Here is a 1,153,433-nt window from a genome sequence, read left to right on the forward strand (position 1 = left end):
GAGAACAAACAATGTATTTACCTTACTAGTCATTATATATATAGCAGTTCATGACATCCAGTCTTACAAATTTCAAAACTCCGCCATCTCTCTCCCCACGTCCACCACTGCTAGCTGCTCACCTCCAACTGCGCAACGCTACGCGCTGTTAGCATCCAGCTGCCGCTGCCCAACACTACAATGGCGAGTATTACAACAATGACAACCAGCCACTGACTGCACACAGCACAGCCAGTGATTTTTCATACAGAGCGCTATGTGGCGTTACCAGTAAAAAAACCTAAACAGCCTACTTACAAACTCTTTCTCGCCTCCTATCGTTCGCAGCCACGAGATGGGCCATCGCCGGCGGAATCGCTTCACAGCCGCTGCCGTCGGGCACTGCTCCATGTGCTCCACCTTTGTCAGAAGTGATCGCTTGGCGCCGCTTGGTGTTGTCCTTTACAGGGATTTTAGCGGCAGCATACTGTGGACGAGAGGCTAGATCGTCCGTCGACTTGGCTCTTGCATGTACCTTTTTTCAGGTCCAGGTGGCTTGCAGCGCCATCATCAAAATCAGCTTCACCTCTGTCATGTGCACGATCATCTTTCTTCCCCCATATTCACGGATCCAGAGGACAGCGCGGCCACAGAAGCGAGACGACCCCATGAAGGCGGAGCCTGCCCATGGAGCTGGACCCGCCCAAACCGCAGCAGCCGACGCCTTCTACATCATGGAATCACTCTCAGGAGGTGAATGCGTACCCTTCTCGGCGCTTTCCGCCGGCGTTTCCACCAGAGCGAAGGCCGGATAATGGGATACGACTGGAAGTCTGACGTCCCCTGCAGTCACAGCTCCCTGTCCATCAGAGAGTCCAAGCGCTGACGGATTTGCTCCCGTGATCGTTTAGATAGTGGTATTCGTCAAAACTCCGCAAATGAAGATGACTTTCTTGACCTTCGGAAGAAACCGATTGTGATATCAGTACCCAGAAGACAGGCATAATTTACATTTGGATAAAGTATTCAGGAAGTTAAATTCAGTTCATGACCTTAACAGTATGTCTCACTGTGTTAACCTAAAGAGCCGGGAATTATTTAGTATACGTTCACTGCCTCTTGTCTTGCGAAATTATCTTCCTGGACAGTGCACATAAAGGAAATACATTGATCTGAAAAAAGTCATGGGATGGCGAAATGAACATATAGAGATGGAGGCAGAATCGCGTACACATGGTATAAGAGGTCTGTACATTGTCAGAGCCATCATCTGTGGTCAGGTGATTCATGTGTCAAGGTTTCCGACGTGATTGTGACCGCGTGACGAGAGTTAACAGGCTGTGAATGCGAAATGGTACTTGGAACTAGACGTGTGAGACACTCCATTTCGAATATCGTTAGGGAACTCGATATTCCGAGTCCACAGTGTGGAGAGCGTGCCTAGAATATCAGACTTCAGGCGTTACTTCTCACTGGCCTTCACTTAACGACCCAGATCAGTAGCTTTTGCATAGAGCTATCAGTAATAAAAGACAAGCAATAATCGCAGAAATGAATGTGGGACGTACGACGAACGTATCCGTTAAGACACTGCAGAGAAATTTACCGTTAATGGGCTATGGAAGCAGATGACCGATGCGAGTGCCTTTTCTAACAGCACGACAGCACCTGCAGCCCATCTCATGGGTTCGTGACCATGTCGTTTGGAACCTAAATGACTGTAAAACTGTGGCCTAGTCAGATGGGTTTTGATTCGAGTTGGTAAAGATTGATGGTAGGGTACGAGAGTGGCGCAGACGCCTCGAAGCTAGGGACCCAAGTTGTCAACAAGGCATTGTGCAAGCTGGTGGTGCCTCCACAATGGCGTGGGCAGTGTTAACATGGAACACACTGGGTCCTTTTACCCGAAAGCAACGATCATTGACTGCATGTGGCTATGTTCGGCTACTTGGAGATCATTTGCAGCCATTCATGGACTTAATGTTCCCAAACAACGATATAATTCAGGAATGAGATTTTCACTCTGCAGCGGAGTGTGCGCTGATATGAAACTTCCTGGCAGATTAAAACTGTGTGCCGGACCGAGACTCGACCTCAGGAACTTTTGGCTTTCGCGGGGAAGTGCTCTACCAACTGAACTACCCAAGCACCACTCACGCCCCGTCCTCACAGCTTTACTTCTGCCAGTACCTCGTCTCCTACCTTCCAAACTTTACAGAAGACCTCCTGCCAACCCTGCAGAACTAGCACTCCTGGAAGAAAGGATATTGTAGAGACATGGCTTTGCCATAGCCTCGGGGATGTTTCCAGAATGAGATTTTCACTCTGCGGCGGAGTGTGCGCTGATATGAAACTTCCGGTCCGGCACACAGTTTTAATCTGCCAGGAAGTTTCATATCAGGGCACACTCCCCTGAAGAGTGAAAATCTCATTCTGGAAACATCCCCCTGGCTGTGGCAAAGCCATGTCTCTGCAATATCCTTTCTTTCAGGAGTGCTAGTTCCGCAAGGTTCGCAGAGGAGCTTCTGCAAAGTTTGGAAGGTAGGAGACGAGGTACTGGCAGAAGTAAAGCTGTGAGGACGGGGCGTGAGTCGTGCTTGGGTAGCTCAGTTGGTAGAGCACTTGGCCATGAAAGGCAAAGGTCCGGAGTTCGAGTCTCGGTCGTGCACACAGTTTTAATATGCCAGGAAGTTTCAACGATATAGTTTTTATGGCTGACAGTGCGCCATCTCACAACATTTTAGACAGTTTGAGTGAATGATCCGACAACCCGCATCGCCCGACATGAATCCCAACGAAAATTTATGGAACATAATCGACATGTGCACGAACAAAATCCTGCACCAGCAACACCTTCGAAATTATGGACGGCTATACACGCAGCAGGGCTCAGTATTTCTGTAGGTGACTTCCAGAGACTTGGTGAATCCATGCCACGTCGAGTTGCTGCACTATACCGGACAAAAGGAGGTCCACTATGACATTAAGAGACATCCCAAGACTTTTGTCACCTCAGTGTAAAGTGTTTATTTAGCAGAAGCAATAAGTGGAACGATAACTGTACATGTTGCAGAAGCATTTTTGGGGTCTTGGAATTCTGAAACCAACTTCCCACTACATTTACTCCTTTAAGGATTATGTTGACGCTAGTATGTATCAGTTGGACTGTGATACGCACAGTCACAATACAAGACACAAAAATCATCTTCATGTTGACTTTGTCTACATGTCTGTGGTTCGGAGTGGAATTATGAATTCTGGTGCGAACATAAGGCAAGAAATTGTGAGCCCTCATTAGCAATTCTTTTCATAAGTAATCTGAATATCTGAATTTAAAGATTGGAAAGTCATGTTAGTTACATGAGAAGCAGCAGTGTTTGTTATGAAGCATTATGAGGAGCAGTAGTCTACTGTGAACAGGACTCAGTATTTACAGACGTAAGAAAATGTGTTATTTGAAAAAAAAAAATAAGACGGGCGATCAGTAAGTAATATAACGAGCTTGTACGAAACGATTTCTGATCAAAAGGGCGGAATTTGTTGTGGGACATCGTGGGATGTTCCCACTTCAGCGTCTACAATTCCATGAAGTTCTGACAGATGGCAATGCCTTACATTATAAGGTGGCGTGGTCTCCTGACCTTCATTTCATACATATTCCGACATAACCATCGTATTCTGCGTATCAAGACGTTTCATTCGAGCCCAAACTCGACAGGGTAGAGTCAATTTTACATATTTCCATGAAATTGATATGCAAATGTAATAAATAAATCGCAAGTGCACACTGAGATTAAAAAGTCAAAGTTGGCGTACACAAACATTCAAGATACGACGGCCACAGGAGGTTTAGTTCGGCGGAGGTAACCACCACGCTCGAAAGTCCGTAGTAGGGTGAGTTAGCACATAGCTGTACTGGCTGGCCGACCTCCCAGGGACCATACCGGTTTTTGCCGGAGAAAAAGGATAATGGCCTGCGTGTTCACCTTAAAAGCAAAACCAATTGTATTGTTTGGGAGAGCCCCAGCATACGATTTTTTACGGACCTAGTGGGCAGTTTCAGAGTTCTCACAGATGGACATTTACACCTAATGCAGATGCTATATATTTCTGGATTGGTCAGCTTAAACGGAGCGCCATTCTCCCTTTTGTATCAGTAACGCTGATTGGCGGACTATGTCTGATGCAATGAGCTGGAGGAATGAGGGAAAGACAGCGGATGACAATACCTTTTCGCTTTTTGCGTGGAGAGGGGTTCGTTCTGGTGATGCTCTTGGAGTGGGAACACGTAGTGGGAGCGAGTGCGCTCGTGCGTGTACGCAGCGAACGAGGAACCAAGTCTCTACTCAGTACTTCACTGAGAGAGCACTTCTGTCTCTAGCGAATCAGAGTGATACTCCATACGGAGTCACTCGAGGTTAAGCATTTGTTCACTGTGTTGGCCACAGACAGAGTGGTAGTTAGCACCTGTGAGCGAACATTGAGTGGCATCACGGTGGACTGGTTATCTGACCAGTGTACCACGCCAGTAGTTAGGCTAGTGGCAGATAGGAGTCCTTGACTTCATCAAGGAATAGTGAGAGTTCGATTGACGAAAGTCAATCCAGATAGAAAGAGATAGTTTTGTCATTTTTCAGTGGCGAATGATGCAGGCAGCACTCGTCGCAGCTCACGGTATTGTGCGCTACAGCGTAGGCGAATCCCATCATTCCTCCATTAGAAATAACATACTTTATTCACGTCACTCCATTACATTTCTCACGCGACAGCCTCAATTGTACTTAGAAAAATTTAATTGTATAATTATTCAAGTTGAGTAGGCGCATCTCTCAGCCGTTCTGCCGAGTAAATAACATTCTTAAAGAAAAGGGATAAAAGAGCTTTCCCACATTTTGTATATAAATTTCATTAACAGGATTCCTATCCATAACAGGTAATCTCTTATTTTGAAAAGAAACCGGAAATTTGTGTATCAGTTTATAAATAAAAGTCTCATTTGATTTTCTCAGATTTTGAAATAAATAATATTTTCCGTTCGTTTAATGTTTTTCCCACACTAACTAGCAATGCTCTGGTATCCATGTATCCCACTAGTTACGTAAGAAAATAGAATATTTTTGTGTCTTTTCCTTACAGTGGACGACTCCACAAGATATTTATTGCTGAAAGTTTTTCAGGCATTTTTTGGTACGTTAGGAGCGTCTGCCTGACTTCTGTAGTAGTGTGGGGTGGAAATTGCTTCTTGCAGGAACCAAAGGGTACTTGTCAGATCAATCCATTGCGCAACTCGTCAACATAAGACACACATACTGACAACGTATCCTTTAAAATAGCGTCTGTAATGGAGCTGCCTTCTAGGCAGAGAGCTGTCACTGATATTCTCTTCGTGGCAAAATATAGTAGCGCAAATATTCACAGGTGCTTGCAGAATATATATGTAGACTTGGCATTGAACAGAAGCATCGTGAGTTGTTGGACAAGGTATTTATTATCATTGCAACAAGTTCACGCAAACCTGTTCCATATCCTGCCTGCCGGCCGGCTGCTCAGTCCTGTGGCTCTGTGGCTGCTGCAGTGTTGGAACGTGCGGACGCTCGGGGTGATCGACTGACGCCTCTCTGCACAACTGAAACTCTCGTTCATCAGTTGTAGGAGTAAATCGTGTGTGCCCACTGGGTTCTTCACCATGCAGCACAAGACCATAGAGAGCAATTCCGTGTGGAATTCCTTTTTTCTGACTTGGATGACCGTGAGAACTTTTTGTCGAACACCGTCACAGGCGATGACCCATGCGTTCATCACTTGGAACTAGAAACAAAACGGCAATCCGTGGAGTGTCGCCACGCCACCTCTCTTCCGAAGAAGAAACAGTTCACAGTGGCACCCTAAGCCGGTAAAGCCATGGCGGCGGTGTTGTGTTTTCCTCATGGCACAACGATCAAGTCTTAAGTGTGTCGTGCTACCCTCACAAAATTGAAGAAACGGCTTCAGCATGTGCGTCGCCACAAAAAGGAAAACGACATCTTTCTCCATAGCAACGCCTCACAGTGCCTGCGCAACCGAGAGAAGCTCGCAAAGCTTCATTGGACCGTTCTTCCTCATCCACCCTGCGGCCCTGATCTCGCACTTTTCGAGATCTGTTTGACCCAATTAATGATACACTCTGCGGGAAGCAGTGCGTATATGATGGGGAGGTTATTGATGCAGCAGTGCGTTGGCTCTGGTGTTCATCTGTGGACTGGTACAATGTGAGCGCACAGTCCCTGTCAGTAAGGTGGCAAGACCGCGGCATTGAACGGAGAGTATCTTAAAATAGGGTTTGGCAGCCAAAGGAAAGTGGAATAATATGGTGTATTGGATTCCTAAACATACAGTAAGGCCGCAGCTTTCAACGGAGATTGTGTTGAAAAATAGGGTTTTGTAGCCAAAAGAGAGGGGAATCGGATTCCCGAATAAAACTAACCTGACTTCAGAAATAATGTGGTTCAGTACTTATTGAACGCCACTCATGCAGTTACAATCAAATAAATTTGAAACTACTGCTAGATAAACGCAGTTCTACGGTAAAACTGAGGAGGAGGCAGATTTCTTGAAACTAGGGGCTTCGTTAGTACTTTACTTGCTTAAATTTAGATTGAAAAGCGTTTGTGCCAGAAGCTTTCATGAGATTTCGTTTTATTCTAACTTAGCATCCTATATTACCGATAACCTTGGCTCGCACTGTGGTACATAAATATGTTGTGCTGTTGTAAGTTGGCACCAGCACACCATGTGCACAGAGGTTGTGTGAAGATCGACAGAAGCCAAATGGAAATGAGCATATGGCATTGTTGGCTGGGAGGTCCCATCTGAAGAAGTTCGGGTGCCAAATGCAAGTCTTATTTCAGTCGACGCCACATTGGGCAACTTGCGCGTCGGTGAAGAGGATGAAACGATGATGAGGACGACTCAACACCCAGTACTCGAGCAGAGAAAATCTCCAACCTGGCTGGGAACCGAACCCAGGGCCACTTGCATAGCAGGCGATCACGTTACCACCCAGCTAAGAAGGTGGAGGACAGAGGCCAAAAACAGACCCGAAGGAAATGCACCGTCTACCCCCTCTCGGCCGCCAATGTTTAGGATCGCCGCTGCGGACAGGCTCAAATGGTTCAAATGGCTCTGAGCAATATGGGACTTAACATCTGAGGTCATCATTGACCTAGAACTTTGAACTACTTAAAACTAACCTAAGGACATAACACACTTCCATGCCCGAGACAGGATTCGAACCTGCGACAGTAGCAGTCGATCGGTTCCGGACTGAAGCGCCTAGAGCCGCTCGGCCACAGCGGCCGGCGCTGAAGACAGGAAGGTGAGTCTGATGCAGTCTATTGCACCGAGTGATGATACTATCAGTCGCAGCTTTGGCTTAGTGGCAATCGCAGAAGCTGTTACCTCCGCCGCTAACTCAGGCACCACATGGAAACCATAATATTGTACTAAGGGTGTTCAAAAAGTTTTGCATAGTCGTGTTTAATTTTTTTTTTAATTTTTTGCAGAAGGAGAATGAAATTTTCTGTGAACACACTTGGAACACTTAGATGTACATTGAGCCTACTCAATGTGGCCTCCATCAGCTCTGATGCATCTGGCCCAACGTTCTTTCCATGATGTAAATGCACTTTGTTAGAATTCTGGGGTTTGACTTTTATACCATCGCTTGACACAGGAAAAGATCTTTCTCACCATCAAATGTTTTACTGCACAGGTGGGCCTTCAGACAGAGCCAAGCCCGTACTTTAGGGAGGATGAGGAACAATTTTCCAAACAATTTTCCTGATATTTTCTTGCGTCATGAGGGCTGTATGGGGTTTGGTATTGTCATGGTGTAGTCTGATTAGCTGACCCTCAAGCTGTGGTCTGTGGGTCTTGATGGCACATCACAGCTTGTCTGATGATAAACAGTAATGATCCCAGTTAATTGTGAAACAAGGTTCGAAAAAGTCGATGAAATTGACACCAACTGATCCCAGAAGAAGGAGGCATCACCTTTGGGCCTGCTACTCGTGAAAGTCTTGGTTTCTTCTTCCGAGGGGAACCCGGATGACTCCAGTCCATGGATTGGGTTTCACCCTCAGGTTCTTTTTTTTTTTTAAAAAAAGAAAACCGTTTCCTCCTGGATACTGACTCTGTCAAAACACTCCTCAGTAAAGGTCTTCATGAGACCCTCGCACTCATTCTTCCTCATCGTTTTCATTTCTGTTGTCAATAATCTAAGCACCCCACTTGCACAGACTTTTCTGTACCCTAGTGACTGTACCAGTGATGCCACACTACCCAATCACAAACGAGTCATTTCAGCAAGCTATCGTCACACATGGGTCATTTTGGATGATTTGATCAATAGTCTTGTTATTCACATCACTCACTGCCGTCGATGGTCTACCGGATTCTCGATTGCCCATTAGAGAGAATCACTTTCTTTAAACATCTGCAACCACCGCCTGATATTGCTGCGATTCACTGTGTCCTCCCCATAAACAGGGAGCAGCTTCCTGTGAATCGATGTGGCAGAGCCATCGCCGGTGTTGAGGGGGAACTCCATCACTGACCGTTGTCGCTACCTGACATCTATTTCATGGTATATTATGGCTCACCTGTAAATAAAAGAAAATACTTTTATACACCAACTTATAGCTAAATATTCCAAGTATGTTCACAAAATATTTCATTCTCCTCCTGCAAAAAAAAAAAGAAAAAAAAATAGAGACGACTGTGCAAAACGTTTTGAACACCCTTAGTGGACTTTCTACTTCACCAGCAGTGAGGCAACGTGGACTATTACAGAGAGCTTGTACGACAACGACCAGCTTGAGCTAAGTAACTTTCTGTTCTTATTAATAAAGAACCCAGTTAATATATGCGTGCAGTGTGTGTTATAGAAAGAGGATACTGGCCACCTAACAACATCCTCTCCTTGCTTCGAATTGTACAGCTCTGCAAAGACAGTGAGACTACATAAAAGATGGCAACGAGGAAACTTCCGTGAAGAAGCTTGCTTCTATTGTGTTTAACATTTCAGGGGTGATCGTATAGAAGTGCTTGATACTTTTTTTTGTGTGTGTGTTCTTGCATGTATTCGAGGAGGGGACCGCATAAATAATCAACTTTCTGTTTTCAGAGACCTTGCTTGCTTTTTAGCTTCACCGTTTTTATGTAAACCATGGTTACCCCATCCCCTCCTCCCCTTGCTCCCACGCCGCGTCCGCAGGCGGCCGTTGTAATGGATCTAACGCAAGCGTTTCAGTTTCAGAACCAACAAACTGCTACCTTGCTGACGACGGTACAATACTGATTGGTGACTCCACAGAGTGCTGTGTGCACAACGAGCATTTACGTGAAATTAGAAGGAAGGTCAGCGTTGTCCGTAATTTTGATGATTTATTGACAGCAAAATCGATTTTCAATCACATAGTGATCATCTTCAGTGCTGTACTGTACAAATTAAACTCATAGGCAGTGGTGTCAAGTTATTATCAGTAACCAAAGCTGTGAATCGATCACAATACCTTCTGGCTGCACAAGCAACGGCTCCGCACAACAGAAGTCAGCTGACCGCCACACCCAAAAAGTGCCTCCGACCAACGTACCACCCTTCTGGCCATTTAACGACAGAGAAGAGGAACGTCACGAATACCTGACACAGTTCCAAGCTCATTGTGCAGTTCATCGAGTTCAAGGTATTATAAAGTTACAATACTTCCTTTCGATTGCGGCGTCTCCAGTCTTCAGGTTAATACAAAAAGTATTCCCAACTACGTCTCCCAAAGAACTTCTCTATGACGAAGTAATCGCTGAATTAGTTCTATGATCTACAAGTTCAAATAGCTGCAGCTAGGTATCAGTTTTTTCGTTTGCAGGAAAAGCCGGAACAAGTGTACCCCCAGTGGTACACAGAATTAACGTGCTTGACTAGGAAATGCACATTTAAGTGTAGTTGTGGCAACTTTAACAGTGATTTAATTATTAGGGAGGCAATAACATTCAATGTCCCAGATGAATATCGGAACAGATCCTAAAGTACTCAGATCCATCACTTGCTCAAGTGTTGCAAATCATAGAGCTATATGATTCGGGGCCGGCCGGTGTGACCCAGCGGTTCTAGGCCCTTCAGTCTGGAACCGAGCAACCGCTACGGTCGCAGGTTCGAATCCTGCCTCGGGCACGGATGTGTGTGATGTCCTTGGGTTAGTTAGGTTTAAGTAGTTGTAAGTTCTAGGAGACTCATGACCTTAGAAGTTAAGTCCCATAGTGCTCAGGGCAATTTTATTTGTCGGCTGAAGGCCAGAAGGAATAGGAATAATGTAAACAAAATATTATTTTTAAACAATCGCCTCAATCAGACCAAATAAAGAAGGGAATGATCCAAAGACAGTGCTCCAAGCATCGACCTGAGGAAAGTCCCTACAGCTGCGTAAGCGGTGAGACAGGCAGTCAAGAGTTATGCTCACCTAACTAGGGACAGTTTAAACGCCGATCAATGCTCTTGTCAAATTCTCCTAACGTGTGATAACCAGTGCAACAACGGAATAATTCAAGCGAGGACGAAGTGGCAGCACTACGTTTTCACAATCCAGCGTTAAAACTCCGAAAGGCAGAAGGAGCCGCTACAACCAGGGCAGACCAAAGAAAGCGCTGTCCACACAGCAATTAAGGAGGCTGTCCAACTACACGTCATGCTGGACAGCATCGGGAAGACGAGGAAAAGTACACTGCCGCAAAAATACGCTGACCTGTAGGGCAGGTAACTGGGGCGTCGGTGAGCACTAGGCAGTAAAATACCGCTGGTTGCACTTCACCAATAATAACACAAAATTCAAACACTAATAACAGGCAATAGAAGACAGCTAATAGATTCTGCCTGCTCGACACGCTCCACTTGTTGCTGCTCGTCTCACGGCGACCCTGCGAGCAGCAACACACAAACAAATGGTGTGATCACAGAATAGTGGAGGTTTCACTACTGGATTAATGTACACTCAGCTGAACGTGCTGGGTCTGGTGGAAAAAGAGGTTATGGCCCTCTGAACTACAGCTCCTCGACCCGGCAGTGCCTGCGTGCCGCCAGCGGTCCCGGCATGTACGCGTGCTGCCGGACCTCCCTGCTGCTCCGTCCCAACCGAATTCTCTACACACCCGACCCGGAAAACACTTCACTTCCCTCCAAAGATAGCAGAGGTACTGGATATCGATAAAGGCTGCTTCTGCCACTCGCTGACAAACAACGCTAGCCAACGTACTGGCACCAGTAAACAGAAGAAGAAAACGAGACGCCACTATCCCTATTACACGATGCCAACCTACCAACGGCAGCAACGCGAGTTGCACAAGGCTCAAAAACCTAAAACAGATTCTGACAAAAGTAAGATTAAGGTTGTGCCTCCTTCTCGCCCTAGCGCTGTGCAACGACGTTTTAACAAACTATTTATCTGGTTATGAAGCTGGCTGTCATGTGAACTTTCAGTTAGACACAGGTACCAAATACAGGTGGCAAATACAAACAGGCTCACCACGCCTTTCCGAATCTGACAAGCACCTCATCTCACTCCTTACAACAGACAGGAAATTCCAGTGCTGAGACAGTGTAGTTTGCCTGCTACTTACAAATTTCACACTAGGGCAGTGAATGTTGAAGTCAAGAGAAAGTGAGAACATTTTTGGTTTAGATGCGTTTGTTTTGTTTGGCCTTAGCATCCACGACAATGTACTGTCGGTCTCTACATTTATAGCACAAGACAACGTAGATAGCTTGCTTAAACAATTTCCTGAACTATTTTCAGAAGGAATGGGAAATCTTACAACTTTGTAGAGCATGTTACATTGAAAGACAATGCACTGCCTAAGTTTTTCTGGGCCCGCCCAGTTCCAATTGCTTTAAGAGTCGAAGCAGGCAGTGAAGTGAAAGAATTGCAGGATAATGGTGTAATTGATAGTCAGTGGGCAAGTCTAATAGTTTTGTTGCTAAGCCTTCTGGTCGCATTCGCATTTGTGTTGACTTCAAGTCTACAGTCCACAGACAGTAGTTGACACTTATGCATTAACTCGCCCTGAGGAACTTATGGACAGGCTTGGTGAAGGACTTTTCTTAGACTTGCGCGAAGCATATTTGCAGATTCCATTGGATGAAGAATGACAGAAAGTGTTTGTTGTACATACGTACTTACGACTGTTCAAATATTTCGTTTGCCCTTCGGCAGTAACATTTTTCAACATTACTTGGAACAGCTGACTCCAAAAGTGCCACTTTGTCGTGTCAGGTCGACAAACACTAGAGGAACACGTTGCAAATTTGCGTACTGTTTTTCGGGTATTGTCAGAAGTGGGACTCAAGTGTCGTCACGAAAAGTGTGACTTTTTTCAAACTGAACTACGGTACTTAGCACATACCGAATGCCGTATAGATCGCTGCTCCAGTGCATCGCTTGCGTCGCAAAAATGTACCTTTGGTGTGAACCAAAGATTGTGAAGAGACGTATTTCATAAATTCAAAAATGCCTTGCTTAGTGACAGATGTTTAGAGCATTTTGACCCTGCCAAGCCAGTAGTTACTTAAGTCGACGCCTCTTCCTACGGAATCTGCGTTGAGCTTTCGCACAGAATTGGTGAACAAGACAGACCTGTTGCTTTTGCTTCAAAGTTGTTCACTCAAACTCAGCGCAATTATTCTCAAATAGAAAAAGAGGCTCTTGCTACTGTGGATTGGCAAAATTGCTTCATTATTTGTATGGTTGTAAGTTCTGTTTACTGAAGGACCACTAGCCTTCGCAGTTATTGTTTCACCCGTCAGAGCCGGAGCTTACACGCATTGCTTAAAAATTGCAGCACTGGGCTTTGTTGCTTGCGCAGTATCGTATGAAATTGTGTACCGAACTACGGCAAAACACGGCAATGTAGACGCCCTATCTCGCCATCCGACTGGCCCATACTCTGATTTTCATGCATCGGCGGCATCTTACCAAGTCGATGAGCAGGACCATGAATTGGTGCAAACTTTTCCCATGAATTACAGAAAAATAGCACAGGCCACGGAAGCAGAGCCAGATCTCAGGATTTTGTAGCGTTATATTTGCACGTCTTCGTCTCGTTCATTGAACAGTGTATGGAACTCAGTTATACGCCTTCATTTTGCACGTCGACATAGCCTTCCAGTTCAGCAGGAAGTTATTCTAGTTCAGAATGATATGTTGCGATTGCTGTATCAAGGACATTGGGGAATTGTTCGCGCTAAACCGTTCGCGCTATGGCACTGTACTTGGCAGAGCATGGACGCCCACATTGAACAGATGACGTCACAGTACAGTGCAAGCACCGAAAACGAATCCGCTGCGCCACAGACATTCTCAGCTTGGCCTAAGACTCAATCGCCATGGCAACGAGGGCACATGGACTTTGCAGGACGATTTTGGAACACTCGTTGCCTCATAGTAGTAACTCTTTTAGCAAGTTTCCATTTGCGGTGCCTGTCACATAGAAGCACTAATGTCGGACAACTTCACTTGATTCTGAACAGTTTTGCAAACGCAATGACATTGATCATCTAACAGTGCTCCGTTTTATCCAGAGCCCAACTGAGAAGCAGAATTCTTCGTACGCAGATTCAAGCAACCGATGGCCAAGATTCGCACCACCCACAAACGGGAACAGTTGCTGCAAGTCTTTCTCGCCTCCTGTCGGTGGTACCCACGAAACCGAGTATCACCGGCGGAACGTCTGCACGGCCGCCACCACCGGACGCTGCCACATTTGCTGCACCAAACGCACCATCCAGCGCCGCCAGTGGTCCGCAAGTGTCGCCAGGCGATCTTTTTTTTTTCAGGGATTTTAACAACTGTGGACACTGGGAAGGAGGTGTAATACAGGAACGCATTGGCTCTTACATGTATTTAGCTGCAGATCTCGAAGGTTTGCAGCCCCGCCACCAAAATCAATTTCGCGTATGTCATTTGCCGCCCGACTCTACTGCTTTTGTTGGCCCAGGTGGACAGCCTCTGCAGCCGCCCACCGGTGCCACCGTGGCGCCCCGGGAGGAGCAGCCTCACCCACTGCCGTCCTCACTCGCCGACCCCAAGGACCTGGACCCACCATCGCCGTCACCGTACGCGTCACTGTCCCAGTACACGCCTGTAGCCATTGACGTGTGCCACGGCAGCAGTTTTCCGAAGGGTGTTCCTGTTATCTCACAAGCCAGATGGCGGAGTAAGCTGTCCTCCACATTCGCGGATCCCGGCCAATCTCTACATCCAGTGCCGTGCCTGTCCCCATTGTCGTTCACAGCGTCACTACACGACAACGGTTACGCATTTCTGGATTTCTGAGGGGGAGGGGGGAGCGGGGGAGAATGAGCTGGTTAAGCTGGCGCCGGCACACCATCTGACGAAGAAGTTGAGAGAAGGTATACAGGGGCCAAAAACAGACCCGTAGGAAATGCGCCGCCAACTCAGGCAGCACATAGAAGTAGTAGTACTGTACACAGTGGACTTTCTACGTGACCAGCAGTGAGGCCACGTGGACTATTACAGAGAGCCTGCACCACAACACAACCTTGAAATGAGTAACTTTCTATTCTTATGAATAAGGGACCATATTAATACACTACTGACCATTAAAATTGCTACACCACGAGGATGACGTGCTACAGACGTGAAATTTAACCGACGGGAAGAAGATGCTGTGATATGCAAATCATTAGCTTTTCAGAGCATTTATACAGGGATGGCGCCGGTGGCGACACCTACAACGTGCTGACATGAGGAAAGTTTCGAGCCGATTTCTCATACACAAACAGCAGTTGACCGGCGTTGCCTGGTGAAACGTTGTTGCGATGCCTCGTGTAAGGAGGAGAAATGCGTACCATCACGTTTCCGACTTTCATAAAGGTCGGATTATAGCTTATCGCGATTGCGGTTTATCGCATCGCGACATTGCTGCTCGCGTTGGTCGAGATCCAATGACTGTTAGCAGAGTATGGAATCGCTGGATTCAAGAGGGTAATACGGAACGCCGTGCTGGATTCCAACGGCCTCGTATCACTATCAGTCGAGGTGACAGACATCTTATCCGCATGGCTGTAATGGATCGTGCAGCCACGTCTCGAGATCTGAGCTAACAGGTGGGGACGTTTGCAAGACAACAACCATCTGCACGAACAGTTGGACGACGTTCGCAGCAGCATGGACTATCAGCTCGGAGACCATGGCTGCGGTTACCCCTGACGCTGCATCACAGACAGGAGCGCTTGCGTTGGTGTACTCAACGACAAACCTGGGTGCACGAATGGTGAAACGTCATTTATCGGAAGAATCCAGGTTCTGTTTACAGTATCGTGATGGTCACATCCGTGTTTGGCGACATCGCGGTGAATGCACATTGGAAGCGTGTATTCCACATCGTCATACTGGCGTATCACCTGGCGTGATGGTATGGGGTGCAATTGGTTACACGTCTGTGTCACCTATTGTTCGCATTGACGGCACTTTGAACAGTGGACGTTACATTTCAGATCCGTTACGACCCGTTGCTCTACCCTTCATTCGATCCTTGCGAAACCCTACATTTCAGAAGGATAATGCACGACCGCATGTTGCAGGTCCTGTACGGGCCCTTCTGGATACAGAAACTGTTCTACTGCTGCCCTGGCCTGCACATTCTCCAGATCTCTCATCAATTGCAAACATCTGGTCAATGGTGGCCGAACAACTGGCTCATCACAATACCCCAGTCACTACTCCTGATGAACTATGGTATCGTGTTGAAGCTGCATGGGCAGCTGTACCTGTACACGGCGTCCAAGCTCTGTTTCACTCAATACCCAGGCGTATCAAGGCCGTTATTACGGCCGGAGGTGGTGTTCTGAGTACTGATTTCTCACGATCTATGTACCGAAACTGTGTGAAAATGTAATCACATGTCAGTGCTAGTATAATATATTTGTCCAATGAATACCCGTTTATCATCTGCATTTCTTCTTGGTGTAGCAATTTTAATGGCCAGTAGTGTATATACATCTACATCTACATCTACATCTACATCCATACTCCGCAAGCCACCTGACGATGTGTGGCGGAGGGTACCCTGAGTACCTCTATCGGTTCTCCCTTCTATTCCAGTCTCGTATTGTACGTGGAAAGAAGGATTGTCGGTATGCTTCTGTGTGGGCTCTAATCTCTCTGATTTTATCCTCATGGTCTCTTCGCGAGATATAAGTAGGAGGGAGCAATATACGCGCAGTTTGTGTTATAGAAAGAGGATATCAGCCACCAAACAACATTCTCTCCTTGCTTCCCATGGTACAGCTCTACAAACATAACGAGATGACATAAAATGTGTGGCTAATTGGGAGTGCATCTGCGATCCCAGACCAGTACACCTTTCTTGCTTTTTCTTGTAGACGTGTGGAACGTGCACTGCATTTTTAATTGTAGAAGCTGGTTTGTGGTGTGTCCGGGCCGCAGACAACCGTTTGTTTTACTCTTTTCGAAAGTACGTCTTGCAAGTTGTCAGGCAGGCCGATGCATAAGCAGTGGAAAATTCCTGGGAACGTTTGTTCGAATTTTATACGGTAAGCCGTTGAAAGAACTAGAGCAATGGCCACTGGCAGTGTTAACAGCCTGTGGACAGAATAGGGCGCCTGGCACAGCGGCGTCGTTTCTCTACGGTTGGCTGGCCTCCACCCCTCCCCCTTCCAACCCACTCAAGGACGAGGCACTGGGTCACCGCGACTGAGAAGCTTTAGGGAGAATCGACGTTGGTTAGTTGTGGCCGACGCTGCGGTGAGCGACACGTACTATTTTCGAGTATGCTTAGGGTAAAACATTTTCGTTTGGTTTGATAACGTAGGCAACTCGTGCAGAGATGGAATTGAGCTAAGAATGGAATTACGTCGCTGAATTTTGGTTGCGTAAACTTTATCCGTTTTCACTTTAGTTTTTGAAAGTACGATTTAGTTTCACATATGCACCCATGTTAGGATGGCTTCCCTGTGCTCTACGTAATGAATGGTCACAAGCTAGGTTTGACGACAACCAATCACGGATCGATTTGTGAACTTACTTTGTGGTGACTTTCTTTTCCCACATTCAGTGAATGTTTGAGTTCTAATATGTTCACCAGAGCAATCATGTCCCGGCATTTCCGTTGATGTGTTGTTATTGTGACCCAGTTTGTTAAAAAAAATCAATACTCTCTATTATGAACCATTACGATAAGATGATTATGATTTGTTAAATGATAACCGAACCGCGGGGAGAGTTTACGTTTCTTTTGACTACCGTCCACTTTAATGCGGAACAGTTCGTTAGTCTTTTAGCTTATCTGAATTCCGCAACTCGTTTTCATCTCCTGTGGTGACTGACACTAGCTGTCCTGCTCGAGAGATGGATTTTAAGTGAATAATGGAATCCGCTCCCTGAGCAGTCGTATTGAAGCGCTATAATCAGGTTCCGTTGCGCATCAGAGGAATCCAATGGTGAGCACAGCATGAGGCAACGTAGCGTAGCCGCACTGCTTAGCTGCTTAGTAGACGAGTAACTAACAACAGTGCTACAGTGCTAGTGGCGTTGATACAAAGCAGAGCAATGGCAACGGTAAACAAAGCAAACATCGCATTATATCCACAACAACAGGTGCCGAAGCTGACATTTCGTCAGAAAGGAACCCAACGAATTTCGAAGAGTGGGAAAGATGTGGCAGATGAAATATTGGCGTTTCCGTAAGATCACTTAGCGGAACGTGGGGTGTCGTATACGCTTGACTGCGTGGGCACGTACACGAGGAGTGCGGTGGCGACGATGCGTGATTAACAAGTGGAAGTGATACTGACACACATGTCGAGGGGCGTAGTTCAGCACGCTTGTCGGACACAGAGCCACAAATCCTGTCTCCAGTCAAACGTACTGAAGGACAGTCGCTGTCCTAGGAGCGGGTACAAAAGACAATTATGTAGCTTGGACATCATCCGCAGCATAGTAGAAACAATTATGAACAGATTTCTAATATGTTCGCTGCAGTACTATCGTACAGTGCATAAGAAGAACTACGGATATTTGAGAGAGGACAAGATGCACCTGTTAGAAAATCTGGCCTTTGCGCATTTCAAAGATGCTCGATACAGTTTACAGGATGTGAATGATAAGTGATCTGCTACGTGACGCACGTCAGCCTGCGAGCGACATAGATTGCAATGATTTCAAGGAAAAGCACTAGTCTTGAATGAACTGTGACAGGAGCCCGAGCAACAGGTGATTGACGTTCTAAGTCATTTATTAAAACTCTGAAATACTGCATTGACAATGGCTAATAACTAGCCGAAATCTAGATTTGCTTTAATAAAGCCTAAAAGAAAAGGACGGTTGATGGCTATGGTCCATCATTTTGAAAGTCAAATTACAGTCGTTGAGTGCATTCCGCATTCCTATTGGACGGTACCGTGATGAAGCAATGAATGGTGGCGTAACTTCAAACAGAGCTACAGGACTGGAAGACGTAAGATAACGAAATTTCAAAGCGCCAACTCGACGATGGACAGCACATCGCGGAGTCGCCCCAAAAACGCGTAGATGATATAAACAAACTTACCCAGCATTCAGTAAACAATTTGTTTTCTACTTAGACCAATCGAGGAAACGCATATGAAGTGAACCCTGGAAATCAGAAGTACCAAGAGAGTTGTATCAGGATCAACTAACATCAATGTCTTTTTGGCATTCGTATACAATCATGCTGGCTGCTAATCTTGACGGTAAATTGGCTGCGAGAAGGTGAAGGTGCTCTGCCCCCTAAGATTCTTTCTCGTGTGCGTGGTCCTGCAATGGCAGCAGGGAATATCCACGTCACAGCAAGGAAGAGGGGGAAAATGGGCTTAAGACAACTATGGTATGAGCACTGCTTTTGGCCAATAGCTGGTCAAAATAACTTGCTTTTCCTGGACTCCTGGTTTGCATATAAAAATCATACTCCTTTAGCGCATACTCTCTCTCCTGAAAAGTGTGTGATATTGCAGTTCATACCACCTGGAGCCATTGGACAAATTCAGCGTCTGGGTGTTTGTTCTTCCTACCTATGAAACACGTTGTCGCACTCTCTGCAGCTACGCCATAAAGGATAGACAGTCTCACGATAAGCTCCACTATAGTCAGTTTCGCATTCGGTTGCGTGCCATCACATTCCATCAGTTCTCATCGCCAATATTAAGCTGTATGCAGTCTTCAAAAGTGGATACCGAGCCGAACGTCATGTACGGCTTGTAACTCTCAAGGAGTTCGCCTTCGACCTCGGTGTCTCGATGTAAGGCAGAAAGCCTTATCTTAAAACATTTCTCTAAATTAGGCTGAAGGCATAAACAATACCGCGCCTTTAAGGCAAAACAATTTTATTTTGAAATCGACTAGAAGACATACATAAACAAGCAACAAGGACAAAAAAGAAAAGGCAGCATATCAAACGGCGCTTACAAGTTTGCAAGGGTCAGACTGGAGTTCAAACACTAACGCTCGCCTAGGTGAGACAGTCGGCCCAACAATTGGCAATCCGACGGCAACCCCACCGACAGACAGTGAACGGACCAAGCGACAGGATAACTTCTGCTCCACCCGAGCAGCACACAACGGGGAGTTTAATGGAACTACGCAGTAGGTATTGGCGCCCATAACTAATTATTCAACTGGCAAACTACGCCGTGCTGCGCAGCCACAACACGGCGGGGAAAACACACTGCCTGAATTTACGTCAACGCCCAGGGAAGGTAACCGGAACGTTAACGTCAACAAGACAAAAGATTCCGCTGGTGCACTTCAATTAAAAAATAATCTAGTTATGTTGAACTCCACAAGAGGGCGGCTAGAACGTCGCCAACTTGCAAACACACGTTGTTGTTCGCGGGAATGTCCCAACAGCCCACAACGAAATTCAAATGACACAGTGTGAACATTTGGGGCTGGCTGGTAGATTAAGTAAAGACTCAACTTTCGTGACCGGGATCGGTGAGCCACGGAGCTCGCAGCAATGGCAGCAGCCCCTCACACTCCGAAGACGCGTGGACGCTGCCAGCGACCCCGGCCAGACACTCGCCACGGAGATTTCCTCGCTGCTCCACGCCAACCGACCAACTTCCCGCACACGGCACAGCCGGAAACTATAAGCGCGAGGCCAAAGATGGCCAAGGTTGCGAATATCGATACACGCTGTTGCTGTCACTCGTGGCGAGAGAGGATAACACCATAATCACGATAACCGCGGGAGACTAATCACAGAACAGCAACCAAAGATTAATGCAAAGCACAACACGAACCAGTCACGGCTCAACTTTCCCCCCTTAAACTCAACACAGGAAAGGGGTCATTCATAACCTTAGTTACTGTACTTAACTTGGCTAAGGTGAACCCCATACTGCTTATCGGAACAGTTATCCTTGACCAAAAGATTTACCGGGCCTAAAATACATACGATGGTGCAAGGCCCCAGAAAACGGAAAGTAAATTTACTAAGATTCCCGCCACGCACTTGGCTCTCTGGGAAATTGCTTAAATGTCTGAATTTCTCAACGAAAACTCTTACTCAATAGATGAATTTTTAAATATACAGTAGTATTTGTAATCCAAAAAATATATCGTGTGAAGAAACCTGACGTTAAACTGACACGTTTTACGTCAGTGCGAAATGTATTCATTATCTATGCAACAAAATTAATGGATCTCTTCACACTGTGGGCCATACTGGTCACATTCCGTGCAGCCACAGGGCGGGTGCATGCTACGCCAGAGAACAAAAACTTGAAAAGGAAGCTGTTGCCCTTGTGGTGGCCCACTAGATGTGATGACCGATAACAGCCATGGAAATGCGACACATCAGCGAACATCGCGAACAAGCTGGGAGCTCCACAGAACGCCACCTCCACTCTCGCTGTCTCAACGTCCAATGGGTTATTCGATGTGTTGTTGGCCTCCAGAACAGTATTACCACCTGCAGTACATGAACTATCGCTCAGGCACGTCGTAGGATGTTGCACATTATAAAATATTGCCGCCGTGTGTTGCAGGGCCATATTTAGTATCCACTTGTCTCCTGGCTCGACCTGCGGTGTGGCTCTTCCCAGGGGCACTTTGCAAGACTTCCTCCCAAAAATAAGGGATGTGAAACAAATTGCAAACTTGAAACCTACAAAGCAGCTTTTAACGTTTATTGTTTGGTACTACAAAATTCTCTACACAACTTATGATTTAATTAATTGATTATATAAAAAATGAAAAGAATTGTGGTTTGCCATTTCGACTTTTAAATTCTTCTAACTTTTTAAGGCAAGTACTTACTACTACTTATCAGTCCACAAATAAGATTATACTGAAAACATATAAAAGTCTTATCATTGCTCTATCCTGTCCTTATTCGCCTACATTGAAGGACAAAGGCCGTCGTAAAGCTGTAACAGCAAGGTCGACAAATTTTTGAAGCTGTTTTCGATTGATGGTAGTTTTATTAGTAATATTTCTGACTTTACAGCTATCACTTTCAGCTACTAGAAACTCTTTTTAGAGCAGCTGTGACGGCAGCAGTGGCAAGATGGCCTAATGTGGTGTGAGGTACCTTTGGAATATGGTTTATTCGTTATGGCTCCGGGAAAAAAAACGGCCTACATTGCGATCCTTCTCGGCGATTGGCTACTTTATTCGTAAGCTGCGTGCCAAAATGATAACCGTCTGTTATTAATATTAGGCAAACTAAATAACGTATTTACTTACAATACAAATTAAAGCATCTCTCAATAGCGTGCTAACATTCCATTATTTCACAAGTATTAATAACTAGCAGAATATAAAAAATTGCCATAAACGAAAAGGCAGACGAGGCACTTGTGAGATCCTCGGATGGCGCTTAAGTTGGATGGCGGACGAAGTGGTTCGGATGTAAGATCGGGGCTGGTACGACAGTGTCGGAGGACAGAAATGATGTCTGCAGCGGTAGCAGATAAGACTTAATTTAGTAATGTCACGTTTGTAAATGTGAGAGTTGTAATTAGAGAAATGCACAGTTCATTATTTTGTTGAAGAATGCAAATTGTTTGTGTCTCTAAATTGGAATATAATTAAGGAGTTTCTCATGTTCTGCAATAAAAAGCTAGTGGCATCCCATATAAACAAATGGTTAATTTGTTTATTCACTTACTGTCAGTTTCTCGCTAAGTGTTTATAACAAAATAATAGATTCACGACCTACGTGCTTTTTTCTGCGCTGGGGACAACTGTAGAGAATTGCAAGCTGCTGAACACTAATTAGAACTTATGAATTCCACGCAGGACGGTGGAAGCAAATAAGCACCTAGTGTGTACTGCAATTTTAGTTTAAATTGGATCAGTGACACGTCATCTGTGCTAGCACAGAGGAGGTATGAAGGAGAGAAATTTTAGAGGAAAGGTGTCTTTAATACGCTCTTATATATCTCATTCACTCTCTCACTCTATCTCGTTTTCAAGTTTTAACTTGCCGTACACCCCACCCCACCCCTCCCCTCAAAAAAGGCATTAGTAATTCATTCGTATTGAAAAATGAAGAACGCATTCGTTTAGGTGTTTACAATATGCTCGTATAAACATCCAGCTGTTTTTTTCAATTTGCTGTCCACGCCATCCCTGGTGGGGAAGACCGTTGAAGTCTAAGTGCTTTGGAATATGAGGCTAGATTTTATTAGGGAGAAAGGGAAACTGTAACCGACCAGCGAACTGTGTAAGCACTGTGTTACCTGTGAACTGAATGACCAGAGAACAACACGAGAACTGATAAGTAGGCTGTGAACTGTGTTTGAACTGTTATTGAACTTTAATTGAGTGCCGAAAAGTCAAATTCTCCGTTACAATGAAAGTAGTATCGGTAACTCAGTAGCAGGGAGCGCTGAAGTGATGCGAGAATAAAAGTTAACGTTGTGCGCGCCGTCCACCGGATTGCGTTATTAACCATAACTTCGGAACTCTTCATGCTACGAGATGGTGGAGCGTGCAGGCAGCCACAGATAAGAGGTGCGGTGCGGCAGTCAGCCGCCGGCGCTGTTCATACTATAAGGCGCTCTGGAAGTGGCAGTTTCATTACATCACGACGGCGGAGCTGCAGCCAGCGGTGCAGTCCGCAGCTACGAGGATCAGCAGCAGCACGCAAGCAAGAAAAGTAGTGGATGTGTTGTGCTTGCGTATAACAGTGTAAGATTTTTAATTGGAACGTTACTGTGATGTCCGGGAAAAAGGCATTAAGTCATGGCTCAGCATCAGTTGACTCTTTTCCAACTCAGCGTTATGATCAGGGTCTATGTTATTCTTGAGTTTTAGGGAAAGCTTACAACAGTTCGACTGGGATGAGGTGTACACGGAATCTTACGCAACTTAAAATTTAACTTATTTTGTCATACCTTTGCGAGTATACTTGAAAACAGTTTTCCTAAGAAAACAGTGAAACAGAATTATAAAAAATATCCACGGGTGTACTGCCGGTCTACAGTGTCCAACGGGCACAATATTTCGGCGATCATACATGTCGCCATCATCAGGTGAACTGACGGACTGAGCTGTGAACGTGCCGGTACGGAGATCCGTACGCTATGGCTGCTCAGGGGGAACTGGGTTCGGTGGCGGCGGCCGAAATATTGTGCCCGTTCGACACTGTAGACCGGCAGTAAACCCGCGGATATTTTGATTAGGGTCTATGTTAATGTGTTCGAACATAATGAATTACCTCGAAGAAAACGGTTTATTGACACACAGTCAACATGGGTTTAGAAAACAACCTTCCTGTGAAACACAACTAGCTCTTGTTCACATGAAGTGCTGAGTGCTACTGACGAGGGATTTCAGATTGATTCCGTATTTCTAGATTTCCGGAAGGCTTCTGACACTGTACCACACAAGCTGCATGTAGTGAAATTGCATGCTTATGGAATATCGTCTCAGTTATGTGACTGGATCTGTAATTTCCTGTCAGAGAGGTTACTGTTCGTAGTAATTGACGGAAACTCCGAGTAAAACAGAATTGATTTCTGGCGATCCCCAAGGCAGTGTCATAGGCCCTTTGCTATTCCTTATCCACATAAACAACTTGGGAGACAATCTGAGTAGCCGTTGTTTGCAGATGACGCTGTCGTTAATAAAGTCATCAGAAGATCAAAAGAAACTGCAAAATGATTTAGAAGAAATATCGGTATGGTGCGAAAAGTGGGAGTTGACCTTAAATAACGAAAAGTGTGAGGTCATCCACATGCTGCTAAAAGGAACTCAAACTTCGGTTACACGATAAATCAGCCTAATCTAAAAGCTGTAAATTTATCTAAATACCTAGGTACTACAATTATGAACAACTTAAATTGGAAGCAACACATAGAAAATGTTGTGGGAAAGACTAACTAAAGACTGCGTTGTACTGGCAGGAAACTTAGAAAATGTAACAGACCTACTAAGGAGACTGCCTACACTACGCTTGTCAGTCCTCTTCTAGAATACTGCTGCGCGGTGTGGGATCCTTGCCAGATAGGACTGACGGAATACGTCGAAAAAGTTCAAAGAAAGGCAGCACTTTTGTATTACTTCAAAATATGGGAGAGAGAGTCACAGAAATGATACAGAATTTGGGATGGACATCATTAAAAGAAAGGCGTTTTTCGTTGCGACGGAATCTTCTCACGAAATTCCAATCACTAACTTTCTGCTCCGAATGCGAAAATATTTTGTTGACACCGACATTCATAGGGAGGAACGATCACCAAAGTAAAATAAGGGAAATCAGAACTCGTACGGAAAGATATAGGTGTTAATTCTTTCCGCGCGCAATACGAGATTGGATTAATTGAAAATGTGATTTGCAGAGTGTCCATGTAGATGTAGATGTAAAATTAATTTTTGGAAGAAGAAGTAAGGAAAGCACTAAAGCCGGCCGCCTGTGGCCGAGCGGTTATAGGCGCTTCAGTCGGGAACCGCGCTGTTGCTACGGTCGCAGGTTCGAATCCCGCCTCGGGCATGGATGTGTGTGATGTCCTTACGTTAGTTACGTTTAAGTAGTTCTAAGTTTAGTGGACTTATGACCCCAGATGTTAAGTCCCATAGTGCTTAGAGCCATATGAACCATTTTTTGAAAGCACTAAAAGAATATAGCGAGAAACGAAGTTATAAAATAGATGATGCATTAAAAGAAAATAAGGAGGGATTAAGAAAAGCAAGAAAAGATAAGGAGATAAGGAGGAGTTTAAAGAAGTTAAGGTAGGAATAGTTTAAACTCTCGCTAACTTCGATGCTTTCGAACGAAAAGATACAGATCTTACAGCTAAAACTGAGGCACGTGTGAAGAAAATCGATTATGAAACAAAAAGAATAGGGGAAAAAAGAAGAAGTCTGTAAGTTAGAAACACTCAAAAGATTGACCATGAAATACAAAAATTAAATAAAGATTTGCCGAATACAAACACAAACAACAAATAATGACATGTCAGACAAGAAAAAAGTAAAGTTATCACGAATAATTTGTGGACTATGATTCTGCATGTGAAATATTAGAACTAAGTATTTCCTGGTCATATTTCAGAGAGATTCTAGTAAATTGAGAAAAATAGAGTAAAAATTAGTTCCGGAGGTGCAAGGCAAAATAGAAAATGAAGTTAAACAAAAAGCGAAGTCTGGTGTGAACAAGAAAGAAAGTTATTGCTCATGTAAGTGACGTAAAAATCTCGCTAATGCGGATAAATTCCATAATTTCTCTAGCAGTGGAACTACACACCCAGCAGCCTGTACTGAGCAGTCAGAGTATCATTCCGGAAAACATGATTGAACAACAAAAACGAATTCGTGGCCAGTATGTTAGAAGGAGAAGCAAAATCATGGGGAACAAGGGTCAGTGACACATGTAAAACATTTAAAGAATTTGTTCAAGCACTCTTGAATGAAGGCCGGTCTTGGAACACAGGAAACAGACCTGAGGTGAAGTATTTGTCGACAGTAGGCTTTATAGTGAAAATGTCGTTATACCACAAATGCGTAGGACTAAGGTACAACAGGGTCCTGTACCGAAGTTCAGTGGCGTCAAGACATCAAGAAACAGAGTTGACAGCCAGCTTCTGTAACAGGGCGGCTAGCAAAAAATGGTCAAACGTATACTGCATTCGTCTATGGGAGACAAAGTTATCATTTTAATTCTAAGGAGCGTCTTGTGGGGGCAGGTTACTTGGTTGAACTTCAGAAAGTTTTGAGTGAAGTGCCTCGTTCTACCACGGAAATACCACCATACCAATTATTACATGAAATGTCTATGAGTGAAGTGGAAAAACGTTATGAATACTACCCTGAGGCTCCGCAGCTCGTGGTCTCGCTTCAAGAGCACGTGCTCCTGGAGGTCAGGGATTTTCACCTGCCCCGAGATGACTGTTGCGTCGTCTTCTTCATCATCATCATCATTCATCCCCATTATGGTCGGAGGTAGGCAATGGCAAACCACCTTCATTACGACCTTGCCTACTACGGCGGTGCGAGTTTCCAGCATCATATCCCAACGCTCTGTCAAGTAACATGGGACTTCATTTCCATTCGAACCTCAGGGGGAAAATGATCTTTGTATCATCAGGTTACTGACGATTACCAGGTGCCCGAGTCAACTGAGAGCTGTTAATTTTTCCCCTTCTTCCATTCAGAACTATATGTGTCTTCTTTAACATTCTTCACTATTAAGCTTAAGATGAGAAAATTTCCTTACACTGAATGCTACAACCAAGAAACAAGCAACAATACAAGCAAAGTAACCCAGCAGCGTAAACATCTGAATATCAGGGTTACAAACAGGCATTTACTGAAATTATGTCGACAGTCTCGTGTACATGAAGTATAGGATTACAGACACACCAGCAAGAGAACACAGTACATACATTCAAGAGAAAAAACTAGTACACCTGCCTAATATCGTGCAGGGCCCCGTGAGCACGCACAACGTGACGTGACATGGACTCCACCAATGTCTGAAGTAGTGCTGGAGGGAACTGACACCATGAATCATACAGGGCTGTCCATAAATCCGTAAATTACGAGGTGATGGAGAGGTGTTTAAACTCAAAGGAGTGTTTCTGGAGACACTGTAGCAATTCTAGAGGTGTTGGGTGTCGGTCGGGCTGGAACTGTCCGTCGGAATGCACAATGGACATGAATGGATGCAGGTGATCATACAAGATGCTTACGTACGTGTCACCTGTCACCTGTCTAGCCGATCAGGGGTCCAATACCACTCCAACTGCACACGCCCGACACCATTACAGAGTCCCACCAGCTTTAACAGTCCCCTACTGACATGCAGGGTGCATGGGTTCATAAGGTCGTCTCGATACTCGTCCATTCGCACGATGCAATTTGAAACGAGACTGTCACGATGAACTATTCTCTTTAGTCGCCGTTTGTCCCGTCCTTGCAGGATCTTTTTCCGACCGAAACGATGTCGTAGACTTGATGTTTTACCGCCTTCCTGATATTGACCATACATTCATGAAATGATGGTACGGGAAAATCCCCATTTCATCGCTACCTCGAGATGCTGTGTCCCATCCCTCGTGGGCCAACTATAACACGAGGTTCAAACTCACTTAAATTTTGATAACCTGCCATTGTACCAGCAGTAACAGATGTAACAACTGCGCCAGACACTTGTTCCCTTATATAGACGTGGCGACCGCAGCGTCGTATTCTGCCTGTTTACATATCTCTGTATTTGAATACGCATGCCTATACAAGTTCCTTTAGCGATACAGTGTAGTTACAATAAGACATCAGTGCCTTTTATTTCACATAACAGAAACGTGTCATAGAGGATGTAATGGGACAATTTATAAATATGTATAAAAACGATACATAAACATTTACGTCTGAAAATATTTTAAGGATAGGGGAGTTGACTAGGGTTATTACACATATAACACAGATGAAATAAACGCATGAAAATAAGTTCAAGGTTCCAAAAGAAGTGGACCATGCTAAACAAAGTAAGTGAATGCGGCAATGTCTGGTGACAAAATTAATATAAATCACGAAAATGTTGTCTTGAGATTATGTACAGTTTGGGTCAACATAGTAATATTGTTACTCTTTAGTGTGAATTGAAACGGCGAAGTCATTTCCGCTGTAGTGAGTTGTGATACACTCATAGGCTAGCAATAGTCGTGCCAAAATCGCTTATTGTAAACGGAGATTTAAGATTATTAGGTGACAAAAAGTATATCAGTTAATTACGACGAGAAAAAAGAAGTAAATTAAGAATTGCATATTAGGTGACAGCAAAGTCGACTAATTGTTTAAAAAAGATAGGAAGGTGGAGTCGTTCGATAATTAATAAAGAGTGAGGGAGGAAAGGCAAAAGAAGAAGTTAGTAAGAAGTCAGTAGGAAATATGCAGTCATATGAATAGAGTTTCACCAGTACTTTTTGTAGCAACACCAACATTCGTATACAGATGGAATGATGCCTCATACTGTGGAATGAAGCAACGATTAGGTAAATGAGTGTTTGTGCATTATGTTTGAAGCAAGATTCTGAAATGTTCTCTTGGTGTGTCTGTGAATCGCATTTGTAAGCCTCCGTAGGTAATATTTAAAGAGCATAGCACATGACGCCGGCTAGCGGAGTGAGTGCAAAGCAGATGGTGCAACGACAAAGCTCTTAAACAGTGCGAAGGGCAATGTCTGGCTGTATGTAGCTACAGCTGATACCAAAACAAAACATTGATGAACCACAATAGCAGTACGACGAAAACTTTTTCTTTGTTTGTAAACACGCTAAATCGAATCAAAACATAACGTATTTCGTATTTACAATAAACTAGTGTATGAAAACATGATTACAGAAAATTTGCTTAAAATTAGAAATCTGATTTAAAACATTTTTTATTGTTACACGGAATTGTAGTCGAACTGTACTATGAAAGCTGGAGATATGAGAATGGACTGACACTTGTAGAACGAAACATCAATTTGGGAAGTCTGGAGTTCCACCACGCAAGACCACATCATGAAAAACAGAATCATCAGCACGGATTGTTGTTCTGTTAGAACGTGAGAGTGTAAAGTTCTCCCGCCTCCCTATATTTGTGTAATGTATGGGTGTTTGTTTAATGTGTAACCATGTCAATTGGACGTCTTTATGACGCATTCAATTACAAATAAGCGCAGTACGGTATGATGCGGACGTAATAGCGAGAAAAGCGTAAAGAATATTCCGTCGAATTGAAAGGATGGAAATGCGCTGATACTAGTAGTATAGCAATGTGATTTATGAAAATAATTGGTCAATTTAAAAGAATGGCAATGTCACAAAAGTGAATAACAATGTAAATTCCTGTTCAAAAAGATTTCGGGCTTGCAGCTGGTCGTCGTAAACTTCATTGGACGATATTTCGGCTGGACAACTGCCAGCAATCTTCAGGTGAGCCGAACGAGGACTGGAGAGGACGTTTCTTTTTTCTCTTTATTGTTATTTTAAACCTTTACAATAGGAAGGCTGGCAGCGGCCTATCCACGCCGCCCTTCGGCCACAGAAAAAACGTACAAGAAACATGAAGACATAAAAACAGAAGTACATGTCGGACATAAACAAGAGACAGACAAATAAAAAAGAATGAAGTCGTTCACGGAAGGCACTCGTCACGCAGGAAGTTCAGCTCAGAGCACAAACGTATACACTTCTCACCCTTCCCACTCCTGCGCCCTTCATCACCCCATCCACTGCTCCTTCCCTCCAAGCCCCCGCAACTGATTCCTTCCCTGCCCTCCCCCACACTGTTAAGACCACCCCAGCAGCCCTTGCCAGGGTGGTCGCTCAGAGGGCCACAGCCCATGCCACAATAGCACAATGCCAGGACCTGCCACCTCCTGCCATCTCCCAGTCACTCCCATCCCCAAAGCCTCCTCCCACCCTTCTGTTGCAGTTAAGCGCCCTAGTAGCACCTCCACCTCCTCAACTAAAAAATCTCAGCCTCTCCCTCCTCCCTCCCTCCACAATATGATGGAAGTGGGGGGATGGACTGGGTGTCGGCTGTGCACACCACGTAATGGTGGTGGCGGCAGAAATGGAACAAAAAGGATGAAGACAGTGGCAAATCACACATGATGAAGAGAAAGATGAAGATGGGGACGCTGCCTGGGGTGAAAGCCCCACTCCACTGCCGCCAAAGGGAGGGCGACTGCATCAGTACGATCCACTGCCAGAGGCAGTGATGGGCTGGACCGCATCTCCTGCTGCTCGGCTGAAGCCCTAATGCTGTTGTCGCCTCCGCCGCTGCTGTTGCTGCTGCTGCTTGGCAGCTGGGCTGTTGGACCCTGCGAGGGCTGCTGGAACCTGCTTGTGTGGCTAGAACTGGCTAGGAGATAATGGACTTCTATCGACTATTATAGCAGAAATGATAATATGTAAATTAACAAAAGATGACTAACAACATAATGTGCAGAATAATATGACTGAAAATCTTTAGAAAGTGTAACCAAAGATTAATGATTTTTGGATGTGAGGTTATACGCAGATTTATTGAGGATAATTTTTTTTAATCACATAATACTTAAGTCTACGATTAGATTAGTAAATTAATAACCTCAGAATGAAAACAATATGAAGGAGATTCTATTTTTAGGAAATAATAACAAATAACAAATCTAGGGCTCTAGTGGGATGACAACTGAAAACTTTTTAAACAAATTGTAATGATTAGAATACTTCCAAATTTGATTGTTGTCTGCGAAAATGTCCCAACTTTTTGAAATCTCAGGAGGAGGATGTGTATTATTTCTGACCTTACAACCACCATATTCAGCAACTAGGAGGATTTTTTAAGGCAGCTGAGAAGGCAATAGTGGGAAGATGAGGTAAAGTGGTATGAGGTACTGATTACATGGTTTATTCAGTACGGTTATTGTGAGAAAGACCGCCAAAATTGTTTTCCTTCTCCACAATTGGCTGCTGCATTCAGAAGTTTCGCACCAAAATAATAATCTTCTGTTACTAATGTTAGACAAACTGAGCAGCGTATTTAGTTACATTTCAAATTATTTTGGAAATTTGTGGTAAGGTCTTATGGAATTTGTGGGAAAAGGATTCGGCCTGTGATGGATGTAAGTCTTAATTTTGCATGCAGTCTTTATTTAAACAATTAGGGGCAGTACCACCAAGTGTGTTCACCACAAGGTCCAGAGTCCAGCTGACCTAGTACACAGTACTGCCACCAGAGGGTGATGCTGTCTGTTCATTCTGTGCCATAATCCAAGATGGCGGTCTGGGGTGGGGGAAAACAGTAACGCGTTTGTGCCAACGGGAAACGAGCCCAAATTTTTAGGACCTTTCTGAGAGTGACTTTGGTCTGCTGAGGGCACACTGTCACTCGTTGGGAGTGGATGTCTAGTGACCGTCAGCTGCAGGAAAAATCTAGTGCTGCGAGGAGTATATGCAGTGCTGTCTGTCTTTGCAGTATATATACAAGTTTCTAGTGGCCGATAACTATATGAATGATGTAAAAAGGGTGATTTTTGTATGGCGCACGATACGAATTGTATGTAAGCGGTGATATATTGCTGGGTTGGAGATCTGTTTCACATCCTTATATTCAAGCTCCTGTCCTCTGCGACAGAGAAATGTAATTAAGAGTCTTTCCATATTTGACGATCTGTAGGCCAGTTTGCAAGGTTTAATTGTTCGTGCAATATGGTGATCTGTGCAAAATAGGTTTTTGCCACTGAAAGTCTCGTCAGCAGAAAGGAAAAAGGAAAGGTGGATGGTTCTGCCACACTTGTGGCATCAGTAATTCAGCAGGTAAAGGCAATAAGAACGAATCGTAATGCTCAATTCATTTCACAAGACATCATTTTTGCCAGGACATAGGAGCCTCTACATAGTGGTCAGAACGATTGCGTTTTGGAGATGTTTGTTGAAAGCAGTACTTAAAGATTTTCACGAAGGGTGCATACGATGGACTGTGTGCCACGTAAGGACCATCAGGAGGAATGCCTTTGGCGTTATTCTGCACTATTTTTGTAAACTGGTTCTGTTAGGACAAGATCTTCCACGAAGACAAGCTGAGAGATCATAAAATCTTCTACAAAAGCGACTGTAAACTATTTCTGGGAAATTAAACAATTTCCGAAAGGTCGACTTGGCTCTTATTTTACATAGCCATATGATATCAGTATAACATTAAGAACCATTTAGATAGTGAGTCACCATGCAGACATTTTGCGGTGATGCATCAGTCATGCTGGGGGTGGGGTGGGGGGGGGGGGGAGGAGGAGCACGCATGCATGGCTCGATACAACTCGTGTGTCCCATTAGGATCGCTAGGAGAGAGCAGCCTGTGCTATTCTGGAACAGATTTCTATAGCGCAATCTGTGACGTCAGTAGCCACAGGTATCACGCCAGGAACGGTAAACACAAGTGCCCAGAGGCGTTTCACACACAGGGCTGGCGTGAGCGCGCCTTGGAATTCTGTGACATCAGTGTAACATTCGAAGAACTCTAACTGTATACCTGAGAATACACGCGACTTTCACCTACTTGCTGTAGGTGGCAGCAGTGTGAGATGTCTCACGCTGGCTTGCGTCTGGCGGTGTACACACGCCGTTTGAGCCTCTGACACGTTAAAAAAAGTTTGAAAGTGTTTTTATGTGCAACAAGTGTTTGTGCGCTACACTATTTTCGACTGTTTAAGTGCTGTGAGAGTGTAGGCAGAGTGTTATATATGCATTATTTCAGTGATTTACGAGTAGTTTGCAGTTCTGCACATCAGTGTACCGCATTATTTCGGTGATTTACCTTGTCGTTTGCAGGACTTTATGCTGTGTACTGCATTATTTTGACAATTTGCGAGTTGATTTCGTGTCTGCACATCAATGTACTGCATTATTTACGAGCAGTTTGCATTTATGTGTGCTGTGTAGTGCATTGTTTCGGTAATTTATTAGTTGTTTGCTTGCCTGCAGAGCGTTTAACATGCGCTATTTCGGTAATTTACGAGTAGTTCGCAGGTCTGTAGGCTGTGTGTCGTAACCCAAAGCTTGTCAGTGTGTGTTTTGTATCAGTGTAATAAATGATCTATGTGAAATCCGTCCCGAAATAAATTGCTCGAAAATAAATAAAGTATACTCCTTCCTTTCTCCAGCAACCCAGCACAGGCTGAGTCATTCTCCCAACCATTTTCCCCCAAGACCGCCATCTAGGATTATGTCACGGGACGGAGGACAGTGCCTTGTGGTGGCAGCACTGTGAACTAGGTCAGTTGGACTCTGGACCTCATGATGGACACACTGCCTCAAATTGTTTAAATAAAGACTGCATGCAAAATAAGGACTTATGTCCAGAACAGGCCCTTTTCCTACCAATACCTAGGAAGAACTGGCGGTTGGATGACTTAGGTTACAGGAGCTAGCCAAAGTGACCTATTTTCCCGCCATTTTCTTATGTTAGTAGGGGTAGCTGAAGTGTGTTTCATTGTGCTCATGGCATTTGAACATCTCTCGTAAGGGGCATGGCAGGGGGCGTGGCACTTTCCCGCCAAAAGCCGCCATATTGGGTAAAGGTACTTGCGTCATCATCTGACGTTACTGCCGCCATCTCGGATGACGTCATGTGGTGTTGCCAAGTCTACAGGCCGCCATCTTGAATAACGGTACTTTGGGGCAGGACATACTCTGTCACCCTGCTTCCTTCGTATAGCCAATTTGTGCTATGTACTACCTCTTTCCCCGCCTTTATTCAGTATCTCTGCATTAATTACTCGATCTACCTATTGAACGTGTAGCATTCTCCTGTAGCATGACATATTAAAAGCTTCTATTCTCTTCTTGTCTGAACTACTTATCGTTCATTTTTCATTTTCGTACAAGACTACATTCTATTCTAACAGCTTCTGGAAAGACCGTGTATCACATCATTTTTTATTAGATTTTAATGGAGTCCTCTACTTCAAAAACGTTTTTCGTGTTAGGACCAGTCTGTACACTTTAAAATGAGGAAAAACGGAGAAAGACAAGCACGATCAAGGGATTCTCTGAACGGAATGGAAATCGAATTATGTGATGTGCATGTACAAACTAACAAATGACTACAATTTCAGAAAAATTGTATTATTTACAAATTGAAAAGTCATTAACACTTGGTCCTCCTCTGGCCCTAATTCAAGTTTTTACTCGTCTTGCCATTAATAGAGCTGGTGGACGGCCTCCTTCGGGATATCGAACCAATTTCTATCCAACTGTGGTACTAGATCGTGAAAATCCCGAGGTAGTTGGAGGACCCTGACCAAAATGCTCATCCATTGGGGACAGATCTGGCGACCTCGCTAGCCAACGTAGGGTTTGGCAAGCACGGGGACAAGCCGCATAGACTCAATGTTTGGGAGGGGGCGTTATGTTGCTGAAATGAAAGCTTGGGATGGCTTACCATGAAGGGCAATACAAAGGGGCCTTGAGTACAGTTGACGAACCGCTGTGCTGTAAGTGTGCCGCATATGACAACCAGAGGGATCTTGGCCTGTAATCTCACTGAAACAAGTAAAATTGTTTTAAGTGATGAGTCCCGTTATTACTGAGGCCCGAAGGTCGGCGAAAAAATATCTAGGACTGCCCAGGGAGCAGTGGATTACCAATCTGACTGCCGTTTCTTTTGTTTTAGGGCCAAAAAAGAACTATGGTCATATGCGCCCATGTCAAAACTGTAGAATACAAAGACAAAGGGAGGAGTTAAAAACGACCATACGTCAATCCCAGTCGACGAGAAGACAATTAAAAACAGAGCTGTAAAATACGCTGTAGAGATACGGATTACATTGCCTTCACCATATTGCTACGACGGATAAAGAGTGAAAGGCTGTCTGGGGTGACACTTATTTTCATAACGGCACCCCTTTGGTTGTCGCCCAAGGCACCCTTACAACACGGCGGTACGCCGAATATATTCTGCCGGGCGGATTGGCCGAGCGGTCCAAGGCGCTGCAGTCATGGATTGTGGCTGGTCCCGGGTGAGGTTCGAGTCCTCCCTCGGGATGGGTGTGCGTGTTTGTCTTTAGGATGGTTTAAGTTAAGTATTGTGTACGTTTAGGGACTGATGACCTTAGCAGTTAAGTCCCATAAGATTTCCTACACATTTGAACATTTGGAAGATTCTACGCGCCGCTTTATTGTCCTCCATGGGAAGCCATCCTGGGCTTATATTTCAGCACACGGCGAGAGTTTCTGCTGCTTCTTCGTACTTGCCAAACCATTCCTTGGCTAGCGAGGTCGCCAGATGTCTCCGCAAATGATAACATTGGGAGCATCATGGGCAGGAAACACCAACCATTTCCTGTTTCTTACAATCTAAGGCACCAGTTGGACACAGTTTGTCACGATATGCCTCAGGAGAACATAGGGCAACTCTCTCAGTCAATACCAAAGGCAAATAACTGCCTGCATAAGTGCCAGATGTGCTCAATTCATTGCTGTTTCTCTTGAATAAATCATCAAATATTTATGAAATTGTAATCATATGTTTTTCTGTACATATACAGAGGATACGCAAAACAATGTGAACAGTGATAACAATGGGATAGTTTTGTTTGACGGTCAACAACGTAGGTAAGGCGCGTGTCTTGCTGGACTGTGCGTATTCAGTACGGACTAGGCATCAGTGCAGGTTGATTACGAGTAGTGCACACTTCGTGTTTGCATTCAGAGGCCGAGGGTGACCTGCAATGAAAGACGTAACGAAGTTCCAAAGAGGGAAGATTGTGAGGACCCGATTACCTGGAGAATCAGTATCACAGACAGCCAACTTATCGACTGCTTTGAAAGCAACTATTTCAACAGTTATCACAGCCTTCACAAAACATGGAAGGGCATCATAGTGTAAACGTAATAGTGGGCGCAAATCAAAACTAAATGACAGAGATTGCCGCACTGTTAACACGAATTGTGTCAAAACAACACAAAACTACGAGGTGCATTCAAGTTCTAAGGCCTCCGATTTTTTTTCTAATTAACTACTCACCCGAAATCAATGAAACTAGCGTAACTTCTCGACGCAATCGCCCTGCAGACGTACACATTTTTCTCAACGCTGACGCCATGATTCCATGGCAGGGGTGAAGGCTTCTTTAGGAGTCTGTTTTGACCACTTGAAAATCGCTGAGGCAATAGCAGCACGGCTGGTGAATGTGCGGGCACGGAGAGTGTCTTTCATTGTTGGAAAAAGCCAAAAGTCACTAGGAGCCAGGTCAGGTGAGTAGGGAGCATGAGGAATGACTTCAAAGTCGTTATCACGAAGAAACTGTTGCGTAACATTAGCTCGATGTGCTGGTGCTTTGTCTTGGTGAAACAGCACACGCGCAGCCCTTCCGAGACGTTTTTGTTGCAGTGCAGGAAGGAATTTGTTCTTCAAAACATTTTCGTAGGATGCACCTGTTACCGTAGTGCCCTTTGGAATGCAATGGGTAAGGATTACGCCCTCGCTCTCCCAGAACAAGGACACCATTTTTTCAGCACTGGCGGTTACCCGAAATTTTTTTGGTGGCGGTGAATCTGTGTGCTTCCATTGAGCTGACTGGCGCTTTGTTTCTGGATTGAAAAATGGCATCCACGTCTCATCCATTGTCACAACCGACGAAAAGAAAGTCCCATTCACGCTGTCGTTGCGCATCAACACTGCTTGGCAACATGCCACACGGGCAGCCATGTGGTCGTCCGTCAGCATTTGTGGCACCCACCTGGATGACACTTTTCGCATTTTCGGGTCGTCATGCAGGATTGTGTGAACAGAACCCACAGAAATGCCAACTGTGGAGGCGATCAGTTCAACAGTCATTCGGCGATCTCACAAAACAATTCTCTCCACTTTCTCGATCATGTCGTCAGACCGGCTTGTGCGAGCCCGAAGTTGTTTCGGTTTGTTGTCACACGATGTTCTGCCTTCATTAAACTGTCACACCCACGAACGCACTTTCGACACATCCATAACTCCATCACCACATGCCTCCTTCAACTGTCGATGAATTTCAGTTGGTTTCACACCACGCAAATACAGAAAACGAATGATTGCACGCTGTTCAAGTAAGGAAAACGTCGCCATTTTAAGTATTTAAAACAGTTCTCATTCTCGCCACTTTCGGTAAAATTTAATCTGCCGTACGGTGCTGCCATCTCTGGGACGTATTGACAATGAAAGCGGCCTCATTTTAAAACAATGCGCATGTTTCTATCTCTTTCTAGTCCGGAGAAAAAAATCGGAGGCCTTAGAACTTGAATCCTCCACGTAAAGTGACTGCAGAGCTCAATGTCTTCGATACTCCGTATCTATCGACACTGTCCCGTGAATGCCATAAAGCGAATATTCGTGGACGAACTGCTACACCGAAACTATTAATGACGACAATCAACCCAAAGAAGCGTAAAACATGGTGTCAGCAGCATAAATCCTGGACGGCTGATCAGTGGAAACACGTCGTATGGTCTGACAAATCAACATTTTCGATATTTCCAACATCGGGTTTACGTCTGGAGAACGCAGAAAGAAGTCTACAATCATGATTGCTTGATTCCATCGGTTAAGCATGGAGGTGGAAGTGTGATGGTGTGAGCAGCCATATCATGGTAGTCTGCTGGTCCCATCATTGTTCTCAGAGGCCATGATAAAGCCAACGATTATGTGGACATTTTAGGTGATCAGGTGCACCCCATGATTCAGGTGTTCCCCAACAGTGATGCCATATTTCAGGACGATAATGCACCCACTCACAGGACAATACGATCTTGGTATAAGGCACATGACCAGTAGCGTCTTCCCTGGTCAGCACAGTCCCCTGGCATGAACATTATCGAACCCTTTTGGGCGTTATTGGAGTGCAGGTGGTCTGATCGAAGAGTGGCATAATGATCCACTGGAGACTATATAATCATATGCCAGTAGTCCAAGAAGAAGCACAGCGGTATCTACATCTACATCCATACCCCGCAAGCCACCTGACGGTGTGTGGCCGAGGGTACCTTGAGTACCTCTATCTTTTCTCGCTTCTAGTCCAGTCTCGTATTCTTCGTGGAAAGAATGATTGTCGGTACGCCTCTGTGTGGGCGCTAATCTCTCTGATTTTATCCTCATGGTCTCTTGCCGAGATATACGTCGGAGGGAGCAATATACTGCTTGACTCTTCGGTGAAGGTATATTCTCGGAACTTTAACAAAAGCCCGTACCGAGCTACTGAGCGTCTCTCCTGCAGAGTCTTCCACTGGAGTTTATCTATCATCTCCGTAACGCTTTCGCGATTACTAAATGATCCTGTAACGAAGCGCGCTGCTCTCCTTTGTATCTTCTCTATCTCTTCTATCAACCCTATCTGATACGGATCCGACACCCATGAGTAGTATTCAAGCAGTGGGCGAACAAGTGTACTGTAACCTACTTCCTTTTTTTCGGACTGTATTTCCTTAGGATTCTTCCATTGAATCTCAGTCCGGCATCTGCTTTACCGACGATTTTTATATGGTCATTTCACTTTAAATCACTCCTAATGCCTACTCCCAGATAATTTATGGAATTAAATGCTTCCAGTTGCTGACCTGCTATATAGTAGCTAAATGATAAACTTTCTTTCTATGCATTCGCAGCACATTACACTTGTCTACATTGAGACTTAATTGCCATTCCTGCACCGTGAGTCAATTTGTTGCAGATTCTCCTGTATTTCAGTATAATTTTCCCTTTCTACAACCTCTCGATATACTACACCATTCGCAAAAAGCCTCAGTGAGCTTCCGATGTTATCCACAAGGTTCATATATATATATATATAGTGAATAGTAACGCTACTACGACAGTCCCCTGCGGCACACCTGAAATCACTCTTCCGTCGGAAGACTCCTCTCCATTGAGAATGACATACTGCATTCTGATATCTAGGAACTCTTCAATCCAATCACACAAGTGGTCTGATAGTCCATTAAATGACTCTGGGGAACTGTATCAAACACCTTGCGGAAGTCAAGAAACACAGCATCTACCTGGGAACCCGTGTTTATGGCTCTCTGAGTCTCGTGGATGAATAGCTCGAGTTGGGTTTCACACAATCGTCTTTTTCGAAACCCATTCTAATACCCACAGAGGAGATTTATAGTCTTCAGAAAAGTCATTATAATCGAACATAATAAGTGTTCCAAAATTCTAAAACTGATCGACGTTACAGATATACACTCCTGGAAATTGAAATAAGAACACCGTGAATTCATTGTCCCAGGAAGGGGAAACTTTATTGACACATTCCTGGGGTCAGATACATCACATGATCACACTGACAGAACCACAGGCACATAGACACAGGCAACAGAGCATGCACAATGTCGGCACTAGTACAGTGTATATCCACCTTTCGCAGCAATGCAGGCTGCTATTCTCGCATGGAGACGATCGTAGAGATGCTGGATGTAGTCCTGTGGAACGGCTTGCCATGCCATTTCCACCTGGCGCCTCAGTTGGACCAGCGTTCGTGCTGGACGTGCAGACCACGTGAGACGACGCTTCATCCAGTCCCAAACATGCTCAATGGGGGACAGATCCGGAGATCTTGCTGGCCAGGGTAGTTGACTTACACCTTCTAGAGCACGTTGGATGGCACGGGATACATGCGGACGTGCATTGCCCTGTTGGAACAGCAAGTTCCCTTGCCGGTCTAGGAATGGTAGAACGATGGGTTCGATGACGGTTTGGATGTACCGTGCACTATTCAGTGTCCCCTCGACGATCACCAGAGGTGTACGGCCAGTGTAGGAGATCGTTCCCCACACCATGATGCCGGGTGTTGGCCCTGTGTGCCTCGGTCGTATGCAGTCCTGATTGTGGCGCTCACCAGCACGGCGCCAAACACGCATACGACCATCATTGGCACCACGGCAGAAGAGACTCTCATCGCTGAAGACGACACGTCTCCATTCGTCCCTCCATTCACGCCAGTCGCGACACCACTGGAGGTGGGCTGCACGATGTTGGGGCGTGAGCGGAAGACGGCCTAACGGTGTGCAGAACCGTAGCCCAGCTGCATGGAGACGGTTGCGAATGGTCCTCGCCGATACCCCACGAGCAACAGTGTCCCTAATTTGCTGGGAAGTGGCGGTGTGGTCCCCTACGGCACTGCGTAGGATTCTACGGTCTTGGCGTGCATCTGTGCGTCGCTGCGGTCCGGTCCCAGGTCGACGGGCACGTGCACCTTCCGCCGACCACTGGCGACAACATCGATGTACTGTGGAGACCTCACGCCCCACGTGTTGAGAAATTCGGCGGTACGTCCACCCGGCCTCCCGCATGCCCACTATACGCCCTCGCACAAAGTCCGTCAACTGCACATACGGTTCACGTCCACGCTGTCGCGGCATGCTACCAGTGTTAAAGACTGCGATGGAGCTCCGTATGCCACGGCAAACTGGCTGACACTGACGGCGGCGGTGCACAAATGCTGCGCAGCTAGCGCCATTCGACGGCCAACACCGCGGTTCCTGGTGTGTCCTCTGTGCCGTGCGTGTGATCATTGCTTGTACAGCCCTCTCGCAGTGTCCGGAGAAAGTATGGTGGGTCTGACACACCGGTGTCAATGTGTTCTTTTTTCCATTTCCAGGAGTGTAGATATATAGCTCTGTACATCAGTTCGACGCCCCTTCTTGAAAACGGGGATGACCTGTGCTTGTCTCCAATCTTTTGTAACTCTAAGCTCTTCTAGAGACCGCTGAAAGGAGGGGGCTTAGTTCCTTCGAGTACTCTGTGTAAAATCGAATTGATATCCCATCAGGTCCAGCGGAAAAATGGGGTCCAACCCCTTATTAATAAATAATTCACAAGTAAGTACAGGTTTTCACATTATTTTGTCTATACCCTGTACATGACCTCCTCGGATTTCCGTCCCATTCGTTTAATTCCTTTTTGGTGCGTAGTTCTTTATGTTAGAGTATGTGTGAAAGCAGAAAAGTACTTACATTTTCAAAGGAAGAGCCTAAATATGCATAAATAAGAGTGGATACAGAGAAACGTGGTTTGACCAACAATATTTGAACAGTGCCAAAGTCAGTATTATTTAAAGAGAAACAATTTTCGATGTCATTTGGCATTTAGCATGAAAACAAGATACAAAGGACGCAGGAAAATGGCTCTACTTATTACGTTCTAGATGCTCTTTGATGTGTTCACAAGGATAAAACGTTTATATTCTGAAATGTGGGGATGGGGATGACACTTTTCCTAGTCTTTCAGTTCCTACTAGTGCAACGAATTTATTACACGGCATTTTGTAAGAACTTCCACTTTATATTCTTCTTTGATCATTAATAATATCTATTATCGGAGCTTGTTCCATCTCATTTTGTAAGTATATTTCTATTTTTTCATAAGAAGAATAGTCGGTCATAATCTCACTTTCACTGTTCAGTTGCGCAGTATAAAACACACGAAATTTAGCGCTGACGTATGAACGAAAATGACTACTCAAAACGCACGAGATTCGGGCCAGGAATAAATCGCCAGGGGTGCTGCAGTAGACTCACTTATTTCGAGAAGTCAATTGCGACAAGAGAGTCGATCGTATGAAAGTGGCTTATCACGTTGTAGCACGTTAAGCACCCTCTGCCACGCCACCGGTCGCCGTGCTATTTTTTCACTCCATTCAGGGAACCGCGGCCCGCCTCGGCAGTGACGACGCGGCAGCCAACGCGCCCCCGAGCGCCGCTATTTCTGTCGCTGCCGTGGAGCCGCCGCCACATTTCCGCCCGCCCTCCCCCTGTGTCAGCGCCGCCACAAAGCGCCCCTGCTAATCCGTGTTCGAGAACCTGCGCGGTGCGTCCTGCTGACGTCACACGCAGCCGCACTGTCGCCATGGCGACGGGCAGTGGGCGTGACGTCACGCGGAGCACGTGGTGGTGGTGGTGTCGGGCGGCGTGGCCCGGCAGGACTGGAAACAAAGCCGCTAGCGAGCGGCATTAGGGGAGGAAAGGTGGGGGCTGGAGAGAGCAGCCAAGCGCGCAACAGCTGCCGGGTGGGGAGTGGTATAAAAAGAGCTTCGGGCTTCGGTACCGAACGGGGGGCGGGCGTAGCTCAGATGGTAGAGCGCTCGCTTGGTATGCGAGAGGTACTGGGATCAATACCCGGTGCCTCCAGAACACGCACGCGACGCACGCACGCATTCAGTCTGCGCTGAGATGTCGGAGCGAGAGGATGTCCGTACAGCGAAGGGTGTGGCGGATCGTCGTCCGGCAGAGCTTGCTTTGCCGGCGGCCCCATCCGGCCCCCCACCTAAGACGACCCAGGCATCGTCATTGGACACGACTATGGATTTCGAGTCGGCTGCACTGCAAGTACCGCTGCCCGAATCTGACGACGAGACGGCGGCACGACAAGAAGCGTCCACCTCCACCAGGACGAAGAAAAGGAGGGCGACCACCGCCACAGGAACTACTCGAGCCCCTCCTAAGGGAAAGAAGGCAAAACCGGCGGACGTCGTCGTCGATGAGGATGGTTTTCAACTCGTCAAACGGCCGGCGAGGAAGGCTCAACTGTCATCTGCACCGCCGGTTCCGACGACAAACAGTTATGATGAGCTCGCTGAGGGTGTGGAGTTACCTACTCAGAAGAGTGAACCAAGGCCGCCGCCTATTGTGGTCCAACATACTGAAGACTACGACGGCCTCTACAGGATGCTGCTTCGTCTTGTTGGCCAAGACAACGTTGTCATCAAGCCTGCTGGCACCAACCTGTACAAGGTCACGCTGAAAACAGCTGATGACTACAGAAAGGTTACGGCTGCGTTCGGAGAACAGGAAAAGCCGTTCTACACTTATCCGTCGGCAACGGACAAGACGCTAAAGATCGTCTTTCGAGGGCTCCCTCGAAACTACAGCCTGGATCACATCCGGCAGCAACTGGAGGATATGGGCTATGGATTTGGACTCAGATCGATAACCCGCCTACCGTCTCGCCGAACCAGAAAGGAGACGCCGCTGGTCCTAGTGGTCACTTGTGATATCCCACACAACCGTGGGCTGTGGCAGGTCACGAAGATAGCGGCGACACCAGTCACTACGGAAAAACTCCGCTCGAAGAGGGGAGAACCTCAGTGCTACAACTGCCAAATGGTTGGGCATGTAGCACGGTTCTGCACGCTACCCCCACGCTGTGTTAAGTGTGCAGGGGAGCACGCTAGTCGCGACTGCACACGGCAGCGGACAGATGGACCGCCCAAATGCGCTGGATGTGGGGGAGAACATGTTGCCTCTTACCGCGGCTGTTCCAGCTTCCAACGGGCTGCGGCACGGAGCCGTGGCCAACGCCCTGGCTCAATAAAGCGGCCTGCACCAGTCAGACCTGGAGTCAGTTTTGCTGCTGCTGTTTCCCCTGGCTCCTCTCCGCAGGCCCCCATACCTGCGACGGCGCCAGCCACTGTTGCAACAGCTGCAGACAACAAGAAGGCCCGCCGTCCACGAGGCACAGCGCGACCACCAGCACTGCGTCCTGATCACCAACAGAGTGAAGACCAGGGACAACACGACCGCTCCCAACAGGGACGCCAGGCTGTCGTCGTGGAAACCCCAGCTCAACACCCACACGCTGCATCTGCACCCTCCCAGGCGGCCGATTCCAGCATGGAAGAAATGAAGCTCCTCCTGCAAGAACTTCGGGAGCTTCTCAGGGATATCCCGCGGCAACTCATCGCCGCTGTTAGTGCAGCCGTTCAGGCAATCACCACCGGACCACTGAAGACCCAGCATGGCCCGTAGTCAACGAGGAGTCACTGTATGCGTGTGGAATGCCCAGGGCATCCGCACCCAAGATGGCGAATTTCGTCAGCTGCTGCGAGATGAAGCCGTTGACATTTGCCTCGTCTCGGAGACTTTTCTCAAGCCTGGAGTTCACGTCCGAGCAGCGAACTACGTGTGCTATCGGACTGACAGACCAACTCATGGCGGTGGTACTGCGGTCTACGTCCGGACTTCACTGGCGCACCATCAGATTCAGCTTCCGCCACTACAAGCGATGGAGGCAACTGCTGTAGCTGTTGACACCTCACATGGGCGCATCACGTTTGTGGCTGTCTACCGTCCACCTGGCAGGCAGTTACTCCAACAGGACGCTGAAGCGCTGCTGACATTACCTGGAAAGGTCTTTGCCGGCGGTGATTTTAATGCAAAACATACTGAATGGCATTCTCGTCTTACCAACAACCACGGACGAAAACTTCTCCGAGTCGCACAGCAGTGGAACGCCATCATCCTCGGACCTCATGATCCCACCCACTTTCCTAACAATGGTGGACCTCCAGACGTGCTTGACATTGCGGTGGCCAAGGGGGTGCCCTATGTTATATCTGCCAGCACTCGCAACGCCTTATCCTCGGACCATGTTCCAGTTATCTTTGACATCGATGTCGATGCTCAGCCAGTGTCGCGGAGAGGAATCCAGACCAGGAACACCAACTGGATCCGATACCAGGAGCTGATCGCTGAGGGCCTCCGAGATGCACCAGATGCTGCTGAGGTTGGAGTTGATGGCTATGCCCGATTCCTTCAAGACTGTGCTATTCAGGCGGTGCACCGGGCCACACCGCGGCCGCGATCCGAACCACCTGACCGATCACGGCAACTGCCACCACATCTAATGGAGGCGATAACCACCAAAAATCGCCTATTCCATGAATGGCAGCTGACACGAAACGCAGCAACGAAGAGGGCACTAAACCGGATGAGGAGAGAGATAAAGGTTGCCGTTGCAAATCACCGCCATCAGGAATGGTCCAACCGCCTGGCCACTCTTCGGGTTGATGATGGTACTGCTTGGAAAGCCACGCAGTTCTTCCTCCGCCGACGACAGAGGATACCGCCGCTACAAGTCGGTCAAAACATCGCCAGCAGCCCAGCGGACAAAGCCAACGCCATCGCTGATGTTTTTGAACGAAATTTCCAGCCCATCATGGACCCCATGGATCCGGATCACATTCGACTGGTTGCACAACGTCTTCCGGTATTCCTCAATGCACCTGTGGGCGACGATCACATCGAAGAGGTGGATGCTGATGAAGTCTCCGTAGAACTTCGGCGACTCAACAAGCGCAAGGCGGGAGGCCCTGACCAGCTCACAAATGAAATGCTGCGACAGATGCCACCAGCAGCCATAGAACACCTGGCTCGACTTTTCAACAACATTCTCCGCAGTGGACACTATCCTCAAGCATGGAAACATGCGGAGGTAGTTCCCATCCAGAAGCCTGGGAAGGACCCTCGTTTACCAAGTAGCTACAGGCCTATCAGCGTACTACCAGCAGTCAGCAAGGTCTTTGAAAGACTTTATCTCCGACGCTTACAACGTCACATCCAGGAAGAACGTCTACTGCCGGACGAACAATGTGGTTTTCGCCCTGGTCATGCAACAATGCACCAACTGCTTCGACTAGTCGAAGAGGCCCTTGATGCCATCGAACGACGGGAGTTTTTCGGGGCCATCTTCCTGGATGTCTCACGGGCGTTCGATTCTGTATGGCATGAGGGGCTCCTTTTCAAGCTTCTGGACCTCGGTGTGCCCCTGCCGCATGTCCGCCTTCTACAATCTTACCTCGCCAACAGAAGCTTCCATGTCCGCACGGAGGACTTGTCGACGCGCCGTCTGGTCAGGGCTGGAGTTCCCCAAGGCTCCGTCCTCGGCCCCATACTCTACATCCTGTATACTGCAGACATGCCGCGGATGGACAGGGTCCATCTTGCCCTCTACGCAGATGATACAGCGATGTACGCAAGGAGCATGAATGCAGCTCTACTCCAACGACGCATGCAAGCAGCAGCTGACACACTTAGTCAGTGGGCCAGGAGGTGGCGCCTCAGCTTCAATGGGGCTAAGACGCAAGCCCTCCTCATCACGAAGAAACATATTCCAGCTGCTCTACCGCAGATCACCATTAGGGGAACCGCCGTACCTTGGGGCACTACAGCAAAGTACCTGGGTGTAACGCTGGATAGAGGGCTCACTTGGAGACATCACATCGATGATGTAGTCAAAAAGGTCAGGGGTAGAATGACACAGCTCTACCCCTTCCTCAATCCATCAACTGCACTCCCACCTGACCTGGGTGTTGCGATGTATCTGACTCTAATCCGTCCACTCATCGACTACGCCGCTGTGGTTTGGGGCAATGCCGCAGCGAGCCATGTCGGAAGACTACAACGACTCCAAAACCGGATCCTACGGCTGGCGTTGCACCTCCCTCGGGACTTCCCGTCGGACGACCTTCACCGAGTCTCGAACATTCCAACTGTTAGAGAGAGGTTTCGCCAGGCTGCACGACTTTTCTACGAGAAGACCACGCAGTCAACAAATCCGCTCCTCCGAGCACTAGGCCACCGTGTGCAACGTCTCAACGCCACCAGATGGCCACATCTGCTTCGCGACCAATAAGTTGCAAGCACGCCAGGAACGCCGTCCCAGCAGACTGAAAGGACATAAACACAACGAAAGGACAACCCACACACACCGCCAGCTTGGAGGAATAGCCAACCAGCTTAGACTCCACCGAACAACAGAGACCAATCTGTCTCTGTCAGGCTGAAGCAGCAGGTACCGAACAAACTGCCACGTATCGTATGCAGTGCTTCCCGCACCGCAGACGGTCCTGAGGCTCTCGTGGAGCTATTCAAAAACTCGCCACGCGACTGTGCAGGAACACGAGACACTCGAAAATCCGTTCATCCTGGGGAAATACGACCATCAACAGGGGTGGAAACATAACCGGCCAAAAATAATGCTAGCGAGGGACAGTTAACCACCTATGGGCAGCAGAAGCTGACAGACAAAGCAAATACTGGTGAACCTCTGCATTACAGCAAAACTGGCACTGCCAGCTGGAAATACCTAGCAGACCAAGTAGCAACGCAGGAAAGCTGTATTGCACACTAAACGCAAACCGTACGGTCGATTTATGGCCCATTGACCACTAATATACCAACCTTGTAGCAGATAGCGAGCACTACTCTTCTTACTATCGCGGAGGGTTTTTTCGCTTGGCGCTTTCCCTAACCACGTCCCCTTTGCCCTCAAACCTGCTGTCATTTGTTCGCTTTTCGACCACTTCTACCTCCTCATTGGGTAATCCTACTCAGACGTACACCATCACGGGCCCACATGCCCCATTTTGCAAGCGCAGAGACGCGGGCAAAAGGAATAAATGCTAGTTTCATCGGTGAACCGCCCGCTAAATCACACAGGACTAACAGATAATTAGGGTTGTGGAAAGGGTCAAGGGAGTTGCTGTCGGATTCATTTCACAATTGTAATTTATCATTTACTTCACAAATACACTTTTGAAAGAATTACATTTGCTTCGCGGCTGAAGGTCTCTAAACAGCTGCTTTAGAATAAGTTCAATCTTGAAGAGACATGACACAGTTACATTTACGAATAAGATAAATCGTACACGTATATCAGTGGAGCATGCAGAGCGGCTGAAGGCCGCCGGATTAAATTTTCAAAATTCGAAATATACTGTGATGACTGAAGGCAGAAGGCCACAATATTATAAGATTCTAACAGGGCTGATGGCTCACAAGGTGCACAGAAAGAGGTACACAAATGCAATGAGATGGCTCAAGGCTGCAAGGTTAAATTCTGCAAATTAAGGACATATATACTGCAAATGGTTCAAATGGCTCTGAGCACTATGGGACTCAACTAATGAGGTCATAAGTCACCTAGAACTTAGAACTACTTAAACCTAACTAACCTAGCTACATCACACACATTCATGCCCGAGGCAGCATTCGAACCTGCTACTGTAGCGGTCGCGCGGTTCCAGACTGTAGCGCCTAGAATGCTCGGCCACTCCGGCCGGCCATATATATTGCAACAATCGGAAAAACAATACATTAAGTTAAAAAATTTACTTTTTGCGACACCAGCGGCGGAAGGCCCACAATAACTTGTAAAATCTTAGAGGAAATTACAATAACCTTTCAAGAGCAGAACTCGATAATGTTTGGACTTGAAGGAAACTGAGAACATGTTTCCAGGGCTGAAGGCTCAGAACTAACCTTGTCAAATTAAAAATATAAAATACAGTTAAATTACAACAACATTAACACTGTCAAAAGGGTAATTAAGAGAACGGCACTCAATAGTCTCCAGTGGATCGGTCTGCCCTCATTCACTTAGGCGAGACAGGTGGTGAGTTCAACTACACTTAATTCGTGCGAACCCAACCAAGGGACAGTCACCGACCGACCGACCGACCAGACGCTTGCTTCCCACGATGTAGTATATGAGAACTCAAACACACAAGTTTACGAACGTGATAATCCACAGTGATGTATGTATTAGTTGTCAAAGTTACACACCATGTCGGACAGCGTCAACAGGTGAGGAAAGGACGCTGCCTGAAATTACGTTAGTGGCCAGGGCAGGTAACCGGAACACTAACGGCCACGAGACAGAAAATTCCGTTGGTGCACTCTAACTGTTGTCAACCAATATAGTTAAGTGCACCTCATGGCGGCTAAATTTCACTAATAGAAACACTCGATGTTGCTCACAGGAACCGCCGAAACGAACCACCACGACATGAATGGACGTGGCTTGGACAGCTGAAACCAATACTCAACTTGAACGACCTGGGTCGGTGAACCACGAAACTCGTAGCGATCGGACAGCTTCACACACGCTCCGACACTGCGCAGGGACCGGCAGCGGACCCAGCAGATGGCATCACGCGGAAATGACTTCCGTGGTCCGCAGCAACCGACGGACCACCTCAGAGTGCCGACAACATCTAAAGTAGTCGTCGCTGGAAATAACACCAACTACACATACTACCTGACAAACACTGCACGAAGTCCTGAACGCTCAACAGTAACTAAGCACACACAAACACATCGGGAGTCGACACACACACACACACACACACACACACACACACACACACATACACACACACAGCCGACTCACGAACGATCGGCGAGCCAAAATGCGACGTCCGGTAGGAGCGACCGACGATCCACCAAGACAGTGGCTCGGCGTGGCGGTAATGGTCGGGCGAGCCATGTCGACGCTGACTTCACTGGCGCTCCAACCTACCGACACCAGAGACCACCGTATAGCGCGCCGCCACGTGTGGGGAGTATGGGAGTTGTGCCGATTGATGGTGGGGCTTATCAACCAGACTGCACCTGCCAGTGTGATACCAATGTGGATTCTCCTTCCTGACTTTAAACTGCACCCAAAAACGAAGTGCAACGCCGTCGCCTGGCTACTGGGACACACTATCTACGCCGTTTTTGAGTTAAACTCAGTGACGCCGTGCAGTACATGGCCTATCTGTGGGAATGTCATCAACGATTGCAAAGTTCACCGAACATTTTGCCAACACTTTATCGGTTGCGTTATTGTACGGATATCAGAAGACGCTTCACTTACAGTGAAGTATCCCCTTTCTTTCTCTTTCCTCAGAGTTTTCCATTTTCTCTTAGTTTATTACCTGATGCACTTATTTCAATTTTTGTTTAAATTTCACAACTCATACTGGTTTTTTTTTAGAATTCTTGCTAAAACCTCTCTGTGAATAACTTGTCACATATTTCAGTTGTATTTATTTCTGTTTTTAAAGGATTTCGACTATGTGAAAAATTGACCAGCTATTCACAAGTCCATTTTTCTGTTCATGTAAAAAAAAAAAAAAAAAAAAAGCCAACCGCACTAGTGCCGCACTGCAACTCCCCAACTGGCAGGTCGGGACTGCTCTCCAGACGCGTTCCCACTGACTGGCAATCGGAAGTCGCGACCCGAACTCTGTCACGACAGGCGACAACCGGGAAGTAACGGCAGTCGAGCAAAGATACTACCAGAGGGGATATACCGATACGCGCTGCTAACGCCGCTCACGGTCAGGCAAACCAGCAACTCAGTGACAGTGGTAATTTACATTAACTTAGTGAGATGGGAGTACGCTAAGAACAGGGTGTAAAATACATGATGGTGGGAACACGAGCCACACGGATCAATCGGTTTACGTGGAAGATGTAGGGCAGTTCTTCAGTCGAGGGTACGACCTAGTAGCCGGCCGAAGTGGCCCAGCGGTTCTAGGCGCTATAGTCCGGAACCGCTCGACCGCGATTCGCAGGTTCGAATCCTGCCTGGGCCATGGATGTGTGTGATGTCCTTAGGTTTAAGTAGTTCTATGTTCTAGGGGGACTGATGACCTCAGAGGTTAAGTCGCATAGTGCTCAGAGCCATTTGAACTATTTTTGGTACGACCTAGTAACATCGTTACCATCAGACAAGATGCGAAACAATCATCTCATCGTATTAGGCGAAAATATAGGGGGACTATAATAAATCCCACCTATTCTGGAGAAATATTTTTACAAGAAAATAATTTACTAATGAATGGTAGTGGCAAGGTTTTGCTTACAGATGATGATAGGCGACCGAATTACAGAGTAGTGATGTTTGGCAGCGGAAAGGCAAAAGCGTATTTATTAAACTGCGAATGGTTGTCTGTGGACGCAATGTTCAAGAGCTGGAGCAAACTGTTTGGACAGTTGTTCATACTTCATGGCAGCACCTTACTGCCTCTAGTTGTGCACTACTCTTTGGAGGGTGAGTGGAGGGGATGAGGCGTTAGTTCACATCTTAGGCCTGCTATAGGCTTTACATGACGTATAGGTGCCTCTTCCAAAGACTTCCCCATCTATCACTTTCTTACCGTCGCTCCTTGTATGCAATTATATAACTTGTTTTTAAAGCTTGCAGCCTACTTGCTATGCGCGACCTGCCCCCTTACCTGTTGCATTGCACCTGTTCCATGATGAGTTTAGGAGCCACTGAAATTTTATGTGAACTGCCCCCAAGGACTGGCTGTCGGCGAGTCTCGGCGACCAGTGTCTCTTGTCTGGTAACTGTTACTTTCTGACCTCACCAGACTGGACCAGGCGAAGTGTCGTCCTAACCACCGTCTGCTTCACGTCTGCTGTGCAGCCAGCTACATTAACTTAAGTATTAACTGTTTACTTTGTGGGGCACTCAACTGCGCCCATAGAAAGTCCCAATTTTTTATGCCGTCCAATCTTTACACAGTCCAGTCTAGCCACTGTCATGAATCATGGTTGTGAGGTTGAAATGATGAGTACAACAGGAACACCCAGTCCTCGGACACAGAAAATCCCCAACCCAGCCAGGAATGGATCCAGGAGGCAGCGACCCTATTCTCCAGACCACGAGTTGCGGACAGTGTGGTGGTGAGCGTCCTTACCGACGTGTCATATTAGGGACTGGCGGAGGTGAAGGGGAAAAACGAATAAGACTCGGAAGCAGGACGCTGTGAGAGGTCTGTTCCACTCAGAGTAGGAAGCTGGCAGTTGTATCAGCACGCCAGCGAACAGAATAGCCAGGTAGGGCTAAGCAGAGCTAACTGCAGTAGTTGAGTGCAGGAGATGGAACCTGAGTCGTTTACCTATGGACTTCTGGCTGTCGGTCCCGGATGCGGTTTGGGTTAATATTGACAACTCCATTTTAATTAGATGGAACGGTTAAACATGAACATGATCGGTCACAAACTGCAACTTTTCTTATGAGGCCACCGGTTTTTGGTCTGCTGTAGACCATCTCGAGACCTCACACCGTGATTATCTGCTCTAGACCAGCTTCAGGTATGAAGATGTTCTGAAACAGGCTGGTAAGGTCATAAAAAAGAAGTTTCATCCGGTTCTAACTGTCGTGTTCATTTTTCAATCATTTAAAACCCCCTATTCTCCAAGAGAAATATTCTCAAAAGAGACTGATTTAAACGCTGCTAGTCAGTCACCGTCTCTCTGTGAAGACTTGGTATTTTTGTGGGTAGAATTCACTTGGAGTAAATAGGAGCTGAACTATTTTCTGAATAGAGTTATAAGTTGTAAAAACTCATAGTGTTTGTCATTTCCAGGTATCACATTTTATAATAAGGGAATTTTAGCGACGTAGTCAGGTCAAGACTCCCTCCCACTTAGGCCATCCGACCATTTCTCTGGTTCCTGAACCCTGTCGCCCATTCCGAAGCAACACTCACGTTTTGGACGTGACAGCGTGCTCTGCAGCTCAGATGGTAAGTCGTTCTGGTGGGACTGTGAGACTCGGTGTTGTTTTCCAGATTACCTGGTTATGGTCGACATGATATGTTATTTCATATTCTTGTGTCGACAGTCGTTAGGCTTTCAGTCTAAGGCTCACCTCTTCTTTGCACGTGGTCTGCCACAAGGGATAGCACAGATACATTCACAAGTTAAAAATCTTTAGAGTTAATCATGATGTTGAATTTGTTCAAATATTCACTCATGCCCCGTTTCTACTGTTGCGACGTGAAAATATCACCTTCTCGTCAATATTTACTTTTGAATACATCGTGGGAGCAGACAGTAATCAAAGTTAATACTAATAGTTACTATTAAAATCAGTCTTGATCACAAATTTATTTATTCTGGTTTGTGAACGGGACTGGTTTTAATAGTAACTATTCTCGTCAATAAAACAGTGGTCGCATTTCGTCGACAATTACTGCGTTAAAAAAATGGCTCTGAGCACTATGGGACTTCACTACTGTGGCCATCAGTCCCCTAGAACTTAGAACTACTTAAACCCAACTAACCTAAGGACATCACACACACCCATGCCCGAGGCAGGATTCGAACCTGCGACCGTAGCAGTCGCGCGGTTCCGGACTGCGCGCCTAGAACCGCTGGACCACTGAGGCCGGCTATTGCATTAAAGTTTTGTATAAAAGATGGATATATTTTCAGCTCATTTTGCGGCACTCATACATTTTCAAACAAAAAACGAGAATAGCATGCACCAGTTATGAGAGAAGTTGGAAATCCTTGGAGGAAGTCGACGGATATGGATTACTTATTGGCTCAGATTAATTTTACGGAAGTCTCCCAGATGGGCGTTGTGAGCAGCACAGCAGACCTCAACGACACAGAAAGCCACGTGCCTGCCTAAAGGGCGCACGTGCGGTGCCAGCTTCCTACACGTGCAGGGCAGCACGTGGTCACGCGTCCTACACGTGATGGACAAACGTGCTTATTCTCCACCACCCCAGCCAACTACCGCAATGCCCAACAGGAAGAGGCGCGTTTACATGGGAAAGCAAGTGCGTTACAAGAGCTAGGAGAAGCTAGCGGATTTGTTAAAAAGGAGTGTCAGTTGTGTAAAGAGGCTGTGAAGCATACATGCCTAATGTGAAAAAGACTCAGGTACCACAAAAAACTTGAAAATTTCTTCAGTATGCCGGCACAGATTTTAGCTGAAAGCTGATAACGTAATAGAATTGGTCAATGCTGAGAAGAATAGAACTTGTATGTCCATACTATGTGTACATGTTATACCTGATGAAATTTTGTGTTTTTGTGACTTTCATTCCTTTTCGTGGAGTACACCTTTTCTCAACACTTACATTTACACTACTGGCCATTCAAATTGCTACACCAAGAAGAAATGCAGATGATAAACGGGTATTAATTGCACAAATATATTATACTAGAACTGACATGTGATTACATTTTCACGCAGTTTGGGTGCATAGATCCTGAGAAATCAGTATCCAGAACAACCACCTCTGGCAGTAATAACGGCCTTGATACGCCTGGTCATTGAGTCAAACAGAGCTTGGATGGCGTGTACAGGTACAACTGCCCATGCAGCTTCAACACGATACCACAGTTCATCAAGAGTAGTGACCGCCCTATTGTGACGAGCCAGTTGCTCGGCCACCATTGACCAGACGTTTTCAATTGGTGAGAGATCTGAGAATGTGCTGGCCAGGGCAGCAGTCGAACATTTGCTGTATCCAGAAAGGCCCGTACACTACCTGCAACATGCTGTCGTGCATTATCCTGCTGAAATGTAGGGTTTCGCAGGGATCGAAGGAAGGGTAGAAAAAAATGGCTCTGAGCACTATGGAACTTAACATCTGTGGTCCTCAGTCCCCTAGAACTTAGAACTACTTAAACCTAAGGACGTCACGCACATCCATGCCCGAGATAGGATTCGTACCTGCGACAGTAGTGGTCACGCGGTTCCAGACGGGAGCGCCTAGAAACGCACGGCCATAACGGCCGGCTGAAGGGTAACACATCTGAAATGTAACGTCCACTGTTCAAAGTGTCGTCAATGCGAACAAGAGGTGACCGAGACGTGTAACCAATGGCACCCCATACCATCACGCCGGGTGATACGCCAGTATGTCGATGACGAATACACGCTTCCAATGTGCGTTCACCGCGATATCGACAAGTACGGATGCGACCATCATGATGCTGTAAACAGAGGCTGGAGTCGTCCGAAAAAATGACGTTTTGTCATTCGTGCACCCAGGTTCGTCATTGATTACACCATCGCAGGCGCTCCTGTCTGTGATGCAGCGTCAAGGGTTGCCGCAGCCATGGTCTCCGAGCTGATAGTCCATGCTGCTGCAAACATCGTCGAACTGTTCGTGCAGATGGTTGTTGTCTTGCAAACGTCTCCATCTGTTGATTCAGGGATCGAGACGTGGCTGCACGATCCGTTACAGCCATGCGGATAAGATGCCTGTCATCTCGACTGCTAATGATACGAGGCCGCTGGGATCCAGGACGGCGTTCCGTATTACCCTCCTGAACCCACCGATTTCATATTCTGCTAACAGTCATTGGATCTCGCCAAAGCGAGCAGCAATGTCATGATACGATAAATCGCAATCGCGATAGGCAACAATCCGAGCTTTATCAAATTCGGAATTGTGATGGTAGGCATTTCTCCTCCTTACACGAGGCATCACAACAACGTTTTACCAGGCACGCCGGTCAACTGCTGTTTGTGTATGTGAAATCGATTGGAAACTTTACTCATGTGAGCATGTTGTAGGTGCCGCCACCGGCGCCAACCTCCTGTGAATGCTCTGAAGAGCTAATAATTTGCATATCACAGCATCTTCTTCCTGTCGGTTAAATTTCGCGTCCGTAGCACGTCATCTTCGTGGTTTAAGTTCCCTATTGACGTCAGTAGGCCACAAATGTTGCAAGTATCTCAGTGAGGACGAAGAAACTAAAGTTCCTTAAAGAAGATTCTGAACATCTATCAGTAGAACTTTTGAGCATAGCTTTTTGTGGATACCTCTATTTCAACATGGCGATGAGAGTGAAGTCTCATTCATCAGAGATTTTGATGAATGATAAACCTCACTCAACTTCATCAAGAGAGATCCACAGTATTTTCAAATGATTGACCTTGTACTAGAGGGTGATCAAGAGTCGTTAGTACAGCGCCTGCACTCTGAAAGTTTGTGATTCTTGATCTCCATGTGGCTGCCTCCTTTCCATTGACAGGACGTATATTAGCTGAAAGGACAAGTGACCTTGATTTTCTGATATTTGTTTTTTAGTCTCACTGTACAGTTTACAGCACCCCAGGTCTTTTGCATTACTGCATTAACAGTAACAATAATTTAATGAGTGTCAATTAAAGTTGGTTTAACAAAAGCCTAGAAAAAATGATGAAGTTTTCTCGAGGAGCATAGCCATCAAGACATGGTTACCCTACACAACAGCAAGATGTGTTCACTTACCAACTGGAGAAGGAAATCAATTCCTTCGACACCAAGACCTAAAAATTATGCTGCTGAGAGCGTGGAAACAATGCCAAGTGCAACCACGGTGTTGTCCTGTGTCGCGATATTACTGCTTCTTCCGTAGCATGTCCTTCATACTTGCCACTAACGTTACCTCTAAACAACTACACAAACTAAATTATTCCCTTTAGCATTCGGCTCACATGAGATCTTAGTAATTTTTTGACCAAAAAGATGATTTTAGATTTTTTATGACTTACTTGGTTTCCCATGTCAACGCCTCAGTTAATGACCTCCATAGAATTTAATTGTACTCAATGGTGTTTCTGTCTCTGACACCCGCGTAAGTAAAGAAACCGCTGAAACGTGAGCAAAGAGAGAGATGCACAAGGGTCTTGAGTTCAGTGAAAGAAGATTCAACTGCTGGTGACATCTGATGAAACGTTTTAAGATTCCGTTACAGCAGAATTTATGTAACTAGCTGAATGACTTGGTTGTTGAAATATCGTCTGAAAACGCAGGTAAAAGACGCATAACGTTCAAGAAGGTCGCATTGATTTCAGGCACTTTGATCAGAGATTACTTGCAATGAGAAAGCTCTGTATTGCTCTTAAGTCCAACAGAAAGCTCATTAGACTAATTTAGCACCATTTTTTCCAACCTTTTAGGACTTGAATTTTTTTCGGAGGAAGGAAAATTGTTCTTTGTGTGGTAATTCTCTTAAGTGATTTTTAAAATAATTGTAGATGCAAGATTTATACAAAGCTTTCTACTCATTTTCGCAGCATACTGCATATTGTGGACTAAAGTAATTAAGTATGGAAAATTCTGTACTGAAATAAATAGTAAAGTCACCAATATTTACCACGCAAACTAGCAATATCCATATATGTAGTCAAATACAGCGAGCCAACCACATCGGCGTATTTTGAATTCTTCTGCCGGTCACGAGCTGCTGCGCACTACTACACTGACTTGCTGGTATTTTCATACTGATGCCCAACAGTTGGCAGCCCTTGTGCATGATCAAAAGGTTGAACACTCACAAATGGGCACCTACGGTTTCAGTTGGGGAAAAAATACTTACGTTGCAGCTAGAACACAGTGACATTTAATGTACACAATTTGAGCCAGAGGACCTGAAAGATTTAAATGTGTGGCGTAAACTACCGAACTGTATGCAGGATGACTTAGCTAAATTGTTCGCCTCAGATATTTGTGTAACGCAAGGTCGCTGTACAGAGAAGCGAGATAAGAGGTAGTTCATCATTGTAGGACTATATAGGAAGAAGTTCACACCAAATGGAACAGACATATCACAGCGAAACGTGGCCACAGTGCACCACTACTTGCGGCAAAGCAGGCACGTCTTCTCAAATGGAGACGATCACGAAGGTGCCAAGTGGCATGCTGCGATAGATTGTCCCAAGCCTTCGTTGCAAGCCGACAATGGTCCTTGGAGAACGAGTAAGTTCTGTTTCATTTTGTCGTACACACGTTCAATTGGTGAGACATCTGCTGATCGCGCCGGCCTCGGCAGTTGTACGATAGTGAGTCAAAATCGAAATTTCGCGCCGTTATCCTGTAAGTTCGTAAGCGAGTTACAAAAAGCGTGCAGAATGGGCTGTAGGTGGCAGCATGATGTAGATGCACACATACCGTCGCAGTATCAGTAGAAAGATGGCCGCCGCACTTGCGACTTGAACCAGGGAAGAACAGCGTTCTGTTACTAGGTTTTTGCGTAGTAAAGGTGTGAAACCTATTGAAATTCTCCGACGAATGAAGGTTCAGTACGGTTATGCATGTTTGTCACAGCAGCAAGTCTACGAATGGAGTAGGAAGTTCGCAAATGGTGTGACTTCAGTGGAAGATACTCCTCGTCCAGGTCAGGCACAACGAGCTGTGACGCCGCAGAACATTGCAGCAGTTGAAGCCGCCGAGTGACACTGAATGACACTGCAGCACGTTTACAGATTAGTCACGGGTCAGCACACCACATTGTGCATGATGAACTCTAGTTCACAAAGTGTCTGCAAGATGGGTGCCATGGCAGCTGACTCCTGAAATGAGAGAACGACGTGTTGATGCTTGTGAAGAACTTCTTCGGCGCTTTGAACGAAAGATGATGGCTTCCTTGCAAGAATCGTTACTGGGGACAAAACCTGGGTTCACTTCCAGTAACCCGAAACGAAGAGAGCGAGTAAGCAATGGCGCCATACCTCATCACCAAAACCAAAGAAGTTTCGAAGAGAACCATCAGCAGGGAAGGCTATGCTGACTCTTTTATGGGACGAAAAAGGCGTCATTTGGGAGCATTACATGCCTAGAGGGACCAGTGTCACCAGTGCGTCATACACAGATCTCCTACACAGAGCTCGGACTGCGGCTGAACAGTATAATGTAATAAAAAAATAATAAAAAATGATAGGATGTATAGAATTAACAAGATTATTTTTTTGGCACTCGGACAAGCCCAATAAGCTGTGCTAGACCTGTAAATGGATTGATATTAGTTCATATTAGTTCTACATCGACGAAATATTCCTTTTCTTGCTGCAGATTTGTACTTACCAATTAATAATACTACGTCCGATAGCCGTATCCACCTACAAAATCTTGACTGTGACCATGGTACATTAATCAGATCTTCGTGAGTACTCCGAAGCACACAGGTGGGCTTCAGTTCTTTATATTACAGTACTACTTGGAATAACGACTCATACAATCTTTCAGTTAATAAAATGTTACCATATTCTCTTCTTCAATGCACATGAAGGATACTGTCTTTTCACTTATCCATATAAGTAAAATGTCTACCTCTGGTTACGCTCTAAAATAACGTGCGTCTCCCTTCTTTCAATAGCAGAGAACGAGACCTTCTTCTTACCGAGGAACAGGAAAACCATCTTATGTTTAAAACATTTGAAGATCAAAAACACATGACGGTAGACGCAGGCTCTACGATGGGCTTCCGCTTCACCTTTTCTTTTTGCCTTTAAAGAAAACGAAAACATAAAAGCAAGAAATACAAAAGGCACATCACACCAATGAATCCTGTTCCAGTGCGAGGTCGCTTTGTGTCGTGACAGACGGCGAAAGTCTTCCCAGAGGGCCCACGTAAGGCCTCCCAATTTAGTCTGGCAAACAGGCCCCAGACCCAGGTGCTTTCTGTGGCTGACATTGTTCCTCAGTCAGATGCTGCGAAACAATGTGCTCCTGTTTCAGAGGGAACCCCTCAGCCTGCAAAATCCGGCCAGCAATGGTGGCATTATTACTATTTGGAAACTCTTAATGTTAGGCGCGTTATGGCGCTCCTTAGGGACATGGCTGCAAAGGTGAGGAAGAAATACAATGTGCACTCCATGTGCATACCGGGTGCAGTCATTCAAAACGTGCAAAGCATCCTTCTGGATGCCATGAAGGGGACAGGGTGCAGCCAGCTGCAGGTGGTGGTTCACGTCGATATCGAAGATGTATGTTCGCTTTGTATCATCGAGCGGCTAACAGAAGTGGTACAGGTTGCCAGTCTTGCTATCGAGATGAAAGCAGGGTTTACCATTTGCAGCATAGTAGACAGGAACGATTATTGCGGACCTGTGGTACAGAGCCGTGTGGAGGATCGGTATCAGAGGCTCGGGCGGTTCTGTGACCGTTTAGGCTGCAGATTCTTCGACTTGCGCCATGGGGTGGTTGTACTTCGGGTTCTGCTGAATAGGTCAGGAGTCCACTACACGCAATAAGCAGCTACAAGCATAGCAGGGGCTGTGTGACGTAGATTTGGTGACTTTTTAGGTTAGAGTGTCCCGGAGAGATACAGAAGGGCCTCATTCTCAAAGGATACAGCTCGAACATAGCAAGAACGTAGATACAGGAACCATTGATACAACAGCAGTAAATTGTCGTAGCTGTGTTGGTAAAGTGCAACAGCTCCAAGTGCTAATAGAAAGCAATGACGCTCAAATCGTTATAGGCAGTAAAAGCTGGCTAAAGCCAGACATAAGTTCAGCCAAAATTTTTGCGAAGAAGCTATTGCTGTTCTGAAAGGATAGGCTAAACGTAGTTGGCGGTGGTGTATTTGTTGCTGTAAGAAGTAGTTTATCTTGTAGGGAAGCTGAGGCAGAAAGTTCCTGTGAGTTACTACGGGTAGACGTCATTCTTGGCAACCGGAATAAAATAATAATTGGATCCTTTTACCGACCTCCCAACTCAGATGACCAATTGCTGAAGGGTTCAAAGAAAGCTTGAGCATAATGTCAAACACGTATCCGACTCATACAGTTATAGTTGGTGATGACTTCCAATTGCTGGTCGAGGTGGCCGAGCGTTCTAGGCGCTACAGTCTGGAACCTCGCGACCGCTACGGTCGCAGGTTCGAATCCTGCCTCGGGCATGGATGTGTGTCATGTCCTTAGATTAGTTAGATTTAAGTAGTTCTAAGTTCTAGGGGACTGATGCAGGCTCAGAGCCATTTGAACCATTTTTTTTTACTTCCAATTATCCTCGAAATGTTGGCAAAAATACATGTTTAAATCCGGAGTTACACATAAAACAATACCCGAAATTGTCCTACCCGCATTCTCTGAAATTATTTCTCTCAGTTGTTCATGCGCCCATGAAAATAGTAAATGGTTGTGAAAACACACTTGACCTCTTAGCAACAAAAAAATCCTGAGCTAATAACGAGCACCGAGATCGATATAGGGATCTGTAAATATAGTGTTGTCGTAGTGAGACTGAACATTCTAACCCCAAATCCTCCAAGAAGTAAAAAAAAAAAAAATTCTATTACATAAAAACATACGTATTCACTTAACACCTTTCTGAGAGAGAATCTCCTCTTATTCAAATTAACAATGTGACTTGATTTCAAAGAAATAGTATTGACAGCAATTTGAGGAAATTTACCAAATAAATTAACAAACTACAGAGCTGATCCTCCTTGATACACAAAAGGTTCAGAATCCGGTTGCAGAAACATCTAAAAAGGCATACCAAATTTAAAAGAAGGCAAAATCTCCAAGATAGGCTGTCCTTCACAGAAGCTCGAAATTTAGGGCGGACGTGTTTATAACAGTTCCCACAACGAAACTTTCTCGCTAAACATAGCAGAAAATCCAAAGAGGTCCAGGTCGTATGTAATGTATGGTAGCGGCACGACACATCAGTGCCATATCCTGAGCGACAGCAATGAAAATACTATCGACGACAGTGCTGTGAAAGCAGGGATACTAAACACAGCCTCTGAAAATTCTTTCACCAAAAAAGACGAAGTATACTTTCCAGAATTCGAACCAAGGACAGCTGCCAATATGAGTAACTTAGAAGCAAATATCCTCGAAGTTGGGAGGCAACTTAAGTACAGACTGTATACCAATTAGGTTATATTCGGAGTATGCTGATGCATTAGCTCCATACTTAACAATCATGTACAGCCGTTCGCTCGCCAAAATATCCGTACCGAAAGACTGGAAAACTTCACAGTTCACACTGATATTCAAGAAAGGTAGTAGGAGTAATCCAGTAAATTACAGACCCATATCATTAATGTCAGTATGCAGCAGGATTTTGCAACATATATTGTGTTCGAACATTATGAATTACCCCTAAGAGAACGGTCTATTGATACATAGTCAACACGCATTCAGAAAACATCGTTCTTGTGAAACACAACTAGCTCTTTACATACACGAAGTATTGAGTGCTATTCAGAAGGGATTTCAAATTGTTTCCGTGCTTCTAGATTTTCAGAAGGTTTTTGGCACTGTACCACACAAGCAGCTTGTAATCAAATTGGGTGCTTATTCGTGATTTCCTGTCACAGAGGTCACAGTTCGTGGTAGCTGACGGAAAGTCATCGGGTAGAACAGAAGTGATTTCTGGCGTTCCCCAAGGTAGTGATATAGGGTTTGTGCTGTTCTTCATCTCTATAAGGGAATTAGGAGACAACCTGAGCAGCCGTTTTGGGTTGTTAGCAGATGATGCTGTCGTTTATTGCCTAGAAAGATAAAAACTGTAAAATTATTTTGAAAAGTGATCCGAGTGGTTCGAAAATTGGCAGTTGACCTTAAATAATGGAAAATGTGAAGTGATCTGCATGACTGCTAAAAGGAATCCGTTAAACGTCGGTTACACGGTAAACCAGTCAAGTCTGAAGGCCATAAATTCAACTAAATACCTAGAAATTACAATTACGAAGAATGTAAACTGGAAAGAAGAAATGTTGTGGGGAAGGCAAACCAATGACTGCGTTTTTGGCAGAATACTTAGAAAGTGTAAGACTTCCTACAGTACTATTGTCCGTTGTCTTTTGGAGTACTGTTGCGTGGACTGAGATCCTTACCAGATATGATTAACGGAGTACATCGAGAAAGTTCAAAGAAGAGCAGCACGTTTTCTATTATCGCGAAATAGGGGAGCGAGTGCCACGGGCATGAGGCAGGATTTGGGATGGACATCACGAGAGGGCGTTTTTTGTTGCGACGGAATCTTCTTACGATATTTGAATCACCAGCTTTCTCCTCCGATAGTGAAAATATTTCGTTGACACCGTGCTACATAGGGAGAAACGAAAATAAGCCCACAAGGAAAGATGTAGATGCTGGTTTCTTCCGCGTGCTGTTCGGAATTTAAATAACAGAGAATTATTGTGAAGGTGATTTTGATGAACACTCTGTCAGGCATTTAAGTGTGATTTGCAGCATGGTCGGCCACAGCTGCCCGCACAATGCGTCTGTACTGCACGCGCTTCCAGAATCTGGTCTACAGTTGTGGGAGCAGTGCACAGACCACTATTGAAAGCAACGACACACCACCGGTACATCGTCCCAGCAGGTGCAGTAATTCGTCCATACGTCCATCCAACTTCCTGCAGGCCCACAATGGAGCCCCTTCCAAATGGCTGAAGCTGTTGAGCAGGAATACGTACTCTTCGGCGGGACATTGTTGTACCGTAGAATGTTGTTACAAACATTGTCCTCCTCTAAACTCAGCACAGTTACTGCCTACGGGGCCAAACATAGAGGACACAAGTAGGATACCTGGGCGCCAACTCTTTTTTTTTCGTCAGTGCGGATAAAATATCCTTTTTCCAAAAAACTATCGTAATTTCCGTTGCTAGTATTATACAGGTAGATCATAAGAGAGACAAACTGAATGGCGTTTCATTCGTCATCCTCTGATTAGTGTATCTGGCGGGCTTAAGATATTTAGAATTTATCCCTTTAGAACTTAAAAGTAATTGTTGTTTTAAGCGAAAGGTCGAGTCGTTATACGGAACGGTCAAGAAAGGCTAAAAGGTGTAAGCTATGTGGATCCTTTTACTCAAGAAGAATACTCTTTAAATGGTTAATCTTAAAGTGATATATAGCTGGACCGGCACGCCAACTGGAAAGCAAAGGTTGGCATGTGAAAGTATTCAGCACTTAACTGTGATAACATTTCTGCTCTTGCTTCTGCCAGAGCCTTGAAAAAATGGTGGATGTCCAAAATTGAATTGATTTCTGTACCGAAATATAACTATTGTTAAATAATGGCTTCACGTCATGAATTTATCTGCAAGGAACACACATACATTACAAAATTACAACAGTAACAGCAACAGAGAAGATATCACCAAAGGATGCGGTCATAAATACCTCTTTAAAACTCCAATTACGTCATTACGTGTTCTACTGCAAAGGCTTCTGGTCAGACTCGAGAGATTTCTTCGATATCCTTGCACACACTGCAAAAATGCGAAGTCGTAAACCCTCTTGGATCGTTTTAAAGTGTGCTTAAATTTCATCCTTCTGTTCATGCCGGAGAAGAAATGTCAGCGGCATCAAATTAGTTGATCCTGCAGGCCAGATGATATCACCTTTACGTCCTGTTCAACGACCAGGAAAGACCTTGATGAGTGCTTTGCTAGCCACATCCGGCAATGTGCCTAGGACTCGTCTTGCTGGCAACACAAACATCTAGGAGCTCAGATAGTGCTTCACTAAGAAATAGTGTGTGTCTAATACAGTTACAACGAAGAACTAAGAAGCAGTCACGTAAACTGCTATATTTCCTCATCAAACGTTCACACTTCGCTGCCTCTGACGTTCAACATGGCTCAGCCAGGGCGGACTCTCAGTGGTGCAAAATGCCATATCTCTACCTTCACCTGTCCATGATTTGTGTAGGTTAGCTTTATCAGTAAATAAAATTCTATGATGTCGCATCGGAGCTGAATAACAGAGGTCCATCTGTATTCTGCAGTCCCGCTGGTTAATCTACTCCATAGTGTCGAGGGCTCAAACCATGGCCTGATGATGAAGTTTAGGCTCTTATTCACGCTGCTCAGAATTTAGTCCACGCAGTGGCTCAGCAGCTTTCACCCAGGCGCTTGGCAACAGCCGGCATTACGATACGTTTCGGCGGCGTTGGTGGCGGCGCACGTGACCGCAGCTATAGTAAACAGGCCTCATCGTGTATAAAAGCTTACCAACCGCTCGCTCTGGACTCGCTAGAATTTTCGATGACCGTCCGATGCCGGTAGAATCAGTCGGCCTCCATCAAACCGCTTCATGGTCTGACATACGACCGTCAGCGATACATTGGAACCCCCATTTACAGCTCCAAATTCCGGCGGTCAGGGTAGTGATGATCGCGAGGAGAGGATTATTTGACGCACTGGTCACCACCTGCAAGCTCCGATTATGACTGTCTTCGCGCCGGTTACAGCTAAGGCAGTGTGCTGATATATCTGGCATCTTCACTCCGGGCGGCAGATGCGGTTCTCCATCACATCTACCGCCATAGTGGCACTCCGTTGTTGTTGTGGTCTTCAGTCCTGAGACTGGTTTGATGCAGCTCTCCATGCTACTCTATCCTGTGCAAGCTTCTTCATCTCCCAGTACCTAGTGCAGACTACATCCTTCTGAATCTGCTTAGTGTATCCATCTCTTGGTCTCCCTCTACCATTTTTACCCTCCACGGTGCCCTCCAGTACTAAATTGGTGATCCCTTGATGCCTCAGAACATGTCCTACCAACCGATCCCTTCTTCTAGCCAAGTTGTGCCACAAACTCCTCTCCTCCCCAGTTCTGTTCAATACCTCCTCATTAGTTACGTGATCTATCCATCTAACCTTCAGCATTCTTCTCCAGCACCAAAGCTTCTAGTCTCTTCCTGTCCAAACTATATATCGTCCATGTTTCACTTCCATACATGGCTACATTCCATACAAATACTTTCAGAAACGACTTCCTGACACTTAAATCTATACTCGATGTTAACAAATTTCTCTTTTTCAGAAACCCTTTCCTTCCCATTGCCAATCTACATTTTATATCCTCTCTACTTCGACCATCGTCAGTTATTTTACTTCCCAAATAGCAAAACTCCGTTACAACTTTAAGTGTCTCATTTCCTAATCTAATTCCCTCAACATCACCCGACTTAACTCGACTACATTCCATTATCCTCGTTTTGCTTTTGTTGATGTTCATCTTATATCCTCCTTTCAAGACACTGTCCTTTCCGTTCAACTGCTCTTCCAGGTCCTTTGCTGTCTCTGACAGAATTACAATGTCATCGGCGAACCTCAAAGTTTTTATTTCTTCTCCTTGGATTTTAATACCTACTCTGTCAAACTCTTCACGCAGTATCGTATCTCCCATTTCATCTTCATCTACATCCTCTTCCACATCGATAATATTGTCCTCAAGTACATCGCCCTTGTATAGACCCTCTATATACTCCTTCCACCTTTCTGCTTTCCCTTCTTTCCTTAGAACTGGGCTTCCATCTGAGTTTTTGTTATTCATACAAGTGGTTCTCTTTTCTCCGAAGGTCTCTTTAATTTTTCTGTAGGCAGTATCTATCTTACCCCTAGTGATATAAGCCTCTACATCCTTACATTTGTCCTCTAGCCATCCCTGCTTAGCTATTTTGCACTTCCTGTCGATCTCATTTTTGAGACGTTTGTATCCTTTTCTGCCTGCTTCATTTACTGCATTTTTATATTTTCTCCTTTCATCAATTAAATTCAATATCTCGTTACCCACGGATGTCTACTAGCCCTCGTCTTTTTACCTAATTGATCCTATGCTGCCTTCACTACTTCATCCCTCAAAGCTACCCATTCTTCTTCTACTGTATTTCTTTCCCCCATTCTACATCTACATCTACTTTTACACAGCAAGCCACCCAACAGTGTGTGGCGGAGGGCACTTTACCTGCCACTGTCATTACCTCCCTTTCCTGTTCCAGTCGCGTATGGTTCGCGGGAAGAACGACTGCCGGAAAGCCTCCGTGGGCGCTCGAATCTCTCTAATTTTACATTCGTGATCTCCTCGGGAGTTATAAGTAGAGGGAAGCAATATATTCGATACCTCATCCAGAAACGCACCCTCCCGAAACCTGGCGAGCAAGCTACACCGCGATGCAGAGCGCCTCTCCTGCAGAGTCTGCCATTTGAGCTTCTTAAACATCTCCGAAACGCTATCACGGTTACTAAATAACCCTGTGACGAAACTCGCCGCTCTTCTTTGGATCTTCTCTATCTCCTCCGTCAACCCGATCTGGTACGGATCCCACAGTGATGAGCAATACTCTAGTATAGGTCGAATGAGTGTTTTATAAGCCACCTCCTTTGTTGATGGACTACATTTTCTAAGGACTCTCCCAATGAATCTCAACCTGATACCCGCCTTACCACCAATTAATTTTATATGATCATTCCACTTCAAATAGTTCCGCACGCATATTCCCAGATATTTTACAGAAGTAACTGCTACCAGTGTTTGTTCCGCTGTCGCATAATCATACAATAAAGGATCCTTCTTTCTATGTATTCGCAATACATAGCATTTGTCTATGTTAAGGGTCAGTTGCCACTCCCTGCACCAAGTGTCTATCCGCTGCAGATCTTCCTGCATATCGCTACAATTTTCTTGCTGGAACTTCTTTGTATACTACATCATCATCCACGAAAAGCCGCATGGAACTTCCGACACTATATACTAGGTCATTTATATATATTGTGAAAAGCAATGGTCCCATAACACTCCCCTGTGGCACGCCAGATGTTACTTTAACGTTGTAGACGTCTCTCCATTGATAACAACATGCTGTGTTCTGTTTGCTAAAAACTCTTCAATCCAGCCACACAGCTGGTCTAATATTCCGTAGGCTCTTACTTTGTTTATCAGGCGACAGTGCGGAACTGTATCGAACGCCTTCCGGAAGTCAAGAAAAATAACATCTACCTGGGAGCCTGTATCTAATATTTTCTGGGTCTCATGAACAAATAAAGCTAGTTGGGTCACACACGATCGCTGTTTCCGGAATCCATGTTGATTCCTACAGAGTAGATTCTGGGCTTCCAAAAACGACATGATACTCGAGCAAAAATCATGTTCGAAAATTCTATAACAGATCGACGTCAGAGATATAGGTCTATAGTTTTGCGCATCTGCTCGACGACCCTTCTTGAAGACTGGGACTACCTGTGCTCTTTTCCAATCATTTGGAATCTTCCGTTCCTCTAGAGACTTGGGGTACACGGCTGTTAGAAGGGGGGCAAGTTCTTTCGCGTACTCTGTGTAGAATCGAATTGGTATCCCGTCAGGTCCAGTGGTCTTTCCTCTGTTGAGTGATTCCAGTTGCTTTTCTATTCCTTGTACACTTATTTCGATGTCAGCCATTTTTTCGTTTGTGCGAGGATTTAGAGAAGGAACTGCAGTGCGGGCTTTCTCTGTGAAGCAGCTTTGGAAAAAGATGTTTAGTATTTCAGCTTTACGAGTGTCATCCTCTGTTTCAGTGCCATCATCCGGAATGCCTGGATATGCTGTTTCGAGCCACTTACTGATTTAACGTAAGACCAGAACTTCCTAGGGTTTTCTGTCAAGTCGGTACATAGAATTTTACTTTCGAATTCACTGAACGCTTCATGCGTAGCCCTCCATAAGCTAACTTTGACATCGTTTAGCTTCTGTTTGTCTGAGAAGTTTTGGCTGCGTTTAAACTTGGAGTGAAGCTCTCTTTGCTTTCGCAGTAGTTTCCTAACTTTGTTGTTGTACCACGGTGGGTTTTTCCCGTCCCTCACAGTTTTACTCGGCACGTAACTGTCTAAAACGCATTTTAAAATTGCCTTGAACTTTTTCCATAAACACTGAACATTGTCAGTGTCGGAACAGAAATTTTCGTTTTGATCTGTTAGGTAGTATGAAATCTGCCTTCTATTACTCTTGCTAAACAGATAAACCTTCCTCCCTTTTTTATATTCCTATCAGCTTCCATATTCAGGGATGCTGCAACAGCCTTATGATCCATGATTCCCTGTTCTGCACATACAGAGTCGAAAAGTTCGGGTCTGTTTGTTATCAGTAGTTTCAAGATGTTATCTCCACGAGTCGGTTCTCTGCTTAATTGCTCGAGATAATTTTCGGATAGTGCACTCAGTATAATGTCAATCGATGCTCTGTCCCTACCACCCATCCTAAACATCTGAGTGTCCCAGTCTATATCTGGTAAATTGAAATCTCCACCTAAGACTATAACATGCTGAGAAAATTTATGTGAAATGTATTCCAAATTATCTCTCAGTTGTTCTGCCACTAATGTTGCTGAGTCGGGAGGCCGGTAAAAGAAGCCAATTACTAACCTAGCTCGGTTGTTGAGTATAACCTCCACCCATAATAATTCACAGGAACTATCCACTTCTACTTCACTACAGGATAAACTACTACTAACAGCGACGAACAACCCACCACCGGTTGCACGCAATCTATCCTTTCTAAACACCGTCTGTACCTTTGTAAAAATTTCGGCAGAATATATCTCTGGCCTCAGCCAGGTTTCTGTACCTACAACGATTTCAGAAGTGGTGCTTTCTATTAGCGCTTGAAGTTCCGGTACTTTACCAACGCAGCTTCGACAGTTTACAATTACAATACCGATTGCTGCTTGGTCCCCTCGTGTCCTGACTTTGCCCCGCACCCGTTGAGGCTGTTGCCCTTTCTGTACTTGCCCGAGGCCATCTAACCTAAAAAAACCGCCAAGCCCACGCCACACAAAACCTGCTAACCGTGTAGCCGCTTGTTGCGTGTAGTGGACTCCTGACGTATCCAGCGGAACCCGAAACCCCACCACCCTATGGCGCAAGTCGAGGAATCTGCAGCCCTGTCAATTGTTCCCTTATGCTGTCCCTGAAACTCTGTACAACCTCTGGTTTAGTCAGTTTATCCAGGTCCCATCTCCTTAAATTCCCCCCTACCGGAATTTATAACTCTTATCTTGCTCAGCTGTATTACCTCAAACTTTCGAAGTTGGCTAATGTCATCGGCACACGAAACCCTGGGAAGAATCTCCTGTTTTCTCAAAACTGTCGACGGATTTCGCCACCTCAGTGGAGCGTGTACCAGCTTCCTGGAGTAATGACGGAATTTACATACACTCCGTCCGTCAGCCTCCAACAGCCCTTGCAAGCCACAGAACCTACAACGGCCAGGTTGCGAGATCCCCTGCCATCTTGACAACTAGAGCAACGGCTTTCCACACTCCCTATCCCCGGCCCACCCTACCCCGACAGCGGTGACTGCACTCCCGACCAGCTACAATATGCACAGTTTCCGCAGACCTGACATGTGGGTTGTAAGTAATAGTTCCAGTCGTTCAGGGCTTCAGGTGAATATTGTTCCAATTCTCTTGCAAAACGGATTTTTGCTTATTCACATTCTCATTCTTGTTGGACACCATCATTCTGGATATATTTCTACGAGGCGCATTGAATAAGTAACGAAACAATTATTTTCTTTGAAGGTAGGTTGGTTTTATTGAGGATGTCAATACACCACGTTATTCCCTCTCGTTTCAGTCCGACGGCCTTATGCCATATTACTAGGAGGGCCAGTATGCCCTCATGGTACCATTCTAGTGGTCGACTTCAGAACCAATATCTTTGTGCAGCAGTAACCTCCCTATCATCTACATACTGCTTCTCCGGGAAGCTGCAAGATCTGGGCTCTAGTGTAGATGAGGAAGAGTAGCGCAATCAAGTTATGTGAGCTCCTCGAGGGTGCGGAGACTTGAGACATTCGTCGTCGTGGAGAGGGAGAAGAGTAGCACAATACAGAGCTAATCGTTGCACCCTGAGAGACGACATTAAACAGAAAAACTCCTTTTGAGTCCCAGAAGACCATCGTCATGACTACTGGATGAGGGCGAGGCTTTTGCTTCGGAGGAGAGGCGGTGTGGCTGCACTCAGTGGGTCGCCGTTACGTTTCCTGTTCCAAATAATGAAGCCATGTTCCATCGCCAGTGGCGACGTTCGACAAAAAACAGTCACGATGAGCTTCTTAACGTTCAAGTAGCTCCGCAAAGGTGATTATTTCTGGTCTCCTGTTAGGTTACGATGAACCCAGTGAGTACACAACTTCGACTACCCCATCTGGTGGATGAGTGTGTCAGCAGTCCCAACAGAGACGTCCAGTTGAGTATCTAAACATTCATGGTGGTGTCTTTTTGTTCTATATCGTGTCTCCCTACCACTTTCGCGCAACGACGCTCTGAGCGTGTTTTTTAGGGAATTGACTAGTTTGAACGTGGGACTTGTTGCTGGCCAGGAGACGCCAGACCACACATGACATGTAGAATTCAGAAGAGTTCAGTGAGACTAGCGATGATATAACCAAATACTAAATGATATCAGCATCAGCTCCACTGCACTCCCTGTAAAAGAATCTTAATACTAACTAAATTTAGTGGAAGGGGTTAAAGGCTTTCCTATTTTTAGTTAGCTGGTAAAATAACGCCCAAAAATCAGTTAAGTTTACCATTGGAAATTTTATTCTACTCACAAAACATTGTTTATAAATTGCTCTATTGATAAAAGGAAGTGTTTTAATACAGGATGGTAAAAACCAACTGCGTTCAACAAGAATGTAAACGAATATATCCTGAATGGATTTCCAAGTTCTGCAATGGATAGAAGGTGACCTATGCCATATCGCATCTATAATCTAGGCTTAAATTAAGTTTCACAAATGAGAAAAACTATCAAAATGGTCTACAATGACCATCAATTATCTTTAATTACTTATCTAAGTTGTCGTAAATTAAAGTAGCTGATGTGGCTTCTCAATAACTATATAACAGAAAAATCATCGCCACTGGGCCATCTTACCAATACATCTGAGGGTGGCCTGGGCCGGGGTGGGGGGGAGGGGGGTTACTTGCGTTGGGGAGTCTTCCTTTAAGGTGATCAATACAACAAAGGACAGGAAGCACATGTGACGCTTCCAGCAACTCAGCACGGATTTAGAAGACTCAGACATTTTAGTTGTATTACTTGTGGATACACTGTTCGTCCTTACTGCCACGGTAGCTGAAAGCGCTAACGCGCTGCTTCCTGGACTCGGGTAGACGCGCCGGCTCCGGATCGAATCCGCCCGGCGGATTGACGACGAGGGCCGGTGTGCCGGCCAGCTTGGAAGTGGTTTTTATGCGGTTTTCCACATCATGCTAGGTGAATACCGGGCGGTCCCTACGTTCCGCCTCAGTTACACAGCTCGCCAACATCTGAACACATTCACACTATTTCATGGAGTCCACTAGACATAGACAGTTGGGGAACACTAATTCCATCCTGGGGGGTACGGCGTGGCGGCAGGAAGGGCGTCCGGCCATCCCTTTCACATTAACATGCCAAATCCGATTAACCATGGCCGACCTGCGCAGCCGCGGGACAAGGCGCAAGTGATAGACACCAGCCGTCCTTACAGAGGCCTACGATCAAGTTAACGCACTAAGAACAGAGAGGTTATGACGACTTTCCACTACGAGGTTAAACACCACCTGGCGACGTTGCAGGGCCGTGACGGGGTAAGGGAAGTATACAAACAGAGCAGATTCCGGCTACGACTGGAGACGCAAATGGTGAAAACCATTGATCGACTTTTGTGAAGGGCAGACTGACATGACCCTGCGCCAGAGAAGAAGCGTCTCGGAAACGGCGGAGCTGGTCGGCTGTTCCATGCTGTTGTCGGGAGAATGTATGGAAAGTGGTCGAGGAATGGTAAAAATGCGAATAGGCGGCAAAGTGCTCGATGTTAGTGCCTCGTGACAGAATGTGGAGCCCAAGGCTTGCTGATCTTGTAAAGCAGATTAAGCGGCGATCTGAGGCCAGTGTGTGGTGGCGGCTAAGACGACCGCTTTCCGGTTACGCCTGTTCGCTTCTTCTTCATTTTAACCCGAATGCCAAAACCGCTCAAAATAACAAGTTTATGAAGTAACTCGTTTTCGATTTTTATTGCTCTTACTTCCAGCGAAAAACGTAGATTTCAAACGAAGACTGAAAAATTTTAATGTAGCTGAAGGAGTAAGTGATTACGATCGATATGGGATTGAGGCTGCTGGAGAAATCGGTCTCATTGTCTCCAGAAAACACTGCGAAAGTGAATGAGATGGTCGCAGTTGCAGTGAGTGCGAAGGGTGACATGTCAGTGAGTTCCCTGCATCGGCACTTTTGGACGCCATCAGTTTTTCACTCTGAAGTCACCACAAAACTAAGGGTTTAGTTACTATCCCGAGTTTAATGTTTCAAATGGCTCTGAGCACTATGGGACTCAACATCTGAAGTCATCAGTCCCCTAGAACTTAGAACTACTTGAACCTAACTCACCTAAGGATATAACGCACAACCATGTCCGAGGCAGGATTCGAACCTGCGACCGTAGCAGTCGCGCTGTTCTGGACTGAATATCCCGAGTTTACCGCACTTCAATACAATTGTAGGTACGTCAATCAAATTTACGTTCTCTTTCAAGGAACAATGTGATATGCTCGCTAAACCCGCTGGGCAGACAGGTAATAGGATTGTGCAACGGGCCAAGGGTTGAACTCAGTTCCTGCTTCTAAATGTCATTTATTGTAATTTAATAACCTCTACAACCATAGCGGCACATAGCCGAATCTTTACCGAATGCAACTCTTTGACGGCTGAAAGCCTCCAACAAGAAATCTTAACAAGACGAAAATCCAGTTAAGATCGCAATAAAATAATAAAAAAAACAACATACGCAAAGTACAATACAAATGGCTGAGTGACACAATTCAATTCCAAAATTTTAGAATATATTACCATAGACCTTTAAAGGCAGAAGGCCAACAAGAAACCTTAAAAAAATCAAAAATTCAATTAAGATAGCGATAAAATAATTTAAAACCCAAAAGGCAACAGATGCAAGGTGCAAAACCAATGACTGAGGGCCACAATTAAACTTCAAATTTTAAAATATATTACCATAATCTTTAAAGGCAGAAGCCTGCAGTTTTAAGCTTGAAAGATAAATTTAAAAATTAATTTTACAAAATTTTAAAATTTTGAGAAACGAAACAAATAACCATAAGCCTAAAATTTAAAATAACTGGCAACAGATAATAAAACACTGGTGGTACTCAGAAGGCCTCCAGGGAGGTCGGTCTGCCCTCCTTCACTTAGGTGAGACAGGTGCTGAGCCCAGCTATACTTGATCCGTCAGAACCAAACCAGGGGACAGCCACGGAGCGACCGACACAGCGACTTGCTTCCCATCAATCAGTACATGAGAACTCAACCCGGCAATGTTACAAACGTGATAATCCACAATTGAGTACGTATTAGCTGTCAAAATTACACACCATGTTGGACAGCGACAACAGGTGAGGAAAGAACGCTGCCTGAAATTACGATAGTGGCCATGGCAGGTAACCGGACTGCACTCCAGACACTTTCCAAGCGACTGGCAGACCCGGACTCCCAAGCCGAACTGCCTGCTGGCACCTTCCAACTGACTCTACGACTGACGACAACCGGGAAGTAATAGCAGTCGAGCAAAGATACTACCAGAGGGGATATACCGATACGCTTTGCTAGCGCCGGTCATGGTCAGGCAAACCAGCAACTCAGTGACTGTGGCAATTTACATTAACTTAGTGAGATGGGAGTACGCTAAAAACAGGGTGTAAAATACATGATGGCGGGAACACGAGGCACGCACGGCTCACAATGTGTATGGTTTCTGGTCGTATTACGTGAGTTTGTTATACCTCCTCCAGCGTTTAAACTTTTAAAGGAAGTGCAGCACTGTACTTCATTGCTACCACACTTCCTAACTAGGGATGGTTCCATTCTGCAGTACAACTGATGTCCGAGAACGACGGCGTGAAACTAGCGTGCAGGACAGGTAGGGGCAAGTCTCCCGCGTATCGTCTAACAATTGGCCACGCCACGCGGTAACAGGCACATTATTGTGTCAGTAACGATGTACCGATTCTTACGTCATCTGTTTGTTGCTACTTGTAAATTTGGGAGTTGTTGCTAAAATAGTGCTGATCCCATTCCTCAGTTTCTATAATAATCCTATATTTCAAAGTAATGTAAGTTTTACGAATAAACGTTGGGCGCTTTTTAAAAGAAGTTTTATTTAAAAGTAAACAATCTTACCACTGCTGCTATGGGAAATCGATATACCGTTTTTTACCCGGTTGTTAATAAAAAATGGAAAAAAACGGTTGTAACGGAGAAAAAAAATCTGTTGTAACTCAGACCACACAAATATCGAAAAATATCGGTTATTCAGAACTAAAATACCTGTATCGGTTTTAACAGATCTATTTTCCCCATCTCTGCACTGTTGTAAATGGGTCTTCGCAGCAGACGAACCCTAAATGGTCCTATATTGAGCTAACGACATCGTGAATTATGATTGAAGTGGGCATGAGATCATCGAGATTCGACCGCAGGTCAACAAACGGAAACGTGTCCCCTAGTAGGACCAATGGCGTTTCCCTTTATAATGTCACAAATTTCCATCGAACCGGTTGCAAATAAAATTTAAAATTCTTTAACTAGTTTTGAACGCCAACCAGGGGCGCCTTCTTCAGAAGTCAATGTTTGTGTACAGATGTGCAGCACACCGCCACTGCGGGTACTGTTGTGCTTTGGGGAACATTCACCAGGGCCTTCCAAGCGCTACGGTAGTAAACGAAGACACCGCCACCTGTCGAATACGTAAACATTATTGCTGACCAGCCGCATTCCAGCTCAACATATGTTGATGGCGATGGCATCTTGCAGCACGGTAATTGTGAATATCGTAAGGCCAGAATTGTGTTGCAGCGGTGTGAGGAGTACTGTACTGTTAGCGCCTTGTATGAGCCTGACGGAACACTCGTGGGACCCCACCAAGTTCTAACTTTGTATCCGCAAGCCACCTTCTCGTAACTTACAAGAAATGCATTACTCGATCGTAGGCATCTGGCGCCACATACCTACCAACAGCTACCAACGACGTTCCCAACGGCGCAGCAGCATGTATTAAGCAGCTGATCATAACGTTTAAGCTCATTATATTAGCAATCTGTAACTAAGACCTTTGAATTCCTCAACAACTGATGTGTGATATACAGACATTGCTGACAGGGTGTGGCATCACCCGGAAATCGAGGTGTCATACTAAAGTCGGCAAAGCAAATCGATACCACAGGCATTAGCCAGGTCTCGTTGCAATCCACAACGACGTGTGGTAGGCGTCCCTGGGGACCGCGCCTCAGCTCTCAGCACATCAGCGCCCTCACACTTGAGGTCAGTACAGTGTCGTGCGTGGAACAGCTCTGCCAGTCTCTGACCTCAGCTTCGGCAGCCAACTTCATGTAGTAGGATTGTGTTAGTTCAAGTCTCAGTGGAACATGTAGTTGTGTTAATGTTAGAGGCTGTACTTGAAATCTGTGACTCTAAGCATCAACTGATGCCTTCGTTGATAGTAACCTTTGATCTGACTGTCAAATAATTAAAGGGTTAATAATTAAGTTTCTTCGTCTATCACATAGCTTGCATGCATGGGGCAACACGGATTGGCTGGGGTGAGTAATTTTCACAGCACTTAATTAAAAAAATGGTTCAAATGGCTCTGAGCACTATGGGACTCAACTGCTGTGGTCATCAGTCCCCTAGAACTTAGAACTACGAGGGTCGGTCAAAAAGTAATGCCTCCCATTTTTTTTCTACTTAAAAAAATTAAGTTAAGTGAAAAATTTGAATTTGGCGCCATTCCTCAAACCTTCTTCTACAATCCACTGCAGTAGTAACTTTCTGTGTCAACAGGTGGCAGCACAGCAGAAGTTTGTAAGATGGCTGACATCGATGTTCGTTTGAGACAGCGTTGTGTGATTGAATTCTTGAATGCAGAAGGTGAAACGCCCATACGCATTCATGAAAGACTGAAGAAGGTGTATGGTGTTGTAACAGTGGACGTCAGCACTGTTAGACGATGGGTTCGTCGTTGTAAGGAAGCTGAAGGGCAAACACCGTTGCCTGACGAAAAGCGGAGCGGCAGGCCGGTGAGTGCAGTGACTCCACACAACATTCAGCAAGTTGATGACATCATTCGTGGTGACCGTCGGGTGACTGCAGATGAAGTGTGTCGCATTATTTCTCTTAGTAAAGGCAGTGTGATCACGATTATTAAACAATTGGGGTACTCAAAAGTTTGTGCACGGTGGGTTCCAAGAATGTTAACCGATCAGAATAAAGAGGCAAGGAAAACAATAGCCTCCCAACACTTGCAGCGCTTCCGTTTGGAGGGAGATGAGTTTCTGAAAAAAATTGTGACCGGGGACGAAACATGGGTGAATTTTTTTGAACCCGAATCAAAGAGGCAGTCAATGGAGTGGCGTCACACAAGCTCGCCGAGGAAGAAAAAATTCAAAACTGTGCGATCGGCAGGGAAAGTTATGGCAACAGTTTTCTGGGATACAGAGGGTGTGATTCTGGTTGATTTTTTGGAGCAGGGATGCACAATAAATTCTGTTCAATACGTCACAACCCTCAAAAAACTTAAAGCACGTCTTCAGCGAGTTCGCCCAACAAAATCAATGGCAGATGTTCTTCTTTTGCATGACAATGCAAGACCACACACCAGTCGTCACACCTCTGACGAGATTGTCAAAATTGGATGGGAAGTTTTGCCTCATCCCCCATACAGCCCTGACCTGGCACCATCAGACTTCCATCTGTTCGGGCCACTAAAAGAAGCTCATCGTGGGATTCATTTTGAAGATGAGGAGGCCGTCAAAACATCCGTGCGTCAATGGCTTAGGAAGCAGAGCTGTGATTTTTACCATGCTGGGATACATGCCCTTGTTCAAAGATGGACCAAAACTGTAGAGATGGGCGGAGATTACATTGAAAAATGACAAAATGATCCTCAATGTTGTGGTTTTCAACCTATGTAATTGCATTTAAATTTCCTGACAATTAAACGTAGAAAAAAAAATAGGAGGCATTACTTTTTGACTGACCCTCGTACTTAAACCTAACTAACCTAAGGACATCACACATCCAAGCCCGAGGCAGGATTCGAACCTGCGACCATAGCAGTCGCACGGTTCCGGACTGCGCGCCTAGAACTGCGAGACCACCGCGGCCGGCAATTACTTAACTTAGGGAGTATGCAAGATGGGGAAAATCAGCAAAGTTCGCGACCATCACGTTCGAATTAAAGTCCGAGCCAAGCCGACGCTGAGGAGCACTAACTCTGTTCTTAAACTTTTACTACAACGACAGAAGGACGAGCGTCTCGGCCACTTTGTGTACGGGAAGCCGACGCATACCGGTTTATACCTTAATGCACAGTTTGCGTCATCCTGTTCAGAAGAGAGCCGTTTTGAACACGTTGGGAAATAGAGCAAAAACTGTTTCTGACGAGTACCACTTGAAGTCGAAATTAATCATCTGAAGTACGTGTTCCGCCATAAAAGGCAGTGTTCTCCAAGAAAAGGAAACCATAAAATGCTGCACAGTCGAACCACTGGTCGCGGTTCTTCCTTTTTGTGGCGCCCTATCCAGTAAACTAGGAAGAGGCCTGGGCAGACGAGGTGTAAGAAAACTAAGGAGATGATGTGCCCTGTTAAGGACAGTCCCCGGAATTTATAACTGCCCCTGTGAGTGTGGAACCAATTAAATAAGTCAAACCATTCGGACCGTTCCGTACCGCTGTGCAGAACACCAACGGCATATTAAAGATACAGAACCGGAGAATTCGCCGATTGCAGGGCACAGCCTCACGAGCACACATACACTACTGGCCATTAAAATTGCCACACCAAGAATAAATGCAGATGATGAACGGGTATTCATTGGACAAATATATTATACTAGGACTGACATTTCACGCAATTTGAGTGCATAGATCCTGAGAAATCAGTGCCGAGGACAAGCACCTCTGGCCGTAATAACGGCCTTGATACACCTGATTGAGTCACAAAGAGCTTGGATGGGGTGTACAGGTACAGCTGCCCATGCAGCTTCAACACAATACCACAGTTCATCAAGAGTAGTTACAGGCGTATTGTGACGAGCCAGTTGCTCGGTCACCATTGACCAGACGTTTTCAAGTTCAAGGGGACTGATGACCTCAGCAGTTAAGTCCCATAGTGCTCAGAGCCATTTTATCGTGGGGTTTGGCATGAATTTCAGAACGCAGTGAAATTGTAGGAATCGTAGCATCAAATGTACTCGAGCATCATGTTGTAATTGTAAGTATTAGTCACTGCTTTATTTTTATATTACTTGCATTTTTTATTTCTATTTTTTAACAGTTTCTTTCTGTCCAAGACTTCACCTGATGATGTTACTACCGTTACGAAACTGGTCGTGCTTTATAAATAATATAACCATAAGGCTTCGACGGTGTTTCTACTCAATATTTCCATAAGCGGTTATGACACTGCAATCCTGTTTCCGCCCAAACAAACTGTGAAAAAAGACCGCACTAAATAACGCGTATTCTCTTTTCATAGCTATATTAATCACAGTGGTATACATTGACAAATATAAGTGCGACATTTTCTAGGACCACGTGCTTTTGTTGAGAAGTGAGGTGAAAAGTGTTGTACCGGGCTGAAATCGCGGTGCCACACCAAAGTTGGCGACACCTCACACATTATGGAAGTCTCGCTGCAATTCGCAGCAGCGAATGGGAGGGGCTGGAGAAGACACGCCCTCATCTCAGCAGCGCCCTCGCATGAACAGGGCCGTACTGCGTATCGAAACACTCTGCGCCACTTCGTCACCTCAGCTGTAGCACTCAACATCATCGACTAGGACTGGCATCGTTGTTGTGGAACACAGTTAGCTCTTTACTCACACGAAGTGCCGAGTGCTATCGACAGAGGATTTAGAATTGATTCGGTATTTATACATTTGCAGAAGGCTTTTGACGTCGTACCTCAAAAGGAGCTTGTAATCAAACTATGTTCTTGTGGAATATCTTCTCAGTTATGCGACTGAAGTCGTGATGACTCCCCGTTCGGCGTTCATTGGCAGCACACCGCGCCTGGGACCACAGCACCCGACGACACCTGAAGATAGGCTTATAATAGTCCGAAACCGCTCGTGTAAACATAAATAAATTTACAACTGAAGCGGTATTTTCAACCTCTGCTAAAAGGCCTTTCTCGTTGAGGCGGGATCTTCTCACGAAATTCAATCACCAACTTTCTCCTCCGAATGAGGAAACATTTTGTTGATGCCGACCTACATGATGGTAATGACATAAGGGAAATCGTAGCTCGCACGAAATGATATAGGAAGACGTATTTTCTGCGCTGAGAGAATTATTGTGAAGGTGGTTAGGTGAACCCTCTGCCAGGCAATTAAGAGTGATTTGCAGAAAATCAGTGTAGACGTAGAAAGAGATATTGAAGCCTGAGATGGTAATGAACTTGTGTACATGTTGAACATTGTACTCCAAGAGAATAGTTTGTTAATTAGTGCATCAATTTTATGCTTTGAAAATCAATGACAGTTGTAAATTATGTAGCACTCCTGTGGAAAAGGACTGTATCAAGTTAAATAAATCTTTTATTATTCGTGTAACAACGTGAACTAATATTTCATATATTGTAGTTCAGATGAGCCATCTCCCAGAGCAGTCAAGGAATCCACAGTTACGTCCAGACGACTGTAGTTTCGTCTGCCCATAAACAACTTGCATTTAATAATTGTAAGAGTATTTGATAACAAGTTTAGACAAATTGCAAGACACGTGTCACAGTAAACAATGTCAAAGTGGTCTCGTCAACACACACCGTACTCCTATCTGGCGGCAACGCACGCGCATATTCTCAAAACCAAACGTTCCCACGTGGTAATAATTCTGCTGCAGGGAGACGCTTCTCAGTGCTCCCTGACGAAACAGCGGGTGCAACGTGTGCCCAGATTTCGTCCCTGAATCATGTTTGGTCGGTCAACTCTGTTCGCACACGTCGTCGAAACTGACGTGCGTCTGTACCACGTGGGCTTTGATAACCTGGTCTACAGGTGTGGGAACGTTCCGCAGACCACTGCCACAACCACCGATTCAGTACGCCCACAACGCGACCTCGGTCAAAATGCTAAAGCTCTTTAGTAGGAGTGTGTACTCTTTGGTGGGGTATGGTCGTACCCTAGAATGATGTTACAAACATTGTTAACCTCTGACCTAGTTGCTACCTGTACACTTTAAATAGTGTTTCCCGATGACGGTGATAAATCAGTCGCTAACGCTATAGCTCCTCAGTATCGACGTATCACACGCTGGTGCAAGTGAACGGAGTCCTTGAGGATGTTGCCTTTTTTCGTGAGTTCATAGAAACTAGACCAGTTTCGGCTGCTATTGTTGTAGCTCTAAAAGAGTCGAAAATCGTTTCATTCATCACAACATGCTTAGTATTTAGAACGTATGATCTATGTCTTTTGGACGTAAAACAGATTACTGAGTTAAGAGAAATTTGTTACACGGGACATATCAGCATAAAGCCACTAAGTTGTGTGAGTATACTTAGAAAAGAGGAATACTCTAGAAATTTTTTTTATCTAAAAGTGATACTAATGACACTCGGCTACATATGGTTGGACCTGCACACCAAATGGAACGTAAAGGTTGGCACCTAAGGAAGATTCACCATTTAACTACGGTAACCGACCCCTCCTTTGCATTATTGTATTTGCTTGTATTTGCTGTGGATTCACAGTCTCGTAAAATTCTGTGAAAGACTTTATTGTCGCGATTGACTGTGCGTTTCTTTAAAGCCGCCATTGTTGTTTCGACTTTGTGGTCATTTTAGAGTGGGTAACAGGTGCTGCACGCACACCAGTAGCAGTCAGTGATTGCAATAGCAGTCGTTAGCCTCTTTTCCTCGTGTCAGTCGTTGCCACATGCTTCATCGATATGTGACAGACAGGATGAGAATACACGAAATAATGAGTTTCATTCCGTCTTGCGGCGGTAGTCTCTTCCGTCTTAGCGTGTTGACGCAGTGGCCGGATTGTAAATAAGATGTACCGAATGAGTGTTCGATATTATCATTAAATTTTGCTAATATGTGTCCTTTGGAACAATATGTTTTAGTGTACTAATGCTTATGAGTGGCTGAAATTCACCGCTAGTTAATTCTTATAAATGGGTAACCTGGTGAATATTTGACTTGAGAAGAGAGATCTGACTGTTTGGTAGTGAGGAGCAGGTTAAATATTTTTTGGAAGAGAGAGTTATATGACGCCGCCTGTACGGAGACAAGACTCTGTTAATGAGTCGTGATTGTAATTGGAGATCGTATGATGATCTGAATGGTTATCTAAGGTCTTATTAGTGTCTCAGTCTATAAACTCACTTAATGTTCAATGCCGCAGTAATTTTTTGGTGTGAGAATTTGGAACCCGGTGTAAGAATCGACTGTTCGATGTGGAGAGTTGTAGGATTATGCAAACACTAAGAGAATAGTGTGTGCCGTTATTGTTGTGAAGAGCTGATTGACCTTGAAATGGCTCTGAGCAGCATGGGACTTAATATGAGGTCATGAGTCCCCTATAACTTAGAACTACTTCAACCTAACTAAAATAAGGACATCACACACATCCATGCCCGAGGCAGAATTCGAACCTGCGACCGTAGCAGCCGCGTGGTTTCGGACTGAAGCGCCTAGAACCGCTCGGCCACAGCGGCCAGCCGATTGACCTTCGCTAAGAGCAATAGGAACTCATCTAATGACGACCGATAGTTCGCAGGCACTACAGAATTTTCGAACGTAATAATTGATTGGTCGTAGCATGCTAATTTCGTCCACTCCTTGTCAACTTTTTGCTTTAAAAGTTGATTAATGATTACTTGGAATCAGTTACGTGTGCACGTCAAGGCTTTACCATTATTTACATTTTTTGTGACTAGTGACTTTTAAATTAGGAAAAGATAGTGGCTCGCAATCAGCAGCCACCTGAAGGGGTTTAATTTAATGGTACGCAATAAAGTGGAGGTGACACGCAGATTTTTTGTTTACATTTTTTAATACCGAATCGATTTACTGTGGTTAGAATTTTCTGTCATTCATACCCCACCAAGGACTTTCTCTTTATACAGAAGTCATATAAAGCAAACTGAAAAAAAAGAAGTTCCCACTTTTAATTTCGAAGAAAGCTGAAATTACCCCGTGAATGAAGGCATAGACAAAAGCAGGAAAGCGTGGTAAGCAAAAGGTGATTGCTAGTCTTATGATCTGTTAAAATGTATGCTGAGTCTACGTCAGCTAACTGAAGAAAACGATGATACAAGTAGATGAACAGCGCACATAGACGGATTTTGGAAGATTTATTTATTAAAAAGATATCGAAAGATACGAAAATTTGTTGAAATTCATGACATTTATTAGATCATTACAAATGCCCACTGTGATGTTTTAATTGCGTTAATAATGATGGCGCAGTGCCTGTAGCCTTATTCATTATATGCGTAAAATTCATTTTAATTGATGTATATTGTTAAGGTATACGTTACATATATACACTCGTAAAAAGTACAGTGTACGTTGATACGCTGATTTTATCTGCAATTTTCGGATCTGTTTCGAACTTCAGGTTTTCGCTTACCAAGTATGCAAGAACTGGTATCGCTGTTCACTATGTCACATGATAAGAGATGGCATATAGTCTACTACTTAAATTATACGTGGAATTTGTTGTAAGAAGCTTATACTGATATCAGGCTTGTGTAACTAACTACTGTTTAAAGTTAACTACTGACTGAATTCCTCATCCCATCATTCTGTACAGGTAGTGCTACCGACAAGGATCGGCTCGTAGCTACTGTAAAAGAGATATTGGGCTGTTAACAGTACATTTACTTCCAGTGGACCGTAACGAGTGACATTGTCTATAAGATTGTCTCCTCTCCGTACTTACACATGAAGTATCAACCGTTTACTGCACAACTGCGTTAGTGATGTTCTGTCAAAGTGTATAGAGTTCGAAAACCTTCACTTGAAATATTTTTTATCATTTAAGTGAGTATATTACGTCACAGAAATACTAAAAGCTCGTGACATTGCTGACAAAATTTTTAATATACCAGAACGATCTTTCCACTGCGAAGAAAATGTTTCTGCTGTTAATTTCCTATTTTCTCTGTTCCAGATATTGCTGAGACTACATCAACGCGATTACAGAAATGTACTACAAGATACTTTGTGAAGTGTAATAACTGATGATGTATTGGCAAGAGTTAGTGTGTTAATTTTTGGAAGTATACACAATAACATTTTCTTGTTCAATTTGTGTTACTTTTTATAGTTTTTCTGCATAGCGTGAGCTGATTGTAAGCTCCAGATACGTGTGACGTTGTTGTTTCATTCATAAATTAAAACTGATGGAAGTAGCGCTCCATTCACATTCTGATGGTACGAGATTTTATCACTTTTATCACCTGTCCAGCCATCACAAACTCGCTTTCCCATAGTCTTCACAAGTTGCTAAGGTGAATGGCTCTATTCAAAACGCCATAGTAAAGTTCATATTCATTGTATAAATGTGTAAATACGTCTATAATGTAACTGACATCTCCTATTTCATTTGCTAAGAAATCAATGAAGAAATCAATATATAAAATGTGACAAATATGTAAAAATAAATGTTGAACTTACATATGTCTCATTACTGAACATGCATGGTTGAATATGATACACCGCAAAGGCGATACCGTCCATAGAGCTTGGGAAAAGAAAAGAAAAACGAAAAAATTTGTCATACAGTATGTTGTCTTTCAATGTGTGTCCCTAACAAAATTTTATAGGTACGCTTGTCTCAGTTTATTCTGAAATCTATAAAAATGATATTACTGTATGAATATCGTGTGTTTAATTTGCTTGAAAGTAATTGTACGAAAGGATAATTTCAGGTAGATGAAAATGCATAAAAAGTAATGAACATAAGTTAACGTCAATCGATTTCAGGTGACATTATAACATGCAGTTATTTCGCAGTTTAAAAAGTTTCTCTTAGTTTCTGAATGAGTTTTTTCGAATATATTGCTATAATTTTGTGCGGCCCACTAGGCTGTTGCAAGTCTTTCAGTTGCACACTGTTTCGGTGATTTATGATCCATAACCAATCAAAGAAGGAAAGAAGACCTACACTTTAATGTGGGGTCCGAAACACCTTTGTTCATGGTAAATGTTCGCATCGTTGAGAGATGAAGGCTACTATAAAGACAAACTGAAATCTTTCATAGAATGACTATGGGGTTTGATCCCAAGCCATTTTGATTGCCAGGCCGTCTTTTACCAGTGCACCACCAGCCCCACCCTCGAGTACATATGACGAAAACATTGTCATCTTGTATGCGCATTTCTAAAACAAACAATACATTTGTTTACGCCATGTTTTACTGTTCTGCAGTTCACAGCTAGGCTAGTTTGGAAGTTGCTTTTGCTCTGTGCTTCCATATCGTAACATGGCTGTATATTCTTTAATTTTTGGCGCAACGCGTGAATGATCATTCTTTGCCAACACGTACAAATCTGACTAATATGAAGTAAGATGATGTACGCCAAAATATCTCTGCTGTATTTAGTATTTTGTTATACTTCGAAACGGGTGGCCAGATCGTTTTCAGTGTATTTAGGCCATTAAGAAAAAAAAGTGTAAACCATGTAGGATATATTTGTTAATTTCCACCGATGTTAGTATACGAACTGTTTCAAATTTCCTTGGCAACACTCATTATTTATAGCTGAAAGCAGTACAGTAGTAGAAGCACATTACTTATACATGCATTAACATTTGTTACATTGTTGGGATCTATAATCTGCGCAATTGATGTGGAAAACATCTTGTTAATAATTATCTTCATATTGAAAATTCTATAAACCAGTATCTGACTATGTCATGCTACACGTAAATATTCGTACGTAACTTACATAGATTGGATCAGTAATCATTAATACATGTAGCAGCTGCCTCACGCCATGATAATATAAGCTTATCAGCAGCTTACAGCCCTTCAGTTACATATGGTGATTCTTCACCACCAACTTAAATACAATACACACGTGGATACCTTTGCTCAATTGGACAACAGAATTAGAATCGAGCCAAGATTGCAAAATTGCAATACATACCAGACATAACATCCTCTGAAGGCCAGGAAAATTACTTTGATTTTTTTACTGTCATGGTGAAAATACATTAATTATTAGTGAAACGACAATACATACTAGAGTGTATAACGTACACAGACACAGTAGTCAGTAAGTTGAAAATGATATCTTTCGATAAAAGACCCTTAGCGTGGACAGCACAATTTATATTTCAAAATTCTCTTCAGAACATCTAATATACAGTCACACTAAAAACAACTCAATCCTTCCTTAAAACGAAAGCTTGGAAAGGGGTCTATTAAAGTTCGGTACCATTGCCAGCGAATAATGCGATTACCTAAGGTTAACAAAGCTGGTAGCAGGCATAACGCATATTCAGTATAAAACAACCACTTACAAGTAGCCACTGTATAACCACCACACGGAATATACTGACCACTATTTGCGCTGCACAACTGAAGCCAAATACACAAGCCAGCTGTGGTAAAATCTGGTCCACACAGCACCAACCAACGGACGCACAACGCGAAGTACACAGATTCCCCTATGGTACCCTGGAGAAAAAATGTGATCCTTTGTGGTTCGTACTAAGGTTATCCTCATCAAGGTGGAAGGAGAATTATTGTTGCGCCTCACCAAATAACTGAACTGCGACACAACTCACCATGCTTTTTGATTACGTCATCACCCCAAATACATATTTGTAAGTTGAAATTCCTGAACACTGACCACCACATCCTCAATGTGCCCACGTTTCTTCGTCATACACTATGTGATCAAAAGTATCCAGACACCTGGCTGAAAATGACTTACAAGCTCGTGGTGCCGTCCAACGGTAATGCTGGAATTCAGTATGGTATTGGCTCACCCTTAGCCTTGATGACAGCTTCCACTCTCGCAGGCATACGTTCAATGAGGTGCTAGAAGGTTTCTTGCGGAATGGCAGCCCATTCTTCACGGAGTGCTGCACTGAGGAGAGGTATCGATGTCGGCCAGGACGCCTGACACGAAGTCGGCATTATAAAAGATCCCAAAGATGTTGTATAGGATTCAGGTCAGGACTCTGTGCAGACCAGTCCATTATAGGGGTGTTATTGTCGTGTAACCACTCCACCACAGGCCGTGTATTAAGAAAAGGCGCTCGATCTTGTGGAAAGATGCAATCGCCATCCCGGAATTGCTCTTCAACAATGGAAAGCAAGGTGCCTAAAACATCAATGTGCTGTGATAGTGCCACGCAAAACAACATGGGGTGCAAGCCCCCTCCATGAAAGAAACGACCACACCATAACACTGCCGCCTTAGAATTTTACTGTTGGCTCTACACACGCTGGCAGATGACGTTCACTGGGCATTCGCCATACCTGCTACCCTGCCATCGGATCGCCACATTGCCTACCGTGATTCGTCAATCCATACAATGTTTTTCCACTGTTCGATCGTCCAATGTTTACGCTCCTTACACCAAGCGAGGCGTCGTTTGGTATTCACCGGAGTGATATGCGGCTTATGAGCAGCCCCTCGTGCATGAAATCCAAGTTTTCTCACCTCCCGCCTAACATTCACGGTACTTGAAGTGGGCCCTTATTAAGTTTGGAATTTCTGTGTGAAGGTCTGGATAAATGTCTGCCTATTGTACATTACGACCCTCTTCAACTTTTGGCGGTCTTCTCAGTCAACAGACAAGGTCGGCCTGTACGCTTTTGTGCTGTTCTTGTCCCTTCACGTTTCAACTTCACTATGACATCGGAAACAGTGGACCTATGGATGTTTAGGTCTGTGGAAATCTCGCATACAGACGTATGACACAAGTGACACTCAGTCACGTTCGAAGTTCTTGAGTTCCGCAGAGCGCCACATTTTCCTTTCTCACGATGTCTAATGACTACTGAGGTCGCTGATATGGAGTATCTGGCAGTATGTGGGAGCACAATGTACCAAATATGAATAACGTTTGTTTTTCGGGGTGTCCGGATACTTTTGCTCACATAGTGTATAAGGTTACATTCCACATGAAACACTCCACCAGCCTTACTCTTAGATACATATCGACGGCAACACCAACAATTATTAATTAGTTTTGCTGGTTAGATGGTAGCATCAATCGATATGTAGCAAATACATCATGTAACGACAATATCAGGTAGTGAATCACTAAAATTCTACTAACAGCATAACGAGAGTGACGAAAATTCTTTGCGATAATGGGAACTTGTTGCAAGCTAAACACCACTCAGAACTAGCATCAGTTCAAAGTTCTGAAAGCTGGATCTATAGAATTTTTTTTATGCGGTGCAGTTGATATATACCAGAATTTCCACACATCGGCTGAGGCACACTTTTGATAGGTGAAAATAATGAAAATCAGTATGTATGTATCAAAGGGTTTGTAGCTGAAGCTGAGGCCCCAATCAGTGGTTGTTACGTCTGAAACTACCCTCCGTTCACCTGTTGTGGCTATATGGTGAAAGCTGTCATCGTTACGGAGATATGAGACTGGTTTTTGATGTTCTCAAGATTCTGCGATTACTCTCGAATGTTAAGGAACGTTTCCGAACCAGTGAGTTGTGCAGAGGACCAACACATCCGAAAAGTGTGTTAGCTTACAGATAGAAATGATGTAAATAATGAATGGTCGTGTAGGAAACAATCATAGCAACAAGAAAAAGTTGTAACTCAGCAAACATAACAGCGAATACGGAATATCAGACCACGGGAAGAAAAAGTGCTTACTTACATTATGTGATAAATTAATGCAAAAGAGTAAACTTCACTCAGTGGTCCAGATATGTCTCCAAAAAAAGCTATTATAGATCGTTATAGAAACAGAAATACTAACAGGGAAATAAAAGAAAAGTCATTATTTCTGCCACGAATTCCAAACATTTCAATTATGGTGTCTTACTAGCCAACTTTAAGAGGTTCCAATTACTTGTGATATTAGTGCACAGTACGAGTGTTAATAAAACTCAAGGACAAACACTCGCACAGCATAGCATGTTCGCGTGTTGGACAGCCAGAAAACTCATGTAGCATCCGAAAATAAAACACGAAATGTATTTAATAACAATATATTTCGAATAATGTAGGAGCTATACATAATGATTACTCAGTTTTCGAATTCGGAAAATAAATGGAAAAAAACAGTGTTTAGCGGGTCTTTTGGAACTGGTAAATCAAATAATACACGGCCTGTGGTCTTGTTCTCAGAATCAATTCTAATGGTCTCTGTGCCCCCTGCATTTGCTATGATAGACAATAAAGTTTATCCTCTGAGTACGTGGTATTCCAATAGCCGCTGTAGTTCCTATTTCATCTTCGCATCACGTGCCGCCGCTTATTTTGCAGCCTACGTGCGCGCTCGTGTCACGTCCTTACAGCCGCGAAACCCAGAGGGCGGAAGGCAGCGGATGCCAGGGAGGGAAAGCCGGTGATCGGCCACGGCGGCTGCGCGACCGGCCAGCGTATCGACCCGGCACGCCAGTACCAGCCGCCCCCTCAGGGGGGAGGGCAGTCGGCGCCGGGAAGTGAAGGTGGGCGGTCAGTGAGAGATGAGCGGCAGAAAGGTGCCAGCAGGGGCAGGGTAGGCCGCGCCGCCACACACCGCAGCACCCGGTAAGTAAGCAACACGCAGGGTAGGCTGCACAGGCACTGCCCAGGCAGCACGGCACAGACGGCTCGTTCCGGCAGGCGCAGCATAGGCTGCCCGGCACACCAGCTTCCCCAATCATTGCTGACGTTTCCTTTCCCGTCTGTTGTTATTCCGCCAAAACGAGTCGTAGGCATTATAACTGATCGACGATACGATTCTGGAGCTGTAGCTGCACTATGCACACGCCACGTGCTGGTCACACGAGTAACTTCAAAATCACTTCTGAGACTCACACCTCTATAATTGCTGTTGCTGTCTTAAATAAAGGGAACTCCACAGGAAAGAGAATTTTATATTTCTTTCTTTTATAATAAGACTGTTGTGTATTTATTCCGTGCAAACAACGTTGGTTGTGCAGACTTCAAATTCAAGTCAGTGGGCACCCTACCTTTCAGTCACTATGACATTCACAACTACAAGCCCAGACTAGTTCTTTTAGTCCTATACAGACCTTCACCTTTTTCTATAACTGTCTCGCACAAGTGTTTAAAGCACCATATGTGAGGTATTCTTAATTAATTTGACATATGTGTATCCTATGTGTTTTTGTGTCAAGGGAGAAATATCCTGTTGCTTCCACAGCATTAGAAACGGGGGCGTTAGCAGGCAAATATTTTGTTGTTTAAACCAAACGCTATTCATATATTGCTTTTCTTCGTATTTTGAAATATTTGAAGCTGATTTTAAAACAACAATGTCTTCGTCAACAGGCACATAACCTTTACTGTAATTTTATTCCCTTGCTCATGAAGACGAGTGTGAACTGACAGTGGTATATAATAACTCTTCACCAGAGAGCATTTACAAAATACATGAAAACAGTTTGTATAAAATTATAAATGTAAAATAAGTTTTCGTTTTTAGATCTGTTAAAGCACCCACTAGTAAACTGCAAATTATAAGTAAAATAAAATCATATTTATTTACGTACTGACAACTGCAAAAATGGAGCATTTCATTTTACTGAAATTAGAGTAAATAAACAGTAGGTTGGAGAGGGTGGGGGGTTGGAAGGCGAGTGCTTCGAAAGTGATGTGGATGGGGGAGTGGGAGGGGAGTAGCCTGAACCAAATGTTTGTAAAAGAGGTAGGAAGTAGTGAGTGGTGTGTGTGGTGAAGTGGAGACCTGACATGGGACATGGAGGGACACAGGAGTGTACTATTAAATCAGGAAGGCTGGGTAAATCTATGAGTAAATTACGTACTCTGGTAGGGAATGGGGTTTTTAATTTACTTTTACAAAAGATAAATCGGTAGGTTTCAACAGAATGCTGGGCGGAATGAATTGACAGATGTGGAAGGCAAGGTGCTAATCAGATATGGAAGGCGCGATGGAGTGCTTGCTGTTGAGCATTTTGAGGGAGTAGTAAAACTTTTTCTGGAGGAAAGTCCAGGTAACATTGGCATAAGACAGGATGTGTCACATTAAGAATCCATCTGTGTGAAATATTGGGGTGGGATGCAACACCATGTTCGGCTTCTTGATGGAATAATTTACCAACAGCCATATATATTGTATAAATTTCTTTTATTTTATGAAATTCTGTGCTACCAGTTTCGGCATTATACTGATGCCGTCTTCAGGCTCCACTCAGTATAATGCCGAAACTGGTAACACATAGAAGTTCATAAAATAAAATAAATTTCTGCAATATATTCGGCTGTTGGTAAATTATTACATCAAGAAGTTGATGCCAGCCGTCGTCCTGCGATCCATAATGGATCAACGATGATTCCATGTTCGACTTCTTATTAGTTTTGCTGTAGTAGGGCCTTTTTGCTAGATGGTTCGGAGGTTCGCTTTCAATGCTAATTTACAATCGAGGGTTGGTCTGAGGTGCCTATGTGTTAATGAGAAGGGTTAAAACTGTTGAGTAGATGGAAGATGCTGATAATTCGTCCTTTATTAATTGACTGCGTCTTGGATGGCTTGGCTTTAGTGAGTCACTGTTTACACTAGGAGGTAAATTGGACCAGAAGGAGTTGGAGGGACATTTGAAATTTCAGATGGTTGCAGTTTAGGGCCAGGAGTGCAGTGTACTGGAGAAGGAAGGGGGCAGCTGGTAATTTAGGCATACCTGAAATGTAGAGAACATATAAGAGTGGAGAAAGAGCCATGGGGCACGCCTGTATTGAGATGGAAGATTTTGAAGTTAGTTTTATTTATGGTTGCATAGGGAGGGTAATTGATTAGAAAGAATGACGTTAAGTTTCGAAAGGAGACTGAAATGGCATATGGGGTCATATGCGTTCCTTGGGTCAAGGGACACAAAATATGGTGATTTACGGCTATTTTCTTAGTGACGCTGTAGGTGGGTAAGGTTAAGTTGGTCATCAGAGGAGAAGTTAGGATAGAAGCCATCATGCTTCTTATGAAGGGTCAAGTGTTTGCTTAGGAGTTTTCGTTTGAGTTGGGGAGGGGAATGGATTCGAACACCTTGCTGATGGTGGATGTGTGGTTGCTGGGTCAGTAGGAGGACGTGTCAGTGGTGGGTTTGTTGCGTTTAAAGAAAAGTTTTCTACAGTAGCCTGTATGAAAGTTCAAATTGTAGAGGTGAGAAAGCTGTGTGGGTGTTCTTCCAGGTGCTAGTGCGTAATACAGTTGTGACCAGGAGCAGTGTTTCGTTTTCTTTGCTTTAATGGAGTTTTATGTTGGCTTGTGCTGTGATTGGGGTATTATGTTCTATGTAAGTCTGCAAGCTTTCGTGGCCATTTTCTGTGAAAGTATAACCTTCTGGGTTGTTAGGCTGCGTCATATTTCTTCTGCATGATCGATTTTTCGACCCATCTGATGGCATATTTTTCAGGATCTTGTGGTATCCATGGTTGACAGCATAGTCAGTGTTCAGTCAACCGTGGAAACCGTAATATCCTGAAGAAGATCCCAACAGAGGCGTCGAAATGACGATGGTATTGAAGAAATATGACGCAGCCTGAAAATAAAGATTTTGTCTATTGCGCTCTGTTTGTGGCATTTCGTATATACTGCAAAGTAGTAGTAAATGGTGAGTTAGTGATGTTTCATTCATGTACTAGGGAGCGCTTCAGAATGTGGAACTGTAAAATATTTGAAATGTAGGATGGAAAATAATTTACATCACTTAGGTTATCACTAAACTGTCGACTGTTGTGCAGCATTAGGTCGTTGGTAGTAGGGTTGTTAGCAGTGAGACGATAGGGTATTTTACAGTTTCTAGATGAGTTAATGGATAGCGTAGTGTTGAAGTTGGTGCACGTTTCGAGACATTCCCAAAATCTATGTTTGTTGTTCTTCTCGCCCTAACGCCCATGGAAAGTCACACCACTAACACCCGGTCTTGACACTCAGTGCTGTGAAATTTTTGATTTAACGTCATATGTGCCATACGATTAATGTTCATCTTTAATTATTTTCTACTTATTTTACGAAATAGTTATTACTGTCCAAAGCGTTACTAAAATATCAAGAGAACTGACTGATAGGAAGATAAATACAAATAATGGAAAAACTCATGAATGAAGTTACGTAAGCTACAGTGATTCATGAAGAAACGTTCTCGAAACAGTACAGTGTTACAGTTTATCCAGCTGAAAGCAAGAGAATGTAAACAAAAGATTCAATCATATGAAACACAATTTCCTGGTGCTGATATTATTTTGATGAGCACTTTCTTTCACACAAGAAAACTTTATACGAATTCTGGAGATTTACTCATTGTTGTACTTCCCTTGACTTCCCAGTTCATGAATACTTGTTTACTAGAGTAAATTCTGCTTTGAAAGACGGTTGTGTTGAAAAATTCTGACTTTTGTGGCTCTCAATTAATAACAGTTGGGAAAATGGTTTCTTTGCAATCGGGAATCAGTTTTATTGTTTTTGTCGTTTTGTTATGATACCAGTGAGGTAGCTTTCTTTTTAGCTGCAGTTACAGTGGCTTTTCTGGTACGTCAAATAATTTAGGTACTGCATCATATACCAGTTTCCCGTATTTCACTCTCATGGGCTCATTAGTTTGAAAGTGAAGTGAACAAAACTTCGCGTCATTGTACAAATACTCGATGTCTTTCTCCAATTCATTATGTCCTCTGCAGCATACTATTTCTTATTCTCTAAAAGAAACATTACTCTCCTATAAAACGTCAGTAGCTTATAAGAAAATCGTAAGTAAAGACTCCTGTAATGTGCTGTTTCATTCTGCTTATGTTCCTTAGGAAACCTGTAGAGTTACAAATTTGGCGTATTCTTCTTGATATTGCTTCAATTTATTTCACTACGTACTCTCGTTTTGTACAAATTAATGTAAACAATACTATTCACAGTCACTGGCTATCGCACGCGACAGAGTAGTTCATTGTCCACTTGGCACGCTTCCGTAACAAAAATGAGGAGAAATGTCACGACTGTCTGTATTACCCTGAGGTCATACCATGTTTTCGGCCATATGCTGAATAAAGCTGTATTCCTTCCGCGTGGTTACCGTATTTTCCGGCGTTCCTTTCTGCAGACTTGAGTTGCAAATGCTACTGGAAATTACAAACAGACATAATACTTTTACTAAACGAAAATTTATTTCAATAAATATATTTGCATTTCGTCAAATTTTCAAGTGTCTTTGTAATTTAAATGGCATTTGAATGTGTCATAGTCTCGTGTCTGCAGAAAGGAATGCACAGGAGGAATGTACAGAAGGAATACAGCTTGTGGACCGAGTGCAAGTCGATAAGGATAGATGGATTCCGTTTGTATGTTGTCAGATATGACTCCTGACAAGATATTTTTCCAGAAGGGAGAGTTATGAGTGATATCATGAGAGTTATTTCTGGTTTGAGTATCTACATATTCCGAGCAGGAATTGCAGTTGACATGGTAGCATTATTGGATAGCCTTTGGATTGTTGGTGGATGATGAGCGTGTAAGTGTGTCTTATAGGAGATAGTAGGATCAAGGATTTCTGCAGTGATGTGTCCTTGAAGGTTAGGAGATGTTAGGATAACATGAGGGATGCAATTGTTCTTAGACTGAGTCGGTACACCACCACCCGGAGAGGCATCAGTGAACTGAAGCCACCACTGGAGCACTACTGGAGATTATTTTGGCTACTTAGAAGTAGGGCAATACAACAGGTGGAAAAAGTTCAGAGTGTACGGGACAATAAATCATTGGGCGTGGAATGATGAGGCCAGTTGTACGCGATGGGGCAAATAATGATTGAAGTATGGTGGTGTTGAATTGCTCAGTGGGAGTACTGTGCAGGGCTATGGCTGAACAGTAATGTCCTTGTGGTGGCCGATAGCAATTCCACCGTGCTTCATGAGAAGTTGATTATTGGTGCAATTTAGTATATAAGGTTAACAGAAGTGAGGTAGGAGGCGGATTCATTGAGTATGAAGATATAGGGTATGTGTTGGAAAAGGTGATGCATTAATAAAAACCTGTTTGTTGATGGCGTGGATCTCGTGGATGAGAACATTGTACTGCTGTCGTACCATACTACAGTGTTGTGGGAGAGATTGGTGAGTGGGGTGCTGGAGGAGTTTCAATCAAAATATGAAGATGACTGATTACGAAATAAATTATTTAGTGAATGTAAGTAGCAGAATGAGATTCGTGTGTAACGTCCTGTCGATAACGACATCATCAGAGACGGAGCACAGCCTCGGATTAGGGAAGGATATCAGCTGTTTCAAAGGAACCCACCGGCATTTGCCTGTAGCGATTTAGGAAAACCTAAATCAGGATAGCCGGAGACGGATTTGAACCGTCGTCCCCCCGAATGCGAATCCAGTGTCATCGCGCTAGGTAATACAAGTAGGTCGGATGCTTACGAGAAATAAAGAACAGGCAACGAGGGTATTTGTTGGAGGGGATGTAGCCTTCGGCGTGGATGACAAGTTGAAGGAAAATATGGTGGAATCTCAACTCGTCTTCAGAAGAAAACGGGTGACCAATGAACCGTAGTTTGTTTGAGAGAAATAGTATGTCAATTGAAGTGATACGAGCTTCTGAACTCTGGTTTGGTTGGTGGAGTTTAGCCTTATGTTACGAAGAGTTATATGGTCAGTCTGGTGATAGATGTAGAAGAGATTTGGTTAATGTTTAAGGAAAAGGTTGGATGGGCAGGTAGGGGCTCTTCGTATTCTGTGACCAAGTGGTCGGTATATACGCCGCATTTTGTCGCCTGTGGGTCTGGGAATGGAGTTTTGAAGGATTATGGGTGAATAAATGATCTATTGACAATAGTGACAGTGACAGTGAAGAGTTGTACGAAGTAGGTGGGGCGTAGTTCACTGTTAATTTGGAGTGACTTTCTTCTTTCAATTACATAATGGAAACTGAATTCGGACTTTGCCCCTACGGAGGCTGGTACTGCTTAGTGCAGGTGTTTGGGGGAAAGGATGTGAAGTTGGCAAGTGATCAAAATGTAATTCGATTAGCTTTACGCACGAGTATTGGGTGAAAATCGAGTAAGATGATTTAATTATGATGGAGTATTCCCATGGTATCACTTGACTGATGGGCAAGGAAAGTATGTATTTGCAAATTCCATTTAAGAATATTTTTGAATTTAGGAATATCGAGTCAAAATTCCTGGCAGTACTGGGGATCGAACCTGGGCCCACGCATGAGAGTCTGCCGCACATAACACTCAGCTAAGGGGTCGGACTTGTGACAACCTTGCATATGATAAATCCTTTTGGGTATTGCATTAAATTTTTAAGAAATGTTGGGCTCCAGATTATACGCTGTACTATGCGACATATATATGCTAGAAAGATACGTACACAGTCTGACCAAAAGCATGTGGACGCCCGTTAGCGGCCACTAATGTGGGATGCGTTCACCCTTTGACGTTATGATGGGTGTACTCTGCTGGTGGCACTTTCAATTAGATGTCTACTAATGACAGCCCATTCGTTCTCAACAACTAGAACCAGAGAAGGTAGTGATATTGTGATATTGGTCGCTGGGGTCTGGAACGAGGTTATAACACCTACCAGAGATGTTCCATGTCCTCTGCGCATGACAGTCCATTTCAGGAATGTTGGACCACTGCCTCGCAGATGCTGCAGTCACGCTGATACAAGAAATCTCGTCTCCGAGCATTTCCGTTACAGTACACACTGCACAGTGCCATAAAATGTGTTCACATTCTTATGCACTGTAGCCACGGAAAACACCCCCCACATCGCAACACCAGCTCTTCTGTCTTCACTGTTGGTGCTTCACATTATGACTAGCAACCTTCTCCAGGCATTGGCCGAGCCCAAACGCTGCCACGTATTGCTGCAGGGGATACGGCGATCCTTCACTCCGAGTCACTCGTTCCCAGCTGGCCGCTGCCCAGTGGCGTCACCCTTTACACACCCTCAAGCACAGTGTGAAGCACTGACTACCAAAATGTGTCGCTTATGAGGACCATTCGACCACATTCTTTTTAACTCCCCGTGCACAGTCACGTGCTAGCTGGACTGATGGCAGTATTTTGGAACCCTTCCACTGATTTCGTGAGATTTGTTGCAGTGACCTTTCACCGTGCTCAACGGTCACCGTCCGTCACTACATGAGGTACGCCTGTTCTCGATGTAACTGTAATTTTTTTCCGTGCTTCCACTTCACAGTTATATCACCAACAGACGACTTGGACAGCTTTGGAACAGCTTAAATATCTCTGATGTGTTTGCTGATCGATCCATTCTGTCGCTACTTTTTCTCTTCCGTCGTCACAACACTCCTTGACACCTTTTCGCAGACAAGATCAGCTCTTGTATCGTCTAGTGGCCAGTTCAGCATTACACAGGTATGTTCAAATGCTTCTGAACAGTCTGTGATTCAGGCAAAATATGAAAATTTACTCTGAGAAATATAGACGTCAGTGTTTAAAAAATAGTTTTCATTCGATTATAAATGTTCGTAAACATACAATGGAAAAAGTACATTAGTGCCATTGGGTGAAAATGAATTATTGGGTGGCATCTCAGATAAGAACGACCAGGCAATATGCCTTATTACATAGAACAGTGTGTGGCAATTTTAGTAATAATCAGAAAATACGTATTAGTTTGTATTTAAATATTAAAATACTCTATAAACGCAACTGCAAAGATTCAGAGTCTATCAAGAACGACTCAAAGAGATCTGATACTGAATCATACAACAAACATCGAAAGTAAAATGTGGGATTGTAGGTAACCGTACACGCTAAGTGTTCTATGAACTGTCACTCTCCGAAAGACAGACACTGATTATTTGCATGGTATGATGCCATGGAATATGTTGAAAAGTGTTCTCCTCTTACGTCTGGCCTTTTCAATTATCAACTTTGTTGTATCTTTAAGCAACTGGATGAAAATGTCTATGTCTTTCAGTGCATTTATTCTCCCACATTTGTCGCCTAATATGAAATATTTGCAGGTTATTATTTATATGTGTCGCACTATGTTTGTCATTTTATAAGTGTTTTTTAAAAGGCGAGTGCTTATGATTCGTAAATTCTCCCGTTCGTCCTGTCACTTTTTTTATCACAGTCAGCACATTACAACATGTAGATTGCTGAGTTTGATATGTGTAAGGGCCCTACGTCTGAGATCTGAAGTCTAGTATAGTGCATCGACAACTGGTGCCTCTCGGCATGTACAGGGTGGATAAAAACAGTCTCTAAAGCTTGTAAGGCTGTAGATTGTGCAAATAAATAATTGTTAAGCGAAATATTCAATACCTTGCGTCTTTTTCGAGTTAATTAGCATTGAATTTAAGCAACCAGGTGGCTGATGCAAAGATTCTAGCTGTCCACCAGACACGATGTCGCCAGTTGTCTTATTTGTTTGGTTTCCTAAAATCGAACATTAGAGTAATGTAAAAATTGGACATGGAACGTTGTTAAGGATCGAACCAGAGCCAAATGTTGAGCGGTCTTGTGCGCTGTCATCACGCCCTGAGAATAACTCTATATGTCAGGCTGGTTGAATTTGGGCGCATAACGGCCTGGTTGGCTAACTTCAGTGCCAATTAACTTGGAAACGGCGCAACGTATCGAATGTTTTCCTTAACAATTATTTCCCAGTACAACCTACCCCGCAATAGCATTACAAGCTTTCGAGGGTTTTTTCCGTAACAGCTCTGCTCATCGTCTCACCATCTTATCACCAACACTGGTCTGAAAATGGACTATTAAGACTGAAACTGGTCACCAGCAACAAAATAAACCATCAATTCCGACAAGGAACGATTATTTTCATTAGAATTGTTAACTGTCAGCTAAAACGTGCTATACATATCGATTTGCATTCCAAGATGGCTGAAAGCATTCGTTCAACAAGACAGTGCGATGTACTCCAACAGGCTCTGAATTCAAAAATTGCATTTAAAAAATACTCGGTCTGTCCATGGTAGTTCCAGTACTGCTTAAATAGTGTAGGAGAAATGGTATTGAACGGTTAGAGAAAACGTTGGGCAATATATTTCGAAGAAAGCGTAATATCGTATTTTAAAAAAAAGCACATATACATCTACGTCTACATGATTACTGTGCAGTTCAAAATTAAGTGCCTGATAGTGAGTTCATCGAACCACCTTGAAGCTGCTTTTCTATCTTTCCACTTTCAACAGCTCGCAGGAAAAACGAACACTTCATTCTTTCTGTACGAGCTCTGATTTCTCTTATTTTATTATGATGATAATTTATTCCTATGTAGGTGGGCGACAACAAAATATTTTCGCCTCTGAGGAGAAATTTGGTGATTTCAATTACATGAGACGATTCTGCCGCTACGAAACATGCGTTTTTTTTATGATTGGCACCCCAATCCGCATATCATATCCGTGATTCCCTCCCGTATTTCGCTATAATAATTAACTAGCTGTAGTTCTCTGAACTTTTTCATGTTCTCCGAAAATCCTGTGTGAGGCGGGTAGCACACCGCATAGGGAAACTCCAGAAGAGGGAGGACAAGCGTTGTGAAAGCAGTCATTTTAGCAGACCTGTCGCATTTTCTCAGTGTTCTGCTAATAAAGCGTAGTCTGTCGGTTGCTTTACCCAAACCGTTATCTATGTAACTGTTCCAACTTAAGTTATTCGTAATTGTAATCACAAAGTATACAGTTGAATTTACAGCCTTTAGACTTCAGTGATTTATCGTGTGACCGAAATTTAGTCGATGTCTTTTGCTACTCATGTGGAGGACTTCACATTTCCGTTATTTCGAATCAATTACTACTTTTCGCATCGCACAGATATATTCTCTAAATGACTGATCGTTTCATGACTATAAGACGGTAAATTATAGCATTATCTGCAAATATTTTCAAGAGTACTACACAGATTGTCTCCTGAATCGTTTATGAAGATCAGGAACAGCCGAGGGGCTAAAACTTTCCTTTAGAAACGACAAATATTTTCTCTGTTTTACTCGATCACTTTCATCAATTACTACAAACTGTGAACTTTCCAACAGGAAATCATGAAGTCTGTAGCACAACTGAGAGGATAGTTCATAGGCAACCAATTTGATTAGGAGTCACGTGTGAAGTACGGTGTCAAAATCTTTTCGGAAATTTAAAAATATGGAGTTGGCATCCCTTGTCAATAGCATTTATTACTTCGTGACAATATATAGCTGGTTGTGTTTCAAAAGACCGATATTTTCCGAAACCGTGTTGGCTCTATGTCGTTGAATCCCCTTCTCCGATGTAACTCATAGTCTTCGAACATATTATATCTTCCAAAACCCTGCTGCAGGTATATGAGTCTGTAATTCGGTGGATTACTCCTTTTTACTTTCTTCGGTATTGGTGTGACTTGTGGAGCTTTCCAGTCTTTAGGTACGGATCTTTCAACGGGCGTACGTTGCATATTATTGTTAAATGCGGAGCTATTGCATCGGCTTACTCTGTGAGGAAACTGACTGTTATACAATATGGACCGTAGGCCTTGCCTTTATTAAGTGACTTAAGTTGCTTTGCTACACCGAAGATATCTGTTTTTAAGTTACTCATGTTAGCAGTTGTTCTTGTTTCGAAATGAGGAATATTTACTTCTTCTTCTTTGGTAACCGTATTTAATAAATGTGCTTTAAAGGCACTGTCACCAGTAACGTCACCATTGTTATCCCGCAGTGAAGGTATTGGTTGTGTCTTTCCGCTGGCGTACTTTGCATACGACCAGACTCTCCTTGGATTTTCTGTCAAATTTCGAGACAGAGTTTCACTGTGGAAAGAATTAAAAGCACCTCGTACGGACGTTCACGCTTCTGTAAAACTTGTCCAATCTGAAGGGTTTTGCGTTCTTTTAAATTTAACACGCTGTTGTTCGTTGCTTTCGCAACAGTGTTCTGATCTGTTTTGTGTTCCATTGGCCATCAATAGCATCTCTTATTAATTTATTTGGTATATGCCTCTCCACAGCCGTAACTAACTTTTGTGTCTTCGCTACTTCTCCATTTTGAGGGAAAAGATCCCAGTACATTTTAACCTTCCTAGGGGTCATCTCGCGACGTTGCCCCACAGTGCGTTACGCAGGTATCGCATTCACACGTACACTGCCTGACGAAAGGTTATGCACCCAGAAGACATGGGCGGATGACAATGGCACTTCCTACAAGTGTACACCATAGGTGGTTTGAAAATGGTCAGAGTTAGATTTCTCTGTGACGTGTACAACGACCACCAGAGTGTTAGCTTTGGTGTTATTACCCCGCCTGGGTGGGTATGGAAGGGATGCAAACAGCGTCACTTGTTAAGTGATAATATCAGTACCTGATACAGTTTGAAAGCGGCTTCATTGGGGGCTCCATGTGGTTGGCTGGTGGAATCGTGTAAGATCCAGACTTGTAGGGCATTCGGACGTCCCAGTGGCTCGATGTTGAACTGTATGGGAACGTCCTGGCAAGTATGTTCGTTGTCAAGGTTCACATCGTAACCTCCTCACATCTGCGCCGCCGTCCGAGTAAAAGGAAGAGGTCCCCGGCAACACTCAAAGTAGCTGGTTGCCGTCTCATGCGCAGGCTGCAGTTACCACCACGATACAAAGGGCTGTTTCTGGAGAAGCGCCGTGACCGGGAAACGTGTCCGAGATCAGCTCGAACATCATCTCCGTTCCAGCGCCAGTATCCAGGATAGAAAGGACCTGTTAAAACAGTTGTGGACGAGTTTGCCTTTGCCTCAGGAGAGGATACATCGGATTAACGTCACTGTTCCCAGCCGAAGGAGTGCAAGGCAGAGGGTGAACGACGTCTTACCACCACGTACTTCCACGTTCTTTGTAAATCTATTTTACAATAACTGAAACAGCATCACATAATCTCTCAACGTGTGAAGTTCTATTTCGTTTCCGCCTCCACTTACGCGTGTTTCTTTTTGTCAGGCAGTGTATATAACGTTTTTGTATTCTTTTGTTTTATTCGCAGCGAATCACTCCCGCATACTGTCTCGACGTGCATACAGCAGCGATTTAGCGCGTTCTCTTGCAGAATATCTTACACCACATTCTCCAGTTTACGACTAAGAAGGGGAGGCCACAACGTTTGTAACGCGGATTTACTGTAAACTTCGTACACTCGTAATAGGACAACAAAATATGTAAGCAGTAGCGCGTACTTCTCAAGTGTAACTGAGAAAATCGCAAGATTTTTCTGGTCGTCAAATATATATCTGTGAGCGGTCATTTTAACCATAAAGCAGCTGCAGCTGAGTGATGCCGGCACGGTAGCTCAGCGTGTTTGGTCACAGCGTTAGCTTCCCTTTCTAATAAAAAAACTGTGCGAACGGATTACTTGTATTTTCCCCATTATATCAATTGTAATGTAAATAATAAAGAAAATGAACGTGTTGAAAATAAAAAATAACTGAAGAACGGAACTCGATCCAGCTACCCAGCGGCTTGAACGCCAACACTAAAAAAAAAAATTTTCTTCTACATTTTTCTTTGAATTTGTTCAGGGTGGACGTCTGATGACACCCGTCAAGTTTGGATCCGTTCGCTCAGTTTTTTTTATTATAAAGGGTAGCTAATGCTCTCACCGAACACGCTGAGCTACCGTATCGGCACCGCTCGGCTGCAGCCGCTTTATGGTAAAAACGCTTGAGAAGTACGTGCTACTGCTTACATATTTTGTTGTCCTCGTGGAGACTACGAGTGTACGAAGTTTGCAGTAAATCCGCGTTCCAAACGTTGTGGCCTCCCCTTGTAAGTTTATGTTCTGTGCGTTTATTAGCGACACTTGCTTACCGAGAACAACAGTAGTAGTCTCATCTTCAATTCTTCTGTACGTTAGCAATTCGAGGATGGCGTCTCATACCAAACTCATTGCAGAAATTGTTGTGAATATGAATTTCCGGAATTTACGTTATATCGATCGGAACTATTCCGTCGCTTATGAAATCTGAACGTCTTACGTTAAAACCCCCTATCATTTCTAACCCATAAAATACGGAAGTGATATTTGTGAGTGATAAACTTAGCGGTTTCGGGTAGCATTGTCTTCACATAAGTGACAGTTCAAATTACAATGTACATCGCAGAATGTGTTACCCTCTAGTCCCTTCAGCAGGTTCGTACATTGCGGGTAAACATGTCTCTTTGATTTGTGATGCTCTGAAAATAAATTCTTGGGTACATGGATTTTTCAAGAGCGACAACACAAAACATAATTCGTTTAAATTCAAAAAGATTGTTCACTCTTCGCTCAACTTCGATGACTACACGTATTTAATCATCCCTGTGAAATCGTAGGCCTTAAATTAATGTATTGTATTATAAAATGTTTTTTCCTTGAAGTGATTTCTCTACTATCCGCTACTACGTCAGGAGGATTTTGAATTTTGTTCATGAAAATTTTAACCTGCCTGCAAAAATAAACACACGCCGTTGCCTGATCCTCGCCGCTAGCGTGGCAGTCACGAAGCTTAGCCACTGCGCTAGGTTTCATGCGGCTAAAAATGACTGACACTGCTGGTACAGGAGATACCAGTACAATTTTCGATTGTTGCGTCAACAGCTGCTAGTCATGTACTGACGACAAGTCTCTTCAAAATCCGTTACGAACAGGTCTAATGGTCTCCTCGTTAACCCGTTCGTTTCATCACGGCCGAGCCATGCTGCTAATGTGTCATCAGCGAAGTCTCGGCATAAACGTAGCCTAACTGGACCAGCAGGAAACTGCAAAGAGACTGTAATTGGATCGTCTCACGCCTGAGAGACTTCAACTGTCCGCCGCCAGCCGACCGGGCTGCACATCCCTTGCGGCGTGCCGTACCACAGTCGGCTCGTCGCCGCGGCGCGGCGCTGCCATCGCTCGACTGGCACCCGCACATTAGTGCTCTCTGGTACGCACTTCTGATCTACTACCTGCTGCCACGCAGCGTGTACGAGTGTACGACTGTATCTGTAGATAAGTACACTGCCGGGGAAAACGTTAGTACACATCGGAAGACAGCGTCTACTTATATCCGATGACGGCACACAAAACCTGAGCCAGTGGTTCCCAATCTGTTCCCAACGTGGGGCGCCGGCTGGGATGGCCGTGCGGTTCTAGGCGCTACAGTCTGGAACCCAGCGACGCTAAGGTCGCAGGTTCGAATCCTGCCACGGGCATGGATATATGTAATGTCCTTAAGTTAGCTAGGTTTAATTAGTTCTGAGTTCTAGTCGACTGATGACCTCAGAAGTTAAGTCGCATAGTGATCAGAGCCATTTGAACCCAAACCGGGGCAACAACCCCCTGAGGGATAAAATAAAAATTTCGGAAGAATAAAATTTAAAAGAATGAGTTCTGTTTCAGTCACGAAATTAAATTATTTTCAAAAGATCATCACTATTATACAATGTTGTAAAACTAATAATGATTATATAAGTTATCAATTGTTATATAAAGTCATCAATTGTTACTTTTCCTCAATTAGCAGCATAAAGATAGTGGAGGTTACAGGTTCCTTACGTAATAGACCCAATACATACATATGTTGTGCTTTGTTCAGTACATCGTTGATGATAAAAGTGAGGCATAGACCTAACAAACGCTAAATATTTTAAGAAAATATTTCTACGAGTTGTGTATAGTACCTACAGTAGTCCAGGAACTGCTCCATTACTTGCTTTGAAACAGATAACTGAATGAATTGACAGCAAGATGCAGCAGTAACTACATAAAGGGTACTATAGTACTATACACAATATTACTATTATCATATTATTACTCCTATTACGATTGCCAGCTGTTGTGGATACGCCATTCTAGGCACTTCAGTCCGAAACCACGCTACTACGGTCACAGGTTCGCATCCTGCCTTCGGCACGCATGTGTGGGATATCCTTAGATTATTTAGGTTTAAGTAGTTCCAAGTCTAGGAGACTGATGACCTCAGATGTTAAGCCCAATACTGTGTTCAGACACAAAGCATTAAAAGCCCAAAGCCTTGCAATTACTGCCAGGTCAGAAGTAAGGAGTGCAGCAATCAAGTGATTTAGGAACCGTAAATATAGTGCACACGTTTTAAATTGGATGATTTTAAATGGGGTTGCAGTGTGCAGGTCAAGCAAATGCCACAATAGACAGGAGCAACGCAGGATTGCGATGTTTTGTGCCTCACTATGGACAGTTAGCTCCTTTTCCAGAAAAGGAGTTGTAAGTAGAACTTGCGATACACACAAGAGAGGAGTAATGAAGGGATAAGAAGTTTTACATCTACCCTCACTGTGTACAGGTAGCTTCTTTTTCTGACAAGGATTTGTGGACAGCCATTGCGATGCACACTAGATACGAGTAATGTAGGAATGGGTGTTTAGTGTGTAACTTCATTTTGTATGGTTACCTTCCTTTCGTCACAAAGAGTTGTGGATAGCATTTGTGATGCACACTAAAGAGGAGTAAAGCCAGGACGAGTTGTTTTGTGTCTACTGTCTCTGTGGAAAGTCTCCTTCCTTTTATGGGAAGGAGTTGTGGGTAGCACATTTGAAGCACACTAGAGTGGAGTAAGGCAGGGATGAGTTGTTTTGTGTCTACCCTCTCTGTGGATAGTTAGAATTCTTTTGTGAGGAGTAGCACTTGCGTTGCAGACTATAGAAGAGTGATGCAGGGATCAGATGTTTTGTGTCTACCCTCCCTGTGGAGGGTTAACCTCCTTTTATAAGAAGTAGTTGTTGGTAGCATTTGTGATGCACACTAGAGAGAAGTAATGCACGGATGGGATGTTTTGTGTCTAGCCTCCCTGTGGATAGGTAGCTCTCTTTTCACAAAAGGAGTTGTGGGTAGCATATGCGATGAACACTAGAGAGGAGTAATGCATGGATGGGATGTTTTGTGTCTATCCTCCCTGTGGATAGGTAACTTTCTTTTCTGAGAAGGAGTTGTGGGTAGCATTTGCGATGCACACTAGAGAGGAGTAATGCATGGATGGAATAATTTGTGTCTAGACTCCCTGTGGATAGGTAGGTTTCTTTTCTGAGAAGGAGTTATGGGTAGCATTTGCGATGTGCACTAGAGAGGAGTAATGCACAGATGGGATGTTTTGTGTCTAGCCTCCCTGTGGATAGGTAGCTCTCTTTTCTGAAAAGGAGTTCTGGTTAGCATTTGCGATGAACACTAGAGAGGAGTAATGCATGATTGGGATGTTTTGTGTCTAGCTTCCCTATGGATAGGTAGCTTTCTTTTCTGAGATGGAGTTGTGGGCAGCATTTGCGATGTGTACTAGAGAGGAGTAATGCACATATGGGATGTTTTGTGTCTAGCCTCCCTGTGGTTAGGTGGCTTTCTTTTCTGAGAAGGAGTTGTGGGTAGCATTTGCGATGCACACTAGAGAGGAGTAATGCACTGATGGGATGTTTTGTGTCTAGCCTCCCTGTGGATAGGTAGCTTTCTTTTCCGAGAAGGAGTTGTGGGTAGCATTTGCGATGCACACTAGAGAGGAGTAATGCACGGATGGGATGGTTTGTGTCTAGTTACCCTGTGGATACATAGTTATCTTTTCTAAGAAGGAGTTGTGGGTAGCATTTCCGATGCACACTAGAGAGGAGTCATGCACAGATGGGATATTTTGAGTCTAGCCTCACTGTAGATAGGTAGCTTCCTTTTCTGAGAAGGAGTTGTGGGTAGCATTTGCGATGCACACTAGAGAGGAGTAATGCACGGATGGGATGTTTTGTGTCTAACCTCCGTGTGGATAGATAGCTTTCTTTTCTGAGAAGGAGTTGTGGGTACCATTTGCGATGTGCACTAGAGAGGAGTAATGCACGGATTAGATGTTTAGTGTCTAGCCTCCCTGTGGATAGGTAGCTTTCTTTTCTGAGCAGGAGTTGTAGGTAGAATTTGCGATGCACACTAGAGAGGAGAAATGCACGGATGAGAAGTGTTGTGTCTAGCCTAGCTGTGGATAAGTAGCCTTCTTTTCTGAGAAACGGTTGAGGGTAGCATTTGCGAAGCAAACTATAAAGGAGTAATGCACAGATGGAATGTTTTGTGTCTAGCTTCCCTGTGGATAGGTAGCTATCTTTTTTGAGAAGGAGTTGTGGGTAGAATTTGCGATGCACACTAGAGAGGAGTAATGCACGGATGGGACGTTTTGGGTCTAGCCTCCGCGTGGGTAGATGGCCTTCTTTTATGAGGAAGAGTTGAGGGTAGCATTTGCGATGCCCACTAGAGAGGAGTATTGCGCTGATGGCATGTTTTGTGTCTAGCCTCCCTGTGGATAGGTAGCTCTCTTTTCTGAAAAGGAGTTGTGGGTAGCATTTGCGATGCACACTAGAGAGGAGTAATGCATGGATGGAATAATTTGTGTCTAGACTCCCTGTGGATAGGTGGGTTTCTTTTCTGAGAAGGAGTTATAGGTAGCATTTGCGATGTGCACTAGAGAGGAGTAATGCACAGATGGGATGTTTTGTGTCTAGCCTCCCTGTGGATAGGTAGCTCTCTTTTCTGAAAAGGAGTTGTGGTTAGCATTTGCGATGAACACTAGAGGGGAGTAATGCATGATTGGGATGTTTTGTGTCTAGCTTCCCTATGGATAGGTAGCTTTCTTTTCTGAGATGGAGTTGTGGGCAGCATTTGCGATGTGTACTAGAGAGGAGTAATGCACATATGGGATGTTTTGTGTCTAGCCTCCCTGTGGTTAGGTGGCTTTCTTTTCTGAGAAGGAGTTGTGGGTAGCATTTGCGATGCTCACTAGAGAAGAGTAATGCACGGATAAGATGTTTTGTGTCTAGCCTAGCTGTGGGTAGGTAGCTTTCTTTTCTGAGACGGAGTTGTGGGTAGCATTTGCGATGCACACTAGAGAGGACTAATGCACTGATGGGATGTTTAGTGTCTAGCCTCCCTGTGGATAGGTAGCTCTCTTTTCTGAAAAGGAGTTGTGGGTAGCATTTGCGATGGACACTAGAGAGGAGTAATGCATGGATGGAATAATTTGTGTCTAGACTCCCTGTGGATAAGTGGGATTCTTTTCTGAGAAGGAGTTATGGGTAGCATTTGCGATGTGCACTAGAGAGGAGTAATGCACAGATGGGATGTTTTGTGTCTAGCCTCCCTGTGGATAGGTAGCTCTCTTTTCTGAAAAGGAGTTGTGGTTAGCATTTGCGATGAACACTAGAGAGGAGTAATGCATGATTGGGATGTTTTGTGTCTAGCTTCCCTATGGATAGGTAGCTTTCTTTTCTGAGATGGAGTTGTGGGCAGCATTTGCGATGTGTACTAGAGAGGAGTAATGCACATATGGGATGTTTTGTGTCTAGCCTCCCTGTGGTTAGGTGGCTTTCTTTTCTGAGAAGGAGTTGTGGGTAGCATTTGCGATGCACACTAGAGAGGAGTAATGCACTGATGGGATGTTTTGTGTCTAGCCTCCCTGTGGATAGGTAGCTTTCTTTTCCGAGAAAGAATTGTGGGTAGCATTTGCGATGCACACTAGAGAGGAGTAATGCACGGATGGGTTGGTTTGTGTCTACTTACCCTGTGGATACATAGTTATCTTTTCTAAGAAGGAGTTGTGGGTAGCATTTGCGATGCACACTAGAGAGGAGTAATGCACGGATGGGATGTTTTGTGTCTAGCCTCCGTGTGGATAGATAGCTTTCTTTTCTGAGAAGGAGTTGTGGGTACCATTTGTGATGTGCACTAGAGAGGAGTAATGCACGGATTAGATGTTTAGTGTCTAGCCTCCCTGTGGATAGGTAGCTTTCTTTTCTGAGAAGGAGTTGTAGGTAGAATTTGCGATGCACACTAGAGAGGAGTAATGCACGGATGAGAAGTGTTGTGTCTAGCCTAGCTGTGGATAAGTAGCCTTCTTTTCTGAGAAACGGTTGAGGGTAGCATTTGCGAAGCAAACTAGAAAGGAGTAATGCACAGATGGAATGTTTTGTGTCTAGCTTCCCTGTGGATAGGTAGCTATCTTGTTTGAGAAGGAGTTGTGGGTAGAATTTGCGATGCACACTAGAGAGGAGTAATGCACGGATGGGACGTTTTGTGTCTAGCCTCCACGTGGATAGATGGCCTTCTTTTATGAGAAAGAGTTGAGGGTAGCATTTGCGATGCCCACTAGAGAGGAGTATTGCGCTGATGGCATGTTTTGTGTCTAGCCTCCCTGCGGATAGGTAGCTATCTTTTCTGAGAAGGTGTTGTGGGTAGCATTTGTGATGCACACTAGAGAGGAGTAATGCACAGATGGGATGTTTTGTGTCTAGCCACCCTGTGGATATGTAGTTTTCTTTTCTGAGAAGGAGTTGTGGGTAGCATTTGCGATGCTCACTAGAGAGGAGTAATGCACGAATAGGATGTTTTGTGTCTAGCCTAGCTGTGGATAGGTAGCTTTCTTTTCTGAGAAAGAGTTGTGGGTTTCATTTGCGATGCACACTAGGGAGTAGAAATGCACGGATGGGATGTTTTGTGTCTAGCCTCAATGTGGATAGGTAGCCTTCTTTTCTGAGAAAGGGTTGAGGGTAGCATTTGCGATGCATACTAGAGAGGAGAAATGCACGGATGGGATGTTTTGTGTCTAGCTTCCCTGTGGATAGGTAGCTATCTTTTCTGAGAAGGAGTTGTGGGTAACATTTCCGATGCTTACTAGAGAGGAGTAATGCACTGATGGGACGTCTTGAATCTAGCCTTCCTATGAATAGGTAGCTATCTTTTCTGAGAAGGAGTTGTGGGTAGCATTTGCGATGCACATTAACGAGGAGTAATGCACGGATGGGGTGTTATTTGTCTAGCTTGCCTGTGGATAAGTAGCTATCTTTTCTGAGACGGAGTTGTGGGAAGCATTTGCGATGTGTACTAGAGAGGAGTAATGCACATATGGGATGTTTTGTGTCTAGCCTCCCTGTGGTTAGGTGGCTTTCTTTTCTGAGAAGGAGTTGTGGGTAGCATTTGCGATGCACACTAGAGAGGAGTAATGCACTGATGGGATGTTTTGTGTCTAGCCTCCCTGTGTAGATAGGTAGCTTTCTTTTCTGAGAAGGAGTTGTGGGTAGCATTTGCGATGCACACTAGAGAGGAGTAATGCACGGATGGGATGGTTTGTGTGTAGTTACCCTGTGGATACATAGTTATCTTTTCTAAGAAGGAGTTGTGGGTAGCATTTCCGATGCACACTAGAGAGGAGTCATGCACAGATGGCATATTTTGAGTCTAGCCTCCCTGTGGATAGGTAGCTTCCTTTTCTGAGAAGGAATTATGGGTAGCATTTTCGTAGCACGATAGAGAGGAGTAATGCACAGCTGCGATATTTTGTCTCCAGCCCCCTGTGGATAGTTAGCTTTCTTTTCTGAGAGGAAGTTGTGGGTAGCATTTTCGATGCACACTAGAGAGGAGTAATGCACGGGTGGTACGTTTTGTGTCTAGCCTCCATGTGGATAGTTAGCTTTCTTTTCTGAGAAGGGGTTGTGGGTAGAATTTGCGATGCACACTAGAGAGGAGTAATGCACGGATGGGATATTTTGAGTCTAGCCTCCCTGTGGATAGGTCGCTTCCTTTTCTGAGAAGGAATTATGGGTAGCATTTGCGTTGCACACTAGAGAGGAGTAATGCACGGATGGGATGTTTTGTGTCTACATGTGGATAGATAGCTTTCTTCTCTGAGAAGGAGTTGTGGGTAGCATTTGCGATGTGCACTAGAGAGGAGTAATGCACGGATGGGATGTTTTGTGTCTAGCCTCCCTGTGGATAGGTAGCTTCCTTTTCTGAGAAGGAGATGTAGGTAGAATTTGCGATGCACACTAGAGAGGAGTAATGCACGGATGGGATGTGTTGTGTCTAGCCTAGCTGTGGATAAGTAGCTTTCTTTTCTGAGATAAAGTTGTGGGTATCACTTAAGATGCACGATAGAGAGGAGTAATGCACGGCTGCGATATTTTGTGTCAAGCCCAGTGTGGATAGGTAGCTTTCTTTTCTGAGAAGAAGTTGTGGGTAGCATTTTCGATGCACACAAGAGAGGAGTAATGCACGGATGGGACGTTTTGTGTCTAGCCTCCATGTGGATAGGTGGCCTTCTTTTATGAGAAAGAGTTGAGGGTAGCATTTGCGATGCTCACTAGAGAGGAGTAATGCACGGATAAGATGTTTTGTGTCTATCCTCCCTGTGGATAGGTAGCTTTCCTTTCTTAGAAGGAGTTGTGGGTAACATTTGCTTTGCACAGTAGGGAGTAGTATGCACGGATGGGATGTTTTGTGTCTAGCTTCACTGTGGATAGGTAGCTATCTTTTTTGAGAAGGAGTTTTGGGTAGCATTTGCAATGCACACTAGAGAGGAGTAATGCACGTATGGTATGTTTTGTGTCTAGCCTTCCTGAGGATAAATAGCTTTCTTTTATGAGAAGGAATTGTGAGTAACATTTGCGATGCTCACTAGAGAGGAGTATTGCACGGATGGGACGTCTTGTATCTAGCTTTCCTGTGAATAGGTAGCTATCTTTTCTGAGAAGGAGTTGTGGGTAGCGTTTGCGATGCCCACTAGAGAGGAGTATTCTGCTGATGGCATGTTTTGTGTCTAGCCTCCCTGTGGATAGGTAGCTATCTTTTCTGAGAAGGAGTTGTGTGTAGCATTTGTGATCCACACTAGAGAGGAGTAATGCACAGATGGGATGTTTTGTGTCTAGCCTCCCTGTGGATATGTAGTTTTCTTTTCTGAGAAGGAGTTGTGGGTAGCATTTGCGATGCTCACTAGAGAGGAGTAATGCACGGATAAGATGTTTTGTGTCTAGCCTAGCTGTGGATAGGTAGCTTTCTTTTCTGAGAAGAAGTTGTGGGTAGCATTTGCGATGCACACTAGGGAGTAGAAATGCACGGACGGGATGTTTTGTGTCTAGCCTCAATGTGGATAGGTAGCCTTCTTTTCTGAGAAAGGGTTGAGGGTAGCATTTGCGATGCACACTAGAGAGGAGTATTGCGCTGATGGCATGTTTTGTGTCTAGCCTCCCTGCGGATAGGTAGCTATCTTTTCTGAGAAGGTGTTGTGGGTAGCATTTGTGATGCACACTAGAGAGGAGTAATGCACAGATGGGATGTTTTGTGTCTAGCCACCCTGTGGATATGTAGTTTTCTTTTCTGAGAAGGAGTTGTGGGTAGCATTTGCGATGCTCACTAGAGAGGAGTAATGCACGGATAAGATGTTTTGTGTCTAGCCTAGCTGTGGATAGGTAGCTTTCTTTTCTGAGAAGGAGTTGTGGGTAGCATTTGCGATGCACACTAGGGAGTAGAAATGCACGGACGGGATGTTTTGTGTCTAGCCTCAATGTGGATAGGTAGCCTTCTTTTCTGAGAAAGGGTTGAGGGTAGCATTTGCGATGCACACTAGAGAGGAGTATTGCGCTGATGGCATGTTTTGTGTCTAGCCTCCCTGCGGATAGGTAGCTATCTTTTCTGAGAAGGAGTTGTGGGTAGCATTTGCGATGCTCACTAGAGAGGAGTAATGCACGGATAAGATGTTTTGTGTCTAGCCTAGCTGTGGATAGGTAGCTTTCTTTTCTGAGAAGGAGTTGTGGGTTTCATTTGCGATGCACACTAGGGAGTAGAAATGCACGGATGGGATGTTTTGTGTCTAGCCTCAATGTGGATAGGTAGCCTTCTTTTCTGAGAAAGGGTTGAGGGTAGCATTTGCGATGCATACTAGAGAGGAGAAATGCACGGATGGGATGTTTTGTGTCTAGCTTCCCTGTGGATAGGTAGCTATCTTTTCTGAGAAGGAGTTGTGGGTAACATTTCCGATGCTTACTAGAGAGGAGTAATGCACTGATGGGACGTCTTGAATCTAGCCTTCCTATGAATAGGTAGCTATCTTTTCTGAGAAGGAGTTGTGGGTAGCATTTGCGATGCACATTAACGAGGAGTAATGCATGGATGGGGTGTTATTTGTCTAGCTTGCCTGTGGATAAGTAGCTATCTTTTCTGAGATAAAGTTGTGGGTATCACTTAAGATGCACGATAGGGAGGAGTAATGCACGGCTGCGATATTTTGTGTCCAGCCCCCTGTGGATAGGTAGCATTCTTTTCTGAGAAGAAGTTGTGGGTAGCATTTTCGATGCACACTAGAAAGGAGTAATGCACCGGTGGTACGTTTTGTATCTAGCCTCCATTTGGATAGGTAGCTTTCTTTTCTGAGAAGCAGTTGTGGGTAGCATTTGCGATTCACACTAGAGAGGAGTAATGCACGGATGGGATGGTTTGTGTCTAGTTTCCCTGTGGATACATAGTTATCTTTTCTAAGAAGGAGTTGTGGGTAGTATTTGCGATGCACACTAGAGAGGAGTAATGCACAGAGGGAATGTTTTGCGTCTAGCTTCCCTGTGGATAGGTAGCTCTCTTTTCTGAAAAGGAGTTGTGGGTAGCATTTGCGATGAACACTAGAGAGGAGTAATGCATGATTGGGATGTTTTGTGTCTAGCCTCCCTATGGATAGGTAGCTTTCTTTTCTGAGATGGAGTTGTGGGCAGCATTTGCGATGTGTACTAGGGAGGAGTAATGCACATATGGGATGTTTTGTGTCTAGCCTCCCTGTGGTTAGGTGGCTTTCTTTTCTAAAAAGGAGTTGTGGGTAGCATTTGCGATGCACACTAGAGAGGAGTAATGCACTGATGGGATGTTTTGTGTCTAGCCTCCCTGTGTAGATAGGTAGCTTTCTTTTCTGAGAAGGAGTTGTGGGTAGCATTTGCGATGCACACTAGAGAGGAGTAATGCACGGATGGGATGGTTTGTGTCTAGTTACCCTGTGGATACATAGTTATCTTTTCTAAGAAGGAGTTGTGGGTAGCATTTCCGATGCACACTAGAGAGGAGTCATGCACAGATGGCATATTTTGAGTCTAGCCTCCCTGTGGATAGGTAGCTTCCTTTTCTGAGAAGGAATTATGGGTAGCATTTTCGTAGCACGATAGAGAAGACTAATGCACAGCTGCGATATTTTGTCTCCAGCCCCCTGTGGATAGTTAGCTTTCTTTTCTGAGAAGAAGTTGTGGGTAGCATTTTAGATGCACACTAGAGAGGAGTAATGCACGGGTGGTACGTTTTGTGTCTAGCCTCCATGTGGATAGTTAGCTTTCTTTTCTGAGAAGGAGTTGTGGGTAGAATTTGCGATGCACACTAGAGAGGAGTAATGCACGGATGGGATATTTTGAGTCTAGCCTCCCTGTGGATAGGTCGCTTCATTTTCTGAGAAGGAATTATGGGTAGCATTTGCGTTGCACACTAGAGAGGAGTAATGCACGGATGGGATGTTTTGTGTCTACGTGTACATAGATAGCTTTCTTCTCTGAGAAGGAGTTGTGGGTAGCATTTGCGATGTGCACTAGAGAGGAGTAATGCACGGATGGGATGTTTTGTGTCTAGCCTCCCTGTGGATAGGTAGCTTCCTTTTCTGAGAAGGAGATGTAGGTAGAATTTGCGATGCACACTAGAGAGGAGTAATGTACGGATGGGATGTGTTGTGTCTAGCCTAGCTGTGGATAAGTAGCTTTCTTTTCTGAGATAAAGTTGTGGGTATCACTTAAGATGCACGATAGAGAGGAGTAATGCACGGCTGCGATATTTTGTGTCAAGCCCAGTGTGGATAGGTAGCTTTCTTTTCTGAGAAGAAGTTGTGGGTAGCATTTTCGATGCACACAAGAGAGGAGTAATGCACGGATGGGACGTTTTGTGTCTAGCCTCCATGTGGATAGGTGGCCTTCTTTTATGAGAAAGAGTTGAGGGTAGCATTTGCGATGCTCACTAGAGAGGAGTAATGCACGGATAAGATGTTTTGTGTCTATCCTCCCTGTGGATAGGTAGCTTTCCTTTCTTAGAAGGAGTTGTGGGTAACATTTGCGATGCACAGTAGGGAGTAGTATGCACGGATGGGATGTTTTGTGTCTAGCTTCCCTGTGGATAGGTTGCTTTCTTATCTGAGAAGAAGTTGTGGGTAGCATTTTCGATGCACACTAGAGAGGAGTATTGCACTGATGGGATGTTTTGTGTCTAGCCTCCCTGTGGATAGGTAGCTTTCTTTTCTGAGAAGGAGTTGTAGGTAGCATTTGCGATGCACACTAGAAAGGAGAATAGCACGGATGGGATGTTTTGTGTCTAGTTTCCCTGTGGATAGGTAGTTATCTTTTCTGAGAAGGTGTTGTGGGTTGCATTTGCGATGCACACTAGAGAGGAGTAATGCATGGATGGGATGTTTTGTGTCTAGCCTCCCTGTGGTTAGGTGGGTTTCTTTTCAGAGAAGGAGTTGTGGGTAGCATTTGCGATGCACACTAGAGAGGAGTAATGCATTGTTGGGATGTTTTGTGTCTAGCCTCCCTGGTGATATGTAACCTTCTTTTCTGAGGAAGGGTTGTGGGTAGCTTTTGCGATGCACACTAGAGAGGTGTAATGCACGGATGGGATGTTTTGTGTATAGCCTCCCTGTGGATAGGTAGTTTTCCTTTCTGAAAAAGAGTTGTGGGTAGCATTTGCGATGTACACTAGAGAGGTGTAATGCACGGATTGGATGTCTTGTATCTAGCCTTCCTGTGGATAGGTAGCTTTTCTTTCGGAGAAGGAGTTGTCGGTAGCATTTACAATGCGCACTATAGAACAGTTTTGTGTGTAGCCTCCTTGTGGATAGGTAGCTTTCTTTTCTGATAAGGAGTTGTTGGTAGTGTTTGCAATGCACACTAGAGAGGAGTAAAGCACAGATGGGATGTTTTGTGTGTAGCCTCCCTGTGGATATGTAGCTTTCTTTTCTGAGAAGCAGTTGTGGGAAGGATTTGCTATACACACTAGAGAGGAGTAATGCACGGATGGGATGTTTTGTGTCTAGCCTCCCTGTGAGTAGGTAGCTTTCTATTCTGAGAAGGAGTTGCGGGTAGCATTTGTGATGCGTACTAGGGATGAGTAATGCACGGATAGGATGTTAGTGTCTAGCTTCCCTGTGGATAGGTAGCTCTCTATTCTGAAAAGGTGTTGTGGGTAGCATTTGCGATGAACACTAGAGAGGAGTAATGCATGATTGGGATGTTTTGTGTCTAGCCTCCGTATGGATAGGTAGCTTTCTTTTCTGAGATGGAGTTGTGGGCAGCATTTGCGATGTGTACTAGAGAGGAGTAATGCACATATGGGATGTTTTGTGTCTAGCCTCCCTGTGGTTAGGTGGCTTTCTTTTCTGAGAAGGAGTTGTGGGTAGCATTTGCGATGCACACTAGAGAGGAGTAATGCACTGATGGGATGTTTTGTGTCTAGCCTCCCTGTGTAGATAGGTAGCTTTCTTTTCTGAGAAGGAGTTGTGGGTAGCATTTGCGATGCACAGTAGGGAGTAGTATGCACGGATGGGTTGTTTTGTGTCTAGCTTCCCTGTGGATAGGTAGCTATCTTTTTTGAGAAGGAGTTTTGGGTAGCATTTGCAATGCACACTAGAGAGGAGTAATGCACGTATGGTATGTTTTGTGTCTAGCCTTCCTGAGGATAAATAGCTTTCTTTTATGAAAAGGAATTGTGAGTAACATTTGCGATGCTCACTAGAGAGGAGTATTGCACGGATGGGACGTCTTGTATCTAGCTTTCCTGTGAATAGGTAGCTATCTTTTCTGAGAAGGAGTTGTGGGTAGCGTTTGCGATGCCCACTAGAGAGGAGTATTCTGCTGATGGCATGTTTTGTGTCTAGCCTCCCTGTGGATAGGTAGCTATCTTTTCTGAGAAGGAGTTGTGTGTAGCATTTGTGATCCACACTAGAGAGGAGTAATGCACAGATGGGATGTTTTGTGTCTAGCCTCCCTGTGGATATGTAGTTTTCTTTTCTGAGAAGGAGTTGTGGGTAGCATTTGCGATGCTCACTAGAGAGGAGTAATGCACGGATAAGATGTTTTGTGTCTAGCCTAGCTGTGGATAGGTAGCTTTCTTTACTGAGAAGGAGTTGTGGGTAGCATTTGCGATGCACACTAGGGAGTAGAAATGCACGGACGGGATGTTTTGTGTCTAGCCTCAATGTGGATAGGTAGCCTTCTTTTCTGAGAAAGGGTTGAGGGTAGCATTTGCGATGCACACTAGAGAGGAGTAATGCACTGATGGGATGTTTTGTGTCTAGCTTCCCTGTGGATAGGTAGCTATCTTTTCTGAGAAGGAGTTGTGGGTAGTTTTTGGGATGCACACTAGAGAGAAGTAATGCATGGATGGGATATTTTGTGCATAGCCTCCCTGTAGATGGGTCGTTTTCTTTTCTGAGATGGAGTTGTGGGTAGCATTTGCGATGCACACTAGAGAGGACTATTGCATCTATGGGATTAAGGTATCTAGCCTCCCTGTGGATAGGTAGCTTTCTCTTCTGAGTAGGAGTTGTGGGTAACATTTGCGATGCTTACTAGAGAGGAGTAATGCACTGATGGGACGTCTTGAATCTAGCCTTCCTGTGAATAGGTAGCTATCTTTTCTGAGAAGGAGTTGTGGGTAGCATTTGCGATGCACATTAACGAGGAGTAATGCATGGAGGGGGTGTTATTTGTCTAGCTTGCCTGTGGATAAGTAGCTATCTTTTCTGAGATAAAGTTGTGGGTATCACTTAAGATGCACGACAGAGAGGAGTAATGCACAGCTGATATATTTTGTGTCCAGCCCCCTGTGGATAGGTAGCTTTCTTATCTGAGAAGAAGTTGTGGGTAGCATTTTCGATGCACACTAAAGAGGAGTATTGCACTGATGGGATGTTTTGTGTCTAGCCTCCCTGTGGATAGGTAGCTTTCTTTTCTGAGAAGGAGTTGTAGGTAGCATTTGCGATGCACACTGGAGAGGAGAATAGCACGGATGGGATGTTTTGTGTCTAGTTTCCCTGTGGATAGGTAGTTATCTTTTCTGAGAAGGTGTTGTGGGTTGCATTTGCGATGCACACTAGAGAGGAGTAATGCATGGATGGGATGCTTTGTGTCTAGCCTCCCTGTGGTTAGGTGGCTTTCTTTTCTGAGAAGGAGTTGTGGGTAGCATTTGCGATGCACACTAGAGAGGAGTAATGCATTGTTGGGATGTTTTGTGTCTAGCCTCCCTGGTGATATGTAACCTTCTTTTCTGAGAAAGGGTTGTGGGTAGCATTTGCGATGCACACTAGAGAGGAGTAATGCACGGATGGAATGTTTTGTGTCTAGCCTCCCTGTGGATAGGTAGTTTTCCTTTCTGAAAAAGAGTTGTGGGTAGCATTTGCGATGTACACTAGAGAGGAGTAATGCACGGATGGGATGTCTTGTATCTAGCCTTCCTGTGGATAGGTAGCTTTTCTTTCGGAGAAGGAGTTGTCGGTAGCATTTACAATGCGCACTATAGAACAGTATTGTGTGTAGCCTCCTTGTGGATAGGTAGCTTTCTTTTCTGATAAGGAGTTTTTGGTAGTGTTTGCAATGCAAACTAGAGAGGAGTAAAGCACAGATGGGATGTTTTGTGTATAGCCTCCCTGTGGATATGTAGCTTTCTTTTCTGAGAAGGAGTTGTGGGAAGGATTTGCGATTCACACTAGAGAGGAGTAATGCACGGATGGGATGTCTTGTGTCTAGCCTCAATGTGAGTAGGTAGCTTTCTATTCTGAGAAGGAGTTGCGGGTAGCATTTTTGATGCGTACTAGGGATGAGTAATGCACGGATAGGATGTTAGTGTCTAGCTTCCCTGTGGATAGGTAGCTCTTTTCTGAAGAGGAGTTGTGGGTAGCATTTGCGATGAACACTAGAGAGGAGTAATGCATGATTGGGATGTTTTGTGACTAGCCTCCCTATGGATAGGTAGCTTTCTTTTCTGAGATGGAGTTGTGGGCAGCATTTGCGATGTGTACTAGAGAGGAGTAATGCACATATGGGATGTTTTGTGTCTAGCCTCCCTGTGGTTAGGTGGCTTTCTTTTCTGAGAAGGAGTTGTGAGTAGCATTTGCGATGCACACTAGAGAGGAGTAATGCACTGATGGGATGTTTTGTGTCTAGCCTCCCTGTGTAGATAGGTAGCTTTCTTTTCTGAGAAGGAGTTGTGGGTAGCATTTGCGATGCCTACTAGAGAGGAGTAATGCACGGATGGGATGGTTTGTGTCTAGTTACAGTGTGGATACATAGTTATCTTTTCTAAGAAGGAGTTGTGGGTAGCATTTCCGATGCACACTAGAGAGGAGTCATGCACAGATGGCATATTTTGAGTCTAGCCTCCCTGTGGATAGGTAGCTTCCTTTTCTGAGAAGGAATTATGGGTAGCATTTGCGATGCACAATAGAGAGGAGTAATGCACGGCTGCGATATTTTGTGTCCAGCCCCCTGTGGATAGTTAGCTTTCATTTCTGAGAAGAAGTTGTGGGTAGCATTTTCGATGCACACTAGAGAGGAGTAATGCACGGGTGGTACGTTTTGTGTCTAGCCTCCATGTGGATAGTTAGCTTTCTTTTCTGAGAAGGAGTTGTGGGTAGAAATTGCGATGCACACTACAGAGGAGTAATGCACGGATGGGATATTTTGAGTCTAGCCTCCCTGTGGATAGGTCGCTTCCTTTTCTGAGAAGGAATTATGGGTAGCATTTGCGATGCACACTAGAGAGGAGTAATGCACGGATGGGATGTTTTGTGTCTACGTGTGGATAGATAGCTTTCTTTTCTGAGAAGGAGTTGTGGGTAGCATTCGCGATGTGCACTAGAGAGGAGTAATGCACGGATGGGATGTTTTGTGTCTAGCCTCCCTGTGGATAGGTAGCTTCCTTTTCTGAGAAGGAGATGTAGGTAGAATTTGCGATGCACACTAGAGAGGAGTAATGCACGGATGGGATGTGTTGTGTCTAGCCTAGCTGTGGATAAGTAACTTTCTTTTCTGAGATAAAGTTGTGGGTATCACTTAAGATACACGATAGAGAGGAGTAATGCACGGCTGCGATATTTTGTGTCAAGCCCAGTGTGGATAGGTAGCTTTCTTTTCTGAGAAGAAGATGTGGGTAGCATTTTCGATGCACACAAGAGAGGAGTAATGCACGGATGGGACGTTTTGTGTCTAGCCTCCACGTGGATAGGTGGCCTTCTTTTATGAGAAAGAGTTGAGGGTAGCATTTGCGATGCTCACTAGAGAGGAGTAATGCACGTATGGTATGTTTTGTGTCTAGCCTTCCTGAGGATAAATAGCTTTTTTTTATGAGAAGTAATTGTCAGTAACATTTGCGATGCACACTAGAGAGGAGTATTGCACGGATGGGACGTCTTGTATCTAGCTTTCCTGTGAGTAGGTAGCTATCTTTTCTGAGAAGGAGTTGTGGGTAGCATTTGCGATGCACATTAACGAGGATTAATGCATGGATGGGGTGTTATTTGTCTAGCTTGCCTGTGGATAAGAAGCTATCTTTTCTGAGATAAAGTTGTGGGTATCACTTAAGATGCACGATAGAGAGGAGTAATGCACAGCTGCGATATTTTGTGTCCAGCCCCCTGTGGATAGGTAGCTTTCTTATCTGAGAAGAAGTTGTGGGTAGCATTTTCGATGCACACTAGAGAGGAGTATTGCACTGATCTGATATTTTGTGTCTAGCCTCCCTGTGGATAGGAAGCTTTTTTTTCTGAGAAGGAGTTGTAGGTAGCATTTGCGATGCACACTAGAGAGGAGAATAGCACGGATGGGATGTTTTGTGTCTAGTTTCCCTGTGGATAGGTAGTTATCTTTTCTGAGAAGGTGTTGTGGGTTGCATTTGCGATGCACACTAGAGAGGAGTAATGCATGGATGGGATGTTTTGTGTCTAGCCTCCCTGTGGTTAGGTGGCTTTCTTTTCTGAGAAGGAGTTGTGGGTAGCATTTGCGATGCACACTAGAGAGGAGTAATGCATTGTTGGGATGTTTTGTGTCTAGCCTCCCTGGTGATATGTAACCTTCTTTTCTGAGAAAGGGTTGTGGGTAGCATTTGCGATGCACACTAGAGAGGAGTAATGCACGGATGGGATGTTTTGTGTCTAGTTTCCCTGTGGATAGGTAGCTTTCATTCCTGAGAAGGAGTTGTAGGTAGAAATTGCGATGCACACTAGAGAGGACTAATGCACTGATGGGATGTTTTGTGTCTAGCCTCCCTGTGGATAGGTAGCTCTCTTTTCTGAAAAGGAGTTGTGGGTAGCATTTGCGATGCACACTAGAGAGGAGTAATGCACGGATGGGATGTCTTGTATCTAGCCTTCCTGTGGATAGGTAGCTATCTTTTCTGAGAAGGAGTTGTGGGTAGCATTTGCGATGCGCACTAGAGAGGAGTATTGCACGATGGGATGTTTTGTGTCTAGCTTCCCTGTGGGTACGTAGTTTTCTTTTCTGAGAAGGAGTTGTGGGTAGCATTTGCGATGCACACTAGAGAGGAGTAATGCACGGATAGGATGTTTTGTGTCTAGTCTCCCTGTGGATAGGTAGCTTCCTTTTCTGATAAGTAGTTATTAGTAGCGTTTGAGATGCGCACTAGAGAATAGTAATGCACTGATGGGATGTTTTGTGTCTAGCCTTCCTGTTCATAGGTATTTTTCTTTTCTGAGAAGGAGTTGTGGGTAGCATTTGCGATTCACTTTAGAGAGGAGTATTGCTCGTATAAGATGTTCTGTGTCTAGCCACAAAGTGGATAGGTAGCCTTCTTTTCTGAGAACAGGTTGTGCATAGCATTTGCGACGCACACTAGAGAGAAGTAATGCACGGATGGGATGTCTCATATCTAGAATTCCTCCATATGGGTAGCTTTCTTTTCTGAGAAGGAGTTGTGGGTAGCATTGGCGATGCACACCTTAGAGGAGTTATGCACGGGTGGGACGTTTTGTGTCTAGCCTCCCTGTGGATAGGTAGCTATCTTTTCTGAGAAGGAGTTGTTGGAAGAGTTTGCGATGCTCACTAGAGCGGAGTAATTTACAGATGGGATGTTTCGTGTCTAGCCTCTCTGTGGATAGGTAGCTTTCTTTTATGAGAAGGAGTGGTGGGTAGCATTAGCGATGCTCACTAGAGTGGAGTAATGCATGGATAAGATGTTTTGTGTCTAGATTCCCTGTGGATAGGTAGTCTTCTGTTCTGAGAGGGAGTTGTGTGGAGCCTTTGCGATGCACATTAGAGAGAAGTAATGCACGGGACGGATGTTTTATGTCTAGCCTCCCTGTAGATAGGTAATTCTTTTCTGAGAAGGAGTTGTGGGTAGCATTTGCGATTCACATTAGAGAGGAGTAATGCACGGATGGGATGTTTCTTGTCTAGCCTACCTGTGGATAGGTAGCTTTTTTTTCTGAGAAGGAGTTGTGGGTAGCATTTACGATGCACACTAGAGAGGAGTATTGCGCTGATGCCATGTTTTGTGTCTAGCCTCCCTGTGGATAGGTAGCTTCCTTTTCGGAGAAGGAGTTGTGTGTAGCATTTGCGATGCACACTAGAGAGGAGAAATACACGGATGGGATATTTTGTGTCTAGCCTCCGTGTGGATAGGTGGCCTTCTTTTATGAGAAAGAGTTGAGGGTAGCATTTGCGATGCTCACTAGAGAGGAGTATTGCACGGATAAGATGTTTTGTGTCAATCCTCCCTGTGGATAGGTACCTTTCTTTTCTTAGAAGGAGTTGTGGGTAACATTTGCGATGCACAGTAGGGAGTAGTATGCACGGATAGGATGTTTTGTGTCTAGCCTCTCTGTGGATAAGTAGCCTTCTTTTCTGAGAAAGAGTTGAGGGTTGCATTTGCGAAGCACACTAGAGAGGAGTACTGTACAGATTGGATGTTTTGTGTCTAGCCTCCCTGTGGATAGGTTGCTTTCTTTCATGAGAAGGAGTTGTGGGTAGCATTTGCGATGCACACTAGGGAGGAGTATTACGCTGATGGGATGTTTTGTGTCTAGCCTCCCTGTGAATAGGTAGCTATCTTTTCTGAGAAGGAGTTTTGGTAGCATTTGTGATGCACACTAGAGAGGAGTAATGGACAGATGGGATGTTTTGCGTCTAGCCTCCCTGTGGAGATGTAATTTTCTTTTCTGAGAAGGAGTTGTGGGTAGCATTTGCGATGCTCACTAGAGAGGAGTAATGCACGGATAAGATGTTTTGTGTCCAGCCCACCTGTGCATAGGTAGCTTTCATTTCTGAGAAGGAGTTGTGGGTAACATTTGCGTTGCTCACTAGAGGGAAGTAATGCGCGGATGGGAAGATTTGTTCTAGCTTCCCTGTGGATAGGTAGCTATCTTTTCTTAGAAGGAGTTGTAGATAGCATTTGCGATGTACACTAGAGAGGAGTAATGCACAAATGGGATGTTTTGTGTCTAGCCTCTCTGTGGATAGGTTGCTTTCTTTTCTGAGAAGGAGTTGTTGGTAGCATTTACAATGCACACAAGGGAGGAGTAATGCACGGATGGGATGTCTTGTATCAAGCCTCCCTGTGAATAGGTAGCTATCTTTTCTGAGAAGGACTTGTGGGTAGCATTTGCGATGCGCACTAGATAGGAGTATTGCACGGATGGGATGTTTTGTGTCTAGCCTCCCTGTTCATAGGTATTTTTCTTTTCTGAGAAGGAATTGTGGGTATCATTTGCGATTCACACTAGAGAGGAGTAATGCACGTATAAGATGTTTTGTGTCTAGCCTCAATGTGGATAGGTAGCCTTCTTTTCAGGGAACGGATTGTGCGTAGCATTTGCGATGCATACTAGAGAGGAGTAATGCACGGATGGTATGTTTTGTGTCTAGCTTCCCCGTGGATAGGTAGCTATCTTTTCTGAGAAGGAGGTGTGGGTTGCATTTGCGATGCACACTGGGGAGGAGTAATTCACGGATGGGATGTTTAGTTTCTAGCCTCCCTGTCGATATGTAACCCTCTTTTCTGAGAAAAAGTTTTGGGTAGCATTTGCTATGCACACTAGAGAGGAGTTATGCACGGATGGGATGTCTTGTATCTAGAATTCCTGTGGATAGGTAGCTTTCTTTTCTGAGTAGTGGGTAGCATTGGCGATGCACACTAGAGAGGAATTATGCACGGGTGGGACGTTTTGTTTCTAGCCCCCCTGTGGATATGTAGCTATCTTTTCTGGGAAGGAGTTGTTGGTAGAGTTTGCGATGCCCACTAGAGAGGAGTAATGTACAGATGGAATGTTTTGTGTCTAGCCTCTCTGTGGATAGGTAGCTTTCTTTTATGAGAAGGAGCAGTGGGTAGCAATAGCGATGCTCACTAGAGTGGAGTAATGCACGGATAAGATGTTTTGTGTCCAGATTCCCTGTGGATAGGTAGTCTTCTTTTCTGAGAGGGAGTTGTGGGCAGCCTTTGCGATGCATACTAGAGAGAAGTAATGCACGGATGGTATGTTTTATGTCTAGCCTCACAGTAGATAGGTAATTTTCTTTTCTGAGAAGGAGTTGTGGGTAGCATTTGGGATTCACACTAGAGAGGGGTAATTCATGGATATGATTAAGGTGTCTAGCCTCCCTGTGGATAGGTAGCTTTCTTTTCTGAGAAAGAGTTGTGGGTAGCATTTGCGATGCTCATTAGAGAGGAGTAATGCACGGATAAGATGTTTTGTGTCTAGATTCAATGCGGATATGTATTCTTCTTTTCTGAGAGGGAGTTGTGGGGAGCCGTCGCGATGCACACTAGAGAGAAGTAAAGCGCGGATATGATGTTTTATGTCTCGCATGCCTGTAGATAGGTGATTTTCTTATCTGAGAAGGATTTGTGGGTAGCATTTGCGATTCACACACTAGAGGAGTAATGCACGGATGGGAAATTTTGTGTCTAGGCTCCCTGGGGATAGGTAGCTTTCTTTTCTGAGAAAGAGTTGTGGGTAGCATCTGCGATGCACACTAGACAGGAGTAATGCACGGATGGGATGTTTAGTGTCTAGCCTCCCTGTTGATATGTGACCTTCTTTTCTGAGAAAGTGTTGTGGGTAGCATTTGGTATGCACACTAGAGAGGAGTAATGCTCGGATGGGATGTCTTGTATCTAGAATTCCTGTGTATAGGTGGCTTTGTTTTCTGAGAAGTTGTTGTGGGTAGCATGTGCGATGCACACTAGAGAGGAGTAATGGACGGATGGTATATCTTGTATCTTCTCTCCCTGTGGATAGGTAACCTTCTTTTCTGAGAAATAGTTGTGGGAAGCATTTGCGATGCACGCTAGAGAGGAGTAAAGCACGGATGGGATGTTTTGTGTCTAGCTTCCCTGTGGATAGGTAGCTATCTTTTCTGAGAAGGAGTTGTGGGTTGCATTTGCGAGGCACACTTGAGAGGAGTAATGCACGGATGGGATGTTTTTTGTCTAGCCTAACAGTGGATAGGTAGTATTCTTTTCTGAGAAGGAGTTGTGGGTAGCATTTGCGATGCACACTAGAGAGGAGTAATGCGCGGATGGGATGTTTAGTGTCTAGCCTCCCTGTGGATATGTAACTTTCTTTTCTGAGAAAGGGTTGTGGGTAGCATTTGCGATGCACACTAGAGAGGAGTAATGCACAGATGGGATGTTTTGTGTCTAGCTTCCCTGTGGATAGGTAGCTATCTTTTCTGAGAAGGAGTTGTGGATAGGATTTGCGATCTACACTAGAGAGGAGTAATGCACAGATGGGATGTTTTCTGTCTAGTCTCCCTGTGGATAGGTAGCTTTCTTTTCTGAGAAGGAGTTGTGGGTACCATTTGTGATGCACACCAGAGTGGAGTAATGCACGGAATGGATGTTATGAGTCTAGCCTCTCTGTGGATAGGTACCTTTCTTTTCTGATAAGGAGTTGTTGGTAGCGTTTTCGATGCACACTACTAAGGAGTAATGCACAGATGGGATGTTTTGTGTCTAGCCTCCATGTGTATAGGTAGCTTACTTTTCTGAGAAGGAGTTGTGGGTAGCATTTTCGATGCACACTAGAGAGGAGTAATGCACGGATAGGATGTTTTCTGTCCAGTTTCCCTGTGGATAGGTAGCTTTCTTTTCTGATAAGGAGTTGTTGGTAGCGTTTGCGATGCACACTCGAGAGGAGTAATGCACAGATGGGATGTTTTGTGTCTAGCCTCACTATACATAGGTAGCTTTCTTTTCTGCGAAGGAGTTGTAGGTAGCATTTGCGATGCACACTAGAGAGGAGTAATGCACGGTTGGGATAATTTGTGTCTAGCTTCCCTGTGGATAGATAGCTTTCTTTTCTGAGAAGGAGTTGTGGGTAGAATTTGCGATGCACACTAGACAGGAGTAATGCACGGATGGGATGTTTAGTGTCTAGTCTCCCTGTGGATATGTGACCTTCTGTTCTGAGAAAGGGATGTGGGTAGCATTTGCGATGCACACTAGAGAGGTGTAATGCACAGATGGGATGTTTTGTGTCTAGCTTCCCTGTGTATAGGTAGCTATCTTTTCTGAGAAGGAGTTGTGGGTTCCATTTGCGATGCACACTAGAGAGGAGTAATGCACGGATGGGATGTTTTTTGTCTAGCCTCCCTGTGGACAGGTAGCTTTCTTTTCTGAGAAGGAGTTGTGGGTAGCATTTGCGATGCACACTAGAGAGGAGTAATGCGCAGATGCGATGTTTAGTGTCTAGCCTCCCTGTGGATATGTAACTTTCTTTTCTGAGAGAGGGTTGTGGGTAGCATTTGCGATGCACACTAGAGAGGAGTAATGCACAGATGGGATGTTTTGTGTCTAGCCTCCCTGTGTATAGTTAGCTTTCTTTTCTGAGAAGGAGTTGTGGGTAGCATTTGCGTTGCACACTAGAGAGGAGTAATGCATTGGATGGGATGTCTTGTATCTAGCCCTCCTGTGGATAGGTAGCTATCTCTTCTGAAAAGGAGTTGTGAGTAGAATTTGCGATGCACACTAGACAGGAGTAATGCACGGATGGGATGTTTTGTGTCTAGTCTCCCTGTGGATATGTGACCTTCTGTTCTGAGAAAGGGATGTGGGTAGCATTTACGATGCACACTAGAGAGGTGTAACGCACAGATGGGATGATTTGTGTCTAGCTTCCCTGTGTATAGGTAGCTTTCTTTTCTGAGAAGGAGCTGTGGGTAGCATCTGTGATGCACACTAGACAGGAGTAATGCACGCATAGGATGTTTAGTGTCTAGCCTCCCTGTGGATACGTGACCTTCTTTTCTGAGAAAGTGTTGTGGGTAATGCTCGGATGGGATGCCTTGTATCTAGAATTCCTGTGGATAGGTTGCTTTGTTTTCTGAGAAAGAGTTGTGGGTAGCATTTGCGATTCACACTAGAGAGGAGTAATGGACGGATGGTATATCTTGTATCTTCTCTCCCTTTGGATAGGTAGCCTCCTTTTCTGAGAAGGTGTTGTGGGAAGCATTTGCGATGCACACCAGAGAGGAGTAATGCACGGAATGGATGTCATGTGTCTAGCCTCCCTGTGGATAGGTAGCTTTCTTTTCTGATAAGGAGTTGTTGGTAGCGTTTGCGATGCACACTACTGAGGAGTAATGCACAGATGGGATGTTTTGTGTCTAGCCTCCCTGTGGATAGATAGCTTTCTTTTCTGAGAAGGAGTTGTGGGTAGCATTTGCGATGGACACTAGAGAGGAGTAATGCACGGATGGGGTGTCTTGTATCTAGCCCTCCTGTGGGTAGCCAGCTTTCGGTTCTGAGAAGGAGTTGTGGGTTGCATTTGCGATGCACACTAGAGAGGAGTAATGCACGGATAGGAAGTTTTGTGTCTAGCTTCCCTGTGGGTAGGTAGCTTTCTTTCCTGAGGAGGAGTTTGGGTAGCATTTGCGATGCACACTAGAGAGGAGTAGTGCACGGATAGGATGTTTTCTGTCTAGTCTCCCTGTGGATAGGTAGCTTTCTTTTCTGATAAGGAGTTGTTGGTAGCGTTTGCGATGCACACTCGAGAGGAGTAATGTACAGATGGGATGTTTTGTGTCTAGCCTCGCTATTCATAGGGAGCTTTCTTTTCTGAGAAGGAGTTGTAGGTAGCATTTTCGATGCACACTAGAGAGGAGTAATGCACGGTTTGGATGATTTGTGTCTATCTTACCTGTTGAAATGTAGCTATCTTTTCTGAGAAGGATTTGTGGATAGCATTTGCGATGCTCACTAGAGAGGAGTAATGCACGGATAAGATGTTTTGTGTCTAGATTCCCTGTGGATAGGTAACTTTCTTTTCTGAGAAGGAGTTGTGCGTAGCATTTGCGATGCGCATTACAGGGAGTAATGCACGGATGGAATGTTTTGTGTCTATCCTCCCTGAGGATAGGTAGCCTTCTTTTCTGAGAAAGGGTTAGTGATAGCATTTGCGATGCACACTACAGAGTAGTAATGCACGAATGGGATGTTTTTTGTCTAGCCTCCCTGTGGATATGTGATCTTCTTTTCTGAGAAAGGGTTGTGGGTAGCATTTGCTATGCACACTAGAGAGGAGTAATGCACGGATGGGATGTCTTTTATCTAGCATTCCTGTGGATAGGTAGCTTTGTTTTCTGTGAAGGATTTGTGGGTAGCATTTGCGATGCACACTAGAGAGGAGTAATGGACGGATGGTATGTCTTGTATCTTCTCTCCCTGTGGATTGGTAGCCTTCTTTTCTGAGAAGGAATTGTGGTGAGCATTTGCGATGCACACTAGAGAGGAGTAATGCACGGATGGGATGATTTGTGTCTAGCCTCCCTGTGGATAGGTAGCTTTCTTTTCTGAGAAATAGTTGTGGGTAGCGTTTTCGATGCACATTAGAGAGGAGTAATGCACAGATGGGATGTTTTGTGTCTAGCCTCCCTGTGGGTAGGTAGCTATCTTTTCTGAGAAGGACTTGTGGGTAGCATTTGCAATGCACATTAGAGAGGAGTAATGCACGGATAGGATGCTTTGTGTCTAGCCTCCCTGTGGGTAGGTAGCTATCTTTTCTGAGAAGGACTTGTGGGTAGCATTTGCGATGCACACTAGAGAGGAGTAATGCACGGATTGGATGCTTTGTGTCTAGCCTCCCTGTGGATAAGTAGCTTTCTTTTCTGAGAATGAGTTGTGGGTAGGGTTTGCGATGCACACTAGAGAGGAGTAATGCACTGATGGGATGTTTTGTGTCTAGCCTCCCTTTTCGTAGGTATTTTTCTTTTCTGAGCAGGAGTTGTGGGTAGCATTTGCGATTCACACGGCGCTGACTTCGGTCGCGCAGCTTGAGGCTGTTGCCAATGGGCACCACTTTGGGGAGCCGGACTCGGGTATCACGAGGATGTCAACCTCGTCCCGTCTGTCCCCAGATCGGTCTGCCGCTGTGGTTGCCCCGGTTGTGCCCCGGTTGTGTCTAGATTCCCTGTGGATAGGTAACTTTCTTTTCTGAGAAGGAGTTGTGCGTAGCATTTGCGATGCGCATTACAGGGAGTAATGCACGGATGGGATGTTTTGTGTCTATCCTCCCTGAGGATAGGTAGCCTTCTTTTCTGAGAAAGGGTTAGTGATAGCATTTGCGATGCACACTACAGAGTAGTAATGCACGAATGGGATGTTTTTTGTCTAGCCTCCCTGTGGATATGTGATCTTCTTTTCTGAGAAAGGGTTGTGGGTAGCATTTGCTATGCACACTAGAGAGGAGTAATGCACGGATGGGATGTCTTTTATCTAGCATTCCTGTGGATAGGTAGCTTTGTTTTCTGTGAAGGATTTGTGGGTAGCATTTGCGATGCACACTAGAGAGGAGTAATGGACGGATGGTATGTCTTGTATCTTCTCTCCCTGTGGATTGGTAGCCTTCTTTTCTGAGAAGGAATTGTGGTGAGCATTTGCGATGCACACTAGAGAGGAGTAATGCACGGATGGGATGATTTGTGTCTAGCCTCCCTGTGGATAGGTAGCTTTCTTTTCTGAGAAATAGTTGTGGGTAGCGTTTGCGATGCACATTAGAGAGGAGTAATGCACAGATGGGATGTTTTGTGTCTAGCCTCCCTGTGGGTAGGTAGCTATCTTTTCTGAGAAGGACTTGTGGGTAGCATTTGCAATGCACATTAGAGAGGAGTAATGCACGGATAGGATGCTTTGTGTCTAGCCTCCCTGTGGGTAGGTAGCTATCTTTTCTGAGAAGGACTTGTGGGTAGCATTTGCGATGCACACTAGAGAGGAGTAATGCACGGATTGGATGCTTTGTGTCTAGCCTCCCTGTGGATAAGTAGCTTTCTTTTCTGAGAATGAGTTGTGGGTAGGGTTTGCGATGCACACTAGAGAGGAGTAATGCACTGATGGGATGTTTTGTGTCTAGCCTCCCTTTTCGTAGGTATTTTTCTTTTCTGAGCAGGAGTTGTGGGTAGCATTTGCGATTCACACGGCGCTGACTTCGGTCGCGCAGCTTGAGGCTGTTGCCAATGGGCACCACTTTGGGGAGCCGGACTCGGGTGTCACGAGGATGTCAACCTCGTCCCGTCTGTCCCCAGATCGGTCTGCCGCTGTGGTTGCCCCGGTTGCTGCCCGCAGTGGGGCTGAGCCTTCGCCTGTGGCTGATTGGGAGGTCGTTCTAAGGCGTGGCAGGCAGCGAAAGGCGTCCCCGAAGGCTGATCAGAAAGCCTCCCCGGTGCGTCTGACAAACAGGTTTCAGGCACTGTCTCTGGCTGAGCCAGATGCAGCTGCCTGCCCTGTTTCAGAGGATCATTCTCAGCCTTCAAGGTCCGGGCAATCGCAGAGGGTGGGCTTACTGGTAGTTGTGAGCTCCAATGTTTGGCGCGTAGTGGGGCCCCTTATGGATACGGCGGCTAAGGAGGGGAAGAAATCCAGTGTGCACTCCGTGTGCATTCCGGGAGGAGTCATTCCTGATGTGGAAAGGGTCCTTCCGGCTGCCATGAAGAGCACAGCGTGCAGCCAGCTGCTGGTGGTGGCACATGTCGGCACTAATGACGTGTGTCGCTTTGGATCTGAGGAAATTCTCTCTGGATTCCAGCGGCTATCTGATTTGGTGAAGGCTGCCGGTCTTGCTTACGAGATGAAGGCAGAGCTCACAGCTCTGCAGCATCGTTGACAGAACCGACTGCGGACCTTTGGTGCAGAGCCGGGTGGAGGGTCTGAATCAGAGGCTCAGACGGTTTTGCGACCGTATTGGCTGCAGATTCCTGGACTTGCGCCATAGGGTGGTGGGGTTTCGGGTTCCGCTGAATAGGTCAGGAGTTCACTACACTCAGCTGGCGGCTACACGGGTAGTGGAGGCTGTGTGTCGTGGACTGGGCGGTTTTTTAGGTTAGAAGGCCTCGGGAAAGTGCGGGATGGGCTGCAATGTCAAAGGGTGCTTGGCAATTACAGGACGTGCTTGGATCAAGGAACAGTCGGAATTATAGTTGTAAATTGTTGTAGTTGCGCTGGAAAAGTCCCTGAGCTTCAAGCGCTAATAGAAAGCACAGAAGCTGATATCGTTATATGTACAGAAAGCTGGCTAAAGCCTGAAATAAGTTCTGCAGAAATTTTTACGAAGTCTCAGACGGTGTTCAGGAAAGATAGATTAGACAGAATTGATGGTGGAGTGTTTGTGTCCGTCAGTAGTGGTTTATCTTGTAGTGAAGTCGAAGTAGATACTCCGTGCGAATTGGTGTGGGTGGAGGTTATACTTAACAGCCGAATTAAGTTAATAATTGGCTCCTTCTACCGACCCCCAGACTCCGATGATACAGTTGCGGAACAGTTCAGAGAAAGTTTGAGTCTCGTAACAAATAAATACCCCACTCATACGGTTATAGTTGGTGGGGAGTTCAACCTACCCTCGGTATGTTGGCAAAAATACTTGTTCAAAACCGGTGGTAGACAGAAAACGTCTTCCGAGATTGTCCTAAATGCATTCTCCGAAAATTATTTCGAGCAGTTAGTCCATGAACCCACGCGAATTGTAAATGGTTGCGAAAACACACTTGACCTCTTGGCCACAAACAATCCAGAGCTGATAGAGAGCATCATGACTGATACAGGGATTAGTGATCACAAGGTCATTGTAGCTAGGCTCAATACCATTTCTTCCAAACCCATCAGAAACAAACGCAAAATAATTTTATTTAAAAAAGCGGATAAAGTGCCACTAGAAGCCTTCCTAAAAGACAATTTCCATTCCTTCCGAACTGACTATGCGAATGAAGACGAGATGTAGCTCAAATTCAAAGATATACTAGCAACAGCAATTGAGAGATTCATACCTCATAAATTGGTAAGAGATGGAACGGATCCCCCGTGGTACACAAAAAAGGTCCGAACGCTGTTGCAGAGGCAACGGAAAAAGCATGCGAAGTTCAGAAGAACGCGAAATCCCGAAGATGGGCTAAAATTTACAGACGCGCGAAATTTGGCACGTACTTCGATGCGAGATGCCTTTAATAGGTTCCACAACGAAACATTGTCTCGATATTTGGTAGAAAATCCGAAGAAATTCTGGTCGTATGTAAAGTACACAAGCGGCAAGACGCAGTCAATACCTTCACTGCACAGTGCCGATGGTACTGTTATCGACGACTGTGCCGCTAAAGCGGAGTTACTGAACGCAGTTTTCCGAAATTCCTTCACCAGGGAAGACGAATGGAATATTCCAGAATTTTAAACACGAACATCTGCTAGCATGAGTTTCTTAGAAGTAGATACCTTAGGGGTTGCGAAGCAACTCAAATCGCTTGATACGGGCAAGTCTTCAGGTCCAGATTGTATACCGATTAGGTTCCTTTCAGATTACGCTGATACTATAGCTCCCTACTTAGCACTCATATACAACCGCTCGCTCACCGATAGATCTGTACCTACAGATTGGAAAATTGCGCAGGTCGCACCAGTGTTCAAGAAGGGTAGTAGGAGTAATCCATTTAACTACAGACCTATATCATTGACGTCGGTTTGCAGTAGGGTTTTGGAGCATATACTGTATTCAAACATTATGAACCACCTCGAAGGGAACGATCTATTGACACGTAATCAGCATGGCTTCAGAAAACATCGCTCTTGTGCAACGCAGCTAGCTCTTTATTCGCACGAAGTAATGGCCGCTATCGACAAGGGATCTCAAGTTGATTCCGTATTTCTAGATTTCCGGAAAGCTTTTGACACCGTTCCTCACAAGCGACTTCTAATCAAGTTGCGCAGCTATGCGGTATCGTCTCAGTTGTGCGACTGGATTCGTGATTTCCTGTCAGGAAGGTCGCAGTTCGTAGTAATAGACGGCAAATCATCGAGTAAAACTGAAGTGATATCAGGTGTTCCCCAGGGAAGCGTCCTGGGACCTCTACTGTTCCTGATCTATATAAATGACCTGGGTGACAATCTGAGCAGTTCTCTTAGACTGTTCGCAGATGATGCTGTAATTTACCGTCTAGTAAGGTCATCCGAAGACCAGTATCAGTTGCAAAGCGATTTAGAAAAGATTACTGTATGGTGTGTCAGGTGGCAGTTGACGCTAAATAACGAAAAGTGTGAGATGATCCACATGAATTCCAAAAGAACTCCATTGGAATTCGATTACTCGATAAATAGTACAATTCTCAAGGTTGTCAATTCAACTAAGTACCTGGGTGTTAAAATTACGAACAACTTCAGTTGGAAGGACCACATAGATAATATTGTCGGGAAGGCGAGCCAAAGGTTGCGTTTCATTGGCAGGACACTTAGCACATGCAACAAGTCCACTAAAGAGACAGCTTACACTACACTCGTTCGTCCTCTGTTAGAATATTGCTGCGCGGTGTGGGATCCTTACCAGGTGGGATTGACGGAGAACATCGAAAGGGTGCAAAAAAGGGCAGCTCGTTTTGTATTATCGCGTTATAGGGGAGAGAGTGTGGCAGATATGATACACGAGTTGGGATGAAAGTCATTACAGCATAGACTTTTTCGTCGCGGCGAGACCTTTTTACGAAATTTCAGTCACCAACTTTCTCTTCCGAATGCGAAAATATTTTGTTGAGCCCAACCTACATAGGTAGGAATGATCATCAAAATAAAGTAAGAGAAATCAGAGCTCGAACAGAAAGGTTTAGGGGTTCGTTTTTCCCGCTCGCTGTTCGGGAGTAGAATAGTAGAGAGATAGTATGATTGTGGTTCGATGAACCCTCTGCCAAGCACTTAAATGTGAATTGCAGAGTAGTCATATAGATGTAGATGTAGAGGAGTAATGCACGGATGGGATGTTTCGTGTCTAGCCTCGCTGTGGATAGGTAGCCTTCTTTTCTGAGAACGGGTTGTGGATAGCATTTGCGATGCACACTAGAGAGGAGTAATGCACGGATGGGATGTTTTGTATCTAGCTTCCCTGTGGATAGGTAGCTCTCTTTTCTGAGAAGGAGTTGTTGGTAGCATTTGCGATGCACACTAGAGGGAGTAATGCACGTATAAGACGTTTTGTGTCTAGCCTCCCTGTGGATAGGTAGCCTTCTTTTCTGAGAACGGGTTGTGGGTAGCATTTGCGACGCACACTAGAGAGGAGTAATGCACGGATGGGAAGTTTTGTGTGTAGCCTCCCTGTGGATAGGTAACTTTCTTTTCTGAGAAGGAGTTGTGGGTAGGGTTTGCGATGCACACTAGAGAGGAGTAATGGACGGTTGGGATGGTTTGTGTCTAGCTTCCCTGTTGATAGGTAGCTATCTTTTCTGAGAAGGAGTTGTGGGTAGCATTTGCGATGGTCACTAAAGAGGAGTAATGCACGGATGGGATGTTCTGTGTCTAGCTTCCCTGTGGATAGGTAGCTTTCTTTTCTGAGAAGGAGTTGTGGATAGCATTTGCGATGTACACTAGAGGGAGTAATGCACGTATAAGATGTTTTGTGTCTAGCCTCCCTGTGGATAGGTAGCCTTCTTTTCTGAGAACAGGTTTTGGGTGACATTTGCGATGCACACTAGAGAGGAGTATTGCATGGATGGGATGTTTTGTGTCTAGCCTCCCTGTGGATAGGTAGCTTTCTTTTCCGAGAAGGAGTTGTGGGTAGCATTTGCGATGCAAACTAGAGAGGAGTAATGCATGGATGAGATGTTTTGTGTCTAGCCTCCCTGTAGATAGGTAGCTATCTTTTCTGAGAAGGAGTTGTGGGTAGCATTTGCGGTGCCCACTAGAGATGAGTAATGCACGGATGGGAAGTTTTGTATCTAGCTTCCCTGTGGATAGGTAGCTCTCTTTTCTGAGAAGGAGTTGTTGGTAGCATTTGCGATGCACACTAGAGGGAGTAATGCACGTATAAGATGTTTTGTGTCTAGCCTCCCTGTGGATAGGTAGCCTTCTTTTCTGAGAACGGGTTGTGGGTAGCATTTGCGATGCACACTAGAGAGGAGTAATGCACGGATGGGAATTCTGTGTGTAGCCTCCCTGTGGATAGGTAACTTTCTTTTCTGAGAAGGAGTTGTGGGTAGGGTTTGCGATGCACACTAGAGAGGAGTAATGGACGGTTGGGATGGTTTGTGTCTAGCTTCCCTGTTGATAGGTAGCTATCTTTTCTGAGAAGGAGTTGTGGGTAGCATTTGCGATGGTCACTAAAGAGGAGTAATGCACGGATGGGATGTTCTTTGTCTAGCTTCCCTGTGGATAGGTAGCTTTCTTCTCTGAGAAGGAGTTGTGGATAGCATTTGCGATGTACACTAGAGGGAGTAATGCACGTATAAGATGTTTTGTGTCTAGCCTCCCTGTGGATAGGTAGCCTTCTTTTCTGAGAACAGGTTTTGGGTGACATTTGCGATGCACACTAGAGAGGAGTATTGCATGGATGGGATGTTTTGTGTCTAGCCTCCCTGTGGATAGGTAGCCTTCTTTTCTGAGAACAGGTTTTGGGTGACATTTGCGATGCACACTAGAGAGGAGTATTGCATGGATGGGATGTTTTGTGTCTAGCCTCCCTGTGGATAGGTAGCTTTCTTTTCTGAGAAATAGTTGTGGGTAGCGTTTGCGATGCACATTAGAGAGGAGTAATGCACAGATGGGATGTTTTGTGTCTAGCCTCCCTGTTCATAGGTAGCTTTCTTTTCTGAGAAGGAGTTGTGGGTAGCATTTGCGATTCTCACTAGAGAGGAGTAATGCACGGATGGGATGTTTTGTGTCTAGCCTCCCTGTGGATAGGTAGCTTTCTTTTCTGAGAAATAGTTGTGGGTAGCGTTTGCGATGCACATTAGAGAGGAGTAATGCACAGATGGGATGTTTTGTGTCTAGCCTCCCTGTTCATAGGTAGCTTTCTTTTCTGAGAAGGAGTTGTGGGTAGCATTTGCGATTCTCACTAGAGAGGAGTAATGCACAGATGGGATGTTTTGTGTCTAGCTTCCCTGCTCATAGGTAGCTTCCTTTTCTGAGAAGTAGTTGTGGGTAGCACTTGCGATGTACCACGAATTCCTTGGCCATTCGTGCTAAAGCCTTCCCTCCCCCCAAATACACCCAATTACAAACTAAATATTATCATTTTAAACGTAATTGTGTCCCACGTAATGTCTTTAATTCTACAGTTTAATTAAGTGCTTAAGTTGGTGATATCGTGGGGGAGGCGGCAACAGACGGCAGTGGTTGTAGAGCGGGGGTACGGTCTAATTGCTATTTGCACTCAGGGGAAAGGGTCTAAGGAAGGGTGGAAGCCGCTGACCTACAACGTAGTGGATTTAATAGTAATGGTCGTCCGTCAACAGATTGGGTAGTGGCATAGTTGCCAGAGCGCCATCTGTGACTACCGTTTAATAGGGAATGCTTGTAGCCAGACGATCAGTGTGTTGCCAATCAGACAACGATGCCATGGAGACGCACTTGCGCTTTCTACAGCCAACGGAGTGTCTTTTTAAGGAGTCAAGTTGTAGCCATCCGTGTGGTGGGATGGTCCCCTTTGGAGAATTACCGTGTGGCCGAGCGGTTCTTGGCTGCTTCTGTCTGGAACCGCGTGACCGCTATGGTCGCAGGTTCGAATCCTGCCTCATGCATTGATGTGTGTGATGTCCTTAGGTTAGTTATGTTTATGTAGTTCTAAGTTCTAGGGGACTGAGGACCACAGATGTTAAGTGTTATAGTCCTCAGAGCCATTTGAACCATTTTTTTTTTTTTTTTTAGAATTACCACACAAGTTGGACGTACTGCGTTAGTTGTACAATAATGGTCATTTGAAAATTCCCAAACCCGTATGTTAGATTGTGGACGCTCATTCAGTACAGACGCCCACAGGATCGTCATATTGCTAGGACAAGAGTGGCGGATGGTACATTTACCGCAGCTGTGGTAAGAGGGTTCTGAGCCCAGAAGTTTAAATAGGAACTTCTGTGAACTGGTGCAGTGCCTAGCTTGTTAATTCTTGTACAACAGTTACAGCAGGTCTTAGTACTAAACAGCTGGCCGGTTTTTGTGTAACACAGAGATTATATTTTTTTCATTATTCAGATTTTTAAGACGTATTTTGCCTCTACACGTTTACTCTTTGTCTTTCATGCACTATCCCACTCCACGTTTTGCAGTATATTGTCGGCATTGCTTCCCTTTTCTTCTTGTTAGCCCCACCCATTCCATCCCTCCGTTTCCTCGTTTCATCAATTTTTCTTCATTCTAGAGCTATGCATATCAAATGGTCAGATCACCAAAGTGTATTGGTTCGATGTACTTTATCAGTAACTAACTAAGTACCTGGCTTTGCCAGAGTGAGTGTTTATTCATTTAGCGTATCTCCACCTTCCCACTCCCCTTGTCCACCTCCACCGCCCTCCTCTCTGTCCATCCCCTTCTGTCCTCTCTCACTGTCCACCTCTCCCATCCCTCACTCCCTGCCTGTCTCCTTCTATCCATCTATTTTTGCTACTCCCCCCTGTCTGCTCCTCTCCACTCTCGCTGTCCATCTGCTTCTTTGGTCCATATCCTACTCCACTCTCTCTGTCCATCCACTCTTCACTTTCTTTGTTTATTTCCTCCTCCCTGTCCATCTGCCATTCTCCTCCTCCACCCTCTCTCTTTGCATCTCTTTCTCTTTCCTTCCTCCTTCCCCACTCTCTGTCCATCTCCTCCTCCACCTTTCCATCTCCATCTGCTCCTCACAGTATCTACTCCTTCTCCCTCATATCTCTGTCTAAGTCCTCCTTCCCCCTCTCTGTCTGTCCATCGGTAACTTCTTACTTCCTAATCGGGCTACTGGAATGCGATATAACTGACCATGATCGCGTATGCCTAATGAAATTTTACAATGAGTTAGACTATTGTTACCAAAGGGAAATGACACCGGTTAGTTGGAGGAAAGTGTACAACATTCTCTTCTGAAGGAAGACTCTATTCTAAACTTAAGCTTATACTGATGGAAATTTTGAAATTGGTGGAATATAGTGCAATCGCTCACGATCCACCCAGAGAGGGAAAAGAGTACGACGTAATATTTACTACAAATATCACTGATAATACAAATGATTAACTATAAAAGGGGATACTTAAATGGTCGCCAGCCCGCTAGGGCAATGAATCTCCAGAATCTTAAAAAAGGTAATTGCAAAGCAGTTTTGAAAGAAAAGTTAAATGGAGTTACTGGTCAAATAAATGACTGGCTTACCTTTAACTTTGTGATGAAAGAAAAAGACTTTCAGTAACCTCTGTGAAACGTAATGCAAAATTTAGAAAAAGGCAAGCAATTGAGGCGGAAAATTTGGACTGTAATTGGTCACTAGCAAACACACAAAGCTGGCAGCAAGTAGTTAATCAAGTTTCATATTCTTACAACACTGGGTGATTGCATGGAAAGGAAGAGGGCACTGCCTGGTAATAATGTCTGAAGACAATGACAACACAGGAGCCCTACAAGTTTTTATTGGAAATTGTTATTCATTAGTCATATGTAACTGGGTGAATCCTCTACGTTCGTATATCTGTCAGCTTACGATGCTGTAGCTGTGCAGACGACGGAGAATGTAGCCGCCGCTGCTGCTGCTGCTGGTTGAGAACACCGGGTCCCCTCCAGAGCTACAGGTAACGAAGGGGCAGGCAACAGCTAGTATTGCAGCTTCTTCCGCCAGTGCACTAATACCGTGCTCTCAATACTAGCGTGTTAACGAATCAGGCGCGCATCTGCGGGAGCGCCCAGCAAACACTTCCGCACGCTTCCACGACTCGAGCTGCTCTGCTTCCTCTCTGCTCGCAACGCGACAGACTCTCCATTCGCAAAGAACAACAACGGCACAGCTACCACCATTTCGTCGTTGCTATCGATACATTAAATAAAGTTCCGTTGACTATTACCCAGCAATTTATAACATTTTCATTCTAATTATAATCAGTTATATAAAATCAGAAATAAATACACTATTACATCAATTACTTATTAAATATAATTTCTGTAATACAGCTTACAGCTTCAGAATCAGAAATACAGTCAAAGTTATCATCGGATATTAAACGGCGAAAATCTTTGGATGGTGCAGAAAGTACTTTATCTGTATTTTCGGTGTTGCAGATCTTCTCGTCCCCCATTTTTCTGTCCGCATTATCACCCCATACCAGTAGCAGGCTGGTGGCTGTTACCCCCCCCCCCCCCTCCCTCCGTCCCACTATCTTTCCAGATGATATCTAGTATGTGTATCAAGGTTGATTGAAATCCTTCCATGCTTTTGAGGTGCGACTTTTACTTGCGGCTTTGTTCATGTACGAACATAAAATATATTTCAGATATATTTCACACATTTCATACATTCAGCGACATATGTCGATACTGTCGGCAAAATGTGTTGCTAACAGAGCTAGTAGTAAAGAAGTGATAGATGAATACGTTATGTACGATGCGGTAATTTTCCACCTGTTAGTATTTGACATCATATCTCCTGAACTGTGTGTCGCACAATTACATATTTTTATAGCTACATATGCGAATAGTGTCTGCGAAATTTGTTACAAATGGAGTTAGTACCAGGAAAGTAATAAATTTAAGCGGCATGCAACGTGCGGCAGTTTCTCATACATTATTAGTGTGTATCGCGTCATATCTACTCAGTTACGTGTTGTTAAAAAAAAAATGCTTCAAATGGCTCAGAGCACTATGGGGCTTAACATCTGAGGTCATCAGTACCCTAGACCTAGAACTACTTAAACCTAACTAACCTAAGAACATCACACACATCCATGTCTGCAGCGTGATGACTGCGTGTTGTATGATGTCCTTAGGTTAGTTAGGGTTAAGTAGTTCTAAGTTCTAGGGGACTGATGACCATAGATGTTAAGCCCCATAGTGCTCAGAGCCATTTAAACCATTTTGCCACACATCCATGCATGAAAAAGGATTCGAACCTGTCACCAAATGCTACGTGTTGTGCAATGAAATAATTTTGAAGATACATTCAGTGGTGTAAGTGAATAGAGGCTGAAAAATGTGGCGTGAATATAGTTAGTACAGTCAAGAAGTAATGTCGTGCCTCATGCGGCAGTTATACTGTATGAAAAGCGAAAATGCAGTAAGCATTAATAATTGTGGTTTTTTCAACGACATCAAGTTTCATAACAGTTTGAAATTATGTATAACATCTGTTGTCACTAAGTGCGCTCATTCTCAAATACTGGCTACATCAATGGATATATGAAAAAATCTGGACAGTGAAATGATATAATTCGAAATTTAACACTTTTCACGAGTGGCAGTGCTGGTTTCAATGAACAGACGACCAAAGCTGTGAATCACCCATATGGCAGATTATTTGTTGCCTGCACGATGCAACATGATATGCTATGCGACCCCTTTTGCAGTTAATTATTCACCATCATTTTGTTTCACAAGAAGCAATAACAAAGTGTTGAGAAAGCTACTATATTGTTGCGTGGATCAAATTTAGGGAAGAGAAACAAAATAGATGTACACCCAGAATAGAACTAGCGAACTCGAGTATTCCAAAGCAAAACTCTAGTCACTTCACAGTTACATGATATTGGATGTGGATTTCAAAAATCTCAAATTGTCTTCGTTTTATCTCCATTTTTAGTGAAAATATACATGGAAAAACTTTGTTGGAGCATTTTTGTATTCGTAGTTTGTAAGAATCATAGTTTAGCATCCTAGTCCGTGAATTTCGGATCACACGGCATAATGCACTGGGCAATACGTCTCCTTGCTAAATAGGCTTCCGCTTTCATTTTCCTCTCTCCCACATGTTTCCTTCATTCCTGCATCTCCTCACTCACACTGAACACCTCAACACAACCTGTATAATTCGCAGTCTCGATTCCAACACTCCTTTCACTTTTCTAATTTCTAATCCTGCTGTGCTGTAGCTACTCATTCAACCAGCGTCACATCACTCACATCACGTCCTCTCCCAACGAAATTCCAAACGTCTCCCTCTGCTAGGCAATGAAATATGCCATGACATTTAAAATCCTTGCAAATATGACTTCTCGCCACCCATCCCATCACATTACGGCCACACCATTTCCATTTCCCTCCCCATATTTACTTACCCCTTTTCCCTTTCACATTCAGATCCTACCCACAACCCAAATTACTCCTCCCTTCCTGTCTTCCCAACATACACTACAGGTACTCATTCTTAGATTCTTCCCTTTAGACCCCTACACTTACATCCATGTCCTCCTTCCCTATTAAGCACCTAACGTTTTTACCCTTAAATTACGGGAACATTTATTCTCAGTGCAAATATTTCAACTCTAGGTGAAAGTGCAGTCTTCCAGTTTCAGATTTACGCTTCTACAACGTGTTTCAAACATATTCTTAATTTATTTTTTTATTTTTACCGTTTATGTCTGTCCTGTTTCAAGTTAAGGAAAGTAGAAAATCGTGCATCGTTTACATGAAAACATTGATAAAATTTATGTTCTTATGAATTTAAACAATACACTCTAAGACAAAAAACGACGCATAACGAAAGAGTTATCCGAATGGGACGGAAATCGGTATATTTGATGTACATTTTCAGACAAACAAACGATTGCAATTTCAGAGAAGTTGAATGATTTCTCATAGCGAAAGAGCTCCACAAATGAAGTAACGCGTTGGTTCGCCTCTGTCCCTTATGCAAGCAGTTACTGGACTTGGCATTAATTGAAAGAGTTGTTGAATGTCCTGTTGAGGGATATCGTGCCAAATTGACCCCACTGGCACGTTAGATCGTCAACATCCGAAGCTGTTTGAATGGCCCCACCCACAGTGCTCCAAGTGTTCTGCATGGGGAAGAGATACGGTGTGTTTGCTGGCCAAAACAAGGTATGGAAAGCACGAAGACAAGCAGCAGAACCTGTTGCCGTATACGGACGGGCAGTATCTTGCTGAAGGGTAATCTCAGAATGGCTTGCCACGAAGGGCAAGAAATCTGGATGCAGAATATCGTCTAAGTACCTCTGTGCTCTAATGGTGCTGTGGATGACAAGATTTACATAAACCAAAATGTAACAGCGTGACACTGTTTGCTGTATAATGAGGATACACTTATTTTTTTGTTACCAGAGTACCTCTGACTCATTTTCCTAAGTATCGTTAATTTACATATGCTTAAGATCGCATTGTGGACATTTGGTGGTAATGTCAAAGTTTTATTTCAATTTATTTTTATATTATTCCACTCAGGTCCTTTAATATTTTCAATGTTTTAATCATAACTGTAAATTCTTGGGATAATTAATGCTTCACATCTAATGTTTTACATAATATTAAAAATAGCAACGTATCGACCTTTGAACGATTACCATGATTAGGTAATGTTTTCTCGTCATCTGTACCCTATAGAAGGGCAATAATATTTTACATCTTAATATCGTTCGATTGTAGCTTCTTTTAGTAGTTAACGGCCACGTTAACTATGAATATAATACTGACAGAAATAATTTTCAATGGATAATAACAATTTTGTTTTCTGATCGGTAGTAGTAGAATATCCATCTCGATGATGGCATCTAGATTACTGGAGCGCCAAAAATTATAACCCGGTACTGACGTATCTTTGATGTGCAGTCGTGATACATCGATTTCAGATCGTTACCATGATTACAGTTGGCGTCCCCGCTAAACATCTTTGCTTCATGGTTGTTACACACGGGGCATATTCTTACACGTTAATTGCTTATTTGCTTTCTTTTTCTCAATTCTACGTTTTATATTATGGTTTGATAAAGATTCTTTGTCTTTTAGAAATGACTATGGTCTGGACATATGCATTGTTCACAGACAATTGTACTTAGACTTTATTTAACGTGCTTTGCGGTCATTGACTGACAATGATGTAGTGCTGCAGACTATGGGTGGAGCTTCCACTATCTAAACGATGTGAACTGCACGTCGTGCAGCAGTGGTCATATGCCTCCTAGCCGGGCGCCAGCTCTTCGTCAGCCTCAGCAGATTCCCACGGGTGTAGCTGCCTTCCTTTTACGTTATGTTCATTTTTGCGCCTGTAGTTTACGTTCCTATGAGTACACTCATGTTACTCTCTTCACAGAGAAATCGGTGTGATGATGAGCAGAATAGTGCTCGAAATCGGTCATCAGTAAATAAATAAACATCTTTATGCGGTTGGGACTGTTTTAGCATAGAAAAGAAGTCTCGCTCTGAAAAGAAATGGCACCGGACAGTATCACTCCTGGTTGGCGAAAGCCAGACGCATTTTCGCTGTTCACTGGGGCTCAGTTCGAAGTGGGAACCATCAGCGAAGACAATTCTACTCGAGTCAATGAGATTCCAGGGCGAATGTGCCCGACACCATTACAAACGAACTTGTTAGTGTACAGAAGTCAACGGTAAAGAGCTCAGACTTCTTTTCGTGAGTCGCCTATTACTGGCCCTTGTGGTCGCTGAAGCGCGAATTGCACGTTGGATCCATGATAAGGATGGATCCGAGACTCTGAGTGCCTCTCTGACCATTCCACGGTTGTCCTGTTCTGTCGCCTCTCTACGTCGACGGCCTCCTTGTAAACATCTAACTCTAACAGAGTACATCGAATGATATTTGAAGAGACTTCATGTCCTAGTATTCACATGTCTCCTTTCTACCATGTTTGACCGCTGAGTGTTGAAATTGCGCTGCACCGTCACACATTCATCCACTGCCTGCCAAAGTCACGTCGATACCTGTGTGAATATCAGTTTATGACCAATTTGCATAACTCCTTCGTGGTGCGTGGTTTATTTTGTTCTTCTTAGAGTCTATTCCTAAATATTCCTCCATTTTAGTTTATTATTTTTGACCTGTGTATGTATGAACTCTCTGGGCGTTGATTGTACTGCTGACAGCCGACTGAACTACTGAACTACAATAACGCTGGTCAGCCCTGCTGTTTCCGTGCCAGCACCCACACTTACGTCTTATCACACATTTTCGTATCCTCCTTACCGCTACCAATGCTGTTTCCTCAGCTAGCACCCACCAAACTTTTAGTCGCACCCCGACATAATCGTTCCTGTCAGATCCTAACGATTCTACTCTATCAGTTCCCGTTAAAGTTGCTATCCTTCCTTTCCAATTGCATAACTTTGTGTGACCAACATCATGAATACCCCTGCCCGAAGTCACATGACTGTTGCCGTTCACAACCACACAATACACATCCTCAGCTACGGATGACATCTAGAGATACTTCTGTAGTGTGCTCCTGCAGAGAAGAAGATCTGTCTCGGTTTTTACAGCACACACAATTCACAGTGGAAATGGAGAAAGACGACTGTCAACAGTTTCTGGATGTCCTACTCACCTGGAAAGGGAATGTCGTCAACGGGTCCATTCCGTTTCCCGCAAGCCCAACTGTTGTGACCAATCGAAACTACACTCCTGGAAATTGAAATAAGAACACCGTGAATTCATTGTCCCAGGAGGGGAAACTTTATTGACACATTCCTGGGGTCAGATACATCACATGATCATACTGACAGAACCACAGCCACATAGACACAGGCAGCAGAGCATGCACAATGTCGCCACTAGTACAGCGTATATCCACCTTTCGCAGCAATGCAGGCTGCTATTCTCCCATGGAGACTATCGTAGAGATGCTGGATGTAGTCCTGTGGAGCGGCTTGCCATGCCATTTCCACATGGCGCCTCAGGTGGACCAGCGTTCGTGCTGGACGTGCAGACCATGTGAGACGATGCTTCATCCTGTCCCAAACATGCTCAATGGGGGACAGATCCGGAGATCTTGCTGGCCAGGGTAGTTGACTTACACCTTCTACAGCACGTTGGGTGGCACGGGATACATGCGGACGTGCATTGTCCTGTTGGAACAGCAAGTTCCCTTGCCGGTCTAGGAATGGTAGACTGATGGGTTCGATGACGGTTTGGATGTACTGTACACTATTCAGTGTCCCCTTGACGATCACCAGAGGTGTACGGCCAGTGTAGGAGATCGCTCCCCACACCATGATGCCGGGTGTTGGCCCTGTGTGCCTCGGTCGTATGCAGTCCTGATTGCAGCGCTCACCTGCACGGCGCCAAACACGCATACGACCATCATTGGCACCAAGGCAGAAGCGACTCTCATCGCTGAAGACGACACGTCTCCATTCGTCCCTCCATTCACGCCTGTCGCGACACCACTGGAGGCGGGCTGCACGATGTTGGGGCGTGAGCGGAAGACGGCCTAACGGTGTGCGGGACCGTAGCCCAACTTCATGGAGACGGTTGCGAATGGTGCTCGCCGATACCCCAGGAGCAACAGTGTCCCTAATTTGCTGGGAAGTGGCGGTGCGGTCCCCTACGGCACTGCGTAGGATCCTACGGTCTTGGCGTGCATCCGTGCGTCGCTGCGGTCCGGTCCCAGGTCGACGGGCATGTGCACCTTCCGCCGACCACTGGCGACAACATCGATGTACTGTGGAGACCTCAAGCCCCACGTGTTGAGCAATTCGGCGTTACGTCCACCCGGCCTCCCGCATGCCCACTATACGCCCTCACTCAAAGTCCATCAACTGCACATACGGTTCACGTCCACGCTGTCGTGGCATGCTACCAGTGTTAAAGACTGCGATGGAACTCCGTATGCCACGGCAAACTGGCTGACACTGACGGCGGCGGTGCACAAATGCTGCGCAGCTAGCGCCATTCGACGGCCAACACCGTGGTTCCTGGTGTGTCCGCTGTGCCATGCGTGTGATCATTGCTTGTACAGCCCTCTCGCAGTGTCCGGAGCAAGTATGGTGGGTCTGACACACCGGTGTCAATGTGTTCTTTTTTCCATTTCCAGGAGTGTATAATCGTGCAGCCATAACTGTTCCTCATTCCTCTTTGATTGCTGAGTGAGGTGGCCCATAGGGACAGTAGCTCTTTGAATATTGCTTGTGTGTTGTGTATTAAACTGGGGACCTAGAAACGATGGAGAGACTTCGTCCCACCCTACACATCAGTGGTTCATAACCCCACAACAGGCCACAGCAGTCCACCCACTCCACCGCCACCCCACATGGAACCTAGGGTTATTGTACGGTTCGGCTCCCAGTGGACTCCCCCCCCCCCTCCCCTCCCCCCCCCCCCCCCCGGTAGCGTCTCACACTAGACGAGGTAACTCCAAATGTTTGCATGGTAGAGTAACTATGGTGTACGCATACGTGGGGACAGTATCTGCACAGCAATCAAAAATGGTTCAAATGGCTCTGGGCACTATGGTACTTAACTTCTGACGTCATCAGTACCCCAGAACTTAGAACTAACCTGAGGACATCACACACATCCGGGCCGAGACAGGATTCGAACCTGTGACCATAGCGGTCTCGCGGTTCCAGACTGAAGGGCCTAGAACCGGTCGGCCACTCCGGCCGGCGCACAGCAATCTCCGACACAGTGTAACTGAGGTGGAATAAGGGGAACCGGCACGTAGTCACAGAGGTAGGTGGAAAACCATCCACAGGTTGGTCGGCACACCGGACCACGACACTAACCAGCCGGGCAGATTCGTGCCAGGGATCAGCATGCCTTCGCACTTGGGAAGCAGCGCGTTAGACTGCGTGGCTAGCCAGGAGGGCTTCATGGAATATTAGTTCACTTTATTACATTAATGAATACAAAATTCACTTAACTTTGACACACTATTTTGACACTGTATTACTGGATAATTTACAGCTGTTGCCGACTGGTTTGACTTGATGCACTAATTAACAAACTGTTCACTTCAGGCACAATGTTCAACATTTCCTAAAGTGTAAGTTCATCAGAAATTTTAACAAGTCATTGGTCCTAAACTATGATGTCGACTCCTTGGGATGCGGTCACGAACTGGGGCAGAGAACTTCCATGCTCAGCTCTCTGTTGACCTCCAGTGTGAAGGCGCTACTGTTCTGAGAAGAGAGGTATGGTTCCCAGGAGCACGGCCCACATGTCGTTGGGGATTGCAGTGAGGTCTCGCTAACGTCCGTGGTACCGAAAAGGGTTGCCGACTCTGGTGTGGCACCTCTAGCTCTGGACGATAAGACACCTACACAACACAAAAAGACTTGCGCCCTCCTCTATTTGGAAACGGATGACGTGGTTTCCCGGAAGGTTGGAACATATAGAACGCCTTACCGGTGTGACAAGATCAGAACACACCCACAGCACGTGAAAGGTGCGTGGAACGTGATCGCCACACTCGGCTTTTACAGTCCACATAACTTTCTATGGATTATTCTGCCACGCAAATATTGGCCATGACAATATTCTTCTGGGATTCGAATTTCAAAAAATCCGTTTAGATACATTTAGTCGACTATTATTAATCGTGTTTGATGAGTTCAACCCAGGTGGCAGAATTCGCAATTTCGTCTGTATCTTCAAACAAAATGTAAACAAAAGTAAAAATAAAATAAAAAATTAATCCTATTGTGTTGACATAGTTCTACAGAGGAGTACATGGAGTATCACCGCTACACATGTGCGTGCCTACCTGAGATGGAGTAATATTTACATGTAGTTCGAAGAATCTTCATTTAGCTGCAATCCCGATGCCTAATGGAATACTCATTACCCCAGGTAAACATGTATAATGACATGAGACGACGATGTTTACGAAGAAGACGTATATCCTAAACCCTAAAAAGGATGTTGGAATGTGGAATGCCGGTAACTGGGAGTGGAGACTGCGATGGTGGAGGTTTTAAAGAGGATGTTGAGTGGAAAAGGATGAGGGACGTATTTCCAGTAATTAGCGGGTGGTTAAGGGGCAGGTGTTGGACAGGGATGCCAACTTGGCAAAATAGCGGTAGAGTGGAGATTTTATTTGGAGTGGGATAAATAGGGTTGATTATGGTTGGAAGAAGGTGCAGCCATCGGGCACTAGTGACTGGTCTGTGGGGCGAAGAACTTACACAATATTGTGCTTTTCACTTATAATTACACTGTTCAGAAGAGTTAGGGGAACACTTGAATCTACGTTCAGTATGTTAAATCTATTTTAATACAGGCAGTACCCGTGGTCTTATTACATGCCTCGACATCTTCGCTTTTGAATGTAGGCAATGACTAAAGTCACCTATTGGCTGTGTTATGCAGTATAGTGTTAGACGACTCCTCTGAAGGAAGTGAATACCAGTATCCTAGTGTTTTCTAGTAATGTACGTAGATGGTAGGTGTCATGTGTAGACTCCGTATTCAACAGAGCACATGCACTGCGACATCTTAATGTAGTGCAGGTTGCAAGGGCGATCCGTCCAATTCAAAACGGATGGGTGTTGCTGCAGATGCCAATGCCTCTCCATGTGTCATCCACAGGTTGTGGAGACACTACAGGGAGAGAGGTCAGTATAGAAGGCGAGTTGGACAAGGTCACCGACGCATTACAGCCCCACGTGAAGACGGATATTTGGCCATCTCGGCGCTAAGGCGACGTGTGGATATGGCCAAAGCACCACAAAACGATCTCATAAGGGTCACTGGAGCCGCTGAATCTGATCATATTGTAATGAACAGGCTACGGGAAAGGACCTTACGATTCAAACATTCTGTTCGAGTACCCCATTTCACATGACAACATCCTGCAGCTCGCCATCAGTTCTACCGTTCCTGTATCAAATGGTTCAAATGGCTCTGAGCACTATGGGACTTAACATCTGAGGTCATCAGTCCCCTGGAACGTAGAACTACTGAAACCTAACTAACCTAACGACATCACACACATCCATGCCCGATGCAGGATTCGAACCTGCTACCGTGGCGGTCGCGCGGTTCCAGACTGCAGTGCCTAGAACCGCTCGGTCATCGCGGCCGGCCGTTCCCGTATCAACTGGCAACTTCGTCACTGGTGAAACGTGTTATCCACTGTCGAGTCAAGATGTTCTGTGACGCAAGGTGATGACGGTGTTCGTGTGCAGAGACCCGAGGTGAATGGTACCTGCCAAATTTTGCCCAGGAAATCGATAGGCTTGGCTAAGACATTGTGATATTGTGGGCAGGCTTCGGTGCTCACAGCCATACCGCTCCTGTCGTTGTTCGTGGTCGCCTTACCGTCAGGCAGTACATCCAACAGTTGTACCACGTGCTGGACGCTGCGTACAGTGGTGGCAGTTGATTCCTTCTGATGCCAGGACTCACATGGCGGGCGTCAGCAGCACGTCATGCGACGCCGAGACACTGGAGTACTGGAATGGCCGGCTGTGAGTCTTAGCTCAAGCCCCGTGGTGAGCGCGTGGAACATGCTTGACAGAAATGTTCAAGGTCATCCTCATCCTCCACAGACTCTCGAAGAACTGTTTGCGCTTTCATTTGAAGACCAGGAGCGGATGGCAGAGGATGCCCTTCGTGGACTTATACGGAGCAAAAAATTTCAAATGACTCTGAGCACTATGGGACTTAACATCTGAGGTCATCAGTCCCCTAGAACTTAGGACTACTTAAACCTAACTAACCTAAGGACATCACACACATCCATGCCCGAGGCAGGATTCGAACCTGCGACGTAGCGGTCGCGTGGTTCCAGGCTGAAGCGCCTAGAACCGCTCGGCCACACCGGCCGGCCTATACTGAGCATGCCACCAAGGTGTCAGGCAGTGATAAACGCTCACGGACGGCGTACAGATTATTAAAGCCCTCAGAGTCCAATGAAAAGCACCGAGGTTGACAAGATGAATGATCGTTCCCATTTTGTTTCAGACACCTGTCGGACATTTCATTTCTTTTTATGTACAGGATCCAGGATACAATGAAGTTTCTTGGGTAATTAATTTGTGAAATATAAAGATATTATTTGATTACACATTCAGTCCTCACGTTTTGCTCAGTGGAGTAAGGCTGAAGCATAAAGTCATGCTCCCCTAGTTGTTTTGAGCAGTTCATGTTTTTCTACCTAGAAGCGACGTAATAATCAGTTGACATCATTGAAATTCCTTTTGCAAATGACGCTGAAAGCACGGGAGCGAGGCAAGGTGGGTCCTGTTACTGGTAGTGGTACGCCAGCAGGCCTACGCTCTCAAGGAGGGCGTCGGGAATCGAATTTACGAACGGTGCAGGAGAGGCGAACGTGTCTCAACGTTGCAGGAGGCACGGAAATTTAATTAACTGTTCAGGGAGGAGGGTTTAAAACACGTCCAGAAATTAATAACCACTGTGGAAAATTATAGAATATAGCAGCGATCGTCAAACTTTTCTGCTCGGGAGCCAATACTGACTCTGCCATGCGGCAAATCGGGCCATATTTGTAACGATGTTCTTATTAAGTGATAACCTACAGAAATTGATGTGTTGTGTGCCCCAAATACACTAGCCATAGTAGATAGTCAGACGCCAGCCCTCAAGTAATGGTCCTTAAACCTCGGCTCCATTCGGAACACTTCGCTTCACCTATTCTACCAAGAAGCGACGAAATAATGAGGGCTCTGAAGTTATGACTCTGTAATTGCCAGATGAAATTTCGTTCTGTTGTCTGCGTCGGAGGATGATTAACTGATTAGTAAAAGTAACTATACTTATATTTAAATGCGTCATGCAGTATGAGACACGATCAATAATGTTTATCAAATACTTAATATGTCACTTTTGTTGTACTACCTGCTGCGTTGTTTTACGACAGCCTCAATTTAATTTCGTATTTCTTCCTACAAAATGATATTTTAAGATCACCGTCTCTATAAAGCGCACTCACCGTCTATGCTTCTTCCGTTTGAAATTTATGCCATAGAAGCTGATTGGTACTAGGCACACAAGCTTGTAAGTTGTCAGCACTGGAAGGCAAACAAGAAAATATTCCTCCTATCACGTCCCCTCACTCTGGAAAGCAAATCTATATGCCCCTGCGACCAGCTTCTCACCTCACGTGACGTCAAACTTCCGCGCACTGCATTTAATTCCTTCACTATATTTTTGATTCTTCGAATGTGTCAGATACTGTCCTGCAAGTGGTAAGTATTTATTATTTACTGGTTTTGGAGATAAATTATCTTTCATCAGAAACTCTTAAACTTTTACACCTGTTACAAAGGTAAATCTATGTATGTGAAACTGATAAACAATAAATATTTACAGAATGAGATTTTCACTCTGCAGCGGAGTGCGCGCTGATATGAAACTTCCTGGCAGATTAAAACTGTGTGCCGGACCGAGACTCGAACTCGGGGCCTTTGCGTTTCGCGGGCAAGTGCTCTGCCAACTGAGCTACCCAAGCACGACTCACGCCCCGACCTCACAGCCTTACGTCTGCCAGTACCTCGTCTCCTACCTTCCAAACTTTGCAAGAGCTCTCTTGCGAACCTTGGAGAACTAGCACTCTTGAAAGAAAGGATATGCGGAGACATGGCTTAGCCACAGCCTAGGGGATGTTTCGAGAATGATATTTTCACTCTTCAGCGGAGTGTGTGCTGATATGAAACTTCCTGGCAGATTAAAACTGTGTGCCGGACCGAGACTCGAACTCGGGGCCTTTGCGTTTCGCGGGCAAGTGCTCTGCCAACTGAGCTACCCAAGCACGACTCACGCCCCGACCTCACAGCCTTACGTCTGCCAGTACCTCGTCTCCTACCTTCCAAACTTTGCAAGAGCTCTCTTGCGAACCTTGGAGAACTAGCACTCTTGAAAGAAAGGATATGCGGAGACATGGCTTAGCCACAGCCTAGGGGATGTTTCGAGAATGATATTTTCACTCTGCAGCGGAGTGTGTGCTGATATGAAACTTCCTGGCAGATTAAATCTGTGTGCCGGACCGAGACTCGAACTCGGGGCCTTTGCGTTTCGCGGGCAAGTGCTCTGCCAACTGAGCTACCCAAGCACGACTCACGCCCCGACCTCACAGCCTTACTTCTGCCAGTACCTCGTCTCCTACCTTCCAAACTTTGCAAGAGCTCTCTTGCGAACCTTGGAGAACTAGCACTCTTGAAAGAAAGGATATGCGGAGACATGGCTTAGCCACAGCCTAGGGGATGTTTCGAGAATGATATTTTCACTCTGCAGCGGAGTGTGTGCTGATATGAAACTTCCTGGCAGATTAAAACTGTGTGCCGGACCGAGACTCGAACTCGGGGCCTTTGCGTTTCGCGGGCAGGTGCTCTGCCAACTGAGCTACCCAAGCACGACTCACGCCCCGACCTCACAGCCTTACGTCTGCCAGTACCTCGTCTCCTACCTTCCAAACAAACGGGGCGTGAGTCGTGCTTGAGTAGCTCAGTTGGTAGAGCACTTGCCCGCGAAAGGCAAACGTCCCCAGTTCGAGTCTCGGTCCGGCACACAGTTTTATTCTGCCAAGAAGTTTCAATAAATATTTAACTTCTGTTAACCGTATTATTCGACCATAACGTTACTGCACTTGGGGGCGAGGGCGCTTCGGTCGGCTTATCCTGACTTTTTATCGTAATTCTTCACCGGGACACGCTGAAGCACTTGACAGTAGATAATGAGGTGGCAAAAGTCATGGCATACCTCCTACTGTCGTGTCGGACCCACTTTTGTCCGAAATTGTGCAGCAACTCGACGTGGCATGGACTCGGCAAGTCGTTGAAAGTTCCCTGAAATACTGAGCACTGAAAAAGTGTTGCCGGTTCAGGATTTTGTGCACCAACTGACATCTCGATTATGTCCCATAAATGCTCGATGCGATTTATGTCGGGCGATCTTGGTGCGCAAATCATTTGGTGGAACTGTCCAGAATGTTCTTCAGACCAACCATGAACAGTTCTGGCCCGGTGACATTGCGCGTCGTTGTTTGGGCATACGAGATCCACGAATGGCTGCAAATCGTCTACAAGTAGCCGAACATAACCATTTCCAGTGAATCATCGGTTCACTTACATCAGAGGACGCAGTCCATTGCACGTAAACACAACCCACACCATTATGGAGCCACAGTCAGCTTGCACAGTGGTCCACGGCTTCGTGACGTGTGCGCCACACTTTGAACCTACCGTCAGCTCTTTCCAACTAAACTCGGATGATCCAGTCATCTAGAGTACAAAAAGTATGTCGGTTACTGCGTGGTGTGCGGTAATGCCTGAAATTCGGCATTCTCGGAATACTCTTGACACTGTGGATCTCGGAATACTGAATTCCCTAACTGTTTCCGAAATGACATGTCCCGTGCTTCTAGCTGTTACCACCATTCCGGGCTCAGAGTCTTCTAATTCCCGTTTTTCGGCCACAATCACACCGGAAACCTTTATCAATGGATCATTGGCGTACAAATGGTGGCTCTAACAATCCTTCTACATCTGAATCTGCCGCCATATATATCGGGTGATCAAAAAGTCAGTATAAATTTGAAAACTTAGTAAACCACGGAATAATGTAGATAGAAAGGTAAAAATTGACACACATGCTTGGAATGACATGGGGTTTTATTAGAACCAAAGAAAGTATTGCTAGACTCGTGAAAGATCTCTTGCGCGCGTCGTTTGGTGATGATCGTGAGCTCAGCCGCCACTTTCGTCATGGTTGGCCTCCTAGGTCCCCAGACCTCAGTCCGTGCGATTATTGGCTTTGGGGTAACCTGAAGTCACAAGTGCATCGTGATCGACCGACATTTCTAGGAATGCTGAAAGACAACATCCGACACCAATGCCTCACCATAACTCCGGACATGCTTTACAGTGCTGTTCACAACATTATTCCTCGGCTACAGCTATTCTTGAGGAGTGATGGTGGACATTTGAGCGTTTCCTGTAAAGAACATCATCTTTGCTTTGTCTTACTTTGTTATGCTAATTATTGCTATGCTTATGAGATGAAGCGCCATCTGTCCGACATATTTTGAACGTTTATATTTTTTTGGTTGTAATAAAACCCCATGTCATTCCAAGCATGTGCGTCAATTTGTACCTCTCTACCTACATTATTCTGTGATTTATTCAGTTTTCAAATTCATACTGACTTTTTAATCACCCGGTATATCTCTATCCCACGAGTATTATCGCCTCAGTGAGTACACAACTGTCGTGAAAGTGCTCACAAAGCTCTTCGCTTTCCTGAGTCAGTACGGTGCTTGTTTACCGTAACTTTGCCGCGTTCTTCGGACAACAGCTGCGGGGAGCTTAATGTAGTGACGTCCAGATCAAATAGTAAATGACTCCTTCGTCGCATAAGATTGTTGTGCCCTTGCTGACAATGCTAAGCCATATTTATCAGACTTGTATCCTCCAGTATACAGAATAAGAGTTTGGAATTGTCGTGCGCCGATTTGACAGCAGTTAGACTCCCGGGAATCGAGTGTTGTTCCTGACAGGAATGATCGCCACGGTAACATCGGCCAATAACCATTCTGGGCACTGACAGAATGTATAAAAGGACAGAAAGTACTTCTGGTCCATGTTCAATGAAACAGAGGAAGAAAAGAGTGCTCTGCTCCCGTCTGAGACCAGACCAGCTTACCCCAGAGAAAACAAAGTTCATTTCTCGTGCGTAGTTTTATGAAGTTTATTTTACGTGGCACCTGAGTGTGCACAGGAAAAGAAGAGGCTCCTTAGTAATTTGATTATTTTCAGTCACTGTCAAAATTAGTGTATTTAGTTCTTGAAGTTGATTTCAAAGTACTTTTTTGCAATATTAGCCAGATGTATCACTGAAAAACTATGTTACGTTACTGAAATGGCTTCTTACATTTTATTGTAGTACTATTGACGTTAATATTTCACAAAGGCAAACGACCGATGAGCCGCTTCATTACCGGTACCCCGAGTACCGATCACATGCAAAAAAAAAAAAAAAAAAAAAAAAAAAAAAAAAAAAAAAAAAAAAGAGCAACTGCTTTGTTCTTGAACTTGGATTTTATTCATTCTTATTGCAGAGGATAAAAATTTTAATTAATCTGACTTGTGATCTGGTAGGATTAATCCACTAAATTACAGGCTCATATCATTAACGTCGATATGCCGCAGGATTTTTGAAGTTACACTGTGTGGGAGCATTGTGAATTACCTCGGAGACAACGGTCCATTGACACATAGTCGGATTTAGAAAACATCGTTCTTGTGAAATTCAACTACCTCTTTACTCACACGAAGTGATGAGTGCTATTAGCTAGGGATTTCAAAATGATTCCGTATTTCTAAATTCCCGCAAGGTTTTTGATATTATACGACACAAGCGGCTTATAGTGAAATTAAGTACTTATGGATTATCGTCTCAATTATGCGACTGGACTCGTGATTTCCTGTCATAGAGGTCACAGTTCGTAGTAACTGACGGAAAGTCATCGAGTTAAATAGAATTTCTGGCGTTCCCCAAGGTAGTGTTGTAGGCTCTCTGCTGTCGCTTATCTATATCAACGATTTAGAAACACTCTGAGCCAGCGTCTTAGGTTGTTTGCAGATGGTTCTGTCGTTTATCGTCCAGTAAAGTCATTAGAAGATCAAAACAAATTGCAAAACGATTTAGATGAGATATCTGTAGAGTGCAACAATTGACAATAGACACTAAATAATGAAAAATGTGATGTCATCCATGCTAAAAGGAATACTAAAGGAAATCCGTTAAACTTAGGTTACACGATAAATCACTCAAATCTAAAGTCCGTAAGTCCAATTGAATACCTACGAATTACATTTACCAACAACTTAAATCGGAAACGACACAAAGAAAAAAAGTTGTGGAGAAGGCAAACCAAAGACTGCGTTTTATTGGCAGGACGCTTAGAAAATGTAACAGATCTACTAAAGGGACTGCCAACTCTACGCTTGCCGCCAGCTGTGACCGAGCTGTTCTAGGCGCTTCAGTCCGGAACCGTGCTGCTGCTGCGGTCGCAGGTTCGGATCCTGCCTCGGGTACGGATGTGTGTGATGTCTTTAGGTTAGCTAGGTTTAAGTAGTTCTAAGTTCTAGGGGACTGATGACCTCAGATGTTACGTCCCATAGTGCTCAGAGCGATTTGACCCATTTCAGCACTACGCTCATCCATCCTCTTTTAGAGTAGTGTTGAGCGGTGTGTCATCCTTACCAGACAGTATTGACGGACTACATCGAGAAAGTTCAAAGAACGGCGGCATCTTCTGTATTATCGTGAAATAGGGGAGAGGGTGTCACTGACATGATACAGCATTTAGGATGGACATAATGAAAACAAAGGCCTTTTTCGTTGCGGCAGTATCTTCACACGAAATTTCAGTCACCAACGTTCTCCTCCGAATTCGAAAATATTTTGTTGACACGGACCTACATAGGGAAAAAAAGTTCATCATAATAAAATAAGGGAAATCAGAGCTCGCACGGAAAGATGTAGCCGTTCGTTTTTTTCCGCGCTGTTCGAAATTGGAATAACGGAGAATTATTGTGTAGGTGGTTCGATGAACCCTCTGCAGGCACTTAAATGTGATTTGCAGAGTGACAATGTAGATGTAAATATACTTTCATACCCATCTCACCTAAATTTTGTCGTTTGGACTGCATGTAAATCTCACTCCGTCTTCTCAATGACTGGACAACAGATCATGACATTTATTTTTCAGGTATTTCGTTTTTGAAAACGAAACTTCACAAACTTAAATTGAAGAAAATAGTGTACAGCAGATGATAATTTTTTTAATTATTAGGTACGTATCTTCAAAACTGAACGTATACCTGCTTTTCACGATGTTCCTTAAATTGAGATTTAAGCTTTGCTCCGTGTTGAAGTTCGATTATTTCGTTTACCAAGTGAGCTTTATCAAAGCCGAAACCGGCAGAACAATTGGAGGTCACCATGTTCGACATGCCAAGGTTTCTCTGTGAGAATGAAACAGCCTTAAATATTTCTGATGTCTGTAAATGTGTTTTTTGTTTTTTTGAAATGGGGTGCTAGTCTTGGTAAATACTTTCGGAATCGGTAAGTGTAATCGGTAAATAGCAACAACTGGACAATTAGATAAATATTTTTCCTCATGTTCATTTATGTACAATGCCAGTTTGGCTTCAAATGGACGTGTTCCGCCCATTTCTCTTGTTTAGTCCTTCCAGTTTCAAATTACATTCGTTGAATTTTTGTGTATTATCGGAATGAAGGCCGTAAGCTGCCACAATTCTGGATGCACATTATTATAAAACACGTGATTCGGGCAGCAGGCGGCCATCGCTCCGCAGTTTGACGGCTTCTGCAGTACGGGCTTCCACAGCCGGTGATTACTTCGGTGGAAATTTCCTGGCTGGGATGCCGTGGTTGATTTATGAAACCATTCCCTGAAGTTTCATATCCGACTGCGGGAGACATTTCCACTGGTAAAATGCCAACAACATCAAGGGCTCTAAAGGCCCGCGGATTCATAGAGCTGTATAGAGGGCACCACCATCGTTCATGTTATGTAGAGTTGGTGATTATCTCTGGCTGACGTCATAGTACTCATTTAGAAGCAGTAGACAGTCTATTTTTGGCCGCGAAGCCTGTATCTATATTTTATTTAACTCAACTCTCTGTTTCTTTCTTTACAGTTATTATGGTATTTGTAACTTTTTATGGCCTCTCCACACATATATGAATGTTAATGAGTTGTCTTCGCTAAAACAATAATCTCAGAACATTTTATTTCGTGGTTTCCATCCCGAAAAATACGTTCCAAAATAAGTTAAACGTTACAGAAGATGCCTGTAACCTATTTCGGGGAACAGTTGTGAAGAATAGAGGGCTTGTGATGCAACAAAAGATTTCGTTTTTGATTTGATAGTCTGGGATCTATGGCTCAAATCTTACAGTTCTGCTGTATGCCTGCTGAAAACAGTGCCAGCAAAATGGTATAAATGTTTCTCCAGAATGGTTAATGATGTGTTAGGCAGATGGAGGTCGTTTTTCAATCAAGTGCCGACGAGACATGTGTTTCAGTTCCTTTTGAATGAAGTCAAAAATTAAAAGCAAACGAAACGACAAAGACAATATGTAGATACTCGGATGGCAAAATCACGATTCCGAGAAGCTCTTTAAAAGTGTCGACCAGGGCTTAAGGTGGGACCCTCATAAAGCTGACCCAAAACATCAATTTTAATTTATTTTTTATTCCTTAGAAGAACTCATAGGCAATAAGTTCCCAAAGTTTCAGTAGTGAAACTGCTACAGAAGTGCCTGTAAATAAAATACATATGTGATGCGACCTTTCGATTGAGCCCACTTTTTGAACCACCACTTCAATACTGCTTCCGAGACCAACGATTTCGTGGATTACTTTCAAACGAAGTTGCACGGTCTACGTCTAGAAAACTGCTACAAAGCAGTAGGCGTTTACCAGAAATATTGACCGTTAGACAATGCGTCTAATAGTGTATTTTTAAATACGTCAGTATGCCATCTTAAGCACTGTGTAACATTAAACCACTTGCTTGAAGGTCTCTCGCGCATGCAGCCGGGTTGACAGGTCGTTGTTGAACGAATTTTCGACGACATAACGTGCCATCATCATCAGGTTGCTCCTGTTGACTGACGTCCTAGGCCGCTGTCGCTGTCGCTGTCGCTGCACAGGTGAGGGTGGACCCTCGGCTTGAGTAGGAAGTTCTAGCGCTGATGCGCTTCGCCTTCCTCATGGCGGTGTGGCGATTGGAGTCTTGGCGGTAGTGAAAGGCTTGGCGTTGTGCATAATATTTTTTTTTATATATAAAGAAGACAGAAGAGTGAGAGAGAGACAGTAGAAGAGGAGGAAAACGAAAGGCCTCAAGTGACTGGCCTGGTGAAGTTTTATATATATATATATATATATATATATATATATATATATATATATATATATATATATATTAGAGAATAGGATAGTAGAAGGGACAGTAAGAGAAGCAGGAAGACGAAAGGCTCAATTGACAAGCCAGGCTATAACAAGATTGAAGAGAAGAAGTGGAAGGGAGAATGAGAGAAGAAGATCAGAAAAACGATGACCACCGATTCGTATGCCGACACGGACGGTGAGGCTGACACTCGTAGAATGATGGTTTGGGGAACCAATAAGTGAGATGGGAGAGGTCCCAGGAGAAGAAAGCATAGGGAGTGTTTGGATTACTAGAGCAAGGAGGGAAAAGGACGGGAGAACATAGAGGAGGCGTTGAGAAGCTGGCGTCGACAGGTGGAAAAAGAAAAGATGGAAAGGTGTGGAGCGGGAAGGGAAGGGAGAAGGGGGGACCAGGTATCAGTGGGCAAGGAGGTCAGGCCATCGGGTGGTGGCCAGGCGATGGAGGCGGGTGCCAAGGGAAAGGATGAGAGGATTGGCTGATTGGCTGGAGTGGTGATAAAAGGAAATGGCGGAGGAGCAGACGCGATCTTGAAGGAGGGGGACACCAGCAAGCAAATGAAGTCGCGGGTGGGGAAACGGTATGGGAGTCGGAGGGCAAGCTGGAGAGCACGGTTCTGCACCGTCTGGAGACGGTGGAGATGCGTAGGTGCGGCGTTGCCCCACACAACGGAAGCATATTGAAGGATGGGACGGATCAGGGATGTGTAGAGGAGGATGCCGAGATGCTGGGGAAGAGAGGAAGATGGATTTATGAAGGGATAGAGCTGACCCAGGCGCCCCAAGGCCTTGCGCCGGATGTCTTTAATGTGGGGACGCCAGGTGACTGCCCTGTCCAGGGTGACCCCCAGATATTTGGCAGTCATTGCCCATGGGGCAGGTGTGCCAAGGACAGTGACGGGGGGGGGGGGGGGGGGTAGTTGATGGGCCACCGGCGCCGACACATGATGAGAGCCTGGGTTTTCGCAGGGTTGAATGCGAGGCGCCACTTTTTCGCATACTCCATGAGAGTGTCGATGGCGGATTGGAGATGTCGTCGGAGGAGGGCCTTGCTCCGGGAGCGAGCGTAAACTGCCGTATCGTCGGCATACAGGGCGAGATGAACACGCGGAATGGTGGGTGTGTCGGCCGTGTAAAGGCTGTAGAGGACTGGGACACCCTGAGGGACACCCGCCCTGATGCGCCTCCTAGTGGAGGTACCTCCCGGGATTCGGACATGGAAAGTGCGGCCCTCAAGGTACGTGGCGATGAGACGGACGTGGCAGGTGGAGAAGCCATGGTCAAAGAGCTTATACAGCAGACCCTCATGCCAGACTGAGTCAAAGGCCCGGGAGACGTCGAGGAAGATGGCCCCGAAGTACTCCCTACGCTCGATGGCGTCCAGCGCCTCCTCGATGAGGCGGAGGAGTTGGTGCGTGGTGGCATGGCCACGGCGGAAGACGTCCTAGGCCGGCGGTTAGTGTGGTATATATACCTGTCGCGTCTCCCCTCCACTGACTCCGCGTGTGGATCGAGGGATGTGCAGGCCGCGGTGGTGGGCGTTGCTCGCGCTGACGAGATGACTGATGGGCGCCAGTACGCATACTGGGGTCAATGCGATCCCATAAGAACATCGCGTTTTTGTGCTCAAATTTTTGTTGTCAAAATGTATGACTTTTCCCCTCTGTGTCTATAGTGTGGGGAATGATGTGTCATTTTTATTCTTACAGCACGTTAGAATTAGATCGTGGTTTTTGTGTTGAGTACCAATGTTGAAAATATGACACCAATCTAAATTACAATTTATTCTGCTACTCGCCGTTGGATATTACATTTATCAAAACAGAATTATGGCTGTTACGTTGAACAGATGTAATGTATGTTTCTATGGTATGCTAGTTCATTAATATACTGCCAATATATCACGTGTAAATTACTTCGGGTCTCTATGACGCCACTGTATTCAGGGAAACAAAAATTCGTGATGGTGTTACGTGTTGCTTCAATTATCAGCCATAATGTCTGGATCGTCTCTCTCGTCCTGTTACCTTTCCGAAAGACATACTGATGGCCATGTGAACGATACTCAAATTTCTTTTCCATTCCCTATAATATTATTCTTGTGCACGGGCTGTTGCAATGGTTGTCGATATTCCTCGTTCTTACCGATCCTCATAGTCATTTTCCTACATTTATCAACATTCGTTACATCAGAAAAAAATTTAGTCAAACCTTTCTGTGTTTTCTTTGATTGTAGAAGCCGATAATTTTCTGCAGGCAAAGCGATATTGTTAGTGAACTGTGATGGCTGGTGTTCATTTGCGTTGTTGGGGCCCACATCAAAAATTTTATATTGGAATTTTTTCGAACTGTTGTTAAGTATGTTTCATGTTATTTATGTCAGAGGGAAGCATTCTTTCAACAAGTTTCTTTCGCTCAATATACCGCAGTAAAATGACAAACTGACTTGTACGTAATATGTGTTGTGTCATCTGCCTGCACAGAAACAAGAGTGGCAACATTAAGGTCTTTAAAAAGTTCTTCAATGTGAACTCGATTTAAACAGTCCAAAAATTCATTTTGTATAATGTGTGACGTATATTTACAGATGGAAATATTATAACCGTTTAACTGGTCATCTAATACAGTGCTTTATTTTCTTGAAGAGGTAATAAATATAAGTAATCGCCAGGTAGTAAAGGTTTATATTTTCTGAATGTGGTCCGCTTTCCTCATGTGTCTTAATCAGTTTACTAAACTGTTTTAGATTCTTACAGTCGACTGTTGTCTTCAAATGGTTCAAATGGCTCTGAGCATTATGAGACTTAACATCTGAGGCCATCAGTCCCCTAGAACTTAGAACTACTTAAACCTAATTAACCTAAGGACATCACACACATCCATGCCTGAGGCAGGATTCGAACCTGCGACAGCAGCAGTCGCGCGATTCCGTACTGAAGCGCCTAGAACCGCTCGCCCACCGTGGCCTGCAACTGTTGTCTACAGTCCTTCACGACCATATGACACGCAATAGAAACAAAATACCTTTTATTTATCTTCATTCACTGGTAACTGCGTCTTTTTGGAGAACTGTGTGTTGCAGAAAGTTCTGTTCTTCTTTCTATCGAGTTGAGAGATTGAGAAATCTTTTGGTTGAAGGGCACCTGACCACTTGATTTTTAGCTTCTCCGCCATATTTAATAAATTAGTCATTTTAACAAATAATCTATTAATTGCAAAATCACTGTAAGAATACTTACGTTTGAGCCACAAAGCTCTAAAACACGAACACTACTGAGAGATTACAAATTGTGTTGTTTGCGACATTTCCCATTGGCTTACCGTCTACAGGAAAGCGCGCAAAGTGATCTAGGTGAAAATTCGAGTTACGGGCCCAAGCCGGTTGTCCCCAGACACTGTGCACAGGTGTGGACCGTTGGGAGCGTGGTGACGTACTAGTGACAGGTGAGGTCGCTGAGGTGCGGCAGGTGGGTGAACACGGCCATCAGCTGGGCCCGACAGAGTCGGCTCCAAGCTGAGCTGTGGGCAGAGGAAGGGAAACGGCACGAACACGTCAGTCCCAGCCGGGGGTCTGGAGGGAGTACGAGCCCGGCCCTCTGACGGCTGAATGAGATGGGAAGAAAATAGGTCGTCACAGTGGAATAACGGGCTGAGGAGAGGGGGTGGGAGGTGTAGCGACTGACAGCTTGCGTGTCTCTAAGGAGCACTGCAAACTGTGACTGATTGTCTCTTGTCCCTGTTATCTTTGTTGTTCTTATCGTCTTCAGTCCGAAGACTGATTATGCAGCTCTCCGTGCTACCTTATCCTGTGAAAGCATTTTTATCTTCGAATTTCTGCAACCTACCTCCTTCTAAATTTGTTCGCTGTATTCCTCGCTCAGTCTTCCTATACGAATTTTACCCCTTACCCCCTACTTCCCTCCAATACTAAACAGGTAATCCCTTGATGTCTCAGAATGTGTACCATCAACCGATCCCTTCTTTAAGCCAAGGTGTGCCCCCAATTTCCTTGCTCTACCCAATTCCATTCATCACTTCCTCGTTAGATACTTGATCCACCCATCTAATCTTCAGAATTCTTCTGTAGAACCACATTTCAGAAGGTGCTATTCTTTTCTCGTCTAAACTGTTTATCATCCATATTTTACTTTCATACATGGCTACATCCCAGACGAATTTTCTAACACTCAAGTCTAATTAGACTTTAACAAATTTTTCTCCTTCAGAAATAATTTTCTTAGGATTTCCTGTCCTATCTACTTCGGTAATCGTCAATTATTTTGCTGCCCAAATAGAAAAACTCATCTACTACTTTCAGTGTCTCGTTTCCTAATGTAATCACCTGATTTAATTCGATTACATTCCGAAATCCTAGTTTTGCTTTTGTTGATGTTCATCTTATATTCACGTTTCAATACACTGTCCATTCCGTTCAACTGCTCTTCCAAGTCCTTTGCTGTCACTCCCTGAATTTTAATTCTTACTACAAAAGTTTCTTTGATTTCATTTACTGCTTGCTCATTGTACAGGTTAAATAACATCGGGGATGGACAACAACCCTACCTCACGTCTTTCTCAACCACTGCTTTCCTTTCATATCATCGACTGTTATAACTGCCGTTTGGTATCTGTACAAGCTGTAAATAGCCTTTCGCTCCCTGTATTTTAATCCTAGTACCTTCAGAATAGTGAAGAGCATATTCCAGTCAACATTTTCAAAAGCTTTGTCTAATTCTACAAATACTACAACCGTAGTTTTGCCTTCCCTTAATCTTTCTTATAAGTTGTACGGTCAATAATGTTTCGCGTGCTCCTAAATTTCTCAGAAATCCGAACTGATCTTCCCTGATATTGGCTTCTATTAGATTTTCCATTGCTAAGTACAGAATTGTTTTACTGTGTTGTTACTGTAACTTATTAAACTAACAGTTCAGTAATTTTCACTCCTGTCAGCAACTACTTCCTTTGGAATTGAAATTTCTACATTCTTCTTTAGGTCTGAGGGTATTTCGGTCTCATACTTTTTGCGCAGCAGATGGAAGAGTTTTGTCATAGTTGGCTCTTCAAAGGCTTTCAGTAGTTTTGACATAATGTCATTTACTCCCAGGGTCTTGTTTAGACTTATGTCTAAGTACTACAATTCTTCTCATAGTATTATATCTTCCATCCCATCTTCAATTATGACTTCTTTCACTTCTGTAACATTGGCCTCAGGTTCATCTTCCTTGTTTCGACTTATGTCTTTCAGTACTCTAAAACGCACAGGAGAAGCTAGATAGGATGAGGGAAGAGAAGGGGGTTGGGCAATGGGAGCTGGCTGTTGGCAAGAGTTCTGCTAGGAGAAGGAGATTTTCAGATAGTTTTACTATTGGTGTTTGTAATAGATATGACCAACTGTCAGAGTCTAGTGGAGAGGAATCTCTAGTAGCTGTAGACGTAGGAAGTATGCAGCAGGCTTCAGCAGTTACGGTGGCTAGGACAGTTGCAAAGTCTAAGAGAAAGAAGAAGGTTCTGCTGTTAGGTAGTTCTCATGGTAGAGGTGTAGGCCAGCAGTTGCAGGAAGTTTTGGGGAGTGAGTACCAGGTCACCAGCATTGTAAAGCCTAATGGAGGATTGGCTCAGGTGACTGTAAACATAGGGGGGTTATGTAGGGAGTTTACTAAAGAGGATCAGGTAGTGATTGTGGGTGGGGCTGGTAATAGTATTGATAGGGATGGGGAGTATGACATAGATGGTGACCTGGAAAAGATAGTCACTCAGACTGGCAACACGAATGTGCATTTCGTGGAACTGTTTCAGCGTCACGATCGGCCTCATCTTAATACAGCCGTCAAGCGTAATAACATGAGACTTGGGGTGCGCTGATGACAGAAGGCATGAGTCATATTTCAATGGTGTCGGTGGAGTCTATCAGCAGGACGGGTTTCACTAAACATGGCCTGCACCTCAACAGCTATGGAGAGGTTGGCAAAGCTTATAGGTGACAGCATAGGTGGGGGTGGTGGGATCACTCATGGGAAGATTCCGGTAGTTGTGGGTGTTAGAGCTGTACCTTTTTTAGATTGAAGTCAGATGATAGGTATTCCTGATTAAGGGAAGTCTCTCTAACAAAGAAACCACTTTCGACAAAGCTTAGGTATCTGATTAATGAGGGAATTAGTATATTTCATCAAAATATACAGGGTATTAGAGATAAAGTCAGTGAACTGCTTATAGATGTTGACTCTGGAATTATTGGTATATCTGAACACTTCTTAAATGAGGAGATAATTCAGAGGCTTCCTTTACCAGGATATAGGTTGGCTGGCAGCTTTTCTAGGAGCTCTTTGCGGTGTGGGGGAGTAGCCATGTATGTGAAAAATGGTGTCCCATTTGAGTCAATTGATGTTTCAAAGTACTATACTGAAAAGATGTTTGAATGTTGTGCAGGTGCGGTTAAATTTAGTGGAGCTAAACTTCTTACTGTTGTTATTTACAGATCCCCAGACTCTGAGTTCACAACATTTTTGCTAAAGATAGAGGAGCTTCTTGGTTCACTTTATAGGATATACAAAAAGTTAGTTATATGTGGTGACTTCAATATTAATTGTATAAGTAATTGTGCAAGAAAAACGATGCTGGTGGAACTCCTTAATTCATATAATGTTATGCAAACCGTATTCTTTCCGACGAGAGTGGAAGGGAACAGTAGAACAACCATAGACAATATTTTTGTTCATTCCTCATTACTAGAAGGGCATTCTGTTAGCAAAAAGGTGAATGGCCTTTCAGGTCATGATGCACAAATTTTAACTCTAAAATTTTTGTGCTGCATCACGTGTTAAATATAGTCATCAGCTGTTTAGGAAAGCAGATTCAGTTGCTGTAGAGACATTTGTAAACCTCATCAAGGAACAAGAGTGGCAAGATGTTTATAGCGCTGATACAGTAGACGATAAATATAAGGCTTTTCTCAAGACTTTTCTCATGCTCTTTGAAAGTTGCTTTTCGTTAGAACGTTCAAAACAGGGTACTAGCACAAACAGGCAGCCTAGGTGACTGACTAGAGGGATAAGAATATCTTGTAGAACAAAGTGGCAATTATATCAAAACGTTAGAAACAGTCACAATCTAAATGCAGCAGCTCATTACAGACAGTATTGTAAGGTGCTGAAAAAAGTTATTAGGAAGGCAAAAAGTATGTGGTATGCAGATAGAATAGCTAAGTCTCGGGTAAAATTAAAACCGTATGGTCAGTCGTAAAGGAAGTGGCTGGTCTGCAGAGACAGGTCGAGGATATAGAATCAGCGCGTAGTGGGAATGTCCGTGTTACTGATAAGTCGCATATATGTACAGTATTTAATAATCACTTTCTGAATACAGCAGGTGAACTAAATAGAAACCTAGTCCCAACAGGGAATCATATAGCGATCGTAGAAAAAAGTGTTCCGGGACTGTTACCTGAAATGCTCCTCCATGATACTGACAAGAGGGAGATTGAGTTCATAATTAAATCACTAAAGACCAAGAACTCTCATGGATATTATGGGGTATCTTGCAGAATATTGAAGTATTGTTCCATGTATGTTAGCCCAGTACTTAGCCACATCTGTAACTTTTCCTTTAGGAATGGATGGTTTCCTGACCGATTAAAGTACTAGGTAGTGAAGCCACATTATAAAAAGGGAGACAGGGATAATATTGACAATTATAGACCTATTTCTATGCCATCGGTGTTTGCTAAAGTTATCGAGAATGTTGTATATACAAGTTTACTAGAGCATTTAAATTCACATAATTTGCTGTCAAATGTAAAGTTTGGTTTTAGAAATGGCTTAACAACTGAAAATGCTATATTATCTTTTCTCTGTGAGGTTTTGGACGGATTAAATAAAAGTTTGCGAACTTTAGGTGTTTTCTTTGATATAACGAAGGCTTTTGACTGTGTTGACAACAAAATATTACTGCAGAAGTTGGACCATTATGGAGTAAGGGGAGCAGCTTACAATTGGTTCGCCTCTTACTTTAAAAACAGAAAGCAGAAGGTAATTCTCCGCAATACTAAGAGTGGTAGTGATGTTCAGTCCCAATGGGGCACTGTTAAGTGGGGCGTTCCCCAAGGGTCGGTGCTGGGGCACTGCTGTTTCTTATTTATATAAATGATATGCCTTCCAGTATTACAGTTGATTCAAAAATATTTCTGTTTGCTGATGACACAAGCTTGGTAGTGAAGGATCTTGTGTGTAATATTGAAACATTATCAAATAATGTAGTTCACGAAATAAGTTCATGGCTTGTGGAAAATAATTTGATGCTAAATCACAGTAAGACTCAGTTTTTACAGTTTCTAACTCACAATTCAAGAAGAACTGATATTTTGGTCAGACAGAATGGGCATATTATAAGCGAGATGGAACTGTTAAAGTTCCCAGGCGTTCGGATAGATAGTAAGCTGTTGTGTAAAGCCCATGTCCAGGATCTTGTTCAGAAATTAAATGCCGCTTTATTTACCATTAGAACAGCATCTGAAATAAGTGACATTTCAACACGAAAAGTAGTCTACTTCGCATATTTTCATACGCTTATGTCATATGGTATTATGTTTTGGGGTAATTCTTCTGATTCAAAAAGGGTATTTTTGCCTCAAAAACGGGGTGTTCGAGCTATATGTGGTGTACGTTCGAAAACCTCTTGTCGTCCCCTATTCAATAGTCTGGGAATTTTGTCATTGCCCTCACAGTATATATTTTCTTTAATGTGTTTGTTGTTAGCAATATTAGGTTATTCCCAAGAGTTAGCAGCTTTCACTCAGTTAATACTAGGCAGAAATCAAATCTGCATGTGGAATTCACTTCCTTGACTCTTGTGCAGAAAGGAGTGCACTATTCTGCTGCATCCATTTTCAATAAGCTACCACAAGAATTCAAAAATATTAGCAGTAGCCCAAACACTTTTAAGTCTAAACTAAAGAGTTTCCTCATGGCTCACTCCTTCTATTCTGTCGAGGAGCTCCTGGAAGAGCTAAAAAATTAAGCAAATTCCAGTATTACATTCTTGATTTTCTTTATTTAAACTAACGACTTGTTGCCTGAATATGTCTCTCATATTTCATTTTATCTGTTTGTACAATCTACAACTGAATATGTTTCTTATATTTCATTTTATCTGTTTCTACAATCGTGTTATAATTTCATGTATTGACTCGTTCCATGACCATGGAGACTTCTCCTTAATGTGGTCCCACAGAAGAATAAATAAAAAAATAAAAAAATAAAAAAATTCTTCTCGTGGTATTGTATCTTCCATCCCATCTTCAATTATGACTTCTTTCACTTCTGTAACATTGGCTTCAGGTTCATCTTCCTTGAATCGATCCACTATATACTCCTTCCATCTTTGAGCTTTCCCTACTTTCCTTGGGTATGGTTTTCTGTCTGATCTACTAATATTCGTGTGCAGCTGTTTCTCTTTTCTCGAAAACCTTCAACTATCCCGTAGGCGGAATCTATCTTCCCCTAGGGACACATGCATCTAAATCCATACATTTGTCCTGTAGCCATTCCTGTTTACTCATTCCACACTTGCTGCAAATGTCATTTTTAGACGTTTTTATTTCCTTTCGCATACTTCATTTGTTGCAATATTATATTTTCTCTATTCATCACTTAAATTCAGTAATTCTTGTGTTATCCAAGGATTTTATTTTAACATATTTGATTTTCTGCTGCCTTCACTTTTCCGTCTCTCAGAACCACCCGTTCTTCTTCTGCTGTATACCTACACTATGTGATCAAAGGTATCCATACACCCCCAAAACTATAAGTTTTTCATATTAGGTGCATTGTGCTTCCATCTACTGACAGGTACTGCATATCAGCGACCTCAGCAGTCATTAGATATCGTGAGAGAGCAGAATGGGGCGCTCTGTGGAACTCACGGACTTCGAACGAGGTCAGGTGATTAGGTGTCACTTGTGTCATACGTCTGTACCCGAGATTTCCACACTCCTAAACATCCCTAGGTCCACCGTTTCCGATGAGATAGTGAAATGGAAACTTGAAGGGACACGTACAGTACAAAAGCGTACAGGCCGACCTCGTCTGCTGACTAACAGAGACCGCCGACAGTTGAAAAGTGTCGTAATGTGTAATAGGCACACATCTATACATACCATCACACAGGAATTCCAAATTGCATCAGGATCCACTGCAAGTACTGTGACAGTCAGGCAGGAGGTGAGAAAACTTGGATTTCATGGTAGAGCGGCTGCTCATAAGCCACACATAACGGTGGTAAATGCCAGTCGAAGCCTCGCTTGGTGTAAGGAGCGTAAACATTGGACGATTGGAAAAAAGTTGTGTGGATTGACAAATCAAGGTACACAATGTGGCGATCCGATGGAAGGGTGTGGGTATGGTGAATGCCCGGTGAACGTCATCTGCCAGCGTGTGTAGTGCCAACAGTAAAATTTGAAGGCACTGGTATTACGGTGTGGTCGTGTTTTTCTTGGAAGGGTCTTGCACCCCTTGTTGCTTTGCGTGGCACTATCAGAGCACAGGCCTACATTGATTTAAGCTCTTTCTTGCTTCCCAAAGTTGAAGAGGAATTTGGGGATGAGGATTGAACCTTTCAACACGATCCAATACCTGTTCATAATGCACGGCCTGTGGCTGAGTGGTTACATGACAGTAATATCCCTGTACTTGACTGGCCTGCACAGAATCCTGACCTGAATCCTATAGAACACCTTTGGGATGTTTTGGAAAGTCCATGCCAGGCATCACCGACCGGCATCAATACCTCTTCTCAGTGCAGCACTCCGTGAAGAATGGGCTGCCATTCTCCAAGAAACCTTTCAGCACGTGATTGAACGTATGCCTGCGAGAGAGGAATCTGTCATCAACGCCAAGGATGGGCCAACATCATATTGAATTTCAGCATTAGCGACAGAGGGCGCCACGGACTGGTAAGTCATTTTCAGCCAGGTGTCCGGATACTTTTGATCAGATAGTGTATCACCTGTTCTAGTTAACTTTTGTCTAATGCTCTCCCTGAATCCCTCAACAACGTCTGGTTCTTTCAGTTTATCCAGATCTCATATCGTTAATTTCCTACGTTCTTGTAACTTCAATTTTAATCTACAGTTCATAACTAATTGAGTGTGGTCAGAGTCCACAACTGACCCTGGAAATGTCTTACAATTTAAAATCTGGTTCTGCCTGGTCATTATAGAATGACTCAGAAACCTTCCAGTGTCTCCAGGTCTCTTCCACGTATACAACCATGTTTCATTATTACTAAACCAAATGTTAGCGACGATTACATTATGCTCTGTGCCGCCTCGGCGCCTTATCTGTCATGCCTTTTCCCCCCAGCCCATATTTACCTGCTGGTTCTCCTTATCTTCCTTTTCCTACTATCGAATTCCAACATCACAAATATTCGTTTTTTTAACTACCTGAATAATTTCTTTTGTCTCATCATACATTTCTTCAATCTCTTCATCACTTGAATTACTGTGGTTGGTGTGGACTTTGTCCTCTCCATATGCCGTTAATGTCGAATCTGTTCCTCAAAAGTAGTCCTACTAATGGAATGGGTGAAATCCAGAGCTAGATGTGGATTGGCTATAATTTTGTCGTATTCCCTAACTAATCTTTTCTGTCAGGGCATATGAGAAGGGTCCATATGGCTCAAAAGAGGTATTCAAGGAAGGGGAGTGCTTTTCAGATAGCCACTATTTATTCTTATGGTCTCACTCAGTTTGGCGTCAGACTTCTTCACATGGTTTCTCTTTAACCAGACTGGTGTACAGTATTCAGCAGCCGAGTATACAAGACTAAGTGCTGAAGTTCTGAGGGAGGTTGCGTTCACCCCCTCCCCCCCTCCGCCACTCTTCAACGTCCCACCGTGTTTCTGCACAGTATCTGTATTATATTGTTCCTGGTGCTGAGTTTTGCTGCTGTGTTTTCTAGATGATATTTAAAAGATGGTATTCTGTCCATTGTTATCCTTAAATGTTTGACAAAGGATTATAGCAAACCGAGTTTGACGGAAAGTCATCGAGTAAAACAGAATTCATTACTGGAGTTCGTCAAGGTGGTGTTGTAGGCCCTTTGCTGTTCCTTATCTGTATAAACGATTTGGTAGACAATCTGAGCATCCCTCTTAGGTTGTTTGCAGATGACCCTGTCCTTTATCGACTAATAAAGTCCCCTGAATGTCAAAAAAAATTGCAGAACGATTTAGAAAAGGTATTTGAATGGTTCGAAAATTGACAGTTGACCCTAAATAACGAAAACTGTGAGGTCACGCACATGAGTGCTAAAAGAAATCAGTGAAGCTTCGGTTGCACGTTAAATCAGTGGAATCTAAGGGGCGTAAATTCAACTAAATGCCTAGGAATTACAATTACGAACAACTTAAATTGGAAAGAACACACAGAAAATGTTGTGGTGAAGGCTAACCAAAGACTGCGTTTTATTGGCTGGACATTTAGAAAATGTAAGAGAGCTACTACGGAGGCTGCCTACACTACACTTGTCCGTCCTCTTTTAGAGGACTGGTGCTCGGTGTGGGGTCCTTACCAGATAGGATTGACGGAGTACATCGAAAAGAAGGGCATCACGTTTTGTGCTATCGCGAAATATGGGAGAGAGTGTCACTGAAATGATACAGGATTTAGGCTGGACATCATGAAAACAAAGGCGTTTTTCATTGAGACAGAATGTTGTCGCGAAATTGCAATCACCGTCTTTCAGCTCCGAATGCGAAAATATTTTGTTGACACAGAACTACCGAGGGAGAAACGATCATCACGATAAAATAAGGTAAATCATAGCTCGTACGGAAAGATTTAGATGTTCGTTCTTTCTGTCCGCTGTACGAGATTGGAATAATAGAGAACTGTGAAGGTGGTTCAATGAACCCTCTGCCAGCCACTTAAATGTGATTTGTTGAGTATCCATGTAGATGTAGATTTTTAAAGTATACTTAAGGTTCTAGGCGTGCTTGCTTTCTTGTTTATTAAAGACGTGAAAGCACGACACTTTTGTTTTGGTCGTGTTTGGAATTGATGTAGATTGATTCGCGTCTTCTGTAGAACCAAAAAATTCATCCCGGGTAACCGTAAATGAGTCCGAGCGACCTTCGGCAGCCAGATAATATTTTCAGATTTCATGGCTTTGGTACAAACATGAATTCTCGCATTAGCCATTGTCAGGGAATAATGACAATATTAGAGATATTTTTTGTAGCCTAAAAATAAATGTTGAAGACGTCAGCAGGGCTAAGAGTTACTATATTCAGTGCTCAAGAATAAAGCATATCGCGGATTATCACACCAATATTTCCTTTTGCATTCAGATAAGATCATACAAAAGTATAACTGTTGTACAGATAAAAAGTAAGAAAATTGACTTCTACAGGGGTTAAGCCTTAATAGACAGTTCTTATACCACAGAGTGAACATTCAGAAGTGCTGCAGTTATTTATGCATACAAGATTTCCTATCGTAGCAGTGAGATCATGGTAAGTATTTCCAGCCTTATTAACGTCGAGAAAGTGCCGTTAGGATGAAGGAGAAGTGATAACAGTCCGGTGTAGCAGGATGGAGAAGGGTGTTAGACAAAACGTTCACCACGGGACCGTGGTGAGGAGTGGGTGGGGTCAGATTGGGTGTAACTAGAAGGGAACGCCAAGGCGCAGCCTGTGGCGGCTCACACACAGGCCGAGCAACTGCGCGACCCTCCTGCCGCGGACGTCGCCTCCAAACCGGCGCGCCGAGCACAATGGGCCGCTCCTTAATCTGCACCCCGCCGCGCCGGGACTTCCCCCCCTCCCCGCCCTGCCGCTGCTTAGCCCGGCCCGGTGCTCTAACGAAGCAGCCGCGGGCGCAGCAGCGCAGCCCCCTCCACTCCTCGCACTACTCAGGGCGCTCCTGCGTAATGGGCCTCCGCTCCCCCTCCCGCCGACGCCTCAGACACTCGCGCGAGGTTGGCAGCACTGCCACAGGGGGCCAACGTGGACCAGGTGGAGCCACGCGGCCTGCCGGGGCTCACCCCTGCGAGAGTAGCCCCCTTGCATTATTACATTTTTAAATTTTGGCATTCACTTTTTTATGTGATGCACCCTTTTTGTATAACTTTGGAAATTACTCTGCAAAATTAAAGCTTTCCAAAAAGTGAAAGCTTGTTCTAAGATAACATAGTAACATACTAAGAAACAATAGTCTATTGAAATTTAATTCTTCCAATACCGAAGGAGAAGTACTTTGAGCTCACATTTTGCTAAAAATTTAATCTAGGCAGTTGCTGTTATATTTTTAAAAACATTATTTAGGGTTTGAATTAAGTATACTACCAATTTCCATGTTGTTGTTGTCCTGAGAGTGGTTTGATGCAGCTCTCCATGCTACTCTATCCTATGCAAGCTTTTTCATCTCCCAGTACCTACTGCAACCTACATCCTTTTGAATCTGCTTAGTGTACTCATCTCTTGGTCTCCCTCTACAATTTTTACCCTCCACACTGTCCTCCAATACTAAATTGGTGATCCCTTGATGCCTCAGAACATGTCCTACCAACCGGTCCCTTCTTATTGTCAAGTTGTGCCACAAACTTCTCTTCTCTCCAATCTTATTCAGTACCTCCTCATTAGTTATGTGATCTACCCACCTAATCTTCAACATTCTTCTGTAGCACCACATTTCAAAAGCTTCTATTCTCTTCTTGTGCAAACTATTTATTGTCCATGTTTCACTTCCATACATGGCTACACCCCATACAAATACTTTCAGAAACGACTTCCTGACACATCTATACTCAATGTTAACAAATTTCTCTTCTTCAGAAATGCTTTCCTTGCCATTGCCAGTCTTATATCCTCTCTACTTCGACCATCATCAGTTATTTTGCATCGCAAATAGCAAAACTCCTTTACTACTTTAAGTGTCTCATTTCCTAATCTAATTCCCTCAGAATCACTCAGCTTCATTCGACTACATTCCCTTATCCTCGTATTGCTTTTGTTGATGTTCATCTTATATCCTCCTTTCAAGACACTATCCATTCCATTCAACTGCTCTTCCAAGTCCTTTGCTCTCTATGACAGAATTACAATGTCATCGGCGAACCTCAAAGTTTTTATTTGTTCTTCATGGATTTTAATACCTACTCCAAATTTTTCTTTTGTTTCCTTTACTGCTTGCCCAATATACAGATTGAATTACATCAGGGTTAGGCTACAAACCTGTCTCACTACCTTCCCAACCACTGCTTCCCTTTCATGTCCCCCAACTCTTAAAACTGCCATCTGGTTTCTGTACATACTATAAATAGCCTTTCACTCCCTGTCGTTTACCCCTGCCACGTTTAGAATTTGAAAGAGAGTATTCCAGTCATCATTGTAAAAAGCTTTCTCTAGGTTTACAAATGCTAGAAACGTAGGTTTTCCTTTCCTTAATCTAGCTTCTAAGATGTCGTAGGTTAAAATTTTCTCTTTCCCTTGACCCAAAAATTTACATTTCCAATGAATTTCATATTAAGGACTTTACACCTTATCATCTGTTTAAAAAGTATGGTTTCAGTAAAAATAAACATCAAGTAATGAGCTTCTCATTTTTTAATTTCTTTTAGGGAAGGTATAAAGTACCCCTCCCCCCTTAGTAGTACACATCACGGGATGTATATTGATGCTGCTAACGATATGTCAGAAGATATTTTCATTTTCTGAACTCTACTAACACATTAGTACCTCTTTAAAATGTATTCCTTGTTCCTGTAGCATTGGTAGACTACGCAACCATATTCAAATTGAAGCAGCGAAGGTGTAAGCCATAGAGACGAGATACAGACCAAATGTAGCTAAATGTGTAGATGCCGGATACACATTAATACATCTAGTCAAACAGCTCATAGATTAAGGAGTTCTAGGACAATTGACTGAAGACTTGCTTACAGTATGCAGAGCAATATGTTTTCAACTATGGCCACAGATACTAACACATATCCTTCTCTAGCACTTTCTGTCTTTGAACATAATCCTTCAGCAATCATGTACAACTTCAATTAATATAATTGCATCATTCTGATATGTACATGTTTAAATTAATCATATCACAGACCCCTTTGTCAAGGTTTTCTAAAGCATTAGTTTATCATTGTCAATGTTTATCAAACCACTTATGATGCAATTTAATGTAATAAACTAAATTAAGTGTAATCCAGTTGGATTTTGTAGATAACGAATTTCTTGATCATAGTTTTGGAGGGCAAAGATTTAATCAAGTCAGATAAACAGAGCTACTTTGCATACAACTAATTAATATAACAACTATCCTTCCCATTCCCCCCCACAATCGCTTTCACAGGAAATAAAGACGTCATAACATGGGATACACCATATTACCTCCCCATACACACCTTGCTCAGCAGACAACATGGACCTTCAATACCTACCATATTCTGTTAGTTGGACAAACGTGGAAGTCTAGGATCCAAAGAAAGAGTAGTTAATCAGCTGTGACTATTCCAAAACGCTTTTCAGGTTAGTGGAGTAGAATAGAAGTTTACTATATGATAGGACAATCACTAAAGCTGGGAGAAAACAAAGATCTAGTTGGACTAAATTCAACTTCTGTGTTTCACTGCAAATGAAGAGAGCAACAGGCAACTGTGATGCTGTACTCTCCACAGGTGCCGAATTACTGTAGCCACATCTTTACAGCCTAAGCAGCGTTAGAGCCCATCAAGAGATATAAATGTAAAGTATTTTGTGTGTGTTGAGAAAACTGACGAGATATACCAACCAGAAACTGGTGAAACCACAATATAGGATTATTGTCCAGTAATTTGCATGTCATGATTGCTAATAATTCAAGAGTTCCTAAATTTTGCCTTTTGGCATTTTCGTAGCATGCAGCCCCACCTTGCCTAGTTTGAAGGTCCTTTATGCATTGATACAAGAGGGTGCCTGAGACACAGTTGAGCACATTAGAGCTAGGCAGTACTAGGCAATCTAACTTCTGTTGTTACATGAGCAACATGTACCATCATAAATGCCATCTCGAGACATACTATCCAATAAAAACTGCCTACCTCTATTCAATGATCCATGAGTTACTTAATTGCTATTAGGCAAGGGGCGATAAAAACGAGTTTATGATTTTCAAACAGGTTTCTATCTCCAATAGTTACAAGAAAACATTTGTTACAAAATATTTTCAACAATGTACACAAACAAAAAATCTCCTAAAATAACTAACAGTGGCCCATGACAAGATAATCATAACCCATCTAAAAACTATATTGTCATTCCTTATAGACGAATAATTTGTGATAAAATTGAGCAGCAGTTCAAAACATCCATTGTTACATTAGGTTTGAAAGCTGAAAGAACTGCGCAGTCACAATTACGACACTGTATACGGCCAGAAATGAATAAATATAAAAGGCGGGTTGTATATGCTTCATTGTGAGAACTGCAAACAGATATATGTTGGATAGACAGACCACAGCATTAACATAAGGTATCAGGAGCACACAATTTTCTATAATAAAACAGCCATTGGAAAGCACCTGAAGTCAGCATGTCAGTCACTTTGGTACAAACTATTATATGAAAATTTTACAGTATTTGCCTAAAGGCAGGAAAATTTATCTACTGAAACAATGAGAAGTACATATCCATAATAAACATATGACTGACTGTTCCTTAAGTGATGAAGTAGACTTCAACCAAAATATTTTTTCAGGATATCTCATCAATTTCTGTAATTTGTTGCAGTCTACCACATCAATTTATTATTTTTTTCCTTCTTGTCCTGACTACAGTTGGATCAAACTGTGGTCATATACACTAAGTTCAATATATCTTTCTGTTTATGAAAATCTTAAACACTTTGGACATAATCTCACACGGTCACTCTCTTATATAGTTGAGCATCATTTAGAGATTGTTTTAATCATACACTGATGTCTACCACTTACATATTGAATATCAGTACAGTGATGGTCTGACACCTAGACCTTGGGCTACAACTAACACACAGAGTATGGGTTACAAGTAGGACCTAGACAAGGCTTACAATTAGCACCTATACTTTGGACTACCAACTGCACCTAGATATTGTGCTATGTATCAATATACAAATGGGGACATAATACCTAAACCTTAGATTACAACAGCACCTATCTTTGGGCTGCATTATAAGGTTGCTATGTGTATAGATATATAAGCTAGCAGATAACTCTCATCATCTATTGTGCATATTATCATAATATTGTGCTAAATTTTGTACATAGTATGTATACATAATACTACTATACCATACCAATTAACTTTATGAATATTAATTATTTCTTATTTAATTTTCGTTTGAACATAACATGTAATCTCAACTACTGACATTTGCTTTCATGCAAAACTTTAGATCAGCCTTTACATTGACATGTTCTCAAATAATAGATTCCTGAAGGTTATATATACACTCCTGGAAATTGCAATAAGAACACCGTGAATTCATTGTCCCAGGAAGGCGAAACTTTATTGACATATTCCTGGGGTCAGATACATCACATGATCACACTGACAGAACCACAGGCACATAGCCATGGCAACAGAGCATGCACAATGTCGGCACTAGTACAGTGTATATCCACCTTTCGCAGCAATGCAGGCTGCTATTCTCCCATGGAGGCGATCGTAGAGATGCTGGATGTAGTCCTGTGGAACGGATTGCCATGCCATTTCCACCTGGCGCCTCAGTTGGACCAACGTTCGTGCTGGACGTGCAGACCGCGTGAGACGACGCTTCATCCAGTCCCAAACATGCTCAATGGGGGACAGATCCGGAGGTCTTGCTGGCCAGGGTAGTTGACTTACACCTTCTAGAGCACGTTGGGTGGCACGGGATACATGCGGACGTGCATTGTCCTGTTGGAACAGCAAGTTCCCTTGCCGGTCTAGGAATGGTAGAACGATGGGTTCGATGACGGTTTGGATGTACCGTGCACTATTCAGTGTCCCCTCGACGATCACCAGAGGTGTACGGCCAGTGTAGGAGATCGCTCCCCACACCATGATGCCGGGTGTTGGCCCTGTGTGCCTCGGTCGTATGCAGTCCTGGTTGTGGCGCTCACCTGCACGCCGCCAAACACGCATACGACCATCATTGGCACCAAGGCAGAAGCGACTCTCATCGCTGAAGACGACACGTCTTCATTCATCCCTCCATTCACGCCTGTCGCGACACCACTGGAGGCGGGCTGCACGATGTTGGGGCGTGAGCGGAAGACGGCCTAACGGTGTGCGGGACAGAAGCCCAGCTTCATGGAGACGGTTGCGAATGGTCCTCGCCGATACCCCAGGAGCAACAGTGACCCTAATTTGCTGGGAAGTGGCGGTGCGGTCCCCTACGGCACTGCGTAGGATCCTACGGTGTTGGCGTGCATCCGTGCGTCGCTGCGGTCCGGTCCCAGGTCGACGGGCACGTGCACCTTCCGCTGACCACTGGCGACAACATCGATGTACTGTGGAGACCTTACGCCCCACGTGTTGAGCAATTCGGCGGTACGTCCACCCGTCCTCCCGCATGCCCACTATACGCCCTCGCTCAAAGTCTGTCAAATGCACATGCGGTTCACGTGCACGCTGTCGCGGCATGCTACCAGTGTTAAAGACTGCGATGGAGCTCCGTTTGCCACAGCAAACTGGCTGACACTGACGGCGGCGGTGCACAAATGCTGCGCAGCTAGCGCCATTCGACGGCCACCACCACGGTTCCTGGTGTGCCCGCTGTGCCGTGCGTGTGATCATTGCTTGTACAGCCCTCTCGCAGTGTCCGGAGAAAGTATGGTGGGTCTGACACACCGGTGTCAATGTGGTCTTTTTTCCATTTCCAGGAGTGTATATGTATATGAATACATGTGATGTGAGAAACTTGTAATAGTAATTTATATTATTACACATAGGAGCAGTTGTTGTTTTATTCTGTTTCAAACACAGAGGCAAGTGACTACTTATAATTTAATATTTTCTGTGTGCCACTATATTGGTTTTAGTAGTGGCCACACATTAAGGTGCTTTTATATGGTATCTAGACTGTAGGTCACAGCATTATGGAACTTTCTGCTGTAAGGAAACGCTGTGAGCAGTGCTGGGTTGGCTATGAAAAGTGGAACCTCTCACGCAGTCGGCTAGTTCCTCCGAAACCCGAAATGTTAAACAGCGCCCACAGCAAGAGGCCTCGAGCGTTCGGGCGCGAGTTCTTGTGCAGTGGAGCCCCGTTTCCGTGGCTGGTGCAGCCTGTCCGAAGCACGCGGCCCTACGGATTAGCTATCACGTGGAGATAGTCACACGAGTGCGGCAGGCCCCAGGAGCTCGACTTAGGCTACCGGTTAGTCAGAGGATCAGTACACGATCATCTCTCCCGGTACCAACGGTATTCTCACCATCTGAGACTGCGACTGATATCGCAACTGGAGCTCCGACACTGAGGGAAAATTACTTCGTTGTCCTGCCGTGTGCCATCATATGACCCCATCCAACTCACTCGCCCTCAGGTTTATTTTTCATCTCTTCCTTGCGTAAGTTGCGTTTGATACACTACTGGTCATTAAAATTGCTACACCACGAAGATGACGTGCTATAGACGCGAAATTTAACCGACAGGAAGAAGATGCTGCGAAATGCAAATGATTAGCTTTGCAGAGCATTCACACAAGGTTGGCGCCGGTGGCGTCACCTATAATGTGCTGACATGGGGAAAATTTCCAACCGATTTCTCATACACAAACAGCAGTTGACCGGCGTTGCCTGGTCAAACGTTGATGTGATGCCTCGTGTAAGCAGAAATGCGTACCATCACTTTTCCGACTTTGATACAGGTTTAATCATGGCGGCTTGCAAGCAGTTGAAATCCCCAAGCGTTTCGCAATTGCTTCCATCCTTGACCTCAAAGTCAATCTCCCCGCTTCCGCATTAGTACGTAGATTGCACTGTTTTCTGCGTCCACTCGACGCTCTTTATATAAAACCCCCCTCCCCCCCCCCCCACTCCTATTGCGTCCATGGGTCGTTATTGCACGCTGATGGCCAACATAGGCGCTGGTCACATTAATACGACTGGACCGTCTATGAGTCTGTAGGTGGCCATTATTCTGTTCTTAATCTAGCATCACTTCGGCTCTGTTCCGTGTAATCATGCAGACACAATCGAATTACTGTAACAGTAGGAGACGAATTCGACTATTCGGGCGTTCTGGTGGGAGAAAGCAGGACTCGGTTTCAATCCGTACAACTGGGAACGTGATTCTATCTTTTCACAGAACTTGAGATGAACGCTTTACAGTAAACAACAGAATTACCAACAATACCAAAGATATAGAAAGAATTCTAGCAAGAATTGTTTTAAAAATAAACTATGTAAAATTCATGGAAATTATTCCTGTCTGTGCAGCACTGAACTCCCGTTGTGATGAGGAGGTAACAGACCTCTGCGAAGAGCTACCGAAACTGAAAAATGGCGGGATTCCCGGGTCAAGATGATCATGAGGATATTAATGTGAAAGTGTAGCATAAAATTGGCTATTAGTTGTCAATAAGATGTTTATGATATGATACCATAAATATCCTGAGTTAGAACGATTCGCCAAGAATAATAGCAAATTTATGCTTGATACCTACTTCGACAAAGAAAAAGAAACGGGAAATAAACTTACATAGGATTGAACAGCACCGAAGCAGAAATAGTACAGGATGGGAAGTTCCCAAAACACGTTCCAACTGCAGGTGATCGTTGACTCTAAACATACACAGTGAAAAATGGTTAACAACTGAGAAAGAAACAGACTCATCACGCAGGAAGTCGGAAATTTCAGTTTTGAGAGTGGGGAGCTGTTCCAGATTACATTAAGCAGCGAGATCTGTAACTTAGCAGATTATGATTATACACACTCAGGTGAAAGGGTTGAAATTTAACAATGGAACTTGCACAAACAGCAAAATATGTTGACGTACAAAGAAAACATAGGCACAGGTAATATCGAATGCCGGGAAGCAAGTATAAAAGGCAATTCTTAAATTTAAACCAATTTTGATAGGATACATCCAACCGAACTAGAGGAAAAAATCGCAAATATTTCGGAAAGGACACGAGAACATTCCATTAAAATTTGTTAATAAAATATTGAAATCATTAAATTATGAAGAAAACAAATCAAAACTGAACATTTTATTAGAGAGAAGCTACAGTCGACAGTTTAGATCCCACAATAAATGAGAATAGAGAAAGATTTGTAGAAACAGTCGATGACTTCATTAAATGTCTGTTCAGTTTGAGTTATGAATGGGGAGGACAAACAGGTAACGAAGAAAATTATAACATTCCGGATGTAAAACAGAGAAAGTTTGTTTTCATAAACCGTATTGTCCGGCACTTTGAGCATTAGTCGTTCTCCTCTTGTGGTGCCCATCTCTCCTTTGGTCTCCCCAGACATCTTCAATCTACGACATTACAATTTCTGACTTTAACCAGTATCCTGTCACTGTCCATTCCACTCCGTTTGGACTTCTGTCATTAGCTTACTTTCTTACGTTAAATATGTGTAATTCTTTCCTAATGTCGCTGCTTTCGTAAATAACTTAAGAAATGGACTGCTTAAGTACTTTATATCACGAGAATCGGTATTCTTTGTTCCATCACTGACTCTTCCTAGTCTTCAGTACCACAGAGTCCGCCTCTTGTAGCTGAGTGGTCAGCGCGACGGAATGCCATACCTAACGGCCCGAGTTCGATTCCTGGTTGGGTCGGAGATTTATCCGCTCAGGGACTCGGTGTTATGTTGCCCTTATCACCATCCTTTCATTCCCATCGACACGCAAGTCGCCTAAGTGGCGTTAACTCGAAATACTTGCACGGGCGAACGGTCTACCGGACGGGAGGCCCTGGACACACGTCATTTCCAGTGGCATAGAGGCTGGCGTCCACAGGATGAGCCAAAACTGCGTCCCCCCACCACACAGCCCGTGGAATCTTCAGGACGTGGAACCTGCATTTCTCAAACACATCCAAAAGTCAGGCAATAACCATCAATTCTCTGAAGTTTTTTGTGTGATCGATTACATTTTGTTCTTGTAGCACGACACGTTTCAAAATTTCTCATTTGCACAAAAAACAGTAATTTTACAGCTTTCCCCTATCCTACCATAGCTAAACCCCTGACAAGTATCTGCAAAAGAGCGTTGTCATCCAGTACACACAACATTTAGCTAAGAGCCCACAATACACCCTCCATTATCGGTTCTCTGCAAACTGACCGAGTGGCCATCTCGTCGCAAATGCCATATACCATTCACAGATACTGATATACCAAAATGCTTAGTTTATTTACTGGTGTTTGGAGTTATCACGCACTGGAATCATAATTTTACTTATTTAAGGATTCAATAATTAAAATAAATGAATAGGAAATTGTTGAAACCAAATAAGCCTAATTCTCAATTTTCGTTTTTTCGCTGACCAATAAATTTAAGAGTATAGCCTATCGTTTGGTGTTGAAATGAAACACGTCATGCTCCTACAAATGGTAGAAAAGGTGGTACACTTTACGCTGTTTGTTGTTGAAACCAAATAAGTCACTGACTTACTTCGTTTCAACGGATGCTGCTCGTCCGCGCGCAGAATCTGTTTTCCACCATTGCTAGATATTGTTTATAAAATTATCTACTTCCTTTGTTGTGCCACTAAGAGTTACTCTTAATGTTCATTGAGCGGCAGTTGGTTGTATTACTAAAAGGAAGAATAGTAGTGCAGGTCATGACAGGAATGAGGTAAAGACCGCTCGTACCAAAGGACTGCCTTATCGAAATTACAAAGGAGACTGTGTTCCAGGGAAAGCAGTTAGAGAATCTTGCAGGTAAATATCAACTTAAAGTGTATAGATGTAAACAGTATCAGTATTACCAGCAATATACCGAGCGAGGTGGCGCAGTGGTTAGCACACTGGACTCGCATTCGGGAGGACGATGGTTCAATCCCGTCTCCAGCCATCCTGATTTAGGTTTTCCGTGTTTTCCCTAAATCGTTTCAGGCAAATGCCGGGATGGTTCCTTTGAAAGGGCACGGCCGATTTCCTTCCCAATCCTTCCCTAACCCGAGCTTGCGCTCCGTCTCTAATGACCTCGTTAAACACTAACAACCACCACCACAACCACTACCAGCAATACCAATCTTATTAATGTCCTTTTTCCCGGGTTTGATTCCCGGCGGGGTCAGGGATTTTCTCTGCTTCGTGATGACTGGGTGTTGTCTGATGTCCTTAGGTTAGTTAGGTTTATGTAGTTCTAAGTTCTAGGGGACTGATGATAATAGATGTTAAGTCCCATAGTGCTCAGAGCCATTGATGTGAGGTTTTCATAGAATGGACTAGTAGTCAGGGGCTCGTATTGTTACCCAATAAACAGATTTTAATAATGCTTAGAAGGTGTATTTTTGTACACGTTTTTAAACTGAACAATACCTACTGGAATGAACAGACTAAAATTAGGGCCAATTAGAATGTTAGTGCTGTTTGTTGCAGGATTCTAGTTCGAGTCGTTTACGAGACATAGTGTTTTGAGAAGTTACGACACTTGTAAAATACATGTGGTAGCAGACACTAAAGAACAACACCATCATCATCATTTAAGACTGATTATACTTTTCAGGCTTTCAGCATAGCCCCCTTCACAAAATTTCTCCATGATACCCTATTCAGTGCTAACATTGGTAGCTCTTCTGATGTAAAACCTATTGCTTCAAAATCATTCTTAACCGAATCCCGGTACCTTCTCCTTGGTCTGCCCCGACTCCTCCTACCCTCTACTGCTGAACCCATGAGTCTCTTGGGTAAACTTGCTTCTCCCATGCGTGTAACATGACCCCACCATCTAAGCCTGTTCGCCCTGACTGCTACGTCTATAGAGTTGATTCCCAATTTTTCTTTGATTTCCTCATTGTGGACACCCTCCTGCCATTGTTCCCATCTACTAGTACCTGCAATCATCCTAGCTACTTTCATATCCGTAACCTCAACCTTGTTGATAAGGTAACCTGAATCCACCCAGCTTTCGCTCCCATACAACAAAGTAAGTCGAAAGATTGAACGGTGCACAGATAACTTAGTCTTGGTACTGACTTCCTTCTTGCAGAAGAGAGTAAATCGTAGCTGATCGCTCACTGCATTAGCTTTGCTACACCTCACTTCCAGTTCTTTCTCTATGTTGCCATTCTGTGAGAATATGCATCCTAAGTACTTGACACTCTCCACCTGTTCTAACTTTGTTCCTCCTATTTGGCACTCAATCCGTTTATATTTCTTTCCCACTGACATTACTTTCGTTTTGGAGATGCTAATCTTTATACTATAGTCCTTACATTTCTGATCTAGCTCTGAAATATTACTTTGCAAACTTTCAATCGAATCTGCCATCACAACTAAGTCATCCGCATATGCAAGACTGCTTATTTCGTGTTCACATATCTTAATCTCACCCAGCCAGTCTATTGTTTTCTACATATGATCCATAAATGATATGAACAACAGTGGAGACAGGTTGCAGACTTTCCTTACCCCTGAAACTGCTCTTAACCATGAACCCCATTTAGCGTCAACTCTAACTGCTGCCTCACTATCCATGGAAGGACCTTTAATTGCTTGCAAAAGTTTGCCACCTATTCCATAATCTCGTAGAACAGACAATAACTTCCTCCAACGAACCCGGTCATATGCCTTTTCTAGATCTATAAAGCATAGATACAATTCCCTGTTCCTCTCATAACACTTCTCCATTATTTGCCATAAGCTAAAGATCTGGTCCTGACAACCTCTAAGAGGCCTAAACCCACACTGATTTTCATCCAGTTTGTCCTCAACTAATACTCGCACTTTCCTTTCAACAATACGTGAGAAGATTTTACCCACAACGATGATTAAAGAGATACTTCTGTAGTTGTTACAATCTTTTCTGTTTCCATTTTTAAAGATTGGTGTGATTACTGCTTTTTTTCCAGTCTGATGGGACATGTCCCGACTCCTAGGCCAATTCAGTTATCCTGTGTAGCCATTTAAGACCTGACATTCCACTGTATTTGATGAGTTACGACAATATCAACCACCCCAGCTGCTTTATTGCACTGCAATCTATTGACCATTTTCTCCACTTCCTCAAATGTGATCCTATTTCCATCATCATTCCTACCCCATTCTACCTCGAAATCTGAAACATTACTGATCGTATTTTCACCTACATTGAACAACTCTTGAAAATATTCCCAGGATTCACCAGCAGTTTTCCTGACCTGTCCAAAATACTTGTCATTTCCTTCTTACCTTCCTTTAGAACACTGCTAATTACGCTCCAGAATGGTTTTCCACCAGCTTGACCTATAGTCTCCAACCTGTTTCCAAAGTCTTCCCAAGATTTCTTCTTGGATGCTGCAATTATCTGTTTGGCTTTGTTTCTTTCTTCAACTTAACTTTCTCTGTCTACCTGAGTTCTAGTATGCAGCCAGTTTTTGATACGCCTTCTTTTTCCTTTTACAGGCTGCCTTGACTGTGTCATTCCACCAAGCTGTTTGCTTCATCGTACTTATACACACTACTGTTCCAAGATATTCTTTAGCCACTTCTAGTACTGCGTCCCTGTACCTTGTCCATTCCTTTTCCAATGACTGTAATTGACTACATTCAAGTAACTGGCACCTTTCTGAGATCGCTGCTATGTACTTGTGTCTGATTTCCTTATCCTGAAGTTTCTCCACTCTTATCCTCCTACATATGGACCTGACCTCCTGCACTTTCGGCCTCACAATCCCAATTTCACTGCAGATTAAATAATGATCAGTGTCATCAAAGAATCCCCTGAATACACGTGTGTCCCTCACAGCCTTCCTGAATTCCTGATCTGTTATTATATAGTCAATTAGTCAATGACAGACCTGGTTGCCCTGCCTTCCCAAGTATACCGGTAAATGTTCTTATGTTTAAGAAAGGAGTTTGTGATTACTAAGCCCATACTGGCACAGAAATCCAAGAGTTGTTTCCCGTTCCTGTTGGCCTCTATACCCTCTCCAAATTTACCCATAACCTTATCATACCCTTCTGTTTGATTTCCAATCCTGGCGTTAAAATCACCCATTAGCAGAACACTGTCCTTGGCCTTTACTCTAACAACTACATCACTGAGTACCTCATAAAAACTATCCATCTTATCTTGATCTGTTCCTTCACAACGCGTTATACTGACACAGTCCTAATTTTCTTGCTAGACACTGTCAAATCTACCCACATCAGTCGTTCGTTTACATACCTTTTTGAAACTACACTGGGTTCCATTTTTTCCTGACGTAAAGCCCTACACCCAATTGTGCTATTCCTGCTTTGATTCCTGACAGGTAGACCTTGTATTCTCCCACTTCCTCTTCTTTCTCACCCCTTACCCGAATGTCCCATCTTACTTGCAGCCTCTGCCAACTCTACATTCTTCCCATTGATATTAATAGCTCCCCATCTCAATAGCCCCCCCCCCCCCCCACTCCCCATGAACCATGGACCTTGCCGTTGGTGGGGAGGCTTGCGTGCCTCAACGATACAGATAGCCTTACCGTAGGTGCAACCACAACAGAGGGGTATCTGTTGAGAGGCCAGACAAACGTGTGGTTCCTGAAGAGGGCCAGCAGCTTTTTCAGTAGTTGCAGGGGCAACAGTCTGGATGATTGACTGATCTGGCCTTGTAACATTTACGAAAACGGCCTTGCTGTGCTGGTACTGCGAACGGCTGAAAGCAAGGGGAAACTGCAGCCGTAATTTTTCCCTAGGACATGCAGCTTTACGGATAAATGATGATGGCGTCCTCTTGGGTAAAATAGTCCGGAGTTAAAGTAGTCCTCCATTCGGATCTCCGGGCGGGAGATACTCAGGAGGACGTCGTTATCAGGAGAAAGAAAACTGGCATTCTACGGATCGGAGCGTGGAATGTCAGATCCCTTAATCGGGTAGGTAGGTTAGAAAATTTAAAAAGGGAAATGGATAGGTTAAAGTTAGATAGAGTGGGAATTAGTGAAGTTCGGTGGCAGGAGGAACAAGACTTCTGATCAGGTGAATACAGGGTTATAAATACAAAATCAAATACGGGTAATGCAGGAGTAGGTTTAAAAATGAAAAAAAATAGGAATGCGGGTAAGCTACTACAAACAGCATAGTGAACAAGTATAGTGGCCAAGATAGACACGAAGCCCATGCTTACTACAGTAGTGCAAGTTTATATGACAACTACCTCAGCAGATGACGAAGAAATTGAAGAAATGTATGATGAGATAAAGGAAATTATTCAGGTAGTAAAGGGAGACGAAAATTTAATAGTCATGGGTGACTGGAATTCAACAGTAGTAAAAGGGAGAGAAGGAAACATAGTAGGTGAATATGGATTGGGGCTAAGAAATGAAAGAGGAAGCTGTCTGGTAGAATTCTGCACAGAGCATAACTTAATCATAGCTAACACTTGGTTCAAGAATCATAAAAGAACATTGTATACATGGAAGAATCATGGAGATACTAAAAGGTATCAGATAGATTATATAATGGTAAGACAGAAATTAAGGAACCAGGCTTTAAATTGTAAGACATTTCCAGGGGCAGGTGTGGACTCTGACCACAATCTATTGGTTATGACATGTAGATTAAAACTGAAAAAACTGCAAAGAGGTGGCAATTTAAGGGGATGGGAGCTCGATAAACTGAAAGAACCACAGGTTGTACAGAGTTTCAAGGAGAGCATAAGGGAACAATTGACAGGAATGGCGGAAAGAAATACAGTAGAAGACGAATGGGTAGCTCTGAGGGATGAAGGAGTGAAGGCAGCAGAGGATAAAGTAGGTAAAAAGACGAGGGCTAGTAGAAATCCTTGGGTAACAGAAGAAATATTGAATTTAATTGATGAAAGGAGAAAATATAAAAATGCAGTAAATGAAGCAGGCAAAAAGGAGTACAAACGTCTCAAAAATGAGATCGACAGGAAGTGCAAAATGGCTAAGCAGGCATGGCTAGAGGACAAATGTAAGGATGTAAAGGCTTATCTCACTAAGGGTAAAATATATACTGCCTACAGGAAAATTAAAGAGACCTTTGGAGAAAAGAGAGCCACTTGTATGAATATCAAGAACTCAGATGGAAACCCAGTTCTAAGCAAAGAGGGGAAAACAGAAAGGTGGAAGGAGTATATCGAGGGTCTATACAAGAGCGATGTACATGACGACAATATTATGGAAATGGAAGAGGATGTAAATGAAGATGAAATAGGAGATACGATACTGCGTGAAGACTTTGACAGAGCACTGAAAGACCTGTGTCGAAACAAGGCCCCGGGAGTAGACAACATTCCATTAGAACTACTGACGGCCTTGGGAGCGCCAGTCCTGACAAAACTCTACCATCTCGTGAGCAAGATGTACGAGACAGGCGAAATACCCTCCGACTTCAAGAAGTATATAATAATTCTAATCCCAAAGAAAGCAGTTGTTGACAGATGTGAAAATTACCGAACTATCAGTTTAATAAGTCACAGCTGCAAAATACTAACGCGAATTGTTTACAGACGAATGGAAAACCTGGTAGAAGCCGACCTCGGGGAAGATCAGTTTGGATTCCGTAGAAATGTTGGAACACGTGAGACAATACTGACCTTACGACTTATCTTAGAAGGAAGATTAAGGAAATGCAAACCTACGTTTCTAGCATTTGTAGACTTAGAGAAAGCTTTTGACAATGTTGACTGGAATATTCTCTTTAAAATTCTAAAGGTGACAAGGGTAAAATACAGGGAGCGAAAGGCTATTTACAATTTGTACAGAAACCAGATGGCAGTCATAAGAGTCGAGGGACATGAAAGGGATCAGTGGATGGGAAGGGAGTGAGATAGGGTTGTAGCCTTTCCCTGATGTTATTCAATCTGTATATTGAGCAAGCAGTAAAGGAAACAAAAGAAAAATTCGGAGTAGGTATTAAAATTCATAGAGAAGAAGTAAAAACTCTGAGGTTCGCCGATGACATTGTAATTCTGTCAGAGACAGCAAAGGACTTGGAAGAGCAGTTGAACGGAATGGACAGTGTCTTGAAAGAAGGATATAAGATGAATATCAACAAAAGCAAAACGAGGATAATGGAATGTAGTCAAATTAAATCTGGTGATGCTGAGGGAATTAGATTAGGAAATGAGACACTTAAAGTAGTAAAGGAGTTTTGCTATTTAGGAAGTAAAATAACTGATGATGGTCGAAGTAGAGAGGATATAAAATGTAGACTGGCAATGGCAAGGAAAGCGTTTCTGAAGAAGAGAAATTTGTTAACATCGAATATAGATTTATGTATCAGGAAGTCGTTTCAGGAAGTATTTGTTTGGAGTGTAGCCATGTATGGAAGTGAAACATGGACAATAACTAGTTTGGACAAGGAGAGAATAGAAGCTTTCGAAATGTGGTGCTACAGAAAAATACTGAAGATAAGGTGGATAGATTACGTAACTAATGAAGAGGTATTGAATAGGATTGGAGAGAAGAGAAGTTTGTGGCCCAACTTGACTAGAAGAAGGGATCGGTTGGTAGGACATGTCCTGAGGCATCAAGGGATCACAAATTTAGTATTGGAGGGCAGCGTGGAGGGTAAAAATCGTAGAGGGAGACCAAGAGATGAATACACTAAGCAGATTCAGAAGGATGTAGGTTGCAGTAGGTCCTGGGAGATGAAGAAGCTTTCACAGGATAGAGTAGCATGGAGAGCTGCATCAAACCAGTCTCAGGACTGAAGACCACAGCAAATACATCTCAATACCATTTGTTTGCTAAGTCGTATCTTAGGAGTCTCTGGTTTGTCAGTTAGAGGTGGGTCTCCGTCACCTCCAAAGGTCCGAGGAATTTTGCTCTGATTGTTGCATCATATTTAAAGTACCAGGGAAGAAGGTTGCCCGGGGTCCCATTGGGTTTTACCCCTAACGGCTGAGGGACTAACCGGTGGATTTGGTAGTCTTTGCCGTAAGAGCACAAAGGTGACCACGACTCACAATATGTCGAGATGCCCCCCAGCCTTATTCCAAAGTAACTGGTATCCCGACTGTCGGGACCACTTACTTGGCCACTCATACGTTGCCCGTGGTTCATGAACTAGGACATGACTACAGCAACCCACACCAAGAACCACTAAAGAACAACACATGCGTATAAAATAGTTATGTGAATTCCGACCAGTTGCAAGACGTCTATCACAAGTTGGATTCAAGATGACTGTCGATAGTGGAAATACACGCTTCCAGTCTGGCGTGAATGACTGCTGTACAACTGATAGCATTTCAGTGGATATGTCCGAGCAGACTGCAATAATATGTCTCTGAATATCATTGTTTGTAATTGGCATGTCCTTGTAGACAGCAGCTTTCAGCTTTCCCCACAGATAAGACTACAGGCGTCAAATCTGGGAAACAGGGTGACCAAGGTATAGGTCATGTGCATTCAGTGAAACGATATGGAAACAATTCGTAAAGACATGCTGTAGCACTTCGTGTATTATGGGGTGGTACCATAGGCTCTTTCTTGTCTGCAGCGGAACGTCTTATATCATGGTCTGTTAAATGGTTACGATACTTGTGCGTTCGGTGTTCCGTCTATGTAAAATGGGCATATGAGCTGTTGCTTTACTATCCCACACTACTCGTTTACACTCCATGGTCTCTGACGTTGCACATGACAAAGCCAAAGAAAATTGTCAGCAGACCAATAGTACATGCTTCGGGAGTTTAAATGGCCGTGATTGGTTAATGTGGCTTCATTACTAAACAAGATGCATGGTAGATCGGAGGTATTCTCTCTTAATGTCCACGCTGAGAAGTTACTGCGGTTCTCATAATCGTTTCCTTGTAGCTCTTGACGGAGAGAGATGTGACAGGGGTGGACGCTATGTCAAATGGGGAAAGTGCTGGTCACCTGCCTGACTAATGTGACTGGGCGGGAACTGACGAAACAAAGACATTGACTAGCTGTCCCACTACCACTTCGACCTAGGCATAAACTGAAGTCCCCTGCTGACTTCTTTTTGTATGTCGAGGCTAGTGTGAGGAGAAATGATAGAGATTTTGATACGGTCCCGGAATTTGCAGAACCAATATCTTCAGGTATCGATATCGATAACATGCAAAAATCGGTCAAATATTCGATTCCCAGGATAAACCAGCTATATATATCATAGTTCAGTTTGTGCGGAACGCACAGTGTGAAAGTCTTACTAGCACTTGCCAATTTTCTACTGAGTATATGAGGGCTGTGCTAAGGTTATGATTAAGAAAAGAGTTCCGGACTGCCAGTCCTTGTGACGGCATACGTGAAATACAGTGCATTGTTGGACGTCTACCAAGGCTCTGTTCCATGCCTCTTTGTGCGTCGACGCCAGCATTGTCTCTGTAATCACTGTATCATTGCCCTCCTCTAGGTCGATCTCATTTGTGCCTTCCTAGACGTCGAAGTATAGCAGTTGCAAAGATCTCTGTGGCGCACTACTTGGTCATACTACGGGATCGAGGGCACGATCTGTGGCGTTATATTTGTTTCACCTTCAAATCTGATATCCTCTTAGTTTCATCACTTATAATTGGCTTTCATTAAACTACGTTGAAAGATGATATTTGTTAATGGAGTAAAGATCCACGCAGTGGACACCAAATGAAAAGGCTACTAAAAAAAAGCACTATGGAACATCGGAGGTCATCAGTCCCCTAGACTTAGAACTACTTAAAGCTAATTGACCTAAGGACATCACACACATCAATGCCCGAGGCAGGATTCGAACCTGCGACCGTAGCAGCAGCGCTGTTCTTGACTGAAGCGCCTAGAACCGCACGTCCACAACGGCCGGCTAGGCTACTCCTTATGTTTCAGATCTAGACTGCCATACAAAAATGGGAAGGAACGGGTAAGTAGAACTCAGGGGGAAGTTGTAGTCTAATTGACAATCGATTTATTGATCTTAAACATGACAAGACACCAAAATTATTAAATAAACATCACATAAACATTTTTATTTAACAAACGTCTTACCAACATGGGATCTATTTTGGACAAAGTCATTTTCTGGGTATCGACACATGACTAACTAGAACACTACTCGCTCTATCTAACTTCATACACGACAATCCTGGTTATGGAATCAAACTACGCCACCACCAAGCATCTATATTCCACCATACAAAAAAAAAAAGAAAAATATGGTTTGAAAGAACAGGGTGCTGAGAAATACATATTATAGCCCCACGTCGCAGCAGTGAATACTCTACCGTCCTAGTGGTCAAGGCGGCACACCACGATGCGTTCAGCGACTGAAGTCAGGAACGCCGCCAATTTGTTATCAAATGCGCGTTTCCGAAAAATGCAAGTACTCGGTCTCTCGTTCGGTTAATTCAGAGCGCAGGTGGTCCCCTAAGAGCGTCTGAAACCCCGATGGATTCCAGTGTGCAGGTGGACTTGTTTGCTGGTCTGCCAAACCAATTAGACTCCGTGCCACGAAATACGTCAAATGTTTAGACGGCCGACTCAGGACAAAGAAGTACATGCACGCGTCACTCGTTGTGACTGTCATGGTAGAAGCAGCACCTCCGATGGCTCAGAAGGTGCCTGGCGCAGGCTCTAAGTCGCACCCAGCAAAGGACACAAGTCTCACGTTTCGGTAGAGACTTGCAGTTCTTTACTAGCGAAGCGCCAGTACTAGAGACTTGTACAAGAGTGCCTTTCGTCCTTACTTACCTTTTCCTCATCAGCTTGGTCCGAAAAGCACATTTCTCTTATTTGACTTCCCCCACTTAAGCACTAGCCAATACCGAGCTGGTGGCTGGCATTCTAAGCTTGGGGAATGGTCTTTGCATTGCAAACCGATTTGACCAATCAGAGACTTTAAAGTTAATTTGCAGAAAACGGAAAAAAAACTCAGCTTCGCGTCCTCTTTCCCACACGTTTGCAATGTATTTGGACTAACACAATACAGAGTGAAAGCACAGCCCTCCATAAACAGCTTGTTATCTCCCCTGTTGCGTCCATTTCAAAGTTTGCAAAGAACGGCCATAAACGCGCATTGACAAAAACATGTTTTCAAACAGAGTCTGGACATCTGGACGCCAGTTTCCCTGTCCCGAAGACATTTCCAGAACGTTTACACTCCTTTGCCCGCTTGCTCGCTAACAAGGCCTACAATGTGCTGTCGGCAACTTTTCGGCGCTAGGCCATATACCTGGACGTCTGCCCACTGTCTGGCTGTGTTTTCCGCAATGCGGCCGCTGTATGCGGCCGTCTGGAAATGTCTCTTCATCATCCCCAGAAAAAAAAAAACGCGCTTTGTCGGCCCAACAACAATGTGCGTTTACTGCAGTCGTTTAAGTCGGCACCATGTTCCTTTGAACTCAGGTAAAGCTTACCGTACTTCTTTCCCTAGAGCACGCAAACAAGACCATAAACTGCTACCCGCCATTTCATCACAATGTATGAAGTCAAATACCGTAGATCGTATTCCCTACACCGAATCAGAAGTGAGAGTGCCCAGAAATCTCTCAATGTAATTAATAATTGCATAAATAAACAAAGTCAGAAAGATTAGGGTTTAACATCCTGAGACAACGAAGCGAAGGGAAGGCGAAGGAAATTGGCTATACTCTTTTCCTAGGAACCATCCCGGCATTTGACTGGAGTGATGTAGGGAATTTACGGAAAACCTAAATCAGGATGGTTGGACGCGGATTTGAACTCAGAGGGCCATAGACATGGGTTCCCAAGGTAGATGCCCTGTTTCGTGACTTCAGCTAGGCGTTTGATACAGTTCCCCACAGTCGCTTAATGAACAAAGTACGAACATATGGGCCATCACACCAATTGTGTGATTGAATTGTAGAGTTCCTAGATAACAGAAGGCAGCATGTCATTCTCAAGGAGATAAGTCTTCCAAAGTAATAGTGATTTCAGGTGTGCCGCAGGGGAGAGTCGAAGGACCGTGCTATTCACAATATATATAAATGACCTTCTGGATAACATCTGCAGTTAACTGAGGCTTTTTGCGGATGATGCTGTAGTATATCGAGAGGTTGTAACAATGGAAAATTGTCCTGAAATGCAGGAGGACCTGCGACGAACTGACGCATGGTGCAGGGAATGGCAATTGAATCTCAATGTAGACAAGTGTAATGTGCTGCGAATACATACAAAGAAAGATCCTTTATCATTTAGCTACAATACAGCAGGTCAGCAACTGAAAGCAGTTAATTCCATAAATTATCTGGGAGTAGGCATTAGGAGTGATTAAAAATGGAATGACCATATAAAATTAGTCGTCGGTAAAGCAGGTGCCATACTGAGATTCACTGGAAGAATCCTAAGGAAATGCAGTCCGAAAACAAAGGAAGTAGGTTACAGTACACTTGATCGCCAACTGCTTGGATACTGCTCACCGGTGTGGGATCCGTACCAGATAGGGTTGATAGAAGAGAGAGAGAAGATCCAACGGAGAGCAGCGCACTTCATTACAGGATCATTTAGTAATCGCGAAAGCGTTACGGAAATGAAGTTTCGAGAACATACCTTCACCGATGAATCGAACGGTACATTGCTCCCTCCTACATATATATCGCGAAGAAACCATGAGGAGAAAATCAGAGAGATTAGAGCCCACGCAGTGGCATACCGGCAATCTTTCTTTCCACGAACAATACGAGACTGGAATAGAAGGGAGAATCGATAGAGGTACTCAAAGTACCCTCCACCACACACCGTCCGGTGGCTCGGGGAGTATGGATGTAGATGTAGTTGTAGATGAACCATCGTTCTCTGGAATGTGACTAACGTGGTAAAATCGACAATAAATCAAAGTCGGTAAGGTTTATAACAGTGGCTCCTAAATAATAAATGAGCTTGGAAGTTCATCATAATGTGTTGCGTAAGGTAACATGTACCTCATAGTGTACTTCTGCTGCAAGAAAGGAGAACTGTTAAGTGGGGACACAGCTTAGAAATCGTAATACGACCATGTCAGTAATATCAGTGAAATCGAGCTCATACAGAGGTAAACCACGGCAGTGAGAGAAGTGCGTTCCGCTGCGCACCGCCTTTCTCCTGTACGTGAACACTTGGGAAACTGCATGTTGCTCCACGTACGCACCGGCGCACACTTCAGCAAATTAGCAGACAGCCCCCCACTGTGCTTGAACTTTGTGTTACCACGGCAACGCCCAAAATCGATAGCCAGGCCGACCGTTTTCAAACGCTGTGGCGGAACAGCGGAAGGGAAGGGAAACCTTTGCTCACAAAAGCGCATTAACTTTCTCGCTGGCAATCCAACAACAGCAGCCGACAGCGAATTTCTGAAAGCCTGTTGTGCCTCTGTGTGTCCTGTTAGAGCAGCGAACGAGAAAGTTGGTGCGAGTGGTGAAAGAACTCCCTGTGGGAACACACGGAAACGGGTCGTGGCGGGTCCCGGCAGGCCGCCTCTTCGCTTTGACGTGCGGACTGCGTCCACCGGAGACGAGTAGGACTCGCATAATGAGCGCTCCGCACAACTACAGCTAAGTGTGCAGAGAGTTCACCCATTTTGCTTCTTATCGACACTGATACAGGCGACGTATCTATTCTAGGGATCCCGATACTTTTGGGAACGTTTTAATATCAAGTTTGACGTTTTATAACAAGCGACAAAAGACATATTTTTTCGTATGTTGTAATTAAAAATTAATAATTTTCTGAACTTTTCCGTTACTTGTACCTTGAAACCGTGATTCTTGCCAATTTTCATGATTCTACTTCAACGAGGAGTACCTTCTAGGTTTTAATGAGTAAGTTTGGGAGTATTAAACTACATGACATGAATCGCCGTTCTTTTGATTGCGTTTCCTTAACAGCTTACATTTATTACACCGCCAAGGGAACTATGTGACGTAAGCGTCAACTCGATACGTCTACCAGTTCCTGAGGAAAGGGCGTCTTAACAGGCAGACGAACGGTCAGACAGTGTGATACTAAATGGAAGAAAATTCGTATGATTTAATTACAAATTAACGATTTTCAGACTTTTTGCTTTGGTTTTACAGTGAACTCTTAGTTCTTGCTAAATTACATGGTACTACACCAATGGGATCAGAGATGAGTCAACTTTTGAGTGTCAAAGTACCACACACAAATGGCAGTATCAAAATATCTTACATAATTGACCATATCTTTTAGATGCGTTGGCTTACAAGTTTACATCTATTAGATTGCCAAGAGGATATTGACCTTAGTGTCTGACATAAATTTCATTTTGATTCGTCAACCCGTTCCTGACAAAAAGAATATTTAACTATCGGGAGAGAGACAGAGACATGGACAAGAAAATGATTGTATAAGGGTTCCGTTTTTATCACATGAGGAACGGAATATTATCAGCAGCATTTACGACACGGGTCGGTTCAGGCACAATCCGTTTTATGTTAGCACTGTTTACAGGCAACTGGTGGATCAGCAGAAACTGTACAGCATAATAATCCGAGGGTCGTGGGGTCGAGTCGCTAATCGGAAACATATTTTCCTTTTGTTCGTCACTCACATTGCAAATAAACCGAAACAGCAACCAATATGTTGTATGTATTAATATTTTCATAAAAAGCATAAAAAGGAAGCCAATGGAAAAATTGGGGCTGCATATAAATTTCAATGGCATGTTTATGCCTACAGCATCCAAGAGGACTGCAAGTAAGTTTCCAAGAATGGATAGTAATTAGTGTGATTAAAAATGCAAGTCGAATATTCTCATTCGTTGACGTGAATCGAAATACTTCTTTAACGTCACGGGTAGTAAAATATTTAGTGTCTGTGACTTACGAAGTGGGGTACACTTGGCATGGAAGGTCAACCCCCCTAATATGTCAATCCTTAACACAACAACAAGCAAATCAATAATTAAACATTTATTGAAAGCAAGCTTTTATAAAACAGATAGGAGGCAACCCGTGGCTGTGTTTAAGACAATATCAAAATATTCAATCACAAAAACTGACTTAAAAGATGATCCACGGAGATTTCAATACTTAAGAAACATAAATTACAATCTGAAGGCAATTTTAAAAGGTAGCACAGATAGTTTTTTTTTAGGCAATAATCTGCAATATGAAAGTGATTTACAAGCACACCAGTTCGCAACGAACCCAAATAACACAAGAAGCACAACAAGTTAATTAATACAATTGATTCACAAGCAAATTAAAAACCCTCTTTTTTTACCTACACATGACACTGGTTAAATGTCTACCAAACGGGCAGTGACGCCAGGCTGCCCTGGGCAAAAGGTAACTTAACTTAAAACGCCAGAAGCGGCAGACCAGCCGTCCAACACCTAAACGCCGGGGCCCAACCCGGATTCGCTTCCCATTAGGCGGCCCGTCGCAGCTTCTGTGCACCGAAGCGGAACGTGGTGCCGCTCCCACACAAGCCAACTCGCGGAAAACTGGAACAGGCCGCAAAAAACACGGCAAACACCAAGAAAACATCAATTAATATAGGTTAAGAGATCAATAAACAACAATATGAATGAAGAACCATTAAATGCTTTCAATAGAGGTGACTCAAGTTTTACAACAATATCAATGCTGTAAAACATTTAAACTAAGGACTGTACACAAATCCAATGCTGAAAATATAGTATCAGACTTTTACACTCTCACAGTTTGCCAAACAATATTTCCACATATGATTAAGGCCGACAGTGCATACAAAGACGAAATGGAAAAAATTTCAAGATAATATGACGTTATTCAAATGCACAACTTCACAACGATACTAGGTTTTGTGCACTTCAATTTCGTTGGATACGTCTGCATTGTAGCTGCCAACTGTGTAAGCTCGGTATGCAGAAAATGACAACTAGACTATGACCTAATTCTTCCCTTTGGGAACACTGATTTTTTAAAGGGAGTAGTGACTGCTGTTCTCCATGCCGTCACACATCTCGCCGGCAGCTCTCACTTCGGCACACGTATACTACGGCTACCAACCAACAAGTACACTCGCCGCAACGCAAATCGTTCAACGAAACGAAGGCACCAAAGTAACTTACACCTTCGATGGAGCGCGTTGTTCGAGATGGTCTCAAGGGATGGGTCCCTCCGAGGTAAGAGGCACCAAAGCAATGCGACGAACAGCGCCCGGAGTTGACATCAGGTCGACCCAAAACTCTCGACCTGGATATGTCAGTTACAGTTCTTTAGTAAAGTAGCAGCAAAGAACTCCGTAGTGCGGCAGGTTGCAGCGATGTGGACCCAGCACGCTGTTGCCACAGAAACCATGTTACATGGACGAAGTGCCACTATGGAAACGACACCATGACCACAGCGAGCAACTAGTCTCAAGCCGAGGGAGAGTTCTCGGAGGCAGAGGGCAGAAATAGCCCATCTATCGATCCTGGTTAATCTTTAAAACTGTTTCTTTCCTGTTTTTTCCCAGATCCGTTTTGAATCGCCCTGTACTCAACCCATGTTGGGCTGTCTCATTAACTCCCCCACACCCCCCCCCCCCCCCCTTCTCCCTGCTGGTATGGGCTGACAGGCTCAGCAAAATTCAAGGTCTTACGTGCTCAAACCACGACAGACGTTGCTCAGTGATGTGTATACATAGTAACACAAAGTGCCTCACAACAAAACTTGCAAAGACATTTCATAAAATACAAATTGTTTTTGTGCTATTCAAATGAAACTATCTCTTAGACACGTATCTTTGTCACACAACACGTATATAAACTAGAAAATTTCGTAATAGAATCTTGGAGAACCTGTCTGCATCAATAACGGCTTGTAGTAAATACCACTCACTAACACAAAATCTATACAATATCTGAACCAACGAGTTCTGACTTATTGTGCTTACATGTAGTAACATTTATAATGGTCTGAAAAGTAAATAAGTTGCATGTCCAAACAAAATTTAAATGGGTAGAGCGTACCAGATCATGACTGTTTTTTTACTCGCAAGAAAATTGCACAGAACTATGAAACATAGTTTCCAGGCATTTTAATTTCCTTTGGGCAAAGGAAGATGGTGTTGCAGGTGTCTCACCCACCCTGGTTGCTTAGTACTGAATGGCTGCCATTTTTGATAGGAAGTGACATAAACCTCACTGCCGTCTTGTTACATCGTGTCATGACGCAGAATGTGACAAAATAACGAAATGGTTTGAAAACTGCATTCGCCAAAACTCTTCCTGAGAGTCAGGCCCGAACAGTGTGCTGGAAGTTATATTGCTCTCCTATCAATTTCACTGTGTGCTTGCATCACTGATGTTCAGCACTAATACAGTCACAACCACAAAATATCTAGAGGTATGCCCCTGGGTAAGGGGCGCCTGCGAAATCAGATGTCGAACTGTGATTTGGAGGAAGAATTCTAAGCGAATTTTATTCATCCGAAAGTCGGCAGCTTACCATGTGCTCGACATCAATTTTAGTCTTTTGGGACACTGACCACGTTTACACTTTATAAGAACGACCGAGTTTCTGAATAAATTTGTTCTACACTTACTGCAAGACGGTCGTTCTGCATCCCAGGGAGATACTACACTGAAGCGCCGAAGAAACTGGTATAGGCATGAGTATTCAAATACAGAGACATGTAAACAGGCAGAATATGGCGCTGCGGTTCGCAACGCCTATATATGACAAGAGTCCAACAGTTGTTAGATCGGTTACTGTTGCTACAATGGCAGGTCTTCAAGACGTAAGTGAGTTTGAACGTGGTGTTGTAGGCGGTGCACGACTGATGGGACACAGCATCACCGAGGTAGCGATCAAGCGGGGATTTTCCCGTACGAATATTTAACGAGTGTACAATGAATATCAGGAATCCGCTAAAATATCAAATCTTAGCTGGCGGAAAAAGATCGTGTAAGGACGAGACTATCGACGACTAAAGAGAATCATTCTACGTGACAGAAGTGAAACACTTCCGCAAATTTCAGTGCTGGGCCAGGAACAAGTGTCAGCATGCGCAGCATTAAACGAAACATCATCGATATGGGCTTTCGGAGCCCATGACTGCACCAGGCAAAGCTTTCCCACTTACGTGTTGACTGTTGATGACAGCAAATATGTCGCCCTGTCGGACGAGTTTCGTTTCAAATTGTATCGAGCGGACAGACGTGTACGGGTATGGAGATAGCCTCACGGATCCATGGACACTGCATGTCAGCAGGGGAACGTTGAAGCTAGTAGAGGCTCTGTAACGGAGCGACATGGGACCCCTGACCCGTCTAGATGCAACTGTGACAGGTGACACGTAACCCTCCTGTCTGATCACGTGCATCCATTCATGTCAATTGTGCATTCCGACGGACTTGGGCAATTCCTGCAGGACAATGTGACACCCCACACGTCTAGATTTACTACAGAGTGGCTCCAGAAACAGTCTTCTGAGGTTAGACACTTTCGCTGGCCTGTGAACTCCCCAGACAGGAACATTATAGAGTATATCTTGGATGCCTTGCAACGTGCTGTTCAGAAGAGATCTCCACCCCCTCGTACTCTTACGGATTTATGGACAGCCTTGCAGGATTCATGGTGACAGTTCGCTGCACCACTACTTCTTTTTTAACAGAGGTGGAGCCTCTCCACGCCCACACTGGCACGATGGCCAACTCAAAAGGTCTACGGCCATCTCTGCATAAGGGTTAGTTTTCAGTAAAGCGAGGTGTCGCAGGATGTGGACACTGCGATGTTTGGGTACGTCTGGTTAAGGTTAATCATTAATACGCGCTCATCTGGAGACAGATTGGGTCGAAATCAAACGAAGGGTAGCGGTTTGAAGGGGAGAGGAAAAAAAGTGCCAAGGCAAGAGCAACGGAAAAAAAATCTCTGCGATAGGTTGGGTGGTAAGAGCAGTAGCGGATGTCTTGCTGCCTGCGATAAATCGTGTTAAGGGTAGGCTTTGTTAGTAGTGGGTATCATGCATGTCGATACCTTGACGTTGTGCGGTGGTGATGCTCGGCGGCTGCCGCTGGGTGCCGGTGTAGAGCTCTCGTTCAGCTTCAGCAACCTGCAACAGTTAGGTTTATTATCGTTTTTGCGTCCGATAGGTCATTTATTTGACGCAGAGTGTAGGGTGATGTTGGTGAATTGCTTGTGCGTCAGTGGGCGAGCTCGTCTGTGTCCCTGCTGTGGCCTGTTGGTCGGCCCTAATAGCAAGTGTTGCTGATATGCAGGGGCTTGCCGACGTTTGTCGCTTGTTAGTTTACCATAGGTGCCTATGCCCTGGCTAGTAGTGTCTTTGGCCACTTCTACTTCCACCTATGGTTTTGATCCTAGTTTCCCAGAGTGAGGATGAAAGGATTCTTCGAGTGTCTCAAGTTCCTGTATAGTTCTACTTCAGAAGTTAATCGAGTCCATGGCACGTGATGTTGCGGCACTTCTGTGTGCTCGCGGTGGCCGTACCGGATATTACGCAGGTGTACCAGTTTCTTTGGTTCTTCAATGTATTAAAACTGTGAGAATGTATTATAACATGACAGTAAAATAAGAGAAAATTAGGGTCTCAGTGGCAATTATTGTCAGGGGAGGTGGTGGGTGAAAGCCTCTACGAGACACTTAAACATAAGAAACGTCTGGAATGCAAGGCGACACGCCAGTACGCACAGCATTACGGTGCCGAGTTTTGACTTTGCTCCGCCACTTCGAATCGTCCCTTATCAGAATTATGGCTAATATTACGGACTAAGCTTAAGAGAAAGCGGCGCAAAAAAGCTGTAACTGGGTAAGACTTTCTCAGTCATTATACAGACATATGCCAATCGTTCTGTAGCATGCTGTTCTTATGGGGCAGATGCAACTGTACAAGTGCACGTAGTTGATTATGACATCATCCAGGCAGATTAAGGTGTCCATGTAACGTAACACTGAGCCTTGCGTGGGTGTTTTCTTTATGTACAGGTCCTCTTCCTTGTTACTGTTGTCAGTTCAAACAATTCACAAATGGTTCAAATGGCTCTGAGCACTATGGGACTTAACATCTGAGGTCATCAGTCCCATAGACTTAGAACTGCTTAAACGTAACTAACACAAGGATATCACACACTTCCATGCCAGAGACAGGATTCGAACCTGCGACCGTAGCAGCAGCACACTGAAGCGCCTAGAACTGCTCGGTCACTAGGGTCGGCAAGCAATTCACAGTCTTACGTCTGTTTCGCACCGCCCCTGCGCTTGGATCGTGTGCGGCCTCAGTACTGACGGCTGGTATTTTACACAGTGTTCCTGGTCGCGCAACAGGGGAGAACGCTTGTTGCGCAATTTTTGTAAGTAATTCCACTCAATACGCGATTTGTCCCCCCCCCCCCCCTCTCCCAGTTTTATTGCATTTTACATTATTCATTATTTTGGTAACATACGGTGTCCTGTTATGCTGTCGGTTTTTTTTTTGGGTCCCTTTAGGCATTTTGACTTGAAACCTTTGATCAATTATTCAAAATGAACGTCACAATCGCATTATTTATTTTGCCGCCAACCAGTTTCAACCCGCGATGGGGTCATCTTCAGGTCAATTTACACTGTAAAGTTATAATATTAGTAAGCAATTTCTCGAGATTTAATTAGTTATAATTATTATTTATTATGTTTTATATTACAACTAGAACAAACTTTAAAATTTACGATTTCTTCCGTAAGCATGTAACTACCATTGGTCGCCGTGGAGGGCGTTACTGTCTGCCCATGTTGGCCGTTATTTAAGCTAATGCAGAGAGCCAATCAAGCATAGTTACCAACCGTGCTCAGACAGTGTGACGACTCCAGCGACCTACCAGATTGGAATAAAAATCTCTTTATTCATGTAACTTTGACTACTTTGCTTGCGGATAACGTACATGATTAGTTACTAATATTATAACTTTACAGTGTAAATTGCCCTGAAGATGACCCCATCGCAGGCTGAAACAGTTTGGCGGCAAAATAAATAATGCGATTGTGACTGTCATTTTGAATAATTTATTATAAGTAAATTAATCGCTGTTATCTCCACACAACCATGTTGTCTAAAAGTTGGAACCTTTGGCTGCATGACAACATTGTGTGTGAGGACGTTCTCAAATACTTAAGTGATTCTACATGTAAGTAACGTCCTACGCCCTCTTTTAAATTGTTTTAAATCAGAAATTTTAGCCGCATAGCTTCTTATCGGAACGGGCTGGCTACTCCATTTACCGAATATGCTCTCGTTCCAAGAGGTCCTACAACTGCGCTGTTGACCACGGCCGCCCATAGTCATCCATAATAATGAAGTCGCGGTCGCCTGCGCCCCCGAAAAGCAGCGCAAGCGTCGCAGCGCCACAGTGACGTTGGACGGTGAGCGTACCGCGGTCACAGATTTCGTGGTCAGCCAATGTTGGGAGTATCGACATACAGCGAGGGGTGACGCACCCAGGAACAATGTCGAATATGAACCAGGTGTTACGGTATGGGAGGCGTAATCAAGGGCGTACTGAGCTCGAACTCTTACACTAATGGCCATTAAAATTGCTACACCAAGAAGAAATGCAGATGTTAAACGGGTATTGATTCTACAAATATATTATACTAGAACTAACATGTGATTACATTTTCACGAAATTTGGGTGCATAAAATCTGAGAAATCAGTACCCAGAACAACCACTTCTGGCCGTAATAACGGCCTCGATACACCTGGGCACTGAGTCAAACAGAGCTTGAATGGAGCGTACAGTTGCACCTGCCCATGCAGCTTCAACACGATACCACAGTTCATCAAGAGCAGTGACTGGCGTATTGTGACGAGCCAGTTGCTGGCAACCATTGACCAGACGTTTTCGATAGGTGAGAGATCTGCAGAATGTGCTGGCCAGGACAGCAGTCGAACATTTTCTGTATCCAGAAAGGCCTCTACAGGATCTGCAACATGCGGTCGTATATTATCCTGCTGAAATGTAGGGTTTCGCAGGGATGGAACGAAGCGTAGCCCCACGGGTCGTAACACATCTGAAGTGTAACGTCCATTGTTCAAAGTGCCGTCAATGCGAACAAAAGGTGACTGAGACGTGTAACCAGTGGCACCCCATACCATCACGCCGGGTGATACGCCAGTATGGCGATGACGAATACACACTTCCAATGTGCGTTCACCGCGATGTCACCAAACACGGACGCGACATCACGATACTGTACACAGAACCTGGATTCATCCGAAAAAAAAAACGACGTTTTGCCATTCGTGCACCCAAGTTCGTCGTTGTGTACACCATCCCCGGCGCTCCTGCTTGTGATGCAGCGTCAACGTAACCGCAGCCATTGTCTCCGAGCTGATTGTCCGTGCTGCTGCAAACGTCGTCGAACTTCTCGTGCAAAAAAAAAAAAAAAAAAAAGTTGGCTCTGAGCACTATGGGACTCAACTGCTGTGGTCATCAGTCCCCTAGAACTTAGAACTACTTAAACCTAACTAACCTACGGACATCACACACATCCATGCCTGAGGCAGGATTCGAACCTGCGACCGTAGCAGTCGCACGGTTCCGGACTGCGCGCCTAGAACCGCGAGACCACCGCGGCCGGCCTGCTCCTGCAGATAGTTCTTTATTGCAAACGTCCCCATCTGTTGACTCAGGGATCGAGACGTTTCTGCACGATCCGTTACAGCCATGCGGATAAGATGCCTGTCATCTCGACTGCTAGTGATACGAGGCCGCTGCGATCCAGCACGGCCTTTCGTATTACCCTCCTGAACTCACCGATTCCATATTCTGCTAACAGTCATTTGATCTCGACTAATGCGAGCAGCAATGTCGCGATACGATAAACCGCAATCGCGATAGGCTACAATCCGACCTTTATCAGTCGGAAACGTGATGGTACGTATTTCTCCTCCATTACACGAGGCATCACATCAACGTTTCACCAGGCAACGCCGGTCTACTTCTGTTTGTGTATAAGAAATCGGTTGGAAACTTTCCTCATGTCAGCACGTTGTAGGTGTCGCCACCGGCGCTAACCTTGTGTGAATGCTCTGAAAACCTAATCATTTGGATATCACAGCATCTTCTTCCTGTCAGTTATATTTCGCGACTGTAGCGCGTCATCTTCGTCGTGTAGTAATTTTAATGGACAGTAGTGTAGAACACCGTACATTGTCTGATCATCGTTATTTCGCCTTCTCGGGGGTGCAACCGACGCTGGCTTCACGTTTATGAATGAGCTGCGCAGGCAGGGGGCTCTTTGAACGGGAGAATGTTCGATGAATGGATCGTCCAGCCCGTTCCTTCGAGTTGACTCCCACGGAGCACGAGTGACACGCGCTGGCGACACACGTCGCAGCTCTCCCCCCATCCAGCCCAGCCGACCGCGCGGGTCGAGGGATACAACGCACTACCACAGGAACTCGTTACCAGCATTGCGGCGAGCGTCAGAGGAGGTAGTACAGATGGCACCGCGGTCCGCGATGCTCACACACCGTACAAAAATCCGTATTCCGCCTTTTGTAATGCCCAGGGGATCCCTTAATTGCAGTCACTTAGTGAACTTATTGTCCTCGAATAAAAGCGTAATATCTGTTCATCTCATTGTGTCCTTTATCAGTTACCTTCTGTACTATACTTTACCAGATCTTTCTACGTGTGGTCCAATTTTCAGCGACGTCCATTAACTGGCAGTGACACGCCATTCGAAAGTTACTATCATCCTAAAGTTTTCCACGCCAGTGTAACCTGACGAGCAATTCTTTGTTCTCAGCGAGATTTCTCTGAAACTACTGCCATGGTGTGAAGCATCCACGACATTTTTTCCGAGTTTTAGGGATGGCATAATGTTTAAAGTGCTATTCATTGCGTAGATCTGTCATACTGCTTCAAAACAGACGCCTACCATGGATCCGTCGTTTCGTCACCACAAAAGTTCTCCAGGTTCCTACTGAACCAACTTTTGCTGATTGCTTTATTATTTGTTGGACCATATGTTCCTTCAGTGATCTAATTGCTCTTCCAATTGCATTTTAGTTCTCAGGCTTCGCTGTTCGCCTGGTCCCGTCGTTCAGTCGTAAGCCACACATCAGACTGAGTATTATCGACTTAGTTATGTGTTGTTATTTTAGTGACTGCAATATCGAGTCAACTTTACAGAGAACTGATCAGTCTGTGTTCACTGATCAGTACGAAATTCCACCCAGTCTGGCCCGGCATAATCCACTGACTCATACGGGAAAGGCTCCATCAAGCCATTGTATCCTGTCCTGAGGTAAGGTGATCACCAGCTGTTGCAACAGGATACTGGTCCTGTGATGGAGCTGACGTCCGAGCTGGTGCCATACGTGTTCTGTCGGGTACACACCGTGGGGATCATGCAATTAACAGACGAGTATTGTTCTCTTAAGAGGCACCACGGTACTGTCGCATTACATGTATCAAGAGAGGAAGAAACATGTTCGAATCGTTCTATTGCGCCATAAGACTCCCCTCAATCACTAAGACTTCCCACTAATCACTAACTGCCATACCACACGGCCTCCATATCACGACGACAGGACTAACGACTGTTCGTTATTTGTTGTTGTTGTTGTTGTCTTCAGTCCTGAGACTGGTTTGATGCAGCTCTGCATGCTACTCTATCCTGTGCAAGCTTCTTCATCTCCCAGGACCTACTGCAACCTACATCCTTCTGAATCTGCTTAGTGTATTCATCTCTTGGTCTCCCTCTACGGCTTTTACCTTCCACGCTGCCCTCCAATACTAAATTTGTGATCCCTTGATGCCTCAAAACATGTCCTACCAACCGATCTCTTCTTGTGGTCAAGTTGTGCCACAAACTTCTCTTCTCCCCAAATCCTGTTCAATACCTCCTCATTAGTTACGTGATCTATCCACCTTATCTTCAGTATTCTTCTGAAGCACCACATTTCGAAAGCTTCTATTCTCTTCTTGTCCAAACTAGTTGTCGTCCATGTTTCACCTCCATACATGGCTACACTCCAAACAAATACTTTCAGAAACGACTTCCTGATACATAAATCTATATTCGATGTTAACAAATTTCTCTTCTTCAGAAACGCTTTCCTTGCCATTGCCAGTCTACACTTTATATCCTCTCTACTTCGACCATCATCAGTTATTTTACTTCCTAAATAGCAAACTCCTTTACTACTTTAAGTGTCTCATTTCCTAATCTAATTCCCTCAACATCACCCGATTTAATTTGACTACATTCCATTATCCTCGTTTTGCTTTTGTTGATATTCATCTTATACCCTCCTTTCAAGACACTGTCCATTCCGTTCAACTGCTCTTCCAAGTCCTTTGCCGTCTCTGACAGAATTACAATGTCATCGGCGAACCACAAAGTTTTTACTTCTTCTGCATGAATTTTAATACCTACTCCAAATTTTTCTTTTGTTTCCTTTACTGCTTGCTCAATATACAGATTGAAAACATCGGGGAGAGGCTACAGCCCTGTCTCACTCCTTTCCCAACCACTGCTTCCCTTTCATGCCCCTCGACTCTTATGACTGCCATCTGGTTTCTGTACAAATTGTAAATAGCCTTTTGCTCCCTGTATTTTACCCCTGTCACCTTTACAATTTGAAAGAGAGTACTCCAGTCAACATTGTAAAAAGATTTCTCTAAGTCTACAAATGCTAGAAACGTAGGTTTGTCTTTCCCTAATCTTCCTTCTAAGATAAGTCTTAAGGTCAGTATTGTCTCACGTGTTCCAACATTTCTACGGAATCCAAACTGATCTTCCCCGAGGTCGGCTTCTACCAGTTTTTCCATTCGTCTGTAAACAATTCGCGTTAGTATTTTGCAGCTGTGACTTATTAAACTGATAGTTCCGTAATTTTCACATCTGTCAACACCTGCTTTCTTTGGGATTACAATTATTATATACTTCTTGAAGTCGGAGGGTATTTCGCCTGTCTCGTACATCTTGCTCACCAGATGGTAGAGTTTTGTCAGGACTGGCGCTCCCATGGCCGTCAGTAGTTCTAATGGAATGTTGTCTACTCCCGGGGCCTTGTTTCGACTCAGGTCTTTCAGTGCTCTGTCAAAGTCTTCACGCAGTATCGTATCTCCCATTTCATCTTCATTTACATCCTCTTCCATTTCCATAATATTGTCGTCATGTACATCGCCCTTGTATAGACCCTCTATATACTCCTTCCACTTTTCTGTTTTCCCCTCTTTGCTTAGAACTGGGTTTCCATCTGAGTTCTTGATATTCATACAAGTGGCTCTCTTTTCTCCAAAGGTCTCTTTAATTTTCCTGTAGGCAGTATCTATCTTACCACTAGTGAGATAAGCCTCTACATCCTTACATTTGTCCTCTAGCCATGCCTGCTTAGCCATTTTGCACTTCCTGTCGATCTCATTTTTGAGACGTTTGTACTCCTTTTTGCCTGCCTCATTTACTGTATTTTTATATTTTCTCCTTTCATCAATTAAATTCAATATTTCTTCTGTTACCCAAGGATTTCTACTAGCCCTCGTCTTTTTACCTACTTTATCCTCTGCTGCCTTCACTACTTCAACCCTCAGAGCTACCCATTCGTCTTCTACTGTATTTCTTTCCCCTATTCCTGTCAATTGTTCCCTTATGCTCTCCCTGAAACTCTGTACAACCCCTGGTTCTTTCAGTTTATCCAGGTCCCACCTCCTTAAATTCCCACCTTTTTGCAGTTTCTTAAGTTTTAATCTACAGGTCATACCCAATAGATTGTGGTCAGAGTCCACATCTGCACCTGGAAATGTCTTACAACTTAAAAACCTGGTTCCTAAATCTCTGTCTTACCATTATATAATCTATCTGATACCTTTTAGTATCGCCACGGTTCTTCCATGTATACAACCTTCTTTCATGATTCATAAACCAAGTGTTATCTATGATTAAGTTGTGCTCTGTGCAAAATTCTACTACGCGGCTTCCTCTTTCATTTCTTAGCCCCAATCCATATTCACCTACTATGTTTCCTTCTCTCCCTTTTCCTACACTGGAATTCCAGTCACCCATAACTATTAAATTTTCGGGTCTCCCTTCACTATCTGAATAATTTCTTTTATTTCATCATACATTTCTTCAATTTCTTCGTCATCCGCAGAGCTAGTTGGCATATAACTTGTACTACTGTAGTAGACGTGGGCTTCGTATCTATCTTGGCCACAATAATGCTTTCACTATGCTGTTTGTAGTAGCTGACCCACGTTCCTATTTTCCTATTCATTTTTAAACCTACTCCTGCATTACCCCTATTTGATTTTGTATTTATAACCCTGTAGTCACCTGACCAGAAGTCTTGTTCCTCCTGACACCGGACTTCACTAATTCCCACTATATCTAACTTTAACCTGTCCACTTTCCTTTTTAAATTTTGTAACCTACCTGCCCGATTAAGGGATCTGACATTCCACGCTCCGATCCGTAGAACGCCAGTTTTCTTTCTCCTGATAACAACGTCCTCTTGAGTAGTCCCCGCCCGGAGATCCGAATGGAGGACTATTTTACCTCCGGAATACTTTACCCAAGAGGACGCCATCATCATTTAATCATACAGTAAAGCTGCATGTCCTCAGGAAAAATTACGGCTGTAGTTTCCCCTTGCTTTCAGCCGTTCGCAGTACCAGCACAGCAAGGCCGTTTTGGTTAATGTTGCAAGGCCAGATCAGTCAATCATCCAGACTGATGCCCCTGCAACTACAGAAAATGCTGCTGCCCCTCTTCAGGAACCACACGTTTGTCTGGGGGTTGGGGGGTTCGTTATTTATCACTGCTTAAATAACTAGTTTCATTGTAGTAACAATCTCTTAATTACTTATCCATTTATGCACAATAATTCTAAAACCACGGGACCTGTGAGAAAATTATAGTGTTTGTAATAAGAGTAGTCGTTGGGGGTAAGGGTGGTTAGCGAGGGGGGGATGACAAATATGTTTGTCGTTTCGGATTATTAAGTACTTTAAACAGATAAAATGCTATTTGTTATAAGATACTATGTAAAGGGCACTCCTTATTCATTATTAATAGATAGGTTAGCTTCGTAAATTTCAGGTATTAAGTCGAACATCCATGATGCCCTTTTGCTTGTGACTGTCAAAAGTTTCTTTTATGTTAAAATTTTCCACAAATGGTTAGGTTTGGCTCAAAATTCATATGCAACGTCAGAAGCTAGTTAAAAAACATTTAGAACGATACCTCATTCATCCCTGTACGATTAATATGTGTCGAGAAATAGTGATATTGACTTGATCTCCACGTCAAATATGCGCACCAGTTATTAAGGGACCTTCCATAGTGGAACTCGGAAAAGCTCTGGTAGAGGTGAAAGTAACTAAAAGTTTGAAATAAAATCGTATGACTAACATAGAACCGAAGCTATAATCTTACCAATTGTACTATGACGCATGTCCACTTTGCTACCAGACCGCACAAGATGCAGCCACTATTATGCATTATAAAACCGTGTCTAAAATGCAAATAAAGGAAGCGATGTGCTTCAAATATTTATTCTAATGTATGTATTAACACCTCAAAACAAAGATGTCCAAAATCCTTCAGAACGTATTCCATAATAATGTTGTTATGATGTATATTCTTTGTACTTTGTGATAACGTTTCACTTTTACTATTTGATCCTTGCACCTAATAGTTTCAAGACGCCACCTTTCTTTACAAAATATGACAGTATACATGTGGTGTGTTATGACCGTGAAAGGAACCCGTGACCAAGGGAGATATTCTATTTTAGTTATTTTATTTTTACAGCTGCATTTGCTTATAGTTTTTGTCAAAAAACCCAAAACCATGTTCTGAAGCAGTGTTTTGTTTCCCCACTAGATAGTGCCACAAGTTCCTCCAAAAATCGTAATACAACACATACATATGTCATATGAACAAATGTATATCCATGTGATGATGAAGTTTTAAACCTTTGAAAAGCGACGTGGAGATAAATAAATAGTGATTGGTAACAGTAAACTTGTTGTTTCATTCGATGTCAATAACAGTCACCTAAAATGTTCGCATTAAAAAAAATTCTGTTTTCTGTGATACCTTTGAGGTTATAAAACAACACACAGTCGATGGTTGTATTTTCAGCAACATTTGTGCTACTCCTTTTCCGTTGATTCATTGCTGATCGGTGTAAAACCATAACAAAAAAAGAAACAGAAACAAATTACTCTCTTTATACAAAGTTCATTTCAAAGGTCCTGCACATTGAGCGTGGGCGACCTTTCCGGTGCCGTGATCAGGTTGAAATTCGAATCATCTGTAATGGAGATTTTAAGCGTGGTGGTGGTGTTTGTTTTTGGTAGTTTGTGTGGCTGTTTTAAAACTGATGTCATATCGGATTGTGCGTAGTGACCTGCGTTCCTACGTCAAAATCGAACCGCTACGAGGAAAGAACCAAACAGAAATTTACAACGCTCTGAGAGAGGTGTGTGCGAGTAGTGTAGCAGATGATAGGAACACAGTATTGCGGTGGTCTGCTAGTTTTGGTGACGCACTGACGACAACTTAGTTTGTGGAGGGCCGTCAACTGCAACATGGCTTTTCTCAGGTTATTGTTAGTGACGTTTTGATAGAGCATTGACGAAAAATATGTGAGGTAATTGCATACGAGGCCAGAACGTCTGTCACTGCAGTTTACAGAATCAGTACTTAAAATTTTAAAATGGAAAAAGTTGTTGCCAGATGGGTTCCACATGGTCTGAATGAAAAGCAGAAATGAGGTCGCAAAAAATCTCAGCGAAATTGCTTCAGTGTTATTGAACAGAAGGAATATAGCTGTAAATAAAGATTCTTACGCTTTATGAACCCTGGGTACGGAGTTCTTGAGGCAGGACTGAAGACTCAATCGCCACAAGGAAATGTTCCGACTCATCATGTCCGAAAAATTCTGCCGCCAACAGTCAAAGGTGAACCTATCATGATTTTTGCGTGTGAGATAATGGAGTCATAGTTACAAATAGAGTCCCCCAGGGAACGCCAGTAACACGAGAGTACTACAAAGTAAAACAAGCTGTTTCTGCAAAATATTTTGCGCCCGAAAATTCGTCAAAGAAGGCGTGACATGCCTGCAGCTGGTGTCGTCATTTTGTACGATAATGCAAGAACGCATATTGCCCTACCAATGAGAGAAACGCTCTACGAATATGGATCGGAAATACTTCCCCACGACACCGTCCCGATATGAGCTCACCCGACTTTGATTTGTCCCCCAAATCGAAGGAACAGCTTCGTGGAAAACACTGAATTGCAACTGATGAAGCTCCCAGTGAACTGACCCGAGTAATCAGGCAGCTCAGCAACAGAGTTGCACTTTCTGGAATACAGAATTTGCCAAAACATTGGAAAGTGTCATAAGCAAGAAGTGAGATTATGTTGAAGACCTATAAAGGTATTTTGTAAAATAAATCATTTTCTTCAATTCTGTCTTATAGTGTGCAGAGTTTTTGAAAAGACTCTCCTACTTTCAGTGCGTTGGCTATTTTCAAGACTAGATTCATCTGGCAGCACCTGTATACTTAGGAAAGGTAGGTCGCAAGGAACTGATCCACGTAGTCCAATCCAAATCACCCAATAGTTTTCTTTTGTACGCTTGCACCACTTCCTTTTCCTTCTTCCTCCTGTTTCTCCCGTTCTTTTGCCCTCTTTTCTGAGAGATACTGCTGACACAGAAAGCTATGTCCTCGACCTCGCAGAGACGGAGCACCCACCTTGACTGAAAAATGGATACTCACTTTTTTGAAGTCATTGTTACAGATTATGAGAAAAAGTAATAACGAGCTAAACTAATAGAAAAACCTTTCAAATGTCATTAGATCTTTTCTGCACAAAGGAAACTGTGGTCTATGTTTTTCTTCAGCTTGTAGTTCAGAACCATGTTTCACCCTGCAATGGAGCACATGCCCATTTGAAACTTTGTGGCAGGTTAAAACTCCGTGCCAGACTGGGATTCAAACGTGGTGTCTTTGCTTTTCACTTGCAAGTTGCTCTAACGACTGAGCTATCCAAGTGCTAGTCACGAGGGAGGGTTGTTAGTGCCACTCGGATAGCTCAGTCGGTGACAAAAGTATTAATCCTGTCACGTAAGAGTGCTGGCATCTCATACTACAAGTCTCCATTGGTACTTTGTAACTACATACAGTGCACGTTGAAAGAGCCGCTGCACTGTTCCGGGAGCTGTAATTGTGTGCTTGTGGAGGAGAGGTCTCCAGAAGGGAGGGTGGCGAGTGGCGAGAGCCGGGTGAGTCGAGTGGCTCACAAGGATGAGCAGGCTTGGGGGTGGTGTGGAGGTGGACGCACCTGTTGGAACTACAGGGACAAAACAGATGGCGCCTTATCACTGGGAACCGCAAGCTGTCTGTTCCACATGGCAAAGGACATTACACATGAAATGGGACATAGGACTTGTCACATGCCACCGACCACACAATATGTACCACATGTAAGATGGCATACAGCATCTCATACGTCATTAATCACATGGCACACACTACACACCATCCATCGTATGGAGCACACAACACTTCACACGTGACTCAGCACACAGAATGCATTACATGTCACATATCAGGTTAAAAAAGCAACATGCCACATGTAATACAGTTCACACCACATGGCACATATCGCACTCTATGTGTTACATACCAAACTTCAGATGTCGCCTGCAAAAACATGTCCACAGCACATGTCACTCTTCATGTATCACACAGTATATGTTGCATATCACGTGTCACTTGGCTCACAGAATTTCATGTGTCACATTTCATAGAGCACACATTATGTGTCACACATCACACAGTATGTGTCAAACATCACACATCATACATTACATGTCACAGCATACATTACATGTCAAATGACACATGTTTCATATCACACAATATGATTAGAAAATATTACTCTCTACATAAAATGTCACACATCATATACAACAGGTCACACAGCACTTGTTAAATACCAGAGGTCAGTGCCTGATGCATTGCACATGTCCTATGTCACGCATTACACATCACATATTAATTGCTGTGAGGTATATGGCACATGTCAAACTATACACATTACATGCCACACATTATATGGTGCATAATGCGAGTCATAGGGTGTAGGGAGTACTTCAGATGTACCAAATGGCACACTGTAAAATAAATGCATGGCACACTACTTGGCACATCATGTCAGTTTGACGAAGACCCATCAGTCAGTCCTTCAGATACTCACGTATGGCACATATCTTCTGCTAGGGACGTACTTTAGTGTCCTAATCCTGCTTTTCCAGCCGTTTGTAGCAATTTTTGAATGCATGTCTGAATGAACAGACACTATTCATGATTCACAGCTGCACAGAATATTATGAAATTTATTTGCTGACTGCAAATTCTTTGACATCTGCTATCTAATAGTGACATAATAAAATTTGTTCCAGATTGTGGACTCGAACCCAGATTTTCCACATAATGCAGGTGGTCATCTTAACCACTTCAGCTATCCATGAGTGCTTCCTAGACTCTTCCAAACTTTCAAGTACCACACAGTCTACCTCCATATAGTCCTTTAAATTCATCACCTAAGGTGAGGATTAGGTGATGAATTTGCTGAAATACGATATAAGGATGTGACATATGGAAGTTTTAATCAATCAGAAAAGCATGTACAGATGATAAGTGGAAAGTCTGGATTCAAGTCGCAATCTGGTACAAATTTTCATATATCACTATTAGGCACAGATAGCTACAGTTGTACAGGCTACCATTTGAGATAAGTGAGAGCTCGCTTCCCGAGCGCGGAGTCCCGGGTTCCCGGCGGGGCCACGGATTTTCACCTGCCTCGAGATGACTTTGTGTTGTCTTCATCATTTCATCATCATTCATGAAACTGGCGAGATTGGACTGAGCAAAGGTTGGGAATTTGTACGAGCGCTGATAACTAAGCAGTTGAGCGCCCCAAAAACCAAACATCATCATCATCATAAGTGAGAAGTCTGGGTTCGAGTCCTGGTCAAGCACAAATTTTCATATGTCAATGTTAGGTAGAAGATTTGCATAGGTGATGTCCCTGGAAGGGTTTCGCAGACCATAATGCTGCGTCTACCAACTTTTGTATTTGCAGCAATGGTTGCCTACTGGTTGTTCACCAAAGTTTTTCTCATTTACCGACAGCTTGATCAGAGAATGCTGCGAAGCAAGAAGCAGTGCAGATCCTGAGGCAATGATACCAACAGACGCTGTCACTTATAGTTTGTGTTTTGCTTATGGCTTAGTTCATACAAAACCACTACCGAATATTGTCCTTAACTCTTGTACTTTTTTGCATGTTTGAAAGAACTGGTCTAAAACCGGATATGACAGGGGATTTCTGCCATTGCGCGATCGTCATGAAAGAGATGGGTGCCATTTGCAAACAACTGAAGGCTGCGTTAGCAACTTTATTTACTTACTTATTTGTACCCTCTTATCCATAATTTAAACATGACTTCCATTTATTCATATTCAAATTATGATTATCAATAGTGAATTTTCCTATACCTTGACATCTAATAATACAAAATGCACTGTATAAGCAAACATAGTTCTACTTCTCACAGCTTACTACTGTCCACAACTTGTTTCCTCCCTGCCTCTCAATGGTAGGCACTGTAACGATTATAAATAGATAACCAATGTGGACATACATTGTGTAGCACCGTGTACTGTACTGAAGCAGAAGATTACGTAATGATGTATGTATTGGATATAATTATGTCTGAAGTTATGCTAGTTGTTGTGTACTACAGTTTTCGGTCCCATCTTTCTCAGATGTGAAGATGGCAACAGAGAACGCCGAAATTCATCATCAATACGAATAAATGACCTTAGCGACCTCTGCTGTTGACAATTCATTCAGTGTTCACAATACCACAAAGTGCTACCACGATGACGATCTCAGAGGCGTACATCTTTGTATGGCCAGTACGACTTGTGCTAGTGATGATGTGTCAAGCAGGCTCCTGGTTGCCAGTTACTACTGTTACTCATGAGCATCCCAGTCTGATACCAAACAGTAATCCGGTGGTCACTGGCGGATGTTGATATACAGTGTTTTTTGTGGCGAAATCTATTTGCAGGTAACGACAGAAGGGTTAGCACCATATTTAAACGAATAGGTCTGATTCGTTGCCTCCCTCTCATAATGAGATGTAATCGGTGGGTCTTGCCTCTCCTGCTGAAGAGGCGGTCCCTCCTTTGTTCAGGTCCAAACACCCATAGCGAGGGAAGAATGGGCTTTAAGCTGTAAGTGGTTAAAATGGCTCTGAGCAGTATGGGACTTAACTGATGAGGTCATCAGCCCCATAGAACTTAGAACTACTTAAACCTAACTAAACTAAGGACATCACTCACATCCATGCCCGAGGCAGGATTCGAACCTGCGACCGTAGCGGTCGCGCGGTTCCAGACTGTAGTGCCTAGAACCGCACGACCACCCCGGCCGGCGATCTTAAGTGGAATGACCACAATGAATAAATAATAGACTAATCGGATGCCAGGCTGAGACTCATCGGAAGAATCTTATAGGAAATACAAGTCATCCATTGGAGAAGTGGCTTACAACGCACTTGTTTGATCTTTTCTTGAGTATTTTTCATCGGCCAGGGAGCCTTTCCCGAGTAGCACTGATAGGAGAGATAGAAAATGCAATGAAGAGCTGCATTTTTCCCTCACCGGATAGTTTAGTCTGTGCAAGAATGTTATAGAGATCATCAAAAAACTACAGTGCCATAATCAACAATAATTTTTGGGAAAAAGTGTGGTAAGCTCTTATGGTATCAAACTGGTGAGGTTATCGGTCCCTAAGCTTACACACTACTTAATCTAACTTAAACTAACTTACGCTAAGGACAACACTCAAACCCATGCCCACAGCACGTCTCGTGTTGCCTGCGTCCAACTGCATCGTATGCTGTAATCACATGGGTTGACAGCTACAAAACATGCGCCTTTCACGTGATCGTCAGAGGCGTCTAATACTACTGTCGACAATTTCTTCCTTGTTTGTACTTTTACACCAAAAGAACACTAAGTTCAGGGGCGAATTTAAATATTCATTGACATATTATAAAGAATTTAAATGATCCGTACGTTAAAAAATATGATGTAACGTTGAGGTCTCTGTGGGTATGGCCACCTTACACAGTATCTAGGGAGACATCGTCTGCTAGGTGGAATGGGCTTCTTCGGTGATACTGAGAGGGGTTGCAGTCAGCTGTAGATCGTCACAAACGATGGTTTTTTTTTCGTACACGCAAGCCCTTTCCTGTTTGGTTATAAATATGAACCTATACCGCGAGCAATGTCCTCCACTACCATATTACGTTTTTTAGCCGCCTATTGTTTCTTCTTTGCGTGTTCTGTACTTTTCACTGCTTGCATTATGGCAGCAGCTCCCCTGGCTAAAGAACCAATGGCCGAGAGCCCAGCAAATGCAGGGATTACAAACGGAATTATTCCACCAGATATTTTAGGTATTGACAGAACCCTAGGCAGTTTAACTCGTCGATTTCTACCTCCTTTACCCCTCAAGGCAGCCCTTTGCTTCTGCCACTGCTGACTGGATGCTATTTTTTAAACATGTAAGTATTGTCTTCTTCTTTACTGTAAGACGGCCTGTAGTTCATTATTTGTCTGGAAGCACCCAGTTTCAGTCTGGCATTCTTTGTCTTATCGATCGCAAATTCAGCAGTATATTATCATATGCCAATTTCCTTTCCTTGATATGTCTAGTTTTGTTGTTGTTGCTGTTGTGGTATTCAGTACATAGACTTGTTTGATGCAGCTGTCCATGCTGCTCTATCCTGTGCAAAACTTATTCATCTCCGAGTAACAACTGCAACCTACGTACTTCTAAATCTGCTTGGTGTATTCATCTCATGGTCTCCCTCTAAGATTTTTACCCTCCACACTTCCCTCCAATGCTAAATTGATGATCCTTTGAAGCCTCAGAACATGTCCTGTCAACCGATCCCTTCTTCTAGTCATGTTGTGCCACAAATTCCTCCTCTCCCCAATTCTGTTCAGTACCTCCTAATCAGTTACGTGATCTACCCATCTAATCTTCAGCAATCTTCTGTAGCACCACATTTCGAAAGCTTCTATTGTCTTCTTGTCTAAAGTAGTTATCGTCTGTGTTTCACTTGCGTATATGGATACTCCCCATATAAATACTTTCGGAAAAGACTTCCTAACGCTTAACTGTATTCTCGATGTTAACAAATTTCTCTTCTCCAGAAATGCTTTCGTTGCCATTGTCAGTCTACATTTTATATCATCTCTACTTCGACCATCATCAGTTATTTTGCTCCCAAAATAGCAAAACTCCTTTACTACTTTTAGTGTCTCATTTCCTAATCTAATGCCCTCAGCATCACCGGGCTTAATTCGACTACATTCCATTATCCTAGTTTTGCTTTTGTTGATGTTCATGTTATATCCTCCTTTCAAGACACTGTCCATTCCGTTCAACTGGTCTTCCATGTGTCCTTTGCTGTCTCTGACAGAATTACAATGTCATCGGCAAACCTCAGAGTTTTTATGTTTTTTCTGTGGATTTTAATTCCTACTCCAAATGTTTCTTTAGTTTCCTTCACTGCTTGCTCAAAATACAGATTGAATAACATCGGGGAGAGGCTACAACCCTGTCTCACTCCCTTCTCAACCACTGCTTCTCTTTCGTGTTCCTCGATGTTTAAAACTGCCATCTGGTTTCTGTTCAAATTGTAAATAGCCTTTCGCTCCCTGTATTTTACCCCTGTCACCTTTAGAACTTGAAGGAGAGTATTCCAGTCAACATTTTCAAAAGCTTTCTCTAGGTCTACAAATGTCAGAAACGTAGGTTAACATTTCCTTAATCTTCCTTCTAAGATAAGTCGTAAAGTCAGTATTGCCTCACGTGTTCCAACATTTCTACGGAATCCAAAGTGATCTTCTCTGAGGTCGGTTTCTACCAGTGTAGCTTTATCAGTTAATATTCGGTCTGTACTGTAAGTAACCCCTTACATACCCGCCCGGTTAGCAGTGCGGTCTAACGCACTGCTTTCCGGGCGGGAAGGCGTTCCGGTCCCCGGCACGAATCCGGCCGGCGGATTAGTGTCGAGGTCCGGTGTGCCGGCCAGCCTGTGGGTGCTTTTTAAGGCGGTCTACCATCTTCCTCGGCGAATGCGGACTGGTTCCTCTTATTCCGCCTCAGTTACACTGTGTCACCGATTTCTGCTCAAACACTATCTCCACGTACGTGTACACCATAATTACTCTACCACGCAAACATTTGGCATTACGCTCACCTGGTGTGAGACGTTCCCGTGGGGGTCCACTGGGGGCCGAACCGCACAGTAACCGTGGATTCGATATGTGGTGGCGGTATAGGGGTGAGTTGACTAATGTAGCCTGTTGTGGGCTTGTGTACCACTGCGGGCTACGCCGCGGACGAATACGATACGACCCCTTACGTGTATCGTTTACTGCATTAATTGCTTCACTGCCGTGAGCTAGGCACATTTTCAATCTTTATCTAGGTCTAAAAACAACTGTGTTCAGGGATATGAATTCAAATGGTAGATTCTTGGCAATGTCGCTCCAGATTTGTTGATGTACTTTCCAGCACTTATTTCACACTACTTGTTGATTTGACGTTAAGGGACCTATTAGGCTGCAAATTGTCATCATTCGCTCAGTTGTTGTGCTTTGAAGAGAAACCGGACCTTTTTCGTAACGCCTTATTCCCTTGACACTTTATGACCCACTGTATGAGGAACATATATGGTCCGGAAGTTTTCTGTAATTCCAGTGTTAAAATTCTCCGCAATATCTTCAACACCACTTTCGTTTAGCATGTAAGTTCCTAGGTTCCAGTGCTGTACTTTGGAAACTGTAAATATCATTTCTGACTAGTCCGAGCCGCGCGGGTTTAGCCGAGTGGTCTCAGGCGCTACAGTCATGGAGTGTGCGGTGGTCCCGGCGGAGGTTCGAGTCCTCCATCGGGCATGGGTGTATGTGTTTGTCCTTAGGATAATTTAGGTTAAGTAGTGTGTAAGCTTAGGGACTGATGACCTTAGCAGTTAAGCCCCATTAGATTTCACACACATTTAACATTTTGACAAGTTCGATTGGTAAGAGACATCAAACGCAGTTTTGTATTTCGAAATACGTACCAAATCATCAACACTGTCTTCTGCTTGTATGGTTTTACCATCTAAATACGATTGTATACTATATTTAGAAGCCCATTATCGCAGAAATCAATAGGTCTGTTCTTAATTGATTCGTGGATAACGTTATTATACTCGTCTGTGTTTTGTAGTATGATGTTTCGGTATTTTTTCCACGTATGCTTTTAATCATTCTGTTCAACCACTCCACAATACTAGCTTTCATATAGGAAAATGTTGAGTTGTGGCTTATTCCATAATATTTGGTTACCACTTTGAAATGCCGTTTGTAAAATGCATCCTCATTGTCGGTTTGACTGTTGCCAGGGAAAGTGATTCGTTCCAGTCCGAAGCAATTGTTCAGCATCCTCTGCAACTTTCTTCTCCCTCTTTACCTTCACAGGTAGAGTACAAGTGAACTTTTAGTATGACATTATAACGTGCCTGCTATAAAGCGTGTAGTCCTTGTATCATCACATGCCTGGGCAGAAAACTTTTGCATGATAGCCTCTGAAATTCCTGAAAACTGTCTCCATAATGACTGAATGATGCGTTTTCCTCAGAATTGTGATATGAGTAATATGATTTCATTTGTGTGACCTGTATTTTCCATGGCAGCTGATACTCTAACTCGTTGCAAGCAGTTCATGATTCCCTTCGTGTCATTATCACGTATATACTTCAAGGTAGATTGCTCAGTCTCTTACGCTGAACTTCAGCACCCTGTGCCTGTGCTATATACAGCTGCAAACACTAGTTTAATTAGCTATATTCTTGTATTTGTCACTCTTTGAAGCTGTCATTCGTACGCGCATTAGTCATATGCAATATTTCACTACAGACAAACCGTAGGTAATAAAAGAAATACTGCAATTGACCAATGAAAGAAGGAAGTAGAAAAATGTTCAGGAAATACAATATTACAATTCACTTAGAAATGAAATAAACCAATGTCACATAGAAACGAAGTAAACGGAAGACACTGAGAAATGAAATAAACGTGAAGTGCAGGGAGGCTAAGGCAAAATTGCTGCAAGAAAAATATGAAAAAATCGAAAACTAAATGATTGTTAGGTGAACTGACTCAGCAAACATAAAATCCAAAAGAACCCGATAGTGAAATTAAAGGCAAAAGTGATAATGCTAAAAGTGCAATGGGAATAGATAGATGGAACAAGTACACTGAAGACCTCTGCGAAGGATGTCATCGAAGAAGTAACAGGAGTCGATATACAGTGAAGCGCCAATTGGTATAGGCCTGCTTATTCAAATACAGAGATATGTAAACAGGCAGAATACGGCGCTGCGGTCGGCAACGCCTATGTAAGACAACAAGTGTCTGGCATAGTTGTTAGATCTGATACAGCTGCTACAATGGAAGGTTATTAAGATTTAAGTGAGTTTGAATGTGGTTTTATTGTCGGCTCATGAGCGATAGGACATAGCATCTCCGAGGCAGAGATGAAGTGCGGATTTTCCCGTACGACCATTTCTCGAGTGTAGCATGAATATCAGGAACACTGACATTGTACTTTTGATGACTGGAAACATGTTGCCTGGTCGTACAAGTATCGTCTGAAATTGTATGGAGTGGATGGGTATGGAGACAACCTCATGAATCCATGGACCCTACATGTCAGCAGGGGACTGCTCAAGCTGGTGGAGATTCTGTAATGGTGTGGGGCATGTGCGATTCGAGTGATATGGAAGCCCTGATACGTCTAGATATGACTCTGACGGGTGACAAGTTCATAAGCATCCTGTCTGATCACTTGCATCAATTCGTGTCCATCGTACATTCCTACTGACTTGGGCAATTCTAGCAGTACCGCGCGAAGCCTTACACTTCCAGAATTTCTACAGAGTGGCTCCAGGAACACCCACTGCCTAGTCGTCAATGATGGAGGCTCTAGGAAACGTGCTTCTCTGGCCGATAGACACCAGTTCAAGCCAATTGTATTCATCAGTTTGAAACGTTCCCTTAGAAAAATTATGAATGACTGTGCTTAAACTGACACACAATATTTTTTGCGCAACGCAATCTGACTTTAAAAAATCCCTGCGAAAGAATGGCCCTGACTAACATTAACCTATACGTTTCACAAATCACTTACCTCACAAACATCTTCGTTACTCGAACTACTGCAATACAGCGAGCGCCACTACTGCAAGCCAAATAAAAGATTCAAACTACTGAAGGCACTAACTACTGATAGGCATAGTTAGCAAATGAAAGATTTTGATAGAGAACAATCAATGTATGTACTTAAATAGTGTTCGAAAGCCATTATATACACTCCTGGAAATGGAAAAAAGAACACATTGACACCGGTGTGTCAGACCCACCATACTTGCTCCGGACACTGCGAGAGGGCTGTACAAGCAATGATCACACGCACGGCACAGCGGACACACCAGGAACCGCGGTGTTGGGCGTCGAATGGCGCTAGCTGCGCAGCATTTGTGCACCGCCGCCGTCAGTGTCAGCCAGTTTGCCGTGGCATACGGAGCTCCATCGCAGTCTTTAACACTGGTAGCATGCCGCGACAGCGTGGACGTGAACCGTATGTGCAGTTGACGGACTTTGAGCGAGGGCGTATACTGGGCATGCGGGAGGCCGGGTGGACGTACCACCAAATTGCTCAACACGTGGGGCGTGAGGTCTCCACAGTACATCGATGTTGTCGCCAGTGGTCGGCGGAAGGTGCACGTGCCCGTCGACCTGGGACCGGACCGCAGCAACGCACGGATGCACGCCAAGACCGTAGGATCCTACGCAGTGCCGTACGGGACGGCACCGCCACTTCCCAGCAAATTAGGGACACTGTTGCTCCTGGGGTATCGGCGAGGACCATTCGCAACCGTCTCCATGAAGCTGGGCTACGGTCCCGCACACCGTTAGCCCGTCTTCCGCTCACGCCCCAACATCTTGCAGCCCGCCTCCAGTGGTGTCGCGACAAGCGTGAATGGAGGGACGAATGGAGACGTGTCGTCTTCAGCGATGAGAGTCACTTCTGCCTTGGTGCCAATGACGGTCGTATGCGTGTTTGGCGCCGTGCAGGTGAGCGCCACAATCAGGACTGCGTACGACCGAGGCACACAGGGCCAACACCCGGCATCATGGTGTGGGGAGCGATCTCCTACACTGGCCGTACACCTCTGGTGATCGTCGAGGGGACTGAATAGTGCACGGTACATCCAAACCGTCATCGAACCCATAGTTCTCCCATTCCTAGACCGGCAAGGGAACTTGCTGTTCCAACAGGACAATGCCCGTCCGCATGTATCCCGTGCCACCCAACGTGCTCTAGAAGGTGTAAGTCAACTACCCTGGCCAGCAAGGTCTCCGGATCTGTCCCCCATTGAGCATTTTTGGGACTGGATGAAGCGTCGTCTCACGCGGTCTGCACGTCCAGCACGAACGCTGGTCCAACTGAGGCGCCAGGTGGAAATTGCATGGCAAGCCGTTCCACAGGACTACATCCAGCGTCTCTACGATCGTCTCCATGGGAGAATAGCAGCCTGCATTGTTGCGAAAGATGGTTATACACTGTACTCGTTCCGACATTGTGCATGCTCTGTTGCCTGTGTCTATGTGCCTGTGGTTCTGTCAGTGTGATCATGTGATGTATCTGACCCCAGGAATGTGTCAATAAAGTTTCCCCTTCCTTGGACAATGAATTCACGGTGTTCTTATTTCAATTTCCAGGAGTGTATATATATCTCCGGATGTAGTTAACATTTTACAATGCAACAAACGACACTGATTACATATTTGTTTATATGTTCAGATGTGGTAACAAAAGTAACGTGGTTCCATTTTTTAAAAAAAAACGTAGGTTTGTGTTAAAAAACATACTTCCGTGCATTTTTGTATTGTTTGTATTAAACAATTACACTAGCCCCTCTCCTCACGTTCGGTCTGTGGAATCGGTTCGTCAGTATTTGATGTGGTTTACGAAATATATCCAGCGGTAACGTTAGGTGACTCACCCTGTATATATATCAGTTTATGATATCCAGTATTACAAATTTACTCTCTCTGATGGACTCACGTCCAGATCGTCCGCTCTCAAAACTCCACCATCTCTGTCCCCACATCCACCACTGCTGGCAGCTCACCTCCAACTGTGCAACGCTACACGCTGTTAACAGCCAACTGCCCAACACTACAATAACGAATATTCCAACAATGAGTCCAACCACACACAGAATGCACACCGCACAGTCAGCGATTTTCATATAGAGCGCTACATGGCGTTACCAACATAAAAACCTAAACAGCCTACTTACAAGTTTTATTATAAAAAGTACACAACAACACTTACTTTTCTGTTGAACAGATGAGTCTCAAGGAAATGGTGACAGACAGAAATAAGCAATGTTCTTGATGAAGCTCCAGAACTGGACCACGGCCAGTCGGCGGGTCGCTCATGTCCTCTTCACATAGAGGCCACTGCCATCGTTTTGTCATCCTGGAGAGGGGTCGGTCAGTGTGCGATTGGCTGACGTCTTCTTCACAGCCCTCTATACTCTATCGTTTCCCACCGGCGTGCCGGCGCTTGACTTTACGCCATGACAATTGTAATGTGTCCAAAAATCAAGTGCGCTGTCTACCCTCTGTTGTTTGTGTTGCTCACTAAGAAGTGTAGACACCAACGTGCGCAAAGTTTATGAAAACCCAGTTTTTCAGTAACAATGTAGTAAACTACTGTCCGTGAAATTTGTGGAAGTTGATGAGACTAGCACTGATTGCAAACATACAGCTTTCCTCAATCATTTCTTCGACTGCACCAGCCGGTTCATCAGAAGCCACAGATAGACGTCCACTTCGTTCTTCGTCACGCACTTGATCAAACCCTTACTTAACTTGTCCGACCTATCTTCTCACCGTTGAAGGACTCACTTCATTTTGTCCGTATACCTCGCCGATTTTTCTATGAATTTCACTTTGTTTAATGTTCTTACCATTCAGAAAAAGAATTACAGATCTCAGTTCACACACGGCAGGATATTCGATGAACAATGCCAATATAAACAACAACTATGAAAGACATGCAACACAGAGCGAGCTCGAAATGGCGTCGTTTCGATCTGCTTGAACCTGAGACACTACTGCGCATGAGTGGATCTGCGATCGCAGCAGTGCCACGCGCAAAAATCAAAACGGAAATTACTTACTGTATTATCCTGGCGATAAACCGTATAACTTTTAGAAAAATATCACCTACACAATTCCGAAGACTGCAAGAGCCGACAAGTTCGAGAATCAGCTTGACATCTCATGCATCCAAGTTGCTGAGCAGAAAGAAAAATTGAAAAAAAATTAGGATCTTTAAGAACGGTAAAGGCACCAGAGAGGCAAATGTAAAATGGCAGATGTTAGAAATTTTGAAAAAAAGTAAGGGTAAGCTGTAGGGAAAGACGAACAATATGTACAGGAAGCAACGGTTAATGACTTCTCTTTTTTTTTTTGCCTCCATGCATTACATGTGACAGCCTTTTCAAACTGTTGTACTCTATTTTATTGCACTGTATTAAAACGATGATCTAGAAACGACGGAAAGGCTTCGTACCGCCGTAGCCCTCAGTGGTTCACAACCCCGCAACAGGCCACAGCAGTCCACCCACCCCACCGCCGCTCCATACCGAACCCAGGGTTATTGTGCAGTTTGGCCCTCAGTGGACTTCCCCCTCCTCTCCACCCCCCACCCCCCCTCCCGGAGACACCCCGGGACTCCCGGGAACATCTCATACCAGACGAGTGTAACTCCAAGTGTTTGCGTGGTGTGGTCGCCAACACAGTGTAACTTAGGTGGAATAAGGGGAACAAGCCCGCATTCGCCGAGGTAGATGGGAAACCGCCTTAAAAACCATCCACAGGCTAGCCAGCACAGCGGACCTCAACATTAAACCACCGGACGGATTCGTGCCAGGGACAGGCACGCCTTCCCAATCGGAGCGTTCGACGGCGCAGTTAGCCGGGAGCGTTTCAAACGGTTGGTTAGTGGTCTAAGCATTTCCGATAGTTATAGATCTCATTGCAGTTGTTCTAACTTCAACAATCGTAACTTCTGACGAATAGTCTTTCACCCCTCAGTAACGTACACTTTTTTGACTGCGTGCTTTCGTATACTAAGATGGTGTACAAGTTAAAGATACTCTGACTCTACTGGTGACGATGGGAGAGAAGTGCCACAGTTATTACTTTGATATATCCACGCATATGTTTCTATTGATGTATTCGATTTTGTCATTCACATATAGCTAAAACTGATGTATTCTAGTATTATTTACATCGACATTTCGAGCCATTGTCTTAATAAGGTTTTCCAGGTGCCTTAATTTAGCGCTGATTGCCTCTATTTTTCACATCAACAAACAGACACATGCGATTTGCGTCCTCCAAAGTAATGTGCAACACACGTGCAAATTTCTCTGCAGTCTACAGCAGACATGACAACATTTAGTGCCGTTGGACCTGATTTACCTACTTAAGCTCGCAGACCACCTTGTCAGGGTGTGACAACTACGATTCTAGCACATGAACACAAAACTGTTGCTTTCTTGTCTTTATTGTTTATGGGGTAACGCAGTGACATGAATGGCACCCCTTACTCAAAATGCCACGCCAACATTTTATGCCTGAAAACATATGTTTCTGAGAGTACATTAAATTTAAATCCACACGAAATTTCCTCTGCCCGCCAGATTGAAGCAAATCGCTGGCCAGAAATGACCTATGGTCCATTAGTTTCCCACCTGTGGTCTACAGTATACTGATACAGTTATGTTTTGGAGAACTGCCTTTCATGTAGAATTTGACTGAAGTTACATCTGCATGGGCCCTCATTCCATTTCCTAATTTTATCTATATCCAAAAAGCTTACTTCGAGCTATGGAAACAGTCCTTGCATGTGGTACCGAATTCACTGAATGACATGTCAGTTCCCACAAGTACTTGGTAAACATTCAAATTCTGACTGTCGGACTTGAAAGTAGAAACAAGGTTTGTATTGTGCCAAAATAAATACTTTGGGATCCTTGAGAATATCTGGTTAAAATAAGACATATTGACTTGCATATGGCGGCCGAAACAGAAATATATTCACATCTGATCCTGATTTTTCACTGCAATGTAGTCAAATATGAATATGCTTTTTAGCTTTACTTTTCCGGGCGCTAGAATATCGCTCCTTTTCCTCAACGTCTGGTATGTTACCACTTCAATACAATGCAAAATCTCCACGAAATGTTGGAATTTTGGCTAAAACGGAGTTTTTGAAAAATATATACATGTCAGAAGTTGACTCCCTCACGATATATTGACAGTGTTAGAAAAAGATTAGTCTTCCCACAACCTGAGGAGCCAACAATTAAAGCATGTGTGTTAACTCTAGCAGATTACTGCACACTTTCACTTAGAATCGATGGATGTGTAACTGCCACATTAGACAACAAAAAGTAGGCATAAATTAAACCCTGAAACGTCTGTGATGTTGATGTATGCACCCTCTATCGTTAAATACTTTGACCGCTCCAGAGAAGTCCATACAGAGTTTTTATGATCATCTAGTATCACGAGGGGAGAGAGAACATTTGCATGGAAGAAGGCTGAAATCTACATCTGCACATCGCATAGTCAATACCATTCTTCCATGGGTAATATTACTCTGACGCCACTAAATTGAAGGTTTCAAATACTACCACAAGGTAAAACTCCTGGTTCAGTATCATACCGACGCTGATACGATTACAGCGACTGGTGTTCAGACTGTATTACCTCCACGTGACACGGCTGTCGCTACATTGATTTGGTCTTATCTATAACTGAAACGAGCTATTAGTTAAGCATCTTTATTTATTTTTCGTATTCATTACTATTACTGTTATTACACTTATGATCATGAAAAACAGAACACCTTGAACGGTTACAGGTAGACGTTCATATTCAGAGGCCATGTATGATATGAAAACATTTAATTTTCATAGGATTTATAATATTCCCCCTACAACTACTTCTTTGAGGACCAATATCTTCCATCAGGAACAGGAAATTATATACACATTTCTTCAAGCAATAATTATTTATTACATAACTGCTGATAAGCACCTGCTCGGAAGTATTGCTGCGTTGGTGAACGTAATGCATCTTCTTAGCACTCCCATAGCCCTTGTTTGTTGTACAATATTCGTCCTGTCTACAGTCTTGCAATCTGCTGTCTTGCCCTTCCATTCTTGATACAGAAAGCTGAGAGTGCACTTCTCTAATAGCTGTTTGTGACAAATAGACTTGTAAAACGCTTCTTTGCACGATGCAAGTATCTCATCAGCTGGAGACATAGAGATGTGCATACAGATGTTGATGGATAACGTTCTTGTTCAAATAACTTACGGGTTTCCAGCTGGGTGACGCCGTCGACCACCGTCGATATTTCGACAGGAGCACACCCTGCCATGCTCAAGGCACTAATGCAAAGCGGAAGATGTATGCAAGGGAATTTAATACCTCGGTTCACAGAGGAGAAACAAGGAAGATACCACACATAGAACGAGTATCAACTCAAACAAAGATAACCAACATCAGAAATATCGATAGTGACAGGTGAGGTAGCACTAATTCTGTCCCTCTGTTTTTTGATGAGAGACAGAGCCGGATTCCAAGCAGCATTTAAACAAAATCCACCATCTCTGTTTATAAGGTTGCTTGATAGTTTGAGTACAACAGCTTCCTTAATAACACTATCCCAATAGCTAGACGTGCAAGCCAGAATCTCCGTGTTGTTGTATTCCATAGGATGACCGGTGTCAAGGCAATGTTCTGCAAAAGCAAATTTGCTCGGCTGTTGTAAAAGTGTGTGACTCCTACGTTCAATACACCGGTCTTCCACAGTCCTGACTGTGTGACCAATATATGATATGCCTCAACTGCAAGGAATAAGGTAGACAACAGCCTTACGCAAACCAAGATCACCTGTTACAGTCACCAACAGGACCTTAATCATAGAAGGTGGTCGAAAAACACATTTCACATCAAATTTCCGCAAAATACGGCCAGTACTGTTGGAAATACTTCCTGCGTAAGGCAAAAAGGCCGTAGACTTAGGTGCCACTTCTTGCTATTGTCACTCATCCATTTCACAGAAGGCTGATAGCGTAGCGCACGTTTGATCTGCCTCCCACTATAACCATTCTGACGAAAGGTGACTTCGAGATGTGGTAGCTCAACTGCCAAACTTTCAGGATCTGAGATAACCTGGGTCATGTGAACCAAGGTACGAAGTACTCCTTCACCCTGAGCTGGGTGGTGACAACTATCAGCTCGCACATACAAGTCAGTGTGAGTAGGCTTCCTACAAACAGAATGTCCCAACGAACCATTAGTCTTCCTTCTGACCAACACATCAAGGAAGGGAAGACATACATTCTTTTCTACCTCCATAGTGATCTGAATATTCGGGTGGATTGAATTCAGGTGTTCAAAAAACCTGCTGAAATACTCACTACCATGAGGCCAAACAACAAAATTAACGTTAACATATCTGTAAAAACACCCAGGTTTCTATGTCGCTGACTCCAATGCACAATCAGAACTGTGGAAGACTGTTGTATTGAGCAGAAGCGTCACACACGCTTACAACAGCCCAGCAAATCCGTTGTTGCAGAACATTGCCTTGACACCGGTCATCCTATGGTTCAAATGGCTCTGAGCACTATGGGACTTAACATCTATGGTCATCAGTCGCCTAGAACTTAGTACTTAAACCTAACTAACCTAAGGACTTCACTCATCACCCAGTCATCACGTGGTGTCATCCTATGAAATACTACAAACACGGAGATTCTGGCTTATACGTCCAGCTATCAAGTAACCTGAAATCAAACTATCAAGTAACCTTATAAACACGGATGGTGGATTTTGTTTAATGCTACTTGGAATCCGGCTTTGTCTCTCATCAAAAACAGAGGGACAGAATTAGTGCTACCTCACCTGTTCGTTAATAGTCATTATCGATATTTCTGATGTTGGTTATCTTTTTTGTGTTGATACTTGTTCTGTGTATGGTATCTTCCTTGTTTCTCCTCTGTTCAAATGGTTCAAATGGCTCTTAGAATTATGGGACTTAACATCTGAGGTCATCAGTCCCCTAGAACTCAGAATTACTTAAACCTAACTTACCTAAGAACATCACACACGTCCATGCCCGAGGCAGGATTCGAACCTGCGACCGTAGCAGTCCCGCGGTTCCTGACTGAAGCGCCTAGAACCGCTCGGCCACCACGGCCGGCTCTCCTCTGTTAACCGAGGTATTAAATTCCCTTCACTTTGCTTCCTCCTTGCAATTGTGCCTTGAGAATGGCAGGGTGTTCACCTGTCGAAATATCGGCGGTGGTCGACAACGCCACCCGGCTGCAACCCCGTAAGTTATTTGAACATTCAATCAAGTTAAGGTCTCACATTGTTTACCTCTACGGGGAGGAAATGTATCGTTGCTTGTGGAGGTTGGATAAACTTCGCAGCAGTAGAGGAAGGTTGGAATGTGCATTATCGTTTTTATTGAAGTGCCGAAATCATAGTGTGGTTCCAACGTTTGCTAAGGTTGTGCATCATATTAATTCTCCTGCTGGCAATCCCATCAAGCAACGTGCTGGTTTAGCTCTTGTTCGTAAAAGGATCCACTACACTCCCAGTCAATAAAAATTTTTTTCTAAGGAATTATTTCAGCTTCATTTCATGATGGCGTCTAATGTTTCTGAATTTTCTTGGGATTGTGTGGACGGGGCCTCGTGGACGCAGTCTGACTGGGAATTTCAGTCTGTAACTGCTCGTCATTCGGCGAGGTTTAAAATTTTCATTGGCTCAGTGTCTAATTTTAATTTTAATTCTCGACGTTCTGTGGTCCATCTCACGGAGAAAACGTTTGACGGCGGAGCTTTGTCTGTTCTGGGGAAAGGTTTTAATTTCGCACCGACGCCTAAGAGTTTGCCAGTAGTTGATTTTATTAGTTCTATTGAACAGGCTGATTATAAACTACCTTCAGAGGCTGCGGAATAGGTTAGGAGGGAAGCTTGTCGTGTGTTGACTGGGGTTCGTCCACCCAAGTGTACCATTACAGCAGCTCAGGCGGCTGCTTTACGTTCACTCATAATGGATCCTGATATTGTGTTTTGACCTGCGGACAAGGGAATTGCCACGGTTTTGTTCAACAAGCAAAAGATGCAGTCTCTACTTTCTGATTCGGCGTATCGCAAAATCGGTGCTGACCCTACTAAGAGAGTTGAGAGACAGAGTAATAACCTCCTGAAGAAAAGTTCTTTGTCACTGGAGACTCTCAAGAGTCTTAATTCTTACTGTGCTGTACCACCCAGATTATATGGCCTCCCTAAGGTCCATCAAAAGGCTGTCCCGTTGAGGCCTATTGTTTCTAATATTGGTGCTCCGTCATATCGTGTACCTAAACATTTTGCTGGTTTGTTGAGCCCACTAGTAGGTAGGTGTGAACACCACATAAATAACTCAGCACATTTCTTAGATCGATTGCAGATATTGCGTTTGAATTACTGTGATATTTTAGTCAGGTTTGATGTGGTTTCACTTTTCAATCGCGTGTCACTCTCTGATTCGTTGCAGCTAATTGAGGTTACGTTTGGTGTCGAGTAAACCAATTTGTTTCGGCATGTGATGACTTCCACTTACTTTTTCTTTAGTGGTCAGTAATACGAACAGACTGAAGGAGTGTGAATGGGAAGCCCGTTGTCACCTATTGTGGCCAATTTGTTTATGGAGGACTTTGAGGAACGTGCATTAGAGTCAGCGACCTTGAAACCTGCGTGTTTTTACAGATATGTACACGATAATTTTGTTGTTTGGCGTCATGGTAGTGACAATTTAAACTGGTTTTTGGAACACTTGAATTCAATCAACCCGAATATTCAGTTCACTATGGAGGTAGAAAAGAATGTATGTCTTCCCTTCGTTGATGTGTTGGTCAGAAGGAAGACTGATGGTTCGTTGGGACATTCTGTTTATAGGAAGCCTACTCACACTGACTTGTATGTGCGAGCTGATAGTTGTCACCACCCAGCTCAGGGTGAAGGAGTACTTCGTACCTTGGTTCACATGACCCACGTTATCTCAGACCCTGAAAGTTTGGCAGTTGAGCTATCACATCTCAAAGTCACCTTTCGTCAGAATGGTTATAGTGGGAGGCAGAGCAAACGTGCGCTACGCTATCAGCCTTCTGTGAAATAGATGAGTGACAATAGCAAGAAGTGGCACCTAAGTCTACGGCCTTTTTGCTTATGGAGGAAGCATTTCCAATAGGACTGACCGTATTTTGCAGAAATTTGATGTGAAATGTGTTTTTCGACCACCTTCTATGATTAAGGCCCCGTTGGTGTCCGTAAAAGGTGATCTTAGTTTGCGTAAGGCTGTTGTCTACCGTATTCCTTGCAGTTGTGGTTGTTGCAAAACATTGCCTTGACGCCGGTCATCCCATGGAATACAACAACACGGAGATTCTGGCTTGCACGTCCAGCTATTGGAATAGTGTTATTAAGGAAGCTGTTGTACTCAAACTATCAAGGAACCTTATAAACAGAGATGGTGGATTTTGTTTAATTGGTGCTTGGTATCCGGCTCTGTCTCTCATCAGAAAACAGAGGGAGAGAATTAGTGCTACCTCACCTGTTCATTAATACTCATTATCGATATTTCTGTTGTTGGTTATCTCTGTTTGTGTTGACACTTGTTCTATGCGTGGTATCTTCCTTGTTTCTCTTCCGTGAACCGAGGTATTAAATTCCCTTGCACATTTCTTTCTCCTTGCGTTACTGCATTCTGAATGGCATGGCGTGGTCCTGTCGAAATATCGGCGCTGGTCGACCGCGTCACCCAGCTGGAAACCCGTAAGTTATTTGAACATTCAATTCGCCGAGGAAAGTTAAGGTCTCACGGTAATGTTGTATGTTCTACATGAGTGGTTATGGATGCTGATGAGACACATGTGTGTGACATCGTAGATGAGTCAAAAAAATTAATTCTTTCATAAATATAATATCAGACTGTTTGACAGGCTTGCTGCATGGCCAGATGGCTGATGTGAAGAAAGTGCTCATGCTACGAGAGTGAAATATGGCAGTTGCATTTGTCTCAGCTGCAGTAAGACATCACAGATTAAAAAAGTGCTGACGTACGCTGAGTCATAGTTTCTGGCCAGAAACTGCCATGATCCACTACTTACAGTTCGTCACGTTTTACGCATGCAAGTGTGGTAACAAGTAACAGGGTGTGGACCGAGTGTAATGTGTCATTACAAAGTTACAATATGATATTTGGCAACATACTCTGTAAAATATTGATAGAAATTTATTCATCATAGTTTACTAAAACTGCTTCTAAGTTGCAGTGCACCGCGGCATTTCACTCTCGCGTAAGGACTGATATATTGATAAATGGATGAGATAAAATATGTTGCTACGAAAAGAGCTCTGAAATACTTTTTAGAGATGCTGTGCTGTGAGTTTCTTTGGATCATTAACTTTCAACAAAACAAAATCTATTATGTTCTTATTATTGTGGAACTGGCTTCCTATAAAGGGAACATTGTTTCGTTACTGTAACTCGCTATAAAGTTCAACATATCTTTCTTCCTTTACAGTTATTGAAAAGGTTACTGAAAATTATTTCATTACCAATACTGATATTACAGTACGCAATGTTTGTTCAACATCAAAATTTTGCAGTGGATTTTTGTTCACATTAAAACACCAATAAGTACGACAACTAACACGAGAACATGAGACTATTATCAGAGAAAAAAATTTTTTTACTATAATGTTTGCCAGACCAGAACTACACACAGCAAGATTTCTTTTATGTCATGAAGGCAAAGTATCTTTTTGCACTGTTAATAATATAACATGATCTGCAGCCGGCGTCCACCTGTAAAACGCATCACAAATATTGCTTCTCTGCCCTGCAATCCCGAAAGCTGAAAGAAATAATTTTAGTTCACTATTACCTAACCGCTTCTTTGCGGTATGATTGGTTTCATTTAATGCAGTTTGATTGCACCTCGGCAGCGGCTCGTTCGTTCGTAGCGCAGCTCTGCACCACGAATAATATTTAAATAGCTGAAAATGTCTTAAACGATGGGATTAAATACCAGACAATATTATTACAAATCATATTCTAAGTTTTCACTAAGTAACTCTATTTAAACATTTAGACAGAATCAATTGTTACATACCTTTACAAATCAATGGCGTCCTTCTCTCAACCTTGACAATAGAATGCTACACAAGTATACAATACAGCGTCACAGGCTCTTCCTACTCACGTAACTTCGAAAAGACGAGAAATTAATGTACGGTCACTACTATTTATATTCGGTTTGATATGCCAGGTGATCCAAAAGTCAGTATAAATTTGAAAACTGAATAAATAACGGAATAATGTAGATAGAGAGGTACAATTTGACACACATGCTTGGGATGACATGGAGTTGTATTACAACCAAAAAAATACAAACGTTCAAAAAATGTCCGACAGATAGCGCTTCATCTGATCAGAATAGCAATAATTCGCAAAACAAAGTAAGACAAAGCAAAGATGATGTTCTTTACAGGAAATGCTCAATATGTCCACCATCATTCCTCAACAATATCTGTAGTTGAGGAATAATGCTGCGAACAGCACTGTAAAGCATATCCGGAGTTATGGTGAAGCATTGGCGTCGGATGCTGTCCATAGATATGTCGGTCGATCACGATACACTTGCGACCTCAGGTAACCCCAGAGCCAATAATCGCACGGACTGAGGTCTGGGGGCCTGGGAGGCCAAGCATGACGAAAGTGGCGGCTGAGCACACGATCATCACCAAACGACGCACGCAAAAGGTCTTTCACGCATCTAGTAATACTTTTTTTTAATAGCTTCTAATAAAACCTCATGTCATTCCAAACATGTGTGTCAAGTTTTACCTCACTATCTACATTATTCCGTGGTCTATTAAGTTTTCAAATTTATAGTGCCTTTTTGATCAGCAGGTATTTACATCTTTGTTTGATATTTGATAAGTGTCGTCTGTGGCGGTTTCAGTACGTGCCGACGCAGGTATTATCTTTAAAAAAAATCGATACATAATTCTATACAAGTACAAAGCATGACACATAATTGTTTCTCTTTATTACATAAAGTTCACACAATCATTGTCCATGCAGAAATAAAATTATAGTCATCCAGTTCAATTATTTTTCCTTTTTTTTTAAACTCATATATTATGCGTTTTGCCAGGAGACGTTACAAGCATTTGAAGTGTGTGCAGTTAAAATGTAGCATCTGCGGTTGTAACGGACGGAAAATCACGGGACATACACAAGAAAAAGTGAAGATGTAACCTTTTGCGGGGACACACGATTCACTGCTAGCAGCTGGGCACACGACAAACATTGATTTGAGCTTGTTCGGTCTCCCTTTAATTTAGGCGAGAAAATTACAGGCTGTTTCCTTAATTAGCCGCTGGTCGATACTTCGAACCTCGACCGCGCATAAATGAATCCCGGCCTCGTTAATTATGTCGGTATCGACAAAGCCGAGGTCATAAATTACTGCTGCTAATATTGGAGCCGACGCGCCTCCCAGAACCGTTTATGCGCTCCGCCTGCACAAATCGCCTGTGCCTGGTTTCTGCCGCAGCAGCATCAGCGGGGACAGAGAGAAGTAGGCGGTATGTTGGTCCCGTCTCACGCATGCTGCTGCATTCTGAAGCACACTTTCCTTTCGCTCACTCCTCGTAACTTCCGTGGCGCGGCCAGAGACGAAAAACTACTCGGGAACAGCCGTATACAGACTGTTGACAATGAGCTGACAAATCTGGAGAGCCTCCTCCTGATATGGTGTCAGACCCCCTTTTGCTCGGTGTAGCGCAGAAACTCGACGTGGCACGGATGAACAAGTCGTTGGAAGTCCTCTGCACAAATATCGAGCCATGCTGCCTCTGCAGCCGCCGTTAATTGCGCGCGCGAACTGCACTCTCGATTACGTCCCATAAATATTCGCTGTGATTAATATCGGACGACTGTGTGCCCAGATCATCCGCTCGCATTGTCAAGAATGTTCTTCAAACCATTCACCAACTATTGGGGCCCAGTGAGATGGCTCATTCCATCGTTGTTTGGAAACATGAAGCCCATATATGGCTGAAAATTATCTCCACATAACCGAACGAAACCATTTTCAGTCACTGACCGATTCCGGTGGACCAGAAGACTCAGCCCATTCCATGTAAACACAGCCCGTGCCATTATGCAACCGCCACCAGCTTGCACAGTGACTTGCTTGCGACTTGGGCCTATGGCTTCATGCGGTCTGAGCCACACCCCTACCTAAAATCAATTGTTAACAACTAAACTCGGGACAGGCCACGGTGTTTCAGTCGTCTAGGCTCCAACCGATACCCGGAGACATGCTGCAGGCGACGTCGTGCTGTTAGCAAAGGCACTCGCGTCAGTCTTGCCAAGGCCTCATTAACGACAAATTCTGCTGCACTCTTCTAACGGATACTTTCGTCGTATACCCCTCATTGACTTCTTTGACTATTTCGCGCAGTGTTGCTTGTCTGTCAGCACTGACAACACTACGTAAACGCCACTGCTCTCGGTCGTCAAGTGAACGCCGTCGGCCAATGCGTTCTCCATGGTTAGAGGTAATGCCAGAAAAGTGGTATTCTCTGTACAGTCTTTGAACGGTGATTTACTTTCAAAACATATTCTTAAGAATTTGTTTTATTTACTAGCGATGCATCAAGAACATTAACACATTTAATCACACTATGTAAGCATGGAAGTAGTTGCCGGGGAGTAACTGATGAAATCATAACCAAATTCCTTTTAACAAATGGGAATTTTATTCACATTAATAGTCCTTAAAAGCATTTTTTTTAAAGAAATAGATTTAAAATTATAATCAGAAAGCACTCTCTAAATATCAAAGCTACAATTTATTCAGAGGCAGAAAGAATTAAGTTTTGGCTGTATGAGCTTTCGGGCAGAGAAACGTGCTGCTCCCTTTTGACACGGCGGTAGTTACGACCGTCACAACAGCCTCTGGAAGACTACACTGGCGCAAATCTGAAACACACCAGATAACTTTAAACTAAGAGTTTTAACAATTTACACAAGCACACAAACTATACGCCGCCCATAGGAGGGATGGAAATGGTACAAAACACAATTAAGATATTAACCTTGCCACCGAAGCTGCAAGAGGATTTTAACTTCTAAGAAAAGTCTTAAGGTCAAAGGGTGGCGAGTTTATATACTAAAATGATCATTTAAATAAAAACCCATGAAATTCAATCTTATTCTACAAGGTTGGCAAAACAATAGTTAAAATGCTCTACAGGACACAGATACCGCCTCTCAAGATAACAGGCAATAATATCAAAGTTTCCAAAGATCAAAACATATTTCAGGTATTAGGCCGTTACACTCCAAGCAATAAATTCGTTAACACACCAAATCTGCCAAACTTGACAGAGGCAACTACTAACGTAGATTACCGAAAAACCCGAACCGCAGGTTGTTCTAACCTGCCTCTACTCCACAAGGGAAAAACGGACCACCCAATTTATAAACAACCAAGCGTCTGTGAGAAGAATGGTGGGACGACCCCACAGCAAGAGGGCTGGTGACCTCACAAAAAAACAAGTAGAATTTAACAAGAGTAAATCAAGCAACATATCACCAATCACTTAACTTCTAATAAACTATGATTTCTCGAAAAGACCTGGAGCAGCTCCCCCAAATCGCTCTCCAGAACCGTCCGCTGCCAGCTGCTTCAACGGAAGCAGGAAGGCGCGCCGATCTCCCGTCTCACGGCGTCGCAGCTCGCACCGGCCAGACCGATGTCGTGGGTTGACTCCTGTTGCTCTCGTGTCGACCACGAAGTCACCACCTCTCGCTATATGCCGCAGCCCATTGGGCTCACGTGGCGACCTCACATGCGCCGACGCTCAAGACGGACAAGTCATATTGTGTCTCAGTGCGCGACCGACCAACCGATCGATCCAACCGTCAATGACCATTGCCTGAGGAACTCGAGCAGACTGGCGGCCTAACGCGCAGACTCAGATGCAGGATCTAACCCCGAGCGGGCGACCACTCGCTGAGTTCTCTCACTGGCGGAGTGGAAAGCCTCTCATTTTGTTGGCTTTAAAGGTTGATCCGAACGACAGACATGCTAGCACTCGGAACGACAGGCAGACACTAACTGCCTAACAAATGCGGACGAGAGACGGACTAGGAAGCTAGGGACAAGAGACTGACCCTTTACTGAATCACTGGCGAGCCCCTTAAACGCACGTGAGCAGGCAACCTTTCCCCTTTCCTACCAGAGCGAGACACCAAAGCTGCGATTGCCACAGCGGCGCCACCGCCAGAAACGGAGTGCGACTGCTTCGCATTACACTCTGCGGCGCGCTCTTCGAAACAGCAATTTTTACCACGGCTCACTTCACACTGTGGATCTCGGTATATTGACATCCCTAACGATTTCCGAAATGGAATGTCCCATGCTTATAGCTGCAACTACCAATCCGCGTTCAAAGTCTGTTAATTCCCGTCGTGGGCCCATAATCATTGTCATGCAACCATGTAAACATTTTCACAAATGATAGCTCCGTCAGTGCCCTGCCCTTTCATGACTGGCGTACGCTATCCCATGATTTTTGTTACCTTTTTGTACGTGAGGCCGACAGCCTTGGAAAACATCACTGTGGAACGTGTCCCAACCAACGAAAGGTGTTTGTTACGCTGTGTCACAACCTCGAATTACTACAAATCCACGGTTTACGAGGACCCATTTGGACCGATCAATGATATCCATCATCATGCGACTTCGCTTGAATCACACCTGATTTCCTCTCCACCTACACAGCATAGAAATTTGGGAATTTATGGTAAGGTCATATGGGACCAAACTGCTGAGGTCATCGGTTCCTAAGCTTACGCACTACTTAATCTAACTTAAACTAACTTAATCTAAGGACAACACACACACATGCCCGAGGGAGGACTCGAACCTCCGACGGGGGCATCGCCCGGGCCGTGCCAAGAAACCCTAGACCGCGAGGCTACACCGCTCGGCTCATAGAGTAGAAATTTACGGTCCTCCTGCATGTGAGTGCCTTTCTGAATCGGAAGCTGATGTGAACCACACTTCGTTTTCCTTTCAGGAAATTCATGACGTTTGGCTGTGTTAGAACAGTTTATTAATTTACTGCCGGTTTCCGTCACTGAAAATCAACTAGCACGAACTTTCATACCAGGTCGTGTCCTGTGATGGTCAGTGACAGAAACCGGTACCAAATTAATAAACTGTTCGAATGCAGCCAAGGGTAGTAAATTTCCTAAAACATATATCCGCTGTCGACAGCTGCCTGAAGAAAACGTTTGTCTTGTTTTCGTGTTACAATATGACTGTGAAAGGTTGAACTTTTTGAGGATATTACTGAGTATGGGATACCACCTTTCTCAATCTGCTTGTCTTTTTTTTTTTTTACCTACGATATTCACCTTCATAGTGATGGTTATTTTCCTTAAGAAAATTCCGAAAAACATGTAAGTTTTGATGCTATGCCTTTTCAGTTTTTGTCTCTTGGTTATTATGCAATCTCCGTAATCGTGTGTAAATTGATAAATCACGTCTGTCTAAATCGCTTCTGAATCAACTTTTTCTCAATTTATAGCGGACTTAAATATCACCGGTTGACTTTTTGTAGCTATAAATATGCATTTATGTATTATTTTCGTACACTTCTGAGTGCTTTGTAACTCTGTGTTTTAGATGGATAAGCAAAGTACACGTTCTGGAGCCAATAAAGAAATAAAAAATCCTGTTTCACGGATTTAATCCGAAACGTTTATTGTCTGATGCGTATTAATTCTATGCAATGCTACGCTGTCAGTCGTGCTGAATATGGGTTTACAGCCTCGCTCTGATTCGCGAACAAACTTCTCAGCTCTCCTACGTCAATAATTAAAACCCTGTAGCGATCCGACTACTTTGTGAAAAAGTCTGAGTTTCGACCGACGGACCCCGCTTACAGTTTCCAAACCGCCTGTAACCAACTCCTAGTAACTCCCGCCAGTAGTCTCCGTACAACAGAATAGTAGTACAATGCAAAGTCAATAAAAGCAAAAGTCTCACCAAAAATACGACAACCATTTTTCCACAGAAACAAATGGCATGCATCTACTTCAGTTAAAAACTTATCAAGTTCGTCTCCTTTACTAAACTCAACCTTAGCTAATTGGCTCCATAAGCTAGTTGGAGGTCTCTGCCTGTTGTGCGTGTGGATACTCGTTAAACGGAAACACTTGCCTAGAAAACCGCTGTGAGTCAGATCGAAACCTTTTCAGAATCCACCTATTTTCTGTAACTTAAAGAAAAGCAGTAACATAAACAGAAATTTAAATTAGAGTAATATGGGAGGCGCGGGAAAACTGATCAGGCTATTGAATGTAATTATTCCGCTAATGGTGCTTAATGTACTTCTTGCGACTGCCATTCGGACATTCTGTCGTTTCCAAATACGGTGAAAGCCGACATTGCCACAATCGCAATAAATACACTCCTGGAAATGGAAAAATGAACACATTGACACCGGTGTGTCAGACCCACCATACTTGCTCCGGACACTGCGAGAGGGCTGTACAAGCAATGATCACACACACGCACGGCACAGCGGACACACCACGAACCGCGGTGTTGGCCGTCGAATGGCGCTAGCTGCGCAGCGTTTGTGCACCGCCGCCGTCAGTGTCAGCCAGTTTGCCGTGGCATACGGAGCTCCATCGCAGTCTTTAACACTGGTAGCATGCCGCGACAGCGTGGACGTGAACCGTATGTGCAGTTGACGGACTTTGAGCGAGGGCGTATAGTGGGCATGCGGGAGGCCGGGTGGACGTACCGCCGAATTGCTCAACACGTGGGGCGTGAGGTCTCCACAGTACATCGATGTTGTCGCCATTGGTCGGCGGAAGGTGCACGTGCCCGTCGACCTGGGACCGGACCGCAGCGACGCACGGATGCACGCCAAGACCGTAGGATCCTACGCAGTGCCGTAGGGGACGTCACCGCCACTTCCCAGCAAATTAGGGACACTGTTGCTCCTGGGGTATCGGCGAGGACCATTCGCAACCGTCTCCATGAAGCTGGGCTACGGTCCCGCACACCGTTAGGCCGTCTTCCGCTCACGCCCCAACATCGTGCAGCCCGCCTCCAGTGGTGTCGTGACAGGCGTGAATGGAGGGACGAATGGAGACGTGTCGTCTTCAGCGATGAGAGTTGCTTCTGCCTTGTTGCCAATGATGGTCGTATGCGTGTTTGGCGCCGTGCAGGTGAGCGCCACAATCAGGACTGCATACGACCGAGGCACACAGGGCCAACACCCGGCATCATGGTGTGGGGAGCGATCTCCTACACTGGCCGTACACCTCTGGTGATCGTCGAGGGGACACTGAATAGTGTACGGTACATCCAAACCGTCATCGAACCCATCGTTCTACCATTCCTAGACCGGCAAGGGAACTTGCTGTTCCAACAGGACAATGCACGCCCGCATGTATCCCGTGCCACCCAACGTGCTCTAGAAGGTGTAAGTCAACTACCCTGGCCAGCAAGATCTCCGGATGAAGCGCCGTCTCACGCGGTCTGCACGTCCAGCACGAACGCTGGTGCAACTGAGGCGCCAGGTGGAAATGGCATGGCAATCCGTTCCACAGGACTAAATCCAGCATCTCTACGATCATCTCCATGGGAGAATAGCAGCCTGCATTGCTGCGAAAGGTGGATATACACTGTACTAGTGCCGACATTGTGCATGCTCTGTTGCCTGTGTCTATGTGCCTGTGGTTCTGTCAGTGTGATCATGTGATGTATCTGACCCCAGGAATGTGTCAATAAAGTTTCCCCTTCCTGGGACAATGAATTCACGGTGTTCTTATTTCAATTTCCAGGAGTGTATTTTCACAGCCAATAATTTATGTGGGGTTTTAATAAGAAATGCAGCACAATTTCTTCTTAAAATAGGTTGTTTTATTCAGGATTCCAATACTCCATATCGTGCCCCACTCTTATGACTACAAAACACTATTTTTGAACATAATCTCCGTTCAGTTCGACCCCCTTACGCCACCTTACTGGGTGGAGCTTTGTGCTTGCACGATACCACTCTAATGGTTGACGTCGGGGCGAACGCTATGCCGCTTCAATAACTTTCCAAACATCTGTGTACTATGTCCCACAGAGTGCATCCTTCACTGGATCAAAGAGATGGAAGTCGGAAGGTCCGAGATTCGATCTGTAGGTTAGATGAGGAGGAATAGTCCAGTGAAGTTTTGTCAGCTCCTCTCGGGTGCAACACTTGTGTGAGGTCTTACGTTGTCATGGAGGTGCTCGTTTGTGATTCGCCGATCACCTCGAATGAGTGCGTCTGCGTGTTGCAACATCGCAGGAGGCACAGCTGTGTGCGGCCAGGCGGCACAAGGGTGATCGGACAGGTCTGCGCAACCTTGTTGCGATGATGACAGGCGCATCCCCCAGCGACTCACCGTGCTTTTGTTCACTGTCAGATCTCCGTAGACATTCAGTTGGCGCCTATGAATATCTGCGATGCTCTCGTTTTCCGCCAAAATAAACCCAGTGACAGCTCTGTGCTTGGACCGCACCTGTGTTGCAGACGTCACTCTGAAGGCTTCGTATAGCGTCCACCTGCCGAAACTTCATTAAATTATGGGTGCTGAAGCGGGAGTATTCGACGATATCGCACAACACATTTCGTATTTTTTCAACCGAAACTGTCCGAGAAAAAAATATGTGTTGCATTATTTAGTGAACGCCCCTCCTACATAAAGGCAGTAGGCCCAGACCTCGTCATAATTGTGAAATTATGTTACCAACACGGCAGCGATGTTGGAAGATGCCAACTTGGTTTTAACTGGCAATTTTCAGACGGTTGGTCATACAGCTTATCAGACAGATGGGGAAATCATGCAAGAAACAGATTGATGTCTTTCATTCTAGAGTTACGACTGACGTTCCTTCCTTAGATATGACGTGATAAATGATGAAAGACAAGACGAACGTTTTGAGATCGCCCTCACATCAGGAGAGTGGAGAAACGGCGCTCATCGTAGAGGATTTCAAAAAATGCCAGCCACACACTCACTGCTCACAATGCGGTGGTGAAACTTCACACGAAATTACGCGAAACTCTTTCTGTGTAGACGAACCAGAAGGCTGGACGATCGAAATCAGTTGCGGGTAAAGCGGTATGAGCTTCTGTTCCAGCACCGTCCACTAGGGGTCAAGAGCTCAAAAAACTTGGGGTCATCCGTAGGACGTGCAGGTATAGTGCAGTGGCCACAAGCTTGCCCTGATTTAAGTCCATTATATTTTTATCCGTGAGGACAACTGAAGCCAACTAAGTATACAGTGAAGATCAGGAACAACGCATATTTGAACAAGCGGGCTGTTGATGCTTGTGCTCGCATTCCGCTACTTGTCTTGGTCAACAGCTCGAACACACCCTGTAACGTTCTTGCGTAGTAACTCGTGAATGAATAAAGCTCTGCTCAAATTAAAGCCATCATTGTTTTTCTCGTGCAATAATCTTATGACGTCCGCGAAAACAGTTTTTATATTTCACACAAAATATTAGTGTTATTCATTTCAATAATTTTTTGAATATGGATTCTTTTATGGAATGTATCAAAACAATTTTAATTATTCAGCAATAACTTTTGAAAAAGCTACCGCTTCTCTGTCACATGGACACATTTTGGTGCGTGGAGGCGAATAACATTTAAATACTTTTTTCACCTTCCACTTAAATCAATGTTTGTGGACGTCCAGCCTGTTATTTTTCCAAACATAGGAATTTCATCTCAGGCACACACAGGTGTAAGAGTAATAATGGAATGGAATCAGGTTGCAAAGTACAAAGAAGAACTCCAAGAAAAAAAATGTTTTATCTTTCCCATATGCTTCTTCTCTGTTTGCACTATCTGTAGAATAGAACAGTGCATGTGCTCCTGTCCTAGCATATATATATATATATATATACGTAGGCTGCATACATTGACGGAAATCGTGAATCGTGCTCTACGGTTCCTTGCTTTAAAATAGACCCACTTCAGAGGAAAACGGAAATAGTAGACAGCAAAGATCGCACAGGGACATAGCATCAGCGGAATTCTATCAGCGATAATTCAATTTAATTCTAGGGTGGTGTGACCATCGAAAATATCTCTTCTTTAGTTTAGGTTACTACACAAACTGTAAGGTTTGGTACTGATATTATAACCTATGTGTTTAATACGTCAGATGACAGCCTCTCTAACTCAAAATTACAAGTTTCTTCCAAAACTGCGGATTCCAAAATGGCCGCCATGTTGGTAACGTAGCCTCACAGGCTATACTGTCTCATACTATTTGACTTTAAATTTCTGTTTATGCACATGTTTGCATCTGAGGAGGACGGTTCGACCCTTGCGGACTATCCTGTGACCTGAAACAGTGAAGCACTGTGATGTAAAAACTGATGCAAACAACTGAAGATGAGTCAAAATATCCACGTATGTACTGCCGGTCTACAGTGTCCAACGGGCACAATATTTCGGCCATCATACATGTCGCCATCATCAGGCGAACTGACGGACTGAGCTCCTGTGAACGTGCCGGCACTGAGATCCGTACGCTATGGCTGCTCAGAGGGAATTGGGTTCGGTCGCGGCGGCCGCCATAGCGTACGGATCTCCGTGCCGGCGCGTTCACAGGAGCTCAGTCCGTCAGTTCGCCTGACGATGGCGACATGTATGATCGCCGAAATATTGTGCCCGTTGGACACTGTAGACGGGAAGTACACCCGTGGATATTTTGATTGTCAAATACGCCGGGAGAAACTCAAGAATCACAACTGAAGATGAGGTGTCAGCGACCGAAAACCAATTTACAACTGGTGTCTGAAGGCACGTTTTGTTTCTTTTCATGTTGATGACGTCCAGACTCGCCCGCACCTCGGTCGCCTCTGGGGTACTCCGGGCGCCGCTACCGTTTTCTCGCGGCGGACATCTGCATCGGTCACGCGATCAAGTCCCGGAATAGCGCGAGCCGGGGCATTAGTCAGCGTCTGGGTGAGAGCTCCGCAGATAAGCGCCCGGGCCTGACACCGGCTCTCCTGGCGGGAGCTTCTCCTCTCGTGACGACTGCTGTTCTGCATACGGCGCTGCACACTCTGGGCCGTCGTCTGATAAGCTGTCACAATCGATGCCCTTCTCGTTATTACTGGTAGCCGCCAGGTCGCCGATGTGCCAGAAAAGGTTGTGGACGTCACACTTCTCGTGTCTACGGTCGGCAATTCCCGAGACTTGGCGCGTGCTTTCAGTACATTGCAATTATAACGGTCATCAAGATATTAGAAGGACCAAGTTAATGTCGCTTACTAATAATAATTTCGAACAATAATATAAATTTAACAAAAAAACTGTGCAGTTAAAAAAGAAAACGATCTTGCCACTCGTTACAGAAGAATAATACGTTAAACCTATGGCTACAAGAAATTTAAAAAGACTGTATTTTTTTATATTGCACTCTTTTGTAAATCCCAGAAGCACCAATATATTTGGACTGAAAAACTAAAAATGAAATGTCGTAATAGAGGTGAAACTGTTTTACCACAGCAACGAAGAATGTCGTCGCTGATGACTTTGTGTTCTGGTGGAGTTCGCTCAAACTTTCAGCGAGAAATTTGGTAGGAAACCCGTATATTTGATTTTGATAACAATGGCAGTCATAAGAGTCGAGGGGCATGAAAGGGAAGCAGTGGTTGGGAAAGGAGTGAGACAGGGTTGTAGCCTCTCCCCGATGTTATTCAATCTGTATATTGAGCAAGCAGTAAAGGAAACAAAAGAAAAATTTGGAGTAGGTATTAAAATTCATGGAGACGAAGTAAAAACTTTGAGGTTCGCCGATGACATTGTAATTCTGTCAGAGACGGCAAAGGACTTGGAAGAGCAGTTGAACGGAATGGACAGTGTCTTGAAAGGAGGATATAAGATGAATATCAATAAAAGCAAAACGAGGATAATGGAATGTAGTCATATTAAATCTGGTGATGCTGAGGGAATTAGATTAGGAAATGAGACACTTAAAGTAGTAAAGGAGTTTTGCTATTTAGGAAGTAAAATAACTGATGATGGTCGAAATAGAGAGGATATAAAATGTAGACTGGCAATGGCAAGGAAAGCGTTTCTGAAGAAGAGAAATTTGTAAACATCGAATATAGATTTATGTATCAGGAAGTCGTTTCTGAAAGTATTTGTTTGGAGTGTAGCCATGTATGGAAGTGAAACATGGACAATAACTAGTTTGGACAAGAAGAGAATAGAAGCTTTCGAAATGTGGTGCTACAGAAGAATACTGAAGATAAGGTGGATAGATTACGTAACTAATGAAGAGGTATTGAATAGGATTGGGGAGAAGAGAAGTTTGTGGCACAACTTGACTAGAAGAAGGGATCGGTTGGTAGGACATGTTTTGAGGCATGAAGGGATCACAAATTTAGCATTGGAGGGCAGCGTGGAGGGTAAAAATCGTAGAGGGAGACCGAGAGATGAGTACATTAAGCAGATTCAGAAGGATGTAGGTTGCAGTAGGTACTGGGAGATGAAGAAGCTTGCACAGGATAGAGTAGCATGGAGAGCTGCATCAAACCAGTCTCAGGACTGAAGACAACAACAACAACATTTAACACATCATTATGTACTGGCAGATAAAAAATCGCAACAGGAAAAAATAACTAATGTACAGCAATGAAATTTCGTCAACAGATTTATGTAGGTAACATATTTAAGTGGTTAACATTGCAAGATAACAGGTACGAGACGAGCCATTGCGAAGGTGAAAAATGGTGCAAGTGCCTCTGAGCACTATGGGGCTTAACATCTGAGGTCATCAGTCCCCTGGAACGTAGAACTACGTAAACCTAACTAACCTAAGAACATCACACACATCCATGCGCGAGGCAGGATTCGAACCTGCGACCGTAGCGGTCGCGAAGGTGAAATGCTGGTACATTAGTAACCGGCGTAACCGCCAGACTGTTGAGCCCAACCATGTAACCCTGCATGCATTGTGTTGTACAGTTGCCGAATGTCAGTTTGTGAGACGGAGTTCCATACGTGTTGCGTCAATACAGCTGTTTTTGGATAACGCCAGAGTTGTCGTTCGATGATGTCTCGTTTGTTCTCGATTAGAGACATGTCTGGTGATCGAGAAGGCCAAGGCAACATGTCGACACTTTGTAGAGCACGTCTGGTTACAACAGCGACATGCGCGAGACCATTATCCTGTTGGAAAACACCAGTTGAATACTATTCGCCGGCTGCTGTGGCCAAGCGGTTCTAGGTCCTTCATCCTACGGTCGCAGGTTCGAAACCTGCCTCGGGGATGGATGTGTGTGATGTCCTTAGGTTAGTTAGGTTTAAGTAGTTCTAAGCTCTAGGGTATTGATGACCTCAGATGTTAAGTCCCATAGTGCTCAGAGCCATTTGAACCATTTGAATACTCAAGAATGAAATTTTCACTCTGCAGCTGAGTGTGCGCTGATATGAATTGTTTTAATCTGCCAGGAAGTTTCATATCAGCGCACACTCCGCTGCAGAGTGAATATTTCATTCTGTAAACATCCTCCAGGCTGTCGCTAAGCCATGTCCCCGCAATATCCTTTCTTCCAGGAGTGCTAGTTCTGCAAGGTTCGCAGGAGAGCTCTGTAAAGTTTGGAAGGTTGGAGACGAGGTATTGGCACAAATAAAGCTGTGCTTGGGTAGCTCAGTTGGTAGAGCACTTGCCCGCGAAAGGCAAAGGTCCCTAGTTCGAGCTCGGTCCGGCACACAGTTTTAATCTGCCAGGAAGTTTCATTTGAATACTATTTTTTCTCAAACTGACATGGTGAGGCCGTGGCTGTGTACAATTAATGTAGGTTAATTCTTACAAAGAATAAGACAGCAACCTGCCACTATTAATACTGCTATTTACTTAGGTAAATAGCGCCGTCATTGATTTCTAACTGGCGAATTCATCATCAGACGGCTGTTCACATGATTTGAAATATCGCCAGTTTTCGATTTTTATTCTTCCAGGGTGGCGAAATATTTTTGGTGCCCTACAGTAGAAAACAGTGTTAGGAGCGCCCTATGTGAAAATAACTAACCTCCAAACGATGAGATACAGAGTAAATAAATAAGTGAGGTTACGTGGTTATGGTACTTAAGTCGAATATTATGAGCGATTTTGTTGCGAAGTTGCAGGATTGTATTATTCGAATATTCCAAAATATATCCAGCACTTATGTAATTTGTATATCATATATATTTTGAAATATTCTAAAAATAGAATGCTGCAACTTCACAACAAAATAGCGCGGTATTTTGGACGTAGTACCATTACCACATAACCTCACATATTTATTTACTCTGTATTTCAGCGTTTCGAGGTTAGTTATTATGACATAGGGCGCTTCTAGCACTGTTTTGTACCATAGAGTACCAACACACCAAAAACATTTCTGCACACTGGTAGAATAAAAATCGAAAACTGACGATAATGTAAAGTGTCTCTTGCAAATTATGTGAACAGCCCTCTGATGATGAACTTGCCAGTTCGAAACCGGTAACGGCGCTATTTACCTAAATGAATAGCAGTATTAATAGTGGCTCGTCGCTGTCTTCTTCTTTCTAAGAATTAACCTACATTCATTTGAATACTGTTCATGAATGGCAGCGCGACAGGTCGAATCACCAGACTGACGCACAAATTTAGTCAGGGTGTGTGGAATAAGCACGAGAGTGTTCCTGCTGTCACAATATTTCGCACCCCAGACCGTAACTCCAGGTATGTGTCCAGTGTGTGTCGCACGCAAGCAGGTTGGTTGCCTCATTCTAACCAACACACGGCCATCACTGGCAGCCTCGCTAGGCAGAACCAGCTTTCATCAGAAAACACAACAGACCTGCACCCTGTCCTACGAGTTCACGCTTCACACCACTGAAGACGCAGTCGATGGTCTGGGGTCGATGGAATGCACGCTACAGAGCGTCTGCCTCGGACTGTAGTTCAAATATGCTACTTCTAACTGTTGGTAGTGTCAGTGTGGTGCCAACTGCTGCTCAGATTGCTGTGCAGATGTACCAGAATGCGCCAGATCCACACGCCGAACACGATGATCTTCTCCATCTGTAGTGCCACGTGGCCGTCCGCAGCCCGGTCTCCCTGCGACTATAAGTTTTCACGCCAACAATGAAGTACAGTGGCTACATTCCTGTAAAATATTTCTGCAGTACCGGCGAACGAACATCTAACTTTTCGTAGTCCTATTACACGACGTCGTTCAAACTCAGTGATGTGTTGATAACTGCGTCCTTGTCGCCTTAAAGGCATTCTTGACTAACACCAACACACCACGTCCAATCCCAAAGGTAATTAACAATCACTACCGTCACAGTGTGTATTCGGAGTGAGCCTGATTTGCATCCTCATAGTGTCGCTTCTAGTGCCGCTCTTACGTGACTGGTGCGGAAGTTGAAACGACGTCATCACTCAGATGTAGAAACACTCCTGCCAGCTTTCGTTTGTCACGCAACGCCTTCTCAGTGTTACGATTTTTTCCCGTCACTCTAGTATCGCGTCACCTGCGAACGGGATTATTTACGACGGACTCCGCTCTCGACAACTTGCATGTCGCCGCCAGCATGCTTGTTCCGACATATCTCCTTAATACAACCGAGAATACTCCATACTCCCCGAAACGGATACACTTGCTGCTCTTAAAGACCATTTATCAAAGCACCCATCACCCAAAACACCGATGTACACAGTTCAAAAGTACATGATGTACTATCAAGACTCCATTTCCATTGGAGCTAGGCCAAATATTTTCACGGTAAATGATGATAGCCAAAACAGTTGCAGGATAAAGATTTATTAAAATTCTCGACCACCGATTCGGTATATCTAAATATACCTTCATCAGAAGTAAAATAAACTAAAATTATTTCCTGCATTGGAGATTAATAAAACAATTGTGCCTTTGACCTTTGCGACAATTGTTTTATTAATCTCCATTGCAGGACGTAATTTTAGTTTATTTTACTTCTGATGAAGGTATATTTAGATATACCGAAACCGTGGTCAAGAATTTTAATAAATCTTTATCCTGCAACTGTTTTCGCTGACACATTTAACGTGAAGAATCTCGACAGGTGCTGTTTCAGCCATGTTTAAAATCACCAAATATTTTCGTTCATATGATACTGCGGAACATAAGTTTCGTCGACAGTCCTACAGATCTCCATAAGTAATAAATGGGTAGTGCAAATAAATGTAGCTTTCGTGGTGACAATGTCCCCTCATTCTATATGTAATTTGCGTCCATCGTCGCATTTTCCGAAGATAAAACAGTTATGTCTTAGAAGGTGCAGAATGCGCAAACACCAAGAAAGTGTGGGCTAGTAACTAAGCTGCCCACAGAACGTTACCCTGTAGAATCACTTACGATAATTATGTGTAACATAGAACGAGTTAACTGAACAAAGCGGAATCAATGATGGGGAAGTGAGGAGAAGGAACTGCGACCCGGCCTTGCATGACACGGCAACAATGCGTGTCTGCGGCTGACACGTGCGGCCTTCAGCTGTCTGTTTCGTGAGGGCGACTGTCGTCAGACGGCGGTCAGTAGTCATGGCTGATGGTAGAAAAGTGAGGGAAAATATTACATTTGAAGGAGAAATGTCTGAAGGTCGTGTGAAGAAATATTTCCAGTGTGATGCTAACCTAATATTGATGGAAAATAATTTTGTGAAACTAAAAATGAAGAATTGTGAATTATAAGTATTTTCAAGAAGGAAGAATGATATCTGTACAGCAGCACTTCCTACAACGTGATAGACTAAATTCCTTATAGGTGACTGAATGCAAATAACGGATATTGCAAGAAGTCTTAATAAGTGCAGTAACTAAATAACTGAAGTATTCTTAAACAAAACTACATGAAAGAAGCTGACTTACATGGCTAAGCAAGATGAGTTACGTTGGAATGAGAGAGTGATTAACTTGAATGTTATATGATTATTCATTTTTTTCTCTTTTCTTTCTCCTTCTCTTTCCAAGATCTCTTCATTTTTTGGCTGTGTTACCGCTTCCTTTATCCACATTTACCTGTTTTCTTCCCTTCTTTCACTATAAATTTCGTGTTCATAATTTTGTTTCAGAATTTGCCCTTTCATTTATTGTTTCAATACTGATCCCTGCTTGTTTTAGGTCTTCTTCTATTTCTTGAAACCAATTGTTTTTTATTTTTTCATTGAACAATTTAGTACATCAAAAATTTTATTTGAGAATCTGTTGTTGTTCATTCTATGTATGTGTCCATATAATGTTAATTGGCACTTTCTGATCATGGCTGTGAGTCTGCTGTGCATTCAAATAATTCTGTCTCGAAATATTTATTTTATTGTAGTGCGTCCATGTCAGTTTGTACGCTTTCTGAAGTTTTTCTGTTCTTTCTGTGTTGCATGCCTTGTTTGTTTCCCCTATTTGTATGCATTCCGCAACATATTTGAATTTTTCCACTCTGTTAACCTTTCTGTATTTTGTGTACGTTGATTGGTTTCCTTGTTCGTTCTTTGCATATACTGCGTTTTCTCACATGATATCTGTAGACCTTTTTTGCCAGAGACTTCGTGTAAGTATTTCAGTGCTTCTTTTGCCTCTTGTCTATTGTTGCTGAGTATTACCATGTTATCTGCAAACACAAGGCATTTTATGATCGTCTTGTTTGCTCACGTTCTTCACAACTGAATTTCTTTTACATTTCCTCCCATTGTTTGATAAATATGTCCAAGAACCTTTTGATAAAGGTGGTGGGAGGCTATCTCCTTGTCAGATCCCAGTATGTATGGATCTGCCATTTCCCGCATACGTATTATTTTGGATGTGGTGTCCGTAATTGTGTGTTGCATGAGGGTCCTAGTTTTTCTGCCTGTTTCATATTTTCTAGTGCGTCAAAGAGAATCCGCCCGCCTACGGAGTTGTAAGTCTTCTTATAGTCCACGAAAGTAACTACAGTGTTGTCTGTGAGTCTAACCTTCAAGAGCGTTCGGAGGTTCGAAATATGTTCAATACACGCCTTCCTTTTCTGAAGTCTACTTGTCATTCACGTATCTTTCTGTCAGCTTGTAGTCCTAGTGTACTGAGTGATGCCTTGGATGGAATTTTGTAGGTGACCGGTGACAATGAGGTACCTGTAGCGTTATTAAGGTCTGTCCGGTTGCCGTATTTCTGGAGCGGGTGAATCAATGCACATTTCAATTCTTGTGAAATTTTCTCTGTATTCCATATTTCTGTGAGAGTTTTATGGATTTTCTGGGCGGCCGTTTAGTCTTTGAGTTTCCAGATCTCGGAGACAATGCCGTCTTCTCCTGGAGCTCTGTTGTTTTGTAGTTGTTTAACAATCTCATCTACTTCTGTTGTTAACAGCGGCTTTGAATCTAGATTTGGTATTGTTTTCGTGAAGTGTAAGTTTATGCCTCTCGCAGCTGAGGAGTTTATCAAAATAGTTGTTAAGAATTTTGTGCTTTTCTTTAGTATTTGTTTCGAATTATCCGGTCAGATAAACCACCAAAACATTCATTATCGTTCTTCGTCAGGTGGAACGTCAGCATCCATGGAGCGTAAACCAGCTCATAGGACCGTTTTTCATAGACGGTAGACTGAATGGACACAGGTGTCGCAGCCTCCTAACAGACCGTCTTCCACGGCTGCATCACGATGTTCCCTTGCAGACCAGGAGTGACCTGTAGTACGAAGATGATGGCTGTCCAGCCTATAGCGTACGAAGTATTACAGTAAGTCCCAAATCGTTGGATTGGATGCAGAGGACCTGTACGTTGGCTGCACTGTTCCCTGTAGACATTTTCTGTGGGTAAATTGGAAAGACACTGTCTTCAAGGACACATCAATCGCAGGTGATGATACGGTATGACGGTTACTGTAGCCTACCCGGAGAATCTTGCAGCAAGCGCTAGCGACATTCCAAATTACTTTTAGTGTGTTAATGTCAATAGGTGTTGTTCCATTAAAAAAAGTGTATGTTTGCACAAAAAAATATACTTTGTGACAAGGGAACCTCCCCATTGCACCCTCCTCAGATTTAGTTATAAGTTGGCATAGTGGATAGGTATTGAAAAACTGGACACAGATCAATGAGAAAACAGGAAGAAGTGTGGAACTATGAAAAAATAGGCAAAATATACAAACTGAGTAGACCATGCGCAAGATAGGCGACATCATGGGTAAAGTGAGATGAGGATGGTCTCGTGGTTAGCGTGAGCAACTGGTTCAAGTCTTCCCTCGAGTGACGCCGGCATGGTAACTCAGCGTGTTCGGTCAGAGGGTTAGCTGCCCTTTGTAACAAAAAGAACTGAGTTAATCTATCAATAACGAACATAAACGGATGTCTCGTGACGTCCACACTGAGCAGATGAAACGAACGAAAACGAGCAAAATAAGATTACAAAAAGAAAAAAAGTGAAAAGTGTAACTTTTTATTTTCAGACATTTATCAAAGTTCAGACACACACACATAATCAACTTGGCTCTCCAAAAGTCCAGGACATGTTCAGATTTGCTTGAACATATGCAGGCTTTGACGGTCTACATACGCAAAAATTTGAATACGTTAGAAACATATGTTTTGACAGAGCACAGGGAAAACTATGCCACTGTGAAACTGTTGCATTCATTTGTCGCAGTTTATGTGACAAACTCTTATGGTTTCATCACTTTTTTGGGAGTGATTATGACATGCACAAGAAAACCTAAATCGGGCAAGGTAGAAGAATCTTTTTACCCATTCGCCAAGTATACAAGTTAGGTGGGTCGACAACATATTCCTGTCATGTGACGCACATGCCGTCACCAGTGTCGTATAGAATATATCAGACGTGTTTTCCTGTGGAGGAATCGGTTGACCTATGACCTAGCGATCAAATGTTTTCGGTTTCCATTGGAGAGGCACGTCCTTTCGTCTACTAATCGCACGGTTTCGCGGTGCGGTCGCAAAACACAGACACTAAACTTGTTACAGTGAACAGAGACGTCAATGAACGAACGGACAGATCATAACTTTGCCAATATAAACAAAGGAAACACTTCAGTCGAGGGAAGACTTGAACTACGGACCTCACGTTCCGCAGCTGCTCACGCTAACCACGAGACCACGGCGCTCCTAAGCTCATATTATACTTGATGTTGCCTATCTTGCGCATGGACTACTCAGTTTGTATATTTTTCTTATTTTTTTCATTGTTCCACACAACTTCTTCTTGTTTTCTCGATTGAGCTGTGTTCAGTTTTTCAAGGCCTATCTACTGTGCCCACTTATAACTAACTCTGAGAGGGGTGCGATGGGGAGGTTCCCTTGTGAGTATTATTACAATCTGTTGATTTCGCAATAACACGAGCTCCTGCGTACCAGTCCGCACATCTATAACACTTCCATTTCATTAATATTTGCAGTGTACGTTTTAGGTGATTCGCCGTGTATACTCCACAAGCCACTCTACAGGTGGAGGACATTTGGTACCAGTACTGTAGCAGCCATCGCGAAATCAGTCGGCTCAAGGTCTCCTGTTACCTCTCACCCCGCTTCACCCCTGGCCCTGCAGTTTTGCCGTGTCAGGCACCAGCTGTTCACCTGTCACAGTTGGCTTGTTCGGTATGGTTGGTTTCACTTTTCTCAGAGAACTTGTTCTGCAGTGCAACGTTCAGCGCGTAACGTACTGGCTAGCCAACATCTTTCTGCTGCATGCCGGGACCACTGTAATATCTAATGATTTAAAAGTTTACAAGAAACATGCTCGTGATGAGAGAGCTAGATTACATAGCTGAAGCGCATACATTGACGGCAGAACCACGTGGGCTCACATAAAAAACAGTGCAAGATGTAAGGAGCATCGTAACTTCTTCAGGGGCCGTGGATATAAGTGCTGTCTTCCGTCCGCCCCGTCACGAAAGTGATATAAACAGGAAAACAGATCTACCGAGGCGGACGATTTTAATAAAGAAGCAGTCTACAGGACTGTGTTAGAATACTACAGTAAAGGATAGTATTTTATGGCCAGTTAACTTCGTGCCTAGCTACAATGCAAAATTGACTATGAGGGCTTCGATATGTCTGTTCTTACCCTTTTAAATGACGTCTGTTTTAAGTGTCGAAAAGTAGCAATGGATGCAACTTGCTTATGGGGCAAGGGGATATTGCTACATTTTTCGGACTATGCATTTATTTCCAACGTAGGACAATAAGTCCGTGATTTACAGTGTATGAAAAAAATTGATTTTTGTAATACCATGTAAACATATATGTTTACCGAGCTTCGAGGTAAGTGATGGCCCGGAAATATCAGACATTTTTTTGTACGGCGAGTATCAGAGTCGATGATCACTGTTGAGATGAAGACTCAGCAAGAGCTCTGAATATTACCTCTCCGGACGGTAGGCGATGTCCTCGGCCGTATTGAGACACGCCACGCCGCCGGATCGAGCCTCGCGCCATGCAGTGCTCGGACTGTCTGCGAAACATGCCTCGTACGATACAGTAATGGTGTCTCAGATGCTTCCAAAATTAATGTTACAATTTTCTTTACAACCTACAAGATCCAGCAGAACGCAAATTCATCAGCGATGATATTTTTCGGTGCAGACGTGAAATAATTTTACACCTATTACGGTATTTTTTTATCTCGGAGTTTTTCTGTTTTTTTTTTTTTTTTTTTTTTTTTTTTTTTGTAAGGTCTGAGAAAAGTTTTCTTTTGCAAATTGATGCATCATATTTTAGAATAAAAATAGAAATATTTGACTATTCTGGAATTTTTTACGCAAATATTTGAATTTATCACTGACTGACAATACAATAAGACTAGGAGATGGTCTTGACTTACCTGTTTTTGCGACGGTCACTGTAGAGAAGTTCTGTTATATTCTATTCACATACTGAGCCAGGGAAACATAATTGTCTATATGCCCTGTACATAACATAATCTCTCTTAATCTTCTTCTCATGATCCCCACGCGGGATATATGTTGGTGGCAGAATAGTGGGCGCTCATTCATCTTCAAATAACGCCTCTCTAAATATTTTCGTCTTTATACCAAGGAATCCCTTTAAATTCCCTGCGAATTTATGTTACATTTTCGTGTGTGCAGTAGTGATCTGCCACCATCCTGGAGTCACATCTTGCCTTCCAGCAAGTGCAAGTCTTCCATTTGCTTTCCCTAACGCTGATTTTAAGTGATCATTGCATTTATAATAATTTCTTAACGTTACCCATAAACTGCTGTACGATGAGGAGTGCCCAACTGTTCCAGCACTAATATCGTAATCGGCTACTAGGATGTTCTCTCTCCTTCTTTTAGGCACAAAATTATATTTGACCACTCATTTGCCATTCATTACGCCAAGAGGAAATTTAGTCCAAGTATATCTGCAGAGCTTTACGAGCGTTTAATGACGAGACAACGGCATCGTTAGTGAGAAACATTAAGCGTACTATAGACAAACATTACTTTTACACACACACACACACACACACACACACACACACACACACACAAACACACACACCTAGTTCCCAGGAGAGCTTCTGTAAAGTTTGGAAGGTGGGAGACGAGGCACTGGCAGAAGTAAAGACTTCCCCACGAAAGGCAAAGGTCCCGAGTTCGAGTCTCGGCCCGGCAGTCAGTTGTAATCTGCTAGGAAGTTTCATATCAACGCACACTCCGCTGCAGAGTGAAAATCTTACTATGGAATTCTTCAGATATATACGTGGTCATTTCGTTGAGACGTCTGTTGGGGAAAGTAACACATTGTCCGAATCCTCTTCGTTCGTAGGCTCGCAGAATTTCAACAGCAGTTCTTGTAGTGATACACAACGCCAGTGGTTGTTGGAGACACTGAAGTGTTTTGTGCCTCTTCTATTAAGCTTACTTGGTAAGTGTCCCAGGCAAATGAACAGAACAACCGATCGAACCAGTATTTTGTAAGCTACTTCTTCCATGAGCTTTTCCACCGACAAATGGAAGCCTATAAGGGAAGCATTGAAGTACTCCATGTCTGAACAACGCCTACTGTGTGGCGTTCCGCCAGGTACCCAGAAGATAAAATCAAGAAACAACAGGAGTTGCGATCAACATCAGGAAACCACCTCTAGAGGGAACTAGCCCTTGGCATTCGCGAAAACTGGGAACGATGAAACCTCTGTAAGAAGCAGCGGGCACGAACAAATAGCTCGTAAGTAAATCTGCTGGAGAGTGTGTCTCGCGCACTTGTGGTGACGTCGAGACAACACAAACAAGTATTCCTGCCCTGATTACCTCACCTACGGCAGGACTCATGTCAGAATGTTCTAATACAACTGAAGTCGCCCTCGTCTGGGATAAATTACTCGCACATGCAGAATGAAATTTTCACTCTGCAGCGATGTGCGCTGATACGAAACTTCCTATGTGCCGGACCCAGGCCGTCACTCGACCTCTGGAGGTTTTCCTTTCACGGGCAAGCGACACCCAAGCATGACTCACAACACGGCCTCACGTGCTTTGTTTTCTACTACGTAATACGTGGTATATGTGACACATGTATAGGTTAATTCCATTCCCACAACTTTCACCCTTTTCTTCCTTTTTAGTTTGCAAACAGGTGCTTCTGACACGAATTAAATGACTGATATCGTCGTCTTCCTAATGCAACGAAATATTACCGTTATATCGTCATTAGTGCTTGCCTAATAGCTCAATACCCGTTACCGTAAATTATTGTTCTTAATCAGCGTCGGGGTTGATTGCCTTTGAGCATACTTTTTGTGTTCGAATATGATAAAAATATGTCTTTTTCTATGATTCTGTGTCTGTTGCTTTCAGATAGGCAGTGAAATTAGAAGCATGAACTGTAAAAATAAAAATGTAAGTGATGGTTTGTTAAATATCGTATATCTCCGAAAGTTCTTCACCTATTGTTTTGAAATTTTGACACAACGCTACATTTGAATATCCGCATGTTTTATATGTCTGTGTTTAGTACACAGGATATAGGCAAAATAATGTGAACACCTGTACTTTGCTGGGAATGGATTACTAATAAAGAGTTGGACCCCGATTTGCCGTAATACAGCTGCGATTCTTCTGGAAATACTGGCATATAATGATTTATAGTCTGCAGTGGAATGTTATGCCATTCTTTGATCAGAACCTCTTCTAACTCCTGCAGTGACGAGGGAGGCGGGAATCTGCTCCGGAGTCTCCGCGTAAATACCGCCCACAGGGCTCCGACAATGTTCAAGCCCTGGGACTGTGCTGACCAGGGAAGACGCTGCAGTTCAGTTGCATGCTCCACATACACGATTGTATTGTAGTGGCTGTGTGAATGGGTGCATTATCGTCTTGCAATATGGAGTCATTGTTGGGGAACGACATTTCAATAGTAGGGTGCACCGGTTCACCTAAAATGCTCACACAGTCGTTGACTGTAACACAGTGTTTGAGGGTAAAGATGGGACCAGCAGAATACAATGATATGGCTGCTAACGCCATCACACTCCCACCACCGTATTTGAACGTTGGACTCAATCAATCAGGATTGTAGGCTTCTTTTGGCGTTCCCCAGACGTAAACCCGGTCCGCTGAGTCGTCGGACCACAGGGCGTGTTTCCACTGATCAGCCGTCCACGATTTACGCTCCTGACGCCATGTTTTACTCTTCTTTGCGTTCGTTGTCGTCACTAATGGTATGAATATTCTCTTTATGGAGTTTTCGGCGAATAGTGTCAATAGATACAGGGTCTCGAATATGGCTATTGAGCACTGTAGTTACTTTAGCCGCCGCTATTTTGCGTTGTTTCGACACAATTCGTCCTAGCGTACTACGAGCACTGTCGTTTAGTTTTGATTTGCTGACACTATTACGTTTAAACAGCGATGTCCTTACTTGTTTTGCATAGTATGTCATGACTATTGAACCAGTTGCTCATGAAACATTCAATAAGTTGGCTGCCTTGTTTACAGATACTCCAGCTAATCGGGAACCGACAGTCTACCCCCTTTGGGACTCTGTTAGGTCTTCCATTGCATGCCGACCTCGACCTCTGAATGCAAAACACGAAGTTTGCACTACTCGTAAAAAACCTGCACTGATGCTAGTCCGTATTGAACACACACAGTCCAGCGCGACACCTGCCTTACCTGCGTTGTTCACCGTCAAACACAAGCACATCATTGCTACCACTGTTCACATTATTTTGCCTGTGCCCTGTGGGTAGTATATGTGGCAAAGCGGAAATATTGCTACCAGAAATCATAGAAAGTACCTGATCGAATTAGGCCTACTTCAAATTTTTACACGTTAGTGTAATAAACATTTGGACACTTAAAAGCTATATATGTACACTATGTGATCAAAAGTGTCCGGACACCTGGCTGAAAATGGCTTGCAAGTTCGTGGCGCCCTCCATCCGTAATGCTGGAATTCAGTATGAAATTGGCCCACCCTTAGAGTTGATGACAGCTTCCACTCTCGCAGGCATACGTACAATCAGGTGCTGGAAGGTTTCTTGCGGAATGGCAGCCCATTCTTAAAGGAGTGCTGCATTGAGGAGTATCGATGTCGGTCGGTGAGGCCTGGCACGAAGTCGCCGTTCTAAAACAACCCAAAGATGTTCTGTAGGATTCAGGTCGCGACTCTGTGCAGCTCACTCCATTAAAGGGATGTTATTGTCGTGTAACCACTCCGCCACAGGCCGTATATTATGAACATGTGCTCCATCGTGTTGAAAGATACAATCGCAATCTCCAAATTTTCTGCAACAGTGGGAAGCAAAAAAAAAATGCTTAAAACATCAATGTAGGCCTGTGCTGTGATACTGCCACGCGAAACAAGAAGGGGTGCAAGCCCCCTCCATGAAAAACACGACCACACCATAACACCACCGCCTCCAAATTTTATTGTTGGCACTATACCGGCTGGCAGATGACATTCACCGGGCATTCGCCATATCTACACCCTGCCATCTGATCGTCACATTGCGTATCTTGATTCGTCACTCCACATAACGTATTTGCCCTGTTCAATCATCCAACGTCTATGCTCCTGACACCAAGCGAGGCGTCGTTTGGCATTTACCGGCGTGATGTGTGGCCTATGAGTAGCCGCTCGACCATGAAAGCCAAGTTTACTCACCTCCCGCCTAACTGTCGTAGTTCTTGCAGTGCATCCTGATGCAGTTCGGAATTTCTGTGTCATGGTCTGGATAGATGTCTGCCTGTTACACATTACGATCCTCTTCAACTGTCGGTGTTCTCTGTCAATCAATAGACGAGGTCGGCCTATATGTGTTTGTGCTGTACGTGTCGCTTCACGTTTCCACATCATTACCACATCGAAAAAGTGCCTGTTACACATTACGATCCTCTTCAACTGTCGGCGTTCTCTGTCAATCAATAGACGAGGTCGGCCTATATGTGTTTGTGCTGTACGTATCGCTTCTCGTTTCCACATCATTACCACATCGAAAAAGTGGACCTAAGGATGTCTAGGAGTGTGAAAATCTCGCGTACAGACATATGACACAGGTGACACCCAATCACACAACCACGTTCGAAGTCCGTGAGTTCCGCGGAGCTTCCCATTCTGCTCCCTGGCGACCTCTAATGACTACTGAGGCCGCTGATATGGAGTACCTGGCAGTAGGAGGCAGCACAATGCACCTAATATGAAAAACGTATGTTTTTGGGTCGTGTCCGGAAACTTTTGATGACATATATATATATATATATATATATATATATATATATCGATGACCTTCTTTGTGGAGACGACCATGTACCTAGCGTAGAAAAAGCCTAACAAGGCTCTTCGAGTTTGTGCTCACCTCAACATACTTCCTGTTCGACGTTAATTATTGTGAACAGACAGATGGCGTCGCTATGGGATGCCCGCTTTCACCGGTTGTAGCCAACTTTTTTATGGAGAATTTCGAGGAGAAGGCACTAGAACAAGCCAAACAAAAACCAAATTGTTTCTTCCGCTACGTGGATGACACGTTCGTTGTTTGCCCACATGGACGGGATAGCTTAAATGAAATTCTCGAACACCTCAGCTCGCTGCGCCCCAACATACAGTTCACGATGGAGCAAGGGCACTCGCGTCTGCTGCCACAGCCCATTAACGACAAATTTCGCAGTACTTTTCTAACGGGCTTCTTCGTCGTACGTCCCACATTCATTTCTGCGGTTATTTCACGAAATGCTGCTTGTCTGTTAGCACTGACAACTTTACGCTAACGCCGCTGCTCACGGTCGTTAAGTGGAGTCGTACAGCCCTATCTCGACAATTTTAAATTGGCTTTATAAATGCCCCGTTTTCACAGGAACTGTTGAGTATATAAATGTGGTGTTTTTATCACATGTTCTCCAGTGTTATGTGAGTGTATTGCCCTACAATAACTTTGAAATAACAAATGGAAAAAAAGTTATGATTTTTTCCCTAAACATATAATTTTTTTGGTGTAAAATTTCACAATTTTAATTTCTTGAATTTTAACTATTACAGTAAATACTACTAAAGCAGAGCTACAACATCATTGTACTATCTATGTTATGTGGTAAATAATTCATTGATGTACATTAAGAAGTTTCTGAGAAAAACGGGCTTTTATGCTGAAAAATGTCATGTTCAGAAAATTGTGTTTAAAGGAAAAAAAAGTAATATACAGCCAACATAAAAAAGATGTTAGAATCCTCCTGAATGGTAGTCCTCATTTCCTCCTTCATCTTCCTCACCCAGTGCCGCCATCCTTCTCTTGGATCTGGCTTCTTTTGACATATTGTTTGTTGCAATCTCTTCTTTCATGATTCGCAGTTGGTCCAAGTCCATTACACTTTTAGTGGTGTTGTAACCTTTATCAACGCCAAGATATTCCAAAACCTATAGTCTTCCAGAATAAAAATGTTCAAATGTGTGTGAAATCTAATGGGACTTAACTGCTAAGGTCATCAGTACCTAAGCTTACACACTACTTAACCTAAATTATTCTAAGGTCAAAAACACACACCCATGCCCGAGGGAGGACTCGAACCTCCGCCGGGACCAGCCGCACAGTCCATGACTGCAGCTCCTAGACTGCTCGGCTAATCCCGCGGGGCCTTCCAGAACAGCCATCATTAAAAGTAAGAACAGCATCCAAAACACCAAGTTCAAAGACTGACCTTCCAACAAACACATTTTTTGGTATCCTTGACCATACAACATTGTTAAATGATTCATTGCATTTTCTGTTTTAGCCTTGTGACATTTCTTCAACAGCTCTTGTTGGGCAAGATCCTGAAACACAGGTTTCATGGCAAGCATAACAGGATTTGGTATAGTAATTTTGTGCCAGAAAGTGTCTACTTTACCCTCCTCTTTTGCCTTCAAGTATTTACACCATTCAGTGGAACACAGGTTATATATTGGTTCAGCATCTGTAGACAGCTCTTTTCATACCATCTAAATTACTTTTCTTACTTCTAATAGCCATACCATAATACTGTGTAATCTGATCGATTTGTTTATCAGTCAGTCGACGTCTTAGACCATCAGATAACTTCGTACTTCCCTACTTGTTTGAGTCTACGTAGTCTCGTGCCCATCCTCTTTGCACATAATTAACGCACTCTAGTTTTGTAATTGACAAATCACCATAGGGTTTACTCTCCACCACTGCCTTATACGATAGTGAGTCTTCATCCCTGAGAAAACTCTTGTAGCGAACAGCGCGGTTATGCTGGGAACGTTGGAACATTTTCACTGCAGAAGCAACCTCCACCCCTCCACTAGTTCCTTCATAGTTTCACGGACAACTCATTTCATGCTTAGTTTGCTTTTCAGCAATCCTACCTGCTTTCCTACAACCCTGACAGTACATGGTCAACACATCAACATGCAACACTTTCCCATTGTTGATGCTGATTATAGATGCACATGAATTCTTTGACTGGAAACCTCCTTTTTGCCAGGATCCGTCGAATGATATTGCTATGTCAGAACTAACATTTTCTGATACAGCCTGCTCTGGTGCTGTATTCATTGACTCCATAGCACACGTCTTGACGCTACTTCTTACTGTGGAGTTGTAAATTTGATAGATTTTGTAGGGAGACTAAGGAGGTTCAGCAAGCCACAAAGAACCTTACCAGCGTAATGGCCTTTTCCTATGCATCTATGTCCATAGAAGTATCTTAGATTAGTGTCAAAAAGTCCATTCTTTACACTTACTTATGAAGTTTGGAAAGTTTTTTCGCTTTTACAGTTCAAACACATTATTTGTAAAGTGCACATCAGACCACTGCGTTGAGATAGCTTTTCGGAAATGTCAATTTCCCCTCCACATATTCGACAACACACTGTTTCACAAAAGGCTGAAATAAGTATATGGAGATTAATAATTATGTTGCAGTTTGTTTCACTGTCAGAAGCTGCGTTGTATTTTACATCATCACCCAGCAGTTTTTTCTTGGAAGCACTAGGAGGAGTAGAAGGACTGTCACTATTAACAACCAAACTATCACGCCCTTCGACGCTAAGCACTCTTTTTACTGCTGCTATATTTGTTCTGTAGTATCTGTTTCACTTGTTTCGTATTTGTTTAAACACTCCTTTTGGTTTTGTCGTGACGAAAACTATCACAGGAAACGGAAACTAAAACGCGGCTAGTGGATAACTGTTGTTGTCAAACACAAACAAATATAGAGTTCAAAGAGTTTACCACCAGTGTAGGCAACTTACGAAACGGACAGTTCTCTACAAAACAAAAGAAACCACAGCCTTCTGGATTATACCTGTATAGTACCAGAGAAAAATGCGAAATGATGGAAAACACAATTCTCGGAAATTTCATTCCATGATTATTTTCAAATATTTATTTAAAATTGTAAATAATCGAATATTTCAATAAAAACAACACGAAATTAAGCATAAACATCCATATTTTTATAATCAGCATAAAAGTAAAAATGTCAAATTTTGTCATTTTGGGCGGTATGACTCCCCTTAACTGGAGAGAGGTATACCTAAAATTTGGCACCCTAGGCACGCTGTTTACACAGTGCGTCTTGGAATATTGATTTTCCTGACGATTTCTCAAGTGGAATGTCCCATGCGTCTAGCTCCAACTACCATCCCGCATTCAAAGTCAGTTAATTTCCGTCGTGCGTCGATAATCACGTCGGAAACCTTTTCACGTGAATCACCTAACTGCAATTGACATCTCCGTCAATGCGCTGTCCTTTTATACCTTCTGTACGCGATAATGCCGCCATCTGTATATGTACGTACTGCTACCACATGACCTTTGCTGCCTCAGTGTGTTTAACAGTTATGGCAATTACTTTTCAAACAATAAACACTTTACTTACTTTTTTCCATCTTTCTTGATTTCCTTTGGCTGCCCCTATACACTTCGGAAACTTGGCTAAAACTTTGGTCGACCCGCCTGAGGAAGGCGCCACGGTTGGAAATTACCACGAGGCGATGCAGGAGTCGCCGAGTCGGCTCCGCGTCGCTATTGATCGGCCAGTTGCAACCGCCTTCGCCGTCGGATTTCTCAGCTGCCTCCCCCCCCCCCCACCCACCAACCCGCATCACCACCACCTCAGATGACGCGGAGTCGTCCCAGAGATGAAGGCCCCGCCGGCCTTCCGAAGATTAAAACCTGCCCGACGCATGGACTGTAGAGGAAGGCTTCCACCGTAATCAGAACATCGGGAGGCACAAAGGCACGAGCTTCGATTTCCAACAAGCTCAGTTTTCTCGAGATGGAAGTGCCTGATTGCGGCTTCAAATGTTACTCGCAGAGTGCCGAAGGGCACTCGCAATCGTTTCGAAAGTGATATCTACGGCAGCGGGAGCGGATGACGTTGTAAACTGCTAATAACTTGGTCTCTGCAGGATCTTAATGAGTACGTAGGGTGAGTAACAGCATCACGGGAGTCTCGTCCCGACTTAATCTAGAGTAGAGAGCACACAGACACTAAGCGTAATTTCATCCCTTGACGTCACATGGTATAATATTTTAGTCTACTCGGTCGTGCTTCAACAATAAACTATCTTGCAAGAGATTGAAGTACCCGGGAGGACGAAACGAATAGAAATTTCGATCATTTCAGTACGACATGACCATTATATTTATCCGGGCTGTTATGACGTGTCGTTTGATGAATTCTGTGTCAATTCCCAACGTTTCGTCCCCGTCTGCGGAGGACATCTTCAAGGGGGTCTGTAGTTCGATGGAAGGTCCAACACACCCACTGGCTCGCTACTGACTGCCGCTAAATTCCGTGTCCGCGCGCTCCCGCGCCGCGGTGTGACGTCACGTGTTTTGAAAACGTCAGTGCAATTGGCAGCTGTCCAGCGCCACCTATCGCCGTTGCCATCACCCAGTAGTGGACGGCTAGTACACATCTTCTTCAACACCGGCATCCATATAACGTTTAATTTCACGCCCTCCTCCTTTCGATTGAAATCATTAGGGTGTTTAGCGATTTAGATTGCCTCCCTGTAGAGCCTTTCGTAATATCCGCTTGTGGCCGCTAGTACTTGCATCTTCTCGAAACGAATACTGTGGTTCCCTGGCTGGAAAGCATGCTCCGCAACAGGTGATCGTTCCGTTTCTCCTCTTCTACAATTGCCGTTGTGCTCTTCCAAACGTTTTGAACAGTTCTTTTAGTGGTACCCACATAAACATCTCCACAGCTGCATGGGATCCTATACACTTCAGCTTTTTCCAATGGTTTGCGAGCGTCCTTGGCAAGCTTAAGGTATTCCTGTATTTTACCGGTGGGCTTTCTAAATTACGGTAATAATCCGTTTCGTCAAGATCCTCCCTATTATTTCCGTTACATTTTTAACAAACGCCACGAAAACCTTAGATTTTGCAGTAGCCTGCACGTCACTATAATTTCTACGTGGCTGTCTAAACACACATTTTATTTCGGCAGACGAATATCCGCTCTTCATCGGTGCATTGTGGAGATGTTCCATCTCATCGTCGAGCAACTCTGGTTCACAAATATTTCTCGCTCTGTCCGCCAACGTCTTGATAACACCCCACTTCTGTTGTCGGTGGTGGTTCGAATCCCGGTGCAAATAACGATCCGTGTGCGTGGGTTTGCGGTATACTGATTGGCCCAAACTACCATTTTCGTTTCTGAGAACAAGCACATCGAGGATATGTAATTTGCCGTCTACCTCCTCCTCCACTGTAAACTGAATTCTCGAGTTTATACTATTCAGATGTTGATGGAACCGGCTTAGTTCCTCCCTGCCATACATTTGGTGTTTCGCTGGCAGTAACTAAGGCCTGTTCTTCGAATTTCTCAATAAAGAAGTTTGCAATTACGGGATTTATGTGGCTTACCACAGCCACTCCATCCGTTTGTTCATAAAACTGTTCATTTCACTTGAAGTATGTGGTCGTCAAACAAGTTCAGTATGAGCCCATTTGTCACTGTGACGCCTCAGCTGGACGAGTGAACTGTTTCCGTTAGGAAGCGTATCGTAGAGGCCTTGTATCCTCTTGTGAGGCACGCTCGGCCATAACTGTTGTAACTCTCCCTCGGTATCGTGACACGTGAGACGGTCCCACGCACGTTGTATTGGGGACGCATCTGGGGATCTTGTTGCCCCCACTAGTACCCGAAACAGTTCCTAGGGTCACGTGCCGTGTCTGGACGAGCATTTCTGCTGAAAAATGCCACAAAAATACTATCACATTAGAGATAAGACTAAAGGGCGCAGGGAGTGCGTGGTATAGAGTTGTGCCGTCAGGGTTCACTCAATCGCTTGTAGCCGTGACCTAAAGTCCTCGTCTATTGCAAGGGTATCGTAAATAGTGCCCCACGGAAGTGTGATACGACCGATGTTGTTTTCTATATACGTAAACATTTGGCGGACGGGATGGACAGCAATCCTCTGTTGTTTACGGTGTAAGGTAAAGTGGCGATGTTTAGTGACTGTAGGAGGATATAAGATGACTTCTTGTAGTGAATGGTGGCTGTCTGTAACCGTAGAAAAATGAAAATTAATGTGGGTAAGGAGTAGAAACAAACCTATAATGTTCGGATTCAGCATTAGTGGTGTCCTGCTTGACAGAGTCAACTCGTTTATATATCTGGACGCAACGCTGCAAAGCCATATGGAACGGAACAAGCATGTGGAGATTGTGGTAGGGAAGGCGAATGATCGACTTTACTTAATTGGGAGAATTTTTGGAAAGTGTGGTTCAGCAAATGTGTACAAGTGGTACAGGAGACCGCTTATAGCACGCCAATGCAACCTACCTTTTAGTACTACCCGAGTGTTTGGGAAACGTATCAGGTCAGACTAAAGGAAAATATCGAAGCCTTTCAGAGGAAGGCTGCTAGATTTGTTACCGGTAGGCTCGAACAACACGTAAGTGTTACGGAGATGCTTACGGAACTCAAATGGGAATCCCTGAATGGAAGGTGACGTTCTTTTCGAGAAAGAATATTGAGAAAATTTAGAGAACCAGGTATCTGAAGCTGACCGTCGCCAGTATATCGGGCGCGTAAGGACCATGAAGATACGAGAAATTAGGGGGCATACGGAGGCATATAGACAGTCCGTTTGCGAGTGGAACAGGAAACGAAATAACTAGTGGTGGTACAGCGTACCCTCCGCCACGCGCCACGCGGCGAGTTTGCAGAGTATCTATATAGATGTAGAAGTACGTACACGTGATTGCTCCTCACACCACTGTTTCCACGGCTCCAGGAATAACATGGCTATGTCCTTTCTAAACGTTCGACTAATGCGACCTCTGCCCCTGTCACCGCCATAGTCGGCGACGGCCGCCTAGCGTAGAGCAGAGCCGCGATTCATCGCTGAACACAGTGCGACGCCGTTCACAGGCATTCCATGCTTCCCAGTCACGGCACAAATCCAAATGCCGTCGTCTGTGTTGAGGTAATGACGGCAGACTATGCACGGTAATTCCCACTTCTAATTGCTGCTAGCCTCGAACCAATGCTGTAGAACGACACAGAATGTTGATGGTAGTCCATTAGTGAAGTGAGGGGGTTACGATGTGTTTCGTGCAATATATGGCGATCGTCCCTCAATTCCAAGGTGTCCACCGGTAACTTGACAATGAGTATGCGTGCCATCGACTTCCCATGGTGTCTAACACTGGGCCAATGTCACCATCGAATGCTCCATAAATCTGGATATTGGACGATCCGGCTAACTGGCCATATGGACAGCCGCACTGAGGCCCCTTCCAACCTCTGTCACGTGGCGATAACGCTGCCTCACACACGTACGTAGCACCACCATCACTACGATCACTCGTAGCGCCGTTAGCACCCCTTACACACTGCGTTTCCGTTAGAGTGTTAAAAAAAGTAACAGGAGATGGAGACTGCTCTACTGAACAATCTGAGGCAGGAAACCTGGGGTCAGAGAAGCCCGCTTACGGATACATGGAAGTAAACATCTCTACTGCTTTTTCTAGCATTACTGTTTTCCATCTTATTTACAACTAACATGCACATACTGTGCTGTTTATTTAAATATACATTCTTTACTTCATGCCAGGAAATTACGATGACCATCCTGATTACTAGAAAGCTGGAACGTTTTTACTTAACACTTGCTTTGTTTAACCTTTAAATCTGAAGGGAGTGGAAGGGCTAACCACATAAAATGTACATTTCAATTCCAATGCCTTTATTAACTACCGAAAACAATCTCACATAAAAATTGACAGACGACACTCAGGCAAGATTATTTACGAAACGCTCGTTACATGAAATCATAAGCAAGTTAATAAATCGTTAGCCAACGATCTCGCATAAACATTGAGAAAAGCAACTCAGGGAAAATATTTAAGAAACTCTCTTGAAACGCCTGGTTAAATCCGCAGGACAGAATAGGCAGTTGGAATTGTGGAAAGGGGCCAAAAAATGAGCGGCTGTCAGTACACTCGTACACATATAACTTTATTTAGTTACCCAAACATCACAGCGCAGATAACCGACCTTAACTAACGACTGAATGTGTCACACAATGTTATGGCTTAAGGGCACAACCTCTTTAATTTTTAAAATGGCTGAAGGCCCATAATTTAAAACACAGCAAAGGCACAAAGCGCACTGTTTTGTCCTGAAATAATATTTCAAATCAGGCTGAAGGCCCAAACAATAATTTCAAGACGGCTTAAGGCCCATGAATGAAAAACACAATTAAAGTAAATTTTCAAAAGGCAGAAGGCCCAAGGCTTTATCCAAAATATTTTAAATGAGTCTGAAGGCGCAAACAATCTAAGACTTAACAGGTAATGAATTTTAATTTTAAAACAGCTGAAAGCCCATGATTAAAAACCACAACTACAATGTATTTTGAAAAGGCAGAAGGCCCAAAGCCTTATCCAAATACTGTTTTAAATGAGGCTGAAGGCCCAAACAATGAAAGACTTGACAAGTAAGGAACTTTCAGTTTTAAAACAGCTGAAGGCCCATTATTTAAAACCCAACTAAAAACATACAAATTCAAACCATCAGCTATGAGCCACTAAAATACAGAATCAAACATCAATAAGAAAAGGCAGTACAGCCAGCGGAGCTCAGAAGTTTCCGGGGGTCGGTCTGCACTTGAAATATTAACGTTCGCTTAGGAGAGACAGGTAGTCAGCCCAACCATATCCGATACGCCAGCAACCCAACCAAGAGACAGTCAACGGATCCACCGACAAGATAACTTGCCTTCCACGAGACCAGTACACAAGGAACTCCAATGCCACGACGTAAAAGGTGTAGCCGCCCACAACCAGGTATGCATAAGCTGTCAAAACTATACACACGTGTTGGACAGCGACAACACGGTGAGGAAAGGACACTGCCTGAATTTTACGTCAGTGGCCAGGGAAGATAACCGGAATGCCAACGGCACAAGGCAGAAAATTCCGCTGGTGCACTTGGACTTCAAATAACCAAAATACAGTTAAACTCCACCAGATGGTGGTCAAATTTTCGTCAACTCGAACACTCGCTGCTGCTCACGGGAATACCCCCAACAGCCAACCATGAAAACAAGCGGCACAATGTGAACAGACTGGCTTTGGTAATTAAATCACCGCTCAACTTTAATGTCCTGGGTCGGTGAGCCACGAAACTCGTACCACTCAGGATAGCTCCCACACACTCTGCGTAGAGACCGCCAGCGGGCCCGGCCCACTGCACCGAGTGGAGATTTCCTGGATGATCCTCACCAACCGACCGACTGCTACACATTGGCTAGCTGGAAATTATCAGCACCAGACCAAAGATACTACAAGGTGCGAATATCGATATACACCGCTGCTGCCACACGTAGAAATAGGAAGAACCACGGCATAACCGCAGGAAACCAAACACAGAGTAAGAGTCAAGGTTTAAATCAACGCATCAGCCAGGGTGAGCACGGCTCATCTCTCATTGCATAAAATCATTAATAAACTAATAAACCATTAGCAACGGTCTCATATAAAAATTGACAGAAGCCATTAAGGCAGAGGGCCGGCCGGTGCGTCCGAGCGGTTCTAGGCGCTACAGTCTTGAACCGCATGACCGCTATGGTCACAGGTTCGAATCCTGCCTTTGGACATGTATATGTGTGATGTCCTTGGGTTAGTTAAGTTCAAGTAGTTCTAAGTTCTAGGGGACTGATGTCCTCAGAAGTTAACTCCGATAGCGCTCAGAGCCGTTTGAACCATTTGAACTAAGGAAAATCTGATCACAACTTCAACGAAACAACTCTAGTTAAGACACTTTATTTAATACCCTTTCAATTCCCATACTTTAACAGTACATGTAATGTAACAGTGAACACACAGCCACAATTTTAACACGAATACTTAGAACATATTTATTAAAACTTAACTTGAGTAATCTTGCAAATTACTGAACTAGAAAACATTGCAGAGCGAACCACGAAATTATTCAGATGCCCATTGGTTTGTAAGATGGTTTTTAAGGGAATATAAAGTTACAACTTTGGACAATCATGAATGTGTAACAACAGAAGTAAGGCCCAAGCTTATAAGGCCGAAGTTTAACCACGAACGGTGGAGCCGAATGAGGGAAGTAATATTTAAATTCGAACCAAGACGTGGCTCCGTTTGCAACCCCACGTTGAGTAGGCTACCGAAGAGGAGCACACGAGCTCAGGCGAAGTCCAACGCCCGTAAGCCAAACTTGTAATCTAAAGGGAAGCTCTGTGCTTCGGTTACCCGCTGCCTCAGCTTAACTTTAACATTCAAGATTGACCAGTAAATTAAAACTATAAAATCAAGGCTACACAACAACTAATTTCACTGACAAGACCTCTTTTTTCAGTGAATCAATACCTGTAAACAAACGCTAAGAGTGGGAAATGAAATGGCTAAAAAGAACCGACACGCAGTAGAACTTAATGACACACGTATTGGCCACATTAAGTGGTCCTGGAAAGCTCAACACGGTAACCTTTAGAAATAAAAACTCAGATTGCCAGCAGAGGCCGTATTGACAAGGATTAACCGATATCGTAAGCAAATTAAACACTTGCTAATAATAGCTAATGAACTAAAATCCTGCAAATACATCAATATTATGCGGAAGCAGAGCAGAGGCATCGAAAGAAATCTAACACACGTAACATCACTCGTCCGGCAACGTCTTACTATGCGAAGAGCGATCACAATGACAGTTAACTAAGTAATTAACTTAAGTGGGTGTTTGAAGCTGGGGCGATTTTGCAAAGATATCAGGTCATCACTTTGCAAGACCTTAACAGCGTTTCCCTCCAAGGAAGCGGGCACATCCACTACTCGCGAGGTTGCCGGAGAATGCACAGCGCCGGCCAACTCCCGCCGCCTCCAGTATAACCACGTGACAACCGCCGTCCGGCCTCAGGCACGCAGTCTTCGCTTATGCCCGCCAGCCAATCGCCGACTCGCTCACCACCGCCTTCCGTTCTCAAAGCGTTGTCCCCCTTGCTCGCGGTCGGCACTCGTTTATATCCCGAGCCGGCCCAAGCCCCAAGACAAACCTAGGAAATCGATCGCACTGATGTCAGAGATACTACTGGCCCCGGTCGCGCCACGGCTCAGTATTATTTCCTGGTCGATTGTAAGGTGAGATCCTATTCCACTGTGTTCAATGTCACCTGACCTAATTCCCCTTGATTAATTCTTACAGGGACATGTAAAGCCACTCGGGTATGACACCCCAGTGGATACGGAGATGGAATTAGTTGCCAGAACTGTAGCTACTTACAAAACACACCAGGGATGTCAGGATGCGTCAGAATCTTGTTGGTCAATGTCATGCTTGCTTTGATATTGATGGCCGTCAGTTTCAGCATATTTTGTAAATTACAGTACAAATGATACGTTCATTGTGTCAACGTTGGTATCTGCAATTAATTGTAACTAATGTAAGTAAAAAAGTGCACAGTAATGTGATTTTATTCCTATTAGCTCCTTAAGCTGGCTTCTCTGACCCCGGGTTCCTACCTCAAATTGTTCAGTGGAGCATTCTCTATGCCATGTTACATTTTTAAACTCTCTTACGGAGACACCCTGTATATCTTACCAGCCGTGGTAAGAGCACACGGGAGGCCAGTCTACCTGTCAAAGAGAATTGCAAGTTCAGTCACATACATACTTTACCCACTGACGGTGTGTGTGTGTGTGTGTGTGTGTGTGTGTGCGCACATGTACGAAGTTACATTGACACCCGACCGTGTCTTTTAGACGCTTCACTTTATTTTTTGTCAGGCCTTGTCTTCTGGAACTACTCGGACCTTTCCCCAGCGACAATTCATGCAGCTCATTCTTGGCGTTATTCGCGTCCCCACGTTGGCTCTCATTTCACGAGACGAGCTGCCTACCGTAGCAGTCACGTCTCAGGCTAGACTCGGACCAGCGTAAGAGAACTGTCGTCTCCGACGTGAGCGCAGTCATCCAGTGCACATCTACATCTACATGACTACTCTGCAATTCACATTTAAGTGTTTGGCAGAGGGTTCATCGAACCACAATCATATTATCTCTCTACCATTCCACTCCCGAACAGCGCGCGGGAAAAACGAACACCTAAATCGTTCTGTTCGAGCGCTGGTTTCTCTTATTTTATTTTGATGATCATTCCTACCTATGTAGGTTCGGCTCAACAAAATATTTTCGAATTCGGAAGAGAAAGCTGGTGACTGAAATTTCGTAAATAGATCTCGCCGTGACGAAAAACGTCTTTGCTTTAATGACTTCCATCCCAACTCGCGTATCATATCTGCCACACTCTCTCCCCTATTACGTAATAATGCAAAACGAGCTGCCCTTTTTTGCACCCTTTCGATGTCCTCCGTCAATCCCACCTGGTAAGGATCCCACACCGCGCAGCAATATTCTAACAGAGGACGAACGAATGTAGTGTAAGCTGTCTCTTTAGTGGACTTGTTGCATCTCATGTGGTCTTTTCATAGAAGCAAGACACAGGCCACACCACTGTGTGTTATTTTATTTATTTCTTTGTCTGGCGTTCAGTGCTGCTACACTGCGTAGCCATCACATAGAGCATTTACAAAAAAAAAAAAAAAAAAAAAAAAAAAAAGTTGCGGAAGATATTAATACCAGTCATGGTCGAGTATATTCATCTGATTTTCATAATTAATTTCTAAGATTACCAGTCAGGTTCCTCTCAGAGTATGCTGATACAATAGCTCCATATTTAGCAATTATATACAACCGCCCGCTCACAGAAAGATCCGTACCCATAAAGGGAAGTAGGAGAAATCCGCTGAATTACAGTCCCGTATCACTAACGTCAATTTGCAGTAGGGTTTTGGAACATATACTGTACTCGAACATTATGAAGTACCTCGAGAAAAACGATTTATTGACACATAGTCAGCAGGGATTCAGAAAATATCGTTCTTGTGAAACGCAACTAGCTCTTTATACGCTTGAAGTAATGAATGCAATCGACAGGGGGTGTCAAATTGATTCCATATTTTTAGGCTTCCAGAAGGTTTTCGACGCCGTTCCTCACCAGCGTCTTCTAACCAAACTGCGTGCCTATGGGATATCGCCTCAATTACGCGACTGGATTCGTGATATCCTGTCGGAAAGGTCACAGTTCGCAGTAATAGACGAAAATTCATCGAGTAAACCAGAAGTAATATCCGGTGTTCCCGAAGGTAGTGTTATAGGCCCTCTATTGTTCCTGATCTATATTAACGACACAGGAGACAATCTGAGTAACCGTCTTAGATTGTTTGCAGATGAAGCTGTCATATACTGTCTTGTAAAGTCATCAGACGACCAAAACGAATTGCAAAATGATTTAAATAACATATCGGTATGGTACAAAAACTGGCAGTTGAGCCTGAATAAAGAAAAGTGTGATGTTATTCACGTGAGTACTAAAAGAATTCAGCTAAAATTCGGTTACGATATGTCACACAAATCTGTTGTTTTTGCGGTCTTCAGTCCTGAGACTGGTTTGATGCCGCTCTCCATGCTACTCTATCATGTGCAAGCTTCTTCATCTACCAGTACCTACTGCAACCTACATCCTTCTGAATCTGCTTAGTGTATTCATCTATTGGTCTCCCTATACGATTTTTACCCTCCACGCTGCCCTCCAATACCAAATTGGTGATCCCTTGATGCCTCAGAACATGTCCACTCTTATAACTGCCATCTGGTTTCTGTACAAATTGAAAATAGCCTTTCGCTCCCTGTATTTTACCCGAGCCACCTTTAGAATGTGAAAGAGAGTATTCCAGTGAACATTGTCAAAAGTTTTCTCTAAGTCCACAAATCCTAGAAATGTAGGTTTGCCTTTCCTTAGTCTTTCTTCTAAGGTAAGTCGTAGGGTCAGTATTGCCTCACGTGTTCCAGTGTTTCTACGGAATCCAAACTGATCTTCCTCGAGGTCGGCTTCTACTATTTTTTCCATTCGTCTGTAAAGAATTCGTGCTAGTATTTTGGAGCTGTGGCTTATTAAACCGATTGTTCGGTAATTTTCACATCTGTCAACACCTGCTTTCCTTGGGATTGGAATTATTACATTCTTCTTGAAGTCTGAGGGTATTTCGCCTTCTCACCAGATGGTAGAGGTTTGTCAGGACTGGCTCTCCCAAGGCCGTCAGTAGTTCCAATGGAATGTTGTCTACTCCGTGGGCCTTGTTTCGACTCAGGTCTTCCAGTGCTCTGTCAAACTCTTCACGCAATATCAAATCTCCCACTTCATCTTCATTTACATCCTCTTCCATTTCCATAATATTGTCCTCAAGTGCATCGCCCTTGTATAGACCCTCTATATACTCCTTCCACCTTTCTGCTTTCCCTTCTTTACTTAGAACTGGGTTTCCATCTGAGCTCTTGATGTTCATACAAGTGGTTCTCTTATCTCCAAAGGTTTCTTTAATTTTCCTGTAGGCAGTATCTATCTGAACCCTAGTGAGATAAGCCTCTACATCCTTACATTTGTCCTCTAGCCATCCCTGCTAAGCCATTTTGCACTTCCTGTCGATCTCATGTTTGAGACGTTTGTATTTCTTTTTGCCTGCTTCATTTACTGTATTTTTATATTTTCTCCTTTCATCAATTAAATTCATTATTTCTTCTGTTACTCAAGGATTTCTACTAGCCCTCGTCTTTTTACCTACTTTATCCTCTGCTGCCTTCACTACTTCATCCCTCAAAACTACTCATTCTTCTTCTACTGTAGTTCTATCCCCCATTCCTGTCAATTGTTCTCTTGTGCTCTGCCTGAAACTCTGTACAACCTCTGGTTCTTTCAGTTTATCCAGGTCCCATCTACTTAATTTCCTACATTTTTGCAGTTTCTTCAGTTTTAATTTACAGGTCATAACCAATAGATTATTGGTCAGAGTCAAATCTGAAGTCCGTAAATTCGACTAAATGCTTAGTAATTACAATTACAAATAACCTAAACTGAAATGATCACACAGATAATGTTGTGGGTAGAGCAAACCAAAGACTGTGATTCATTGGCAGAACACTTAGAAGATGCAACAGGTCTACTGAAGAGACTGCTTACACCAAACTTGTCCCCCCTATTCTGGAGTATTTTCGTACCGGGTGGGATCAGCATCAGGTGGGACTGACGGATGGCATCGAAAAAGTACAAAGAAGGGCAGCTCGTTTTGTATAATCGCGAAATAGAGGAGATAGTACCTTAGACATTACACGTGAACTGGAGTGGGAATCATTAAAACGTAGTCGTTTCTCGTTGCGACGGGACTTATGAAATTTCAGTCACCAGTTTTTTTTCTTCGATTGCGAAACATTCTGTTGGCATCCAGCTACATAGGGAGAAATGATCATCACGGTAAAATAAGAGAAATGAGGGCTTGCACCAAAATAAATAAATAAATAAATAAATAAATTCAGGTGCTCGTTTTTCCCGCGATCCGTTCGAGTGGAACGGTAGAGAGACAGCTTGAAGGTGGTTCATTGATTGCTCTGCCAGGCACTTTATTGTGAACAGCACAGTAATCACGTAGATGTAAATGTAGATGTATAATGTAGTCAGATGCGAATTGCGCAAGACAGCGAAAATAATCACAATACAAATATTTAGGAGAAGTGTTGCCGCCGAGACTGAGACAATCAAAAGGAAAGTACTCTAATGCTTCAACAGTAGAAATTCTGAATTCAAGTACTTAGACTACTTTCAAAATGAACAGAACGAGTAGGTACAACAATGCAGACGAGCTCCTATTTAAGTGACTGACGGAAGAGTGGAGAACTGGCTGACTCAACCCTCATTCCACATTGTTCACCCGAAGTTTGGCATGTGGACATATTAGCGCCCTTTTAACAAAGACCACTCTTAATGCTTTTACTCTCTCTTTGTAGTGAAGTTTTCACGCTCAATACATCCCTCCCACTGCCACTCTCTGTAGATGTCTCTCTCCCTCTGTCTCTTTCATTGTCATTGTCGTAATCCCTTTCCCTCACTTTTCTGTATCACTGCGTCCTTGTCTGCCAGTTTCACCATTATCATTTTCTTGTGCCATTCTTTTTCTCTCCCTTTGCAAACTATCTCTTTCCCGTTCACAGTCTGCTGTCTTTTTCTTCAGACGAAATTGTCTCCTCTCCAAACACGTTCCACATTTGTCCTTGTGCATGGTTTCCTCGGGATTTTGACCCCTAGACTAGGAACCCTTATGTATGGTCTCCAATCACCACCTGTTTCCATTTCCACTGTGGCCTCTCCCTTTTGCTCCCAGTGCTACTATCTCCATCCACCGCTCTTTATCTTTTAATGCAAATATCTCTCACTCAACATCACTCTCTTCTCTCTCTTTCGTTCCCACTGCTGTTGTCTCCATACATCTCTCTTCCTCTCTCACTGCCACCTTCTCCCTCCCAGTACTCTTGCCTCTCACTTCTGCCGTCACTGTCTTTCAGCTAATCTCCTTCTGCTTAAAAAACGCTGATACGGTCGCATGCGTAAATTTTTAGCGAGGAGGGTGAAATTAGAACTGAGGCAACTTGTTCCACACTTTTCTGTCAGAATCTTATAAAGAGAATCACATTCGTCTCTTTTGTGCTCCAGCATGAGCATTTTGTAGCAGGTTCCCTGTTACTACAAGGTGTGGTGCTTATATAGAATGAATTCTGTAGGTCAGTTAAAGTTTTGATAGTTTATTTATATACTTGGGCAGATTTGTATACTACGACACATGTAAACAAAAAATAAAGAAGCATGGTTCAATGTTACATTACTTTACATAAAAATATAGGCTACACTTTCACCACATCAAAATTCGCGGTGTTTGATTTGCAAGTCCAAAGAATGTTGATGACAAAACAATTTTTTGTACGGTGCTTAATCCGCTAGGTGGCACCATCGAATAATGTCCAGATAGAGACAACGTATATAGATGTTAAGCGTCCGTCATACAGAAGCAGTACATTATAAAATATTATTGGTGATACAACAGCGAATACAAACATAGCTTGCTGATGGTCTCAGAACCATTGCCATGTGTTCACTACGTCAGCTGAAATTACATTTACGCCTCATACCAGATATTACTGCTAATGTGCTTTACATGTTGAAGTATGGTATCTTTGGACCTCTGGAGATCTGTAATGGACAATGATACCGAAAAATGTTTCTAGGTTCCCTGGAACATTTGATAAACGCTTCGACGATTAGCCATGAATAGAAATTACAGAATTGTCCATCCCCACAATGTGGACTATTGGCACCCAAAAATAATAATTTTTCGGAGTTTCCTCTTGAGCTGCACATTAACAAATGGTGTTTTTGTAAGCTGTCTAAGACCCACCACAGACCACGGCTAAAGCAAAAGAAGCAACCAGTTTGCTCAGTTAGGATGTCTGTAATGTGAGGAGAGCAGTGGGTGGCAGGATTTTGGAACCTATATTGTGTTCGAACGTTATGAATTACGCCGAAGAGAACAGTTTGTTGACACATTATCAAGATGGGTTTAGAAAACATTGTTCTTGTGATACACAACTACCTCTTCACTCACGCGAAGTGCTGAGTGCTATCGACAAAGTATTTCGAATTGATGGCATATTTCTAGTTTTCCACAATATCACAAGCGGTTTGTAATTAAATTGCGTACGTATGGAATATGGTCTCAGTTATGCGACTGGATTCGTGATTTCCCGTCAGAGAGGTCACAGCTCATCGTAACTGACGGAAGCTCATCGAGAAAAACAGAAATATTTTCTGGCGTTGTCCAAGGTACTGTTATAGGCCCTCTGCTGTTTCTTATCTATATAAACAATTTAAAAGACAACCTGGGCAGCCGTCTTAGGTTGTTTGCAGATGATGGCTTCTTTTATCTTCTAGAAAAGTCATTAATAGCTGCGAAACGATTTAGGTGAGATATCTGTATAGTGCGAAAATTGACGATTGACCCTAAATGATGAAAACTGTAGGCTCCTCCACGTGAATGCTGAAAAGAACCCGTTAAACTTTGGTTACACGATAAATGACACAAATCTAAAGGCCGTAAATTCAACGAAATGATTAGGAATTATACTTAGAAACAACATAAATTGGAAAGAGCACTTAGAAAACGTTGTGGGGAAGACGAACGAAAGACCTTTTTTGTGGAGAAGACGTGGAAAAGAGTCTGCCTACAGTACACTTGTCCGTCCTTTTTAGGAGTACCGCCGAGCGGTGTGGTATCCTTACCATATGGGAGCAGAACGTTTTGTATCATCGAGAAATAGGAGAGAGAGTGTCAGGTACAGGACACAAGTTTTGGGGTGGATATAATTAAAATAAAAGCGTTTCCGATTGCGGTCTCACGAAACTGCAATCACTAACTTTCTCCTACAAATGCGAAAATATTTCGTTGACGCCGACATACATAGTGAGAAACGATCACCGTGATAAAATAAGGGAATTCAGAGTTGGCACGGAAAGTTATAGGTGTTGGTGTTTTCGGCGCGCTGTTCGAGAATGGAGTGACAGACAATTATTGTAAAAGGTGGTTCGGCCAATCCTCTGCCAGACACTTAAATGCGGCTTGCAGAGTACCCGCGTGTATGTAGAAGTAGATGCTGCGAACGCGCCCTGCAGTGCTCATGTCAGGCCCTGGCTGGTGTCTGGTGGCCTCTGCAGCCCGTGAGGTCAACAGCAGACGCCAGCGATGGCTCCTGGCCAAGCACGCAGACACTGTGGCGCGCGTGAGGCTGCTGAGTACTGCAGCCGACCTGCTGAGGTCTGAATCCTGTGGGGCCCTCGGGGCAGGCAGGAAGCAGCTGGTGCTGGCGGCAGGATGGCGCTATTGTGGTGGGAGCCGCGTCGCACTAGGGATGCAGCGCTGCAGGCGGCAAACGCAGCCTGGATCCAGACCGCGGGGCTGCTCCTGGCGATGTTCAGTCCTCTCACTGCCCAGCGTGGCCGTGGCGTTGAGGTGGTGGTGGTGCTGCTGCTGGACTCCAGCGAAAAGAAGTGCCTCTGCCTCAAAATTCAGATATATTTACAGGCGTTGGATAAAAAGTAGTGGCAACACTCAGAGATGTCACTAAACCAAAACAAAGATGTAAACAACCATGCATGAACAGCGCCTATTAGATGGAGAGGTCCAACGCCCCATCAGTTACAGTCATTCCATCAGGAAGGAGGTACACGGCTCGTGTTGACTATAATTTAACCATGCCTAGACAGTCAATACCGCGGTTCGATCGCGTCCGCATTGTTACTTGTGACAGGAAGGGCTCTCAACAAGGGATGTGTCCAGATGTCGCGGGGTGAACCACAGCGATGTTGTTAGGGCATGGCGGAGATACGTAGAGACAGAACTGTCAATGAAAAACCTCTCTCAGGCCGTCCAAGGGCTACTACTGCAATAGATTACCGCTACCTACGGATTATGGATCGGAGGAACCCTGACAAGAATGCCACCATGTTGAATAATGCTTTTCGTGCAGCCACAGGACGTTGTGTTATGACTCAAACTGTGCGCAATAGGCTGCATGGTGCGCAACAACTTCACTTCCGACATCCATGGCGAGGTCCATCTTTGCAATCACGACACCATGCAGTGCCGTACAGATGGGCCCAACAACATGCTGAAAGGACCGATGAGTGTCGCATATGCCTTCACCCATAGAATTGTCGAAGACCTGTTTGGAGGCAGTCCGGTCAGAATAAACGGCTTTGTCACACTGTCCAGAGAGTGCAGCAAGGTGGAGATTTCCTGCTGTTTTGGGGTGGCGTTATGTCGGGCCGACGTACTCCGCTGGTGGTCATGGAATGGGCGGTAATGGCTGTACGAAACGTGAATTACATCCTCCGTCAGATAGTGGAACCATATCGGCTGCATATTGGCGAGGCATTCGTCTTTATGGAAGACGATTTGCTCTCCCATCCTGCACATCTGAATGACTTCCTTCACGATAGCGACATCGCTCAACTGGAATGGCCATCATGTTCTCCAGACATGAACGCTATCGAATATGCCTGGGACAGATTGAAAAGAGCCGTTAAATACCCACCAATGTTTGTGTATGCACGTGGGATATTCCATCATTGCAATTTATGCCATACGAGAAGCGTTCAATAGGTAATTGAACACATTTTTCGTTAAGGCTGGTTGGTTTTTTTTCCAGATCCCAATCACTCCCCTTTGGCTGCGGAACCGTGTTTTTCAACATAATCTCCGTTCAATTCGACAGCCTTGCGCAACCTCACTGCGAACGTTACTCTACTGGTCGACGGTGCAACTAAGGTCTTGCTGCAGCAGTAACCTCCGCACCGCCGCCGTACTGATTTCCGCGAAGTGCGTCCCTCATTAGGACAAACAGATGGAAGTCAGATGGTGCGAGATTCGGGCTGTAGGGCTGTACCCAGCTGGCACACGCATTTGAGTACCCAAGGTGGTGGACGCGTGTGTCAGCACTACCAACAGAGACATGCAGTTGAGCAGCGAGATCTTTAATTGCCGTCCGTCGATTGCTTGGGGTTGAGAGTGTCCGCCAGTTCCAGCGTTGTAAGACTTTAGGAGTCAGAGCGTTGTGAGGCTGGCCAGCACTTGAGAGATCGACGTTGTTGCGATGATGCCAGACGGCTCTTCGAAAGACTTGCTGTGCTTTTTTTCACTGCAAGGTTGGTGTAGACATTCTGTAAGCACCTACGAATGTCTGCGATTCTATGGTTTTCCGCCAAAGGAAAGCCAGTGACAACTCTCTGCTTCGCTCGCATCTCTGTCATTGAAGCCATTTCGAAGACTACATAAAACGCCGCCATCTGTGTGAACTTCATGGGAATGTAGGGGCTGAAAGGGAATATTTCACGATGACTCAAAACAAATTCAGCGTTTTTTGTCTGTATTGACCGAGAAAAAAGTGCAGCTTTACTTACCGAAGGCCCGTCGTACTAAAGGAAATGCATTTAATGTGAAATAAATGACGGAAGGAGAATAGCAACAACAAGAAGGAGTTATGCGACACGAACTAAAGTTTTTGTACGTGTTTCTAATGTGAAAGATAATGCCTATTCAGATTTCGCAGCACTCGTGGCGCCACATGAGATTGCAAAGCAGGTTTGCTTTAAATACAGGCTGCAACTGTTGTGACTTAGTTAGCTTTGAGATTGGACGTGCTGAGTTGAACAATTGAAGCAGTAATTCGGACACAATGACTCAACGAACTCTTAAAAACTGGTCAGTTCAAGGACAGCTCCGGTGCCAGTCGCCCTGTAGCGTGCATTCGGCTGATCGCCCGCACCACCGCCGACTCCAGTGGCGTCAAGCGAGAGCTCATTTGAGTGCGGGGTGGAGATCTTTGATGCTTTCCGGTGAAAGCTATTTCTGTCTCGGCAGTAGTGATGGCCGTGTGCTGGTTTAAAAGAGGCCAGGTGGGCGCTTGCAACCGTACGTCTGCGTGCTGGTGACACTGGATCTACACCTGGTGACGGCGTCAGGGCTGCAGTTTCGTATGACAGCAAGGGCCCTTTAGTGATTATCCCACGCGACCTGACTGCACAGTTCTACAGCAATTTGGTCATTCGATGTGTTGGGCTGCTATTTATGAACAGCGTTCCAGCGGGTGTGTTACAACAGGATAACACTCGCCCGCATAGCACAGTTGTAACCCAACATGCGCTACAGAGCGTCCACATATTACCTTGGCCTGCTTGATCACCAGATGTGTCTCCAATTGAGCACATATGGGACATCATCGGACGACAGCTCCAGCATCATCCACGGCCAGCATTAACCGTCCGTGAATTAGGCAACCAAGTGGAACAGGTATAGAACTCCATCACACAAACCGACACCCGGCACCTATAAAACATGATGCATGCAGGTTTGGACGACTGCATTCAACATTCTGGCGGTCACATCGGTTATTGATGTACCAACATTTCACGTTTGCAATGACTTATCAGATAGGAGTAATGCAGGAGTGGGATTAATAATGAATAGGAAAATAGGAATGCGGGTAAGCTACTACAAACAGCATAGTGAATGCATTATTGTGACCAAGATAGATACTAAGCCCACGCCTACCACAGTAGTACAAGTTTATATGCCAACTAGCTCCGCAGATGACGAAGAGATTGATGAAATTGATGATGAGATGAAAGAAATTATTTAGAAAGTAAACGGAGACCAAAATTTAATAATCATGGGTGACTGGAACTCAATAGTAGGAAAAGGAAGAGAAGGAAACGTAGTAGGTGAATATGGAATGGGGGTAAGGAATGAAAGAGGAAACCGCCTGGTAGAATTTTGCACAGAGCATAACTTAATCATGGCTAACACTTGGTTAAAGAATCATAAAAGAAGATTGTAAACATGGAAGAAGCCTGGAGATACTGACAGGTTTCAGATAGATTATACAGGGTGTTACAAAAAGGTACGGCCAAACTTTCAGGAAACATTCGTCACACACAAATAAAGAAAAGATGTTATGTGGACATGTGTCCGGAAACGCTTAATTTCCATGTTAGAGCTCATTTTAGTTTCGTCCACCGACTCTCAATCGAGCACGTTATCGTGATTTCATACGCGATACTCTACCTGTGCTGCTGGAACATGTGCCTTTACAAGTACGACACAACATGTGGTTCATGCACGATGGAGCTCCTGCACATTTCAGTCGAAGTGTTCGTGTGCTTCTCAACAACAGATTCGGTGACGGATGGATTGGTAGAGGCGGACCAATTCCATGGCCTCCACGCTCTCCTGACCTCATCCCTCTTGACTTTCATTTACGGGGCATTTGAAAGCTCTTGTCTAAGCAACCCCGGTACCAAACGTAGAGACTCTTCGTGCTCGTATTGTGGACGGCTGTCATACAATACCCCATTCTCCAGGGCTGCATCAGCGCATCAGGGATTCCATGCGACGGAGGGTGGATGCATGTACCCTCGCTAACGGAGGACATTTTGAACATTTCCTGTAACAAAATGTTTGAAGTCACGCTGGTACGTTCTGTTGCTGTGTGTTTCCATTCCATGATTAATGTGATTTGAAGAGAAGTAATAAAATGAGCTCTAACATGAAAAGTAAGCGTTTCCGAACACATGTCTACATAACATATTTTCTTTCTTTGTGTGTGAGGAATGTTTCCTGAAAGTTTGGCCGTACCTTTTTGTTACACATTGTATAATGGTCAGACAGAGATTTAGGAACCAGGTTTTAAAATGTAAGAGATTTCCACGAGCAGATGTGGACTCTGACCACAATCTATTGGTTATGAACTGTTGATTAAAACTAAAGAAGCTGCAAAAAGGTGGTAATTTATGAAGATGGAACCTGGATTAACTGACTAAACCAGAGGTTGTACAGAATTTGAGAGAGAGCATAAGGGAACAATTGACAGCGATGGGGAAAAGAAACACAGTAGAAGAACAATGGGTAGCTTTGAGGGATGAAGTAGTGAAGGCAGCGGAGGATCAAGTAGGTGAAAAGACAAGGGCTAGTAGAAATCCTTGGGTAATAGAAGAATTGTTGAATTTAATTGATGACAGGAAAAAATACAAAAATGCAGTAAATGAAGCTGTCAAAAAGGAATACAAGCGTCTCAAACATGAGATCGACAGGAAGTGCAAAACGGCTATGCAAGGATGGCTAGAGTACAAATGTAAGGATGTAGAGGCTTATCTCACTAGGGGTAAGATAGATAATGCGTACAGGAAAACTAAAGAGACCTTTGGAGAAAAGAGAACCGCTTGCATGAATATCAAGAGCTCAGATGGAAACCCAGTTCTAAGTAAAGAAGGAAAAGCAGAAAGGTGGAAGGTGTATATAGAGGGTCTATACAAGGGCGATGTTCTTGAGGAGAATATTATGGAAATGGAAGAGGTTGTAGATGAAGATGAAATAGGAGATATGATACTGCGAGAGCACTGAAAGACCTAAGTCGAAAGAAGGCTCCCGGAGTAGACAACATTCCATTGGAACTACTGACGGCCTTGGGAGAGCCAGTCCTGACAAAACTCTACCATCTGGTGAGAAAGATGTATGAGACAGGCGAAATACCCTCCGACTTCATGAAGAATAAAATAATTCTAATCTCAAAGAAAGCAGGTGTTGACACATACGAAAATTACCGAACTATCAGTTTAATAAGCCACGGCTGCAAAATACTAACACGAATTCTTTACAGACGAATGAAAAACTGGTTGAGGCCGACCGCGAGGAAGAACAGTTTGGATCCGTGTTGGAAGACGTGAGGCAATACAGACCCTACGACTTATCTTAGAAGATAGATTAAGGAAAGACAAACCTACGTTTCTAGCATTTGTAGACTTAGAGAAAGCTTTTGACAAAGTTGACTGGAATACCCTCTTTCAAATTCTGAAGGTGGCAGGTGTAAAATACAGGGAGCGAAAGGCTATTTACAATTTGTACAGAAACCAAAGCGAAGTTATAAGAGTCGATGTGCATGAAAGGGAAGCAGTGGTTGGGAAGGGAGTGAGAGAGAGTTGTAGCCTATCCCCGTTGTTATTCAATCTGTATTTTGAGCAAGCAGTAAAGGAAGCAAAAGAAAAATTCCGAGTAGGAATTAAAATCCATGAAGAAGAAATAAAAACTTTGAGGTTCGCCGATGACATTGTAATTCTGTCAGAGACAGCAATGGACTTGGAGGAGCATTTGGACGGAATGGACAGTGTCTTGAAAGGAGGATATACGATGATCATCAACAAAAGCAAAACGAGGAAAATGGAATGTAGTCGTATTAAGTCAGGTGATGCTGAGGGAATTAAATTAGGAAATGAGACATTTAAAGTAGTAAAGGAGTTTTGTTATTTGGGGAGCAAAATAACTGATGATGGTCGAAGTAGAGAGGATATAAAATGTAGACTGGCAATGGCAAGGAAAGCGTTTCTGCAGAAGAGAAATTTGTTAACTTCGAGTTTAGATTTAAGTGTCAGGAAGTCGTTTCTGAAAGTATTTGTATGGAGTGTAGCCATGTATGGAAGTGAAACGTGGACTATAAATAGTTTAGACAAGAACAGAAGCTTTCGAGGTGTGGTGCTACAGAAGAATGCTGAAGATTAGATGGGTAGAGCACATAACTAATGAGGAAGGATTGAATAGGATTGGGGAGAAGAGAAGTTTGTGGCACAACTTGACTAGAAGAAGGGATCGGCTAGTAGGACATGTTCTGAGGCATCAAGGGATCACCAGTTTAGTATTGGAGGGCAGCGTGGAGGGTAAAAATCGTAGAGGGACACCAAGAGATGAATACACTATATATATTCAGAAGGATGTAGGTTTCAGTAGAGTAGCATGGAGAGCTGCATCAAACCAGTCTCTGGACTGAAGACCCACCAGCAATATGACTTATCTTACGCTTTCATTAACTTATGATCTTGCAATGTTAACAATTTAAATATGTTGGCTGACAAATGTATTCCCGAAATTTCACTACTGTAAATTAATTATTTTTTTGGTCCTGCGATTTCTTCCGTGACTGTATGTAGAGTGCGTGGTTGGGTGTAAACGGGTCCTGATGGCACTGGTGTCGGCAGATTAGCTAGATAAATAAATGAAAGATGGTTCGCGCTGGTAGGTCAACAGGCGGGCGGCCCCGCCTCCTGGAAATTCCGGGAGGCGGGCTCTCTGGGGGCAGCGTCTGCCGCGCAGCGCTCCGTAACATTTGCACCGGCAGCCGCGCTCGCCCCTGCCTTCTCATTACCCCGCTGTGTCCTACCCTGCTCTGCTTATCCCCTCTGTCCACCGCGCCAGGCGTGTCCGTCGCGCACGCTTCGCAGTCACAGCGACCTGCTCTTAGCGCATTTAAAAATACGCGCGCCCCCAATTATGCTGCCTCCAACGATTACTCCGCAGCCAATGAGATGCGAGCCTTCCCTTTCCGCAGCTCGAGCAGCGGACGTACTTAGTTCAAAGTTCATCCACTGTGCCAATTTTGTGTATTTGCCGGTTCAATAACAGTTACAGACTTTCATACTGATCAGTGCTCCACATCTTCTGAATAGATACAGTCTTATAAATCTTTTGTATCTGTGTATATTTCTACAGTCAGACATACTGCTGGCAGCTGACATTGGAACAACAGCAACAGAGTTCTGTATTATTTTTATTCTTTGGTATTAGATGTCAACTGAATTATTATCTGAATTTTCGGTTCACGAACAGCATGTGTTCCTCGCTGCTGTATTCACTAATCAACCACACAGTGTGCAGGGCAACACATAACACTTTACTGTACCAGACGCTTTTCAATTCTATTAAAGAACTACTTGAGAAACCTAGCCTCTCTTCGGGTATTTATGAGTGCAATTTATTTTTGAGTTACAATGCTTCTTTATTTACAGCGTTTGAAGTAGTATGACTGTGGGCATGAATGAAGAGCTCGTTTGCACACAGAGCTGTGGAGCTGTGAGGGAAACAACTGACGATAAGGTCCTTATCCGCAACATGAAGCGTCATGGCATAAGATAAGCCCACCAGGAGCTGTACACATTTCAAGCAAAACGGTAAACTGTTACGAATAAGCACCGTTCAGGGTTATAAAAACTCCCTCAATTGAGCTACTTCCCATTAAAATTACTGCTATGATATTACATTGCAAAGAAATAATTTTAAGCCTCTGTTAAGGGTGCTGGGGAGCGATACAACGCATGACAGTCTCGATCAGTTCTACATCGCTCCTCGCTTTTGGAAGGTGTTTCGTGAGAGCAAGTTAAGGCTTGATGTTCTCGAGATGCAGAAAGTTTCTCCTCACAGTCTTCGTTGGGTTCTTGAGGCCGCATAGTCACCAGTCTTTCTGGAGTATTCAGATAGACTTAGCCGTTTCCTAGCCATCTTGATTCATAAACTAAACGATATAAAATCTAACAGTTTGGTACCCAGATCATAACGCAAACTTAGTACCTTCCTTTTTCCTATTAAAGAATATAAATAAAGCTTAACGAAAACAGCAGGGAAATGTCGTTAACTTTTTAATACAGAGATCGAAATCACTAATTCTGTGTATATCAGCTAACTAAAATCACTGTTAAAAAATGGCTGTGAGCACTATGGGATTTAACATATGTGGTCATCAGTCCCCTAGAACTTAGAACTACTTACACCTAACTAACCTAATGACATCACACACATCCATGCCCAAGGCAGGATTCGAACCTGCGACCGTTGCGGTCACGAGGTTCCAGACTCAAGCGCCTGGAACCGCACGACCACATCGGCCGGCAAAATCACTATTAGTTTCTGTTCACAAAGACAAGGCTGTGGCGCTTCATTCTGTCAGTCTGTCACTGAGTTAAGAAATTTAAGAGTTGCATCTAGTGGTACTTTGGTGTACTACGAAACTAACAGCGCCGTCTATTGTTTCTTCGGTGTCCTACGCCATGGTTATTAAGCATCCCAATTATTAAGGTGAGCAGGCGACATGTGGATAAGACACAAATTACGTTACCTTTCTTTTAAGTGTTTTGATTTTTGATGAAATAAACCGTGTGGGATGCGCATAGCTACGATCAACTTACCCGTGAAAACACCATGACAATTCATCTGGCAGTTTTGGAGATCAGTGTGTTCAAACAGACACGAGAGGTTTAGATAAGATTTTAAATTAGGATGTCTTTCTTTTACGTAATGCGATTTGGGTGAAATGAAGCCTATACGATGCCCCAAGTTACGCTCGAGTAACCTGTTAAAGCCTCGTCGAAATTCATGTAGCAGTTTAAATGTTGTGAGCTCTACTGCCCTACTGGCGTTCCACAGTTGGTAATGGACTGATAACTTTCTGCCAGACGCTCGTGTCTTGGCAGGGCCAGTGGCGCGCTTCCGCTGAGCCACGCTCGCGCCCTCCTCCTCCGCCAGGATACGGGCTGGCTGGCGGCAGCCTCTCGGCCCCTCTCACTCTACGTGATGCTACGCAGGTGCCACACAGTCGTGGCATCAGCTCCATCGTTCGTGCTTACTTCAGAGACCCTCATCATTGTTGACATTACGATAACTGAACTCTGTTTCTTGCTGCATTATTTAGAACGAGTCTTCGTACCCTCGGAGAATTACAAGTAAATCCTGTTCGTTGTGCTAACTTGCTCGCTAACAATTTCTGTCGCACTGCTGTGTAGCCCACCTCTCCCTACAGTTGTGTACGATGTCATACACACCATCAGTCATGTAGATTATCGTATTCAAACGGAACGGACAGACGCGACGGTTTTACAGTTTTATTATTGGTTCAGAAGTATGGTCAGTGTCTATTCTGAAGTGTTACGCAGCTATCACAGTACAAAACATTACTTATGAATTAAAGTGATTGATGTACTATTTTACTTTTATATAACGAAAACAGTACTTAATTAAGTGTTATCTTACGTTAAGTGACGTCATTCTCCTTCTTTTTATTTTCCTTGTTCCCAAAAACGACTATTACTCTGACCATTGATGAACAAGAATTTTCCCATTGTAAGTATTCACATGCTACTGTTCGCTTACAAAGTATTTTTATCTCTCGTTTGTTGAAGATGTGGCTGTGATGCTCTAGCACATAGGATGGGCATAGAGGTTTCAGGTTCAATTTGTAACACCTCGGTTCAGTTCACAGTGATAAAAGCTATAGAAAGAATAATTTAAAATTAACAATAGAATTTTTAGAGGGGAAAATAGTGTAGTATCAGGGTTCGGTAACTGCAGATCAAAATTATAGTATATCAGCAAGTAGTTTAACGTCTAAGTATAGGAAAGCCACGTAAGCTCCGTCATGGAGAAGGCAGTGACGTTAAACTCTTGTGATGAAAAACCTACGAAAACGCCTGATCGTCATTATTGCCGCCTTTTTTTCCTTGATTGTTTCGTTAAAGGGCGGGGAACCCGTGTCAGTCAGCGAGACGATAGTTAGATTGGACTTTATCGTGTTAAGATTCACGATAAACTGATAGAATATTACGGAGATTAAAAGTGATGTAGTGATGATCTCTGATTGTTAGTAGCAACGGAGTATTAAGGGGATTTTAGGACTTTAGTGCTAGATTGGTACTTTACGGACATATAGACGACAGAAACTCAAATTATCTGCTGATACGAGTGAATTCAGAGGTACCGGTATTCAGATATTAACGTGTGGACTTTTTAACGTGTCGTGTGCCGTTAGTTGCGAATCTGCACGTAGAGCGCGTGCATATCGGCATTTGCGGACTATTTAGATTCCTCCAGACTAGGAACCTTTTAAATAGACCATCATCCATCACCATCGTAATCCTTGAATATAGAGTGAAAGTGAAATACAAGAGTGTTGTACTTATTTCATTTACCTAGTACTAATCAGTGAAGGTTTTACGGAACCAAAGCTATTCAGCAGTAAGTCAGCACCATCTAGCGGAAAGCGTAGGCATTAACTAACACGCTAACTGAAGTGAACGTTTACGTGTTTTACGGACTGCTTAATGCGAACTTTTGTGACTCTTTGACGTCCCCACTCCCTCCGAAAGGTGGCGCAGACTGTCTTAGTCATAAAAGGAGGGAGTTTTAGCCGGGCAAATTACTAAATAAAAGTGATATTTACAAGACTTACATTAATAGCAAAACACAAGGCTCGCACCTCATCGGAGACTTATCGTGTCACGTAGGGAAGTAAAGCCGGAAAACCTACCGACGGTACGTATCTACGAGCAGACGTCGACGTGGAGTACCTAAAAAGGGAACCATAAGAGAGTAGGGGATGATTCAAATTCGAGATAGGAGCGCACGTTTTGCCTTGCTCCAGCCCCTTGAGGGCGGACCCAAGTCCACTCAGACTGCTGTCATCTGAGCATTAGGGTCCTCTCTTGGGTATAGAAGGTGGCCTGTTGCTTGGTTTCTCCCCCGCCCCCTCCAAATGCTGGAGTGAAGGAAGGCCAATAGCCCAGTCATTGGCTTGTGTCCCAGACCTCTTTTTGTTGAAAATACTGTGTATCGCAAAGCGTAAATCAGCCAGCTGGTTGTTAAGAGAAAGATCTGTGAATACATGTAGATCACTGTAGTGAATGACAACACACTGTGCTGCCAGGCAAGTAATACAGAGTGAGTCAGTTGTCCCAACCTATGGGTTTCATGCAATCCACAATGTCTTCAAGTACTCTGTGGAAATTTTTACATACTCCGGCTCTCTACAGACAAACTATTAGTCTTACATGAAAAATGAATGGGACTTCTTTTAGAAAATTTAATGCTATTTACTTGGATACGTTTTTCCTAGAGGCCATAGTCTTCGAATTATTCAAGGAAAACGTACAAAAATTACTTCCAACGCGTTTTTCGTAAATTACTCGAAAACCATGGCCGCCAGTGAAAACGTAGACCAGTACAAAATTTAACTAGAACACATTTCCTACAAAAATGTCCTGTTCATTTCTTCCATAAGATTAACAGGATGGTGTAGCGAGCAAGAGAAATGAAAATCTTGCATGTAGTTTTTGAAGGTGGTGCGGGTTGCATAAAGCCCATAGGTAGTGGCAGCTGAATCAGCCAGTATAATTCTATCATATTACTTTTCACTAGTGACATTAGACATTTGCCTCTGGTTATAGGATGCCTTTCTCTACTCAGCAGTATTTTTACCCTTTCATTTCCACCTGGAGTCATTACTTCTGTTTTCACTGTGTTGCGTTTCATTCTATAACACTTTGCTCTAGCTTCAACGGCATCCACTTCATTTTGTAATTTTTTCTCATCTGTTGCTAGAAGGACATTATCGTGCCACTAACCTCAAGGACCACATTCTTCTTCGCCCAGTTCTTACCCCATCGTTATCCAGTGAGCAGTGGACACACCTATCTTGTCGGTAAGACTGAAAATGATAGGAGAAAGACAGCAGCGTTTTCTCACGCATTTTCCTAGATCTATCCATTTGATACTTACACTTTCACTGACACTTCTCAATTACAACATAACGAGTTTATAAGTGGTCTGGTTTTCCAGTCCACTCTCGTTTCTTTTATTACAGTTGCATATTTATCACAGGAGATTTTATCAGATGTCTTTTCCAGATCCATAAAACGCATACATTGATGAGAAAACATTACGACAACCTATTTAGTACCCTGTCTGTCCATTTTTGGAACGAAATACATAACTGATTCTGCATATCGCGGATCCGGCAATCTGTTAGACATCTACTTGCAGGTCATGTAATTTGGGTAAATAACTGGACGCTGATTTGCGTACTCTGTACTGACGCCCGATAGCAAACCAGATGGGTTGCATAGGTTTTAAATCAAGTGAATTTGATCACCAAGATATCAACGTGAGTTCAAGATATTGCTTATCAAACCAATATACCTCCGGGACACGGACGATTACACTGCTGACAGATAACACCACCGTGGTGGAAGACATCGAGCACGGAGGGATACAGGTGGTTCACAGCTATCACAGCAGCCCAGGAGAATGTCTCCCGTAGTATAGTACTGCTCCCATCAGTCTGCGTCCAAGGCGCGCTGCACGTTTCGAGCCGCCGTTAACCTTGGTGACAGCGTTTGTGGAAACGACGATCGACTTAGTGTAGCAAAAATATGATTCACCCGAACAGCTGACAGGTTTCTATTGATCGACTGTTGGGATCCCGATGGTCCCGTGACCACTGAAATCGTAACTTTCGATGTCATTGAGTCAACATGTGAACAGGGGTGGTCTGGCACGGAGCTCCACGTTCGACAGTGTACAATCAACGATGAACGGTGTTCTCCAAAATACTTGTGCGTGAACTAGCATTGTGTTATTTCGGTAGAATTGCCACAGATCACCATCTGTCCTCCTTTACAGAGCAGATGAAACTCTGAATTCCACGTGATGTCTGGAGTCCAACCATTTAGCGTCTAGCGGTAATTTCACTGTCCTTCTACCTCTTTCCATAGATGCTCACGACAGTATCACGTGAACATTCGACCAGCTTCGCCGTTTTCGAGATACTCGTTCACAGGCTCTGAATAATAGAAATGTGCCCTTTGTCAAAATCGCTTATCTCAATGTATTTCGCCATTTGCAGGCGATAGGGTGATGCCCCGCACGTGTCTTCTCCGCTTACATACTTTTTGTTACCGCGTCACATGCCTGCAAGGCTACCAGGCGGCATGCAACGTGGCGGTGGGCAGTGGTCGTAATGTTTTGCTGGTCTGTGTATATCTGTGTCCTCCATTTTCTATCAACCCCACTCGTAAATCTAGCACGAGTCCTATTCCATCTTTTGTGCCTGCATGCCGTCGAAAATTAAATTGCTCTTCAGCCTATTTCTCAAAAATGACTCTGAGCACTATGGGACTAAACATTTGTGTTCATCAGCCCCCTAGAACTTAGAACTACTTAAACCTAACTACCCTAAGGACATCACACACATCCTTGCCCGAGGCAGGATTGGAACCTGCGACCGTAGCGGTCACGCGATTCCAGACTGAAGCGCCTATAACCGCTCGGCCACACCGGCCGGCGCCTATTTCTCCTTCATTATCTATTCCTATCTTTTATTAATGATTCCTTGCATAACTTTCGCTGCATATGAAATGAGGTTATTTTTTCGGAACTTGCAGCATTGGTTGGTTCGAAGTCATCTTGGAATTGGATTCATTACTGTTGACAGAAGTCCTCTGTTCAGCTTACAGTACATTAAATAAAATCCGTCACAATTATGTAAGTAGTGTTTTCTGATACAATGGCTGTGGTGCTACCAGCGTGAAAGTAATGATATAATTTGCTTATTGTATAAGGTGGTAAGATTTTGCCACCATAAATTCAATATTCTGGCAAATTTCTATTTATACTAGATTAGTGTTCACGATGCAGAATCAGATTATTAAACATTTCATTAGCTGCTGCTGATTAGGATCACATACTAACAATTTCTGCGATACTGCAGTCTGGGAGTTAAATGGGACTAAGCGCTGACAGAAAAGGCGAAGCGAGCCACGAGTTCCTCAGGAGCCATTACTGGCTAACATGGGGCTGGGGCTGAGAGAGAGCAGAATGTAGAGGACGCGCTTTAGAATGCTGGAGGCCACAGAACCCCACAGAGCGGACGGTGAGTGTGGGAGGTTGCGCTCCAGTAGGGTGGGAAAAAATTCAGAAGAAGACGACAGGATATTCTTTGATTGCGAAGAAACGAGCGGGGTCACGTATGATGTTTGCGAGCTGACCTCTGAGGAATATTCTATGGGAAGCACCAGGGCACAGATACCGCAGAAAAAGCAGAAACGGCTTTTTATTGGCGGAGTGCTACAGACGTAGGAGGGCAAATGGAACCTTCCAGAAAATCTTCTGAGAGGAGTGATTGGCTGGCAGATTGATGACCCATGTCGTGGGAGGGTGGTAATGTTTTTGTAAGGGCTGCTGGGATTCGTCACCTCAACGCAAATGTGTCCTGGAGGGAACAGAGTATTACATGATCGAAGACTTCCCTCCGAGGATAGTCTGAGATCGCATCGCTACTGGGAACGATCGAAGAGATTTCCCACTGGGGAGTGAGGTCGAGAATCTGCTGACTAGATCCCCAGTGTAGAATCTGATGGTTAGATCCAGAAAAGTGTTGCTTTCAACACAAGGTTATGTGAAGTCGTTTGTCTGCGACAGAGCTGTTATGCTGTTTAGCTCTCTGTGAAGTCTGACACATACTGAAGTGCTTCTTTGCGGGAGGATGCTTGTGTCGAATACCTGTTCCTGGCTAGTGAGCAGAGAGATATCTGGACTCCTGTTTTGTCTTGTGCTGAGGTAATTTCAGCCATAGGAGTTTGCGGACGGAATACTTCCATCTACTGTGTAGGCAGAGAACACAGGTATGCCGTGCACATAGTCTGCACGGCGGCCAACGTGCCAACGAGCTGACCATCGGTCCAGTGTAACTGCGGGCTGTACTTCAATAGGCGTTATGTGGCTGCCAGTTCGGCGGGTAGGGAAGTTCCATTTGCTTGTCTACTTAGCGTCTTCTGACAGTGCCAGTTAGGATGAAATCCTGCTCATGGTTAAACAGCATCAGCCAACATTGTGTCTGTATAACAACAGGCGGCGCTCTGTAAAGAAAGTAAAACATGTTCTGCCAATCTCAAAATTATATGACTGGTAGAATTCGGTGTTGTATACTTCATATTTATATAAATTTTACATTCTACACGTTTTTTGATAATACATAAATTACGGCATCCAAGTCGTGATCCGTTCTAGTAGCATCCCCATAGTAATGATTGGTTTGACGTGCTAAAATGAAGTAAAACCGCAGCAATTCATTTTACGGAAATCGCTAGCTGTCGGTTGTCACTCTACTTAAGCATTAATCATTTTAGGCATAAGAATTCCATTGGAGATGGAACATTAGGCAACAATATATACACACGCTGTATGTTACAAACATTACGGAGGTTTACAATTGTGTTGTACATTGTGGCCTTATGATCGAGATACCACAGACGCGGAAGGGATGTGTGGCTCAAGTCAGTTTCTGATGCCAACGCTCTAAGTGGAAGGAGACGAATCCGTGATACATGCGGTTCCTTATAAAGAAGTTCAGGCGTCATAAGAAGCGTATAGAATCAGTAAGTCACAATCATCTCTGAGGAATAATTTTCAGGTCTATAATACTGGCTGCCTCTTTAGCCATGCAGAGTTTAGCTGATCAACGTGGTGTTGTTGCGGTTAGGGCGTGCGACAGAGGTGGCGAACGAAATGTACATAACTTGGCGGGAGTTGTCGAAGACAACGACCCTACTGTGCCCAATGACACGAGAAGCGAGCGGTGCGCATACACTGAGGTTACGGAAGTCATTGTACAGCCGTACGTATGTATTATATAGATGGCTGTAGTATCGCGTACAGAGATATAAAAGGGCGGTCCACCGACGGACCTGTCATGTGTACTCAGGAGATTCATGTGAAAAGGTTTCCGAACTGGTGGTCTTTGAACCCTAAATGGTAGTTGGAGATAGACCCATGGGACACTGAATTTCCGAAATCGTTAGGGAATTCAATGTACCGCTATTCACAGTGCCAAGGTAGTGCCGAAAATACCAAAATTCAGCCATTATATCTCACCATAGGTAACGCAGTGGCCGATGGCCTTAATGACCGAGCGCGGCGGTGTTTGTGTGGAGTTGTCAATGCTAACAGACAAGCTACACCGAGTGAAATGACGGCCAAAATCAATGTGGGACGTACGACGAACGTATCACCTATGACAGTGCGGTGAAATCTGGTGTTGATAGGCTATGTCAGCAGCCTTTGCCAACAGCACGATATCGCCTGCAGCGTCTCACTTGGAGTCGTGTCTTTATCGGTTTGAGCCTAGACGACTGGTACACCGTGTTCTGGTCAGAAGAGTCCCGATTCAGTTGATAAGAGCCGATGGTGGGGTTCGAGTGTGGCTCAGACACCACGAAGCCGTGGACCCAAGTTGTCGACAAGGCACTGTGCAGGCTTGTGGTGGCTCCATAATGGTATGGTGTCTATTAACATGACATGGACTGGATCCTCTTGTTCAGCCGAACCGATTATTAACTGAAAACGCTTATGGTCGACAATTTGGACTTCATGTTTCGAAATAACAACGGAATTGCTTTTGATGACAATGTACTATGTCACCGGACCACAACTGCTCGCTATTGGTTTGGGAAACATTCTGGACAATTCGAGCGAATGGTTAGTCCATACATTGAAAAGTCAGTTCGTGTACGAAACCCTGCTCCGGCAACACTTCCACAGTTATGGACCTCTATAGAGGCAGCATCGCTCAGTATTTCTGCATGGGACTTCCAACAACTTCTTGAGTCCATAGCACGTCGAGTTGCTGCAACTCCTTAGGCAAAAGGAGATCCGCCATCATATTAGGGTGTATCCCATGGCTTTCGTCTCCTCAGTCTATTTGCTACCTCAAAAATTTTTTTATCTCCGCACTTCAGACAGAGGCACCGGGAATACTCAATGACCGTGGCCCGAGCCACCTACCTGCAGATCTCTTGCGGGCTGCTTCTGTCTCCGTGGCAACACTGGTGCTAGAAATGCTGCAATTTTGGAGTACAAGGCAACATTCCAAGATGGAGAGAAAGTTTGCTACTCTGCTATCCAGTGTAACCAGTCACTAACAATGGCTGGGAAAGTGGTATGCTGATCTCATGCCCCTCCATATCTGCATCCGGTGACGCCTAAGGGCTGAGAATGACACGGCGGCCAGGTGGTGTTGTTGGGCTTCAGGGCGTCTTATCACGACGTTTGTTTGTTTTTTATTCCATGTGACACTGTCCTGGTAGAATCTGATTTCTGATAACGGATGATATATGAGAGATTCAGAAGATGTATATTTTTTTTGAATATTTATTATAACTGTCTGAGTTGCAAATTGTCACAAATTATAACTGGTTTTCGTCACTTAATAATCATCTTCAAATCTGATATTGAAAAGTGAAAAATGTTTGTAGCAGAAGTGTTGCAACCTGTAGAAGGAGACGAGCAGCTCTGGGGTCTTATCAAGCGTTCCTCCACTGTCCCTGTTCAGCCATCGAGGGCCAGCTGTGGAACGCTGAGGAAGATCCCAGCAGACGGTTCGAAACGCCCAGCACTCAAGAAGTCTGAAGAGGAAGATGATGCGGCCCAGCGACTCTCAAGATTCTGTCACACCTGGTAAACGCTGGGCAGGATCCCAGCAGATTGTTCGAAACGTCCAGTACTGAAGAACTCTTGGCCCGGCCCGGCGACTCACGAGATTCTACCATCAATTACATACTTCTTACCGCACAGTGGAACATTTGTCTCTTCACACCCGGTTAACTGTTGATAGCAGTGTATGACTGTGCACAGCCCACAGCCTCTACTGTACTTTGTGATCTCTCAAGTCTTCTCGGCGTGACTTAATAATTGCGTGCTTCTGGGCGTTTTGCCGAATTGTTTCCAATTTGTTGCTTTTAGACGACTAACCCATCCATCTTCCTCAGTCGTTGAGAGTTTTGCTGTTACGTGTACTAGCTGCTAGACATCTCAAACATTCTCTCAGCGTTTCCGTGCAGTATTGGTAGTGGAGATTGAAAGATGACAGTCGGTCCACCACTGATATAAGTTTGTGGTTCTATAATTGCGAGGGGCTTTCAGACACAGGCGCTGGAAGTACGTAATCACCGTGGCCCGAGCCATCTACTGGCGGATCTGTCGTGGGTTCCTTCTATCTCCATGGCACCACTGATATAATTTTGTGGTATTATAATTAGGAGGGACATTCAATAAGTAATAAAACACGTTTTTTTTCTGAAATCAGTTTGGTTTTACTCAGAATTGAACTACACCGTATTACTCCCCACTCTTATGGCTACAAAACCCTATTTTTGAACATAATCTCCCTCCTATGTGACTGCGTTACGCCACCTTTCTGCGAGGGCCTATGTGTCCGCATGGCACCACTCTGCTGGTCGACTGCAGAGCCAACGCCTTGCTGCATCAATAACCTCCCCATCACCAATGTACCACTTCCCGCGGAATGCATCCTTCATTGGGCTAAATAGATGGAAGTCGAAAGGTGACAGATCCGGTCTGTTGAGTAGATTCCAGCGGGCACGCACTCGTGGACGAGTGTATCGGTACTACCGACAGAGCCGACCAGTCGAGCAGCGAGGTGTTTGACCGTGATACGTCGATCATCTCGCACGAGATGTCTGCACGTTCCAACTTTGGAGGAGTCAGCTGTGTATGGCCGGCGGGAACTCTGGAGATGATCTTGCTGCGACGATGACAGACGTCTCGCCCAACGACTCACCGCGCTATTGTTCGCTCATAGGTCGCTGCAGACATTCTGTGAGCGCCCACAAATATTTGTGATACTCTGGTTTTCTTCCAAAAGAAGCTCAGTTACAGACGCCATTTAGAAGGCTACGTATAGTGCCTATCGCAGTTTCGTGGAACCATATCGGCTGAAGGGAGAATACATCACGATGCCCAACAACAAATTCTACATTTTCATTTCTCAATCGAAATTGGCCCAGAAAAAAGTGAAGCATTGCTTATTGAACGTCCCTCGTAGATGAGCATAACAAGTTAGGTAGACTGTCAATTTAAAAAACCTACCTGTTACCAACTGTTCGTCTAAAATTGTGAGCCATATGATTATTACAGTGCCATCTATCACAAAGCGAAAAAAACATTCGTATTTCTTTACGTACTACACGAATATGTAATAAAAAGTGGAGGTTCCTATTTTTAAAAAATGCAGTTGATATCCGTTTGACCTATGGCAGCGCCATCTAGCGGGCAAACCGTAGCGCCATCTGGTTTCCCCCTTCAAGCTAGACAAGTATCGTTGTTTGTAGTTTTTTCGTTTGAGGCTTATTTTGTGAGATATTTGGTCCAGTCAGGATCAATGGACCACCCTGTGTATGCACAGAGAAGGGACGAATGAAGATTTGTAACAAGGCAGTGAGTGAGTCGCACACAAGTGTTCCGCTCCCTGGGTAGGCGCGCTAGCCACTACGCCACCCTGGCACGGCAGCTTTGCACAACTGCACGTACTCCCTTGCACACGTCCCTCCTCAGTTCAAATTCCGATTCACACCTCAGCTCACTTATACTCGAACAGCATTGCAGAGGCTCTCCAACTGTACTGGAGTATCACCTCTGCATCGAAAGAAACGGGGGATCCTGCCTGAAACCCAAGCATAGGTGCTTTAATCGATGGAAACTATGTGGTTCCACAGACTTTTTCTAGTTTCAGATATCTATGGTGTGTATCTACATGCAGACTGAAGTGACGAATGAATGTTTGTACCGAGGCCAGCAGTTGTGCAAATACACTGTGCCCGGGAGGGGTTGCAGTCAGCGCATCTGCCTAGGGAGCAGGACGTCTGTGTTCGAGCCACTGCCTTCTTACGAATTTTCATTCGTCGCTTCACTGTACATAAATACATCACAAATACACAGGGTGATTATAAATAACGTTGAACTTTCAGAAATCTGTAGAAATAACACCATTGGTCAGAATGAAGTGAAATTGCAATGGAATATTGTCGGAAAAGGGGGATAACGTATGGCCGAAGAAAAAAAATAGTTACAGAATGTAGCAATAGCGCTGTAAGCATCGTAATTTAATAGTGGTCGCCTACAAATGACAAATGAATTCTACAAAAATGCCTAAGGTGTACTTCTGACGCTAAACAAACTGTACTACTCTGTGTGCATGGGCGTACATGTGTGACACTGCTCTGTTACGTAAGGCCATCCACCATGCCGAAGTCACATCACATCGGATGGGAAAAATCGGTTTTTAATTGTTGTGAGGCCAAAACCAGCACAAAAAGCATCACTCACATCGGTTTTTAATTGTCCTGAGGCTAAAAACCGCATAAAAAGCATAAATCAAAATAGAATCAGATTATTAATTTCCGTGTGACTGGCGCAAAACATGTTCAATATGCTGTCCACCGTTTTCTGGATGATTACAGAATAGGTAATTTCCTCTGCATTTTCAGCAGAACCACGTTTCCGACGATTTTCCTTATTCACGACATCATATCTCCTGAACTATTTTCTGTACATTGATATAACGTTATATGTGCACTCACTGATGTATTAAGGTAGTGTATTCAAAATGTGTTGCGAATAGCGTAAGTAATAAAGAAGTAATAAATTGAAACCTCACGGCAAGTGGTGAAGTTATTCTGCACGCCATTGTAAGCAGAAGCCAGTTTCTGATGCGTCGAAGTGCCTGTCACGTCATACCCTCTGAACTACATTGCATGTAATGATATAATTTGCATGTGCATTCAGCGGTATGTGTAGATACTATATGCACAATATGTTACGATTAGCATTAGTAACAAAGAACTAATAAATGTAATCCCAACGGCAGATGCGGAAGTGTGACAGCAAGAACAACCAAAATCCAGTAAGCGATAAAGTTTTTTCCTTCCATCAAGTTTTGGGGAGTGTCAGCGATAAAACGTTTTGTGAAAATTTGAAATTATATGTGAATTTTGCTGGAAATCGCTAAATGTTATCATTTTTAAGCAAAGGATGAACGGAGTTGGATTATTTGAGTGACATGAGCTTCACACAAACAAACGATTTCTGACTGCATTACTTGTCGTGTTAAACTTAACATAAGATTTTAGCTTTTAATGTGTAGCTTATAATAGGATTTTAGATTATTAAATTCAGTCAATAATTACAAGAAATATTGCCTCTGGAATCCGCTAGATAATCCACGCGTGTCAACAAATTTTCATGAGAGACGTTCATGAAAGACACCGAAAAATGGATTTTATATTTTAGATACAGTATATAGAGTATTGAGTAGAGCATGAAGATATAAAGTTTAATTTTTTTAGATGGCTGAAAATGATTAGCAAAAGAAAATTTCTGGTGCACAGAGTGGAAAAAGAATTCTGGAGAAAGAAGAAAATTTAAAGAATGTCACTAGTTCCACAGAAAGATTTCTTTATCCCAGTGGCTTGCCCCATAATTTAATCGATTACATTCTGCTTAGTGTCTACGTATCATCATTCCGGCTGTTGAGTAATACTGAGATGGTGTTGAGCTATGCTTTTTATTTATTTAATAATTTAACTAGGCACCAGTTTGGTAACAGTAATAACCTGTATAGTATCTTACCGAATCTATTTGATTTTATTTCTGTATCTAGTCCGTCTTCTGCTTCCGAAGGTGTGGTTAAAGAAGACAAACAAAAAGTTTTTGCAGTTACTTCTTCACTGTCGCCGGTAATTGTTGTAATTCATTCATGTGAAAATGGCGCTGTGTTTTCTGGAGAGATGATCAGTGAAGATGCTATGACTGAGCCTGCGTGATGATCTCAAGTGATAGTAAATAACTTCAGGACTTGTTTAACAGATCGTGAACCAGTACAGATAAATAAATTTGTCTATGGAGCGAAGAGTAGATCATTTTCGGGAGCATACTGTACAAAGAAGCTGTGAAATAACGAAACCGTTAAAACAGTCTGGCTCGGATATTCAAATTCAAATGGTTCCATTTGTTGAATGTGATTCTGATTTCGATGACGTGTCACACGACCACGTCGCTCGCATCCCGCCTGCCATTATCTCGGCCATAAATTGCAAAATGAAATTATTCATTTATTATGGGAAAGAATTAAAAAACACTATTTTTAGCTGAAAACAATCAACATATTTTTCTGTTATTTTAGATTGCGCACCCGACTTAGCACACGAAGAACATATTTCAGTAGTGGTTGGATTCGTTTTTCTTAATTTGTCTACAAACAAAGCTGAAGCAAAGGAACATTTTTTGGGATTATTGGCAATCACAGATTTCAGGGGGTTAACTACATTAATTCTGTTAGTTTTCTTGTCAACATGTAATGCTAATTAGCAAGACATGCGCTGTCAAGGCTATGATAATGGCGAGAATACGAAGTAAAAATGTAGGTCTTCGGAAAAAAATACTAGACCTTAACTCAGGTGCATTTTACATCCGTTGCTCTAAACACAACCACAGTTCAGTACTGAAAGACGCTGCTGGACGTTCGCCAGAAATAGCAGATTTTTTTCTACAGTTCAAGAAACCTATAAATTTTTAGCCGCCTCTACAGCACGTTGGCAAATACTTGTTAGCGAAGCGTCCACTTTGACTTTAAAGCCGTTGTCCACTATCAGAGTCGAAGCGTTGAGAGTACTTCGTTTCAGCTGAGGAAAGATCTATGATGCTTGATGTAACATTTACTCTGAAGGGGCCGGCCGGTGTGGTCGTGCGGTTCTAGGCGCTTCAGTCTGGAACAGCGTGACCGCTACGGTCGCAGGTTCGAATCCTGCCTCGGGCAAGGATGTGTGTGATGTCCTTAGGTTAGTTAGGTTTAAGTAGTTCTAACTTCTAGGGGACTGATGACCTCAGAAGTTAAGTCCCATAATTCTCAGAGCCATTTGAACCATTTTTGAACTAAATAACAGCATTTCCTCCATTGTCAGCACTAAAGATGCTGGTCGTCAAAAGCTGCTCGTTTACTCAACCACATCCTCAGGAACATATCTTGCATCTTTTCTTCACTAACTCCACAGATTACATCTCTGGACTGCCCTTTCTTGACAACAGTCCCATAGTGCTCAGAGCCATTTGACCATTTTTTACTCTGATGGTAACATATATACTGAAAGTAGAAGCATGGACAATGTTTCAATAGCATAGTTAAAGTTGTTTAAATTAATATGCTCCGTTGGTATCTGTTACGACATACTATCCAAAGTTAACGTTGTCAGCAAAGCTTCAGAGAAATCAACAGTTGTTCTTTCAATAGGTGGGTAAAGTGGTATCTCCAGCTGAAAACGAATTACTCGCATTTCGGACTAAATCCGCGCCCAGGGAAATGATCGGTAATGCAAGAGACGTAAGTGGAAAGAGGCTGATGCCGAAGCAGAATTCCCCGCACAGACCTGTCCCCGACCCTGGAGTAAACATTTCATCTAAGAGGGTATAGATGATAGACGCAGAAACGTATTTCAAAATACGGTTCCACTATTACTTGCTGGACATCGCTATAACAAAATCTGACGAACGTTTAGACATTTTAAATGAAAACCACGCACCTGCCCCCTTTCTACAGAACTGATTTGTAATTGGAGAAAATTGGATTCAGAAGAAAGAAAGAGGCTCTGTTCAAGTTAAAAAAAAAATGAGCAGCGGATCAAATTCTCATATTGATAAAAATGATGTTTTTAATGAAATGGAACATTATTTGTTTATGATAGCATAACCTAATTGGACACATTAAATTACTTATTTTCAAATAGCTTAATTCCAATATTTCCGAATTTATCTGCCGCACTTCAAATTAGCTAACATTATCAGTCACAATAGCTCATAGTGAGACATCTTTTTCTGAATTGAAAATAATAAAAAATTAGATCATTTCGATGTTGTCGCAGGGTAGAATAAGCTATTTAACTTTGATTACTATTTAACACGATATTAATGTTGAAATCAGTGACACTGTCAAGGATTTTACGAATACAAAAGCTCGGATAGTGGATTTTCTGTAGATATTTTCTTGACATATTCATTTCAAACTGAACGAATAATTATTTTTTGTATGATCGATAGTAAATGGAGATCCAATAATACATGTTTTTCCCCAAATTTAAAGCAATTATGTCAATAAATTTTTGAATAGTGGTAGTGAATTACCAAGTCTGCTAGTTAACTTCACCATTTGGAACGGGGGCGGGGGAGGGCGCCAGTATAATGCTCGAGCCCCCGCGGCGGATAGTAAAATGTGAAGGATAGACAGCAGCTCAGCAGGGACTTAATAACGGCAGCAGTCAGCGCGCGCCATGGCGATGCCGTCACCGCCGTAGTGCCCACTGATTATTCTCAGAGTTTTTCTGTCCTTGTTAATTAACACACTTCGATAAAACGACTATCGGACTAGACTAATATGCGGCCGCTCTATCGAACGAGCAGTAAAATTCCGCTTTTAAAAATAATTTTGTTTGTAATGGGACACAAACCGACGCTCTCCGTCGACACTGGACGTCACGTGAAGGAAGTGAAGAGCGCTATTTGCTTGGGCTAACTCCAGCTACTCAATGCAGAAACGAAATTGCAAACATCTGCTGAAACACACACACTCCGTCTTCAGGTCACGAGTGGCCTACCGGGACCATCCGATCGCCGTGTCATCCTCAGTGGAGGATGCGGATAGGAGGGGCGTGGGGTCAGCACACCGCTATCCCGGTCGTTATGATGGTATTCTTGACCGAAGCGGCTACTATTCGGTCGAATAGCTCCTAGTTGGGAAGGAAAACATAGGTACAAAGAAGGTAGCTGCGAAGAAACCATGGGTAACAGAAGTAATACTTCAGTTGATTGATGAAAGGAGGAAGTAAAAACATGTTCCGGGAAAATCAGGAATACAGAAATACAAGTGCAGGGAAGATAAGACGAAATGGCTGCAGGAAAAATGTGAAGACATCGAAAAAGATATGATTGTCGGAAGGACAGACTCAGCATACAGGAAAGTCAAAACTACCTTTGGTGACATTAAAAGCAACGGTGGTAACATTAAGAGTGCAAAGGGGATTCCACTGTTAAATGCAGAGGAGAGAGCAGATAGGTGGAAAGAATACATTGAAAGCCTCTATGAGGGTGAAGATTTGTCTCATATGATAGAAGAAGAAACAGTATTCGATTTAGAAGAGATATGGGATCCAGCATTAGAATCGGAATTTAAAAGAGCTTTGGAGGACTTATGGTCAAATAAGGCAGAAGGGATAAATAACATTTCATCAGAATTTCTAAAATCATTGATAGAAGTGTCAACAAAACGACTATTCGCGTTGGTGTGTAGAATATATGAGTCTGGCGACATACCATCTGACGTTCGGAAAAGCATCATCCACACAATTCCGAAGAGCTGACAAGTGCGAAAATTATCGCACAGTCAGCTTAACAGCTCATGCATCGAAGCTGCTTACAAGAATAATATACAGAAGAATTGAAAAGAAAATTGATAATGCGCTAGGTGACGATCAGTTTGGCTTTGATGATGATGATGATGAGTCCCATACTCCGTTTACCGAGCGTAGGGGAGCGACGCGGGAGACCCGCGCCGCCATACTAGGCAAGGTCCTAGTGGAGGTGGTTTGCCATTGCCTTCCTCCGACCGTAATGGGGATGATTGATGATGATGATGAAGACGACACAAACACCCAGTCATCACGAGGCAGGTGAAAAATCCCTGACCCCGCCGGGAATCGAACCCGGGACCCCGTGCTCTGGAAGCGAGAACGCTACCGCGAGACCACGAGCTGCGGACAGTTTGGCTTTAGGAAAAGTAAAGGAACGAGAGAGGCAATTCTGACGTTACGCCTAATAATGGAAGCAAGGCTCAAGAAAAATCAAGACACGTTCATAGGGTTTGTCGACCTGGAAAAAGCGTTCGACGTTATAAAATGGTGCAAGCTGTTCGAGATTCTGAAAAAAGTAGGTGTAAGCTATAGGGAGAGACGGGTCAATGAAGTTAAGGAATTCTGCTACGTAGGCAGTAAAATAACCAATGGCGGACGGAGCAAGGAGAACATGAAAAGCAGACTCCCTATGGCAAAAAAGGCATTTCTGGCCAAGAGAAGTCTACTAATATCAAATACCGGCCTTAATTTGAGGGAGAAATTTCTGAGAATGTATGTCTGGAGTATAGAATCGTATGGTAGTGAAACATGGACTGTGGGAAAACCGGAACAGAAGAGGATAGAAGTATTTGAGATGTGGTGCTATAGACGAATGTTGAAAATTAGGTGGAGTGATAAGATAAGGAATGAGGAGGTTCTACGCAGAATCGGAGAGGAAAGGAATATGTGGAAAACACTGATAAGGAGAAGGGACAGGATGATAGGACATCTGCTAAGACATGAGGGAATGACTTTCATGGTACTAGAGGGAACTGTAGAGGGCAAAAACTGTAGAGTAAGACAGAGATTGGAATACGTCAAGCAAATAATTGAGGACGTAGGTTGCAAGTGCTACTCTGAGATGAAGAGGTTAGCACAGGAAAGGAATTCGTGGCGGGCTGCATCAAACCAGTCAGTAGACTGATGACCAAAGAAAAGAAAAAAAAGCTCCTCAATTGGCATCACGAGGGTGAGTGCAACCAAAAAAAGGGCAACAGCGCATGGCGGCCTGGATGGTCACCCATCCACGTGCCGACCACGCCCAACAGCGCTTAACTACGGTGATCTGACGGGAACTGGTGCATCCACTGCGGCAAGGCCGTTGCCAAACGTCTGCTGAAAAACCAGAGATAATTCTCCTGACTATTGTTAGGAAAGACTTTCTGTGTAATAGTACAGATGCAGATGAGGTACAGCAAGAAAAGTATTTCTGGAAGAGAAATTTTCGAAATCTAATCTAAAGAATATGGAGTGTGACGCCGTGTGGAAGTAAAAACATTAATGATACACAGGTCGGACAAAAAGAGAATACAAGCTTTTTAAGGGTGTATGTGTTGGAGAACGGAGAAGATTATATGTGAAAATCGAGTAGCTAATTAGGAGCTACTGAATCGGATTGGATGAATACGAAAATTTGTGGCAGAAACGGTATATAGGACAGTTGGTGAGGCGTCAACGAGTTTAGTAGTGGAGCGATGTGTTAGAGGAGGGGGACATGAACTCGAATACAGCTAGCAACTTCTACTGGATTAAATTGCAGTAGTTCTGCAAAGGCCTGAACGGGATAGACTAGTGTCGAGAGCTGCAGGAAAGTCGTCTTCGGACTGTCGACTACAGTAACGACAACAGAAATTAATATGACATTTTTGGTGCGCACCTGTGGATACCGTGGTGAGACTCGCAGACAGCGTTCGTCAGCTGCTGAGAGGCTGCAAGAGACGGGCGCGCCTGGAGAGCGGGCAGGCGCGTGCTGGGGTCCGCCCCCACCCCGCGGCGGCTGCAATTAAAGGGCAGAGGCTGCCTCCGGAGGCCGCTCCCGCGAGTGGCTTCAGCGCTGCTTCCACGGGAGGCTGTCATTCGCGAGAGCAGACACGGTACAGGCGCTGAGAGGGGGCACCACAACCAAAGTCTCTCAGCTGACAGGAGCATTCAGAGGCGCTGTGTGTATGTGTGTGTGTGTGTCAGGGAGAGAGAGGGAGACAGGGAGAGACAGACAGGCAGCACTCCTGTCTCACGAACTACGACGGGCGTTTCATAAGTAATGCAACACATTTCGTTTCCTCGGCGAATTTCAGTTGAAAAAAAATGCAGAATTTGTTCTGGGACATAGTGCAATATTCCTCGTTCGGCCCCTATAGTTTCGTAAAGGTCCGACAGGTGGCGGCACTATACCTCGAAATTGCGTCCGTAACGAACAGAGTGCCTCATTAAGCTCGTTTTCGCGAAAAACCAGACCATCGCAGATATTCGTAGGCGCTTGCAGAATGTGTGGTGTCACCGCCAGCCACCACACTTGCTAGTGGTAGCCTTTAAATCGGCCGCGGTTTGTTAATATACGTCGGACCCATGTGTCGCCACTATCAGTGATTGCAAACCGAGCGCCGCCACACGGCACGTCTAGTCTAGAGAGACTCCCTAGCACTCGCCCCAGTTGGACAGCCGACTTTGCTAGCGATGGGTCACTGTCTACATACGCTCTCATTTGCAGAGACGACAGTTTAGCATAGCCTTCAGCTACGTCATTTGCTACGACCTAGCAACGCGCCATAGTCAGTTACTATAATTACTTCAAGAATTTATCCTGAACAGATAATATTATGAATCATGTACCGTCAAGAGGGACGTTCATCATTAATGGATTAAAGTTAATTATCAAACTAATTACGTCCGCTTTCTGAATTCTCATTCCTTGTTATGTTCCAGACCTCACGTCAGTACAGTTCTTCCCTCCTCACGCTAGCCTGCTTGAGCTAAAACGTGTGCATTTCGGCCTCCACTCTTAAGACGGTGTTGGCTCTTCTGCTAACACAAAAGAATGTCTACGGAGTCTTAGCTGAGAGCAAAAGCACGGTGAGTCGTTTGGCGAGGCGTTTGTCATCATCGCAAGATCTCGCTAACCTGTCCGGTCTCGCCCATGCCGGCCACCGCACACAGCCGTGACTCCTGCAGCGTCAGAATGTGTGGACGCTCTCATCCGAGGTGATCGGCGGATGGCAGTCAAACACCTCGCTGCGCAAGTGGACGTCTATGTCGGTACGGCGTCAGAATGTGTGGACGCTCTCATCCGAGGTGATCGGCGGATGGCAGTCAAACACCTCGCTGCACAGGTGGACGTCTCTGTCGGTACGGCGTCAGAATGTGTGGACGCTCTCATCCGAGGTGATCGGCGGATGGCAGTCAAACACCTCGCTGCGCAAGTGGACGTCTATGTCGGTACGGCGTCAGAATGTGTGGACGCTCTCATCCGAGGTGATCGGCGGATGGCAGTCAAACACCTCGCTGCACAGGTGGACGTCTCTGTCGGTACGGCGTCAGAATGTGTGGACGCTCTCATCCGAGGTGATCGGCGGATGGCAGTCAAACACCTCGCTGCACAGGTGGACGTCTCTGTCGGTACGGCGTCAGAATGTGTGGACGCTCTCATCCGAGGTGATCGGCGGATGGCAGTCAAACACCTCGCTGCGCAAGTGGACGTCTATGTCGGTACGGCGTCAGAATGTGTGGACGCTCTCATCCGAGGTGATCGGCGGATGGCAGTCAAACACCTCGCTGCACAGGTGGACGTCTCTGTCGGTACGGCGTCAGAATGTGTGGACGCTCTCATCCGAGGTGATCGGCGGATGGCAGTCAAACACCTCGCTGCACAGGTGGACGTCTCTGTCGGTACGGCGTCAGAATGTGTGGACGCTCTCATCCGAGGTGATCGGCGGATGGCAGTCAAACACCTCGCTGCACAGGTGGACGTCTCTGTCGGTACGGCGTCAGAATGTGTGGACGCTCTCATCCGAGGTGATCGGCGGATGGCAGTCAAACACCTCGCTGCACAGGTGGACGTCTCTGTCGGTACGGCGTCAGAATGTGTGGACGCTCTCATCCGAGGTGATCGGCGGATGGCAGTCAAACACCTCGCTGCGCAAGTGGACGTCTATGTCGGTACGGCGTCAGAATGTGTGGCCGCTCTCATCCGAGGTGATCGGCGGATGGCAGTCAAACACCTCGCTGCACAGGTGGACGTCTCTGTCGGTACGGCGTCAGAATGTGTGGACGCTCTCATCCGAGGTGATCGGCGGATGGCAGTCAAACACCTCGCTGCACAGGTGGACGTCTCTGTCGGTACGGCGTCAGAATGTGTGGACGCTCTCATCCGAGGTGATCGGCGGATGGCAGTCAAACACCTCGCTGCGCAGGTGGACGTCTCTGTCGGTACGGCGTCAGAATGTGTGGACGCTCTCATCCGAGGTGATCGGCGGATGGCAGTCAAACACCTCGCTGCACAGGTGGACGTCTCTGTCGGTACGGCGTCAGAATGTGTGGACGCTCTCATCCGAGGTGATCGGCGGATGGCAGTCAAACACCTCGCTGCACAGGTGGACGTCTCTGTCGGTACGGCGTCAGAATGTGTGGACGCTCTCATCCGAGGTGATCGGCGGATGGCAGTCAAACACCTCGCTGCACAGGTGGACGTCTCTGTCGGTACGGCGTCAGAATGTGTGGACGCTCTCATCCGAGGTGATCGGCGGATGGCAGTCAAACACCTCGCTGCGCAAGTGGACGTCTATGTCGGTACGGCGTCAGAATGTGTGGCCGCTCTCATCCGAGGTGATCGGCGGATGGCAGTCAAACACCTCGCTGCACAGGTGGACGTCTCTGTCGGTACGGCGTCAGAATGTGTGGACGCTCTCATCCGAGGTGATCGGCGGATGGCAGTCAAACACCTCGCTGCACAGGTGGACGTCTCTGTCGGTACGGCGTCAGAATGTGTGGACGCTCTCATCCGAGGTGATCGGCGGATGGCAGTCAAACACCTCGCTGCGCAAGTGGACGTCTATGTCGGTACGGCGTCAGAATGTGTGGACGCTCTCATCCGAGGTGATCGGCGGATGGCAGTCAAACACCTCGCTGCGCAAGTGGACGTCTCTGTCGGTACGGCGTCAGAATGTGTGGACGCTCTCATCCGAGGTGATCGGCGGATGGCAGTCAAACACCTCGCTGCGCAGGTGGACGTCTCTGTCGGTACGGCGTCAGAATGTGTGGACGCTCTCATCCGAGGTGATCGGCGGATGGCAGTCAAACACCTCGCTGCGCAGGTGGACGTCTCTGTCGGTACGGCGTCAGAATGTGTGGACGCTCTCATCCGAGGTGATCGGCGGATGGCAGTCAAACACCTCGCTGCGCAAGTGGACGTCTCTGTCGGTACGGCGTCAGAATGTGTGGACGCTCTCATCCGAGGTGATCGGCGGATGGCAGTCAAACACCTCGCTGCGCAGGTGGACGTCTCTGTCGGTACGGCGTCAGAATGTGTGGACGCTCTCATCCGAGGTGATCGGCGGATGGCAGTCAAACACCTCGCTGCGCAAGTGGACGTCTCTGTCGGTACGGCGTCAGAATGTGTGGACGCTCTCATCCGAGGTGATCGGCGGATGGCAGTCAAACACCTCGCTGCGCAGGTGGACGTCTCTGTCGGTACGGCGTCAGAATGTGTGGACGCTCTCATCCGAGGTGATCGGCGGATGGCAGTCAAACACCTCGCTGCACAGGTGGACGTCTCTGTCGGTACGGCGTCAGAATGTGTGGCCGCTCTCATCCGAGGTGATCGGCGGATGGCAGTCAAACACCTCGCTGCACAGGTGGACGTCTCTGTCGGTACGGCGTCAGAATGTGTGGACGCTCTCATCCGAGGTGATCGGCGGATGGCAGTCAAACACCTCGCTGCGCAGGTGGACGTCTCTGTCGGTACGGCGTCAGAATGTGTGGACGCTCTCATCCGAGGTGATCGGCGGATGGCAGTCAAACACCTCGCTGCACAGGTGGACGTCTCTGTCGGTACGGCGTCAGAATGTGTGGACGCTCTCATCCGAGGTGATCGGCGGATGGCAGTCAAACACCTCGCTGCACAGGTGGACGTCTCTGTCGGTACGGCGTCAGAATGTGTGGACGCTCTCATCCGAGGTGATCGGCGGATGGCAGTCAAACACCTCGCTGCACAGGTGGACGTCTCTGTCGGTACGGCGTCAGAATGTGTGGACGCTCTCATCCGAGGTGATCGGCGGATGGCAGTCAAACACCTCGCTGCACAGGTGGACGTCTCTGTCGGTACGGCGTCAGAATGTGTGGACGCTCTCATCCGAGGTGATCGGCGGATGGCAGTCAAACACCTCGCTGCGCAAGTGGACGTCTATGTCGGTACGGCGTCAGAATGTGTGGCCGCTCTCATCCGAGGTGATCGGCGGATGGCAGTCAAACACCTCGCTGCACAGGTGGACGTCTCTGTCGGTACGGCGTCAGAATGTGTGGACGCTCTCATCCGAGGTGATCGGCGGATGGCAGTCAAACACCTCGCTGCACAGGTGGACGTCTCTGTCGGTACGGCGTCAGAATGTGTGGACGCTCTCATCCGAGGTGATCGGCGGATGGCAGTCAAACACCTCGCTGCGCAAGTGGACGTCTATGTCGGTACGGCGTCAGAATGTGTGGCCGCTCTCATCCGAGGTGATCGGCGGATGGCAGTCAAACACCTCGCTGCACAGGTGGACGTCTCTGTCGGTACGGCGTCAGAATGTGTGGACGCTCTCATCCGAGGTGATCGGCGGATGGCAGTCAAACACCTCGCTGCACAGGTGGACGTCTCTGTCGGTACGGCGTCAGAATGTGTGGACGCTCTCATCCGAGGTGATCGGCGGATGGCAGTCAAACACCTCGCTGCGCAAGTGGACGTCTATGTCGGTACGGCGTCAGAATGTGTGGACGCTCTCATCCGAGGTGATCGGCGGATGGCAGTCAAACACCTCGCTGCGCAAGTGGACGTCTCTGTCGGTACGGCGTCAGAATGTGTGGACGCTCTCATCCGAGGTGATCGGCGGATGGCAGTCAAACACCTCGCTGCGCAGGTGGACGTCTCTGTCGGTACGGCGTCAGAATGTGTGGACGCTCTCATCCGAGGTGATCGGCGGATGGCAGTCAAACACCTCGCTGCGCAGGTGGACGTCTCTGTCGGTACGGCGTCAGAATGTGTGGACGCTCTCATCCGAGGTGATCGGCGGATGGCAGTCAAACACCTCGCTGCACAGGTGGACGTCTCTGTCGGTACGGCGTCAGAATGTGTGGACGCTCTCATCCGAGGTGATCGGCGGATGGCAGTCAAACACCTCGCTGCGCAAGTGGACGTCTATGTCGGTACGGCGTCAGAATGTGTGGCCGCTCTCATCCGAGGTGATCGGCGGATGGCAGTCAAACACCTCGCTGCACAGGTGGACGTCTCTGTCGGTACGGCGTCAGAATGTGTGGACGCTCTCATCCGAGGTGATCGGCGGATGGCAGTCAAACACCTCGCTGCGCAGGTGGACGTCTCTGTCGGTACGGCGTCAGAATGTGTGGACGCTCTCATCCGAGGTGATCGGCGGATGGCAGTCAAACACCTCGCTGCACAGGTGGACGTCTCTGTCGGTACGGCGTCAGAATGTGTGGACGCTCTCATCCGAGGTGATCGGCGGATGGCAGTCAAACACCTCGCTGCGCAGGTGGACGTCTCTGTCGGTACGGCGTCAGAATGTGTGGACGCTCTCATCCGAGGTGATCGGCGGATGGCAGTCAAACACCTCGCTGCACAGGTGGACGTCTCTGTCGGTACGGCGTCAGAATGTGTGGACGCTCTCATCCGAGGTGATCGGCGGATGGCAGTCAAACACCTCGCTGCACAGGTGGACGTCTCTGTCGGTACGGCGTCAGAATGTGTGGACGCTCTCATCCGAGGTGATCGGCGGATGGCAGTCAAACACCTCGCTGCGCAGGTGGACGTCTATGTCGGTACGGCGTCAGAATGTGTGGACGCTCTCATCCGAGGTGATCGGCGGATGGCAGTCAAACACCTCGCTGCACAGGTGGACGTCTCTGTCGGTACGGCGTCAGAATGTGTGGACGCTCTCATCCGAGGTGATCGGCGGATGGCAGTCAAACACCTCGCTGCGCAGGTGGACGTCTATGTCGGTACGGCGTCAGAATGTGTGGACGCTCTCATCCGAGGTGATCGGCGGATGGCAGTCAAACACCTCGCTGCACAGGTGGACGTCTCTGTCGGTACGGCGTCAGAATGTGTGGACGCTCTCATCCGAGGTGATCGGCGGATGGCAGTCAAACACCTCGCTGCGCAGGTGGACGTCTCTGTCGGTACGGCGTCAGAATGTGTGGACGCTCTCATCCGAGGTGATCGGCGGATGGCAGTCAAACACCTCGCTGCACAGGTGGACGTCTCTGTCGGTACGGCTTCAGAATGTGTGGACGCTCTCATCCGAGGTGATCGGCGGATGGCAGTCAAACACCTCGCTGCGCAGGTGGACGTCTCTGTCGGTACGGCGTCAGAATGTGTGGACGCTCTCATCCGAGGTGATCGGCGGATGGCAGTCAAACACCTCGCTGCACAGGTGGACGTCTCTGTCGGTACGGCGTCAGAATGTGTGGACGCTCTCATCCGAGGTGATCGGCGGATGGCAGTCAAACACCTCGCTGCGCAGGTGGACGTCTCTGTCGGTACGGCGTCAGAATGTGTGGACGCTCTCATCCGAGGTGATCGGCGGATGGCAGTCAAACACCTCGCTGCACAGGTGGACGTCTCTGTCGGTACGGCGTCAGAATGTGTGGACGCTCTCATCCGAGGTGATCGGCGGATGGCAGTCAAACACCTCGCTGCGCAGGTGGACGTCTCTGTCGGTACGGCGTCAGAATGTGTGGACGCTCTCATCCGAGGTGATCGGCGGATGGCAGTCAAACACCTCGCTGCACAGGTGGACGTCTCTGTCGGTACGGCGTCAGAATGTGTGGACGCTCTCATCCGAGGTGATCGGCGGATGGCAGTCAAACACCTCGCTGCACAGGTGGACGTCTCTGTCGGTACGGCGTCAGAATGTGTGGACGCTCTCATCCGAGGTGATCGGCGGATGGCAGTCAAACACCTCGCTGCACAGGTGGACGTCTCTGTCGGTACGGCGTCAGAATGTGTGGACGCTCTCATCCGAGGTGATCGGCGGATGGCAGTCAAACACCTCGCTGCACAGGTGGACGTCTCTGTCGGTACGGCGTCAGAATGTGTGGACGCTCTCATCCGAGGTGATCGGCGGATGGCAGTCAAACACCTCGCTGCACAGGTGGACGTCTCTGTCGGTACGGCGTCAGAATGTGTGGACGCTCTCATCCGAGGTGATCGGCGGATGGCAGTCAAACACCTCGCTGCGCAGGTGGACGTCTCTGTCGGTACGGCGTCAGAATGTGTGGACGCTCTCATCCGAGGTGATCGGCGGATGGCAGTCAAACACCTCGCTGCACAGGTGGACGTCTCTGTCGGTACGGCGTCAGAATGTGTGGACGCTCTCATCCGAGGTGATCGGCGGATGGCAGTCAAACACCTCGCTGCGCAGGTGGACGTCTCTGTCGGTACGGCGTCAGAATGTGTGGACGCTCTCATCCGAGGTGATCGGCGGATGGCAGTCAAACACCTCGCTGCACAGGTGGACGTCTCTGTCGGTACGGCGTCAGAATGTGTGGACGCTCTCATCCGAGGTGATCGGCGGATGGCAGTCAAACACCTCGCTGCGCAGGTGGACGTCTCTGTCGGTACGGCGTCAGAATGTGTGGACGCTCTCATCCGAGGTGATCGGCGGATGGCAGTCAAACACCTCGCTGCACAGGTGGACGTCTCTGTCGGTACGGCGTCAGAATGTGTGGACGCTCTCATCCGAGGTGATCGGCGGATGGCAGTCAAACACCTCGCTGCGCAGGTGGACGTCTCTGTCGGTACGGCCGCTACAGGCGCTCACGAGTTGAGTACTCAAAGGCGTGTGCCCGCTGGTTGTTCGGCGCTTAACACAAGACCGTAAATGGCGAAGGACGACCATCTGTGCGGAACTGCTTACGCGTTATGAGGCTGATCGTCACAATTTTTGTCGAACATCGTCACTGGCGACGTAACATGGGCTCATCACTTGGGCCTCAAACGAGCGTGAGCACCTGAGAGGAGCTCACGAAACTTCATTGGATTGTTCTTCCTCGTCCACCTTATAGCCCAGACCTCGTACTTTCTGATTTCCATTTCTTTGGCCCACTGAAGAATGCAGTACGTGGACGACGGGGAGGTTACTGAAGACCGACGTCGACCAGTACATCATCATCATCATCATCAGGCTGTCCGGTCTTCTGCCGTCCTCTTCAGGTCTGCATAATTTCCTCTTCCCTTTATGTCATCTATCACCTTGTATCTTCTTCTTCCTCTTTGTCTTCTCCCACAAACCAATCCTTCCAAAGCATCTTCTAGCAAGCACTCCTTTCTCAAGGAATGTCCCAACCAGTTCTTTTTCCTTTCTCTTACAACCTTCAGCAGACATCTTCTCTCACCAAACCTTTTCAATACTCTTACATTACTCACTCTTTCCAGCAAGCTTATTCTCTCCACTCTCCACCACATCCACATCTCAAACGCTTCTAACCTTTTTCCATCCTCTCGTCTCATCGTCCATGTTTCTGCCCCATATAGTGCCACACTCTTGACAAAACATTTGCCAAGCCTTTTCCTTAGTCCTTTATCTAATTTGCCACTTAAGAGTTTCCTCTTTCTGTTGAATGCCTCCCTCGCTATGGAAATTCGCATCTTCACTCCTGGTGACATCTCAAGTCTTATTGTGCCTCCAAGATATTTAAATGCACTTACTTCGCTAATGGTAGATTGTCCTATTTTAATATTGGACAGTCTGTGTCTTGTACTGATGACCACACTCTTTGTTTTTGCTGTGTTTATTTGCATCCCATATTCCATACAAGCTTCATTCAGATCTTTCAGCATCTTATTCACTGTCCGCTCACTTTCTGCCACTAATACCATGTCGTCAGCGTTTCTTATACATTCTATTCTCTTTCCACCAATACATATTCGTCTTTTCCCATCAAGCCTTTCGTAATAATCTATTCATGGTATACTCCAAACAGCAGTGGGGAAAGGCAACAACCTTGTCTAACACCTCGTCCAATGCTACTTGCTTCTGACATTTCATTTCCTATCCTTATCCTTACCTTCTGATGCAAATATAGATTCTATATCAGTCATCTCTCTTTCCATTCTACTCCTTTCCTCTTAGACCAGTACAGAGAGGGCATACAACCTTTCTGTGTAAGGTGGCGTAAGGCCATCGCATCGAACGAAGATCGTGCTCAATAATAGCATTTTGTACTCACAAGAGTGCGGAATAAGATGATGTACTAGAATCCCGAGTAAAAGCAACCTGCTTTCATACAATGATTGAGTTACATAACTTATTGAACGCCGCTCGTGTCTATCGTCACATCATTTGCTGCCGTAAACCAGCATGTATATTTATCTATTTTAATTATTATCGTTTACAATTTACGCATGTCCACCTCCGTAGCCAACGGTTAGCGTCGTTGCATTTGATACGGAAGGAACGGGGATCGATTCCCGATACCTCCCAGATTTCTTGTGAGGTAGGGAGGTCCGGCACGGGATGCAGTCAGCCGTTGTGAGGCCAAATGAGCAGCTGCTCGAATGAAGAACCAGCGGCATAATAATTTGTATTCATTTGCTGCCAATAACGTGTGTAGGGATAGGCGAGACGCCGATCACACGGCCCGCCGTCATAGACCGTCCCAGGTACTGCCTTGTATTCAGCAGTCGGCCAGGCGGAAGAGGTGTACTCTGTCAGTGGTGTTTCCGATAAGTACCACCTGGAATCCAATACGGGCTGCATTTGAAACACAGCTGCACAAACTTATATGCAGCCGTAATTAGTCAGTTTCACGATTTGTAAAATAGATTAAGTATTTTCAATAACTGTTGAAATGTAATGTAATATAAAAAAATGAAAAGGATCCAAAACCCTTAAACCGTGTTACTATACTTGGTCATCATCTACACTAGCTTCACAACAAGTGGCTTACCACTGTAACAGCTCTGGGTTAAGAAAGATGAGTTCTTCTTCTTAGTGACGTATGCTCGAATGAGTGCCCAAATGCTCCGGACAATATACTAAAACTCTACAATCGGAAATCTATGAACCACATACTACCCTCAAACAATCCTGAAACCACCGCGTGAAACATAATGTAGAGCAAATTATTTAAGAAACCTTCCACATAGAATTAATTAATTTCAGGCATAACAGTTCCCAAATTGTAATTTTTGCTTAAATAATTTTCGTACATTAAGTTGTATATGGTTGCATATGACGAAATGTGAAAGAAAACAGTCACTGTAAAAACATAATACACCAGGAAAACCATACGGTGTGGTAAAAAGATACGAATTCATAATGTTATGCGTTTCTTCAAAGCTCTGTAATTACATTTATGTGTGTACAAACAATAAACAACATTCTTTCTGTTTGACAGCCATAAAATAAAAGCCCGCTGATGATGTTGCAACTGCAGTGAAGCATGTTTGGGATAAAAAACAAAATTGTGCTTTGCTAAAGGCGGACCACATTCAGAAACATATGTACTGAAGAAGAACATATTATTGGTTACTGAAGTCTCTATTATGTTTATCTGTCTCGTTTATAAACTTAGGCAAGATCACTCCGAACTTATGCGCCACTCTAATATTAGAGACGCATTTGAGGGTCGCAAATAATATACAGCACAGTCTATCATTTCAACCACATTGTTAACAGATAAACAGCCACGCTCAGTTTGGAGGCTACTTAGCTACAAGTCTCTTTCAATTGTATAACGGAAGAGTCAAATCTGATACATCGTAACATCACTCGCTATGCACCGAAATGACTAGTCATTATTCCCTTTCACGATCGTATCTTCTTCTATATGATACTCCGCAAGGCATGTAACGGTGTGTGGTGGAGGCTACTTCTGGTACCACTAACTGATCCCCCGTTCCCTGTTCCACTCGCGAATGGCGCGTGGGAAGCATGATTGCCGTTAAGCCTCGGTATTTGCTTTAATTTTTCGAGTTTTATAGCTGTCATAATTTCACGAGATGTATGTTTGAGGAAGCAACAGGTTGTGCGGAAATTAATTTATCGTGATGACAGCATTAAACCTCCGGTAGCGACTGCCGCTGGAGTTTGTTGAGCGTCTCCGTAACGCTCTCGCTCCGATTAAACGATCCCAGGCCGGAACTCGCCTCGTTGGATCTCTACCTCTCCTGTCAATCCCACCTGCTAAGGGTTCCATATTCCTGAACAACACTCAACAACAGGTCGAACAAGCCTCTGCTTTTTCCTTCTAAGTGTTTCATTTGGTTTTTCCACTTAAAGTCTCTGTTGGTAGTAAATCCTAGATATTTTACGACAGATACCTTTTCCAGCAGTTTGTCGCCAGTAGTGTAGTTGTACGAAGATGAGTCAAATGAAAACCTTAAATTTGCAATAACAAATCGAAAGTTCGCTCCGTTATCCTGTAAGTTGGTAATCGTGGTAATCGTGCTACATGAAGCGTGCAGAATGGCCTGTAGGTGGCACCACGGTGCAGATGCACACATACCGTCACAGTATCAGTAGAAAGATGGCCGCCGCACTTAGCGACTTGCACCAGGGAAGAACATCGTTCTGTCATTCGGTTTTTGCGTCGTGAAGGTGTGAAACTTATTGAATTTCATCGACGAATGAAGGTTCAGTACGGTGATGCATGATTGTCACAGCAGCAAGTCTACGAATGGAGTAGGAAGTTCGCAAATGGTGTGACTTCAGTGGAAGATGCTCCTCGGCCAGGTCAGGCACAACGAGTTGTGACTCCACAGAACATTGCAGCCTTTGAAGCCATAGTGAAGGAAAACCGCCGAGTGACACTGAATGACACTGCAGCATGTTTACAGATTAGTGATGGGTCAGCACACCACACTGTGCACGGTGTGCTCCAGTTTCACAAAGTGTGTGCAAGATGGGTGCCAAGGCAGCTGACTCCTGAAATGAGAGAACGACGTGTTGATGCTTGCGAGGAACTTCTTCGGCTCTTTGAACGAGAAGGTGGTGGCTTCCTTGCAAGAATCGTTACTGGGGACGAAACCTGGGTTCACTTCTATCAACCGGAAACGAAGAGAGCGAGAAAGGAATGGCGCCATTCCTCATCACCAAAGTCAAAGAAGTTTCGAACAGAACCATCAGCAGGGAAGGTTATGCTGACTCTCTTTTGGGACGAAAAAGGCGTCATTTTGAACCACTACATGCCTAGAGGGACCACTGTCACCAGTGCATCACACAGCTCTCCTAAAAAATCATCTGTGGCCTGCAATCAAATCAAGCGACGTGGATTGCTGTCAGCAGGTGTCGTTTTGTGACATGAAAATGCAAGGCCTCACACTGACAGTACAACAGTTGCAACAATCACAGATCTGCATTGTGAGTGTCTTCCTCATCCACCATACTCACCAGTCCTTCCCCAAGTCCTTCAATATGTTTGGACCACTCAAAGACGCAATGGGAGGAAAGAAGTTCCGTTCTGATGAAGAGCTACACAACGTAGTGCATGAGTGGTTGAGCAGCCTAACAAAAGAATTTTTTTCTAAAGGAATTTATGCACTTTATAAGCGCTGGAGGCCTTGCATTGAGCTTGGGGGAGATTATGTTGAAAGGTCATACAGCTTTGTACCACATCTGCACAATAAATAATATTTAAAAATATTTAAGGTTTTCATTTGACTCACCCTCTTACAACAGCGGATTTCTTTTCCTATGTATGGGGAGTATACTATATTTATTTACGTTCAGGGTACACTGTCAGAGCCTGCACCATTCACCAATCACGCCATGCTGCAAATCCATACTCTCTTACTGCGTTGCAAATTTTTTTTATAGACAACTGCATCATCTCCGATCTGTATTACAGCGCTTTCAACGTATTCTACTAGATCATTTGTATACATTGTGAACTGCATCTGCCCTATCGTACTTCTTTGGGGTACTCCTGAAATTACCTCTCTATCCTACGATTTTGTTCCATTAAGAAAGACGTATTGTGTTCTATCTGCAAGGAATTCTAGAATCCAGTCGCGAACTTGGTCCGGTACTCGATAAACTCGTTTTTTTTCCACCAAACGGCACAGCGAGTAGTTGTCAAATGCCCTCCTGAATTCACGGAACACGACGTTAGCCTGAGCGCCGTTGTCTATACCGCTGTGGATGTCATGGAGGAATTGAATCCCGCAAGATCTCCGTGTGCGAAATCCATGTTGATTTTTACAGAGAAAATTTTCGTGGTCCAAGAACGTTGTAATTCTTGTGCACAAAAATAATTCCACAACAGATTGGCTTCAACAATATGGGCTGTATTTAAGTGCATCTGTCCTAGTACCTGTCTTGGAAACGGAAATGATTTCTGCATTTTCCAGTCACTAGGTTCTCTTCGCTGTTCCCGAGACTGCTGCAAGAAGATAGGTCCTTCGCATGATCTTTGTACAATTTTACAGGTATCCCATCTGTCCCTGATGCCTTTCCAATACTAAACGATTGCTGTTGTTTTTCTATTCAGCGATCGGTTATTTCAATATCTGTCATTTCGATTTTCGTATGACGATTGAAAGAAGCGACAGTGCTACGATCTACCGCAGTAAAAAGTTTCGGAAGACCGAACTCAGTATTTTGGCCTCCCGTCTATCTTTAGTTTCGGTACCAGTCTGGTCACTGAGTGAATGAGTAGAGGATTTCGAATCGCTCGCTGGTTTTCCTTACAGGCAAAACTTATACGGCTTTTACTCAGTTGCGTTCACAAAATTTTGCTCTCATTGTTACTGAACGCCTCTCTCATTGCTCTTCTTATGCTCATTTTCTCTTCGTTCGGCTTTTATTTGTCAGCTATGGTTGGACATCTCTTGAATGTATGATGAAGCTCTCTATGTTTCAGTAGCAGTTGTCTAAGATGGGTATTAAACCTCGAGGGAACTATCCCAAACCTTAAGAACTTCCTCGGAACATACTTCTCTAAGGTATGCTGAACTATGCTTTTAAAAGTTTTCCATTTGTGCTCCATATTTTCGACCTCACCACTGAATGTTTGCTGCTGACTACTTACATTCCCTGCAATTTGTGTTCTCCCAGTCTTACTAGTTAGCCGATGTGACCGAGCGGTTCTAGGCCCTTCAGTCCGGAAACTTGCTGCTGCTACGGTCGCACGTTCGAATCCTGCCTCGGGTATGGAAATGTGTGAGGTCCTTAGGTTAGTTAGGTTTAAGTAGTTCCAAGTCTACGGGACTGATGACCTCAGATGTTAAGTCCCATAATGCTTAGAGCCATTTGTTGAACCACTGTTGGTAAGTAAATATATCTTCCTACTTTCCTTAATATTCCTTGTAAATGCCGTAGGCATAATTGCTATCAGAGCCTTATGATTACTGATACCACCCCTTACATTAGCTGCTTCGATGTGTTGAGGTATGTTTGTTGCTAGTAGTTCTTAAGACGTTACCCACACGAGTCGGCTCTCTATCTGTTTCGGATCATAAATTCGGAAAAACGTTTCACGAATCTCTGTCTCTTGCACCACTTTTGAAAGTATCACTCAAAATCTGTAACAGGCAAGCTGAAGTTACCTCGCATTACAAGAGAATGATCAGGAAAAATATTAACGATGTTCTGCAAGTTCTCTCTGACGTGCTCTACCAGTACGGCTCCTTTTCCAGGCGTTATATAAACCCATCCAATTACCAATCTGTGAAACATTGTAGCTGATGTTACTTCAATTCCGACAGGCAATTCGTCTTTGATCACAAGGGTGGAGTTGGAGGGGAGGGGGGGGGGGGGGGAGCGGACCGTCTCACTCCTCTACCCCAGCAGCGGCTTCCTGCGTGCATTGCACTGCGTGCGGCGTTTGAAAGGTCCGTGGAAAAATAAAAACTACTGACTTGTTTGGGGTAAACCATTTTTAATTTTTCGATATAGTCTCCTTTTATACTTCGTCCAGTGCTGTTCTAATTTGATGATCCTTTCCCAATAATAGGATTTGTCCAAGTCTGCAAAATAGCTATTAGTGGCTGCAATCACCTCCTCGTTTGAATAAAATCTTTGTCCCGCCATCCATTTTTTCCAAATTGGGGCACAAATAGTAAACCGAGGGAACCAAGTCTGGAGAATAGGGGGGATGTGAAATGAGTTGGAATCCTATGTCCATTAATTTTGCAACCACCACTGCTGAGGTGTGTGCTGGTGCATTGTCGTGATGGAAAATGACTTTTTTGCGGTCCAATCGCCAGCGTTTTTCTTGCAACTCGGTTTTCAAACGGTCCAATAATGATGGATAATATGCACCTGTAATAGTTTTACAATTTTCCAGAGAGTCGATGAGGATTATCTCTTGTGAATCCCAAAAGACAGTCGCCATAACCTTTCCGGCCGTAGGACTGGTCTTCGCATATTTTGGTGCAGATTCTCCTTTGGTAAACCTTTTTTTAGATTGTTTTTTGGTCTCAGGAGTATATTAATGTATCCATGTTTCATCGACAGTGACGAAATGACGCTTAAAGTCCTGTGGATTCTTCCTAAACAGCTGCAAACCATCCTTGCAACACTTCACACAATTCCGTTTTTGGTCAAGCGTGAGCAATCGCGGAACCCATCTTGCAGATAGCTTTCTCATGTCCAAATGTTTATGCAAAATATTATGTACCCGTTCATTTGAGATACCCACAGCACTAGCAATCTCACGCACTGTAAATCTTCTGTCAACCATCACCATATCATGGATTTTATCAATGATTTCTGGAGTCGTAATCTCCACAGGGCGTCCAGGACGTTCAGCATCACTTGTACCCATATGGCTACTCCAAAAATTTTAAAACGACTTATAAACTGTTCTAATCGAAGGTGCAGAGACACCGTAATGTTATTTGAGTTTCTCTTTAGTCTCCTGAGGCGCTTTGCGTGCATAAAGTTATGTTTAATCACCACATGAAATTCGTTTTCGTCCATTTTTTGACAATCACTCGACTTCCTTGATTCACACGAATGCCAAAAACAAAGAAATAGACCAATATCGCTGAAACATTTGGTCCGTTGTTTCCAAAGATGCCACTAACTAAACATGACCTCGATACGCGCTGGTGGCGCCATCTCTCGGACTTTGCACGGACTTTTCAAACGCCCCTCGTACTAAAGGGAACCCTGAAATTCTGCACCCGACAGCAGGGGTCGAGAAATTCTCATCCAGTACCTTCGTAGAGCGGCTTTAGCCTCTGATGTAGACCCTCCACTGTGCTGCAGATCAGAGGACCGCGACCGATCCTGGCAGAACGTTACAAATAGACAGCTTTGCCTGCACCCATCGTGCGATGCTAGGTGCGGAACTGATTTATACCTGAAAAAAAAACTTCCAAATTTGGCCACTAGTTGCAAATCTAACGCTGTGAAAGCGAGAAAGACGTTAGAAATATTTCCTTATGTTGGGAACGGGACGTGGGTGGAAAATTTGAAACAAGTGAGAAAGGTGTAATGGTAATTTAATTATTAACTTCCACTTACACAATTTTTTCGGTGTTATTACAAAATGCTGCATTCGCGAAATGATGTGATCAACAGTTGCTCTCAGCAGTTAGTTGGAATCTGAGCAACGAGTTCCTGTATACTGGCATTCAGATCAGGGAGAGAGCGAAATTATTCTGCTAGACACATTCTTTTAGATATCCCCAGAACCGAAAATGACACGGATTCAGATCTGGCGATCTTACAGATCATGCATCTGAAAAACCTCTGATGATAACAAGTTCGTGGAAGGTTGGATTATGCACGTCTCTCAATGGGTGAGCGGCAAGAGGTGTTGTCCCATATTGCATCAGAATAATGGTTTCCACGCAGATGAGTTCTTCCGAAGCAGGAAGTACGTGCTGTACTAGGAGATGTCGATAATGTGCAGACGTCACGGTGTGCCTGACAGACAATCTCCTCAAAGAAGAACGGAGCAAAGGTGCTTGTGAATACACACCACACAAAACGGTTCAAATGTCTCTGAACACTATGGGACTTAACATCTGAGGTCATCAGTCCCCTAGAACTACGTAAACCTAAGTAACCTAAGGACATCACACACAGCCATGCAAGAGGCAGGATTTGAACCTGGGTCTGTAGCGGTCGCGTGGTTTCAGACTGAAGTGCCACATCGGCCAGCCACACCACAGAGTCACAAATGGAGAGTGGATAGGATCTTCACGCACAACACAAATTTGGTATTTCTGTGTATTCACAGCATCGTGTAGATTAAAATGTGCCTTGTCACTCCATAGAATTTTGTTCAGCTGGAAGTCACCAACTTTGATTCGTGCTATAAAACAAAGAGCAAATTCAGAAAGTTGCTGTTGGTTAGGTGTATCGTGTTGCTACAGCATCTGGATCTTGTACGGGTGCCAGTGTAAAATAGACCGCAACACTTTCCTTACTGTTGACCGTGGGATGGTCAACGATCCTTGTGACACAGCGCGCGCACTTGGATTACCGGAGGCACGCCCTGCGTGCTCAATTACAGCAACAGCAACCTCGTCAATTACTTGCAACGGGGTAGGACGCCATCCTCTTGCCGGTGCCACACCAAACTCAACTGTGCTTCAGAATTTCATTATCGTCTTCTTTACACCGCTTAATGGCATCAGGCCTCTCCTCAAACCTTTCAGTGGGTGATACTCTTTGAATGCGGCGTTGTAACTTCTTTCGTTCACATAAAACAGTTTCATTAATAGTGCACGGTGTGTCTTCTCGATAGCCATACTGTTCACTGGCGTTATGACTTGTCAAGTAACAGCGTGGCCGTCATACCGTCATACAAACGGTATACAGCGCTAGATGAGCACCTCGTCGTCATAGTTGGTATTAATTATTTTTCCAACCTTAATTGATTCCACATGAAGGCATCAGGATATCTAACAAGTTTCCCTGTCATACATGCAGTCCGGACTGGACCATCGTAACTAGCCAAAGAGTACTAACTAGGACAGTATTTCATACATAAGTCCAGGCAGTTCGCAACCATACGGTGGGAGTTTGTTGCGCCATGTTTCCTGGGAGGTTTCTGCTTTTATTATCGTATGCTTTCAACCGTGCGAGTTTCCGCTACTCATTATGATTTTGCGCTTGCCCTCCTCGGGAAGCCGTCAGCAGCTCGTGGTCTAGTGGCTATCGTTGCTGCCTCTGGATCACGGCGTCCCGGGTTCGATTCCCGGCCGGGTTGGGGATTTTCTCTGTCCGGGGACTGGGTGTTTGTGTTGTCCTCGTCATCTCATCATCATCGTCATCATCCGTGACAGTGGCTAGATCGGACTGTGAAAAAAATTGGACTGTGAAAAAATTGGGAGTTTGTACGGGCGCTGATGGCTGCGCAGTTGAGCGCCCCACGAACCAAAGCATCAGCAGCATCAATCCTCGGGCATCGCTCTAAGCTTGACGCCGAAGTGACCGCTTGTGCCGCGTCGATCTTAAGCCGGGGCTGCACATCGCACCTGGGTTGTGTCTGAGCGTCCGTCTCTGGCGGGAGCACTGCGAACAGTCAGCAGTACAGCTCTAAGAGGCGCCGTGCTTCGCCCTGTTGCGTGATGGCCGCCCGAGTTTGCGTGTCTTTGTCTAGTGCTCTAGCTGCGCCACAGTGCGATGTGTCTTTCCGAGAAGCGTGACTCGCGCCCACTGCGAGCGTGCACGTGTTTCCACGCTTTCCTAGTAATTACTTCACATTACCCACGCGACGTGCTCGCAGATGGTCGCTATGCATGCGTGACTATTTTCTTCTGAGCTGATATCTCCCTATGCAGGAAAGGAATTTGAAGACAATACTGTCCCCGTGGAAGAGGAAGTAGATCAAGATAACGTAAGAGATGCGATACTGCGTGAATAATTAGACACACAATAGAAAGACCCAGTTTGGAACAAATTATCTGGAGTGGCTAACATTTTTCGAGGTTACAGATGAGCTCACAACATATCGTTCTGCATGTCAGAATGACTGGACTATCCGATGGACTGCTCCCAGTAGGCTCGTACCCATTTAATAAAACCTGTTGTGCAACAGGTAACTCGTAGGGCAGGGGTGTCCTGGCAATCATAAAAGAGGACACACAGTGTGTCCGTCTAACTACTAAATGCAACAAAAGTTCATATGAATTCCTGTGTACTATAAAGTTCTAACGCAGATATAAATAAAAAATTATTAGAAGTTAGATTCGATTTTAAGAAATGTGGATAATACCGAACTAGACAATCGTTGACATTACACAGTATTAATCTAACACCTTAATGTCAGGACAGTGGCTTTACGGTTCAAGTGAATGGGAGAAAACCTTATCTATGAACGAGTTAGAGAAAAACAAATCTGTGAGGGACTCGCAGTGATTGCCTCCATCTATCAGAGAAATGAAAAAGTAGAAAACCACCACATCCATGTAACATCAGTGATCGAGTCACGAATGAGCTTTGAGTCACTCGGGAGAAGCACAAGATTCACAGTATATACCCGAACCTTACAACGCGCCTATAAACGCTAGGTACCTGTCGTATACTCTCAACTAAGCTGCACTTTCTCACTGTATTCGAGACTCAGTATCTTAGAGAGGTAAAAGTGCCGCGATCAGCGGTAGGCTGCCGATTGCTAGGACACGAAGAGATGCTGCCCTCTCTCCCACGTCCCCACACAGAATGTCTCGTACCACGTCTCTAGCTCCTTCCAGGCTGGCCCACACGATCATGCCGGTTTCGTTTTGAATTTGCAGCGCCTCTGCTACAATAGTTTTCTGCGTCACTCTGGATTGCAACGATTGTGCGAGTTGCCAGCTTCTATTTGGCAGGTGTTTTGTTTCATTATCTGGCCACCAGAGGGCAGCACATCACTTCAACGAGACGACAGGGGCATGGGTCCCCGAGATAAGTACAATATGTTTTCCCTCATTTCGTTAGTTCATGGCAATTCGTAGTTAATTTTAAAGTGGGAATATTTCATTTAACATATTTAAGGCGTCTAAAAAATTCGTGAACGGCCAGTTGAATGTTATACGTGTTTGTGTTTTGAGTAGCACGATCATGATAGAGACATTTTGGACAAACTACCATCATGACAATTTTTCACTATTTTTCTTTTATTCCACGGATGAGAATGGATGGAAACTGGTGCATTACAGATAGAGGTTGAAAAAAATTTATCTCAGTGTGGAAACGGCTGCCGGCCGGAGTTGCCATGCGGTTGTAGGCGCTACAGCCTGGAACCGAGCGACGTTCGAATCCTGCATCGGGCAATTGTGTGTGTGATGTCCTTAGGTTAGTTAGGTTTAATTAGTTCTAAGTTCTAGGGACTGATGACCTCAGAAGTTAAGTCGCATAGTGCTCAGAGCCATTTGGAAACGGCTAGCCGAAGTGCACTGAGTGAAGCCTCCAGACGAAGTGTTCCGTCCCAGCACACAGTCCTTTCTTCCTCTGCACAAGTCCAAGTAATTTCCCTCACCAATGAAAAAAGGCTGTGCAAAATTTTGGCCAATGATCGCTTTGTTAACAAGACAACGAGGTCCCGTTTTAGCAGCCTTAACCATTCCTTCATTTTCGTGTGCATAATTAATAAACAACTCTGAATTACACCCCAACTCTTCAGCTAAGTTCTCTACTTAAGCCAACACATTTGTCCCCATATCCAAATTTCTCGGAAACTGGGGTCCTAACGTTGTCTTCTCTGGCATTTTCTAAGATGAACCAATGAGGAACCCTCATACAACTTTTTAGACAAGAGGTGCGAGAAAATCGATCCATCGATTCCCTAAGTTAAAAAAATTCCTGTCTGTCGCTTCACACAGAGTGCCAAGACCATAGTTTGTTACTAAATTCCCTTGCACAGCGTTCTCAGAAGGCGACTCGTGGTGCGATCGAGATTTCCTTTGACATGTGTTTTTGCATGAATGGCGCTGTTTGTAAAAGCTGAGATTCTGCACGCGCACATATGTTCGTCGTGCTACGCTATTCGCCTTCTGTGAATGAAGGACCTAATACGAGGTGTGTTTTTTAAGGAACTACCGTTTTGAAATTAAAAACAGACGTGCTTAGATACCTCAATATTTTTTTTACATGAAAGCCTGTACCTTAATCTACTTTTCTACAGAATTTCAGTCAATATTGAGGCACTTGTCATAACGTTGTACCAGTTTCTGAATACCCTCCTCACAGAAGTCTGCCGCCTGACTTGTTAACCGCTGCATCAACACTGTTTTGACTTCGTCATCGTCTTGAAGACGCTGACCGCCCAGGTGCTTCTTCAAGCGTAGGAACAGATGGTAGTCACTGGGCGCAAAATCGGGATGATAATCTAGAGTTTCCAATTGAAAAGCTGTGATAAGATTTTTGGTCTGATTCGCCACATGCGGGCAGGCATTGTCTTGCAGCAAAATGATGCCCTTGCTCAACTTGCAGGGACTGTTGCTTTGATTCTGGTGTGACGCAGGCCACCCATGTTTCATCGCTCCCAACAGTTTGGCTTAAGAAATCATTATCATCGTTGTGGTACAGCTCAAGGAAAATCAATGCAATGTCTAAACGTTTTGTTTTGTGCACATCCGTCAACATTTTTGGTACCCAACGTGCGCACAATTTTCGGTAATCCAAGTGCTCGGTCACAATGCCATACAAAACACTACGAGAAACATTAGGAAAGTCATCCCGCAAGGAGGAAATCGTGAAGCGTCTGTTTCCTCTCACGTTGTTGTCCACTTCCTGCACCAAACTTTCATTAACGACCGAAGGTCGCCCACTCACATCTGTGCGACCATCTTTAAATGCTCTCACCCACTTTCTTACCATTACATCACTCATAATGTTTTGTCCGGAAACTGCACAGATCTCACGATGAATATCGATCGCTTTCAGGCCTTTAGCTCTAAGAAATCTTATAACAGCACGTACTTCACACTCGGCGGGACTCAGGATTATCGGAGGCAATTTAAACACTCAGTACACAACGTAAACAAGGAAGAATCAGACTCTAATGGCGTCAGTGCGTAGATTAAGATACAGGCTTTCATGCAAAAATAAAATTATTGAGATGTGATTGCGTAGGCATTCCCGGCGTAATGAGCCTTGAAAGTCTCCTCGGGTTTGCGGCCGGATCCTAGAATCAACTTGACTCGTACCCGCTGAGAACGGGACTCATCAGCAGAAGCAGCATTTCCTGAAGATGGCGACCAGTTGGGTCGCCGAAATATCGAGTTGATTTTAGGATCCGACAGCAAACCCGGAGAGACTTTCAAAAATTATTGAGATATCTTAGCACGTCTTTTTTAATTTCAAAACGACTCGTGTTGTGCGGGGTGCATTGTGCAGAAAAGTTCAGGAACGCGACTCCCAGGCATCTGTGCTAAACAGCTCCCGGGCCGCCATGCGGTGTCTCCCACGAGTGGTCACCTCACCACATCTCCTTGCAGTCTGCTCTGAAAGGCAAAGCCCAGCCAGACATGAAGTCACTGGCCCGGACCTCTGTGTCCAACCTGGCTGAACCAGCTGAAGTACGGAGAATATTGCATGCAAAACAGCCTCCAGGAAGATGAGGAATTTGATAAAAAATTAGACCACTTCACCCTAGCAATCACTGATGTTACATAGTACAGGCGTTAAGTGTTTCATTAATCGACGGAAACTGAATTATTATAGTAATGATTTGAAATCAATCAGATTAAATTATATCTTCCGGGACATACTGCGCTTCAACTCTATCTATGAAGGCGCATAAAGCCTGAAGCAATGAACTAAAATTTGTACCGAGTCCTGGATTCGAAGCTGCTCTCCTGCTCGCTAAGATGATGTGCTACCCATTCCGCATCCCGGTACTGTGGCTGAGAAATCTTCATGGATTACCCTGGAATGTCTTCCTGCCTGATACAAACTTCAGTTCATGCCTCAGATAGCTTGATGTTCAGTACTGATACAATTAAAAAGAGAAACAGCAAGGGGTGTGAATTGGAGTTGGAATTAGGGAGGGAGACGAACCACAGCAATCCGAGCAGCTTTCCTACTCGTAGTACCTGGGTGGCGCAGTGGTTAGTGAGCACAAGACGTAGAGTCGAATCTCAGACTTAGTACAAACTTTAATTCGTTGCTTTGGCCTGTATTCATTATTGTAGGCGTTAAATCAGTTTTGAACAACGTATGACATAGACCAATCAGACAGTGGATTGACATATATAACTTTCCTGAGAATTCCTGAGATATTTGGAAAACATACCATGACAAAACTTTTCTATCTAGTATCGAAAGTATTTTAGATGGGCAAGATAACCTAGGATTTTATTAAGAACGCAGTAATACCAGTATCAAATAAGGCAGCTCCTGATAGGTATGAATATCACCGAACATAAGGAATAATAATTATTGTTATGTATGAGGCGGAACTATGGGCCTCATGGAAAGAGGGTGACCCGTCTGAGTCATGCAATTTGACTCTTAGTCTGATCACGAGGGGTGGCTATTAAATGGACGCGTAGATCGAGTAGGCTGACGTGAGGATCAATGAACTATACTTGACGGGACATCTTAGGTGATTACAAAGTTAGTAGACAGGAATACAATTAACTACTTAGCTTTAATCCAACATCAGCGGTAAACTATACTTGACGGGACATCTTAGGTGATTACAAAGTTAGTAGACAGGAATACAATTAACTACTTAGCTTTAATCCAACATCAGCGGTAAACGCCGGTCTCGACTTTGTAAAATAATGTTTACCACTGCAGTTACAGACTGAACTGCGAATACTGCTTTACAATTCTGATTGCTTCACTCATGTAGATCAACTGAGAATGCATAAACTGTATGTGGCGCCTGCCTCGGTCGTAGCAACTGACTTAGCTGAAGGCTATGCTAGCTAGAGTCTCTGCAAATGAGATCTCTGAAGCTATAACAAGTGAGCCATTCCTATTAACGTCGGCTGTAAAACTGGCCAGTGCGCTAGCTTGTCTCGTAAGACCAGCCGAGTGGCGGCGCTCGGTCTGCTGGCGACTCGCGGGTCCGATGAGTACTGACGGACCGCGGCCGATTTGAAGCCTACAACCTAGCAAGTGTGGTGCCTTGCGGTGACACCGCAGATCGGTGGACGGCCGTGGAATACGGCTTACGGCCACCTGCAGGAGGACCCCACGCTGACGTATGCGCGGAGATGGGGAGCCGAACTGCAGGCGTGGCTGTGCCACTCGCACCCCACTATTCGGCCAGCGAGGTGAGAGGAAACGGCTGCAAACCTCCCCCAGGGTGCAGGCCAACATGAGGTGTCGGCGCCCTTATAGCTACGAGGGGGGCCGAAGTGTCGACCTCCGTCGGCTCGGGGCACCCGACGGGCGAAGACGACATCATTTCTGGAGCGTGTAAGCGTTCCACTCTGAGGAGCGGTCTCCTTCTCTTGAGCCAGAGGGGCGCCCGGCTGCCGCAGCGACGCCTCCACTGCGGGCGCATGCGTCTGCGCAGGCGTGTCGTCGTGCGACAACGTGGCAGCACCAGGGGGGAGGCGAGCCAGTAGATGGCTCCCAGGGGCGCTGAAAGCAGGGGGCGAGCGGCAGATTCCTTGCAGCTACTGAGGTGCCTGCGCACCTCACCAGAGGCACCCAAAACCACGTACATAGCGCGGCCGAGGCAGCGAAGCCAACACTTAGATCCACGATATTGGGAATAATACACAACGTTGCCAGGAGCAAAAGTAGGAGTCCGCCGTGGCAAAGTAACTCGATGCGGTGTGTGTGACAACGTCATTAAATTCCGATGGGGACGGCCACGGAGCAATTCATCCGGCGAGCGGCCATCTCGGGGCTGAGAGCGATATGAGGATAACAAGATCGAAGCAGCAGAAGGAAGATGAATGCACAAGGGGATAGTATGAAGGATAATTGATTCATTTTAGCTTGTAAGTTGGGAATACACAGTTAGAAGCTGTGTAACAAGCTACAGGCAGGCAAATCAAAATACAGCTCACACAATCGCAAAGCAGAGCCAGGCGCGTGCAGTATAGCAATAGCGCAAATTCACATAGCGTGCAGCCATAATGTTTCATGTTGTGCATCATAGCTCATCAGTGACACACATCAAAATATATCACTTATACAGGGTGTTACAAAAAGGTACGGCCAAACTTTCAGGAAACATTCCTTACACACAAAGAAAGAAAATATGTTATGTGGACATGTGTCCGGAAACGCTAACTTTCTATGTTAGAGCTCATTTTATTACTTCTCTTCAAATCACATTATTCATGGAATGGAAACACACAGCAACAGAACGTACCAGTGTGACCTCAAACACTTTGTTACAGGAAATGTTCCAAATCTCCTCAGTTAGCGAGGGTACATGCATCTACCCTCCGTCGCATGGAATCCCTGATGCGCTGATGCAGTCCTGGAGAATGGCGTATTGTATCACAGCCGTCCAGAATACGAGCACGAAGAGTCTCTACATTTGGTAGCGGGGTTGCGCAGACAAGAGCTTTCAAATGCCCCCGTAAACGAAAGTCAAGAGGGTTGAGGTCAGGAGAGCGTCGAATTGGTCTGCCTCTACCAATCCATCTGTCACCGAATCTGTTGTTGAGAAGCGTACGAACACTTCGACTGAAATGTGCAGGAGCTCCATCGTGCATGAACCACATATTGTGTCGTAATTAAAAGGCACGTGTTCTAGCAGCACAGGTAGAGTATCGCGTATGAAATCACGATAACGTGCTCCATTGAGCGTAGGTGGACGAAACTAAAATGAGCTCTAACATGGAAATTAAGCGTTTCCGGACACATGTCCACATAACATCTTTTCTTTATTTGTGTGTGAGGAATGTTTCCTGAAAGTTTTTTCGTACCTTTTTGTAACACACTGTATACTCGCAATTGGAAACAGGTATCACTTTCTTTTTCTCGTTAAAAACAATTTCGATATATTAGCTATATTTCATAGCAACCTTTGTCCTCAAACACACCGAATGTAAACTGGGCAATCACTATATTCTTCACAGCAAACTTTTCAAATTATGCCTGGTGGTTTACTTGTTTCGAAAGTATCACAGTAATTACGGAAAATAATGAACATAAAACCAGTTCACTATCATGCTGTGATGTCAGACTTAAGGTGCAGAATTTTTTTTTTTTTTCCGAATAGTTTCCACAATATTGAAAGAGAAAAACTGTGTAGTGGACAAAAAGTGCGAATCCAGAAATAGTGGTTTCAAATTTTTTAGGCGAAAAGTACGAGTTTAACTGAGAAACTATCTTTGTAGACGAATGTAGCTTTGCTTCATCTACGTAAAACAGTTTCTAGGCATGTCAGATGACTTGACATTAATGAAAATAGTATCTCTCCACTTGGCTGCCTTTGCCACGTGTCGCTTGTTGCCACAAATGACGACATGCCGTTCACGAAGCGACCTGTCCTCACTGCGCTCTATTTGAGTTAGCTTCATTGTTGACATGGGAGTGACTTAAAACACAGCCACGTCCCCACCAGCCATCTGGGTCACGCCATTTCCATGTGAACTGGGATTTAGAAAGAGACCGCCTTTTTCGTCGGTCGCCTGTCAGCTGATACGCCAACAAACGACCGGCTGACGCTGGAAGAGGCTGAAGCGAAGCCACTTTGTCAATCAAATCACGTTGCAGGGTCACCTGACTTGCTCTCGGAGCTGCAGACAAAAACGTGTATGTCTTCTGTTCCTAGTTGCCGCTTATGGCAGGCGCCAAATGGCTTGGTTCCTTTAGTCTTGAATTTTCCCTTCTCCTTCTTGAACTATCTTCTGTCCTCTCCCTGGTAATCCTCGCCATATGATTACATCCCCCCCCGCCTCCCCTCTCTGTTTGTCTGTTCACCCCTAGCTGGCCTCTTACAGCCTGCTGCATAGCCTCCTTCTGTTGCTTTCCCTCGTGCTTCCCAAACACTATCTTCTTCGGACTGCAACCATTTTGTCATCACTACTTCCTTGTCTACGACTACTACTCGAGCTTGTACTTGCCTGATATTTTGATTAACTGCCTCTTCTGTAGCTCTGGCATACCGCATTACTTCCCCAGTCAGTTCTCACGGTAGTCGTGTGTTATTCAATGTGTCCTTCGTCGTTCACGCTTCGAATGTCTTTCTCATCAGTAATGTCAAATATTGTTTTCATAAGCCGACCTCCGACATCGATTCAACCACTTATCCTTCCTGTATGTGGAATGACCACCAGTACTTGTGACATCTCACTCCTTAATTTCTCTTTCACTCCATGTATTCTTCAGCATATGCCGGCACTTCCTTTGAGTACCCGAGCCTTTCCGTTCCCCGACGGAATTTGTCGAATGCTCCTTCCAATGTTCTCACGTCGTTATGCATCTCCCATGCGTTGAAAACCGCCTGCATTACCCAGCGATGTCTGGTGATCACTACGTCTTCTTTCTTGCCAAACAGCACTCACCCTTCCACGTGCTGGTTCAGTGACGCTGCCACTCCGATGAGGATCGCTAGTACCGCTATGAAACGCATCATCTCGCCTTCTATGCATTTCACCTACGGGCAGAAATACTTTCCTTCCCCTTAAATCCATTTCTGTTCCGCAGTTGCTTGTACTATTTACATAACATCTACACTTAACCTAAAATATTATTAAGTGAATACTCCTAGGCCTTAATCTACATGGGTTCCTCGTTACCGCTTCATTCACAATCTCTTGTTTCTCATTCGATACCTTTTCTTCATTCCCACTTTCCAGCCCACATCTCCAATCCTTAGAATAACTTCCGGACTCCATTGAAAGTTGCCCGACATGCACAATTGTTCTTGTCGGCAACTGAATCTTGACATTTACTGGCGTCGTAGTCTCTAGCACGTGATATGGCCCCTGATACTTCACAAAAAACTTCTTTGTCTTTCCTTTCGTCGTATACGAAGTTGACAGATAATTTACAGACCAATCTTATACTGTGGCATTCTCGCCGTACGGCTCACTGCTTCTTCCTGTGTTTCTGGTACTGGTGTATTTGTCCTCCATTCTCTATTCCAGATGTCCCTAATCACTCTAACCAATTCTTTAACTGATCCTCAAGTCTTCCGTTTCTTCATTTTCAACATGTCGAACGGTGATGGCATTTTTCTACAATATGGTGATATGGTAATAATCCTGTATTCGTAGTGCTGTTTTGAGCTGTAGGAGGAGACTACATACTTCAAATAAACATCCCAGTTGGTATTATGTAAGTCAACGTTGTATCCAAGCATTTTTCCGATTGTCCTATGCACTCTTTCAGTTCTTCAGTTGGCCTGTGAATGGAGAGAACTCGTCCTTAACTTCACATCCAATAACTTACAAAATTCCTTGAATGATCGTATATTACGTCCATTTCCTGATCTGTTTTGGGCACTGAAAACTTCAGAATCCACTTATTCACAAGTGTCTGTACCACAGTCGCTGCCTGCTGGTTTGACATTGCGACAATTTTATTATGTTGAAAATCGATCTATGATTGTAAGTATGTACTTATTACCTGAAGGTGTTTTACTGAATGGACATAAAACATCAATCCCTAGAAATTCGAATGATGCTAATGCTTGAGCTAACATCTGCAATGGTACACTTGTTCGACACAACTCCGGTCTCTGTGCGCACTGTATACAACTCTGCACATTCTGCTTTACGTCCGTCTACCTAATTCTCCACGAATAACTTTCAGCTATTCTGTTGGTAGATCTGCTGTCTCTATGATCTGCTAATGAGCGATCATGAGCTCCTTGTAGCACTCTATTCTTCAGCTTCGCTGGTACCACTACTCACGGTCCCAACGCCGTTTTTCTGCATAGCAAGCCATTCTGCGTACAAAACTATGACTTCTTAACGTACTGCTTACATTCGTGATTCGTTATCCGTGCAGTTTTCCATTCCTGATACTCATTACCCCCAATATGTAAGTGATTTCCCAGTACCCTCAAGTACTCAATCGTGCGAATCAAGTCTTAGTGTGGTCGTTCGCGGTTTAATAGTTCCGTCAGGTTCCATCCTATATTTCCGACGATCGATTAAGGCACAGTGCTGATATAAGAAATTTAGTTCTAGAATGATGTAGCCATCACTCACGTGTGGTACAATCTCTACACATTGCTTAAATTGACCTGTATCCAGCTAAAAGTCTGTGTCCACCGATCCTAATGGTGCGACATCTTTATCTCCTACTCCACGCAGTCTGTACCGTGGTTGGTCCCGTTACTTACGTTTCACCAGATCACTGCTGCCGACCGACACAAGAGCCCCGGTGTGTAACAATATCCTGCAATCCTTATTCCCTACTGTTCCTCTTATCGCGCATTGCACCTTTGCGTGCGATTTCGTAGCATGCAGCCGTAGTAGGAGTGACAGTAGGTGGGCCTGGGTTTCCCACTGCCGTTTAACTCCTTATTCTTCCCCCGTTCTCTCCTTCTAAAACTGTTACTTCCTTCTTTATTCACGTCACACTGCCCCGTTACATGCCCCATTCGTCCACGTCTGAAACACTTGTAGCACTCTATTCCTAAGAAGGCGACATCAGTGATCTGACACCAGTGTTAAATGATCCACGGATTGTCACTCACGGAAACTGAAATGAGATGTCAAGACGACAGTGGATTTGTTTAATTAACTTTTTTATTCCAGCCCTCAGCCATAGTACATCATTAACGGCCTGCTGAAGGCAACCAGTTGCCTCTCATGCGAAACAATAGACGTCGCATTGCTGCCAGCGCAAAGAGTGGGACCAAGTACGGCGTCACTCGAATACCTCTGTCATCGACGTCTCTAGCTGCGGCCGTGATGGCAATGCGGCAGCAGAGCTGACTATACCACGGAGGCGGCCGTGACCTCCCTCCAGAGAGCGGGTCGCTCTCTGCTCTGGAGGTTGCTGCTCTCATGACTCAGGGCAGGCTGCACATCCCATGATCGAACACTAAACCCTGTACTGCGTTCCAGCATGCCGCAATGGCTGTCACACGCTCATGGTGGAGGTTGTGACACAAGAGACGAGAATATTTTAGTACACAAATGGCTGAGTATTTACACGCACCAGACTACATTCATTTAGGGCTTAAGGCATGCACTCTAAATACTCCCATGGTTGCAAGTGAGAAAAGGCTTCCGTCCTTCTGATAGCGAGTGCAGCACCAGCTGTTGCTATGTCTCCCCCAGGTGGCTCTGCTTTACAATGCCTGTCGACCGTGTTCTGCTTCGCAATGCGTAACATTCTTGCCTGCCTGTGGCTGGCTCTGTTGCAACTCACTTCCACTCTGGCATGAATGCTGTTGCTACGCTACAACATACTGTCGAATAAATAATGTGTGCTCCAGCGAGCAATGGACGAGAAATGGTATTTTGATAGTGATATAACTAAAATATTCTATGTTTGAATATTTTATACTTACCTATTTGCTTACCTACTTGATGTTTACATATTTGGACTTTCTTGATGCAGACAGTGTACATGAGGTAAAATGTCCTTGTGATTCTTTTTGTAACAGTTGTTACACAATTAGTTATCTTTGAAAAAATAGCCCTATCATATTTCCTTTACTCGACCAACAAGCCTGAATGAGCGGAAATGGAACATTCTTCTTGGTACTTTCTACTAGCAGAATTTCATTATACAAGATAGGGAAAACTGTAATCTTATCTGGCGGCAAATTTCATTTCCCTGTACCTCTCGGCTTCTTTGTAATGATTTGACAAATGCACTGTTGCTCGAGGTTATGAATTTTCCTCCCTCTTACTGTAGCAGGGTTATCAGATGAAGTGCATAGCCATAGCTATTCTGAACGAGCCCCTGTGCAACCAATGGTCTAGTGCGCTAATAGCTCTGAAATCTTCTTTCTCTTTGGGGTTGGCAATGACGAGATCCAGATTTCTAGATGAAAAGATGTTTAGTTCCTCTCTATAAGAGCAAAATCTTGTGACACGGCGTGAATCTACGCCCTGTAACGAGAACTTTCCAGTCTACACCAGTGACATACACTGCCAGAAAAAACACTACATACGGAGAGACGACATCGATTTTGATCTGATTGTGGCAGACGCCATCGCTTGTGCTAATAGTGGTCTCAGCGTCGTGCGCCAACAGATAACGCAATGGCATAGCTACGAGAACGCCATCTGCGTCTACCTTTTAATAGTGATTGCTCACAGCCAGAAAGCTCAGTGCGGTGCAACTGTGTGAATCAAGCTGGCAACCGTGCCACGGCGACGCATTCGTGCTAGCTGCAGCCAAGTAACACACGTTGGACGTGCTGCATGAGCTGTGCAACGATGCTGATCCTAGTGTTCACGCGAACATTCTCACAAAGCACGGACGCCCGCCAGGATCGTCGTGTTTTAAGGGCTGCAGTGACAGCTACCACGGCACAGTAACGAGGGCTTGTGAGCCCACACGTGTCAACACGAATTGTTGCCAACCGGTTATCAGCAGTGTTACTGCGGACACACACATCTCTAGCCTGCCTTCCAGTCACTCCACGGCATCGACTGGTGCCGTCAGAGGGTCACTTGGTGTATGATGAAATGGTGCACCGGGGTCCTCAGCGATGAAAGCAGACCCTGTCTGCTCGCAAGTGATTGTCGTTTGTACGTACGACGTAGACCTGGTGGACGCTGCCTCACAGAGTGCATTCGTCCAAGACAACTCACCCCTCTCCAAACCTCACAGTGTAGTGTGCGATATGTTACGACTCTACTGCACCTTTGCTGCTTCTGGAGGGGATGTGCAGAACGTTGTTGGACCCTACAATTACGTTGGAAGCTGTAGAAGTGAATTAAGGTTTGTGCTGCGGCCGGGATGCGCAACAACACCCGGGTATTCTTGCTTACTAGGCAGATATGCTGACCAGTACACCACCACAGAATTATGCTCAACAACCCGGCTTCGACTCGCGGTCGCAGCACAAATTTTAATTCGCTTCTTCAGCTTCCAACGTTATCGTAGATAGAGACATATATGTCTCAGGGAAAATTTAGTTGTTAGACCCGTTCTTTTCCCGTTCTGTCTAAAGGAAGGTGATGTGCTGTTCAACAGGATAATGCTCGCCCGCACTTTGCCCGCGAAACTGACCGTGCTCAACACGATCTCCGGACTTGTCTCGAATCGAACATGTGTAGAATATAGTTGATCGAGAAGCGAATCGCGCGACTCGTGAACCAACAACTCTTACCAATCTATGTGAACAGGTCGAGGTGGCGTGGAATAACGTGTTCCAAGATACGAGTTGTATTCGCCGTCTGTACGATAAACTGGGTGCCAGAGTGAGAGGCGCATTGCCGCCCGTGGAAGCTACACCGTGCACTAATACAGGTGTTTCAGCGTAGGTAGATTCCTGATACCTCAGAACTGCTTGTGCTATTGATCCGTAAATACAATCATTTGATGTATACTCTTGCAACAATAAATCTAATGAACTGGAAGACTCTAAATGGGTGTACTGAATTTTTTCCGGCAGCGTATTTACGAGTGATCACGTTTTGGAAAAGCGCCCTAGTTTCTCGAACATCTCACAAAATGAGCAATATTTAGGCTTACGCTCAAATTAAAATCATACGATAAATAGGAATCACGATAAAAAAGAAACAATTTCCTTGCTATCACTTCCGGGCTGAGATGCCGTGCTCCATACATAAAACTCTCCCCTGACATTTCGCCTTCGACTGCGGAAGGCGAAACGTCAGGGGAGAGTTTTATGTATGCACCACGGCATCTCAGCCCGGAAGTGTTAAGTGATGACAACAACTGCCGTGAAAGCCTTCATTCTATAATTTCCTGCTTTCCTCTGAATGCTGCCCTTCATTCTGGCTAACGCAGTATAGAACCACTTTTGAGAAATTCTGTAAAGGTGCCGGGAACGTTCTGGATACGTATTCACTTCTTCCATTACGCGACTGTATCATATTGCTTCCCTTTTTTCTACCATATCGGATGTACCCAATATCTTCTTAACTGCGAGTTCAAAAGATCCAGTGCATCAGTAGCTGCGTCTGATGAAGACGACGTACTCCAGTCATAGCACTGCTGTCCCGCGCCTCTCTGCCAGCGCCACGTTCAGTGTGAACTGCTCACGCCCCGTCCACGCCACGCCCACGACTTGGCCAGGGGTCTGCGCCGCGGCATTTCCGAGTGAATTGGGCCCAAGACTTAAATAACAAGTATTACTCGCGTTCCGTACCTGGGGGCACCTAGAAAATCTTTGTGGCCTAAAATAAATGTTAATTGCTAATGCAAAGTGCCAGTTACAATGCGGCATGATTTCCATTAACATTTCTGAGGCATCGAACAATCAGGCCAATTTGTAATATTTGACTTCTTTGATGAGAACACGCTTTTAGGTACAGATTTCAGGCAGCGATAAAATAACTCACACGGAACCTCATTCGCCAAGTCGTCGTGGGCGTTCTCGAGAACTGGTACGCACCTCGTTTACTTGAAAACGCCATTAATGAGAGCCCAACACATAATTTACATGTCTACACACATTCAAGGCTATTGCAGAACCTCTCTCTACTCCATTAACTCTAAAATATGACACTGCCTGACTGACCACTCGTCATGTGTTGTTTGTAGATTTTTTATACGCAGGTTTTACAGATTGTTTCCACATTCCCATGATAAGCAAAATGTATTAACACATAAAGCAAATAACATTTAAATGGTTCAGCTTACAATAGAAGAATTTTGTCGACTTTCCATAGTTACCGGAGTGAGTCCAGATGGCACTGCAGAGTTGCCAGATATCGACTTTGGACAGTTCCTCAAGACTAAAATTGCACTCTACCAAAAATACGGCTCGGTAGTTTTGGTGCGCTATATAAATGACGTAGTAAATGGTTGTATTACTCGTAGTACTGGTAGCATTTGTAGGGAAAGGAGCATAAATGAATGTATAGGAGACAAACTGCAATACCACCATTTCTGTTTGGTTTTTTGTTTGTTTGGTTATTTGTTTTGCACATAATTAGAACTGCACATCATTCAGTGTTAATACATTGTGTATTTTATATCCTTAAAGAATATTACTTATATTCTATAAGTAATAATTATTAGTTTCTCACATCTAAGCTTTTATGTAACCAAAGCAATTACTTTTTTTCCAAGTACAGCTTACATCCATTAACATAATAAATGAATAAATAATTATTGTCATCACGGCCATAGGCAATAGTTCCCCGTTGTTTTTGATAAATGCGAAAGTTGTTTATCAATAACAGAAACAACTATATAAATAAAGAGGTACATGTTCGTTTTTTGAGAATCGTGTATCTCCGAAATTTCTTCACCAACTGTTTTGAAATTTTGACACAACGTTTAATTCTAATACTGGTGTGTTCTTAGCTACCTAATCCTGTAGTAGTTGATTTGTAATATATGTATATGTAACTATTGGGGATATTTTGTAACACCATTTCCCTGCTTTAAATTTATATAACTTTATGTATTACATATATTTAAAAATAGGTGAATAAAAACAAGTGTATACCATTGGAACATTGTATCAGAAGTTCAAAGCAATCGGCCAAAAAATTTTGCAGATTTGACATCTGGAACATTTAGAGTTTTTATATAGGTATTTCTTTTTTCAAACTCTCAGATCTCCGAAAGTTCTTCATGGATAGCTTTGAAATTTTGGCTCAATGTTGTTTTCGAATATATATAACCACTGGAACGCTTTCTCCTATATATGTAGTATATATGTAACAAAAGGGGACTCAATAAAAAAGTATAATTGTTGGTTTGTTCAATCGTTAATCTCCGAAGGTCTTGACCGATTGCTTTGAAATTTAGACAAAACATTGAATTATAATATGGATGTGTTTTAAGTACCTAATTCTTACATATAAACAGGAAAGACGTGTTTATGGCTTATTGGCCTATGCTTAGAATACTACCACAGAATCTGAATTTGCGGTATCAGTAAACAAGACTAAAGGCTAGAGATAGTGAGGAAGAAGAGATAGACAGAGGGGTGGAAGTAAATGGACCAGAAAGTTGGAAACATGAGATGGACAAAGAAAGGATGCAGGACGAGATGGAGAGAGAGGGGGGGAGGGGAAGTTGGACAACGAATGGGGAGGAGGTGATGTACAGAGAGGAGGGGAAGGAGGAGGAGATGGACAGAAAAAGGGGATTTAGGAGTTGGACGGGGCAGAGAAGAAGACTGGGACATGCATCCAATTACAATACGTTTTAGAAATATTTGCTTTTTCTTTTGTTTCTTTTACATTTAAGCAGAGTAAGCCACAGCAAAGGGAAGTTCGGGACAGATAGTGTTTTTATAAGTTGATCAAAGTATTGAGGTGATGTTTGATATATTTTTGTTTTGCGTTTTTTTTTAATTTTGCCTTTTGTCGATGAATTTCCTTTTTCTAGCGCTATGTGATAAATTTCGTTCAGTTTTACTGCAACATCCCTCTGTTTCACGTTAGAAATCAACGATTTTCGAATAAAACCTCAAGTAAGCGTTAACAATTTCAATTTTGGTAGAAGTATTGTAACTAACAAGAGAAGAACTACGTAGAACGAAAATGTTCTGAAGGTTACCTGGCCCTTTACGTATCCTCTCAGTTTCTAGACGGTTCACCACTTTCGATTTTTACGGGAATCTGGTAAGACACTGATCGCATACGTAAACAAAGCGATCGTTGTGAGGTAGCGCCTGATAGGAATGCAACATACCTACCGTACACGTAATGTGGGTGCGACGTTAAATGACCACAGCTTCTAGGAAAACTATAGTTGCCTGCACTTAGTTGCGATAGTCTACACTAGCCGTCGGTGGTTTTACAACTCTACTGAAGGCGAATGAAGAAGTTATTGTTTTTCATGGCGTAGTATTAGAAAGGGTGATCCAAATGCATTTATCAATAATTTCTGGTATAACTCACAAAACAAAAATTAAAGTATCGGAGCGAAATTATAGCCAAGAAGACGAAATCAGCAAGCAAACACAGAAATAAGTGCAATACTGTAAAGAACTTGCAAACTCTACAGCAACCGGAATGTCTTCCTCTAGAGACAAGCGTTGCTGTAGAGTACACAAAATGACTGACATCTTCAGCACAACATTTTTAAAGGTACTCAGATGATAAAATGTACCTGGTTTTAACCATTAGACTGCACCAGAGGTGGAGTCGTGTGCAGCGGTAGCGGCACAGGGGGTCGGGTAGGAGAGCGAGCTCACCTCGAACGTAGACTGCGCATTGGTCGTTACCTGAGGAACAAATCTGTCACTGTCGCTTCAACCGTGGTGAAAGTGCCGTGTGCACTGTTGGTGATGTGACTGTGAAGTGGAAATACGAAGGAACAACCAGAGCTGAATCAAAACGAGGGAGACGTCACATAGCGACGGGCAGTGACCGTCTAGCAAGGCGGACAATTGTTGTAGAAAATCGCAGGAAATCAGCGGGGAGGCCGAGAGTGGTACCAGGTAGCAGCCCGGCTAATAGCCACTCATCGAGCCGTCGGCAGGCGCACGGGACGAGTTAGCTACATCACACTGAGGAACCCTTCAGTCAACTGAAACACCGAATGAGTTCTGCGATATTTCGTGACGTCTCTCGCGAAATAAAATCAACAGGAAGCGAGGAAGCTCCCTACATCACAAGCAGAATGCTTCAGGACCACAGAAGGCAAGACGCCTTGTTGTATTTGTGTCCAGAAAAAGCCCATATTTGGCGGGTGTTATACCTTACACCGTATGAATATATGCTGTTTCTAAGACCAAGGGTGCTAACATTAAGAGTGTAACGGGAATTCCACTGTTAAATGCAGAGGAGAGAGCGAATAGGTGTAGTGTGTACATTGAAGACTGTTCGAGGGGAAGGTTTGTCTCCTGTGATACACGAACAAACAGCGGTCGATTTAGAAGTAGATAGGGGTTCCAGTATCAGAATCAGAATTTAAGAGAGCTTTGGAGGACACAAGATCAAACATGGCAGAAGAGATAGATAAAATTCTATCAGAATTTCTAAAGTCACTGTCGAAAGTGGCAAAAAAATTACTGTTCACGTTTGTATGTAGAATGCATGACTCTGGCGACATACCAACCGACTCTCAGATAGATACCATAAACCCAATTCCGAAGACTGCAAGAGCTGAGAAGTGCGAGAATTATCACACAATGAACAGCTCATGCATCCAAGTTGCTGACAAGAATAAATACAGAAGAATGGAAAAGAAAATTTATAGTGTGTTAAATGACGATCAGTTTCGCTTTAGGAAAGGCAAAGGCAACAGAGAAGCAATTCTAACCTTGAGGTTTCTAAAGCAAGCAAGGCTAAAGAAAAATCGAGACACTTTTATACAATTTGTCGACCAGGAAAAAGCGTTCGACAATGCAAAATGGTGCAAGATGTTCGAAATTCTGAGAAAAATATGGGTAACCTATAGGGGTAACGGGTATTATACAATATATACAGAATCCAAGAAGGAATAATAAGAGTGGGCGAGCAAGAACGAAGTGCTCGGAATAAAGATGGTGTCAGACAAGGATGTAGTTTTCGCTCCTAATGTTCAAACTGTACTTAGAAGAACCAATGACCGAAATAAAAGAAAAGTTCAGGAGTGGAATCAAAATTCAAGGTGAAAGGATATCTAGTGCGTGAACATCTGAATTAAACTTTACCGAACCATTGGACTGGTCGTAAAGGAGCTGGCGACTTAGCACGTATCAGCTGGGCTCCACAGTCACCAGATTTGACACTCTCGACTTCTTCCTGTAGGATTTCGTTAAACACAAAGTTTATGTACCACCACTCCCACAGAACCTGGAAGAGTTGAATAACCGGATCCGTACTGCCATAACATCAATGACGAAGGACGTGCTTGCCCGAGCAATCAAAAGATACAGCCATTTCTGTCGTGTATTGTAATACCCTCCACTTCACTCATCAAAACCTGTTGGGTACTTCCCGTTAGCCCACGATCATAAAATTTATCGAAAAGAAAGATCTCACAGTACAAATAAAGAAAAAATCCGAAAATTATTAATTTGTAGTTATATCACACGAAAAATTATTTCTTTTGTCATTTGTTGTCTGGTGTCGAACTTGAAATTAAAACAATCAGTAGTTGCGAGTTCTGGCTGACTGGATCGCATTGGCAAACGTCAAACATCAGGCAAGCAATGGTTTTATTTCTGGAAAGACGCGTTTCGCAGAATGTTTATTTCACATAAAATATGAAACGCCGTATGTACGCGAAGGTAATCGCTTCTGGATATTCGCGCCATATGAGCATTGAAGTCATTCCTTGCCTGATGTTCAGCTTTTACCGCTGCGACCCACTCAGGCTAAATGCAGAACTGCTGATAATTGTAATAATGGCCGCCTGCGTCCTGCATGTTTTTACGTCACATTTGTGACGTTAAAACAGTCTCGAAAATCTTGGAACTTCATTGACGGATGTCTTGCCAGTGTCAATGACGATAGAGATGAGAACAGGAAAAAATGGTTGAGACTCGCCATTTCCGGAGTGTGTGATTTGGCCACACATATATAATGAAGCTTCCGCAGGACCCTCAGAGTACGAGTCTTACTCGCATCTGGTTGTCGTTACTACGATAAATGGGAATTATTTTACACAGATAACCATTGATATATTACCATTTCTTGCCCTCTGTAAAAACTTTGGAATGCTAGGGAACGGCAGATGGCTCAGGGCAGTCTCTCGGAGCCGTACACATGTTTGCGAATCAGCAGTGCACCGAGAGGCAGCTGATGTGATCGGCATTCATCGCAGTGTGGGAGGAAAGCTTTGGTATATCTGTCGTAACATGGATAAGCGGGGCAGGGGATACGATGCGGCCATTTTTAAAATAAGACGAAACCTTCATATTCAAATAATTCTATATGTTTTTACACGAATATTTGCACCTTGAGCGGACGGCCTTGCCGCAGTGGTAATGGGTTCCCGTCAGATCACCGAAGTCAAGCGGTGTCGGGCTGGGCTGGCACTTGGATGGGTGACCATCCAATCTGCAGGGAGCTGTTGGCGAGCGGGGTGTACTCAGCCCTTGTGAGGCAAACTGAGGAGCTGCTTGATTGAGAAGTAGAGGCTCCGGTCTCCTAAACTGACACACGGCCGGGGGAGCGATGTGCGGACCACATGCCCCTCTATTTCGGCATCCTGCGGACTGAGGATGACACGGCGACCGGTCGGTACCGTCGAGCCTTCACGGCCTGTCCGGGCAAAGTTTAATTTCCGATTCATTTCCACCATGAGCGCTTTTGAAGGGCGTTTTACACTGATGTGACAAAAGTTACGGGATACCTCCTAATATCGTCTCGGACCTCCTCTTGTGCGGCATGGTGGAGCAACTCGACGTGACATGGACCCAAAAACGCGTTGGAAGTTCCCTGCACAAATATTGAGCCATATTAGATGCATGAGCCTCCATAATTGCGAAAGTGTTGTAGGTGCAGGCGTTTCTACTCATGTCCCGTAAACGTTCGATGGGAGTCATGTCGGGGGATCTGCGTGGTCTAATCACTCTCTCTAATTGTCCATAATGTCCTACAAGGCAAAGGCGACCAACTATGGTCTGGTGACATGGCGCCTTGTCATCCATAAAAACTGCTTCGTTGTTTGGTAATATGAAGTCCTTCAAAGGCTGCAAATGATCTACAAGTAGCCGAGCACAAGCACCGGCCAGTGATCGCTTCATCTGGACCAGAGGACCCAGGTCATTCCATGTTAACACCGCCCACTCAACTATGGAGCCACCACCGGCTTGCACAGTGGCCTTGTTGACAACTTGGGTATACAGTTTCGTAGGGTGTGCACCACACTCGGACCCTACTTCCAGCTGTTACCAACTGGGATCGGGACTCACCTGACCAGGCCACGATCATGCTGTCATCGAAGCACTCTCGTCGATCGCCTGCAGCCACAGCCTCCTAACTCGTACGTTCGTCGTACGTCCCACAGTAATTTCTGCGTTTATTTCACGTATTGTTGTTTGTCTGTTAGCACTGACAAACTCTACGCAAACTCCAGTGGTCTCGCTCGTTAAGTGAATTTTGTATACTTGGAACACTCATGGCATTTTGGATATCAGTACATTCTACATCTACATCTACATGCATACTCTGCAATTCACATTCAAGTGCCTGCCAGAGGGTTCATCGAACCACCTTCACAATTCTCTATTACTCCAATCTCGTATAGCGCGTGGAAAGAATGAACACCTATATCTTTCTGTACGAGCTCTGATTTCCGTTATTTTATCGTGGTGATCGTTCCTCCCTATGTAGGTCGGTGTCAACAAAATATTTTCTCATTCGGAGGAGAAGGTTGGTGATTGGAATTTCGTGAGAAGGTTCCGTCCCAACGAAAAACGCCTTTCTTTTAATGATTTCCAGCCCAAATCCTGTATCATTTCTATGACTCTCTCTCCAATATTTCGCGATAATACAAAACGTGCAGCCTCTCTTTGGACTTTTTCGATGTACTCCGTCAGTCCTACCTGGTAAGGATCCCATACCGCGCACCAGTGTTCTAAAAGGGGACTGACAAGCGTAGTGTAGGCAGTCTCCTTAGTAGGTCAGTTACGTTTTCTAAGTATCCAGCCAATAAAACGCAGTCTTTGGTTAGTTTTCCCCACAACATTTTCTATGTGTTCCTTCCAATTTAAGTTGTTCGTAATTGCAATACCTAGGTATTTAGTTGAATTTACGGCTTTTAGATTAGACTGATTTATCGTGTAACCGAAGTTTAACGAATTCCTTTTAGCGCTCACGTGGATGACCTCACACTTTTCGTTAGTAAGGGTCAGTTGCCAGTTTTCACACCATTGAGATATCTTCTCTGAATCGTTTTGTAGTTTGTTTTGATTTTCTGTGATTTAATTAGTCGATAAACGACAGCGTCATCTGCTAACAACCGAAGGCGGCTTCTCAGATTATCTCCAAAATCGTTTATATAGGTAAGGTACAGCAAAGGACATATAACATTACCTTGGGGAACGCCAGAAATAGCTTCTGTTTTACTCGATGACTCTCCGTCGATCACTACGAACCGTGACACCTCTCTGACAGGAAATCACAAATCCAGTCACATAACTGAGATGGTATTCCATAAGCACGCAATTTCACTACAAGCCGTTTGTGTGGTACAGTGTCAAAAGCCTTTCGGAAATCCATAAATACGGAATGGATCTGAAATACCTTATCAATAGCACTCAAACACTTCATGTGCGGCCATAGCCTATTCCAAGGAATAGAAAAGCAACTGAAATCACTCAACAGAGGAAAGTCCACAGGACCTGACGGGATACCAATTCGATTCTACACTGAGTAGCCGAAAGAACTTGCTCCCCTTCTAACAGCCCTGTACCGCAAGTCTCTAGAGGAACGGAAGGTTCCAAATGATTGGAAAAGAGCACAGGTAGTCCCAGGCTTCAAGAAGGGTCATCGAGCAAATGCGCAAAACTATAGACCTATATCTCTGACGTCGATCTGTTGTAGAATTTTAGAACATGCTTTTTGCTCGCGTACCATGTCATTTCTGGAAACCGAGAATCTGCTCTGTAGGAATCAACATGGATTCCAGAAACAGCGATCGTGTGAGACCCAACTCTATTTGTTCATGAGACCCAGAAAATATTAGATACAGGCTCCCAGGTAGATGCCATTTTCCTTGACTTCCGGAAGGCGTTCGATACAGTTCCGCACTCTCACCTGATAAACAAAGTAAGAGCCTACGGAATATCAGACGAGCTGTGTGGCTGCATTGAAGAGTTTATAGCAAACATAACACAGCATGTTGTCAATGGAGAGACGTCTACAGACGTTAAAGTAACCTCTGGCGTTCTACAGGGGAGTATTATGGGACCATTTATTTTCACAATATAGATAAATGCCCTAGTAGATAGTGTCAAAAGTTCCATGCGGCTTTTCGTGGATGATGCTGTTGTATACAGAGACGTTGTAGCATTAGAAATTTGCAGCGAAATGCAGGAAGATCAGCAGCGGAGACGCAACTGACCCTTAACATAGACAAATGTAATGTATTGCGAGTACATAGGAAGAAGGATCCTTTATTGTATGATTATATGATAGAGGAAGAAACTTGGTAGCAGTTACTTCTGTAAAATATCTGGGAATATGCGAGCGGAACGATTTGAAGTGGAATGATCATATAAAATTAATTGTTGGTAAGGCGGGTGTCAGGTTTAAATTCATTGGGAGAGTCCTTAGAAAATGTATTTCATCAACAAAGGAGGTGGCTCGTTCGACCTATACTGGAGTATTGCTCATCAGTGTGGGATCCGTACCTGGTCGGGTTGACAGAGGAGATAGAAAAGATCCAAAGAAGAGCGGCGCGTTTCGTCACACGGTTATTTGGTAAGCGTGATAGTGTTACCGAGATGTTTCGCAAACTCAAGTGACAGACTCTGAAAGAGAGGTGCTCTGCATCGCGGTGTAGCTTGCCGTCCAGGTTTCGAGAGGGTGCGTTTCTGGATGAGGTATCGAATATATTGCTTCCCCCTACTTATACCTCCCGAGGAGATCACGAATGTAAAATTAGAGAGATTCGAGCGCGCACGGAGGCTTTCCGGCAGTCGTTCTTCCCTCGAACCATACGCAACTGGAACAGGAAACGGAGGTAATGACAGTGGAACGTAAAGTTCCCTCCGCCGTACACCGTTGGGTGGCTTGCGGAGTATAAATGTATATGTATATGTAGGTGTAGAAACATTTTTACATGAATCACCTGAGTAGAAATGACAGCTTCACTAATGCATTGCCCTTTTATATCTTGTGTACGCGGTACTACGGCCATCTGTAATGGTATTCCGCGAATTGTGTCACCTCAGTGTAGCTTGACCCGTGCTATTCGTTCTATGCTAAAATATTTATAGCAACTACGTTACAACAACCACCTCCTGCCCTTGAGATGGAAAATATGAGGTCAGGAAACATGCAAATAACAAAGTAACTAAATTTTGATAAGTGTGACGAAATGCAGACGACGGAAAGTGGAGGGGTATGGGCCGGCTGTGCTGGGCCATAAGCGGCAAGCCGCACCCTCTCTGCCCGTCATAACCCGCGGCTAAGGAAAGAGGAGAGGTGACGAGGCGGTGGGCGGGCTCGCGAAGGCAATGAAGCGCGCCCGGCGAGCTGCCCGGCATGTAGCCGCTAACCGTAAATTCAGCCCTCGAGAGCGGGGATGTGTAAATTAAGATCGTTAATGCCCGGCCTAACCCACGCGGCAGAGGCGAACCCCGGCGGGGCAGTCCCGGAAGACGCTGGGTTTACGAGCGGCGCGGGCGAGGTTACTGCGAGTCGTAAACAGGCGAGCCACCTGCCTGCTTATTCTTCTCCCAAAGGAAAATAAAATCGTGCTTTATGATGGCGAGTCTCTGGGGTACCCGCACATATTCCTGTATACCGTCATACAGAATTCAGAACGTGGTTCATTGCGAACGATTATGACTTACGACTTTTGCTTCCTTAATTCCACTCTACGATCTGAGAAAATGTCGTCACGGCATCGGTTTCCGTCCATAGTGACCACCTTCAGATGTCAGAAAAAAGAAAATTAAGACGAAATGACATTGTACTAGTTTGTGATCAAAAATATCCGGACACCTGGCTGAAAATGACTTACAAGTTCGTGGCGCCCTCCATCGTTAATGCTGGAATTCGGTATGGTGTTGGCCCACCCTTACCCTTGATGACAGCTTCCACTCTCGCAGGCGTGCGTTCAATCGGGTGCTGGAAGGTTTCTTGGGGAATGGCAGCCGATTCTTCACGGATTGCTGCACTGAGGAGAGGTACCGATGTCTGTCGGCGATGCTTGGCACGGCGTTCGAAAACATCCCACAGGTGTTTTACAGGATTCAGAACTATGTGCAAGCCAGTCTATTACAGGGATGTTATTGGCATGTAACCACTCCACCACAGACCGTGCATTACGAACAGGTGCTCGATCGTGTTGAAAGACCGCTCGACCATGAAATCCAAGTTTTCTCATCTTCCGCCTAACTGTCATAGTACTTGCAGTGGAACCTGATTCAGTTTGGAATTCCTGTGTGACGGTGTGGATAGATGTCTGCCTGTTACACATTACGACCCTCTTCAACTGTCGCCGGTCTCCGTCAGTCAACAGATGAGGTTGGCCTGTACGCGTTTGTGCTGTACGTGGCCCTTTACGTTTCCACTTCGCTATCACATCGGAAACAGTGGACCTAGGATTGTTTAGACGTATGACACAAGTGGCACCCAATCACCTGACCTCGTTCGAAGTCCGTGAGTTCCACGGAGGACCCCATTCTGCTCTCACATGGTATCTAATGACTACTGAGGTCGCTGATATGGAGTACCTGGCAGTAGTTGGCGACACAATGAACCTAATATGAGAAACGTATGTTCTTGCGGGTGTCCGGATACTTTTGATCACATAATGAATAAGGTGGTGCACATTAACATTTAAAACGCCCGAAGCGACGTAGACGACGATGAGAGAAGTAATTTAATATAAGACACATGGGCCGTAACAGTCGGGAAATACCCGGAAAAGTGCATGACATTTGTTGAACATCTGACTTCACCAGGCGACGTACCTCGCTGAGCCTATCGGTCTGTCACACTTTGTCGTTCCAACCCAAGTCAAGTAGTCAAAGTGGTGAGGTTCCGGGCCGGCGTGCGCGGCTCTGGCGCGGGGGCTCGCGGTTCGAGTCCTGCGTCTGGCAGGCAGTGTCTTTTTGCATTGTGTTACACAATTATTTTTTTGTATTGAGGCAAGATTATTTATTTTATTTACCTATGTCGCTGTCTCCGCTGGTTAATTTCTAACTACAGTTCAACAAAAACCTACCGAATTGCATCGCAAGTAAATAAATGTTGACTTCCGACCTGCACGGTTACCAGATTTGATCTATGTGTCATTTCCTAATTAAATTCTGTAAACAAAATACGGGACAAAAAGAAAGAAACACAAAGTAATAACAGCTTTTGCTTGGTTACAGCGAGGATGGTAATTTTATAACTTGTACGTTGACAACAGATCACATTTACGAAAGGTGTTTAGAAAAAAAAAGTAGGCATTAGAGTGATGTGTAGCACCGCCCCCTACCGGCGATGGCAGGTTCGACAGGCCGAACTACTGCACGTGCGGCGAGGTACGTCATCTGGTGACGTCACATGTTCAACACTTTTCATCCACTTTTGGGGTATTCCTCGATGTTTTCAGTCCCAGGTGTCTTATATTAAACTACTTCTCTCATCGTCATCTACGTCGCTTCGGTGGTTTTTAAACGTTGATAAGAGTCACCCTATACAGAATACACGACCTTACAAGATATGCCACATATCTGTTTAAAACATATCGTAATATGCTAAAGCAAAACTGTGTGAGTTGGCTTCCATCTCCGCTCACTAAATAACTGTGTGTTGAGAGCAGCGCTACTAAAGATGTGGACCGATGGAATTTTTGGAATGACTGCAGGTTCAGACTGTACGATCAGAGAAAAAAAATGCGTTTCTCCTACAAACAGCAGAAAAATGAAACAAGCAGCACAATATTATCGTAATATTAATACCTAAATACGAAAACTGAACAACAGATTTTTAATATCAATCATGCAAAAAGGTGAATGGAACTTATATAACTCGAAAGGTACTTCGCCATATATCCGCACAAAGAAAAAGTCATGGCTGTGAAAAGCTAAGAGTGATAAAAGGAAATAGTGGTTTTCATATACATAATTCTGATGTTACCTTCTGTACCACACATGAAAATCTCCAATACGTGAGCATCGAAAATTAAAGTATATGAAGATCGTAACTGATCTTTCGGAGATGTCCGAAAGAACAGATACCAATGGTGATCTTGAAGCTCTCGAAGTATGAAATTACAATGAAATCCAGATCATTAGCTGCTTACAGGAGTTGATGAATACCAACGAAGACAGTTGGAAATGTGTGCACCGACCAGGATTCAAACTTTTTTTTGTACTCATATATATTTATTTACGTTATTATCAACTATACATTTTTAAACATTTCTGTCTATAAAGCTATTATATTCCTACAGTTGGTGAACATTACTGTCTGTTTTATAGTTTTTCGTTTGTACATTCTTTTCGTTTTTGGTTTTTCATTATTGTTTTTCCTGGAACCAATTTCCACGGCCATTTGTCGTCTTCTTTGTGGATGAACCATTGCAGGACAGGCATAATAATTTATGTCTAGCGTCAAAACATCATTGATTATGAGTTCAGATTCGTGTATGCACTTTATCGTGCCACAGGCACTCTGTGCGGGCTGGTTTGATATCTTTCTTTAGTCAGCACTGTTAGGTGCCTTTCGCTATTATTTTATATTCAGTGTTGAGGAACGTAATCGGGAAACTTTCTTCTTAGGCATGAGGGTTTTTGTCCCTTCGGTAAGCCCCAATGAGTATCTCGTTCACCATCTCCGTGAACTGCACTCCTAGCACGTCCCAGCACGCGATGTAGAACTCGACCGGGATGCCGTCGGCGGCCGGTGCTCTTCCCCTGGCGCTACTCATCATCGTTTCTTTAACGTCGTCCTCGTCGACATTTTCTGTCAGCAACTCCCTGTCCGCTTCTGTCAGTACGCTCCTCGTCTGCTGCAGAATTTCACCAGTTGCAGCGTCGTCTGACTGTTCTCGACGGAACATGTCTCGGAAACAGTCTTCGATGTATCTTGTTAATTCCGTTTTAGTCATAAGCGTTTTCCCCTGCTTGTCCTGTAATTCACTTACGCACTTTCCTGCGGCCCACTCTCTTTTCCTGTTGAGGTGGTGCACGGTGAGTGGCCACCTCGCCATATGTTTTGCTTCTGGTGAGGACGCCTTTGAGGGGGTACGAAAGACTACACAAGCCATTCTGGGAAGAGCAAAGAGGAAATACATGAGGAATATCACCACTAAAGCAGAAACAGACTTCAGAGTTCAGAGGACAAAAGACTAGAGAAATGTTTCTGAGGGTGAAGTACCTCTGCAGAGGTCACCAGGCCAGCAGAAATTTGTCAAAAATTCCCGTGATAAGATCCTGACGAACGATAGGGACATAGCTGAGAGATGGAAAAAGTACTTTAGACAGCTGATAAATTGTGATGAACCTGAACTGCAGTTTGATTTCCAGTACCCAATTACACCTGATGCAGACTATCCCCCCCCCCCCTTCCCTGGATGAGATAAAAACCAGAATCATACACATTAAACAGAATAAGAGTCCAGGTGAAGATGGGATACAGGCTGAATTGATCCTGGCAGGAGGAGAGAAACTTGCAGAAAAAATACACCGACTGATACAGGCAATATGGACCAAAGAAGAACTACCCGGAGAATTGAAAACATCTCTGATTTGTCCAATAAATTAGAAAGGCGACAAACTGAAATGTGACAACTATCCAGGTATCGCCCTGCTTAACGTCTGCTATATCATCCTGTCCAATTGCCTCATACATCGAATTCAGCCAGTGGCAGAATCGGTGATTGGGGAGTACCAGCGAGGTTTCCGGCCAGGACGGTCAACAGTAGATCACATCTTCAGTCTCCGACATAACTGAGAAACGGTGAATATGGCGAAGATTTGCATATTTTATTCGTTGATTTTAATACTTCGCATTTTAATACATTGCAGGAGTCTGTTCAACTGTTTAAGGGAGTTTGGCATAGCAGAGAAATTCATCAATCCGATAAAGATCTGTCTGAAAGAAACATGTGTAAAGGTGAAGATGGGAAACCGCCTAACTGAGGAGTTTGAAATTGTGACAGGAGAGGCAAGGAGATGGGTTGTCCCCTATCCTGTTTAACTTTGCCCTCGAGAAGATCGTGCGCGAGACCTTCCAAGAGAACGGAGGGATTGAAATCGAAGGAAGGAGACTGGCATGCTTAGCCTATGCAGACAACATCTGTTTACTCTCTAAGTCGAAGGAGGAGTTGGGGAAAATGACCAAAGCGCTAAAGGATGCTGTCAGCAAATTTGGGCAAAACGTAAACGAAGCGAAGACAGAGTACCTCGTTATGACGCGTGGTCATTGTCAGACTGCTGATCATCTAAAATCACTGCAAGTTGGGGACCATTCCTACAAGAGAGTACAAGAATTCAAATACCTAGGGGCACTTTTCACTGAGAACTCGTCATGTGAAGCAGAGATCAATGCCAGAATACAAGCAAGAAACCGATCTTACCACACTGCTTCGTTCCAAATATCTCTCCAGACAGTTCATGATTCGACTGTACAAAATCCCTGATCCAGCCTGTTGTTCTATATGGCTGTGAGACATGGAGTATCCGGAAACAGGACTTCCATAAGCTTCTTGTTTTTGAGAGAAAAGTGCTTCTGAAGATCTTCTGTCCGGTTCTGGCTGCAGATACAGGGGAATGGAGGATCAGATACAACCAAGAGCTTCAGGAACTATACCAGCAGCCCATCATAGCAGGAATTGTCGAAGCCAAACGAATGCAGTGGGCCGGCCATGTGGCCCGGATGGAGGATCACAGATGGCCTCGGAAGCTCCTGGATTTCACACATACAGGAAAGAGACCGCCAGGGAGACCCAAGAACCGTTGAAGGTATGGACTCCATGAAAATTTAAACCGAGTGTGAATAGATGTGAACGAATGGCGGATAGCAGCAATGGACAGAATACAGTGGAGGAGGAAACTTGTAGATGCGGGCGGTCCACTGGGCCTGCTCACGTGGTAGTAGTAGCAGCAGCAGAGGACACCTCTCATTTGATGTTTGTTTCTTTGCAGGAGTTTGGCCTCGACCCTCCGTACTCGCGGCAGGTACAGCTGCTCGTGTGCGTCTTCAGGCACTGCTGGTGGAGCTCGGCCGTGGTTCTCCTCCAGAGTGACTTCCCCGTGCTGTGTTCCATCAACGGGCTGCGCGCTGCCGGCTGGGCTAGCGCCAGACACCACTCGGTCGTGCTGCTGTAGGGTGCGTCCTGCAGCTGTTCTGTGTTTGGCTTCCACGTGCTTCTTGTGCCCGCTGCATACGTAGCTGCAGTGGTCCGAAAAGATGACAGCACAGGCACAGACTTCAATGTGCGCTACATTTTCAGTTGCTGCTCTGCTGACATATAGACAGTCCAGTCTGCTTTTACCATATTTGTGGGGGGTATGTATATTCGGTGTCCGTTGGATTAGTTCCTGCAGCTCTGGGCATAAGTTTGGTACGGGCGTTTGGTATTCAGCTGCGGCGACACAGTTAAAACCTCTTCCAGTGTTATTGTTCTGCATCAGCAGTTTAGCTATTTCTTCTTTATAGAAGGTGCTTCTTGCTAGGTTGTTGTCTGTGCCAAACGGTGCGTATATGTTGATAAAGAGCGTCTCTTCTATGTTTATCGCTATTCCTCGACCGCTTACCAACATTTTAGTCCCGCCAAGGTCGAGCCGGTTCCGTACCATTATTGCTGTGCTGCGTTGGGATTCTGGGTCTATGTTTGTCGCGTTTCCGGGTATCTGGTTTATTTTAGTCGTAACCACTTCTTGCAATAGTGCAACGTCCGTTCTCCTCTGGCATAAAATATCCGCGAGGGCTCGAATTTTTACTGGTGTGCTCATTTTGCTTATATTAGCCGTGACAACTTTATAGATTGTATTTGCCTGCTTGCTCATTTACACTCCTGGAAATGGAAAAAAGAACACATTGACACCGGTGTGTCAGACCCACCATACTTGCTCCGGACACTGCGAGAGGGCTGTACAAGCAATGATCACACGCACGGCACAGTGGACACACCAGGAACCGCGGTGCAGCATTTGTGCACCGCCGCCGTCAGTGTCAGCCAATTTGTCGTGGCATACGGAGCTCCATCGCAGTCATCAACACTGGTAGCATGCCGCGACAGCGTGGACGTGAACCGTATGCGCAGTTGACGGACTTTGAGCGAGGGCGTATAGTTGGCATGCGAGAGGCCGGGTGGACGTACCGCCGAATTGCTCAACACGTGGGGCGTGAGGTCTCCACAGTACATCGATGTTGTCGCCAGTGGTCAGCGCAAGGTGCACGTGCCCGTCGACCTGGGACCGGAACGCAGCGACGCACGGATGCACGCCAAGAACGTAGGATCCTACGCTGTGCCGTAGGGAAGAACGTAGGATCCTACGCTGTGCCGTAGGGGACCGCACCGCCACTTCCCAGCAAATTAGGGACACTGTTACTCCTGGGGTATCGGCGAGGACCATTCGCAACCGTCTCCATGAAGCTGGGCTACGGTCCCGCACACCGTTAGGCCGTCTTCCGCTCACGCCCCAACATCGTGCAGCCCGCCTCCAGTGGTGTCGCGACAGGCGTGAATGGAGGGACGAATGGAGACGTGTCGTCTTCAGCGATGAGAGTCGCTTCTGCGTTGGTGCCAATGATGGTCGTATGCGTGTTTGGCACCGTGCAGGTGAGCGCAACAATCAGGACTGCATACGACCGAGGCACACAGGGCCAACATCCGGCATCATGGTGTGGGGAGCGATCTCCTACACTGGCCGTACACCTCTGGTGATCGTCGAGGAGACACTGAATAGTGCACGGTACATCCAAACCGTCATCGAACCCATCGTTCTACCATTCCTAGACCGGCAAGGGAACTTGCTGTTCCAACAGGACAATGCACGTCCGCATGTATCCCGTGCCACCCAACATGCTCTACAAGGTGTAAGTCAACTACCCTGGCCAGCAAGATCTCCGGATCTGTCCCCCATTGAGCATGTTTGGAACTGGATGAAGCGTCGTCTTACGCGGTCTGCACGTCCAGCACGAACGCTGGTCCAACTGAGGCGCCAGGTGGCAAGCCGTTCCACAGGACTACATCCAGCATCTCTACGATCGTCTTCATGGGAGAATAGCAGCCTGCATTGCTGCGAAAGGTGGATATACACTGTACTAGTGCCGACATTGTGCATGCTCTGTTGCCTGTGTCTATGTGCCTGTGGTTCTGTCAGTGTGATCATGTGATGTATCTGACCCCAGGAATGTGTCAATAAAGTTTCCCCTTCCTGGGACAATGAATTCACGGTGTTCTTATTTCAATTTCCAGGGGTATAGTTTATCAGTCGGTGCTGCAGTCTGTGTCCATGTGGACATCTTTATGGATGTTTTCTCTTCGGTGCTGTGACGAGTTGGAACCCGGGATCTCCTTCTTACATGGCAGACGCTCTATCCGACTCAGCCAGAGGATAGTGTGACTGCAGGGACTTATCTCTAGCATGCTCCCCGTGAGACCCACATTTACAGCTTACTGTCCACACACTACATTTGTAGTGCCCCTGTCCACTATACTCATTACTCGCGGCAGTCAATCTACCGATTCCCGTAAGAGTTTGAGCAATGTGAGTGCACACGCACTGAAGAACATAATTGGTCGGTAAGCATTATCAATATGAAGATGGTATCTGATTTTTCGGACACGTCCGGGAGAACAGATACCATTGGTAGTCTTGCATCTTAAACTACTGCCAGCTTCTGCCTTGCGTATCGATCAGTTGCATTGGTGGAAATGACACACGAAAGTAACGATGTTTCCTTACATCACATTCTAGGCATGTTCATGTTTTAATGTTGGAGAGAGTTTACTTGCAGTAACAGACGCATACAGTCCAACTACAGTGCCAAAACTGCTATGACGTAGATATTGTCAGCAGTGGAATATGAAACGTAGTAACAAACCCGTCCGGGGCAACAAATGTTGTTCATCAAGGTCGTTTTTGCACTTACTTCTAAAATTAAACGTACCTAACTTTGTGTTCGTTTGCCGCCACACCACAAGATTTTTAGAGTTCCTGATTTAGAGTTTTTTTTATATTTTGAATAGCTACGACATTCCTTGTCACACGGAAAATATATTTGGCTTAGTGTATGCCTCGAAGAAGAACACTAACGGGTTGGAGTGATACACAAACCTCTAGAGAAAGAGTTTCTGGGCAGAAAAAGTAATGTGGAATAATGTGGGCATTAATGATGATACTTCTATTGATGTTTGGAAAGATACACTTAAATGTTCAAAGAACATAATTCCAAATAATACTTTGTGCAGTAATTGAAGTTTGATGAGCTTACACTGTGACACTAGTCAACATAAATATATGTGGACTGGTAATGTAACAAAGTATTTAAACACATTTTGAGGGTAAGTTATTCATAGCTACCGAGAATGTTTACATGACAAAATAAAGACGGTAAAAGATAAAAGCGAACAGCCAGGCACTCCTACTCGTCTTAGAAAAAATTGAAGGCCGCACCCTCGTTTATTTGTACAGATTGCATAAATATTGGCATATAGACTCTTTGGTTCTCAATCTAAATATTCATTACATGTCCTTTTGCACAATCATAAGCAAAATTTTTCAAGCAGAAATTAATTATTGGTTTGGGAGTCTTATAATTTGCGTCGTCAGGAGATAAAGAGAATCATCTAGGAATTGTTGATGAGAACTAATAATTTGTGCGAATTAAGCCACAAAGACGCTAGGGTCGTATTTTTTCTTCACAACAAACTGGGGCGCAGTTGAGACATAAAACAACATTTTGGTGACATTAACCTGTCAGGTTCCGCTACTGCACTGTACTTATATTTGACAGATATACAGACCCCTAAAAAAGCTCAATTGTGTAAAACTAAAATTATTCTGGAATTACAATGTATTGTAAATTGTTACAGCAATAAAATTAAATATGTAAAAAAACGCCGGCACTTGCTTGTCTATGCCGCATTCCTGTGGTTACGTCAAGAGAGGTCGTTGATTTCTTATTCTGGTCTTAAGTTTTGTTCGCGGGGTTTCTTTTTATTATTTCTTCAATCATTGTTGCTTAGTGTTATTAGCTGCTCAAAGTTGACGCAGGGTATATTATTATTGTTATCGAAAATTACCATCATAGCTTTTTGGCATCGCATATTGTCACGTACCCATTCTATATTTACTGATTTAAAAGTAAATTAATGTCATTTACGTTTTTAACGTATTCAATTTTGTTACTGTAACAACTTATAACATGCTGCAATTCGAGAATAGTGGTTTCACCTGATTGTACTTTTTTACTTAACTCAATATTTGCATATTTGTCAAACATATGTACAGTAGTGTCACAAACAAGTTATTCTTCGGTCAAAACTGCACGCATTTAGCTGCGAACAATTGCCCCCTTCACAATGGCTCTGTAGGCAGTGTGGCCTAATTCGCTGTATATTATTTGTTCTGTTTGAAGAAACCCAGATAATTTTGTTTATATCGCTTGACGATGCCTCCTTTACATTATTATAGTAGTAAATGTTTCAAGCAGGTATGTGACGTTATATTTTCTAAGCTCATGTATTGTGTATGTTAAAATTGACTGTTTACAAGATGTAGATAGTGCTTTAGTTCTGTACATTCGCCTTTTCCTGACTGATCTGAATATGATCTCTGAAGAATGAATGTATAGACTGACGACAGTTTTCTGTTGATTGATATTAAAGCAGCAAGTTGAATTTTTCGTGGATGACTGTTCCCATTCGTGATTACATCGCAGGTTAGTCATTGTTCCGACGATTCATTTACCAGTGGATTCTGTGTTGGTTATGGCGCTGCGCTAATAATTAGTAACTCTCACCAGGTGTAGCTTTTCAGACGTACACCGACGATCCACTACATTACGACCATCTGGTTAACAGCCAGTTGCTCCTCCTTGTATCACAATAAAGAAGCAGTTCTCAGCACCAGTGACAGGTCTCCTGAGGTACGTTGGACCAGATGTGTCCTCACTGGTTACACAATTGTCAGAAATCACTGGCCACTAATTAGTCGGTGCGGAGTAGTCGTCCGATTGCGTCCATGGTGTGTTGCATCGGGTTTAGATGAGGTGAACTTGGTAGCCAAGACATGAAAACGAGTTCATTATCATTTTACTCAAACCACTGTAGTACGACTCAAGAGATGTTGCCGTCTGGAAGAAGCCATTGCCGCTGGACAAAACATCAAGCTTAAATTAATGCAGGTGGTCCTCAATAACGCGGTACCTTCTGTTACTACCGCTGGGCTCCGGTGCCTGATAACAATCTTATCTCATCAGGTGTCCTGTTACACATCTGGACACAGGTTACCAGCTTGGGCGCCTTGGCGTCGACACTCCCTCTCCTCTGGGGAACCACCGGCAATTGGTAACTCTGTCACGTGACAAAAAGCTGTCCGGAACCCCCTGTGAGAAAGTGGAGTTAAGAACCCTCTCCTCATCCCTCCCCCATCAGGCCTTTCCCTTCATGCCCCTCCCCTCATTCCACTCACCCACCCCCACTTCTCACCTCCTGGACCAATGAGGACCGTGAACCCCCTCCTTTCTCTTCCCCTCCCCACCAGCATCTTTTATAACTGGGACACTAGGGTGGATGCACTTCACTCACGAGCTTGGCAGCATAGGAAGGTGCCTATTTGTCTATAACATTTTAAGTTACTCTAAATCTGTTTGTTAATACTAAGTCAATATATTTTCATTCGAAGCACCAGCATAGAAACACCCAGGCAGATAAGTAAGTACACTCATTTTTACATAATTTTCAATATTTTCTCAGTTTTACGTATTTTTGTAGTTTTCCCAAAGTTTTATTAGAGGACACACACTAGAGCAGTGTAGCATATTGGAAGGTAGTGTCTGTTTATACAAATTAAGTCACTTTAGGTCTATTTTTAATAGCAATTTCGTATTATGTACCATGGACACAGACTTCACCTAGTCAGATTTATAAACACTCTCAGTTCTACATGTTTTTCCTAATTTCCTCAATTTTATGTATTTTCCACTTATAATCGTACTTTCCACAATTTTCCCTATTTTATTCCAACTATGCAAGACTGTTCCCTATGTAACATTGACGTCATGATGCTCTCTTATAGGAACAAAACGAGGGCTACTCTGTTTTGAATTATTTTTAAATGTCATCCAACCACCCATCCCTGTACATGAAGATTATCGTAAATAGGAGTGTTTTTTAGATTTATGGCATGGTGTGGAGAATGCAAAATCATTATTGGTTTCTACACATAGAAAAGAACTCTTTCTTTATTTCTTTATTTTTGTTAATTTTTACCTTATAATTTAAATCTACAATGAACTGTTCCAATTCTTTCTCCAGCCAGTAATCTGATAGGTGCAATGAAAGTATGTCCTCGAATTCCAATACATATCAAATTCTTTCCCCTAAACTATCTTCTTTGTGGATTTGACAGTTAGCTCTGTTCTTCTAGACTAGAGTATTTGGTGATTTTAATGTAACCTCTTATTCCTTGCAGAATGCTACTCCTAACACTCCACATCTTCCTTGTTGTATAGTACCAGCTCTTTTACTACACATTCTTGTGGGATTTCCATATAGTATTTGTTTATAGCTTTTGCAAAGGAATTACCATTAAATGTCGTTGTTCAGTTCGTTTTAAGTTCCAGACACTTTATAAACAAGTTGTTCACGTACGCTTTAACTTAGTAAACGTGCTCCAACCCATCATAAAAACAAGTGTTTTATATTCCCCAGTAGCAGCCAGATTTCGCCATGCAATGTGTTTAAATCATTATTGGAGCCTTGCCTGCACATTTGCAGTAGCTTCTTTTTCCAACAGTCATTTACGTTATTCCTTTGTGGCAGTTGTCTTCGTGATGTACTCCAGTTTTGTTTTTTTGGCGTAGAACTCTTTCATGTACAGTTTTATTTTTATTTCGCACAACACAGTAACTGCACTTAAAGGTGTAATTTCTTTTACGGGGAATGGCTTAAGCCTGTGTGAGATATTTACTCTTCTTGTTAGAACTTGTGATACAACATTGTTTATGTCAACCAGTACTAATCCTGGAATATCTATAGCAGATGGTTTTGTGGGGGACAATGTCCTGTACTGAGAAAAATAGACTTTTACTTTAACAAACACACCCGTGTAACAGTTACATCGTTGTTGTTGTTAAGAATCTCCACCTCGAGTATGGGTACATAGTTAAAACAGTATACAGACACAACGTAGCTGATAAGCTTTTCTCGATCTTGAGTATCTGGAAGGGGGAGGTTACCATGAGAAAAAGATTGAATAATCAACGAAAGGATAATGTTCTACGAATCAGGGCGTGGAATGTCAGAAGCTTGGACGTGGTAGGGAAACTAGAAAATCTGAAAAGGGAAATGCAAAGGCTCAATCTAGATATAGTAGGGGTCAGTGAAGTGAAGTGGAAGGAAGACAAGGATTTCTGGTCAGATGAGTATCGGGTAATATCAACAGCAGCAGAAAATGGTATAACAGGTTTAGGATTCGTTATGAATAGGAAGGTAGGGCTGAGGGTGTGTTACTGTGAACAGTTCAGTGACCGGGTTGTTCTAATCAGAATCGTAGCAGACCAACACCGACAACGATAGTTCAGGTATACAGGCCGACGTCGCAAGCTGAAGATGAACAGATAGAGAAAGTGTATGAGGATATTGAAAGGGTAATGCAGTATGTAAAGGGGGACGAAAATCTAATAGTCATGGGCGACTGGAATGCAGTTGTAGGGGAAGAAGTAGAAGAAAAGGTTACAGGAGAGTATGGGGTTGGGACAAGGAATGAAAGAGGAGAAAGACTAATTGAGTTCTGTAACAAGTTTCAGCTAGTAATAGCGAATACCCTGCTCAAGAATCACAAGAGGAGGAGGTATACTTGGAAAAGGCCGGGAAATATGGGAAGATTTCAATTAGATTACGTCATGGTCAGACAGAGATTCCGAAATCCGATACTGGATTGTAAGGCGTTCCCAGGAGCAGATATAGACTCAGATCGCAATATAGTAGTGATGAAGAGTAGGCTGAAGTTCAAGACATTAGTCAGGAAGACTCAATACGCAAAGAAGTGGGATACGAAAGTTCTAAGGAATGACGAGATACGTTTGAAGTTCTCTAACACTATAGATATAGCAATAATAAATAGCGCAGAAGGCAACACAGTTGAAGAGGAATGGACGTATCTAAAAAGGGCCATCACAGAAGTTGGGAAGGAAAACATAGGCACAAAGAAGGTAGCTGCGAAGAAACCATGAGTAACAGAAGAAATACTTCAGTTCATTGATGAAAGAAGGAAGTAAAAACATGTTCCGGGAAAATCAGGAATACAGAAACAAGTCGCTAAGGAATGAAATAAATAGGAAGTGCAGGGAAGCTAAGAAGAAATGGCTGCAGGAAAAATGTGAAGACATCCAAAAAGATATGATTGTCGGAAGGACAGACTCAGCATACAGGAAAGTCAAAACAACCTTTGGTGACATTAAAAGCAACGGTGGTAACATTAAGAGTGCAACGGGAATTCCACTGTTAAATGCAGAGGAGAGAGCAGACAGGTGGAAAGAATACATTGAAAGCCTCTATGAGGGTGAAGATTTGTCTGATTTGATAGAAGAAAGAACAGGAGTCGATTTAGAAGAGAGAGGGGATGCATCATTAGAATCGGAATTTAAAAGAGCTTTGGAGGACTTACGGTCAAATAAGGCAGAAGGGATAGATAACATTCCATCAGAATTTCCAAAATCATTAGGGGAAGTGGCAACAAAACGACTATTCACGTTGGTGTGTAGAATATATGAGTCTGGCGACATACCATCTGACTTTCGGAAAAGCGTCATCCACACAATTCCGAAGATGGCAAGAGCTGACAAGTGCGAGAATTATCGCACAATCAGCTTAACAGCTCATGCATCGAAGCTGCTTACAAGAATAATATACAGAAGAATGGAAAAGAAAATTGATAATGCGCTAGGTGACGATCAGTTTGGCTTTAGGAAAAGTAAAGGCACGAGAGAGGCAATTCTGACGTTAGGGCTAATAATGGAAGCAAGGCTGAAGAAAAATCAAGACACGTTCATAGGATTTGTCGATCTGGAAAAAGCGTTCGACAATATAAAATGGTGCAAGCTGTTCGAGATTCTGAAAAAAGTAGGGGTAAGTTATAGGGAGAGACGGGTCATATACAATACGTACAACAACCAAGAGGGAATAATAAGAGTGGACGATCAAGAACGAAGTGCTCCTATTAAGAAGGGTGTAAGACAAGGATGTAGCCTTTCACCCCTACTCTTCAATCTGTACATCGAGGAAGCAATGATGGAAATAAAAGAAAGGTTCAGGAGTGGAATTAAAATACAAGGTGAAAGGATATCAATGATACGATTCGCTGATGACATTGCTATCCTGAGTGAAAGTAAAGAAGAATTAAATGATCTGCTGCACGGAATGAACAGTCTAATGAGTACACAGTATGGTTTGAGAGTAAATCGGAGAAAGACGAAGGTAATGAGAAGTAGTAGAAATGAGAACAGCCAGAAACTTAACATCAGGATTGATGGTCACGAAGTCAAAGAAGTTAAGGAACTCTGCTACCTAGGCAGTAAAATAACCAATGACGGACGGAGCAAGGAGGACATCAAAAGCAGACTCGCTATGGCAAAAAAGGCATTTCTGGCCAAGAGAAGTCTACTAATGTCAAATACCGGTCTTAATTTGAGGAAGAAATTTCTGAGGATGTACGTCTGTAGTGCAGCATTCTATGGTAGTGAAACATGGACTGTGGGAAAACCGGAACAGAAGAGAATCGAAGCATTTGAGATGTGGTGCTATAGACGAATGTTGAAAATTAGGTGGTCTGATAAGGTAAGGAATGAGGAGGTTCTACGCAGAATCGGAGAGGAAAGAAATATGTGGAAAACACTGATAAGGAGAAGGGACAGGATGATAGGACATCTGCTAAGACATGAGGGAATGACTTCCATGGTACTAGAGGGAGCTGTAGAGGGCAAAAACTGTAGAGGAAGACAGAGATTGGAATACGTCAAGCAAATAATTGAGGACGTAGGTTGCAAATGCTACTCTGAGATGAAGAGGTTAGCACAGGGGAGGAATTCGTGGCGGGCCGCATCAAACCAGTCAGTAGACTGATGAACCAAAAAAAAAGTTGAAAGTGTCAACACGGATCCATTAAAAGTGCTAAACATCCCCCTGCTATTAGGGAGGAAGACAAGAGCAACAGATGAACGCTTTGGTTTGTGGTTTGAGAACCTGGGCAATCATCCTACTGCCATTGGCAGCATAAATTATACCGAAATGGCTATACTCCTTAGCGAGAAGAATGTACATGTACTTGGATCCATTACAGAATCATCATGCGACGTTATGGTAGTTAAACACAGTGATCAAACGGAACGTCAAGAACAATTAGAAAAAGGACTGTCTGTAATATTAAATAAGGAGATGTGTTGATCAGTTAAACTATTATCTAATTAGTAAATTCCCCAAGTTCGTCTTTGCTAGATATGATGTCAAGATGAAGCTGCCATTTCTCCTACACAGGAACGACAGTGTGACAGCGAGAAGAAATATAAAAATCATGTGGCTATACTATATAATATAGAACTAGCCAACGTTAAAATAAATGTTCTGGAAGAACTGCCTGAAATAATACAACAGCTTCATGTGGACGAATATTAGATTTTGGGTTTGAACATAACGCATGACACTGCTGGAATATTTAACGAAATGGAGATTTACAGCTACCTAGTATCAAACTGCAGCTTCTGCGTGGGAAGGAAACAATAGAATGGCTGTGGACAACAATATGGAAGGTGGGATTGACCGTTTAACATGATGAAGCTCCAGCTGTAGAGTAAAGATATATAACAAATTTATGTGTCAAATCACAAGGCTCTGAGTGAACAAAATTATCGGTAACCATCTTACAGGTTTAATAATGTATCCAATCATGCGATTACTATACAGTTTTAGGTCTTCCTTGGCGAAATAACATGGAATTGCCACGTTGGAGGCTACAATATACAACTACAGAATGCATCGTGTGCTTGACCATGTGCAAAAGTTTTTAAGTGTTTTAGACACCAACATATAGTATGTACAATGTGCTCCATTGTACTCTGTGCAAATTGCTTCCATGTGGCATCAACTAACAGATAACCCAGAGAACAGTTGCTGTGTTGTGTTTAAAAGCCGTTGTGCAGTTTGTAGTGGGGTAATAAGAATACCAGAAAATTGGCTGGAGTACAGATAATTCTTCTAGATACTCTATGTTGTGTCTACATACAGTTTTAATTATCTGCCTATACACTATGTGGAGATTCTTATTACTCACTCAAAAAAAATGATATAAATGCTGCACAGATGTGTTAGGTTAAAACAGGTGAAATTTATTTTTCTCAGTCTAGGACATTGTTCTCCACAACACAATCTGATTTAGGTATTGCATTATTGAAACTAGTAGATACAATAATGTTTTACCACAATTCTTAGGAAAGATAGTACATATTTCGCACAGGCTAGATCCATTCTCCATTAAAGAAATTACTCCTTAAAGTGCAGTTACAGTGTTGTATGTACAAAAAATGAAACTGGAAATGGAAGAGATCGAAGACAAAAAACGATGACTGTAGTATATGATGATCGCAACTGCCATAAAGGAAGAAAATAAACTCTAGCTGGAAAAAATTAAGAAGCTATTGCAAATATACAGCTAAACACATTATGTGGCGAAATGTGACTACCGCTGGGAATATAAAATATCTGCATTTACTGTTAATAAAACTGGTAAGTGCCCATACGTTGGAGTTCTCGCCAAAAATGAGCACATTTACTACGTTAACGGGCATACGAAAAACCTATTTATAAGGCTGCATTCCCACCTGCATCTATTTAAAAAGGATGGTTACATTGTATCTAAGTGTGCTGGACTTGATGCTGTGCACCTAGCAACAGAACAGGAGTTTACAGAACCTAAAACCAACGGAATAACAACGTATATATTTTTTTCACACTACTTAACCTAAGTTATCCTAAGGACGAACACACACACCCATGCCCGAGGGAGGACTCGAACCTCCACCGGGACCAGCCGCACAGTCCATGACTGCAGCGCCCCAGACCGCTCGGCTAATCCGGCGTGGCCAACATGTAATCGTAATTCGTTTGCAAAAGTAGTAAACTTAAAATGCCACGCGGAAATTGCACAAGTGCGAACAGAAGAAAGGTGGTAACTTACACCCAGGAAGATACGGAGTGTTATAACATTAGTATTATGCAGGAAATAAGAGGTAAGATTAAAATCGCCAAATGGTCTGTTCTTGAAGTACTACAAGAAGGAATGGAACTAATCGTTAACGTCAAAAGAGAGACAGTTTAATAGTTTACAAAATGGTTCAAATGGCTCTGAGCACTATTGGATTTAACTGCTGAGGTCAGCAGTCCCCTAGAACTTAGAACTACTTAAACCTAACTAAGCTAAGAACATCACACATCCATGCCCGAGGCAGGATTCGAACCGCGACTGTAGTGGTAGCGCGGTTCCAGACGGTTCTGCCTAGAACCGCTCGGCCTCTCCGGCCGGCGATAGTTTATAGGAAGATAAACTGGATTCCTATTAGGATTGGAGAATATATCTTCCTTATACCTGTCAAATTACTGCAGGGAAAAAGATTTAGAAGAGACCAATGTATGTATACTTCATAAGACTATTGAGGTGGATGTTATTAAAACCATAGCAAACGAAAATAAACAGTTGTTTTCTGTGTCTATAAACTAATAAAGATTTTGTACGAGAATATTTCTTTCCAGATTCTCTTTGCCCTACCAAAAATCGAAAAAAAGACTCCTATTTACGATGATCCGCGTTAGCTGCGATGGGTAATTAGATGACCCTGGAAAGTAGTTGAAGCTAGGTAGCTGAAAGTATAATAGTTGTTTTGTACTTGTTTCAACTTGCCGATGATTCCCTGAGAGACATAAGATGATCTTATCAGCATTGCCCTCTATATTTGGAAATGGTACTGGATAATTCCTTACTATATCCTCCTGAGCACAGCTCCTCCACTGGACCGTGTTCAAGGCGCGGTGCAAGTTTCAAGCAGCCATTGCTACGGAAAGCACGCGTGTGGCAAGAAACGTTATTCTCACGGTAAGGTGACGCGTTTCCATTGACTGACAGTCCAGTATCGATGATTCTGTGACCACCGCAGACTTCAGTGGCAGTGTTGTTGGGTGAACATGAGAGAATGTGGACGTCATTTGTCGCGGACTCCAAGTTCAGTGGTAAGCAATGTGCCTGCAGCCAATCCAACTTTACAGATCCTGCAAACCATCCACCTGGATGCACGGAGGTGCGAATGTCCAACACCTTGTTGCTTATTCGTGGTTTATCCGTCCTGTAGCCTCTTTCCATGGATACTCAGGACAGTTGTATTGGAATTAGGGTCCACCATCTTCGGTGTTACTGAGACACTCGTTCCTGGGCACAGGGACGTAACAACCTGTCATTGTCGAAGTCACTTAGGTCAGTGAATTTTCACTTACGACTCATATTGTCGCTAAAATGATTCCCCGTTCCTCTCTGCTTCGCTTAAATACTTTCCTTACTGCGTTACTTTCCAGCAGTGCCACCAGGTGTCATTCAGTCTCGTGGTGGGTCGTGGTGTTAATATCGTGTATATTAATAGACCTCCCCATCAGCTTTCACATGCCGCTCACAAAAATGAGACATCTTAAGTTTCAATGTTTGGAAGCCGCTTGAGAAACAGACTGCAGTGTGACGTATGTGGGAATGAAAAGTCGTTCAGGGAGGTGCTTCTCTCAGGAAGAGGGCTCAGTCTTTGCTCCACTGTAGGCCTCCTTGTAACACAATAACATCTGAAACTTCCTGGCAAATTAAAACTGTGTGCCGGACCGAGACTCGAACTCGGGACCTTTGCCTTTCACGGGCAAGTGCTCTGCCATCTGAGCTACCCAAGCACGACTCACGACCCTCCTCATAACTCTACTTCCGCCAGTACCTCGTCTCCTACCTTCCAAACTTAACAGAAGCTCTCCTGCGAACCTAGAAGAACTAGCACTCCTGGAAGAAAGGATATTGCGGAGACATGGCTTAGCCACGCCTGGGGGATTTTTCCAGAATGAGATTTACACTCTGCAGCGGAGTGTGTACCGATATGAAACTCCTGGCAGATTAAAGCTGTGTGCCGGACCGAGACTCGAACTCAGGGCCTTTGCCATACGTGGGCAAGTGCTTTATCGTCTGAACTACCCAAGCACACTCCGCTGCAAAATGAAACTCTCATTCTGGCAACATCCCCCAGGCTGTGGCTAAGCCATGTCTCCGCAATATCCTTTCTTCCAGGAGTGCTAGTTCTGCTAGGTTGGCAGGAGAGCTTCTGTTAAGTTCAGAAGGTAGGACGCGAGGTACTGGCAGGAGTCAAGCCGTCTCGGTCTGTCACACAGTTTTAATCTCCCAAGAAGTTTCATATCAGCGGACACTCCGCTGCAGAGTGAAAATCTCATTCTGGCAATAACATCTTCTTGGTGAATCCTCCTGCAAAAACCATTTTTGTAAGAATGACCTCAAGTTGTATGTAAGTGGCAGACCTGAAGATAGCAGTCTTACCAACATGCACACATGTCTTCACTGAGCAGATTGTCACGAAACCTGAGACTTAAACTAAAAGCAAGTAAGGCCCAAGTTATTTTAGTATTGTGTTATATCATCAGTCTATAACTCCAAGAACAGTTATTCACAACAGTTTGCCAGTTCAGCATGAGGATATGGTGATTCACTTGGATGTAAGTCTGGATGGTGTCCCCGTACAGAAAATACTATCGCCGGCCAGAGGAAAACTTCCGTTTGCGTCTGCGCCCCCAAAAGTCCCTGAAAAGATGTCTACAGGATGTGAAACACGAACTTGCGCAATCAGATGTTCTATGAACCTTCATTTTGGCGATGTAATCGAGCACTGCATTAGTCGCGAAAACTGCAGACAGTTATACTGACCACGAATGTTAGTGTGCGTTACATCTTGAACGTTCGGTCGCGTGACCTAGTCCGTGCTTTGCACACCGTCAGAGTGGTTGCGGCCAGACAAGCTTCGCGTCTACCACACATTGTGTCAGCTTCATCGGTTCCCCCGTGTGCATCACCCATCGTCAGAAGTGAAGTGCCTTCCACCTCATCGTAATGGCTGTAAAGGGCCTCATTTATCTGGCATACTGGCTGCACTCATCTATAAAACGAAAACAATGCCTACTTCTGCATACCACTATCTGCCTCTGGAACAAGCTACCACGTACACACAATTCACTATCCTCTTGGCTTTATTAAAATGATAAAACATTTACTTTCTCCCGCCTCATGACTTATGCCTCACTAATTAACAATTAAGCCCATTTTCTCGTGTCAAACAATGAAATTAGTCGTCTTTGCTCCTTCTTGTCACGCTTCTTTCTCTTTCCGCCTCTCAATCATGACATGTTTCCTACTCGTTCGATCAGTTGTGTTCTGTTGCATTACCTTTTGTCTCCTATCTGTTGTCTCAGCTCCAAAGTTGCCACGGGCCACACACTACATCTATCTGCCTTTTAGAAAGTCACTGCACGATATTATGCGATGGTTGGCACACAGGAATCTGATTCAAGAGGATGACGGCCCGATCCCGACTCCGGCCATTCAGATTTAGGTTTCTCGTGATTTACCAAAATCACTCGAGGCGTATGTCGAGGTGGTCCCTTTGAAAAGGTCACAGCCGATTTCCTCTCCGGTTCTTCCTACATTCAGAGATTGTGCTCTGTCTCTGATTACTTCGATATCGAAGGGACTTTAAATCCCAATCTTCCTTCCTTTTTCTTCGCCAACAAATATAAACTGTGAGTTCTTGCAGCTGCAGTTGTTACTGTTTTTAGAATTTTTCAAGTGTCTGATTACGGCCTAGGGGCAATAGGTTTTATAACATGTTTGTGATAATGAATGTGATGTCAAGTACGAATAGCACGTGCATAGAAGTAAGATAGGGCGTAATGGATCTATTCTTAAGACGTTAAATAAAGGGCCGCCAGTTATAGTTGGAGACACGAACGAAAGCGCTCTCGAGTTCTGCGCACCTACGTCACGCATCCTTCGACAACCAATGAGCGTTCAGTAGTATCCTGAGTGCTCTGTTCTAATGCGAGAATTAAATATGATCGTAGTGAGTTGTTTAGTGGATTTATATTTAATTTGTTGCGGGTTGTCATTGCTGATGGTGGTGGTAAGCGATAAATTCTGCATAAGCAAGCGAGATATATGATTTGCAGGATAAAGGCTTGCTTCAAGCTGGAAGCACGCGCATGCGCGTTCCGCAACTGCCACTTGGAATCGTCAAATGTCCAGTCAGTGCCTCAAAATGCGCGGATCGCCATTTGTGGATTGGGCTATAGTAGGCGCGAATTTTAGAAGGAACTCCACCTGCGAGTCTATGCAGAACGTAGCCGATGTACACCAGTAGCCGGGCTCCCTTGCTGTGACCATCTGCGGCAGCTATTGGATAACTAACGGCTCCTCCTGGAATTTCATGTATAAGTCACGGAGACATAGTAGAAGTATCATCATCATCTTCACATCATCATCATCATTTATCGCTTTAAAGGGCATTCAACGTCCGCAGCAAAGGAACAAAATAAATAACCACACCACTTAAGGAGAAAAACTCACTCTATTATAAAATTATGAAGGAACACATTGCAGAAAGCACGATAAGAAAAACTTAGTCAATAAAAACAGAGGAGATATCTACTGCACTTGGTAGTCCATCGTTGTTGGTCTGTAACTTGCTCTTCCACCGCCGTCCGCTCCACTTCTCTTAGGATTGTTAATACTAGATCCTTCCATCGCATCCTTTGACGTGCCCTTGTATGTCTACAAGCAGGCTCAGAATGGACGACACGGTATGGGAGGGATCTATCAGCTTTAAGGATGTCGCTAACCAACTGTAGTCTCCTGTGCCCTAAAATTTGTGGCTTTCCTAACGGCTGGTACACGTCTTCTTTCGTTATACACTCCCATTTACCTTTCATGGTACTGTTTCCATAAATATTTTGAAGTATCTTCATCTCCAAGGCACAGACCGTTCCTCAGTTGTTGCTAATCCCGCACTGATTTCGCAGACATATAAGAGAACCTGACCACACTCGTTTCATTTACAGCTGGATTCTCATCTAAATACTTTTTTCAGACTAACGAACACGAGATTGGCGTATATTATTTGTTGACGCACTTCTTTGGCCATTTCATTTTTATTAGGCGGTACAGGACGAAGGTACTTGAATTTTTTAACTCCATCGCGTGTTTGTCCGTCAAAACCAATAGAAGGACACAGAGCCTGACGATGTGGTACAACGACATATTTGTTTTTACAGTCATTCAGAGCCAGTAAAATTTTCTTCGCATTGTAGATAAATCGGGAAGTATTAGCGTATACTTGCTCCAGTGTGTCACCAAAATCAGAGCATTGTCATCAAATTCCAGGATTCTGACTGCTGCCGCCATCTACACTCCTTTCATTCGATCACTGTTACGGTTTATTTTTTCAAGGACAAGTTTAATAGTGTTATCGCCAATGGGTCTCCTTGTCGCCATCCATTTTAAATATAAATGGTTGTAATAGTTCGTCGCGTCTCATACTTGACAAGTTGACTGAGAATAGCAAGAGGTAGTTAGTCTATTGTCTTTCGATGGGATATGAAATTCCTCTAATGTTTTCCGTAACAGGAAATGGTCAATGCTGTCATAAGCTTATCGAAAATGAAGACAGCTAAGATGTAATTCCCGATAGAGTCGCCCCAAGGTAAATACACGGAAGAGAGTCAACCATCCCGGAACGAAGCCACATTGATAGTGGGCTACACTTCCTTCAGTAAATTATTTCATGCGGTTTAGCAACAGTAAGAGTGATTTAAGGTGTGCCGCAGGGTAGTGTCATGGGACCGTTGCTGTTCGCAATATACATAAATGACCTGGTGGATGACATCGGAAGTTCACCAGGCTTTTTTCGGATGATGCTGTGGTGTATCGAGAGGTTGTAACTATGGAAAATTGTACTGAAATGCAGGAGGATCTGCAGCGAATTGACGCATGGTTCAGGGAATGGCAATTGAATCTCAATGTAGCCAAGTGTAATGTGCTGCGAAAACATAAAAAATAGATCCCTTATCATTAGGTACAAAATAGCAGGTCAGCAACTGGAAGCAGTTAATTCCGTAAATTATCTGGGAGTACGCATTAGGAATGATTTAAAATGGAATGATCATATAAAGTTGATCGTCGGTAAAGCAGATGCCAGACTGAGATTCATTGGAAGAATCCTAAGGAAATGCAATCCGAAAACAAAGGAAGTAGGTTACAGTACGCTTGTTCGCCCACTGCTTGAATACTGCTCAGAGTGTGGGATCCGTTCCAGATAGGGTTGATAGAAGAGACAGAGAAGATCCAACGGAGAGCAGCGCGCTTCGTTACAGGATTATTTAGTAATCGAGAAGCGTTACAGGGATGATAGATAAACTCCAGTGGAAGACTCTGCAGGAGAGACGCTCAGTAGCTCGGTACGGGCTTTTGTTAAAGTTTCGAGAACATACCTTCCCCGAAGAGTCAAGCAGTATATTGCTCCATCCCACGTATATCTCGCGAAGAGACCATTAGGATAAAATCAGAGAGATTAAAGCCCACACAGAAGCATACCGACAATCCTTCTTTCCACGAACAATACGAGACTGAAACAGAAGGGAGAACCGATAGAGGTACTCAAGGTACCCTCCGCCACACACCGTCAGGTGTCTTGCGGAGTATGGATGTAGATGTAGATGTAGCAAAGATCTAACATCGAACTTAAAGTAATCAACATCCTTAGCAGTCGGATGTTTGTGTAGCATCACTTTTCTCCTCTCCAGATGGTAGACATTAACAACTTCAAAGTCCCCAATTTGAGTATCTCAGCTGTGATACTTCTTTTCTTTCTTTATTTTTATTTTTGAGTCGTCAGTTTTCTGACTGGTTTCTGCGCAGCCCACCACGAATTCCTCTCCTCTGACAACCTCTTCATTTCAGATTAGCACTTGCAACTTACATCCCCAGTTATTTATTGAATGTATTCCAGTTTCTGTGCTCTAAAGTTTTCGCCCTCTGGTACCATGGAAGCCATTCCTGATGTCTTAACAGATGTCCTATCACCCTGTCCCTTCTCCGGATCAGTGTTTTCCACATATTTCTTTCCTCTGCGACTCTGCACAGAATCTCATTCCTTACCTTACCAATCTGCCAAATTTTCGACATTCTTCTGTAGCATCACATCCCAAGTGCTTCTCTTCTGTTCCGGTTTCCCCACAATCGATGTTTCACAACGAAATGCGCCAAATGTATATTCTCAGAAATTTCTTCCTCAACAAATGGCCTATTTTTGGTACTAGTGGACTTTTCTTGACTAGGAATGCCCTTTTAGCTAGTCTGTATTTGATGTGCACTTTGCTCCGTCAGTCATCGGTTATTTTCCTGCCTGGATAGTAGAATCCTTTGACTTCATCAGCATCGTGACCATCAATCCTGATGTTCAGTTTCTCACTGTTCTCAGTCTGCTCGTTGTCATTACTTTCGTCTTCGTTCAGTTTACTCTCAGTCCATGTTCTGCACTCATTAAAGTGATCACTCCATCCGGCAGATCATGTAATTGTTCTTCACTTTTACTCCTGTATTTCTGTATTCATGAATTTCCCTGTATATTTTTGTACTTTTGTGTATTCATCGATCAACTGAAGTATTTCTTGTGTTACGCATAGTTTCTTTGTAGTTACCTTCATTGTACCAATGTTTTTCTTTCCAACTTCTGTGATTGTCCTTTTTAGAGGTGTCTATTCGTCTTACTACTTCCACATCCCACTTCTTTGCGTATTGATTCTTCCTGACTAATCTCTTAAAATTCAGTTTACTCTTCATCACTACTATGTTCTGATATGAGTCTATATCTTCTCATGGGTATACCTTACAATCCAGTAGCTCATTTCGGAATCTCTGTCTGACCATGATGTAATCTAAATGAAACCTTCCCATAAGAGCTGGCCTTTTCCAAGTATACCTTCTCCTCTTACGATTCTTGAATAGAGTATTCGCTGTTGCTACCTGAAATTTGGTACAGAACTCAATTAGTCTCTCCTGTGTTATTCCTTGTCCCTAGCCGATAGTCTCCTGTAACCTTTCCTTCTACTTCTTTCCCTACAAGTGCATTCCAGTCCCCCACGACTATTAGATTTTCATCTTCCTTTACATACTGTATTACCCTTCAGTATCCTCATATACCTTCTCTATCTCTTCATCTCCAGCTTGCGATGTCGGCATGTATACCTCAAGTATCGTTATCGATGTTGGTTTTCTGTCGATTCTGATAAGAACAACTGTATCCCTGAACTGTTCACAGCAATACAATGTCTGCCCTATCTTCCTATTGATAACGGACCCTATTTCCGTTGTACCATTTTCTGCTGCTGTTGGTATTACCCTACACTCAGCTGATCAGGAATCCTTGTCTTCTTTCCACTTCATTTCACTAACCTCTACGATACCTAGTCTGAGCCTTTGCATTTCCCTTTTCAGATGTTCTAGCTTTCCTACCACTTTCAAGTTTCTGACTTTCCACGCCCCGAGTAGCAGAACATTAATACTCCGTTTGTTTTTCAATCTTCTTCTTATGGTCACCTCCCGCTTGACGGTCCCGTCTCGGAGATCCTAATGGGTGACTATTCAGGAACATTTTACCAATGGAGAGAGCATCCTGACACTTTTTCTCCAGTTATAGTCCATGTGATCTGTTACATGTCTTTAATTCATGGTTTTCATTGCCTTGTGCACCCTCATGCCGTCGATCACTGCTGATTCTTCAACTTTTAGGGGCAGTTTCTCACCCCAAAGACAAGAGAGACCTTTGTCCGCTCCTCCGCCCTCTTTGACAAGGCCACTGGCAGAATGGTGGTGACTTCTTATACAGGAATTCTTCGGCTCGGAATGCTGATTATTAATCGAAATTTAAGCAGGGACTGAAGACGTTTTGATTATTAATCAAACACGCTACCCCTAGACCAGGGGGCATCATGCTGTGATACTAATATCTCCTGTAGCCTTGTTGATGCCGGTGTCTGTAGCACAGTATAAGAAAGCTAAAATATCACTGAAGAAGTGTGAGTCCATTCAACCACAAAAAAATTGTTTTTCATAAATTAATTTGGATTGAAGAAGCAGTAATGGCGCTTTCTATTTTTATTTTTTATTTTTTAGAAAGAAAGCTCTATAGATTCGGTGTTTTACTTTACTTCCTTGGATAAACTTTATTTGTTTTACCAAACGACCCGCTATGGCTTGGGAATTTTCATTAAGATGTGTCAGGTGTTTGAATCGTGTCAGCTGAGAACAGCAGGCAGCGCCTTCTGGGCCGTACCTTCGTGACACACGGCTGTTTGCGGTGACCCCACAAACAGCGTTCGCTGTCTCGACTCGTGGCGCGTTATCTCACTCCAGTTGCGTCGTAGCATTGTTTTCGGATGTTATCTTTGTAACCACACAAACAACACCGTTCGTTTCGTCGATTAACAATGTCCTTTTTTAACGACGGGAAAGGGGGACAATACAAAAGGTTAAAATGGTTTCTCCTCCGAATACTGCTTCACTGACGTCAAACACGATACTGGTGAAGAGAGGTCTGCTATTTGCAGACAAATTCTACTGTCATTAGTAAACATAAATTAACTAATTACTCCATATGTCTGCTGCAAATAGCTAAAGTTTGTGTTGCAGTAAATGCTGGAGGTTGTAAGGTACACCTTCTGTTCAGGCCACCGTATCGTTCCTTATTTTCTAATTTCATTTCGCATCTGCAGATATCATGTAGCATTCAGTGCGTAAAGCGGTTCTGCGGGACACACACAGTCGGGAATAAGATTTCAGTTCCCACGCTGGCTGAAGGAGATAGTGAACAATATGGCGTTGCCAGCGGACGGTGGTGTGAGACGCTGTCGCCATACATGAGAACGCCCGTTAGGTCAGCAGCGAGGACGTGGGGAAAGCACAGTTATTCTGGAGCGAAAAAAGTAATATTTCTTAATAAATATTTGCTAATTAAAGTCTTTCTTTCCAACACAGATATTAGGGGAAACCTCAGGTCCTAACTGCTTCCGCACCAAAATATTACAAAGCCAGAATCCATTATCTTAGTAAATAAGGGAATATGTTTAAGCTAACGAAAATGTACGAACGTCTACGAAGTATCAGTACTCTAAGAATGTGGTCCAGGCTGTGCGCCACCAGTGCCACCAGCTTACCTATTTTATGGCTAGATGTAGTCTTTTTCAAGTGGCAACTAGCCGCTGTTTCTGGTAAACACTATTGCTGGCATCCTAGTCATTTTTGTGATATTATCTAGCTATTTATAGCCATTTTCTTTAATTGGTAATTTTCACCATACAAATACGAAACTAATAAAACTTTGTATTTTATTATGAAAGTACATTTTTAATGCTCCATTTCCTGTGGGATGCAATAGTTATCACACAAGCTTAATGCGTTAACATTGAACATTCATGCATGTGCACTGCCATGCAGTGAAGTAGTAAGGGGGCACATTGAACGGACTTGGTATGTTTCTAATGCACAACCTTTCTTGCAAATTAATTATATTATATTATATAGTTAATTTGTGAAAAATAATGTGAATTAAAAACATGTCAAGTTTGCTCAAGGTACTCACTTACTACTCTATACAGGGTGAGTCACTAACTATTGTTATCAAGAATAAAGTATGATAGGAGCTGAAAAGTTTGTGGAAAAAAAGTTGCATGGTACAACGAGGGGCCATAATATGAGGTTGGTTTTTTGTTGCTAGGTGGGGTCGTTTCAAATATATGAAGGTCATCCTTGTTTTCTTTTTCTTTTTTTAAGTGGGGTGCTATAGTTTGGTACTTATTTTCTGATAGCGGATTTCGAGACGAATCCAGTGATGTCCAACACTAACATCTTTGAAGTTTACCGAAGGTCGGAAAGGCGCCATGAACGTCCATTTACAGAAGGTGTCCAAAGTGATGACCATTGGTATCAATAGAGTGCTGCAATCTTCTAATCATGGATTGAATGGCACTCATCACATCGGCACATATCGAAGCACATGGACTCATAGTTCTCTCTCGCATGTTCTCTGGTGTAGTTGGAACGTCTTTACAAGCAAAGTTTTTTACGAATCAACACAAGGAAAAAACCCAGAGGCGTCAAGTCTGGCGAACGAGCCGGCCACGAAACAATCCAACGATTTGGGAATTGTCTCTGGAACTCATTTCTAGCCATCAGCGAAAAATGTGCCGGACAGCCATCCTTTTGATACCACATTCTGTTCGTTGATCCTAAAGGTATTTCTTCCAATAACTGACCTAACGTTTCTTGCAGGAATGTGCTGTACTTCCTACCATTAATGTTTCCTCCGATGAAATAGGGACCTATAATGCTATCCTCCAGAATCCCACACTATACATTCACCGACCACGGTTTTTGTTGTGCAACTTGCCGCAGCCAGCATGGATTTTCAGTTGCCCAATAATGCATGTTATACAAATTAACATTTCATGGTTCGTGAATGTAGCCTCATCAGTAAATGAAATCAAATTAATAAATGTGTCATCCATCTGAATCTGCAGTTGAGCCCATCGGCAGAATTCAATGCGACACATACAATCCGTACGAGTCAACTCTTGTTGGAGACCGATATGGTATGGATGATATTTATGTCGACGCAGAACGTGAACAACACTTCTCTGGCTCATGCCAGATTCCCTTGCCATATGGCTCGAACTAACACAAGGGACATGAGTACCAGTTTCCGTTTCCTCGTTAGTAACTTTCCTTCGCTGGATACTTTTCCGATGCGTGAAAGATTCAGTTGTTCTCAATTTATCATATACATATTTAAATGTACGACGTGTAAGGTGAGTACGTTGAGGATGTATTTCAGCGTATAACACTCAAGCTCTCACTGAATTTTGTTGGCATTCTCCGTAAATGAGAAGCATATCGACTAGTTCTTCGAAGAAGTACAACATTCACATTCGCTGTTAGTGTTGTATTGAAAGCCGTCGAATGGTATTTACATGTCAGATGGACATGTTAGATGGACGATATACAAGAGAGAACTGCATATTCTAGTTTAGGAGACCAGATTGTGATTGTATCAATCAAGTGATGATTTCACAAATGGCAGTCGTAAATATCTACATTCTCAGAACACTCAGAGCACTAAAACAACACACAATTGTGATCACTTGATTGTAGTTTCGTCACAACAAGTAGTACCTCTAAATGTACAGAACTGAATATGTTGCGTCTTTCTAGAATTCCAAGTATGATCAGTGGCAATGTTAAGAACAACCTTCACCATCCCTTCTCTTGCTGTACGTATGCTTGCACTGATTGCAATACCAATATCATTCCCAAAAAGAACTAAATCTGATTTTCGTATAAGAGTTGGAAGATCGTTTATACAGGGTGAGTCACCTAACGTTACCGCTGGATATATTTCGTAAACCACATCAAATACTGATGAACCGATTCCACAGACCGAACGTGAGGAGAGGGGCTAGTGTAATTGTTTAATACGAAACATACAAAAATGCACGGAAGTATGTTTTTTAACACAAAGCAACTTTTTTTTAAAAATGGAACCACGTTAGTTTTGTTAGCACATCTGAACATATAAACAAATACGTAATCAGTGCCATTTGTTGCATTGTAAAATGTTAATTACATCCGGAGATATCGTAACAAAGTTGAAACCTCCGTCGTTCAGTTGCGTGTTGTAACAAACACGGGCCACGGTCGGCGAGCAGCATCTGCAGGGATATGTTTACGATGACGACCGTGTTTACGAGTGTGGCTGTAGTGTACTGTTGTGGTTTGGTCTAGTTGTCGCAGTGTCCGCATGTAGCGCTTGCTGCTATTGTTATTCTGCATTCGTCTCCGCACGCAGACCAACTCTAGTACACCGTGTTACCAGACGTCTGTGATAGTGTAGTGTTGTAGGAACTGTGACCATGGTGTATTGGAACTCTGAAAAGGCGGAGATGATACTCATCTATGGCGAGTGTCGACGAAATACAGCTGAAGCCTGCAGGGTGTATGCAGAACGGTACCCGGACAGAGAGCATCCACCGTGCCGCACATTGCAAAACATCTACCGCCAACTGTATGCAACAGGTATGGTCGTAGCACCCAAACAGGTTCGTAACAGGCCCGTCACAGGAGAACGAACCGGGTGCAGTTGGTGTGTTAGCTGCTGTTGCCATGAAACCACACATGAGTACACGGGACATTGCGAGAGCCGGTGGACTGAGTCAAAATAGTGTCATGCCCATACTGCATCGTCATCGCTTTCACCCGTTTCATGTGTCACTACATCAGCAATTACATGCTGATGACTTTAATGATCCAGTGCAATTCTGTCAATGGTCATTAACAGAGAATGCGTTGCAGTTCTACCTGTTTACCGATGAAGCGGGTTTCACAAACCACGGGGCAGTGAATCTAGGGAACATGCATTACCGGTCCGTGGACAATCCTCGCTGGCTCAGACAGGTAGAGCGACAGCGACCGTGGACTGTAAATGTATGGTGTGGAATCATTGGCGACCACCTCATTGGTCCTCACTTCATTGCAGGGGCCCAAACAGCTGCAACATACATCGCATTTCTACAGAATGATCTGCCAACGTTGCTCGAAAATGTCCCACTGGTGTGTGGTATCAGGATGATGGTGCACCTGCACATTCCGCAATTAACACTAGGCTGACCCTTGACAGGATATTCGACGGGCGTTTCATATGACGTGGAGGACGCAAGAATTGGCCAGCCCGTTCTCCTGATCTTACACCTCTAGACTTCTTTCCGTGGGGTACTTTAAAGGAAAACGTGTACCGTGATTTGCCTACAACCCCAGAGAATATGAAACAACGTATTGTGACAGCCTGCGGCAACATTACACCAGATGTACTGCGGCGTGTTCGACATTCATTACGCCAGAGATTGCAATTGTGTGCAGCAAATGATGGCCACCACATTGAACATCTATTGGCCTGACATGTCGGGACACATTCTATTCCACTCCGTAATTGAAAACGGAAACCACGTGTGTACGTGTACCTCACCCCTCATGGTAATGTACCTGTGCGTCAGTGAAAAAGACCAATAAAAAGGTGTTAGTATGTGGATGTAATGTGCTGTTCCAGTCTCTTCTGTACCTAAGGTCCATCACCGTTCCCTTTGGATCCCTACGTAATTCGGTGCTCTCCGATACACACCATTGAACAGCGGAGGAGTGGTACTCAAGCGTCAACTTAAGGTTACAATATCTCCGAATGTAATTAACATTTTTCAATGCAACAAACGGCACTGATTGCGTATTTGTTTATATGTTCAGATGTGCTAACAAAACTAACGTGGTTCCATTTAAAAAAAACTTAGGTTTGTGTTAAAAAACATACTTCCGTGTATTTTTGTATTGTTTGTATTAATCAATTATACTAGCCCCTCGCCTCACGTTCGGTCTGTGGAATCGATACGTGAGTATTTGATGTGATTTACGAAATATATCCAGCGGTAATGTAAGGTGACTCACCCTGTATATGCAGACCTAAGATTGAGCAGCGTGAACATGCCATAGCCTAGCTGGCTTTTTTAGACAACTTTGAGGCCGTTCCCTGGCTTAATACACAAAAAGTGTCCTGTATGCAATTGTTAACATCGACTCCACATGCTCCACTGTGGTACACTGCAAACAGTGACCATTTACACCTTCCGCAAGTCTTAAACTTCTGGAAAAAGTCTACACTATTCATAAATAAGAACATTAGCAGAGAAACATTTTTAATGAAAATTGTTTCAGTAGTAAAAAGATCAGATCTATTTATGGAGAAAAGTCTTATATGGAAGTTAGAAACAAAACAAGATACAAAGGATAAAGGAAAAAAGGACTGATTACTACCTGCTCTTGTGGGCCTAAATAGTAAGGGGTAAGAAATCGTAAATTTTTAGTAGAGCTCTTTAACATTGCCACAGGGAAAAGCAAACAATGTCCGAGACAGAGGCAGAAGCAGGAAGCCGGACAATGTGTCTCAAGTGGTTCAGGCCATACCACATACAACATCGTCTGCCAAGTGAAAATACACTTTCAGCAGATAGAAGACTGACAGAAATCGAAAGGAAGTGAGCAAAGCATGTTTGTTAGTTGATGAAAGAAATTCAAAAATGTTCAAATGTGTGTGAAATCTTATGGGACTTAACGGCTAAGGTCATCAGTCCCTTAGCTTACACACGGCTTAACCTAAATTATCCTAAGGACAAACACACATCCCGAGGGAGGACTCGAACCTCCGCCGGGACCAGCCGCACAGTCCATGACTGCAGCGCCCCAGATCGCCCGGCTAATCCCGTGAGGCTGAAAGAAATTCTCTCTCTTACATAAGATGATGCAGCAAGGACTGACACAGTAGTTAACAGGCTGTTAAGTGAATATAGGAGAATAAGGAGGACGTATGTGGTCATTATGAACTGAAGGGTCACGTTAGCTCCCTTCAAATACTTCAGAATTTCAACCGTCGTCATGAGCTGGACACAGGCATCGATGGCATTTACAGTAATAACATTCGATTACATGATTACGATACTGTAGACAATCTATGTCCCGGGCATGTTTCGCAGTAACACACAGTTTAACACCTGCCAGCTTCCGTTTTCCTGTCTGTAAACATTGCACAATGCTTATTTTCGTTCCGAGAAAGCTTGTGCATAACGTACAACTTTACATTCAAGCGCTCCTCGTCATCAGAAGTTGATAAACTTCCTCTCTTCTGCTTTGGATTTCTTTCTTCACCAGCTTTTCTGAAATACTTTGCTGTACAGTTTCTTCAAGTTGTTTTCCTTGCAGTGATTTTGTATAGCAAATAGCTGCTTACTAGTCCTGACTCCAACAACAGAAGTACAGTTTTCGCCACCACTTCATGTTTTCATTAGCAAACCATTGGAAATAAGATGGTCAGATCAATCAGTTCCTTCCATCTTCAAAGTATAATATATAATCTCATTGGATTTCATTATTTCTTCCCTTTCCTTCCTGTTTCACTTTTCTATAAATGATTCTAACTTATTTGCTTTTGTAGAGAGTATGAGGACTGTTTATTTACCTTGTCTTATTATCATCATGATTTTGTTATTGTTGAGGCAATTTGTTTCATGTTTCTTCAGACGCAGAACACTTTTGTTGATTGCAGCTGGAAGGTTTTTGCACATTTTGTTTCAACAGTTTGTCAGCTACTGCAACATCAGGATAAAACCGTCAGCCTACAAATGGTACCCTGATTGCCCTGCAAAGTTTCTCATATTAGACAGAAATTGAAGAACTACTCACTCGGAAAAACTGTAGTCTGTTTGAATCAATGACTGTGTTGTTACAACACCAAAATAGGGAATCAAACTTCAAATGTAACCATTTGATGAATCTGAAATCATATAAAGTCTGATTCCCGATTTTGTTGGTTTTTGAGGATTGTACAGTTTGAATAACAATCGAGCCCTGGATGTTACTGTAGATTCATAAGCAGCTAAATACGGATATGATCGATAAAGTTTGAGAAACTTAAAAGACAAGGAATCCAACACATCCGTCACTTTACTCAGGCCTTACCGAACCCAAGTGTTAACGTGTGTAGCGCTCTCTTGATTAGAAACAAAAAGCGCCCAGAAAATTTGCATAAATCGTCGGTGTGTAAAACAATCTGAAGATCTGTCAGATGATTGTAACCATTCCCTTCTAAAATGACCTGTAATGCCATATTCAATAGCACACCATCGAAGCATTCCATTTCACCATATAAAATGTTGTGAACATGGTGTCACTTTACGTATTTTTCCCGTAGCATATGTGTTTGTTTGGTCTGAAAATTAACTGAAAGAAACCAACTTGTGATTATGGAACATTCCGAGTTCCAGTGATAAAATGACACTTTGAATTGACAAAACGGGAATCTGTAAAGTCAGTGTCATTTTCTATCCACATTCGTCATGAATCGTCGGCTGAATCACTAAATAAAATGCACATTGTCACGGTTTTCTTCGTCATCTTTACATGATTTTTTTTAGAAATGAACCACTAGCATATTAAAAGTCATTCTCATTATCTAGAAGTTGTGAAATCTCTCCCTCAGAAAGAACTGAATGTGAAGAATTAACTATTGCACATGCGCCAACTTGAACATAATTCCAAAATTCCTTTCAACACAACTGCAGTAGTTCCACACCAAGCTACCACAAGTTCCCTAGATGGCAGCACTAAGTGCCATTGAGGCCTAGTGCCGTCGGAATCGAGAATTGAGCGTGTGAGAGCAGCAAATCATTGTATCGAACGAGGCTCAACTACAGAGCAGAGAACAAGATTGACAATGTCGAGCGCCACTCCACATGGGAGTGGAAAGTGCTGAAATAAAATATTGCACATCTCTTAGGCCATGATACTGGTATTTTCTTGAACATGTAAATGAATTTAAAGAAATTCTTCATTCCAAAATGAGATTTTCACTCTGCAGTGGTGTGTGTGCTGATATGAAACTTCCTGGCAGATTTAAACTGTGTGCCCTACTGAGACACAAACTCGGGACCTTTGCCTTTCGCAGGCAAGTGCTCTACCATCTGAGCTACTGAAGCACGACCAGGCATGAGTCGTGCTTCGGTAACTCAGATGGTAGAGCACTTGCCTGCGAAAGGCAAAGGTCCCAAGTTCGAGTCTCGGTCAGGAACACAGTTTTAATCTTCAAGGAAGTTTCAAGCTCTTCTTTATTTAAAAATATGAAAAATTAGAAGTAGTTGAATGTAAGTATTCCCAACATTATACAAATTGTCCACAGTCTTGTGATGAAGTTACCTGTGGGCCAGATACTTGTGATTGCTATTTTTTTTAGAAATGTAGAACCAGAATTCCTTACCTTATTAATTTATAATATACATAAAACACAAGCTTCATTAATATTTTATCCTTAGTAAACATTTTCGAAATATGATCTAAGTGTTGTTAAAAGCTAAACGAAATATAAAGAAACTGAAGAATTGAAAGAAGGATTCTAGTTTTGGAAGGAAACAAGCGAGAAAGAAATGTAAAAGAGATCAACTTGTTTTTGATGCACTCTAAAAAGCTAAAGAAAGAATTGAAGGACTAGGGAATAAGATGCAGACTTTAACTTGACTGGTATGGTGTCACATGTGCTGAAAGCTACTGAAGAAGAAAGCGAGGTTGAAAAACAAATTGTTCCTTATGCTCATCATCATCAAGAATAATTTGGAGATATACCACAAATTAAACGATTTGATAGTTCGTAACATGACTATACAGTAAGTGAATCAGAAATACAAGATTTATTGACAAAATATGACGAATTCGTTAAAGATAGAAAAAGGTAGCTCAAGTTGCTGTTAAAAAAATAAAAGAGGGTGATGTTAAGAAAATAAATATAAGTGAAAGAATGTTAAACTACATCAATTGTAGTGAAGACACAGTTTTATGGTTTAGACCTGTAACTGCCTTTAAATATATTGATATGTAACCAGTAAAATTTGATGCAGATAAATTAACAGTTGGTGATAAGATATATGATGGTACAGAATGACTATTGAAAGTGTTAAGTGAAAATCACATTACCATGCATGATATAGCTAAAAATTTGATGGAGTTCGTTTATAAAATTATACAGATATTTTGTATCAATTGGAGCATAATAATCTGAAAAGAATCCAATAAAATAAAATTAAGAAAAGGTATTAAATATAAAGAATTTATAAAAGAATTAAGATGATTACAATTAAATACAGATTCATAAGTGTAGACTTATCAAAAAAATAAACAGGAAAATCAACATAGAATGTTTGCACGAATGATATTTAATTGATAGATTATCAGTTATCCATGGAGAAGAATTAATTGGAAATAAAAATTATCATAGTGATAAAGTGGGACTAACACAAATATTAACAAATAAATTTACTGATTTTTATTATCAATACTCCAAATAGAGTTCCATATTAGATTAGATTTTTGAATAATTTGCTGCACACATTTTGGACAAATGAAAAATATGTCAAAGGATTAGTTAATAATTTAATTAATAAATGTCATTCAAAATGCATCTCCCTGGTTATATTTCTTATGGTCTAGGAACAAAATCTGAAGAAATATTAGCTAGAGGCAGTCAAGGAATAAATTCAGTACATGAAGCTTGCAAAAAACATGATATTGCATATAGAGATAATAAAGATTTAGAAAAAAGACAGGTAGCAAATAAAGAACTTCAACTTGCTGCAAAAGAAAGAAAGTATGATTCTGATGCTTCAATTGGACAAAAATGAGAAGCAATGGGAATAGGTGGAAACATCTATGGAAAGAGAAAATTAGATATGGATTTAGATGCTGATGATAGTGACTGGAGGCTATAAAAAGTATTAATTCTTATAAAAATTATCATACATTAAATGAATAACTCAAGTATTAATTATACTTTACTACATAGTGGCAAAACTAAACAAAAATCAAGTAAAATAAAGCTGAATAATGATCAGTTACATGGTATTAAATTTTTTTAACTGGTGCACGAAAAGAAAGATAGAGAAATAACTGGTGGTGATGTACTCATAGCTTTAGGTATACCCGTTATGAAATAAAATATCGTAAACCTAACAAGAAAGGAAGAAGGTTCTGGATTTTAAAACAGAAGGAGGATTTCTTCCACTAATTTTGCTGGTCAGTAGAGTACCACACAAATAAAAATCAAAAAGGGAAATAATTAGAAGAATACATAATTCAGCAATGTAGAAAACGGCAGGTGCTGGAGTAAAAAAATTTCAAAAAATAATCCATATACTTTCTAATGTATTAGTAATTTTTATATTGAAAAAAATTGCAAAATAGTTAAAAATCATTCTAGAAAATATGAATCTGGAATAATTAATTAGATACATCTCATCATGCTGGCTCACATTGGATATGCTGTTATAAGAATAAAGATAAAAAGTTTTGTTTGAATAATTTTGAGGAAGTATTTCTAAAGAAGTGATCAGATATATTGGCTCAAGTGAGTTGTACATTAATAAACAACGAATATAAAATTTTTGTGAAGTAATTTGTGGCTATCTGTTTCTATTTGTTTTAAGACTGTTAGTAGACAATTAAATGTTTAATCATATTTTGAATCTTGTAAATGAGCATTTCTGGAACTGAGGCATGACCTAGACACAACTTAAATATCTATTTACAAATAAACCTAATAATAATTTTAAAAAATCTGGACTGACTACAAAATTTTCAATCAAATATCAGAAAAGAAATAAATATTATATTTATCATATTTGTGGAGGACTGAACTAATTAGTAGATGCAAAAATAGAGATTGCAATTAAAAAAAGTGAATTAAGTGGCATTAGAGAAACAAATATGTCAAGACTCGCACAGATTTTAAGCAAAGAAATGGACTTTATGATGGCATCATAGTACATTATAATATAGAAACAATAATAATAAAATTATAAGCCAGCTGTCATTGTATCTAATGATAAACCTAAATATAAGGTTCGCAATGAAATTAGAATTAGCAAAGTCAATCGAATTTTTGAAAGAGGCTATATAGCTAATTGATCAACTGAAATTTATGAAATTGAAGATGTAATTTACCTAATCCAGTGCATTATATGAGACAGATTTGCTATCGAATTAACATAAGTCATTACATTTCTTAATTAACAAGAATTTGGGCACGAGAGTTGGTAAAAGTCTAGAAATATCGACATCTTCAAATCAGACAATTAAAATTTTAAATTAAAGAAATTATTATTTAATAAATAATAACCTTTCAGACAATCATATTGATATCTAAAATGGCTATGAATAAAAGGAATTTCTGCAATATATAAAACCAAAGAGAGAAAATTCGTTAAAAATTTTTTGTAGGTGTTGGGATGCAGTCCTGAGAATGCTTCAGCAGTCTATGCCTCAATATTACCTAGGTATATATGACTTTTGGCAAGCTGATCTATTAGAAATGGATTCTGCTAATTGGAAGAAATTTCATAAACAAATCAAACATATAACTATTTATGAAGTGTAATCAATGCTTTTTCAAAATTTGCTTCAGCTGTTCGGGTTGAAGACGAAATTAGCAAATAAGTAATTGATGCTCGTGAAAAAATAGTTACATAGAGAACTCCAAGAAATTTGAATAATAAGCATCTGTTGTAGAAAGACTTATTAGACTGCTCAAAGGAAAGATGGGGAAAAATTCACTGTTCAAGAAAATTATAAAGGGAATGGATGTAGTTTGAAGTTTATTTAAGCTGGCACTGAACTAGCTTCAAAACTGGTTGATGAATACAATAATACAAAGCATTCAACAAAAAAATTAAGGCATCTCAAAAATTATAAGCCATCTGTGATTGTATCTAATGATGAATGTAATTGTGAAGTTGGTGATAATGTTAGAATTTATAAACTTAAACGAATTTTTGGAAAAGATTATATAGCTAATCATCAGCTGAAGTTTTTCATACTGAACATGTAATTTATCTTAATGCAGTCACATATAAACTACATTTATCAGATGGAGAAATAATGAATGCAATTTATTATCAACTACAGATAATAAAATATTGGACCATATATCTTGTAGCAATAGTTTAAAGAAGGAAAGACAATCAAGTATATGTTAAATGGATGGGGTTTAATAATTCATGTAACTGTTGAACTAGGTTATTTTTAGAAGATTTCTTACATCCTGTAAAAGTAGTTCTTCAGTATATTCATTATCTAACAAAAAGTAATTTCTGTAAAAATTAATACATTGATTCAGTTCCTCTTTTATTTTGTGTTACAAGTTAATCTAGTTTCGGTTATACTCTATTCTTATTATTCCTTCATAATTTGGGTGTCTGTCTTCAAGTACATGTAGCAACATTTGTAGATTTCTTCTTTTGCATATACTTAAATTCATACTAGTGATCCTTATCTTTTTAAATATTGAAATTCATCTTTTCTTCAGCTCTCACATAGCCATTTGCCTATCAATTTTTAAATCTTCGATTTGTTGTTGCAAATTTTCAATAGTTCCTTGTAATTTTTACTGACCATGTTTTGCAACTGACAATAACAATTCTTTTGTTACCCAGTCGTTCAATTTCTCAGCTTGTTCCATTTTTGATTTCACAATTAACGAATATAATTCTGATTCATTAATAAAAACAATATGAGGATGCAAATTTTGTAAGATGAATGAAAGAGTTACCTTTAAATTTTCATAAAAATGTTATTCTCTAGAATGGTCAAATCACTTTTCGCAGATTTCCATATTCCAATATAAAAAATAACGAAATCTGGCTGACCATATTTTAAAGTGTTAATAAACATTTTTTTTATTAAGTAAGTAACTAAAATGCAGCAGTTCATGACAGCTCAACTTCATGATTATGTAGAAGAAATAACATAGGTAATTACAATAAAAGGATTTAATTAATTCAATTATATTGCATAATTTATCTGTTCCTACAAGGGCTCTCAATTATATGAGACCAGATGAACTCAAAACTAGAGCTAAAAATCTTAGTTTAGAGGCTAGAATTAATCACAATTAGTTCAATTATTTAACAATTTTTTCACTTTCATTATGAATTATTCCAAAAGACTAAAACTGGACAAAAACATATACCTAATGTAAACTAGTTTTACAGATTTGTTGATAATGTTTTCGAAAAAACGTGAGCACCAAGACAGGAAGAAATAGTGAGACTAGATCAAATTTATCCATTCAGTAGTAAACTATCTGAGCAACGAAAAGATAATGAACTGTCTAAAAATGATTTATTTGAGGTTAAAGAAAAAATATAAATTGAACAAAGATTTTAAAGCTTAACCTGTTGATTATAAAATTGTCATTTCCACTGCTAATATTAGTAAACTTGATTGTGAGAAAACAGACAGTATAACGAAAGCACTTAATACTATAGCAGAAGTAGCTAAAAACAGAACTAAATTTAGAATATGATATTAATTGAGTATAACAACAATAAAGCCAATAATGTTTTATCCAATTTTTACAGGGTATAAAATGTCAAATAACAATAGACAATCTGTTCAATCAGATAAATACACATCTACTGAGTCTATTGATGTAGCAAATATTACATGTAATATTCCAATGTTAGCGAATCCCAGAGGTGGCAAATGTAATAACATAATAAATGTAGCTTACGATAAAAAGATTAAAAGATGCATTATTAGAATTAATATTAATGATAACCTCTGTTCTCCTAGAGCAATAACTGTTTCACAGTTAGGCAGAGAACTAACTACTGGTGAAATTAAGAAAATTAGAGAAGGAGATAAATACAAATTGCAAAAGGAGTTAACTAGGATATTACATAACCTATTAGGAGAATACAATGCAGAAGAATTTACTCTAGGTGATATTAAAAATCATGAGCAAATACTGTGCTGAAAATTCTAATTATTTATTTTAGGTGTTTATAATGGTACTAACAAAGCAATAGAAAAATATGTGTCAAATAGAAGTAACAATTTTCATATGATGAACAGTGTGTGAAGATTATTAGGATCATATTTCTATGATAACTGTAACAAAACATATAACAAGAGCAAACATAAATGTAAGATAGAAATAAAAAAATGTGTATTATGCAATGTTTCAGTGCACAATACTGAAGCAAACATGATATATTGTGAAAAATGACAAGATACTCTTATAATTAAGAATGCTTAAACAGTCACAAAGAAGTTTGTTATATAGCTTGTAAATGTGAAGGATGTAGAAGAATTCGTTTGAGATACAAACTACAATTATGTAACTTCAAAAATATATATAAACTGTATTCTAGACCTAGAAATTAAAAATCACAAATGTTGTATGCAATATAAAATGCAGATATGTGGTGTATGTGGAAAAAAGTTAGTGAAGAACATATATGCAAAGGTTATAAAACATGTAGTAATAATGGTTGTTATATTTTTGATAATTAAATGAGCACTAATACAGGTAAAGGAAAACAGTGTACATCCTGTAAAAAAGTATCTCTGAAGAAAATTCCTTCTACCTATACAGAAAAATACATGTGGTTTGATTATGGAACTCTACGAGAAACAGGAATACATATTCGAATTCTCATAATAGTACACAATTTTAAGGTTAATGATGTTTATAAATGTAAAACAAATGATGAATTATGTTAGCTAATAAACATAATGATTATACAATTTATAGTTCTTTACGGTAAAGACTGTTATTCACAATTCATTCTAAAATACTGTGTTGAAAAAACAACAAAGTCACATACTAAGTGCACAGAAACTAAATTCATGTTATGGTATATAATACAATTAGACCTGAAAATTATAAACAGCAGCAATTTTATAGAAACCATCTTGGTAAATTGATCAGAAAAAGTAAAGGAAGGTTACTTTCAACATTTATTCAATCCCCTGGGCAATGAAAATTACATAGGACCAATTCTTTATATCAAATATTGCTGTGCTGAAACTAGAAAACGTTACAATAAGGAAATATTTCTCAAATGGCATAGTAAAAAATTTATAGATAATTATGTGTTCAATATGAAAAAAGGAATTTACAAGAACTATGCTTCTGATGCACATATGTTAAGAAGAGGTTGTTTAGAACGAAAAAGAAAGAATTCTAGAAGTAGCTAATATAAATTGCTAGAGAATGATGGCTATATATGCCTCTAAATATTTACCTAATAAAAGAACTGCTGAATTGAATAAAGTACAAACTAAAATTTATTGTAAAGAATCTATAGCTTGGTTAAATAGTTTAAACAATAATAACATGCTGCTCATAGTGGTGAAGCAACAGTAGCTGGAGCTAAAGCTGATGGCTTTGATAAAGAAAACAACACTGTTTATCAATAACCATGACGGTTTTTGCTTTGGCTCTAAAAAAGATTCTAAAACTGAAACGATTGTCAGTTAAAGTAGATATTCAGTAGAATATTGATATCAAAAGATGTTAGCCACGAGTACAGAAATACAAATTCTGAATGTAATTTATTAGAGATTTGAGAATGTAATTGGAATAACTCAACAGTGTATGTAAAACTGAAGAAATTAAAACATTTGCCTGTAATTATCAAACCACTGAATCCAGAGATGTTTTTAATGGAGAATTGCACAAATACAATAAAATTAACACAAAAATAAGGTATATTGATATTTGTAGTTTCTATCCAACTGTACATTACTATGATTATTATGCTGTAAGTCATACAAAGCAAGATGTTATTCTAAAACATGGTATGGGGTTATGAAATGTAGAGTAGTGGTACCTAGAGGAGTGTATCAGGTTGTTTGATGATGATTGATGGAGATCGATAAAAAAGCTCATGTTTCCTTTATGCATGAAATGTACAGAAGAAAGAATAAATACATGTAATCACAATGATGATGAAAGACTTTTATTGGAACATGAATAACTGATGAAGTAAATAACGCTATAGAAAAAGGATACAAAATTTTAAATTTCTACAAAGTGTGGAATTTTGGAAATAACAACAACCTGTTGTTTAAGAATTACATGAAAGTATTTATGAAAATTAAATCAGAAACCAGTAAATGTACGTTTAAAACTAAGAAGATTTATGCAAAATGTCTAAAAATTGTTATTGACTTAACTCTTGATGAGATAAAAGAAAATCCAAGAAAACGAGCTGGTGCTGAAATATGTCTACATTCACTATGGGGAAAATTTAAACAATGAGAAAATAGGCATATATAATAGATTTACAACAATTTTATGAGATACTATTTTACAGTGTACACAGGAAAATCAGCAGCACTAGCAAAGAAAATGAGGCAGAGGGGGATGATATTTATTTTGGTAGTTGTACATTTTCTTTTTAATTTTTTAATTTATTTGACGTGAACATTAAAATTTAACCATATCTGCTCTTTTTATGAGACAATTTTGATATTTTCAGTGAATGATAGTTGACAACACTGTGCACCATAATTGTCAGTCGTGAATAGGAGCTATTGACCTAGTTCTGTCTATGCACTTAGGTAATTGTTAGTTCCCAGTTACCATTTTTAATTGTGTTGGTATTATCAGTATGTGGTTTTTAGGAAATAAATACATCATAATGAAGTTTTGAATGTTGGGCTCCATAAGGTTCCTTTTATGTGCAGCGACTGTGGAATATAAAATTATAAAGAATGTAGCTACCAGTCATGGAAACATAATTTATTTATCTTGTTGCAAATCCATTTCGACTGTTATCAGTCATCGTTGGTGCATTTTTCTAACCGATACATGCCATAAGTAGAAGTAGTGGTTAGAAAAATGCACTGGTGATGACTGATATCAGTCGAAATCGATTTGCAACAATATAAATAAGTCATGTTTCTGCGACTGGTTGGTACATTCTTTAAAATTACATAATGAAGTCCCTTTTGAGCATTATTCTGAATAATAAAGCTTCCTGTTTCATAACTTAGAATCACGGGAAATAAAATTGTACTTGACAAAGAAAACGATGACCAGGTAGAAAGTATTCTGCACGACAACTAAGATAGTCCAAGGACGGTTTGTTTTAATCTCTGCTAAACGTGGATTGAAAAGCATAACCATACATAATTTACATATCTTCTACCGCCCTCTGTGAACGCACTGTCTAAACTGGAACACTTTTGGGGTTTTAGTACAAGTGGAACTGTCTTGCAAGATTCAGTCAGTAGGCTTCAATGTTATCAACTGTACCAACAACTCATAATTACCACTAGTAGTACACGACCATATCTTCACTCTCCTCCAATGGTGGACAGTCTCTGTAGGCGCAGTTAGCTGTTTATACTGTGTCCTAACATGCCTTTAACACGAGCGACTTTCTTATCTCAATCAATTACTTGTGACAAGACGGTCTCGTGCAATGTCACTATTGCTCTACTCCTGTACTGTATCTCGCCTGCCAAGAGTGGTCGTTTTCACTCACACTTCGTACCCTAAATTAGATGTGTCTTTGTGAGATGTGTGATATAGTTTGACACGTGAATGGTGAAAGTGGGGCTGTGAATACTATTATTGACACAAGTGATATGGTAAATTCTCACTAGTCATGGGAGCTGAAAGAATGGGAAAGAGATCGCCTAAATATTTGAAAACATCTAAAATTATTCCATTGACAAGGTATGCACCTGCAAACACATCAAACAGTGTTCAGAAATACAGAAGGGCGGAGTGGAGACACCTCTGCCCGAACTCAGAACCTGTGAAGAGTATTTGACGCTATAAAACATAATTAGAGTTCAATCATTAATTTGCAGTGTTTAGAAGTCGTCGATCTTCCTCACTAGCTTTGGCTGTTGTTCATTCAAAGGCGTGCTGAATTCTAGCCGACTTCTGTCCATTCAGATTAGGGGTTGCACACCCAGAAGAAGATGTTAGAGGCCCTGGCGCTGTGGCGAGTTGTTGGTGAGCAAAGGCAGCCACTGCCCACCACGAACGACTCTCGCGCTGGCTGCAGGAGTATTCCACTCCCAATTCGACGATGGCCACTGATGAGCCATCCATGCTGTACCTGTGTTGGTAGCTGTGGGGTCGATTGATCTCCTCGCTACTGCCTGTTATATTTCAGCACCCGGAGGCACCTTTGTGTGAAACAGAATTACGAGCCTCAAAGACCCCATTGCTGGTTTCTCCATTGAAGGCCAATGCTGTCAGCACCCTACCGTGTGGTGTTTCCGGAAGATAGTTTCTCTATCAGTAGATGCAGTAGATGGTAGTGGCGAACAGCGCATAAGTCAGAAGGTAAAGACCGCCATATCGATTACATTTTCAGCAAGTCGTAAACTGTGTTGGAGCCTCTAGGACATAGATTCACTACAGTATCGTAATCATGTAATCGGATGCTATGACTCTAAATTCCATCGATCGCTTGGCCATCTCATGACGAAAGTTGGAATGCTGGAATATTTGAGAGAGCTAACATGAGTCTACGATGTGAGGTTCAGTTCATGATGACCACATACGTCCTCCTTATTTTGCTATATTCACTTAACATTCTGTTACCTACTGTGACAGTCCTTGCTGCATCATCTTCTATAGGAGACAGAATTTCTTTCATCACGTCTTCAAACAAACAAACATGCTTTTCTCTCTTCCTTTCGTTTTCTGTCAGTCTTCTATCTGCTGAAAGTGTATTTTCACTTGGCAGACGACGCTGTATGTGGTATGGCCTGAACCACTTGAGACACATTGTCCGGCTTCCTGCTTCTGCCTCTGTCTCGGACATTGTTTGCTTTTCCCTGTGGCAATGTTGAAGAGTTCTACTAAAAATTTATGGTTTCTTACCCCTTACTGTCAACACAGATCGCAGTGAGCCCATGTTAATGTCTGCGGTATTAACTCGCGTTGCCGACTTTGGTGTGGAACTGCGATCTGTGGACGATGCCACACTACTAACTATAACAATGATAAGTGTACCACATGGTGAGGAAATAATAAATAGGAAGAAAACTCCAAACATTTTAGGTGACCAACCGGAAAAAGTACATTTTGAAACTCCTAAAAACACTATGTGGAGTGACTTTTGCACATAGAATCATTGCAAATCTTTGGAAGATACAAATTAGTAAGTTCATATATTGATAATGTCACATGGAATAACGTTCCGAGGTAACTTACCTTTAAGAATGTAAGTCTTCTTTGCTGGAATGTATGCTGACCTTCTCTTTAATGGAGAATACTATGAACAAACAGAAGGAGTCGCAATGGGGAGCCCACTCTCGCCTGTGGTCGTGAATTTCTATATGAAGTTTTTCGAGGAGGAACTTTTGGCATCATTCAAATGGACACCTACTTGTTTTCTACGTTATGTGGATGACACGTTCGTGATCTGGCCCCATGGAAGAGACAAGCTCCTAGACATCCTTACACACCTGAATTCCATACACCCGAAGATCAAATTCACTATGGAGACCAAAGCACAGGGAAGTTGGTCGAAAGAAGAGCGGATGGCATCCTGGGCCACAGGGTACACATGAAGAAAACGCACACCGACCTGTATTTGCAAGCGGATAGCTGCCACCACCTGGCGCAGAGGAATGGGGTGCTAAAAACACTGGTGCACAGGGCGCGCACCATCTCTGATGCAGAGATTGTGCTCCATAAACTGGAACACCTCAAAACTGTATTTCGGAAAAAAAGAGTACTCGGAATGGCAGATCAGACGTGCTCTCCACCCCACCTCTACAGTGCAGCGTGTGGAGACGGAAGAAGTCACGGAGAAAGAGATAGCCACTGCCTATATACCGTACACTGGCGCACTATCGGCGAAAATAGGAAGAATATTGAGGAAACACTGAGTAGGAACTGTCTTTTGCCCACCAAATAAAACGCGAGCATTATTGGGAAGAGTCAAAGACAATCCCGGTTTGCGGAAGGCCAGCATATACCAGGTTCCGTGTGAATGTGGACAGACAGTGCGCACCATTGAAGATCGTTGCCGAGAACATCAGAGGCATACTTTACTTGGGCACCCCAAGAAGTCGGCGGTCGCAGAGCACTGTCTGTCCGAAAATCACGAAATGGACTACCAACATACCATGGTCCTGGCACATCCACATAAATTATGGGACAGAATCGTTAGACAGTTTATCGAAATTCGTATCGGGGACGGACACATCAACCGAGTTTGCGGCTACAACTACAGCAGGGCATGGGAACCAGCATTGAGTCTAATTAAAAAGACGCTCAGCAAAGGAAAGCACGGGCGACTAGGGCGGACGAGGCAATTAACACCGACGCTACCACAGACGCCGACGCCAGCGGCTCAGCGACCTATCATTCGTGGGCGCGGTCCGCGGAGAGAACGCCTCGCGAGGGGACGGGGTTTAAGACAACCGTCCGCCCTCAGGAGCTCAGTTGCACCGCACCGCACCGAGTCTGCGCTGAGATGTCGGAGCGAGAGGATGTCCGTACAGCAAAGGGTGTGGCGGATCGCCGTCCGGCAGAGCTTGCTTTGCCGGCGGCCCCATCCGGCCCCCCACCTAAGACGACCCAGGCATCGTCAATGGACACAACTGTGGATTTCGAGTCGGCTGCACTGCAAGTACCGCTGCCCGAATCAGACGACGAGACGGCGGCACGACATGAAGCGTCCACCTCCACCAGGACGACGAAAAGAAGGGCAACCACCACCACAGGAACTACTCGAGCCCCTCCTAAGGGAAAGAAGGCAAAACCGGCGGATGTTGTCGTCGATGAGGAACGTTTTCAACTCGTCAAACGGCCGGCCAGGAAGGCTCAACTGTCATCTGCACCGCCGGTTCCGACGACAAACAGTTATGATGAGCTCGCTGAGGGTGTGGAGTTACCTACACAGAAGAGTGAACCAAGGCCGCCGCCTATTGTGGTCCAACATACTGAAGACTACGACGGCCTCTACAGGATGCTGCTTCGTCTTGTTGGCCAAGACAACGTTGTCATCAAGCCCTCTGGCACCAACCTGTACAAGGTCACACTGAAAACAGCTGATGACTACAGAAAGGTTACGGCTGCGTTCGGAGAACAGGAAAAGCCGTTCTACACTTATCCGTCGGCAACGGACAAAACGCTAAAGATCGTCTTTCGAGGGCTCTCTCGAAACTACAGCCTGGATCACATCCGGCAGCAACTGGAGGATATGGGCTATGGATTTGGACTCAGGTCGATACCCGCCTACCGTCTCGCCGAACCAGAAAGGAGACGCCGCTGGTCCTAGTGGTCACTTGTGATATCCCACATAACCGTGGGCTGTGGCAGGTCACGAAGATAGCGGCGACACCAGTCACTACAGAAAAACTCCGCTCGAAGAGGGGAGAACCTCAGTGCTACAACTGCCAAATGGTTGGGCATGTAGCACGGTTCTGCACGCTACCCCCACGCTGTGTTAAGTGTGCAGGGGAGCACGCTAGTCGCGACTGCACACGGCAGCGGACAGATGGACCGCTCAAATGCGCTGGATGTAGGGGAGAACATGTTGCCTCTTACCGCGGCTGTTCCAGCTTCCAACGGGCTGCGGCACGGAGCCGTGGCCAGCGCCCTGGCTCAATAAAGCGGCCTGCGCCAGTCACACCTGGAGTCAGTTTTGCTGCTGCTGTTTCCCCTGGCTCCTCTCCGCAGGCCCCCGTACCTGCGACGGCGCCAGCCACTGTTGCAACAGCTGCAGACAACAAGAAGGCGGGCCGTCCACGAGGCACAGCGCGACCACCAGCACTGCGTCCTGATCAGCAACAGAGTGAACACCAGGGACAACACGACCGCTCCCAACAGGGACGCCAGGCTGTCGTCGTGGAAACCCCAGCTCAACACCCACAAGCTGCATCTGCAACCTCCCAGGCGGCCGATTCCAGCATGGAAGAAATGAAGCTCTTCCTGCAAGAACTTCGGGAGCTTCTCAGGGATATCCCGCGGCAACTCATCGCCGCTGTTAGTGCAGCCGTTCAGGCAATCACCACCGGACCACTGAAGAACCAGCATGGCCCGTAGTCAACGAGGAGTCACTGTATGCGTGTGGAATGCCCAGAGCATCCGCACCCAAGATGGCGAATTTCGTCAGCTGCTGCGAGATGAAGCTGTTGATATTTTCCTCGTCTCGGAGACTTTTCTCAAGCCTGGAGTTCACGTCCGACCAGCAAACTACGTGTGCTATCGGACTGACAGACCAACTCATGGCGGTGGTACTGCGGTCTACGTCCGGACTTCACTGGCGCACCATCAGATTCAGCTTCCGCCACTACAAGCGATGGAGGCAACTGCTGTAGCTGTTGACACCTCACATGGGCGCATCACGTTTGTGGCTGTCTACCGTCCACCTGGCAGGCAGTTACTCCAACAGGACGTTGAAGCGCTGCTGACATTACCTGGAAGGGTCTTTGCTGGCGGTGATTTTAATGCAAAACATACTGAATGGCATTCTCGTCTTACCAACAACTACGGAAGAAAACTTATCCGAGTCGCACAGCGGTGGAACGCCATCATCCTCGGACCTCATGACCCCACCCACTTTCCTAACAATGGTGGACTTCCAGACGTGCTCGACATTGCGGTGGCCAAGGGGGTGCCCTATGTTATATCTGCCAGCACTCGCAACGCCTTATCCTCGGACCATGTTCCAGTTATCTTTGACATCGATGTCGATGCTCAGCCAGTGTCGCAGAGAGGAATCCAGACCAGGAACACCAACTGGATCCGATACCAGGAGCTGATCGCTGAGGGCCTCCGAGATGCACCAGATACTGCTGAGGTTGGAGTTGATGGCTATGCCCGATTCTTTCAAGACTGTGCTATACAGGCGGTGCACTGGGCCACACCGCGGCCGCGATCTGAACCACCTGACCGATCTCGGCAACTGCCACCACATCTAATGGAGGCGATAACCACCAAAAATCGCCTATTCCGTGAATGGCAGCTGACACTAAACGCATCAACGAAGAGGGCACTAAACCGGATGAGGAGAGAGATAAAGGTTGCCATTGCAAATCACCGCCATCAGGAATGGTCCAACCGCCTGGCCACTCTTCGGGTTGATGATGGTACTGCTTGGAAAGCCACGCAGTTCTTCCTCCGCCGGTGACAGAGGATACCGCCGCTACAAGTCGGTCAAAACATCGCCAGCAGCCCAGCGGACAAAGCCAACGCCATCGCTGATGTTTTTGAACGAAATTTCCAGCCCATCATGGACCCCATGGATCCGGATCACATTCGACTGGTTACACAATGTCTTCCGGTATTCCTCAATGCACCTGTGGGCGACGATCACATCGAAGAGGTGGATGCTGATGAAGTCTCCGTAGAACTTCGGCGACTCAACAAGCGCAAGGCGGGAGGCCCTGACCAGCTCACAAATGAAATGCTGCGACAGATGCCACCAGCAGCCACAGAACACCTGGCTCGACTTTTCAACAACATTCTCCGCACTGGACACTATCCTCAAGCATGGAAACATGCGGAGGTAGTGCCCATCCAGAAGCCTGGGAAGGACCCTCGTTTACCAAGTAGCTACAGGCCCATCAGCTTACTACCAGCGGTCAGCAAGGTCTTTGAAAGACTTTGTCTCAGACGCTTACAACGTCACATTCAGGAAGAACGTCTACTGCCGGACGAACAATGTGGTTTTCGCCCTGGTCATGCAACAACGCACCAACTGCTTCGACTAGTCGAAGAGGCCCTTGATGCCATCGAACGACGGGAGTTTTTCGGGGCCATCTTCCTGGATGTCTCACGGGCGTTCGATTCTGTATGGCATGAGGGGCTCCTTTTCAAGCTTCTGTACCTCGGTGTGCCCCTGCCGCATGTCCGCCTCCTACAGTCTTACCTCGCCGACAGAAGCTTCCATGTCCGCACGGAGGACTTGCCGACGCGCCGTCTGGTCAGGGCTGGAGTTCCCCAAGGCTCTGTCCTCGGCCCCATACTCTACATCCTGTATACTGCAGACATGCCGCGGATGGACAGGGTCCACCTTGCCCTCTACGCAGATGATACGGCGATGTACGCAAGGAGCATGAATGCAGCTCTACTCCAAAGACGCATGCAAGCAGCAGCTGACACACTTAGTCAGTGGGCCAGGAGGTGGCGCCTCAGCTTCAATGGGGCTACGATTGCGTCTTAGCCCTCCTCATCACGAAGAAGCATATTCCAGCTGCCCTACCGCAGATCACCATTAGGGGAACCGCCGTACCTTGGGGCACTACAGCAAAGTACCTGGGTGTGACGCTGGATAGAGGGCTCACTTGGAGACAACACATCGATGATATAGTCAAAAAGGTCAGGGGTAGAATGACACAGCTCTACCCCTTCCTCAATCCATCAACTACACTCCCACCTGACCTGGGTGTTGCGATGTATCTGACTCTAATCCGTCCACTCATCGACTGCGCCGCTGTGGTTTGGGGCAACGCCGCAGCGAGCCACGTCGGAAGACTACAACGACTCCAAAACCGGATCCTACGGCTGGCGTTGCACCTCCCTCGGGACTTCCCGTCGGACGACCTTAACCGAGTCTCCAACATTCCAACTGTTAGAGAGAGGTTTCGCCAGGCTGCACGACTCTTCTACGAGAAGACCATGCAGTCAACAAATCCGCTCCTCCGAGCACTAGGCCACCGTGTGCAGCGTCTCAACGCCACCAGATGGCCACACCTGCTTCGCGACCAATAAGTTGCAAGCACGCCAGGAACGCCGTCCCAGCAGACTGAAAGGACAAAAACACAACGAAAGGACAACCCACACACACCGCCAGCTTGGAGGAATAGCCAACCAGCTTAGACTCCACCGAACAACAGAGACCAATCTGTCTCTGTCAGGCTGAAGCTGCTGGAGGAGCTCAGTTCGTCAGCGCACCTGACGATGGCAACATGTCTGATCGCCGAAATATTGTGCCCGTTGAACACTATGGACCGGCACTACATCCGTGGACTGTTCGAGCAAGAAATACGCGGGAGAAACTGAAGAATCACATTGTTGAGCATATCTGCGATGCCTTGCAACGTGCTGTTCAGAAGAGATCTCCTTCCCTCGTACTGCTACGGATTTGTGGACTACCTGCAGGCTTCATGGTGTTAATTCTTTCCAGAACTTCTTTAGCATTTAGTCGAGTCCATGCCATGTCGTGTTGCAGCACTTCTGCGAGCTCGCGGGGCACCTAGTGTACCAGTTTCTTTGGCTCTTCATTGCGCGTTCCACCTGACGATGCGACTTTATGCCAAGACTGTACATCAATAAATCAAAAATTTTAGCGGCTGTCAGTGGAATTTTTCTTATCATCGTGCGTAAACGACGGTTGTAGGTGAACAGAAATGACTGTTCCTCACTTATAACGATGGAGGATCCCAAATTTGACTCAGTAACTCAAATACATTCGGTATTTAGGAGTTACAAACATATAGGAAACGAGCACTACGGAGTGAAGTCGGGGAAAAAGGAGCACTAGCATCCAGTAGTAGGTTCCGTATGTGATCAAGCATCAGCTGAAAATAAAAATTACAGAATAACATCGAGGAAACGAGCCTAGCGTCTTGAAGAGCAAGAGAGAGATATACTCGCAATGAAGAGCAACAGTTGACCGTAATGGCATATTACGTAACCTGTAGCCTGTAGCATCTCGTTATAGTGTGAATGACGTCTCGCTAGCAGTAAACGTGATTTCCAAACCCTCACAGCCAGACTTTTTCCAACATGGTCCTGTGTGATGGACACTGACTAAGCTGATGATAGTAAGTAATGACTGCTGCAGGAAGCTGAGGAAAGTGAGGCTGGGCGACTCTGCTACGTCCTCATCAAAAATTCGCTCCCAGCAACAGAACATTAGACTGTCAAGACTGGCTCTACTTTCTGTTGCCATGCTGGACTGCCGTTCCCACAAAAATCGGCTCAGAAGCGAGTTCTGAGCGAACTCTCCAGGTCTGTTAAGATGGCATTGCCTGGTCGGTCGTATCCGCCAATCAACCCCCCCCCCCTCTCACCCCCAAGAGTCTATCCCTTTTCTCCTGGTATCCTACAAACCTAGGAGCGTCTGTAACGGTTGACGCCATTTTGGTGACTTTTAATAATTACGGTTTGGAAGGCGTGGTATTAAAATTCACCGAACTGTTGCATAGAGAAAAGTATGGTCTTAATTTCGTTCTCTTGAGTCGCGGAAACAAAGAAAATAGCGAGACATTTTTTTTTTACTATAGTACTTAATTCTACTTAATTCTCTAACGAAAGAAATGCTTAGAGTAACTAATGCAACACTTTTTATTATTGGACAGTTTCTGCTGAAAAACGGAGAATTTTTTGTGGCACATCGTGGAATATTCCCGGTTCAGCCCCTATAGTTCCATCACGTTCCGATAGTTGTCTGCGCTATACGTAGCCTTCAAAACGGCGTCTGCAACGGAGGTGCGTTCCAGGCAGAGAGATCTCACCGAGTTTCTCGTCGCGGCGAAAGAGAGCACCGCAGATATCCACAAACGCTTGCAGAACGTCTACAGAGACCTGGCAGTGAACGAAAGCACGGTGAGCCGTTGGCCGAGACGTCTGTCGCCATCTCAACAATGTCATGCAAACCTCTCCGGTCTCCTGTATGGTGCCCGCCCGCACACAACTGCAATGTTAAAACGCGCCGACTCATTCGAGGTCATCGGCAGATCACAGACACTTCGCTGCTCAGCTAGACATCACTGTTGGTAGACACACTGGTCTACCTTTTAGAGTACTCAAAACTGTGTGCCCTTCTGCGTTCCTCGCTGGCTATGGAAGACAATAAAGACCAACGAAGGACCATCTGTGTGGAATTGCTTGCACGTTACGCGGCTGATAATGGCCGAACATTGTCACAGGCGATGAAACATGGGATCTTCACTTCGAACCGGAAGCAAAACGGCAACCCATGGATCAGCGCCACAACGACCCTCTCCTCTGAAGAAAAAAGGCCGAAGTGGCACTCTCAGCTGATAATGTCATGGGGACGGTCTTCTGGGTCTTTGAAGGGGTTATTCTGTTTGTTGTCCTTCATTATGATGCAACGATGAACTTGGACGTTGTAACGGAACTTGAATTATGTAACCATTACGGCACCTCACCTCAGCCTCTCGATACCAGCAATATTCTACTGTGTTTCTGTAAAATAGTTCACATATTTCTGTGACAGCATTCACATTTGATTTCATTACTGTAGAGGTACTTCGATACATCGATATGTATACCTGTATATTGCAATGATATTATTCTAATGGGTATTCTTTCTTTTGTCACTATGATCTTTGACGTACTTGTAACTCTGATTTTTGGGCGAGTAAGCGGTTATTAGAGAGTCAAGCTTTGGTCGTCATGTTAAAAAGACGCAAATTGTAGTCAGTTTATGAAATGTGAACTTTAACAGTGAGGAAGATATTTTCAAGTATGTTTTATATTGTGAAGTGATGTTTTGGAACGAGTTACGTGATATTGCAACAAAAATAATAAAAAAGAAGTGTAACTTAAATTCGGAGTGCTGATTACTTTCTTACATCACCATAGTCATAACTTGCAAAAGTTTAATCTTCAAGAATGGTTTATGAAACACATCTAGAAACCTTTTGAATATCGCAGAATAACACCTAGGCCTTTTAGCATTCGAGCTTGGAATCATCACTTCCTAGATTCTCGACGATTGAGCCTTGAGTTCACAATGAGACCAGCGTGGGAAACACGAAAAGATGAGTGCCTAGTTTACCCATTATTTCAAGAAATGACTTTATTAACTGTGCTCTAATGACACCGGCCACGTAGTATAACTTTGTTGTTGCCCAAAAATGCAATATTTAGCAGCGTGAGCAACACTACAATCATAATTAATTTTTGACCTTTGTTGTGGTAGGATTGTTAGAACGCGTATTGTGCTACCTCAGAAAACTGAAGAAACGACTTCATCGTCTTGGTCGCTACAGCAATGCAAACAAACTCCTCCTCCTCCGTGGCGAAGCAAGGCCTCAGACAAGTCTGCGCACGTAACTTCAGACGGCTCTTCTTCCATGTCTACCCTACATCCCTGACTTCGCAACCTCCGACTGCCATCTGCTCGGCCCAATGAAGGATAGACTCCAGGGGATGCAGTGCGTGTATGGTGGGGTGGTTACTGATGCACCAAGGCATGGGCTCCGATGTCGACCTGTACCATGCGGACGGACACACAGGCTATCCCTCGCAATAAGGCAGTGTAAAGCAGTCGCACTGGGCGGTGATTATGTTTAAAAAAGAGTGGAGAATAATATGGCGTATTGTAATCCTGAATAAAACCAACCAGCTTTTAGAAAAAAAAAGGGTTGCGCTGCTAACTGGACGCCCCTCGTAGTACCAAAACGTTAATCTAAGAATGCGTCTGTGGTGATGAGTGTTTATCAGTCTTTTGGCTGTTAAAATACCCTGCCAGTGAAGTCGCCTGCAAACATGTCAGCCGCTCTGCAGGCTCAGCGTCAGCGCAGGCGGCTCTGTGGGGGCCGGAAGGCGGTAAGGCGACCAGCAGAAGCGGCGCGCTACTTATAGCTGCCCGAGACACGGCCGGGCTAATGGGTCGGGCGGCCACAGGCCACGCCCTGTTGTCGTAGCCGAGTGTCTCGCTCTGTTTATTCTGCCTTGCGTCACACATCGCTGTGTTTGATCCTCTAAGGGAAACTTTCCACAGCTGTTGTCTGTTTAGCTTAGGGCGAATCTGCCTTTGGCAGGCCAACAGAGCGGACGCGTCCGTGTTTTCTGTGCGCGGAGCGCGAGCTCGCCTTGTTTACATTCTGACGGCCGTTCTTAAGTGCCGGATTAGCGTATACGATGCACGGCGAACCGTTACCGTAAGTCTACTTTCTGCAACGATAATGCCCGACCCGAAGCACTCGAGGTGGAGCGTTTTCTCCGAAAGGTCCCGCCGACCGATATTATTGGAATACATTTGTAGATCGTGAGCAGCACGGTCTATGTTAAAGCCATTAACGACACGGCGTGCGAACGCGTCCTACGTGAGACCAAACAGGGGCTCCGCTTGTGTCATGCTGATGGCAATCTGGGGGCTGTAACCACTGACCACGCCGTGTAAGACATGTGTACGATACGCATTTTCGAACTGCCATTCGCACTTCCTGCAGAGGAATTCATCGCGGCCCTCTGACCTCACGGCACAGTCCACGGCCACACTGCGGAGAAGTGTACACACTGTCGGACAGTTCTTGCTCTGTCCGCCCCCGGTAGTTGAGTGCTGAGCCAGCACGGTAGTGCAGTGTGTTCGGTCAGAGGGTTAGTTGCAATCTGTAACAAAAAACTGAGTTGATCGATCAACAACGAACTTAAACGGATGTCTTACGACGTCCACACCGAGCAGATGCGACGAACAAAAGCGAACAAAATGAGATTAAAAAAAAAAGTGGTCAGCGCGACAGACTGTCAATCCTAAGGGCCCGGGCGCGGTAGCGTTCTCGCTTCCCGCGCGCGGGTTCCCGGGTTCGATTCCCAGCGGGGTCAGGGATTTTCTCTGCCTCGTGATGACTGGGTGTTGTGTGATGTCCTTAGGTTAGTTAGGTTTAAGTGGTTCTAAGTTCTAGGGGACTGATGACCATAGATGTTAAGTCCCAGAGTGCTCAAAGTCATTTGAACCATTTGAACCTAAGGGCCCGGGTTCGATTCCCGGCTGGGTCGGAGATTTTCTTCGCTCAAGGCCTGGGTGTTGTGTTGTCCTCATCGTCTTCATTTCATCCCCATCGACCCGCAGGTCGCCGAAGTGACGTCAAATCGAAAGACTTGCACCATTTACTGGCGTCACTAACTTCCTGCCTTACTTGTCCGTCAGCAGCAACAGCGCGTATCGATAAGTGCGCTGTCGTACCATCGCTGGAGCGACCGATAGTATTTCCGGGTCGTCGTGTGTCTGGCAGTCAATTGGAAACGGACCAGCAGTGCAGTCGGGACGCAGCAGCAGTGAAGCTGGGAATGGAGCGCCGGTGGCGACATAATTGAACTGTCCGACGGAGGGACATTGGACTGAAAGACCGTTGGTTGGTCGTCCGGTTGGTCGTCTCATCGGCCGACGTATATATGGTCTTTTCACCGTTTCCGAGCCTGGGAAGTTGGTCGGTTGGTGTGGAGCAGTGAGGAAGTCTCCATGGCGCGTGTCTGGCCGGTGCCGCTGGCTACGAGGTCCGTGGCTCACCGATCCCGGACACGAAAGTTGAGTCATCTGCCAGCCAGCCTCAACTGTTCCCATTGTGCCGTTTGAATTTCATTGCGACATTCCCCCGAGGAACAACGTGTGTTTTCAAGTTGGCGAAGTTCTAGGCGCCCTCCTGTGGAGTTTAGCTTAACTTGATTATTTTTGAATTCAAGTGCACCAGCGGAATCATCTGCATTGTGGCCTTTAACGTTCCGATTACCTGCACTGGCCGTCGACGTAAATTCAGGCACTGTATTTTCCTCGTCCTATTGTGGCTGCCCAGGACGGCGTGTACTTTGACAGCTGAATGTGTAATTCATTGTGGGCGCCGACACCTTCTGCGTTGCTCCATTGAACTCTTTGTTGTGTGCTGGTCGGGTGGAGCGGAAGTCATCCTGTCGCTTGGTCCGTTGACTGTCTGTCGGTGGGGTTGCCGTCGGATTAACAATTGTTGGGCCGACTGCCTGTCTCACCCAAGCGAGCGTTAGTGTTTGAATTTCAGGCCGACCCTTGGAAACTTCTGAGCGCCGTTTCACGTGCTGCCTCTTTTATTTGTCCTTGTTGTTTGTTTATTTATGGCTTCTAGCCGATTTTATATTAAGTTTTCTTGCCCTTAAGACGTGAGATTGTTTGCGCATTCAGCCTCATTTAAAGAAATTTTAGGATAACACCTCTGCCTTTTAAAATTCAAATTCCTGTTCTGAGCCTTAAGTTATTGGCCTTCAACCAATTTTAAATTACAGTTGTTTTGCCCTTAAGGCATGAGATTGTTTGGGCCTTCAGCCTAATTTAGAGAAATGTTTTACGATGTGGCCTTCTGCCTTTTAAAATTCAAATACTTGTGTGATTGGCCTGCAGCCGGTTTTAAATTAAAGTTTTTTTTTGCCCTTGAGACGTGAGTTTGAATGTCGAATTTATCCGGGAATTAAGTTCTAAACTTAATGTTTGGCTTGCTCTGTTTTGGACGTTTCTTTTACTTTTGTAATGTTTGTCAAATGAATGAAATAGTATGTTCGAGCGCAACTGACAGCCACTCATTTTGGCCCCTTTCCTCAAATTAAACTATCTGTCCAGTCCTGCGAGTATAGCAGGAGATCTCACTGTTGCCTTCTACTGTACGATTCTCCGGGATCTGGCCACTCAGACAACCAGTTAGAGCGGCAAAGATCTAAGACGAGGACAATTGCGCTGGCGCCTCGGAAACGGCATGGAGTCGTGATACGGACGCGGCGCCCCCATGGAGTATTCGTCGAGGCATCATATAGTGTCCGACGAACGACAGCGTCGTCGACATATCATCATCACACTAACCACGCCTCATGGCCCGCAGATGTCCAATCAGAATGACATCGTTCACGCATTCGTCGGACACTACCGTCGTACTTATCTGGAAGAAGATGCTGATACTGAAGTAGACGACTCCATTTTGGATTACGTCACGCGCATTTTCCACCACAGGGAGGCGTATACTTTGACAGTGGCGGTCACTCGAGACGAAGTCGACAACGCAATCGACAAGGATGCAGTCAACAGATCGCCCCGCATTGACGGCTTACCGACTGACACGCCTTCAGGGACCTCATGGCACCGCAGTGGAAGACTATGTATCAAGAACTGATGAAATCTGACCAAGCAGTCACACCCGCCTTGGTTGAGGCCATCTCTCCGGTCCACAAACCAGCCCCTGGTTCGACGGTCATGAGTTACAGACCGCTCACTCTGCTGAATGCCGATTATAATATTTTTGCTCGCTTACTCGCAATGCGTCTACGTCCTCTCCCCAGAGCAAACGACGTCTGGAGGACGATACAGGGGAGTGCCGCGACCTAACTGCGATGGCGGCGGCCTGCAGACTCCATGCAGCTGTCGTCGCTATGGACTTCGATAGTGCCTTCGATTAGGTTCCTGTTTTCGGTGGCAGCTAAAATGGGAGTTCCCCCCATCCCACCCCCTCCCTCTTTCCTCGACGTCCTCCGTCCTTACAGCACTGCCAGTTCACGTGTCCATGTCAATGGACGTTTAGCAGGGCCGGTACCCTTTTGCCATTCGATACGGAAAGGGTGACCCCTCTCTAGCCTCATGCATGCCATTGCCCTTGAGCCCCTTATTGGGGGCTTGACAACATAGACCTCTGGCGTCACCTTTCGCCAACACACCTTTCACTGTCTGGCATATGCTGATGATATCCTCCTCATTCGCTCCCGCTCTGAGATTCGAGCAGTCCTCGAACTGATCCCACGTCACAGCCTGCCGCTGGCCATGTAAATTGGAAGAGGCCTCCCGGAAGATGAAGGTGAGGAGGCCGCTTGGGTGGATGTTCCAGTTCTTGGGCATTACCTTTAACCTCATGTCTTCGTTCACATCAGCAACGAATTTCTGTCGACTGTTACACGTCATCCACAATGACGTCCGCCAGAACCTCGTGTGCCGCCAGGACACACTTAGCGCGTTGAGTATCTTAAACGTTATGTGGCATCAAAATTGGTCCTCATCGCGCAAGTTATCCGTCTGCCACCGGCGATTGGGTGCAACTTGCAGGCGGCCTTCGGCTATTATCCCACGGCTGGTTCCATATTTAAAGTCCGTTATGAGACCCCGTGGGGTGGTAGCCTCGGGTTCGCCAATGTCCGTTTGCGCGTTGCCGCCTTGTATAGGAGCACCATGAGAAGACAGTGGATCAGATGGGGCACATCTCTAACACGCAGCTTGCTTGAAGTCATCCTGCCTGCTTCCACCTCACCACTGGTGTCTGTCGGCCGCATCGTGCAGCATGTCTTTCTCAATGGAGAGAAGTCTTCCGAAGTAAGAATGATTTCAGGTGTATCGCAGGGGAGTGTCGTAGGACTGTTGCTATTCACAATATACATAAATGACCTTGTGGATGATATCAGAAGTTCACCAGGCTTTTTGCGGATGATGCTGTGGTGTATCGAGAGTTTGTAACTATGGAAAATTGTACTGAAATGCAGGAGGATCTGCAGCGAATTGACGCATGGTGCAGGGAATGGCAATTGAATCTCAATGTAGCCAAGAGTAATGTGCTGCGAATACATAGAAAGAAAGATCCCTTATCATTCAGCTACAGTACAGCAGGTCAGCAACTGGAAGCAGTTTATTCCATAAATTATCTGGGAGTACGCATTAGGAGTGATTTCAATGGAATGATCATATAAAGTTGATCGTCGGTAAAGCAGATGCCAGACTGAGATTCATTGGAAGAATGCAATCCGAAAACAAAGGAAGTAGGTTACAGTACGCTTGTTCGCCCACTGCTTAAATACTGCTCAGCAGTGTCGGATCTGTACCAGATCGGGTTGATAGAGAAGATTCAACGGGGAGCAGCGCGCTTCGTTACAGGATCATTTAGTAATCGAGAAAGTGTTACGGAGATGATAGATAAACTCCAGTGGAAGACTCTGCACGAGAGATGCTCAGTAGCTCGGTACGGGCTTTTGTTGAAGTTTCGAGAACATACCTTCACCGAAGAGTCAAGCAGTATATTGCTCCCTCCTATGTATATCTCGTGAAGAGACCACGAGGATAAAATCAGAGAGATTAGAGCCCACACAGAGGCATACCGACAATCCTTCTTTCCACGAACAATACGAGACTGGAACAGAAGGGAGAACCGATAGAGGTACTCAAGGTACCCTCCGCCACACACCGTCCGGTGGCTTGCGGAGTATGGATGTAGATTTGTCTCACATTTCGACATTTTTCGTCGACCACAGTTACACACATACCAGTCTCCCAGATACACGCCTGCTCAGGACTAATGATTTTTACAGCCTACTATTGCGCTGTGTTCCCTGGGATGTGATGGAGACCAACCATTCCTCCATCCAGTGGGCCATAGTGTGGACTACCATTTACAAGCCCTTCCTCCCTACGGATGTCCAGGCAGTGTGGTATCACATAGTCAACAGGAAATTTGCCACGAAACAGCGACTGCACAACATTGGTTTGTCAGATTCCCCTCTTTGTCTTCTTTGCCAGCAACTGCACACTGATGACCACCGTCTCACATGCGCTCCTTCAGAAGATGTCCACGTTCTCGTAAAATCCATACTCTTACATCAACAAAGAATTAATGCCAAAACCATATATAGTGCTTCATGATCATGAGGATGTCGCAGTAATTGGTGGTAATTACGTCAGGAGGAGAAGGATACATAAGTCTTATGCTAGTCATCATTCAGAATTACACTAGTGTATCATCCGATCTGAATAATTATTGTCACTCGTTGGCTATTTACAAAGCATTTATGTAGTATGTATAGAGTATTACATAACATCATTCGTAAGTTATCTCATTTCTATAATCATTGGCACAGCATTTATAGAGTATATCAAAACATTATTAAGAAGTTACGTCATTGAAGAAATTATTGGCACTCATTGGTCAATTACAAACCACTATGTAGTATGTTGGAGTTTTACAAAACGTCATTCATAAGTCATCTCATTGCAGTAATCATTGGCATTCATAAGCCATCTCATTACAGTAATTATTGCCATCATAAGTCATCTCGTTACAGAAATTATTGGCATCATTAGTCATCTCATTACAGTAATTATTGGCAATCTTTGGGCCAGTTACAAAACATTTATTATGCATTATTCAGAAGTCATAATTCAAAACAGGCGTTATTTCGTGTAGCATCAAGCTGCTAGAGATTATATTTGATATTATGCAAGTGACATAAGACATATTTAAAATGTAAGACATTGGAACTAGTACTTAAGGTGTTTAGTCCAATAATACATAGACATAATGGAATCAATACATCAGAAAAATCTGCATTATATTTAGGACTAGAAATATATCGTAAACTGGCAGTATTTAGTCGTATACTGGTAATAATTGACAGGTAATAGTAATTTTTTGTGTTAGCAATGCATTGGGTTGGGATCGATAGTCAATTGCTGGGGCATGTAAATATCTGTTTTTGACTTATTTCTGGAAATAAGGATTAATATCGTCATTCATCATGAGTCAGCTGTAGCAAGGTTATGAAACACGTACAGTATAAGTGATTACATTCATGAATGACACACACAGCTCGGTAAAAAAATGTAGGTATTAGAACAGGTTTAATAACTAAGTGTTTGTAGCATATTAATATCATGAAAAGCTCTTCCTGGAAAAAATACAAAATGGATTATTGAGCTCAAAGAAAAAATGCATATTATGCTGAAAAGTAGTAAACTTCGAATTAGCACAAAATGAAACGTGTACTTAATATGTATGTACTCTAACTGTCTTTCCCAAAACATTCAGTCATTATACTATGCGACATATGACATACAGTCAAAAAGAACTGCAATAAATACTTAAATAACTACATAGTATCTCTTAACTAATAGGAAATTTATAAGCCTCATCATTGTCATCATCGGCAAAGAAAAACTTCATTACTCATATTCTTCATACAACCATTCATCATCATCTATTACCATCTGCAAAAAATAGACACTTCATTATTCATTATTCATATTCATATCACCATTTTCCTCGTACCACTATTCATTTTCATTTATTATTTCATATATTATAGAGTTTCTTACTTCTAGCATATTTCATCACTAAAATTAACATGTTTAGTTCTGTCTGACAGCCTGCAATAATCGTATTCTGAAAGAAAAATAATTAGTTAAGACTGCTATCATATGGTGTGTATAGTATATTCTTGTTAATGCTTGTTAATTCTGATCCATTTACTCTTCATGACAAGGTATTGCATTTTCTTTCGTTCATTCCGATGTTGAAATTCCCATTTCATAGTAAACCACTGTGGTTTGATTAATTTATTTCTTTTACACGATATGAAAATGATGAATATGGATTAATATCTTGCATTTAATCCATATACCCGTTAAATGAAAGCTTGCTTCTAGTGATATGGCTAAACATATATCATAGCAAGACAGAAACCGTATTAGGTCAAAACCATAGATAGTTTTCAAGTGCAAAAGTGTACACACAATATCATAGTGTAGTAGCAAAAAAATCTACAATAGTCGATATATTGAGATATCATACGGCAAAATGTCGAAGTGTTTGTTATATATTAAAGATTTCATAGTGCATACAGACAAAAATTCTATTTCGATACGAAAACAATCATACATACACAAAAAAATGGAAAATGTGCACAATCTGATATATAACGACAAGAAAGACGACCTGCTAACCTTACCTTGCTGGGCACTTGCCAAGAAAAAATACGATCATTATCAGTAAGTGTTCATACAAATATCTGCAAATGGCAGTACAATGTGATAAATCATAAACTATGTTTATGTTAATTTTGAAAATATGGTGATTGTCCTTGGTTTTTCTGGTTCTCAAAGTTTCGACACGTACTACATTAGGGTGAGGAATGCTGCTAATACTATATGGACCTGCGTATAGAAGCTCAAATTTACTGCATCTGCTCTTTCCTCTGTTGGATAAATAGTGTGTGCATACTAATATCTTCTGTCCTATGTGAAATTGACGGCGTGTACAGACCTGTTTTTGCTGTCTTCTCCGGCGCTCTGCATCGCGTTAGACGCTAATTCTTTAACTTTGTTGGATGGTTCAGAATTTTTCAATCTAACAGTCAGAGATAGCATAGTAGATTGATTTGGTATGGAGTTAATTACATCCTGGAATGAGAGTATGTGTGTATCCCAATCAATATGTATTTATGGCAGTATATTCTACATAGTTTACCAATTTCTTTCGTCAATCGTTCAGAAGGGTTCGAAGAAGCATGATACCTGGATATATAGATCAGAGAAATGTTTGTAGCTCGTAACATATGTGTCCATATCGCAGATCGAAATTGTGGTCCATTGTCGTAAATTACTTTCAATACATGCCCTACATGGAATAAAAATGCTTTACAAATTCATTCGAAATATATTTATCAGTAGCTTTGCGTAACAGAGTGAAGGTAACAAATTTCGAAGTGAGTTCAACAGCGACAAAGATGTAACAAAAACAGTTATTAAATCTGGGAATCGGTCCAAAAATGTCTACAACGGCCATATGTCTCAATTTAACGGGTACAATGGGATGTAACGGATAAATATGTGATGTCGTGTCTGATTTAGCTTTCTGGGAGATTTTACATGACGCTAAAACTCGTCAAATACCTGTCTCCATGTTGGCAAAATAACAGTTTTGTCTCAGTATAAGAAAACATTTTCTGGCTTCATAATGTTCATAACTTAAATGAGTGTACCAAATTAATTTGTTAACAAGCTCGTCAGGAATGCATATTAACCAGTTGTCGCTGTCAGGGTGACAGAGGCAAAATAGAACGTTATTGCGTACAGTATAATGGTTTCTAATGGTAACGTTATTCCTATCTTGCCAAAGGTGTTTATTACTTTCGATTCGTTGTCTTTGCTCTACTCTTGTGCTGTGTCTCGTAATGACGACGAAATAAAATTTTCAAATGCAACTTGTTGACTATACCTGAGGCTAAAATTTGCTTGGCAGAAGTTGGTTGCGCTGTCTTGCTGATTGTTGCTTTTGTGTACCGTAAATGTGAACAATTGTAACATTAAATTCCTGTAGATAAATCTTCCATCAGCTTAACCTGTCATGTGTAAATTTAGCGGAAAGTAAAAACTGTATAGCTCTATGATCTGTATAAACGGTAGTATGTCTTCCATAAACAAATTGCCAAAATCTGGTAAACGCCCGTACAGCTCATAGTGTTTCAAGTTCTGTAACAATAATTGCGTTCAGCAGGTGACGGAATACGATTTGCAAAGGCGATGTTTTTAATTACTGTAGAACCGTCTTCTACAATTTTCTGAAAAATATGCACGCCTAGAGCTGTGGTAGAACTGTCAGTAGCAACGGAAAAATTTCTGGTAGTATCTGGGTGCGTTCAACAAGGCATGTTTCAGATTAACGACCTCAGACTGTGCTTGGCTATCTCAGGACCAAATGCCGTTTTTACCCGTGAACTGGCATAGAGGTGTCTAAAGCAGAGTAATGAATAAATTTACGGGAAAAGTGAATTAATCCCAGAAAGCTGCGTAATTGTTTCTTGATCGTTGGAAAAGTAAATGTTACGTAAAGCAGTTTTTCCGGGTCAGGCGCAAAGCCTTCTGCTGAAATTATATGTCCAAGAAATTTTATGGAAATTTTGCCAAAGAGCGATTTGGTAAGATTAACTGTGAGTCCTTGTGCATGGATAGTTTGCAACAGTGGTTCCAGAACAAAATTGTATTCAGACCAGTTAGCTTCTACGATAAGGATGTCGTCTACATATGTTATGATTCTGTCTTTCAGTTCTGTCGGAAGTATACTTTTCAAACCGCGAATAAATGCTGCTGAAGAAATTGTTAAACCGAAAGGTAATTTGCAAAATTGATAACAATCACCACAATAAGGAAATGCTGTGTACTTTCTGCAGTTCGGATTGAGCTGAATTTGCCAAAATCCCGATTTTAAATCTAACGTGGAATAAATAGCAGTACCATGAAATTTCTGCAAAAGTTCTTCTAGTGTCTGTGGGCGATCTGTTTCATTAATAATAATGTCGTTGACATGACGTAAATCAAGTAAGAGGCGAAGTGAGCCATCCTTTTTCTTAACAATGTGGAGCAGGCTTGTGATAAAACTATGAACAAGAATTTGTAATTATGAAACAAATTCGATGTCTACATCTTCTTCCTGTTTCGTTTTATAAAGAGTGTCCGACGTCATTTTCTCGTACATTTAGTGTGTTGGCTCACACGTTACACATGTTCCGTTGTTTGCTGGTCGTTCTTTAATGCATTCAGAGGCAAGAAATGCTCCATTCAGTGTACTGGTTTGGAGTCTCTTCCTAATTTTGGTTTTCATGAGGTTTACCTGAAGTTGAACACGAAACTTCAATAACCTGACAAGTGTGAAATCATATTATGAACTAATTATTAGCTTCATCGATTTACATACCTTAGAAAAAACTCTTTCGCAGTCTGTATTTGAATGAGGTTAACTCAGAATTTAGAGAGCGAAAACGTTCAATTCCTTAAATTTTTCAGATGCGTTATTTAATATATTCCAGATTTTATCCGGTGATTGTTCCTTTTGTAGTCAGTCTGGTAGACAAGCCAAAACCAGAGGGAGACGCCTCCACTGGTCATCTGTAGTTTGTGCTAAATCGAGATCTGTGGGAAGAATTATACGTGGCAACAGTTCCATTAAAGGCATGTGTGAAGGTGTTCTATCTCGGAAACTTTGTGACAGGGCATTTGTAGGTTTGAGTGCCGCTAGTTTGGACAGTACCTTACCTTCCATTTCATACCGTAATTTGATCTGGCACGAAGCTGTCTGTAATATTTGAGAATTAATAGCTCACATTAGGTATGCCACACATAAACATACAAATGTCTAGAAAACAATAAAACACAAATTATATATGATTTCAGGAAAACGAGGTGTACTCACCACAAGAAAGTTCCTGCATCGATAATAAAAAACCTTGATAAGATGTGGGTGATTCTTTATCTCTGGTGTACCAACGTTCTTCAAAATTTTCACACTCAAATACAGTTGTGAATCTTCCAGATGATGAGCTGCATTTTTTGGGTCAACATCACTGAGATTTTTTCCCATGACATAAGTGCGTTTCATGAAATACAGCAGTATTTCTGTATAGAGAGCTCTAATCTTGTCATGAAGGTCAACAATTACTACTGCTCTAGACTGGAAATACTCGTTGCAAGTAGTAAATTATGGAAGAATCCACTCTACGAATATATAATACTTTTTTGCAAAGAAGTCTTGTAAACAGTTAAAAACTTGTTCAACACTTAAAACTCGCTCAGAAAGCCATTTTTGGTTAAGAAACAGCATTAGAGCATCCCAGTTTTCCAGCACTGTCCTAACAACCGGTATCATTGACTGCCAACGTGTCTGTGAAGCATGTAGTAATTTTTGTGGTTCCAAGTTTAAAAATACCTGGAATAAAACATAATGTTTAGCCTATTTCAACACGATCGGTCGTAAAATAAAGTCTATGAGATATAAAATGCTACAATACCTGAAGTTCTTTGAACAATGCGTGCCTCTTCGCACTGAGTTTGAAAAAAACATAAATATTCCTCGCGAGGTCCTCACAAGCTCTTGGAAGGTTCTTGCACTCATCGCTTACGCATATATGCACCGAATGATAAACACACTTCATTAGAAAAATTCCCGGGCAGCTATCTCGGAATCTGCTAACTACAGAATTACGAACTCCCATCATAGTATTGCAACCATCTGCTCCAAAGCCAATAATATTGGCAAATGGAATGTTATGCTGTTGAAACGTTTTTACTACACCATTGTAGAGATTTTCTGCAATAGAAGCTTTCTCAACATTTAAGTCTCCATCTTCATAAACTTTATATATTTTCCAAAACTTATTTTCAATACAACCTGTCAAAGGAGAAGTGATACAAAGTGGTAACTTAACAGGAAAATTTATTTTAGAATTAATTTGGTTATTATTTCAAAACTACCTCTTATTATTACTCACCTGAATCTTTGTCATAAAAGCGGATCGCCACACAGGAATTTTTCACAGTTCCGATATCGGTGGACTCGTCCGTCATTATGCTACATTTGGCGTGTTGTAGTTTTTTCGCCAACACTTCTTTGTGTGACGTCCCAATAACATTAGAAACAATGGCACGTGCTTTGTGCCGTTTAAGAGTCATTGCCCTTGCAATATCCGAGTCTGGAAAAATATCTTTTAACAAACCGAATACATGGTCAGCAGCTAAAAATTCCACATTATGTTCTGGTAAGAATGGTGATAATTTGATATTAGCTTTAGCAACCTTCCTCTTAACTGGTTGTGCGTTTGTGAGAAATTGAGCAACTGAAGACTGTCGCACGGTAGCAGACTGCGCCATGTTTAGGTGCTTCTTACTTCTGGAATGGTTTTTAATATTCTGGATTCCGGAAACCATGCTGGCGTTGCAATATCTGCATAGCACCCTGAGCGGATCACTATCGCGCACCAGCCAATTACGTGAACCTGGCATACGTAGCAAGTCATCACGAAATTTTTGTTGTCGATGGACAGGCCATTCTGTCTTCGAGATTTCACCTCTTTTTAGATGTTTTTTTTCCGGCGTGCACGAAAGTTTCGCGCTTGTGTTTTCATATTCACTGTCACTTCCCACTTCTCCACTCACAGTAACACACAGTGACCCGAAACACTTACAAAAAGGAACTACACAGCAAATGAATTCAGCTAAACATACTCGTAATGACTATACGCGAAATACGCACTGTTAAGAGTATCGTTTGTTGAAGACGAAACAATACCGTCTGATGAAATGTCTTTCGTTTGCAATTAACAATTCCACAGTTTTGTAGGGTAATTAGGGCTACTGTTAATTGACTTCCAACAATATTCGATAAGTTCCATTTAGTGCTTTGAGATTCATTGGCCGCTCTATTTCTGAAACTTAACAATTCGAGCAGAGTGAAATATGTCATGCAAAGCAAGGTGATTCGATACTGTTAGCTTATTTAATTCATTTTTCAGTGCCAAGCTTTGACCTAAGCCTCATTCCCGACTTTAATCGTTTTGTCATGTCGGTAGTTGGGTGCGCTCTCTCCTGCCTGAAATTTGTTGATAGACAGATACTGCATGGATTTGTAACAGTTTCTAATAATTTTTAAAATATAACAGATGAATTGATTATATTCCAAAGAAATGTGTATAATGTACACTCCTGGAAATGGAAAAAAGAACACATTGACACCGGTGTGTCAGACCCACCATACTTGCTCCGGACACTGCGAGAGGGCTGTACAAGCAATGATCACACGCACGGCACAGCGGACACACCAGGAACCGCGGTGTTGGCCGTCGAATGGCGTTAGCTGCGCAGCATTTTTGCACCGCCGCCGTCAGTGTCAGCCAGTTTGCCGTGGCACACGGAGCTCCATCGCAGTCTTTAACACTGGTAGCATGCCGCGACAGCGTGGACGTGAACCGTATGTGCAGTTGACGGACTTTGAGTGAGGGCGTATAGTGGGCATGCGGGAGGCCGGGTGGACGTACCGCCGAATTGCTCAACACGTGGGGCGTGAGGTCTCCACAGTACATCGATGTTGTCGCCAGTGGTCGGCGGAAGGTGCACGTGCCCGTCGACCTGGGACCGGACCGCAGCGACGCACGGATGCACGCCAAGACCGTAGGATCCTACGCAGTGCCGTAGGGGACCGCACCGCCACTTCCCAGCAAATTAGGGACACTGTTGCTCCTGGGGTATCGGCGAGGACCATTCGCAACCGTCTCCATGAAGCTGGGCTACGGTCCCGCACACCGTTAGGCCGTCTTCCGCTCACGCCCCAACATCGTGCAGTCCGCCTCCAGTGGTGTCGTGACAGGCGTGAATGGAGGGACGAATGGAGACGTGTCGTCTTCAGCGATGAGAGTCGCTTCTGCCTTGGTGCCAATGATAGTCGTATGCGTGTTTGGCGCCGTGCAGGTGAGCGCCACAATCAGGACTGCATACGACCGAGGCACACAGGGCCAACACCCGGCATCATGGTGTGGGGAGCGATCTCCTACACTGGCCGTACACCTCTGGTGATCGTCGAGGGGACACTGAATAGTGCACAGTACATCCCAACCGTCATCGAACCCATCGTTCTACCATTCCTAGACCGGCAAGGGAACATGCTGTTCCAACAGGACAATGCACGTCCGCATGTATCCCGTGCCACCCAACGTGCTCTAGAAGGTGTAAGTCAACTACCCTGGCCAGCAAGATCTCCGGATCTGTCCCCCATTGAGCATGTTTGGGACTGGATGAAGCGTGGTCTCACGCGGTCTGCACGTCCAGCACGAACGCTGGTCCAACTGAGGCGCCAGGTGGAAATGGCATGGCAAGCCGTTCCACAGGACTACATCCAGCATCTGTACGATCGTCTCCATGGGAGAATAGCAGCCTGCATTGCTGCGAAAGGTGGATATACACTGTACTAGTGCCGACATTGTGCATGCTCTGTTGCCTGTGTCTATGTGCCTGTGGTTGTGTCAGTGTGATCATGTGATGTATCTGACCTCAGGAATGTGTCAATAAAGTTTCCCCTTCCTGGGACAATGAATTCACGGTGTTCTTATTTCAATTTCCAGGAGTGTATATTTGATAAAAAATTTGGACCCGCCTCCATATCCACACGACTTGGTGTGGTGTCACGAGCCACGAGCCCGCAACTACTAAAGTTCGAGTTCCCACGTGGGCATGTATGTATCTGTGATGTCTGTAGACTTAGGATAGGATAGGGTAGAGTAAGTCGCCTGTAACGACTCCAGTTATCGATCGGATTAAGCGCTAAAAAAAGAAGTTTTAGGCAAAATTCTCGTATGTTCGTGTACGATATTCACTTTCGCCTCGTACATCGTACAAATGACGAAATTCTCGTATGCATACGAGAATTCTCGTACATATCACAACCCTGGTACGGACTAACTACCGGTTCAATAATACGTTGTTCATGCTTAGCTTGCAATTTTCTCTTAACTTGTTCTCTGTGAATATATGCAATGGGATAATGATTGGTTATAAATGTGTATTGTTGTTTAACTTGAAATTCGTACATAAAACCAGACATAGTACCAGGAATGTTGTCAAAAACTGGAGCTCGCTGTAAAAGAATTTTGCGGGGCTCTGTACGTTCGTCGTATGTATTTACGTAGCTCTGCTTAACTTTATCAGAAATCATTTGCATAACGTCATAGCCAGCTTCATGTAGTGTACTGTAGTTTTGTACACACATATCTGTGAACAATGTGGAAAGACAGTCTATGTTACGTGATGTACAAATGACCTCTGTTCGATTAATTGCTTGTTCTTCTGCAGATAAAGCGTGCTTCAATTCTAATGCCATTGTACCTTTTCATCTTTTAATATTAAATAGGAATTCTGAAAGTCAATAATTGCGTCATGTTTTACCAAAAAATTCGTACCTAAAATAACGTCTGTTGTCAATAAGGGAACAATCCCGAAATTTGAGTGGAACGTGTGATCTGCAATACAAAATGATAAGTGTGTATGTAATTTTACATCTACTACTTTACCAGATACTACCCCTTTTACTTTAGTTTTGCTTAATGGTAACGTAGGATAGCTGCTCTCTTTGTTACATTCGTTGAAAGTTTCTTCATTTATAACTGACACAAATGATCCAGAATCGATTACTGCTGAAATATGTATGATCCAATCTTTATTTAAATAACAGGGTGGGAAATGGTATTTTGAATGTAAAAGTGTGTCTCGGATGTCGTCAAAAGTAATAACATTTTCGTGAACAAGATTCTGTGTATCAAAATTATTGCTTACGTTGCTGGAAGATGCAACCTGTACTGTATCTAGTCGAATTCTTTCTGATGTACTGTTATTTGCAGGAGGATGCTGTGGCATTTCGACTATTTGTACTGTTCTGTTATTTCGTCCTGACGTATTTGGCTGAGGATGATACCGACTCTCTGGTTCATTCATGATAGTCTGTGGTTGTGGATGATTCTGCTGCTGATAAAACCTACTGTTATTATACGGTCGCTGAAAACTGTGCTCATTACTTTTACGTCTGTCATGATAGCCATTACTATGCGGCGCCTTGCGATAGATGTTGAAATGATGTCTTCTGTACCCAGTGATTTCCTTGTTGCTGTGCGTTACTATTTGTCGGAGCCGACGCTATACGTGTAGGCGGCGAAACATTAAAGCTTAGTTGACTTTGCACGTTATATTGTTGGTTAGGTGTGCTAACCGGCTGGTTTTGTTGCTGTTGTGGGGAAAAACCTTTATTGTTGCCAGAATGTGTTTGCTGTTGCTGATAACTTTGACAGTACTGATAATAAAAATTTTGTCTGGTATTAAAGTTGCGGTAGTTGTCATTTCTGGAACGTCTAATGAAAACTGTCACTTTCAGGTAAAACGTGTCATATCAGGATTTCGTTCCTCATTCCTAATCCTAGATAGATTGTTTTGATAGATATAAAGGATAGTAAAAGAGTAGGCAGCAGTGCAGAAAACTAAAGAAGGAATAGCACTACTACGGCTCGGGGCCCTGTGCACGCTACAGTACATATTCATAGAAGTTTAATGAATCCCCTGAGGTCAAAAGCTGCAAAAAAATTTTAGTTTCTGCGTTACAGGCCAAGCCGGTGGAAAAGCCAAGCAAATTGTTGTATCCAATCCAAAGTGTGCGTCTGTGTTCTGTCATTTCTAAATTCCTTAAATTTCCTAACGGATAGAAAATGCCTGTAATCAAAATTATCGTCTCTGAGTGTCTGAGGAGGTTCAGGATTGCATGAGAATCTATTTGTCTTTGTCGGTTTGGAATGTAAATCACGTACTCTCTGCAAATTACTTATGTTATACTGGCTCTGTGAGTGTAACAAATGTTCGGAATGTGGCGTATGCTGTAACGTGTTAGAGGCTGAAACATTTTTCATTTCTGTCACTTCTTCCTGTGAAGACGACAATTTTCTACGTAATATATTATTGGACGAACCTGTCTCGCTGATTGTCTGCTGTATGGTTTGGAATTCGGGTGTTTGAGTGAACGAAACTAGTGGCGTATCGTCTGATTTGGTGCCATTGTTATTTTCGATAAGGTCAATACGACTGGCTAATCTATCATATTTTTCAGTCAGTGCTTTTACCTGATCATCATTTTTCGTGCCGCAAGCATTAATTTGTTTTTCTATTTTACATGTGGTTTTGTTTCATTTCTTAACGTCTGCTTTAGTGGCATCGGGATCCTGTATTAATTCCAATTGTTCAAGTTTGCTGGTCACTGTCTGAAAGTCTATTATGTGTGTGTCTGTTTTCGTTTAAAGATCAGAGATTTCATCATGCAATTCGGTGTTTAACTATTTGATAGTATTGATTTCGTCTGATACTGTAGCAATGTTGTTGTCTACGTATGTTTTTGCTTTCGTAAACAACTTACGCTTATCTTCCTGTCTCTGTGTAGTAATTGTGTTCCATGACTTGTTTCTTTACTTTCTTCTGTTCTTGTATGAATTTGCGGTAACGTATTTCACTGTTTTGTAGGTGGTGATTAAAACGTTCGTCAATTTGGCTGTTCTGTTGTTCAAATATCTTGTCGGCTTTCGCATCCGGAGTGCGTGAAAGTTCTGCTGACATTGATTTAAACTCGTCGAGTCACTGTGTTGCGTTTTCTGAACATTGTTTAGCAACTGCACTAATTTCAACTCTAAGTAGTTTTGTTGTGGGTGCATGAGTATTACGTAATTCTTGTGCAAGGATCTAATTTCTTCACTACTATTCCTAGCACAAGCCTTAATTTCCTCACGTAACTGTTCTTTGGTATCATGACTTTGCACGGCAACGGCTGTAATCTGTTCAATAAGTTGTTTGTAATTGTTGTCTTGTTTTTCACTAAGTTGTCTGTAGTTGTTGTCTTGTTTTTGATTCGACTGTTTGAGATTTTCATTAAGTTGTTTGAAATTGTAGTCGTGTTTTTCATAGACTTGTAGCAATAATGCCACAACTTGATCCATGCCAAAATTAGCGACTCCATTCTCTGTATTGTGTGATGATGTATCTACATTTGTCACGTTTTGTGTAACCATTTGGACATTGTCTGATTCATGAAAAGGCTCACTAATTAAATGAGCACTGTTGGTCACTACATCGGAATAAAATAAATGTGACATATTTTGAGTAGTTTGTTCCACTTCGTTAGAAATATTTAACTGTTCACCGTGAAAATTTTGCAAATCAGGTGTGAAAAGCGTTCATTGTACCGGAACACGCAGCGTCATCAACTGTCGTTAAACTTACAGTGGACATAACTGAATTTGTTTGTTCATCATTTGGATTAAAATCATAATTGGAAGTCGGCACACACTATCTGTAATTGGAAGATTATCATTATGAAACTGATTGCCGCTACTATTATCAGTCAAATTATTCAAGTCGGCTTTTTCACTCATTGTGCATTTTCAGAAATCATAGGTAATCACAAAATCAAAGAAAGACAAAGTAAACATGGAACAAATACAACAACAACAAAGAGCAATACATTGCCAATGATCTGTGAAAGAAGGAGTGACAAATTAGTAAAGGCGTTGCGCCAGATGCAAATTACATCTAACATTTGGTAAATAAGAGCAGATATATAACTGAATACTTCTCAGAAATTCACAAAAAATACGATCCTGACCGGTTTTCGACAAGTGTAACCTCGCAACAGAAAAAATATGTATAGCATTCACATTCAGTGTAACCTCGCAATAATGACGTGACTAATCTGTGCACTGTGACAAATTAGTAAAGGCGTTGCGCCAGACGCAAACCACATTTAACATCTGGTAAATAAGAGCAGATATATAACTGACTACTTCTCAGAAATTCACAAAAAACACGATCCTGGCCGGTTGTCGACAAGTATAACCTCCCAACAGAAAAAATATGTGTAGTGTTCAAATTCAGTGTAACCTTGCAATAATGACGTGACTAACCTCCTAATAAAAAAAATGTGACTCATATATAACCTTTCAATAATTAACTTGGTGAATTTGGACATCAGCAGCTCTGCGTCATGGCCCTGAAAGATCGTTCTGAATAAATTGAAAATTCTTACTTCAATGAAGTCGCCGGATAACGCGTATGTATCTGCTCGTATAAGAATTTTTTCTGGCACAGCCCAGTGCAATGATGGCCGTTAGATTTGTCATGTATAGAAAGAAACAACTGATTTTTCTTTGCAATAATCGGGATGGCCATGGATTGCAGAATTTAGTAAATTCTTTAAAATCAGATCAATGATTGTCAAAAAGTTAATTACATAAAAAGATTATTATTATTTAAAGATTTTTGTTTGAAAGATTTACGTGGGATGTGATATAACAACAGTACAATTTTTTTTGTAACAAACTACAAATGCGCGCGCCTGCTTTCACCTTATACTACATCGCTGAGGCACCGCCATCGGTCCCCACGACCGGCCCCGCTGCCTCCATACACCCGACTGCTACCTGCTACTTACTCCTACTGACACTGCTCTTACTGCAGCCAAGACTGCTCTCTGGTCTGAGATTCTCTTATGGCTTACAAATCGCAGGCAGCGCGTGAGCAATCTATCGAAATTACATCTGCTCGAGTGCGCTAACAATAAATTCCTTAGTCATGGACCTCTTACAGCGTGTTAGAAACCCTTACACGGACGAACAGTGAAAACTAGGCGGACTTGTCTGATTACAAACGTGTGTCTGCCGCGTGGCAAGAAATGTCTCTGTTTGTTAAAAGAACCCGTACTGAACAAATACAGCTCCAAATTCAGAACGAGAGTCTGTTTGAGGAAGGATGCTTATGTGGTCCTAGGACCGCTGGTTAACTCTAAGTTTCGAAACAGTATTTTTATTATTACTCAAAAATTTTAAGGCGTTTTCCTCGAACCAACATCTTTCAGCTGCGAAGCGTATATTAAAGCCCTCGACACGGTAACCGAGTCATTTTATTTCCTAAATGAAAGATAACTAAATTTAGCGAGAACATTTTTAGTCGAATTTTAAATATTTTTTAAACATTTGAACTCAGTACATGTCAATAAATTGACATATTTTCAAATAGCTGCCATTTTTCCTAGTTATTTTTAAAAGCTCTATCGAGATGCTCCAAAGATTCATTCTAATTTAAGAATTTTCCATTTTTATGGGTTTAAGAAACAGCCACGAGTTCGTACAAACCAGGACACGCCGCAAGGCGCATTATTTGACAAGGGCTACAGCCGCCGCCATGGTTAGTTTGTTACAAGATACACGAATGTATGAGTATGAAAGTGGTAAAACCCCCATTTTAATACAAACAATCCTTGTACGGAAAGATATTCCAAACAACTGCCCTGTTTCCCGCCTCTCGTGCATAACCTACGCTAAATTGACAAATATTAAAGCTGGAACATATGTATATGCCTTAGCCATTTTCAACAGACTTTGTACATAATTGAAAGACTCTTCGAGAGATTTTATAGCTGATAACATCCCCCCCCCCTCCCCAAAAAAAAAGACAACGAAAGGAAAAAAGTTCATTGCTTATTACATTTTCGCTGTTCATGAAGTAAAATTTCACCATCAGGCATGTTTTAATTTATTCCTCCTTTACTAGTATCTGTATCCAAAACAAATTCCGCAGACTGTATGCACGTATAGCATTGGATGTACATTCAAAGATATGACGTCATGAACACTGAGACGCGTAAAAACCTAGCTGTCGCTTTGGAACTCTTATTGGTTCTTCGTTGCTGGTGCTGCCGTACACCATTCTCTAAACCAGTGCTCCGCAATCTTTTATTACCTGCGGCGAAAGTAGACGGCTGTGGGGAGGTGAGAAATAGAAGAGAGTTGATAATTCTGGGAGAGGGAGAGACCAAATGAAACTTAGCGTCTACTTGCTTCCCTACACCTAGCGTGTATGATCACTCGTATTTGTCCCTTCTTTATTGTTATTCAAACTGTTCTTTCGGACGCTCCCCTTTCCTGTTGGAACAGCCTTCAAACATGCGTATAATTGCTTTACATCCGATCTACAACCGGCGGAGAAAGGCCGAAAATGAGAGGCAGGTTACTGCAATAGTTACTTGAATTAATATTGCCTGATAATATAAGCGCGCAACGGATAACTGGGGAGTGAGTTAGGGAGGTGCAAACAGAAAGCTGACGTGTCTTTACTGTTTCGCATTTACTGGTTACAAAGGAACTGGAATCGCACATGCTAATATGTGACCCAGTGATTAATATGTATTTGTCTAGTCGTATTGTGCTCATGGCGTCCGGCTTATTCTGCTGATTTACAGGGGATATTTGCCTGCATGTTAAAGATTCTTCCCTTCATCATTTAATTATTTACTAACTGAATAACATAACATCGTAAGACATCGGTAAGACAAACATTAACATCACTACGATTTAGACAAAACTTTTCCTACAATTTAGACAAAACTTCCATTGACACACAATACAATTAAGATAGAGACTTATTATCACTATGAGCGCACACTGCGTGAACACGTGACGGAATGGTTGTGACTGCGTTTCGTCAACTTGCCACTACCAGTAATTCGTTAGTCTACTGTGCATGCGTTCAACTACACGAAACGAGAAACCAAGTTCAATAACACAGGAATGTAATAAATAGATAGTGCTGGAGAGAGAGCAGAGATGCACTACTCGCAGTCAGTTCTTCAACGGACACGAGGTTTCCTTTTGCGTACGAGGTTACCTTTTGCGTACGAGAAACTTTCTAAACTTCTTCCGTCTGTGCTCGCCTGTTGTGCCGATGACCACGTGGTCCTGGTCAAACACATCACCCGGTAGCCTGTGTGCGAAATCGACCTAACGCGTGCGTTAAAAGGGCCGTGAAGCGGCAAGGAGTACTGAATCGATTCCGTTCGGCACCTGATTTTATCCGCCCTGGCGACAGTCGTTTTCAGAGCGGCACTGTGCGCGTGAGCCACAAAGACCAAAGCGATACGAAACCAGGACGGAGATCTTATCCTTCGTTAATCTAGTCATCCACGTGGTGAGAAATAAGGAACAGAGCCCTCTCTTACACATTTTAAGGCAAATCTTAACAAATTTCACGGAAAGTAGACATGAAGTCTTTCCCTATGCAACGACGTGCCAGAAACAGATCGGATTAGTACATTTATCAAATATTCATATACCTTTTTCCTGAATTTGGAGACAGACGTACTGAACGTACGGCTGCTCCCTTACCTGTCTTCTTACACTGCCCCCCATCTGCAGTACTGGCGGCCACCAACGTTTTTACTGGGTTTCGGTGGAGGGGACGAATGCGCCAAAAAACTACCGTGACCAACCTCTCTACCTCCAAGCATTTTTCAATCAACCGACTACCTCGGGTCACTACCTGTTTGCGTCCTCTCAGCTCTCACCCCAGAGTGGAAGAAACTAAGTTGATATTAAGCTGTTGAGCTTCTCTGCCACGAAAAGTCGTCTCCTTCCCGACTAACGTCGACTACGCTCTGGGATAGGAGGGGGAAGGACATTGTATGTATACACACAAATAGCGCTTCAGTATTAACCTAATAATAGCAACTGAATCTGTACAACATATTTACAGTGTTTTTGAGTACTGTCATCCGTCGACATGGAGCTGCGCGGCGGCCACGGCAGGGCTGCGTCCTATAAAAGATTTCGAAGCAGCTGCCTGAGTCACCGCTTTCGTGTCGTCGCGACTTTAATACTATGACACACAATCTTATATTGTTGTTAATGTAATGGAACGGCACAGGTGGTGTCATTCCAACGGTAGTGCCAGAGGAGCCTACGCTCAACACGGCACACCAACATATCTGCCCCTCAAAATAGTGTGAACCTTAATGTGATTGCATTTAATGTTTATGGATATGGGGTAAACCTTGGTAATTTCGTGAGGATTTCTGTATTAAGTTAATTTAAAGTAGGTAACAAATATTTTGAAGGCCTGCTGAGTTACATATGTAAGTCTGTCCTTAAATGCTTTACTCAATATGCGCGATGTTATGATTATCTGATTCTCCATTCTCTCCGTTATGATTTCATCAACTAAGATTTTAGTAGATTATTTCGTGATACCCCTTGGTAAGTTCGCGACATTACTTCAGTAATTTCGTGATAAAGCATTAATTAAATAATGAAAGCATTGTATTTCTATAAAAGATTTTATTTTGACATTTTACGACATTGGGGCTTATTTATTACAATAATGGTAATGTGCTAAGTAATGAGCAAAAACACTGAATTGAATTTACTGCTTAAATGAAAGTCTCATTTTAGTTTTGATACTTGTTGCATATAAAAACGTCCTCACTCCCTTCAAAAGTATGTCGACACTTCGAATGGTACCACATTAAACAAAAATTACACTGAATCCATCGTACACCTGATTTTTTCCTCACGAATTCTAAATAACTGTGGCCACAGGATCCACATTTATTGTAATCCTTCGTCCTCTTCTTTATCATTTCAGAGGTGCACGGTTGTGGAGTTAATGAATCTTCCTTTCGCGGCCTACCCGTAAATCAATAAATTTCTTCAAAATAAATAAACATCAACTCAAAGGAACAACTGTCAACTGTGTTAATGAAGTATGTAAGATAATATTTTAGAAAATGCATAGGTCTACCTCCGGTTCCTTTGGGAGCTGCTTCTTGAATTGGAGTCAGACATTTTGCCTTGCTAACTGTCTTTCTCCTCCACTTGCATTTGTTCCCGTCATATGTTAAGATACGCAAAGCAAGTAGTTCATTCACATCTGAATGACTTTCGGAATCATCTAATGCTGGTTCCAGATTGTCTTCTGCAGGTTTGTCTGTCAGCTTTGATGTTGCTATTGCCTCATCTGTCACAGCGACAGAATTAAATGGATACATCCCAGTCATCCTAAAAGTTGATGTGATGGTCTCAGGACTGAGAGCACTGTATTAAGCAGGTTTCAACAATTTGTGGAAATTAGATTTGTTGGGTCTGAGAGCTGGATTCTTGATCATGTAGCTATTTAAAGATTTTCGCCATGACCTTTTAAGTTGCCTATATACCTCTACATCCAATGGTTGCAGAATGTGAGTGGTGTGAGGAGGAAATGTCAGAAGTAAGATATGGATCTTCTTGGTCAGATCAATGACCTCCTCTGAAATATGGGATCCATGGCAATCCATTACTAAATTTATAGGTCTTCCGGGAGGTATATATTGTATGAAACGATTGAACCATTCCAGAAAAAGTTCTCAATTTATCAACCTTTTTGGTGATACTTTCACAATGGTGCCAGGAATTGCGTCTTTCAGAAGATCTTCTGACATTCGGACACCCTTAAATATCACAATAGGTCGTGTCCACTGACCACTAGCATTGACACAGGGAAGCAATGTATGATTTTTACCTCGACCAGCAAACGTTCTGCTATTTACATACTTTTTACCAATTACTGTAACGATATTGGATGCTTTCACCACGTATGGGAGCCCTGTATCATCGCAGTTCCATACTACATCTGGAAATTTTGAACTCCTAGATCTGTAACTAATGCTTCTAATTTTTGATAAAAGTCAGTAATTATTGACCTATTTCACAGTGAAGACCTAGGCCAGAATATTCAGGCCCTCTTAAGGTAACCCCATAACGTGCTTTAAAATCTTTCCACCACCAGTCCCCTGCCACTTGTTCTTCTTCATTGAAGGGATGTTTCCTACCAGGTGCTGTACCTAGCTTATATGCCAGTTTTAGAATCTGAATTACAGCCAATACGAATCCTAATTCCTGCATGAAAAGTATGTGATTGAATGTTCTTTGTTCCATTTGTACAGGTAAAGCAAACGGTTTCCCTATTTTAGGTAGGCTTACACATTCACCTTCAGTCCTGCTAAGAAAGTCTTTCAGGGTAGACCATGGCACTTCACATTGCTTTGATGCCTTGTAAATTGAGTACTTCTCCTCTTTTACCAACCTAGCTGCTGTAATGATATTTTGGTTGGCATATTTGCGATATTTTGGATGCATCTAACATGCAGAAGAAGAAAAAATTGGTTAAGTTAGTGATAGCTTGGTTAATTCGTGATATGTAAATTTAATATATTATCTGGTTTAAAATGAAGCACTCCATCTATACCACGGGCTTGTTACTACAAATAAATAAATAACCCCTTTTAAATACGTTTATTAGCCAGTATTTGAGAAGACTGTCTAAGGTGGCGCAAGATGGCAGTTAAAATGCTAAAAATTTTAATAGCGCAGCTAAGGGTATTACGTCTAAACTAACGAACGCAAAAACACAAACCTTAATCCGAAAAAATTTATTTATACCACATAAACAACAGTGCAAAATCAAAAAAAGAAAATTTTACCTTGTTAATATGAGGAGTAATCATCACTTTGAAAATACATGAGATTCTGCAGCGCGAAAGCGAAAGACAACAACCCCCACCGGAAGAAAAAAACTTACCGTGCTGCCGAGACCGTTGGTAGTAGTAGCAGCGCACGGCAGCGAGGTCTCCAGCGCCCGTTGAGTAACACAGTGAGGCGGGTGTCGAGAAAAATCCCACAACAGGAATATAAAACGGAACAGGAAACATGGGTAACAATCGTTGAAAAACAAGTGCTCACCCACTCTAAAGCGTGAGATGAAGCAGAGCGTCAGCAGTAAAACATGGACAACACAGGAAGAAAATGATAGAGGGAGCTAAAACAATGTAACAGATGGAAGTGGCTGGCTGACCGCAAGGAAAGAAGGGGAAGAGTCAGCCACTTTGCAATACACTAAAACCTCCAACCTAAAATATTAGGCAAGAGTCCAGACACATCACAAAACTTAAAAACCCTAGACACACACGTCTCACCATTAGCTAAAACAGAAGGCAGGTCCCCATCAACTTGCGCTTCTGCCCGTGCATCACGGTATAAAATGCAGTCTGTTAAAATGTGCCGGACAGAGATGTGCACACCACAAGCATCACAAAACGGAGGATCCTCCCGCCGTAATAAAAAGCTATGTGTGAGAGGACAGTGCCCGATCCGAAGACGTGTGAGGGCCACCTCCTCCCATCTGAGCAACCGGCAGGAGGAACGCCACGGCCGAGTGGTTGATTTTATCAACCGCAGTTTATTGGCCGTCACCGCCAGCCATTCGTCCTTCCACAACTCCATCCACTTCCTGTGGAGTGCAGCGACGACTGACTGCAAAGGAATAGGACACTGGACCACATCCTGCTCTCTGCAGGCCTCCTTGGCAGCCCGATCGGCCTGTTCATTGCCCCATATGCCGACATGACCAGGCACCCAGCAGAAGGATACTTCTGTACCCCGTCGTTGGAGCAAGTAAAGTTGGACATGTATCAGCTGGATCATCTCCTCAGACGGGTACAGGTTCTGCAGCGATTGTAAGGCACTCAGAGAATCGGAGCAGAGAAGAAATCGATCGCCCCGAACACGATTCATCTGCTCCAGCGCCTTCAGGATCGCGTGGAGCTCCGCTGCAAAAACTGTATATTCAGCAGGGAGGCGAATCCGGGTAACTTGATCAGGGAACACTACAGAACAGCCAAGGAAATTCTCCTGTTTAAGCCATCAGTGTAAACGACAGTGAAACGGTGATGCACATCTAAAATGTTAAAAAATAGAGATTGGAATGTAAAATTTGGTGTGCGATCTTTCTTAAAATTAGTCAAATCCGGAGGAGCCAAGGTGGAGATCTGCTCCAACCGCGACGCAAAACACGAAGACCAGCCATAGACATCGCAGCGAGGCAATCCTGTGCGCGAATCCCATTGGGCTGCGTCGCACGTTGACGCTTATGAAATAACTGTGCCAGAGGAGGCTGAGCAACGGCATGGTATGCAGGGGTGTATGGTATGGACAAAGTTTTACACGCCTGGCGCACTGTAAGTAGCCGTCGCCACATAGGAAGTGGCGGTTCACCAGCCTCTGCACAGAGGCTTGGTATGGGGCTAGTTCGAAATGCCCCAGTGGTTAACCGAAACCCTTCATGATGCACAACGTCCAACATCTTTAAGTAAGAAGGCCTCGCAGACCCATACACCGTGCACCCATAATCGAGCCAAGATCGCACAAACGCCCTGTAAAACTGGAGCAGACAAGTCTTGTCAGCTCCCCATGTACTGTGGCTAAGACAAGCCTTAAGTGACCGCCGTTTCAGGTCCTTAAGATAAGGTAACCACGTGAGATTCGAGTCAAAAATGAGCCCCAGAAACCTCACCGTGTCTTTAAAAGTAAGAATAGAGTCCCTCATCCGCAACTCAGGAAAGGTTAAAATCGAACGAGAACGGTTAAAAAGAACACATACAGACTTCTCGGTGGAAACCTTGACACCACTCTTCGCGCCCAGTTATCCAAACGCCTAATCGTAAGTTGCAACTGACGAGTTGTCGTTGCAAGGTTTGAAGAAGAGCAAAACAAAGAGAAATTATCCAGAAACAAAGAACACTGGACAGCACTTTTCACTATGGACGTAATGCTATTAATAGCGATGGCAAAGAGAGTGACACTTAAAACGCTACCCTGAGGGACACCGTTCTCCTGCTCAAAGCGATCAGACAGGACGTCATCAATTCGGTATCGAAAATATGGTGGCGAGAGGAAAGACTGAATAAAAAGAGGAAGACAACCACGAAAACCCCATTCGTGGACCTGCTCCAGGATGAGACGCCTCCCAGTGGTATCGTAGGCCTTCTCGACGTCGAAAAATACACCTAGAAGGTGATGACGGCGTAGGAAAGCTTGTTGTATAGCCGCCTCCAGGAGGGCAAGGTTATCGAAGGTGGAACGAAACCTCCTGAACCCACACTGAAAGCGACTAAGGAGTTGCCGGGATTCAAACATCCAGACAAGGCGGCGGTTGACCATCCGCTCCAAGGTCTTCCCTATGCAACTAGTGAGAGCAACACTACGGTAGCTACTTGGGCTCGTGCGGTCTTTCCCAGGTTTTAAAAAAGGGATTAAAACTGCCTCACGCCACGCGTCAGGAAAGTGACCCGACGCCCAAATGGCTTTAAAAAGTGCGAGGAGGATTTCTTTGTTGCGCATTGTGAGATGCCACAGCATACTGTAATGGATCCTTTCGTGACCAGGGGATGTGTCACGAGCTCCAGACAATGCAGAATTCAGCTCCCACATAGAAAATGGGGAGTTGTAAACTTCATGACAGGTGGACTGGAAGTCCAGACTACATCTCTCAGCAACGGCTCTATGGCGCTGGAAACCTGGATCCTGATTGGTTGTTGCAGTAACTGTGGCAAAATACGCTGCCATAGTCTGGGCAATGTCTCGCGGATCCGTGTGGAGAGTGCCGTTATTGATTACAGCAGCTATGGGGCACCTCCCTCCTCTGCCAGAAAGTCTCCTGATGGTCTCCCACCCGATGGAACTTTTGGTGGAACGGTTAATGGTGTTCAGGAACTTTTGCCACGACCTTTTCTTGCTCTCACGAATAATGCGGCGACATCTTGCCCTCGACACCCGAAAGGCAGCAAGATTCTCAGCAGTTGGCCGACATTTGAACCGACGCAGAGCCGCACGCCTGGTCCTGGTTGCAGAGCGGCATTCGGCATTCCACCAAGGCACAGGTGGCCTCTTCCGGTGGCCTGTGGACTGTGGAACGGATGCTGCAGCGGCGCGGTGGACCGTTTTGGTAATATGACCCACCCACACCTCAACGTTCGCACAGTGTTCGAATTGGGCCAACTGGCTATAAAGTGTCCAGTCAGGTCCACTGAGCATCCATCGTGGTGGTCTCCTTTGGGGGCTACGCCATCTGGCAGGTCAATCCAGATTGGGAAATGATCACTACCGTGCAAGTCAGCGACCACATCCCAGTGAGCACTGGCAGCAAGAGCAGGAGAGCAAAGTGAGAGATCAATGGCAGAGAACGACCCAGTCGCTGTGCAGAAATGAGTACTCTGTACTCCATTGAGCAAGCAGGCACAGGATGACAGGAGAAGCCTCTCAATTGCTCTACCCCTGGGGCAGGTAATTGCAGAGCCCCTAAGCACATTGTGGGCATTAAAATCACCACAAATAATGAATGGCTGGGGGAGCTGTGTCAGAAGGTCGGTGAGGCCGCTTATCAAGTGCATCATGTGGGGGCAAGTAAAGCGAACATACAGTCAATGGATGACGCACGTGCACGGCCACAGTGACGGCCTGTAAAGTGGTCGTAAGTGAGAGAGGCGAGGAGTGGTAGTCCGTCCTGAAGAAAATACCTACGCCTCCTCTAGCTCTCTCTCCATACAGGTCCTCCTTTTCGTGGAATGTATAGCCTCGTATCTCAGGGGAGTATGATGGTTGGAAATACGCCCCTGGAGATATAGACACAGTGGTCTACCCTGAGAGAGTAGACGAGGTTCCTCCACATGCGTCCTGAACCCTTGCAAGTTCCACTGAAGTATGGGAGCCATCTTTGTTGGGTGTAGCACCTTCATCCTGTCTCTCCGACGGGGCAGGGAGACCGCAGGCGTGGGATGAGATGATTGCCCCACACATACATCGAATTCCATCAACTCAGGAGAAGAGTCAGATGAAGCCTCACATAAAACAACATCCGCATGGTCAGATGGTTTACCACGGGATCTGACCCGCTGTTGCTGCTGTACAGGAGCTGTCTGTGGTTTGGTGGGCTTTGGGGGAGCTGATGTGAGAGTGGTAATTGGCGGACTGGGCTTGGGAACAGCCTCAGCTGTTGGAGACGCCAGGGGTTGGCCCAAGTTCGCCACTGTTCCTATGTCTGCCATTCGAGTACGGGCTACTGTCTCTGAAACACTGGCTGCGTTGCAAGTGCACTGACAGCTGCAGGTGTTAGTGCCAGCACTCACCACCTCGGTCTGCGCTGAGGCATCGACTTTTGGAGTAGGCTTCCGAACCAGCGATGCAAAAGATGTAGCAAATGTGGGAGGTTGCATCGGCTTATAGATCATCTTGGCCTCACCATAGTGGATACGCTTGGTTGTTTTTATTTCCTGGACTTTGCGTTCCTCTAAAAATAGTCGGCAGTCCCTACTCCAAACAGGGTGGTTCCCAGAGCAATTAATACATTTAGCCGGAGACGAGCAACCAACTCCTTCATGAGCAGCCCTACCACAGTTTCCACAAGTCTCTTCGACTTTACATCCGAAGATGGTATGTCCAAAACGCTGGCATTTAAAACAGCGCATTGGGGCGGGAAATAAAGCCTCACACTAAGGCGAAGGAAGCCAACTTTAACATGTTCAGGAGGTTTTGTGCTACTGAAGGTCAGAATAAAGGAGTCGGATTTGACGAGATTGCCTTCAACCCTCTTCATGATGTGTTGGACATCAACGATACCTTCTGGAGCCCACTCACGTTGCATTTCGTCCTTGGGAATGTCAAGTAGATCCCGGCATGTCACAACAACTTTGCTGTAGTCCAAGGTGCTGTGCAGTTCAGTGTCTATGGCATACTCTCCAAGGCATTTAGCAGCTTGCAGGTTAGTTGCTTGCTGGGAAGAGGAAGTTTCCACTAGCAAGGTCCCATTACGTAAGCGCTTCACCGATTTTAAGGAGCCACAGATACCCTCCAATCCATTTTGTGTATAGAAGAGCGAAACCTTCTCGAAACTACCCTCCTTCCGTTTCACCATGAGAAACACATTCGGATTACCAGAATGCATTTTGTTACCTAAGACTGGACTTGTCAAAGAAGTGCCGGAGTCAGGGGACTGGCTGCACGAGCCCTCTTGAGAGACTGTGTGTTAGAACCTTCCAGCGGTCCACCCTTTCCGCTGGGAGGAAGAAAAGAGGATTTCGAAGGATCAATCTCGGTCCCACGAGCAGCTAGGGCACTAGAAGTCCACCTAGACAGAGCCCCGCGTGCCTAGGTAAGCCTTATACAACTGAGGTGCGACAGGTTCACAGAGGTAGCCCGCTAACGACTGTTCCACCTCAACAGCCATGCATCTCATCAGCGCGCAGAACACCTTGAGATTGAGGGGTTGTTTTTAGAGATTTATTCCATCCTCGCGATCCGGGCGGCCAAGCCAAGATCCCCACTCCCTGAGACACACAACATTCCACCGCCGCACCGCACGGTGGTCGTTGAAGCACGCCCAGAGCTTACGGTGACAGGGGACTGGCGGCGCTTACCAGTCCCCAGCTCTGGAACCCCGGGGTAGCCAAGCCCGTACCCAGCAAATGAATGCTGAGCCCCTGGGGGCGAGACAGTTGGTAGCGCGGTGTGAAATGCCACTGCAGGTAGGGGACATGTGCTGCTATTTTTGGGTCAGCGACTGCACTTCTAGCGTGGTTGATAAATCCGTGAAGAGGAATCAAAGAAGTATCACGGAATAAGCAATTCCACGAACTTACCAAGGTTTACCCTATAACCGTTACCAGAATATATTAGTTAATTAAGGAATAAACAAGCCCCTACGAATTATAGACAGGAAATTACATTTAATTTCTTTAAAAACATAAAAAATCGCGGTATGTGTTCAATCGAAATTCCTTAATTTCTTACTGCAATATGTAAATGTTCGCGTCACAGCATTCGCTATGTGGCATCACATGTTGCGGAACACTGCTCTAAACAGTGCAAAGACTTTGAATACTTCGTAAACCGCTGCTACAGTTACAGCCACCAAGAGAACGGTTTTGTTCGTAACTACTCTAGGAATTATGTTACAGTTGTGGAATGGAAAGGATAGGTGTGCTTAACGTTTTCCAGAGGCCTGAGGTATACTAAATTTCAGATACATGAATCACTTTACGATGGAGATTCAGAAGGTTGTATGTAAGTGAAACCCTTTTAAGTACATGGAATACTGTTGACTGTACAGAAGATGCTGGATGCACGGCTGTGTAAACTGTAGAACGACGTTAAAGTATAGAAACCGTCCGATAGTAAAGCATTATGTCGGGCCACATGGTCTGGGTGTGAAACGCGACCTTGCTAAACTAGAGGTGGAAGAGTCGAATCACTGTCGGTCCTCGGATTTTCCAGTCCTGGTTTTAACCACTCCTTCATCTCTCAATGATGTGAAGAATGGCCAGAAACCACTTCTGGTTCGGATTCCACGTCAAGCTGTAGGTCCGGTGGAATACCTGGGGCGGGCTGGGGACACGCAAGCCACCGAAGTGGGCTCAAGTAGACACTCCATTCAGTGACACGAAATTATTCCTGTTAATAATAATAATAGTAATAACAATAATAACAAAGTGAGACATTCACAGGTCGTAGGCGTGAGATAAGTTTACTGCAGTGCTAATACAGTCTGACAATCAAGAGCAAATGAGACGAAAAGTTTGGACTGTTGTTGTTGTAGTCTTCAGTCCTGAGACTGGTTTGATGCAGCTCTCCATGCTACTCTATCCTGTGCAAGCTTCTTCATGTCCCAGTACATACTACAACCTACAACCTTCTGAATCTGTTTAGTGTATTCATCTCTTGGTCTCCCTCTACGATTTTTACCCTCCACCCTGCCCTCCAATACTAAACTGGTGATCCCTTGATGCCTCAGAATATGTCCTACCAACCGATCCCTTCTTCTTGTCAAGTTGCTACAAACTTCTCTTCTCCCCAACCCTGTGCAATACTTCCTCATCAGTTATGTGATCTACCCTTCAGCATTCTTCTGTAGCACCACATTTCAAAGGCTTTCTATTCTCTTCTTGTCCAAACTATTTATCGTCCATGTTTCACTTCCATACATGGCTACACTCCATACAAATACCTTCAGAAACGACTTCCTGACATTTAAATCTATTCTCGATGTTAACAAATTTCTCTTCTTCAAAAACGCTTTCTTTGCCATTGCCAGTCTATATATGTTTTCGAAATAAACTCTATACATACAATATTGCATACCATGCCGTTTGTGGGAAATGCCCCGATTCGTGCTGTGCGTTTTAAGCAGCTACTATTGATACATACATAAACAGTTACAATACTCGACACCCGAAGCTGTGAATACAACTACGAAATCTTTTTGGGACTTGAATGATAAGAGTATTTTACGAGCGTTTAGCATCCTACAGGGGAAAAGTATGTCCGCAACTTTCTTATGATTGAAATAAATGGTTGTAGCTCCGTCGTAAGTTGCATTAAGACGTACGTTTTTATTTCTTGATGGTGACTAGTTTCGGACACATACGTCCATTTTCGCGTAACAAAGAGACTTACAGTTGACACAATAGTCTTATGCAAACGGGGCATACATATTTGCAATATAATTTTATTGCACTAATATACATGTAAAGTACACCAATTTGTCATGGTCATTTACTTTTATGAGTCACACTTACAGAAGGATGCAAGTTGCAGTAAATACTGGGAGATGAAGAAGCTTGCACAGGATAGAGTAGCATGGGGAGCTGCATCAAACCAGTTTCAGGACTGAAGACAACAACAACAACAAATTACGATGCAATGCGTAACTAGTAATGCTATTCATAATACTAAATGACCATGATAAATTTGTTTGCGTTACATGTATATTAACGTAATACAGTTGTAGCGCAAATATGTATCCCTCGTTTGTATAAAATTATCACTCCAACTGAAATTTTCTGTGTAATTAAAAGCGTTTCAGAAAACTGACTCCATGTCCGCACGCAAAATCTAAACGAAAGTTTCAACCGCGTAACCTAGAAAAGGGCACCAAGGGTCTATTTTTCGCATAAGTACCTTGAGATATGATGTCCAGGATTGCATAATGTGTTTCAGCGATTGTACAGAATTAATGTTTTGGAGGAGACGGAAACAACCGTTGGTCAGAACATGGTTGTTGCTCTCACCGCTATTGAAAAGAAATATATTGCCAGTGTAGAAAGATAAATTCTTCAGTCAACGAAGTAAACCAGAATCCAAAAGCGGCCAGGCAAAAGACAAAAAGAAGTCCACGAATTCCAGAACGAAGATAACTCTGCTGCAAAACTTTTCTAGAATTACCCGCAAGTTGTACTATCACAGCAAATTTCTCTGAAACTGTTTGTAATGGAATGTAAAAAACTTTACGTGATGTTATATCTACTGACATACTTCCAAATTAGCGGAATAACATTCATTAATTTTTTTGAAAAGTGAATAAGTTTTGAAAAGTCTATTTATTCATCTTTTGTTTATTGTGTTTTCGTAAGTTTCTGATAATACTTCTGTTCTAAAACTGTATACCTAAAATGTACCGATGAAATTTACTGCACCAGAAAAATTTTTTTTTTTCTCCTGGAAGTTACCCTCATGTTGCTATACAACAAATTGTGCTAAGTCAATTGTCAATAATACTGCACCATTTTAAGAGTCTGTTTAACATAATGTCTCAATTAGTTGTCGCTATGTTAAACAGAAATGGAGGGAAACATCTTCAAACGGCCCTCTTCTCTGCATGCTCCTTTTACTGTAGTAACGCTGGGTGTGCGTAACTGTATCCGGAAAGGTTCCCTACGAACGTTATACGCATTAGTTATCAGCGGAAGCCGTAGCTATCATGGAGCTCGTCAAGCGCTCCTCAACCCTGAATGATGAAAATATTTTAATAATTCCTCGTTCAAAAAGCATCCTGAGTACCATCGAGAGCAGCAGCAAACTTGTCATCTTCATAACGCACAAAGTAATGCAATCCTATAGATAAAGTAAATATGCTTCGGGTAAAAGCTGTACGACGAAACTGTAGACTAGATGACAAGGAAAGCTGCTGTTTCCGAAGTTTACATTCATATACAATTAACGATCAACGATTTCTTACGTCAAGCACGAACGGAGGTCATGTTCCAGTGGGAGAAACAACAGCAAACATCAAACGTACATAAAGGAAAATATTATGGCTGTGTTCAATCCAACATACCTGAGTTGCTTCATCATCATCATCATCATCATCATCATCATCATTTAAGACTATACCTTTCAGCGTTCAGTCTGGAGCATAGTACCCCTTATAGAATTCCTCCATGATCCTCTATTCAGTGCTAATATTGGTGCCTCTTCTGATGTTAAGCCCCTTACTTCAAAATCATTCTTAACCGAATCCAGGTACCTTCTTCTTGGTCTACCCCGACTCCTCCTACCCTCTACTGCTGAACCCATGAGTCTCTTGGGTAACCTTGCTTCTCCCATGCGTGTAACATAACCCCACCAGCTAAGCCTGTTCGCCCTGCAATATCTATAGAGTTCATTACCAGTTTTTCTTTGATTTCCTCATTGTGGACACCCTCCTGCCATGTTCCCATCTACTAGTACCTGCAATCATCCTAGCTACTTTCATATCTGTAACCTCAACCTTATTGATAAGGTAACCTGAATCCACTCAGCATTCGCTCCCATACAACAAAGTTGGTCGAAAGATTGAACGGTGCACCGATAACTTAGTCCTGTACTGACTTCCTTCTTACAGAAGAGAGTAGATCGTAGTGAGCGCTCACTGCATTAGGTTTGTTACACCTCGCTCCCAGTTCCTTCACTATGTTGCCATCCTGTGAGTATATGCATCCCAAGTACTTGAAACCGTCCACCTGCTGTAACTTTGTTCCTCCTATTTGGCATTCAATCCATTTATATTTCTTTCCCACTGACATTACTTTCGTTTTGGAGATGCTAATCTTCATACCATAGTCTTCACATTTCTGATCTAGCTCTGAAATATTACTTTGCACACTTTCAATCGAATCTGCCATCACAACTAAGTCATCCCCATATGCGAGACTGCTTATTTTGTGTTCACATATCTTAATCTCACCCAGACAGTCTATTGTTTTCAACATATGATCCATAAATAATAAGAACAACAGGGGAGACAGGTTGCAGCCTTGTCTTACCCCTGAAACTACTCTGAACCATGAACTCAATTTACCGTCAACTCTAACTGCTGCCTGACTATCCATGTAAAGACCTTTAATTGCTTGCAAAAGTTTGCCACCTATCCCATAATCTCGTAGAGCAGACAATAACTTCCTCCTAGGAACCCGGTCATATGCCTTTTCTAGATCTATAAAGCATAGATACAATTCACTGTTCCACTCGTAACACTTCTAGATTATTTGCCGTAAGCTAAAGATCTGGTTCTGACAACCTCTAAGAGGCCTAAACCCACACTGATTTTCATCCAGTTTGTCCTCAACTCGCACATTCCTTTCAACAATACCTGAGAAGATTTTACCCACAACGCTGATTAAAGAGATACCTCTGTAGTTGTTACAATCTTTTCTGTTTCCATGTTTAAAGATTGGTGTGATTACTGCTTTCGTTGAGTTGCTTAAGTTTTATAAAACCTAGGTACACCTCTACAGTCAGTCCTATTAAATTTAAACTACATCTGCATCTAAAACTGCATACATACTCCGCAAGCCACCGTACAGTGGCGGTTGAAGGCTCCCTTTACCACTGCTAGTCATTTTCTTTTGGTTCCATTCGCAAACAGAGCGAGGGAAATACGACTGCCTATATGCCTCCGTAGGAGCTCTAAACAGTGGTCCTTACGCGAAATGTATATTGGCGGCGGTAGAAACGTTCTTCGGTCACCTTCAGATATCGGTTCTCTAAATTTCTTCAACAGTGTTTCTCGAAAAAAACATCGTCTTCCCTCCAGTTCTCAATTGCGTTCCTGAAGAATGTCCATAACACCTGTGTGTCTTTTGAACCAACCAGTAACAGATTTAGCATCCCGTCTCTGACTTGCTTCGACGTCTTCCTTTAATCCGACCTGATACGGATCCAAATCACTGGAGAGTACTCAAGAACAGGCCGCCCTAATGTCCTAAATGCCGTCTCCTTTACTGATGAACCACACTTTCCCAAAATTTTCCCCATAAACCGAAATCGACCATTTGCGTTTCCTGCCACAACCCTCACATGGTCGTTCCATTTCATATCGCTTTGCAACTTTAGGCTCAGATATTTAATCGACGTGACTGTCAAGCATCACACTAATGATGTTGTATCCGATCATTACGGATTTCGTTTTCCTGCTTATCAGCATTAACTTACAGTCTTCTAAATTCAAAGATAGTTTCCATTCACCACACCAATTAGAAATGTTGTGTTTGTCATCTTCTGTAGTCCTACAGACACTTAGCTCCGACACCTTGCCTTACACCACAACATCATCAGCAATCAACCGCAGATTGGTCCCCACCCTGGCCACCAGATCATTTAATGTATGTAGAGCATAACAGCTGTCGTGTCACACCTGTCTGGGTCACTCCTTACGATGTCCTTGTTTTTAATGAACCTACCGGGTTTTATTACTGAAGAAAACTTGAATTCACTCACATACCTGGAAATTTATTCCGTAAGATCCAACCTTCGTTAACAATATGCAGTGAGGCATTGGGTCGAATGCTTTGCGGAAATCTAGAAATACGGAATCTGCCTCTTGCACTTTATCCATAGCTCGCAGTATTTCATGTGAGAAAAGGCCAAACTGAGTTAATAACGGCAATTTTCGCTCATTTGTATCGCTTGAATCCAAGAAATTCAGACATTTGTGGCTGCAATAATTCAGAAATTCGAGATATTGATCATTTAAGCGTTACTTCTTCAGAGTTCCAGCAACGTGGATAACATATCCCCTGAGAATTACTGGTCTTCTAATAAAGAATTGTAAGACCCTAGAGTGAGATGTCTCAAGACGGCGAAGCGTGGAGTAAAGTGATGCTGGTCAGTTGCAGCTCTGACCCCTAATGAAACAGCGCTATCAGGTCATGTACGAAGGTTGGAACGTTATTAGTGGCAACTATTTATTTACAGCTCGTGCAAAATAGATACGTGTTTCAAAGTTTTACTGACCTTCAAAGTAGTCACCAGCATTGTGTATAACCCACTGCCAGCGATGTGGAAGTCGTAAGATACTCTTAGCAGTGCCAGTTGTGTTGACAGTTCGAGCGCTCCCGACGAATTTGCAGCAGTTCTGAAGCGAATGCCGTCAATTGTTTCCTTCAATTTAGAAATAGAATTGAACTCACGAGGGCTTAAGTCAGGAGAGTGCAGCAGGTAGTATAGCACTTAGCAGGCCCGTCAGTCAAATAAATCACTAACAACTTGTACTTTACGTGCTTGAGCATTGCCCTGCAAAATGATGGTCAGGTCCTGCAGAAAGTGTCATCACTCCTGTCTCTAAGCTGGTCGTAAGTTGGGTTCCAAAAATGAACAACATGGAGCAGAAGTGATGACACTTTCGACAGGACCTGCCCATCATTTTACATTTTTGACTGACGGGGCTGCTAAGTGCTATACCACCTGCTGTACTCCCCTGACTGAAGCCCTCGTGAGTTCGATTTCTTAACTGAAGGAAACACTTAACGGCATTCGCTTCAGAAGTGCTACAAATTCGTCGGGCAAAAGACCGCGGCGCTCAAACTGTCAACACAAGTGGCACTGCTAAGAGTCTCCTACGACTTCCACATCGCTGGAAATAGGTTGTACACAATGATGGTGACTACTTTGAACGTCAGTAAAACTTCGAAACACGTCCGAGCTGTAAATAAATAGTTACCACTATTAAAGTACCGACCCTCGTATTTATTTGAATTACGTGTCACCGTGAACCATCTGCTCCGCGGCCGTGGACTCAGCACCCAGCTTTGGGAAGCACTGACTCGACCAACCGTTGTCACGGCTGCTTATGTAACACCGTAACGCCGTGCAGAGCACTGGGTGGCAGGGTTAGCTCGTGCACTGACGACGACCTCCAGGTCAGTGACTGCTTCTTACTAGCGCACTCTCGTGGGCGTGTAAGGTGTGCGCAGCCGGCCGCTGTGGCCCAATGGCTCTAGGCACTCCAGTTTTGAACCGCGCTGCTGCTACGGCAGCAGGTTCGAATCCTGCCTCGGGCATGGATGTGTGTGATTTCCTTAGGTTTAAGTAGTTCTAAGTCTAGGGGACTGATGACCTCAGATGTTGAGTCCCATAGTGGTTAAAGCCGTTTGAACCATTTATGGGTACGCCCGAGCAAATTCCAGGACCTCTGCACAGAATGCAGGTGACAGTGCAGAGTTACGGCCAGCCTCTCCACTAGAACTAGGCTCTGGTCGCCGGTGTCTGCTCACAGATGCAAGTCAGGGGGAGCAGCCTTTAAGGCACCTCCCGGATGTAACGCCAGATTGACAGTGCTCCGAACACCATCAGTTCGGCTCTCCGCGACGTTGCCATATGCAACGGCAACTGGTTCGTCCTGCAGACCCCCTCCCGCAGGTCGGCAGCACCTGGGTGGCATCCAACAACATTTACTAAGAATTTTTAAAATTTTCCTTTACAGCAAAACTGTACGAAGTAGTCCTTGGTGGCTGCAGGCAGCCAACTGACAATAGAGGGGTGTCAACTGGTGGCCTACCTGCAGGTGCTAGGGCAGCTCCGCATGTTTCCCTTATAAAGGCACTTTCTTAAAACTCTCCGTAAATGTGGGCTAGTGACACCGAAGGCGCCCAAACTGGAGCGTCATAAAGGGGTCCCTTGTGGTTTATTCGTGCTTGTGTGAAAGCTAAACCACAAGAGGCTGTAGAACAGGAGGACTGTACGAGCATGAGCACCCTTCACCACTGTGAATCATGTTCAAATTTCGTCCTATGATTTTCAGCGGGCCATAGTGGTATCGACCTGAACATGAGAGCAAAACCGGCGGTTTCACTTCCCTCCAAAGGGTGTGATGAGTGATGACGTTCAGTGGGGATGCAGCCACACAATGTCTGCAGAGAAGAGATGAAGCGTCCAGCAATGTTAAAGGTTGTGAACAACTTCGATGTCCCAAAGAATGGGGCGTTTTCTCTGATACACTATATGTTACCCCCTAACACATTTTCGTGTCTATTCTGAGTGACGATGTGTCTACCACCTTTTTACCAAACTGTCCGCAAGTAAACCGCTTGATGTCAACGGTGGACGTCGCGGTTCTGACGTCCATCCCAGAGGTGTGATGACCTCCATTCACATCATGTAACAGGTACACGGAGCCGCTGGGCAGAATTGAGGTGAAATTTGTTGGCAACGTAACATCATTAACCCAAGTTATCCGCCACATGAATTTCTGAGCCGTGACCTTCTCTTTGCGTATGTCGATAAATTGCTGAAGTGTCATCGAGTTTGGGGCGGGGCAACGTCGAAGGTTCCTCCGCTTGTCCACCATCACAGAGGAACTTGGAAGGCACCTTTGAAGGAAATTTCAAATTTATACACCGCAATGGGAAATGATTATGGATTTTGACAAAAATGATACTTTAATTGTGTCGCACAGATTATTTGGAGCATCTGCTGCATGCCCGTTTGTCATTTCGATTCCTACAAGCTGCGCTAGCTTGGTCTGACTTCGCTTAGCGGTGGTTGAAAACAACTTTAAGGGGGTAGGACGTCAAACAGGCCGACTTAGAGCAGGAGAGGCACCACAGTGGATTTTAATTTCCAATGTTTATTAATTCTTAAAACATTGTTAGCATAACCAGGAAGCAGTCATTCACACTCGTAACAGTGGAAGTTCAAAAACATAACAAAATAATTTTTAATGTGAAATTTCATCATTTTTTCAGTTACTATTTGATGCATTTGCTACACTTTTCTTCATAAGTAAGAGAGATACCTCGATAAATTTCGCATTTCTAACTAAACACAAATTCCTTAATGCAGAACTGTATTATTCTCCAAATCTATTAAAAACTGTGATAAAAATTGAGATAATTAACTATAAAATCTGAGCTGTTTCTATTCTTGAAGTTAAAAATGTAACATCTCTTTTATTTTTTCATAAATTAAATAAATTTTAGAATATTGTACATCTGTAAGTATGGTTTGCATGTTGTGCGAAATACATCGAAGAATCTCTCTTACTTATGAACAAAAGTGTACATATACCAACAAATGCAGCCAATAGCAACTGTAAAAGTGATGAAATTTCACAAGTAAAAAAAAAAAATATTTTGTTATGTTTTGGCCGGCCGATGTGGCCGTGGGGGTCTAGGCGCTTCAGTCTGGAACCGCGTGACCGCTACAGTCGCAGGTTCGAATCCTGCCTCGGGCATGGATGTGTTGATGTCCTTAGGTTAGTTAAGTTTAAGTAGTTCTGAGTTCTAGGGGACTGATGACCACCGGTGTTAAGTCCCATAGTGCTCAGAGGCATTTCAACCATTTTGTTATGTTTTTGAGCTTCCACTGGTATGAGTGTGCATCTTGAATCCCTCCTGGTCATGCTGATAAACTTTTATGAATTCATAGACTGTAGAAATTAAAATGTCCCTTTGTGCCTCACCTGCTCCAAGTCGGCCCATTTGACGTCCGTACCCCATAAGAAAATGTTGCATTTGTCCAGGATGTCTTTTCGACATGCAACAGAACGATATGGCAGTTCTAAAGTGTATTATCATTTAGTTTAGTTACTTATTTTAAAATCTGATCAAGGAGCTCAAATGATGAGCAATCACTATTTTTTGTTGTTGGTTATAAAATTTGTTTCATATATAAAAGATTAGTAACTTCGTAAGCCGTTTCGTAAACATTTTTGGAGAGATAAATTGAATAATTAATTTGCTATTAGAAATTAAGAAACTTTTCCTTTTTTGGTAATAGTGAAAAATATTGTGTAGTTCCTTTAAAGTATTCGACTTTTTTTAATTGTTGATGGTTAAAAATGTTATTGTTAAACTCTAAGTAGTGTAACTGTTGATGGCAAAAACAGTGTACTTCACAGAGAAATTAAAAAAAAAACTAATTTTATCTATAGTGCATTTTCTCTGACATTGCTGGTCATAATTCCATCATACTTATCTATTGTTATTCTTGCAACAACGAGTTAATGTATTAGTATATTATTCACCCTGAACTTTAATTAGGATCGTCGGTTTACACTCGTGAGCATAACAAAGCACTTAGGCAGTAGTATGACATATTGTCTGTAACGACACGCCTGTCCGTTTTGTGGGAGATGACATTCGAGGTGTTTACCACACCTCCTTGCTGGCAAATGTTAGCTGCCGACACAGTTATTTGCTACACCGATCAGAGTTGTCTGTCAGTATCGACAGAGTAACTAGGGTAAGATGGGCGTGGAATCGAACTTTATAAGAAGATAAACAATAGTATCTATCTGTGCTGTGAGGAACCACCGTCGAGAAGGAATGTGTACTTAACAGAAGAGGAAGCAGCACGAACAGAACTGTCCATTTCCGTAGCAGAAACGTATCACTCTGTAACCAGTGCTGTAAGGCTAAATAGCGTATGACCGTTGGAAGCTGTTGCAGCCTTTGAATTCGAAAGAATTTCTCCAGAGGGGATATTCCGATGTGCTGCCCGATGAGATAGTATTGTGACATGTAGTGTGAAATTTCAGCGCCACCATACGACACAACAATCAAGAGCTGCAGCGACATTCATTATGTTAGAAAAGTCTTGAACAGTCAACATAATAACTACTACCGAAGTTCGTTAATATGAATGCTATGAATGCTATATAACACTACAACTCAACGGACGGACAAGATAACGTGCCAAAACAACTAAATGCCGACCTCATTTTGTAATGGACTACAGGCTGCAATGAATAACAAAACTCTGCTTGCTACTGTCAGTACATCCAGTCTACATTTACAACAAGACTATACAGTGCACCTCACGGCATAACGCAAAGGATACTTTCGGTAACATTATCGACTTTTTCCTTTTATTGAACTATTAGTAAAAGATGCTTCTGAAGAGTGATGTACTTGCTCAACAGAATATCCATCCTAACTCTCCACTGAACGTTTTGTCTCGCAATTCGCTACGACTCTCCTGCAGCCTCTGTCACAGGAGTTTGGCATACGTCTAGAACTGCATAATTACTCTGCAGTTCACACTTAAGTGTTTGCCATTGGTTTCTAGAACAATTTTCAGACTAACTCTGTTTCGCTGTCGATTAGCACATGGGAAAAATGAGTACCCTAACTATTTCCATACGAGCTCCAATATCTCTTACTTTATTATGACTACAGCCCGCATTTCCCAGCAGCTATTAGGATGATGCATAAGTTCGTAGCGTTTTTGTTACCTATGTTGGTATTCCGGAGGCTCTGGGTTTATATATCGATTGTCATATTTTATTTGTAGTTCAGTGTTAGTATTTGGGTTTGCATATTGTCATTTGGAGATAGTGAGTGCAGATGTGATCACTAGAAAAAGGATGCCAAATGGATAAATCGGAACATTTCCAACACATTCTTCTGTTTGAGTTCAGTAGAGGGGTGACCTCAGTGGAGGCAGCCGAAAACATTTACGCCACGCATGAGGACAATGTCACTGGACAGAGCACTACCGGAAAATAGCTTTTTAGTTTTAAAGAGGATCGTTTTGACATAAGTGACTGTCCAGGGAAACCTTCGGAGTTTGATGAAGATCGTTTGAACGCATTAATCCGCATTGATGCACTCCAGAACTGGTAGTTGTAGCGAACTGAGATCATTCCACCGTCGTACGACATTTCCTTGCAATGGGGCAGGTTCAATAATCGTCTGTATGGGTGCTGCATGCTCCAAGCCAAAATCCCAAAGATTTGCATGTGGCATAACTGCATTCCTGCTTGCTCGTCATCAGTTGGTTCCTGAATAAGACCGTATCCGTATCGTTACTCCTAACGATTATGCAAACATAAAGGGAAAAAAAAGTAACGGATGAACCCCCCCCCCCAAAAAAAAAAAAAACACAGAGACCTGCGCGCATCCACAACGGGTAATGTAATACATGTGGAGGTATAACAACGATGTGGCGTACTATGGACTACTTCTCCGAGGTGCAACCGTCACTGTTGACATTTATTGGCAACAACTACGATGCCTTGTAGGCGCCGTCCAGTAACAGCGACCAGCAAGCCTGAATGAACTGATGCTACTTCATGATAACGCCCGTCCACATTCCGCTGCACTGGCAATAAACACTGTACAGGAGCTGAGTTGACAAGTTATTCCACATCCACTTTCTTCACCAAATTTTGAACCCTCAGGTTTTCAAATTCCTCTCTCAATACCTTCACGAAACTTCCTTACCTGATTAAAATGCTTCGCTTCAAAACAATGTGATTTGTCCAGTCCCAAAATCGAAACGTTATCGCAGCACTGACAGACTGTTGTTAATAGAGTAGCAGAATATGTTATTGACTACTTTAGTCTCTGTTATGTGTATCTGTTGTGTTTATTAGTCCTATGTAAAACCGCTACGGACTTATGCACCAAACCAATACATGTTGCATTCATGTTTGCATGCGTTGGCCTTTCCAGGAGCAAATGCATATTTCAAATATTTTTTTCGGATATAACAGCAGAATTTCGGCATTTATAATGCATATTACATTATTTTTCAGATTTCAGTGCATATATTACAGTGAGTTGCATGATAGCAAATGTTACTGTTTTTTTCATATGAAATATGCCAAAACTGCCGAATCTGAGAAATTTTGAGAAGTTCTGTTTATCTCAAGCTCCTTTGTTTGGCTTGGTATTAGTCATATACTATGTGCCTTCTGTCCCTGCTGCCAATCTTTGCTATCTACAGTAGATGGTAGAAACTGTTGTGTGTGAAGTATGAAATGATTGTAAATGAGCTATACAGCACAGAACTACATTACCACCGCTGCAGGAGGATCCTCACTAAACTCCTTACCCACTCATCGAAATCGTCTCAATATGAAATCTGCAGACTTTATACCATCTGTTATTCTGTAAGTGAAAAATGTAAACAACTGTGAATAGGATGTTGCTTCATGTGATGTGTGTAAAATATAGCTACCACACATCACTTAACCATTTCCTTCTCATGTTTTTATTAGAAAGTCGATCAACGCTAACAAAGAAAAAAGGAAGAATTCTGTACTCCCCAGGTACTAATGAACACAGATATCTCATAGATTTGTGTTAAACTATAGAGTTTGTTAATGACTTCTGACATTTTCCTACATATCTTCACAAACATATGCATTCGTTACTTCTTTTAAAATAGAAAGGTCATTATCTGTGATCAAAATTGTTCTCTCCAGTAAATTCATGAGCTTAACTAATGAAAATCTGGGGAATGTGTAGTGCACTGCTTTATAAGAAAATTAAAGTATATAAATGAATTTTGATACTTCAACATTATATTGTTTACCTGCATTATTTTGCATCTTTAGTGATATGATATTTCATAGATGCACACATTTTTTACGATTTTGTAGTACATGAAAATCTGGTTTCTAATTATCATGGCCACTTATACTTAGGTAGGTGGGAATCAAAAAAATGTTTTGGAATTCACAGGAGAAAGTTGCTGATTCAAATTTCAGGAAAACATTTCGCCACACCGAGAAACACCTATTTTTTAAAAGTTGCTGCCAGAAATCTACTATAATATCTGCAACACTTTTACCCCCATTATCTGACAATAAAACATGAGCTGCTGTTCACAGAGTTTTTTCGATGTCCTCCATCAACCCTATCTGCTAAGATCATATACCATGCAGAAGTGCCCAAGAAGAGAATGGAAAGTGTAATGTAGGCAGTCTCTGTAGTAGATTTGTTGCATCTTCTAAGTGTACTGCCAATAAAATTGAGTCCCTGGTTTGCCTTCTCCATGACATTTTCGATTTGCACATTTCCTTTTAAGTTGCTTGTAACAGCTATGCCATGTTATTTAGTTGAATTAGAAGCCTTTATACTTGTGTGGTTTATCATACAACCTAACTTTATTGAAATTTTTTAGTGCTTATGTGAAGGACATCACACCTTTTATTACTGAAGGTGAAGTAACACATTTTCAGAATGTGGATATGATGTTTACATCATGATGTTTTTATCTTGTGATGAGGTAAGGAGATGGTAACATACAGCATCTTCTGCAGCCATCCAAAGGGGGCTGCACATATTGGCCCAGAAATCGTTAATATGGATTAATAAGCACACAGTGCCTATAACACTCGTTTGGGTATTCCAAATATAAGTTCCATTTTTCTAGATGACTTCCCTATGATCTGTGATCCAGTTTTAGGACACTAACAAAATAAAGTAATTTTAATTTTTTCTCATATGAAACCCATAATTTTTAGATTTACAGTTTTTCAATCTATAGAGCTTTCCTTAAATCCAATAAAACACCAACACTTTAGCATACAAACATAGACCTCCACCCCTGGACCCAGAAAACATGCACCAAAAGATGTAAAAAGATAAAAAAAATACAATAGTTAATTTTATACTTCTTTATTCACAATTTTCTAATTTTTTAATTCCTTAATTTTTTACATTATGATTTAGCTTTATTTTACATTTTTATATCAATAATTTTTAAACTTCTTCACAGTAATTTTTTTAAAAATCTAACACAATTATTTCTAAATAAATAAATACAAACAAATTGCCCAACACATAAGATTTTTACAATTGTAAAGAAAATAAACTGGAAATATATTTAAAAATAAATAAAAGGGAAATATGGGCATTTACTTTTATTTTTAATCAGAATGACATGAAGAATAAAACTATAAAAGGAAATTTGAAAACCAAACAATTAAAAAAGCCCAAATTAATAAACAACATTAATTTATCTTAGCAATATTTATGATAAGAATAGCTTCAAGAATAAACTGATAAAAGAACTTCAAATAATTTGTAATACAAAAATTATAAAATATGTTCTACAATTGATAAATAAAATTTATCAATCTTATTCAAAATAGTAAAGATAATATTAACAACAGGTATAATAGATCAGAAAATAAAATTATAAAAGAACTTCAGGATATTTATAAAAAAATTAAAAATTATTCCAAACTTAGTAAACATCAATTAATTAACTCATTCAAAATATTGACGATAATGTTATTAACAAGGATAATGGATTGGGAAATAAAACTTTAAAAGTACTTAAAAAAAACTGTGAAGCAAAAAATGGCAAAAGATATTCTAAACTTAATAAATAACAGTTAATAAATCTTATTGGAAATGTTAATATTGATCAAATAACGAAACGATTGGTACTAATTTTCATAAGCTTCAAGTAGATAAATTTCAAGAAATTAAACAAAAAAACCACCAGAAAAATTATTCATGTTATAATTTTCTAAATCTCGATTTTAATGAATTGAAAACTAAAAAAACTTAACAGAAAAGCTTCCACTTTCAAATGTACGATAAGAACTTCTGAATTTAATAATATTGTTAGCGTTTTAGAACCAGCAAAATCTTTAAAAGAAATTAAAGAAAAAAATACTAAATTTAAAAATATTTTGTTACAGAGGAAAAAAATTAAATTTAATATGGTAACTTACTATAGATTGAAGAAATGCAAGGATTTAGTTTTGCAACAAAAAACAATTTTTTTTAGAACAACAGAATTAGACAGCAATCTCCAGCTATTAACAAATACATAATTAACTGAAATGGGATAAATGAATGAAAACAATTGTGCTTGGCCTTATATTAACATAAAATTATGTTTTAATAGGAAGTCCAATTGTTGGTTCTTCATATAGTGAGTTTCCAAAAGTAGCTAAAGATAAAAACCTAAAATTAATATTAAAAGTAACGCCCAAAATGTTCTTTATATTCTATAAAATAAGCTTCATACCGACTGAAAGATAAGACAGAAAGTTCGTAAATTTAAAAATTTTTGTCTAGAAGTAGATGAAAAAAATACTTGACATGTTTAACATTTTTTAATTCTCAAGAATTGTTAAACAACTATGAAATTGATTGTGAGGAATGAAAAGAAATAAAAATAAATATGCCTGTAGAAGGAGAAAAAATTACGTTTAAAAACTAATAATTCATTAACTGTACCTTTTGTAATTTATTCTGATTTCGAAAGTTCATTACAAAATTTTAGTACTTGCCAACCAAATCATGATAAAACTTACAGTGATACACATCAGAAACATTCACCAAATTCTTTCAGTTATTATGTAAAATGGAGATTATGTAATGGAAATTATAGCTGCCTGTAACTCCCCTGTGGAATATATTGGTAACGATACCACACAAAAAATTGTAGAAAGTTAAAAATATAATATATCGAAATTAATGCATTACATAAAATATTCCATTAATAATGACAAAAGAAGATAAATTAAATTTTAAAACTGGAAATTTTGTCTTACCCATTAAGTAAAATATAGTGTTGGAGAAAAGAATGTATAGGACCATTGTTATTCAATGGGAAAATTTCCAAAGGTGTCCCAAAAAGGATGTAATATTAATTTGTTCTAGTTTATCTATGTAATTTAACAAATTATGATGTCAAATTTTTCATAAAAGAATTTTGAGTGAATGATAAAGATGCCAATGCCATACAAAATAATGAACAGAAATTTACATGTTTTAGTGAAATAGTTGAAAGTGCTTTAACTTTAATATCTTTCTATAAGTTCAGATTTTTTTTTACAGGCTGGTATGGGCGATATATCTTGTAATCATAAAAAAAGAACAATTTAAAGAAACATCAAAAAATACTGAAGGTAAAAAATTAGATTAAATGATTAGAAAAAGTGTTTATCCATATGTTTATATACATTGTGAAGAAAACAAAAAGAAACGAAATTAACCTAAAGAGCAGGTTTTTATTCAACATGTAGATCTCCTATAAAAAATAAAGACCATCTCCTTATGATAATGTTTTAGAAAAATTTAACATAAAAATGTGGAACAATATGCAAAATTATAAAGTAAATCCGAAATTTCAACATTAGTAGGTATTTTTGAAAATTTTAGATATAGTTCTATTAATACCTATAAAACGGATTCTTCTCAGTATCTTCTGCATCATATTTATGTTGGTAAAAATGACTAAAATGGAAATAGATTTATTAGATGATTAAAATTATTTAAATGTTAGAAAAAGAAATCAAGGAAGATATTTCCCAAAGCATTAAATGATACACTCAAGCTTGTAATAACTATATAACAACTTTTGATCCAGAAAAAGAATCAAATTATTTATCGTATTTTGATATGAATAATCAATATTGCTGGACAATGACTCAATTTTTACCATATAGGAATTTCGAATTGCTGATTACAAATGATTTTAGCTCTAAAGACATAAACCAAATCCCAGTGATAGTAAAAATGGTTACATTTTTGATATCTATTTAGAATACATAAAAGAACTACATGATTTACACAAAGATACACCTTTAGTGCCAGAAGGAGGAAATACATTATTAAGAACAATTAATAATAGAAAAATATGTTTTGCATTACAGACACCTTAAAATGCACAGACAATGATTGTAGTGGAACATGAGAACAATATCTGGAGAAATCAGACTCAAAAGGACAAGGTTTACTGGACATGTAGTTAGGATGAGTATGGACAGAATGACAAAGAGAGTGTGGGAAACAACAGGGAGGACAAGGGAAAGACTGGAAGCAAGTGGGAAGTTGAACTTCGGAAAGACTGGTTGGAATTGGGGATCAAGGTCGAAGGAAAGGAAAATATATATACACCATCCAATATGTCAGAGATCAATGATAGATAGGAATACAGGAAAAGATTAGAATGTCACCAGCGGAGCCAACAGGAAAAATGAACACTGAAGATCCTGGTAGAAGAGGAGGAGAGAAGAAGAGAAACAATGAAGAGGTTCTGGGAGAAGAAGAGGAGAATGCAGTCCACGAAGGGGCTACCTGTGGTCCTACAGAAGCTGTAATGCAAGAAGAAGAAGAAGAAGAAGAAGAAGAAGACAGACACCTTAAACAGTACCTAAATTTTCAAATAAAATTAACAACAATCTACAGAATAGTAAAGCAGGATGAGTTAGTTTCATTAAAACGTATTTATTTTAATATAAAAATGAAAAAAATTACTATTTGGAAAAGGATTTTTTAAAGTTAATGTATATTTCCGTTTTGGGAAAACGATGGAAAACATTAGAAGTAGTCAAAATATTAAAATAATAACAGAACCTGAAATATATATATATATTTCTGAGCCGGTTTATGGAAAAGAACAACATTTCCACAAGACTTAGTGGCAGTTCATATGAGAAAAAAAAGATTTTGATATATCAATTTATATTGGAATGGGTATGTTTTACTATTTCAGAAATTAAAATGAATGATATTTCTTACAATATTATGAAAAAATATATAGAAAATAATGAGCAATATTATACAGCTGCTATTTATAATATTCTTCTAGTTAGTAAAAAAGTATTAGGAAAAATTAAATATGAAAATTATGCAAAAGTTATGTTCAAAGGCATTATCATAAAATGTGAAATGTATGCTTATAGAGTATAGGATAAGGAATCAAAAAAAGCTAAGGGTTTAAAAAATCTGGAGTAAAAATCGATATTACTTTTGACACCAGTAAAAAAGTCTAGAAACAGTAAAATTAAAAAATATAAGGAAATGGACCAACCAGATTTTATAAACATTAATTAATTACCAGGACTGACCGGCCACTCTGTTATACCACACATCCAGAAATAGAAGAACCACCATTAGAGGATTTCTAGTTACAGCAGTGGCCATTTTACAATTGTTTATTAACTTCTGGTTTCATTTTTATTGTCATACGTTTTGTATTATTATATTCATCAACTAGAGTACACACAGTCTCATCATTCACATTCTTAAATGAAGATCTGAAGATATGTCTATAGCCTAGAACTTTTTCTAGTATACTACACTTATAATTAAGAATGAACTTCATATTATTAATCTCTTTATTGTGATCTTCCATGATCCCATATTACATTCCATTTCTTTTCTTAAAATCTGTGATAATGTTCTATTCAGCCCTTGTGACAAGATTTTTTACTTGTCTCTCTAGACCTGGTCTGTTGACATAATTACTGAATTGTTTAAAAATATTTGTATAACAACTTTTATGACTAGATCATTCAGTTTCTCTTCCAGATATTGCCTAGTAACCTCATCACAACAACCTGTTTTTTCGCTTAGTCCTACTTGTTAACCCTTTTAAATCTCTAATCTTCTACCATCCCCTTTAAAATCAATATAGCTTTCAGTTACACTAAAAATCTTTCGTATTTTTTAATATTTTTTCTGATTATTTATGGAAATTTCATTCTAATATTAGTACAATTTTCCTAATTTTGGTACAAATTATTGTAAATTTTCTAATTCTTAATTAATATTTCATTCTCAAGTTCATATTTTATTATCAAAAATGTTCATTTATTAGACTGAAAAATTCATTACACTCTTAATTATCTGATAATACTTTGAAAACAATCAAACATAAGTGACCACAAATAAATTCATAAACATGTATTTTCTCAGCATTAAAATAGAGATAACTTTTCCTCAAATAATTTACTAATTTCATTCGCATATTTTCATCAAATGAATGAAAATTTTTTACAATAATATATCCAATGAGTACCAACATTATCAGATATATCTAAATTTACTATTCTAGATTCAAATTTTTCCAGTTCACTAGGTAATTTGTCAGTTATAAAACATCCCTAAAATATTTAATTTTTAAATCGTTTTTTTTCTATATCTGTTGTTTCACTGACGGAATATTCTTGAATTCTTAGTAATAATGGCTAATTTAAGGAACCAGATTTTTTGGCTACTGTCTTTTCTATATCAAAATTTAATAAGAGTTTATTATACTTCTAATTCTGTTTGAACCATTCTTATTCCAATTTCCTTCTTCTCTATTACTAAATTATGTGTTTTTTGTTCTTCTGATTCCTTACCACCTTTTTCATATATGTTATTGCATTTGATACAGCAGCAGCTCATCCTGCTAATGTGCCAAATAACAAAGGAAAGTCCTCCTTCACGTTCAGTTAATCCAAAGCCCTCTTTTTTTATAGATACTCCGCATTCTTTTTCATAACAGATATTTCTAATGTTACAGGTAAATTACAACCAGTCTTTTCTTATCTGTCATTCTTCTTTAGGCATCAGTTTAAAAAATTATCGAAGCTATGCAGTTGTTCATTACTGGCGTTTATTTTAATTGTTTTTGGTTTAATATTGGTAGCAAAACAACATAGGATACTATATTTTATCATTTTTGTTGATAAAAAATGTAATAAAGGATTTTATAAACTACAATCAATTTCATCTAAGCCTATACCAAATTTTTCTTTCAAACATTATTCCTATAATACATTGCAGCTAATCTTTTTGCTAATGGGGGATTTTTGATTTACATTCTGTTTTTGCAGTTTACTGAAGTTCTTTATCTGCTTTATGTCTGTTTTCTAATTCTGTATTATCTCTACCCTATTGTTTCATTGACGGAATATCGTTAAATTCTTCATAAAAATGGCGAATTTAAGGAACCAGTTGGTTTTTAGTTACTCTGTTTTTTTCAACAGCTTCTTCATAACTTAAACCTTTGATTCCTTGTTTTACTTGTTCTATACCATCAATAACTGGTAGATCCTTTTCACGTTTTTCATATTCTGTTTTGGATGCTTCTTCCATTTTTAAAACTCTTCTTTTAATTGTTCCTCTTTCTTTCTGTTTTATCCAGCTTTTTAGCAACCTGTGGCTCAAATTTGTAAACGTATATTAAATGCAAGAAACATTAAACATTTATATTTTATATTCTTGTTTAACACGTTCTACATTCTCGTTTAATGATTACGGTTTATGTTCTTGTTTAACTTTTATGTTCTCAGGAAATTTCTTATTCTGCTCCCATACTTACCTTCATTAGAAACAAAATGTCACTATAGGATAGGCTGTCCAAATTGGGGGTTTTAGATTTTTGTTCACCATTTGTGTTCTTAGGAAGATTCCAAGTCATGTCTACCATAAAAAAGACTGCTCATTCTAACAATTACTACACATTTCCTGAAAATCATCAGATTTTAAATCACCAACAACAGACTAATGGTAAATATGACTTACATTTATGTTATTTTGTCAAAAAATATTTTATAAATTAAAGTTACCTCTCTCTAGTTGCTTTGTTATTTTTTATTATTCTGAGCTAAATAAAACACTCTATTCCCTTATGTTTACCTCTCACTACACACTGATTTTTGAGAGTAAAATCATTTAATAATGATAATAATGATGATAATAATGATAATAATAATGATAATAATCTTCACATTTATCTAATGGTATAATTTTATCATTATTAATAAAATTAGCAGTCTCCTTATTGTTTCTGTCTTAGACTACTTTATCCATTTTTACAAATCCTGAGTGTTTTAATAATCTAAACTTTTAGAATAAATATATAAATGATAAGTTTTATCTTGGGTTAACCAACCTGGAGCCAAAACACAATTATTAATTACTTATCTCGTTTTCCCACTTCCACTTGATTATGTTATTGCACATCAAATACAATACTGAAATACCTTACACTGTTTCTTTTTCGGTTTCTTCTCTGAATTTCTTATTTTTGGTTCCTAATCAGTTTTCATTCAATTATATAATTTTTATTAGCATTAAATGAGTCATCTGACACTCTCTAAAGGTACCTTTTGCTGTCACTCATTTCAGCTTGGTGGTGCGTTATCTGTTCTCAAAAACAATTGACTGCTACCGATATAAGACAGCAATAATAGTGTTTCACCAGATGGTTTTTATACAACTTTTTTAACCACAAAAATTAGTTAAAAAATAATGAACTATATTGTGATGAACAACAGAAATTCCTATTGGTCCATATAGTTTTAAATGTTTAGAACAATTTATTTATTCTAAGAAACCGAATAAATATTTATGTTTTAAATAAGATGAAATTTTTAATGATGTTACTGTCAAGAATGATATACAATTAAATATGAATATAAAAAATAGGATTGATCAAATTTTAGAATTTAATAATAAAACTGGTGAAGCAATGAAAAATCTTTTACTAAAAATGTTCCTAAAATTATTCCATTCGAATTATTCAAAAAATATTCTAATCTGGCTGATGAAATGTTTGTGAAATACGCTAATCACTTTCATCAGGAAACCAATATTGTTGCTTAATTCAAGCCTTAAGCTGAATAACTTACAGACAAAATTATCCATACTTATTCCAATTTTTTATATTACACAGAATTTAGAAATAACTGTAACTGATGAAAATGATCACTTGATTCACTTAAATGGTTCCTCTGTAACTGTTATTTACAAATGTCTAATTAAATTTTATCTTTATGAAATGAAAATGATTGTCAGCGATTAGTTTCACCCATCCCCTGTGAATAGAAAAACTAAAAATAACATAAATCTTCACAACAAGCATACAGAGATTAATACAAATATTGTAGATGGTTTGATATATCATAAGAACGCTCAGCTTTGAATTAGTTTCATTATTATGAGATCTGCTGGCACAGATGATCGAACATAGAAAATACAACAAAAAATAAATGAAAAATTATGTGGTGAAGCTGTTCGAGCTTATCTCTATAAAGAATGGAAACAAAATTTTTTTGTAGAATAGAACATCCATTTATTCCTTCATCTGCTCTGATTTGATTGACTTCATCTCTAGCCAATAATTAACTTTGGAGGGTCATACCTCGTAATGGGAAGCAAAAGGTAAAAACAAAAATGAAATACTTTTTCCCTTAGATGTGGTAGGAGAGTTTGTCAAAAATTATAAAGGAGTTATATGGGAAGGAGGTTTAACTGTAATTTTTACTTGGTGCTCTAGTGCAAATGATGCCATTTTTCGATGGCTTTATCATAATCATGTGGGTGTTGAAGCTGTGATTGCACTTCCTTAGGAAGTTAAAATGGCTGTAAAATCAATGGAAATACATGTTCCTGTGGTTAGATATGAACCACAATATTCACGCAAACTACAGCAAGAAAGACTAAGAAGTCCTAAGATGCCCATGTCTGTCAATCATAAACCATAGAGACTGCAGGAAAATTAGAAAGAGAAATTTTGAGTTAGATATCTACAGTTATTATAATTCTATATAATTCGATACTCCTTACTTTATCTTTTTTGTTTTCTAAGCAAATCGAAAAAATAATCAGTAAATTGACTTTTCCCTGTTCGCCCACATCTAACTATAGAATATCTGCATAAAGAATGGAAGAAATGAAGTTTTTCCTTAAGAATTATGGAACTTGGATTCTACAAAAAGTTACCTGAACACACTTTGAACACATAACAGTAGTTAGAACTAGGCGCATGGACCATTTCGTTTGTTAGGAAATTCAGACTTCCGAGATCCATTGTGTCAAAAGTGTGTGGAGGATATCATTACCTATAACCATGGACAAGTCATTTGCAGATGGCCTTCACTTAACGATCGAGAGCAGTGGCGTTTGCATAGAATTGACGGTATTAACAGAAGAGCAACACTGCATGAAATAACCGCAGAAATTAATGTGGGGTGTACGACGAATGTATCCGCTAGGACAGTGCACCGAAATTTGGCGTTAATGGGCTATGGCAGCAGCGACCGACACGAGTGCATCTGCAAACTGCACTTCATCGTGTGCGGCGATTCTCCTGGACTCCTGACCTTATTCTTAGACTCTAGACGACTGGAAAACCGTGGTCTGATCAGAAGAGAGCCGAGTCACGCTGTGCCAGCTGGTGGTGCTCCAGAGTGCTGTGCGCTATGTTTTCATGGAATGGACTGGGTCCTCTGGTTCAGCTCAACCGATCATAGACTGAAGATATGTTTGGCTATCTGGAGACCATTTGCAGCCATTCATGGACTTCATGCTCTCAAACAAGGATGTAATTGTTATTGTTGGCAAGCCACCATGTTACCGGGTCAAAATTGTTCGCAACTGCTTTGAAGAACATTCTGGACGATTCCAGCGAATGATTTGTCTCTCAGATCGCCTTACATGAATACCATCGAACATTTAAGGGGGCTAATCAATAGATCAGTTCTTGCAGAAAATCCTGCATCGGCAAAACCCTTGCAATTATGGACAGATATAGAAGCAGCGTGGCCTAATATTTCTGCAGGCGACTTCCAACGGCTTGTTGATTCCATGCCTCTATTGAGGTCTGCACTAAACCGGGATAAAGGAGGCCTGGCACGACGTTGGGTGGTACCTCGTGCCTTTCACCACGTCTGTGTAATTCGATATGGGGGCGGTGATCCACCTGTATGTGAGAGATGCCTCTTCCCTACTGCAAACGCGCCATGGCATGTATTGCAATTATAAACATGCAGAGATACGCTATCCACTGCTACGTGTCACTGTTACGGTTCTGTGTCTCAGTCTCCAAATCGGAACCTTTGTAGGACCGCTTTGTTGTCTGTTTGTTCGATTGTTATGAACCTTTTTTTCTCAGGAACGGGTAGACGCATCTCCGCAGTGTAAACATTTTAAGCGTTTACGTCATTGCAATATAAGGATACGGTCATTTATGTCACATATTTTGATATTTTGGTACTTAAAATTTCCACTCGTCAAAAGCCGTAGGGTGCTTCCAGTTGACATATAACCATGAAATTTGGCAATAAGCAAAATTCCACAGTAGAATAAGCAAAATTCCACAGTACAAGTAAAGGACAAAGTCAGAATATTCTTAATTACCTATTATGTCATACTAAAATTAATACGTGTCCGTTTTTTATCTGTCTGTCTCTTTAACACCCCATTTTCTCTGGAACAGGGTGGCACACAAAGTTCAAATTTATGTCAGATACTTAAGTCTCTGGAGGTTTGGTGGCGCCAAAAATTTAAGATTCGGCCACTTACGTCACACATATTGTAACCTGCAAACTCGTGTGTGTGTGTGTGTGTGTGTGTGTGTTTAAGGGCGCTCAAAGACGAGGTTATCAACGGTCTTACTCCTATTAAAAGTAACCTGCAAACCCACTCATCAAAACCAGTAGGGTATTTCCTATTGACATACAATCATGATATTGGGCAGGAAGTAAGGTTTAGCAGTACAAATAAGAAATGTGAAAAATTTTTAATGGTACAAAATTTTCGTATGAAAAATGACTTTTTGCCATTTCAATATAGAAGAGCTCTTCGGAAAGTAAGGTCTGATAGATCTCAAGATAGAAACGACAGTAAAAAACGGATGAAGCTTTGCTCAGATGTGTTGGACAGTGTCTCCAGTATATCTCTTGATCACGTCACATCGCTCTTTCCAGTTCTGACACAGAGTGAGCATATAAATGTGCCCAGAACAACAGTGTCTCCCGCCAAGCATGAGTTCCTGCATAACGTAGCTGTCACACGTGCCCACCTTCTTGGACGATTCTCGGCCGCACTCTGCAGGGACAATTAAAACGCTCCGGCAGTGCTTTCTATGGAAAGTGTTTGATAGCCCACCATACAGCCCGCAACTGGCACTCTCTGATGTTCATCTCTGCTCACGCGAGTCGCTGGCTACGAAGAGATCTTGGTACAGACAGCAAACTGCAGACCAGCACAGAGAAGTGATGGAAAGCACAGGGTATTGGAAAGTTGGTACTACGCTACGACAGATGTCTAGTCGGAGCGGTGTCCAAGTCAACAAGCAGCTGGAAGGGGAAGCTAAGAGTTGCAAATAAAACGTTTTTGATTTTCATTGTGATTCCCATTTCCAAACATATCTGCCCTTACTTTCAGAATAGGTCTCTCACATTGCATCCAGCATACGTAAAAAGCACAGTAGACGATAATTACTGTATGCAAGTATAAAACGTAAGTTGTAGTCATGTTTTAGTATGTAAATAAGAAATCTTTTATTAAATCATCTCTCTCAAGAAATATCAACTGAAGTCCCCTGTTCGCTTGTTTTGGTACATGCATGGTAGTCTGAGGATCTACAGTAGAGGTTATAATATGGCTTTGGAATTCCGGGATCAGTATCTTGCAATGTCGATATCAATAACAGCCATAAATCGTTGAGAGTCTCGATTTCAAGGATGAATCGACTATATAAATACATTTTTGAGTTTGTACAGAACCCTCAGTGTGGAGTTTATAGATCTTTCATATACGATAATGTCATAAGCCTCTTGGGAGGGGGGAGGGGGTAGGGGGAGAGGGGGGCAGGGAGAGGGGGACGATGAAGAGGAGGTGTAGAGCATCGACGAGGAGCGCGGAGGTATTAAACTCTGTCGGGTTATGTAGTTAAGGTAGTGATCGACAATATGTGCTTAAAGTGGAGGGTAATAGCGAACTAGAAGCGGGGCGGTCGCTAACCCTCTGCTAACAAAATCCAATAATAGCTGCGTGTTTACTTCGCGGAAAGCCACTGGCGTCAGCAACGACATTTCTGCCGATAAAAGTCGGTCAATAGAGGCGTATTTACAACCGGGGGAAACCTCTGACGTCAGAAATTTGCATGCACTCAGTCCCCCCCCCCCCCCCCCCCAATTGGAAAGGCTATTGTTCGCCGCAGCCTGTTTTTCGCGACGTACCGGCGCCATCCACTCTTCTAGGAGAACCCGTGATGTCAGCAGGGGTGCAGAAGTCTTTCTCAGCTTGCCACTCCCAGCAGCTCAGTTTCTGTGTGCAGACCTCGTCTGAGTCAACATACAACACGAGAGGCGATCACTGCGGTAATCTTATCCAGCGTGATTCTTATTAACGTTTAAAAACATCCAAAGCGACTAGACGCCGCCGCGGTAGGTATATTTTTTGTTCACAGACTACATTTACTAAAGAACACACAGGTCATTTACTGGTAGCGATGCAATACGGAAGCTTTTACTATCTACTTTTGATACAATACGTCATGTTTTTGTTGTACTGAACTTTGCAGTTTTCCAGTGGTGACCGCGACACTAGTAAATAAAATAAAAAATCTCGCCTCAATGTAAACACATAATTGTCTAACGCAATGGAATAAAAATACTGCCTGGCAGAGACAGTAGACGAAAACTGAACCCCGTACACTGAAGTCGCTCGAGTATGCCTGGAGTCTCACAGTCGCGAATGCTTGACTTGGGTTGAAGCTATACCGCTGCATATGTAGCCTGGCACGTCATCTGCTGGCATTTGTAGTCCACTTTTGGGATATTCCCCAAACTTTTCGATGCCATTCGTCTCGTGTTAAACTACCTGTTTCAGTGTCATATACGTCGCTTCGGGGGCCTTTAAACGTTAATAAAAGTCGTCCTGTATATTATTTCTCAAGTCAGCACCTCTTTCTCTCAACACACAGTAAACGTACAGTGATGATGTTGTATCATGTTTGTGATAAAACTATTTGTGGAAAAGCTTAACACAAAACAGACTTTTAACGAACATAGGCATCGAGGATCGTGGATGACCAGTTTCATACCTATGTTTTACCAAGCTAATTTTTTAATCACGAATAAGAGATCCCTTTCTCATATTATCGTATTACATATACCATTTTATTTGTCTTAAAGTGCTTATTACCTAGATAATTTGTATACAGCATTACCGTAGACAATAAATGTGACCACTGCAGTAGTCTATCATCAGTGCCCGTCGTACATTCTGACTTTTCTAAACTAATATACTTCCAGAGCGACAAACATATTTATCGTTGCCGCCTTGAATTGTAGTTTAACTATTGCTGCTGCAGCCTAATGTGCTTACTCCAATTGAATTTTGTTCAAAATCATGTCCATGGAAATGTAGATATAAGAGGGTATCATTAATTCATGATTAATACTTCATATCCTTCGGTTCATATTTAAAGATGTTTTCACTTCATTGCCACAATTACTCGTTTCCAAAAGACTACACTTGCTCCAAATACTGTCATTATGTGAAACGATAAAACTGCGAGAGCTCCACATGCATCCCCTGTTTACAATTTATGATCAGCCGATTGACACCAGGAAAAGTATTGTAATCCCACGGACAAACTTATCACCTTCTCATAAAACCACACCTTTCCATTTGACGAGAAGACAGTTGCCTATTAAAGCTGCATTTGTGATCGCTGCAAAAAAATCGCAGGGACATACGCTTCAAAGAGCAGGATTGTTTTTACAGAATCCCGTCTCTCTCACTGACAAATGTCTATAGGTTTTTAAAGGCTATCTAAATCTACTAACATTTTTGTATCCATTAAAAAAATGAAAAACAAAAAGTAGACGAAGGTTCCATTCTTACACCAAATATTGTTTATGCTGAAGTGTGTTGTAAAATCCTGTAAGAAATTTTATTCGAAATTCTATCTATGGAAATGTGCCGTATCTATAAGGATATATCATAAATTCATGATTTTTACCTCATGGCATTAGGTTCATTTTTAATGTTGTTTTCTCGCCATTCCCACAACTACGCTTATCCCAACTACAGTTATTCCAGATACTGTCATTATTTAAAATACAAAAGTTCCCTGGGCAACCGTATTTGAAGAAAAGCGAACACGTTGTGGTACGCGTTTTCTCCGAACGATAGTTTGCACCTGGTGTGAGTACTGATGTCATGTACACGGTTGCTGGCGGGTGACCTTGGTTGCAACTGCCCGACAGCTCATTGCGAACTGGTGGAGCCCGGCCACCACATTGACTACCGGATGACCTCACGACGTCCAGCGCACTCTCCCAGTGAGAGAGGGTCCCTTCACAACGTTGTGTGGAGGGGCATGTATGTGTGTGTCCGTGTGATGCAGGTCAACTTACGTTAGTCTAACGAGCACACCGGCAGTCTTATGTGCAGCAGTGTTCTAAAAGCGTTTCATTTAAGCTCTTGGAGGCAGATAGCCAGGTCCATTCTTCTTCTTCTTCTTCTTCTTCTTGTTCTTCTCTGCCAACAATGAGATCATAGCTCAAGAGTGTTGTGTGAATTGTCGAGTGCCGTTAATCACTCTGTACCATCCACAAAGTTTACCAGATGCAGCCCACTCAATAAGAGCATACATAAACTTGCACATAATCTAGTTCTACTGAATCATCATAAATGTAATAACGTTCCAGATAAGTACACAGAATCTAATTCTACTAAACGATGCAATGATATAGCGAATTTACCAGTCAACTCGTGACAGCATACTTTTTCCACAAATTGATGTATTTGTCAGTGGTCACTGAAATTTGCGAATACCATACTTTTTCTCCTGAACCGTTGATCAAAAAATGCAGGGTGTGCAACATAAAAAATTTAAATGAACATTAAAACTTCTATCATATATTTTTGTTTAAATTCATTTTCCTACAGAGAGATTTAATGTATTTATACAACCACTTACATTATGAAGCGGATGAAACGACCACGGTATCAGTCATTTGTGGTATGTGAATGGGAATGTGGTCTGACAATGTTACAAAACAAAATAAATAAAAACGGAATGCAGTGTTTCTATGTTAATGCCAGATTCTATAACACCTGTTGTAGTCTGTTTATGGAGGAACAAATTCAATTTATTCAATGAACTATGGATGAAGCCCGACTAACAGTCATTACATGCATTGATCAAAGTGATAGTGCATTGAGATTGGCTAGTTTCTAGGCAATAAAATTTCAAAAGGCCGACTGATAGCTGAAATCTATTATTTACAAGTCAATACAACAGCCGCTGCGTGCAACAGCCTTCTGAATGGAAGGTAACCTGACAAATGTCATCAATGCCTTCTTCAGACACAGTGGTACTCAGCGTTTCCGACATGTGTAACTATTCTCACAAACATTATTGCAAGCAAATTAGCAAGTGCTGCGAAATATTTGATCAGACATCGATGATTTAACATGCAAAGCATTTATCATCAGTGTGTTTGTGCCACCTATAGACAAAGAACAGACAAACTAAGTTTTTTTGTTTGCATCGCACTGCAGAAGAAAACAAGAAATAATTTCTGACTCCGCCGAGAATAGCCTCTGTCTCTCAAACATATTCCACAGTGCTAGAACGTTTCCATCTACATCTATCCACATACTCCGCAAGCCACCATTGGGTTCGAGGAGGAGGGTATGTTGTACTACCACCACTACTGCTCGTTTCCTTTTCTGCTCCACTTGCGAGTGGAGCGAGGGTACAACTACAGTCCATACCCCTCCAACTAGCCCTAATTTCTCTTATCTTCGTGGTCCTTACACGAAATATACATTGGTGGCAGCAGAACCGTTCTGCAGTCGGCTTCAAATGCCAGTTCTCTAAATTTTATCAACAGCGCTCCTCGAAACGAACGTCTACTTCCCTCCAGTGATCCCCAACTGAGTTATGAAGAATCTCCATACTACTATAGTTGCGTGTTGATGGACACAAATCTAGCAGCGAGCCTCTGAAGTGGTTCGACGTCTTCCTTTAATCTGACCTGATGGAGGTACCAAAACGCCGGCAGCTATCAAAAATCGGCCCCACTAATGTTCTATGTGCAGTCTCTTTACAGATAAACCACACTTTCCTAAATCCTCGCAATAAACAGAAGTCGACCATTCCGCCGCCGATAGTACAATCCTTACACGCTGTTGTATTTCCACTTCATATTGCTTTGCAACGTTACGCCTAGTTGTGACTGTGTCAGGCAGCACACTTCTAATGTTTTAATCAAACGCTGTGGGATTGCTTTTCTTACTCATGTACTTCAACATTTTCCCATTTACCGAGCACATAACTACCCTCTGTTTGTGCTATTTATCACAAAAACTAGAAATTTTGTCTCAGTTATCTTGTATCTTCCAACAGTCACTCAGCGAAAATAAGTATCCGTACACCGCAGCATCATCAGCAAATAGCAGCAGATTGATTCTCACCCTATGTCAGACCATTTATATATCTAGGGACTAAGAGCGGTCCCTTTACCGTTGTCTCAGGTGAACACTCGCCGTCGTTCTACAACTTAAAAAGCCATTCACATATCTGGAAACCTATCCCGTATGGTCGTACCTTAGTTAACTGTCTGCAGTGGGGCACCCTGCTAAATGCTTTTCAGAAATGAAGGATTATGGGATCTAACTATCGTGCTTCGTACATGGTACTCAACACACCATGCGAGAAAAGGGCAATCTGAGTTTCGCACAAGTGCCGCTTCCCAAAACCGTGCTATTTGTGGACAGCAGGTTTTACATCTGAAGGAAATTTATGATATTCGAAATGAGATTACAGGGTGAGTCAGGAGGAAAGGTACGAGCTTTAACGGGTGATACTACTGGTGATTCTGAACAAACAACTTCTAATAAACATATCCCTTTTCTTAACCCTTTCCGGGTAAACCAAAGAAAACGACTAGGAACGGGAAAAGTGCAGGTGACGTTAAATTAAGATACTTTTATTTTATGGTTTGTTTAATTGTGTACTTTTCCTCAAAGAATATCTTCAGACAGTCCACCGTTAACTTTAATGCATGTTGCTCCTCTTGTCGACAGGTGTTGTGTTGCCGATAGGAGCTATGTTTTGCATTCCTTTACAAGCATGTAAAATACGAGCGAGAAGTTCCTCTCTTGTGGCCACTCTGCGCATGTAGACCTCGTTCTTCAGCCACTCCCACAAACAGTAATCCAATGAGATGAGATCGGGTGAGCTCGGTGGCCAAGCTATGACTCCACGGCGACCGATCCAACGACCAGGATACTTTGTGTTGAGGTACTGTGTCACTGGCCGTAAGGAATGTGTAGGTGCTCCGCCATGCTGAGAGTACATACTAGCTCGTGTTGCTAAAGGGATACCCTCCACGTATTCTTATAAGACATTTTGAAAAAACTCAAGATAACGTGTTCCAGTAGGACAGTTATGTAAAACAACTGGACCGACGAGTCGGTCCTCAATAATACCGCACCACAGGTTGACTGAGAAACGTCGCTGAAAATTAGTTTCCACAGTAGCGTGCACATTTTGATTTGCCCATGCATGGGAGCTGCGCATGTTGTTGATTCCGTTGCGGAATGTTGACTCATTCGCGAAAAGAATACGTGGAATTATGATCCATCGACAGAATTCGTGCCGGGCGGCAGCATCTCTTTCATGCAGATGTTTTACACCCTGAAGATGAAAGGGATACTGACCGTGCTCGTGTACTGTGCGTATCACTCGTGTTTGTGGAATACCAAGTTGGGCAGCAGTTCTTCTAGAGCTAGTAGCAGGATTACGTTCCACTACTTGAAGAATATTCTCAACTTCATTAAAAGTTTGTTTTACGGGACCTTCAAAGACAACATTTACGCTGGGAAGCATACCACGCTCACGCAATCCGTGAAACATCGTGCTATCTGACACTCTGTGATTCGGAAATCGTTGTTGGTATTCTCGCACAGCAGCTCTGTAATTCCCATTGGACAAACCATGCCACCATGCTCTGCATGTGTGAAGATCCGTTGTATTTTCACTACACAAAACTGTATTCGTTGTTCACGTAACAACACTGTAGTACAGTGCGATACGACAAGCTCTGTCGAATTGAGACTTGAGGTAAACAACTGCACCGTGCGCAAGCGAACTGCGTACTAACACGGTTAGTAAGGACGACGCTACACGTTTACCGTTCATACTTGTTTTCATTCGTTTACCCTGAAACGCTTAAGAAAAGGGCAAATGTTTGTTAGGAGTGTTTTGTCCAGAATCACCACTAGCATCACCCCTCAGATCGGACCTTTCCTCCTGACCCACCCTGTATGTTCAAGGACTTTGCAGCAAACCGACGTTAAGGATATTTGTCTTTAATTTTGCTGGTCTGTTCATTTACCCTTCTTACATTGAAGCGCCAAAGAAACTAGTATATTCATGTGTATTCAAATACAGGGATGTGTAAACAAGCAGAATGCGGCGCTGCGCTCGGCAACGTCTATACAAGACAAGTGTCTGGCGCAGTTGTTAGATCGGTTGCTGCTGCTACAACGACAGATTATCAAGATTTGAGTGAGCTTGAACGTGGTGTTATAGTCTGTGCACGAGCGATGGAGCACAGCATCTCCGATGTAGCGATGAAGTGGGGAATTTCCCGTACGACCATTTCATGGGTGCACCGTGAATATCAGGAATCCGGCTGCGGCCGGAAAAGGATCTTGCGAGGACGGAACCGACGACAACTGAAGAAAACTTTTCAGCGCCATAGGAGGGCAGTCCTTCCACAAATTGCTGTAGATTTCAATTCTGGGCAATCAACAAATGTCTGTGTGCGAACCATTCAACGACACATCATCGATATGGCCTTTCGGAGCCTAAGGTCCACTCGTGTACCCTTGATGACTTCACGACACAAAGCTTTACTCTTCGCCTGGGACTGTCAACACTGACATTGGACTGTTGATGACTGGAAACGTGTTTCCTGATCGGACGAGTCTCGAGTGTCGAGGGGATGGACGTGTACGCGTATGGAAACAACCTCATGAATCCATGGGCCCTGTACGTCGGAAGGGGCACTTCAAGCTGGTAGAAGCTCTGTAGTGGTGTAGGGCGTGCGTAGTTGGAGTGATATGGGACCTCTTACATGTCTAGATACGACTATGACCGGTGAAATGTACATAAGCATCCTGTCTGATCACCTACCTTCATTCATGTCCATTATGCATTCCAACGGACTTCGGCAATTCCGGCAGGACAATGCGACACCCCACACATCCATAATTGCTGCAGAGTGGCTCCAGGAACAATCTTCAGAGTTTAAACACTTCCGCTAGCCACCAAACTTACCAGACGTAAACATTATTGAGTATACCTAGAATGCCTTACCTCATGCTGTTCAGACGAGCTCTAGATCTCCTCGTACTCTTACAGCTTTATGGGAAGCCCTGCAGAATTCATGGTGTCAGTTCCTTCCAGTACTATTTCAGACATTAGTGGAGTCCATGCCATGTCGTACTGTGGCATTTCCTCGTGCTCGTAGGGGTCCTACACGATATTAGGCGGATGTACCAGTTTCTTTGGTGTATATACAGTGTCACTTGCGCTTTCTTCCAGTCACGTCAGACTTGGTCCTGGACGAGGGGTTTATAGTAAATGCTCACTAAGTAAGTGCTGCCCCTGCCTGATTACCTGTGCAATTTATATCCATCGGATCTGAGGGTTTGGCGAGATCTAGATCCTTGGGGGACTACAGAATCTGCATCTCGTCCTCATTCACACAGCTTGTAGGTAGTGGTGGTGTGGGGGCCACAACAGTTTATTTTTTATTCGGGGTCTTTTTCTTTTCGGATGTCTCTCACTGTTCCTTGGGTTTCTCTGGCTGGGAGAGCTTCATTTATTCAGTCTCAGTGGCTGAGGATGGTGTTTAAGCCCTATGACCAGCTGCCTCTTGGTTCCTCAGCCACTGGTGGGCGTCCTGTTTCCCACTGGCAGGAATATTGAAAGATTGTGACCCAAGGGACCATTTCCTAGCGAGAGGAGCCAAAGGAGACTGATGCTTCACCGGCTGAGAAGTGGGGACTGATGTCCCCAATGGTTGGAGGTATATTGGCCCCAAAGAAGATGCTGTGGGAGTCAAGGGGTCAGATGTAGTCTTGCGGCCCTGTGGGCGATGTATAAATGTCAGAACTGATGGGGCTATAACCGTTGTTGTAGCTGCAGCATAAGACGATTCACGCACACACGGTTTAGCCTTTCAAGTTTCCTCTTGGCCACTGTGTTGGTCAGTCTGTCCAGGGTCTTGTATTCCATGATTTTAATTTCTTTCTGGAGAATCCTGCAGTCCAGCAAGCAAGGGCAATGGTGCTCTTGGCAGTTGACACAGATGAAAAGTGGGGCACAATCTCGACTTATGACACTGGAAATACAAAGTGGAGACATATGTCCAAACTTCCAACACTTAAATTACCACATTGTGGGAGGGATACATGGCTTTGCATCTGATCGGTATACTGTCACCTTGACCTTCTAATGTGACACATCACCCTCAAGGGCCAAGATGAAGCCATTGGTGAAAGCCTGATTATCCTTTAGACCCCAGTGAACATGCCAGTTGAAATGACCTCTTCATCAGTCTAAGTTGGAGTGCAACTCATCATTGGACTGCAAAAGAATATAATACCCTGGACCATATTTAAGTTCTTATGGGGCGTGATGGAAACAGGAACAACCCCCAGCTTGTCACAGGCGAGTAATGTCTGCGACTCAGCAGAGGATGCTGTTTTTATCATGACTAACCTAGATCATATTTTGTACAATTCCTTCACCTCCCCAATCTTGTCCTATAAAATCTCCACAAAAACAGGCTTCGAAACAGGAAAGATTCCCCATCAGATCTTGTACATACGAGGTACTGGGTTGAATAAGGTCCGCTTCTGTCTCTAGCCTGGCATATCTCCCATGGTATGGCCTGAGAGGGGCATGAATTTGGGGTCATTCTTCCTTACACTGAATTGTGACCTTGAACCGTTAGAGACTGATGATGATTGAACATCAGCAAGAGATGACGTAGTCAGCATCATTGCTGGTCATGGAACCTGATGCCACCCACACTGGCCAGGGGCCTCCCCACCTCCCCACGAGCACTTGGCAGGATGTCCATTGCTGGGAGTTCTGATACACCAGGTAGACAGGCATCTACTCCTTGGCATACACGAGGAATTAATGCCACAGGCACCAACAGAGCGATCCCTGTGTAGTAAGGGGACTACAGCCTAAAGGGTACATGGTGACCCCACCACAATGGACTGGCTAATGTGCTGGATATCAGGTGCAGCAAGTCCATTATCATCGTTGGCGTAGAAAAGACACCGCACAGTGAAAGGAGCAAACACAGCTGGGAAGGTGTCCTCGCCAAACAGGTGGAGAATGAGTGGAATTGCAGATCCACAACGATAAAAGACGCTAAATGCCGCAGTGCACGAGGGGCACAATGCACCACGTAAGGAGCCCTACCCCAATTGGCTCGCTCTTCGGGAAATTGTTAAGAATGGAGGTCAAACTCTATAGAGGACCATCACAGAAAAACCGAATCGTTTGGGACTCCTTTTAGTCACCTCTTACAATTGGCAGGAATACCTTGGGCCTATCCTAACTCCCAGACCTGCAGAGGGAGGGGGCGGGGACAAAAAGAAGGACCACCACAGAAGAAACGAAAAATTGCATATCATAAGTAAGTTTTCTGGGGTAACTCATAACCTAGAAATAAAAAATTGATTGCATAAAAGCCAGCAAGAATATTTCCGATAGTGAAATTCCTGACAAATAATCCATGAAAATCTGAGAAGCCTAGAACACTAGAGGAAAACATTACCTTTTGTTGTGTACATAGTTCCGCATAGTCAGCGCGTACATAACTTTCCCACTAGAGCGCGCCCCGCTAAGCACAACAGCGCAGGCGCAGCGCTCGTCCGTCTCCGCTCTACGAGATGGCGCTGCCATAAAGACGGACCAAATTCTGCTTCCGCCGATCCGCGTATTAATATGTAACGCAGCCAATGAAATTGCTGCTAACGTAGAACCTTTTCTCCTTGCGGATCACACTCGCGCAGTGATACCTGAACGCGCGAGGTATTATAACGAGTGTACAGACCTCCGATCAGTCACTCTAGATTGTATTAGATTAGATTAATACTTGTTCCATAGTTCATGAATAGACACTTCGTAATGATGTGGAACGTGTCAGGTTAATGAAAGATGTCTGTACAAGATATTACATTACACAAAATATTACATGACACTAATACTTAAGTTAGTTTTTTCCCTCCCTTAATTTATATCTAAAAATTCAGCCAATGAGTAGAAGGAGTTGTCATCTAGAAATTGTTTTAATTTATTTTTAAATGTTGGTTGACTATCTGTCAGGCTTTTGGTTTCTTTTACTTTTGAACTGGGCTGGATTACTAAGTGAAGTGAATATATATATTGTGAGGTTACTGTGAGGATCCTTAAATAGATGTCTACAAGATGACCGTGGGTGGGCTCCAGCAATTATTCTGATTACACGTTTTTGAGCAATGAATACTTTTCTACTCAACGATGAATTACCCCAGAATATAATACCATACGAAAGCAGTCAATGAAAGTAGGCATAGTAAGCTAATTTACTGAGATTCTTATCACCAAAATTTGCAATAACCCTAATAGCATACGTAGCCGAACTCAGACGTTTCAGCAGACCATCAATGTGTTGCTTCCAGTTTAACCTCTCATCAATGGACACACCTAAAAATTTTGAAAATTCTAGCTTAGCTACAGACTTCTATTCAAAGTCTATATTTATTACTGGAATTGTGCCATTTACTGTACGGAACTGTATATACTGTGTGTTATCAAAATTTAAAGAGAGTCCGTTTGCTGAGAACCACTTAATAATTTTGTAAAAAACATCATTTACAATTACATCACTTAGTTCTTGGTCTTTGGATGTTATTACTATACTTGTATCATCAGCAAACAGAGCTAACTTTGCATCCTCATCAATATGGAATGGTAAGTCATTAATGTATATGAAGAACAGTAAAGGACCTAAGACCAAACCCTGTGGGACCCCGTGCTTGATAGCCCCCCAGTTTGAGGAATCAGCTGTTGTATTAACATTACATGAACCACTTATTTCAACTTTCTGCATTCTTCCAGTTAAGTATGAATTAAACCATTTGTGCACTGCCCACCTCAAACCATAATGATTTAGCTTATCTAAAAGAATTCCTTGATTTACACAGTCAAAGGCCTTTGAGAGGTCACAAAAAATACTAATGGGTGATGTCCGGTTATTCAGAGCATTTAATATTTGATCAGTGAAAGTGTATATAGCATTTTCTGTTGAAAAGCCTTTCTGAAAACCAAACTGACATTTTGTTAGAACTTTATTTTTACATATATGGGAGGCTACTCTTGAATACGTTACTTTCTCAAAAATTTTTGATAGAACTGTCAGAAGAGAGATTGGGCGATAGTTGTTGACATCCGACGTATCCCCCTTTTTATGCAATGGTTTTACAATGGCATATTTCAGTCTATCGGGGAAAACACTCTGCTCCAAAGAGGTATTACATACGTGGCTGAGAATCCTACTTATCTGTGGGGAACAAGCTTTAAGTAGCTTGCTGGAAATGCCATCAATTGCGTAAGAGCTTTTACTTTTCAGTGAGTTTATTATTTTACTGATTTCAGAGGGAGAGGTTCGTGAAAATACAGTTGTTTCAAACTGCACAGGTATGGCCTCTTCTATTAGAAGCCTTGCCTCTTCTAGTGAAGATCTAGATCCTACTTTCTCCACAACATTTAAAAAATGATTATTGAAAATATTTCCAATTCCAGATTGTTTGTTAGTACACTTGCCATTCAGTTTTATGATACTAAAGTCTTCCTCTGCTCTTGGTAGCCCTTTTTCCCTTTCTATAATATTCCACATTGCTTTAATTTTGTTATCAGAGTTACTGATCTCAGACATGATACACATGCTTCTGGACTTTTTAATAATTTTTCTTAGTGCCACACAATGTTTTTATAATATTGAACAATTTCAGGGTCAGTACTCCCTCTTGCTGTTAGATACAGTTCTCTTTCACGGTTGCAAGATATTCTTATTCCTTTAGTTAGCCAAGGTTTTTTATATGTTTTCTTGGAATTATGTTTCACTGTTTTCTTGGGAAAACAATTTTCAAATACACTTAAAAATGTATAGTGAAATAAGTTATATTTCAAGTTTGCATCGGGTTCCATATACACTTCATCCCAGTCTAGCTTCTTTAGTCTTTCCCTAAAGTTTGCAGTATTTATATTGTTAATTGAACGCACTGCTTTGAAATTCTGATTTGATATACTGCATGGAGCTATGCCATGTACTGTAACCAGCTGTGCACCATGATCTGAAAGACCATTCTCAACAGGATAAGCATTTATGTCCTTAAACTTATCTTGGTCTATAAAAAAGTTATCTATCAATGTCCTGCTGTTCTCTGTTATCCGAGAAGGAAAATCAATGACGGAGCTCAAATTGAAAGAACTGAGTATTACTACAAGGTCATTCTTCCTATCACACTCTTTCACGGAATCAACATTAAAATCCCCACAAATGATAATTTGCTTCCCCCTGTCTGACAGATAGCACAACAAAGCATCCAAGTTTTCTAGAAATAGCTGGAAATTCCCTGACGGGGACCTATATACTGTTACAATTATGAAAGTGCCATCATTTAGTTTTAGTTCAGTGGCACATGCTTCCATATGTTGCTCTACACAATTTTTTTTTGTTTCTAAATGTTTTGTGCTGTGGAAGCTTTTGACATATCTCTACTTACATGTGCAGCTAATTTATACCCATTGATGCTAACCTTTTGCATATCAGTGACAATGTGATGCTCAGACAGGCATAGTACATCTATTACATTCTCAGTTTGTATATCTTCTAAACAAAGCAGATGCTCATCAATTTTATTCTTCAATCCCCCAATATTTTGATGAAATATAATAACATTTTTCATTTTACTTTTGTAAGTATCTTGAACTTTTTTAACATCTTTAGTACTTGCCTGGCTGAGTTTCCCATTGGAAACTGATCTTACACTAAAAAAGAGTTACCACCAGGAGATGTAGTTCCTGCCCCCTTTAAATTTCCTGCTATCAGCCCAGCCAGTTTACCCTTCCCTTTCTTGTTGAGGTGTAGGCCATGTCTAGTATAGTCCCACCTACAGAGTGAATCAACAGGAACCACACCAATGTGTGACCCCGCATCAGATCCAAGTAGCTGTTCCAACTCCAAATTAACTCTCCTCACAGAAGAGCTCAAATGAAGCTGGTCGTGGCGCTCCAGAACCGACACAAACCCAACACTGGTATGACTCGATGCCGACGCAATATTTGCCAAGTCACACTCTATGCTGTACCCCGGATCTCTGTCAATACTGTTGCCTGGCCCACCTACAATAACAACGGTATCTTCCTTAGTAAAGCCCCTACATAGTGAACCTAAATCCTCTGTAACCTGCCCCAGTCCAGCAATAGGTTGGAAAAAACTTGTGACCTGGTATTCTGACCCTAATTCATCCTGCAGAAGTTGGCCCACACCCCTAGCATGGGAACTACCTAGCAACAAGACTTTCTTTCTCTTTGCACACTTCCCTACCTTCTTATTCATTTTGCTGCTGAAAGCTTGTTGAGCCCTGTCTACATCTACTTCTGTGAGAGGCTCATCAGTTTCCGACTGAGGCAACAGATCAAACCTATTTTGTACATTAATAACAAAGCTGTCAGAAGAATTTCTTGGCCTTTTCCTTATGGCTGTTGCCACTTCCCACCCCTGTTTACCCTTCTCCCCCTTTAACCTGCACAGTTCTTGTCTAGCCTCTTCCAACTCAGCCTGAAGGGCAGCAATTTTCCCCTCCTGTTCCACAATCTTTCTATCTCTACAGCATAGCCTACAGAACCACTGATGAGTCTCGCTCATTTTCCCAATTCCCACGCCACTACAATCTGCCCAATGAAAAAAGTTACTACATCCATCACACCAGACCCCGGAGCTAACGATTCTACGGCACGTCAGGCACTTTACACTCATGGTACAAATCGATTTTAGTGACAGGAAGACAATTAAGTTACCGGAAAACAATGAAAATACGTGTACTGCATTTGTCTGCCTTAGTCTGTACCATTCTGCATTTGTCTGCACCAGTCTATAGTCAAGTTTCAGTCTGCGCCTAATAAGATTATCATATTCCTGCACATAGCCATGAAGATAAATCTATAGACGCTTTTGTCAAGTATCAGAGATATGTGAGAATACGATTAACGTACCAATACCAAGGGAATTTCAGATTGTCATTTGTAAATAGCATCCGTAACCAAGTTAAGTAGTTTTATGCTTTTTATTATTTTACTAAATGTGTGTGAAAATTAATCAAGTTCTGTTTAAAGTTGGTCACCGTCAATCTGCTACTCTAAGCGCGCAAGTGGCATTTGTATCGTCTGACCTAACGGCAGAAGATACACACCACAATAAGACCACGAGACATATTTCTGACACTCGCCTACGTGGTTAGAGCGACAAGTCAAATAATCTGATGGTGTGTGTACCGAAGGTCTTACAGTACGCACACCACACATTTACTACCCATTGTTAAAGGTATCTGTGACTCAGAAAGCAGTTCAGTAAGCAGGACACATTATTTCTGGTCATTTGGCTAATAACATAAAAATCTGGCTAATACCAGATCAAGTTTTAAATCTAAGCTAAAATAATTTCTCCTTGGGAGCTCCTTCTACTCCATTTACAAATTTCTGTGTAAAAATTGTTAGCCTCTAAAAATAAGAAAAAATGAAAGCGATCTAAAGTGGTCCAGAACATGTCCCATGACAAAAATATGCTGAAGGAGATCTTTCTCTAGTACATGGTAGAATGCCAGTCTTGGTTGATTGGCTCGTTGCTGTGGACTATAATGGGATCAAACTACAGGGTCAAACAAGTCATAAGGTAAAATAATTTCGAAAAATAGTTGGCGAAAGTAAAAGGCCGTAAAACTAACGGAGAACCACACAAACAGAAAACGAACGAACCGAACCAAAAGACGGAATCGTACAGTAATAGGAAAAGCAGAGGAAGCTATTAAAATCATAGCTCCGAGGGCCTGGACTGGCTGATCACAAGAATAAAAAAGAATGAGCCACTCTGCAACACTTTAAAATCTCCGGCCTAAAAGACTAGGCGAGATAAACACACATAGAAGAAAGACGAGAAGCAAGAGAAATAAAATGCAAAGATAGAGTGACGAAGAGGTAAAGTGGGGGGCCTGGGAACATCAGACAATATGGTAAAAGAGACCCTCACTAATGAAACGTAAAACTAAATCAGCCGATGAGGTATTGCCGCCCAACTCCGAAAGTAGGGTACTAGGAAGGCTAAAAGTCCGCTCAGAACTGCTAAAAATGGGCAGTCCAGCAAGCTACGGGAACCACAGCGACACCGAGGTGGGTCCTGGCGAGGGAGGAGGTGACTATGTGTTAGCCACGTATGGCCGATGCGGAGTCAGCAAAGGACAACTGAATCTTTGCGAGTGGCTCACATGGATGAATGCCACACATTCGTTGTTTCCTTGATAACACAGAGTTTATTTTGTGTACTGAGGATGCGCCATTCAGTATCCCAGATCACTGAAACATTATGGTGGAAGACCGATTGGAGAAGACTCTCCGGCAGGTCGATCTCTCCAGAGTTGGTTTACCACTAGACTGTCTGACCAGGTTGTCAGCAAGTTCATTGCCTGGTATCCTGATATATCCTAGGGTCCAAATGAAGGTCATTTACCGTCCACTGTTGCCAAGGGCATAGATAGACTCCTGGATTGTGATTACTAAAGGATGTCGAGGGAAGCACAGGTGGTCGAGAGCTTGTAGGATTCTTAAGGAGTCACTGCAGATGACGAAGGGCTCACCAGCACACGACTGGATGTGCACAAGAGCTCGATAGATGGCTAACAACTCTGCAGTGATAACACTGAGGCCATCCAGCAAGGAGCGCTGTTCAATATGTACAGTGTGAACATCAGCGAAACCAACAAGACCATCTACCATTGATACATCAGTTTAGCCTATTTCTGAGTCCTCTAACTCGCCGAGAAGAGAGAAAAATTGCCAGTGGAGGGCCTCAGGTGGAACTGAGACTTTTGGGCCTAGAAATATGTCCAGAGGAAACTATGGCCAACGCATGGACCATGAAGGTGTACGTAAGTGGACCCACAGGAAAGGTGGTACAGGGGAAGCGTCGAGTTCAGTAATGACGGACGGCGAAGGGATTCCCAGTTCTGGGCTGCCGTTAAGGGATATGGAGTTCAGTAGCATCGCTGTTTTTTGAACCAGTCGCAAATAACTGTCATAATACATACGTCTTAATACAAGCGAAGGGGAAAGATAGATACCACCTACAGGAAAATTAAAGAGATCTTTCGAGAAAAGATAACCAGCTGTATGATATCAAGAGCTCAGATGGAAAACCAGTCCTGAGCAGAGAAGGGAAAGCGTAGTAAACGAAGCATAGAGGGCATATATAGAAAGTTTATACATAGGAAATAAAATCGAAGTCAATATTACAGTAACGTAAGAGGACGTAGATGAAAATGAGATAGGAGATGTGATGCTGAGAGGAGAATCTGCTAGATCAGTGAAAGACCTATGTCGACACCAGTCCCTTGGAGTAGACGAAATTCCGTCAGAACTACAGAAGCCTTGGGAGAGCCAGCGATGAGAAAGATCTTCCACCTGGTGTGCAAGAAGTATGAATCAGGCGAAATACCCTCAGACATCAAGGCGGGTGTAATAATTGCAAATCCAAAGAAAGCAGTTGCTAACTTATCTATTAGCGAACTATCAGTTTAATAAGTCATAGCTGCAAAATACTGACACGAATTCTTCACAGAAGAATGAAAAAACTGGTAGAAGCCATCCTCAGGGAAGATATGTTGGGATTCCAGAGAAACTTAGGTACAGGCGATGCAATATTTACTCTACAACTTCTCTTGGAACACAGGTTAAGAAAACGTTAATTTACGTTTATAGCATTTGTATGCTTAGAGAAAGCTTTTCACAACGTTAACTGGAATACTCTTCGAAATTGTGAAAGGAGCAGGGGTAAAAGACAAGGAACGAACAGCTATTTACAACGTGAATAGAAACCGGACCGCAGTTACAAGAGTCGAAGAGCATGAAAGGGAAGCAATGGTTCAGAAGGAATTGATACGCGATTGTAGCCTATTCCAAATGTTATTCAATCTGTAGGTTGAGCAAGCAGTAAGGGAAAACAAAGAAACATTTGGCGTAGGAATACAAGTTCAGGGAGAGAAAATAAAAACTTAAACGTCTACCGATGTAATTGCAATTCTGTTAGAGAAAGCAAAAAATTTAGGACAACAAATGAACAGGATTGGCAGTATTTTGAAAGGAGGAGATGAAAGTCAACAAACGCCAAACAATGATAATGGAACGTAGTCGAATTAAATGAGGCGATATTGAGAGAATTAGATTAGAAAACGAGACACTTAAGATAGCAGATGAGATTTTTTTTTATTTGGGCAGCAAAACAACTGATGATGGTCAAATTAGAAAGAATATAAAGTGCAGAATGGCACCGGCAATAAAAGCGTTTCTTGAAGAAGAGAAATCTGTTAATATCTAATATAGATTTAAGTGTTTAGCAAAGTCTTTTTAGAAAGCATATATATGGACTGTAGCCACGCATGGAAGTGAAACGTGCAAAATAAATAGTTTACAGAAGACGACAATAGAAGCTTTTGAGATGTGGTGCAACAGAATGCTGGAAATTAGTTGGGTATATCATGTGACACATAGAATTGAAGAGAAAAGAAATTTGTGGCATGACCTGAAGTGAATGAGGTATCGGTTGGTAGTGCATTTGGCGATCACCAACTTAGTGTTGAAGGCAAGTGGGGGGGGGGGGGGCAGCGGGAGGAATAAAAATCGTAGGAAGAGCCAAAGATTCTGGAGGACGCTTTAGTATTTATTCGGAGATGAAGAGGCTTGCAATGGAAAGAGCAGCATGAAGAGCTCCTTCAAGCGAGCCTTCGGACTGAAGACAAAAACAGCAACAACAACACATGTATATGAATTTGTCATTTGTCTTAGATCAGAGTTAGAGAAAAGATAAAATATTCAGAGGTGTGTGCCCAACTATCGCCACGAAACTAACTAACAGAATCAAAGAAGTGTCTGAATAGTCTCAGATGTTCGCCACTTGGCTGCAGCATTTTCCGAAAGAATAGAACGTGGTGGTCACTCCCCCTAGCCGGGGCATTACTGCCACCCTTACCCCACATTTAGCTTCAGGTCGACAACCTTGGCAGCCTTGGGCGGAAATTGTCCTGCAACAGAGTAACTCCGTCCATCAACAGTACTGGGCTTCGGTTTTTGAAAAGTGTCCACGTCCACGCAGTGCGCCAATTGTGGCGCCGTGTTTCAGGAAGCCAGTCAACAGCGGGCCACTGCGGTCAAAGAAAAAAGCCACCATAAGTTTCCCGGAGATGGCGTGCCTGGTGTTTCGACTACGCTGCATAAGTTTCTCTGGGAAACCCTTACACATCCTTCATACAGTTCCGATCTCTTCCCATGGGATTTCCATATTTTTGAAGCCCTGAAGAAGACGTTCGTTGCTGTCTATTTGCTTCATATTAAGAGATCCGTGTACAGGCCTGTGTACAATCAAGGTTCCGCACGCAATAGTAAACATATTTTCATAAATCCACTGACCCTCTTGACTCAATGTGATAACTATACAAATAACAAAACGTTTACTTACTTTTTCCATCTATCTCGTTTTCGTTTGATTGGCTGTCGTAGTTGTATAGTGGTAGAAAGGAGCGTTAGAACTTACTAGCGTTTTTATAAAACTAACAATTTTTTCTTTCAAGATGTTTATAACTACCTGGAATAAATAATTAATACACACATGTGTCCTATCCACAAAGAAGTATTGTACTATCTGTGTTAACTTGCTAGACAATAGGCTGTAATTGTAAGAAATAAATAAATAAAAAATAAACTTCCTATACATTTAACAGATTGACATATTGGGTCAATATTTTAGGTTGGATATGGCAAGATTCAATTATACTGGAAATAATGACAGAAAATTATGGCTTATTATTATTATTACATTTTGTCAGGACGGATTACTGTGTAGGTTGTGTGAGTAATTTACGAATTTTCCTTAGAAATATGCTATTGGGTAGCTCTGATCGTTTGGGATATCATTCAGGGAAGTATGCCTGTGGGCATAATTTTCTATGTCTTTAAAAGGATCCCTTCTTTTTCCTTTATTGACAACGTGCAGCATTTGTAAGTTGTGTTTGCACATGATTTATATCACATGATGTCCATACTCTGCAACAGGGTACATTCCCGTGGATTTTTAAACTAAATTCATATTTCGTATGTTCACAAATTTCTTCTTCTTGGCCTATGTACATCTTCAGATCTGAATAGGAGTTAAGCTTCTGTATCCCTGTTGAAATGTATGGCTAACAGTTCCTTTTATTACTTTGTATGGCCCTGTCATTTATTTCGTTCTTTATTTAAAAGCCTGTGCTGGTATTTTTTCCTTGGAAAAGGTTTGCTATTTTATGTCATTAATTTTCAATGTAACCATTATTGTGGACAATATTGTTTAAATGTTGTGTAGTACCACAATTTATTTAACTGCCCTTAAAGGAATTTTGTGCTTTCTCTTTAGCATTGCTCTGCAGTAAGCTCATTCTTGGTGATGTGGGAGACATGAATTTCACTGATTGTAACATCCGTGTATGTTGGTTCATTGTATACTTGAAATATGTGTACAGATATTTCTAATAAGAATGACACTTGTTGTCACTTTTTCTGCAGAGCACAGATTGGCTGTCGTTCTTTTGATGGAAAGAAACACCAACGAATCATGGATTTTCCTCGTGTCTTACACAACAGTAATGTGTAGTTAGAGGGTTAGATAATCGTAGACCAGTTGTATGATTATTTTATCGAAATAGTGTGGAACAGAACAGTTTACAGTACATATTACTGATGCTATCATTAATAAACACATTTTCTTAATCGTACTCACGCAACTATAATACCAGTTTTTAAATAGAAATTTGTGAGTGGGATAAAACACGTTGTCCAGGATAAATAATTTTATGTTAGATTTCAAGTTTTCTTTGCTACTTATCAGAAATTTTATGTTATTGGGCAAATAATCAAAAATTTTGTTTCGGCATTTTGTACTTATTTCTGACCTATTCACAGCTTTAATAATAGGTAAGAAACGCCATTTCTTCTTCGAGTGTTTTATGTATGGACCTCACTGTTCTCAAATTGTAATGGATTTTTATGTGGAGTTTCCTTAGCAAATATATGTATTGTGGCCAGCCAGTTAAAGAGTATCTCCTCGAAGAATTCCCTACATGACGTCCGTTGGTGAACACCACATACTGTTCTTAGCGTTTAGTTTTGCACAAGCGATATTGTCTTTGTAAATGATGAGTTACACCAGAAAATTGTTTCAGGAGACATTATTGACAGGAAATAGTCTTTGTTTCCAAGACAATCTGTTGTTTGTGAAGCTAAGCAATATACTTCTGTTAGTTCATTTATGAACATCCAAAAATACCTTATTTACTGACTCCTGCTCATGTGCTATGTAAATTGTTCCTATAAACCTGTATAGTATCGAACTAAGTATAAATCCTACTTAATAATTGTTTGGGTGACATAATTTACAATCTGTTTTGTTCCTTCCTCTCTATGTATTTTATTGTAACACTAGTATTGTCTACAAGAAGCACAAATTATGCTTGTTGAATATTATATGAAGAATACGAGTGGCCCCGAAATTGAAGCCTGTGGGGCTCTTTATTCCTTCCTCCCTAGTCAACAAAGTTTTCTACATTTCCAAATTATCTGAACTATTCAGAGCAACTTTTTTGCGTTCTGTCTATGAAGTAAGATAGAAACCAGCTGTCTGCAGAGCTATCAGTTATTTAAATTTGCGTTTTTCTATGTGAGTAACATGATGTACACATTTAAGAATGTTGTAAAGAATTGGCGGTATTTTATTATTTAAGTTTTGCATTATTTGGTGTGTGAATGTATAAATAACATTAGCTGCAACGAAAGTTCCTCTGGTAAGTTAAACTTCTCAAAGGTTCTAGATTGAAAGTTTTACGAGCCTACTGAATACCATACGAGGTCGCTAATGTCGGAGCAGGGGCGTTAGGGCCACCAGGTACAGTAGGAGTCTACAGGCGTCGCCACACTATGATGCAGTCTCGCCACTTGATTTTCCTAATCAGATACTTCTGAAAAATCACATTCCTTCAGAAAGAAACAATATAGAGATAATTTCACTAGAAGGTACATGGCGAGGTATAATGCAACTATAAAATGGAATGCTGGCGAAATGAAAATTATGTACAAAATTCTTGAGACTTACGTTATGACTTAATCGTTTCATGAGCACCGTGAGATGTGTGTCCCACATACAAATTTATTTCGCTGAGTTCACAGGGCTAAGAGAGTCCCACATCTGTGTGGTGCTGCGATGTGGTGTTGAATGTAACAACTGTTTAGAGCCATCAGGCTCACTGTTTGGCTCCTAATGACAGAGATGTCCCTCAGTTGTTTGAGTTGTGTACTTTGGTAGTTCTTTGTCTTTTTTTCTGTCCTCAATAGTTAACCTCAGTCAAAGTTTTTCTGCCTTTTTACATTGCTTGCTGGAAATACACAGATTTGTGCACTTATCTAATGTAAAACTTTTTAAAATTAGTTTACTGGTTTTGCCTTGTGGACAGTGTGTTTAGAGAATTGATATTTGTGCCTTTTGTTCATATTTTTGTCTAAATCTTTATATGTATATATTTTATTCGGTGCTGTAATCTTACTGTATTTCATTGGATTTCGGAAATTCCACAAACTTCTCGTTTATTTTACGGGATCAATGCTTGCCTTCTACCTTTCTATATATTTCTCCCAGTTGAAATCTGCCTTACAAAGAGCATAGTAAGAAGAAAGTTGGTCACACTTTCCTCCATTATTGCAGTTCCAAAAGAATGTAAAGAAAATATCACAATTTGAGTGACCTACAGCGAACAGTGTAACTCCCTCTCCGCCAGTCGAACCTCTCTACAGCTCCCACTGGAGCTGTGTACTGCGCCATGGATGCAGGGCAGGATGTAGCTGAGGTTGGCCCATCTCTGTTTTTCGTTGTGACGTGTCTTATATCTTTTGGATGGTAAGCAATTGACAAAACTGTAACTGCATAGTTATTGTCTTGTCATTTTACAGCAGATAAATAGCCTTTGTACAGATGACAGTGTACACTTACATACTGTTGGAACATTATCCAGCAAGGAGTGCAAGGAAACGATGTAGACCATGCAGTAGACCGAAACAAAATATAACGATTAATTTAGTATGTAGCACCTGCAAAGTATTCAACTTTGTTTTTAAACATGAATATGTCAAGTTGTCAATAAATAAATTTGTTTCATACTTTCTTCTTGAAACCTGGTTCGTTGGAGTATTGGGACGACACCTATATCAGGTCACTCTGCATTGTTGCCAGATGTATCCAAGATGGCGGCGATGACGTTATCCAAGATGGCGTCGTGTAGACTTGAAAATAGCACATGACGTCGTCCATGATGGTGGCAATGGCTTCAGTCAAGATGGCGGAAAGTTAGAATTTTGGCGGGAAAGTGCCACATTCCCCTCTCCAAGAAAAATGGTGCGAACTTCAAATTCCAACGGGGATAATGCACCACACTTCTGTTAAATCTACTAAGCAAAGAAAATGGCGGGAAGATATCTCACTTAGGCTATGTCCACTAACCTAAGTCACCCACCGCCACTTCCTCCTATGAACTGGCACCAAGTTTGAATTCTAACAGGATAATGCACCACACCCCTCTTATCTCTACTAAAGAAATAAAATCGCTTGAGGATATCTCACTTGGGCTACCTCCACTCACCTAAGTCAACCGACCGCCAACTCCTCCTACGAACTGGCCCCAAGTTTGAATTTTGGTGGGAAGACGGGTCACTTGGGGTTTCGCTACCAACCTAAGGCAATTGCGGTAAGATAGTTCCCTTGAACTAACCTAAGCCATCCGACTACCACCTGTTCCTGCGAAGTGGCGCCAACTTTTAATTTTGTCGAGTAACAAAAAGAGTTCAAATAACGCATAGCACAGCCTACAGACCAGCTCGCAAAATAATTCAACAGACATGCAACCAACGTACACAGACACCGCCCCTGTCCACTGCAGCACATAGGAGACTAGCGTCAGCCCCGCCAAGTGCCCTGGCCGTCAGCTGTCAAACCACACACAGCTGCCCACAGGCATGACGCGGACACACGCCTTTGCAAACTTGACACTAGAGAAATTCCTATCACAATATGTCTTCGACTAGACGCCGGTGATGACGCGATCAGACGGGAGCTAACGAAGACTTACATAAAGAGTGCACACACTCCAAGCCGGGAAGCGCTTTCTTGCGGTCGACATAGGTAAAAGTTGCGTCTATACAGTTTCCATTATACCGACAGCACAGAATTCCCCCAAACGCGAGACACCTCTGGACATCACATTTCTTTACTGAGGATGGCAGAACAGCACAGGCTGCTACCGTCTAATGGAAATTACAAGTTCTGCAAGGTTCGCAGGCGAGCGTCTGCAAAGTTTGGAAAGTAGGAGACGAGATACTGGCAGAAGTAAAGCTGTGAGAAGCGGGAGTGAGTCGTGCTTCGGTAGCTCAGATGGTAGAGCACTTGCCCGCGAAAGGTAAAGGTCGCGAGTTGGAGTCTCGGTCGGGCCCACAGTTTTAATCTGCCAGGAAGTTTCATAGGTTAGAAATTCTTTGAATTTAACAGCTGCGCCTCTTACCAGGGGACTTTCTTTTTGGCATCCTATATACTGATGTGTCTTCAGCCATAATCGGGTCTTGAAATCAGTCTTTGCTCCAACATCCTGTAGGTTGGGCAATTTCTCCCAGTGGCGTTGCATGTCTTTTGCCTCTTTTGACGCAAGGAACGCAAATTCCAGACCTTGTGCAGTTTTTGTTTACATGGTCCTCTGATCCACATCTGGAGCAAGCCAGCTTTTGATCACATTATTTGTGTATATGATCTAAGTCTCCACAGATGATAACGAGGCACTACCAAGTAGCCCCGCACGTTAATGGCATGGAACCCCAACATATATCCTGTCCATAAATGTGAGCATTTTCTACGTAGATCCCGATACATCTGCTACATGATGTACTACACATTTGTCTCTCGGTCCTGTCCTAAATCTTAGTCTGAATTCGTTTTTAAATTTCTCATCAGTCATGTCATCAAAATTTTGGCTTTTGCTGTTTCGCAGAGTTCGTTGCTATCCATTGTCTACATGTACATCTACATTTATACTCCGCAAGCCACCCAACGGTGTGTGGCGGAGGGCACTTAACGTGCCACTGTCATTACCTCCCATTCCTGTTCCAGTCTCGTATGGTTCGCGAGAAGAACGACTGCCTGAAAGCCTCCGTGCGCGCTCTAATCTCTCTAATTTTACATTCGTGATCCCCTATGGAGGTATAAGTAGGGGGAAGCAATCTATTCGATACCTCATCCAGAAACGCACCCTCTCGAAACCTGGCGAGCAAGCTACACCGCGATGCAGAGCGCCTCTTTTGCAGAGTCTGCCACTTGAGTTTGTTAAACATCTCCGTAATGCTATCACGGTTACCAAATAACAGTGTGACGAAACGCGTCGCTCTTCTTTGGATCTTCTCTATCCCCTCCGTCAACCCGATCTGGTACGGATCCCACACTGATGAGCAATACTCAAGTATAGGTCGAACGAGTGTTTTGTAAGCCACCTTGTTTGTTGATGAACTACATTTTCTAAGGACTCTCCCAATGAATCTCAACCTGGTACCCGCCTTACCGACATTTAATTTTATATGATCATTCCACTTCAAATCGTTCTGCACGCATACTCCCAGATATTTTACAGAAGTAACTGCTACCAGTGTTTGTTCCGCTATCATATAATTTATTTATTTATTTATTTATTTATTTATTTATTTAACCTGGCAAGATTAGGGCCATCAGGCCCTCTCTTACATCTAACCAGGCATTCTACTTATTTTACAGTCATATGTTTCAGTAGGCATGTTAAACTACATCTAATACAAAAAGTGAGATAAACAATTAGAAAGGTACACCTCGAAAAATACATTATTGAAGAGAAAGATTTAAGATAGGAGTGCTGGCAGCAGGGAGTATGAGGGAGACTCATGGTGAAGCGAGGAGAAGAATAGAGAGACATGATGAAACATAATTAAGGAAAATATAAAGGAAAAGGAGACTGCGTGTCTAATAGAGATAGATGAAGAGGAAGGCATCTCAGGAGCAAGATAGGAGACACTAGCTTTGCTATTTGACAGATGAGAGGATTTGCCTTGCACATTAATTTTGTGGAGAATTTTATGCGGATGATAGTAGGAAATGCTTCAACTTCTTCTTAAAAGCAACAGGAGATTGAATTTTCCTCAAGGTAAGGGGCAGTTTGTTCCAGAGGCGGACAGCGGCAACTGAGAAGGAGTTTGCAAAAGTTTTTGTTTTGTGAGTGGGCACAGTTAGGATACCAGATAAGAGTGACCTCGTGTTTCGATTATGATGGCATGACAGGATTTTAATCTCTGAAGCTAGGTACTGGGGTGCTTGCGCGATGAGGAGTCGGTGAAGTAGACATAGAGTGTGGTAGTCACGCAGTTTGTCAGGCCGCAGCCACCCTAGCTCGGAGTATGAAGCACTAACATGATCATATCGGCGAATGTTGCAGGTGTAACGCACACAGGCATTCATGGTTAGCTCTAGCCGTCTTTTGTTTTCACTACTCATGCCTTGTTGAATCACATCACAATAGTGGAGGTTCGGTAGAACGAGTGCTTGCACGAGCTGGCGTTTCAAGTCCTGTGGGAATATGTTCCGAAACTTTTTGAGAGCATAGAGACAAGCAGACGTTTTTCGGCACACTGCGACTGTATTCTCCGCCCAGTTGAGATGCTCGTCCAAAGTTACACCCAAGTTCTTCACTGTTTTCTGATATGGTATTGGAGTACCTTCGAGCAGAATAGGAGGTAGCCGTTCGCGGAAATCTGAACTTATTAATTTCTGATGGGCTATTAAGATTACTTGCGTCTTTTTTGCATTTAATTTAAGCCCCAGGTTTTTCGCCCATGTCACTACTGAAGACAGATCATCATTCATCAGAGCGATTGCAGTGTTTACGTCTTCAGGTCTGACGCTGAGATAGAGCTGGAGGTCGTCGGCATAGAAATGATGTTTACAGGAGGACAAAACCGACGAAATATCGTTGACATATAAAGAAAACAAAAGTGGTCCTAAGACTGATCCTTGTGGCACTCCCGAAGAAACATGTTTCCAGGAAGATTTTTCATTTGCGCAGACAACACATTGCTGTCTGTCTTTTAAGTAGCTTTCAAACCATCTCATTGCACTATCAGAGAAATTAAGCTGTTGCATTTTTCTGAGTAATATGTCAAGGTTAACAGTGTCAAAAGCTTTGCTGAAGTCCAGTAGCGTCAATATTGTTGCCTTTCGATTGTCGATGGCATATTTCAGGTCATCAGTTACTTTAATTAGAGCAGTGTTTGTGCTGTGATGTTTACGGAAACCGGATTGAAATTTGTCATATAGACTGAATTCATGCAAGTGTTCAGTGATTTGGTCATGAACAATATATTCCAGTGCTTTGGAAACAGCAGGCAGTATGCTAATTGGTCGGTAATCACTAGGCAGTTGCGGGTTTTCGACCTTAGGGATGGGTCGAATTATGCTTCTTTTCCATGCAGTGGGGTATATTCCGTTCACGAGGGAAAAATTAAATATGTCAGTTAAGACAGGTACTAAGATATCGGCAACATTCTTAATCATGGTTATACCGATACTGTCGTTGCCTATTGCATCAGAAGAGATTCTCATTATTGCTTTTCTTGCCGTATTTGTTGTTACATGTTTTAGATGAAAGGTATCGTTGTTAGTTATCCTGTTTGGGGATTCTTGTGGACGGAAATCATCAGCTGTGCTGGTATTCAGAGGTGCAGAGAAGAATTCATTTAATTCGTTAGCTGACACATGAAAAGTAGTTTCCGATTTTGCCTTTCCGACCCCCAAGCTACGGAGATTCTTCCATAGAGTCGTGGGTGTCAGATCGCTGCATACGAGGGAGCGAGCGTGCCTGATTTTGGCATTGCGAATGCATTGTTTCACTCTGTTCCGTAGCTTTCTATATTCTTCAAAACGTTCGGGTTTCGGATCTGCCTTGAAACGCCTGTGGGCAGCATCCCTATTAGTCATCATTTGACGTAATTCAGCTGTCAGCCATGGAGCAGGAGATTTTCTTACACGGACTGTGCGCACAGGTGCATGTTTGTCATAGAGGGCAGTGAGTTTATCACCAAGTTCATTAATTTTGCCGTCGATTGTAGGTTCTCTGATTATTTGATGCCATGAGATTTCTGAGCAATCGGCTGTTAGAGCGTCAAGGTCAATACGTTTCATGTTCCTACAAGTTATGTAACGCGATTTGATCCTTGGGGGCTGCACAGAGTAGGCCAGGAATATTACATCATGTGCTGAGAGGCCAGGGGCCGATGATTGACCAACATCTCTTACTTTGTCAGTCTGTTTCGTTGCGATCACGTCTATAAGAGTATGACTGTGCGCCGTATGGTGTGTAGGTTGTAATGGAAGAATGTTCATGCTATTGCAACTAAACAGTCTTCTTAGGTTTATTGCGGAGGGAGTGTCTCTTAGCAGGTCTATGTTCAAGTCACCCATTACGATGACATGTTCGTATTGACACTGAAGTGAATGTAATTCCGACTGGAAGGAACTCATTGAGATTATTTTTGGCGGCTTGTACACGACGCCAGTCAAGAATTTCCGACTTTGTATATTTATTTCAATGAACATGAATTCAGCCTCTTTTTCTTCAGCAGGATTTGATGTACATAAGACTTTCGCTTTGAGATCTGTTCGTATATATGCGCCGACCCCGCCACCTCGCTTTTTTGATCTGTCTGCCCTAAGAAATGTGTACCCTGGGAGATGAATAGATGCAGAGGATATGTGTGGTTTCAACCACGTTTCGGATAAGAGGATTACGTGGTAGTTTAGTTGGTGGAAGAGGAGGCTAAGTTCTTCGTAATGCGCAGGTAAAGACTGAATGTTGCAGTGAGCTGCTAAAAGCTCGGACGCGTTCCGCTGAGCAGCCTGGAGTAGGGTGGCAGACTGGTTTGTCCCTTTGTTAGGCACTACCTGCCGCGAGGGGCACTGACCGGTGTTTCCGCCAAGTGACATATTCCAGGGGTGTCCGAGATTTTGCGCGCCCTGTTTGTGACTCCGCGAGAGCCGAAAGAAAAGCGACTGCAAGAGATTTCCTGAGGTTGCGGGAGTATAGAAAATGGATTAGTGGTATTCGGTGCAGGGAGAATATGACCAAAATGGTGACAGCTGTGTGTCACTGAGTATCCTATGTCGTAAGAGGAAAAGTGTAATTAGAGTATTTGAAACAGCTTAGGGTGGAAATAAGGGAAAGAGGAGTGATTTAAGAGGCCGATGCTGCCAGCAGAGAGAAGAAAGCTTAATATTTAATAGAGTATCGTAGGAAGCTAGAATTAAATTGAAATTTGCTAAAGTGATACTGATAGTAATTTTTGTTATGCACAATTTAAACCGAAGAGATGGTTGACTAATGAACTAAAGGAGAGACAAATAATTGCAATAGAACTATTACAGAATGGAAGAGAATAAACTGAGAAAATGAAAAAAGTATTAGCAGTAACTAAAACTAAGCAATGGCTACAGCTAAAGACACAAAAATAGTAAAAAGTTAATACAGTTACAAAAACAATTAGTTGAAGGTACAAATAATTGAAAAGTTAATAAGTTACAAAAACAATTAGTTGAAGGTACAAATAATTAAAAAGTTAATACAATTACAAGACTATATCTGAGTATAGGACTGTTAAAATTTGAAAATGGTGTTAAGTTTGACTTTTGGCTCGAGTAGGTTCACTTAATACTATTTAGTTCTGTCATGTTTGTGACTGTCTTCTTTCCAGCTGCAGTCTTAATGATTACTCTGCCATCCTGAGTCCACACATTCTGAAGACCGAAATGGGATATGGCACTGTTTAAAATCTTTAGCCGCTCGTGTGTCAGATCTTCCCTTATTGTAATCCCTGTCCTTGCTAACTTCTTCTTTTGGGTAAAGATCTCAGCCCTTTTTCGGTACGACACAAATTTAATAATTATTGGACGAGGTTTGGTAGCACCTGGTAGTTTTCGTCCCACCCGGTGGCTCCTGTCAATGTCTGCCTTGGTCACTTCGACACCTAATTTTTCACGCGCAACCTGTATAAGCAGGTTGTCCGTGTCTTCTTCTTTATTTTCTGCTACTCCAAACAGTCGTAGACTATTTCGCCTTTGGTACTGTTCTAGCTCGTCTGTGGCGGCAGATAGTTTCACTTCCAACTCTCGTGCCTTTTTCTCGTATTCAGACACAGACTTTTTTAGTGCTGTAATTTCGGCAGTATTGGCCTCAACAGTTTCACGCATTTTGGCCAATACTGCTGCCGTTACAGTATCTGATATGGTGCCTGCTATCAGATCGAGATTGTTTTTATCGCGAAGCGCAGCGTTTACCTCAGAGCGAACCAACTCCGCTATACCGGGAGCCGCGGCCGCACCTTCCGCCAGGAGCAGGCCCGCCGCACCTGCTGCTTCCCCGCTGCTGGACGCGCTGCTGTTGATTCTTCTGTTTACCATTTTCTCGCAGATATTGGCGGAGCACAGAAAAAAATAGCACTACTGCACAGAACACTGTTGTTTACACGATTTCCACTTGTACTAGACAACACCACCTGCGAGAACACCTTCGAATTCGACTAAATTTCGTGAGCCGAACTTAACACGTGTTACACTGCAGCCGCCATGAGCATGAAATAATCATACAATAAAGGATCCTTCTTCCTATGTATTCGCAATACATTATATTTGTCTATGTTAAGGGTCAGTTGCCACTCCCTGCACCAAGTGACAGGTGCGTCGTACATGATCACAAGTGGGTTGCTCTTTTTGGGAGGTTCGCACTTAACTACCTTACATAGGTTTTGGTTGTTCAAAATTTTGTTCCTGTTCTCTTCTGTAGGAACATCTACGATAACTACATTAGCTACATTCCTAGTTGCCTTTACCTTAAGTTTCTCCTTAATTGGGTTGACCATTGTAGTGAAAATTTCTTGGACATTCTTTGTGTCCTGACTGGGCAGGGGTCTTAAGAAGACCACCGTGTCTGGTTTCTGTGACACTTTCGTGATGTTCTCTCTCGTAGTTCGAGTCTTAGGTGCAGCCAAGGCCACTGCACCTGCCCATGTCTTGATCGGTTGTCTTTGTGGTCTAAAATTCTCTCGCTGAAGTTCTACAACTCGCCCCTAAAGCCTCGTGTGAGCAATCGCCCAGGAGGCGAGTTCATTTTTAGTGCTAATATCGCTGTTTGGCTAATCTTGCCATTTTTGAGGTTGGAGTCCACTAATTGTGTGATTCTGTTATGTCTATCGCTAACGCTCTCCGTGATCTGCTCCATGTCCCCTGATGGGTCGGGAGCAGGAGGCATTGAAGCTTTCGCAGACTAACACTAGTCGCTTGGGTCGGGAGCAGGAGGCATTGAAGCTCTCGCAGGCTAACACGAGTCGCTTGTCTCTGGTTCGGCCATGATTAGACAAGCGAAAAAAGGAAAAAAGGGGGGAGGGGTTGGGTGCACGTCTCTAACGCCTGACCGGCTCCTCTGGCATGGGGGGGAGGGGGGGGGGTGGGACTAACTGCATCTCACCCACCAACCTCGTCCCTAGGTCAAGGGCGCCCCAGAGCTACCGCTTTCAACACACCGTTGCCAATATACTGGTCCTCTTCAGTGACACAGTCATCGACAATTTCTTCCAGCGTTCACCAGCAAGTGCATCCCGCACTCTGGATAAGCGGGTTCACTCCTCGCCCTTCGCCGCCTACTTGCCCGAGCTTCCACCTAAAGGCCAAGGACCCGCTCCTACTCAGGTGGCGGGCCGGCCACCCAGTCGTTCCACGGTCTGGACCCAGCTGACCTGGCCCAGGCGATGTCACCACCTCCTGGGTTTGGCAGAACACGCCCCATTTACCCGCGGGCGCGGCGAGGCACCCTTGCCAACTCACACCGAGGTCCTACGCCGACAAACGAGGTCGCCGGCATGCAAAGGACCTGCTGGTCTGTGCTCTGCGCGAAAAGAGAGGGAGGGAAGAGGCAAGAGACAACTGCCCAGCGCAACTGCAACCCAACAGCTCCACTCAACCCCCCCCCCCCCCCTCACACACCAGGGACAAATCTTCAGTCCCAGGACACAGCTACTCCTGTGGCACGCATCTTTCGCTTTCGCCTTGGGTTGGGGGCGTTTAAAGTCCTATCTTGACAAGAGTTTAACGTCCTTCCTTGACACACGACAACCCTCACCGTTCCACAACCCAAAGATGTTATACAATTATAGGTTATGATCGCTCTCTCAATTGAACGGCATTCGACAATGAGCTAAGTATCGCAAATACACCCCGCTGTCGGCAGTGGCTCTGGAAATACAAATACCACTAGCTTTCTTATGATTTGAAATACCTACATTTCAGCAGGATAATGCACGACCGCATGTTGCAGGTGCTATACGGGCCTTTCTGGATACAGAAAATGTTCTACTGCTGCCCTGGCCAGTACATTCTCCAGATCTCTCACCTATTGAAAACGTCTGGTCAATGGTAGCCGAGCAACTGGCTCGTCACAATACGCCAATCACTACTCTTGGTGAACTGTGGTATCTTGTTGAAGCTGCATGGGCAGCTGTATCTGTAAACGCCATCAACGCACGGGGGTATTATGGCCGTTATTACGGCCATATGTGGTTGTTCTGGATACTGATTTCTCAGGATCTATGCATCCAAATTGCATGAAAATGTAATCACATGTCAGTTCTAGTATATGCGCCCAATGAATACCCGTTCATCATCTGCATTTCTTCTTGGTGTATCAACTTTAATGGACAGTAGTGTATATATGAAGATGGTACCCATCTGACCATCTTCTTTCTGTGCGGATGTACAAACAGTGTCCGAACTATTACGGGAATCGGCAAAAAGGTGCGAATAATGAGTGTAATGGGCAGGGGCACTATGAATATAGTGCAGGAAAATAGGTCTCACGGGAGGCCTGCCACAGATGAGTCCCTGCAGCCGCACTATCCTCTGTGTCCTCGGTGGCTCAGATGGGTAGAGCGTCTGCCATGTAAGCAGGAGATCCCGGGTTCGGGTCCCGGTCGGAGCACACATGTTCAACTGTCCCTGTTGATTTATAACAACGCCTGTATGCAGCTAGGGGTATTTATTACAGTGTAATTTTTACAGTGATATGCTACATTTTTGTTAATTCGGTCTTGTAAGGGTTAGCTTATTTCCTGTTGGCTTTCGTCTCGAGATCTTTGACCTATGTTTGTTTAATCATTTGCCCGACTTCCTCCAGCACAAGTGGGTGGCACAGTCAAAGACTCACCCTCTGTGCATGATGGCAATGCATAAACATTGAATTATAAATACGTTAGTTAGTTCCTATATTCATCAAGAAGTAATGGAAACGAAGGAGATATCTGAGAAGTATATTAAAGTTCAAAGAAATTACTTAAAAACTTTCACATTTACCGATGACGCTGCAATTCTGTTAGATAATCAAAGGAATTGGAAGAGCATTTGAACAGAATGGCCAACGGTTTGAAAGGAGGATTTAATATCAACATCAACAAATGCAATACAAGGATAATGGAATGCAATCAAATCGCGCGATGTTGAAGAAATTAGATTAGGAAAGGCTACACTAAAAGTGGCTGTATCAAGAGAAGCATTTCTGAAGAAGAGAAATTCGTTAACATCTGGTACAAATTTAACTCGTCTTCTCGAGTATAGCTTCATACACGTGGGTGGTGAACAGATAAGGCACGAAGAGAATAGAAGCTACTTAGATGTGGTGACGCAGAACAATACTGAAGATTAATTGAGTGGGCAGAAAAAGCAATGAGGCGGTAATGAATCTAGCGCGGGAAAAGCAAATATATGGTATAACTTGGCTCAAAGAAGAAATCGATGGACAGGCAATTTGGTAATGGAGTGAGGAGGGTGGTGGGGGCGATGGTGTAATAATTGTAGACAGACCAAACTAAGGTATAAATACAGTAAGCAGGCTCAAATGAATGTGGATCTCAATAGCTATTCTCAACCACCGTGTCGCGATTACATGTCGAGTGTGTCGTAAGATTGTTATATCTTCTGACCTCTGTAGATAATATATCTATACCATAAAAAAAATCACCAAATCTTTTCTTGCAGTAGCCCAGTGTGCACGAAATCGCCAATCATTATACCTAATATGTTTTTAAACACCTATTGTATCATAATCATTTTAAATTTTTTGCACTCAGCTCTAAAACGAACGATCCCTCATTCCACGAATAATCTTGACCGTAAAAGTTGTAGCCGCCCTCTGTCGATCTGCTGTCGTCGAGTTCTCTGGCGTAAGATATTGATGTTGTTATCTACTCTACATGCTCAACTTTTCGTTATATCTCCACATCAGATGGAGAAGCCACAAATGTCTTCACTGCAACGTGGACATAATTTAGGCTTCTCATAATATTAATTAATGTTGACTTTTTGCATAGTCGATCACCCCTCATCTTTTGCTGCGTTACCGAAGACAAGATAGTCAATAATGTTTTTGGGTGTTATTTCAACTTCCTATTTCCGATGTTACTACTAAGCCGAAGTGTTTCTGATTTTGTATTATTTCTGTCCGATTGCAAACGAAATGTTAAACATCTTTTAAATCAAAATTTACGCTTCGTAATATTTCATAATCGAACTTTTCGTCATACAGAGATACACTTTGCTGCTTCCTTATGATTATCGTTGACTAATACACATGCTAATGTGAAAATAAGTTTAGTTTTTATTAACAACATTTAATAATTATATGATCATGAATGACAGCGTTTTTATGTAGAGAAAAGGAAGGTTGACCCTACTGCCACTTTCAGCAATTACGGAAACGAAAATGTCAGTAATTATTATATCTCATCACTCAAAGGTATTGTAGCAAGGGCTATGGTCCTTTACTATACTTCGATACAGTCATTCAAACATCGTACGCTTTTACATTCACAAAGATAAGTGTCGTTCCGTTCTCATATTCAGTTTAACGTCCCTTTGTATAGTCCACAGATCCTACTGTCGGTTATTCGGCATGCAACAGAGTTTAACACTGACCGCTAGTTTCTCGCGCGCACAGTTCTTGAGATATTCTTAGTCCGCGACCTTACGGTAAATGAAATGATAATTAAATCAATACCCTAAGCTGTCGACAGGCGTTGATAAACATCAACGAGGACAGTTGAAAATGTGTATCGCGACTGAGACTCGAACCTGGGATCTCCTGCTTACATGGCAGACTCTCTGTCTATCTTAGCCACCGAGAGCACAGAGGATAGTGCGACTGCAGGGACTTATCTCTGTCACGCTCCCCGTGAGACCCCCATTCCCAACTCAATGTCCACACGCTACATTCGTAGTGCCTCTGCCCACTACACTCATTACTCGCTTTAGGCAATCTTACCGAGTCCAGTAAGAGTTCGGGCAATGCGTGTGCATCCGTACAGGAGAAGGTCAATGGAGGGCTAGCCTTAACTATACGGAGATGGTATCTGTTCTTTCGGACATATCTGCCTAGATCTCAGTATAAGTTTCAACGTACGTCAGTCCCGTATACGTTAACTATAGTTACTTTTCTTACAGTTTAAGAGAAGTTCCCTGATCTCTTCCGTATCACACGGCGCAGCTACGTACACTTGTTCAAAGCGCAGAAAACAAGACAAGAGAACTAACAATACCCGCGCAAGGTGTATACAGTAGAATTTAGTAACAGAAGTAGTCGCATTGAACCCTCTTTAATTTCCCTAGGCTCTACTTTGCTGTGGGCGTTATTCTGATTATATATCGATAGCTTCAATTAAAGCTTTTGGGACGTGGTATTCACTGGAATTAACGAAAACGTGGAAGGGAGGAGCTAGCAACATAACTTTCTTTTTGTACAACCTGTTTATTTAACAGTATATAACCATTTTTTTTGCAAAATGAAGTAATTTTTCAAATGAATAAGCTTTTGCAAGAGAAATCAAAACAAAAAATATGATAATTACAAGACGACCGGACCTACAGCCCGTCCGTTATCGGGTGAAACAGCGGTGTTTACTACAGCACTGGATACAGTATCTCTTATTATATGCCCTTCTGCAACACATGAAAATAGTGTTTCAATTACTATAAGAGATGACTTAATTTGAAAGCTGTATGTCAAAAGGTTCGGGATTAAGATGCGCACCTGCCCTTCAAGGTTAAACAGATTAGGAAACACTTATGAGAATGATAAGGCTTACTTCAAAGCAAGCAACCTTTTGGTTCAAATGGCTCTGAGCACTGTGGGACTCAACATCTTGGGTCAGAAGTCCCCTAGAACTTAGAACTACTTAAACCTAACTAACCTAAGGACATCACACACACCCATGCCCGAGGCAGGATTCGAACCTGCGACCGTAGCAGTCCCGCTGTTTCGGACTGCAGCGCCAGAACCACACGGCCACCGCGGCCGGCAAGCAACCTTTTCATTTCAATCAGCAACCAGGGTGCGACTGGATCAGAACCCGTCCCTCTTGACAATCTTATTCCGACTAAAGCCTTGGTGACAGTTGGCTGTTAATGTTTCAAAAGTTAAACTGACTGTCAATTATGAAGACCGCTCTGAAGGAACGTTTTAAAACATTACGTATGAACAACTATTACAAAAGAACTCACTCGGCGAAACCACAAGATCTAGTTAAAAATACACCAATAATGACCCAAAGACAGCAACGCATAGCTTATTACAACCAATGCAGTTAAAATCAAGGAATTGAACAGGTTAACATCTAAATCTAATTACAAGACTCCTGCTTGTTTAGCGGCAACATGTGCCTTGGTACAATTGTTCCGACTGTATTTACGACCAGGTGTTGATTCAGTAAACATTAATGATCGGGTATAAACCTGAACGGAAGGGCAATAGTACCAGAACAAATTTTCAAACGATAAGTAGTATCTAGTACAATACTACGGCCTACATTTACGACCAAAGAGCCGACCGAATAAAACTCTGAGGTCCGGATACAAACCAGAAAATAATTAGAAAGCCAGGTAGACAATGACACAAATCACCATGAGGATTACAGAATGTTACTCCCCTTTATCAGCAAGCAGCTCCATGGATCCACGGTGCTTCGCAGCGGTTATTGGGTGGTACCGATGAAAGCCAGGTAGGAGAGGGCAGCCGGGCCACGAGCCGTCGTCCGACGCGAGTGCTGCCAACCAGCCGACGGGGTGTCGGCCAGCTACTTTTAGCCGGCGCTGAACCGGGTGAAGCACTCCGGTGTCTCTACTCTGCGCGGACCCTCCTTGCGCAGCTTGTGGCTTCGGCCGTTCGGACCTAATGACCGTCTCTTACCGCGACGCTACCGCCAAACCTTCCCGTTCATACTGCAGCAATCCGCTCGCCAGTGAGTCATTTAGTTTTCCCTTCTTACAATCCCGGAATTCTTTGACTAAACCTCTAATGTCTTTATAACGTGACGGCCAGGTCAGCTATTCTTTGACCTTCTCTAAGGTTTTATGAAGACGTAAATGCCCTCCTACTGGAGAGTCATGGAAGTATCAGAAGGCTGTAATCACTAAGGTTCGTGGGAGACAAATTCTAGCTCCCCCAGACCTACCCCTGCGCTTACACAGAATGACGTTTATCAAAAAATAATCACTGGATTCCTGTCCATCTAGTATTTGCTTCCTGAGCCCTTCCCCTCCTCCACCCACAATGGATCTTGTTTAGTTTTCAAATTATTAAACAGTTGGGGTACCTCGGTAAGGATTATACATACTAGGTGACTGTCCGGCGTTTCTTCATTAGGCTCGTGCAGTTGGAACATCCTGCTAAGGATGTCAGCAACCTGATTATCAGATTCCTTAACGTGCCGAACCTTCAAATGCCCATCCCGCGATACACCCTGTCTTCCTAGGACGAGCTAGGACCAAACTAAGGGCTTGGTTATCCGTCTAGGTCAAATTCACGAAGTGCGAGATAGAACCTAAATTTTTCCAGGTCAAATAACACAGTTAACGCTTCGCACTCATGTACCGAGTAATTGCAGTTAGGCCCCTCGAAACGTGAGGAAGCAAATGCTAACGGACGCCTCATATCTTTATCTTCCTGTAAAAGAACTGCCGCTACACTAATATTGCAAGCATCAGTCTGGAATACAAATCTTTTCTTAAAGTTAGGTATGGCTAAAACCGGCGCGTTGGTAATTGCAGTTTAAATTCCTTCAGGTAGGCTGCCTGCCCCAAATGAATTTCACAATATTTCTGTGTAAAAACATTAATGGAGCTGCAATCTGCGCAAAGTTTGGGACTAATCGGCGGAAATAATTAGCCGTTCATGGGCAACCTCCCTCTTACTCTGTGACTGCGGAAAATTCCTCAACCCCTTGGTAGGCCTGAGTGATTCATGCTAATTCCGCACCCGGACAAAAATGACACTTGGCGCTTAGGCAAGGTTATCTTTGAGAGTTTCACAGTCTGCCATACATCCCTGAGCCTGGATAATGCCTTCGGGAAGTGCTCTAAATGTTCTTCAAAGGCGGCACTAAATAGGACCACATAGTCCAAATAATTGAAGACAGTTAAACTTTAAATCACCTTAAAATTTATTCAATAAACGGGATAAAACTGCTGCACCGGTTGACAAACCAAATGGAACCATGTTAAACTGAAATAAAATCCAGGGGTATCTGTAAATAAGACAGATCAAGATCTAACACCGTAAACCAAGATGCCCCAGAAAACCAGGTGAAAGAGTTGTGGTCATCAGGCAGTGGCAACGATTCCAAGATCGCCCTTTTGTTGAGAAACTTGTAATTAACCACAAGTCGGAAATCCTGCGTTAGGTACTAAGAAAACGGCGATAGGGGGGCGGGGGGGGGGGGGGTGTCATAGACTGAGGTAGACAGTCTTATGACTGTGCCCTTGAACAATTCCTCAATTTTGGGAGCAGTATCTTTGTCTTACGTGGTGACAAGCGATATGGAGAGTGGCGAGCTGAAACATCATCCACGACACAAATATGGTATCTAATGATGTCTATGACTCCCATCCTGTCACAAAATACGCCAGGAAATTCTCCCAAAAGTGCACTTAACTATTTACCTTGTTGACTAGAGAGGTCGTCTGCTCCAAGCAGACACGTGTTACTACTGGTGTCACGTCCGAACCCCACATGAACAAAAGGCTATTCGATCAATGGGCGAAAATCTGAAAGAAAAGGTCCCTTAATACAAATCTGAAAGGCCATGAAAATTGACACACAGAAAGATTTCCCCACACTTCCCCGCACAGAGGTTACTCTTGGCCGTTTTCAATAAACCACTTGTAGCTAAGGAGTGACACAGAGCTGCCTGAATGTTAGTGCCCTGTAGCCATACAAACAAATTTTAAGGTACGCGTGTGGCTGCCTGTATACAACTACACCACTCCTGGCTCCGTGGAAACGACCCCGCCTCCACCTGGAGTCGTTTCCCAGCGCGATACGTCCCTGGAACCAGGCATCCTGGCACTGGATGGTCACGTGCACCGTACCTAAAGCAAGCCCCTGAATTCATTGGTCCGCGCGCTCTATCATACTACCTTCTAGAGCGGATTTAGATAAGGCTTGATGTCTCTCCATTTCGCTGGCTGTCGGCAAAAGACAATTTCATAACAGAACTAACAAGATTCTCTAATTCACGAAGAGTCACCGGACGAGGAAAGAGTGCTATCCGAGATCTATCTTCAGGCCGAATACCTTCCAAGACATTAGCGACTAAATTCGCCTATCCATACGCAGTGCCTATACTGCCTCATGAACCCGCTCTACATACTCAAACAACGATTCGTGGGCGTCCTACACGCGCCACTCTAGGTCCGATAACCAACCCTCCACGGTTGCTTCAGATTCCCGATCATCTTACCCTGCTCTAAGGTTTCGGGTAGCAGATTACTTAAGCTACTGCGTGCTGACTGGTAGAGTGCCGTAAGTACTATGTGGTAGGGGAGCCTTAATGCGCCAGTGTGCGACTCAAACTTAACTAGCAGCCACAATACCTGTTATAATTTTTTAAGGTTTCAATTGACAATTGCCGAATGCTATTTAAGAGACATCATCGGGTTAGGGAGGCGGACAAAATATTCATCTGACCGATAACTTAGGCCTCGAACGACTGATTCACATTCAGCTATTGGGTTGTCAGAAACATATTCTGTATTATTTGTATCAACCCCACTTTCAAAAGCTAAAGCTGCAGTTTGGATTTGCAAATCAAACAAAAGAGTATTTAACTGAATGACGCGTCCTAACTGCTCAGGGCTCGGTTCTAGAAGTTTAAGATCCTTTACTCTATTGCCCAGGGGGACTAATTGTGCATGAATCCGCTTCACCTGCCTCACGGTTGGTCGATTATTTTGTAGAAAGGAGAGATTTTCTTGAAATTGTTGCAATACTTCTGTAATCGTCTGTAAGTTTTGGCTCACCTCGGGTGGCTCCGACAACTTCGCCAGCTCCCCCACAGTGCCGTGAACATTTTTTTGCCTAATACTCAGTTCATATTCGAGTTGATCCCGTTTTAGGTACGAAATACCGGATCCGTGGTGCGGGTGTTGACGATAGGGAATAATGAGACAATGTCCCAAAAGAATAAAGTACAACATTTTAACTGAAGCAGATTGCGTGAAATGGAACTCTTGACACCCCCCCCCCCCCCTCCCTCCCCGCTAACAGACCGACAACCACGACCTGCTACCAGTGAGACCTGGTATTTATCGGAAATAAGGAAAATGTGGAAAGAAGGACCCACCAATATAATTTTCTTTTCACAAATCTTTATTTAACAATGCATTGTCACGTAGAAGAGGGTGTAATGAGATGAATGACGAACACTAGCTTCACTTAACGAATGTTTATTCAGCACTTCCACATACAAGAGCGCGGAGTGAACTGCCTCCGGCCAGAACACATACAGTATATGTACAGCTACAGAACATTGCAGCACAATGATACTTGATATTGGTGGATACTTCTAAAATGTATTCGAATCGAATATAGAAATGAATTTTGAACTCATGACCCTCCATGCAACAGTTTAGTATCATAAGCACTAAACCACGGTGATCTTCAGCTTCTTCTGTGACATTGCTCCCTCCTTAAGAGAACATACGTCTCGGTGTTACGTCCTGGTCTGGGAACGAGTCATCGGTCCTGCATACTCAGACTCCTGATGACTCACCCTGGCGGTGATCTTCTTAGACCTTCTTTTACCGCTACGCTCTTCGTCACCTTTCCGCTTGTTGCCTGTCGCTGGAGCTTCGACTTTACCCTGGGTTGCAGGATCCTTATAGGGCTTCATTCGAAGGACGTTGATCATAACTCTGATCTTTCTTGCCTTGCGTCGGAGTCGAAATCTTCAACTTCATACGTAACTTCAGATAACTGTCTTACAAGCTTATAAGGTCCAAAGTAGCGCCTGAGGAGCTTCTCAGAGAGATCAACCTTCCGAACAGCAGTGAAGGTCCAGACGAGGTCACCAGGCTGGTAGACAACGGGGCGGTGGCTCACGTCATACATTCGGTGATCGTATTCTTGAGCCTGCAGCGTGCGGATTCAAGCTAACTGCCGAGCTTCCTCACCTCTGTTTAACATCTGGCCGATGTAGTTGTCGTCCACGTCATCAGGATGTGACGGAAATACAGTGTCCATCGTCGTAGTCGCCCCACGCCCATCAGTTTGACGGTGTTTTAGGCAAACGTCACAAAAGATACCTCATCCCAGTTGCTCTGCTCAACACTGACGAACATTGATACCGTGTCGGCCATTGTCTTATTAAGGCGTTCAGTAAGCCCGTTATTTTGCGGGTGGTAGGCAGTCGTCATGTGATGAGTAATGCTGCTCCGACGGTTTATCTCTATTACAAGATTCGATTGAAAAACTTTCCCGCATTCGGTAATAAACGACCTCGGGGCACTGTGTTTTATTACAATGTCTTCCACGGATGCTTGGGCTGTTTTCATGACTTCTGTAATGGTACACCGTGTCAGATAATCAGTGCAAACAATAATCCATCTATTGCCAGTGGCAGACGTTGGAAAACGTCCAACGAGGTCTCCTCTCGCACTCTCGACGGTGCAACACATATTTCTAAATAAACCTAGCCAAAAAAATCTCTTGCGGATTCTATTGTAGGTTTTAATAAATCCTAAATGTCCGGCTTAAGGTGTGTCATGGCATTTCTGAAGAACATCTAAGAGCATGTGTTTAGGAATCACTGGAAGCCACCTCTTTCCAAACGGCTCAAAGTTATTCTTGCAAAGTAATCCATTAACTGCCTTAAATTGTCCTTTCACATCCTCTGACCGATTTAAGGTAAGCATAATTTGAGATATCTTGGCGTCCTTCTTCTGCTCAGTAGAGATATTCTGGAGTGCAGCGAGACAGTCACTATCTTCATCAAAATCTTGATGGTCTTGTACAGGGTTTCTTGAAAAACAGTCGCCCTCTTTTTTTTTTTTCACTATGGTAATGTCCTACTCTTGAAGACGCAGTGCCCACCTGGCGAGTCGTCCTGTTGGATCCTTAAGACCTGTCAACCAACAAAATGAATGATAGTCTGTAACAACTATGAATGGCCTACCATAGAGATACTATAGAAATTTGCACATGGCCCAGATCACAGCTAGGCATTCTCTTTCTGTAGTTGAGTAGTTTCTATCTGCTTGTGTAAGAGTCCTAGAAGCATAAGCTATAGCATGTTCTTTTCCATCTGAAATTTGCACCAGAACAGCACCGATCCCATACCCACTGGCATCTGTGTGTATTTCTGTAGGTGCTCTCTCATCACACAGACCAAGTACAGGGTCAGTTTCCAGAGCCTTCGCAGCACATCGAAAGACTCTTGGTGAGCACCACCCCAGATAAATTTAGCATCAGCTTTTAACAACTCTTGGAGTGGCCTGGCTTCGATACAAAAGTCTTTGATAAAGCGACGGTAATAAGAAGATAATCCGAGGAAGCTCCTCACATCTTTAATACTTTTAGGAATAGGAAATTCCGTTATAGATCTCACCATTCTGGGTCTGGCCGCACACCTTCCTTTGACACAAGGTGTCCAAGAATTTTGATTTATTTTGTCCAAAGAGATACTTTCTTGGATTCAGTCCGCCTTGATGGATACACATAAGAACGGCCCTCAGTCTTTTTATATATTCATCAAATGTCTGTGAGAACACTATAATGTCATCTAAATAACAAAGACACATCGTACACTTCAGGTGCCTTAGAAGATCTGTTCAAAAGTTACTGTGTCATTACACAAACCAAACAGCATTACCTTAAACTCAAACAGGCTCTCAGGGGTGATGAATGCAGTTTTCTCACGATCAGCTCATGTACTTCGATTTGCCAGTATCACGAGTATATGTTCATGGTTGAGAAAAACTTAGCCATCTTCAGACAATCTAGTGTGTCGTCAATTCGTGAAACAGGGTAAACATTCTTTTTTGTTATCTTATTAAGCTTCCTGTAATCAACACAAAAGCGCCAACTGCCATTCTTCTTCCTGGCGAGGACTACTGGTGACGACCAAGGGCACTGAGAAGGCTGAATGATGTCATTTCCTCTATCTCGTCGCGAATTATTCGACGTTCCGTTGCTGACACACGGTTTGCTCTCCAGCGTATTGGTTGATGGTCTCCAGTACTTATTCGGTGCTTCACCGACGATTCTCTTCACCTGTGGATTGAAGTATCCAGAGAACTCTTGAAGAATGGCAGGTAGCTTCTTCTGTTGTTTCTTAGTGAGATCTGGTGATAGTCGAGCTAGATCTTCTCGTATTGGTAGCGCTAATTTCGCCCACAGACTCGGCATGGGAGGTTTGTATGACCCTCAGCCGTTCTTCAATTTACGGCTCAGCTTTTGCTATGCACATGAGTCTTGGAAGGATCTGCGGTTCTCAGCGATAGTTAACTATCTACAATTCACCGAATCCGCTCTCAAACGAGACGACAGAGGCCGGGATGACCAAGATATTCGTCAGTGGTATGCTTCTCTTACATTCCACTACAAGATCCATGGGTTGATGCATGGGACGACACGAGACAGTTACCTTTCTAACGCTGACTGCAGGAATGATCACTTCGACCAGCACACATAGTCTCCACACACTCGGATGCGCATCTTCCTGTCCACAGTATCTCATCTCGTCTAGCATAATCTTTGAGTGACCACAATCTATAAGCTTTCGAAAGTCCCATCTGAGAAGAACGTCATGACTACACTCTTGTAAGACGATGAATTCTAAGGGCTATGTATGGCCACTTATATCACATGAATGGTACATCTTCCTGTAGGTTTTACATATTTCCCATTAGCCAGCTTCAGCAGAGATGTTTTGCTGTCGACGAATACGGTTTTCTGCAACTGGCAACGGTACTTCTCCGAAATGACTGAAAATGATGCTCCAGAGTCCACAAGAGCTTGGGCTGGTCCGTCATCCATGAGGATATGACGTAGTTCCCTATCATTTTTGTATTGATCGACGGCGGAGGATTTTTCTCTTCGGCGGCCTCACCTCCAAGGAAGGTCGCACCCTTTAGTTTTCCAGGTTGCGGCGGCTAGATGATCGGCTGGAGCTTTTAAATGGCGATGGAGACCTCGATCGGCGTGGTGGGAAGCGTCCTCTCCAGCGGCTGGCTTCCGGCGATGGTGACCTTCGTCGTCCTGCACCCACATCTTCTTGCTCATCTTCGTCGTGCCGTAGTCGGCGTCGGCTAAGACCGGTCTGCTGTCGTCTGGTGCGGGCGTCATCAAATGTCTGCTGCCTTTCTCGACAATAGCGCACCACATGTCCCGGTCGTCCACAGTGGAAACATACTGGTTGGCTATCCTGGGTCCTCCAGACGTCAGTCTTCCTTCGTGCCCAAACAGGCTCCTCATGCGGCATTGTAGGAACGTAACTCCGCCTGGTTCTCACCTTTTTCCCCACTTTAAAGGGAAATGAAGGACGACAGATTGGGTTCAATGTCTGTTCCACTTCCTCCCTTATGACCTCTTGAAGTGTCTCGGTTTTTTGCTCACCGTGCAATCCAAGTGCTTTTTGAACTTCCTCCCGCTCTTCTTTTTTTTTTTTTTTTCTTTATTGGGTTTCGCGAATCTGCAGCGTGTGACCCTATCGAACACGAGCTCCGGGCCAGAGATCAATCGTACTGCCCACCGTGTCCAGAGACACCGCTAGTGACTACTGCTGAAACACTGAGACAATCGGCCCATCAGTTCAGAGGTGTGTAATTGTTGGCTTCCGACTGAAACGAGATCATCCGTACCGAGGCTCCTGTTCAAACACTTCCCCGACGAAACTGCCAGAAGACACTGCAGCCGAGAGGGGCACGCTAAAACCGACCTAAAGCGGATGCCGAAATTTAAAATTACGAGAGTTCGAACTTTAAAAAAGGCGGCACTGCCGTAGAGATGCAATGCAACACAATCAAGTAACCTCTCTTTTACCACACCTTAGTGACATACATTCCGAAGATAGCAAGAACCGACAAGTAAGAGAATTATAGTACAATTATAGTACAATGCATGCAAGTTACTGACTAGAATAGTACACGGAAGAACGACAAAGAAAATTTAGAGTCTGTCAGGTGACGATCAGTTTGGCTTTATTAAACGTAAGTCACCAGAGAGGCAATTCTGACAGAGACGTTGATAATGGAAGCAAGACAACAGCAGATGCAAAACAATGTCAATTGGTGCTTGATGTTCGAAATTCTCAGAAAAATAAGGGTAATATACGATATGTACAGGACCCATGAGGGACTAATAAAGAATGGAAGACCAAGAACGAATTGCTCGGATTTAGAAAGGTGTAAGACAAGAATATAATCTTTCACCCTTACTGTTCCATCATTCGTCGAAGAACAATGAAGGGAATAAAAGGAAGGTTCCAGAGAATAATTCAAATTCAGGGTGAAATGATATCAATGATAAGATTCGCTGACGACATCGTTACCTTCAGTGAAAGTGAAGTAGAATTAGAGTGTCCGATTAGAGGAATGAACAGTTTAATGAGCACAAAAAATGAATTGAGAATAAATCGAAGAAAGACGAAAGTAATGAGAAGTAGCAGAAATGAGAACAGCGAGAAAATATCTGCGATATCCATCACGAAGTAGATGAAGTTAAGGAAGTCTGCTACCTATGCAGCAAAGTAACCCACGACGGACGGAGCAAGGAGCACATAAAATGCAGACCAGCACTGGCAGAAGGGGCATTCCTAGCCAAGAGAAGTCTACTACTGTCAAACATTGGCTTTAATTTGAGGAACAAATTTATGAGAATGCACGTTTGGAACGCAGCACTGCACAGTAGTGAAACATGGACCGTGGGGAAACCGGAACAGAAGAGAGTCGAAGCACTTGAGAAGTGGTGCTACAATAGAATGTTAAAAATTTAGGTAGACTGACAAGGCAAGAAATGAGGAGGTTGTCCGGAGAATCGGCGAAAGTAATATGTCGAAAACACTGACAAGAAGCAGGGACATGATAGTAGTACATCTTTTAAGACGACACGCAATAACCTCCATGGTCAGAGAGTGGAAAACATCCAGCAAATAATAGAGGAAGTAGATTTGCAAGTGCTGCTCTGAGATTTAGAGGTCGGCACAGGAGAGGAAATCGTGGCGAGGCCCCGTCAAAGCAGTCAGAACACTGATGACTCAAAAAAAAAAAAAAATAGAAGTTACATACGCCTACCTAACCTCAGCACTGGTGCACTCTCCGTCCAATCACGCGTGTGAGCAGTTACTAGAAGAGCAGAACCTCGTATAGCAGACGGTCTAATGTCGTACTGTGATAGTGTTTTAGAATCACGAACTACATTACTCGACAAATATTTCATATGTCAGAGCACGGACAGTACGAAGGTGTCCTCAAGGGCTGCAGAAGGTCTGCCAGTGATAGGCATCGCCTTACAAATCTGTGGAAAGGTGGGTAAAAGCCTTCAACGATGGACGCAGGAATGTGGCAGACATTCTTCAGCCGGGTTGTCCCCGCCTCAATGAAGGTGACGTTACCGCTCTTACAGCGTTACTACACGGTAATTGGCGCTAAACGGTTCGTGAGCTGTCCCGAGAGTGAGAGGATCAGGGCACACGTCTGTGCTTCACGTTCTGAACAAACGCTCAGGCGTAAGTAAAACTGCGTCACGACAGGCTTTTCACGGTTTGACGTATGTGCTCAATCTGCTACGATGCGACGCTGCTTGCGTTTACTTTGAACGCAACGAACGCGAAGGAGAGATATCCTGACGCCGTATCGTTAGGTTAGATCAAACATGGGTAAAATACTAAGGACGACATCTATAAACGTAAATGGAAGCCATGTGATGCTCATGTGCTCATGCTCAGCGTTCCCCAACGGCAGACCGTCAGTGAACTGTATTACTCTTCATTTTTAGAAAACAACCGGCAACCAGCTTTGATTTTACGAGTGCTGACCAATCAAACAAACCCCTCCAAGCGGAAAAACGCTAAAGATAAGAAACTGGATATCACCGCTACTTTTAAACTGCTTGACCTTTAAAAGAGACGCAGAACTAATCCCACTTCAGGCGTTAACTATCCTCGGACGCATCACCCACACCCCACTCGCACGATAGGGGAGACAATTAGTGTGTCCTCAATAACAATAGTTCTTGCTTTGTCGTTTAGGGTTTTATAGGAAAAGTTACTAAATTCGACACACCGTGTGTAAATCTCCTACTATCTTAGACTTGTCCTCGCTATAACGTACTACCGTAGCACGTCCGCTCTCCTAAGATGACACAATCCGTGTGTCTATATTCAGAGTTCTATACCATAGCTAAAATCATCGACGTTAGCGCTCAAGTCGCAAAATAAGCCCTAACACAATATCGCGATGTCACTATTTTCTAACTGCTTGCTTTCACCTTCAAATCTACTAATACAACAACGCGGAGCCACTATTACCTTATTACCAAAAAATTCAGATAAAGACCCACATGATAACATCACCTACCTCCCACAACAAAATTGAAAATCTCCATTCACACCAAGGTACGGATCACCTGCAAACGATGAAAAATAAAAGCCCACTGAACATAATGCAACTACAGTGAAACGTGTTTGGGTTAAAAAACCAAATTGTGTTTCGCCAAAGGGGGACCCTATCCAAATACACACGTATTTCGAGCTACACTTCGTTCAGTAACTGTGTTGGCATAAAATAACCGTCCACCAGAAATCAAAGTATACCGATGTCACTACTGTCACCACTGCTACCTCAGACAAAATTCTAAGTACCCACACAAATCACTCACCTGACGCTTTTCGCCCCATAAGGTGAGATGAAAATAATGAGTGATCGGCCTAAATACCTTTCAAACAAGCCAATAACAGCCTCGAAAAATTCTAAGGTACTGTAGCGTTTGACCGTAACACTCTCTAGTCTAATCCCGATTCGGGCTGATCTTAGTACGGCTACCAACCAACAGCGACTAATTGAATTTGTCGTCAGACAATCCGAGAACCATTTACGATGAGCGAACATAGCTCGCCGATTCCCCCTTTTAATGATAGTTGCTTTACTCTTTGCGGCTGTCACTGAAGTCTCGAGGTGGTCAGCTGCGCCGTAGTTTTTATCTTTCCCGCAAGCCGCAACTCTGGAGTGGTGCGTGCGTAGTAAATTCACTGACTTTGACCGAATTCTGGTGCTTAGATATTTTCAGGCGACAATCTCTATAATATTTTACTGAAATACATACACTAATTAAGCTCTCCTTTCTCTTCATAACTGCAAATTTTTATAATAAGGTTCGGCGACACCTACTAGTAATGCCGATTTTACCACACAGATTTTGGGGGATTAGACCACACTTCAGACAAATATCTTCAGAAAATACTTCTTAATAGTTACATTTGTATTCGATAGTATCAAATTTCCATTCTTCAGAAACGTATATCTAGTCATTTTCAGTTTACATTACATAATCTTTGTACTTCGGCCATTATCAGTTATTTTCCTGTCCAGTGTGGCCGAGCGGTTCTAGGCGCTACAGTCTGGAACCGCGCGACCGCTATGGTCGCAGGTTCGAATCCTGCCTCGGGCATGGATGTGTATGATGTCCTTAGGTTACTTATGTTTAAGTAGTTCTAAGTTCTAGACATCAGAATTTAAGTCCCATAGTGTTCAAAGCCATTTGAACCATTTTTTCCTGCCCAAACAGACAAACTCATCTACTACTTTTACAGTATGGTTTCCTCAGCATCACATAATTATATTCCAGTTCTTTCCATTATCATTTCTTTCCTTTTGTTGATTTTCATCTTATTTCCACCTTTCTCGACACTGTCCGCTACGTTCTACTGCCCTTCCAAGACCTTTGCCTTTGCCTTTGACAGAATCACAATGCCATTGGCAACCTGAAAATTTTCGTTCCTACTTCCTGAAAGTACTTTACTAAATTTTGTTTCTGGTTTCTTTACTGCTTGCTAGGTGCACAGATTGTATCCCCGCCGCACTCCCTTCTCATCACAACTGCCCATACTTGTTCTTTCACTCGTATGATTGACACCTTTTTTTGTACAAGCTGTACATGAAACTTCGCTTCATGTATTTTACCATTTATACGTTCAGGATGTTACTGCATTCCAGTTAACAATCTGATTTGCGTGAGTTGTAAACAGCTTCCATTATTGAAGTTGTAACACTAGTAAAATCGGACATTTCATCCCCCAACAATAGCCCCCACGACACGGTAGTGTGAGGTAAAGTTGTAATCGCTTTCTGAGACGTAAATTGTCCTCAAGGGTGAACGGACAAAGTAGGTTAACAATGAAGGCGATATGAGATCCTCGTATCGGGTGTGAAGCCGGAAGCCGTGGACTAAGTGGCAGCTTGCACGCCAAGTGTAATTATGCTTGCGTGAGCGCGCACTGCAGTTCCTGCGAGCACACGATGTGGGGAAACACGCGCCACAGTCCGTAATGAAATTAGCGGCACAAAGTTTCCGGCGCGCAGGCGCTGTGGGAGCCACCGATACCTGGCTGCTGGACGCTGGACCCCACTGGCCGTCAGCAGAAGCGATCTCGCGACCTCAGCGTGGCTCGATCTGGTGGGCTGCCATTCTGGATTTCACGTTTAAAGTCATCCTGGAGGCTATGATGCTAAGTGAAAAGTTAGCCCGCCTGGCTAGCCGCGTGGGCTAACTACTTCCCGAGCCAAAAGGCGTGCCGGTCCCCGGCACGAACTGCTTGGCAGATTAGTATCGAGTTTCGGTGTGCCAGCCAGCCTGTGGATGGTTTATAAGGCAGTTTTCCATCTGTCTCGGCGAATGCGGACTAGTTCCCCTTATTCCGCCTCAGTTACACTTTGTGTCAGCGATTGCTGCAAAAACACTTACTCCAAGTACGCGTACACCATAATTACTCTACCACGCAAACATTTGGGGTCTAGTATGAGGCGTTCCCGGGCGGGTCGAATGGGAGCCGAACCGAACAATAGCCCTGGTTTCGGTGTTGGGCGGCGGTGGGATGGGTGGACTGCTGTGGCCTGTTGTGGGGTTGTGGATCACTACGGTATACGACGGGACGAAGCCTCTCCGTCTTTTCTAGGTTCCCAGTTCAATACTCAGTACACAATACACAAGTGAAAAGTTAAGAGCACGTAATGTATTTGTATACTCAAAGACAAAATAATACAATAAACGCCCCGCCACCAAGGAATTATCCGAGTGGGACGAAAATTGGTAGATGTGATTTACATGTGCGGACACACAATGGATTACAATTTCAGTAAAATTGGATGATTTATTCAAAAGAAGTAACTTTACAAATTGGACAAATCAATAACTCGTTGGCCTTATGCAAGCAGTTATTCAGCTTCAAAAAATGTTCAAATGTGTGTGGAATCTTATGGGACATAGCTGCTGCGGTCATCAGTGCTTAAGCTTACATACTACTTAACCTAAATTATCCTAAGGACTAATACAGACACCAATGCCCGAGGGAGGACTCGAAAGTCCGCCGGGATCTATTCAGCGTCACACTGGTTGACAGATTAGTTGAATATCCTCCTGAGGGATATTGTGGCAAATTCTGCCAATCGGATCATTATGTCGTCAAAATCTCGAGTTGGTTGGACAGCCCTGCTCATAATGCTTCTGAGGTTGTCAGTTGGGGAGAGATCCGGCGACCTGGGTGGCTAAGGTAGAATTTGGCAAGCACGAAGACAACCGCCAGACACGGTCGCCGTGTGCGGAATTGGCCTGGTTGTCAGGCCGTAAGGAGGGTGACATCGTTATAGACAATTCTACTCCAGTCAATGAGATTCCGGGCTCCGGTAACCAGCAAGTCTGGGGACGCCCTGAACAGTTTTGGGGTATTAACCAGAGCGTCGCCCGCCATACGGCCTGACAGCCAGGAGTCATGGTCTGTGATGCCATTCCTTTTCACAAAAGTACCCCTTTGGTTGTCGTCCTAGCTACTTTCAAAGAACGGCCGTACGCCGACGATATTCTACGTCCCGTTTCGTTGCCTTCATGGGAAACCATCCTACGCTTACATTTCAGCAAGATAACGCCCGCACGCACACAGCGAGAATTCCTACTGTTTGTCATCGTGCTTGCCAAATCCTACCTTACCCAGCAAGGACGTCGGACCTGTCTCCAATGGAGAACGTTAGGAGCATTATTGGCCGCGGCCCTCCAACCAGGTCGGAGTTTTGACAATCTAACGCTCCAGTTGGACAGAATTTGTCACGGTATTCCTCAGGAGGTCAACCAACAATTCTATCAATCAATGCAAACCCGTCTAACAACTTGCATAAGGGTCAAAAGTGAACCAACGCGTTATTGACTTGATCAGTGTGTGTGGCTACTTAATTCAATTTTTCTGAAGCTGTACTCATTTTTTTGTCAGTAAGGTACGTGTACGCCGCATCTACCAATTTCTGTCATATTCGACTAATTCCTTTCTGGTGCATTGTGTTGTGTTTGTGTGTGTGTGTGTGGCGGGGGAGGGGGGGGGGGGTTACAGTGTATATTCCGAGTTTCAAGTTAACTTTGATGTGTAGCAAACATTGTCTCGAAATTTGGTAGAAAATCCGAAGAAATTCTGGTCGTATGTAAACTACACAAGCGGCAAGACGCAGTCAATACCTTCGCTGCGCAGTGCCGTGTGCTGTTATCGACGACTGTGCCCCTAAAGCGGAGTTATTGGACGCAGTTTTCCGAAATTCCTTCACCAGGGAAGACGAATGGAATATTCCAGAATTTGAAACACGAACATCTGCTAGCATGAGTTTCTTAGAAGTAGATACCTTAAGGGTTGCGAAGCAAGTCAAATCGCTTGATACGGGCAAGTCTTCAGGTCCAGATTGTATACCGATTAGGTTCCTTTCAGATTACGCTGATACTATAGCTCCCTACTTAGCACTCATATACAACCGCTCGTTCACCGATAGATCTGTACCTACAGATTGGAAAATTGCGCAGGTCGCACCAGTGTTCAAGAAGGGTAGTAGGAGTAATCCATTTAACTACAGACCTATATCATTGACGTCGGTTTGCAGTAGGGTTTTGGAGCATATACTGTATTCAAACATTATGAATCACCTCGAAGGAAACGATCTATTGACACGTAATCAGCATGGCTTCAGAAAACATCGCTCTTGTGCAACGCAGCTAGCTCTTTATTCGCACGAAGTAATGGCCGCTATCGACAGGGGATCTCAAGTTGATTCCGTATTTCTAGATTTCCGGAAAGCTTTTGACACCGTTCCTCACAAGCGACTTCTAATCAAGCTGCGGAGCTATGGGGTATCGTCTCAGTTGTGCGACTGGATTCGTGATTTCCTGTCAGGAAGGTCGCAGTTCGTAGTAATAGACGGCAAATCATCGAGTAAAACTGAAGTGATATCAGGTGTTCCCCAGGGAAGCGTCCTGGGACCTCTACTGTTCCTGATCTATATAAATGACCTGGGTGACAATCTGAGCAGTTCTCTTAGATTGTTCGCAGATGATGCTGTAATTTACCGTCTAGTAAGGTCATCCGAAGACCAGTATCAGCTGCAACGCGATTTAGAAAAGATTTCTGTATGGTGTGTCAGGTGGCAGTTGACGCTAAATAACGAAAAGTGTGAGATGATCCACATGAGTTCCAAAAGAAATCCGTTGGAATTCGATTACTCGATAAATAGTACAATTCTGAAGGCTGTCAATTCAACTAAGTACCTGGGTGTTAAAATTACGAACAACTTCAGTTGGAAGGACCACATAGATAATATTGTCGGGAAGGCGAGCCAAAGGTTGCGTTTCATTGGCAGGACACTTAGAAGATGCAACAAGTCCACTAAAGAGACAGCTTACACTACACTCGTTCGTCCTCTGTTAGAATATTGCTGCGCGGTGTGGGATCCTTACCAGGTGGGATTGACGGAGGACATCGAAAGGGTGCAAAAGAGGGCAGCTCGTTTTGTATTATCGCGTTATAGGGGAGAGAGTATGGCAGATATGATACACGAGTTGGGATGAAAGCCATTAAAGGAAAGACATTTTTCGTCGCGGCGAGACCTTTTTACGAAATTTCAGTCACCAACTTTCTCTTCCGAATGCGAAAATATTTTGTTGAGCCCAACTTACATAGGTAGGAATGATCATCAAAATAAAATAAGAGAAATCAGAGCTCGAACAGAAAGGTTTAGGTGTTCGTTTTTCCCGCTCGCTGTTCGGGAGTGGAATGGTAGAGAGATAGTATGATTGTGGTTCGATGAACCCTCTGCCAAGCACTTAAATGTGAATTGCAGAGTAGTCATGTAGATGTAGATAGATGTAGATGTAGATGTAGATGTAGGATAATGTCACCATATCGGTTCGTACGGTAATCTATATTTAGTGTTCTTCCTGGAAAACAGAACTACAGCCTATAAAGTAACGTGCTTACTAACAAGATTTTAATGAAGGTTTTTAACCTGTCACCATATTCCAAAAAAAGTGCATACCACATTTATGATAAATTAGATATTGATAAGAAGATTTCAAATTATGGACGAAAAGAATCACTGTAACATGAACATTGGTCTCATACACGGAAAGCAGACATAGCGAAAATGAGACAACCAACAACGCTAAGGAACGCTAAGAAGCGTCTTTCTTACGTGACCACTACATACTGCCGTTCTGCCTGAATCTAACACCAGAGGATGGAGTCGGTGAAAAGAGATGCAAGACATGTGGCTGAGGATGTGGTTGGGTAAAACGGCAGCTTTTGACTTAACCAGCAGCTTCACTGCTGACAATGGAGGAAATTCTGTTATTTGGTAAGTGAATTCGTATGTCTAAATAAGCTACCTGCCGCAAAAAAATTTTCGGTAGATATTTAAAATGTGGACGTCCCATTTGCTCTACAATAAACGTGAGAACCTTTTTCATCCTTAACAGCCACTGGAAAGAGTGTTTAGTCGTAAATGGAATTTTGTTATGTTAATTACACTCTAACTATATAGTAAACCGATACTTTCACTTATGTTATATGTATTATTTCCATAAAAAAGTCCAAACAGACAAGGATGCGTGTGTCAGAGGTGCATGTTTAGATCTACAAAAACCCTCTGATACCGTTGACACAAAATGTTACTAAAAGATATTGAGACGTGGGACTTAGGGAAAGCAGGAGGGGTGTGGACAGAGCCTAATCACTTACCGATGGTTGCACAGAAAACACATAGACTTTATTTTTGAAAGTCAAAACTCTCAAAAATCGTTTTTAAAGATTTTACTACACTGGCAGCTGAAAGCCTTATTAGAAGAATTGCAAGTTATTGTCGGCTGAAGTCCAAAGCAATGTTACACTCAATCAACAGCTGAAGATCTGATTAAGAAGGCTTAAAATTATGCGTGGGCTGAAGGCCTCAAGGAATTTCAGAATACACAAGGGCTGAAGGCCTGAATTACCAATAAGGTGAACAATTACACTTTAAAAATACTAAAAGCCTTCCTAATAACCTTACTAACTTGTAACAAGCTATACTGATGGCTGAAGGCCTCACTAAAACAGGATTAAAAATTATTTGTAGGCTGAAGGCCACAAGCGATGTTACAAACAATTAACGGTTGAAGGCCGGAATTACAAGTGGGGAAGACAATAACATGTTAAAACATTAGGATAAATTTTAAACATTTATGACAAATAAGGCGGAGTGATCCACAGACAGTGCTCCCTGAATCGACATGAGGAAGGTGACTACAGCTGTGGAAGCGGTGAGACTGGCAGCCAAGAGTTGTACTCACGTAACAGGATGGCAACTCACTCTAGAGGTAGCTTAAGCGCCGACCGACCCACTAACCAATCCGCCTAACATCCCATCACCGGTACAACGATGGAATATTTTTAGGCAAGGGCGAAGAGACAGACAGCACCACGTCTTCAGAAACACACCCAAGGCCGAAGGAAACACGAACCAAGGTAGACCTCCCAAAAGCATATGCAAAGTATTAAAGAAGCTGTCGAACTACACGCCATGTCGGATGGCATCAACACGACGAGGAAAGGTACATTGCCGGAAAAGTACTCTAGTCTCCAGGGCAGGTAACTGGGGCGTTAGCGGCCACAGGGCAGAAAATACCGCTGGTTGCACTTCACTAATAAGAATAGTACTAAATCCAAACTAACATCAAGAAGGCGGCTAAAAGCTTCCTCCAACTTAACAGACTTCACTTGTTGTGGCTGGTCTCACCTGCGAGTAGCAACATGCAAACAGCAGTGAGATCTCAAACAGCGGAGGTTTCAGTACTGGACACCGTTGACTCAACTTCAAACGTCCAACGTTCAGTTGTTGGCTACATCCCCTCGGTCTGAAGTGCCTGCACTCCACCAGCGGTTCCAGCCTGCCCTCGCGCTGCGGACCTCCTCATTGCTGAATTCGAACTCACGTCCGTTCGCAATTCTCGCCAGATCCAGTACGCAGAGAGGATAAAAATAACTGCTCATTCAAAACCACAAGATACACACGGATCCGGGAAAACAATTCCACCGACAACTCACAATACTAAAACCAATCACTGTGAAACAACACGGACGAATTATAAGTCGACAGAACATAGAGATGGTCCTGGCGGAGATTCGAGTCCTCCCTCGGGCATGGGTGCTTGTTTGAAAATTTAGGTTCTGTAGTGTGTCAGTTTAGGGACTGATACCTTAGCAGTTAAGTTTGATAAGATTTTTTGAACAACATAGAGAAACCGGAAGCGGCCGGCAGACCAAATGCACATCGTCTGCTGCGACGACCGACCGAACGACCAACCAACGATCGTCCCCATTCAAGTCAGGCACGGAAAAGATGCCAGTATAAATAGTCGACTGACAACTTATTGCCATGAGGGCACTTCGACGGGCGGACGCACACACCCAGGTGAAGGTTGCGCTACTCGAATATCACGGTCCATTCAGCTAAAAGTCGGTGAATGCGGTCCTTAATGCGGCTGCGCACACTCGCCACCACATCCTTCCGTCGGACAGCGCACGTGTGTCGCCAGCGGTCGGGCGAGTACTGGCTGTCCGGCCCTCACTGCTGCTCCGTCCCAACTCCCCTAGCTCGACACACGACGACCCGGAAATATTGGAGGCCGCTCCAAGGACGGTATCACAGTACACCCTACGAAAATCGCTGCTGCTGCCACTCACGGACAGACAAGACGAGCAAACGTAGTGGCGCCAGTCAACACCCTAAGAAAACGAGACGCCACTACCGCTATTACAAGATGCCAAGCTATGAACAGCGTGAACGCGAGCCGAACATGGCTCAGATGTGTCTTTAGAAGTAAGAGAAACCGTCAATGACCGTATGTGAAAAACAGTGTACAAAGGGTACACGTAGCTCAGGCTTCACACAGCAAAATTGTTTTGTGAAACATTTATCACGCCCCAATTACATCAACACAGAAGTTCCTGGTGGCAGCATCTTTTGATATATATTGTTATTTATACTTATCAATTACTTCCAGGTCACTCTTAGACTTGCGAACAAAATTCTCTTCACTGCTGACAGCAACATTGTAATTACCGATACAAAATACCAAAGGATGTTAACTGTAATTCATCATACTATAAAATTACACCGAACGTAAAGAGCAAAAATAGTATGAATTTCTGTTTAAAGAGGGTAAATAATTCTCTAAAATTAATTGTGGCTGAAAATTTCATGCACTGAATAGCAAAAACTATTTCTTTAGGAATTAATACTGACTGTCACCTTCAGTGGAATGAACACACAAACATAGTAGGAAAGAAAATGTTATCAACATTCTGTGGTCCTAGAGACCTGTCATCATTGTGTTTCAGACAATGCTGTTAGTATCAATGCCTTCTTTAGCTATGACACTTATTTTTAAGGGGTCCAATGCACAAAAAGGAGACAAAGTCTTCAAATTACAGAAATGGGCTATTAGAATAATAACCAAAAACAGTAACTGAACTTCCTATAAAGATCTACTTAAACAGCTGTGCAATGTAAATGCAGAGTGCGAGTATGTTCAAATGGTTCAAATGGCTCTGAGCACTATGGGACTTATTATCTGAGGTCATCAGTCCCCTAGACTTAGAGCTACTTAAACCTAACCAACCTAAGGACATCACACACATCCATGACCGAGGCAGGTTTCGAACCTGCACCGCAACAGCTTTAATGCTATTCTGTCTGTTTTAAGTATTCTGGAGTTGAACGTCTGGTTTTAAACTTTCTTTGCTTTTGGATTTAATTTGATTGGGAAACCGTTGAGATTGAACTTAACATATACATGGATGGACATGAGAAATGAAAGGTTGTAATAAATTTTTTATCTGTGATTATTACTTAACGTATGAAATATTCTGTTGCAGATTAATAAAAAAGAATTTCTTTGAATATTCCAAAACAACGATTCAAGTTTTACTTTTATTCGAGTACTAAAGATGTTTGTGCAAGAATGAAAATATTTCTGTCCATCGAACTTAGCAAACGTTTTCACGTTGCAGTGGATTTCTGTTTACCTGCATGTAACCCGACTAGTTTTGAAGCATAAGACTATGTTTACTATACGAAAATGTTTTTTTTTATGTTGTTAAGCTCTCATGAAAATTATCCACTTTTAAATACACTTTACGACAAGTTCAGAATTTATCACTTTCTTGAATGGAAATTTACAAAAGCTGCAGCTTGTATCCACCTGTGAATGCACCAGATAAAATCTACTACCTCTTTTTATTCTGCGTCTGGAATGCTGTGAAAAGAAACACTTTATTATTTTCATTCACCTATACCTGTACCCCTTTCAGGATGTCGTTATTGCGATCGTATACTTAAATCCGCTGCTGCTGCAGATTGCTCGCTCGCGGCGCAGCTCCGCACCGCCAGCGATATCCAATAAAATGCTTAAATTTCTTAAATAAAATAGGCAATATCCGGCGTGAACTTTGCAGTAATTGTGGCAAACAGATTTTACTAGATAAATATATTTTAACAGAAACAATTAAAATCTTTACACACCTTTTACAATCCCAGCTACAAATGGCTTCGATCATCGACTTATGACAAATGAAGACTACCCTAAGAGCTAATGCTACGTAACGCTTTCCTCTCCGATTCAGTCAGTGCAGAACACAAGCGATTCTATTACAATATATTGCATATTTACATCTTAACTAATTCTTGTACAGTCTTTGTCATTTTACTTACATATCGTTTCTTCTGCGGCGGTTTTCACATCCTCCGCCACAGATAGTACTTCACACTCTTTGAATAATCATTCATAATAGCAAAATTCATAATTATCTTTTTCGTCACAAAATTAAGTGTCCTTTTGAAATTCAATTAACAGAAATACATATAAATTATTTGCCACAGTGAGCATTATACATCGAAACGTTCTTTTAACTTTTACGTTGGAAGCGCCTAGAACCGCTCGGCCACAACAGCCGGCTGCGAGTATGTCTGCCAATCTGTTATGCACATCAAGAAGAACATTAGTAAATATCTCACAAACAGCAACCTTCATTTATCAAGGCCAAGTAAAAAGAAAAAGAAAAAAAAAAACTTTTCTAGAAGAGAATAAAGTTACATAACAAATTTCCTGAGGAAATACGAGACAACTATAACGCAAATATTTAGAAAGTTAGGTAAGGCAGACCTCTTAAACAATTTATACGATTAAGTAAAGAACTATTTAGGCTATACTCCGTAGGAAATGGTAGGAACTATACAACTGTGATTCTGCACTAACGTGACGTGGCTCAGTGAGCTCCCACTCTCTTGGGGTAGCACCTCACTGGGTGAGCGCTCCGCCGGTGAGGGCAAGAGGAGAGAGGTCGCTCGCCGTCCTCTCAGCCTGAGACGCAGGCCACAGAGCACACGAAGAACCCTGAAAATCGCGAAATCGGCATCTGGTAGGGCCACACTCTCTTTCGATAAGCGTGTGACGTCAGTGACTAGTACGTATGATCTCTTGCCTAGCAAGGAAGCATTTCCCATGTGTAAATAAACAATCTTGATGAAATTTGGCGGATATGTAGAGGGAAAGAAACAATGCAACAGATCTTTTTATTTGTTCCCAATTACACTTTTGACTACTATACTACACACCAGAAAGTACTATGGCATAGTAGATTTAGAGGGAATATCTTCGAAAGGAGGATATATATAAATGTTTTGCACATAAAAGGTGAAACACTATTAACGTTTTCGAAACTGTATAGTCAATTTTGAAAAATTAAAACTTTTGTTGCAACATAAATTACAGAGGTTCTGAAGCTACATGCGTCCAAGTGAAACAAAGCACTTTCTGAAATACCATTTCTGGAAAATATGCTGTACTGAACATGGTGTCGGACTATTTCCAACATACGTAATTGAAATATTTAAATATTTCCAGAATGAGATTTTCACTCTGCAGCGGAGTGTGCGCTGATATGAAACTTCCTGGCAGATTAAAACTGCGTGCCGGACCGAGACTCGAACTCGAGACCTTCACCTTTAGCGGGCAAGTGCTCTACCACCTGAGCCAAAAAGCACGACCCACGCCTCGTCCTCACAGCTTTACTTCTGCCAGTACCTCGCCTCCTACCTTCCAAACTTTACAGAAGCTCTCCTGCGAACCTTGCAGAACTAGCACTCCTGAAAGAAAGGATATTGCGGAGACATAGCTTAGCCATAGCCTGGGGGATGTTTCCAGAATGAGATTTTCACTCTGCAGCGGAGTGTGCGCTGATATGAACGAGTTCGAGTCTTCGTCAGGCACAAAGTTTTAATCTGCCTGGAAGTTTCATACCTAAACATTCATTATCTATTTTACCTTTGTTTGTTTCATTTTTTAACTTGTTATTTTATGTTTTACATTCATAGCTCTTTTGCTTACTGTTCTACATTTATATGTTTTGTTTTTTGAAAATAATAAGTAACTTATTATCATGATACAAAATCGTAAAAACAATAATAGCGCGTAAAGAAATGCTTAGCGCATATTTTTTTACACCATTCACGTAAAATGAACGAAGTCTCTTCACGTAATACACACGATGGAGAACACAGTATAGAACAGAATTCAGCTTTCAAATTGTCACAGGCTACTCTCTAAATATCTTGATTTGTATCAGGCATGTTTCAGTATATTGGTAAGCTTCAGTGGAGAGAATTGATTATGTACTAGTGAATACAGCTTGGTAATTTTTTTTCACGTTGAGATTGAATGATAATCATTCAATAGAACTAGATCTGAAAATCTTCTCACAAAGTTCTTCCAACATCGAAAGTCGCGTATGTCCCATCCCACCGAGCGCTGCGCTATCGATACTAAAGTACCAGTGGATGGACAAGATTCATATACTCCAGTACGACTCTTGAAAATTTTTTTTCACACTGACCATACACCATTTTATAGTTTTAAATGAAACGACTGGTGAATTCGGAACGACAACTCGAGAATCCCTTTTTTGAGCTCCTAATGTTCTTGTGACATCATAGAAATTTACTGAACAAACTTCTGACGAATTCAGAAGGTATTTGATATACTTTTTCTTTGGCAGTGAAGGAGAAAAATCTCCACTATTATTAGATTCTTGGTTTAGTCAAGATGAAAGAACCATTTACATCATCGTGCCTGAGCTCAAAGAACTTGTTCATCTGATGATCCCGTAGGACTCATCGACACAGGTACAGAGAAAGTATATGGCTTTCGACGTTGTAAGAACTTTGTGACAAGATTTTCACATCTAGTTCTGTTGAATGATTGTGTGGTCAACCCCTACTTGAGAAACAATATAATCAAGCTGCAGTCAGTAACACAATCAATTGTCCTCGCCAAGGCTTACAAACATACTGAAATATGCCTGATATAAATCAGGATATTTCGAGGATCATCCCTGACAGTTTGAAATCCTGCTTAATTCTGTTTTATATTGTGTTCCCCATTGTATACGTTAATCAGCCAGAACATTATGACCACCTATCTAACAGACGGAATATCCAAGTTTGGCACTGATAACAGCGACGACGCATAGTGGCAATCAACAAGGCCTTGATAGATCGTTGGGGGGAGTTGGAGTCACATCTGCACGCACGGGTCACCTTATTCCCGTAAGTTTCAAGGAGGTGGGCGATGAACCTTGACCCACTTTCAGTCACATCCCAGATGTGTTCGATCGGGTTCAGATAAGGTGAGTGGGAGGCCAGGACATCAGTTATAACTAGCCACTGCGTTCCTCGAATCACTTCATCACACTCCTTGCCTTGTGACAGGGAGAATTATCTTGTTGAAAAATGCCACTGCTGTCGGGAAACGTGGTCGTCATGAAGGGGTGTACGTGGCCTGCAGCCAGTGTACGATGCTCCTTGGCCGTCGTTGTGGCACGGACGAGCTACACTGGATCCATGGATGCACACGTGGATGTTCCCCATAGCATAATGGCGCCGCCAACAGTTTGTCTCCGTCCCGCAGTGCAGGTGTCAAGGAGCTGTCCCTCTGGAAGTCGACGGATTCGCACCCTTCCATCGGCATGATGAAGAAGGTATCGGGATTCATCAGATCGTGCAACGCTCTGCCACTGCCCCAACGTCCAGCGCCGGTGGTCACGTGTCCATTTTATTTGTATTCCCGATGTCGTGGTGTTACCATTGGCACATTCATGGGTCGTCGGCAGCGGAGGCCCATCATTTGGAGTGTCTGTACTCTGCCCAGCATTAAAATCTGATGTTAGTACCGCCACAATTCGCGCCTTCCCATTTTTACCAGTGTGCCCAGCGTACGACATCCGACATCTGTAATGTGGGGTGGTAGCCCAACCCCGCGACGTCTGGACGTCATTTCATCTTGGTTGGTGTTGTACACCACACCTCGAACACCCGACAAGTCATGCAGTTTCCGAAATGCTCGTTCCGAGCCACCGGACCATCAAACTCAGATAGATCAGGCGCCTTTCAGATTCTACATGCGGACAGCTCGCTCACTGTTACTACATGCACAGTGCGTTTGTCTGACTATTCCTCAACTGGTGACGCTGCTATCGCCTGGACGGCTTCATATCGACAGTAGGTCGGTGGTGATAACGTTCTGGCTGATATTTCATTTTATGTAAATGGTGTAAAAAACGTTGTGTTTTAAGCATTTCTTTACAGATGATTACTGTAGTGATTTTATAACGTATTAATGAGTTGCGTATTATTTTCAATTTCCAATATATATATATATATATATATATATATATCTGTGTGTTTGTGTGTGTGTTGAACAAAGAAACAAAAAAAAATAAACTTATAACGCAACAAATCTTAAAACATAAATGAAATATAAGTAAAATGAATAATTGAAGTAATAATAAATTTTTAGATATTTTACTCAGGTATGTTGAATACAATCCGACAACACATTATGCATAGCTTTGTTCCAAAAGTGGTATACACCCATCTGTATTACAGATGGGTGTATGTGGCTTGAAAACTTCTCTAATTTATGTTCTAGCAAAAATTTCAATTTTTCAAAATTAATAAATGGTGGTAGGACATTTTACAAAATTTCAAAGTATTGCAAAAGTTGATTACACAGTTTTTAAGAACGTTAAGTATGTACATATTAAGTTTTAAACGAAAAACATTTTTTATATATCATCCCTTCCAAGATATTCGCTCTAAACTTAATATGGCAAAGTACCTTTTCCTGTGTGTTTCATCCTTAAAATAAAAACTGGGCACAAGCAAAATAAATAAATAAATACATAAATAAAAACGCGAGTGGCATTATCTTGTCCCCTCTACACACGCGCCATGTTTCACCATGACTGGTGTGGGGCGGTGTTCCTTTGTAAGTGTAGCCGCATCTCTGGCCAACAGTTTTAGTGTTGGATAAAATATCATGTTGTTTCCATACTGGAAAATATTGCCTTTGTTTTGAGAAATTTTTGCAGGTGCATTTGCGTGCGCTAATCCGTCTGGATAGCTGTGCTGATTAACCGCCGCTTCCAGAATTCGAGGAGATGGAACGGCCGTGAGTGTATTAAGGGCGAGGGTCGGTATGCTGGCTCAGCGTGGACGTGCCTTTCAGTTGGTTTCCCACGTCCAACTAGTTGAATACTGGGCTGGTACCTACATCTCAGCTAAACTACACGGTTAACAACGTTATTACACTTTCACATAGGAGAACACTAGATTCAGAAAAATGGGGAACACAGATTCCATTTGTGAGAGTAACGATTGGAGGCAGACTACCAAATACTGCAAATGCATACTAACGTGGCGGCCCTGTGAGTACACTGGATAAAGACCAGGAAAAAGAAGGCGGTACCTGGACGCTCTGGTACGCGACAGAGAACGTGACTGAATTTCGCTCCGTTTTGTCGCCTATCTAACGTTAATTTAACAAAGCGTATTCTTAGCTTTTGAATGTGTAGCAGAGGAAAGCGAGGTAAGATAGGGTAGCTAATATTCCAAGGCCGTATGGAGATAACCTATTTAGCCCACATATTGTCAGATTTAGCAAAAGTTATCACAGTGTAATGGGCTACAATATATTATTCCTGAAAAGTTTAGCTTCAGTATTTTTTAATCACCTGGTCTTGCACCAGTAGTAAATTAGGAGTGAGTATTCGTACTTAGAAAAACAAGATGTTCGGTGACAAATCAGTAGAAATGTTTATACAAATATAATTTAACTAGCAAAATTATTCACAAAATTCATATGTAAGCTAACAGTACTCATCAGCTGATCCACTGCACCTTCTGTGGGTCTGGCAATGACATTTTCCGCATTGAATCCCACGGTCTCCTTCTTATGAGTTTGAATGTAAGTCGTCACAATACAAGCAATTGACGTCTGGTATGCTTTTATCGTCTTCAACCTTAGAATCTTTGCTGAAAGACCGAGAATCTTTTGATGTCTGTTTTTGATTGATTTTCACTAATGATGTCTCTTTCTGTTTTTCTGAGTCTCCAAAATAGCTTCCTTTACCATTTTCCTATATATGCGTTTCTTTTCTTTTCGCTGACATTCCCGGTGTTACCCCCATTCAACGTACTCGGTCTTACCCACAGCGCAGAGGCTACACAAATGAAATAAAGGCACGCTATTGTTGGGCCTAGTCCGTCTTCTTTGCTATTGTGTAAATATTTGCTGACTAAACAGAGTTTTTATAAATGCAGCCACAGCTTAAGGACAGAGCGGACGACACGAGTGAGCTGAGAGCGCAGCGGCGCGGCTTGCGGCCAGTCGCCGCTCCACTCGCCAGCAGAGGTCCAGGGCACGCCCCACTGTACCCCGGCCACCCGCCTCCTTGCCTCTTCGTGCAACGACTGCTTGCGCACCGGAAGTTACACAGATGTAAACGAACCTTCAAACAAACTTACGTCCACAAAACCGGTGAACTGAACGACAACACGCCAGTATGGTCTTTATTTCTTCTCGATCAGTGGATTGTAATTCCGTACCACTCCACCAGAGAGTATAAATAGTGACATGAGGAACGCCGAACCTGCTTTCAGCCCATTAACAAGTCTTACCCCACTGTCCCCTACTTATTCAGTAAGCGTCAAGCTACAAACGCAGAGGTCAGAAGTTCAATAGACAGTGGGTCCAAGGATATTTTTCTGTCTCCCGTTACATGAGACAGTGATTTGTATACGTACTGAGTACGCTCTGTTTCACGACTATCAAAGTGTCCACGTCAAACTATAGGCCCCTATAAATACCTGGAAGAATCAGTGAAGAGATTGGAAGGAAGCCTTCAAAGGACTCACACCTAGCTAAGCAGTGCCGTGTTCGAAACAACCCTTAGAGGGATGATAACTTTAGTTTCACCAACTGCGACATGGTCGCGTATACAAACAGTGATTCAGTACTGTCAAATGTTTTCCATTTTTCCAGTCTTTGATCATAATGTCAATTCTTAAGTTGATGAGCGGTTTCAGTCCGTAATGACCATTCTCAGATCTTTTTTTGCACCCTGTCCTGATAACGCCATAATGGTATCGTCAAAACATATAATCAGCACAGCATCGTCACATATATCTAAAATAAGTTGTAGAATAGGCCACATTGTCCACATTATTGGCAATAATAACTGTGTGGACAATGTGGCCTATTCTACAAATTATTTTAGATATATGTGACGATGCTGTGCTGATTATATGTTTTGACGATACCATCATGGCGTTATTACTTTACGACATGGTATAACAAAGATCTGAGGATGGTCATTACGGACTGAAACCGGTCATCATCTAAAGAACTGATATTGTGATCAAAGACTCGAAAACTAAAAAAACATTTTCAAAAGCATTTAATTACTTAGCTTCCGTACACTTAAGCTGATCACATTGAACATAAAGAAAACAAACATTATGCTCTACAGCGTAAAGAAGGAAAATATACAGTATTAAGCACAGATGATAAATCTGTAGGTTGTGTAACACAGAAAGTTTTTAGGGATTAATATTTATTTTTAGTTGACATCGAGTGAACTCACGAAGGCACTAGCAAAAAAGAATACCATGATTATGTTGTGTTCTTAAGGTTCTTGGTCCATAAGTTCGCAGAGTTTTTATCAGTTTGATAAAGTTAACACATACAAATAACAGACACTTTAGTCACCAATAAAACATTCTCTTTCCCTCTTTGCAACAGTCGGTGAACGTTGAAGCAACTTTTCGATTTCACGACTGTAGAAATACGGTGGTTTTGACGCGAAGAACTCGTTAAGCCATGTATGAAATGCATCGTCATCCGTAAAGGAAGTTCCTGGAACGTTGTTCGATAGACATCCGAAAAGATGAAAACCTGAGTGCGCAAGGTCTTATGAATAAGGAGGGTGCAGAATGACTTCCCAATACAACCCGTGTATAACGTTTCTTGTTAGTCACTCTAATGTTTCCACCCAAGACATCGTGTCTGTGTGACGACAGTAAGTTTCCAGCATGAGCAGGCATTGATAGAAGTGCGTACATTGTTAATGCATGGGGGTTCTTTATGATGTCTGTCCTTCGAATAGTATTTTTCTGGAGTTGACAACAACCAGGTCACTTAACATTAAATCTTGCAGTGGACCATTTGCGGCTTGAAACCTACGTGCAAGTAGTAGGGGAAGGAAAGTATTGAAGCATTTACGGTGGACAGAATGTCTGGGCCCAAGAATATCTCCTGTGGCATGCAGCTAATGCATTCAATCGACGAGAGGGGGAAACGGCCTACTTGGACCTACTTCCTGGCACTTCTTGCCACAGCGGAGGTCGGGGGTGTGAGAGAAATCTAGGTCACCCAGCCAACGCATTACGGCACTGTCGTAAACGCCCTTGTGAGTACGGATGGCAGTCATAAAAATTCTCGAGTTTTCATGTTCATAGTGGACGGGGCGCTATCGAGAGAGTTCTCAAGTTGTGTCGGCACTCATCCAGCAACACAGTCAAAGAGCAAAATCAGTTTAGCATATGCGTGGGACAGGTAGTCAAGTGGAAGGTTTACTAGTTAAAGTGATTGCTGTCATGGCGGTAACTCAGGATCGCCTGTCGCCTTCCAAAACATAGAGGTAGACGAGGCAATTACAACGACAATTGCAACGAACAGCAAAAGGGAAACTACAGATATTAATCAAGTCCAGACCAGTTCCAACGGGATACAAGAGAACTACAGAAGCAAAGAAACAAATGCGAAAACAGAAGTCGATGGCAATCCAGAATATAGAGGTAGACGAGGCAATTACAACGACAATTACAACGAACAGCAAAAGGGAAACTACAGAGAATAATCAAGTCCACGCCAGTTCCAACGGGATACAGGAGAACTACAGAAGCAAAGAAACAAACGCGAAAACAGAAGTCGATGGCAATCCAGAATATAGAGGTAGACGAGGCAATTACAAAGACAATTGCAACGAACAGCAAAATGGAAACTACAGATATTAATCAAGGCCAGACCAGTTCCAACGGGATACAGGAGAACTACAGAAGCAAAGAAACAAATGCGAAAACAGAAGTCGATGGCAACAAGGAAACTAACAAGATTATAATATTCAGATTAGGCCTGTCACAGGGGAAACCAAACAGAAGTTAAAATAGAAACTGACGCTAGGCTGTTGTGGACGCAGCTGAAAAAAAAAATTGCAGAAACAATCGGAACGAATGACATCAACATGCTAGGATATGAAGAAACATGGTAGCTTTGGCGTGAGGAAAAAGAAGTCAAGATATAATATCTTTCTATTAACGTCACTTTAGGAAGCATCGATCTGTCCGGACTTGTGGACAGTGGAAGCTGAATCTTCCTACAATAGTTGCATTCAAAATCATCCATGACGAGCACTCACCCTGAAGCAAATAAAAATCATCTGTGCATTGAGAGGAAAGCGTACGGAAACGTGGATACAAACCCGATTGATGTTCAGCTGTCAAGGGCATATATTGGAAGCGAACTTTCTGGTAATCCCTTCGCATGTATTTCCTGAACCAACATCAGGCCGTATTGGACTTGGAGAGAGGAAAGCTCGCATTTAAAAAAAATCGTGTCCGGAGAACTACATTTACTGGTCACGTAATACAGATGCAAATTTCTGCCGAATGTCTCAACCTAAATTACTCCACAAAACGGGAGGAAGATACTAAGCAGTTGTGTCCTGATGAGCGTTGTCGCACCGCCCAAGAAGATGATCAAACTGGCAGAGAAGTGCACAGTGCGATTGATAACGGGTTGGGGAACCTACAAAATATTCCAGTGAATAACAACGAAGATCCAGAAGAAATCTTACTTGTAAACGTGGATGTATTTCTGCCGAAAACGGGAGCTGACTGTAATTTTGAATATGCATTTCGAGTGTACGAGGACACGAAAATCCTTCGTACCACCTTACCACGTCCACCTGCACCTAAATTTAGACAACATTGTCTATGGAGTGCAGAGACCTGGTGCTAACTGTGCTTCAAACGAAAGTTGGTATCGCAGTAACATTTGTTTATTATTCACGGGTTCGGCTTATGTCAAATCCATCCTCAGATGTTTTAGGCCCACTATTGCTGGTGCTGGCAGGTCGTCGGTTCTTCACATGACACAACCATCGTACACTCAACCGGTAATAATAAACAAATGTAACTGCGATCTCGACAGTTGTTTTAATCAAAGATAACCCTGGCCTACCATCTTAGAGATCAAGAGGATGCTAGACGATGACGTCATTTAACCAGCAACCTCCACGTGCAACAACCCCTCACGGTAGTAGGAAAGTCCGATGGCTCAATCCGTTTGGTGCTGGTTTCACTCCAAATTAATACCATCACAGAACCAAAAACAGATCGTCTCGAGAAGTTGAAGGAACTCCTACAAAACTTCCATTGCGTAACATATTCTCGTCCCTCGAATTAAGGTTCACTTTCTGGCCAATTACACCCCAACCAGACTGCAGGAAATGCAAAGCATTCCTCGCCTAGGTAGATGTTACCAATTCAAACAGCTACCATTCGGATTAAACGTGTCCTCAGCTGCATTCATAAGGAGACTTGATGGTATCTTAAAGTATTCCGAGAAACAAAGAATCACAGATTACGTAGACGACCTCTTAACTGCGGAACCAAAATGGAAGGGACATAATGTGATCTTAAGGGAAATACTGCAGACCTTCAAGAAACGCAGCGTAACTGCCAGCATCACGAAGACGTGTACTGGGACCTCACGAGTAAAATTCCTCCGCCATATCATAACCACGGAAGTAATCTCACCAGATCCGGACAAGATCGAGGCGATAGCAAAATTTACAACGCCGAAAACTAAGAAACAACTCAGTGACTTTCTCGGTGTCGCAAATTTCTACAAGAGATTCATTCAAATGAAGAAACCAGTAACGCAACAATTATGCTAGCTCACCGGGAAGAAAGGGCCGTGGGATTTCAATGATGGCGCAGAAGATTAATTCCAGACGCTCAAAACCACACTGGTTAATGCACTGATTTTCTCCCACCCTTGCAGTTTTGCATGGGAACGGACGGCTCATAGTTTGATCTGGGGGTAGTGATCTTGCAGAGATATCAGCGAGAGGGGTCCACGGAGCATAAGACCATTGCTTTTGGAAGCATGTCCTTGGTAAATGCTAGAGAAACTACTCAATAAATGAGCTGGAATTATTAATGGTCGTGTTTTGCTTGAAAAAATTTCGGTTCTTCCTGTATGGGAGAAAAACAAAATCACAATGTCACAATGTCCTGGAGTTCATACTCACGGCCAAGTTCCGCAATAAGCGACTCACAAGGTGGGCACTTACTACAGGAGCACGATCTTACAGTTACGCTCATACCAGGGGAGGAGAACATCATCATGGATGCGCTGTCACGATCACCTGTGAGATTGGAAAGAAGTGGAGCAAACCCACTACAGTCTGGTTTATATTAAAAAGGGCACGGACATCAGCAGGGAACAAGACAAGGACCCAGCTCTGCTTTCTCAGTAGAAAACGTTAAGGGACAGGAGTGAGCTCAGGCAGTTCTCCCTACTTTTGAAGGGAATCTTGTGCTTTCGAAATGAAGGAAAGGGCCGCCCTGGCGCCTTTGTATTCCAGATGAAACTGTGAATAAGGTTATCAGGCACACCACCTTAGCCGTGCGCATTTTGGAGCCAGGAAATGCTACATGAAACTATGCACAGTGCGCCACTTTAAAAATATGGATAGACGATTCGGAACATTTTGGCGGTGTCAGAAATAGAAGAATGATACGGTGACCGCGCAGGCACCTCTGCATCCCATAATTCCATCCAGATTAAAACATCTGGTTGTAATGGATTTAATGCGCCATTTTGTGGGCCCAGGTAGAGTATATAGTCACATCTTGGTAATGGTGGAGGTGACATCCAAAGTCAGTCACCCTCCCCTCCCCCCCCCCCCCCCCCCCTGAAAAATGCAACAGCCCAAATAGTGTGCAGCAGAGTCTTCCGCAAAGATTTCCTCATACAGTTAAGCAATGCAGATACGATTATTTTTGACTATGAACCACAGTGCCGTTCATAGAAATGGAAAGCTAAGTTAAGGAAAGACAGGATTAAACCGATACACACGTCCTATGGAACCTCCAATCGTCCCCAGCAGAAAGGACGATGAAAATCCTGAGAACCCTTTGTAACGGCACACCACCTGGACTGTTCTCTTATGCGACTTCCAGGACGTGATGGACAAGTTGCCACATGGGATCTCTAAGGCAGCACCAGTGACTGTTGTCAAGAAAGGGCAGTCCAGAGATGTAATCTGTGGAGTTAGTGAAGAAAAGATGCAAGATATGTTCCTGAGGATGTGGTTGAGTAAACGAGCAGCTTTTGACGACCAGCATCTTTAGTGCTGACAATGGAGGAAATGCTGTTATTTAGTTCAAAAATGGTTCAAATGGCTCTGAGAATTATGGGACTTAACTTCTGAGGTCATCAGTCCCCTAGAACTTAGAACTACTTAAACCTAACTAAGCTCAGGACATCAGACACATCCATGCCCGAGGCAGGATTCGAACCGTAGCAGCAGCGCGGTTCCGGACGTAGACTTTCCTCCGAGAACCTGAGGGCAACGCAAGCATATTGTTCACCTAGCACTCAGGAGGTTGTGTGAGGTAGTAGTGAAGAGGAAAGAGATATGAGGTAGGAAGGCACACGGAAGAGAATTTCTCATCGGTCAAAAGGTTGGTTAAAAATTTTTTTGTGTCAAAGAAGAAGAAATAGTTGGGGCACAAATTCTAACCTGTCTACATTGGACATGTCTGAATCTTCAGGATCGCTCACATAAACACACTGGACCTGTAATCTCTGAAATCAAGGAAATTGCTTGGTATTCATCATATCAGCCTGCTTGAAAATCCAAGTCAGGATTCTATAGAAATTCGTCATAAATATTATGTGACACCTCTTTATGTCACGATAATGTCTGCACGGTGAGTGAACTGAGCACAGGGTCCAACCTGCATTTACCTTTCCCACAAGTGGCTATTACGTCTTTGTGCGGCACCGGTTTTATCCATTATCACGCTTCCAGGAACATAAGAATCTTAGTTAAGAAATAGATGCATTATGAACACCAAATCCAGCTGCATTTTCGCGTGGTTGTGTCTTCCATAAGATGACTATCGCTTGTGAGAGTATTTCTGTCCATTTTCCGATCTAAGAGGAAGTGACGAGATATCGACTGTTGGTGATATGTTTGTGAAGTGAAACGCGCAGCTAAGCCGAAACCAGCCGGACCTCATCTACTGGCGGACAGGGTCCGTCGAGCGATCGGCGAGGGTCGTGGCAGAAAACTGTCCAGGTGCGAGAGGGGCTCCGGGGGTTCCAGTTTGCAGCCGTTCATCCGTCCAGCCAGTCGAGGATCTCGACGACTTTTGCCTGCTATCGATGTCCATATCGGTCCCGTCAATTACAAAACTTTTGCGAATGTTTTAATTTTTAACTACAATCTTTTTGTTTAATTTGGCATTTACACTTGTAATTTTTCATCTATTTTATTACTTCTGGAGTTATATTAACATGCTAAGTCAATTATCAACACCAATTATTTTGTCCTTTACTTTATTGTAAAACTTTCCTTCTTGCAAATTTCATGGTTCTTGGTTAACAGGAAATTTCTCTTGAGTGAGTTTGGGTGTATCAAAATATTTGACGTAAATGGCCGTATGTCTTAATTGTACTGACTTGGAAACTGACTTTTTTTTATATTTCCAAGGGCTCGTCGATTTTAGTATATGGCGATACGTCTGCCATTTCCTTAGAGAACAGAAGGACACACACAGAAGGATGGACAACTTAGTCATCCTGTAAGGATTCCGTTTTTTCCGACTGAGGTACGTATCCCTAAAAATCGCACGAAGTTGGCGGAAGGAAGCAGTCGTGAGTTCCGAAGTGCTACCGGTAGTCGAAGCAGCACAACGACTATGCCGAGGGAGTTAAAATGAATGGGGCGCAGCTCCTCGAAACACGCCCGTTTTTGCAATCAATTCACCACTGAAAAAAGGGGATACGTCTGATGTGAACAACTAACGCCCAATATCTCTTCTGACTGCCTTATCCAAAATTCTTGAAAAAGTAATGTATTGTAGAGTAGCTTCACACATTTGTAAAAATAAAGTTTTAACAAAATGTCAGTTTGGTTTCAAGAAAGGTTTTTCAACGGAAAACGCTATATATACTTTCACTAATGAAATATTAAATGCTCTGAGTAACTGGAAGTCACCTGTTGGGACTTTTTGTGATCTCTCAAATGCTTTTGATTGTATAAATCATGGAATACTTCTAGATAAGCTGAAGTACTGTGGTATGAATGGGACAGCGCTCAAGTGGTTTAAATCATACCTAACTGCAAGAGTGCAGGAAGTTGAAATAAGCAGTTCACATAATATGCAAGAAACTGATGATTTCTCAAACTGGGGAAGTCAAGAATAGGGTGCCACAAGGTTCGGTTTTGGGTTCTCTGCTGTTCTTAATATATATTAATGACTTCCTATTCCGATGGAAGGGCTTGGGTTTAGCCAACGCCTGCAGAACGTTACCAGCCATCACGTGCAGGCCCAACAGCGGAAGTGGTTGTGTTACGGTACGGGGGTATTTCCTGAGTCATCAGTCCTCTGACCTGTTTGCTGCGGCCTGGCATAATTCAGCTCAGAGTATCACTTGCAATCTGCGCTCTCAGTTATTTGCTGGATGTATTCCAACCTGTCTTCCTCTACAGTTTCTACGGTCTGCAGGTCCTTCCAGTACCACGCAAGTTATTCCCCGATGTCTTAACAGATGTCCCGTCACCCTGTCCCTCCGTCTTGTCAGTGTTTTCATATATTCCTTTCCTCGCAGATTCTGAGCAGAATCTCTTGATTCCTTATCTTAATAGTCCACCTAACTTTCAACATTCGCCGGCCGCGGTGGCGGAGTGGTTGCAGGCGCTTCAGTCCGGAACCGCGCGACTTCTACGGTCGCAGGTTCGAATCCTGCCTTGGGCATGGATGTGTGTAATATCCTTAGGTTAGTTAGGTTTAAGTAGTTCTAAGTTCTAGGGGACTGATGACCTCAGATGTTAAGTCCCATAGTGCTCAGAGCCATTTGAACCATTTTTTCAACATTCTTCTGTTGCAGTTTTCCCACAGTCCATGTTTCACTAGCAAACAATTGTGTTCTGAAAACGCATATTCTCAGAAATTTGTTCCTCAAATCAAGGTGTAAGTTTGACACTAGTAGACATCTCTTCACCAGGAACGTCCTTTCTTCCAGTGCCAACCTGCTTTTTTATGTCCTCTTTGCTTCGTACTAAATAGCAGAATTCGTTAATTTCATGTACTGCGTAATCACCAATTCTGATGTTAAGTTTCCTGGTATTCTCATTTCTCTTACTTCTCATTACTTTCATCTCTCTTCATTTTACTCTCAAACCACATTCTGTGCGCTTTGGACTGTTCATTCCATTCAGCAGATTCTGTTACTCTTCTTCACTTTCATTGAGGATAGTAATGTTATCTACAAATCTTCTCATTCGTATTCTTTCACCTTGATTTTGAATTTCACTCTTGAACCTTCCTTTTGTTTGTGTCATTCGTCTTCGACGTATACACGAGCTGTTAAGCTGATCGTGCAATAACTGTCACACTTTTCGGCTTTTGCTATCTTCTGAACAGTGTGATTGGTGTTTTTCCGTAAGCTTGATTGACCTGTCTCATACATTCTACCCAGGAACTTGAATGGTCGTTTTCTTTCCACTACCCCGAATGATTTTAGAAATTAGGATGAAATATTGTCTAGCCCTTCTGCCTTATTTGATCTTAAGTCTTAACAAAGCTGTTTTAAATTCTAATTTCTGGTTAAAAAATCCTAAAGACGGAAGGATATGAGCACATAGTGCAGGACTGTGTACTGTGTACAGTAGAGGAACAGTTAGGAGACAATAATTATTTGTGGCAGCATAACATTGAACCCTCTCATAAAGCAGCATCTGTGGCTTGTGGACCATAAAGTTAGTGAACAGGCTGAGCTGCATAGAATCGCGACTGCACCTAATGTGACATCTCTGGGATGTGTTAACACGTCGACTTGGCTCCAGGCACCACACGTCACTCCCTTCTCTCTTTTCGGCTGTTGAGGAAGAATGGACTGCGGGTGTTCCACAGGCAGCCAGGTACCTCATACAAACTGTGCCCAGCACAGGTCGAGCGAAGGTTGGACGCACCCCATATTAATGCCCACTAGTAGGTGTTCGAATACTTTTGTGGTGATGGTGCATTTCCCAGCCACGTGGCTCAGGGTGGGAAGTGCCGGCTAGCAGACATGGGCCGTGAGCCGCCTCAGCCCACCAGGAGGGGATCAGCGTCATCAGGGACGGAGGGGCGGCGACGTCCAGTAGGCAAGGGGGAGGGGACAGCGGTAGTCTTGTACGTACTGCTGTGTTAAGGCGCGAAAATAACTAATATCATACGCGCCATGTCAGAACTGTCGAGCACGAAGACGGAAAAGGAGTTAAGAGCGACAATAGACGGAAGGAAAGACAGCTAAAAACAGGGTCTTCCTCTTGGACAAAGGTGCATAAAATACGCCATAGAGGCAACGGAGGTCCTGAACTAAAGGTTAAATGTCCTTCGCCATATTGCTATGACGGATAAAAATTATAACGCACCACGGCCGGAACTCGAACCCGAGGCTTCTTTCTTACTAGGGAAGAAGTCCCGGATTCGAGTTCCGGCCATGGCACAAATTTTAATTAATTTCGTCAGCTTCCACTGATATCGTAGATAAAGATCAGACTTAAATATTTCTGGGAAAAATAATTTAATTACAAGATCATCTGTGGTACAGGACTTCCCCATTACGTTCAACGCTGAGGTGCTATTCCAATGCCGGAGAGCCCTGGCAACAGTGACAGTGTAGGGTTAAAATAAGTTGGAGATATATTTTGGTTGGGAAGGGTGTTCAATAGTTCGAGCAGTGACAGCGATCATAGTACTGCGTTGGTGTAATGGTCATTATTTCTGCTTAGTAGCAAAAAGACCTGGGTTCGATTCCTCACCGTCACAGAAATTTTAATTCATTTTCTCAGCTTCCACCATTATCGTAGATAATAAAATTTTATCATAAGGTAAATAGCAACGTATGTTGTTAAAACAAGGGGATTCGGTCAGAAAATGGCAAACCGGCAAAGGTTAATGACAATGAGCACAAAGTGTTTGGGGATCACCACTTAACAAATGTCAATGGCTAAAAAGACGGTGCCCAATACGCAACATAAAAGTATCTTCTCGCGGTGAGAGGGCCGAGAGGAGGTCGGCCAAGCTGCTGGGTGAGGCTTAAAAACTCGGAGCTCCCATGAAGGAAGGACCAGTGGTGGTGCCAAAATGACACCACCTGCAAACAGACGGCAACACAGAAACCATCGGAAGGAAAGTAAGAACTAGTGAGGTGCGATAGAAGGAATGCAGCCTTGGCAGCAGAATCAGCAGCCTCGTTTCCTGTCAGGCCGACGTGACCAGGAACTCACATAAACATCGCAATGGCTGCCCCCAAAAGTGAGTAAGTGGAAACTTTCTTTGACCTGAGGCTCTAAAGGGGTGTGGGGTGTGGGGGGGGGGGGGGGAGGTAGTCTGAGCAGATGACACAATTGAAAGGATGAGGCGCCGGATGCACTCCGTGTCCCGATATAGGGCGAAGAGCTTTGCTGTAAATATTGGGCAGTGTTGTGAAAGCCGATACCGAAAAACGTCGGCGGCAAAGACGACGCTTTGGTTAGTCGGAGAGCTATCAGTGCGCACAAAGTTACTATCGCGAATTTCCGTGTCGAGGTCGGAATCATACGGCGATAGAGCTAGGCTGGAGTGGTGCCTTTAGGAAGCGGATGAAATCCAAAGGGAACATAGACCGCTGCAAAAAGCAGAAGTGGTGATGGGTTCACACGTCAGGAAAGTGGCAGGTAGTGTGAAGTTATGCTGCAGGTGAAAGAGCCGAAAGTGAACTTCAGGAGGTAACAGCGAAGAAGTGTATACCGCTATAAGCTGTGAGCCCCCCAGGAGCGAACAGACTTACACTCTTATTGGCACAGAACTGAACAGCCTTCGAGCGTCATCTTGAGAAATTCCTTGTGACTCATGTTGTGGCAGTTCACGCAGGCTACCTGCTGTAACTTGGTTTCAAACTCACTGCCGACCAAGCAAGGAAGACCCGAGAAGACGAGTCGCAGCCTGTCCCCCCCCCCCCCCCTTTCTGCGTCAACTGCAAATGCGTGGGGAGAGCGCTGTCCGACTTAATGACGAATTGTGCCAAGAACGAGGTTGTCGAAACGGACTCGCTGATCTGCGTTCGGTCAGAAAACGCTGACCACAGGGCGATCGAGGTCGCCATGGCCGCCCACACTGTCGACGCACTTCAAGCGCGTGAGGAGGCACCTTCCACTGGAACGAATAAGACGACCAAGGCACTCCTAAGGGGGTTACCTCGGTGCTATGACGAGGCAGCGGTCCAGGAAGGGCGCCGCTCTATGCCGTGGCCGTGCAAACGGCCGACGGCGAGAGCGACATCTTCGGCTTGCGGAAGTTGCTGGGCTTCCCGGTTACGACAGAGGCTCTCCCGACCGCCATGGAGCCCCAGCCGCAGCGCTTCAGGTGCCAGGGTTACGGTCATGTCGCCAAGTATGGCCGCAATGCGGTGCGGTGCGTCTAGTGCTCCGGCGAGCACGACTGCCGCGCGTGCGACCGCAGTAGGGAAGTTCCGCCGACTTGCGACCGGTGTGGCGTTCCGCACGTCGCCACCTGGCGCGGCTGCCCGGCTTTCTGAAGTCGCAGCGGTGCCGAAGGCAGCGAAGCGGCCGCGGCCGCACCGGCGCAGCGGAAGAAGAGAGGCCGACGTCGGCAACGACGCAGGGCGTAGACCAGCCCGGCCCAGCTGAGGGACAGCGCAGAAGCAGCTCCGCCTGCCAGGATGCAGCTCGCACCCCCGAGAAGAGCTGTGGCCTCGGCCTCGGAACCACTGCAGCAGAGAGGGCTGCCTTCATAGCCGTCGTGGCTGCAGAGAAGGAAGAGGCCTTGACGAAGCTGCGTGGAGTTCTTGCCCAAAGCCTCCGTGCAGCATAGGGGGTACAAACCCCCACGAACGCTCCTGCAAACCCGCCGACTACCGCCGCCTCAACAGCGATCGCCGTCGGGGCAGCCTCCGCAATGAACCGCGAGCCATAAGGACAGCCTACGTGACACATGTGCTGCTGCAGAACTGCGCCATGCTCTGGCAGCGGACGCCGACTAACAGCGAGCTGCCGCCGTTCAGCACCAGCCCGATGACGCTGTGCCAAGTCAGCAACGACACGGCGCAGCGGAGGGCATAAAGGCCGGTTCCCACTACAGAGCGGCAGCGCGTCGTGCGGCAACCGTTTTCCGCTGTGACGCGGCGGCTCGCGGAATTGGCGTTCCCATCTGGAACCGGCAGATGCTAGCGGTTGCCAATGACGGACAGCCACTGAGGAATGGCGCGGGACACACTGAACATCCCGGTGCGTTTGATTAACTATATCTTACACCTTCACCAGGCCAACACGAAGTTGGGTGAAGACATACCAGTTTTTCATTTTCTGTACTGTTTCATATATTTCATTACTCATGTTTTTTCATTTCTTCGTAAATAGATTTCATGACTACCGTTCATGATTGTTCACTATCTCCTACACATGGAAACAATGTACGTTAAAACAGATCATTCAGATAGTTAAGCGAGACAAAAATTTAAAAATTGATACCGTAGCAGGTACATGAAAACAGTAAGAACACAAAGACTAGGCACCTTATTAAATTTCCCACAGAGAATAATGTAAACATCGCTAGCACCTTGCTTAAGAATCACGAAAGAATAATGTATACTTGGAACAGAGTTTCCAAAGCCAGATTTTAAATTATAAGACATTTTCCAGTGCAGAAACAAACCCACAATAATTTATTGGATACGAACTGCAATTTACAACTGAAGAGACTCTAAACGACAGCAAATTAAGGAGATGGAACTTGAATAAGTCAAGACCCACAATTTCTTCTTAAAGTTACCGTAATGACACGACTGACTGAAACAGAGGATGGAATCTGCCAGAATACGAATGGATATCTTTGATAGAAGAAGTGGTGAATGCAGCAGAGTATGTGAATGGGGAAAAGGTACAAAAGAAATCGTTAGATAGAACGTGATATATAAAATTTGACAAGAGGGAAAATATAAAAATGTAGCAAATAAAATACGCCATAGGAAGTAGAAATGTCTAAACACGATGTTGACAGAAAGTCCAAAATCGCAACTCGATTTTGCATTTGGAAAACATAGGAGAATGAAAATGAGAAAGAGGAAAGAAAACTTTACTCAAAGGAGAACCAACTGTCAAGAACTCATATGGCAAATCAGAACTAAGCAAATAAGAGAAGGCTAGAAAGTGGAAGGAATATGTAGAAAGGAGATGGGGAGGGGTTGTACAAACTAACATAAGCACAATGTTAGTTTCCTGTGAAATATCTGAACACGCGAGGCAATACTGATCCTACCACTTAGCTAAGTAGACACACTGAAGAACTGCGAAACTGTGTTTACAGCATTTGCATGTTTAGAGAAAGGTTTTTACAGTCTTAATTAAAACATTCCTTAAAGCTCTGGAGATGTCATCGATAAAGCACAGGAACAGAAGATTACAAGATTACCTACAACCTGTACAGAAACCAAACTCCATTTCTAAGACTTCAGTGACTTGAAAGGGAAGCAGTAATTGAACAGGCAGAAGTAAAGAGGATATAAAATGAAGACCGTTAATAGCAAGAAAAGCATTCTGAACAAGAAAATTTGTCCACATAGAATATAAATTCTATAATATAAATTTCGTAAAGGGTTCACGAAATCGAAACGTGTTTCTTTGCAAACGATAACTTGTAAAAAGTCATGTATTTCATTGCAAGATAAAAATCCAAAATCTATTAATCTACCGAGGTATGAAAGTAACTACAGGTTTTCAGAAGGGATAGATGAATTTTTTAAACGGCATTTAATAGCCTGTAGAATGAGAAGTTGAACCGAAACAAATTTGCTGGTATGTCATAAGATGTAATTTTCTAAGTATCTACAGCTATTGATTATGTCCTTTGGTAAGTAACAAACGGTTTTTTCTTGATCCAGTGTACTTTATTGGTTCAAGACGCATTTCGCCGTTTTCTTTAAGGCATCTTCGGTGGAATCTAGAATGATTCGGTTTTGTTTTTATCTGGGATACCTGCAGATTGTAAAACAGTTCACTTCTTTTTTTATCCGAATAACTGATTACTTGAAGTGAACCGAGTTTTTGGTGAACATCTGCGTTTCCCCTCACCTGGCCACATGATGGAGGTTGAACTAAAACTTAGATTATGGAACATAAGCACATTTTCCTGTTCGCTCTTTTTTCTTCTTTCACTAGCTGTCGACATTTTACAGAAAACTCTAATTTGAAGTCGTAACTACAGTGTGTTCACGTCATATCCCTTCCTGTCTCGTTTGTTTATGTACATGTTGCCAACCTAAAGAATTATATGCTGAAAACTAATGTTTGTTTATTTTTGTTCTCCTTATATCTGTATGTGTATGTGGCTAGCCAGTGAAAGTTATAGAAAATTGAAAGTGAATGCAATTTTTATCACACATTGGTTGAAAGATTTGGTGTTCAGATAATTTCAGTTTTGGTTAAATGTTTTGTGGAGGAGTGAATGGAAGAGCAAATTCACTGCTTACATTAATAGATAAAATAGTAGAATAGCATTTCAACATATGATTATTATCAGAACACTATCAAGCAGCCCCTTTGTCCTCACTGTTCGATGCTTCATAATATGTCCTGTCAACTAACTCCCTTTGTAGTCAAAGTTGTGCCGAAATTTCCTCTTCCTCCTGTATTTAATTCCGTACCACTTCTTTAGTTACACGATCCTCGCATCTAATCTTCAGCATTCTTTTTGATCACCACGTTTTGAAATCGTCCACTGTCTTCTTGACAGAACTGTTCATCGTTCACATACAAGGCTGCACTCCACTCAACTACGTTTGTAAAATAGTACCAAAACAATTAGAATTTATATTCGATGTGAACAAATTTTCTTTTTCAGAATGTTTTTCTTTTATTGACAGTCTTCATTTTATATCCTCTTTACTTCTGCCTTCTCAATTACTGCTTCCCTTTCAAGTCATTGAAGCCTTCGAAATGCATTTTGGTTTCTGTAGAAGTTGTAGATAATCTTATGTCCCTGTGTTTTATCGATGACATCTCCAGAGCTTCAAGGATTATTTTAATTAAGATTGTCAAAACCTTTCTCTAAACATGCAAATGCTATTAACACAGTTCTGCAGTTCTTCAGTGTGTCTACTTAGCTAAGTGGTAGGATCGTATTGCCTTGCGTGTTCAGACATTTCACAGGAATCTAACAATGTGCTTATGTTAGTTTGTACAACCCCTCCCCCTCTCCTGTCTACATATTGCTTCCACTTTCTAGCCGTCTCCTATTTGCTTAATTCTGATTTGCATATGAGTTCTTGACAGTTGGTTCTCCTTTGAGCACAGATTACTTTCTTGTTTCTCATTTTCATTCTCCTATGTTTTCCAAGTGCAAAATCTAGTTGCGATTTTGGACTTTCTCTCAACGACGTGTTTAGACATTTTTATTTCCCATGGCCTACTTTATTTACTGAATTTTTATATTTTTCACTCTTTTCAAATTTAATATATTATGCCAGCCGGGGTGCCCGAGCGGCTCTAGGCGCTACTGTCTGGAATCACGCGACCGCTACTGTCGCAGGTTCGAATCCTGCCTCGGGCAAGGATGCGTGTGATATCCTTAGGTTAGTTAGGTTAAAGTAGTTCTAAGTTATAGGGGACTGATGACCTTAGAAGCTATGTCCTGTAGTGCTCAGAGCCATTTGAACCATTGCTTAATACACTCCTGGAAATTGAAATAAGAACACCGTGAATTCATTGTCGCAGGAAGGGGAAACTTTATTGACACATTCCTGGGGTCAGATACATCACATAATCACACTGACAGAACCACAGGCACATAGATACAGGCAACAGAGCATGCACAATGTCGGCGCTAGTACAGTGTATATCCACCTTTCGCAGCAATGCAGGCTGCTATTCTCCCATGGAGACGATCGTAGAGATGCTGGATGTAGTCCTGTGGAACGGCTTGCCATGCCATTTCCACGTGGCGCATCAGTTTAACCAGCGTTCGTGCTGGACGTGCAGACCGCGTGAGAAGACGCTTCATCCAGTCCCAAACATGCTCAATGGGGCACAGATCCGGAGATCTTGCTGGCCAGGGTAGTTGACTTACACCTTCTAGAGCACGTTGGGTGGCACGGGATACATGCGGACGTGCATTGTCCTGTTGGAACAGCAAGTTCCCCTGCCGGTCTAGGAATGGTAGAACTATGGGTTCGATGACGGTTTGGATGTACCGTGCACTATTCAGTGTCCCCTCGACGATCACCAGAGGTGTAGGGCCACTGTAGGAGATCGCTCCCCACACCATGGTGCCGGGTGTTGGCCCTGTGTGCCTCGGTCGTATGCAGTCCTGATTGTGGCGCTCACCTGCACTGCGCCAAACACGCATACGACCATCATTGGCACCAAGACAGAAGCGACTCTCATCGCTGAAGACGACACGTCTCCATTCGTCCCTCCATTCACGCCTGTCGCGACACCACTGGAGGCGGGCTGCACGATGTTGGGGCGAGAGCGGAAGACGGCCTAACGGTGTGCGGGACCGTAGCCCAGCTTCATGGAGACGGTTGCGAATGGTCCTCGCCGATACCCCAGGAGCAACAGTGTCCCTAATTTGCTGGGAAGTGGCGGTGCGGTCCCCTACGGCACTGCGTAGGATCCTACGGTCTTGGCGTGCATCCGTGCGTCGCTGCGGTCCGGTCCCAGGTCGACGGGCACGTGCACCTTCCGCCGACCACTGGCAACAACATCGATGTACTGTGGAGACCTCACGCCCCACGTGTTGATCAATTCGGCGGTACGTCCACCCGGCCTCCCGCATGCCCACTATACGCCCTCGCTCAAAGTCCGTCAACTGCACATACGGTTCACGTCCACGCTGTCGCTGCATACTACCAGTGTTAAAGACTGCGATGGAGCTCCGTATGCCACGGCAAACTGGCTGACACTGACGGCGGCGGTGCACAAATGCTGCGCAGCTAGCGCCATTCGACGGCCAACACCGCGGTTCCTGGTGTGTCCGCTGTGCCGTGCGTGTGATCATTGCTTGTACAGCCCTCTCGCAGTGTCCGGAGCAAGTATGGTGGGTCTGACACACCGGTGTCAATGTGTTCTTCTTTCCATTTCCAGGAGTGTATATCACGTTTTATCTAACGATTTCTACTGTACCTTTTTCCCGTTCACATACTCTGCTGCATTTACCACTTCTTCTCTCAAAGATATCCATTCGTATTCTGGCAGATTCCATCCTCTGTTTCAGTCAGTCGTGTCATTACGGTAACTTTAAGAAGAACTTGTGCGTCTTGACTTATTCAAGTTCCATCTCCTTAATTTGCTGTCGTTTAGAGTCTCCTCAGTTGTAAATTGCAGCTCGTAACCAATAAATTATTGTGGGTTTGCGTCTGCACTGGGAAATGTCTTATAATTTAAAATCTGGCTTTGGAAACTCTTTTCAAAGTATACATTATTCTTTCGTGATTCTTAAGCAAGGTGCTGGCGATGTTTACATTATTCACTGTGGGAAATTCAATCAGGTGGCTTCCGCTTTGATCCCTTCCCCCCTAGTCTTTGTGTTCTTACTGTTTTCGTGTACCTGCTACCGTATAACATTTTAAATTTTTGTCTTGCTTAACTATCTGAATGATATCTTTTATCGTACATTGTTTCAATGTGTTAGGAGATAGTGAACAATCATGAACGGTAGTCATGAAATCTATTTACGACGAAATGAGAAAACATAAGTAATGAATTATATGAAAGATTACATTGTACAGAAAATGAAAAATTGGTATGTCTTCACCCAACTTCGTCTTTCCTTCATGTAGGTGTAAGATATATTTAATCAAACGCACCGGGCGTTTCAGTGGGTCGCGCCCCGCTCCTCAGTGGCTGTCTGTCATTGGCTACCGCTAGCATCTGCCGCTTCCAGATGGGAACGCCGTGTCACAGCGGAAAACGGTTGCCGCTGTCGTTGCCGCACGACGTATTGTCGCGCTGTAGTGGAAACCGGCCTTAAGGCAACGCACTGCGTTGCCACACTGGACTCCTTTCATTATGACGACCTTGGCACTGACACAGTATCTTCTTGAAGATTACCCGCCGTTAACATAACCTACCCTTGTATGAACTATCACAGTCAGCAACACATGCACTACTGCTCTTACTGCCCGGCCTAACTATTGCAGAGTTTTTTTTTCCCTTGGCGCTTGCCTTGGCACTTTTCTCACTCAGCCCTTCTACCCTTCGTTCGACTTGCGACCCAATCTATCTCCAGATGAGCGCCTATAAATGGTCCACCTGAACCAAACGTACACTAACATCGCAGTACCCACATCCGCATATTCTTCTAGGAATTTGTGGTGTGAACTGTAGAGTCGGATACGGCATTATGCTGTTGTCATACACAATACCATCGTAATGAAGGTTGTGACAACAGCGTCTACCATTCACGTACATCCGTACTTCGCAAAACAATGTGAAGGTCCAGGCAGAGGTAACTTCCAATGAGCTGATTACGCAACCCAGTTCAGAATTTATTCGCCTATGGATTTCAAAAAGAAAAACTGTTTCAACGCCTCTGCGCATGCTGTAATGAAACTTGTTTTTACAATGCGTATCAGAATGATCTACACTGAGGTGACTAAAGTCATGCGGCACCTCCTAACATCGTGTCGGACCTCCTTTTAGTGCAGCGACTGTACATGGCATGGACTCAAACAGTGGCTGGAAGTTCCCTACATAAACACCGAGCCCTGCTGTCCCTATAGTTGTCCTTATTTGCGAAGAAGTTGCCGGTGCAGGATTATGCGCACGAAGTGACCTCTCGATTATATCCCATAAATGTTCGAGGGAGCTCCTGTTGGGTGCTCGAATTGTCCATAATATTCTTCAAAGCAATTGCAAACAGTTGTGACCGGATGACATCACCAATGTCACCCATAAATTTCTACCATTACTAGAGAACTTGAAGTCCACGAATGGCTGCAAATGGTTTGCAAGTAGCCGAACATGATCATTTTCACTGAATGTCCTATTCAGTTTTACGAGGGCACCCAGTCCACCATTATTGATTCACCACCAGCTTGCACGGTGCCTTGTTAACAATCTGCGTCCATGGCTTCGTCGGATACGTTCCACAAGCAAACCCTACGATCAATATTAACCAGCTGAAATCTGGACTTATCTGACCAGGTCACGATCTTTCAGTTGTCTTGGGTCCAGCAGATACAGTAACGAGTCCAAGAGAGGCGCTGTAGGCGATGCCACGCTGTCAGTGATGGCACTCACTTGGGTCATCTGCTGCCATAGCCCATAAACGCCAAATTTCTCCCCACTGTCCTAAAGGATACATTCGTCGTGCGTCCCACGTTGATTTCTACGGTTTTTGCACGCAGTGTTGCTTGCATGTTATCAGTCACAACTCTACGCAAACGCCGCTGTCCTCGATCGTTAAGTGAAAGCCGTCGATCTCTGCAGTGTCCGTGGTGAAAGATAATGCCTGAAATCTGTTATTGTCCTCTCACTCTTGACACTTTGGATCTCGGAGTATGGAATTCCCAACGAAATCGGAGATGGAGTCCCATACGCCCAGCTGCAACTACCGTTCCGCGTTCAAAGTCTGTTAGTTCCCGTTGTGCGGCTATAATCACTTCTGAAACCTTTTCACGTGAATCACCTGAGTACAAATGAGAGCTACGCCAGTGCACTGACCTTCTATACCTTGTGTACTCGATGCTACCGCCATCTGCCTATGTACAGTCGTGCTCAAAAGTAGCCGAAGGACCTGAATTGCATTTCGCCTGATTCGTATGCAACCCACATAACGCAGCTGTCTTCCAGGTCATCTAATCGCTCCTTGGTACAGTCGTTTGACTATTGAAAATGTTTCCAACAAGTTACCACTCGGAAACACTGCTATGTATCGCAATATCGCAGATATGATTGTCCTTAAGGCTTTTAAGCTCACATTTATTGAAATAAATGAATATTACTACTCTAATTATTACGTCATATAGGTAATGCACTTAGCAAGTTCGTCGTATTTATGATTTCCTCTTCAAAGTAACATACCATACTTGTTACTTAGCACAAAATGTCATTAAAAATTTACGTTATTCACAAGCAGCTTGTTCAAAATATGTATGAACTTCAATGACACAACGAACCGCCTCATTCTGCATATGGATTCAAACCCAGGTCATGCACACTAATATTTCGTGACTGACGGAAATCACCAGTCATTCCTGGCTAGGCACAAAGAGAGTGATATACTTCGATTTTAGACAGTATCAGTAAGCAAATATCAACTTCAAATAACATAACGTAAACATTTTTAACGGACGCGAATTCCTACCCAGCATCTATTGTCCGCGTTAACGAACTACAAGAGATGTTAAATATTGCTTCTTCACAAGTAACTCACTTGAAATGCCGTGAGCTAAAGCTTTGTGTTGGACAGGGATTCGAACCCAGAACATAATCGGAATGTTATCGAAGCACAATCAACTGTGACATATCAGAGTTAGTAGCTAGATGTTTTAACTCAAATAACGAGACGAAACAATTTTTTCCTTCGCAGGACTTCAATCCGGCACCTCTCGCTGTTATATTCTAGAGAAAACGAACGTTAAAAATTGGTTTCTTACACCAGTAGTGTCATGTGAGCATGTATGAACTAGAAATAATATCACGAAGAGTTCAGTGTTGACTGAGAATCGAACCCCAAACATATCGTTGTTGACTACACAAAGAGAGACGTCAGCTACCGAATTTTTCTCCACCAGCTGCTCGGAATAACACCCTTGAACTTACAGTGATCTCGCTAATACTTCTGCGTCTCACTGGGAGTCAAAAACGTCAGATATCGTTAGTATTGACAACGATTGAAAATACATTAAAAATCAAAAGTATTGTCCTCCAGCAGATAGGTATTCTCACGCTAGAGCTTGATAATACGCAGTGAAAACTTTAATACCAGGCCGGGATTCGAACCCATTCATGCACAATATGTGGAGATGTTGAGAAATCTGCAGTTTTGAACAAACAACAAATTGTAGTCAAGCTGTATTGCCACAAAGGGATCAAATCCGCGTTAAGGGTGGTCTGAGTTGCATTCCCAGTTCAGAACCAATTTTATCGGCATACGGAAGCTGAAATAAAAGATGGAATAAGTGTCCTGTGACCCTACATAACGTTTGTTTCGTCACTATAAATAAATAACTAGTATAAGAAAGGGTACTGGTGATAGAGATTCTACACGTCGCCACTCCAGACTTTATTGTGGTTCAACCTAACATCTTCTTGGTAGAGAAGGAATATCACGTTTAATGTGATTTTCAGACCACAATGCCATTACTCCTTCTTCACTTGGCGTAGCCAGAAGAGAATAGACTGTCTCTCCCTATCACAAAACATCAACAGAAGTTGGAATCGAATCTAGATGTGAGCTTACAAGCCTTAACGACAATCTTATCTGTGATATGATGTTCCCTGATATTTGTAGTATCGTGTTATTACTTGAGTTATTGCGATACAGAGCAATGTTTTCTAGTGGTGACTTCTTGGAATCAAACGACTGTACCGAGGAGCGATTAGAGGACCTGTTAGACAGCTGCATTATGCGGGTTTCATGCGAATCAGGCGAAATGCAATTCAGGTCGTTCGGACACTTTTGAGCACGTCTGTACATAGCAGCAGTTATTCCATTCCAGTCCAAAAGTGTTGCGATAGCGAAAATCTTGTCAGTACTGTGTTTAACAGTCTACATGTTACGTTGTTAGTCGGCTACACACATTATGATGCATTCCGATGTGATTCAGAGTAGTCCAGACTGCCTGTGGCTGGTCAAATCCAAAGGACTTCTCATGTATGGAGGACAGATTCGGACATTGAGAAGGACTGTTTTGGTGCCAACCGCATTTCCATTCATCGATGGCATTGAATTCATTTTCTGTAAGAAACTTGGCTGAGATAGGTGTGGGATCTCATGATCCTAACCTTTTTCACTGCAAATGGAATATAATATTCAATACTGGAAGGTTGAGGGTAATGAACAATCTTCTGGTGTTCAAGTAGCAGAGCACCCTTCCATCTGATATCAGGAGCTGAAATGCGACTGAAGACGGGTAACCAGTATGTGAGAGTAGATCTTACTGACCCACTAACAGTGCAGATTGATACGTAAAGATTTGACATCTGACTTTTTTACGTGTGGTCTGTTAAACCAGACAGCCTGACAGAACTCTGCTGCTGATACCTGAACGGTGTCTGCTGACCATCCGCAACCAGTGCTGCAGAGTTTTTGGCAAATGTTGTTTCTGCTTTTGAGCTTAGCAGATGTTCGTCTCATGTGCCCCTCAAAAGTAACTGTCCTACCTAAGATTATCCCAAGATATTTTTTATACAAAACAGAGATCAAGAGCCGTGTGTAGTTATCTATTAAACAATAACCGATCGCGGAACTGAAAAGCAGCTACAGTCGCATAGTAGTGGAAAGGCTTCAGCACCAGATGGGATACCTATAAGATTCTATAAAGATTATGCGAAAGAACTTGCTCCTCTTCCTAGCAGTAATTTATCGTAGACCACTGGAGCAACGAAAGGTACCGAACGACTGGAAAAAAGCGCAGGTCATTCCCGTTTAGAGAAAGGCCGTAAGTCAGATCCACACAATTATAGACCTATATCGTTAACATCAATCTGTTGTAGAATTATGGAACATATTTTATGCTGAAGAATTATGACGTTCTTGGAAAATGAACATTTCCTCTATAAAAATCAACGTGGATTCCGCAAACACAGATCCTGGGAAACTCAGCTCGCTCTGTTCCTCCCAGAGATCCACAGCGCAGTGGACAACGGCGCTCAGGTTGACGCTATGTTCCTTGATTTCAGGAAGGCATGTAACACGGTCCCCCATTTCCGTTTAATGAAAGAAATATGAGCTTACGGAGAATCGGAGCGGATTTGCGATTGGATTCAAGACTTTCTTGCAGACAGAACTCAGTACGTCGCTCTTAAAAGAACTAAATCGGGAGATGTGAAGGTAGAGTACCAAAGAGAAGTGTGATAGGACCGTTGCAGTTCACAATATATATAAATGATCTAATAGAAAGCGTTGGATGCTCCTTAAGGGTATTCGCAGATGATGGAGTTGTTTATACCAAAGTAGTAACGGCAAACGATAATAAGAATTTGCAGATCGACCTGCAGAGAATTGATGAATGGTGCAGACTCTGGCAGTTTACCCTGAACGAAAATAAATGTAACATACTGTGCATACATTGGAAAAGAAATCCACTAATATACAGGTACACTATTGGTGACAAACAGCTGGAGACAGCGTCTGCAGTAAAATACCTAGGTGTAACTACTCAGATCGACCTTAAGTGGAATGACCATATAAAACAGATAGTGGGAAAAGCAGACACCTGACTCAGATTTATCGGAAGAATCTTAAGGAAATGTAACTCATCCACGAATGAAGTGTCTTGTAAGCCGCTTATTCGCCCGATTCTTGAGTATTGTTCATATATCTCGGATCCCTTTCAGGTAGGACTGATAGAGAAGATCCAACGAAGAGCGGCACGTTTCATCACCAGATAGTTTATCTGACGAGAGAGCGTTACGGAGATGCTAAACAAACTCCACTGGTAGACACTACAAGAAAGGCGTTGTGCATCACGGACCGATTTACTACTGAAATTTCGGGACAGCACTTTTCAGGAGGAGTCGGACAACATATCACTTCCCCCCACATACATCTCAAGTATTGACCACAAGGAGAAAATTCGAGAAACTACAGCCACTACAGAGGCTTACCGACAATCACTCTTCCCGCGCACCATTCGCGAGTGGAACAGGGCTGAATGGATCAGATAGTGGTACCGAAACTATCCCCCGCCACACACCATCAGGTGGCTTGCGGAGTATGATGTAGATGTAGACTGTTCGCATCCGTGTTATTCCGAGAGCCACACGTGTCCTCTAGGGCTGAAGGACAGCCACTCCAAGGCAAATATCTAAAGCCAGAGGCGTCAGATGGTTTCAAAGGTTTCCTACCAAAAATGAATTTGTCCGACACTACATATTGCTGTATATTGCGCTTTTCTTGGTCACAGTAGGTAGACCACGAGCGTATAATGAAAAACACCTCCAACCGTAACACCATCTACTCCGTATTTCACTGTTGCCTCTACACACGAAGACAATAAACATTGTCGTGGCAAACACCTTACTTAAACTTCCCACTGGCTTGCCACAGGATACAGCGTGGTTCATGAAACCAAACGTTTCTAGTCTACCGCCGTCCCATTAGCGTCGCTCTATACATCACCTGAAGCGTCGCTTAGCATCGACTAGACAACTGTGGGCAGGCTGGCACATTTTTATCTAATTTACGATAGTTACCCAAGCCCCTGATGAGAAGCACAACTTCGTTAATAGCGTTTCTTATGTAATTCTGCTCTGCCTTTCTGTCTGGGTCCTCTCTGTCACCTTCCCCTGTCCCCTCTGCCACCTCCCTCTCGAATATCTCGTGTGCAGTGGCGTTTCAGTATTACACTTCTGTCCAATGGGCTCTTCGTGCTCTGGGGCCTGATCTACTCGCAGTGCCAGACCGTACTGCCAGCTGGGCAGCGCCTGTCGCCCACCAGAAAAGCCAGCAGCATAAATTCGCAAATGTTGCAGAAAAAGACATTTTTAGCAGCAGCATGCAGCCAGTAACTATTTGCAAATATTAGTATTTGTCAGATATTGATGGTGGCAAGCAGCAAGAAGCTGTCAATATATTTGTGCTACTACAGTTGTTTTTCAACAATAAAATGTTGATATTGTTGCTATTATAATTGTTTATAGCTGTTTTTCGCACCCAACTACGATTTCGGCTCCAGAAACACGACGTCAGAGGATGTTGTAGCAGCAGTATAGCAGAATTAGTGACGACTGCGTTGTCTGCTCGCCAGCATATGTCGAGTGGGAGACTAGGGGCTCCGCCAGCAAGTCAAATATTGTGGCGTGGGCGGGTGCTTGAAAAAAAAATAAGTATTAGTTCAGAATGTCAGTCTAGCCGTCATGATACGATAGTGGTGTGGGCAGGACTATGACCGCCTCCCAGCCAGCCATACAGCAGCGACGAGTACATCTTACCTGGTAGCTGCTAAGAAGTCGAGATCCAGCCTTGAGGGTTTAAAGCCACTTGTAAAAATTGCCGCATTTACGACATACATGCGTATTTAATGTCCTCATACTGGCATTAATGATACAGCTTATTCGATACCCATCATGAATGATAAAAAAATACCTGTAAATATGGTAACGAAAAGTGCATAGTTTATGGATTGTATTTATTTGATTGAGGAATGAATTCATGGAATGGTACCATCCACAAATCAAAGTGAGATACAGAGGACTTAAAAGAGTGCACATACCAACGCAGTAACGAAGATTGTGAAGCACCAGATTGGTGAGAGCGCAAATTTCCACTAGCCTGCAATAAGCAAGAATGGCATGTGCCACTGCTGCAAGAGTGGTGCAAGATATTGAAAGAAGTAGTACTAACAGCAGCAAAAATACATTCTGAATGGCGTTTGATAATGAAATGCGTAATAAACTAACATGCTATAAAAATAGGCAACGGCCTTGACGCAGTGGAGACACCGGTTTCCTTGAGATCACCTACGTTAAGCGCTGTCGGGCGTGGCCGGCACTTGGATGGGTGACCATCCGGCTGCCATGTGCTGTTGCCATTTTTGGGGGCCACTGAGCCTCGTGAAGCCAATTGAGGAGCTACTTGACCGAATAGTATCGGCTCCGGTCAAAGAAAACCATCATAACGACCGGGAGAGGGCGTACTGACCTCGTGCCCGTCCTATTCGCATCCTCAATGAGGATGACACGGCGGTCGGATGGTCCTGATGTGCCACTTGTGGCCTGAAGAGTGCTTTAAAAGTAGAGTTATCTTTCTTTAACATCAACGTCTATAAAAGGAAAATGGGCTGAAGGTATGAATTGTAGTTTGTTTTAGAGAGGGCATTTGACGGTGGGAGTCTGTGCAGATGTTGCAGCGACAGTGCGCTCGTCGTGTAGTGGCTAGCAGCCGACCTGGGTTCAACTCACAGCTATGGCACAGATAGTAGTTCACTACCTCGGCTACTATCCTCATCGAATATTCAAAAAATGTCCAGGTGTACAGTAGACCTCTCTTACTTTTCATTGTGTTCAGAGTTGTGGGTTGCGGCCAATACTGACAATCATTTCCTTTAAAACTGGTGACGAAGGTCATACAGAATATAAAAGCAATTACAGGGCGTGATCTTGTTGAAACTGTTCGCGTGTTTTTGTATGTCAGAAAGAGAAAAGCCTTAAGGTAAACTGATCCTGGCTTCCCGTACTGCAGCGAACGACCGTCGCAGGTAGCAAGAAGAGAACCGCACCGGAAATGACCGCGGAGAAGCCCTCTGACGTTGGCGCGCCAGGCACATATAGTCTGCGGCCGCGAACTCGGCTCCAGTTCACCATCGGCAATGGAGGGTGAAGCTTTGACAATGCCAGCCACTCGTGCTGGGGAAAAGTCAGAAAAATCATTAGATGAATGTCGGCCGAAGAACCCGAGACAGAAACCAATAGGCAGTTTGTCAACAAGTGGCCACGAAAGCCTTAACAATTTTGTACACCCCTAAAAGAATAAACGTCGCACACAACAACTGAGCTGCAGATAAAGCCTACTCCTGTACCTGAGACGGACGTCGGAGTGCTAGAAATGATACGTTGTTATTAACAAACCAACATCCTTACATACTGTCCCTTGTGGGACCCTTCTGTATAACAGAATCTTATTGATCTCCGCAATAATTTAGACAAAAAAAGTAAGAAAACGGAAAAAGGCCATTTCACTTACATACAAACGCACTGTCTTGACATTACACATTATGCCATATACGTTTACATCATTTATCGAATACCTTTACTAATCGTCGTTTCTCCGCAATTCCGACACCTTGCTACCGCTGCTATAAACGCATACCTGTCTTTGTGTAAGTACACTATCACTCTCCACCCCAAAACACCTATATAGGCACTAAATTGAACTGCATGTACACATGCTAAAGGGACAGCTCTTTATAGCATATCATTGCCTAGTCAAGTATTACACAGGGCGAGTGAATAGCTATAGCCACCAAGAAAAACTCAGAAAGTATGGAAGGAGCTGAAAAGTATATGGGAAAAAAGTTGCGTGGGACAACGGAGACCATAATATGACGTTGGTTTTTTATTGCTACGCATCAGAGATATGAACGTCAACTTTGCTTTTTTAAATGAGATGCTACGGTTTGGTACATATTGTCTGATAGCAGCTATCGAGACGAATGCAATGATGTCTAACAGTAAGGTCTTCGAAAGTTAATGAGGGTCACAAAGGTGGCATGAACGTCCATTTATAGAAGGTGCTCGAAATATCAATGCAGCGCTGCAATCTTCTTAGCATAGATTGAGTGGTACTTCTTATCACATCGGCACTTATCAAAGCACATGCTCTGACAATTCTCTCTCGCATGTCTTCAGGTGTATTTGGAACGTCTTTGTAAGCAACGTCTTTTATGAATCCCCACAAGAAAAAAACCCAGAGGCGTCAAGTCTGGCGAACGAGCCGGCCACGACACATCTCCTTCGCGTCCAATCCAACGATTTGGGAATTGTCTCTGCAACTCATTTCTAGCCATCAGCGAAAAATGTGCCGGACACCCATCCTGTCGATACCACATTCTGTTCGTTGTTCCTAAAGGTACATCGTCCAATAGCAGACCTAATGTTTCTTGCAGGAATGTGGTGTAATTCCTACCATTGAGATTTCCTTCGATGAAACTGGGGCCTATAATTCTGTCCTCCAGAATCCTACACCATACATTCACCGACCACGGTTTTTGATGTGCAACTTGCCGCGTCCAACAACGATTTTCAGTTGGCCAATAATGCATTTTATGCAAATTAACATTTCTATGGTTCGTGAATTAGCCTCGTCAGTAAATAAAATCAAATTAAGAAACGTGTTATCCCTCTGAATCTGAAGTTGAGCCCTTCGGCAGAACTTAATGCCACTCATACAATCCGTACCAGTTAATTCTTGGTGGAAACTGATATGGTAAGGATCATATTTATGGCGATGCAGAACACCAACAACACTACTCTGCCTTATGCCAGTTGCCCTTGAGATTTGACGCGAACTAGAACAAGGATCTCGAACCACAGTGGCAGGAGTACAAATTTCCTTTGCTCGCTAGTAACTTTCCTTCGCCAGATATGTTTCCAAGACGTTAAAAATCCAGTTTTCTCAATTTATTATACACATATTTAAATGTACGATGTGTAAAGTGAGTAGGTTGAAGTTATCTTTCAGCGTATAAGTCTCTAGCTCTCATTGGATTTCGTTGGCATTCTCCGTAAATGAGAACCACATCTACTTGTTCTTCGAATGAATACAGCATTCAAACGCCCGCTAAACACGCTGGGTACTTAGGACTGTGGAAAGAGCCAAATGAGGTTGGGGTCAGTTTCACCTTCTAATTGTAATTAATTGTAATTTAACAGCCAAAGTGGCACATAGCCGGACCTTCACGGAATGCAACTCTTTCACAGCTGAAGGCCTCCCAACAAGAAATCTTAAACAAATCGACAACATACACTACTGTCATTAAAATTGCTACACCAAGAATAAATGCAGGTGATAAACGGGTACTCATTGGACAAATATATTATATTAGAACTGACACGTGATTACATTTTCACGCAATTTTGGTGCATAAATCCTGAGAAATCAGTACCCAGAACAACACCCTCTGGCCCTAATAACGGCCTTTATACGCCTGGGCTTTGAGTCAAACAGAGCTTGGATGGCGTGTACAGGTACAACTGCCCATACAGCTTCAACACGATACCACAGTTCATCAAGAATAGTGACTGGCGTATTGTGACGAGCCAGTTGCTCGGCCACCATTGACCAGACATTTTCAATTGTTGAGAGATCTGGAGATTGTGCTGGCCAGGGCAGCAGTCGAACATTTTCTGTATCCAGAAAGGCCCGTACAGGATCTAAAACATGCGCTCGAGCATTATCCTGCTTAAATGAAGGGTTTCGCAGAGTCACGGGTCGTAACACATCTGAAATGTAACGTCCACTGTTAAAAGTGCCGTCAATGCGAACAAGAGGTGATCGAGACGTGTAACCAATGGCATCCCATACCGTCACGCCGGGTGATACGCCTGTATGGCGATGACGAATACACGCTTCCAATGTGCGTTCACCGCGATGTCGCCAAACACGGATGTGACCATCATGATGCTGTAAACAGATCCTGGATTAATCCTAAAAAATGACATTTTCCATTCGTGCACCCAGGCTCTTCGTTGAGTACACCATCGCAGGCGCTCCTGTCTGTGATGCAGCGTCAAGGGTAACCGCAGCCATGGAGACCATAGTCCAAGCTGCTGCAAACGTCGTCGAACCGTTCGTGGAGATAATTGCTGTCTTGCAAACGTCCCCATCAGGCATCGAGTCGTGGCTGCACGATCCGTTAGAGCCATGCGGATAAGATGCCCGTCATCTGGACTGCTCCGGCATCTGGGAGAGATTTTCCTGCAGCAAACAACCGAAACAGAGGTGTCTTGGGTAGCTGAAACCACTACTCAACTTTGACGTCCTGAGTCGGTGAACCACGAAGCTCGTAGCGATCGGACAACTCCACCGGCGTCAACCTTGTGTGAATGCTCTGAAAAGCTAAACATGTGCATATCGCAGCATCTTCTTCCTATCGGTTAAATTTCACGTCTGTAGCACATCATCTTCGTGGCGTAGAAATTTTAATGACTAGTAGTGTAAAAATCGAATTAAGATAGCAATAAAATAATTGAAAAACAAATCACGGCAAAGTAGATAGAAGAAACACATGCAAGGTACAATACCAAAGGCTGAAGGCCACCATTAAGTGTCAAAATTTTAGAATATATTACCATAATATTTTAAAGGCAGAAGGCCGCAATATTTAAGCTCGTAAGATAAATTAAAGATTTAATTTTGCAAAATTAAAAGAAAGAAATAATAGCAATAAGCCTTAAATTTTAAGCAGCTGAAAACAGATAATTAAACGTCGGTGGTACTCAGAAGGCCTCCAGGGAGGTCGGTCTGCCATCCTTCACTTAGGTGAGACAGGTGGTAAGCCCAGCTATACTTGATCCGTCAGAACCAAACCAGGGGCAGCCACGGACCGACCGATACAACGACTTGCTCCCCATCAATCAGTGCATGAGAACTCAAACAGAAAATGTTACAAACGTGATAATCCACAATGGAGTATGTATTAGCTGTCAAAATTACACACCACGTGAGGAAAGGACGCTGCCTGAAATTACGTTAGTGGTCAGGGCAGGTAACAGGAACACTAACGGCGACAAGGCAGGAAATTCCGTTGGTGCACTCGAATTGTAGTCAACGAAAATAGTTAATTGCTCCGCATGGCCGCTGAATTTCAGCAGCAAAAACACTCGGTGTTGCTTCCAGGAAAATCTCCCCAACAGCAAACAACCGAAACAGAGGTGTCTTGGGTAGCTGAAACCACTACTCAACTTTGACGTCCTGAGTCGGTGAACCACGAAGCTCGTAGCGATCGGACAACTCCACACACGCTCCGACACTGTGCAGGGGCTGCCAGCGGACCCAGCCGACTGCATCGCGCGGAGGTAACTTCCCTCGTCCGCAACAACCGACCGACTCGCCTGAGAATGCCGGCAACATCTGGAATCGTGGTCAGTGGAAATAACGCCAACTCCACACACAACCAGACAAACACTTGCACGAAGACCTGAACGATACCCAACAGTAAATAAGCACGCACGGAGACCAATCGGGGATCGATGCACACACACACACAGCCGACTCATGAACGATCGGCGAGCCAAAACGCGTCGTCCGGTAGGACAACTGACTGATGATCCACTAAGACCGCGGCCCTGTTCAGGTGATGCGAGGCGGCAATGGTCGAGCGAGCCATGTCGACGCAGACCTCACTGCTGCTCCAACCCGACTGCACTAGTGTCGCATTGTAACTCCCCGACTGGCAGGTCGGACTGCGCTCCATACGCGTTCCAACTGACTGGATGAGCTGAACTCGCTATCCGAACCTTACGACAGACAACGACCGGGAAGTAATAGCAGTCTGACAAAGACACTACGAGAGGGGATACACCGATACGCGCTGCTACCGCCGGTCACGGTCAGGCATAGCAGCAACGCAGTAGTAATTTAAATTAACGTAGTAAGGTGGAAGTAATGTCAATGACACGTTATATGGATACACCATATTCGCCGAATTTTTACTATTTGCACTATATACGAGAGAGAATTGTCAGAGCATGTGCTTCAATAAGTGCCAAAGTGATAGGGAATACCACTCAATAAGATTGCAGCACTGCATTTATACCAATGGTCCTTACTTCGAACACCTTCTGTAAATGGACGTTCATGCCATGTTTTTCACCTTCGTTGACCTTCAAAGACCTTACTGTTACACATCATGGATTTCTCTCGATGGGCACTATCAGAAAGTAAGTAAAACTATAGCACACCATTAAAAAAAATAGTTGACCTTCATATCTCTGACGCGACCCCACCTAGCAACAAACAAACCAACATCATATTCGGGCCCACTTTGTACCGTGCAACATTTGTCCCAGAAACTTTTCAACTACTATCATACTTTCGGAGCTCTCTTGGTGGCAATAACTAGTGACCCACCCTGTACATCGCAATCCATGCGCAGCGTTTCGCTGGTTGCATGTCCACAACGGAAACGCACTTGAAAAAATCGCAATCACGCACGTCCATATCTCTCTACTGACTTCTAGTATCAGCTGCACGCAGTTGACGTCAACAAGTGTGTGGGCCTGAAGATGACGTTATTACAACGTTGAAACTAGTTGCCAAAATAAAATCGACACCTTAAATACAGCTGGAGGAATTTCTTCATTTTAATATATTTTTTTTTGTCCCAGACATGTTTCACTGCAGTTGCAGCATCCTCAGTGGTTTTTTTATTGTTATGCCTGTTAAACATATGTTCTTTACTGTTTCAATACATACAACTATTAGTTTTAAATCGTAATTACCAGTTTTTGAGGAGTCATAAAATTGTGTGTTCATACCTTTTTAACACATGGTGTGGTTCACCTGCTGTATTACGTTTTTATAGTGTCTGTTTTTCTTTACAGTTTGTCACCTGATACTATATACAAGTTAATGTAGGCAAAACATTTACACAAAAATTACGGTTTCTAAACTGTTGTGGCATCCCTGAGAATTAATAATTTATGTGAAAGGTGGTGTGTGTATGAGTGCGTGCGTGCGTGTGTGTGTGTGTGTGTGTGTGTGTGTGTGTGTGTGTGTGTGTGTGAGTATCTATTTACATTATGTTTCACTTACGGTTTCTTTTTTTCGCCATCCCCTACATTATCAAGTTCAGTGTTTTGAGTTGTCACTGTCACTGTCACTATCCATCAGGTGTGATAACAAGATGGCGGGCAGTGGAACAGTAGAGGGTGTTAAAACAAGATGGCAGGCAGTGGAGCAGTTGAAGGTGTCATTGGCGGTTTTCTTTTTAATTTCTCATAGTATATATACACTCGAGGAAATTGAAATAAGAACACCGTGAATTCATTGTCCCAGGAAGGGGAAACTTTATTGACATATTCCTGGGGTCAGATACATCATATGATCACACTGACAGAACCACAGGCACATAGACACAGGCAACAGAGCATGCACAATGTCGGCACTAGTACAGTGTATATCCATCTTTCGCAGCAATGCAGGCTGCTATTCTCCCATGGAGACGATCGTAGAGATGCTGGATGTAGTCCTGTGGAACGGCTTGCCATGCCATTTCCACCTGGCGCCTCAGTTGGACCAGCGTTCGTGCTGGACGTGCAGACCGCGTGAGACGACGCTTCATCCAGTCCCAAACATGCTCAATGGGGGACAGATCCGGAGATCTTGCTGGCCAGGGTAGTTGTTACACCTTCTAGAGCACGTTGGGTGGCACGGGATACATGCGGACGTGCATTGTCCTGTTGGAACAGCAAGTTCCCTTGCCGGTCTAGGAATGGTAGAACGATGGGTTCGATGACGGTTTGGATGTACCGTGCACTATTCAGTGTCCCCTCGACGATCACCAGAGGTGTACGGCCAGTGTAGGAGATCGCTCCCCACACCATGATGCCGGGTGTTGGCCCTGTGTGCCTCGGTCGTTGCAGTCCTGTTTGTGGCGCTCACCTGCACGGCGCGAAACACGCATACGACCATCATTGGCACCAAGGCAGAAGCGACTCTCATCGGTGAAGACGACACGTCTCCATTCGTCCCTCCATTCACGCCTGTCGCGACACCACTGGAGGCGGGCTGCACGATGTTGTGGCGTGAGCGGAAGACTGCCTAACGGTGTGCGGGACCGTAGCCCAGCTTCATGGAGACGGTTGCGAATGGTCCTCGCCGATACCCCAGGAGCAACAGTGTCCCTAATTTGCTGGGAAGTGGCGGTGCGGTCCCCTACGGCACTGCGTACGATCCTACGGTCTTGGCGTGCATCCGTGCGTCGCTGCGGTCCGGTCCCAGGTCGACGGGCACGTGCACCTTCCGCCGACCACTGGCGACAACATCGATGTACTGTGGAGACCTCACGCCCCACGTGATGAGCAATTCGGCGGTACGTCCACCCGGCCTCCCGCATGCCCACTATACGCCCTCGCTCAAAGTCCGTCAGCTGCACATACGGTTCACGTCCACGCTGTCGCGGCATACTACCAGTGTTAAAGACTGCGATGGAGCTCCGTATGCCACGGCAAACTGGCTGACACTGACGGCAGCGGTGCACAAATGCTGCGCAGCTAGCGCCATTCGACGGCCAACACCGCGGTTCCTGGTGTGTCTGCTGTGCCGTGCGTGTGATCATTGCTTGTACAGCCCTCTCGCAGTGTCCGGAGCAAGTATGGTGGGTCTGACACACCGGTGTCAATGTGTTCTTTTTTCCATTTCCAGGACTATATATATATATATATATATATATATATATATATATATATATATGTGTGTGTGTGTGTGTGTGTGTGTAAAGAACGAGAGAGAGAGGGACGGGCAGAGTAGTTTGAGGATTTATCATTGACCTCTGTTCTCTGCTCTGAAAGAATTAGTAGATAATACCAACCCATAGAACTCCCTCCTCTCCTACCCCCCCCCCCCCCACCACACACACACACACACATATGCACACACACATGTGTGGTCCATTGATCGTGACGGGCCAAATATCTCACGAAATAAGCGTCGAAGGAAAAAGTACAAACAACGAAACCCGTCTGGCTTGAAGGGGGAAACCAGATGGCGCTATGATTAGGCCCCTAGGTGGCGCTGCCATAGCTCAAACAGATATCAACTTCGTTTTTTTAAAAAAAATAGGAACTCCCATTTTTATTACATAATATTGTAGTACGTTAAGGAATATGAATGTTTTAGTTGGACCACTTTTTTCGTTTTATCATAGATGCCGCTGTAATAGTCACAAACAGCATCAAACAGCATGCGTAAAACGTCTCTCGCTATTTTCTCGGAATTGCCAGAGTAGTGCACCTTACTACTTGCTCGTTGTGTTGTTTTAATGGCCTGCTAAAGGTATACAAAGTTTGAAGTAAATATGTGATCCTAAAGTCGTGGCCTCCCCTTGTCAGATGAGAAGAAAACAATTGAAAGAGAAACATTTTTAACAGGTTCAGTATAATATTACGTGTAGTCACCCACATGCTCCTCCTCCGCCTACCTCTCTTCCTCCTCCGCCTTGATTTCTATGACGATTTCCTCAATGTCGCTCATTAGAGCATTCATCTCATCGTCACTCCTCGTAAAAAACAACAAAAATCCTGTTAAATTATTCATAACTGTATTTACTCGTAAACATATACTGTCGGTGTATAAAACGATATTTTGAAATCACATTAGGTGGGTGATACAAATAAATACCAAACATTTATTTCGTAACACAACATTAATTTCCTCCAGTCTAGTGTTAGACATAAGACTTATAATCCAATAGCTCTCTGCGTAGTTTAGACAAAATTGGTATCAGCCTTCTTTCTCTCAACTAGGATAGTCAACTGCTTAATAATGATTGAAGACAATAGCTGTATTTCAGCATGTTAGTTCTCTCACGTTAAGAATCTTGGTACATAGCAGAACGTAATCTTTTTTTTTTTTTTTACTTTACACTCAGCGGTCATCGTTTTTGTGACATTTTACTGTTCGCCCTCACGTCCATCTTTTAAATATTTGGAAATTTTTGGTAAGGTCTTATGGGACCAAACTGCTGAGGTCTTCGATCCGTAGACTCACACACTAATTAAATTAACTTACGCTAAGGACAACACACACACCCATGCCCGGGGAACGACTCGAACCTCCGACGAGGGGCGCCGCCAAGACCGTGACAAGACGCCTGCATCTTTTACGTGACGCATTCGATCCTGAATCCATTTCAGGGGACGACGTGCACGATTGCACCGGAGGCAGCAAGTGAGGGATTCTTCGGGGGTTCGCATGTCTGCACGGGCGCAAGCACCACCTGCCATTCAGCTGTAGTCGAGCACAGTGGCAGGGGAATGGTGCGCCCTTCGGCAGGAACTCATTAGCAGACTTGCGACCAGCATGGGGGCGCGCTGCAGAGCACTCACAACCATCCGTGGCGATCACAAGCCTTATTAGACACTAAGTTCACACTTTAGTAATGTCTAGGGGGATATGATACATCAAGGTGGGCTTGAATAAAAATAAAGTGTAAATTATATTCGTCGAATTACGTGTTTCTTTCAGTTACCTCGTATACTATACTACAACAGCTGTTTCTATGTGTGGTCCTAGTTTCATCGAGTTAAGTTACTTGACAACATAACTTACTTACGATGAGGCTGCCCACTATCAACCAATGATTAACAATGATTAATAGTTCGCTGGGCCCTAATCTCGTGGTCGTGCGGTAGCGTTCACGCTTCCCACGCTCGGGTTCCCGGGTTCGATTCCCCGCGGAGTCAGGGATTTTCTCTGCCTCGTGATGGCTGGGTGTTGTGTGCTGTCGTTAGGTTTAAGTAGTTCTAAGTTCTAGGGGACTGATGACCATAGGTGTTAAGTCCCATAATGCTCAGAGCCATTTGAACCATTTTTTTTTAATTCGATGAGCCCACATAAAATATGATATCACACTAAGTAAGTATGAAATATTCATTGTCAAAATTATTCATATATGGTAGCAAAATGTTGCTCCTTTAACAGTTCGTAAACACGAGGTTCGAAAATGCTTAAAAATTTTGATGCAAAATTTCAATCAGCAAAAGTTGAAGAGAATGCTTGCTACCATGTACAAGACGTTGACATGGATTGTGGTAGTCCCAGAAGCACTCTTGCAGTGGCGATGAACGTTCAGGGTGCTTTCTGCGAACTAAGGGTAGAGAATTCCAGAAGAGAGTTTTCCATTCCGCACGAGAAACCTCTCATGCTGGAGTTCATGGCTACAGAAGAAAAACCGTGGTGTATCACCTACTCTTCACATTCACTGACCGGCGGTCAAGGGTACACTCGATATAATTCGGCTATCAAATGCTGCAGCTGTAGAGATAACAAACTGTTGTGCAGTTTTAAATGTCGAAAAAGGTTTATCTTGTAATAAGTGATCAATACTTATAAGAAATGAGCCTGATAAAATAAATGGATTATAAAAGTTTGAAATCATGTACGTTCGTCAAATATCGAAACAGCTGTACAATCGCAAATGTCACAAAATTTCTTATTGTAGTTTAGGTGATGACAGATTTAACAAGGGTGATTGATAAAATGAACAGCCTGGATTAAGTTTGAAATTATATATGTTCCTCAGTCTGCTTAGTTTGTTTCTTCCGACGCTGTTCGATGGGCCCGCGCCATTTAGTGAATTGGCCGGTCAAATCCCAAAAGGAAGAAGAGAAATGACATTGGCCGGTCAATACAGAGTGACATTGGCCATTTCCTGACTTGACTGACCGCTTCCTGCTTGGGCCGATTTCGCACCTTGGCGGTAAAATATACAATTATTAATTGGATGTGCCACAGTATCTCGTTTCTGCTGTTTTTGTTAGACCATCCATCTTTTCGTCTTTATCAAGCTATAGCTATAATTTTGGTCTCTGTAGGCGAAACTGTCTCCTAGTCCCAGTTTCCAGTAAGTCCTACAACAGTTCAACACAATATCAGAAGCAGTGTCACGTTGCTTTATATTGCACATAAATGTATTCACAACTTGAGAAAAGTGACTGAAATGTAGCTGACAGCCTGGTCTAAATACTAGAAACTGAGATGAAACTCGACACAAATTAAGTTTTGTAATTGAACCCCAGTAATGCAATTAAATTCACTTATATAAACGTTAATCATAGACATTAGTTTTAACATATGTCAATCAGCAAAACGTATTATTTTCTTTACCTGCTTAACGTGTTAAGCGACCAGCTTTCCACTTAAAAATTACGAGCTACATCGAAAATGATGGCTTCCAAAATAGCCGTAATGTTGGTAACACAGCCTCACAGATTTACCTCCTCTCCCGTGTAACACTGCTTGACTTTAAATTTCAGGTGGTGCATCTGGTTCCGTTTCAGAAGGTTGATTATGCACCGGTGGACCAGCCTGAAGGTCTATGTTGTACACGGCATATGAAATACTCTAGAAGCAAGAACACATACAACAGGACACAAACGTAATGAAACAAACAGCGGTTGGTAATGAGTGTACTGGTTCAGTGATTGACTCAGTACTGCGAATCGTGATGTAAGAGTCGTGAACAGATCACACTACAGGGGAAACAGAAATATGTGGCGTCGCGTTCATTTTTAATATATAAAAAAAATTCCAAATATTTTAAAAATGCGCAAGGTATAAATTGGATTCACTACTTCTAATGAACTGCAACAGAAGCTAAAAAGTAGTACAAAGTGCAACCATGATCCATTTTCTGTTTCTGGAATAAATAAAATAACATACCAGGAATGTTGCATGTTCTACTGGGAAGAAATGGGTCCAGAAATTGACACCATATAGAGGCAACTGGTTACAGTCTACACACACGACATGACAGACGCACATGAGCAGTATCCACAAACACGTACAGAACAGGACACTCATTAGCAAATGTAAAGCAAAATGTTAACGTACTCAGCCAATTTAATAAAAGACATAAAATGAGTCTATTGGAAGAACTGAAAAGATATAAAATCACCAAAAATGTTCATATAGTACACTGCCGGAAACAAGTTAGTACGCCTGGAAAGACGACGTCGATTTTGACCCGATGATAGCATATGCTGTACTATTGCTTCCCAATATATTTATTCCTTAATGAAATTTGTCATTAAAAATATATCATTTTTTCAAACCAACAGCTCAATTCATAGAATCAATACTACAAATAAGAATAAACTTTACAAGGATTTAAAGTCACTTAGTCTTGTGCAAAAAGGTGTGCATAATTCAGGAACACACATTTTCAACAACTTTCCAGCAGCCATAAAAAGCTTAACAACCAATGTAATTGCCGTCCGCGGTGGTCTCGCGGTTCTAGGCGCGCAGTCCAGAACCGTGCGACTGCTACGGTCGCAGGTTCGAATCCTGCCTCGGGCATGGATGTGTGTGATGTCCTTAGGTTAGTTAGGTTTAAGTAGTTCTAAGTTCTAGGAGACTAATGACCACAGCAGTTGAGTCCCATAGTGCTCAGAGCCATTTTGAACCAATGTAATTGAGTTTAAGAGAAGCCTAAAGTATTTATTGTTGGCCAACTCCTTCTACTCCATTGATGAATTTCTCAGTAAAACCAACTGATTTATATATATAGTACAATAAAACTTCTGCACAATTTCAGTGCAGTAATGTGTTCATTGAAAATATGTGTGTGTGTGTGTGTGTGTGTGTGTGTGTGTGTGTGTGTGCTAGTACAACCTAACTTCTGCACTATTTCAGTGCACGAATGTGTTCATTGTAAATAAGTATTATAGCAGTTGTATTAACGTTTATTACCTTATAAATAAATAAATAAACTTTTTTATTTTTAATCCAGTGCATCAGTATTTGTAAATTGACTCTTTCATATAGTGTTCATTAAAAAATGACGATCATCCACTTGGGACATGTGGAATGGTACATTAGTTTATTCGTTTTAGTTGTAAGTATTTGTCTTGAAGCCAGCCGGTGTGGCCCAGCGGTTCTAGGCGCTTCAGTCTAGAACCGCGCTACCGCTACGGTTGCAGGTTCGAATCCTGCCTCGGGCATGGATATGTGTGATGTCCTTAGGTTAGTTAGGTTTAAGTAGTTCTAAGTTCTAGGGGACTGATGACCTCAGATGTTAAGTTCCATAGTGCTCAGAGTCATTTGAACAATTTGTCATGTATTGTTGTTTTTCTAACATGTTCTGCATCCTAGAGGACCTCCTCACTATGGATCAATTGGAATGAAAGTAAATGTAATCTAATCTAAATATGCCACCTGGGGGATAGGAGACGTACTGATAGTGATTTCAGCGTCGTCGAAAGGACAGACACCATATCCATATAAGTATATAGTTGTGTCAATACCGGCCATGGCATTCTTCTTCTGTGCGGATGCTCACATATTCCCCGAACTATTACGGGACTTGGTAAGAATGTCTTCCACGAGTAATGAGTGTGTTGGGGTGGGAGACTGTAAATGTAGTGCGTGGATAAACAAAGTGAGAATGTGTGAAACCCAGCTGGCGCCATTCGTCTACGAGACTCAGAGGGCCATAGACACGGGTTCCCAGTTAGATACCATGTTTCTTGACTTCCGCAAGGCATTCGATACAGTTCCCCACACTCGTTTAATGAGCCAAGTAAGAGTATATGGACTATCAGACCAATTGTGTGATTGGATTGATAACAGAACGCAGCATGTCATTATCAAAGGAAAGAAGTCTTCCGAAGTAAGAGCGATTTCAGGTGTGCCCCAGGGGAGTGTCGTAGGGCCATTGCTATTCACAATATACATAAATTAGCTTGTGGGTAACATCGGAAGGTCACTGAGGCTTTTTGCTGATGATGCTGTATTATAGCGAGAGGTTGTAACAATCAAAAATTGTACTGATGTGCAGCAGGATCTGCAACGAATTGACGCATGGTTCAGGGAATGGCAATTGAATCTCAATGTAGACAAGTGTAATGTGCTGCGAATACGTAGAAAGAAAGATCGTTTATCATTTGGCTACAATATAGCAGGTCAGCACCTGGAAGCAGTTAATTCCATAAATTATCTGGGAGTACGCATTAGGAGTGATTTAAAATGGAATGATCATATAAAGTTGATCGTCGGTAAAACAGATGCCAGACTGAGATTCATTGGAAGAATTCTAAGGAAATGCAACCCGAAAACAAAGGAAGTAGGTTACAGTACACTTATACCCCACTGCTTGAAAACTACTCACCGGTGTGGGATCCGTACCAGATAGGGTTGATATAAGAGATACAGAAGATACAGAGAGCAGCGCGCTTCGTTACAGGATCATTTAGTAATCGCGAAAGCGTTACTTAGATGATAGATAAACTCCAGTGGAAGACTCTGCAGGAGAGACGCTCAGTAGCTCGGTACGGGCTTTTGTTGAAGTTTCGAGAACATACCTTCACCGAGGAGTCAAGCAGTAGATTGCTCCCTCCTAAGTATATCTCGCGAAGAGACCATGAGGATAAAATCAGAGATATTATATCCCACACAGAGGCATACCGACAATCTTTCTTTCCACGAACAAAACGAGGCTGGAATAGAAGGGAGAACCGATATACTCAAAGTACCCTCCACCACACACCGTCAGGTGGCTTGCGGAATATTGATGTAGATGTAGATGTAGATGTAGATGCTTGACTTGTGATGTCAGAGGATGAGCTGGATTGGCGCGCCGTGGTATTCGGCGATGAGAGTAGATGCTGCCTATACGCAAATGATGGGCGTTTGCGCGTACAACGGAGGCCTGGTGAGCTGGTCCAGGCCTAATGGTCTACAATGACATATCCGAGGGCAGTATTTGCCATCTGTGCTATCGACTGGATGCCAGAGTGACCGCCTACATAGTTGCCCATACCCTGTACCACTATGGGAGTTCCAGCACGGCCAATGATCTGTAAATGTTATCATATCATGTCTTCCATTTGCACTGTTTCAAAAATAAATCGAGTTAGTTGGAAACCTCTAAATGGGTATACTCTTTTTTCCCGGCAGTGTATGCTGAATGAAAGTAACACACTCAGTGAATTTCTTCATATTCTTCCGTAGTATTTTCAAATAAGAAAAATTAAACAGTAGTACATAAAAAATAGACATCCTTGTTTGTGACATACCAGTAAGTATCGACTTGAAATTATAACTGGAAGATGCCCTCTGTACTAAAGAACAGTATGTGTATTCTGTGGACGACCAGTAACATCACATTTCTCTTGACAATATGGAACATACCTTTATGACTGACTGTTTATGTGTGTTCCTGTTTTTCAAAAATGGTTCAAACGGCTCTAAGTACTATGGGACCTAATATCGGAGGTCATCAGTCATATAAACTTAGAACTACTTAAACCTAACTAACCTAAGGACATCACACACATCCATGCCCGGGCCAGCATTCGAACCTGCGACAGTAGCAGCGTAGGTATGAAGTTCGTTACCTTTGTATTAATCCTGAGGTATTGTGATGCAGCACATTAAACTTACCTAAACAACCTTGTTTTCGTGTGTGAAGATTCATTTAACCTAATCTCTTTTAAAAAGTATATGACTGAATTGAATAATCAACCAAAGAAAGGCTCACCTCTGTAATAACAGAAATTACACCGTGTCGTCCCCCTCACCTACCGTCTCTCTCCTCCACTCCTCCTCGCTCCTCCCCTCGCCCTCCCCCCACGCACAGACACACTCCTGATATTTCAGCTACTAATCGAAGGCGGGAATGTGTCTGTTGCAGATATGCCGCATCTTGCCAGCGTCCTTTTTATGGTATCTTCATACCAGAGACTTTTGATGGTAAGTATATTACTTCCCACATGTTACATAAATACGCTTTAATTTCTTGTAGCAAAATCTCTAAACTATATAGGCAATGATTAACATTAATTCTTACCCTTCACCATTTCCAAATATTAGGTTGGTGCGTAAGTCCGTACCGTTTTTGTTTTGCATGTTCATATTACGGTTGCTATGGGTTTATTTATCGATTGTCATTTTTTATTGTTGTTACCTGACAAGGAAACACGCGAGTGCGAGGTCGTGAGTCCAATCTTCAGTAAGGCTCATTTGAAAGTGTTGTGTTTACAGTTATGACAGGCAAAAATATTAGCTGCTGATGACTCACCATCTACACAAGCAGGGCGAGAGAAAGTGAGTGTCAGGGAGGTGCAGCGATCAACCTTCTATAGGGTGTACGTATCACACTTCACAAAATGGATATTTCGACATTCAGAAACCAACCATTAACTTTTACCGTGAACAGCGAATGAAAAGTGGCGCGCCACAGTCATCACGAAGTTGCGCACCATCAACATCGAACGCCGCCTTCCTGGAAGTTACAGACCTGACGTTCAGCTATCTATTTCCTCTTAAAAAATCCGCATAGAGTCATATTGGTGTAACGAGGTGATCAGAACTTATGGAACGTGATGGCGTGCAGCTGAATGCGAAACAGTCTGTCGTGCAGCTTATCGCGTAACTGACTATCCTTTAAGGCGTAGCTGCCGGTAGTGCGATGATATGTTTTAGAGGCACGGGAAAAAAACCTCCAGAGACTGAATTTGTACAGTGGTTCCAGGTGGTGTCACAACTTTTCAGGAGGGATAGTTTGCTTTCAAGGAGTGTGATTTTCACACGCAGACCAGGAATCAAGCAAAAGCAAACTACTTCGACCAGCTCCAAATTAACAGTCGCCATAATTGTATACGAATGTGTTAAGCCATTGATGTTAGCTGATCTTGATAAAAGTCTCTTGGTACATCTAATTTCCAGCGTTCCTTTTCACATGCGTATCCTCATCGAATCCCGATTGGTCGGAGCTGAAAACAAATTCCTTACTGAACGTATGTCTATCTCGCCAACAAAAAATTTCAGGCGAAATCCGCAGTTTGCTGTGCATAGTTGACAATTTGTTTGAAATTTCTTTATTTTACGTCTTCCAATTCCGTAGCACTGTTTGAAGTTATGCTTGCCCTGAAAATACTGAAATCTGTTCGGACGCAGTTTCATTTGCGTAACGTTAGTCAGTCCCTATCACGCACACGCTGTGAATTGTGACGAGCATCCTCAAAACGCGCAGACGCCAGTCTCTGTTACAAGTCCACCTTGTCCTCTCTTCAACATCCGTAGTTTTTCTTATCCAGTACACGTTCATATCGTTGCGGATTTATACGAAATAACTTCATAATTGCTCTTTTACTATGCCGAGGATGATATTCCGTGTACGTAATTGTGTGTTTAGCACCCGCCCTTTGGACAACGATCGTTTTTATTACGTTTCGCTGGAGACAGGTTTTGTGGCTCCCTGTGGGACATGGATGACGAACTACATGGCTCGATACCTGCTTCAGTATGACTTTCACTTATTAAGCACGTATCGCCATCACTGTAGTCCTCAAGGGTATTGTCGACACAGTTGAGTACATACGACGCCACGCATTCCATTGCCTCATCTTGCGGAAACGGTAACATTTCATCCACCACTTGTTTCTCACTCTGCGAAATTCTTTGGGTTCCTTTCTGAGGAAACTTGGAATTCAACAACTGTTGCAGTGGATATGTATGTCACGCTATGTTAACCAGGGACCTAGAAACGACGGAGAGGCTCCGTCCCCGCCGCAGCCGCAGTGGTCCAGAACCCACGACGACTACCGCAGTCCACTTCACTCCTCCGCCGCCCCCACCGAACCCAGGGTTATTGTACGGTTGGGCCCCCGGTGGAACGCCCCAGGGAACGTCTCACACCAGACGAGTGTAACCCCTATGTTTGCGTGGTAGAGTAATGGTGGTGAACACGTACTTGGAGAACTTGTTTGCCCAGCAATCGCTGACATAGTGTAATTGAGGTGGAATAAGGAGAACCAGCCCGCATTCGCCGAGGGAGATGGAAAACCACCTAAAAACGGGGACCAGGCGATCCTTTCTGCCCGTAAAGCCATGCGTTAGACCGCACGGGCTTGCTGTGGATATAGTGCAATGTTTGCTTTGTTTATCGTTGCTGTTGCTCTGCTTTGTATGAACACCACTAGCACTGTAGCACTGTTGTGAGCTCCTCGTCGAGTAAACAGTTCAACTGTGCTCCGTAGCCTCGTGCTATGCTCACCACTGGGTAGCTGCCGGCCGGGGTGGCCGCGCGGTTCTAGGCGCTACAGTCTGGAACGGAGCGACCGCTACGGTCGCAGGTTAGAATCCTGCCTCGGGCATGGATGTGTGACGTCCTTAGGTTTAGTTAGGTTTAAGTTCTAGGCGTCTGATGACCTCAGAAGTTAAGTCCCATAGTGCTCAGAGCCTTTTGAGGAACATTGGGCAGCTCCAATCCCACCCCCTGTTGCCATTGGCAGCATGTTGTGGTTGCCTGACAGACAACATGCGGAGCGTCGAGCGCCATAAACATTATTGGACTTCTGCGACCTCACACTCAAGCGGTTCCTCGTGAGTTTTCTTATCGTCTTTTTGTCATGTGGAGACAGTGAGTGGTGCTGTGGACGATATGAAATGGAATGCCAAGTGGAGAAATCGGAACACTTCCGACATTTGTTAGGTTCAATAAAGCGTGCAGCGGAGGCAACCAGAAACAACTGCGCCGTGTATGGTGATAATGTCACTGGACACAGCACAGCAATAACATGGTTTCTTGTTCCAAGGAGGACCGTTTTGACGTTAGTGAGTCTCCACTTTCAGGAAGACTTGATGCAAAACGTTTCCAGTCATTAACCGAGAATCATGCAAGTCACTGTACTCGACAACTGGCGGATTTGATGAACTGTGATTACTCCACCATGGAGCGTCATTTGAATACAACGGGGAAGGCTGAAAAACCGGGTGTATCGATGTCGCGTGCTCTAAGCCAAAATCAGAGGGTGGGCATATATGCATTTCTGCTTGCTCGTCATCAATTGGCTCGTGAGCAACACCTACCACTCCCACTCTGTATCATTACTGGTGACGAGAAATGGGGTCTTTATGCTAACATACGGAATGGAAATGAAGCAGTAGCTCCCCGTACAAAGACCTACATTCATCCACAAAAGAGAAAGTTGTGCATCTGGGAGAACAGCGACGGTGTGGTGTACAACGAATTGCGTTCCTGAGACAGTCGTATAACCATCACTGCTGACATTTACCGTCAAGAACTGACGCTGTTCCCGAACGACGACAAGGAAGAGGGCATTAAGTCATGCTACTCCACGCATTCTGCTAGCTTGACAAAGAACCTTATACCCCTTTCGGACCCTCTGGCTACAATCATGTCCATTAGCTTTTACTGTGTCTTAGCTGCAACAGAATCATTTTTCCCAATGGAAATCCAATGTAAACATCTGTAAATGTTCAACCTTTCATCATTCGCAAGGTCTGCCATACGTTGAGCATCGCTACGTAAATATCAGCACGTCAATGTAGCAGAATACACGAATGTGTTGCTGCATAACAGAATATTATTATTGTTATTTTGCATGGTAATTATGGTCCAAATGGCTCTGAGCACTATGGGACTTAACATCTGAGGTCATAAACCCCTAGAACTTAGAACTACTTAAATCTGACTAACCTAAGGACATCACACACATCCACGCCCGAGACAGGATTCGAACCTGCGACCGTAGTGGTCACTCGGCTTCAGACTGAAGCGCCTGAGTCGCCTGCTCGTGGTAATTACTGAATGGACATTTTACTATTTATTACAACAGAGAATATTTTGTAAATAATTGTTTTAGTCCATAAATTGAAGCCAAGTGTACAAAGTGTGTTTTGAAAACGGGCACATATTTTTCTATAAATATTGCAACTGAAATCATTACAAATCACCTAAGAGCATTACCTCGTAACAAAAATTTTCCTTCCTGGAGAAGAAAAAGTTTCGGGGAAGTTAGGTTGGGAAGTTATCCTGCATCCACTTCATTCACCCTACCTTGTGTCCTTTGATTTTCCCCTTCCCTTTTCTCCATCGACCACGTTCAACGAACGGCCGCCTTCGAACAGCCATTCCGAACGTGGCTCGACGAGTTCTTCGCATCAAAACCAGGTGGTATTTACAGTCGCGGAATCTAAAAGTAGCGTTGGTACACTATTGTAAATAGTGGCAGAAAAATTAGTATTGATGATTAAAGTCACTGTTACGTGTTTCTCTTGTGTTTATTAAACTTATGGAAAAAACACTACGAACTTGTGCACAGCCACAATATTAAAACTTCCTAAACTATTTGTCTGATAGGTTACAGCTGTCATTCGTATAGATACAAATTCGTAAAATGCTGCTCCTGCTATTGACGCTGAAATGCGTGCACGTTTCAGAAATGTCGAGTGAAGGTTAAACATTATCTCCTCTCCTACGGTTCATCTACATACACATGTGGCAGTGGGTGTTTCTGGTCCCACTAAATTTTTCCTCTCTTTGGCGTTCTATTCATAAATGGCGTGTGGGAACAATGACTGCTGGTAAAACTGCGTGCGACATCTAATGTCTTCGGTTTTTGTCGTCGTGGTTGATCCGCGGGACTTATGTAGGCAGAATTAATAGTCTAAAAGACAAACAAAGACATAACACGAACAAATTATCAGAATGAGATGGAAATCGGTAGATGTGATGTACATGTAGGCCTGCAGACAAACAGTTATTACAAATTCAGTAAAACGGGATGATTTATCCAAGAGAATTGAGCAAATCGGTAACGTACTGGCCTACCTCTGACACTCGATGCAGGCAGTTATTCTGCTTGGCATTGATTGAGAGAGTTGTTGCATGTCATCCTGAGGGATATCGTGCCCAATTCTGAGCAACTGGCACGTCAGATCGTCAAAATCTGCTTGGAGGACACTGCCAACAATGCTAGAAACGTTCTCAATTGGAAAGAGATCCGGCGACCTTGCCGACCAAGGATGTGTTTGGCAAGCACGAAGCCGAGCAGTAGAAAGTTTCGCCGTATGCGAGCGGGCATTATCTTGCTGAAGTTTACGTCCAGGATGAATTGCCATGAAGAACAAGGAGACGGGGTGTCGAATGTTGTCGACATACCTCTGTGCTGTAAGAGTGCCGCGGGCGGCAACTTAAGGTGTCCTGCGATAAAAAGAAATTGCACTCCAGACCATCGCTCACGGCTGTCGGGCTGTATGGCGGGAAACAGTCAGGTTAGCTTCCCACCGCTTCTGCTCCAGTCAGTGACGTTCGAGGTCGAAGACGATCTCTGCCCAGTTGAGAAAGTTCCTTGTAGCGTACGCCACTGGGGTTTGCTGAGTCTACTCACACTCACGAAACAGCTGTTCATTGGATCGTGTCTGTATGTTCTATTAATACTACTCTGTAAGAGTCTAACAGTGATGAGCAGTACTCAAGGACCGGTCGAACGAGCCGCTTCTCTTGTAGATGAGCAACATTAGAGAACAATTGTCACTATCAATTTAAGCGTGGCATCTGTTTTCTCTGCAATTGTTTTTCGCAGTCAGGTCACTTCAGATCGCTCCTAGGTATTTTACTGCAGTTACAAAAAATGGCTCTCAGCACTATGGGACTTAAGAGCTCAGGTCATCAGTCCGCTAGAACTTGTAAGTACTTAAACCTAACTAACCTAAGGACATCACTCACATCCATAAGTCTTTGCACCCTCCCACATTTGCTACATCTTTCGCATCCGTGGTTCAGAAGCCTACTCCAAAAGTCGATGCCTCAATGCAGACCGAGGTGGTGAGTGTTGGCACTAACACCTGCAGCTGCCAGTGCACTTGCAACGCAGCCAGTGTTTCAGAGCCGGTACCCCCTACTCAAACGGCAGACAAGGGTACAGTGGAGAACTTGGGCCAGCCCCTGTCGCCTCCAACAGCTGAGGCTGTTCCCAAGCAGAGTGCCCCATTTACCACTCCCACATCAGCTCCCCCAAAGTCCACCAAACCACAGAAAGCTCCTATACAGCAGCAACACCGGGTCAAATCCCGTGGTAAGCCGTCTGACCACGCGGCTGTTGTTTTACGTGAGGCTTCATCTGACTCTTCCCCAGAGTTGATGGAATCTCGCCCCACACCTGCCCCTCCACCTGCTGCGGTCTCCCCGCCCCGTCGGAGAGACAGGATGAAGGTGCTACCCCCAACATAGATGGCCCCCATACTTCAGTGGAACTTGCAAGGGTTCAGGACGCATGTGGAGGAACTTCGTCTACTTTCTCAGGGTAGACCACTGTGTCTCTGTCTCCAGGATACTTACTTCCATCCCTTATACTCTCCTGAGCTGCGAGGCTATACACTCCACAAAAAGGACGACCTGCGTGGAGAGAGAGAGCTAGAGGAGGTGTAGGTATTTTCGTCAGGACGGACTACCAATCCTCGTGTAACACCATAGCTCTAATACTCCAATGGTTTATTTTGCTTTTGTTTCATTTAATATTACATTTTTAAGCTTCTGTAAATGTGTTTTAGTGAATAGATAACACAGAATTATATACTCCTTTCTTTGTACAAACTTTGATGTCATGGTTTGGTTCTAGGCAAAGTAGTGTATCTGTCATTTAAATTCTTTGTCCCATTTGGAGGGAACAAAACTTACTGTATATAATTGTAATTTCTGTGTACATATTTTTTTTGTAGAAATGTCAATATGTGCAAATGCTTTGTTTTATTTAATGTATTTCTTTACTGTTATGTAAACTGCCGATACTCACTTAGGGTTCTTTGTTATTCTGTATGTAAAAGTTGTTGTGGTTCCCCTCGGGGACGGAACTGTGTAGCGCGCGCAAATTGTGGTTGGCCCATGTAGGAAAGGTGGAACTGAGAGTCAGTCGGGGACGAGGTACCAGTCGGGGACGAGCCATCAGTCGGGGACGAGCTACAAGTCGTGGACGAGCTACCAAATTTTGCACTGCCATGTAAATGTTGCTACGAGTCGTGAACGAGCTACCAAATTTTGCACTGCCATGTAAATGTTGCATATTGTGCTGGTCCCGAGAGAGTTTTTTTTTCTGCTACTTTCCAATGCCTCGGATGGATGGATAAATAGCTGGAACTATTCTGGAATTTGCATCTATCATTGCCACCAAGAAATGACTGAGTCCAGCAATTCTACCTGTAATTCCACCTACCGATATGCTATCGCCACCACATTGCGCAATCACTGTAATCGAGCACTATAGCAATGTACAGTGAAGGATCAGCTTAATGGATGTGTTAGTGTGCTCAAATATAAGGTAATTTATAACTGAGTTTATGTACCTACCTTGATTTTTCTCCTTATCATAACACCTCTCAGGTTCCTCTCCGTTTGAACTAAAGTGATTACCGAGTGTCCTTTATTGAAAGCATATTAAAGCCAGTGTTTTTGCTAATTAATGCCTCTTGAACATAGTAAAGTTAATGAAAGTAATTTTCCTAATAAAACTGCTTATTAATGTGTTGTGGCCAACTTCAAATTAAAAGTTCTGAAGACTGAGGGTTATAAAGTTTTCCTTAGTAAATGATCACATTACTGCCTGTTGTAAATCACAGAATGTGAGTCAGTATCTTACATATACACTCCTGGAAATTGAAATAAGAACACCGTGAATTCATTGTCCCAGGAAGGGGAAACTTTATTGACACATTCCTGGGGTCAGATACATCACATGATCACACTGACAGAACCACAGGCACATAGACACAGGCAACAGAGCATGCACAATGTCGGCACTAGTACAGTGTATATCCACCTTTCGCAGCAATGCAGGCTGCTATTCTCCCATGGAGACGATCGTAGAGATGCTGGATTTAGTCCTGTGGAACGGCTTGCCATGCCATTTCCACCTGGCGCCTCAGTTGGACCAGCGTTCGTGCTGGACGTGCAGACCGCGTGAGACGACGCTTCATCCAGTCCCAAACATGCTCAATGGGGGACAGATCCGGAGATCTTGCTAGCCAGGGTAGTTGTTACACCTTCTAGAGCACGTTGGGTGGCACGGGATACATGCGGACGTGCATTGTCCTGTTGGAGCAGCAAGTTCCCTTGCCGCTCTAGGAATGGTAGAACGATGGTTTCGATGACGGTTTGGATGTACCGTGCACTATTCAGTGTCCCCTCGACGATCACCAGAGGTGTACGGCCAGTGTAGGAGATCGCTCCCCACACCATGATGCCGGGTGTTGGCCCTGTGTGCCTCGGTCGTATGCAGTCCTGACTGTGGCGCTCACCTGCACGGCGCCAAACACGCATACGACCATCATTGGCACCAAGGCAGAAGCGACTCTCATCGCTGAAGACGACACGTCTCCATTCGTCCCTCCATTCACGCCTGTCGTGACACCACTGGAGGCGGGCTGCACGATGTTGGGGCGTGAGCGGAAGACGGCCTAACGGTGTGCGGGACCGTAGCCCAGCTTCATGGAGACGGTTGTCAATGGTCCTCGCCGATACCCCAGGAGCAACAGTGTCCCTAATTTGCTGGGAAGTGGCGGTGCGGTCCCCTACGGCACTGCGTACGATCCTACGGTCTTGGCGTGCATCCGTGCGTCGTTGCGGTCCGGTCCCAGGTCGACGGGCACGTGCACTTTCTGCCGACCACTGGCGACAACATCGATGTACTGTGGAGACCTCACGCCCCACGTGTTGAGCAATTCGGCGGTACGTCCACCCGGGCTCCCGCATGCCCACTATACGCCCTCGCTCAAAGTCCGTCAACTGCACATACGGTTCACGTCCACGCTGTCGCGGCATGCTACCAGTGTTAAAGACTGCGATGGAGCTCCGTATGCCACGGCAAACTGGCTGACACTGACGGCGGCGGTGCACAAATGCTGCGCAGCTAGCGCCATTCGACGGCCAACACCGCGGTTCCTGGTGTGTCCGCTGTGCCGTGCGTGTGATCATTGCTTGTACAGCCCTCTCGCAGTGTCCGGAGCTAGTATGGTGGGTCTGACACACCGGTGCCAATGTGTTCTTTTTTCCATTTCCAGGAGTGTATGTTAATTTTGTCTCTCAATGTAGTAAGAGGGGAAAACTGCAGTATGAAACGTTATATACTCATGTTTGCTAAGTGTTTGTCTCTCTTGTGTATTAGAAGTGCATATGAATAGTACACCAGGATCCACAGTCTATCTATTGTGTTAATGCTCGGTAACAAATAACGGAAAGACCATTAATTATGAAAACCATAATTTCTTTATTGAAATGATAGTGAGAAGCAACCTGATAATGGAATCCAATTAACTTTCATTTTAAATAGTAACGTATTTGACTGAGAGAGACTTAACCTATATCCAATTAATGATTCTGCAGTTAACAGTAATAATAACCTTATATAGGCCATTCAGTTTGTGTAAGCCCGGAAAGTAATAGTGTGTTTCGATATCTGTTATAATTTTGTAAATAGTTTGTGCTGCTTTAACTGTTAGTTTCAATCTTACCGTACTGATATGTATGTATCAAGAGTTCACTGCACTTGCGTGTGACAAAGTATAGGTTGTGTTTATCCATTCAAGTTACTAATAACTATTTTCTTGAACGAGAATGTTAATCATTCTCTTGCCTAGTTAGGCTGGCGACCGTTTTCTTTACCTGTTAAACAGTGCAGATAGGCAAAATTTAGTTTGTTACTGTTCAAATATTTCCGTAATTCTGACTTTCATTTCCGATAAGCCACCCCCGTTAGGTACAACACGGTCAACAAAACAAAATTCCTCCCAGGGGGTAACACTACTCTGTTGCGTTATACCATAATTGCTTTAATAATATTGTTTTATTTGACAACCTGCTTGGTTATGATACAGTAGCAGCAGACAGAGGTGTTATACTCGCCTCTCTCGCTTATGACGACTTTACAGGCTGTCGCTGTGTCTGTGCAAGTACGTCATCCATTGACTGTCTGTTCACTTTACTTGCCCCCACATGACGCACTTGATGAAGTGACCCTCACCGACCTTCTTACACAGCTCCCCCAACCATTCATTATTTGTGGTGGTTTTAATGCCCACAATGTGCTTTGGGGCTCTGCAATTACCTGCCCCAGGGGTAGAGCAATTGAGAGGCTTCTCCTGTCATCCTGTGCCTGCTTGCTCAATGGAGGACAGAGTACTCATTTCTGCACGGCGACTGGGTCGTTCTCTGCCATTGATCTCTCACTTTGCTCTCCTGCTCTTGCTGCCAGTACTCACTGGGGAGTGGTGGCTGACTTGCACGGCAGTGATCATTTCCCAATCTGGATTCACCTGCCAGATGGCGTGGCCCCCGAAAGGAGACCACCACGCTGGGTGCTCAGTGGAGCTGACTGGACACTTTATAACCAGTTGGCCCAATTCGAACACTGTGCGAATGTTGAGGTGTGGGTGGATCATATTACCAAAATGGTCCACCACGCCGCTGCAGCATCCGTTCCACAGACCACAGGCCATCGGAAGAGGCCACCTGTGCCTTGGTGGAGTGCCGAATGCCGCTCTGCAATCAGGACCAGGCGTGCGGCTCTGCGTCGGTTCAAGTTGAGAATCTTGCAGTATTTCGGGTGGCGAGGGCAAGGTGTCGCTGCATTATTCGTGAGAGCAAGAAGAGGTCATGGTAACGGTTCCTGAGCACCATTAATCGTTCCACAAAAGTTCCATTGTGTGGGAGACCATCAGAAGAATTTCTGGCAGAGGGGGGAGGTGCCCCATAGCTGCTGTAATGAATAACGGCACTCCACACGGATCCGCGAGACATTGCCCAGTTACTGAAACAACCAGTCAGGATCCAGGTTTCCAGCGCCATAGGGCCGTTGCTGAGAGATGTAGTCTGGACTTCCAGTCCACCTCTCATGAAGTTTACAACTGCCCTTTTTCTATGTGGGAGCTAAATTCTGCATTGTCTCGAACTCGTGACACATCCCCTGGTCACGACAGGATCCATTACAGTATGCTATGGCACCTCACAATGTGCAACAAAGAAATCCTCCTCGCACTTTGAAATGCCATTTGGGCGTTGGGTCATTTTCCTGATGCGTGGCGTGAGGCAATTTCAATCCCTTTTTTAAAACCTGGGAAAGACCGCACGAGGCCTAGTAGCTACCGTAGTGTTGCCCTCACTAGTTGCATAGGGAAGACCTTGGAGCGGATGGTCAACCACCGCCTTTTCTGGATGTTAGAATCCCGGCAACTCCTTAGTCGCTTTCAGTGTGGATTCAGGAGGTTTCGTTCCACCTTCGATAACCTTGCCCTCTTGGAGACGGCTATACAACAAGCTTTCCTTCGCCGTCATCACCTTCTAGGTGTATTTTTCGACATTGAGAAGGCCTACGATACCACTTCGAGGCGTCTCATCCTGGAGCAGCTCCACGAATGAGGTTTTGGTGGTTGTCTTCCTCTTTTTATTCAGTCTTTCCTCTCGCCACGATATTTTAGATACCGAATTGGTGACGTCCTGCTGATCGCTTTGAGCAGGAGAACGGTGTCCCTCAGGGTAGCGTTTTAAGTGTGACTCTCTTTGCTGTCGCTATTACTAGCATTACGCCCATAGTGAAAAGTCCTGTCCAGTGTTCTTTTTTTGTGGATGATTTCTCTTTGTTTTGCTCTTCTTCAAGCCTTGCAACGACAACTCGTCAGTTGCAACTTACGATTAGACGTTTGGATGACTGGGCGCGGAAGAGTGGTTTTAAGTTTTCCACCGAGAAGTCTGTATGTGTTCTTTTTAACCGTTCTCGATCGATTTTAACCTTTCCTGAGTTGCGGATGAGGGACACTGTTCTTACTTTTAAAGACACGGTGAGGTTTCTGGGGCTCATTTTTGACTCGAAGCTCAAGTGGTTACCTCATCTTAAAGACCTGAAACGGCGGTCACTTAAGGCTTTGAGTATTTTAAAATGTCTTAGGCTTAGTACATGAGGAGCTGACAGTACTTGTCTGCTCCAGTTTTACAGGGTGTTCGTGCGATCTCGGCTCGATTATGGGTGCACGGTGTATGGGTCTGCGAGGCCTTCTTACTTAAAGATGTTGGACGTTGTGCACCATGAAGGGCTTCGGTTGGCCACTGGGGCATTCCGAACTAGCCCCAAACCGAGCCTTTGTGCAGAGGCTGGTGAACCGCCACTTCATATGCGGCGACGGCTACTTACAATGCTCCAGGCATATAAAACTTTGTCCACACCATACACCCCTGCATACCATACCGTTGCTCAGCCTCCTCTGGCACAGTTATTTCATAACCGGCAACGTTCGACGCAGCCCAATGGGATTCGCGCACAGGATTGCCTCGCTGCGATGTCTATGTCTGGTCTTCGTGTTTTGCGTCGCGGTTGGAGCAGATCTCCACCTTGGCTCCTCCGGAGACCCAAACTTATTTTAGATTTGACTAATTTTAAGAAATATCGCACACCAAATCTTACATTCCAAACTGTGTTTTTTAACATTTTAGATGTGCATCACGGTTTCACTGTCGTGTACACGGCTCCAAACAGGAGAATTTCCTTGGCTGTTCTGTAGTGTTCCCTGATCAAGTTACCCGGATTCGCCTCCCTGCTGAATATACAGTTTTTGCAGCGGAGCTCCACGCGATCCTGAAGACGCTGGAGCAGATGAATCGTGTTCGGGGCGATCGACTTCTTCTCTGCTCCGATTCTCTGATTGCCTTACAATCGCTGCAGAACCTGTACCCGACTGAGGAGATGGTCCAGCTTATACATGGCCAACTGTACTTGCTCCAACGGCGGCGTACAGAAGTATCCTTCTGCTGGGTGCCTGTTCATGTCGGCATATGGGGCAATGAACAGGCCGATCGGGCTGCGAAGGAGGCCTGCAGAGAGCAGGATGAGGTCCAGTGTCCTATTCCCTTGCAGTCAGTCATCGCTGCACTCCACAGGAAGTGCATGGAGCTGTGGGAGGACGAATGGCTGGCGGTGACGGCCAATAAACTGCGGTTGATAAAGTCAACCACTCGGCCGTGGCGTTCCTACTGCCGGTTGCTCAGGCGGGAGGAGGTGGCCCTCACACGTCTTCGGATCGGGCACTGTCCTCTCACACATAGCTTTTTATTACGGCGGGAGGATCCACCGTTTTGTGATGCTTGTGGTGTGCACATCTCTGTCCGGCACATTTTAACAGACTGCATTTTATACCGTGATGCAGGGGCACAAGCACAAGTTGATGGGAATGTGCCTTCTGTTTTAGTTAATGATGAGACGTGTGTATCTAGGGTTTGTAAGTTTTGTGTTATGTCTTGACTCTGGCATAAAATTTTAGGCTGGAGGTTTTAGTGTATTGCAGAGTGACTGACTCCTCCCCTTTTTTCCTTGCGGTCAGCCAGCCACTTCCATCTGCTACATTGTTTTAGCTCCCTCTTTCATTTTCTTCCTGTGTTGTCCATGTTTTACTGCTGACGCTCTGCTTCATCCCACGCTTTGGTGTGGGTGAGCACGTGTTTTTCAACGATTGTTACCCATGTTTTCTGTTTCGTTTTATATTCCTGTTCTGGGATTTTTCTCGACACCCGCCTCACTAAGTTACTGAACGGGCTCGCGCGGTTCCAGACTGAAGCGCCTGGAACCGCTCGGCCACCCCCGTCGGCACGGCAGTTACAGTTTCCAGTGTTTTGCCGCCAGTAATGTAGTCGATCAGGAGTGGAACCCTTCGCATATTTACTAGCGATGTGCTTCTCGTATTTACGTTCACGGTCATCTTCCACAATCTATACCAACCACCGATCGGCTGCAAGCACTCCTGCATTTCGGATCAGTCTTTTAGCGTTGAAACCATTCTACAGATAACAACAGCCCCCACGAATAGACTCAAGGAGCGTCTAACGTTATCCACTAGAGCGTTAATATAAATTGGAAACGTGACGGCCCTCCAACACCCCACTGGGATACTTCCGAAAGTGTCTCTACATTCTTCGGTTTTATACCATACTGCAGTGCGTGTGTTATACCGAAATAGGACGCAGTGTACCTCTGGACATGCTCATATCTCCAGAGGAAGGGGCACTGCGGCGACTGCAGTCGTTGTAAAACACATGAAATGTATTCGCAGTTGCGAAAATGGACAACCATCAGCTGTATAATCGAAAGACGACTATGAAAATTTGTGACGGACGGGAACTCGAGCCTAGATTTCCCACTTGCCACTAAAGGTCGCTTTACTACAGAGGGGTCCAAAAAAATGTATCCACTGTTCCAAAAGTCCATAAATGGCAAACTAATCGGCGGAGTTGTGTCATCATTGGTAGTGTAATATTTTGTGGTTCATGCAATCGCCACACAAGCGTTGTATTGCGTTGTTTTGTTTTGTCAGGTGACAGTCGCCAGAGAGTCAGTGTTTTGTTCTTAGTTGCACCTAGTTACTCGAGTAAACATGTCTGGCGCAAGGCTTACATTCGATAAAAGGAAGTAAGTTTTGAAGTGGTATTTTAAGTACGAAAACATTAATGAGGTTCAACAGCAATGGCGAAATGAGTATCAAACAGAGTCACAGACACGTTTAACCAATCATCGCATTCGAGACAGATTTGAAGCCGAAGGCTGTGTTAAAGATGTACACAAACAACGATCTGGACGACCTGTAACAGTGACAAGTGCAGCTAACTCCCGTCTTGTGTTACAACAACTCACTCGCTCACCACAGAAGTCTGTGAAACAGTGTGCCCGTGAAACTGAAGTGAGTCACTCAAGTGTTCGGTGAATTTTGAAGACAGCAAAGTGCTACATCCCACAATTACTACACGCACTGAACGAGGATGACTTAGATCGTAGAATGGAGTACTGCGAGTGGTTTACTAACATGGTGCGCAACGATGAAGAGTTTGCAGAGATGATTGTGTGAAGATGAGGCGCAGTCAAACTCAATGGTACAGTAAATCGCCACAGTTGCATCTACGGGCCGCCGAAAATCCAAAGTCCATGTAGACAAAGCCGTGACTTTGCCAGAGTTAACGTGTGGTGTCGGTTGTCTTAGCGGCACTTGATTGGGCCATTCTTCTTTGACGGCACAGTTACCGGTGAGGTGTACCTTCAGAAGCTTCAGACATCCATTTTACCTTCCATCCGAGACTTGTATGGAGACGGAAGAGTTTAATTTCAACAAGATGGTGCCCCACCCCACTATGTTAGGGCGTGTCTTGATAAAAATCTACCAGGAAGATGAATAGGCCGTGCTGTGGAGTATCCACGACGTTCCCCAGACCTAACTCCTCTGGACTTTTGCCTGTGGCGAACACTAAAGGACATCGTTTATCGACAAAAGCCACGCACATTGGGTGAACTTCGAGAGTCCATCGTACATTCGTGTGCAAATATCCAACTAACACGTTGCAGTCAATAGTTCGTGCTGAAGTTCAGCGGCATCGTTTGTGTGTGGATGTTAATGGTGACCATTTCGAACTCCTACTTTGAAACCTTTAAGCTGGACTCTAAGCTACACTGTCACCAAAAATGAGACAACTCCGTCGATTAGTTTGCAAATAGAGGATACATTTTTTGGCTCTCTCTGTATTAGTGAAGCCGAACGCGTTTCGTTGCCAGACCCACACTTCAGTATGTCGTCAACCATGCGTCTACAATCTGCGCTAGTTCTACCATTGCGTATCGTTCCATACAGGGGATACATTTTAATTGAAAGTCGCTTGCTGATGTAGACGGATAAATGCACAATAGTGTTGTGTGTGTGGGATGTTCAGAAGTATGAGGCATTGTTCCTTCGGACATGTACCGCGTCAGCGACTTTCATTTAAAATGTCTCCTCTGTACGGGAATATATATACAGGACGTACGAGTGCAGGATGTGCACACTTGACTGACGACATGTGGGGGTTCGCGGCTTGGCGTGAAGAATGCTGGAAGAGCTCACTTGTAAAGCGACTGCGAGAGACAAGCGGCAAATCCGGACTGAGTCCTGGTCTGGCACAAATTTTCAGTGTCGTCACTCCATTATACAGCTGACCGTAGTCCATAGTCTGAGATTCGATTATATTTCCCGTATCTCTTGACAGCTGCAGTCACCACAGTGTCTGTTCCTTCGCACAAGCAAGCATGTCGAAGGAACACTGCGACGTACTTCTGAACAACACGGGTGCTGCAACGCCGTAATTACCTCGTCACGTCCAGCTGCTAGTCCACTGTTGAGCATGAGGCAGGTCGTTTTACATTTTATTCTTCTCTCTTCTTAAAAAGGGGCTGACGCCCCAGGTTAATGAACTGAATTGTGGTAGGCGTTGATGAAACATATGCAAATGTATCCTCCAAAGCTGTGACTGTGGAACTTACGAATATTAAACGAAACACCAGTTGTAAAAACTTTGATTTATTACAATAAAATTCATAGTAAACAGCGGCAGTCTTTGCAACGTTATCAGTATAAAAAGATATACAAGAGAACAATCGAATGGTAGTTCCATAAAAACACGGGAGAACTGCCGGATGTCAGTAACGTCCTGCAACGATATTTCGGTGCAGTCTCTTCTGGCCATCTCCAGGTGAGTACGCGCTGAGCACTGAGGTGACATTGCGCATGCACTGCTCAGTGTGCGCGTTCATAACAACTCCGTCCGCTGCGCCTCGCGCCCTCCACGGTCAAAGCTTGGCGTATCGATATCAGGTCGATTTTCATCTTTATGCAGATAACTACGTCGATACGAAGTTTCTCTATAACAGGATTCCAAGCAGAGTTTAGCTAATAACCGCTGTCTCGATTGATGAGAGTCTCGTTGTCAGACTATCTTATTTCCACAGATTCATTGATAATCGAGCTCCAAAAGTTTGATGTATGGGCCAAAATTTTTGTGTTCATGGAATTATCTGTGGAAATAAAATGTTCGGCGATTGCAGAGTTGGTGGGTTGGAGAAGGCGAGTATGCCGTTGGTGTTTTCCCGGGTTCGATTCCCGGCGGGGTCAGGGATTTTCTCTGCCTGGTGGTGACTGGGTGCTGTGTGATGTCCTTAGGTTAGTTAGGTTTAGGTGGTTCTAAGTTCTAGGGGACTGATGACCATAGATGTTACGTCCCATAGTGCTCAGAGCCATTTGAACCATTTTGAACCGTTAGTGTTCCACAGTGCGTTCCTGCACAGTTCGTGTTGTTTGCCCTGTATATGACTTACCGCATTCACACGGAATCTTGTAGATATCTGTTTTACGCACGCCCAGGTCGTCTTTAACGGATCCTATCAGTGATGGAATTTTGGGAGAAGGACGAAAGATGACTCTCACTTGATACTTTCTCAATATTCTGCCTATCTGTGAATAAATATTCCCAATAAATGATAGATAAGCAGTCGACCTGAAGGGCTCTTCCTCTTCCTTGTTCCGTCGTTTATATGTCTGCAACACTCTGTTCACTTGCCTAGGTGAAAAGCCATTCTTCAGAAATACTTTCTGCAGGTGTTCCAGTTCCGCATGAAGACTGTCGGTGTCAGAGGTAGTATGGGCACAGTGGATCATGGTTTTGAGAACGCCCATTGTTTGTGCTGGATGTTGGCAATTAGTATGGTAACTTGAGGCATCTTTAATATCCTAGGCATATGTGATATAGGGATCGGGCGGTATAGCTAATAATCTTGCGAGGAATTTACTTATAATCGCAAAATGCCTTGTGATAGTCGTAAGGTTAAGGAAGTATGTCATGCAATATAAAGGAAAAGCGTTACGTCTATGGGCAAAAATGAAAGAAAACTGTTTTGATCTTGATCTCAGCACTCTACTCTCCCATCATCTGATTTCCAATCAAATGTGAAAGAACATCTCACATTGCCACACTGCCATCTCTCTCAGTACTTGATTGGCTCGGCTCTGAAGCTTTCGAGCGCCGACCGATTTAACTGCTCATTACAAAAAACGAAAAAAGGACTCGTCTCCTTACTCTGACTGATTGATGAATGGTTTGTCTTACCACTCTCTGAAAAAAAAAAACCTTGCATCACTCTCCCCCTGTCTCATCCTTCAGCCAATGAGGTGTTGTGCCTCGTCACCATCCAGTGTCCCTTCTAATTCAGGCCGGCCGGTATGGCCGAGCGGTTCTAGCTGCTTCAGTCTGGAACCGCGCGACCGCTACGGTCGCAGGTTCGAATCCTGCCTCGGGCGTGGATGTGTGTGTTGTCCTTAGATTAGTCAGGTTTAAGTAGTTATAAGTTCTAGGGGACTGATGACCTCAGATGTTAAGTCGCATAGTGCTCAGAGCCATTTGAACCATCTGAACCTTCTAATTTAGAGTTTGTCTACGTTGGCTAAAAGCGAGAAGTTTCACGTCACATCAAGTAACACTGTTTTCTACAGAGTCAGAGCGTTCAGCGGTCTCCCACAATTTCAAAGGCCGAGGACAGAACGTCTGTTATCCATCACTGAGACGTTTATCATTACTTTTCTCTGCTTTTCTGGGTAAACACTCAGCTTTCGCCGTTTCACGGACAAAGGTGTCTTCTAGCTAAAGATGGCTCCTTCTCATTCCTTTTCTTGGTCGTAAAACGTTTTCGTGAGGCGTTTCTCTATGGCAGGCGTTATCTTTGTACACAATGGCCCGACTTCCTGTGGCGCCTCTGCATGGAAACGGCCATTGTCTCGTGGTCAGTGACCCCTCAGACCACTCCCTGCGGCCTTTCCAAGACCTTCGCCTCGTCTGTTGCGTGTCCCTGCTCACATCCTTACGATTCTTTCAACATTTTCCATTACTACATCGTGTGCAAATATGAATTAAAAATAAAAGAAGAGCAAGACTGCATCAGTTATCTACTAGCAAGGAATAGCACTGCGCTATATCACATCATCGACGTAAATGAAGCATTCCAGTGAAATGAGAGTTTCGTTACTGATATGCATATGTGGCAAGACTGTCCGGAAAACTGTCCCACCATAATCAGCATCAATCGATTTTCCGTTCCATTATTTCCATCTCAGTATCTGGCATTTGTGCGGTGACTGAAACGAAGAACCTTATTACAGTGTTCCGTGGTGAAGCAATTCAGAGACCAAATTAGGTACTTCAGTTTTCTGTCTGTCATCTTCTTCTTCGGTGCTAGTGTAGCCACTGGGAGACTCAAGAGATTTCCTTACGACCTTTTTGTCATATCGTTAGGCAAAAATTCTACTTGAAAATGCATTTAATGCTACTCTCATCATTAAACATACGCTCACTTTGGCTTCATTTAGCTTTGACTTCGCTTAAATCAGAGATCAGTGTCTCTTTGCTTTCTCAGAAACTCTCTAAATAGCCTGTTCAACAACAGTGGGTTTTCCTGTACCTTAAAACCTGGCTTGGCACTTACTTGCCCAAGTCATATCGTATAAAGCTTCTGAGTTTTACCCATCTGTTTCCACTTGTTCACCGTTATAGCTGAATATTCCATGTGGGCTATTTAGATACTCTCCAGTTTGTATCCTCTCTCTTGTAAACCAAAAACACTTTCCTACCTCTTCTTTAACATTCCTGTAATCACCAGAGAAAGATCGGAATCTTTGTTTGGGATATGTAGGGAAAAGAATCACCCTCGGCCTGCTGAAGGAGAGTTCCCATCCTTCACTGAGTTGTTTGGAAAAATCCTACAAAACCCTTATATTCACAATATATTTCCACAGAAACTGACTTCTTACATTTCCTGTTCAGGACGTGCTATGGGTTTCGAGGTTACTGTGACTTTTTCATTACTCAAGTTACAACGTTATGCCCGATTTACACGATGAACGAACCAGTAATAGACTGACAACCGGTTGCGTGAATGGCGGCCGTCTATCGTGTGAACGGGTTCGCCATTATGTTCGCGGTACTAGCGGCGCGCGAGAATTCTGGCGATAAAGGGATAGGGCCAGTTCTAAATTCGCTACTAGAGGTCTCACTGCGCATGCGCGAGCTAGTAGCTGTCAGCTGTTGTCACGTCTCTGCTGAGTGCTGAGCCTGCCATATTGCTTTATGGTGCCCTTACTGTATGTAAAGTTTTGTTTCTGTTTCTAGTCGTTTCGTTATCAAAAGGAACATTCTGATGAAGTGAGTATAGGTCACTTTTCGTAAATATTTTCACAGAAGATTTTAAATCTTTGTAAATTCCATAAATAATTAGCGATACGCTATTGTGAAAGCACGGCTTTGACACCGTTATGCTAGAAGCGGTACGCTATGTTTAAGTTTATTATTTAAACACCCTGCAACAAAATCCTATGCAAGTTTACAGTTTGCGCCCAGCACACTTTGAGTGCCTCAGTAGACAATAATTTAAAGCTTGGGTATGTAACAACTATACCTGAAAGTATTGGTGGCTGCAGCTCATGGACGCTGCAACTCTTCCCTGTACTGATAAGGGATAACAGAATTTGAAGCACTGTCTTACATAAGGCAGTGATGGCCGCAGTTTTTCCTATCCTACAGCTACAGCTCTGCAGAAGTCCTAATGCCACAGTGGCGGATGAGTGATGACATCGTCACCAGAGATGGATGGTATGCTTCAACTCCTTTCTCAGAACTTTCCATCTTGTACATATCAGTTTGTAGACGCTCCTGCATCTCGGCAAAAGAGTGTCTTGTGAATGAATAGAGCATAATGATTGTATTTTGTACAGATCACCATTTTGCATTGACAATTAAACCCTGGAATGTGGCCTACAGATCGTCAAATACGGTTCGATAACACAGTCTATCATAGAGAAACCGGGAAGAAGGTTGTACGTCATGCGCTTGAAATGTATTCCTTACATTGGAATGTTAACAGCACTAGATTCCAAACGACTGATATGTTGGAAACGCATGCGATCTAACATTATAGCATGGTTTAAGTGCGGATCGTTGTAGCCTTAGGAGTGCTTGTGTTTATGTTCTCTCTTACCAATACCTCCCAGGTACTGATTCGAGACTGTGGAATAATACTTTAAAGTTGATAGCTTGGTTGATTTACATAAAAGTGGTTCGAACTCCATCTATCTGGAACTCCATCCCACATAAAAATCTTTTTCTTTTTTACCATGTGGTATTACAACACAACACTTTCAAATCAGTTAATATACATCGGTAAAGAGTGCTAACCTCCTCGAGATAGGCGCATCTCGAGAGATCCTGTGCACTTCGATGGGCGATGACTCGGCAAGATCCATTCATTCACAAGACGTGGAATGTATCGATCTACTTCTGGTAGACTGCAGATTAAATCGGTAATGGGGCTGCAGGGTGGGTTGGCCAATGATACTGTGAGGGGGGCCTTCAAACTCTAATTTTACCCTAAGACTGTGAGAATGCACTGTCACTCCCACCAGCATAGAGATAGATCGTAAATTAAGCACTATGCTCGAGGTGTTAGAAATATGTAGAGTGCTGTCTGGTATACTTTGATGGCTTATGTATTCGAGAATTAACACTGAATGGACGTACTGCATAGTTATCTACCACATTCTCAATGATACTTGCAAAGTAGGGAGGGGATGGTTTAGCTATAATACTGAAATTGGGACACATGCTGTCACATCATTGGTCAGTGTTGATATTACTGAAAAAATTGTAAAACTGTTCACACACTCATCTGTAATGCTTATTATTTCAGTACATCGGGAATGTCTTTTCCATCCCATCCGTCCACTGGTACCCTCTTTGTTACCACATAATGATTGACTGACATCGCTTGTTTGAATTGGAGGAATAGTTTTGGTGGAGGGACAACACCATCTGGGGCTGGAAAGCACCGAAACAGTGATCGCGTACATGACTGCAATATGATGAATCAGTCGATACGGGGCGCGATTCATCAGCTACTCCGTCACTGTCACAGATGAATATAATGTAAAGGTCGTCAGTCACTTTCGGACAGCAGTCTAGAAACTCTCCACATTGCAGCCAGTCTCTTCCAGTTTCCTTATGTTGTAACTGTCTTTCATTTAGAATCATCCAGTGTGTGTGGCGCGTTATGGTAGCCAGAGTAATAAGATGATTTACACCATGCAATGTCTAGTTTTCTGCGAGAGGCAATGCATCAGAATGCGTTAATGTCAGTTTGTGACCTCACACAGATCTCGAAGTTGTGGCGGGAAAACAGGATGTATGGCAGTGTACAAAGCATGTTATAGCAGAAAAAAACGACGTTTCAAACAACGACGCAGGGTCACAAGGAGAATCTCTTGCGACTTACACTATGGTCTGCAGGACACGGTCATCCTCCTATACTACAGGTGATGAAACTTTAAACTGGTCTATGCAGTGGATCAATACTTGTGTAGTTAATAGGATCCTCACATGTGCTCGATGCCTGCACACATGCAGCATTTGTTTTCGATATATGTGAGGAGAGAGATGTGGTATAAATCTTATCGAGTTCTCTATCAAATGAAGTTAGTGGAGCTTTTATCGTTCGTAATTTTTCTGGTGGATGGAATAGTATAACTATGACACAATGTTGGGGTGATAGATGGGAATGGGCCCTGGGCGATATGGGTCTATAGTAGGTGCTTGTAGTTTGGAGAAGCACCACAATGCAGTAGCAAAATCCACGTCCTTCCTCCAGTTCCTGTACTGTCGTTTATACCATCTCATGTTGCAGGAGCAGGCTTCGTTTCCGTCGTATGGTCAAAACCCAGTTATATTGCGGTAACTCATCTTCGCCTGTATCTACATGGGTTGTAGAAGGTGGTAGATACAGTTTTCCTCCTACTCCTACTCAGTTCCAACTCACATTGGAACGATCACGTGTGCAAAGCTGCAGGGTTGGTAGTGCAGAGCCTGAGGGGGCAGTTACAAGATACATAGGGGCTACCTAGAGCGAGGTGGGAATTTTACTGTAGGAGATAGGTTCGAGAAAGGTGACTCGTTTCGAGATATGAGATTTCCAGAAATATGATTCACGTGTGTCTGTAATCATTAAAAGACTTCTCCATAGGATCCAACACATGTATGTGGTTGAATGGAAAGCCTCGATTCCAAATCATGGACATCATTTCTAGTGGATAGCGTAGCACTAGCGATCTGAAAAGCTAGCGTACATTTGCTACGACCTCAATCAGCACACCATCTACTACTGTGTGTGATCCTTCTCAGTTAGTCGCCGCCTATAACTTAGTGGATATATCGCAGCGCCTCTGACATGGTATTGAGACAGAATACGTTACAAATACTGGAGAAATATCTAGTGGCGGTTTCATACCATTTTCCTTTACCGAATCACTTTCAAAAGTTTGCGATTTTATGACGAGGTTGCTGCGGACTGCTGGTCTGATAATATACACTCCAGCGATCACCGTCTCAGTATTTGTCTGGAAAAACCACGTGACTTGTAGTAATGCCAAACGTGGATTTGTAAAGCGTCTATAGCTTTTAACATGGATACTTGTGTGCACATGTAGAACCAAGACTGCTTGTGAAAGTAACATACAATAGTTGTTGGGATCGGGATTTTTTTAACATCTAGTGGTTTGTAACACAATTAAATCTATCTTCCTAAGACACGTTGGTAGCACTCGCAAGAAAAACGTATGAGACATGTCCACCCATCATAGACTTTCGATCAGTATTGTTTCGTATTACCATCGATCAGCTATTGACGAAGTAGAATACTTAGTAGTAGGGGGTGTGTGATAGGTTCGCCTTGAGCATCAGACTTATAAAGTATGTGTTTGTGTTCCAACATGTGCAAACGAAATGACAATGTCCGTTTCTAAGAAAGGTATGGGTTTGACAGCCAGTACTGCGATAGCAGAAGGAAGAGTATATCAAGATATGAGAATGGTGCCGACATTTCTATGTCCGGAGCCACAGCCATTAACTGGGAATTCCCGATATTTTGCTCATAGTCGAATGAGACCACAGTCATAACATTTAGTTGTAAGTACAGGGATAAAATACACTCCTGGAAATTGAAATAAGAACACCGTGAATTCATTGTCCCAGGAAGGGGAAACTTTATTGACACATTCCTGGGGTCAGATACATCACATTATCACACTGATAGAACCACAGGCACATAGACACAGGCAACAGAGCATGCACAATGTCGGCACTAGTACAGTGTATATCCACCTTTCGCAGCAATTCAGGCTGCTATTCTCCCATGGAGACGATCGTAGAGATGCTGGATTTAGTCGTGTGGAACGGCTTGCCATGCCATTTCCACCTGGCGCCTCAGTTGGACCAGCGTTCGTGCTGGACGTGCAGACCGCGTGAGACGACGCTTCATCCAGTCCCAAACATGCTCAATGGGGACAGATCCGGAGATCTTGCTGGCCAGGGTAGTTGACTTACACCTTCTAGAGCACGTTGGGTGGCACGGGATACATGCGGACGTGCATTGTCCTGTTGGAACAGCAAGTTCCCTTGCCGGTCTAGGAATGGTAGAACGATGGGTTCGATGACGGTTTGGATTTACCGTGCACTATTCAGTGTCCCCTCGACGATCACCAGAGGTGTACGGCCAGTGTAGGAGATCGCTCCCCACACCATGATGCCGGGTGTTGGCCCTGTGTGCCTCGGTCGTATGCAGTCCTGATTGTGGCGCTCACCTGCACGGCGCGAAACATGCATACGACCATCATTGGCACCAAGGCAGAAGCGACTCTCATCGCTGAATACGACACGTCTCCATTCGTCCCTCCATTCACGCCTGTCGCGACACCACTGGAGGCGGGCTGCACGATGTTGGGGCGTGAGCGGAAGACGGCCTAACGGTGTGCGGGACCGTAGCCCAGCTTCATGGAGACGGTTGCGAATGGTCCTCGCCGGTACCCCAGGAGCAACAGTGTCCCTAATTTGCTGGGAAGTGGCGGTGCGGTCCCCTACGGCACTGCGTAGGATCCTACAGTCTTGGCGTGCATCCGTGCGTCGCTGCGGTCCGGTCCCAGGTCGACGGGCACGTGCACCTTCCGCCGACCACTGGCGACAACTTCGATGTACTGTGGAGACCTCACGCCCCACGTGTTGAGCGATTCGGCGGTACGTCCACCCAGCCTCCCGCATGCCCACTATACGCCCTCGCTCAAAGTCCGTCAACTGCACATACGGTTCACGTCCACGCTGTCGCGGCATGCTACCAGTGTTAAAGACTGAGATGGAGCTCCGTATGCCACGGCAAACTTCCTGACACTGACGGCGGCGGTGCACAAATGCTGCGCAGGTAGCGCCATTCGACGGCCAACACCGCGGTTCCTGGTGTGTCCGCTGTGCCGTGCGTGTGATCATTGCTTGTACAGCCCTCTCGCAGTGTCCAGAGCTAGTATGGTGGGTCTGACACACCGGTGTCAATGTGTTCTTTTTTCCATTTCCAGGAGTGTATATATGATATATATGACGATCCTGTCTGTGTGTACTTGGCTTGCAGTGCTGCTGACTTGTGTGGGGGTGATTCATGTTTCCCGTTAATGATAGGAGCTGTCCATATGTTGAGGCCTGTTGGACTGTAGCAATGTAGATGGCACAACCATGTTGTCCTCTAGACGACCATATAACTAACTAATACTTAGTATGTGTTGGATAGCTTTCGTGATCGCGTGGAAATTTGAGAAGATTGACTGTGGAGGTGTGTTAGCACTGGACCGTTATTCCCTCCCATGTAAATTATTCACATGATTGCTTTTGCACATTTCGCGCCTTTATTTAGTTGAGAGAAGATCGATTGTAGTGTGTGCATCTAGCATGTGAAAGACACGTTTGACGGTTCTCAGACACGGCAATCGCCTTAGTTCAGCTTGTAAATTATAGGGATCGTTTGCAATCTGTGACATCGGTATTAACGAGTGGAAATATCAGTTTCTGCGTAAATGGCTTCACAGCCATGACAAGTTTCTAGCTAGTCAGTGGTTTACAGCACGCCCCACCTTTGTAGAGAAATAATTACCAGTCTATATCTTCAGAATTATAATGCGTGAGTGAACGGTGGGATACTGCTGTGTGCTTGATATCGAGACGTACCGGTATAATATTATGCCAAACCATACAAAAATACATGTGTTCTTGTAATCCCAGAGTTTGGAAACGGGTGTAGAAAAGGCATGCAAGCAATCAGGTCCGGACCAGAAACAGTAATACGTTTGAGCCAAGGGGGAACGAGCCCGAATTTCTAGAACACTTCTGAGAGTGACTTTGGTCCACTGAGGGCGCTCTAGTCACCCATCGGGGAAGAATAACCGCCGACCCCGCAGGGAAATATCTAGTGCTGATTTTGTAAGGCGCAGGATACGAATTGTACGTTTACTACATCGACAGGGTATGCGGTGACATATTTCTGGGTTGGAGATATGTTTTGTACTCTAATATTGAAGCTTCTGTCCTCAGCGAGAGAGCATTGTAATTGAGTAACAGTCATCCCGTATTTGACTATCTGTAGGCCACTTTGTAGAGATTAATTGTCGGTGCAATATGGTGATGGGTACAAAATACAACCATAATTTTCTATTCAATTACAAGACATCCTTTGCCGTGACACAGGAGCATCTACAAACTGATTCGTACAAGATGGAGGCAGGGTATGTACGAAAAGTTCTGAGAAAGCAAGTGTTCAAAGACAAGCTGAAGCAGACCATCCATCCCTGGCAGGGATGCCGTCACTCATCCGCCACTGTGGCATTAGGACATCTCCAGACCTGTAGCTGTAGGATACCGAAAATACCGCTCATTTGTTTTCTCTTCTGTAAGGCGGTGCTTCGAATTTTGTTTCCATAATTGTTCTCACCCCCCCCCCCCCCCCAATCTGTGCTTAGAGGGTGCTCTCTTTCCAAACACCAGGACAAACAGTTCACATGATGTGTCAGCCACGCAGGGTATGAGTGCACGGCTAGATGCAGATCACATGTCCCATTAGGTTCACTAGGAACAGTGCAACCTGTGCTATTCTGTGACATCAGTATGCACAGGTATTGCGTCAGCAACAGTAAACACACGTGCTGCCTGGAGGGGTATTGCATATGGGACCAGTGTGAGCGCACCTTGGGGTTCTGTGACATCAGTATAACACTTGAAAAACTTTATACCCGAAAATAGACCCAACTTTCACCTGCTCGCTTAGGCAGCAGCAGCGTGAGAGTGATGGCTCGTGCTGGCCCATGTCTGGCGGTAGCTCACGGTGGCAACAACGCGCAGGTGCCCTTGGGGCATCTGCGCTCTGCGAATAGGTCTTCGCTCCCATCCAGTGGCGTCAGCAACACTGCTTAGGTGACCACGTATTTCGAGAGGAATTTCTCAGAATTCAAGTATGGAAGGGATCCCACAGCCTCATGCTTGCAGGTCCAGAACAGACACCTGTGAGTTGCTAGGCAGCAGATGGCCACATCACCACTTCGCGTGGCCCGCCGATGCACACAGACTTCAGTGTTGGCATCAGGTGTCAGATGACCAGATGTGTTTTTTGTTAGCAATCTTTTGTTTAAACTGTATTCCATCGATTTCACTGACCAATAGGATGCTGCGAATTAAGAAAAAGTGCCCCATACATGTGAGGAATACCGATTTATATAATTTGCATAAATGTTTTATATTAGTGTGGTTTTATCAGCGCAGTAGTTAAGGGGAGAGGTGTGTGAGCAACTGGCATGGAGCAGAACAGCAGGTTAAGTGCAGAACAATAGGTTAATTCGCATAATTTTTATGTAAAACGCAGTACAATACCTTTGGGGGAGGGGGGAGGGTGACAAAGAAGAGTGCACCAGAAACGCATATGAAACTCGAAAAGTCTACCAGAAAATGGTGGGAGGACATAACTAATTACTTAATTTGGTACCAGAGGCAGTACAAAGCTTACAGAAATGGGGGTGACATGGAAAACCACTTAATAGAACAAAGTGTCAACAAAGGTACAAACATTAGGTAAGACACCCAGAGTAGAGTGCTGAACATTAGGTTATGCGATATGTATGCCTCCTGTCATTGTTTCTTACAAGACCTATATGTTTCCAAACAGCAGAGAATCATGAGCAAGTGAAATTCAACCCCAAAAACTGATTTTTTTTATAAATAAACAATATACCCATGAATTTCCTGTTACGAGATCCTTTCTCTGCACCACCACCATTCGCCATCTTGGATTACGTAGTAGAAAGGACGACAGTGTTCTCTGGCGACAATACTATGCACTAGGTCAATTGTACTAGATCAGTTGTACTAGGTCAATTGGACTCTGGACCTTGGGGTGAACACGTTGGTGGTGGTACTGCCTCTAGTTGTTCAAATAAAGACTGAAAGTAAGACTTACATCCAGCACAGGTCAAGCCCTCTTCCCACAATTTCCTAAGGTGAGATGGCGGTCGGATAAGTTAGTGGAGGTAGCCCAACTGCCTTTCTTCCCGCCGTTTTCTTAGGTTAGTAGAGGTAGCTGTGGTGTGTTTGCTTGTCCTGATGGAATTTGAACTTCCCAGCATTTTTTGGGGTGAGGTGGGGAGAGAGGAGTTGGTTTGTCAGTGGATGAGAGATTAATTAATTGATTAAGCGAGGGGGGGAGTCGGGTTGGGAGAGGGGGGTGGGGTGGGGGGACAAGGGGATAAGTGTCTGTCAATCAAAAGGAAATGGGGTGACATGGACAACTTAAGAGAACAAAACCTATTCTTCTCCTTTGAACCTATTCTTCTTCTTTGTTTGACAGGTACTTATTGTTCTCCTTCGATTGATAGGTTAATTACCTAGGAGAAGAGTAGGTTCAAAGTAGAAGAATAGGTTTGGCCTGAGTTCATACCTGCCTCTGTGATGTAGGCAACCTGCACTAACAAAATGCACTGAAACATACTCTGTCCCACTACTCGCACCTCCATAAGATTTACTGGTAAGAAGGGCGAGTGGACAGTCCGTCAAAATCAGGAAGATATACTGAAGTGTGAGAAAAAAGCAAAACAGAATCAGTGAACGGTCCAAGGACAAAAAGTATTCGCCTACACATTAGCTCAGTGTGTTTGGTCAGGGGGATAGTTGCTGTCTGTAATAAAAACCAAATAAAGGTATCATCAATGAACTTGTACAGATGAAATGTAAATTCAGCCCAGACAAAATGCATCTAACAATACCGAAAAAAAGAGAAGGAAATAAGAAAGAAAAGAAAAGCAAAGAAAAAAGAGTGGTCATGGTGTTAGACTACAATGCGGAAGAACTGTGTTAAAAACTCCCTCGTGCCACTTATTTTTATTTATTTTTTTTTTCACAAAATTACAAACTGTCCATCCGGTCACTCAAATGTTTTTTTTTTCCTGCAGTCTTGACAGTTGTCATTCTATACATTGACTATAGGATATAAGTCATGGTAACAATAAGTTACCATTGCAAGTAAATATGATGAATAATGAGAATATGCAAGACACCACGTAGACATCTTGTAGAAATGGAAACATCAAAAAGTGGGTGTGAACTATGTTACAACGAAAGAATTCAAGAGTCTAAACTTCCAAAACGGAACGCAACTTGATAGATCACAGAGAAACCGTGTAATTTTGAAATTGTAGCATTCATTTTTTGCAACTTATGTGACAAACTATTATTTTCTCATCATTTCCATAGGACTGATCACATTCACATACATACAGACACCTACATCGCCCAAGGAGGCATATCTTACTTACCAGTCGTACAAATTAGGCTTATCGATAAGAGATTTCTATCATATGACCTACGTACTGTCACTAATGCCATGTATGACACACCAGACGTGTTTTCTGGTTGAGGATTCATTTGAATTGTCGCCTTGTTGACGTATTGGGTCCATAGCTTCGTGGGTTAAGTGCCACATTGGAATCCTACAAACTCAAATCGGGACTTATAGTCTAGGGTCCAACTGATATGGTAACAATGCCAGGAGAGGCACTGCCGACGATGTCGTGCTGTCAGCAAATGCACTCGCGTCGGTTATCTGCTCTCGTAGCCCATTAACGCCAAATATCGCCGCACTGTCCTCACGGATACTTTCGTCGTACGTCCCACATTGATTACTGCAGTTATTTCATTCAATTTGCTTGTCTATTAGCACCGACAACACTACGCAAATACCGCTGCTCTCGGTCGTTAAGGGAAGGTAGTCGGCCACTGTGTTGTCCGTGATGAGAACTAATGAAATGTTCAAATGGCTCTGCGCACTATGGGACTTAACATCTGAGGTAATCAATCCCCTAGAACTTAGAACTACTTAAACCTAACTAACCTAAGGACATCACACACCTCCATGCCCCAGGCAGGATTCGAACCTGCAACCGTAGCGGTCGCGCGGTTCCACACTGTAGCGCTCGGCCACCCCTCCCGGCCCTGAAATTTGGTATTCTCGACATTCTCTTGACACTGTTTATATCGGAATTTTGAATTCCCTAACGACTTCTGAAACTTCCCACGAGTCTAGCCGCAACTGCCATTCCGTCATGGGGCCAAAATCACGTAGAATATCTTTCCACGGGCATCACCTGAGTGCACATGACGGCCCCGCCAGTGCACTACCCTATCATACGTTGTGTACGCGATAGTACCGCCAACTGTGGATGCACAAATCGCTGTTCCATCGCTTTTGTCACATCAGCGTATTAGAACTGTTAACGGAGTTTATTTTATCTGAGACACAATGTCTGAAACTAACTGCCAATGTCTACAGGTAAGCGATAAGACTATCATCAGCATGATAAAAAAAACTCTTTACTGGGTGTTAACGGTCAGCGCGTGCAAAACAGAAACGCCCAGCTCTTACTGGCAGCGGGCATGTTGTGTGTGCAGCCAGACGTGCACCGACTACGTCGCCACCTGCCACGCTCCACTGTCAGTCACTGCTTTGCCCTGATCGAGGCACAGTGCAGACCGCTGCAGCTGCAGCGTAGTGCGGCGCGCCGCCGCCAGTGGCTGCAGCGGACGCGAACACGCGACGGCGCATCACGCCACGGCGCCGCCGCTCCCATCTGAGCAAGTGCTGCTGGGCGTGGCTGCCCGCGATCGCGTCGCCATTCATCTGATGAAACGCACCGCGCCCACCGGTCACTGCGCCGCGGTAGCGTTGACAAATAGGCGAATTGGGTCAGTTGCCGGGATTCAACTAACTCAGCTGACTACGTCTACTTAGGCATCTGTTTCAGAGCACAAACGTGTAAAAATGGCCAAGCAGGACTGGCTAGAGGATAAATTCAATCATTTAGAAGCATATATCAAAAGCGAAACGAAAGATACCGCCTACAAGGAAATGAAAGAGGCTTTTGGAGAAAAGAGAAGCAGCTGTGTGGATATTAAGATCTCTGATGGAGAACCAGTCCTAAGCAAAGAAGGGAAACCTAAAAGGTGCAAAGAGTATACGGGGGTCTATACAATGGAGATGTACTTGAGGGTAATGTTATAGAATTGGTGGAGAACGTAGACGAAGATGAGATAGACGATATACTACGAGATGAATTTGACAGAGCACTGAAGGCCTATACCGAAACTAGGCCTCTGGAGTAGACAACATTCCTTCAGAATTACTGATATCCTTGAGGGAACCAGCCGTGATTGATAGACCATCAGAGGCAGAGCACCTCGCGTCCTTGCTGCTAATAAGGCGAGTACGCCGTTCGTTTGTTATATACTTTTATGAGCTTCAAACAGGAGCAACTTATTTACAGTTACCTGTATAGTTACCAGATTATTTTGTAATTTCTGAGGATTCGAATGCTTACCAGGCACAAGATTTTACTTTAATAACAGTGTAGCGTACAGTACCACCGTTGCTATCGACCCTCGTATTGTAGAGTCTCAAACAGGAGCGACTGCAGTAATGGATAAGATCTGTGATAGGTGTGTACAGATGCGAGCTGAGTTGGCGACCCTTCGCTCACAGCTCCAGGCTGTGTTGGCTTCTGTCACACAGCTTGAGGCCGTTGCCAAGAAGCATCACTGTAGGTGTTTGGATGTGGGGATGCGAGGGACATCAATCACGTCCCACATGCCCCCAATCAGTCCACTACTGTAGCTGCCCTGTGTACTGCCTGCACTGAGATTGACCCCTCACCTGTGGTCGAGTGGGAGATGATTCCAAAATCTGGTAGGCAGCGAAAAACTTTCCGAGCGGCCGATCGCAGGGCCTCCCCTGTTGTTTGACAATCAGCTTTTGGGCATTATCTGTGGCTGTGGATGTCGCTGAGCCGCATGCAGTCGTGTATCTTGTTGCGGAGGAAGCTTCTCGGCCCACAAAGTCTCGGTATTCACAGAGGGTGGGTTTGCTGGTAGTTGGGAGCTCCAACGTTAGGCACGTAATGGGGCCCCTTAGGAAGGGAGGAAAAGGAAGCCAGTGTGCACTTCGTGTGCATACTGGGGGAGTCATTCTGGATGTGAAAAGGATGCTTCCGGATGCCATGAAGAGTACAGGCTGCAGCCAACTGCATGTGGTGGCTCATGTCGGTACCAATGATGTATGACGCTTTGGATCAGAGGAGATTCTCTCTGGTTTCAAGCGGCTAGCGGTAATGGGAAAACTGCCAATCTTGCTTGTGAGATTAAGCCGGAGCTCACCATATACAGCATCTTCGATAGAACCGACTGTTATCCTTTGGTGCAGAGCCGAGTGGAGGGTCTGAATCAGAGGATAAGGCGGTTCTGTGACCGTGTAAGCTGCAGACTCCTTGACTAACGCCATCGGGTGGTACGTTTCTGGGTTCCGCTTAATAGGTCTGGAGTCCACTACACACAGGAAGCGGCTATAAGCGTAGCGGGGGCTTTGTGGAACGGACTGGATGGTTTGTTAGGCTAGGGGTACAGAAAGCTGGCTAAAGCCAGAAATAAGTACAGCCAAAATTCTTTCAAACGATCTAGCAGCGTTCAGAAAGGATAGATTAAATTCAGTTGGTGGTGGAGTATTCATTGCTCTCAGAAGTAGTTTGCCTTGTGAAATTGTAGTGAAACTGAAGTTCCAGCGAAAGAGTATGAGATAATACTTGACAATCGCACTAAACTATTAATTGGATCATTTTACCAACTGACCCCCCCCTCCCCCCACGCCACTCAGAAAACAAAGTTGCTGAACAGTTAAAAGAAAACTTGGGTGTCTCATTTCAAATAGGTACCCCACTTACACAGTTTCAGTCGGTGGTGACTTCAATCTACGCGATAGATATGCTGGAGAAATTGTATGTTTAAAGCCAGCGACAGGCATAAGACGTCATCCGAAATTGTACTGAATGCTTCCTCAGAAAATTATTTTGAACAATTATTTCATACGGCCACTCGAAGAGTAAATGGTTGCTTAAGCATACTTGACCTCTTAGCAACAAACAATCCCTGTGACGAATACAGGGATCAGCGACGACAAGGCAGTTGCTGCTAGGCTCGATGCCTTAACATCTACAACCACCAAAAAGAAACGGAAAGTATATCTATTAAAAAAAACTAATAAAAATTCTCTTAACGCCGTTTTAAGAGACGGCGGAGAAAAGTTGTGGAATGATTTCAAAGAGATTGTATCGACATCAATTGAGAGATCTATACCACATAAATTAATAAGTGATGGTACTGACCCCTCATGGTACACAAAACGGGTCAGAAGCAGCGAAAAAAACATGCCAAATTTAAAAGAACACAAAATCCCCAAGTCGGGCAAAGTTTTACAGAGGTTCAAAATAAAGCGCGTACGTCAGTGCGAGATGCCTTTAATAATTTACATAACGAAACTCTGTCTGGAAATGTGGCAGAAAACCCAAAGAAATTCTGGTCATACATAGAGCACACCAGTGGTAAGACGCAATCAATACGTTCACTGCGCAATAACAGCGGTGAAGTCACTGACGACAGTGCCAGTAAAGCAGAGTTATTAAACACCGTTCTCCGAAACTTTTGCATCAAAGAATACGAAGTAAATATTTCTGAATTCCAATCAAGAACAACTGCCAAGATGAGAAACATAGTTGTAGATATCCTCGGTGTCGCAAAGCAGCTTAAATCACTTAATAAAGGCAAGGATTCTGGTCCAGATTGTATACCAGGTTCCTCTCAGAGTATGCTGGTACAATAGCTCCATATTTAGCAATTATATACAACCGCTCGCTCACAGAAAGATCCGTACCTAAAGAATGGAAAACTGCTCAAGTGACACCAATACCCGAAAAGGGAAATAGGAGTAATGATTTGCAGTAGGTTTTTGGAACATATACGGTATTCGAACATTATGAAGTACATCGCAGCAAACGATTTATTGATACATAGTCAGCACGGATTAAGAAAATATCGTTTTTTCGAAACACAACTAGCTCTTTATATTCATGAACTAATGAGAGCTATCGACAGGGGATGTCAAATTGATTCCATGTGTTTAGATTTCCAGAAGGCTTCCGACACCGTTCCTCACAAGCGTCTTCTAACCAAACTGCATGCCTATGGAATATCGTTTCAGTTGTGCGACTAGATTCGTGATTTCCTGAGAGAAAGGTCACAGTTCGCAGTAACAGACGGAAAGCCATCGAGTAAAACAAAAATAATATCCGGCGTTCCCCAAGGATGTGCTATAAGCCCTTTATTGTTCCTGATCTATATTAACGACATAGGAGACAATCTGAGTAGCTCTATTACATTGCTTGCAGGTGATGCTGTCATTTTCGGTCTTGTAAAGTTATCAGATGACCAAAACGAATTCGAAAATGATTTCCATAAGATATCTGTATGGTGCGAAAGTGACAATTGACCATGAATAAAGAAAAATGTGAAGTTATTCTGAGGAGTACTAAAAGAAGTCCGCTAAATTTCGATTACACCATAAGTCACACAAATCTCAAGGCTGTAAATTGAACTAAATACTTAGGGATTATAATTACAAATAACCTAAATTGGAACGATCACATAGATAATGTTGTGGGTAGAGCAAACCAAAGACTGCGATTCATTGGGAGAACACTTAGAAGTTGCAACAGATCTGCTAATGAGACTGCTTACACCACGCTTGTCCACCCTATTCCGGGGTATTGCTGTGCGGTGTGGGGTCCCCATCAGGTAGGACTGACGGATGGCATCGGAAAAGTACAAAGAAGGGCGACTCGTTTTGAATTTTAGTGAAATAGAGGACGTAGTGCCACAGACATGTTACGTGAATTGGAGTGGCAATCATTAAAACAAAGGCTTTCTTTCGTTGCGGCGGAATCTTCGCATAAAATTTCAGTATTCTGTTGGCACCCACCTACATAGAGAGAAATGCTCATCACGATAAAATAAGATAATTTAGGCCTTGCACAGAAAATTTTGAGTGCTCGTTTTTCCCGCTCGCCGTTCGAAAATGAAACGGTAGAGAAACAACTTGAAAGTCGTTCATTGAACCCTCTACCAGGCACTTAATTGTGAATAGCAGCGTAATCACGTAGACGTAGACGTAGAACTCTTCCGTCTGCTGTGCAAGATGTACTAAACAGATTAAATACCCCCAGGATTCAAGAAGAATATAGTAATTGCAGTACCAAAGAAAGCAGGCGTTGACAGGTTTGATTAATGAACTGTCACTTCAATAAGTCTTGCAGAAGCCGACCTCGGTGAAGATCAGTTCGTATTCCAAAGGAATGTAGGAACATTTGAGGTGGTACTAAAATAGGTTAAGGAAAGGGAAATCTTCGTTTTCATCATTTGTAAACTTAGAGAAAGGTTTTGACAATGTTGACTGCAATACTTTGTTTGAAATTCTGAAGATACCAAGGGTAAAATACAGGAGCTAAACGTCATTTACAACTTGTACAGAAACCAGACGGTAGTTACAAAAGACGAGCGATTCGAAAGGGAATCAGAGGTCGAGAAAGGAGTGAGACAGTGTTGTAGCCTATCCCCGACGATTTCAATCTGTACTTGGGGCATATAGTGAAGAAAGGCAAAGAAACATTGACTGTAGGAATTAAAGTTCAGGGAGAATAAGCAAAACCTTTGAGGTTTGCGATGACATTTCAGTTCAGTCACAGACACCAAAGGCTTTGAAGACTAGTTGAACGGAATGGGCGATGTCTTGAAGAAGGATATAAGACGAACATTGACGAAAGCCAAACAAGAATAGTGGAATGTAGTCGATTTAAATCAAGTGATGATGAAGGAATTAGATTAGGAAACAACGCTCAGAGAGTAGTAAATGAGTTTTGCCATTTTGTTAGCAGAATTTCTGGTGAAGAGCGAAGCAGAGATGATATAAAATGTAGAATGACAATAGTAAGAAAATTTTTAAAATCGTATATAGAACAGGAAACATTTTCTGAAAGCATTTGTAAAGTTGAGTGTGGAAGTTTAGGAAAGAAGGAACTAGAAGCTTTTTAAATGTTCTGTTACAGCAGAATCCTGAAGACAAGATACGTAGATCACATACCTACTCAGGAGGTACTGAATAGGATATTGCGGAGAGAAAAAATTTGTGGCACATCCCCTGACTAGAGGAATGGATCCGTTGATGGGACACATTCTGAGCTATGAAGTACTGGAGACAATTGTGTGTGTGTGTCTGTGTTGTTTGTGGGGGGAGGAGGGGTGATGGTAGAGAGGGACAAAGAAATGAATACAACAAGCAGATTCAGAAGGATGTAGTTTGCGGTACCCACTCGAAGATGAAGAGGCTTGCACGGGGAGAGCAGCGTGGAGAGCTTCATCAAACCAATCTTTGGACTGAAGACAGCTACAATACGTTGAGAACACAGCAAGAGCGCGCTGCCTGACTGAGCTCGTCACCGTCACCGCCACCTAGCTGCTGCGTGTCTCACTCAACCAGATCGAAGCTTGAGGGTCCCGTCCACCAGCTACAAGTCTCAGCAGTCCGTCGCTAGGTCGCCCAATATGTCCGCGGGTGGTAGGTGTGTGGACAAATCGGAAATTGCAGGGACCTATCCTTGACCGCTCGTAATCCCCGGGCTATACTATGAATCTCATGTGACCCATGACAGTATGGCTACCTGCCTGTCACGCGTTTGTGTAGCTGTTAAACGTGATGGCATACTTTTGTTTCGTTTTGATACGTCGAATAAGATCTTAACATTTGTAGTTACTAGGGGAGCACGAACCACTGTGGAAAGTGAAATTGCCGGCGGTTGTGGCCGAGCGGTTCTAGGCCCTTCAGTCCGGAAGAACGCTGTTGACATGGTCGCAGGTTCGAATCCTGCCTCTGACATGAGTGTGTGTGATGTCCTTAGCTTAGTTTAAGTAGTTCTAAGTTCTAGGGGAGTGATGACCTCAGATGTTAAGTCCCATAGTGGTTGGTCGGTTTGTGGGGGTTAAGGAGACCAGACTGCGATGGTCATCGGTCCCTTTTTCCAAAAAACTAAAATCACCCACAGTGAAATTGAACCGGATTTGCCACTTAACGTTAAGAAGGAATCCATACATACTCGTATCATAAAAATGGGTGTATTTATGTGTGTATGCTCCACATTTGCTCCTAAACCACAAGATCAATTTCGACCATATTTGGTACACGTATCCCTTATTCTCAGGCAGCAACTGCTGTGCGGTAATAAACACCTGCCTATCACAGTTGAGGAGACGTGTCGTCATGAACAGTGAGATTCGTGAAAAACTGACGCATCCTGCTTAAAGTTTAAATCTATCACTTACTCGCTACTAAATCTGTTCACAACGTTTTTCGCTGACAGTACTCACATGTTCCACTGAACGAACTTACACAATTATATCTTATATGACACGTAATTCACGAGATATGACCTCATAAACACTGTGATGCGTGAAAAATGCAGCATTATGCATGAAGTTTTAATACGTATGTTCTTTACTACTAAGGCACTGCTCCTCCCCCCCCATGAACCATGGACCTTGCCGATGGTGGGGAGGCTTGCGTGCCTCAGCGATACAGATAGCCGTACCGTAGGTGCAACCACAACGGCGGAGTATCTGTTGAGAGGCCAGACAAACGTGTGGTTCCTGAAGGGGGGCAGCAGCCTTTTCAGTAGTTGCAAGGGCAACAGTCTGGATGACTGACTGATCTGGCCTTGTAACAATAACCAAAACAGCCTTCCTGTGCTGGTACTGCGAACGGCTGAAAGCAAGGGGAAACTACTGCCGTAATTTTTCCCGAGGGCATGCACCTTTACTGTATGCTTAAATGATGATGGCGTCCTCTTGGGTAAAATATTCCGGAGGTAAAATATTCCCCCATTCGGATCTCGGGCGGGGACTACTCAAGAGGACGTCGTTATCAGGAGAAAGAAAACTGGCGTTCTACGGATCGGAGCGTGGAATGTCAGATCACTTAATCGGGCACGTAGGTTAGAAAATTTAAAAAGGGAAATGGATAGGTTAAAGTTAGATATAGTAGGAATTAGTGAAGTTCGATGGCAGGAGGAACAAGACTTCTGGTCAGGTGACTACAGGGTTATAAACACAAAATCAAATAGAGATAATGCAGGAGTAGGTTTAATAATGAATAGGAAAGTAGGAATGCGGGTAAGCTACTACAAACAGCAAAGTGATCGCATTATTGCTGCCAAAATAGATACGAAGCCCACACCTACTACAGTAGTACAAGTTTATATGCCAACTAGCTCTGCAGATGACGAAGAAATTGAAGAAATGTATGATGAAATAAAAGAAATTATTCAGATAGTGAAGGGTGACTAAAATTTAATAGTAACGGGTGACTGGAATTCGGTAGTAGGAAAAGGGAGAGAAGGAAGGTGACTAAAAATTGGGGCTAAGAAATGAAAGAGGAAGCCGCCTGGTAGAATTTTGCACAGAGCACAACTTAATCATAGCTAATACTTGGTTTATGAATCATGAAAGAAGGTTGTATACATAGAAGATTCCTGGAGATACTAAAAGGTATCAGATAGATTATATAATGGTAAGACAGAGATTTAGGAACCAGGTTTTAAATTGTAAGACATTTCCCGGGGCAGATGTGGACTCTGACTACAATCTATTGGTTATGACCTGTAGATTAAAACTGAAGAAACTACAAAAATGTGGGAACTTAAGAAGATGGGACCTGGATAAACTGAAAGAACCAGAGGTTGTACAGAGTTTCACGGAGAGCATAAGGGAACAATTGACAGGAATGGGGGAAAGAAATACAGTAGAAAAAGAATGGGTAGCTTTGAGGGATGAAGTAGTGAAGGTAACAGAGGATCAAGTAGGTAAAAAGACGAGGGCTAGTAGAAATCCTTGGGTAACAGAAGAAATGTTGAATTTAATTGATGAAAGGAGAAAATATAAAAATGCAGCAAATGCAGCAGCCAAAAAGGAATACAAACTTCTCAAAAATGAGATCGACAGGAAGTGCAAAATGGCTAAGCAGGGATGGCTAGAGGACAAATGTAAGGATGTAAAGGCTTATTTCACTAGGGGTAAGACAGATACTGCCTACAGGAAAATTAAAGAGACCTTTGGAGATAAGATAACCACTTGTAAGCAAAGAAGGGAAAGCAGAAAGGTGGAAGGAGGATATAGAGTGTTTATACAAGGGCGTTGTACTTGAGGACAATATTATGGAAATAGAAAAGGATGTAGATTAAGATGAAATGGGAGAAACGATACTGCGTGAAGAGTTTGACAGAGCACTGAAAGAGCTAAGTCGAAAGAAGGCCCCGGGAGTAGACACCATTCCATTGGAACTACTGACGGCCTTGGGAGAGCCAGTCATGACAAAACACTACCAACTGGTGAGCAAGATGTATGAAACAGGTGAAATACCCTCCGACTTCAAGAAGAATATAATAATTCCAATCCCAAAGAAAGCAGTTGTTGACAGATGTGAAATTACCGAACTATTAGTTTAATAAGTCACAAACGCAAAATACTAACACGAATTCTTTACAGACGAATGGAAAAACTAGTAGAAGCCGACCTCGGGGAAGATCAGTTTGGATTCCGTAGAAATTATGGAACACGTGAGGCAATACTGACCTTACGACTTATGTTAGAAGAAAGATTAAGGAAAGGCAAACCTACGTTTTTAGCATTTGTGGACTTAGAGAAAGCTTTTGACAATGTTGACTGAAATACCCTCTTTCAAATTCTAAAGGTGGTAGGGTAAAATACTGGGACCGAAAGGCTATTTATAATTTGTAGAGAAACCACATGGCAGTTATAAGAGTCGAGGGACATGGAAGCAGTTGTTGGGGAGGGAGTAAGACAGGGTTGTAGCCTCTCCCCGATGTTATTCAATCTGTATATTGAGCAAGCAGTAAAGGAAACAAAAGAAAAATTCGGAGTACGTATTAAAATTCATGGAGAAGAAACAAAAACTTTGAGGTTCGCCGATGACATTGTAATTCTGTCAGAGACATTAAAGGACTTGGAAGAGCAGTTGAATGGAATGGATAGCGTCTTGAAAGGGGGATATAAGATGAACATCAACAAAAGCAAAACGAGGATAATGAAATGTAGTCGAATTAAGTCATGTGGTGCTGATGGAATTAGATTAGAAAATGAGACACTTAAAGTAGTGAAGGAGTTTTGCTTTTTGGGGAGCAAAATAACTGTTGTTGTTGTTGTATTCAGTCCTGAGACTGGTTTGATGCAGCTCTCCATGCTACTCTATCCTGTGCAAGCTTCTTCATCTCCCAGTACCTACTGCTACCTACATCCTTCTGAATCTGCTTAGTGTACTCATCTCTCGGTCTCCCTCTACGATTTTTACCCTCCACACTGCCCTCCAATGCTAAATTTGTGATCCCTTCATGCCTCAAAACATGTCCTACCAACCGATCCCTTCTTCTAGTCAAGTTGTGCCACAAACTTCTCTTCTCCCCAATCCTATTCAATACCTCCTCATTAGTTACGTGATCTATCCACCTTATCTTCAGTATTCTTCTGTAGCACCACATTTCGAAAGCTTCTATTCTCTTCTTGTCCAAACTAGTTATCGTCCATGTTTCACTTCCATACATGGCTACACTCCAAACAAATACTTTCAGAAACGACTTCCTGATACATAAATCTATATTCGATGTTAACAAATTTCTCTTCTTCAGAAACGCTTTCCTTGCCATTGCCAGTCTACATTTTATATCCTCTCTACTTCGAACATCATCAGTTATTTTGCTCCCCAAATAGCAAAACTCCTTTACTACTTTAAGTGTCTCATTTCCTAATCTAATTCCCTCAGCATCACCCGATTTAATTTGACTACATTCCATTATCCTCGTTTTGCTTTTGTTAATGTTCATCTTATATCCTCCTTTCAAGACACTGTCCATTCCGTTCAACTGCTCTTCCAAGTCCTTTGCCGTCTCTGACAGAATTACAATGTCATCGGCGAACCTCAAAGTTTTTACTTCGTCTCCATGAATTTTAATACCTACTCCAAATTTTTCTTTTGTTTCCTTTACTGCTTGCTCAATATACAGATTGAATAACATCGGGGAGAGGCTACAACCCTGTCTCACTCCCTTCCCAACCACTGCTTCCCTTTCGTGCCCCTCGACTCTTATTACTGCCATCTGGTTTCTGTACAAAATAGCCTTTCGCTCCCTGTATTTTACCCCTGCCACCTTTAGAATTTGAAAAAGAGTATTCCAGTCAACATTGTCAAAAGCTTTCTCTAAGTCTACAAATGCTAGAAACGTAGGTTTGCCTTTTCTTAATCTTTCTTCTAAGATAAGTCGTAAGGTCAGTATTGCCTCACGTGTTCCAACATTTCGACGGAATCCAAACTGATCTTCCCCGAGGTCTGCATCTACCAGTTTTTCCATTCGTCTGTAAAGAATTCGCGTTAGTATTTTGCAGCCGTGGCTTATTAAACTGATAGTTCGGTAATTTTCACATCTGTCAAGTCCTGCTTTCTTTGGGATTGGAATTATTATATTCTTCTTGAAGTCTGAGGGTATTTCGCCTGTCTCATACATCTTGCTCACCAGCTGGTAGAGTTTTGTCATGACTGGCTCTCCCAAGGCCGTCAGTAGTTCTAATGGCATGTTGTCTACTCCGGGAGCCTTGTTTCGACTCAGGTCTTTCAGTGCTCTGTCAAACTCTTCACGCAGTATCGTATCTCCCATTTCGTCTTCATCTAAATCCTCTTCCATTTCCATAATATTGTCCTCAAGTACATCGCCCTTGTATAAACCTTCTATATACTCCTTCCACCTTTCTGCCTTCCCTTCTTTGCTTAGAACTGGGCTGCCATCTGAGCTCCTGATATTCATACTCGTGGTTCTCTTCTCTCCAAAGGTCTCTTTAATTTTCCTGTAGGCAGTATCTATCTTACCCCTAGTGAGATAAGCTTCTACATCTTTACATTTGTCCTCTAGCCATCGCTGTTTAGCCATTTTGCACTTCCTGTCGATCTCATTTTTGAGACGTTTGTATTCCTTTTTGCCTGCTTCATTTACTGCATTTTTATATTTTCTCCTTTCATCAATTAAATTCAATATTTCTTCTGTTACCCAAGGATTTATAGCAGCCCTCGTCTTTGTACCTACTTTATCCTCTGCTGCCTTCACTACTACATCCCTCAGAGCTACCCATTCTTCTTCTACTGTATTTCTTTCCCCTATTCCTGTCAATTGTTCCCTTATGCTCTCTCTGAAACTCTGTACAACCTCTGGTTCTTTCAGTTTATCCAGGTCCCATCTCCTTAATTTCCCACATTTTTGCAGTTTCTTCAGTTTTAATCTACAGGTCATAACCAATAGATTGTGGTCAGAGTCCACATCTGCCCCTGGAAATGTCTTACAACATAAAACCTGGTTCCTAAATCTCTGTCTTACCATTATATAATCTATCTGATACCTTTTAGTATCTCCAGGGTTCTTCCACGTATACAACCTTCTTTCATGATTCTTAAACCAAGTGTTAGCTATGATTAAGTTGTGCTCTGTGCAAAATTCTACTAGGCGGCTTCCTCTTTCATTTCTTAGCCCCAATCCATATTCACCTACTATGTTTCCTTCTCTCCCTTTTCCTACACTCGAATTCCAGTCACCCATTACTATTAAATTTTCGTCTCCCTTCACTATCTGAATAATTTCTTTTATTTCATCGTACATTTCTTCAATTTCTTCATCATCTGCAGAGCTAGTTGGCATATAAACTTGTACTACTGTAGTAGGTGTGGGCTTCGTATCTATCTTGGCCACAATAATGCGTTCACTATGCTGTTCGTAGTAGCTTACCCGCATTCCTATTTTCCTATTCATTATTAAACCTACTCCTGCATTACCCCTATTTGATTTTGTGTTTATAACCCTGTAGTCACCTGACCAGAAGTCTTGTTCCTCCTGCCACCGTACTTCACTAATTCCTACTATATCTAACTTTAACCTATCCATTTCCCTTTTTAAATTTTCTAACCTACCTGCCCGATTAAGGGATCTGACATTCTACGCTCCGATCCGTAGAACGCCAGTTTTCTTTCTCCATGGTGGAAATAGAGAGGATATAAAATGTAGACTGGAAATGGCAAGGAAAGCGTTTCTGAAGAAGAGTGTAGATTTAAGTGTCAGGAAGTCGTTTCTGAAAGTATTTGTATGGAGTGTAGCCATGTATGGAAGTGAAACATGGACGATAAATAGTTTGGACAAGAAAAGAATAGAAGCTTTCGAAATGTGGTGCTACAGAAGAATGCTGAAGATTGGATGGGTAGATCACATAACTAATGAGGAAGGATTGAATAGGATTGGGGAGAAGAGAAGTTTGTGGCACAACTTGACCAGAAGAAGGGATCGGTTGGTAGGACATGTCCTGAGGCATCAACAGATCACCAATTTAGTATTGGACGGCAGCGTGGAGGATAAAAATCGTAGAGGGAGACCAAGAGATGAATACACTTAGCAGATTCAGAAGGATGTAGGTTGCAGTAGGTACTGGGAGATGAAGAAGCTTGCACAGGGTAGAGTAGTATGGAGAGCTGCATAAAACCAGTCTCAGGAGTGAAGACCACAACAACAACAAGAAGGCACTGCTACTGTCGAGTCAACTTAAGGAAATCTCGGTCACCTGGCGGCACTTTTGATAGCTTTCGCGCAAACTGCTATAGACGAAGACAACAGCCGTCTATAGAGCTATCAAGAGACCTTACTAAATCGCGTTGTGGGTACGCATAGCAGCTGCGCTCAATGTACAAAAGCTGTCTGGCATCATGTTTCTTAATTTGGGTACTGTTCTTTGTACGATCGTTTCATAATTTCAAAGGTGTTTTCGCGAATACATAGAAATGAAATTTTTTCGATACTTCACCAGAAATACGGTTCACTTATTTTTGTTTTCGTTTGTAATAGAAAAATGTGAAAATGAATTGAAGTTAAATGCTGAGTTTGTCAGCTAGTACAAAGATAAAAACAATGATACACCCAGATTTTGCAGCGATAAGCATTTTGATGGTTCTGCAGTAGAAGCAGGAGTTCATGGGAAGTTAAGCGAGCAAGTTTGCGCCTTGTTAGCTGGACTCGCATTCGGGAGGACGACGGTTCAAATTCGAGTCCCACCATCCAGATTTAGGTTTTCCATGATATCCCTAAACCTCTAAATGCAAATACCGGGATGATTCCTTTGAAAGCGTACTGTCAATTTCCCTTTTCCATCCGTCCCTAATCCAAGTTTTTCTCCACTTCTAATGACCTCGATGTCGAAAGGACGCTAAACCAAACTTTTCTTCCTTCTTTCTTCCTGGGAAGTTCGTAGCTAGAGTCATAAATATACACAACTCCATACAGCGATTGTGAGCTGTTTTATGAAACAACTATGCGCATAATGAGATTTTCACTCTGCAGCGGAGTGTGCGCTCATATGAACTTCCTGGCAGATTAAACTGTGTGCTGGACCGAGACTCGAGCTCGGAACTTTGCCTTTCATGGCGAAGTGCTCTACCAACTGAGCTACCCAAGCACGCCCCGTCCTCACGGCTTTACTTCTTCCAGTACCTCGTTTCCTACCTTCCAAACTTTACAGAAGCTCTCCTGCGAACCTTGCAGAACTAGCACTCCTGAAAGAAAGGATATTGCGAGGACATGGCTTTTGCACAGCCTGGGGGATGTTTCCAGAATGAGATTTTCACTCTGCAGCGGAGTGTGCGCTTATATGAAACTTGGGACCCAATTTCGAGTCTCGGTCCAGCACACAGTTTTAAGCTGCCAGGAAGTTTCAACTATGCGCATTATTGAAGTTTTTAACTTGCAAACAGAATGAGATAACGTAATATTAAGTAGAATTTTAATTTATAAGTTTAGTGCGTAGGTCCACCTGCTCTACAACTATGCGGTACTTAAATCTCTTGTCATTTCATACGATCTACTGGTCCCTTATTTATTTTGAATAAGGGTTATGAAATAAGCACTGCCAAATTTTATAACAGTTCTATTGGCACATCCAGGCTGCAGAACCATTGTATAGGTGCTTGCAATTATGTTAGAAAACTAATAAATAGAAAAGGATTTCAGAATTCCTGTATACAAGCTAAATAAGAGATGCCACACTTGGCAGTCAGCATGCGATTTCTCATCCCAGTTCAAGACAAAAGAGCGTCTAGCAAAACCTAGTCCCGCCAATAGGTTTAATACAAAATTAATTATAAAAACAAGTCTCTCGAAATGCCGTAACTGTGTGCAACGTGTCCAAGAACAGGTAGCTGGAACTCTGCCCTGTGCACACTCGCCAAGATCTGCAGACTCGTCAACGTTAAAGTCGCATTCACAAGAAACATTGTTTTTGAGTGAAAGCATCAAATTGTTCCTAATTTACATCTCCACAATTCGGTATCTTGTGCATTTATTTCTGTTACTATTACATTTATTTAGACATTAAGATATAACGACCACTTTGTTTCGCTATCACACAGACAAAGCCAACAGAAAGTAATAGTGGATATAGTAACATCGTCTGATCCAGTACAGTACGAAAATCACAAAGGATGGGTTACAATACACTGCTCATTACACTATGCACAAAATTCCATTCTGTACGTTTGACACCAGGCTTATCTTCACAGAGCCGGTATTTACACTCGCGAGCAACGTTCACTTTAGATAAGGTGTTCAAAGCGACCACCTTGCGTTTGGAAATTCTGCGCATTTCGCTGGATTACACTTAATTGGATTCTACGCAAAACACCTGCATTCACCACTGTCAAAGTGGTATGCATGTGAGCTATTAGGTTTGTACGTACATAAGTGGAGTACTATAAACTCGTTCCTTTAGGGGTCCCCACAAATGAAAATCTAGTTAATTAGGGTCTAGGGAACGCGAAGGCCGAAACATCTGTCTTCCGCATCCAATCCATTTCTCTGGGAACGCTTCATTCAATAAGTACACACACTCATTCCAAAGTGTGGCACAGCACCATCATGATGAAACTACAGCTGTCGCAAAAAACAAGTGAAAAGTTTTCTAATGCTTTAGACAAAGTATTACAAACAAATGTACGACACAGGGACGCATTAGACTTCTCTGTAATAGGTAGTGGCCCAAGAGCACTCCACCTAGGATTGCAACTCACAGGTTTATGAATAAGCGTGCCTCAAAGCCACGACCAGCGGTGACATGTGGGCTGTGCTTCGTTCAGTAATGGCTGTTATGCTTGAAAATACCTTCGCGGGTAAAACTAGATTCGTCCGTCCATATAACATTATTTATAAAGTGTTCGTTACGTTCCATTTGGTTCAAACGCCATTGACAAAACTTTACTCGTCAGACGTGGTCTTCTGGCCGCTTGTGTTGAGTTAACGTGTAATGATGTGGACGAGACGCTTCAACAACCAGTCTTTGAGATATCTGGAACTACCTTGCAATGTCACGAGTTCTTCGTTGACGTGATTGGTGAACGGATTCAAGAAACGTGTTTGTGAAGTACTATAGTCCTTGGTGGACCTTTGTCCATTACTTGTGGGCCAAGAATACCGGTTTCCCGAAAGTGGTCATCCAAGCGACGAAAAATATTCTTATCTGGATGCCGCCTTTCAAGATACCTTGCAGCATACGCACCAGTAGCAGCGGCTTCGTCATCGGCTGCACCCAGCATCAAAAGCACATCGAAGTATTCATCGTTGGGGTACTCCATCGGGAATCCGCACTAAATGAACATGACCAATTGTCGTTGTGTATTGCGCGTTTAGTGCACACAGGCGCGAAGCATGAAGGACCCCACTGTTATGTGATAAGCTATTGTCCTGTGTCAAAATGATGTCTTGCTTATAAACGACGAGAACTAGGGAACGGACGTCTTAAAATTATAAAAAGATCCTGATGAGCATTCGAACCGCAGCTCCATGGTAGACGTGGGTTTGATGTCCCAGCGGTCTACTCAGGATGGCTGGTACAGTAGTTCCTATGTACGTCCGATGCACTGCACAATGTTACAGTGTCGCCAGCTCCTCGACTACATATATCTGGTTTCAAACTGCACCAGACATGCTTTTGTCTTGAATATGGATGAGGAATCTCATGACGATCTACAGGTGCGGCATTTTTTTTTTCACCCTGTATATCTGCGAAATACAGGATGGAACTATGTGCACAACACACTTGGCTTGAATGAAAAATATAATGTGTTCTGTAATACAGCCTACATTCACAAGAAAAAAAGCTTTTCAAAATACGTTTAATAAATTTCAATTTCCATGTTTTTAAATTTATTGTTCTGCAAATGTTAATGGTCGTAAGGAGTTAACGGCCACTGTTATTAAACACTGCAGCTTTCTTTGTCGAACGTCACCTACCCAATCTTCACAACAGTGTTAGTGTTGATATACAGAGCTGCAGCAGTAGTGCCGATTACTGTATCAGCGGAGAGCAGTCGACAACGATTAAATTTTTCACCTTCAGAGTGGGCATGGAGTGTGCCCAACATTTCTCTCGACTGTTTTCTGTTAACGCGTCAGGATTGGCCAGGAGGGGAAAGCGATAGGCAACCGTTGAGGTGAAGAATAAAACATAGTTTAACCTGTGTGAAGTTTTAATGTCGTAAAGAAAGGCAGGCCTGCTGGAGAAGCCGCCGAGACTGAATGGGCAGCCGCCCAAGAGAGCAGGTGAGGAGCTGCCAGCAGAAGAGAGCGAACGGCGTGCCGCTCCCGGCAGCTGGCAGCGGTTCCACCCCCACTTCACCACCTCCGAGCCTCCCTATTGGTCGGTCAGGTCGTACGACGCGCAGTTACCTCGTCAGCAACACGGCAGTTTAGCTGCTAACGGTTCAACATGTAGTTTCAGGGTGGTTCTGTTCGGTTCTGGGCAATGTGACTGAGACGCTGCAGCTTACCGCCAAGCAGAAGGCACTGACTAACATAAAGTGAAAAAATAAAAATAAAATTTTTATATTAATAAATCCATTCAGTAAGGGCCCCCTACTGTACATCTCATATGGCAGTCCCCTGCCCGAGACAACAACGTCGAACTTTTCCACTTCTAACTTTCGACGAACTTACCGTTCACATCGTTGAGTACCACACAACAAACAACAGTGATAACCAATAACAGCAATAACAAATAGAAGAATAAATCCTTTATCTGCAAAAACTACACACAGAAAGTTAGAGGGCTGAACGATCGCACGGTACTACAAGCTGGCTGCAACTGAAGCTCTCTTCTAACAGAAAGTAGCATGAATGAGTGGTGTACGCTGTTTTTGACACGTGATCTCTGCAGCTGTGATACATATTATACAGGTTGAGTCACTAACTATTCCCAACAAGAATAACTCCGAAAGTATAATAGGAGCTGACAAGTTTGTGGGACAAATGTTGCATGGGAAAACGGGGGCCATAAAATGAAGGGGGTTTTTTGTTGCTAGGTGGGGTCGCGTCAGAGATATAAAGGTCACCTTTTTTTATGGGATGCTATAGTTTGGTACTTGTTTTATGTTAGAGGCTATCGAGACGAATCCCGCTTGAAGGTGTTTGAAGATCAACGAATGTCACTTATCGAAGCACATGCTCTGACAATTCTCTCTCGTACATGGTGCAAATAGTAAATATTCGCCGAATACGGCGTATCCATCTAACGTGCCATTGACATGTAAACACTATTCGACGGTTTCGCAATACAACACTATTAGGAACGGTAAGACTAGTATCGTCGAATCAAGTGAATGTAAATGATGTATTCCTTCGAAGAACAAGTCGATAGGCTTCTCATTTACGGAGAATGCCAACGAAATCCAGTGGGAGCTAGAGACTTATACGCTGAAAGATGTCCTCACCATACTCACTGTACAGGCCGTACATTTAAATATGTGCATGATAAATTGAGAACAACGCATCGGAAACATATCTGGCAAAGGAAAGTTACTAACGAGGAATCGGAAATTAGTTCTCTTACCATTGTGGTTCGAGATCCTTGTGTTAGTTGGCGTCAAATCGCAAGGAAATCTGGCACGAGCCAGAGTAGTGTTGTTCCTGTTCTGCATCGCCATAAATATCATCCTTACCACATCAGTCTCCACCAAGATTCAGATGGTACGGATTGTATGCGTCTGAAGATTGGCTCAATTTCAGATTTTTTCTACGTTCAAGAACCATGGAAAGGTTAATTTGCATAACATGCATTACTGGGCAGCTGAAAATCCATGTTGGCTGCTCCAAGTTGCACACCAAAAACCGTGGTCGGTGAACGTATGGTGTGGGATTCTGGACGACAAAATTATAGGCCCCTGTTTCATCGAAGGAAATCTTAATGGTAGGGGGTACACCACATTCCTGCAAGAAATGTTAGGTCTGTTATTGGAAGAAATACCTTTAGGAATAAGGTACAGAATTTGAGTATCAACGCGATGGGTGTCCGGCACATTTTTAGCTGATGGCTAAAAATGAGTTGCAGAGGCAATTCCCATATAGGATTGGACGCGGAGGAGATTCGTCGTGGCCAGCTCGTTCGCCAGACTTGACTTCCCTTTTGCTTGTGGGGATTCGTAAAAGATGTTATTTATAAAGACGTTCCATCTACACCTGAAGATATGCGAGAGAGAATTGTCAGAGCATGTGCTTCGATAAGTGCAGTAGTGATCAGGAATACCACTCAATCTATGACAAGAAGATTGCAGCACTGCATTGATACCAATAGCCATCATTTCGAACACCTTTTGCAAATGGACGTTCATGTCACCTATGTGACCTTCGTTGACCTTCAAAGACCTTACTCTTACACAACATTGGATTCGCTATCAAAAAATAAGTACCAAAGTATAGCATCCCATTGAAAAAAACAAAGGTGAGCTTCATATCTCTGATGCGACCCAACCTAGCAACAAAACACCATCTTCATATTAAGGGCCTCGTTGTCCCATGCAACCTTTGTCCCACAAACGTTTCAGCTCCTATCATACTCGGGACTTTAGGAGGGATCAGCAGCTATGAGTGAAAATGTGTGCTGGACCAAGACGAGAACTGTGGCTCTGCTGCTTACCTGGGCGGGACTGGGTGGCCGATCGGTTCTAGGCGCTATAGCCTGGAACTGCGCGACCGCTACGGTCGCAGGTTCGAATCCTGCCTCGGGCATGGATGTGTGTGATGTCCTTAGGTTAGTTAGGTTGAAGTAGTTCTCAGTTCTAGGGGACTGATGACCTCAGAAGTTAAGTCCCATAGTGCTCAGAGCCATTTTTTTTTATTTTTTTTTTTTTTTTTTTTTTTTTTTTTTTTTTGCTTACCAGGCAGCTCCGTTAACCACTGCACCACCCGGACACAGTGTTTATCGCAAATGCGCGGAATATTTCGGCACGTTCCCTGGCCGACTCACATTCCGACGTTAAAGCCACGTATCAGCAGTCCTCGTCTATGTTTACGCTCCCTAATTTTAGATTCCCGCTGGAGGTCGAACGTAAATGTGCATCTGCACTAAATATTGTAGATTCATTGCTGTGCTGGCGAATCAGTTGTACGAGTGAGTGGTGTCTGTTGTTTCAGGTATCTGTGAAAGATGCAGCTGATATCGTTAGCTCCTTCGATTTGCTTTCCTTTCCCCCTCTCCACCTTTAGTTTAGATAATACGTATCACAGCTGCGGATTTCGCTTGGTGTCTTTTCTTTTGCACATGTCTGAATCAAGAGACACCACCATTCGTACAACTGATTCGCCTTGATGGGCAATAAATCCAGAATCTTCATTGCGGCCTGGCGTTCATCTCCAGTAGGAATCTGAATTAGCGATCGTGAAGGACAGGGACAGGGGCTGCAGATGCGTGGCACCAGGAGGGAATGTGAGTTGGCCGTGGGGCGTGTCGACGTGGTATAGACATTGTGTCCAAATGGTGCAGTGATTAACCCAACTGCCTCGTAAGCAGGAAATCCCGGGTTCGAGTCCTGATCCGGCACACATTTTCACTCGTCACCGCTGATTCCGCATAGAGTATCTGACAGCGTTAGTTCCTTTTCTTTTCTTTTCTTCCCTTTCTCTCTCCTCCACCTTCAGTTTGCACAACAGACAGGAAGTTTGAATGTTTGTCAACTTCAGGGTTTGCTCCTCCCCCGGCCCCGCCACTTCCGCCCTCGCTGCCAGTCCTCGAGTGATCGCGACAGGCACGTGACATGTTGCAGGTGGCGGCTGGGCGGTGATGGGTGGCTCTGCCGCGAGCAACGGTGCAGCGGCAGCGGCAGACGTGGTGGCAGCCAGAGCCGCAGCGGCCGGCGGCGGGGGCGGAGGCGGAGGCGGAGGCAGTGCCAGTGCCGGCCCCAGGGACACCGTGGCGGCGCCGGGGGGGGCCGCCCCTGCCGCCCCCGGCCCGGCGGGGGCGGGGGCGGGAGCGGCCGCCGCAGTCTGGTCCTCCACCGCGACCGCCGTCTCCGTGAGTGTCCGCCGGCTCTGAGCAGGCAGTCGGCTGCAGTCGCTAAGTGGCAGCTCGTGGCACCGCAGGGCCGCCACAGCAACACCTCAGCCGGTTACATTACATTAGATTCATACTTCTTCCATGAATGAGACTCTTTCTAATGATTTGGAACGTGTCAGTTTCAAGAAAGTGTCTTTAGGCTACATGTCAGAATTCACCTTTTTTTTAAAAAAATTGTGCGATTACTAATTTATACCTAAAAATTATGTGTGGAATAGAAGGAGCTGTCATTCAGAAAATGCTGGTTGGATATCTGCCAGACTATAAATGCTATTTGGTAAGTGGTCTTTTGTAGCAGCGTATTTCACCCCTTTCTGTCCCAAAGTCAGACTTAACCAAGAACAATGAAGTCTGTTTCCTAGTGTTGCAGCTATACATCTTGCTGTTGCTTTCGAACTGCGTTGGGTTATTAACTGATTTCTCTCTCTCTCTCTCTCTCTCTCTCTCTCTCTCTCTCTCTTTCTCCCCCTCATACACACACACACACACACACACACACACACACACACACACACACACACACACATATATATATATATATATATATATATATATATATATATATATATGTGTGTGTGTGTGTGTGTGTGTGTGTGTGTGTGTGTGTCTATGTGTGTGTGTGTGAGAGAGAGAGAGAGAGAGAGATAAAGAGAAATTTGTTAATAACCCATCCCAGTTCAAAAGCAACAGCTGCTATGAGCAACCTCATATCCTTAAATAAATGTCTGCAAGATGATCTACGGTGGGCTCCAGCTATAACTCTGATTACATCCTTCTGCGCAAGTGAATACTTTCTCCCTTATTGCTGAATAACCCCAAAAAAATGATGCTGTACAATAGCAGTGAGTAACAATAGCCGTTGTAAGCTAACTTACTGGTATGTTTGTCACCAAAATTTGCAATAACCCTTATACTGTTAGTATCTAAGCTCAAACATTTCACTAGATCATCAATGTATGTCTTCCAGTTCGATCTCGCATCAATTTACACACCTAAATATTTGGAATATTCTGCCTTAGCTACAGACTTCTGTTCAAACAGGATATTTGTTAATGGTGATACGCTATTTACTGTACAGAACTGTAAATACTGTGTTTTATTAAAATTTAATAAGGGTCCATTTGCAGGACCACTTCATAATTTCCCTCATATAATTCTTGTTTGTTGGATTGATTACCATACTTGTATCGTCACCAAAATAGGTTGAAATATAGTGTGGCGAATCATTAATATAAAACCACACCAAAGACTGAACCATTCTTGGTACTTCCCCATTTTATGGAATCTGCAGATTTTTCTGCTATATGTGAACTGTTTAGTTCAGCCTTCTGCACTCTTCCAAATAAATATGAATTGAACCATTTGTGCACTGTTCCACTCATAGCGAATACTTAAGAATGCTGCTTCTCTGCTAGTACAATTACTCTTGAAGAAATATAACCTCTGTTGTTGGTGCAACCTTTCTGCTATTACCGCTGCTTGTCCGTCATTTGATGCTGCCCGCTGCCTCCTTCCTTGTGATGAACCAACACTGCAGCCTTCCGTTGGTGCTGTTGCTCCCCTTGACCCCATCTGCTGTTGTTATTTACATGGAGCTGACACCAGACACAGACTGTCAATGCCTGCTCCCCACACACTGCCTCGCTATTGTTTCCCTTTTCGTGGTGCTGACAATGTATGTCAGCTATTTGTTGCTCCCCTCGTTATAGTCCCGATAACAGCCAACAACTATTTGTTGAGTGTCGGCTGTGGCTGTGAATTTATTCACCAAATTACTGGTACACAGTAAACATACTGCATGATATAATGGTGGTAAATAACACGTTACGGAATATTCTGTTGCCAGTTACATTTATTCAGGTGTCTTGATGGGATATCACAAAGATCAGATATATCCGACGTCTAGGCTATACCTCCGCATGAGACTAAACTTTTCTCCATCTTATTCTTCCTCTCTTCCATTCCAGCGGTATAACATCCAGTAGCCTCCTTATCCACAGCCGGTCTGCGTTCAAGGCCGGATCAAAGCTTCACTTGTTATAACTAGCGTAGCCTTCCTCAACTCATAATCTTGCCCAATTATTTCTTCATCTTTCCCAGGACATTATTATTCTCAGATCTTTCATTCATTCTGTGCTGCTGTTATACATTTTGTTAGCCGTCATTTCGATGAAATCGTAACAATTAGACAATTCTAAAGTTCCTTATGTTCGTTAGTATATCTACTATCTCTACTATCATCATTATTTTTACTGTTACGTACTGCCCATGTGCTACTGTTCATGTACTACTATGATGATTACTTTACCTAATCAATAGCTGGGTCCCGCAGTGTTACCTGCAGCTAGACAGTTGTTTATAAAATATGTGTTTATTCAAAACCTCTATTAGTTCATCTCCTACTTCCCCCTCTCTGCCGTCTTTTTGCACCCACACTCTCTTTGGATATCGTCCTCCCCCTCTCGCTTCCTCCCCTCCCCCTGTCCACTTCCTCCTCCTATTCTCTCTGTCCGGTTACTCCTCCCCCCCCCTTTCTCTCCTTCTCACCCTTCTCTCCCTCTTCATCTTTTCCTTCTCCCTATCTCTTTCAATATACTCTCTCCAGGCTGTCATCCCCACCCCAATAGAAGACTGGTGGTTCTTACCCCCACAGCATTTCTTTGCAGATCGTAACTCATATGTGTACCAAATTCGGCTGAAATCGTTCCAGGGGTTTAGGTTTAGCTTTGTCCACTTACATTTCACATATGTTCCACATGTATTTAACATATTTCACTCGTATTTAGACACATATATCACCTATATCTCCAGCGAATTTTGCCCTGCAATCTCATTTCTCACTCAGCTCAAATTTTATGACGCTCTGTCTCATGGACCGTGTGTGTGTCGTACAATGAAAAAAATTTTCACTTACATTCAGTGCTATACGTGGCTACTGTCTGAAAAATCCGCTGCGAATACAGTCAGTAGTAAAAAAGGAATAAATGCTTCATGAATGGCAGTTTTACAGCAGGTACAGGCAAAACGTAGTGAGTGATATTCTTTTCCGCATCATAATTTTGTGCGGGATATCGGTGTGAAAAAGTATCGTAAAGATTTGAAATTATGTGTAACGCCTGTTGCAATTGCTGGTGCTCTGCCTCGAATACTGCATGAATCAGATGTGGGCTTAGGCCTAACACGGGTGTCAAAATATCTTAATCTTCCCAGGCGAAATAAATGCGTAAATACGATAAATATACAAGGCATATTGTATTAATGGTGGAAAGTGACATGAATGAGAGTATAGGATAATAGATACTAAAACATCGTACTAAAATGGGTTAACAAGCGAACTATTTGCAAAATAAATTCAGTGTGTGCTCACGGTTTATCACTGTCTTTAGCGTGAAATAACTTTCAAATAAGAAACATACCTGAGCCTTGGTAGTCTTTGCTACAGGATCTAAAATCAACAGGATTCAATATTTAGTCGATCCACCTGTCCGCTACCTTCAGGAGAGACGGTGCTGCTGCTAATTGCTTCTGAAAACTGACGCCGAAGCTGGAATCCGCCGCTCTATAGTGGCTGAGTCACGAGGTTTTACCCCGTTTGCTGGACGTTATTCCTGAGGTTACTTGGAACAAAACATGTAAAAACAGTAATGTGATCAGATCCATAATTAAGGAGCGACAACAGAGTTCCGAAACATGCCACGGTGTATGTGGCCTACTCTTCACCTAATTTTCGATCTATGTGACCATGCTGTGCTGATTATATTTATATGTTTTTACGATGCCATTATGGCCTTATCGCTTTAGGACACGGTGTAAAAAAGGTCTGAGGATGGTCATTACTGAATGAAACCGGTCATCGTCTAAAGAACTGATGTTGTGATCAAAGACTGCAATAAAAAAAGCATTTAACCACGTTGTTGATACTGCAGTACACTTTGTGATGCCATACAAGTTTTCATCGCAGGAGTATGGAGAGATGGTGTACATTTTGGGCTGCTGTGATGGTAATGCGAAACCTGCTGTTGCCGAATATCAGCGTCGGTATCATGATCGTAGAATTCCGAGTGCCAAAACATTCAGTGAAACATTGCTAGAATCTGGTACTCTTCCCACTATTCGTATTCACTCTGAAAAACCTCGTGACGTTCAAGAAGAGGAAAACATACTTAATTCAGTAGAGCGCAGTCCTCGTTTAGGTACAATGCGCCTAGCTACCCGATTGGAAGTTTCAGAATCTAAGATAGGCAGGATTCTTCATGAGAATGGACTGTTTCCTTTTCATGTGCAATAAGTTCACCGTATGATTGTGCCAACTGATTACACTTTTGTAATTGGTTAAATAGAAATCGGCAACTCTGTCGCTTCATGATGTTCCACTGAGCGGTCGTGGACCGTGGAAATCGACTAGCCGGGGTGATCCTCTTCTCATTGGCACGGAATTTTGTATATACCAGGCTTCGTAAGACCCCAAAACATCCTTGTCACAGCCGATTAATGCCGTTATCTCGGAAGGTGGAGGGGACACGTTCTTTATGTTCATTGTGTTTAAAAATCTTCCTGTCTTAAAGGATCTGCCCGCAGTATAAGGAGTAAACGCGGCAGGTCTATGCTCAACTTCACTCACCTTCAAGAATGGTCCATGTCCCACAACTCGACGAATCTCTTTCTCAGTCTGTCTGTTCTCTCTCGCTATGGCCCGAATCATTCCTCTTTAGCATTGACAATTCTCAATTTTCTTATGTCATTGTGGCAGGTCGGAAATTGGTTTAGAATAAAAAAATTATAGAAATATAAATTTTCTTATCTATTTTCTTTTCTCTTTCAAACAGGGACTTCAGATTCCCGTCAGGTCATGATCTAGTCATCGACAAATATCACTTCATGAGAACTGGTTTTGTGAAAAACAACTCTCTCTCTTTGACCTACACACGGAAACACCTTAACAGGCAACACTTTGAATGACTTCTTAATTCTATATTGTAAATAGCAGTTTCCAAATTTTCCACCATTAACAAAAAAATGTGCCCATAACTTCTACAATTTTGGATTGGTATTGTATTTGAGAGTGAACAGCCCTTCTTTCTTCTTTTTTGTGTAAATAATTCAGAGATGTTTCTCGTCATTACTGCCATCTTCAGCTTCTCGAGAATAAGAGGAAATATTCCGTTGATGATGACATGTAGCTTGGTGTCATTTTTTGTTTGTTTGGCCTGTAAATTGATGAGTTAGAATCATACAAGAAATCTTTTGTTTCGTAAATTGATCTATCAGTATAAAATGTAGAAAAGTTCTAGAGTAACTAAATTTTCTCCTTTCTTCAAATTATAATGACCTGTCTTGCAAAAACATGACTCAATATACCTGACGGGGCTTACTACTATGCGAAAAGTTTCTAAAAATTGCCAGTATTTTATGCTTGTACACCTGATTATTTCACAGGGTGACCCACATCCAACTATGCCCAACCTAATAACGTGAACACTGAAAGTCCTGAAATTCAAACTGCTCTAGGGGCACAGGTCCATAAAACTTCTACGATATGGGAAGTGAACGGATCCTAAAGAAAGGGCATATTATATCCTCTTTTTTTAAGGGGTAATCAAAATGTCCCATAAGATCATAAAGGTTTAAACACATATGACAAGTGAGCAAATTCCTCTGTTAGGCATTCACCCCGAAAATAGCAAATGACATGGGTACCCGAATCCTAAGAACCCCATTTCGTTGATACGGTGGGTAGCAAATTTTTACATGGATATATCGGCCGGTATGTGTCGGTTGCCAATACGTGCAGTTTTTGGGGCAGTGTTTACATGGAGGAAACAGAAGTCGGTAGACTTATTGATAAAGAGGAACAGGGGTTTTTCTCTTAGAAGGTCATGAGATCCTTTACTATTTGGCGTCAAAAGACTATTTGATGCGGATGACTCGACTGTTTAAAAATAGTCTTTGAGCGCGATGCTTCGTTGCCGCCAATGTTCTACATTGGACAGTGCAACAAGCTCGGTGTTGGGCATTGCATGCACCATGTGCGGCATGGAGACCTATACAGGGTGTCTCAAACTTTTGGGTTAAATTTAAACAGTTGACAGTGGGTCAAAAACCGATTATTTCAGATAAGGTAATACACTTTCATTGTGTTATGGAAATCGACAGTGTCCAGCATACAACAACAGAATAGTTGCTAGTAACTGTTCAATGTGGCGACTACCAGTCTCAGTGCATTCTTGGTAGTGGTGCAAGAAGTTCTGCCACACTGTGTCAAAGAACGCTAATGTTTTTTTGTAGCAGGAAACAGGCAGCTTGTGCCCTAGCAAGCAGCTCTTTATCCGTCTCTATGGGGGGTTTCATACATTAACGTCTTCCTGTAACCCTAGAAGAAAAGTCCAGAAGTGGGAGATTGCGCTGTCACGGGACAAGACCCCTTAAATCCGACGGTGAGGGTATGTATTGTTCAGGTGGTCATGAACATTGACACTGAAGAGGGCTGGTGCACTGTAGTGTTGAAACCAGATCCTTTTGTCGACTAGAAGCGTTAATTCTCGAAGAACCGTTACAGCATATTTTGGAGGAACACCAGGTAATGTGGACTCATCAAATGAGGAGACAGCAAATAAGGTCTTGTTAGGTGATACTGGACAATGTTTACCCACACGACGACAGAGAATCGTCTTGTTGGTGACCACCGATGCGGGTGGCTTGGGGATTGTCCTCACTAAAGACATGGCTCGTGTGGATGTTGTAAACGCCATTATGAGTGGATGAGATCTCATCTGTGAGTAACAAAAACTGTACAAAGTTCAGCACTGCAATGGGAAGTCCACTGGCAGAAGTGAGCGTGGGGCTCAAAACCTGTTGGTCCAAATGCTTGCACGCATTCTTTACGGTAAGGATCTAATACCTTTTCCAACAGTATTCTCCACATTACATCCTTCGACGTGTGCATTTCACGGGCAAGTTGATAGTTGCTTATTGCGAGGTGCTTCGCCACACAATCTGCATCTCCTGAAATTCTGATATTCAGACATCTCTTCAGTGGGAGATCCTCAGCCGGCTTTCTGTGGCGTGAAAGACTCCATCTGTGGGGAGAAACTCCTTACAGTTAGCACGACCCCTGTTGGGGAAGCATTCTCTGTACCTTCTTCGTACTGCTTCACACACACTGCATCCTGTCGCATCATACATTAAGTGCATGTCAGCCAACGCTAACGTTCCTAACGTTCCATCTATGATTACACATCATGAACTATCCACAGTAATGCACATCACTGAAGACACATCACAAGATGTTTGATGCAATGGATAACTGATACGAAAGATAGTGGCGTGTGTGTGTGTGTGTGTGTGTGTGTGTGTGTGTGTGTGTGTGTGTGTGTGTGTGTGTGTGTTTGTGTGTGTGTGTGTGGGTGGGTGGGTGGGTGGGTGTGTGGGTGGGTGGGCGTGGGTGGGTGGGTGACACTGGTTGTGACTGTGCGATTTGTACTATCATCATATGACACAGGTGCTATGTTAAATGACACACATGCTATGAGCTAAGTTGTGTACAGTATGTCTGTTTAGTGATCAGAGGTGTACGCTGTTTATCACCTGCTGCACGTTCTATATCTACATCTACATCCATACTCCGCAAGCCACCTGATCGTGTGTGGCGGAGGGTACCTTGAGTACCTCTATCGGTTCTCCCTTCTATTCCAGTCTCGTATTGTTCGTGGAAAGAAAGATTGTCAGTATACCTCTGTGTGGGCTCTAATCTCTCTGATTTTATCCTCATGGTCTCTTCGTGAGATATACGTAGGAGGGAGCAATATACTGCTTGACTCCTCGGTGAAGGTATATTCTCGAAACTTCAACAAAAGGCAGTACCGAGCTACTGAGCGTCGCTCTTGCAGAGTCTTCCACTGGAGTTTGTCGTCTCCTTAACGCTTTCGCGATCACTAAATGATCCTGTAACGAAGCGCTCTGCTAGCCGGCCGCTGTGGCCAAGCGGTTCTAGACGCTTCAGTCCGGGACCACACGGCTGCTACGGTCGCAGGTTCGAATCCTGCCTCGAGCATGGATGTGTGTGGGATGTCCTTAGTTAGCTTTACGTAGTTCTAAGTCTAGGGGACTGATGACCTCAGATGTTAAGTCCCATAGTGCTTAGAGTCATTTGAATATTTTTTTATTTTTTTTTTTTTATTTTATTTTATTTTTTTTTTTTATTTTTTTTTTGCGCTCTGCTCTCCGTTGGATCTTCTATATCTCTTCTGTCAAACCTATCTGGTACGGACCCCACACCGGTGAGCAGTATTCAAGAAGTGGGCGAAGAAGTGCCCTGTAACTTACTTCCTTTGTTTTCGGAGTGCATTTCCTTAGGATTCTTCCAATGAATCTCAGTCTGGCGTCTGCTTTGCCGCCGATTAATTTTATATGGTCATTCCATTTTAAATCACTCCTAATGCCTACTAGCAGATATTTTTTTGGAATTAACTGCTACTAGTTGCTCACCTACTATATTGTAGCTAAATAATAAAGGATCTTTCTTTCTTTGTATTCGCAGCACATTACACTTGTCTACATTGAGATTCAATTGCCGTTCCCTGCACCACGCCTAAATACGTTGCAGATCGTACTGCTTTTCAGTACAATTTTTCATTGTTACAACCTCTCGATATAGTACAGCATCATCCGCAAAAAGCCTTAGGTCATTTATATATATTGTGAATAGCAACAGTCCTACGACACTCCCCTGCGGACCACCTTAAATCACTCTTACGTCGAAGGACTTCTCTCCATTGAGAATGACATGCTGCATTCTGTTATCTAGGAACTCTTCAATCCAACACCACAATTGGTGTGATTGTCCATATACTCTTACTTTGTTCATTAATCGACTGTGAGGAACTGTGAGGAAGTCAAGAAACACGGCATCTACCTGAGTACCTGTCTGTGGCCCTCTAAGCTCGGTTTCACACGATGGTCTTTTTCGAAACCCATGCTGATTCCTACAGAGTAGATTTCTAGTCTCCAGAAAGGTCATTATACTCGAACATATTGCGTGTTCCAAAATTCTACAACTGATCGACGTTAGAGATATAGGTCTATAGTTCTACACATCTGTTCGACGTCCCTTCTTGAAAACGGGGATGATGTCGCCCTTTTCCAATCCTTTGGAACGCTACGCTCTTCTAGAAGACCTACGCTACACCGCTGCAAGAAGGGAGGCAAGTTCCTTCACGTACTCTGTGTATAATCGAACTGGTATCCCATCAGGTCAAGGGGTCCTTTCCTCTTTTCAGTGCTTTTAGTTGTTTTTCTATCCCTCTGTCTTCTATTTCGATATCTACCATTTTGTCATCTGTGTGACAATCTAGAGAAGGAACTACAGTGCATTCTTCCTCTGTGATAGAGCTATGGAAAAAGACATTTAGTAATTCGGCCAACGTACAACAGACGCCCGGGATCTTAGCGAGAGTGCAGCCGAAATACATGATCTATTGCGGAATACACGCATTGAGCCTGTGGTCATCGCTTCGAACAATTACTGTGAGCTACATTGTCGCTTTGTAGTGTTTGCTGTGTAGGTACATAATACAATAAACATGCCTTTCTGGCCGTTGGTTCCGCATCTCAGTATAATCTGTTGTGGACCCATTATCAGATGTTCCAATTTGACCCAAAAGGTTTGACGGACAACGTTTCTAGCCTCAGTATTAATTTTCAGCAGAAATCGGAAACAACAGTAGCAGCTTCTCTCGTGACTGTGGCGCGTAAGAGGACGGCCGGAGTGTCGATTCGTGTCCGCCAGCAGACCCCCAGAGAGCGCTAAGAGTGACCGCCTTGCCCGCAGTACCCGGCCGTGACGACGGCCGTGGCCGGCGACGCCCCCAACGCGACGCTGAGCGCCTTCCTGGACAACGAGACGGCGTCGGTGGCGGGCGGCGTGGGTGTGGCCGGCGTGGGCGACGCGGCCGCCGGCACCTTCTGCCTCGAGTGGGAGGCGGCGCAGCACAACCTCTTCCAGACGGCCAACCTCTTCTTCGCCGCCGCCTTCCTCGTGCCGCGCTCCTTCAAGCAGAGCCTGCTCGTCCTCAGGTGGGTCCTCTGTTCCCCGGCGTGGCCGAAGAGACGCTCGTGCCCTGCCCACTAACTCAGTATCTACATCTGCATACTTACGGTGCATCGCGGAGGGTATCCTGCACCTCATTTCCTTTGCTGTTCCCCTCGTGAGTAGAGCGATAAAAAAAATCCTCGCCGTACTTATCTAAACGTATGTTGGCTCCAGTAGAATCGTTCTGCACTCAGCTTCAAATTCCGTTTGCCTAAATTTTATCAACAGTGTTCCTCGAAAAGATCGTCACTTCCGCGCCAAGGATTCACACTTGCGTTCCAGAAGCACCTCCGTAACAATTGTGTGTTGTTAGAAGGTGCTGGTAGCAAAGCTAGCAGTCCAGCTCTCAATTCCTTCGATGTGTTTCTTTAACACGATCTGGTACGGATCCCAAAAACTCGAGAATCTCTCTCACCAGCATCCTATGTGTGACCTCCTTTACAGGTGAACCACTCTTTCCCAAAATTCTCCCAATAAACCGAAGTCGACCATTCGCCTTCCCTGCCACAATCTTCACACCACTTTCCCACGCTACACACAGATATTTAAACGACTTGACTGTTTCAAGTAGGACATCACTAGTAGCGTATCAGAACATTAGGGATTTGCGTTTGTTAATCACCCGCGTTAACTTTCCTACATTTGGAGCTAGCTGCCCTTCATGACGTCATCTTGTATCTTCCTGCAATCACTCAGCGAAGACACTTCCTCGAACACCACAGCGTCATCAACAAACGCCTCAGACTGCTGCCCACCCTGTCTGACACAACATTTATGTAAAAGGAAAATAACAGTGACAGTATCACACTTCCCTGGAACTCTCCTCACGGTACCTTCGTCTCTAATGAACACTTGTTGTCAAGGACAATAAGCTAGGTTCTGTTACTAAGAAATCTTCGAGCGACTCACATGTCTTTTTCACCTTTTCCACGTGCTCTTATCCTCGTTAACATACTGCACTGGAGCACCGTGTCAAATGGTTTCCCGAAATGTGGAAGTGTCCTTTATCCATAGTGAACAGGATATCATTTGAGTAAAGGTCTGCCTGACTTCCACACGAGCAATGCCTCCTAAAACGTGCTGATTCATTGTCATAAGCTTTTCTGCATCCAGCCTCCGCCCAACAAGCGACTGGGGAGCGTGTGTTCCCCTAATTTTATTTCTTATGAAGAGACTTGGAGGTCGACTGCTACCGTTCCATTCCTCTGTTTTGCTCACTAAGCCATAATTGACACATAATTCGTTGACATAAGCTTTTCTGCAACCAGCCTCCGCCCGACAAGCGACTGGAGAGCGTATGTTCCCCTAATTTTATTTCTTATGAAGAGACTTGGAGGTCGACTGCTACCGTTCCATTCCTCTGTTTTGCTCACTAAGCCATAATTCACACATAATCACATGCCTGATACCCGCCTGTCCTAGGACCTTACGCTCAAATTCTGTCATGCTCCTGGCGGAAAGAAAGCGTCTCTCAAGATACGGATTAATAAAATACAAAAATAAAAATAATACACTTGTGTGAAACACAGTTTGCTTTATTCATACACAACATACGCGCGTATAGATGGATTCACTGATCCTGCATTCTAGAAATACGGCCAACACTGCAGCAGATCGTCGATTGTGAAAGAAAGTGCTATCATACGGAGTGTCTTACAAGATAATGTTTGGCTTTATCTACATTCAGCTAGTAGATAACAGTACCTCGAAAAGGGTTTGTAAGATGGACTTCAGTAATAACAACACAGGACTAATGAAATGTGGTTGAACTAAATAATCCAATATTGAAGAAATTAGAACACAAAATTCAGACGCATTAGCAAGAAAAGCGTTTCTAAAAAAGATACATTTATCAAAACTGAATATAAATTTAAATGCAATACTACCTTTTCTGAAGTTATTTGTGTCTAATGTAACATTATCATCATCATTATCATCATCGCTATCATGAACAGTTTGCAGCCCCAGGCTAGGTATGTCTGGAACACAAGCCTCGTCATCTAGTCCTGTTTCCGCACCATCTTTCTGGTTCAGTCTGGTACAGCCCTCGTGTCTTTTCTTGAGACACTCCTCTGCAACTTTCAGCCGTTTGACCCTTGGTCTCCCTTTTGGCCTTTTCTTTGCATTTCCATTTCATGTCTCTTCTTGGAAATCCTGTTGTTTTCCATTCTCTTTAAGTGCGCATACTTCATATTTCTTTCCTGCTCTGCAAGCGTTCCTCTTTCACTTTTTCCCTTATCCTTTCGTTCCTCGCCTTATCTCTCCTTGTTACCCCTGCCCCACTTTCATGTGGCTAGTCGGGAATACATAGGATGAACCTGTGACAACTGTATGTCGTGGCTTGCCAGTACCATCGCTTAATAGCTCCGCCGACTTGAGTACGTTTGATTTTTTTTGTGTGTGTGTGTAAGGAGGGCGGGGGGGGGGGGGGGGGGATCGGGGTTTAAAAGCATTGATGTATTGCGGCCGGTGCATAGTTTAGATGAACTCTGGGAACGCATTGTGAATGGTTGTGAAACCATTTGGCAAACCCATGGGACTTTTCTAACGTGTGCAGCACCGATGAGGAGACGTTCTGAAGACACGAGAGGTAGTCAGTGGGGGAGCTATAGTGTGTATATCGTCAAGCAGGATTTTGGAACATATACTGTGTTCGAACATTATCTCGAAGAAAACAATTTATTGACACATAGCCAGCATGGATTCAGACAATATCGTTCTTGTGAAACACAACCACCTCTTTTTAATCATGGAGTAATGAGTGCTGTTGACAGCGGATGTCAAAGTGATTCCATATTTTTAGATTTCCAGAAGGCTTCCGACACCGTTCCTCAGAAGAGTCTTCTAACAAAACTGCGTCCTATGGAATAACGCCTCAGTTCTGCGACTGGATTCGGGATTTCCTGTCAGAAAGGTCACAGTTCGTAGTAACAGACGGAAAGTCATCGAGTAAAACGGAAGTACTATCCGGCGTTGCCCAAGGAAGTGTTATAGGCCCTCTATTGTTCCGAATCTACATTAATGACATAGGAGACAATTCGAGTAGCCCTCTTAGATTTTCTGCAGATGATGATGTCATTTACCGTCTTGTAAAGTCATTAGAGGACCAAAACGAATTGCAAAATGATTTCTATACAATAACTGTGTGATGCGGAAAGTGGCAACTGATCCTGAATAAGTTATTCACAGGAGTACTAAAAGAAATCCGCTACATTTTGATTAAGTGATAAGTCACACAAATCTTAAGGCTGTAAATTCATCTAAAAACTTAGGGACTATAATTACAGATAACCTAAATTGAAACGATTGCATACATAATGTTGTAGGTGGAGCAAGGCAAAGACTGCAATTCATTGTCAGAACACTCAGAAGGTGCAACAGGTCTACTAAAGACTATGCTTGTACGCCCTGTCCTGGAGTATTGCTGTGCGGTGTAGGATCTGCATCAGGACTGACGGATGACATCGAAAAAGTTCAAAGAAGGGCAGCTCGTTTTGTATTATCGAGAAATAGGGAGATAGTGTCACAGACATGATACGTGAATTGGAGTGGCAATCATAAAAACAAACGCGTTTTTCGTTGCGACGGGATCTTCTCATGAAATTTCAATCACCAGTTTTCTCCTCCGATTGCGAAAACATTCTGTTGGCACCCACCTGCATAGGGAGAAATGATCATCACGACAAAATGACAGAAATCAGGGCTCGCACAGAAAAATTTCAGTGCTCGTTTTTCCCGCGCGCCGTTCGAGAGTGGAACGCTAGAGAGACAGCTTGAAGGTGGTCCATTGAACCCTCTGCCAGGCACTTTATTGTGAATAACAGAAAAATCACGTAGATATAGATAAAGTCTATTTCTGCAGTTTTTATTATGGGGTGTGAACGTGTTTATTTTGGGGTTCTTCGTGAACTCTATCGTCATACATCAAATTGCGAAAGCGTAGGTTTCTGGGCTTATGTTTACTAGCATTTTTGTCTGTTTCACGGTCTGATTACCCATTCTATATAACTGTAAGCACAGGATTTTGAAATCATCTTGACAGTTTATAAAATTCTTCTGGGTATGTGACCGCATTTCAATGAGCAAAATTCTCCGCAGTTTCTGCCACTGTTGAAAACGGTCTTCCTGAGGTTTTTTTTTTGCTAACTGCTGAATGAGAAATGTTAAATGTGGCTCTGGTAGGGTACTGGCGATGGCGAGGAGGAAAGTATTAGATGACTTTGTGGACAGATAACGAAGGTGTCATCAACATTTCGCACTCAGCATTCTGGGTATAATGGTGCAGATTGCTGTTCCTTCAAAATGTCTCCATGAAGACGTCTGCCGTAACGGGCGGGAGAGAGGAACCCATAGCTACACTGTCTGTCTGTTCACGGATGTTTCGCTAACGCAAGGCATCCGATGTCTGGGAATTAGTCTGCCACTGTTTAACGACCACCTGTTTCAGTGGAAAGGGGAATTCTATGAACAGACGAACGCTGTAGGTATGCGCTCCGGCTTGTCGCCTGTTGCAGCAGACATCTTCCTGGAAGCATTTGAAGAAACAACACTCCAATCAGCACTTTTACGCCCAGAATGCTGGCTCCGATACCTTGATGGCACCTTTACATGAGCACATGGAGAAGAACAGGTACAGAACTTCCACCAACACCCCAATCAGCAGCACAGCAAACTCCAATGCACTTCGGACATAGGAAAGAATAGCGCGCTGCCTTTTCTCGACGTGTAAGTTTACCAGAAGCCGATCGTAAACTTGGCGACGGGGTGTATAGAACGCCCATCAGCACGGACAGGTAACTGCATACTTCTTCCCACCATCGTCCTACGCAGAAGAAATCCGTTCTTCACACTTTAACCGACAGGGCCCATAAGATTTGCGACGAAGATCATATAAACGGTGAACTACAAAACCTCAGGTTCGTTCTTGGAGCTAATGATTATTGGATATAACTATGGCAACAAAGGATGAAGGCAATGGGGTAGTACAGAGTGAAGCACAAAACATCGGCCTGCTTGGTATGAGCCCGGGGCTCACAACCCGAACCACACGACACTTTTAAGCAGTAGTGAAGGACTGGGTCCCTTACTTCGATTGCACATAATTCATTAAGGTCAATCCAACACACTTATTTCAAATAACATAAATGAAGTTACATTTGAATCTGTCTGACATTAAAGAGGAAATTAAAAAAAAAACAATTTCAAAATCAGCTGATTTAATGCATGAAGCGCTAGCTAAGCCAATAAACAGATAAACTAAACAATTCACCATAATTGCAAAGAAATAGAAAAACAAAATTGAATCAATACACCCCACTGACAAATATCCAAAAAAACCTTACAATACTACTAAAAAAAATACACTGAAGTGGGGAGCAGTCGTTCACCCAACGAAACACTTCAAAATGAGTTCAATAACACAGCTGCGTGCCCCAGAAAACAGCAAGTCGTTACATACACTTCATTTGCCGAATATTCATTTACATTACGTCACTCCTGTTTGAACTGCAGTGTCCCACAGAAACAGGCGCTTATTCTGAAAGAACCATTTTTTTCATATGTTTAAGTTACAACATTAAGGAATTATAAAAGATGTCCAATCAACCCCCCCCCCCCCCCCCCCCCCTCCCGATTCAGTTGAGGCAAAATCGTTCACCTTTCTAGGCGGAGGCTGAGCCAGAAACACAGAATGCCACAAAAACACAGTTTTGCTATGAACTCTTACAGGACACCCGGAAGCAGTAACAGACAAGGGGTCGGCACCCACTAATAACACAGGCTAAGAGTCAGGCTGGGAGCACATCCTACCAGAACTTCTTCACGCTATGCTCACCACGAACTGTGGACATTCCGATCGATCATTCGCTTGCGGTGGCTGCCAGAAGGACGAAGCAACCAACAGCCCCACGCCGTACTTCTCACCCAGGCGCCTCAATTTGTACAAACATCTAGGCCAACACCAACTCCGGACTGCCCTCTCACTGCGAGGCTTGGCACAGTTTATACGAAATGCCTTCCAGGCAACCAGTAACCGCCGCAGGAGTTTCACAAGTAGCAAACAGCCCCAGCGTAACAGACATCACACTTGTGCTTGCGCCCCAGCCACAACTCCGCCCATCTCACCGGCCGCCCCAAACCGACTGCCTATCGCCCAATCTCGCCCGCCCCAGCCGAAAACGCGAAGATGCTCATGTCCGGGGACGCGCCAAAGATAACAAGCCGATCGCTGATGGTCACCAGCGATCTGGCTCACTGCTACCATATGTTTGAGGGGCAAAATAGTCCACCGAGGAGATGTGAAGCAGCAGCGGCAGCAGGAAAACGAAAGGTGTTCTTGGGTCAACGAAAGAAGCAGCTGACGAACTACCTGCTACTGCAGCTTACGAAACCGGCAGCACATCAATACCTGTACATGAAAGATATATCTGACTAAGACAACACACCATTTCAGCGCTGGTAGAACACCAGGATGACAGACACGATTTCGAGAAGTTCGAATGTTGACGAAACAGCCTCTTACCTTCAGTAGGAAGATCAGAAAGGCGGTAGAAACAGCCAAGCGACCTGCCAACAAGAACATAGAGGGCGGTATAGAAACTTGAGCCAGCAGGGGTGGCCGAGCGGTTCTAGGCGCTACAGTCTGGAAGCGCGCTACCGCTACGGTAGTAGATTCCCGTAGTGCTCAGAGCCATTTGAACCATTTATTTGAACAGAAACGTGGCGTCTTTGCTGCCAGCAGTAACAGCGCTAGGAACGGCAGTTCATGCGAAGCAACACGCAACACCACACACACACACACACACACACACACACACACACACACATAGTGTCGCGCAGGAGACAACAGCGGCCGGCACCAGCCAGCGCTACGTTACAACTGCCGCCCGTTGTCCGTTCGCCTATTTCCACTAATGACGAGCAATTAAGCAAACACCAGTCGATAATTCCATTTCCACCAATGAGAAGAAGTAATACAAACACCAATGAACAATGTCTAACACACTTCCGTCTCATCTTCAGTACCCTATAGAAGCTCGATAACAGCGTCTCCTGGCAGTGTATGAGGACCACAACTTTTGTCATTGAGCATTTAGCAAAAACACCCGAGGAAGGCCTTATGCGACAGTGACCGAAGCCTCGGAGAATTTTACTAATTCACAATGAGGTCACGTACCTACGTTTTAGTGAGCATATACAGACAGGGTGGTCCATTGATCGTGACCGGGCCAAAAATCTCACGACATAAGCATCAAATGATAAAACTACAAAGAACGAAACTTGTCTAGCTTGAGGGGGGAAACCAGATGGCGCTATGGTTAGCCCGCTAGATGGCGCTGCCATATGTCAAACGGATATCATCTGCGTTTTTTAAAATAGGAACCCCCATTTTTATTACATATTCGTGTAGCACGTAAAGAAATATGTATGTTTTAGTTGGACCACTTTTTTCGCTTTGTCATAGATGGCGCTGTAATAGTCACAAACTTATGGTTCACAATTTTAAACGAACAGTTGGTAACAGGTAGGTTTTTTAAATTATAATGCAGAACGTAGGTACGTTTGAATAATTTTTTTCGGTTGTTCCAATGTGATAAATGCACTTTCTTGAACTTATCATTTCTGAGAACGCATGCTGTTACAGCGTGATTACCTGTGAATACCACATTCATGCAATAAATGCTCAAAATGATGTCCGTCAACCTCAATGCATTTGGCAATACGTGTAACGACATTCCTCTCAAGAGCAAGTAGTTCGCCTTCCGTAATGTTCGCACATGCATTGACAATGCGCTGACGCAGGTGTTGTTGGTGGATCACGATGGCAAATATCCTTCAACTTTCCCCACAGAAAGAAATCCGGGGACGTCAGATCCGTTGAACGTGCGGGCCCTGGTATGGTGCTTCGACGACCAATCCAGCTGTCATGAAATATGCTATTCAGTACCGCTTCAGCCGCACGCGAGCTATGTGCCGGACATCCATCGTGTTGGAAGTACTTTACCATTCTGTCATGCAGTGAAACATCTTGTAATAACTTCGGTAGAACATTACGTAGGAAATCTGCATACATCGCACCATTTACATTGCCATCGGTAAAATGGGGGCCAATTATCCTTCCTCCCATAATGACGCACCATACATTATCCCAAGGTCGCTGATGTTCCACTTGTCGTAGCCGTAGTGGATTTTCCGTTGCCCAATAGTGCATATTACGCCGGTTTACGTTACCGCTGTTGGTGAATGACGCTTCGTCCCTAAATCGTCCTGTAATTTCTCTTGTGCCCAGTGGCAAAACTGTACACGACTTTCAAAGTCGTCGCCATGCAATTCCTGGAGCATAGAAATATGGTACGGGTGTAATCGATGTTGATGTAGCATCCTCAACACCGACGTTTCTGAGATTCCCGATTCTCGCGCAATTTGTCTGCTACTGGTGTGCGACAGCAGCTAAAACAACTTCTTGGGCGTCATCATTTGTTGCAGGTCGTGGTTGACGTTTCACATGTGGCTGAACACTTCCTGTTTCCTTCAATAACGTAACTATCCGGCGAACGGTCCGTACACTTGGATGATGTCGTCCAGGATACCGAGCAGCATACATAGCACACGCGCGTTGGGCATTTTGATCACAATAACCATACATCAACACGATATCGACCTTTTCCGCAATTGGTAAACGGTCCATTTTAACAGAGGTAATGTATCACGAAATAAATACCGTCCGCACTGGCGGAATGTTACGTGATACCACGTACTTATACGTTTGTGACTATTACAGCGCCATCTATCACAAAGCGAAAAAAGTTGTCCAACTGAAACATTCATATTTCTTTACGTACTACAAGAATACGTAATAAAAATGGGGGTTCCTATTTAAAGAGACGCAGTTCATATCCATTTGACCTATGACAGCGCTATCTAACGGCCCAACCATAGCGCCATTTGGTTTCCCCATTCAAGCTACATGAGTTTCGTTCTTTGTAGATTTTTCGTTTGTTGCTTATTTCGTGAGATACTAGGGCTATCCACAAAGTACATTACGTTTTGGAATTAAAAATAAATAAAGTATTCGAATTTTTTAAAATTATATACAGATGAAAGCCACACTTAAACACTAGTTTTCTTCATAGTTGCCATTTAAATTAAGGCACTTATCGTAGCGATGGACGAGCTTGGAAATTCTGTCGTCGTAAAACTCGGCCGCCTGCGCCTTCAACCACGTGGTTACCTCTTCTTGAAGCTGTGCGTCGTCACCAAAACGCTGCATAGCCAACCACTTCTTCATTGCTGGGGATAAGTGGAAGTCGCTCGGTGCCAGGTCGGGACTGTAGGGCGGATGAGGAAACAACTCCCACTTAAAAGATTCGAGAACTTCACGAGTGGCATTTGCCGTGTGGGCCCGGACGTTGTCGTGAATCAGCAAGATCTTTGAGCCCAACTTTCCCCTGCGCTTGTTTTGTATTGCTCTTCTGAGGTTGTGCAGAGTTTGGCAATACCTTTGAGAGTTTATTGTAGAGCCTCTTTCCAGGAAATCCACTCAAATCACACCTCTTCTGTCCCAAAAGACAGTCGCCATCACATTCCTTGCCTACATTGTCTGCATGCATTTCTTGGGTTTTTGGGGGGAATTTGTGTGCCCCCACTGCACTGACTGCAGTTTTGTCTCGCAGTTCACATGCTTAACCCACGTTTCGTCACCAGTAACGATGCGATCGAGTAATGAGTCGCCATCTTCCTCGTAAGCGTCCAAAAACCTTAACGCTGCAGCCATTCGCTGATTTTTGTGAATCTCTGTCAAGACTTTTGGTATCCAACTTGCACAAAACTTGTGGTAACCAAGCTTTTCAGTAATAATTTCGTGCAACAAACTTCGTGAAATCTGTGGAAAAGTCATAGAGAGTTCCGTTATTATGAAATTACGGTTTTCACGAACCGCGGCATCGACTTTTACGACAAGTTCGGCAGTCACTATGCTGTGTCTTCCACTTCGCTCTTCGTCGTGAACGTTAGTTCGGTAATTTTAAAATTTTATGAGCCATTGACGCACTCCAACTTCAGTGATTATGTTGTCCCCATACACTTGACAAAGCTGCCGATAGATTTCTATATGTGTACAGTTTTTTGCAGTCAGAAACCTTATTACAGCACGCACTTCACACTTCGTGGCATTTTCAATTAACGCTGACATTTCAAACTGCCACAGTAACTCAACGGAGTAGAGCACGAACCTCTCACTAGCGCGGCAGGATACCGACTGAGCGGCGGAATGCCATGACACCAAGATGGCCGCGCTAGCCCCGCCCCTAACGGACACAAACGAAAATTTAATGTACTTTGTGGATAGCCCTCGTATTTGGCCCGGTCACTATCAATGGACCAAGCTGTATAATTATTTGACTGAAGTGACCGTACGAAAAGAACTAAATGAACTTACCGATACCACTTGGCGATGACAAACGAAGAGACCGATACCCGAGGCGGCGTCGTGCGCAGGGGCCTGCTGTGCGTGGGCTTCCTGCTGTCGGCGCTGTGGGCGGGCATCCACGTGTGCTCGCCGGACGTGTTCGCGTGGAACGCCGGCCTGGTGCTGCTGAACGCGGCGCACTCTGCGCTGCTGGGCGCGCGCTTCCTGCCGCCGCCGCTGTCGCCCGAGCTGGCCGACGTCTACACGCGGCTGTTCCGGCCGCTGCGCGTCTCGCGGAAGCACTTCAAGGAGCTGGCGCGCTGCGCCCGCCTGCTGCGCTGCGCCGCCGGCGACACGTACGCCGCCGAGGGCGCCACGCCCGCCGACGAGCGCCTCTCCGTGCTGCTCAAGGGCAGGTCAGTCCGGCCGCGCGGCTCAGCTCGCCACTCCACAACGGCGTGTGACGGTGGCGCGTCGGAGGGTACTCCTGACCATGTGGTTTACGAGTGCCCCCTTTTCGATGATGTAGCAGCCACGCTAAGACAACAACTACCAAGTACAGACACCTATGACCTACTAACACAAGAGGAGACCTTTCAGAGACTGAACACGCTAGCCAACGAGGTATCACAAAAAGTATTAATAACTTTTCTGAGAGACCTTCGTGACTAGATAGCTAGAAATTGCCGATCGCGACCACCATCCAATCCCGTGCCGCCTGTTCGTGGATAGGTCGACTTTACAGTTGGAGTCCGCCACGTGGAGGACCAGGGGGACTTGGAGTGATTTTCCTCACGAACTGAGACAACGCATTAACTGTGACCTGGAATAGGTCGTAGATTTAGTTAAAAAGAATAGGATAGTAAGTTAGGAACCTGCAGCGATAATTAACTTCTTGCCTGCCCTGTGCCAGCGGCATGCTCATAGGGATTAGTTCTATGAGCGAGGCACCCAAGTAGGTTTATATTAACACTGGCACAACTGTAACGCTGCAGGCAGGCAATACTAACCGCTCGTAGATATTAGAAATTGTGGTAACACTAGTAAAACTAGAGGTAGTCAAATATAGTACTGTCTGCAGTAAAGTAAAAATGTAGAAGCTGCTATTATAACACTAAGAAAATTAAGGCCCACTAATCATTAAGGTGGTGGGTTATTTTGTATAATTATTTTTGTTATTGTTGTTATGGAAAAAAAACTGGGCGACGTGTGCCAGCATCTGCGCACGGGTACGTCAGTAGAGTAACTGTGAGCCAGTCGCGGGGACCTCTCCAGCCGTGGCAGGCCAGTCCAGCGGCTGAGCTCTCTGTACAGGGTACGTCACTTCTGTAGTTGTGGACCAGCGGAAGAAGTGTTGCACGACGTGTGTGAAGCTCTCCACCCAGGGCAGGTCAGTACGGCTGTGGAACTCTCCAGTTGTGACAGCCACATCTGGTTCCTAAGCGCCATGTGTGGACCTCTTCAACCGGGGTAGGTCACTGCAACCCAGCGTAATTCATCCGATTTGTTTATTCAGAAGCTTTGTGGAGTGGCGTTTAGTATTGCCGTAGATCTCCATTGTTTCCAAAAGCTTTAATAGGCTGCACAGAATGTACGACTTGAATGTTGTAATTTATGTTGGTTCCAGTATGTTTGTATCTAGTCAGGTGTGCAAATGCACTTTTGTTCTGGTGATTGTAGCCCATGTGTTCCCTAAAGCTAATGTTAAAATTTCTCTCGTATCTGTCGAATACAAAATTTCTCAATATCATCGCAGTGTATTATATCGAAGCCCAAAATTGAAAATTTATTACGTTTCTTAGCTGTTTTGTGTCTACGCTGCAGTTTCAGAGTGTTATTTATTTGAAAGCCGCACGCGATGGTTGTGTTCTTCCACCGCTTCTCTAGGTGTTGAGAAACATTTCCGTACTGTATCCACCGGACAAGACGTTCGTTACTTTTCGTTCTTTCCTATGCTCAAGAGTGTTTATGTTCTTGCTTTATCTATGTCTTGTTGTAGAGTCGCATGAAAAATGTCTCTGTGTACCAGTTTGCCACGGCCGTTTGTTTTAATACGTTCAGTTCTTTTCGAATTTCGAATATGAAAGTCTGCAATGAATGACAGAATGTGGCATGTGTAGTGTTATAGGTGCACGTAGGTTTTCTATAAATCCTGAACGTATGTTTACTGCCAGTTTTAGTGTAGCAGAAGGTGCGTCAAATCGAAAGACTTGCACCCGGCGAACGGTCTACCCGACGGGAGGCCCTAATCACACGACATTTATTTACCAGTTTTAATTTATATCTAAATAGTTATAAGTTATTTTTCTCTATTCCGGTGGTGAAGTTAATCTTGGGATGCAGAGAACAAAACTGTTGGGCAAAGACATAGATAACATCTGTGCTATTTTGAAACAACAGCAAGATGTCATCTAAATGATGTATGTAGTAGACTAACTTAGCGACCGTTCCTTCACTCGCATAGACTATGAGCGCTCTGTCCAGGCTACGTCACTTCTGTAGTGATGGGTCGGCTGAAGAAGTGTTGCACAACGTGTGTGAAGCTCTCCAGGCACGGCAGGTCAGTACGGCTGTGAAACTCTCCAGTGGTGACAGCCATATATGGTTCCTAAGAACCATGTGTGGACCTCTCCAGCGGGGGTAGGTCACTGCAACTGGAGTACCCTCCACCCAGTTTTCTGATGAAATGGAAACTACACGGTCCCAGAGGCCTTTTCAAGTCTCGAAAATTAGTACCGAGGCTAGGACCTGAATTTGGGTCTCCGGCGCACTAACCCTGACACACACCGTGGTTACGGTTACTGCGAACCACACCACAAGTTGGGAAACGGGGCCAAATTTCCAGTAGTTTACCGTCGAGTAGAGATTTTCACAAATGTTTTATTCGTATCTTACAGAAACTAGCAGTACAGCAATAAACAGCCTTTTAAACACGCCGCTAACGGCAATCAAGAAATTTATAGCAATACAACAATTTTAAAAAAATTAAAAAAAACACATAATCTAGCAGTACGGCAATAAACTACCTTTTAAAACACGCCGCTAACGCCAATCAAAGTAATTAATACAATATAACAATTTAAACAAATTTAAAGAACATTAGTAAATAGACTACTAAAGTAAATACATAACTTTGTTAATAAAGTACCGTGAGGTAGTAAATCTACCAACACCGCCATTAAAAGAATTAAAGAGGTCTCAGAAAACACACGATTATTGGCAATAAAAGGAATTTACAAACTTGGACGAATTTAAAAATATGTAAACAAAAGTGTCCTGGAATATCATTAGAACATAACAGATATGACGAACCCGTGTAAGGCGGCCACAAATCACCCACTCAGGGATGCTCAGGCTAGGCAGAATGATGACCAATTTAAATACGCCCGTAAACACAATTGCCACTCTCAGGCTGGTCACTGCAGCGACTTTCAGGCAGCGAAAACTCGTTACAAGGTGGCTTAACTTGCTGACAGAATTAGAGCAAACCTCGTGCAAGGAAACATTACACCACACAGTCCTGAATGAGCGACCACATGATCAACCAACAAGAAGCATGAATTTACTCATAACACGCTACAGAATAGCGAAACAATTAAACTGCCAAAACTACACCTCCCATCGGGCAGTAACGAGAGGAGGAGGAAAGATCACTGTCTTCAATTACACCGGGACCAGAGACAGGAAACCCGGTCGCCGGAGGTCACAAGGCAGAAGAGACGCTGGTTACACAAAATTATTACTTTATGATTAAACCTTCCACGAACTTAACTTTCAGTTATGCTCTAACAGGCAGTACACGACCTCAGATGGTAAGGATCCACACATCCGACCGCGCACGCGTCGCCAGTGTACCCAACACGCCACGGTCACGCGACAACACGCTCTGTCACCAGAGTTCACGTCTTCTCTGCAACGTTGACGGGTAGTGACCGCTCCTTCATGTTAGGTGTCTCCATTTTTAAACTCCAGTGTTGAAACGGAGTATTTAAAGAAGCTTGTTAACGTCCCACCAAGGTGAAATGAACAGCAACTATTCGTGGAAAGATTCTGTATACAACCAACACGCGGGGAGCTCTTCCGTCAACTCGACCCGCTCGTTACACACAACCGACATACATCACGTGGCGACTCGGTACAACCGACCACGCCTGCTTCGCGCTGGAGAGCCACACTGCCCTCCCGTGTCCACCAGACTCACTCTGCGCGCAGCATCCCTACTCCGCGCCACCACACGAGGCTACAACCGGTCAAAGACCACACTTCCTCCATAGCAGTTTCCCGGATGCAAAAACGCAGATATCGATAGCAGAGGGAAAAGACAACCAAGCAGCCACTTAATGACAGACAACATATCAAACAAACATGTCAGGGGAAGAAAAGGAAAACCAATGCAATCTAAACACAAGGTGTAGCACGATTCGATACACGGCTCAAACCCGTAACGCCCTCTCGCACAGTGGTTTTGCACAACTGCACGGACTGACCTGTTAGTAGCCCTGCATTTTGGATGTGGTGGTTGCACATCTGCCTAGTGAACACAAGACACAGGTTCGAATGCTGGCCTTGGAACTAACTTTTATTCGTCGCTTCTGTCTGCATATACTGTAGGTGCCAGAATACGTAAATGAAAACACCTGTCATGTGCACGACACACTGAAGTTGGTATAAACACGCCGGGTACACGGCTTTTCCTCGTTTGGCGACTGCGATGTTCGCCATGACTGTCTCAACGCAGGATCGCGCTCTGCTTGTAAAACTGTATTACAAGAATAATGACTGTGCACACGCCGCTGTGCAGAAGTTCCGGACACTGCAGGGTTTGAAGAAAGACGTGGGTCCGATGATCGTTGTCGGTCTGGAGAAAATGATTCGGAAATTCGAAAAGAAGGGTTCTTTTGGCGTGCAACCTGGTAGAGGGAGGAAACGAATTGATTCGACGTCAGTGGAAGCAGTCGCTACAGCTATGCAGCAAGAGACGAGTGGTGGTGTGCAAATGCGTAGTGAACGGAGAATCGTCCGAACCTTGGACATACCCGTGATCGCGGAGCGTAAAATCCTACGAAACATCCTTCTTTGCAATCCATTCAAAATTACCCACTTGCACGAGTTGCTTCCTGTTGCCTGCAAGAGACCTTTGCTTTAGAATTTATTGCTTGCATGGAACTGGACAATGATTGGCCGTGGGAGAGTTTGTGGAAAGACGAAGCCCACTTCCATCTGACAGGACATGTCAGCACAGAGAATTCTCAAATATGGGCAGCGGAAAACGAACACGCAAATCGGTACCACTTCATCTTGAAAAGGTCACTGTGTGGTGCAGGTTTACGGCATCATTTATCATACGGCCATATTTTTCTGAAGAGACAGGTGCTTCCGGTCCTGTTACCTGTACCGTCACTGATAATCGCTGTCTCTCTCTTTTGCGCAACCACGTATTCCAGCTCTCCAACGGCGCGAATGGGATAATTTTTATGCAAGATGGGACACTTCCGCACATTGCAAATCCAGTTAAGCACCTGCTGAAACGCCATTTCGGAAATTCTAGAATTATAAGCCGCCATTTCCCTACAGCCTGGTCGTCCCGATCACCTGATCTTAGTCCGTGTCACTTCTGGCTCTGGGGCTATCTTCAGTGTTGCGATAGAAAACTTAGCTGCATTGAAGGCGCCCATTGCGCAACACATTCTGAACGTGATCCCGGAAACACTTCGATCACTTGAGGAATATGCTCTTTCTCGATTTGAACTTGTTCTAGAAAACGGTGGACAGCATATTGAACATTTTCTCTGCCAGTCACACAGAAATCGATAATTTGATTTGATTTTTATTGATGCTTTTTAAGCGGTTTTTGGCGTCAGGACAATTAAAAACCGATTTTTGCCACCGAATGTGATATTACCTTGCCGTGGTGGATGGGCTTACGTAACTAACAGTATGACACTTATACACCCATACACAGTATGTAGTACAGTTTGTTCAGTGTCAAACGTACACCTTAGGAATTGTTGAATGATTCATTTGTCATTTGTAGTCGACCACTATTAAATTTTGATTCTTATAGCGACATCTGTTGCTATGTAACTATTTATTTTTCTTCTGCCATACGTTTTCCATCTTCTGCGATGATATTCCGTTGCAATTTTACGTCATTCTGACCAATGGTGTTATTTCTACAGCGGTTTGAAAGGTTAATTATAATCACCCTGTTCATTGTAGACGTCTGAGATTTTGAAAGGTCTCTAGAACCATATAGTTTTACTCGGTTAAAGCACCTATGCCTGAAGAGCCTCTGCAGTCCTGTTTGAATTAGGGGAATACCAAGTCGGCTGATGCGTGAATGGGAATTTGGATTATGGGGGGAGAGTGCTAGGATAGCCCGTGCAGTTGTGCAGAGGCAATTTTTGTCTGATTGCCACAGTGGTTACCACATCTGTCTACTGAGCAGGTGACCTGTTTGAAGCCGACCTGGTACAAATTTCATTTGTCACTTCAGCCGTTGTATACACAGTTTTGTGATGTTTGCGAAGCTCCCTAGCCACGACAGGTGAGTCCAGTATTTAAAGACCAGCCATATAACTCTCCAGCCTCCCCCTGTGCTATGTCCGAAGCTCTCCAGTCAGAGCACATCCTCCCTCTCTCCTACCTGGAAAAGGTCAGTTGAGTCAATGTGGGCTCGATGCAAAACTCCCCACTTGGAGCTAGTCAGTCTACTTCAGTCTAGATGCTATGGGCATGGGAAAAAGCTCTCCAGCCAGAGAAACTCACCCCAGTTTTTGCAGGTAAGACACGAAACTCTCCTCTTGCGATAGGACAGTCCAGTCAATGAGGATCTGGCATGAAGTTCTGCAACCTATGGAGATCAGACATGTCGGTGTTGACGAAGCCTAAATTGCTCCAACCTGGGAAGCTTACTCCTGTTGCTTTGTTCATGGTGATGAACTGTCAAGTGAGAGAAAATCAGTTCAATTGCTTTGTAAGATCCGAACATTTCCAGCCATGGCAGGCCGGTCCAGTCATCATCAGTCCATTCAGGCACGTCAGTCCATTCATTAAAAAACTAAAAACCTGCCTCGTTTTTTAATATATAAACCAACGATTGCTGACACACTGCGATGTTGAAGTTTCTTAGGTCAGTCCATTTGCTATGAGTTAGTTGTGAAGGTCGCCAGCTTGGTCAGGTTAGCTCTGCCACTGTTTCTGGCCGACCGGTGTGGCCGAGCGGTTCTAGGCGCTTCAGTCAGGAACCGCGTGACCTCTACGCTCGTAGGTTATAATACTGCCTCGGGCATGGATATGTGTGATTTCCTCAGGTTAATTAGGTTTAACTAGTTCTAAGTTCTAGGGGACTGACGACCTCAGATGTTAAGTCCCATAGTGCTCAGAGACATTTGAACCACTGTTTTCCAGTTGCATATCTCCAGGCTGTTGTAAATTTGTAAACTCATTGTTGGCTCACTACAACTACCCTTGACAAGTGAGTCCAGTAACAGCAAGATCATGCGAAAGCTCTCCAGCGAGGGAAGGTCTCTCAAATAGCTTGGAAATAACCGTCCAGTCGCTAAAGTCCAGGCAATAAAATCTCCAACTAGACTGGTCAATCTATTGACTACACTCAGGCTCTTAGATTAAGGATAATGGTGATACATAGTGAAACAAACCTCCGATGGGTGGTTTGCGGATTTAAATAACCTCAGGGTATGATCATGTGGTGCATTTGACCTGCGGTGGTCGCACAGCGGCACTGGCAGCAGCCCACATATGCAGAGGTGTGTTGGTGCATGTCCAAGTACAGTGCAGCGAGTAAGTATGCAGACATTTTCAGATGTGCTAATGGTGACTATGTGTAGAAAATGGCTCAAACAACACATATTGATGACGTTATAAGGGGTAGAATACTGAGGCAGCTGGAGGCTGGTCAAACACAGCAGATCGTGGCATGGGCCCTCTGTGTGGCAACGATTCCAGCAGACATGAAACATGTCCAGGCGCTATAGTACGGGACCGATATCTCACCATCAGTGCCAGCAGACGGCCACAGAGTACTGCATGTAGCCTTCCTCGGGACCTTACTGCAGCCACTGGGGCACTTGTCTCCAGACACACAGTCTATAGACGACTGAACAGACATAGTTTATTCGCCCAGAGACCTGCAAGGTGCATTCCACTGAGCCCCGGTCACAGGAGGGGTCAGAAAGCCTGGTGTCAAGAACACAGTACATAGTCATTGGAACACTGATCCCAGGTTATGTTCATGTCCACCCATAGTCTGAACAGTGATTCTCACTGGGTTTTTATTTGGCATGAACCAGGAGCCAGATACCAACCCATTAATGTCCTTGAAAGGGACCTGTGTGGAGTTTGTGGTTTGATGGTGTGGGGTGGAACTATGGTTGGTGCACATACACCCCTGCATGTCTTTGACAGAGGAACTGTAACAGGTCAGGTGTATCGGGACATCACCTACACCTTTTCAGGGGTGCATTGGGTCCTATCTTCCTCCTGATGGATGATAACACACGGCCCCACCGAGCTACCATCGTGGAGGAGTACCTTGATATAGAAGATATCAGGCGAATGGAGTGGCCTAGCTGCTCTCCAGACCTAAACCCCATCTAGCACGTCTGGGATGCTCTCGGTTGACATATGCCGCATGTCTTCAAATCCTTATGACACTTCAGGAGCTAAGACAGGCACTGGTGCAAGAATGGGAGGCTATACCCAGTAGCTGCTTGACCACCTGATCCAGAGCATGCCAACCCATTGTGCGGCTTGTGTATGTGTCCATGGTGATCATATCCCATGTTGATGCCGGGGTACATGCACAGAAAACAGTGACGATTTGTAGCACATGTGTTTTGGAACAGTTTTCTCAACTTATCACCAATACCGTGGACTTACAGATCTGTGGCATGTGTATTCCTATGTGCCTATGCTATTAGCGCCAGTTTTGTGGAGTGCCATGTTGTGTGACACCACATTCTGCGATTATCCTTAATTTATGAGCATGAGTGTATAAGCCCATAGTGAAATCTCTAGCAATGGCAGGTCTGTGCAGCTATTTAAGGTCAGGAGCAAAGCTCTCTAGCCGTCACACATCAAGCTGGTCACTGCAGACCAGATGACGCACTGTCCAGCAAAGGCCAAATCTATCGACTATTTTAACTACCTTTTCCTTTTGTATTACAACTTTTAGAACTGATAAAATATGTGATTTTTGTCGTTCTGTATGTATGTTTGTGAGAGTGCATTTGTAAGTGCATGCGTATGTGTGTGTGTGTGTGTGTGTGTGTGTGTGTGTGTGTGTGTGTGTGTGTGTGTGTGTGTGTGTGTGTGCAAATGGACATGAGTCTGAGTGAGTGCATGTCTGGTACTTTTAAGGTGCTTTTATATTTTACATGTAGCTGATGCTATATCATTCTACAACTTTTCAAAAGCTTATTTAATACAATTTTAGAACAAGCGCTTTAGGCCTTGCTGTCATGCATCTGAACAGCACACCATTATCATCAACAAAATGGTCGTCGTCTCAGAGACTAAATTGCCTCAGCACTAGCAGTAGGTGATGTGACGTGTGCGTGTTGTGTTGTGACGATGGCTTACCTCATGCCGGCAGGATGCGGGTGAGCTGCGACGACGCCCACCTGCACTACATCACCCCTCACCAGTTCATCGACTCTCCAGAATGGGAGGCCAACCACAGCAGCAGCGACGACCTCTTCCAGGTGAGCGCCGGAGCCTCCATCGCTCCGCTACTCGACTGCTGACTGCCACAGCGTGTAATCCTGGCAAACGTTCATTTACTATATTTGCTAAGATGCGTGTAGTTAATATTTTCAGTCTTCCAGTCCGTGAGATCTTGAACTGCATACTGAACAGACCAACAAGAGTGTTTGTTTTTGAATTTGTACTAACTTTCCCATTTACAAAAGTTTATCAAAATTCAGTATCAGCGTTTCAGGTCCAGTTTCAGTGAAATTATGTCGTAAAGATGATCTTGTTTTATAATCACCTGTACCTGTTCTTATGATATGTTGTGCATTTGTCTGACACCTCATCTCGCCTTTGATTCCTCTACGAATTGCAACTCAATGCTTTTCTCTCCTACGACGTTTGAAAACAAGGCTTTAGATTTCAGATAGTCCTACTGGAAGGCAATGCAGATGCCCAGATCGATGAGTGTTGAGGTCAGATTAACTTCTCCAAATCATCACACTGACTAGTTCGGTATAACAGGTCGCAGAACTTTTAATGCAGCTACTGAAATGCCAGCTGTGGGTCTGCATGTTTAAGACATTTCCCCCCTGTTGGCTGGTATCTCCCAGTGAATTTTGATGTTTGTGACGTACAAGGGGAAATTTAGTAGATAATGCAACACATTTTTTTTCTCTGAAAACATATTGGTTTTATTCAGCATTCCAATATGACATATTATTCCCCACTCCATTGGCTAGAAAACCATAATTTGGAACATAATCTCGGTACAACGTGACGGCTTCAAGCCACCTTTCTGGGAGAGCGTGTGTGTCTCCATGGTGCCACTCTGCTGCCACTCTACCCCATTACTGACATGCTGCTTCAAGCTGAGTGCATCCTTCATTGGGCCGAAGAGATGGAAGTCGGAAGACGCAAGATCATGGCTGTAGGTTCGATAAGGAAGGACAGTCCAGTGAAGTTTTGTGAGCTCCTCTCGGATGTGCAGACATGTTTGAGGCCTTACGTTGTCATGGACAACCAGAAAGTCTTTTGCATTTTTGTGGCGACGAACACGTTAAATCGTTCCAACATTGCAGAAGTCATAGACGCCTCGCCCAGTGATTTACCGTGCTTTTGTTCATTGCCAGTTCTCCTCACATATTCTGCAAGCACGCATGAGTATTTCGACACTCTAAACTAAATGACAGCTTTCTGCTCGGAAAGCCGTTTCGAAAGCTATGTGCAAGCGCCACCACCAACCACCCATCCAAACCTCATGAAAATGCAGGGCTAAAACGGAAATATTCCACGAGCAACGAGCACCCCTCATGTTTGTCTTCAGATATCCTCCGTCCAATTCGAAAATCTTAGCGTGTTGACATAGCAGTCATGACGTTACTGTGCCTCATAAACACAACGTTGGTTCATTGGTTTGGTGAATGTTTAGGGGGGCACTCAGCACACAGGCCATCAGTGCCCTTATTAAACGAATTTGAGACGAAAGTGGTTAAAATTACATTTCAAAAAAGTTAAATACGAAATATTGATGTGATACTCTGTGCCAGACTGTGCTGTACAGAGATCTGTACTTCATCCGATCTCAGAGATGGCAAGGAGGGACGCCCCCGATGGGTCGTTTGCTTCATTGATCGCATCTTGTCGTTACTCAACCCTAACCATGCCTCCCCCATAGACTTGTGCTTCTCAGTCTTAACAGAGAGATAACTGCATGAACAGGAGCGACACACTGGGAAATCTATTTTTTTCATTCTGGTGTACTTAACTGCTTATTTGCTGCTTCATTAGCCCAAGTGGCCTGTACACAACACTCGACACCTCTTTGACCTTTCTCCGAGGGTGGAAAAAGGAGTCGATGAACATTTGGATACGTTCGTCTGCTGAATATATGTGTTGGATAGCTTGATGTCACTAAAGGGAGCCAGTGCAGATGAGAAATTTATTAGCATGATTACACCTCATCTTATCCATTCCCCTGAAAATTGTATATCATTCAGTATAACACATTGTGAGTGCTTTAGTTAAGTAAAGTAAGTTACACATTTTGTCCCATTGCACGCTATATGCGGCGCATTGTCAGTAGAGCGCACATGTTCTGGGTTTCCTGCGGAAACAGATCTGGTCCGATATACATAACAGGTGCATCCCAGCGTGAGAACTGGAAATACATTCCGAAGTTGAAGTACGTGAGAAAGGGAGACTGTTGTAGGCACAACGTGCAATTTACGACGACTCGCTGTCAATTCTGGCAGATTATGAACCAAAAGCAATGTCGCTTCCAGGAGTAGTGAGATGGTGACAACAGTATGTAGTACAGTTTGTTCAGTGTCAAACGTACACCTTAGGAATTGTTGAATGATTCATTTGTCATTTGTAGTCGACCACTATTAAATTTTGATTCTTATAGCGACATCTGTTGCTATGTAACTATTTATTTTTCTTCTGCCATACGTTTTCCATCTTCTGCGATGATATTCCGTTGCAATTTTACGTCATTCTGACCAATGGTGTTATTTCTACAGCGGTTTGAAAGGTTAATTATAATCACCCTGTTCATTGTAGACGTCTGAGATTTTGAAAGGTCTCTAGAACCATATAGTTTTACTCGGTTAAAGCACCTATGCCTGAAGAGCCTCTGCAGTCCTGTTTGAATTAGGGGAATACCAAGTCGGCTGATGCGTGAATGGGAATTTGGATTATGGGGGGAGAGTGCTAGGATAGCCCGTGCAGTTGTGCAGTGCCCTTATTAAACGAATTTGAGACGAAAGTGGTTAAAATTACATTTCAAAAAAGTTAAATACGAAATATTGATGTGATACTCTGTGCCAGACTGTGCTGTACAGAGATCTGTACTTCATCCGATCTCAGAGATGGCAAGGAGGGACGCCCCCGATGGGTCGTTTGCTTCATTGATCGCATCTTGTCGTTACTCAACCCTAACCATGCCTCCCCCATAGACTTAGCAAGGCAGTCAACATTAGCCACGAACGACGGTGTCCAGGCTGTCGACGAAGAGGCAACTATCTGTGGACATTGCTCAGCAGGTTCACATCTCAATGGGCAGTGCTCATTTCATCGTTAGAGAAAGAGCTCAAGCTGTGTTCCGCAATCACTGGCGCCAGCACACAGAAGCTTATGGCGTCTCTGGACTACCTTGAGCGTTACTCCGTAGAACCCAATGACTTCTCACGACAAATAATTGCGGCCGATGAGGCAGACGTCCATCATTTGACACCTTCAATAAAGAGAGTATATTTGGAATCAATATACACTGAACCGACTAAAGTCAGCCAGCCGAGCGGTTCTAGGCGCTACTATATGGAACAGCACGACCGCTGCGGTCGCAAGTTCGAATACTGCTTCGGCCATGGGTGTTTGTGATGTCCTTAAGTTAGTTAGGTTTAAGTACTTCTCAGTTCTAGGGGACTGATGACCACAGCAGTTGAGTCCCATAGTGCTCAGAGCCATTAGAACCATTAGACTGATGACCACAGCAGTTAAGTCCCATACTGCTCAGAGTCATTTGAACATTTTTGACGAAAGTCATTGGATGCCTAGTAATAACGTATCGGGCCTCCTTTTGTAGTGCAACAACTCGAAGTAACATGGACTCGACATATCGTTGGAAGTCTCGTGCAGAAATATTGATCATTCGATTATGCCCCATAAATGTTCGATGGGTTTAATTTAGGCCAAATTGTCCAGAAAGTTATTCAAACCAATTGCAAACAGTTGTCGCCCACTGACACAGCGTAGAGTCACCCATAAAAATACAATCGTTGTTTGGGAACGTGAAGCCCAAAATCATTTCCTGACAATGACTATACAGCCTGTTCGTTGTAAATACACCCCACACCACAAAACAGCCATCACCATCTTTCACAGTGGCTTATTGATAACTTGGGCCTATGCTTCCACGGAGTCTGTACCACACTCGAACACTACCATCAGCTCTTAACCAATCTGAATCGGTACCCACATGATCACGTCGTGGTTTGCCAGTTGTCTAGCGCCGAACCGAGACAGTAACGAGCCCAGGAGAGTCGCGGCAGCGACGACGTGCACTTAGCAAAGGCACTCGCATCGGTCGCCTGATGCCATTGCACAGTAACACCAATTTCACCACCCTGTCTTCTCTGATACGTTCGTATGCCTCACATTGATTTCTGCGGCTATAGCTTGCCTGCTATCACTCATAAATGTTCGATGGGATTAATGTACCCCAAATTGTCCAGAATGTTCTTCATACCAATTGCAAACAGTTTTCGCCCACTGACATGGCACAGAGTCACCCATGAAAATACTGCTTTATCCGTGGGGAGAGGTAATGTCTGAAATTTGGTTTCTCGGCACGTTCTCGACGCAGTTGATCTCAGAATATTGATTTTCCTTACAATTTTCGACATGTAATGTCCCATGTATCCAGCTCCAACTACCGTACCGCGTTCAGAGTCTGTTATTCCCCGTCGTCTGGCGATAATGACGTCGGAAAACTCTTCCCATTAATCACCTGAGTAGAAATGACAGCTCCAACAATGGAGCGTGTGTACGCGATATTACTGTCATCTGTATATGTGCATATCGCTATTCCACGACTTTCGTCAGTGTGTGCATTCCCTCGCTTCTGCGGAAGTAATGCGAAGTGGCGCCATCAGTAGGGAATCTCGTAACCACTGTTTTCTCCGACAGCAAATGAGTTGTCTACATATAGATTATAGCAAAGCACACAGTCATTATCGCTAATTGCTAATGCACTCTGACGTCGTTATGCAACGCCATGAACAACAAAACAACAGGAACAGTGTAAAATTAACGTAAGTCATGGTTTTCCTGAACGATAACGCAGCCCCCCATACGGCGTGCATAGCAGAAGCTTTCGTTCGGCGTTTTCTGTGGGAGGTCTTGCACCATGCGATTTCCATTTCTTCGGTAAGCCGAAAGAACACCTACAGGAAACATCTTCCAACGATGAGAACGTCCATGTGGCTGTTACGGAATGGCTCCATGGCTGAGGACCGCATTTCTATCGTCGATGAATTTAAGGTGGGTACTGAAAGGTTACTGTCTCTTAGTCCTATGAAATGAGGAGCCATCTCCATAGTTGTGAGTATGTGAAATATTTAACTTGGACTGTTTCTTTTTGCAGATAATATTTTGTGTAATGGATGGGCCGAAATTTCAGGGTGATGGGGTTTTAATTCTATAGTTAGAGCTGGACGACACTTAGGCCTTTTGCTCAGGTCATGATTCACTTTTTTCAGCACGTTTCAAGAATTAGTTTCAGGATAGCGTGTGTTAGAGATATTTAAAGCATTTGTGTATGTGTGGCAACTTAGAGTTGCTATAAATTCAATACTTTAATCCAAGAATTTTTTCATTTTGCATGTAATGATTTGTTCAATGCCAGGCACGTGTTCTGGTGAATAGCATTTGCATCTGTGCCTCCACAGGGAATGTATCGCATTTGCAGTAACGTGCTTGAGACACATCATTGAAGATGAGAAAATGCGAGTGTAGTACTTAAGTTGGAATCAGTACATGATGAGAAAATATCCGGTAATCGCCTGAATGCTGTTCACGGCTGGAATTGCACCACGATAACCATGAAACGTGATGGTAAACATTGTAAGCAGTGACATAATTAGTCATCGACACAATGCAATGCCAGAAAATTGGGTATGCAGATTTGAATATGAAACTGAGGCCCGTCCACACTGAATACATATACTGTAGCGTCTTATTCAAAGAAAGGCAGGAAGAAGATGTTGTTATGGATAACCGGTATCCTCTTTCTACAAAACAAATGCACACGTGGATTAACACAGTTATTTATTTACATGAACAGATAGCTGCTACTTAACTTGAATAGAGTCCTTGAGTTGTGGTATAAGCTCCTCAGTAAGAGTTCCCTTACAGACAATATCAGTAATCTGGCTATAGTCATAATTTTGGTCGCTATGTACTGTTGTAGCTGGTGACCTGCTCTCTGCGTGGACTGACACATGTCATATTGAAGTGTCAGTTAGTGAGTCAGTGGCAGTGAGTTAGTGCTTCCCTCCGGTCAGCGGCGGCGATCTAAATACATGCTGTCAAGACGGGGTTGGCGGCATGTTGCATGTCGGTGTGCCTCTGACCTCTGTCGTGATAGGTGCACTTGATCCACCACCTACTATAGATCTTCGCGTTGCATCTTTGCCGACGGGTGTGTTGGCGACAGATTACGCCAGAATATACCTCCCCCACCCCCACCCCTCCCCCCAAATTCTACACAGTTGTCATGTAAGGAAGATGCGAACAGCAATGGGGAGGGGGGCAGGATGCTGAAAGTAGAGATGAGCCAGGATCCATGACTGTGGTGGACGACGTACTGCCGACCGTACCCCTGGCTTGCGAGGCAACAGGATCATCCTACAGGAAACTGCTGCAGGGCACACGTCCAGGTTTGAGAGTGTGTCCTGGAACGATGATAGCGACTACGACGGCGTCGGCGACGACTGGTCCACATCCATCACGTCACCGAGTGGGGACGGCGGTGGCGAGGAGGGCGCACCGTCCATACACTCCTCCTGGGATGCCCTGGTGGCACCATCGGGCGGCTGCAAAAGCTGTGCTTGCCTGTGAGGCCATGAATCTGGGGGAAGAAAATCATCAGATTTACGGGACAAATGTCAGGCACGAATCTGGTTCTGCTGGCGGCACTGCAACCATCGGGACCTGCAGTCAAGAGCCAATGCGTCCCTGGATCATGCCTGTTTCCTAACGCCTACAGTGGGCATAAAGCCTGAACAGAAGAAGATCGCATGGCGCAAAGTGATACCTGCAGACCAGTAATCTGGCAAACCTAAGGATAGCGTCCAAATGGTGCTACGTGATGTAGAAGCCACGGACACCACAAAAGGGAACTTGCTAAAAGAGTGTACCACTATGAGCCAAAGGGTGTTCCAAAATCGTGCCGCAAAGTCAATGTGCACTTGCTGCCATGGCGTTTGAGTCTCAGGCCAAGCTGGAAGAGCAAATTAGTTTTCAGCACATGTGCGACATGGTGACGTCATCTGTTCAATGTGGGCGTCCAAGTCCTGCCAATTACAGTGCTGTCACACTAACTGTTTAGTATGAACAATTCGCCAATGTCCTTAGTGGATCAATCGCAACACATCCTTTTACAACTAAAGGGGTCTTGTAACGAGCGCTGCAAGTTTCGAATCCATGCCAGACGGCATGGACCTCGATTACAACTGTACAGCCACTCTCGATTACCACTCTACAGCCTTCGCACCAAAGCTGTGGCTGTGCACGTTCCTGGCCTGTGTATAACGGGAGGGCGCCACAGTGGAGAACGTGGTCCTAACATCGAATAGCGACATACCGTATCCTGTATATAAGCGCCTGCCTCTCGCTCAGCTAAGAACATCTCAACTCCCGTCACTCTGCCATCTTCCTCACCCTCGACCTTGAACGTGCCTCTGATCGTGTATGACATTCCAGTCTCCTCTTCAAGCTCCAAACCTCCACCCTCCCTATCAACTACATCCATCCGATTGCCTCCTTTCTTTCGCACTGTCCTTCCCATATCACCATCCTACACCTTCTACCCCTCCACCAATGTGCCCCAAGATTACGTCCTCATCCCTCTTCTCTACCTTCTTTACACGGCGGACAAGCTGCCACCTTCACCCCCTTACACATTCTCCAGTACGCCACTGACACTGCCTTCCTTGCTCTCGCCCCAACCCTACAACACTCCCAACACCTTGTCCAATCCCATCTTGACCAGTTCACTATTTCGAGTAAACAGTGGCTGCTCAAGGACAATCCTTCCAGGCTATCATTGTAGGCAAAACCACCCCTTTATCCCAGCTTCTTGACTTTTATGTCGCCATCTACGGCTGTCCTATCAACATCACCCACACCCTGAAGTACCTTGGCCTCACCCTTGACCGTTGCCTCTCCTGGGACCCTCATCTCCTGATGATCCAAGCCAAGGCACACTCAGCCCCCTCAAGTTCCTTTCTGGACACACATGGCATCTGGACCCCTCCACCATCCTCCACACATATAGATCCCTCATCCACCCCATCCTCTGCTATCCCCAGCCTGGATTTCCACCCCTCCCAAATCCTTGAATACCACACCGCCTCCCCTATCACATCTGCCTCCCATCCACCACGTGGAACCTGTATGACTTTATTCCCTTCCCACACCTTCTCCTTTTCCTCGACTGGATACGGATCCCTTACACCTCCCACGAGATCGATCCCCCACACCTGCTTATCTCTCCCATCCTCGCCCATCCCAGCTTGCTGCCGCCCCTGTATTCCTGCATCCCACCGCTCTCCATCTTCATACCCTTTCCCAAGGTGGCTTCTGCCAACTCCCTCTCCCTGATGATGTCCTTGTCCCATCTGTCTACCCCTCCTACCAGCTCTGACTCTCCCATTCCCCTTCTTTTCCCCCAGGGCTCCCTCTCTCCCTCCTCACCTTCCTTTTCCCCCCTCCTCTCCCTCGTCTCCCGCTTCCTGCCCCCTCCCCAGGCTTCCAACCCCTTCCTTCCACTCACCCTAATTTCTCCCACTGGCTTCACCCCCTCCTTCCCGCCCTCCTACCTCTCCCTTCTACCTGGAGGCAGGCCGCCCCCTCTTCGTTAGTGTGAGTGCTTCGCCAATGATCGTCACCAGTGTTTTCCGTGCGTCCGTGTTTCTCCATTGTGTACCGCGTTTTAATCAGTGTTCTACTACGTTCGCGTCTCCACCTAGGTGTCTTCGTCTGTTCAACTGCTGACGCCCTTCATGTACAGTGGCTTCCGTCGAAAGACTTCAGATTTATTGTGCAATGTTCACCATGTATTTACCATGCTTTTTATGTTTGTCTTCCGTGTCTCTATGTTGTGTCCCTTGGCCGAAAAGCGGCGCTTGTAGGCCGCTGCCGGCCCACCTCAACTGAGGCATGAAATAACGATAAAGAAAAAAAAATAGCTCAGTTAAGCAGTCTGATATTCGCGTGAGTCTATCGACATCTCTGCTACAGACGGCGTGTTTGCCGTACTTTGTTTTCGGTTACTCGTTTGTTTGTTGCTTGTGGCCCCGTTGCTTCTTGCGTGTTGTCGTCTCAAGGTCTTCCTCGGTCATCCGTCGTTGTTCGTTTCCGTCCTCTACTGTTCGTTTGCTTGTTCGCAGGCCGCCCGCCTTTGGTCCCGCCGCACTTCGTTCTCGGCCCCCGCGAAAGTTCCGGTCGCTGTTACAACACCGGGAACAAGCACACGAGATTGCCCACTATCATTTTGAACTATGATGAACAAGGCGAATATAATGCAACAAAACCTTAAGATCTGGTTCTGCTTAAGTGGTTTGTGAAAGTTTTCTGCAGTGGAAGGGAAAATATTCCAGAATTTCACAGTCCTGCGCATCGATTTGGCAATAAGATACGGGAGATGCATCACAATCAGAGTCTGGGCCAATCGCAAGGGGTGATAGGGCTTTGCCGTAGGTCTGTACTGATTCTGCGAAATCAACAAAACCCAACTTCGCAAATTTTGAGCAGTGCGTGTAGGAACCGGCTTTGGCGAATGAAACAGGGCCTGCAAAGGCTTGTTATCTGTCACTAAATAGAACTTGCTACCAGTGATGGAATTTGGTCAAACCATAGACAGTAGCGAGAACTACTTTTTCAATTTGTGAATAATTGCACTGAATTTGAGTTAACATCTTTGAGGCAAAACAATAGGTCTGTCTTGTGCGCCAATTCTGTTAAAAAGCACAGAGCCAATTCCGTAGGAAGAAGCGTCGACTTGCAAAATTACTGGCTTGGGAGAGTCAAATTGCACTAAACATCTGTCACCAAGCAAAGCATTATTGAGTCTCTGAAATGCGTCTTGACACGGTGGTCCACACGAAAGGTACATTTTTCCGACGCAAGCGATGCAATGGGACCGCGATCTGAGCGGCATTCGGTATGAACCGAATATAGTACGTCATCTTGCCTAGTATTGACTGTAGTTTAGACACGTTGAGGGCAACAGGCAGGTCAGGGATTGCAAACAAATGACATTCAAGGGGGTACACACCCTGACTGTTTATCACACAACCTATGTACTGTAATTCATTTCGAGAAAGGTCACACTTTACGAGGCGACAATTGAGTCCCGCTTCTGACAACACTCGAAAAATTGGCAATGTGTTCCTCTGGTGTACGACCCGACAAAACAATGTCGTGTAGGTAGTTTGAACAAAATGGCACTTTTGCAGTCAGCTGTTCCAAGTAACTTTGAGAAATGCGGGTTCGTAAGCACTGCCGGAGGGCAAACGCAAATACTTGAACTGTCCTAAGTGTGTATTTACAACAAACACTTTGTATGATTCTTCATATGGTTCATATGGCTCTGAGCACTATGGGACTCAACTGCTGTGGTCATCAGTCCCCTAGAACTTAGAACTACTTAAACCAAACTAACCTAAGGACATCACACACATCCATGCCCGAGGCAGGATTCGAACCTGCGACCGTAGCAGTCGCACGGTTCCGGACTGCGCGCCTAGAACCGCGAGACCACCGCGGCCGGCTATGATTCTTCGTCCAATGGAATTTGCAAGTAGGCGTCACTCAAATCTATCTTACAAAAGTAACGTGCTGCACCGAGATTGTCCAAGAGTTCGTCAGGGCGAGGTAACTGGTAAGTGTCAACTACTGGCTGTATGATGACTTCAAGCCAACACGCATGCGAATGCGACCAGAAGGCTCAGACAACAAAACGAGAGATGCCCATTGACTAACTTGAGTGGTAGCAATTACACCATTGTCTTGCAATTTGTTCAATATACTGGCTACTTTGTCACTGAAAACAATTGGAACGGGGTGGTCCTGTAAAGCGTAGGCTGTCTTTCTATGTAACATGAGCTACAAAGTTATTATATTTTCCCATTCCCTCTGAAAATGGTGCAGGAAATGCTTTAAGCAAGCTACCGACACTGTCTTTTGGTGCAAATGTAGATATGGAAAGTACGTTCTCGTGGATGCAAAGTTCAGACAAATTATAGGCATCTAAACCGAAAATGTTCTCACTGTCTCTTGATTTCAACACAGTAAATTTCACTGCCCTAGTGTAGATTTATAGGTTTGAATCCTGCCTCGGGCATGGATGTCTGTGATGTCCTTAGGTTAGTTAGGTTTAAATAGTTCTACGTCTAGGGGACTGATGACTTCAGATGTTAAGTCCCATAGTGCTCAGAGCCATTTGAACTATTTTATGGTGAGCAAAACACCTAGCGCAAGACTTCACTAAATTCACATACATGTTCATCTGTTTACATTGCTGTCAGCGCTGCTGTATACGCTTGCATTGTTTCTGCTTGGGGCGGTCGCGAATAAGGGGCGACTCGACCTGACAAATAGGTATCTGCTCAAACTTATTGGCCGCTATGGCACCCGAATCATATTGCTCTAGATTTGCAATACTTGGGGAAGTGATGGATGGGAGTTTTTTAAGATCTCTTCCCCTAGTTTATTATCTGGGGCTTTGAATGTTATTGCATATCGGATCTTTAAATTACTGTAAAAGTTGCCACAACTATACTTAAATTTACACTTCCTAGTCATGCCCATTAATTCTGCATACCACTGGTGGTACGTCTGTTCCGGATTTTTCTGCATGAGTCAATGCAGCGATTACTTGGTCATAGGCGAGTTCGTCGGGAGACTCGGGAATAGTTTTTGAATTAACCTGAACACTGGGGACCCCGCAATCGAAATGAAGTATTGTAACTCGAACACGAAAAACTTAACAATGTAGTTGGAACTGTGCCAGGTATTCACTGCATTCCTCTTCTGTGTGCTTAAATTTCCGGAACTTTGCTTTGCTAGTCGGCGACACTTGTTGGACTGGTTGGTTGGTCCGTTGTTGTTTGCTGTACAGCCGTCGTCAGTAAGGTAGCAATTTGTTGATTCTGAAAACCTTGTGTTAGGTGAATCACAGTGGCCGCCTCCTACTGAGGAGCGGCGGCAGGGGGTCGAGGGGGCGGGGAATTCATGGTCTGCATAAATACGTTATATCAAAAAAGCAAGCAAAGCTTCAAGAGAAATTTGGTTAGTTCTGCGCCTCCCCTCATGGGACACATGCAAGAACAGAACAACAATTTAGCAATTAGAAATTCTAGAAAACGATCACCCTTGCAAGCTAAAACACAAGAGAAGCACGCAAAGTCTTCGGCCACTGAATCACCCTCGTCGCCACTGTAGCGTCTTGTTCCAAGAAAGCAAAGGAGAGGATGTTGTTATGGGTGGCCGATATGCTCATCCTACAAATGCGCACGTGGATTAAAACGGCTCTCTACTTACCTGGAATAGAGTCCAAGAGTTGTGGTAGAAGCTCCTCAGCGACACTCCTCTTACAGACAATGTCAGTAATCTTGCTATAGTCGTAATTTTGGTCGCCGTGTACTGTGACAGCCAGTGAGCCGCTCTCTGAGTGGACTGACACATGTCATATTGAAGTGCGACTTAGTGAGTCAGTGGCAGTGAGTTAGCGAGTCCCTCCGGTCAGCGGCGGCGATATAAATACACGCTGTCGAGAGGGCGTTGGCGGCGGTTCGCTTGTCGGTGTGTCTCTGGCTTCTCTCATGACAAGTGCGCCTGCTATCGATCTTCGCGCTGCATCTTTGCCGACTAGCGTGCTGGCGACAGCTCACGCCAGCATATATATCACCGTTCCACGGTCTGATGAATGCCTCATGATCCGTTGAACAATGTGCTATACCGATGCCAAGAATTTAATTTAGGTGCTAGGAAGTGGCGTGTGCTGATTCTTTGTTTAAAGTAAGATATCTGTTTAACGTAGTTTTGTCGTTATCTCCTCCCAAGTGCCCAGAACAAGTCATTACATAGTCAGTGAGGACGAGGATGATTCTGTGGCCGAAGACTTTGCTTGCTTCTCTTGTGTTTTAGCTTGCAAGTGTGATCGTTTTCAAGTGTTTCTAATTGCTAATTTGTTGTTCTGTTCTTGCATGTGTTCCATAAGGGGAGCCACAGAACTAATCAAGTCAGTGGCCGAGCGGTTCTAGGCGCTTCAGTCCGGAACCACGTGACTGCTATGGTCGCAGGTTCAAATCCTGCCTCAGGCATGGATGTGTGTAAAGTCCTTAGGTAACTTAGGTTTACGTAGTTATAAGTCTACTGTTGACGTCACATGTTAAGTCCCACAGTGCTTAGAGCCATTTGAACTAGCCATTTGCCAATTGCATGAACATACTGTCCAGAAATGTGTGTGATTGGTACTCGAGTGTAAATGGTTCGGCTTGCGGGGTTGTTAAAGTAGTTAAACGCTTAGGCTGCGAGGGTACAGCCATACCCTATCCCACGTGCACACTGTCTTCAGTATAAAAAATGGAGAGGGATGAGACCATAGTTAATGTCAGTAAAAAGCAAATGAATAAAATAAAGTTAGGTACAGGTCTCTGACCGATCGCGGAAGCTTCAGGTGGAGCAATATCATAGTGAACCATATGTGAACACGGGTGCCCCACGTCGAGCGATACGAAGGCTGGGAATCTTAAATTGGAATGCCAGTAATAAAATGTTATTAATTAGATAAAACAGATATACAATAATTCGTCAATATCAATGATTCAGTTGCATTAGCATTTTCCAGCAGTGTTTATTTTACACGAGCCGGAGTTTGAGTTAACGGACGAGTGCCTCGCCATTGCACACCATTGACATTGACTCTGGCACGGTTAAGGTAAATACAGTGTGGTTCGAGGAGCATTCACGTCCCATACTGAGAAATAGGAAATAATAACGTTTATCCGTTGTGCTAAAGGCAATACGAAACAAAAACCAAACTGGTTGAGACTAAAATAACTTCTCAAAATGCTTCAAATGGCTCTCAGGACTATGGGACTTAACACCTGCGGTCATCAGTCTCCTAGACCTAGAAATACTTAAACCTAACTAACCTAAGGCATCACGCACATACATCCCCGAGGCAGGATTCGAACGTGCTATCGTAGCAGCAGCGCGGTTCGGGACTGAAACGCCTACAACCGCTCGGCTACAGTGGCCGGCAATAACTTCTCAATTAATGCATGGCGAGGACCATAGTTGAACTTGTGACAGTTTACGTCACACCTGAACAGAGGATACTGCTTGAACTCACCTCTAAGGATTAAATACTATGGACTAGGATACATTAGTTACAAAAGCCTGGTCATAATTTCTGAGGGGTCCCAAAACGTAACTATAAGTAGAGAAAGCTTGTCCAAACAAGTTTTCAATAAATGCAACAGGTCTCCTCTCAGTAAGACGTTCCGACCGTTGTTTACAGAGATTTCGTCTTTAAAAAGGGTGTCATGAACTTTGTGCCACCCTGAAGCGTAGTGCAGCATTAAACAAAAGTTACTTGGTCTGCCATCATAAAGCCAAATTTATTTTTCTTTCAAATTCCTTGGTGTGTTGTGGTGTAAGTTGCAACAATGGAAAATTGTACTGAAATGTAGGAGGATCTGCAGCGAATTGACGCATGATGCACGGATTGGCAATTGAATCTCAATGTAGACAAGTGTAATGTGATGCGAATACATAGAAAGATAGGTCCCTTATCATTTAGCTACATAATAGCAGATCAGCAACTGGAAGCAGTTAATTCCATAAATTATCTAGAAGTACGCATTAGGAGTGATTTAAAATGGAATGAACATATAAAGTTGATCGTCGGTAAAGCAGATGCCAGACTGAGATTCATTGGAAGAATCGTAAGGAAATGCAACCCGACAACAAAGGAAGTAGGTTACAGTACGCTGATTCGCCCACTGCTTGAATACTGCTCAGCAGTGTGGGATCCGCACCAGATAGGGTTGATAGAAGAGATAGAGAAGATCCAACGGAGAGCAGCGCGCTTCGTTACAGGATCATTTAGTAATCGCGAAAGCGTTACGTAGATGGTAGATAAACTCCAGTGGAAGACTCTGCAGGAGAGACGCTCAGTAGCTCGGTACAGGCTTTTGTTAAAGTTTCGAGAACATACCTTCCCCGAAGGGTCAAGCAGTATATTGCTCCCTCCTACGTATATCTCGCGAAGAGACCATGAGGATAAAATCAGAGAGATTAGAGCCCACACAGAAGCGTACCGACTATCCTTCTTTCCACGTACAATACGAGACTGGAATAGAAGGGAGAACCGATAGAGGTACTCAAGGTACCGTCCGCCACACACCGTCAGGTGGCTTGCGGAGTATGGATGTAGATGTAGATAGATGTAGATGTAAGTCTATGCAGATAATGGTGATCATAGGGACTGAGATCAGGGAGTGACAGGGCCGTGTGAAGCTTCAGAGCGAGGATGCGCTCGTCTCTGGATGGCATGTGTTTTGTGCTAAATATTTGTTAAGCTCAAGTAATTTTGCTAGACACTTTTTTCTGCTTTTTGGCTCTCTCTAGCACTTGTATCATGACTTCATATCTACGAACTTCAGCAGAAATGGAGTCTGGCTTGTGTAATCTCCAGCTGCGTTCATGCTCAATCAGTCTGTTGTAGCGCTACATGTGTGTCCAACATACACTTTGTTGCAGCTAGTGCAAGCGAGTTCATAAACACCAATAACTGTTGCTAAATTTGTTTTATTCTGATGATGGTCCAAACCCTGTTTCATACCAGAGCGATTAGACGCGCAAGTCGCCGAAGTGGCGTCAAATCGAGACTTGCACCCTGCAAACGGTTTACCCGACGGGAGGCCCTACTCACACGACCAGAGTGATGGGAAGCGAGCACAAATGAACGCGTATTCGCAGACAGTTCGGCAATGTTCGCTACCATTCGCTTCTGTGAACGGGCGTTTACGCTAACGGGAATGGAGGAGAGCACGACATAACGAACAAAGCGTGTGAACGCTGCGTTACTGTTTCCTGACACACAGGACTCAACACTATAGACGGTATCCTGGGAGGAATGTTCGGTGTTGAGGGATCAGCAGAAACAGCCCATTTGAAGCAAAGAAGTCCAGTAAAAATGGGTTCTGAAACGCATACGTTAAGAGCTATAAGTACTTCTTCAGCTTCGGTACTGTGAATCGCATTTCTTCTCTTGCAAACTCTTTTGTTTTCATGTTTTAAGAGGTGGTTGTAAAAATGAAAACAAGGAAAGAATGTCCAGTAAACATGGGCTCTTAAATGCATACCTATACTATGAACGGGGTGTGGAGATGCTGCATTTGTTGGTGTTGCACGGCCGACTGTTCCACGTGTGTACAAGCAGTGGTGTACAACTCGTGGCCACGAAACACGGCTTCAGAACTGTGTCCGGCAAAAGATCCCGACTGTGAGGCATCTGAGATTGCTTCAGGCCGTGAATAAAAGGTACATTTCCAGCTCTTAGCTAAGTAACGTTGCAACGCGTACAACGTCAAACAAACATTTGGAGTTGTTCACCTCGCAAGCACCAGTATAGCTGCAATTTGATGAGTCCTCATTGAGTGGCTTAGCCTGGATGCGACGCACAGGCACAGCCTAGTGGACTCACCAGCTGAACCGGCTGAACCCAGGCGGTCATCAAGTCCAGGGGCGGAAACGCGCTAAAAAGTGCTTCTATTCATTTCTCTAGGGGTGACTAATTTTTTGTCCGGCGAGCTTATATCATCCGTGTAATTACAGCTACAGTGGAGACTCGATTAACCGGACTAATTATTGTAAGTCATTCGAATAATCGAAAATTTGGGTAACTGAATGTATGAAGAAAGGCGATTTTTGTATTATTAACTGTAGAAAGGCAACATACCTCACTCGTGTGCGGTCATCTTCGAGGTGTACTGTAGTACGGTTATCTTCCAAGGGTGAGTACATAGGTAATGTTAGGTGTTTATTCAAAACTACAAAAACGTACGTACATTGTCTTAAAATTATGAAAATACCTCCGCCTTGATCATGAATTGCCTAACAAAAGTCACACAGGGCCATCAATGTAGTTTACTTCTGTTTAAAATATTTCATACTTGACATCTGACATAAACAATTGTGTCTTCATTTCTGCTAGATCACGAATTCCTTTAACTGTAGTAATCTCACGGTATCACACTCCGTTGTTTAACGAAACAACTGAAAGCTGTTTCTTTGCTTTCGTGTGAGATGGTACTGCACCATTTTCTGCTATACATTTTCTTCTGTTTCATTTTCTTGAATTTGCTGGTGTTCTTTTGCCTGCAACACGTTTTTAACAATTTCGTTATCCGACATTAGTTGATGTCCTTCATCATTACTATCACAAGTGGCTCACTCCGTCGTAAAATCGGCAATACAATCCTGGCATATTTCTATTTTTGACATTAGCTAATTTATACCCTCCAAACATTTTGCAGTAAACATCCCATTTACTCTCTCGGACAGTTCAGCCAAAGGATGAGTTGGCGCTTTATCTAGTAAATATCGAACTTTTCCTTGTTTACCAACTTCGTGTTGAAACCTTTTCACCTCAGGGATAACACTACTGGCATTACATGAATAGTTCGGTTTTTATTCATGCCCTTTTTTGTTTTTATAATTTAAGGGAAACCTGGGATTTTTTAAGAATGTGGACTATTTTGGATTTTCCATTGATTTCCATTTTGTGGATACCGGTAGCGTCTGCGGAAACTGATATTTTTACTCGCTCTTTACTAATTTTATACCTTGTAGCTGAACTCTCTCGCCGGGAAGCTAAACATTTTGACGATAATGATTTCATAAGCTATATAAAGTCCAGATCATATCATTGTCGTCCAGTTTATAAAATTTATGTCTTTTAGGTAATCTTAGTACAGTCACAGGAAAAAGATCACAATTAACATTAACACATCCTGTCACTCGGAGACAAGTATAACACTTCTCATGTGTAACCTTGTCTTCTAAACGTGGTCTCCTGCAGGAATGTTCCAATCAATAACTTTTCTAAGAATTCCCTCAAAAGTTACTACCAACGTAGTTCCAAGTTTAACATTTCCTAAGTTAACGTTACCCCTTTTACAGGAATTTTAAAAGTTTGTTTGGCCATGTAATGTGTGTCTAAAAGATACAAGTAACACATATTATTTCTTATCCTTAAGAGATTCCAGTACGGAGCAATATTGCAGGTAATCGCAGATCGAATCAGTAACCTTTTGGTTGCAGGTCTTTTATATGGTCACGACTATTTACGAACGGTCTCCAGCCACAACAGCTAACTTTCATCTTAGTTTGTCAACTCGAGGGCCCAGATGCATTAACACTATCTGTATTCTTTGTGTAGATATTATTATTCAACTGCAAACAAAGAAAAATCGGCTATGAGGGGTGCCCGTAAGTGAGATTTAAAGAACCAGTCATTATTCTAAGTTGCTTAAGCAAAATTGCTATGTTATGTTACTAACGCAATATTAACACATACTTCGAAATCATCATTCTTTCATTTATGGACTATCTCAGCAATTAACCAATAGTGGCCTTAAACCTGTTTTTTGTCTGAGAATGGTAAAGAGGTCCTCACTAAACAGTCTTCGAAAAATAAGATAAATCTATTCATTGAGTTCTATTTCGATTACGGCACTGGACTTATGCAGTTTAATCTCTTTTACAACAGTGTAGTATCATTTACTGCAATCTCTTTCAGTTTATTACTTTTTTTATAAAAATTGCAAGATCTTTTGTTTTTAGATAAATAATTTCCTTTCCTATTTTTGTTTCGATTAAGCAGAGCTTTCCTTTTCACTATATATATATATATATATATATATATATATATATATATATATATATATATATATATATATATAACTTCAGTCTTCTTTGTCCTACTCAGCTCCAACGCGCCAAATCATTCTATTTTTAAGCTTCCCACTTTTCGGGGGAACTACATTTTACATTTCAGCTATAAAACTCTAAAGCCCTCAGCACGAACCGTTTTGAAGCTGACAATATTTATTTTAACACATTTACCTTATTTATAAATAACTTATTTTCAAAAAATGTTATACAAAAATCTTACTACGATTCAGACATGAATGTGCTTTAAAGCAGTTTTGGTCAAACCTATTAACGTCCACAAATAAGCCATAAAATTTACCTATTATTGTAAAGAACTTTTTCTTAGAAAGTTACATATGCGTCAGGAGCAAATGTGTTACAAATTATTTTAAAACTATCTTTAGAAGCATATGTTGCTCCTACCTCGGCTGACATTTTTTCACCTTGTATTTGCAGTTATCGAATTTCATTACTAGTTTTAGATCTCGACAACAATGCGTTACTTCATGCAAAGGATTCAGCAACACTTTCTTTTTTAACTGTAATGCCTTATCACAGAGCGATTGGTTGCCCAGATGCAGGTGCACTTCAAAATTTGATTGGTGTTTTTCTTAATATCGCTTTTCGTAGAAGTTCCTACACCATACATATCGGTTAACTTACGACTAGGTTCTCCTTTTTTTAGTGAATCAAAAATGTTTTACCTCTAAGGGATAGCACCACACTCTTGTGCTTTCATGTTATTTGGGTACCAGAGGCGACACGGCGCAGCCATTGGCAGCATCGTCAAGTCAGACGATAATGAAACGCGCCTCACTGAAGCAATGGCGAAACGCTCGGGCCAGAGACCGTGTGGGGCGTGGGTCGTATACGCACGGACTAGGCTGCAAAGGTGTTTCGTCGCCTCTGATGATCGCTAATCACTATAATTGAGGACAAGACACTGAGTCTCCACTGTACTATGAAAGATTGTTTTTAATTGAATTACTGTAATAGGTGCGTATTTGTACTTATTTACATGAAAGAAGTTATTGTGTCTTTAATTTTAAAAAATTGCAAAGCTTCTGATTATTCACCTTCTTGCACCTCTTGCAAGAATCTTTATCGTCCTTCTCACGTCTCCAGTTGTACCTCTGAGTGCTTCGGCAACTTTATATTAATGATATTTCTTTTTCCTAGCACTTGTGATCTGGATCTCTTCGGTCCCAGAATCACCTATGATATGTAGATTCTTCTATCAGCGAGATTACAAGGAGCGTTCAGTATGTAACGCAAATTTTTGTCTGAAACATTTATTGCCCACTCTACTTTCTACAGAACCCTGTTTTACAACCTAAACTCCGACCATTGCGGTGGCCTTACGCCACCATCTGGGAGGGCGTTTATGCCTGCATGGTGTCGACATTGGAACCAACATCTCGGTTCATCTATAACCCGACCCCTGCACCACCCACGTGCTTCTTTCATGAGACAGATGCAAGTTGGAAAGTGTGAGATCCGGGCTGAAGGCTGGCTGAAGACAAACAGTCCAGTGAAGTTTTCTGAGCTCCTCTCGGGTGCGCAGACTTTTGGGTGTCCTTGCATTGTGATTGAGGAGAAACACGTTCGCATTTTTGCGGCGACGAACAAGCTGAATTAGTTTTTACAATTTCCTGAGGACAGCACAATACACGTCAGTGTTGATCGTTGCATCATGACAGACGACATCAAACAAGTCCCAAATGATCGTTGCCATGACTTTACCGGCTTTGAACTTTTCCTTCGGAGCGTAGTTGGTGTGATACCACTCCATGTATTGCCGTTTTGCTTCCGGTTCGAAGTGATGAACCCATGTTTCACGGCCTGTGATGACATCCGAAAAAAAATTGTCACGATCAGCTTTGTAACGCACAAGCAACTCCGCACAGGCGATCCTTCACTGTTGTTCGTGGTCTTCTGTTACGATGCGAGGAGCCCGTCGGGCACACACCTACGAGTACCGTGACTGGCGGACGAGTGTGTCAGCACTAGTACCAGCATATACGTCCAGCTGGGCGACGAGGTGTTTGACTGAGATCCATCGACCGCCTCGAATGACAGTGTCCGCACCATCCAGCATTGTAAGAGGGTTGGGTTGTTTGGGGGAAGAGACCAAACGGCGAGGTCATCGGTCTCGTCGGATTAGGGAAGGATGGGGAAGGATGGGTAAGGTAGTCGGCCGTGCACTTTCAAAGGAAACATCCCGGCAATTGCCTGGAGAGATTTAGGGAAATCACGGAAAACCTAAATCAGGATGGCCGGCCGCGTGATTTAACCGTCGTCCTCCCGAATGCGAGTCCAGTGTGTTAAAAGCATTGTAAGAGTCGCAGGTATGAGCGTCAGTGCGGCACGAGGGAGATAGGACAGTTTGTGGGAACTTGTTGCAATGATGACAGACCCCTCGTGCAGGACTCGCTGTGCCTATGTCCACCGCCAGGACTCCGCGGATTCCGAAACCTCCTGTGAATATCTGCCTTGCTGAAGTGTTCCGCCAAAAGAAACTTAATGACAGCTCTCAGCTTGGAACACTCTTCTGCTATAGCGCCGCCACTAATCAGAACTTCATGAAACTGCAGGGACTGAAGCGGGAATATTCCACGATGTCTCACAACAAATTCTTCATTTTTTCAACCGGAATTGGCCGAGGAATAAATTTCTTCTGTTACTTGCCGAGCTCCTGTCGTACATTCTCTTCTGACTTCTCCATCGCTCTCGCAATTCATGTTCAAAGATCCCCTTAGAAAATTATTAATTACTGTGCTGGTCAACCTCTGCGTTATTTGTTTTTCAAACAGCTGAGCAAAACTGAACGTCCTCAGACATTTCTCTCTTTACTTATTCTGATCAACAATAAACTGACACACAATATTTTTAGCCCAACGCAGTCTTTCAATAATCCCTACAATAGTATGACGCTGACTAACAATGACCTATACCTTTCATCACTTATTTACCCCACAAAAATATTCGTAACTCGAAGTACTGAAATACAGCGAGCGCCACTACTGGCAGCTAAATAAAAGGCTCTAACTACTGATAGGCATATAGTTAGCAAATTAAAGATTTTGATAGAGAACAAACAACGTATTTACCTTAATAGTGTTAAGTCATAATATATATGTATAATTTGTGACATTCGGCAAATTTCCTTTTTTCTGACGGACACACGTCCAGCTTGTCCGATCATATTAACATCTCAAAACTCTGGCTACTCTCTTCCTACATCCACCACTTCTCACGGCTCACCTCCAACTGCACAACGTTACGCGCTGTTCACATCCAGCTGCCCAACACAACAATAGCGAATATTCCAACAATGCCAACCAGCCACAGACTGCACACAGCACAGTCAGTGATTTTCACAAAGAGCGCTATGAGGGGTTACCAACATATAAACCTAAACAGCCTACTTACAATGTCAACTACAGAAGTAAGCAACTAAAGAGACGACAGGTTTTCGTATTGCTAGAGGCATAATAGATAGCCCGTGAACTTCCTTTGATGGTTCAGCAAAGGACCGACAAGTAGCTGAATACGAACACCAGCGAATGGGAAGTGAACACTAGCGAGTGCAGTTCGTTCGCACTCGGCTGCCCTTTACACCAGAGAGAATTCTCGTTAGCTTGTGTTGGCTCCGCTATCAACCAGACCTAAGAGGCTGTAAGCCGAAATAAACTGCTCAGCGGTGCTGCCTCTGCCCACAGGTGACCATCACGGCGGAGCAGGAGTGCGTCTACCTGTGCTGGAACCGGCTGAGTCTGGAGAGGGTGCTCAGGCACCGGCCGCTGCTCAAGACCGTGCTCGACTGCATCATAGGTGAGTCACACCTGCCAAATACTTGTTGCCAATCTTTCTAAGAAAGGTGTTATCCTGCAAACCGATCTGAAAGCTGGTCACCGAGGCACGGCGTCATCCGCTCCGGCGCCTACAGCAAGTCTTCCTACTTGACGCCACTTCCACGACTTACACCACTGATGAAGATGAGATGACGTCTCCTGCCCGGTCGAGAAACGAATCCAGGACCCCACAGTCCACGGGTAGCGATGCTAATCACTCTACGGACAGCGTACACTTTGGTACCTTTACGAGTGGAGCACGCGATGCACGTCTGTATTAGTCGAGCACAATATTATCGCTCGTGGGACTAAGGACGATTCGGCCGGGTTATAGTGAATCAGCCCGTGGTCGAGGTTGCGTAGGGCTGGAAAGACTGTACGACTAGTTATGCAACGGAAATTGCGCTACCTTTGGTGATTAGACTTACGAAGTGGATCATCCATCTCGAAAACGGCAAGTTCTTCATCTGCTATACTTGTTTCACTGGAGTCCGTTACAATTTCGTGCTGCATATTCATCTTCACCCTCCATGCCAACACTATTACATTCTCGTTGCTTTTTTTTTTTTTTAATGTGTGTTACACAATCCTTCCTGACTTCCCTACCACTTTTGCTGTCCGCAATGTTGCTTGATCTACAGATATCATTAATTGATACCCCTTTTCTTCTTCTTGACAAAATTGTACAGCTTTGGATGTAAGCCATTTTCACCAGAATGCGCCTACTTTAGCGATAACTTACTTTGTTTTTCACTCTAGGGAGTATTCATGATAACAACGCACTGCCCTACAGACGATATTTCAACAGGACAACTGACCTGAAAGCATTGTCGGTGGGATGAGTTTTCCTTCGTCAGCACTGTACTTGTTTATTATAGCGGCCCGCATCTTTCCGATAACGGCCGTGGGAGGCCAAGTCTAGTGATATCGTGGTTGGGTAGTAGATCAGTGCCCTGCACAACACAACCACTAAACACTGACCGGCACTTTTGTATGACAATCTTCCTCCTACACTTTGATGCCATTTATTCGCAGAAAAAGTATGTATGGATGCAGGTTTCGTCTAAGTAAACCAATGTCCACTTCCTTGTGCCTTATTCTTACCTTACTTTACAGGATTCGCCAAGAGAGTCACAGGCAGCTATGAGGTTCCCCAGCCACTGTTTCCTAGTTTCTGCGGCCAGTCACCCTCTATGCCGATCTGCAGCAAGTCCTCGTGGATCCGTCTTTCCACCTTTGCTTTGTTCTTCTTCTCCGGGAAGGAAACTCCATCAGATTTCAATGGTCATCGACGTTTGTCCACCAGAGTGATCTCACCGTTTTATTCTCATCAGCCCTATAGCATTTGGGTTGTTATAGATCTCATCCAGCTCACAATTATGTCATGTCTGCCACTTTCCAGTAATCACATCTCGTACCGGATGATTTTTCATACTTGATACATCCCCCTCAAGAACGAGAAAATTATTTTAATCTTTTTATCTGAACACTCCAAGTTCTCAGGCATCGAGTTCTACATACTGGAACAGCATTTTGTGCAGATGTAGTTTGAAATTCTGCGGGATCCAAAAGGCTAACTGAGACTGAAGTAAAATATCTTCGCAGCTCGGACCCTCCCTTTGCTCTCTACCCGATACGATGCATTCTCTGTAGATATCACGCTCACATATTTAACCTCACGAAACTCTTTGGCAGGATCGTCTTCGACTTGCAGTGGCTGGAGTGGATCTCCAGTTCCGAACATTACCCCAGATACTGGGTCTCTGAGCCTTTCACCAGGAGAACGCCTTTTTTTTCGTGACGCGCCCATTCAGCTATTTCAATTGTGGAATGTCAGTTATGGCGATACGACCGTGAGAACAACGCAACAGCCAGTGCCCGAGCGAATAAAATCTCCGACCCGACCAGGAATCGACCCCCGAGCCCCTTAGCTTGGCAACCCGCAGCACTCAGTACGCAGTTCCTGTGGCGGACCACGGCGCTGTCGCTCATCCGCATCAGCCCTTCCTTAGATCTGGACAACATGGCCACGTCGTCCGCAAATGCCAGGCCAGTGATCTTCTCAACAACGGCCTCGATCACTTCGACATTCCTACGCGGAGCTTCATTCAATGTGTTTCCGAAGGCCAAGTTGAACAATACGATGCCACACCACCTCCTTGTTCCAATCCTATGATTACATTGAAGCTCCCCGTGCGACAAAATCTAATTACGCCAATGAGATTCTTAAGTAATTCAAACTCGGTTAGGCAATTAATCACGATCTTCCAGTGAATGTAATTGTATGTCTTCTTAAAATCTGAAGACAGGACATGAAAAATGGACTAAGTGCGAAAAACATGAAACTCATATACAGTTCCATTTGTTTCATTAATAATCTTTTGATAAAAATAGCTAAACATTTTTTTTTCCTTTTTATGTAGGGTGTATTCTTATTACTGTTGTATTTTTTAATTCCCTTCCTCTTAACAATGAAGAGTATTATTTTACATGAAAAAATGTAGAACGTGATCACCAAAAATAAGATAAGTGCCAATGAAAAAATCCTCAGACTTTGCAAGTATTTCTTTTTTAATAAAATTGCAGAAGAACACCATCTGTAATTATTTCGAAACCATATTTTTACATTTAAAGAACACAAATCAGTTTTAATTAATTAATTTTTCGAAGAATTTTCTGTCTTTTGTCTGTTGCAGAGTCCTGTTCTTGACAGCTCACAAGTAGATTTTACAATGTTGTGATGGTAAAACCCAGTTACGATTATATTAACGATAAACCCTTTCCTTTTTCGACCTTGTTACCCGGCCTTTCTGAGAGCACTAGTTCACGTTTCTTCTTTGGCTGACACAAAGGTTTCGATTCTTTATTATGCGTTGTTGTAGTGTTATTATAAATTTCTTATGTATAAGAAAAAAATTAAAATTCACTCGATATGAATTTAGTTTAGACCATAGATACATATGAACCGAACACGCCGTCACGTATCAGAGGCCAAAACGCCGAATTTCTGTCGTTACACACAGCGTTTCATGGAGTCGCTTACAATTTTACTCATTTATACCTAAAAAAAAGAGAGTAATTTTAAGAACAGAAATAGTTGTTGTGTTAGTATTACACGTGTAGTAGTACAGTTGACGTTAATTCTCCGAAATTCCCAGTATTAATTCTATGGTCACAGCTTTTGCATTTGAAAACATGAAACGGTACCAGACAGTTTTAAACGCTGTATTCGCAGCTCTTTCTTCTTACAAACGCTTGAATCGCAGTTCATCAATTATTGTTGTTTTTACTGCCCTATGAGTCATTTTGTTCAGCGCTTGAACAGAATCGGAAATATGAGTTCCCATTTTTGTTTTCTGACGACTCTTCAGCAATATGTGTGACAAGTTATATTACGTTTATAAGAAATGACATCCGTTTCTACCCGTACTGTACGATTTTTACACAACAAGGCGTTTATGTTTTAGGACTTTTGCTTAATCTGGTACAGATGCCGACACAATATCGAGAGAAGAAGCAGGAGGAAACGTGCATCTGGAATATTTCGTCGAGAGTCCATTTCTCGGAAATTCAGCCACCTGGTAAAAGGCTTTTATTTGACGTCTCTTAAGCAACTTGCGTGTCAGTGATAATGAATTGATCATAAGCACAACACACACACATACAATCCCGACTGGAGAAAATTCCTGACCCGGCCAGGAATCGAAACAGTGGTCCCCATGGTCGATAGTCAGCAACGCTAGACACAGGACCACGAGATGAAAACAAGAAGGGGAAAATATGGGTAGTTGGAATGTCTGGTAACTTTCCATGAGAGAATTTAACATTTCAACAATGTTCAGCGTACATTTCATTTCTGACAGCCGTACGAATTGCTCGGCGTGTGGATTGGGATTTAAAATGCAAAAAATCCGAATTACGTGCTATTAGTAAACATTTTCATGCGAAGAGTTGGGCTGCCGCACAAATCAAAACACAGAACTAAATAAAGTTCACGCAGATTCTGCTCCACCATTTACTTTCGGATTAATGAATATACATGTGGTCCGACAAGCAGGGAAGACGAAGCGCGCTCTGTCCGTCCATTTGAGGTCGCTACAATGGAAACACTTCACAAAATCCCTGATCTGGTAATGCAAGACTGCAGAATAAAATGTAGTGAGGTTTCTGAGACTGCAGGCATCTCAGCTGAGCGAGTCTGTAATATCCTGCACGGAGAATTGGCTATGGAGAGCTTGCGTGCGAGGTGATTGGTTACAGTTGAACAAAAGCGCATCCGTGACAACATTTCAACGCAATGCCTGGCGATGTTTTTATGTTTTATCGTAGTTCACAACAATTTTTGCACAGATTTATGACTGTTGATGAAATCTGGATCCATCATTGCACACCAGTATCAAAATGGCAGGCAAAACAATGGACAAAGCTGCTGAAAGTGCACAAAAAATACCATTTTGTCGGCTGGTGAGGAAATGACCACAGTTTTTTTGCGATTCCCGGGAATAACCCTAACAGATTACTTGGAAAAATGTAGAACTGCAACTGGACCATATTTTTTTTAATTGTTTGATCGTTAGTTACTTGAATTCGGTGAAAAAAGGCCCAGGTTGGCACACAAGAAAGTTCTTTTTCTCGAGGATAATGCACCATACCACAAATCAGAGACAATAATGGCGAATGTGCATGAATTGGTTTCTCACCCACCCCATTCACCAGATTTAGGCCCGAGTGACTTCTTCCTGTTCCCTAACCTGAAACTTCGGCTTACTGGGAAGAAATTTTCATTGGATGTGGAAGCGATAGTCGCAGTCAAAGAGCATATTGCAGAGTTTGACGCAATCTACTTGTCGGATGAGATGCAAGAACTGTAGGCTCGCTGGACCAAGTTTATGTCCCGCAAAGGAGATTGTGCCAGGACGTACAGTTAGTTGTTTACGTAATAAATACTTTCTCCTGCTTTTTCACCAGCATAGCGAACCAACCTCATAAGACGTTGGTTAAAAAGAAAACTTTTCTAGTGAATTAGATATTAACATTCTAATGTCACGAAATCTTATCAGTCATCGAGTTTTATATCTGAGAATCAGCACACATCCTCACTTTCAAATATGTATATGCAAATTTCTTTTTATTTTTAAAATAATTCTATCTATGGAAGAAAATTTTAGTTTGTTTCCACATATGTTTCCACTGAAGGAAACTCTGCACAAGATTCAAGAGTGTTACAGAAGTCGGCTGCTAATGCCTTCCGACACTTATCAGCTGAATGAGGTGTTTGTTTCAGTATAACGGCGTGATCACATACACAAATTACTAGACTGGCAAACACTCTTACTGAAGCCAGACGTTCGGTAACATAATATGGCGGCTCAGGATGTATGTGCATAGTACTACCGTAATTTTCTGTAAAGAAATTACGTTGTAAGCTTTACAAGAGGTACTAAACAAGTTCTGCAGCTCAGCAAATATTTTCCTACTAGTAGAGTTTTGATGCAGGCCGCATCAAACCAGTCAGTAGACTGATAACAAAGGATATAAAAAAGTTAAACACACAAACTGTAGAATCGGATGATAAGAAGAACATCAAGTTAAATATACACTCGTTTTAAGCAAGCCATAGTTTTCGTACAAACACTCAAATGAATAAAAACACTTGTTATCAGTGACAAATAGCGGGTTCTAATTATAGAGGCACTTTTATAACGAGCGTACTATTCAAAGAGAAGCCAAAGTTGAGCAAAAGTGGTTAAAAACACGTCATTGTGGTATGTCTGTTAATAGTAGATTCATTAAATCCTTTAGAATACACACAAACTATATAACACTGCCGGTATTTCAGATAAGACAAACTGTGATGTGAGTATTTAGGCCTACATACACTATGGAGGCGAAAATACATGAGACTTTTCTAGTTATGCTCACATTGAGACATGTCCCTTTCCTTGTATCTTCCGCCTGCTGTACGAAAAATTACACACAAACACGACGTATGTATTGACCATGACGTCAAAACTTTAAGGGTACATCATTTTAAAATTTTGTATATCACTGGAGGACCAACCATAGAATGAAATCTTCTTGTAGAAGTTGCAAATTGGAAGCTTTATTAAAAGCCCTTTACCATGGTTTCAACATTTACACAAACATCTTCTTCAGAAGGAAATATGGACAGCTGAATTACATGTTATGGGAAAAACGCTTCAGTCAAATATAAAATTTCTCCTCCATATTAAATAAAAACATGCACAACACGGTTGTTGTCATGTGACATTTCATCACCAACGCGCAACTGCAACACATTGGCTGTTTTCTATTTCTGCAAAAGGTGATTTTATCAGTTTATCCCCATTTTTATGACTGTTTTATAAGTAAACAAACGGGTGTTTACGTGTCCTTTACGCTCGTCACCATATTGCGGTTCTAAAGCGCTGGCTGCCAGTGATACTGCGTACTGTATTGCCAGTACACTAATGTGTGCCTGTGGAAATGGTGCATAGTTTATATGAACCACGGTCTGAGGAGGTTAGGATAGGGTCGAAGAGTTTGGTGGTAGGTGTCGCAATCAAGGAGATTAGAATAAGTGAAGCCACCGCCGCCATACTGGTGTGCCCGTGACATTTGGTGTCATGGCATTGCAGTAATAATTCATGCATTATCAAAATACATACTCACAAATGACAGCCAATTTGATGTACGAAAGCTAAGAAGGCAGAGTGTATAACCTAGAAACTCACCTCCTGGGCTCAGCGAGACGGTTTCCCTGGCTTCAGTCGATGACTGTTCTCGATATAGGGAGTGTGATCTCCCCTCATTCTAACCTCCTTGATACGGTATTGCCAGTGTTGGAATGTATGTCTGTGGCACACGCATACGTTAGTAGACATTCAGAGACGCATGTTTTACTCATGGGGGAGAAAAAAAGAGGGGAGATTGCATTAAGTAACAAACTTCAAGCCCACGTTCACCATCTCAACTAGCCGAAAACATTAGGTTCATAACGTTCGTCCCCCATAATTCACCGCAGTGACACTCCCAGTGACATCACTCTGCCTCTGTCGTATTACTAGAGAAAATTAGCATTCGACAAAAGAAAAACGCTAGAAAATGCCCTCTTGGCACAATGTTATTATGTTATTCATGTAAGCTCTGTAATCGTTAGTATTTAAAACAGTTATTGCGAGCACACGACAAAAATAATGAACAAGAAGCACTCGTAGTGTAGTCTGCCAATGTTTAGGGTTACTTAAAATGGCACCCAGCTTGGCTTGAAAACAAAGTACAGTGTAAGTCTTTAGTGCGACCTCCCTTCTGTTTTCACGTCCATATCTTTACTCAAGGTTGACGTATGGTGAGGTAAGATGGCGGTGCAAGGGAGTTTGTGTGTGGTACTAACACGATTTTCTGAAACGAAGTGGCGTTGTCAGCTTTACAAGGTGGTTTAAAGACTTTCGGCACTTGAGCAATTATTTATGTATTAATTGAGTTTAGCGTGTACAATGTAGATTGCTGTTATGAAGTTACCTATACAGGGTGGTCCATTGATAGTGACCGGGCCATATATCCCACGAAATAAGCGTCAAACGAAAATACTACAAAGAACGAAACCCGTCTAGCTTGAAGGGGGAAACCAGATGGCGCTATGGTTGGTACGCTAGATGGCGCTGCTATAGGTCAAACGGATATCAACCATTTTCTTTAAATAGGTACCCCCTTTTTTATTACATATTCGTGTAGCACGTGAAGAAATATGAATGTTTTAGTTGGACCACTTTTTTCACTTTGTAGTAGATGGCGCTGTAATAGTCACAAACGTATAAGTACGTGGTATCACGAAACATTCCGCCAGTGCGGGCGGTATTCGCTTCGTGATACATTACCCGTGTTAAAATGGACCGTTTACCAATTACGGAAAAGGTGCTATGTATGCTGCTCGGTATCCGGGACGACATCATCCAAGTGTCCGGACCGTTCGCCGGATAGTTACGTTATTTAATTAAACAGGAAATGTTCAGCGACATTTGAGACGTCAACCACGATCTGCAACAAATGATGACGCCGAAGCAGGTGTTTTAGCTGCTGTCGCGGCTAATTCGCAAATCAGTAGCAGACAAATTGCGCGAGAATCGAGAATCTGAAAAACGTCGGTGTTGAGAATGCTACATAAACATCGACTGCATATTTCTATGCACCAGGAATTGCATGGCGACGACTTTGAACGTCGTGTACAGTTCTGCCACAAGAGAAATTACGGGACGATGACAGATTTTTTGCACACGTTCTATTTAGCGTCGAAGCGTTATTCACCAACAGCGGTACCGTAAACCGGCATAATATGCACTATTCGGCAACGGAAAATCCACGATGGCTGTGACAAGTGGAACATGAGCGGCATTATGGGAGGGAGGATAATTGGCCACCATTTAGTCGATGGCAATCTAAATGGTGCAATGTATGCTGATTTCCTATGTAATTTTCTACCGATGTTACTACAAGATGTTTCACTGCATGGCAGAATGGCGATGTACTTCCAACATGATAGATGTCCGGTACACAGCTCACGTAGCAATTTTCATGACAGGTGGATTGGTCGTCGAAGCACCATAGCATGGCCCGCACGTTCACCGGATCTGACGTCTCCGGATTTCTTTCGGTGGGGAAAGTTGAAGGATATTTATCCTGGTGATCCACCGACAACCCCTGATAACACGCGTCAGCGCATTGTCAGTGCATGTGCGAACATGACGGAAGGCGAACTACTCGCTGTTGAGAAGAATGTCGTTACACGTATTGCCAAATGCATTGAGGTTGACGGACATCGTTTTGAGCATTTATTGCACTAGTGTGGTATTTATAGGTAATCACGCTGTAACAGCATGCGTTCTCAGAAATGATAAGTTCACAAAGTTACGTGTATCACATTGGAACAACCGAAATTAAATGGTCAAACGTACCTACGTTCTGTATTTTAATTTAAAAAACCAACCGGTTTCCAACTGTTCGTCTAAAATTGTGAGCTATATGTTTGCGGCTATTACAGCGAAAAAAGTGGTCCAACTAAAACATTCATATTTCTTTACGTGCTACACGAATATGTAATAAGAAAAGGGGGTACCTATTTAAAAAAAAACAGTTGATATCCTTTTGACCTATAGCAGCGCCATCTAGCGTGCCAACCTTAGCGCCATCTGGTTTCCCCCTTCAAGCTAGACGAGTTTCGTTCTTTGTAGTTTTTTCGTTTGACGCTTATTTCGTGAGATATTTGGCGTGGTCACGATCAATGGTCCACCCTGTACACACGTTTAGAGCAGACTGCAGTTTTGGTAAGAACACTCAGATGAACAAAGATACTTGTTATCAACTAAGAATAGCATGTTGTACTCGTAGGAGCACTTTCATAATGAGTACACTAGTCTGAGAAAATCAGGAGTTGATAAAAATTGGTTATAAGCACATCCTTATGCTATGTATGTTAATACTAGATTATTAAACTCCTTAAAATATAAATGAACTATTTCAATAGTGTCGGTATTTCGGACAAGACAAAGTGTAATGTACTTATTTATGCTTAAGTTGAGTACAAAAGCAAAAATACGTAAGATGTTTCTACTTGTGCTCGGATTGAGACGTATTTCTTCCCTTGCAACTTCCTTCTGCTTCAAGAAATATTAAAGCCAAACACGTGACGTGTATTGACCATTATGTCAAAACTCTAAATGTAACGTTATCTTATCAGTTTATTCCCGTTCCTTAGGATTGTTCTTGCAATACATAAACAATTGTGTACACGTACTTTGCACTGGCCGCCACATTGCTATTCTGAAATGCCGGCAATAGGGAAACCAGTGATACTGAACACAGAGTTGCCAGTCTAGTAATGCTACGAGGAAGTTGGAACAGGGTGAGAGAGAGACGCGCGTGGGATGACGGGCGGCGTGTGTGCGCAGGCAAGGACATCACGCAGAAGCTGTACGCGCTGAACGAGCAGCTGAACGCGGCGAGCGCCGCCGAGGCGGAGGCCCGCCAGTGCGCGCTGCGGGCGTCGCGCGCCGCCGACCACTGGCGCCGCGCCATGGCGCGCTCGCTCAGCGTCGACGCCGTCCACACGGGCGCCAGGGGCCACGTGCGCTCGCTGGCTTGGCAGCAGCGCCGCGCATCCTCCAACTCGGGCTCCGACCGTGAGTACACATCCAATATCCACATACTCGTGTTCCTCACCAAATACATCGATATGTATTCCCCGATATATCGATATCACCTGCCATTTCTACTTTAAATTAAACTTTATTTCGTAATTCTCAGTAAACATTTAAAATTGTTCTTTTAACACTGTTGCAGAACATAATTTTACTTTCAGTGTGTCAAGGAGTCTCACGTCCAGTCTTCCTCTTTGGCTATGTGGAGGAAGTGTAGGTGGTGCAAACGAGAAGCACGATTTGCTCCTGAGGGACTGGCGGTGTGAAAGGAATAACAATATTTTCGGTGTGAAGAACTAGCATACCAGTTCCGTTAAAAACTATTTTTATCGCAACTAGTGTGCTACTCCTTCACATCGACATTCTTCAAAAACAGTCGCTCAAAATCACGAAGAAAAATCTAACTAACAAGATGGCTCTTTCCAGTGGGCTGAGACGTGTAAGGGGAAATGCTGACGTAATCGCTGCTCGGCACTATCAACAGTATTTGCAACGCTTAGCTTCACCACGCAATTTTGACACTAAAGCTGCTAGCTCGCTGGCGTTTGCAGAAATGAAAAAAAAAAAAAAACAAAAAAAAAACGGGCAAGCTGGCATGAAGTGTCCCAGGTAATGTGACGAAGCCGAACGACGGATCCATCGGACACTTTTCTTGTGGCACTTACATGCAGCGGGAAATTTTTGAAAAGTAGTTATCGCTAAGCGTGAAGGCGCATCGTTTTCCTTTCGATTCTAACTCTATGGGACATTAGAATAATGCTAGATTATTGATGTACAGAATATCTAGTAATATATTTAAGTTCTTAAATACACGGCTGTAAAACTAGCAGAATATTTAGAATGTGCAGCCGACATTTTTAAGGACGTTACGTCAATACTTTTTCGCCGATACATCCATTTATAGATATCTTTTATCGATAATTCCGGTTGCGATAACGATATTCCTAAGTATCGATAGATCGGCCTCCCAATATTTTCAAAAATATTAACCGTCCTAGTTGCAATACGCACTCTGAAACTTTCCCCGATGAAGTGTTGTAGGCCTCACGGAGTTCCTAATCTACATAAACGATCGAGGAGACAATGTGAGCAACCTTCTTAGAGTGTTTGCAGGTGATCCTGCGATTTACTGTCTTGTAAAGCTATCAGATGATCAGAACAAATTGCGACAAGATACCTGTATGGTCCAATACGTGTTATTGACTAATCGTGAGAAGTGTGAAGTCACCCATATGATTTGTAAAAGGAATCCGCTAAAAATCATGTCTAACGGTTGTTTCTGTAATTAAATGATACGGAAAAACACAACAGGGGGAAACCACAGACCAAAAAAACAGACGGACAGATCTAGTACGATGTCGCCCATACGGTGTTCGATAATTCCTTTTACAAACTGCTAGCATCTGTAGTGAGGAGTCACTACATAATATTCTGAGTAGGAACCCAAGTCCGGAAACAGACCGTCTCCCTTCTACGTCGATTTCAGTTCAGACGTTAACATGTTCACATCAGCTCAGCGAAAGAGAAAAGCCTCACAGTTATTTGTCCTGGTATGCAGTAGGGTTGACAACTTGATGTTCCACTGAATCTCCGTCACAAAACGTGGTTTCACCATCATGGTGCACCACCTCAGTTCTCACGTGTGGTTCGGAGACATCTCAACAGACGATATGGCGAGAGATGAATAGGCTGGAGTAGTCAACCGGTCAGCGGATCGACGGCAGGCTGTGATTGCTATGGACTGCTTCTTGTGTGTTCGCATGCAAAGTTTAGTTTACGAGACTCCAGTAGTGCCACAGGAGATCTGCTGGCACGAGTTGGGGCCTCTGCACTATAAGTTGAAGAGATACCACGTCTGATGTAGAGTTTGTACCGGAACATGCTTCATAGGTACAGCGTCTGTTGACAACACTGGTGGTCCTCACACCGAGCCGTTGTAATGCGTCAGTACTCTCCTGTAGTACAGTATGCTGGGTTATTTTTTGTTTCGGAATAATTTAAACGCGTGATATTTAAGGCTAATATAAACAAATGTACTGAAGTGATAAATGGATGTTTCGTTATGTTTCCTTGCGAGTTTGTACGCAGTAACTGTACTGTGTCACTCTTAAAGCAGTTTCTCAAGCAGAGGTGGGTGAGTTAAGCATCTGAATTGAAACTCGTTGAATAGAAACAGTACGTTTCCTAACATCGGTTCCTACTCCAAATATTACGTACTCACTCCCCTCTACATGTCCTAGAAGTTTGTACCGCGGATTTCTTAACACCCCGTATAACGTGTCAAGGCAACACGTTAAATGAGGGGTACCCTGTTACTTGTCTACAACAGTCACCACTCACCAACAGAGTTAAAAAACTGACAAGAACTCGTCTCACTTCAGTTCACCTCAATTCAATTTATGGATACGAATTTTAGAACCGTTATCTGGAAATTCTAAACAGGTCTTATATATTGAATGACCATGGTGACATACAATGTTTTGCATTATGTATGTAGTAGTATATCATGTCAACAGCAACTATTAGTTACGTTAATGTAGAAATAAAACAGAACATTTGAAAATAAGAATCAATAAAAAATAACTTAAAATAAAGAAATCTAACTCAAGTTCCAAACTGAAGAACTTCAGTCTTACAGTAGTAGATATGTTACTGGCAGCCTCAGAATAACTCGAGGTTTCCCGACTAACAATAACTATACCCACTTCTAAAACTATTGTTGCAACGATATTCTACACCACCCACACTGGTATGTTTGTGCCTCGTCAGTCCTCTAGTCTACGCATACCTGTGTGGGTTGCCATAGCATTCTTTCTTTTCTTTTTATTTTATTCCACCTTTGCTCTGATTTTCATATCTAAAGTTACTCTTATTAAATTTATATGTGGCTATCATCATCTGTAATTGAGGAAACGTTTATTGTGACCTGTTGGCATTATTTTCCTATTCCGAGTGTCCACTTGATATTATAGAGTGAAAGTTAGGGAGTTGCCTATAAGATATTCGATGTCCTAACAGTCTACAAGTTTTGGTCACTTACAATTGTTTGCATATTGCTGTCTAATTGTCAACAGTCTCTCTCTACCTGCAAAAGAGAGCATCTGAGAACGACATCATCAGTGGAACCTTCCTCTCCACATTCACAATCTGGTGTATTACTACATCCCAGTCGATGCAGATGTTTGCGATATGGGCCTTGATCTGTTTGTAGATGCACCACACTTCGAGTAGGGGCGGCGACGCTCAGTTTGGGCCTCTTCCTGATGCTTGTGAATATGCTGTGTACCCACCTCGTAATGCTGCTAGTGTCCCAGTCCGACTACCATTCGTCTAACTAAATATTCGTAAATGTCTTTTATCAGTAATATATCTTCCTGCGACCTCGTACACACGATAATGTTGCTCACGCCCGAACCTATAGAGGGTTGTCCTGTAACGTACCACGATATTCCGAGGGTTACCAGTAAACCACCTCTGCAGGTGTAATGCAAAAGACACCGCAGAGCCTCAGAAGTGCGCTCCGCTGAATTCGTCGCAGTACCGGTACTCTTTTGTAGCTGCCTAGTCCAAGGCGATGCGTCCACATGCTGGCAGCGAAACACACCGTGGCGCTGAAGGTAGTTTGGTGGTACGACCACGCCGTATTGAATAATAGTTTATAGTGGGCAGTGCCAGCACGGGCTGTGTTAACATATTCGCTTTCTTGATAACACATTTTACGTGTTTCAAAAAGTGTGTTTTCTCGTCTAGAAGAATGCCTAAATATCTACAAACAGTGCTGTGTTTTATAGAAATTTCCTCAAGCGTCAAGGAAGGATTTATGGCGAGAGGAAGTCTTCGCTTGAGAGGTATGTGTGTGGTTTGATGAGCAGCTATAGACGGTTTGTTGCTCTTCCACCGGTGCTGCATCTGAGCAAGCACATCATTCGCCTTTTTCTCAATTCTCGCCCTGGAGTCTAAAGACAAAACTACTAGGATGTCATCTTCGTACGTGGCAATACCTTCAGTACCATCTACCATGTCCAACAGATTCTATATGCATTCAATACTAATATCCCAGAACAGTGGATCACTTACGGAGCCTTAAAGAAAGCCCTTGGACACTTTTTAATTACCTTGCTCTAACGCCACAAGCCACTGGACGCTGTGTCCACTGCAATAATCTACAAAGCTCTTATACAGACATTTGGAGTCCTTGAGACCTCGAAAGCGTGTTAACGGGCCAGCAAAGACCGTCGAATGCGTCTGCGATGTCAGTCATGAGCGCAACTGAATACTTCGTTGTCGAATTTTCTATAATCTGAAGAGCTCTATGAACCGCATCATTTGTAGACATCACTTTTCTGAATCCATATTGACGCTGGAATAGACGCAGGAGGTTCCTGTGCGCATGCAACCAATAACAGAGCAGACGTTTCTGAACTTTGGCCAATAGGTCTATAGCTTTTAGCCGATGCTTGATCTTTATCCTTTCCCTTTCAAATTATTACTGCTCTAGCTGCTTTCCAAATCCCCGGGATCCTCCCTATTCGCATTGTGGAGTCTTGAACCACTAGGGAGCGAGGGAGAAGATGTTGGTACAGGTGGCCAGTATCCTCTTTCTACAACAAAAAATGGTTCAAATGGCTCTGAGCACGATGCGACTTGACATCTGAGGTCATGAATTGACTAGAAGTTAGAACTAATTAAACCTAACTAACCTAAAGACATCACACACATCCATGCCCGACGCAGGATTCGAACCTGCTACCGCAGCGGTCGCTTGGTTCCAGACTGTAGCGCCTAGAGCCGCACGGCCACTCCGGCCTACTTTCTACTACACAAATACACATGTGGATTAATAAGGTTCTTTATTTACATGAAGCTGGTATTTAATTTGAATAAAGTCCATGTTTTGTGGCACAAGCTCATCAGTCATAATACTCTTGCAGACTAATGTAAATAACGGGTATCTTGCTGTTACAAACTTTAGCCTGACTGCTAGTGCCGCTATAGTCATCAATCTGGTCACTACGTACTGTTGTAGACTGTGATACTCCGCGAGTATACTGACAGATGCAGAACTGGATGAGTGAGGCCCTCCCGTCAGCGGCGCTGGCCTAGATACATGCTGCCAAGAGGGCGTCAACAGCATGTTGCTTGTCGGTGTGTCTCTGGCCCCTCTCGTGATAGGCGCGCTTGATCCAGCGCCTACTAATCGATCTTCCTTTTCTGACCGGTGTGCTGGAGACAGCTTACTTCAGCACCTTCCTCCCCCCCCCCCCCACCCCCTGAAATACCGCACCATTGTCGTGGGGTATGGAGGATGCACAACAGGCTGGGGACGAGAGGTAGGATGTTGGACGTAGAGATGAGCTGGAAGCCGTGACTATGGAGGATGCCTTACTGCTGACCATATACCGCAATCTGGCTTGCGAGGCAACAGGAACATCTCCCGGAAAACTGCTCTCAGGGAACGTGTACATGCCTTAGGGCGTGTCTTGGTGTGATGATGGAGACGGCGACGGCGGGTCCACGTCATTCGCGTCAGCAAGCGGCGACGGCGAAGGCGAGGGCGCATCTTCCATCCACTCTTCCTTGGATGGTGGCACCAGCGACCAGCTGTGAAGGCCGCGCTGTCCCGTGAGGCCGTGAATCTGGGGGAAGAAAAGCACCAGAATAGCATGGGAAATGACACACACGAATTTTGTTCTGGTGGTGGCGCTGTAAACCATCGGGACCTGCAGTCAAGTACGTAAAAGAGCCGATGTGTCCCTGGATCATGTTCTCTTCCCCAGTGCCCACGTTTGCCATAAACCCTGAACAGAGCAAGATGGCACGACGCAAAGCGATACCCGCAGACCAGTGAGTGCGCCGGATGCTGCGGTGGTTGTAGAAAGTGTAGCAGCGTCCGATGGTGGCAGCCATGTAGAAGTTCCGCCGGTGATGTTCCGCCTCGTGCGTGGGAGTGATAGGAGGCGAGAAAGAGCTGCAGCGTCTGTGGAAGGTGCAAAGCTTGGCCATTGCGTATGAAGCGTTCTGCTTCTCCATTAGACAGGGGCTAAAACGGAGCACTTGTTAGATGACGAATTCCATATCTTTCACAAAACTGTTCAAATCACATGAAGTGAACTGTGGTCCGTTGTCTGACACAAGGAATTTCTGGTCTTACGTAAAATCGGTAAGCGGATCGAAGGCTTCCATCCAGTCACTCACTGATCAGTCTGGCGTCGCAACGGAAGACAGCAAAACGAAAGCTGAAATTTTGAATTTAGCATTTGAAAAATCTTCCACGCAGGAGGATCGTACAAACATACCGCCGTTTGAGTCTGGTACAGATTCCCGTATGGAGGACATAGTGATAGACATCCCTGGGGTTGTGAAGCAACTGAGTGGGTTGAAAATAAATAAATCGCCGAGTCCTTATGCGATTACAATTCGGTTTTACAGAGAGTACTCTACTGCATTGGCTCCTTACTTAGCTTGCATTTATCGCGAATCTCTTGCCCAACGTAAAGTCCCGAGCGACTGGAAAAAAGCGCACTTGACGCCTGTATATAAGAAGGGTAGAAGGACGGATCCTCAAAATTACAGACCAATATCCTTAACATCGGTTATTGCAGGATTCTCGAACATATTCTCAGTTCGAATATAATGAATTTCCTTAGAGAAGTTGCTGTCCATGCATCAGCACGGCTTTAGAAAGCGTCGCTCCTGCGAAACGCGACTCGCCCTTTTTTCACATGATATCTTGCGAACCATGGATGATGGGTATCAGGCGGATGCCACATTCCTTGACTTCCGGAAAGATTTTGGCTCGGTGCCCCACTGCAGACTCCTAACTAAGGTACGAGCATATGCCATTGGTTCCAAAGTATGTACATGGCTCGAAGACTTCTTAAGTAATAGAACCCAGTACGTTGTCCTCGATGGTGAGTGTTCATCGGAGGTGAGAGTATCATCTGGAGTGCCCCACGGAAGTGCGGTAAGTCTGCTGTTCTTTTCTATCTACATAAATGATGTTTTGGATAGGGTGGATAGCAATGTGCGGCTGTTTGCTGATGATGCTGTGGTGTACGGGAAGGTGTCGTCGTTGAGTAACTGTAGGAGGATACAATATGACTTGGACAGGATTTGTGATTGGTGTAAACAATGGCAGCTAACTCTAAATATAGATAAATGTAAATTAATGCAGATGAATACGAAAAAGAATCCTGTAATGTTTGAATACTCCATTAGTAGTGTAGCGCTTGACACAGTCACGTCGATTAAATACTTGGGCGTAACATTGCAGAGCGATATGAAGTGGGACAAGCATGTAATGGCAGTTGTGGGGAAGGCGGATAGTCGTCTTCGGTTTATTGGTAGAATTTTGGGAAGATGTGGTACTTTGTCACATCATACACGGTAGGGAGAGCTCCTTTTTCAGTTTGTGAATAACTGTACTGAGCCTGGCGTAACAGCTTTGAGGCGAAAGCAATGGGTCTGTCTTGTGCACCAATTCTACGCGAAAGTACAGCGTGGGTTCCGTAGGAAGAAGCGTCGACTTGCAGAACTACTGGCTTGGCAGGGTCAAGATGCAATAAACATCTGTCACTAAGCAACTGTCACTTTACCATTGCTCAAGTGTTTATCAATCTGTCCCATTAAATTTATTTTTTCACAGTTATCATCTGTTCTTTATGAACTTAATAGTCGGTATTCAGTAGGTTCGGTTTCTACTGGTTCACTTCTAATTTTTGTCTGATAAATTGAGCTATTTTGTCCATAAAAGTACTGTTTTATAGTTTACATCCTCAATTTTTCATTGTTTGACTGTTTTACAGCTTGTAATAATTCAGTTTCATTGTTACTAATGTAGTAGCACAGGCTGTTACCTTTACTCGTAAATTATTTACGTTCTGCCACAGCTGTTCATACTATTTTGTTGTCATACAGATGTTTCTGTATTAATCCTTAAGTGGGTATTTTTTGTGTGCGTTCCTCTGCTTCAGTAGGTAATTTCCCATAGCACTGGTCAGGGCAGCCACGTCCCCTGCCTTGCTGACTCATAAAAATGTCTTGTTGTTGATTTTAGTTTACAGACCAAAACTAAAGAAGTTCAGGATTTAATAGAGTGCATTAAAGTGAACAATGAAATTTTATTGTCATACAATTACGAGTCATTCTCCGTGTGAAATATTTTAAAACATGGTGCTTAAAGAGAAGAATGGCGCGTAAAGAGAACAGTGAAATTTTATTTTCTTATAATTACAAGTCATTCTCTGTGTGAAGTATTTTAAAACTTAGTACTGCACATGAGGAACTTCACATTCTGTACACCAGTAAAATATCTTTTCTAGTACATACTCCACACTTCCTTTTGGTCTTTTCTTTGTTATGGTTGAAAAAAATATGGAAAATGTGAGCTACTTTTGGGGTTTGAATTGAACATCCAATTCATGCCCCGAGATCTGGAGACGACACAGCCAACTGTTCCCAGAGACTAATTATGAATTTCTGTCATTTTTTAATAAATTTCTCTATTTTATTTTATTATTTTTGTTGCCTTGCTTTTGTACAGAACACATGCACTGGAGCATGCAGTGTTTAGAAAGTGACAAAAAATAATATGATAATAGTTTTTCAGTCTGTTCCCAGCCATTTGGTAGTTTTGCAGCTGTGAATCCATCCTATCAATGCCCATCTGATTCTTGTTGTAATCCATGACAACCCTTGGATTTTGCATATTGCCGTTCTTCAAATTTACTTCTTGATATGTGAATGGCCATTATGATGTTGCTCTTGTCCTTCCATTTCAACATTTGCTTGTTTCCGTACAATGTTACATATTCATCCTTCTTTATTTTGCCCTTTTTCGTGAAATCAGGAAAGTCCTTTCTGTTCTGCCACACTGTAGCAAAACACTGTGGTGTTCTTACTCATTAGTTCATCAGCTGGATCTGAACTAGTGTACCAGATGCCAGGATAAACACCATAACCCATTCTGAGCCACTCATGAGCAAGCTCCCAAAAATTATAGAAATTGTTCATACGTGGCACGATTTTTGCAAAGTTGCTCAAGCATCTGTGTCTAACTGAAAATTCACACTACGGCCAGCAGTTCGTAATGAGACAAATAGTTTGTTAGAACGTAGTTTCATATCGCTCTAATATTTACAGTACTTAAGGGAGTGATGGATCAGAGTATTTTAAGATCTGTTCCCGTAGTCTACTATCTGGGACATTGAATGTTACTGCATCTCGTATCATTAAATCATTGTAAACGTTGCCACAACAACACTTAAATTTACGCTTCCTAGTCATCCCGTTAATTCTGTGTACCAGTGGCAGTACGTCTTTTCCAGCTTTTTCTGCGGCAAAAGAATTGATATCTGGCTGCAGTTACTTGTACTTGCCGGTCACAGTATTGAGGTAATTCAGCGATTACTTGATCGTACACGACGCTGTTGGGCTAAGGTTCAAATGGCTCAGAGCACTATGGGACTTAACTTCTGAGGTCATCAGTCCCCCAGAACTTAGAACTACTTAAACCTAACTAACCTAAGGACATCACACACATCCATGCCCGAGGCAGGATTCGAACCTGCGACCGTAGCGGTTGCAGGGTTCCAGACTATAGCGCCTAGAACCGCTCGGCCACTCCGGCCGGCACGCGGTTGGAAATAGTTCTTGTATTAACCTGAACACTGGCGACCCCGCAATCTAAAGGAGGTATTGTAACTTTACAGTACCTTGAACATGATGAACTTGACAATGTGCTTGAAAATGAGCCATGTATTCAGTCCGTTCCTTTTCTGTGTGGTTAAACTGCTGGAACGTTGGTATGCTAGTCGGCGGCGCTTGTTGGACTGGTTTGTTGGTCCATTCTGTTTGTGTGGCCCACGCAGTTTGTGGAGCTAGTAGTTGTTGTGCAGTCGACATTAAGGTAGCGAATTGTTCGTTATGAAACAGAAAATCGTATGTTAGATCCATGACATTGGGCACCTGCTGGTGAGGCGTGGAGGGGGGGGGGGGGGGGGCTGGGTGTTGTGGGCGCGGCTTCACACAAATACGTTATATCAAAAAGCAAGCAAATCCACTCAAAAGATAAATTTGATTAGTTCCGCTGCTCCCCTCCTGGAATACACGCAAGAACACGGTAGTAAATTAACAAATAGATACATTTAAAAACAATCTCCACTGCAAGCTAAAACACAAGAGAACCAAGCAAATTTTCGGCCAAGTTGTTTATCTTCGATCGCCACTGAATTATCATCGTTCGTCACTGTAGAGTCTTGTATCGCAAGGAAGCAAAGGAGAGGATGTTGTTATAGGTGGCCGGTATCCTGTTTCTACAGCACGTGGATTCATAAGGTTACAGGAACAGGAAGCTGTTACATAACTTGAAGAGAGTCCATGCTTTGTGGTACAAGCTTATCGGTGATAGTCCTCTTGCAGACCTATGTAAATAATGGTTATCTTGCTATTACAAACTTTATTCTCACGGCTAGTCCCGCTAAGTCACTAGTCTCCTTACTATGTGTTGTTGTAGACTGTGATGAACTAAGCCTGTTCCCTGAGTATAGGATGGACTATTAAACATTTTGTTCAAATTTTTGGTATTTGATTATTATTGTGTCTTGGTCTCTAGTAAGATGAGAGGCAAAGCAGGCAAATGGCGAACAGAGCGAGACATTAGAGGAGGCAGAACAGGAATTGGACCTCATTGTTTGATGACAAACTGGTTGAATGAGGCCTTCTGGTCAGCGGTGCTGGCCTAAATACATGCGGTCGAGAGGGCGTTGGCGGCCTGTTGCTTGTGGGTGCGTCTCTGGCCTCTCTCGTGCCAGGCGCGCTTGATCCAGCGCCTACTAATCGACCTTCGCTTCATCTTTGCCAACCAGTGTGCTGCCGACAGCTTACGTCAGCACACGTAGTGTCTCGTTTGATAATGAGGTCCAATATGGCACTACTACTGCAACTGCCACCTGTGCAACTTCTCGATTACCACCTATAGAGTTTTGAGAAGGAAAATGCGACAGCAAGTTCTTCTTTCGAAAGACTGCCTCTCACCAGTCGTCATTGAGCTATCTTCCTTACAAATTGTGGACATCATAGTAAATGCCTTAACCTTTTCAGTCAGTAATTTATGCAGTCTTGCCCATATGTCAAGTTTCACTTGCATTTTTAAAAATTTCTCCCAGTGTATTCTTTTAGTTTCTGGAAGTCATGTTTTCAGCACATCTTAATTACCTCATATTCATGGAGCCCAGCAGTGCGCTCTGCTTGCCTCAGAGTACATTGATAAGCTCTACTTTTCGATCTTACGCTTCTGCTCAGCGTGGAAAGTTCTAGGCTTCAAGGGCCTATAGCCTGACTCTTTACCTTTTTCTTAGGAATATAAATGTCCTATGATCTCTGCAAGAGTTCATTTAGTAGCAGCTCACCAAAGACTACATGTGCCAGAAGCGATTCCATCGGAAATGCTGTAATTTAGGCAACAAAACCATCCCAGTCCGCCTTCCCAATGTCTAACCCTCTTATTACGAGTATACAACATAAGTGCTGAAGGCGACATATAAGCGGATTTACCAAAGTCTTTATTAGCAAATTCAGCTAAATGATCCTTTGCTTGTCGTCATGACACTCGCATTAGGTACTGGATCACTTGCCAATTATTAATCTTAGCTGCTGCCATGTGGTTTGCTAAAGTGAGATCTACACAGAAGCGCCAAGGAAACTGGTATAGGCATGCACATTCAAATAAAGAGATACGTAGACAGGCAGAATACGGTGCTGCGGTCGGCAAGGACTATATAAGACATTGTCTGGCGCAGTTGTTGGTTCGGTAACTGCTGCTACAATCGCAGGTTCCCAAGATTCAAGTGATTGTTAACGTGTTATTATAATCGGCGTGCGTGCGATAGGACACAGCATCTCTGAGGTAGTGATGAAGTGGGGATTTTCCCGTATGACCATTTCATGAGTGTACCGTGAAAGCAGGAATCTGATAAAACATCAGATCTCTGACATCACTGTGGCCAGAAAAGATCCTGCAAGAAAGGGACCAACGACGGCTAAAGAGCATTATTCAGCGTGACAGATGTGCAACCATTCCGCAAATTGCTGTAGATTTCAATGCTGGGCCATCAACAGGTGTCAACGCTCGAACCATTGAATGAAACATCATTGATATGGGCTTTCGCAACTGAAGGTCCACTCGTGTACACTTGCTGACTGCATGACACACATCTTTAAGCCTCGCCTGGGCCCATCAACGCTGACATTGACTGGAAACATGTTGCCTGGTCGGACGAGTCTTTCAAATTTTATTGAGCGGATGGACATGTATGGGTATGGAGACAACTTCATGAATCCATGGACCCTGCTTGTTAGACTGGTGGAGGCTCTGCAATGGTGTTGGGGGTGTGCAGTTGGAGTGACACAGGAATCCTGTTACGTCTAGATACGACTCTGACAGGTGAAAGGTACGTAAGCGTCCTGTATGATCACAGGCATCCATTCATGTCCATTGTGCATCCCAAAGGATTTGAGAAATTCCAACAGGACAATGCGACACCCCACATGTCCAAAATTTCTGCAGAGTGGCACCAGAAAAACTCTTCTGAGTTTGAGCACTTTCGCCGGCCACCAAAATCCCCAGACATGCAAATTAGTGAGCATATCTGGGATGCCTTGCAACGTGCTGTTCAGAAGATAACGCCATCGCCCTGTACTGTTGCGGATTTATGGACAGCCCTGCAGGAATCATGGTATCAGTTCCCTCCAGTACTACTTCAGGCATTAGTTGAGTCCATACCACGTCGTGTTGTGGCACTTCTGAGTGTTCGTGGGGGCCTGACACAATGTTAGGCAGGGGTACCAGTTTCTTTGGTTCTTCAGTGTATGATAGTGGCTACACTTGCTCGTCCATCGAATGTACTCAGCTGACTTAGATTTAAAACAATGAGGTCCAATTCTTGTTCTGCCTCCTCTAATGTCTCGCTCTGTTCGTCAGTTTGCCTGCTTTGCCTCTCATCTTACTAGAGACCAAGACACAATAATAATCAAATGCCAAAAATTTCAACAAAATGTTTAATAGTCCATCCTCTGAATCAAGAGAGTGTGTGCCAAAAGATAGCTGAAATATTAACGGTCATGAGAACTGACAAGACTGGTAGGAGCAGATGAGACTGCTTGTATAGAAACATGACATGATTCCTACACCAACCATTTGGTGTACAAGTTATTGCATTGGGTAGAAATTATTACCAATTAGCAAGTGGAAAATGATTACTGACCATGCCGTATTGTGTCCTGCGATCAGTGTCAGCCACTGATGAAACCAGCCTGCACAATTGTACATGATGGCGGCAGCTCTCTCACGGACGATTGTGACGATCTTGCACCAACTAGGAACTTGCTTCAAATGGGATGTTGAGAGCATCCAACCTAACAGGTGTGCCTCTCGTGCATATGTTCTGGCATATGAAGACAGTGTCAGCACCCTTGCAGGTGGGACACCTGGAATCGAGGGTCTTATGCAAAAACTGTGCGCAGTTTGTGTGTCCCTCTACCGCTGACAAAGAAGAAATGAAATTCGAACTAACGGCTAGTTTAGCCATCTAGAGGTACGCCATATTGTACCAGTTCTATGATAATTAAAGGACGCCACAGAATCCTATAATCTCTACATCAGCCAGGAGTCATGTTCTTAGGCAAGCCTACAGAGGTCCATAATAACCAGGGAAAATTCACTTGGTGTGATTTAAATGGCAATTAAGAAACTAGATTTGGAAGCTACAGAACAATCTTTTTGTCAGAGGGTTGGACTGGTTACTACTTTGTCTCCACTTTTTCTGTGGCTAGGTAGCACAATATATCAGTTCTAACAGTTTTGTGTGATTTATCAACCTAGAAAAAGCATTCGATAATGACAAATGGTGCAAGCTCTTAGTAGTGTAGCAATGTGGGTTCTGGTTCAAAAGTAGCTGATCTTAGCACTTTTTGGTGTCAGCATTCTAGGAACCAATGATACCTACACATTCCGGTGCCATTGGTACAAGAACTACATTTGCAGTGCTGAGGCAATTGTTATATTCAAGCTCACAGACCTCCACTCACTCCCTTTTTCCATTCTGTTCTTGGACACTCATGAAATATTGACTTCATGGTACCTTCTGCAAATCACCAGGGATCTCTAGTATTCTTGGACAATATACTCTCTAACCTGGGTCTGTGCTCTGTAGCAAAAATATCAGAGAGTGAGTATTTGTAATAATAAAATAATTTTATTATTATTCCAAATGTGGAAGATTCATCAGTTGTGTTCTATAAGTTGTGGTTGGAAGAGAGTTACCCTACATGCAAGTAAGTTTACTAGATTTTTATATTTCTTTAGAAACAGTGTTCCTATTTCAGAAAAAATACGGGATGTTGATACACTTGTTGATTATTTTTTCACATAATTACAATGTCATTCAATGTATGTGGTAGGCCATGGCATAGGCTTCCTTATGCCCTCCTCAAAGTACTCACCTGCCATCTCCTTCCCCAACTTTATAACTCTTTCTACACCCACTTGTCAGTTGAAAATTTAATTTCACTCGTGTACACTTTCTGGGAGATGAAAAAGTGATCAGCTGAAGGCCCAAGTCAGTGGTTCATAACATATCAAAACCAAAAGAGGCCAACACCACCTTGGTGACTTAAGGCTGTATGATGACAGGCGTTGCCATCCAACAAGCACACACCTCTTGTCAGTTTTCCCTTCCTTTTGCTTTAAATGCTCCTTTTCAGTTTTTTAGCGTATCGCCATATCGTTGTGCTTTGATACTCTCTCTATGAGGTGGATATTCGAAAAAAAATTTTCCTTTTCGAGTCCAAAACATTGATAAGATGAACTTTTTTGCCAGAAAGTGTAGTTTTGAATTTTTTGGTAGATGGGGAATTGGTGTGACATCATTGTCAGGCTGCCTTATTGTCTCAGGCGTGTAAAGAGCCCCCAGCATTTCATTCCAGTCAAAATAGAGGTGATAAAATCCTGATATTCCTATTCAAATCGCTCAAGAAACGCACGTTTGATACTGACTCGATTTTTCTTATGCTGCTCTGTTCAGCTGCTTTGGGACCCATCTTGCACACAGCTTGTGGTACCCCAGCATTTCTGCGAGCGTTTCATATAAGAGATTTATGGAGAATTGTGGATAATATCACTTAAACACAATCGTTCTGTTCGTAACTCTTTCGCTGTAAACGTTATGATTTGAAAAAAAAAAAAAATCATTCAGTGTTGTTCCTTCTGTGAGTAGTAAGGAGAACACAGCATGCAATCCACTGTGACAGTATAAATTAATGATGTTATAGCACATTGTTTAATATGGTAGTAAATATTAATGCAACATCTTTAACACTATAATTTACCAACCTCGCAGTAAGTTCTGTAAAAATATTAGCCCCCTACGATAATTGTGTATAACAGTGTGCTGCCCCACTTGAAAAGAGTGATCAGTATTGCCATAATTGGATACTTAATTGTACAACGATGCAAAGTGTCAAATTCCTGAACTGAATTTATGACAAACAAACTGTTTGTATTGCAGTGTTTTCATTATTTACTCCTCACACTTTTCCATGTCACAAATTGGAGAGTCTCTTCATATATTAATGGTGGTTTCATGACACCGTTGGAACTCATTGACGCTGAAGACAATTCAAATAGACATATTTATGAAAGGTGCTAAGTACCACCAAATTATTCTAGGTGCTATGTTGTTAGTCACTTCCCACAGATCTGCATATAATATTCTTTGTGCTCTTTCTTTTCCAGGTAAAGTATCATAGCCTTATCATCTGTAATTCAATGAGTCGAGGGAAATAGATTCAAAGGTAGCAGATTGAATGTTTCTTTCATGTTCCACTTTTTTGAGCATATTCACCTTACAGGTCTTTCCATGTTGATGTAACATTCTCTTATTGCCACACGGATTGCTTTTGGATCATATGTGATGCTGACAACTTTTGAAATGTTCAGCTTTTTTATAGAAGGTATCTCATCCAACAACCTTTGTTTCTTCGACCATTTTGCATAGGTCACTGGGTAGAAATGCCTTCATCACTAACTTCCTTCTCTCTATTAAGGCACACAGAGTCACAGGGGATGACGCTGTGCCCACTAACAAAAAACTGTTGCTCTATTCACGTGAACAACCCGTTTGCCACCATAAAAAGAAAAAGCAATACCATCATTCAATTCCTGTTTTGTGCAGCACATTTGTCACTCCAAACAATAAGGTTTATCTTTGTTGTTATCCTGGTGTTTAACACTTTCAGAATGCATGACGCTATTTCATTTCCACCCCTACCAGCGATACTCTCATCCCACATGCGCATGTTAGACTGAAGGGTGTCACCTGCAGATACTGCCATGTTGTAACAAGGTAAATGGCAGCGGTAAAACTTCTCAGAGTGCGTTAGTGAGGGCGCAGACATAACCTGCTGCATATCAGTCGATATGCATCAAAGTGAAACAAACACAATAGAATGGCACATAGCACCATTCTTATGAAATCAGCAGGCAACTTAACACCATTGCCATCTAGTGGTGGCAAATGTGACCACTTGGGATTCTCAGTGGACACAGCAGTTTTCATATGTAATCCTCCTCGGTATCCTGCCTCTTTCAAACCACTCATCACATTATTTATGAATTTGGTACTTAGCACGTTTCTACAGTTGAGTATCCAATTAATGGCTGCCTCCAAGCTTCCTATCTTAATTGGCAAAATTAGCAGTAAAGTATTGGTAATTTTCTATAACTGTAGCTGATTTTTACACAAATACCCTTTATAAGCATGAGACTGTAAGCATTCCTATACGGAAACATCTTGCATTGCCTCCAGTCACCCTTCCATACACATTTAGATTAGATATTGGAGATCTGAGCATAACCATTAGGGGTCACTACTGAGAGACTGGGATGCTGGCATCCAAATGTTAGAGTATGACATTGTGGAGTATTTGTTTGGGATAATATGACACACACACACACACACACACACACACACACTGACTAGGGAGCAGAAAGCCTGAACTTGCCTTTTTGCCAGACTCCGCCTGTGCTGAGAAACACACACATGCATTTCCATCAAGTCACTGATTGCTTAAGTATTGACTTGCTGATTAATACTTTTTACAAGCCTCCATGTTGTCAGGACATTCCAGTATGAAATAGTATATGGGCATTTGCCCTACTGGTCGAATTAGTTGCAGTACATAAACCAGTCAGTTACGACTATGCTAATGCCACTGTGCAAGTATAATATTGAAGCAGCATAAGAGACACATTTTTCACCATAATACCATCAAATAAAGATATTACCGAATTATGATGAACTCCCACAAGCAGAGCTAAGTCTTAGCCAGAAGAACCAGTGTGTAGGACAGACATAAATCACTTCATCTGATAGGTAATGATCTAATGCAGACTATTATCTGTCTCTCTATAGTATTAATTATTTAACAGTGACATCAAGACACTGTTGTATAAGATGTGGTATAACATCTTCCAGCATATGGCTGGTATTATTACACCATTTTCTCTCTCTCTCTCTCTCTCTCTCTCTCTCTCTCTCTGTCTGTGTGTGTGTGTGTGTGTGTGTGTGTGTGTGTGTGTCAGACTCCAATTTGTAACTATAGTATTTGGTCTAGACATATGAGGAAGACATTAAATGGATAACATTATTTTAATATTGTACTGCTTCAGCACAGCCATGTTTAAAATTTAAAATTATGCTTATGTGTCCACATTACATCAAGTCCAAGTGTGTCCACACTGGCACTTCATATTTGGACATTGATGACAGATAAGGGAAGAACATATGACAACACAGAAACTCCTGTTTCGTCAAACATGATGCTGTGAGTACTGTATGTGTTACCATATTCTACTGCTTTAATCAAATGTCTAGCACCTGCCAACTAGTGCCTCATTTCTTACTCTTGCAAATCCCCTGGATATGACTGTCTGTTACACAGTACTGCGTATTTACTGATTTGTACTTCTGTGATCTTCTATATCAACAATGATAGCCAAACCACACATTGATTGTCCATCCTGTAACAAAGAACACCACCACAGTGCACTGTAACTTGTCTGTGACCAACATCCGATGCTTGCCAGTACTCGATATAAAATTGTAGATGGACATTAATATGAGGTTTAGCAACAGTTCCCCTCAAATATGGGGATGAGTGATGCAGTGCCCTTCTAGAGAGACGAAACTATCTTTACCCTACACACGAATCATACTGTATCATGTATTCAAGATATGAATACAGGTGTGTTGCAGTTCTGTACAGACTATAAGTAATGTGTAATATTTGCCTTACCACAGATGTACATCTGACGTCCTTTATGTTAGGGAGAGCGTTACCTTCAAATATTCTTATACGAATATATTTCAATACATCAGGCCATGGGTTCATAACGGTATTAGTGAGATGATTACATGTGAGAAGTTGTTAACCATATGTGATGTTATTTGTAATGTATGAAGATAAAGATCAGTGAGCAACTATCACTCTATCATATTTTTTAAGTATTTATGTCTACATTAAAATGCTTGTTCACGATGGAAAGCAGTAGGTGTCATCAACATGCAAGCAGTTTAGATTCTGCTTAGTAGAGCAGATTTAGATTATCCATCACATACAACTTGCTAGATTACAGCATAAACAAAATCTACTAGATTATCGAATGTAGTGTATGTCATGATGAAACTTATTGGAAGCATCTACTTGTTTGTAAGACATTTCTCGATCCAGTTGCCTGACATTGATACAGGGTTTTCTCAATGTGTCTAGAAATCCATTAATTTAGAGTTATAATTTAGTTTCATGAAGCAACAAGTGACATTTGGTGTTGATCCATATAGATCTTTGTATTAATTGTGCATGGAATTAATTTTGATATATTTCGACTTTCATCACTTCTGTTGACAATGCAATTTTAAGATACTATATACAGGCAACCAATATACAAGAAATGTGGAAAAAGAATCATTTTACATACGTATAGTCATGGAAGAGGATTTACTACGACATCATCTACTTAGTTTCAGCTACTTTTCAAGGTCATCAAACTATTCACTTCCCAATCCAAAAACATACATGTAGGTCATCGTAAATGGGAAGCCTTTTAGACTTTTTTGGCAGGGGGGCGAATGAAGAAATAATTTACACAAAAAGAACAACTCTTTCTTTGAGTTGGTTTGGTCTATTTTAATAATGGCTAGCTCAATTTTAAATTTATAATTTAAATATACATCTGAATCATTTATTTCCTTCCTGACACAGTAATGTGATAAATACAGAGAATGTAAGCTCTCTAATTCTAACATGTGTCTATTATTTCCTGAGCTTTTATAGCTTTAAAAATTAGCTCTGTTCCTTCTGTAATTGCTCCTCTTAAGATATATTGGACTGAAATTCGTGCTCCGACCAACTAAAGGTAGAATGTGTATATATTGTCTTATGAGGAACATTACATAAAAAAAAATTGTCCTGCTGCACTGTATTCACGCCGCGTGTGTATCATTGATACTGACCAATTCAAATAATTATATGCTTCCCGACATGTACGAGCACAGCTACCCGTAGTTGCACACCAATGGCTATCCTTGTACTAATTATGGCTACAGTCCATGTATGGCAATAGTTTCCCCACCAATGTTTTCAGTTTATGTAAACTTAACAGTTCGAATCGATACAATAACTTTCTAAGAGGCAAAGAATATTTATGCATGCTGTGCTCTGTTATCAATCTATGTCGTCACACAAATAAATATTTCATAAAAACACAATATTAAATGGATTGAAAAAAATGTCACATGGTAAATCCACTTTATGCTGGTTTATTCCATACTATTCACATCCTATCATTGTATTAAGGAAATAACTTTTCCCTAAGCTGGCTGGAATTAGTTTCGTAAGTTTCAGTCAAAGAGTATGAAACAAGATCCAGATTTCATTTGCTACTTTAATAATTTATAATTCAATACCAATGTTCACTTCAAATGTCGGTAACTTGCTAATAGTCTCTTACTCTGGGGCAAGGTTCAGTTCTCCCTGTATGATAATCAATTTAAGACAAGTTCACACCTTTTCCTCTCTTGGCGTTACATAATGATATAATCAACGTTGCTGATCTACCTACTTCAAGTTTATGATTCCTAGCAGATCGCAAAATTTCCAAAACTTCACAAAAACAATATCGTCTGGCCTATGTACAAAAGCATATATTGAGATACGACTTGGTCCAGCAAGCCCCTCGTCTCTAATAACTGCCATCTGGTTTCTGTACAAATTGTAAATAGCCTTTCGCTCCCTGAATTTTACCCCTGCTACCTTCAGAATTTGAAAAAGAGTATTCCAGTCAACATTGTCAAAAGCTTTCTCTAAGTCTACAAATGCTAGAAACGTAGGTGTGCCTTTTCTTAATCTTTCTTCTAAGATAAGTCGTAAGGTCAGTATTGCCTCACATGTTCCAGTATTTGTATGGAATCCAAACCGATCCTCACCGAGGTCCGCATCTACCAGTTTTTCCATTCGTCTGTAAAGAATCCACGTTAGTATTCTGCAGCTGTGACTTATTAAACTGATAGTTCGGTAATTTTCACATCTGTCAGCACCTGCTTTCTTTGGGATTCGAATTGTTATATTTTTCTTGAAGTCTGAGGGTATTTCGCCTGTCTCATACATCTTGCTCACTAGATGATAGAGTTTTGTTAGGCCTGGCTCTTTCCTAGGCTATCATTAGTACTAATGGGATGTTGTCTACTCCAGGGGTCTTGTTTCGACTCAGGTCTTTCAGTGCTCTGTCAAACTCTTCACGCAGTATCTTATCTCCCATTTCATCTTCATCTATATCCTCTTCCATTTCCATTATATTGTCTACTCCAGGGGTCTTGTTTCGACTCAGGTCTTTCAGTGCTCTGTCAAACTCTTCACGCAGTATCTTATCTCCCATTTCATCTTCATCTACATCCTCTTCCATTTCCATAATATTGTCCTCAAGTACATCACCCTTGTATAAAGCTTCTATATACTCCTTCCACCTTTCTGCCTTCCCTTCTTTGCTTAGAAATGGGTTTCCATCTGAGCTCTTGATATTCATACACGTGGTTCTCTTCTCTCCAAAGGTCGCTTTAATTTTCCTGTAGGCAGTATCTATCTTACCCCTAGTGAGATAAGCTTCTACATCCTTACATTTGTCCTCTAGCCATCCCTGCTTAGCCATTTTGCACTTCCTGTCAATCTCATTTTTGAGACGTTTGTATTCCTTTTTGCCTGCTTCATTTACTGCATTTTTATATTTTCTTCTTTCATCAATTAAATTCAATATTTCTTCTGTTACCCAAGGATTTCTAGTAGCCCTCGTCTTTTTACCTACTTGATCCTCTGCTGCCTTCACTACTTCATCCCTCAGAGCTACCCATTCTTCTTCTACTGTGTTTCTTTCCCCCATCGCTGTCAATTATTTCCTTATGCTCTCCTTGAAACTGTGTACAACCTCTGGTTCTATCAGCTTATCCAGATCCCATGTCCTTAAATTCCCACATTTTTGCAGTTTCTTCAGTTTTAACCTACAGGTCATAACCAATAGATTGTGGTCAGTGTCCACATATGCCCCTGGAAATGTCCTACAATTTAAAACCTGATTCCTAAATCTCTGTCTTACCATTATTTTTAATCTATCTGATACCTTTTAGTATCTCCAGGATTCTTCCATGTATACATGTATTCTTTCCTTATGGTATTTGTATTCGCCACGTACTCCAGTTTTTGTTCGTTAACTTAAGTGTCCTCCACTTCCAGTTTTCGTTTACTTACACATAACACAGCAACTGCATAAAAGGGACAATTTCTTTCATAGCGAATGGTTTAAATCTGTGTGATATTAGTCTTTTCTTAAGAACTGTGGAGAGACGTTATTTATTCGAACTAGTGCTGGTTCGGTAATACCTATATTAGATGGTATTCTGGAAAATTTGTTCATTTATTTTATTATTTGTATATCTTGGTTTAATATAACACTTCTGTGTAAACTTATGTTGTCTATATTGGATGTTGTGTTAAAAATTTGTATGTAATTTATAGGTAAATAATTAAAATTATAGGCCGATGGAACACAGTTTATAATCTTTTCTTGATATTGATTATCAAGAAGTTTTACTTGCACACAGTCAGTTTTCAAGTATTCTCATTGCACCTGTAGACAAACTGCAGAATATTGTCACACACCACACAACAACTAATCTGTAAGTTATTCATTAGTTGACACCACATAGAACCGATTGGACAGAGTCGACTGCAGCACATTGTAAATACTATTTGTTGGTGTATAATACACAAATACTGTCTTTCAGAGGATAAAACACACAATCTCCTCTGTAGTCGTATATTCTAGCTTCCAGCCTGGTAATACTGTTATGTGCATATTGTGGTGTACTGACTAAATTACCTTAGGAGGAGGTCCAGCAGATGATACAACAGAGACATTAATTTTTACTACTTGAGCATTGCAAATACTTAACAAATAGTTGTATACAGAATGTGGAAATAAATTGGGTCCACACAGATGACATGTATTTGATACTGTCGATGGCACTCATAATATGCAGCAGGTTGCTGAATGACAGTATCACATCAGAGTATACTTGTCTTGTATTGGATATAAGTTGTGGATGTTCTATTAGCATGTGGCTCGATCTGTGATAAGATCACGCTGTCATCAATAGCGATGATTACAAGTGGTTGCTGACTACACAGAGTGGCTAAGTGCTACTGAGCACGCACGTAAATAATATTCCGGCTGCTGTGGTGTAAGGAAACACATGGGGGCCTGTCTATACCGATGTTTTCAATTTGTCGATGCGAATGGTAGCGACTATTTTTACCTGCGGTACTTGAGCGACACTTGAATGTAGATGTGGTTGAGCAGACAGGAAGCGTAATTATCGTTGATAGCAGCTCCCCATCCACAACCCGATATCCACCTTGCGAGTGACAGGACACATCGGTCGAGAAACCAGCCACAGGGTCCAAATCTACATCCAGTGATGCAGACACTGTGGTGGGACTCCAGGACGTGTACTTGTTATCCGAGGACGGTGCATCTGTAGATAGCGGCTCTGGTAGCTGGACTGGTGGTGATGGTGGCGGCGGCTCCAGCGGCTGAGGCAGCAGCGGCCGCGCGATGTCAGCACCAGTCCGGATGGCGCCGACTGCAATGGACGGAGAAGTGGAGATCACTGCTGTTGCGTGCTGGGTCCGTGGACGAACATTATCTGACAGAATAACTGACGTAAGAGTGCCACAGCTGGTTCCGGTTGCACTGATGCAGCCCAGAAGATTCTTTAACGATGTAAAATGAATGACCGAAGATACAGGCAATGACACTGTACTCCTAAAGCTGTTTCTTCCCAAAAACTTGAAAGAAGACTTCATCCTATGGCTGAAACATTGTCGGAATAGATTGTTTCTCTGGTGGTCAGAGAAGATGCAGAAAGGTACAGTGACGATAACTGTGTAATTAATTCCGGTGGGGCTTTCAGTCACATGGCAAGGAGCACTAGGAGGAAAGAAAACTCTTTAAGGACTTCTCCCATATGTGGGAGGAACACAATACCTCCATGTGACTTTTGAACGTTCCAACGAACCTTTCAGCTATACCAGTAGACTGAGGGAGAAACGGTACATTTGTTGTATGGAGTATGGTGTTGTTAACAGAAAACCGTCCAAAATCGACTGACGTGACTTGTGGCCCATTCTCTGAGACAAGGGTCTCAGGAAGGCCTTCAAGACAAAAGATAAAAGACAAATCCAATGCCTGCCGGTGTGGCCGAGCCATTCTGGGCGCTACAGTCTGGAACCGAGTGACCACTACGGTCGTAGGTTCGAATCCTGCTTTGGGCATGGATGTGTGTGATGTCCTTAGGTTAGTTAGGTTTAAGTAGTTCTAAGTTCTAGGGGACTGATGACCTCAGAAGTTAAGTCCCACAGTGCTCAGAGCCATTTTTTGAACAAAGCCAATACCATAGTAGCAGCAATGGTGGACATCAAGTGGACTACAAAACAAAATTCACCGGATGTAAAATCACAACCGACAACACACAACTATAGCATGGTCCAGAACGGGCCTGCAAAATCAGTACGCTTGCGTTGCCACATTCTGGATGACATGGTCACTGGAAAAAGCATTCCAACGGCGCGGATTGATGCGCTGCACACGCATTGCCACAGGAGGTCATGTACTCAGTTTTGGCGTGCGATACTACCCCACATAGAACAGCGCAGTAATTGCAATGTATGCTGTGTTGTTGTGTACTTACCCACATGAGTTGCTGTACAGGCACACTGCACACCATTCAAATGCAGGCTTGTCTTGGTTAGCAGTCACTACCAGCACAGTGTACGGTTGGTCTGAGGAATCACATTGTCTAATCGGTACTCATAATTTTGAAATTCTTCAAGATTGTGCTTTCGATTTTCGGCGTACTGCTAGAGCAACCGCTTCTGACACAGATTTTTGGTCGATTTACTGTATCTCCACCATGCGTGCCATGTAGTTTGAAATATCTCACCATCCACTGGTGTACTGACAATTTTCCAATCGTCACACGTTATCCGTGCGGTCCTTTGTTCTTCTGTTACACACAGAGAACGACGATGCCTGGGCTGCGGTTTCTCAGTTCATCCAACAGAAATTTCTGTCTTTATTGCGCCAAGGTCATTGGGGCATAGTTCTCATAAAGTAACTCACTCGATGTCATTGTAAAGCACTATTATCTGGAATCCAACATAACTTCTGACCATGCAAATATTGGTGGAACTTGGTAACACCATAGATAATGGCGAGATCCTCTTTTCCAATCCGTCTGTAATAGCACTACATTTTATTGAGACTTTTCAACATGAAATCAATAGGTCTATCAGAAGACTTACAATGGGAGCTCTTAGACGCTTCTAAGGGCACCTATTGTATTAATGGATTCAGTGCTATATTACTTATTGCTCCTGTATGTTTTTAGCACCATAGCATTTTGTTGTATGCATCTTATCGTTGAACCTCGCAAATAATGCGATAGGTATAAACTTTTGAAGAAACTGGTAAAGAAATTAAATTTCTTTTATGAAACGGGTTGCTTATTATTTTGTTACCTGTCCTGCCGTTGTGAGGTTCCAACTGATGGATGAGACACCATTCTGTGAATGACACCACAAACGTCATGTTCATTAGTCAACAAAGATGGAAATGTTTCTCGTAGATGTGTGTCTAGACACTATATAAAATGTTTGAATTAATTCCTGGGCTTGTTATTTGATTGTTATATATCTTTATTCTGCAAAGGGAGATCATCCACACCAAACAGTATCTTTCATTTGCCTTATCATTTTCCAAAATCAGCTTGCTGTTTGCTTGGTAGTCTCCTTGCACACAGAAGTCATGGTTTGTTCTTAGGTAGATGCACATCTCCATTTTGTTAAAAATCTTATGAAAATCTTGCATTATATCAATGCACATAAATAATAGTCATCTATTGTTACAATATTCCAGGCAGCCATTAGTACACCCATTCTTGCGTCAACCAATGTCACTTTATTTGGTATAACCTCGGGGTTTTTATATTTCCTCAAAGTACTTTCAAGTACGTCCTAGCTGGTTTTCTACAATATTCCTCTTAATGTGTAACACAGTCATTCTCGTCTTGAAGAAGAGATTGCTTTTCTTGATGCCATGTGTCACAGAGATGACACACACACATCTCCTTTTTTAACATAACAGACAAGGCCTCCTTAATAGCTCCCAACAGTCCACTTGGTCACACATTTTAGCCACCATAATATTGTCATAAAACGGTTCTGTATTGGGTGTGAGCACATTCAATTGCTTCTTGGTAAGCGTAATTTATGTTACCAATATCAGTTACTGGTTCTCCAACAATAATCGCAAACCAAGGCATTCATCAGTTGGTCTCATCTTCCTCAGTAGGTGGGGGATGTTCGGCAATTTCGAAGAATTCACGTTGACATTTTCCACTTGCACAGAAGATTCTTCAGTTGCAGCTGTCAACTTTTATACTCAGAAGCTCCAAGATGGTGGCACTTCCGGACACTTGAACTTTCTGTAAGGCCTTCTAATGTAACAAATGGGTGAACCACACGAGCAGAAGTGCCACTATCGTACAGCTTTAGAGTAGAAAAGGAGGTTTGATAGACGCAACTGGTTTTCTGCGGTAGCAAAAAATGTCAACACAGATTCTTTCAAAGTGTAAAACATCTCCCACATAATTTAGATGAGGAGGAGACCAACCAATGAAGGGTTTGTGGTTATTATTGGAGAGCCTGGATAGTCTTGTTACTGATATGGGTAACATAAAATTCACTGCAAAGGTCACTATCCTAAGTAAGAATTTAAATGTGATTACACCCATTACAGAACCGTTTTATGACAATATTATGATGGCGAAAGTCTGTCAGGTTAAGCCAATGATAGTAAAGAAGGAGATGTGTGGGTCGTCCAACAATTATCTATGTGGTAAATTCTCAAAGATCATCTGTGGTCGACATGGCATCAAGCAAAGCTACTGTTCCGTCTTCACGCAAAGGACAGTGTTAGATCGAGAAGAATATTTGAGAAAATTGTCTAGACAACACTGGACACCATTTTGAGGAAATATAAAAATCTGGCGTTTATGCCATAAAAAATGGAACGATGCTAAAATGGCTATACTAATGTCGCATGGAATACCGAAGCAGCTACGTTTAGATCACTACTGCCTTATGGATATGGATGTAACGCAAGATTTCGTTGAGATTTTTAACAAAATGGCGATTTGTGGCTACCTTATATCAAATCACAATTTCTTTGTGCAAAGGTACTACCAAGAAATAGCAATGTAATTGTGGATAACAATAAGACACTTGCATTAGATTTTAGTGTGGTTGTGCTCCAGATTCAGAATAAAGATGCATAACAATTTATATGCGAAATCACAAGCTCAGGATTGAATATGGATATCAATAACAATCTTAATAAATGAAAAGCACAAGTTCACTTTTGTTCTACAGCATTAATTCTTATTGTCTTAGACGGTTTTCGGCTCACAAGGCCACCATCAGACATTTATTGAGTATTGTCAAAAAAGACGTTACAATATTTGCAGATAAAATTGGAAGAGATATTGCTTAAGTTCCTTATGTATTCTGTAGTTACAATGATAATTGTTTCTTCTTTTAATTGGTTTGTGCATCACTCTCCATGTTTTATACCTCCTGATGTAGCCTTGTCAAGTACAAATTTTATTTTATTTTACTAGTTTCGTTTATTAATAGAAACTGTTACATAGGCATATTGTTCCTATTTTGTGTTAAAGTTTTTCTGTCTGTTTGTGTTAAAGTTTTCCTGCTTACTCCACTTTCTTTATTTAAAGTTCAAGTTTTTGGTTTTTTATTGCGTTACCACCACACTGTCAAAGATGTTGCTCACTGTATGTTTCTAGATGTGTTAATTCTCTTCCACTGTTGTTTGCAAACAATGTAACTTCTTTGGTGACAACACTCAGTAAATGTCTGATAATGGCCTTGCAAGCTCAAAACCAGTTAACCCAATACAAATTAATACTGCAGAACAAAAGCAAACTGGTGATTTTCATTTATTATAATGTTACTCTACCAAGAACCGACGGAAGATTCTGTTAAAATAACTATCTTATTCATTGGATAAAGTGTCCAGATACAAGTTTATTATATTTAACAGCGTTCTGCAGTCTGTCTTCTGGGGCAATGAGAATACTCGAGAATTGACTGTTGCACAAGTACACCCTCCAGACAATCAAGAGCAAGAAATGATTCTGTACTGCGTCAGCGTAAAGTTTTATTTACCTATAAACTAAGTGGAGATTCTCAATTCAGATCCAACAAAGACGACTGTAGTATACCAGAGTAGTGTTATATTGAAACAGGTCTCAAGAAAATGACTTACACTGAGGTGACGAAATTCGTGGGATAGCGATATGCACAAATACAGATGGCGGTATAGTACCGCGTACACAAGGTATGAAAGGGCAGCACATTGGCGAAGCTTTCATTTGTATTCAGATGATTCATGTGAAAAAGTCCGACGTGATTATGGCCACACGCTGGGAACTAACAGACCTTCAACACGGAGTGGTAATAAGAGCTAGACGCAAGGGACATTCCATTTCGGAAATCGTTAGGGAATTCAATGTTCTGAGATGCACAGTGTCAAGGGTATGCTGGGAACACCAAATTTCAGGCATTACCTCTCACCCAGGACAACACATTGGCCGAGAGCCTTCACTAAATTAGCGAGAGTATTGGCGTTTGTGTAAAGTTGTCATTGCATCAAATAGCAACAGAAAGAAGAGCATATCTGTTAAGACAGTTCGGCGAAATCTGGTGTTAATGGCCTATGACAGCAGAAGAACGACGCGAGTGCCTTTGCTAACAGAACGACATCGCCTGCCGTGTCTCTCCAAGGCTCGTGACCATATAGGTTGAACCCTAGACGACCGGAAAGCTATGACCTGGTCAGGTGAGTTCAAATTTCAGTTGGTAAGACCTGATAGTACGGTACGAGTGGTGCAGATCCCACCAAGTCATTGACCAAAGTCTTCAACAATGCACTGTGCCAGCTAGTGTTGACTCCATAACGGTGTGGGCTGTGATTACATGGAGCGCCATGTCACCAGACCACATTTGTTTACGACTGGTTTGAAGAACATTCTGGACAATTTGAGCAAGACTCCGTTAATTGGTAGCCTTTAAATGTACTACCATTGCTGACGAAACTCTTGTCGTCTAATTTTAAAACTGGTAAGTGGATTGAACACATTTTTTCTAGGGCATTCGTAGTTTTTGGACAAATAATCAACGCAAAGTGACAAGAAAGACTGGGCATCGTTTTCAAAATCAATCTCTGTGACCGGAGTTTTTTGAAGGAATTCATGAACTACCTTTCCTAAGAATTTATCATCTTAACTACTTTCTCGCTTGCTCTTAACATCCTTTATTGTTCTATCCAACTCAACAGAAGGCCCTGAAGGGTTTTCCAGTTTTCTAACAGCATTTTGGAACAGGGACAAGATATCGTGGAGAAAACGTAGATATCATTCAAGAAGTGAAAGTTCGGTTTATTCAGCATCATTCGCCCTGTTTGATATCACAAACTGTAAAGTCAGTATCGAACAATCTTCCTCGCCCTTTCAAATAAAATATTACGTGATGGGCAGCCAGCAGTATACAATGCTCTCAGTTACAGGAAGAAGCAAGAGTAATTTTGCGTGGAATTGTAATATTTCCTTAAACTGTCTCCTCAAACTGTGAAAATCGACACTGCCACTGATTATGTGTTCCAGGAACCAAATTCACTGTAGATTTTGAGAACAAATGCCCACTTTCTTGATTTGGGTGAAAATCATTAGGTTTTTTGATTTTATGTACACCATGAAAAATATATTTGTGAATTTCTTTTGGGTCTTCATAAAAAATCTAGCCTTCTTTAACACATCCCCTTGTTAACATCAAAATAATGAACTGTAAAAGGAAAAGAATTTGTATTTTTTCGGTTTAAAATATCTGAGGACTCAGAAAAATGAAAGGCTTTATGAAGATCGCCTATGACTAGATTTTGACTCTACCGCCCAAAAACATTTTCCAAAGTAGCCGTTACCTTAATTTTTCTGCACGAAATTTTAAATAGAATATAACTGTCTTCTGGAAACAAGGAATAATCCTATCTGCTATAGCTAAGGCCGTGTTTTGCACTGTGATAAAAATATATAATTTCGGCATGCATCACAGAATCTACGTCCGACATATGATTCTTTACAAAGAAAGTTCTAATTATTCTGTTTTTACTACATTGCTGTTGTGTTAGAATATGTTTTTGTCTCCTGTTGATCCTCTACACCTTTCCTTCTGTCAAATTTGATCCAAAACGTGGTGGGGCAAATCACACACACTGTTGTGAAGTCGTTTTCTTTCATGAACCATGTGGAAAAATCTTTGTTTTCTAACCAGTCTTTGCTGAAACTAGTATATCTTTTAACTTTCTTCCTCGGAACAGACGAACTTGACCAGCGGTCTACAACATTATAGGAAAGACAAAAGATCTTTTCAGACCACCAAACCTTTTTAATTCTAAATTGCTTAAACTGACCTTGAAATGCTCTGGCAATATAACTACCCCGTAATTCCTAATTTAACAGGCATCTGTGAATTTTGACTCCTGGACAGTGAGTGAGAGAAAAAATTAGCACATCATTCTATTTCTTCACTAACATCATTCGCAATTCAACATAAGAGGGTATAAAAATATGTCCATAGTCCCTTTACCAAGGACTCTCGACAGTACTTTAAATTCTGAAAGGATCTCGCCCAATACTGATATGTGGCAACGCTGTTTTAGACTACTGGTGGTGATAGACACAAACTGCGTGTCTATGACCTTGATAAATCTGAGCACATCCATTAGCGTTGCAGTGATTGCTTCAGTTTTCCCATAAACATGTAGTTGCTGCGTTCTGCCATTCAACTGCTCTAGCATCTCGCTTTTTCTATCTACTGCCCTGATAAGACTATCCACTTCCATAGATTTTGTGCTGATTGCCTCGTTTTTTTCTCAGCAATTAGATATAGGTTTGATCCGTGCTTCACACACTCGAAATGAGTGATGACATGCTGGCTCAGATAAAAGACGTCAGCTTTCATATGATGGCCAAAACAAAGTACTTGCATCGTTCACCCTCACTTTGTAGTGTAACATTGTCAAATATAAATAAACTATATGGCGTTACTTTCTCATACGATGGAATACCAATGCTTTCACTGAATGTTTGTTAGGATACTCTATCTATCTCGTGCAAAATATTCCATAATTGCCTCGTACTTTAACTAAAACAGTGCTTTTGAAAATATATACACATATTCGAAGTGCATCCTCTCGAGATTTATTAGCACTGAGAGAACAAGATTAGTCTTCTCACAGTCAGATTGTTCAACAATCAAAGCACGTATATTATCGCAAAATAGCAATCTATTCCTCTATTTCCCCGAGTTTCTTGTATTATTGTAGGACCTTTCGTTTATTAAAAGATCATGTTATAAGGGTGCTTCATCCATTCGGTCATGTTGATGAGTAAGTGCTTACATAAGCATACAGATGGCTCTAAAAATGAAAAAAACATTACTTTTTTGTATATTTAGTTACAAACTCTTACATATAGCAAGGTATAAGCACAACATGAATTTTGAGGAGTGGTTTCATCTGATGAGTGAAGAGCTTTGCACACTGTCTCCAACAGTTTACTCCACATTTTCTCGAAGAATCGATAGACTTCCTGCATAGCTTATAGCTTTGTCATGTGATATTTCACACACATTTAACTGGATGCCTCAAGTGTTTAAAGGTGATGTACTTCTTTTAAATATACGCCATGCTATAAACATTATGATGAGAATGCACCATGCCAGATTTATGATCCTCCTCCTATTAAACTCAATTATGATGGTTGTAAAAAGGAAGAAGAAATAAATGAATGATTTTTTACAATATTTTATTTCTTTCTTAAAAATAATAACAATATGCATAACCATTGGAGATCAGTTAGTTGTTTGGTTGGGAAACTATTACTGTTTAATTATAGTGTACAAGTTCAGTTGGCTGGAAAACTACTTTTGTTTAAGAGCCAAACACCTCACTCACTAAGCCTTGATGGCTACATATTCTTCAATAATATTTATTGACCTTTGAATACTGAGGGTAGGGATAGGGTGGAGAAATGAGAACAATTTTGCAGAAAATATTTTATTTGATTTACGTATATACATTGTTAAGAATGTTCACAGTTATTCAGTTCTGCAAGATTTAGGGAACAACTACTTTCTACATGCCATAAATTCAGCCTGTATAGCTTTCAAACCTATAGACAAAACAATATAGATAGATGTATAATCCATGAATTTAGCTTCTAAGGGCTCGATACTTAAAGGACCTAGACTTGTACACCTTGGTACTGGATGAATACAAGCATATGTACGCTGTTCTTATTGCTCCATATTTACATTATTGTTGTGGAAATAACTCACAGAATCATAGAACGCACCACTGGTGTACAGAGATGCCAGTGACTCAGTCTGTCTTTAGCAGTGATAAACACACACTACAGATCACTCGAATTCATAATACTTGAAGGTTTTATTAAAGCTGCATAGCCTGTGAAGTTAATTGATGCACAACATTTCTGTACATAGCTACTATTGAGACAATCCTTCCAAATATATGGATTTTAAAATTGTGTAGGATGTTCATACTCAGTTGTCAGAACTCTGTGTACACCTTCATGCCACATATGTATTCCCAATTGTACTGTGAATACTGCACTCTGATCCCAATGCATTGAATGTTTCCTACTTCAGTTACTGCTGGGTGCTAGGCCGACATTCACTCATTTGGACCCACTTCCAGTATATTCTATATATGTTGGCGAATAGCACTATTCTGCTGGCACTTAACCAAGGCTCAACGAGTTGAGATATTCCAGTGGTAGCCACTGCTGTTGTGGTGGTACAGAATAGTGGAACAGCAGATCTTATAAATAAGGGAAACTGCCTGTGGACTACCACTGTTGCTGTGGTGATGAGACAATAATATGTCGAATACATGTATCCCCTGGCACTGTACTTCTACTAGTACTACATCAGGGGCACATAGAGCCACTGGAAAAAAATAACAACATGTAAATACAGATGAATGTTGTTGTTGTTGTTGTGGTCTTCAGTTCTGAGACTGGTTTCATGCATCTCTCCATGCTGCTCTATCCTGTGCAAGCTTCTTCATCTCACAGTACCTACTGCAACATACATCCTTCTGAATCTGCTTAGTGTATTCATCTCTTGGTCTCCCTCTACGATTTTTACACTCCACGCTGCCGTCCAATACTAAATTGGTGATCCCTCGATGCCTCAGAACATGTCCTACCAACCGATCCCTTCTTCTGGTCAAGTTGTGCCACAAACGTCTCCCCAATCCTATTCAATCCTTCCTCATTAGTTATTTGATCTACCCATTTAATCTTCAGCATTTTTCTGTAGCACCACATTTCGAAAGCTTCTATTCTCTTCTTGTCCAAACTATTTATCGTCCATGTTTCACTTCCATACAAATACTTTCAGAAATGACTTCCTGACTCTTAAATCTATACTCGATGTTAACAAATTTCTCTTCTTCAGAAACGCATCCCTTGCCATTGCCAGTCTACATTTTATATCTTCGCTACTTCGACCATCATCAGTTATTTTGCTACCCAAATAGCAAAGCTCCTTTACTGCCTTAAGTGTCTCATTTCCTAATCTAATTTCCTCAGCATCACCTGACTTCATTCGACTACATTCCATCATCCTTGTTTTGTTTTTGTTGATGTTCATCTTATATCCTCCTTTCAAGACACTGTCCGTTCCATTCAACTGCTCTTCTAAGTCCTTTGCTGTCTCTGGCAGAATTACAATGTCGTCGGCGAACCTCAAAGTTTTTATTTCTTCTCCATGGACTTTAATACCTACTCCGAAATTTTGCTTTGTTTCTTTTACTGCTTGCTCAATATACAGATTGAATAACAAGGGGGATAGGCTACAACCCTGTCTCACTCCCTTCCCAACCACTACCTCCCTTTCATGCCCCTCGACTCTTATAACTGCTACCTGGTTTCTGTACAAATTGTAAATAGCCTTCCTCTCCCTGCATTTTACCCCTGCCACCTTTAGAATTTGAAAGAGAGTATTCCAGTCAACATTGTCAAAAGCTTTCTCTAAGTCTACAAATGATAGAAACGTAGGTTTGCCTTTCCTTAGTCTTTCTTCTAAGATAAGTCGTAGGGTCAATATTGCCTCACGTGTTCCAGTATTTCTACGGAATGCAAACTGATCTTCGCCAAGATCTGCTTCTACTAGTTTTTCCATTCATCTGTAAAGAATTCGTGTTAATATTTTGCAGCTGTGGCTTATTAAACTGATTGTTCGGTAATTTTCACATCTGTCAACACCTGTTTTCTTTGGGATTGGAATCATTATATTCTTCTTGAAGTCTGAGGGTATTTCGCCTGTTTCGTACATCTTGCTCACCAGATGGTAGAGTTTTGTCAGGACTGGCTCTCCCAAGGCCGTCAGTAGTTCCAATGGAATGTTGTCTACTCCGGGGGTCTTGTTTCGACTCAGGTCTTTCAGTGCTCTGTCAAATTCTTCACGCAGTATCGTTTCTCCCATTTCATCTTCATCCTCTTCCATTTCCATAATATTGTCCTCAAGTACATCGCCGTTGTATAGACCCTCTATATACTCCTACCACCTTTCTGCTTTCCCTTCTTTGCTTAGAACTGGGTTTCCATCTGAGCTCTTGATGTTCATACAAGTGGTTCTCTTATCTCCAAAAGTCTCTTTAATTTTCCTGTAGGCAGTATCTATCTTACCCCTAGTGAGATAAGCCTCTACATCCTTACATTTGTCCTCTAGCCATCCCTGCTTAGCCATTTTGCATTTCCTGTCGATCTCATTTTTGAGACGTTTGTATTCCTTTTTGCCTGCTTCATTTACTGCATTTTTATATTTTCTCCTTTCATCAATTAAATTCAATATTTCTTCTGTTACCCAAGGATTTCTAGCAGCCCTCGTCTTTTTACCTACTTTATCCCCTACTGTCTTCACTACTTCATCCCTCAAAACTACCCATTCTTCTGCTACTGTATTTCTTACCCCCATTCCTGTCAATTGTTTCCTTATGCTCTCCCTGAAACTCTGTACAACCTCTGGTTTAGTCAGTTTATCCAGGTCCCATCTCCTTAAATTTCCACCTTTTTGCAGTTTCTTCAGTTTTAATCTACAAGTCATAATCAATAGATCGTGGTCAGAGTCTACATCTGCCCCTGGAAATGTCTTGCAATTTAAAACCTGGTTCCTAAATCTCTGTCTTACCATTACATAATCTATCTGATACCTTTTAGTATCTCTAGGGTTCTTCCATGTATACAACCTTCTTCCATGATTCTTAAACCAAGTGTTAGCTATGATTAAGTTGTGCTCTGTGCTAAATTCTACCAGATGGCTTCCTCTTTCATTTCTTAGCCCCAATCCATATTCACCTACTACGTTTCCTTCTCTCCCTTTTGCTACACTCGAATTCCAGTCACCCATGACTATTAAATTTTCGTCTCCCTTCACTATCTGATTAATTTCTTTCCTCATACATTTCTTCTATTTCTTCGTCATCTGCAGAGCTAGTTGGCATATAAACTTGTACTACTGTAGTAGGTGTGGGCTTCGTATCTATCTTGGCCACAATAATGCGTTCACTATGCTGTTTGTAGTAGCTTACCAGCATCCCTATTTTCCTATTCATTATTAAACCTACTCCTGCATTACCCCTATTTCATTTTGTGTTTATAACCCTGTAGTCACCTGACCAGAAGTCTTGTTCTTCCTGCCACCGAACTTCACTAATTCCCATTATGTCTAACTGTAACCTATCCATTTCCCTTTTTAAATTTTCTAACCTACCTGCCCGATTAAGGGATCTGACATTCCACGCTCCGATCCGTAGAACGCCAGTTTTCTTTCTCCTGATAACGACATCCTCTTGAGTAGTCCCCGCCCGGAGATCCGAATGGGGGACTATTTTACCTCCGGAATATTTCGCCCAAGAGGACGCCATCATCATTTAATGAGACAGTAAAGCTGCATGCCCTCGGTAAAAATTACGGCAGTAGTTTCCCCTTGCTTTCAGCTGTTCGCAGTACCAGCACAGCAAGGCCGTTTTGATTATTGTTACAAGATCAGATCATTCATCCAGACTGTTGCCCTTGCAACTACTGAAAAGGTTGCTGCCGCTCTTCAGGAACCACACGTTTGTCTGGCCTCTCAACAGATACCCTTCAGTTGTGGTTGTACCTACGAAAAAATGGTTCAAATGGCTCTGAGCACCATGGTACTTAACATCTGTGGTCATCAGTCCCCTAGAACTTACAACTAGTTAAACCTAACTAACCTAAGGACATCACACACATCCATGCAGGATTCGAACCTGCGACCGTAGCAGTCGCGGTTGTACCTATGGTACAGCTATCTGTATCGCTGAGGCGCGCAAGCCTCTCCACCAACGGCGAGGTGCATGGTTCATGGGGGGAATGTATTAATCAATAAATAATAGCATTATTATTATTATTATTATTATTATTATTAGTAACTGATGAACAAATACTTAAATTCTAATTTAATAGCTTTCTTTTGGTTTCTCTTCTGGCTGGACGTAGTGGCTGGTTCCTGATGGTGGGGCTTCACGGTGATCCTATAAGTATGATATAACACAGAGCACAAATAAAAGGCAATAGGGTTTTGAACAAATGTTTGTAATTTTTCCTCTAGGAATGGACGGTTTCCTGAACAATTTCAGTACTCAGTAGTAATGCCGCATTATAAAAAGGGAGAAAGGGATAATGTAGATAACTTTAGACTTATTTCTATGCCATCAGTGTTTGCTGAAGTTATTGAAAAGGCTATGTACATAAGGATAATTGATAATTTTATATCGCAAGATTTGCTATCAGATGTACAGTTCGGATTTAGAAGTCACTTAACATCTTAAAATACTATATTCTTTTTTCTCTGTGAGGTACTGGATGGGCTAAACAAAAAATTTCCAACGCTTGGGATATTTTTTGATTTAACTAAGGCATTTGATCGTGTTGATCACAAAGTATTGCTCCAGATGTTGGACCATTACGGAATACAGGGAGTATCTCACAACTGGTTCACCTCTTACTTTAGCAACAGACAGCAAAAGGTCATTATTCACAATGTTGATAATGGCTGTTATATGGGGTCTGAGTGGGATGCTGTCAAGGGGGGGGGGGGGGGGGTGCCCCAGGGATCAGTGTCGCGGCCACTGCTGTTCCTTATTTATATGAAGGATATGATCTGTGGTATTACAGGTAGTTCTAAAACATTTCTGTTTGCTGATGACACTAGCTTGGTAGTAAAGGACGTTGCATGCAGCATTGGTTCTGTTTCAAATAGTTCAGTTCATGACCTAAGTTCATGGCTAGTATAAAATAAACTAACGCTAAATCACAGTAAGACTCAGTTTATACAGTTTCTAGCACACAATTCAACAAAACCTGACATTTTAATTTCACAGAATGGGTATATGATTAGTGAAACTGAACAGTTCAAATTTCTAGGTGTTCAGATAGATTGTCAGATAGACTGTCATTGAATGCCAACATTCAGGATCTTGTTCAAAGACTTAACGTTGCCATTTTTACTATTCGAAAGGTACCTGAAGTGAGTGATCGTTTGACATGAAAATTAGTCTACTTTTCTTATTTTCTTTCGCTTATGTTCTACGATGTTATATTTTGGGGTAACTCTTCCCATTCAAAAAGGATATTTTTGTCTCAGAAACGTCGATTCGGGCAATGAGTAGTGTAAGTCCACGAACCTCTTGTCGACCCCTGTTCACGGGTCTGGATATTTTGATATTGGCCTCTCAATATATATATTCCTTAGTGTCATTTCTTGTTAACAAAATAAGCTTATTCTTAAGAATAAGCAGTTTTCACTCAGTTATTGCTCATCAAAAATCAAACCTGCATTTGCATCAGACTTTCTTAACTCTTGTGCAGAAAGGTGTGCAGTATACTGCTGCATCCATTTTGAATAAGCTACCACTGAAATTAAAAAATCTTAAAAGTAATACACACCCTTTCAAATCGAAACTGAAGAGTTTCCTCGTGGGTCACTTCTCCTATTCTGTTGAGGAGTTCCTTGAAAAAGTAAGCTGATTTTTGTTGTATTGTTGACTGCGTTTACTTAAATTTATGGATTGCCTTTTTTCGGGTTCGTTAACATTTATTTTTGTCTGTTATTACTTTTATATCGTAATTTCATGTCTTGACACGTTCTGTGACCTTGGAGATTTGCTCCTCAATTTGGTCCTACGGAACGTGACGTGTAAATAAAAAAATAAATGTTGGATCTGTGCGTTTATTTCCAACTCTACAAACTCTAAGTTGTGCAAAATTTATTGCCCATACATAAGCAAGCAAGTGACAAGTTTTGTACACTTCTTCTGGAGATGATCAACGCTCGATATGATTTTCCGAACGATTTCATGATGTCTCACGAGGCCCATCGGCCTATGTGAATAAACAAAACTACCCTACATACCGACCTATTTTAATCAAATGCATCAAAGAGCCTTTGTAGCGCAAATGTTACAGTGTGGCGTGTCATGTGTGTGCAGTATGTTACTCGTGACGCAGCCACGACAACATCACATCGATATATTGTAACGTTACAACACTTTGTAGTGCGAGAAATACGTAGTAACAGTATCCATATGGAGTCGTAGTGGTTGCAGGACACACGGTCTGAAAGTCCTCGACAGTCTTGTGCAGTATGCTTCCAGAACGCCTTGTTTGCAACTTTGGTGACTTAAACTGGCCGGTCCCCACCCACTATTTGTCGATTTGTGACTTTTTCTCTATGGCAGGTCCTGAAATCCAAAGTGTATGTTAACAGGCAAATAATTATTGAGGACTTGAAAAACAACAATCACTCGGAAGGCTATGGCAAGTATGAATGTTCGTACCGAATATAGCATGGGCAACAATGATGGACACCTAAAGGACATAAATCACGGAGAGTGACATATGTAATGAAATGGCACGTAGTGTTCTTTCGGACAATGGACGCTAATAATGTGTAGCTACGAGGGTTGGAACTTAAATAGTGACAACTATTCATTCACAACCGATACAATACGTTACATGTTAGCACCTGTTGCTGTCCTTCAAAGCAGTCACCAGCGTTGTCTAGTATCCGTCGTCAGTGATGCCGAAGGCGTAGCGTACCGTTAGCAGAGCCTGTTCCTTTGATGGGGCGAATGGAGCGGTCTACTGCCTGTCGAATCTCTAGAACTTATTTAGCAAATACGAAGAAGTTCAGGAAACTTAGCAATCCTAAAGGAAAAAATACAAATATGGCAAATTTCTCTCTGAGCTGATCACTATTTGCGAATGCCGAAGAACTGAGCGCACTTTGCTATGTTGAGAAGCAGCTGTTGTTAACTGTAGCAGTGTTGTCCGTGATGCGAATCGTTCGTGGTCGTCCAGTTGGCGGCACACTCGACGCAGTTGTAGTTGCTCTGAACTGTTCGATCCATTTCGTAGCAGAAATTTTGGAAGAAATTAGATTATTACGATCAACGTCAAACTTACGTAAATCGAACGTGGAGGGGGACAAATAAAGGAAACGGGTGAAAGTAATGACATAAGCTGCTTCGCGACTTTAGGCGAATAGGAGGCCACGAGTGAGAACGTGTGCTGGACCACGCCTCGAACCCGGGACCTCCTGTTTAGCAGGCAGTCCTCTTAGCCGCTGCGCCACCCGGACACGGCGCTCGCCGCACTTGCGCGGACTGCCGCTGCGCGCTCTCGGCCACGTGTCCGCAGCGCACGTCCGTGTCCTCCATGCTCGCTAGCTTTCCCGCTGCAGGCCGACCGAGACTGTGCGTCCGCACTGAAAGTTGCGGATTCATTGTTCATCGAGGCGATCAGTTATACGAATGGGTGTCGTCTGTTTCTCGGACACGTGGAGGACCGGTGAGCGTGCCGGTGGGCTGATGGCCGGTGGTTAAAGCAGCTGCCTCGTAAGCACAAAATCCCGAGATCCAGTCCCCGTTTGACACACATATTCACTGTCGCCGCAGATTCCGCGGAAAGTCGTGGTTCAGCTGATATTATCAGTTCTCTTCCTGTGTTCTTTCTTTTCTCCCTGCCCCCCCCCCCCCCTTTACCACCTTCACATTATGTAATATATGTCACAGCTGCGGATTCCGCGGGATGTGTGTTCTTTCGGACGAGTCCCAAAGGACAGACACCACGTATTCATACAACGTCAAAACATAGCCAAAACAAAAGGTGCGTCTGCACGACACTGTCATCAGATTTGAAAAACGTTTGTGTTGTGAAGCCACGGCGTTCTTTTGAGCAACGACTTATATAATTTAGTGCTTTGAATCGAATGACTCATTGGTACCAACATCGACTGTCTGATGAGCCGTATTCAGTAATGGCGGGCTATTTCAAACACGTCATTGTTTCTTCTGCATCCTGTAGGCAATATTATTTAGAATAAAAATAAATATCATTAGAAATTTCTCATACAAAAATTATAAAATTAAAATAAAAAATCCTTACATCTTTAGTCTCAAAAAACATAATTATTTTTAATCTTGCAAGTCTATAAAAATAAATGTTGGAAAACATTAATACTGGGAAATAGTTATTAGAAATTTCTCATACAAAAATTATAAAATTAAAATAAAAAATCCTTACATCTTTAGTCTCAAAAAACATAATTATTTTTAATCTTGCAAGTCTATATACATAAATGTTGGAAAACATTAATACTGGGAAATAGTTATTCTGGCTACGAACATTTGGCGAGTAAATGTCTGCAAGGCAGCGAAGTTGCAATTAATACCAACAAATGTGCAAACACACTTTTTGGCTTACTGCCAGGATACTACGTAGCCTAACTTTAAGAAAATGACAAAAATTGTGAAAATATTACAGGCATTACTGTGAAGAGTATCCTTAGAATGTTTGGGGACAAGGGTAAGGCAAGGATCTTGGGTACAGGATGCTAGTTCATTCTTCCGGTCCCTCAGTTTCCCTACTACCAAAGGAAGTGTTTCGTCTTGACGAAAGGCACTTTACGTCGGAAGTAAAGTAATACGTAGATTTACTAATGGCTGTTGGTGTACAATGTTTACAAGAGCACTAAAAGATGGTATGCACAGAATTACAGAGCAATAGCGATTATGTCGGTCTATTTCAGAATACTGGAACAGATTATGAGCTTAAACATTATGACGTAGTGGAGACAAGGTGAAGATCGACGTGTCACGCAATATAGACACCATCGTTTTTTCAGCTGTGTAGTACCGTAGTTAGTGGGAAGTGCTACAGCGTAGCGGGTAATGCCAGAAATAGAGAGTAGAGGCGACCGGTTCTTGTAAACGATGGTCTTTTTGGGCGCTAAGTACGAATTTTCACTAAATGTTGATGTTGTTGTCAATTACACTTGAAGTGTGGTAAGCGTTTCAACACTTTTTTGACGGTAACAAGTGTATTGTAGATAGACAGAATGTTTTCTAGTGCACCTACTAGCATAGTTTTGTAACTTTTCAGGCATTATCAAAGTCATTATAGTCATGATCCCTGACATCCCACCAAGACGACAGCCGTCTATTTCGGCAAGAAACGGCCCTGGATGCATACCAAATTGAGACTGCATGGGCTGGATATCCCCTGGGGGGCAACGCTGACTTACCTGGGAGATCAACTTGGACAAACACTTCTTTCTACATAAACATGTTAACCTTCTCAGAAACAACGCTTTTGGTATGGCCAAGAAAAAGCTTCGATTATATAAGGTGACAGTTGTCTCTAAGATATTGTATGGCAGCTCGGTTGGGGTCTTGTCTGTCCTACGCAAAATGGCCATCTACAAGTTTTACACAATATGGTACTCAGACGGATACTTAGTGCCAGCCGCTATGCTCGCATCTTCGACTTGCACGCTGCCCCCCCCCCCCCCCCCCCCCCCCCATATGGATACAGTACTTGAAGCAGGACTGACGACGACCGTGCATAACAAAGTAGACACTTAGCGTAACTCTATGTACCACATAAGAACTCTGCGGACGACAATATTCCTCCAGTGGCATCGGTATATGGTACCATGTTCATTGGTGCTGTGACTTCCTAACCCATTCCATCAACTAGCACTGTCTTACGGACCGATATATAGGCCTTAAGAAGTTGACCCCAGTAGTTTATTCATAATAAAGTGAACCCAAGCACCTACTTACCTTCCACTTCGAAGTTCAAAACGTAATCGACAATGGCACTTCGATTTACTGAGTGTCAAAAAAAGAAGTGATCTCTGAGATGATGTCTGAGGGAGTAATATCGGCAGACGGATACAGTGCAATGCAAACAAGGTTTCGGTGTTTCCCCATGCTCTAAACTTCAGAAAAAAGCTTGTTTACCCGCAAGTAAGATCTTGTATCGAATTTGTAATGGCGAGAGGAAGAAAAGAAAACAGAAAACCAGAGAGTGACTGTAGAGACTCTGAAGAAAACGACACAAGTCAGGGAGATCATAGATCAGCGTATCCAAGGAGCTGAGAATACTAAAAATTACACTTTATTATCTATTCAGAGAAGGAAGTTTCCTGGGGAGCAGGACTTACTCCATATAGTTTTTACAGGATGCTTTTACTTATTTCCTGCTTTTTATTAAGGTGACTCTGCAAAACAGTTTTGTGAATTGTATGATTTATGGTACCAAGCTCGGGGTGAATGTTTGCCGGTATCAGATTCTAGAACACCACCACCAGTTGCCGAACGTAGCATTGGCATAACAAACAGTTGCTGTTTTGTCGTTTGCTTAACGATCTAACCACCCGATGTGTCCGGTTTGACGTTGACCTTCTGGTGCTTAAGGCCTGTTTTACCGTTGACAACAGACTATAATGGATGAAAATTTTCGGTTTGCAACAGAACTATGTAGCTTCCTGATTGTTTGGGGACTAACAGTGGCATCACCGGAGGATGCATCAGTAACTGCGTGAAAACGGCGCGATCCCAATAAATAAATACATAACAGCTAAAGGGCCTGAAGAGTCTTTATTCACTGTGAATCCAATCAATTTACAAGAACTTTATTAGTAAAAAACTGTTTGAAGATTCTTAAATATTAACAATGTCGATATCATTCAGGTTGGTCGTGACGACAACGACAGGCTAAAGATTTGACAAAATTTTCCGAAGGTATTCAACATTGATCTGTCTCTCCGGTACTGCTGTATGTGTGCCATTTGTGGGTCGCACAGGGCGTCTTGAATTTTCTACGGAAGTGATAGATTACAAAAGAAAGTGAAAAGATCTCTTAAGGTGTCGGTATTGTCCCAGTGTCCCCTACCTGGGGAAAAAAAAGAAGATCCTATCAAGGTGTCAGCACGGATTCAGAATAAAGCATTCGTGTCAAACACAGCTTGCTCAATTCGTTCATGGAACTAAATACATAAGAAGGAAGAAATGGGTACAGAGCACGTAAAAGTTGATGTGTTAGTGTGGGTATTTAGGGAGTGGCAGTAGAAAAACTTAAAAATTCCCGCCGTGTGTGTTAGTGAGAGTGACCTGAGAGGGAACTAATTATACGCCAGTGAGACTGAGTTAATACAATAAAAAGCCATTGTCTAAAGCAGAAATTACATATTACATTATTGCCAGTTTGACTTATTCTTTTGCTATGAAATTTAGTGTGTGCAAGAAAGGCTGCGGTTGTGTATTTGATGGCTCTATGTGTAGGGTGCTAAAAGACTGACCATTACATATCCCATCGCTTAAACCTATGTGCATTATTTCGTTCATATTTCGCACCTTACCGAAAGCATGTTTTGTGTATCCGTGCGGGGGGGGGGGGGGGGGGGGGGGAAGGCTATGTTGGGGGGTGGGGGGCGTGTAGAGGAGCGGTGTGTGTGTGTGTGTGTGTGTGTGTGTGTGTGTGTGTGTGTGTGTGTGTCTGTGTCTGTGTGCGCTCGCGCGTGTGTGTATGTGTGTGGAAGAGCGTGTGTGTGTCATACAAGCATGACTTGTGATTATCCTTACGTTAGAGGTTGTAATTCTAGGGAATGTGGTGTATGCACACATGGTTTTTTTTGTAAAAAATCGTATTTATATTTTAGCCGTCACTGGCACAGTGGGTGTTGAGTTATCAGATATTCCGTGACAGCTGCATTGCGTAGTATTTGCTGTAGGAATTCCAGTTTTGTGACTTCGTGTTCTTGGGTGTGTTCTTTCTACACTGCATAGGAAGCGGCCATCAGTGGAATACCGACTATGCAGCCCACGCTCCCTGGAGCGGCAGTCGCGCGTTGGAATGGTTTCTTTCCGGAGCGTCTGTAGGTGTGTACGCTAGTTGAGGTGGAGCTCCTAAGGATTCGGCTACGTCGTTTCCTAGCTTTATCTTACAGCTGCAGTAGGTGGCTGCGCCGGTGTGATTTTTCGCAAATTCATGTCTAAGTAAATGGTTGTGCCATTCAGTTTCAGGTGTGTGCCGGCAAGCAAACTGGATGTCTGCTTGTTATTGCTGCTGCGACATGCGAGATTTCCGCGACGAATCTAGTCTCTGTAGCCTCTGGGAGAGTTCGCCATTTGGACATCCGAGCTTCTACACACTGTGCTCGGCAGGCCGCTTTTGGGTGTATGACGAAGGGTACTTTGTTTATCGCTATCAACGATTGTTTGATAATTTTGCTATTGCCTTGTTGTCATGAGATAGTCTGACAATGAGACAGTGTATTGGTTGACTCTTCTAGGAATACAGGCTCTCGTAGCTGTAACAGTAACCCGCGTCTCTCTCGCATCTCGTAGTGACTGTCACTGGAATCGGATGAGCACCTCCGTGACGCTTACGCGTTTACTGAGCGAACCTGTGGTAAACCTGTTGTTCTGCCGATGCTGTCTGAAATGTCTCCCAGACTGACGAGGACAGTCGAAGATACATTTAGTATTGTTTTTCGTGTTACTTTAGGTGTATGGAGCACTGTAGTGTTTATTATAGCGGCATACAGCTAGTGTCTACAATATTATATTAAGGCGAATCTTAATCAATAGTTTTTCCGAGCACATCAAGTTTTCTAAGGAGAGTATGCAGCATAAACAGTGTACCTTGAGTACCGCTCACCCCGTAATTGCAAATTATCAGGGAGGGCAACGGCTAGAGCATGTGGTATCAAAAAAGAAACAGAACTGAACTCTTGTATGTGATGCAATTTTTTTATTTGCTAATGACAAAATGAGTTCAAATGCTATTTTAACATAACAATAAAGCGGATTTCACTCTGAGAGTACAAGTGGTACAAGTGACACTTCACGAGAAAACGACCTGAGTGCACATTTGTTAAGTTAAAGTGTGCATCTCTTCAGAGTAAAAGAAGTGGGAGCGATTTCCTGCATAGTTCTGCACTCCGTGACCATAACGTTCAGGCTCTTAGCTGAAGTGTGGCCGGCATTTAGAATAAAACGAGTGCATCTGAAATGGCTGCCGAAACGACAGTTGCTGCTATCTTTAATGAAGCTCCATGAATGGTTTTGTAAGTAGTGCATCAGTCTAATGTGTATTCTTTTAAGGTGACTTACAGCAATATTTAATGCATATTTAAACAGGTACTGTTTTGAATTAGTGGGTCTACATCTTGACGGAAAATCAGCATAATGACACAACTGATCACACGGTCTTTGAATCTGGCCATATGTACATGGAATGTGATAATGCAAAGAAACACTCCAAATAGGTATTTGTTTTGCAAGACAGAATGAAGGCAGTGAAGAAGTTGAGCCTCAAGTTTTCTGTAGTGGAAATAAAAATAGAAAACATTCTTTCAGTTAAAGCCACAGATACCATAGCAAAAGACAAAGCTGCTAAAGACACACAAGAAAATAAATACAATGGACCAATATTAGTAGCATCATAATCAGCAAAGAAAATTCTCTAACAATGCAGTTCAATTATTCACTAAACCGTGGTCTTGACTTTATTTAAATGAATTTTACGAGCCACAATATTGGGCGCCATCCATCAATTCCCCTTCTGCAGCCTTTGCATCGAGATGAGTATGAAATAAAATTTAAGAAGTGCAAAATTCTTCAGAAAAAGAGCTACTCCGTCGACTTTATCATCAGTTGTATAACAACATATTCCATTTCCAGACAACTGATACCATGACTGCAAGGAGAAGTTGGGGTGAAAAAAGAAGAGGACATGATCACAGAATTGAGCAAGGAAGGTTGAAACAGGAGTGCATGTAAAGTGTTGAATCAGGAAGAACAATCTTCAAGAGGCACCACGGAAGAAAATTATTCTGACTAGAGGTGACCCCATATTAAGGTACTGATTGTCAGATAAAAGTAAAAGTTGACCGTAAATGTGATTGGAATTCGATAGTAGGAAAAGGAAGAGAAGGAAGTTCTAGAGAACTGATGACATCAGCAGGAACGTCCCGTAGTGCTCAGAGCGATTTGAACAATTTTTGTAACAAATGTAAATATAAAGTACACAAAATGTGCTTTTATTCCTACCATCTCCTTAAGCTGGCTTCTGCGACCCCAGGTTCCCTACCTCGAAGAGTTCAGCAAAGCATCCTCCATGTTGAGATCGGTGGAGAGCCTGTAACCATCGTACATTGGCTGGGGCGACGCAGAATGTACCGTATATTTGCAAAAACATTTTATATGGTCTTCCCGCTATAGGTGTTGAATTTAACTTTTGACTATGCCTATATAAGCAAGCAGATTTATATTTGTTGTGAAGAAGTCGCGGTTATCCACGCTGAAACCTAGGTAAACACCAAGTAGTTTGTACAATCTAGGTGGATTTTTATAATTATTTCGATACTTACGACCGCTGACACGCAGCAATTCTGAAAGTTCTTACATCCTCTATGACCTGTTACATTTTGGCACAAACATTCAGAAACACCCTGTGTAAGACTTCAGCAAGTTCATAGATTTTGTTTCAGCCCAAATCTGTTCGTGCCTCTGAACTTATTTACAGATTCAAGTAAATAGTTTCCCAGACATTTTCATGTAAGGTAACATTTTTATTTTTATCTTAACGACTGGTAATAATTTTCTTTTTGAAAGTACTCCAGCATATTGTAGACTGTATAGAGAGACGTGCAATGTTTTTTTTGTAATTTTTTATAGCTGTTTATTTTAGCCTTTGACTATACATATTTAGGCAAGCTGATTTATTTTTGTTCTGAAGAAGTCGTGGTTATCTACGCTGAAACCTAGGTAAACACCAAGCATTTTGTACGATCGAGGCAGATGTTTCATAATTATTTCGATACCTAAGACTACAGACGCGCTGCAATTCTGAAAGTTATTACATCCTCTATGTCCTGTTAAGTTTTTGCACTGACATACAGAAATACCCTGTGTAAGACTTCAGGAAGTTCATAGATTTTTTTCCATTACCTTCTCTTTGCGCCTCGGGACTTATTTACAGATTCAAGTAAATATTTTTCTAGACAATTCCATGTAACGTAACTTTTTTATCTTTTTCTTAATGACTGGTAATAATTTTCTTTCTCAAAGAACTCCAGCATATTGTAGACTGTACAGAGAGACGTGCAATATTTTTTTTTATAATTTTTTATAGCTGTTGACTTTAGCCTTTGACTATACCTATTTAGGCAAGCTAATTTATTTTTGTTCTGAAGAAGTCGTGGTTATCTACGCTGAAACCTAGGTAAACACCAAGCATTTTGTACAATCGAGGCAGCTCTTTCAGAATTATTTCGATACCTACAACCACAGACGCGCTGCAATGCTAAAAGTTCTTACCTTCTCTATGACCTGTTAAGTTTTTGCCCTAACATTCAGAAATACTCTGTGTAAGACTTCTCGAAGTCAAAGATTTTTTTCATTCCAAATCTGTACGCGCCTCTGGACTTATTTACAGTTTCAAGCAAATATTTTTGTAGACAATTTCATGTAACGTAACTTTTTTATTTTTTTCTTAATGACAGGTAATAATTTTCTTTTTGAAAGTACTCCAGCATATTGTAGGCTGAACAGAGAGACGTGCAATACTTTATGTTGTAATTTTTTATAGGTGTTGATTTTAGCTCTTGATAATACCTATTTAGGAAAGCTGTTTTATATTTGTTTTGAAGATGTCGTGGTTATCCACGCTGAAACCAAGGTAAACACCAAGTACGTTGTACAATCGAGGTGGATTTTTCATAATTATTTAGATACTTACGACCGCTGACGCGCTGCAATGCTGAGAGTTCTTACATCCTCTATGTCCTGTTAAATTTTTGCACTGACATACAGAAACACCCTGTGTACCACTTCAGGAAGTTCATAGATTATTTTTAGTCCAAATCTGTTCGTGCCTCTGGACTTATTTACAGTTTCAAGTAAATATTTTTCTAGAGAATTTCATGAAGCGTAACTTTTTTACTTTTTTCTTAATGACTGGTATTACTCTCCTTTTTGGAAGTACTCAAGCATATTGTAGACTCAGGAGAGAGACGTGCATTATTTTTTGTGTTATTTTTTATAGGTGTTTATTTTAGCCTTTGGCTATACCTATTTAGGCAAGCTGTTTTATATTTGTTCTGAAGAAGTCGTGGTTATCCGCGCTGAAACCTAGGTAAACAGCAAGTAGCTTGTACAATCGAGGCGGATTTTTCATAATTATTTAGATACTTACGACCACAGACGCGCTGCAATGCTGAAAGTTCTTACATCCTCTATGACCTGTTTTATTTTGGAACAAACATTCAGAAACACCCTGTGTAAGACTTCAGGAATTTCATGGATTTTTTTCAGTCCATAGCTCTTTGCGCCTCTGGACTTATTTACAGATTCAAGTAAATATTTTTCTAGACACTTTCATGTAACTTAACTTCTTTATCTTTTTCTTAATGACTGGTAATAATTTTCTTTTTGAAAGTACTCCAGCATATTGTAGACTGAACAGAGAACGTGCAATTTTTTTTTTTGTTATTTTTTATAGGTGTTGATTTTAGCCATTGACTATACCTACACTCCTGGAAATTGAAATAAGAACACCGTGAATTCATTGTCCCAGGAATGGGAAACTTTATTGACACATTCCTGGGGTCAGATACATCACATGATCACACTGACAGAACCACAGGCACATAGACACAGGCAACAGAGCATGCACAATGTCGGAACTAGTACAGTGTATATCCACCTTTCGCAGCAATGCAGGCTGCTATTCTCCCATGGAGACGATCGTAGAGATGCTGGATGTAGTCCTGTGGAACGGCTTGCCATGCCATTTCCACCTGGCGCCTCAGTTATACCAGCGTTCGTGCTGGACGTGCAGACCGCGTGAGACGACGCTTCATCCAGTCCCAAACATGCTCAATGGGGGACAGATCCATAGATCTTGCTGGCCAGGGTAGTTTACTTACACCTTCTAGAGCACGTTGGGTGGCATGGGATACATGCGGACGTGCATTGTCCTGTTGGAACAGCAAGTTCCCTTTCCGATCTAGGAATGGTAGAACGATGGGTTCGATGACGGTTTGGATATACCATGCACTATTCAGTGTCCCCTCGACGATCACCAGAGGTGTACGGCCAGTGTAGGAGATCGCTCCCCACACCATGATGCCGGGTGTTGGCCCAGTGTGCCTCGGTCGTATGCAGTCCTGATTGTGGCGCTCACCTGCACGGCGCCAAACACGCATACGACCATCATTGGCACCAAGGCAGAAGCGACTCTCATCGCTGAAGACGACACGTCCCCATTCGTCCCTCCATTCACGCCTGTCGCGACACCACTGGAGGCGGGCTGCACGATGTTGGGGCGTGAGCGGAAGACGGCCTAACGGTGTGCGAGACTGTAGCCCAGCTTTATGGAGACGGTTGCGAATGGTCCTCGCCGATACCCCAGGAGCAACAGTGTCCCTAATATGCTGGGAAGTGGCGGTGCGGTCCCCTACGGCACTGCGTAGGATCCTACGGTCTGGGCGTATATCCGTGCGTCGCTGCGGTCCGGTCCCAGGTCGACCGGCACGTGCACCTTCCGCCCACCACTGGCGACAACATCAATGTACTGTGGGGACCTCACGCCCCACGTGTTGAGCAGTCCGGCGGTACGTCCACCCGGCCTCCCGCATGCCCACTATATGCCCTCGCTCAAGTCCGTCAACTGCACATACGGTTCACGTCCACGCTGTCGCGGCATGCTACCAGTGTTAAAGACTGCGATGAAGCTCCGTATGCCACGGCAAACTGGCTGACACTGACGGCGGTGGTGCACAAATGCTGTTCAGCTAGCGCCATTCGACGGCCAACACCGCGGTTCCTGGTGTGTCCGCTGTGCCGTGCGTGTGATCATTGCTTGTACAGCCCTCTCGCAGTGTCCGGAGCAAGTATGGTGGGTCTGACACACCGGTGTCAATGTGTTCTTTTTTCCATTTCCAGGAGTGTATTTAGGCAAGATGTTTCATATTTGTTCTGAAGAAGTCGTGGTTATCCACGCTGAAACATAGGTAAACACCAAGTAGCTTGTACAATCGAGGCTGATTTTTCATAATTATTTCGATACTTATGACCGCTGACGCGCTGCAGTGCTGAAAGTTCTTTCATCCTCTATAACCTGTTACGTTTTTGCACTGGCATAAAGAAACACCCTGTGTAAAACTTCAGGAAATTCATAGATTTTTTCAGTCCAAATCAGTTTGTGGCCAAGGATTTTTTTCAGTTTCAAGTAATTACTTTTCTAGACAAGTTCATGTAACGTAACTTTTTTATTTTTTTCTTAATGAGTGGTCATAATTTTCTTGTTGAAAGTATTCCAGATTATTCTAGACTGAACAGAGAGACGTACAATATTTTTTTTTGTAATTTTTATAACTGTTGATTTTAGCCTTTGACTACACCTATTTAGACAAGCTGTTTTATATTTCTTCTGAAGAAGTCGTGGTTATCCACGCTGAAACCTAGGTAAACACCAAGTAGTTTGTACACTCTAGGCGAATTTTTCATAATAATTTCGATACCTACGGCCGCTGACAAGCTCCATTGCTGAAAGTACTTTTATCCTCTATGTCCTGTAAAGTATGTTCGCTGATATACAGAAACACCCTGTGTAAGAATTCAGGATGTTCATAGATTTTTTTCTGTCCAAATCTGTTCGTGCCTCTGGACTTATTTACAGTTTCAATTCAATATTTTTCTAGACAATTTCATGTAACGTAACTTTTTTATTTTTTTCTTAATGACTGGTAATAATTTTCTTTTAGAAAGTACTCAAGCATATTGTAGACTCAACAGAGAGACGTGCATTATTTTTTTTGTTGTAATTTATAGGTGTTTTTTTTTAGACTTTGGCTATACCTATTTAGGCAAGCTGTTTTATATTTGTTTTGAAGAAGTCGTGGTTATCCACGCTGAAACCTAAGTAACCACCAAGTAGTTTGTACAATCGAGACGGATTTTTTATAATTATTTCGATACTTACGACCGTTGACGCGCTGCAATGCTGAAAGTTCTTTCATCCTCTATGTCCAGTTAAATTTTTGTAATAACATACAGAAACACTCTGTGTAAGACTTTAGGATGTTCATAGATTTTTTCAGTCCAAATCAGTTCGTGCGTCTAGATTTTTTTCAGTTTCAAATAAATTTTTTTTGTAGACAATTTCATGTAATGTAACTTTTTTTATTTTTTTTTCTTAAATACTGGTAATAATTCTCTTTTTGAAAGTACTCTAGCATACTGTAGACTGAACAGAAAGATACGCAATACTTTTTTTTGTAATTTTTTAATTGTCACCAATGCTCAATGTCGTTAGTAGGTAAGACGACCCTGAACCCCCTAGTTCGTGACTCGGTGGTGTGTGTCGCAGGGGCGTCGCCCGGGAGGCCGACGCGCGGACCCTACCTGCAGGTTGTGGCCAACCACTTCCCCGCGACGTCGCCCTTTGCTGGCTACCACCACCCCTCGCCACCCCCGCCGCCGCCGCCGCTGCCTCCGCTGCAGCTGCCGCCCACACCCGCGCAGGTGGCGAGCGCCGAGCCCAGCTGCACGTCGCCGCTGCTGACGCCTCCGCCCGGCAGCGGTGAAAGGGGTCGCGCCGCCAGCGGGGGCGGCGACAGGACGCGCAGGGAGGTCAAGTTCGAGCTCTGACGTCAGCTGCCGGCGGAGCCGCGCGTCTTCACGTTCCCGCCGTGCGGCGGCGACGTCTACTGAGCGCGCTCTCGCCGCGCCGCGCCGCGCCGCGCAGCACACAACTTGGCCGGCACCTGGCCGCAGTAGCGGAGTGGCAGCTCGGCAGCGCAACTTCTCAGCTTCGGCTTTGGAGTCTGGCAACGGCCTCGTTAACGGCTTATGCCAGTACGACCGATCATCTGACGATTGTGTCGACGCCATTTACAGTACCGAACAAGTTAATCGGTGCATAAACGACTGCGACAGCCACTTGTGACGAGCGATGCGCCTGGCTCAGCAGACGACAAGGAAGTCGGGCAGCCACCCCTTCCGAACAAAGGGGGAGGGGCTCACCCGACGGTGTGAACGAGAGTTCATTTCCGCACATCGGACAAGTTATTTTTCGCTAGCTGTACATGTACACATCTTCATCTACACTCTGCAAAGTGCGTCTTCTCATACTTGCCGCTCTCAGTAATATCAGCTGTGCTGCCACTGACACCTCCCACTTACGGTGTGCAAACTTCCACAACAATCTTCTCTTCCAGTCAGTCACTCTATGCCTAAAGTTAATAAAACAGTACCAAAAGTGAAAAAAACGTTACTTTGGCATAAACCAGTAACTGAAGAATTTTGAGATCTTCCAGAATTTCTGTATCCTGACTATTGACAGAAAAAAAATGACCCAACTGCACAGCTGCTTTCAATCTGCCAGTATCATTAAACTGGGTGAATGACTTTTGTAGTGTCAGACTCTGCAGTGTAGGCATACCAACTGAGTCGAGTGTGAAAGTTGTATTCGTTCGCGAATATGTATAAACTCTACTATTTTGATTAATGTGTAATATTTCGTATCTGCAGTTTAACGCAGCATACGTTAAGTGAGACTGTTCACAATGGAGGATCCAGTTTCCTCGTGCAACAAAATATGTATCGATGATGCTCTTCAATTGACTAGGGAAACTGTTTGTTAAAATAAGTCCAATAATACGCATTTTCACCTCTGTTGGTGAAAACAAATACCAAAAAAAAACCTTGCATCGAAGGTAAATATAAAACAACGCTTTATCATACCTCATTCCCTAGAATTTCCAGGATAATGAAAAGTATCAGTTCAGTTTACACGTACACTACACCCGCATGTATTTGTGGCCATTATTCAGTAACTGAAGCTCTGGTGAATGTTCTCTAACAGTGCAAGAAGCTATTTTCCAGTCATTCTTATTTCACACATGTAGAGACAGCCTGCAAAATTACTATAAAGTCATCATATACACAATAAATGACCTCAAATTACGACTGCATGTATTTATCAGATCATATGTGCAAATTCTTTTTTTTTCTCTTAATAGAATGAAAGGATGTACATAGGCTTACAAAGTTGAGCTCCGCAGTGGTTCTTACAGTCATGAACAATAGCACCACATGTACATTTCTCAAACAGGGCAGCAGACGTTTCTGCTACAAAACAGTTGGCAGAAATGTTTTAAGTCATAATGAACTTTCATTGTTTGTTTTGACGTCCTGGCAGTCCATGTTTCCGTATTCAACAAGCGAATGCAGATCATTTTATTATGCAAACAATCGTTCTTTTTAAAATCCAAAACTATTTCAGCACCTTTGTGTCTTCATCATTGGCTATTCTGGTCCAGTCCTGTAAAATGATAACGTATGTTACATGACCTACTATAGTTACTTAATAATGATTACTGAAAATATGTTTGCATTTTACAAAACTGAACAAAAGTATCTACTGACAATTGGAAAATGGAGCCTACTTTCTTACAATAATATTCACTTAAAACAAGTTTTCATTTTACAGAACTGAACAACATCTACCACTGATGATCGCACAGAGCTTCTGAAAAATATCTAGGAATTAAAAAGTAGAGTTTCTGGATAGTACAATGACCTTAATTCCCATAAACAAGTAATTTTGTTTCTATGTTCTAGTCCAAGTACTTTGTGGGCATCTTAGTAATACATGGTGAGCATTCGGCACCACTTTAAAGCTATCACTGAATTGTGTGTACAGCCATAACAGCCAGCTGCATATATTTTATAGGGTGGGTAAAAAATTATGCAGTTATCTGTTGTACTTTTGGTCATATTTTCTATGGGCACTGCACATTCCACTGACTCAACAACTCACAGATTCTCTCCACACAATTCAGTACCAGGGAAATATTTGTTTGACATGTCTTGTAGTTTAATCCAGGAACAATTTTGTCGTTACATGTTCATTGTTATGTGTGATGGAGTATTTTTAACACATGGAAAATGATTTCACATTTCCGAATTAATGTATCTGTGAAAAACTGTCCTGCAAAATTATTGCTCATTCTTCCACAAACTCCACAGGTGTTGACATTCCACTTCATGAAACCATTGGGTATTGTTTATTGTTAGTGAGTAGTGGGCTACCATCGTAGTGCTCTAATGGAGTGGGCAATGTTTGTGAAACATAATTTAAATATCTCAGAAACTATGGAGTCAGAATTGCAACAAATCCAACTTGATCCAAATCATTCCTCCATTTTAAGAATTAAAATGCGGTCCATCATCACTGAAATAATTGTTTGGGTTAAATTTGTGTTCTTAAGCAATGTATCTATAGCACATTTCATATGAGAAATACTTGCAATTGACATTCTTGTGAATCATCACACCTATGATAAATTATTTTCACAAGTTAGCAACAAGTCATCACTTAGACCATGCTGATTGTGTTATTTCGCAGGCATACCTGCTATCTGCAATTAAAACATAAAATGATTAATAACTAGTAATTTATATATTTATTTTTATTTAATACAAACAGCTGCTGAGAAGCTATTCCTTTAAAAAATGTTATTTATTGTCTACTTATGTTACTCAACTACTGTTATCCTTTAATACACACTATGATTAATCCCTTGCTGCATTTCTTCACTGTAAATATCATTGTCTTCCTTGTAACACTTATTTCTGTGCTTGTGGTGCTCAGGACACATATATTTCTCTGATACATAGACCTTAACATATTCTAATGTAGATACTACATTTCAAACAACTTTTTATTACCTCTGATAACTTGGTTCACATTTAATTTTATAAACATTATGTGGCTCTGTATTTGTTTAGAAGGTTCTCAAGTGAGCAACTGTATACTCTCAGCAAAGGTCTCTGCCATGTCAATCAACAGACACTTCCAGATTGTCCCCACTGAGACTGAGTGACTAAAAAATCAGTAATAAATTCATCTGTCTTAATGAAATGGAACAAGTCTCTTGAATGCATCATAACTAGAGCTATTTTACATTGTCCTAGTATTTATTTAATTAAAATTTCTTTTGCTTGTTGTCATTTCAAAGAGTATATGCACCACTTATATTTCTACAGCAGTTATTGATGAAAAACATCATGATGTTCTACAAAAATGTCCATTGCACTACAAGCACTTTTGAAGTAGATACTATAACAGGAACGCCTAAGCCACATTAATGTATGCCTATTGGTTTATTGGTCAAATATGAACTTTTAATTTGATTATAATGAATAACACATGTTTACTGATCAAATATGATTCATTATAATGAATAACAGCTGGACTTCATGCAGTCGAACTGACGATTCTTTTTATTGAGGGAGCACTAACACTAATATATTTGAAGGAATGGAAGATTTATGCTAGTGGCGTATGTATACTTTGACACAACTATAACCAACAATGTCAGTTTCAAACTAAAATGAGTAATGGAAGAAATTAGTACACAAATGTATAACATTTGCTTTAAAAATATACGAACTTTATGTTGTAGTTAACGTTATCATGTTGATAGCATCTCACAGCAACAAAAAACAGGAAACAATACTACCAGTAAAATGTCCATTTGACAACAAACATACATTTTTACTTTTCTTATCATACTATTCTGTACTTGACTAAAAGTACGTTCAAGCCTGATATGTATGGACACTTGCTAAAATGATGTGATCATTTTCTTCTAAAGTCAACGAAAAAAGGAAGGAACTTCATTCAGTGCATGTTGCTCTGTGGTTTACTGTCATTAAAGATGTCTAGAAATATGTAACTGCAGATAAGCAACAAATATAAGTCTGTGTTATATGCAGTGACTGCTAGTTTAAATGTGAGAAGTGAAAGCTAACTATGGCAGACAATGAATGTGTTCACATGTGTTTCCATAAGGACAAAGAGTGATCTTGAAGTAAAGTATTGCACATGACCAGGTAAAAATCTTGGACTTAGAAAAAAGAATGTCAACGATATATACAAGATTAGTGTAAATTAAAAGATGTATTTGTATTCAACAATTTTTTAAAAAGGGGTTATTAAATTTGATATAAATGTGATTTTTGTATGTGTATAAGCTTGCTAATGTTCTATATACATTTACTGATCATAGTAATTCTACAATAAAGCTGTGCAAAACAATCATTTTCCTTGAAACAGATGTTACTCCAACCTCCCCAGAAGTCATATTGTTAACAACCAGCACGTGTGGCTGTTCTCTATTTTCATAAAATTTAGTTACTATCTTGGAACTTTTTTATATTTGCCTTTCAACAGTAACGCCAGAATTTAGGTAAAGAATAAGATTCAAGTCAACACAAATTATAGAATTTCTTCCTAGTATATACAAAGAAAGTAAGCTTTCGCTATAGTTTCTCATTTGAAATTAACTGTTATTACTAATTTGCATTTTTTTCATAAAATCACTTCATGTAATCATATTGTCTTGTCAATATGGAAATCACTAAACAATTTCTTGACACAGTTGCCTTATTATAACAAAGACTGCAATACGTAAACTAAGTAAACTAAATATTAGGCTTGTCTCTACACTCAAGGGGTAGAAGTTCATGAAACTCACTTTAAAGAGATGTAACAAAGCAAAAATAATGAGAATTAATAGAACACCATCTGCACACTTAACATGAGAGACTGCTGTTGCTTTTCTAGTAACTCATTTGTTTTATGAAAACATGAATGCGAACATCATTGGGCAGCTACTTGAGGTTTGAAAATGTTGCATACAGAATGAAAACTGTACTCATGCTTCAGTAACATTTATTTTTAGTGCATTTTCTGCAATAAATGTTGTAGCTGCATGTTAGTTATTGTCATGTAAGTGAGCTTCTTCATTAAATGTGACGCCATTACTCTTTATGATACTGTAATGATATGTGCACAATGGTGGCCTTCAAGTGGCATGAAATGAAATGAATCAAGACATCCTAAAGTTTCCTCTTTCCTTTTTAATTTAATTCTATATACACCAGTGAACATATCCCCCTGTTAGAACAAAAATATTTGATTGTTTTCACTTAATTATTTAAGAATGAGTTGGCATATATACATACATATATATATATATATATATATATATATATATATATATATATATATATATATATATATATATATATATATATATATATACTAACCTTCATATGAAGTCAAGTTCCTTGCAAAATATGTTTGTATGGAAACACACTGCGTTTGATGCGATTACTGACAAATCAAATGTCAGCTAAACAACTATTCACAACACATGTTGTTACCTGAAGAGTTAAATAATAGTGCTAAATACGTCTAAATTGTTTTGGGAGTGTAAAAAGGATATAATCAAATGATTTTGCTGAAACATTCCAAAGTAGAAAGCTGAAGAGAATTTGAAAAAAATTTCCTCTTATGTAACAGCAGTACAATGTTCTGTTGTTGAGTATATACCGAAATACTTACGCAATGTAGATGTTCATTGAATCGTAGTTACGTAGTTAAATAAGGAAAGAGACCAGCTAGAAAATTTCACCCTACATTGGAAAGTAATGCTCCCCTCAGCAGCAATTTTGTATAAATTCAACCAGTCTGTGGAGTCAGTTATGGATTTATGCTAATATTTTATACTATAAGAGTTTTTGTTATTAGACTCCTTGGAGTCAGAGACAGCATAGGAGTATATATGATAGTTATTAACCATTATTATCTTCCTTCTCCAAGCACATGTGCAGTTTCAAGATAAAACTGGAAACACTAATGCTAAGTGTATTTATAGAAACTGAGAATAATTTTCTTAATAAAAAGATTGTCTGTGGTGTGAAGCAAGATGATGTGCTATGGAGTGTCATGATGTGACGTGACAGGTCTTCATTTGATCATAGCATACCAATGATCACATTAATGTATATCACATTTGTCATCATATCATCTTGCAGAATCCAAAATATCACTGTGAAAACCTAACCCACATCATACACTACATCATCAACTACAATTTTTTATGATTTATGACCCAACAGTCAAAGATAGTTAATAGGAGAAGTGGTTGAACAGGTATGTTTTTATTTCTTCTGACTTAGTAAGGATTCCTAATTTCTTGTACCTTTAAGATCAAAGCTTGTGTACATAACTACATTCCGAGTTCCCGACAATGAGACAAACTCTACGTGATAAAATTTATTTGTGCTGTACCATGATTATGCATTACAATTATTTTGACTAAGCTGACTTCTTAAAGATGTGGTGGCAGAGCCACAGATCATAAGATTTTACATTTTATTCCTGTCTAATCTTATATCTTGAGATTTTATAAGTATTGTTGTAGTGGTCACATGTACAAAGATTGGTTTTATGCAGCACTACACTCTAATATGTGGTGCGCAAGTCGTGTCATTTCTGCATAACTTCTGCAATCTGCATCAGTTTGAACCAGCTTACTTGGACTCTCTCCAGAGGTTTTACCCTGTTCAGTTCTTTCCATTAGCCAGTGGATGATTGCCGATACCAGACAGTTCATCCTATCGACTAACTTCTACTTTTAGCAAGGTGCACCATAAATTTCTTTTCTCCCCAATATGAATCAATAACTCCTCATTAGTTATTTGATATACCTATCTAAGCTTAAGCATTCTTTTGTGGCATTATCTTCGAAAGCTTCTTTTTTTCTGTTCTCTGAACTGGTAATCTTTCATGTTTCACTTTTGTGCAAGGCTACGACACCAAATATGTTGAGATGAAACTACCCAGTTCTTAAATACATCTTCATAAACATAAACACCACTCAAGGATTAGGTCTTGGGCCTTTTCCGACTAGCAGCCTGGTGCCTATAAGACAGCATAAGGAATGGTCGTGTTGCCAATCCATCTGGCCATTATTACCACCAGACAAATCCTGATGAGCTGCCCATTCAGCCTCACAAGGCTAAGTGCATTCCTTCGACACGACTCTTCCACAGAAAAAATCTTAGGAGGTACTAGAAATTGAACCCAGCTGCTTCCACAATCTAAATTTCCTCATATCACAACTATTTTACTAAGTCTAATTTGGAAAGCTCTGTACCATCTACTCTCAGATGTCTTCTGTCAGTTATTGTATCCAGATCTTCAGTACTGTTTGGGCCATACTGATAAGCCAAATAGCTCAGATATAGCACATAGGCCCCATTCGACAATTATGAATCATTTCTGTTTTGAGAAGACAGTTACTCAAGTGTCAACACTTAAGTCTTTGTTTTACACACGTCCATGTCATACTGTTTTCATATGAATTTGTGGTGATTCATAGAACGGTCTAGAGAGGCCCTTTATCTACCATTGTATGTCGAATGACTAATTATAAACATGTTACCATGAAAAAGCTTTATAATGAAATACATAAAATTTGAGATTTGAATGATGTCTTTGTACCTCACTTCCAGCACCCAATAACGTAAATACTGACAAAGCGTCAGTGGTATCTGACGCCTGTTCCACACTGTTCTATTTATTTTATTTCATCAGTACTTGTTTTAGCTCCATCTACTACATTCTTTGAAACTATAAGGGCATTTTAGGATTTTTGTGAGATTGTTGTAAATAGAATATTACCTCTATACACAATTGTAGCATTAATTGAGAATGGTACCTGTCAAGGAATCATCTACCATTTGCTTATGGAACGTATTTATATACTTTTACTGATGCCTGAAAGACATTTCCCATAATGTAAAACCAACACCTTGATTTTTGTCAGCTCCATTATCTCCTAACATACAACAATAACAAAAGTGTTACTCATCACCTCCAAACTGCAGTACAAATATCTCAAACAAACAAGAAATCACACATAGCAACTATTTCCGTAAGCATTTTTCATTTTCTATGTTGCTGAACTACCACAATTAATGACAAATGTTGTACTTTTAAAGAGACATTGAGAAAAAACACCCATTTCTTATCAAGGTTCTGTCCAATCCATAGAACTGTAAGAGTTTTGCACTGTACTTTCACTGACAATGAACTGAATCCAAATAAGATGTATCTAACAGAAAGCATTTCATGGCCTTACTTGAAAACCACCATTGAAATATATTCTGTGTATTTTGATGTTGTAGTTTTCTGTGTGGATTTTAGGTGAAGATAAATGTTATGTGTGATATATGTGATTATACTATATTGTTATATTGATGTAATTTCTTTTCCTTTTGTGGTACTTAAATAATATGTCTAGTTTGAATTCATTCCTGCATAATAACAGAGATTTTCCATAAATCAATCTCAGATCCACTTAGCACTACTTAAATTTTTTTAGAAACTCAATACATAATAATTTCCCTCAAAGTACATATTTTCCTTATGTAAGATTATATGCATGTATTACTTACGTTTATGCTGTAAATTATGTGATACAATTAAACACATAATTCCTCAAAATGAGAAATGTATTTTGTTTTTAGTCCTAAATTTTCAATTATGAGAATTTCAATTCAAACAAATTCACAGTGCATTCCATTTTGTTTTCTTTTGCATCCTGTCTCTGTCTGTTTGTGACTCCAGAAATAAAGTTACCAAAATATGTGTTATTTGTATTAACAAGTTTGATCTGTATTTGAAAGCAGGCTGTGTATACATTTTCAAACTAACTGAAATACAAAATTACAAATAGCGTAGGTAACTATATTACATGAAGTACTTCATTATTTGTATACAGAGGGAGATCTGCTAAGATGCTAAATTTTGTAGGTGTTGTATTTATATAATGTAATTTGTGGACTGTTCAAAAACACTTATGTATATAATTTTGTGTTACATATATTTATTGATTATAATGTGAATAAAATTTCGAAAAATAATTCAGCAACAGATCTTTCCTAAAACATCGTGTGCATGATAATTGCATGAAAGTATTTTGTTCATTTCATTGCTAATGCATTAGAGTTCACTAATGAATATCATAATTGAAACTGGAAATAACAATTATTTCACTGCTGATATTTAGAATTATTCCATATTACAGACAATGTGTAAGCAGAACAACAGTATATATACAGCAATACATGCATATTCATTTACACACACTAAGGCAAATGCGGTTGACCAGTGCCCATAACGTTCACATACCTGGTTCTGGTGCAATACAGTCAGCCGTATAGTCCTACTTTTTTGTACGTGTACTTGAAAGTAAGCAAAATTTAAATTTATGTACTTATTCTTGCATGTATTTTAATTGCTGTTTGTGTACCCAAAACCTCGATATAAACCTTTAGAATATTGTGACTGTTTGGTAGCAGCTTCACTATTTATGAAGCACAAAGAATTGTCATGTCTGGTAAGGACTATGTCGCATCACTCCCTATTTTTTAACTGTATATTCTGCTTACAACAAATGTGTTCGCCCTTCCAGAGGCAGCACAGTAGTAAGAGGCAGTGATGATATGTATGGTAAGAAGTGTTTCTACTGAGTTCCTTGATACTGACTTACTTCTTGGTTTTTCTCAAGTTTGTCATATTCTCTTCATGTTTTCATTACATTCCTGCTTTTGACTCTGTGTGTACTTATAATACGCCTCCTTCTTTTGTACTTTCATTTTTGCTCACAGTACTTAAAAGCAGGCCTGGCCATGATGTGCCAGATTGCACGTGCCTGTCTCAGGTCTGCTTGTTCCTTCCCAAAAGTACCTGGTACAGCACGACACTTTGTTGAGCACTACGGTACGACATTTTTCCGCCGACACGACTTCTTCAGTTCGTCAGCATCATGATATTTACCCTTCACTGTTTGTTCGTGATATGATAGACATACACAGCTCCAGTGCCTGCACACACAAAAAGAGGCAGCCTAGCGATTTATAGCACAAGTCTTTAAAAATAAATGGGAATAACGGAAGAGAGGGATGAGAATCATTAGTACCGTATCTATTATGCATAATCGATGTGTGCTGCAAATTTGCTATGAAACGACTTTACAACACGATGCGGAAAGAATTTAAAGACTAATTTGACGATTTCCTGTACATCAAGCAGCGCCTGCCCAGCTAGCCCCGTAGTCTAACGCGCTGCTTCCCAAGGGTGAAGGCTTGCGGGTCCCCGGCACGAATCCGCCCAGCAGATTAGTGTCGAGGTCCGGTGTGCCAGCCAACCTGTGGATGGTTTTTAAGGCGGTTTTCCATCAGCCTCGGTGAATACGGGCCGGTTCCCCTTATTCCGCTTCATTTACACTAGGAATGCGATTGCTGCACAAACACTGTCTCCACGCATGTGTACACCGTAAGTACTCTACTAAGCAAACATTAGGGGTTATACTCGTCAGGTAAGAGACGTTCCCATGGGGTGTCCATTGGGGGCCGTACCACACAATAACCCTAGGTTCTGTGTGCGGCGGCGGTGGGGTGGGTGGACTGCTGTGGCATGTTGTGCGGTTGTGAACTACTGAGGGCTACGGCGGAACGAAGCCTCTCCGTCGTTTCTAGGTCCCCGGTTTAATACACACAATACACACATCAAGCCGCACTTTGTGCTAAATTTGCAGACATGGAGGACATGAAGAAATTGGTTGCACGAATAGCAAAATTTTCGAAGTCGCGCGCATTATTCCACTGTCAGCTGCAACTATTTTTGATGGAACTAAACGAAGGGTACAGAGACTCTATGTAGGTAATCTTGGATAAAACGTTGGTTAATTAAAGAGGCACGCGTGAAACGACTTTTCGATTTAAAACCTGTTATTGTTCGATTTATGAAGGAAAAAACAGAGCAGAAACGAAAATTAGAACATCCGGAATGGATTATAGACCCATTTTAAGTGGACTTGACTGCACACTTCCCACTTTAAAGCACTACAAAGTGTGGAATGGAACAGCTTATTTCTCATTTGACGGGTATGCGTTTAAAAAGAAAATCGCATTTTGAAAGTAACAAACTCTGACAAAAAACAGCGTCCATTTCCCTATTATAAAAGGCGTTAAAGAAAACGCTAGGCTATAAGAATTCGTTGTTGTCTTGAAACAAGAACAAGAATAGTTCCCAAACGTTTTTGGAGACAATGCCAATCTTATGTCAATTTTCGAAATGTTTTCGAGACCCTTTGCCGTTTCAATTGAAAGCGCCCCTGTGCCTTTCCAGATGTAACTTACTGATTCGCAGTATAATTCCGTTTTAAAGACAAATCCTTTTACTATTATTAATTTCTCCATGTCTAGATGATGATTCTGATTACACAAGTGAAGTCCACACAATGAAAAGCCGCTCCAGTTATTTTTTCCTAGAGCTTTATTAAATTCAAACGTCCGGTTGTGGCCTCTATATTAGGCAATTGTCAAGCGCATCTGAAAGTTATACTGCAGAGGAGCAATGTCCAAGGATCGTCTGACGTTGATTTTTATATAGGCTTGGTAATGACCTAGTATAAAGGCCGAAACCGATCGTGTGTAATTAATTATGTTCTAAAAAAACAACTGGAAGTGCTTTTCATTAATTACCATCCTTTTACGTTACAACTGTCCAGACCGTCTACATTGCTTTCCTAAGAGAGACTTTACACGTTTCCATGATGAGTTTGAAAGCGTGATGACTTATTTCTATCAGAATATGTGTGTGAAACACTGTTTTTTTCTTTGCTGATGGAACTAAATAAGTCATGGTTATTTTGAAACCTGAGTACGAAAATCTCTGAAATTGTCTCCACCTGTCTGTATGCTGACAGTGTGTACGACATAAAAGTTGTATCCTGTCTTCAGCGTGCCACAAGTAACTGAGTAATACTGAAGATTTGTTTGTGATTTATGTTGTTGAGACATATCAAAAGAAATCGTATGCAGTACGACTGCACCGCCATTTAAGTGTGGCGCGTTCTCCGCTTACCTCTCTTCGCGCTCAGACAACGTGGCGCGGCGGTAGTCAGTGTGTGTGTGTGTGTGTGTGTGTGTGTGTGTGTGTCTGTGCAGACTGAATGGAGCGCTGTGGCACACGAAACGGCGCACGGCCTGCTAGCCCAACTACTGCCCCCCCCCCCCCCTTTCCTACTCCACAGCTTCCATGTTTCGTACGACCTCTTATTATGTCACGTAGTATCAAATCATCGTCAGCTTATGTTATGCACTTTGCTTTTCACGAGCCTGAATGGATGATTTGCGAATTTTATGTGGCTCCTGTCAACACATCTGCCAAAAATTATTATACTTCTTTTTCTCAACGTTTCCATTATTCTGTCTGTGTGTCTGTATATTTATGATGTTAGTCTGTTCGTCCAAATTCCTTCAGTTCTTATTGATTCCAAAGATTTTCTGTTCATTTCTTTTATTTGTGTTTTTCTGCCAATTTTTGTTGTTTCTGCTGCCTATAGTTGTTCGGGACGTATGACAGAGTTGTAGTGCCTTAGTTCTGTGTTAATGGAAATGGAACATTTATTGTTGCTATTGTTGTTGTTGCTGCTGTTGTTATGATTCCAATGTGAGCACATATGCTTTTTGCAGCTTTTTAATTCTTTCCTGAATGGTCTGTAAGCTAATCTCCAATGGTTGATAACTTCTCGTATGTATTAAAAATGAGGAAATTGTGTAATTTCCCAGTGAGTTCTTATTGTCTATATCTCAGTGCAATGCTTTTATTGGTATGCCATTTGCAAATCTGTTTGGTTCAAATGGCTCTGAGCACTATGGGACTTAACTTCTGAGGTCATCAGTCCCCTAGAACTTAGAACTACTTAAATCTAACTAACCTAAGGACATCACGCACATCCATGCCCGAGGCAGGATTCGAACCTGCGACGGTAGCAGTCGCGCGGTCCCAGACTGTAACGTCTAGAACCGCTCGGCCACCCCGGCAGGCGCAAATCGGTTTATCGTGATTTTGTGTAGTTTTTCTATGATCTTTGACTTCTCCTCTGTTGTTAATGATAACTGCGAGATCTTACACAAATGAAAGGGATTTCACCTTCAATATTGTATCTTATTATGTCAGTCTGAATACCTTTTGCTTACTTTTCCCCTTTATTCGTGAGTTTCTTAATGATTATTTCTTAATGATTACTCTGATATCTGTACCTTTCCTAAACTCAAACTGACCGTCATCTAGCAAACCATCAGTTTCTTTTTCATTCTTCTGTATATTATTCTTGTCAGCAACTTGGATGTGTGAGCTGTTAAGCTGATTGTACCATAATTCTCACACTAGTTAGCTCTTTCAATTTTTGGAATTGTGTGGATGATGTTTCTTTCCGAAACTCTGATGGTATATAGCCAGTCCCATGTATTTTATGCGCCAACGTGAATAGTTGATTTATTGTCACTTCTCCCAATAATTTTACAAATTCTGATGGAACATCATCTATTTCTTCTGCCTTATTTGGTCTTAAGTCTTCCAAAGCTCTTTCAGATTGTGATCCTAATACTGGATCCCTTGCCTCTTGCATATCGACTCTTGACTCTTCTATTACGTCATCAGACAAATCCTCCTCCTCTTCATAAAGGCCTTCATTATACTCTTTCCAAACACCCGCTCTCTCATCTGTATTTAACTGTGACATTCCCACTGCACTATTAGTACTGAAACTCTTGTTGTTGATTTCGCCGAAGGTTGTTTCGACTTTTGAGTATGCTGAGTAAATCTATCTGATGATAACTCCTTTTTCGATTTGTTACCCATGGTTTCTTCATAGTTACATTCCTTGTGCCTATGTTTGTCTGTAGAACATTTGTGATTGACCTTCAACTGAACCACCTGCTGAGATACCCCTTATCACAGTATTCACATCCCTAGCGAATTTCAAACGTGTCTCATCAGTCCTCGGTACTTCAGTATCGCAGTTCCTTACACACTGATTCTTCATAAAATTATCTTAAATTTCGTCTAACTCTTCATCATTACTAACTTGTGATCTGAGTCTGTATTAGCTCCTGATTGAACCTTACAATCCAATATCTGATTTTCAAATCTCTATCAGACTATGATGTAAACCAGTTGTAACCTTCCAACCTTCCAGTGACTTGGGGTCTTTCCCAAGAATACCTCCTCCTCTTGTGATTCTCGCAGTGATAACCTCGATGTTAAGGGCCCCTAGCCTACACACACACACACACACACACACACACACACACACACACGCACGCACACACACTTGTGATTCTCAAAGAGAATATTCACCATTACATTTATTACTGAACTCCGTTCATCTTTCTCCTCTCCCATTCCTACTGCCTCGTCCATATTCTACCGTAACCCTTTCTTCTCTTCCTTCTCCTGCTACCCCGTTCCTGTTCTCCGTGGTTAACAGGTTTTCATCTTCATTTACATACTGAATTACCCCTTCAATGTCTTATATACTTTCTCTGTCTCTTCACCTTCTGCTTATGATGTCAGTATATATACATGAAGTATCGTTGCGAGCGTTGGTTTTCTGTAGAAACTGATCCGAACAACCTTGTCACTGAACTATCAACCGAAACTCACTATCTGCCTTACTTTCCTGTTCATAACGAATCCTACTCCCGCTATACCATCTTCTGCTGCTGTTGATATCACTCTACACACTTCTGGTCAGAAATCCTTGTCTTCTTCCAATTTCACTCCACTGACCACTGCTGCATCTGAACTGAGCCTTTGCATTTTCCTTCTCTGATTTTTTAGCTTTCCTACAACGTTCAAAGATCTAGCAAGTCATGCTTAGAATATTATCTCTGGTTTTTCCGTCTTTTGGTCTTCGTCACACCCACACACCCCTTTGGCAGTCCCTTTCCAGAGATCCGATTGAGGAACTAGTCCAGAATCTTTTACAAATTGAGAAATCATTTTGACACCTTTCCAGTTACAGACCACATGTCCTATACACACACATTTTGACTATTGCTGGTTCTTCGGCCTTTTAGGGATAGTTTCCCACCCTAAGGACAAGCGAACCTGTGTCGTCTCCTCTGCCCTTTTTGACCAGAACGTTGACAGAAGGAGGGTGCCTCACTATGCCGGAAGTCTTCAGCCGTCATTGCTCACGATTGTTGTTCAGATATTTCAGCAGAGGCTGCGTTTTGACTCGGGACCTACGACGTTCTGATTACTCGGAAATGACGACAACCCTACACCACAGCAAATTATTACAATATTTTCAAGTTTTGAAATCGGCCAGCAACTACGTGAAATATCGAAAATGGAATTTTTGTTTCCCCTACAGAGCTAGTGGTACTGGATTCCAGGTTCTTGGACAGGTTTAGCAGTACAGATAGTGCAGTATCTATTTTCCGCCGTATGTGGACTTCGTTCAGTATGCATCATTTGTGTGGAGCTTGTTTTAAAATCTTGTAAATTTTAGGGAATTTTGATAGGGTTCATCTATTTTTAATTTAGAAATCTTCCGACCGCGTGTGTTAGCAGTGCCATTCTAATGTCTCCTAAGTTAATTATTTTCCGTGTGTGTGTGTGTGTGAGTGTGTGTGTGTGTGTGTGTGTGTGTGTGTGTGTGTGTGTGTGTGTGTGTGTGTCTGTATTTAAGTTTGTGTATGTAGGCATGAGTAAAATTTAGAAAATATTGAGCTTATTTTGGTGAAAATTCTCAACATTTTACTGTTTTAGCAATAATCTCTTTTCATTCTATTAATATGGTTTTAATAACGTAACTGATTAGTGCGTAGAAAAATACTTTCAACATAATCATAAATTATCCTTGTGTATTTACTGAACTGAAAGAAAAACTCATCATTGAACTGCTGCTCGGATTAGCTACATTAATAATGTCTCTGCGAAAATACGCCGTAACTAATAACTCTTAGTGTTTAGTTTTTTGGAAATTATCAGTATATTTCTGAAAATACTTGCTCTGTGTAATTTCATGTTCAACGAAACTATTCATTGACTATAATCTGGATGATAAATTATCGCCATTCACATCGAGTGTGCAATGGCTGTGAATTATCCTAACCTCGGTTCCTGTACATGTCTTCATGTGTAGTGTAATTTACTTACACTTATAGTAAAGACTATAAAACCGCACAAGTGTGCAGCCTGTCACAGAATAGCCCATAATGGTGTGTATAGTTTTTGCGTCAGCTCTAGCATGCAATGAAGGTCGTACAACAGCTGTTGGAGAGGTCAAAGTGACATAACATAGCATAACATACAGTATACACAAAAAAGGTGAGTGTATAGAAATCGTTACGCTAAAGTTACATTAAATGATCTCTTTCTTCACAAATATTTTCTCCTCTTCTACCACTTAATAACTACTTAAAGGTATGAATGGGATAATTAGTAAAAGCTGTTCCACAAAATATACACTTTCATTGAGAAAGAATTAAGGATGGGTTCGACTTTTGAAAATACACAAGTTAGTATTCTATTTTATTGCCCAAACACATTTCAGGACAGTTGTGGCATCATCAGTGAGTGATTTGTTATTTTCCTCAAATACATACATACAGGATATTTTTAGGTTAAGGAATATGATCCATGAGATTTTGTTGTTTAAACTGTATGTACACTTTATCTTTTATTTTACAATGTGTGTCTCCTGCAGCTGTCAGCCAGAATCAGCCACAGGTCAAAATTAGTACACTGTCATCTGCAGACATCAGAGATCTTAGGAAACCCAAGGAAGTACCACATTGTACTGATTCACAGTGCAAAAATAGTCATCACATCTACAAAAAAATACTAATTAAGACAGCAAACATGTGGAATCAACTACAGGTTGGTGTTCATTAATCATTAAGCATGTTCATTTTTTAACCGTTGTGAGTTCGTATTGTGTTAGTACTTACCAAATATAACCTAACTGACTCATTACTACAAAGTAAAAGAGAGTGAGTAGCAGTGACAACAACAGATAGCTCTGATAGGTGGATGGGGAAGAAGAAGAAAGATGTCGTACAGAAAGTGAAGACAGGAACAGTACTACAAACTGAGTTTGTCCCTTGAGTGGTTACACAAAATAAAGTCACTACATTGCAGCAAAATTAAATTTCATACGGCCATGATGTATAATAAAATAGTTTAGTTCAATTAACATCAAAATAGAAAAATATGTAGTTATCAGATCAGCCATTATAATGTAACACAATTCTCAGCCTAAACTTCCACACAGCAAAATTAGTATGCCAATCAGCGTACAACGACATATTACAGAAAAAAACATCAAATAACCAAGGGGTGCCATCACTTCTAGAACGACGTAGTCTGAAGACTCAAAGTGCAGACAAATCTCAGCATATGCCAAAACACAGTAAAAATTAAAAACTCTTTCAGCACAATGAAACAAAGAAACAGTCGTTCAGTCCACCTTTGGAGGCAAATTTGTCTACATGAGTAATACTTACCTACTATATGTTAACCCACTGCTGGCGTTTTGATTCTCTTTGTGCTGACGTAAGCTCTCGCCAGCACACCGGTCGGCAAAGATGTAGCAAGAAGATCGATAACAGGTACTGAATCAAGCACGCTTGTCAGGAGACAGGCCAAAGATAGACCCGAAAGCAACACCACGCCAAAGCCTTCTCGACCACCATATTTAGATCGCTGCTGCGGACAGAGGGCCCGTCAGTCACAGTTCCAGGCAGTCACACTGTCGGTCGCAGTCAGAATCGCACTGGCACTCAGTCACATTCACAGTCTCTAGCTCAGAGTCACCACCTAGCGACCAGAGTGGTGTACTTGTATTTCACCAGCAGTGAGGCTAATGTGGACTGTTATGGAAGAGATTGTACTACAGCAAATTGCTTAAAGGTAAGTAGCTTTCTGTGTTCAAATGTGTATGAAATGCTATGGGAGTTAACTGCTAAGGTCATCAGTCCCTAAGCTTACAGACTACTTAACCTAAATTATCCTAAGGGCAGACACACACATACCCATGCCTGAGGAAGGACTCGAACCTCTGCCAGGTCCAGCTGCACAGTCCATGACGTAGCGTTCTGCTCTGGCTAATAAAGAACTCTGTTAATACATGTGTACACATACATGTGTACCAACCATCACACAACATCCTCTCCTTTGCTTCCCATGGTACAAGAACCTACAGTGGTGAGGTGGACACAGTAGTCTTAATTAATACATCGTGTGGAACCTTTTCCATCTGTGTCTCATAATTATACACAATACTGCTTTCACATTTTATAGTTAGCCTTTTCCTTAAATCAACTGTCAAACCAATATTGTGTAGCTTTTCATTTGAAATAAACCTAAGTCTATTTTCACATCCTTCCACTGCTTGATCCTTTAATGAAACTCATGGCTCAAAATTCAGAATTTCCACATCAGAACCAAGATTTCACACAAATACATTAGTTACATGTCATTATCATAATGCTTTCTCTAATTACTACTAATCCATTAAAAAATTTCTTTCTCATACTTCTCCCACCGATCAAACTGCATTAGTTTATAATATTTTTTCTAAACAGCTTCTTTATATACAACAAGTAATGAATAATTTCCTGCACTTAATCCTGAAAGTCTGTCTCCATTTGAAACCTCAAATGCAACAGTTTCAATTTCCTCTGACATTACTCGTCATTAAAAAAATAAACTCACTTTTATCTGACTATAAGTCTGATTTAATTCACTTAAAACATTCATTTCTACATTATCACTATATAAATTAATTACAATGTCATAGATCTTAACCATATCGGGTACATGAATATTTTCAACATTAACTACAACATTTTTCTTCAACTTCCAAACCAAATTCCGCTAGAACATTTGACTGTTTCTGCCCTGATTTGAAAGAAATCTTTGAGTCACGCTTTAACAATTTAGTTTGTGCAACTTGGATACGATTATTTTGAAGTTCTTATTTTAGTTCATTTACTGAACTTACTGACTGCAAAATTTTGTCATTTATTTCTTTTATAGATTGCTAATTATTTTTTATTTTCTTTTAGTTCTCGCACAACGTTTTCAATTTCCTTCCTCATTAATCCAAAATTATGCCTCCCAGAGTTTTTGTCGTAGTTTACAATTTAATTGTGTCATATTTAAATTTCTTAACAGTTAAAAATTTTAAATATATGTATATAATTTTATACTTAATTTTTCCCCAAAAATTTCACTTCACTCGCTCATAAAATAACGATAAGAAAGTAATTTTGGCTACTTATGTTTCTTAACTTCTACATGGTAGAAAACGGTGAGGTTCACAAGGCTGAGTCCAGTTTATCATAACGTCTAATTTTTTCGTTTTATTTCCAAATCATAATCCAAAATATCCTTCAGTAGGTTGATATACACTGAAACAGTGTAAGAATTGAAAGCTTAGTTACAAAAAATGGAATGTACAGTTGTATTACGATAAGAATTAATAATACCATTCAACTATAAGGTATTATCTAAGTGATTATTGAACAAAGCCAAACCTCAATTGGACCCTGAAGTTGGAGATTAACAAGGTGATTCTAGAGAAGGGTGTTCTTTTGGTGAACAGACCCTTAACTTGAAGTCAGTATTAAGTCAAATTAAACTAGTGAATAAACAGTACGTAGTTATTTTCGTTGACTTCAAGAAAGCATATGATTCAATCGAGAGACATACTCTTATGAGAATTTTGCAGGGAATGCGTCTGGAACAGAAAACCCACAGACATATGCAAAATAACCTGAGTAACACCAGATCACGAGTAAAGTTCAGGGGAACACTTTCAGAAAGCTTTGAGATAAAGACAGGAGTTAGACAGGGAGATGGAATTTCACCTCTTCTCTTCAACTGTGAACTGGACAAGGTGATCATAGAGTGGCGAAAAGAAATGGAAGTACAAAATATACAGAGCGGTATTTACCTCAGACACAAACGGAAGCGACCAGTAGTAGGCTGTTAAGCTTTCGCAGACGATCTGACATTTATCGCCAGCTCAGTGGAAGTAGCAACAAAGTAGATCAATATGCTCAAACTCCAGGCTGCCGAGGTAGGACTTCAATTGTCACTAGGAAAGACCAAATACCTCTTCAAAATCAGTGGTAATCCCAGTTAACATCTGGAGCAACGTCAAATTGGGAAAGTTGACAGATTCAAGTATCTAGGAGAATTGTTGCTCGCATTTATAAGTTACAATTCGCATATCGATTAGCCAAGAACATCTATAATAACAAATGCCTATCTCGCAATTCCTAACTAAAACACTGCCAAACAGTTATTCGCCCTGTAGCCCTATATGCCTCAGAATGCTTGAATCTGAACAGGAAAGGCTTGACTGATAAACTAGAGATCCAGGAGAGAAAGATCCTGAGAAAAGTTCTGGGACCGATCAAAACAGATGGTGAGTACAGAAGACAATCAAACCAGGAGCTATACAATCATACTGAAAAAATCAAAGATGTATCCAGGAAGAGACGTCTCACTTTCTACGGACATATCACAAGGATGGATCAAACAAGACTGATCAATCGACTTCTCAACTACTAGAAGAACACGAAGACCGTGACATCATGGCTGATAGATGTCAAGAAAGACACCTGGGAACTGAACATAACTGAAAGTGACATTAGAAACCGAACACTTCTCAGAGGGATACTAAAAGAAAAGAGTTTTCAGGACAGATCACCGCGTAAAAAGACCGGCGCCCTTTGGACAAAGGAGAGAAAGGAGGAACACAGCCAGAGAATGCAGGATTACTGGGAAAACATCAAGTCCCTCTCCAGGCTGAAAAGTTGAATATCATGGTTCTTAGCTGGACGATTGGAAAGAAGAAGAGGAATAAGTATGTATCATGTGGCTCAATTGGAAAACCTTGATCTTTTTCATTTTTAAATTTGATTGGTCTACAACTCAAGAAAAACTTCTGTTTTTATGTATTTCAACATTCTTGCACAAAATTGAAATAGTGTATTGTAAGGAATGGCTTAAGCCTGATCTTAAATACTGCCTCTGGAGTAATACTTATTTGTTCTAATGTGTTATTGTACAACTTGATGCTACATTCAATTAGACTGATGTGCAAAAAAAATTTTGTGGATATCTGACTCTCCTCTGGTATCATAATTGTGAATATTCTTGTTCTGCGTTAGTTTACTGGTTTTAATGGGAAGACAAAAAGATATGGAAATTTTATAACACCACTCTAATATTTTCTCTTTCAATCTTGCTTGAATACAGTTCTAATTACATTGCTTAATTGAAACTGAGACAAGTAATTTTCAACATTAACAACTTGGTTGTGTTGACCCACTCTGCGAGTCTTCACACAGAGTCGTCTGCTGTTACAGAAAACTTTATATGCTAGATCCAGAGAATAACATACTAGTACTGCTAGCAAATAGAAGACACTTTAAGGTGCTTATATGCTCCATGAGGTGTTCCACATAGACTAGAAAGAGTAATGGGCCATTTTTCAAGTTCTTCCTAGTTCCACATTTTATTGGTAATTCATGTGAAAGGAATAATCTGTTTCTCATTTTATTCTAACCATCTGCTTTACACTTAAATAATACTTTCCGTCTGCTGTTTACCAAACCAGCTCTGCACCATAACTCTTTCTAATTTTTTATACGTTTATTACAGCATCATTATGAATAGCGATTTTTGAAAAGTCAGTCTTAGCCACCACAAGCATTATTTTCATATTTAAAATGCTGAGTCTATTGAGCGGAACTTCCAGTTCGTTCATAAAAAAAATTTCCACTTGATCCTTTGTATACGTTAATGGATATGAAGTTAAGCTGATAACTGAAATTATTTTTACTGCTATAATATAACGGTACTGAAATTTACTTATACTTCACAAAAGAAGTATTTCCAAGTGTGATATGACTAAAAGTAACCCAAGTGAAAATTTCTGATCTCGATGTCAATTTTATATCATTAATTCGTAACGAATGTTCAGTAAAGCAAATCATATCAGCTTTTACTTCATTCTGAAGTAGTACTCCGAACATTGCAATCTTGTTTCTGAGAGGCTAGATATTATGATGTAAAGATTGGGTGTTTGATCTATCAGATTATGCTGTTTCAGTACACATTTATAAAGGAGAAAAGATCTTCAGCATTATTCTCATGTGCCCTTATTTGCAGATCGTCGACCAGAGCTGTGTTTACTTATGGCCATTTTAATTACATCGTTTCTTTGCCTCCACTCCTATCGCTCGAAATTGATTTGCATAATGAAACTCCTGGCCTTACAAAGCCGAACGCCTTTAATTTGCACCTTCCCGTTAGCTCTGAAAAAATTCAACAACTATGACTGACATATAACACACAAATGTTTTCTTCCGTGTCCAACTTCATTATAAAGATATTTTAACGAGTTTTTCTTTCCTTTACAACTGTTTGTGAGATTCTTTGAGAAATACACTTTCCGAAGTAAAACTTTTGAAATCAGACCTAGCTTCGGAGTCGCTTAACGATTTCTCTCGCCTTTGGACTTGAGTTTCTAGTTTTCTGCGTTACTCCGTCAATCTTCCACAGAAACGGGTTTCAAATCGTTTTCAGAGTCTCTCCTTTTGGCTAGACTATTTCATCAGAACACTCACATTCACAAGCGTCATTAACTTTTATTTTGATTTGCAACTAATAGCTACTTCACTGTAGGGTTTTTATCATTTCACTGTCCATGCATAGCACAACTGTACTGCACCACACGTTTCCGATTATATTTTGATCACAGTCTGATACATTTTTAATTTATGGAAAACTGGAAGCACTCTATGACATATGTTACTGGTACCTGCCACCTCCTTCTTGTATACAGCAGCCAATATGAGAAATGGCATTGTTATTTTCTACGTGAGGAATAATGCTTCCTACTGAAAAGTACTGCAAAAGTAGTCACTTACCTTGAATCTTTGAGATGTTTTGACAACAGTGCAGGAAGAGTTACTATTTCTTCAAACCAGAGTGTATTGTTCGTGTTGTATGTTGTTGATTATGATGATGATGATGATGGTGGTTTACATCATCTCCCCCCCCCCCCCCCGGCCCATCTTGCCGGCCAAATACTGGAAGTGAAATTTTTTCCCACCTAACCAGCTTCCCCCCAGGTGGAGCACCACCGCACAAACGTACGATAGCGGTCTCGGACACAGAGGCAGATTATGAGAACCCTCTCATTAAAAAGAAAAAAAAAACAACAAATGATAAATGGTAGCGTTAAGGTATCAGAAGTATTTAATAATCATGTCCTCAAGGTATCTCAGAAAACTGGCATAGGAACTTCAAGGGATAAAGTAATGAAATGGGTATAAGATGGAATGTCACATACAAATAGCCAAATCACAATTATTCTATTATCTATCAGATAGATTAAGAACGTCATGAATTTCATCAAAACCAAAAACTTACACATAGGTGACAATATCTCAAGTAAAATACTAAAATCTTATTACTCGCATAAATTCAATCTAAACAATCACATTTGTAATCTAATACTAGCACTCTAAATACTTTTATAGAAACTGAGATGTGTTACTGTTAGACACCTTTAGAAGAAAGGTAGAAAGACAGGTATTGAATAAAATCTTCCCTGTTCACATGGAGTGTCACAGACAACAAAACACTCGGACTTTCGACGGCTGTTCAAAAATGGTTCAAATGGCTCTGAGCACTATGGGACTTAACATCGGAGGTCATCAGTCACCTAGAACTTAGAACTACTTAAACCTCACTAACCTAAGGACATCACACACATCCGTGCCCGAGGCAGGATTCGAACCTCTGGCCGTAGCGGTGCCAGACTGGAGCGCCTATAACTTCTCAGTCACAACGGCCGGCTCGACGGCTGTCTCTGTCATCGTCATCGGAAGTTAATAAATCCTCTGACCGCCAGGCCTGGCACAGTGTTACGCTTATATTGGTGCGACTGTAGCGTCTATAATTTTATAGAGGGCCGAAATGCCACACCAGAGGAAAGGTGAGTTGGGCAGCTCGCAGCAGCTGTGGTCCGCTGCAGGACCGGTGACATCGTGTGGCACAAGTGAAACTACCGCTCCCACCACCCCACAAGAATCGAGCATTCGTCTTTCCTTCGCTCGATATCCAGAGACAGGTCCCATCCCTACCAAGTGTGTACCCTCTTTCTCTATGCAAATTGTTGCTGTTTATTTTAATCTCGGCCTTATGACAGAGTCCTAATATGATGTACGAGCAAAGATTCTCGTCTTTTAAAATTATATTCTATGTCCGTTTTCCAGGAAAGACACAGTTACGGTTGACTTCTCAAGCTCCTTTGTTTAATATGACGCTCCTACGCAGTACCATTGGTTTTTCTGGTTGAGGTGTGGAGGCTCGGCGCGACGAGGGTGAATTGTGAACGGAAGCTGACGGAATGAAGACTGCTGGAGCATCACTGCCCGGCGGCGGTGTTTGGTTGGGCAGATTTGGGATGGACAACGCGAGTACCCAGCCGGATCGCCGAGCGACTTGTCGAATGTTGGGCAGCCGCTAAAGGTGCCGAAGGTCGCACTCTGGAGCTCTGGAGACGGGGGCCGCCATCTGTTATTTGAAAAGGAGTTAAAAGGATAATTGACGGTGGGGGGACTGCACCGTGCCTGCGGATATTCTGACTCTGTTCTTTATTGTTTAAAGGAAAATTGGCTTAGTATTATTGCGTCGTTTTCAGTGAATAATATGTATTTGTTTGCTCTGCAGTGTGCCTTAGCTTGAGAGTGGCCAATGGTTGTCAGCGCTCCTTCTTTGAAGCCACACGATTCTGTTAATTGGTAAACTGCTTGTGTGGACTCTCATGGAGTGCGATGTTATGATTGAAGTGGTAACACTGGTGAGTGGCACTGTACCCGGTGCCAATGGCATGGACTGTCCCAGGTACTGGGTATGAATTTGAAATCTAATTGTGGTGTAGTAAAGTGTATTTATTCTAACCTACGTTACTGTGTTTTAGTCATAACTGAATTACGTAGGGCTTGTACTGAGTGAAATTTTCTGCCTTGCTTAAGGGTTAACTGTAACTGCTCTGTTTGTTCCTGTACCTTGTCAGTTACATGTACTCGCTTATCATCTTACCTAGACTGAGACGTATGTATTTATTGTGTACGACAAAATCCATTCTAATTGTCTGTCAATCTTAGCGAGTTTCCCCTGATCTGATTAAAAGTCTATATAAGATTAGGACTTGTATTTATCTTGCTAAAGCGACTTGGGAGTGTATATTCTGTTATTTTTTGAGAGTGATGCCTCGCGTGTGATATATGTTCCCATGTGATTGCAAAACATTCGTTTCTTCCTTAGTGGTCTGTAGCCCCTACCCTGGCGGCATCCTGCCCAACGCCCGAGGTCTAACTTATTGCCGCGGGGGCGCTTTGGCGCGTCGTCTGTCATACCCAGAAAAAGTTGAGTAGTTGTCTTGTTCCCTGGAGCTATATCTGGTTTGAGCGACTGCCGCCAGGGGTGTAGGCTAGCGAGTTTGGCGGGATTAACTCATGAACTTCTGTAAATTACGATTCAAATTTCATTCTTACTGTTATAACCTCAGATGCTTTGTGTTTACTGAATACTATTTTCTCTTGCTTATATTGGTAAATTTCAACTGTTTGTCACTTTATTTGTCACTATAATTCTGATGGCTTCCATTTTGTTATTAATCTGGGATTTAACTGACCAGTGTATTTTTCTTAAATAAACGTTAATTGGTTGAAAACGACGAACTATCTTAACGATCTCCCTTCCACGTGTTGATGTTTCATCCTTACCTATCCTGAACCTATTACCTGGGTATCACTCAGAAACTGCGTAAATACGAGGTCGTGCTGAAAAGTAATGCCTCTGAACTTTTTAATCTGTTCTCAATTACGGCTGATGCACTACATGTCACGCATATTACTCCGTCGTCTTCTCCACTTCGCTAACGTAAGTTGCGACCCTCTGCCGTTCGAGGGCTCAGAAATGTAGTGCGTAACGTGGCGGTGAATGACGCAAGTATGTCGCTGTGTGAGAGACCCTCCGGAAACTGAAAGCACAAATTCTAAGAGTTCGTCCTCTATTAAACTCGCAATGGCAGCCCACGCAAGAGTGCTGAAACATCTGCTACAATCCGACACCTCAGGTTCACTGTCTTCTATCACAATCCGTATAGTTCCGACTTGACACCATCTAATTTTTACCTGTATCCAAAACTTAAAGAACAGCCTCGAGGACTTCAGTTTTATAGTGATGAGGCAGAGTAAGCAGAGGCAAGGTTGTGACTGAGTCAACGAAGTCAAATATTCTACAGTAACGTTATCAACAAACTGGTCTCCCGTCGGGAGAAACGCCGTCATCGCCAAGGTAACTACGTTGGGAAATAAGTATGAAGACATGAAGAATAGAGATATAGAGTGTTAGTAAAGTTTGTTTTATTTAAAAAACTTACGACTTTTCACAAAGAAATCGGAAGCATTGGTATCCAGCTCACCCTCTCAGTTTGAAGTAAAGAGATGTTACCACAATCACAGCGGACACCATACACAATGGGCATTGGTAGAGCTTTGTCATCTTCAACATACGAGGTGATTCACCAAGATATGCAAATATTTTAATATACTATTGCACCAATAAATCTAAAGAAAAAAGTTCATATAAACATAGGTCCGCAAGTTACGGAGGAACGGCTAATAAAAGATTTTTCCTGAAATTTAGCAATTCCGCTAATATGAAGCCATCTCAAAACTGTGTGAGGTTAAAGTAAATCATGATTTCAATTTATTTTGTAGTTATTGGTCTTGCGATTCTAATAAAACATGTCCCAGACGTGTATCTTCAGTAGTTTTTCAGAATATCCAGATAAACAAAGATTATTATACGAATCAATTTGTTTACTTTCCATTAAAAATGTAGAAACGTTTATGTCATTGTTGGCAACCGTTATTGAGTTCTTTCAGTCGTTTCTTAACCTTCAAATCAGTTAGTTTTCTGTATTGTTCAGTGAAATAACATAATACCAACAGCGTATTTAAGTGAAATTGCATAGTAACTGTTGTAGTTTTGTAGATTATTTATGTAATAGAGATGCATTCGAATTTACGACAGAGAAATATACCGATATGGTGCTTACTTACGGCAAATGTGATAGTGATGCTACGAATATCTCGTATGTTACACAAATCGGAGGATTCGGAATGCACGAACCATTAGCGGAGTATTTCTAATGTTCCGGGAGACAGGTTCTCTACCCATAGTTCATAATCAGTAAGATCGATCGACCTCCCGCCGGAGGTTCGAGTCTTCCCTGGGGCATGAGTATGTGTGTTGTTCTTATGATAAGTTAGATTAAGTTAATTTAACTAGTGCGCAAGTGTAGGGACCGATAACCTCAGTAGTTTGGTCCCTTAGGAATTCACACACATTTGAACATTTTTGAACGCTCAATACGTGAAGACGATGATGAGGATGTTATGGATGCTGCTCAACGTAGCCCGGGCACCAGTACAGAACGTATCTCTCAAAGACTAGGCATTTCATAATCTAAGGTATGGCGTACATTGAAGTACAACAATCTGTATCCTCATCATAAAAAGGTGCGTCATTTACATCCGGGAGATCTTGCCCTTCGTTTAGAGTTGTGCAACTGGTTAAATACTAATCGGCGGTTACACAAATACATTTTATTTACTGATGAGGCACAGTTTAATCAAGATGGCATAAACAATTTACATAAGGAGCACGTCTGGTCTGAAGCAATGCCATATGCAACAGTGCAACGCAATTTCCTGCAGAAATATGGCACAAATGTGTGGTGTGCCATAACAAACACACACTTTATGGGACCATTCATTTTCCAGGACGTCTAACTGGCGAGACATACTTACAGTTACTTCAAGAAGAAATTCCCCTCTTGCTCGAAGATGTTGCCTTGCTACGCGATTGCAAATGTATTTTCAACATCACGGCGTGCACCCACATTTCACCAACGTCGATACTACATATTTAAGAACATTTTCCCAAGAAATGGATTGGTCGTGTTGGTATACGTCTGTCGATACACTTGAAGCATTACTTGCTCGCATTATGAGTGCAACAGACGAAATTAAAAACAACTTTGTGAAACTGAAACGCATAACAAAATCTGCTCAAACACGTGCAGCTAAGTGCTCTGAACTCGGTGGAAACATTTTTGAACATTTATGTTGAATGTATTGTGAAATTGTATGTACGCTGTACAACTTCCTTAAAACTGAGCTTTGTTTCTTCCGGTTTAACATGAATTCACGTGTGCTATCATATTAAATAAGCAGATTATCTGACACATTCATACAGCTTCAGTTAACGTTATTACCATCATTTTTCCTAAATTAATTTCTCAGCAACTTCTGTTGGAAACTTTGTGCAATTGCCTGGAATTTAAAAATCAAATTGGGCCAAGTAGTTAATAAATTAAAAATTTTACGCAGTTGAGTCTTTGCTTCTCTGGATGTTCTGGAAAGCTACCGCAAGGAAACATCTGAGACATGTTTCATTAGATTCAGTAGATGAACAACAACAAAATAAATGGAAATCGTGCTTTACTTTAACCTCGTACAGTTTTGCGATGGGTTAATATTAGCGAAGTTGCTAAATTTCAGGCAAAATCTTTTATTAGGCGTGACTCCGTAACTAAATATTTTCGGGCCTATGTGAACTTTTTTCTTTAGTTTTACTTGTAGAACAACATACTAAAATATTTACTTATCTGCGTGAACCACCATGTATGCTGTGTCTTGACAGCAGGTCAGAACACTTGTCTCAGACCATGTCTCTGTAGCAAACATCCTGACTTGTTACTTGTTGCCCCGCAGTGTGGAAGGAATGTAGCCGGCGTGGCTTCTTCCGCCGATTCTCTCGGCAGCCGACAGGATCTGCAACGTCTCCGTCGCCGCAGTCATTCTCAGATGCTACAATTTAGGGTGCACGTGATCTTCCCTGTGTGCTAACGTGTTCAGGACCGCTTTCTCGTGGTGGAAACTATTGGCATCCAAATACTAATCAGTATGCATTGATTTCCTGCACACTGAATGACGAACCTGGCCTCCCGCCTTCTACTCAACTGAAACATCCGAAAACGGTAGCTCGCCGTCCCCTTCCACTCCGACAGCGATCTTAATGTCGTGATAGACGCCAATCGTGATCGACCAACTACTGCAGTGCATATCCACCGTGTGTTCGTGTCGGGAAGGTGTCGTCACTGTACCACGGGAAGCAAGACGGAATTCAGGGCCTATTGCTCAGAGTACCCCATGAAGAAGTGTGCGACGGCTGGAGACAATGAGGATCTCATCGCTGTGCCGTCTGTCATCTCACAATATTCACTGCAGTACAGGAAGTACATCACCAGAAAGAACTGATAGAACGGCTTGACGGTCGTAGCTGGGAACTTTTGGGTCAGGAGATCCAGCGTGTATTGCACCGGCACCCTCGTAAAAAGTGACGCTACATCCAGACTAACCATTGTGATTTCCCTAAATCGCTTGAGATAAATGCACGGTTGGTTCCTGTAATACGGCACGGCCGACTTCCTTCCCAGTACTTTCCTGATCCTATGGAACCGATGACTTTGCTGCTTCCCCTCCCCCGAATCAACCAACCAACCAGACTTACCATTAAGTCAGTTTAGCACATCATCGTTTTCTAAAAGTCTCAACAAACATTTTCAAGCTATCGGCAGGGAGTTCACAATGTGCCAATTTGGGTGCTAGTTACTGTGCTAGAGATTTGGGCAGTCTGTAGGTGGGCGAACTGATTGCACTAACAAGTGTCTAACAGGGATAACTTTCTTATGTATCTTCGGTAGTCCATAAACCCTGGGAGGTCTGGCGGCACGAGGTACTAATTTCTTCAGAAGTCTGTCTGATGCACCAGAGTCATTATACACTAGAGTCTTTTAATAACTTCCCCGTCTTTCCGACGATTGCCTACACTGGATTGCGACTAAGCTTCTCTTATGTATTATCCTATAAAAACCTATCGCCTCTAGATAGTAGACTCTGAGGACACAAGACAAATATTAATAATTACCGACCTATCTCACTTAACTTATGCTTAACCTTGTTTCTGGACGAACCACAGCACATGTCTCTCAAAATAAGATACTTAATAACAATTTGTATTTCAGTTAAGGATTATATAAAATTTAAATTAAAAAGTATTGGGAACTAGTCCTTTCGGTGACTAGTAAAAAACATTTGATTGAGCATTTCACAGTATTCTCCGACAGAAGTTAAATAATTAAGATATGAGAGACTTTCTAGATAACTGGTTACCATCTTATGTAACTAAACCAATGCAGAATTTTGTATTAAAAATGGAGTGTGATCAACTAAATGGCATCTTGAGAATGGGAAATAATCACTTTCAATACGTAAATGACCTCCTATAACATATCCTGAAGTTGAAATGATTATTTTTGCCGACAATGTAAGTAGGGCAATCAAACCTAACGGAGAAACTTCTACACTTCAAAATGTAGTAATATTTTCATAAAATTGAATAACTGGTTTTTGTCAAGTGAATTGTCACTGAACTTCGATAAAATTGAGTTCTGCTCAGGCCTGTCCAACCCATTAAAAATAATGCAAGAAGGTAAATCACTAACTGAAACAGAATATTCGAAATTATTAGATGCTTATACTAACAAGAACCTGAACTTGACGATATGTGTTACAGATCAAATGGTTCAAATGGCTCTGAGCACTGTGCGACTTAACTTCTGACGTCACCAGTCGCCTTGAACGTACAACTACTTAAACCTAACTAACCTAAGGACATCACACACACTCATGCCTGAGGCAGGATTCGAACCTGCGACCGTGCAGTCACGCGGTTCCAGACTGAAGAGCCTAGAACCGCACGGCCACACTGGCCGGCTTGTTACAGATAATCTTAGATGTCTGTGCTCTACAAGCAATGCATTATGATTTCGAAAAAGACGATCGTGTGAAACCCAGCTCGCGCTATTCGTCCACGAGACTCAGAGGGCCTTAGACACGGGTTCACAGGTAGATGCCGTGTTTCTTGACTTCCGCAAGGCGTTTGACACAGTTCCCCATAGTCGTTTAATGAACAAAGTAAGAGCATACGGACTATCAGATCAATTGTGTGATTGGATTGAGGAGTTCCTAGATAACAGAACGCAGCACGTCATTCTCAATGGAGAGAAGTCTTCCGAAGTAAGAGTGATTTCAGGTGTGCCGCAGGGGAGTGTCATAGGACCGTTGCTATTCACAATATACATAAATGACCTGGTGGATGACATCGGAAGTTCACTGAGGCTTTTTGCAGATGATGCTGTGGTGTATCGAGAGGTTGCAACAATGGAAAATTGTACTGAAATGCAGGAGGATCTGCAGCGAATTGACGCATGGTGCACGGAATGGCAATTGAATCTCAATGTAGCGAAGTGTAATGTGATGCGAATACATAGAAAGATAGGTCCCTTATCATTTAGCTACAAAATAGCAGGTCAGCAACTGGAAGCAGTTAATTCCATAAATTATCTGGGAGTACGCATTAGGAGTGATTTAAAATGGAATGATCATATAAAGTTGATCGTCGGTAAAGCAGATGCCAGACTGAGATTCATTGGAAGAATCCTAAGGAAATGCAATCCGACAACAAAGGAAGTAGGTTACAGTACGCTTGTTCGCCCAATGCTTGAATACTGCTCAGCAGTGTGGGATCCGCACCAGGTGGGGTTGATAGAGGAGATAGAGAAGATCCAACGGAGAGCAGCGCGCTTCGTTACAGGATCATTTAGTAATTGCGAAAGCGTTACGGAGATGATAGATAAACTCCAGTGGAAGACTCTGCAGGAGAGACGCTCAGTAGCTCGGTACGGGCTTTTGTTGAAGTTTCGAGAACATACCTTCACCGAAGAGTCAAGCAGTATATTGCTCCCTCCTATGTATATCTCGCGAAGAGACCATGAGGATAAAATCAGAGAGATTAGAGCCCACACAGAAGCATACCGACAGTCCTTCTTTCCACATACAATACGAGACTGGAATAGAAGGGAGAACCGATAGAGGTACTCAGGGTACCCTCCGCCACACACCGTCAGGTGGCTTGCGGAGTACGGATGTAGATGTAGATGTAGATAATACCATATTTTGCAGATGAAAATCACAGTTATCTTAGTTTTCCTGTTTTAGTTTGATAATGTCATGCGGCATCAGAATATGATGTAATTCGTTGTGGAGAAATAACATATTTGCTTCACACAAGTGTGTGATAAAGATCTGCGAATGTGCGGTCATGCGGTTCCAGACTGAAGAGCCTAGAACCGCATGGCCACACTGGCTGGCTTGTTACAGATAATCTTAGATGTCTGTGCTCTACAAGCAATGCATTATGATAATACCATATTTTGCAGATGATAAACACAGTTAACTTATTTTTAATGTTTTAGTTTGATAGTGTCATGTGGCATCAGAATATGATGTAATTCGTTGTGAAGGAAAAATATATTTGCTTCACACAAGTGTGTGATAAAGACCTGCGACCGTGCGGTCATGCGGTTCCAGACTGAAGAGCCTAGAACCACACGGCCACACTGGCCGGCTTGTTACAGATAATCTTAGATGTCTGTGCTCTACAAGCAATGCATTATGATAATAACATATTTTGCAGATGAAAATCACAGTTAACTTTTTTTTCCAGTTTTAGTTTGTCAATGTCATGTGGCATCAGAATATGATGTAATTCGTTGTGGAGAAATAATATATTTGCTTCACACAAGTGTGTGATAAAGACCTGCGACCGTGCGGTCACGCGGTTCCAGACTGAAGAGCCTAGAACCGCACGGCCACACTGGCTGGCTTGTTACAGATAATCTTAGATGTCTGTGCTCTACAAGCAATGCATTATGATAATACCATATTTTGCAGATGATAAACACAGTTAATTTATTTTTAATGTTTTAGTTTGATAGTGTCATGTGGCATCAGAATATGATGTAATTCGTTGTGGAGAAATAATATATTTGCTTCACACAAGTGTGTGATAAAGACCTGCGACCGTGCGGTCATGCGGTTCCAGACTGAAGAGCCTAGAACCACACGGCCACACTGGCCGGCTTGTTACAGATAATCTTAAATGTCTGTGCTCTACAAGCACTGCATTATGATAATACCATATTTTGCAGATGATAAACACAGTTAACTTATTTTTAATGTTTTAGTTTGATTGTGTCATGTGGCATCAGAATATGATGTAATTCGTTGTGGAGAAAATATATATTTGCTTCACACAAGTGTGTGATAAAGACCTGCAACCGTGCGGTCACGCGGATCCAGACTGAAGAGCGTAAAACCGCACTGCCACACTGGCCGGCTTGTTACAGATAATCTTAAATGTCTGTGCTCTACAAGCACTGCATTATGATAATACCATATTTTGCAGATGATAAACACAGTTAACTTATTTTTAAAGTTTTAGTTTGTCAATGTCATGTGGCATCAGAATATGATGTAATTCGTTGTGGAGAAAATATATATTTGCTTCACACAAGTGTGTGATAAAGACCTGCGACCGTGCGGTCAAGCGGTTCCAGACTGAAGAGCCTAGAAGCACACGGCCACACTGGCCGGCTTGTTACAGATAATCTTAAATGTCTGTGCTCTACAAGCACTGCATTATGATAATACCATATTTTGCAGATGATAAACACAGTTAACTTAATTTTAATATTTTAGTTTGATAGTGTCATGTGGCATCAGAATATGATGTAATTCGTTGTGGAGAAAAAATATATTTGCTTCACACAAGTGTGTGATAAAAACCTGCGACCGTGCGGTCACGCGGATCCAGACTGAAGAGCGTAAAACCGCACTGCCACACTGGCCGGCTTGTTACAGATAATCTTAAATGTCTGTGCTCTACAAGCAATGCATTATGATAATACCATATTTTGCAGATGATAAACACAGTTAACTTATTTTTAAAGTTTTAGTTTGATAATGTCATGTGGCATCAGAATATGATGTAATTCGTTGTGGAGAAATAATATATTTGCTTCACACAAGTGTGTGATAAAGACCTGCGACCGTGCGGTCACGCGGTTCCAGACTGAAGAGCCTAGAACCGCATGGCCACACTGGCCGGCTTGTACAGATAATCTTAAATGTCTGTGCTCTACAAGCAATGCATTATGATAATACCATATTTTGCAGATGGAATTCACAGTTAACTTATTTTTCTAGTTTTCGTTTGATAATGTCATGCTGCATCAGAATATGATGTAATTCGTTGTGGAGAAATAATATATTTGCTTCACACAAGTGTGTGATAAAGACCTGCGACCGTGCGGTCACGCGGTTCCAGAAGGAAGAGCCTAGAACCGCATGGCCACACGGGCCGGCTTGTTACAGATAATCTTAAATGTCTGTGCTCTACAAGCACTGCATTATGATAATACCATATTTTGCAGATGAAAATCACAGTTATCTTAGTTTTCCAGTTTTAGTTTGATAATGTCATGTGGCATCAGAATATGATGTAATTCGTTGTGGAGAAATAATATATTTGCTTCACACAAGTGTGTGATAAAGACCTGCGACCGTGCGGTCACGCGGTTCCAGACTGAAGAGCCTAGAACCGCATGGCCACACTGGCCGGCTTGTACAGATAATCTTAAATGTCTGTGCTCTACAAGCAATGCATTATGATAATACCATATTTTGCAGATGGAATTCACAGTTAACTTATTTTTCTAGTTTTCGTTTGATAATGTCATGCTGCATCAGAATATGATGTAATTCGTTGTGGAGAAATAATATATTTGCTTCACACAAGTGTGTGATAAAGACCTGCGACCGTGCGGTCACGCGGTTCCAGAAGGAAGAGCCTAGAACCGCATGGCCACACGGGCCGGCTTGTTACAGATAATCTTAAATGTCTGTGCTCTACAAGCAATGCATTATGATAATACCATATTTTGCAGATGATAAACACAGTTAACTTATTTTTAAAGTTTTAGTTTGATAATGTCATGTGGCATCAGAATATGATGTAATTCGTTGTGGAGAAATAATATATTTGCTTCACACAAGTGTGTGATAAAGACCTGCGACCGTGCGGTCACGCGGTTCCAGACTGAAGAGCCTAGAACCGCATGGCCACACTGGCCGGCTTGTACAGATAATCTTAAATGTCTGTGCTCTACAAGCAATGCATTATGATAATACCATATTTTGCAGATGGAATTCACAGTTAACTTATTTTTCTAGTTTTCGTTTGATAATGTCATGCTGCATCAGAATATGATGTAATTCGTTGTGGAGAAATAATATATTTGCTTCACACAAGTGTGTGATAAAGACCTGCGACCGTGCGGTCACGCGGTTCCAGAAGGAAGAGCCTAGAAGTGCACGGCCACACGGGCCGGCTTGTTACAGATAATCTTAAATGTCTGTGCTCTACAAGCACTGCATTATGATAATACCATATTTTGCAGATGAAAATCACAGTTATCTTAGTTTTCCAGTTTTAATATGATAATGTCATTTGGCATCAGAATATGATGTAATTCGTTGTGGAGAAATAACATATTTGCTTCACACAAGTGTGTGATAAAGACCTGCGACCGTGCAGTCATGCGATTCCAGACTGAAGAGCCTAGAAGTGCATGGCCACACTGGCCGGCTTGTTACGGATAAACTTAGATGCCTGTGCTCTACAAGCAATGCATTATGATAATACCATATTTTGCAGTTGGAATTCACAGTTAACTTATTTTTCCAGTTTTAGTTTCATAACGTCATGCAGCATCAGAATATGATGTAATTCGTTGTCTAGAAATAATATATTTCCTTCACACAAGTGTGTGATAAAGACCTGTGACCGTGAGGTCACGCGGTTCCAGACTGAAGAGCCTAGAACTGCACGGCCACACGGGCCAGCTTGTAGAGATAATCTCAAATGTCTGTGCTCTACAAGCACTGCATTATGATAATACCATATTTTTCAGATGTAAATCACAGTTAACTTATTTTTCCAGTTTTAGTTTGATAATGTCATGCGACATCAGTATATGATGTAATTCGTTGTGGAGAAATAACATATTTGCTTCACACAAGTGCGTGATAAAGACCTGCGACCGTGCGGTCACGCGGTTCCAGACTGAAGAGCCTAGAACCAAACAGCCACACGGGCTGCCTTGTACAGATAATCTTAAATGTCTGTGCCCTACAAGCACTGCTTTATGATAATACCATATTTTGCAGATGGAATTCACAGGTAACTTATTTTGCCAGTTTTCGTTTGATAATGTCATGCGGCATCAGAATATGATGTAATTCGTTGTGGAGAAATAACATATTTGCTTCACACAAGTGTGTGATAAAGACCTGCGACCGTCCGATCATTAGATTCCAGACTGAAGAGCCTAGAAGTGCATGGCCACACTGGCCGGATTGTTACAGATAATCTTAAATGTCTGTGCTCTACAAGCACTGCTTTATGATAATACCATATTTTGGAGATGGAATTCACAGTTAACTTATTTTTCCAGTTTTAGTTTGATAATGTCATGCGGCATCAGAATATGATGTAATTCGTTGTGGAGAAATAATATATTTGCTTCACACAAGTGTGTGATAAAGACCTGCGACCGTGAGGTCACGCGGTTCCAGACTGAAGATCCTAGAACCAAACAGCCACACGGGCTGGCTTGTACAGATAATCTTAAATGTCTGTGCCCTACAAGCACTGCTTTATGATAATACCATATTTTGCAGATGGAATTCACAGGTAACTTATTTTGCCAGTTTTCGTTTGATAATGTCACGCGGCATCAGAATATGATGTAATTCGTTGTGGAGAAATAACATATTTGCTTCACACAAGTGTGTGATAAAGACCTGCGACCGTCCGATCATTAGATTCCAGACTGAAGAGCCTAGAAGTGCATGGCCACACTGGCCGGATTGTTACAGATAATCTTAAATGTCTGTGCTCTACAAGCACTGCTTTATGATAATACCATATTTTGGAGATGGAATTCACAGTTAACTTATTTTTCCAGTTTTAGTTTGATAATGTCATGCGGCATCAGAATATGATGTAATTCGTTGTGGAGAAATAATATATTTGCTTCACACAAGTGTGTGATAAAGACCTGCGACCGTGAGGTCACGCGGTTCCAGACTGAAGATCCTAGAACCAAACAGCCACACGGGCTGGCTTGTACAGATAATCTTAAATGTCTGTGCCCTACAAGCACTGCTTTATGATAATACCATATTTTGCAGATGGAATTCACAGGTAACTTATTTTGCCAGTTTTCGTTTGATAATGTCATGCGGCATCAGAATATGATGTAATTCGTTGTGGAGAAATAACATATTTGCTTCACACAAGTGTGTGATAAAGACCTGCGACTGTGCGGTCATTAGATTCCAGACTGAAGAGCCTAGAATTACATGGCCACACTGGCCGGCTTGTTACAGATAATCTTAAATGTCTGTGCTCTACAAGCACTGCTTTATGATAATACCATATTTTGGAGATGGAATTCACAGTTAACTTATTTTTCCAGTTTTAGTTTGATAATGTCATGCGGCATCAGAATATGATGTAATTCGTTGTGGAGAAATAATATATTTGCTTCACACAAGTGTGTGATAAAGACCTGCGACCGTGAGGTCACGCGGTTCCAGACTGAAGATCCTAGAACCAAACAGCCACACGGGCTGGCTTGTACAGATAATCTTAAATGTCTGTGCCCTACAAGCACTGCTTTATGATAATACCATATTTTGCAGATGGAATTCACAGGTAACTTATTTTGCCAGTTTTCGTTTGATTATGTCATGCGGCATCAGAATATGATGTAATTCGTTGTGGAGAAATAACATATTTGCTTCACACAAGTGTGTGATAAAGACCTGCGACTGTGCGGTCATTAGATTCCAGACTGAAGAGCCTAGAAGTGCACGGCCACACTGGCCAGCTTGTTACAGATAATCTTAGATGTCTGTGCTCTACAAGCAATGAATAATGATAATACCATATTTTGCAGATGAAAATCACAGTTATCATAGTTTTCCTGTTTTAGTTTGTTAATGTGCTGCGGCATCAGAATATGATGTAATTCCTTGTGGAGAAATAACATATTTGCTTCACACAAGTGTGTGATAAAGACCTGCGACCGCGCGGTCATTAGATTCCAGACTGAAGAGCCTAGAAGTGCATGGCCACACTGGCCGGCTTGTTACAGATAAACTTAGATGTCTGTGCTCTACAAGCACTGCTTTATGATAATACCATATTTTGCAGATAGAATTCACAGTTAACTTATTTTTCCAGTTTTAGTTTGATAATGTCATGCGACATCAGAATATGATGTAATTCGTTGTCGAGAAATAATATATTTGCTTCACACAAGTGCGTGATAAAGACCTGCGACCGTGCGGTCACGCGGTTCCAGACTGAAGATCCTAGAACCACACAGCCACACGGGCTGGCTTGTACAGATAATCTTAAATGTCTGTGCCCTACAAGCACTGCTTTATGATAATACCATATTTTGCAGATGGAATTCACAGTTAACTTATTTTGCCAGTTTTCGTTTGATAATGTCATGCGGCATCAGAATATGATGTAAATCGTTGTGGAGAAATAACATATTTGCTTCACACAAGTGTGTGATAAAGACCTGCGACTGTGCGGTCATTAGATTCCAGACTGAAGAGCCTAGAAGTGCATGGCCACACTGGCCGGCTTGTTACAGATAATCTTAAATGTCTGTGCTCTACAAGCACTGCTTTATGATAATACCATATTTTGCAGATAGAATTCACAGTTAACTTATTTTTCCAGTTTTAGTTTGATAATGTCATGCGACATCAGAATATGATGTAATTCATTGTGGAGAAATAACATATTTGCTTCACACAAGTGTGTGATAAAGACCTGCGACCGTGCGGTCACGCGGTTCCAGACTGAAGATCCTAGAACCACACAGCCACACGGGCTGGCTTGTACAGATAATCTTAAATGTCTGTGCCCTACAAGCACTGCTTTATGATAATACCATATTTTGCAGATGGAATTCACAGTTAACTTATTTTGCCAGTTTTCGTTTGATAATGTCATGCGGCATCAGAATATGATGTAATTCGTTGTGGAGAAATAACATATTTGCTTCACACAAGTGTGTGATAAAGACCTGCGACCGTGCGGTCATTAGATTCCAGACTGAAGAGCCTAGAAGTGCATGGCCACACTGGCCGGCTTGTTACAGATAATCTTAAATGTCTGTGCTCTACAAGCACTGCTTTATGATAATACCATATTTTGCAGATAGAATTCACAGTTAACTTATTTTTCCAGTTTTAGTTTGATAATGTCATGCGACATCAGAATATGATGTAATTCATTGTGGAGAAATAACATATTTGCTTCACACAAGTGTGTGATAAAGACCTGCGACCGTGCGGTCACGCGGTTCCAGACTGAAGATCCTAGAACCACACAGCCACACGGGCTGGCTTGTACAGATAATCTTAAATGTCTGTGCCCTACAAGCACTGCTTTATGATAATACCATATTTTGCAGATGGAATTCACAGTTAACTTATTTTGCCAGTTTTCGTTTGATAATGTCATGCGGCATCAGAATATGATGTAATTCGTTGTGGAGAAATAACATATTTGCTTCACACAAGTGTGTGATAAAGACCTGCGACCGTGCGGTCACGCGGTTCCAGACTGAAGATCCTAGAACCACACAGCCACACGGGCTGGCTTGTACAGATAATCTTAAATGTCTGTGCCCTACAAGCACTGCTTTATGATAATACCATATTTTGCAGATGGAATTCACAGTTAACTTATTTTGCCAGTTTTCGTTTGATAATGTCATGCGGCATCAGAATATGATGTAATTCATTGTGGAGAAATAACATATTTGCTTCACACAAGTGTGTGATAAAGACCTGCGACTGTGCGGTCATTAGATTCCAGACTGAAGAGCCTAGAAGTGCATGGCCACACTGGCCGGCTTGTTACAGATAATCTTAAATGTCTGTGCCCTACAAGCACTGCTTTATGATAATACCATATTTTGCAGATGGAATTCACAGTTAACTTATTTTGCCAGTTTTCGTTTGATAATGTCATGCGGCATCAGAATATGATGTAATTCGTTGTGGAGAAATAACATATTTGCTTCACACAAGTGTGTGATAAAGACCTGCGACAGTGCGGTCATTAGATTCCAGACTGAAGAGCCTAGAAGTGCATGGCCACACTGGCCGGCTTGTTACAGATAATCTTAAATGTCTGTGCTCTACAAGCACTGCTTTATCATAATACCTTATTTTGCAGATGGAATTCACAGTTAACTTATTTTTCCAGTTTTCGTTTGATAATTTCATGCGGCATCAGAATATGATGTAATTCGTTGTGGAGAAATAACATATTTGCTTCACACAAGTGTGTGATAAAGACCTGCGACAGTGCGGTCATTAGATTCCAGACTGAAGAGCCTAGAAGTGCATGGCCACACTGGCCGGCTTGTTACAGATAATCTTAGATGTCTGTGCCCTACAAGCACTGCTTTATGATAATACCATATTTTGCAGATGGAATTCACAGTTAACTTATTTTGCCAGTTTTCGTTTGATAATGTCATGCGACATCAGAATATGATGTAATTCGTTGTGGAGAAATAACATATTTGCTTCACACAAGTGTGTGATAAAGACCTGCGACAGTGCGGTCATTAGATTCCAGACTGAAGAGCCTAGAAGTGCATGGCCACACTGGCCGGCTTGTTACAGATAATCTTAAATGTCTGTGCCCTACAAGCACTGCTTTATGATAATACCATATTTTGCAGATGGAATTCACAGTTAACTTATTTTGCCAGTTTTCGTTTGATAATGTCATGCGGCATCAGAATATGATGTAATTCGTTGTGGAGAAATAACATATTTGCTTCACACAAGTGTGTGATAAAGACCTGCGACAGTGCGGTCATTAGATTCCAGACTGAAGAGCCTAGAAGTGCATGGCCACACTGGCCGGCTTGTTACAGATAATCTTAGATGTCTGTGCCCTACAAGCACTGCTTTATGATAATACCATATTTTGCAGATGGAATTCACAGTTAACTTATTTTGCCAGTTTTCGTTTGATAATGTCATGCGACATCAGAATATGATGTAATTCGTTGTGGAGAAATAACATATTTGCTGCACACAAGTGTGTGATAAAGACCTGCGACCGTGCGGTCATGCGGTTCCAGACTAAAGATCCTAGAACCACACAGCCACACGGGCTGGCTTGTACAGATAATCTTAAATGTCTGTGCCCTACAAGCACTGCTTTATGATAATACCATATTTTGCAGATGGAATTCACAGTTAACTTATTTTGCCAGTTTTCGTTTGATAATGTCATGCGACATCAGAATATGATGTAATTCATTGTGGAGAAATAACATATTTGCTTCACACAAGTGTGTGATAAAGACCTGCGACCGTGCGGTCATGCGGTTCCAGACTAAAGATCCTAGAACCACACAGCCACACGGGCTGGCTTGTACAGATAATCTTAAATGTCTGTGCCCTACAAGCACTGCTTTATGATAATACCATATTTTGCAGATGGAATTCACAGTTAACTTATTTTTCCAGTTTTAGTTTGATAATGTCATGCGACATCAGAATATGATGTAATTCATTGTGGAGAAATAACATATTTGCTTCACACAAGTGTGTGATAAAGACCTGCGACTGTGCGGTCATTAGATTCCAGACTGAAGAGCCTAGAAGTGCATGGCCACACTGGCCGGCTTGTTACAGATAATCTTAGATGTCTGTGCCCTACAAGCACTGCTTTATGATAATACCATATTTTGCAGATGGAATTCACAGTTAACTTATTTTGCCAGTTTTCGTTTGATAATGTCATGCGACATCAGAATATGATGTAATTCATTGTGGAGAAATAACATATTTGCTTCACACAAGTGTGTGATAAAGACCTGCGACCGTGCGGTCATGCGGTTCCAGACTAAAGATCCTAGAACCACACAGCCACACGGGCTGGCTTGTACAGATAATCTTAAATGTCTGTGCCCTACAAGCACTGCTTTATGATAATACCATATTTTGCAGATGGAATTCACAGTTAACTTATTTTTCCAGTTTTAGTTTGATAATGTCATGCGACATCAGAATATGATGTAATTCATTGTGGAGAAATAACATATTTGCTTCACACAAGTGTGTGATAAAGACCTGCGACTGTGCAGTCATTAGATTCCAGACTGAAGAGCCTAGAAGTGCATGGCCACACTGGCCGGCTTGTTACAGATAATCTTGAATGTCTGTGCCCTACAAGCACTGCTTTATGATAATACCATATTTTGCAGATGGAATTCACAGTTAACTTATTTTTCCAGTTTTAGTTTGATAATGTCATGCGACATCAGAATATGATGTAATTCATTGTGGAGAAATAACATATTTGCTTCACACAAGTGTGTGATAAAGACCTGCGACTGTGCGGTCATTAGATTCCAGACTGAAGAGCCTAGAAGTGCATGGCCACACTGGCCGGCTTGTTACAGATAATCTTAGATGTCTGTGCCCTACAAGCACTGCTTTATGATAATACCATATTTTGCAGATGGAATTCACAGTTAACTTATTTTGCCAGTTTTCGTTTGATAATGTCATGCGACATCAGAATATGATGTAATTCGTTGTGGAGAAATAACATATTTGCTGCACACAAGTGTGTGATAAAGACCTGCGACCGTGCGGTCATGCGGTTCCAGACTAAAGATCCTAGAACCACACAGCCACACGGGCTGGCTTGTACAGATAATCTTAAATGTCTGTGCCCTACAAGCACTGCTTTATGATAATACCATATTTTGCAGATGGAATTCACAGTTAACTTATTTTGCCAGTTTTCGTTTGATAATGTCATGCGACATCAGAATATGATGTAATTCATTGTGGAGAAATAACATATTTGCTTCACACAAGTGTGTGATAAAGACCTGCGACCGTGCGGTCATGCGGTTCCAGACTAAAGATCCTAGAACCACACAGCCACACGGGCTGGCTTGTACAGATAATCTTAAATGTCTGTGCCCTACAAGCACTGCTTTATGATAATACCATATTTTGCAGATGGAATTCACAGTTAACTTATTTTTCCAGTTTTAGTTTGATAATGTCATGCGACATCAGAATATGATGTAATTCATTGTGGAGAAATAACATATTTGCTTCACACAAGTGTGTGATAAAGACCTGCGACTGTGCGGTCATTAGATTCCAGACTGAAGAGCCTAGAAGTGCATGGCCACACTGGCCGGCTTGTTACAGATAATCTTAGATGTCTGTGCCCTACAAGCACTGCTTTATGATAATACCATATTTTGCAGATGGAATTCACAGTTAACTTATTTTGCCAGTTTTCGTTTGATAATGTCATGCGACATCAGAATATGATGTAATTCATTGTGGAGAAATAACATATTTGCTTCACACAAGTGTGTGATAAAGACCTGCGACCGTGCGGTCATGCGGTTCCAGACTAAAGATCCTAGAACCACACAGCCACACGGGCTGGCTTGTACAGATAATCTTAAATGTCTGTGCCCTACAAGCACTGCTTTATGATAATACCATATTTTGCAGATGGAATTCACAGTTAACTTATTTTTCCAGTTTTAGTTTGATAATGTCATGCGACATCAGAATATGATGTAATTCATTGTGGAGAAATAACATATTTGCTTCACACAAGTGTGTGATAAAGACCTGCGACTGTGCGGTCATTAGATTCCAGACTGAAGAGCCTAGAAGTGCATGGCCACACTGGCCGGCTTGTTACAGATAATCTTGAATGTCTGTGCCCTACAAGCACTGCTTTATGATAATACCATATTTTGCAGATGGAATTCACAGTTAACTTATTTTGCCAGTTTTCGTTTGATAATGTCATGCGGCATCAGAATATGATGTAATTCGTTGTGGAGAAATAACATATTTGCTTCACACAAGTGTGTGATAAAGACCTGCGACAGTGCGGTCATTAGATTCCAGACTGAAGAGCCTAGAAGTGCATGGCCACACTGTCCGGCTTGTTACAGATAATCTTAGATGTCTGTGCCCTACAAGCACTGCTTTATGATAATACCATATTTTGCAGATGGAATTCACAGTTAACTTATTTTGCCAGTTTTCGTTTGATAATGTCATGCGACATCAGAATATGATGTAATTCATTGTGGAGAAATAACATATTTGCTTCACACAAGTGTGTGATAAAGACCTGCGACCGTGCGGTCATGCGGTTCCAGACTAAAGATCCTAGAACCACACAGCCACACGGGCTGGCTTGTACAGATAATCTTAAATGTCTGTGCCCTACAAGCACTGCTTTATGATAATACCATATTTTGCAGATGGAATTCACAGGTAACTTATTTTGCCAGTTTTCGTTTGATAATGTCATGCGACATCAGAATATGATGTAATTCATTGTGGAGAAATAACATATTTGCTTCACACAAGTGTGTGATAAAGACCTGCGACTGTGCGGTCATTAGATTCCAGACTGAAGAGCCTAGAAGTGCATGGCCACACTGTCCGGCTTGTTACAGATAATCTTAGATGTCTGTGCCCTACAAGCACTGCTTTATGATAATACCATATTTTGCAGATGGAATTCACAGTTAACTTATTTTGCCAGTTTTCGTTTGATAATGTCATGCGACATCAGAATATGATGTAATTCATTGTGGAGAAATAACATATTTGCTTCACACAAGTGTGTGCTAAAGACCTGCGACCGTGCGGTCATGCGGTTCCAGACTAAAGATCCTAGAACCACACAGCCACACGGGCTGGCTTGTACAGATAATCTTAAATGTCTGTGCCCTACAAGCACTGCTTTATGATAATACCATATTTTGCAGATGGAATTCACAGTTAACTTATTTTTCCAGTTTTCGTTTGATAATGTCATGCGACATCAGAATATGATGTAATTCATTGTGGAGAAATAACATATTTGCTTCACACAAGTGTGTGATAAAGACCTGCGACTGTGCGGTCATTAGATTCCAGACTGAAGAGCCTAGAAGTGCATGGCCACACTGTCCGGCTTGTTACAGATAATCTTAGATGTCTGTGCCCTACAAGCACTGCTTTATGATAATACCATATTTTGCAGATGGAATTCACAGTTAACTTATTTTGCCAGTTTTCGTTTGATAATGTCATGCGACATCAGAATATGATGTAATTCATTGTGGAGAAATAACATATTTGCTTCACACAAGTGTGTGATAAAGACCTGCGACCGTGCGGTCATGCGGTTCCAGACTAAAGATCCTAGAACCACACAGCCACACGGGCTGGCTTGTACAGATAATCTTAAATGTCTGTGCCCTACAAGCACTGCTTTATGATAATACCATATTTTGCAGATGGAATTCACAGGTAACTTATTTTGCCAGTTTTCGTTTGATAATGTCATGCGACATCAGAATATGATGTAATTCATTGTGGAGAAATAACATATTTGCTTCACACAAGTGTGTGATAAAGACCTGCGACTCTGCGGTCATTAGATTCCAGACTGAAGAGCCTAGAAGTGCATGGCCACACTGTCCGGCTTGTTACAGATAATCTTAGATGTCTGTGCCCTACAAGCACTGCTTTATGATAATACCATATTTTGCAGATGGAATTCACAGTTAACTTATTTTGCCAGTTTTCGTTTGATAATGTCATGCGACATCAGAATATGATGTAATTCATTGTGGAGAAATAACATATTTGCTTCACACAAGTGTGTGATAAAGACCTGCGACCGTGCGGTCATGCGGTTCCAGACTAAAGATCCTAGAACCACACAGCCACACGGGCTGGCTTGTACAGATAATCTTAAATGTCTGTGCCCTACAAGCACTGCTTTATGATAATACCATATTTTGCAGATGGAATTCACAGGTAACTTATTTTTCCAGTTTTAGTTTGATAATGTCATGCGACATCAGAATATGATGTAATTCATTGTGGAGAAATAACATATTTGCTTCACACAAGTGTGTGATAAAGACCTGCGACTGTGCGGTCATTAGATTCCAGACTGAAGAGCCTAGAAGTGCATGGCCACACTGGCCGGCTTGTTACAGATAATCTTAGATGTCTGTGCCCTACAAGCACTGCTTTATGATAATACCATATTTTGCAGATGGAATTCACAGTTAACTTATTTTGCCAGTTTTCGTTTGATAATGTCATGCGACATCAGAATATGATGTAATTCATTGTGGAGAAATAACATATTTGCTTCACACAAGTGTGTGATAAAGACCTGCGACCGTGCGGTCATGCGGTTCCAGACTAAAGATCCTAGAACCACACAGCCACACGGGCTGGCTTGTACAGATAATCTTAAATGTCTGTGCCCTACAAGCACTGCTTTATGATAATACCATATTTTGCAGATGGAATTCACAGTTAACTTATTTTTCCAGTTTTAGTTTGATAATGTCATGCGACATCAGAATATGATGTAATTCATTGTGGAGAAATAACATATTTGCTTCACACAAGTGTGTGATAAAGACCTGCGACTGTGCGGTCATTAGATTCCAGACTGAAGAGCCTAGAAGTGCATGGCCACACTGGCCGGCTTGTTACAGATAATCTTAAATGTCTGTGCCCTACAAGCACTGCTTTATGATAATACCATATTTTGCAGATGGAATTCACAGTTAACTTATTTTGCCAGTTTTCGTTTGATAATGTCATGCGGCATCAGAATATGATGTAATTCGTTGTGGAGAAATAACATATTTGCTTCACACAAGTGTGTGATAAAGACCTGCGACAGTGCGGTCATTAGATTCCAGACTGAAGAGCCTAGAAGTGCATGGCCACACTGTCCGGCTTGTTACAGATAATCTTAGATGTCTGTGCCCTACAAGCACTGCTTTATGATAATACCATATTTTGCAGATGGAATTCACAGTTAACTTATTTTGCCAGTTTTCGTTTGATAATGTCATGCGACATCAGAATATGATGTAATTCATTGTGGAGAAATAACATATTTGCTTCACACAAGTGTGTGATAAAGACCTGCGACCGTGCGGTCATGCGGTTCCAGACTAAAGATCCTAGAACCACACAGCCACACGGGCTGGCTAGTACAGATAATCTTAAATGTCTGTGCCCTACAAGCACTGCTTTATGATAATACCATATTTTGCAGATGGAATTCACAGGTAACTTATTTTGCCAGTTTTCGTTTGATAATGTCATGCGACATCAGAATATGATGTAATTCATTGTGGCGAAATAACATATTTGCTTCACACAAGTGTGTGATAAAGACCTGCGACTGTGCGGTCATTAGATTCCAGACTGAAGAGCCTAGAAGTGCATGGCCACACTGTCCGGCTTGTTACAGATAATCTTAGATGTCTGTGCCCTACAAGCACTGCTTTATGATAATACCATATTTTGCAGATGGAATTCACAGTTAACTTATTTTGCCAGTTTTCGTTTGATAATGTCATGCGACATCAGAATATGATGTAATTCATTGTGGAGAAATAACATATTTGCTTCACACAAGTGTGTGATAAAGACCTGCGACCGTGCGGTCATGCGGTTCCAGACTAAAGATCCTAGAACCACACAGCCACACGGGCTGGCTTGTACAGATAATCTTAAATGTCTGTGCCCTACAAGCACTGCTTTATGATAATACCATATTTTGCAGATGGAATTCACAGTTAACTTATTTTTCCAGTTTTAGTTTGATAATGTCATGCGACATCAGAATATGATGTAATTCATTGTGGAGAAATAACATATTTGCTTCACACAAGTGTGTGATAAAGACCTGCGACTGTGCGGTCATTAGATTCCAGACTGAAGAGCCTAGAAGTGCATGGCCACACTGGCCGGCTTGTTACAGATAATCTTAAATGTCTGTGCCCTACAAGCACTGCTTTATGATAATACCATATTTTGCAGATGGAATTCACAGGTAACTTATTTTGCCAGTTTTCGTTTGATAATGTCATGCGACATCAGAATATGATGTAATTCATTGTGGAGAAATAACATATTTGCTTCACACAAGTGTGTGATAAAGACCTGCGACTGTGCGGTCATTAGATTCCAGATTGAAGAGCCTAGAAGTGCATGGCCACACTGGCCGGCTTGTTACAGATAATCTTAGATGTCTGTGCCCTACAAGCACTGCTTTATGATAATACCATATTTTGCAGATGGAATTCACAGTTAACTTATTTTGCCAGTTTTCGTTTGATAATGTCATGCGACATCAGAATATGATGTAATTCATTGTGGAGAAATAACATATTTGCTTCACACAAGTGTGTGATAAAGACCTGCGACCGTGCGGTCATGCGGTTCCAGACTAAAGATCCTAGAACCACACAGCCACACGGGCTGGCTTGTACAGATAATCTTAAATGTCTGTGCCCTACAAGCACTGCTTTATGATAATACCATATTTTGCAGATGGAATTCACAGTTAACTTATTTTTCCAGTTTTAGTTTGATAATGTCATGCGACATCAGAATATGATGTAATTCATTGTGGAGAAATAACATATTTGCTTCACACAAGTGTGTGATAAAGACCTGCGACTGTGCGGTCATTAGATTCCAGACTGAAGAGCCTAGAAGTGCATGGCCACACTGGCCGGCTTGTTACAGATAATCTTAAATGTCTGTGCTCTACAAGCACTGCTTTATGATAATACCATATTTTGCAGATAGAATTCACAGTTAACTTATTTTTCCAGTTTTAGTTTGATAATGTCATGCGACATCAGAATATGATGTAATTCATTGTGGAGAAATAACATATTTGCTTCACACAAGTGTGTGATAAAGGCCTGCGACTGTGCGGTCATTAGATTCCAGACTGAAGAGCCTAGAAGTGCATGGCCACACTGGCCGGCTTGTTACAGATAATCTTAGATGTCTGTGCCCTACAAGCACTGCTTTATGATAATACCATATTTTGCAGATGGAATTCACAGTTAACTTATTTTGCCAGTTTTCGTTTGATAATGTCATGCGACATCAGAATATGATGTAATTCATTGTGGAGAAATAACATATTTGCTTCACACAAGTGTGTGATAAAGACCTGCGACCGTGCGGTCATGCGGTTCCAGACTAAAGATCCTAGAACCACACAGCCACACGGGCTGGCTTGTACAGATAATCTTAAATGTCTGTGCCCTACAAGCACTGCTTTATGATAATACCATATTTTGCAGATGGAATTCACAGTTAACTTATTTTTCCAGTTTTAGTTTGATAATGTCATGCGACATCAGAATATGATGTAATTCGTTGTGGAGAAATAACATATTTGCTTCACACAAGTGTGTGATAAAGACCTGCGACAGTGCGGTCATTAGATTCCAGACTGAAGAGCCTAGAAGTGCATGGCCACACTGGCCGGCTTGTTACAGATAATCTTAAATGTCTGTGCCCTACAAGCACTGCTTTATGATAATACCATATTTTGCAGATGGAATTCACAGTTAACTTATTTTGCCAGTTTTCGTTTGATAATGTCATGCGACATCAGAATATGATGTAATTCGTTGTGGAGAAATAACATATTTGCTTCACACAAGTGTGTGATAAAGACCTGCGACAGTGCGGTCATTAGATTCCAGACTGAAGAGCCTAGAAGTGCATGGCCACACTGGCTGGCTTGTTACAGATAATCTTAAATGTCTGTGCCCTACAAGCACTGCTTTATGATAATACCATATTTTGCAGATGGAATTCACAGGTAACTTATTTTGCCAGTTTTCGTTTGATAATGTCATGCGACATCAGAATATGATGTAATTCATTGTGGAGAAATAACATATTTGCTTCACACAAGTGTGTGATAAAGACCTGCGACTGTGCGGTCATTAGATTCCAGACTGAAGAGCCTAGAAGTGCATGGCCACACTGGCCGGCTTGTTACAGATAATCTTAGATGTCTGTGCCCTACAAGCACTGCTTTATGATAATACCATATTTTGCAGATGGAATTCACAGTTAACTTATTTTGCCAGTTTTCGTTTGATAATGTCATGCGACATCAGAATATGATGTAATTCATTGTGGAGAAATAACATATTTGCTTCACACAAGTGTGTGATAAAGACCTGCGACCGTGCGGTCATGCGGTTCCAGACTAAAGATCCTAGAACCACACAGCCACACGGGCTGGCTTGTACAGATAATCTTAAATGTCTGTGCCCTACAAGCACTGCTTTATGATAATACCATATTTTGCAGATGGAATTCACAGTTAACTTATTTTTCCAGTTTTAGTTTGATAATGTCATGCGACATCAGAATATGATGTAATTCATTGTGGAGAAATAACATATTTGCTTCACACAAGTGTGTGATAAAGACCTGCGACTGTGCGGTCATTAGATTCCAGACTGAAGAGCCTAGAAGTGCATGGCCACACTGGCCGGCTTGTTACAGATAATCTTAAATGTCTGTGCCCTACAAGCACTGCTTTATGATAATACCATATTTTGCAGATGGAATTCACAGTTAACTTATTTTGCCAGTTTTCGTTTGATAATGTCATGCGGCATCAGAATATGATGTAATTCGTTGTGGAGAAATAACATATTTGCTTCACACAAGTGTGTGATAAAGACCTGCGACAGTGCGGTCATTAGATTCCAGACTGAAGAGCCTAGAAGTGCATGGCCACACTGGCCGGCTTGTTACAGATAATCTTAAATGTCTGTGCTCTACAAGCACTGCTTTATGATAATACCATATTTTGCAGATAGAATTCACAGTTAACTTATTTTTCCAGTTTTAGTTTGATAATGTCATGCGACATCAGAATATGATGTAATTCATTGTGGAGAAATAACATATTTGCTTCACACAAGTGTGTGATAAAGACCTGCGACTGTGCGGTCATTAGATTCCAGACTGAAGAGCCTAGAAGTGCATGGCCACACTGGCCGGCTTGTTACAGATAATCTTAGATGTCTGTGCCCTACAAGCACTGCTTTATGATAATACCATATTTTGCAGATGGAATTCACAGTTAACTTATTTTGCCAGTTTTCGTTTGATAATGTCATGCGACATCAGAATATGATGTAATTCATTGTGGAGAAATAACATATTTGCTTCACACAAGTGTGTGATAAAGACCTGCGACCGTGCGGTCATGCGGTTCCAGACTAAAGATCCTAGAACCACACAGCCACACGGGCTGGCTTGTACAGATAATCTTAAATGTCTGTGCCCTACAAGCACTGCTTTATGATAATACCATATTTTGCAGATGGAATTCACAGTTAACTTATTTTTCCAGTTTTAGTTTGATAATGTCATGCGACATCAGAATATGATGTAATTCATTGTGGAGAAATAACATATTTGCTTCACACAAGTGTGTGATAAAGACCTGCGACTGTGCGGTCATTAGATTCCAGACTGAAGAGCCTAGAAGTGCATGGCCACACTGGCCGGCTTGTTACAGATAATCTTAAATGTCTGTGCTCTACAAGCACTGCTTTATGATAATACCATATTTTGCAGATGGAATTCACAGTTAACTTATTTTTCCAGTTTTAGTTTGATAATGTCATGCGACATCAGAATATGATGTAATTCATTGTGGAGAAATAACATATTTGCTTCACACAAGTGTGTGATAAAGACCTGCGACTGTGCGGTCATTAGATTCCAGACTGAAGAGCCTAGAAGTGCATGGCCACACTGGCCGGCTTGTTACAGATAATCTTAAATGTCGGTGCTCTACAAGCACTGCTTTATGATAATACCATATTTTGCAGATAGAATTCACAGTTAACTTATTTTTCCAGTTTTAGTTTGATAATGTCATGCGACATCAGAATATGATGTAATTCATTGTGGAGAAATAACATATTTGCTTCACACAAGTGTGTGATAAAGACCTGCGACTGTGCGGTCATTAGATTCCAGACTGAAGAGCCTAGAAGTGCATGGCCACACTGGCCGGCTTGTTACAGATAATCTTAGATGTCTGTGCCCTACAAGCACTGCTTTATGATAATACCATATTTTGCAGATGGAATTCACAGTTAACTTATTTTGCCAGTTTTCGTTTGATAATGTCATGCGACATCAGAATATGATGTAATTCATTGTGGAGAAATAACATATTTGCTTCACACAAGTGTGTGATAAAGACCTGCGACCGTGCGGTCATGCGGTTCCAGACTAAAGATCCTAGAACCACACAGCCACACGGGCTGGCTTGTACAGATAATCTTAAATGTCTGTGCCCTACAAGCACTGCTTTATGATAATACCATATTTTGCAGATGGAATTCACAGTTAACTTATTTTTCCAGTTTTAGTTTGATAATGTCATGCGACATCAGAATATGATGTAATTCATTGTGGGAAATAACATATTTGCTTCACACAAGTGTGTGATAAAGACCTGCGACTGTGCGGTCATTAGATTCCAGACTGAAGAGCCTAGAAGTGCATGGCCACACTGGCCGGCTTGTTACAGATAATCTTAAATGTCTGTGCCCTACAAGCACTGCTTTATGATAATACCATATTTTGCAGATGGAATTCACAGGTAACTTATTTTGCCAGTTTTCGTTTGATAATGTCATGCGACATCAGAATATGATGTAATTCATTGTGGAGAAATAACATATTTGCTTCACACAAGTGTGTGATAAAGACCTGCGACTGTGCGGTCATTAGATTCCAGACTGAAGAGCCTAGAAGTGCATGGCCACACTGGCCGGCTTGTTACAGATAATCTTAGATGTCTGTGCCCTACAAGCACTGCTTTATGATAATACCATATTTTGCAGATGGAATTCACAGTTAACTTATTTTGCCAGTTTTCGTTTGATAATGTCATGCGACATCAGAATATGATGTAATTCATTGTGGAGAAATAACATATTTGCTTCACACAAGTGTGTGATAAAGACCTGCGACCGTGCGGTCATGCGGTTCCAGACTAAAGATCCTAGAACCACACAGCCACACGGGCTGGCTTGTACAGATAATCTTAAATGTCTGTGCCCTACAAGCACTGCTTTATGATAATACCATATTTTGCAGATAGAATTCACAGTTAACTTATTTTTCCAGTTTTAGTTTGATAATGTCATGCGACATCAGAATATGATGTAATTCATTGTGGAGAAATAACATATTTGCTTCACACAAGTGTGTGATAAAGACCTGCGACTGTGCGGTCATTAGATTCCAGACTGAAGAGCCTAGAAGTGCATGGCCACACTGGCCGGCTTGTTACAGATAATCTTAGATGTCTGTGCCCTACAAGCACTGCTTTATGATAATACCATATTTTGCAGATGGAATTCACAGTTAACTTATTTTGCCAGTTTTCGTTTGATAATGTCATGCGACATCAGAATATGATGTAATTCATTGTGGAGAAATAACATATTTGCTTCACACAAGTGTGTGATAAAGACCTGCGACCGTGCGGTCATGCGGTTCCAGACTAAAGATCCTAGAACCACACAGCCACACGGGCTGGCTTGTACAGATAATCTTAAATGTCTGTGCCCTACAAGCACTGCTTTATGATAATACCATATTTTGCAGATGGAATTCACAGTTAACTTATTTTTCCAGTTTTAGTTTGATAATGTCATGCGACATCAGAATATGATGTAATTCGTTGTGGAGAAATAACATATTTGCTTCACACAAGTGTGTGATAAAGACCTGCGACAGTGCGGTCATTAGATTCCAGACTGAAGAGCCTAGAAGTGCATGGCCACACTGGCCGGCTTGTTACAGATAATCTTAAATGTCTGTGCCCTACAAGCACTGCTTTATGATAATACCATATTTTGTAGATGGAATTCACAGTTAACTTATTTTGCCAGTTTTCGTTTGATAATGTCATGCGACATCAGAATATGATGTAATTCGTTGTGGAGAAATAACATATTTGCTTCACACAAGTGTGTGATAAAGACCTGCGACAGTGCGGTCATTAGATTCCAGACTGAAGAGCCTAGAAGTGCATGGCCACACTGGCTGGCTTGTTACAGATAATCTTAAATGTCTGTGCCCTACAAGCACTGCTTTATGATAATACCATATTTTGCAGATGGAATTCACAGGTAACTTATTTTGCCAGTTTTCGTTTGATAATGTCATGCGACATCAGAATATGATGTAATTCATTGTGGAGAAATAACATATTTGCTTCACACAAGTGTGTGATAAAGACCTGCGACAGTGCGGTCATTAGATTCCAGACTGAAGAGCCTAGAAGTGCATGGCCACACTGGCCGGCTTGTTACAGATAATCTTAAATGTCTGTGCCCTACAAGCACTGCTTTATGATAATACCATATTTTGCAGATGGAATTCACAGGTAACTTATTTTGCCAGTTTTCGTTTGATAATGTCATGCGACATCAGAATATGATGTAATTCATTGTGGAGAAATAACATATTTGCTTCACACAAGTGTGTGATAAAGACCTGCGACCGTGCGGTCATGCGGTTCCAGACTAAAGATCCTAGAACCACACAGCCACACGGGCTGGCTTGTACAGATAATCTTAAATGTCTGTGCCCTACAAGCACTGCTTTATGATAATACCATATTTTGCAGATGGAATTCACAGTTAACTTATTTTTCCAGTTTTAGTTTGATAATGTCATGCGACATCAGAATATGATGTAATTCATTGTGGAGAAATAACATATTTGCTTCACACAAGTGTGTGATAAAGACCTGCGACAGTGCGGTCATTAGATTCCAGACTGAAGAGCCTAGAAGTGCATGGCCACACTGGCTGGCTTGTTACAGATAATCTTAAATGTCTGTGCCCTACAAGCACTGCTTTATGATAATACCATATTTTGCAGATGGAATTCACAGGTAACTTATTTTGCCAGTTTTCGTTTGATAATGTCATGCGACATCAGAATATGATGTAATTCATTGTGGAGAAATAACATATTTGCTTCACACAAGTGTGTGATAAAGACCTGCGACAGTGCGGTCATTAGATTCCAGACTGAAGAGCCTAGAAGTGCATGGCCACACTGGCCGGCTTGTTACAGATAATCTTAAATGTCTGTGCCCTACAAGCACTGCTTTATGATAATACCATATTTTGCAGATGGAATTCACAGTTAACTTATTTTGCCAGTTTTCGTTTGATAATGTCATGCGGCATCAGAATATGATGTAATTCGTTGTGGAGAAATAACATATTTGCTTCACACAAGTGTGTGATAAAGACCTGCGACAGTGCGGTCATTAGATTCCAGACTGAAGAGCCTAGAAGTGCATGGCCACACTGGCCGGCTTGTTACAGATAATCTTAAATGTCTGTGCTCTACAAGCACTGCTTTATGATAATACCATATTTTGCAGATAGAATTCACAGTTAACTTATTTTTCCAGTTTTAGTTTGATAATGTCATGCGACATCAGAATATGATGTAATTCATTGTGGAGAAATAACATATTTGCTTCACACAAGTGTGTGATAAAGACATGCGACTGTGCGGTCATTAGATTCCAGACTGAAGAGCCTAGAAGTGCATGGCCACACTGGCCGGCTTGTTACAGATAATCTTAGATGTCTGTGCCCTACAAGCACTGCTTTATGATAATACCATATTTTGCAGATGGAATTCACAGTTAACTTATTTTGCCAGTTTTCGTTTGATAATGTCATGCGACATCAGAATATGATGTAATTCATTGTGGAGAAATAACATATTTGCTTCACACAAGTGTGTGATAAAGACCTGCGACCGTGCGGTCATGCGGTTCCAGACTAAAGATCCTAGAACCACACAGCCACACGGGCTGGCTTGTACAGATAATCTTAAATGTCTGTGCCCTACAAGCACTGCTTTATGATAATACCATATTTTGCAGATGGAATTCACAGTTAACTTATTTTTCCAGTTTTAGTTTGATAATGTCATGCGACATCAGAATATGATGTAATTCATTGTGGAGAAATAACATATTTGCTTCACACAAGTGTGTGATAAAGACCTGCGACTGTGCGGTCATTAGATTCCAGACTGAAGAGCCTAGAAGTGCATGGCCACACTGGCCGGCTTGTTACAGATAATCTTAAATGTCTGTGCCCTACAAGCACTGCTTTATGATAATACCATATTTTGCAGATGGAATTCACAGTTAACTTATTTTGCCAGTTTTCGTTTGATAATGTCATGCGGCATCAGAATATGATGTAATTCGTTGTGGAGAAATAACATATTTGCTTCACACAAGTGTGTGATAAAGACCTGCGACAGTGCGGTCATTAGATTCCAGACTGAAGAGCCTAGAAGTGCATGGCCACACTGGCCGGCTTGTTACAGATAATCTTAAATGTCTGTGCTCTACAAGCACTGCTTTATGATAATACCATATTTTGCAGATAGAATTCACAGTTAACTTATTTTTCCAGTTTTAGTTTGATAATGTCATGCGACATCAGAATATGATGTAATTCATTGTGGAGAAATAACATATTTGCTTCACACAAGTGTGTGATAAAGACCTGCGACTGTGCGGTCATTAGATTCCAGACTGAAGAGCCTAGAAGTGCATGGCCACACTGGCCGGCTTGTTACAGATAATCTTAAATGTCTGTGCTCTACAAGCACTGCTTTATGATAATACCATATTTTGCAGATAGAATTCACAGTTAACTTATTTTTCCAGTTTTAGTTTGATAATGTCATGCGACATCAGAATATGATGTAATTCATTGTGGAGAAATAACATATTTGCTTCACACAAGTGTGTGATAAAGACCTGCGACTGTGCGGTCATTAGATTCCAGACTGAAGAGCCTAGAAGTGCATGGCCACACTGGCCGGCTTGTTACAGATAATCTTAGATGTCTGTGCCCTACAAGCACTGCTTTATGATAATACCATATTTTGCAGATGGAATTCACAGTTAACTTATTTTGCCAGTTTTCGTTTGATAATGTCATGCGACATCAGAATATGATGTAATTCATTGTGGAGAAATAACATATTTGCTTCACACAAGTGTGTGATAAAGACCTGCGACCGTGCGGTCATGCGGTTCCAGACTAAAGATCCTAGAACCACACAGCCACACGGGCTGGCTTGTACAGATAATCTTAAATGTCTGTGCCCTACAAGCACTGCTTTATGATAATACCATATTTTGCAGATGGAATTCACAGTTAACTTATTTTTCCAGTTTTAGTTTGATAATGTCATGCGACATCAGAATATGATGTAATTCATTGTGGAGAAATAACATATTTGCTTCACACAAGTGTGTGATAAAGACCTGCGACTGTGCGGTCATTAGATTCCAGACTGAAGAGCCTAGAAGTGCATGGCCACACTGGCTGGCTTGTTACAGATAATCTTAAATGTCTGTGCTCTACAAGCACTGCTTTATGATAATACCATATTTTGCAGATGGAATTCACAGTTAACTTATTTTGCCAGTTTTCGTTTGATATTGTCATGCGGCATCAGAATATGATGTAATTCGTTGTGGAGAAATAACATATTTGCTTCACACAAGTGTGTGATAAAGACCTGCGACAGTGCGGTCATTAGATTCCAGACTGAAGAGCCTAGAAGTGCATGGCCACACTGGCCGGCTTGTTACAGATAATCTTAAATGTCTGTGCCCTACAAGCACTGCTTTATGATAATACCATATTTTGCAGATGGAATTCACAGGTAACTTATTTTGCCAGTTTTCGTTTGATAATGTCATGCGACATCAGAATATGATGTAATTCATTGTGGAGAAATAACATATTTGCTTCACACAAGTGTGTGATAAAGACCTGCGACAGTGCGGTCATTAGATTCCAGACTGAAGAGCCTAGAAGTGCATGGCCACACTGGCCGGCTTGTTACAGATAATCTTAAATGTCTGTGCCCTACAAGCACTGCTTTATGATAATACCATATTTTGCAGATGGAATTCACAGGTAACTTATTTTGCCAGTTTTCGTTTGATAATGTCATGCGACATCAGAATATGATGTAATTCATTGTGGAGAAATAACATATTTGCTTCACACAAGTGTGTGATAAAGACCTGCGACAGTGCGGTCATTAGATTCCAGACTGAAGAGCCTAGAAGTGCATGGCCACACTGGCCGGCTTGTTACAGATAATCTTAAATGTCTGTGCCCTACAAGCACTGCTTTATGATAATACCATATTTTGCAGATGGAATTCACAGGTAACTTATTTTTCCAGTTTTCGTTTGATAATTTCATGCGGCATCAGAATATGATGTAATTCGTTGTGGAGAAATAACATATTTGCTTCACACAAGTGTGTGATAAAGACCTGCGACAGTGCGGTCATTAGATTCCAGACTGAAGAGCCTAGAAGTGCATGGCCACACTGGCCGGCTTGTTACAGATAATCTTAAATGTCTGTGCCCTACAAGCACTGCTTTATGATAATACCATATTTTGCAGATGGAATTCACAGTTAACTTATTTTGCCAGTTTTCGTTTGATAATGTCATGCGGCATCAGAATATGATGTAATTCGTTGTGGAGAAATAACATATTTGCTTCACACAAGTGTGTGATAAAGACCTGCGACAGTGCGGTCATTAGATTCCAGACTGAAGAGCCTAGAAGTGCATGGCCACACTGGCCGGCTTGTACAGATAATCTTAAATGTCTGTGCTCTACAAGCACTGCTTTATGATAATACCATATTTTGCAGATAGAATTCACAGTTAACTTATTTTTCCAGTTTTAGTTTGATAATGTCATGCGACATCAGAATATGATGTAATTCATTGTGGAGAAATAACATATTTGCTTCACACAAGTGTGTGATAAAGACCTGCGACCGTGCGGTCATGCGGTTCCAGACTAAAGATCCTAGAAACACACAGCCACACGGGCTGGCTTGTACAGATAATCTTAAATGTCTGTGCCCTACAAGCACTGCTTTATGATAATACCATATTTTGCAGATGGAATTCACAGGTAACTTATTTTGCCAGTTTTCGTTTGATAATGTCATGCGACATCAGAATATGATGTAATTCATTGTGGAGAAATAACATATTTGCTTCACACAAGTGTGTGATAAAGACCTGCGACTGTGCGGTCATTAGATTCCAGACTGAAGAGCCTAGAAGTGCATGGCCACACTGGCCGGCTTGTTACAGATAATCTTAAATGTCTGTGCCCTACAAGCACTGCTTTATGATAATACCATATTTTGCAGATGGAATTCACAGTTAACTTATTTTGCCAGTTTTCGTTTGATAATGTCATGCGGCATCAGAATATGATGTAATTCGTTGTGGAGAAATAACATATTTGCTTCACACAAGTGTGTGATAAAGACCTGCGACAGTGCGGTCATTAGATTCCAGACTGAAGAGCCTAGAAGTGCATGGCCACACTGGCCGGCTTGTTACAGATAATCTTAAATGTCTGTGCTCTACAAGCACTGCTTTATGATAATACCATATTTTGCAGATAGAATTCACAGTTAACTTATTTTTCCAGTTTTCGTTTGATAATGTCATGCGGCATCAGAATATGATGTAATTCGTTGTGGAGAAATAACATATTTGCTTCACACAAGTGTGTGATAAAGACCTGCGACAGTGCGTTCATTAGATTCCAGACTGAAGAGCCTAGAAGTGCATGGCCACACTGGCCGGCTTGTTACAGATAATCTTAAATGTCTGTGCTCTACAAGCACTGCTTTATGATAATACCATATTTTGCAGATAGAATTCACAGTTAACTTATTTTTCCAGTTTTAGTTTGATAATGTCATGCGGCATCAGAATATGATGTAATTCGTTGTGGAGAAATAACATATTTGCTTCACACAAGTGTGTGATAAAGACCTGCGACCGTGCGGTCATGCGGTTCCAGACTAAAGATCCTAGAACCACACAGCCACACGGGCTGGCTTGTACAGATAATCTTAAATGTCTGTGCCCTACAAGCACTGCTTTATGATAATACCATATTTTGCAGATGGAATTCACAGTTAACTTATTTTGCCAGTTTTCGTTTGATAATGTCATGCGGCATCAGAATATGATGTAATTCGTTGTGGAGAAATAACATATTTGCTTCACACAAGTGTGTGATAAAGACCTGCGACAGTGCGGTCATTAGATTCCAGACTGAAGAGCCTAGAAGTGCATGGCCACACTGGCCGGCTTGTTACAGATAATCTTAAATGTCTGTGCTCTACAAGCACTGCTTTATGATAATACCATATTTTGCAGATAGAATTCACAGTTAACTTATTTTTCCAGTTTTAGTTTGATAATGTCATGCGACATCAGAATATGATGTAATTCATTGTGGAGAAATAACATATTTGCTTCACACAAGTGTGTGATAAAGACCTGCGACCGTGCGGTCATGCGGTTCCAGACTAAAGATCCTAGAACCACACAGCCACACGGGCTGGCTTGTACAGATAATCTTAAATGTCTGTGCCCTACAAGCACTGCTTTATGATAATACCATATTTTGCAGATGGAATTCACAGGTAACTTATTTTGCCAGTTTTCGTTTGATAATGTCATGCGACATCAGAATATGATGTAATTCATTGTGGAGAAATAACATATTTGCTTCACACAAGTGTGTGATAAAGACCTGCGACTGTGCGGTCATTAGATTCCAGACTGAAGAGCCTAGAAGTGCATGGCCACACTGGCCGGCTTGTTACAGATAATCTTAAATGTCTGTGCCCTACAAGCACTGCTTTATGATAATACCATATTTTGCAGATGGAATTCACAGTTAACTTATTTTGCCAGTTTTCGTTTGATAATGTCATGCGGCATCAGAATATGATGTAATTCGTTGTGGAGAAATAACATATTTGCTTCACACAAGTGTGTGATAAAGACCTGCGACTGTGCGGTCACGCGGTTCCAGACTGAAGAGCCTAGAACCGCACGGCCACACGGGCCGGCTTGTACAGATAATCTTAAATGTCTGTGCCCTACAAGCACTGCTTTATGATAATACCATATTTTGCAGATGGAATTCACAGGTAACTTATTTTGCCAGTTTTCGTTTGATAATGTCATGCGACATCAGAATATGATGTAATTCATTGTGGAGAAATAACATATTTGCTTCACACAAGTGTGTGATAAAGACCTGCGACTTTGCGGTCATTAGATTATAGACTGAAGGGCCTAGAAGTGCATGGCCACACTGGCCGGCTTGTTACAGATAATCTTAAATGTCTGTGCCCTACAAGCACTGCTTTATGATAATACCATATTTTGCAGATGGAATTCACAGTTAACTTATTTTGCCAGTTTTCGTTTGATAATGTCATGCGGCATCAGAATATGATGTAATTCGTTGTGGAGAAATAACATATTTGCTTCACACAAGTGTGTGATAAAGACCTGCGACAGTGCGGTCATTAGATTCCAGACTGAAGAGCCTAGAAGTGCATGGCCACACTGGCCGGCTTGTTACAGATAATCTTAAATACTGTGCTCTACAAGCACTGCTTTATGATAATACCATATTTTGCAGATAGAATTCACAGTTAACTTATTTTTCCAGTTTTCGTTTGATAATGTCATGCGGCATCAGAATATGATGTAATTCGTTGTGGAGAAATAACATATTTGCTTCACACAAGTGTGTGATAAAGACCTGCGACAGTGCGGTCATTAGATTCCAGACTGAAGAGCCTAGAAGTGCATGGCCACACTGGCCGGCTTGTTACAGATAATCTTAAATGTCTGTGCTCTACAAGCACTGCTTTATCATAATACCTTATTTTGCAGATGGAATTCACAGTTAACTTATTTTTCCAGTTTTCGTTTGATAATTTCATGCGGCATCAGAATATGATGTAATTCGTTGTGGAGAAATAATATATTTGCTTCACACAAGTGTGTGATAAAGACCTGCGACCGTGCCGTCACGTGGATCCAGACTGAAGAGCCTAGAAACACACGGCCACATTGGCCAGCTTCTTACAGATAATCTTAAATGTCTGAGCTCTACAAGCACTGCATTATGATAATACCATATTTTGCAGATAGAATTCACAGTTAACTTATTTTTCCAGTTTTAGTTTGATAATGCCATGCGGCATCAGAATATGATGTAATTCCTTGTGGAGAAATAACATATTTGCTTCACACAAGTGTGTGATAAAGACCTGTGACCGTGCGGTCATTAGATTCCACACTGAAGAGCCTAGAAGTGCATGGCCACACTGGCCGGCTTGTTACAGATAACCTTAAATGTCTGTGCTCTACAAGCACTGCATTATGATAATACCATATTTTTCAGATGAAAATCACAGTTAACTTATTTTTCCAGTTTTAGTTTGATAATGTCATGCGACATCAGAATATGATGTAATTCGTTGTGGAGAATTAATATATTTGCTTCACACATGTGCGTGATAAAGACCTGCGACCGTGCGGTCACGCGGTTCCAGACTGAAGAGCCTAGAACCGCACGGCCAGACGGGCCGGCTTGTTACAGATAAACCTAGATGTCTGTGCTCTACAAGCAACGCATAATAATAATACCATATTTTGCAGATGAAAATCACAGTTATCTTAGTTTTCCTGTTTTAGTTTGATAATGCCATGCGGCATCAGAATATGATGTAATTCCTTGTGGAGAAATAACATATTTGCTTCACACAAGTGTGTGATAAAGACCTGTGACCGTGCGGTCATTAGATTCCACACTGAAGAGCCTAGAAGTGCATGGCCACACTGGCCGGCTTGTTACAGATAATCTTAAATGTCTGTGCTCTACAAGCACTGCTTTATGATAATACCATATTTTGCAGATGGAATTCACAGTTAACTTATTTTTCCAGTTTTCGTTTGATAATGTCATGCACCATGAGAATATGATGTAATTCGTTGTGGAGAAATAACATATTTGCTTCACACAAGTGTGTGATAAAGACCTGCGACCGTGCGGTCATGCGGTTTCAGACTGAAGATCCTAGAACCAAACAGCCACACGGGCTGGCTTGTACAGATAATCTTAAATGTCTGTGCCCTACAAGGACTGCTTTATGATAATACCATATTTTGCAGATGGAATTCACAGGTAACTTATTTTGCCAGTTTTCGTTTGATAATGTCATGCGGCATCAGAATATGATGTAATTCGTTGTGGAGAAATAACATATTTGCTTCACACAAGTGTGTGATAAAGACCTGCGACTGTGCGGTCATTAGATTCCAGACTGAAGAGCCTAGAAGTGCACGGCCACACTGGCCAGCTTGTTACAGATAATCTTAAATGTCTGTGCTCTACAAGCACTGCTTTATGATAATACCATATTTTGCAGATAGAATTCACAGTTAACTTATTTTTCCAGTTTTAGTTTGATAATGTCATGCGGCATCAGAATATGATGTAATTCCTTGTGGAGAAATAACATATTTGCTTCACACAAGTGTGTGATAAAGACCTGCGACCGTGCGGTCATTAGATTCCAGACTGAAGAGCCTAGAAGTGCATGGCCACACTGGCCGGCTTGTTACAGATAATCTTAAATGTCTGTGCTCTACAAGCACTGCTTTATGATAATACCATATTTTGCAGATAGAATTCACAGTTAACTTATTTTTCCAGTTTTAGTTTGATAATGTCATGCGACATCAGAATATGATGTAATTCCTTGTGGAGAAATAACATATTTGCTTCACACAAGTGTGTGATAAAGACCTGCGACTGTGCGGTCATTAGATTCCAGACTGAAGAGCCTAGAAGTGCATGGCCACACTGGCCGGCTTGTTACAGATAATCTTAAATGTCTGTGCTCTACAAGCACTGCTTTATGATAATACCATATTTTGCAGATAGAATTCACAGTTAACTTATTTTTCCAGTTTTCGTTTGATAATGTCATGCACCATGAGAATATGATGTAATTCGTTGTGGAGAAATAACATATTTGCTTCACACAAGTGTGTGATAAAGACCTGCGACCGTGCGGTCATGCGGTTTCAGACTGAAGATCCTAGAACCAAACAGCCACACGGGCTGGCTTGTACAGATAATCTTAAATGTCTGTGCCCTACAAGCACTGCTTTATGATAATACCATATTTTGCAGATGGAATTCACAGGTAACTTATTTTGCCAGTTTTCGTTTGATAATGTCATGCGGCATCAGAATATGATGTAATTCGTTGTGGAGAAATAACATATTTGCTTCACACAAGTGTGTGATAAAGACCTGTGACCGTGCGGTCATTAGATTCCACACTGAAGAGCCTAGAAGTGCATGGCCACACTGGCCGGCTTGTTACAGATAATCTTAAATGTCTGTGCTCTACAAGCACTGCTTTATGATAATACCATATTTTGCAGATGGAATTCACAGTTAACTTATTTTTCCAGTTTTCGTTTGATAATGTCATGCACCATGAGAATATGATGTAATTCGTTGTGGAGAAATAACATATTTGCTTCACACAAGTGTGTGATAAAGACCTGCGACCGTGCGGTCATGCGGTTTCAGACTGAAGATCCTAGAACCAAACAGCCACACGGGCTGGCTTGTACAGATAATCTTAAATGTCTGTGCCCTACAAGGACTGCTTTATGATAATACCATATTTTGCAGATGGAATTCACAGGTAACTTATTTTGCCAGTTTTCGTTTGATAATGTCATGCGGCATCAGAATATGATGTAATTCGTTGTGGAGAAATAACATATTTGCTTCACACAAGTGTGTGATAAAGACCTGTGACCGTGCGGTCATTAGATTCCACACTGAAGAGCCTAGAAGTGCATGGCCACACTGGCCGGCTTGTTACAGATAATCTTAAATGTCTGTGCTCTACAAGCACTGCTTTATGATAATACCATATTTTGCAGATGGAATTCACAGTTAACTTATTTTTCCAGTTTTCGTTTGATAATGTCATGCACCATGAGAATATGATGTAATTCGTTGTGGAGAAATAACATATTTGCTTCACACAAGTGTGTGATAAAGACCTGCGTCCGTGCGGTCATGCGGTTTCAGACTGAAGATCCTAGAACCAAACAGCCACACGGGCTGGCTTGTACAGATAATCTTAAATGTCTGTGCCCTACAAGGACTGCTTTATGATAATACCATATTTTGCAGATGGAATTCACAGGTAACTTATTTTGCCAGTTTTCGTTTGATAATGTCATGCGGCATCAGAATATGATGTAATTCGTTGTGGAGAAAAAACATATTTGCTTCACACAAGTGTGTGATAAAGACCTGTGACCGTGCGGTCATGCGGTTTCAGACTGAAGATCCTAGAACCACACAGCCACACGGGCTGGCTTGTACAGATAATCTTAAATGTCTGTGCCCTACAAGGACTGCTTTATGATAATACCATATTTTGCAGATGGAATTCACAGGTAACTTATTTTGCCAGTTTTCGTTTGATAATGTCATGCGGCATCAGAATATGATGTAATTCGTTGTGGAGAAATAACATATTTGCTTCACACAAGTGTGTGATAAAGACCTGCGACTGTGCGGTCATTAGATTCCAGACTGAAGAGCCTAGAAGTGCACGGCCACACTGGCCAGCTTGTTACAGATAATCTTAAATGTCTGTGCTCTACAAGCACTGCTTTATGATAATAACATATTTTGCAGATAGAATTCACAGTTAACTTATTTTTCCAGTTTTAGTTTGATAATGTCATGCGACATCAGAATATGATGTAATTCCTTGTGGAGAAATAACATATTTGCTTCACACAAGTGTGTGATAAAGACCTGCGACCGTGCGGTCATGCGGTTTCAGACTGAAGATCCTAGAACCACACAGCCACACGGGCTGGCTTGTACAGATAATCTTAAATGTCTGTGCCCTACAAGGACTGCTTTATGATAATACCATATTTTGCAGATGGAATTCACAGGTAACTTATTTTGCCAGTTTTCGTTTGATAATGTCATGCGGCATCAGAATATGATGTAATTCGTTGTGGAGAAATAACATATTTGCTTCACACAAGTGTGTGATAAAGACCTGCGACTGTGCGGTCATTAGATTCCAGACTGAAGAGCCTAGAAGTGCACGGCCACACTGGCCAGCTTGTTACAGATAATCTTAAATGTCTGTGCTCTACAAGCACTGCTTTATGATAATACCATATTTTGCAGATAGAATTCACAGTTAACTTATTTTTCCAGTTTTAGTTTGATAATGTCATGCGACATCAGAATATGATGTAATTCGTTGTGGAGAAATAACATATTTGCTTCACACAAGTGTGTGATAAAGACCTGCGTCCGTGCGGTCATGCGGTTTCAGACTGAAGATCCTAGAACCACACAGCCACACGGGCTGGCTTGTACAGATAATCTTAAATGTCTGTGCCCTACAAGGACTGCTTTATGATAATACCATATTTTGCAGATGGAATTCACAGGTAACTTATTTTGCCAGTTTTCGTTTGATAATGTCATGCGGCATCAGAATATGATGTAATTCGTTGTGGAGAAATAACATATTTGCTTCACACAAGTGTGTGATAAAGACCTGTGACCGTGCGGTCATGCGGTTTCAGACTGAAGATCCTAGAACCACACAGCCACACGGGCTGGCTTGTACAGATAATCTTAAATGTCTGTGCCCTACAAGGACTGCTTTATGATAATACCATATTTTGCAGATGGAATTCACAGGTAACTTATTTTGCCAGTTTTCGTTTGATAATGTCATGCGGCATCAGAATATGATGTAATTCGTTGTGGAGAAATAACATATTTGCTTCACACAAGTGTGTGATAAAGACCTGCGACTGTGCGGTCATTAGATTCCAGACTGAAGAGCCTAGAAGTGCACGGCCACACTGGCCAGCTTGTTACAGATAATCTTAAATGTCTGTGCTCTACAAGCACTGCTTTATGATAATACCATATTTTGCAGATAGAATTCACAGTTAACTTATTTTTCCAGTTTTAGTTTGATAATGTCATGCGGCATCAGAATATGATGTAATTCCTTGTGGAGAAATAACATATTTGCTTCACACAAGTGTGTGATAAAGACCTGCGACCGTGCGGTCATGCGGTTTCAGACTGAAGATCCTAGAACCACACAGCCACACGGGCTGGCTTGTACAGATAATCTTAAATGTCTGTGCCCTACAAGGACTGCTTTATGATAATACCATATTTTGCAGATGGAATTCACAGGTAACTTATTTTGCCAGTTTTCGTTTGATAATGTCATGCGGCATCAGAATATGATGTAATTCGTTGTGGAGAAATAACATATTTGCTTCACACAAGTGTGTGATAAAGACCTGCGACTGTGCGGTCATTAGATTCCAGACTGAAGAGCCTAGAAGTGCACGGCCACACTGGCCAGCTTGTTACAGATAATCTTAAATGTCTGTGCTCTACAAGCACTGCTTTATGATAATACCATATTTTGCAGATAGAATTCACAGTTAACTTATTTTTCCAGTTTTAGTTTGATAATGTCATGCGGCATCAGAATATGATGTAATTCCTTGTGGAGAAATAACATATTTGCTTCACACAAGTGTGTGATAAAGACCTGCGACCGTGCGGTCATGCGGTTTCAGACTGAAGATCCTAGAACCACACAGCCACACGGGCTGGCTTGTACAGATAATCTTAAATGTCTGTGCCCTACAAGGACTGCTTTATGATAATACCATATTTTGCAGATGGAATTCACAGGTAACTTATTTTGCCAGTTTTCGTTTGATAATGTCATGCGGCATCAGAATATGATGTAATTCGTTGTGGAGAAATAACATATTTGCTTCACACAAGTGTGTGATAAAGACCTGCGACTGTGCGGTCATTAGATTCCAGACTGAAGAGCCTAGAAGTGCACGGCCACACTGGCCAGCTTGTTACAGATAATCTTAAATGTCTGTGCTCTACAAGCACTGCTTTATGATAATACCATATTTTGCAGATAGAATTCACAGTTAACTTATTTTTCCAGTTTTAGTTTGATAATGTCATGCGGCATCAGAATATGATGTAATTCCTTGTGGAGAAATAACATATTTGCTTCACACAAGTGTGTGATAAAGACCTGCGACCGTGCGGTCATGCGGTTTCAGACTGAAGATCCTAGAACCACACAGCCACACGGGCTGGCTTGTACAGATAATCTTAAATGTCTGTGCCCTACAAGGACTGCTTTATGATAATACCATATTTTGCAGATGGAATTCACAGGTAACTTATTTTGCCAGTTTTCGTTTGATAATGTCATGCGGCATCAGAATATGATGTAATTCGTTGTGGAGAAATAACATATTTGCTTCACACAAGTGTGTGATAAAGACCGGCGACTGTGCGGTCATTAGATTCCAGACTGAAGAGCCTAGAAGTGCACGGCCACACTGGCCAGCTTGTTACAGATAATCTTAAATGTCTGTGCTCTACAAGCACTGCTTTATGATAATACCATATTTTGCAGATAGAATTCACAGTTAACTTATTTTTCCAGTTTTAGTTTGATAATGTCATGCGACATCAGAATATGATGTAATTCGTTGTGGAGAAATAACATATTTGCTTCACACAAGTGTGTTATAAAGACCTGCGACTGTGCGGTCATTAGATTCCAGACTGAAGAGCCTAGAAGTGCATGGCCACACTGGCCGGCTTGTTACAGATAATCTTAAATGTCTGTGCTCTACAAGCACTGCTTTATGATAATACCATATTTTGCAGATAGAATTCACAGTTAACTTATTTTTCCAGTTTTAGTTTGATAATGTCATGCGACATCAGAATATGATGTAATTCGTTGTGGAGAAATAACATATTTGCTTCACACAAGTGTGTGATAAAGACCTGCGACCGTGCGGTCATGCGGTTCCAGACTGAAGATCCTAGAACCACACAGCCACACGGGCTGGCTTGTACAGATAATCTTAAATGTCTGTGCCCTACAAGGACTGCTTTATGATAATACCATATTTTGCAGATGGAATTCACAGGTAACTTATTTTGCCAGTTTTCGTTTGATAATGTCATGCGGCATCAGAATATGATGTAATTCGTTGTGGAGAAATAACATATTTGCTTCACACAAGTGTGTGATAAAGACCTGCGACCGTGCGGTCACGTGGATCCAGACTGAAGAGCCTAGAACCACACGGCCACATTGGCCAGCTTCTTACAGATAATCTTAAATGTCTGTGCTCTACAAGCACTGCATTATGATAATACCATATTTTGCAGATGATAAACACAGTTAACTTATTTTTAATGTTTTAGTTTGATAGTGCCATGTGGCATCAGAATAGGATGTAAGTCGTTGTGGAGAAAAAATATATTTGCTCCACACAAGTGTGTGACAAAGACCTGCGACTGTGCGGTCACGCGGTTCCAGACTGAAGAGCCTAGAACCGCATGGCCACACTGGCCGGCTTGTTACAGATAATCTTAAATGTCTGTGCTCTACAAGCACTGCATTATGATAATACCATATTTTGCAGATGATAATCACAGTTAACGTATTTTTCCAGTTTTAGTTTGATAATGTCATGCGACATCAGAATATGATGTAATTCGTTGTGGAGTAATAATATATTTGCTTCACACAAGTGTGTGATAAAGACCTGGGACTGTGCGGTCAAGCGGTTCCAGACTGAAGAACCTAGAACCGCACAGCCACACGGGCCGGCTTGTTACAGATAATCTTAAATGTCTGTGCTCTACAAGCACTACATTATGATAATACCATATTTTGCAGATGCAAATCACAGTTAACTTATTTTTACTCACTCAGTTTGATAAAAACATTCGGCATCAGAATATGATGTAGTTCGTTGAGGAGGAATAATATATTTGCTTCTCACAAGTGTGTGATAAAGACCTGCGACCGTGCGGTCACGCGGTCCTAGACTGAAGAGCCTGGAATCGCACGGCCAGACGGGCCGGCTTGTACAGATAATCTTAAATGTTTGTGCTCTGCAAGCACTGCATTATGATAATACCATATTTTGCAGATTGAAATCACAGTTAACTTATTTTTACTGTTTTAGTTTGATAAAGTCATGCGGCATCAGAATATGATGTAATTCGTTGTGGAGAAAAAATATATTTGCTTCACACAAGTGTGTGATAAAGACCTGCGGCCGTGCGGTCACGCGGTTCCAGACTGAAGAGCCTAGAAGTGCACGGCCACACTGGCCAGCTTGTTACAGATAATCTTAAATGTCTGTGCTCTACAAGCACTGCTTTATGATAATACCATATTTTGCAGATAGAATTCACAGTTAACTTATTTTTCCAGTTTTAGTTTGATAATGTCATGCGGCATCAGAATATGATGTAATTCCTTGTGGAGAAATAACATATTTGCTTTACACAAGTGTGTGATAAAGACCTGCGACCGTGCGGTCATGCGGTTTCAGACTGAAGATCCTAGAACCACACAGCCACACGGGCTGGCTTGTACAGATAATCTTAAATGTCTGTGCCCTACAAGGACTGCTTTATGATAATACCATATTTTGCAGATGGAATTCACAGGTAACTTATTTTGCCAGTTTTCTTTTGATAATGTCATGCGGCATCAGAATATGATGTAATTCGTTGTGGAGAAATAACATATTTGCTTCACACAAGTGTGTGATAAAGACCTGCGACTGTGCGGTCATTAGATTCCAGACTGAAGAGCCTAGAAGTGCATGGCCACACTGGCCGGCTTGTTACAGATAATCTTAAATGTCTGTGCTCTACAAGCACTGCTTTATGATAATACCATATTTTGCAGATAGAATTCACAGTTAACTTATTTTTCCAGTTTTAGTTTGATAATGTCATGCGACATCAGAATATGATGTAATTCGTTGTGGAGAAATAACATATTTGCTTCACACAAGTGTGTGATAAAGACCTGCGACCGTGCGGTCATGCGGTTCCAGACTGAAGATCCTAGAACCACACAGCCACACGGGCTGGCTTGTACAGATAATCTTAAATGTCTGTGCCCTACAAGGACTGCTTTATGATAATACCATATTTTGCAGATGGAATTCACAGGTAACTTATTTTGCCAGTTTTCGTTTGATAATGTCATGCGACATCAGAATATGATGTAATTCGTTGTGGAGAAATAACATATTTGCTTCACTCAAGTGTGTGATAAAGACCTGCGACCGTGCGGTCACGTGGATCCAGACTGAAGAGCCTAGAACCACACGGCCACATTGGCCAGCTTCTTACAGATAATCTTAAATGTCTGTGCTCTACAAGCACTGCATTATGATAATACCATATTTTGCAGATGATAAACACAGTTAACTTATTTTTAATGTTTTAGTTTGATAGTGCCATGTGGCATCAGAATAGGATGTAAGTCGTTGTGGAGAAAAAATATATTTGCTCCACACAAGTGTGTGACAAAGACCTGCGACTGTGCGGTCACGCGGTTCCAGACTGAAGAGCCTAGAACCGCATGGCCACACTGGCCGGCTTGTTACAGATAATCTTAAATGTCTGTGCTCTACAAGCACTGCATTATGATAATACCATATTTTGCAGATGATAATCACAGTTAACGTATTTTTCCAGTTTTAGTTTGATAATGTCATGCGACATCAGAATATGATGTAATTCGTTGTGGAGTAATAATATATTTGCTTCACACAAGTGTGTGATAAAGACCTGGGACTGTGCGGTCAAGCGGTTCCAGACTGAAGAACCTAGAACCGCACAGCCACACGGGCCGGCTTGTTACAGATAATCTTAAATGTCTGTGCTCTACAAGCACTACATTATGATAATACCATATTTTGCAGATGCAAATCACAGTTAACTTATTTTTACTCACTCAGTTTGATAAAAACATTCGGCATCAGAATATGATGTAGTTCGTTGAGGAGGAATAATATATTTGCTTCACACAAGTGTGTGATAAAGACCTGCGACCGTGCGGTCACGCGGTTCCAGACTGAAGAGCCTAGAATCGCACGGCCAGACGGGCCGGCTTGTACAGATAATCTTAAATGTCTGTGCTCTGCAAGCACTGCATTATGATAATACCATATTTTGCAGATGTAAATCACAGTTAACTTATTTTTACTGTTTTAGTTTGATAAAGTCATGCGGCATCAGAATATGATGTAATTCGTTGTGGAGAAAAAATATATTTGCTTCACACAAGTGTGTGATAAAGACCTGCGGCCGTGCGGTCACGCGGTTCCAGACTGAAGAGCCTAGAACCGCATGGCCACACTGGCCGGCTTGTTACAGATAATCTTAAATGTCTGTGCTCTACAAGCACAGCATTATGATAATACCATATTTTGCAGATGATAATCACAGTTAACGTATTTTTCCAGTTTTAGTTTGATAATGTCATGCGACATCAGAATATGATGTAATTCGTTGTGGAGAAATAATATATTTGCTTCACACAAGTGTGTGATAAAGACCTGCGACCGTGCGGTCACGCGGTTCCAGACTGAAGAGCCTAGAACCACACGGCCAGATGGGCCGGCTTGTGCAGATAATCTTAAATGTCTGTGCTCTACAAGCACTGCATTATGATAATACCATATTTTGCAGATGGAAATCACAGTTAACTTATTTTTACTGTTTTAGTTTGATAATGTCATGCGGCATCAGAATATGATGCAATTCGTTGTGGAGAAATAAAATATTTGCTTCACACAAGTGTGTGATAAAGACCTGTGACCGTGCGGTCATGCGGTTAAAGACTGAAGAGCCTAGAACCGCATGGCCACACTGGCCGGCTTGTTACAGATAATCTTAAATATCTCTGCTCTACAAGCACTGCATTATGATAATACCATATTTTGCAGATGAAAATCACAGTTAATTTAAATTTACTGTTTTAGTTTGATAAAGTCATGCGGCATCAGAATATGATGTAATTCGTTGTGGAGAAATAATATATTTGCTTCACACAAGTGTGTGATAAAGACCTGCTACCGTGTGGTCACGCGGTTCCAGAATGAAGAGCCAAGAACCACATGGCCACACTGGCTGGCTTGTTACAGAAAATCTTAAATGTCTGTGCTCTACAAGCACTGCATTGTGATAATAACATATTTTGCAGATGAAAATCACAGTTAACTTATTTTTACTGTTTTAGTTCGATAAAGTCATACGGCATCAGAATATGATGTAATTCATTGTGGAGAAATAATATATTTGCTTCACACAAGTGTGTGATAAAGACCTGCGACCCTGCAGTCACGAGGTTCCAGGCTGAAGAGCCTAGAACCGCACGGCCACACGGGACGGCTTGTTACAGATAATCTGAAATGTCTGTGCTCTACAAGCTCTGTATTATGATAATACCATAATTTGCAGATGATAATCACAGTTAACTTATTTTTCCATTTTTAGTTTTATAATGTCATGCGACATTAGAATATGATGTAATTCGTTGTGGAGAAATAATATATTTGCTTCACACAAGTGTGTGATAAAGACCTGCGACCGTGCGGTCAAGCGGTTCCGGGCTGAAGAACCTAGAACCGCACGGCCAAACTGGCCGGCTTGTTACAGATAATCTTAAATGTCTATGCTCTACAAGCACTGCTTTATGATAATACCATATTTTGCAGACTAAAATCACAGTTAACTTTGTTTTACTGTTTTAGTTTGATAATGTCATGCGGCATCAGACTATGATGTAATTCGTTGTGGAGAAATATTATATTTGCTTCACACAAGTGTGTGATAAAGGCCTGCGACCGTGAGGTCACGCGGTTCCAGACTGAAGAGCCTAGTAACGCACGGCAACACGGGCTGGCTTGTACAGATAATCTTAAATGTCTGTGCCCTACAAGCACTGCTTTATGATAATACCATATTTTGCAGACTAAAATCACAGTTAACTTAGTTTTATTGTTTTACTTTGATAATGTCATGCGACACCAGAATATGATGTAATTCATTGTGGAGAAATAATATATTTGCTTCACACAAGTGTGTGATAAAGGCCTGCGACCGTGAGGTCATGCGGTTCCAGACTGAAGAGCCTAGAACCGCATGGCCACACTGGCCGGCTTGTTACAGATAATCTTAAATGTCTGTGCTCTACAAGCACTGCATTATGATAATGCCATATTTTGCAGATGATAATCACAGTTAACTAATTTTTCCAGTTTTAGTTTGATAATGTCATGTGGCATCAGAATATGATGTAATTCGTTGTGGAGAAATAAAATATTTGCTTCACACAAGAGTGTGATAAAGACCTGCGACTGTGCGGTCACGTGGTTCCAGAATGGACAGCCTAGAACTGCACGGCCATACTGGCCGGCTTGTTACAGATAATCTTAAATGTCTGTGCTCTACAAGCACTGCATTATGATAATACCTTATTTTGCAGGTGGAATTCACAGTTAACTTATTTTTCCAGTTTTAGTTTGATAATGTCATGCAGCATTAGACTATGATGTAATTCGTTGTGGAGAAATAATATATTTGCTTCACACAAGTGTATGATAAAGACCTGCGACCGTGCGGTCACGCGGTTGCAGACTGAAGAGCCTAGAACCGCATGGCCACACTGGCCGGCTTGTTACAGATAATCTTAAATGTCTGTGCTCTACAAGCACTGCATTATGATAATACCATATTTTGCAGATGATAATCACAGTTAACTAATTTTTCCAGTTTTAGTTTGATAATGTCATGTGGCATCAGAATATGATGTAATTCGTTGGGGAGAAATAATATATTTGCTTCGCACAAGTGTGAGATAAAGACCTGAGACCGTGCGGTCACGTGGTTCCAGACTGAAGAGCCTAGAACCGCACAGCCACACGGGCTGGCTTGTACAGATAATCTTAAATGTCTGAGCTCTACAAGCACTGCATTATAATAATACTATATTTTGCAGATGAAAATCACTGTTAACCTAATTTTACTGTTTTAGTTTGATAATGTCATGCGGCATCAGAATATGATGTAATTCGTTGTGGAGAAATAAAATATTTGCTTCACACAAGAGTGTGCTAAAGACCTGCTACTGTGTGGTCGAGCGGTTCCAGACTGAAGAGCCTAGAACCGCACGGCCACACTGGCCGGCTTATTACAGATAATCGTAAGTGTCTGTGCTCTACAAGCACTGCATTATGATAATACCATATTTTGCAGATGATAATCACAGTTAACTTATTTTTACAGTTTTAGTTTGATAATGTAATGCGACATCAGAATATGATGTAATTCGTTGTGGAGAAATAATATATTTGCTTCACACAAGTGTGTGATAAAGACCTGCGACCGTGCGGTCATGCGGTTCCAGACTGAAGAGCCTAGAACCGCACGTCCACACGGGCTGGCTTGTACAGATAATCTTAAATGTCTGTGCTCTACAAGCACTCCATTATGATAATACCATATTTTGCTGACTAAAATCACAGTTAACTTAATTTTACAGTTTTAGTTTGATAATGTCATGCGGCATCAGAATATGATGTAATTTGTTGTGGAGAAATAATATATTTGCTTCACACAAGTGTGTGATAAAGACCTGCGACTGTGCGGTCATGCGGTTCCAGACTGAAGAGCCTAGAACTGCATAGCCACACTAGCCGGCTTGTTACACATAATCTTAAATGTCTGTGCTCTACAAGCACTGCATTATGATAATACTATATTTTGCAGATGAAAATCACAGTTATCTTATTTTTATTGTTTCAGTTTGATAAAGTCATGCGGCATCAGAATATGATGTAATTCGTTGTGGAGAAATAATATATTTGCTTCACACAAGTGTGTGATAAAGACCTGCGACTGTGTGGTCATGCGGTTCCAGACTGAATAGCCTAGAACTGCATGGCAACACTGGCCGGCTTTTTACAGATAATCTTAAATGTTTGTGCTCTACAAGCACTGCATTATGATAATACCATATTTTGCAGATGAAAACCACAGTTAACTTATTTTTACGGTTTCAGTTTGATAAAGTCATGCGGCATAAGAATATGATGTAATTCGTTGTGGAGAAATAATATATTTGCTTCACACAAGTGTGTGATAAAGACCTGCGACTGTGCGGTCATGCGGTTCCAGACTGAAGAGCCTAGAACCACACGGCCACACTGGCCGGCTTGTTACAGATAATCTTAAATGTCTGTGCTCTACAAGCACTGCATTATGATAATACCATATTTTGAAGATGATAATCACAGTTGACTTATTTTTCCAGTTTTAGTTTGATAATGTCATTCGGCATCAGATTATGATGTAATTCGTTGTGGAGAAATAATATCTTTGTTGCACACAAGTGTGTGATAAAAACCTGCGACCGTGAGGTCACGAGGTTCCAGACTGAAGAGCCTAGAACTGCACGGCCACACGGGCCGGCTTGTACAGATAATCTTAAATGTCTGTGCTCTACAAGAACTGCATTATGATAATACCATATTTTGAAGATGAAAATCTTAGTTATCTTAGTTTTCCTGTTTTAGTATAATAATGTCATGTGGCATCAGAATATGATGTAATTCGTTGTGGAGAAATAACATATTTGCTTCACACAAGTGTGTGATAAAGACCTGTGACTCTACGGTCATGCGGTTCCAGACTGAAGAGCCTAGAACTGCATGGCAACACTGGCCAGCTTTTTACAGATAATCTTTAATGTTTGTGCTCTACAAGCACTGCATTATGATAATACCATATTTTGCAGATGAAAATCACAGTTATCTTATTTTTACTGTTTCAGTTTGATAAAGTCATGCGGCATCAGAATATGATGTAATTCGTTGTGGAGAAATAATATATTTGCTTCACACAAGTGTGTGATAATGACCTGCGACTGTGTGGTCATTCGGTTCCAGACTGAAGAGCCTATAACTGCATGGCAACACTGGCCGGCTTTTTACAGATAATCTTAAATGTCTGTGCTTACAAGCACTGCATTATGATAATACCATATTTTGCAGATGAAAATCACAGTTATCTTATTTTTACTGTTTCAGTTTGATAAAGTCATGCGGCTTCAGAATATGATGTAATTCGTTGTGGAGAAATAATATATTTGCTTCACACAAGTGTGTGATAAAGACCTGCGACTGTGCGGTCATGCGGTTCCAGACTGAAGAGCCTAGAACTGCATGGCCACACTGGACGGCTTGTTACAGATAATCTTAAATGTCTGTGCTCTACAAGCACTGCATTATGATAACACCATATTTTGCAGATGAAAACCACAGTTAACTTATTTTTACTGTTTCAGTTTGATAAAGTCATGCGGCATCAGAATATGATGTAATTCGTTGTGGAGAAATAATATATTTGCTTCATACAAGTGTGTGATAAAGACCTGCGACTGTGCGGTCATGCGGTTCCAGACTGAAGAGCCTAGAACTGCATGGCCACACTGGACGGCTTGTTACAGATAATCTTAAATGTCTGTGCTCTACAAGCACTGCATTATGATAACACCATATTTTGCAGATGAAAACCACAGTTAACTTATTTTTACTGTTTCAGTTTGATAAAGTCATGCGGCATCAGAATATGATGTAATTCGTTGTGGAGAAATAATATATTTGTTTCACACAAGTGTGTGATAAAGACCTGCGACTGTGCGGTCATGCGGTTCCAGACTGAAGGGCCTAGAACTGCATGGCCACACTGGCCGGCTTGTTACAGATAACCTTAAATATCTGTGCTCTACAAGCACTGCATTATGATAACACCATATTTTGCAGATGAAAACCACAGTTAACTTATTTTTACTGTTTCAGTTTGATAAAGTCATGCGGCATCAGAATATGATGTAATTCGTTGTGGAGAAATAATATATTTGTTTCACACAAGTGTGTGATAAAGACCTGCGACTGTGCGGTCATGCGGTTCCAGACTGAAGGGCCTAGAACTGCATGGCCACACTGGCCGGCTTGTTACAGATAATCTTAAATATCTGTGCTCTACAAGCACTGCATTATGATAACACCATATTTTGCAGATGAAAACCACAGTTAACTTATTTTTACTGTTTCAGTTTGATAAAGTCATGCGGCATCAGAATATGATGTAATTCGTTGTGGAGAAATAATATATTTGTTTCACACAAGTGTGTGATAAAGACCTGCGACTGTGCGGTCATGCGGTTCCAGATTGAAGAGCCTAGAACTGCATGGCCACACTGGCCGGCTTGTTACAGATAATCTTAAATATCTGTGCCCTACAAGCACTGCATTATGATAACACCATATTTTGCAGCTGAAAACCACAGTTAACTTTTTTTTACTGTTTCAGTTTGATAAAGTCATGCGGCATCAGAATATGATGTAATTCGTTGTGGAGAAATAATATATTTGCTTCATACAAGTGTGTGATAAAGACCTGCGACTGTGCGGTCATGCGGTTCCAGACTGAAGAGCCTAGAACTGCATGGCCACACTGGACGGCTTGTTACAGATAATCTTAAATGTCTGTGCTCTACAAGCACTGCATTATGATAACACCATATTTTGCAGATGAAAACCACAGTTAACTTATTTTTACTGTTTCAGTTTGATAAAGTCATGCGGCATCAGAATATGATGTAATTCGTTGTGGAGAAATAATATATTTGTTTCACACAAGTGTGTGATAAAGACCTGCGACTGTGCGGTCATGCGGTTCCAGATTGAAGAGCCTAGAACTGCATGGCCACACTGGCCGGCTTGTTACAGATAATCTTAAATATCTGTGCTCTACAAGCACTGCATTATGATAACACCATATTTTGCAGCTGAAAACCACAGTTAACTTTTTTTTACTGTTTCAGTTTGATAAAGTCATGCGGCATCAGAATATGATGTAATTCGTTGTGGAGAAATAATATATTTGCTTCATACAAGTGTGTGATAAAGACCTGCGACTGTGCGGTCATGCGGTTCCAGACTGAAGAGCCTAGAACTGCATGGCCACACTGGACGGCTTGTTACAGATAATCTTAAATGTCTGTGCTCTACAAGCACTGCATTATGATAACACCATATTTTGCAGATGAAAACCACAGTTAACTTATTTTTACTGTTTCAGTTTGATAAAGTCATGCGGCATCAGAATATGATGTAATTCGTTGTGGAGAAATAATATATTTGTTTCACACAAGTGTGTGATAAAGACCTGCGACCGTGCGGTCACGTGGATCCAGACTGAAGAGCTTAGAACCGCACTGCCACACGCGCCGGCTTGTACAGATAATCTTAAATGTCTGTGCTCTGCAAGCACTGCATTATGATAATACCATATTTTGCAGATGAAAATCACAGTTAACTTAATTTTACAGTTTTAGTTTGACAATGTCATGCGGCATCAGAATATGATGTAATTCGTTGTGGAGAAATTATATATTTTCTTCACACAAGTGTGTGATAAAGACCTGCTACCGTGCGGTCAAGCGGTCCTAGACTGAAGAGCCTAAAACCGCACGGCCACACTGGCAGGCTTGTTACAGATAATCTTAGATGTCTGTGCTCTACAAGCACTGCATTATGATAAAACCATATTTTGCAGATGAAAATCACAGTTAACTTATTATCACTGTTTTAGTTTGATAATGTCATGTATCATCAGAATGTGATGTAATTTGTTGTGGAGAAATAACATATTTGCTTCACACATGTGTGTGATAAAGACCTGCGACTGTGTGGTCATGCGGTCCCAGACTGAAGAGCCTAGAACTGCATGGCCACACTGGCCGGCTTGTTACAGATAATCTTAGATGTCTGTGCTCTACAAGAAATGCATTATGATAATACCATATTTTGCAGATGAAAGTCACAGTTAACTAATTTTTCCAGTTTTAGTTTGATAATGTCATGCGACATCAGAATATGATGTAATTCGCTGTGGAGAAATAATATATTTGCTTCACACAAGTGTGCGATAAAGACCTGCGACCATGTGGTCACGTGGATCCAGACTGAAGAGCTTAGAACCGCACTGCCACACGGGCCGGCTTGTACAGATAATCTTAAATGTCTGTGCTCTGCAAGCACTGCATTATGATAATACCCATATTTTGCAGATGAAAATCACAGTTAACTTAATTTTACAGTTTTAGTTTGACAATGTCATGCGGCATCAGAATATGATGTAATTCGTTGTGGAGAAATAATATATTTTCTTCACACAAGTGTGTGGTAAAGACCTGCTACCGTGCGGTCAAGCGGTCCTAGACTGAAGAGCCTAAAACCGCACGGCCACACTGGCAGGCTTGTTACAGATAATCTTAGATGTCTGTGCTCTACAAGCACTGCATTATGATAAAACCATATTTTGCAGATGAAAATCACAGTTAACTTATTATCACTGTTTTAGTTTGATAATGTCATGTATCATCAGAATGTGATGTAATTTGTTGTGGAGAAATAACATATTTGCTTCACACATGTGTGTGATAAAGACCTGCGACTGTGTGGTCATGCGGTCCCAGACTGAAGAGCCTAGAACTGCATGGCCACATTGGCCGGCTTGTTACAGATAATCTTAAATGTCTGTGCCCTACAAGCACTGCATTATGATAAAACCATATTTTGCAGATGAAAATCACAGTTGACTTAATTTTACTGTTTTAGTTTGATAATATCATGCGGCATCAGAATATGATGTAATTCGTTGTGGAGAAATAATATATTTGCTTCACACAAGTGTGTGATAAAGACCTGCTACCGTGCGGTCAAGCGGTTCCAGACTGAAGAGCATTGAACCGCATGGCCACACTGGCCGGCTTGTTACAGATAATCTTAGATGTCTGTGCTCTACAAGCAATGCATTATGATAATACCATATTTTGCAGATGAAAATCACAGTTATCTTAGTTTTCCTGTTTTAGTTGATAATATCATGGAGTATCAGAATATGATGTAATTTGTTGTGGACAAATAACATATTTGCTTCACACAAGTGTGTGATAAAGACCTGCGACTGTGCGGTCATGTGGATCCAGACTGAAGAGCCTAGAACTGCATGGCCACACTGGCCGGCTTGTTACAGATAATTTTAAGTGACTGTGCTCTACAAGCAATGCATTACGATAATACCATATTTTGCAGATGGAATTCACAGTTAACTTATTTTTACAGTTTTAGTTTGATAATGTCATGTATCATCAGAATGTGATGTAATTTGTTGTGGAGAAATAACATATTTGCTTCACACATGTGTGTGATAAAGACCTGCGACTGTGTGGTCATGCGGTTCCAGACTGAAGAGCCTAGAACTGCATGGCCACACTGGCCGGCTTGTTACAGATAATCTTAAATGTCTGTGCCCTACAAGCACTGCATTATGATAAAACCATATTTTGCAGATGAAAATCACAGTTGACTTAATTTTACTGTTTTAGTTTGATAATATCATGCGGCATCAGAATATGATGTAATTCGTTGTGGAGAAATAATATATTTGCTTCACACAAGTGTGTGATAAAGACCTGCGACCGTGCGGCCAAGCGGTTCCAGACTGAAGAGCCTAGAACTGCACGGCCACTCTGGCCGGCTTGTTACAGATAATCTTAGATGTCTGTGCTCTACAAGCAATGCATTATGAGAATACCATATTTTGAAGATGAAAATCACAGTTATCTTAGTTTTCCTGTTTTAGTTTAATAATGTCATGTGGCATCAGAAAATGATGTAATTCGTTGTGGAGAAATAACATATTTGCTTCACACAAGTGTGTGATAAAGACCTGCGACCGTGCGGTCATGAGGTTCCAGACTGAAGAGCCTAGAACCGCACGGCCACTCTGGCCGGCTTGTTACAGATAATCTTAGATGTCTGTGCTCTACAAGCAATGCATTATGATAATACCATATTTTGCAGATGAAAATCACAGTTATCTTAGTTTTCCTGTTTTAGTTGATAATATCATGGAGTATCAGAATATGATGTAATTTGTTGTGGACAAATAACATATTTGCTTCACACAAGTGTGTGATAAAGACCTGCGACTGTGCGGTCATGTGGATCCAGACTGAAGAGCCTAGAACTGCATGGCCACACTGGCCGGCTTGTTACAGATAATTTTAAGTGACTGTGCTCTACAAGCACTGCATTATGATAAAACCATATTTTGCAGATGGAATTCACAGTTAACTTATTTTTACAGTTTTAGTTTGATAATGTCATGTATCATCAGAATGTGATGTAATTTGTTGTGGAGAAATAACATATTTGCTTCACACATGTGTGTGATAAAGACCTGCGACTGTGTGGTCATGCGGTTCCAGACTGAAGAGCCTAGAACTGCATGGCCACACTGGCCGGCTTGTTACAGATAATCTTAAATGTCTGTGCCCTACAAGCACTGCATTATGATAAAACCATATTTTGCAGATGAAAATCACAGTTGACTTAATTTTACTGTTTTAGTTTGATAATATCATGCGGCATCAGAATATGATGTAATTCGTTGTGGAGAAATAATATATTTGCTTCACACAAGTGTGTGATAAAGACCTGCTACCGTGCGGTCAAGCGGTTCCAGACTGAAGAGCATTGAACCGCATGGCCACACTGGCCGGCTTGTTACAGATAATCTTAGATGTCTGTGCTCTACAAGCAATGCATTATGATAATACCATATTTTGCAGATGAAAATCACAGTTATCTTAGTTTTCCTGTTTTAGTTGATAATATCATGGAGTATCAGAATATGATGTAATTTGTTGTGGACAAATAACATATTTGCTTCACACAAGTGTGTGATAAAGACCTGCGACTGTGCGGTCATGTGGATCCAGACTGAAGAGCCTAGAACTGCATGGCCACACTGGCCGGCTTGTTACAGATAATTTTAAGTGACTGTGCTCTACAAGCACTGCATTATGATAAAACCATATTTTGCAGATGGAATTCACAGTTAACTTATTTTTACAGTTTTAGTTTGATAATGTCATGTATCATCAGAATGTGATGTAATTTGTTGTGGAGAAATAACATATTTGCTTCACACATGTGTGTGATAAAGACCTGCGACTGTGTGGTCATGCGGTTCCAGACTGAAGAGCCTAGAACTGCATGGCCACACTGGCCGGCTTGTTACAGATAATCTTAAATGTCTGTGCCCTACAAGCACTGCATTATGATAAAACCATATTTTGCAGATGAAAATCACAGTTGACTTAATTTTACTGTTTTAGTTTGATAATATCATGCGGCATCAGAATATGATGTAATTCGTTGTGGAGAAATAATATATTTGCTTCACACAAGTGTGTGATAAAGACCTGCTACCGTGCGGTCAAGCGGTTCCAGACTGAAGAGCATTGAACCGCATGGCCACACTGGCCGGCTTGTTACAGATAATCTTAGATGTCTGTGCTCTACAAGCAATGCATTATGATAATACCATATTTTGCAGATGAAAATCACAGTTATCTTAGTTTTCCTGTTTTAGTTGATAATATCATGGAGTATCAGAATATGATGTAATTTGTTGTGGACAAATAACATATTTGCTTCACACAAGTGTGTGATAAAGACCTGCGACTGTGCGGTCATGTGGATCCAGACTGAAGAGCCTAGAACTGCATGGCCACACTGGCCGGCTTGTTACAGATAATTTTAAGTGACTGTGCTCTACAAGCACTGCATTATGATAAAACCATATTTTGCAGATGGAATTCACAGTTAACTTATTTTTACAGTTTTAGTTTGATAATGTCATGTATCATCAGAATGTGATGTAATTTGTTGTGGAGAAATAACATATTTGCTTCACACATGTGTGTGATAAAGACCTGCGACTGTGTGGTCATGCGGTTCCAGACTGAAGAGCCTAGAACTGCATGGCCACACTGGCCGGCTTGTTACAGATAATCTTAAATGTCTGTGCCCTACAAGCACTGCATTATGATAAAACCATATTTTGCAGATGAAAATCACAGTTGACTTAATTTTACTGTTTTAGTTTGATAATATCATGCGGCATCAGAATATGATGTAATTCGTTGTGGAGAAATAATATATTTGCTTCACACAAGTGTGTGATAAAGACCTGCTACCGTGCGGTCAAGCGGTTCCAGACTGAAGAGCATTGAACCGCATGGCCACACTGGCCGGCTTGTTACAGATAATCTTAGATGTCTGTGCTCTACAAGCAATGCATTATGATAATACCATATTTTGCAGATGAAAATCACAGTTATCTTAGTTTTCCTGTTTTAGTTGATAATATCATGGAGTATCAGAATATGATGTAATTTGTTGTGGACAAATAACATATTTGCTTCACACAAGTGTGTGATAAAGACCTGCGACTGTGCGGTCATGTGGATCCAGACTGAAGAGCCTAGAACTGCATGGCCACACTGGCCGGCTTGTTACAGATAATTTTAAGTGACTGTGCTCTACAAGCACTGCATTATGATAAAACCATATTTTGCAGATGGAATTCACAGTTAACTTATTTTTACAGTTTTAGTTTGATAATGTCATGTATCATCAGAATGTGATGTAATTTGTTGTGGAGAAATAACATATTTGCTTCACACATGTGTGTGATAAAGACCTGCGACTGTGTGGTCATGCGGTTCCAGACTGAAGAGCCTAGAACTGCATGGCCACACTGGCCGGCTTGTTACAGATAATCTTAAATGTCTGTGCCCTACAAGCACTGCATTATGATAAAACCATATTTTGCAGATGAAAATCACAGTTGACTTAATTTTACTGTTTTAGTTTGATAATATCATGCGGCATCAGAATATGATGTAATTCGTTGTGGAGAAATAATATATTTGCTTCACACAAGTGTGTGATAAAGACCTGCGACCGTGCGGTCAAGCGGTTCCAGACTGAAGAGCCTAGAACTGCACGGCCACTCTGGCCGGCTTGTTACAGATAATCTTAGATGTCTGTGCTCTACAAGCAATGCATTATGAGAATACCATATTTTGAAGATGAAAATCACAGTTATCTTAGTTTTCCTGTTTTAGTTTAATAATGTCATGTGGCATCAGAAAATGATGTAATTCGTTGTGGAGAAATAACATATTTGCTTCACACAAGTGTGTGATAAAGACCTGCGACCGTGCGGTCATGAGGTTCCAGACTGAAGAGCCTAGAACCGCACGGCCACTCTGGCCGGCTTGTACAGATAATCTTAAATGTCTGTGCTCTACAAGCACTGCATTATGATAATACCATATTTTGCAGATGGAATTCACAGTTAACTTATTTTTACAGTTTTAGTTTGATCAAGTCATGTGGCATCAGAATATGATGTTATTCGTTGTGGAGAAATAATATATTTGCTTCACACAAGTGTGTAATAAAGACCTGCGACTGTGCGGTCATGTGGTTCCAGACTGAAGAGCCTAGAACTGCATGGCCACACTGGCCGGCTTGTTACAGATAATCTTAAATGTCTGTGCTCTACAAGCACTGCATTATGATAATACCATATTTTGCAGATGGAATTCACAGTTAACTTATCTTTACTGTTTTAGTTTGATAAAGTCATGTGGCATCAGAATATGATGAATTTCGTTGTGGAGAAATAATATATTTGCTTCACACAATTGTCTGATAAAGACCTGCGACCGTGCGGTCAAGCGGTTCCAGACGGAAGAGCCTAGAAGCGCTGGGCCAATCTGGCCGGCTTGTTACAGATAATCTTAGATGTCTGTGCGCTACAAGCAATGCATTATGAGAATACCATATTTTGAAGATGGAAATCACAGTTATCTTAGTTTTCCTGTTTAAGTTTAATAATGTCATGTGGCATCAGAATATGATGTAATTCGTTGTGGAGAAATAACATATTTGCTTCACACATGTGTGTGATAAAGACCTGCGACTCTGATTTCATGCGGTTCCAGACTGAAGAACCTAGAACTGCATGGCAACATTGGCCGGCTTTTTACAGATAATCTTAAATGTCTGTGCTCTACAAGCACTGCATTATGATAATACCATATTTTCCAGATGAAAATTACAGTTATCTTATTTTTACTGTTTCAGTTTGATAAAGTCATGCAGCATCAGAATATGATGTAATTCGTTGTGGAGAAATAATATATTTGCTTCACACATGTGTGTGATAAAGACCTGCGACTGTGTGGTCATGCGGTTCCAGACTGAAGAGCCTAGAACTGCATGGCCACATTAACCGGCTTGTTACAGATAATCTTAAATGTCTGTGCCCTACAAGCACTGCATTATGATAAAACCATATTTTGCAGATGAAAATCACAGTTGACTTAATTTTACTGTTTTAGTTTGATAATATCATGCGGCATCAGAATATGATGTAATTCGTTGTGGAGAAATAATATATTTGCTTCACACAAGTGTGTGATAAAGACCTGCTACCGTGCGGTCAAGCGGTTCCAGACTGAAGAGCATTGAACCGCATGGCCACACTGGCCGGCTTGTTATGGATAATCTTAGATGTCTGTGCTCTACAAGCAATGCATTATGATAGTACCATATTTTGCAGATGAAAATCACAGTTATCTTAGTTTTCCTGTTTTAGTTTGATAATATCATGGAGTATCAGAATATGATGTAATTTGTTGTGGACAAATAACATATTTGCTTCACACAAGTGTGTGATAAAGACCTGCGACTGTGCGGTCATGCGGTTCCAGACTGAAGAGCCTAGAACTGCATGGCCACACTGGCCGGCTTGTTACAGATAATTTTAAGTGTCTGTGCTCTACAAGCAATGCATTACGATAATACCATATTTTGCAGATGAAAACCACAGTTAACTTATTTTTACTGTTTCAGTTTGATAAAGTCATGCGGCATAAGAATATGATGTAATTCGTTGTGGAGAAATAATATATTTGCTTCACACAAGTGTGTGATAAAGACCTGCGACTGTGCGGTCATGCGGTTCCAGACTGAAGAGCCTAGAACCACACGGCCACACTGGCCGGCTTGTTACAGATAATCTTAAATGTCTGTGCTCTACAAGCACTGCATTATGATAATACCATATTTTGCAGATGATAATCACAGTTGACTTATTTTTCCAGTTTTAGTTTGATAATGTCATTCGGCATCAGACTATGATGTAATTCGTTGAGGAGAAATAATATCTTTGTTTCACACAAGTGTGTGATAAAAACCTGCGACCGTGAGGTCACGAGGTTCCAGACTGAAGAGCCTAGAACTGCACGGCCACACGGGCCGGCTTGTACAGATAATCTTAAATGTCTGTGCTCTACAAGAACTGCATTATGGTAATACCATATTTTGAAGATGAAAATCACAGTTATCTTAGTTTTCCTGTTTTAGTTTAATAATGTCATGTGGCATCAGAATATGATGTAATTCGTTGTGGAGAAATAACACATTAGCTTCACACAAGTGTGTGATAAAGACCTGCGACTCTACGGTCATGCGGTTCCTGACTGAAGAGCCTAGAACTGCATGGCAACACTGGCCAGCTTTTTACAGATAATCTTAAATGTCTGTGCTCTACAAGCACTGCATTATGATAATACCATATTTTGCAGATGAAAATCACAGTTATCTTATTTTTACTGTTTCAGTTTGATAAAGTCATGCGGCATCAGAATATGATGTAATTCGTTGTGTAGAAATAATATATTTGCTTCACACAAGTGTGTGATAAAGACCTGCGACTGTGCGGTCATGCGGTTCCAGACTGAAGAGCCTAGAACTGCATGGCCACACTGGCCGGCTTGTTACAGATAATCTTAAATGTCTGTGCTCTACAATCACTGCATTATGATAATACCATATTTTGCAGATGAAAATCACAGTTATCTTATTTTTACTGTTTCAGTTTGATAAAGTCATGCGGCATCAGAATATGATGTAATTCGTTGTGGAGAAATAATATATTTGCTTCACACAAGTGTGTGATAAAGACCTGCGACTGTGTGGTCATTCGGTTCCAGACTGAAGAGCCTAGAACTGCATGGCAACACTGGCCGGCTTTTTACATATAATCTTAAATGTCTGTGCTCTACAAGCACTGCATTATGATAATACCATATTTTGCAGATGAAAATCACAGTTATCTTATTTTTACTGTTTCAGTTTGATAAAGTCATGCGGCATCAGAATATGATGTAATTCGTTGTGGAGAAATAATATATTTGCTTCACACAAGTGTGTGATAAAGACCTGCGACTGTGCGGTCATGCGGTTCCAGACTGAAGGGCCTAGAACTGCATGGCCACACTGGCCGGCTTGTTACAGATAATCTTAAATGTCTGTGCTCTACAGGCACTGCATTATGATAACACCATATTTTGCAGATGAAAACCACAGTTAACTTATTTTTACTGTTTCAGTTTGATTAAGTCATGCGGCATCAGAATATGATGTAATTCGTTGTGGAGAAATAATATATTTGCTTCACACAAGTGTGTGATAAAGACCTGCGACTGTGCGGTCATGCGGTTCCAGACTGAAGAGCCTAGAACTGCATGGCCACACTGGCCAGCTTGTTACAGATAATCTTAAATGTCTGTGCTCTACAAGCACTGCATTATGATAATAACATATTTTGCAGATGAAAATCACAGTTAACTTATTTTTACTGTTTTAGTTTGATAAAGTCATGTGGCATTAGAATATGATGTAATTGGTTGTGGAGAAATAATATATTTGCTTCACACAAGTGTGTGATAAAGACCAGCGACCGTGCGATCACGAGGTTGCAGAATGAAGAGCCTAGAAACGCACGGCCACACGGGCCGACTTGTTACAGATAATCTTAAATGTCTGTGCTCTACAAGCACTGCATTATGATAATACCATATTTTGCAGATGAAAATCACAGTTAACTAATTTTTCCAGTTTTAGTTTGATAATGTCATGCGACATCAGAATATGATGTAATTCGCTGTGGAGAAATAATATATTTGCTTAACCGAAGTGTGCGATAAAGACCTGCGACCGTGCGGTCACGTGGATCCAGACTGAAGAGCTTAGAACCGCACTGCCACACGGGCCGGCTTGTACAGATAATCTTAAATGTCTGTGCTCTGCAAGCACTGCATTATGATAATACCATATTTTGCAGATGAAAATCACAGTTAACTTAATTTTACAGTTTTAGTTTGACAATGTCATGCGGCATCAGAATATGATGTAATTCACTGTGGAGAAATAACATATTTGCTTCACACAAGTGTGCGATAAAGACCTGCGACCGTGCGGTCACGTGGATCCAGACTGAGGAGCTTAGAACCGCACTGCCACACGGGCCGGCTTGTACAGATAATCTTAAATGTCTGTGCTCTGCAAGCACTGCATTATGATAATACCATATTTTGCAGATGAAAATCACAGTTAACTTAATTTTACAGTTTTAGTTTGACAATGTCATGCGACATCAGAATATGATGTAATTCGCTGTGGAGAAATAACATATTTGCTTCACACAAGTGTGCGATAAAGACCTGCGACCGTGCGGTCACGTGGATCCAGACTGAGGAGCTTAGAACCGCACTGCCACACGGGCCGGCTTGTACAGATAATCTTAAATGTCTGTGCTCTGCAAGCACTGCATTATGATAATACCATATTTTGCAGATGAAAATCACAGTTAACTTAATTTTACAGTTTTAGTTTGACAATGTCATGCGGCATCAGAATATGATGTAATTCGTTGTGGAGAAATAATATATTTTCTTCACACAAGTGTGTGATAAAGACCTGCTACCGTGCGGTCAAGCGGTTCCAGACTGAAGAGCCTAGAACTGCATGGCCACACTGGCCGGCTTGTTACAGATAATCTTAGATGTGTGTGCTCTACAAGCAATGCATTATGATAATACCATATTTTGCAGATGAAAATCACAGTTAACTAATTTTTCCAGTTTTAGTTTGATAATGTCATGCGACATCAGAATATGATGTAATTCGCTGTGGAGAAATAATATATTTGCTTAACCGAAGTGTGCGATAAAGACCTGCGACCGTGCGGTCACGTGGATCCAGACTGAAGAGCTTAGAACCGCACTGCCACACGGGCCGGCTTGTACAGATAATCTTAAATGTCTGTGCTCTGCAAGCACTGCATTATGATAATACCATATTTTGCAGATGAAAATCACAGTTAACTTAATTTTACAGTTTTAGTTTGACAATGTCATGCGGCATCAGAATATGATGTAATTCGTTGTGGAGAAATAATATATTTTCTTCACACAAGTGTGTGATAAAGACCTGCGACTGTGCGGTCATGCGGTTCCAGACTGAAGAGCCTAGAACCGCATGGCCACACTGGCCGGCTTGTTACAAATAATCTTAAATGTCTGTGCTCCACAAGCACTCCATTATGATAATACCATATTTTGCAGATGAAAATCGCAGTTAACTTCTTTTTACTGTTTTAGTTTGATAAAGTCATGTGGCATCAGAATATGATGTAATTCGTTGTGGAGAAATAACATATTTGCTTCACACAAGTGTGTCATAAAGACCTGCGACTGTGCGGTCATGCGGTTCCAGACTGAAGAGCATAGAACCGCATGGCCACACTGGCCGGCTTGTTATGGATAATCTTAGATGTCTGTGCTCTACAAGCAATGCATTATGATAATACCATATTTTGCAGATGAAAATCACAGTTATCTTAGTTTTCCTGTTTTAGTTTGATAATATCATGGAGTATCAGAATATGATGTAATTTGTTGTGGACAAATAACATATTTGCTTCACACAAGTGTGTGATAAAGACCTGCGACTGTGCGGTCATGCGGTTCCAGACTGAAGAGCCTAGACCTGCATGGCGACACTGGCCGGCTTATTACAGATAATTTTAAGTGTCTGTGCTCTACAAGCAATGCATTACGATAATACCATATTTTGCAGATGGAATTCACAGTTAACTTATTTTTACAGTTTTAGTTTGATAAAGTCATGTGGCATCAGAATATGATGTTATTCGTTGTGGAGAAATAATATATTTGCTTCACACAAGTGTGTGATAAAGACCTGCGACTGTGCGGTCATGCGGTTCCAGACTGAAGAGCCTAGAACCGCATGGCCACACTGGCCGGCTTGTTACAAATAATCTTAAATGTCTGTGCTCCACAAGCACTCCATTATGATAATACCATATTTTGCAGATGAAAATCGCAGTTAACTTCTTTTTACTGTTTTAGTTTGATAAAGTCATGTGGCATCAGAATATGATGTAATTCGTTGTGGAGAAATAACATATTTGCTTCACACAAGTGTGTGATAAAGACCTGCGACTGTGCGGTCATGCGGTTCCAGACTGAAGAGCATAGAACCGCACGGCCACACTCGCCGGCTTGTTACGGATTATCTTAGATGTCTGTGCTCTACAAGCAATGCATTATGATAGTTCCATATTTTGCAGATGAAAATCACAGTTATCTTAGTTTTCCTTTTTTAGTTTGGTAATATCATGGAGTATCAGAATATGATGTAATTTGTTGTGGAGAAATAACATATTTGCTTCACACAAGTGTGTGATAAAGACCTGCGACTGTGCGGTCATGCGGTTCCAGACTGAGGAGCCTAGAACTGCATGGCCACATTGGCCGGCTTGTTACAGATAATCTTAAATGTCTGTGCTCTACAAGCACTGCATTATGATAATACCATATTTTGCAGATGAAAATCACAGTTAACTTATTTTTACTGTTTTAGTTTTATAAAGTCATTCGGCATCAGAATATGATGTAATTCGTTGTGGCGAAATAATATATTTTCTTCACACAAGTGTGTGATAAAGACCTGCGACTGTGCGGTCATGCGGTTAAAGACTGAAGAGCCTAGAACTGCATGGCCACATTGGCCGGCTTGTTACAGATAATCTTAAATGTATGTGGTCTACAAGCACTGCATTTTGATAATACCATATTTTGCAGATTGAATTCACAGTTAACTTATTTTTCAAGTTTTAGTTTGATAATGTCATGCGGCATCAGAATATGATGTCATTCGTTGTGGAGAAATAATATATTTGCTTCACACAATTGTGTGATAAAGACCTGCGAACGTGCGGTCACGAGGTTCCGGACTGAAGAGCCTAGAACCGCACGGCCACACGGGTCGGCTTGTTACAGATAATCTTAAATGTCTGTGTTCTACAAGCACTGCATTATGATAATACCATATTTTGCAGATGATAATCACAGTTAACAAATTTTTCCAGTTTTAGTTTAATAATGTGACATCAGAATATGACGTAATTCGTTGTGGAGAAATAATATATTTGCTTCACACAAGTGTGTGATAAAGACCTGCTACCGTGCGGTCAAGCGGTTCCAGGCTGAAGAGCCTAGAATCGCACGCCCACACTGGCCGGCTTCTTACAGATAATCTTAGATGTCTGTGCTCTACAAGCAATGCATTATGATAATACCATATTTTGCAGATGAAAATCACAGATAACTAATTTTTCCAGTTTTAGTTTGATAATGTAATGCAACATCAGAATATGATGTAATTCATTGTGGAGAAATAATATATTTGCTTCACACAAGTGTGTGATAAAGACCTGCGACCGTGCGGTCATGTGGATCCAGACTGAAGAGCATAGAACCGCACAGCCACACGGACTGGCTTGTACAGATAATCTTAAATGTCTGTGCTCTGCAAGCGCTGCATTATGATAATACCATATTTTGCAGATGAAAATCACAGTTAACTTAATTTTATAGTTTTAGTTTGATAATGTCATGCGGCATCAGAATATAATGTAATTCGTTGTGGAGAAATAATATATTTGCTTCACACAACTGTGTGATAAAGACCTGCGACTGTGCGGTCATGCGGTTCCAGACTGAAGAGCCTAGAACTGCATGGCCACACTGGCCGGCTTGTTACAGATAATCTTAAATGTCTGTGCTCTACAAGCAATGCATTATGATAATACCATATTTTGCAGATGAAAATCACAGTTAACTTATTTTTACTGTTTTAATTTTATAAAGTCATTCGGGATCAGAACATGATGTAATTCGTTATGGCGAAATAATATATTTGCTTCACACAAGTGTGTGATAAAGACCTGCGACTGTGCGGTCATGCGGTTAAAGACTGAAGAGCCTAGAACTGCATGGCCACACTGGCCGGCTTGTTACAGATAATCTTAAATGTCTGTGCTCTACAAACACTGCATTATGATAATACCATATTTTGCAGATGAAAATCACAGTTAACTTATTTTTACTGTTTTAGTTTGATAAAGTCATGCGGCATCAGAATATGACGTAATTCTTTGTGGAGGAATAATATATTTTCTTCACACAAGTGTGTGATATAGATCTGCGACCGTGCGGACACGCGGTTCCAGACTGAAGAGCCTAGAACCGCATGGCCACTCTGGCCAGCCTGTTACAGATAATCTTAAATGTCTGTGCTCTACAAGCACTGCATTATGATAATACCATATTTTGCAGATGGAATTCACAGTTAACTTATTTTTCCAGTTTTAGTTTGATAATGTCATGCGGCATCAGAATATGATGTAATTCGTTGTGGAGAAATAACATATTTGCTTCACACAAGTGTGTGATAAAGACCTGCGACCCTGTGGTCACGAGGTTCCAGACTGAAAAGCCTAGAACCGCACGGACACACGGGCCAGCTTGTTACAGATAATGTTAAATGTCTGTGCTCTACAAGCACTGCATTGTGATAATACCATATTTTGCAGATGATAATCACAGTTAACTTATTTTTTCTGTTTTAGTTTGATTATGTCATGCGACATCAGAATATGATGTAATTTGTTGTGGAGAAATAATATATTTGCTTCACACAAGTGTGTGATAAAGACTTGCGACCGTGCGGTCACGTGGTTCCAGACTGAAGACCTTAGAACCGCACAGCCACACGGGCCGCCTTGTACTGGTAATCTTAAATGTCTGTGCTCTGCAAGCACTGCATTATGATAATACCATATTTTGCAGATGAAAATCACAGTTAACTTAATTTTACTGTTTTAATTTGATAGTGTCATGCGGCATCAGAATATGATGTAATTCGTTGTGGAGCAAAAACATATTTGCTTCACACAAGTGTGTGATAAAGACCTGCGTCTGTGCGGTCACGAGGTTCCAGACTGAAAAGCCTAGAACCGCACGGCCACACTGGCCGGCTTGTTACAGATAATCTTAGATGTCTGTGCTCTACAAGCAATGCATTATGATAATACCATATTTTGCAGATGAAAATCACAGTTACCTTAGTTTTTCTGTTTTAGTTTGATAATATCATGCGGCATCAGAATATGATGTAATTTGTTGTGGAGAAATGACATATTTGCTTCACACAAGTGTGTGATAAAGATCTGCGACTGTGTGGTCATGTGGTTCCAGACTGAAAAGCCTAGAACTGCATGGCCACACTGGCCGCCTTGTTACAGATAATCTTAAATGTCTGTGCTCTACAAGCACTGCATTATGATAATACCATATTTTGCAGATGGAATTCACAGTTAACTTATTTTTCCAGTTTTAGTTTGATAATGTCATGCGGCATCAGAATATGATGTAATTCGTTGTGGAGAAATAACATATTTGCTTCACACAAGTGTGTGATAAAGACCTGCGACCCTGCGGTCACGAGGTTCCAGACTGAAAAGCCTAGAACCGCACGGCCACACTGGCCGGCTTGTTACAGATAATCTTAGATGTCTGTGCTCTACAAGCAATGCATTATGATAATACCATATTTTGCAGATGAAAATCACAGTTACCTTAGTTTTTCTGTTTTAGTTTGATAATATCATGCGGCATCAGAATATGATGTAATTTGTTGTGGAGAAATGACATATTTGCTTCACACAAGTGTGTGATAAAGATCTGCGACTGTGCGGTCATGTGGTTCCAGACTGAAAAGCCTAGAACTGCATGGCCACACTGGCCGCCTTGTTACAGATAATCTTAAATGTCTGTGCTCTACAAGCAATGCATTATGATAATACCATATTTTGCAGATGAAAATCACAGTTAACTTATTTTTACTGTTTTAGTTTAATAAAGTCATGCGGCATCAGAATATGATGTAATTCATTGTGGAGGAGTAATATATTTCTTCACACAAGTGTGTGATAAAGACCTGCGACTGTGCGGTAATGCGGTTCCAGACTGAAGAGCCTCGAACTGCATGGCCATACTGGCCGGCTTGTACAGATAATCTTAAATGTCTGTGCTCTAAAAGCACTGCATTATGATAGTTCCATATTTTGCAGATGAAAATCACAGTTATCTTAGTTTTCCAGTTTTAGTTTGATAATATCATGGAGTATCAGAATGTGATGTAATTTGCTGTGGAGAAATAACATATTTGCTTCACACAAGTGTGTGATAAAGACCTGCGACTGTGCGGTCATGCGGTTCCAGACTGAAGAGCCTAGAACTGCAGGGCCACACTGGCCGGCTTCTTACAGATAATCTTAAATGTCTGTGCTCTACAAGCAATGCATTATGATAATACCATATTTTGCAGATGATAATCACAGTTAACTTATTTTTACAGTTTCAGTTTGATAAAGACTTGCGGCATCAGAATGTTGTGGAGAAATAATATATTTGCTTCACACAAGTGTGTGATAAAGACCTGCGACTGTGCGGTCATGCGGTTCCAGACAGAATAACCTAGAACTGCATGCCCACACTGGCCGGCTTGTTACAGATAATCTTAAATGTCTGTGCTCTACAAGCACTGCTTTATGATTATACCATATTTTGCAGATGAAAATCTCAGTTAACTTATTTTTACTGTTTTAGTTTGATAAAGTCATGCGGCATCAGAATATGATGTAATTCGTTGTGGAGAAATAATATATTTGCTTCACACAAGTGTGTGACAAAGACCTGCGACCGTGCGTTCAAGCGGTTCCAGACTGAAGAGCCTAGAACTGCATGGCCACATTGGCCGGCTTGTTACAGATAATCTTAAATGTCTGTGCTCTACAAGCACTGCTTTATGATTATACCATATTTTGCAGATGAAAATCTCAGTTAACTTATTTTTACTGTTTTAGTTTGATAAAGTCATGCGGCATCAGAATATGATGTAATTTGTTGTGGAGAAATAACATATTTGCTTCACACAAGTGTGTGATAAAGACCTGCGACTGTGCGGTCATGCGGTTCCAGACTGAAGAGCCTAGAACTGCAGGGCCACACTGGCCGGCTTCTTACAGATAATCTTAAATGTCTGTGCTCTACAAGCAATGCATTATGATAATACCATATTTTGCAGATGATAATCACAGTTAACTTATTTTTACAGTTTCAGTTTGATAAAGACTTGCGGCATCAGAATGTTGTGGAGAAATAACATATTTGCTTCACACAAGTGTGTGATAAAGACCTGCGACTGTGCGGTCATGCGGTTCCAGACAGAATAACCTAGAACTGCATGGCCACACTGGCCGGCTTGTTACAGATAAACTTAGATGTCTGTGCTCTACAAGCAATGCACTATGTTAATACCATATTTTGCAGATGAAAATCACAGTTAAGTAATTTTTCCAGTTTTAGTTTGATAATGTCATGCGACATCAGAATATGATGTAATTCATTGTGGAGAAATAATATATTTGCTTCACACAAGTGTGTGATAAAGACCTGCGACCGTGCGGTCATGTGGATCCAGACTGAAGAGCCTAGAACTGCATGGCCACACTGGCCGGCTTGTTACAGATAATCTTAAATGTCTGTGCTCTACAAGCAATGCATTATGATAATACCATATTTTGCAGATGATAATCACAGTTAACTAATTTTTCCAGTTTAATTTTGATAATGTCATGCGACATCAGAATATGATGTAATTTGTTGTGGAGAAATAATATATTTGCTTCACACAAGTGTGTGATAAAGATTTGCTACCGTGCGGTCAAGCTGTTCCAGACTGAAGAGCATAGAACCGCACGGCCACACTGGCCGTCTTGTTACGGATAATCTTAGATGTCTGTGCTCTACAAGCAATGCATTATGATAGTTCCATATTTTGCAGATGAAAATCACAGTTATCTTATTTTTTCTGTTTTAGTTTGATAATGTCATGCGACATCAGAAAATGATGTAATTTGTTGTGGAGAAATAATGTATTTGCTTCACACAAGTTTGTGATAAAGACCTGCGACCGTGCGGTCACGTGGTTCCAGACTGAAGAGCTTAGAACCGCACAGCCACACGGGCCGGCTTGTACAGATAATCTTAAATGTCTGTGCTCTGCAAGCACTGCATTATGATAATAGCATATTTTGCAGATGAAAATCACAGTTAACGTATTTTTACTGTTTTAGTTTGATAATATCATGCGGCATCAGAATATGATGTAATTTGTTGTGGAGAAATAACATATTTGCTTCACACAAGTGTGTGATAAAGATCTGCGACTGTGCGGTCATGCGGTTCAGACTGAAATTCCTAGAACTGCATGGCCACATTGGCCGGCTTGTTACAGATAATCTTAAATGTCTGTGCTCTACAAGCACTGCATTATGATAATACCATATTTTGCAGATGAAAATCACAGTTAACTTATTTTTACTGTTTTAGTTTAATAAAGTCATGCGGCATCAGAATATGATGTAATTCATTGTGGAGGAATAATATATTTCTTCACACAAGTGTGTGATAAAGACCTGCGACTGTGCGGTCATGCGGTTCCAGACTGAAGAGCCTCGAACTGCATGGCCATACTGGCCGGCTTGTACAGATAATCTTAAATGTCTGTGCTCTAAAAGCACTGCATTATGATAGTTCCATATTTTGCAGATGAAAATCACAGTTATCTTAGTTTTCCTGTTTTAGTTTGATAATATCATGGAGTATCAGAATGTGATGTAATTTGCTGTGGAGAAATAACATATTTGCTTCACACAAGTGTGTGATAAAGACCTGCGACTGTGCGGTCATGCGGTTCCAGACTGAAGAGCCTAGAACTGCATGGCCACACTGGCCGGCTTGTTACAGATAACCTTAAATGTATGTGCTCTACAAGCACTGCATTATGATAATACCATATTTTGCAGATGAAAATCACAGTTAACTTATTTTTACTGTTTTAGTTTTATAAAGTCATTCGGCATCAGAATATGATGTAATTCGTTATGGCGAAATAATATATTTGCTTCACACAAGTGTGTGATAAAGACCTGCGACTGTGCGGTCATGCGGTTAAAGACTGAAGAGCCTAGAACCGCACGGCCACACTGGCCGGCTTGTTACAGATAATCTTAGATGTCTGTGCTCTACAAGCAATGCATTATGATAATACCATATTTTGCAGATGAAAATCACAGTTACCTTAGTTTTTCTGTTTTAGTTTGATAATATCATGCGGCATCAGAGTATGATGTAATTTGTTGTGGAGAAATAACATATTTGCTTCACACAAGTGTGTGATAAAGATCTGCGACTGTGCGGTCATGCGGTTTCAGACTGAAAAGCCTAGAACTGCATGGCCACACGGGCCGGCTTGTACAGATAATCTTAAATGTCTGTGCTCTACAAGCACTGCATTATGATAATACCATATTTTGCAGATGAAAATCACAGTTAACTTATTTTTACTGTTTTAGTTTGATAAAGACATGCGGCATCAGAATGTTGTGGAGAAATAATATATTTGCTTCACACAAGTGTGTGATAAAGAACTGCGACTGTGCGGTCATGCGGTTCCAGACAGAATAACCTAGAACTGCATGGCCACACTGGCCGGCTTGTTACAGATAATCTTAGATGTCTGTGCTCTACAAGCACTGCTTTATGATTATACCATATTTTGCAGATGAAAATCTCAGTTAACTTAATTTTACTGTTTTAGTTTGATAATGTCATGCGGCATCAGAATATGATGTAATTCGTAGTGGAGAAAAAACATATTTGCCTCACACAAATGTGTGATAAAGACCTGCGACTGTGCGGTCATGCGGTTAAAGACTGAAGAACCTAGAACTGCATGGCCACTCTGGCCCGCTTGTTACAGATAATCTTAAATGTCTGTGCTCTACAAGCACTGCATTATGATAATACCATATTTTGCAGATGAAAATCACAGTTAACTTATTTTTACAGTTTCAGTTTGATAAAGACATGCGGCATCAGAATCTTGTGGAGAAATAATATATTTGCTTCACACAAGTGTGTGATAAAGAACTGCGACTGTGCGGTCATGCGGTTCCAGACAGAATAACCTAGAACTGCATGGCCACACTGGCCGGCTTGTTACAGATAATCTTAGATGTCTGTGCTCTACAAGCAATGCACTATGTTAATACCATATTTTGCAGATGAAAATCACAGTTAAGTAATTTTTCCAGTTTTAGTTTGATAATGTCATGCGACATCAGAATATGATGTAATTCATTGTGGAGAAATAATATATTTGCTTCACACAAGTGTGTGATAAAGAACTGCGACTGTGCGGTCATGCGGTTCCAGACAGAATAACCTAGAACTGCATGGCCACACTGGCCGGCTTGTTACAGATAATCTTAAATCTCTGTGCTCTACAAGCAATGCATTATGATAATACCATATTTTGCAGATGATAATCACAGTTAACTAATTTTTCCAGTTTAATTTTGATAATGTCATGCGACATCAGAATATGATGTAATTTGTTGTGGAGAAATAATATATTTGCTTCACACAAGTGTGTGATAAAGATTTGCTACCGTGCGGTCAAGCTGTTCCAGACTGAAGAGCATAGAACCGCACGGCCACACTGGCCGTCTTGTTACGGATAATCTTAGATGTCTGTGCTCTACAAGCAATGCATTATGATAGTTCCATATTTTGCAGATGAAAATCACAGTTATCTTATTTTTTCTGTTTTAGTTTGATAATGTCATGCGACATCAGAAAATGATGTAATTTGTTGTGGAGAAATAATGTATTTGCTTCACACAAGTTTGTGATAAAGACCTGCGACCGTGCGGTCACGTGGTTCCAGACTGAAGAGCTTAGAACCGCACAGCCACACGGGCCGGCTTGTACAGATAATCTTAAATGTCTGTGCTCTGCAAGCACTGCATTATGATAATAGCATATTTTGCAGATGAAAATCACAGTTAACTTATTTTTACTGTTTTAGTTTGATAATACCATGTGGCATCAGAATATGATGTAATTTGTTGTGGAGAAATAACATATTTGCTTCACACAAGTGTGTGATAAAGATCTGCGACTGTGCGGTCATGCGGTTCAGACTGAAATTCCTAGAACTGCATGGCCACATTGGCCGGCTTGTTACAGATAATCTTAAATGTCTGTGCTCTACAAGCACTGCATTATGATAATACCATATTTTGCAGATGAAAATCACAGTTAACTTATTTTTATTGTTTTAGTTTGATAAAGTCATGCGGCATCAGAATATGATGTAATTCGTTGTGGAGAAATAATATATTTCTTCACACAAGTGTGTGATAAAGACCTGCGACTGTGCGGTCATGCGGTTCCAGACTGAAGAGCCTAGAACTTCATGGCCACACTAGCCGGCTTGTTACAGATAATCTTAAATGTCTGTGCTCTACAAGCACTGCACTATGATAATACCATATTTTGCAGATGATAAACACAGTTAACTTATTTTTACTGTTTTAGTTTGATAGTGTCATGCGGCATCAGAATATCATGTAATTCGTTGTGGAGGACAAATTTATTTTCTCCACACAAGTGTGTGATAAAGAACTACTACTGTGTGGTCACGCGGTTCCAGACTAAAAAGCCTAGAACCGCACTGCCACACGGGCCGGTTTGTACAGACAATCTTAAATGTCTGTGCTCTACAAGCACTTCATTATGATAATACCATATTTTCAGATGAAAATCACAGTTAAATTAATTATACTGTTTTAGTTTGATAATGGCATGCGGCATCAGAATATGATGTAATTCGTTGTGGAGAAATAAAATATTTGCTTCACAAAAGTGTGTGATAATGACCTGTGACTGTGCAGTCACGCGGTTCCAGACTGAAGAGCCTACAACCGCACGGCCACACTGGCCAGCTTGTTACAGATAATCTTAAATGTCTGTGCTCTGCAAGCTCTGCATTATGATAATACCATATTTTGCAGATGAAAATCACAGTTATCTTAGTTTTCCTGTTTTAGTTTGATAATGTCATGCGGCATCAGAATATGATGTAATTCGTTGTGGAGAAATAATATATTTGCTTCACACAAGTGCGTGATAAAGACCTGCGACCGTGCGGTCATGCGGTTTCAGACTGAAGATCCTAGAAGTGCATGGCGACACTGCCCGGCTTGTTACAGATAATCTTAAATGTCTGTGCTCTACAAACACTGCTTTATGATAATACCATATTTTGCAGATGGAATTCACAGGTAACTTATTTTGCCAGTTTTCGTTTGATAATGTCATGCGGCATCAGAATATGATGTAATTCGTTGTGGAGAAATAACATATTTGCTTCACACAAGTGTGTGATAAAGACCTGCGACTGTGCGGTCATTAGATTCCAGACTGAAGAGCCTAGAAGTGCATGGCGACACTGCCCGGCTTGTTACAGATAATCTTAAATGTCTGTGCTCTACAAGCACTGCTTTATGATAATACCATATTTTGCAGATGGAATTCACAGTTAACGTATTTTTCCAGTTTTAGTTTGATAATGTCATGCGACATCAGAATATGATGTAATTCGTTGTGGAGAAATAATATATTTGCTTCACACAAGTGCGTGATAAAGACCTGCGACCGTGCCGTCACGCGGTTCCAGACTGAAGAACTTAGAACCGCACGGACAGACGGGCCGGCTTGTTACAGATAATCTTAGATGTCTGTGCTCTACAAGCAATGCATAATGATAATACCATATTTTGCAGATGAAAATCACAGTTATCTTAGTTTTCCTGTTTAAGTTTGTTATTGTCATGCGGCATCAGAATATGATGTAATTCGTTGTGGAGAAATAACATATTTGCTTCACACAAGTGTGTGATAAAGACCTGCGACCGTGCGGTCACGTGGATCCTGACTGAAGAGCCTAGAACCACACGGCAACATTGGCCAGCTTCTTACAGATAATCTTAAATGTCTGTGCTCTACAAGCACTGCATTATGATAATACCACATTTTGCAGATGATAAACACAGTTAACTTATTTTTAATGTTTTAGTTTGATAGTGTCATGTGGCATCAGAATATGATGTAATTCGTTGTGGAGAAAAAATATATTTGCTTCACACAAGTGTGTGATAAAGACCTGCGACCGTGAGGTCACGCGGTTCCAGACTGAAGAGCGTAAAACCGCACTGCCACACTGGCCGGCTTGTTACAGATAAATTTAAATGTCTGTGCTCTACAAGCACTGCATTATGATAATACCATATTTTTCAGATGAAAATTAGAGATAACTTATTTTTCCAGTTTTAGTTTGATAATGTCATGCGACATCAGAATATGATGTAGTTCGTTGTGGAGAATTAATATATTTGCTTCACACAAGTGCGTGATAAAGACCTGAGACCGTGCGGTCACGCGGTTCCAGACTGAAGAGCCTAGAACCGCACGGCCAGACGGGCCGGCTTGTTACAGATAAACCTAGATGTCTGTGCTCTACAAGCAACGCATAATAATAATACCATATTTTGCAGATGAAAATCACAGTTATCTTAGTTTTCCTGTTTTAGTTTGATAATGTCATGCGGCATCAGAATATGTTGTAATTCCTTGTGGAGAAATAACATATTTGCTTCACACAAGTGTGTGATAAAGACCTGCGACCGTGCGGTCATTAGATTCCAGACTGAAGAGCCTACAAGTGCATGGCCACACTGGCCGGCTTGTTACAGATAATCTTAAATGTCTGTGCTCTACAAGCACTGCTTTATGATAATACCATATTGTGCAGATGGAATTCACAGTTAACTTATTTTTCCAGTTTTCGTTTGATAATGTCATGCACCATGAGAATATGATGTAATTCGTTGTGGAGAAATAATATATTTGCTTCACACAAGTGTGTGATAAAGACCTGCGACCGTGCGGTCACGCGGTTCCAGACTGAAGAGCCTAGAATCGCACGGCCAGTTGGGCCGGCTTGTGCAGATAATCTTAAATGTCTGTGCTCTACAAGCACTGCATTATGATAATACCAAATTTTGCAGATGGAAATCACAGTTAACTTATTTTTACTGTTTTCGTTTGATAATGTCATGCGGCATCAGAATATGATGTAATTCGTTGTGGAGAAATAATATACTTGCTTCACACAAGTGTGTGATAAAGACCTGCGATCGTGAGGTCACGCGGTTCCAGACTGAAGATCCTAGAACCGCACAGCCACACGGGCTGGCTTGTACAGATAATCTAAATATCTGTGCCCTAGAAGCTCTGCTTTATGATAATACCATATTTTGCAGATGGAATTCACAGATAACTTATTTTTCCAGTTTTCGTTTGATAATGTCATGCGGCATCAGAATGTGATGTAATTCGTTGTGTAGAAATAATATATTTGCTTCACACAAGTGTGTGATAAAGACCTGCGACCGTTCGGTCACGTGGATCCTGACTGAAGAGCCTAGAACCACACGGCAACATTGGCCAGCTTCTTACAGATAATCTTAAATGTCTGTGCTCTACAAGCACTGCATTATGATAATACCACATTTTGCAGATGATAAACACAGTTAACTTATTTTTAATGTTTTAGTTTGATAGTGTCATGTGGCATCAGAATATGATGTAATTCGTTGTGGAGAAAAAATATATTTGCTTCACACAAGTGTGTGATAAAGACCTGCGACCGTGCGGTCACGCGGTTCCAGACTGAAGAGCGTAAAACCGCACTGCCACACTGGCCGGCTTGTTACAGATAAATTTAAATGTCTGTGCTCTACAAGCACTGCATTATGATAATACCATATTTTTCAGATGAAAATTAGAGATAACTTATTTTTCCAGTTTTAGTTTGATAATGTCATGCGACATCAGAATATGATGTAGTTCGTTGTGGAGAATTAATATATTTGCTTCACACAAGTGCGTGATAAAGACCTGAGACCGTGCGGTCACGCGGTTCCAGACTGAAGAGCCTAGAACCGCACGGCCAGACGGGCCGGCTTGTTACAGATAAACCTAGATGTCTGTGCTCTACAAGCAACGCATAATAATAATACCATATTTTGCAGATGAAAATCACAGTTATCTTAGTTTTCCTGTTTTAGTTTGATAATGTCATGCGGCATCAGAATATGTTGTAATTCCTTGTGGAGAAATAACATATTTGCTTCACACAAGTGTGTGATAAAGACCTGCGACCGTGCGGTCATTAGATTCCAGACTGAAGAGCCTACAAGTGCATGGCCACACTGGCCGGCTTGTTACAGATAATCTTAAATGTCTGTGCTCTACAAGCACTGCTTTATGATAATACCATATTGTGCAGATGGAATTCACAGTTAACTTATTTTTCCAGTTTTCGTTTGATAATGTCATGCACCATGAGAATATGATGTAATTCGTTGTGGAGAAATAATATATTTGCTTCACACAAGTGTGTGATAAAGACCTGCGACCGTGCGGTCACGCGGTTCCAGACTGAAGAGCCTAGAATCGCACGGCCAGTTGGGCCGGCTTGTGCAGATAATCTTAAATGTCTGTGCTCTACAAGCACTGCATTATGATAATACCATATTTTGCAGATGGAAATCACAGTTAACTTATTTTTACTGTTTTAGTTTGATAATGTCATGCGGCATCAGAATATGATGTAATTCGTTGTGGAGAAATAATATACTTGCTTCACACAAGTGTGTGATAAAGACCTGCGATCGTGAGGTCACGCGGTTCCAGACTGAAGATCCTAGAACCGCACAGCCACACGGGCTGGCTTGTACAGATAATCTAAATATCTGTGCCCTAGAAGCTCTGCTTTATGATAATACCATATTTTGCAGATGGAATTCACAGATAACTTATTTTTCCAGTTTTCGTTTGATAATGTCATGCGGCATCAGAATGTGATGTAATTCGTTGTGTAGAAATAATATATTTGCTTCACACAAGTGTGTGATAAAGACCTGCGACCGTGCGGTCTTGCGGTTCCAGACTGAAGAGCCAAGAACCGCACGGCCACACGGGCTGGCTTGTACAAATAATCTTAAATGTCTGTGCCCTACAAGCACTGCTTTATGATAATACCATATTTTGCAGATGATAATCACAGTTAACTTATTTTTCCTTCTTTAGTTTGATAATGTCATGCGACATTAGAATATGATGTAATTCGTTGTGGAGAAATAATATATTTGCTTCACACAAGTGTATGATAAAGACCTGCGTCCGTGCGGTCACGTGGTTGCAGACTGAAGAGCCTAGAACCGCATGGCCACACTGGCCGGCTTGTTACAGATAATCTTAAATGTCTGTGCTCAACAAGCACTGCATTATGATAATACCATATTTTGCAGATGATAATCACAGTTAACTTATTTTTCCAGTTTTAGTTTGATAATGTCATGCGACACCACAATATGATGTAATTCATTGTGGAGAAATAATATATTTGCTTCACACAAGTGTGTGATAAAGACCTGCGACCGTGAGGTCACGCGGTTCCAGACTGAAGATCCTAGAACCGCACAGCCACACGGGCTGGCTTGTACAGATAATCTTAAATGTCTGTGCCCTACAAGCACTGCTTTATGATAATACCATATTTTGCAGACTAAAATCACAGTTAACTTAGTTTTACTGTTTTAGTTTGATAATGTCATGCGGCACCAGACTATGATGTAATTCGTTGTGGAGAAATAATATATTTGCTTCACACAAGTGTGTGATAAAGACCTGCGACCGTGCGGTCACGCGGTTCCAGACTGAAGAGCCTAGAACCGCATGGCCACACTGGCCGGCTTGTTACAGATAATCTTAAATGTCTGTGCTCTACAAGCACTGCATTATGATAATACCATATTTTGCAGATGATAATCACAGTTAACTAATTTTTCCAGTTTTAGTTTGATAATGTCATGCGACATCAGAATATGATATAATTCGTTGTGGAGAAATAAAATATTTGCTTCACACAAGTGTGTGCTAAAGACCTGCTACTGTGTGGTCAAGCGGTTCCAGACTGAAGAGCGTAGAACCGCACGGCCACACTGGCCGGCTTATTACAGATAATCGTAAATGTCTGTGCTCTACTAGCAATGCATTATGATAATACCATATTTTGCAGATGATAATCACAGTTAACTTATTTGTCCAGTTTTAGTTTGATATTGTCATGCGACACCACAATATGATGTAATTCATTGTGGAGAAATAATATATTTGCTTCACACAAGTGTGTGATAAAGACCAGCGACCGTGAGGTCACGCGGTTCCAGACTGAAGATCCTAGAACCGCACAGCCACACGGGCTGGCTTGTACAGATAATCTTAAATGTCTGTGCCCTACAAGCACTGCTTTATGATAATAGCATATTTTGCAGACTAAAATCACAGTTAACTTAGTTTTACTGTTTTAGTTTGATAATGTCATGCGGCACCAGACTATGATGTAATTCGTTGTGGAGAAATAATATATTTGCTTCACACAAGTGTGTGATAAAGACCTGCGACCGTGCGGTCACGTGGTTCCAGACTGAAGAGCCTAGAACCGCATAGCCACACTGGCCGGCTTGTTACAGATAATCTTAAATGTCTGTGCTCTACAAGCACTGCATTATGATAATACCATATTTTGCAGATGATAATCACAGTTAACTAATTTTTCCAGTTTTAGTTTGATAATGTCATGCGACATCAGAATATGATATAATTCCTTGTGGAGAAATAAAATATTTGCTTCACACAAGTGTGTGCTAAAGACCTGCTACTGTGTGGTCAAGCGGTTCCAGACTGAAGAGCGTAGAACCGCACGGCCACACTGGCCGGCTTATTACAGATAATCGTAAATGTCTGTGCTCTACAAGCAATGCATTATGATAATACCATATTTTGCAGATGATAATCACAGTTAACTTATTTTTCCAGTTTTAGTTCGATAATGTCATGCGACATCAGAATATGATATAATTCGTTGTGGAGAAATAATATATTTGCTTCACACAAGTGTGTGATAAAGACCTGCGACCGTGCGGTCATGCGGTTCCAGACTGAAGAGCCTAGAACCGCACGTCCACACGGGCTGGCTTGTACAGATAATCTTAAATGTCTGTGGTCTACAAGCACTCCATTATGATAATACCATATTTTGCTGACTAAAATCACAGTTAACTTAATTTTACAGTTTTAGTTTGATAATGTCATGCGGCATCAGAATATGATGTAATTCGTTGTGGAGAAATAATATATTTGCTTCACTCAAGAGTCTGATAAAAACCTGCGACCGTGCGGTCAAGCGGTTCCAGACAGAAGAGCCTAGAACCGCACGGCCTACTGGCCGGCTTGTTACAGATAATCTTAAATGTCTGTGCTCTACAAGCACTGCATTATGATAATACCATATTTTGCAGATGGAATTCACAGTTAACTTATTTTTCCAGTTTTAGTTTGATAATGTCATGCGGCATCAGACTATGATGTAATTCGTTGTGGAGAAATAATATATTTGCTTCACACAAGTGTATGATAAAGACCTGCGACCGTGCGGTCACGTGGTTGCAGACTGAAGAGCCTAGAACCGCACGTCCACACGGGCAGGCTTGTACAGATAATCTTAAATGTCTGTGCTCTACATGCACTGCATTATGATAATACCATATTTTGCAGATGGAATTCTCAGTTAACTTATTTTTACTGTTTTAGTTTGATAAAGTCATGTGGCATCAGAATATGATGTAATTCGTTGTGGAGAAATAATATATTTGCTTCACACAAGTGTATGATAAAGACCTGCGACCGTGCGGTCACGTGGTTGCAGACTGAAGAGCCTAGAACCGCACGTCCACACGGGCAGGCTTGTACAGATAATCTTAAATGTCTGTGCTCTACATGCACTGCATTATGATAATACCATATTTTGCAGATGGAATTCTCAGTTAACTTATTTTTACTGTTTTAGTTTGATAAAGTCATGTGGCATCAGAATATGATGTAATTCGTTGTGGAGAAATAATATATTTGCATCACACAAGTGTGTGATAAAGACCTGCGACTGTGCGGTCATGCGGTTCCAGACTGAAGAGCCTAGAACTGCATGACCACACTGGCCAGCTTTTTACAGATAATCTTAAATGTCTGTGTTCTATAAGCACTGCATTATGATAATACCATATTTTGCAGATGAAAATCACAGTTATCTTATTTTTACTGTTTCAGTTTGATAAAGTCATGCGGCATCAGAATATGATGTAATTCGTTGTGGAGAAATAATATATTTGCTTCACACAAGTGTGTGATAAAGACCTGCGACTGTGCGGTCATGCGGTTCCAGACTGAAGAGCCTAGAACTGCATGGCCACACTGGCCGCCTTGTTACAGATAATCTTAAATGTCTGTGCTCTACGAGCACTGCATTATGATAATACCATATTTTGCAGATGAAAATCACAGTTATCTTATTTTTACTGTTTCAGTTTGATAACGTCATGCGGCATCAGAATATGATGTAATTCGTTGTGGAGAAATAATATATTTGCTTCACACAAGTGTGTGATAAAGACCTGCGACTGTGTGGTCATGCGGTTCCAGACTGAAGAGCCTAGAACTGCATGGCAACACTGGCCGGCTTTTTACAGATAATTTTAAATGTCTGTGCTGTACAAGCAATGCATTACGATAATACCATATTTTGCAGATGGAATTCACAATTAACTTATTTTTACAGTTTTAGTTTGATAATGTCATGTATCATCAGAATGTGATGTAATTTGTTGTGGAGAAATAACATATTTGCTTCACACATGTGTGTGATAAAGACCTGCGACCGTGTGGTCAAGCGGTTCCAGACTGAAGAGCCTAGAACTGCATGGCCACACTGGCCGGCTTGTTACAGATAATCTTAAATGTCTGTGCTATACAAGCAATGCATTATGATACAACCATATTTTGCAGATGATAATCGCAGTTAACTAATTTTTCCAGTTTTAGTTTGATAATGTCATGCGACATCAGAATATGATGTGATTCGTTGTGGACAAATAATATATTTGCTTCACACAAATGTGTGATAAAGACCTGCGACCGTGCGATCATGTGGATCCAGACTGAAGAGCCTAGAACCGCATGGCCACACTGGCCGGCTTGTTACAGATAATCTTAAATGTCTGTGCTCTACAAGCACGGCATAATGATAATACCATATTTTGCAGATGAAAATCACAGTTATCTTATTTTTACAGTTTCAGTTTGATAAAGTCATGTGGCATCAGAATATGATGTAATTCGTTGTGGAGAAATAATATATTTGCTTCACACAAATGTGTGATAAAGACCTGCGACCGTGCGGTCATGTGGATCCAGACTGAAGAGCTTAGAACCGCATGGCCACACTGGCCGGCTTGTTACAAATAATCTTAAATGTCTGTGCTCCACAAGCACTGCATTATGATAATACCATATTTTGCAGATGAAAATCACAGTTAACTTATTTTTACTGTTTTAGTTTGATAAAGTCATGTGGCATCAGAATATGATGTAATTCGTTGTGGAGAAATAATATATTTGCTTCACACAAGTGTGTGATAAAGACCTGCGACCGTGCGGTCATGCGGTTCCAGACTGAAGAGCCTAGAACCGCATGGCCACACTGGCCGGCTTGTTACAAATAATCTTAAATGTCTGTGCAACACAAGCACTGCATTATGATAATACCATATTTTGCAGATGAAAATCGCAGTTAACTTCCTTTTACTGTTTTAGTTTGATAAAGTCATGTGGCATCAGAATATGATGTAATTCGTTGTGGAGAAATAATATATTTGCTTCACACAAGTGTGTGATAAAGACCTGGGACTGTGCGGTCATGCGGTTCCAGACTGAAGAGCCTAGAACCGCATGGCCACACTGGCCGGCTTGTTACAGATAATCTTAAATGTATGTGGTCTACAAGCACTGCCTTTTGATAATACCATATTTTGCAGATTGAATTCACAGTGAACTTATTTTTCAAGTTTTAGTTTGATAATGTCATGCGGCATCAGAATATGATGTAATTCGTTGTGGAGAAATAATATATTTGCTTCACACAAGTGTGTGATAAAGACCTGGGACTGTGCGGTCATGCGGTTCCAGACTGAAGAGCCTAGAACCGCATGGCCACACTGGCCGGCTTGTTACAGATAATCTTAAATGTATGTGGTCTACAAGCACTGCCTTTTGATAATACCATATTTTGCAGATTGAATTCACAGTGAACTTATTTTTCAAGTTTTAGTTTGATAATGTCATGCGGCATCAGAATATGATGTAATTCGTTGTGGAGAAATAATATATTTGCTTCACACAATTGTGTGATAAAGACCTGCGACTGTGCGGTCATGCGGTTCCAGACTGAAGAGCCTAGAACTGCATGGCCACACTGGCCAGCTTTTTACAGATAATCTTAAATGTCTGTGCTCTACAAGCACTGCATTATGATAATACCATATTTTGCAGATGAAAATCACAGTTATCTTATTTTTCCTGTTTTAGTTTGATAATGTCATGCGACATCAGAATATGATGTAATTCGTTGTGGAGAAATAATATATTTGCATCACACAAGTGTGTGATAAAGACCTGCGACTGTGCGGTCATGCGGTTCCAGACTGAAGAGCCTAGAACTGCATGGCCACACTGGCCAGCTTTTTACAGATAATCTTAAATGTCTGTGTTCTATAAGCACTGCATTATGATAATACCATATTTTGCAGATGAAAATCACAGTTATCTTATTTTTACTGTTTCAGTTTGATAAAGTCATGCGGCATCAGAATATGATGTAATTCGTTGTGGAGAAATAATATATTTGCTTCACACAAGTGTGTGATAAAGACCTGCGACTGTGCGGTCATGCGGTTCCAGACTGAAGAGCCTAGAACTGCATGGCCACACTGGCCGCCTTGTTACAGATAATCTTAAATGTCTGTGCTCTACGAGCACTGCATTATGATAATACCATATTTTGCAGATGAAAATCACAGTTATCTTATTTTTACTGTTTCAGTTTGATAACGTCATGCGGCATCAGAATATGATGTAATTCGTTGTGGAGAAATAATATATTTGCTTCACACAAGTGTGTGATAAAGACCTGCGACTGTGTGGTCATGCGGTTCCAGACTGAAGAGCCTAGAACTGCATGGCAACACTGGCCGGCTTTTTACAGATAATTTTAAATGTCTGTGCTGTACAAGCAATGCATTACGATAATACCATATTTTGCAGATGGAATTCACAATTAACTTATTTTTACAGTTTTAGTTTGATAATGTCATGTATCATCAGAATGTGATGTAATTTGTTGTGGAGAAATAACATATTTGCTTCACACATGTGTGTGATAAAGACCTGCGACCGTGTGGTCAAGCGGTTCCAGACTGAAGAGCCTAGAACTGCATGGCCACACTGGCCGGCTTGTTACAGATAATCTTAAATGTCTGTGCTATACAAGCAATGCATTATGATACAACCATATTTTGCAGATGATAATCGCAGTTAACTAATTTTTCCAGTTTTAGTTTGATAATGTCATGCGACATCAGAATATGATGTGATTCGTTGTGGACAAATAATATATTTGCTTCACACAAATGTGTGATAAAGACCTGCGACCGTGCGATCATGTGGATCCAGACTGAAGAGCCTAGAACCGCATGGCCACACTGGCCGGCTTGTTACAGATAATCTTAAATGTCTGTGCTCTACAAGCACGGCATAATGATAATACCATATTTTGCAGATGAAAATCACAGTTATCTTATTTTTACAGTTTCAGTTTGATAAAGTCATGTGGCATCAGAATATGATGTAATTCGTTGTGGAGAAATAATATATTTGCTTCACACAAATGTGTGATAAAGACCTGCGACCGTGCGGTCATGTGGATCCAGACTGAAGAGCTTAGAACCGCATGGCCACACTGGCCGGCTTGTTACAAATAATCTTAAATGTCTGTGCTCCACAAGCACTGCATTATGATAATACCATATTTTGCAGATGAAAATCACAGTTAACTTATTTTTACTGTTTTAGTTTGATAAAGTCATGTGGCATCAGAATATGATGTAATTCGTTGTGGAGAAATAATATATTTGCTTCACACAAGTGTGTGATAAAGACCTGCGACCGTGCGGTCATGCGGTTCCAGACTGAAGAGCCTAGAACCGCATGGCCACACTGGCCGGCTTGTTACAAATAATCTTAAATGTCTGTGCAACACAAGCACTGCATTATGATAATACCATATTTTGCAGATGAAAATCGCAGTTAACTTCCTTTTACTGTTTTAGTTTGATAAAGTCATGTGGCATCAGAATATGATGTAATTCGTTGTGGAGAAATAATATATTTGCTTCACACAAGTGTGTGATAAAGACCTGGGACTGTGCGGTCATGCGGTTCCAGACTGAAGAGCCTAGAACCGCATGGCCACACTGGCCGGCTTGTTACAGATAATCTTAAATGTATGTGGTCTACAAGCACTGCCTTTTGATAATACCATATTTTGCAGATTGAATTCACAGTGAACTTATTTTTCAAGTTTTAGTTTGATAATGTCATGCGGCATCAGAATATGATGTAATTCGTTGTGGAGAAATAATATATTTGCTTCACACAATTGTGTGATAAAGACCTGCGACTGTGTGGTCATGTGGTTCCAGACTGAAGAGCCTACAACTGCATGGCCACACTGGCCGGCTTGTTACAGATAATCTTAAATGTCTGTGCTCTACAAGCACTGCATTATGATAATACCATATTTTGCAGATGAAAATCACAGTTATCTTATTTTTCCTGTTTTAGTTTGATAATGTCATGCGACATCAGAATATGATGTAATTCGTTGTGGAGAAATAATATATTTGCATCACACAAGTGTGTGATAAAGACCTGCGACTGTGCGGTCATGCGGTTCCAGACTGAAGAGCCTAGAACTGCATGGCCACACTGGCCAGCTTTTTACAGATAATCTTAAATGTCTGTGTTCTATAAGCACTGCATTATGATAATACCATATTTTGCAGATGAAAATCACAGTTATCTTATTTTTACTGTTTCAGTTTGATAAAGTCATGCGGCATCAGAATATGATGTAATTCGTTGTGGAGAAATAATATATTTGCTTCACACAAGTGTGTGATAAAGACCTGCGACTGTGCGGTCATGCGGTTCCAGACTGAAGAGCCTAGAACTGCATGGCCACACTGGCCGCCTTGTTACAGATAATCTTAAATGTCTGTGCTCTACGAGCACTGCATTATGATAATACCATATTTTGCAGATGAAAATCACAGTTATCTTATTTTTACTGTTTCAGTTTGATAACGTCATGCGGCATCAGAATATGATGTAATTCGTTGTGGAGAAATAATATATTTGCTTCACACAAGTGTGTGATAAAGACCTGCGACTGTGTGGTCATGCGGTTCCAGACTGAAGAGCCTAGAACTGCATGGCAACACTGGCCGGCTTTTTACAGATAATTTTAAATGTCTGTGCTGTACAAGCAATGCATTACGATAATACCATATTTTGCAGATGGAATTCACAATTAACTTATTTTTACAGTTTTAGTTTGATAATGTCATGTATCATCAGAATGTGATGTAATTTGTTGTGGAGAAATAACATATTTGCTTCACACATGTGTGTGATAAAGACCTGCGACTGTGTGGTCTTGCGGTTCCAGACTGAAGAGGCTAGAACTGCATGGCCACATTGGCCGGCTTGTTACAGATAATCTTAAATGTCTGTGCCCTACAAGCACTGCATTATGATAATACCATATTTTGCAGACTAAAATCACAGTTAACTTAATTTTACTCTTTTAGTTTGATAATGTCATGCGGCATCAGAATATGATGTAATTCATTGTGGAGAAATAACATATTTGCTTCACACAAGTGTCTGATAAAGACCTGCGACCGTGTGGTCAAGCGGTTCCAGACTGAAGAGCCTAGAACTGCATGGCCACACTGGCCGGCTTGTTACAGATAATCTTAAATGTCTGTGCTATACAAGCAATGCATTATGATACAACCATATTTTGCAGATGATAATCGCAGTTAACTAATTTTTCCAGTTTTAGTTTGATAATGTCATGCGACATCAGAATATGATGTGATTCGTTGTGGACAAATAATATATTTGCTTCACACAAATGTGTGATAAAGACCTGCGACCGTGCGATCATGTGGATCCAGACTGAAGAGCCTAGAACCGCATGGCCACACTGGCCGGCTTGTTACAGATAATCTTAAATGTCTGTGCTCTACAAGCACGGCATAATGATAATACCATATTTTGCAGATGAAAATCACAGTTATCTTATTTTTACAGTTTCAGTTTGATAAAGTCATGTGGCATCAGAATATGATGTAATTCGTTGTGGAGAAATAATATATTTGCTTCACACAAATGTGTGATAAAGACCTGCGACTGTGCGGTCATGTGGATCCAGACTGAAGAGCTTAGAACCGCATGGCCACACTGGCCGGCTTGTTACACATAATCTTAAATGTCTGTGCTCTACAAGCACTGCATTATGATAATACCATATTTTGCAGGTGAAAATCACAGTTAACATATTTTTACAGTTTTAATTTGATAAAGTCATGTGGCATCAGAATATGATGTAATTCGTTGTGGAGAAATAATATATTTGCATCACACCAGTGTGTGATAAAGACCTGCTACCGTGCGGTCAAGCGGTTCCTTGACTGAAGAGCATAGAACCGCACGGCCACACTGGCCAGCTAGTTACGGATAATCTTAGATGTCTGTGCTCTACAAGCAATGCATTATGATAGTACCATATTTTGCAGATGAAAATCACAGTTATCTTAGTTTTCCTGTTTTAGTTTGATAATATCATGGAGTATCAGAATATGATGTAATTTGTTGTGGACAAATAACATATTTGCTTCACACAAGTGTGTGATAAAGACCTGCGACTGTGCGGTCATGCGGTTCCAGACTGAAGAGCCTAGAACCGCATGGCCACACTGGCCGGCTTGTTACAGATAATCTTAAATGTATGTGGTCTACAAGCACTGCCTTTTGATAATACCATATTTTGCAGATTGAATTCACAGTGAACTTATTTTTCAAGTTTTAGTTTGATAATGTCATGCGGCATCAGAATATGATGTAATTCGTTGTGGAGAAATAATATATTTGCTTCACACAATTGTGAGATAAAGACCTGCGAACGTGCGGTCACGAGGTTCCGGACTGAAGAGCCTAGAACCGCATGGCCACACGTGTCGGCTTGTTACAGATAATCTTAAATGTCTGTGGTCTACAAGCACTGCCTTATGAAAATACCATATTTTGCAGATGATAATCACAGTTAACTAATTTTTCCAGTTTTAGTTTAATAATGTCATGTGACATCAGAATATGATGTAATTCGTTGTGGAGAAATAATATATCTGCTTCACACAAGTGTGTGATAAAGACCTGCTACCGTGCGGCCAAGCGGTTCCAGGCTGAAGAGCCTAGAATCGCACGCCCACACTGGCCGGCTTCTTACAGATAATCTTAGATGTCTGTGCACTACAAGCAATGCATTATGATAATACCATATTTTGCACATGAAAATCACAGTTAACTAATTTTTCCAGTTTTAGTTTGATAATGTAATGCGACATCAGAATATGATGTAATTCATTGTGGAGAAATAATATATTTGCTTCACACAAGTGTGTGATAAAGACCTGCGACCGTGCGGTCATGTGGATCCAGACTGAAGAGCATAGAACTGCACAGCCACACGGGCCGGCTTGTACAGATAATCTTAAATGTCTGTGCTCTGCAAGCACTGCATTATGATAATACCATATTTTGCAGATGAAAATCACTGTTAACTTAATTTTATAGTTTTAGTTTGATAATGTCATGCGGCATCAGAATATAATGTAATTCGTTGTGGAGAAATAATATATTTGCTTCACACAAGTGTGTGATAAAGACCTGCTACTGTGCGGTCACGCGGTTCCAGACCGAAGAGCCTAGAACTGCATGGCCACACTGGCCGGCTTGTTACAGATAATCTTAAATGTCTGTGGTCTACAAGCACTGCCTTATGAAAATACCATATTTTGCAGATGATAATCACAGTTAACTAATTTTTCCAGTTTTAGTTTAATAATGTCATGTGACATCAGAATATGATGTAATTCGTTGTGGAGAAATAATATATCTGCTTCACACAAGTGTGTGATAAAGACCTGCGACTGTGCGGTCATGCGGTTCCAGACTGAAGAGCCTAGAACTGCATTGCCACACTGGCCGCCTTGTTACAGATAATCTTAAATGTCTGTGCTCTACAAGCACTGCATTATGATAATACCATATTTTGCAGATGAAAATCACAGTTACCTTAGTTTTCTGTTTTAGTTTGATAATATCATGCGGCATCAGAATATGATGTAATTTGTTGTGGAGAAATGACATATTTGCTTCACACAAGTGTGTGATAAAGGTCTGCGACTGTGCGGTCATGCGGTTCCAGACTGAAAAGCCTAGAACTGCATTGCCACACTGGCCGCCTTGTTACAGATAATCTTAAATGTCTGTGCTCTACAAGCACTGCATTATGATAATACCATATTTTGCAGATGAAAATCACAGTTAACTTATTTTTACTGTTTTAGTTTGATAAAGTCATGCGGCATCAGAATATGATGTAATTCGTTATGGCGAAATAATATATTTGCTTCACACAAGTGTGTGATAAAGACCTGCGACCGTGCGGTCATGCGGTTAAAGACTGAAGAGCCTAGAACTGCATGGCCACACTGGCCGGCTTGTGACAGATAATCTTCAATGTCTGTGCTCTACAACCACTGCATTATGATAATAACATATTTTGCAGATGAAAATCACAGTTAACTTATTTTTCCAGTTTTAGTTTGATAATGTCATGCGGCATCAGAATATGATGTAATTCGTTGTGGAGAAATAACATATTTGCTTCACACAAGTGTGTGATAAAGATCTGCGACCCTGCGGTCACGAGGTTCCAGACTGAAAAGCCTAGAACCGCACGGCCACACGGGCCGGCTTGTTACAGATAATCTTAAATGTCTGTGCTCTACAAGCACTGCATTATGATAATACCATATTTTGCAGATGATAATCACAGTTAACTTATTTTTTCTGTTTTAGTTTGATAATGTCATGCGACATCAGAATATGATGTAATTCGTTGTGGAGCAAAAACGTATTTGCTTCACACAAGTGTGTGATAAAGATCTGCGACTGTGCGGTCATGCGGTTCCAGACTGAAGAGCCTAGAACCGCACGGCCACAATGGCCGGCTTGTTACAGATAATCTTAAATGTCTGTGCTCTACAAGCACTGCATTATGATAATACCATATTTTGCAGATGAAAATCACAGTTAACTTATTTTTACTGTTTTAGTTTTATAAAGTCATTCGGCATCAGAATATGACGTAATTCGTTATGGCGAAATAATGTATTTGCTTCACACAAGTGTGTGATAAAGACCTGCGACTGTGCGGTCATGCGGTTCCAGACTGAAGAGCCTAGAACTGCATGGCCACACTGGCCGGCTTGTTACAGATAATCTTAAATGTCTGTGCTCTACAACCACTGCATTATCATAATAACATATTTTGCAGATGAAAATCACAGTTAACTTAGTTTTCCAGTTTTAGTTTGATAATGTCATGCGGCATCAGAATATGATGTAATTCTTTGTGGAGAAATAACATATTTGCTTCACACAAGTGTGTGATAAAGATCTGCGACCCTGCGGTCACGAGGTTCCAGACTGAAAAGCCTAGAACCGCACGGCCACACGGGCCGGCTTGTTACAGATAATCTTAAATGTCTGTGCTCTACAAGCACTGCATTATGATAATACCATATTTTGCAGATGATAATCACAGTTAACTTATTTTTTCTGTTTTAGTTTGATAATGTCATGCGACATCAGAATATGATGTAATTTGTTGAGGAGAAATAATATACTTGCTTCACACAAGTGTGTGATAAAGATCTGCGACCGTGCGGTCACGTGGTTCCAGACTGAAGAGCTTAGAACCGCACAGCCACACGGGCCGGCTTGTACAGATAATCTTAAATGTCTGTGCTCTACAAGCAATGCATTATGATAATACCATATTTTGCAGATGAAAATCACAGTTACCTTAGTTTTTCTGTTTTAGTTTGATAATATCATGCGGCATCAGAATAGGATGTAATTCGTTGTGGAGAAATAATATATTTGCTTCACACAAGTGTGTGATAAAGACCTGCGACTGTGCGGTCATGCGGTTCCAGACTGAAGAGCCTAGAACTGCATGGCCACACTGGCCGGCTTGTTACAGATAATCTTAAATGTCTGTGCTCTACAAGCAATGCATTATGATAATACCAAATTTTGCAGATGATAATCACAGTTAACTAATTTTTCCAGTTTAATTTTGATAATGTCATGCGACATCAGAATATGATGTAATTTGTTGTGGAGAAATAATATATTTGCTTCACACAAGTGTGTGATAAAGATTTGCTACCGTGCGGTCAAGCTGTTCCAGACTGAAGAGCATAGAACCGCACGGCCACACTGGCTGTCTTGTTACGGATAATCTTAGATGTCTGTGCTCTACAAGCAATGCATTATGATAGTTCCATATTTTGCAGATGAAAATCACTGTTATCTTATTTTTTCTGTTTTAGTTTGATAATGTCATGCGACATCAAAAAACAATGTAATTTGTTGTGGTGAAATAATGTATTTGCTTCACACAAGTGTGTGATAAAGACCTGCGACCGTGCGGTCACGTGGTTCCAGACTGAAGAGCTTGGAACCGCACAGCCACACGGGCCGGCTTGTACAGATAATCTTAAATGTCTGTGCTCTGCAAGCACTGCATTATGATAATACCATATTTTGCAGATGAAAATCACAGTTAACTTAATTTTACTGTTTTAGTTTGATAATGTCATGCGGCATCAGAATATGATGTAATTCGTTGTGGAGAAAAAACATATTTGCTTCACACAAGTGTGTGATAAAGACCTGCGACTGTGCGGTCATGCGGTTAAAGACTGAAGAACCTAGAACTACATGGCCACACTGGCCCGCTTGTTACAGATAATCTTAAATGTCTGTGCTCTACAAGCACTGCATTATGATAATACCATATTTTGCAGATGAAAATCACAGTTAACTTATTTTTACTGTTTCAGTTTGATAAAGACATGCGGCATCAGAATGTTGTGGAGAAATAATATATTTGCTTCACACAAGTGTGTGATAAAGACCTGCGACTGTGTGGTCATGCGGTTCCAGACAGAAGAACCTAGAACTGCATGGCCACACTGGCCGGCTTGTTACAGATAATCTTAAATGTCTGTGCTCTACAAGCACTGCATTATGATAATACCATATTTTGCAGATGATAAACACAGTTAACTTATTTTTACAGTTTCAGTTTGATAAAGTCATGCGGCATCAGAATGTTGTCCAGAAATAATATATTTGCTTCACACAAGTGATAAAGACCTGCGACTGTGTGGTCATGCGGTTCCAGACTGAAGAGCCTAGAACTGCATGGCCACACTGGCCGGGTTGTTAGAGATAATCTTAAATGTCTGTGCTCTACAAGCACTGCTTTATGATTATACCATATTTTGCAGATGAAAATCACAGTTAACTTATTTTTACTGTTTTAGTTTGATAAAGTCATGCGGCATCAGAATATGATGTAATTCGTTGTGGAGAAATAATATATTTGCTTCACACAAGTGTGTGATAAAGATTTGCTACCGTGCGGTCAAGCTGTTCCAGACTGAAGAGCATAGAACCGCACGGCCACACTGGCCGGCTTGTTATGGGTAATCTTAGATGTCTGTGCTCTACAGGCAATGCATTATGATAATACCATATTTTGCAGATGATAATCACAGTTAACTAATTTTTCCAGTTTAATTTTGATAATGTCATGCGACATCAGAATATGATGTAATTTGTTGTGGAGAAATAATATATTTGCTTCACACAAGTGTGTGATAAAGATTTGCTACCGTGCGGTCAAGCTGTTCCAGACTGAAGAGCATAGAACCGCACGGCCACACTGGCCGGCTTGTTATGGGTAATCTTAGATGTCTGTGCTCTACAGGCAATGCATTATGATAATACCATATTTTGCAGATGATAATCACAGTTAACTAATTTTTCCAGTTTAATTTTGATAATGTCATGCGACATCAGAATATGATGTAATTTGATGTGGAGAAATAATATATTTGCTTCACACAAGTGTGTGATAAAGATTTGCTACCGTGCGGTCAAGCTGTTCCAGACTGAAGAGCATAGAACCGCACGGCCACACTGGCCGGCTTGTTATGGGTAATCTTAAATGTCTGTGCTCTACAAGCAATGCATTATGATAATACCATATTTTGCAGATGATAATCACAGTTAACTAATTTTTCCAGTTTAATTTTGATAATGTCATGCGACATCAGAATATGATGTAATTTGTTGTGGAGAAATAATATATTTGCTTCACACAAGTGTGTGATAAAGATTTGCTACCGTGCGGTCAAGCTGTTCCAGACTGAAGAGCGTAGAACCGCACGGCCACACTGGCCGGCTTGTTATGGGTAATCTTAGATGTCTGTGCTCTACAAGCAATGCATTATGATAGTTCCATATTTTGCAGCTGAAAATCACAGTTATCTTATTTTTTCTGTTTTAGTTTGATAATGTCATGCGACATCAGAAAATGATGTAATTCGTTGTGGAGAAAATACATATTTGCTTCACACAAGTGTGTGATAAAGACCTGCGACCGTGCGGTCATGCGGTTCCAGACTGAAGAGCCTAGAACTGCATGGCCACACTGGCCGGCTTGTTACAGATAATCTTAGATGTCTGTGCTCTACAAGCAATGCATTATGATAATACCATATTTTGAAGATGAAAATCACAGTTACCTTAGTTTTTCTGTTTTAGTTTGATAATATAATGCGGCATCAGAATATGATGTAATTTGTTGTGGAGAAATAACATATTTGCTTCACACAAGTGTGTGATAAAGATCTGCGACTGTGCGGTCATGCGGTTCAGACTGAAATTCCTAGAACTGCATGGCCACATTGGCCGGCTTGTTACAGATAATCTTAAATGTCTGTGCTCTACAAGCAATGCATTATGATAATACCATATTTTGCAGATGATAATCACAGTTAACTAATTTTTCCAGTTTAATTTTGATAATGTCATGCGACATCAGAATATGATGTAATTTGTTGTGGAGAAATAATATATTTGCTTCACACAAGTGTGTGATAAAGATTTGCTACCGTGCGGTCAAGCTGTTCCAGACTGAAGAGCATAGAACCGCACGGCCACACTGGCCGGCTTGTTATGGGTAATCTTAGATGTCTGTGCTCTACAAGCAATGCATTATGATAATACCATATTTTGCAGATGATAATCACAGTTAACTAATTTTTCCAGTTTAATTTTGATAATGTCATGCGACATCAGAATATGATGTAATTTGTTGTGGAGAAATAATATATTTGCTTCACACAAGTGTGTGATAAAGATTTGCTACCGTGCGGTCAAGCTGTTCCAGACTGAAGAGCATAGAACCGCACGGCCACACTGGCCGGCTTGTTATGGGTAATCTTAGATGTCTGTGCTCTACAGGCAATGCATTATGATAATACCATATTTTGCAGATGATAATCACAGTTAACTAATTTTTCCAGTTTAATTTTGATAATGTCATGCGACATCAGAATATGATGTAATTTGTTGTGGAGAAATAATATATTTGCTTCACACAAGTGTGTGATAAAGATTTGCTACCGTGCGGTCAAGCTGTTCCAGACTGAAGAGCATAGAACCGCACGGCCACACTGGCCGGCTTGTTATGGGTAATCTTAGATGTCTGTGCTCTACAGGCAATGCATTATGATAATACCATATTTTGCAGATGATAATCACAGTTAACTAATTTTTCCAGTTTAATTTTGATAATGTCATGCGACATCAGAATATGATGTAATTTGTTGTGGAGAAATAATATATTTGCTTCACACAAGTGTGTGATAAAGATTTGCAACCGTGCGGTCAAGCTGTTCCAGACTGAAGAGCGTAGAACCGCACGGCCACACTGGCCGGCTTGTTATGGGTAATCTTAGATGTCTGTGCTCTACAGGCAATGCATTATGATAATACCATATTTTGCAGATGATAATCACAGTTAACTAATTTTTCCAGTTTAATTTTGATAATGTCATGCGACATCAGAATATGATGTAATTTGTTGTGGAGAAATAATATATTTGCTTCACACAAGTGTGTGATAAAGATTTGCTACCGTGCGGTCAAGCTGTTCCAGACTGAAGAGCATAGAACCGCACGGCCACACTGGCCGGCTTGTTATGGGTAATCTTAGATGTCTGTGCTCTACAAGCAATGCATTATGATAATACCATATTTTGCAGATGATAATCACAGTTAACTAATTTTTCCAGTTTAATTTTGATAATGTCATGCGACATCAGAATATGATGTAATTTGTTGTGGAGAAATAATATATTTGCTTCACACAAGTGTGTGATAAAGATTTGCTACCGTGCGGTCAAGCTGTTCCAGACTGAAGAGCGTAGAACCGCACGGCCACACTGGCCGGCTTGTTATGGGTAATCTTAGATGTCTGTGCTCTACAAGCAATGCATTATGATAGTTCCATATTTTGCAGATGATAATCACAGTTAACTAATTTTTCCAGTTTAATTTTGATAATGTCATGCGACATCAGAATATGATGTAATTTGTTGTGGAGAAATAATATATTTGCTTCACACAAGTGTGTGATAAAGATTTGCTACCGTGCGGTCAAGCTGTTCCAGACTGAAGAGCATAGAACCGCACGGCCACACTGGCCGGCTTGTTATGGGTAATCTTAGATGTCTGTGCTCTACAAGCAATGCATTATGATAGTTCCATATTTTGCAGATGATAATCACAGTTAACTAATTTTTCCAGTTTAATTTTGATAATGTCATGCGACATCAGAATATGATGTAATTTGTTGTGGAGAAATAATATATTTGCTTCACACAAGTGTGTGATAAAGATTTGCTACCGTGCGGTCAAGCTGTTCCAGACTGAAGAGCATAGAACCGCACGGCCACACTGGCCGGCTTGTTATGGGTAATCTTAGATGTCTGTGCTCTACAAGCAATGCATTATGATAATACCATATTTTGCAGATGATAATCACAGTTAACTAATTTTTCCAGTTTAATTTTGATAATGTCATGCGACATCAGAATATGATGTAATTTGTTGTGGAGAAATAATATATTTGCTTCACACAAGTGTGTGATAAAGATTTGCTACCGTGCGGTCAAGCTGTTCCAGACTGAAGAGCATAGAACCGCACGGCCACACTGGCCGGCTTGTTATGGGTAATCTTAGATGTCTGTGCTCTACAGGCAATGCATTATGATAATACCATATTTTGCAGATGATAATCACAGTTAACTAATTTTTCCAGTTTAATTTTGATAATGTCATGCGACATCAGAATATGATGTAATTTGTTGTGGAGAAATAATATATTTGCTTCACACAAGTGTGTGATAAAGATTTGCTACCGTGCGGTCAAGCTGTTCCAGACTGAAGAGCATAGAACCGCACGGCCACACTGGCCGGCTTGTTATGGGTAATCTTAGATGTCTGTGCTCTACAGGCAATGCATTATGATAATACCATATTTTGCAGATGATAATCACAGTTAACTAATTTTTCCAGTTTAATTTTGATAATGTCATGCGACATCAGAATATGATGTAATTTGTTGTGGAGAAATAATATATTTGCTTCACACAAGTGTGTGATAAAGATTTGCTACCGTGCGGTCAAGCTGTTCCAGACTGAAGAGCATAGAACCGCACGGCCACACTGGCCGGCTTGTTATGGGTAATCTTAGATGTCTGTGCTCTACAAGCAATGCATTATGATAATACCATATTTTGCAGATGATAATCACAGTTAACTAATTTTTCCAGTTTAATTTTGATAATGTCATGCGACATCAGAATATGATGTAATTTGTTGTGGAGAAATAATATATTTGCTTCACACAAGTGTGTGATAAAGATTTGCTACCGTGCGGTCAAGCTGTTCCAGACTGAAGAGCATAGAACCGCACGGCCACACTGGCCGGCTTGTTATGGGTAATCTTAGATGTCTGTGCTCTACAAGCAATGCATTATGATAATACCATATTTTGCAGATGATAATCACAGTTAACTAATTTTTCCAGTTTAATTTTGATAATGTCATGCGACATCAGAATATGATGTAATTTGTTGTGGAGAAATAATATATTTGCTTCACACAAGTGTGTGATAAAGATTTGCTACCGTGCGGTCAAGCTGTTCCAGACTGAAGAGCGTAGAACCGCACGGCCACACTGGCCGGCTTGTTATGGGTAATCTTAGATGTCTGTGCTCTACAGGCAATGCATTATGATAATACCATATTTTGCAGATGATAATCACAGTTAACTAATTTTTCCAGTTTAATTTTGATAATGTCATGCGACATCAGAATATGATGTAATTTGTTGTGGAGAAATAATATATTTGCTTCACACAAGTGTGTTATAAAGATTTGCTACCGTGCGGTCAAGCTGTTCCAGACTGAAGAGCATAGAACCGCACGGCCACACTGGCCGGCTTGTTATGGGTAATCTTAGATGTCTGTGCTCTACAAGCAATGCATTATGATAATACCATATTTTGCAGATGATAATCACAGTTAACTAATTTTTCCAGTTTAATTTTGATAATGTCATGCGACATCAGAATATGATGTAATTTGTTGTGGAGAAATAATATATTTGCTTCACACAAGTGTGTTATAAAGACCTGCGACCGTGCGGTCATGTGGATCCAGACTGAAGAGCCTAGAACTGCATGGCCACACTGGCCGGCTTGTTATGGGTAATCTTAGATGTCTGTGCTCTACAAGCAATGCATTATGATAATACCATATTTTGCAGATGATAATCACAGTTAACTAATTTTTCCAGTTTAATTTTGATAATGTCATGCGACATCAGAATATGATGTAATTTGTTGTGGAGAAATAATATATTTGCTTCACACAAGTGTGTGATAAAGATTTGCTACCGTGCGGACAAGCTGTTCCAGACTGAAGAGCGTAGAACCGCACGGCCACACTGGCCGGCTTGTTATGGGTAATCTTAGATGTCTGTGCTCTACAAGCAATGCATTATGATAGTTCCATATTTTGCAGCTGAAAATCACAGTTATCTTATTTTTTCTGTTTTAGTTTGATAATGTCATGCGACATCAGAAAATGATGTAATTCGTTGTGGAGAAAATACATATTTGCTTCACACAAGTGTGTGATAAAGACCTGCGACCGTGCGGTCACGCGGTTCCAGAAGGAAGAGCCTAGAACTGCATGGCCACACTGGCCGGCTTGTTACAGTTAATCTTAGATGTCTGTGCCCTACAAGCAATGCATTATGATAATACCATATTTTGCAGATGAAAATCACAGTTACCTTAGTTTTTCTGTTTCAGTTTGATAATATCATGCGGCATCAGAATATGATGTAATTTGTTGTGGAGAAATAACATATTTGCTTCAAACAAGTGTGTGATAAAGATCTGCGACTGTGCGGTCATGCGGTTCCAGACTGAAAAGCCTAGAACTGCATGGCCACATTGGCCGGCTTGTTACAGATAATCTTAAATATCTGTGCTCTACAAGCACTGCATTATGATAATACCATATTTTGCAGATGAAAATCACAGTTAACTTATTTTTACTGTTTTAGTTTGATAAAGTCTTGCGGCATCAGAATATGATGTAATTCGTTGTGGAGAAATAATATATTTGCTTCACACAAGTGTGTTATAAAGACCTGCGACCGTGCGGTCATGTGGATCCAGACTGAAGAGCCTAGAACTGCATGGCCACACTGGCCGGCTTGTTACAGATAATCTTAGATGTCTGTGCTCTACAAGCAATGCATTATGATAATACCATATTTTGCAGATGATAAACACAGTTAACTTATTTTTACAGTTTCAGTTTGATAAAGTCATGCGGCATCAGAATGTTGTCCAGAAATAATATATTTGCTTCACACAAGTGATAAAGACCTGCGACTGTGTGGTCATGCGGTTCCAGACTGAAGAGCCTAGAACTGCATGGCCACACTGGCCGGGTTGTTACAGATAATCTTAAATGTCTGTGCTCTACAAGCACTGCTTTATGATTATACCATATTTTGCAGATGAAAATCACAGTTAACTTATTTTTACTGTTTTAGTTTGATAAAGTCATGCGGCATCAGAATATGATGTAATTTGTTGTGGAGAAATAACATATTTGCTTCACACAAGTGTGTGATAAAGATCTGCGACTGTGCGGTCATGCGGTTCAGACTGAAATTCCTAGAACTGCATGGCCACATTGGCCGGCTTGTTACAGATAATCTTAAATGTCTGTGCTCTACAAGCAATGCATTATGATAATACCATATTTTGCAGATGATAATCACAGTTAACTAATTTTTCCAGTTTAATTTTGATAATGTCATGCGACATCAGAATATGATGTAATTTGTTGTGGAGAAATAATATATTTGCTTCACACAAGTGTGTGATAAAGATTTGCTACCGTGCGGTCAAGCTGTTCCAGACTGAAGAGCATAGAACCGCACGGCCACACTGGCCGGCTTGTTACGGATAATCTTAGATGTCTGTGCTCTACAAGCAATGCATTATGATAGTTCCATATTTTGCAGATGAAAATCACAGTTATCTTATTTTTTCTGTTTTAGTTTGATAATGTCATGCGACATCAGAAAAGGATGTAATTCGTCGTGGAGAAAATACATATTTGCTTCACACAAGTGATAAAGACCTGCGACCGTGCGGTCATGCGGTTCCAGACTGAAGAGCCTAGAACTTCATGGCCACACTAGCCGGCTTGTTACAGATAATCTTAAATGTCTGTGCTCTACAAGTACTGCATTATGATAATACCATATTTTGCAGATGATAAACACAGTTAACTTATTTTTACAGTTTCAGTTTGATAAAGTCATGCGGCATCAGAATGTTGTCCAGAAATAATATATTTGCTTCACACAAGTGATAAAGACCTGCGACTGTGTGGTCATGCGGCTCCAGACTGAAGAGCCTAGAACTTCATGGCCACACTAGCCGGCTTGTTACAGATAATCTTAAATGTCTGTGCTCTACAAGTACTGCATTATGATAATACCATATTTTGCAGATGATAAACACAGTTAACTTATTTTTACAGTTTCAGTTTGATAAAGTCATGCGGCATCAGAATGTTGTCCAGAAATAATATATTTGCTTCACACAAGTGATAAAGACCTGCGACTGTGTGGTCATGCGGCTCCAGACTGAAGAGCCTAGAACTTCATGGCCACACTAGCCGGCTTGTTACAGATAATCTTAAATGTCTGTGCTCTACAAGTACTGCATTATGATAATACCATATTTTGCAGATGATAAACACAGTTAACTTATTTTTACAGTTTCAGTTTGATAAAGTCATGCGGCATCAGAATGTTGTCCAGAAATAATATATTTGCTTCACACAAGTGATAAAGACCTGCGACTGTGTGGTCATGCGGCTCCAGACTGAAGAGCCTAGAACTTCATGGCCACACTAGCCGGCTTGTTACAGATAATCTTAAATGTCTGTGCTCTACAAGTACTGCATTATGATAATACCATATTTTGCAGATGATAAACACAGTTAACTTATTTTTACAGTTTCAGTTTGATAAAGTCATGCGGCATCAGAATGTTGTCCAGAAATAATATATTTGCTTCACACAAGTGATAAAGACCTGCGACTGTGTGGTCATGCGGTTCCAGACTGAAGAGCCTAGAACTGCATGGGCACACTGGCCGGCTTGTTACAGATAATCTTAAATGTCTGTGCTCTACAAGCAATGCATTATGATAATACCATATTTTGCAGATGAAAATCACAGTTACCTTAGTTTTTCTGTTTCAGTTTGATAATATCATGCGGCATCAGAATATGATGTAATTTGTTGTGGAGAAATAACATATTTGCTTCAAACAAGTGTGTGATAAAGATCTGCGACTGTGCGGTCATGCGGTTCTAGACTGAAAAGCCTAGAACTGCATGGCCACATTGGCCGGCTTGTTACAGATAATCTTAAATGTCTGTGCTCTACAAGTACTGCATTATGATAATACCATATTTTGCAGATGATAAACACAGTTAACTTATTTTTACAGTTTCAGTTTGATAAAGTCATGCGGCATCAGAATGTTGTCCAGAAATAATATATTTGCTTCACACAAGTGATAAAGACCTGCGACTGTGTGGTCATGCGGCTCCAGACTGAAGAGCCTAGAACTTCATGGCCACACTAGCCGGCTTGTTACAGATAATCTTAAATGTCTGTGCTCTACAAGTACTGCATTATGATAATACCATATTTTGCAGATGATAAACACAGTTAACTTATTTTTACAGTTTCAGTTTGATAAAGTCATGCGGCATCAGAATGTTGTCCAGAAATAATATATTTGCTTCACACAAGTGATAAAGACCTGCGACTGTGTGGTCATGCGGTTCCAGACTGAAGAGCCTAGAACTGCATGGCCACACTGGCCGGGTTGTTACAGATAATCTTAAATGTCTGTGCTCTACAAGCACTGCTTTATGATTATACAATATTTTGCAGAAGAAAATCACAGTTAACTTATTTTTACTGTTTTAGTTTGACAAAGTCATGCGGCATCAGAATATGATGTAATTCGTTGTGGAGAAATAATATATTTGCTTCACACAAGTGAGTGACAAAGACCTGCGACCGTGCGTTCAAGCGGTTCCAGACTGAAGAGCCTAGAACCGCACGGCCACACTGGACGGCTTGTTACAGATAATCTTAGATGTCTGTGCTCTACAAGCAATGCATTATGATAATACCATATTTTGAAGATGAAAATCACAGTTACCTTAGTTTTTCTGTTTTAGTTTGATAATATCATGCGGCATCAGAATATGATGTAATTTGTTGTGGAGAAATAACATATTTGCTTCACACAAGTGTGTGATAAAGATCTGCGACTGTGCGGTCATGCGGTTCAGACTGAAATTCCTAGAACTGCATGGCCACATTGGCCGGCTTGTTACAGATAATCTTAAATGTCTGTGCTCTACGAGCTCTTTATTATGATAATACCATATTTTGCAGATGATAATCACAGTTATCATAGTTTTACTGTTTTAGTTTGATAATGTCATGCGGCATCAGAATATGATGTAATTCGTTGTGGAGAAATAACATATTTGCTTCACACAAGTGTGTGACAAAGACCTGCGACTGTGCGGTCATGCGGTTCCAGACTGCAGAGCCTAGAACTGCATGGCCACACTGGCAGGCTTGTTATAAATAATCTTAAATGTCTGTGCTCTACAAGCACTGCATTATGACAATACCATATTTTGCAGATGAAAATCACAGTTTTACTGTTATAGTTTGAAATGACATGCAGCATCAGAATATGATGTAATTCGTTGTGGAGAAATAATATATTTGCTTCACACAAGTGTGTGATAGAGACCTGCGAACGTGCGGTTCCGCGGTTACAGACTGAAGAGCCTATAACCGCATGGCCTCACTGGCCTGCTTGTTACAGATAATATTAAATGTCTGTGCTCTACAAGCACTGCATTATGATAATGCCATATTTTGCAGATGAAAATCACAGTTAACTTAATTTTACAGTTTTAGTTTGATAATGTCATGCGGCATCAGAATATGATGTAATTCGTTGTTTAGAAATAACATATTTGCCTCACACAACTGTGTGATAAAGACCTGCGACCGTGCGGTCATGCGGTTCCATACTGAAGAGCCTAGAACTTCATGGCCACACTAGCCGGCTTGTTACAGATAATCTTAAATGTCTGTGCTCTACAGGCACTGCATTATGATAATACCGTATTTTGCAGATGATAAACACAGTTAACTTATTTTTACTGTTTTAGTTTGATAGTGTCATGCGGCATCAGAATATCATGTAATTCGTTGTGGAGGACAAATTTATTTTCTCCACACAAGTGTGTGATAAAGAACTACTACTGTGTGGTCACGCGGTTCCAGACTAAAAAGCCTAGAACCGCACTGCCACACGGGCCGGTTTGTACAGACAATCTTAAATGTCTGTGCTCTACAAGCACTTCATTATGATAATACCATATTTTGCAGATGAAAATCACAGTTAAATTAATTTTACTGTTTTAGTTTGATAATGGCATGCGGCATCAGAATATGATGTAATTCGTTGTGAAGAAATAAAATATTTGCTTCACAAAAGTGTGTGATAATGACCTGTGACCGTGCAGTCACGCGGTTCCAGACTGAAGAGCCTACAACCGCACGGCCACACTGGCCAGCTTGTTACAGATAATCTTAAATGTCTGTGCTCTGCAAGCTCTGCAGTATGATAATACCATATTTTGCAGATGAAAATCACAGTTATCTTAGTTTTCCTGTTTTAGTTTGATAATGTCATGCGGCATCAGAATATGATGTAATTCGTTGTTTAGAAATAACATATTTGCCTCACACAACTGTGTGATAAAGACCTGCGACCGTGCGGTCATGCGGTTCCATACTGAAGAGCCTAGAAGTGCATGGCCACACTGGCCGGTTTGTTACAGATAATCTTAAATGTCTGTGCTCTACAAGCACAGCTTTAAGATAATACCATATTTTACTGATGTAAATCACAGTTAACTTATTTTTACTGTTTTAGTTTGATAATGTCATGCGGCATCAGAATATGATGTAATTCGTTGTGGAGAAATAATATGTTTGCTTCACACAAGTGTGTGATAAAGACCTGCCACAGTGCCGTCACGCGGTTGCAGACTGAAGAGCCCAGAACCGAACCTCCACTCTGGCCGGCTTGTTGCAGATAATCTTAAGTGTCTGTGCTCTACAAGCACTGCATTATGGTAATACCAAATTTTGCAGATGAAAATCACAGTTATCTTAGTTTTCTTGTTTTAATTGATAATGTCATGCCGCATCAGAATATGATGTAATTTGTTGTGGAGAAATAACATATTTGCTTCACACAAGTGTGTGATAAAGACCTGCGACTGTGCGGTCATGCGGTTCCAGACTGAAGAGCTTAGAAGTGCATGGCCACACTGGCCGGCTTGTTACAGATAATCTTAAATGTCTGTGCCCTACAAGCACTGCATTATGATAATACCATATTTTGCAGATGATAATCACAGTTAACTTATTTTTTCTGTTTTAGTTTGATAATGTCATGCGACATCAGAATATGATGTAATTCGCTGTGAAGAAATAATATATTTACTTCACACGAGTGTGTGATAAAGACCTGCGACCGTGCGGTCACGCGGTTCCAGACTGAAGAGCCTAGAACCGCACGGCCACACGGGCCGGCTTGTACAGATAATCTTAAATGTCTGTGCTCTACAAGCACTGCATTATGATAATACCATATTTTGCAGACTAAAATCACCATTAACATAATTTTACAGTTTTAGTTTGATAATGTCATGCGGCATCAGAATATGATGTAATTCGTTGTGGAGAAATAATATATTTGCTTCACACAAGTGTGTGATAAAGACCTGCGACTGTGCAGTCATGCAGTTCCAGACTGAAGAACCTAGAACTGCATGGCCACACTGGCCGGCTTGTACAGATAATCTTAAATGTCTGTGCTCAACAAGCACTGCATTATGATAATACCATATTTTGCAGATGAAAATCACAGTTTTACTGTTATGGTTTGAAATGACATGCAGCATCAGAATATGATGTAATTCGTTGTGGAGAAATAATATATTTGCTTCACACAAGTGTGTGATACAAGCCTGCGAACGTGCGGTTCCGCGGTTACAGACTGAAGAGCCTAGAACCGCATGGCCACACTGGCCTGCTTGTTACAGATAATATTGAATGTCTGTGCTCTACAAGCACTGCATTATGATAATACCCTATTTTGCAGATGAAAATTACGGTTAACTTGTTTTTCCTGTTTTAGTTTGATATTGTCATGCGGCATCAGAATATGATGTAATTCGTTGTGGAGAAATAATATATTTGCTTCACACAAGTGTGTGATAAAGACCTGCGACCGTGCGGTCATGCGGTTCCAGACTGAAGAGCTGAGAACTGCATGGCAACACGGGCCGGCTTGTACAGATAATCTTAAATGTCTGTGCTCTACAAGCACTGCATTATGATAATACCCTATTTTGCAGATGGAATTCACAGTTAACTTATTTTTACTAATTTAGTTTGATAGTGTCATGCTGCATCAGAATGTGATGTAATTCGTTGTGGAGAAATAATATATTTGCTTCACACAAGTGTGTGATAAAGACCTACGACCGTGCGGTCACGCGGTTCCAGACAGAAGAGCCTAGAACTGCATGGCCACACGGGCCGGCTTGTACAGATAATCTTAAATGTCTGTGCTCTACAAGCACTGCATTATGATAATACCAAATTTTGCAGATGATAAACACAGTTAACTTATTTTTACTGTTTTAGTTTGATAGTGTCATGCGGCATCGGAATATGATGTAATTCGTTGTGGAGAACAAATTTATTTTCTCCACACAAGTGTGTGATAAAGAACTCCTACTGTGTGGTCACGCGGTTCCAGACTAAAAAGCCTAGAACCGCACTGCCACACGGGCCGGTTTGAACAGACAATCTTAAATGTCTGTGCTCTACAAGCACTTCATTATGATAATACCATATTTTTCAGATGAAAATCACAGTTAAATTAATTTTACTGTTTTAGTTTGATAATGTCATGCGGCATCAGAATATGATGTAATTCGTTGTGGAGAAATAATATATTTGCTTCACACAAGTGTGTGATAATGACCTGTGACCGTGCAGTCACGCGGTTAGAGACTGAAGAGCCTACAACCGCACGGCCACACTGGCCGGCTTGTTACAGATAATCTTAAATGTCTGTGCTCTGCAAGCTCTGCATTATGATAGTACCATATTTTGCAGATGAAAATCACAGTTATCTTAGTTTTCCTGTTTTAGTTTGATAATGTCATGCGGCATCAGAATATGATGTAATTCGTTGTTTAGAAATAACATATTTGCCTCACACAACTGTGTGATAAAGACCTGCGACCGTGGTGTCATGCGGTTCCAGACTGAAGAGCCTAGAACCGCACGGCCACACGGGCCGGCTTGTACAGATAATCTTAAATGTCTGTGCTCTACAAGCACTGCATTATGATAATACCATATTTTGCAGACTAAAATCACCATTAACATAATTTTACAGTTTTAGTTTGATAATGTCATGCGGCATCAGAATATGATGTAATTCGTTGTGGAGAAATAATATGTTTGCTTCACACAAGTGTGTGATAAAAACCTGCAACCGTGCGGTCACGCGGTTCCAGACTGAAGAGCCTAGAACCGCACGGCCACACTGGTATTCTTGTTACAGATAATCTTAAATGTCTGTGTTCTACAAGCACTGCATTATGATGATACCATATTTTGCAGATGAAAATCACAGTTAACTTTTTTTTCCTGTTTTAGTTTGATAATGTCATGCGGCATCAGAATATGATGTAATTCGTTGTGGAGAAATAATATATTTGCTTCACACAAGTGTGTGATAAAGACGTGCTACCGTGCGGTCATGCGGTTCCAGACTGAAGAGCCTAGAACTGAATGGCCACACGGGCCGGCTTGTACAGATAATCTTAAATGTCTGTGCTCTACAAGCACTGCATTATGATAATACCATATTTTGCAGATGGAATTCACAGTTAACTTATTTTTACTGTTTTAGTTTGATAGTGTCATGCGGCATCAGAATATGATGTAATTCGTTGTGGAGAAATAATATATTTGCTTCACACAAGTGTGTGATAAAGACGTGCTACCGTCCGGTCATGCGGTTCCACACTGAAGAGCCTAGAACTGCATGGCCACACGGGCCGGCTTGTACAGATAATCTTAAATGTCTGTGCTCTACAAGCACTGCATTATGATAATACCATATTTTGCATATGGAGTTCACAGTTAACTTATTTTTACTGTTTTAGTTTGATAGTGTCATGCGGCATCAGAATATGATGTAATTTGTTGTGGAGAAATAATATATTTGCTTCACACAAGTGTGTGATAAAGACGTGCTACCGTGCGGTCATGCGGTTCCAGACTGAAGAGCCTAGAACTGCATGGCCACACGGGCCGGCTTGTACAGATAATCTTAAATGTCTGTGCTCTACAAGCACTGCATTATGATAATACCATATTTTGCAGATGGAATTCACAGTTAACTTATTTTTACAGTTTTAGTTTGATAGTGTCATGCGGCATCAGAATATGATGTAATTCACTGTGGAGAAATAATATATTTGCTTCACACAAGTGTGTGATAAAGACCTACGACCGTGCCGTCACGCGGTTCCAGACTGAAGAGCCCAGAACCGCACGGCCACACTGGCCATCTTGTTACAGATAATCTTAAATGTCTGTGCTCTACAAGCACCGCATTATGATAATGCCATATTTTGCAGATGAAAATCACAGTTAACTTATTTTTACTGTTTTAGTTTGATAATGACATGCAGCATCAGAATATGATGTAATTTGTTGTGGAGAAATAATATATTTGATTCACACAAGTGTGTGATAAAGACCTGCGACCGTGCGGTCATGCGGTTCCAGACTGAAGAGCCTAGAACTGCATGGCCACACGGGCCGGCTTGTACAGATAATCTTAGATGTCTGTGCTCTACAAGCAATGCATTATGATAATACCATATTTTGCAGATGATAATCACAGTTAACTTATTTTTTCTGTTTTAGTTTGATAATGTCACGCGGCATCAGAATATGATGTAATTCGTTCTGGAGAAATAATATATTTACTTCACACAAGTGTGTGATAAAGACTTGCGACCGTGCGGTCACGCGGTTCCAGACTGAAGAGCCTAGAACCGCACGGCCACACGGGCCGGCTTGTACAGATAATCTTAAGTGTCTGTGCTCTACAAGCACTGCATTATGATAATACCATATTTTGCAGACTAAAATCACCATTAACATAATTTTACAGTTTTAGTTTGATAATGTCATGCGGCATCAGAATATGATGTAATTCGTTGTGGAGAAATAATATATTTGCTTCACACAAGTGTGTGATGAAGACCTGCGACTGTGCAGTCATGCGGTTCCAGACTGCAGAGCCTAGAACTGCATGGCCACACTGGCCGGCTTGTACAGATAATCTTAAATGTTTGTGCTCAACAAGCACTGCATTATGATAATACAATATTTTGCAGATGAAAATCACAGTTTTACTGTTATGGTTTGAAATGACATGCAGCATCAGAATATGATGTAATTCGTTGTGGAGAAATAATATATTTGCTTCACACAAGTGTGTGATACAAGCCAGCGAACGTGCGGTTCCGCGGTTACAGACTGAAGAGCCTAGAACCGCATGGCCACACTGGCCTGCTTGTTACAGATAATATTGAATGTCTGTGCTCTACAAGCACTGCATTATGATAATACCCTATTTTGCAGATGAAAATTACAGTTAACTTGTTTTTCCTGTTTTAGTTTGATATTGTCATGCGGCATCAGAATATGATGTAATTCGTTGTGGAGAAATAATATATTTGCTTCACACAAGTGTGTGATAAAGACCTGCGACCGTGCGGTCATGCGGTTCCAGACTGAAGAGCTGAGAACTGCATGGCAACACGGGCCGGCTTGTACAGATAATCTTAAATGTCTGTGCTCTACAAGCACTGCATTATGATAATACCCTATTTTGCAGATGGAATTCACAGTTAACTTATTTTTACTAATTTAGTTTGATAGTGTCATGCTGCATCAGAATGTGATGTAATTCGTTGTGGAGAAATAATATATTTGCTTCACACAAGTGTGTGATAAAGACCTACGACCGTGCGGTCACGCGGTTCCAGACTAAAGAGCCCAGAACCGCACGGCCACACTGGCCGGCTTGTTACAAATAATCTTAAATGTCTGTGCTCAACAAGCACTGCATTATGATAATACCATATTTTGCAGATGAAAATCACAATTAACTTGTTTTTACTGTTTTAGTTTGATAATGACATGCAGCATCAGAATATGATGTAATTCGTTGTGGAGAAATAATATATTTGCTTCACACAAGTGTGTGATAAAGACCTGCGACCGTGCGGTCATGCGGTTCCAGACTGAAGAGCCTAGAACTGCATGGCCACACGGGCCGGCTTGTACAGATAATCTTAAATGTCTGTGCTCTACAAGCACTGCATTATGATAATACCAAATTTTGCAGATGATAAACACAGTTAACTTATTTTTACTGTTTTAGTTTGATAGTGTCATGCGGCATCAGAATATGATGTAATTCGTTGTGGAGAACAAATTTATTTTCTCCACACAAGTATGTGATAAAGAACTCCTACTGTGTGGTCACGCGGTTCCAGACTAAAAAGCCTAGAACCGCACTGCCACACGGGCCGGTTTGAACAGACAATCTTAAATGTCTGTGCTCTACAAGCACAGCTTTATGATAATACCATATTTTGCTGATGTAAATCACAGTTAACTTATTTTTACTGTTTTAGTTTGATAATGTCATGCGGCATCAGAATATGATGTAATTCGTTGTTTAGAAATAATATGTTTGCTTCACACAAGTGTGTGATAAAGACCTGCGACCGTGTGGTCACGCGGTTCCAGACTGAAGAGCCTAGAACTGCACGGCCACACGGGCCGGCTTGTACAGATAATCTTAAATGTCTGTGCTCTACAAGCACTGCATTATGATAATACCATATTTTGCAGACTAAAATCACCATTAACATAATTTTACAGTTTTAGTTTGATAATGTCATGCGGCATCAGAATATGATGTAATTCGTTGTGGAGAAATAATATGTTTGCTTCACACAAGTGTGTGATAAAAACCCGCAACCGTGCGGTCACGCGGTTCCAGACTGAAGAGCCTAGAACCGCACGGCCACACTGGTATTCTTGTTACAGATAATCTTAAATGTCTGTGTTCTACAAGCACTGCATTATGATGATACCATATTTTGCAGATGAAAATCACAGTTAACTTTTTTTTCCTGTTTTAGCTTGATAATGTCATGCGGCATCAGAATATGATGTAATTCGCTGTGGAGAAATAATATATTTACTTCACACAAGTGTGTGATAAAGACCTGCGACCGTGCGGTCACGCGGTTCCAGACTGAAGAGCCTAGAACCGCACGGCCACACGGGCCGGCTTGTACAGATAATCTTAAATGTCTGTGCTCTACAAGCACTGCATTATGATAATACCATATTTTGCAGATGGAATTCACAGTTAACTTATTTTTACTGTTTTAGTTTGATAGTGTCATGCGGCATCAGAATATGATGTAATTCGTTGTGGAGAAATAATATATTTGCTTCACACAAGTGTGTGATAAAGACGTGCTACCGTGCGGTCATGCGGTTCCAGACTGAAGAGCCTAGAACCGCACGGCCACACGGGCCGGCTTGTACAGATAATCTTAAATGTCTGTGCTCTACAAGCACTGCATTATGATAATACCATATTTTGCAGACTAAAATCACCATTAACATAATTTTACAGTTTTAGTTTGATAATGTCATGCGGCATCAGAATATGATGTAATTCGTTGTGGAGAAATAATATGTTTGCTTCACACAAGTGTGTGATAAAAACCCGCAACCGTGCGGTCACGCGGTTCCAGACTGAAGAGCCTAGAACCGCACGGCCACACTGGTATTCTTGTTACAGATAATCTTAAATGTCTGTGTTCTACAAGCACTGCATTATGATGATACCATATTTTGCAGATGAAAATCACAGTTAACTTTTTTTTCCTGTTTTAGTTTGATAATGTCATGCGGCATCAGAATATGATGTAATTCGTTGTGGAGAAATAATATATTTGCTTCACACAAGTGTGTGATAAAGACGTGCTACCGTGCGGTCATGCGGTTCCAGACTGAAGAGCCTAGAACTGCATGGCCACACGGGCCGGCTTGTACAGATAATCTTAAATGTCTGTGCTCTACAAGCACTGCATTATGATAATACCATATTTTGCATATGGAGTTCACAGTTAACTTATTTTTACTGTTTTAGTTTGATAGTGTCATGCGGCATCAGAATATGATGTAATTTGTTGTGGAGAAATAATATATTTGCTTCACACAAGCGTGTGATAAAGACCTGCGACCGTGCAGTCATGCGGTTCCAGACTGAAGAGCCTAGAACTGCATGGCCACAATGGCCGGCTTGTTGCAGATAATCTTAAATGTCTGTGCTCTACAAGCACTGCATTATGATAATACCATATTTTGCAGATGGAATTCACAGTTAACTTATTTTTACTGTTTTAGTTTGATAGTGTCATGCGGCATCAGAATATGATGTAATTCGTTGTGGAGATATAATATATTTGCTTCACACAAGTGTGTGATAAAGACCTGCGACCGTGCAGTCATGCGGTTCCAGACTGAAGAGCCTAGATTTGCATGGCCACACTGGCCGGCTTGTTGCAGATAATCTTAAATGTCTGTGCTCTACAAGCACTGCATTATGATAATACCATATTTTGCAGATGGAATTCACAGTTAACTTATTTTTACTGTTTTAGTTTGATAGTGTCATGCGGCATCAGAATATGATGTAATTCGTTGTGGAGAAATAATATATTTGCTTCACACAAGTGTGTGATAAAGACCTGCGACCGTGCAGTCATGCGGTTCCAGACTGAAGAGCCTAGATTTGCATGGCCACACTGGCCGGCTTGTTGCAGATAATCTTAAATGTCTGTGCTCTACAAGCACTGCATTATGATAATACCATATTTTGCAGATGGAATTCACAGTTAACTTATTTTTACTGTTTTAGTTTGATAGTGTCATGCGGCATCAGAATATGATGTAATTCGTTGTGGAGAAATAATATATTTGCTTCACACAAGTGTGTGATAAAGACCTGCGACCGTGCAGTCATGCGGTTCCAGACTGAAGAGCCTAGATTTGCATGGCCACACTGGCAGGCTTGTTGCAGATAATCTTAAATGTCTGTGCTCTACAAGCACTGCATTATGATAATACCATATTTTGCAGATTGAATTCACAGTTAACTTATTTTTACTGTTTTAGTTTGATAGTGTCATGCGGCATCAGAATATGATGTAATTCGTTGTGCAGAAATAATATATTTGCTTCCCACAAGTGTGTGATGAAGATAATGTCGAAACCGTTCCCAACAATCCTATTATCGGATGGGTAGACAGACATCAGCATCACAGTACCGGTACTCTGCAGTGAAGTTGACTGTAAACAATCAAGCTCAATTTTTGAACAACAGTAACTCTCATGAATGTAATAGTAGAAGGACGAATGTCTTTTATTATTGATCACTGAGCCTTAGTATGGCACAGGGAGCTATTTAGCTAAATAAACATTTGACTACTTACCCAAGGTAAAAATGTAAAGAATCTAACAGATAGTAAAAAGCTGATTTTAAGCACAACCAAAACTAACATCTGTTAGACATTTCCTACTGTCCTATAGACGATTGCCTGTATGTGTATTAATATGATGTGTTGGTGTGTGAGTGTGGGTGTGGGGACAGGGGGCAGCAAGGGGTAGAGAGAGAGAGAGTGAACATAGTTAAGCATAAAATGAATCACAGCATGAAAAAGAACAGTAGCGGGAGAAAATCATTCAAACACTTAATAAGGTGCCATATTGTTCACTGATAAATTGCTTTATAAGGGTAAAACTGACTCACTACACATCACAGTAAGAGGATGGTACTATGATCAGTGGCACATGAGGATACATGTCTAGCTACCTGTTAGTGTACATTACCAAGTTAGTTTTTAGGCATGTATCTCTATGACAATACCTTTTATTTATTTCACATCCCTTACGGCTCCATCTCATAATAAAATCTACATTATATAATATACTTAATGAATAAATACAAATTTATATGCACAGCAACAGGCTTCAGCATATATGTTAATATTGTTGATGGAAGTAGGTCCCCTCATAGCAGTTTAACTGTATTCATTTTTATATTTACATTTATTATTTATATGTTTGTGTTCATGGAATGAATTTCCGTAGGTGTGAAGAGAAGAGTCGCTGTTTTCAAATAACTCTCTGGTTGCAATGCATCCTTGGGGTCTGTACCCACTTCAAGCACATACAAACAAATGAGTAAATGTGTCTGGCTTCAAAATTTAATTATGAATAGAAATGATGTATTGATTTAGTCTGTTAAGGTATTAGTAATATCTCTTAATGTTAATTAACGAGCTCTTCTGTCAGCAGATATGAGAATACGGAATTCATTTCCTTTACCACTGCTTTTTAAAGCGAGAAGGATTGAAGCTATTAATGACCATTTTCTTTCATTGTGGAAATACATTTTGGTAATTATTAAGAATTAATATTGTATATGAGTTCTAGAAAGTGTCAACAACGTATTTCTATGAACACACGGTTTTTCAAGCTTCCAGCAACATCAAGGGATCAAAAGTCCATGAGTTTTCTGCCGATTGCTCGTCGGCAACTGTCAACTGGTGACTGCCGCGTGATTACAGCTCTCTTTCTTATATAGTCGACACGGAGCAAGAGTGAGCACCAGTGACGTCATAGGAGGACAGCAGCTGCAATGACCAGAAAGTCACCATTAGCAGTAACTGACGAGCAATTGGCTGAAAACTCGCGGACATTTAACCATTAGACGTGGCTGGAAGTTCGAGGAAATTTGAACGACAGTGTACAGGTTTTCTTGTATATGTATCATATTACCATGATGGCATCTTAATGCTAATCATTTAAAGCAACAGTGGAATGACATGTTTTATTTTTCCACTTCACAACAATTTATTCTAATTCGCTGTTGATGCTGGGACCTAAAGCCCTCCGCGACGAATCCTATCATTTAGTTTACACACAAACACACGCTTACACACACAATTTAAATATGGTCAAAGGCATTGTGCGCAATTTCAGTACCACTTGGCTGCCACACGTAGTAGCCCCAGGGTGCAAAGTGAGTGTGGCCAGCTTTCATCGTAGGGCCACGGAAAACCTGTAACATAGGAAAAAATTACCATTACAATAATGATAACAAACACTAAGCCAATTCATATTTCTTGTGACTCAGATGGAAAACAAACTGAAAAGGAAACAACATATAGATACTTGGAGGCAGCTATTCTGTCAGCTCTACACATAATCTGGAAACGCGATAAACGGTGATCTTTTGCACCACACACGGCTTTCTCATCCCCTGGACGACGTGCACACTATCACAGGAGTATACGCTGCTAGTCTGGATGTATTAGTACAAACTGCAAACAACTGTAACTGCTACATTGGAAGCCTCTAGGAACATATTATGAGCTAAAAGAGCTGAGATTGATGAAATCTCATGATTGTGTTATGAAAGAATGATGTTCTGAAACCGAAAGTGGAGGACACAGTAGAATAAAATTTTGGCACCAAGGTTCATCAATACAGAACAGCCAATTAAATGGATGACAAAACAAAAGTCAAGCATACCGTCATCTGATATAAAATAAGGATATGGTAATTAAAACAAATTCAACAGTAAATTACGAACATCGATTACTTATCTACAAGTTATGTTATTATCTATGTACAGCCACTGAAGTATCAATGTTCATTGTAAAAAGGAGTCAATTGTTACAGGCAGAGAGAGGCATTACTTTTTTGATTAAGATCACTGAGGTCATGTAAGTTAAGACACAAATAGTAGTTCTTTAATACAAATGTAGAAACAGTAGTACTTCTCAGACGTAGAATCTTTATCACAAAAGCAAATATTAGAGTGAAAGTACACTTTTAATAGATTGTGCAATACCAATTTCTAAATCATGAAGTTTTCTTAACTCATTCCATGTACAAGAAAGTTCTCCTTAAGGACAGGACCCACCAAACAAGATGAATGAACACACTTGTTACATGGAATCAACTTGCAATAGCTTCTTCAGAATCAGCTGATATTGCGAATAAAAACGGAACTGATGATTATGAAGTAACTGATCGGAATATATATATATATATATATATATATATATATAATAAACGAAAAGCACCAGTTTGTTATTATTTACTATAATGTTGTTCTAGCAAGAACTGACGGAAGATTCAGAAGCGACCAAAAAGTTCCTGTTCGAAGGCCAGACTAACCCCATGCCTTCATGACGACGCTTAGATACGAGAATCGGAGTCGCGCTGAAGCAACATCTTCAACCGGAAACTATTTTAATCTCCCTTACTATATTCTCCTAATCAGGATACGCTCATAGACAAAGATGTTAGTTAAGCACTATTTATTGTTGATTGCCCTTGTCGTTTTCTCTATCTTTTCCTTTTCGTCCTCCTTTGTAGCAATATATTTACTGATATATGGACTTCACCCATATTCACTGACCTGCTGGTTTCATCTCCTTAGCACTGTCTCTTGATAGAGTTTGCCCCAATATATTAAAGGTGCTTTCATTTTCTCATGCATGGTTCGTGTTTCTTACAGATGGTGTAGTCCTACAGAAAATTAAAGGAAGCTACATCCAGTCACATGATTTGCTCATTACTTTCTCATCGTCAATTTTTATGCATAACGTCAGAAATGTATAGGCCCGACTATAACGTAAATTTGGCCCATCATGGCTAAGATGTTTAACAGAATAACACTCCAGGAAATTGAAATAAGAACACCGTGAATTCATTGTCCCAGGAAGGGGAAACTTTATTGACACATTCCTGGGGTCAGATACATCACATGATCACACTGACAGAACCATAGGCACATAGACACAGGCAACAGAGCATGTACAATGTCGGCACTAGTAAAGGGTATATCCACCTTTCGCAGCAATGCAGGCTGCTATTCTCCCATGGAGACGATCGTAGAGATGCTGGATGTAGTCCTGTGGAACGGCTTGCCATGCCATTTCCACCTGGCGCCTCAGTTGGACCAGCGTTCGTGCTGGACGTGCAGACCGCGTGAGACGACGCTTCATCCAGTCCCAAACATGCTCAATGGGGGACAGATCCGGATATTTTGCTGGCCAGGGTAGTTGACTTACACCTTCTAGAGCACGTTGGGTGGCACGGGATACATGCGGACGTGCATTGTCCTGTCGGAACAGCAAGTTCCCTTGCCGGTCTAGGAATGGTAGAACGATGGGTTCGATGACGGTTTGGATGTACCGTGCACTATTCAGTGTACCCTCGACGATCACCAGAGGTGTACGGCCAGTGTAGGAGATCGCTCCCCACACCATGATGCCGGGTGTTGGCCCTGTGTGCCTCGGTCGTATGCAGTCCTGATTGTGGCATCCACCTGCACGGCGCCAAACACGCATACCACCATCATTGGCACCAAGGCAGAAGCGACTCTCATCGCTCAAGACGACACGTCTCCATTCGTCCCTTCATTCACTCCTGTCGCGACACCACTGGAGGCGGGCTGCACGATGTTGGGGCGTGAGCGGAAGACGGCCTAACGGTGTGCGGGACCGTAGCCCAGCTTCATGGAGACGGTTGCGAATGGTCCTCGCCGATACCCCAGGAGCAACAGTGACCCTAATTTGCTGGGAAGTGGCGGTGCGGTCCCCTACGGCACTGCGCAGGATCCTACGGTCTTGGCGTGCATCCGTGCGTCGCTACGGTCCGGTCCCAGGTCGACGGGCACGTGCACCTTCCGCCGACCACTGGCGACAACATCGATGTACTGTGGAGATCTCACGCCCCACGTGTTGAGCAATTCGGCGGTACGTCCACCCGGCCTCCCGCATGCCCACTATACGCCCTCGCTCAAGTCCGTCAACTGCACATACGGTTCACGTCCACGCTGTCGCGGCATGCTACCAGTGTTAAAGACTGCGATGGAGCTCCGTTTGCCACGGCAAACTGGCTGACACTGACGGCGGCGGTGCACAAATGCTGCGCAGCTAGCGCCATTCGACGGCCACCACCGCGGTTCCTGGTGTGTCCGCTGTGCCGTGCGTGTGATCATTGCTTGCACAGCCCTCTCGCAGTGTCCGGAGCAAGTATGGTGGGTCTGACACACCGGTGTCAATGTGTTCTTTTTTTCCATTTCCAGGAGTGTACTTACAGCTCTGTACACACTAAAGTAAAGGGAAAAGCCAAATAATTCAATGAACTTATTCCTTACTATGGCTTAAATAAATCTTGTTCCAAAATAAAAAGCCCATCACAGACCCTATAGAGTTTATGATATATAAAGAGTAAGGCAGCTCAGGCGGGCCATGCCAGACATATCCAGAACGATAAAATATATTTAAGTGCAGTTTCTGCCAAGCTATAGCGCAAAAAATGGAAAATTTTCTGACATTAGCAAGTACCTTACATCGTTTACAGTCAATGAATTATGACCGATTTTTTTTTCTAATGGAACTGTATACATTTTTCTGTGGCACTTGAAAGAAGTTTCTAAGAGAAGTTGAATGGCATACCACGTATGGAACGTGATCAAATAATGTGAAGGTAACAGCGCTGCATATAACTGTCGTACCGTCGCCAGAAGAGGTTCCGCAGATGTCTGCCCTATTGTACCAAACGCAGCCTTGTGTTTACCTGTACGCTTGAAGCACATCATTCTGTGTTTTGCTGTTGTAGCAATCAGATAACTTGCTCATAAGGCTATTGAGTAATTTGCAGTGTATACGACAGTCGAAAAAGTCAATATCGTTTACGGAGAAGGTCGCCGAACTATTAAGGCAGCGGTGTGGTTGTATGCTGAAGAGTATTCAGAACGTACCAAACACTCATGATCTGCCTTTGAGAATATTACAAAAAATGCAAGAAACTGTAAGTGTGGAAAATTAAATATGCCAAGGAATAAGAGGAGCAACTGATGGAAGAACTGAAACTAACACTTCAGCAGCAGTAACACACAATGTAAACCTCACTAAGACGCATCTCGGACGTACGAGAGGAGTCAACCAAATGAGTGTTCTGTGAATGCGAGATTCCGTTTCATTCCATTTGCTTCACATTCCACTGCATGTACAGCTTGATGGCAATGACTCCAAAAACTAAATGCAGTTCACCGTAGGTCACCAACGAAAAATGAAAAGAGACGCGATATATTTATGCAGAAATTCATTTAAGGAAAAGCACCGTTTACAAACCATGAACATATCAGTCATCGCCGTATGCACTAATCTTTAGCGAAACTTCGCGCTGCCACAAAGAAGTGGATAAAAACAACCCTCTTGGTCTGTTAACGTTTGGTGCGAGATTTTCGAGACCGGCCCACTGGTCCCTGTTTCATTGATGGAATTCTAAATACATTCAGTTATGTCGAGTTCCTAAGACGTACTGGTGTCGCAGTTATTGGAAGACATCCTGTTGGACGTAAGGCAGTCAGCGTGGTACAAACATGGCGGATGTCCCTCCCATTCCACACATCTAATGACAGATTCTCGTAATAGAACATTTAGAGAGCGCTGGAACTGTCTTTCAGGAAACGCGAAGTTGTCTGCACACGCATCATACTTAATATTTCTGTTGTTGTTGGGTTGTTTTTGGGTAAGGAGACCAAACAGCGAGGTAATCGGTCTCATCGGATTAGGGAAGGACGGGGAAGGAAGTCGGCCGTGATCTTTCAAAGGAACCATCCCGGCATTAGCCTGGAACGATTTAGGGAAGTCACGGAAAACCTAAATCAAGATGGCCGGACGAGAGATTGAAAAGTTGTCCTCCCGAATGCGAGTCTGTATATGTAGAAAATGAAAATGTCTATTAAGAAACACCAACGACTCTCAAAGGCATGAAGTACCGCCGGTCCTTATGCAAGTAGTTATTCGGCTTGACTGATAGAGTTGTTGGATGTCATCCTAAGAGATATAGTGCCATATTCTGTCCAATAGGCGCGTTACGTCGTCGAATTTCCGAGCTGGTAAGATGGTGCTGACCTTAATGCTACAAACGTTCTCAATTGGGAAGAAATCCGGCGACCGTGTTGGCTATGGCAGGGTTTGGCAAGCACAAAGACAGGTAGAAGAAATGTCCGTCAGGAGCGGGAGGGTGTTATCTTGTTGAAATGTAAGACCAGAATGGCTTGCCATGAAGGGCAATAAAAGCGATGTAAAATAGATCGATTTACCACACCGCTGTAAGGATGATGTGGAGTCCTGCTGTGAAATGAAATGGCACCCACGACCATCAGTCCTTGTTGTCGGACCATATGGTGCGTGACAGTCAGGTTGTCATCACACCACTGCTCGGGACGCCTCCGGACAGGTCTCCGCTGGTCATCGGAGCCTGGAATCTCAATGACTGGAGTAGAGCTGTCTCTAGTGATGAGTCCCATTGCGAACTGAGCCCCAATGACACACGAACACGTGTCTGGAGAAGCCCCAAACACCAGTTCTTTACCAACCTGTCACCTGGCATAAGGCCCAAATGTCAAGAGTGATGGTATGGGGTGCTATTTTATTTGATAGCAGGATTCATTTGGTTGTAATTCGGGACACCCTTACAGTACAGCTGTACACCGACTATATTCTACACCCCATTATGTTGCCCTTCACGGCAAGTAGTCCTGAGCTTACATTTCAGAAAGGTAATCGCTGCCCACATATGGCGAGAGTTTCTACTGTCTGTCTTCGTGCTTGGCAAATCCTGTCTTGGCCAACAAGATAGCCAGATCAGTCCCCAGTTAAGAACGTTTGGAGCATTGAGGGCAGGGCCCACCAGACATCTCAAGATTATGGAGATCTAACTCACCAGCTGGACAGAATTTGGCAAGATATCCCTTAGGAGTACACCCAACAACTCTGTCAGTCAAGCCAAATAACAGCTTGCATAAGGGCCAGAGGTGGACCAACGTGTTAGTGACTTACCCAATTTTTGAAGCTCTTTCTATTGAATATATCATCCAATTTTTCTGAAAGTGTAATCATTTATTTGACCGTACGTGTACGTCACATCTCCGATTTCGTCCCATTCGGTTAATTCCTCCGTAGTGCATCTTTCTTCCTTGAGTGTACTAATCATTGCAAAAAGCGCATTCCCTCAGAGATTTAAATGTACTGTAATCATACAGTTATCAAATATGTGAGATGAACTGGCAGATGGATAGTCAACACCAAGGTGTCTTCTTGTACAACTAATAAAAGTGGAATGAACATTTTAGCCAACTGGTCAACACGTTAATTCAACATGCTTGGACCTAACAGTAGTTTCAAGCTATGTTGACAAGAAAGTAAAAGTTTCATCACAGTTGTGCATTTCCGTTCAGCGTTGTCATATGAAGTAATATCGCACGGTCGCACTCAAAGTCCAAGGAAAAGTTTAACACCACAGAAATGTCCTGTTGGTAAACATACACAGTGAAGCCCCGTTAAAGCTACTCAGAATTTTTTATTTTAGTTTTGTCTTTTGTTAAATTTTCTCGCTGTAGCATACAACCCAAATATATTTGAAACAAATGTAACACACACACATATAAGACGTATGACATATCCACAATTTTTATCAGACTCTATGGATGTCACAGCAGTTTATAAGGCAGCACTATACCCCGAAATAAGAGATTTAAACACGATAAACCTAGATCCACCCTCAACTTAAAAACGTTGCGATACGGAATCAAACAAGGCCTGGATATGTTTTTGTAGAATTGCCTACGCACGTTCTTTATGTGAGTGCGTGAAGTAAAGTATCAGCTGTAGTTGGTAGTAATGACATATCTCAGTTGTGTTTATCGAGCAATATGTCAGGAAAAAATGCAGGCCTGCCAAACATTGGTACATATCAGTCTTCACAGAAGGCTAGGATATTCGTCATGAAACGTGACTGATCTCTGCCCTGCTGAAATAAAGAAGACGGAGCTGTCTTAAGCAGAGGTAGTAGAGTTGTGCTCTAAAAACTCCCAGATGTACATTTGGGTTCTGTCCGCTTTGGCACTCCAATTAGCGCTGATTATACTCCTACAGCCGATCATGCCCACCTTGTCTTTCAATTTTAGCACATTTCGTGGATGTTTCGGTGGCAAGCTTCAATGTCAACATTGAGGAAGTTTCTGTGGGGATACCCGAGGTGGGAAATGTAGTACACAGGTCTGTCACTTCTCGAAACAACAACAACTCTGACTCGACTGGGTCGTTCTCAGCGAGTCAGATATCTGGGGAGCCTATTGGCTAGGTTGATACCCAAAGACACTTCGTATTGATCATTTGAGACCTACCAAACGTTAAGGAATTCAGTTTTAGGTGGATTTTAAAATCAGACTCCCTGACGAGAATCCACATTTATAACTTTTTAAAGTTAAAGTATTCGTGGTCGCTTAGTATTTGAACTATTCACGGCTGTGTTGAGAAAATGTGGCTCAACGTTGTCACAGGATCGAGCGATGCATGCCCGTTTTCATATTAGTGAGCTAAGACAACTGAAGTAATACTTACAGATTGTGATCCTCTGGTGAAATAGCTTAAGCATTGATAATTTAATCGAAATTTTAAATAGACACCAATTACAATTAAATTAATTATAATAAATAGTAAAATATTATTATCCGCTGCTAATAAATTGATGTAGACGACAGCACAAATCCATTTAATTCAGTCAATACCATGAAAAAATATGCTACAGTAATTCAGATTAAAAGATAGAAATTGGTAATTCAGACTGCATAAATCTGCGTAATCAGAATGGTAGTAGACTCCACAAAAATCAGTAAATCGTCACTAGTTCGCCAAAACAACGAAGTCTCATGTTCTGAAATAGGCTCAAATAATCCCAGGACAGCAATAATTCACGTAAAAGTTCACTGAAGCACATCTTGTGATGATCGCTGTAAGACGACATCCTATGTAAAGAAATCACCTTGACAGGAGCACGTGCAGGGCCAATTTCACACTGTGCTCCAGAGATGGGTCTGTCTCTGGTCTTCCACGGGCCGCTAAGGTGACCATATGACCGGGAAAATCCTTCGGTTGGAGACCGCAGTGGTTGCTTGTTTCTCGTGGCCGCTTTTCGTGTCCAGTGATAAATTAAAGCATTCCCCCAAAAATATTGAATCATATGTGTCGTTGAAGAACCAGTAGGATCATCTGAAGCGGAAAAGATGAACGATTACTCATGTGATGAAGCGCTTTCGACATCCGCGTTAGCTTATACGTTATTGTAAATTAAATGTTATAAATAATTCCCGGACTGTGAAAGTGAATATCTCGGCAACGCATTATCCAATTGCAACAAACGATTTGTCTACGGATACATCCCATAGAACCGTATCAGACTGTGATAGTTGATTTACTGAATATATTCACATATTTAAATGAGAGGCCGAAATGTGGATTTTCCAAAGTAATGACAGCTTTTCTTACTAAATAAATAGAGAAACATTAAAAGTAGCGGTAGTACTGTAAGCTTTAAATGTATAGGAAATTTTTTATGTATGATTTAAATAGTTGTTTGTTCATGTTTACACTTATAATTCCAAAAACGCAGGAAAACCGTAGAAAGTATTGTTTACAAATACACTAAGCTGGATAAAAACTAATAGCATAATCTCTCAGAAGGTTTCCGTGTGATTTGAAGTATCATATGTGTATAAAAGGTTAAAATTAAGAATTTCAACAATTTTCACGTTCAGTAGTTTAACTGAATCGAGTGGCGCTTTACCGAGCTTTTCTGGGTGAACAGCGGCAATTTTGAGGGCGGTCAGGCTGTGTCAGGAAAAAGTTTTATCTGAAGAGGAACGAAATTGCTGCTAGTTCGCGTGTGTGAATTATTCAGATTTTCTACTTTCTGGCATAGATATTTTTCGGTATCTGATGAACTTGTTACTTTTAGGGTTGCGTGTGGGGAAAACCACACTTATAAGGTTTCAGTGTGTAGCCATTGTGGAATTTATAGTTTCATATACTATGGAACGTTTTTCTAACGATAACTCACACAATTAATCGTGGTTTATTCAACCGCCTCCAAGATCTTAAGAAACTCGGTCAGGCACTCACATTAATTTATTGTGAACTGTGACTTTTGATTTTAAACTCGAATTTGTGAAGTTTAAAATGATTATACTTGAGTGCGTATGTAATTTTTGCATAGTAAATCCCGCCTGCAGTTATATTAAATATTTTGTGGAACACTGGATACGTTGCGACGAATGTGAGTTGGTGTCCCACAGAAACGCAGCCAAACTTTTAAGTGTAACCACATTTGCGTGGGTGCATTGAAGTGTCTGTTTTGTGCAAAGTGTGGGTAAATCACTTCGTGCAGTATCAGCCGGGGGCTCCGAGCTAATACAGAGCTTGTGGACCGTTTAGAACTTTTAACTTCGTCAAGTTGATGAGAGAGATTGTATTTTATTTCGTCATACATACCACATCCACATTCCCACACAACCCGTATGGTCGAATCGCTCACACTTAAAGTTCATACTAACTCACTGAGGCAAAGTTCCACTTTGAATTTCGGTAAGTAAGAGCAAATTTTAAAGTATTCGCGTCCTCTAGCCGCTCATATTCTGTCACTTCACTCCACTATCTGCTTTGCAACATCAAGTGTCCCCTCTGTCACGTCTCGAAACGAAGTTCACTGTGTCACATCTCCACACGAAGTCCTCTCCCTATCTCTCTCTACTTCTTCCTGGAATCTTACCTTGCTCCCAAGAGCCACTCCACTAATCCGAATGTCCGAGTGTCTCACCGCACGTGTGAGTAAGAAACATTTGCTCCCCCGTTAATTGGCATAATTTCTTAAAACTTATAAAATGAAGCACCATTTGCATAATAATAAAGTTACATATTGGATATATGTAGCGACTAAACATGATATTGTATACATAAAAACCTAAACACAATGAATTAAAAATGTCCTGGCGCATATGCACTTGTAACAAATAATAAAGAACACACATTAAAACATACGAAACACAAGTTGGGCCTGCTCAATTCATACGTCTTTTCACACTCAATTTATTTATGGTTTTACATCTTACGGATCAGTTACCGTTTTCAATTACAAAGATTTTAATACTGGCCAACATTACTATTGGTTATCATTCAGAAATAGTTAATAATGGTGAGCAACGGCTAGAGCTGAGAAATTGCCATACCACTGTGTTGTGTGGAGGGTGCTATGATCTGACAGGTTTACATAATAAAAAATATAAAACACAATAATTCAATAAACAAAATATGTGTCAGTGAGTGGATGGTAGCTAGAGTCTTGAACCATCATCCAATACTTCGGTTGAAGTGTTCAGCATTATAGATTTGCAGCGACTATTGTAAATATATTCAACTAACAAAAGTGTTCAAATGTGTGTGAAATCTACTGCTAGCCGATCTCCTGTCGATGCCCTTGGCCCATCCACAAAGTATCTGCTTCCGGATCCCACTCTCACTATAAATTTTAAAACTTGTATGCGCATTATGTTACGGGGTGCGACATTGACACATGCGTGAATAAAATGCAAAGGGTCCCTCCAAGACCATCCAGTTGGGCAACATCCTCGGTGTCACCCATTTCCTCTGGTGAGCACTTTAAAAACCTGCCTGCACAGAGAGAAGCCGTGACGGAGTCCTAGGCGCTCGGATGTTGTCGCTCCAGCCCCTGCTAACGGGCCGGCGCTATCGGAGGAGTGACTGGGGGTTGCCTACAAGCAGGTGCATGGGACTGCATCACGGTTTGTCTCTGTACAGGTAGAGTTAAAAGCGTTCAGCAAAGGAGGGCTGACTGCAAATAGTGTAGCCTTAGACAGATGCTTTGATGTTTTATTCATTCTCATGTCAATGTACCACTCACCAGCGATCACACCATAGGACGGTGCATAAATGGTGCGAAATGGGAGGGTTGAAAAAGCTTAAGCATCTTTTGTTGCTCTGTACCATATTCAGACTCCATCGAATGGTTTTGGAGGGTCCCTAATGCTTTCACCCAGTACACCAGAGCAAAAAGCGTGGTTGCACTGATGTCCAGAGGGATGCGATCACATTCAGTTGGTTTTGTGGCCCACATTATCTTTACGGAAGGACTGAACCCTCTGGCGGGTGTGAGTAGGGTCCAGTGTGGTCATGGACATCGTTATCTTGCTTATCGCACTTCAAACTTTCGCCTTCGACCACGAAACGTAAGAGCATTAACGTCCCAAGGAAAACGGGGTTCCAGTGACGCCCTTTAGGCCACACCGTGAGCCTTTTCCGTGTCAACTCTGAGTGTCGATGTGTCTCAAATGGTTCCTCGGCCACAAGTGGGAAAACCCGTGATTTCACCGCTGTGTCAAGGTTCTGGCGTCCGTCGCAGAGGAGTCCATTCTTTCGCACGTGTCGACACCTTGCTGTCTGAAGCGTCGCCGCGACATCGCGGGGCGCCATGCTTTTGTACAGTCCAGAAGAAGGCGGTAGCCACTAATGAGCCAAATATGAAATTTAAGGCCGGTCAGAGTGGCCGAGCGGTTCTAGGCGCTACAGTCTGGAACAGCGTGACCGCTACGATCGCAGGTTCGGATCCTGCCTCGGGCATGGATGTGTGAGATGTCCTTAGGTTAGTTAGGTTTAAGCAGTTCTAAGTTCTAGGGGACTGATGACCTCAGAAGTTCAGTCCCATAGTGCTCAGAGCCATTTGAACCATTTTGAAATTTAAGCGTGGCAACTGAAGACAATTACAGAGTTTCGGAAAAGTTATACTTGCAGTTGCGTTGCGCACTGTAGATGGGATTACTACTACCTACTTTGGATACCAGTTTTAAGTGTTAAGGTGTCTTTTCGGAAGGTATTTGTCTGGTGTGTAAACTTGTATGGAAGAGAAACGTGGACCACAACCAGTTTGAAACGCCCACTAAACCCGCTGGGCAGAACAGGTAATAGGATTGTGGAGAGAGCCAAGGGTTCAAGTCAGTTTCTGCCTCTAATTGTCATTTATTGTAATTTAATAACCTTTTCAACCAAAGTGGTACATAGCAGAATCTTTACCAAATTCAACTCCTTCACAGCTGAAGGCCTCCAACAAGAAATATAAACAAGATTAAAATCCAATTAAGATAGCAATAAAATAATTCGAAAAACAACGTATACAGTGCAATACAAATGGCTGAGGACTACAATTAAATTCCAGACTTTTAGAATATATTACCATAAACTTTCGAAGGCAGAAGACCAGCATGTTAACAACAAGAAATCTTAAAAATCAACAAGATAAAAATCCAATTAAGATTGCAATAAAATACTTTAAAGAAGCAACATAAGCAAGGTGCAATACCAACGGCTGAAGGCCACAACTAAACAAATTTTTAAAAAAACTTTTTAAAGGCACAAGGCCGCAGTGTTTAAGCTTAAAAAATAAGTTTAAAAATTAATTTTGCAAAATTTTGGGAAACATAACAAATAACCATAAGCCTAAAATTTAAAATAGTTGACAACAGTTAATAAAACACTGGTGGCACAGAAGGCCTCCAGGGAGGTCGGTTTGCCCTCGTTCACTTAGGCGAGACACGTGGTGAGCCCAATTAAACTCGATCCGTCGGAACCCAACCAGGGGACAGCCACGGAGCGACCGACAAAGCGACTTGCTTCCCATCAATCAGCACATGAGAACTCAAAACGGCAGTGTTACAAACGTGATAATCCACAATGAAGTACGTATTACCTGTCAAAATTACACACAATGTTGGACAGCGATAACAGGTGAGGAAAAGACGTTGCCTGGAATTACGCTAGTGATCAGGGCAGGTAACCGGAACACTAACGGCCACAAGACAGAAAATTCCACTGGTGCACTCAAACCGTAGTCGACCAAAATATTTCATTGCACCACATGGCGGTTGAATTTCAGCAGTAGAACCACTCCCTGTTGCTGACCGGAGAACCTCCCCAACAGCAAACCAGCAAAGCGAATCACAACAACATGAATAGACATGGCTTGGATAGTTGAAACCGCTACTCAACTTTGACGTCCTGGGTCGGTGAACCACGAAGCTCCACACACGCTCCGACACTGCGCAGGGGCTGCCAGGCGGCCCCAGCCGAATGCACCGCGCGGAGATAACTTCCCACGTCCGCAACAACCGACCGACTGACTCCAGACCCCCATGCCGGAAACTATATGCACCAAACCAAAGATGGTACACGGCGCAAATATCGATACACATCACTGCTGCCACACGAAGAAGAACCACGACGTAACTGCGACAAGGGCGGTTTATTGAAAAAGGAAAAGACCTATATATGTGCTTCATCGATCTAGGAAAGGCATTTGACAATGTGGTTTGGGACAAGCTGGCGACTATAATGAGGGAAAAGAGAGTGGACTGGAAAACCAAAAGCCGGCCGCGGTGGTCTCGCGGTTCTAGGCGCGCAGTCCGGAACCTTGCGACTGATAAGGTCGCAGGTTCGAATCCTGCCTAGGGCATTGATGTGTGTGATGTCCTTAGGTTAGTTAGGTTTAAGTAGTTCTAAGTTCTAGGGGACTAATGGCCACAGCAGTTGAGTCCCATAGTGCTCAGAGCCATTTGAAACATATTTTTTTTTGGAAAACCAAAAGACTTGTAAACTCATCATATCTTTATCAAAAAGTTTCAATTATAGTGTCCTTCTAGACACAGGGGAAAAAGAATTACAGTATTTGGTGTACACCATTGAAACTAACGGAAAAAATATACAATACAAATTATCACAAATAAAACAAAAATATTGGCTAATGGAGAAATACTAGCACAGATGCAAATTTTAAGTATCTTGGAAGCAGGATAGACACCTAATGGAAGTGCAACACAGAAATTAAAACAATGATAGCAATGGCAAAAGAGGCGTTTTATAAGAAAAGGAGAATTTTCTGCAGCGGTCTGGACAGAGAGCTCAGAAAGAGGCTCATAAAATGTATTGTGCGGAGTGTTCTTCTATATGGCGCTGGAACATGGACTATAAGGAAGAAAGACAGAGAAAGGCTGGAGGCTTTTGAGATGTGGATGTGGCGGAGGATGGAAAGAGAAAGTTGGATGGACAGAGTAAAAAATGAAGAGGTATTGAGAAGAGTGGGAGAGAAAAGACACTAGATGTAATAAAGAGATTGTATTGGGCATATATTGAGAAAGAATGACGGACTGATCAAAACAGTTTTAGAAGGTTATGAAGAAGGGAAAAGGAAGCGAGGAAGGAAGAGATTCCAGATACTGGATGACATGATGGATGATACAACATACAGCAGCCTTAAGAAGGAAGCAATGGATCGCATTAAATGGAGAGGCAAAGGACCTGCTAATACAGCAGATAACTGATGTTGATGAATACCTGTTTATCATCTGCATTTCTTCTTGATGTAGCAATTTTAATGGTCAGTAGTGTATTAGCGAACTGTGTGGTGTAGGTTGCAGTAGTTATTCAGAGATAAAAAGGCTTGCACAGGATAGAGTAGCATGGAAAACTGCATCAAATTAGTCTTCGAACTGATGACCAAAACAACAACAACAACTTTGCGTCGTCGCTTTGAAATGCTAACCATTTGGCTATTCAAGCTTCATACCAGACTGACGTTTCTTGCAGCTAACTGTCTCTCTCTCTCTCTCTCTCTCTCTCTCTCTCTCACTCACTCTCGCTCTGTGTGTGTGTGTGTGTGTGTGTGTGTGTGTGTGTGTGTGTGTGTGTGTGTGTGTTTGTGTGTGTTTCTGTGTTGGCTTTGTGGCCCACGATATCTCTAGGAAAGGACCGAAGCCTCTGGAAGGGTGTTAGCGGGGTCAGATGTGGTCATGGACGTCATCCTGTTGTTTATTGCACTTTAAACTTTCACCTTCGACCACGAAACGTAAGAGCATCAACACCCCAAGGAAAAGGGGGTTTTAGTTAATTGGATGATAATAGTGAGAGAAGGGAGAGGGCGAAAACCAGTGCCGCCACATAGTCTACTCGTCTCAGAGAGAAACAAGGGGGTCGCAGAGTTTAACGTCTCCTTCCGACGCATCTATCACCATCAACAGTGCCACATACCCTCACTGTATGAGACGCTGTGGAGAGGTTTGGAATTTAATCCAAGACATTGGGGTGATGACTGACGATCAGGAACTTTACGTCACCACCAATCCATTGCAACTGTAAAATGATGGTACATTTTACCGCCGCAATGTCGAATACAAGCATGCAAACGTGCATGCATTGTATTGTACAGGTGTCGGTTGTCAGTTTGTGGGATGGAGTTCCAGGCCTGTTACACATGTCCGGTCACACAGGGATGGTTAATGCTGTCTGTGGATGACGCTGGAGTCGTCGTCGGATAATGTCCCATATGTGCTCAGTTGGATTCCTATATGGTGATCGATCGGGCCAAGGCAACATGTCGACACTCTGCAGAACATGTTGGATTACAATAGTGGTATGTGGGCGAGCGTTATCCTGTTGGGAAACATCCCCTGTAATGCTGTTCATGAAAGGCAGCACAACACATCTAATCACCTGATTGACGTACAAATTTGCAGTCAGGTGCGTGGGTTTGGGTTCGATGGTATGCAGGCCACAGTGCGTCTGGCTCAGGGCTGTGCTTGAAGTAATCGATTTGTAGCAGCTCTTTGAGTCACTGAGGTGCTAGTTGCTGCTCAAGTTGTTGCTGCAGATGCAGTAAAATGCGCGAGAGCCATATGTCGAACACAACCGTCTTCCCTCTCGGTAGTGCCAAATAAGTTTGTGCAACATGGACTATGAGAAAATCGGAACAGAAGAGAATCGAAGCATTTGAGATTTGGTGCTACAGACGAATGTTGAAAATGAGGTGGACTGGTTATGTAAGGAACAAATAAAGAGGTTCTGCGCAGAACTGAAGAGGAAAGCAATATGTGGAGAACGCAGATAACGAGAAGGGACAGGATGACGGAACATCCGTTAAAATATGAGGCAATGACTTCCATGGAACTAGAGGGAGCTGTAGAGAGCAAAAACTGTAGAGGGAGACAGAGGTTGGAATACGTCCAGCAAATCATTGAGAACGTTAGGTTGCAAGTGCTACTCTGAGACGAAGAGTTTGACACAGGAGAGGAATTCGTGGCGGGTCGCATCAAACCAGTCAGAAGATGGATGACTGAAAATAAAAAATAATGCTGCCAAATCTTTCTGCAGTGTCGCAAAAGGAACATCCAGCTCCTCGTAGCCCACTTCCACAGCTTCGTTCAAACCCAGTGAGAAGTTGATAGTGGCATTCTTCACTGACACCACCTCCAGTCTCACATTAAAGTAGCGCTTACTCCCGCTACAGCGTGTATTCAAGGAAAATTTTATTTTCATGCTGATAGCGCCGCTACTAGCGGCACCCTTACACCACTGGAACGAAACTGGAACAGACATGGTCTTTCAGATGTAGAAACACGCCTGCCAACTTTTGTTTATGTTGTCAAACTCTCTCTTAGTGTGGCGATTTTTTCCCGACAGTATACTGGGTGATCAAAAAGTCAGTATAAATTTGAAAACTGAATAAAGCACAGAATAATGTAGATAGAGAGGTACAAATTGGCACACATGTTTGGAATGACATGGGCTTTTATTAGAATCAAAAAAATACAAACGTTCAAGAAATGTCCGACAGATGGCGCTTCATCTGATCAAAATAGCAATAATTAGCATAACAAAGTAAGGCAAAGCAAAGATGATGTTCTTTACAGGAAATGCTCAATATGTCCACCATCACTCCTCAACAATAGCTCTAGTCGAGGAATAATGTTCTGAAGAGCACTGTGAAGCATGTCCGGAGTTATGGTGAGGCATTGGCGTCGGATGTTGTCTTTCAGCATCCCTAGAGATGTCAGTCGATCACGATACACTTGCGACTTCAGGTAACCCCAAAGCCAATAACGCATGGAATGGGGACCTGGGAGGCCAAGCATGACGAAAGTGGTGGCTGAGCACACAATCATCACCAAAGGACGCGCGCAGGAGAGCTTTCAATCGTCTAGCAACATGGAGTGTTTTTTTTTTTTTTTTGTTCTAATAAAACCCCATGTCATTCCAAGCATGTAATCAATTTTTACCTCTCTATCAACATTATACAGTGGTTTATTAAGTTTTCAAATTTATAATGACTTTTTGATCACCCGGTGTATCGCGCTCTACTAGAAGTTTTGTGACATCTTGAAGAATATTTGCAATATCCTTCCCGATCGCTGACGTACTTTGTTGAAGTCTCCCATCCCGTTTGTGTTGGCTGTTATGTTTATCTTCTAAAAAGAGTTCAAAACAAGGAGGAAGATTGTTTACATTAGAATGCAGCGAAACGTAAAGATCACTACCGAAACGACATTAAGGAATGTTAGGGCAGCTTGATATAAAAAACGGAAAATTTATTCTCGTGCGTTGTTGTTCAGCAAGTACAGGGAGCAGTAGCCTACAGGTGGGAGGCGTGATTTTTTTATCAGTCATTCTTTAAGAAGAAGCATAGGGGCAATCTTTTTAGTAACGTATCATTTATTTTGTACTGCATCAATTTTCATAATATGTTGTCGTGAGTGAATTTTTTACGTTCATACACCATTCTTGTGCTAGGAAGAGAGTAGAGAAATTTCCAAAATACAATCGTCTTCATCGTCCAAATTTTCGGACGTGGCTTAATATTTATTAAGAAGTCTAGGAAGAACTTAAATAACATTACACAGTTATTCTTTATGGTTATATTGACTGTCTAGGGAACGTTTCGCACCGAGATTCGTGCAGGTCTTACTCTTACTACGTAATTTTCCGGGCCTCTTACTAAATAATTTTCAGGGGCAGAATATTGTCAGCCACTCTAATGAAATGTAGTTATTTATTATTGTGGCTAGGCGAACATTCTTTGTTTTATATAGTGGTCTCTCACTACTGAATCTCGTAGGAGACAATTAAAATGCCACTGTTAACCCTTTTACTTTTCTGGTTATGAACGTCTATTCTAATTTTCACAACAAACTAATGTTGTAGACCCAACATTTTGATGAACACAGGAACAACTACGCCGCAAATAACGTAATGGGGCATTAATATTTCGTAATAGCTTCTTCTTGTAAAATTTGCGTCTGGTAATTGTGTCATGCTAATTACGCCTTAAATCACAAAAACCGAGTCGTCAACAGCAAACACTTTAGACAATGCCGTTGCCGTAAAGAGAGAACCGTTTTGTCGTGACAGTCCTGTTTTGCAGTTCACCTAAAACGAAAGTCAGTTTGTTCCAACTCACAACGCTGCTGACAACGTTAACTTCAACCAAGCACAGACGCCTGAGGCAGGCACCGTGTGCGATGTTATCGTCATCTCGAAGGCCAAACCCAGAGAAAAACTTTGCGTACCGAACAGCTTGGAGACTGACCATCACCACAACATCAGCGGTACCTTAAAAGCTTCCATGCAACGCAGTGAAATTCTAAAGAATATTGCGTGTCGCATTTTCTCGCCGACACCCAAAAAATCTTAACCACATGCGCTGATGTTACACAGTAGCGTAAATCAGTACAAAGGCGGGTTTCCTTCGAAATTAATATACAATATCTGAAGCATACGTGTATCGAATTTATTATGAAAGTAGAAGATACTTACAGCACATAAATAACCATAACGGAATTACACAGTTTCTTTCATAACACGAGAAACAGAATAAGGCGTTTGCATTTCCTGAATGGAAATTTGGTATGAAGGCACTCCCTGTCTTCTTGTGTAACTGCATTCTAACCACTTTGTCCAATCTACATTCTTCCTAACCACCCCATAAAATTCTGATCGGCATTGCTTTTCTTAGGTTTTGTAGTTCTTGTAGTGTGTGTCGCCGACTCTTCTCTTACCGCTGTTTTCAGTTCACATACGGCCTCAGATTGGCTTCCATTGCCATTAACACGCCTTGCATGTATTGCCCAAAGATTTTCCACACGTTTTAAATCTAGGCTAAGTACAGGCCAGAGTAAGACATCCATATATTTATCTTCAAACCACATTTCTGTTGAAGCAGAAACACGCACAGGTGTATTATCTTACTGAGATATTAAGCTTTCGTCTCCCGCGTCCCCATACGTTCTAATCCACTCTGTCTCTAACATCTGAGTGTATATATTAGAGTTAATTTTGGTGTTCACCCAAGCAATGCATGATTTATCCCCAGTGCAGAAGGCTGCCCAAATAACAACACTTCCGTCACCAACACTGCTGGTCGTTCTTACCTGCTTCTCTGTTCTCAGATCGCACTAACCGCAATAAAATCCACCTGGGCCACATAAATTAAACTTCTTCTCGTCACTGAAGATCAGTTTAACCCATTCTCAGGTCCATAACATATGTTTTGCAGTAAACTGCAATCTATCCTATTTGTGTTTGCGTCTTAGAGCAGGTTTCTGCATCATCTGGTTCAATGTAATATGTTTGTCATTTGACAAAATTTGTCGTTCGATTCTGGCAGTTACTGCCAACTGTAAGTCAGCAACACGTTGAGAGCAATGACGGACTGTGGTCGTTGCTTTACGCAAAAGTAAACATTTCGATGCCTCAGACAATTTTCCATTTGGCCCATATTTCCCATTCCGTCCATATCGTACGCCGAATCTAACTAGATTATAAATCACGGTACTTGAACGGTTCAGTTTCATGTCAATTGGATGGTTAGAGAGTCTCATTTCCTTCTACGCATCGAGTTTTTATTTTTCTTCACATAAGGACTTTTTTCTGCCCGGCGCTGTGGCAGTGATGGTCATTGCCATTAATGGTGTCTCCAGCATATCTGCACAAAAGCCACGTATGCACATACTAACACAGCACAGAGCCGACTGCTTTTATACCGACTTCCACCCTCTGCCATCTGAATCGTTGATGTCTTGTTATATACTGTATTACTGACATCAAATGCCATACCATTTGGCTGCATCTGTCAGTATAATATATCTCATACTACTGCGTACACATTGCTCATATCTATTCCAACATCTTGTGTTAATTTTCATAAAAATATTCAGGGCTTTATTAATTTTCACTATGTAGACATCCTGGCACAGACGCGTGATACCATGATAGAGATAAGCCCATCTAAAGACAACACTGCTGACCCTTCCAAAGCAGAAGATGCCATGGACGCGATTCGGCTACAAGTAGCTGAACTAGCCAGGCTAGTAGCAGAGCGTCAGGGACAGCGGCTAAGAGCCATTTCCGACGACAGCGTTCCACGAGCCAAAGTAGACGCTCACATGCACAAACAAACATACGCTGACGAAACGAAACATTATGACCACTGTTAAATGAGAGACGTAGGGGCACGTGAACGGGTAAGGAAAGCATATAAGCGGAGTGTAGAGGAATGAAGAACCATTCTAGCGACGGTACGGGCTCGCAAATAGGGAAACATTTACGCAACAATGACAGCGCCCATATTTTTGTGTTGCGGTACATGGGAACGAGAATCTGGGAAACAACAAAGCAGGTTAGAAGTCCGCACTGTCGTGAGGGTCTATAGAAAGAAGTTGAAGGACGATGAAATCGCTGGTGAGCTGAAACGTTCTCAACATTCTCGTCTCGTCCCAGAACGTGGAGATCGGTGGCCTGCCCGATCCGATATTTTAAGCGGGATAGGGGACGATGTGTCGCAGATGTGACGACGCCGAATAGTGGCAGTGCGAGTAGCAGCGCTTTCGAGCAGACTGCTCACTGCTCACTGCACCCAGCTCAAATGGGACTGCACCAGCTGACGCCTACATGTTAACATGTTCATGCAATGACATTGACCATTATTATTTCAGTGGGCATGAGATCATCGAGACTGATCCGTGGATCGTTGGAAACGTGTCCTCTTGTATGATGAATCTTGCTGCACCAGGTCGAAGGTAGTGTCTGCAGATGCCATCGTCCGAGCACACTTCTGCTCGAAACATGCACCACACCGCGGCATAAGGTGCGAGTATAACGCTGTGGGGGATATTCGATTTGGCTTGCACGGGGTCTGTGCTCGTAATTGCAGGCACGATGATGATTGTGGACTACATGAAAATTGTTGCGGACCACTTACATTCCTCTACGTTAGATGTGTCCCCCCCAAAAGGTGATCTTCATCAAGACAATCGCCCACGTCAAGTATACTTGAGGAGCACCGTAGCGAGCTCACACTGACCACCAAATCCGCCTGATCTGAATCCGAAGGACCAGATACGGCAAGCGGGTCAGCCATCCTGTCTTACAGTCCGCAGGTGCGGGTTCGTATGGTGATTCAGTGCTGCTGACATGCTTCACGCGTTGTTGGACCGCGACCTTTATCTTAATATGGCGTCCTATCTGATCTAGGGAAACAGCCACTCATTTAATACAAGTCTGTGCAAGTGTGTGCTAATATGGGTTAAAAGTTTTGGAGGTCTAAAGCAATAGAAACAACTGACCGGTGATGTATTGTCCTCTCAATTGAATCTTTCTTACCTTTCTGCGTTGAAGGAGATGCAACTCCTTTTGCCTCCTGTACTCTGTGACGCAGATAGGTCGTCATGTTCAATCTTCAAACTTTTTGTATGCCTTTGCAGTAAGAACTTTCAGAAATGTTCAGTTGGTCAATCTAAAGTATTAAAGTATAACAATAATTCCAGAGAACAAGTTTAAGTAAATTATAGCGTGTTTTTCTTCTGCGTCAAGACGAAACATAATAATAATAATAATAATAATTTCGCTTTCAGAGAATTTTTTGTCTTGGTTTCTCCACCGACTTTTACGACTGTTTGCTAATGCTGAGCAGAAGTGATAACTGCAAAACATAATGTGTTACCCTAAAAGCTTGAATGGTTAGTTTACCTTAATGTTCCAGAACATCCTTAAAATTCAACTGTAGCACACTAATAAGCGTTAAAACTGGGTGCAGAAAAAAATACAACGAAAAGTAGACATAAAATGTAACTATCTTATTGACAAGCACTGGATATGTTGTGATCATGCTCTTAGATGGTACTGAGACATACTACGCAACTTTGCTGAAGTTGCCTACTGATTACCTACAACACAGTATTTATGGCACATTCTCATACACACTGAACCTCTCATTCACACGAAAACATGCAGGTTGGCACCGAAAAGCTACTGGTGGTCACATAAGATTTTTCCGTATTGCTTGTTCGGGGTGTCTGCCATACCACGGACAGTAGTCTAGCCTACAAAATACTTTAATCAGAAGCCAAAAACCTATATTTTTAAGAGAACTAGAAAACTAAAGCTGGAATGAACTCTGTAGATAAATCATTGTAAATGAGAAAGTCTCTAAGTTCTCGACACTATTTGAATTCAACTTTGAAAACAGATTTCTAGAAACAGCCAAATCAGTACCAATAACGGAGAAAAAACAATGAATAACAGATAATATCAAGAGCTGATTTGGGAAACCAGTCCTGACCAAAGAAGGTAAAGTTGAAAAGTGGAAGGAGCATGTCGAGAGACTATACAAAGAACATGAATTCGAAGGCAATATTATAGAAGTGGAAGAGGACGTAGATGAAGATGAGATGGGAGACATGAGACTGCGAGCACAGGTTGATAGAGTACTGGAAGACCTAATTCGAAACAAGACCCAGGGAGCAGACGACATTCCGTCAGAACTGGTGACACCCTTGGTAGAACCAGCCATCACAGAACTCTTCCATCTGGGTTGCAAGATGTATGAGGCAGGCGAAGTACCCACAGAGTTGTAATTCCAGTTCGAAAGGAAGCAGGTACTGGCAGGTCTAAATATTACCGAACCATCAGCTTAATAAGTCATGATTTGAAAATACTAATGCGAATTCCTTACAGAATAATGTAGAAACAGGGGGAAGGCGATCTCAGGGAAAATAAGTTGGGTCCTGGGGAGAGGCAGGAACATGCAAGGCGATACTGAACTTACGGCTTATTTCAGAATATAGGCTTAGAGAAAGATTTTGACAAAGTTGACCGAAATATTCTCTTTGAAGTTCTGAAAGTAGGAGGGTACAAATCAGGGAGCGTATGGCTTTTTACGGAAACCAGATGGCACTCGTCACAAGAGTCGAGGGGTATGAAATGGTAGCAGCACTTGAGAAGGGAGTGAGACAGAGTTGCGGCCTATCACTGCTGTTGTGCATTGAGCGAGCTGTAAGCGATACCAAAGAAAAATTTAGTCTACGAATTGAGGTCCAGTGAGAAGAAATGAATACTTTGAGGTTCGCACAAAACCCTGTAATTCTGACAGAGACACAAAGAACGTGGAAGAATAGTTGAACGAAATGGACAGTGTCTTGAAAGGAAGATATTAGATGAACATCAACAGAAGCAAAACAATGGTAAAGGAATGTAGTCGAATGAAACAAAGTGATGCTGAGGGAAACAGGTTAGGAAACGAGGGAGTTAAAGCAGTGGATGAGGTTTGCTGTTTGGGTAGAAAAATAACTGACGATGGCTGATGTAGAAATCATATGAAATGTGAACTGGCAATGGCAAGAAAATCGTTTCGGGAGAATAGAAATTTGTTGACATTAAATACAAATTTAACTGGTAGGAAGTCTTTTACGAAGGAATCTCTATGGAGTGTAGCCATGTATGGAAGTGAAATAAGGACGATAAACAGTGTAGACAAGAAGAGAATACAAGCTTTTGAAAATTGGTGCTACAGAATAATGCCGAAGATTAGATGGGTAGATCATGTAACTGCTGATGAGGTACTGTATAGAATTGAGGAGAAAAAAAGTTTATGGCACATCTTGACTAGAAGAAGGGATCGGTTGATAGGACACATTCTGAGACATCAGGTGAACGCCAGTTTAGCACTGGAGGGACGTGTGTGAGTATAAGGGGGGCAGCGCGGAGGCGGGGGGAGGGGGTTAAAAATTGTAGAGGGAGGCAGAGAGATGCAAAAAATGTCGTGTGACTAGGGCCAGGAGCAAGTCTTTCGATTTGACGCCACTTCGGCGATTTCTGCGTCGGTAGGGATGAAATTATGATGATTAGGACATCACAAAACCCAGTCTCTGAACGGAAAAAATCTCCGAACCAGCCGAGTATCGAACTCGGGCCCTTGGGATTGACATTCTGTAGCGCTGACGACTTTTTTTCTGTAGTCATTGTCCTTTATTCCATCACTGTGCAATGAAATAACAAAACAAAAAAGTGCATCCTTTACAAAGATGGCATTTTAGAAATTGTGTTGCATGAAACTTCTCAACAGGAAAAAAATAACAATACATTAATATGAAAGTTAAATACTTAATACATTCTTTTAAATGAAAGTCGCTGACAAAAACATATCTCCCTTACAAATAATCTGTAATTAACTATAAGGCAGAGAGAAACTTTCAACATCTGCTGCACAGTTAGGAATTCTATCTTTGGTAAACAAATGCAAATATCTGGCGTTCAGAAATAATGAGTCTAACGAAAGGTCCTTCATGTCATTTAAGCACAAACATACACACTGCGATAAGTTACATACACATCATCTCTCCAGGCTCAGCACATTTCCTTTCTTAAGGTATTTGGAAACAATGGGTAATGCTACCTAAAATATAGTCAGCACAAAAGTCTTAACATAATTTTTTTGTATAAAACAATTAAATCAGATCCACCTGAGGAAAGAACAGGTTTAATTTTTATTAAAGTTCCTGACGGAGATACTGGGGTTTAAGCTTCTCTATCCTCTTGATGAAATCTGTTTTTTCTATTCATCCTTCGCAGGTCTCATCCCAGTCACTGAGAATTTCCTTCAGGTCACGCACTTTCAGTTTCTTGAGGTCCACTGTTTTTAAGTCAATGGTCTTATCATAGCGTAAATCGCAAATCTGTGAAACTTTTTTCTTCAATTTTTCACACTCATTTTCACCTGGCATTGACCATGACACTGGCTTGGACATTTCTCCCAGTATTCCAGTCGCAGACTATTCGAGGCCACCCAAATACTAACAAAATCTGTTCTCTTTTCCTTTCGTTGCTTTGCAGAATTTTCTAAATTCATCTTCAATCAATGTCTGTTTGGATCTTACATCATCGCTTAGCTGACTGATAAACTTTTCCATTACTGTCACACACACTTCGCAATCTCATTTCTTCAGACAGGAACCACACCCAAGAAGATCCAGGAGAAATAAATAGAAAGTCATTGTCAAATTTCTCTATGCACCCATTGTTGTATTAATCCAGACACCAAAATACCGGATATTTGACGTCACTCTCACACTTCTGCACTCACCACTCAGCTACCGGGGTCGGAGGACAGAGAGATGAATACATTAAGCAAATTCAGTCGGACTGAAGACCACTACAAGAACAACAACAGCTATTATGAACTCTTTCCCAGACCCTGAAGTGCCTCAGTTCCATGAAAAAAAGTGGTGAGATAGCGCATTATTCCGAGTTAATCATTGCTTCCAGAGAAGTACCTGGCACTACGGTACCTTTACGCTGCAGCCTCGGTGCTGGCTGCAGCTGTCCACATGTCGAGCAGGGTGCTCGCAGCGTCAAACGCAGCATTTCTGGAGTAGCCTTGAAGCAGCCAATCACGGATGAAGTTCCACGACATACCGCAACGTTCGCAGCGCGAAAATCGCAGCGAGCCGTTTGGCAAGCAGAGGTGGTGCAGGTGAAATGGACTTCTAAAAGGTCCCTCACACATTCAATAACATTGTCAGACCGTCAAGACACTGACCGTCCGAGGGCGTGTACTGATGATTGTCAATGCTAGTAGTATGGACGAGCAATATTGATGACCTCTAAAATATTCTCAGTATTGGCAATACATAACGAACGTGTGAGGTCAAGTATTGACGGATTTATAATATTCTCCATTCAGATGTTGACAGCTTCAAATATTAGCCACAAAGCGTTAGTGTACACTGTTCGTTTTCAATCTGCCTTTGTTCATATCATGCCTCATATTCAATTTTTCAAGTCGTCTTTTAACATAAAACAGTTTTAATGGACCTATGCGAGGGCATTCATCGCGCATACCACTTTAGGATGGTCAGAGGAGGATTCTCCATGACACTGCTTGCTTTAGGATAGTACCGGTTGCTGAATTACGTAGCATTTTGGAAAAACGCTTTCGCTTCGAAAATTAGCCATATATTTGCAATGAATAGATCTGCGAAATACATGTCAGTTTCGCAAAATTATTACAAAAATCCAGTTTCCTGGACACATCCTCGGTAGGTGGATACAATTGCTTCACAGATTTGCGTAGAATTTTAGTATTTGTTTTTGCTGATATTACAGAACTAGACTTCGAGCATTCGAATGACCTGCATGTTGCCAGAAATCTCAGAATTACTCCTAATGTGTCGCTGACAGCGACTGCCTGTTTTATGTCGTTTCAACATTAATAACTTGTTGTACCGGTACGGTGCAGCACTCATCGGAAAAATGTATGAAATATTTCGGGTTCATGGTTCTGATTGTCAGTATATTAACATGTGGTCAGTCGCTCCTCTTTTTTCAACTATCCTCGAACTTATTTTCTCTTTTTCGCTGTCTTCTGTTGCTTCCAAGCTAATACAAACGCAACACACGCTTTCTTTTGGGTGTTTAACATCTTAGTCTTGTAAAACCGCGTTGTCAGCTGGCAATTTTTGTCAGTATTATTGATGGTATGAGGTCTCTTCAGTATACTGAAGATTTGACAAACTAGTATCCTCAATGAATAATGAACGTGTGCAATCCCCTTAAGACGTAGTGGGTTAGATTCGTCACCGCGCCAAGCCGGCGAGCAGCGAAGTGGCAGCGTAACGCACCTTTGCATGTGCATGTGCATGCCCCTTCCTCGACATGTGCAAGCGAGTTGTTCCACTCGCACCTGTATTCACGCTGAGCGTCTCTGTTTCGGTGTGGGGCAGGCTACGGCGGCACAGTTACTAACAGCAAGGCGTGCAGGTTGAATGAAGGTGCGCGACTTAAAACCGACACATGCGACCCTTGCCTCTTTAAGCAGTGGTTTCATGCGCTTAGTGCGTAGAGGAACTCGCATGGGTATTAAACGCACCTTTTAGAGTTTATTTTCCTGTAGCCGGAAAAGAGAAAAGGGAGGTTCTTCACACCCCCCCCCCCCCCCTCCCCTCGCAGCTGTGAATCGGCCAAGTATGCCATCAGTGTTGCAACTGTTTGTAATTCTTCTCCAGTGATATCGTCATCATAGCCGTCTGCTCTCTGGTATTTGTCTAATTGCTCTTTTATTTTACTTTAAGACTGGGTATATATGCTAACTTCGTCATTTTGCACTATTCTGCTTTTTTGCGATTATGTTCCTTTGCCTTTGCCGCCGTTGTTGGCTGTATGGCCCTTGTAATTCAGATCCAACAACGAAATATTTTTTTCAGTGTGCCATCAAAATTATACATTCACACTCCCTATAAATGTCAAGAGATGTATTAATTTTTACTCAATCTCTTTCACCCCACATACAGTATTTGCTATGACTGTATTGTCAAAATCTCAATTAGTTATACTGAGTATAAAATTTTACGTGAAAACTATAATAACTTCTGTTGTATTGCAAAACAGAGTAATATATTTGCATATTATCTCATCCGAAACTATAATTCAAATATCTGCCACGCAAATTGTTTATTTAAAATTACCAATGTCTTGGCAACAGTCCTCTGCTCACATAAAAGTAATCAGTTCAAAATTATTATTTACTTACGTTTTCCGGTGTAAGTGTTGCAGAAAGCGGGAAAGGGCGTATGGAGGACATAAGCGAAATGTGTATGCTTTATTTTATTTAAAAATATGTAAATGTATATGTGGGACAAATGCATTGAAGAGTCAAAGAAGCTGGTGCACCTGTCTAATACCGTGTAGAACCTCAACGAGAACGCAAAAGTACCGCAACACGACGTAGCATGGCCTTGACATCTGAAGTAGCTCTGGAGGGAACTGACACCATGAAACCTACAGGGTTGTCCATAAATCCGTAACAGCACGACGGGTAACATCGCTTCTGAACAACTCGTTGCAAGGCACCGGAGATATGCTCAGTAATGTTCATCTCTAGGGAGTCTGGTGGCCAGCGGAGGTGTTAAATTCAGAAAAGTGTTCCTGGAGCTACTCTATAGCAATTATGGACGTCTGGGTTGTCGCATTGTCCTACTGTAATTTACCAAGACCGTCTGGAAGCACAATGGACACGAAAGGATGCAGGTGATCTGACAGGGACATGCAGGGTCCATGAACTCATGAGGTTATCTCCATTCCTGTAAATGTCCATCCTCAATATAATCTGAAACGATACTCGTCCGACCCGTAACATGTTTCCAGTCATCAATAATCCAATGTCGGTGAGCCCAGGCGAAGCGTAAAGCTTTGTGTCGTGCAGTCGGCTCCGAAAGCCCATGTCGATGACATTTCGTTGAATGGTTCGCACGCTGACACTTGTCGATGGCCTAACACTGGAATCTGCAGTAATTGACGGAAGGGTTGCACTTCTGTCACGTTGAGAGATCCTCTTCAATCGTCGTTGGTCCACTTCTTGCAGGACCTTTTTCCGGCCACAGCGATGTCCGAGATTTCGTGTTTTACCGGATTCCTGATATTCACGATACACTCGTGAAATGGTCGTACGGGAAAATCCCCACTTCATCACTATCTCAGAGATGCTGTGTCCCAACGCTCTTGCATCGACTATAACACCACGTTCAAACTCACTGAAATCTTGATACCCTGACATTGCAGCAGCAGTAATCGATCTAACAACTGCGCCATACACTTGTCTGATATAGGCGTTGCGACCGCAGTGCTGTATTCTGCGCGTTTACATATTTCTGTATTTCAATACGCACGCCTATACCGGTTTCTTTGGCGTTTCAGTGTATTACACAATCAGGAGTCATGTGATGCATGCCCAGTGTGGTTGCTTACGTATGAAAGCAGCCAGAACGAAAGTTAGGAGTTTAAGGTATTAAAATTTTATTTCTGGGAGTAATTCAGACTGTTTTATTTTTATTTCAATTTAGTTTTGTAGATGTAGAAGGTCTTTATTATTTCACTGGACGAGTTAAAGATTACTGTGAGCATTTGAGAGCAGAAGCCAATACATATGCTATAAACGTAGGCCTCTCGTTGACCTATTTTCTAAGATAAGCCGTAGAGTAAGTATTGCCTCGCGTGTTCCTAAATTTCTTCGGAATCCAAACTGAACTTCCCCGAGGTCGACTTGTACCAGTTCTTCCACTGTTCTGTAGAAGATTCATGTTCGTACCTTGCAACCGTGACTTATTAAACTGATAGTTCCGAAATTTTTACACCTGTCAGCACCTGCTTTCTTTGGAATTGGAATTATTATGTTCTCCTTGACGTCTGAGGGTATTTGCTCTGCCTCATACATCTTGTTCACCAAATGGAAGAGTTTCGTCATGGCTGGCTCTCCCAGGCCTTTCACTATTTCTAACGGAATGTTGTCTACTCCCGCGGTCTTGTTTCGACTTAGGTTTTTCATGCTCTGTCAAATTCTTTACTACTATCATGTCTTCCATCCTATCTTCATTTACGTCCTTTTCCATTTCCATAACATTGCCCCCAAGTACATCACTCTTGTGTAGACCCTCTATATACTCCTTCCACCTTTCTGCTTTCCCTGTTTTGCTTAGAACTGGGTTTCCATCTGAGCTCTTGATATTCATGCAAGTCGTTCTTTTTTCTCCAAAGGTCTCTTTAATTTTCCTGTAGGCAGTATCTATCTTTCCCCTAGTGACATGCGCCTCTACATCCTTACATCTGTCCGCTAGCCTTTCCTGCTTAGCCATTTTGCACTTCCTGACGAGCTCATTTTTTAGACGGTAGTATTCCTTTCGGAATGCTTCATTAACTGCATTTTTAAGTTTTCTCGTTTCATCGATTTAATTCAGTATCTCTAGTATTATTCATATTTTCACCCCCCATGAATCATGGACCTTGTCGTTGGTGGGGAGGCTTGCGTGCCTTAGCGATGCAGATAGCCGTACCGTAGGTGCAACCACAACGGAGAGGTATCTGTTGAGTGGCCAGACAAACGTGTGGTTTCTGAAGAGGGGCAGCAATCTTTTCAGTAGTTGCAGGGGCAACAGTCTGGATGATTGACTGATCTGACCTTGTAACACTAACCAAAACGGCCTTGCTGTGCTGGTACTGCTAACGGCTGAAAGCAAGGGGAAACTACGGCCGTAATTTTTCCCGAGAGTATGCAACTTTACTCTATGGATAAATGATGATGGCGTCCTCTTGGGTAAAATATTCCGGAGGTAAAATAGTCCCCCATTCGGATCTCCGGGTGGGGACTACTCAGGAGGACGATGTTATCAGGAGCATGAAAGCTGGCGTTCTACGGATCGGAGCGTGGAATGTCACATTCCTTAATTGGACAGGTAGGTTAGAAAATTTAAAAGGGAAATGGATAGGTTAAAATTAGATATAGTGGGAATTAGTGAAGTTTGGTGGCAAGAGGAACAAGACCTCTGGTCAGGTGAATACAGAGTTATAAATACAAAATCAAACAGGACTAATGCAGGAGTAGGTTTAATAATGAATAGGAAAATAGGAATGCGGGTAAGCTACTACAAACAACATAGTAAACTCACTATTGTGGCCACGACAGACATGAAGCCCACGCCTACCACAGTAGTACAAGTTTATATGCCAATTAGCTCCGCAGTTAATGAAGAGATTTATGACATGTATGATGAGATAAAAGAAATTATTTAGATAGTGAAGGGAGACGAAAATTTAATAGCCATGGGTGACTGGAACTCGATAGTAGGAAAACGTAGAGAAGGAAACGTAGAAGGGAAATATGAAATAGGAGTAAGGAATGAAAGAGGAAGCGTCCTGGTAGAATTTTGCACAGAGCATAACTTAAACATAGCTAACACTTGGTTCAAGAATCATGAAAGAAGGTTGTACACACGGAAGAAACCCAGAGATACTCGAAGGTATCAGATAGATTATGTAATGGTAAGACAGAGATTCAGGAACCAGGTTTTAAATTGAAAGAACTTTCCAGGGGAAGATGTGGACTCTGACCATAATCTGTTCGTTATGAGCTGTAGATTAAAACTGAAGGAACTGCAAAAAGGTGGGAATTTAAGGAGATGGGACGTGGATAAACTGAAAGAACAAGAGGTTGTAGAGAGCTTCAGGAAGAGCATTAGGGAACGATTGACAAGAATGGGGGAAAGAAATACAGTAGAAGAAAAATGGGTAGCTTTCAGAGACGAAATAGTGAAAGTAGCAGAGGATCAAGTAGGTCAAAAGACGAGGGCTACTAGAAATCCTTGGGTAACAGAAGAGATATTGAATTTAATTGATGAAAGGAGAAAATGCAAAAACACAGTAAATGAAGCAGGCAAAAAGGAATATAAACGTCTCAAAAACGAGATCGACAGGAAGTGCAAAATGGCTAAGCCGGGGTGGCTAGAGGACAAATGTAAGGATGTAGAGGCGCATATCACTAGGGGTAAGATAGATACTGCCTACAGGAAAATTAAAGAGACCTTTGGAGAAAAGAGAACGACTTAAATGAATATCAAGAGCTCAGATGGAAACCCAGTACTAAACAAAGAAGGGAGAGCAGAAAGGTGGAAGGAGTATATAGAGGGTCTATACAAGGGCGATATTCTTGAGGACAATATTATAGAAATGGAAGAGAATGTAGATGAAGATGAAATAGGAGATATGATACTACGTGAGGAGTTTGACAGAGCACTGAAATACCTAAGTCGAAACAAGGCCCCGGGAGTAGACAACATCCCATTAGTACTAATGATAGCCTAGGAAAGAGCCAGGTCTAACAAAACTCTATCATCTAGTGAGCAAGATGTATGAGATAGGCGAAATACCCTCAGACTTCAAGAAAATATAACAATTCGAATTCCAAAGAAAGTAGGTGTTGACAGATGTGAATATTACCGAACTATCAGTTTAATAAGCCACGGCTTCACCATTTCATCTCCCAGACATACCTATTCTTCTTTTACTTTATTCCTTACCCTTCTACATGGCAATCGTACCCTAATGCTCCCTCTGAAACTCTCTACAACCTCTGGTTCTTTCACTTTATCCAAGTGCCATCTATTTAAAGTTTCTATGTTCTTGCAGTTCCTTCAGTTTTAATCCACAGTGCATAACGAATAAACTGTGGTCATCTGCCCATGGAAATATCCTACATTTTAAAATGTGGTTCCGAAATCACTGTCTCACCATTATATAATCAGTCTGAAACCTTCCAATGTCTCCATGTCTCTTCCACGAGTACAACCTTCTCTCAAGATTCATAAACCAATTTTTAGTTATGATTAAATTATGCTCTGTGCAAAATTCTTGGCGGCTTCCCTTTTCATTCCTTGCCCCGTGTCCATAATCACCTACCACTTTTCCTTATCTTTCTTTTCCTATTGTCAAATTCGAGTCCCCTTGACCATTAAATTTTCGTCTCCCTTAACTGTAAGAATAATTTCTTTTATCTCATCACACATTTCTTCAAACTCTTCATCATTTGTGAAGCTCTTTGGCATACAAACTTACGCTACTGTGGTAGGTGAGGGCTTTGTGTCTATCTTGGCTACAACAATGTGGCCACTATGCTGTTCGTAGTAGTTTTTCCGTGTTCCTGTTTGTTTTATTCATTATTATACCTGCTGCTGCATTACCCCTGTTTCATTTCGTATTATAACCCTGTATTTACCTGACTGGAAATTCTATTCCTCCTGCCACCGAACTTAACTAATTCCCAGTATATCTAATATAAACCTATGCATTTTCCTTTTTAAGTTTTCTAATACACCTGCCCGATTAAGGGATCTGTCATTCCAAGCTCCTATCCGCAAAACACCACTTTTGTTTCTCCTGATAACGACGTCCTCCTGAGTAGTCCCGGCCCGGAGATCCGAATAGGGGACTATTTTACCTCCAGAATATTTAACCAAGAGGACGATACTGTATGATTGCATACAGTAAAGCTGTATACCCTAGGGAAAAGTTTCGGGTGTAGTTTTCCCTTGCTTTCAGCCGTTCGCAGTACCAGCACCGCAATGCTGATTTGGTTTATGTTACAAGGCCAGTTCAATCAGTCATTCAGACTGTTGCCCGTGCAACTACTGAAAAGGCTGCTGCCCCTCTTCAGGAACCACACGAGTGTCTGGTCTCTCAACAGCTACCACTCCGTTGTGGTTGCACCTACGGTACGGCTACCTGTGTCGCTGAGGGACGAAAGCCTCCCACCAACTACAAGGTCTCTGCTTCATGGGGGGCGGGGCCAAATTAGCAGAATCACAGAATCACCTATAGCGGAATTCACAAACGATGTACTCGATGCTCATGTCAAAGACGAGTAGTGTGTAACAGGAACATACTTAAGTCTTTCTAAGGGTTTTGATACTGCCGATCATAAGAATCTACAAAATTTGCAGTAGTAATAAGGAATAAGAGGTGTAGCTGATCCAGCATATCCAGCACGCAGGGTCGGAATCACAGAGATAAACTGGAAATCAGGCAAACCTTTTAATGTAGAATCTCGATCAGTATCAAAATAAATTAATAAAAGAATTCCTCAGAATAGAGTATTAAGACCAAAATTGTTTCTCACACACATCTTAGTTATAGGGAAGCCATAGGAAATATTTTCTTTGCTGATAACAGCAGTTTTATGGTTCAAATGGCTCTGAGCACTATGGGACTCAACTTCTGAGGTCATCAGCCCCCTAGAACTTAGAACTACTTAAACCTAACTAACCTAAGGACGTCACACACATCCATGCCCGAGGCAGGATTAAAACCTGCGACCGTAGCGGTCGCGCGGTTCCAGACTGTAGTGCCTAGAACGGCACGGCCACTCCGGCCGGCAGCAGTTTTATAATCGCTGAGAAAACAAGAGAAAATCTTGCAGAGAAATGGAAATAAAATCTCAGGGAAGTTCACAAATGGTCAATATGCAATAAAGCTACACTGAACGTAAAGAAAGCACATGCCTTAAATAACAGTTTGAAGAGGGAAAATGACATTTTTCAATCAAGTGGAGATTATAGCTCTGTAGAGTACATTATAAACACAAAAATCCTACGAATGACTATTGATTCATGAATAAAATGAATAAACTAAGATACTTGCAAACAGAATGTCCTCAGCGTGTTGTACCCTTGAAGTCCTGTCGTCGTTGCGTAAGTGTCAATGTCTTTCAGTTACATAATGCCCATATGAACATTTAATTCTTAGATATAGCAAATACACAAAATATCAGCACAGTTTTCAGACAGACTATAGGAAAGAGTCTTGTTGTTGTTGTTGTGGTCTTCAGTCCAGAGACTGGTTTGATGCAGCTCTCCTTGCTACTCTATCCTGTGCAAGCTTCTTCATCTCCCAGTTCCTACTGCAGCCTACATCCTTCTGAATCTGCTTAGTGTATTCATCTCTTGTTCTCCCTCTACCATTTTTACCCTCCACGATGCCCTCCAATACTAAATTGGTGATCCATTGATGCCTCAGAACATGTCCTACCAACCGATCCCTTCTTCTAGTCAAGTTGTGCCACAAACTCCTCTTCTCCCCAATCCTATTCAATACCTCCTCATCAGTTATGTGATCTACCCATCTAATCTTTAGCATTCTTCTGAAGCACCACATTTCGAAAGCTTCTATTCTCTTCTTGTCCAAGAAAAGAATCTTAAGAACAATAATCAAAAATAGTAGATAGAATTATCGCATGGATTTGTTATGTCTAAAAATTTTATACCTAGCTACGTTAGATACAAACCTGCATTGTAACTCTGCCGACAGATTTTTCTTCATTATCCGCTCCCAAACCTGGATGGTAACCTAGATTTCCAAAAATGGGAGCGCCACTTCCATAGTGAAAATCAGCAGAACCTGGGAGTTGCATCTGGTTTAGGCTGCTAGTGTATGCCTCCTGAGTATTCCCAACATCATAGCCAACCAAACCACTCGCTGGAACGTGGAGTGTCTCAGGGCTCCCTCCTCCTTGTGAGCTCATGGCGTGGGCATCTAAAGGTTTTACGTGGAAACCACTTTGCAGAGGTGACACTTCAGAGCTGGGTGCAATATTATCGTGCTTCCCATTTCCATAAGCACTGTGGGAACTCATTGTTAATCTCTTATGTAGTCCTCTGATGGGCACAAAATAAGCACCAGATTTGTGGTACTGTCCGTGAAGGAAGGGGGGCAGGCTGGGCGCGCTGTGGAAGCCGCCAGCTGAGGCGTGGTACACGGCTTGTCTGTACCGCCTAGCGTAATGCTGGCGGTAGGTCTGCCCGCTGCATAGCTGCAGTCCCACGAGCAGGAGAACCAACTTTTCTGCTGACGCCACCTGGAAATATGGAAATAACAATACCTTGAAACTGACTGCACACTATTCCAAAAAAATGGTTCGAACGGCTCTGAGCACTATGGGACTCAACTGCTGTGGTCATTAGTCCCCTAGAACTTAGAACCACTTAAACCTAACTAACCTAAGGACATCACAGACATCCATGCCCGAGGCAGGATTCGAACCTGCGACCGTAGCAGTCGCACGGTTCCGGACTGCGCGCCTAGAACCGCGAGACCACCGCAACCGGCCTGCACAGTCTTTACTTATGATTTAGCAATCTCAGCAGAGAACTTGCAAGATGCATTTCTCTTAAAAATTGAGGCATTACAGGTGGTGATTAACACAGTGTGTTTTTGTGGGTCAGGATACCTCACTCAAAACACACCCAAATACGAGGGCTATCCACAAACTACATTACGTTTTGGATTTAAAAATAAATAAAGTATTGCAATTTTTTTATTATATACAGATGAAAGCTACACTTAAATACTACTTTTCTGCATAGTTGCCATTTAAATTAAGGCACTTATCGTAGCGATGGACGAGCTTGGAAATTACTTCGTCGTAAAATTCGGCCGCCTGCGCCTTCAACCACGTGGTTACCTCTTCTTGAACTGTGCGTCGTCATAAAAACGCTGCATAGCCAACCACTTCTTCATTGCTGGGAATAAGTTGAAGTCGCTCGGTGCCAGGTCGGGACTGTACGGCGGATGAGGAAACAACTCCCACTTAAAAGATTCGAGAACTTCACGAGTGGCATTTGCCGTGTGGGCCCGGGCGTTGTCGTGAATCAGCAAGATCTTTGAGCCCAACTTGCCCCTGCGCTTGTTTTTATTGCTCTTCTGAGCTTGTGCAGAGTTTAGCAATACCTTTGAGAGTTTATTGTAGTGCCTCTATCAAGGAAATCCACTCAAATCACACCTCTTCTGTCCCAAAAGACAGTCGCCATCACCTTCCTTGCCTACATTGTCTGCATGCATTTCTTGGGTTTATGGGGGGAATATGTGTGCCCCCATTGCATTGACTGCAATTTTGTCTCGCAGTTCACATGCTTAACCCATGTTTCGTCACCAGTAACGATGCGATCGAGTAATGAGTCGCCAGCTTTCTCGTAAGCGTCCGAAAACGTTAACGCTGCAACCATTCGCTGATTTTTGTGAATCTCTGTCAAGACTTTTGGTATCCAACTTGCACAAAACTTGTGGTAACCAAGCTTTTCGGTAATGATTTCGAGCAACAAACTTCGTGAAATTTGTGGAAAACTCATAGAGAGTTCCGTTATTATGAAATTACGGTCTTCACGGACCGCGGCACCGACTTTTTCGACAAGTTCTGCAGTCACTGTGCTGTGTCTTCCACTTCGCTCTTCGTCGTGAACGTTAGTTCGGCCATTTTTAAGTTTTATGACCCATTGACGCACTCGACCTTCAGTGATTACGTTGTCCCCCATACACTTCACAAAGCTGCCGATAGATTTTTATCGGTGTCCAGTTTTTTGCAGTCGGAAACCTTATTACAGCACGCACTTCACACTTCGTGGCATTTTCAATTGACGCTGACATTTCAAACTGCCACAGCAACTCAACGGAGTACAGCACAAACCTCTCAATAGCACAGCAGAATGCCGACTGAGCGGCGGAATGCCATGAACCAAGATGGCCGCGCTAGCCCCGCCCCTAACGGACACAAACGAAAATTTAATGTACTTTGTGGATAGCCCTGGTATTAAGTAATTTGGAGAAGAGCAATTTGAAAAATTAAGGGTCCATAATATGAAAAAGGGATTTAAAAATTGAGAAGCAGCAAGAAAATGTATGCAAAAATTTTCGAGACTAGAAAAAAATAAAAGAAATAAAAAACCAGACAAAAGTTAATATACGCTATTGGCCATTAAAATTGCTACACCAAGAAGAAATGCAGATGATAAACGGGCATTCATTGGACAAATATATTACACTAGAACTGACATTTCATTACATTTTCACGCAAATTGGGTGCATAGAACCTGAGAAATCAGTACCCAGAACAACTACCTCTGGCCGTAATAACAGCCTTGATACGCCTGGACATTGAGTCAGAGCTTGGATGGCGTGTACAGGTACAGCTGCCCATGCAGATTCAACACGTTACCGCATTTCATCAAAAGTAGTGACTGGCGTATTGTGACGAGCCAGTTGCTCGGCCACCATTGACCAGACGTATTCAGTTGGTGAGAGATCTGGAGACTGTGCTGCCCAGGGCAGCAGTCGAACACTTTCTGTATCCAGAATGGCCCGCATAGGACCTGCAACATGCGGAAGTGCGTTATCCTGTTGAAATGTAGGGTTTCGTAGGGATCGAATGAAGGGTAGAACCACAGCTGGTAACACATCTGAAATGTAAAGTCCACTGTTCAAAGTGCCGTCAATACTAACAAGAAGTGACCGAGACGTGTAACCAATGGCACTCCACACCATCACGCCGGGTGATAAGCCAGTATGGTGATGACGAATACACGCTTCCAATGTGCGTTCACGGCGATGTCGCCAAACACGGATGCGACCATCGTGATGCTGTAAGCAGAACTTGAATTCATTCTAAAAAATGACGTTTCGCCATTCGTGCACCCAGGTTCGTCGTTGAGTACATCATCGCAGACGCTCGTGTCTGTGATGCAGCGTCAAGGGTAACCGCAGCCACGGTCTCCGATCTGACAGTCCATGCTGCTGCAAACGGCGTCGAACTGTTCATGCAGATGGTGGTTGTCTTGCAGACGTCCCCATCTGTTGACTCAGGGATCGACAGGTCGCTACACGATCCGTTACAGCCGAGAAGATTAGATGCCTGTCATCTCGACTGCTAGTGATACGAGGCCGTTGGAATCCAACACGGCGTTCCTCATTACTCTCCTGAACCCAACGATTCCATGTTTATATCCATCTTTCGCAGCAATGCAGGCTCCTATTCTCCCATGGAGACGATCGTAGAGATGCTGGATGTGGTCCTGTGGAACGGCTTGCCATGCCATTTCCACCTGGCGCCTCAGTTGGACCAGCGTTCGTGCTGGACGTGCAGACCGCGTGAGACGACGCTTCATCCAGTCCCAAAGATGCACAATGGGGGACAGATCCGGAGATCTTGCTGGCCAGGGTAGTTGACTTACACCTTCTGGAGCACGTTGGGTGGCACGGGGTACATGCGGACGTGCATTGTCCTGTTGGAACAGCAAGTTCCCTTGCCGGTCTAGGAATGGTAGAACGATGGGTTCGATGACGGTTTGGATGTACCGTGCACTATTCAGTGTCCCCTCGACGATCACCAGACGTGTATGGCCAGTGTAGGAGATCGCTCCCCACACCATGATGCCGGGTGTTGGCCCTGTGTGCCTCGGTCGTATGCAGTCCTGATTGTGGCGTTCACCTGCACGGCGCCAAACACGCATACGACCATCATTGGCACCAAGGCAGAAGCGACTCTCATCGTTGAAGACGACACGTCTCCATTCGTCCCTCCATTCACGCCTGTCGCGACACCACTGGAGGCGGGCTGCACGATGTTGGGGCGTGAGCGGAAGCCGGCCTAACGGTGTGCGGGACCGTAGCCCAGCTTCATGGAGACGGTTGCGAATGGTCGTCGCCGATACCCCAGGAGCAACAGTGTCCCTAATTTGCTGGGAAGTGTCGGTGCAGTCCCCTACAGCACTGCGTAGGATCCTACGGTCTTGGCGTGCATCCGTGCGTCGCTGCGGTCCGGTCCCAGGTCGACGGGCACGTGCACCTTCCGCCGTCCACTGGCGACAACATCGATGTACTGTGGAGACCTCACGCCCCACGTGTTGAGCAATTCGGCGGTTCCTGGTGTGTCCGCTGTGCCGTGCGTGTGATCATTGCTTGTACAGCCCTCTCGCAGTGTCCGGAGCAAGTATGGTGGGTCTGACACACCGGTGTCAATGTGTTCTTTTTTCCATTTCCAGGAGTGTATTTCTACGTAGTCTCCCCCTACTTGAATTCAACGCACAGAACTTTCATGTAATTAACTGAAATCTTCAGAAAGAGCCCTCTCTGGGATGTTGCTCAACACGCGTGTAACACTGTCTTGAATATCGGTTATATCGTCAAAGCGTCGACCCCTCGTGTAAATTTCTGCACTTTGTGGTTTTGTGGTAGGTTCGTACTGGTAGCATCGAGTCTAGCCACCCATCACCTTTTTTTTCACTAAGTAGTTGTCCACGTTTTGCATTTCAGTCAAGCTGTAATAGCGTCCACGCGTCGTTGTTTTAGGTTCACGACTCCAGGTGTCGGCACAAAATTTACACCCACTTTTCTCTTCCCCGAAAACACCTGATTTACCACATCATTTACTGATGTACCACAACAACGGTGACACACTAAGGCCCTCGTCCACTACTTAACACAGACTGCTCACAACTGTCTGGTCGAATGCACAACTCTTATTTACAGTTGTTGCTCATGCTGCACTGACGTGAATTATACGACAGCATTCTTGACACCTTTTGCACAGACGGTGTATAATAGCTTTGGCCACTTAGAAATAATGGATGATGACAGCCTGACGAAAAAATTTCAACTTCTCTTACACAAATCAAAAAATCCAAATTTCATGGTTCACATAAGTTAGGAAAGGTCTACATGAGTAGAGCATAACAGACAAAGACGCAAACTACAGACATTAATTCGGAAAAAGAAATAAAAAGTCAAGGGTTTTCAGAAGAAAACACAAAAGAAGAGAGTAGGGACACGGACAGAAGAAAGAAAAGAACAACAGAGAGCAAGAATGAAGAAGTATTGGGAAGCCAAAAAATGGAAAATAATATGATGTCATAAATCAGCTGTTTCATATGGCCATGAATTGGCCAATTTCGAGTAGTAATAATAATAAAATAATACTTTACTCAACGTCAAATGCTCTTTCGTGCACCAAAAAAATTAAACATTACTGAATTGAGATACAGTGCAAAGTCATTTTTCTGGTATTTATTTATTGACAAATTTACCGTGGGGAAGTTTGAGACATCTCTTGCAGACATTGTTCATCTTTATGTGAATTGTCTTACACTGAATAAGCATCAATACAATTTCAGTAACGTATGTAATAGAAAAAAGTTGCCCCTAGCCTGCTTCTCGGCAGTGGAGTTCATGTGTGCATCTACCTACACAATTAGTTAGATATAGTCTGCGGCCTGCGTCAGCGACAGACATTAGTGCGAAGATGCAGAAGAATATGGGGAATTAGTGAAATATATGTAATGAAACTAGAAGGATGAGAGAACGATGAAATTAGATGCTGTAAAAACAAAAAGAAACAAATAGTGCTGGAAGAACGAATCAGTACTTTCTTCTCTGCTGGACAAAGAAGTGACCCCTTGTTACTTTCTCGAAGATAAATCGCTTGGATGTCAATAGGAAGCAGTACTAAATTGTCTTTGAATGCATCATGATCCTGGATTTAGTAAAGACAGCAGAGTAGCATGTATGAAGATGGAGTATGGATGTTTGGGGACGGAGGATGAGCTATGTTTTGTAGGTGAGTACATCCAGGACCCTAGTTAAATGAAGAGCTTTGGTTCTCATTAGACCAGAGGTAATTGATACGTGAGCTGAAATACTGGCAAGGGACACCGTTAACCTCGAACGCTCGGAACCGCATGAAACCATGCTTAGATTAACTCTCGAGCATAAAAACAACAGCGGTCTGTGTCATTTCCATGCAAAACTTGGCACTTGTGTGCTGGCACCATCACGCGGTCGCGTCTTGTAACTGCACTAATAAGTGCGTGATTGGCATAGCTGCAGAATGAATGTGTCTTGTGAAGTACTGAAACGCGGTTTACTGTGTAAACTGTGTACAGGTGATAGCAGGAAGAAAATTAATCCAACCAATGTAGTCGGAATGTTAGGAACAAAGTTGCGACGTGCTGAATATGCAAATTATATCGGGGTCGAAGATAGATCACGGATGTGTCATACAGGGTGAATCACTAACTATTGCCACCTAGAATAACTCCGAAAGTATAACAGTAGCTGAAAGCTTTGTGGGACAAATGTGGCAGGGGACAAAGGGGGCCATAATATGACGTTGGTTTTTGTTGCTAGTGGGGTCGCTTCAGAGGTATGAAGGTCAACTTCGTTTTTATTTTTTTTTTTAATAGGATGCTATAGTTTGGTACTTATTTCCTGATAGCGGCTATCAAGTCGAATCCAATGATGTGTAACAGTAAGGTCTTTGAAGGTCAACGAAGATCACAAAGGTGGCATGAACGTCCATTTACAGAAGGTGTTCGAAGTGATGACCATTGGTATCAGTGCAGAGCTGCAATCTTCTTATCATGGATTGAGTGGAATTACTTATCACATCTACACTTACCGAATCACATCCTCTGACAATTCTCTCTCGTATATCGTGCAAATAGTAAATATTCGCCTTATACAGCGTCTCCATCAAACATGCCATTAACGTGTAAACACCATTCGACGGTTTCGCAATATAACACTAATAGGAACGGTGAGACTAGTACAGTCAAATCAAGCGAATGTGAATGATGTATTCCTTCGAAGAACAAGTCTATATGTTTCTCATTTACGGAGAATGCCAACGAAATTCAGTGGGAGCTAGAGACTTATACGCTAAAAGATATCCTCAGCGTACTGATCCTACACCTATGTGTATGATAAATTGAGAACAACTTTTTCTTTATCGCATCGGAAACATATCCGGCACAGGAAAGTTATTTCGAGGAAACTTAAATTGGTACCCTTGCCACTGTGGTTCGAGATCTTTCGCGTCAAATCGCAAGGGAATCTGGCATGAGCCAGAGTAGTGTTCTGCAACGCCATAAATATCATCATTACCATATCAGTCTCCATCAAGAGTTAACTCGTACAGATTATATGCGTCGCATCGAATTCTGCCGATTGGCTCAATTTCATATTCAGAGGGATGCCACATTAATCAATTTGATTTTATTTACTGACGGGGCTACATTCACAAACCATGGAAATATCAATTTGCAAAACATGCATTGTTGGGAAACTGAAAATCCATGTTGGCTGCGGCAAGTTGCACACCAAAAACAGTGGTCGATGAATGTATGGTGTGGGATCCTGGAGGATGGCATTATAGGCCCCTATTTCATCGAAGGAAATCTTAATGTTAGGAAGTACAACACATTCGTGCAAGAAACGTTAGGTCTGTTATTGGAAGAAATACCTTTAGGAACAACAAACAGAATGTGGTATGAACAAGATGGCTGTCCGGCACATTTTTCGCTGATGGCTAGAAATGAGTTCCAGAGACAATTCCCAAATCGCTGGATTGGGCGCAGAGGAGATGCGTCGTGGCCGGCTTGTTCGCCAGACTTGACGCCTCTGGGTTTTTTCTTGTGGGGATTCGTAAAGGACATTGTTTACAAAGACGTTCCAACTACACCTGAAGATATGTGAAAGAGAATTGTCAGAGCGTATGCTTCGGTAAGTGCCGATGTTATATGGAATACCACTCAATCCACGATAAGAAGATTGCAGCACTGCACTGATATCAGTGGTCATCACTTCGAACACCTTCTGTAAATGAACGTTCGTGCCACCTTTGTGACCTTCGTTGACCTTCGAAGACCTCACATCATTGGATTCGTCTCAATAGCCGCTATCGAAAAAAAGTACCAAACTATAGCATCTCATTTAAAAAAGCAAAGTTGACCTTCATATCTCTGAAGCGACCCCACCTAGCAACAAAAACCCAACTTCATATTGTGGTTCTCGTTGTCCCATACAACTTTGTCCAGCAAACTTTTCAGTTACTATCATACTTTTGGAATTACTCTTGGTGGCAATAGTTAGTAACTCACCCTGTATAACAAAATAATTCAGATATGGATAGGTTTACTGATTCTGAACTCGAAGGTGGTCGATCAAGCAGTACACGACGTTGACTTCCAGAGCAACAGAAAGACTTAGTCAAAGTAAGTACGAACTGTCTCCACCCAAATAGTCGAGAGCCAGTGTATTATAAGTGTCTGATGATAGATTACAAGAGAACATTTGTGAAGACTGTCTCAATCGTGGCTTCTAATCCGTAAATAAAACTAATGAGACGCTATAAGTGCATTAAAAGTAAAACAAATTCCGGATTAATCCTAATTATGTGTCTACCAAAAGGCGGGGAGGAGCTCGTTTCAGTGGAAACAGACTGTCCCAATTACAAACTATAGAAGAGCACGTAATACCTCAGTTTGATAGAGCAAGCTATTGGCATCTGCAAGTGTGGGCACTAGAAGCGTCTAAAATTGTTGGCTTCGACAGTTCCAAAGCTTCGATTTCTGTTATCGACAATCTTAAGACTGAATATAGTATTTGATCCAAGCATGTTACACTGGTCCCCAAAAATAAAGCAACAAACCGTTATTTCCCTGTCCCATGTCTAATTCACGATGTAATCACACAAACTGTCACCAGATGTCCGTAAGGTAGTGCTCTGCACGGAAGGTAGTATTTCGAACAACGGGAAACCACGCCAACGATGTCATCAGAGCACCAATCAAAGGGGCTAGTGTTTGCCAGGTAGTTCCACACTCACAATCGCTGTGCATACATTCACAGACGGTGCAGTATGGCACAGAGAAGACGCCTACCAGGCTCTCTGCGGTGGAGGACTATAAGGAGAATGGAAACAGGACAGTCACGAACTGAGATGGCCTGATGGCTTAATGTGAATCGTTCTGTTGTTTCTCGGATGTGGTGACAATTTATAGACACCGCAACTGTATCCCGAAGACCAGGGCAGGTTCGGCCCAGTGTGACATCAGAAAGAGAGGACTGTTATTTGGTTGCAAGTTTCCAAAGTTAGCACTGCGCAGCAACCGGCATCGGACGTAGCAGCATCCACCGGACGTGTTGTATCTAGGCAAACGGTGAAGGAAAGGCTTCGACAGAGTGGTCTTTATTGTCGGAGACCTGCTGCATGAGTGCCTCTGGCTTGTCTTCACAAACGGGAAGGTCTAGAGTGCAGTCTTCAGCGTGCCACCTGGACAATCGAAGAGTGGGCCAATGTTCTTTTCACAGGTGAGTCCCGATTTGGTCTGGAGAGTGTTTCTCGACGGATTCGCTTCTAAAGGGAATGTGGAACATGATTTTGAGACCTGAACACTGTGGAAAAAGACCGATATCGAGGCGGATCGCTAATGGTGTGGGCAGGGATTATGTTGGCCACTCAAATACCTGTTCATGAAAGTCTGCGGGTGAATCGGAAAGGTATAACTGTTGTCAGGTATCTTGGCAAGGTCTTGGGACCTCATGTACTGTTGCTGCGAGGTGCCGCGAGCACAGGTTTCGTGTTGATGGACGATAGTGCTCGACTTCGTAGAGAAACAGTGGTTCATGATTTCTTGGAAATGGAAGAGACTGCACGCATGACGTGGCCTACTCACTCTCACGATTTGAATCCCACAGAGCATGTACGGGATGCACTAGGGAGACGGGTTGCGTCACGTCAGCATCCACCAACCACTCTCCAAGACTTTCGAGAAGCTGTGCAGGAAGAATGACCGTTGATGTTATTCACAGCATGTGCCGTCGTTCTCAGACCTGTATTGTTGCCAGAGATGGTCACACCCCATTCTGAGCACATTAACCAATAGCTACAATGTGTGGGCAAATCTGTTAAGGGAGGTAGGACGTGAAACGGGCCGGCTTGTAGCAGGAGAGGCATCACAGGACATTTTAATTTCCAGTGCCTATAACTTTACAAATAAATTCATAAAACTTTGTCAGCAACACCAGGAGGGGTTCAGGATTCACACTCATTACAGTGGAAGTTCGAAAACATAACAAAACAAATTTTTTTTTACATGCGAAATTTATTCATTTTTTTCACTTACTAATGGCTGCATTTGTTGCTATAGGTTCACTTTTCTTCATGAGTTAGAGTCTTCAATGAATTTTGCACAGCATACACACCCTACTCACAGGTGTATGAAACTCTAGAATTTATTTAATTTATGAAAAAACGAATGAACTATTATATTTTAAACTTCATGTTTAGAAAAAACACAAATTTTATAGAATGAGTTTTCCACTCTGTAGAGGAGTGTGGGCTGATATGAAACTTCCTGGCAGATTAAAACTGTGTGCCGGACCTAGACTCGAACTCGGGAATCTTTGCCTATCGCTGGCAAGTGCTCTGCCAAATGAGCTACCCAAGCACGACTCACGACTCGTCCTCATAGCTTTACTTCTGCCAGTATCTCGTCTCCTACCTTCCAAACAGGAGTGTTAGTTCTGCAAGGTTCGCAGGAGAGCTACTGTAAGTTTGGAAGGTAGGAGACGGTCCTACACACAGTTTTAATGTGCCAGGAAGTTTTTCAAATTGTATAGTTAATTACTTCAATTATTACCACAGTTTTTAATAGACTTGGAAAATTCTAGAGTTTCATACACCTTTAAGCATGGTTTGTATGCTGTGCAAAGTTCATAGAAGAATCTCTCTTACTTATGAAGAAAAGTGTACCTATAGCAATAAATACTACCATTAGCAAGTGAAAAAATTATGAAATATCACATGTCACAAGATGCCATTTCGTTATGTTTTCTAACTTCCACTCCTATGAGTGTGAATTCTGAGTCCTTCCTGGTTATGCTGACAAAGTTTTATGAATTTATTTGTAAAAGTATAGACAGTGGAAATTAAAATGTCCTATGGTGCCTATCCTGCTCCAAGCCGGCCCGTTTGACGTCCTATCCCCCTTAAGTTGCAAAAAACGAAGAACATTTTCGTCTTAATGTTATGTACGTTGCAGTTGTTTGCATTCTGTATTCTTTATGTTGTTTCTACTTTTCTATCAGCTGTGTATACTGTTTTGTGGAAAAATAAAAGCAACCTGGTTGCTTTAATTTTGGACACCAGCGTACTGCATTTGTCACACGCAAGGACACAGAAGATGATAACAGTATACGTCAGAAGGCTCTACAGTTTGTGGAGGAACAGAACATCTTTATGACAGATCAGGGTGCGGAGGAAGGAAATATTTGGAACTGTGACCAGAACCAATTCCAGTATGAAATGCCTTCATCAACATTGTCTCACAGAGGGGAGAAAACTACACATAGTGTATCGCAGTCTGTACGTAGCTCTACCCTTCGCTACACAACTAAAGTGGCTTTATCAACGACAGGAAGACTATGAAACAAGATATACATCTGGTTTTAAGAGACCAAAGGCACGTTAGGCTATAATGTTTCAAAGAAACTTGAAATGATCTCCCCATGAAACATTCATGCGAAGGCAAGCAAAAGCGGAAAAATGACTAAAGAGCACATGAAACGTTCTATAATTCCAGTCCTTGGAGAACATATCAATACCATCATTTTAAAAAGTAATTAATGTGGATTTTGATACTGGACTGCTTGAATGCGAAAGTTATGTTAAATGTAAAAACGTGGTATAGTGAGGTGTGCGCAATATTCTCTTCCCCTATGTTTTAACCACATCAACAAAATTCCACATCAGTAGTAATATAAGCACTGTTACGTGTTTGGGATATGTGTGGTTTGCGTAGTTATAATTATCTTAGGCAGGGGGTTTTTGCACCCTCTCGTATGCAGCTTAACAAAAGTTTGGAATACAATCGAGTTTAATACAATGTCTTCTTAAGGCACACCAACGCAGATTTGTACGAGAATGCCTTATTAACAAAATAAACAAAAAATCATTACAAAGCATTACAGGCAAGCTCTTTCCTGAAAGTGTAAATCCTGAAAACAAAAACAGTGAAAATCTTTATCTCGACGATTATCGGGCTTTATTAATGAGTATGTCCTTCCTGACCATGGATGAGTTCTCCCACACTGCGAGGCATGCCCTGGATGAGCCTATCAAGTACCCTTCCTCAATGGCAGCTTCAGTGAGGGCCTGAGGATTGTCAGGTGGATTCGGATGTCGCGCGAGGCCACTTTTAACGGGTCCCATGCATACTCAATTGCATTCATGTCTGGAAACTGAGCTGGCCAGTGCATTCGGTTGATGTTGCATGTTTGAAGATACTGAGACACTGCTAGAGTACGGTGCGGTCTGGCACTGTCATCGACTAGGGTAATATTGTCACTGACGTCACGTCTATAGGGCCTTACAGTCATTTGTAGGACCTCTTGTAGGTATCAGGGACCAGTCACATTGCCTTAAATGGGTATTAAAGGGGTCAACCGTGCCATCCCTACTGCCGCCCAGAACATTACGCTTCCATCTGCAAACAGATGGACTTCCTGAACGTATCGGCGTTCCTGGTGTCGTCTAGCTCTTCTTCAAACTCTAACACGTCTAGTGTCCAGTCGCAAACCAGTTCTGGTCTCGTGAGCAAACGTAACATAACTCCATTCTGCAGTGATCCTGTGTTGAGGTGCAATAGCCTAGATCATTCCATTGAGTCGGTTCCGTTGGTTCAGTGCAAAACTTCTAATTGGTCTTCTGGAATGAAGACCACCCTGATGCAATCTTCTACGCACTGTTTGGTGTGCAGTACGAATCCCTGTTGCTCGGGGGAAGTCCATAATTTCTGGTAGCTGATGTTGGGCGCCGCGAGCCGACAGTTGGAAGAAACGATCCTGTATTGGTGTTGTCATCGAGGCAGGCCACTCTGAAGTTTATCGTTCACATTTCCCGTCTCTCTGTACATTCTCCACGCCTTAGACTCACCACTTTGAGTGACATATAACCGATCGGCAATATCTTGCAGTTGAGCAGTGGTAAAATTTGCTGTTTTGAAGAGCGCGCCGCAGCACGTAGTGTAAAACAGTCGCCTTCCGTTTCTGGAGGTGGCGCCGCTCTGGCAATCGTAGCTTGTGTGTCTCCCTCTGGTGGGAAAGGGGAGAGGTTGCCAGTTTACGTGCATTTAAGGGGCGCTATGGGCTCGCAAAAGAGAGTCTGGGCAGTTGGTCAGTCGGGGTAATTCTGTCAGTTTCGGGGCGGGGAGTCTGGTCAGTTGGTCAGCCGGGTCAGTGTGGGGCAGTCAGAGTCTGTCCGTCGTCCGGAGTGCTGGTATGTGTCTGCCCGAGTTTGTTCAGGCAATGGTCATTGGCGGTTGGATCGATCGGTTGGTCGGTCGCGCACTGACACACAAGGTGACTTGTCCGTCTTGAGCGTCAGCGCATGTGAGTTCGCCACGTCAGTCCAGTGGCCCGCGCCGTATAGCGAGGGGTAGTGGCTTCGCGGCCGACACGAGAGCAACAGGAGTCAACCCACAACATCGGTCTGGTCGGTGCGAGCTGCGATGCCGTGAGACGGGAGACCGGAGCGCCTTTCTGCGTCCGTTGAAGCGGCTGGCAGCGGGCGGTTCGGGAGAGCGATTTGGGGGTGATGCGCCAGGTCTTCGCGAGACATCGCAGTTTATTAGAAGTTAAGTACTTGCTGATATGTTGTTTCATTTACTTGGTAAATCCTGCTTGGTTTCGTAGTCAGTCTCTCGTCGCCAGCTTGCTCGTCTGTCTCCCGTCCGTATCTGTGAGTATGCCGTACGTAAATAGTTGCCTCTGTCATGTTTGTCGGATTCGGTGTTAACGAAGTTATTGCTTAAGGTGTAAAGGCCGAATTCCTGAAATATGTTTTATCTTGCATAGCATCTTGCGAGGTGGTATATGTGTAATGTAGAGCATGTTTGTACATTTTATGCAAGACTGCATTTCATGGGTTTTTATTTAAATGGTTATTTTAGTATATAAAGTTGCCACTCTTCCACCGTAAGAGTTCTTTTAAAAACAAGTTGCACTTTCGGTGGCAAATAATTTTAATGAGAGTGTTTTGTACCATTTCCATCCCTCTTATGGGGTGCACAGTTTACATGTTTGTGTGAGTTGTTAAAATTTTTAGTTTAAAGTAATCTGGTGTGTTGCAGATTTGCACCCGTGTATTCTTTCAGAGGTTGTTGTGAGCGGTCGTGACTACGGCCGTGTTAAAATGGAGCGGCAAGGTTCTCAGCCCAGAAGCTCATACTGTCATAAAAATGTTATTTCTGCCTCTAAATAAATCGTAACTTGATATTTTCAAGGTGCGTTCTGATTATAATTTTAAATCTGTTTCAATAAAAGGGGGAGGGCTTTTAGGAATAAATTTCCATTTATTGAAAAAAAAATTAATTTGTTTTCATCAGTTACCCACTGGTAACTACTTCCACATAGTGTGATTAAATGTGTTAATGTTCTTCATGAATCGCTAGTAAACAAAGTCAATTCTTAAGAAAAGGCTTAGAAAGTAAACTCACGGTTCAGCAGTGTGTGATCTTCTGAAAGTAAACGCACTATCCTGACCGTCTCAAAGTGACACTTTTTATTTGTGAGGGAAATTTGCTTTTTGTTCAGTCGTTACGTAATCAATTATTAAAGATTTCTTAAATTACAAAGAAGGGTTAAGCCTATTTGGGATCGCTCTTTCATTTTTGGAACATATTGTTTCATAGTTTCTAATGAAGCATGTAGTTTGAAGAAAGGTAAACGTTTTGTATCGTGCTGCTGCGGTGGTGTCACTGAGTCGGAGAGTACTGCAGACATTCCGTAATTGACTCCATGTGAGTGTTGTTGTTGAAAGTTATTCCAGAGCAAGAAGTTGTCCTCCAGCACGTGAGTAAAGAAAGTCTCTTTTCAGTCTAATTTTCAAAGCATGTGAGGTTTGGTAAATATTATAAGTAATTCTTCGTATGTAAAGTGAATTTATCTCAGTCCCTTCGTTTTTGTTCTCGCAGATTTACAATAAGAAATGGCGTTTCATTTTTGTGACAGCCGTGGAGAGGAGTACGTTATTATTTTCGTTTGTTTTAAGTACACTTCAGTTGGATTACTGAACGTAGTAGCAGAGGAGATTATTCGCCTGCTCAAAACAGATGTCTTTGTAACCACACCACAACATGGAGAAATTTCTGATTTGTTCAGCCGTGATGAAGAAGAGGAAAACATTGACCGTCTCTCTGGGAAACAATTTTGAACGTAGGCAGAAGGTAAAATCAATTTGGAGAAAATAAACACACCTGCTGTAGGAAATTTCCTTGATCAGACTGAAGGTGGTGCACCTGGTGAAGAACCCTTTGTACAAAATAATGATTTCTATGGAACTGACAATAATCCCACATGGCTCTTTAACATGCAACACAGAAAAAAAGAAAGAAGAAAATAGAATTCGTATTTACCGAGGAAATGGTTCTGCACTAGCCAAGCTATTGATGAAAGAAAGGAATGGACTCGGAATCAGAGAAGGCTTTCATTTCTATTGAGTTATCTGGGCTCTTCTGTGATAAAGAACTTTAAACGATGATTGTTACTTATACCAACCAATATGCTATGAAAACTAAAATATGAGGCTCGATGTTACTGTCAATGAACTTCTTGTAATTTTACTTGTGCCCGGCCATTGTCAGCTTCCTATTTAGAAAAGAGTGATGACTGTCAGAAGAAAGCTATTTCTAATTGTATATGCGAAAACAGTTTTGTACAAATTGTGGGAAACTTACGCGTCACAGTCAGTGGTAACATGAATTCAAATAATAAATTAAATGATAATATGATTTCAAATAATAAATTATATAAAGTTAGTCCTTTTTGGCAATCATTTGAATGGAAAATGGAAGTTTTATTAGGGACAAATGAATTTGTCAGTGAATGAACTACTGTCACCTTCCTGAGGAAGACATGGAGCAAAACAAGGTATACATGTTAAGCTAGTTACATCTGTTTGTGTAGTGTCATGCATTTGTTCTCGTCCTGGTTGTTAGATTTGAGAACTTGCAATATTATAAAAAAGCTTGGTACTAGATGTTCAGTTGTCACAAATCTGGTCAGCGCTCTGGAATAAAAAATCAATTGTAGTGTTTTTATGAATAACTTCTTCACATTGTTGCCTGTTTGCTTCCGTTCACAGTCATGCAGTACGACAATACTCTTCGCCTGGGCTGTTATTTAATGGGCTGTTCTCAAGTGACAATTCACTACGTAGTTCTTCAACGCATAATCGTTCCTTATAAAAAGATACTGTAGTGTTTACATATACCATATGTGTAGTTAGTTCAGGGTTCTGCATCAACTATGTAAAGGACGTTACACTTCACTGAAACGAAAACATTACATCAAATCACTTGTTTAATCATGAAATCACTCAATGTATTACAAAGACATCGCATCAGGTAAGTGTATTTTACTTATGGTAAGTAAGATTTTAAACGGGGGGGGGGGCAATTAATTTTCTACCTGATTTCTGCATGAAGCTGGCACTTCCCATACGTTGCCGTTATGTATTATAATCCCTTGGCACTTATATTGTGTTGGTTCATCATAGAGTTTAAAGTTGGCAACGTTTTTCTGAGAACCAAAACTGCCCCATTACCGAAATAGTTTTTGAGAATCAGCTTTACCAAGATTCTTTAGGTGTATTTCCACAAATAAATTGCACAGCTCGATATGCGGGGTCGACAACCAGCTGTTGAGAGTCATACTATTGTCCTTTAACTTTTGGTGTAATACTAGTATGCAATCTTTAGCTGTTGGAATACATACAATAGTTACTTAAAAATTTATTATACTTACACTCTTAAACAGGGAATCTACATGAAGGTAACTGAATTTAACTGATATAACCAGAAATTTTACATTCATTTCATTTTTGAAATGTATGAGTATTGCTGTACCCAAATCATTTACACTCTTTGGATTAAATTATGTGATCGATATTTCGCTGGTGCCTAAACTGCGACGGATTTCTTTATCTCATTTGTAACGCAGTTACATCAGGTCTCTGATGTGATTAAGTGTAGGTTTCATATTTACAAACCACTGCCATATCAGTCATACACAGGATAACTTCACAGATATTACGCTTTCTAAATTTCTTTGCCATTTTCGAACTTGTTAGTGACTACAACCTCAAAAAAATTTCAATGTGGTTTCAGAGGACAGGTAACTTTTTTCTGTTGTCATAATACAAATCTTTTTTTTATGTTAATCGCTTCAGTTCTTAAAGGGAACTGGTTATACTTGTAGTATAACAGATCGAAAAAACTAAAAGAAAATTATCGAAATCAATTCATACTTTTTCTGTAAAACATTGCGCTAACCGCAATGCAGCCCTACTGTAAATCCTGTTCACGAACATGGTATCGCAGCTGTAAATCACCTTTGACTACTATCACGTTACTGCAAGCTGCTGCAAAAGACATGCTCTCGGAATACCAAAGGTATTATTCCCTCAAGTGAATATTGCCTCATATACAGAAAGCGCAGATCTATCACCTCTCACCCACTTGACTCTGAGTGATGTGTCAGAAAAAAATGTAGAGATCCTGTACAGGGGAGGCAGGCACTAGAGAGATCTCGGAGTATTATACGCATCCCCCTAAGTAACAAGTTCGAGGTGTTGCCCTCCACTGAAACTGAAACTACGCCAATGAAACTCACTTGACTTCCTGGGAAACCTACAGTGTCGCAAAGGGTGAGGGGTCCATTAACTGGTTGCAGTTCAAATGTACAGCAAATAAGGGTACCCCTTAGCGATATGGCAGCAAGTGACAGGAAGAATCACTATGTGCACTCATGTGTGCCTGAAAACTTCGCTTACCATGTTGGAGAGGCCGTTCTAGCAACCACCGAGAACACAAGGTGCAACGAACGCAAGTTGGGACGAACAATATCTGACTGGGCTCCGAGGTCATACTTGGATAATTCCAGCCACAGATAAAGACGGTTAAGGATACCAGCTACTGTCTCAGAATTTGAACAAAGACTACAGTCTGTGGCACTGTTTCTACAACTTTTCGTGGCAATCTTGATCTGAGTCTAGTGGAGGACAAAACCAGAAACTTGAAAGGTTCTCTGAGAAACTAGGCAGCGACTTCCTAGGGTTGTGACGTAGGTCTGAAAACTGTAGGGTACCATTAAACGGGTCAGGTATGCGCGAAACGTCACAAGGTGGTATCCCAGACAGCTGACAATGGGTGGGGTGCATACACGATACTTCCTTTTTTTAAAAACATATTATGCGATTCGTAATCCAGTCCAGCCTAGGAGACTCTGAAATACCACTGTAAGAACCAAAGAAATACGTTCCTCCCCAAGCTAAGAGTGTTAAAATCATTGTAATCAACTATGAAGTATTAGCAACAAAGTGCCAAAATGTGAGACGTTCCTAAATAGCTGTGGCGCTCACACTATACTAGGTACAGAAGGCTGTTTCAAACCGAAAATGGATAGCACTGAGATTTTTATTGAAAATTTAAGTGTGTGTCGAAAAGCTAGACAAATTCAAAATGGAGTTGGTCTGTTTGTCGCAGCGAACGAGAAAATGAAATCCATCGAGTTAAAAATTGAAGTTGCATGCGACATTCAGAGATGGTAAAAGAAATGTTAAAATCGCACTACCTGAAGCCTTCAACGAATATCGTAGCAGTAGAATTTTATCGAAATATCTTTCACAAAACCCAAAGAAATTTTGACCATACGGAAGAGCTGTCAGGGTCACCAAAGTTAGTGCCCACAACATTAAATGAAATGAAAAGTAACACAGCAAAAGAAGGACTTCTGGTATTCGTTTTCGGTGTTCACTTACTATTCTGGGAACACAGTTGGATTTTAAAACAACTTCTCAGTTTCTATTTCACGTAGTCGATATGTTACTATTGGGACTGTTACCATGGGGATGCCTCCGATCAGAAAGATCCGAGATGAAATCCGTATTGAGATTTCCACACACAAGGACTTGCCCGCTGTTTCTGCTCTGACTCATCCAGAAAAATCGTGTTCGATGTCTGTAGACTGTCTGAACTGCTATCCTGTAGATTTTCAAGTGTATTACTCAAATACAACGTTCAGAGAATTGATCGGTACAGTTTCACGGAGGTCTATGATCTGGGACCTTAATCCCTATTATGGGTGTATAGCCACTCCGTCTCTCCTTATGTTACACACACAGTAATATATTGCTAACTTGCAGCCATCTAAGTCCTGTGATTTCCACATTATGTTCTGTTATGCATAGCAGATTTGTAGAAATACCTTTAGATTTTGCAACATCCTGTATCCCTATCATGAGCTCATCTTTCTTATTTAACAAAATTCTTATGTTTTGTTGGAACAGTCCCAATTTATTACGAATTTCTGTTTCTCCACTGATTATTGTAACTCTTTCTATAATTAAGCAATCTTCCAGAAACATTAATCCTAAAGAACAGCCTCCAGTCACCATCTGCCATCCTCTGTGCCGCACCATGTGCCATCTGCCACCAGTCTCCCAGACTGGTGCTTAACTGTCGTTGCAGTCGTCAGTGAGCGGTACGTTTTTTTCGCCTGATATGTTAGTGGAAACATTTGGTGGAGGAGGGTGCTTGCATTCACAAAAATCAGTGTATTTTCAAGCCTGCTGTACCAGAATCTCAGGGGCCAGAGAGAGTATCACCGAGGTCACACAGCCATCAACCGAACAATTAACATGAGGAGGAAAACTGTCCAGTGCAAACAGTCGCCGTATTCAATCTCCTCACACTACACACACAGCCACTTCTGTCGCTGCTCTAGCAATGCACTGGCTACGCCGCTGTTCAGCTCCCCAGAGGGTGCCACGGGGGCCAGCACTAGGACTAGCGGGTAGCTGGAATCTTTTCCTCGTTCCTCCCACTCACGCGAGGCTAAGCCGCTGGAACTGCGAGACAAGAAGTAGTGGATTATATGTACACAGTAGGTCACCCCAACGTAGACCACCCAGTTAAAAACATCCGTTTCACCCAACCTGTGACAGTGATGTTACTGACAACACACCTAGAATTTTTCATGCGAAATGTAGATTTCTCTCTTTTATACGAGTTATTTTCGAAGACAGAAGAAATCGGGGCATACATGCGTTTTCACATCGCTAATGTATCGTTACTTGTTGTCAGTATACTGTAAAAATATGGCATAGGCTATATTTCCCCTAAGTATTCTCATCACGCAAAATAAATCTGTTTAGTCACGTTATATCTCGTACGCCCTGTATCAGAGAACTACAACGTTAAACACATTTTTGACTCATGACGGAGTGCTAAGAGCATGCTCTATCTCTGTCACAGGATGTTTTCTAACTTTCAAACTCTCTTAAAGTAATCAAACACTTCGTCACGTATGCTTTCTCTTGAGGTAACAGCACAGAGAAGTTGCAAATACCAGGTTCATGCTATGTATCACATTATAAATTAGTTAATATAGCTGATTTTATTACGATGGTCACCTGTCCCTGTGTAGTTGAGAGATTGAAATTTCGTTAAAAGATCTCGCCGCAACGGAAAGACGCCTGATTACCGCTCCAACTCCCAAATCACATCCGTAGTACTCCAGCCCACACGTCCGCCAACTCGGTGGCACCTCATTGATATCAAATTCACGGACTGATTAATTCAAGCGCTTATGGGAGTCACTTTAAATGGTGAGTAATTTTTTCCAGCTGTCGTATTATACTCGCCAGGTAGCTCAAATGGGAATCCCAGCAGGAAACACAATGTTCATTTCGAGAAACACTATAGAGAACTGACATTTGAAGCTGACGGCAGAAAGATTCTACCGCCATCAACATAGATTTTTCGTAAGTCCCACAGAGATAAGATAGGAGTAATTAGTGCTCATAAGGAGGCATATTGGTAGTCTTTTTCCCTCACTCTATTTGCCAGTGGAATAGAAAAGGGAATGACTATTAGTGGTACAGTGTACCCTCCGACAGGCACCTTATGATGGCTAGAGAAGTAAGTATAGAGATGTAAATGTAAATATAGCCTACCTATTAAGATGTCACTCCATCTATTCATAGGTTCATAAAGTTCACAAAAGAATGTTGTCTTGTTTATCGAGAAAACAAAAGATAGAACTTCTGCTGCTGATTGTTTCTCGGTAAAAATTTTCGTATTAGCTCCTAATTTTCTCATTGCAGTCACTTTGGAGACGTATGTGAGAGATTGTAATAAGTTTGCCCACAACACTTGGTAGAAGCGGTACAGAGGTTACGTCTCAACTCTCCTTTCGTCAGACAATCCCTTAGCTGCCGTGTTCTCAAGAATCTTCCAAAAGTCGATATACAGCATTTGAACCCACATGATTCCCACGAGTTCCCCGTCTGTCACAGACCCCTGCTAATTCTCTCGAAATCCCATTGCGTTCCTACAGCGCCGTTTCATTAGTTAGAAGGCTGTCTAGTCCTCCATCTGTCACTAACTAAGCAGAGAACTGTCACAACGAGAAAAATAGCACACTAACACACAGGTGGAAATTCACAACCACGCAGAGTATACGCGGTATGCACAAAGAAATTCAGAAGCAAAACACAATTCATCAATATCGAATGACAGTCTACAAATATCCTCAAGAACATGTCCCGATCTCCTTTATTGTACTCCTATTTTTACTATGTTAGAAATACGGGAGTGTAATGGTGTCAGAGACTTCGTAGAAGTGAAGTCTCTCTCTCTCTCTCTCTCTCTCTCTCTCTCTCTCCCTCCCTCCCTCTCTCTCTCTCTCTCTCTCTCTCTCTCTCTCTCTCTCTCTCTCTCTCTCTCTCCCCCTTTCTGCCCCTTCGATATTTTTATGATCCAACGGAGCAAAACTGCGAACTACAAAAACTTCGCTAACGTCACAGGGAAGAGAACTCGATATTAGCGCGTCCCTTTCTTCCGATGTATCAAACACAAATACCCTCTGCATGTTGATACCGACCATGTGTGGTGATCCTATTAAAAATGTGTTGTCATGAAAATATTAATATCCATGTTTCCGTTTCTTTCAGGTTATGTCAAAGACACTTTTTAGTGACTGAGTGTTTATCATGGAGTAACAATTTACCTTTTTCTAAACTATGTATGTCTGTTCCATGACAGCCAACTGTTACCTACAGAAAGCGATCGCTTATGTCACGTGAGGACCAGGTTGCCAGTAAATGATAAACATCAGATACAGCTAGCCCAAAATATGTACCAAGCCTCCACTGTCTTCGCTCACCACACTTGCAGGAAAAGTTCTTCTTAATCAGGACGGTATGATTATCCGCAATGTCATTAAATTTTTGCCGGAAGTGACAAACTAGAAATCAAAAAACTCATAAAAAGCTTTGCTAGAGTTGGATGCAAAAACCTCTGGCTAATCAGTTCTCTCAATAAGGAGAATAAAGTATAGATACAAGTAGCCGCCAAGGCTTTATTATTTCAAATAAGTGCTAAAGAAGGAGAAGAAAACTTTATGCTTGGGAAATACTGCCCAACGGTTGTCAGTCTACTGAGTCATAACTTCCACGTGCCATATGTTCTATGCTTTACATTCCCAGTATTGTACGAGGGCTATTCAGAGGATAAAGAAACGATAGGTCGCGAAATGGAAAGCACAGCGAAAATCAAAACTGTTTTATTTGTAACGCTTAGCTACACCTTCCAGCTACTTCTCTACATAGTCGCCGCTCAGACATATGTCGTAGCGTTGTGCAACTTTTCAATTCCCTCTTTATAGAAGACAGCCGCCAGTGCTTTTCGACAATTTTCTACTCTGGACCAGCTCGTTGTTTGTCTCAAAACATTGTCTTCATAGTCAGAGGTTCATTTGAGCAGAGATGTAGCTCAGGGGTAGCCAATTACGGGCTGTATTGTGGGTGATCAAACACTTCCCATCGAAAAAGCTGCAGGAGAATCTTCATTGCCCCTGCAGAGTGCAGCCGAGAATTTTCGTGTAGAACGAACCGCATGACAGTTATGTGGATTGCATAGCTTCAGGCGAAATCTTTCGCCAGGCCCTCATACTTTGCGGGAGATGCTAATTTCTAACCATATTTACGTTATGATTGTGAGCTCAGAACTTAAAAGAGCAACATGATGCGACCGACTGGCGTATAGATACAGTGCCCAACGCATCTGTGCAAAGCTTCATCAGATTTTCACTGTACTTTCCATTTCCCGACCTATCGTTCTTTACTTTCCGAATAACCCTCATAGTAAACAACACTGTACGTTAAGCAACATTTTTTATGTCTTTATTGTTTTTTGAGGTTTCGTCCTGGCAGTGATGGTCAACGTAGTTTTTCTTCGATTAATCCTTTGTTTATGCCACTACTTCCTTTTTTCAGTATACTACTGAGAACTCGATACAGGTGATTCAAAATGAAAGAGCAGATTTCAGTAGTTTATGACAAAGTATGAAACATAGAAACACATTGCTCTTATCACTGCACAGAGGAAGGTTAAAAGCTCTATGTTCGCACAAACGCTATACCATACACTCTAACATCAGCACCATGCGAAATAGTAGTTCATTTCATTCTACACACAAATCAATAGGTCCCTGTTTATTGAATCTACAGCTCCAAAAAATTCGACTTCTCAGCTCTTGAACAGTAGCTCTCACAGGCAGGATAGAGACTGTCTCTTAAGCACCGCCGCAGAAAAATGACAGATTTGAGATCTGATTGCACTTGAACAATGGATTAAGTTCGCGCTTATTCCAACACACAAAATTATTTCTCTTGTAGTGTAGCAACCATTTGTCAAATACAGACAACGGCGCAGCTGTGTCAAAGCTTTGGACCTTCCTCTATCTACACTCCTGGAAATGGAAAAAAAGAACACATTGACACCGGTGTGTCAGACCCACCATACTTGCTCCGGACACTGCGAGAGGGCTGTACAAGCAATGATCACACGCACGGCACAGCGGACACACCAGGAACCGCGGTGTTGGCCGTCGAATGGCACTAGCTGCGCAGCATTTGTGCACCGCCGCCGTCAGTGTCAGCCAGTTTTCCGTGGCATACGGAGCTCCATCGCAGTCTTTAACACTGGTAGCATGCCGCGACAGCGTGGACGTGAATCGTATGTGCAGTTGACAGACTTTGAGCGAGGGCGTATAGTGGGCATGTGGGAGGCCAGGTGGACTTACCGCCGCATTGATAAACACGTGGGGCGTGAGGTCTCAACAGTACATCGATGTTGTCGCCAGTTGTCGGCGGAAGGTGCACGTGCCCGTCGACCTGGGACCGGACCGCAGCGACGCACGGATATACGCCAAGACCGTAGGATCCTACGCAGTGCCGTAGGGGACCGCATCGCCACTTCCCAGCAAATTAGGGACACTGTTGCTCCTGGGGTATCGGCGGGGACCATTCGCAACTGTCTCCATGAAGCTGGGCTACAGTCTCGCACACCGTTAGGCCGTCTTCCGCTCACGCCCCAACATCGTGCAGCCCGCCTCCAGTGGTGTCGCGACAGGCGTGAATAGAGGGACGAATGGGGACGTGTCGTCTTCAGCGATGAGAGTCGCTTCTGCCTTGGTGCCAATGATGGTGGTATGCGTGTTTGGCGCCGTGCAGGTGAGCGCCACAATCAGGACTGCATAGTACCGAGGCACACAGGGCCAACACCTGGCATCATGGTGTGGGGAGCGATCTCCTACACTGGCCGTACACGTCTGGTGATCGTCGAGGGTACACTGAATAGTGCACGGTACATCCAAACCGTCATCGAACCCATCGTTCTACCATTCCTAGAGCGGCAAGGGAACTTGCTGTTCCAACAGGACAATGCACGTTCGCATGTACCCCGTGCCACCCAACGTGCTCTAGAAGGTGTAAGTCAACTACCCTGGCCAGCAAGATCTCCGGATCTGTCCCCCATTGAGCATGTTTGGGACTGGATGAAGCGTCGTCTCACGCGGTCTGAACGTCCAGCACGAACGCTGGTCCAACTGAGGCGCCAGGTGGAAATGGCATGGCAAGCCGTTCCACAGGACTACATCCAGCATCTCTACGATCGTCTCCATGGGAGAATAGCAGCCTGCATTGCTGCGAAAGGTGGATATACACTGTACTAGTGCCGACATTGTGCATGCTCTGTTGCCTGTGTCTATGTGCCTGTGGTTCTGTCAGTGTGATCATGTGATGTATTTGACCCCAGGAATGTGTCAATAAAGTTTCCCCTTCTTGGGACAATGAATTCACGGTGTTTTTATTTCAATTTCGAGGAGTGTAGTAAGATGCGCGATTTGTTTCCAATCTTTTATAGTTCGTCTGTAATATACAGTTGACCTGATCTTTGTTTTTCAATCACCCTGTATTTGTCGGTTGTACTGATAGTTCTACATATACAGCTAGATCATACTCCGCATGTCACCTAATGTGGTATGTGGCGGAGGGTACTTCTGGTGCCAATAACTTATCCCCCCTGCCACATTCCGCTGGCGAATGGCGCCTGAGAAGATCGGCTGCAGGTAGGCCTCTGTATTGGCTCTAATTTCTGAGTTTCACAAGATCTATGTTTGCCGAATCGATGTTTATTTTTATAGAGCAGAGTTTCGTTCACCAAAAACATCACAGTTGTTGAGCATAAAATATGTTCCATAATTCTACGACAGATTGACGTCAACGATATAGGTCCGTAATTGAGTGAAAGTCTGTCCTGTGGCTCTCCTTGAACACGAGAATGACCTGCGCTTTCTTCCAGTCACTGGGTACCTTTTGTTGTTCAAGCGACATACAATAAACTGCTGCTGGAAAAGGAGCAACATCTCAACACGACTCGCTGTCTCTAGTGTAGAAGAAGCCATGCGACCTCCAAGTGAAGGCAGCAAAGCTGGTTCAGAGAAACAGCGTCTTGTATTACTCGCCTCTGCTTCTAGCAGAATAACATATTCTGAGGTCAAACATAACGTCCTAACCGAACAAAAAACCCTTTAGCAAGAGATGCCCTGTAGAGCTTGATAACATGGATCAGACGTAACCAATCTGTTCTCTTCGAATACGGTATGGTCAAGTGCGACCGATTGACATGTTCACGTGGATTTGGTATTTGCAAACTTTCGAAAAGCTTATTATTCAGTAACACACCGACGAATCACAGACAGAAGCCACTCGTACGGTATAACTAAGTTGTTTTACGGAATTATTCGGAACTTGTCGACAGGCAGGAGGCACCATTTATCGTGAACTGAGAGGCATTCGCAGTCCATGAACAACTTCACATTGAGCGTCCCATGGGAAGGGTGCGTTTTTGAAACATCCGGCCTGCGGCGCCTGGGCAAGTAGGACGACAGAAGTAGCTTTCAGCGGCGCCGCGTCACGGCACAGTTCCGCTGCGGCAGGGGGCGTGGCCGGTGTGGGCGGTGGGAGGGTCCCACACGCTATGTGGCGGCTGCCAGCCCAGCACGCCACGCGTCACGGTCTGCCAGGTGGCCGTTATTATACTCTCGAGTCACTTTATTTCTTTAAAAAAGATTCTATCTAATGGTTAGCTTCTCAGAGCATTCACACAACGTTGGCTCCGGTGGCGACACCTACAACGTGCTGACATGAGGAAAGTTTCCAACCGATGTCTCATACACAAACAGCATTTGACCGGCGTTGCCTGGTAAAATGTTGTTGTGATGCCTCGTGTAAGGAGGAGGAATGCTTACCATCACGTTTCCGACTTAGGTCGAATTGTAGCCTATCGCGATTGCGGTTTATCGTATCGCGACATTGCTGCTTGCATTGGTCGAGATGCGATGACTGCTAACAGAATACGCAATCGGTGGGTTCCGGAGGGTAATGCGGAACGCCGTGCAGGATCCCAACGGCCTCGTATCACTAGCAATCTAGATGACAGGCATCTTATCCGCATGGCTGTAACGGATCGTGCAGCCACGTCTCGATCCCTGAGTCAACAGATGAGGACGTTTGCAAGACAACAACCACCTGCACGAACAGCTCGACGACGTTTGCAGCAGCGTGGACTATCAGCTCGGAGACCATGGCTGCGGTTACCCTTGGCGCTGCATCACAGACAGGAGCGCCTGCGATGGTGTACTCGACGATGAACCTGGGTGCACGAATGGCAAAACGTCATTTTCTCGGATGAATCCAGGTTCTGTTTACAGCATAGTGATGGTCGCATCCGTGTTTGGCGACATCGCGGTGAACGCACGTTGGAAGCGTGTATTCGTCATCGCCATACTGGCGTATCACCCGGCGTGATGGTACGGGGTGCCATTGGTTACACTTCTCGCCCACCTCTTCTTCGCATTCACGACACTTTGAACAGTGGACGTTACATTTCAGATGTGTTACGACCTCTTCATTCGATCCCCTGCGAAACCCTACATTTCAGCAGGATAATGCACAACTGCATGTTGCAGGTGTTGTACGGGGCCTTCTGGATACAGAAAATGTCGACTGATGCTCTGACCAGGACAGTCTCCAGATCTCTCATCAACTGAAAACGTCTGGTCAATGGTGGCCGAGCAACTGGCTCGTCACAATACGCCAGTCACTACCCTTGATGAACTGTGGTATCGTGTTGAAGCTGCATGGGCAGCTGTACCTGTACACGCCATCCAAGCTCTGTTTAACTCAACGTCCAGGCGTATCAAGGGTCACAGGTAGTTGTCCTGGGTACTGATTACTCAGAATCTACGCACCCAAATTGCGCGAAAATGTAATCACATGTCAGTTCTAGTATAATATATTTGACCAATGAATACCCGTTTATCATCTGCATTTCTTCTTGGTGTAGCAATTTTAATGGCCAGTAATGTGTCATCAGTCTTCCCTTATCAGTCTAGTCCTTATCTTCGTCATGTTCGCCATCTTCTTCTTCTCAACCAGCAACATTTCACAGCCATCATCTTCACTGCTTTACCATCACATCTAGTTTGTGTGATCAGTCTCCCCTTATCAGTCTCTTCCCGATTTATTGCTGCCAGATGTAATATTGAGGAACATACTCCCTTGCCCTCCTCAGTTTTGCAAACCAGCAAAACAAAAACAAACACTCTGCCGCTAGAGGGCTCCGAATTTTATTATGAATCATGGCGGTGAGTAGTGTAAGTATGCTTCTGCAAGAGAAACAGTGTGCTGTAATCGAGTTTATGATAGCACAAAATGTGTCTCCAATTTAAATTCGTCAACAATTTGTTTTGCATTTTCAGAATGAGGGTGATGGGTTCCTTCAGAACATTGTGACAGATGATGAAAGTTGCTTTCACCATTTTCACCCCGAAAACAAGAGATCATCAGTTGAGTTCCGCCGCAAAGGATCACCCACGCCAAGAAAATTCAAGACCACGGCAACTGATGGCAAAGTCATGCTCACGGTGTTGCGGGATGTTCGACGAGTGGTCAGTGGAATTCGTGACTATGGAAAAAACATAAGTTCTGAAAGATGTTGCGGGACCGTCATAGAACTGAAAGCACGGATTTGAAGAGTTGGACCACGCACGGTGCATCCTCTCCTTCAGCATGACAATGCTAGGCCACACGCGAGTACTGCGTCTCCTGCAACATTCCGACATCTTGGGTTCAGTTCCATCGATCGTCCCCCATGCAGTCCTGACTTGACACCATCCGATTTTCATCTGTTTCCAGAACACAAGGAACACCTTCGGACTTAACTTTGATAGTGATAGAGTGGTGCAGGCAGAGGTGAGGTAGCCGCTCCATAGACAAAGTGAAACATTCTACAGAGACCATATCAACAAACCGATCTCTCGCTGGGAGAAATGTGTTCATCACCAGTGCCACTATGGTGAAAAAGGAATTTATAAATATGAAGAATAATGATGTAGAATGTTAATAAAGATTAGTATTTTATTTAAAAAGCTTTTAGAGTTTTCACATAAAAATTTCGGAGGCACTACTTTTCAGCACGTCCTTGTAATATATGAAATAACTAAAATACTGTAGACCCATTTTATCCGCTGTCAAACTTTAAGGGATCATACGGGAGGTAAGGTTCTAAGCATCACCTCTAAAAGTAAATTTACGTAATTATTGTTTTTTTTTTTGGTTACACTTTCATGCCTGAAGTTCCTTAGTATGCCGCTAGATGTGCCAACACATAACCACCCAGACAGTTGATAAAGTGGAGTAGTGTGCGGTAATTCGGCAAAGCCCAGCCACGTCCTCTATAGAGCAAAAAATGTTCAAATGTGTGTGAAATCTTATGGGACTTAACTGCTAAGATCATCAGTCCCTAAGCTTACACACTACTTCACTTAAATTAACCTAAGGACAAACACATACACCCATGGCCGAGGGTGGACTCGAACCTCCGCGGGGATCAGCCGCACGTCCTCTATACAGCCTGGATCTCCCACTAACCTACTTTCATCTCTCTATTAGAAGCACCTGTCTGGTGGTCACTTATGATCCCGTACCGCCGTTCAGGGGGACGTTGTTAACTGCCCCCACACTTGGACGTTGATTTCTATTATGACAGCTCCATTTTACCGATGGAACAAAGGTTGAGATAACCATAGTGACTATGTGAAAAGTTATATGTACCAGTGCCTCTGTAACATGCAATGAAAATATTTAGTTAGGAAATCAGAGAGATACACAGACAACTCGTTAATTACATTTCAGATCACACGCGTCTGTTCAGGGAGTGAACTGGACACGCCGAGTATGCGAAGTCTTCATCGTGTTCGCCAGGCACTGATAATATCCAACCGAAAACCAGCTTCGAGAACGTTGCACAAGCCGTCAAGTCACAATACCTGAAGATATGACTGGATATTTGTACGGCTTTTTCAGAGAATACTTCATTATACAGGCTGTTACGCAATTCACGCTTCACACTTCTAGATGTAGTAGAGGGGAGTCAGTAAATTAAGTTTTACCTGGGAACCCATGTCCTGCAACGTCATCCAACGACGGTACAGGCCATTAAAGTTATAGTCGCTGGCACCTGTACATGTATGTATATACAGAGCGATACCACGATGATGTTACAAATTTTCTAGGGAGACAGAGAGGGATAAATGTATCAGTCTGATGTAAGGGTCCTTGGTTCAGAAACGAGCAAGTCGAAAGTTGCAAGCAAGTATCATTCTGATGCCTCTGACAGTGGAATACATGTACCGGTGCTGTTGTAGCTAAGACTGTGGGGTAAGCAACTCTCAGCGGTGGCTGTAGGGACCAAAACAAGAAGAAAGTCCTGTAAACATAGGCTCTAAAATGCATACCTGAAGAACTATCGGGTCTTCGTTAATGTGAAACACATCTCCTCTTCTGAACAAGTTCCCATGGCTCATAAGGTAGGCATTTTAAAGCTCATGTTTACAAGACATTTTCTCTTTCAAAGTTGCCTACCCCACAGTCTTAACAACGACAGTACAGGTACATGTATTCCACTGTCAGGGGTATGAGCACGGTTTCCGCTTGTAGCTTTAGAGTCGTTCCCAGTACAAGGACCTTCACCTCAAATTGATACATTTATCGTTCTCCATCATCCTAGAATGTTCTGACATCAACACAGAATCACCCTGTATACAGGGTGGTCCATTGATAGTGACCGGGCCAAATACCTCACGAAAGGAGCATCAAACGAATAAACTACAAAGGACGAAACTCGTCTAGCTTGAAGGGGGAAACCAGATGGCGCTATGGTTGGCCCGCTAGATGGCGCTGCCATAGGTCAAACGGATATCAACTGCAATTTAAAAAAAAATAGGAACCCCCATTTTTATAACATATTCCTGTAGTACGTAAATAACTATGAATGTCTTAGTTGGACCACTTTTTTCACTTTGTGATAGATGGCGCTGCAATAGTCACAAACGTATAAGTACGTGGTATCACGTAACATTCCGCCAGTGCGGACGGTATTTGCTTCGTAATACATCACCCGCGTTAAAATGGACCGTTTAGCAATTTCGGAAAAGGTCGATATCGTGTTGATGTATGGCTATTGTGATCAAAACGCCCAACGGGCATGTGCCATGTGTGCTGCTTGGTATCCTGGACGACATCATCCAAGTGTCCGGACCGTTCGCCGGATAGTAACGTTATTTAAGGAAACAGGAAGTGTTCAGTCACATGTGAAACGTCAACCACGACCTGCAACAAATGATGATGACCAAGTAGGTGTTTTATCTGCTGTCACGGCTAATTCGCACATCAATAGCATACAAATTGCGCAAGAATCGGGAATCTCAGAAAAGTCGGCGTTGAGAATGCTTCATCAACATCGATTGCACCCGTACAATATTTCTATGCAACAGGAATTGTATGGCGACGACTTTGAACGTCGTATACAGTTCTGCCATTGGCCACAAGAGAAATTACGGCAAAATGACAGATTTTTTGCACGCGTTCTATTTAGCGACGAAGCGTGAGCCATATGTTTGTGTCTATTACAGCCCCATCCATCACAAAGCGAAACAAGTGGTCCAACTAAAACATTCATATTTCTTCACGTACTACACGAATATGTAAAAAAATGGGGGTTCCTATTTTTTTAAAAACGCAGTTGATATCCTTTTGACGTATGGCGGGCCAACCATAGCGCCATCTGCTTTCCCCCTTCAAGCTAGACGAGTTTCGTTCTTTGTAGCTTTTTCGTTTGACGTTTATTTCGTGAGATATTTGGTCCGGTCACTATCAATGGACCACACTGTATACGTACATTTACAGGCGCTGGAGCCTACGACTTTGGGCGTCGCTGGATTACGTTTCGTATATGGGTTCCTATGTAAAACTTGATCTACTAAGTTCCCTATAGAACACCTAGAACTGTGTAACGTGAATTTTCCCACGCCATGCAGGTAACTACATCATCAGCAAAAAGTCTACGGTTACTATTAATAATGTCTGCCAGATCTGTTATATACAACATTAACAGCAAGGGTCCCAACATTCTACCTTTGGGCATGCCTGAAGGTGCTTCTAGAGCTACCATTTACTTTCCATCTAAAGTTCAGTCCGCCATAGCAAGAAATTATCAACCAAAATTTTGCATGACTCCCCATATCATTGCACTTTCGTTATCAGCGTCAGTGTGGTATGGAATAAAACGCTTGTTTTAAGTCAAGAAATCGTTCACACATCTCGCTGCCTTCATCCTGACTGTAAAACGGAGCTCGTACACTTCACGACACCCACAACTCATTTAATAACTTTTTCATAATGCGGCGCCATAGAAATAATATATTTCTTTAAAGTTAATACCGCCATTAGACAGTTGTTCATTTACAGTGTTACATATACACTTACACAATCATGATTTCAAGTTCAAAGTGCCATTATCGAGTGTTTTAAGTGTTATAAATTGCGTAGGATGGCATACTGTCGTATTAATAGTGTATTTTAATATGACAGTATGCCATCCTAGACCACACATAAAACACTTGATAATGCCACTTTCAAGCCGAAATCATGATTGTGTAAGTGTAAATGTAACACTGTAAATAAACAACAGTATAATGGCGGTACTACCTTTAAAGACCCACAACTCAGTACAATAGATAGGCCCCGTTTTCCTCCGTTTTCCAGTAGACGTTCGCTACAGTTCTGCATTGTCGCCTAGTCAATAAAGTACTAGCGTAGACAATATCAGACCATCTTTTTAACTGGATTAGGAAGTCCCTAGCAAGCGGAACATAGCATGTCATTCTTAACTGACCCTTACGACTTCAGACGTAAAAGTAAATTCAGGTGCTCTCCAAAGGAGTGTCATAGCACTACTTTTCAATACTTACAGGGTGTCACAGTAAAAGTGAAAATAGTCTTGTATGTGGTACCTTAATGTGTAGACACATCAGTGTTTTGCTTGATTTTCTCTGCATCAAACAGTCTTCCAACAGATACATCAATTAATTTATTATCCGATGTTTTTTGCGTAGTCATAAGTGCACCGCTAAGTGGACGACGCCTGTTAGTGTAGGCTACCAGTTTTGCGTCCGTGCATCCATATTTCAACATCTGACCTACTGTCCAGAGGAAAATAAGCGCTAATGTCTTGCTTTTGGCACATGCACTTGGAGGTACCAAACAACCCAAAAACATACAGTTGCATATAGCTCTACTTATTAGTCTAGAGATGAAATGAATGTCGATGTAATGTTATTCAGTACACTGAGAGCAGACACCGTTAAAAATATCGCCACTCACTGCCGTTGCACCCTGTATATGTCACATAGTGGATAACATCGGAGGTTCAATAAGGCTTTTTACAGATTAGGCTGCTGTTCACCGAGACATCACGAAGCTGTAAAACTGTAGTGAAATGCAGGGAGGCTTGCTAAGGATAGGCGCTCGGTACATGGATTGGTAGTTGACTCTCGGCACAAAGAAATTTAAACTATTGAGCATTTAAAGGCAGAAAGAGCCATAATTGTTACATTACACGATTGCCGAAAATGCCTCGAAACACTTATGTGTATTAAATATCAGTGAATATGTACACAATGGGAAGACCACATAAAACTAATTGCAGCTAATGCAGATCCCATATGGAGATCGATTGGAAGAATCGCCAGGAAGTGTAGCCCATCTACGAAGGAGGTAGGTTACGAAAGTCTCGTGTGACGAAACCTATGTGGGATGCGTACTAGATTGGATTGCTACAAGGAAGGGGAGAAGTTCCAAAGAAAAGCAACGCATTCGTGATAGGTTAACAAGCGTCAAAGGGCCATCTCCAGTGGCAGACGCTATAGTAGAGGCACTGAGCATCTTGCTTTCGTTTACTGTTAAAATCCCGAGAACATACGTTCCTAGAAGAATCAACTGCTATATCGCTTCCTCCTACTTTTATCTAAGAAAAACAACAAAATTTGGGGTTTACAAAGAGGTCTGCTACAAACATTCTTTCCACATATCACTCGAGGGACTGAAATAGGGAAGGGGGGTAACTGATAGTGCTACACAAAGTACCCTCCGCCACACACCGTAAGGTAGCAACCAGAGCACAGATGTAGTTGTAGAATTAGATGTAGATGTAGATGTAGATATAGATCCAAGGGTTTAATCTGAGAAAAGCATGAGTTGGGTTTTACATGAACGATGTTTTTGAAACATATGTTAGCTGTCATCTGGTTCGAAGTGTAGTGTTGCAGAATAGTAAAGAGTGGGAAACGTGGAATATTGTCTAAGATTCGTTGCCCATGAAGAGAGCCAGAGGCAGTAGGTTAGCCAAGAAGTAAGAGGATTGCACATGTATCGGAATGTGTAATCACGCAGGGGCAGTGGCCTGGTTACATACAACAGGCGAGAGAGAATTGCTTAGCACGCGGGTTTGTGTTAGACGGAGACTTTCGTAGAGTGTAAGACAGAGGTATAGCGTCAGCTGTACTGCATTTCATAACTTCGCGTAAGACTGCCGTAACGACACGTAACTCTGTCACAAGAACACCTAAGGGCCTAGTACGACAGATAAATCGGCAGTATAAGTCGAACGAATGTGTTCATTACAAACGAGCATGACGTCAGGACGTCGCTCGTGCTTCCTTTAAATACGCAAGCTTTGATAGCAACAAGGCACTCGCACTCGCAGTTAGACTTGCAGTTAGATGTGTACCGGGACACTGCATAGCGCTCAGCTCGGTGATCGACATGTTAATCTTTATTAAGGAGATGTTGCAGTAAGGGCGGCCCATCCAGCAGCAGACGTGACTGACGTGACTGACGCTGCCGCTGTCAGTCAACAACGCAGGATAAGCAGACATCGCGGCAGACTCGCTCGCCGCCAATGCTGACCACATCAGAGATCCGTCGTCGAGATCGTGCGGGGCCTAGGCCCTGTGCATCCGACGTCACAACCGGGTGAGCCGACGACGCTGGGGAGTTGCAGCACGTTCCGCCCATCCACTGCGGACGAGCCACCAGGAGGAGCAGGGAAGAAGACGGGTGGGATAGATTACACTCCGCCTCTCGTGCCGATAGCGCCGGGACTCAAACCCAGAGCCTCCTACGTGCAGCGGCCTGCTGTCCGCCGCCGAGCCGGCCGGCCAGCCGGGCGTTGCCAGCCACACGTGGCCGAAGTAAGGGCATTCCACCTCTACGTCACAGCACGCGGCGCTGCGCTAGCAAGACTGATGCGGCCCGGAGCTGGTGTCATCGCTCCGAGTCAGCGAGGACTCGGGGAAGGTCGTTGATACCACCGAGCTCAACCAGCCTGTGTTGTGCGGGCCACGTTGTACTCGGCAGGAATAAAGGTATCATGAATTAATAATGTTTCTTTGGCGTTTCTGACGCATCCACAGTCATTTCCTAGCATTCTGACAAATGGAGAGGTCACCGCCAGGCTTCCAGTCCACCACAGGCGACGGGGACCACCGGGGTAACTACAGAAGCATGTAACTCTGTTTGGATTCATTTTATATTCTAAGATTCCATGCACAATTTTATCCATATGTGTCGACTGCACGACGTCACACCACGAAAATAGTATACTAAACTCATAGTATATGCAGCCAAGGTAAGTGAACCAAACTTATTCCAACCATTGGAGGAGGAGATTTGTGTTTAACGTCCCGTCGACAACGAGGTCATTAGAGACGGAGCGCAAGCTCGGGTGAGGGAAGGATGGGGAAGGAAATCGGCCGTGCCCTTTCAAAGGAATCATCCCGGCATTTGCCTGAAGAAATTTAGGAAAATCACGGAAAACCTAAATCAGGATAGCCGGAGACGGGATTGAACCGTCGTCCTCTCGCATGCGAGTCTAGTGTGCTAACCACTGCGCCACCACGCTCGGTATATTCAAACCATAGTCGTACCTGGTATATGTTGTCCACAAGGCTGAACCTGTGGTGCTGATATTACCAGAGGAAACTTTCTGGGAACTATGCTGTGAAGACAGCGTTCTAGAGCAGCTTTCGCATTGAAAGTCTATAATGCAGTAATAAAGTTTTACTGTTTAAATGTATAAATATATACAATAGCATCTATATCTGTACAGGTAACAACTGTAAAACTGTCATCTCCGTCTATTTGAACCCACTAATGTTCGAAACTACTAGACGAATTTTCGTGGGGTTTTCACAGATAACTTGAGAGTAGCTTGGGGCAAACCAAAAGCTATATTTCATCAAAATCGGATAGTGTAATTAACAGTTTTATCAGAAACCATCATGTTTGCTTGTTTGAAGATGCTGATCTCCAAATCTACTACATGAATTTTCACGGGATTCTCACAGGTATCTTGAGCGTAGTTTGGGACAACATATCGGCTTTACTTGATCAAGACTGGATTATGGAAAAGTATATTGTAATACCATGTTTTATCTAAATTCGTCTGCTCAGCTCAGCAGTTTGTATGTTTGATCATCATAACGTAGTATATAAAAAACCAACAGATAATGCTGTCAGTTTTCGGAGTCTCTGCTATTTCGTAATACACCAAACAAACAATTGAAAGTACTGATAGTGTCGTAGTACACCAAAGAAACAATAGTCTGACTGTCAGTCTTTTTAACTCAATGATAGACATATTTTCGGAAGTTAACGTTAGTGACAGATTTAGCTTCAAAATAGCAGACACGACGTCTTCGTATAAGAATTAAGCTTCACAATCTTATGTAAGGCATGCAAACCAACACTGAATTTTCCTAGCTAGGATATACAGGGTGGTCCATTGATAGTGACCGGGCCAAATATCTCAGGAAACAAGCGTCAAACGAAAAAACTACAAAGAACGAAAATTGTCTACCTTGGAGGGGGAAACCAGTTGGCGCTATGGTTGGCCCGCTACAATGCACTGCCATTGGTCAAACGGACATTAACTGCGTTTTTTTAAAATAGGTACCCCCATTTTTATTACATATTTGTGTAATACGTAAACAAATATGAATGTTTCACATGGACCACATTTTTCTGTTTGAGATAAATGGCACTGTAATAGTCACAAACGCATAAGTACGTGGTATCTCGTAACATTCCGCCAGTGCGGACGGTATTTGCTTCGTGATACATTACCCGTGTTAAAATGGACCGTTTACCAATTGCGGAAAAAGTCGATATCGTGTTGATGTATGGCTATTGTGATCAAAATACCGAACGGGCGTGAGCCATGTATCCTGCTCGGTATCTACATTTACATCTACATTTATAATCCGCAAGCCACTCAACGGTGTGTGGCGGAGGGCACTTTACGTGCCATTGTCATTACCTCCCTTTCCTGCTCCAGTCGCGTATGGTTCGCGGGAACAACGACAGCCGGAAAACCTCCGCGCGCGCTCGAATCTCTCTAATTTTACATTCGTGATCTCCTCGGGAGCTATAAGTAGGGGGAAGCAATATATTCGATACCTCATCCAGAAACGCACCCTCTAGAAACCTGGACAGCAAGGTACACCGCGATGCAGAACGGCTCTCTTGCAGAGTCTGCCATTTGAGGTTGCTAAACATCCCCGTAACGCTATCGCGCTTACCAAATAACAAGTATCCTGGATGACATCATTCAAGTCTCCGGACAGTTCGCCGGATAGTTAAGTTCAGCCTCATGTGAAACGTCAACCACGACCTGTAACAAACGATGATGCCGAGGTAAGTGTTTTAGATGCTGTAGCGGCTAATCCGCACATCAGCAGCAGACAAATTGCGCGAGAATCGGGAATCTCAAAGACGTCGGTTGAGAATGCTACAGCAACATCGATTGCACCCGTACCATATTTCTATGCACCAGCAATTCCATGGCGGCGACGACTTTGAACGTCGTGTACAGTTCTGCCACTGTGCACAAGAGAAATTGCGGGACGATGACAGATTTTTTGCACGCGTTCTATTTAGCGACGAAGCATCATTCACCAACAACGGGAACGTAAACCGGCACAATATGCACTATTGGACAACGGAAAATCCACGATGGCTGCGACACACGGAACATCAGCGACATTGGCAGGTTAATGTATGGTGCGGGAGGAAGGATAATTGGCCCCCATTTTATCGATGGCAATCTAAATGGTGCAATGTATGCTGATTGCCTACGTAATGTTCGACCGATGTTACTACGAGATGTTTCACTGTATGACAGAATGGCGATGTACTTCCAACATGGTTGATGTCCAGCACATACCTCGCGTGCGGTTGAAGCGGTATTGAATAGCATATTTCATAACAGGTGGATTGGTCGTCGAAGCACCATACCATGGTCCGCACGTTCACCGGATCAGACGCCCCTGGATTTCTTTCTGTGGGGGAAGTTGAAGGATATTTGCTCTCGTGATCCACCGACAACGCCTGACAACATGCGTCAGCGCATTGTCAATACAAGTGCGAACATTACGGAAGGCGAACTACTCGCTGGTCAGAGGAATGTCGTTACACGTATTGCCAAATGCATTCAGGTTGACGGACATTATTTTGAGCATTTATTACATGAATGTGGTATTTACAGGTAATGACGCTGTAACAGCATGAGTTCTCAGAAATGATAAGTTCACAAAGGTATATGTATCACATTGGAACAACCGAAATAAAATGTTCAAACGTACCTACGTTCTGTATTTTAATTTAAAAAACCTACCTGTTACCAATTGTTCGTCTAAAATTGTGAGCCATATGTTTGTGACAATTACAGCGCCATCTATCACAAAGAAAAAAAAGTAGTCCATCTAAAACATTCATATTTGTTTACGTACTACACGAATATGTAATAAAAATGGGGGTTCCTATTTTTAAAAAAACGCAGTTGATGTTCGCCTTGTAGCGGGCCAACCATAGCGCCATCTGGTTTCTCCCTTCAAGCTAGACAAGTTTCTTTCTTTGTAGTTTTTTGTTTGAAGCTTATTTCGTGAGATATTTGGCCCGGTCACGATCCATGGACCACCCTGTATAGATTTACTGATTTCGACGTGTATGGGATTACACTAAAGACAGAATGTTTGTTACTCCACTTACGGGAAACATCGACGAGCAGCGACAACGGATAACGTAAGCAGCTGTCACCATACATCAAGAATTTGGCAGCATTCTGTAAGACAGAATGAAGTTTCCACTCTGCAGCGCAGTGTGCGCTGATATGAAACTTCCTGGCAGATTAAAACTGTGTGCGCGACCGAGACTCGAACTCGGGAACTTTGCCTTTCGCGGGCAAGTGCTCTACCATCTGAGCTACCGAAGCACGACTCACGCCCGGTCCTCACAGCTTTACTTCTAAAAGTATCTCGTCTCCTACCTTCCAAACTTTACAGAAGCTCTCCTGCATCCCGTGCAGAAGTGGCTTTTCAAAACGGTGTAAACTTGGCAAATGCACGTGCCTGTGCTAAGAGTGTGCGTTCCGGCCTATATGAAATACTTATCATCCGGTATTTTGAAAACTATTACCTGATTTTGCTAAACTTACAATTTCTTTTCGTTGTATGCCACAGTTACTGTGCTGTGCCAAATTAAGTAAAACATCGGGCAAAATTTTGAAGGATTTGCAGAGGTAAAAGCGCATTGCGTAAATTTTGCGTATGGTCGATGTTGTCTCATTCACTGCAGTGTATGAAACATAGATATGATATCGAAACTTGATTTCAAACTAAGAGCAGAACGATATCTCATTTCGTTCTCGAGTTATTGAGCAATATATCAGAAGGACGTCCTCAGTATCGAAAGGGTTAAAGCAATTTCACATTTACAATATTGTTAAGGCTTTCATGGCCACTTGTTGACAAACTGCCTATCGTCTTCTGTGTCGGTTTCTTCGGCCGACGTTCATCTAATGATTTTACTGACGTTTCGCCAGCACGAGTGGCTGGCATTGTCAAAGCTTCACCCTCCGTTGCAATGGAGGGTGAAGCTTTGACAATGCCAGATACGCGTGCTGGAGAAACGTCAGTAATAGCATTAGATGAACGTCGGCCGAAGAATCCGATACACAAGCCAATAGGCAGTTTGTCAATGTCACATTTGTATGTTAAAATTTTGTGGCGCGCGCTCAAAAGCTTCAGCCGAGATACGCTGTGCTTAAACGTGGCTTCGGTGCCGAGACGTGTGCGTTGGCTGCTGCTGGTACGCCCGCCTACCTGTGTGTGCTTGTCTGCACGTCGCCTGGCGCAGCGATCGCGGGCGGCCATGTCTGCCTTGGTGCACGTCGCGAGTCGCGGGCCGCTTCTTATAGCAGCCGCGGCGCGGCGCGGCAGAGCATAGCGCGTCCCGGCTTGGCCCGCTAATGACGACGCGGGACGGCGGTTGGCTGGGGAAAGCAGGGAGACGCGGCCTAAAGCCGTCGGCACAGGGACCGTGCATCCGAACGTTGAGCATTGAGCGTACCGAGTTTCTGACGTCAGAGCGTGGAATAGCACACCCCGCTAAGCACAACAGCGCTCACCTGTCTCCGCACTACGAGATGGCCTTAGAGACGGACCAATTTCTGCTTCTGTTATTAGTTCATCATCATCATCATAATCATCATTTAAGACTGATTATGCCTTTCAGCGTTCAGTCTGGAGCATAGCCCCCTTATAAAACTCCTCCATGATCCCCTATTCAGTGCTAACATTGGTTCCTCTTCTGATGTTAAACCTATTACTTCAAAATCATCCTTAACCTAATCCAGGTACCTTCTCCTTGGTCTGCCCCGACTCCTCCTACCCTCTACTGCTGAACCCATGAGTCTCTTGGGTAACCTTGTTTCTCCCATGCGTGTAACATGACCCCACCATCTAAGCCTGTTCATCCTGTCTGCTACATCTATAGATTTCATTCCCAGTGTTTCTTTGATTTCCTCATTGTGGACACCATCCTGCCATTGTTCCCATCTACTAGTACCTGCACCATCCTAGCTACTTTCATATCCGTTACCTCAACCTTGTTGATAAGGTAACATGAATCCACCCAGCTTTCGCTCCCATACAACAAAGTTGGTCGAAAGTTTGAACGGTGCACAGATAACTTAGTCTTGGTACTGACTTCCTTCTTGCAGAAGAGAGTAGATCGTAGCTGAGCGCTCACTGCATTAGCTTTGCTACACCTCGCTTCTAGTTCTTTCACTATGTTGCCATCCTTTGAGAATATGCATCCTAAGTACTTGAAACTGTCTACCTGTTCTAACTTTGTTCCTCCTATTTGGCAACTCAATCCGTTTATATTTCTTTCCCACTGACATTACTTTCGTTTTGGAGATGCTAATCTTCATACCATAGTCCTTACATTTCTGATCTAGCTCTGAAATATTACTTTGCAAACGTTCATTCGAACCTGCCATCACAACTAAGTCATCCGCATATGCAAGACTGCTTATTTTGTGTTCACATATCTTGATCTCACCCAGCCAGTCTATTGTTTTCAACATATGATCCATAAATAATATGAACAACAGTGGAGACAGGTTGCAACCTTGTCTTACCCCTAAAACTACTCTGAACCATGAACTCAATTTACTGTCAACTCTAACTGCTGCCTGACTATCCATGTAAAGACCTTTAATTGCTTGCAAAAGTTTGCCTCCTATTCCATAATCTCGTAGAACAGACAATAACTTTATCCTAGGAACCCGGTAATATGCCTTTTCTAGATCTACACTCCTGGAAATGGAAAAAAGAACACATTGACACCGGTGTGTCAGACCCACCATACTTGCTCCGGACACTGCGAGAGGGCTGTACAAGCAATGATCACACGCACGGCACAGCGGACACACCAGGAACCGCGGTGTTGGCCGTCGAATGGCGCTAGCTGCGCAGCATTTGTGCACCGCCGCCGTCAGAGTCAGCCAGTTTGCCGTGGAATACGGAGCTCCATCGCAGTCTTTAACACTGGTAGCATGCCGCGACAGCGTGGACGTGAACCGTATGTGCAATTGATGGACTTTGAGCGAGGGCGTATAGTGGGCATGCGGGAGGCCGGGTGGACGTACCGCCGAATTGCTCAACACGTGGGACGTGAGGTCTCCACAGTACATCGATGTTGTCGCCAGTGGTCGGCGGAAGGTGCACGTGCCCGTCGACCTGGGACCGGACCGCAGCGACGCACGGATGCACGCCAAGACCGTAGGATCCTACGCAGTGCCGTAGGGGACCGCACCGCCACTTCCCAGCCAATTAGAGACACTGTTGCTCCTGGGGTATCGGCGACGACCATTCGCAACCGTCTCCATGAAGCTGGGCTACGGTCCCGCACACCGTTAGGCCGTCTTCCGCTCACGCCCCAACATCGTGTAGCCCGCCTCCAGTGGTGTCGCGACAGGCGTGAATGGAGGGACGAATGGTGACGTGTCGTCTTCAGCGATGAGAGTCGCTTCTGCCTTGGTGCCAATGATGGTCGTATGCGTGTTTGGCGCCGTGCAGGTGAACGCCACAATCAGGACTGCATACGACCGAGGCACACAGGGCCAACACCCGTCATCATGGTGTGGGGAGCGATCTCCTACACTGGCCGTACACCTCTGGTGATCGTCGAGGGGACACTGAATAGTGCACGGTACATCCAAACCGTTATCGAACCCGTCGTTCTACCATTCCTAGACCGGCAAGGGAACTTTCTGTTCCAACAGGACAATGCACGTCCGCATGTATCCCGTGCCACCCAACGTGCTCTAGAAGGTGTAAGTCAACTACCCTGGCCAGCAAGATCTCCGGATCTGTTCCCCATTGAGCATGTTTGGGACTGGATGAAGCGTCGTCTCATGCGGTCTGCACGTCCAGCACGAACGCTGGTCCAACTGAGGCGCCAGGTGGAAATGGCATGGCAAGCCGTTCCACAGGACTACATCCAGCATCTCTACGATCGTCTCCATGGGAGAATAGCAGCCTGCATTGCTGCGAAAGGTGGATATACACTGTACTAGTGCCGACATTGTGCATGCTCTGTTGCCTGTGTCTATGTGCCTATGGTTCTGTCAGTGTGATCATGTGATGTATCTGACCCCAGGAATGTGTCAATAAAGTTTCCCCTTCCTGGGACAATGAATTCACGGTGTTCTTATTTCAATTTCCAGGAGTGTATAAAGCATAGATACAATTCACTGTTCCACTCGTAACACTTCCCCATTATTTCCCGAAAGCTCAAGATCTGGTCCTGACAACCTCTAAGAGGCCTAAGCCCACACTGATTTTCATCCAATTGGTCCTCAACGAATACTCGCACTTTCCTTTCAACAATACCTGAGAAGATTTTACCCACAACGCTGATTAAGGAGATACCTCTGTAGTTGTTACAATCTTTTCTGTTTCCATGTTTAAAGATTGGTGTGATTACTGCTTTTGTCCAGTCTGATGGAACCTGTCCCGACTCCCAGGCCATTTCAATTATCCTGTGTAGCCATTTAAGTCCTGACGTTCCACTGTATTTCATGAGTTCCGACTTAATTTCATCCACCCCAGCTGCTTAATTGCACTGCAATCTATTGACCATCTTCTCCACTTCCTCAAATGTGATTTTATTACCATCCTCATTCCTATCGAATTCTACCTCGAAATCTGAAACACTGCTGATCGTATTTTCACCTACATTGAGCAACTCTTCAAAATATACCCTCCATTTGCCCAAAGCATCCACAGGATTCACCAGCAGTTTTCCTGACCTGTCCAAAATACTTGTCATTTCCTTCTTACCTCCCTTTCCAAGACTGCTAATTACACTCCCGAATGGTTTTCCAGCAGCTTGACCCATAGTCTCCAACCTGTTTCCAAAGTCTTCCCAAGATTTCTTCTTGGATGCTGCAATTATCTGTTTGGCTTTGTTGCTTTCTTCAACATAACTTTCTCTGTCTACCTGAGTTCTAGTATGTAGCCATTTTTGATACGCCTTCTTTTTCTTTTACAGGCTGCCTTGACTGTGTAATTCCACCAAGCTGTTTGCTTCATCCTACTTTTACACACTTCTGTTCCCAGACATCCTTTAGCCACTTCTACTACTGTGTCCCTGTACATTGTCCGTTCCTTTCCCAATGACTGTAATTGACTACATTCAACTAACTGGTACCTTTCTGAGATCGCTGTTATGTACTTGAGAATATTTCCTTATCCTGAAGTTTCTCCACTCTTATTCTCCTACATATGGACCAGACGACTTGCACTTTCGGCCTCACAATCCCAATTTCACTGCAGATTAAATAACTATCAGTGTCATCAAAGAATCCCCTGAATACACGTGTGCCCCTCACAGGCTTCCTTCCATTATTAGTTATAATTAAATTAAAATTACTAAAATAATTGTTGTCTACATAGTTCCACATAGTCAGCACGTACACTATTTTCCCACTAGAGCACACCCCGCTAAGCACAACAGTGCGCACCTGTCTCCGCACTACAAGATGGCGCTGCCTTCGAGACGGACCAAACTCTACTTCCATTATATAAGTTATAACTAAATTTCAATTAGTAACATAAATGTTGTCTACATAGTTTCTCACAGTCAGCATGTACACTATTTTCCCACTAGAGCAACCCTCGCTAAGCACAACACCACTCACCTGTCACTGCACTACGAGATGGCGCTGCCTTAGAGACGGACCAAATACTGCTTCTGTTATTAGTTATAATTAAATTTCAACTAGTAACATAATTGTAGTCTACATAGTTCCTCATCGTCAGCACGTACACTATTTTCCCACTAGAGCACACCCCGCTAAGCACAACAGCGCTCACCTGAGTCCGCACTACGAGATGGCGCTGCCTTAGAGACGGACCAAATTCTGCTTCCGATATGAGTTATCATTAAATTTCATTTAGTAACAAAATTGTTGTTTATACAGTTTCTCATAGTCAGCACGTATACTATTGTCCCGCTAGAGCACACCCTGCTAAGCACAACAGCGATCATCTGTCACCTAACTAGGAGATAGCTCTGTTTCAGAGACGGACCAAATTCTGCATCCATTATTAGTTATAATTAAATTTCAGTCAGTAACATAATTGTTGTCTATATAGTTCCTCATATCACGTGCCATATTTTCCCACTAGATCACATCCTGCTAAACATAATAGCGCTCCACTGTCTCCACATTACGAGATGGCCCTGCCATCAAGACAGACCAATTTCTGCTTCCGCTATAAGTTATAATTAAATTTCAATTATTAACATAACTGATGTGTACATAGTTAATGCTAGTCAGCACGTACACTATTTTCCCACTACGCACAACAACGCTCAACTGTCTCTGCATTACGAGATGGCGCTGAATTAGAGACAGACCAAATTCTGCTTCCGTTATGAGTTATAATTAAAATTGAATTAGTAACACATTTGCTGTCTACATAGTTCCTCATAGTCAATGCGTACACTATTTTAGCACTAGAGCACACCCCAATAAGCAAAAGAGCGCTCGCCAGTCTCCACATTACGAGATTGCGCTGCCTCCGAGGCGGACCAATTACTGCTTCCATTATAAGTTATAATTCAATATCAGTTAGTAACATAATAGTTGTCTACACAGTTCCACCTAGTCAGCACGTACACTATTTTCCTACTACAACACATGCCACTAAGCACAAAAGAACTCACCTGTCTCCCCACTACGGGACGGCGCTACCTTAAAGACGGACCAAATAATCCTTCCCTTATTAGTTATAATTAAATTACAATTAGTAACATAATTGTTGTCTACATAGTTCCTCATAGTCAGCACGTACACTATTTTCCCACTAGAGCACATCCCGCTAACCATAATAGGGTTCCACTGTCTCCACACTATGAAATGGCGCTACCATCGAGATTGACCAATTTCTAGTTCCGTTATTAGCTATAATTAAATTTCAGTTAGTAACATAATTTTTGTCTACATAGTTCCTCATAGTCAGCACGTACACTATTTTCCCAGTATAGCACACCACTCTAAGCACAACAGCGCTCACCGGTCTAAGGATTACAAGAAGGCGCAACCTTACAGACTGACCAAATTCGGCTTCCGTTATTAGTTATAATTAAATTTCAATTTGTTACATAATTGTTGTCTATATAGTTCCTCATAGGAAGCTCGTACACTATTTTAGCACTAGAACACAACCCGCTAACCAAAACAGCACTCACACGTCATTCTGCTTTTGTTATTAGTTATAATTCAATATCATTTAGTGCATAATATTTGTCAACGCAGTTCCTCATAGTCAGCACATACACTATTTTCCCACTAGAGCACACCCCACCATGCACAATAGGGCTCACCTGTCTCCAAACTACACGATGGCCCTAACATCGAGACGAGCCAATTTCTGTTTCCATTATAAGTTATAATTAAATTTCTATTAGTAACATAGTTGTTGTCTATATAGTTCCTCATAGGCAGCTCCTACACTATTGTAGCACTAGAACACATCCCACTAAGCACAACAGTAATCAACTCTCTCCGCACTACGGGTCGGCGCTACCTTAGAGACGGACCAAATTCTCCTTCCGTTATTAATTCTAATTAAATTTCAAATAGTAACATAATTGTTGTCTACATAGTTCCTCATAGTATGCTTATACACTATTTTAGCACTAGAGCACACCCCGCTAATAAAACATTGCTCACCTGTCTCCACATTACGAGATGGCGCTGTCTTCGAGGCGTACCAATTTCTGATTCTGTTATTAATTATAATTAAATTTCAATTAGTAACATAAATGTTGTCTACATAGTTCCTCATAGTCAGCACGTACACTATTTCCCCACTACAGCAAACCACACTAATCAAAATAGCGATCACCTGTCTCTGCACTATGAGACGGCACTGCCTTAGAGACGGACCAAATAATCTTTCCCTTATTAGTTATAATTAAATTACAATTAGTAACATAATTGTTGTCTACAAAGTTCCTCATAGTCAGCATGTACACTATTTTCCCACTAGAGCACACCCTGCTTAGCACGACAGCGCTCACTTGTCTCTATACTATGAGATGGCACTGCCCTTGAGACGGACCAAATTGTGCTTCCGTTATTAGTTATAATTAAATTTCAGTTAGTAACATAATTTTTGTCTATATAGTTCCTCACAGTCAGTGTGTACACAATTTTCCCACTAGAGCACACCACCCTTGGACAACAGCACTCACCTGCCTCCGAATTACGAGATGGCGCTGCCTTAGATACGGGCCAAATTCTGCTTCCGTTATTAGTTATAATTAAATTTCAATTAGTAACATAATTGTTGTCTACATAGTTCCTCATAGGCAGCACGTACACTATTTTCCCACTAGAGCTATCCCCGCAAAGCAAAATAGCACTCAACTGTCTCCACATTACGAGATGGCGCTGACTCCGAAGTGTACCAGTTTCTGCTTCCGTTATTAGTTATAACTAAATTTCGATTAATAAGATAAATGTTGTCTACATAGTTTCTCATAGTCATCACGTACCGGTGTTCCGCACTAGACACACCACACTAAGCACAACAGCGCTCACCTGTCTTCGTACTACGAGATGGCGCTAACTTAGAGATGGATCGAATTCTGCTTCCATTATTAGTTATAATCAAATTTTAATTAGTAACATAATTGTTGTCTATATAGTTCCTCACAGTCAGCATGTACACAATTTTCCCACTAGAGCACACCACTTTAAGCACAACAGCGCTCACCTGTCTCCGCATTATGAGATGGCGCTGCCTTAGAGATAGACCAAATTCTGCTTCCGTTATTCGTTACAATTCAAAGTCAATTAGTAAAATAATTGCTGCCTGAATAGTTCCTCCTAGTCAGCACATACAACTCTCTCCGCATTACGAGATGGAGACGGACCAAATTCTGCTTCCATTATTCTATATAATTAAATTTCAATTAGTAACATAATTGTTGTCTACATAGTTCCTTATAGTCAGGTGGTACACTGTTTTAGCACTACAGCACACCCCGCTAAGCAAAACAGCGCACACCTGTCCCCATATTACGAGAAGGCGCTGTCACCGAGGCGTACCAATTTCTGCTTCCATTATTAGATATAATAAAATTTCAATTAGTAACATAATTGTTGTCTACATAGTTCCTCATCGTCAGCACATACACTATTTTCCCACTAGAACACACCCCACTAAGCACAACAGCGCTCTCCAGTCTCCGCACTACGAGAATGAGCTAATTTAGAGAAGGACCAAATTCTGCTTCCATTATTAGTTATAATTATTTTTTAATTAGTAATATAATTGTTGTGTACATAGTTCTTCATAGTCAGCTTGTACACTATTTTCCCACTAGAGCACACCCCGCAAAGCACAACAGCGCTCATCTGTCTAAGCATTACAAGATGGCGCTGCCTTAGGGAAGGACAAAATTCTGCTTCCGTTATTGGTTAAAATTAATTTTCAATTAGTAACATATTTGTTGTCTACGTAGTTCCTCATAAGCAGCACATACACTAATTTGCCACTAGAGCAGACTAAACTAAGCACAACAGCACTCACCAGTCTCCACATTACGATATGGCCCTGTTTTAGAAACGGACCAACTACTGTTTCCATTATTGGTTATAATTAAATTTCAGTTAGTAACATAGTTGTTGTCTATATAGTTCCTCATAGGCAGCTCCTACACTATTGTAGCACTAGAACACATCCCACTAAGCACAACAGTAATCAACTGTCTCCGCACTACGGGACGGCGCTACCTTAGAGATGGACCAAATTCTCCTTCCGTTATTAATTCTAATTAAATTTCAAATAGTAACATAATTGTTGTCTACATAGTTCCTCATAGTATGCTTATACACTATTTTAGCACTAGAGCACACCCCGCTAATAAAACATTGCTCACCTGTCTCCACATTACGAGATGGCCCTGTCTTCGAGGCGTACCAATTTCTGATTCTGTTATTAATTATAATTAAATTTCAATTAGTAACATAAATGTTGTCTACATAATTCCTCATAGTCAGCACGTACACTATTTTCCCACTACAGCACAACCCGCTAAGCACAACAGCGCTCACCTGTCTCCGCACTATGAGATGGCGCTAAATTAGAGATGGACCGAATTCTGCTTCCGTTATTAGTTCTAATTAAACTTCAATTTGTAACATAATTGTTGTCTATATAGTTCCTCACAGTCAGCATGTACACAATTTTCCCACTAGAGCACACCACCTTAAGCATAACAGTGCTCACCTGTCTCAGGATTACGAGATGGCGCTGTTTTAGACACGGACCAATTACTGTTTCCATTATAAGTTATAATTAAATGTCAATTAGTGACATAATTGTTGTCTACATTGTTCCTCATAGTCAGCATGTACACTATTTTCCCACTAGAACACACCCCTCTAAGCACAACAGCACCCACCTGTCTCCTTATTACAAGGTGGCGCTGCCTTTGAGACTGACCAAATTCGGCTTCCGATATTAGTTATAGTTAAACTTCAATTTAAAACATTATTGTTGTCTATATTGTTCCTCATAGGCAACTCGTACACTATTTTACCACGAGAACACACCCCTATAAGCAAAACAGCACTCACATGTCTCCACATTATGAGATGGGGCAGCCCCCGACGTGCACCAAATTCTACTTCCGTTATTCTATATAATTAAATTTCAATTAGTAACATAATTGTTGTCTACATAGTTCCTTATAGTCAGCTCGTACACTATTTTAGCACTAGAGCACACCCCCCTAAACAAAACAGCGCACACCTGTCTCCATATCACGAGAAGGCATTGTCTCCGAGGCATACCAAATTAGCCTTCCATTATTAGTTATAATTAATTTTCAATTAGTAATATAATTGATGTCTACATAGTTCTTCATAGTCAGCATGTACACTATTTTCCCACTAGAGCACACCCCGGAAAGCACATCAGCGCTCATCTGTCTCCGCATTACGAGATGGCGCTGCATTAGGGAAAGTCAAAATTCTGCTTCCGTTATTGGTTATAATTAAATTTCAATTAGTAACATAATTGTTGTTTATATTGTTCCTCATAGTCAGCTTGTACACTATTTTTCCCCTAGAGCACACCACGCAAAGCAAAACAGCGCTCACCTGTCTCCACATTTCGAGATGGCGCTGTTTTAGACGGGGACCAATTAGTGTTTCTGTTATAAGTTATAACTAAATTTCATTTAGTAACATAATTGTTGTCTACACAGTTCCTCATAGTCAGAACGTACACTATTTTCCAACTAGAGCACACCCCCTCTAAGCATGACAGCGCTCACCTGTCTCCACAATACGAGATGGCACTGCCTACGAGACGGACCAGATTCTGCTTCTGTTATTAGTTATAATTAAATTTCAATTTGTAACATAACTGTTATATACAAAGTTCCCTATAGTCAGAACGTACACTATTTTCTGACTAGAGCACACCCCGCTAAGCACAATAGGGCTCAACTGTATCCACACTGCGAGATGGTGCTACAATCGGAACGGACCAAGCACGACAGCGCTCACCTGTCTCCGCATTACGAGATGGCACTGCCTTAGAGACGGAACAAATACTGCTTCTGTCATTAGTTATAATTAAATTTCAATTAGTAACAAAATTATTGTCTACATAGTTCCTCATAGTCAGCACTTACACTATTTTCCCACTAGTGCACACCCCGCTAAGCACAACAGCGCTCACCTGTCTTCGCACTACGAGAATGCGCTAACTTAGAGACGGAAAAAATTCTGCTTCCGTTATTAGTTACAATTAAATATCAATTAGTAACATAATTTTTGTCTATATAGTTCCCCACGGTGAGCATGTACACAATTCTCCCACTAGAGCACACATCCCTAAGCAGTACAGCGCAAACCTGTCTCCGCATTACGAGATGGTGCTGCCTTAGAGATGGACCAAATTCTGCTTCCGTTATTGGTTATAATTGAATTTCAATTCGTAACATTATTGTTGTCTATATTGTTCCTCATCGTCAACTCGTACACTATTTTCCCACTAGACTACACCCCACTAAACACAACAGCGCTCACCCTAATCCGCACTACGAGATGTCGCTGGATTAGAGATGGACCAAACTCTGCTTCCATTATGACCTATAATTAAATTTCAATTAGTAATATAATTGTTGCCTACATAGTTCCCCCTAGTCAGCACGTACACTATTGTCCCACTAGAGCACAATGCGCTAAGCACAACAGCGCTCACCTGTCTCTGCATTACGAGATGGCGCTGCCTAATAGATGGACCAAATTCTGCCTCCAATATTAGTTATAATTAAATTTCAATTAGTAACATAATAGTTGCCTACATAGTTCCTCCTAGTCAGCACGTACAATATTTTCCCACTACAACACATCCCACTAAGCACAACAGTGCTCACCTGTCTCCCCACTACGGGACGGCGCTGCCTGAGAGACAGACCAAATTCTCCGTCCGTTATTAGTTCTAGTTAAATTTCAATTAGTAACATAATTGTTGTATACATAGTTCCTCATAGTCAGCTCGTACACTATTTTAGCACTAGAGCACATCCCGCTAATAAGACATTGCTCACCTGTCTCCACATTGCGAGATGGCGCTGTCTTCAGGGCGTACCTATTTCTGATTCTGTTATTAGTTATAATTAAATTTCAATTAGTCACATAAATATTGTCTACATAGTTCCTCATAGTCAGCACTTACACTATTTTCCCACTAGTGCACACCCCGCTAACCACAACAGGGCTCCACTGTCTCCACACTATGAGATGGCGTTACCATCGAGAGGGACCAAATTCTGTTTCCGTTATTATTTATCATTAAATTTCAGTTAGTAACATAATTTATTGTCTATATAGTTCCTCACACTCAGCATGTACACAATTTTCCCACCAGAGCACACCCCTCTAAGCACAACAGCGCTCACTTGTCTCTGCATTACGAGATGGCGCTGCGTTAGATACGGACCAAACTCTGTTTCCGTTATTATTAAATTTCAATTAGTAACGTTATTGGTGTCTATATAGTTCCTCATAGTCAGCTCGTACACTATTTTCCCACTAGAGCACACCACGCTAAGCAAAACAGCACTCACCTCTCTCCACATTACGAGATGGCGCTGACTACGAAGTGTACCAGTTTCTGCTTCCATTATTAGTTACAATTAAATATCGATTATTAAGATAATTTTTGTCTATATAGTTCCTCATAGGCAGCTCGTACACTATGTTACCACTAGAGCTACCCGCGCAAAGCAAAACAGCACTCACATGTCTCCACATTTCGAGTTGGCGCTGCCTCCGAGTCGTGCCAAATTATGCTTCCGTTATTAGTTATAATTAAATAACAATTAGTAACATAATTGTTGCCTACATAGTTCCTCCTAGTTACCATGTACACTATTTTCCCACTAGAACACACCCCACTAAGCACAACTGCACTCACCTGTCTTAGCACTACGAGACGGCGCTGCCTTAGAGACGGCCAAATTCTGCTTCCGTTATTAGTTATAATTAAATTTCAATTAGTAACATAATTGTTGCCTACATAGTTCCTCCTAGTCAGCACGTACACTATTTTCTTCGCATTACAAGATGGCGCAGACTTAGAGACTGGCCAAATTCGGCTTCCGTTAGTAGTTATAATTAAATTTCAATTTGTTACATAATTGTTGTCTATATAGTTCCTCCTAGGCAGCTCGTACACCATTTTAGTAATATAACACACCCCGCTAAGCAAAACAGCACTCATACGTCATTCTGCTTTTGTTGTTAGTTATAATTCAATATCATTTAGTAACATAATATTTGTCAACGCAGTTCCTCATAGTCAGCACGTACACTATTTTCCCACTAGAGCACACGCCACTTAACATGACAGCGCTCACCTGTCTCTGCACTACGAGATGGCACGGACAAAATTCTGTTTCTGTTATTAGTTATAATTAAATTTCAGTTAGTAACATAGTTGTTGTCTATATAGTTCCTCACAGTCAGCATGTACACAATTTTCCCACTAGAGCATACCCCCCTAAGCACAACAGCACTCACCTGTCTCCACATTACGAGATGGCGCTGCGTTAGATACGGACCATATTCTGCTTCCGTTATTAGTTATAATTAAATTTCTATTAGTAACATTATTGGTGTCTATATAGTTCCTCATAGTCAGCTCGTACACTATTTCCCCACTACAGCAAACCACGCTAATTAAAATAGCGATCACCTGTCTCCGCATTTCGAGATAGCATGGCCTTAGAGACCGACCAATTTATGATTTCGTTATTAGTTATAAATCAATTTCAATTAGTAACATAATTGCTGTGTACATAGTTCCTCATAGTCAGCTCGTACACTATTTTAGCACTAGAGCACATCCCGCGAAGCTAAACAGCGCACACTGGTCTCCACATTACGAGATTGCCCTTTCTCCGTGGATTACCAATTTTTGCTTTCGTTATAAGTTATATTTAAATTTGAATTAGTAACATAATTGTTGCCTATATAGTTCCTCACAGTCAGCATGTACACAGTTTTCAACTAGAGCACACCACCTTAAGCACATCAGCGCTCACCTGTCTCTGCATTACCAGATGGCGCTGTCTTAGAGAGGGAAACAATTCTGCTACCGTTATTAGTAAAAATTAAGTTTCAAATAGTAACATAATAGTAGCCTACATAGTTCCACCTAGTCAGCACGTACACTATTTCCCACTAGAACGCTCCCGACTAAACACAACTGCACTCACCTGTTTTCGCACTACGAGACAGCACTGCCTTAGAGACAGAATAAATTCTGCTTCCATTATTCGTTATAAATAAATTTCAATTAGTAACATAATTGTTGTCTATAGTGTTCCTCATAGGCAACTCGTACACTATTTTAGCACGAGAACACACCTCGCTAAGCAAAACAGCACTCACATGTCCTCCACATTAACACATGGGGCTGCCTCCGAGGTGCACCAAATTCTTCTTCCGTTATTAGTTACAATTAAATTTCAATTAGTATCATGATTGTTGTCTAAATAGTTCCTCACAGTGAGCATGTACACAATTCTCCCACTAGAGCACAGTCACCTAAGCACTACAGCGCAAACCTGTCTCCGCATTACGAGACGGTGCTGCCTTAGAGATGGACCAAATTCTGCTTCCGTTATTTGTTATAATTGAATTTCAATTAGTAACATTATTGTTGTCTACATATTTCCTCTTACTCAGCATGTCCACTATTTTCCCACTAGAGCACACCCCGTAAAGCACAACAGCGCTCATCAGACTCCGCATTACGAGATGGCTCGGCTTTAGAGAAGGACAAAATTCTGCTTTCGTTATTAGTTATAATTAAATTTCAATTAGTAACATTATTGTTGTCTACATAGTTCCTCTTACTCAGCATGTACACTATTTTCCCACTAGAGCACACCCCGTAAAGCACAACAGCGCTCATCAGACTCCGCATTACGAGATGGCTCGGCTTTAGAGAAGGACAAAATTCTGCTTCCGTTATTAGTTATAATTAAATTTCAATTAGTAACATAATTGTTGTCTACATAGTTCCTCCTAGTCAGCACGTACACTATTTTCTCACTAGTGCACACCCCGCTAAGCACAACAGTGCTCACCTGTCTCCGCATTAGCAGATGCCACTGCCTTAGAGACAGGCCAAATTCTGTTTCATTTATTAGTTATAATTAAATTTCAATTAATAACATAATTCTTGTCTACATAGTTCCTCATAATCAGCTCGTACACTATTTTCATACTAGAGCACACCACGCTAAGTACAACAGCGCTCACCTGTCTCCACATTACGAGATAGCGCTGCATCACAGGTGGGCCAAATTCTGCTTCTGTTATTAGTTATAATAAAATTTCAATTAGTAACATAATTGTTGCCTACATAGTTCCTCCTAGTCAGCACGTACACTATTTTCCCACTAGTGCACACCCCAGTAAGCACAACGGCGCTCACCTGTCTCTGCACTCGCTGGCCGCGGTGGTCTCTCTAGGCGCGCATTCCGGAACCGCGAGACAGCTACGGTCGCGGGTTCGAATCCTGCCACGGGCATGGATGTGTGTGATGTCCTTAGGATAGTTAGGTTTAAGTAGTTCTAAGTTCTAGGGGACTGATGACCTAAGATGTTAAGTCCCATAGTGCTCAGAGCCATTTAAACCATTGTCTCCGCACTACGAGATGGCGCTGTTATAGAGATGGACCAAATTCTTCTTCTGCTTGTAGTTATAATTAAATGTCAATTAGTAATATAATTGTTGTCTACATAGTTTTTCATAGTCAGCACGTACACTATTTTCCGACTAGAGCACACCCCACTAAGAAAAAGAGAGCTCACCTGTCTCCGCACTACGAGACGGCGTTGCCTTAGAGACAGACCAAATTCTGATTCTGTTATTAGTTATAACTAAATTTCGATTAGTAATATAATTGTTGCCTATATAGTTTCTCATAGGCAGCTCGTTCACTATGTTAGCACTAGAGCTATACCTGCTTTGCGAAACAGCGATCACCTGTCTCCACACTACGAGATGGTGCTTCCTTAGAGACGGACCAATTTTTGCATCTGTTATAATTTATAATTAGTTCCTCATACTCAGCACGTACACTATTTTCAAACTACAGCACTCGGCACTAAGCACAACAGCCCTCACCTATCACATCCGTACGAGACAGCTCTGTTTTAGACACGGACCAAATCCTGCTTCCGATATTAGTTATAATTAAATTTCAATTAGTAACATGATTGTTGGCTACAAGGTTGCTCATAGTCAGCACATACACTATTTTCCCACTAGAGCACACACCGCTAAGCACAACAGCGCTCACCTGTCTCTTCATTATGAGATGGCGCTGAATTTGAGAAGGACCAAATTCTGCTTCTGTAATTAGATATATTTAAATTCAATTTATAACATATTTGTCGTCTACATAGTTCCTCATAGTCAGCACGTACACTATTTTCCCACTTGAGCACACCGCACTGAGCACAAATGTGCTCACCTGTCTCCGCACTACGGGATGGCACTGTTTTAGAGACGGACCAATTTCTCCTTTGGTTATAAGTTATAATTATATTTGAATTAGTGACATAATGATCGTCTATATTATTCCTCATAGTCAGCTTTCCCCACTACAGCACACACCGCAAAGAATAAAAGCCCTCACCTGTCTCAGCATTACGTAATGGCGCTGCTTTATTGATGGACCAAATATGGCTTCCGTTATAAGTAATAATTAAATTTCAATTAGTAATATAATTGTTGTCTACATAGTTCCTCATAGTCAGCACGTACACCACTTTCCCACCAGAGCACACACCGCTAAGCACAAATGCGCTCACCTGTCTCTCCATTACGAGATGGCGCTGTCTTATAGACGGACCAAATACTGCTTCCATTATTAGTTATAATTAAATTTCAATTAGTAACATAATTGTTGTTTACATATTTCCTCATAGTCAGCACGTACACTATTTTCCTACTAGAGCACACCCCGCTATGCACAACAGAGCTCACCTGTCTCTGAACTACGAGAAGGCGCTGCCTTAGAGAAGGACCAAGTTCTGCTTCTGTTATTAATTATAGTTAATTTTCAATTAGTCACATAATTGTTGTCTACATAGTTCCTCATAGACAGCTCGTACACTACTTTCCCACTAGAGCACACCACGCTAAGTAAAACAGTGCTCACATGTCTCCACATAACGAGATGGCGCTGCCTCACAGGTGGACCATTTTCTGCTTCCGTTATTAGTTACAATTAAATTTCAATTAGTAACATAATTGTGGTCTACATAGTTCCCCATAGTCAGCACGTACACTATTTTCCCACTAGAGCACACCACGCTAAGCAAAAGTGTGCTCACGTGTCTCCACATTAGGAGATGCCTCTGCCTCCCAGGCGTACCGATTTCTGCTTCCATTATTAGTTGCAATTAAATTCCAATTAGCAACATAATTGTTGTCTACATAGTTCCCCATAGTCAGCACGTACACTATTTTCCCTTTACAGCACCCCTTACTAAGCCCAACAGTGCTCACCTGTGTCGGCACTAAGAGATGGCGCTGCCTTAGAGACGGACGAAATTCTGCGTCCGTTATTATTTATAATTAAATTTCAATTAGTAACATAATTGTTGTCTACATAGTTCCTCATAGACAGCATGTACACTATTTCCGCTACAGCACACCCGTCGAAGCACAAAATCCATCTCCTCTCTCTGCATTACGAAATGGTGCTGATTTCGAGACTGACCAAATTCTACTTCTGTTATTAGCTATAATTACAGTTCGATTAGTAACATAATTGTTGTCTATATAGTTCCTCATAGGCTGCTTGTACAATATGTTAACACTAGAGCTACCAACACTAAGTAAAGCAGCGCTCACATGTCTCCACATTACGAGATGGCGCTGCCTCACAGGTGGAAAATTTTCTGCTTCCATTATTAGTTATAATTAAATTTCAATTAGTAACATAATTGTTGCCTACATAGAACCTCATAGTCAGCACGTACACTATTTTCCCCCTAGGGCAAACCCCGCTAAGCACAACAGCGCTCACCTCTCTATGCAATACGAGATGGCGCTGCCTTAGAGAAGCACCAATTTATGCTTCAGTTATTAGTTATAAATTAATTGCAATTAGTAACATAATTGTGGTCTACAGAGTTCCTCATATCCAGCATGTACACTATTTTCCCACTAGAGCACAAACCTCTAAGCACAACAGCGCTCACCTGTCTCCGCATTATGAGATGGTGTTGCCTTAGAGACTGACCAAATTCAGCTTCCGTTATTAGTTATAATTAAATTTCGATTAGTAACATAATTGTTATCAGCATTGGTCCTCAAAGTCAGCATGTACACTAATTTCCAACTAGAGCACACCCCACTAAGCTCAAATGCGCTCACCTGTCTCCGCACTAGGATATCGCACTGCCTTCCAGGCAGACCAATTTCTGCTTCGGTTATTAGTTATTATTATATTTCAATTAGTAACATAATCGTTGTCTACATAGTCCCTCATAGTCAGCACGTACACTAGTTTCCACTAGAGCACACCCCGCTATGCACAACAGCGCTCACCTGTCTCAGAAGTCCGAAATACGCTAACTTAGAGACAGACCAAATTGTGCTTCCGTTTTAAGTTATAATTAAATTTCAATTAGTAACGTAATTGTTGTATACATAGTTCCTCATAGTCATCTCGTACACTATTTTCCTACTAGAAATCACCCCGCTAACCACAACAGCGCTCACCTTTCTCCTCACTACGAGATGGCACTGCCATCGAGACATACCATATTCTGCTTCTGTTATAAGTTACAATTAAATTTCAATTAGTAACATAATTTTTGTCTACATAGTTCCTCATGGTCAGCACGTGCACTATTTTCCCAACAGAACACACACCTCTAAGCACAAAAGCGCTCACTTGTCTCCGCACTACGAGATGGCACTGCCTTTGAGACCAACAAATTTCTGCATCCGTTATTAGTTATAATTAAATATCAATTAGTAACATAACAGTAGTCTACATAGTTCCTCATAGTCGGCACGTACACTATTTTCCCACTAGAGCACACCCCACTAAGCACTCCAGCGCTCACCTGTCTCCGCACAACAAGATGGCACTGCCTTCGAGACGTACCAATTTCTGCTTCCGTTATTAGTTATATTTAAATTTCAATTAGTAACACAGTTGTTGTCTACATAGTTCCTCATAGTCACCACGTACACTATTTTCGCACTAGAGCCCACCACACTAAGCACAACAGCGCTCACCTGTCTCTTCACTACCAGGTAGCTCAGTATTAGACACGGACCAAATTCTGCTTCCATTATTAGTTATAATTAAATTTCAATTAGTAACATAATTGTTGTTTACATAGTTCCTCATAGTCAGCACGTAGTCTGTTTTCCCACTAGAGCACTTCCCGCTAAGCCCAACAGCACTCACATGTCTCCACATTATCTGGCTGCCTTACAGGCGGACCAAATTCTTCTTCCATTATTAGTGATAATTAATTGTTTACATAGTTCCTCATGGTGAGCATGTACACTACTTTCCCACTAGAGCACACCTCACTAAGCACAAAGCTATCACCTGTCTCCGCAATACGATATGGCCCTGCTTTAGAGAAGGATCAATTATTGCTTCCGTTATAAGTTACTACTAAATTTCAATTAGTAACATAATTGTTTTCTACATAGTTCATCATAGTCACCACATGCACTATTTTCGCACTAGAGCACAACCCGCTAAGCACAACAGTGCTCACCTGTCTCCACACTACAGGACGGTGCTGCCATATAGGGGGACGAAATTCTGCTTCTGTTATTAGTTATAATTTAATTTCAATCAGTAACATAATTTATGTCTACATAGTTCCTCATAGTGAGCACGTAACTACTCCCCTACTAGAGCACTTCCCACTAAGCTCAACATCACTCACCTGACTCCACACGAGGAGATGACCCTGTTTAGAAAGTGACCAAATAATGCTACCATTATTAGTTATAATTAACTTTCAATTAGTAACATAATTGTTGTCTACATACTTCCTCATAGACAGCACATACACTATTTTCAAACTAGAGTACACCACGCTAAGCAAAACAGCTATCACCTTTCTCCTCACTACAAGATAGCTCAGTTTTATACATGGGCCTAATACTGCTTCCGTTATTAGTTATAATTAAATTTCAATTAGTAACATTTTTGTTGTCTACATAGTTCCTCATAGTCAGCACATACACTATTTTCCTACTAGAGCACATCCCGCATAGCACAAGAGCTCTCGTCTGTCTCAGCATTACGAGATGGCACTGCCTTAGACAAGGACCAAATTCTAGTTCCATTATTAGTTATAATTAAATTTCAATTAGTAACATAATTGTTGTCTACATAGTTCCTCATAGTTAGCACATACTCTATTTTCCCACTAGAGCACATCCCGCTAAGCACAACAGAGCTCACCTGTCTCCGCAATACGAGATGGCACTGCCTTTGTGATGGACCAATTTCTGCTTCTGTTATTATTTATAATTAAACTACAATTAGTAACATAATTGTTGTCTAGATAGTTCCTCATAGTCAGCACGTAAACTATCTCACACTAGAGCACACCCAACTAAACACAACAGCGGTCACCTGTCTCCGTACTATGAGATGGTGCTGCCTTAGAGAAGGACCATTTATGCTTAATTTTCAATTAGTAACATAATTGTTGTCTACATAGTTCCACATAGTCAGCACGTACACCATATTCTTACTAGACCACACTACGCTAACCACAACAGCGCGCACCTGTCTTCGCACTACGAGATGGCGGTGCCTTACAGACGGACCAAATACTGTTCCCGTTATTAGTTATAATTAAATTTCAATTAGTAACGTAATTGTCGTCTAGATAGTTCCTCATACCCACCATGTACACCATTTTCCCACTACAGCACACCACACTAAGCTCAAAAGCGCTCACCTCTCTCCGCACTACGAGATGGCGCTGTTTTAGAAATGGACCAATTTCTGCTTCCGTTATTAGTTGTATTTAAATTTCAATTAGGATCATATTTGTTGTCTACATGTTTCCTCATAGCCAGCACGTACACTATTCTCCCCCTAGACACACCCTGTTAAGCACAACAGCGCTCACCTGTCTCCACACTTAGAGATGGCGCTGCCTTATAAATGGACCAAATTCTGCTTCCGTTACTAGTTATAATTAAACTTTAATTAGTAACATAATTGTTGTCTACATACACTCCAGGAAATTGAAATAAGAACACCGTGAATTCATTGTCCCAGGAAGGCGAAACTTTATTGACACATTCCTGGGGTCAGATACATCACATGATCACACTGACAGAACCACAGGCACATAGACACAGGCAACAGAGCATGCACAATGTTGGCACTAGTACAGTGTATATCCACCTTTCGCAGCAATGCAGGCTGCTATTCTCCCATGGAGACCATAGTAGAGAAGCTGGATGTAGTCCTGTGGAATGGCTTGCCATGCCACTTCCACCTGGCGCCTCAGTTGGACCAGCGTTCGTGCTGGACGTGCAGACCGCGTGAGACGACGCTCCATCCAGTCCCAAACATACTCAACGGGGGACAGATCCGGAGATCTTGCTGGCCAGGGTAGTTGACTTACACCTTATAGAGCACATTGGGTGGCACGGGATACATGTGGACGTGCATTGTCCTGTTGGAACAGCAAGTTCCCTTGCCGGTCTAGGAATGGTAGAACGATGGGTTCGATGACGGTTTGGATGTACCGTGCACTATTCAGTGTCCCCTCGACGATCACCAGAGGTGTACCCAGGTCGACTGGCACGTGCACCTTCCGCCGACCACTGGCGACAACATCGATGTACTGTGGAGACCTCACGCCCCACGTGTTGAGCAATTCAGCGGTACGTCCACCTGGCCCCCGCATGCCCACTATATGCCCTCGCTCAAAGTCCGTCAACTGCACGCTACCAGTGTTAAAGACTGCGACGGAACTCCGTATGCCACGACAAACTGGCTGACACTGACGGCGGCGGTGCACAAATGCTGCACAGCTAGCGCCATTCGACGGCCAACACCGCGGTTCCTGGTGTGTCCGCTGTGCCCTGCGTGTGATCATTGCTTGTACAGCCCTCTCGCAGTGTCCGGAGCAAGTATGGTGGGTCTGACACACCGAGGTCAATGTGTTCTTTATTCCATTTCCAGGAGTGTAGTTCCTCATAGTCAGCACTTTACACTATTTTCCCACTAGAGCACACCACACTAAGCTCAAAAGCGCTCACCTGTCTCCGCACTACTTGATTTCGCTGCCTCATAAACGGACCAAATTCTGCTTCCGTTATTAGTTATAATTAACCTTTAATTAGTAACATAATTGTTGACTACATAGTTCCTTATAGTCATTACGTACACTATATTCTCACTAGAGCACACCCCGCTAAGCACAACTGGGCTCACCTCACACCGCACTATGAGAATGCGGTAACTTAGAGATGGACCAAATTCTGCTTCCATTATTAGTTATAATTAAATTTCAACTAGTAACATAATTGTTGTATACATACTTCCTCATAGTCTGCACGTATACTATTTACCCACTAGATCACACCCCGCTAACCACAACAGCCCACACCTGTCTCCGCACTACGAGATGGTGGTGCCTTAGAGATGGACCAAATACTGTTTCTGTTATTAGTTATAATTAATTTTCAATTAGTAACATAATTATAAACTACATAGTTCCTCATAGTCAGCATGTACACTATTTTCACACTAGAGCACACCCCGCTAAACACAACAGCGCTCACCTGTCTCTGCACTATGAGACAGTGCTGATTTAGAGCTGGACCAAATTCAGCTTCCATAATTAGTTATAATTAAATTTCAATTAGTAACATAATTACAGCCTATATATTTCCTCATAATAAGCACTTACACTATTTTCCCACTAGACACACCCCGCTCAGCACAACAGAGATCACCTGTCTCCGCACTACGAGATTGCGATGCCTTAGAGAAGGACCAATTTATGCTTCAGTTATTAGTTATTATTAAAATTCAATTAGTAACATAATCATTGTCTACATAGTTCCTCATACTCAGCACGTACACTATTTTCAAACTACAGCACTCGGCACTAAGCACAAGAGCCCTCACCTATCACATCTGTACGAGACAGCTCTGTTTTAGACACGGACCAAATCCTGCTTCCGATATTAGTTATAATTAAATTTCAATTAGTAATATTTTTGTTGTCTACATAGTTCCTCATAGTCAGCATGTACACTACTTTCCCACTAGAGCACACCCCGATAAACACATAACACTCACCTGTCTCCGCACTACTTGATGGAGCTGCCTTATAGGCGGACGAAATTCTGCTTCCGTTATTAGTTATAATTAAACTGTAATTAGTAACATAATTGTTGTCTTCAAAGTTCCTCTTAGTCAGCATGTAGACTATTTTCCCACTAGAGCACACCACACTAAGCTCAACAGCGCTCACCTGTCTCCGCACTACGAAAAGGGGCTGTTTCAGAAACGCACCAAATTGTGCTTCCATTATTAGTTATATTTAAATTTCAGTTAGTAACATATTTGTTGTCTCCATAGTTCCTCATAGTGAGCACATACACAATTTTCCCACTAGAGAACATCCTTCTAAGCACAACAGCGGTCTCCTGTCTCCGCACTATGAGATGGCGCAGCCTTCGAGATCGACCAAATTCTGCTTCCGTTATTAGTTATATTTAAATTTAAATTAGTAACGTAATTGATGTCTACATAGTTCCTCATAGTCAGCACGTACACTATTTTCACACTAGAGCACACCCCGCTAAGCACAACAGCGCTCACCTGTCTCCGCATTACGAGATGGCGCTGACTTAGAATCGGACAAAATTCTGCTTCCGTTATTAGTTATAATTAAATTTCTATTAGTAACATAATTGTTGTTTACATAGTTCCACATTGTCAGCTAGTACACTACTTTAGCACTAGAGCACACCCTTATAAACAAAACAACGCTCACCTGTCTCCGCACTACGAGATGAGCTGAGTTAGACATGGACCAAATTCTGCTTATGTCATTAGTTATAATTAAATGTCAATTAGAAACATAATTGTTGTCTACATAGTTCCTCATAGTCAGCACGTACACTATTTTCCCTCTAGAGCACACTCCACTAAACAAGACAGCGGTCAACTGTCTCTGCACTACGAGATGGCGCTGGCTTCGAGTCAGACCAAATTCGGCTTCCGTTATTAGTTATAATTAAATTTAAATTAGTAACATTATTGTTGACTATATTGTTCCTCATAGTCAGCTCGTAAACTGTTTCCCCACTACAGCACACCCCACTAAGCACAACAGCGCTCACCCAACTCCGCACTACGAGATGGTGCTGCCTTAGAGATGGACCAAATTTCTGCTTCCATTATAAGTTATAATTAAATTTCAATTAGAAACATAATTGTTGGCTACATATTTCCTCATAGTCGGCTCGTACACTATTTTATCACTAGAGCACACCCCCTAAGCAAAACAGCGCTCACCTGTTTCCACATTACTAGATGGTGATGCCTCTGAGTCGTACCAAATTCTGCTTCCGTTTTTAGTTATAATTAAATTTCCTCTTAGTCAGCTGCCTTAGTGACGGACCAAATTCTGCTACCATTATTAGTTACAATTAAATTTCAATTAGTAAATAGTTGGATACATAATTCCTCATAGTCAGCACAACTGTGCTCAACTGTCTCACACTACGAGATGGCGCTGCCTTCGAGACGGACCAATTTTTCTTCAAAAATTAAATATACTTAAATTCCAGTTATTAACATAATTGTTGCCTACACAGTTATTCATAGTCTGCACACACTATTTTCCCAGTACAGCACACCACGCTAAGCACAATAGCGCACAACTCTATCCGCAATTCGAGATGGTGCTGCGTTAGAGACGAAGCAAATTCTGTTTCTGTTATTAGTTATAAATATTTTTCTAGTAGTAACATAATTGTTGTCAACATAGTTCCTCATAGTGAGCACGTACAATATTTTCCCACTTGTGCACACACACTAAACACAACAGTGCTCACCTGCCTCCACATTACGAGATGGCGCTACCTCAGAGACGGACCAAATTCTGCTTCCATTATTAGTTATAATTAAATTTCAATTAGTAACATAATTGTTGTCTACATAGTTCCTCTTATTCAACACATACACTATTTTCCCACTAGAGCACAACCCACGAAGCACAACAGCGCTCACCTGTCTCTGCACTACAAGATCGACCTGCCTTCGAGACGGACCAGTTGCTGTTTCCGTTATTAATTATGATTAAATTTTAACTAGTAACAAAGTTGTTGTCTATATAGTTCCTCATAGTCAGCACACACTCATAGTCAATAAGTACAGTATTCTCCCACTAGAGCAAACCCCGCTAAGCACAACAGCGCTCACCTGTCTCTGCACTAGGAGTTGGCTCTGCCTTCGAGATGGACCAATTTTGCTTCCATTATTAGTTATAATTAAATTTCCAATAGTTACATAATTGATGTGTACATAGTTCCTCATAGTCAGGACGTACACTAAATTCCCACTAGAACACAGCCTTTAAAATTCAACAGGGCTCACCTGTCTCCACATTAAGAGATGACGCTGCTTCAGAGACGGACCAAATTCTGCTTCCATTATTAATTACAATTAAATTACAATTAGTAACATAATTGTTGTGTACATAGTTCCACATAGTCAGCACGTACACAATTTTCCCACTAGAGCACACCCCGCTACGCCCAAAAGGGCCCACATGTCTCTGTGGGATGACGCTGCCTTGGAGATGAACAAAATACTGCTTTGTTTATTTGTTATAATTAAATTTCAATTAGTAACATAGTTGTTGTCTACATAGTTCCTCATAGTTTCTCATAGTCAGCATGCAAACTATTTCCCCACTAGAGCACACTGCGATAAGCACAAACTGAGAGATGTTGCTGCCTCAGAAGGGGATCAATTTCTTCCTCCCTTATTAGCTATAATTAAATTTCAATTAGTAACATAATGTTTGTCTATATAGTACCGCATAGTCAGCACATACACTATTTTCCCACTAGAAAACTAACCCCTAAAACAGAAGTGCTCATTTGTTTCCGCACTGAGGGATGGCACTCTCTTACAGACGAAATAATTCTGCTTCCGTGATTAGTTATAATTAAATTTCCATTAGTAACATAATTGTTGTCTACATAGTTAAGCTTAATCAGCATGTTCACTGTTTTCCCACTAGAGCACAGCCCACTAAGCACAAAAGCGTTCGCTGTCTCCACTCTACATGATGGCGCTTTCTTAGAGACAGACCAAATTAAACTTCCATTATTAATTATAATTAAATTTCAATTAGTAACATAATTCGTTTCTACATAGTACCGCATAGGCAGCACGTACACTATTTTCCCACTAGAACACTCCCCCTAAGCACAGCAGTGCTCATCTGTTTCCGCACTGAGAGATGGCACTGTCTTAGAGATGGACCAAATTCTGCTTCCATTATTAGTTATAATTAAATTTCAATTAGTGACACAATTGTTGTCTACATAGTTCCTCATTGTCAGCACTAACACTATTTTCTTACTATAGCAAACCCCGCAAAGCACAACAGTGATCACCTGTATCCGCACTACAAGATTGCGTTGCCTTCGAGATGGACCAAATTCTGCTTCCGTTTTTAGTTATAATTAAAATACAATTAGTAACATGTTTGTTGTCTACATATTTCCTCATAGTGGGCATGTACACAATTATCCCAATAGAGCACACCCTGCTAAGCACAACAGCACTCACCTCTCTCCGGAATACGATATGAACCTGCCTTCGAGACGGACCAATTTCTGCTTCTGATATTAGTTGTAATTCAATTTTATTTAGTAACATAATTATTGTCTACATCGTTCCCCATAGTCAGCACGTCAAGTGTTTTCGCACTAGAGTACACCCAGCTAAGCTCAACAGCGCTCACTTGTCTCCACACTATGAAATGACACTCGTTTGAGATGGATCAAATTCTGCTTCCATTAATAGTTATAAATAAATTTCAATTAGTGGCATAATTGATGTCTACATAGTTCCTCATACTCAGCACGTACATTATTTTCGCACTAGAGCACACCCCGCTAAGCACAAGAGCGCTCAGCTTCCTCCACACTACGAGATATCCCTGGTTTCGAGACAGACCAATTTCTGCTTCCGTTATGAGTTGTAATTAAACTTCAATTAGCAACAAAATTGTTTTCTACATATTTCCTCATAGTTAGCACGTACACTATTTTCCCACTAAAGCACACTCCGCTAAGCACAACAACGCACACCTGTCTCTGCAGAATGAGATGGCACTGCTTTACTGGCAGACCAAATTCTGTTCCGTTATTTGTTATGATTAAATTTCAATTAGTAACATAATTCTGCTTCCCTTATTAGTTATAATTAAATTTCAATTAGTAACATAATTGTGGTCTACATAGTTCTGTAGAGTCAGTACAAACACTATTTTCCCACTAGAGCACACCCTGCAAAGCACCACTGCGCTCACCTGTCTTCACACGATGAGATGGTGCTGTATTCGAGAGGGATTCATTTCTGCTTCTGTTATTAGTTATAACTAAATTTCAATTAGTAACATAATTGTGCTCTACATAGTTCCTCATAGTCAGCACATACACTATTTTCCTACTAGAGCACACCCCGCTAAGCACAACAGCGCTCATCTCTCTCTGCACTATGAGATGGCCCTGCCTTTCAGACGGACCAAATTCTGCTTCTGTTATTAGTTATAATTAAATTTCATTTAGTAACATAATTGTTGTCTACATAGGTCCTCATAGTCAGCACGTACACTATTTTCCCACTGCAGCACTCACCACTAAACACAACAGCACTCACCTCTCTCCGCATTATGACAGTTTGCTGCCTTCGAGATGGACCAATTTCCCGCCTGTGTTATTAGTTATAATTAGATTTCAATTAGTAATATTCTTGTTGTCTACATAGTACCTCATAGACAGCACGTACACTATTTTCCCACTAGAGCACACTAGAGTTATAATTAAATTTCAATTAGAAACATTCTTGTTGTCTACATAGTACCTCATAGTCAGCACGTACACTATTTTCCCACTAATGCACACCTCGCTAAGCACAACAGCGCTCACATTTCTCTGCACTTATATGGCACTACCTTAGGAATGGATCAAATCCTGCTTCTGTTATTAGTTGTAACTAAATTTCAGTTAGTATCATAATTGTTGTCTACAAAGTTCCTCATTGTCAACACATACACTATTATCCCTCTAGAGCACACCCCGCTAAGCACAACAGAACTGACCTGTCTCCACTCTACGAAGTGGTGCTGCCTAAGATACGGACCAAATTCTGCTTCCGATATTAGTTATAATTAAATGTCAATTAGTAACATATTTGTTGATTACATAGTTCTTCATAGTCAGCATGTGTACTATTTTCCCACTAGAGCACACCCAGTTAAGCACAACAGTGCTCATCTGTCTCTGCACCACGAGATGGCACTGCCTTAGAGACAGACCAAACCCTGCTTCCGTTATTAGTTATAATTAAATGTCAGTTAGTAACATAATTGTTGTCTATATAGTTCCTCATAGTCAGCACGTAAGCTATTTTTCCGCTAGATCACACCAGGTTAAGCAATCCAGCTATCATCTGTCTCTGCACTACGAGATGGCGCTGCCTTACAGATGGACCAAATACAGCTTTCGTTATTAGTTATAATTAAATTTGAATTAGTAACATACTTGTTGTCTACATAGTTAAGCATAGTCAGAATGTACACCATTTTCCCACTAGAGCACACTAGAGTTATAATTAAATTTCAATTAGTAACATTCTTGTTGTCTACATAGTTACTCATAGTCAACACATACACTATTTTCCCACTAGAGCACAAACCGCTAAGCACAAAAACGCTCACATGTTTCCGCATTATGAGATAGCACTTCATCCGAGACAGTCCAAATTCATCTACCGTTATTAGTTATAATTAAATGTCAATTAGTAACACAATTGTTGTCTATATAGTTCCGCATAGTCATCACTTAAACTATTTTACCGCTAGAGCACACCCTGCTAAGGAAAACTTTGCTCATAAGTCTCTGCACTATGAGATAGCGCTGCCTTAGAGACGGACCAAATACAGCTTCTGTTATTAGTTATAATTCAATTTCAATTAGTAACTTAATTGTTGTCTACATAGATCCTCATAGTCAGAATGTACACTATTTCCTACTAGAGCACACCCTGCTAAGCAAAACAGAGCTCACCTCTCACTGCACTGCGATATGGCGCTGCTTTAGATATGGTCAAAATTCTGCTTCCGTTATTAGTTATAATTATATTTCAGTTAGTAACATAATTAATGTCTAAATACTTCCTCATAGTCAGCATGAACACTATTTTCATACTAGAGCACACCCCGCTAAGCACAACAGTGCTCACCTGTCTCCGCACTTAGAGATGTCGCTGCCTTAGAGACAAATCAAATTCTGCTTCCGTTATTAGTTATAATTAAATTTCAGTTAGTAACATAATTTTTGTCTACGTATTTCCTCGTAGTCAGCACGTACACTATTTTCTCACTAGAGCACACCCCGCTAAGCACAACAGCTCACACCTGTCTCTGGACTACGAGATGGTGCTGCCTTAGATATGGACAAAATACTACTATAGTTATTAGTTATAATTAAATTTCAGTCAGTAACATTCTTGTTGCGTACATGGTTCCTCATAGTCAGCACGTATACTATTTTCCCACTAGAGCACACTCCGCAAAGCACAACAGCGCTCACCTGTTGCTGCACTACGAGATGGGGCTACCTTCGAGACGTACCAATTCCTGCTTCCATTATTAGTTATAATTAATTTTCAATTAGTAACATAATAGTTGTCTACATAGATGCTCATAGTCAATACGTATAACATTTTCCCACTAGAGCACTAGAGCACACCCCGCTAAGCACAACATCGTACACCTCTCTCCCCACTATGACATGGAGTTGCCTTCGAGACGGACCAATTCCTTCTTCCATTATTAGCTATAATTAAATTACAATTAGTGACATAATTGTTGTCTACATAGTTCCTTATAGTCTGAACATACACTATTTTCCCACTAGAGCACACCCCGCTAAGCACAACATCGCTCACCTCTGCACGTACTACGAGATGGCGCTGCCTTAGAGACGGACCAATTTCTGCTTCTGTAATTAGTTATAATTAAATTTCAATTAGTATCATGATTGTTGAGTATATAGTTCCTCATAGTCTGCATGAAAACTATTTTCACACTAGAGCACAACCCGCTAAGCACAAGAGCTCTCACTACAACTACCTCTCTCAGCACTTAGAGATGTCGCTGCCTTAGAGACAGACCAAATTCTACTTCCGTTATTAGTTATAACTATTATCAATTAGTAACATAATTGTAGTCTACAGAGTTCTGCATAGTCAGCACGTACACTATTTTCCCTCTAGGGCACACACTGGTAAGCACAACAGCGCTCACCAGTCTCCACACTATGTGATGGCGCTGCCTTCGAGATGGACAAAATTCAGCTTCCGTTAATAATTATAATTAAATTTCAATTAGTAACATAATTGTTGTCTACATAGTTCCTCATAGTCATCACGTACCCCTTTTTTCCACTAGAGCACAACCCACTAAGCACAACAGCTTTCACCTGTCTCCGCACTACGAGATGGCGCTGCCTTCTAGGCGGACAAAATTATGCTTCCATTATTAGGTATAGTTAAACTTCAATTAGTAACATAATTGTAGTTTACATAGTTCCTCATAGTTAGCACGTACAATATTTTCAAACAAGTGCACACCCCACTAAGCACAACAGCAATCAGCACTATGAGAATGCGATGCCGTAGAGACGGACCAAATTCTGCTTCTGTTATTAGTTATAATTATATTTCAATTAGTAACATAATTAATGTCCACATACTTCCTCATAGTCAGTACGAACACTGTTTTCCCACTAGATCACAAGCCGCTAAGAACAACAACGTTCACCTGCTTCCACACTATGCGATATTGCTGCCTTCAAGACGGACCAAATACTGCTTACATTATTAGGTATAATTAAATGTCAATTAGTAACATAATTGTTGCCTACATAGCTAATCATAGTCAGCATGTACACTATTTTCAAGCTAGAGCACATCCCGCTAATCTAAACAACGCTCATCTGTCTCCGCACTGCAATATGGCGCTGCTTTCGAGACGGAAGAAAATTCTGCTTCCATTATTAGATATAATTAAATTTCAATAAGTAACATAATTGTTGTCTGCGTAGTTCCTCATAGTCAGCATGTACACTGTTTTCCCTCTTGAGCACACCCCACTAAACACAACAACGTTCACGTGTCTCCGCACTACGAGATGGCGCTGTGTTACAGACGGACAAATTCTCCTTCCATTATTAGTTATAATTTAAATTCAATTAGTAACATAATTGTTGTCTACATATTTCCTCATATTCAGCATGTACAAAATTCTCCCACTGGAGCACAAACCGCTAAGCACAACAGCGCACAGCTCACCTGACCCCGCATTACGAAATGGCACTGCCTTCGAGACAGACCCAATTCTGCTTCCGTTATTAGTTATAATTAAATGTCAATTAGTAATATAATTGTTGTCTATATATTTCCTCATAGTCAGCACATACACTATTTTCCCGCTAGAGCACACCCTGCTACGCACAACAGCGCGCATGTGTCCCTGCACTACGAGATGACACTGCATTAGAGACTTACCAAACACAGCTTCTGTTATTAGTTATAACTAAATTTCAATTAGTAACATACTTGTTGTCTACATAGTTCCGCATAGTCAGCACGTACACTATCGTCATACTAGGGCACACCCCACTTAGCAGAACAGTGCTTGTCCGTGTCCACACTATGTGATGGCACTGCCCTTCAGACGGACCAAATTCTGCTTCTGTTATTAGTTATAATTAAATTACATTTAGTAACATAATTGTTGCCTACATAGTTCCTCATAGTCAGCACGTATACTATTTTCCCACTAGAGCACACCCCGCTAAGCACAACAGTGCTCACCTGTCGCTGCACTACGAGAAGGCGCTATCGTCGAGACGGTCCAACATCTGCTTCCGTTATTAGTTATAATTAAATTTCAATTAGTAACATAAATGTTGTCTACATAGTTCCTTATAGTCAGCATGAACACTATTTTCCCACTAGTGCACACCCCGCTAAGCACAACATCGATCACCTCTATCCCCACTATGAGATGGCCCTGCCTTCGAGACGGACAAATTCCTTCTTCCATTATTAGCTATAATTAAATTACAATTAGTGACATAATTATTGTCTACATAGTTCCTCATAGTCAGCACGTACACTATTTTCCCCCTAGAGAACACCCCGCTAAGCACAACAGCGCTCACCTCCCACCGCAATTCGAGATGGCGCAGCCTTAGAGGCGGACCAAATACTGCTTCCATTATTAGTTATAATTAAATTTCAATTAGTAACATAAATGTTGTCTACATAGTTCCTTATAGTCAGCATGAACACTATTTTCCCACTAGTGCACACCCCGCTAAGCACCATTGCGATTAACTCTCTTTGCACTTAGAGATGTCACTGCCTTAGAGACAGAAGAAAATCTGCTTCTGTTATTAAATTTCAGTTAGTAACATAATTTTTGTCTACATGGCTCCTCATAGTCACCACGTACACCTTTTTTCTGCTAGAGCACAACCCGCTAAGCACAACAGCGCTCACCTGTCTCCGCACTATGAGATGGCGCTGCCCAACGATGCGGACCAAAATCTGCTTCCGTTATTAGGTATACTTAAATTTCAATTAGTAATATAATTGTTGTCTCCATAGTTCCTCATAGTCAGCACGTACACTTTCTTCACACTAGAGAACAACCCGCTAAGCATAACAGCTCTCACCTGTCTCCGCAGTATGAGATGGCACTGCCATAGAGACAGACCAAATTTTGCTTCCGTTAGTAGTTATAATTAAATTTCAGCTAGTAATATAATTGTTGTCTACATAGTTCCACACAGTCAGCACGTACACCTGTTTACCACTAGACCACATCCCGCTAACCACAACAGCGCTCACCATGCTTCGACTACGAGATGGCGCTGCCTTCGAAACAGACAAAATTCTGCTTCCGTTATTAGTTATAATTAAATGTCAATTAGCAAAATAAATGTTGTCTATAAAGTTCCTCATAGTTAGTAACATAATTGTTGCCTATAAAGTTCCTCATAGTCATCACATAATCTATTCTCCCACTAGACCACACCCAGCTAAGCACAACAATGCTCATCTATCTCTGCACTACGAGATGGCGCTGCCTTAGAGACGGACCAAATTCAGCTTCCGTTATTAGTTATAATTAAATTAAATTAGTAACATAATTGTTGTCTACATAGTTCCTCATAGTCAGCACATACATTATTATCCCACTAGAGCACACCCCACTAAGCACAAGAGCTCTCACCTGTCTCCGCACTACGAGATGGCGCTGCCTTCAAGACTGACCAAATTCTGCTTCCGTTATTAGTTATAATTAAATGTCAATTAGTAACATAATTGTTGTCTACATAGTTCCTCATAGTCACCACGTAAACTATTTTCCCACTAGAGCACACCCCGCTAAGCATAACACCGCTCATCTATCTCTGCACTTCGAGATGGCGCTGCCATAGAGATGGACCAAATACCGCTTCCGTTTTCCATTATAATTAAATTAAATTAGTAACATAATTATTGGCTACATAGTTCCGCATAGTCAGCGCGTACATTTTCCCAAAAGAGCACACCCCACTAAGCACAACAGCGCTCACCTGTTTCTGCACTACGAGATGTGGCTGCCTTTGAGACGGACCAAATTCTGCTTACGTTTTTAGTTATAATTAAATTTCAATTAGTAACATTATTGTTGTCTACATAGTTCCGTATAGTCTGCACGTACAATATTCTCCCACTAGAGCACACCCCGCCAAGCAAAACAGCGCTCACCTGACTCTGCACTACGAGATGGCGCAGCCTTAGAGATATACCAATAACTGCAGCCGTTATTAGTTATATTTAAATATCAGTTAGTAACATAATTATTGACTACATAGTTCCTAATAGACAGCAAGTACTCTATTTTCCCACTAGAGCACACCCTGCTAAGCACAACAGTGCTCACTTGACTCTGCACTACGAGATGGCGCTGCCTTACAGACGGACGAATATTTTCTGCTGTTACTAGCTATAAATAAATTTCAATTAGTAGCATTATTGTTGTCTACATAGTTCCGCATAGTCAGCACATACACTATTTTCCGACTAGGGCACACCACGGTAAGCACAACAGCACTCACCTGTCTCCGCACTAAGTGATGGTGCTGCCTTCCAGATGGACCAAATTCTGCTTCAGTTAATAATTATAATTAAACTTCAATTAGTAACGTAAGTGTAGTCTACATAGTTCCTCATAGTTAGCATGTACACTATTTTTGAACTAGTGCACACCCCGTTAAGCACAACAGCGCTCATCTGTCTCTGCACTATGAGTTGTCGCTGCCATAGAGACGGTCCAAATTTTCCTTCCGTTATTAGTTATAATTAAATTTCAATTAGTAACATAATTGTTGTCTACATTGTTCCTCATAGTCAGCATATACAATATTTTCCCACTAGAGCACACCCTGCTAGGTACAATGGCGCTCATCTATCTCTGCACTATGAGTTGTCGCTGCCATAGAGACGGACCAAATTCTGCTTCCGTTATTAGTTATAATTAAATGTCAATTAGCAACATAATTGTTGTCTATAAAGTTCCTCATAGTTAGTAACATAATTGTTGCCTATAAAGTTCCTCATAGTCACCATGTAATCTATTCTCCCACTAGAGCACACCCCGCCCTGCAAAACAGTGCTCACCCGACTCTGCACTACGAGATGGCGCAGCCTTAGAGATATACCAATAACTGCAGCCGTTATTAGTTATATTTAAATTTCAGTTAGTAACATAATTATTGACTACATAGTTCCTAATAGACAGCAAGTAGACTATTTTCCCACTAGAGCACACCCCGCTAAGCATAACATTGCTCACCTGCCTCTGCACTACGAGATGGCGCTGCCTTACAGACGGAAGAATATTTTCTGCCGTTACTAGTTATAAATAAATTTCAATTAGTAACATAATTGTTGTCTACATAGTTCCTCATAGTCAGCATGTATACTATTTTAAACTGAAGCACACGCCGCTAATCACAGGAATGCTCACCTGTCACTGCACTACGAGATGGCGCTGTGTTAGAGACAGACCAAATTTTGCCTCCATTAGTAGTTATAATTAAATTTCAACTAGTAACATAATTGTTGTCTACATAGTTCCTTATAGTCAGCATGAACACTATGTTACCACTAGATCACAGCCTGCTAAACACAATAGCGATTACCTCTTTCGGCACTTAGAGATGTCGCTGCCTTAGAGACAGACCAAATTCTGCTTCTGTTATAATAAGTTATACATAATATCAATTTCTAACATAATGGTTGCCTACATAGTTCCTTATTGTCAGCACGTACACTATTTTTCCAAAAGGATGCACCCCACTATGAACAACAATGTTCATCTGTCTCTACACTATGACATGACACTAGCTTAGATAGAGAAGAAATTCCGCTTCGGTTATTAGTTATAATTCAATTTCAATTAGTAACATAATTATTGTGTACATAGTTCCGCATAGCCAGCCCAAACACTTTTTTCCTTCTAGAGCACTCCCCGCTAAGCACAACAGTGCTCTCCTCTTTCTGCACTACGAGATGGCGCTGCGTTGGAGATGGACCAAATTCTGTTTCCGTTATTAGTTATAATTAAATTTTAATTATTAACAGAATTGTTGTCTATATACTTACGCATAGTCAGCACGTACACTATTTTCCTACAAGAGCACACCCCACTAAGTACAACAGCGCTCCTCTGTCTTTGCGCTACGAAATGGCGTAGCCTTAGAGACGGACAAAATTCTGCTTCCGTTATTAGTTATAATTAAATTTCAATTAGTAACATAATTGTTGTCTATATAGTTCCTCATAGTCAGCACATACACTATTTTCCTACTAGCGCACTCCCCGCTAAGCACAACAGCGCTCACATGTCTCTGCACTACGAGATGGCGCTGCCTTAGAGACAGACCAATAATTGCTATCGTTGTTAGTTATAATTAAATTTCAATTAGTAACACAATTGTTACCAACATAGTTCCACATAGTCAGCATGTACACTATTTTCCCACTTGATCACACCCTGTTAAGCACAACAGCGCTCACCTGTCTCCCCATTACAAAATGGCACTGCCTTAGAGGTGACACCAAACGCTCCTTCTGTTATTAGTTATAATTAATTTCAATTAGTAACATAATTGTTGCCTACATTGTTCTGCATAGTAAGCACGTACACTATTTTCCCACTAGAGCACACCCGGTTAAGCACAAGGATGCTCACCTGTCTCTGCACCATGAGATGGCGCTTCCTTCGAGACGGACCAATTTCTGCTTCCGTAATTAGTTATAATTAAATTTCAAGTAGTGACATAATTGATGTCCACATAGCTCCTCATACTCAGTATGAACACTATTTTCCCACTACAGCACAACCCCTAAGCACAACAGCGCTCACTTGTCTACGCACTTAGAGAGGTAGCTGCCTTAGAGAATGACTAAATGCTGCTTCCGTTTTTAGATATAATTAAATTTCAGTTAGTAACATAATTGTTGTCTACATAGTTCCTCATAGTCAGCACATACACTTTTTTTCCACTAGAGCACAGCCCGCAAACCACAACAGCGCTCATCAGTCTCTGCACTACAAGATGGCGCTGCGTTAGAGACGGACCAATAACTTCTACCGTTGTTATTTATAATTAACAATTAGTAACATAATTGTAGTCTACATAGTTCTGCATAGTCAGCAAATACACTATTTTCAAACTACAGTACACAACACTAAGCACAAAAGCGCTCACCTGAATCCGCACTTCGAGATGGCACTTCGTTCGTGACGGACCAAATTCTGCATCCATTATTAGTTATAATCAAATTTAAATTACTAACATAATTGCTGTCTACATAGATCCTTATAGTAAGCACGTACACCTTTTTCCTACTAGACCACAACCAGCTAACCATAACAGCGCTCACCTGTCTCTGCTCTACAAGATGACGCTGCCTTACAGACGGATAAAATACAGCTACCGTTTTTAGTTGTAGTAAAATTTCAATTGGTAACATAATTGTTGTCTTCATACTTCCGCATACTTCAGCACGTACTCTAATTTCCCACTAGAGCACACGTCGCTAAGAACAATAGCGCTCACCTGTCTCCGCACTACGTGATGGCGCTGCCTTCGAGACAGACCAATTTCTGCTTCCGTTAATAGTTATAATTAAATTACAATTAGTAACATAATTGTTGTCTACATAGTTCCTCATACTTAGCAGGTACACCATTTTCCCACTAGAGCACACACAGCTAAGCACAACAGAGCTCACCTGTCTCTGCAATACGTGATGGTGCTGCCTTACAGACGAACCAAATTCTGCTTCCATTATTAGTAATAATAAAATTTCAGTTAGTAACATAATTGTTGTCTACATATTTTCGCATAGTCAGCACGTACTCTATTAACACACTAGGGCACACCCTGCTAACCACAACAGCACTCACCTGTCTCTGCACTGGGAGATTGCGATCCCAACGACATGGCCAATTTCTGCTTCCATTATTATTTATAATTAAATTTCAATTAGTAACATAATTGTTGTCTACATAGTTCCTCATAGTCAGCACATACATTATTTCCCCACTAGAGCACACCCCGCTAAACACAACAGTGCTCGTCTGTTTCCGTATTGAGAGATGGCGTTGCCTTAATGATGGACCAAATTCCGCTTCTTTTATTAGTTATAATTAAATTTCAATTAGTAACAAAATTGTTGTCTACATAGTTCTGCATAGTGAAGACGTACACTATTTTACCACTAGAGCACAACCCGCTAAGCACAAAAGCGCTCACAGGTCTCAGCACTATGAGACAGTGCTGCCATAGAGATGGACCAAATTCTGCTTCCGTTACTAGTTATAATTAAATTTCAATTAGTAACATAATTGTTGTCTTCACAGTTACTCATATTCAGTACATACACTATTTTCCCACTAGAGCACACCCCGCTAAGCACAACAACGAACACAAGTCTCCACACTACGAGACTGCGCTGCCTTAGAGACAAATTAAATTCTGCTTCCGTTATTAGTTATAATTGAATTTCAATTAGTCACATAACATTTGTCTGCATAGTACCGCATAGTCAGCACGTACACTATTTTCCCACTAGACACACAACGCTAAGGACAACAGCGCTCGTCCATCTCGGCACTACGAGATGGCACTGCATTCGAGAACGGACCAATTTCTGCTTCCATTGTTAGTTATAATTAAATTTCAATTAGTAACATAATTGTTGTCTACATAGTTAAGCATAGTCAGCATGTACACTGTTTTCCCACTAGAGCACAGCCCACTAATCACAACAGCATTTGTCCAACTCCACTCCATGAGATTTCGCTGCCCTAGAGATGGACCAAATTCTGCTTCCAATATTAGTTTTAATTAAATTTAAATTACAAACATAAATGTTCCCAGAATGAGATTTTCACTCTGCAGCGGAGTGTGCGCTGATATGAAACTTCCTGGCAGATTAAAACTGTGTGCCCAACCGAGACTCGAACTTGGGACCTTTGCCTTTCGCGGGCAAGTGCTCTACCATCCGAGCTACCGAAGCACGACTCACGCCCGGTACTCACAGCTTTACTTCTGCCAGTATCCGTCTCCTACCTTCCAAACTTTACAGAAGCTCTCCTGCGAAACATGCAGAACTAGCACTCCTGAAGGAAAGGATATTGCGGAGTCATGGCTTAGCCACAGCATGGGGGATGTTTCCAGAATGAGATTTTCACTCTTCAGCGGAGTGTACGCTGATATGAACTTCCTGGCAGATTAAAACTGTGTGCCCGACCGAGACTCGAACTCGGGACCTTTGCCTTTCGCGGGCAAGTGCTCTACCATCTGAGCAACCTAAGCACGACTCACGCCCGGTACTCACAGCTTTATTTCTGCCAGTATCCGTCTCCTACCTTCCAAACTTTACAGAAGCTCTCCTGCGAAACATGCAGAACTAGCACTCCTGAAAGAAAGGATATTGCGGAGACATGGCTTAGCCACAGCCTGGGGGATGTTTCCAGAATGAGATTTTCACACTGCAGCGGAGTGTGCGCTGATATGAAACTTCCTGGCAGATTAAAACTGTGTGCCCGACCGAGACTCGTACTCGGGACCTTTACGTTTCGCGGGCAAGTGCTCTACCATCTGAGCTACCTAAGCACGACTCACGCCCGGTACTCACAGCTTTACTTCTGCCAGTGTCCGTCTCCTACCTTCCAAACTTTACAGAAGCTCTCCTGCGAAACATGAAGAACTATCACTCCTGAAGGAAAGGATATTGCGGAGTCATGGCTTAGCCACAGCCTGGGGGATGTTTGCAGAATGAGATTTTCACTCTTCAGCGGAGTGTACGCTGATATGAACTTCCTGGCAGATTAAAACTGTGTGCCCGACTGAGATTCGAACTCGGGACCTTTGCCTTTCACGGGCAAGTGCTCTACCATCTGAGCTACCGAAGCACGACTCACGTCCGGTACTCACAGCTTTCGTGCTTCGGTGGCTCAGATGGTAGAGCACTTGCCCGCGAAAGGCAAAGGTTCCAAATTCGAGTCTCGGTCGGGCAGACAGTTTTAATCTGCCAGGAAGTTTCAACATAAATGTTGTCTACATAGTACCACCTAGTCTGCACGTACAATATTTTCGTGCTAGAGCACACTCGCTAATCACAAAAGGCTCACCCGTCTCCACACTATGAGATGGCTCTGCCTTCAAGATGGACCAAATACTGCTTCCATTTTTAGTTATAATTAAATTTCAATTAGTAACATAATTGTGGTCTACATAGTTCCTCACAGTCAGCACTTATACTATTTCCCCACTAGAGCAAACCTCACTAAGCACAAGATTGCTCATCTGTTTCTGCACTAAGAGATGGTGCTGCCTTAGAGACAGACCAAATTCTGCTTCCGTTATAAGTTATGATTAAAATTCAATTAGTAACATGATTGTTGTTTGCATAATACTGAATAATCAGAATGTACACTATCTTCCCACTAGAGCACGCCCTGCTAAGCACGACAGCACTTACCTCTCTGCGCACTACGAGATGGCACTACATTACTGACTAACCAAATATTGCTTCCATTATTAGTTATAATTAAATGTCAATTATTAGCATATTGTTATCTTCCACATAGTCAGCACGTAACAGTATTTTCCCACTAGAGCACACCCACTAAGAACTACAGCGCTCAACTGTCTCCGCACTACGAGATGGCGCTGCATTCGAGATGGTCCAAATTCTGCTTCCATTATTAGTTATAATTAAATTTCAATTTGAAACATATTGTTGTCTTCATAGCTCCGCATAGTCAGCATGTCACAGTATTTTCCACTACAGCACACCTCGCTAAGAACAACAGCGTTCACCTATCTCCACACAACAAGATGGCGCTGCCTTCGAGACGGTCCAATTTCTGCTTCCGTAATTATTTATAATTAAATTTCAATGAGTAACATAATTGTTGTCTACATATTTCCTCATTGTCAGCATGTCCACTATTTTCCTACTAGAGCACACCCCGCTAAGCACAACAGAGCTTGTCTGTTTCCGCACTGAGAGAAGGTATGCCTTAGAGACGGACCAAATTCTGCAGCCATTATTAGTTATAATTAAATTTCAATTAGTAACATAATTGTTGTTTACATAGCTCTGCCTAGTCTGTGCGTACACTATTTTCGTACTAGAGCACATCCTGCTTAGCACTAAAGGCTCACCTGTCTCTGCACTACGAATTAGCGCTGCCTTAGAGACGGACCAAATACTGCTTCCATTATTAGTTATATTTAAATTTCAATTAGTAGGATATTTGTCGTCTACATAGTACCGTATAGTCAGCACGTGCACTGTTTTCCCACTAGAACACACCCCCTAAACACAGCAGCGCTCATCTGTTTCCGCACTGAGAGATGGCACTGCCCTAGAGATAGACGAAATTTTGCTTCCGTTATTAGATATCATTAAATTTCAGCAAGTAACATAATTATTGTTTACATAGTTAATCATAAAGAGCACATACACCTTTTTCCCACTAGACCAGAACCCGCCAACCACAACAGAGCTCACCTGTCTCCGCACTACGAGATGGTGAATCCTTCGAGACGGATCAAATTGTGCTTCTGTTATTAGTTACAATTAAATTTCAATTAGTAACATAATTTTTCTCTACATAGTTCCTCATAGTCAGCACGTACACCTTTTTCCCACTAGAGCACAACCTGCTAAGCACAAAAGCGCTCACGTGTCTCCGCACTACGAGATGGCGCTGCTTTTGAGACGGATCAAATTCTGCATCCATTATTAGTTATAATTAATTATTAATTAGTAACATAATTGTTGTCTGTATAGTTCCTCATAGTCAGCAAGTACACTATTTTCCAAGTAGAGCACACCCAGCTAAGCCCAACAGCGCTCACCTGTGTCCACACTACGGGATGGCAGTGTCTTCGAGACGGACCAATTTCTGCTTCCGTTGTTAGTTATAATTAAATTTCAATTAGTAACATAATTCTTGTCTATTAGTTAATCATAGACAGCATGTACACTATTTTCCCACTAGAGCACACCCAGTTAAGCACAACAGCGCACATCTATCTCTGCACTACAAGATGTGCTGCCTTAGAGAAGGACCTAATTCTGCTTCCGTTATTAGTTTTCATTAAATTTCAATTAGTAACATAATTTTTGTCTACATAGTTCTTCATAGTCAGCACGTACACTATTTTCCCACTAGAACCAACTCCGCTAAGCACAATAGCACTCGTCCATCTCTGCACTACAAGATGGTGCTGCCTAGAGACTTACAAATTCTGCTTCCGTTATTAGTCATAATTAAATTTAAATTAGTAAAAAAATTGTTGTCTACATAGTTCCACATAGTCAGCACGTACACTATTTTCCCATCAGAGTGCAATCCGCTAAGCACAAAAGTGCTCACAGGTCTCTGCACTATGAGACGGAGCTGTCTTAGAGATGGTCCAAATTCTGCTTCTGTTACTAGTTATGATTAAATTTCAATTAGTAACATAATTGAGGTCTACATAGTTCCTCATATTCAGCACGTACACTATTTTCATACTACAGCACACCCTGCTAAGCACAACAGCGCTCATCTCTTTCCTCACTTCGAGATGGCGCTGCCTTAGAGACGCACCAAATTCTGCTTCCGTTATTACTTATAATTAAATTTCAATTGGTAACATAATTATCCTCTACATAGTTCCTCACAGTCAGCACGTACACTATTTTCCCACTAGAACAAACCCCACTAAGCAAAACAGCGCTCAACTGTCTCCACACTACGAGATGGAGCTGCCTTAGAGACAGATAAAAAATCTGCTTCTGTTATTAGTTATAATTAAATTTCAATAAGTAACATAATTGTCGTCTACATAGTACCGTATAGTGAGCACGTACACTGTTTTCCCACTAGAACGCACCCCCTAAACACAGCCGCACTCATCTGTTGCCGCACTGAGAGATGGCACTGCCCTAGAGATAGACGAAATTTTGCTTCCGGTATTAGATATATTTAAATTTCAGCTAGTAACATAATTATTGTTTACATAGTTAATCATAAAGAGCACCTACACCTTTTTCCCACTAGACCACAACCCGCCAACCGCAACAGAGCTCACCTGTCTCCGCACTACGAGATGGTGATGCCTTCGAGACGGACCAAATTGTGCTTCCGTTATTGGTTACAATTAAATTTCAATTAGTAACATAATTGTTGTCTACATAGTTCCTCATAGTCAGCACGTAGACCTTTTTCCCACTAGAGCACAACCTGCTAAGCACAATAGCGCTTGTCTGTCTCTGCACTACGAGATGGTGCTGCGTTAGAGACGGACCAAATTCTGCTTCCATTATAGTTAGAATTAAATTTCAATTAGTAACATAATTGTTGACTACATAGCTCCACATAGTCAGCACGTACACTATTTTCCCACTAGAGCACACCCTGCTAAGTACAACAGCGCTCGTCCGTCTCCGCACTACGAGATGGCACTGCCTTAGAGATGGACCAAATTCTGCTTCCGTCGATCCACGTATTAATATGTAACACAGCCAATGAGATTGCTGCTAACATAGAACCTTTTCCCCTCTAGGATCACACTCGTGCAGTATTACCTGAACACGCGAGTTATTATAATGAGTGTACAGACCTCCAATTATTCAGTCTGTATTAGTCTGTATGAGTCTGCATTTGTCTGTACCAGTCTGCATTAGTTTGTACCAGTCTATAGTCAAGTTTCAATCTGCGCATAATAAGATTACCATATTCCTGTACATAGCCATGAAGATAAATGAATAAACACTTTGTCAAGTATCACAGATATGTGAGAATAAGATTAATGTACCAAGACAAAGGAACTTCAGACTGTCAATTGTAAACAGCACCCAGAATCAAGTTACGTAATGTCTATGGTTTTTATTATTTTAATGAATGTGTGTGAAAATTAATTTAGTTCTGTTTAAAGTTGGTCACCGTCAATCTGCAACTCTAAGCAAGTGACATTTCTGTCGTCCGACCTAATGGCAGAAAGTAAACACACCACAATAAGGCCACGAGACATATTGCTGGAATGGTGTCTGTACCGAAGGTCTCACAGCACGCACACCACAATAATTATCTACTATTAAAGATTCCTCCCCCCATGAACCATGGACCTTGCTGTTGGTGGGGAGGCTTGCATGCCTCAGCGATACAGATGGCCGTACCGTAGGTGCAACCACAACGGAGGGGTATCTGTTGAGAGGCCAGACAAACGTGTGGTTCCTGAAGAGGGGCAGCAGCCTTTTCAGTAGTTGCAGGGGCAACAGTCTGGATGATTGACTGATCTGGCCTTGCAACATTAACCAAAACGGCCTTGCTGTGCCGGTACTGCAAACGGCTGAAAGAAAGGGGAAACTACAGCCGTAATTTTTCCCGAGGACATGCAGCTTTACTGTATGATTAAATGATGATGGCATCCTCTTGGGTAAAATATTCCGGAGGTAAAATAGTCCCCCATTCGGATCTCCGGGCGGGGACTACTCAGGAGGATGTCGTTATCAGGAGAAAGAAAACTGGCGTTCTACGGATCGGAGCGTGGAATGTCAGATCCCTTAATCGGGCAGGTAGGTTAGAAAATTTAAAAAGGGAAATGGATAGGTTAAAGTTAGATATAGTGGGAATTAGTGAAGTTCGGTGGCAGGAGGAACAAGACTTCTGGTCAGGTGACTACAGGGTTATAAACACAAAATCAAATAGGGGTAATGCAGGAGTAGGTTTAATAATGAATAGGAAAATAGGAATGCGGGTAAGCTACTACAAACAGCATAGTGAACGCATTATTGTGGCTAAGATAGATACGAAGCCCACACTTACTACAGTACTACAAGTTTATATGCCAACTAGCTCTGCAGATGATGAAGAAATTGAAGAAATGTACGATGAAATAAAAGAAATTATTCAGATAGTGAAGGGAGACGAAAATTTAATAGTAATGGGTGACTGGAATTCGAGTGTAGGAAAAGGGAGAGAAGGAAACATAGTAGGTGAATATGGATTGGGGCTAAGAAATGAAAGAGGAAGCCGCCTAGTAGAATTTTGCACAGAGCACAACTTAATCATAGCTAACACTTGGTTTAAGAATCATGAAAGAAGGTTGTATACGTGGAAGAACCCTGGAGATACTAAAAGGTATCAGGTAGATTATATAATGGTAAGACAGAGATTTAGGAACCAGGTTTTAAGTTGTAAGACATTTCCAGGGATAGATGTGGACTCTGACCACAATCTATTGGTTATGACCTGTAGATCAAAACTGAAGAAACTGCAAAAATGTGAGAAATTAAGGAGATGGGACCTGGATAAACTGAAAGAACCAGAGGTTGTACAGAGTTTCAGAGAGAGCATAAGGGAACAATTGACAGGAATAGGGGAAAGAAATACAGTAGAAGAAGAATGGGTAGCTCTGAGGGATGTAGTAGTGAAGGCAGCAGAGGATAAAGTAGGTACAAAGACGAAGGCTGCTAGAAATCCTTGGGTAACAGAACTGATGAAAGGAGAAAATATAAAAATGCAATAAATGAAGCAGGCAAAAAGGAATGCAAACGTCTCAAAAATGAGATCTACAGGAAGTGCAAAATGGCTAAACAGGGATGGCTAGAGGACAAATGTAAGGATGTAGAAGCTTATCTCACTAGGGGTAAGATAGATACTGCCTACAGGAAAATTAAAGAGACCTTTGGAGAGAAGAGAACCACGTGTATGAATATCAAGAGCTCAGATGGCAGCCCAGTTCTAAGCAAAGAAGGGAAGGCAGAAAGGTGGAAGGAGTATATAGAAGGTTTATACAAGGGCGATGTACTTGAGGACAATATTATGGAAATTGAAGAGGATGTAGATGAAGATGAAATGGGAGATACGATACTGCGTGAAGAGTTTGACAGAGCACTGAAAGACCTGAGTCGAAACAAGGCCCCCAGAGTAGACAACATTCCATTAGAACTACTGACGGCCTTGGGAGAGCCAGTCATGACAAAACTCTACCAGCTGGTGAGCAAGATGTATGAGACAGGCGAAATACCCGCAGACTTCAAGAAGAATATAATAATTCCAATCCCAAAGAAAGCAGGTGCTGACAGATGTGAAAATTACCGAACTATCAGTTTAATAAGCCACGGCTGCAAAATACTAACGCGAATTCTTTACAGACGAATGGAAAAACTGGTAGATGCAGACCTCGGGGAGGATCAGTTTGGATTCCGTCGAAATGTTGGAACACGTGAGGCAATACTGACCTTACGACTTATCTTAGAAGAAAGATTAAGAAAAGGCAAATCTACGTTTCTAGCATTTGTAGACTTAGAGAAAGCTTTTGACAATGTTGACTGGAATACTCTTTTTCAAATTCTAAAGGTGGCAGGGGTAAAATACAGGGAGCGAAAGGCTATTTATAATTTGTACAGAAACCAGATGGCAGTAATAAGAGTCGAGGGGCATGAAAGGGAAGCAGTGGTTGGGAAAGGAGTGAGACAGGGTTGTAGCCTCTCCCCGATGTTATTCAATCTGTATATTGAGCAAGCAGTAAAGGAAACAAAAGAAAAATTTGGAGTAGGTATTAAAATTCATGGAGACGAAGTAAAAACTTGGAGGTTCGCCGATGACATTGTAATTCTGTCAGAGACGGCAAAGGACTTGGAAGAGCAGTTGAACGGAATGGACAGTGTCTTGAAAAGAGGATATAAGATGAACATTAACATAAGCAAAACGAGGATAATGGAATGTAGTCAAATTAAATCGAGTGATGCTGAGGGAATTAGATTAGGGAATGAGACACTTAAAGTAGTAAAGGAGTTTTGCTATTTAGGAAGTAAAATAACTGATGATGGTCGAAGTAGAGAGGATATAAAATGTAGACTGGCAATGGCAAGGAAAGCGTTTCTGAAGAAGAGAAATTTGTTAACATCGAATATAGATTTATGTATCAGGAAGTCGTTTCTGAAAGTATTTGTTTGGAGTGTAGCCATGTATGGAAGTGAAACATGGACGATTACTAGTTTGGACAAGAAGAGAATAGAAGCTTTCGAAATGTGGTGCTACAGAAGAATACTGAAGATAAGGTGGATAGATCACGTAACTAATGAGGAGGTATTGAATAGGATTGGGGGAGAAGAGAAGTTTGTGGCACAACTTGACTAGAAGAAGGGATCGGTTGGTAGTACATGTTTTGAGGCATCAAGGGATCACAAATTTAGCATTTGAGGGCAGCGTGGAGGGTAAAAATCGTAGAGGGAGACCGAGAGATGAGTACACTAAGCAGATTAAGAAGGATGTATGTTGCAGTAGGTACTGGGAGATGAAGCAGCTTGCACAGGATAGAGTAGCATGGAGAGCTGCATCAAACCAGTCTCAGGACTGAAGACAACAACAACAACAACATATTAAAGATTTTAGCAAGGCGTAACACAATATATTTAATACAACGAGTTTGTTGTTGGTTTAGCGTAATGAGTACCGTCTCTGTCTGTTAACGCCGGCACGGTAACTAAACGTGTTCGGTGAGCGGGTTAGCTGCTCTCTGTAATAAAAAACTGAGTTAATGGATGAACATCGAACTTAAACGGATGTTTTACGATGTCCGCTCCGAGCAGATGGAACGAACTAAAGGGAGCAAAATGAGATAAAAAAAATAAACAAAGTAATATGTCTTTGTTGGGTCGGTGGTTTGCGTGGTAACACTTCCAAATTTTTTTCCCTATCATTCGCGTTTTTATTAGGTTCTGATACTTTATTATTACTTTAATGTAAGTGTATGCTATAATATTTGATGTTCTGTAAATATAAGTTCTTCTTTTTTAGGGGTGACTTTGTTCGATTGGCTTAATCTACAGGACAGCTTGCGCTACTGGTATAAAGAGCTTCGTAATTCACATGTTGCAAAGATTCTGCTACTGGGTAGGAACAACGATCAAGTAAAACTGACCTTGGGGTTTTACTAAAATGTGGGAATGATGAAATAATATTTATCTTATCCGGAGAAGTATTCCAAATTTGTACCGCACTGTTTGTAATGGAACTTTTATATGTCTCTGTCTTTATTGACTGGACATGGTACTTTCCTTTCCGTGGACAATGGAGGAAATGTGCGTTTTAATAGAGCTAAGGTGGGAATTTTACGTGCGCCCGTTGAGTAAACAGTTTGATTTACGAACTAGAAACATCTCTCAACTGCCGTCGGAGTGCGTTGCGATCGCGTATACCACGCTGGAGCCCACGTACCGTATGCAAAAGTTGCATCGTTCCCGAGCGTTCAGCAGCACGTTGAACTCGGCACGCTCAACTTTAACGTTCGACAGCATTGTCCGCGTGCCAACGGCTTAAGCGTTGCCACTACCTGCTTAATGGAACGCGGTACAGCAGCGATTCTGCGCGTCATCCATACAACCTATAAAAATGGATGTACATATCTATGTATGCATGTATCTGCAAGGTGTATTCAATAAGTAATGCAACACGTTTTTATCTTGTCCATTTTCGATTCAAAAAATGCAGAATTTGTTGCGAGACATCGTGGAATATTCCCACCTCATCCTCTGTAGTTTCGTGAACTTTCTACAAGCAGCGGCGCTATATGTTCCGTTTGAAATGGCACAAGTAACAGAGTTGCGTTCCGAGCACAGAGCTGTATTTGAGTTTATTTTGGCAGAAAACCAGATCATCTCAGCTACTCGTAGGCGCCTGTAGTATGTCTACAGACACCTGGCAATGAACGAAAGCACGCTAAGTCATTGGGCGAAGCATTTGTCACCATCGCAACAATGTCACACAAACCTGTCCGATCTCCGACGTGCTGGCCAGTGGCATGCAACTGTGACTCCTGAAATGTAGGAACGTGCAGACATTTTCTATCGAGGTGTAGTGGCAGCAGCGTTTAGGATAGGGAAGGTTACAGTTCAATTCTTCCGTCTTAGCGGCTCGCGCATGCCCACCCAGACGCGGGAGATTGCTGCGTTGCCAGTTGCACGCGCCAAGAGAAGCAGCGCCATAGTATACTTCGCAAACTTACGTTTATGAAGTAAAGCCACCACTGCTGCATTAACCCCTTCGCTGCTTCAGAGACGTGCTCCCCGCATTCCGTGCTGTGCGCGATTTTGTCATCACAGCACTGCTCGTCTGTGCAAACACACGGTGTTTCGACTGTTTTGACACACTTATCATGTGATTTCACAAAAACTATTTGGCCCAAAAATTTGATTTTTACACATCTTCTTGACTGCAGCCTTCTCCCCATAACTGACTTAATTTTGTTTCGATGTTCAACGCAGTTATTGTGCAGCATGAAATGTAGCAAACCATTGCACGAAATTTTGAAGAGTTTGCAGAGGTAAAAGTCCACAGCGTATACTTTCCGTATGATCGATGTTAGCTGACTCTAGAAATTTCGAAAAATTACATTCAAACGGATAAAATTCATGAAGTAAGACACTTCGATATTGCTTTTAAATAAAGAAAGTATTAAGCAGCTGACAAGATTTGAACCCAGAACCTTTTGGTTAGTAGCCAAACATTTTAACCATTATGCTAACATACCTCGTTGTTCAATAGAATTCCTGTAGTGCTTTAAAACCTCACGCAAAATACCGACAAACACTGTTGGTATGACTATGAATTACTCACGTTTCGTCGAAGTACAATGGGAAATAAACAATTACTGCTGTTCTTTATTACAAAAAGAACGGTTGGTGAGAATGAATTTCCTTGCTATCGCCTGAATTAGGAGGCTTATTGCTTGTTTGGTTTAATTAATTAATAGAATATGAAGCAGTTGGTATAAAGAACGCTTTTTCCAAACTTTCTTTTATAGAAAGTCTGCTATCAAGACATTGCTTTAGTTCAATTACTTTATTTATGACTGAACGTATCTAAAACTGAAGACACTTGTCGGTGCTGTGCACTGCAGTCGAGCTCTGGCAACGTCATTCTCTGTTCATTGGCTGACTGTGTTCTGTGACGTCAGATGCGGAGAACGAACCTAAGCTCGGCCTTCGTCGTAAATGACACGCACTTTAGTTTTGTGCAATATTCTGAGTGCTAGTTACAGTCAGGTGTGGGCCGGATTGCAGTGAGTTACACATACCAAAAGTTTCGAATTAGAACAGAGGTCACATTCCGTCAGATTGCTGGAAGAGTATACGTAGCAGTTTTGCACGTCACGAATCTCAGGCAGAAAGGGCCCACTGACCAGCCTAGCGTGTTACGAGTACGTGACGCGAAGCGGCGCAAATGGCAAAACAGAGGCGTGCATTCGCGTTTAAATAGGCGCGGGTTTCTAACGAGATTCGTTCGAGTGTAGCAGTTCTCCTGGATGGCGGGGCGTGTCACACCACCAGATACACACAGCAGCAGATGGGGCGCCAGCGCTCCAGTCCACGGCAGGTCACTGGTTCTACCCTCTGAGGCCGATGTGGGGTCCGTAACCAGTCAGCGCAGATTCGGACGCCAGATTGTGGGTGCTTGTTGTTGCCGCGATATCAGCCACAATGGCGAGAAGCACGCAGCTGGCCGCCTGTGGCTCACTCTGATCGGCGCTGAGTCAGCAGGTATGCAGACTGCTGAGTCGACTGCCAGCATCCTGATGACGCCGCAACTCCACTGGCTTACGAGGCTGACACACAGTGCATGCACGGGTTGCTGAGGCAGCCATTCTGCACCAAGCTGTTTCACTGACAGCGAAGTGGTGTCATTAGCATTGTGGGACCTGGTGACGCAGACCGAGCAGAACACGGCACTGTAGTTGGAAACAATAAATCAGTTGGAAAGCCCGGACGAGTCTTAATATGGTGCCTTCTACCTCTTCCCGCTTCATTTGGTCATCCTGATGCATTCGGTGGCAGAAGTTCCCACTACATATAGTATCGGACTAGCGGACAGTGTCTGTCCAGTACGGCATTAGAGGCTGGGACGTTATCTTGCCTTTTTGTGTTTTGAGTATGCCTCATGGCAGACAATTTTAGATGTTTTGCGTAGGCATATTATTATATTTTTTTCAGAATAAATGTTAGTGAATATGGAACAATAAGATTTATTATTTTTGTGGCATTTTATTACTTTTGTATTGGCTTGAGTATAATGTTGCTGAGTATGATGATACTGAGGTGCAGGGAGTTGGGTCATTCTTGTACTTAAATGGTTTGTTTCGGGACTAACTGGGAATGAAAGTAACTCAGTGGCAGAGTCAGAGACGCGAGGTGTGTTGGAACCAGAAGTGGAAAGGATTTTGTTGGTAAAAGTAGCACAATTGACAGCAGACAATACACAGTTGAGAAATGAATTGACGTCTAGAAGTGAGCGGGAAATCGCATCTGATCAGTCGTTGTTGCTATGGTGCAGGAGATTGATCCAGCTGCTGCGAGTTTGATTAATTCGTTTTCTGGCAAGGCATCTGAGGATGTGTGTTCGTTTTGGAGAACTTGGAGACTTCAGCGGTGATGAATGGTTGGTCTGATGAACAGTTGTTACATATAGCCAAGATTAGATTAACAGGTGAGCGAAGACATATGTAAAGTGTTCTCAGCCCTTAGGGAAGGCAGACAATTTAAGCAGTTGAAGCAAGGGCTTTTACAAAGGTACAAAAAACAGAATAGCTGTCGCTACTTTAGAGAGAGGTTAAGTACAATGTCAAAGAGACAGATGTAGAAGTTGGAGAAATTTGCTGACAGGATAAGGGAAATTAATGGGTATACTTACCAGTTGGCCCAGAGCGATGAAGCGAATAGTGTTCTATTGCAGGAGGCCGAGCAAAGGGCATTTGACGTATTTTTGAGAGGGTTGCACGTGCATATGTCACGGAAACTGCGTGAAGGGACTACAAAAGATTTGTATTGAGCCATTCAGGTGGTAATTCGATGTGAGGAAATAGACATGGCAAAAGGGTCACGCAAGAGGCAAACAGTGTTTACAGTGAGTGTGAAATGTTTTAAGTGTGGTCGTATGAGGCATGTGCAGGGGCAATGTACCCAATCACCAAGTAATAAAGGAAGGGGTGGAAATCGCAGCGGGGAGGATGAAGAAGTGGAAAGAGGAGAGGTGGACAAGCGTTAAACAGCAGAGGGGGCCCAAGACCCACCTAAGGGAGCTCCCGCTTAATTACAAAGGTACGAATACGTATGCAGAGGTGGAATGTTCAGTGGTAGGATCCATAGGAACTAAAAAGTTTAAGAGTTTGTTGGACATAGGGGCGCAAGTGTCAGTGGTTACTGGGAATATAATGGGACGAAGGAAGCCACAACGTTATAGGTTGCGTGGAGGTCACACGCCATTGGGGTCAGTGACAGACGACTTTCGAATAGAGAAAGTCCGATTTAATGCATGCATGGAGGTAGTACCATGGGTAAGCGAGGGCTACGACATGATCCTAGGAGTAGATTTCTTGCATCAACATCATGCCAAAATTGACCATGGACAACGAACTGTGGAACTTGGTGGAATGTTATTTCAGCTAGGGGAAACTTGTCAATGCAGAGCTGTCGCAATGGGCGTTCAACGTAATGAACAAACCAATTGAACCGCGTACATTAGCATTAAGGCTTATCCGCATGAGTGTGGGTCAAGTGACACCGGGAAGTCGCTTTGGGTAATAGTGGAGTCAAATCTGTCTGTGGGTACAGTATGTGTTATTGAAGCATTGGAGGATAATGAAGTTTAGGGTCCATTGGGTTTTTTTCTGAAACGTAGTGTTGTAAACGTACAGGAAGGGAACGGCGGGCGAATAGTTCCCGTGAAGATAATTTTTGCGCTGTAGACGCGAATTTGACGAAAGGAGTTTTAGTAGCAAATTTGGATGGGCCAGATGACGAAGACTGGTGTTAGAGAGGTAGGCGAAGCGATCAACCACTAACTGCCGATAGTACTACATTGCGTGACAAAATTAAGCATTTGAAAGGAGGAAAAGGAGAGCATATGGAGGAATTATTGTGGGAATTTAAGGATTTGTTTTTTCCACAACGGGTCGTTACCAGCAACTCCATTAGTTCAACATAGGATTCCAACAGGGAATGAGGCACCTGTTTACCGTAAACCATACATAATACCGAGGTATTTGCAGCCTATTGTGGAGTATTTCATTGATCAGCAGCTTGCGGACGGTATTATAGAGCATAGCAATAGTTTCTGGGGAGCGGGCATTGTCATTGTGCCTAAAAAAAATCTAAGGATGGAACTAAGAAATACAGGCTCTGTTGTGACTACCGATATCTCAATAACAATACAGTAACGGACGCATACCCCATTTCAAACATATCGGAGATTGTGGATCACTTAGGACAGAGCCAGTACAATTCCATCACGGATTTGACAGATGGTTATCATCAGTTAGAGGTGGCTCCAGACGATCGTCCAAAAACTGCTTTCTCTGCTCCTGGAGCCCATTACCAGCACATTAGAATCCCATTCGGTTTGAAAAATGCCCCGGAAACATTTCAGACGTTGCTAGACAGTGTCTTGAGTTTGAAACCAGGACAGTATCTTGTCTATTTGGATGATATTATAGTGTTTTCAAGTAGTATGGAGCAACATAGACAGCAGTTAATGGACGTCTTCATGAGGTTAAGAGCAGCTCGTTTGACGTTGAGCATGGAGAAGTGTTATTTTGCATTAGAAGAAGTTAAATATTTGCGTCATAGTATCAGTAAGAAGTGAGAGCGAGCATATCTGCGGTTGATACAGGCTGTAAGGGATTTTCGGGAACCGAAAACAGTTAAGGAAGTGCAGTCATTCATCGGAATTTGCTATTTCTATCAAAAGTTCGTAAAGGGTTTTGCAGATTTAGCACAGCCATTGACGTGATTGTTTCGGAAGGGTGTGAAATTTGTGTGGACAGAAGACTGTCAGAAAGCGTTTGACAAACATCAAGTCCAGTTCTTTTGTTTCCAGATTTTGAAAAGGTGTTTATACTAGCCTGCGATGCATCGAATCAAGCATTAGGGTGTGTTCTTAGTCAGGAAATTGATGGGAGAGAACATCCTGTAACCTATGCGTCTAGGCAGTTGAATGCAGCAGAGAGGAATTACTCAACAACAGAGAGGGAGATGCTTAGCGTAATCCACGGAATCACATTATTTAAATGTTATTTATATGGGAGAAGATTTCGGGTAGTGACAGATTGCATTGAAATGGCTGTTGGGGCTGAAGAATCCGTCCACTAGACTCGCTCGATGGGCTGTGAGGCTTAGTGAATTCGACTACGAGGTGGTGCACAAGCCTGGGAAGAAGCACGGTAATGCGGATGTACTAAGTAGGAAGGTGGCAAAAGTAGAAGTCATAGGTTATGAGCCAACAGTATGGCAAGAATTACAGGATGCGCACAACGATTGTAAATTGTATTGGACACAGCCACAATTTAATATGTACGACGGTCTTCTGAGCAGGCAAACGAAGTTAGAACCAAGGGTAGTAGTGCCAGCAAATTTGAGGAATGAGGTTTTAAAGGAAGCACATGATCGCATGTTATCTGGTCATGGAGGGTTAGAGCGACGAATAGAAGAGTGGCGGAGAGGAATTGGTGGAGAGGTAGGAAATTAGATGTGGATCAGTATGTCAAGAATTGCATACCATGTGCGCAGAGAGCAGATTTCAGCCGGAAACGGATACAGCTCCAACGATCCCAGAAGCGACAAGTCAATTCTCTATTATGGGGATCGATGTCTTAGGCCCTTTCAGGCAAACTCATTTGGGGAACAGATTCGTTCTGACAGTAATAGACCATTTTTCAAGGTCTGTGACGGTGGTGGCTTTGCCAAATCAGCAGGCAGCAATGGCCGCTCAAGCGTTAGTAAACAACTAAATTTTGAAGTTTGGTGTACCGGAGACAATAACTACTCACTAAGGGACCAACTTCATGTCGGATTTAATGAAGGAACTGTGTGAATTGTTGAACGTAAAGAAGTTGAGGACGAACGCATTGCATCCACAGGCCAACGGAAGGACAGAATGGGCACACACAACAATCGGGAAGATGCTTAGTTTCTATGTGGATTCTCATCTCCATCAGTGGGACGAGTATACGAAGCATATTGTATGCGCGTACAATGCAAAAGTCTATACAAATGCCGGTTTCTCTCCATATGAAGTAGTGTATGGGCGAAAAATGCCGTCACCGTTTGATTTCGTGAGGCTACAGAAAGGAAGGACCGGTGAATCTGTATGTCAATTCGCAAAGACTGTTCAGGATGCTTGGAAACGGGTACAAAAGGCGAATACAAAGGCTTTGGAAAGGCAGGAAGACGCAGCAAAGCGGAAAGGAAGTTTACTGCAGTATAAAGCGATCCAATGGGTAATGCTGTCCAGCCCCTATACGCAAAAAGGGAAAACGAAGAAGATCCTGACGAGGTATCAAGAGCCATACCAAGTTGTTGGAACCACATGCCCCGTTAATGTTAAGCTTCAGCTGCCAACTAGAACAACGATAGTACACATTGGGCGGTTACGGCCATTTAAGGGTTGCCCGGATGTGATTCCAGGTGTGTCACAGGACGGAAAGAGGAAGAAAGAGAGGCGCTAAGCACAGAGAAAACCAGGAAGACAGGGTACAGCATGAAGTACCGTATGCTTTGCGATCCATAAAGTAGTAGAGTACTGGTAGTTTTTTGTTTTCTTGTTATGTGTCATTGGGTTTGCGTAGTTTAATTAGACATTGTATTTTCAAATGTTGTATGTGATTTCAAGTATTGTAAGCCTGCCGAGAACAGCAGTCTTTTTGAAGAGGGAGGAAGGGTGCTGTTGGTCTCTGTCCTTGGGTCACTAAAAGGGAGAGCGTTGGCGGTGATTCACTCTTCATCATCGAGATGGACGCCTTACAGGTGCAGCACCTGGATGGGGGTGTGCTGTACTCAAGGCAGGAAGCTGTGGTGGTGTCAAGTCACCAGTGCGCATTAAGGCTGGTACGGAACGTGTGGGAAATGCAGAATGAAGTAAGAAGGCTTGAGTGTTCGAAGAGCTTAGGCAATCTGCAGAGGGCAATGGAATGTTGAAGGAAGTTGCAGGTGAGTATAATAAGTAGCATGAGGCTTATAAGACGCTACGAAAGCAGGTATGACGGATGGAGGAAGCGGTGCTAGGGGTAAGACGGAAACGAAGATGGCTGAAAGCAGGAGGAAAAATTTTAAAGACAGTTTTTGGAACCGCAGACGAAAGCGATATAAAAGAACTGAACAACACGGTGGAAGCGGTGAGGCAGCTTGCAGAGGAGAGTGGGGCAACAGAAGCTTGGCATACAATTCAGATAGGGACAATGGAAGGGGAAATCCTGAACAACACACGGTTGATCTGCTCATTAGCAGAGCAGGTAGTGGCATACGTTAAGCCGCTAAGGCGTCGGAAGACGTAATAAATAGTAAACTGGGAACCTTACAGGGGCATCTAGAAGTGCTAGATAGCAGGGTGGTGTTAATTAGACTTTTGCAAGCATTAGCTGACAGTGTGTGGGATGTGCGGGGAGTAATAACGAATCTGAAAGAAGTGCTGCATCATGCACTGCAAGGCCAGATAAATACCGATTCTTACTGCCAGACCAGTTTTTAGGCGGAAGGAACTACTGTCAGGGTTATATTTAATAATGGAGACCAGCGAACAAAATTTGCCGTTTTGCTCCCATTTTACAACAGTAAGGGTAACAACCGACTGCACACGGGTGAGGTTTCAGTGTTACACGGTCCACCTATATCCAGTGAAGTTGGTTTGAGCGGGGAGTATTTGCAGAAGCGAAACGTATAGAGCTCTAGGGGCGCGGGATGTTAATCAATGGAACTAAGTGTAACATAATAGGACCAACCTTCCACCTGCCAGCGTCAATTTCAAGAGTCACGCCATTGAATGTTACACAGCCACAGCTGTACTGGCCAGAAGCCACTTTAGAGTTTTTGCCAAGGCAGAATCTGACCTTGTTAAATCAAACTCCTGAGCCAGATCTGTTGAGATCCGTAAACCAGTTCATTTTAGAGCAAGAGGGGAGCATATCAGCTGAACATCTTGTTCAACATGTCACTCAGTACAGGGAAAGGCAATGGTAAATAACGATCATTTGGAGCACCTCTGTGCCAAATATCGCAGCCTTAACTTTGTTATGTGTTGTTTTCTTTCTGATCAGGCGCAGAGCTAATCCCAAGAGAGAACCAAGGGTAGTCCAAGTTCCAGTGGATTGGATACCGAGGGCGTGAAATGACTAGGTAAGGGGTTGATCTAGCAGTGCTCATCGAGTAAGAAATTTTTACGTTTTGTCTCATGTCATGGTTTTAAGGGGCACTAGACCACATTTAAGTTTTCTAATAGTGAGGAAATGCCATAGGTGCTGACGCAAACAAGTTAAGAGCTAGCTAAGTGGCGACCAGGGACCGGATCTTTCCAAAGGGGGGAATAATGAAGCGGCACCTCTGTTTAGGATAGGGAAGGTTAGTTTTGTGCAACATTCTGAGAACAAGTTACAGTCAGGTCCAGGCCAGATTGCAGTGAGTTTCGGGAACCAGCAGTTTCGAAGTAGAATAGAGGCCACAGGGCCGTAAAATTGCTGAAAGAGTATACGTAGCGGTTTTGCATGTTGCTGGCCAACCTAGTATACGACATGAAGCGGCACGTATGGCAAAACAGAGGTGCACAGCCATATATAAACGGGCGCGAGCTTCTAACGAGATTCATTCAAGTGTGGCCGCCCTCCTAGATGGTGGGGCGTGTCACACCACCAGCTACACGCAGCAGCAGATTGGGTGGTAGCGTTCCAGTCCATGGTGGGTCGCTGGTACGACCCTCTGACACTGACACGGGGTCCATAGAAACTAAAAAGTTTAAGAGTTTGTTGGACATAGGGGCGCAAGTGTCAGTGGTTACTGGGAATATAATGGGACGAAGGAAGCCACAACGTTATAGGTTGCGTGGAGGTCACACGCCATTGGGGTCAGTGACAGTCGACTTTCGAATAGAGAAAGTCCGATTTAATGCATGCATGGAGGTAGTACCATGGGTAAGCGAGGGCTACGACATGATCCTAGGAGTAGATTTCTTGCATCAACATCATGCCAAAATTGACCTTGGACAACGAACTGTGGAACTTGGTGGAATGTTATTTCAGCTAGGGGAAACTTGTCAATGCAGAGCTGTCGCAATGGACGTTCAACGTAATGAACAAACCAATTGAACCGCGTACATTAGCATTAAGGCTTATCCGCATGAGTGTGGGTCAAGTGACACCGGGAAGTCGCTTTGGGTAATAGTGGAATCAAATCTGTCTGTGGGTACAGTATGTGTTATTGAAGCATTGGAGGATAATGAAGTTTAGGGTCCATTGGGTTTTTTTCTGAAACGTAGTGTTGTAAACGTACAGGAAGGGAACGGCGGGCGAGTAGTTCCCGTGAAGATAATTTTAGCGCTGTAGACGCGAATTTGACGAAAAGAGTTTTAGTAACAAATTTGGATGTGCCAGATGACGAAGATTGGTGTTCGAGAGGTAGGCGAAGCGATCAACCACTAACTGCCGATAGTACTACATTGCGTGACAAAATTAAGCATTTGAAAGGAGGAAAAGGAGAGCATATGGATGAATTATTGTGGGAATTTAAGGATTTGTTTTTTCCATAAGGGTCGTTACCAGCAACTCCATTAGTTCAACATAGGATTCCAACAGGGAATGAAGCACCTGTTTACCGTAAACCATACATAATACCGAGGTATTTGCAGCCGATTGTGGAGTATCTCATTGATCAGCAGCTTGCGGACGGTATTATAGAGCATAGTAATAGTTTCTGGGGAGCGGGCATTGTCATTGTACCTAAAAATTCTATGGATGGAACTAGGAAATACAGGCCAATCCACAGATCGCTACCACAGGCAGTCATTCTGGCTTCCAAGACATGCCAGAGGCATCCAGAGGCAAGGGACACAGATTCGGATGCCATATTGCGGGCACTTCTTGTCCCTGCGATCTCAGTCACGCCGGCGAGAAGCACGCAGCTGGCCACCTGTGGTTCACACCGAGCGGCGCTTGAGTCGGCAGGGATGCAAACCACTGAGTTGACTGCCGGCATCCTGACGATGCTGCAACTCTGCTGGCGTACAAGGCTGACACACAGTGCGTGCACGGGTTGCTGAGGCAGCCATTCCGTGCCAAGCCGTTTCTCAGGCAGCAAAGTCGTGTCCTCAGCTTTGCAGGATCCAGTGACGCAGACCAAGGGGAACAGGGCACTGTAGTTGGAAACAATTAATCACTTGGAAAGCTCAGGCGAGTCTTAATATGGTGCCTTCTACCTCTTACCGCTACATTTGGTCATCCTGATACATTCGGTGGCAGAATATCCCGCTACCAAGGCGATCGACAGATCACTCACTAGCACCTCACTGTAGAGTAGGACATCCCTATTGGCTCTGACGTCGACCTGTAAAGTGCTACAATATGTGCTTTCAGAAAACAATTCTTGCATTACTTGTTGAATGACCCTGTGTGTTCCACATGTCCTCCTAAACCGCGTCACAGATTTCAACCGAACTTGCTAAACACATCATTTACTGCCTGGAAAGAAACTCTATGTTGGTAAGGTGGGGATGAGAAAGCAGTGTAGCCCATGACGTGAGAATATCCATGCTTCCGTCATCCTGTGGTTGAGTGCGACATACTTTGTGACTTGCAACAAACTTTACACATAATTTCAGATCCTTAAGGAATTTCTTCTCGTTGATAAGCCCCATAAAATGATGAAAGAAAGAAAGTTTATCCCTTAAATACAGTTTCACTGTTCATGCAGTAAAACTGCTACATAAAGCACGACACTTTAATTTATTTCTGCTTTACTACTAACTGCATTTGAAACACATTTTGCAGGCAGTATTCACATATATCACCGAATGTACCAGAAAAAAATTACAACATTGAATGACACTTAGTTCAGGAAATACGACGTCACAAACGCTAAGATGGATGAAAAACTACCACAGCATACAACACGTTTAAATTCATTACATTGTTGGTACTAACTCTATTCGCAACTCCTCTAGCATACGGCAAGCCGCTAAACATATGGTTTTACGACACTTACTACAGGAGATGTAACGTCATAAATACTGAGACGCATGAGGAAGTGTCGCATCATGCATGATGTTCTAATTCCATTTACAATGCATTTCGCAGACAGCAGCACATATACCACTGGATGTCCCTCTACAATTACATCATTGTACAGCTCTTAGATCAGGGCAAACGACTTCATAGACATTAAGCTGCATGAAAATGAAACTGGAAAGCGAAATTTGCTAGACATAGAGGTGAATTATGCGAACAAAAACGCGTGAAATATGTTAAATATTTGTGAAATACACTCCTGGAAATTGAAATAAGAACACCGTGAATTCATTGTCCCAGGAAGGGGAAACTTTATTGACACATTCTTGTTGTCAGATACATCACATGATCACACTAACAGAACCACAGGCACATAGACACAGGCAACAGAGCATGCACAATGTCGGCACTAGTACAGTGTATATCCACCTTTCGCAGCAATTCAGGCTGCTATTCTCCCATGGAGACGATCGTAGAGATGCTGGATGTATTCCTGTGGAACGGCTTGCCATGCCATTTCCACCTGGCGCCTCAGTTGGACCAGCGTTCGTGCCGGACGTGCAGACCGCGTGAGACGACGCTTCATTCAGTCCCAAACATGCTCAATGGGGGACAGATCCGAAGATCTTGCTGACCAGGGTAGTTGACTTACACCTTCTAGAGCACGTTGGGTGGCACGGGATACATGTGGATGTGCATTGTCCTGTTGGAACAGCAAGTTCCCTTGCCGGTCTAGGAATGGTAGAACGATGGGTTCGATGACGGTTTGGATGTACCGGGCACTATTCAGTGTCCCCTCGACGATCACCAGACGTGTACGGCCAGTGTAGGAGATTGCTCCCCACACTATGATGCTGGGTGTTGGCCCTGTGTGCCTCGGTCGTATGCAGTCCTGATTGTGGCGCTCACCTGCACGGCGCCAAACACGCATACGACCATCATTGGCACCAAGGCAGAAGCAACTCTCATCGCTGAAGACGACACGTCTCCATTCGTCCCTCCATTCACGCCTGTCGTGACACCACTGGAGGCGGGATGCACGATGTTGGGGCGTGAGCGGAAGACGGCCTAACGTTGTGCGGGACCGTAGCCCAGCTTCATGGAGACGGTTGCGAATGGTCCTCGCCGATACCCCAGGAGCAACAGTGTCCCTAATTTGCTGGGAAGTGGCGGTGCGGTCCCCTACGTCACTGCGTAGGATCCTACAGTCTTGGCGTGCATCTGTGCGTTGCTGCAGTCCGGTCCCAGGTCGACGGGCACGTGCACCTTCCGCCGACCACTGGCGACAACATCGATGTACTGTGGAGACCTCACGCCCCACGTGTTGAGCAATTCGGCGGTACGTCCACCCGGCCTCCCGCATGCCCACTATATGCCCTCGCTCAAAGTCCGTCAACTGCACATACGGTTCACGTCCACGCTGTCGCGGCATGCTACCAGTGTTAAAGACTGCGATGGAGCTCCGTATTCCACGGCAAACTGGCTGACACTGACGGCGGCGATGCACAAATGCTGTGCAGCTAGCACCATTCAACGTCCAACACAGCGGTTCCTGGTGTGTCCGCTGTGCCGTGCGTGTGATCATTGCTTGTACAGCCCTCTCGCAGTGTCCGGAGCAAGTATGGTGGGTCTGACACACCGGTGTCAATGTGTTCTTTTTTCCATTTCCAGGAGTGTATATTTGAAAGGCGCGTATGCCGACTAAGCCACCGGTAAAATGCTCATCCTAAACCCTTGAAACGAATTCAATCATAAAGGTCAACTACAAACTGGAAAGAAGTACTGTAGAGGTAAAAACCAGTTACCCCGTTGAGGTGAGTGTGATAACGTGGAGAGAGAACAGAGGACGAGGAGGTGAACTGACAGCGAGGAGGGAGGAGGAGATAGGAACAGAAAGAAGCAGGAAGAGATAGACAGACACAGGTGAGAGGGAAATGAACAGAGAGAGGGGAGACGAGGAGGTGGACAGAGACACGGGGAGAAACAGATAGGCACAAACATGGAGGAGGAGGAGGAGGAGGAGGAGATGAACAGACGGAGGGGCGAGGAGGAAATTAACAGGGAAAGAGAAGAGGAAGAGACAGAGAGAGGGGGACAGGAGGAGATGGCCAGGGCTTGGGAGGTGGAGGAGGTGGACAGAGAGAGGGGTTGCTGAAGTAGATAGACTCAGGGGGAACGAGAAGGTGGAGCAACAGAACGTTGGAATAGATACATGCACCGGCCTAGGGGATTCAACAAATCTTTGGTAGGATTCCGGGGATGTGTGGCACCAGATGTCCAGGCATAGATCAAACAGTTCGGGCCAGTGGTTTCTGGGTGTGGAGATCTCCTGACAACATCCCTAACGCCTTCCATCACGTGCACCGCGTACAAATCAAACATAACTCTAAAAATAAACCATCATGTGGGACAAAAAGGAGACTCTATCTACTATATAGGAACAGCGCTGAGGTTAGCATTGTAGTGCATTACACAGAATACTGCAAAATATTGAAGTAAGTGATCCAGAAATCTAAGCTGCTTTGTTATGAGAACAAGATAATTACATGAGACAGCAAAATAAAAACTAACACATCAAAAAAAAGTTTTGCATCACCTCGGTTGCTTGAGTTTCGGAACCTGTACACAAAATTGGAATAGAGATCAACATAAACATCATTTCCGCCCTTTTTATTGCTGATAAAATCTGCACTTTGCATGTAGTTCCACCATACAGCGAGATCTTCAGAGTGGTGGTCCAGACTGCTGTACACACCGGCACCTCTAACACCCAGTAGCACGGCTTCTTGCATATTTGCTGTACACACCGGTACCTCTAATACCCAGTAACACGCCATCTTGCACTGATGCATGCCTGTATTCGTCGTGGCATACTATCCACAAGTTCATCAAGGCACTGTTGGTCCAGATTGTCCCGCTCCTCAACGGCGATTCGGCGTAGATCCCTCCGTGTGGTTGGTTGGTCACGTCTTTCATAAACAGCCCTTTACAATCTATCGCAGGCATTTTCGATAGGGTTCATGTCTGGAGAACATGCTGGCCACTCTAGTCGAGCTACCTCGTTATCGTGAAGGGAGTCATTCACAAGATGTGCATGATTGAGGCGAGAATTGACGTCCATGAAGAAGAATGTCCCTCCAATATGGAGCCGATATGTTTGCACTATCGGTCGGAGGACGGCATTCACGTATCGTACAGCCGTTACAGCGCCTTCCATGACCACCAGCGGCGTACGTCGGCCCCACATAATGCCACGCCAAAACAGCAGGGAACCTCCAACTTGCTGCACTCGCTAGACAGTGTGTCTAAGGCGTTCAGCCTGGCCCGGTTGCCTCCAAACACGTCTTCGAGGATTGGCATATGCGACACTCATCGGTGAAGAGAACGTGATGCCAATCCTGGGCGATCCATTCGGCATGTTGTTGGGCCATCTGAAACGCGCAGCATGGTGTCGTGATTGCAAAGATGGACATCTACATGAACGTCGGGAGTGAAGTTGCGCATCATGCAGCCTACTGCGCACACTTTGAGTCTTAACACTACGTCCTGTGGCTCCACGAAAATCATTATTGAACATGATGGTGTTGCTGTCAGGGTTCCTCCGAGCCATAATCCTTAGGTAGCTGTCACCCACTGCAGTAGTAGTCCCTGGGCGGCCTGAGCAAGGCATGTAACTGAAAGTTTCTGTCTCTGTCTCTCTGCATCTCTTCCATGTCCGAACAACATCACTTTGGTTCACTCCGAGACGCTTGGACACTTCCCTTGCTGAGAGCCCTTCCTGACACAAAGTAACAATGCGAACGCGATCGAACCGCGGTATTAACCGTCTAGGCAAGGTTGAACTACAGACAATACGAGCCGCGTACCTTCTTCCTGGTGGAATGACTGGAACTGATCGGCTGGCGAACCCCCTCCGTGTAATAGGCGCTGCTCATGCACGGTTGTTTCCATTTTTGAGCGAGTTTAGTGACATCTCTGAATAGTCAAAGGGGGTGTGTCTGTGGTACAATACCCACAGTCAACGTCTAACTTCAGGAGTTCTGGGAACCGGGATGATGCAAAACTTTTTTTGGTGTGTGGATATGAAATAAAGTCATGATAGACACAGGTGGGGCCATAAAGAAAGAGGAAGATAGCTCTAAAAATAAATGAGACACTGGTAACAAGTGCACACAGTGTTGCAAACCTCATAAATATATACTTTGTTTCTGTTACTGACATGACTGGAAACATGTTGCCTGCTCAGACGAGTCTCGTTTCAAATTGTATCGGGCGGATGGACGTGTACGGGTATGGAGACAGGCTCATGAATACAAGGGCCCTGCATGTCAGCAGGGGACTGTTCAAGCTGCAATGGTGTGGGGCGTGTGATGTCCGAGCAGGCAACGTGTTTCCAGTCATCTACAGTCCAAAGTCGGTGTTGACGGGCCCAGGGGAGACGTACAGTTCTGTGTCGTGCAGTCGGTTCCGAAAGCCCATATCGATGATGTTTCGTTCAATGGTTCGCACGCTGACACTTGTTGATGATCCATCACTGAAATCTGCAGCAATCTACGGAAGAGTTACACTTCTGTCACGTTTAACCATTCTCTTCAGTCGGACCCCTGATATTTCTAGATACAACTCTTACATGTGATAGGTACGTATGCATCCTGCCTGATCACCTGCATCCATTCATGTCCATTAAGCATTCCGACAGCCTCCGGGAATTCCAGCAGGACAATGTGGCACCCCACAGGTCCCACAATTGCTACAGCGTGGCTCCATGAACACTCTTCTGAGTTTAAACATTTCCGCTGGCAACAAAAATCCCCAGACATGAACGTTATTGAGAATATCTGGGATGCCTTGCAACACGCTGTTCAGAAGAGATCTCCACCAGAAGAGATCTGCACCCGTCATACTCTTACGGATTTATGGACAGCCTGCAAGACTCATGGTGTCAATTCCCTCCAGCTCTACTTCAGACATTAGTCGAGTCCATACCACGTCGTGTTGCGGCCCTACATTTTATTAGCCAGGTGTACAAGTTTCTTTGGCTCTTCACTGTATTTTAACAGTGAGGAATAACGGCGATTTCAAATCCATGTGCCATTAAAGACAAGACCCCTTGAAAACGAAAGTTCGCAGGCGTACATTATTAACACCAAGTCTCGGTTTATTGTTGGGTAGTAGGAGTCAGACAGGAAGATGAAATATTGTTCCGACGTTCTTTCTATTGTGTGTTTGTGTGTTATTCTCTGTATTTAACACAGGTTTCTCAAGCAAAATGCAGTAAGTACACTAGCAGTGAACTGTGTGCCTATATGCTGACTTTTTTTTTTTTATGGAGACTTGCCTCACACATTGCATTCTAAGCGACACTGCGGACGTTGGAATGGCTCCTTTTCTTTTTCTTTAACAACATCTCGAAGGACTAAAAAGAAAGTGCTTCTTGTCACAGGCAGTTAATGTTTCTGTAATACCGTAATGGTTATATGCAATTTAAAAAATGTATCCTGTGAACCGCTCTACAGTTACATGCCGCAGGAAACAAACTCGACACTTCACACCAAAGTGAGTCCCAGTGATAAGCATATATATGGCATCACAGACTGTTTATTAAAATACATCTTCTGTACATCATGAGCTGCACTTGAAATGTTTAATTTGCCAAAACCGGTTTTCGGGTTTATAACCCATTAACAGTGGCGTCTTATAAAGGCGAACAAACGACTGTATGTGTATCGATTTTTACGAAACGATAATTCTACATATACAGCAGTAATATAAGTCTACTTACATTACTCACTTCTATAGCAATGGGGTGTTTGTCAGTTAATACGACAGAATCTGAGATAAGTCCTATAACATAGCACACAATCTGTCATGTGCGTTATTGCTGTCAAATTTTAGGCTGTGACAGTTGTGATAATATTTGACATAACTGACCTATAAAGCAAATTTGGAACTGACAGGTCAGAGAGTCTGCATTACTTGTCTTTTGTTATTTCTCAGATCATATCTGTAGTTAACTGTGACATGTTTTCAAATAATTATATAAATTACAATTTTTCTTCCTTTGACTTGTGAAAGTAAAATATACAAAAGGTATAAGATTGCAGAATAATCTAACATGTCAAGTCAGATTAAACAATTTTTGCAAACTAGAATTATTCTGTTAAACCACTGTTGAAATGTTGTGTCTACGTTTTACTCTGTATCTCTGTTTGTTCATCAAGTACGTTGTGCGGTTGTTTTGTTATATGTGTGTATATTGTACTTCAGTTCCTTCTAGAATATTTAATAATCTGCCATTACTGCTTTGTGGAGAGTGATGATGTTTTTGTTAATGTCATTAGTAGAATGCTTATATTCTCTTAAATAACCACTGAATTCTGAGGGATTGGCTTCACTAACATTAGTATGCAGTCTAAATTTCTTTTTGAAGTTTCCCCCCCTCCCGTTTTCCCAGCATTAAATTTATCACAATCACTACATGTTACACCATACAGCCCTGTCATATTTGACTCTTATCGCTATTGTGTAGAAGAAATCATTTTATATTGTTCTTGCAGTCTAATTTTTCGAAACAAATTATTTATTTTGTCAGAAACCTGACCCGAGTATGGTAAGGCTATAAACTTATCTTTTTCTAGTTGCTTGCTCTCTTCTGATGTAGTATGATTTCTACTTTCACTGCGTTCCCTCTTTTTTGTGTATAATTTCATAACTAGTTTCGAGTCATACCCATTCTGAGATGCTACCTTTTCCATTGTTTGTAATTCAGCATTAACACACGCTTTGTGAAAAGAGTATTTGATTAATCTGTCAGTTTCTGAGCGGAAATGTGCCTCTTTATGGGATAGTGGACGGCAAGAATTGCTGTGAATTATGCAGGCATATGTAGTGGGTTTCCAGACTATGTTGAAAATATGGGTATTTCCTTCTCTGTTAACTGCTAGAGTTACAGAATAAGATGTATATGCAAAATTTCAACAAAGTTTTAACCGAATATTTTTGGTTTGGAATCTATGTCCTGAACACAAAATTTTTCTAACTTGACGTGGCATGTTAGATTTTTTTGCAATCATATACCTGTTGTATATTCTGCCTCCACATGCCAAGTGTCAAAAATTTTAATTTACATAGTTATATGAGTGCATATCACAGACATTTATAAATATGATCTTAGAATAACAAAAGACAGATAATGTAGACTCCTTGACCTATCAGTTCCATGTTTACTCTATACGACAGCTATGTGAAACATAACACGAACTGTCACAGCAGTAACATGACAAACTGTGTACTATGTTAGATGCAATATTTTAGATCCTTTCGTATTAACTGATAAACATCGCATAATGTAAGTACACTTATATAGCATTTTGTAGAAAGTGATATACATAAGTTGTTATCCTGTGTGTCCGATACCACTGATGGTGTGTTATAAACCCTAAAAAGTTTTGGCAAATAAAACGTTTCAAGTGCACCTCATGGTGCATAGAGGATGTCTCTTAATATATAGTTGAAAGCCGCAGAGCACCAAGCATTCGAATTTTTCCCACAAACTGCGTCAAGCGCTTGTGACGCTGCCTCACACAGAATCGCAGGATCATCCGAAGTTCCGCACAGCCCACAGTAACGATATGAGGCCGTGCACGCCCGTTGAACATCTTTTCAGGCCAGGTGGCGTGACTCTCTGATGGGGTACAGTGAAGAATTCCGCCCCGCCAACACGGGCAAACGAGGGGCCCTGCCTGGGTTCCCGTGCTTCAGCTGAGAACGTCACCGCTTTTCGGATCGAGAGAGCTAAATGTCACCATGTTACAAAAGAGAACGGAAAAGATGACAAGCGCTCCTCAACAATACAAATCACCCCACTATCCGTGGACCGTGTGGCAGACCATAAAGAGATTTTTCACTCAACGTTCCTAGATGCCCAATTATTACTGTAATGGCGGAATTATCCAGACCAACAAAAAGACACTGCTCACACTGTGGTGAATATTTCATTCACATAACCGCTATCACCAGACACCACCCAACTTTCCATCGACCTTGAGCGGTCTCTTACGGGGGCAGTGCTGGCTTCAGTTCCACCTATGACATAGTTTGCAGCTGCTCTTTCACAATGTGGGAGGTGGAGTTAGCTCTGTATGTGGCTTGTTATTCGTCACCAGGTCACGACACCGCTCATTACAGCATGATGCGTCACCTAGATGGAAAAGCCAAAAACATTTGTATCGATCTTTTTAATTCCATTTTAGTAACAGGACAAATCTGCAACTCGTGGAACGGAGGTGCACCTGAAACCTGGAAACGATCGGACACAACGTATTCGAGTAACCAGTGTACTGTCGGCGTTGGAAGTTGCGAGGCGAAGGTTTTGAGAGACATGATCATCCACGGGCTTGCATGGGTCTTTGAACTCAGATAGCTTCTTGGTCCTTTTCAGTCTACGTTCTAGGGATACCACTCTACCAGTAACATTCTAGTCCTGCTGAAGGCAACTATAGAACAGGTTTCCCTGTGCACAGAAGAGTTAACTTTTCCGACCTTGAGAAGGTCTACGATATTACTTGGCGGCCTAATTTCCTCGAAAAACCTCAAGTATTAGGTTTTCTGGGGCGTTTTCCAGCATTAATATGGTCTTTCTGTCACCACTTTTTTTTTTTTTTAATATAGAGTCGGTAGTGTCCTATTGGATCTTTTGTTCAGGAGAACTACGTCTCACGAGGTATATTTTTAAGCGTTTCCCTCTTTTTAATGGCTGTTAATTGTATTGCACCCATGGCAATTAACACTGTACCATGCTCCTTATTAGTGAACGATTTTTCAGTTTAATGCTCTTCTTTTAGGCTTCCGGCCACCATTCGACTTCAACTAATTGCTTAGTGGTTGGAGAAGTAGGCGGACAAAACTGGTTTTAAATTATCTACTGAAAAATTGTGCATGTTCTCTGTTTAGCCGCTCCTATAATGCTTCTAATCTTCCAGCAATTAAAACGACGCACTCTATTTTAACTTTTAAAGGCACAATGAGTCTCCTGGATCTCATGTTTGATGAGACACTAAGTTAACAACTATCAGGTATGAAAATACAGTCTCTAAGACTACTCAGTATTTTAGAATATATAAACCACATGGCATTGAAGGCGGATTGAACATGTCTGCTCCTGTTCCAAAGAGTTCTTGTACAATCTCGCTTCGATACATTGATGGGTCTACCTGCCCACCATATTCCGAAAATTTAAAATCAGCTGTTTCCATCATTTCTGATGAGAATGGGGAATCACCACTTAATATTGGGTAGCAATTCATAACGGTGTATAAGATATATCACCTACTGCAATCACCTGTACACTATATCGTTGCTCTTGCATCAATGGAGTAGCTTTTTAATAAGTGTCTGAGAACGGTGAGGTCCTCTGGGATTCGTGCAAAGAACTGCGTTTTAGAAATTGGTGTGGTAAATGTTAATATCGCACGCCAAGGTTGGCGAGAATCCTTGTGTTGATTTTTTTAGAGGTGCTATGTTATTTTAGACATGACGAATATTATAAAAGATAGTACTTCTAATGCCGCACTCGAATTACACTGGCCATTAGAATTGCTACCCCAAGAAGAAATGCAGTTGATAAACGGGTATTCATTGAACAAATAAACTCCTGGAAATTGAAATAAGAACACCGTGAATTCATTGTCCCAAGAAGGGGAAACTTTATTGACACATTCCTGGGGTCAAATACATCACATGATCACACTGACAGAACCACAGGCACATAGACACAGGCAACAGAGCATGCACAATGTCGGCACTAGTACAGTGTATATCCACCTTTCGCAGCAATGCAGGCTGCTATTCTCCCATGGAGACGATCGTAGAGATGCTGGATGTAGTCCTGTGGAACGACTTCCCATGCCATTTCCACCTGGCGCCTCAGTTGGACCAGCGTTCGTGCTGGACGTGCAGACCGCGTGAGACGACGCTTCATCCAGTCCCAAACATGCTCAATGGGGGACAGATCCGGAGATCTTGCTGGCCAGGGTAGTTGACTTACACCTTCTAGAGCACGTTGGGCGGCACGGGATACATGCGGACGTGCATGGTCCTGTTGGAACAGCAAGTTCCCTTGCCGGTCTAGGAATGGTAGAACGATGGGTTCGATGACGGTTTGGATGTACCGGGCACTATTCAGTGTCCCCTCGACGATCACCAGAGATGTACGGCCAGTGTAGGAGATCGCTCCCCACACCATGATGCCGGGTGTTGGCCCTGTGTGCCTCGGTCGTATGCAGTCCTGATTGTGGCGCTCACCTGCACGGCGCCAAACACGCATACGACCATCATTGGCACCAAGGCAGAAGCGACTCTCATCGCTGAAGACGACACGTCTCCATTCGTCCCTCCATTCACGCCTGTCGCGACACCACTGGAGGCGGGCTGCACGATGTTGGGGTGTGAGCGGAAGACGGCCTAACGGTGTGCGGGACCGTAGCCCAGCTTCGTGGAAACGGTTGCGAATGGTCGTCGCCGATACCCCAGGAGCAACAGTGTCCCTAATTTGCTGGGAAGTGGCGGTGCGGTCCCCTATGGCAGTGCATAGGATCCTACGGTCTTGGCGTGCATGCGTGCGTCGCTACGGTCCGGTCCCAGGTCGACGGGCACGTGCACCTTCCGCCGACCACTGGCGACAACATCGATGTACTGTGGAGACCTCACGCCCCACGTGTTGAGCAATTCGGCGGTACGTCCACCCGGCCTCCCGCATGCCCACTATACGCCCTCGCTCAAAGTCCGTCAACTGCACATACGGTCCATGTCCATGCTGTCGCGGCATGCTACCAGTGTTAAAGACTGCGATGGAGCTCCGTATGCCACGGCAAACTGATTGACACTGACGGTGGCGGTGCACAAATGCTGCGCAGCTAGCGCCATTCGACGGCCAACACCACGGTTCCTGGTGTGTCCGCTGTGCCGTGCGTGTGATCATTGCTTGTACAGCCCTCTCTCAGTGTCCGGAGCAAGTATGGTGGGTCTGACACACCGGTGTCAATGTGTTCTTTTTTCCATTTCCAGGAGTGTATATTAAACTAGAACTGACATGTGATTACATTTTCACGCTATTTGGCTGCATAGATCCTGAGAAATCAGTACCCAGAACAACCAATGCTGGCCGTAATAACGGCCTCGATACGACTGGACATTGAGTCAAACAGAGCGTGGACGGCGGGTACAGGTACAGCTGTCCATGCAGCGTCAACACGATACCACAGTTCATCAAGGGTAGTGACTGGCGTATTGTGACGATCCAGTTGCTCGGCCACCATTGACCAGACGTATTCAGTTGGTGAGAGATCTGGAGAATATGCTGCCCAGGGCAGCAGTCGAACACTTTCTGTATCCAGAATGGCCCGCACAGGACCTGCAACATGCGGTCGTGCGTTATCCTGCTGAATTGTAGGGTTTCGCAGGGATCGAATGAAGGGTAGAGCCAAGGGGTCGTAACACATCTGAAATGTAACGTCCACTGTCCAAAGTGCTGTCAGTGCGAACAAGAGGTGACCGAGACGTGTAACCAGTGGCACCCAATACCATCACGCAGGGCGATACGCCAGTATGGCGATGACGAATACACGCTTCCAATGTGTGTTCACGGCGATGTCGCCAAACACGGATGCTGTAAACAGAACCTGGATTCATCCGAAAAAATGACGTTTTGCCATTCGTGCACCCATGTTCCTCGTTGAGTATACCAACGCAGGCGCTCCTGTCTGTGATGCAGCGTCGATGGTAACCGCACCCACGGTCTCCGAGCTGATAGTCCGTGCTGCTGTAAACGTCGTCGAACTGTTCGTGCAGATAGATGGTTGTTGTCTTGCGAACGTCCCCATCTGTTGACTCAGGGATCGAGACGTGGCTGCACGATCCGTTACGATCATGCGGATAAGATGCCTGCCATCTCGACTGCTAGTGATACGAGGCCGTTGGGATCCAGCACGGCGTTCCGTATTACCCTCCTGAACGCACCGATCCCATATTCTGCTAACAGTCATTGGATCTCGACCAACGCGAGCAGCAGTTTCACGATACGATAAACCGCAATCGCGATAGGCTACAATTAGACCTTTACCAAGGTCGGAAATGTGATGGTAGGCATGTTTCCTCTTTACACGAGGCATCAGAACAACGTTCCACCAGGCAACGCCGGTCAACTGCTGTTTGCGTATGAGAAATCGGTTGGAACTTCCCTCATGTAAGCACGTTGTAGGTGTCGCCACCGACGCCAACCTTGTGTGAATGTTCTGAAAAGCTAATCATTTGCATATCACAGCACCTTCTTCCGGTTGGTTAAATTTCGCGTCTCTAGCACATCCTCTTCGTGTTGTACTAATTTTAATGCCCAGTAGTGTATTTTCTTAGCAGTGTTTTAAACAAACACCACACAAGGCGTGGACATAAAACGGAAACACCAAAAACACAACGCACTTCACTATACTTAACACGATGTAGATCTGTTGGCGTTCAAAACAGCTTCCAGTCATCTCGGAATGGATAAATACGTGTCCTGTATAATTTTCAAGGGTATTTTGTACCATTTTTCCGGCAACAAAGTGGTACGTTCAGGTAATGGTGATGGAGGTGGATAACGATGACGCACCATCTCTCCAAAGTATACCACAAGGCTCAATAATATTGAGATCTGGCGATTGTGGTGACCAGAAAAGACGCGACACTCTCGTAGCCCCAAAACGTATCCTGGACGATGCAAGCTGTGTAAGTAGATGCCCTGTACTTTTGCAACACAACATCGAGGGACGTGGTCAGTCAAAATGGTCACACAATCCTTGATAGTAATGCGATCTTGCAGAGTGACTGTGGGGCCCGAGGTATATCACCATATGGCTACCCAAATCATCACCTAAGCGCCGTCATAGTTCACTCACGGTTCATAAAGTCGGTCAGAAGCTGGAAATAGGATAAAACGAGACTCATCCTACCAAACGATTTTCTTCTACTGTTCCACAGCCCAGGTTTTATGGCTTCGGCGCCACGTCTTCGTGTTACACGCATTTGCATCTCTGACGAGTTGGTTTGGAGTTCCAGTTCGCTCTGCAGTACCTTGCTTACGGAGTTTGCTTCGTGTAGGTTTGGTGCTGACGGGGTTCACGTATGTGATATTCGGTTCTGTAGTGACTTTTGCAGCTGTCGCCCTCCTGTTTTCCGTCACAATCCTCTTCAATGACCGTTAGAGGTCGCAGTTCGCGTAATTGACGTAAAGTCTTCGAGTAAAACAGAAGCGGTTTCTGGCGTTGCACGAGGTAGTGTTGAAACGTCTCCTTAGAACAAATTATACAGGACTGTTCTATGTGAAACGTCCCCTTTGAACAATTATACACGAATGTGCTTAAGCTGACACACAATATTTTTAGCGCAAGGTAATCTGACTTCTAAAAATCCCTACGAAAGAATGGCCCTGACTAACATTAACCTATACGTTTTACAAATCACTTACCTCACAAAAATCTTCGTTACTCAAGCAACTGCAATACAGCGAGCGCCACTACTGCCAGCTAAATAAAAGATTCAAACTACTGAAGGCACTAACTACTGATAGGCATAGTTAGCAAATGAAAGATTTTAATAGAGAACAAACAATGTATTTACCTCACTAGTCATAATATATACAGCAGTTCATGACACCAATTCTTACAAATTTCAAAACTCCGCCATCTCTCTCCCCACGTCCACCACTGCTGGCGGCTCACCTCCAACTGCGCAACGCTACGAGCTGTTAGCATCCAGCTGCCGCTGCCCGACACTACAATGGCAGACAACAATGCAAACTAGCCACAGACTGCGCACAGCACAGCCAGTGATTTTTCATACAGAGCGCTATGTGGCGTTACCAATAAGAAAACCTAAACAGCCTACTTACAGTGTTATAGGCACTGTGCAGTTCCTTATCTATATAAACGATTTAGGAGACAATCTGAGCAGCTAGTTGTCTTAGGTTGTTGGCAGACGATGCTGTAGTTTATTGTCTAGTAAAGTCATCAGGAGATGAAAAGAAACTGTAAAACGATTTACAAAAGATATTTCTATGGTGCGAAGGAGTATATAGAGGGTCTATACAAGGGCGATGTACTTGAGGACAATATTCTGGAAATGGAAGATGCTGTAGATGAATATGAAATGAGAGATACGATACTGCGTGAAGAGTTTGACATAGCACTGAAAGACCTGAGTCGAAACAGGGCCTCGGGAGTAGACGATATTCCATTAGAACTACTGACGGCCTTCGAAGAGTCTCTCCTGACAAAACTCTATTCTTTACAGGCGAATGGAAAAACTGGTAGAAGCCAACCTCGGGGAAGATCAGTTTGGATTTCGTAGAAATATTGGAACACGTGAGGCAATACTGACCTTACGACTTATCTTAGAAGAAAGAATAAGGAAAGGCAAACCTACGTTTCTAGCATTTGTAGACTTAGAGAAAGCTTTTCATAATGTTGACTGGAATCCTCTCTTTCAAATTCTGATGGTGGCAGGGGTAAAATACAGGGAGCGAAAGGCTATTTACAATTTGTACAGAAACCAGATGGCAGTTATAGGAGTCGAGGGACATGAAAGGGAAGCAGTGGTTGGAAAGGGAGTGAGACAGGTTTGTAGCCCCTCCCCGATGCTATTAAATCTGTATATTGAGCAAACAGTAAAGGAAACAAAAGAAAAGTTCGGAGTAGGTATTAAAATCCATGGAGAAGAAATAAAAACTTTGAGGTTCGGCGATGACATTGTAATTCTGTCAGAGACAGCAAAGGACTTGGAAGAGCAGTTGAACGGAATGGACAGTGTCTTGAAAGGAGGACATAAGATGAACATCAACAGAAGCAAAACGAGGATAATGGAATGTAGTCGAATTAAATCGGGTGATGTTGAGGGAGTTACATTAGGAAATGAGACACTTAAAGTAGTAAAGGAGTTTTGCTATTTGGGCAGCAAAATAACTGATGGTGGTCGAAGTAGAGACGATATAAAATGTAGACTGGCAATGGCAAGGAATGCGTTTCTTAAGAAGAGAAATTTGTTAACATCGAGTTTAGGTTTAAGTGTCAGGAAGTCGGTTCTGAAAGTATTTGTATGGAGTGTAGCCATGTACGGAAGTGAAACATGGACGATAAATAGTTTGGACAAGAAGAGAATAGAAGATTTCGGAATGTGGCGCTACAGAAGAATGCTTAAGATTAGATGGGTAGATCACATAACTAATGAGGAGTTATTGAATAGAATTGTTGAGAAGAGGTATTTGGGGCACAACTTGACAAGAAAAAGGAACCGGTTGGTGGGACATGTTCTGAGGCATCAAGCGATCACAAATTTAGCATTGGAGGGCAGCGTGGAGGGTAAAAATCGTAGAGGGAGACCAAGAGATGAATACACTAAGCAGATTCAGAAGGATGTAGGATGCAGTAAGTGCTGAGAGATGAAGAAGCTTTCACAGGATAGGGTAGCATGGAGAGCTGCATCAAACCAGTCTCAGGACTGAAGACTACAATAACAACAATGGTTTGAAAATTGGCGATTGACCGTGAAGAATGAAAAGTGTGAGTCATCCACGTGAGTGCTAAAGGGAATCCGTTAAATTTTGGTTAGACAATAAGAGTCTAAAGGCCGTAAATTCAACTAAATACCTAGGAATTAGGCTACAGTTACGAACGACTTAAATTGGCAAGAGCACAGAGAAAATGTTGAGGAGAAGGCAAACCGTAGACTGCGTGTTATTGGCAGAACAGTTAGAAAATACAACAGGTCTACTAAAGAGACTGCGCTTGTTCGTCCTCTTCTGGTGTATTGCTGTGCAACCCGCATCAGACAGGACTTGACATAAGACAACGAAAAAGTTCAGATACGATCATCTCGTTTTGTATTATCGCGAAATAACGGAGACGGTGACACGGGTATGATAAGCGAGTTGGGGTGGCAATCATTAAAACAAAGGCGTTTTTCGTTGCAAGAGTACATTCTCACGAAATTTCAGTCACCAACTTGCTCCTCCGTCTGCGAAAATATTTTGTTGGCGCCCACCTACGTAGGGAGAAACAGTCGTCAGAATAAAATAAGAGAAATCAGAACTCGTAAGGAAAGATTTGACTATTCGTTTGTTCCCACGCGCTGTCCGAGAGTGGAACGGTAGAGAAACAGCTGGACGGTGGTTCGATCAACCCTCTGCGAAGAACTTAATTGTGAATTGCAGAATAATCGTGCACAGGTTGGTGCACATGCAGATAGTTACGACTAGAGCTTTCCTGGGCGACACGGTGTTTCAGACTATAGTTTGTGAGTCAACTTACTGCAGTTCTCTGGGAGCGTGCACCTACCGCGAGTCCTCGGCGACCTTGAAGGCCACGAGAGCGTGGCACGAGATCGCACGGCCGGGCGGCCGCGCGTCGCGGCCTCGAAGCAGAGCCACCGGCGTGACGGCCAAAACACGCGCTTCCACCAGCTCGTCAGCGCTCTGCGGGCCGACAACATCACTTTCCACTGGCAGGCAGTGAACGAGCAAGCGGGTGAGTCAGTCTATAACTGACCTTCTCACACCACGTACAAATGTCAAAATTTGGTCAGCTTTTTTTTTCCAACAAGGGGAGGTCCCCCGACGTGGATCGACTTTTTGAAATCATCTATACAGTGTTGTAGGTTAGGGTCCCAGGTATCACACCTGGCGTCGATTCGTCAAAGTTGGCTCCGATTTGTGAGTAATCGACGAAAAATAATTTTATGTAATGTTGTACAATCTAGAGCATTAAAAATTGTACTGCTACGCCGAACACTTGTGCTGCATAGTAGTTAAAATACAAGGGTTGATAACAAAGACTGAGACCCATTGTTTTCCTGCAACTTCCGTGGTAGTTTCGAAACAGTACCATTAATATTTGGAAGCAGCCGGATTCCATGTATAATGCCCACCGGCGGCAGCACTCTCGCATCTGCAGATCGGTAGTAATGCCGCATTTTCTGGACTCTCTACATCTGCATGATTACTCTGCAATTCACATTTAAGTGCTTGGCAGACGGTTCATCGAACCACAATCATACGATCTCCCTACCATTCCACTCCCGAACAGCGCGCGGGAAAAACACCTAAACCTTTCTGCTCGAGCTCTGATTTCTCTTATTGTATTTTGATGATCATTCCTAATTATGTAGGTTCGGCTCAATAAAATATTTTCGCATTCGGAACAGAAAGTTGCTAACTGAAATTTCGTAATTAGATCTCGCCGCAACGAAAAATATGACTTCCATCCCAACTCGCGTACCATATCTACCACACTCTCTCCCCTATTACGTGATAATACAAAACGAGCTGCCCTTTTTTGCACCCTTTCGATGTCCTCCGTCAATCCCACCAGGTAAGAACCCCACACCGCGCAGCAATATTGTAACAGAGGACGGACGAGTGTAATGTAAGCTCTCTCTTTAGTGGACTGGTGTTTTGGCTTCTGCTGTCACAGTGGACAATATCAAAACAGCTGCTATGATTGTCGTGCAGGTCGGTGGGTAACATTACTTAACCTAGACCTGATGTTTTGGCTTCTGCTGCCATTGTGATCAATATCAACACAGCTGCTATGATTGTCGTGGAGGTCGGTGGATAACACTACATAACCTGGACCTGATGTTTTGGCTTCTGCTGCGATTGTGATCAATATCAACACAGCTGCTATGATTGTCGTGGAGGTCGGTGGATAACACTACTTAAACTCGACCTGGTCTTTTGGCTTCTGCTGTCACTGTGGTCAATATCAACACAGCTGCTATGATTGTCGTGCAGGTCGGTTGATAACACTACTTAACCTGGACCTGATGTTTTGGCTTCTGCTGCCATTGTGATCAATAGAAACACAACTGCTATGATTCTCGTGCAGGTCAGTGGATAATGTTACCAAACCTAGACCTGGTGTTTTGGCTTCTGCTGTCACTGTGGTCAATATCAACAAAGCTGCTATGATTGTCATGCATGTCGGTGGATAACACTACTTAACATGGACCTGGTGTTTTGGCTTCTGCTGTCACTGTGGTCAATATCAACACAGCTGCTATGATTGTCATGCAGGTCGGTGGATAACACTATTTAACCTGGACCTGGCGGTTTGGCTTCTGCTGTCACTGTGGTCAAATTCAACACAGCTGCTATGATTGTCGTGCAGGTCAGTGGATAACACTACTTAACCTGGACCAGGTGTTTCGGCTTCTGCTGTCACTGTTGTCTATATCAACCAAACTGCCGTGATTGTCGTGCAGGTCGGTGGATAACACTACGTAACCCTGACCTGATGTTTTGGCTTCTGCAGTTACTGTGGTCAATATCAATACAGCTGCTATGATTGTCGTGCAGGTCGGTGGATAACACTACTTAACCTGCACCTGGTGCTTTGGCTTCTGCTGTCACTGTGGTCAATATCAACACAGCTGATATAATTGTCGTGCAGGTCGGTGGATAACACTACTTAAGCTGGACCTGGTGTTTTGGCTTCTGATGTCACTGCGGTGAATATCAACACAGCTGCTATGATTGTTGTGCAGGTCGGTGGAAAACACTAATTAGCGAGGACCTGGTGTTTCGCTTCTGCTGTCACTGTGGTCAATATCAACACAGTTGCTATGATTGTCGTGCAGGTCGGTTGATAACACTACTTAACCTGGACCTGATGTTTTGGCTTCTGCTGTCACTGTGGTCAATATCAACACAGCTGCTATGACTGTCGTGCAGGTCGGTGGACAACACTACTTAACCTGGACCTGGTGTTTTGGCTTCTGCTGTCACTGTGGTCAATTTCACACAGCTGCTATGATTGTCGTGCAGGTCGGTGGATAACACTACATAACCTCGACCTGGTGTTTTAGCTTCTGCTGTCACTGTGGTGAATATCAACACAGCTGCTATGATTGTTGTGCAGGTCGGTGGCAAACACTACTTAAACTGGACCTGGTGTTTTCGCTTCTGCTGTCACTGTGGTCAATATCAACACAGCTGCTATGATTGTCGTGTAGGTCGGTTGATAACACTACTTAACCTGGACCTGATGTTTTGGCTTCTGCTGTCACTGTGGTCAATATCAACACAGCTGCTATGATTGTCGTGCATGTCGGTGGATAACAGTACTTGACATGGACCTTGTGTTTTGGCTTCTGCTGTCACTGTGGTCAATATCAACACAGCTGCTATGATTGTCATGCAGGTTGGTGGATAACACTATGTAACCTGGACCTGGTGGTTTGGCTTCTGCAGTCACTGTGGTCAATTTCAACACAGCTGCTATGATTGTCATGCAGGTCGGTGGATAACACTACTTAACCTGGACCTAGTGTTTTGGTTTCTGCTGTCACTGTGGTCATGGTCAACACAGCTGCTATGATTGTCGTGCAGGTCGGTGGAAAACACTACTTAGCCTGGGCCTCGTGTTTTCGCTTTTGCTGTCACTGTGGTCAATATCAACGCAGCTGCTATGATTGTCGTGCAGTGCGGTGAATAACATTATTTAACCTGGACCAGGTGTTTTGGCTGCTACTGTCAATGTGGTCAATATCAATACAACTGCTATTTTCTTCGTGCAGGTCGGTGGATAACACTACTTAACCTGGACCTGGTGGTTTGGCTTCTGCTGTCACTGTGGTTAATATCAACACAGCTGCTATGATTGTCGTGCAGGTCGGTGGAAAACACTACTTAGCCTGGTCCTGGTGCTTTAGCTTCTGCTGTCACTGTGGTCAATATCAACACAGCTGCTATGATTCTCGTTCAAGTCGGTGGAAAACATTACTTAACCTGCACCTGGTGATTTGGCTTCTGCTGTCACTGTGGTAAATATCAACACAACTGCTATGATTGTCGTACAGGTCGTAGGATTACACTACTTAATCTGCACCTGGTGTTTTGGCTTCTGCTGTCACTGTGGTCAATATCAAGACGGCTGCTATGATTGTCGTGCAGGTCGGTGGATAACATTACTTAACCTGGCCTTGGTGGTTTGGCTCCTGCAGTCACTGTATTCAATATCAGCACGGCTGCTATGATTGCCATGCAGGTCGTTGGATAACACTAATTAACGTGGACCTGGTGTTTTGCCGTCTGCTGTCACTGTGGTCAATATCAGCACAACTGCTATGATTGTCGTGCAGGTCGTTCGATAACACTATATAACCTGGACCATGTGTTTTCACTTCTGTTGTCACTGTGGTCAATATCAACGCAGCTGCTATGATTGTCGTGCAGGTCAGTGGATAATGTTACTTAACCTTGACCTGGTGCTTTGGCTTCTGCTGTCACTGTGGTCAATATCAACACAGCTGCTATGATTCTCGTTCAAGTCGGTGGATAACATTACTTAATCTGCACCTGGTGATGTGGCTTTTGCTGTCACTGTGGTCAATATCAACACAACTGCTATGATTGTCGTGCAGGTCGTAGGATTACACTACTTAACCTGCACCTGGTGTTTTGGCTTCTGCTGTCATTGTGGTCAATATCAACACAGCTGCTATGATTGTCATGCAAGGTCGGTGGAAAACAGTATTTAACCTGGACCTGGTGGTTTGGCTTCTTCTGTCACTTTGGTCAATGTCAACACAACTGCTATGATTGCCGTGCAGGTCGGTGGATGACACTACTTAAACCTGACCTGGTGTTTTTGCTTCTGCTGTCACTGTGGTGAATCTCAACACAGCTTTTATGATTGTCGAGCAGGTCGGCGAAAAACACTACTTAGCCTGAAGGTGGTGTTTTCGCTTCTGCTGTCACTGTGGTCAATATCAACACAGCTGCTACGATTGTCGTGCAGGTCGGTTGATAACACTACTTAACCTGGACCTGGTGTTTCGGCTTCTGCTGTCACTGTGGTCAATATCAACACAGTTGCTATGATTGTCGTGCAGGCCGAGGAATAACATTACTTAACCCAGACCTGGTGTTTTGGCTTCTGCTGTCATTGTGGTCAATATCAACACAGCTGCTATGATTGTCGTGCCGGTCAGTGGATAATGTTACATATACTTGACCTAGTGCTTTGGCTTGTGCTGTCACTGTGGTCAATATAAATACAGCCCGCTATGATTGTCGTGCAGGTTGGTGGATAACATACCGAACCTGGACCTGGTGTTTTGGCTTCTGCTGTGACTGTGGTCAATATCAACACAGTTTCTATGTTTATCGTGCAGGTCTGTGGATAACACTATTTAACCTTGTCCTTGTGTTTTGCCTTCTGCTGTCACTGTGGTCAATATCAACACAGCTGCTACGATTGTTGTGCTGGTCGGTGGACACCATTACTTAACTGGACCTGGTGTTTTGGTTTCCGCTGTCACTGTGGTCAATATCAATACAGCTGCTATGAGTGACGAGGTGGTCGGAAGTTAACATTACTTTACCTAGACCTGGTGTTTTGGCTTCTGCTGTCAGTGTGGTCAATATCAACATAGCTGATATGATTGTCGTCCAGGTTGGTGGAAAACACTACTTACCCTGGACCAGGTGTTTTGGTGTCTGCTGTCACTGTGGTCAATATCAACACAGCAGTTATGATTTTCGTGCAAGTCGGTGGAGAACATTAATTAACCTGGACCATCTGTTTTGGCTTCTGCTGTCACTTTGGTCAATGTCAACAAAGCTGCTATGATTGTCGTGCAGGGCGGTGGATAACATTATTTAACCTGGACCTGATGTTTTGGCTTCTGCTGTCACTGTGGTCAATATCAACACAGCTGCTATGATTGTTGTGCATGTCGGTGGATAACAGTACTTGACATGGACCTTGTGTTTTGGCTTCTGCTGTCACTGTGGTCAATATCAACACAGCTGCTATGATTGTCATGCAGGTTGGTGGATAACACTATGTAACCTGGACCTGGTGGTTTGGCTTCTGCAGTCACTGTGGTCAATTTCAACACAGCTGCTATGATTGTCATGCAGGTCGGTGGATAACACTACTTAACCTGGACCTAGTGTTTTGGCTTCTGCTGTCACTGTGGTCATGGTCAACACAGCTGCTATGATTGTCGTGCAGGTCGGTGGAAAACACTACTTAGCCTGGGCCTCGTGTTTTCGCTTTTGCTGTCACTGTGGTCAATATCAACGCAGCTGCTATGATTGTCGTGCAGTGCGGTGAATAACATTATTTAACCTGGACCAGGTGTTTTGGCTGCTACTGTCAATGTGGTCAATATCAATACAACTGCTATTTTCTTCGTGCAGGTCGGTGGATAACACTACTTAACCTGGACCTGGTGGTTTGGCTTCTGCTGTCACTGTGGTTAATATCAACACAGCTGCTATGATTGTCGTGCAGGTCGGTGGAAAACACTACTTAGCCTGGTCCTGGTGCTTTAGCTTCTGCTGTCACTGTGGTCAATATCAACACAGCTGCTATGATTCTCGTTCAAGTCGGTGGAAAACATTACTTAACCTGCACCTGGTGATTTGGCTTCTGCTGTCACTGTGGTAAATATCAACACAACTGCTATGATTGTCGTACAGGTCGTAGGATTACACTACTTAATCTGCACCTGGTGTTTTGGCTTCTGCTGTCACTGTGGTCAATATCAAGACGGCTGCTATGATTGTCGTGCAGGTCGGTGGATAACATTACTTAACCTGGCCTTGGTGGTTTGGCTCCTGCAGTCACTGTATTCAATATCAGCACGGCTGCTATGATTGCCATGCAGGTCGTTGGATAACACTAATTAACGTGGACCTGGTGTTTTGCCGTCTGCTGTCACTGTGGTCAATATCAGCACAACTGCTATGATTGTCGTGCAGGTCGTTCGATAACACTATATAACCTGGACCATGTGTTTTCACTTCTGTTGTCACTGTGGTCAATATCAACGCAGCTGCTATGATTGTCGTGCAGGTCAGTGGATAATGTTACTTAACCTTGACCTGGTGCTTTGGCTTCTGCTGTCACTGTGGTCAATATCAACACAGCTGCTATGATTCTCGTTCAAGTCGGTGGATAACATTACTTAATCTGCACCTGGTGATGTGGCTTTTGCTGTCACTGTGGTCAATATCAACACAACTGCTATGATTGTCGTGCAGGTCGTAGGATTACACTACTTAACCTGCACCTGGTGTTTTGGCTTCTGCTGTCATTGTGGTCAATATCAACACAGCTGCTATGATTGTCATGCAAGGTCGGTGGAAAACAGTATTTAACCTGGACCTGGTGGTTTGGCTTCTTCTGTCACTTTGGTCAATGTCAGCATAACTGCTATGATTGCCGTGCAGGTCGGTGGATGACACTACTTAAACCTGACCTGGTGTTTTGGCTTCTGCTGTCACTGTGGTGAATCTCAACACAGCTTTTATGATTGTCGAGCAGGTCGGCGAAAAACACTACTTAGCCTGAAGGTGGTGTTTTCGCTTCTGCTGTCACTGTGGTCAATATCAACACAGCTGCTACGATTGTCGTGCAGGTCGGTTGATAACACTACTTAACCTGGACCTGGTGTTTCGGCTTCTGCTGTCACTGTGGTCAATATCAACACAGTTGCTATGATTGTCGTGCAGGCCGAGGAATAACATTACTTAACCCAGACCTGGTGTTTTGGCTTCTGCTGTCATTGTGGTCAATATCAACACAGCTGCTATGATTGTCGTGCCGGTCAGTGGATAATGTTACATATACTTGACCTAGTGCTTTGGCTTGTGCTGTCACTGTGGTCAATATAAATACAGCCCGCTATGATTGTCGTGCAGGTTGGTGGATAACATACCGAACCTGGACCTGGTGTTTTGGCTTCTGCTGTGACTGTGGTCAATATCAACACAGTTTCTATGTTTATCGTGCAGGTCTGTGGATAACACTATTTAACCTTGTCCTTGTGTTTTGCCTTCTGCTGTCACTGTGGTCAATATCAACACAGCTGCTACGATTGTTGTGCTGGTCGGTGGACACCATTACTTAACTGGACCTGGTGTTTTGGTTTCTGCTGTCACTGTGGTCAATATCAATACAGCTGCTATGAGTGACGAGGTGGTCGGAAGTTAACATTACTTTACCTAGACCTGGTGTTTTGGCTTCTGCTGTCAGTGTGGTCAATATCAACATAGCTGATATGATTGTCGTCCAGGTTGGTGGAAAACACTACTTACCCTGGACCAGGTGTTTTGGTGTCTGCTGTCACTGTGGTCAATATCAACACAGCAGTTATGATTTTCGTGCAAGTCGGTGGAGAACATTAATTAACCTGGACCATCTGTTTTGGCTTCTGCTGTCACTTTGGTCAATGTCAACAAAGCTGCTATGATTGTCGTGCAGGGCGGTGGATAACATTATTTAACCTGGACAAGGTGTTTTGGTTTCTGCTGTCAATGTGGTCAATATCAATACAACTGCTATGATCTTCGTGCAGGTCGGTGGATAACATTACTTAACCCGGACCAGGAGATTTGGCTTCTGCTATCCCTGTGGTCAATATCAACACAGCTGCTACGATTGTCGTGCAGGTCGGTTGATAACACTACTTAACCTGGACCTGGTGTTTCGGCTTCTGCTGTCACTGTGGTCAATATCAACACAGCTGCTACGATTGTCGTGCAGTTCGGTTGATAACACTACATAACCTGGACCTGGTGTTTTGACTTCTGCTGTCACTGTGATCAATATCAACACAGCTGCTGTGATTGTCGTGCAGGTCGGTTGATAAAACAATTTAACGTTGACCTGATGTTTTGGCTTCTGGTGTCACTGTGGTCAATATCAACACAACTGCTATGATTGTCATGCAAGGTCGGTGGAAAACAGTATTTTTCATGGACCTGGTGGTTTGGCTTCTTCTGTCACTTTGGTCAATGTCAACACAACTGCTATGATTGCCGTGCAGGTCGGTGGATGACACTACTTAAACTGGACCTGGTGTTTTGGCTTCTGCTGTCACTGTGGTGAATCTCAACAGAGCTTTTATGATTGTCGAGCAGGTCGGCGAAAAACACTACTTAGCCTGAAGGTGGTGTTTTCGCTTCTGCTGTCACTGTGGTCAATATCAACACAGCTGCTACGATTGTCGTGCAGGTCGGTTGATAACACTACTTAACCTGGACCTGGTGTTTCGGCTTCTGCTGTCACTGTGGTCAATATCAACACAGTTGCTATGATTGTCGTGCAGGCCGAGGAATAACATTACTTAACCCAGACCTGGTGTTTTGGCTTCTGCTGTCATTGTGGTCAATATCAACACAGCTGCTATGATTGTCGTGCCGGTCAGTGGATAATGTTACATATACTTGACCTAGCGCTTTGGCTTGTGCTGTCACTGTGGTCAATATAAATACAGCCCGCTATGATTGTCGTGCAGGTTGGTGGATAACATACCGAACCTGGACCTGGTGTTTTGGCTTCTGCTGTGACTGTGGTCAATATCAACACAGTTTCTATGTTTATCGTGCAGGTCTGTGGATAACACTATTTAAACTTGTCCTTGTGTTTTGCCTTCTGCTGTCACTGTGGTCAATATCAACACAGCTGCTACGATTGTTGTGCTGGTCGGTGGACACCATTACTTAACTGGACCTGGTGTTTTGGTTTCTGCTGTCACTGTGGTCAATATCAATACAGCTGCTATGAGTGACGAGGTGGTCGGAAGTTAACATTACTTTACCTAGACCTGGTGTTTTGGCTTCTGCTGTCAGTGTGGTCAATATCAACATAGCTGATATGATTGTCGTCCAGGTTGGTGGAAAACACTACTTACCCTGGACCAGGTGTTTTGGTGTCTGCTGTCACTGTGGTCAATATCGACACAGCTGGTATGCTTGTCGTGCAGGCCGAGGAATAACATTACGTAACCTTGACCTGGTGTTTTGGCTTCTGCTCTCACTGTGGTCAATATCAACACAGCTGCTATAATCGTCGTGCAGGTCGAGGAATAAATTACTTAACGAGGACATGGTGTTTCGGACTCTGCTGTCACTGTGGTCAATATCAACACAGCTGCTATGATTGTCGTGCAGGTCGGTAGGTAACAGTAGTTAACTTGGACCTGGTGTTTTGGCTTCTGTTGTCTCTGTGGTCAATATCGACACAGCTGTTATGATTGTCGTGCAAGTCGGTGGAGAACATTAATTAACCTGGACCTTATGCTTTGGCTTCTGCTGTCACTGTGGTCAATATCAACACAGCTGCTATGATTGTCGTCCAGGTCGATGGATAACACTACTTAATCTGGACCTTGTGTTTTTGCTTCTAATTTCACTGTGGTCAATATCAATACAGCTGCTATGAGTGACGATGTGGTCAGAGGTTAACATTACTTAACCTAGACCTGGTGTTTTGGCTTTTACTGTCACCGTCGTCAATATCAAAACAGCTGCGATGATTGTCGTGCATGTCGGTGGATAACACTACTTAACCTGGACCTGATGTTTTGGCTGCTGTAGTCACTGTGGTCAACAACAACAAAGCTGCTTTGATTGCCGTCCAGGTCGGTGGATAACACTTTTTAATCTGGACCTGGTGTTTTGGCTTCTGCTGTCACTGTTGTCAATATCAATACAGTTGCTATGAGTGACGAGGTGGTCGGAGGTTAACATTACTTAACCTAGATCTGGTGTTTTGGCTCCTGCTGTCATTGAGGTCAATATCAACATAGCTGATAAGATTGTCGTCCAGGTTGGTGGAAAACACTACTTAACCTGGACCTGGTGTTTTGGCTTCTGCTGTAACCGTGCTCGATGTGCAGATCATTTGGAATCTACGTGGCAGAGTCTCGCGGGAGACTGCATTTCCTATTAGCGGAGAAAGTGGGATGGCCTGTGGAGGGATCGAACCCATGACCTTCTCGCTACCAGCACGACGCTATACCCCACAGGGCTAACGAGCCACGCAACACTGTCGCATCAGCAGTCCAAAACCGCAAAATCATCTCCTCTTCCTTAAAAACGGCCCCGCCAATCACGTGAGCATGTATCTTGACTTTCTCTCACCTTATACTTGGAACCCAGAGCAGCAACACCACGAAGACGAAAAACGGCCCTGAGAAGATTTCTCATCTCAGCCTGGAAAATTGACGTTCCGGTACCAGTAATCGAACCCTGGCCTCCTGTGTGAAAGCCAGGTATCCTAGCCACTAGACCATACCGGACATACCTCAAGTATCAGCTACGTGTGAATGGGTCCAGATATATTTCTCCTCCACGAACTTTACGGCCGAATCTGGCGCCAACGCTGAACTCTGTCCGCCACCACGATCCCGCTTACTCACTCCCAAAGCACCCAAGTCATACTACACAAACATCGCTTTCAGTCTCAAGTGTGAGTAGCAAAACAATAATTAGTAATAACTGGAAACAAACACTCTCACGTTGACGCAAAGGAGCCTGGGTGGTAATAAACTGTAAATGCGGCCTTACCTCGCAAAAGCTATGCTGTGCGTTTCACCGTCGTGGAGAGAAAATGAAATGGCTGGGGAGAGGGTCGAACGTACGCCCTTGAGAAGACGTCACGCGCTGCCCACTGCGACAGGGAAGCACACAGGAATTCTTTTCCCACCATGCCGAACACGAAAGGGTGGACTTCTCAGCGGAAGTCAGTCCTGCGTCTAGTTACAGTGCATCGCCCTGGGAGCGGCGTGGACCCGCGTTCGGGTGTGCTGGCGGGCAGGGCGCCTGCAGAAGGGTCGCTTCGGCCTCTGGTGGGAGCAGGGGCGGCAACGGATCGCGACACAGGATGCGTGCAGCGGAATGCAGCGGTGGTGGTGTAACGGTCAGCATGGTTGCTTCCCAAGCAGTTGATCCGGGTTCGATTCCCGGCCACCGCAAAAGGACTGTCACTTTTGCGTAGCGCAATAGTGTGTGTTCAACACCATGCGATCCTCGAAATTGCCAAGTGTCGCTGCACAAGTAGTATCTGCTCGTCTCTCGCCTCGTTGCAGCTAAGTGGGCGGCCCCTTCATCGTGTGTCGACTTGGCCCGACTCTGCTCGACTGCCGCTCGCTGCCGCTCGGCGGTAGGGCCAATATGACAGAAGCAGTACGACAATCGGCTGCGAGAAACACGCTAATCAAGACTACCTTTCCTTTTCAATTCGAAAAGCTAAATTTTCATTTACAAATTTCGCAATTCTCACTGCTCCCCTACAGTGGTATCTACGATATTTGAGAAATTATCTGTGGATTCGTACGGTTCTGTTACTGCCAAATTCGTTCCTGCACTTTACTTTCGCTCTTTTTGCAAAGAACCTCTTTAAATTTTGGATCCTATGTTCGTTAACGTAATTTAAGTTGCTGTGGGAGGCATCATAGCACATCAACACTGTAATACAAAAGGGGGAGAGTGGGGGTGAAAGGGGAAAGGTCCAAGAGCACGCAGAGATCCCGCCTATGACCCATGTAATCACTAACCACGCCCACCTCTGCTTAACTTCATTAATCGAAAGGGAGCCGGCCGTTGGCGACCCCTGAGCGAAACGTTCAGACTTGTAGCTCGATGTGCAGATCATTTGGAATCTACGTGGCAGAGTCTCGCGGGAGACTGCATTTCCTATTAGCGGAGAAAGTGGGATGGCCTGTGGAGGGATCGAACCCATGACCTTCTCGCTACCAGCACGACGCTATACCCCACAGGGCTAACGAGCCACGCAACACTGTCGCATCAGCAGTCCAAAACCGCAAAATCATCTCCTCTTCCTTAAAAACGGCCCCGCCAATCACGTGAGCATGTATCTTGACTTTCTCTCACCTTATACTTGGAACCCAGAGCAGCAACACCACGAAGACGAAAAACGGCCCTGAGAAGATTTCTCATCTCAGCCTGGAAAATTGACGTTCCGGTACCAGTAATCGAACCCTGGCCTCCTGTGTGAAAGCCAGGTATCCTAGCCACTAGACCATACCGGACATACCTCAAGTATCAGCTACGTGTGAATGGGTCCAGATATATTTCTCCTCCACGAACTTTACGGCCGAATCTGGCGCCAACGCTGAACTCTGTCCGCCACCACGATCCCGCTTACTCACTCCCAAAGCGCCCAAGTCATACTACACAAACATCGCTTTCAGTCTCAAGTGTGAGTAGCAAAACAATAATTAGTAATAACTGGAAACAAACACTCTCACGTTGACGCAAAGGAGCCTGGGTGGTAATAAACTGTAAATGCGGCCTTACCTCGCAAAAGCTATGCTGTGCGTTTCACCGTCGTGGAGAGAAAATGAAATGGCTGGGGAGAGGGTCGAACGTACGCCCTTGAGAAGACGTCACGCGCTGCCCACTGCGACAGGGAAGCACACAGGAATTCTTTTCCCACCATGCCGAACACGAAAGGGTGGACTTCTCAGCGGAAGTCAGTCCTGCGTCTAGTTACAGTGCATCGCCCTGGGAGCGGCGTGGACCCGCGTTCGGGTGTGCTGGCGGGCAGGGCGCCTGCAGAAGGGTCGCTTCGGCCTCTGGTGGGAGCAGGGGCGGCAACGGATCGCGACACAGGATGCGTGCAGCGGAATGCAGCGGTGGTGGTGTAACGGTCAGCATGGTTGCTTCCCAAGCAGTTGATCCGGGTTCGATTCCCGGCCACCGCAAAAGGACTGTCACTTTTGCGTAGCGCAATAGTGTGTGTTCAACACCATGCGATCCTCGAAATTGCCAAGTGTCGCTGCACAAGTAGTATCTGCTCGTCTCTCGCCTCGTTGCAGCTAAGTGGGCGGCCCCTTCATCGTGTGTCGACTTGGCCCGACTCTGCTCGACTGCCGCTCGCTGCCGCTCGGCGGTAGGGCCAATATGACAGAAGCAGTACGACAATCGGCTGCGAGAAACACGCTAATCAAGACTACCTTTCCTTTTCAATTCGAAAAGCTAAATTTTCATTTACAAATTTCGCAATTCTCACTGCTCCCCTACAGTGGTATCTACGATATTTGAGAAATTATCTGTGGATTCGTACGGTTCTGTTACTGCCAAATTCGTTCCTGCACTTTACTTTCGCTCTTTTTGCAAAGAACCTCTTTAAATTTTGGATCCTATGTTCGTTAACGTAATTTAAGTTGCTGTGGGAGGCATCATAGCACATCAACACTGTAATACAAAAGGGGGAGAGTGGGGGTGAAAGGGGAAAGGTCCAAGAGCACGCAGAGATCCCGCCTATCACCCATGTAATCACTAACCACGCCCACCTCTGCTTAACTTCATTAATCGAAAGGGAGCCGGCCGTTGGCGACCCCTGAGCGAAACGTTCAGACTTGTAGCTCGATGTGCAGATCATTTGGAATCTACGTGGCAGAGTCTCGCGGGAGACTGCATTTCCTATTAGCGGAGAAAGTGGGATGGCCTGTGGAGGGATCGAACCCATGACCTTCTCGCTACCAGCACGACGCTATACCCCACAGGGCTAACGAGCCACGCAACACTGTCGCATCAGCAGTCCAAAACCGCAAAATCATCTCCTCTTCCTTAAAAACGGCCCCGCCAATCACGTGAGCATGTATCTTGACTTTCTCTCACCTTATACTTGGAACCCAGAGCAGCAACACCACGAAGACGAAAAACGGCCCTGAGAAGATTTCTCATCTCAGCCTGGAAAATTGACGTTCCGGTACCAGTAATCGAACCCTGGCCTCCTGTGTGAAAGCCAGGTATCCTAGCCACTAGACCATACCGGACATACCTCAAGTATCAGCTACGTGTGAATGGGTCCAGATATATTTCTCCTCCACGAACTTTACGGCCGAATCTGGCGCCAACGCTGAACTCTGTCCGCCACCACGATCCCGCTTACTCACTCCCAAAGCGCCCAAGTCATACTACACAAACATCGCTTTCAGTCTCAAGTGTGAGTAGCAAAACAATAATTAGTAATAACTGGAAACAAACACTCTCACGTTGACGCAAAGGAGCCTGGGTGGTAATAAACTGTAAATGCGGCCTTACCTCGCAAAAGCTATGCTGTGCGTTTCACCGTCGTGGAGAGAAAATGAAATGGCTGGGGAGAGGGTCGAACGTACGCCCTTGAGAAGACGTCACGCGCTGCCCACTGCGACAGGGAAGCACACAGGAATTCTTTTCCCACCATGCCGAACACGAAAGGGTGGACTTCTCAGCGGAAGTCAGTCCTGCGTCTAGTTACAGTGCATCGCCCTGGGAGCGGCGTGGACCCGCGTTCGGGTGTGCTGGCGGGCAGGGCGCCTGCAGAAGGGTCGCTTCGGCCTCTGGTGGGAGCAGGGGCGGCAACGGATCGCGACACAGGATGCGTGCAGCGGAATGCAGCGGTGGTGGTGTAACGGTCAGCATGGTTGCTTCCCAAGCAGTTGATCCGGGTTCGATTCCCGGCCACCGCAAAAGGACTGTCACTTTTGCGTAGCGCAATAGTGTGTGTTCAACACCATGCGATCCTCGAAATTGCCAAGTGTCGCTGCACAAGTAGTATCTGCTCGTCTCTCGCCTCGTTGCAGCTAAGTGGGCGGCCCCTTCATCGTGTGTCGACTTGGCCCGACTCTGCTCGACTGCCGCTCGCTGCCGCTCGGCGGTAGGGCCAATATGACAGAAGCAGTACGACAATCGGCTGCGAGAAACACGCTAATCAAGACTACCTTTCCTTTTCAATTCGAAAAGCTAAATTTTCATTTACAAATTTCGCAATTCTCACTGCTCCCCTACAGTGGTATCTACGATATTTGAGAAATTATCTGTGGATTCGTACGGTTCTGTTACTGCCAAATTCGTTCCTGCACTTTACTTTCGCTCTTTTTGCAAAGAACCTCTTTAAATTTTGGATCCTATGTTCGTTAACGTAATTTAAGTTGCTGTGGGAGGCATCATAGCACATCAACACTGTAATACAAAAGGGGGAGAGTGGGGGTGAAAGGGGAAAGGTCCAAGAGCACGCAGAGATCCCGCCTATCACCCATGTAATCACTAACCACGCCCACCTCTGCTTAACTTCATTAATCGAAAGGGAGCCGGCCGTTGGCGACCCCTGAGCGAAACGTTCAGACTTGTAGCTCGATGTGCAGATCATTTGGAATCTACGTGGCAGAGTCTCGCGGGAGACTGCATTTCCTATTAGCGGAGAAAGTGGGATGGCCTGTGGAGGGATCGAACCCATGACCTTCTCGCTACCAGCACGACGCTATACCCCACAGGGCTAACGAGCCACGCAACACTGTCGCATCAGCAGTCCAAAACCGCAAAATCATCTCCTCTTCCTTAAAAACGGCCCCGCCAATCACGTGAGCATGTATCTCTTTTCCTTGACTTTCTCTCACCTTATACTTGGAACCCAGAGCAGCAACACCACGAAGACGAAAAACGGCCCTGAGAAGATTTCTCATCTCAGCCTGGAAAATTGACGTTCCGGTACCAGTAATCGAACCCTGGCCTCCTGTGTGAAAGCCAGGTATCCTAGCCACTAGACCATACCGGACATACCTCAAGTATCAGCTACGTGTGAATGGGTCCAGATATATTTCTCCTCCACGAACTTTACGGCCGAATCTGGCGCCAACGCTGAACTCTGTCCGCCACCACGATCCCGCTTACTCACTCCCAAAGCGCCCAAGTCATACTACACAAACATCGCTTTCAGTCTCAAGTGTGAGTAGCAAAACAATAATTAGTAATAACTGGAAACAAACACTCTCACGTTGACGCAAAGGAGCCTGGGTGGTAATAAACTGTAAATGCGGCCTTACCTCGCAAAAGCTATGCTGTGCGTTTCACCGTCGTGGAGAGAAAATGAAATGGCTGGGGAGAGGGTCGAACGTACGCCCTTGAGAAGACGTCACGCGCTGCCCACTGCGACAGGGAAGCACACAGGAATTCTTTTCCCACCATGCCGAACACGAAAGGGTGGACTTCTCAGCGGAAGTCAGTCCTGCGTCTAGTTACAGTGCATCGCCCTGGGAGCGGCGTGGACCCGCGTTCGGGTGTGCTGGCGGGCAGGGCGCCTGCAGAAGGGTCGCTTCGGCCTCTGGTGGGAGCAGGGGCGGCAACGGATCGCGACACAGGATGCGTGCAGCGGAATGCAGCGGTGGTGGTGTAACGGTCAGCATGGTTGCTTCCCAAGCAGTTGATCCGGGTTCGATTCCCGGCCACCGCAAAAGGACTGTCACTTTTGCGTAGCGCAATAGTGTGTGTTCAACACCATGCGATCCTCGAAATTGCCAAGTGTCGCTGCACAAGTAGTATCTGCTCGTCTCTCGCCTCGTTGCAGCTAAGTGGGCGGCCCCTTCATCGTGTGTCGACTTGGCCCGACTTTGCTCGACTGCCGCTCGCTGCCGCTCGGCGGTAGGGCCAATATGACAGAAGCAATACGACAATCGGCTGCGAGAAACACGCTAATCAAGACTACCTTTCCTTTTCAATTCGAAAAGCTAAATTTTCATTTACAAATTTCGCAATTCTCACTGCTCCCCTACAGTGTTATCTACGATATTTGAGAAATTATCTGTGGATTCGTACGGTTCTGTTACTGCCAAATTCGTTCCTGCACTTTACTTTCGCTCTTTTTGCAAAGAACCTCTTTAAATTTTGGATCCTATGTTCGTTAACGTAATTTAAGTTGCTGTGGGAGGCATCATAGCACATCAACACTGTAATACAAAAGGGGGAGAGTGGGGGTGAAAGGGGAAAGGTCCAAGAGCACGCAGAGATCCCGCCTATCACCCATGTAATCACTAACCACGCCCACCTCTGCTTAACTTCATTAATCGAAAGGGAGCCGGCCGTTGGCGACCCCTGAGCGAAACGTTCAGACTTGTAGCTCGATGTGCAGATCATTTGGAATCTACGTGGCAGAGTCTCGCGGGAGACTGCATTTCCTATTAGCGGAGAAAGTGGGATGGCCTGTGGAGGGATCGAACCCATGACCTTCTCGCTACCAGCACGACGCTATACCCCACAGGGCTAACGAGCCACGCAACACTGTCGCATCAGCAGTCCAAAACCGCAAAATCATCTCCTCTTCCTTAAAAACGGCCCCGCCAATCACGTGAGCATGTATCTTGACTTTCTCTCACCTTATACTTGGAACCCAGAGCAGCAACACCACGAAGACGAAAAACGGCCCTGAGAAGATTTCTCATCTCAGCCTGGAAAATTGACGTTCCGGTACCAGTAATCGAACCCTGGCCTCCTGTGTGAAAGCCAGGTATCCTAGCCACTAGACCATACCGGACATACCTCAAGTATCAGCTACGTGTGAATGGGTCCAGATATATTTCTCCTCCACGAACTTTACGGCCGAATCTGGCGCCAACGCTGAACTCTGTCCGCCACCACGATCCCGCTTACTCACTCCCAAAGCGCCCAAGTCATACTACACAAACATCGCTTTCAGTCTCAAGTGTGAGTAGCAAAACAATAATTAGTAATAACTGGAAACAAACACTCTCACGTTGACGCAAAGGAGCCTGGGTGGTAATAAACTGTAAATGCGGCCTTACCTCGCAAAAGCTATGCTGTGCGTTTCACCGTCGTGGAGAGAAAATGAAATGGCTGGGGAGAGGGTCGAACGTACGCCCTTGAGAAGACGTCACGCGCTGCCCACTGCGACAGGGAAGCACACAGGAATTCTTTTCCCACCATGCCGAACACGAAAGGGTGGACTTCTCAGCGGAAGTCAGTCCTGCGTCTAGTTACAGTGCATCGCCCTGGGAGCGGCGTGGACCCGCGTTCGGGTGTGCTGGCGGGCAGGGCGCCTGCAGAAGGGTCGCTTCGGCCTCTGGTGGGAGCAGGGGCGGCAACGGATCGCGACACAGGATGCGTGCAGCGGAATGCAGCGGTGGTGGTGTAACGGTCAGCATGGTTGCTTCCCAAGCAGTTGATCCGGGTTCGATTCCCGGCCACCGCAAAAGGACTGTCACTTTTGCGTAGCGCAATAGTGTGTGTTCAACACCATGCGATCCTCGAAATTGCCAAGTGTCGCTGCACAAGTAGTATCTGCTCGTCTCTCGCCTCGTTGCAGCTAAGTGGGCGGCCCCTTCATCGTGTGTCGACTTGGCCCGACTGCCGCTCGCTGCCGCTCGGCGGTAGGGCCAATATGACAGAAGCAGTACGACAATCGGCTGCGAGAAACACGGTAATCAAGAGTACCTTTCCTTTTCAATTCGAAAAGCTAAATTTTCATTTACAAATTTCGCAATTCTCACTGCTCCCCTACAGTGTTATCTACGATATTTGAGAAATTATCTGTGGATTCGTACGGTTCTGTTACTGCCAAATTCGTTCCTGCACTTTACTTTCGCTCTTTTTGCAAAGAACCTCTTTAAATTTTGGATCCTATGTTCGTTAACGTAATTTAAGTTGCTGTGGGAGGCATCATAGCACATCAACACTGTAATACAAAAGGGGGAGAGTGGGGGTGAAAGGGGAAAGGTCCAATAGCACGCAGAGATCCCGCCTATCACCCATGTAATCACTAACCACGCCCACCTCTGCTTAACTTCATTAATCGAAAGGGAGCCGGCCGTTGGCGACCCCTGAGCGAAACGTTCAGACTTGTAGCTCGATGTGCAGATCATTTGGAATCTACGTGGCAGAGTCTCCCGGGAGACTGCATTTCCTATTAGCGGAGAAAGTGGGATGGCCTGTGGAGGGATCGAACCCATGACCTTCTCGCTACCAGCACGACGCTATACCCCACAGGGCTAACGAGCCACGCAACACTGTCGCATCAGCAGTCCAAAACCGCAAAATCATCTCCTCTTCCTTAAAAACGGCCCCGCCAATCACGTGAGCATGTATCTCTTTTCCTTGACTTTCTCTCACCTTATACTTGGAACCCAGAGCAGCAACACCACGAAGACGAAAAACGGCCCTGAGAAGATTTCTCATCTCAGCCTGGAAAATTGACGTTCCGGTACCAGTAATCGAACCCTGGCCTCCTGTGTGAAAGCCAGGTATCCTAGCCACTAGACCATACCGGACATACCTCAAGTATCAGCTACGTGTGAATGGGTCCAGATATATTTCTCCTCCACGAACTTTACGGCCGAATCTGGTGCCAACGCTGAACTCTGTCCGCCACCACGATCCCGCTTACTCACTCCCAAAGCGCCCAAGTCATACTACACAAACATCGCTTTCAGTCTCAAGTGTGAGTAGCAAAACAATAATTAGTAATAACTGGAAACAAACACTCTCACGTTGACGCAAAGGAGCCTGGGTGGTAATAAACTGTAAATGCGGCCTTACCTCGCAAAAGCTATGCTGTGCGTTTCACCGTCGTGGAGAGAAAATGAAATGGCTGGGGAGAGGGTCGAACGTACGCCCTTGAGAAGACGTCACGCGCTGCCCACTGCGACAGGGAAGCACACAGGAATTCTTTTCCCACCATGCCGAACACGAAAGGGTGGACTTCTCAGCGGAAGTCAGTCCTGCGTCTAGTTACAGTGCATCGCCCTGGAAGCGGCGTGGACCCGCGTTCGGATGCGCGGGCGGGCAGGGCGCCTGCAGCAGGGTCGCTTCGGCCTCTGGTGGCAGCAGGGGCGGCAACGCATCGCGACACAGGATGCGTGCAGCGGAATGCGGCGGTGGTGGTGTAACGGTCAGCATGGTTGCTTCCCAAGCAGTTGATCCGGGTTCGATTCCCGGCCACCGCAAAAGGACTGTCACTTTTGCGTAGCGCAATAGTGTGTGTTCAACACCATGCGATCCTCGAAATTGCCAAGTGTCGCTGCACAAGTAGTATCTGCTCGTCTCTCGCCTCGTTGCAGCTAAGTGGGCGGCCCCTTCATCGTGTGTCGACTTGGCCCGACTGCCGCTCGCTGCCGCTCGGCGGTAGGGCCAATATGACAGAAGCAGTACGACAATCGGCTGCGAGAAACACGGTAATCAAGAGTACCTTTCCTTTTCAATTCGAAAAGCTAAATTTTCATTTACAAATTTCGCAATTCTCACTGCTCCCCTACAGTGTTATCTACGATATTTGAGAAATTATCTGTGGATTCGTACGGTTCTGTTACTGCCAAATTCGTTCCTGCACTTTACTTTCGCTCTTTTTGCAAAGAACCTCTTTAAATTTTGGATCCTATGTTCGTTAACGTAATTTAAGTTGCTGTGGGAGGCATCATAGCACATCAACACTGTAACACAAAAGGGGGAGAGTGGGGGTGAAAGGGGAAAGGTCCAAGAGCACGCAGAGATCCCGCCTATCACCCATGTAATCACTAACCACGCCCACCTCTGCTTAACTTCATTAATCGAAAGGGAGCCGGCCGTTGGCGACCCCTGAGCGAAACGTTCAGACTTGTAGCTCGATGTGCAGATCATTTGGAATCTACGTGGCAGAGTCTCGCGGGAGACTGCATTTCCTATTAGCGGAGAAAGTGGGATGGCCTGTGGAGGGATCGAACCCATGACCTTCTCGCTACCAGCACGACGCTATACCCCACAGGGCTAACGAGCCACGCAACACTGTCGCATCAGCAGTCCAAAACCGCAAAATCATCTCCTCTTCCTTAAAAACGGCCCCGCCAATCACGTGAGCATGTATCTCTTTTCCTTGACTTTCTCTCACCTTATACTTGGAACCCAGAGCAGCAACACCACGAAGACGAAAAACGGCCCTGAGAAGATTTCTCATCTCAGCCTGGAAAATTGACGTTCCGGTACCAGTAATCGAACCCTGGCCTCCTGTGTGAAAGCCAGGTATCCTAGCCACTAGACCATACCGGACATACCTCAAGTATCAGCTACGTGTGAATGGGTCCAGATATATTTCTCCTCCACGAACTTTACGGCCGAATCTGGCGCCAACGCTGAACTCTGTCCGCCACCACGATCCCGCTTACTCACTCCCAAAGCGCCCAAGTCATACTACACAAACATCGCTTTCAGTCTCAAGTGTGAGTAGCAAAACAATAATTAGTAATAACTGGAAACAAACACTCTCACGTTGACGCAAAGGAGCCTGGGTGGTAATAAACTGTAAATGCGGCCTTACCTCGCAAAAGCTATGCTGTGCGTTTCACCGTCGTGGAGAGAAAATGAAATGGCTGGGGAGAGGGTCGAACGTACGCCCTTGAGAAGACGTCACGCGCTGCCCACTGCGACAGGGAAGCACACAGGAATTCTTTTCCCACCATGCCGAACACGAAAGGGTGGACTTCTCAGCGGAAGTCAGTCCTGCGTCTAGTTACAGTGCATCGCCCTGGGAGCGGCGTGGACCCGCGTTCGGGTGTGCTGGCGGGCAGGGCGCCTGCAGAAGGGTCGCTTCGGCCTCTGGTGGGAGCAGGGGCGGCAACGGATCGCGACACAGGATGCGTGCAGCGGAATGCAGCGGTGGTGGTGTAACGGTCAGCATGGTTGCTTCCCAAGCAGTTGATCCGGGTTCGATTCCCGGCCACCGCAAAAGGACTGTCACTTTTGCGTAGCGCAATAGTGTGTGTTCAACACCATGCGATCCTCGAAATTGCCAAGTGTCGCTGCACAAGTAGTATCTGCTCGTCTCTCGCCTCGTTGCAGCTAAGTGGGCGGCCCCTTCATCGTGTGTCGACTTGGCTCGACTGCCGCTCGCTGCCGCTCGGCGGTAGGGCCAATATGACAGAAGCAGTACGACAATCGGCTGCGAGAAACACGGTAATCAAGAGTACCTTTCCTTTTCAATTCGAAAAGCTAAATTTTCATTTACAAATTTCGCAATTCTCACTGCTCCCCTACAGTGTTATCTACGATATTTGAGAAATTATCTGTGGATTCGTACGGTTCTGTTACTGCCAAATTCGTTCCTGCACTTTACTTTCGCTCTTTTTGCAAAGAACCTCTTTAAATTTTGGATCCTATGTTCGTTAACGTAATTTAAGTTGCTGTGGGAGGCATCATAGCACATCAACACTGTAACACAAAAGGGGGAGAGTGGGGGTGAAAGGGGAAAGGTCCAAGAGCACGCAGAGATCCCGCCTATCACCCATGTAATCACTAACCACGCCCACCTCTGCTTAACTTCATTAATCGAAAGGGAGCCGGCCGTTGGCGACCCCTGAGCGAAACGTTCAGACTTGTAGCTCGATGTGCAGATCATTTGGAATCTACGTGGCAGAGTCTCGCGGGAGACTGCATTTCCTATTAGCGGAGAAAGTGGGATGGCCTGTGGAGGGATCGAACCCATGACCTTCTCGCTACCAGCACGACGCTATACCCCACAGGGCTAACGAGCCACGCAACACTGTCGCATCAGCAGTCCAAAACCGCAAAATCATCTCCTCTTCCTTAAAAACGGCCCCGCCAATCACGTGAGCATGTATCTCTTTTCCTTGACTTTCTCTCACCTTATACTTGGAACCCAGAGCAGCAACACCACGAAGACGAAAAACGGCCCTGAGAAGATTTCTCATCTCAGCCTGGAAAATTGACGTTCCGGTACCAGTAATCGAACCCTGGCCTCCTGTGTGAAAGCCAGGTATCCTAGCCACTAGACCATACCGGACATACCTCAAGTATCAGCTACGTGTGAATGGGTCCAGATATATTTCTCCTCCACGAACTTTACGGCCGAATCTGGCGCCAACGCTGAACTCTGTCCGCCACCACGATCCCGCTTACTCACTCCCAAAGCGCCCAAGTCATACTACACAAACATCGCTTTCAGTCTCAAGTGTGAGTAGCAAAACAATAATTAGTAATAACTGGAAACAAACACTCTCACGTTGACGCAAAGGAGCCTGGGTGGTAATAAACTGTAAATGCGGCCTTACCTCGCAAAAGCTATGCTGTGCGTTTCACCGTCGTGGAGAGAAAATGAAATGGCTGGGGAGAGGGTCGAACGTACGCCCTTGAGAAGACGTCACGCGCTGCCCACTGCGACAGGGAAGCACACAGGAATTCTTTTCCCACCATGCCGAACACGAAAGGGTGGACTTCTCAGCGGAAGTCAGTCCTGCGTCTAGTTACAGTGCATCGCCCTGGGAGCGGCGTGGACCCGCGTTCGGGTGTGCTGGCGGGCAGGGCGCCTGCAGAAGGGTCGCTTCGGCCTCTGGTGGGAGCAGGGGCGGCAACGGATCGCGACACAGGATGCGTGCAGCGGAATGCAGCGGTGGTGGTGTAACGGTCAGCATGGTTGCTTCCCAAGCAGTTGATCCGGGTTCGATTCCCGGCCACCGCAAAAGGACTGTCACTTTTGCGTAGCGCAATAGTGTGTGTTCAACACCATGCGATCCTCGAAATTGCCAAGTGTCGCTGCACAAGTAGTATCTGCTCGTCTCTCGCCTCGTTGCAGCTAAGTGGGCGGCCCCTTCATCGTGTGTCGACTTGGCTCGACTGCCGCTCGCTGCCGCTCGGCGGTAGGGCCAATATGACAGAAGCAGTACGACAATCGGCTGCGAGAAACACGGTAATCAAGAGTACCTTTCCTTTTCAATTCGAAAAGCTAAATTTTCATTTACAAATTTCGCAATTCTCACTGCTCCCCTACAGTGTTATCTACGATATTTGAGAAATTATCTGTGGATTCGTACGGTTCTGTTACTGCCAAATTCGTTCCTGCACTTTACTTTCGCTCTTTTTGCAAAGAACCTCTTTAAATTTTGGATCCTATGTTCGTTAACGTAATTTAAGTTGCTGTGGGAGGCATCATAGCACATCAACACTGTAACACAAAAGGGGGAGAGTGGGGGTGAAAGGGGAAAGGTCCAATAGCACGCAGAGATCCCGCCTATCACCCATGTAATCACTAACCACGCCCACCTCTGCTTAACTTCATTAATCGAAAGGGAGCCGGCCGTTGGCGACCCCTGAGCGAAACGTTCAGACTTGTAGCTCGATGTGCAGATCATTTGGAATCTACGTGGCAGAGTCTCGCGGGAGACTGCATTTCCTATTAGCGGAGAAAGTGGGATGGCCTGTGGAGGGATCGAACCCATGACCTTCTCGCTACCAGCACGACGCTATACCCCACAGGGCTAACGAGCCACGCAACACTGTCGCATCAGCAGTCCAAAACCGCAAAATCATCTCCTCTTCCTTAAAAACGGCCCCGCCAATCACGTGAGCATGTATCTCTTTTCCTTGACTTTCTCTCACCTTATACTTGGAACCCAGAGCAGCAACACCACGAAGACGAAAAACGGCCCTGAGAAGATTTCTCATCTCAGCCTGGAAAATTGACGTTCCGGTACCAGTAATCGAACCCTGGCCTCCTGTGTGAAAGCCAGGTATCCTAGCCACTAGACCATACCGGACATACCTCAAGTATCAGCTACGTGTGAATGGGTCCAGATATATTTCTCCTCCACGAACTTTACGGCCGAATCTGGCGCCAACGCTGAACTCTGTCCGCCACCACGATCCCGCTTACTCACTCCCAAAGCGCCCAAGTCATACTACACAAACATCGCTTTCAGTCTCAAGTGTGAGTAGCAAAACAATAATTAGTAATAACTGGAAGCAAACACTCTCACGTTGACGCAAAGGAGCCTGGGTGGTAATAAACTGTAAATGCGGCCTTACCTCGCAAAAGCTATGCTGTGCGTTTCACCGTCGTGGAGAGAAAATGAAATGGCTGGGGAGAGGGTCGAACGTACGCCCTTGAGAAGACGTCACGCGCTGCCCACTGCGACAGGGAAGCACACAGGAATTCTTTTCCCACCATGCCGAACACGAAAGGGTGGACTTCTCAGCGGAAGTCAGTCCTGCGTCTAGTTACAGTGCATCGCCCTGGGAGCGGCGTGGACCCGCGTTCGGGTGTGCTGGCGGGCAGGGCGCCTGCAGAAGGGTCGCTTCGGCCTCTGGTGGGAGCAGGGGCGGCAACGGATCGCGACACAGGATGCGTGCAGCGGAATGCAGCGGTGGTGGTGTAACGGTCAGCATGGTTGCTTCCCAAGCAGTTGATCCGGGTTCGATTCCCGGCCACCGCAAAAGGACTGTCACTTTTGCGTAGCGCAATAGTGTGTGTTCAACACCATGCGATCCTCGAAATTGCCAAGTGTCGCTGCACAAGTAGTATCTGCTCGTCTCTCGCCTCGTTGCAGCTAAGTGGGCGGCCCCTTCATCGTGTGTCGACTTGGCTCGACTGCCGCTCGCTGCCGCTCGGCGGTAGGGCCAATATGACAGAAGCAGTACGACAATCGGCTGCGAGAAACACGGTAATCAAGAGTACCTTTCCTTTTCAATTCGAAAAGCTAAATTTTCATTTACAAATTTCCCAATTCTCACTGCTCCCCTACAGTGTTATCTACGATATTTGAGAAATTATCTGTGGATTCGTACGGTTCTGTTACTGCCAAATTCGTTCCTGCACTTTACTTTCGCTCTTTTTGCAAAGAACCTCTTTAAATTTTGGATCCTATGTTCGTTAACGTAATTTAAGTTGCTGTGGGAGGCATCATAGCACATCAACACTGTAACACAAAAGGGGGAGAGTGGGGGTGAAAGGGGAAAGGTCCAATAGCACGCAGAGGTCCCGCCTATCACCCATGTAATCACTAACCACGCCCACCTCTGCTTAACTTCATTAATCGAAAGGGAGCCGGCCGTTGGCGACCCCTGAGCGAAACGTTCAGACTTGTAGCTCGATGTGCAGATCATTTGGAATCTACGTGGCAGAGTCTCGCGGGAGACTGCATTTCCTATTAGCGGAGAAAGTGGGATGGCCTGTGGAGGGATCGAACCCATGACCTTCTCGCTACCAGCACGACGCTATACCCCACAGGGCTAACGAGCCACGCAACACTGTCGCATCAGCAGTCCAAAACCGCAAAATCATCTCCTCTTCCTTAAAAACGGCCCCGCCAATCACGTGAGCATGTATCTCTTTTCCTTGACTTTCTCTCACCTTATACTTGGAACCCAGAGCAGCAACACCACGAAGACGAAAAACGGCCCTGAGAAGATTTCTCATCTCAGCCTGGAAAATTGACGTTCCGGTACCAGTAATCGAACCCTGGCCTCCTGTGTGAAAGCCAGGTATCCTAGCCACTAGACCATACCGGACATACCTCAAGTATCAGCTACGTGTGAATGGGTCCAGATATATTTCTCCTCCACGAACTTTACGGCCGAATCTGGCGCCAACGCTGAACTCTGTCCGCCACCACGATCCCGCTTACTCACTCCCAAAGCGCCCAAGTCATACTACACAAACATCGCTTTCAGTCTCAAGTGTGAGTAGCAAAACAATAATTAGTAATAACTGGAAACAAACACTCTCACGTTGACGCAAAGGAGCCTGGGTGGTAATAAACTGTAAATGCGGCCTTACCTCGCAAAAGCTATGCTGTGCGTTTCACCGTCGTGGAGAGAAAATGAAATGGCTGGGGAGAGGGTCGAACGTACGCCCTTGAGAAGACGTCACGCGCTGCCCACTGCGACAGGGAAGCACACAGGAATTCTTTTCCCACCATGCCGAACACGAAAGGGTGGACTTCTCAGCGGAAGTCAGTCCTGCGTCTAGTTACAGAGCATCGCCCTGGGAGCGGCGTGGACCCGCGTTCGGGTGTGCTGGCGGGCAGGGCGCCTGCAGAAGGGTCGCTTCGGCCTCTGGTGGGAGCAGGGGCGGCAACGGATCGCGACACAGGATGCGTGCAGCGGAATGCAGCGGTGGTGGTGTAACGGTCAGCATGGTTGCTTCCCAAGCAGTTGATCCGGGTTCGATTCCCGGCCACCGCAAAAGGACTGTCACTTTTGCGTAGCGCAATAGTGTGTGTTCAACACCATGCGATCCTCGAAATTGCCAAGTGTCGCTGCACAAGTAGTATCTGCTCGTCTCTCGCCTCGTTGCAGCTAAGTGGGCGGCCCCTTCATCGTGTGTCGACTTGGCTCGACTGCCGCTCGCTGCCGCTCGGCGGTAGGGCCAATATGACAGAAGCAGTACGACAATCGGCTGCGAGAAACACGGTAATCAAGAGTAGCTTTTCTTTTCAATTCGAAAAGCTAAATTTTCATTTACAAATTTCGCAATTCTCACTGCTCCCCTACAGTGTTATCTACGATATTTGAGAAATTATCTGTGGATTCGTACGGTTCTGTTACTGCCAAATTCGTTCCTGCACTTTACTTTCGCTCTTTTTGCAAAGAACCTCTTTAAATTTTGGATCCTATGTTCGTTAACGTAATTTAAGTTGCTGTGGGAGGCATCATAGCACATCAACACTGTAATACAAAAGGGGGAGAGTGGGGGTGAAAGGGGAAAGGTCCAAGAGCACGCAGAGATCCCGCCTATGACCCATGTAATCACTAACCACGCCCACCTCTGCTTAACTTCATTAATCGAAAGGGAGCCGGCCGTTGGCGACCCCTGAGCGAAACGTTCAGACTTGTAGCTCGATGTGCAGATCATTTGGAATCTACGTGGCAGAGTCTCGCGGGAGACTGCATTTCCTATTAGCGGAGAAAGTGGGATGGCCTGTGGAGGGATCGAACCCATGACCTTCTCGCTACCAGCACGACGCTATACCCCACAGGGCTAACGAGCCACGCAACACTGTCGCATCAGCAGTCCAAAACCGCAAAATCATCTCCTCTTCCTTAAAAACGGCCCCGCCAATCACGTGAGCATGTATCTCTTTTCCTTGACTTTCTCTCACCTTATACTTGGAACCCAGAGCAGCAACACCACGAAGACGAAAAACGGCCCTGAGAAGATTTCTCATCTCAGCCTGGAAAATTGACGTTCCGGTACCAGTAATCGAACCCTGGCCTCCTGTGTGAAAGCCAGGTATCCTAGCCACTAGACCATACCGGACATACCTCAAGTATCAGCTACGTGTGAATGGGTCCAGATATATTTCTCCTCCACGAACTTTACGGCCGAATCTGGCGCCAACGCTGAACTCTGTCCGCCACCACGATCCCGCTTACTCACTCCCAAAGCGCCCAAGTCATACTACACAAACATCGCTTTCAGTCTCAAGTGTGAGTAGCAAAACAATAATTAGTAATAACTGGAAACAAACACTCTCACGTTGACGCAAAGGAGCCTGGGTGGTAATAAACTGTAAATGCGGCCTTACCTCGCAAAAGCTATGCTGTGCGTTTCACCGTCGTGGAGAGAAAATGAAATGGCTGGGGAGAGGGTCGAACGTACGCCCTTGAGAAGACGTCACGCGCTGCCCACTGCGACAGGGAAGCACACAGGAATTCTTTTCCCACCATGCCGAACACGAAAGGGTGGACTTCTCAGCGGAAGTCAGTCCTGCGTCTAGTTACAGAGCATCGCCCTGGGAGCGGCGTGGACCCGCGTTCGGGTGTGCTGGCGGGCAGGGCGCCTGCAGAAGGGTCGCTTCGGCCTCTGGTGGGAGCAGGGGCGGCAACGGATCGCGACACAGGATGCGTGCAGCGGAATGCAGCGGTGGTGGTGTAACGGTCAGCATGGTTGCTTCCCAAGCAGTTGATCCGGGTTCGATTCCCGGCCACCGCAAAAGGACTGTCACTTTTGCGTAGCGCAATAGTGTGTGTTCAACACCATGCGATCCTCGAAATTGCCAAGTGTCGCTGCACAAGTAGTATCTGCTCGTCTCTCGCCTCGTTGCAGCTAAGTGGGCGGCCCCTTCATCGTGTGTCGACTTGGCCCGACTTTGCTCGACTGCCGCTCGCTGCCGCTCGGCGGTAGGGCCAATATGACAGAAGCAGTACGACAATCGGCTGCGAGAAACACGGTAATCAAGAGTAGCTTTTCTTTTCAATTCGAAAAGCTAAATTTTCATTTACAAATTTCGCAATTCTCACTGCTCCCCTACAGTGTTATCTACGATATTTGAGAAATTATCTGTGGATTCGTACGGTTCTGTTACTGCCAAATTCGTTCCTGCACTTTACTTTCGCTCTTTTTGCAAAGAACCTCTTTAAATTTTGGATCCTATGTTCGTTAACGTAATTTAAGTTGCTGTGGGAGGCATCATAGCACATCAACACTGTAATACAAAAGGGGGAGAGTGGGGGTGAAAGGGGAAAGGTCCAAGAGCACGCAGAGATCCCGCCTATCACCCATGTAATCACTAACCACGCCCACCTCTGCTTAACTTCATTAATCGAAAGGGAGCCGGCCGTTGGCGACCCCTGAGCGAAACGTTCAGACTTGTAGCTCGATGTGCAGATCATTTGGAATCTACGTGGCAGAGTCTCGCGGGAGACTGCATTTCCTATTAGCGGAGAAAGTGGGATGGCCTGTGGAGGGATCGAACCCATGACCTTCTCGCTACCAGCACGACGCTATACCCCACAGGGCTAACGAGCCACGCAACACTGTCGCATCAGCAGTCCAAAACCGCAAAATCATCTCCTCTTCCTTAAAAACGGCCCCGCCAATCACGTGAGCATGTATCTCTTTTCCTTGACTTTCTCTCACCTTATACTTGGAACCCAGAGCAGCAACACCACGAAGACGAAAAACGGCCCTGAGAAGATTTCTCATCTCAGCCTGGAAAATTGACGTTCCGGTACCAGTAATCGAACCCTGGCCTCCTGTGTGAAAGCCAGGTATCCTAGCCACTAGACCATACCGGACATACCTCAAGTATCAGCTACGTGTGAATGGGTCCAGATATATTTCTCCTCCACGAACTTTACGGCCGAATCTGGCGCCAACGCTGAACTCTGTCCGCCACCACGATCCCGCTTACTCACTCCCAAAGCGCCCAAGTCATACTACACAAACATCGCTTTCAGTCTCAAGTGTGAGTAGCAAAACAATAATTAGTAATAACTGGAAACAAACACTCTCACGTTGACGCAAAGGAGCCTGGGTGGTAATAAACTGTAAATGCGGCCTTACCTCGCAAAAGCTATGCTGTGCGTTTCACCGTCGTGGAGAGAAAATGAAATGGCTGGGGAGAGGGTCGAACGTACGCCCTTGAGAAGACGTCACGCGCTGCCCACTGCGACAGGGAAGCACACAGGAATTCTTTTCCCACCATGCCGAACACGAAAGGGTGGACTTCTCAGCGGAAGTCAGTCCTGCGTCTAGTTACAGTGCATCGCCCTGGGAGCGGCGTGGACCCGCGTTCGGGTGTGCTGGCGGGCAGGGCGCCTGCAGAAGGGTCGCTTCGGCCTCTGGTGGGAGCAGGGGCGGCAACGGATCGCGACACAGGATGCGTGCAGCGGAATGCAGCGGTGGTGGTGTAACGGTCAGCATGGTTGCTTCCCAAGCAGTTGATCCGGGTTCGATTCCCGGCCACCGCAAAAGGACTGTCACTTTTGCGTAGCGCAATAGTGTGTGTTCAACACCATGCGATCCTCGAAATTGCCAAGTGTCGCTGCACAAGTAGTATCTGCTCGTCTCTCGCCTCGTTGCAGCTAAGTGGGCGGCCCCTTCATCGTGTGTCGACTTGGCTCGACTGCCGCTCGCTGCCGCTCGGCGGTAGGGCCAATATGACAGAAGCAGTACGACAATCGGCTGCGAGAAACACGGTAATCAAGAGTAGCTTTTCTTTTCAATTCGAAAAGCTAAATTTTCATTTACAAATTTCGCAATTCTCACTGCTCCCCTACAGTGTTATCTACGATATTTGAGAAATTATCTGTGGATTCGTACGGTTCTGTTACTGCCAAATTCGTTCCTGCACTTTACTTTCGCTCTTTTTGCAAAGAACCTCTTTAAATTTTGGATCCTATGTTCGTTAACGTAATTTAAGTTGCTGTGGGAGGCATCATAGCACATCAACACTGTAATACAAAAGGGGGAGAGTGGGGGTGAAAGGGGAAAGGTCCAAGAGCACGCAGAGATCCCGCCTATGACCCATGTAATCACTAACCACGCCCACCTCTGCTTAACTTCATTAATCGAAAGGGAGCCGGCCGTTGGCGACCCCTGAGCGAAACGTTCAGACTTGTAGCTCGATGTGCAGATCATTTGGAATCTACGTGGCAGAGTCTCGCGGGAGACTGCATTTCCTATTAGCGGAGAAAGTGGGATGGCCTGTGGAGGGATCGAACCCATGACCTTCTCGCTACCAGCACGACGCTATACCCCACAGGGCTAACGAGCCACGCAACACTGTCGCATCAGCAGTCCAAAACCGCAAAATCATCTCCTCTTCCTTAAAAACGGCCCCGCCAATCACGTGAGCATGTATCTCTTTTCCTTGACTTTCTCTCACCTTATACTTGGAACCCAGAGCAGCAACACCACGAAGACGAAAAACGGCCCTGAGAAGATTTCTCATCTCAGCCTGGAAAATTGACGTTCCGGTACCAGTAATCGAACCCTGGCCTCCTGTGTGAAAGCCAGGTATCCTAGCCACTAGACCATACCGGACATACCTCAAGTATCAGCTACGTGTGAATGGGTCCAGATATATTTCTCCTCCACGAACTTTACGGCCGAATCTGGCGCCAACGCTGAACTCTGTCCGCCACCACGATCCCGCTTACTCACTCCCAAAGCGCCCAAGTCATACTACACAAACATCGCTTTCAGTCTCAAGTGTGAGTAGCAAAACAATAATTAGTAATAACTGGAAACAAACACTCTCACGTTGACGCAAAGGAGCCTGGGTGGTAATAAACTGTAAATGCGGCCTTACCTCGCAAAAGCTATGCTGTGCGTTTCACCGTCGTGGAGAGAAAATGAAATGGCTGGGGAGAGGGTCGAACGTACGCCCTTGAGAAGACGTCACGCGCTGCCCACTGCGACAGGGAAGCACACAGGAATTCTTTTCCCACCATGCCGAACACGAAAGGGTGGACTTCTCAGCGGAAGTCAGTCCTGCGTCTAGTTACAGAGCATCGCCCTGGGAGCGGCGTGGACCCGCGTTCGGGTGTGCTGGCGGGCAGGGCGCCTGCAGAAGGGTCGCTTCGGCCTCTGGTGGGAGCAGGGGCGGCAACGGATCGCGACACAGGATGCGTGCAGCGGAATGCAGCGGTGGTGGTGTAACGGTCAGCATGGTTGCTTCCCAAGCAGTTGATCCGGGTTCGATTCCCGGCCACCGCAAAAGGACTGTCACTTTTGCGTAGCGCAATAGTGTGTGTTCAACACCATGCGATCCTCGAAATTGCCAAGTGTCGCTGCACAAGTAGTATCTGCTCGTCTCTCGCCTCGTTGCAGCTAAGTGGGCGGCCCCTTCATCGTGTGTCGACTTGGCCCGACTTTGCTCGACTGCCGCTCGCTGCCGCTCGGCGGTAGGGCCAATATGACAGAAGCAGTACGACAATCGGCTGCGAGAAACACGGTAATCAAGAGTAGCTTTTCTTTTCAATTCGAAAAGCTAAATTTTCATTTACAAATTTCGCAATTCTCACTGCTCCCCTACAGTGTTATCTACGATATTTGAGAAATTATCTGTGGATTCGTACGGTTCTGTTACTGCCAAATTCGTTCCTGCACTTTACTTTCGCTCTTTTTGCAAAGAACCTCTTTAAATTTTGGATCCTATGTTCGTTAACGTAATTTAAGTTGCTGTGGGAGGCATCATAGCACATCAACACTGTAATACAAAAGGGGGAGAGTGGGGGTGAAAGGGGAAAGGTCCAAGAGCACGCAGAGATCCCGCCTATGACCCATGTAATCACTAACCACGCCCACCTCTGCTTAACTTCATTAATCGAAAGGGAGCCGGCCGTTGGCGACCCCTGAGCGAAACGTTCAGACTTGTAGCTCGATGTGCAGATCATTTGGAATCTACGTGGCAGAGTCTCGCGGGAGACTGCATTTCCTATTAGCGGAGAAAGTGGGATGGCCTGTGGAGGGATCGAACCCATGACCTTCTCGCTACCAGCACGACGCTATACCCCACAGGGCTAACGAGCCACGCAACACTGTCGCATCAGCAGTCCAAAACCGCAAAATCATCTCCTCTTCCTTAAAAACGGCCCCGCCAATCACGTGAGCATGTATCTCTTTTCCTTGACTTTCTCTCACCTTATACTTGGAACCCAGAGCAGCAACACCACGAAGACGAAAAACGGCCCTGAGAAGATTTCTCATCTCAGCCTGGAAAATTGACGTTCCGGTACCAGTAATCGAACCCTGGCCTCCTGTGTGAAAGCCAGGTATCCTAGCCACTAGACCATACCGGACATACCTCAAGTATCAGCTACGTGTGAATGGGTCCAGATATATTTCTCCTCCACGAACTTTACGGCCGAATCTGGCGCCAACGCTGAACTCTGTCCGCCACCACGATCCCGCTTACTCACTCCCAAAGCGCCCAAGTCATACTACACAAACATCGCTTTCAGTCTCAAGTGTGAGTAGCAAAACAATAATTAGTAATAACTGGAAACAAACACTCTCACGTTGACGCAAAGGAGCCTGGGTGGTAATAAACTGTAAATGCGGCCTTACCTCGCAAAAGCTATGCTGTGCGTTTCACCGTCGTGGAGAGAAAATGAAATGGCTGGGGAGAGGGTCGAACGTACGCCCTTGAGAAGACGTCACGCGCTGCCCACTGCGACAGGGAAGCACACAGGAATTCTTTTCCCACCATGCCGAACACGAAAGGGTGGACTTCTCAGCGGAAGTCAGTCCTGCGTCTAGTTACAGTGCATCGCCCTGGGAGCGGCGTGGACCCGCGTTCGGGTGTGCTGGCGGGCAGGGCGCCTGCAGAAGGGTCGCTTCGGCCTCTGGTGGGAGCAGGGGCGGCAACGGATCGCGACACAGGATGCGTGCAGCGGAATGCAGCGGTGGTGGTGTAACGGTCAGCATGGTTGCTTCCCAAGCAGTTGATCCGGGTTCGATTCCCGGCCACCGCAAAAGGACTGTCACTTTTGCGTAGCGCAATAGTGTGTGTTCAACACCATGCGATCCTCGAAATTGCCAAGTGTCGCTGCACAAGTAGTATCTGCTCGTCTCTCGCCTCGTTGCAGCTAAGTGGGCGGCCCCTTCATCGTGTGTCGACTTGGCTCGACTGCCGCTCGCTGCCGCTCGGCGGTAGGGCCAATATGACAGAAGCAGTACGACAATCGGCTGCGAGAAACACGGTAATCAAGAGTACCTTTCCTTTTCAATTCGAAAAGCTAAATTTTCATTTACAAATTTCCCAATTCTCACTGCTCCCCTACAGTGTTATCTACGATATTTGAGAAATTATCTGTGGATTCGTACGGTTCTGTTACTGCCAAATTCGTTCCTGCACTTTACTTTCGCTCTTTTTGCAAAGAACCTCTTTAAATTTTGGATCCTATGTTCGTTAACGTAATTTAAGTTGCTGTGGGAGGCATCATAGCACATCAACACTGTAACACAAAAGGGGGAGAGTGGGGGTGAAAGGGGAAAGGTCCAATAGCACGCAGAGATCCCGCCTATCACCCATGTAATCACTAACCACGCCCACCTCTGCTTAACTTCATTAATCGAAAGGGAGCCGGCCGTTGGCGACCCCTGAGCGAAACGTTCAGACTTGTAGCTCGATGTGCAGATCATTTGGAATCTACGTGGCAGAGTCTCGCGGGAGACTGCATTTCCTATTAGCGGAGAAAGTGGGATGGCCTGTGGAGGGATCGAACCCATGACCTTCTCGCTACCAGCACGACGCTATACCCCACAGGGCTAACGAGCCACGCAACACTGTCGCATCAGCAGTCCAAAACCGCAAAATCATCTCCTCTTCCTTAAAAACGGCCCCGCCAATCACGTGAGCATGTATCTCTTTTCCTTGACTTTCTCTCACCTTATACTTGGAACCCAGAGCAGCAACACCACGAAGACGAAAAACGGCCCTGAGAAGATTTCTCATCTCAGCCTGGAAAATTGACGTTCCGGTACCAGTAATCGAACCCTGGCCTCCTGTGTGAAAGCCAGGTATCCTAGCCACTAGACCATACCGGACATACCTCAAGTATCAGCTACGTGTGAATGGGTCCAGATATATTTCTCCTCCACGAACTTTACGGCCGAATCTGGCGCCAACGCTGAACTCTGTCCGCCACCACGATCCCGCTTACTCACTCCCAAAGCGCCCAAGTCATACTACACAAACATCGCTTTCAGTCTCAAGTGTGAGTAGCAAAACAATAATTAGTAATAACTGGAAACAAACACTCTCACGTTGACGCAAAGGAGCCTGGGTGGTAATAAACTGTAAATGCGGCCTTACCTCGCAAAAGCTATGCTGTGCGTTTCACCGTCGTGGAGAGAAAATGAAATGGCTGGGGAGAGGGTCGAACGTACGCCCTTGAGAAGACGTCACGCGCTGCCCACTGCGACAGGGAAGCACACAGGAATTCTTTTCCCACCATGCCGAACACGAAAGGGTGGACTTCTCAGCGGAAGTCAGTCCTGCGTCTAGTTACAGAGCATCGCCCTGGGAGCGGCGTGGACCCGCGTTCGGGTGTGCTGGCGGGCAGGGCGCCTGCAGAAGGGTCGCTTCGGCCTCTGGTGGGAGCAGGGGCGGCAACGGATCGCGACACAGGATGCGTGCAGCGGAATGCAGCGGTGGTGGTGTAACGGTCAGCATGGTTGCTTCCCAAGCAGTTGATCCGGGTTCGATTCCCGGCCACCGCAAAAGGACTGTCACTTTTGCGTAGCGCAATAGTGTGTGTTCAACACCATGCGATCCTCGAAATTGCCAAGTGTCGCTGCACAAGTAGTATCTGCTCGTCTCTCGCCTCGTTGCAGCTAAGTGGGCGGCCCCTTCATCGTGTGTCGACTTGGCTCGACTGCCGCTCGCTGCCGCTCGGCGGTAGGGCCAATATGACAGAAGCAGTACGACAATCGGCTGCGAGAAACACGGTAATCAAGAGTACCTTTCCTTTTCAATTCGAAAAGCTAAATTTTCATTTACAAATTTCCCAATTCTCACTGCTCCCCTACAGTGTTATCTACGATATTTGAGAAATTATCTGTGGATTCGTACGGTTCTGTTACTGCCAAATTCGTTCCTGCACTTTACTTTCGCTCTTTTTGCAAAGAACCTCTTTAAATTTTGGATCCTATGTTCGTTAACGTAATTTAAGTTGCTGTGGGAGGCATCATAGCACATCAACACTGTAATACAAAAGGGGGAGAGTGGGGGTGAAAGGGGAAAGGTCCAAGAGCACGCAGAGATCCCGCCTATCACCCATGTAATCACTAACCACGCCCACCTCTGCTTAACTTCATTAATCGAAAGGGAGCCGGCCGTTGGCGACCCCTGAGCGAAACGTTCAGACTTGTAGCTCGATGTGCAGATCATTTGGAATCTACGTGGCAGAGTCTCGCGGGAGACTGCATTTCCTATTAGCGGAGAAAGTGGGATGGCCTGTGGAGGGATCGAACCCATGACCTTCTCGCTACCAGCACGACGCTATACCCCACAGTGCTAACGAGCCACGCAACACTGTCGCATCAGCAGTCCAAAACCGCAAAATCATCTCCTCTTCCTTAAAAACGGCCCCGCCAATCACGTGAGCATGTATCTCTTTTCCTTGACTTTCTCTCACCTTATACTTGGAACCCAGAGCAGCAACACCACGAAGACGAAAAACGGCCCTGAGAAGATTTCTCATCTCAGCCTGGAAAATTGACGTTCCGGTACCAGTAATCGAACCCTGGCCTCCTGTGTGAAAGCCAGGTATCCTAGCCACTAGACCATACCGGACATACCTCAAGTATCAGCTACGTGTGAATGGGTCCAGATATATTTCTCCTCCACGAACTTTACGGCCGAATCTGGCGCCAACGCTGAACTCTGTCCGCCACCACGATCCCGCTTACTCACTCCCAAAGCGCCCAAGTCATACTACACAAACATCGCTTTCAGTCTCAAGTGTGAGTAGCAAAACAATAATTAGTAATAACTGGAAACAAACACTCTCACGTTGACGCAAAGGAGCCTGGGTGGTAATAAACTGTAAATGCGGCCTTACCTCGCAAAAGCTATGCTGTGCGTTTCACCGTCGTGGAGAGAAAATGAAATGGCTGGGGAGAGGGTCGAACGTACGCCCTTGAGAAGACGTCACGCGCTGCCCACTGCGACAGGGAAGCACACAGGAATTCTTTTCCCACCATGCCGAACACGAAAGGGTGGACTTCTCAGCGGAAGTCAGTCCTGCGTCTAGTTACAGTGCATCGCCCTGGGAGCGGCGTGGACCCGCGTTCGGGTGTGCTGGCGGGCAGGGCGCCTGCAGAAGGGTCGCTTCGGCCTCTGGTGGGAGCAGGGGCGGCAACGGATCGCGACACAGGATGCGTGCAGCGGAATGCAGCGGTGGTGGTGTAACGGTCAGCATGGTTGCTTCCCAAGCAGTTGATCCGGGTTCGATTCCCGGCCACCGCAAAAGGACTGTCACTTTTGCGTAGCGCAATAGTGTGTGTTCAACACCATGCGATCCTCGAAATTGCCAAGTGTCGCTGCACAAGTAGTATCTGCTCGTCTCTCGCCTCGTTGCAGCTAAGTGGGCGGCCCCTTCATCGTGTGTCGACTTGGCTCGACTGCCGCTCGCTGCCGCTCGGCGGTAGGGCCAATATGACAGAAGCAGTACGACAATCGGCTGCGAGAAACACGGTAATCAAGAGTACCTTTCCTTTTCAATTCGAAAAGCTAAATTTTCATTTACAAATTTCCCAATTCTCACTGCTCCCCTACAGTGTTATCTACGATATTTGAGAAATTATCTGTGGATTCGTACGGTTCTGTTACTGCCAAATTCGTTCCTGCACTTTACTTTCGCTCTTTTTGCAAAGAACCTCTTTAAATTTTGGATCCTATGTTCGTTAACGTAATTTAAGTTGCTGTGGGAGGCATCATAGCACATCAACACTGTAACACAAAAGGGGGAGAGTGGGGGTGAAAGGGGAAAGGTCCAATAGCACGCAGAGATCCCGCCTATCACCCATGTAATCACTAACCACGCCCACCTCTGCTTAACTTCATTAATCGAAAGGGAGCCGGCCGTTGGCGACCCCTGAGCGAAACGTTCAGACTTGTAGCTCGATGTGCAGATCATTTGGAATCTACGTGGCAGAGTCTCGCGGGAGACTGCATTTCCTATTAGCGGAGAAAGTGGGATGGCCTGTGGAGGGATCGAACCCATGACCTTCTCGCTACCAGCACGACGCTATACCCCACAGGGCTAACGAGCCACGCAACACTGTCGCATCAGCAGTCCAAAACCGCAAAATCATCTCCTCTTCCTTAAAAACGGCCCCGCCAATCACGTGAGCATGTATCTCTTTTCCTTGACTTTCTCTCACCTTATACTTGGAACCCAGAGCAGCAACACCACGAAGACGAAAAACGGCCCTGAGAAGATTTCTCATCTCAGCCTGGAAAATTGACGTTCCGGTACCAGTAATCGAACCCTGGCCTCCTGTGTGAAAGCCAGGTATCCTAGCCACTAGACCATACCGGACATACCTCAAGTATCAGCTACGTGTGAATGGGTCCAGATATATTTCTCCTCCACGAACTTTACGGCCGAATCTGGCGCCAACGCTGAACTCTGTCCGCCACCACGATCCCGCTTACTCACTCCCAAAGCGCCCAAGTCATACTACACAAACATCGCTTTCAGTCTCAAGTGTGAGTAGCAAAACAATAATTAGTAATAACTGGAAACAAACACTCTCACGTTGACGCAAAGGAGCCTGGGTGGTAATAAACTGTAAATGCGGCCTTACCTCGCAAAAGCTATGCTGTGCGTTTCACCGTCGTGGAGAGAAAATGAAATGGCTGGGGAGAGGGTCGAACGTACGCCCTTGAGAAGACGTCACGCGCTGCCCACTGCGACAGGGAAGCACACAGGAATTCTTTTCCCACCATGCCGAACACGAAAGGGTGGACTTCTCAGCGGAAGTCAGTCCTGCGTCTAGTTACAGAGCATCGCCCTGGGAGCGGCGTGGACCCGCGTTCGGGTGTGCTGGCGGGCAGGGCGCCTGCAGAAGGGTCGCTTCGGCCTCTGGTGGGAGCAGGGGCGGCAACGGATCGCGACACAGGATGCGTGCAGCGGAATGCAGCGGTGGTGGTGTAACGGTCAGCATGGTTGCTTCCCAAGCAGTTGATCCGGGTTCGATTCCCGGCCACCGCAAAAGGACTGTCACTTTTGCGTAGCGCAATAGTGTGTGTTCAACACCATGCGATCCTCGAAATTGCCAAGTGTCGCTGCACAAGTAGTATCTGCTCGTCTCTCGCCTCGTTGCAGGTAAGTGGGCGGCCCCTTCATCGTGTGTCGACTTGGCTCGACTGCCGCTCGCTGCCGCTCGGCGGTAGGGCCAATATGACAGAAGCAGTACGACAATCGGCTGCGAGAAACACGGTAATCAAGAGTACCTTTCCTTTTCAATTCGAAAAGCTAAATTTTCATTTACAAATTTCCCAATTCTCACTGCTCCCCTACAGTGTTATCTACGATATTTGAGAAATTATCTGTGGATTCGTACGGTTCTGTTACTGCCAAATTCGTTCCTGCACTTTACTTTCGCTCTTTTTGCAAAGAACCTCTTTAAATTTTGGATCCTATGTTCGTTAACGTAATTTAAGTTGCTGTGGGAGGCATCATAGCACATCAACACTGTAACACAAAAGGGGGAGAGTGGGGGTGAAAGGGGAAAGGTCCAATAGCACGCAGAGATCCCGCCTATCACCCATGTAATCACTAACCACGCCCACCTCTGCTTAACTTCATTAATCGAAAGGGAGCCGGCCGTTGGCGACCCCTGAGCGAAACGTTCAGACTTGTAGCTCGATGTGCAGATCATTTGGAATCTACGTGGCAGAGTCTCGCGGGAGACTGCATTTCCTATTAGCGGAGAAAGTGGGATGGCCTGTGGAGGGATCGAACCCATGACCTTCTCGCTACCAGCACGACGCTATACCCCACAGGGCTAACGAGCCACGCAACACTGTCGCATCAGCAGTCCAAAACCGCAAAATCATCTCCTCTTCCTTAAAAACGGCCCCGCCAATCACGTGAGCATGTATCTCTTTTCCTTGACTTTCTCTCACCTTATACTTGGAACCCAGAGCAGCAACACCACGAAGACGAAAAACGGCCCTGAGAAGATTTCTCATCTCAGCCTGGAAAATTGACGTTCCGGTACCAGTAATCGAACCCTGGCCTCCTGTGTGAAAGCCAGGTATCCTAGCCACTAGACCATACCGGACATACCTCAAGTATCAGCTACGTGTGAATGGGTCCAGATATATTTCTCCTCCACGAACTTTACGGCCGAATCTGGCGCCAACGCTGAACTCTGTCCGCCACCACGATCCCGCTTACTCACTCCCAAAGCGCCCAAGTCATACTACACAAACATCGCTTTCAGTCTCAAGTGTGAGTAGCAAAACAATAATTAGTAATAACTGGAAACAAACACTCTCACGTTGACGCAAAGGAGCCTGGGTGGTAATAAACTGTAAATGCGGCCTTACCTCGCAAAAGCTATGCTGTGCGTTTCACCGTCGTGGAGAGAAAATGAAATGGCTGGGGAGAGGGTCGAACGTACGCCCTTGAGAAGACGTCACGCGCTGCCCACTGCAACAGGGAAGCACACAGGAATTCTTTTCCCACCATGCCGAACACGAAAGGGTGGACTTCTCAGCGGAAGTCAGTCCTGCGTCTAGTTACAGTGCATCGCCCTGGGAGCGGCGTGGACCCGCGTTCGGGTGTGCTGGCGGGCAGGGCGCCTGCAGAAGGGTCGCTTCGGCCTCTGGTGGGAGCAGGGGCGGCAACGGATCGCGACACGGGATGCGTGCAGCGGAATGCAGCGGTGGTGGTGTAACGGTCAGCATGGTTGCTTCCCAAGCAGTTGATCCGGGTTCGATTCTCGGCCACCGCAAAAGGACTGTCACTTTTGCGTAGCGCAATAGTGTGTGTTCAACACCATGCGATCCTCGAAATTGCCAAGTGTCGCTGCACAAGTAGTATCTGCTCGTCTCTCGCCTCGTTGCAGCTAAGTGGGCGGCCCCTTCATCGTGTGTCGACTTGGCCCGACTTTGCTCGACTGCCGCTCGCTGCCGCTCGGCGGTAGGGCCAATATGACAGAAGCAGTACGACAATCGGCTGCGAGAAACACGGTAATCAAGAGTACCTTTTCTTTTCAATTCGAAAAGCTAAATTTTCATTTACAAATTTCGCAATTCTCACTGCTCCCCTACAGTGTTATCTACGATATTTGAGAAATTATCTGTGGATTCGTACGGTTCTGTTACTGCCAAATTCGTTCCTGCACTTTACTTTCGCTCTTTTTGCAAAGAACCTCTTTAAATTTTGGATCCTATGTTCGTTAACGTAATTTAAGTTGCTGTGGGAGGCATCATAGCACATCAACACTGTAACACAAAAGGGGGAGAGTGGGGGTGAAAGGGGAAAGGTCCAAGAGCACGCAGAGATCCCGCCTATCACCCATGTAATCACTAACCACGCCCACCTCTGCTTAACTTCATTAATCGAAAGGGAGCCGGCCGTTGGCGACCCCTGAGCGAAACGTTCAGACTTGTAGCTCGATGTGCAGATCATTTGGAATCTACGTGGCAGAGTCTCGCGGGAGACTGCATTTCCTATTAGCGGAGAAAGTGGGATGGCCTGTGGAGGGATCGAACCCATGACCTTCTCGCTACCAGCACGACGCTATACCCCACAGGGCTAACGAGCCACGCAACACTGTCGCATCAGCAGTCCAAAACCGCAAAATCATCTCCTCTTCCTTAAAAACGGCCCCGCCAATCACGTGAGCATGTATCTCTTTTCCTTGACTTTCTCTCACCTTATACTTGGAACCCAGAGCAGCAACACCACGAAGACGAAAAACGGCCCTGAGAAGATTTCTCATCTCAGCCTGGAAAATTGACGTTCCGGTACCAGTAATCGAACCCTGGCCTCCTGTGTGAAAGCCAGGTATCCTAGCCACTAGACCATACCGGACATACCTCAAGTATCAGCTACGTGTGAATGGGTCCAGATATATTTCTCCTCCACGAACTTTACGGCCGAATCTGGCGCCAACGCTGAACTCTGTCCGCCACCACGATCCCGCTTACTCACTCCCAAAGTGCCCAAGTCATACTACACAAACATCGCTTTCAGTCTCAAGTGTGAGTAGCAAAACAATAATTAGTAATAACTGGAAACAAACACTCTCACGTTGACGCAAAGGAGCCTGGGTGGTAATAAACTGTAAATGCGGCCTTACCTCGCAAAAGCTATGCTGTGCGTTTCACCGTCGTGGAGAGAAAATGAAATGGCTGGGGAGAGGGTCGAACGTACGCCCTTGAGAAGACGTCACGCGCTGCCCACTGCGACAGGGAAGCACACAGGAATTCTTTTCCCACCATGCCGAACACGAAAGGGTGGACTTCTCAGCGGAAGTCAGTCCTGCGTCTAGTTACAGTGCATCGCCCTGGGAGCGGCGTGGACCCGCGTTCGGGTGTGCTGGCGGGCAGGGCGCCTGCAGAAGGGTCGCTTCGGCCTCTGGTGGGAGCAGGGGCGGCAACGGATCGCGACACAGGATGCGTGCAGCGGAATGCAGCGGTGGTGGTGTAACGGTCAGCATGGTTGCTTCCCAAGCAGTTGATCCGGGTTCGATTCCCGGCCACCGCAAAAGGACTGTCACTTTTGCGTAGCGCAATAGTGTGTGTTCAACACCATGCGATCCTCGAAATTGCCAAGTGTCGCTGCACAAGTAGTATCTGCTCGTCTCTCGCCTCGTTGCAGGTAAGTGGGCGGCCCCTTCATCGTGTGTCGACTTGGCTCGACTGCCGCTCGCTGCCGCTCGGCGGTAGGGCCAATATGACAGAAGCAGTACGACAATCGGCTGCGAGAAACACGGTAATCAAGAGTACCTTTCCTTTTCAATTCGAAAAGCTAAATTTTCATTTACAAATTTCCCAATTCTCACTGCTCCCCTACAGTGTTATCTACGATATTTGAGAAATTATCTGTGGATTCGTACGGTTCTGTTACTGCCAAATTCGTTCCTGCACTTTACTTTCGCTCTTTTTGCAAAGAACCTCTTTAAATTTTGGATCCTATGTTCGTTAACGTAATTTAAGTTGCTGTGGGAGGCATCATAGCACATCAACACTGTAACACAAAAGGGGGAGAGTGGGGGTGAAAGGGGAAAGGTCCAATAGCACGCAGAGATCCCGCCTATCACCCATGTAATCACTAACCACGCCCACCTCTGCTTAACTTCATTAATCGAAAGGGAGCCGGCCGTTGGCGACCCCTGAGCGAAACGTTCAGACTTGTAGCTCGATGTGCAGATCATTTGGAATCTACGTGGCAGAGTCTCGCGGGAGACTGCATTTCCTATTAGCGGAGAAAGTGGGATGGCCTGTGGAGGGATCGAACCCATGACCTTCTCGCTACCAGCACGACGCTATACCCCACAGGGCTAACGAGCCACGCAACACTGTCGCATCAGCAGTCCAAAACCGCAAAATCATCTCCTCTTCCTTAAAAACGGCCCCGCCAATCACGTGAGCATGTATCTCTTTTCCTTGACTTTCTCTCACCTTATACTTGGAACCCAGAGCAGCAACACCACGAAGACGAAAAACGGCCCTGAGAAGATTTCTCATCTCAGCCTGGAAAATTGACGTTCCGGTACCAGTAATCGAACCCTGGCCTCCTGTGTGAAAGCCAGGTATCCTAGCCACTAGACCATACCGGACATACCTCAAGTATCAGCTACGTGTGAATGGGTCCAGATATATTTCTCCTCCACGAACTTTACGGCCGAATCTGGCGCCAACGCTGAACTCTGTCCGCCACCACGATCCCGCTTACTCACTCCCAAAGCGCCCAAGTCATACTACACAAACATCGCTTTCAGTCTCAAGTGTGAGTAGCAAAACAATAATTAGTAATAACTGGAAACAAACACTCTCACGTTGACGCAAAGGAGCCTGGGTGGTAATAAACTGTAAATGCGGCCTTACCTCGCAAAAGCTATGCTGTGCGTTTCACCGTCGTGGAGAGAAAATGAAATGGCTGGGGAGAGGGTCGAACGTACGCCCTTGAGAAGACGTCACGCGCTGCCCACTGCAACAGGGAAGCACACAGGAATTCTTTTCCCACCATGCCGAACACGAAAGGGTGGACTTCTCAGCGGAAGTCAGTCCTGCGTCTAGTTACAGTGCATCGCCCTGGGAGCGGCGTGGACCCGCGTTCGGGTGTGCTGGCGGGCAGGGCGCCTGCAGAAGGGTCGCTTCGGCCTCTGGTGGGAGCAGGGGCGGCAACGGATCGCGACACGGGATGCGTGCAGCGGAATGCAGCGGTGGTGGTGTAACGGTCAGCATGGTTGCTTCCCAAGCAGTTGATCCGGGTTCGATTCTCGGCCACCGCAAAAGGACTGTCACTTTTGCGTAGCGCAATAGTGTGTGTTCAACACCATGCGATCCTCGAAATTGCCAAGTGTCGCTGCACAAGTAGTATCTGCTCGTCTCTCGCCTCGTTGCAGCTAAGTGGGCGGCCCCTTCATCGTGTGTCGACTTGGCTCGACTGCCGCTCGCTGCCGCTCGGCGGTAGGGCCAATATGACAGAAGCAGTACGACAATCGGCTGCGAGAAACACGGTAATCAAGAGTACCTTTTCTTTTCAATTCGAAAAGCTAAATTTTCATTTACAAATTTCGCAATTCTCACTGCTCCCCTACAGTGTTATCTACGATATTTGAGAAATTATCTGTGGATTCGTACGGTTCTGTTACTGCCAAATTCGTTCCTGCACTTTACTTTCGCTCTTTTTGCAAAGAACCTCTTTAAATTTTGGATCCTATGTTCGTTAACGTAATTTAAGTTGCTGTGGGAGGCATCATAGCACATCAACACTGTAATACAAAAGGGGGAGAGTGGGGGTGAAAGGGGAAAGGTCCAATAGCACGCAGAGATCCCGCCTATCACCCATGTAATCACTAACCACGCCCACCTCTGCTTAACTTCATTAATCGAAAGGGAGCCGGCCGTTGGCGACCCCTGAGCGAAACGTTCAGACTTGTAGCTCGATGTGCAGATCATTTGGAATCTACGTGGCAGAGTCTCGCGGGAGACTGCATTTCCTATTAGCGGAGAAAGTGGGATGGCCTGTGGAGGGATCGAACCCATGACCTTCTCGCTACCAGCACGACGCTATACCCCACAAGGCTAACGAGCCACGCAACACTGTCGCATCAGCAGTCCAAAACCGCAAAATCATCTCCTCTTCCTTAAAAACGGCCCCGCCAATCACGTGAGCATGTATCTCTTTTCCTTGACTTTCTCTCACCTTATACTTGGAACCCAGAGCAGCAACACCACGAAGACGAAAAACGGCCCTGAGAAGATTTCTCATCTCAGCCTGGAAAATTGACGTTCCGGTACCAGTAATCGAACCCTGGCCTCCTGTGTGAAAGCCAGGTATCCTAGCCACTAGACCATACCGGACATACCTCAAGTATCAGCTACGTGTGAATGGGTCCAGATATATTTCTCCTCCACGAACTTTACGGCCGAATCTGGCGCCAACGCTGAACTCTGTCCGCCACCACGATCCCGCTTACTCACTCCCAAAGTGCCCAAGTCATACTACACAAACATCGCTTTCAGTCTCAAGTGTGAGTAGCAAAACAATAATTAGTAATAACTGGAAACAAACACTCTCACGTTGACGCAAAGGAGCCTGGGTGGTAATAAACTGTAAATGCGGCCTTACCTCGCAAAAGCTATGCTGTGCGTTTCACCGTCGTGGAGAGAAAATGAAATGGCTGGGGAGAGGGTCGAACGTACGCCCTTGAGAAGACGTCACGCGCTGCCCACTGCGACAGGGAAGCACACAGGAATTCTTTTCCCACCATGCCGAACACGAAAGGGTGGACTTCTCAGCGGAAGTCAGTCCTGCGTCTAGTTACAGTGCATCGCCCTGGGAGCGGCGTGGACCCGCGTTCGGGTGTGCTGGCGGGCAGGGCGCCTGCAGAAGGGTCGCTTCGGCCTCTGGTGGGAGCAGGGGCGGCAACGGATCGCGACACAGGATGCGTGCAGCGGAATGCAGCGGTGGTGGTGTAACGGTCAGCATGGTTGCTTCCCAAGCAGTTGATCCGGGTTCGATTCCCGGCCACCGCAAAAGGACTGTCACTTTTGCGTAGCGCAATAGTGTGTGTTCAACACCATGCGATCCTCGAAATTGCCAAGTGTCGCTGCACAAGTAGTATCTGCTCGTCTCTCGCCTCGTTGCAGGTAAGTGGGCGGCCCCTTCATCGTGTGTCGACTTGGCTCGACTGCCGCTCGCTGCCGCTCGGCGGTAGGGCCAATATGACAGAAGCAGTACGACAATCGGCTGCGAGAAACACGGTAATCAAGAGTACCTTTCCTTTTCAATTCGAAAAGCTAAATTTTCATTTACAAATTTCCCAATTCTCACTGCTCCCCTACAGTGTTATCTACGATATTTGAGAAATTATCTGTGGATTCGTACGGTTCTGTTACTGCCAAATTCGTTCCTGCACTTTACTTTCGCTCTTTTTGCAAAGAACCTCTTTAAATTTTGGATCCTATGTTCGTTAACGTAATTTAAGTTGCTGTGGGAGGCATCATAGCACATCAACACTGTAACACAAAAGGGGGAGAGTGGGGGTGAAAGGGGAAAGGTCCAATAGCACGCAGAGATCCCGCCTATCACCCATGTAATCACTAACCACGCCCACCTCTGCTTAACTTCATTAATCGAAAGGGAGCCGGCCGTTGGCGACCCCTGAGCGAAACGTTCAGACTTGTAGCTCGATGTGCAGATCATTTGGAATCTACGTGGCAGAGTCTCGCGGGAGACTGCATTTCCTATTAGCGGAGAAAGTGGGATGGCCTGTGGAGGGATCGAACCCATGACCTTCTCGCTACCAGCACGACGCTATACCCCACAGGGCTAACGAGCCACGCAACACTGTCGCATCAGCAGTCCAAAACCGCAAAATCATCTCCTCTTCCTTAAAAACGGCCCCGCCAATCACGTGAGCATGTATCTCTTTTCCTTGACTTTCTCTCACCTTATACTTGGAACCCAGAGCAGCAACACCACGAAGACGAAAAACGGCCCTGAGAAGATTTCTCATCTCAGCCTGGAAAATTGACGTTCCGGTACCAGTAATCGAACCCTGGCCTCCTGTGTGAAAGCCAGGTATCCTAGCCACTAGACCATACCGGACATACCTCAAGTATCAGCTACGTGTGAATGGGTCCAGATATATTTCTCCTCCACGAACTTTACGGCCGAATCTGGCGCCAACGCTGAACTCTGTCCGCCACCACGATCCCGCTTACTCACTCCCAAAGCGCCCAAGTCATACTACACAAACATCGCTTTCAGTCTCAAGTGTGAGTAGCAAAACAATAATTAGTAATAACTGGAAACAAACACTCTCACGTTGACGCAAAGGAGCCTGGGTGGTAATAAACTGTAAATGCGGCCTTACCTCGCAAAAGCTATGCTGTGCGTTTCACCGTCGTGGAGAGAAAATGAAATGGCTGGGGAGAGGGTCGAACGTACGCCCTTGAGAAGACGTCACGCGCTGCCCACTGCAACAGGGAAGCACACAGGAATTCTTTTCCCACCATGCCGAACACGAAAGGGTGGACTTCTCAGCGGAAGTCAGTCCTGCGTCTAGTTACAGTGCATCGCCCTGGGAGCGGCGTGGACCCGCGTTCGGGTGTGCTGGCGGGCAGGGCGCCTGCAGAAGGGTCGCTTCGGCCTCTGGTGGGAGCAGGGGCGGCAACGGATCGCGACACGGGATGCGTGCAGCGGAATGCAGCGGTGGTGGTGTAACGGTCAGCATGGTTGCTTCCCAAGCAGTTGATCCGGGTTCGATTCTCGGCCACCGCAAAAGGACTGTCACTTTTGCGTAGCGCAATAGTGTGTGTTCAACACCATGCGATCCTCGAAATTGCCAAGTGTCGCTGCACAAGTAGTATCTGCTCGTCTCTCGCCTCGTTGCAGCTAAGTGGGCGGCCCCTTCATCGTGTGTCGACTTGGCTCGACTGCCGCTCGCTGCCGCTCGGCGGTAGGGCCAATATGACAGAAGCAGTACGACAATCGGCTGCGAGAAACACGGTAATCAAGAGTACCTTTTCTTTTCAATTCGAAAAGCTAAATTTTCATTTACAAATTTCGCAATTCTCACTGCTCCCCTACAGTGTTATCTACGATATTTGAGAAATTATCTGTGGATTCGTACGGTTCTGTTACTGCCAAATTCGTTCCTGCACTTTACTTTCGCTCTTTTTGCAAAGAACCTCTTTAAATTTTGGATCCTATGTTCGTTAACGTAATTTAAGTTGCTGTGGGAGGCATCATAGCACATCAACACTGTAATACAAAAGGGGGAGAGTGGGGGTGAAAGGGGAAAGGTCCAATAGCACGCAGAGATCCCGCCTATCACCCATGTAATCACTAACCACGCCCACCTCTGCTTAACTTCATTAATCGAAAGGGAGCCGGCCGTTGGCGACCCCTGAGCGAAACGTTCAGACTTGTAGCTCGATGTGCAGATCATTTGGAATCTACGTGGCAGAGTCTCGCGGGAGACTGCATTTCCTATTAGCGGAGAAAGTGGGATGGCCTGTGGAGGGATCGAACCCATGACCTTCTCGCTACCAGCACGACGCTATACCCCACAAGGCTAACGAGCCACGCAACACTGTCGCATCAGCAGTCCAAAACCGCAAAATCATCTCCTCTTCCTTAAAAACGGCCCCGCCAATCACGTGAGCATGTATCTCTTTTCCTTGACTTTCTCTCACCTTATACTTGGAACCCAGAGCAGCAACACCACGAAGACGAAAAACAGCCCTGAGAAGATTTCTCATCTCAGCCTGGAAAATTGACGTTCCGGTACCAGTAATCGAACCCTGGCCTCCTGTGTGAAAGCCAGGTATCCTAGCCACTAGACCATACCGGACATACCTCAAGTATCAGCTACGTGTGAATGGGTCCAGATATATTTCTCCTCCACGAACTTTACGGCCGAATCTGGCGCCAACGCTGAACTCTGTCCGCCACCACGATCCCGCTTACTCACTCCCAAAGTGCCCAAGTCATACTACACAAACATCGCTTTCAGTCTCAAGTGTGAGTAGCAAAACAATAATTAGTAATAACTGGAAACAAACACTCTCACGTTGACGCAAAGGAGCCTGGGTGGTAATAAACTGTAAATGCGGCCTTACCTCGCAAAAGCTATGCTGTGCGTTTCACCGTCGTGGAGAGAAAATGAAATGGCTGGGGAGAGGGTCGAACGTACGCCCTTGAGAAGACGTCACGCGCTGCCCACTGCGACAGGGAAGCACACAGGAATTCTTTTCCCACCATGCCGAACACGAAAGGGTGGACTTCTCAGCGGAAGTCAGTCCTGCGTCTAGTTACAGTGCATCGCCCTGGGAGCGGCGTGGACCCGCGTTCGGGTGTGCTGGCGGGCAGGGCGCCTGCAGAAGGGTCGCTTCGGCCTCTGGTGGGAGCAGGGGCGGCAACGGATCGCGACACAGGATGCGTGCAGCGGAATGCAGCGGTGGTGGTGTAACGGTCAGCATGGTTGCTTCCCAAGCAGTTGATCCGGGTTCGATTCCCGGCCACCGCAAAAGGACTGTCACTTTTGCGTAGCGCAATAGTGTGTGTTCAACACCATGCGATCCTCGAAATTGCCAAGTGTCGCTGCACAAGTAGTATCTGCTCGTCTCTCGCCTCGTTGCAGGTAAGTGGGCGGCCCCTTCATCGTGTGTCGACTTGGCTCGACTGCCGCTCGCTGCCGCTCGGCGGTAGGGCCAATATGACAGAAGCAGTACGACAATCGGCTGCGAGAAACACGGTAATCAAGAGTACCTTTCCTTTTCAATTCGAAAAGCTAAATTTTCATTTACAAATTTCCCAATTCTCACTGCTCCCCTACAGTGTTATCTACGATATTTGAGAAATTATCTGTGGATTCGTACGGTTCTGTTACTGCCAAATTCGTTCCTGCACTTTACTTTCGCTCTTTTTGCAAAGAACCTCTTTAAATTTTGGATCCTATGTTCGTTAACGTAATTTAAGTTGCTGTGGGAGGCATCATAGCACATCAACACTGTAACACAAAAGGGGGAGAGTGGGGGTGAAAGGGGAAAGGTCCAATAGCACGCAGAGATCCCGCCTATCACCCATGTAATCACTAACCACGCCCACCTCTGCTTAACTTCATTAATCGAAAGGGAGCCGGCCGTTGGCGACCCCTGAGCGAAACGTTCAGACTTGTAGCTCGATGTGCAGATCATTTGGAATCTACGTGGCAGAGTCTCGCGGGAGACTGCATTTCCTATTAGCGGAGAAAGTGGGATGGCCTGTGGAGGGATCGAACCCATGACCTTCTCGCTACCAGCACGACGCTATACCCCACAGGGCTAACGAGCCACGCAACACTGTCGCATCAGCAGTCCAAAACCGCAAAATCATCTCCTCTTCCTTAAAAACGGCCCCGCCAATCACGTGAGCATGTATCTCTTTTCCTTGACTTTCTCTCACCTTATACTTGGAACCCAGAGCAGCAACACCACGAAGACGAAAAACGGCCCTGAGAAGATTTCTCATCTCAGCCTGGAAAATTGACGTTCCGGTACCAGTAATCGAACCCTGGCCTCCTGTGTGAAAGCCAGGTATCCTAGCCACTAGACCATACCGGACATACCTCAAGTATCAGCTACGTGTGAATGGGTCCAGATATATTTCTCCTCCACGAACTTTACGGCCGAATCATGCGCCAACGCTGAACTCTGTCCGCCACCACGATCCCGCTTACTCACTCCCAAAGCGCCCAAGTCATACTACACAAACATCGCTTTCAGTCTCAAGTGTGAGTAGCAAAACAATAATTAGTAATAACTGGAAACAAACACTCTCACGTTGACGCAAAGGAGCCTGGGTGGTAATAAACTGTAAATGCGGCCTTACCTCGCAAAAGCTATGCTGTGCGTTTCACCGTCGTGGAGAGAAAATGAAATGGCTGGGGAGAGGGTCGAACGTACGCCCTTGAGAAGACGTCACGCGCTGCCCACTGCGACAGGGAAGCACACAGGAATTCTTTTCCCACCATGCCGAACACGAAAGGGTGGACTTCTCAGCGGAAGTCAGTCCTGCGTCTAGTTACAGTGCATCGCCCTGGGAGCGGCGTGGACCCGCGTTCGGGTGTGCTGGCGGGCAGGGCGCCTGCAGCAGGGTCGCTTCGGCCTCTGGTGGGAGCAGGGGCGGCAACGGATCGCGACACAGGATGCGTGCAGCGGAATGCAGCGGTGGTGGTGTAACGGTCAGCATGGTTGCTTCCCAAGCAGTTGATCCGGGTTCGATTCCCGGCCACCGCAAAAGGACTGTCACTTTTGCGTAGCGCAATAGTGTGTGTTCAACACCATGCGATCCTCGAAATTGCCAAGTGTCGCTGCACAAGTAGTATCTGCTCGTCTCTCGCCTCGTTGCAGCTAAGTGGGCGGCCCCTTCATCGTGTGTCGACTGCCGCTCGCTGCCGCTCGGCGGTAGGGCCAATATGACAGAAGCAGTACGACAATCGGCTGCGAGAAACACGGTAATCAAGAGTACCTTTCCTTTTCAATTCGAAAAGCTAAATTTTCATTTACAAATTTCCCAATTCTCACTGCTCCCCTACAGTGTTATCTACGATATTTGAGAAATTATCTGTGGATTCGTACGGTTCTGTTACTGCCAAATTCGTTCCTGCACTTTACTTTCGCTCTTTTTGCAAAGAACCTCTTTAAATTTTGGATCCTATGTTCGTTAACGTAATTTAAGTTGCTGTGGGAGGCATCATAGCACATCAACACTGTAACACAAAAGGGGGAGAGTGGGGGTGAAAGGGGAAAGGTCCAATAGCACGCAGAGATCCCGCCTATCACCCATGTAATCACTAACCACGCCCACCTCTGCTTAACTTCATTAATCGAAAGGGAGCCGGCCGTTGGCGACCCCTGAGCGAAACGTTCAGACTTGTAGCTCGATGTGCAGATCATTTGGAATCTACGTGGCAGAGTCTCGCGGGAGACTGCATTTCCTATTAGCGGAGAAAGTGGGATGGCCTGTGGAGGGATCGAACCCATGACCTTCTCGCTACCAGCACGACGCTATACCCCACAGGGCTAACGAGCCACGCAACACTGTCGCATCAGCAGTCCAAAACCGCAAAATCATCTCCTCTTCCTTAAAAACGGCCCCGCCAATCACGTGAGCATGTATCTCTTTTCCTTGACTTTCTCTCACCTTATACTTGGAACCCAGAGCAGCAACACCACGAAGACGAAAAACGGCCCTGAGAAGATTTCTCATCTCAGCCTGGAAAATTGACGTTCCGGTACCAGTAATCGAACCCTGGCCTCCTGTGTGAAAGCCAGGTATCCTAGCCACTAGACCATACCGGACATACCTCAAGTATCAGCTACGTGTGAATGGGTCCAGAAATATTTCTCCTCCACGAACTTTACGGCCGAATCATGCGCCAACGCTGAACTCTGTCCGCCACCACGATCCCGCTTACTCACTCCCAAAGCGCCCAAGTCATACTACACAAACATCGCTTTCAGTCTCAAGTGTGAGTAGCAAAACAATAATTAGTAATAACTGGAAACAAACACTCTCACGTTGACGCAAAGGAGCCTGGGTGGTAATAAACTGTAAATGCGGCCTTACCTCGCAAAAGCTATGCTGTGCGTTTCACCGTCGTGGAGAGAAAATGAAATGGCTGGGGAGAGGGTCGAACGTACGCCCTTGAGAAGACGTCACGCGCTGCCCACTGCGACAGGGAAGCACACAGGAATTCTTTTCCCACCATGCCGAACACGAAAGGGTGGACTTCTCAGCGGAAGTCAGTCCTGCGTCTAGTTACAGTGCATCGCCCTGGGAGCGGCGTGGACCCGCGTTCGGGTGTGCTGGCGGGCAGGGCGCCTGCAGCAGGGTCGCTTCGGCCTCTGGTGGGAGCAGGGGCGGCAACGGATCGCGACACAGGATGCGTGCAGCGGAATGCAGCGGTGGTGGTGTAACGGTCAGCATGGTTGCTTCCCAAGCAGTTGATCCGGGTTCGATTCCCGGCCACCGCAAAAGGACTGTCACTTTTGCGTAGCGCAATAGTGTGTGTTCAACACCATGCGATCCTCGAAATTGCCAAGTGTCGCTGCACAAGTAGTATCTGCTCGTCTCTCGCCTCGTTGCAGCTAAGTGGGCGGCCCCTTCATCGTGTGTCGACTGCCGCTCGCTGCCGCTCGGCGGTAGGGCCAATATGACAGAAGCAGTACGACAATCGGCTGCGAGAAACACGGTAATCAAGAGTACCTTTCCTTTTCAATTCGAAAAGCTAAATTTTCATTTACAAATTTCCCAATTCTCACTGCTCCCCTACAGTGTTATCTACGATATTTGAGAAATTATCTGTGGATTCGTACGGTTCTGTTACTGCCAAATTCGTTCCTGCACTTTACTTTCGCTCTTTTTGCAAAGAACCTCTTTAAATTTTGGATCCTATGTTCGTTAACGTAATTTAAGTTGCTGTGGGAGGCATCATAGCACATCAACACTGTAACACAAAAGGGGGAGAGTGGGGGTGAAAGGGGAAAGGTCCAATAGCACGCAGAGATCCCGCCTATCACCCATGTAATCACTAACCACGCCCACCTCTGCTTAACTTCATTAATCGAAAGGGAGCCGGCCGTTGGCGACCCCTGAGCGAAACGTTCAGACTTGTAGCTCGATGTGCAGATCATTTGGAATCTACGTGGCAGAGTCTCGCGGGAGACTGCATTTCCTATTAGCGGAGAAAGTGGGATGGCCTGTGGAGGGATCGAACCCATGACCTTCTCGCTACCAGCACGACGCTATACCCCACAGGGCTAACGAGCCACGCAACACTGTCGCATCAGCAGTCCAAAACCGCAAAATCATCTCCTCTTCCTTAAAAACGGCCCCGCCAATCACGTGAGCATGTATCTCTTTTCCTTGACTTTCTCTCACCTTATACTTGGAACCCAGAGCAGCAACACCACGAAGACGAAAAACGGCCCTGAGAAGATTTCTCATCTCAGCCTGGAAAATTGACGTTCCGGTACCAGTAATCGAACCCTGGCCTCCTGTGTGAAAGCCAGGTATCCTAGCCACTAGACCATACCGGACATACCTCAAGTATCAGCTACGTGTGAATGGGTCCAGATATATTTCTCCTCCACGAACTTTACGGCCGAATCTGGCGCCAACGCTGAACTCTGTCCGCCACCACGATCCCGCTTACTCACTCCCAAAGCGCCCAAGTCATACTACACAAACATCGCTTTCAGTCTCAAGTGTGAGTAGCAAAACAATAATTAGTAATAACTGGAAACAAACACTCTCACGTTGACGCAAAGGAGCCTGGGTGGTAATAAACTGTAAATGCGGCCTTACCTCGCAAAAGCTATGCTGTGCGTTTCACCGTCGTGGAGAGAAAATGAAATGGCTGGGGAGAGGGTCGAACGTACGCCCTTGAGAAGACGTCACGCGCTGCCCACTGCAACAGGGAAGCACACAGGAATTCTTTTCCCACCATGCCGAACACGAAAGGGTGGACTTCTCAGCGGAAGTCAGTCCTGCGTCTAGTTACAGTGCATCGCCCTGGGAGCGGCGTGGACCCGCGTTCGGGTGTGCTGGCGGGCAGGGCGCCTGCAGAAGGGTCGCTTCGGCCTCTGGTGGGAGCAGGGGCGGCAACGGATCGCGACACAGGATGCGTGCAGCGGAATGCAGCGGTGGTGGTGTAACGGTCAGCATGGTTGCTTCCCAAGCAGTTGATCCGGGTTCGATTCCCGGCCACCGCAAAAGGACTGTCACTTTTGCGTAGCGCAATAGTGTGTGTTCAACACCATGCGATCCTCGAAATTGCCAAGTGTCGCTGCACAAGTAGTATCTGCTCGTCTCTCGCCTCGTTGCAGCTAAGTGGGCGGCCCCTTCATCGTGTGTCGACTTGGCTCGACTGCCGCTCGCTGCCGCTCGGCGGTAGGGCCAATATGACAGAAGCAGTACGACAATCGGCTGCGAGAAACACGGTAATCAAGAGTACCTTTCCTTTTCAATTCGAAAAGCTAAATTTTCATTTACAAATTTCCCAATTCTCACTGCTCCCCTACAGTGTTATCTACGATATTTGAGAAATTATCTGTGGATTCGTACGGTTCTGTTACTGCCAAATTCGTTCCTGCACTTTACTTTCGCTCTTTTTGCAAAGAACCTCTTTAAATTTTGGATCCTATGTTCGTTAACGTAATTTAAGTTGCTGTGGGAGGCATCATAGCACATCAACACTGTAACACAAAAGGGGGAGAGTGGGGGTGAAAGGGGAAAGGTCCAATAGCACGCAGAGATCCCGCCTATCACCCATGTAATCACTAACCACGCCCACCTCTGCTTAACTTCATTAATCGAAAGGGAGCCGGCCGTTGGCGACCCCTGAGCGAAACGTTCAGACTTGTAGCTCGATGTGCAGATCATTTGGAATCTACGTGGCAGAGTCTCGCGGGAGACTGCATTTCCTATTAGCGGAGAAAGTGGGATGGCCTGTGGAGGGATCGAACCCATGACCTTCTCGCTACCAGCACGACGCTATACCCCACAGGGCTAACGAGCCACGCAACACTGTCGCATCAGCAGTCCAAAACCGCAAAATCATCTCCTCTTCCTTAAAAACGGCCCCGCCAATCACGTGAGCATGTATCTCTTTTCCTTGACTTTCTCTCACCTTATACTTGGAACCCAGAGCAGCAACACCACGAAGACGAAAAACGGCCCTGAGAAGATTTCTCATCTCAGCCTGGAAAATTGACGTTCCGGTACCAGTAATCGAACCCTGGCCTCCTGTGTGAAAGCCAGGTATCCTAGCCACTAGACCATACCGGACATACCTCAAGTATCAGCTACGTGTGAATGGGTCCAGATATATTTCTCCTCCACGAACTTTACGGCCGAATCTGGCGCCAACGCTGAACTCTGTCCGCCACCACGATCCCGCTTACTCACTCCCAAAGCGCCCAAGTCATACTACACAAACATCGCTTTCAGTCTCAAGTGTGAGTAGCAAAACAATAATTAGTAATAACTGGAAACAAACACTCTCACGTTGACGCAAAGGAGCCTGGGTGGTAATAAACTGTAAATGCGGCCTTACCTCGCAAAAGCTATGCTGTGCGTTTCACCGTCGTGGAGAGAAAATGAAATGGCTGGGGAGAGGGTCGAACGTACGCCCTTGAGAAGACGTCACGCGCTGCCCACTGCGACAGGGAAGCACACAGGAATTCTTTTCCCACCATGCCGAACACGAAAGGGTGGACTTCTCAGCGGAAGTCAGTCCTGCGTCTAGTTACAGTGCATCGCCCTGGGAGCGGCGTGGACCCGCGTTCGGGTGTGCTGGCGGGCAGGGCGCCTGCAGCAGGGTCGCTTCGGCCTCTGGTGGGAGCAGGGGCGGCAACGGATCGCGACACAGGATGCGTGCAGCGGAATGCAGCGGTGGTGGTGTAACGGTCAGCATGGTTGCTTCCCAAGCAGTTGATCCGGGTTCGATTCTCGGCCACCGCAAAAGGACTGTCACTTTTGCGTAGCGCAATAGTGTGTGTTCAACACCATGCGATCCTCGAAATTGCCAAGTGTCGCTGCACAAGTAGTATCTGCTCGTCTCTCGCCTCGTTGCAGCTAAGTGGGCGGCCCCTTCATCGTGTGTCGACTGCCGCTCGCTGCCGCTCGGCGGTAGGGCCAATATGACAGAAGCAGTACGACAATCGGCTGCGAGAAACACGGTAATCAAGAGTACCTTTCCTTTTCAATTCGAAAAGCTAAATTTTCATTTACAAATTTCCCAATTCTCACTGCTCCCCTACAGTGTTATCTACGATATTTGAGAAATTATCTGTGGATTCGTACGGTTCTGTTACTGCCAAATTCGTTCCTGCACTTTACTTTCGCTCTTTTTGCAAAGAACCTCTTTAAATTTTGGATCCTATGTTCGTTAACGTAATTTAAGTTGCTGTGGGAGGCATCATAGCACATCAACACTGTAACACAAAAGGGGGAGAGTGGGGGTGAAAGGGGAAAGGTCCAATAGCACGCAGAGATCCCGCCTATCACCCATGTAATCACTAACCACGCCCACCTCTGCTTAACTTCATTAATCGAAAGGGAGCCGGCCGTTGGCGACCCCTGAGCGAAACGTTCAGACTTGTAGCTCGATGTGCAGATCATTTGGAATCTACGTGGCAGAGTCTCGCGGGAGACTGCATTTCCTATTAGCGGAGAAAGTGGGATGGCCTGTGGAGGGATCGAACCCATGACCTTCTCGCTACCAGCACGACGCTATACCCCACAGGGCTAACGAGCCACGCAACACTGTCGCATCAGCAGTCCAAAACCGCAAAATCATCTCCTCTTCCTTAAAAACGGCCCCGCCAATCACGTGAGCATGTATCTCTTTTCCTTGACTTTCTCTCACCTTATACTTGGAACCCAGAGCAGCAACACCACGAAGACGAAAAACGGCCCTGAGAAGATTTCTCATCTCAGCCTGGAAAATTGACGTTCCGGTACCAGTAATCGAACCCTGGCCTCCTGTGTGAAAGCCAGGTATCCTAGCCACTAGACCATACCGGACATACCTCAAGTATCAGCTACGTGTGAATGGGTCCAGATATATTTCTCCTCCACGAACTTTACGGCCGAATCTGGCGCCAACGCTGAACTCTGTCCGCCACCACGATCCCGCTTACTCACTCCCAAAGCGCCCAAGTCATACTACACAAACATCGCTTTCAGTCTCAAGTGTGAGTAGCAAAACAATAATTAGTAATAACTGGAAACAAACACTCTCACGTTGACGCAAAGGAGCCTGGGTGGTAATAAACTGTAAATGCGGCCTTACCTCGCAAAAGCTATGCTGTGCGTTTCACCGTCGTGGAGAGAAAATGAAATGGCTGGGGAGAGGGTCGAACGTACGCCCTTGAGAAGACGTCACGCGCTGCCCACTGCGACAGGGAAGCACACAGGAATTCTTTTCCCACCATGCCGAACACGAAAGGGTGGACTTCTCAGCGGAAGTCAGTCCTGCGTCTAGTTACAGTGCATCGCCCTGGGAGCGGCGTGGACCCGCGTTCGGGTGTGCTGGCGGGCAGGGCGCCTGCAGCAGGGTCGCTTCGGCCTCTGGTGGGAGCAGGGGCGGCAACGGATCGCGACACAGGATGCGTGCAGCGGAATGCAGCGGTGGTGGTGTAACGGTCAGCATGGTTGCTTCCCAAGCAGTTGATCCGGGTTCGATTCCCGGCCACCGCAAAAGGACTGTCACTTTTGCGTAGCGCAATAGTGTGTGTTCAACACCATGCGATCCTCGAAATTGCCAAGTGTCGCTGCACAAGTAGTATCTGCTCGTCTCTCGCCTCGTTGCAGCTAAGTGGGCGGCCCCTTCATCGTGTGTCGACTGCCGCTCGCTGCCGCTCGGCGGTAGGGCCAATATGACAGAAGCAGTACGACAATCGGCTGCGAGAAACACGGTAATCAAGAGTACCTTTCCTTTTCAATTCGAAAAGCTAAATTTTCATTTACAAATTTCCCAATTCTCACTGCTCCCCTACAGTGTTATCTACGATATTTGAGAAATTATCTGTGGATTCGTACGGTTCTGTTACTGCCAAATTCGTTCCTGCACTTTACTTTCGCTCTTTTTGCAAAGAACCTCTTTAAATTTTGGATCCTATGTTCGTTAACGTAATTTAAGTTGCTGTGGGAGGCATCATAGCACATCAACACTGTAACACAAAAGGGGGAGAGTGGGGGTGAAAGGGGAAAGGTCCAATAGCACGCAGAGATCCCGCCTATCACCCATGTAATCACTAACCACGCCCACCTCTGCTTAACTTCATTAATCGAAAGGGAGCCGGCCGTTGGCGACCCCTGAGCGAAACGTTCAGACTTGTAGCTCGATGTGCAGATCATTTGGAATCTACGTGGCAGAGTCTCGCGGGAGACTGCATTTCCTATTAGCGGAGAAAGTGGGATGGCCTGTGGAGGGATCGAACCCATGACCTTCTCGCTACCAGCACGACGCTATACCCCACAGGGCTAACGAGCCACGCAACACTGTCGCATCAGCAGTCCAAAACCGCAAAATCATCTCCTCTTCCTTAAAAACGGCCCCGCCAATCACGTGAGCATGTATCTCTTTTCCTTGACTTTCTCTCACCTTATACTTGGAACCCAGAGCAGCAACACCACGAAGACGAAAAACGGCCCTGAGAAGATTTCTCATCTCAGCCTGGAAAATTGACGTTCCGGTACCAGTAATCGAACCCTGGCCTCCTGTGTGAAAGCCAGGTATCCTAGCCACTAGACCATACCGGACATACCTCAAGTATCAGCTACGTGTGAATGGGTCCAGATATATTTCTCCTCCACGAACTTTACGGCCGAATCTGGCGCCAACGCTGAACTCTGTCCGCCACCACGATCCCGCTTACTCACTCCCAAAGCGCCCAAGTCATACTACACAAACATCGCTTTCAGTCTCAAGTGTGAGTAGCAAAACAATAATTAGTAATAACTGGAAACAAACACTCTCACGTTGACGCAAAGGAGCCTGGGTGGTAATAAACTGTAAATGCGGCCTTACCTCGCAAAAGCTATGCTGTGCGTTTCACCGTCGTGGAGAGAAAATGAAATGGCTGGGGAGAGGGTCGAACGTACGCCCTTGAGAAGACGTCACGCGCTGCCCACTGCAACAGGGAAGCACACAGGAATTCTTTTCCCACCATGCCGAACACGAAAGGGTGGACTTCTCAGCGGAAGTCAGTCCTGCGTCTAGTTACAGTGCATCGCCCTGGGAGCGGCGTGGACCCGCGTTCGGGTGTGCTGGCGGGCAGGGCGCCTGCAGAAGGGTCGCTTCGGCCTCTGGTGGGAGCAGGGGCGGCAACGGATCGCGACACAGGATGCGTGCAGCGGAATGCAGCGGTGGTGGTGTAACGGTCAGCATGGTTGCTTCCCAAGCAGTTGATCCGGGTTCGATTCCCGGCCACCGCAAAAGGACTGTCACTTTTGCGTAGCGCAATAGTGTGTGTTCAACACCATGCGATCCTCGAAATTGCCAAGTGTCGCTGCACAAGTAGTATCTGCTCGTCTCTCGCCTCGTTGCAGCTAAGTGGGCGGCCCCTTCATCGTGTGTCGACTTGGCTCGACTGCCGCTCGCTGCCGCTCGGCGGTAGGGCCAATATGACAGAAGCAGTACGACAATCGGCTGCGAGAAACACGGTAATCAAGAGTACCTTTCCTTTTCAATTCGAAAAGCTAAATTTTCATTTACAAATTTCCCAATTCTCACTGCTCCCCTACAGTGTTATCTACGATATTTGAGAAATTATCTGTGGATTCGTACGGTTCTGTTACTGCCAAATTCGTTCCTGCACTTTACTTTCGCTCTTTTTGCAAAGAACCTCTTTAAATTTTGGATCCTATGTTCGTTAACGTAATTTAAGTTGCTGTGGGAGGCATCATAGCACATCAACACTGTAACACAAAAGGGGGAGAGTGGGGGTGAAAGGGGAAAGGTCCAATAGCACGCAGAGATCCCGCCTATCACCCATGTAATCACTAACCACGCCCACCTCTGCTTAACTTCATTAATCGAAAGGGAGCCGGCCGTTGGCGACCCCTGAGCGAAACGTTCAGACTTGTAGCTCGATGTGCAGATCATTTGGAATCTACGTGGCAGAGTCTCGCGGGAGACTGCATTTCCTATTAGCGGAGAAAGTGGGATGGCCTGTGGAGGGATCGAACCCATGACCTTCTCGCTACCAGCACGACGCTATACCCCACAGGGCTAACGAGCCACGCAACACTGTCGCATCAGCAGTCCAAAACCGCAAAATCATCTCCTCTTCCTTAAAAACGGCCCCGCCAATCACGTGAGCATGTATCTCTTTTCCTTGACTTTCTCTCACCTTATACTTGGAACCCAGAGCAGCAACACCACGAAGACGAAAAACGGCCCTGAGAAGATTTCTCATCTCAGCCTGGAAAATTGACGTTCCGGTACCAGTAATCGAACCCTGGCCTCCTGTGTGAAAGCCAGGTATCCTAGCCACTAGACCATACCGGACATACCTCAAGTATCAGCTACGTGTGAATGGGTCCAGATATATTTCTCCTCCACGAACTTTACGGCCGAATCATGCGCCAACGCTGAACTCTGTCCGCCACCACGATCCCGCTTACTCACTCCCAAAGCGCCCAAGTCATACTACACAAACATCGCTTTCAGTCTCAAGTGTGAGTAGCAAAACAATAATTAGTAATAACTGGAAACAAACACTCTCACGTTGACGCAAAGGAGCCTGGGTGGTAATAAACTGTAAATGCGGCCTTACCTCGCAAAAGCTATGCTGTGCGTTTCACCGTCGTGGAGAGAAAATGAAATGGCTGGGGAGAGGGTCGAACGTACGCCCTTGAGAAGACGTCACGCGCTGCCCACTGCGACAGGGAAGCACACAGGAATTCTTTTCCCACCATGCCGAACACGAAAGGGTGGACTTCTCAGCGGAAGTCAGTCCTGCGTCTAGTTACAGTGCATCGCCCTGGGAGCGGCGTGGACCCGCGTTCGGGTGTGCTGGCGGGCAGGGCGCCTGCAGCAGGGTCGCTTCGGCCTCTGGTGGGAGCAGGGGCGGCAACGGATCGCGACACAGGATGCGTGCAGCGGAATGCAGCGGTGGTGGTGTAACGGTCAGCATGGTTGCTTCCCAAGCAGTTGATCCGGGTTCGATTCCCGGCCACCGCAAAAGGACTGTCACTTTTGCGTAGCGCAATAGTGTGTGTTCAACACCATGCGATCCTCGAAATTGCCAAGTGTCGCTGCACAAGTAGTATCTGCTCGTCTCTCGCCTCGTTGCAGCTAAGTGGGCGGCCCCTTCATCGTGTGTCGACTGCCGCTCGCTGCCGCTCGGCGGTAGGGCCAATATGACAGAAGCAGTACGACAATCGGCTGCGAGAAACACGGTAATCAAGAGTACCTTTCCTTTTCAATTCGAAAAGCTAAATTTTCATTTACAAATTTCCCAATTCTCACTGCTCCCCTACAGTGTTATCTACGATATTTGAGAAATTATCTGTGGATTCGTACGGTTCTGTTACTGCCAAATTCGTTCCTGCACTTTACTTTCGCTCTTTTTGCAAAGAACCTCTTTAAATTTTGGATCCTATGTTCGTTAACGTAATTTAAGTTGCTGTGGGAGGCATCATAGCACATCAACACTGTAACACAAAAGGGGGAGAGTGGGGGTGAAAGGGGAAAGGTCCAATAGCACGCAGAGATCCCGCCTATCACCCATGTAATCACTAACCACGCCCACCTCTGCTTAACTTCATTAATCGAAAGGGAGCCGGCCGTTGGCGACCCCTGAGCGAAACGTTCAGACTTGTAGCTCGATGTGCAGATCATTTGGAATCTACGTGGCAGAGTCTCGCGGGAGACTGCATTTCCTATTAGCGGAGAAAGTGGGATGGCCTGTGGAGGGATCGAACCCATGACCTTCTCGCTACCAGCACGACGCTATACCCCACAGGGCTAACGAGCCACGCAACACTGTCGCATCAGCAGTCCAAAACCGCAAAATCATCTCCTCTTCCTTAAAAACGGCCCCGCCAATCACGTGAGCATGTATCTCTTTTCCTTGACTTTCTCTCACCTTATACTTGGAACCCAGAGCAGCAACACCACGAAGACGAAAAACGGCCCTGAGAAGATTTCTCATCTCAGCCTGGAAAATTGACGTTCCGGTACCAGTAATCGAACCCTGGCCTCCTGTGTGAAAGCCAGGTATCCTAGCCACTAGACCATACCGGACATACCTCAAGTATCAGCTACGTGTGAATGGGTCCAGATATATTTCTCCTCCACGAACTTTACGGCCGAATCTGGCGCCAACGCTGAACTCTGTCCGCCACCACGATCCCGCTTACTCACTCCCAAAGCGCCCAAGTCATACTACACAAACATCGCTTTCAGTCTCAAGTGTGAGTAGCAAAACAATAATTAGTAATAACTGGAAACAAACACTCTCACGTTGACGCAAAGGAGCCTGGGTGGTAATAAACTGTAAATGCGGCCTTACCTCGCAAAAGCTATGCTGTGCGTTTCACCGTCGTGGAGAGAAAATGAAATGGCTGGGGAGAGGGTCGAACGTACGCCCTTGAGAAGACGTCACGCGCTGCCCACTGCGACAGGGAAGCACACAGGAATTCTTTTCCCACCATGCCGAACACGAAAGGGTGGACTTCTCAGCGGAAGTCAGTCCTGCGTCTAGTTACAGTGCATCGCCCTGGGAGCGGCGTGGACCCGCGTTCGGGTGTGCTGGCGGGCAGGGCGCCTGCAGAAGGGTCGCTTCGGCCTCTGGTGGGAGCAGGGGCGGCAACGGATCGCGACACAGGATGCGTGCAGCGGAATGCAGCGGTGGTGGTGTAACGGTCAGCATGGTTGCTTCCCAAGCAGTTGATCCGGGTTCGATTCCCGGCCACCGCAAAAGGACTGTCACTTTAGCGTAGCGCAATAGTGTGTGTTCAACACCATGCGATCCTCGAAATTGCCAAGTGTCGCTGCACAAGTAGTATCTGCTCGTCTCTCGCCTCGTTGCAGCTAAGTGGGCGGCCCCTTCATCGTGTGTCGACTTGGCCCGACTTTGCTCGACTGCCGCTCGCTGCCGCTCGGCGGTAGGGCCAATATGACAGAAGCAGTACGACAATCGGCTGCGAGAAACACGGTAATCAAGAGTACCTTTTCTTTTCAATTCGAAAAGCTAAATTTTCATTTACAAATTTCGCAATTCTCACTGCTCCCCTACAGTGTTATCTACGATATTTGAGAAATTATCTGTGGATTCGTACGGTTCTGTTACTGCCAAATTCGTTCCTGCACTTTACTTTCGCTCTTTTTGCAAAGAACCTCTTTAAATTTTGGATCCTATGTTCGTTAACGTAATTTAAGTTGCTGTGGGAGGCATCATAGCACATCAACACTGTAATACAAAAGGGGGAGAGTGGGGGTGAAAGGGGAAAGGTCCAAGAGCACGCAGAGATCCCGCCTATCACCCATGTAATCACTAACCACGCCCACCTCTGCTTAACTTCATTAATCGAAAGGGAGCCGGCCGTTGGCGACCCCTGAGCGAAACGTTCAGACTTGTAGCTCGATGTGCAGATCATTTGGAATCTACGTGGCAGAGTCTCGCGGGAGACTGCATTTCCTATTAGCGGAGAAAGTGGGATGGCCTGTGGAGGGATCGAACCCATGACCTTCTCGCTACCAGCACGACGCTATACCCCACAGGGCTAACGAGCCACGCAACACTGTCGCATCAGCAGTCCAAAACCGCAAAATCATCTCCTCTTCCTTAAAAACGGCCCCGCCAATCACGTGAGCATGTATCTCTTTTCCTTGACTTTCTCTCACCTTATACTTGGAACCCAGAGCAGCAACACCACGAAGACGAAAAACGGCCCTGAGAAGATTTCTCATCTCAGCCTGGAAAATTGACGTTCCGGTACCAGTAATCGAACCCTGGCCTCCTGTGTGAAAGCCAGGTATCCTAGCCACTAGACCATACCGGACATACCTCAAGTATCAGCTACGTGTGAATGGGTCCAGATATATTTCTCCTCCACGAACTTTACGGCCGAATCTGGCGCCAACGCTGAACTCTGTCCGCCACCACGATCCCGCTTACTCACTCCAAAAGCGCCCAAGTCATACTACACAAACATCGCTTTCAGTCTCAAGTGTGAGTAGCAAAACAATAATTAGTAATAACTGGAAACAAACACTCTCACGTTGACGCAAAGGAGCCTGGGTGGTAATAAACTGTAAATGCGGCCTTACCTCGCAAAAGCTATGCTGTGCGTTTCACCGTCGTGGAGAGAAAATGAAATGGCTGGGGAGAGGGTCGAACGTACGCCCTTGAGAAGACGTCACGCGCTGCCCACTGCGACAGGGAAGCACACAGGAATTCTTTTCCCACCATGCCGAACACGAAAGGGTGGACTTCTCAGCGGAAGTCAGTCCTGCGTCTAGTTACAGTGCATCGCCCTGGGAGCGGCGTGGACCCGCGTTCGGGTGTGCTGGCGGGCAGGGCGCCTGCAGAAGGGTCGCTTCGGCCTCTGGTGGGAGCAGGGGCGGCAACGGATCGCGACACAGGATGCGTGCAGCGGAATGCAGCGGTGGTGGTGTAACGGTCAGCATGGTTGCTTCCCACGCAGTTGATCCGGGTTCGATTCCCGGCCACCGCAAAAGGACTGTCACTTTTGCGTAGCGCAATAGTGTGTGTTCAACACCATGCGATCCTCGAAATTGCCAAGTGTCGCTGCACAAGTAGTATCTGCTCGTCTCTCGCCTCGTTGCAGCTAAGTGGGCGGCCCCTTCATCGTGTGTCGACTTGGCTCGACTGCCGCTCGCTGCCGCTCGGCGGTAGGGCCAATATGACAGAAGCAGTACGACAATCGGCTGCGAGAAACACGGTAATCAAGAGTACCTTTCCTTTTCAATTCGAAAAGCTAAATTTTCATTTACAAATTTCCCAATTCTCACTGCTCCCCTACAGTGTTATCTACGATATTTGAGAAATTATCTGTGGATTCGTACGGTTCTGTTACTGCCAAATTCGTTCCTGCACTTTACTTTCGCTCTTTTTGCAAAGAACCTCTTTAAATTTTGGATCCTATGTTCGTTAACGTAATTTAAGTTGCTGTGGGAGGCATCATAGCACATCAACACTGTAACACAAAAGGGGGAGAGTGGGGGTGAAAGGGGAAAGGTCCAATAGCACGCAGAGATCCCGCCTATCACCCATGTAATCACTAACCACGCCCACCTCTGCTTAACTTCATTAATCGAAAGGGAGCCGGCCGTTGGCGACCCCTGAGCGAAACGTTCAGACTTGTAGCTCGATGTGCAGATCATTTGGAATCTACGTGGCAGAGTCTCGCGGGAGACTGCATTTCCTATTAGCGGAGAAAGTGGGATGGCCTGTGGAGGGATCGAACCCATGACCTTCTCGTTACCAGCACGACGCTATACCCCACAGGGCTAACGAGCCACGCAACACTGTCGCATCAGCAGTCCAAAACCGCAAAATCATCTCCTCTTCCTTAAAAACGGCCCCGCCAATCACGTGAGCATGTATCTCTTTTCCTTGACTTTCTCTCACCTTATACTTGGAACCCAGAGCAGCAACACCACGAAGACGAAAAACGGCCCTGAGAAGATTTCTCATCTCAGCCTGGAAAATTGACGTTCCGGTACCAGTAATCGAACCCTGGCCTCCTGTGTGAAAGCCAGGTATCCTAGCCACTAGACCATACCGGACATACCTCAAGTATCAGCTACGTGTGAATGGGTCCAGATATATTTCTCCTCCACGAACTTTACGGCCGAATCTGGCGCCAACGCTGAACTCTGTCCGCCACCACGATCCCGCTTACTCACTCCCAAAGCGCCCAAGTCATACTACACAAACATCGCTTTCAGTCTCAAGTGTGAGTAGCAAAACAATAATTAGTAATAACTGGAAACAAACACTCTCACGTTGACGCAAAGGAGCCTGGGTGGTAATAAACTGTAAATGCGGCCTTACCTCGCAAAAGCTATGCTGTGCGTTTCACCGTCGTGGAGAGAAAATGAAATGGCTGGGGAGAGGGTCGAACGTACGCCCTTGAGAAGACGTCACGCGCTGCCCACTGCGACAGGGAAGCACACAGGAATTCTTTTCCCACCATGCCGAACACGAAAGGGTGGACTTCTCAGCGGAAGTCAGTCCTGCGTCTAGTTACAGTGCATCGCCCTGGGAGCGGCGTGGACCCGCGTTCGGGTGTGCTGGCGGGCAGGGCGCCTGCAGAAGGGTCGCTTCGGCCTCTGGTGGGAGCAGGGGCGGCAACGGATCGCGACACAGGATGCGTGCAGCGGAACGCAGCGGTGGTGGTGTAACGGTCAGCATGGTTGCTTCCCACGCAGTTGATCCGGGTTCGATTCCCGGCCACCGCAAAAGGACTGTCACTTTTGCGTAGCGCAATAGTGTGTGTTCAACACCATGCGATCCTCGAAATTGCCAAGTGTCGCTGCACAAGTAGTATCTGCTCGTCTCTCGCCTCGTTGCAGCTAAGTGGGCGGCCCCTTCATCGTGTGTCGACTTGGCTCGACTGCCGCTCGCTGCCGCTCGGCGGTAGGGCCAATATGACAGAAGCAGTACGACAATCGGCTGCGAGAAACACGGTAATCAAGAGTACCTTTCCTTTTCAATTCGAAAAGCTAAATTTTCATTTACAAATTTCCCAATTCTCACTGCTCCCCTACAGTGTTATCTACGATATTTGAGAAATTATCTGTGGATTCGTACGGTTCTGTTACTGCCAAATTCGTTCCTGCACTTTACTTTCGCTCTTTTTGCAAAGAACCTCTTTAAATTTTGGATCCTATGTTCGTTAACGTAATTTAAGTTGCTGTGGGAGGCATCATAGCACATCAACACTGTAACACAAAAGGGGGAGAGTGGGGGTGAAAGGGGAAAGGTCCAATAGCACGCAGAGATCCCGCCTATCACCCATGTAATCACTAACCACGCCCACCTCTGCTTAACTTCATTAATCGAAAGGGAGCCGGCCGTTGGCGACCCCTGAGCGAAACGTTCAGACTTGTAGCTCGATGTGCAGATCATTTGGAATCTACGTGGCAGAGTCTCGCGGGAGACTGCATTTCCTATTAGCGGAGAAAGTGGGATGGCCTGTGGAGGGATCGAACCCATGACCTTCTCGTTACCAGCACGACGCTATACCCCACAGGGCTAACGAGCCACGCAACACTGTCGCATCAGCAGTCCAAAACCGCAAAATCATCTCCTCTTCCTTAAAAACGGCCCCGCCAATCACGTGAGCATGTATCTCTTTTCCTTGACTTTCTCTCACCTTATACTTGGAACCCAGAGCAGCAACACCACGAAGACGAAAAACGGCCCTGAGAAGATTTCTCATCTCAGCCTGGAAAATTGACGTTCCGGTACCAGTAATCGAACCCTGGCCTCCTGTGTGAAAGCCAGGTATCCTAGCCACTAGACCATACCGGACATACCTCAAGTATCAGCTACGTGTGAATGGGTCCAGATATATTTCTCCTCCACGAACTTTACGGCCGAATCTGGCGCCAACGCTGAACTCTGTCCGCCACCACGATCCCGCTTACTCACTCCCAAAGCGCCCAAGTCATACTACACAAACATCGCTTTCAGTCTCAAGTGTGAGTAGCAAAACAATAATTAGTAATAACTGGAAACAAACACTCTCACGTTGACGCAAAGGAGCCTGGGTGGTAATAAACTGTAAATGCGGCCTTACCTCGCAAAAGCTATGCTGTGCGTTTCACCGTCGTGGAGAGAAAATGAAATGGCTGGGGAGAGGGTCGAACGTACGCCCTTGAGAAGACGTCACGCGCTGCCCACTGCAACAGGGAAGCACACAGGAATTCTTTTCCCACCATGCCGAACACGAAAGGGTGGACTTCTCAGCGGAAGTCAGTCCTGCGTCTAGTTACAGTGCATCGCCCTGGGAGCGGCGTGGACCCGCGTTCGGGTGTGCTAGCGGGCAGGGCGCCTGCAGAAGGGTCGCTTCGGCCTCTGGTGGGAGCAGGGGCGGCAACGGATCGCGACACAGGATGCGTGCAGCGGAATGCAGCGGTGGTGGTGTAACGGTCAGCATGGTTGCTTCCCAAGCAGTTGATCCGGGTTCGATTCCCGGCCACCGCAAAAGGACTGTCACTTTTGCGTAGCGCAATAGTGTGTGTTCAACACCATGCGATCCTCGAAATTGCCAAGTGTCGCTGCACAAGTAGTATCTGCTCGTCTCTCGCCTCGTTGCAGCTAAGTGGGCGGCCCCTTCATCGTGTGTCGACTTGGCCCGACTTTGCTCGACTGCCGCTCGCTGCCGCTCGGCGGTAGGGCCAATATGACAGAAGCAGTACGACAATCGGCTGCGAGAAACACGGTAATCAAGAGTACCTTTTCTTTTCAATTCGAAAAGCTAAATTTTCATTTACAAATTTCGCAATTCTCACTGCTCCCCTACAGTGTTATCTACGATATTTGAGAAATTATCTGTGGATTCGTACGGTTCTGTTACTGCCAAATTCGTTCCTGCACTTTACTTTCGCTCTTTTTGCAAAGAACCTCTTTAAATTTTGGATCCTATGTTCGTTAACGTAATTTAAGTTGCTGTGGGAGGCATCATAGCACATCAACACTGTAATACAAAAGGGGGAGAGTGGGGGTGAAAGGGGAAAGGTCCAAGAGCACGCAGAGATCCCGCCTATCACCCATGTAATCACTAACCACGCCCACCTCTGCTTAACTTCATTAATCGAAAGGGAGCCGGCCGTTGGCGACCCCTGAGCGAAACGTTCAGACTTGTAGCTCGATGTGCAGATCATTTGGAATCTACGTGGCAGAGTCTCGCGGGAGACTGCATTTCCTATTAGCGGAGAAAGTGGGATGGCCTGTGGAGGGATCGAACCCATGACCTTCTCGCTACCAGCACGACGCTATACCCCACAGGGCTAACGAGCCACGCAACACTGTCGCATCAGCAGTCCAAAACCGCAAAATCATCTCCTCTTCCTTAAAAACGGCCCCGCCAATCACGTGAGCATGTATCTCTTTTCCTTGACTTTCTCTCACCTTATACTTGGAACCCAGAGCAGCAACACCACGAAGACGAAAAACGGCCCTGAGAAGATTTCTCATCTCAGCCTGGAAAATTGACGTTCCGGTACCAGTAATCGAACCCTGGCCTCCTGTGTGAAAGCCAGGTATCCTAGCCACTAGACCATACCGGACATACCTCAAGTATCAGCTACGTGTGAATGGGTCCAGATATATTTCTCCTCCACGAACTTTACGGCCGAATCTGGCGCCAACGCTGAACTCTGTCCGCCACCACGATCCCGCTTACTCACTCCCAAAGCGCCCAAGTCATACTACACAAACATCGCTTTCAGTCTCAAGTGTGAGTAGCAAAACAATAATTAGTAATAACTGGAAACAAACACTCTCACGTTGACGCAAAGGAGCCTGGGTGGTAATAAACTGTAAATGCGGCCTTACCTCGCAAAAGCTATGCTGTGCGTTTCACCGTCGTGGAGAGAAAATGAAATGGCTGGGGAGAGGGTCGAACGTACGCCCTTGAGAAGACGTCACGCGCTGCCCACTGCGACAGGGAAGCACACAGGAATTCTTTTCCCACCATGCCGAACACGAAAGGGTGGACTTCTCAGCGGAAGTCAGTCCTGCGTCTAGTTACAGTGCATCGCCCTGGGAGCGGCGTGGACCCGCGTTCGGGTGTGCTGGCGGGCAGGGCGCCTGCAGAAGGGTCGCTTCGGCCTCTGGTGGGAGCAGGGGCGGCAACGGATCGCGACACAGGATGCGTGCAGCGGAATGCAGCGGTGGTGGTGTAACGGTCAGCATGGTTGCTTCCCAAGCAGTTGATCCGGGTTCGATTCCCGGCCACCGCAAAAGGACTGTCACTTTTGCGTAGCGCAATAGTGTGTGTTCAACACCATGCGATCCTCGAAATTGCCAAGTGTCGCTGCACAAGTAGTATCTGCTCGTCTCTCGCCTCGTTGCAGCTAAGTGGGCGGCCCCTTCATCGTGTGTCGACTTGGCCCGACTTTGCTCGACTGCCGCTCGCTGCCGCTCGGCGGTAGGGCCAATATGACAGAAGCAGTACGACAATCGGCTGCGAGAAACACGGTAATCAAGAGTACCTTTTCTTTTCAATTCGAAAAGCTAAATTTTTATTTACAAATTTCGCAATTCTCACTGCTCCCCTACAGTGTTATCTACGATATTTGAGAAATTATCTGTGGATTCGTACGGTTCTGTTACTGCCAAATTCGTTCCTGCACTTTACTTTCGCTCTTTTTGCAAAGAACCTCTTTAAATTTTGGATCCTATGTTCGTTAACGTAATTTAAGTTGCTGTGGGAGGCATCATAGCACATCAACACTGTAATACAAAAGGGGGAGAGTGGGGGTGAAAGGGGAAAGGTCCAAGAGCACGCAGAGATCCCGCCTATCACCCATGTAATCACTAACCACGCCCACCTCTGCTTAACTTCATTAATCGAAAGGGAGCCGGCCGTTGGCGACCCCTGAGCGAAACGTTCAGACTTGTAGCTCGATGTGCAGATCATTTGGAATCTACGTGGCAGAGTCTCGCGGGAGACTGCATTTCCTATTAGCGGAGAAAGTGGGATGGCCTGTGGAGGGATCGAACCCATGACCTTCTCGCTACCAGCACGACGCTATACCCCACAGGGCTAACGAGCCACGCAACACTGTCGCATCAGCAGTCCAAAACCGCAAAATCATCTCCTCTTCCTTAAAAACGGCCCCGCCAATCACGTGAGCATGTATCTCTTTTCCTTGACTTTCTCTCACCTTATACTTGGAACCCAGAGCAGCAACACCACGAAGACGAAAAACGGCCCTGAGAAGATTTCTCATCTCAGCCTGGAAAATTGACGTTCCGGTACCAGTAATCGAACCCTGGCCTCCTGTGTGAAAGCCAGGTATCCTAGCCACTAGACCATACCGGACATACCTCAAGTATCAGCTACGTGTGAATGGGTCCAGATATATTTCTCCTCCACGAACTTTACGGCCGAATCTGGCGCCAACGCTGAACTCTGTCCGCCACCACGATCCCGCTTACTCACTCCCAAAGCGCCCAAGTCATACTACACAAACATCGCTTTCAGTCTCAAGTGTGAGTAGCAAAACAATAATTAGTAATAACTGGAAACAAACACTCTCACGTTGACGCAAAGGAGCCTGGGTGGTAATAAACTGTAAATGCGGCCTTACCTCGCAAAAGCTATGCTGTGCGTTTCACCGTCGTGGAGAGAAAATGAAATGGCTGGGGAGAGGGTCGAACGTACGCCCTTGAGAAGACGTCACGCGCTGCCCACTGCGACAGGGAAGCACACAGGAATTCTTTTCCCACCATGCCGAACACGAAAGGGTGGACTTCTCAGCGGAAGTCAGTCCTGCGTCTAGTTACAGTGCATCGCCCTGGGAGCGGCGTGGACCCGCGTTCGGGTGTGCTGGCGGGCAGGGCGCCTGCAGAAGGGTCGCTTCGGCCTCTGGTGGGAGCAGGGGCGGCAACGGATCGCGACACAGGATGCGTGCAGCGGAACGCAGCGGTGGTGGTGTAACGGTCAGCATGGTTGCTTCCCACGCAGTTGATCCGGGTTCGATTCCCGGCCACCGCAAAAGGACTGTCACTTTTGCGTAGCGCAATAGTGTGTGTTCAACACCATGCGATCCTCGAAATTGCCAAGTGTCGCTGCACAAGTAGTATCTGCTCGTCTCTCGCCTCGTTGCAGCTAAGTGGGCGGCCCCTTCATCGTGTGTCGACTTGGCTCGACTGCCGCTCGCTGCCGCTCGGCGGTAGGGCCAATATGACAGAAGCAGTACGACAATCGGCTGCGAGAAACACGGTAATCAAGAGTACCTTTCCTTTTCAATTCGAAAAGCTAAATTTTCATTTACAAATTTCCCAATTCTCACTGCTCCCCTACAGTGTTATCTACGATATTTGAGAAATTATCTGTGGATTCGTACGGTTCTGTTACTGCCAAATTCGTTCCTGCACTTTACTTTCGCTCTTTTTGCAAAGAACCTCTTTAAATTTTGGATCCTATGTTCGTTAACGTAATTTAAGTTGCTGTGGGAGGCATCATAGCACATCAACACTGTAACACAAAAGGGGGAGAGTGGGGGTGAAAGGGGAAAGGTCCAATAGCACGCAGAGATCCCGCCTATCACCCATGTAATCACTAACCACGCCCACCTCTGCTTAACTTCATTAATCGAAAGGGAGCCGGCCGTTGGCGACCCCTGAGCGAAACGTTCAGACTTGTAGCTCGATGTGCAGATCATTTGGAATCTACGTGGCAGAGTCTCGCGGGAGACTGCATTTCCTATTAGCGGAGAAAGTGGGATGGCCTGTGGAGGGATCGAACCCATGACCTTCTCGTTACCAGCACGACGCTATACCCCACAGGGCTAACGAGCCACGCAACACTGTCGCATCAGCAGTCCAAAACCGCAAAATCATCTCCTCTTCCTTAAAAACGGCCCCGCCAATCACGTGAGCATGTATCTCTTTTCCTTGACTTTCTCTCACCTTATACTTGGAACCCAGAGCAGCAACACCACGAAGACGAAAAACGGCCCTGAGAAGATTTCTCATCTCAGCCTGGAAAATTGACGTTCCGGTACCAGTAATCGAACCCTGGCCTCCTGTGTGAAAGCCAGGTATCCTAGCCACTAGACCATACCGGACATACCTCAAGTATCAGCTACGTGTGAATGGGTCCAGATATATTTCTCCTCCACGAACTTTACGGCCGAATCTGGCGCCAACGCTGAACTCTGTCCGCCACCACGATCCCGCTTACTCACTCCCAAAGCGCCCAAGTCATACTACACAAACATCGCTTTCAGTCTCAAGTGTGAGTAGCAAAACAATAATTAGTAATAACTGGAAACAAACACTCTCACGTTGACGCAAAGGAGCCTGGGTGGTAATAAACTGTAAATGCGGCCTTACCTCGCAAAAGCTATGCTGTGCGTTTCACCGTCGTGGAGAGAAAATGAAATGGCTGGGGAGAGGGTCGAACGTACGCCCTTGAGAAGACGTCACGCGCTGCCCACTGCAACAGGGAAGCACACAGGAATTCTTTTCCCACCATGCCGAACACGAAAGGGTGGACTTCTCAGCGGAAGTCAGTCCTGCGTCTAGTTACAGTGCATCGCCCTGGGAGCGGCGTGGACCCGCGTTCGGGTGTGCTAGCGGGCAGGGCGCCTGCAGAAGGGTCGCTTCGGCCTCTGGTGGGAGCAGGGGCGGCAACGGATCGCGACACAGGATGCGTGCAGCGGAATGCAGCGGTGGTGGTGTAACGGTCAGCATGGTTGCTTCCCAAGCAGTTGATCCGGGTTCGATTCCCGGCCACCGCAAAAGGACTGTCACTTTTGCGTAGCGCAATAGTGTGTGTTCAACACCATGCGATCCTCGAAATTGCCAAGTGTCGCTGCACAAGTAGTATCTGCTCGTCTCTCGCCTCGTTGCAGCTAAGTGGGCGGCCCCTTCATCGTGTGTCGACTTGGCTCGACTGCCGCTCGCTGCCGCTCGGCGGTAGGGCCAATATGACAGAAGCAGTACGACAATCGGCTGCGAGAAACACGGTAATCAAGAGTACCTTTTCTTTTCAATTCGAAAAGCTAAATTTTCATTTACAAATTTCGCAATTCTCACTGCTCCCCTACAGTGTTATCTACGATATTTGAGAAATTATCTGTGGATTCGTACGGTTCTGTTACTGCCAAATTCGTTCCTGCACTTTACTTTCGCTCTTTTTGCAAAGAACCTCTTTAAATTTTGGATCCTATGTTCGTTAACGTAATTTAAGTTGCTGTGGGAGGCATCATAGCACATCAACACTGTAATACAAAAGGGGGAGAGTGGGGGTGAAAGGGGAAAGGTCCAAGAGCACGCAGAGATCCCGCCTATCACCCATGTAATCACTAACCACGCCCACCTCTGCTTAACTTCATTAATCGAAAGGGAGCCGGCCGTTGGCGACCCCTGAGCGAAACGTTCAGACTTGTAGCTCGATGTGCAGATCATTTGGAATCTACGTGGCAGAGTCTCGCGGGAGACTGCATTTCCTATTAGCGGAGAAAGTGGGATGGCCTGTGGAGGGATCGAACCCATGACCTTCTCGCTACCAGCACGACGCTATACCCCACAGGGCTAACGAGCCACGCAACACTGTCGCATCAGCAGTCCAAAACCGCAAAATCATCTCCTCTTCCTTAAAAACGGCCCCGCCAATCACGTGAGCATGTATCTCTTTTCCTTGACTTTCTCTCACCTTATACTTGGAACCCAGAGCAGCAACACCACGAAGACGAAAAACGGCCCTGAGAAGATTTCTCATCTCAGCCTGGAAAATTGACGTTCCGGTACCAGTAATCGAACCCTGGCCTCCTGTGTGAAAGCCAGGTATCCTAGCCACTAGACCATACCGGACATACCTCAAGTATCAGCTACGTGTGAATGGGTCCAGATATATTTCTCCTCCACGAACTTTACGGCCGAATCTGGCGCCAACGCTGAACTCTGTCCGCCACCACGATCCCGCTTACTCACTCCCAAAGCGCCCAAGTCATACTACACAAACATCGCTTTCAGTCTCAAGTGTGAGTAGCAAAACAATAATTAGTAATAACTGGAAACAAACACTCTCACGTTGACGCAAAGGAGCCTGGGTGGTAATAAACTGTAAATGCGGCCTTACCTCGCAAAAGCTATGCTGTGCGTTTCACCGTCGTGGAGAGAAAATGAAATGGCTGGGGAGAGGGTCGAACGTACGCCCTTGAGAAGACGTCACGCGCTGCCCACTGCGACAGGGAAGCACACAGGAATTCTTTTCCCACCATGCCGAACACGAAAGGGTGGACTTCTCAGCGGAAGTCAGTCCTGCGTCTAGTTACAGTGCATCGCCCTGGGAGCGGCGTGGACCCGCGTTCGGGTGTGCTGGCGGGCAGGGCGCCTGCAGAAGGGTCGCTTCGGCCTCTGGTGGGAGCAGGGGCGGCAACGGATCGCGACACAGGATGCGTGCAGCGGAATGCAGCGGTGGTGGTGTAACGGTCAGCATGGTTGCTTCCCAAGCAGTTGATCCGGGTTCGATTCCCGGCCACCGCAAAAGGACTGTCACTTTAGCGTAGCGCAATAGTGTGTGTTCAACACCATGCGATCCTCGAAATTGCCAAGTGTCGCTGCACAAGTAGTATCTGCTCGTCTCTCGCCTCGTTGCAGCTAAGTGGGCGGCCCCTTCATCGTGTGTCGACTTGGCCCGACTTTGCTCGACTGCCGCTCGCTGCCGCTCGGCGGTAGGGCCAATATGACAGAAGCAGTACGACAATCGGCTGCGAGAAACACGATAATCAAGAGTACCTTTTCTTTTCAATTCGAAAAGCTAAATTTTCATTTACAAATTTCGCAATTCTCACTGCTCCCCTACAGTGTTATCTACGATATTTGAGAAATTATCTGTGGATTCGTACGGTTCTGTTACTGCCAAATTCGTTCCTGCACTTTACTTTCGCTCTTTTTGCAAAGAACCTCTTTAAATTTTGGATCCTATGTTCGTTAACGTAATTTAAGTTGCTGTGGGAGGCATCATAGCACATCAACACTGTAATACAAAAGGGGGAGAGTGGGGGTGAAAGGGGAAAGGTCCAAGAGCACGCAGAGATCCCGCCTATCACCCATGTAATCACTAACCACGCCCACCTCTGCTTAACTTCATTAATCGAAAGGGAGCCGGCCGTTGGCGACCCCTGAGCGAAACGTTCAGACTTGTAGCTCGATGTGCAGATCATTTGGAATCTACGTGGCAGAGTCTCGCGGGAGACTGCATTTCCTATTAGCGGAGAAAGTGGGATGGCCTGTGGAGGGATCGAACCCATGACCTTCTCGCTACCAGCACGACGCTATACCCCACAGGGCTAACGAGCCACGCAACACTGTCGCATCAGCAGTCCAAAACCGCAAAATCATCTCCTCTTCCTTAAAAACGGCCCCGCCAATCACGTGAGCATGTATCTCTTTTCCTTGACTTTCTCTCACCTTATACTTGGAACCCAGAGCAGCAACACCACGAAGACGAAAAACGGCCCTGAGAAGATTTCTCATCTCAGCCTGGAAAATTGACGTTCCGGTACCAGTAATCGAACCCTGGCCTCCTGTGTGAAAGCCAGGTATCCTAGCCACTAGACCATACCGGACATACCTCAAGTATCAGCTACGTGTGAATGGGTCCAGATATATTTCTCCTCCACGAACTTTACGGCCGAATCTGGCGCCAACGCTGAACTCTGTCCGCCACCACGATCCCGCTTACTCACTCCCAAAGCGCCCAAGTCATACTACACAAACATCGCTTTCAGTCTCAAGTGTGAGTAGCAAAACAATAATTAGTAATAACTGGAAACAAACACTCTCACGTTGACGCAAAGGAGCCTGGGTGGTAATAAACTGTAAATGCGGCCTTACCTCGCAAAAGCTATGCTGTGCGTTTCACCGTCGTGGAGAGAAAATGAAATGGCTGGGGAGAGGGTCGAACGTACGCCCTTGAGAAGACGTCACGCGCTGCCCACTGCGACAGGGAAGCACACAGGAATTCTTTTCCCACCATGCCGAACACGAAAGGGTGGACTTCTCAGCGGAAGTCAGTCCTGCGTCTAGTTACAGTGCATCGCCCTGGGAGCGGCGTGGACCCGCGTTCGGGTGTGCTGGCGGGCAGGGCGCCTGCAGAAGGGTCGCTTCGGCCTCTGGTGGGAGCAGGGGCGGCAACGGATCGCGACACAGGATGCGTGCAGCGGAATGCAGCGGTGGTGGTGTAACGGTCAGCATGGTTGCTTCCCAAGCAGTTGATCCGGGTTCGATTCCCGGCCACCGCAAAAGGACTGTCACTTTAGCGTAGCGCAATAGTGTGTGTTCAACACCATGCGATCCTCGAAATTGCCAAGTGTCGCTGCACAAGTAGTATCTGCTCGTCTCTCGCCTCGTTGCAGCTAAGTGGGCGGCCCCTTCATCGTGTGTCGACTTGGCCCGACTTTGCTCGACTGCCGCTCGCTGCCGCTCGGCGGTAGGGCCAATATGACAGAAGCAGTACGACAATCGGCTGCGAGAAACACGGTAATCAAGAGTACCTTTTCTTTTCAATTCGAAAAGCTAAATTTTCATTTACAAATTTCGCAATTCTCACTGCTCCCCTACAGTGTTATCTACGATATTTGAGAAATTATCTGTGGATTCGTACGGTTCTGTTACTGCCAAATTCGTTCCTGCACTTTACTTTCGCTCTTTTTGCAAAGAACCTCTTTAAATTTTGGATCCTATGTTCGTTAACGTAATTTAAGTTGCTGTGGGAGGCATCATAGCACATCAACACTGTAATACAAAAGGGGGAGAGTGGGGGTGAAAGGGGAAAGGTCCAAGAGCACGCAGAGATCCCGCCTATCACCCATGTAATCACTAACCACGCCCACCTCTGCTTAACTTCATTAATCGAAAGGGAGCCGGCCGTTGGCGACCCCTGAGCGAAACGTTCAGACTTGTAGCTCGATGTGCAGATCATTTGGAATCTACGTGGCAGAGTCTCGCGGGAGACTGCATTTCCTATTAGCGGAGAAAGTGGGATGGCCTGTGGAGGGATCGAACCCATGACCTTCTCGCTACCAGCACGACGCTATACCCCACAGGGCTAACGAGCCACGCAACACTGTCGCATCAGCAGTCCAAAACCGCAAAATCATCTCCTCTTCCTTAAAAACGGCCCCGCCAATCACGTGAGCATGTATCTCTTTTCCTTGACTTTCTCTCACCTTATACTTGGAACCCAGAGCAGCAACACCACGAAGACGAAAAACGGCCCTGAGAAGATTTCTCATCTCAGCCTGGAAAATTGACGTTCCGGTACCAGTAATCGAACCCTGGCCTCCTGTGTGAAAGCCAGGTATCCTAGCCACTAGACCATACCGGACATACCTCAAGTATCAGCTACGTGTGAATGGGTCCAGATATATTTCTCCTCCACGAACTTTACGGCCGAATCTGGCGCCAACGCTGAACTCTGTCCGCCACCACGATCCCGCTTACTCACTCCCAAAGCGCCCAAGTCATACTACACAAACATCGCTTTCAGTCTCAAGTGTGAGTAGCAAAACAATAATTAGTAATAACTGGAAACAAACACTCTCACGTTGACGCAAAGGAGCCTGGGTGGTAATAAACTGTAAATGCGGCCTTACCTCGCAAAAGCTATGCTGTGCGTTTCACCGTCGTGGAGAGAAAATGAAATGGCTGGGGAGAGGGTCGAACGTACGCCCTTGAGAAGACGTCACGCGCTGCCCACTGCGACAGGGAAGCACACAGGAATTCTTTTCCCACCATGCCGAACACGAAAGGGTGGACTTCTCAGCGGAAGTCAGTCCTGCGTCTAGTTACAGTGCATCGCCCTGGGAGCGGCGTGGACCCGCGTTCGGGTGTGCTGGCGGGCAGGGCGCCTGCAGAAGGGTCGCTTCGGCCTCTGGTGGGAGCAGGGGCGGCAACGGATCGCGACACAGGATGCGTGCAGCGGAATGCAGCGGTGGTGGTGTAACGGTCAGCATGGTTGCTTCCCAAGCAGTTGATCCGGGTTCGATTCCCGGCCACCGCAAAAGGACTGTCACTTTTGCGTAGCGCAATAGTGTGTGTTCAACACCATGCGATCCTCGAAATTGCCAAGTGTCGCTGCACAAGTAGTATCTGCTCGTCTCTCGCCTCGTTGCAGCTAAGTGGGCGGCCCCTTCATCGTGTGTCGACTTGGCCCGACTTTGCTCGACTGCCGCTCGCTGCCGCTCGGCGGTAGGACCAATATGACAGAAGCAGTACGAAAATCGGCTGCGAGAAACACGGTAATCAAGAGTACCTTTCCTTTTCAGTTCGAAAAGCTAAATTTTCATTTACAAATTTCGCAATTCTCACTGCTCCCCTACAGTGTTATCTACGATATTTGAGAAATTATCTGTGGATTCGTACGGTTCTGTTACTGCCAAATTCGTTCCTGCACTTTACTTTCGCTCTTTTTGCAAAGAACCTCATTAAATTTTGGATCCTATGTTCGTTAACGTAATTTAAGTTGCTGTGGGAGGCATCATAGCACATCAACACTGTAATACAAAAGGGGGAGAGTGGGGGTGAAAGGGGAAAGGTCCAAGAGCACGCAGAGATCCCGCCTATCACCCATGTAATCACTAACCACGCCCACCTCTGCTTAACTTCATTAATCGAAAGGGAGCCGGCCGTTGGCGACCCCTGAGCGAAACGTTCAGACTTGTAGCTCGATGTGCAGATCATTTGGAATCTACGTGGCAGAGTCTCGCGGGAGACTGCATTTCCTATTAGCGGAGAAAGTGGGATGGCCTGTGGAGGGATCGAACCCATGACCTTCTCGCTACCAGCACGACGCTATACCCCACAGGGCTAACGAGCCACGCAACACTGTCGCATCAGCAGTCCAAAACCGCAAAATCATCTCCTCTTCCTTAAAAACGGCCCCGCCAATCACGTGAGCATGTATCTCTTTTCCTTGACTTTCTCTCACCTTATACTTGGAACCCAGAGCAGCAACACCACGAAGACGAAAAACGGCCCTGAGAAGATTTCTCATCTCAGCCTGGAAAATTGACGTTCCGGTACCAGTAATCGAACCCTGGCCTCCTGTGTGAAAGCCAGGTATCCTAGCCACTAGACCATACCGGACATACCTCAAGTATCAGCTACGTGTGAATGGGTCCAGATATATTTCTCCTCCACGAACTTTACGGCCGAATCTGGCGCCAACGCTGAACTCTGTCCGCCACCACGATCCCGCTTACTCACTCCCAAAGCGCCCAAGTCATACTACACAAACATCGCTTTCAGTCTCAAGTGTGAGTAGCAAAACAATAATTAGTAATAACTGGAAACAAACACTCTCACGTTGACGCAAAGGAGCCTGGGTGGTAATAAACTGTAAATGCGGCCTTACCTCGCAAAAGCTATGCTGTGCGTTTCACCGTCGTGGAGAGAAAATGAAATGGCTGGGGAGAGGGTCGAACGTACGCCCTTGAGAAGACGTCACGCGCTGCCCACTGCGACAGGGAAGCACACAGGAATTCTTTTCCCACCATGCCGAACACGAAAGGGTGGACTTCTCAGCGGAAGTCAGTCCTGCGTCTAGTTACAGTGCATCGCCCTGGGAGCGGCGTGGACCCGCGTTCGGGTGTGCTGGCGGGCAGGGCGCCTGCAGAAGGGTCGCTTCGGCCTCTGGTGGGAGCAGGGGCGGCAACGGATCGCGACACAGGATGCGTGCAGCGGAATGCAGCGGTGGTGGTGTAACGGTCAGCATGGTTGCTTCCCAAGCAGTTGATCCGGGTTCGATTCCCGGCCACCGCAAAAGGACTGTCACTTTTGCGTAGCGCAATAGTGTGTGTTCAACACCATGCGATCCTCGAAATTGCCAAGTGTCGCTGCACAAGTAGTATCTGCTCGTCTCTCGCCTCGTTGCAGCTAAGTGGGCGGCCCCTTCATCGTGTGTCGACTTGGCCCGACTTTGCTCGACTGCCGCTCGCTGCCGCTCGGCGGTAGGGCCAATATGACAGAAGCAGTACGACAATCGGCTGCGAGAAACACGGTAATCAAGAGTACCTTTCCTTTTCAGTTCGAAAAGCTAAATTTTCATTTACAAATTTCGCAATTCTCACTGCTCCCCTACAGTGTTATCTACGATATTTGAGAAATTATCTGTGGATTCGTACGGTTCTGTTACTGCCAAATTCGTTCCTGCACTTTACTTTCGCTCTTTTTGCAAAGAACCTCATTAAATTTTGGATCCTATGTTCGTTAACGTAATTTAAGTTTTTGTGGGAGGCATCATAGCACATCAACACTGTAATACAAAAGGGGGAGAGTGGGGGTGAAAGGGGAAAGGTCCAAGAGCACGCAGAGATCCCGCCTATCACCCATGTAATCACTAACCACGCCCACCTCTGCTTAACTTCATTAATCGAAAGGGAGCCGGCCGTTGGCGACCCCTGAGCGAAACGTTCAGACTTGTAGCTCGATGTGCAGATCATTTGGAATCTACGTGGCAGAGTCTCGCGGGAGACTGCATTTCCTATTAGCGGAGAAAGTGGGATGGCCTGTGGAGGGATCGAACCCATGACCTTCTCGCTACCAGCACGACGCTATACCCCACAGGGCTAACGAGCCACGCAACACTGTCGCATCAGCAGTCCAAAACCGCAAAATCATCTCCTCTTCCTTAAAAACGGCCCCGCCAATCACGTGAGCATGTATCTCTTTTCCTTGACTTTCTCTCACCTTATACTTGGAACCCAGAGCAGCAACACCACGAAGACGAAAAACGGCCCTGAGAAGATTTCTCATCTCAGCCTGGAAAATTGACGTTCCGGTACCAGTAATCGAACCCTGGCCTCCTGTGTGAAAGCCAGGTATCCTAGCCACTAGACCATACCGGACATACCTCAAGTATCAGCTACGTGTGAATGGGTCCAGAAATATTTCTCCTCCACGAACTTTACGGCCGAATCTGGCGCCAACGCTGAACTCTGTCCGCCACCACGATCCCGCTTACTCACTCCCAAAGCGCCCAAGTCATACTACACAAACATCGCTTTCAGTCTCAAGTGTGAGTAGCAAAACAATAATTAGTAATAACTGGAAACAAACACTCTCACGTTGACGCAAAGGAGCCTGGGTGGTAATAAACTGTAAATGCGGCCTTACCTCGCAAAAGCTATGCTGTGCGTTTCACCGTCGTGGAGAGAAAATGAAATGGCTGGGGAGAGGGTCGAACGTACGCCCTTGAGAAGACGTCACGCGCTGCCCACTGCGACAGGGAAGCACACAGGAATTCTTTTCCCACCATGCCGAACACGAAAGGGTGGACTTCTCAGCGGAAGTCAGTCCTGCGTCTAGTTACAGTGCATCGCCCTGGGAGCGGCGTGGACCCGCGTTCGGGTGTGCTGGCGGGCAGGGCGCCTGCAGAAGGGTCGCTTCGGCCTCTGGTGGGAGCAGGGGCGGCAACGGATCGCGACACAGGATGCGTGCAGCGGAATGCAGCGGTGGTGGTGTAACGGTCAGCATGGTTGCTTCCCAAGCAGTTGATCCGGGTTCGATTCCCGGCCACCGCAAAAGGACTGTCACTTTTGCGTAGCGCAATAGTGTGTGTTCAACACCATGCGATCCTCGAAATTGCCAAGTGTCGCTGCACAAGTAGTATCTGCTCGTCTCTCGCCTCGTTGCAGCTAAGTGGGCGGCCCCTTCATCGTGTGTCGACTTGGCCCGACTTTGCTCGACTGCCGCTCGCTGCCGCTCGGCGGTAGGGCCAATATGACAGAAGCAGTACGACAATCGGCTGCGAGAAACACGGTAATCAAGAGTACCTTTCCTTTTCAGTTCGAAAAGCTAAATTTTCATTTACAAATTTCGCAATTCTCACTGCTCCCCTACAGTGTTATCTACGATATTTGAGAAATTATCTGTGGATTCGTACGGTTCTGTTACTGCCAAATTCGTTCCTGCACTTTACTTTCGCTCTTTTTGCAAAGAACCTCTTTAAATTTTGGATCCTATGTTCGTTAACGTAATTTAAATTGCTGTGGGAGGCATCATAGCACATCAACACTGTAACACAAAAGGGGGAGAGTGGGGGTGAAAGGGGAAAGGTCCAAGAGCACGCAGAGATCCCGCCTATCACCCATGTAATCACTAACCACGCCCACCTCTGCTTAACTTCATTAATCGAAAGGGAGCCGGCCGTTGGCGACCCCTGAGCGAAACGTTCAGACTTGTAGCTCGATGTGCAGATCATTTGGAATCTACGTGGCAGAGTCTCGCGGGAGACTGCATTTCCTATTAGCGGAGAAAGTGGGATGGCCTGTGGAGGGATCGAACCCATGACCTTCTCGCTACCAGCACGACGCTATACCCCACAGGGCTAACGAGCCACGCAACACTGTCGCATCAGCAGTCCAAAACCGCAAAATCATCTCCTCTTCCTTAAAAACGGCCCCGCCAATCACGTGAGCATGTATCTCTTTTCCTTGACTTTCTCTCACCTTATACTTGGAACCCAGAGCAGCAACACCACGAAGACGAAAAACGGCCCTGAGAAGATTTCTCATCTCAGCCTGGAAAATTGACGTTCCGGTACCAGTAATCGAACCCTGGCCTCCTGTGTGAAAGCCAGGTATCCTAGCCACTAGACCATACCGGACATACCTCAAGTATCAGCTACGTGTGAATGGGTCCAGATATATTTCTCCTCCACGAACTTTACGGCCGAATCTGGCGCCAACGCTGAACTCTGTCCGCCACCACGATCCCGCTTACTCACTCCCAAAGCGCCCAAGTCATACTACACAAACATCGCTTTCAGTCTCAAGTGTGAGTAGCAAAACAATAATTAGTAATAACTGGAAACAAACACTCTCACGTTGACGCAAAGGAGCCTGGGTGGTAATAAACTGTAAATGCGGCCTTACCTCGCAAAAGCTATGCTGTGCGTTTCACCGTCGTGGAGAGAAAATGAAATGGCTGGGGAGAGGGTCGAACGTACGCCCTTGAGAAGACGTCACGCGCTGCCCACTGCGACAGGGAAGCACACAGGAATTCTTTTCCCACCATGCCGAACACGAAAGGGTGGACTTCTCAGCGGAAGTCAGTCCTGCGTCTAGTTACAGTGCATCGCCCTGGGAGCGGCGTGGACCCGCGTTCGGGTGTGCTGGCGGGCAGGGCGCCTGCAGAAGGGTCGCTTCGGCCTCTGGTGGGAGCAGGGGCGGCAACGGATCGCGACACAGGATGCGTGCAGTGGAATGCAGCGGTGGTGGTGTAACGGTCAGCATGGTTGCTTCCCAAGCAGTTGATCCGGGTTCGATTCCCGGCCACCGCAAAAGGACTGTCACTTTAGCGTAGCGCAATAGTGTGTGTTCAACACCATGCGATCCTCGAAATTGCCAAGTGTCGCTGCACAAGTAGTATCTGCTCGTCTCTCGCCTCGTTGCAGCTAAGTGGGCGGCCCCTTCATCGTGTGTCGACTTGGCCCGACTTTGCTCGACTGCCGCTCGCTGCCGCTCGGCGTTAGGGCCAATATGACAGAAGCAGTACGACAATCGGCTGCGAGAAACACGGTAATCAAGAGTACCTTTCCTTTTCAATTCGAAAAGCTAAATTTTCATTTACAAATTTCGCAATTCTCACTGCTCCCCTACAGTGTTATCTACGATATTTGAGAAATTATCTGTGGATTCGTACGGTTCTGTTACTGCCAAATTCGTTCCTGCACTTTACTTTCGCTCTTTTTGCAAAGAACCTCTTTAAATTTTGGATCCTATGTTCGTTAACGTAATTTAAATTGCTGTGGGAGGCATCATAGCACATCAACACTGTACCACAAAAGGGGGAGAGTGGGGGTGAAAGGGGAAAGGTCCAAGAGCACGCAGAGATCCCGCCTATCACCCATGTAATCACTAACCACGCCCACCTCTGCTTAACTTCATTAATCGAAAGGGAGCCGGCCGTTGGCGACCCCTGAGCGAAACGTTCAGACTTGTAGCTCGATGTGCAGATCATTTGGAATCTACGTGGCAGAGTCTCGCGGGAGACTGCATTTCCTATTAGCGGAGAAAGTGGGATGGCCTGTGGAGGGATCGAACCCATGACCTTCTCGCTACCAGCACGACGCTATACCCCACAGGGCTAACGAGCCACGCAACACTGTCGCATCAGCAGTCCAAAACCGCAAAATCATCTCCTCTTCCTTAAAAACGGCCCCGCCAATCACGTGAGCATGTATCTCTTTTCCTTGACTTTCTCTCACCTTATACTTGGAACCCAGAGCAGCAACACCACGAAGACGAAAAACGGCCCTGAGAAGATTTCTCATCTCAGCCTGGAAAATTGACGTTCCGGTACCAGTAATCGAACCCTGGCCTCCTGTGTGAAAGCCAGGTATCCTAGCCACTAGACCATACCGGACATACCTCAAGTATCAGCTACGTGTGAATGGGTCCAGATATATTTCTCCTCCACGAACTTTACGGCCGAATCTGGCGCCAACGCTGAACTCTGTCCGCCACCACGATCCCGCTTACTCACTCCCAAAGCGCCCAAGTCATACTACACAAACATCGCTTTCAGTCTCAAGTGTGAGTAGCAAAACAATAATTAGTAATAACTGGAAACAAACACTCTCACGTTGACGCAAAGGAGCCTGGGTGGTAATAAACTGTAAATGCGGCCTTACCTCGCAAAAGCTATGCTGTGCGTTTCACCGTCGTGGAGAGAAAATGAAATGGCTGGGGAGAGGGTCGAACGTACGCCCTTGAGAAGACGTCACGCGCTGCCCACTGCGACAGGGAAGCACACAGGAATTCTTTTCCCACCATGCCGAACACGAAAGGGTGGACTTCTCAGCGGAAGTCAGTCCTGCGTCTAGTTACAGTGCATCGCCCTGGGAGCGGCGTGGACCCGCGTTCGGGTGTGCTGGCGGGCAGGGCGCCTGCAGAAGGGTCGCTTCGGCCTCTGGTGGGAGCAGGGGCGGCAACGGATCGCGACACAGGATGCGTGCAGCGGAATGCAGCGGTGGTGGTGTAACGGTCAGCATGGTTGCTTCCCAAGCAGTTGATCCGGGTTCGATTCCCGGCCACCGCAAAAGGACTGTCACTTTAGCGTAGCGCAATAGTGTGTGTTCAACACCATGCGATCCTCGAAATTGCCAAGTGTCGCTGCACAAGTAGTATCTGCTCGTCTCTCGCCTCGTTGCAGCTAAGTGGGCGGCCCCTTCATCGTGTGTCGACTTGGCCCGACTTTGCTCGACTGCCGCTCGCTGCCGCTCGGCGGTAGGGCCAATATGACAGAAGCAGTACGACAATCGGCTGCGAGAAACACGGTAATCAAGAGTACCTTTCCTTTTCAGTTCGAAAAGCTAAATTTTCATTTACAAATTTCGCAATTCTCACTGCTCCCCTACAGTGTTATCTACGATATTTGAGAAATTATCTGTGGATTCGTACGGTTCTGTTACTGCCAAATTCGTTCCTGCACTTTACTTTCGCTCTTTTTGCAAAGAACCTCTTTAAATTTTGGATCCTATGTTCGTTAACGTAATTTAAATTGCTGTGGGAGGCATCATAGCACATCAACACTGTAACACAAAAGGGGGAGAGTGGGGGTGAAAGGGGAAAGGTCCAAGAGCACGCAGAGATCCCGCCTATCACCCATGTAATCACTAACCACGCCCACCTCTGCTTAACTTCATTAATCGAAAGGGAGCCGGCCGTTGGCGACCCCTGAGCGAAACGTTCAGACTTGTAGCTCGATGTGCAGATCATTTGGAATCTACGTGGCAGAGTCTCGCGGGAGACTGCATTTCCTATTAGCGGAGAAAGTGGGATGGCCTGTGGAGGGATCGAACCCATGACCTTCTCGCTACCAGCACGACGCTATACCCCACAGGGCTAACGAGCCACGCAACACTGTCGCATCAGCAGTCCAAAACCGCAAAATCATCTCCTCTTCCTTAAAAACGGCCCCGCCAATCACGTGAGCATGTATCTCTTTTCCTTGACTTTCTCTCACCTTATACTTGGAACCCAGAGCAGCAACACCACGAAGACGAAAAACGGCCCTGAGAAGATTTCTCATCTCAGCCTGGAAAATTGACGTTCCGGTACCAGTAATCGAACCCTGGCCTCCTGTGTGAAAGCCAGGTATCCTAGCCACTAGACCATACCGGACATACCTCAAGTATCAGCTACGTGTGAATGGGTCCAGATATATTTCTCCTCCACGAACTTTACGGCCGAATCTGGCGCCAACGCTGAACTCTGTCCGCCACCACGATCCCGCTTACTCACTCCCAAAGCGCCCAAGTCATACTACACAAACATCGCTTTCAGTCTCAAGTGTGAGTAGCAAAACAATAATTAGTAATAACTGGAAACAAACACTCTCACGTTGACGCAAAGGAGCCTGGGTGGTAATAAACTGTAAATGCGGCCTTACCTCGCAAAAGCTATGCTGTGCGTTTCACCGTCGTGGAGAGAAAATGAAATGGCTGGGGAGAGGGTCGAACGTACGCCCTTGAGAAGACGTCACGCGCTGCCCACTGCGACAGGGAAGCACACAGGAATTCTTTTCCCACCATGCCGAACACGAAAGGGTGGACTTCTCAGCGGAAGTCAGTCCTGCGTCTAGTTACAGTGCATCGCCCTGGGAGCGGCGTGGACCCGCGTTCGGGTGTGCTGGCGGGCAGGGCGCCTGCAGAAGGGTCGCTTCGGCCTCTGGTGGGAGCAGGGGCGGCAACGGATCGCGACACAGGATGCGTGCAGCGGAATGCAGCGGTGGTGGTGTAACGGTCAGCATGGTTGCTTCCCAAGCAGTTGATCCGGGTTCGATTCCCGGCCACCGCAAAAGGACTGTCACTTTAGCGTAGCGCAATAGTGTGTGTTCAACACCATGCGATCCTCGAAATTGCCAAGTGTCGCTGCACAAGTAGTATCTGCTCGTCTCTCGCCTCGTTGCAGCTAAGTGGGCGGCCCCTTCATCGTGTGTCGACTTGGCCCGACTTTGCTCGACTGCCGCTCGCTGCCGCTCGGCGGTAGGGCCAATATGACAGAAGCAGTACGACAATCGGCTGCGAGAAACACGGTAATCAAGAGTACCTTTCCTTTTCAGTTCGAAAAGCTAAATTTTCATTTACAAATTTCGCAATTCTCACTGCTCCCCTACAGTGTTATCTACGATATTTGAGAAATTATCTGTGGATTCGTACGGTTCTGTTACTGCCAAATTCGTTCCTGCACTTTACTTTCGCTCTTTTTGCAAAGAACCTCTTTAAATTTTGGATCCTATGTTCGTTAACGTAATTTAAATTGCTGTGGGAGGCATCATAGCACATCAACACTGTAACACAAAAGGGGGAGAGTGGGGGTGAAAGGGGAAAGGTCCAAGAGCACGCAGAGATCCCGCCTATCACCCATGTAATCACTAACCACGCCCACCTCTGCTTAACTTCATTAATCGAAAGGGAGCCGGCCGTTGGCGACCCCTGAGCGAAACGTTCAGACTTGTAGCTCGATGTGCAGATCATTTGGAATCTACGTGGCAGAGTCTCGCGGGAGACTGCATTTCCTATTAGCGGAGAAAGTGGGATGGCCTGTGGAGGGATCGAACCCATGACCTTCTCGCTACCAGCACGACGCTATACCCCACAGGGCTAACGAGCCACGCAACACTGTCGCATCAGCAGTCCAAAACCGCAAAATCATCTCCTCTTCCTTAAAAACGGCCCCGCCAATCACGTGAGCATGTATCTCTTTTCCTTGACTTTCTCTCACCTTATACTTGGAACCCAGAGCAGCAACACCACGAAGACGAAAAACGGCCCTGAGAAGATTTCTCATCTCAGCCTGGAAAATTGACGTTCCGGTACCAGTAATCGAACCCTGGCCTCCTGTGTGAAAGCCAGGTATCCTAGCCACTAGACCATACCGGACATACCTCAAGTATCAGCTACGTGTGAATGGGTCCAGATATATTTCTCCTCCACGAACTTTACGGCCGAATCTGGCGCCAACGCTGAACTCTGTCCGCCACCACGATCCCGCTTACTCACTCCCAAAGCGCCCAAGTCATACTACACAAACATCGCTTTCAGTCTCAAGTGTGAGTAGCAAAACAATAATTAGTAATAACTGGAAACAAACACTCTCACGTTGACGCAAAGGAGCCTGGGTGGTAATAAACTGTAAATGCGGCCTTACCTCGCAAAAGCTATGCTGTGCGTTTCACCGTCGTGGAGAGAAAATGAAATGGCTGGGGAGAGGGTCGAACGTACGCCCTTGAGAAGACGTCACGCGCTGCCCACTGCGACAGGGAAGCACACAGGAATTCTTTTCCCACCATGCCGAACACGAAAGGGTGGACTTCTCAGCGGAAGTCAGTCCTGCGTCTAGTTACAGTGCATCGCCCTGGGAGCGGCGTGGACCCGCGTTCGGGTGTGCTGGCGGGCAGGGCGCCTGCAGAAGGGTCGCTTCGGCCTCTGGTGGGAGCAGGGGCGGCAACGGATCGCGACACAGGATGCGTGCAGCGGAATGCAGCGGTGGTGGTGTAACGGTCAGCATGGTTGCTTCCCAAGCAGTTGATCCGGGTTCGATTCCCGGCCACCGCAAAAGGACTGTCACTTTAGCGTAGCGCAATAGTGTGTGTTCAACACCATGCGATCCTCGAAATTGCCAAGTGTCGCTGCACAAGTAGTATCTGCTCGTCTCTCGCCTCGTTGCAGCTAAGTGGGCGGCCCCTTCATCGTGTGTCGACTTGGCCCGACTTTGCTCGACTGCCGCTCGCTGCCGCTCGGCGGTAGGGCCAATATGACAGAAGCAGTACGACAATCGGCTGCGAGAAACACGGTAATCAAGAGTACCTTTCCTTTTCAGTTCGAAAAGCTAAATTTTCATTTACAAATTTCGCAATTCTCACTGCTCCCCTACAGTGTTATCTACGATATTTGAGAAATTATCTGTGGATTCGTACGGTTCTGTTACTGCCAAATTCGTTCCTGCACTTTACTTTCGCTCTTTTTGCAAAGAACCTCTTTAAATTTTGGATCCTATGTTCGTTAACGTAATTTAAATTGCTGTGGGAGGCATCATAGCACATCAACACTGTAACACAAAAGGGGGAGAGTGGGGGTGAAAGGGGAAAGGTCCAAGAGCACGCAGAGATCCCGCCTATCACCCATGTAATCACTAACCACGCCCACCTCTGCTTAACTTCATTAATCGAAAGGGAGCCGGCCGTTGGCGACCCCTGAGCGAAACGTTCAGACTTGTAGCTCGATGTGCAGATCATTTGGAATCTACGTGGCAGAGTCTCGCGGGAGACTGCATTTCCTATTAGCGGAGAAAGTGGGATGGCCTGTGGAGGGATCGAACCCATGACCTTCTCGCTACCAGCACGACGCTATACCCCACAGGGCTAACGAGCCACGCAACACTGTCGCATCAGCAGTCCAAAACCGCAAAATCATCTCCTCTTCCTTAAAAACGGCCCCGCCAATCACGTGAGCATGTATCTCTTTTCCTTGACTTTCTCTCACCTTATACTTGGAACCCAGAGCAGCAACACCACGAAGACGAAAAACGGCCCTGAGAAGATTTCTCATCTCAGCCTGGAAAATTGACGTTCCGGTACCAGTAATCGAACCCTGGCCTCCTGTGTGAAAGCCAGGTATCCTAGCCACTAGACCATACCGGACATACCTCAAGTATCAGCTACGTGTGAATGGGTCCAGATATATTTCTCCTCCACGAACTTTACGGCCGAATCTGGCGCCAACGCTGAACTCTGTCCGCCACCACGATCCCGCTTACTCACTCCCAAAGCGCCCAAGTCATACTACACAAACATCGCTTTCAGTCTCAAGTGTGAGTAGCAAAACAATAATTAGTAATAACTGGAAACAAACACTCTCACGTTGACGCAAAGGAGCCTGGGTGGTAATAAACTGTAAATGCGGCCTTACCTCGCAAAAGCTATGCTGTGCGTTTCACCGTCGTGGAGAGAAAATGAAATGGCTGGGGAGAGGGTCGAACGTACGCCCTTGAGAAGACGTCACGCGCTGCCCACTGCGACAGGGAAGCACACAGGAATTCTTTTCCCACCATGCCGAACACGAAAGGGTGGACTTCTCAGCGGAAGTCAGTCCTGCGTCTAGTTACAGTGCATCGCCCTGGGAGCGGCGTGGACCCGCGTTCGGGTGTGCTGGCGGGCAGGGCGCCTGCAGAAGGGTCGCTTCGGCCTCTGGTGGGAGCAGGGGCGGCAACGGATCGCGACACAGGATGCGTGCAGCGGAATGCAGCGGTGGTGGTGTAACGGTCAGCATGGTTGCTTCCCAAGCAGTTGATCCGGGTTCGATTCCCGGCCACCGCAAAAGGACTGTCACTTTAGCGTAGCGCAATAGTGTGTGTTCAACACCATGCGATCCTCGAAATTGCCAAGTGTCGCTGCACAAGTAGTATCTGCTCGTCTCTCGCCTCGTTGCAGCTAAGTGGGCGGCCCCTTCATCGTGTGTCGACTTGGCCCGACTTTGCTCGACTGCCGCTCGCTGCCGCTCGGCGGTAGGGCCAATATGACAGAAGCAGTACGACAATCGGCTGCGAGAAACACGGTAATCAAGAGTACCTTTTCTTTTCAATTCGAAAAGCTAAATTTTCATTTACAAATTTCGCAATTCTCACTGCTCCCCTACAGTGTTATCTACGATATTTGAGAAATTATCTGTGGATTCGTACGGTTCTGTTACTGCCAAATTCGTTCCTGCACTTTACTTTCGCTCTTTTTGCAAAGAACCTCTTTAAATTTTGGATCCTATGTTCGTTAACGTAATTTAAGTTGCTGTGGGAGGCATCATAGCACATCAACACTGTAATACAAAAGGGGGAGAGTGGGGGTGAAAGGGGAAAGGTCCAAGAGCACGCAGAGATCCCGCCTATCACCCATGTAATCACTAACCACGCCCACCTCTGCTTAACTTCATTAATCGAAAGGGAGCCGGCCGTTGGCGACCCCTGAGCGAAACGTTCAGACTTGTAGCTCGATGTGCAGATCATTTGGAATCTACGTGGCAGAGTCTCGCGGGAGACTGCATTTCCTATTAGCGGAGAAAGTGGGATGGCCTGTGGAGGGATCGAACCCATGACCTTCTCGCTACCAGCACGACGCTATACCCCACAGGGCTAACGAGCCACGCAACACTGTCGCATCAGCAGTCCAAAACCGCAAAATCATCTCCTCTTCCTTAAAAACGGCCCCGCCAATCACGTGAGCATGTATCTCTTTTCCTTGACTTTCTCTCACCTTATACTTGGAACCCAGAGCAGCAACACCACGAAGACGAAAAACGGCCCTGAGAAGATTTCTCATCTCAGCCTGGAAAATTGACGTTCCGGTACCAGTAATCGAACCCTGGCCTCCTGTGTGAAAGCCAGGTATCCTAGCCACTAGACCATACCGGACATACCTCAAGTATCAGCTACGTGTGAATGGGTCCAGATATATTTCTCCTCCACGAACTTTACGGCCGAATCTGGCGCCAACGCTGAACTCTGTCCGCCACCACGATCCCGCTTACTCACTCCCAAAGCGCCCAAGTCATACTACACAAACATCGCTTTCAGTCTCAAGTGTGAGTAGCAAAACAATAATTAGTAATAACTGGAAACAAACACTCTCACGTTGACGCAAAGGAGCCTGGGTGGTAATAAACTGTAAATGCGGCCTTACCTCGCAAAAGCTATGCTGTGCGTTTCACCGTCGTGGAGAGAAAATGAAATGGCTGGGGAGAGGGTCGAACGTACGCCCTTGAGAAGACGTCACGCGCTGCCCACTGCAACAGGGAAGCACACAGGAATTCTTTTCCCACCATGCCGAACACGAAAGGGTGGACTTCTCAGCGGAAGTCAGTCCTGCGTCTAGTTACAGTGCATCGCCCTGGGAGCGGCGTGGACCCGCGTTCGGGTGTGCTGGCGGGCAGGGCGCCTGCAGAAGGGTCGCTTCGGCCTCTGGTGGGAGCAGGGGCGGCAACGGATCGCGACACAGGATGCGTGCAGCGGAATGCAGCGGTGGTGGTGTAACGGTCAGCATGGTTGCTTCCCAAGCAGTTGATCCGGGTTCGATTCCCGGCCACCGCAAAAGGACTGTCACTTTTGCGTAGCGCAATAGTGTGTGTTCAACACCATGCGATCCTCGAAATTGCCAAGTGTCGCTGCACAAGTAGTATCTGCTCGTCTCTCGCCTCGTTGCAGCTAAGTGGGCGGCCCCTTCATCGTGTGTCGACTTGGCCCGACTTTGCTCGACTGCCGCTCGCTGCCGCTCGGCGGTAGGGCCAATATGACAGAAGCAGTACGACAATCGGCTGCGAGATACACGGTAATCAAGAGTACCTTTTCTTTTCAATTCGAAAAGCTAAATTTTCATTTACAAATTTCGCAATTCTCACTGCTCCCCTACAGTGTTATCTACGATATTTGAGAAATTATCTGTGGATTCGTACGGTTATGTTACTGCCAAATTCGTTCCTGCACTTTACTTTCGCTCTTTTTGCAAAGAACCTCTTTAAATTTTGGATCCTATGTTCGTTAACGTAATTTAAGTTGCTGTGGGAGGCATCATAGCACATCAACACTGTAATACAAAAGGGGGAGAGTGGGGGTGAAAGGGGAAAGGTCCAAGAGCACGCAGAGATCCCGCCTATCACCCATGTAATCACTAACCACGCCCACCTCTGCTTAACTTCATTAATCGAAAGGGAGCCGGCCGTTGGCGACCCCTGAGCGAAACTTTCAGACTTGTAGCTCGATGTGCAGATCATTTGGAATCTACGTGGCAGAGTCTCGCGGGAGACTGCATTTCCTATTAGCGGAGAAAGTGGGATGGCCTGTGGAGGGATCGAACCCATGACCTTCTCGCTACCAGCACGACGCTATACCCCACATGGCTAACGAGCCACGCAACACTGTCGCATCAGCAGTCCAAAACCGCAAAATCATCTCCTCTTCCTTAAAAACGGCCCCGCCAATCACGTGAGCATGTATCTCTTTTCCTTGACTTTCTCTCACCTTATACTTGGAACCCAGAGCAGCAACACCACGAAGACGAAAAACGGCCCTGAGAAGATTTCTCATCTCAGCCTGGAAAATTGACGTTCCGGTACCAGTAATCGAACCCTGGCCTCCTGTGTGAAAGCCAGGTATCCTAGCCACTAGACCATACCGGACATACCTCAAGTATCAGCTACGTGTGAATGGGTCCAGATATATTTCTCCTCCACGAACTTTACGGCCGAATCTGGCGCCAACGCTGAACTCTGTCCGCCACCACGATCCCGCTTACTCACTCCCAAAGCGCCCAAGTCATACTACACAAACATCGCTTTCAGTCTCAAGTGTGAGTAGCAAAACAATAATTAGTAATAACTGGAAACAAACACTCTCACGTTGACGCAAAGGAGCCTGGGTGGTAATAAACTGTAAATGCGGCCTTACCTCGCAAAAGCTATGCTGTGCGTTTCACCGTCGTGGAGAGAAAATGAAATGGCTGGGGAGAGGGTCGAACGTACGCCCTTGAGAAGACGTCACGCGCTGCCCACTGCAACAGGGAAGCACACAGGAATTCTTTTCCCACCATGCCGAACACGAAAGGGTGGACTTCTCAGCGGAAGTCAGTCCTGCGTCTAGTTACAGTGCATCGCCCTGGGAGCGGCGTGGACCCGCGTTCGGGTGTGCTGGCGGGCAGGGCGCCTGCAGAAGGGTCGCTTCGGCCTCTGGTGGGAGCAGGGGCGGCAACGGATCGCGACACAGGATGCGTGCAGCGGAATGCAGCGGTGGTGGTGTAACGGTCAGCATGGTTGCTTCCCAAGCAGTTGATCCGGGTTCGATTCCCGGCCACCGCAAAAGGACTGTCACTTTTGCGTAGCGCAATAGTGTGTGTTCAACACCATGCGATCCTCGAAATTGCCAAGTGTCGCTGCACAAGTAGTATCTGCTCGTCTCTCGCCTCGTTGCAGCTAAGTGGGCGGCCCCTTCATCGTGTGTCGACTTGGCCCGACTTTGCTCGACTGCCGCTCGCTGCCGCTCGGCGGTAGGGCCAATATGACAGAAGCAGTACGACAATCGGCTGCGAGATACACGGTAATCAAGAGTACCTTTTCTTTTCAATTCGAAAAGCTAAATTTTCATTTACAAATTTCGCAATTCTCACTGCTCCCCTACAGTGTTATCTACGATATTTGAGAAATTATCTGTGGATTCGTACGGTTATGTTACTGCCAAATTCGTTCCTGCACTTTACTTTCGCTCTTTTTGCAAAGAACCTCTTTAAATTTTGGATCCTATGTTCGTTAACGTAATTTAAGTTGCTGTGGGAGGCATCATAGCACATCAACACTGTAATACAAAAGGGGGAGAGTGGGGGTGAAAGGGGAAAGGTCCAAGAGCACGCAGAGATCCCGCCTATCACCCATGTAATCACTAACCACGCCCACCTCTGCTTAACTTCATTAATCGAAAGGGAGCCGGCCGTTGGCGACCCCTGAGCGAAACTTTCAGACTTGTAGCTCGATGTGCAGATCATTTGGAATCTACGTGGCAGAGTCTCGCGGGAGACTGCATTTCCTATTAGCGGAGAAAGTGGGATGGCCTGTGGAGGGATCGAACCCATGACCTTCTCGCTACCAGCACGACGCTATACCCCACATGGCTAACGAGCCACGCAACACTGTCGCATCAGCAGTCCAAAACCGCAAAATCATCTCCTCTTCCTTAAAAACGGCCCCGCCAATCACGTGAGCATGTATCTCTTTTCCTTGACTTTCTCTCACCTTATACTTGGAACCCAGAGCAGCAACACCACGAAGACGAAAAACGGCCCTGAGAAGATTTCTCATCTCAGCCTGGAAAATTGACGTTCCGGTACCAGTAATCGAACCCTGGCCTCCTGTGTGAAAGCCAGGTATCCTAGCCACTAGACCATACCGGACATACCTCAAGTATCAGCTACGTGTGAATGGGTCCAGATATATTTCTCCTCCACGAACTTTACGGCCGAATCTGGCGCCAACGCTGAACTCTGTCCGCCACCACGATCCCGCTTACTCACTCCCAAAGCGCCCAAGTCATACTACACAAACATCGCTTTCAGTCTCAAGTGTGAGTAGCAAAACAATAATTAGTAATAACTGGAAACAAACACTCTCACGTTGACGCAAAGGAGCCTGGGTGGTAATAAACTGTAAATGCGGCCTTACCTCGCAAAAGCTATGCTGTGCGTTTCACCGTCGTGGAGAGAAAATGAAATGGCTGGGGAGAGGGTCGAACGTACGCCCTTGAGAAGACGTCACGCGCTGCCCACTGCGACAGGGAAGCACACAGGAATTCTTTTCCCACCATGCCGAACACGAAAGGGTGGACTTCTCAGCGGAAGTCAGTCCTGCGTCTAGTTACAGTGCATCGCCCTGGGAGCGGCGTGGACCCGCGTTCGGGTGTGCTGGCGGGCAGGGCGCCTGCAGAAGGGTCGCTTCGGCCTCTGGTGGGAGCAGGGGCGGCAACGGATCGCGACACAGGATGCGTGCAGCGGAATGCAGCGGTGGTGGTGTAACGGTCAGCATGGTTGCTTCCCAAGCAGTTGATCCGGGTTCGATTCCCGGCCACCGCAAAAGGACTGTCACTTTAGCGTAGCGCAATAGTGTGTGTTCAACACCATGCGATCCTCGAAATTGCCAAGTGTCGCTGCACAAGTAGTATCTGCTCGTCTCTCGCCTCGTTGCAGCTAAGTGGGCGGCCCCTTCATCGTGTGTCGACTTGGCCCGACTTTGCTCGACTGCCGCTCGCTGCCGCTCGGCGGTAGGGCCAATATGACAGAAGCAGTACGACAATCGGCTGCGAGAAACACGGTAATCAAGAGTACCTTTTCTTTTCAATTCGAAAAGCTAAATTTTCATTTACAAATTTCGCAATTCTCACTGCTCCCCTACAGTGTTATCTACGATATTTGAGAAATTATCTGTGGATTCGTACGGTTCTGTTACTGCCAAATTCGTTCCTGCACTTTACTTTCGCTCTTTTTGCAAAGAACCTCTTTAAATTTTGGATCCTATGTTCGTTAACGTAATTTAAGTTGCTGTGGGAGGCATCATAGCACATCAACACTGTAATACAAAAGGGGGAGAGTGGGGGTGAAAGGGGAAAGGTCCAAGAGCACGCAGAGATCCCGCCTATCACCCATGTAATCACTAACCACGCCCACCTCTGCTTAACTTCATTAATCGAAAGGGAGCCGGCCGTTGGCGACCCCTGAGCGAAACGTTCAGACTTGTAGCTCGATGTGCAGATCATTTGGAATCTACGTGGCAGAGTCTCGCGGGAGACTGCATTTCCTATTAGCGGAGAAAGTGGGATGGCCTGTGGAGGGATCGAACCCATGACCTTCTCGCTACCAGCACGACGCTATACCCCACAGGGCTAACGAGCCACGCAACACTGTCGCATCAGCAGTCCAAAACCGCAAAATCATCTCCTCTTCCTTAAAAACGGCCCCGCCAATCACGTGAGCATGTATCTCTTTTCCTTGACTTTCTCTCACCTTATACTTGGAACCCAGAGCAGCAACACCACGAAGACGAAAAACGGCCCTGAGAAGATTTCTCATCTCAGCCTGGAAAATTGACGTTCCGGTACCAGTAATCGAACCCTGGCCTCCTGTGTGAAAGCCAGGTATCCTAGCCACTAGACCATACCGGACATACCTCAAGTATCAGCTACGTGTGAATGGGTCCAGATATATTTCTCCTCCACGAACTTTACGGCCGAATCTGGCGCCAACGCTGAACTCTGTCCGCCACCACGATCCCGCTTACTCACTCCCAAAGCGCCCAAGTCATACTACACAAACATCGCTTTCAGTCTCAAGTGTGAGTAGCAAAACAATAATTAGTAATAACTGGAAACAAACACTCTCACGTTGACGCAAAGGAGCCTGGGTGGTAATAAACTGTAAATGCGGCCTTACCTCGCAAAAGCTATGCTGTGCGTTTCACCGTCGTGGAGAGAAAATGAAATGGCTGGGGAGAGGGTCGAACGTACGCCCTTGAGAAGACGTCACGCGCTGCCCACTGCAACAGGGAAGCACACAGGAATTCTTTTCCCACCATGCCGAACACGAAAGGGTGGACTTCTCAGCGGAAGTCAGTCCTGCGTCTAGTTACAGTGCATCGCCCTGGGAGCGGCGTGGACCCGCGTTCGGGTGTGCTGGCGGGCAGGGCGCCTGCAGAAGGGTCGCTTCGGCCTCTGGTGGGAGCAGGGGCGGCAACGGATCGCGACACAGGATGCGTGCAGCGGAATGCAGCGGTGGTGGTGTAACGGTCAGCATGGTTGCTTCCCAAGCAGTTGATCCGGGTTCGATTCCCGGCCACCGCAAAAGGACTGTCACTTTTGCGTAGCGCAATAGTGTGTGTTCAACACCATGCGATCCTCGAAATTGCCAAGTGTCGCTGCACAAGTAGTATCTGCTCGTCTCTCGCCTCGTTGCAGCTAAGTGGGCGGCCCCTTCATCGTGTGTCGACTTGGCCCGACTTTGCTCGACTGCCGCTCGCTGCCGCTCGGCGGTAGGGCCAATATGACAGAAGCAGTACGACAATCGGCTGCGAGATACACGGTAATCAAGAGTACCTTTTCTTTTCAATTCGAAAAGCTAAATTTTCATTTACAAATTTCGCAATTCTCACTGCTCCCCTACAGTGTTATCTACGATATTTGAGAAATTATCTGTGGATTCGTACGGTTCTGTTACTGCCAAATTCGTTCCTGCACTTTACTTTCGCTCTTTTTGCAAAGAACCTCTTTAAATTTTGGATCCTATGTTCGTTAACGTAATTTAAGTTGCTGTGGGAGGCATCATAGCACATCAACACTGTAATACAAAAGGGGGAGAGTGGGGGTGAAAGGGGAAAGGTCCAAGAGCACGCAGAGATCCCGCCTATCACCCATGTAATCACTAACCACGCCCACCTCTGCTTAACTTCATTAATCGAAAGGGAGCCGGCCGTTGGCGACCCCTGAGCGAAACGTTCAGACTTGTAGCTCGATGTGCAGATCATTTGGAATCTACGTGGCAGAGTCTCGCGGGAGACTGCATTTCCTATTAGCGGAGAAAGTGGGATGGCCTGTGGAGGGATCGAACCCATGACCTTCTCGCTACCAGCACGACGCTATACCCCACAGGGCTAACGAGCCACGCAACACTGTCGCATCAGCAGTCCAAAACCGCAAAATCATCTCCTCTTCCTTAAAAACGGCCCCGCCAATCACGTGAGCATGTATCTCTTTTCCTTGACTTTCTCTCACCTTATACTTGGAACCCAGAGCAGCAACACCACGAAGACGAAAAACGGCCCTGAGAAGATTTCTCATCTCAGCCTGGAAAATTGACGTTCCGGTACCAGTAATCGAACCCTGGCCTCCTGTGTGAAAGCCAGGTATCCTAGCCACTAGACCATACCGGACATACCTCAAGTATCAGCTACGTGTGAATGGGTCCAGATATATTTCTCCTCCACGAACTTTACGGCCGAATCTGGCGCCAACGCTGAACTCTGTCCGCCACCACGATCCCGCTTACTCACTCCCAAAGCGCCCAAGTCATACTACACAAACATCGCTTTCAGTCTCAAGTGTGAGTAGCAAAACAATAATTAGTAATAACTGGAAACAAACACTCTCACGTTGACGCAAAGGAGCCTGGGTGGTAATAAACTGTAAATGCGGCCTTACCTCGCAAAAGCTATGCTGTGCGTTTCACCGTCGTGGAGAGAAAATGAAATGGCTGGGGAGAGGGTCGAACGTACGCCCTTGAGAAGACGTCACGCGCTGCCCACTGCAACAGGGAAGCACACAGGAATTCTTTTCCCACCATGCCGAACACGAAAGGGTGGACTTCTCAGCGGAAGTCAGTCCTGCGTCTAGTTACAGTGCATCGCCCTGGGAGCGGCGTGGACCCGCGTTCGGGTGTGCTGGCGGGCAGGGCGCCTGCAGAAGGGTCGCTTCGGCCTCTGGTGGGAGCAGGGGCGGCAACGGATCGCGACACAGGATGCGTGCAGCGGAATGCAGCGGTGGTGGTGTAACGGTCAGCATGGTTGCTTCCCAAGCAGTTGATCCGGGTTCGATTCCCGGCCACCGCAAAAGGACTGTCACTTTTGCGTAGCGCAATAGTGTGTGTTCAACACCATGCGATCCTCGAAATTGCCAAGTGTCGCTGCACAAGTAGTATCTGCTCGTCTCTCGCCTCGTTGCAGCTAAGTGGGCGGCCCCTTCATCGTGTGTCGACTTGGCCCGACTTTGCTCGACTGCCGCTCGCTGCCGCTCGGCGGTAGGGCCAATATGACAGAAGCAGTACGACAATCGGCTGCGAGATACACGGTAATCAAGAGTACCTTTTCTTTTCAATTCGAAAAGCTAAATTTTCATTTACAAATTTCGCAATTCTCACTGCTCCCCTACAGTGTTATCTACGATATTTGAGAAATTATCTGTGGATTCGTACGGTTCTGTTACTGCCAAATTCGTTCCTGCACTTTACTTTCGCTCTTTTTGCAAAGAACCTCTTTAAATTTTGGATCCTATGTTCGTTAACGTAATTTAAGTTGCTGTGGGAGGCATCATAGCACATCAACACTGTAATACAAAAGGGGGAGAGTGGGGGTGAAAGGGGAAAGGTCCAAGAGCACGCAGAGATCCCGCCTATCACCCATGTAATCACTAACCACGCCCACCTCTGCTTAACTTCATTAATCGAAAGGGAGCCGGCCGTTGGCGACCCCTGAGCGAAACGTTCAGACTTGTAGCTCGATGTGCAGATCATTTGGAATCTACGTGGCAGAGTCTCGCGGGAGACTGCATTTCCTATTAGCGGAGAAAGTGGGATGGCCTGTGGAGGGATCGAACCCATGACCTTCTCGCTACCAGCACGACGCTATACCCCACAGGGCTAACGAGCCACGCAACACTGTCGCATCAGCAGTCCAAAACCGCAAAATCATCTCCTCTTCCTTAAAAACGGCCCCGCCAATCACGTGAGCATGTATCTCTTTTCCTTGACTTTCTCTCACCTTATACTTGGAACCCAGAGCAGCAACACCACGAAGACGAAAAACGGCCCTGAGAAGATTTCTCATCTCAGCCTGGAAAATTGACGTTCCGGTACCAGTAATCGAACCCTGGCCTCCTGTGTGAAAGCCAGGTATCCTAGCCACTAGACCATACCGGACATACCTCAAGTATCAGCTACGTGTGAATGGGTCCAGATATATTTCTCCTCCACGAACTTTACGGCCGAATCTGGCGCCAACGCTGAACTCTGTCCGCCACCACGATCCCGCTTACTCACTCCCAAAGCGCCCAAGTCATACTACACAAACATCGCTTTCAGTCTCAAGTGTGAGTAGCAAAACAATAATTAGTAATAACTGGAAACAAACACTCTCACGTTGACGCAAAGGAGCCTGGGTGGTAATAAACTGTAAATGCGGCCTTACCTCGCAAAAGCTATGCTGTGCGTTTCACCGTCGTGGAGAGAAAATGAAATGGCTGGGGAGAGGGTCGAACGTACGCCCTTGAGAAGACGTCACGCGCTGCCCACTGCGACAGGGAAGCACACAGGAATTCTTTTCCCACCATGCCGAACACGACAGGGTGGACTTCTCAGCGGAAGTCAGTCCTGCGTCTAGTTACAGTGCATCGCCCTGGGAGCGGCGTGGACCCGCGTTCGGGTGTGCTGGCGGGCAGGGCGCCTGCAGAAGGGTCGCTTCGGCCTCTGGTGGGAGCAGGGGCGGCAACGGATCGCGACACAGGATGCGTGCAGCGGAATGCAGCGGTGGTGGTGTAACGGTCAGCATGGTTGCTTCCCAAGCAGTTGATCCGGGTTCGATTCCCGGCCACCGCAAAAGGACTGTCACTTTAGCGTAGCGCAATAGTGTGTGTTCAACACCATGCGATCCTCGAAATTGCCAAGTGTCGCTGCACAAGTAGTATCTGCTCGTCTCTCGCCTCGTTGCAGCTAAGTGGGCGGCCCCTTCATCGTGTGTCGACTTGGCCCGACTTTGCTCGACTGCCGCTCGCTGCCGCTCGGCGGTAGGGCCAATATGACAGAAGCAGTACGACAATCGGCTGCGAGAAACACGGTAATCAAGAGTACCTTTTCTTTTCAATTCGAAAAGCTAAATTTTCATTTACAAATTTCGCAATTCTCACTGCTCCCCTACAGTGTTATCTACGATATTTGAGAAATTATCTGTGGATTCGTACGGTTCTGTTACTGCCAAATTCGTTCCTGCACTTTACTTTCGCTCTTTTTGCAAAGAACCTCTTTAAATTTTGGATCCTATGTTCGTTAACGTAATTTAAGTTGCTGTGGGAGGCATCATAGCACATCAACACTGTAATACAAAAGGGGGAGAGTGGGGGTGAAAGGGGAAAGGTCCAAGAGCACGCAGAGATCCCGCCTATCACCCATGTAATCACTAACCACGCCCACCTCTGCTTAACTTCATTAATCGAAAGGGAGCCGGCCGTTGGCGACCCCTGAGCGAAACGTTCAGACTTGTAGCTCGATGTGCAGATCATTTGGAATCTACGTGGCAGAGTCTCGCGGGAGACTGCATTTCCTATTAGCGGAGAAAGTGGGATGGCCTGTGGAGGGATCGAACCCATGACCTTCTCGCTACCAGCACGACGCTATACCCCACAGGGCTAACGAGCCACGCAACACTGTCGCATCAGCAGTCCAAAACCGCAAAATCATCTCCTCTTCCTTAAAAACGGCCCCGCCAATCACGTGAGCATGTATCTCTTTTCCTTGACTTTCTCTCACCTTATACTTGGAACCCAGAGCAGCAACACCACGAAGACGAAAAACGGCCCTGAGAAGATTTCTCATCTCAGCCTGGAAAATTGACGTTCCGGTACCAGTAATCGAACCCTGGCCTCCTGTGTGAAAGCCAGGTATCCTAGCCACTAGACCATACCGGACATACCTCAAGTATCAGCTACGTGTGAATGGGTCCAGATATATTTCTCCTCCACGAACTTTACGGCCGAATCTGGCGCCAACGCTGAACTCTGTCCGCCACCACGATCCCGCTTACTCACTCCCAAAGCGCCCAAGTCATACTACACAAACATCGCTTTCAGTCTCAAGTGTGAGTAGCAAAACAATAATTAGTAATAACTGGAAACAAACACTCTCACGTTGACGCAAAGGAGCCTGGGTGGTAATAAACTGTAAATGCGGCCTTACCTCGCAAAAGCTATGCTGTGCGTTTCACCGTCGTGGAGAGAAAATGAAATGGCTGGGGAGAGGGTCGAACGTACGCCCTTGAGAAGACGTCACGCGCTGCCCACTGCGACAGGGAAGCACACAGGAATTCTTTTCCCACCATGCCGAACACGAAAGGGTGGACTTCTCAGCGGAAGTCAGTCCTGCGTCTAGTTACAGTGCATCGCCCTGGGAGCGGCGTGGACCCGCGTTCGGGTGTGCTGGCGGGCAGGGCGCCTGCAGAAGGGTCGCTTCGGCCTCTGGTGGGAGCAGGGGCGGCAACGGATCGCGACACAGGATGCGTGCAGCGGAATGCAGCGGTGGTGGTGTAACGGTCAGCATGGTTGCTTCCCAAGCAGTTGATCCGGGTTCGATTCCCGGCCACCGCAAAAGGACTGTCACTTTTGCGTAGCGCAATAGTGTGTGTTCAACACCATGCGATCCTCGAAATTGCCAAGTGTCGCTGCACAAGTAGTATCTGCTCGTCTCTCGCCTCGTTGCAGCTAAGTGGGCGGCCCCTTCATCGTGTGTCGACTTGGCCCGACTTTGCTCGACTGCCGCTCGCTGCCGCTCGGCGGTAGGGCCAATATGACAGAAGCAGTACGACAATCGGCTGCGAGATACACGGTAATCAAGAGTACCTTTTCTTTTCAATTCGAAAAGCTAAATTTTCATTTACAAATTTCGCAATTCTCACTGCTCCCCTACAGTGTTATCTACGATATTTGAGAAATTATCTGTGGATTCGTACGGTTATGTTACTGCCAAATTCGTTCCTGCACTTTACTTTCGCTCTTTTTGCAAAGAACCTCTTTAAATTTTGGATCCTATGTTCGTTAACGTAATTTAAGTTGCTGTGGGAGGCATCATAGCACATCAACACTGTAATACAAAAGGGGGAGAGTGGGGGTGAAAGGGGAAAGGTCCAAGAGCACGCAGAGATCCCGCCTATCACCCATGTAATCACTAACCACGCCCACCTCTGCTTAACTTCATTAATCGAAAGGGAGCCGGCCGTTGGCGACCCCTGAGCGAAACGTTCAGACTTGTAGCTCGATGTGCAGATCATTTGGAATCTACGTGGCAGAGTCTCGCGGGAGACTGCATTTCCTATTAGCGGAGAAAGTGGGATGGCCTGTGGAGGGATCGAACCCATGACCTTCTCGCTACCAGCACGACGCTATACCCCACAGGGCTAACGAGCCACGCAACACTGTCGCATCAGCAGTCCAAAACCGCAAAATCATCTCCTCTTCCTTAAAAACGGCCCCGCCAATCACGTGAGCATGTATCTCTTTTCCTTGACTTTCTCTCACCTTATACTTGGAACCCAGAGCAGCAACACCACGAAGACGAAAAACGGCCCTGAGAAGATTTCTCATCTCAGCCTGGAAAATTGACGTTCCGGTACCAGTAATCGAACCCTGGCCTCCTGTGTGAAAGCCAGGTATCCTAGCCACTAGACCATACCGGACATACCTCAAGTATCAGCTACGTGTGAATGGGTCCAGATATATTTCTCCTCCACGAACTTTACGGCCGAATCTGGCGCCAACGCTGAACTCTGTCCGCCACCACGATCCCGCTTACTCACTCCCAAAGCGCCCAAGTCATACTACACAAACATCGCTTTCAGTCTCAAGTGTGAGTAGCAAAACAATAATTAGTAATAACTGGAAACAAACACTCTCACGTTGACGCAAAGGAGCCTGGGTGGTAATAAACTGTAAATGCGGCCTTACCTCGCAAAAGCTATGCTGTGCGTTTCACCGTCGTGGAGAGAAAATGAAATGGCTGGGGAGAGGGTCGAACGTACGCCCTTGAGAAGACGTCACGCGCTGCCCACTGCAACAGGGAAGCACACAGGAATTCTTTTCCCACCATGCCGAACACGAAAGGGTGGACTTCTCAGCGGAAGTCAGTCCTGCGTCTAGTTACAGTGCATCGCCCTGGGAGCGGCGTGGACCCGCGTTCGGGTGTGCTGGCGGGCAGGGCGCCTGCAGAAGGGTCGCTTCGGCCTCTGGTGGGAGCAGGGGCGGCAACGGATCGCGACACAGGATGCGTGCAGCGGAATGCAGCGGTGGTGGTGTAACGGTCAGCATGGTTGCTTCCCAAGCAGTTGATCCGGGTTCGATTCCCGGCCACCGCAAAAGGACTGTCACTTTTGCGTAGCGCAATAGTGTGTGTTCAACAACCATGCGATCCTCGAAATTGCCAAGTGTCGCTGCACAAGTAGTATCTGCTCGTCTCTCGCCTCGTTGCAGCTAAGTGGGCGGCCCCTTCATCGTGTGTCGACTTGGCCCGACTTTGCTCGACTGCCGCTCGCTGCCGCTCGGCGGTAGGGCCAATATGACAGAAGCAGTACGACAATCGGCTGCGAGATACACGGTAATCAAGAGTACCTTTTCTTTTCAATTCGAAAAGCTAAATTTTCATTTACAAATTTCGCAATTCTCACTGCTCCCCTACAGTGTTATCTACGATATTTGAGAAATTATCTGTGGATTCGTACGGTTATGTTACTGCCAAATTCGTTCCTGCACTTTACTTTCGCTCTTTTTGCAAAGAACCTCTTTAAATTTTGGATCCTATGTTCGTTAACGTAATTTAAGTTGCTGTGGGAGGCATCATAGCACATCAACACTGTAATACAAAAGGGGGAGAGTGGGGGTGAAAGGGGAAAGGTCCAAGAGCACGCAGAGATCCCGCCTATCACCCATGTAATCACTAACCACGCCCACCTCTGCTTAACTTCATTAATCGAAAGGGAGCCGGCCGTTGGCGACCCCTGAGCGAAACGTTCAGACTTGTAGCTCGATGTGCAGATCATTTGGAATCTACGTGGCAGAGTCTCGCGGGAGACTGCATTTCCTATTAGCGGAGAAAGTGGGATGGCCTGTGGAGGGATCGAACCCATGACCTTCTCGCTACCAGCACGACGCTATACCCCACATGGCTAACGAGCCACGCAACACTGTCGCATCAGCAGTCGAAAACCGCAAAATCATCTCCTCTTCCTTAAAAACGGCCCCGCCAATCACGTGAGCATGTATCTCTTTTCCTTGACTTTCTCTCACCTTATACTTGGAACCCAGAGCAGCAACACCACGAAGACGAAAAACGGCCCTGAGAAGATTTCTCATCTCAGCCTGGAAAATTGACGTTCCGGTACCAGTAATCGAACCCTGGCCTCCTGTGTGAAAGCCAGGTATCCTAGCCACTAGACCATACCGGACATACCTCAAGTATCAGCTACGTGTGAATGGGTCCAGATATATTTCTCCTCCACGAACTTTACGGCCGAATCTGGCGCCAACGCTGAACTCTGTCCGCCACCACGATCCCGCTTACTCACTCCCAAAGCGCCCAAGTCATACTACACAAACATCGCTTTCAGTCTCAAGTGTGAGTAGCAAAACAATAATTAGTAATAACTGGAAACAAACACTCTCACGTTGACGCAAAGGAGCCTGGGTGGTAATAAACTGTAAATGCGGCCTTACCTCGCAAAAGCTATGCTGTGCGTTTCACCGTCGTGGAGAGAAAATGAAATGGCTGGGGAGAGGGTCGAACGTACGCCCTTGAGAAGACGTCACGCGCTGCCCACTGCGACAGGGAAGCACACAGGAATTCTTTTCCCACCATGCCGAACACGACAGGGTGGACTTCTCAGCGGAAGTCAGTCCTGCGTCTAGTTACAGTGCATCGCCCTGGGAGCGGCGTGGACCCGCGTTCGGGTGTGCTGGCGGGCAGGGCGCCTGCAGAAGGGTCGCTTCGGCCTCTGGTGGGAGCAGGGGCGGCAACGGATCGCGACACAGGATGCGTGCAGCGGAATGCAGCGGTGGTGGTGTAACGGTCAGCATGGTTGCTTCCCAAGCAGTTGATCCGGGTTCGATTCCCGGCCACCGCAAAAGGACTGTCACTTTTGCGTAGCGCAATAGTGTGTGTTCAACACCATGCGATCCTCGAAATTGCCAAGTGTCGCTGCACAAGTAGTATCTGCTCGTCTCTCGCCTCGTTGCAGCTAAGTGGGCGGCCCCTTCATCGTGTGTCGACTTGGCCCGACTTTGCTCGACTGCCGCTCGCTGCCGCTCGGCGGTAGGGCCAATATGACAGAAGCAGTACGACAATCGGCTGCGAGAAACACGCTAATCAAGACTACCTTTCCTTTCCAATTCGAAAAGCTAAATTTTCATTTACAAATTTCGGAATTCTCACTGCTCCCCTACAGTGTTATCTACGATATTTGAGAAATTATCTGTGGATTCGTACGGTTCTGTTACTGCCAAAGTCGTTCCTGCACTTTACGTTCGCTCTTTTTGCAAAGAACCTCTTTAAATTTTGGATCCTATGTTCGTTAACGTAATTTAAATTGCTGTGGGAGGCATCATAGCACATCAACACTGTAACACAAAAGGGGGAGAGTGGGGGTGAAAGGGGAAAGGTCCAAGAGCACGCAGAGATCCCGCCTATCACCCATGTAATCACTAACCACGCCCACCTCTGCTTAACTTCATTAATCGAAAGGGAGCCGGCCGTTGGCGACCCCTGAGCGAAACGTTCAGACTTGTAGCTCGATGTGCAGATCATTTGGAATCTACGTGGCAGAGTCTCGCGGGAGACTGCATTTCCTATTAGCGGAGAAAGTGGGATGGCCTGTGGAGGGATCGAACCCATGACCTTCTCGTTACCAGCACGACGCTATACCCCACAGGGCTAACGAGCCACGCAACACTGTCGCATCAGCAGTCCAAAACCGCAAAATCATCTCCTCTTCCTTAAAAACGGCCCCGCCAATCACGTGAGCATGTATCTCTTTTCCTTGACTTTCTCTCACCTTATACTTGGAACCCAGAGCAGCAACACCACGAAGACGAAAAACAGCCCTGAGAAGATTTCTCATCTCAGCCTGGAAAATTGACGTTCCGCTACCAGTAATCGAACCCTGGCCTCCTGTGTGAAAGCCAGGTATCCTAGCCACTAGACCATACCGGACATACCTCAAGTATCAGCTACGTGTGAATGGGTCCAGAAATATTTCTCCTCCACGAACTTTACGGCCGAATCTGGCGACAACGCTGAACTCTGTCCGCCACCACGATCCCGCTTACTCACTCCCAAAGCGCCCAAGACATACTACACAAACATCGCTTTCAGTCTCAAGTGTAAGTAGCAAAACTATAATTAGTAATAACTGGAAACAAACACTCTCACGTTGACGCAAAGGAGCCTGGGTGGTAATAAACTGTAAACACGGCTTTACCTCGCAAAAGCTATGCTGTGCGTTTCACTGTCGTGGAGAGAAAATGAGATGGCTGGGGTGAGGGTCGAACGTACGCCCTTGAGAAGACGTCACGCGCTGCCCACTGCGACAGGGAAGCACACAGGAATTCTTTTCCCACCATGCCGAACACGACAGGGTGGACTTCTCAGCGGAAGTCAGTCCTGCGTCTAGTTACAGTGCATCGCCCTGGAAGCGGCGTGGACCCGCGTTCGGATGCGCGGGCGGGCAGGGCGCCTGCAGCAGGGTCGCTTCGGCCTCTGGTGGCAGCAGGGGCGGCAACGCATCGTGACACAGGATGCGTGCAGCGGAATGCAGCGGTGGTGGTGTAACGGTCAGCATGGTTGCTTCCCAAGCAGTTGATCCGGGTTCGATTCCCGGCCACCGCAAGAGGGCTGTCGTTTTTGCGTAGCGCAATAGTGTGTGTTCAACACCATGCGATCCTCGAAATTGCCAAGTGTCGCTGCACAAGTAGTATCTGCTCGTCTCTCGCCTCGTTGCAGCTAAGTGGGCGGCCCCTTCATCGTGTGTCGACTTGGCCCGACTTTGCTCGACTGCCGCTCGCTGCCGCTCGGCGGTAGGGCCAATATGACAGAAGCAGTACGACAATCGGCTGCGAGAAACACGCTAATCAAGACTACCTTTCCTTTCCAATTCGAAAAGCTAAATTTTCATTTACAAATTTCGGAATTCTCACTGCTCCCCTACAGTGTTATCTACGATATTTGAGAAATTATCTGTGGATTCGTACGGTTCTGTTACTGCCAAAGTCGTTCCTGCACTTTACGTTCGCTCTTTTTGCAAAGAACCTCTTTAAATTTTGGATCCTATGTTCGTTAACGTAATTTAAATTGCTGTGGGAGGCATCATAGCACATCAACACTGTAACACAAAAGGGGGAGAGTGGGGGTGAAAGGGGAAAGGTCCAAGAGCACGCAGAGATCCCGCCTATCACCCATGTAATCACTAACCACGCCCACCTCTGCTTAACTTCATTAATCGAAAGGGAGCCGGCCGTTGGCGACCCCTGAGCGAAACGTTCAGACTTGTAGCTCGATGTGCAGATCATTTGGAATCTACGTGGCAGAGTCTCGCGGGAGACTGCATTTCCTATTAGCGGAGAAAGTGGGATGGCCTGTGGAGGGATCGAACCCATGACCTTCTCGTTACCAGCACGACGCTATACCCCACAGGGCTAACGAGCCACGCAACACTGTCGCATCAGCAGTCCAAAACCGCAAAATCATCTCCTCTTCCTTAAAAACGGCCCCGCCAATCACGTGAGCATGTATCTCTTTTCCTTGACTTTCTCTCACCTTATACTTGGAACCCAGAGCAGCAACACCACGAAGACGAAAAACGGCCCTGAGAAGATTTCTCATCTCAGCCTGGAAAATTGACGTTCCGCTACCAGTAATCGAACCCTGGCCTCCTGTGTGAAAGCCAGGTATCCTAGCCACTAGACCATACCGGACATACCTCAAGTATCAGCTACGTGTGAATGGGTCCAGAAATATTTCTCCTCCACGAACTTTACGGCCGAATCTGGCGACAACGCTGAACTCTGTCCGCCACCACGATCCCGCTTACTCACTCCCAAAGCGCCCAAGACATACTACACAAACATCGCTTTCAGTCTCAAGTGTAAGTAGCAAAACTATAATTAGTAATAACTGGAAACAAACACTCTCACGTTGACGCAAAGGAGCCTGGGTGGTAATAAACTGTAAACACGGCTTTACCTCGCAAAAGCTATGCTGTGCGTTTCACTGTCGTGGAGAGAAAATGAGATGGCTGGGGTGAGGGTCGAACGTACGCCCTTGAGAAGACGTCACGCGCTGCCCACTGCGACAGGGAAGCACACAGGAATTCTTTTCCCACCATGCCGAACACGACAGGGTGGACTTCTCAGCGGAAGTCAGTCCTGCGTCTAGTTGCAGTGCATCGCCCTGGAAGCGGCGTGGACCCGCGTTCGGATGCGCGGGCGGGCAGGGCGCCTGCAGCAGGGTCGCTTCGGCCTCTGGTGGCAGCAGGGGCGGCAACGCATCGCGACACAGGATGCGTGCAGCGGAATGCAGCGGTGGTGGTGTAACGGTCAGCATGGTTGCTTCCCAAGCAGTTGATCCGGGTTCGATTCCCGGCCACCGCAAGAGGGCTGTCGTTTTTGCGTAGCGCAATAGTGTGTGTTCAACACCATGCGATCCTCGAAATTGCCAAGTGTCGCTGCACAAGTAGTATCTGCTCGTCTCTCGCCTCGTTGCAGCTAAGTGGGCGGCCCCTTCATCGTGTGTCGACTTGGCCCGACTTTGCTCGACTGCCGCTCGCTGCCGCTCGGCGGTAGGGCCAATATGACAGAAGCAGTACGACAATCGGCTGCGAGAAACACGCTAATCAAGACTACCTTTCCTTTCCAATTCGAAAAGCTAAATTTTCATTTACAAATTTCGGAATTCTCACTGCTCCCCTACAGTGTTATCTACGATATTTGAGAAATTATCTGTGGATTCGTACGGTTCTGTTACTGCCAAAGTCGTTCCTGCACTTTACGTTCGCTCTTTTTGCAAAGAACCTCTTTAAATTTTGGATCCTATGTTCGTTAACGTAATTTAAATTGCTGTGGGAGGCATCATAGCACATCAACACTGTAACACAAAAGGGGGAGAGTGGGGGTGAAAGGGGAAAGGTCCAAGAGCACGCAGAGATCCCGCCTATCACCCATGTAATCACTAACCACGCCCACCTCTGCTTAACTTCATTAATCGAAAGGGAGCCGGCCGTTGGCGACCCCTGAGCGAAACGTTCAGACTTGTAGCTCGATGTGCAGATCATTTGGAATCTACGTGGCAGAGTCTCGCGGGAGACTGCATTTCCTATTAGCGGAGAAAGTGGGATGGCCTGTGGAGGGATCGAACCCATGACCTTCTCGTTACCAGCACGACGCTATACCCCACAGGGCTAACGAGCCACGCAACACTGTCGCATCAGCAGTCCAAAACCGCAAAATCATCTCCTCTTCCTTAAAAACGGCCCCGCCAATCACGTGAGCATGTATCTCTTTTCCTTGACTTTCTCTCACCTTATACTTGGAACCCAGAGCAGCAACACCACGAAGACGAAAAACGGCCCTGAGAAGATTTCTCATCTCAGCCTGGAAAATTGACGTTCCGCTACCAGTAATCGAACCCTGGCCTCCTGTGTGAAAGCCAGGTATCCTAGCCACTAGACCATACCGGACATACCTCAAGTATCAGCTACGTGTGAATGGGTCCAGAAATATTTCTCCTCCACGAACTTTACGGCCGAATCTGGCGACAACGCTGAACTCTGTCCGCCACCACGATCCCGCTTACTCACTCCCAAAGCGCCCAAGACATACTACACAAACATCGCTTTCAGTCTCAAGTGTAAGTAGCAAAACTATAATTAGTAATAACTGGAAACAAACACTCTCACGTTGACGCAAAGGAGCCTGGGTGGTAATAAACTGTAAACACGGCTTTACCTCGCAAAAGCTATGCTGTGCGTTTCACTGTCGTGGAGAGAAAATGAGATGGCTGGGGTGAGGGTCGAACGTACGCCCTTGAGAAGACGTCACGCGCTGCCCACTGCGACAGGGAAGCACACAGGAATTCTTTTCCCACCATGCCGAACACGACAGGGTGGACTTCTCAGCGGAAGTCAGTCCTGCGTCTAGTTGCAGTGCATCGCCCTGGAAGCGGCGTGGACCCGCGTTCGGATGCGCGGGCGGGCAGGGCGCCTGCAGCAGGGTCGCTTCGGCCTCTGGTGGCAGCAGGGGCGGCAACGCATCGCGACACAGGATGCGTGCAGCGGAATGCAGCGGTGGTGGTGTAACGGTCAGCATGGTTGCTTCCCAAGCAGTTGATCCGGGTTCGATTCCCGGCCACCGCAAGAGGGCTGTCGTTTTTGCGTAGCGCAATAGTGTGTGTTCAACACCATGCGATCCTCGAAATTGCCAAGTGTCGCTGCACAAGTAGTATCTGCTCGTCTCTCGCCTCGTTGCAGCTAAGTGGGCGGCCCCTTCATCGTGTGTCGACTTGGCCCGACTTTGCTCGACTGCCGCTCGCTGCCGCTCGGCGGTAGGGCCAATATGACAGAAGCAGTACGACAATCGGCTGCGAGAAACACGCTAATCAAGACTACCTTTCCTTTCCAATTCGAAAAGCTAAATTTTCATTTACAAATTTCGGAATTCTCACTGCTCCCCTACAGTGTTATCTACGATATTTGAGAAATTATCTGTGGATTCGTACGGTTCTGTTACTGCCAAAGTCGTTCCTGCACTTTACGTTCGCTCTTTTTGCAAAGAACCTCTTTAAATTTTGGATCCTATGTTCGTTAACGTAATTTAAATTGCTGTGGGAGGCATCATAGCACATCAACACTGTAACACAAAAGGGGGAGAGTGGGGGTGAAAGGGGAAAGGTCCAAGAGCACGCAGAGATCCCGCCTATCACCCATGTAATCACTAACCACGCCCACCTCTGCTTAACTTCATTAATCGAAAGGGAGCCGGCCGTTGGCGACCCCTGAGCGAAACGTTCAGACTTGTAGCTCGATGTGCAGATCATTTGGAATCTACGTGGCAGAGTCTCGCGGGAGACTGCATTTCCTATTAGCGGAGAAAGTGGGATGGCCTGTGGAGGGATCGAACCCATGACCTTCTCGTTACCAGCACGACGCTATACCCCACAGGGCTAACGAGCCACGCAACACTGTCGCATCAGCAGTCCAAAACCGCAAAATCATCTCCTCTTCCTTAAAAACGGCCCCGCCAATCACGTGAGCATGTATCTCTTTTCCTTGACTTTCTCTCACCTTATACTTGGAACCCAGAGCAGCAACACCACGAAGACGAAAAACGGCCCTGAGAAGATTTCTCATCTCAGCCTGGAAAATTGACGTTCCGCTACCAGTAATCGAACCCTGGCCTCCTGTGTGAAAGCCAGGTATCCTAGCCACTAGACCATACCGGTCATACCTCAAGTATCAGCTACGTGTGAATGGGTCCAGAAATATTTCTCCTCCACGAACTTTACGGCCGAATCTGGCGACAACGCTGAACTCTGTCCGCCACCACGATCCCGCTTACTCACTCCCAAAGCACCCAAGACATACTACACAAACATCGCTTTCAGTCTCAAGTGTAAGTAGCAAAACTATAATTAGTAATAACTGGAAACAAACACTCTCACGTTGACGCAAAGGAGCCTGGGTGGTAATAAACTGTAAACACGGCTTTACCTCGCAAAAGCTATGCTGTGCGTTTCACTGTCGTGGAGAGAAAATGAGATGGCTGGGGTGAGGGTCGAACGTACGCCCTTGAGAAGACGTCACGCGCTGCCCACTGCGACAGGGAAGCACACAGGAATTCTTTTCCCACCATGCCGAACACGACAGGGTGGACTTCTCAGCGGAAGTCAGTCCTGCGTCTAGTTGCAGTGCATCGCCCTGGAAGCGGCGTGGACCCGCGTTCGGATGCGCGGGCGGGCAGGGCGCCTGCAGCAGGGTCGCTTCGGCCTCTGGTGGCAGCAGGGGCGGCAACGCATCGCGACACAGGATGCGTGCAGCGGAATGCAGCGGTGGTGGTGTAACGGTCAGCATGGTTGCTTCCCAAGCAGTTGATCCGGGTTCGATTCCCGGCCACCGCAAGAGGGCTGCCGTTTTTGCGTAGCGCAATAGTGTGTGTTCAACACCATGCGATCCTCGAAATTGCCAAGTGTCGCTGCACAAGTAGTATCTGCTCGTCTCTCGCCTCGTTGCAGCTAAGTGGGCGGCCCCTTCATCGTGTGTCGACTTGGCCCGACTTTGCTCGACTGCCGCTCGCTGCCGCTCGGCTGTAGGGCCAATATGACAGAAGCAGTACGACAATCGGCTGCGAGAAACACGCTAATCAAGACTACCTTTCCTTTCCAATTCGAAAAGCTAAATTTTCATTTACAAATTTCGGAATTCTCACTGCTCCCCTACAGTGTTATCTACGATATTTGAGAAATTATCTGTGGATTCGTACGGTTCTGTTACTGCCAAAGTCGTTCCTGCACTTTACGTTCGCTCTTTTTGCAAAGAACCTCTTTAAATTTTGGATCCTATGTTCGTTAACGTAATTTAAATTGCTGTGGGAGGCATCATAGCACATCAACACTGTAACACAAAAGGGGGAGAGTGGGGGTGAAAGGGGAAAGGTCCAAGAGCACGCAGAGATCCCGCCTATCACCCATGTAATCACTAACCACGCCCACCTCTGCTTAACTTCATTAATCGAAAGGGAGCCGGCCGTTGGCGACCCCTGAGCGAAACGTTCAGACTTGTAGCTCGATGTGCAGATCATTTGGAATCTACGTGGCAGAGTCTCGCGGGAGACTGCATTTCCTATTAGCGGAGAAAGTGGGATGGCCTGTGGAGGGATCGAACCCATGACCTTCTCGTTACCAGCACGACGCTATACCCCACAGGGCTAACGAGCCACGCAACACTGTCGCATCAGCAGTCCAAAACCGCAAAATCATCTCCTCTTCCTTAAAAACGGCCCCGCCAATCACGTGAGCATGTATCTCTTTTCCTTGACTTTCTCTCACCTTATACTTGGAACCCAGAGCAGCAACACCACGAAGACGAAAAACGGCCCTGAGAAGATTTCTCATCTCAGCCTGGAAAATTGACGTTCCGCTACCAGTAATCGAACCCTGGCCTCCTGTGTGAAAGCCAGGTATCCTAGCCACTAGACCATACCGGACATACCTCAAGTATCAGCTACGTGTGAATGGGTCCAGAAATATTTCTCCTCCACGAACTTTACGGCCGAATCTGGCGACAACGCTGAACTCTGTCCGCCACCACGATCCCGCTTACTCACTCCCAAAGCGCCCAAGACATACTACACAAACATCGCTTTCAGTCTCAAGTGTAAGTAGCAAAACTATAATTAGTAATAACTGGAAACAAACACTCTCACGTTGACGCAAAGGAGCCTGGGTGGTAATAAACTGTAAACACGGCTTTACCTCGCAAAAGCTATGCTGTGCGTTTCACTGTCGTGGAGAGAAAATGAGATGGCTGGGGTGAGGGTCGAACGTACGCCCTTGAGAAGACGTCACGCGCTGCCCACTGCGACAGGGAAGCACACAGGAATTCTTTTCCCACCATGCCGAACACGACAGGGTGGACTTCTCAGCGGAAGTCAGTCCTGCGTCTAGTTGCAGTGCATCGCCCTGGAAGCGGCGTGGACCCGCGTTCGGATGCGCGGGCGGGCAGGGCGCCTGCAGCAGGGTCGCTTCGGCCTCTGGTGGCAGCAGGGGCGGCAACGCATCGCGACACAGGATGCGTGCAGCGGAATGCAGCGGTGGTGGTGTAACGGTCAGCATGGTTGCTTCCCAAGCAGTTGATCCGGGTTCGATTCCCGGCCACCGCAAGAGGGCTGTCGTTTTTGCGTAGCGCAATAGTGTGTGTTCAACACCATGCGATCCTCGAAATTGCCAAGTGTCGCTGCACAAGTAGTATCTGCTCGTCTCTCGCCTCGTTGCAGCTAAGTGGGCGGCCCCTTCATCGTGTGTCGACTTGGCCCGACTTTGCTCGACTGCCGCTCGCTGCCGCTCGGCGGTAGGGCCAATATGACAGAAGCAGTACGACAATCGGCTGCGAGAAACACGCTAATCAAGACTACCTTTCCTTTCCAATTCGAAAAGCTAAATTTTCATTTACAAATTTCGGAATTCTCACTGCTCCCCTACAGTGTTATCTACGATATTTGAGAAATTATCTGTGGATTCGTACGGTTCTGTTACTGCCAAAGTCGTTCCTGCACTTTACGTTCGCTCTTTTTGCAAAGAACCTCTTTAAATTTTGGATCCTATGTTCGTTAACGTAATTTAAATTGCTGTGGGAGGCATCATAGCACATCAACACTGTAACACAAAAGGGGGAGAGTGGGGGTGAAAGGGGAAAGGTCCAAGAGCACGCAGAGATCCCGCCTATCACCCATGTAATCACTAACCACGCCCACCTCTGCTTAACTTCATTAATCGAAAGGGAGCCGGCCGTTGGCGACCCCTGAGCGAAACGTTCAGACTTGTAGCTCGATGTGCAGATCATTTGGAATCTACGTGGCAGAGTCTCGCGGGAGACTGCATTTCCTATTAGCGGAGAAAGTGGGATGGCCTGTGGAGGGATCGAACCCATGACCTTCTCGTTACCAGCACGACGCTATACCCCACAGGGCTAACGAGCCACGCAACACTGTCGCATCAGCAGTCCAAAACCGCAAAATCATCTCCTCTTCCTTAAAAACGGCCCCGCCAATCACGTGAGCATGTATCTCTTTTCCTTGACTTTCTCTCACCTTATACTTGGAACCCAGAGCAGCAACACCACGAAGACGAAAAACGGCCCTGAGAAGATTTCTCATCTCAGCCTGGAAAATTGACGTTCCGCTACCAGTAATCGAACCCTGGCCTCCTGTGTGAAAGCCAGGTATCCTAGCCACTAGACCATACCGGACATACCTCAAGTATCAGCTACGTGTGAATGGGTCCAGAAATATTTCTCCTCCACGAACTTTACGGCCGAATCTGGCGACAACGCTGAACTCTGTCCGCCACCACGATCCCGCTTACTCACTCCCAAAGCGCCCAAGACATACTACACAAACATCGCTTTCAGTCTCAAGTGTAAGTAGCAAAACTATAATTAGTAATAACTGGAAACAAACACTCTCACGTTGACGCAAAGGAGCCTGGGTGGTAATAAACTGTAAACACGGCTTTACCTCGCAAAAGCTATGCTGTGCGTTTCACTGTCGTGGAGAGAAAATGAGATGGCTGGGGTGAGGGTCGAACGTACGCCCTTGAGAAGACGTCACGCGCTGCCCACTGCGACAGGGAAGCACACAGGAATTCTTTTCCCACCATGCCGAACACGACAGGGTGGACTTCTCAGCGGAAGTCAGTCCTGCGTCTAGTTGCAGTGCATCGCCCTGGAAGCGGCGTGGACCCGCGTTCGGATGCGCGGGCGGGCAGGGCGCCTGCAGCAGGGTCGCTTCGGCCTCTGGTGGCAGCAGGGGCGGCAACGCATCGCGACACAGGATGCGTGCAGCGGAATGCAGCGGTGGTGGTGTAACGGTCAGCATGGTTGCTTCCCAAGTAGTTGATCCGGGTTCGATTCCCGGCCACCGCAAGAGGGCTGTCGTTTTTGCGTAGCGCAATAGTGTGTGTTCAACACCATGCGATCCTCGAAATTGCCAAGTGTCGCTGCACAAGTAGTATCTGCTCGTCTCTCGCCTCGTTGCAGCTAAGTGGGCGGCCCCTTCATCGTGTGTCGACTTGGCCCGACTTTGCTCGACTGCCGCTCGCTGCCGCTCGGCGGTAGGGCCAATATGACAGAAGCAGTACGACAATCGGCTGCGAGAAACACGCTAATCAAGACTACCTTTCCTTTCCAATTCGAAAAGCTAAATTTTCATTTACAAATTTCGGAATTCTCACTGCTCCCCTACAGTGTTATCTACGATATTTGAGAAATTATCTGTGGATTCGTACGGTTCTGTTACTGCCAAAGTCGTTCCTGCACTTTACGTTCGCTCTTTTTGCAAAGAACCTCTTTAAATTTTGGATCCTATGTTCGTTAACGTAATTTAAATTGCTGTGGGAGGCATCATAGCACATCAACACTGTAACACAAAAGGGGGAGAGTGGGGGTGAAAGGGGAAAGGTCCAAGAGCACGCAGAGATCCCGCCTATCACCCATGTAATCACTAACCACGCCCACCTCTGCTTAACTTCATTAATCGAAAGGGAGCCGGCCGTTGGCGACCCCTGAGCGAAACGTTCAGACTTGTAGCTCGATGTGCAGATCATTTGGAATCTACGTGGCAGAGTCTCGCGGGAGACTGCATTTCCTATTAGCGGAGAAAGTGGGATGGCCTGTGGAGGGATCGAACCCATGACCTTCTCGTTACCAGCACGACGCTATACCCCACAGGGCTAACGAGCCACGCAACACTGTCGCATCAGCAGTCCAAAACCGCAAAATCATCTCCTCTTCCTTAAAAACGGCCCCGCCAATCACGTGAGCATGTATCTCTTTTCCTTGACTTTCTCTCACCTTATACTTGGAACCCAGAGCAGCAACACCACGAAGACGAAAAACGGCCCTGAGAAGATTTCTCATCTCAGCCTGGAAAATTGACGTTCCGCTACCAGTAATCGAACCCTGGCCTCCTGTGTGAAAGCCAGGTATCCTAGCCACTAGACCATACCGGACATACCTCAAGTATCAGCTACGTGTGAATGGGTCCAGAAATATTTCTCCTCCACGAACTTTACGGCCGAATCTGGCGACAACGCTGAACTCTGTCCGCCACCACGATCCCGCTTACTCACTCCCAAAGCGCCCAAGACATACTACACAAACATCGCTTTCAGTCTCAAGTGTAAGTAGCAAAACTATAATTAGTAATAACTGGAAACAAACACTCTCACGTTGACGCAAAGGAGCCTGGGTGGTAATAAACTGTAAACACGGCTTTACCTCGCAAAAGCTATGCTGTGCGTTTCACTGTCGTGGAGAGAAAATGAGATGGCTGGGGTGAGGGTCGAACGTACGCCCTTGAGAAGACGTCACGCGCTGCCCACTGCGACAGGGAAGCACACAGGAATTCTTTTCCCACCATGCCGAACACGACAGGGTGGACTTCTCAGCGGAAGTCAGTCCTGCGTCTAGTTGCAGTGCATCGCCCTGGAAGCGGCGTGGACCCGCGTTCGGATGCGCGGGCGGGCAGGGCGCCTGCAGCAGGGTCGCTTCGGCCTCTGGTGGCAGCAGGGGCGGCAACGCATCGCGACACAGGATGCGTGCAGCGGAATGCAGCGGTGGTGGTGTAACGGTCAGCATGGTTGCTTCCCAAGTAGTTGATTCGGGTTCGATTCCCGGCCACCGCAAGAGGGCTGTCGTTTTTGCGTAGCGCAATAGTGTGTGTTCAACACCATGCGATCCTCGAAATTGCCAAGTGTCGCTGCACAAGTAGTATCTGCTCGTCTCTCGCCTCGTTGCAGCTAAGTGGGCGGCCCCTTCATCGTGTGTCGACTTGGCCCGACTTTGCTCGACTGCCGCTCGCTGCCGCTCGGCGGTAGGGCCAATATGACAGAAGCAGTACGACAATCGGCTGCGAGAAACACGCTAATCAAGACTACCTTTCCTTTCCAATTCGAAAAGCTAAATTTTCATTTACAAATTTCGGAATTCTCACTGCTCCCCTACAGTGTTATCTACGATATTTGAGAAATTATCTGTGGATTCGTACGGTTCTGTTACTGCCAAAGTCGTTCCTGCACTTTACGTTCGCTCTTTTTGCAAAGAACCTCTTTAAATTTTGGATCCTATGTTCGTTAACGTAATTTAAATTGCTGTGGGAGGTATCATAGCACATCAACACTGCAACACAAAAGGGGGAGAGTGGGGGTGAAAGGGGAAAGGTCCAAGAGCACGCAGAGATCCCGCCTATCACCCATGTAATCACTAACCACGCCCACCTCTGCTTAACTTCATTAATCGAAAGGGAGCCGGCCGTTGGCGACCCCTGAGCGAAACGTTCAGACTTGTAGCTCGATGTGCAGATCATTTGGAATCTACGTGGCAGAGTCTCGCGGGAGACTGCATTTCCTATTAGCGGAGAAAGTGGGATGGCCTGTGGAGGGATCGAACCCATGACCTTCTCGTTACCAGCACGACGCTATACCCCACAGGGCTAACGAGCCACGCAACACTGTCGCATCAGCAGTCCAAAACCGCAAAATCATCTCCTCTTCCTTAAAAACGGCCCCGCCAATCACGTGAGCATGTATCTCTTTTCCTTGACTTTCTCTCACCTTATACTTGGAACTTAGAGCAGCAACACCACGAAGACGAAAAACGGCCCTGAGAAGATTTCTCATCTCAGCCTGGAAAATTGACGTTCCGCTACCAGTAATCGAACCCTGGCCTCCTGTGTGAAAGCCAGGTATCCTAGCCACTAGACCATACCGGACATACCTCAAGTATCAGCTACGTGTGAATGGGTCCAGAAATATTTCTCCTCCACGAACTTTACGGCCGAATCTGGCGACAACGCTGAACTCTGTCCGCCACCACGATCCCGCTTACTCACTCCCAAAGCGCCCAAGACATACTACACAAACATCGCTTTCAGTCTCAAGTGTAAGTAGCAAAACTATAATTAGTAATAACTGGAAACAAACACTCTCACGTTGACGCAAAGGAGCCTGGGTGGTAATAAACTGTAAACACGGCTTTACCTCGCAAAAGCTATGCTGTGCGTTTCACTGTCGTGGAGAGAAAATGAGATGGCTGGGGTGAGGGTCGAACGTACGCCCTTGAGAAGACGTCACGCGCTGCCCACTGCGACAGGGAAGCACACAGGAATTCTTTTCCCACCATGCCGAACACGACAGGGTGGACTTCTCAGCGGAAGTCAGTCCTGCGTCTAGTTACAGTGCATCGCCCTGGAAGCGGCGTGGACCCGCGTTCGGATGCGCGGGCGGGCAGGGCGCCTGCAGCAGGGTCGCTTCGGCCTCTGGTGGCAGCAGGGGCGGCAACGCATCGCGACACAGGATGCGTGCAGCGGAATGCAGCGGTGGTGGTGTAACGGTCAGCATGGTTGCTTCCCAAGCAGTTGATCCGGGTTCGATTCCCGGCCACCGCAAGAGGGCTGTCGTTTTTGCGTAGCGCAATAGTGTGTGTTCAACACCATGCGATCCTCGAAATTGCCAAGTGTCGCTGCACAAGTAGTATCTGCTCGTCTCTCGCCTCGTTGCAGCTAAGTGGGCGGCCCCTTCATCGTGTGTCGACTTGGCCCGACTTTGCTCGACTGCCGCTCGCTGCCGCTCGGCGGTAGGGCCAATATGACAGAAGTAGTACGACAATCGGCTGCGAGAAACACGCTAATCAAGACTACCTTTCCTTTCCAATTCGAAAAGCTAAATTTTCATTTACAAATTTCGGAATTCTCACTGCTCCCCTACAGTGTTATCTACGATATTTGAGAAATTATCTGTGGATTCGTACGGTTCTGTTACTGCCAAAGTCGTTCCTGCACTTTACGTTCGCTCTTTTTGCAAAGAACCTCTTTAAATTTTGGATCCTATGTTCGTTAACGTAATTTAAATTGCTGTGGGAGGCATCATAGCACATCAACACTGTAACACAAAAGGGGGAGAGTGGGGGTGAAAGGGGAAAGGTCCAAGAGCACGCAGAGATCCCGCCTATCACCCATGTAATCACTAACCACGCCCACCTCTGCTTAACTTCATTAATCGAAAGGGAGCCGGCCGTTGGCGACCCCTGAGCGAAACGTTCAGACTTGTAGCTCGATGTGCAGATCATTTGGAATCTACGTGGCAGAGTCTCGCGGGAGACTGCATTTCCTATTAGCGGAGAAAGTGGGATGGCCTGTGGAGGGATCGAACCCATGACCTTCTCGTTACCAGCACGACGCTATACCCCACAGGGCTAACGAGCCACGCAACACTGTCGCATCAGCAGTCCAAAACCGCAAAATCATCTCCTCTTCCTTAAAAACGGCCCCGCCAATCACGTGAGCATGTATCTCTTTTCCTTGACTTTCTCTCACCTTATACTTGGAACCCAGAGCAGCAACACCACGAAGACGAAAAACGGCCCTGAGAAGATTTCTCATCTCAGCCTGGAAAATTGACGTTCCGCTACCAGTAATCGAATCCTGGCCTCCTGTGTGAAAGCCAGGTATCCTAGCCACTAGACCATACCGGACATACCTCAAGTATCAGCTACGTGTGAATGGGTCCAGAAATATTTCTCCTCCACGAACTTTACGGCCGAATCTGGCGACAACGCTGAACTCTGTCCGCCACCACGATCCCGCTTACTCACTCCCAAAGCGCCCAAGACATACTACACAAACATCGCTTTCAGTCTCAAGTGTAAGTAGCAAAACTATAATTAGTAATAACTGGAAACAAACACTCTCACGTTGACGCAAAGGAGCCTGGGTGGTAATAAACTGTAAACACGGCTTTACCTCGCAAAAGCTATGCTGTGCGTTTCACTGTCGTGGAGAGAAAATGAGATGGCTGGGGTGAGGGTCGAACGTACGCCCTTGAGAAGACGTCACGCGCTGCCCACTGCGACAGGGAAGCACACAGGAATTCTTTTCCCACCATGCCGAACACGACAGGGTGGACTTCTCAGCGGAAGTCAGTCCTGCGTCTAGTTGCAGTGCATCGCCCTGGAAGCGGCGTGGACCCGCGTTCGGATGCGCGGGCGGGCAGGGCGCCTGCAGCAGGGTCGCTTCGGCCTCTGGTGGCAGCAGGGGCGGCAACGCATCGCGACACAGGATGCGTGCAGCGGAATGCAGCGGTGGTGGTGTAACGGTCAGCATGGTTGCTTCCCAAGTAGTTGATCCGGGTTCGATTCCCGGCCACCGCAAGAGGGCTGTCGTTTTTGCGTAGCGCAATAGTGTGTGTTCAACACCATG

The 1,153,433-nt window shown here is 43.7% G+C and overlaps 1 protein-coding gene, 1 long non-coding RNA gene, 65 other non-coding genes and 2 pseudogenes across 67 annotated transcripts; 67 read left to right on the plus strand and 2 right to left on the minus strand.

Moving 5' to 3' along the window:
* The first annotated feature begins 88,535 nt into the window (after positions 1-88,535).
* LOC126284514 (uncharacterized) lies at positions 88,536-622,556 on the plus strand. Its single transcript, XR_007551491.1, has 3 exons — positions 88,536-88,623; positions 571,057-571,115; positions 622,484-622,556. It is a non-coding gene; the product is annotated as an uncharacterized LOC126284514 (long non-coding RNA).
* LOC126285498 (5S ribosomal RNA) lies at positions 305,868-305,985 on the minus strand (annotated as a pseudogene).
* A 19-nt stretch (positions 622,557-622,575) lies between the features above and the next one.
* Positions 622,576-742,976, plus strand: LOC126285035 (blood vessel epicardial substance-like; the record flags this gene model as incomplete). Its single annotated transcript, XM_049984359.1, has 7 exons — positions 622,576-622,731; positions 632,600-632,844; positions 643,355-643,681; positions 652,882-652,990; positions 675,434-675,545; positions 685,510-685,740; positions 737,328-742,976. Coding segments are annotated over 7 exons (1,461 nt in total), but the record flags the coding sequence as incomplete, so codon positions are not given.
* Positions 742,977-903,642: 160,666 nt separating this feature from the next.
* On the minus strand, positions 903,643-904,146 carry LOC126285036 (mesencephalic astrocyte-derived neurotrophic factor homolog; annotated as a pseudogene).
* Positions 904,147-1,041,015: 136,869 nt separating this feature from the next.
* Trnag-ccc (transfer RNA glycine (anticodon CCC)) lies at positions 1,041,016-1,041,087 on the plus strand. Its single transcript has one exon. It is a non-coding gene; the product is annotated as a tRNA-Gly (tRNA).
* A 1,680-nt stretch (positions 1,041,088-1,042,767) lies between these two features.
* Trnag-ccc (transfer RNA glycine (anticodon CCC)) lies at positions 1,042,768-1,042,839 on the plus strand. Its single transcript has one exon. It is a non-coding gene; the product is annotated as a tRNA-Gly (tRNA).
* Positions 1,042,840-1,044,519: 1,680 nt separating this feature from the next.
* On the plus strand, positions 1,044,520-1,044,591 carry Trnag-ccc (transfer RNA glycine (anticodon CCC)). Its single transcript has one exon. It is a non-coding gene; the product is annotated as a tRNA-Gly (tRNA).
* A 1,688-nt stretch (positions 1,044,592-1,046,279) lies between these two features.
* Positions 1,046,280-1,046,351, plus strand: Trnag-ccc (transfer RNA glycine (anticodon CCC)). Its single transcript has one exon. It is a non-coding gene; the product is annotated as a tRNA-Gly (tRNA).
* Positions 1,046,352-1,048,031: 1,680 nt separating this feature from the next.
* Trnag-ccc (transfer RNA glycine (anticodon CCC)) lies at positions 1,048,032-1,048,103 on the plus strand. Its single transcript has one exon. It is a non-coding gene; the product is annotated as a tRNA-Gly (tRNA).
* A 1,678-nt stretch (positions 1,048,104-1,049,781) lies between these two features.
* On the plus strand, positions 1,049,782-1,049,853 carry Trnag-ccc (transfer RNA glycine (anticodon CCC)). Its single transcript has one exon. It is a non-coding gene; the product is annotated as a tRNA-Gly (tRNA).
* Positions 1,049,854-1,051,531: 1,678 nt separating this feature from the next.
* On the plus strand, positions 1,051,532-1,051,603 carry Trnag-ccc (transfer RNA glycine (anticodon CCC)). The gene has a single exon. It is a non-coding gene; the product is annotated as a tRNA-Gly (tRNA).
* A 1,678-nt stretch (positions 1,051,604-1,053,281) lies between these two features.
* Positions 1,053,282-1,053,353, plus strand: Trnag-ccc (transfer RNA glycine (anticodon CCC)). The gene has a single exon. It is a non-coding gene; the product is annotated as a tRNA-Gly (tRNA).
* Positions 1,053,354-1,055,031: 1,678 nt separating this feature from the next.
* Trnag-ccc (transfer RNA glycine (anticodon CCC)) lies at positions 1,055,032-1,055,103 on the plus strand. Its single transcript has one exon. It is a non-coding gene; the product is annotated as a tRNA-Gly (tRNA).
* Positions 1,055,104-1,056,781: 1,678 nt separating this feature from the next.
* Trnag-ccc (transfer RNA glycine (anticodon CCC)) lies at positions 1,056,782-1,056,853 on the plus strand. The gene has a single exon. It is a non-coding gene; the product is annotated as a tRNA-Gly (tRNA).
* A 1,678-nt stretch (positions 1,056,854-1,058,531) lies between these two features.
* Trnag-ccc (transfer RNA glycine (anticodon CCC)) lies at positions 1,058,532-1,058,603 on the plus strand. Its single transcript has one exon. It is a non-coding gene; the product is annotated as a tRNA-Gly (tRNA).
* A 1,688-nt stretch (positions 1,058,604-1,060,291) lies between these two features.
* On the plus strand, positions 1,060,292-1,060,363 carry Trnag-ccc (transfer RNA glycine (anticodon CCC)). Its single transcript has one exon. It is a non-coding gene; the product is annotated as a tRNA-Gly (tRNA).
* Positions 1,060,364-1,062,041: 1,678 nt separating this feature from the next.
* Trnag-ccc (transfer RNA glycine (anticodon CCC)) lies at positions 1,062,042-1,062,113 on the plus strand. The gene has a single exon. It is a non-coding gene; the product is annotated as a tRNA-Gly (tRNA).
* Positions 1,062,114-1,063,801: 1,688 nt separating this feature from the next.
* Trnag-ccc (transfer RNA glycine (anticodon CCC)) lies at positions 1,063,802-1,063,873 on the plus strand. The gene has a single exon. It is a non-coding gene; the product is annotated as a tRNA-Gly (tRNA).
* A 1,678-nt stretch (positions 1,063,874-1,065,551) lies between these two features.
* Positions 1,065,552-1,065,623, plus strand: Trnag-ccc (transfer RNA glycine (anticodon CCC)). Its single transcript has one exon. It is a non-coding gene; the product is annotated as a tRNA-Gly (tRNA).
* A 1,678-nt stretch (positions 1,065,624-1,067,301) lies between these two features.
* Trnag-ccc (transfer RNA glycine (anticodon CCC)) lies at positions 1,067,302-1,067,373 on the plus strand. The gene has a single exon. It is a non-coding gene; the product is annotated as a tRNA-Gly (tRNA).
* Positions 1,067,374-1,069,051: 1,678 nt separating this feature from the next.
* On the plus strand, positions 1,069,052-1,069,123 carry Trnag-ccc (transfer RNA glycine (anticodon CCC)). Its single transcript has one exon. It is a non-coding gene; the product is annotated as a tRNA-Gly (tRNA).
* A 1,678-nt stretch (positions 1,069,124-1,070,801) lies between these two features.
* On the plus strand, positions 1,070,802-1,070,873 carry Trnag-ccc (transfer RNA glycine (anticodon CCC)). Its single transcript has one exon. It is a non-coding gene; the product is annotated as a tRNA-Gly (tRNA).
* Positions 1,070,874-1,072,561: 1,688 nt separating this feature from the next.
* On the plus strand, positions 1,072,562-1,072,633 carry Trnag-ccc (transfer RNA glycine (anticodon CCC)). The gene has a single exon. It is a non-coding gene; the product is annotated as a tRNA-Gly (tRNA).
* A 1,678-nt stretch (positions 1,072,634-1,074,311) lies between these two features.
* Trnag-ccc (transfer RNA glycine (anticodon CCC)) lies at positions 1,074,312-1,074,383 on the plus strand. Its single transcript has one exon. It is a non-coding gene; the product is annotated as a tRNA-Gly (tRNA).
* Positions 1,074,384-1,076,061: 1,678 nt separating this feature from the next.
* On the plus strand, positions 1,076,062-1,076,133 carry Trnag-ccc (transfer RNA glycine (anticodon CCC)). The gene has a single exon. It is a non-coding gene; the product is annotated as a tRNA-Gly (tRNA).
* Positions 1,076,134-1,077,811: 1,678 nt separating this feature from the next.
* Trnag-ccc (transfer RNA glycine (anticodon CCC)) lies at positions 1,077,812-1,077,883 on the plus strand. The gene has a single exon. It is a non-coding gene; the product is annotated as a tRNA-Gly (tRNA).
* Positions 1,077,884-1,079,561: 1,678 nt separating this feature from the next.
* On the plus strand, positions 1,079,562-1,079,633 carry Trnag-ccc (transfer RNA glycine (anticodon CCC)). The gene has a single exon. It is a non-coding gene; the product is annotated as a tRNA-Gly (tRNA).
* Positions 1,079,634-1,081,311: 1,678 nt separating this feature from the next.
* On the plus strand, positions 1,081,312-1,081,383 carry Trnag-ccc (transfer RNA glycine (anticodon CCC)). Its single transcript has one exon. It is a non-coding gene; the product is annotated as a tRNA-Gly (tRNA).
* A 1,668-nt stretch (positions 1,081,384-1,083,051) lies between these two features.
* Trnag-ccc (transfer RNA glycine (anticodon CCC)) lies at positions 1,083,052-1,083,123 on the plus strand. Its single transcript has one exon. It is a non-coding gene; the product is annotated as a tRNA-Gly (tRNA).
* Positions 1,083,124-1,084,791: 1,668 nt separating this feature from the next.
* On the plus strand, positions 1,084,792-1,084,863 carry Trnag-ccc (transfer RNA glycine (anticodon CCC)). Its single transcript has one exon. It is a non-coding gene; the product is annotated as a tRNA-Gly (tRNA).
* Positions 1,084,864-1,086,541: 1,678 nt separating this feature from the next.
* Positions 1,086,542-1,086,613, plus strand: Trnag-ccc (transfer RNA glycine (anticodon CCC)). Its single transcript has one exon. It is a non-coding gene; the product is annotated as a tRNA-Gly (tRNA).
* Positions 1,086,614-1,088,281: 1,668 nt separating this feature from the next.
* On the plus strand, positions 1,088,282-1,088,353 carry Trnag-ccc (transfer RNA glycine (anticodon CCC)). Its single transcript has one exon. It is a non-coding gene; the product is annotated as a tRNA-Gly (tRNA).
* Positions 1,088,354-1,090,021: 1,668 nt separating this feature from the next.
* Trnag-ccc (transfer RNA glycine (anticodon CCC)) lies at positions 1,090,022-1,090,093 on the plus strand. The gene has a single exon. It is a non-coding gene; the product is annotated as a tRNA-Gly (tRNA).
* A 1,678-nt stretch (positions 1,090,094-1,091,771) lies between these two features.
* On the plus strand, positions 1,091,772-1,091,843 carry Trnag-ccc (transfer RNA glycine (anticodon CCC)). Its single transcript has one exon. It is a non-coding gene; the product is annotated as a tRNA-Gly (tRNA).
* A 1,668-nt stretch (positions 1,091,844-1,093,511) lies between these two features.
* On the plus strand, positions 1,093,512-1,093,583 carry Trnag-ccc (transfer RNA glycine (anticodon CCC)). Its single transcript has one exon. It is a non-coding gene; the product is annotated as a tRNA-Gly (tRNA).
* A 1,688-nt stretch (positions 1,093,584-1,095,271) lies between these two features.
* Positions 1,095,272-1,095,343, plus strand: Trnag-ccc (transfer RNA glycine (anticodon CCC)). Its single transcript has one exon. It is a non-coding gene; the product is annotated as a tRNA-Gly (tRNA).
* A 1,678-nt stretch (positions 1,095,344-1,097,021) lies between these two features.
* On the plus strand, positions 1,097,022-1,097,093 carry Trnag-ccc (transfer RNA glycine (anticodon CCC)). The gene has a single exon. It is a non-coding gene; the product is annotated as a tRNA-Gly (tRNA).
* A 1,678-nt stretch (positions 1,097,094-1,098,771) lies between these two features.
* On the plus strand, positions 1,098,772-1,098,843 carry Trnag-ccc (transfer RNA glycine (anticodon CCC)). The gene has a single exon. It is a non-coding gene; the product is annotated as a tRNA-Gly (tRNA).
* A 1,688-nt stretch (positions 1,098,844-1,100,531) lies between these two features.
* Positions 1,100,532-1,100,603, plus strand: Trnag-ccc (transfer RNA glycine (anticodon CCC)). The gene has a single exon. It is a non-coding gene; the product is annotated as a tRNA-Gly (tRNA).
* Positions 1,100,604-1,102,291: 1,688 nt separating this feature from the next.
* Trnag-ccc (transfer RNA glycine (anticodon CCC)) lies at positions 1,102,292-1,102,363 on the plus strand. The gene has a single exon. It is a non-coding gene; the product is annotated as a tRNA-Gly (tRNA).
* A 1,678-nt stretch (positions 1,102,364-1,104,041) lies between these two features.
* Trnag-ccc (transfer RNA glycine (anticodon CCC)) lies at positions 1,104,042-1,104,113 on the plus strand. Its single transcript has one exon. It is a non-coding gene; the product is annotated as a tRNA-Gly (tRNA).
* A 1,678-nt stretch (positions 1,104,114-1,105,791) lies between these two features.
* On the plus strand, positions 1,105,792-1,105,863 carry Trnag-ccc (transfer RNA glycine (anticodon CCC)). The gene has a single exon. It is a non-coding gene; the product is annotated as a tRNA-Gly (tRNA).
* Positions 1,105,864-1,107,551: 1,688 nt separating this feature from the next.
* Positions 1,107,552-1,107,623, plus strand: Trnag-ccc (transfer RNA glycine (anticodon CCC)). The gene has a single exon. It is a non-coding gene; the product is annotated as a tRNA-Gly (tRNA).
* A 1,688-nt stretch (positions 1,107,624-1,109,311) lies between these two features.
* On the plus strand, positions 1,109,312-1,109,383 carry Trnag-ccc (transfer RNA glycine (anticodon CCC)). The gene has a single exon. It is a non-coding gene; the product is annotated as a tRNA-Gly (tRNA).
* Positions 1,109,384-1,111,071: 1,688 nt separating this feature from the next.
* Positions 1,111,072-1,111,143, plus strand: Trnag-ccc (transfer RNA glycine (anticodon CCC)). Its single transcript has one exon. It is a non-coding gene; the product is annotated as a tRNA-Gly (tRNA).
* A 1,688-nt stretch (positions 1,111,144-1,112,831) lies between these two features.
* Positions 1,112,832-1,112,903, plus strand: Trnag-ccc (transfer RNA glycine (anticodon CCC)). Its single transcript has one exon. It is a non-coding gene; the product is annotated as a tRNA-Gly (tRNA).
* Positions 1,112,904-1,114,591: 1,688 nt separating this feature from the next.
* On the plus strand, positions 1,114,592-1,114,663 carry Trnag-ccc (transfer RNA glycine (anticodon CCC)). The gene has a single exon. It is a non-coding gene; the product is annotated as a tRNA-Gly (tRNA).
* Positions 1,114,664-1,116,351: 1,688 nt separating this feature from the next.
* Positions 1,116,352-1,116,423, plus strand: Trnag-ccc (transfer RNA glycine (anticodon CCC)). The gene has a single exon. It is a non-coding gene; the product is annotated as a tRNA-Gly (tRNA).
* A 1,688-nt stretch (positions 1,116,424-1,118,111) lies between these two features.
* On the plus strand, positions 1,118,112-1,118,183 carry Trnag-ccc (transfer RNA glycine (anticodon CCC)). The gene has a single exon. It is a non-coding gene; the product is annotated as a tRNA-Gly (tRNA).
* Positions 1,118,184-1,119,871: 1,688 nt separating this feature from the next.
* Trnag-ccc (transfer RNA glycine (anticodon CCC)) lies at positions 1,119,872-1,119,943 on the plus strand. Its single transcript has one exon. It is a non-coding gene; the product is annotated as a tRNA-Gly (tRNA).
* Positions 1,119,944-1,121,631: 1,688 nt separating this feature from the next.
* On the plus strand, positions 1,121,632-1,121,703 carry Trnag-ccc (transfer RNA glycine (anticodon CCC)). Its single transcript has one exon. It is a non-coding gene; the product is annotated as a tRNA-Gly (tRNA).
* A 1,688-nt stretch (positions 1,121,704-1,123,391) lies between these two features.
* On the plus strand, positions 1,123,392-1,123,463 carry Trnag-ccc (transfer RNA glycine (anticodon CCC)). Its single transcript has one exon. It is a non-coding gene; the product is annotated as a tRNA-Gly (tRNA).
* A 1,688-nt stretch (positions 1,123,464-1,125,151) lies between these two features.
* On the plus strand, positions 1,125,152-1,125,223 carry Trnag-ccc (transfer RNA glycine (anticodon CCC)). Its single transcript has one exon. It is a non-coding gene; the product is annotated as a tRNA-Gly (tRNA).
* Positions 1,125,224-1,126,911: 1,688 nt separating this feature from the next.
* On the plus strand, positions 1,126,912-1,126,983 carry Trnag-ccc (transfer RNA glycine (anticodon CCC)). Its single transcript has one exon. It is a non-coding gene; the product is annotated as a tRNA-Gly (tRNA).
* A 1,688-nt stretch (positions 1,126,984-1,128,671) lies between these two features.
* On the plus strand, positions 1,128,672-1,128,743 carry Trnag-ccc (transfer RNA glycine (anticodon CCC)). The gene has a single exon. It is a non-coding gene; the product is annotated as a tRNA-Gly (tRNA).
* A 1,688-nt stretch (positions 1,128,744-1,130,431) lies between these two features.
* Positions 1,130,432-1,130,503, plus strand: Trnag-ccc (transfer RNA glycine (anticodon CCC)). The gene has a single exon. It is a non-coding gene; the product is annotated as a tRNA-Gly (tRNA).
* Positions 1,130,504-1,132,191: 1,688 nt separating this feature from the next.
* Trnag-ccc (transfer RNA glycine (anticodon CCC)) lies at positions 1,132,192-1,132,263 on the plus strand. Its single transcript has one exon. It is a non-coding gene; the product is annotated as a tRNA-Gly (tRNA).
* A 1,688-nt stretch (positions 1,132,264-1,133,951) lies between these two features.
* On the plus strand, positions 1,133,952-1,134,023 carry Trnag-ccc (transfer RNA glycine (anticodon CCC)). The gene has a single exon. It is a non-coding gene; the product is annotated as a tRNA-Gly (tRNA).
* Positions 1,134,024-1,135,711: 1,688 nt separating this feature from the next.
* Trnag-ccc (transfer RNA glycine (anticodon CCC)) lies at positions 1,135,712-1,135,783 on the plus strand. Its single transcript has one exon. It is a non-coding gene; the product is annotated as a tRNA-Gly (tRNA).
* A 1,689-nt stretch (positions 1,135,784-1,137,472) lies between these two features.
* Trnag-ccc (transfer RNA glycine (anticodon CCC)) lies at positions 1,137,473-1,137,544 on the plus strand. Its single transcript has one exon. It is a non-coding gene; the product is annotated as a tRNA-Gly (tRNA).
* A 1,688-nt stretch (positions 1,137,545-1,139,232) lies between these two features.
* On the plus strand, positions 1,139,233-1,139,304 carry Trnag-ccc (transfer RNA glycine (anticodon CCC)). Its single transcript has one exon. It is a non-coding gene; the product is annotated as a tRNA-Gly (tRNA).
* A 1,688-nt stretch (positions 1,139,305-1,140,992) lies between these two features.
* Trnag-ccc (transfer RNA glycine (anticodon CCC)) lies at positions 1,140,993-1,141,064 on the plus strand. Its single transcript has one exon. It is a non-coding gene; the product is annotated as a tRNA-Gly (tRNA).
* A 1,688-nt stretch (positions 1,141,065-1,142,752) lies between these two features.
* On the plus strand, positions 1,142,753-1,142,824 carry Trnag-ccc (transfer RNA glycine (anticodon CCC)). Its single transcript has one exon. It is a non-coding gene; the product is annotated as a tRNA-Gly (tRNA).
* A 1,688-nt stretch (positions 1,142,825-1,144,512) lies between these two features.
* Trnag-ccc (transfer RNA glycine (anticodon CCC)) lies at positions 1,144,513-1,144,584 on the plus strand. The gene has a single exon. It is a non-coding gene; the product is annotated as a tRNA-Gly (tRNA).
* Positions 1,144,585-1,146,272: 1,688 nt separating this feature from the next.
* Positions 1,146,273-1,146,344, plus strand: Trnag-ccc (transfer RNA glycine (anticodon CCC)). Its single transcript has one exon. It is a non-coding gene; the product is annotated as a tRNA-Gly (tRNA).
* A 1,688-nt stretch (positions 1,146,345-1,148,032) lies between these two features.
* Positions 1,148,033-1,148,104, plus strand: Trnag-ccc (transfer RNA glycine (anticodon CCC)). The gene has a single exon. It is a non-coding gene; the product is annotated as a tRNA-Gly (tRNA).
* A 1,688-nt stretch (positions 1,148,105-1,149,792) lies between these two features.
* Trnag-ccc (transfer RNA glycine (anticodon CCC)) lies at positions 1,149,793-1,149,864 on the plus strand. Its single transcript has one exon. It is a non-coding gene; the product is annotated as a tRNA-Gly (tRNA).
* A 1,688-nt stretch (positions 1,149,865-1,151,552) lies between these two features.
* On the plus strand, positions 1,151,553-1,151,624 carry Trnag-ccc (transfer RNA glycine (anticodon CCC)). The gene has a single exon. It is a non-coding gene; the product is annotated as a tRNA-Gly (tRNA).
* A 1,688-nt stretch (positions 1,151,625-1,153,312) lies between these two features.
* Positions 1,153,313-1,153,384, plus strand: Trnag-ccc (transfer RNA glycine (anticodon CCC)). The gene has a single exon. It is a non-coding gene; the product is annotated as a tRNA-Gly (tRNA).
* The last annotated feature ends 49 nt before the right edge of the window (positions 1,153,385-1,153,433 follow it).

Source organism: Schistocerca gregaria, chromosome 8 (genome assembly GCF_023897955.1).
Source record: "Schistocerca gregaria isolate iqSchGreg1 chromosome 8, iqSchGreg1.2, whole genome shotgun sequence".
Lineage (NCBI taxonomy): Eukaryota > Metazoa > Arthropoda > Insecta > Orthoptera > Acrididae > Schistocerca > Schistocerca gregaria.